Genomic DNA, 1153433 nt, shown 5'->3' on the forward strand with positions numbered 1-1153433 from the left:
ACATGAACACCTACTGATGCTTTTAATTTTTTTGAACTTTACTAATTCCTTGTATTTATTTTTCTTATTCTGAGCAATCAGATTATCTCTTTTTTATTATATATAAAATCTATTTATTTCTCTTTTCTATTACATATAATCTATTTATGCTACACATTTGCCACATATATCATGCCACATAAAACCATACATATATATTGCACTATTACTTAAAATTTTAGAAACAGTGATTTTCTATGACACTGAATTTTGTTTCAGTTAGGTGAAATAGTCTCTGATAATTATCACATTTTATAGTTCAGAAAAAAAATACATGTATATAAATTCTCAAGTGGAATACACATGGGAATAATCTTCTAAATAAACTAGTCTTTTAAACATTTTATCTGCCCTAATGAATAGGATTTACTTCTATAATATATGTATCCAAATGATTCACTTCAAGTTATTGAGAAAAGAAGTCAGTTATTTCAGGATTATGATAAAAACAGTGCCTCCAATGTTTGTAGCAATGTAAATTAAATTGGTAAAATATTTTTTATAAACTATAGAGATATAATAGATCCTCAAAACTTATAAATGCTTTGTTTGGGAATTTCACTTCTGGCAAAATAAAATATAATTTTATTTTCATGTAAAAATAAAATTAAACAACACATTTTCCTTCCTTCTTGTGGCAATGAGGGACTCTAATTAAAACATGCCATCTTCTTGCCTCAGGAGTCCATCCAGGGTTTTGCCAGTCAGAAAATTTCATCCCTCTAGATTGATCCAGAGGAGGAGCCCATGACTCGGAATAAAGGGCAAAAGGGTTTTTCATAGTGGAATAAGAGCAGTTTATTTCTACTCTTTTCAGTGAGCTATTTGATGGAAAACTAAAGTTCTAGCCAATTGGGAATCAAAAGACAGTAGAAAGTGATCAGGCTAGGGACAGAGACACAATAAAACAGACACACAGAGAAAAGCATAATTGTGTTTCTCTCTGAATGCAGTTTCATTTCCTTCTTTCTCTAGTGCATTATATTATCCCAGAAGTTCTTATTTTTACAAAAGACAATTTGAGTTGAGTTTCTTTTTCTTAAAACTTGGCTATTCTGACTCATGTAAACTCTACAAGGACTGATCTGATAATACTAAATCTGTGCATAATGGAACAGAGCTAGAGAAGCAAATAGAGACCAGACATTAGAAAAAATATTTTCATAGATGAGAAAAAGTATGGAAGGATTGTGATCTTACACATTGCCATGCACTCAGATAATTTAAAGAAACAAACCTAAATTTAAGAGAAATAAGATTTATTGTATAAATGTGAGTTTAGATAAGAAATTATTACTGTTTTTACAGAAATTAATGAAACTGAATGGGCAGTTCAGGAAAAAATGGAAGAGAAAAGCAAAATTATCACATAGACAAAGACCATATTAAATTAAAAAAATGCAAAAGAGTACTTGCCTCACACATATGAGGCACTGGGTTTGATCCCCAGCACCATGTTAAAAACAAGTGAATAAGTAGAGATATTGTGATCATCTGCAGCTTAAAAAATTTTTTTTAAAAAAGCAAAAGAGCCAAAGCACATAGAAACAGGTAACTTCAGGGTGTTTAAAGCACAGTTTAAATATGGATGTCAGGACAGATTGAATATTTTGAAAACATAAACCTCAGTTGAACACTAGTTGAATAGAAATGCTACAGCAAAGAGTTCAACCTAAAATCCAGTGAACTTTTAAAAGTTAAAGAGAAACAACTCTTAGAATCACATTTCATTATATACTGTGACAATGAAGAAACCATATAGCCAAGAAGAGTTGGAAAAAAATTAGAGAGTTATGTAAGACTATTCATTATTTTGATTATATAACCAGAAGTCTGAAACTCTCACTTAGAGCTGATAGTTCAATCAAATGATATATGGATATATTTTAAGGTGTGGAGTATTAGGACTAATGATTATAACAGTAATTCCTTGGAGATATACCAATCTCATTGGTATATAATCTCATTTATATGAGATTATGAGATTACATATACTAAAGTATTTTGTATGTGTTAAATTAAACAGTATGATGACTCAAAGAAGGAAAAAAATTTCTAATGCATAGTCAGGTAACACATTACTAACATATCACACAACAAAGCCTAACAGAAAAAGTACAGTAATAGAAAACAGCATATAATACGATGCTCAATTAATATAAACCATAATTTTTTTTTTAGTTTTAGATGGATACCATAAATTTTTAAATATAAATTACATAATGCTCACTTCTCAGCAGAGGATAGGATACATTCCAGGACCCCCCAGTGTGTATCTGAAATCACAGACACTGAACTTTACATATTCTTTGATTTTTCCTACACATTAAAACCTATTGTAAGTTTTAATTTATAAATTAGGCATAGTAAAAGAATAACAAATAATAAAAAATTATAACAATGTATTGTAGGAAAATTATGTGAATGTCATCTCTCTCAAAGTTTTGTGTCATACATACAATGGGGTGGGTAGCTTATACAGTGTGGATATGCTGGACAAAGACATGATTTATGTTCTGGGTAGACTGTAGCAAGGTCAGTGTGGGATTTTTATAAAGCTACTAAATTTATAGTAAAATTTGTACTCATTTTTTATTGTGTGTATAGCACACAATTTAAAACTTATGATTCATTATTTCTGGAATTTTTAATTTAACATTTTCAGAATTGTTGACAACTAACAGAAACCACAGAGTGTGAAACTGCAGACAAGATGGGACTGCTATACAATGGAAATAAAAGCATTTCCAATAATAGATCATATTACAAAGTGAAAGCCTAGTCTTTCTGTAATTATGTGAGAAATCCAAAGTAAAAAGTTTAAAATCAGAAGGATTTTTAAAATCAGAAGGATTTTAAAAGCATACAGAGATCACACATAAAAATCAAGGTTTGTGCTCTTAATGTAGACAAACGGGACAAAACGTATTGAAGGTGATAAAGAAGCTGTGGGTTGAATTATGCCCCGACAAGGACATATCTTCCAATCCTAACCCCTAGTACTTGTGAATGTGACCTTATTTGGAAATAGTCTTACTAGATAGAATCAAGTTAAAATGAATTTGCACTAGATTGAAGAGGACTCCACCAAATATTAGCATTTCTGTAAGAGAAATTCGGACACAAAACAGATACATGAAGAAGAGAGACTGAAGTTATGATGCTGTCACATGGAAATACCAAGAATGGCTGACATCTACCAACAGACAAGAAGAGGAAGGGAAGCATGGTCTCCGGAGTCTTCAGAGAGAGAAGCTTTTGTCCACAGTTTGGCATTGAATTCCCAGTTTCCATAACTGAGAGATAACAAATTCCTGTGGTGCTTAATAGCCATGTGTGTGATCCTTTCTTATGGAAGTCCTAAGATATTAATACAGAAGATTAAAAAAATCCTAATTTATATTTTATTTGATATTACATAAAATTAATACAAATTAATATTTTTAAAATACATTTTTATTTAATTCCTGTTCATTGAGTATTCATTAATTTCATATTAATTAGATCAGTATCCACGTTTGCTCATAAACCAAAGAATACAGTAAACTAATTGAAAATTAGACACAAGACACTGACCACGGGAGACATTCATTTGTCTATCTCAGGCCATGGAAGATGGAATGTATAAAACTCAAACATACTGAAGACTACCAGGCAAACATATGGAATGGTTCTGATCATGAAGCAGATCAACAAATATATTTGGAAAGAGAATATGTATAACTTTCCTGTGCTGGTGCAGTATTTATTTAAAAATGAATCTCATCATGTATAAACAATGTAGACAATAATATCTAATCCAGATATAGTAAGAGAAAAAATTGAAATCATGCCTTACCACCAGGAAAAATGACCATGCTTTGTCAATTTTAAGTCAGTAAAGAAATAAAGAAATTTCAAGATATATAAAAATGAAAATATATATTATGTAATGAAACTTATGAGATAAAATTTAAAGACTGCTCAGGGAAAAAATTTAACCTTATTTACACTGTTAAAAGTTAAGAGTGTATTCAATCAATGATTTGAACACTCATTTCAAGACAGAAAATTACAGGTGGGTTTACAAGAGTGGGTTTTTCAAAAGCATATCTTTGGCCTCATGTAAAACTTTCTATTGAAGTTAGGGAGAAAGCAAAAATATCTGTTATCATAAATGTGGTATAAAAATTGGAAAAAGAGGATAATATTATCATTATATATATAAAGGTGACATACCTGAAAAATGCAAGAAAATCTGCTGTGAATTTATTACACCAAATAAAAGAATACATTGAGATAACTGGGGATAAAAATATTATACAAAATTCAACAACAGTGCTATATATGAACAATTATATTTATACATGTCAGAAGAGATTCTAATAGAAATAGAAAGAGTAAATACCTATGATTAAACTAAAAAAAATCTTGAAGACACATTTATTGAATAAACCATAAGAAGTTATCAAGACCCCTGAAAAGGCATTCAAATAGAGAAAAAGTCTCACTGATTTTGGATAGGTGAATTTTATACATTGAAGTTTTCAATTTTCCCTAAATTAGCCTGTGAATATATTTCAATTCCAATAAAAATGTCAACAGGAGTTATTTCTCTATGGAATTGGAGAATCAGATTTTGAAGCTCATATGGTAAACTAGCCATTTGATAATAACCAGAAGAATTTTCTAAAAGAAGTATGAGAAGATAAAAACTAGGTCTTTAAATAGTACTCCAGGTAATATCTAACTAAGGTACTGCACTAAGTAGCAAATTATACCGCAGCTGGTATCTGAGGTACTGCAACTAAATGCCAAATCATACTACAAATGGTATTCAACTGAGATACTTCCACTAAGTGGCAAATCATATTTCAAGTAGAATCTAAGTAAGTTACTACCACTAAGAGGCAAAACATCCCAAATACCTAGCTGAGGCACTTCCACTAAGTGGCAAAATGTACCTCAGGTAGTATTTAACTAAGGTGCTACCACAAAGTGCCAAATCATACCATAAATTGTGTCTAACTGATGTCTGCCACTAAATGCCAAATGCAGCATTGGAGCAGAACAGAGTCTGCTGATGCATAAGGGATTTTATATATATAAAATGGGAACTTACATTAAGGCAGAGAGTACAAATTGTTGGATAAATGCCATGGAGAAAACAGGATAAAACATTTGAAGGATACAAATGAATGTACAAACATATTTGTTGAAAACATGGCAGCATTTTATGATTTTGAAATGAGACAGAACTTTGTTAGTATCACTATAATAATAAAAACCATAGCAAAAGAAATCATAAACTCAATCACATACACAATTTATGTGGAAAAAATACTATAGGCAATGTCCAAAAGACAGCAGAACCAACTAGATACTTCTAAGAAATACTATGATTATGACTACCATTCATTTTTACTGCATTGGTATCTGTTTATCAGAAAACAAACTGGTGGGGGAAAATAGGCATAGGATAAATGAAGTTTACAGAAAAAAGTCAAAATATATCTTTTAAATAGTTGCAAGATGTTAAGCTCTACTTATGAAATATATATGCATATATACGTAGGAGAGATAAATTTTTCATTTATCAATAAGAACATTATAAAATTTTTTTCTTTCATTTTTATGACAGTTTGAATTGCAAATAGCAAAACTTCCTCAGAGGTCAGCTTGATGATTTTGCTAATGTGTTTCAGGTTTTAAAGTTGGCTGCATTTTGTGTTTGCAGTTTTACTTCTAGGTGTTTTCTTTCTTCATACCTTCTAAGTTTAATAGGCTTACACACAGGCTTATGTATGAGAATAGATGTTGAGACATTGGTTGCAAAACTTAGAAATACTCCAAATGTTCAGCAATAGAACTGAATTTAGTATTATGATCTAGCTTAGTTATGTCATCTTTTGTGAGCTGCTATAGATTTAGACCGTATCTAGAAGAATTCAGATAAAAATGGTATTAGGTCTTGCTTATAGAGAAAGAACTAGGAAAATAATCATGGGGGTCTGACTTCCTTTGCATGTGCATGAATATCTGGGTGGTATACATATTACCCACTTTAAAAATAGACAAAATGTTCCCCCCATTGCCATGTATGTAAAAAAAAAAAATAGACAAAATGTCAATGGAGGTGAAAGGTTTGAAGTAGGCAGTTCCTGAATGCAGTTTAAACTAATTTAAACTCAGTAGGAAATTTTAGTTCGAAAACTTTGATTTCCATGATTTCACGTATTAGAATGGCTTCATTTTGTTCTTTTTCTTTCTTTCATTTTTTTAAAAATTAAAACCACAGGGTTTTTTTGCCCGTGTTTATTTTGCTCATCCAGCTGTCTTGTCCTCAAATTGGACCCAGGCTGACAGAACAGGCACGCGTAAAGCAGAGATGCTCTTTTCATAAATCAGTATTCATATATGCATGACTGTTTCTGGGCTCTCTGCTCATTCCTTTGGTCTGTTTATCTGTCCTTGCACCAAGTACACATTATAATTGCTATTGAATTATAGTATCTTGATAACAGAACAAGTTTTTCCATCAGATTCTTGTTTAAGAATGTCTAGACTTAACTTCTTTTTGCTTGTTTGCTTTTGTTTTATTTTTTATTTTAATTTATTATATATGACAAACTATATATAACTTGTTATATATACTTTGTGTAAACCAGAAATATGAAAAATTGTGCTCTCTATACGTGTAATATGAATTGTAATGCATTCTGCTATCATGTATAACAAATTGAAATTAAAAAATAAATTAAAAAATAAATAAAAAAACAAGCAAAAAAGTCATTTAATTCTTTAGAAGTGAATATATGTATGCAATTGTTTGTCTACTCACAAACTTCCATAATATTTTGTCAGAAAGTAAGCAATTGTCCACCATGAACTTGGTGGCCTGGTGATGCTTATAGTCAGATGAGGTCAAAATGAACATTTTCTTTTCTTTTCTTTTTTTTTTAAGGAGCTCATCTTTTTTATTCTTTTTCTTTTTCTTTTTTTTAGTTTCAGTGATTTTTTTTTAAATACACGACAGTGGAATGCATTACAATTCTTATTACACATATAGAGTATAATTTTTCATATCTTTGTATATAGAATATGTTCATGACAATTCATGCCTTTATACATGTATGTATTTTTTGCATTACAATTCTTATTACACATATATACCACAATTTTTCATATCTCTGTTTATATATAAAGTATGTCGATACCTAATTCGATTCTTCTTACATGTACTTTGGATAGTGATGTCCATCACATTCACTGTCCTTGCTAATCCCCTGCCCCCTCCCTTTCCCTCCCACCCCTCTTCCCTATCTAGAATTCATCTAATCCTCCCATGCTTCCCCTCCCTATTCCACTATGAGTCAGCCTCCTTATATCAGAGATAACATTCAGCATTTGGTTTTTTGGGATTGGCTAACTTCACTTAGCATTATCTTCTCCAACTCCATCTATTTACCTGAAAATGCCATGATTTTATTCTCTTTTAATGCTGAGTAAAATTTCATTGTGTATATATGCCACATTTTTTTAATCTATTCATCCACTGAAGGACATCTAGTTTGGCTCCACAGTTTAGCTATTGTGAATTGTGCTGCTATAAACATGGATGTGGCTGTGTCCCTGTAGTATGCTATTTTTAAGTCCTTTGAGTATAGTTTCAAGAGAGGGATAGCTGGGTCAAATGGTGGTTCCATTCCCAGATTCCAAGGAATCTCCATACTGCTTTCCATATTGGCTGTACCAATTTGCAGTCCTACCAGCAATGTATGAGTGTACATTTTTCCCCACATCCTTGCCAACACTTATTGTTGTTTGTGGTCATAATAGCTGCCATTCTGACTGGAATGAGATGATATCTTAGAATAGTTTTAATTTGCATTTACATGATTGCTAGAGATGATGATCATTTTTTCATATATTTGTTGAATGATTGTATATCCTCTTCTGAGAAGTGTCTGTTCAGGTCTTTGGCCCATTTGTTGATTGGGTTATTTGTTTTTTGGTGCTTAGCTTTTTGAGTTCTTCATGTATCCTAGAGATTAGTGCTGTATCTAATGTGTGAGGTATAAAAATTTGCTCCCAGGATGTGGGCTCTCTGTTCACCTCACAGATTGTTTCTTTTGCTGAGAAGAAATCTATGCTAAGCCTCAGGCCAACATCATTGTAAATGGAGAAAAATTGAAGGCATTCCCTCTAAAAACTGGAACAAGACAGGGATGCTCTCTTTCACCACTTCTATTTAACATAGTTCTTGAAACACTGGCCAGAGCAATTAAACAGATGAAATAAATCAAAGGGATGTGTACAGGAAAAGAAGAACTTAAATTAGCACTATTTGCTGACAATATGATTCTATACCTAGAAGACCCTAAAAAAAACTCTACCAGAAAAGTTCTAGAACTAGTAAATGAATTTAACAAAATAGCAGGATATAAAATCAACACCCATTTCTGTGTATCAGTGACAAAGCCTCTGAGAAGGAAATGAGGAAAACTACCCCATTCACAATAACCTCAGGAAAAAAAATAAGATACTTGGGAATCAACTTAATGAAATAGGTGAAGGATCTATACAATGAAAACTACAAAACCCTGAAGACAGAAATCAAATAAGACCTTAGAAAATGGAAAGATCTACCTTGCTCTTGGATAGGCAGAATTAATATTATCAAAATGACCATACTACCAAAAGCACTATACAGATTTAATGCAGTTCTGATCAAAATCCCAAAGACATTCCTCATAGAAATAGAAAGCAATTATGAAATTCATCTGGAAAACTAAGAGACCTAGAATAGCTAAAGCAATCTTTAGCAGGAAGAGTGAAGCAGGTCACATCGCTATACCAGACATTAAACTATATTACAGAGCAATAGTAACAAAAACAGCATGGTATTGGCACCAAAACAGGATGGTAGATCAATGGTACAGAATAGGGGACACAGAGACTAACCCACAAAATTACAATTATCTTATATTAGACAAAGGTGCCAAAAACTTGCACTGGAGAAAATATAGCCTTTTCAATAAATGGTGCTGGGAAAACTGGAAATCCATATGCAATAAAATGAAATTAAACCCCTATCTTTCACCATGAACAAAACTTAACTCAAAATAGATGAAGGACCTAGGAATTAGACCAGAGACTCTGCATCTAATAGAAGAAAAAGTAGGCCCTTATCTTTATTATGTGGGATTAGGCCCCAACTTCCTAATTAAAACTAAATGGGATGGAATCAAACTAAAAAGATGAACCTTTTCAAATCACTGTTATCAAATCACCACTTCCTGCAAGCTTATATATTTAAATTTGAAATGGAACTGTTGAACTCTTTCCATTTGCATGGATCAGTTCATACATCCTTCAGATATTTAATGTATACCCATAATATGTCTCATCTAGAGGCTCTGGTCTATCTTGAGTTAATTTGATGTGCTATTTCTTTATTTTAGAACTCCCTAAATGTTTACTAAAAAAACTGTTAAGTTTTCCTTAAAATTTTATCATGGACCTTTTTATTCATTCAACAAATATTGACTTAAGTAGAAGGAGGAATTACCTGTAAATGTTATTTCTGTAGTGCCTTGCTTTTTATACAATGCAAAATATATATTTACATTCAAATTCAACTTAGATTTATTGAATGATCAGTATCAGTAGGTAAAATAAATGGGTTATAACTACTGAGTCTAACAGAGTACAGGGATATATGAAGAATTAATTATATAGAGAGAAAAATGAAGAATTAATTGCACAGAGAGATATATACAGAGAATTAAAATATAGAAAAACCTTTGAAGAATTAGTATAGCACAGTTCAGCTTACAAAGGCTTACATGATTAAACAGGAAATAACATATAATCCATGGAACTGTTGAACTCTTTTCATTTGCATAGGTCAGTGGGAGCAGCATGCTGGAGTAGTGACTCTAGGTCTGAAGAGATAGGTTGAACTTTAACCACAGCAAGTATGGAAAATGTGACACAGTGGGGTGCACTAGTTTTGAACCTCAGACTCTAAAACTTACTAGCTGTATGACCACAGGCAAGTTATTTAATCTCCCTGATAATAATAATAGTCCATACTTGTAAAGATTGATTCAGAACTAAGTGAAATAGTTAGAACAGTACATTTGTCTGGCAAGTACAGTAACATATATGCTATTATTATTTTTGTTAATTGGGGAAGATAAAAAGGGGAGGAACAGAACCTTACAGACAAGAGAGGGACATGACAGAGGACATAGAGGCAGGAGAGACCACCCAGGGAAGGACATGGTTCAGGATGGCAAGAGATGAAGCTGGAAAGGTAGGTAGGGCCTAGGTCGTGGTGTCCTCAAATGCCATCTTTAGGGTCTTGCTAGCCATTCTGATGCAGAGATATTCTCTTCTAGGAAATAGAAGGTCACACTCAACTTTCAGAACTATCACTTTGGGAGTCTGTGGCAGATAAGACTGGAGTCACAAAATTGTAGACTGATTTAGGCAAGAAACGATGAAGGTCTGAGCTAGAGGAGTGATACAAAAGAACAGAGAGGAAGCAAGAAATTCAGTCTAATAGACAGTATTTCCAAGTCAAAGTGGGCAATTTATTGTATATTGTAGAGAGAAAATGGGAAGCCATGGGTCACATGGGCTCCAGCTTCAAATAGGACTTTTATGATTATCAGCAAAGAAGAGAATGAACAGTCCCAATAACATTATTCATGACCCCACTCCCAATTTTTGGAGCTCCAGGCCCCTTCTTTAAACAGCTTTCTACTTGCTAAAATGTCATCCTGGTTGAGCATTATAGAGAATAAGAAAGCATAAGAGCCTCTCTTGACAAATAATGCCTCTTCTCTGTTGATGTAAATGCTGCCTTAAATCACCCTCCAATTTCTCCTCTATTCCCGAGGAACTGGTTGGGAGCTGAAGCAAGCTATAATAATTTAATCTCTTCATAAATTCATAAAATGGAAGTGACAGGATGGAGTTTCACCCCACTATATTCTGAATGTTCACATCTCATTTCTGGATGCCATTGAATCTTTATCCATTGAAAGAACATCAGATTCTTTAAAAATCTAGTCATTTTCTTCTTATTTGATTTGCTGTGGCATTCTGAAGAGATTTGGGACATTTTCCGTCCCTGCTTTTACACATTTGTATTCCATATAGACACTTTCAAGGTCTTAGTTGCTGAATCTGCATTGTTGAGATGAAATCATGAGCCTTTTGATTTAATGTAAGAGCTTCATTATTCTCAGCTGTGTCGTTTGGTGCCTGTCTCTCTGCTGCCTGCAAATGCCATCAGGATTCATCAAAATAAACAAAACTCTCTTAAAATTTACTTTCTGTCTGAGAACAATAGGAAAAGTAGCTGGAAGGGTACAAAGAGATACAAAGAGGAAGCACAATATAAGCTGAGGGAATAAAATGAAAATAAGGAAGTGCACACTTTTCTTCCTCAAACTTTCTCTTATGCCAACATTTTGAAATTTTCTAATCATTACAAACAAATACCCATTTCCTTCCAATAGAAGTGGAGTTCGTATGTTAGTATAGCTTTCTCTTTTACTTTGTTTGTGTTTCACAAAGTTGAAATGAGTGCGTATTTTTACAACATTTTTTATCAACTCACTACAGATAGATCAAATTTAGTATGTTAAAGAAGGTGATATGGTGTGTTCAACCATACCAGAGAAATCTGTCTTTGAAATAGAAAAATGTTAGCATTCCTACATTCCCATAATATGATCTTATCTATTAAAGTGCCTCAATGTAATACTATTTAAAAAGAGAAAAGAAAAGAAAGAGGTGGTTTGGGAGGTATATTTGGGAGGTACATTTTCCATTACTGTAATGAAATTCATGATGGTAGGTACTTTATAAAGTGAAAAGATTTATTTAGCTCACTGTTCTGGATGACAGGAAGCTAGGAGGGGATTCTGTATACATATAACAACCCTCCAGAGGGTACTAATTTAGGGTACATAAATCCTTTCCAAGATATTGCTTTCAATGACCTTATCTCAGTCTAGGCTCCACCTCTTAAAAGTCCCACTACCTCTTAACCTGGCCACTTTGGGGGTCAGAATTCCAATTTATGATCCTTCAAGGGATAAACCACAGCCAAACCAGAGCAGGAGGTTACCTAAGACATTTCACAAAGCCTTTGGTGATGAATTATGATTTGGGGTTTAATACGAAAGGGGAATTAAGTTGTATGGAAATACATGTAAGGGAATTCTTTCTGTATTCATTATCTTATGGTGCTGCCTATTATTTAAAGGCAATGGTGTTTGGCAGGTATTTACATGATCATAGTGCCATGTGTCTGCACCATCTTCATCTTTGTTCAGTGATGTGGTCTTTGTAATTTGAAGTTGGCCATGGTGGGAAGATTGACATTTCAGAAATTAGAATGTGGTGAGTTTATCTGCACTGCTTTGGAGTTGTACACCCTTAGCCTCATATCACTGTTCACAGGGATGGTCTCAGTGTGGTCAGACTCTATTGGTCTCCAGGAAGTCTGTTATCCACACTAACCTGTTTTAACCATCAGACCTGGGGTTCCAACCCTTCCCTGTGAGATGGACCCATCATTTTTCTTTCCTTACCTTTGATTTTAGAGTTATTTTAATTTTTTGCCAGGTATACCGGTTTTGCTTTTACATTATTGATATGATGTTTCTTTCTTTGAATACGATTATTTAAATCAACTCAATAAAAAGTATCACTTAAAATAATGATACAAATAATAATAAATATATAAAAATCAAGAAAAATGGTTTTGAGAAATCTGAAGATGGGGGTCTACTGTTCTGGGCAATTATGATATTTATTATTCTACGGTGAATAGGTCTTAGTTCTAAGCCACAATTTCTACCTTGGTAAACCAGCCTGGGGAATAAGTCCAGGGTATCAAAAAATATTCTTTTTTTTCTCTGTGTATGATCATTCATTCTCCATCTTTTTCTTTAACCCAATACAAGTTCCTATGAAAACTAAAATGGGATTTCTCTGTGGCTGACGTTGCCCCTCTCTTAAATGGTTCTGTGATGATTGTATAGTTGTCTACCCGAAATGAGAAACTCTCTGTTTTCTTTTCTCCGGGATCATGTTATGATGGGTGGGGGAGAAGTGGGAAGAGCTGTGGGCAGCGGGGAAGGAAGAAGAAATATGAGAAACTTCAGAGCTGGGTTTCTCTTTTTTTCATTTTTTTTATTAGTTCATTTTAGTTATACATAATATTAGAATTTGTTTTGATATAATTATACAAGCATGGAATATAATTTGCTCTAATTCAGTCCCTAGTACTTCCCCTTTCCCTCTCCTCCTCCCTCCCTCTGTTCCTCTTCCTCTAGTGATCTTTCTTCTGTTTATTTATAGTTTTTTTTTTTTATTAATGCCTTGTGGATTCACCTTCAGAGTTTTTTGATAGGTTTGATTTTCTTGCATCGTTTTATGGGAAGGCAAGCTGATAGTATCAGGCTGGTGATGAGACTGTGGTGAGTATATTAGCCATCTGATGTTGAAGTCAATTGCCTTCTTCTGACCATTTTATTGATATTTAAGATATGGAAACAAGAGCATATCTTTCAGCTGGGCGTGGTGGCGCATACCTCTAATCCCAGTGGCTTGGGAGGCTGAGACAGGAGGATCCTGAGTTCAAAGCCAGCCTTAGCAATGGTGAGGCACTAAGCAACTCAGTGAGACCCTGACTCTAAATAAAATACAAAATAGGGGTTGGGATATGGCTCAATGGTTGAGTTCCCCTGAGTTTAATTCCCAATACCACCACCCCCACTCTCCACCCCTGCAAAAAAGAACACATCTTTCCCACAACTCATACCAACAGATGGTTTATCATACTGTTGCTCTTCTACCAAGCATCTATCGCCAAAAAAAAAAAATGTGGTGTTTAATTTATTTCTGGCTGATGTTGTTTTCAAAGACATTGTACCTGCATTAAAATGTGAAAGTTAAGATGCAGGAAGACAGAGACAGAGTTTTGAAATTTGCCAGTGTTCAGTATTTATAAGTCAGGAATTAGTTAATCATTCTTTCAAAGACTTTTTTTCCTTCCTCACTCTGGCTTCTAGACAGACCCAGAATGGAGACATAAAATAATTTTAGAATCTTTGAAATAGAGGATAAGATTAAACCATTGTTTGAATGATTTTTAGAAAGCAATAAGTTTTGCTCAAACATTTCATCTTGGTTTCCATTCGTTCTTCATATAAAAATAAATCTAGATTGACAGGAGCTGAGTCACCACTCAGGTAGGAGATGTTGCACTATCTTTCAAATACTGTTGCTATTTCAGTGACAAGTACACATGTAGAAAATGTGTATAGCTGTTCGTTCTTCTTTAGCAGCTGACTGTGGTGCTTGTGAATGCAAGTTTATGTGTGCCCTGCATGTATGTATTACAGCAACACAATATCTATTTACTTTTCTATATCCTACTTCCTACATTCTCTCTCTTAAAGAGGAAATACTAAGATTTCAAAGTAAACATTTTATCATAAAAACTTTTTTCCATAAAAGCTTTTTAAAATATGATTATAGAGAAATCCTTTATATTATAATTATAATTGTCAGTTCTATAATACTTCTTCTCAAGTATTACCCCAAATTCATAAACTTGGAGGAGTTTATTTAGGAAAATAAGAATGGAGGGAGAGAAAGAAGAAGGTAAGGAAAAAAGAATGAAATCTGTGTGTTTATGGCATCACTCAGTGTTACATCTGACTTCACACTTTTTGTAACATATAATAATATATTGATGAAAAAATATTAAGAATTCATCAGTTTTTCTTTTAACAAAATGAGACACTGGGACCCCAAATAGGAAGTGACACAGGCTCACAAACACATAGTTCCCTGATTGACAGGGTTACTTGACCACTGAGCCACAATCCCACTCCTTTTTTTTTTTTTTTGGTATTTTTTTTTTAATTTTTTATTGATTATTTAAAGCATTACATAGCTCATGATATATCATCTTTCATACATTAGACTCAAATTGTGTTTTGAACAGACACTAATCCCACTCCTTTTGATTTTTAATTTTGACACAGTGTCTTGCTAAGTTGTTGAGGCTGGTTTCAAACTTCCAATGTTCTTTGTAGACATTGGACTAGAATCCAGTTTTCTCATATACTTCTCCTATAAGTCTTTTGATTATCTTATATGTAAAACAAAAATGTAACATGGCTATAACAAACTTCCTGTCATGTATATAACAATAATCAGTTAAACATATCTACTGTGAATATTGATTTACTAAGGGGGTGGGTATTTATTCTATTTCACCTTGCAATTTTTGCACAAATGAACACAAAATCAGAATATACACTGAAAGCTTCTGGTAAAGACTCAGACATAATGTTAGATGCTCAAATGAGTCCGTAGACTAGGCTTGCTGGTTAACCTGCTAATTCATGGATATTGCAATGAGGATGGATTTGAAGAGGCATATCCAAACTACTTGGGGATTGGGTCCATATTCCTCATTAGGGAATCCTTGAAAAGTACTGAAGATTAGGAGGTCTGGATGATTAGATTGTCCACATCAATCCCCTGGTCTGATGCCCAAACCAGGCATCACTTCCTCAGTCTAATCTTTCCCAAGCTCAAGGGCAATTCCCTTGTAATACCTATTGGGACCAAATAAACAATTCCAGGCAAGCTTGACCCTTCCTTGTGTTTCCTTAGCATCCTATGCCAAAATCTGTTGTGTTACATTGAACTAGATTGTCAGTTCCTCAAGGATGCCTGATATCAACTACAATTCCAGACACAAGATAAATTTCCAGCAGTGGTGGTAAAATGACTACACTTTAGCAACTCTTCCCAGCACAAAACTTCCCTACTGTCACTTTGTCATTAGCGAAGAGTGACATGTATACATTCTAGCTGGAATGTACCACATCTACTTTTAAATTCAACAATATAACCTTCAGCTGCCTAAGATCCAAATCTTTGCTTGGAAAATGAAGGGAAACTTATACCTGGTTGTATGGGTTTGAAGAAAAAATCCTAAACGAACAAGAGACCCACATTTTGGCCCCACAAGAATCAATTTTATCATCCAGGAGCTTATTCTCTCAGAGCCTCAGTGGTGCTTTCCTATGTAAAATAGGAAACTTCATCATTTCCCCCATGGCATTGGTGTGAAATACAACACAATATTTTACTAATAGCAGTTGGCATGCACAGAGCTCTTAGCTATGTGCCAGTCACTGTCTAGTTTATTTATAAGGATTATTTTATTTGGCTGGCACTGCAACCATATTCACAAATTACATTCAGCCATGAATCAAACCCAAGATGAATCTGATTTTGAATCCAGATCTGATGCTCCTAAACTGCTGTTCAATAGTTTTCCCTCAAGGGAGATAACATATGCAAATACCTTGAAATATGCCAAAATGATAGTGCAGAAATAGGGACATGGACTGAATCTTTAATTAAGTTAAAAAAGAGCTGACTTAGATAAAGAAATTTAGGAAATACATTCTACCCACATTCAGAGTTACATGCATAGTCCTGGATTTGGGGAGGTGGATAGGCTAAATGAGTTGGAATCACATCCCAATCTCTTGCCTTGCTTTAATGCAGGTGATTTCTCAATCTGGATTTCCAATCCCAAGTCCTCTCTTTTTCCCACTCTCTCCAAATCACCAACTTCTTTAATCTGGTCAAAAATATTCTGGTCTTTAAAAGTTCCTCCCAAATACCTCCTCCCCTTGATTTCTTCTTTTCTTGAATTGTTTCCTGTGGATTAGTCATTTCTTCTTTCAGAACTCCTTTTTCTTCTATTTTTGTATTTCTTAGCTTCGGCATTCTTGACATTTGGTGCAAGATAAATTGAGCAAGCCATAACCCCAGCCTCTTTTGTGTTGTTTAGAGGCTGTATTGTGCATTGCAAGATGTTCAGCATCTTCTCTAGTCTGTTCTTGGATGCAGTAGCCCTTGCTCCCCATGGTCACAACAATCAAAAATATCTTGAGACATTGCCAGAACTCACCTCAGGAGCAAAACCATTGCCATTAAAATCTACCCACGTAACTACTATAACTACAAAACATCATTTCCTAGATGAGTTCATACTGAGTAAATTATTCCAGTGTTCACTTTGGAAAATATATTTACTGTAACTCAGTGATTCTCAAACTTTTATGACCATTAGAGTTACCTAGGGAACTTATTAAAAGACAGATTTCTGGCCCTTTCACTACTCTTTTCCATGTTTCTGATTTGAAGAGTCTGGGTTGGGACCCCAAACTTCACCTTTCTAACATACTTCTTAAAATTTCAAGTGATAGTGATGCTCTTGGTCTGGGGACCACACTCAGAGATTTGTTGTCAATAGCACTGTTGAGCAGTTCTGCCTCAGCTTTGTTGTTAGATGCTTGGTATGTTCACAATTTGTTGTTTCTCATACTCTTAGATGCATGCTTCACACAGTGTCCTCTCATTGAGGTGAACAAATAAATCAGACTATGTGCAAGTACTTTGCAAGGGTTAAAGAGATTTACAGTTACAGAACTGGGAATGTAGTTCAGCAACAGAGCACATGCCTAGCATGCACCAGTTCCTGGGTTCAATCCCAGCACTGCAAAAAGAGAATTAGATATAAAATGCCATTGGTAAAGAAATGGGATTTGTAAAAATTGGGGGGCTATGTAGAAACAATCCTGTTTCCAGAAGCAATTTGATAACAGCACTAAATGAAATGCCTCTAGTATATTTCAAATTCATTGTGACTCAAACAAAGGGCTGCTGTAAATTATTTTGTTGTCATTGCATATCAAGGAAGTTGATGAATAAAGGGACATACTAATGAGAGTCTAAGTGACAATACAAAATGAAATTGACAGTCTCTAAGCGACTTCTTTAGCAGGTTGTGGAGAAGGCATCTCTTTTTATCACTGCTGATTCTCAGGATCACTAAGCATTTTAAGACTCACATTAACTTTACAAATTCTGCTTTTCCAGGCCACATCTAACTGATATCTTTTTAAATATTTATTTTTTAGTTGTAGGTGAACACAATATCTTTATTTCATTTTTATGTGGTACTAAGGATCGAACCCAGTGTCTCACATGTGCTAGGTGAGCACTCTACCACTGAGCCATAAACCCAGGCCTTAACTGATATCTTAAAGAAAAGTGTTGAAAGAACTTTAGGTACAAATTAAGAGGAATTATTTGTTATTGTTGTTGAACCCAGGGGTGCTGCACTACTGAGCCACATTCCCAGCCCTTTTTACATTTTTTTTTTTTTTTGTTTTGAGACAGGGTCTCACTAAGTTGCTGAGGGTCTTGCTCAATTGCTAAGGCTGGCTTTGTACTCTCAATCCTCCTGCCTTAGCCTTCTGAGCCACTGGGATTATAGTCAAGCCCCACTGTGCCTGGCTTCTTCCTCTGTTCTAAGAATGGGTTCTGTGCTATTCAGAAATTTGCTCAAATGTTTTCTCCAAAGGACATTTCTGAGCCACTGTCTTTTCAGTCACACCCAGTGCTCTTAAATAGATCACTCTATCCATTTAATTCATGGAGCCAAACACACTCTGCTATTCACTTGTGAATATTTCTTTTGATGTACTGTTGGTTTTATTGTACTGGAATATCTATACTTCAAGGGTAGGGGCCTTTTTTATCCTCAAATTGATAGCATCTTAGCACAGTGCTTCAATATAACAGGTGGTTAGTGCACCTTGGTTGGTTAAATGAATTTATCTTTCTTTAATTGAGTCCCTGTCATAGACCAAGCACTAGTAAAAATATTTAAACATAGTTTTACTTCAGAAAAGCTAATCTTTGAAACTATGAGCAGAAGGTAGGACCAATCTGTATTTTCCTTTTGCTGTACATTGATCTTTCCTTGGTCCTAAGTAAAAGATTGTGCAATTGTAGAGATTTTAATAACCCATATGATCAATTAATTTAATAAGAGGCAGTACAGTATAATGGATAATGGAATGAACTATAGAGTCAGTCTGTTTGATTCATTTTCTGACTTTTTCAGTTACAACCTGTGTGACTATGGATTAGTGACTTAACTTCTCTTATCTATAGTTTCCTCATCTGAAAATGTAGAGATTATCTATTCTGAAGATTTAATAACACACATAAATAGTGCTTAAAACAGTACCCATGTATGTTAGCACAGGATAAATATAAGTAACAATTTTTACATAAAGCCATAAATGAGAGTTCTATTCAAAATCAAATTCCATATAAATCAGATTGCTGAAATTTAAATCCTACAAAAACATCAATTATCACCAGTGAGAAATAAAAAGGATGCAGACTGAAAATGTCTTATATATAGGAACTTCAAGCTACTATCATGTGCCTTTATTTTACCCCCAAGCCCATTTAGATTACACATTGAGGAAATAGTTCAATTTTGAGGTTATCAGATTGAAATTAGGGAAGTGATAGCTTTGATATAACATCACCTAAGAAAGTGGGAAGCCACCTTTGGTCATCTATGGTGGAAAGGATGAACTATGATTCCCTTCCTGCCAAACATGCCTTCATATAAATAGTCTCAGAATATTTTGGCACAACTCCAACAGCAAACAAGAGATTAAATAAGAAAGGAGCATATCCCTGAGGTTATAGGCATATTTTATGTAATGCCTTAGCAGCAATCCCATTTGGCTCAAAGGATTACATGAGAATCACACAGTGTCACAATTGCACACAGATGAAATCAAGATAGAAATTCTACATCTGAGCTTGAAGACATTGGAGAGTTTAAAAAAATGTACAGCATCAAGACTGTTCAACACAAATCCTGAAGAACTCTGTGTACTCAAGAAATAGTTCTATATAAACAACCACCCTTAAAAAGAAAGCAAGCAAAAATCTTTTATATTACTTTGTTTCTTTAATGCATCTTTCCTGTCATGGGAGAATGCTTGGCATTTCTAACTAAAAATGAAGCAGCCAGGAAAAAAGATAATACTGGTAATAATAATTTAGGTTATAAAATGCAATAGCATTGCATTTGAAATGTGTATTTTCCCGTTAACCAGAAAATAAGCTTTCTAACCTTAGTATTGAACATAAACTCTCTGTCTTTAAGTGATCCTCAAAACCTTTTCCAGATTGTTACGGAAGTCATCATGCTATAACTTCAACCATTTCATCCTGTTTATTTTCTCTTTATATGGCAACCACTAGCTATTCCTACTGCCTCATTACCAGACCTTCCCCAGTTATTGCCACAAAGCAAATGCATCTGACTACTCGTGGCAATCCCGAGACTTCTTCCTTTATTATGTAGCTCCAACTCATTCTTACTCCTGTGGAATCCAGACTGTTCATCTGCATCTTATAAGTGATCTGTTAATCTGCAGATGATATTTTTGTCTGAGAGCCAACTAGACTTTAACATCTCCCCATTCAGGCTCCCAACTCTTATCTTCTCTGGCCCACTAATGACCCTACTTGTCACTCTGCTATAATTTCATCTAAAAGGGTTAATTAGGAGATGTTTATAATTAGGAGACTTCTGTATTTCCTCACATAATTTTCAAACACAAATTCTTAAATTATAAATTCTTGGTTTAGAAAGATACCAAATGCCTAGTATTCACTGAAAACAAAAAAAGACCACAAACTACTAAAACATTATGAGGAAATATGATCTCATTTTTGTTAAAAGGTAGAATATAATGCACAGGAAAAACACTAACAGAATATATCCATCCATTCTCTGATTATCTCTTAGGCATTAGATTTTAGGGAATCTTCAGTTCTTCTGCTGTTTTGTTGTGTTGTTGTTGTTGTTGTTTTGTTCTTTTTTGTTTGTTTGTTTGTGCCAGGGATTGAACCTGGAGGTGTTTACCCACTGTGCCACATCCTTAGCTGTTTTTATTTTTTATTTTGAGACAGGGTCTCTCTCTAAGTTTCTTATGGCCTCCATTAGTTGCTGAGGCTGGCCTTGAACTTGCAATCCTCTTGCTTCAGCGTCCCAAGCCACTGGGATTATAGGCATGTACCATAGCTCCAGGATTTAGAAATCTTCAATTTTTTATAGATATTTTATTTTTTTGCCCTTTATTTTCCAGTGTGCACCTGGTTTCAGAACAATCAAAACAAAAACAGAGACTTATCTTCCTATTGGCGCCCACCCCCTAAAAAACAAATAAATTCTATTTCATTGAAAGAAAAGAGATCACTTTGAAATATGTTATTTGGATTTTTTTAAAAAATATATTTTTAGTTGTAGATGGACACAATACCTTTATTTTATTTTATTTATTTTTATGTTGTGCTAAGGCTTGAACCCAGTGCCTCACACATGCTAGGCAAATGCTCTGCCACTGAGCTACAACCTCAGTCCAGTGTTATATGGATTTGATGGTTGTAAATATTTAGTACAGATTATGCATAAGACAAAAGAGTAAGAGAATAGAAAGAAATGAGAGATAGGATTCAAAATTTAAGGTGCTTGGCATTAATCTAGAAAATGAGTCACAATGACATAAAACCCTATTTACTTATGCAAAACATATGAGAGGACTTGATATTCAGTAAGAGAAACTCTTTTTGGCAGAGATATCCTTCAATTCATCAAATTCCTGAGTAATTTCAGGCTTTCTTCCAAGGAACAGACAAACTCCTGCAAATGAAATTACTCCTCATACTAGCAATAACCTGTATTATGGAAGAGCACAGTGCAGGCACAGAAAGGGAGACTGAGCAGTGCTGTTTTTTGGTTTTTTTTTTTATTGGTTGTTCAAAACATTACATAGTTCTTGATATATCATATTTCACACTTTGATTCAAGTAGGTTATGAACTCCCATTTTTACCCCCTATACAGATTGCAGAGTCACTTCAGTTACACTTCCACTGATTTACATATTGACATACTAGTGTCTGTTGTATTATGCTGCCTTTCCTATCCTCTACTATCCCCCCTCCCATCCCCTCCCCTCTCCTCTTCTCTCTCTACCCCCTCTACTGTAATTCATTTCTCCCCCTTGTATTATTTTTCCCTTTCCCCCCACTTCCTCTTGTATGTAATTTTGTATAATCCTAAGGGTCTCCTTCCATTTCCAAGCAATTTCCCTTCTCTCTCCCTGTCCCTCCCACCTCTCATCCCTGTTTAATGTTAGTCATCTTCTCATGCTCTTCTTCCCTACTCTGTTCTTAGTTACTTTCCTTATATCAAAGAAGACATTTGGCATTTGTTTTTTAGGGATTGGCTAGCTTCACTTAGCATAATCTGCTCTAATGCCATCCATTTCCCTCCAAATTCTATAATTTTGTCATTTTTTAATGCAGAGTAATACTCCATTGTGTATAAATGCCACATTTTTTTTATCCATTCGTCTATTGAAGGGCATCTAGGTTGCTTCCACAGTCTTGCTATTGTGAATTGTACTGCTATGAACATCGATGTAGCAGTGTCCCTGTAGAATGCTCTTTTTAGGTCTTTAGGGAATAGACCCAGAAGGGGAATAGCTGGATCAAATGGTGGTTCCATTCCCAGCTTTCCAAGAAATCTCCATACTGCTTTCCAAATTGGTTGCACCAATTTGCAGTCCCACCAACAATGTACAAGTATACCCTTTTCCCCACATCCTCGCCAGCACTTGTTGTTGTTTGACTTCCTAATGGCTGCCAATCTTACTGGAGTGAGATGGTATCTTAGGGTGGTTTTGATTTGCATTTCTCTGCTAGCGATGTTGAGCATTTTTTCATGTACTTGTTGATTGATTGTATGTCCTCCTCTGAGAAGTGTCTGTTTAGGTCCTTGGCCCATTTGTTGATTGGGTTATTTGTTATCTTATTGTCTAATTTTTTGAGTTCTTTATATACTCTGGATATTAGGGCTCTATCTGAAGTGTGAGGAGTAAAGATTTGTTCCCATGATGTAGGCTCCCTATTTACCTCTCTTATTGTTTCTTTTGCTGAGAAAAAAACTTTTTAGTTTGAGCAAGTCCCATTTGTTGATTCTAGATATTAATTCTTGTGCTATGGGTGTCCTAATGAGGAATTTGGAACCCGACCCCACAGTGTGTAGGTCGTAGCCAACTTTTTCTTCTATCAGATGCCTTGTCTCTGGTTTGATATCAAGCTCCTTGATCCATTTTGAGTTAACTTTTGTGCATGGCGAGAGAAAGGGATTCAGTTTCATTTTGTTGCATATGGATTTCCAGTTTTCACAACACCATTTGTTGAAGATGCTATCCTTCCTCCATTGCATGCTTTTAGCCCCTTTATCAAATATAAGATAGTTGTAACTTTGTGGATTAGTCTCTGTGTCCTCTATTCTATACCATTGGTCCACCCGCCTGTTTTGGTACCAGTACCATGCTGTTTTTGTTACTATTGCTCTGTAGTAGAGTTTGAAGTCTGGTATCGCTATACCACCTGATTCACACTTCCTGCTTAGCATTGTTTTTGCTATTCTGGGTCTTTTATTTTTCCATATGAATTTCATGATTGCTTTCTCTATTTCTACAAGAAATGCCATTGGGATTTTGATTGGCATTGCAATAAACCTATAGAGAACTTTTGGTAATATCGCCATTTTGATGATGTTAGTTCTGCCTATCCATGAACAGGGTATATTTTTCCATCTTCTAAGATCTTCTTCAATTTCTCTCTTTAGGGTTCTGTAGTTTTCATTGTATAAGTCTTTCACCTCTTTTGTTAGGTTGATTCCCAAGTATTTTATTATTTTTGAGGATATTGTGAATGGAGTGGTTGTCCTCATTTCCATTTCAGAGGGTTTGTCGCTGATATACAGGAATGCCTTTGATTTATGCATGTTGATTTTATATCCTGCCACTTTGCTGAATTCATTTATTAGCTCTAATAGTTTCTTTGTAGACCCTTTTGGGTCTGCTAGGTATAGAATCATGTCATCTGCAAATAGTGATAATTTAAGTTCTTCTTTTCCTATTTTTATGCCTTTAATTTCTTTCGTCTGTCTAATTGCTCTGGCCAGTGTTTCAAGAACTATGTTGAACAGAAGTGGTGAGAGAGGGCATCCCTGTCTTGTTCCAGATTTTAGAGGGAATGCCTTCAATTTTTCTCCATTCAGAATGATGCTAGCCTGGGGCTTAGCATAGATTGCTTTTACAATGTTGAGGTATGTTCCTGTTATCCCTATTTTTTCGAGAGTTTTGAACAAAAAGGGATGTTGTACTTTGTCGAATGCTTTTTCCGCATCTATCGAGATGATCATATGGTTCTTATTTTTAAGTCTATTGATGTGGTGAATAACATTTATTGATTTCCGTATATTGAACCAGCCTTGCATCCCAGGGATGAATCCTACTTGATCATGGTGTACAATTTTTTTGATGTGATTTTGTATCCGATTCGCCAGAATTTTATTGAGGATTTTTGCGTCTAGGTTCATTAGAGATATGGGTTTGTAGTTTTCTTTCTTTGAAGTATCTTTGTCTGGTTTAGGAATCAGTGTGATGTTGGCCTCGTAGAATGAATTTGGAAGTTCTCCCTCTTTTTCTATTTCCTGAAATAGCTTGAAAAGTATTGGTATTAGTTCCTCTTTAAAGGTTTTGTAAAACTCTGCTGTATACCCGTCCGGTCCTGGGCTTTTCTTAGTTGGTAATCTTTTGATGGTTTCTTCTATTTCCTCAATTCATATTGGTCTGTTTAGGTTGTCTATATCCTCCTGTCTCAATCTGGGCAGATCATATGATTTAAGAAATTTATCGATGCCTTCACTATCTTCTATTTTATTGGAGTATAAGGATTCAAAGTAATTTCTGATTATCTTCTGTATTTCTGAAGTGTCTGTTGTGATATTGCCTTTTTCATCCTGTATGCTAGTAATTTGAGTTCTCTCCCTTCTTCTCTTCGTTAGCATGGCTAAGGGTCTGTCGATCTTATTTATTTTTTCAAAGAACCAACTTTTAGTTTTATCAATTTTTTCAATTGTTTCTTTTGTTTTTATTTCATTAATTTCAGCTCTGATTTTAATTATTTCTTGCCTTCTACTACTTTTGCTGTTATTTTGCTCTTCTTTTTTTAGGATTTTGAGATGAAGTATGAGATCGTTTATTTGTTGGTTTTTTCTTTTTTTAAGGAATGAACTCCATGCAATGAATTTTCCTCTTAGAACTGCTTTCAATGTGTCCCATAGATTCCGATATGTTGTGTCTGTGTTTTCAATTATCTCTAAGAATTTTTTAATTTCCTCCTTAATGTCTTCTATAACCCATTGATCATTCAGTAACCTATTGTTCATTCTCCAAGTGATGCATGATTTTTCCTTCCTTCTTTTATCGTTGATTTTCAGTTTCATTCCATTATGGTCAGATAAGATGCATGGTATTATCTCTACTCCTTTATATTGTCTAAGAGTTGCCCTGTGACATAATATATGATCTATTTTTGAGAAGGATCCATGTGCTGCTGAGAAAAATGTGTAACTGCTTGATGTTGGGTGGTATATTCTATATATGTCAATTAAGTCTAGGTTGTTAATTGTGTTATTGAGTTCTATAGTTTCCTTATTCAACTTTTGTTTGGAAGATCTGTCCAGTGGTGAGAGAGGTGTGTTGAAGTCTCCCATGATTATTGTATGGTGGTCTATTAGACTCTTGAACTTGAGAATAGTTTGTTTGATGAATATAGCTGCACCATTGTTTGGGGCATATATATTTATGATTGTTATGTCTTGTTGGTGTACGGTTCCCTTGAGCAGTATGTAGTGTCCATCTTTATCCCTTTTGATTAACTTTGGCTTGAAATCTATTTTATTTGATATGAGTATGGACACTCCTGCTTGTTTCCGAAGTCCATATGAGTGATATGATTTTTCCCAACCTTTCACCTTCAGTCTATGTATGTCTTTTCCTATCAAATGCGTCTCCTGTAGGCAGCGTATTGTTGGGTCATGTTTTGTGATCCATTCTACTAGCCTGTGTCTCTTAATTGGTGAGTTTAAGCCATTAACATTTAGGGTTATTATTAAGATATGGGTTATCCTTCCAGCCATATTTGTTTATTTATGTTACTGAATATAGTTTGTTTTCCTCTTTGATTATTTTCCCCCTTTACTATCCTACCTACCACTGTTGGTTTTCATTGTTATTTTCCATTTCCTCTTCCTGTAATGTTTTGCTGAGGATTTTTTGGAGAGATGGTTTTCTAGCTGCAAATTCTTTTAACTTTTGTTTATCATGGAAGGTTTTAATTTCATCTTCCATCTTGAAGCTTAATTTTGCTGGATACACAATTCTTGGTTGGAACCCATTTTCTTTCAGTGTTTGAAATATGTTATTCCAGGATCTTCTAGCTTTCAAAGTCTGTGTTGAGAGATCAGCTGTTATCCTGATTGGTTTGCCCCTAAATGTGATCTGCTTCCTTTCTCTTGTAGCTTTTAAGATTCTCTCCTTATTCTGTAAGTTGGGCATCTTCATTATAATGTGTCTAGGTGTGGATCTCTTATGATTATGCACATTCGGCATCCTGTAAGCTTCTAGGATTTGGGATTCTGTCTCGTTCTTCAAGTCTGGGAAGTTTTCTCGAATTATTTCATTGAATAGATTGTTTATTCCTTTGGTTTGGAGCTCTGTGCCTTCCTGTATCCCAATGACTCTTAAGTTTGGTCTTTTAATGTTATCCCATATTTCTTGGATGTTCTGCTCATGGTTTCTTAGCAGTCTTGCTGAGCTGTCTATGTTCTTTTCAAGTTGAAATACTTTGTCTTCATGGTCTAATGTTCTATCTTCTAAGTGTTCTACTCTGCTGGTAGTATTCTCAATTGAGTTTTTAAGTTGGTTTATTTCTTCCTGCCTTTCTAGGATTTCTGTTTGTTTGTTTTTTATAACCTCTATCTCCCTGTATAGTTGGTCTTTTGCTTCCTGGATTTGTTTATGTATTTCATTGTTGAAGAGATCTTTCATTGTCTGATTTTGCTGTCTAATGTCTTCCTTGAGACTCCAGATCATCTGAAGCATGTATCTCCTGAATTCTTTATCTGACATTCCATCTGCTGTGATATTACCTCTTCTAACGTTGAGTTGACCTGCATTGCTTGTGGTCCTTTCTTTCCTTGTCTCTTCATACTGTTCGCGTTTCTTTCTGCTTACTGAGACTGTTGTGTTGTTGAATTTTCCCCCTATATATTTGTATTACTCTTGTATAGTTGCAAAGTCTCCCGCGTAGGCGCGGGCAGGGGCTCTGCTCCTCCTCCAATTGGGGCACTGTGCCTACCACATCGGCAGGCCGCTGGGCCTGTTCTGCTGGTTGGTAGCAGGTGCGCCTACCTTGCAGGCGCGTGGGGCAGCTCTGCCACTCCCAGGTTGCTGGGCCTGACCTGCTGGTGGGTTGCAGGTCCGGCTACCTTGCAGGCACGGGTGGAGGGCGCACACCTATTTGTATTTAGACAGTTACTCGAAATGGAGGACGTAATGCTTGGGATGAAAGTTGGGGGGAAGGGGAAGGTAGGTGCTCTTGAAAAGAAAGAAGGAGAGGGAGATAGATAGCATAGAGGAGAATGGAAAGAGCAGTAAACCTTGGAAGGGGAGAGAGAGAGGGAAAAGGGAGAGAAAAAATTAAAATGAAATAGGAAATAAAATTAGGTCTTAGAGATCCATTTTCTTCTCTTCCCGTAGGCAAAGCTGTGCCCTCTGGGCTGAGTTTTGCCCTCAATGTGTCAACAGCAATCCCTGTAAGGTGGTTCCTGGGAGTCTCTCAATCCTGTTGGTCCAGAGCCGTTTCACTTCTATGGCCCCTCCTGCCCTTCCTCCTGCCAGCCAGCCAGGTCCTGCTCACCGGAGGCAGTTCCCCAAGGATTTGGTTACACTTTCAGCCCCACCGAGTGCTCTATTTCCCTAACTACTGAGCACTCTCGCTGTCATTCATCTAAGCCCCAGTGCTGTGGAGCTGTAGTCTGGGAGTCAATTGTTTAATTTTTCCAGACCCCTTTGGTGGGCACACCTTCGGAATCTGGCAGCTAAGACCATTGGTGTCGCTGCTGGTGGTAATAGGAGTTGGGGGTCGAGGATCCCCTCTACTTCCCTCAGCCCCTACAGTCACAACCACACTGCTGGCGGTAGGAGGAGTTGGGGGTCTGGAGTGTCCTCTGTTTCCCTCTGCCCCTACCGTCACACCCTCTCAGTTCGCGGTTGGGGGATTTGGGGGTGGGGAGTCTTCTCTGCTTCCCTCTGCCCCTACAGTCACGCCCTCGTCACTGGCAGTAGGGGGAGTTGGGGGTTGAGAGTCCTTTGGCCCTTACGGTCACGCCCACGGAGAGATTTTGAAGTTTCCCGGTTGTTTGTATCTGGTGTGGGTGGGAGTCACACACCTGCTAAAGTAGATTCCGCTGGAAAGGAATCTCTTTGGCCGAACTTTGGTGACTTCCCCTCTCTGCTATGGTGGGCCCCTGGCTCCTTGCCGGAGTGTCCGAAGGAAGGGGTGGAACTGGCTTGTCTCTGGTCTGACACAATCTCTGGTTTTAGTTCCCAGTTCGCTATTTTGTAAAGGGTTGGTTAGATTCCCTTCATGCTGTCTGGCGGGGGGGGAGCCATTCACCGGGTGGGCGGGGCTGTTAGTAGAGCAGGGAGGGCACGGGCTGTCTGCTGGGCCAGGCGGGGACACTTCTCGCTGGGCCGGGCCGCCGTGGGCTGCCTGTAGAGCCGGGCAGCTGCGGCCGCGTGGCTAAGATCCAGGCGGGCGGGGTGGCCATTCGCTGAGTGAGAGCAGGGCCTCCCCGGGACGGCGAGATGGCGGGTGCCGTCTGCGGGTTCGGGCAGGCTGCGCCGCTCTGGGCCGCTGGCCGCTTGCAGAAGCAGCTGGTGGCTGCGGGACTGGTCCTCCGTGCCTGCGTGGCCGGCCAAGATCCACTTGTCTGGGACAAACTGACACTTCTAATAAACCTACCAATTCCTGGCAGGTCCCCTCTTAACGGAATTTTGCTAGAAGTTCCTCAGTAGGTAGACTGCCGCTGTTCCAATGGGTCTTTCTGATCCCGTTAATGTGGAGACATTGGAATCGCTGCTTCCTCGCTGGCGGCCATGTTGGATCTGCCGACATCTGGTTCTTATTCAAAAAAACCTGACAAATATTTTCTCTGCTCGCCTTCCTGTGCCCGGGAGATCCTGCGACCCGCCCAGGCTGCTCTTGCCTCTGCCGCCACTGCCGCCGCCGCGGTCGCAGGCACTGCGTTCTTACTGTTGGGGCTGAAACTGCAGCTCCCCAGCAGTGCTGTTTTGGTTAGAACATTAATAAGAGGTTTCTCTGAGATACACCCACATACCTACAACCATCTGATTCTTGAAAAAAGTGCCAAAAATATGTGTTATAGAAAAGTCAGCCTTTTTAAGCAAATGGTACTAGGAAAACTGGATGTCCATATGTAGAAGAATGAAACTAGATCCTTCTCACCACATATTCAAAATGGATCAAAGACTTAGGCATTACATCAGAAACTTTGCAGTCATTGGAAAAAAGCATAGGGTCAACACTCCACCCTATTAGTGCAGGCACCAACCTCTTTAACAAAAGCTCAAGAAATAAAATCACGAATCAGTAAGTGGTAAGCCATCCAATTAGGAAGCTTTTGCATAGAAAAGGGAATGATAAAAAGGATGAAGAAAGAGCCTATAGAATGGAAGAAAATTTTTTTCCAGTTGCTCCTCTGTCAGGGGATTAAAATCCAGAATATATAAAGAACTAAAAAAAACTCAATGCCAAAACACAAATAGTCCAATCAATAATTGGGTAAAAGAATTAAAAAGAAACTTCTCAAAGGAAGAAACACAAATAGACAACAAATGCAGAAAGAAATGTTCAACATCTCTAGCAATTAGGGAAATTCAAATCAAAACTACACTGAAATTTCATCTCTAGTCACAAAGGCAGTTATAATTTTTATTTGTTATATATAAATAATAATAAGTACTAGTCAGGATGTGAAGAGAAAGGCTCACTTCATACATTGTTGGTGGGATTGCTCTAAATTAATATGACCGCTCTGAAAAGCAGTATGGAGATTCCTCAAAAAACCAGGAATGGAATCCCATATAACTCAGTTATCCCACTCCTTGTTGTTTATCCAAAAGAACTAAAATAAGCATACTATACTGATACAGGCACATCAGTATTTATAGCAGCAAAATTCACAATAGCTACATTATGGAATAAGCCCAGGTGTTCACTAATAGAGGAATGGATTAAGAAAATGTGATATATATATACACACACACACACACACACACACACACACACACACACAATAGAGTTCTTTTTTTTTCATTATTTATTTATTTATTTAATTTTTTTAGTTATTGGCAGACACAACATCTTTGTTGGTATGTGGTGCTGAGGATCAAACCCGGGCCGCACGCATGCCAGGCAAGCGCGCTACCGCTTGAGCCACATCCCCAGCCCCTACACGCTTTCTCTTATACATCATCCTTTTTCCTTTACAATAGAGTCATTCTTAATAGTACATAACCATGCTGTGGTTGCTCCCAACTTAAACAAAAACCTTCCTTTATTCCAGTAATCCTCGAACTAACACCTATTTCTCTGCTCTCCTTTCTGAGAAAATTCATTAATAGAGTAGCTGTACTTGCTGACTCTTTTTTTCCACCATTATCCCTCACTTTATCTGTAACTCGCTCCAGTCAAATTTTTGTCCTTATTTCTCCACTGGAACTGTCTTATTAAGGAAGCCAATGACTCTCATCTTGCCAAAATAACCAATTCTTAGTTCTCATTTTACTCTTGGTGGTATTTTATACAGTTGATTACCCCTTTCTTTTTTAAATGTCTTTGTTGGCGGTGATAGGAATACTTCCTGGTTATGCTACTGTAGTTCTAGTCACCTCCTTTTCAGTGTCCTTTGATTCCTTCTTTTCCCTGCCCTGACCTGTACTTTTTGGAGTGCTTTAAAACCAACCTTGGCCCTTTCTCCATCAAAACTCACTCTTACCACAATCTCATCTAATTACATGGTTTTAAAAGGTTATTTCATACTTCTACTATGAGCCTCTTTTCAACTTGGATTTCTTTTTTTTTTCTTTTTTTATTGTTCTACTCAGCCATAAAGAAGAATGATATTATCGCATTTGCCAGTAAATGGATGGATGGAGAACATCACGCCAAATAAAATAAGCCAGACTCAGAAAGTAAAGCTTCAAATGTTTTCTGTCATATGTGGAAGCCAGAGGAAAATAAAGAAAAAAAAATGAGGGAGGATTGGATATCAAAGGCATAGGGAAGATCAGTGGAGTAGAAAGAGGTAAAGAGGGAGGGAGGAAGGATGGGAAAGGGGAGGAAATGCAGAGTGAATTTAACAAAATCATATTATATGCATATATAAATATAACCACAGGGAAATTTAACTTTATGTCAAGGATGGATACATGGATGAGCAAGGGGAGGACCAGTGGAGTGAAGGGAGTGGTGGAGAGAGGGAGAGAGTAAGGGACGGAGGAACGGGACTGTAATGGAGTGGGTCAGGTTCCATGCATGCATGATTTTGTCAGGATGGACCTAGCTACTATGTACAATTCTCTAATGGGAAAAAAAAGGATTATCTGAGTATGTGTTGGGACCTCTGCTAACCATGGAAGTGCAGAAATAATAATGAAATGAGAAAGAAGCCATTTTGTTCTCTCTGAAAACAGCAGAGGAAAAATCCAGTGCAAAGGCCCTATGGCAGAATGTGTGAGAAGCATTTGAAGTTACCCCAGAAAATAGTGTGGCTGGAAGACAGATGAAAATCATCAGGTAATATGGGAAACAAGGACAGAGAGCAATGGGAGACACATCGTATTTTTCATTCTAGATCAAATTTAGAATGTTGAATTTTAAAATAACTACTAAGAAAAGCTGTAGAAAGATTGAGATGGAATGAAATAATGAAATAATATTATTTATGTTACAAAATAATTATTATTTACATTATAAAAGAGTCCAGTCCTGTTAGAAAAGTGTTGGAAAACAAGAAGTAAGAATGTTTGTTAAGAAATGGTAGTTTAGGCAAGCTATCATAGATGACCCAAATCTATCTCACTGCCTATTTTTATGCTATTTGAAATCTAAGAATTTTTTTTACACTTTAAATGGTTGTATAAATACTAACATAATATCCTTGATGTTGCCTCTTGACTGGCAAATTCAAGAACTTACTCTCTATCCGTTTGAGGAAAAGTTTGCCAGCCATGGCTTAGATACTTATGTTAGGCCTCAGGCCTAGACAATGTAATCATGTGTTCTTTCTCCATGAAAATTTTAATTCTGCAGGGGAGAGGAGGAAAAATGATGATTGGCAAATGGATTCAGGACATATTTTAAAGGCCACATGAGGAGACTTGCTTTCAGATTGGATGTGGGCTGTGAAATACAGGAGTCAAAGATGTCCCAGAAGTTTTGGTCTAAACACTTGGGTGGATGATGGTGTCCATTACTAACCTGTTGCTGACTAGTCATTAGGACATTAGGCCAGGGTTGGAGAAGGATCAAGGGTATATTGTGTTTTAGATGTGTTCATTGGGTACTCTTATCAGATGTCCAAATAGAGACATCCCCTGAATGTCAAGAGGTGATGTAGACAATACGTACTGTGGAATTTCACAAGAGGGCTGAGGGTATGGGCAACAGTGCATGCAAATAAGACTGGTAATCATGACATAATTACTACTAGTACTTGTAATATCCCAATGCATTTTAAATGTGTCAGTCACAAGCATGAATCTGGCTGACCTGTACTAGAAGGTGCATAATTAATGAAGGGTTCCAACCCCTGCTTTGCCACTCTTTGCTTCCTTTGCACCTAAACTATACCTCCCATAGAGACTCCCTCTGGAGGTGTGAATACAGCAGGGATTCTAAGGCAGCTGGGACTCTGGGTGATTGTGGCTCCAGGATTCCCCATCAGCTTAGCCTAGCTAAATGAGCAGCTGGCTCAAGACCCTTCCCCACAATCATCACTCCCATTCTCCTTCCTTCAAAGTCAGATTTTCTTCCTGTTCTGTTCCCAGGCTTTCTTAGGTCCACTTTACCTTTCACAGGGCTTTTATCCTAATTTAATCCTTGCACTTTTAATCCCATCTTGATGTCCTCTTCAGATACACAAACTAAATGCAGTGGTCTAAATACATAATCTTGTATAATTCCATTAAAGGTCATTAAAAGAACTCTGTAATCTAGGTTCTTCATTATGCCCATATGACAAACCAGGGAACCAAATGTTGGAGAGGTTAAGTGATTTCTTTTTAGCCTTTAGTTTTTACTTAAACAAGGATTATTGATGCCTGATGTTATCAGAAATAGGTGATAAGACTAAGTATTACATGTATGGCTTTCTAACTCTGCATACATGTGTTCAGCAATACTTTACAGTGGTGGTTCTCAGCCCAAGGCAACTTCTTCAGGAGGTTATTGTTGTCTTGGGTGAAAGATTCTATTGGCATCCAGAGGGAAGAGGCCACAGATGCTACTAGATATCCAACAGTGCACAGAACAGCCCAAGAACAAAGGATCAGCCAGCATCAAATATCAGTAGTCTGATTTCACAGGCCTGGACAACGAGGCAGAGCCCCCACTTGCAAATAAATAATTAATAGAAGTCAGTCAGTCATTAAAGGAAAAATAAATACATAAGCTTATCTCAGTGTCTAAATAAGGAAATAGTTACGAGAATTTTAATATGGATATATTTCCTCTTGTGTGAAAAATCTAGAAATATACAAAGCAAAGGGCAATGGGAGCAAAAAAAAATAATTAGTTTGGGCTCATTTTACATCCATTGGCTTTCACAGAGCAAATACCATTTAGATATTGACTGTAAAAATAATGTGTGTATGGGGGGGGGCGGGGTTGGGCTCAGCAATAGAGTGCTTGCCTAGCATGTGTGAGACACTGGGTTTGATTCTCTACACCACATATAAATAAATAAAATAAAGTTACATCAACAACTAATTCAAAAAATGTGTGTGTGAATATATAACTATGCAAAATATCTCTAAGGCATGAGATGTTAAGGACATATTTATATATTACATTGTGTGCACTATAGCAGGTTTTCTCTTGGGAACAGGGTTTTTCAAGGTAGTCCTTGAAACAGTAAAAATACTGATAGGATCAACAAAAAATATTTAATACACACATACATATATACACATAATATGTGTGTCTATGTGAAATATGTTCAGCATTTTATTTTTGAATTATTTTTAAAGTTGAAAAATACCTAGATTTGTCTAAAATAATTGTTGAATTAGAATAGAATATGGAGCCAGACCTTGGAGCTCTGTGCCCTATCACTCTATCCTAGAGTAATTATGAGGGATGTAAAGGAGTGACTTGGTTAGTTAGAAGTCTCTCCACATTTTAAGAGAGTTTGTGCTAACAATGCCTCAACTGTGGATTACTTTGGTTCCTCCATATACCACCATTTTCTTCCATATTTTTGGCACACAATGCTAAGCACTCTTGAACACAGGTGCACTGTTTTATTAAAACAAATAATAGCAATAAGAAAAAATAGAAACAAAAAAACCCAGTACTTTACTTTATTTTGACACATAAGGACCATATCATCTGTATCATCTGGATAATAATATGCTGTGGTTTGAGACATAGTGCTAAAATGTAAGGAAAGTAACATTATGCTGATGGAATTTACTTTCTTGTGAACCAGAGATGTTGTACCACATGCAGAATACAAATTGGCAATTATTCTCATTTCCATTTGCAGATATCAAGTCAGTTAACAACAGTTTCACATTTAATCTTTTGCTTTTATAGAGCTATGCATGTTATTGACTGAATCGATGCTTTAAGAGTTTCATGAAAACATCATTTTCTGCAGAAATAGTCTCCCTGGAGGGTTCCACAATTGTACTTTCCAGAACAATAAACAGTGGTGTTGTCAATTCTTGTTAGAGTGTTTGTATAGTATTTCCACGGTACAGGGAACTTGGTAGTCATTAACATAGAAGTTTTCTAGGACATTCCTAGAGAACACAGGGGCCATGTGATAAAAATCAATATCAATCGGCAAGGGAAATATTTTGTTGATTTCTTTCTGGGTATATTTCCCTTGTTATATTAGATGCTTAATTCCTTTGCCTGGGTCTTATTAGATATTGTAGAATTAAATCTCTGTACACCTTCCTTGGAAAAATATACTGTTCAGGCCCATGAAGTTTAGAACCTTGTTATAATACTGTTTTAGACCTATTTTTCTATTTTGGAGAAGAAAGGAAAAGAAATGAAAACCAGCAGGTTTAACAAAGGGCCAAAAATGCTCAGTTCTACTATCCACTTTTTTGCAGGTGAGGATATTGAACCCAGGGGTACTCAACCACTGAACCACATCCCCAGACCTTTTAATATTTTTAGAGACAGGTTTGTTGAGTGCTCTGTGCTATGCATTTCTCTTTACTGAGTCTCTAAGAAGTTGGTAGTGTGTTTCCCATTTTACAGACAAGTGAACAGGTTGAGTATCTTGATTAGCTTGTAAATGGCATAGCTAGGTTTCAATCTGAAGTAGTTTAACTCCAGATTGGAAGATCTTATTTAGAAAAATTGCAAATGACTCTGCTTTTTGTCCTTTACACCTCTCACTGAAGCTTCTACAGAGACTTTAATAAACAGCCGGGCAAAATTACACATATAATATAAATTATATGATATTAAAGATTCAGTAAATGGGACTAGAATCCATGGGTTAGAAATTTTGGTTGGGGGCGCAATTGGGTCTGCCCTTTTGGAGCTATAAGATTGAATTCAGGACTAGATTAGGTCATCTCTAAAGTCCTTCCTTACTACCTCAAAACTATTCAAGTGTGGGACTTGGGTTGTGGCTCAGTCGTAGGGTGCTTGCCTAGCGTGTGTGAGGCATTGAGTTCAATCCTCAGCACCACATAAATAAACAAAAAAAAGATATTAAAAAAAAGTATTCCAGAGGACAGTGTCATGTTCAGTCATTTTTCATGTATAAGTACACAGATCTGAAGTCATTCTTTAATACAAGAGTGTAGAAATATGAAGTATAAAGAGTTCCTCTTAGCCAGACACAGTGGTGCCTGCCTGTAATCCCAATTACTCCCAGCAACTTGGGAGGCTGAAGCAGGAGGATCACATGTTCAAAGCCAGCCTCAACAACTTAGTGATACCTTAAGCAACTTATTAATACCCTGTCTCAAAACAAAAATGGGCTAGAGATGTGGCTCAGTGATTGAGCACCCCTACCCCTGGGTTCAATCCCCAGTACAAAGAAAAAAGAGTTGCTTTTATAGATGAGATCCTGTTCTGTGCTGTGCATTTAGAAGCAGAAGAATAAAACTAGGTGTCTACTCTGTTCTGGGTCTTACATGTTGACCTGATGCCAGATGGATAAATGAAATGTGACTTATAGATGTAAGGTAATTAAGTATTATTCTACTATAAACTATTCTGTTATCCTTCATGAGGTGCACAAGGAGATGAATGTCACAGAATCTGAGTGAGGTTATCTATAGCAAAAATTTATACTTCTCATGTGAGAAAAACTTTCATGTGCTGGGTACCTCAACCTGAGTTATAGGACCAGTCATAGTTTTATAAATTGAACCATGCAAAATTGAAAAGTGATTTAAATAGATCAAAATGCCCTCAGTATACATATAATATTTAAATATAGAAAAATCACTCAAGTAAAAAATATAATGTTATTTGAAAACTGGTGGGACAAATCTATTGGAAATTGACTTTCCCCTAATGTGGTAGAGCTACTTTAGCTGCTAAAAAGAAATGCCCAGCAAAACTATGGAAAAATCAAAATGAATCAGTGGTTTCCAAGGATTGGGGGGTGGTGAGTAAGTACATGGAACACAGACAATTTTTAAGGCAGTAAAAATATTCTGTATGGTATTATATTGATAGATATATGCTATTATACTTTTGTAAAAATCTGATTTTGCTGTGTACCTAAATTACTCTTAAATATAGTCTTAAAAATATGCATCTTGCTTTCTTTTGATTAGTTTTATCTGAAATTGCCCTGACCCTCTTACATAAAATGATAGTCATGGGTCTCCTTTAACCATTTCCCTTTCTGGGCATGATTGGGTCTGATCTGTCTTTCCTTTACGTCCTTCCTTCCTTTTTCCTCCATTCCTCCTTCTCTTCCTTCCTTTATTCTTTGGCAGTGGGTTTGCACCCCCAGTCTTGCACAAGCTAGACAAACACTTTACCACTGAGCTACACCCCCAGCCCTTCCTTATTATTTTATCTTGAGACAGTGTCTCCCTAAATTGCCCAGGCTGGCCTCAAACTTGCAATCCTTTTGCTTGAGTCTCCTAAGTAGCTAGGATTATAGGCATGTGCCACCATGTCCACTGCTTGCAATTTCTTTTTCTTTTGAGGTTTCTGTAAGGCCTTATTTATCCAGATGGTTATCTTAAAATCCAAAATCATACAGGTGCAAACTGAACTATAATGTGGATTACTTTTTTAGGCATAATGCTGAATAAGCATGCTTAAAAATCACATAAAAGTGTTTGGTAAGAAAATTTTTACACAGTTCAATTCATCAGGAACTATTCTTTTCAGGATATGTATTTATCCAAGTATGTATGCTCCTATAAAAACTACATTGGCCTTTAAATATAACTAATTAAAAAGAAAGAGATTTAACTTGCTATTTTTCAATACTACTAACATCAAAAAAATAATTTAGAATGCTCATAAAAATTGCTTTCCATGTTTCTTATGACTAAAAACAGTTTGGAGGAAATAGGATTAATCCTCATTCCCTGACACATTTGCCAGTACTCTGAGATGAAAAGAAAAAAAAACATATTTATGCACCCTTCCTGAAAGAGCAATAGAAGGAAGTTCTGAGTCCAGAATTATTCATTTCTGCTTCAAATCCTTCTTGAAACCTTTCCCTTGGCTCAATGTGCAAGAAATAGCTGGAGAATTTTTATCTCCACCCCCTCAAGCAACACAAATCATCTGTTCCCCCTTTTTACAATTAGGAAAGAGGGAAACTGGCCGTGATGATGTGTGCAGAGTAGGAGTGTGAGATCTGCTATTTCCACGGCTGGTTTTGAAGTTGATATCACGATTCTTCCTACATAGCAATATGGGAAACCACATGAGCAGCAGGAATCCCAGTTGGCAGAAATGCTAGTTGTACCTGTTAAATAGATAGCTATTCAAGGAAGGGATCCTCGGGACAACTTAAAGAAGTCAGTCAATATTCTCTTTGGAAATTAGAATCTCCTAAAACATAGGGGGATATATTTCAAAGTTTTTAAGAAGTATAATGTGCTACAACAATCAATTATTATTATTCCATTTATTATTGATTTATCTTGGCTATATGCAAGTGTTTTGACAAACATGAAAATGTTGGTCAGAAAGCAAGGGCTTTGGTGACCAGGAATGAACATGAATATATAAAGTGTTAAATTAAATCAAGTTTTCCAGAAGTTGTCAAGAGGGAATTTGGTTTAAAAAATGATGCCTAGAAGATGAGGATCTGAGATTCTAAGGGGATCTGAGATAATTGTGAACATGGCTTTGTCAGAGTGTGATTTTAGCATTATAGTATTAAAATGGAAATTCCCATAATAGCTGCCAATGTGTACTCAGAAGTATTGGTGTTAGTGTGACCATAGCAGGATCCTTGAACAACTCCAAGGAGTGTTGGCATTTATTCAGGCATTTATTCCACATAATGCCATGGAACATGAGCATAATGCCATGGAACACTAAGCAGAAGCGGCAATTTGAAAAGACCATCCTGAGAGACTCTTTATAAAGCCTCGGGGAATGCATTGAGATGGGTGTCATTTGGTTCTTTTACTTGTATCAGTTCTGTGTAGATGTGTTTTCTCCCTTCTCCTACACTAGGATATAAAAATGATCTGCCAAGATACCAGGTTCCATCTACCCTTATGGATACTGGTTGTATCTTCTAAGAAGTTGGCAGGTTATCCCGTCCCAGCTGGTTTATCTGTTCTAACAATAGGCTCCAACTAAATCCAATTTCCAAGTTATCATTTATATGATGCAAGTCCTGTCATGTTCTTTTGAAGACTTTTCTCTAGAACTGAGCACTGCCTAAACTTGGGAGCTACCCATATTCCAAAGGTTGTGGTTTTCAAACTTCATCTTAATTGAACATTCCTTTGTTTAAAGACACACTTACACAGTTGTGTAGTATACACAATAAAGAATTGTTGAGGGGTTGGGGTTGTGGCTCAGTGGTAGAGCATTCGCCTGTCACGTGAGAAACACTGGGTTCGATCATCAGCACCACATAAAAATAAATAAATAAAATTATTATTGTGTTCATCTACAACCAAAAAAAAAAAAAAAAAAAAAAGAATTGTTGATGCAGAGTTTGGGAGCCTTGCCTGCTAATAACTGTCCACATGCAACTGTTGTCTGTCCTTGCTCCACCATAGCCGCTGGGGGAAAACTCTCTAGGGCTCTGCTCTGCCATACCCTGCCATACCCAGGGTGGAAACACTGCTTAGATTAAAAGTCCACTTGATTGTTCCTGAGTTTCTGCAAGTTTATTATCAGTGTAATTTGGAAATGTTCCCTTCTCTAAGAATAATCTATGATTTTAACTCATATTCTAAAAGTAGCACTGCATTATTGATCTGTACCTGTAGAAATGTATTATTTTGGAGTATCAGAAAATCCAACTCAATTTGACCTCAAGGTGTTCTATTGGCTGTAATTGAAAGGCTTTGGGGTGGCTCTGAGTTAAATATAGGTGACTTTATGGGGACTGGGAAATGCAATATTCCATCTCTTTCTCTCTCTCTTCCTGTGATTCATCTTAATTTATGTGATTTTGGCTTTATTTATGGACAAGCTTTCTTCATGTCTTCATGTGCTTGATCCCTAGGAATCTCTAATATAATTTTCTTTCAAATTTAAAGAGAATGTTTGAATTTATAGTTTATTTGACAACTAATTTTTAATTCATAAATTTTATTTTATGATGTTTTTATTAATTTTTTAAGTATTATATTATTATTATACTTAAGAATGGGGTTCATTTTGACATAATCATATGTGCATGTAGTATAATTTGCTCCATCCTATACCCAGTATTTCTACTAATCCTCCTTTCCTCCTTCCCTCTGCTCCCCTTCTTTAATTCTACTCATCTTCCTTCTATGTATTTGCTATTTTTTTAAATTTCTATACTATAGATATAGATATAAGTATAATTCATCATGATGTAGGTGTACATACACATAGCATAATTTTATCAATTTCATTATGCAGTTTATCCCCTTTTGTATCACTTTATCCTTCCTCTCAGTTCCTTTCCTCTACTCCAGTATTCTCCCTTCTATTTTCATGGGATTCCTCTCCCCTTTTAAAAAAAATCCATATATCTCTCTAGCTTACACATATGAGAGAAAACATTTGAATTTTGCCATTCTGAGTCTGGCTTATTTCACTTAGCATGATGTTCTCAAGTTCTATCCTTTTACCAGCAAATGACATAATTTCATTCTTCTTTTTGTTTAAGTAAAACTTCATTATGTATATAAACTACATTTTCCATTCCTCTGTTGATGTGCACCTGGAATGGTTCCATAGCTTGGCAATTGTGAATTGCTCTGTTATAAACATTGATGTAACTGTATCACTATAGTATGGTGATTTTTATCTTTGGGATAAATACCAAGGAATGGAATAGTTGGGTCATTTGGTAGTTCTATTTCTAGTCTTTTGAGGAATCCCCATGCTGCTTTCCAAACTGGTTGTACCAATTTGCAGTCCCACCAACAATGTATAAGTGTGACTTGTTCTCCTCATCCTTACTAGTATTGATTAATATTTGTATTTTTGATGACTTCCATTCTAGTTGGATTAGAAGAAATCTCAATGTAGTTTTAGTTTGCATTTCCATGATTGAAAGAGATTTTAAACATTTTTTCATATATTTGTTGGCCATTTGTGTTTCTTCTTTTCAGGAATATCTGTTTAGTTCATTTGTCTGTTCATTGATTGTATTTGTTGTTGTTGTTTTGGTGTTAAGCTTCATGAGTACTTTATATATTCTGGATATTAATCTTTTATCAGAAAAGTAGCTGGCAAAAGTTCTCCCATTCTGTAGGCTGCCTCTTCACCCATCCAATTTTTTCCTTTTGCTCGGCAGAATCTTTTAAATTTGAAGATGTCCCACTTATTGATTCCTGGTTTTTAGGGGTCTTATTGGGGAAATTGGTGCCTTTGCCAACATATTGAAATATTGACCCTGTTTTCTTCTAGTAGCTACAAAATTTCTAATTTAATTCCTGGGTCTTTAATCCACTTTGAGTTGTCTTATGTGCAAGGTCAGACTTTATTTTTCAGTGTGCTTTTAAGTTTACATAAAAATTGAACAAAATACAGAGAGTTCCCATATAGTCTCTTGCATTCCAGACAGTTGCCCCTATTAACATTTTGCATTAATGTACTGTATTTATTATAATTGGTGAACTAGTAATGATGAATATTTATTAACTTAATTCCATAATTTAACTCAGGGACTATTCTCTATGTTGTAGAGTCATATGAGTTTTGAGATGTGCATAATGTCATATATAGGTCATTATATTGCAGTAGGTTCCCTATCCTAAAAATTCTGTATGCCACCTATTCATCCTTCCCTCCTTCCTGCCAAACCCCTGCCAGTCAGTTATATGTTTATAGTCTCCTCAGCTTTGTTTTTTTTTTCCAAAATGTTACACAGTTGAAATCAAACTGTGTATAGCCTCTTCCAATAGCAATAGGCAATGAAAGTTCCTCTTCATTGCTTGATAGCTCATTTATTCCTGTCACTGAGTAATATCCTGCTGCATGGATATACCACTGTTTGCTTATCCACTCATCTGTTGAAGAACATCTTGAATGCTTCCAACTTTGGGCAGCTATTAAATGTCAGCATAAACATTTTTTTCCAGGTTCATGTGCACATATATTTTCAGATTCTGTGGATAAATTTCAAAGATCCTATGGCTAGACAATGGTTAGCTTTCTGAGAACAGCAAGAATGTCTTCAGAAGTGGCCATGCCGTTTGCATTCCCACCAAAATCAATAAGCTCCTATTGCTCCACATCCTGAACAGCATTTGTTATATATAGGATTTTAGGTATTCTCATAAGTGTGGAGGACCATCTCCTTGTTCTTGTTGCTTTTTAATATTTTTTTAGTTGTAGATGAACAAATATCTTTATTTTGTTTATTTATTTTGTATATGGTGCTGAGAATTGAACCCAATGCCTCATGCATGTGAGACAAGTGCTCAACCACTGAGCTACAACCCCAGCCCCTTCTTGTTGTTTTAATATGCAATATCCTAATGAAGTTAATCCAGTCTTAACTTGTGTCCACCCTTGACTCAATCTCTGTATTGGTTGACCATCTGCATCTCAGACTTTTGTCTCCAGCAAGGACCACAAGAATTGTGAGTAACTTGCAGATACCCAATTGCAGATGAAAACAGATTTGTAGTTATATTATAAAGAGACCTGGAGGCCATAATGACCAACACATCAATTAGTTACAAAATATGTAAACAAACCTCCTGATGAAATATAGTAATAAATATTAGAAGGAATGCTCATATTTAAATTATTCTCAGGTGAAAATATGCAGTATTTTTTGAGGATTAAAGAAAGAAATAGTACACATATGCAGTGGAGGCTGGAGTAAGTACCAATGGGAATACGGGTATGAGCTGAAACAATGTGAAGACATGTGGAATAAAATACATCAATTTTCAATATTAATTTTTTATTGTCCACTTTGATTCATGAGTACATATAGCTCCTTTCTGTGTGAAAAATACCACCCAGTTGAAATGAAATAAATAATTCACTAGAGGTCTTTTACAATTTAAATTAAGCTATTATTCAATGTAATTACTAGTCTGAATGTTGTAAAGTTTCTCTAAAATAAGAACTACGGATGTTGTTTATTCTGCAAGATGGTTCATTGCACAATTATGAATAATCAGCAAATGACTCTGGGTTGATGATCAGAGTGTATGTTTTAGTTGAGAATATTTTTCGGCAATGAATATACAATGCCCCTTAATTCAATCAAAGAGATTTTTACGTGTATTGATTCAATAAATATTCTTTGAAAATGAATACTTTGACTATGTAAAGGGGTGCCTCTTAAAATGCAATTGATGTGTTTGAATCTTCCCGTAGGGAGGAATAAGTATGGGTTAAAAGCTTATACTATTGAAACAAGTTAGTGATGTAACTTGGGGCATGAGGAGGGGAGTTAGTGCAGATATTTCACAGTTGTGTAATGATATTTGTGCAAAGATTGATTTAACCTGGGATTGATCATTAGCAAAAGGTTAAGCCATATGTAACTGACATTTATGTATGTGTTTTACCAATTTTATCCATTAAGGAAGAGTTTAAAGATCAGCACTTTGTAAGTTTCTTGAAGCAGTAGTCTAGAGAAGACACTAGTCAGTAATAAATACAGTGGTGGAAAGATTCTATGTAAAATCTTTGTAAAATCATGGAAGAATAGTGTCAAAAGAATTTAAACTGATGATAGAATGTATTTATCCAATTCAAAGGCATGTGTTTATTTTATCCAGAGTTCTGATAACATTGGCGGTTGGTGTTTTCTGGAAATGTACTGGAAAAAAGAAAAGGGAAATAAGAATGATTTACAGATGAATGGATTTTTACATAGTATGTGAAAACCTAATATGTATACAAATTTCATCAGTGTGTGTCTTGTTTTTTAATTTGTTAAAATGACAAGATTTGGGAAGGAAGGTAACTAATTTAGCTACCCATCGACTAAAACCTGTTGCCTGTCTATCTGAAAAGGAGACAACTTAGTTTTGTCTCTAAGGGCAGGTACAAGACAAAGGGCCACAACTAATCACTTTGAATAACTCTGAAAGAAAATTTTTAAAATTTTCAGCATAACAGGACTATGGACTTGGAAAAAAATTAAAAAGAAGCCCTTGTCTAAAAAGAAATCTGCATGAGATACAGAGAACACAAGAAGATAGAATATAACCAGGATTTGAGGAATGTAGCTGTTGTAACTCATTCTTATTCATTCAGGTGACTTAGGATATCACTTAACTGTGATTGTAGCTATCAGTTACCACCCAGATTTTAATAACATTATGGATTAGATGACATTGTGATTTTATTATGGCTTTTGCCGAAGCCCTTGTCATTGACATCATCAACATTTCATTTCTGTGGTGCCTTAAAATAACAAAGTGGCACACTACCCAAGAGCATCAAATTAAACATGGTGCCATATTTTGGTCCAAAAATGTTTTGGATTCTTAATTTACAGGGAGAGATAAAAGTAGAATCTGGATTCTATTTTTGTATATATGGTCTTAAATACAGGACTTACCAGATTAAACTACCACATACTAAACTACCAAGTTAAATTGGATCACAGTGTTTTATAATAGTTGGAATACTTCATTGAGCGTAGAAATGCATGACTTGGTTGTTGATTTTCCCAAATTGTCTTGATCATTCTGGCTTTTATTTCTTCAGCTACAAAATAAAGAGCAAAGTAGAGGTTGAAGTCAATACAAATACTTAGCTTTATGGAACTGCTGTCTTTCAAAACATAATTAAACTGTCTTAGTGGAATGTGCCCTCACATCCTGATATCTTTTATAGTATTCCAGTTTATAAAACAGAAGCTACCAATCCTCTGATAAACTCTCTTCACTTTATTTTGGTTTATATAACTCCTGGCTTTTGATTCTCTGCCCAATATGAGATCAAAATTTCTTCTGGGATACTGTAACAGATTCCAGCTATAGAAAACGACAAACAAATATGAAAATATTTAACAGAGATTGTTTGAATTTGTTTAAAGTCTCCAAGAATTGTGTTTCTAGAAAAGGGTAACTTGCCACTGGTATTTGCACAAATTCATTTATTCAGTTTGGTCCCAAAGAAGGGAGGTTGTTATTTTAAGTGCAAATATAGGACTCAATATTTCATTTATTCAGAAGGGGGCACACTTGTGCTTTTAATAGCAGAGGTATTCATATTTGCTAGTATATGAAATTTATACATAAACTTTTAGCAGATGACAGAACTGTTTCTCATTATCAAGCTTTCTTAAAATACCAATATATACCAATTTATTATTTCTTAAATATGGAGAAAACCAAACTTCAACATGCAGATTTCTTTTTAGAGAAGGGCTTCTTTTTAATTTTTTTCCAAATTCAGAGTTCTGTTATGCTGAAAACTTTTAAAATTTGCTTTCAGAGTTATTCAAAGTGATTAGTTGTGCTGTTCATACGGACTTCCATGACATGGAAATAACGTGTTTTTGGCAACCTCTGATAAATTTTCAACTCATCTCTAATTCGGACAACCTGACAATGTTACAAATGTTTTCCCCACTGATGTTCATTTAAAATATTCCATTATTCATATACCAAGATACTGACCTACTTTGGAGAAGAAGACTTAGGCCAGGAGATATCAATATTTCTATCAGTGGTTTTAGGTCCTAAGTCATAATCATCTTTCTAAGAAGGACAAGACTGGTTCAACAGGAGGTTTTCAAAAGAGTAGAAGTTTATCCTAAAGCTTTTAAAAATTTATAGCTCCACCCAGAACACTGACTCAGTAATAGTAGGCTGAGCCTCATTCAAGTATTTCGTCAAGAATGATAATATCCAAGATACAAAGAACACAAGAAGATAGCATATAACTAAAATTTGCAATGAGCATTTGTTTAAAATTTTGAGAAAGTTTCAATCTGTATGACTCTTTATATACATATATAGACATACATATGTCATTTATGTGTGTGTATATATGCATATATACACACACACATATATATATGTGCATACGCATATGTGACAAAGGGGGATATATTTGATATATAAAGTAATTTTACTAATAATGAAAAATATTTAAAATAATACAGGAGAAAACTGTGCAAAGACTAGAATGACTAAGTATTCAGTGCTTATCAAAAAAGACAATTAATCTTTCTCCTAGTCTAAATGCATGTTAAACAATGAGATTGATTGGCCCTATGCAGGCAACCTGGATTAGCATGAGCCTACATGTGCAGGCTTGTTCACCTGCCTCCTTTCTTCAACATATTCCAAGTCTTCTGCATTTACATTATTTTCTCCCTACGATGGACAATGTTGGTGCAGATGTAAGTTTGTACAAAAATATAATATGATCACCAATTTCAGTATCTATCCCATTTGGCTAGATATACTCAACATCTTTCAGACAGGAATAATCCCATTGATAACTGCAAGAATACCATGATGCTTAAAAGCAATGAAAAGTTGGTAACCAAATCAGAGAATTAGCTTAGGAGTGGTGGTAAAAGGCTTCAAACAAATGATTCATAACAATACTGTAAAGAGAATCTACATATATTGATTTTAAAAAAGTCCAAATGTGTTGGTAAATCAAAAAAGTAAGCACATTTTGGAGTAATTCCTGTTACACAGAGAAGAAAAATGCAATTAGGTACTTACAAAATAAATGCCTGAATTGTACTCTCCAAATTACCCCCAAAGAGTGATTTTCTAGTCATTGTGGGATTACACGTGTTCTTTGTAATCTATCTTACAACATCTAATATTTTAAAATAATGCCTTTAGCTTATATTCAGAAAACATTACAAAATTGTTGTTGAAACGCTATTTTGAAATCAAATTGCTTAAAGTTTCATGGAGAGCAAACCAGACCAGAACAGTTAAGCTGGTGATAGGAGATGTTACAGAAATAGCAGTAAGAGAGAGGAGGGGAAAGCAAGTAAGAATTTAAAATCATAGGTATTAGGCGTTTTTCTTCTAACATATCTCAGTTTCCTCTAAAATTCTTAAAAATGAGCATGATGGACTGTATGTTATCTAGGTTCCTATTTTAGTCAGGAACTGTGAACAAAAGTCCTGACAAGAGCAGTGTAGAGAAGGAAAAGTTTATTTTGGTTTACAGCTTTAGAGGTTCAGTTTATAGATAGCCAACTCCACTACTCTGCACCCAAGATGGGGAGGAGGCACATCATGGCAGAAAGGCACAGTGAAGGAAAGCAGCTCAGGACATGACAACCATAAAGCAGAGAGAGAGAGAGTTCTGCTTTTCAGACAAAATATAAGTCCCAAAGGCACTCCCCTAGGGACCTACTTCCTTCAGTAATACCCTACCTGCCTACAGTTATTGCCCAGTTAATTGATATGTTAATGGATTAATCCACTGATTAGGTTGTAAATTTCATTATTTAATCATTTTGACTCTAACCATTCTTGCATAATCTCATACATGAGCTTTTGGAGAATACCACATATCCAAACCATAACAGTTCCCCTTTCACCTCTGACTTTCAATGATTCCATGGATAAGAATTAGTCTAGCTTTTGCAGCTGCACTGTCAATAATGAGGAATTATTTCTGAGAGCAGAAGCTGAAGATTTTTTGCAGGAGAACATTGATATTTCCCACAACCATAAAATAGAAGGCCTGCATCTCAATCATTTACATTTATTTATTAAATCATGAGAGGTTCCATGTCTTTTCTCATTTCCTACATGAAGGCACTGGCAACAGCCTCAGCTGAGGTTAATAAGAATTAGAAAAATGACCAGAGGTGACATGACAGAACTCTTCCAAGGTAATTTCTGAGGAGTTTGCCCATTAACTAGCAGGGAATTGAAAATCTTAGGGTTGCATCATGGGTTCAATACCTGAACTCAATCAGCCAGATTTTGATTATCTACCTGCTTTACCTTTTTCAGGAAGGCTACTAGCTACTTGAGGATATGATGTTGTTGTGTGTGTTATGCCATGTCTTACCTTCAGCCTCCAGTTCTTAGTACTAGGTGGACAAAGGAGATAATGGCTCAGCAAAGGAATAAATAAGTGAATGATTGAATGAGTAATTAGCAAACGAGTCACTGGATGAAGATGCAGATGGCTAAGGACATGCATGGATTTGTTGTGCAATAAATACATCTAATCATTACATGTGGCATTACACACTTGTATAGGACCAAGACAAGTCACTTTCTCCTCCTGAGCTTCAGCTTCATCTGCAATATAAAGAGGTTGGACTCCATATATTCTATGTTCTCCATTAGTCCTACCATGACCAAATTCTGTGCACTTATATATCAGGCACTTTTTTCTGATTTATTTTCTCTCATCCCTTTCAATCAGTCCATCTGCTATTTCTTATGTATAAATTATATCTAAAGCTTTCCAGTTACCATCACCATCCAATTCTGTGCCATGGTCATCTTAGACCTAAACCTCAGCAACTCACCTCATTGATTTCTCTGCATGGTCATTCTTCACATATATAGCACACAGTGTGTCACAATTGAGAAAATGTCTTAAATACTATTACTCCAGTGTTCATTACCTTCCAGTTACTGCCGATGACAATTTGAATGAACTGTAGTTCTCTCATGCTGGCCTATGAGGTCCTCTGTCATCTGGTTCCTGTCTACCTTCATCTTCCTATATCCTTCTTTTTGCTGCTTATCATGGCTCTTTCTCACCTCTAGTATAGTACAATAACTCCCACCTTAGGGTTTTGTCACTGTTCTTTCTGCTGTCGAGAAGACATCTGTCTTATACCTATATATTCCTTCTCATACTAGAGTGTAACAATGATTGGCACTTACTCACAAAGTCTTTTCCTAGTCATTCTAGATATAGTACCTCCAGAACATCCCCATTCCCTTTATGTCCCATATTTATATATATATATGTTCCTTTCATATACCTTGTTTTATATTCTTCATAGTCCCATTTCTAGTCCTGAATTATATTGTTTGCTATTTGATTTCCTAGAGTTATGGTCTTTCTCCACCCTCTCTCATGTATGAGCTATTGTTTTTTGCTCTCTCACTATTGAGGAGAGTAGTAGTAGACACATAATAGGTGACATACCTGTAGTAGGTGTTCCAGGAAGATTAGTAGCACATTAATAAGTAATTTTCTGCCCAGACATAATGGGCCGTAACTGAGAGTTTTTGACTTGAGTAGTGTTTTGTATTCCTTTATGTAGATTTGTGTAAAGCCATAATTAAATGCTGCTGGATGTGATAATATCTGCCTCAGAGGTTGTTGTAAGGATTAACGAAGATAATGTATATTAAAAGTATTAAAGGTTAGAAGGAAAAATGGTGTTTATCATCCTGATCCTGATTCCACAGATGAGGAACTTGACACTCCAGTGTTTTCCCTATAGTTACTCAAGGTTACAGAGATGAACTATTGTATTTGCTTCACAGAGCATCAAGAAAAGTGCTTTTACATAGTTTCCCTACATTTTGGGTTGAACGTCCCTCACTAAGAGGTCATAAGGATCACATGGACATCTCCTGATAATTAGGGATGGGAAAAAAGTCCACTGTTTGATCAAAAGTGTTATGAAGAACAGTTAAAACAGCCAAAAGGAATATAGGAATGAAAAATACAAGACAGAATTTGGCCCACTGGCCCAGATCATAAGGGAATAAACTACTTGTGGTATTTAATGTGTGGCTATAGAAAAGTTAATAGGTTTGTGAACAAATGTCCCAAACCCTCAGCTCAGGGTATGATTTCCCAGTTCAAAAAACTTTTCTACCCTGAAGGCAACAATTTTTACTCAGCTTTTGTCTAACGAAACTGCCACTATTTCATATTTTTTCCTTTTCTCCTTTTTTTCTTAGTGAAATATGTTCAGTATTACTTGGTGGAATTCAGCCTTGTTATTTGATTTTAAGACATTTTCCTGTCATCCACAGCCACTGGGGATAACCAGAGCAGCAGATGACACTGAAGGATATATTGGAATATTGAGTTATATGCATATTTTTATATAATTCAAATGACCAGTTATTTAAAACAACTCAGCATCAGAGTAGTGTGATTTCATTGGTAGTACAGTTAAGAAATATTCCATCTTGAAGTTTAATATGTGCTTATTAAAACACATGTTAACAATGAATCACACACTGCTATAACTGGGGCAAAATTTAAAAATCATATGGAATTATTTTGAACAAACTTAATGAGCAGAATGATCATAAAGGGTTAAATTTCGCAAGGTCTTCACAGCTTTTTACCAACTGGGGTAAAAATGATGGGTTTTCTCATGCTGGTCCACCAAATTTGCATAATGTAATATTTGCTTCATTATGTTTGGATTAAAACTTTCTGATACAACTGAAAGTATGCAAACTTATTTTTCAAGCAGTAATAAATGTTGGAAAATGAAATGAGAAAGGAACATTTTGCATTGTAGTTTTCTTAGAGCTGGATGTAATTTTATTTTATTTTTATATATTTATCTTTTGCTATAATAGGGATCCACATAGTATCTCATGCATCCTGGGCAAGCACTCTATCTCTGAGCTGTATCTCCAGCCATGGATACAATTTTAGAGCTGAAAGCACCCCTTCCTTAGAAACTAGACAGGTCTAGAGAAATATTGTGACTTGTCCAAGGTTATGGAGATAGAGAATCCATGATCTCAATCCTATCTCCCTTAGTTTAGACTTCTTCCCATACTGCTATTTGTTTCTTTAAAAATGGACACAATACCTTTATTTTATGCTAAGGTTTGAACCCAGTGCCTCACACATGCTAGACGAGTACTGTACCACTGATTCATAATTCCAGTCCCACCATTCCATTATTTTTATTTTATTTCCTGGTTCATAAGTTCATCCATTGTGATCCACAAGACAACTATAGTAGTGCTAATCATACTCAAGTTAGGGAGTTATTCTATACCTTCATAATGTATCTGCAACATGAAGCCTCTATAAAGAACTTTAAAAAAATAATATGGCTTTATCCTCACCAACAACAAAGAATATAACCATAGGTGTTAGCCACATTTGGAGGAGAAGGACATTCCTATTCATTGTGTTACTTAAGTTTCCATAACTAGGAAATGGAGGACTGGGATGCGAATCTCACATCCATGTCTCAAGGACTTGAAAACTGGGTTGGGATTGTGGTAGAGTGGTAGAATGCTTGCCTAGCATGTGTGAAAGTCTGGGTTCAATCTCAGAACCACATATAAATAAATAAAATAAAGGTATTCTGTCCATCTTTAAAAAATATATTTAAAAAAACTTGAAAGTTTAGTCTCTTGTTGACTCATGATGGTTAACAATTCTTCTGTCTTAGAATCACAATTTGGGTCCCTCATTTTGTGTGTATTCTCAAAATTCAGCTTTTTACTTGAGTAATAGCCTCTAAGAGTGAGCCCTGATATCTTCCTTTCCATTTGTTTTTGCAATATATTGGAGTAGTGTCTTCCATGAAGGAGTAGGATCCCTTTGTGGACTATTGAATCTGGAGTAGTCTTGTGACTTGCTTTGCTAATATAATGCAATAGCCTCAAGGCTGCCCAGCCACTCATCCAGGCCTCATGGCCAATAAATAAGAGGGTTTAGTGGAGGAAGAGCAAAGACATGGTCCAGTCATGTCCTAGCTGACAGCCAGTCAGCCACAGAGTGAGAGCCACACTGCTGATGTGTCACTCACTATAGATATTAAAGAATAAGAGGATAGGAAAGGTAGCAGAATACAACAGTTACTAATAGGGCATTATGTAAAATTGTGGATGTGTAACCGACGTGATTCTGCAATCTGCATTTGGGGTAAAATTGGGGGTTCATAACCGACTTCAATCTAATGTATGAAATATGATATGTCAAGAGCTTTGTAATGTTGTGAACAACCAATAAAAAAATTAAAAAAAAGAATAAATACTCAAAATTACAAAGCACCAACAGAGGTCAGCCCACATTGCTGACCCAGAGAATCAAGCTAAACAATTGGATGTGGATTTTAGGTAGTTATTTTAGTCAACTTTTTCTAACTATGACCAAAAGATCTGAAAAGAACAATTATAGGAGGAAAAGTTTATTTTGACTCATATTATCAGACATCTCAGTCCATAGATGGCCTACTTCAATGCTTTGGTCCTGAGGTGAGACAGAACATCATGGCAGAAAGATGTGGAGAAGGAAAGTGGTTCAGGGGATCACATCAGGAAGTAGATAGAGCTTCAGTTACCAAGGACAAAATATAAGCCTCAAAATCACCCCCTCTGTGATCTGTTGCCTCCAACCACACCCTACCTGCCTCCACTTATGACCCAGTTAATGCACAACACTGGCTTAATCCACTGATTATGTTAGAACTCTCATAATGTAATCTAATCATTTCACCTCTGAATCTTCTTGCATTGTCTCGTTATGGTGAATTGCAATAAATCACCAAGTCGACCTTAAAGCAGGACATGGAAACTTTATTTGCCAGTTGGTGGTCCAGATCCACCAGCTGGTGGGCCAAGGAATAGGCTGCAAGTCTACACCCTTCAACTCCCTCCTGGGGTTTGAGTACACCTTTTATAATGTTAATTATAAGTGACTTTTGCTATGATTCGAAACCATAAACAAACATCATGAGATCTAATATCATAATCAGAAGGGGGAGTGGGTTAAAACATCCCTAGTTGAGTACAAGTTAAAAAATGGTTACTAACATCTAGACAATCAATCTCTGACAGAATACATTGTCCAAGAAAAATGGGTACCAAAGAAAGAACAATTTTACATTGAATAAGAATTGCCATTTTGTGTTGCCAAACATACTATAATAAGCAACTGTTGAGGGGTACAGAAGAAGGGCTTCCCCATGGGAGAAGCAGTTTTTACATGACATGGAGACTCAGGGCAGGGGGGCTGGGGACATAACCCAGTAGGTAGAGTGCTCACCTCTCATGCACAAGGCCCTGGGTTGAATCCCCAGCACCACCACCACAAAAAAAAAAAAAAAAGAAAAGAAAAAGAGAGAGACTCAGCAAAGTGGAGTATGTTTGCTCATTGCCCATATAACCTGGCCCATTACAGTCTCACACATAAAATGTTGGGGACACCTCATATTTAAACCATAACAGTGGTAATAGAGAATTGATATAACTAATGTTATTTTTATCTTAAGTAAGAGGAAATTGAGGCTCTAACAGTTGACCTTCCTTGTTTTAAGTTCACATAACTAGGAAGTAGAAGAACTGGTCTTCCAGATTCTTTTATAAGAGGTCAAAAAATATTTTTGCAACTATATTATCAATTCTGTATCCAAGTGGATATGTCTGAAGTTGTACAATCTGTACTCTGATTTACCATGATGTTGCAGTGCATCCACAGGTAGACACATATTTTCTACTGGTTGTAATGAACCCCACCGTGGTCAATTTCTGAGGGAGCTGTCCAGAGCTGCATTTGCCATCAGGATGTACACTGAGGCAGGAAGGATGAGAGCAGGTGCTAAGCTTACATATTTGATTATTTTGCTTATCCAGACTAGGTTTCTAGTTAAAGACCTCTCATGTAGATTCCTGGGAAAATTTGCTTTCTGTACAAAGGTTCAAAGGACCTCATTCCATTCTAAAGTTTGCATGTAAAGTACAAGAAGTGCCTTGAAATTGGAAGTGATGAGGTCACTCCATCTGTAGAGTAAACCTACAGAGTAAAAAGCACAGGCTTTAGAGGAGGCAAATGTGTTTTCAAAAAAAGAAGTCTTTTTTTTTTTCTTTTTTTATTGGTTGTTCAAAACATTACAAAGCTCTTGACATATCATATTTCATACATTAGATTCAAGTGGGTTATGAACTCCCATTTTTTACCCAAAATACAGATTGCAGAATCACATCGGTTACACATCCACATTTTTACATAATGCCATATTAGTAACTGCTACTTTTTAACTGTATTCTGCTACCTTTCCTATCCTCTACTATCCCTCCTCCCCTCCCCTCCCATCTTCTCTCTCTACCCCATCTACTGTAATTCATTTCTCTCCTTGTTTATTTTCCCATTCCCCTCACAACTTCTTTTTTTTTATTTTATTGTTGGTTGTTCAAAACATTACATAGTTCTTAATATACCATATTTCACAGATTGATTCAAGTGGGTTATGAACTCCCATTTTTACCCCGTATACAGATTGCTGTGTCACATCAGTTACATTTCCATTGATTTACAAATTGCCTTTCTAGTGACTGATGTATTCTGCTGTCTATCCCATTCTCCACTATCCCCCCTCCCCTCCCCTCCCCTCCCCTCCCCTTCTCTCTCTCCACCCCCTCTACAATAAATCGTTTCTTCCACTTATATAATTTTTCTCCTACCCCTCCTTTCCTCTTATATGTAATTGTGTATAACCCTGAGGCTCACCTTCCAATTCCATGCAATTTCCCTTCTCTCTCCCTTTCCCTCCCGCCTATCATCCCTGTTTAATGTTAATCTTCTTCTCAAGCTCTTCGTCTCTACCCTGTCCTTGGTTACTCCCCTTATATCAAAGAAGACATTTGGCATTTGTTTTTTAAGGATTGGCTAGCTTCGCTTAGCATAATCTGCTCTAATGCCATCCATTTCCCTCCAAATTCTATGATTTTGTCATTTCTTATTGCAGAGTAATACTCCATTGTGTATAAATGCCACATTTTTTAATCCATTCATCTATTGAAGGGCTTCTAGGTTGGTTCCACAATCTTGCTATCGTGAATTGTGCTGCTATGAACATCGATGTAGCAGTGTCCCTGTAGCATGCTCTTGTTAGGTCTTTAGGGAATATACCGAGAAGGGGAATAGCTGGGTCAAATGGTGGTTCCATTCCCAGCTTTCCAAGAAATCTCCATACTGCTTTCCAAATTGGCTGCACCAATTTGCAGTCCCACCAACAATGAACAAGTGTACCCATTTCCCCGCATCCTCACCAGCACTTGTTGTTGTTGGACTTCATAATGGCTGCCAATCTTACTGGAGTGAGATGGTATCTTAGGGTGGTTTTGATTTGCATTTCTCTGACTGCTAGCGATGTTGAGCATTTTTTCATGTACTTGTTAATTGATTGTATGTCCTCCTCTGAGAAGTGTCTGTTCAGGTCCTTGGCCCATTTGTTGATTGGGTTATTTGTTATCTTATTATCTAATTTTTTGAGTTCTTTGTATACTCTGGATATTAGGGCTCTATCTGAAGTGTGTGGAGTAAAGATTTGTTCCCAGGATGTAGGCTCCCTGTTTATCTCTCTTATTGTTTCTTTTGTTGAGAGAAAACTTTTTAGTTTGAGTAAGTCCCATTTGTTGATTCTAGTTGTTAACTCTTGCGCTATGGGTGTCCTATTGAGGAATTTGGAGCCCGACCCCAAAATATGTAGATCGTAGCCAACTTTTTCTTCTATCAGACGCCGTGTCTCTGATTTAATATCGAGCTCCTTGATCCATTTTGAGTTAACTTTTGTGCATGGCGAGAGAAAGGGATTCAGTTTCATTTTGATGCAAATAGATTTCCAGTTTTCCCAGCACCATTTGTTGAAGATGCTATCCTTCCTCCATTGCATGCTTTTAGCCCCTTTATCAAATATAAGATAGTTGTAGTTTTGTGGATTGGTTACTGTGTCTTCTATTCTGTACCATTGGTCCACTCGCCTGTTTTGGTACCAGTACCATGCTGTTTTTGTTACTATTGCTCTGTAGTAGAGTTTGAAGTCTGGTATCGCTATACCGCCTGATTCACACTTCCTGCTTAGCATTGTTTTTGCTATTCTGGGTCTTTTATTTTTCCATATGAATTTCATGATTGCTTTCTCTATTTCTACAAGAAATGCTGTTGGGATTTTGATTGGGATAGCATTGAACTTATAGAGAACTTTTGGTAATATCGCCATTTTGATGATGTTAGTTCTGCCTATCCATGAACAGGGTATATTTTTCCATCTTCTGAGGTCTTCTTCTATATCTCTCTTTAGGGTTCTGTAGTTTTCATTGTATAGGTCTTTCACCTCTTTTGTTAGGTTGATTCCCAAGTATTTTATTTTTGGGGGGGATATTGTGAATGGAGTAGTTGTCCTCATTTCCGTTTCAGAGGATTTGTCGCTGATATACAGGAATGCATTTGATTTATCCATGTTGATTTTATATCCTGCCACTTTGCTGAATTCATTTATTAACTCTAATAGTTTCTTTGTAGACCCTTTTGGGTCTGTTAGGTATAGAATCATATTGTCTGCAAATAGTGATAATTTAAGTTCTTCTTTTCCTATTTTTATGCCTTTAATTTCTTTTGTCTGTCTAATTGCTCTGGCCAGTGTTTTGAGGACTATGTTGAACAGAAGTGGTGAGAGAGGGCATCCCTGTCTTGTACCAGATCTTAGAGGGAATGCCTTCAATTTTTCTCCATTCAGAATGATGCTGGCCTGTGGCTTATCATAGATTGCTTTTACAATGTTGAGGTATGATCCTGTTATCCCTAATTTTTCTAGAGTTTTGAACATAAAGGGATGCTGTACTTTGTCGAATGCTTTTTCTGCATCTATCGAGATGATCATATGGTTCTTATTTTTAAGTCTATTGATGTGGTGAATAACATTTATTGATTTCCGTATATTGAACCAGCCTTGCATCCCAGGGATGAATCCTACTTGATCATGGTGTATAATTTTTTTGATATGATTTTGAATCTGATTCGCCAGAATTTTATTGACGATTTTTGCATCTAGGTTCATTAGAGATATTGGTCTGTAGTTTTCTTTCTTTGAAGTGTCTCTGTCTGGTTTAGGCATCAGGGTGATGTTGGCCTCGTAGAATGTCTTTGGAAGTTCTCCCTCTTTTTCTATTTCCTGAAATAGCTTGAAAAGTATTGGTGTTAGTTCCTCTTTAAAGGTTTTGTAAAACTCTGCTGTATACCCGTCCGGTCCTGGGCTTTTCTTAGTTGGTAGTCTTTTGATGGTTTCTTCTATTTCCTCTATTGTTATTGGTCTGTTTAGGCTGTCTATATCTTCCTGACTCAATCTGGGCAGATCATATGACTTAAGAAATTTATCGATGCCTTCACTATCTTCTATTTTATTGGAGTATAAGGATTCAAAGTAATTTCTGATTATCTTCTGTATTTCTGAAGTGTCTGTTGTGATATTGCCTTTTTCATCCCGTATGCTAGTAATTTGGGTTCTCTCTCTTCTTCTCTTCGTTAGCATGGCTAAGGGTCTGTCGATCTTATTTATTTTTTCAAAGAACCAACTTTTAGTTTTATCAATTTTTTCAATTGTTTCTTTTGTTTCTATTTCATTAATTTCAGCTCTGATTTTAATTATTTCTTGCCTTCTACTACTTTTGCTGTTATTTTGCTCTTCTTTTTCTAGGATTTTGAGATGAACTATGAGATCGTTTATTTGTTGGTTTTTTCTTTTTTTAAGGAATGCGCTCCAAGCAATGAATTTTCTTCTTAAAACTGCTTTCAATGTGTCCATAGATTCCGATATGTTGTGTCTGTGATTTCATTTAACTCTAAGAAGTTTTTAATTTCCTCCTTAATGTCTTCTATAACCCATTGATCATTCAGTAACCTATTGTTCATTCTCCAAGTGATGCATGATTTTTGCTTCCTTCTTTTATCATTGATTTTCAGTTTCATTCCATTATGATCAGATAAGATGCATGGTATTATTTCTACTCCTTTATATTGTCTAAGAGTTGCCCTGTGACATAATATATGATCTATTTTTGTGAAGGAACCATGTGCTGCTGAAAAAAAAGTGTAACTACTTGATGTTGGGTGGTATATTCTATATATGTCAATTAAGTCTAGGTTGTTAATTGTGTTGTTGAGTTCTATAGTTTCCTTATTTAACTTTTGTTTGGAAGATCTGTCCAGTGGTGAGAGAGGTGTGTTGAAGTCTCCCATGATTATTGTATGGTGGTCTATTAGACTCTTGTACTTGAGAAGAGTTTGCTTGATGAACGTAGCTGCACCATTGTTTGGGGCATATATATTTATGATTGTTATGTCTTGTTGGTGTATGGTTCCCTTGAGCAGTATGCAGTATCCCTCTTCATCCTTTTTGATTAACTTTGGCTTGAAATCTATTTTGTTTGATATGAGTATGGACACTCCTGCTTGTTTCCGCAGTCCATATGAGTGGAATGATTTTTCCCAGCCTTTCACCTTCAGTCTATGTATATCTTTTCCTATCAAATGCGTCTCCTGTAGGCAACATATTGTTGGATCTTGTTTTGTGATCCATTCGACTAGCCTGTGTCTCTTAATTGGTGAGTTTAAGCCATTAACATTAGGGTTATTATTGAGATTAGGTTTGTTCCTCCAGTCATATTTGTTTATTTATGTTACTAAACCTGATTAGTTTTCCTCTTTGGTTACTTTCCTCCCTTTACTGTCCTACCTCCCACTGATGGTTCCCAATGTTATTTTCAGTTTCCTCCTCCTGTAATGTTTTGCCAAGGATTTTTTGAAGAGATGGTTTTCTAGCTGCGAATTCTTTTAACTTTCGTTTATCGTGAAAGGTTTTAATTTCATCTTCCATCCTGAAGCTTAATTTCGCCGGATACACGATTCTTGGTTGGAACCCATTTTCTTTCAGTGTTTGAAAAATGTTATTCCAGGATTTTCTAGCTTTCAGAGTCTGTGTTGAGAGATCAGCTGTTATCCTGATTGGTTTGCCCCTAAATGTAATCTGCTTTCTTTCTCTTGTAGCTTTTAAAATTCTCTCCCTATTCTGTATGTTGGGCATCTTCATTATAATGTGTCTAGGTGTGGATCTCTTATGATTTTGCACTTTCGGCATCCTGTAGGCTTCTAGGATATGGGATTCTGTTTCATTCTTCAAGTCTGGGAAGTTTTCTCGTATTATTTCATTGAATAGATTGTTTATTCCTTTGGTTTGGAGCTCTGTGCCTTCCTGTATCCCAATGACTCTTAAGTTTGGTCTTTTAATGTTATCCCATAATTCTTGAATGTTCTGTTCATGGTTTCTTAGCAGTCTTGCTGAGCTGTCTATGTTCTTTTCAAGTTGAAATACTTTGTCTTCATTGTCTGATGTTCTATCTTCTAAGTGATCTATTCTGCTGGTAGTATTGTCAATTGAGGTTTTAAGTTGGTTTATTGCTTCCTGCATTTCTAGGATTTCTATTTGTTTGTTTTTTATTACTTCTAACTCCCTGTGAAATTGATCTTTTACTTCCTGGATTTGTGTCTGTAGTTCCTTTTCAATGTGATCTTTCATTGTCTGATTTTGCTGTCTCATGTCTTCCTTGAGACTCCAGATCATCTGAAGCATGTATATCCTGAACTCTTTATCTGACATTCCATCTGTTGCAGCTATTACCTCTTCTAGAGTTGAGTTGACCTGCATTGCTTGTGGTCCTTTCTTTCCTTGTCTTTTCATATTGCTTGCGTTTCTTTCTGCTTGGTGAAACTGTTGTGTTTTTGAAATTTTCCCCCTATTTATTTATATTGCTCTTGTATAGTTGGGAGATCTCTCTTGTAGGGCGGATAGTGGCTGTGCTCCTCCTCTAATTAGGGTGATCTATCTACCACGGTGGTTTGTCGTAGGTCTGCCCACCCTGCGGGCGCGGGTGGCTGCTCTACTCTGCCCCCACTCCAATTGTGGTGACGTACCTACCACGTCCTCGGATCGTTGGTCCTGATCCGGATGTGGACGGCAGCTCTGCTCCACCCCTACTCCAATTGGTGTGACGTGTCTACCACGCTGGTCGGCCTCTAAGCCTGTTCCGCCGGTGGGTCTCAGATCTGCCTACCTTGCGGGCTTGGGCGGCAGTTCTGCTCAGCACCCACTCCCAGTGGGGGTACCTAACTGCCTCTCCAATGGGTCGCTGGGCCTTTTCCAGACACTGGCGGCGGCTCTGTTCAACCCCCACTCCAACCTGTGTGACGTGACTGCCTCGATGCTACTTGTCCACCACACTGGCAGGCTGCCGAGCCTGTCCTGCCAGTGGGACGCAGGTCTGCCTACCTTGCAGGATCAGACGGCGGCTCTTCACGGCCTCCACTCCAAATGGGGTAACTTGGCTACCCTGCCGTCGGGTCGCTGGTCCTGTTCCAGGAGTGGGCGGCTACTCTCCTTGGCCCCAGCTGCAGTTGGGGTGTCGTGATACCACACCGGCGGGTCCCTTAGCCTGCTCTGGGTGCAGGTGGCAGCTCCACTCTGCCCCCCAGGCCCCCGCAGCACCCAGCAGGACCCGGACCAAGAAGCAGTCCCTGTAGGATCCCCAACCCTGGGCCAAAGCAGCTTCGGGAGCCAGGAGCCGGCCTCTCCGATCCCAGCCACGTTCTGCTAGGAGCAGGCTCCACAGAGCAACCGCCGCGGGTTCCCCAACCCCAGGCCAAAGCAGCCCCGGGAGCCCAAGCCTGGCCGCACCAGACTCTCCCTGCTCGGTGCACGCTCCACTAGGAGCAGAGTCAAAGACGCAGTTCCCACGGGCTCCCCAGCCCCGGGCCAAAACTGTTCCGGGAGTCAGAGCCCCGCTGCCCCTCGGCGCACGTTTCACTTGTAGCTGGCCTCAGCTCGCGGCCCCCGCGGGTTCCCCGGCCCTGGGCTCAAGCAGCTACGGGAGCCAGAACCCAGCCTCTCCGATCCCTGCCACACTCTGCTAGGAGCAGGCTCCACAGAGGTACCCCAGCCTCAGGCCCAAGCAGCCCCGGGAGCCCGAGCCTGGCTGCTCCAAACTCTCCCAGCTCAGTGTACGCTCCGCCAGGGGCAGGGTCAAAGACGCAGTCCCCGGGGCTCCCGGGGCCAAAACTGTTCCCGGTGTCAGAGCCACGCCGCCCCTCAGCGCACAATCCACTTGTAACTGGCCTCAGCCCGGAGTCCCCGAAGGACCCCCCGCCCTGGGCCAAAGCAACCCGGGGAGCTAGAATCTGGCCGCTCAAAGTCCAGCGCCCGCCTTGCCAGGGGCGAGCCCCGAAGAGTATTCTCAGGTTCTCCAGTCCCGAGCCTGAGCAATCTGTCTGCGAGACGCAGGCAAATACCAGCCTGGAATCACCTGTTCCGTAGTTGAATGAGCTGAGATCAGTAGAAAACAGGGATGATTGCATCAGCTCTCCAAGATGGCGGCTGCTGTCCTCCTCCGTGTTCCGACCGGTGTCGGGAATCGAACTGGACCAGTTCTCTCCTCTGTCTCAAAGCCAGAACTCAGCACTAAGCATGGCCAGTGCGCCGCTGGCAGGAGCCTCCAGAATCCGCTTCGCTGTAATCCCGCTCTGGTACCTCGCCACTAACTAACTAGCACGAGCCCCAGACTCCATCCGCGGGGCGGTCTGCCGACCAGGTACTGCTACCCTCCGTGCGGAGAAATTGCCCGCGACCGAGCCCCTGCAGCCGAATCCCGCACGCTGGAAATCTGTCCTCTAGATTCTGAAGCACCTCAATTTCACTGGAAATTCCCAACAAGGTAGCCTTCAGCCGTTTCACCTCGTCTTTTTCCCGCACAGTGACGCGGCGCACTGGGGTGCTGCACTCCCATCGCCGCCATCTTCCCTCACAACCTCTTATATGTAATTTTGTATAACAATGAGGGGCTCCCTCCATTTCCATGCAATTTCCCTTTGCAGTTTCTTAAATGGCATTCATTCGGAGAAGGTGAATCGACGGGATAAAAGACCTTGAACAGGACTCTTTTCTATGTCTATTTAAATATGAATTTTATTCAATTTGTGGTACAACCTGTATACAAACATGTGAAAGTGTTTTTTAATATAATTTATTATGATTTTGATGAGTTAGCACTAAGAATGTTAACACTTTCTAATACTTTCCCCTAAAACACTGATGTGTGTCTACTTATTCAATCTTCAATAAACATCATGTTAAAATAATCCTTAACAAATAAAATGTTAAAATATCTTGAATATTATGTTAAAATAATATGAAGCCTATCATCCAAAAATCTAGCACATAATTTTTCGGTTTTAAATAATTCTAATTTTATGGAAGCTTAAAATATTATAGTGCAACTTTTTTTTTTAGATTGTGTATTACCCAATGGAAAAAAAAATCCCTCTGTTGAATAATTCAATTGAAATTGTTTGACACTCCAACTCCAAGTTCTGGTCACTTGATTCCAACCTCCATTAAACCTATAGTTTGGAAGAAAATTTTAGGAAACTGAGACTTACAATGCCATGTCATGGCTCTATGATTGGATCAACACAGAGCATTATAAATATACATTGCAGGATTTTCTTATTTGAAATGGGGGAGGGGGGTTAGGGAGAGTTGCCATGGATTCCACAAGGAAGGGATGGCTGACAGATTTGTGATATCAAAGGCAAAAATGACAGCATTTATTAAAGAAGACAAGTCCATTTGGAAAGACAAAGAAGACAAGATTTTTGGAAAGACAAAGCAGAAAACTAGGTATAGTAAGTAAGACTGATATAGGAAGCTGAAATTGCATCATGGAAATCCCTTTTCATCATGTAAAAGAATTTGACCTTCCTTCTAAGAGGACTGGGATTCTGTAAGGAAGCAACCTAGTCAGGTCAGCATTTAGAAAAATCATTTTGACATGAAGAGATGCTCATGCAATGCATAGAAAAGAGGGGGAAATATAAGCTGAGAGACTCATTTGGAACCTATTCTAATGATTCTAGGTGAGAGATGCTGTAGACTTCAACTAGGGTATCATTAAGTAGGGATGAAGAGAAACAGCTGGAATCACTAGATTTTTTTATAAAGGTAATTTGAATAGGCTAGGCTTCCAAGTTGTTATGATGTGGAAGAGTATGCAGATGAAGGGTACAAGAAGCTAATTAGATTTCTAGAATCAGCAACAGTGGTGGGTAGTTCCACAATCAAAGAAAGGAAACACAGGAGAAGTTTACAAGTGAAGGCAGTGAGATCATTTTAGGGAGTCTATATAAGACTCCAAATGAGATGATTAGAAGAAACTTGTATTTCTGGATTTTGAAGCTCCATAACAAGGTCTGAGCTAAGTATGATTTTTGTAGTTGTCAATGGATACAGTGTAATTCAACATAAGGAATAAGTGACATTCCCCAGGGAAGATATGCAAAAGAGTGATTCTGAAACTTTGGGCTCAGATCATTGACCAGGAAACCAGGTAATATTTAGAATCCTGGGTACCAAATCCAGAATGTCTCATGGAATAGGTGAAGAACTTAGCTCACAAGTCTTCATTTTTGGCAGATAGAACCCTTTCTTATGGTCTGGATGGAGATGATACTCTAATCCCATTTTGGAGCAAAAGAAGAGGAGCTTGCATAGTAGCCTAAGCAGTATCCATACTTAAGTGAGAGACAGAGGAAGAGGAACACAGAAAGAAGATTATGAAGAAGTAATGAGACACAGAAGAAAACCCAACAGATTATTACAGTTTCTATGGAAAGAAAGTTGGTGCAAGAGAAGGGGCAGTCTACAGAGTCCTAGTGTTGAGAGGTAAAGATGAAGGTTGAAAGACAGTCACTGCTTAGAGCAGAAAAGGAGGTTAGACAAAGTTAGCAAGCACAGTTCAGTAGAAAGACGTGGGCTGGAGCCAGATTGCAGTTGGTTGAGGTTTGACTGTGTGATGAGGGTGAAGAGACAGGATGCAGAGACAAAATCTTTTAATGGAAGTTAGGACGAGAAAGAAAGGAGGTTGCTGCATTGGAATGTGGAGTGGAGGGTAAATTCTGTAGGATGTTCTCAATCTCTAATTTTATTTTAAAGCTGTGTTTTTTTTTAAGAGAGAGGAGAGAGAGAGAGAGAGAGAGAGAGAGAGAGAGAATTTTTTTAATATTTATCTTTTAGTTCTCAGCAGACACAACATCCTTGTTGGTATGTGGTGCCAAGGATCGAACCCGGGCCGCACGCATGCCAGGTGAGCGCGCTACCGCTTGAGCCACATCCCCAGCCCTAAAGCTGTGTTTTTAACAAATTCACTGAAGCCTAACAAATTATAAATTCATCCATTTAAAGTGTGCATACAATTCAGTGGATTTTTCATAAAATTATAAAGAGGTACAATCATCACCACAATCCAGTATGAAAATATTTCCTTTGCCGAGGGGATACTCCCTACACCCAATTACAGTTAATCCCTAGTCTCATTCATGCTCAGCTCTAGATGAACACAAATGCATTTCTTCCCCTAAAGTCTTATCTATTCTAGACATGTTGTATAAATCATACAATATGTGATCTTTTGAGTCTGGCATTTTGGGTTGTTCTTTAGTATATAATTTAGTATATAATTGGTAAAGTTCACCCTCATATTGTGTGTCAGTACCCCATTTTCTTTTCATTTTTGAAGTATATTCTTTTTATGTATTTATTCATTAGCCATTAGACATTCTAATATTTTTAAGTAGCTTTCATCAGTGATGCTGATATAAACATTCACATGAAAATCTTTATGTTAACATATGTTTTCATGTCTCTAGGATAGTTATCTAGGGTGGGACTGCTGGGTTATTGTGTAAGTTCATGTTGAATTTTCTAAGGGAGTGCCAAAGTCCTTTCCAAAATGACTGGCATTTTTACATTCACACTCCCCCATCTCTACCATAATGAGGTTGTATGTATTTATTTACCTTTAAAACTGCATTCATTTATACTGAAAGTAATGGAACTGTGCTCCTTTGAATAGTGAGGATCAAAGTAGGGTGCTCCTCTTGCTTTTATGTATTGTGGTAAGGTCAAGAATGGCTGAAATTTGAGCATCAGCTTGTCATTCAGAGATGGCATATACTACTATATGGTCAGCCTAGATCCAGGGGGCCAAACTTTGTAGTGAGCTTTTCTATTCTGTTCTTCAAACACCCTGCCACTCCATCTCTATCTCTCCCTTCTTGCAGAGACCTAACAGAAGACAGATGGTTTAAGTATGCCCACACAAATTTAGAAGTTGTATAGGGAGGTCCAGTGGGGCGAGAAGATAGAAGTCCCTAGATTGCACCATCATGTCCATAGAGGCATGGATATTTATTATCACATGCTTAATTAAGAATTGTGATTTGGGGAACTTAGGGAAAGTTATTAAACTCCCTGTAAGCTCCATTTCCCCAACCTCACAATAAGGAGTATAGTAATGCAGATCTTAAAGGGACAGTGCAGTGATTAAATGAGATTCTATATATAAGTCACCTAACAGTTCAACACACAGATGGCATTCAATAAATAGTATTAACATTTTATGATGTAAAATACAACCAAGAATGTCATCAAATAAAATGGTGCAGTTTTATTTGTGAAATTTGTGTATCTTCTCTGTCTCCCTTGCTCATATACCATGCTTATGTTCTGCATTTTAAATTGAAGCCTCTTGAAGTTTAGAACTACATGTTTTATTTGATACTGATAAAAAATCACAATGATAGCAATACTTCCTTCATTATCTTAGAGCAACAATATATTGGGAATTTGCTAATATCTTCTATATGTAAGATTTAATGTTGAGCCAGTCATGGTGGTGCACACCTGTAATCCCACTGGATCAGGAGGCTGAGGCAGGAGGATCAGGAATTCAAAGCCAGCCTCAGGAATTTAGTGAGACCATGTCTTAAAATAAAAAATGAAATGGGCTAGAGATGTGACTTAGTGGTTAAGCCCCCCTGGATTCAAGACCCAGTACAAATAAAAACAATTAATGCTGAAAATGGTTTTGGCATAGGTAAATATTCGAACATCTTGTGTTGGAAAAATGATTTTTAGCTTCATCTTCCTCACATGCACAACCCTGGACTGTGGCCACTGTGCTGCTTCTGCCAGTGGTAACAGCACCAATCATAGCTGGTTAATTTGGAGAAGCAGAGAATCTACAAAAGTGTGTGAGGTGTGCCTTGCAGCCAGACTCTCACAAGGTGTTTTGTTTGTCTTGGTACCCAGGATTGAACTCATGAATACTTAACCACTGAACCACATCCCCAGCCCTTTTTCATATTTTATTTAGAGACAAGATCTCACTGAGTTGCTTAGGACCTCCCTTAGTGGCTGAGGTAGGCTTTGAACTCGATCCTCTTGCCTCAGCCTTCCCAGCCACTGGGATTACAGTTGTACCCCTCCACACCTGGCTTCTTGTGAGGTTTTGTCGCTCTGAAGAGACAAGATCAAAAATGGCCTAAATCTATTACTACATTGAGCTAGTCCGCAATTCACAATAGTGGCATTCTCCTTCCCAGCCCAGCCAACACATGCTTACTTCCTGTTTTCACTTTAATGCCTAAATGTTGCCCTGACCCAAAGCCTACTTTAAAACGTTATCCCTGTAGATTAAATACACAGGCTTTTTTCTCCATAGTCTCTGCCCCCTTATATAGATGTTTGAAATTCATTGTTTAATACCAATCATTAAGTTGTATATTTTAATGAAGGTATTTTATAACTTTAAAAGGAAACTATCCCCAGAACACCTCTAATATGGAAATCAGGTGTTCAGGGGGAAGAATTGTCTCATCAACCACACAGGACAGCTCTTCATAGAGTTCACATATACAGTTCTGGCAGATAATAAAAACACCTCTTTTTGGCCAAATGTGATTGGCACCATCCAGATTCCCATTTTACTCCTGCTGGGGCCATAGGTTTTCTTCAGTATCCAATTATTTCGTCAGGGAGATGTGTAAATCAAAGTAGCAACAATCATGTTCACATGTATGTTAAGCAACAGAATGGTTAGCACAGATGCAGAGTGTTACAAGTTGTATTTTCAGCTTGGGTCCATATGTGGAAAATATTTCTACAATTTCCTTCAGTGTCATCAGTTTTTATCGCCTTCCTAGTCCATCTAATTTTGCAGCTGTAAATATATTCTAGTGTTTGCAAAGAAAATCTAAGTGGTCTTTCCTGCCAGAGGTTGGAACTAGGTTGATATGTCAGCAAAACTAGTCTTCAGTTTACATGCGTCTAAATGCTTGATGATAGACTGCTAAATCTACACATAATTTAACCTATAATTCTTAAATGAACAGAGGCCAGTGTGCATCCTTGTCTGTCTCAAGGTTTGTGTGTGTGTGTGTGTGTGTGTGTGTGTGTGTGTGTGTGTGAGCATCTACATATCAGGAGATTCCACATAAAAATGTTCAATTTGGGACTTTAGCTTGGAGTGCTTCACATGTGTGAGACCTTGAGTTCACCACACACAAACAATCTTTATTAGGGCTTTTCATGATAAATCAAAGATTTTGAAATGCTCTTTTATTTTTTTGGTATTAGGGATTGAAACTAGGGGTGCTTTACTAATGAGCTACATTCCCAGTCCTTTTTATTTTTTATTTTGAGACAGGGTTTCACTAAGTTTCTTAGGGCCTCACTAAATTGCTGAGGCTGGACTCAAACTTGTAATCCTTCTGCCTCAGCCTCCTGAGTCGCTGGGATTACAGGTGTGTGCTACTGCACCTGGCTGAGAGCTTCTCTTAGATTGGGACAATAGAACGGAAATGCATATTTACACTGTATATCCTGTTTTCCCAATTACTCCTAGGCAGTCTTGGTTTTTGCTTGAAGTCACTGGATATAGTGAAATATTTTAATCCATCTTTTTTCTTTGGCTATAGAAAATTGAACCTAAATTTATCAGGGGCTTTTTAATTAAGCTAACCCAAATGGGTAATTCATTTTGGAAATATTTGGAGGAAAGTTTGAAAGTGTAAAGGCAGTATGACAAGTATTTATTCAGTTTTCTGTACTACCATAGAAATGATAATAGCTAATACATATTACATATTCTCTTTCAAGCCCGGTGGTTTATGCAGTATATTATCTCATGTAATTCTTATAACAAGCCATAAACTGGGTGCTAAATGCTGATATTGGTTTAATAATAACATTAAAAAAATCAAACTCTGAAACTTAGAGAGGTAATATGCATTACCCAGGGTCACAAAGCTTGTAAGGGCAGAACTGCAAAAATGCTTTTTCTAAAAACCCATATTCTTATGTGCATGTAACAATGAATCCCACTATAATTATAATGTATAATTATAATGTGTCGATAAAAATATGGAAAAATCAATAAAACCTCCATTCTTTACCATTGACTGTCTTCCTCTGATTTACCCAGGATTATATTCTAAACTATTTTAAAAGCATCCTTAAATGTTTAAATACAGATACTCAGAAACATAACTTAATGTAAAATGTGTATTTATATAAATAAATGTTTGTCCTCATACTTGGTAAAATGCTTCAGATACTCTCTGTCCTCTATTCCCCTTTTTAGGAAATAAAAAGTCCTCTATTTATGAATGGCCCATCCAAGGGGTCAGAATTGAGTAACATTCTCCTCTAGAATATTTTTTCTTTTCTTTTTTTTTTTTTTTGCTATTGTAGATGAATTATGTATGCGCCCGAAGTAATTTGCAAAGACGTTGTTGTTCAGCTGAATTTTAAACTAATTAATCTGACCTAATTCCTGTCAAAAATAATTAGGATAAAATATGTCCTCCCTAAGCAACTCTTTCAAGCCAAGACGCTAACACACAGTATCTCCTGGGGGATGCACTATGCTAAAATGGAGAGGATCATTTTCTTAATAGTTTTAGAGGAAATGCTGGAATGTTACCTGGTGAATTGCCACCTGAGCATTATAACCTCTTCTGAATAAGGACAAGAAGCTGAATTAATAGTGGAGGTCTGATGTAAGTGGTAAGTCAGACCCTTTAACATAACATGGTTTGCAATTAAAAACTTGTCCCTTCTCTTCCAAAAGACTTTTGGAAGCCCATTCCAAAATTTTTGCTACTATAAAATTGATCAAAGGACCCTCTGATTTTCATCCCACAGCCTAGCTGCCTAAAGTAGTCTTTAAAAAATATCCTTAGTGATAGAAAGAGACTGGTGAACTGGTTCATGTGATAATTGAGTCCTAGACTATGTTTCTAGAAGATAATTAAGGAAAAGCAAATAAGCAGGGTTTACTTGCAGAAGCAAGTTGTGATAATCTGGAGTTGCAAGACTATAAGAGTTTGAATGGGGATGGTATGAGCTGTGATTGCCCAGAGCTTGTACCGATGCCCAGTTGTTCTACAGCAGTCTCTGTTCTCTGCCCTCTGACCTTGCCCTCTGATAGACAAAGGAGCTCCTGGGATAGGAGAGAACTTCAGGGCATATATATCACATTCCTAAGCAGTTCAGAGTTAATAATTTCCTTATTAAACCTATGAACCCTTTATGTTTTTGAGTACTCCCTTCCCCACCCGCTTGTAAGTTAGTTTCTAGGCAACCAATAAGCACTGAATTACATTAAGCTCTTTATTTCAAGTCTATAGCTCAGGATTTTGCTGCATATTTGTTGGCTCATTTGTAAAGAATGCAGCATAAAATTCATTAATTCTGTTTAATCTTCAGGACTTCAGCAATTTGGTTCTAAACCACATTACCTGTTCCTATTTGTCATGTTTAAATCGCCTAGCGCTGTGATGCTGTTTTATATGTGGATTATGCCAAAGGTGCTGAGAGCTCTAATTTGGAATCACAGAAGCAGAATTCTACAGTTTCCAGTTCTTGGTGATCAGCAGCACTTTTGGATAGTCTATTAGGATGTTGGAATTTTTAAGATCCCCTTTCTTGAATGGCCACCATGTCTGCAGCTGACTTTAAATAAGATAGTGCAGAGACAAGATATTTCAGGAATAGTCTGAAAATGCAGTCCCCATTTAATGTTTACTTTCACAAATTAAGATTTTTATATGAGAGAGGGTCTTGGAAATATTCCTTTGTTGATACGTATCAAAGGAATCAAAGTTGTGATTTCAAATTTCACCTAGCACTAAGAATGACAATTCACCTTCTAGCAGAGCTTCTCTTTATCTTGAATGTTGAATGTTTTAAGACATTGTCTCAAAAACTCTGAGCAAGTGTTTTCTCTCTCTCTCTCTCTCTCACCCACCGTGTGTATGTATGTGTGTGTGTGTGTGTTTTATAAAGGGCTTTGGTAAATCTTCCTTAGTTTACCATGTATTTAATTCCTCACAGCTGAGCAAAAAACCAAAAATTTTTGTTCATTCTCTAATTTCTTAAAACACAAAGCAGCAACCTACAGTGATCACACTAAAGGAAATGCTTTGCAAAGGAGAGAAGTAAAGTATCTTTAAAACTCCAACTTCAATCTAATCTCTTTGCTTTCACCTGCTTACCATCTTGCTGGTGGGAGTGGGGAGGTGTGTGGAGAGGCTATATGAATAAATAAATTGAATAGTCTCCCAGAAGAGGGAGGCCCCTGTCCACCACAGTTTCATGGGAGACAAATCTAGCAGGTCCTGGTGCTACAAGGAGCTCCCCACGTCAGATAAGGATTGGATTGCTCAACCCCCCATCTGAAATGCCAAAGTATTGGATTTGCTTCAGTAACATGTGGGCAGAAGTGAGGTGTGCCATTCCCAGGCCTGACCTACACAATCTTCCTGTGTGATTTGTCCTGTGTCACCCTTTTTGTCTCTCTGCCAACTGGATATGAATGATCTCTTTACCTGGGGAAAAATATGATGAATGGCAGAATCTTTGTTGTTATCAACCACATGGAACAAAACTTCTCCAGACCTCTGCTAACAAAACGTGTCAATGGAAAATTGAATGTAGTTCCAACAACCAATAGCACTCTAACTTAGGAAGGTCATGCATGCATTGTTTTGATAGTGTGGCTGCAGTTAGTAGGATTATAACTGCTTTCAACTGCCTACTATGTGCACATACTGTGTATTCCAAGGGTTCACTGGTACCCAAGGTAAGAATAGACTTCTTAGATTTGTAGAAAACCAGACTTAATTCAAAGTGTTGCAATCAATGCATATGCTATATACAAAGAAAGAAGGGCAAAACAGAAATTCAGTTGCTATGGAGTATGTCATACATAGAAGGATCTGAACTGCTCTAGGGTGGGAAAGTTGTTTTTATTTATTGACTAGTATTATTTCCAAATTTTAGTTTGGATGAAAAGACATCTGAATTTCATGTTAAACATACAGAAGGAACTGAGCCCAAAGTAGATGAGTTTACTTGGGGGTTAAACTAATTCTTAAAACATTGTATCTTTCGCCCTTTGAGCTATAAGGGCACTTAGAAAACAATAATCCTCCCCTTTATAGATGAGGAGAAATGTCTTTTCAAAGCTAATAATAACATCCTTTTCAATATGTGAAATATATGGTATGGGTCAGGAATTATGTTAGTGCAAATTTTTAGCCATTTTTAATTGTTAAATTTAATATTTATCTATATATCCATGATAAAAGATATATAGATTAGTGGTTTATAACACACATATGCACACATACACACACACACACACACACACACACACACACACACATGAGCACAGAGAAGGAGAGAGAGAGAGAGAGAGAGAGAGATAAATAGATAGATATGGAGGAAGGGACAATGCAATTGTAATGCTACCCAGGTCAAGAAACTGGTAATTACTTGTTTCCCAAAATAGCTAACCAGCAGAGCTGGATGCCAGCTCCCTTTCTTCCCACTTTCCTGCTGCTCTTCTTATGGCTATGGTTATCTCACTTTTCCTTATAGTTTTACTACATTAGTATGCATCCAAACTTGCTGGATTTTGGTCCATTTTTTAAAGTTGAAATACATTGACTCATAGCACTATAAATTCTTTTATATCTCTCTTTCTTCACTCAACTCTTCATTTATAGTGTTCATTCATGTTCTTGTATGTAGCATGCCTAGGGCCCATTAGTGTGTTTGTGTGTGTGTGTGTATGTGTATGTGTGTTGTGTGTTTGATATTAAGCCCAGAGCCTCATGCATGCTAGGCAAATGCTCTACCACTGAGCTACATTCTCGGCCCTGGTGACTTGGGCCTTTCTCATATTATATCAACATGTCACAATTTATTTGACTGTATGACTATCATTCATTTTGTTCATTTTAGTAATGTTACCAAGCAAGAGTCTACCACAGAGCTGAGGTAGTCACAGTGGTCCTCAGGTACTGGTTCTTGTGATCATACTAGAAAGATTTCATACATGTTGCACAGAATAGAAAGCATGAGTGTATAAGAATGGATAGGAAAGGGGAAATGGGGACACCCTCAAGAGAGAGAGTAGGTCCACTCAGAGAAGAGAGAGTCAGAAACCTTCCTGCTCTGCAGTTTTATTGGGGGTCCTGGGAAGTTTTTAGAGCACAGTCCAGTTTCATCTCTTGACTTTTGACTAACAGAAGGATGTCATCAGACTTTCAAGTCCCTACTACACATGTTTTTACCCCATTAAGGGGAGATTTTCTTAAGATTCAAGGTAACTTTGGGTTAAAGTGAGTGACATTTGGTCATGGAATACCATGTTTCTAAATAATGTTACATCTGTTTCTTGTCCTGTATGTACATGTATTTCTACTTCCTAATTCATACATTTCAGCATAGTTATATAATGACAACTATGCTTCTTTAGAATTATTTAAAACTATTTTCTCCTGGAAAATCATTTGGAGGGATGGACTGGGATAACATAATAGCACCAGGTATACTACACTGATTACAGTCTCATTGATGTTTAGTTTGATTATTTAATGGGTTAAGCTGATTCCATCCTGTATTATTGAAACAAATGTATACAGAAAGTGCACCATTGGAATCCTCTTTGAAGCATTATTTTTCTTGTTTCATTTGTTTAACTATTGGTACCATAGGTGAAACACAGGGCATTATTCTTGCTCTCATGTTGGCTTTAACTTTTTTTTTTTTGCATTCTTTCTGCCTTTTTATCAAACAAAGCCAAGTTTTCCTGACATCATGGCATATGCTGTTTCTTTGGTTTGAAATGTTCTTCTGAAGCCTTGCATATATGGCTCACTTCTTATAATAATTTTAGCTAAACTTAGAAATCTCTCTGACCACAGTACCTGCCAAACCATATTCTATTACATTACCTGTTAGAGAAAGTACCACTATCAGTAGTTATCCTGTTTAAAAATCCTTCTGGGCCCCCACTTCCTGATTTTCCTGAAATGTAATAATGTAATAACCAGGAATCATATCTCTCTCTCTCTCTCTCTCTCTCTCTCTCTCTCTCTCTCTCTCTCTCTCTCTCTCTCTCCCCCCCCTTTCTTTCTTTGAAAGCTATTTCCAATATCTAGAACATACCTGGTTTAGAAAATGTACTTAATCAATGGCTAAAAAAATAGAAGAAACAAAGGGAGGAAGGAGAAGAGAAGGATAAATAGAGGTAGAGAGGAAGAAAGGAAACAAGGCCACAGAATATACAGATTGTGCACATGATAGGAAATTTTTATAATGGTGCATGACAGGTGTAAATGAAAAAAGATTTGTACACTCAGAGCTTATAAGAAGATTTCAAGCAATCCATGCACCAATAGAGATTAGAAATGAGCAGGAAGACTAATGTTTCTTCCTGTTCAGTGATGCAGACTGAAAGAAACCAAAGAAACCAAAGATCCCAGAGAGCGTGTGACCATCATTCCAATTTTCTATACATCTCTGTACCAAGCTGTATTTACATGAATTCTAACTGTCTGACTAATATGCATCTCAAAGAAATAGTCTGAGTCAAAAGCGACCCCAAGGTTACTAGCCATGGAAACAGAGGAGAGAGAGAGTATGATCATTAGATCCTGTTGTCAAAGAACAAAGGAGGGACAAAAAAACAAAAACAAAAGGAATCAGAGAAGAAGAAGAAATCCAACAGGCAACAGTTCAGTATTCTTTCATATTCATTTGGTGGAAATTGGATGATATCCAAAGTTTAATGTGAATAATGTGATTGGATAACCCTGAGAGAACAAGTCGTCTTAGAAGGGGTTTCCAAATTGCTTGTTTATCACTATTGTATGACAGACAGAAAATGTCGATATTCATAAGGGTTCATAAAGACAGGGCTAAGAGTGATCCCAGGGAGTCACACAGCAGAAAGTGTCATAAGTATAAATTCCAGGAGTGGACTAAAGTGTTAGTAATAATATAAATGTATATTTTTTGCATAATGAGAAGAGAGGCCAGGACTCCTGTAAGCAGATTCAATAGGAATGCAACATAATTCTTGTGATTATGAGCAGGGAAAATGTTTAAATCTCTATAAAGTCTTAAATTGATTTGATAACAATAGCAATTTCTATGTAATGTGTCAATAACTGTTTCTATTTATTAAGGCTCTTTCTTTCCTCCACAAGAAGGAAACTTTAATTTTATCATGTTGGGTAGTAAGAGAAATGACTCATTGCATGGACAACTTGGTGGGAATATAAAGTAAGAAAAGGAGGGTATGAAGTGAATCCTGCAGACACCAAATCCTTTCTCTAAAGTCATTGCTGGGGAAAGAGTAAAATAGAACAACCCAGGAAGTCCAGGAAAATTATAATGGAGAGTAGTCAGTAGATTGCAAAGGGGAGAAAACATGAGCATTCCTGAACACACACACAAAAGTGACTTTTATGTGATGACATCTAAATGGAGCAGAGAAACTGGGGCAGAGAGCTGCCTTCCATTTGTGAGAGCTCAGAGGGGAGAATTGCACTGAGTAAATTTGCTTGGCAATGAACTTAATACCTCTCTCCTCTTTCGCCCATTAAAAAAAAAGTGCAGAATTAGGGTAGCAGAGGTAGATCATCTTCCTTCTGTACTTGACTCAGCATTCCTCTGTATATATGTATCACATTCCAAGGACTAGGGTATAACAAGTAGAGTTCATTTTGCTCTCTTGCAAAAGGACTTTCAGCTTCCTGTTTCCCTTACCTTGTGATTCACATGAAGAGGAGGTCACACATATGTTATCTCTGAGGACTAAAAGGACCCAAAGGATTGATTTTGGCATCCCAACCCTGCTCTGCATCTACACTGACCACAAGGTGCCATGCTCTCTGGACCTGGTGCATCATCATTATTGTTATTGAAACTTAGAAGCTAAAAAATGAAATACCTCCCAGCATGGAATGGTATTAAGGTTCAACAAGTATGTTGAGATTATTTTCTGAGGTTCTAGTCCTTGTTTCCTGGGCTTTCTGTATGGGTTTATGGGGCTTTTTGAATGCAAATTTTTTACCTTGGGTTAGAACTACACCACACATATAGCTCATGGAGAAGAAGCAAGCTCACAGACATCCTAGACTCACCTTTCCTGTGTTCCAGAAGGTGGTGGTGAAGTTCATGAATATGGCACTTCTTCCTAATTCACAGAAAGGTGTTATTTCATTTGGAAGTGGAACTTTCTGAGTTTTTTTTTCACCCACTAATTCAGACATAATGAACTTAGGAGACCATTGCATATATTGCAATATATAATATACGTACAAATATGTAACACTTTTTATCTTCTAGGCTGTAGATGCATTGAGGTTTGAGCTGCAATGATTATCTATTTTTTAAATTTTATTCTAATTTGTTATATATGACAGCAAAATGCAATTCAATTCATATTACACAAATAGAGCACAATTTTTCATGTCTCTGATTGTACACAAAGTATAGTAACATTATTTGTGTTTTCAAACATGTACTTAGGGTAATAATGTCTGTCTCATTCCACCATCTTTCCTACCCCCATGCCTCTCCCTTCCCTCTCTCCCCTTTGCCCTATCTAAATTTTGTCTATTCCTCCCACACTGCCCCCTCCATCCCCATTATGAATCAGCATCTTTATATCAGAGAAAACACTTGACCTTTGGTTTTTTGGGATTGGCTTACTTTGCTTAGCATGATATTCTCCAAATCCATCCATGTACCTGCAAGTGCCATGATTTTATTCTCTTTTATTGCTGAGTAATATTCCATTGTGTATATATACCACATTTTCTTGATCCACTCATCTACTGAAGGGTATCTGGGTTGGTTCCACAATTTAGCTTTTGTGAATTGTGCTGCTATAAACATTAATGTGACTGCATTACTGTAGTATGCTGTTTTTAAGTCCTTTGGCTATAAACCGAGGAATGGAGTAACTGGGTCAAATGGTGGTTCCATTCCCTGTTTTCCAAGGAATCTCCATATTGCTTTCCAGTTTGGCTACACCAATTTGCAGTTCCACAAGCAGTGCCTTTTCTTCCACATCCTTGCCAACACTTATTGTTGTTTGTATTCTTAATAGCTGCCATTTTGAGTGGAGTGAGATGAAATCTTTGAGTAGTTTTGATTTGCATTTCTCTAATTGCTAGAGATGTTGAACATTTTTTCATACATCTGTTGATTGATTGTATATCATCTTCTGAGATGTGTCTGTTCATGTCCTTGGCCCATTTATTGAATGGGTTATTTGTTTTTTTGGTGTTAAGATTTTTGAGTTTTTTTATATATCCTTGAGATGAATGCTCTATCTGACTTGCATGTGGTAAAAATTTGCTCCCATTCTGTAGGCTCTCTATTCACTTCACTGATTATTTCTTTTGCTGAGAAGAAGCTTTTTAGTTTGAATCCATCCCATTTATTGATTATTGATTTAAATTCTTGTTCTGTAGGAGTCTTATTAAGGAAGTTGAGGCCTAATCAGACATGATGGAGATTTGGGCCTACTTTTTTTCCTAATATTCACAGTGTCTCTGGTTTAATTCCTAGGTCCTTGATCCACTTTGAGTTGAGTTTTGTGCATGGTGAGAGACAGGGGTTTAATTTCATTTTATTGCATATAGATTTTCAGTTTTCCTAGCACCACATTTGTTGAAGAGGCTATCTTTTCTCCAATGTATGTTTTTGGCACCATTGTCTAAGATGACTCTGTGTCCTGTATTCTGTACCGTTGGTTTACAAGTCTATTTTTGATAAGAAATCCCTCTAAATCATAGTGACTAAAAACACAATAATCTGAATCTAAAACTGGGGCTCTTCTCTACCCCATACTTCAGGCTGGTTCATCTTGATAGAGGGCTGGGGATACACTTTCAAGATGGCTCATTGGCATTGATGCTGAGTTGGTAGTGTTGGCTGTTGGTAGTTTACTGAGTCAAAACTGGGGGTCTCATTTCCTGCCAGCTGCTTTTTGGGCTTCTTACAGCATGATAGCCTCAGGGCACTCAGACTATCTAAATAATAGCTTTTGGCTCCTGAAAGAATATCCCAGAAGAATGAGGCAGGAACTGTGACCTTTTTGATCTAACTTTACAGCATCAGCTCTGTCATTATAAATCCATTTATATTCAATAGAAAAGAACGTGGACATCATCTCCCCATAGATTAAGTGTCAAAATTTTGTTATGTGAAGAGCATGTTGGTTGTGACCATTTTTGAAAAAATAATTTGCCCAAAATGCCATTTCTCCTTGGCCCACCTGTCCAGCATAATGTCTGCTACAATATTATTACTTAATAAATACTTGCTCATTGAGTGAATAAATTCACTGGATGAAAACAGACAAATAATTTTAAAAAAAGAAAAGAGACAAGTAAATCGTCATTGTTACTCTTCTTTGTGCCCTTCCTGACTGACAATGATTTTTGATATGGAGCTTGTCTCTTGGGTTGAACTTATACTCTTTCAGATAGGCATTTGCTTTTGTCTGCCTACAGTTGATACTGGAGTCTTAATCTCCTTTGGGGACTAAAGAAATGATTACACAGAAGGCTTGGTCCTGCCTTTGAGAGTAGCAATTTGAAGAAATGAGCTAGGATTTGATTGTAATGATTTATCAAGTCATCAAAGAATATTATAAGAGAGTGAAATAGTTCTGGAAGAGGAAAATAATTGATGATGAACCAGTATACTGGGATAAAAGAAATAATAGAACGACAGCTTCTTGGGGGAACAGCAGCCAAAAGAAACATCAGCAGAACCATGTTTAATTAATGAACAGTAGCAGAAGAGGTGCTCTAAAAAGATTAGAGATAGCAATTGAGGCTGTGCCTCCTGGGAGATATTGGATGACTGAAGTACTTCTGTGTGTGATGTGATTAAAATAATCAACAAGAATGTTGAACATCGAATCATAAATTTTAAAGATTTAGTGTCCCTATCTAATGCTGTAGCAAGCATCAAACTGTAATTTCTGATTCAGCTCACACTATGGGAAAGACCACCAACATGATGGCTGATTTCAGAAGTCATTGTCATTATTCTTTGCCCATTGCAACCTAATATATTATTGCCCATCAAAATTTTAGCTGTGTGCCCTTAATATCATAAAAAATGTTCAGATAAAAGTTATGACTTGAACTTCATGACTTAGGATCAATTACAGATTGTAAATTTCTATATCATCAATAATTATTTTTTTAAAAAAAATGAATAAAACAGTTGGTCTAATTTAGTTAGTATACAGAAACTCATCAAAGTTCAGAATAGAACCAAAATACGCTGCTGATCATGTCACTCTTGACTATTTCACTCATAGCAGGTATGTCCTATGTTCTTCTAGAATGGAAGATATTTACCCAATTATGATTGAAGTTAGAAGAAAATATATTTTCCTTCTCTGTTACTTTCTTACCATCATTTTCTAAGTTTTTGGTTAAAGAAAATAGAGTCACATATACAGGGATTTAGCTCTCAGGCTTCTGAGTGTCAAAAATGACTGAGAGGGTAGTGTCATTCCTGGGTCTTCTGACTGAACCCATGTGCTTGCTGTCCTGGTGGGAATGACCAATAACTATACATCTCCTCTTAGCTTACTGGCTATAATAAATAAATAATTAGCCAAGTGGGTTTGTGGTAAAATATACTTTTAGAATATGATGAAATTTACCCTTTCTTGATTATTAATGGTATAGGATTGGGAAATAGTAGTGTTATCATTGCCTTTAAAAAATACTTAGAATATTCTTGATTTAGCTTCAGATTCTCTATGAAGGATTTCAAATGTAACATCTGAATTCAGAATCTCGGTAGTCAATGACCTTGTGCATTATGAAATAATTTTCAAATGAATTTTGCTTTATCATTAGAAAGTTAATTTGTTCTGTTATTTATAACTAAATAACAAAATTGGAATTAAAAAGTAAATATGTGTTTTAATTGGCATCATTCAGACCCTCATATTAAGATATCTGAAGCAGGCTGGGCACAAGACTTTCAATATTGATGCTAGCGATTGAAGATATAGCAAGCCCTTACAATACACCAATAATATGACATAATAATATACTCTTCAAAATGAGTACTGTCTTGGGGCTGGGGTTGTGGCTCAGTGGCAGAGCACTTGCTTAGCACATGTGAGGCCTTGGGTTCGATCCTCAGCACCACATAAAAATAAATAAATAAATAAAGATATTATGTCCAACTAAAAAAATAAATATTTAAAAAAATGAGTACTGTCTTGATGGAAATGACCAATAATTGTGTTGTTGGTATGCGAAGGTGACCATATAAGAGGAAAAAAAAATCCAGATAGAGCTGTGGCCATAATTAAGAGATTGATCCAGGAAACTCATGTAGAGTTTCCTTATTCTCACTAGGTCCTCATTACACACTACCATCTTTTCACAGTCCTAATCAGCACCTATAATTACATTGTTATGTTGTGTATCCATGTTTATATGTGGAGCTCCTTGATGGTAAGGCCATGAGTAAGTTGCTTTCCATTCTGAATCCCTGGGACCGGGTACAGGGCTTTGCCAACCACTTAGGGATTAAAAACTGCCATTTAGGGAAAGGGGTTTTACATTCAACCTTAACAAGTCCAGTGCCAGAATTATTCCCAAGCTTGGAATCCAGGTCCTCAGCTTGTGCTAGATGCACATCAAGTCATCAAATCATCAGCATCACCTTCTCTCTGGCTACAGTCATTGGAGTTTAATTCAGGATTTCTTTTGCTCTTTACATTTTCTTTGTGCATATCTCTATCTTCTTCATTTTCCTCCTCAAGGAATTCTTGGTGCATGCTGTAAAGCCCTCAATAGGGTCTTAGTCATCTGATAGAAACCTATGACTAAAATATGGCAAAAAAAAAAAAAGGGTAAAATCTGGAAAACTGGGCTGGGGATGAGGCTCAAGCGGTAGCGCGCTGGCCTGGCATGCGTGCGGCCCGGGTTCGATCCTCAGCACCACATACCAACAAAGATGTTGTGTCCGCCGAGAACTAAAAAAAAAAAATAAATATTAAAAAATTCTCTCTCTCTCTCTCTCTCTCTCTCTCTCTCTCTCTCTCTCTCCCCCCCCCCCCGCCTCACTCTCTCTTTAAAAAAAAAAAAAAAATCTGGAAAACTATCTCATCCTTTATTTGGTGGCCTGTACCTCCAAGGTAAAGAATAAACATTTATCTAGACCAGGATGTCAGTCAGGAAGAAGAAAAATGGCTTTCTGTTTATTTTATGCTTCTCTCTTTAGAGGCTTCTAACTAAGCAAGACTACCTGCGCCATAACTTGCCTTATGAGGTTTTTTTTTTTTTTTTAATACCCCTGTTTATGTTCCACAGCATCTGTAGGGGCAGTTTGCTCAGGGAAATAGCTTGGACACATTCACTCTATTTATTCATTTGAAACCAAGGAATATAGGAAGTGGAGGAAAAAAGGAATAACAGATTTGGAATGTTCCAGTGTCTCACTTTTTGGATTTAGTGCTGGCAGTAGCACTTATGAGCTATGTAGTCTTGATCATGTTGTCTAAACTCTCAATATCTTTAGTTTCTTCAATTGATGCAATAATGCTCTTGTATTTGCTGAAGCAATATGGCTTTTGCAAAGCTCTTGGGAAAGTATTCATTAGTACATAAGCAAATAGACATGCCCTCCCACAAATAATAAATGAATACTTGTTAACAAGTGCAAAATGAAATTATACCTGTCAAAATAATCCCTTAAACCCTCACAAACTGCCAAAACCCAGAATCATAGTACACTAACCTTATCCTTAACTTTAGCACAAAAATTGATCATGTCTTGCTGGACACAGTGGTGCATACCTGTAATCCCAGTGTTTTGGGAGGCTGAGACAGGAGGATCACAAGTTCAAAGCCAGCCTCAGGGATTTAGCCAGGTCCTAAGCAATTTAGTAAGATCCTGTCTTAACATAAAATAAAAATGAGTGAGGAATGTGGCTCAGAGGTTAAGTGCTCCTGGTTTCAATCCCTGGTACCAAAACAAAAATAGATCAGACATCAGAATGAAGCCCCAGAAAGATTGCCAATAATGCTACAGGAAAGCACCAAATCAGATCCACTTATTTCCCATAACATGGTCTTCCTTATTCTGAGCAGCATTTTCCAGAAAGACACTAGCATATTTGGTACCTCTCAGGTCTTTTTAAAAGGGTGCTTTAAAAATATCTTTTTTGCAATATCCATAACACAAGGGAAGGTGAGACTCTCACAAGCTTAACAGGAGAGACAGACCAGAATTTTTTTTTCTAAATAAAGAACTTATTTTCATGGTGCCTGGTCTCTCTGACCTAAATTGCAGTAATTCAGTATGTGTGAAATTACCTTTTCTAGGACGAGAAGATCATAGCAAAAAACGAGAAAAAAAATGACAGTAGAGAGGAGAAAAGAATATACAGTATAGGTAAGAGTTCAGGCTGCCTAAGAAAGAACCTAAGACTATAAGAAACTAAATAGTTGTGACAGTGAACTCAAAAGGAGAAACTACTAATAGGAAGAATTCACAATTATCCGCAGTGGGCAGCCATGTTTGGGAAGTTCAGAGGGTCTTTTAAAAACTAAAATAAAATGGTTTTGAGGACAAAGAAGTGGCATGTAATTGAGTTCTCCATTTCTGGGACTTTATTTTATTAAAGTTTTTTATCACTCTCAAGTTCATGGTGGTGGCCCAGCAGATTTATTTCTGTAATTAAATGGATTGTTATTTACCAGCAGAAATAAAGCTGGCATTAAAAGATACATGATCAGTAATGTAGTTTAGAGTTTATGAATTATTAGTAAAGGCTGATGAATGGGATCGTTATTTCTTTTTGCACAGGTTCACCAGGTGTATCTTGGGCCTGAACATTGGCATTGGAAGATCATTGTACTGTCATGTGTAACTAATTAAAACAAAAAAAAAAAAAAGAAAAGAAAGAAAAAGCTGGTTCTTTGTGACCATCCGTGGTTCTTTTCATTCCCACCTTCCTTGGCTTCATGATCTGTCATTAAAATATCACAGAATACAGCCTTTTTATAGTGCTGGGGTCAGCCCTTGATCAATGTGAGCTCAGTCATAATATTATCATGGGCAGGTGTTGTAGGATTTTGTTGTTGGATTTTGTAAACTGGGATTTGATGTGTGGGAGCATCCAGCTTGGAGTTGGAGTTCCACATGTTCTGGGTGGGTGTATTCGCAGGCAGGTTCTCCATGAGTCAGCCTGATATACACTTGGCATTTGTAGATGGTGAGGAAACTTTTGGAAGATAATCAAGGCAACTCTGAGGCTCAGGGACCTTGGGATTATTAGACTCAGAAGGATCTCTACTTGGAATGAAAAATACTATAAAGACACTCTGGCAGCCTTCTTGGCAGGAGAAGGAGATCAAAACAGGATTGCTGGGTTGAGCATCCACTGTAAATCTCTGCTGAGCTTTTCCAACCATGATACACACCTTTTGAGTTTGTATGTTAAATAATGCTGCTCATAAAATTTACTAAAGACAGCCAAATTCAATTTGAGAATGAAAGATAAAAGAACATACACTTTTCAGTTTAAGATGCTTGATAAATCTCTAACAAACTATAGACATTTGATCTCACAGAATTTAATATTTCATTTATTCCTTAATTCTTGTATTCTTCTTTTGTAATAGCCATAGAGTAGTTGGAGTCAAACTTTTTCTTTACATATAGATAAAGGTGAAGACCAGAATAGATATATTGGTAATACAATTTGCTAATATAGCCTCCAAATCAGTCAGGATGGGTATGGTTCTGCTGTATTAAAATAAGGTCTTTAACTGTCCGTGGCTGAAAACAAGGTCTTTCTCATGCTATATGTCCATCTTGGGTCAGCAGGAATACTTGCTTCCCATTACCAGAGACACAGGTTGATGGATGCTTTGCTCTTTTGAATATCATTATCACCTTGGCACACATAAGGAAAAGTGAATTATGCTCCAGCTTATAAAGATTCTTCCTTGAATGTTATATACAGGTCTAAGCAAATAATTTGCAGGTCTATGGTCCAAGGTAAGGATGAGTCTTAAAATATTACAAGAGCAATCCTACTATAGGTCCAGAATAACTAAAATTGGAAATACTTGATAAACAGCCATAATGACTATCTCAGCCTCAGATCTATCTTTCCTTGATTAACAATGTTCCTCAAAAAATATGCATTTTACTGTTGTACATGTTCCCAACCCCTACCTTTTTTTAACCCCTTACTGTTTAAAATTACCCCAACACATATTAGTGAATTGAATGAAGACTGTTGTTTCTGAAAATAGACTTTTGGTGCTAGAGAGATTTTAGAGAACATTTGGCCCACCCTTTCACTTGATGGATAAAAGACATAAAGAAAATGTGACCCTAGATAGGTTGCATTATTTACCTAATTGCACAAATAGAGTTAAATTCAAAGAAGAGATCTCAATGAAAATCTTTTCTGTTAAATTGCATGGCTACTATAGCAATAGTGGCAGTTTTTGAAGAATAGTTTCTACATGGAGGCAAATTATTTTCAACTTTCATTTCTGCTGCCATGTTAAATATGTTTATATTCTAACACAAACCCTTTTTGATGTAAGTTCATGGGAGTAGGACATTCAAATTTTATTAACAATTGATTATATTCCCAGTAGCAGGAATAGTGTCTGGCATCCTGAGTTGAAATGATATTTGTTAGATTTCTCTATTTATTTGTTAGATTTTTGAAAATCTAGGTAGCCTGCTAGCTGATGAGTTCAAGACAGTTCTATTTTATTCATTCATGTAGACTCAGAGCTTTAACAAAATGCCTGGCCAATAGCAGTTGTTTAAATTTTTTAACTTATTTGCTTATTTTAATTAGGTACATATGACATCAGAATGCATTTTGATTCATTGTTCACAGTTGCAGCACAACTGTCATTTCTCTGTACATGATGTAGCATCACACCATATGTGCAGTTATACATGTACCTAGGATAATAATGTCCATCATATTCCACCATCTCTTCTAGCCCGCTAGCCCCATATCCCTCCCTTCTCCTCCCCTCCCTCACCTTTGCCCAATAAAAATTCTTTCATTTTTCCCATGCCCTCCCTCATTATGGATCAGTATCCACTTATCAGAGAGAACATTCAGGCTTTGGTTTTGGGGAATTGGCTTACTTTGCTTAGCATGATATTCTCCAGCTCCATCAATTTACCTGCAAATGCCATAAATTTATTCCCTTTTAATGCTGAGTAATATTCCACAGTTTCTTTATCCATTCATCTATTGAAGGGCATCCAGTTTGCTTCCACAGTTTAGCTATTGTGAATTGAACTGCTATAAACATTGATGTGGCTGTGTTACTATAGTATGCTGATAAATATTTTGATGAATGAATAAGAGTAGTGGGATACCATTAATTTGAGCTAATTATAGTGCTGTGGTCTGATTTGCTAGAAGACTAAACCACATCTTATTTCTCAAAAAAATCTGACTTGATTTAAGCTCATATAAATGGTAACAAAGCTAACAAAGTCAGTCAAAAGATTCTTTTTCTTAAAATCGATAGGTTGCAAGCAAAATTTACCTGTCCAATTTTAGATGGAGTCAAATTCTCTTTGATTATCAAATTTTTCTTATGCTTTATTAGTGCATTATAGTTATACATAACAATTGGGTTCATTTTGACATAATCACGTATGCATGGAATTTAAATCAATATTTTTATCTTGAAGAAAACACCATTAGTTCCATTTTAGATGTGTTTAAATGATTCAGAATTCTTAACTACGTTTACTTTTGTCTAGCAAATATTCAATGGACTTGACTTTATTGTAATTATTTTATTTATATTTCAGCAGCTCTATGTATGCTTAAATGTAGTATTCTTAAATATTTATTATAATTCTTTCTTTTAGCATAAGTCTGATTTTCAAAATGTACCAACTGTTCATTCCTTTTTCAGAACAGTATTCAGACTCCGAGTCAGAGAGCTCAAGTGTTGGGTTGACCCATACAAAGAAGACTAAAATAGAGTATAATTGCAAAGCCCAATGCATATTCTCCCTTTGGATAAGTCTCCTCTACCCCCCCCCCCCCCGCACCTCGTTTTCCTTAGTGTTTGTTTGATATTCAGTAAATTTGGTCTGGAACTTCTGCTTGTTTTCTGTGAGTAGCATTGCTCCTCAAGGGATGCTTTGGTTTAGTATTATGGTATGTTGAAATTTGTGTGTATGTTGTGGGACTAGGGGAGGAAGATTATTTAATACTTTTTATTTCCCAGTTGAAATGAGTTAAAAAGCAGAAGAACTGATATAAAAGGTAGAATGAGCTTGGCTTCCATGGGACTGCCTGGAGCAAATAGCACTGTTAGCATCTACAACCAAGATGACAAACTCCTCTTTTGCCCCGTCAGAAAAACTAACTCCACATTGTATTGAAGAGAAATTGGTATTTCATTGACTAATTCATGGAGAGCTAGTACCTAAGACAGTCTCCCTTAGACAGCACATGACCAAACTTCATTCAGCCATCTACATTTTTATTCTGTTTCTGCTACTGTAACTCACCTCCATGCCAGCATTTTTTTTCCTTTTTTTCTCTCTTTACAGCCTTTTCAGTCAAACTAATTTTAACTATCTTTACCCTCCCATTTCTCACCTTCTCCAACACACATATACACAAAGCCTGTTCTTCTCTCAACAGAAGCATCTCTTGTGGTTACTTCAGTAAGGGTTCTCATCCTCACTGCATCCAGAAGTATAAAATATATGTCCTTTTACAAAGCAAAAGAGACTGTTCTAGAAACAGACTTTTTTCACTGTCACTCCCATAGGAATAGATGTCTTGTTTGTTATGTACTGAACTTTGTCCCACACTTGCATGAACATATTCATGGATTTAGACAACAAATATTTATTGAGTGACTGCAATGTGCTGGACATTTCCCAAAAGATGAGCTTAATATTTAATAATGACTTTCAAATTCATGGTTTGTTTGACCAGAAACTATTTATGTTATTCTCAGTAAATATTACTGCATGGCCATGGCCACAAAGGTTATCACTGTTGGTACTGGGAGGAGGAGCTACTTAAGTTGGTAAGAGAAGATACCAAACCTCTGGATTTATGTGGTTGATAGAAATAAACAACCATGATAAAAATGAACCCTAAAGGGCCATTTTCCCATTAGATACTTATTTCTAACTAGAAAGTGAAATTGTAAGGATTCAAGGGTGTCTTAACTATAAAGGAACTAAAACATTAGGCTCAGAAGGAGTAACAAGAGGTCCAAGTTGGAATAGATTTTGAATTTATAATATCCAGTCTCCATTTCACAAATAAGAAAACTAAAGAACACATAGAGAAAAAATATTGTCCTCCCCAAATCTTGGTAGGTCTCTCCAGCTTTGGAACATTCCATAGTGGTGGCTTGTTGTTGTAAGGAGTTGGCTTTGAGGGTGAGAGCTTGGTGAATCAGGCATGGCAATTGAATGCACAGAGAATTTATCCAAAGCTGCACAGTTGCAACTCAAAATAGTAAAATATTGGTGGGAATATATAAAAAATGGAATTAATGGATCAAAATAAATAATGAGTGAGAGTAATTCTGACTCTCACTCATTATTTAACATGCAGAAAGATGTTTTCTTTTCCTTTTAAATTGCCCAACGACTCTCTGAGGTGCCATGTGGGGAGGGTGGGCTCTAAGTAGAATCTAGAAACTTTTAAGGTTAACCAGACTCTCTAACATCTCTTTTTAATTAGCATTAAATTATTTCTTAATCAGATTTGAAAACTGCTTTCATCTGAACTACTTAAATAATTGAGGAAAGGGGTGAATTTTCCTAGCCCACATGATCTAAATGATCTACACGGACTAGACCCATTTAATAAAAACCAGTCCTGGACTCCCCTTTGTCTTATGTGGATGTGGCCCCAGATAATCAACATGAACACTTGAATGCCACTCAGGTGCAGAAGAACGGATTTATGTATGGAGTTATTATTAGATCAATCGGGGTAACTGAAGGATGAATTAAAGACTAATCCTACACTGGATCATTTCAGGAAGAATTCCAGTTGGGAATGGAACCTTCTCAGAGGGGCTCAAGCTTTACAATGTTAAATATCTTTGGCACATGTTTTTCCTGTCCCCAAGAGGCTCTTTAGTGTGAGTGGCATTTCCTACTGGGGAACCTATCCTATGTCTTGGTACGTATTGGTTTACCTCCTTCAAGGGGATATGTACATCCAGATCCCTCCTCTTGGAGTTTGAGTTTTATATCTAAAGGTTTTAACTCCTTTGTTGGAAGGATAAAGATGTCAGTATTGATTTTATAAAATAAACCCACAGTCACATACATATTTCCATGTATAATCGTATACATATACTAATATATTAGTGTGTGTGTGTGTGTGTGTGTGTGTGTGTATATATATATATATATATATATATATATATATATATATCTGAGTAATTTTGGTGGTGATCATGGTTTGTTAGAGTATGCAGTGGAAACCCTGGGAGTTTTCTTCAAAATTTTTAAATAGCCTTAGTTTGCCTTTTTCTACCACCTTGTCATTAGTTGGATGGATGGGTTTTAGTCTCATTTTTCTTACCCATTTTCTACCTCAGTAAGAAATGGAAGTTATTCAGAAGCAGTAGAGGAGATCTGAGACACACTAAGTGCTATACCCAAATGCAGCTGAGTTTGAGAGTCTGAAATGGCTGTGGTAGAGACTTAATCCTTTGCAAGCCTTAAGTTCTCAAAAGAGGGAATGATAAGACAGAAGTATCAAAAGGAAGTCGGAAAGAATGTGGGAGATGGCCAAACTACAAAGGTATCATACTCAAAAATCAACTAATAAAAATTTCAATCCTCTTTCCCTGTACAGGTATCCATTTTCTTTTTCATTAAAGCTTTCCCTGATATTTCTCCATGCTCAAAAAGCATTTTTAATATAATGGTACTTCAGCTGTCCTAGTAATATATCATATCATACTATATCATATCAATTACATGATCCAGAAAACTCTATCATGTTGTCCTGTTTAGACTCATTCTTTTAAGCTGCCAAGTATTGAACACTTATATCCTATGTATGAAAGCATTATTATTTTATCCTCATCTACCTTTTGCTGTAGGTGTTTGCATCTCTGTTTTACTGTTGGAACTGTTCTCTCAACATCAGTACTGAAACTCAAGTTCTTCTTGCACCAGCATCTCTCTGATTCATCATAATCTGTATTATTATCCAATAGCTGGTAAATAATCAAGCATTAGTATTATATATATATATATATATATATATATACACACACACACACACACAAACACATGCATGTATAGATTGTACACATACATACTTACAATTAATTGTAAATAATTAGCTTCTAATATATTTATGTGTGAAGGTAGTTTGTTTGTATAAATTCCTCATATTAATTTGTTTTATCTTTGCACATGCACTTGAGCTCCAATCAGGAATCAGGATATATCTTTTCATTTTTTTGGACATCCAGCATCCAAACCTCCTTCCTAGACTTAGGGAAACTTCCTGCCTTCTGAGATAGAGACTGCCCACCACCATCACAGTTAAAATGTCTAATTGTAAAATTTCCCAGCTTACACATCAACCAGTGGGGTTGGCATACTGACTGTAAGTATTATTTCTAGTTTTATAGTCCCTGGCCCAATTGCCAACATAGAAGTTCTAGAAGGCTACTAATGTCATTTACTAAAACATGCTCCACTTATATTAACCAGAAAAAGTGTCTGTATCATGGGTTTTGGAACCCCAGGTCGGTAGTACCCTGGAAAAAGCATGGTCATTGGTGAAAGAATGTTATTTTGCTTCTTTGTATCTCTGCTTTATCAAGTATGGAAATGGGGATAATGATTATTCCCACATAAGGTTGTGGAGAGAATTGAGTGTGTGGTACCTAAAACTTGAAGAGATGGTTCTGACAATCGAAATAGAATTGCATCATCTTTTTTGCGGGGGTGGGTACCAGGGATTGAACCAAGGAGCACTTAACCACCAAGCCACATCCCCAGCCCTTTTTTATATTTCATTAGAGAAAGAGTCTCACTGAGTTGCTTAAGGTCTTGCTAAGTTGCTGAGGCTGGGTTTGAACTCATAATCCTTCTGCCTTAGCATCCAGAGTTGCTTAGATTACAGGTGTGCGCCACGGTGCCCAACAGAATTGCACAGTCTCTTAACACCCATAGCATTCTTGAGAAGAAACTGAAAATCTAAGAGAACACTACATAAATTTTCAGAGAAAATAACAATTAAAAACCAATCTCATTTCACAAACAATGGGTTATATCTATACCTTCCATTTGATATTCTATTCTATTTTCCACCTCCAAGGTTTCTCTACTCCTGGAATATTATTTGTTTATCAAGAGCATCCTGAGGTAGAAATCAGCATTAAGAAGTTTACTGAACATGAGCTCTGTTACCAGAAAATTAACACATGCTATTTCAAATAGTCTATAAACCTAGTGTAAGCTTGATTAAAACCTCCCTTTTAGTAAGTGAGGAAAACAGAGGCTCAAGGAAAACAGAGGCTCAACAGAGGCTCAGCAATTGTCTTGCTGAAGTTTGTGAATCTAGCAAGCAAAGTATTTGCAGTCCTATCCTTTAAGTCCAGAATATCCTCAGGCTCAGCATAGTTCCTTTCTTTACCTTAATGAAATAGACATTTCCTTCCTACCTTCTTTTTCTATGAAATGTGAAGAGAACAGCCTTGTCCAATTCCTGAGAAGTTACAAATAATTTAGGATTGTTATGGTATCATGATTGTTATGAATATCATTTCATTCATCTTTGATATATGGTATAGATTTATCAGTTTGCTGTTCTAGTTTAGAAGTAGGGTAATTCGATATATGCCAAAGGGGGAAATGGTATTCCCTGTTCATCTCAATTTAAAGTAATTTTAAAAAAGTGTCTGAACTGGTGCCTGATATTTCTAGAATGGAAATCACTACCTCCTTTCAACAAATAAATATGAAATATGCATATATTGTAATTAGATATTATATAATTATAAATGTATATTATATATGTATTTGTGTATATATACATATTACATGTATTATCTATTTATCTAGACAAGTACACAGATATCATACAAAAGTAACCACCCCCACCCCCACCCCCGGCCATGAAATAAACTGTAGAGCATCCTTCTAGGATCCACAGTAAGTTTTCTTTCTGGGTTCATAATGATAACTTTGGCACAAGCCATTTGTCTCTCAGAATGCAGTCTATAGTTCATTATCATCTGAAGCAACTGAGTCTGGTTAATGAACAGATTTCCAGACCCCAGCCATACCTACTGAATTGGATTCACAGAGGATGATAAAGACTGTTTTCCTTTGTTCTTGTTCTGCCAGTTGTCTTGGATAAATCATATAGTTTTTATGGGTCTTATGATTTGATGGGAAAAAAAAACAACTCTAGTCCTAAGAGAGGAGACCTGCAGTCTGAATTTGAATCTGCCATTTGCTAGTGGTGTACCTTTGACAAAGGTACATGGACAAATGTAGCTCTATTTGCATCAAAGTTAAAATAGACATTTCATCACCTGTTCAGCTTCACACACAGGTATTATGAAGATAAACTTAGTTTATAGAAGTGAGTGAAACTTGTAAACTCTAAGATCAATAGAAATTAGAACATTTTTCTCTTCTGTAAAATGGAAGGTAAGAATTTCACAGGTGTGCTGTGAGGGCAAATAAGATCAATTAGAAAGTGTTTTGAATTTTTCAAAGTTAGGTGTTTCTAAAAAGAGAACACAACTTATGACCCTTTTAGGTTGTATTATTTTACATCGAGGAAAATAGTAATTTATTAAATGGTTCTGACTTCTTGAATGAAGAATATTACAAATATTCCTATGCTTTCCTTATAATTGTATTGATAATTGATCAATAACTAAATAGAAAATATGAACTGAATATTTTAATGTAATAATGTGTTAGTGTCACTAAACTTTTTGTGCAGAATAAAAGGAAGGAGAACCTAATATTATTATAATCCACAATAGTCTGTGCCAATTAAATGATGGATCTCTGCACACATCATTCCACTCCTTTCTTGCCTGAACCAGACACAGAACTGCAGAATTGTGGGTTCATTTATCAGCCCAGCCACTAATTCTAATGTTCTCTAGAACTACAAATGATTTTTCATGCTACTGTACTAGTGGTAAAACCTGAATTTTAGATAAACATTCTCTAAGTGTATCATTTATGTCCAAAATTCTTCTCTTTCAAAGTAGTCTGTACAGCAGAATCCCAGAGATATTTTGGGAAGCTCACAGAATACAAAGTTCTATATCTGCTGCCTTGACATTATCTGCTGGGTCTTGAATCCCAAACCCATTGCTGTTTTAAATGGTGAAGGATCTCAGAGAATAGGCAAAACCAGGGCAAAAAGATCTCAGGTCATAATTCAGAATTCATTCTAAATACCAGTGTGGTTGGGGAACTAAATAGTAAAGTGAACTTGAAACTTTTAGCACTACCATTTTTTATTCAAAAAATACTTATTTTGTTTTATTCTTGTATTCCCTTCTCCAATCTTCCATATCCTATACTTTATTTCTATTTTTATTTCTAATTCCATTTCTATTTATTTATCCAGTTGTACTGAAGTGTAATTAACAAAAAGAATTGTGTATGTTCTAGGTGTATAGCATGATGATTTGATACATATAAGCATTGTGAAATTATTGCTATAATCAAATTGATGAGCACATCTGTCACTGCATTTAGTTACTGTGTATGTGTTTGTGTGTGTGTGTGTAGGTAGCAAGGAGACTTAGTAGCTTAGTCAATAAAGAGCACAATATCTTAAACTATAATCATCATTTCTTTCTCACATTCCATTCCTTCTTTTTAATGTGCTATACTCTGTTCAGTAGGAGAAAAATTCTTAATTTCTTCTTTTGCTTCTTCTTTACACTAAGGATTGAACCTAGGGGTGCTTTTACCACTGAGCCACACACCCAGCCCCTTTCATTTTTTATTTTGAGATAAAGTCTTCCTAAGATTCTTAGGGCCTTACTAGGTTGCTAAAACTGGCCTTGAATCTGCAATCATCCTGCCTTAGCCTCTCTAGTTGCTGGGATTACAGGCATGTTCCACCATGCCAGGCTCTTCATGCAATCTTATGTAAGCATATTTTCCCTTTGGAACCACAGTGATTTTAATTCACTCTAAAGTATATATGACTGCTAGGAAATCCTTTTCAAAGGGAAGAACTCTCAAGGTATTTAGGAGGTGAAGGGGCATTTAAAACTAATTAAGGTGACTTCAAACACACACACACACACACACACACACACACACACACCAAAATCTTCCAGACCCCCCTTTCTTGTAAAAAGAGAATTTCTTTTGAAAGTTATCTGTAGGTAATTGTGAGGTCTCCAACTCAAAATGTACTTCAATTTATATGTTTTGATCTACTGTTGTCATTGCCTTTGGCTCACCCTATATAGAAGTTTCTGTTATATTGTCCAGATTCATTCATCTTATAAAAATTTTCTTATGTCTTCTCATTTATGGTGAATAGTGAATATGCTAGCTACTAATAAGAAACTACCCACAGAGAATTGGCTGCTCCTCTTGACCAAATGAAAGGGAACACACTAATTTTTTAGCTCATCCTAAGATACTCGATAGCACCACAAATCAAAGATAAGAATTTTGCTTCATTCAGCCACCAAATGTCACTCTATTCTCAGTGTCATATAGCCATGACACCTGGATCTTTGCCCATCCGAACTCCAGCCAAGAGATAATTGCTCATCCTCAAGCCTAGGCATGCAGTTCATATTGGCTTCCTGCTGGGAACCCTAAGCAGAGAACAAGTTAATCTTTGGGTTCTGATGTAGCTTTTTTTCCACCTTTTAAGTTTTTCAGTTGACACCAATAATTCCTTACTCCTTGCCATTTTTGGAGTCAGAATTTATCAGATAATTTATTAGAATTATCTATACAGACTCCTATAGACTGTGGGGCAGACAGACCAATGCCCAATGCTGTGGTTAAGTACACTACAAATTCTATTTTAATTTCTATCACCAGCAATTTCAAAAGTGTGCTATTCTTTATATCTACAATGAAATTAGCTTGACTGGACTCACCATAAGGAAATTTTTTAAAAACTTTACCTTATTTTGGAAAATAGCATTAGCCACGCACTTGAAAGAGAATGGGGGAGAGACAGTATCTCTGAAAACTAAATATATTTATTAACAAAAGTTACAGCTATTTGACTTACTGTTTAGCATGCTGTAATCTGACCTTACAAAATGGAAAATAAGCAGTCTAGTGAGAGGTTACTAAGCTCAAGTAGTTATTAAGTGTAAATGCAGTTAGAGGATACAAAGGACTTTCAAAGCACATTATATTTTATAATTGTTGATAATGGTAATGAAATGAAGATGATATAATTCTTGGATGGTTGAACTTTTTTGTTAATTTTTTTTGCTAATAAGAGCTTATAGCACTTAGAGTTATTGTGTTGTTCTTGTTGTTTTTCTCATGAACAGGTTAAATGTCAAATTTTACAAAAGGAGCTATAAACTCATCATGGTCAACCTCCAACAAAATATCATATTTCTTTTGAAATGAAATTCACTTAAAATTTCTGATTATTAACATGATAATTTACCACTGTTATTGGATATAATTTAACTGTGATTTATAAAAGTGAGATCTGGAGAATTACTAAAATTACTAATAGAATATAAAATAGAGCATTGTGGAATGGTGGCACATGCCTGTAATCCCAGCAGCTCTGGAGGAGGTTGATGCGGGAAGATAGTAAATTCAAGGCCAGCTTCAGCAACTTATTAAGGCCCTAATCAACTTAGAAAGACCCTGTCTCAAAATAAAATATAAAAGAAAGATGGCTGGGGATATGGGTCAGTGGTTAAGCACTCCTGGGTTCAATATAAAACAGATAATAGTTTTCCTCCTTTACCCACAAGTGGAAAGAAGATTAGACTATGACTTGAAGTTTATACCAAGTAAGGAAGGTAAATATGGAAGCTACTGTTATAATTACAGGGTAGAACACAGTTGTTAAAACCCATTGCCAGTTGCTATTATGGACCACAATTAGGAGAACAGTAGAGCCGATCTGGGGGATAGGCCAGGTGTGTGTCCTAAAGTGACTCTGTTGAACTGTATGCTCTGTGTGCTCAAATGCTGGCTTCTCAGAATATTATTTATCCTGCTGGAGAAAAGAATAACATAAGCTAGGGAAAAAAAAAAAAAGGATACACTCCGCAGTGTCCATTCAGTGGGTCTCGTTACATGATTGTGAGGTTTGATGGTAGGGATGGCATCAAAGCGATACACAGGGAGTGGAGATGTGTCTGTGACAGGGAGTGGAACTCTATTACCACATTAGATCAGGGAATAAAATACAGTTAGGGAAGAAACACCAAACTTCACCTTGAGAATGTCACAGGTACTATTGTCGAGAAAGATATAAGAGTGAAAAAATCCTTTAAGCAAACTTTAAGGACTCTGTTAGAAAACTTTACTTCCTTTGGATTTTTCTAGTATTAATTTGTAATTTTCATGTATACCACATAATATATAACTGAATCAGAGTATTTACAGAAAATACTCAAGTACTATTAAAATGAAAGTTATGAGGAGAAGCTGATTGTCTTAAAAAAAAAAGTACCTATAGATCTTTATAGTTTCTAAATATGATTAAAATCCACAGCTGCATTTCTCCGATGGTATCATGTGTGTTTTTTAAAAAATATTTTAAGAAAAAAATTCAAGGAAAGATTGTGAGCATGAATATATGAACATGAAATATTCTACTAATCACCAAAATATACAAATAGGATTTGCTATGATATCATGTTATTATAGTCAAACCATAATGGCAGAATGTGTAATAAAGAAAAATAAATAAATTGGGGTGTAAAATCAAATTGATAACAATACCATGATGATAGAGCTCTTGATTGCTAAATCATTCATTCGTGCTCTCAGGAAGGTGAAGTCTGATTAGGAGCATGCTATACATTTAATAAAAAATAGAACTTTTCAATTAAATGCACCCCTGTAACATGGCATTATTTTTATTAACTGTATTAGCCTGATTCATTGGCCATGAGCTTTAAAAAAATGAGACCAAAATTAATCTCATATATCAAGTAATTCAACAGATGTAGTTTTATTTGTTTTTAGGCTATTGATGTTTACATATATTAGAATAATTAATTTGGAGACATGAATTCTTATGACTGTATGAAAACACTTTAAAGGGGTATAATACTAAAAAGTTTCTATTTTTCAAAACTGCCAGTGAATCTATTTAATAAGTGAAACAAAGACAAGGAGCATCCATTTTTATTTATTGCAATTTCCATAGAACCAATGGAACAAATATGACTTTATCTGTGAAAACATAGACATGGTTCCCCCCCACTATACATTCATTTCCTATTCTTAGGGGTGTGTGTGTGTGTGTGTGTGTGTGTGTGTGTGTGTGTTTGAATGCCTGTATATGTGTAAAAAATGATGTATGCACTGTCACTCAAATGTGGAAAGAATAAAATGATTCCTTATTTCTCCATAAGTGACCTTCAGAAAAACTTACATTCCCTAAATGAAAGTAATTCCTTTGGCAGTGAATGTTCAGTCAGGTCAGAGTTCACACCTACTGTCCAGAGATACTCATCTAAGTGTACCTGGTCTCTATGCTCCTCTCTAACTTCAGATAAATCCCAGACAACCTGTAACTCCTCTCAAATGAACTGTGAGCCATAGTTTTATATCTTGTTCTACTTGCTTCTTACTCTTGAAGGCTCATGGGCCTGTCATTCAGGAAATGTTCAGGAATTTTTCCCTTTAATTTGGCTTCACTAGTAGGTCAGATCTTCTGAGTCTGAGAAATGCCCACCTTTAAGTCTTGGGGAATACCATTCATACCAAGGTTATCCATCCAAGAATACCTATTCTTTCACTGTGGTGACTCCAGCCTCTTGACAAGCTTACCTTTCCCTTTGGGGACATACCAGAACTTCTGGATCCCTCTCCCACTCTGGATGGACTTGACTGTCTCATGACTCATACCAGTCTGTTCTCTCTCCCTTCTCAACTGCAAATGACTCAGTAAATCATTTTCAGAGGGAACAATTTATATGGCGTTTATCAGGTGAAGCCTCATCACAAACATGATTTTACAACCATTAACATACACAATGTTTTCTAGGTGCCTTGTTTTGCAAGAACTTTTTAAAGCTTTATCCATAAGTGATGGTTGAAACCACTAACTAAAAAATGCCTAATTCATTATTTTTTGCTCCCACATTAGCTTTTATCTCATTAAACAAAAGATCCTTTGGAATACTGAGATCCTAATATCACTTTGAAAAGTATAAAGGTTGTCCCCTGCCCCCCGAGAAAAAATAAGTCAAGTTTGAGACTTGAAGCTAAATAGGGACTGAAAATTTTGTGTTGAATTTGCCTGAATTTTACCTGAGATAATAAATCTCATGGCTAACTCATAATGATACAATGGGTACTATGAAAGAAATTCTTCTAGGAAGAAGTGATAACTACAGAAGTGTTTTTGAAATGGACTCCTGGTATCACATATTGTGATTGGTTTGGACTGAAGTCTATTTAAAATATTGATCTAATTGGTCAATTAATGAGAAAAAAATCATTTAAGGAGAGAAATGATTTTAAAATGTTTTATATGCCTGTCATTCATTTTTCAATAATTTAAAGTTTGGTTTTAGTTTTTAGCATGCTTGAAGAGCTGTCTTGCATTTTTTTGTATCAACTATACCCATAATGTTTTGTCTTTTATTTCCATGTTGTTTATTTTTTTTAAGTGAATTGAGAGCTCATACATATTTTTGAAACAGTTCAAGACAAGACTGTTCATAGATGTTTACATTTCCCTCTCCAATCTTTTTAATTTTGCAAATAATTCAAGAGGGTTCTTTTTGCAACTTGCCTTTATTACTATTTTGAAACCAATAAATATAGTTTTCATAGGAACAGCTCTCTTCCAGCTCATATTCCATTAGATTGTATGAATAATGAAAGAAGTAATAAAAAGTATATCTAAAAAAACAGATTTAGGGAGAAGCACAAACAATTCCTGGTAAGCATACAACTTATATAGTAGCAGCAGAAGTGTACAATACTAGACCATAATTAAGTAGCCTTGAACAGTCCTTAAGTGATGCATATAACTTACAAGTTTTACAATGGAAATTGTGATTCTTGGTTAATCTGATAGGTTAGTTAAGTGGAGGTCAGTAAAAAGATTCTACTGTATTTACACAGTATTTTTATTTGCTAATATCATTAATGCATATATTGCATATTTCCCTCTCTTTTTTCTTTAAACTCATTTGAATTCAACAGCCTTCTACAGACCCTTCTCATGGGCACATGCTCTGCTGAATATTAACAATATCAAGTTGAAGAAAGACTTGTTTCTGAATGCAGTAAGGATTTATGAAGGGGATACCAAACACTCATCCATATTCTTGATATATTCCATTTCATCACTCCCCCAAATAATAGTAATGACAGTATATTACTTCAACTGGCCCCATCTTATTTATTTTTATGCTAGCTTTTCTTCCAATGTTTTATGTAGTATATTGCTACATAATTTCAAGTGCATTTGAAAAATATAAAAAATTAGCTATATAATAGTATATGCCTTTATCACTGATGAACTATCTACATTAGCTATTTCCTTTTTACATCTTCACTCTAATGGATAGAAGGTTAAATTTAAATCTCAGACTACTGAAACGTCTGATTCATATATGTGGCTTGAACACAGTGGTGATTTAAGTGTCAGCCAGTGCTTTTGCCGTTAGTTTTTTACTCAGAAGTTGCTATGGGCCATATTCCCTAGTTGTGACCTCTCTATTAGCTCTGATAATGAATAGAAAGTATTTGGTCTTCCAGCATTTCTGGCCAGTAGGAGGCCAGTATTGTTTTTCTCTGAGAGTTTCCTTCATCTTTTCAAAATTTATGGAAAACAGAAAATGAAATAATCATTAAGTGGTTAAAATTAATCTAATATTTATTAAGAAATACTGTTTTCTAAATCTTTGCAGCTAACACCAATCTTATTGTAAGTTTCAAAATGAGGAAGAGATTTTAGCATTATGTATTTCTTTAGTGGTTTCATTAATAGTGAATTTTTGATGTTTTCAGATCAGTCTCCAAGTTCTTTTTAGTTTCCTTTAAGATTCAGTGAAGGTCTAGGGATTTCGCTTAAAGGTAGATCACTTGCTTGGTATGTGTAAGGCCCTGAGTTAAATTCTCAGTACTGCCAAACAGCAACAACAAAAAGATTTGATGGAGAAAATAATGACATCTATGCTGTGTAATTTCAAATATATATATATATATATATATAAATTTACATATATAAATATATATACATATATACAAGTAACATATATTATATACAAATGATATATATTTTTAAGCTCATGTGCACAGAATATAAAACTTTAAATTAAAATGTAAATCACCTCCTTTAGAATTCTCTCTGTTTATCCCTAGCATGTATTATTCATCTTAAACGTTTTACCCCAATGTCTGGCACATATTTAGCACTCAAAAAAGATTTTTAAATGAAGGCATTTGAACTGAAATAACATGAATTGATTTACTCCATTATCCCTGTTTTTGGTTTTAAAAGTTTTTTTTAAAACATGTTTTTCCATTTTTAAACACAGAATAGAAATTTTAAAATGAAAATATGATATTAATAGGGACCATAGCAAAATTATCTAGTCCACCTTCTTCAGTTTTTATATAAAGCTAACAACTGAAGAAATTGATTTTACCAATGGCAAGCTAACTCACTTCAAACTCTTAGATGTACTACTAATCTATGTAGTTTACTGGGTTCAAATATTTTATTTAACCAATATATATTAATCATGCATATTAATAAAAACACTATAATAAAGACTGAGACTTAAAATTAAAAAAAAATTTGCTTACAAAGTGTTCATGAACTCTGGAGTAGTGTATGAGCAGCACTAGAATTTGATTCTCAAGCTCAAAACCAGAGTCTGAGCCGGAGACTAGACTAGCTTAGAGATATTGATTTGAGGGTCGTTAGCATCCATTCATTACAACTGGAGACATGTAATAAATGTGATTGGCCAAGAAAAGGAATAAAACAAAAGAAATAGTAATTCACTGTGGCTTATTTATACAAGCACATAACATAATACATTTTCTCCCCTTTCCCAACCCTTCTCCCTCGTCCCCAATCTCCTTTTACTCCACTGATCTTTCCTCTATCTTTTTGATATCAGCCCCACCACACACATTTTTCTCCCTTACTTTGCTCTAGTTTCTACATATGAGAGAAAACACTTGATCAAATGAGTGGAAGGTAGAACAGTAGTCTAGAAAGGGGGTAGTCTAGAAAGGAGGTAGTCTAGAAAGGGGGAGGGAGGGGGAGAGAGAGAGAGAGAGAGAGAAAGAGAATGGACACTGAGGTCTGAATAGAGTAAATTAAATTCAATGAGTGTATGAGTATGTCAAAATGAACCCTACTGGGCTGGGGATGTGGCTCAAGCAGTATCGCTCTCGCCTAGCATGCAGGCAGCCCAGGTTGGATCCTCAGCACCACATACAAATAAAGATGTTGTGTCCGCCGAAAACTAAAAATAAATAAATAAATATTTAAAAATTCTCTCTCTCTCTCTCTCTCTCTCTCTCTCTCAAAAAAAAAATATTTAAAAAAAATTTTTTAAAATGAACCCTACTATTATGTAGAACTATAATGCACTAATAAAAGAAAAATAATATAAAAATAGTAGAACTAAAGATGAAATCTCGGTCGAAATTTACTCCTTGCTAAATCATGTAACAGGAAAATTGGGAGATAATAACACCTTGAAAATCAAGAGACACTGGTGAATCAAGTAGGAAGTGACGAGTGGTTTTATATATATATATAAATATACAGTGAGGGTGAAAAACTAAACACACACACACACAAAAAAAAATTGAAATCAGAAATTCAGAATCAATGGAGATTCTTGCAAAAGCACTCTGCTACCAAGGGAAGTATACATCAAGGGGTCACAATGCAGATTGAAAAAGATATTGAAAAACAGATAAGCGGTAATATTTGAATCTGAAAAGTCCCACAAAAGTTCAAGTGTCAAAGGCTTGATTTTTATTGCAGAAGTGTTCAGAGGTAGGGCCTGGGAAGGTGATTGGATCATAAGGACTCTAATCTGTGGATGGGTCCATTGCTAGATTCATAGCCAAATATGCTAGTGAGTATTAATGGAGACTTTAGGAGGGGGGACCTAATGAGAGAAAATAGGTCACTGATCACATGCACTTCTACCCCCTGGATAAGTTTGATTGGAATCGAAGCACAAATATCTTAGTTGTAATCAGTTTCTCCTTAAAAGTTTTTGCAGGAAAGGGGGAAAAATGTTTTTCTCCTGTTCTTCAAGGACCTTAGCTAAGGGCTTTCATGAAAGATTAACAAGCAAAAACATACCCATTTATTTAATGTAAGTTTTATGTGATGTGAACAATTTCGTAAGGAAATGAAGAGCCAAGGAGGTTGACTAAACCTGGGTGTTTTGATACAAGCTTTGATGAAGAATAGAAAGTCATGGAAAACATGTTAGCAAGGTGCAAAAGCCCATGAGCTAAGAATGGTAAATTGGGGGAAACCTAGCAGGATTTGTTCACACAACACCTCAAGGCCACCCTCCATCTTCAGTTGTGAGGATGCTTTTTCCTCTGGAAATAGAGAGGAAACTTCTCATATGAGTTTCTCATGACTTGCTTCAAGGAAAGGTCAAAGAGTCCTCCTTGAACTTTCCATTTCTCAAATTCCTTCAGTTTTAAAATAGTTTGGATCAAGGCATCAGATTTTGGGGTAGTATATTCTAACTTGATTATTTCCCCTTGTGAAACTTTCTCCAAGAAGTTTCATTATTAGTTGGTATGTTGTTCCATATCCCATTGGACCAGTTTCAGTCTTGGGAATAGGTCAGTTTGAGATAGGGGTTTAGTATAAAGAGAAAGAAATACTGAACTCTTAAAGGCAATGTCTACAAGCCATTGAAATGCAGAAAGCACAGTTGTACATCTTGAGAAACAGGGCTTTGGCCCATGTCCTTGTAAAATGAGGGCAATACACAAGTGCAGGGAAAATCTACCTTTCTAAATAAACATCTGCCTATGCTTTTGTCTGACTTGTGATTAATTTTTTTTTTCACCAGGTAGGCCAAGAAGCCACCTGGTCCTGAGTTGTATTTCCTCTCTGGGAACTCTTTGGACCCTTCTCTGGAGATAACTCTTTTCCCCGTGACTTAAATACTTGTGTCTTATTTATGGAGCCAGTGGTGTAGATGATAGTAGCGTGCCCACCAAAGTTAGGACTCTACATGGTAAGAGAATAGGCAGTTAAAAGTGGGCATTTCCATGGGAACAACACTATCAAAAGTTTAATGGTCAGAGCAAACTATTAACTCTACTTTCAATCCAGAGTATAGAAAGTTAGCTTAAAATATCCTTGGATGATGGAATTGAACAGCAGTGGCCAAGCAGTGAATTTACTGGTTTCCTCTAGTGATGTCACTATTACAGACACTGTATGGCAGTGCCCAACATTAGCTTTCAGGGCTTCATGAGATATTTCATTAAGGATCTGGGCAGTAGGATTGTAGCTCTCAGTGGTGCCAAATCAAAAGAAGGAAAGAGTAATGTAAATGTTAATTTTATAACTAGATTTTGGAGATAGGAAGTAGGTGAATGAACTAAGCAGGACCCAGTCTCATTTGTAAGTAACAAAACTTCAAATACAGTGAGCAGGGGAAATAGAATCAACGAACCTACAGGGTATGCTATGATTTTCCTTAGAAACATAAATTTTCTCTCTCCACTCATCCCATTTCTATCAAAGATAATCAAAGTAGGACTGATTTGTTTGCTAAGTAAGTCAAGTTTCACACATTACACTTGGTCTGGTTATTTACATAAGTACAGTAGGGATGGTAATTGATCACCTACACTTCCTCTTTAGTTTGCTTTATTGGAACTTTTCTTAGGAAATTTCAGATTGGACTTTTAAGAGCCCTTGGAATCTAGAAATTCCACTCAGGAATGTGGCAGTAGAATTTTCCTACCACAACTTACAAATTTAGGCAAAGTCTTTTATTCTCAAAATCTGCATCATATCCTAAAGTGTTGAACCTGTTAGGAAGTGTCCTTACTCAGCTATAAGATTGGAGGATATGTAAACCAGGTCACAGGCCAATTGAAAAAAAAAGCAATATTTTATTCAGAAAGGTCCTTAAAAATCATAATTCTTCATTAATTCCCTCAGGCTGGTGAAATTTATTTTTGTTCCAACTGATCTTGAATGAGTAGTTCCATAAACGGATCAAATTCTCTATTAGAGTTCTGGAAATACTGTAGCTGATCAAAAACACCTTCTGAGAATTATAGTAAAACAACAAAAGTCTTAAAAATAGTCCTAGTTAAAGCACTGATAATTCATTATATTTGGCATGCAATATTTTAAGATAACTGGAATGATAAGGGACTATATGGACAAATTATAAAGGCAAATTTATAAGAATTTCAGACAGTTTCTGAAATACATATAGGTGACATATATCCTTACAAATATAACATAAAGCTTTATTATCACTACTTATTTGATAATGCTTCCCAAGTAGTTTAGCATATCAAAAAAATCTAATTAGTTTAATCTATCTATCTCTCTCTCTCTCTCTCTCTCTCTCTCTCTCTCTCTCTCTCTTTATAAGGTTGAAAGGAATACTTTTGAGATTTTCTAGAGGCCCTCAGGAAAATCTCAAAGTTAGTTTGAATTTACAAAGACTATTTGATTTGGGCAGTTTGTAAAACAATATTCAAAGGATTGAACACTTGATTAAATAGAACCACAGCTTTTTATTAAACAATAATCATAATTTAACCTGAGACAATTAAGTATTTTAAAGGCAAGTAGAAAAAATAAGTCACAAAAACAAAACAAAAACTTAGCTCTTGCAATATAGAAAAGATTACTTTTTTCTTTATCATCAACAATCTGATAAAGAGAACATGAAAGGCCAGGAAACACTCCGATATAGCATAGAATCTTTGCTTCTTAGGCAGATTACTTAATGGTAAATAAAAAAATCTTTGAAAATATTACAACCAAACTTGGTCCTTTTAACAGAGAAAGAAAATTAGGTTCTACTTTTATGCAGGTACACTATTGATTTTAAAGCTCATTTTAAAAATCTTACAATAAATCCATTTATATCTTAGTCAGCTTAACTACCTGAGATAAGATCTCTTTTTTGGCAAATCTTGTACAACTTTATATGCAAGATTTGTCCTTATTATCACTCTAGAATAACTAATCATCCTACTTTAGGATAAAATTACTCTTGGTTCCCTCTCCCTCTTAACATAAGTCATATTCTCAGGTCTTGTTTATTTTTCCTTATCAAAAATACAGGCTATGATCCTCACATACTTTGTATGCAAAGTTATTTCCTTTATTCTTTTTAGTAGTTGTATTTCACATATTGATAACAATTTTTTTTTTGGGGGGTGGCACCAAGGATTATTGAACTAGGGCACTGGACCACTGAGCTACATCCCCAGCCCTATTTTGTATTTTATTTAGAGACAAGGTCTCACTGAGTTGCTTAGCACCTCAATTTTGCTGAGGCTGGCTTTGAACTGGTTATTCTCCTGCCTCAGCCTCCTGAGCCACTGGATTACTGGCTTGCACTACCAAGCCAGCTGATAACAATGTTTAACCCTTAGTAACCTTTCTTTCATAGAGAAAATAAGGAAGGAGGTAATTGTGAATTGTTGGCCATGTACCAGCTTTCCATAGCAGATGAGCAAATTTTTATGAATATATTATCTCACATTTCTTACAGGCATATGCCTCCTCATTGTATAATTTTTTCTGTTTATTAGCAGAGCTAAATATATTTAGCTTCTCTATGCTGTATAAAAATAAGATGGCAAAGATATATAAACTCATGCTTGGCAATTAATGTTTCAGTAGAACTTTAAAAATGACTCCAACATTTAATGAATGTCTATTCCTTAAGTTAGCATAACTTATTGTTATTTATTTATTTTGGTACTGGAGATTGTACCCAGGGGAACTTTATTAGTGAGCCACATCTCCCGTCCTTTTTTATTTTTTATTTTGAGATAAGATCTCAGTAAGTTGCATAGAGTCTCACTAAATTCCTGAGGCTGGGCTTAAACTTGTGATCTTCCTGCCTCAGCCTCCAAATGGCTGGGATTATCATGCCCCACAATAAGTAAATTTATGAAGGCTGTGAAAATGTGTGTGTGTGTGTGTGTGTGTGTGTGTTGTGTGTGTGTGTGTTTGTGTGAGAAAGACCCCATGGAACTATCAAGAAGCAATTTGTTTCCCCAAGTCTTGTTCTCCTCTTTTATAGGAGACAAGAATTACCTGCAACTCAACATAGGGTCATTCTAAATATTAACTAGGCTCCAAAGAGAACCAGTCAGCATGGGCCAAAATGACGTAGAGTTGTCAGGTGCAGTGGGAACTGCAAAGTCTGATATTATCCTGCTGTCAGTCAAAAATTAAGAGGTGGACCTGGCCAGGACACTCTGGAAACTTCCTTTGGACCCCCAATAAAACTGAAGGATAGGAGAAATGTGCAGTTCCTCTCTGAGGTAATCCACTTTCTCCCTTGAATGTGTCCTTTTCCCCCTTTCCTATCCTTTTCTAATACACTTATGCTTATAACTCTGATTGACATATCTGGCATGCTTACAAGAGTTATGATTTGAAGGGGGTCTTTGTACTGCCTTAGTTTCCCAGAATGCCCCATTCCTGTAACACCCTCACCTAAAATGTCAGTTGCCCTATATTGGCATAGTGCTTGAGAGAGTAGGTCTTAGAATGGCTGCTAAAGAGACCTCTGTATGTTTATATTAGAAACATTTCCATATGTAGAAAAAATATGTATTTTTATTAGGTTAGACTAAAGAACAAAATATTGTAAAACTTGGACAAAGAATAAATATTGCTTTATTCATCTAACATGAAAGCTGGAGGAGAAAAGAGAGGTCATTGAATTCAGTAATTATAAAAATGAATTTAGAAGAATCTCTTTCTTTGGTACCATTTTGGAAAAAGGCAAAAGATGAATCAATAGAATCCCTGGTTCTTCAATTTTCTTTCCTATAGAGTTTCTGCATGTTTCTTTTTATATTCTGGTCTTCTTTTTTACATGAAAAATAATAACAGTGATTTAATCTAAATATTTCATATTCCACAGATAGAAAATAAGTTTCGATGGGAATGAATGATCTTTCCAAATCACAACTCCAGGAAAGACCTAAATAGAAGTCAAATCAGGGTTTCTTGAGTTTGCGTGAACTGTGCTTTTTACTTTCCATTTTCTTTGTGTTGAACCCAATTAGAATGTGACAACGGGACGTGAGGGATTGGAAATAAATGAAAGAAAATGGTTATAAAAGGACCAAAGTCATTATTAGTTATCCTTCTCTTTTGAAGTTTGCCTTTAGATATTTCTCCACCCTTTTGAGTACATTGTAGATATTGGAGTGATAATGTAATTCTTTTTCTAGAATCTTTGAGATTATTAATCTAAGTCAGTGTTTCTCAAACTCAGCATTACAGAAATTCTGGGCTGAATTATTTTGGGATGTTATTGTTCTGAACACTGTAGGATGTTTAGTAGAATCCCAGGCCTCAGCATACTAGATAGGAGGAGAGATTCCCCCAGTCACGACAATCAAAAACATCTCCAGATAATGCCCAGTATCCACTGGAGGGCACCACTGATGTAGGCAATGTGGAATTGGATCAGAATTGAGAGATGGGAAGATGTCATATTGTTGTTAGTTTTTGTGGACAGAAACTTTTTACTAGGCTTTAGATAAAATAATGAGATATTTGAGGCATTCTAAGGAAAATAATTGGGACTGTAAGACATGAGGCAGGTGTGAGAGTCAAGGCTCTAGAAATATTGGGCAGAACAGAATTAAATCTTTGTTCTTAACTTTTGGACAAAGCAGTCAATCTCTTGAGCTGAGCATGGTGAAGATGATGGTAGGAAAACTTTGACACCCAAATATGTTTTATGGTGCGGGAAAGGAAATGCCATGAAGAAGTGACTATTTTGCAGAATTAACTGCACCATTCTATGTAACTTATGTATTGAACCTGTTCCTTTACTACGCAAAACCAGAGGAATGTGTAAATCAACTCCCCATAGTTACCATAAAAGGAAGAAAGATATTATTGATTTATCCATTATTGGATTTGTTTAACTTTATATTGAGTGAGCCCCTATTATTTCCAAAATAGAATTGTTTCTCCATTACCTTTGGTAAATCTATCAACTTACAGTGGCTGATCACTTTCTGGAAGAAGTGTGATGAAATTTTTCCCAATCAGATTACTTTTATGATTAATAAAAGATGTGTTCTGTAGACATTGGCATAGAGATTTATATTATGGTTGGGGTTTGCCCTTTAAAGTTTCTGCAAGCCAAACGATACTGTGCTTGGCTATCTTGCTTGCTAGTGCCAAGAGTCTGGTCATAACAGGAGAGAATGGAGCCAAGAAGTAGAGAAATGAAAACTCAAGTGGACCCTGAGAGATAGTTTCATGACTTCTTTAAGCACCAGGATCCAGCCCTATCTGAAGCTAGATTTTTCCCCCTGGACATTCAGCAACATGAGTCAATAAAATAATCTCTTTATTTCATCTAGTTTATGTTAGGTTTTTATCATTTACAGTTGAATGAGATCAGTTTAAAGAGAATACTCTGAGCAAAAGTGGGTAAGGAATTGAAAATACAAATAGATTATAGAATGGAAGAGAGAAAGAGGCATAAAAACCCAATAGTTATAAAAAGGAGTATAAAGCCCCTTGAACCTTAATGCAGAAATAATGAGTGTGTAAGTTTTCTTGCAAGCCTGTTACCCAAGGACAAGCGAGGCACCAGAGAAAAATGACCTCATAGAATATTGAAATAGAGACGATAATGGAGGAAGAAAATGTCCAGGATCTAAACCAAAGACTTTGTCCTTTGTTCACCTACTGTTTCTGCTTTCTAATGATGAAAGACTAATCATTCAACATGTTCTATTTTTTTCAGTGAATATTTATAAATCATCACTCAAGAGTGAGAAATTCTAGCTTGATAAAGATGAAGTTTCTGGACTTGAATAGACTCTGTCCAATCCAGGGAGGAAAGAAACAGTTCAAGATTTTATGCTCAGCATGATAGACACTGAAATGTAGGCAAATGCAGGAAAGAATTCACTCTATTACTCATGGTTTCTTCAGTTGCAAGTGACAAGGCAAAAAAAATGTTTTAAGTTAACTCTAGTTAAAAATAAACAAAAAGCTCTGTGTAGGGGCTGCATTCAGGCACAGTTAGATATAGGGGTTTAAAATTTAACACTAGAATCTGTTTCCCTTTCATCTTTCTATTTTGTCTGGTTCTGCTTCGCCTTCCTTCTCAGGGTGTCTCTGTCTCTCCGAGCTATGGCAAAGAAAAATATTGGCAACTTTGTTATTGCCAAAGAGGTCTTGAATTGAGTGACAAGTGTTATTTTTCTTCCCCAAATGACTCTGATGAACTCCACTTAGTCTTGTCCTGATCTTTGCATCTGAGAAGCTGTGTTTCAGTTTGGTCCACATGCCACATCTGTAGCTGTGTGCCAGGGCTATGGTATTGATAGATGCACTGAGATCAGAAGAAGTGAGAGGGAGAAAGTTACCAAAAACAAAAGAGCACGGTATGTAGTCAATATCATTTGTTGTTATTTATTATTAATATTTTATCTTCATTATCATTACTGGGTGACACATGATAGGTGTTAGGTGATGACAGCTACGTGTTGCAGTAAATGTGATTAAGTGCCACTATTGGACAGATGAAATTCGAAGAGACTCATTAGTATAAGGGAAACCAAGCAAGTATTAGAGCAAACTTTGCTAATGTCTATATATGGCATACATTTTATATCTACCATTTTAGTGTTCATTATAGTCTAGGCATTGTACTAAATAAAAACTTTAATTTGGTTACCTCATTTAATCCTCCCAAACTTTGTAAGGTTCATGTGATTATCTTTCCCAAACTGAAAATGTTATATCATGAAGTTAACTCATTTATCCAACTGGGTAATGGCAGAGATTGGACTAAAGCACCAGAAGTGTGAAACCAATACTTGAATATTTAATATGTGGTTTCCTTAGAGTGTCCATACACCATAATTTAGGCCTCTTGTCCTAACATGGTCATTAATAGCATCCCCTTGTACTCTAAAAAAATAGTCTAAGTTTGGACAGCAATTCATAATGATCACCTTAATATGGCCTTCCCCATACATGTGTGAGTGTATATATGTATTATGTGTATATAAAATGAACTTCCATATATTTTAGTGTCTTTTTAAAATGAAAAATATTTTGGTTTATTGTTTCTTAATTAATCCATGATAAATATACATAAAGGTGAAATTCACTGTGGTGTATTCATATATGTACGTAAGATAATCTGGTCAGATTCATTCCACCTTTCCTTCCTTTTCCTGTGCTTCCTCCCTCCCCATCAATTCACTTCCTCTACTCCACTGCTTGGTCCATGTGTCTGCTTTTATGCCACTACCATGCTGGTTTGGTTATGCTTGTTCCATCCTGCATCTTGAAGTCAGGTATTGTGATGCTTCCTGCTTTGCTTTTTTTGCTCACAATTGCTTTGGCTATTTAGGGTCATTCATTCCCATATGAATTTTAAGATTGCTTTTCTAGTTCTGTGAGGAATGTTATTAGTATTTTGATGGGGATTGCAATTAAAGTTATAGATTTCTTTTGATAGTGTGGACATGTTAATATTATTAATTCTTCCAATTCATGAACATGGGAAATATTTTTCATCTTTTGCTGTTGTCTTCAATTTCTTCCATCAGTGTTTTGTAATTTTCATTGTAGAAAATTGTAGAAAATTTCACCTCCTTAGATAAGCTTATTCCTAGGTCTTCTTTCTTTCCTCTCCCTCCCTCCCTCCCTCTTTCTACCTTTCTCTCTCACTTTCTTTCTTTCTCCCTTTCTTCTCCTCCCTCCTGCGTGCACCTCCCCCTCTACCTCCCCCCCCCCTCTGCTTTTGTGAATGGGATGACTTTCATGATTTTTTTCTCAGCAAATGCAATAATAAAATAAAAACTATGTTCCTTGTAAAGAAAAGCTCCCAATTTCTGCATGTTAACTTTGTATCCTGCTACTTTACTGAATTTATTAGTTTCAATAGTCTTTTTTGGTGGAATCTTTAGGCTTTTCTGTGTATAGAATTATACCATCTATAAACAGGGCTAAATTGACTTCTTCCTTTCCTGTTTATTTGCCTTTTCTCTTTTTCCTTTTTCTTTCTTTCTTTCTTTTTCTTTTTCTTCTTTTTTTTCCTAGTTATTCTAGCTAAACTTCCTAATACTATAATGAATAAGAGGAGAGTGGACTTGTTTTGTTCCTGATCTTATAGAAAATGCTTTCAGTTTTCCTCTCATGCAATTACGTACATGTCTTTCATTCAAAGTGATTTCAGTAAACTTCTTTATTTTAAGGAAAAGAGATTAAGATTTATAGAAAAGCCAGGCAGAGTGAAACATACCATTTAATCCCAAGATTTGGGAGGCTGAGGTAGGAGGATTGCAGGTTTAAGCCAGTCTCAGCAATTTAAAGAAACCCTGTCTCAAAATTAAAATTAAATAGGTTTAGGGATTTAGCTCAGTGGTAAAGCACACTTGTGTTTAATCCCCATTACCAAATATATAGATGGATGTATAGATAGATAGATAGATAGATAGATAGATAGATAGATAGATAGAACAGAGTTCCAATATATCCTGCATCCAGTTTTTCCTATTATTAACTTCAGATATGTATTTGTCAAACTTAATGAACCAATATCCATACCTTATTATTAAAGTACAGACTTTGTTCATAATTTTCATTTTTTCCTAATTCCTTTTCTCTGATTCATGGTTCCATCCAGAATACCATGTTCTATGCAGTTTTCATGTCTCCTTGGGCTCAACTGGGGCTGTGATAGTTCCTCACAGAATGTCCTTCAACTTGCATTATCTAACAGTGTTTCATAATTAAAATGAGGCTATGAGTTTTTGAGAGGAAGACCACAGAAATAAAATGCCAGTTGATTTTTTTTCCTGCACTGGAAGAATTGAATCCAGGCTTCCTTCATATGTATTTATTTTTATTTTTATACAGGGTCTCTCCAAATTGCCAAGCCTGGCTTCAGACTTGTGAGCCTCCAGCCTACCAAGTAGTGAAGTGGCAGGATCCTCACATCACATCCAAGGTATGAACCATTTATGTGACTTTTCACTGTTGACGCTAACCTTGGGTCACTTGATGTGAGGTAATGTTTGGCATGTTTCTCCACTGTAAAGTTACTCTGCTAAAAAAATTATTTATTTGAGGTATAGTTTATACAAAGAAAAATGTACACATTTCAAATGTGCAAAGCCATTACTTTTGACTGATAAATTCATCCTCATAGCCACTTCCCCAAGTCAAAATGTGGAACTTTTCTATCAGACTTGATAAAAACTTTAACTTAACTCAGTCTTTTTACTTCCTGAAGATCTAGAGAAGCTTTTAAGTTATCATGGGGTCAGAAAGTGCCCCCAGCTATCTCAGGTATAGCACACAATTTAAGTTGCTCTAGAAATAAGTAGCTGGTTTATTCTATAAGGTGCCACAGACTGGTTGAGCTATGTGTCTTTCCTGACTGGACAGACTAAGAAATGAACTTCTCCATGTCTTGAAATCTTGTCCCATACATGAGAATGAACATAAGTTCAATAATCTACTCTCATAAAAAGAGATTTACAAAGACAAAAATAAGATATTAAAAAAAAACAGAGGAAAGAGGGACCTCCTTCATAACTGCTTAATGTGTGAGAATGGATACAGGAAGCAGCCTGACATGACTAACGTCTCTAGCATAGAAGACTATTTTGGGTCTAATCAGGGGATATTGTCTTCTGAAGAGCAAGAATGAAAGGCAAGAGAATCAAAAGATATTCAATATTCAAAGCTTTCTAAGGTCCACTTTTTTATGAGGTCTATAAAATTAGGTGTAATTTGGGTGTGATCCCATCTTCCTAAGTGAGACTTGATCAGCAGCACTTTCTAAAGCAGCTTTTATAAATGCTTTCTGGAAAGCATCAGTTTTAACGTTTATTACTGTTAGATTTATGGGAAAATAATGCTATTAACAAGAAGCAACACAAATATAAGTGTAAAAGTTGACAAGGAGATGTTATCCAAATTTATATTTTTATCAATAGTTATAAGAATAATGACGTTAGAACTGAAAGAAATGTTAAAACTTGGAAAAATATCACTTCAGCTTATAGATGAGATAAATATATAAGAAAAAGTTCAATTATTTACTAGGATCATATTGTTTTTAAACCTTTATATCATCTTTATTGAGATATAATTTTGATAAAAATGCACACATGATAAATATACAGGTTGATAATGTTATAAATATGTAAACCAAGCATAAATCTTATAGCATTACCTCATTCAAAATATGCAACATTTCCATCACCCTAGAAAAGTATTTTGTACCTCTATTCACACGGTCCATCCACTACCCCCACACCCAGGCTGAAAAGCTATTCTTGTACATTGAAGCTTTTCTGGTTTCTCAAATGAAAGATATCATTTGGCACATAATCTTTTTTTGTTTTTCCTATCTACTTTTACTTGAAATAACAAATTTTAGATTTCTCTGTGCTATATCTGTAGTTTTTTTTTTTTTTTGGTCATAAACGGAAATGGTCCTATTGTATGATTGTACCATGATGTATTTACACTCTTGATAGATATTTAGTTGCTTTTACTCTATTGGTGTTTGCAGCAACACTATTATAAGCATTTACATAGACATCTCCATAGACATATTTTATTTCATTGAGTGGAAGTAAAAATGTTAGATTGCCTGGCAGATGTATAATTAACTTTATAAGAAACTGATCCAGAGTTGTCTGAAGTGGTTGTACCATTTTGCCTTTTGACCAGCAGTGTACTGGCTTTTCCCCATCCTTGCTGGTACTTGGAATGGTAGTTTCTTTATTAGTGATTCTAATAGGTAGTGGCATTTCATTGTGGTTTTGATTATCTCTGGTAACTAAATATTTTGTAGCATCTTTTTATATATTCATTGCCTTCTATATATATTATTGAGTAGATATATAAATTCTTTATTCTCAATGTGTATGCATGTAAGCATGATAACCTGATTTATGTAACAAGTTTTTTTTTATCAAATTACATGTTTTATGTATTTAATTACATGTTTCTCCATTCCTGTTTGTCTCTCTTTTCTTTTTTTAAAGAGTCTGTAAAAAATATTCCTTAATTGTGTGAATAAATTCATCTAAATCTGGATTTTTCCTTAAGGGAAGAATTTTAAAGATATATGATTTCATAGATTTTATTTTAAACAGCTTATTGAAATACATTTTACTCGTGAAATCCATCTATTTCAAGGGTATAATTTAATAATTTTTATTAACTTTGCCAAGTTGTGCAACTGTCACCTTAAATCAGTTTTAGAACATTTCAACACCTCTAATAAGATCTCTCATGCCTCTTTACAGTTAATTCTCATTTCTACCACCTGGCCCAAGCAACAGTGGGAAGGTTTATAATCATAAAGTCAACTTAAGAGACATAAACCTCTTCAGATTTTCAATTTCCTTTTGAGTTAGTTTTGGTAAATTGAGTCTTTCAGTGAATCTGTTTCCTTTCATTATTATTTATTTTATGGACATAAAATTGCTCATACCATTTGTTTCCTTATCTTTTCATAAGTAGAGGGTCCAGAGTTATGTTCTCTCATACTGGTTGCTTCTCTCCTCTTTTTATTTCATGTCCAATTAAAGAGTCAATTTTACTTAACTTTTCAAACAACTTCTTTTGGTACTAGTGATTTTTCTCTATTTTTGCTCTTTTTCTATTTCATTGAGTTCTGCTCTTTATTATTTTTTCCTTTCTACTTAGAGTTAACTTATTTTTTTAATAGAGAGTTTGTATCATTATATTTTAGTTTGTATCATTCAAATTTACACAGGTTGCTTATATTATCATTTAAAATGATTTTTTTTCTCCTATTTTTTATGCTTGAATTATGTGTTATTTGGGCTTATGTTGTTTAATTTTCAAATATTTGAGGATTTTGAAGACATCATTTTGTTATTGACATTTAATTTAATGCCATTGTTATCAGAATTAATTCTATGGTTTAATATGTATTAAGACCTGGTTTAGAGAGCAACATGGGATCTGTTTTGATTAATGTTGCATGTATCTTCAATATCATTGATCATTTCTTTTGCAGTGAGCACCTGCTGCTACAGGCATTGAATTTCAGATATTGAATTTACTCTATTAGATTTTTCATTTCTAGATGATCTAGTTGGTTCTTTTCAAAAAGTATTTTCTAGTTCTTTCCTAATTATATGTATTTCTTTCTCAAATTCCTCAACATTTTTGCAATGTCTGTTTGTATTAGTTTTCTATTGCCATGTCACAAGTTACCATTTATTGTGAGAAGTCTGGGCAGGTTCTGCTGGATTCTCTCCTTAGCCATCACAAGATGGAAATCAAGGTGTCAGGCCTAGATCCCATCTGGAGGCTCTGAGAAGAGTCCACTGCTATCTTCTCTGAGGTTGTTAATAGAAATTGGTGCCTTGCCGAGATGGAGCTGATGTCCTGCCTTCCCTCTGGCTCTCTTCCAACTAGTTCCTAGGACTACTCTCAGGTCCTTCCATGTGGTCTTCTTCCTCTTAGTAAAAGAGACTCTCCTTTGTGTCATATCCTCATCTTACCTCACATCTGTTTTTCTCTTTTGCAACCAGCAAAGTCATTTTGTTTGAAGGATTCCTGTGGTGTCAGATGGGCTTCCTAGATAATCTCTTTACCTTTATGTCAACTAATTGATTACCTTTTTTTTTTTGTTTTTTTGTTTTTTTTTTTTTATTGGTTGTTCACAACGTTACAAAGCACTTGACATATCATACTTCATACATTAGACTGAAGTGGGTTATGAACTCCCAATTTTACCCCAAATGCAGATTGCAGAGTCACATTGGTTACACATCCACAATTTTACATAATGCCCTATTGGTAATTGTTGTACTCTGCTCCCTTACCTATCCCCCACTATCCCCCCTCCCCTCCCCTCCCTTTTACTCTCTCTACCCCATCTACTGTAATCCATCTCCCTCCTTATTTATTTTCCCATTCCCCACCCAGCCTCTTATATGTAATTTTGTATAGCAATGAGGGTCTCCCTTCATAAAGAACTCAAAAAATTAGACAATAAGATAACAAATAACCCAGTCAACAAATGGGCAAAGGACCTGAACAGACACCTCTCAGAGGAGGATATACAATCAATCAATAAGTACATGAAAAATGCTCACCATCTCTAGCAGTCAGAGAAATGCAAATCAAAACCACCCTAAGATACCATTTCACTCCAGTAAGATTGGCAGCCACTATGAAGTCAAACAACAACAAGTGCTGGAGAGGTTGTGGAGAAAAGGGTACACTTGTACATTGCTGGTGGGACTGCAAATTGGTGCGGCCAATTTGGAAAGCAGTTTGGAGATTCCTGGGAAAGATGGGAATGGAACCACCATTTGACCCTGCTATTGCCCTTCTTGGACTATTCCCTGAAGACCTTAAAAGAGCATGCTAAGGGATACTGCCACATCGATGTTCATAGCAGCACAATTCACAATTGCTAGACTGTGGAACCAACCCAGATGCCCCTCAGTAGATGAATGGATAAAAAAAATGTGGCATCTATACACAATGGAGTACTATGCAGCAATAAAAAATGACAAAATCATAGAATTTGCAGGGAAATGGACAGCACTAGAGCAGATTATGCTTAGTGAAGCTAGCCAATCCCTAAAAAACAAGTGCCAAATGTCTTCTTTGATATAATGAGAGCAAATATGAACAGAGCAGGGAGGAAGAGTAGGAAGAAAAGAGTAACATTAATCAGTGACATGAGATGGGAGGGAAAGGGAGAGATGAGGATAATTGATTACCTTAATTACATCGACATGAGCACTTTTCCATGTAATGTAAGAGACCATGTGGGTAATTCCAATATTTGGTCTACTTTGTTGTTTGTGTTTAGGTGCTAATTCCAAAATCTTTCATTCCAGATTCTCTTTTTGTTGAGTATTTTTTTTTCTCCAGCATTCTCCATGTTTGATTTGCACTGAATTCAATACAGTGTAAATGTAACATAGTTATGTGTCTGCATTTTATTGTCACCCTTTAAAAACTGTCCAATTTTGTTTTAGTAGGCATGAAGGTACTTGCGGATCGAAATGATCTTTTCCAGGCTTATTCTAAGATTATTTCTAAGACTGTTTAGGGTGAGTGTTTAGCCCTTCCACTCAACTGCAACTTTTCTGGGCTCTCTTTTAAGTGCTCCATGTCCTCAACTTCTATTTGGAGTGTCAGAATCCAAAAACTGATATTCCAGTAACTTAATCTTAACTTTTATAATGTGTAATATTTGTCCCTAAAACTCCTTTCCCCTCCTATCAATCCTGGCCCTAGAATAATGATTGGCACATTTCTGCATGAACTAGTCTTACACAGAAATTTGCAGTCCATATTCTCAAAAAAAAAAAAAAAAACAGAAACAAAATAGAATCCCCAAGTCATCTATGAAGGACCAGATTCTGTGTACCCTGGCTAACTATATAAAGATGAATGAGATACTGTAGATACTGAATGTGTCATGATTTGTTGTTGTTGTTGTTTTTGTTGTTGTTTGTACTGGAGATTGAACCCAAGGCAACCACTGAGCCATCCCCAGCCCATTTTTAGATTTTATTTAGAGAAAAGTACTCACTGATTTGCTTAGGGTTTTTCCAAGTTGCTGAGTATGGCTTTGAACTCACTATCCTCCTGCCTCATCCTCTGAAGCTGTGGGGATTACAAGTGTACACCATCATGCCCAGCATGTGTGATGATTTTCCGAACTCAGCATCACATTCTGGTTTCTCTAGTAACAGAACTTGCTTTCTTATACTTTCCCCCCAGTACTAGGATAGAACTCAAGGGTGCTTTACCACTGAGCTACACCCCTTATTTTGAGACCCTGGTCTGGCTAAGTTGCCCAAGCTGGCCTCAAACTTGCAATCCTCCTGCTTCAGCCTCCTGAGTTGCTGGAATTACAGGAAAGTGCCACCATACACAGATAGAGTTCACTTGCTATGTAATCCAGATGTTTATATTTCCTGGCTATAGAAAGAAGGTTGTGCTTGTGACCTCCCTAAGCAGCCTATGGCAGTGGCCACAGTTAATTAATCAAGAATGAGCAGTTGACTCCAGAAAGTCCTATTAAAGTTTTCATGAAAGGTTTATCAAGTTCCTTACAGTTAGAACACCTTAGGTTTACAAACTATTTTGAAAACAAAATCATTTCAAACAGGTGTGATGGTATGCACCTGTAATCCCAGCAATTTCGGAGGCTAGAAAGGAAGATCGAAAGTTGAAGGCTAGCCTCAGCAATTAAGGGAGGCCCAAAGCAACTTAACTGAGACCCTGTCTCAAAATTTTTAAAAAGCAAATCCACTTCAAAATACACTAATTATTGTTTGAGTTCCAAAAACTGTGCATGATGACTAAAAGGGTAGTAATTTATCTGCCAGTATTCCTGCTCTGCCCAATTTAGGTTTCAGTCACTGTCAGATAAAGATGGTGTGGAATGACAAAACCAGTTCTGATTCATTCAACACATGAGTGTATCTTAGGCACAAAACACCATTCACAGCATTGTCCCAGGTAAAATGATAAATAATCCCCAGCCCTTACCCTCAAGGATCTTATAACTTGGCAGGGGAAATAAGACTTGCACACAAATGGCTTCACTACAAGGATGATAATGATGGCTGCCAGATATCTGGGGAGAATTGAACAGAGCAAGGAAGGAACACAGAGTAAGGCAGCATTCCACAGTCAGCTAGGAGATGTGCATTCAGCAATTACAGGATGCAAAATGAAAATGGAGGAGAACAGCACCACCAGGGACACGTGCAGGTGAAAAATCAGGTGGCACTATTTGTTACTTATCTCTCTTTTTGTTGTTGTTGTTGTTGTTGTTTGTTTGTTTGTTAGCTTTGTTTTGTTTTGTTTGGGGCATGGAGTTTCTAATAAATAGCCTGAAATTAAAATTTAAAAATGGATGTAGTCTTGGTCAAAGACTGCCTGAGATGCTGGCGCTTAAAAACTAGCACTTGAGTTCCCATGTGTGCCTGTTTGTGGCTTCCTTTGCTGCTTCTTTCCCTTCCAAATTAGTTTGTGCTATCTTAACAGGATAGCATCTCCAGGGATTCCACCTTTTTTTTTTTTCCCGATATTGAAACAGAAGAACTAGAAGGGAATCTTTGGGGCTTCAAACAACAGAAAGAAAATACTATATAATTGAAAGAGTCGAGAGGCATTCTTACTAACAGGCCTAGGTCCAGGAGCACAAATGTTTTTTTTTTTTTTTTTTTTTTTTTTTAAAGAGAGAGTGAGAGAGGAGAGAGAATTTTTAATATTTATTTTTTAGTTCTCGGTGGACACAACATCTTTGTTGGTATGTGGTGCTGAGGATCGAACCCGGGCCGCACGCATGCCAGGCGAGCGCGCTACCGCTTGAGCCACATCCCCAGCCCAGCACAAATGTTTTAATGAAGCTCCAATCTCTTTCTTCCTCTCACTCTCTCACTTGATTTGTCTGTCTGTGTTGTCTGTCTCTGTCTCTTTATATTTATTTCTCTTCTTTTGAATTCAGATATCTCCCTGTTCATGTGGAAACTGCTGGCACAAAATATGACAGGGTTATACGCTCACAGCTGGGGGACTGGGGGGGAGAAGTAGGTGTCATCATTGCACACTATTGTACATGGTGTGCATTTACGTAGGAAGTCATCAAATGAAAGGGTGATTGATAGTTACACTGTGTACCAGGGCAGGTTTATATATGAATTACAGCATGGTTTTATGGAAGATCACAGTAAAACATCTTGTTCTTACAGAATCAGAATTGCATAACCATTTCCAAAAAGAGAATCATAAAGCATATTGAGGAAGGGGGACCATTTTTATTTGATTTGTACAGAAATATGTCTGTGTGGTATTTGGTAACCCTGAGTCTCCACTCTAGGTGCTCCATCTGGGGCTTAACTCTGAATGGCTCTGGTTGGGCTCTGTGCTCATCTTTGAACTCAGCACTTGGGCCAGAAGGATCTGATGCTCTGATTAGCCAGGCCTAGACTGTAGGAAATGGAGTGGGTTCTCAAACCCAAGCTTTGAAATGTGCAGGGGTCTGTCCAAAAATAAATTGATGGACTGTTCCACAGAAGGAGGAAAGTGGATATTCGGCAAAAGAAAACAAAACAAAAAGTCCTATACACCAGAAAATGTTGCTAATGATCTTTAGCTATCTTTATGCTGGTTTTCTACACATAAAGGAACAGAGAACATTGGCCTAAAAAGAGCACCGTGGCCAAAGGGACATGGCCTATTTTAACAGAGGATTTGAGAGTTAAAAGATAACTTGGAGAGCATCCAGTTCAATCTCATCATTTTCCAGATGGGGAAACTAAAACTCAAGCAGGGGAATAGAAATGCCAAGGGCACACAGGTAGTTGGCGGCAGAGATAATGAACTACCCATCTTTTGTCCCTCCCAATTCCTCTTAAATACAGTAATACTTTCCCATCATCAAAACAAACATCTGTGTCTGGTTTTCTTTCTGCCCTCAATTCTGTGTAATATGGTTTTGGTGTGCTCCAACAGAAAGTCTCAGCAAGCCTTGAGTTAATCTCCTTGCCTCTACTCTAGTTCCCAAGGACAAAAATATTACATGTCCTTACATAGGAATGAGAGCCACTTGTTGCTTTAATGGGCCAAGTTTTGCAGGAGGGAATACCTATAATAAAGAGCTTCATAATTGCAGTTGCAACCTGCTTTGGCATCCAGACTTTACCCCAGGATCCCCAGCAGAGAAAGAGAAAGGCATTCCTAATCTACAGGGAGAATTATGTGTGCCCCTTTCTCCTACCAGCACCTCTTCCCTGCTGTTTCCTAACCGCAAAAGCTTGTCACCAGCTCAGAAATGTCTCTGGAAATAGGTAGGAGGGAGCCTTACACCTGTCAGAGCTAGAGAAGAAAGTGTGCTCTGCGGAGTTCTCAGTTCCATCTCTAGCGACAAAAAGAAGAAAAACAATGAGTCCGAGGTTTTTGACACAGAGCTGCTGGAGACTGCGGTCAGTTTAGCCAGCTATAGCCCTAGTAACCCCTAAATACCAAGGATGCAATGCTATCTCTAACGTTTGCTCTTGGCTTCTACTTCCCTACAGGCTAGTCCAGTGTCTAGCCCTATGGATAGGGTAAATGTCTAGGTAAATGTTTTTTTAAATCATGAATCAGACTCCGGTGTGTTATAGGTTTTTCTTAGTAAAAACTAGCACAAGGATGAATCAGGAGTAAAGACTAGGGTATCCCAGTGCCACTCCTTCACTGGCTTCTCCTCCTCCTCCTGGTTCCCTCGCGTTCTCCCAGAGGGAAGAGTCAAGTCTCCGAACCTAGGGACTGGGAGCAGTCAGCACCAGTCATCCCAGGCTCATCCCAAGACTGCTGCCACCTATACCCATTATGTTGGTTGTGGGTGGAGGAGGACAAGAGGCTTCCACAGTGAGTTGGGGGCAAGAGCTCAGCCTTCGCCTGCGACCCGAAATCCCTAGATTCCTTGGGGACCATGAAACTCCCATTGCGAGGCAACCTCCCCCCTTCCCCAGCCGCCCACCCACTCCCCCCTTACCTCAGCACGCAGCCCCTCCCTGCGTGATGATGCAAACCAGTGGGGAGGGCGGGCGCTGGGAAGGGTGGGGAGAAAAGGAGAGCAGGCGAGGAAGGGAGGGAGAGAGTGGGAGGAGGAGAGGGAGCCCAACGACCATTTAAAGCGATAGCAGTCCCTGCCCTCTCCCCAGTGCTGGGCTGTTCGAGAGCACAAGCTGCAAGCCCGGGCGCGAGCGCGGCGCACTGGCTGGCGAACCCAAGAGCGCTAGGCGCCCCAGGCTGGCGGGCGCCCTGGGACCCCTCACCCTGTCTGGCTGCCCATCCTCGGGCGCCCCCACCTTCCGTGCCTGCAGAAGTCCCTGGGCTTCCCCAAAGGAGCTCACCTCTAGGGGCCCGGACCTCCGGGAGCCCACCACCATCCCCTCCAGTGCCGCCGCCGCCACCGCAGCAGTCCAAGCAGCATGGTCCAGCTGGGGAAGCTGCTCCAGGTCCTGACTTTGATGAAGTTCCCCTGCTGCGTGCTGGAGGTGCTCCTGTGCGCGCTGGCGGCGGCGGCGCGCGGCCAGGAGATGTACGCCCCGCACTCGATCCGGATTGAGGGGGACGTCACCCTTGGGGGGCTGTTCCCGGTGCACGCCAAGGGTCCCAGCGGAGTGCCCTGCGGCGACATCAAGAGGGAGAACGGGATCCACAGGCTGGAAGCTATGCTTTATGCCCTGGACCAGATCAACAGCGATCCCAACCTGCTGCCCAACGTGACGCTGGGCGCGCGGATCCTGGACACTTGTTCCAGGGACACTTATGCGCTCGAACAGTCGCTCACTTTCGTCCAGGCGCTCATCCAGAAGGACACCTCCGACGTGCGCTGCACCAATGGCGAGCCCCCCGTTTTCGTCAAGCCAGAGAAAGTAGTTGGAGTGATTGGGGCTTCGGGGAGTTCGGTCTCCATCATGGTAGCCAACATTCTGAGGCTTTTCCAGGTAGGGGGGGGGCGCGCTCCCTCGGGTTGGAACATGCTTTGGTTCTAGGCGCTTTTAGCTTTAATAGCTGGTTTGGACTCCAGGGTTGCGGGGTCAGGTCGGCCTTCCCGCATTTCCACTCTGGAAATCCCGCCGAATCCCTCCCTCTCCATCCTAGGAGGTACCTTCTCTGCTTGCTTTATTTCCCTTCCATCTCTCCCCTGTCCACGCTCCACTCCATCCGACTTGACATTCTGGATTTATGGCCCCATTTACAAGAAGCAATCTGCGAAAAACAAGGCGATGATTTAAATGGGTTTGCATTAGAGTGAAATATGGTCCGAAAACCGGCTGGTAAAAGTGCTGGGCTCCTAGAAAAGCAGGTTAGGCGCATGGATATGAAAGATGAGAAGATGCCTAGAAACTGGGCATTTCCTAACTCCCTAGCGTCCCACCTGGAGCCACCTAGGAAACCTCAAGTTCTTTGGAAAATTTTGAGACGACCTTAAGGAGGCATTTCTTAAACTGAGGGGTCAGCTAGATGTGGATGTTAATAGCTTTTCTTTCTCGGGTTGGATTTCCGACCTGTAGGCAGTCTTCAACAGAGCCAGGGGCAGGATACGTGGGGGAACCTCCCCAATCCTGGAGATGCCACCTGCAGACGTGACCCCCCCAATTGATTTCCTCCGGGCAATTTTTTTTTTTTTTTTTTTGCACCATCTAAATTGCATTTGCAGTTCCGCCACTGGCAGGAGCTGGACGATCAGCTTTCTACTCTTGCCACTTAAGACCTCAGCCCAGAGATGAGCTCATGCTAACTGCGAAACAAAATAGCTTTCACTGCCTGCTCCCTCCGCCCCCTCGCCTTCTACCTCCCTAATTCAGCCCCCAACCCCAATCCTGGACTCTGATCTCAAAGGAAGATTCTCAGAGCGAGGCAAGAATGCGCCTGGGGCGGTGGGGTGCGCTTAGCAGGGACCCGAGGTTCTACTCCGGGTTCCGGAGAGCCGTGGCAAAAATTGGAGGAAGGCGGATCCGGCACTGATGAGCGGTGGGTTCTACCGCAGTGCTCTCTCGCCTCCTGTTCCTGCAGCCTCTGCCCCGGGGCTCCAGTGCTGCATTGTGTAAAAATGGATAGCTTTGAGCTTCAGAAAATGAGTTTCAGAGTCTAGGCGACAGAGGGTTCTCTTCTCCGTGTTTCTTCCTGTATGTGCATCTATCTCTGTCTCCTTGCTCTGTTTTCCCTCCCTTTATTATTTATTCTCCCCCTCAACCTCTGTTTTTCTCAAGAATTCTTTCTCAGTTGTAAGTTCTCCATTCATCTCTGTCTTGATATGGCCCTTTCTTAATGAAAGGTTCTCTGTGCTTAATGGTACCCAAGCCTGGTTAATCCCTTCCCCAGATGTGCTTGATGTTCCTGGCACCATTATGCTGTCCAAATCTGAGAAATTGTCTCTTTCTCAAGAGTTTTCTCTAAGGGTGTGGGTTTCAGGAGGGGACTCCTTGTCAAACTCAGGATGTCACTGCTCACCTCCTTGGGTGCAAAGTTTGTTTTCAAGAAGGGGGGGGGGCATTCATCCAAGGGGGCAGCCTGGCATGGCCCCTCTGGTCCTTAGAACAATCCTGATGCCTCCTGAGTGTACCAGTATAGACAGTCTCTAGATGTTTGTAAACCTTATGTGCTTTGGGAGTAGATTAACTCTGGGTTGCTTGCTTTGGGGGAAGAACCTGGGGTTTTATAATCAAAACCCAGAAGTACTTCCCTTATCTCTGAGCTCAGTGCTGGACAACTTGAGAGGGCAGTGCTTGGGGGTGATAATAGCATTTTCCTCTCATTCCTGGGGCTTGAAGGCACATTTTGTGTTTAGCATTTTCAAATCAATTTCCTGCCTGTTTCTCTCTTCACTCAGAGCATTGGGCCCACTGCAGATGGACCTGTGGGTCTGAAAAAAGGGAGACACATTGAAGTCAAGAAAGCCTTTGCAGGTTAAGCTCAGAACTGTTTGCTGGAAAAGATTACAGCAGGAACCAATTCCTCATCTTAGTGTTAGAACCTGAGGCAACTTATGGAAACAAACAACTGATCTTACAATCAGTTTCCCCATTCCCTGAGCCAGAGAGGAGAGGAACTGAATGCCAGTGTGTGCAGTGTGGGTTGGGACTAAAACATTCAAAGAAAACACTGTCATTCCTCTAATTTGCAAATTGCAGCTATTCATGTTGGATTGAACAGCTGAGGGGAAAAGAGCCCCCCATTTTCACCTGCATTTTATTGAGAAGAGGTTGCACTAACTTGTAGCTTGTGTTGCAAGCTAGATAGCCATTAGTTAGCCATTGCCCAAGTTGACGTGTGAGTGTATATGTGTGTGTGTGTGTGGGTGGGTGTGTGTGTGTGTTTCTTTTCAGTGGTTTTTTTTTTTTTTTTGCATGTGATTTCAGAAGCTCCTAGCATGCAAGTCCAGCCCCCAGCTTTCCAGCTTCTGACAGCCTGCAAAATGAGTAAGGAGAATAATGGTGCACAGACCCCATTGTTCATAAACACAATCAGAGAACGAAGAAAAAGAGAACAAGTGAATCTTCTCTGGGATTCTAGGGTTCAGCTCAATTAAAATTGTCCTGTAGAAAATAAATTCCTCCAAATGATTGAATTCTTTTTTTTTAATTTTAATGTTTATTTCTTTTAGTATTTGGCGGACACAACATCTTTGTTGGTATGTGGTGCTGAGGATCGAACCCGGGCCGCACTCATGCCAGGCGAGCGCGCTACCGCTTGAGCCACATCCCCAGCCCCAAATGATTGAATTCTTTACAATGATTTGAGTATTCTTTTTCCCTCTGATCCCTCTGGGTTGCTGGGGTGTGAGGTGAAGCCAAACTAATCAATTGAGGTATACATTTATGGTGAGCTAAGTCTCTAGCTTGGGAGAGGAAATTCTCTGGGACTAAAGTGTGGGGGTGTTGGGGGGCAGGAGAGAGTAAGGAGATAGCAATAGATGTAACAGCTGCTGCTGCTGCTGCCACTGGCAAAGCCTTGGGATGAAGTTCTTTGCTGAAAGTGAGGACCTGGGTTTGAATGACTACTCAGATGTAAATAGTGTCTTTGACTTGTAATTCTCATTTGCCCGTTTCTGTTCTGGTCCAAAGTTAACCCAAAGATAGGAGCTGAACAACTGCCCCCCCCCCTCTGCTCTACTGCCACACTGAATAGGTTAGTAAATGACATGGCTGAGAACAGGAATCATATCCAGTGGGTCTTCCAAATCCAGGAATTTGAGGCTAATGAAATTAGTGTGTGGCCAGGGCTCTGCCAAGTAGAATTAAATCAGTACCGCTGCCTTGCAGTGCATTTTCAGCCTGGAAGCATCAGGGAGGAATTTCTGGAGATTTGTATTGTATTTGAGCCTGTGCAAAATAATACTCTCTTAATGCTAAGAAAGATTAAACATAAATTAATATTGACTATGAGTAACATATTTTGAGAAAATAATCACATAGTGGGGATGGCTTAAAGTTGAGAGGTTATATAATTTGGTGACCAAAGAATAAATCTCCTCTGACCAATGTTTTATGGGTTGTAAATAAGATATATTATACTGGGAAGTAATGGGAACATTTTAATTCAAGGCTCCTCTGTTATTGACTTGAGAGCAAACACTATGACAGTATAAATAACTTTTGCTACATCCGATTTTGAATGAACAGTATTTTACATGTAGTGACATGGATCAGAGTATAGACTTGGAATTGAATAGCATCTCTTCCACTTGTCCTCTCCCCCAAACTAACTAGATGGAAATAATGGTCAACTGTATCCTTATGGGAGCATATGCAAATGTAAGACTGTACCAAAATTGACATACATTTGTAAATGTGTTAATATTTTTTCATCTGCTCATTGAAAAAAATACAATGTCAAACTTATAGGATAGTATTTTATATATAAGTGCTTACACTTTCCCTTCCTTTCTACCCAGCTCCCACTCTTCTCTCTCTCCCCCTGTTCTCTCTCTTATGTAATAGAACAGAACTCAGCTCCTAGGGTAATGTGGTATTACTATAGTGGGGAATTTTTTTAAAGGCAACTCTATCCTACATATTTTTTAAATTGCATAAATATAGGTGTCACTGCCATTTGGAATAATCTGTATAACAATCTCTGACTCTACATTTACTGGGTTTTTGGAAATTTACCTAACAGATGGTGAGTGGGAACTTTTTAAAGGGGCATTTTTTAAAAGAGCAGAGAGGAAAGGAATGAAGACATGCACCTGCTATATTTGAAGAGACTTCCTTGTGTATTTTATGTATATGCAACCCATATAATTAGGATGTCTTTGGGCATTTTTCCCCTGGGGAATAATTGAAGCAATGAGCAAGTTTACTTCAGTTTCACAAATGTTTGGAGTTTTTGCTCTATTTTTTGTACCTACCTGCAGATTATGTCTTATTAGATCTAAAACACCATAGGTAGGTTACAGAGTATTCTGTAGTCTTTCTTAATCCTGCCATCAACTGGTTAAGTTACCCTCAATAAGTCACTTAATTATTCTTCACTCATTATTCTTCACTCATCTACTTCATTTGACTTTTCTCTTTAAAAAATGTAGTTTCTAATTACATATATAGAGCATTATTTTCATATCTCTGGTATATTCACACCAATTAATGTCTTCATACATGTACTTTGGATAATATTGCCCATCACATTCCACCATCATTTCTAACCCCTATGCCTCCTCCCTTTCCCTCCCACCCCTCTGCCCTATCTAGAGTTTGTCTATTCCTCCCATGCTCCCCCTCCCTTCCCCACTATGAATCAGCCTCCTTATATCGCTGTCATATGTAAATTTTAAAAATTAATTAAAAATGTAGTTTCTAGGAGTGTCTCCTCTTTTTCTTTAGATTGGAGAAAATCTGCTCTTATCAAAACCTTCAGACACATCTTTCCAGTACCCTGTTAGAACTTTCAGTGAGTTTGGGAGAATTTAAAAGGGTATTTTCACATAGCTGACTTGGTCGTTATTCACTAATTTCCCATATTGAGACTTTTTGGGAATTCTTTTATCAGTCTGCTCCTCCATCATATAGATCAAGGATGGTGGTAGAGAAAGTGACCTTGTGGGAGCTAACTATGTGGTCAAGACGGGTAGGAGAACTCTGGAGTTTACAGTTTCATCTATCCAGTGTTCCATCCCATCTCATCTTACAACAGTACTAGGTTTCTCTTTGGGGAAACTGCTAAATAGTGACAGTCTGCCTGTGTTCTTGGCCCCAGAGATGAGTCACTTGTCCCAGGCTGAATAAATCTGTTGATTAATTCAGTTGTAGGTATCTGACTATCTAGACCAATCAGAATCCTCCCCAAGACATATCTGTCAAAGAAAAGTGGGAAAATTATTTTTCTCTCTGGAATTTCCAAAATGGAGTTGATGGGATGCTGGGGCAGACAGTGACCATCCAACTCAGGAAAATACTTTCTGTAGCATAGACTCACACTGAAGTAAATGGGGCTTAATAGTAGAGAGAAAGCTGGAGCCCGGCTGACCTGGAACTTATAAGTCTAATTAGCACTGAATCTAGATTCACCTCTAAATTTTTAGTACATGTCTTTAAATTAAAAAAAAATCTCCTCACTATTTGAGCTTGATTTTTGCCACATGCAATTGAAAACAATTGATTTTCTACATTAATGTAACTTTCACTGACAGGCATTCATTAAGTGAAGAATAACATACATTTTTTGTGCTTTAAACATAATCCTTCTAGCCCTGGTTTGGGATCTTCAGGAGTCTACATCCTTTCTTACTCTTCCTAACATATATTATAATTGCTTTAAAGCATTCATTAGTACATTTTTCCTATCTTGATGCAGTTCAGAGAGAGGGCAGATACTTTTGATGTAAACTGTAGCCTATGGGCCTCTTGTCTAGAAGCTTTGGAACTGTACTCAGTTCCCTTCATTAAAGCAAATCTTCTGTTGATATCCCCAGGGCACAGAAACATTTTCATGGCATAATGGAATACAAAGTATATTAAACTTCTGGGTCCCTATACAGTAAGCAACAAACCTGACTCTACTTTGGTCCCCTTTTCTTTAAATAGGCAACTAAAATCAGTTGCAGACACATTTTCCCAACAACTAAATTGCATATATGGTTAATATTTAAGAGGATATTTATGCAATATATATATATATATATATATATATATATATATATATATACACATATATATAGCCAGAGTAATTAACTAATGGACCTTAAAAATTGATACAGTAAATATAAATGTTATATGCATAAAAAGAAAACCCTTTTGTAGGAAATATGTATCTGAAAAGAGTATCATAATTCTTAATGTATGACATGTTCATGTTTAACAACTAACCTTCAATTATGTTTACTACTAAATGTTTCTTGAATCAAGTTCTTAGATTATAAGATCAAAAGTGAAATATATAAAATTACAACAGTATAGGCTACATATCACATTTTATGCAAATAGGAGTTCTAATTTCTTTTCAATAATAGTAGTAGTGACCACAATGACAATCTGAGTCCTCAGTACAAACTGAGCCACCGTGCCATGTACTAAAAATAACTTCTTCCCGTTTAGTTCTCACAATAGTCTTAGAAATGTACATATTGTCATCTTCATTGTCCAGCTCAGGGAAAAGGAAAGTAATTTTTAATAACCCAAAGTCACCTAGCTGGTGAGGAGCAAAGTCTGGGTTCCAACTTCGTGTTTTCTGATAACACTCAGGCTGTTAATGACTATGCATACTGCTCAGTCATTGCACAAATGCAGAAATGATTAGCATAATTATAGATTTGCCTGCCCTGAAAACATAGTGGTTAGAAGACATCAAAGTTGCCAGTTACTTCTATATCTATTTACAGAAATACTGTATTTCACTTCTAAGACAAAATGAATTCTGTAGGCCCATAGAAACTGAAACACACAATCTCATATCTCCAAATATAAGGTTCCTCTTCTCTGTTAGTCACCAGGTAGCCCATTATGCAGGCTCAAATCTACAGAATTTTCATTCAAATAAATGAGAAGAAAATCTTCCTTATTGTCCTGATTCAGTGCTCATCATCATGATTGTTGATGGCTCTTCCTAAACTTTATTTCATTCACTCCACCCTTTCTACAAACCTCAGTGGAGAAATCCATCATGCAGATACATATGCAAAAGTGAGAGGAACGGATTAATACAATTGCTCAAAGTGAAGTTGACAGAGCACAGGAAGTACCTCCTAATAAATGCAGCACTAATGTTTGTGTGGGCTGTGGAGGGAAGGATAGGAGAATTTTCATTTTAATGGATTATTTTGCCTCTTGCTATAAAAGTGTTGCAGCTTAATAGTTTTATAATTGGCCATTTACAAAAGTCTCCATCTCTGGGTGTTGTGTGTTCTCCATTCCGAGCTGCTGACTTTTCCTCTGTGTCTTGGTGGAAGGTAGCAACTCAGCCACTTATAAGGGCTCAGTCCTTCTGCATCATTGTTTAGATGGAAATATTTCTGTTAAAGTAGTATTTAAACATTTTTATCATGTTTGAAACTTGAGTATGTTATGAAGGTATCTGGTCAGGCAAACATCATTGAGGCCATTGCTCATGAGAAAACATAGTATCAAGAGAATTATCAGAATTTCCCTATAAGGATTAACAGTCAAATCCTGGAATTAGACAAACTTGGACTGAAATCATTACTCTCCACTTAATACATGTCTGACCTTCATCAAACTGGTATCACACATTTCACCAATTCCTTCATCTTTGAAATGGGGACAATAAAAATTTGCCTGTCTGACAGAGTAATTGTAAGAATTGCATGAAATATGCATGGAAATATTTTAGCACTGAAGTTGGCATAAGTGTTCTATAAATCTAAAAGCTATTCTTTTATTATTATGGTACTATCATTAAATGTCACTACTGCTTAAATAATCACTATTGTTAAATTTGCTGTAAAATGACCATATTACCTATACTGCATTTCACTCTTTTCTGTTTTCTTTTTTCGTTGAATGGAATGTCTGAGGGGCTGGGGTAAGAGAAATACTTTACTGATACTGTTCAGTGGAATGAGAATTTTCATGCCCTGATTAAAACATATCACAAATTCTGTGAAGTTAAGGTAGCAGAGAAGCTAAGAGCAGTGGAAGTCAGCCAGACCCAAGTTTGGATTTCTATGCAACACTTTTATAGCCGCAGAATTTCTGGAAAATTTCTTAAACACTTTTTATCTCTTAACTCCTATTTTCTTCATCTACAACCTAGAAATATTTATTAAACCCCTTCCATGTGTACTTCCATAGACACATCAATAAAAAGCACACACTTTCTTTCTCTGTCTCTCTCTTCTTTCCTCTCTTTCAGCTTACACTGGCATGTGTGAAAACAGATGGGTGTTATAAATAAATCCTATGTTATATTGGAAGTTGTGGGATAAGGGAAGGAAGAGAACCTGGAATGTGCTGAAACTGCTGGGTCAGCCCTGCTGCAAGGGTTTACATGTAGCTCCAGTTTCAAATAGTGTGGTCAGGGTGGCCTTGATAGGGGGACATGAGCAATGACTTGAAGTCAGAGTTGGTGGTGTGGATTTAGGAGAACATTGCTGCCTGGGAACAGGAACAACCAATGTTGAAACTCTAAGGCAAAAGTTGGCCTGGCATTTGGAGAGATATCCAGGAAGCCACTGTAGTTGTGCAGTCAATGGAGAGGAAGAGGCAAAAGGAGGACTGAGGTCTCAGGTGTGATGGAGACAGAGTGTTAGGCCTTGGAGGTCATCACAAGCACTTTCTTTTTACTATATGTAGACAACCACAGGTAGGATCCAGAGGTTTGACATGATCTCTTTTGTTTTAAAAGGCACTATAGTCAGTATTGAGGATAAGGAAGGAGGAATGGAATCAGGGAGAACAGATAGCAGCTACTTCTAAGTGTTCCTGAGATAGATGGTAGTTTGGTGGCTTCAGCTGGGATGTTGGCAGCAGACATTCCAAGAAGTGGCTTATTTGAAGTAGTATCCCCTAGTAGATGGAATGTGGGATATGAAACCAAGAAAGCCAACAAGGGTAAATCCAAATCCAAGATTTATAATTTGATTTTCTGGAGCAGTGTCAATACTATCATTTGAAATGCAAAAGACTCTAGGTGGGGCAAGTTTAGGAGTTTAAAGATCAATTTTGAAGATAGAAGGTTCAAGATAGTTTCCTCACATTCAGGTAGAGATGTCAGCTAGACAGGTATGCAACTTTGGAAGGAAGGTCTGAACAAGAGATAAATTTGTATAAAATGGAGATTTTAAGGATGATTACAGGGTTGGGATGTAGCTCAATGGTAGAGCCCTTGCCTAGCATGTGAGGGGTCCTGGGTTTGATCCCCAGCACCACCTCCACACACAAAAATAATAATCACGTGAAAAGGTTACTTCCGGCATTGAACACAGTTAGCACTGTGGGTTCTGAAAAATCCATATTAGCTAAAAATAATTATCACAAATGAAAAAGAAATTATGTAGTTTGTTTTCTTGGTACAGCTGAGCACAATGGTTTCTCATTATTCTAGTAATATTTAATACACAATTATTTTAGTCAGATGCCATTAGGACAAACACTTAGAAGAAGCATTTAAATTTCCTTTTTCCCCCCATGAAATTGTAATTGTAAACATATTCTGTAAGGCTTAAGTTAGTTGTGATTGGGTACTTCTTTAATGAGAAGCAATTTAGAGCTTTTTAGTTGGGAGTCTACTATTTATTATTATTATTATTATTATTATTATTATTATTATTATTATTTGCCTCATTAAACTTGGTTGAGAATTAGTCATCTCTGATACATTTGCTAAGTTTAGGCAGTTACCCAGGTATTCAAGAAGAAAAACTATGCCTGCCTTAAGATACCACTTTGGATACTTTGAACAGTTCATGAAACTCATAAATTTTATTAATATCTTATTTTTTAAAAAGTACTTATTTTTTGGTGCTTGGGATTGAACCCAGGGCATAGTGCCTGATTAAACCTGTACTCTCCTACTGAACCATGATTCCAGTCCTTCATTCACCTTTTAAATGAAAACTGGATAGGGAAATTTTATCTCCCTGGTTTAGATTCCCGTTAGATATTTATATACCCTTAATAGCCTCTTTGGCTTCACCGAAATTCTGTTCCTTATTTATTTGGCTACCAGATATTGGCCTAAATATGTACTTATACTCAGAATTCATGACCATGTTGTCTCTACACATCTATAATTTTATTTTACCACTATCATTATGTAAGCTATATTTTAATTGTAATTATAACACATTTTATATCAACACACATCCATTTCTAGTGTTCAGGGGGAGAGCAGCATGTAGTAAATTTTATGAAAATATAGCATCTGAAGAACAGAACAGAGGGTAATTGTGTAATTCTGTATTCACTATAATTAAGTTCAGTGGAATTGGCATAATAGAATTAAGATTTAAAAAAAAAACACACATTGAGGCACCATGGCTCCCTCTCAGCCACCCTTTTTATGCCTCATCACACCGACTTAGCATCTTTTTATATAGAAATAATAAAACAGGCCAGTAGATGAATGACAGGCATAAGAGTGTACTAGGAAAATGAAATACTGCTTTTGATTTTGGAAAGACTACACTTACTAGCTTCTCTGCCTACTGGGACCACCATTTCTGGAATAGTTAAGCACAATGTCAAATATACTGTCTCACCATCCCCCTTAGTATGGACATATTTATATTCTAAGCTTTGCTTATTGCTTTTTGATAATTAATTAAGAAGATTATCACAAGACTGCATCACGTAAGGCTGATTACATTGTTATGAAATGATAGGCAGCAGCTTTCCCTCACCTTCCACTCTTCAATACCACCACACCCCCCATATACTTGTCCTGGACTTGAAATTCAAGTTTGGACAGCAAGAATGACTTCTGGGAAAAGTTAAAAAGTTGCACTTTTTAATCTTGGGGAGCCAGTATAGCTATGGTTAAGCATTTAGATACTAAACATGGCTCAAATCCCTGCTTTTACTTGCTAACTGCTTAACAAATTCCATGGGCCTCACTATTCCTACCTGAAAAATAATGATAATAATGGTTCTATCCTCCTAGGACTTTTTCAGGCTTAAACAAGATTATCAATGTCAATTGCTTAATACAACACCTACAGCCCAGGGGAGTTGATTGTTGATTTATCAGTAGTGTTATTGCTATTTTTTTCATATGTGATCAGTCTTATGCCTTATTCCATTACTCCCTAACCCACATACCTGTCCTTTCCCTGTGCAAGGGCAGGGTTGTCAGAGAGTATTTGCTTCCCAATATCTGACACCTAGTCTTCACTGGTCCACAGCATCTGTTGCTGCTCATTAAAGCAATCTCTTGTTTAAGAAGGAAAATTGGGTGTTAGGGCAAGTTAGAGTCAATGAAAAAGACTTTTCTCTTCTCATCACCTAGGGAACCACTGAGGAAAATATTCAGGCAGAAAGGAGCATCAAGTAAAGGGAAAAAAGCTTAATTATATAGTTCTGTAATTGAGGCCAAAGTCAGACAGACAAAAATTGAACTCATTCCTATCATGTACTGACATTGGGTCTTAGATGCCTATTATAATCTCTGCAATCCTGAGTCTACATCTAAAAGAAAGGAATAGTAATATTAGGGCCTACTGCATGCTGCTATTGTGAATAATAAAAGAATAAATCCTTTGAAAGCATTGGGTATATGGGTTGGCATATAGTATGTGCTCAATCAATGTTGGTTGCCATGACGTTTTTCCATGACTAACATTATTGCTCAGTAGGTCCTTCCTTTTCTTGAATTGCACAAGATCACTTGGATAATCAACTTTACATTTATTAAGATTCACTTACAAGTAATGCCTCAGAAACCTGGAAGTTCTTCAGTTGTGCCCCAGTCAGGGTCAGCTCTAGGTGTGGGCACATCAGTACTACCACTAACACATCATGTTTGTCACCATCTTCACCACACTGACTACACTAAACACATACTCTGTGTCAGGTAGGAGGCTTGAACCTGTATAGGCTTTATGCCCTTTGTTTTCACATGGGTAGGAGAAATCCTTTTCACCTGTAAAGGCAGTAAGGCATTGGAAGGCTATACATGACCCACAGTAAAAGAGATGGAGTCAGGATATTCAAACTCTGTCTCTCTGAGCTCAGTAGTCCTAAAAATGTAGTTTTTCTACATCCTAGTGAGAAGATCACCTTTCAGCTACTCCTGTTAGAGAAGGTTCTTGATGCCCATTTCTCTTTAGCTCCTATGTCATCCTAGTGTCAGAGCTAACAGGAGGAGAAAAGGGGGTCTCTTCAAAAATCAAAGGGAACTTCCTCCCTTTAGCCTTTCCTCCAACAGCTAGCTAACATTTTATTTCCTTCTTAAGAATCCCTACATGTTCATTTGGGGACTTACCTTGACCTTTCAGTATTTTTACATCCTACACATGACTCATTCACTCTATCTAAAGTTAATTTATTTGAGGTCAAGTGTGAGGTTTTACTCATCCTGGAGTACAATTATCTCCTGTAGCATCTAACTCTATGCTTCTTATCTTATAGGGGTTCTGCAAATATTTATTTGAGTTTTGTTGAATTGTGTCCAATAGTACATTAAAAGTTACATAGAAAATTCTTTCTTAGAAGGTGACATTCAAAATGTATTTATAGCCTTTTTATAGGAGTTTTAACTCATGATTCTGCAGACACTTTTTTCTCTGTTTACATTGGGTATAGGTTGAATATCCTTAAGTGTTAAACCTGAAATCTAAAATGCTCCAAAGTCTGAAATATTTAAAGTATCAATATGGCACCACAAGTGGAAAATCCCACAATGGCCTCATGAGTCATTTTCAAAACATAGGCACACTATGATGTTATATAGATTTACCTTAACACTTGTGAATAGCTGTACATAAAGCATAAATAATTTGTGTTTAGACTTGGATTCCATAATAAAGATATTTTCATTATGCAAATATTCTAAAATTTGAAAAACCAATCTAAAATCCAAGTTCTGGACCCAAGTATTTCAGATAGGGATCCTTAACCTGTAATCCCTACTACCTTATTTAATATATACTGATAAACCCTAAGTTTCCTCTAGGAATTTTATGAATTTTCAACTGATTTTAAGTTAGCTTTTTGCTTGTGTTGTTGATTTATCCATTGAGAATGCCATCAATTGATCATGGCAGAGTTGGTATAGTGTAGGGAGATGCATCTTAAATCCATAAATTGGTCTTCTGAAGAAGTAACATGAAGAACTAGAGTCTTTTTATATTTCTGGAGAACATCAATTTTTCATATATAATTTTGCTCACTTAGGAATATAAAACTATCTTAAGAAGGCTTATCATAATATGTTCATCTTCCTTTCACCAATCTTAATGGGAAGAGACTAGGCTAAATGAAGAATGTCACTATGGCATGGATCAGGGACCATTGGACAGGAGTCAGTGCCTTGGGTATGTTTTCTTGTGTATTTGTTTCCTCCCTATTAAGATCAGATAATGCCTTAAGTGCTTTCTGGATGCAAGGAAATATTCTGACCTCTATAACTGGATTGCGTAATTTCATCCCAGATAGTCATACTGTAAAAAGACATGATAGAATGATCCCCACAGTGCATACATAGAGCAGAGCCTCAAAAACAGTTAAATGCTAATGTTGACCAATGGTGGAGGTGGATCTTGAGCTAGGTCTACATGACTGACAAATCAGAGGTTTTGAGCACTGAAATAAAGTTGTGTGTGACTCTCTGAGGGTGGATTCATTTCTATACTTTTCTTACTCTTTTTGTAATTAACTCAGTGTGATTGTAAGTTCATAAGAGATAGGAGGAATTCCAGGCTATTCATAGTATTTTCCTTAGATATAGGTGAGGGTTATTTTATAACACCAATTCATTCATTCATTCATAATGTATTGAATACCTACATGTGCAAGGTCATGCATTGTAGTAGTAAGCTCCCTTTCCTTAAATTCTTCCTCAGCAGACACAAAAGTCTTGGACTGGTTCACCTGATATACAGAGGGTTTGGTGCTGGGAGCCTAGGGAGGGGGTGTCTCATTCTGACAAAACCAAGACTGTTAATGTACCACATTCTGATGTTGTAGTACAACAGCACACTTACCTTACTGTTTTTGCCTGGGATTAATGATGAAATAGATTCAAATTTGAACATGGAACATGCATGTGTTTATGGGTTGATGGCCCTACATGCATATGGACATGTGACATCAGCTGACAGCTACCTGCCATCCACCATGACTACTTTCTACAACCTGGGCAAGTTATTTTCTTATTTCTCCAAGGGAAAAGCACTTGAAAATGGCACAGGGTCCAGTGTCCTAGTGAAGACATCATGGCTAAAATGATGGATTTTCAAATATGAATCTGTGACCTGTATGAAGTAGACTGACATTTTAAGAGTAGAAAATGAAATTCCTTTACAATTCATGGAGGAAAAAAATAGCTACTTCATAATTTCCTGATTTTAAAAGTTTCATATATGTATACCTACATGTGCAAGGTCATGCATTGTAGTAAATAAATATATATATGTATATATATATATAGATATATATACATATACACATATATATAAACAACTTGAAATTAGTTTATATATATATATATGTATATATATATGTATATGTGTGTGTTTGTCTTCTGATAGCAAGAAGTAAGTGAAGTCATAAGCATCTATACACACAGGAAAATAGCTGATTCAATTTAATTTATTAACTTGCTTTTTTGTAGATTTGTATCTATGATTTTCTATCTGAATAAAATATTTCTTTCACTTTCCACCACAAAATTACATTAAGACTAATATAAACCTGTTCCAAATATCTTAGTGTAGTTTTAATTGTTAATAGCTTTCAGAAGGATGGGATCAGAAACATACCTCCAAAAATCATTCAAAAGTTTAATTATTGAAATTTTCCTTATACTTATTTACATTTGTGAATTTTAGAAAGTAAATATTTAATCATATTTACTTGTTTCTGTCCTTCTGATTGAAGATGGCAAACATTGAAAGAAAAAAATTAAAATTAAATATGTATTATTCAAAATTATCAAAACTGAATAAATGCCAAAGACATTTAAGTAATTAAACTTTCAAAGGGCACTTTCTTGTGGTAGTAGTATTTATTCCTCTGGAGGAATTCATCCTGAAGCTCTACTGAGACTTTTGGGACACCCAGTTTAATGAGCAACTACTATTAGTGTGGGACAAAGAGTACTAGGGGTTCCAGAGATGGACATAAAATAATAACATTATAACCAATAAGAATTGAAAATCCTGTCAAATAAGAAAACAGAGAAATAAACCACACATTAGAAATAGCAGAGATATTCAAGTGTTAATGTGCCAAAAAATCACATGGTAAGCACCCTTCCACAGTTGGACAGGTGCAAGGTCTAGGAGACTGTATTTTTGTTGAACATCCTCTGGAGGTTCTCAGACAGATGTTGATGTCTTAGTTCACAGTTGCCCTCAAATTTTATTATGCATCACATCTACATGGAAGTCTTGTTCAATAAAAGCTTTCTGGGCTGTACCCTTAAGGTTTCCAGATCCCCAAGTTGTACCTCTGAGCAGTTCCCAGGTGTGACTGATGTTTCTGATCCAGTGATCATACGTTGAGAACCACTTGTTTATGGAGAACATCTTCAGTGTAGGATTCAGTGTGCCATGAGCATTGTTTACAGAGAGGTTTAGGAAGGCAAAGGGGCGGGTTGTACCCTAAATTGGCCATAGATAATAATACCAGATAAAATTTGTTGATCCAAGCAAGATTACAGGAAATTTACCTGCATTAACATTTAATTCTTTAAATAAGGTATGGAGATATTCCTCATTTTTCCTACTTTATAGGGTGCCAGAGAAGTTCATTAATTTGCTTGAGTCATACAACTGGTAAGTAGAACATTAGAAAGTTGAATCTAGGGAGTCTGCTCACACTCTTTTTAAAAAGTACTATTTTTAATTAATGAATCATGATTGTATTACATTTGTAGAGCACAATGTGATATATATTATATTATTATTCATACACACACACACACACACACACACACACACACACACACATATATATATATATATATATATATATATATATATATATATATATATATATATTTCCACATGCTGGGAGGTCTGTAGATCAGGAGTTTGAGAGCAAATAATAAGGGAAGAATGGAATAATAAGCCTTACAGCATCTGCACAGGCTTCCTGTGCAATCACCCTGACAGATACTGCCACCTCTATTTTATTTTATATATTTTGCTTTGAAGAATGGAAGGGAAACATTCCTTACCTGTAAATAACCTCTTATAAAAGGTACAATCATGTAATTATACAACCCCCTAGAGAGTCTTGTTCTTCTAAAAAACTCTTTGAAAAATGTTCAAGGTTAAGGACATTTTGCTCATTATTTAGCAACTTGCAGTTGATTATCCTGGAATGTCATTCTCTCCCTTTGCAGATGTTTTGTCAGGCTTTGGAAAGTTCTGGAAAAAGTGGAGAGAGATTTTTTATTGTTGTTATTCACAAATAAACATGGAATCTTTGGTAAGTAAAATCCACTTAGGGACCAAGAGGCACTTCATGTCATTGCTGTACTCTTCTCCCTACATTTTCATAATTATTTCTTTCCAAAATGCCTTTGAACAAATCAACTCAATAGGTCCCATCCATTTCTCTGGTCAGACTTCATCATTAGTAAGAATTCTTTGGTATTCCATCTCTTGCTCCTTTGTCAGAAGCACTTCAGTGGGTCTTATTGCTACCTTCTTTTCTCCATTATTTGGACTCACCTCTCAAACTCACCTCTCAAAAAGGAGCAGTCTGCTATGGTTTCCCTGGAAGCATAAAGAACATCCTTCTGTGAGAAAGGGAAGACTAAGGACTATTGATGAGCTTAAAATGTAAGCAATACATGGAGTGTGTCTGAGAATTTAAAAATAGGAAAAATATAGGCAATGGAAGATACTGGAAATCATTTTATCTGAGCACATCATTTACAAATGAGAAACTTAGGCCTAAAAAAAATGCAGTAGGTAAGAAAGAGTAAGAACTGTGCCTGAAACATCCATGGTATGACACATTACAAATTTATTTCTCATGCACTCAATAATTTAGTACAGACTTTGGTGGTTCAGTGGTCAGTTCTCTGTAAAATGGTTCAGGAGCCTTCTGTCTTCATTGTGTGTCTCTAGGTTTCTCTCAGAGGTAAAGGAAAGAGAAAAATCCAAGCTCAATTGTAAACTCTTCATCTGTCCAATGTAAATTCTTTATACCATTTCTGGACACATTCTTTGGACTGATGAACAGTGATATGGCCACACTCGGATGTAAGTGGACATGGATAATACTGTTCCTGCTCTGTTGCTAGGACAGGGTCTCCAAACTCCAAGGCAGTCAGTAGTTGGTCATTTCAGCTATAATGCACTATTAGCCTAAGTCAATGAGAGAGGTGGGGAGGGAGAGAGGGCAAGTGGGGTAGGGAAGAATGCATATAATATAAATAGACATTTTGATAATTCAACTTTATAGAAAAGTATAGATCCAATTTCCTCTTGTTTCTCTCCTAACTCAAGATAAATACTATTTTCCTTCACTTGCCACCTCACACTTACCTTAGAACCTCTATGAGGAAAACTTTGAAAGAAATCACTCCAGTCAGCAATGCTTTGAAGGGTGTAGATAGCACAACCAAACCCTAACACTTTTTGTATATAGAGATTTCACCAATTTTAAATGATTAGTGGAAAATACATTTTAATTAATGCAGAAAGGGGACTGATTTTTCTTTTACACAAATACCCTGAGCTGTGGTGCAAAATAATTGGAAAACCTAAGAATTATAAATCTGGATGACAATTATAATGTTTTCACTTATAAAAGTAAATAAACTAAAAAGATGCACTTGTACATTTTTTTATTGGACTGCAAATTAGTGCAACCACTCTGGAAAGCAGTATGGGATTCCTCAAATCACTAGAAATGGAACCACCATACGACCCAGCCATCCTACTCCTTGGTATATATTCAAAAGATATAAATTGATGCAGCCACATTAGTGTTTATAGCAGTACAATTCACAATAGCCAAGCTATGGAATCTGCCCAGGTGCCCTTCAATAGACGAATGGATAAAGAAAATGTGTTATATATACACAATGGAGTTTTACTCAACCCTAAAGAAAAATAAAATTATGGCATTTGCTATTAAGTAGATGGAACTGGAGAACACCATGATGAGAAAAAAAGAGGCAAACTCAGAAATTCAAAGGTTGAATATTTTCTCTGATATATGAAGCTAGTCCAAAATGAGGAGTAGGGGGAAAGAAGGGGAAGAAAAGAGAGGGAATTTTATGAAAATATAAAAATAGATCAGTGGGTTATAGGAAGAGGATTGAGAAAGAGTGAGGAGGGATAGGATAGGAAAGACATTGGAATGAATCTGACCTAACTTTCCTAAGTACATATATAAATAGATTGCAGGGAGTCTCACCATCATGTACATCCACAAGACACTAAAAAAAAAAAAAAAAAAAAAAAAAAAAAAACCATAAGTAAATAGCAGAAAACTCAGTAGAATAGAGGGAAGGAAACGGGATGAGAAGGAAAGGAGGAAAGGGGAAGGACTGAATTAGAGGAAATTATATTCTATTACTTTTATATTTTGTATCAAAATGAATCCTAATGTTATGTATAACTAAAAAGAGCCAATAAAAATTTTAGAAACCAAACTTATTGTGGAAACTTTAGAAATGAAGAATATATAAAGAAAAAATGAAAATAATTCAAAATATCACTTCCAGTAAATGATCTCTGTAATTTTTGAGACTTTGTTGTTGGTGGGGGTGGTAAACACAAACACAATGCACACATAATATCTTTAATTACGGGATCAAACTATAAAACTGTTTTTGTAACTTATATATTTTACCTATTAGTATTATATTGCAACTGTGATTCCATATCATTTAATAAAACTCTATATCATAATTTGTAATGATTGAATGGCACTCCATTATTTGTTTAACTAGTCACCTGCTGCTCAAAATTTGGGTTGTCTTCTCTTCCTGAAAACAATGAGAGAAACATTCTTATTTATATGTCTTTGAGCATTTACTCATTTACTTCCTTAGAATGACATTTTAGAAGTAGATAATCTGCTTTTCAGTTTGGGCACATATTGACGTGTGTTCCTGGAAGGTTACACTACCTCACCTTTCCATTAGCAATTTAGCATCATCTGTGGCTCCTAACACTCTTACTCTTACCATTATTATCTATTTATTTCATCCATATTCCTCTGATAAATCTAACGAGACACCTGAATGATTTTACTTATATTTCTTTAGATAAGAAGAGTGAGGTTGAACTTATTTTCATATACTTCTGGCTGTTTGCTTTTCTACTTTTTGTGACTTTCTGATCTGTCGCGACCCCCTTGCCCGCAAGGAAGACGCAACAACAGGAATCTTCTTTCAGCCGTTTATTCAGGTCCTTGATATTTCTTCTTCTTCCTCTCGGATGCCTCTCCCAGCCTTAATAAAGCATCTCAAGCCCCAATGCGAAGCTGCCACGTGGAGCTTTCTCATAGGGTGTTAAAAAACCATGCGCCAACTCTCCCAAATAAGGAGTTGTTTGTTACAGACCACAGCGGAGCCAGCGCCATCTTGTAATGGCGACCACAGTCCGCAGAAACGGCTCACCACACTGATCTTTACTCATTTTCCATATTCATTTGTAATAACTTTTTATATATTGGAGTATTCACTATATTGTCACATTTTTGCCAATGCAGTTTGCCTGCTTGATTTTAATTTATCAATTATAATTTTATGCTTTATAGAAGTTCTTTATGTTGTCCAGTCTATTCAAAAGCCCTTTATTGAACCCAGGCCTGAGGAAAATCATCAGTCATATATTACATTATATGACTGTCTCATCATTTTATTATAGCTATTTTAATTCCTTTTTGGCATTATGGGAATTTCATTTTTTCATGTTATATTTATAAAAGATCTATGTGCTCTGAAAGGGATTATAAACTCAATGATCCAATAAAACAAGATTTTATGGTGTAGCTATGGTATATATTTTTTAAAGGAGGAGGTTAGTATATAGCTTAGCACTGAAATATGGGCTTAACACACATAATAACTGTATTTGAGCCCCATTACAATACAAATACACACACACAATTATAAATCACTGTGTTGGTAATTTCATGATTTATAAAGATGACATTTATACTTGTTCAAAAATACAGTTTATTTTTGTATGAAACAATATTAGCAAGCATTACATAAGATAGGCATATCATTAAGAAGAGAGCATGGTGCCTATCATATCCTCTGTCCTCCATCAAAACATTCAGAACTTTTAACTCTGGGGCACTTGCTCAAGGGCTCTTGATACAATCATGTGTTATCAGGTTGGGTGAGCAAATTGAAGAGTCCAGGCAATTATCCTTTGTCCCCTCTGGAAAGGAGCACATAGTACTCTGTAGAGCAGAGGTGGTAAGTCTGTGGATTGGAGACGTGGAGCTCCTCTGTGACCCTTCAAGTCAATGTGTGGTAAATGCCAATATAAATTATATTGATGACAGTATCAGTGAGGTGACAGTCCTTTTGATGACCCAGCATGTTTTCTTTTGTAGTATACCTATTGGCCAATGGGCAAAGCCATCTGACAGATCTATTTGCTACAATGAATGAATCTGACACTCAACATTTTGAAAAACTGAAATTGTATCCATTTATCAAGACCAGCTGGCTGCTTGTGTGGTTCCTGTCTCCAGGTAAAGCTCGATGATACTGCAGGCAGTAAGGTGTTACCACATTTGACCTCTGGAGTCAATAGGGAAGGAGCAACCTGATAGGTAGCTAGCTCCTTGCCCAAAATATTAAGTAGCACATTAAAGAACCTATGTATCATTTCTGCAGTCTTGTGTATATTACAACATCAAGGCTGGTAACAGTATATAGGATAATTTTGACTTTTTAATTTTGTTAGTTATAATCTAGTTATAACAACTATCACCATTAAAATATGCCCTTATTCTCTTTTGTAGTCAAGCTGTGTGGTCTTGGGTAAGTCACTAAACTGCCTCAGACAAAAAAATTTCTTTACATGAAATAATGTGTGCTTTTAAAGACTGAAAGAAGATGGGTGGTAGTGTCTGTGGGTGGAGTCCTCTGATGCTCAACATGTATACCTAACTTCTATAAGGAATGGAATAAATCATTATTGATACAACAAGTCCAAGTAGATGAGAATATAAATAAAAGTTTAATATACACCCAGAAAAATTGACAGGCATCCATGCCCAGTGCAAATGACGGAAAGGTGTTATTCTCACATTCTAAGGGAGATGGTGTGAAGGCTACCCAACTAAAGGAGCTTCTGTATTGGAAGTTGAGAGACCTCATTCCCTACTCTGTTTACTCCCCAAGTGCTGACAGGGGCATTGAAGCTCTGCAGCGAGAACCTCCACCTCAAACCTTTGTAGTTTGAAATAAGTTATGCCAAAAACTTACAAGAACTCACAGAATGATGTAGCTGGAAGGGACCCCAGAGATCTTGTGTTTCATGGAATATTAATAGGCTTGATCTGCTTATAGGTATTTTAGAAAAAGAACCCATGGTTAAAAATAATTTAGAAATGCTGGGCTAAAGTTAAGGAGGAAATTGTGCAACTAATAGCAAGTAATAGTTAAATACTACTTACTTAATTTTCCCAACTTGCTAAGCATTTTATTATCATACCTGATTGACAGGCATTATATGGTATTGTTTACAGGTTGGTTAGAGATTTTGCAATTCAGTTTCAGATTAGAGGAGCACATATTACAGTTCTAGCTTTTATGAAGTTTACATGTGTATATTTAAGATGTATAGCATGATTGTACAGTATAGAATTATGAACACAATCAAATTAATTAGCATATCCATCAACACACACATTTATCATTGTGTTTGTATGTGTTTTGAGGATACTCAGGATCTTTTCTCCTAATGCATTTCAAACTAGCAATATAATATTATTAACTATAATTTCCATGGTATGCATTTGATGTGAGGGCTACTATTATCACTATGGGTAAGACTAATTTTATAGCCAGATCATCCTAAGCTGGAATTTCCTCTCCATTACCTCTAACTGAGCAATATTTTTGTCTGTTGTCTATGCTTCCTATTCCTCAGTTTTAAAAAAAATCAACATGCTAATGGGTTATTGTGTGTATGTGGATTATTTATTGAATCAGCAAATGTTCATCTAAGATAATAAATATACTTAGCATGGTAAATTAATATTTATCTTTTTCTGTTGATTCTTGCAATTATTTTAGTAGTCAGTAACAAGAATAATAAGAACTTTACAAAATGCTTAGAATGTACCAATACTACATATATATCATCTCATTTAATCAGTACCACATTACTTTGTAGGTATTATTTTCACATTATTTTCCTTTGAAGGAAATCAAGTAGCTTGCTCAAGATATGAACTTAGGTCTGGACCTCCGGAAGCATTTGTTTTTAACTTTAAGATGTACATAATTCTACTTCTGAATTTGCTTGTTTTTATTCTTTTGAGCTTTCAAGCATCTGATTTGAAATTTCTTTCTTTATTTGGGAAATTGCTCACTTTACCAGTCTTCCACAAAACAAGTTAAAAATATCAGAAACATTGTTTACTGTCCGAATCAGAGCTGGCCAATGACATCCTGTCCTAGGCTTTGAAGCAGAAATGATGATATGAGGATGAAAGAGTGCAGATAAGAATCCTTTCATGGGTAACAGTGTAGCTGCAGTATGTGGATCAGCATCCCATGTCCTCTTTCCACTGGGTCAGCATACTGGGACATTTAACTTTGCTCTGGCATGATTTTTTAAAATATATTTACTTTATTAATTTTTATGTGGTGCTGAAGATCGAACCCAGTGCCTCACATGTGAGGGGCAAGCACTCTACCACTGCCTATAACCCCAGCTCCTTTTGAATCTATCTCAATAGTATATCCTTGTCTTCTGGTTCTTTAGTCTATGTCTAGTTACTGAGACATATAACCTTTTTTTTTTTTTAAATCCTTCTGTCCAAACCAGCCATAATCTGGTTTGTGTTGCTTGCAAATAAGAACTTTCCTGCTCTACTAGAGGCCATACAATCCAGGAAGGTATAACATATTCCTGTTAGGGAGCAAGAGCAGGAGCACTTTGGGAGCATCTGTTAAGTAAGGAAAAACTGAAGTCAGTTATGTTTGTTTTAGAATTCTACCCACAGCTTCCTTTGCTTGGCAGACCATGTGTTAAGGAGGCTGTCCCTTCCCCCAGTGATAGCAGGCTAGGTAAACCCAGGGCTGACAACCCAGAGGTCCTCTGCACAGTGCCTCAGGCATCCCCAGGCATGAAGGACTTCACTCAATGCCTTTATCACTTGAAACAAAGTTGCTCCTCTCCTTGGGGAGCAGCTTTTACTGCCTGTGACAGGAATACACTGAATTAAGACTGAAGTACACAGGACTGAAAGATGCCAAAATTAGCTACAGAAAAAGCATAAAGGCTTACATTTTTCTGTCACTCCACAGTGTTAGGACCTGACATACAATGTGAATCCTTGAAGGAAAAGGGTGTGTCTGTCCCAGGGAATGTTGGGCTTCCAGGTGCTGGTGTTGTCTTTATCTGTGATGATCTTGATGATAGATATTCCTAGCTGAAGGGCAAAAACCTCAAAAACCTTTTATCTCATATACCACCCTCTGGGGTAAGCACTCTTATTATCCCCTTGCCCTCAAGGTTCAAAATTTTAGGAATTTTCCTGGGCTCACAGTTGAGTGACAGGACAGCAGATATGCCTGAATTCCACTGCGTGACATGGAACCACTGACATGTAGGCAGAGCAATGAACATGAACCTACTTCACACAAATTTTAGCTCAGTCTCTGGAGTGACTAAAAAGCAGTTGAGTGTGGTTGAACTAAAATGTCTTTATACATAATAAATAAATTAAGGGAAAATGTTCTAAAATATGTAGGCTTGATGGGGCATGGTGACTTATTCTTGTAATCCTAGGAACTCTGGAGGCTGAGGCAGGAGGATTGCAACTTTGAGGCCAGCCTCAGCAACTTAAGGAGACGCTATCTCAAAATCTAAAGTAAAAAAGGCTGGACTTGTAGCTCAGTGATAGAATGCCCCTGGGTTCAATCCCAATTACCAAATAAAATAAAATAAATATATAGACTTATTGCATAACTCTGGTATTTATGATTGGTACTAATGGTAACTATTGTGTACTCACAACATAAATCTTTATGTGATCTCTGATTCATTTCTTATATAACATATGACCTGAGGCAGTAATCTTTGTTCTTTACCACAGTTACAAACTTAACATCACAAACATGTTCCCATGTTGGAAATATGTGCCCTCAGATGACCAGGGGCCAAGAGTGAATGCCCTCAGATGAACAGGGGCCAAGAGTAAAAGAAATAAGACCCTTGGTATATGAAATACAGTCATCTTCCATAGTCTCTTATCTTTTGTATTAATCCCATTTAGCATTGAACATTCAGCAATTTGGATTGTTTTAAATAAAGGAATTTCTTTTACAAGGTGGTTTTATGATTGGTTATTATTTATATTCTTATTCTAACAATAGTTGTAGACTGTTGAACAAGTTATACTGTACATTTTCATTAAAGTTATGAAAACATTGAAAGACATAAGGTGGAAGGGGAAATCTACACATAAGCTCTCTGTGGGTGGGGTGAGGTGCTCCCCTTGCACCTCTTGCTAAGCATTTCCTATGTAGTTGTGAATTCATTCTCAGGGCATATGAGTGATTTCCATTAAGGTAAGTGACAATCTTGAGGTCAAACCTAGAAGAGGAAAGATGGAAAATTTTTAGGTTATGGTAAATCAAACTGCATTTTTTTTTGGCAATGAAAAATGTTCTTGTAAAGTTCAACCACTATAAATTCCATGATGAAAAGTCTTTCTATATACAGATGTAACTCCCCGCCCCCTGCATTTGAGGAAATATTAGTAAAGTGTCATTGCATATACTTATTTCATTTCTCTTTGCCTTCCCTTACCCACGCCTTGCCACATAGAGATTAAAGTCGTGGTGGCATCATATATTAAGCAGTCTAGGAACTGACATGAAATTTGATCTGAATCTCCCAGGTAAATTTCAGATGTGATGAAATTCACATGAGAAAAAAATCCTGCAGTATTCTTATTTTATCAAATATACTGTAATAATCAAAGCAAATCTTATTTCTAGCTAATAAAATATAATTCTTTCGGTGATGTTCTATTATAGCAAAAATCAAATCTAGATCATTGGCTCTTTCTATCCTAAAAATACTAGGGAATGGGGACAAATGGACTGAATGTATTTTTCTGAATGAAATTTTTAGTTTTTAATAGTGAGTTTTTCAAAGCAAATGTATTTTATTTGCCATCACAATAAAACTTAATATGCTATTGTGTAGACTTGTAAAAAATACTATATATTACTTTAAAATGATTTTATATTAATGTACTTATTCATATTTCCATCACAGTATATAATTATATACCATAAAATAATAAATATATATTATGTACTATATTCTTTTATGACTTAAAAAGAAGGCTATATATTCAAGGTCATTCAAATATTCATTAGGTGTCTACTGAGAGCCAGGTGCTGCACAAGGCCTAAATAGAGATTTTGCATTACAGATGGAAAAAGTTCTTGCCTTTGGGAGCTGGTTTGTATATGTGTGTCTCAAATACTAGATGAAGCTAAGTCCAGCTATTTCCTTGCTACAGAGCCTCTTGAATAGTCATAGTAAATTATGAGTCTCTATGAAGGAAATGTGATAAGCAGCAGGTCCTCAATTTGTTTTACCAATTAATTCCACTCTTCATGCCTTGTCTCCTGGGATTCATGATCCAAAGGACATGTATTAAGAGATACTAGTTTTATATAACAATTAATTAATTTTTGTGAAGTAACTCTATACTGAATATCATCTGACATTATCATACTGAATATCATTATTCTGAACATTCTGGAAGATATAATGATGTACATGAGCACTGTGACTAACAGGGAATCAGGAAGAAAATCTGTGTAACTATAATTTAATGTGACAAAGAAACAAACACACAGACCTGTACATGTATATAAAATACAATTCATATAATGTGCATGTATGTACACACCCATATATACATGCATGTATGCCTATATAAGTGAGGTTTTTTAAAAAATATTAATTTTTTAGTTGTAGATGGACACAATACCTTTATTTTATTTTTATGTGGTACTGAGTATTGAACCCAGTGCCTCATGTGTGCTAGGCCAGCGCTCTACCACTGAGCCACAACCCCAGTCCCAAGTGAGGTTGTTTTTTAACTTGAGTGCTCAGAGAAGGCTTTGCAGAGAAGGTAGGATGGTAGACAGGGTAGGCTTTCAACAAATTTGCTTGGTTCTAAATTTGGGATAGTGCTTCAATCAGCTTTTCATTGCTGTGACCAAAAGACCTATTTGGCATGCCATAATATCTGAAGTTCAGTCCATGGTCAGTTGACTCCATAGCTTTGGGCCTGAGATGAGGGATAATTTCATGGCAGAAGGGTGTGGTGGTGGAAAGTAGCTCAGATCATGGCACCAGGAAGAAGAGAGATCTTCACTTACCAGGGACAAAATATAAACCCCAAAGTCATGCCCCCAGTGACTCACCTCCTCCAGCAACACCCCACCTGCTTACAGTTACCCCCTAGTTAATCCATCAATGGATTAATGCACTGGTTAAATTAAAACCTCATAATCTAATAATTTCACCTCTGAATCTTCTTGCATTATCTTGTAATAAGCTTTTAGAGAATAAAGTCAGATGTTTCAATGGGTCAGTCACTCTAACCTTGAGGGAACACTATTCTATCTAAAATGAAGAGTACAATTAAACATGCTATTGCGGGGCTGGGGATGTGGCTCAAGCGATAGTGCGCTCGCCTGGCATGCGTGCGGCCTGGGTTTGATCCTCAGCACCACATACAAACAAAGATGTTGTGTCCGCCAAAAACTAAAAAATAAATAAATAAATAAATATTTAAAAAAATAATTCTCCCTCTCTCTCTTAAAAAAAAAAAAAAAAACATGCTATTGCGGACATGCCCAGATTGTTATATTCCAGAGCATTGAAGCCTCTGCTTTCTCTTCAATCTTTCATCTGTAAAAGGTATCTCACATAAAATATAAGTATAAATAGAGTAAGTATAAATATAAATAGACTCCAATTTTCTCTTCTTTATGTATAGCTTTTGTCCTGCCACAACTTGCCTTCTCATAGTCTTTATCCAAAAGGGTTCTTAGCAATAGGAGTGGAAGAGTAAAGCCTTTCATCTGACTTCCCATCTTCTGTCCAGAAGATTCCAGAAGTTTCCAACAGATCATCCAGGCCACTGGTACCAACAAGGAGAGATATTAAGACTCTAGTGAAAAGTAAATAGAGCTCCAAAGAGGAACTCCAAAGATAGCCTACAATTTGTGTACTCCTTGTGTATTTAGAAGAACCTATAATGACTTATATCCAAGTAATGTTGTGGGGCTTCTTCCCCAAAATGCCACTGTGTGCAGGATCTTAGAGGTGAAATTGGGAATAAGGTTAAAAATTTATTTAAAATTGTAGTTCCTTGAATAGACACATGCAAAGGGTTTTTAATACTCAGCAACCATATTCATTACAGTGGCCATTGATAACTGCTCTTTTCTGTCATGTCATACTAGATTGCTACACTCATTTTTTAAATTTAATCTTACAACTTTGGTGCTATTATTATTTCCATTTTATGAATTCAGAAAGCCATATTTAGAGATACCAAATGTCTTGGCTGAGGTCACATGGTTAGTAAGAAATAATCCTGAAGCTTTTTAGTTGGGTCCCAAAGACCACAACTTAAGTCTTAGAAATGTTCCCCAGAGCATTTGAATGAATTATTAAATGAAATAATAAATAAGTCCTCATGGCAAGACTGAGCAGGACATTATATGAGGTTCATATAGCAGGGGGAATACCAAAATAATGGTTGGATAGTTAGAATAAGAATTTATCTACATATGAGTTTTCCAAGGAATAATGTTTAGCTAAGAGCTTCATGATTACAACCACCAAATGGAAATGATGTGTGTTGGTGTTTGGAATTAGATCACACATTAGCAATATATATTTTTATTCCAAGACCAATATGATACTAGAAGCAGATGACATAGAGGTGCCATCTAATAGTCCCCCTGTGTAGTTTATCATGTCAACCCAGTCAATAATTTAAAATTTTTTAAATTATAGGCCATATATTATGGCCTATAATGTATGCAGCCATAAAGCATATTTTAAATCAATGCAAATAATATTTTGCTATGCTAAAGCTGGAGTTAAATCATAACATGCAGCCTAAGATTAATGGGCCATTTTTTCTTCATCACTTTGTTAAATTACTTAGTTTAGAAATCATTCAGAAGACTGTGAGTTAGAGTTGTGCTGGGCAGTTGGAATGAGATTCTGCTTTTGATCAAAATTATTTTACCCCTTCCCCCCTACATTTAGGTTATTGAGAAAGAAAGTTTCTTCTAGAAAAACCCATATGTTTACAGCTGGGTCTTAAACTAAGAAGAAAAGAATTGTGCATCTTCCAAATGAAGCCTGTCTTGTCATAGAAAATAGATAGCTCCTACTACTTCATAAAATGAGCACTGATTCTGAGATGAAGTCTGATGCTTTTGGAATCCTGGTTCGCTTTCATGAATATATTTTGCTTGGGGTTAAGTTTGAACTCAGTATATTATCCATAATGCAGTCTATCTAGCCACTTGGTATCATCTAAAATGCGAACTCTTTGAGGGCAGGCCCTGGACCTACATCTTCAATGTGGCCTTGGTGCTGACCCCAGTGTCTAAGCATTTAGGAAATATTCAGTAACTATCTGTAGCAAATGATGTGTGCAAACCAGTGAGCAAAGATTACATGTTGTATGGAGAAAGGTAAAATATCCATCCACACTTGTTTTCTATGAATATCAAATACCAGAAACTTGCTAAGTTGTTCTCCAGTTCCTTTTGTACACATGCTAAAAAGGCATGTTCTTCCCCTTAAATTTCTATGTCATCTTGTTTGCCTGGAGGATAACTCCTCTTCCTTGAACACTTAATTTCATTAGTTAGTCTTTGAGATTGAAATTATTATCTTCCCACCAACATAATTATTTTACCATTTACTATGTTCCATTCATTACCTACCTATCTGCTCTATTACAAGTTTTATAACATGAGTTATTTGTTTACCTAAGCATTAACATAATCAGAATAAATTCTTGAGTGTTTCTCCCTTGTGACATCTATCATCAGAAAATTACTCCAACATCTAATTGATGCTTCTAGAATGTTGGCTGAATTGGATCATATCTGATTGCCAATTTATATACAATAATATCCATTTCTTCTTCTGATTTCCAAATAGATGGAAAGGCTTAACATTTTGTAGTTTACCCTATTGAATATCTTTAGTCAAAGTGTCTGAGAAGCAATATGACATGAAGAAGTGGTTTTCCGGTTGTGGGTACCCAGGTCAGCATATTAGCATCACTGGGTAATTTGATAGAAATCCAAATGCTTGGGCCTTGCTTCACACTTATAAAATTGTACCCTCTGGATCTGGGCCCCAGTGTTTGTGTTTCAACAACCCCTTGGGTGCTTTTGATCACAGTCTAGTTTAGGAACCCCAGATCTAGACCTAAAGAATAAAGGTTAGATTTTGGACAGACCTGACTCTTAAACTCCACTCAGCCACTAGAGTGAACTTGGGCAAGTTACTTCTGGAAACTTCTTACCATCTTTCAGCTTTACTTCGCTAATAATGATAATAATTGCATTAGATTAATGCATCCATCATACCCCAGAGAGTGAAACAATGCCAGTTCAACAAATGCTGGCTGTTACCATCATCATCATTCAGAGCTTATTGAGAAGCTCACCAGGCAGGATTTGAGCAGGAAATCAGTGGCACCCTGTAAAGGATACTTGGAGCAGTGGGCAGAGAAATGAGATGATGTCACATGATGGCAGCAGTAAACCTCTGGCTACTTTTATCAGTCAAGGTCTAGGAGAGGGAGGTGAAGAACAATATTAGAGAAAGGGGGAGCATTGCTTCAGAAGCTCTGACCTCAAGGCAAGAAATGCAGCCAACCTGCAGCAGCATGGCTGGGAGGGAGCCACAGATAGAGACATTCTGGCTCACTCTTCTGCCTTTCCAACAGTCTCCCAAGGGTACTCTCCATTGGTCAACTCTAAGAAAAGCCAGAGGCCAAGGGTGCAATTTTAAGTAGGACATCTAAGACACTAAAGGCACAGGGAGAAATGATCTGGACAGGAAAAGCAGATACTTTTGCCACAGATGGTGAACAAGCTGTGAAATAATTTTCCATTGTAATGTCATTACCATTGTAGACACATACAGAAACAAGTGTTTAGTTCTGACTTGAAAAATCCCAATAGTTTTCAAGGAGAACTGGAATTTGAGTTGAGCTTTAAAGAAGCTTTGAAGGCTTTGGAATTTAATGGAGAGTGTGGGAGTAGAAATGGACTAGAAGAGTTGAAAGTAAAGATCAAGTTGGTATTTGAATGACACCAGAGATTTCCACCTTTACTCGCTTCACTAAAGCTGGGAAGTAAAAGTGAACTTGATTTGGGAAGCTTGAATAACAGTGTAAATAAAAGTGTAGAAAATGCAGTAACATGTGGTGAAGCCAGGTAAGCAATTAGTTGGTATTATTATTACAAAGCACAGGAAAGTGGTTATGGAAGAGTTCAACCTGAATTCTTGACTGTGTGATTTCAAATGAGTTACTGGAACCCTTGAGAGGCCATTATCCCCAGCTGTAAAATGGAGACAAAATGCAGTTTCCTTGAGGGTTGCTGGGAAGACCAATGTGTAATGGAGATAGAATTAAGTTCAGCAATGAGGTCTTAATGTAAAAATGACAATAATACTATTGAACACTTTCTAAAAAATGCTTTTATTAGTGTATTATAATTATACATAATAGTGAGGTTCACTATGATATATTCATACATGCATGATTCAATTTGTTCCATTTCAGTCCCTAGTGCTTCCTCTTTCCCTCTTCCCCTTCCTCTCCATGTTTCCTTTCTTCCACTCTACTGATCTACCTTCTATTTATTTATTGTTATTTTAATTGATGCTTTATACATATATATAAAGGCAGAATTCACTGTGGTATATTTATACATGTACATACCATAATTTTGTCAAATTCTTTCTGCATCTCCTCTTTTTCCTATCTCTCTTCCTTCCCCTTTAATCTCCTCTACTCCATTAATCTTCCCTCTATTTTTGTGAGATCCAACCTCCACCCACTTTCTCTCCTTACTTTGTTGTAGCTTCCCCAGATGAGAGAAAACATTCAACCCTCTACTTTCTGAATCTGGCTTATTTGACTTGGCATGATTACTGAACACTTTTTATGTGCCTGATATGGTGTTAGTCATTTTATATGTCTTTTCTTGCTTTGCTTTATCTGTAGACACAGAAACACAATTGATGATGTAGTTGAGAGGAGAGTATCAAAGTAAAACATACTAGAAAATTAATTCCTAGTCAACTCATCAGGTGGAGCATTGATTATATAGTTGAACACCTGTGGATGAAATATTAACTTAAAAAATAGGCAGAGTAGTTAAGGATTTGGGGAGGATATGTGGTCCTATTAATATTAGTGTCATGTCTTTTGAAAATTCTAAAGTCATTAGAAGAAAATATGTGTGTGTGTGTGTGTGTGTGTGTGTGTGTATAAAAGGTTTCTGTGACAGTTATAGGAGGAGCCAAGTTGATAAGACTACAGAAGGACAAATTGTAGGCATTCTAAGTATTGACCTGTGATAGATATTTACTGTGATTAGATTGCATAAAATAATAACAACAGTGTCTTCATAAATTGTAATTTATTTTAGGGAACCTGGCTAGTGATGTAAATAAGAACAATGTATAGACTTTGAGATTCTCACTGATAGAATTGTGACTAAAAATCTAAACACCAAGCTCTTTGTTTTTCTGTGTGTGTGTGGCGGGGGGGATGGTACCTGGGATTGATCTCAGACGCAATCAACCACTGAGCCACATCCCTAGCCCTATTTTCTATTTTATTTAGAGACAGGGTCTCACTGAGTATCTTAGCACTTCACTTTTGCTGAGGCTGGCTTTGAACTTATGATCCTCCTGCCTCAGCCTCATGAGCCACTGGGATTACAGGTGTTTGCCACTGCACCTTGCCTCTTTATATTTTTAATCAGCTCTCTTTGGAGCTGAGCAAATAGAGTTTCTATAAATTTCAGGTTTTATTGGGAGTCATGCTGTTCATTAGTGGTGAATGAAGGGCATAAATCCATTCCTAAAATCCTAAGGTTAGTTTACTTCCCAAAGTCCAAATTTGTTTGTCAAAAATATCATGAACTTATTTCAGGAAAAAAATGTAAAACAAAATAATTTGTGCAATAAAGGATACTGACATAAGAGAGAATTTAAGAATTTTTAAAAAGAGGTAAAAATAAAACAATTATGGTGAAGAATATATATAAATTCAGCTAGAAAGGGGATATGGTTAGAGATGGCAATTTAAAAACAATTCAAAAGAAGATCAAAATGAAGAAAAAAGTAGAAGTTCAAATGACAAGAAGTTTGAAGACCTTCAAGAGAGTTTATAGATTTAAGGGCAATAGTTGAAGAATAAAATATGTGGAGAAGAAAGAGAATAAAATATGCTTGGACAGCAGAAATGTTGATCAGAATGTTGCAGAAAAGCTACCCCAGTCTAAACTGATGTTTCTAAACATTTGAATACAGGGAAGGGCATGACAGCAATTGTTTTAAAAACACATGAATTAACTCAATGTATATTTAATTGATGCACATAGATGTCACTCAAAACTCAAATTTAGGGAAAAAAATTCATAATCCCAATACTATTATAAAGAATGGGGAAAATTACATTTTTCCTTAGTAGGCAGGATAAAAAATAGGGCATAGTAATTTAGAAAGAGTGCATCCTTGAAAAAATTATGCTAACATTTCTTAGCTACTACAGTTTTGAAATATGATGATACAAAGAAAGAAATAAACTATTGATTTTTAAAAGGTGATGTGTTGGCCAAAAGAGAAGAGAATTTTGTGGAGTCCTGAAGTGTTCTTTTACAGATGTATCTGAATGTCATTTCAAAAAATAAACACATTTCCCATAACAATGCAGCGAGGTTAATGGAATAATGCAGGTGAAAGCTTTTTAGCTCAAAGAAGTTCCATCAGTATGAGGTATTATATTGTTTAACACACCACGACCCAGAGCTGGAAGTGCCAAAACAGTGGCTATTTTTACACAATCCAGGGAAACATTCACAGTATTCCTGGCACCAGAACTCAGCAAGGATGGTTGTGTTTTTGCCTTAGTGATGCCTGCTTTTCTCACATAGAATAATCCCTCATCTCATAAACTGGAAAGTAGTTTTCTTTTTTCACTAAAACTAAAGTTTATTCTTCATATTTAGCATTCTTAACTATTAGAGTTCTGAAATTAATGCTATAAAGCATGTTATGTTTGCATTTTTAATTTAGGTGTTAGCTAAAGATAAATTAGGTAATTAAATCTGAGCTAATGACAGATGCCCCAAACAATTGAACACATTTTCTTTTCTTTTCTTTTCTTTTTAATTTTGGTAGTGGGGATTTAACCCTGAGCTATATTTAACACTGAGTTATATTCTCAGCCCTTTTTATTTTGAGACACAGTGTTCGTAACTTGCTGAGGCTGGCCTTGAATTTGTAATCCTCCTGCCTCAGCCTCCCAAATTGCTATGATTACAGATGTGTGCCACCACAACTAACCAGACATGTTTCTTTTAAAATTACATATATTTTAAAAGAATCCATCTCAGCATTAAAACTATGAATAGGTATAATTCAGTTTTTTGAAGAGAAGTTTTCTTCCTACCAGTTTAGCAATAAGCAAATTTAATTAGGACAATTTGAAAACAGTTTTGTTTGTTTGTTTGTTTTTATTTGTGAGATATTTGAAATATTTTGTGTGATCTTTGGTAATACACCAAAATTAATGGTGTTTTTAACTGTATGGACTAATATTTTTGTTCTTAATTTTTCCTCTAGCTTTAATCTTTACTGTTTCCATCTGCCTATACATTTAGAAATAATTAATTTTTCTTAATATTACAATCTCAGTGCATGAAGGCCATATACCATTCCTAAAATCTTTAAATTTCTATTGACTGAACTTAGACTAATTATAAGTTTTTGGACAATTCTAATTTTCTACACATTTGATAAGACATTTTCATAATATTGAGAATGAATAAAGAACTCAAAAACCTTATCAACAAAACAAACAATCAGAAAAAGAAAACAGTCAATAAGTAGGCAACAGAAGTAAACAGACATGTCTCAAAAGGAGAAATACAATGGCTAACAAATAAATGAAAAAAGGTTCAACATCCCTAGCAATCAGGGAAATGCAAATCAAACTACATTGAGATTTCATCTCATTTTAGTCAGAATGGCAGTAATCAAGAATATAGACAATAATACATGCTATAGAGGATGTGGAAAAAAGGAACAATTTTACAGTGTTTGGTGGCATTTTAAATTAGCACAACAATTATGGAAATCAATGTGGAGATTCTTGGTAAAACTAGGAATGGAATTCCCATATGACCCAGCTATATTACTCCTCATTATTTATCCTAAAATATCAGTCAGCATACCACAGTGATACATATACATATCCATGTTTATAGCGGCATAATTCACAACAGCTAAACTATGGAACCAGCCTGGGTGTTCATAAATGGGTGAGTGAGTGGATAAAGAAAATCTGGTTTATGCACACAATGGAGTTTTACTCAGCCATATGGAATGAAATTATGCCATTTTCTGGTGAATGAATAGAATTGGAGAGCATCATGCTGAGTCAAATAAGCCTGACTCAGAAAGTTGAAGGTCAAATATCTTCTCTCTTGTGGAAGGTAGAAATAAGAGAGGGGAATGAGAATCCCATTAAAATAAAAGGGAGATCAGTGAATAGAGGAAGGAGCTTAAGAGGGCAGGAGGCTGGATGGGAAAATCAGAGAGATGTTGAATGATATTGACCCAATATTACTACTTGCATGTATGAATATACCACAGTGAAAAACTATAAAACAACAATTGAAAAACAATAAATAAATAGATGGAAGACCAATGCAGTAAAGGTAGGGGAAATGGGTAATCAAAATCAGGAGAGAATGAAGAAGTACTGGGAACTGAATTGGAGCAAATTATATTCCATGTATGTATGATAATGTCAAAATGAACCCCACTATATATAGGTATAATACACTACTTTTTTAAAAGAGTTCTTTATATTTGTCCATGGAGGCAAGATTTATGGGGATTTCCTTGGAGTTAAACTAGAAAGAAAAACTAATTTTTATATGAAAAGGCAAAGGGTTTTTTTGGTATTGATTTAAAAAATGCATTACAATTCTTATTACACATATATACCACAATTTTTCATATCTCTGTATATAAAGTATGTTGACACCTAATTCGTGTCTTCGTAAACGTGCTTTGGATAAAGATGTCTATCACATTCCACCATCTTTGCTAATCCCCTGCCCCCACTTTTCCCTCCCACACCTCTGCCCTTTCTAGAATTCATCTATTCCTCCCATGCTCCCCCTCCCTACCCCACTATGAATCAGACTCCTTATATCAGAGAAAACATTTGGCATTTTTTTTTTGGGGGGGGGTTGGCTAACTTTACTTAGCATTATCTTCTCCAACGCCATCTATTTACCTGCAAATTCCATGATTTTATTCTGTTATTGCTGAGTAAAATTTCATTGTTTATATATGCCACATTTTTTTAATCCATTCATCCACTGAAGTGCATCTAGATTGGTTCCACAGTTTAGCTACTGTGAATTGTGCTGCTATAAACATTGATGTGGCTGTGTCCCTGTAGTATGCTATTTTTAAGTCCTTTAGGTATAGTCTGAGGAGAGGGATAGCTGGGTCAAATGGTGGTTCCATTCCCAGATTCCCAAGGAATCTCCATACTGCTTTCCATATTGGCTGCACCAATTTGCAGTCCCATGTACTTTTGGATTAAAATGGACCATTATTTTTTATCTTTTTCCTAAATTTTTATTGGTGCATTACAGTTATACATAATGATGGGATTTGTTGTTACATATTTCTCCAATGTATGAGTGTGCCTTTTTCCCCACATCCTCACCAACACTTATTATTGTTTGTCTTCATAATAACTGCCATTCTGACTGGAGTGAGATGATATCTTAGAGTAGTTGTTTTGATTTGCATTTCTCTGATTGCTAGAGATGATGAGCATTTTTTCATATATTTGTGGATTGGTTGTATATCCTCTTCTGAGAAGTGTCTGTTCAGGTCCTTGGCCCATTTGTTGATTGGGTTATTTGTTTGTTTGGTGCTTAGCTTTTTGAATTCTTTATATACCCTAGAGATTAGTGTTCTATCTGGTGTGTGAGGGGTAAAAATTTGCTCCCAGGATGTAGGCTCTCTGTTCATCTCACATATTATTTCTTTTGCTGAGATGAAACTTTTTAGTTTGATTCCATCTCATTTATTGATTCTTGGTTTTAGTTTTTGCATTATAGGAGTCTTATTAAGGAAGTTGGGGCCTAATTCCACATGATGAAGATTATGACCTTCTTTTTCTTCCATTAGACACAGAGTCTCTGGTTTAATTCCTAGGTCCTTGATCCATTTTGAGTTAAGTTTTGTGCATTCTAAGAGATATGGGTTTAATTTCATTTTGTTGCATATGGATTTCCAATTTTCCCAGCACCATTTGTTGAAGATGCTATCTTTTCTCCAGTGCATGTTTTTGGCACCTTTGTCTAGTATAAGATAACTGTAATTTTGTAGGTTAGTCTCTGTGTCCTCTATTCTGTACCATTGGTCTACCAGTCTGTTTTGGTACCTATACCATGCTGGTTTTGTTACTATTGCTCTGCAGTATAGTTTAAGGTATGGTATAGCAATTCCACCTGCTTCACTCTTCCTGGTAAGGATAAGGCAAAGGTTTTGTTGCAAAGTGAATTAACATCATGCACATGTTTGAAGTAGTTTATGTACTTCAACAAGTTTACCCTTCCTTCACCTCCAGATTTGTGTATACCATAAACCACAAGCTTCCAATACAAGGAGTTGCCTATATTACTGTAAGTTCAGGGGAAATTGGTTTTTTTTTTTTTGTATAAGCCATTAGCTTTTGCATAAACTTCTTTGGTGGCAACTATCCAAGAAAGCAAGCTGAGAAATTGTGCATGAGTACAGAAGTGAAAAAAATTTTAGGCCAATCTCAATGTCATTGAGAAAGAAAGCTTAGACCCCAAAGGTCCAATTCATAGGCTTTTAGTGTTATCATTGCATATATATCTGCTTTATAGATAAAATTTAGAATTGTAAAAAATCCAACCTAAATTCGTTCAATGATGAGAACTAGAATTTCAGTACATGAAGTACTCAGACAATCTTGTTCCATAAACTCCTGGCTTGCTGTAGTGATATCTATTCTATCACTTCTAAAATGCTGCTAAGAGTTACACTTTCAGTTCCACTAATAAGAAGATAAAAATATATCAAGTCTCAAAAGAAACCATGATTGTCTTGATAGACTTGCAAGTTGCCTAACAGTTTGCAGTGCCAGTGAAGTGGCCCCTATCTGATTGCAACTGATCTTCAGTTCAACTCATTCTAGACCTGTTAGAAGGTAGTAAGGTACATGGTATGTACTTGAGTCATTTAAGCGTACACACATACACACACACACACACACACACACACACACACACACTACTGTTCTGGAATCTAGAATGTACAGAGTTATGTACTTTTGGATTAAAATGGATCATTATTTTTTATCTTTTTCCTAAATTTTTATTGGTGCATTACAGTTATACATAATGATGGATTTGTTGTTACATATTCCTCCATGCACACAATATAATAGTATAATTTGGCCAATATCACTCCCCACACTTTCCCCTTTCTTCCCATTCATCCTTCCTCTCCCTGGTCCCTTTCCTCATCTGATCTCCCTTGATTTTCATTTGACACATGAAACCTGCCCTCCTCACCTTTCTTTTTCTTTTTTTTCTAGCTTCCACATATAAGAGGAAACATAGAATCATTAATCTGAGTTTGGCTTATTTCACTTAATGTAATGATCTTAAATTCCATCCATTTTCCTGCAAATATCATAATTTTATTCTTGTTAAGACTGAATAAAACTCCATCATATATATAGACCACATTTTCTTTATTCACTCATATATTGATGAATACCTATACTGGTTCCATAGTTTGGCTATTGTGAATTGTACTGCTATAAACATGAATGTGTATGTATCACTATAGTATGATGAATTTAATTTTTCAGGATAAATAATCAGGAGTGGGATAGCTGGGTCATATAGTGGTTCCATGCCTATACCTCCCTTGATTTCCATAGTGGTTGTACTAATTTATAATTCCATCAACAGTGTGAAAGTTTTTATTTTTCTCTATATTCTCTCCAAAATTTATTATTGCTTGTGTTCTTGATGATGCCACTCTGATGAAATCTCAGTGTAGTTTTGGCTTGCATTTCCCTAATTGCTAATGATATAAAGTGGGCCATTATTTATGTGGCATAATAACTGATGATTCTAAAACAATTAAATACCAAATTCTTGAAATCATGTCCCAAGGAAATGATGTGACATCTTACCTTGAAGGTAGTCTACTGTGACTTTGCAAATTGACTTTTATACTTTTGCAGGTATTAATACTTGGGTGTTTGTGGTTGATCTCTCATTGTAAATTTTGTATCTAAAAACTGATTCTATTTGCTTCCTTTGCATGATTGGCAAGAATCAAGGTAACAGACATACCCAGCATTTGCCAAAGATTCCTTGATGGCTTTTATAATAAATACCAATAAGTAGTGGATTAATTATGCTAACTCCTCATAATTTTTTAAAATTAAACTGTACTAAATGCTTGAAAAAATATAGTCAATGTAAGAAGGAAAAATCCCACCACCTCTGCCTCCCACTCTGACAGATGAAGTTTGATGGGGTGTGGCTCAATTGTACAGTGTTTGCTTAGCATGTGCAAGGCCTTGGGTTTGATCCATAGCACTTCCAAACATAAATAAATAAATGCTTATAAAGTGAAAATTGTTCTGCAAAGCTCATGGGGACATTAGATCTTTGAAGGTTTATGTTGAATAACATAAATAGTAGTTTGATCTCCAATCTAAAAATAATCGATGAGGAGCAGCACCATGACAATGTGGTCTCCCCATCAAAGAACCCATAGCTAGAACTAAAGAACTTGTTGGGTTCAATTTCACATTTTTTGCGTAAGGATCCTGGAAATGATGAATTGTTGAATGATCTTTAATTACTTCTATATAATTCCAGAATGCTGTTTTCCCCTCATTTGACTATGATAAAGAGTGGCATTAAAGACAAAAATGAGAAGGAATAAGTCCATTTTGGTTTTAAGGAATCATGGAGGGGAAAAGATTATTCCTTTTGTCATTTCCTGGTGGATAAAGATTTTTCTCAGACCAGGTCTCTAATTAAAGCAGGGAAATACAGGGCATGAAGCAGAAACCACAGAATCTTCTTCCAAGCTACTCTTTTTAGGGCAACCACATTCTTCAATTTGTGTATGCAGAATTTTAGATTTATTAAATTGCTTTGTGTTTTAGTCAGCTTTCTGTTGTTGTGACCAAAAGACTTGAAAAGAACCGTTTTAGAGAAAGATAAGTTTATTTGGGGTTAACAGTTTCAGAATTTTTGGTCCATAAGCAGTCAACTCCATTGCTCAGTACAAAGGTGGGGCAGAAAGGCATGGAGGAGGAAAGCTCAGGACATGGCAATGAGAGACAGAAAGACAGACAGACAGATAGACAGAGATAGACTGCAGCTATAGACCAGAGACAAAATATTAACCCCAAAGACATGCCCCCAATGATCCACCTCCTCCAACCACACTCACCTGCCTACAGTCCCCACCCAGTCAATCCATTCAACTGGATTAGTGCACTGATTAGATCAAGGTTCTCATAACCCAATCATTTCACCTGTAAACTTTCTTGCATTGTCTCTCAGATGAGCTTTTTGAGGGGACAATAACACTGTCTTTGGTTTTGTAGATTTGTTCTTAATTTATTTCTCTCTTCTCTAATGTCTCCTTGCTAGTGAACTGTATATCTTCCATATACAATAGTGTATGCACTCAGAAAACTCCAAAAAACAACTAATATATTTTTAAAGAAGATAATAACTAAGATAATATTACAGTGGCAGAATCTCAGAAGAGTAGAAAGAACTACTTGATCTTTTCACTCAAAGTAAGTTCATATAGCATATTCCACCCTGACAGCCCTCTCCTAATGCAGGATGCTGGTTGAGCTCCTGTTTTATTTCCAAGAGAACAGTTAGCTTACATGATTCTTTTACAATGTTATCTTCACCTTTGGAAATTAATGATAATAGAAAAATATAATGTACATAGATGATGTCTTTTTTAAATTTTTTCCCCCATGGGCTTAATGTACTTTAGCTGGCAGCCTTTACCTGTTTAATCCTCCAATAATTCTGAGATGGAGAAAAGGGTAAGAAACTCTTTCCCTCATTTCACAGATGAGAAAACTGAGGTTCAGAGAGGCTAAATGACTCGGCCATGGCCATCCTTTGAAGTGATGCCAGCACCAGGAATAGCATCGTTCTGCTCACCCTCCCTCATGTGATTCTTGTTCACTGGTTGACTCTGACTGCTAAAATGCACTGTTCCTGTTTTTACACAGAATCCCTGAAATTTCTTTTGATTAGGATGCTCAGGCTATGACAGACACAAAGAATGCTCTACAAAAGGATGCATCTTTTTGGTTAACTTTATTCCACAAAATTTTACAACCCCACTCTATGAAAAACATGAGACATCTGTTATGATCATGTTCCCGTTCAATGTAGCTAGAACTAGGGTTTTCAGAAATTAAAGATATATCTTGTGGCCTGACTGCTCCAATGAATGCCTGGGAGTTGGAGGTGCATTACTGTGCAGGTAATTCAAGAATATCTTTTGCCAGTCCCCCACTTCTACTCCTTCTTACAGACTCAAAATTCAGGATCCACACCCTCTATTATAATTGAAGGCTATTCATCATTTGTCTTGCACATATTTGCAAGAAAGAAGGTGCTCAAGTCATTAAATCCTCCTGTGATTCAATTCTTATAACCTTAGATAGCAGCAAAGCAGGTGGCTTTCCAGGTATAGTAAATCATTCCCATTGTGGACTCACAGAAACATGGCCTCTGACTTTCTAAACTGTCTCTTCATGAAAAGGAAATGGAACTAATTGGTTGGAGAAAACTTGAAGGCCTCAAGCTCCTGTAGTCATTTAGTGGAGCACTTATATGTAGATTCTAAACCTGCCCTTTTTTATTGGTGGTTACTCCAAAATCAATGATGATAAGAAAATGGTCTAGAATTTCAGAGATAATTTTATCTTTACTTTCTATCCCTCAAGTGCACAATAAAGCAAACCACTTCTTTGGTCCTTCTGTTATCTTGTGTCAATTACTATTTAGGGGTAAGTTGAGTCGTACCCTAGGAGGTCCTGCCGGGCACATCTGAGATCATGTTTTTCTCTCCCTTTCTAGAAAGTACATTCCTTGGTCCTGATTAAGTAAGTAGTCATACATGTTAATTAGAGTGGTAAATGGATTGCACCACTTGAATAACTAGTACTTTTTTTTTTTTACTTTGTATAACAAGGAAATAATCTAGGTCTGGAATATAAATTTCTGGCACATATGCCACCACTGTTTCTTTCCACATTCATTTCATTAATTACTAATGTATCATGACATTCTTTCCCTCTGGGTCCAGACATGACCTTAGGATTCTTCTGTTCAGTATAAACCATCCATTACTCTTTGATTTGAGTTGGGATGCTAGAGAAGTCCTATTTTTTCACCCATGACATAGATATTGGGGATAGTAGTGGTTTTTATGTAATAATTTATATTTATACAATAGAGAAAGAAGATTTTGAGAAGTGAACTGATACAGACTTTAGGAAGAAAATGAATATCTAATTGATTTTAGAAATTTGGTTCGTCATTGACCTTCCTTCTTCAAAGTCATATTATTTTTACTTCAAACTCATAAGTAAACCCAGGATACATAATCCAACACAGGCTATGAATCCTGCAGAACAGAGCCTTTCAGCAATGATCTCTTTATGGTCCAGTCTTCCAGGATTTTGTCTATCTAGCTAATGGACAATCTTCCTTTCCTTATTGGGAAGCTGAACTGAATAAAGAGAAAAAGAAGTGTGAAGGATAATATGGGCAGGGCTAGTCATCAAGAAATGGTATTTGAAAATTTCTAGTACATAGAGTAAATGAACAATAAAAATGGAGAGAGTTGGTGTTAAGGAGATGCATCACCAATCTATGATTATCACTAGTGTGTTAATTAACAATAAATCAATCAGAGTGGTCACTTTTAAATGCTATAACAAGTATTTCTTAAGTCCAAGTGGTATGACTTTATTAATTTTTATCAGATTCCAGTGTTAATAAGAAAATTGTTTCATAGTAGATTGTCTCCAAGTAGTGAATCAGGAACCCATGTCCTTTCCTTCTTATGATGCAGTTGTTTTACAGAAACACATGGCTTCTTAAATTTTAGTAGATGGAAACATGGACAGTAATGCATGAGTTCTCTTGGCTAGACCTGGAAATGATAGTACCCATGTCCTTTTGGCCATAATGTAAAATATGACTACCATCTAACTGCAGGGAGCCTGCAAAATGGATTGTTCTGTGTCTAGGAAGAGTGAAATATAATGCAACTCACTGTCTGGGCACAATTGAAGTTGGTTAAAATGTGGCAGAGGAGGGCATTGTCCCATCTAAATGAGTTCCATGTTGAAATAGATTAAAGCATCCACTGGAAACCACCAATCTAGTTTGTGTGTTAGATAGGAAAAAGTATAGTCATATATTTTATTTAATAATTCAACAAATATTTGTATCAACCAAGTACTGTGCTGGCAATGGCAGCTTACCATTATTTTCTTCTGGGGCCCTGTTTAATCTCTAGTACTATATATCAGGGTATGAACAATTGACTTGATGTGCACAAAGCATCTCATCATCCTTGACCAAAAATAAAATGAAAGGAGTCAGATGCATTGCTGTACATATCAGAAAGTACCTCTTGGGCTGAGGTTGCTGCTCAGCAGTAGAGCGCTTGCCTAGTTCGTGTGAGGCACTGAGTTCGATCCTCAGCACCACATAAATATAAATAAAATAAAGGTATTGTGTCCACTTACAACTAAAAAAATATTTAAAAAGAAAAAAAGTACCTCTTAAAATCTGGCATTTATTTTCTACATTTGAATAATTCCTTCTTCTTCCATATTTCTTGGCCTGTTTAAGTCTGTGGTCGAATTCTCCAGCATTCTTCTGGGCAAAGAATACAACCACATTTTCTTTGGCTTCTTTCTTAAAAGGGTAACTTCTTCATTGCTTTTTTTTTTTTGTAATATCCATTTGAATTACATATTCAAAAAATCACACAGGATGAAAAGATAAACAGTAAGTTCTTTTTGGGATTTTTCTTTCTTCACCTAACCAGTTGTTAGAGCCTAGACACCTTTTGTAATAGTTGTTGATTCTCACACGTCCATCTGAAGATTTTGCGAATATATGCAAATGTACATGTATATATTTCAAAGGTTATCATATCATGAAATTATAGAGGAAGGAAACTAGAATAGGTTATCTAAGTAGATGTTTGCACTCTAATACAAATGGTAATCAACAGAGAAAATAACGTAATAACCAATCTTTGCTATTTATTTTTCAAATCAGGTTTAAGAAGAGATTTTTTTTAATTTTTTTTTAAAGAGAGTGAGAGAGGAGAGAGAGAGAGAGAGAGAGAGAAAGAGAGAGAATTTTTTAATATTTATTTTTTAGTTCTCGGCGGACACAACATCTGTGTTGGTATGTGGTGCTGAGGATCGAACCCGGGCCGCATGCATGCCAGGCGAGCTCGCTACCGCTTGAGCCACATCCCCAGCCCAAAGAAGAGATTTTTTAATAGCTAATGGAAACTTCTTTTTTACTTTAACTCTCACTTATATCTAGTAATTTACTTTGTAAACTTTCTGTTTAGATTTTAAAATTGCCTTTAGTTTTATTTACAACTAAATTTTCAAAAGTTAAGAAAAATTCCACTTAAAATGAATTTGTTTTAAACTTAGGAAATGGGTATGAAGCTAGGAACATGTAAGATTTATCTGAAATTATTGGCATCATGTCAGCCAATGAGATTCCATCAGACATAAGCCAAGCAATCTGATAATTAAAGCAACTTTAAGCTCCGGGCAGTGGTGCATGCCTGTATCCCAATAACTTGGGAGGCTGAGGCAGGAGGATTTCGAATTCAAGGCCAGACTCAATTTAGTGAGACCCTAAGCAACTTAAAAGACCCTGTCTCAAAATAGAAAAAATAAGCTTGGTGTGGTGGTGCACAACTATAATCCCAGCAGCTCAGGAGGCTGAGGCAGGTGGATTGTGAGTTCAAAGCCAGCCTCAGCAAAAGTGAGGCACTGAGCAACTCAGTGAGGCCCTGTCTCTAAATAAAATACAAAATATGGCTGGGGATGTGTCTCAGTAGTCAAGTGCCCCTGAGTTCAACCCCCATACCCAAAAATTTAAAAAATTAAAATTAAAAAAATAAAAATAAAAAGGGCTAGGGATATGGCTCAGTGGCAAAGCACCCATGGGTTTAATCTCCAGTTCCAAAAGAAAAAAAATTAAATCAACTTTGCAGATTGATGGCACTAGATTATTAAATATATTATCAGTTTAAAACCAGATTCCCTTCTCCCAAGTGTGTTCCACAGAATAACCATTTCATGGTCATTCTAATTAGACACTTGTCTAATTGTTTACTGCCTACCCTTGAACATTATTAAATATTTTGAACATATCACCTGAGTTTCTGTAGGACATAATCAATGTTAAGTGAAAGGGGGAAAATGAAGAATTTTGCATTTAAAATATATTCAGGCAGTGCTGGATTAGATAAAAGTTTCTTGATTTCTGGGCTTCTGGGATATAGAAAGAGCTATAATGGGCCCTGTGAACTTTCACATTAAGTAGGTTTAGTTAGACTGTCTATCCTTTGTTGGTAGAACATTTTAAAGTACTCTTGTCTCTAGCAACACTGGGAAATTCTGAGTCTCAGTTGTGCAGCTGAAATTTTGACAGTTGGAAGGGGGCCCACAGACAAGCTCATCCCGTTTCCAATACATAAATCTACACAATATCTGTGTTGTAGGCTCATTTGACTGCAAATTAGTGCTATGATAACACATGTTCAAGACCTTATGAATCAGCTGATTTTACAGTTGAAACATTCTCCCAAGACGGTTTAACCTGAATGCTTTTTATGGTTAGGAAGTTTTAACTTCTAAAGTTTGCCTGTTGGACCTAAATAGGCTATCCAGATATGGATTAAGGAAAGTGCTACACAAGTCAAATAATCCTTTTTATTCTAAGACAATTTATATCCAGAAGAAAAAAATCTTCCTAAAATTAGCAATCATAACTAAAGATTAAATAGTTTAAAAAAAAAAGAATTTTAATTTAAATTTATGTTGAAATTCACTGCTATTATATAAATAAAATCTGCAAATTTTATCTTATATCTAATAAAAATAGGGTAAATTGTAATTTTGCATAATTTCTAGAATGAAAATAGAATTACATGTTATCTTCAGTGATTATCCAAACAAAATTTGATTATAGAACAGAACACTGTCCTTCACCTAATATTCAACATTATCAGTTCAAATCAAACAGAATCATTCTGACCAAATTAGATTCAAGGAGTTTAACAGTTTTCCTAAGGTCTTCTTTTAGTCATTTAATTCCCCAAAAATTCCTTTCGTAGCCTCTATTGTGTCTCTTCATAAATTTTGTAATTATTTACTATATATCTTTGCTATATTCTTATTTGGCAATGGCTTTGCATGTTTTACCTAGCAGATTCCTGAAGATTCTATCTGCACAATTTAAGGTTTTATTTTGCAATTGATTTGTATTTTATTTCTATTGTATGTTACATTGTTTAAGTCATGTAGCCATCAGTGAGTAATTGGTTTAATGTGAGACAGATAAATTATCATCTTGGAAGGACTTGATTTTTTGAGGCTATAGATAACAAATATATATATATATATATATATATATATATATATATATATATATATATATATATCTCCATGAACTTCATGTGCTCTATTCTCATTTTTTCACATCACTTAGTTCCAGAATTCAGAAAGTTATTAGCATGAGTTTATATGGGTTGTCCTCAGCCATGTATAATCTTCCACCTCATCCTGCTTCTGGTTAGTTTCATGCAGTAGAAAGACAGATGACCAGACTGAATGATCAAGTTTATAACTTTGACTAGTAGTTTTTTTCCTCCACCATGGCAGCCTTTCTTCATCTGAGAAATAGCCTACCAGGCAAATTCCCAGTTGCTAAGCTTGATATTCAAGATCCTCCCTCCCTCCCTCCCTCCCTCCCCCTCCCTCCCTCCCTCCCTCCCTCCCCCCCCCCCCTCCCTCTCTCTCTCTCTCTCTCTCTCTCTCTCTCTCTTTCTTTCTTTCTTTCTTTCTTTCTCTTTCATTTATTCTCCTTCCTTCCTTCCTTCCTTCCTTCCATTAGAGCATTATATTTATATGTAGTATTTGGGTTTTTGACAAAATCATACATACAATAAATTTGAATTCACCCCCATCCCCCTCCTCTTTTCTCCTCTCTTCCTCTATTCTCCCTCTTCTACTCTTCTGAATTTTATCTCTTCTACATAAACATAAAGGTGTAATTCCCTTTGGTACCTTTGTATATACATATACTATGATTTTTTTTAAAAAATAATTTAATTTATATTCCCCTTTCTCTTCCTTCCCTCCCTCCCTCTTCTTCTCCACTAATCTTCCCTATGCCTTTATGATATCCACCCCCACCCCTTTTCCCTTTATTTTACTCTAATTTCCACATATGAGAGAAAAAATTCAACTCTTAGTTTTCTGAGTTGGTTTATTTCACTTAGCATGATTTTCTCCAGTTCCATCTATTTGCCAGCCAATGCCATTATTTAATTTTTCTTTATGGCTGAATAGAACTTCTTTATGTATATATACCACATTTTCTTAATCCAGTCATACACTGATGGGCATCTGGGTTGATTCCATAATTTGGCTATTGTAAATTGTGCTGCTATAAACACTGATGTGCCCATATCACTATAATATGTTGATTTTAGTTCTTCAGCATAAATATCGAGGAGTGTGGTAGCTGGGTTCATATAGTGGTATTCCTAATTTTTCGAGGAATCTCCATACTGTTTTTAAGTGTAATTGTAGTAATTTGCAGTCCCACCAACAATTATGAATGTACCCATTTCTCTACATCCTCACCAGTATTTATTATTATTTGTGTCCTTGATAATTGCCATTCTAACTGGAATACTGCACACTCTCATCTTCAGACATGCCAAATCTTATTCTCTACTTTTTCCTTTGTATACTGAATATTCATTCACCTGGACTGCCCTCTGTTATCTGAAGAATAAGTGGCTTTCTCTCTCTTGTAGTCCAGTGTATCTCCTTTTCCTTTCCCTAGAAAGTTCCTTCAAATTATTCATAGATCGAAATTCTACTTCATTTTTAAAGACTTCAAAAATACTTTGCAGGATGAACAAAATTCTCCCCTTCACTCCTAACAAACTGGTCATTCTTCATCAGTAATGCTTATGTTGCTCTCATAGTAATATATTTTAGCTCACGTATTTGACTTAATGCTACCTAAAATGATATTAAAATATTCTTTAGTACATTACTTTACACATTTTGTTATTTATAGGATGATATCTGTTTCTTGAAGCCATTAAGCAATAATTGTTAGTTTTTTCCATCTTCTAGTGCCACAGTCCGGCTGCAGCAAAATAACCAGGGGGTGATGAACAACTTGTGTACATTGATACAGCAGGAGAGGGAGTCGTTTATTGTAGGACCGGAGCAGTATATATACATTCCACACAGCTTATCTTAATTCATAAACTAGATACAGCAGTCAACCAATAAGGAATCTCCACACTTAATTGCTTGCTGGCGTTACTTCACAAACCACTCCCTCTTGCATTTTGCCAGGCGCCATCCAGACTTGTTTACAGACTCTAACATTCTAGTATATTGCCTTATTGATTATGAAGTAGGTGTTCAATAAATTTGCCTTTATATTTTATTTCTATATTTTTATCAGAGCATTATAATTATAGCGCGATTTGTTGTTATGTTGTCACACATGCCCAGTATCATTTGGTCAGTTTTGTTACAGTAACATTGGAGAATGAGGGAAATGTCATCCAGTCCTCATCTCTATTAAAGACCAATGGGGATGCTATTTTTTGTGTGCAATATACTTTGATTATAGCAGCTGGTCAGATGCGTATGACGGGAATCCAAGAAGATAGGAAATGTTCTACCTGTTTTCAGGCTGAAGCCAATGTGATTGTATGCAGTTCTTCATTCCACATCATAAAGATATTCTTAAACATATGCATTGAACAGTTGCACCTTGATGATTTTGTGAATGAATCACATACAGCACATTAGTATTTAAAAATATTCTTAAGAGTGCAACTCCTTTGAAAGTTTTAGTTTTTATAACTCTGAATGTAATTATTTTATAACTAAAGAGGTTAAATAGAACAGTTGGGTTTTTGTTGTCACTGCTATGTTTTGTTTGTTTGTTTTATGCTGTGTTGTGCCTTGAAGGGAATAGGCAGCTTCCATTGCAACATATATGCATAATTTTATAAGCATAATTTATAAAAAATGATTTTATAGTCACCTGGATGGCAACTATGAAGAAATGTGAATCATTAAAATATTTCTAATTTCCAAATCTTAAAATGGGAAGCAATTTCCCAGTATAGGCATCAAGTCATTTGATTTGATGCATGCCAGTGACCCTGAGTGCTACATTTTTAAGTTTATGATAATATTTTCTCTGTGAAATTTGGTAACTTTCTTTCTGTGTTATCAATTGATATTTCAGTAGTCATTGAGATGGTATAAATGTTTGGCTGAGCTTCTCCTATAGGCATTCAAATTCAATGGAATGGATGTGAAAACTGGAAACCAGAATTAAATAACGGATAATGGGTCTGATAATCCTATCTCATCCTTTACCCAAATATATTAAAAATGTTTTATCCAAGGATCAGAACCTGAATAAATTTTTAACATGGCACTTTTGCTTATGTTACACACAACCAAAATCATTGATTCAGTCATGCATTCATTTGTTCAAATAAAGTCCTCTAGTCCTTTATTGAGCACTTTTTCTGGAGTCTTATTATGTGCCAGATATTGAAGATACAATGAGGAACAAGTGCTCTGCCACCGAGTTGCATCTCCAGTCCTGGAATTACAGATCTTATATTTTGGCAAGTAGAGTAGTTCTAGAGATACCCATAGGAAAAAGGGGTTCAGATATTCTACAGTCACACCAGTATATGTGAAAAGCAGAATAAATATGAAATGCTAGACAAATAAGTCAAGGGAGATTCAGTATTGCTGGAATACACAAAAGACTTTCCTACATGCTGTTTGAACTGAAGTGGGAAAATGTATTACCTAAGCAAATGGCGTGTGTGATGGGGGAAATCAGAGAAATGAGCAATATAAGCAGATTGTCTTATTTTTTTCTTGCTGCTAGTCAAAATACCTTTGCCTGGATAATTTATAAATAATAAAAATTTACTTTTTATTGTTTTAGAGGCTTAAAAAGTCCAAGATCAAGATGCCAAAAGAATAAGTATCTGCAATGTAGATGGTGCCTACCATGTGTCCTGTCTACGTCTTAATATTATTGTACTGGGTATTACTCTCCAAGACATCAGTGTTGGAGAGTATGACAAAGTTCAGACCATAACAAAAGTAGGATTTATTGTATTTATTTTTTTTCATTCATAACTTACTACATATCTATTTCTTATTACATATCATTTTCTCTGTCCTGAAGTGTAAGAAAGAAAAGAAAAGAAGAAGAAAAAGAATGTTTCCCCAAAACTGAAGTGAGGCTGGGTAGGGACAGGGATTATTACAAGATAACATGGTTCCACATAATCACTGTAAGTCACCTTCATGTTGTTTCCCAATTCAGATTTAGATGTCTTCCTTTTATTGGGTGCTGGGAGGGATAGCAGCACCTTCTCAATACTAGATTTAGAAAAACTCTCAGCCATACCAGTCACTAGTGTAGGACCTCCAGCAAGTCACTCAAGCTTACTGTACTTCTGTGTTCTCCTTTGCCAAGTGATATTATTAATAATACCTACTTTATAGGATTTGTTAAGATTCTATTTAGCCTTGTGCCCAGCATTTAGTCTCTATATAAATTTTAGATATTGGTGTCACATAGCATTTTTGCACATAGTTTGCTAAATTAGAAGTAGATAAGGAAAGTGAATGTGGTTTTAAAATGGTGAGTGCTGAAAAAGATTTATTTGAAGCAAATTGTTATGGATAAATAAAAATTTTCATACAAGGTCAAAATTCAGAAAGGGAGAAAGAATTCTTGAAAGAGGCAAACATGATGATGTGAATTGATTAAAAATATGCATTATGCAATGACACCTAGGAAAACTGGAAATCAATGAAGTTTTGTTAATTGCTATTTTTTTTTTGAAAGGAAGATGAATGTTTGTAATAAACTTCAATGAAAGATTTTTAAAAATGGTTCCCTTGGAACACAGAGGCACAAACAAATGCTCATAATTTTGTGATTTGGACTGAAGTATTTCTCAAATGTCCTTGAAAAGTTCCCAAAGACAATCTTTCCTCAGGAAAGTATTTCTCCTGTGAGTAAATAATGTTCTTGCCTAGAAATGAAATGCAGTAATATATTACATTGCAACTCAACTGATAGCAAGACTGGCAGCAGAGGTTTAGAAAAAATAAAATGTCACATTGCAATCTAGGACTGAAGTTTCTGTATCTAAATTTCCATAACTTCTTAAGGGATGCTGTCCATATTAAATCAAAATAATTTGAAAGAGGTTTTGACTAACTCTTTACTTATCCTTCGAGAGATTTACTGGAAATTATTATTGTACCAAGAATATCCTACCTTAAGTTTTGTATGGTTTAGCTGTACAATTGATAAGCTAATGTTTCTTTTACCATAAAGAAGTCCCTCTTTAGAAGTCCTCTGGCAATGACATTTAAAATATTTGCTTGCTTTTGAAGAGAGCTTTTATTGTTTTCCAAAGAGCTTTGTATATACATCTCTATGAGGCAGGTAGAGCAAGACCTGCCAATAGTATTTTACAGAAGAAATGGAAGGTGTACAGGAAAGCTAGTTGGTCAAGGTCATTCTCTGAATTAGACAAGGATTTCATCAGAGAAATGACTCAGAGTTAAATGTGAAGGCCAAGAGAGTACTCATGCCTGCAGTTCATCTTTTCATAGGAAGTTTTACCATCACCTTGATGGATGCATAGGAAATTAAGTGTTTTAGATATCTAGTACCTCCTTTTTGTTATTTGGGGACTAGTGAAGAATTTAATCTGGGCATATTCTGCCCTGATATAGATAACTCTAACTATCCTTGTGGTTTTCACATGTACTTTAAAATTTGAATTCTGATTCCTATCACTTTCTACTTTTATGTACCTTCGGATAAAGTTATTTAACCTCTAAAAGCCTGTTCTCTTTCCATTAAGTGTCAGTTTTAATAGTCTTTTTTGTTTATTCATTTATTCATTTAAAAAAATTTTATGTATTTATTACCTACTGAGCATTTGACTGAGAATGACCAAATTTCCTAGGAAGCCAGAAGGACTTTTTGACTGGATAGTAGAAGTCAAGAAAGGTTAGAGGTAAGATATGAACTGACCATAGAAGAAGATGAAAGTCTCAGGTAAGAGAGAGAAGAGGAAAGACTCTCACACAGTTTCAAAAGGCCTGGAGATAATTGAGATCCATAATATGCTGTGGTTTGAGATGTATTACACTCCTAGTCTTTGTTTCCAAATCTGGAGGATGTGAGTAATGAACCCTGTTTATTTGGTAAGGATTAAAAGAGGAGTGCACATAAGGAAGATTTAGCAAATTATTACACATGACTGTGTTTGTAACTAAAGTTGACCTCCATGACCTGTCTCCATACCAAGTTATCATGCACTCTGTGATTTTCTAGCTGAATCTAGATATGGACTTCCAATTGTATTCACCATTTCCATTAGTGGGAATTTTTTGCCTCTCTGTTCTAATTAAATTTACTTATGGTTCTTTAGGTATGTCTGCCTAAATAGGGGAACTCATAAAAGATTTTTAAACATTTCAAATTCAAAACAAAGGAAGACATTATTTGTCTTTTTATCAATCTATTTTTGGATGTGCTCAGCAGCTATTTTTCCCTCAGTAGCCTACAAAAAAAAAGAGTGTAAAGAAGGCTCCATAAAAAAATTGCTTTTATTTTCTCATACTACACAAAGTACCAAAAACCTTCACTAGAGAAAAGATAGCCTATTCAACAAATGGTGCTGGCAAAACTGGAATTCCATATGTAGCAAAATGAAATTAAACCTCTATCTCTCATACTGCACAAAAATCAACTCAAAGTGGATCAAAGACTTAGACACTAGAACAGAGACCCTGTGCCTAATAGAAGAAAAAAACAGGCCCAAATCTTCGACATGTCAGCCTAGGATCTGACTTCCTTAACAAGACTCCTAGAGCACAAGAAATAAAATCAAGAATCAATAAATGGGATGGATTCAAACTAAAAAGCTTCTTCTCAGCAAAGGAAATAATATGAGGAGGAACCTACAGATTGGGAGAAAATCTTTACCACACATACCTCCGATAAAGCATTGATCTCTAGGATATATAAAGAACTCAAAAAACTTTAACATGAAAAAAAGAAATAACCCAATCAATAAGTGGACTAAGGAACTGAACAGACACTTCACAGAAGAAATACATTTGATCAACCAATATATGAAAAAATGTTCTCTAGCAATTAGAGAAATGCAAATCAAAACTATACTAAGATTTTATCTCACTCCAGTCAGAATGGCAATCATCAAGAATACAGGCAACAACAAATGTTGGCGAGGATGTGGGGAAAAAGGCACACTATACATTGCTGGTGGGACTGCAAATTGGTACAATCATTGTGGAAAGCAGTATGGAGATTTCTCAGAAAACCTGAAATGGAACCACCATTTGACCCAACTCTCTCACTACAGTGATGCAGCCATACCAATGTATATAGCAGATCAACACGATAGATAAACTATTGAACCAACCTAGGTGTCCTTCAATAGATGAATGGATAAAGAAAATGTGGTATATATGGTCAATGGAATATTACTCAGCTTTAAAGAAGAATGAAATTTTGGCATTTGTCTGTAAATTGATGGAGTTGGAGAATATCATGCGAAGCAAAATAAGCCAATCCCCCCAAAAAACAAAGACTGAATGTATTCTATAATATGCGGATGCTAATTCACAATAAAGAGAGGTTATTAAAGAAGAATAGAGTAACCTTAGATTAGTGAAGGGAGGGGAGGGAAGGGGATGTGGGGATAGGAAGGGTAGTACAACGAAACAGACAATATTATTTTATGTGTGTGTGTGTGTGTGTGTGTGTGTGTGTGTGTATATATATATATATATATATATATATATATATATATATATATATGATGGCATGACTAATGTGATTCTACAACATGTATAATCAGAAAAATGAGAAACTGTACCCCATCTATATATGATTTATCAAAGAGCATAAATACATTCTACTGTCTTGTGTAACTAATTAAAACAAATTTAAAAATTAAAAAAAATTATTTTGGATATAAGATAATGGGAGTCTCTCCCTGCTTGATTTGAGTTTATTCCAATCATCGATTTTAGGGGGAGGTGATGTGGACAAATATAATTTTTAGAATATTCCAAATTATTTAATTCCTGATGTTGTATTAGGCCATGATATAAAATTAGGATTTGAGTAAAACATCATTTATTTTTCTTTTTCCTTTCTTTTTCCTTAATTTGTTTATATAGAATTTGTACCTTTTCCTTTTGGAGTTTCTCAACAGGTTAAATTGCTAAATGCAAGAGCAAAGCTTACTTTATGCTCAGTTAACTAAATGAGATGGTGATTACTCAGCAAATACTTACTATGCTCTTTTTATAGGGTAGAGTATAACATAATTTTTAAGAATCAGACACGAATATGTTCTATTCCTTGATACTACCAGTCAGGGAATATATATAATCTTTCACCACTAAAAGCGGTAAGCATGATTTAAATGTAACACACGGATTTCTTTTTTTAATATTTATTTTTTAGTTGTAGGTGGGCACTATACCTTTATTTCACTTATTTATTTTTATGTGGTGCTGAGGATCGAACCCAGAGTCATGTGCATGTGAGGCAAGCGCTCTACCTGCTGAGCCACAATCCCAGCCCCATCTCTTATTTTTAAATGCATTTCTATCCCTCATTACTTCACAAGAGTTTTGTGACTACTAAGCTGAAACAAATAAAGAATAAAGTATTTATCAAGGCCTAAAACAAAAAAAAAATGGAGACTGATGACTTTTCTTGCAATTTTTTAGAATAATATCTCTGTAGATCTAACCAAACTTGCTTGTTATAATTCTCACGCATCATCTGGTTTAATGTCCGACTTACTTTAATTCACCCAATACTCACATTACCATTGTTTGGGGTTGGCCCTACTTCTCCCTTCAGATTTTCAGACATGGTTGAGTTGTGTCTCCTATGTTGTTGACATAGGAGAAAGTTGTGTGCCTGAGAAGTGATTTCCATATGAACTTCTTATAATTTCAGGTATCATTTTATTTTGCCTGAGCAGACCCAAACATATCTCAGAATCATATATTCCCCAAAATAGCATCGACATATTCTAGCCAAGAGGAAGAATATGATCTAAAGGTACTTCTTAAATTATGGACACTTTAGGAAATCCTTAAAGAGATAATTTTATTTTATTTTATTTTATTTTTTTTAAAGAGAGAGTGAGAGAGGGAGAGAGAGAGAGAGAGAGAGAGAGAGAGAGAGAGAGAGAGAGAATTTTTAATATTTATTTTTTAGTTCTCGGCGGACACAACATCTTTGTTGGTATGTGGTGCTGAGGATCGAACCCGGGCCGCACGCATGCCAGGCGAGCGCGCTACCGCTTGAGCCACATCCCCAGCCCCAAGAGATAATTTTAATATAGTAGCATATAACTCTGGAACCTGGATGATACTCTCATGTGAACCTGTATAAAAGCTAATTCATACAGGTTAATCCCAAAGGCATTCATCACACTGGCCTAGAGGCATCTGTTCTTGCAATAAATATATGAGTACAAGTCCCATCCATATTTTGCTGATCTCTGTGATTTGATTCTAACCCCCAGCAGGAACAAAAGCTGCAGAGAGGCAACTAGTTTGACTCAGTAGCATAACCAATGTGAAAAGTTTGGGGCTGGGGCTCAGCAGTAGAGCACTTGCCTTGCACGTGCAAGACCCTGGGTTCGATCCTCAGCACCACATAAAAATAAATAAGTAAAATAAAGGTATTGTGTCCAACTACAACTGAAAAAATAAATATTAATAAAAAGTTTACAGGCAGAATCAGAAAGAACAGCTGCAGGAAGAGAGTTGGGGATAGATGACAGCTAATGATTCAGAAAGCAATTTGCATGAGATCCTTCTGCTGAACAGGAGGCAGCAGTGCCTGGGTAATGGCTTACCATCCACTGCCAGGCTGGTTTCAACACCCTGAGTCCTTCAGTCAGTACCTATGTCTCAAGGGAATGCCCAGTCAACAGCTTCTACCTACCTGAAATAGCACAGTCTGTTATTTAGAATTTCAAAAAGCTTTTCATCTATTAGAACACATGGATCTATTTTTATCATAAGGCTCAGGATACCTGGCATTATATAAACTGGTTCAGCAACGAAAGTATAGGTGGAATTCCAAAGCCAACCAGTTGATATTCCTTGAGAACTTATTATATACTCCATGCTGCACTGTGTGATTTGCATACTGTATTTTATATAATACCAGATCTCTGAAGTGTGTGATAAAAGTTCCATGGGCTCTGGATACAAGAAGCAATAGCCATAATACCAAATATTATCAAAATATGATTCATTAATACTGAGTGGCCCTTGTGCTGCCATTTTGGAATTCTGCATGAGGTCCTACACCTCCCCCCCACCCCTCCCTCCCTCCCTCCCTCCCTCTCTCTCTCTCTCTCTCTCTCTCTCTCTCTCTCCCCCCCTGCCTTCTCCATCCCTCAAATCACATATGCCTAGACTATAGGACAAGCCTAGACTCTCATGACTCAGGCAAAACCTTGTGACTAATGTAAACCTTTGCGGAGCAAAAATTCCACTCACTTTCCATATCTGGTCATTAGCCACTAACATTAGCAAATTCTTTTCTAGTAGCAGAATGGAGCACAATGAGCTTGGATCTCCAATTCCCTCCCAAACATGTGAAGGCAGAATCATGAGTCTAACATGTCGTGTTCCCTGTTTTACAGATATGCAAAGGGAGGAGAAGCTGAGTTGAACACAGCCATGTCACCTACTCTGACTTTTCTTTTCTGTATTTACTACATGTCCTTCATCACCTGGCAATTTGCTTTTATCCTGAAGTCTGAGAAACTGAATGTTGATCAGGATAGAAATAAACAATCATAAATAAGCTTGAAAAGCATTTATATTTCCATTACCTAAGAAGGTTACTTGTGTCTTTTCAATGAATACCTTTTTAGTGGTCATGAAGAACTAATGATGTGTTTCAGTTGATTAAAATAGCCAAGAATTCTCTTAGTATGCTATTGCATAGAAGTACATTATATTACTTTAAGCCTCATATATGATGTGGAGTTTGGATTCTAATGCAAATTGTTTTCTGCTTTTCATAAAAAAATGAACATAAGACTTCATTGTGTACATTTATCAACTCTTTGTTTTTCTTGCTATGAGCATTTACTATTATTGGATGAATGATCATGGTAAATACAAGCATATCCTCTAGCAAATCACAAATTTTAGGAACTCTATGCATGTAGAGCTTTATGAAGAAACCAGGGAAGACTCACCTACTAGGAAATATATTAAAATCAGTGTTGAAATTTAACTGAATATATCATAATTCATTTAGAAAGAAGTTCAGATTATGATTGTCAGTAGTTTCATGTTATGTTCAAAGACTATGGAAGCACTACTGGAGTCTAGTATTTTGACTATCATGGGAATGTTCCAATGGAATGTTCTGATTTCACAAACCAGTGCAACTGTGGTGCTTAAATAGATAAAGAATGTTGAATGATTAAGTGAAGAGGAAACAGGAGGTCTGCATGCTAGCCTTGCTTTGGCTACTGACAGGAATTATGTTGATTTTTAGTTTATAATTCCATCACTTATTAATTCAGTTTTCTCACCTATAAAATGAGTGACCCTGGTTCTCTAATAAACCTTGATAATAATTAGTTGTAGGATTCTAGAAACATTTGGATTTAATTTGGGCATGGACTTGAGTACCAAAAAAATGTTATTTCTACAATAGCCTTGAGATTGAATTAATATTGCAAATAAATGTTTTTTGAGAAAAGAATCATCAATTTGGAATTCATCTCCACCGATTGTTTTTACTATTTGTTTAACCTTTACCAGATCTATAATAGTTTTATTTTGTTCCCCCCTGCACCTGGACTGGTAGACAGAAAGGTTGGAGAAACACATTAACACTTATTTTAGATACTGTGTTATCAGAGCCAACTCTGTGATCTTTACTCTGTCTATGAATTATTTATTTCATCTGATGTGCTGTTCACTGGATTCATAAAATTTCCTTTTGTCATGATGTTTCTTCCCATTTATGGGACTGTAAATACAGCTGACTAGACATCACTCCCGGCCAACACACATCGAGTCTTGTGTAAAGGATTCCAGCATTCTTTCTGTTCATACACTACTCCGGTTTTATTCATGTGCTCTTCTTTTGTTCACCCATGACAAAGTATCAGTGATGTAAATAAAAGAATGACACCTGAGACTTCTATAAGTAAGGTGAGTAAGGTGACTTGAGCTTTCTCTTTTTTAAAAAAATTGCTAGCTTCATGGCAAAGTGTACTTCACTTATTTTCTTGGAATCTCAGTTATTCAGTCTATAAAATGGGAATAATTATGTCTACCACACAACGTGCTTAGGATGGTAAACAAAAGAAATTCTACCCATCTGCTGCCACGTTGGAAAGCTATGAAAGAATTGAACACATTTGAAGGTTCACCACACTCTGTTTGAAAATAGTGACTACAGGGAACACTGTAGGGACCTTCTGAAGGTACTTCAAAGAGATAGACATATATCTCTAAGAGCATCAAAACTAGGATAAAATGAGAAGCATTCTGACTTCCCCTCAAGACAGAGAATCAATGATGCCTGAGATTATTATCTTTGGCTATGCAATGGAATCTCTTGGGGAATTTTTTAAAGTCTTAAAGCCCAGGCTGAAACTTACACCAAATAAACATGATTTTCTTGGGAGTTGGACCAAGACATTTGTGTAGTTTAAGGCCTTCAGATGATTCTAATATGCATTGAAGATTGAGAACTACTATATGTGATAAGGACTATGGCTAAAGAGTCACGAACGCAGATGCCATGGCAAGCTGGCTCTGCTTTGGGCATGGAACTCCATGAGGATGAGTAGCAATGTAGATATGACATTTTCATTGGTGACTTTTCATATGTATGAAAAACAAGTCTAAGGGGCTACAAGACACTAATTAAACACACTCATAGTATGACAGATTCATTTTGTCTGACTGTATTTATTAATTCATTGTATAATTTCCTGAGCTATAGGAGTCCTATTGAGGGAGTTCTTACCTGTGCTATGTGTTGGAGTGTTGAACTTTTTTTTTTTAATTTTATTGTTGGTTGTTCAAAACATTACATAGTTCTTAATATACCATATTTCACAGTTTGATTCAAGTGGGTTATGAACTCCCATTTTTACCCCGTATACAGATTGCTGTGTCACATCAGTTACATTTCCATTGATTTACAAATTGCCTTTCTAGTGACTGATGTATTCTGCTGTCTATCCCATTCTCCACTATCCCCCCTCCCCTCCCCTCCCCTCCCCTCCCCTTCTCTCTCTCCACCCCCTCTACTATAAATCGTTTCTTCCACTTATATAATTTTTCTCCTACCCCTCCTTTCCTCTTATATGTAATTGTGTATAACCCTGAGGCTCACCTTCCAATTCCATGCAATTTCCCTTCTCTCTCCCTTTCCCTCCCGCCTATCATCCCTGTTTAATGTTAATCTTCTTCTCAAGCTCTTCTTCTCTATCCTGTCCTTGGTTACTCCCAAAATGCTCAACATCGCTAGCAGTCAGAGAAATGCAAATCAAAACCACCCTAAGATACCATCTCACTCCAGTAAGATTGGCAGCCATTAAGAAGTCCAACAACAACAAGTGCTGGCGAGGATGCGGGGAAATGGGTACACTTGTTCATTGTTGGTGGGACTGCAAATTGGTGCAGCCAATTTGGAAAGCAGTATGGAGATTTCTTGGAAAGCTGGGAATGGAACCACCATTTGACCCAGCTATTCCCCTTCTCGGTCTATCCCTAAAGACCTAACAAGATCATGCTACAGGGACACTGCTACATCGATGTTCATAGCAGCACAATTCACGATAGCAAGATTGTGGAACCAACCTAGAAGCCCTTCAATAGATGAATGGATTAAAAAATGTGGCATTTATACACAATGGAGTATTACTCTGCAATAAGAAATGACAATATCATAGAATTTGGAGGGAAATGGATGGCATTAGAGCATATTATGCTAAGCGAAGCTAGCCAATCCTTAAAAAACAAATGCCGAGTGTTGAACTTTTGATTTTTTTTTCTAGCAGTTTTACTATTATTGGTATAAATCCTAGTTCTTCAACCCACTTTGGGTTGACTTTTATGCAGGATGAGAGAAAGGGATCTAATTATCTTCTACATAGGGATATCCAGTTTTTTAAGCACTGTTTGTGAGTCTGCCTTTTCCCTAGTGCATGTTTTTGGCACTTTTGTCATATGACTGCATCTATGGGCTTTCTCTGTGTCTTCTATTCTGTTCCATGGGTCAATGTGTCTGTTTTCATGCCAGTACCATGCTGATTTTGTTATTAAATCTCTGTAATGTAGTTTGAAATTGGGAATGGTCATACCTCCAGCATTACTGTTTTTGCTCAGAATTTCTTTGGCTATTCTGGGTCTGCTGTTCTTCCATATTAATTTTAGAACTGTTTTTTGTTTTTTCAAGTTCTTGAAGAATGTTTTTGGTATTTCAATGGGAAGTGCAGTAGATTTGTAGTTTGCATTTGGTAATATGGCTATTTTAATGATATTAATTTTGCCTTTCCATAAACAAGGGAGGTTATTTCCACCTTCTAGGGTCTTCTATTTCTCTTCAAGGCCCTATAATTTTCCTTGTTCATATACTTTTGAGAAAATAAGTACTATAGTTTCTATTTTTAAAATTTTCCTATTTTATTTGCGTGTCTATATGCATAAATATATTTACATATACTTATAGTTTCCTATTTTTATATGCATAACCATATACATAAATACGTTTATAAATATAAACGTAAAATATAAATTTTATACATACATTATTCAATAGCATTAGGATGTGCTATTTATATAATTTTATTATCACATTTTTCACCTAATATTACACATGACCATTTCCCATGTGATCTAACATTCTTCATCAGCTAACCTCCAAGATACTTCCTATTCCAAAATATGGGATCACTTTTTAAATAATCTCCTATTGTTGGGCACCTAAGTTGTCTCAAAATGTTTCCATTTACAAATTCTCCAATCAATGGCACTGTACACATATTTCTTTGATCTTTTCTAGTTACACACTTAGAACAAATTTCTAAATATGCAATCATCACTAGGTCACATTCAGTTTACCCCCTCATATGTGTAATTTTTTTAAAAATTAAGTTTATATGTTCACCTCTACAGTTATTTCAATTATATTCCTTTATTTCTTTTTCTCCTTTGTCTCAATAAATAAATCAATAAGAGAAGAGTTAATTTTTTACATATCTATGTGTATATACATATAAATATATTAATTCATCTCTCATTGATCTTATTTTTCCACACCCCTGCCTTCCCTAAGTACTTTGCACAGTTTTGCAATTAGCTCCACAGTTTGCCAAAATGTCCCTTAGAAAACCTTCAAAGATAGCTCAATGTTGTTCCCATAATTAAAAATGCAGTTATAATGGCTTGTTAATGTATAGATCCAATTAAGTACCACAGTTTTCCCATGAGAACTTACTATATTTGGGGCTACATCCACAGGAATATCCCAAGGTTACTTGCACAGTGAAATTGTATTGATATTCCATGTGTGCATCATGGTGTATGAGGAAGCAAAATTTGTGAAAGGACTTAAATGTGAAAATAATTATGCAAATGATAAATATTATTTATTATTAAGTGTAATTAGTAGCTGTCAAGCAAATCTTTTTCTGACAGTCAAAGTGCCACATAACTTTCAAAATGAATGCTTATAATTAATAATATTTAGATATGGAAAAAATTAGTTTTTCTCAACTTTTTCATCATAGTCCAGATATTTCCAGGCAAACAACTTGATAGAATCAATAGAAGCCTAGTTAAGCAGGTGATAATCTTCTCTTGCCCTTCAATTTATCATTCAATAGCTTTTCCATGGATTGCAATCATTGAAAGTTTGTAATTGCAGTTTTCTGCTATGTTTACTGTTAGAAAATTTCCTTTCGAATGGCGCTTGCAGTGCTAATAAGTAGTAGTTTTGTGAACACTTGTTTATAGCTCACAATGATTAGATTCACCTCTATTGGAACTGGCTCATATTATGCCCATTGTAGGATTTTTAGGGTGATTTTTCACATCTGCCCTTCTGGTTAGATGCCTTGGGAAGGTGCTCACTTAAAAATCTTGTAGCACTTGGTCTCTGCTGGCAAATGAGAGAGCTGCACTCACCACCCACAGCCTGCTCAGAAAGGTGAGAAAAATTTGAAAAGGGCAGGGATCTCTGTAGGACTATCAATCTGTTCCATTCAGTGTGATATTATTATAGCACATGTAAAGTTGTTAATAAAAATCACAGTCAAAGCAGTAGTTCAGGGTCTAGGGCTGGGGCTTAGTGGTAGCCATTTGCCTGGCATGTGTGAGTTACTGAGTTTGATTCTCAGCACCACATATAAATAAATAAAATAAAGGTCTATCAACAACTAAAATATATATATATATATATATATATATATATATATATATATATATATATATATATATATTTTTTTAAAGCAGTAGTTCAGGAAGGCATGAGAAAGGCATCATTTCAGTTTCATAAAGATGGTGTATCTTATTGGGAAGAGGGCTTATATTCATTGTTAATAAAGAATGGTGTCCATTCCCCTTCATTGTCCCCATTATCAGTCTCGGTAGGACTCCATTCCATCCTGGCCACCTCCCCCATCCTACCAGCTGCTCGTCTCAGGACCTGCTTTGGAATATCTACTAGATGAAGCTCTGAAAGTACAGGGCCCATTTTCTGAAAAGATGAATCAGTCTTTTATGAGGTGTACAATATAACACAAGAATCAGGAGACTAATGAAAGAGAATACGAGCTAAAATTGAATAGTTATACAACAGTAGGCTATTTAGGAAGATGAAGCAGCAGATTACCTGCTGTATATCACCCAGTAGGTGTGCTTCTCTCCTTTTTACTTTTTTCTTTCCCAAGGAAAAGAAAATGGATTCCATTCTATTCTTGCTTTGGACTAAAATGTCATCCATGATTGTAAGATAGAAGTGGGGAAGAGAATATATGTGGAGTTTTGGCTATCAATGAAGTGGCTGGACCCTACATCTGGCAGTATTTATAAGGAGACACTTGTTAACCTAAACATATGTTAGAAAATTAAAAGTTGATTAGAATCATAAGTGGCCTGAGGCTGTGTGGGGAAAGTTGAAGGTGCCAATTACACACATTGCTCAGATGCCATCAGAGGGTCTTGGGGAGCTACTAGGGTATATGAGTCCTGTCCCAGAGCTTCTCAGTATCAGATGAGAATGACTCTTTTTCTTACACAGATTACCCCTTCTTATACCATCTATAAAGGAAGTCCCTATAAATGTGGTGTCTGCAATGTTCATCTGATTTCCCCAACCCATATATTGCTAAGGATGCAATTAAATTAATGTGCCAGCAGAGGAATGAGAGGAGCTCTGGGGTGAGGTCACCTGTGTTAAAATCCCAACCCTATCATGGACTCATTATGAAAATTGGAAAAGTTGTTTATATTCTCTAAACTTCAGTTCCTTTGTCTATAAGGTAGCAATGGGTACAATCTTTGCTGGATTATTGTGAGCATTAGAAATAATACATGTAAAAAGGTCAGTCCTAACAAAAAAGACATTCAAAGGGGTAGCTATGCATAAACTTGGGGAAAAACTATCTATTGTAGACCATCCTAAAGTGAAGCAATATATTGAAAACTTGTCCGAAAAGCTTAGAGTCAGCAAAGATTTATCTGAGTGTGTGACTGTCCTGTAGATAGATCTTAAAGCATCAACTTACATCCAGAGAGATTCTCAGTATGTAGTGTAGGCAACACATTTCCAACACATGTCATTATAGGAACTAAAGCTTTGAATTCTTTGATTTCTCACTGTTTTATTTTTCAATCTTAATAATTCATTAGAGTTCATTTGAGTTTAGCCCTTACTAAATTATAAATGCTAGCATTTTATATCTAAAATACATGGTTTGCCCAATGCAGGTGAGGAAAAAAAAATAAAGATTTTGAACTGGTTGACCATAGCTTCTAGTCTGGGCTTCTAGTCTCATTCCATAGACTAAAGGTAGAATTAGCAGAGCCAGTAAGTTAATCATTTTGAGGTTGCTTAGATTACATCAAGACGCTGATCTCCAGTAGCTATATGCACTTAGAGATGGTCATCTTCTTGAAGGGTAAGGATATGTCTTACACAAATAAAATCCACAAAGTTGTTAAAGGCATGCAATGCTTTGGTCATTTTTCTCTCATTCCGTAATCTGAAATGCAAACTCCCTCTAGTTACTGGTATACCCGATTCCTTTTTCACCATTATTACTTTTATTTCTAACATCTTTATAATCACTCTGACCAACTTAGTGCCTGTAATGAGCTTGGCTTCATATCCATTTACATTGTGCACTGGTGTGTGTGTGTGTATGTGTGTGTGTGTGGTGTGCGTGCATGTTTTCTAAATTTGTGTTAGCTCTTGTCTCTCTCAAACAGCTATCAATCTTTCATTCATTAGGTAAATATGGCATTAACTACTTAGGAAGGGCAAGATGGTATCATCCCAAGTGCCCTATTTTGAATAATTTGTAGTGGCTGCCAAAAGCACTCTTATTGACAGAAGAGTTAAGAAAAATCTCAAGACTGTCTGTCTTCAGTGGGGAAGAATGTCATGATTCATAAGCAATATCTTCCTTGAGTGAAAGAGGAAAGAATAGAATTAAGAATGGCATAGAGGACTGAAAGGACAACATTAAGACTTCCTTAATGTCCTTGGTCTGTATGACCTACTTGGAGACTGGGATTATGTCCCTAGTTTTTATCATGTTCCTGTACAGTTTATTTTCAGACAATTACCAGCATGGTCTTTGCTTCATTTCTCCATTAAGTTGCTACTGAATCTTCCTGACTGGGCATCTCCATGCACTCTCTTTCCTTTGCCAGGATGCTTGCCTGAGCATCCATCCTCCAAAGGGGCCTCTACAGGGAAGTCCCATTTACCCTCAGAAATTGCTTATGGTTATTGTACATTGCAATTACCTCCTCTTTTATGCTGTCAAAGTTGTATGAATTTGTAACCATTCCTTGGTAGGTTTCCTTCCTTACATTCTTTCACTAGGGATTGAACCCAGGGGTGCTTAATCACTGAGCCAAATCTCAATCCTTTTTATTTTTTAATTTGAGACAATGCCTTCTTAAGTTGCTTAAGGGTCTTGCTAAATTGATGAGGTTGGTCTTGAACTTGTGATCCTCCTGCCTCAGCCTCCTGAGCTGGTGGGATTACAGGCATGTGTCAGATGTGGTAAGTTTACTTTTATACTTATTATTCTCAAGGAGCTGCAAAACCATTTCTCTCTTTTCAGTCAACTACATTGTACCCAGTACCTATACCCAGGAGAAAGTGGACATTTGATAAATATCTGTGGTAACAATGAATGCACTAAACCTTGGAGATCCTAATGATGTAACAGAGGTGCTGGCTTCGCAGAACTCATGTTCCAATGAAGGAGAAAATTCATTAAATACAACCGGTAGGATTCCACATCACATACAGCCAGACGAATGAGAAATTATACTCCATCCATGTATGATGTATTGAAGTGCATTCTGCTGTCATCTATAACTAATTAGAATGAAGAAAAAATTTTAAAAATAAAGCCAAGAAAAAAAAATAAAAGTTTATGAGAGAGTGGGTGGGGTAAAAGCAGTACAGATGTAAAGGAATATTGCTGATTGAATCAAGAGACAGGAATTGGGACAACACACCAGGTATGCTGGTCAGATTAAGTGAGAAGTAAAAGTAGACCTCAATAAAATTGCAACTAAAAATCAAACACTGCAACTTCTGTTCTCTATTTGAATGCTATATTTCACCATTAAAGTATTTTTATTATTCAAATCAAATCAAACTACCAGGTAAATTAATATGTATCTACAGTATTATTTTAAAAGCATTTTTTAAAGAATTTTAATGGACATTTTTGCCCCTGGAAAGCACACAATTAGGCTTTCACTTTGAGAATTTTTTTTTTTTAAACTGGGGATTGAACCCAGGGCGGTTAACCACTGAGACACATCCCCAGCCCTTTTGTATATTTTATTTAGACACGGGGTCTTACTAGGTTGCTTACAGTCTTGCTAAGTTCCTGATGCTGATTTTGAACTTGAGATCCTCCTGCCTCATCCTATCAAGCTGATGTGATTACAGGTGTGTGCCACTATGCCCAGTAATGCTGTTCTTTTTGTTTGTTTGTTTGTTTTGTTTTCATTCGTCAATGGTCTGTCTTTTTTTAATTTGTTCTAATTAGTTATACATAAAAGTAGAATGCATTTTGACAAATCAAACATAAATGGAATATAATGTCTCGTTCTTCTGGTTGTACATGATGTAGATTCATTCTACTACCCTTCCTACTCCCATTTCCTCTCCCCTACATTTCCTCCTCTCTATATAAACCAAAGTATGTTTATTCTTCCCTAGCCCCTCAACTCTTATTGTGAATTAGCATCCATGTATCCATTTTGCCTTTGTTTCTTTGGGATTGACTTATTTCATTTAGCATGATATTCTACAGCTCCATCCATTTACTGTCAAATGCCATCATTTCATTCTTCTTTAAGGCTGAATAATATTCCATTGTGTATATATACCACATTTTCTCCCTGCCCCCCCATATAGCTTTTTACTTGATATGTCCTCTATTGTTCAAATTCAGGAGCATGTATTGGGTCTCTGGGTCCATTTGCCAAAGTTTAGTGGGGATTATGGAAACATAGATCTAATATTTTAAGCAGAAAATGGACCAAGCATCTCCTACAATTTTGGGACATGAAATTATAGTGGAATCATTTAGAGGAGTAAAGTTATAAATATCTTTTATATTTGAATATATAACAGAGATAAAGAATTATCATACTACATTGATACATGCACACCCTCATTTATAGCAGTTTAGTTCACAAAACTATGTAACCATACTAAGTGTCTGTCAGCAGATGACTGGATAAAAGAAAATGTGATATATATATATATATATATATATATATATGTTTTATTCAGACATATAAGAAAAATGAAATTATGTCATTTGCAAGAAAATGGATGGAACATTACGTTAAACAAAATAGGCCAAACTCAGAAGGTCAAGGGTCATGTGTTTTCTCTCATACCTGAATGCTAGAGAGGAAAAAGGAAAAGAAAGCTGTGGGTGTCTCATGAAAATCAAAGGTAGATCAGTAGAATAGAGGAAAGGGACCAGAGGAAGGTAGGAGGAAAGGAAAAGGGAATATACTGGGGAATGATATTGACCAAATTATATTGTTATGTTGTATACATGTATAAATATGTAAGAACAATTCCCACCATTATGTGCAACTATAATGTACCAATTAAAATTTGGAAAAATAATTTAGGGATGAAAAAAATATCTTTACTAGTACAGTCAGGGATATTTAAAATAAAAGATTAATTTAAATATACCACAAGCTTTCTTTCAGCTTTACACATAAATTATTAGGTATTATATTTATTAGAGAAGAAGATTACATGAACTCTCCAGTTGAAATCTTTTTAGAAATGGACTGGAGTTTTCTGGCTTATTCATTTTTTAAAAAAAATAAAGGAGAGATGTAAAAAGAAGGGATGAATAAAGAAAGGATAGGACAAGACATTTACTTAAATCATCCTGAATGTGCTCATATGTAATCTTGCTAGTCAGTATAGATAGAAGCAACAACTATGTTTAAGTCCACTGGATCTGCTAACTTTAAGATGGAAAGCATCTGATGGATTTTAATGCCATCTTCAGCCCTGTATTAATTGGTGCATAGGAGGCCATTGATACAAAATGCACTTTATGGCCTGCATAAAATCTCAGATAGAAGCCAAGGTGATGGCAAGCCGTGGCTTGCAAGACCAGACCAGAAGATTTTTTAAGTTTAGCCAATCTACATGATAGGAAACATTGACTTACAAACTCTTTTTTTCAACTAAGTGGTTATATTGAGAAAGAGCCAATAGCAATTAGAAGGAAAAGTGTTCATGTTATGCTTGTGTTTATGCTTCATGTTGCAATTAAATGAAAAGTAAGATTTATTGAATGAGTGTTAAATTTATTATGTAGCTGATATCTATTTCCTCATTACTTTTCATTGCCCACTATAATTAATAATTCTGCTTATGAAACTTTCCAGTCTAAAGTTGTGTGATTTTTCTCTGCTGGTTGGACCCCCAATAAGTATTAAATCCTCTAACCTAATATTTGTGTGGATGTTACTGTTTTTAGTTTTAAAAGAATTATGGACCCTTTTCCACAAATATCTTATGAGTTTCTACATTATTATTTTAATGGTTGCATAGTAGTTTATAAAAGTTGTACATCATCTTTTTTCCTTCAACTTTTTTATCAGCCATACATGCTGTTTCATTTTTCATTATTAAAAATATATACTGCCTTTAAATTGCAAAAAGGACTTTGGTGAACAGCCTTGAACATAAACCCTTGCTCACGTATGGAATGATTGCCCTCAATTAATGTTTAGTCATTTGGACCTTATAAATGCTTTATGTAATCCCAGGGGAATTGTTGAGTGGTTAATAAAATGTCAGAAAATATATATATAAGAAGAAAGGGAGTCATGACGTTTGTTGTTTCCTACAAAACTTTCATATCAAGAATTTGTAAAGTGTCTCATGCAACACAAGAACTAAAATGAGATTTGAGACCAAGCCATTAAATATCAATTATCATAAACCACTTCTAGCTGCTGCTTTGATTAAATGTTTTCCTCATGTTTTACATTTAGGAAATACACCTCATCAAAAGAATTGTAAATGCAAAAGAATTAAATTATTCAGAATAACTTGGTAGGTCTTGCAAGGGAGTGCTCTGAAAAAGAAATCACATTGTTAACCTGAACATTTTAAACAAATGGAGTTTGGCTGATTTCCTGGGTTTACAATAAAGACCCCTGTAGGTCCAGCTGGAATCCTTCATCCACTGGCCCAGTTACTTTCTAGACACAACTGCTTCCCAGGCATAGAAAATGCTGGATGTAGAGCTGAACATACCTGAACTACTGGGCATCTTTCCATTTAATGTGAACCAACCAGGAAATGATACTTTCATTGAAAGCCAATGAAAATGGACATGGGGACAATCCCTTCTAGAACCAACATGCTTTAGAGACTGCCTCTAAAAGCAGTCATCTTCATGCAATATTTATATTTCCAATTTGCTTTTAGATGTTTTCTGAATGAGCTGGTGCATTTCTGAATACAAGCAATTTGGAAGTTTGCAAGAGGTGCCATTGCTAGTCTCAGAATATGGTGTTGTAACATTTGTATGTAATACCACAGTGTAATCATAAAAGTACCCAGGGATGTAATGATCATTAGCACCATTAACCACACACTATCACTTATTGAGCACCTACTCTATAAACAATCATGCCTCTTATTTGTGAACTGATTTAGTTAATCTCCACAACCCTCTATTAAATAAGTACCCCCCAAAGAAGTAAATACCAGTACCATCCTCATTTTATATAAAAAGGCACTGAGGAGAAATATAGCCAGAATTTTGTTATGATCACACTTTTGTATCAGTATTTTGCTAGTGCAAAAAAAAAAAAAATCAAACTGTCTTCAAAGGCAGCAGCCTGAGAACTATACTGACTTGCACATACACAGAAGCAAAAGGAAATCTCATGATGGACTTTAGAAGACTCTTCACCTTCATTCAACCCCTTTGTAGGGGATTTGAAAATAATAAAACAGAATAAGAGAGTTTGGCATTGACACCATTGACAACACCACTTTAATCATTAGGCAGGGAAGAAATTGGGAGAGTGGGCAAAGGGGCTTCCTGTGGGCAGAGCTCTGTGTGGCCCATTCTCAAGCCAAATAATTGGAATTTGTACTTTAAAGGTAGGCCACTTCCAGGAAATTCTGAATCATGAGGTTTTGCTCAGTGTTTAAAAATTTGTACCAAAGAAATGAAAGGGACTGAACTTAATAGAACATCATAAGTTGTGCCTTATAAATAACTACCTCCTACTCCCAAAACTTAGGTTATCTGTTGATATATTGTGGGTTATAGATTCTCTATCTGCACTTGCTATTTATTCATTAGTAGACAACATGGTGTAAAATCATTGAAACTTGGTATATAAATAATCCCTCTCCATTCCTTGTTTGAATATGTAACTAGAATAACTACTGCTGAAATTCATGATATTTTAACTTTTTTCTGCACAAGTTATACAGACCCCAAATCACAAAATGTTTAGGGGGACTCAGAAATAAATATTTCATGCCAACCCTTTTGTAGAGATGAGGGAACTCAAGTACAGTTAAGTGAATTGATCCACACCTACCTGACCAGAAAGCTATGAAGAAATTGTAGTCAGACATATCCACTTGGGCTATCTACAGATTTTTTATTCTTTCATCTCATTACCAAGCAATAAATTTGATTCTTCATATGAAGAATAGTGTGGCTTGACTCCATAGGATAATACCAAAAAATAAATAAATAAAAATAAATGTGGGTTAAAGAAAAAATAATAACAAAATTTAAGTTGATCTGGGATTTAAAAACAAACAAACAGTTATTCTCTTTGTTACTTGGGGCTCAGAGCAATAGCTTGTTGCTGCATTTAAATGATAAGTCTATCTACCTAATTTTAATAAATCTTTGGATTCTGCATGTGTCATGAAAAATGTAAGTAAGTTTCAGAACAGTAAGATGTATGAAATTAATTTCTACTCTGTGTCAAAAAACTCCGTGGAAGGCAATTAATGTGTAAAACCCCAGGGATTATTGCCCTAGTGTCTACTTTGCCAGATAAAACCACAGATCTCAAATCCCACTGTTATCTTGCTATTTATTTTTTTGTTTGTGGGTCTAGGGAAGATGTAATCTTATACTGAATATGTATCTCATCAACAGGCTGAGGATATCTTCTGATTTCTGTCCCTTTCTGATCTGGAACAAAGTGTCTAGTTGTGAATATTGATATGTTACCCATATACCAGGCCACTACTGCTTGCTGTTTTTACTACACAGCATATTTAGGAAATGATATTATTTATATAACCACACTGGGGTAAACTGGAAGATATGTAAATAGAGCTTGATGAAAATGGTATCATGTTTTTTATATTAAACAACTGAAGTAAAAATAAAGTATGAGGTGTTGGGAAGATCTTAAATATTTAGTTTCTATAAAATTCTCAAAAAATATTTTAAATTTTTTAAATGAGAAATTTGTTCCTGTTCTATAAATGTAACTTTTTCCATCAGATCTTATGCTTTAACTTGTAGTCACATTTATGTTACCGTAGTGCACAGTCATATGCAATGAGAAATTCTGACATATTTTTATACATATTCAGAAATTACAAAGTTGAAAGAATCTATGGTTTCTTATTTCTTTTTTGGTATACTCAAGAAATTAAAATATCTTCTGATTATGTGCATAAAATTAAAAGCAATATAAGTTTGTTGTTTTTATAAGCATGTCACAAAAATGACCAGCCATTCCGTGTTCACAGTGAGCATGGGCATACTCTTCAGCTGGCAATGACAATGACAGCAGTTGATATCCAGGCAATTGAACATTGAGCCCATTGTGGTTGACTCTTGGGTGTGAGTGTGGCTTTCTGTGCTCACCATTTTTGGTCATCTCAACTTTCCATCATTCTCTGCCTGTCCTGGGTTACCTTCCTGAGAGACCCTTGAGATGCTGCTTTGTGACTAGTTTATGATGATCTCCAGGATTCTGAGTAAGCCAGGTTCTGCTGGGAGCCCCAAAGTTTGGGGGATCATTATCTCATGTCCCGCTTTTCATGTATCAGTTTCACAAATGCATATCTATGAAGACTGGTTAGGATCACTTAAGTGAAATCAGGATGAGGATATGCTTAACTTCTTAAGAAACTGCCCAACTTTTCCAAAGTGGTTGTACCGTTTTACATTCCCAACACATCAAATGAGCTCCTCTTTCTTTATATCCCCACCAAACTAGATCGTCAGACTTTTAGAGTTTATCCATTCTGTATACATGGAGTGATATCTTATTGTGGTTTGGATTTGAATTTCCCTAATGATGAATTATTTTAATTATCTCTTTAGATTTTTCTTCCATATATCTTTTTAAAAAGTTCAAATCCTTGTCCAAATTTTTGGTTTCCTTATTTTTGAATTTTGAGAATACTGCATATATTTTAGAGGCAAATTCTTCATGACTTATATGCTTTATATTATTTTTTCAGACTGTGTCTTTTCATTCACTTAAGGTCTTTCTAAAAGAAGTTTTTAGTTTTGATAAAGTCTAATTCATATACTTTATGAATCATGGTTATGGTGTGCTATTTGCCTAACCTGAAGCTTTTCTCGTTTTCAACTATATTTACAATTAGATCTATAATAAATGTTTTGCTCATTTTTTATATATGGTATATGTTATACAGTTCATTATTTTGCATTTGGAAATTTCATTTTTCCAATACCGTTGTTGAAACAACTTTTTTCTCTCCACTTAATTATCTTTGTTAAAAATCTGTTGCTAGTGTATGTGTGAGTTAATTTATAGATGCTATTTTTCTTCATTTGCACTTCAGTTTCCCATTATGCCAATACCACATTCTGTCAGTTACTATAGCTTTATAATGGATATTGAAGTCAAGTAATATAAATCATCTAACTTTGTTCCTTAAGGTTATTTTACCTATTCTGGGTATTTCACATGTCCATCTGAATTTTAGAATCAATTTTGTGTAAGTCACCTGCTGGCCTTTGTCTGGAATTGCTTTCAGCTTATTGATCCATTTGAGCAAAATTGTCTTTCTTCTTCATAATATTGACCTACTGACTCATGAGAAAGATAATCTCTTTTTATTTAGGTCTTTTCAGATTTCCTCAACAATGTTTTATGGCCTTCAGCATACAGGGCTTTTGTATCTTTTGTCACTTTAACCCCTAAATATTTCACAATGTTGATGCTATAGGGAATGGTATTTAAAATCAATTTCAATTTTAATGTTTTCTTTCTAATATGTGGAAATATATATGATTTTGTGTATTGATCTTATATATTTCAGTCTTGATCAGCTCACTTTTTAGTTTTATCAGCTTTTTTGTAAGGTTCCATTCAGTTTTCTGTCTATATGATCATGCCATCTATATATTAAGACAGATTAGTCTTTGTTTTTCAGTTGGATGCTCTTTATTTCTTGTTTTTGTCATTTACTGGAGAGAATTTCTATTACAAAGTTGAATAGAAATAACAAGATAAGACATTCTTATATTTTTCCTGATATTAGGGGAAAAGATCTTTAATCTTTCATCATTATACATGATGATTTATTAAGTTTTTATACATGTTCATTTTCAGGTTGAGGGAGTTCTTTTCTAGTACTAGTATTCTAAGAATTTTTATCTGAACAAAAATATTCAGATAAAAATATCAGATAAAAATATCCAGATGTTGGTTTTCTTAACTGATTTTTTTCTGCATCTGTGGAGATGTAATCATGGTTTCCCTTTTTAGTTTATTAATATGTTAGATATTATCAATTTCTTTTTTAATGTTAAATGAGCATTTCATTCTTAGGATAAACCCACTTAGTCATGATATAGGATCCTTTTTATATATCATTGAATTTGATTCCCCAAATTTTGTCTAGAATTTTTGGCATCTGTGTTCATGAGAGATTATTGGTCTGCAGTTTTATTGTCTCATGATGGTTTCTTTTTCCTTTAAATTGTTATTAGAATAATGTTGATCTCACAGATTGAGCTGGGAAATTTTCCTTCCTCTTGAATTCTCTGAATCATATGTAGAATTGTATTAATTATGTCTTAAACATTGAATAGAATATACCAGTGAAGATATCTGGCCTAAATTTTTTTACTTGTAATATTTTCCATCGCAGATTTGATTTTTTTTAGTAGATAGAAGTATATTTCCAGTTTTCTATTTCTTATTTGAGCTTTGGTAATTTGTATTTTTCATCTATTAATTTAGTGGCACAAAGTATTTTTAGTATTCTATATTATGTTGTAAATGTTTGTACAATTGTAGCTATGTCACATCTCATTTCTGATATTGGTAATTTGTGTCTTCTCTCCTTTCTCCCTGATCAATCTGTCTAAAAATATGTCAATTTTTGAAAGAATCAATTTTTTGTCTGATTGATTTTTCTGTATTGGCCTTTCTCTCTTTATTGTTGTTTTTGGGGGCGGATCTTTCTTTCTTTGGGAATGATTTTTGCTTCATTTTGAAGTCTTTTATTGTGAAAATTAAAGTTGCTTATTTAAGATTTTTCTTCTTTTTCTAATGTATGCATGCTATGGTTTAGGTATTAGGTTTTTCCCAAAAGCTTATGTGTAAGACAATGTAAGAATTTTCAGTGTGAGATGACTAGATTATGAAGTAACCATAGTCAGGATGTAGCTGGGGGAGGTAGGTCACTGGGGGTGTGTCTCTGGGTTTTATATTTTGTCTGTGGTGAACAGTGATCTCTCGTGCTTCCTCTTTGCCATGTCCTGTGCTATTTTTCCTCCACCACATTCTGCCATGATGTTCTTTCTGCCTTGGGCCCAGAGCAATGGAATCAGCCAGTCATGGACTGAACCTGTGAAACCATGAAGCAAAATGAACTTTTCCGCCTCTGAGTCATTCTTGTTAGGTCTTTTGGTCACAGAGATAAAAAACTGACTAAAATAATACATTTAGCACTGTATATTTCTCCCCTTAAATACTACTTTGGTGACATTCCATAAACACTGATGTTTTGTTTTTATTAACATTTAAGTTATGATAGTTTTTTTATTTCCTTCATAATTTCTTCTCAGCCTCGTGGGCTATTTAGAAGTGCCTTACTTATTTTTAAGGTATTTGGTATTTTTCTCAGAGATTTTTCTGTTATGGTTTTCTAATTACAGAACTTTCAACCTTTTAAATGTATGGAGACTTGTTTTATGGTTAAGAATATCATATATCTTAGGTATCCAGGTACCAATCCAAAAAATAAATATGTATGTTTCTCTTTTGCTGGATGGAGGATTCTACAAATGTCCACTAGGTCAAGTTAATGGTAAAAGTCTAGCATATCCTCTTATTCTATCCATTATTATACTTCATGAATTTTGTAGATCTGTTATTTCTTTACATAGACATTTAGAACTATTATGTCCTCTTAATAAATTGACCCCTTTATAATTATGAAATCATTTTTATCCCTGGCAATATTTTGTTTCCAGAACCCACTTTGTCTAGTTTTAGTGTAACCTCTCAACTCTCTTTTACCAGTGATTATTGATATTGTCAGGTTTATTATCTTGCTATTTGTTTTCTACTTGTTCAGTCCATTTTATGTCTGAGATTTAAAATATTCTTGAGCTCTGTTCTGGCAGGCTGTGATGTTTCTTAGAAACAGTCCCATTCTTTCTAATCTTGCTTTTAAGAGTTGTTAGGAAGGAACAGAGTCATAATATAAGGCTAATCACTACCTACAACTGAGGCCAGAGTCCTCTTCCTAATATCTCAGAGATCAAGAGATTTTCCCATTCTGGGTAGAAGGAATAGGCACTTTCTCAAGTCCTGTGGGCACCTAACTTTGTTGCCTCTAAACCATGCATACACCTATCAGTACTCTGTTGAGTGCTGAGGGAGTCCTTCTGTGGATCCCTGGAGCTCCATGTGCAGCTCATTGTTTTCTTATATTCTCTCCTCTTATTCTATCCATTATTATACTTTCTGTGAAGTCTAGCTGTCTTAGTTTCTCCAGGCCATCAGCTATGTTTCCTCCACTCAGGGAGTCTGATGGGCTCTTCCTTATTTCTCCTCTCTGCCCTTGGCCTGAAACCTCCATGTGTATGCTAAATTGGGACAATCATGGAGGTCATCTTTGTCTCCCATCTCTCAGGAAAACTGACCTTCATTGCTTCATTTCTTAAAATTTGCTTCTTATGCGTTTTTTTCTCTCTTTTCTCTTTTATTTTATTTTATTTTTTTTTTTTTTATAATTTTTTTTTGATTATTTATCGCATTACATAGTTCATGATATATCATCTTTCATACATTAGACTCAAATTGTGCTTTGAACTCCCATTTTCACCCCAAATACAGATTGCAGAATCACATCTGTTACATATTCGCATTTTTACATAATGCCATATTAGTGACTGTTGTATTCTGCTACCTTTCCTATCCCCTACTATCCCCCCTCCCCTCCCCTCCCCTCCCATCTTCCCTCTCTACCTCCCCTGCTGTTGTTCAATTCTCTCCCTTCTTTTTTTTTTTCCCTCCCCCTTGCCCCTCATAACCTCTTATAATTTTATGTATCCTTGAAGGTCTCCTACCATTTCCATATGCTTTCCCTTCTCTCTCCGTTTCTCTCCCCCCAATCGTCTTTGTTTACTGTAGTCTTTTCCTCATGCTCTTTCTTCCTGTTCTGTTCTTAGTTTTTCTCTATATCAAAGCAGACATTTGGCATTTGTTTTTTAGGGCTTGGCTAGCTTCGCTTAGCATAATCTGCTCTAATGCCATCCATTTCCCCGCAAATTCTATGATTTTGTCATTTCTTAGTGCTGCATAATACTCCATTGTGTATAGATGCCACATTTTTTTTATCCATTCATCAATTGAAGGGCATCTAGGTTGGTTCCACAGTCTAGCTATTGTGAATTGTGCCGCTATAATCATTGATGCAGCCGTATCCCTATAGTGCGCTCTTTTAAGGTCCTCAGGGAATAGTCCGAGAAGTGCGATAGCTGGGTCAAATGGTGGTTCCATTCCCTTATTTTTTTTAATGCTTCAAAAAATAGGGTAAATCTGTCCCTTATTATTTCATCTTACTTGGGGTAGGAAGTGTATGAGCATGCACAATTGAATTAATGGCACCATATGATTTTAGCTCTCATATTACTTTGTTACCAACATCCTCATGGTTAAAATGAAGTTTCATGTTTCCTGGTGGATTTCCCTAATGTAGTCATGATGCTAAATTCCAATGACAATGGATAATTGACTGCACAGTACAATATCTGTTCTTAATGAAATCAAGAAGATTTTCATTTCTACATCATATTTAGCAAGGGTAATACGAGCTACTGGAGTGACAATTCTCTATATCTTAGTGAACTTAATGTGAAAAAAAAAGGTTTAGTTCTTTTCCACATAATAATCAAACATGTTGTTGCTAATTTGCTATGGCCTTTTCTCTATGAAAGGACTCAGACTCCCAGACTTCTTCCTTCTCCTAGTTCTGTCATTCCCTAGGGCCTGGTTGATTGGTTTTTGGTTGGTTTTTAATATAGATGGAAGACAGAAAAGGGTATAGAAGTGAAACCATTCTTAATTCAACCCTGAAGGGACATTCATTACCTCAGTTCCCATCCCATTGTCTAGATCTGGATGCAGAGGGTCTGGCAAATAAAGCTCAGGTCAACATCTGTCAACAACCTTGCACAGATGAAGGAAAACACACACTTTTCTGAATTACTCACCATCTTCTGAGAAGCAAAGTACTGTTTGGTATTTCAGTCTTTTCTAAAATGATGCTTTACTTTTATTTTTCCATCCCTCCAACTCTGATCATGGGCAGCAGACTGAAGGTTTCTTGGTGTTTCATTCACTCATGCTGTCAATGGATCCTGCTTCTCTTGTACAACAAGCAGAGCACACTGAGTTTCTTGTTATTGCCTGTTTCCTGTACTTGGATCAAAACCATGCCTTACATCCCACTAGGTGATTACTGAATCATCCTAAAACTGTGGCATCCTTACAAAAAGAAGAGATCATTATCTTCTAAGGCATTTGTAGAACAGAACTGCTCAGCTCCCTTTGAACCAAGTAGAATAGTACCTGTGGGAGTTCTTTGAGATTTATAAACTGCTCCTTTGATTGAATCGAAGAGTTCATCAACTGAATAGGGTGGTTGTGAGACATAAGTGAGAATTTATGTAAGATGCCAAACATCATCCCAGGTTCATATGGATAGCAATCCATAATTGAAGGTCTAATCGTTAGTTATGGGTAGGATATTAAATTTTAAAGAGTGTCCTTTCTGTGAAGATGATGATATGTTGAAGAAATTTAAACTTGGTTTGTTTTCTGCAGCTAACTTCTATTAAGCCTGTACTGTGTGCTAGATTCCTGGTTCCTAGAGAGAATGGGTTTTTCTCCTCACTTATTCTGTACACACCACATAAATAAGGTATGAACACTTATAACTGACTGGATTTCACTACCCTAGAAACAGAAAAACATGCTAATACAGAGTTTGTTTTTAAACTCAGAATTCAAACTCTTGTCCCATTGCCCATTAACTGTGTGAATCTGACCACCTGTGTTTTCTGAAATTTAGCCAGAGATAGTGCTTCCTAAGGACATTTTTTAGTCAGTTTTTCATTGTTATGACCAATAGACCTAACAAGAATAATGTAGAGTAGGAAAAGTTTATTTGGCATTCATGGTTTCAGAAAGCTCAGTTGGTAGATGGCCAATTCCATTGGTCTGGGCCTGAGATGAGGCAGAACATTATGGTGGAAGGGTTTGGGAGAGGAAGGCAGCTCATGACATGGCAACCAGGAAACAGAAAGAGAACTCCCTCTCCAAAGACAAAATATAAAAACCTAAGGTTGGCTCCCAGTGATATATTTCCCCTAACCACACTCTACCTACCTATAGTTACTACTCAGTTAATCTCTATCAGTGGATTAATCCGATAATTAAGTTACAACTCTCATAACCTAATCATTTCACCTCTGAACATTCTTGCATTGTCTCACATATGCACTTTTGGGAGACTCCTCACATCTACATCATAACAGGATGTTATGATGTAGATGTGATTATATATGTAGAAAACTTAACAGATATTGATATAAGATAGTGAGGTATTATAATCAATAGCATGGCCACAAAGAAGAGGCTGCATAATGTAGTAGACAGAATTTTGGAGCTGGAGTATAGTGACTCAAATTTATGTGCATGTTTTTACTTGATTACTTTTACTCAGTCTCTTAATCCATAAAAGGGGGTTAACAGGACCCTCCTTCCAGCATTAATACAGTGATCCTATTATAAGATATGTGAAAGTTGATAGAACCTTACCTAGAACTAAATGCATGTGAAAATTCCTTCTTGTATTTTTAGTTATCTGTGGCTCTAGGCAACACAAACTATGCCTTCTACTTTTTAAAATTTTTAAATAAAACAAAGCTTTAATCAACTATAAAAAATACTATTGTATATAACACCATTATGTAAGAATAGGATGACACTCTTTCCCTGAAGTATTTGACCATTGAAATCACAGAAGAAGACCATTGCTAATTTTTGTGATTTTGTTTCTGCAACACATGGAATAGCTTTAATCACAAACAATAGAAACATTAAAAATGTATAATCTTCTAAGCCCTACCTGGGGTTAAATTTAAGATCATTATTAAAGACACATTCAATTTGGAAAGTTAGTACCTACCAGAGATTCTCCTGGTAGAAAAGTCTGAAAAGACATAAAAATAAATTCAAAAGTGGATAAAAACCAACCTATGCCATAGAAGACTTGTTCTCAGGCAATTAAAAAAAAAAAGAATATGATCCTTTAAGTCAGGGTATCAAATAGGTTTTGCTTTACAGGCCTGCTTTACAGGCACTGTGTTGTGTTAGGAAAGGTTCTGAGGAGAAATCTGAGATTAACATGAAAAAGAGTTTTTCATCTATAAATAATGTCTACAGTGAGCATTAATGAGAAAAAGTAGAAATACCTCCTGTTGACCTCCCTTTACTCTGAAATTATTTCTCATTCAGATTAGAGGATATTGTCACTGCAAAGAAATCTTCCTGCTCTCAGATATCTCCCTATAAAACTTTGGACAAACTCAGGTACCACAGATTTTAAATTTTCTAATATTTTTAATCCTTTAACATTTTTTTTTTGTACAAGGGGGAATTCTAAGAGATTCATGTTGCATTGCTCATAATCTGATGTTGTGCTATGTGGATGCCTTTCCTCTGTCTTCTCTCACTTTCTCAATCCGAAGCACCTTTCAAGGGATGCTTCTGTGCATATGTACCTGCTCAGTCCTGTTCACATGAACGTCTTTCCTCTCTGAACACCTGAAAAGTTGAAAAACACCTGAAATTAATGTTCATCTTTCTCGATTATGTGTTCGATTGAAGAAGTTTTTTTTTTTTTTTGTAGTATTTTAGTAAGTTACTGTGTTTTCTTCAAGTAGCACAGAGGCCAGGAAGTTAGTGCCATTTGAACCCATCTTTTCACCTGTTGATGGGCATTTGGATTGCTTGTCAAGTTGTCTACTTTAAATTAAGTTGCTACAAACCTTTGTCTACAAATCTTCAGGTGGGCATTATACTTTCATTTCCCACGGCTAAATGTCTAGGAGTGGACTCATGAGCCCATAATTTCATTACCTGAGACATTTGGTCATTGAATAAGTGGCAGTGACTATGATCTGGGCCTTATATAACAAATGCCTGACACAAATAGAAGTGAAGCTGAGCTAAATTCAAGAAAGCTTTCTCAATAACCAATATGGATTTCACCAATTTCATACTGTAAATCCGTGACCTTGTTCATGAAAGAGTCCCTCAGACTCTCATTCAAAGTCTATTTTATACTCACTTTATACAGTTCTAGTTTAGTAAATCCAGACCCCAAGTCTCTTATACCAGAGCACATCAGAGGCAGCACATCCAGTGACTAAAGAAAACTAATGCGGATATGTGAGAACATATCCTACAACAAAAAGGGACTATGTTGAAATACACAAGATCGTAATTCAAAACCTCTGTCATGTAGTCCAGAGGCCTAGGACCCTGATGGCATCATTTGATCATAGTTGGGGAAATTTTTGATGGCATTATTAAAATGCTGATCTGGAGAGGTTACTGATAATTATAGCTCTCTGTGATTGTGTACTGTGTACCAGAATTGATGCCAATCTTTCTCTCTGTGTTATCTCATTTAATTTATATGATGAACCTATGAAGTAGGTATTGATATGTTTTAAAGAAGAAAAAAGTAAACCTTAGGAAAGTTAAATATCTGGTCTTCGGTTTTTAAAAAGTATTTATTTATTTTTTAGTTGTACACAATATCTTTATTTTATTTATTTATTTTTATGTGGTGCTGAGGATTGAACCCAGGACCTTGCTCATGCTATGTAAGTGTTCTATCACTGAGCCACAACACCAGCCCCTTGATCTTGTTTTAAAGTTCTAGCCATCATGATCCTAGCCTGTCAAGTCACCAAGAAAAGTTTATTATACTATTTTAACTTGTGTAAGAAAACAATACATTTTGAAAGAATTCTATCAAAAACACATTTTTTTTCTTCAAAATTTAGACGCTCTAGGGAGAAAATTAAAGTATCTAAAATAAGAGTTAAGGTAGAAACGTTTATTCCCAAATCATGCCAAATAAATGAAGTGTTTCTCTAAATGCTTTTCGATGATTAAATTACCCTTTGTGATTATCTGAAAGACAATGAAGAGACTCTATCAAACCATGCATCCTAGAAAGTAGCAGCATAATGCTAATACCAGACAATGTATTGCCCCATATGGGCTCATTAAGGGGCCTGATTCTCATCTTTAATTGCAAAGAACATATATCCCTCAAATGAGTTCATAGTCTTTTTAAATAGGAAGTACTCAATGTATAAATAAGAACTATCACCAGATCCATTCAGAATCCATTTATCTTTATAGCTACATTTGTTATAGATCATCAGCCCATGATCACCCAGACCCCATCTGCACTCATCTTCCTTATGCTGAGTTTAAAATGCTGTGTCTCTATTGGGAGATTCATTTTCTTGCCATGCTTATGAGTGGTAGACTACTGTAAACTATACATACATTGCTTGCAGTAGTTAATTCCAATCAATATTGGACAAATATTGATTCCCCAGGCCTCTCTTTTAAGGACTACTCCCAGCCCCCATCTGTACCTCAGTTATGACTCAGGTGAGGCACCCCCAGTCCCATCCTATGCTTTTCCTAACCTCTTCATTGCCATTCTGAATTTTAAAAATATCCAAAGAATTCTCCAAGGTCCTATAAAAATTTCCTCTTCTCTGCCATGACATCATTTTGGAAGCCCACAGGAATTATGTAAAATATTCCTCACCAATCCAAAGCAGCATCTCTCCACACCTCCTCTGCTTTCACTACTGATTCATCTTCCATCAGAAGACCACTAGAATGGATCCCATTATATCTTTTTTCCCTCTTTTTGTTCTGCAACCACCAAAAGTTCAAGCAACTCAAGGTCTTTACTTCAAATTCATCCTCATAACATCATAAATCTTTTAATCTGATATACTCTCTCATCTCTTTTCAGTACTTCACCCCTCAAAAATTTTTGAATTTATCTTTTAGAACGTATAGTCTGTCATTACCAAAATTATCAGTCTTCAATATTTTCTCATACTTTTTCTTTCCTTTTTTTTTCATAGTGAATTAAAAACTGGCTTCCCTGATGACCCCTGATAGGAAAATACTTCTTCCTCCTCTATGTTACCCATTGACCTAAAGACTGCCATTCTCTTTCTCCATCACTACTCTAAGACATCTCTTCAAATTCCATTCAGCCTGCTCTAAACACATGCCAACACATTTTACTATTCTGGATATTCTGGATGCCATAGTTGTCTATTAAGTCTCCTGCATTTTTCCTTGTTTTGGGAATACTTTCACTTGTAGCCTTCTGTCCTTCTTTGACAATTCTTGTCATTATATTTAGTGATTTAAAAATCTCTTTCTTATAGTTTTCTCTAAATTCAAGAAATGACTTCCTTTTCCACCTGATTCTGGCCAGTTCCTTTAATCATTCCTGAAACGTGTCTCAATGAGAGTGTAATTTCCCATATCGAAATCTATAGAATCTCCTGTTCTCACAGCTTCCTGTTATCTTTCTATATCACACCAATTATTCCATTCTTATGACCCCTCCACAATTTATTTCTTCCTTGCCCAATACATTGCTGTGATCCGTGTCGTAACCACTGCCTTTTTCATCTCCTTTTCCATTTGGTAGGCCTGGCAAAGCCTAACCAATTTTTTTAACCATTAGACTCCTGAACAAGGCCTGTGATCCCAACAACTTTGGAGGCTGAGACAGGAGGATCGACAGATTGAGCACAGCCTTGGTAATTTAGGGAGACCTTATCTCAAAATAGGTTTCTGATCCTGAGGAGTAGAAAAATGCACAGGTATGCTGAGTGCCTCCACACTGATGGGGAATCCAGCCCATACCTTAAGTTAATCATCATTCTCCTCTCTATTTAATTTTTTATTTTTGGAACTGGGAATTGAACCCAAGGGTACTTTACCACTGAGCAACATCTCCAATCCTTTTTTTTTTTTTTTTGAGACAGGGTCTTGCTAAATTGCTCAGGTTTGCCTCAGACTTGCAATCCTTCTGCCTCAGCCCCCTGATTACAGGCAAATGCCACTGTGCTTGGCCTCCTCTTACTTAAACGTCAAGTCTCTCCTTTTCCTTTTTACTCTCAGTGATTCTACTATTCATTTCACTGAAAAATAGTGTAGACACAATTTTAAAAAATAATGTCTTCTTACCACCATATCTGCCAACCCACCTGCATCTTCTCATTCTTGCCTTGATTCAACCATCCACACCTGTACTGTGGCCTCCTTCCAAACTCACCTGAGTGATGTGCTAACCTCTACTGGATTACCCACACTGGAGGATATGATACTATACCAGCCCATCTAAAGAACAAGATAACTGCAAGTTTCCTATAGCCAAAATCCTTAATCAGTTCTTCCCTTTATGTAAGCAAAAGTCCTTGAAAATTTTGCCTAAATTCGCATAACTTCCAGTCTTTTCCTAATGCACTCCAATTGAGCTTTAATCTCCACACTGTTTATCTGACCGAATTAATGTTAATTTTCATTCATCACCTTATACATCCTCTTAATACCACCAGAACTACATTTCCCTTGGTGCACCTTTTGCTGCATTATGATTATTTGTCTATTCCCACCTGAACTTTTGGGACATAAAGACTGTATCATAATTGACTCTGTATTTGCACAACCTTGCACAATCCTGTTGGATAGTAGAATAGTAGAAGCTGAACAAATTTTTGTGAATAAAAGCATGACAAAGTAAAAGCAGTTCACCCATTGGTTAGGGATGTCTGTGAAAATTACATTTGTAGACACTCAAGGGTATAGGGAACAAGGAAAATTGAGAACTAAGCAGGAAACAGTATGTTAGATGGAAAATAAAAGGGAAAATAGCTAGAATTATGAAGGTGAAATCTTAAGAGCATGAATATACTGAGATAGTCTTCAACAGTTTGTGAAGGCAAAAATAGTATTAAAATGACTGACAGTGGTGACATGTCTCTGTCCCATTCCCATTGCTAAGTCAATACAGGTGATAAGGGGTTAAATGTGATCAGGTTCTGTTAGCATAATTAAGTTGATAAAGGTCACACAACTAGGGTGGCAAAAATGGGATTCAAATCCAGAACTGACAAGGATGCTTGCTCATAACCATTGTGGGCCATTGCATGTGAATTACACCCCCAAGTAATTCTGGAGGAGGGGATAACTGCAGGAGTCTTCAAGAAGACCAACAACCCAACAGGAAAATAAAGTGAACAGAATTTCTTCCTTAAAAAAAAAGGAGAATGAATACTGTAATCATTTTATTTTTCAAGTTTAAGCTGTTTATTTGTCTCCAACTATTGTAAATCATGATGTGATTGTGAGGAAGTGTATTTCAAGGTTAAATGCAGGAGAGAACTGCCTTTATCTCTGGAAAACTGCCAGAGGACCCCTGGATAGTTCATTTCTCAACAGTGCATAATTGCAGCTCTTATAAATAAGATTAAAAAGAGCCATCATCGTCTTTGGGAGCCCTCATTTTCTTCAGTATGTTATTCAGGTGGCCAATATTCTGCAATGTACATGTAGCTGCCGCTTTATCAAACAGACACACATACACACACACACACACACACACACACACACACACACACACCTCTGCAATTTTGCAAAGTAAATTATTTTCCAAAATAGAACTGTGTAAAAAACTCAGAAGTCTGAGGTTCTTAAGACTTGTAATTGTCTGATATTCCTGCTTTCTAGGGTTCAGCAATTATGAAGACCTACAGTGTAATTAAAAAACAACATCTGTTTTCAAGTACTGAAAGAATCCAGATGTTGCTGAATCTATATTATGCATAAGGGTGTGTGGGCATACAATACCATGAAAAGTATATCTTTGCTAATGATTTAAACTGGAGAAAGGCCACTACTAAATTTCATCCATTCCAAAAATGATTACATGCATACACACTTGTGTGGTTGAATATACCCACCAAAGTTCATGATGGAATTTAATCCCTGTTGTGAGCAGGGTAGAAACTTAATCTGATCATGGTGTTTATTTGGAAGTGGGACTCTGGGGAAGGAATTAAGGTTAAATAAGGCTATGAGGTAGAGGTATAATCCAATGGGCCCAAGCCTTTGAAAGAGGAGAGAGCTGAGCTAGGATGCTAACTAAGTTCCTCTCTGTGATGCCTTGCACTGTCTTGGATCTCTGTAGAGCCCCAGCCAGCAAGAGGGACTTCATTAAATGCAACTCCTCAGTCTCATCCTCCAAAATCATGAGTTCAATTTGTTTTTATTCTTTATAAATTGTCCAGTCTGTATTATTTGGTTACAGCCATAAAAACAGACTAAAATTCACATCTACACACACACACACACACACACACACACACACACACACACACACTTTAACACTTAAAATTATGGTGTAGCTCACAACCACTGTGAGTAATAGTTTGGTAGCATTTTTCCCTTTCTTCTGTAAAATAATAGTGTCACTCACATGGTTAATATCCTAAACTCAATGAAATAAACACTTAATAGTAAGGGTACTCTCAGAATGAATAAGCAAATAAGGCTTCTTTTTTTATCTTCATTGTGCCCATTGGGTTTTGCCAAGGTTAAGTCCTATTGGAGTTTTTTCTACTTTATAAAAGCTTGTTTCTGACACTTCCATACTTTTGAGCAACTGCCTTTCTTTCACCACTTAATTTCTGTACAAAACCATCTCCATTCCCTGCCTCCATATTTTCATCTCTGATTTGCCAACCCAGGCCTCTATTTTTTATGCAGTGTTTAATTTAAACTGCTCCCTTAGAGATCAGTAATAGCATTTTCATAGCAAAATGTAAAGGCCTCTTGATAGCAAATGACCACAGACTGGGTGAATCAGGTAGATCATGAGCAACAGAATTTCTCTTACGTTCTAGAGACTTGGAAGTCCAAGGTCAGGGTATCCACATGGTTGGGTTCTGGTGAGCACTCACTTCTAACTTGCACATTGCATAAATGTCATAACCTCACTTGGTGGAGAGTCAGAGAGTTCTCTGGGTCCCTCTTAAAAGGACACTAATGTTACTCATGAGGATTGTAAACTGGGTCCATTATATCTCTCCTCTTCAAACTCTTTTGCTTCCCATTCTTGTCCTACTTCTCAAACATACCTGGCCCCTTCTTTGCTGACCCTACTTTTTCCATATAGCTCCATAAAATAGACATGTCTTCAGATTCAGTCTTAGCTCTCTGTTCTTCCCCTAGAAATGAATGATTCTACTATTTTGAACTATAGTCTCTATTAGCTCATTTTATATGTTCATTTCTATGCCATCCCTCTGCTGAATCTTTTATTTGTTTTCCCCAAGAACCAGACCTATTATTGCTCTTTTATATCAGTTTCCCCTCTACATTTCTCGGAATCTGACACCAATTCCAGCATTAATCCCCTTATGTTCAGTATCTCACTGCCAGTGTTGATTAACTCTTTCCTGTTTCTTGAATTTGTATTTCATTATTCATTGTGTGCCATGGATGCTTTCTTCCAAATGTCTGTTTTCTACTTCCACTGCCACCATCTTGTCTGAGTCCACACCTCTGACCAATTGATCGTTGTGGAAAATCAGAGAAGTAGCACTGGACTGCCTAGCTCTTGACCTGTACCAGGTAGCCAGTGCACTACTTGAGGTCAGAGTCCAAGCACTATGTTTGGTTTATAGAAGTTGCTTAATAGCCATTTGTCAATTAGAATTTAATAGTGCTATGATGGCTGTGTTAGTCAGCTGTCACTGAGACAAATACCTGAGAAAAACAACTTGAAGGGGGTTGGGGTTGTGGTTCAGTAGTAGAGCGCTTGCCTAGCAGGTGTGAGGCACTGGGTACAATGCTCAGCATCACATATAAATAAATGAATAAAATAAAGATCCATCAACATCTAAAAAATTTTAAAAAGTAATTTGAAGGAAGAAACATTTATTTAGTTCATGCTTTCAGAGGTTGAAAGAGGTCAGCTGGCTCTATCACTTTGGGCCCAAGGCAGTACAGAACATCATGGGAGAATCAGTGTGGTGCTTCATGGTAGCCATGGAGATGAGAAGATGAGAGAGAGAGAGAGAGAGAGAGGGAGAGAGAAGAAGAAGAAGGAGGAGGAGGAGGAGGAGGAGGAGGAGGAGGAGGAGGAGCCGCCACCGCGGCTGCCAGGGAGAAAATATACTCTTCCATGGTACCAGGGTAACCTACTTTTCCAACTAAGTCTACCTCCTACAGTTTCTACCACCTCCCAATGCCATTAAATTATGAATCCATCAATGGATTGATGCAGTCATTAGGTTACCATCCTCAAAATCCAATCACCTTCCTTAAGGTCTCACCTCTGAACACTGCAGCACTTTCACAAGCTTTCAACATGGGAATCTTGGTGGGGGAATTCCATATCGAAACTATAACAAAACCCACAATAGTAGGATAACTAGAAGTCCATAAAAATGATATTGGTGGTTTTGTCAGATACTAAGAAGTTCAGGGAGAGCTGATAAGAAAAGACAAGGCTGAGTTTGGTTTTGAGTATAAGTGAAAGTAGGAAAGCCATGTACAAATGGCTAAAATGACATCAGTCCCAAGTCAAAAGAAAGACTGGTCCTTTAACTCTGCAAGAATTTCACCCCCTCTGCTTTCTCAACCTATGAAAGCCACTGTTAAATTTTAAAGATGTCAAACATGCTTGTTTTAAAAATCACAATATCTTTCTGTTTTAAGACTTTTCAGGTTGCCAGAAACCTTTAAAGAAGTTTTGAGACAAATGTATGAAACCTCTATAATACTCTGCATTTGTAGTCAGAAATCAAGGCTTTGCTTTCAGTCACTAGCTAGATTTTAATGTTATTTCAGCTAAATCATATTTAATTCATCTTTACAGTGGGCTTAATGAACACTACCATGCCTGTTTTGTAAGATTGTTATAAACATCACTTCAGTTAATGTATGTAAAATCTTGATCTGATTTCTAATCTCACTTTTTCCTTAATTCAGAGTCCTGTCCTTTGAGAATTGTGAAGCAGAGAAAGCTTAGTGTTCATTCTGGCACCTGCTCTGCAAAACCCACATGAAAGTAAATGATGTTCATGTGTTGTCCTTTAATTAGCATCCCTCCCAATGGCTGTAACTGTTCTCTTCTAGTTTCCAAAAAATTTTCAAATTTCCCTTGACCCTTGGTCTCATGAATACCCCAACTTAATTATGAACTAACACTTATCTAGATGGCATTTAATAAAGTATGCTGATAAATTAATTCATGTAAATGTCAGCAGGTAACTGTCAACTTGATTCCCAAAAGAGATATATGCCCATAAATATTTACTTTTTATTTAGATTCAATACATTAAATGTATGAATGATAAATTATATCTGCCTAAAATGTCAAAAATAGGGACATTTTAAAATGTTGCATAGTGCTCCATTGTATGGAGTAAATTCCATTGTATTAAATTCACATGTCTAAAAAGTGAGGACATTTTTATTGTTGCATAATAGTCCATTAGTTAAAAAATTTAAAGTTTCCAATTTTTTTTTTTAAAGAGAGAGGAAAGGGAGAGAGAGAGAGAGAGAGAGAATTTATTTATTTATTTTAGTTCTCGGCGGACACAACATCTTTGTTGGTATGTGGTGCTGAGGATCGAACCCAGGCCGCACACATGCCAGGCAAACGCGCTATGGCTTGAGCCACATCCCCAGCCCAGTTTCCAATTTTTAAAATTCAAGAGTTCAAAGAAAGAGTTTGGCTAAATTAATTCCCCATAACAGACTACTATTCCATTATGATAACAGCTCTACACTAACTTGGAAAGATTTGTAAATAGTATTTAATTCATAAAATATCTAATTATGTGTGTGTCTGTGAATGTGTTTATTCAAAGAGATATGCACAATCATTAATAATCATTTAAAGTGATCAAATTATTTTTAATTATTATTATTATTTCCTCTGGATTTTCATGAATAGTTTTTTATAAGATTTGTTTCTATTATTGACATATATATGGTGTATATATAATTCATTTGCCTAATACACGTATACAATGTATAATGAGCAAATCAAGGTAATTAGCATTTCAAACTCCTTAAACACTTGTCATTTCTTTGTGCCAGAATCTCTTACAGTTCCTTATAAAATTGATAAGATATTTTTACCTTACCATGCCATAGATCAGCAGAACTTATCCATCCATCTAACTGTTTTCTGGTACCGATTATTCAACGTCCATCTTCCCTCCTAACCTCCAGAGACCACTCAATTAAAGTCATAATGTTTAAATTAAATAACACATCATGTATCATGAGAAAGGATGCTTCTCTGAAGGGGGAGATTCCATGTGTTATGACATGAGGGCACAGGAAGTAGTTGTGGAAAGAGACTACCTATTTTAACATACCTAGCTGGTGTTTTAGTGTGTGCTGTGTGTTGGGTCCTGGCTAGGAACTGGGGAAAAAAATGATGGTAAACACACACTGTTCCTACTCTTGCATACACATTGTTTGATGAAAGAGGCTGATGTAATCACAAACTATATATGCTTTAAGGAAAAGAGCTTCTGTTTATAGTTCTAAAATTTGGGAGTGGGAGGCATATGTTCAAAAAAGGCTTCATTGACAAATGGACATTTTTGCTGAAATCAGAGGAATGATGGAATTTGACTGTTAAAGAGACAGAAGAACATTCCCAGCAATGTCCAGAGACTCTAGGTGGATTTGGGGGCAGGTTCCTTTGCCACTTGAGAGGAACATAATTGAAAGCCAATTTGAGCTGGACATGATGGCACATCAGCTGCTCAGGAGGCTGAGGCAAGAGGATTGAGATTTCAAAGTCAGCCTCAGAAATATAGTGAGGCCCTAGACAACTTGGTGAGACCCTGTCTTAAAAGGAAAAAAAGAGAGAGAGAGAGACAATAAAAAGGGCTATAGATGTGTCTTAGTGGTTAAATGCCCTGGGTTAAACGTCTGTTATAAACAAACAAACAAATAAATAAATAAGCCAATGTAATGGAAGCACAGATAAGACAAAAGAAATTTGCTTCAGAGAAGTCCAGGTCTTTATCAAGGTGGCTTTGACATGCAGACATTCCCTTCTCTGCTCTCATTTTAGTCAACAGCACATTGGCTTTTACTTTCAGTCTGCACTTGACAGCTCAGGTAAGAGATGGAAATGTTTTCCTTTCAAAAATAAAAGTCTTAGGTTACTCTTAATTGTCCCCAGCTCAATTTCTGCCTGTAAATGACCACTTACCAGTGCTTTCTAGAGAGTAAAGGAGCACTGTTCTGCTCACATCGGTATGAAGGTGCCGTTCTATGAAAGGGTCTGCCAATTATTGCTGTGCAGACAAGGAGGAGAAGGAAGGTATCCCTAGCACTTACCCAGATGAGTCGCACTCAAGTTGAGAAGTACAGCCATACTTATAAGAAGTAGTCTTTTGATTATCCCTGTTGGCCAATCCTATCATTTGCACCAAGGAGTTCAGAATGATTTTCAAACCTGGGATGCAGAATTTTTTGCCGGGAATGTCTGCAAATATCATCAGTTGTACTAAAAGGTCCTTTGGGTTCTTTTCCTGGCTCTTCTGTTGATTGTGAGAATTCAGTGACTCCCCTAGAACTACCTAGATCCAGGGAATTTTTTTTGTAGTCATAGAATTTATTTTACATTTGGATGGCATCATTTTAATCTCCTCTATTAGACAACATGATTAGAGTAGATAGGAGGTGAAAGAGTTGTGAAGATGTAATTCTCATTCACATTTGGTTGTTCTCCTTTGTAGATCACAATAGAATAACCTTAAATAGGAGGAGAAAGACATGAGGTTATGAGGTTGGACCAGTAACACTGAGACCTTCTAACCTAGGGATTTTTTGGTGGCTCTTGCCATGAAAGTAACTGTATTTTTTGCCATTTGCATTTCTTTTTTTTTTTTTTTAAAGAGAGAGTGACAGAGGAGAGAGAGAGAGAGAGAGAGAGAGAGAGAGAGAGAATTTTTAATATTTATTTTTTAGTTCTCGGCGGACACAACATCTTTGTTGGTATGTGGTGCTGAGGATCGAACCCGGGCCGCACGCATGCCAGGCGAGCGCGCTACCGCTTGAGCCACATCCCCAGCCCAACCATTTGCATTTCTTGCAATGAATATTCTTAGAGCATAGACTCAGATTTTACCTCTTGGTAAACTTTCCAAGACTGTTGATCAGCTCTGATTCAGACATGAATTTTATACCCATTTCTTTGTGTTCTCTTTCTGCCCCTGCAAAGACACTCTATAGATTCGATACAAGTGATAAAATCAGCACATTTGTTGAAACTTTTAAAACTTTTCCCTTATAGAAAATGGGTCAAGAAGGGCAACTTAATGTCAGATATGGAAAATGGTGGCAGCAACTGATCAGTAATATTAGAGGGTTTCTGTAATTGTCGATAAATCAAATGGATGGGGTTGTATGTGGTATTGAACTTTCCATCCTAGCTTTTATAATTTATGTGACCATTGGCCAAGAGGCTTGACCTTTTCCATTTTCAGAATCTTGTCTTTGAAGAGGAATAACAATGTATTTTACAAAATTCTTATGAGCATCAGAGTTGGTTAAATGTTAGGTATAGGGTATGATGTAGCCTGGCATATTCTTTTGGTTCCCAACAAATGCTAGGAATCACTGTAGGCATTGCTCTGTGTTCTCAACTCTAAAGAGACCTTAGTAAACCTTCTTTGACTTTCCTAATCAAGTGATTTTATTGTTCCATGTAAATGCCTTCTGTCTTCATTCAACGTACATTGTAAGTGAGCATGTTTTTCAGTCTTCATGGAGGAAAATATAATGATCAAAAGGGAAATGTGAAATGTGGAATGTCAGAGCATTATCTCAATGCAGAGTTTGGTGACAGGCAGGCCTGGGTTGGAATCCCAATCCTGCTACTTTAAATCTGGCTGCATATCAGAACTCCAGAGGGTGTCCCAACCCAGGGCCAACTAAATTACCATTTGAGGTGGGAAAAGGAGAAGGCAAGAGAGGAAAACAACAGAATCTAGTTATGAGGAATATTTGTTAAAAAAGCAAAAAGGAAATAAACTTGTGGCAACCAAGTTGAGAATTTAATAGGAGAGATAGTGTGAAACTTAGTGTGTCATTTTCCTAGGACTCCTATAATAAAGAACTACAAACTGGGAGGCACAGAACAAGAAAAATGTATTGTCTTATATTCTGGGAGCTACATGTTAGAAATCAAGTGTCCATTAGCGGCAGTCTCTCTTTGACAGGTATAGGGAGAAATAACTGTCCCATGCCTGTCTCCTAGCTTCTGGTAGCCTCGTGCATGTTTTTGTCTTTTAGATGGCTACCTCTTCTTTCTTATTTATTCACATCATCTTGTCTCTGGGCATATATATCTCTGTGTCCATATTTCCTTTTTTTTATAAAAACACCAGTCACACTGGATTAAGGCTTACACTTATGAACTATTTTATTTTCATTACCTTGAAAACACCTTATTTCTAAGTAAGGTCACATTCTGAGATATTGGAGGTATTATGATTTATGTCCCCCAAAATCTTATGTTCAGAGGTGAAATATTAGATTATGAGAGCTGTAACCTAGTCAATGTATTTCATCCACTGATATGCATTAAGTGGGCAGTAATTATAGGAAGATAGGGTTTGGCAGGAGGAGGTAAGTCATAGGTAGTGCCTTTGGGGTTTCTGTTTTGTACCTTGTGCTTCCTCGTTGCTATATTCTGAGTTGCTTTCCTCTGAAGCTTCCTTCTGCCATAATGTTCTGCCTCACCTTGGGCCCAAAATTGTGGAGATGGATGAATGTGGACTGAACCTCTGAAGCCAACATAAACTTTTCCTCCTCTTAAATTGTTCTTGTCAGCTCTTTCGGTCACAACAACTAAAAGCTGATTAAAGCAGGAAGCTATGACTTGAAATATCTTTTCAGAATGATATAGTTCAAACTATAAGGTGTAGTACATGAATCTGGCTAGCGGGGTAATATTACACCCACTTCATTATTGAGGGAATGAAGTGGGAAATTTAACTAAGAATATTTGTTGCAATAGTTAGCCAGAAATAATAAATTTTAATATTAGCTATGTATCAGGATCACTTGTTTGGATAATTTGTTCTCATTATTATAATTTACTTTGTCCTCCTGTAATTTTTCCTGTCCTTCTAAGAGAAATAGCCAAGACTTTTGTGCTCCATTGGCTCAGGGGAGCTTTTATTAAAGGTCAGGAAGTGGAAGCTGACCCAAAACAGTTGCCCTCCCTATCGAAGTTTTATGAATTGTATCTTAAAGCAGAAAGCCTAATCTTTCCTATATATTCTACACATTCACCAGTAAACACTTGCCGTTATGTGAGATATGGGCCTAAGATTGTCAAATTTCTTTAAGTACAGCAGAAATTCAATTTGTATGTGAAATCTATTCAAAATCAAATGTTTATAACTAATTCTTCCCTGTTTATCTCCAATATTGATGTCATGTTGGTAGTATGAAATTGGCTGTGGTAGGAATATTTACACCACTGAAACTGGCCCACTCTGCAAATCTAGACTTCTTTCTTTATGTGATTTTTTCCCTAATGATAAAATGATTAAAATTCCATCAGCACATCTCTATTTGTGTTTGCCTGTTTGTTTTTAATTTCTGAAATTTTTAGTTTTAAAAGTTGACCCAATCTGGGAAAAATAGGCATTATGACTTAATAATGTCATAAATGTTCAGTATTTATGCCTGACTACTGTGGTTCATTTTATACACACACACACACACACACACACACACACACACACACACGGTCCTTTGCAGTTCAGAGATATAGTTTTAGATACATTGCTTATTTTCACCTTCAAATAGCTGTGGTAGATGGTTTCCATTATCCCTACTAACTATTCAAAGAGATTAATTAAACTTTCTGAGGACATATAGTGAAGAGTTATTGAATTAATGGACTTGGACTACAGACTTGAACCCAAGTCTCCTAAGTCTCAATCCAGGGTTTCTTCCCTCCATGACCCATTTCATCTTTCGAGCATGTTAAAGATCTCTGGGAATATCACAGACTGTAAAATCTATGTCTCCTAAGCTAGCAGATTAGGTGCTTCATGAATACTTAAAGAATGAGGGGGTCAATATAACAAATCTTTTAGTTCTTGATATCTAAACAACTGTCTGTACTTTCACCCCAAGGTTTTACCCTGTCTTTTCTAGTCATGGAAATTGACAGTTCTACTCATATGCCATACTGAGCTCCTTAGTGATTGGTGTTTTAGTAAGCTTTCCTTCACTGTGATCAAAAAACCCAACAAGAACAAAATAGAAGAGGAAAATTTTACTTTGGCTCATGATTTTGGAGGTCTCACTCTATATATGGCTGACTCCATTGCTCTGGGCATGAGGTAAGGCAGAACATCATGGTGGAAGGATGTTGGGGAGGAAACAAGCTCAAGACATGATAACTGGGAAGCAGAGAAAACTCTGCTTACCAGGGAAAAATATAAAACTCAAAGCTACATCTCCAGTGACCCATGTCCTCCAACAACACCCTACCTGCCTATAGTTACTGCCCAGTTAATCCATATCAGTGGAGGTTAAAGCTCTCATAATTGAATCCTTTCACCTCTGAACATTCATGCATTGTCTCACACATGAACTTTTGATGGACCCCTCATAGGTACACCATAACAGTTGGTTAAGTACACAGGTGGATTCCCAATCCCAGATGGAGTTGTCACTTATGTTTTCCTGGGTCACAAGGGAGTTACCAGAAAAAGCAGAGCACTGGGTATAACTGGAGTTGTCACCTCTTTTTCCTCCTGCCACCTTCATAACCTATAAAACAAAAAACCAAGTGTTCTTTGCTAGTATTGGAATCAATTTTCTTCTGCCTGAGGTGTGATGAAGGATGATAAACTCTTGCCTCTCACACACTCCTTGCCTGCCCCTTGCACTAAGTGAACTAGGCCAGAGTGTACCTTTTTTTGGTAAAATTATATTTCTCAATATATCTTTCTAAAGAGAAATAAACTCAGGTCTACCTGGTTCCTAGTCAATGAGGATTCATGGGATCTTCAACTCAGAAATTCAGCCACTGTTCAAAAGCCTGTTCTAAGACTTTCCCTTCTGATCCCCAGGTTAGAACTAGTGTCTAAGGGACTACAGCACAATTAGGGGCTATTAACCTATCAAACCAGAGCACACTAGGTCTCCTAGCTGAATCACTGTGTTCAAACTTACTATTTTATCTTCAAAGCTAATTGCTGTGTTTAAGACAAACATCAAAAATAACAATAAAATACTTTGCTAATTGATCCTAATAGGATGTACATTTAATAACCAGTTAGTTTAAAAGCCATCCATATCAACAAAAAAGTCAATAATTGGATAGATTTTTCCTATCATTATTTTTTTTATTATTACTTTGGAAAAATTACACCCTTTCAGAAAAGTTGCAAACATACTCAGATGCTGCTTCTTGGAGTGGTTAAGTTCTGGAAAACATGTCAATAGGCAATGTTATTGTGTAAACATAATAGAGTATCTTTTTACAAATTAAGATGGCAGTCATCATGGGTGATGCAGTCTTACTTGAGTACCATCCTACATGTGGTACATTGTTGATCAACACATCATTAGGAGTGTTATGACTGTGTAGTGCAAAGAACTCTTCTTCCTGAACCATTTGAGAATGAGTTGCCTACCAGATGCCCATCACCCCCACACTTTGAATATTCTAGGGTACTGTTCTTACAAACAAGGACATTACTCCTGCAAACCTCAATATAACCATAAAATCAGGAGATGGGCATTGCTAAATGACTACTAAATACATGTTGGACCCAATTCAGTCTTTCCCATAAAACTCTCCTTTGCAGTAAAATAATCCAGTTTAGGATCAGGCACTGCTTCCTGGTTGACTTGGACACATTTTAGCCAAAGGAATACTAGATGTTGTTCATGTGCACATGTGTGTAGATTTAGCCCCAATTCTTTGTTTTCTTTTTCCCTTTCTACGTATTTTATCATATTATTGTTCAGTTTACTTTTTGAGGTAGAGATAATGTGCATTAAAAAAAGGCCTTACAGCAATGAAGAGAAAAGTAACTCACATTGAATAAAATGAAAACCACGCAATAATTTACAAATATCTACAGAGTTCATCACAGGTATTTTACTGAAACCAATAGTAAGATCTAAAATGGGCATGTGGTACATGAATTTAGTCCCAGCTATTCAGCAGCCTGAGGCAGGAGGATTGCAAGTTCGAGCCAGCCTCAGCAATTTAGCAAGGCCCTAAGCAACTTGGAGATATGCTGTCTCAAAATAAAAAATAAAAAGTGATGGGGATGTTGCACAGTGGTAGAGTGCCCCTGGGTTCAATACCCAGAACCTTAAAAATAAAAACAAAACAAAATTAAGACTTAGAAGTAAATATGATTTTAAAGGCAATTTTTATTCCATTTCTTTTAGCATTGAAATAATTAATAAGATGATTACAAGCAATATTGAGTATTGTAGTATGCTCTTTATCATGTGTCATCTCATTTAATTCTCATACAATCTAACAGGTAGGTCTTATTATGTCATTTTACAGTTGAGATATCTGAGTGCCTGGCTGCAGTCAATCCAAGCTAAAAATATAAAAAGGGGATGTGCATTATCAGCACAGATTCCTGAGAGATATGTGAGTTGTATGAAGTGTCATTTCTCACTTGATTGATATCAGAACATGCAGTACCATTACCTTTAGATGTGTGTCTGGCATTCCAGGGCAGGAAGGCATTCAATTTATGCAAAGGGCTCCTGTGACTGTTCTCTGAATTAGATTTTGAACACAGAAGTCCTTCCTTGAATCTTTGTAGTACTGGGGTTTGCCTTATTTAGAGAGTTCTGATCCACGTCTCTAGGTTTCAGACATAAAGCAGAAGGTGAAGATGAAAAAGTAAATAATTCTCCCCCTACAGGGTTGACCAGATATACACTACAAAATATGTGTAGGGAGGCCACTCAGCTTCTCTTACTTTTCATCCATCCATTGTCACTCTTGATGTGCCTTGGGTGTCATCAGTAACTGATTTGAGTTTTCTGGGAGGGGAAAGCTGAGATGAAGATAGTGATGCAAAAAGTTTACTGAATATAGTTTACTGAAAATAGCCTGTCAAATGAAAAAAGGATGCAGGGATAGGCCATAGAAGATACAAAACTGTGGCAAGATCTTAGAAAGTCTGCAAGGCTAACGGAGAAGTCTGAGACAAAGACTGCCCTTTAGAATCTTCTTGTATCAGGCAGAAATTGCGTACCCTATTCCATTACTGGCCCCCAGAATAGATTGACCTCAACTCAGGAGCTGACAGAGATCCTGTGAGAATGAAGAGCTGAGGCTGTAAACAAGCTTCACATCATATAGCAGGGCAAAAAGTAATTTCTTAGGGGGAATATCAGTGGCACATTGGTGTGTCCACCAGAGGGTGATAAATTTGTGGAACATTTCAGGAGAAAACTGGAACTAGAATTAGAGTCAAATAAAATGAATGTCAGTTTTGGTTTCTTGGTTTACCATTTACAGCTTTTAGGGCAATTTGAGCTTTACTTTCCTTCTCTGTAACATGGGGACATAGTATATATCAATCATGAAGACTGGTGGAAAGATAAAAAATGGGATGATGTATGTGCAGATGCTATGTGGGATATACAAATGCTTTGAAAACTTTGGTAGTTGTTTTATTATCATCATCATTATTATTATTATGCTGAAACAATACTCATTCATTCAAGCATTCATTGAACAGCTCTTAATTGAACACCTGCTATGTATCATGCTCCTTTTTACTACTGAGATTACAGTAGTAAAATAATCAGCCCCTATTCACAGGGAGTTTGCATACCAATGAGAAATAAATAAATAATATAAATATACATATTTATATAAATATAACAATTATATTTAAATATGTGTATATATGCCAGCAAATAATAAATATATAATATATCAGATTTCATACAGTGATTAGTGCCTGGGAGAGAAAATATAGGCAGACAAGACAGGCCAAATAAGGGTTTTCTGTTATATATATTCATCAAGACAGATTTTACTGCTACAGTGATAATTGTACCAAATAGGAAGACAGCAAGAACTGTCATGGTACCTATTGAAAAGGAACCATTAGAGAGAATAGCAGGTCTAAATATCCTGAATGGGAAGATGCCTAGAATTTCAAGGAGCAGCAAGAGTTGAGTGGGATTGGAGTGAGTAAGCAAAGGAGAATGAAAGGTAATAGTCAAGGATAACAGTGAGGATGCCAATTAGATGGAGTCTTAGCAACCATGGTAAAGGCTTGGGTTTGATAAGAGGGGAAGGCATTTCAGGAATCTGAGCAGGGTTGAACAAGATCCCAAAGGCTGGTGTGTTATTATGAATGGATTATATGGGAGTGTCTGAGCAGAGAGATATAGCCCCTGTAGTCATCCAGGAGGGAGATGATGATAGCTCAGATTTTGAATCTCAACTGAAGTGACTGGATTCTGGACATGAGTTTAATGCAAAGCTAACAGTATTTATCAAGGAAGAGGGTATGAAATGTGAATTAAAGAATAAGAATCATTCCATGAAGTTTTGAACTTGGAAAACAAGAAGGGAAGCGGTTTGCTAAGATAGGAAGGGAATGATATTTATAGCTTATTTGGGAGGATATTGAGGGTAGAATCTGGGAAAAGATCAGGATTTCAGCTTGGGATGAAAAAAAAAACAAATTATCCTGTCCTACTTGTGATTCTAGTAGATAATTGAATAGACAGTTGAGTAAATGGGCTCTGCAGGTTCAACAGAGGATCCCATTTAGGGAGCTATGAGCCTAAAAAGGAATTGAACACCTAGAGAATGAGAGTGTTGAGTTTATTAAGCAAATGAGTCTGGATTGAAAATAGATATATGGGGACTGAGCCCAGGAGCTAATCATTTAGCATTGTATAGAATGAGAGGGTAACACCAAAGGATACTGAGACATATCCTCTGGTGAGAACAAGAGGAAATAGTGTCTTAAAGTTCACATGAGACATGAGTGCATACATATGTTTACATGCTCCAAATCATGATCAGTTAGCCACATTGCTTTTCAGCCTGTGGCAAAGCAGGCCTTCATGGTAGGGAGTACATGGCATAGGAAGTTGCTTACCTCATGGTAGCCAAGAAGCATAGAAAGAGAGAGAGAGAGAGAGACACAAGGTTCCACAATCAACTTACAGTGCACACTCCCAGTGACCTAAATATCTCCCACTAGGCCCCACCTGTTAAAGATTTCACCACCTCCCAATAGCGCCAACCTGAAAACCAAGCCTTTTACAGTCTTTGGAGAACATTCCAAATCCAAACTATAACACATAGCCATGCTCTGATTTTAGTTCCTTTTCAAAATAAGCATATGTAAGAGATTTTTAACAAGAGGATCTACCGTTCTAATTCTCCCATTTTTTGACTGTGTAGATTTTGGAAAATCATTTCACCTCTCTCTGTCTCCATGTGCTTGTCTATAATCATAGGACTAGACTAAGACTTTTACATTCATTTGACCCTGATTCTCTTTAGGATAATTTACACTGTGACCCAATAAACATACATACTTATCTACATAGACATATATATTTGCAATACTAAAATTTCAGAAATAATGCTTACTATTTTTTTTAAGTGGGGATTGAACCCAGGGACACTTAACTACTGAGCCGCATCTGAGCTACATTCCCAGCCCTTTTTATTTTTATTTTGAGACAAGTTCTTGCTAAGTTGCTCAGGGTATTGCTAAGTTGCTGAGGCTGGCCTAGAACTTGCCATCTTTCTGCCTCAGCCTCCCAAGTTGCTGGAATTATAGGTGTATGCCGCTGTGCCTTGCATAATGCTTAACTTTAATGTGTATGTCATTGCTAATATTTTCTATTCATTGCCAGTTTTATTTCATTTTTCATTTTAGTTTCATTTTGCCTTGCTGTTGGGGGGTGTGTGTGTGTGTGTGTATTTTAAGTGTGGCTAGTTAGTTGTGATGTAAGTATACAACCCTGATGGATCATGATCCAGAGTTTAAAAAGACATTCTCCTAACTGCTTCTGAATCTATAGTTATGCAGCTCTGAGAGCTCTGCCAGAGAAGGTAAAGGGCCTAGGAATCTCATCTATAGCAGGAACATTAGGAGCATGTGCTCAGAAACTGATTGTAGGTTAATTTTGTTTTACCATTTTTTAAAATAGTTGTTAGTTGCTGATGAACCTTTATTTTATTTATTTGTATGTGGTGCTGAGAATTGAACCCAGTGCCTCATGCATGCTAGGCAAGCGCTCTACCACTTAGCCACAACCCCAGCCCCTACTTTTTTTTTTAAATGGGTGAGTTACCAAGATTTTAAAATGGGGTAACACTAACCATTTGAATTTTGGCTGGCTATAGAGAAATCAGAATTGTTATACCTAGCCTGGTGTCATATTGAGTTCTCTAGGCTATATTCTTTCCTTAATTTTGATCTACTTTATTCCTTTGGGGCACCAGCTCTGCCCCTGGTATAGTTTAAACACAATATCAACTGAGTTGTCTTCTTAAATACAACCTCTACTATAGTAAGCATAATAACCAACTAATCTTCTTAAATAAGTATCAGTAAGTAAATATATGTGCAACACTGAAAAAACCTAACAGTTTTACTAGAAGTGATAGAGAAAAGAGGAATTTTAAGTTAATTCCTTCACGGAAATTAAAATCCACTTAAAATATTTTAATAGGTTTCTTACAAATGATCAAAAAAACAGGGATGCAGCTAAAAGCCAGATGTCAGAATCAAACTTGATTGTCAATGGGAGGTCAGAGGCCTCACTTTTCTGGAGACTTCGTCAGTGTACCTATTATTCAAGGACTGCAAAAAAAAATGAGGTCCTCCTTTTATTATTTTTCCAGCATTCTAGTCCTCATGTCCCATGGGTTCCTTTTCCTCTTACAAGTGCACTGGAACAAAATCAGCTCACCCCATTGCTATATACCTAAATAAGATGAGTTATTAACAGTATTTTAATGGATACTGATGAAAGCAGGAGACAAGTCTAATCTCAGGGTGACAGGTTTTAACTCCTACTTTATTCCCATTGTCATTTACAAAGGTGGATAATCTAAACCCTAGAATTGCAGCCACGAGAGGCTGGGCAGAGCCAGGGGCTTTGATATGAACTGGAATTTATTATGGTCACTGACTGGGCAACAGTTGCTCAGAATGACTCCTGGCTATTTATTCATTGATCTATCCAAGAAATACCATACATTTCCTCCTCCAGTTGTTGTCCTGCCAGGAAGAAGGGGAGAAACCAACTCTTGGCTAAATATGAAGCTACAAGAAAGACTAAGGGTTAGGTGCTGCCATTTGCTGATGTAATTAACATCATAAACCAGCAAAGGAGTCAATAAGTTAAACTCCACCAGAAACAAGAGTGGTTTCAGTTGGCAATTCACCTTTATTCTTTTAACTTATGCTGAGACCCTATCCTTTTATCTGTAATGGCAGCTACTAGCTGCTGTCTGTATACAAGTATTGTTTTATATGAGATAAATGATTGAAATTGGTGTTTAAATATACTCTATTCCCTAATGAATTACTAGATTACCCTAATCTATTCTCATATTAAGTGGGATCAAAGAAACCTGGGATATCTTACACTATTATAGTATATCATATACTATTATATTATATTAATAGGTTCAGAAATATCAACTAGTCATTAAATGAAGGGACCCTATCAAACTCACACATAAAAGCACAAATAAGCAGGACATGGTGAGGCATATCTGTAATCCCAGCAACTCGGAAGGCTGAGGCAGGAGGATTATGAGTTCAAAGCCAACCTCAGCAACTTAGTGAGGTCCTAAGCAACTTGGTTAGACCTTTCTTAAAAAAAAAAAAAAAATGAGAGGCTGAGGTTGTAGCTCAGTGGTAGAGTGCTTGCCTAGCACATGTGAGTCACTGGGTTTAATCTTCAGCATCGCATAAAATAAATGAATAAAATAAAGGCATGGTGTCCATCTGTAAGTAAAAATACTTTTTTAAAAACTGAAAAGGGCTGGAGATGTGGCTCAGTTTTTAAGCACTCCTGAGTTTAATCCCTAATATAAAAATAAATAAATGAAAATAAATACAAACAAGCAAGCCAACAAATCAACCACAAATATGATTAAAAAACAAATTTTATTCTTTCTACTGTGAAGGCGTCTCCAACCTCCACATACTTGGTAGATTTTACTAGGAAGGGTTAAAGTGTAGACTTACAGAGGAGATATTAATAGCAGTGAACTATGTGGGCATTGCCAAATACTGGGCCTAAATACTCTGTGAATCAAGGGGATATTGTAAATGCTCAGAAAGTGTGTTTTAAAGTAGTCCTACTGTCAGTATTTTGGTCAATGGTAGAATGACTCTGAGAAGATAAAACATATTTCTCTAAAAATGAACTGGAAAATAAGATTCTGTTCTCACCCCTATATTAATAAACATATTAGATTTTGTTTTAAAGGCCCCAGGTGAGCAAGAGTAATGGCTTTATTGGTAGCCCCCAAAAAGAAATGTCCATGTTTGACCTCTAAAGCCTGTGAATTATGCACATACTTGGAAAATAAAGGTCCTTGAAGAAATATAGAAGGATCTTGGAATGAGATCATCATACATTATCTGAGTAGATTCTAACTCCAATGACTAGTGTCCTTTTGAGGAAAAGGAAGAGAGAGATTCGATACAGACAGCAGTAGAGACAAAGCAAGAAGGTCATGTAAAGACCAAGGCAGAGATGGAGTTATGCAGAAACAGTCTAAGGGACCCTGGAGCCACCAGAGGAGTGGAAGGATCTCTCTTGGAGACTGTGGAGGGAGTGAAGCTCTGCCAACACCTTGATTCTGGATTTCTAGCCTTTAGAAACGTGAGATAATAAATTTCTTTTCTAAAACACTGAGTTTGTGTGTGTGTTTTTTGTTGTTGTTGTTGTTGCTTTTTAATGGTTGTAACACTAGTAAATTAGTTCAGCAAGGTATGATGAATGAATACTTTAGTACTTCCCTCCCATTTCATCCAAAAATTGCTTTGGGCACTGACTGGCACAGATCTTCATTCTTTTCCAGAATGATTTTCTATCAATGGAAAAGTTATTTAGTCAAATGAATGCTGGGTTAGGCAAAATTACACTGAAAAATTAGGATTTTTTTTCTTTCTAACTACTTTCCATTATGGTGCTGTATAGGGGAAAGGATGACTTATTTACAGTATTTCCATTATAGAACCACATAGTGTCATTACAGGAAACTAAAAGATCTCTTAGAACACTTTTCCTTATTAAAAAAATAATTTGTTTATAAGTGGAAACAATAACCCAGGGTTCATCTGTTACACATTTCCCTAGTATTATTTTTCCAAGTTGGGCAGGCAGACTTCCAAATACTTCCAAAATAATCATTCACCTTTGATAATGACTTAAAACAAAATAGGCCTTAGAGAGAAGATGTAGGGACATTCACACAATTCTTTTTATTCTACCTGAGTTTATAGGAAGAATTTTTGTGATAATATATTCATGTTTCAGAGTAGCCACTTGGTCAAATGATGAGTAAGGAGATAAAAGAGAAACTCAGATAATTTCAACATACTTATTGTATTCATGTAAACTACCTTTAATTGATTAGCAATAACAAAATATATCCATGTAAAATCAATCAAAATGACCCACCACTTAAGATTTTCTAACACCATGCTGGGCATAATGATGCACGTCTGTAATCCTAGCAGCTCAGGAGGCTGAGACAGGAGGATTGCAAGTTCAAGGCTAGCCTTTGCAACTTAGCAAGACTCTATCTGAAAATTTAAAAAATAAAATAAAAAATTGCTGGGGATGTGACTCAGTGGTTAAGTGCTTCTGGATTAAATCCCTAATCCCCCCCAAAAAAATTTCTAATATCAACTAAGTCCCCCTCATTATATAATAAGGAAATGAATCCAAACATCAGCAGGAGAGTAATTTCTGCTGTAGATTGTTTCAGTAGTGATATTATTAAATCACACCATTTTTAGGGAAGAAGAACTGGCCAGACCATCTTGTCAACCATGACCTTTATCTCAATAGCTAGAAGAGATTATTGGTATCTCTGATGTCCAATGTGATTCTTACAAACTAGGGATAACTATGGGTCAGCTTTCTGTCCCTATGACCAAGTACCTGCTATGAATCAATGTAAATGACAAAAATTTATTTTGTCTCATGGTTTCAAAATTTTCAACCCTTGATTTCTTTACCCTATTGATTTGGGCCTGGGATCATGTAGAACATTATGGCTAAGAGGTCATGGAAGAATAAAGCTTCTCACCTTATATCAGCCAGGAAGCAAAAGGAGAGGAGGAAAAGGCTAGTGTCCCCTTCAAGGACATGTCCCCAAAGACCTAACTACCTTCCACTCGGCACTAGCTCCTAAAGTTTCTACCACTTCCCAGTAGTATAACAGGCAGGTGACCAAGCCTGTAATACATGGACTTCAGGGGACACTCCAGATCCAAACTATGACAACAACATGCCCATAAGCATGTGCTTTTTAGATGTTCTAACCCAATAACCTCATTTCTAAGACTAACAGCAATCACAATGATGCATATAGAGGTATCTGTAAGGATGTTATTTTAGGTGATGTTTATTAATAGCAAAAAAAAAAAAAACCAAACAACTAGATGTCCCAATATAGAAATTAGCTGAAGCCATGGGTGGAAGCACACACCTGTAGTCCAAGTGGCTCAGGGGACTGATGTAGAAGGATCACAAGTTCAAAGGCAGCCTCAGCAACTTAGTAAGGCGCTAAGCAATTCAATGAGACCCTGTCTCTAAATAAAATACAAAAAATGGGTTGGGCTGTGGCTCAGTGGTTGAGTGCCCCTGGATTCAATCCCTAGTACCAAAAAAACAAAAACAAAGAAATTATCTGAAAGATTACCCATAGAGATCACAGAATATACAGCAGCAATTGAAAATATTACAAAGATCTATATGTATTTAAATATTGAAAGGGCATACTACAAATCATTATTTACTGCATTATCTCATTTTCATTAAATATTCACATACAGAGAAAATAGACTAGAAAGTTATATAGTAGGTTTTTATATATGATTACCACTCCGGCCAGCTTTGGATGATTGTCACTCTTTTGTGTAGTATATTTGTATGGTTCTGTGAGAAGTACCATTTTCCACTCCAAAAAAGCATAAGGATGAGACTTGTGATTGTCAATTCTTATTTAAACAATGCTGAATCTCAACTAGGATTTGTTTGTTTATCATCCAGATTCTAGCATTTCCATGTTGACACTCTTTAGAGTTAAATGTTAAAGAGGCACGTATTTTGCTAACCTTGGCTTCATAATTTCTTTTCCTTTTTTTTTATTGTTGGTTGTTCAAAACATTACATAGTTCTTAATATACCATATTTCACAGTTTGATTCAAGTGGGTTATGAACTCCCATTTTTACCCCGTATACAGATTGCTGTGTCACATCAGTTACATTTCCATTGATTTACATATTGCCTTTCTAGTGACTGATGTATTCTGCTGTCTATCCCATTCTCCACTATCCCCCCTCCCCTCCCCTCCCCTCCCCTTTTCTCTCTCCACCCCCTCTACTATAAATCATTTCTTCCACTTGTATAATTTTTCTCCTACCCCTCCTTTCCTCTTATATGTAATTGTGTATAACCCTGAGGCTCACCTTCCAATTCCATGCAATTTCCCTTCTCTCTCCCTTTCCCTCCCGCCTATCATCCCTGTTTAATGTTAATCTTCTTCTCAAACTCTTAGTCTCTACCCTGTCCTTGGTTACTCCCCTTATATCAAAGAAGACATTTGGCATTTGTTTTTTAAGGATTGGCTAGCTTCGCTTAGCATAATCTGCTCTAATGCCATCCATTTCCCTCCAAATTCTATGATTTTGTCATTTCTTAATGCAGAGTAATACTCCATTGTGTATAAATGCCACATTTTTTAATCCATTCATTGATCCCATCTCTCTCTCTCCCTCCCTCCTTCTATTTTTCTTTTCCTCTCTTTTTTAACTGTAATAGAAGACTCCAGAGAGGGGGAAGAAATTTAACTCTTAGCCTAAATAATCAGAGCGCAGTATTAATGGTTAATTCAATTATACTCAATATTTTTGAGGTCACAGACCCTTACAGAATTTGATGAAAATATTGATATTCTCTCCAGAAAATGCACATAGGAACAACTTGGTATATTTTGGGGAGAAGGTGATGTTTGTGAACTGTCTGGAGCCCATCACACATCAATTTCAGGTTAGGACCTCCTGGATGAAATCATCTTTTATATTCCCTGTAGCTGAATTCTTCTAGGCCAAGGAAAGGGTCAGTGTTGTAGTCCTGTCACTCTTCTGCACTAAAAAGTTCTTTGTCTTCCAACAAATTCTTATAAATGAAAAAAAAATTGAAGGGCAGTCTTCTTGTCTATTGCATCCAGAAAGCCTGGATCTGTACCCCTACATCTATGGGGCCCAACTATCATGTTTATAAGAAGTTTGGTTCTCTACATTTGAGAATGTCTATTGCTTGACAAAAGATTAATGTTTTTAATTCATTGTGTATGTATATATATATGACCAAAAACTTTGAATACCATTTGTGGCAAGCAAACATATACCCAGGACACAACCAATGAAATGTTCAAATTTCTCTTAGCCACTTCTGAGTTTCAATTCAGCCTTGTTCACTAGGACCTGAGTGAGCTTCTCTGCTAGAGAAGCAAAAAAAGAACTTTCTTATTACTATAAGAGAAAATGAGAGAAGATGAGGAAAAATGGGACACTGGAGAGAAAGGCAAAAGATCTAGATTAGAAGAGATGTCCCCTTCCCAGAAGCCAAGCATGTAAACTGGTGAAATTATTTGAATCCAAAAATGCTAACTTGGGAGGTTTTTTGGCCCCAAAGCAGAACCTTGAAAAAAATTAAACTTTGTTTTTAGCCTGCCTTGAAGGCAAATTTAGTTGGAGGGATTGGAAGCAGAGGTAAAAACAGTGATTCCATCAATAATTTACACAAATCTATGGATGCCATTGAATGGAGTTCAGATAAAGTTTACCAAAACTCTGAAGGATGTTGGGACCTATATTTTTTGGTATTGCATATTTCTAATATTTAAATTATAAATGTTTGGTTCATTTATAATTCAGATGTGTTCTTTTAAAGAAAAAAATATCTTAGTTTTAAGCATTCTAATACATTTATCTTCATGGTCTAAATTTAGTCATATTATATAATTCACCACAACTTCTGGGCTTTCTTTGCTGTGAATGTTTTTCTGCAGAAGTTGAAGGTGAAAAAGAAACTTTGAATAGTGTAATCTCCCCATTCCTGCTCAAAATTATTGAAATGAGGCTCCAGAAGCATTTTGGTTCTTTCATAAATAATTGTGTCCAGAGGCTGCTGTTGGCCTGGACTCTCCACCTTATGCAAAGTTTCCATGGCAGGATAACCACTTAGAATCTTACCTTCCTCTTTTTGAAGGAATTTTCTTTCCCTCAAAGGTGATTCACTGGCTACCTGATCAATATCAAGTTGATTGATTTTGATTCTCAGTGTTAGACAGGACTGCTTGGTTTCTGGTTAAATGGTATTTTAATCTGTCAGAATGGAGGTTACAAGGAAGTTGGTGGGGGAGAATATAGAATATAAAGGCCAATTATGAAACACCTAGATTTCTTCCTCTAATTTTACTTTTCAAATTGCCTTTGGTGTACAATTCTATTTCTGTTATCACGTGGATATATCCTTATCAACACCACCATAGTCGAGATACAGAGAGGAGTTCCATCACCCCCCCCCAAAAAAAAAACCCTCTCATGTTACCACGTTATGGTGAGATTCTTCCCCACAGATAACTTCTGGCAACAACTGATCTGTTCTCCATCATTGTAGCCTTGGCCTTTTGAGATCATCGTGCAAATGATGATCAAACTGACATTCTTTACTCAGCATGATGCCTTTGAGAGTTATCAAAGTCATCCAAAAGTTACTTTGTAACTTGTTTTTTTTAATCCCATCCAACAAAGACATTTGGATATTTCCCCAATTTGGGATGTTACACATAAAAGTAACAGGAACACTGGTGTATAGGATTTTGTATAAACATGAATTTCCATTTCTCTAGAGAACACACCAAGGAATGGACTTACCTTGATTTTTAAAGAAAAACAATATGGAACAGGTAATGGTAGTCTCAAATTATTTAAAATTATCAAATCCTTGCCCCTTTCCTTTAGAAATTCTACTTTTATTGGTATAGGTCTTTCTACTTAGTATAGGAAAAAATGAAGGATTGCAAAACAAGATGGGCTGGAAAACAGAACCATAAGCCACTAAGAAGCCATATATATCTCTGTCAAGGAATATTTGGCACAAAAATTTGCCAAGTTAATTTCTGCAGGGAATACTAAGTAAAAACAGAGCAATGGTAATACATAGTTAATTTTCATATAAAGGAAAAAATTAGGTGTGATATTTCCATCGTAGGGATACAGCTAAAACTCTGATAAATCCACTGAGGAAAACTTTCAGAGTTTATATGTGGAAACCTTGAGGGATTGAGTATAGGGAAGGGTTACTCTCCATAATAGTTTTAGGAACATAATTTTTTTTAAGGGTTGAGAAGAGACACCTTGTTGACACTGTGAATTAGATGTTTACTGTGGATCTAGTTATTGTTCATCATGATTCTTATACATAAAATGACCTCAAGGTTTATTAAAACAATATAAACTTTCCCATTTTGTCAGAGTACCACAAACTTGTAAATTGCCTTGGGATATTTCCATTTTCTGGCTTGACATTGAAAAATGCAGTTCATCCTCAAATTAAACATTATAAAAGAACCCTACTTTTACCAAATTCCTATTTATAGACTTAAGTGCATTAAGCGTTTTCTACAATCTTGCCCTCAGATGACCCTTCCTTTGAATTTTTTTCTTTTAGTTTTTAGTCTCATGAGTGGTAATGAACTTGATATATCTCATTAAAGAGTCCATCTTAATTTAATCCATAAAACAATCAACAAAATTCCCTTCCTGCTTTTCTGTTTTAGTCACCTTTGCTTTACTGTGAACAAAAGACCTGAGAAGAACAACATAGAGGAGGAAAAGTTTATTTTGGCTCATGGTTTCCAAGATTCAGTCCATGGTCAGCTGACTCTATGCTCTGGGCCTAAGGTGAGGCAGAATATAATGGCAGAAGGACATAATAGAGGAAAGCAGCTTAGGACATGGCAACAAAGAAGCAGAGAGAGCTCTGTTCACAAGGGACAAAAATATAAACCCCAGAGGCTTACAACCGAGGCTTACAACCAGTGACCAACGTCCTTCAGCCATACCCTAGCTGCCTACAGTTAACACCCAGTTAATCACATTAGTGGATTAATCCACTAATGAGGCTGTACCTCAGTTTACCTAATCATTTCACCTCTCAACATTGTCTTACATGAGCTTTTCGGGATACCACACGTCCACAACTTAACATTTGCTTTCCTCTTTCACCATAAAACAAGAAGCTTATACCATGTATTAAAAAAATGGCAAGTGATTACATCCTTGGAATGGCATGATGGACAAATAAAAACTCATTACTCAAAATGTGTCTTTCACTTCCCTACTACATTTGATATTTGAGGACTTTTAGGCATGCTTGGAATAAAGATATTACCCCCTCCCATTTGTCCATATTAAGTTATATGTAAGTTTATTGGTACATCTTATTTGATGAAATAGATAAGAAGGTGAAGTATAAGTCAAGAGCTCATTGCATATAATGCATTATTTTTATCCTTATTGTTTTTAGTATGTAGATAGCATGTAGATCATGAGGAAAAGCAAAACACAAAAGAATTATAGATAAGGAATACGTTGTAGTCAGTGCAATTAAAGTATCTTTAATTGATACTCCTGCTGTCTAATATGTACACTCCTACTTTTTTGAAAGCTGATGAATTACCATGATAATCCTTAGCAGCATTTACAGAGATTTTACTCCATTAGTGTTTACAGACATTGTGAGTAATGATTGACTGATAAGTGCTTAAAAGTAATCATGGAAACAGGTGCTATACCTTTGTTACGGAAATAATTTTTTTCCCATGAATCCTTTTTTTCCTACCCCATGAATATTGTAAAAGAGTTTGTCATATCATGAATTACACTTAGGAATGTCTTTTGGTGGAGCAAATGTTCTGGATATTGTAGTCACTCAGCATGTTTACTTTAGCCTTTATGGGTTAAAGACTTCTTGGGGCATTCAAGGAGAAGACAGGTGAATAGAGGAACTTTGACATAAAGTTTGAGAGCTACTCACAGGCCATTATGTTCTAAGTGTAGTGGGAAGCTAGTAGAGATTTTTGACAGGAAAATAGTGTGATCACATTTCCATATATAAAGGTGACAGTGGCTGTTATATAATGGAATATTAATGCCCAAGATTGCTAGAGTAATAAGACCAAGAAGCGGGCTGTGCACATGTCCCAGCAAAGGCTTGATAGCAGTATGGGCCAAGAGAATAGCAGTGAGGTGGAAATCATCTCTTTCATATGTTATTCTCATTCCAAAAGAGCCTGAATCCTTAAAGGAGACATCAAGGCACTCTTGTTACAGGAGCTATCTCTCAGAATTGGTCTCAGCTAGGCAAACTATATCACCTCCAGCTTCAACTCTTTTAGGCTTAACAGCTAGACTTTTTGTGTGACCATCAAAAGTTCTATCAAGTACTACATGTCCATATTCTTCGAGAATGCCTTTCAATCCCTGAATGAGTTATCTTGTTTAAAGCCCTCTATTTATTTCCCTACTCACTGAGTCTCAGTGCCAGGGCTTAATGTTGTTCTTATCATTTCTTATGCTGAATACTTAACAAATCTGTGCTTCTCAACTGTAGCTCAGGTATAAGCTATGAAAAATGCTTAGTGGTGATTTTTGTTGTTTTCCTTCATACCAATTGTCATGATATTTCATATCACCTTTTTTCCTATTTCGCTTGATGGCAGTGGAGATTGAGGTCTTAAAATTTAATTTTAATTTGTAAATCGTTCAGAGAACACATATTTTGCTAAAATTTTCATTTGGAGCATAAGTTCCAAGTCATTTATATTTTTATGTTTTTGAATCACAAACTATAATCAAAGCTGGATATTTCTTCTCTCTACACACACAAAAGTTTAGAATTATTTATAGGCCATTAAATAAATTTTCCTAAGGCAATGTTTCCTTAAGGGTCAATTTGATTCTTGAGATATTAGAAGATATTATTGCAAAAAAAGTTCCTGATTTCCCATTATTTTTTAAATAAAATGTTAAAAACAATTAGTTTTCTTTGGGATAGGATTTCTTAAATCCTACAAGATGAAAATATGCCATGAGGCTCTTCAGGTGAGAGAGATTGCTGAAATCTACCACATTTCTAAAAATAAATTGAGAAGAGAACCCTTTTACATAAAGCATTTATAAGTAGTAGTCTATCAATAAATTTCACTTGAAGATATTTCTGTATTCAACTATCAGTCTGGAAAGTCATTGTTTGGCTCAAAATAAAGAAGGAACATATACATATACTTACATATACTTCATATTCTTAATTACCTTGGCTAATGCTATAGGACAAGCAAGTTAGGGCAACATAGAATATTAGATTAATGAAATTTGGAATTTTTAGGGGTCTGACTTTCTGATGAGAAAATTCAAAGTAAAGTCAGGTGAACTGCCTAAGGCCACACAGCTGGGGTGGAAGGTAGTATTGTAGTATTGTAATTCTTTAACTATGATGATCATGTCTACCGTTTATGAGTGGAGAATCTATTTTTATCCCACTTCTCTGCTTCTCTCTCAACCTCCCCTTCATTTTCCAAATTTTTACTCCAGACCATGTAACTTCAAGCCACCAGGATAACAAATATAGAAGACACGTGAATCTGTAAATACAAAGAGTATTCTGAGAGAAACTGATCAAGCCTAGAAAGCCAAGACTAAATGTAGATAAAGGGGTAAAAATTCAAACTTGGGTGCAAAAAAACAAGAGTTGGTGTTGTTTGGTCAGTGTTATTGGTAAAAGGAAGTGGTATCTTCCTTTATCACTAATTCAGTATCCATCATCAGTGTCACATTGCTATGAGAAAAGCTAAGGTCATCTTGGAATCCATAAAGGGAAATATAGTATCCAGAGAAAGAGAAAGAAGTCTATTTCTACCATGTGCTGATGAGCCTGCTAGAATGTTGGCTGAACATTCAGAAATGTGGACAGCAATGGCATCCTCTTTTCTGCATGGCTACTCTTCCCTTTGTTGTTCTGATTTGTGACTTCTAGTTACACAGAATGCTAGCTGATTCATCCTTTTCTGTCTCAATGACCTCTTCTCCATTCTTGGAGGGCAATATCTAATGAAGATACTTACTCTTTATGCTACCTGGGGTATCCTCTTAACTCACTGGATCTTTGAGGTAGAAAGCCTTCCCGACTTCCCCCTTTTATCTTGAATTAAAATGAAATTCCAACAAATGTGGTGAGAATTCTATCTAATAGTTGTTTCCCCAAATCTCTGAAAGATGTTGGTTCTCTAGTCATGAATTTTCATCTATTGTTACCTTAATATTTGAAAGTGCTGTAAGAAAAACTTAAAAATATTAACAGTAAACCAAAAAGCAATTCTATAATACTACTTATGGACACTTTCAGGATGATTATGTTTTTTGTAGGTTTGTTTGTTTTTAACTTCCCAAGATTAATTCATACTGAATTGGAAGACTATAATTAGGAATTACATATAAATAAAAATACAACTTTTTTGTTCAATTTTATTTTTCCTTAGTAAAACTCTAGTCATCCAGGCATTCAAGGTTGTAACTATTATCACTATTATTCATGTTTTAAAAGTTGCCAGTTAGAGCCGTGAATGGTGGCACATGCCTGCAATCTCAGTGACTTGGGAGTCTGAGGCAGGAGGAATGTAAGTTTGAGACCAGCCTCAGCAACTTAGTGAGGCCCTCAGCAACTTAGTGAGACCCTGTCTCAAAATAAAAAATAAAAATGGCTAGGGATATGGCTTTGTGGTAAAGTACTCCTGGGTTCAATCACCAGTACAAAAAAAAAGTTGCTAGTTAGGAATATAGAAATATGAAGAAACATTTGATTTCTATAATATTACTATTTAAAGGGAAACTGAAGAGAGCTTCAGCAATAAAAAAAAAAAAGAGAGAACATTATAGTAACAGAAAGAAGGGTGGAAGTGAGAGAACAGGGGTGTAGCCACTGGTTAAGGGGCACAATAGTTTCAAAGATACATCTTTGTTCAGGAAAATTGCTCTTAGTGTTCCTCCTTTGCCCTACCTATTGTACTTCTTGCTCTTTGACATAATTTACTGCTATTTAATACACTCAATTGCACATGCATTTATTGAGTCTCTGTGTGAGGCTATGTACTTTGATTTTCTGGAGTCTTCAAAAATAAATATTTAACATGAAATCACTTACAGTCAAGTGGAAGAGATAATATGCACTTACAAATAACTGAAATGCAAAGTAGAGTTGGACACAAGTCACAAATACAGGAGCAAATTGCCTTTGGGGACTGTTAAGTGGGTCATGTCACCCCTTCCTTTCAACAAGGTTGTCAGCAGGGAACAGAATCCAATTCAGATGGTTCTAAAAACTTTAATGAAGGAACTATTTACAGAGGTGTAGATAGGTTCAGAGGAACTCACAAGGGATATTGAAGTTGCAGAGACTAGCAACCACGGGAAGCTGTTAGAACTTTGGCCCTTAAGGGAGGAAATCATGTTACTGAAGCCCAATAAGTGGTGGAGGTGGGGAGAAGTATGCCCTGCAGGAGCTGTAACCACAGTTACAGGAAAGTAACCACTGCCAGGGGGAAAAAAAATAGGGAGGCAGGGGGCTGGAACATGGAATGAAAAATCAATGCTTCTCACTCTCTTACCAATTTTTTATTTCTTGATGTAATGTTCCACAGGCCAAGACACTGAAGTCAGCTGATGTGGGAGGCTGAATATTGTAGTCAGTAAGATAATGTAGCCTCTTAGGACACTGATCAGGATAGGCAAGGACAGAAGAGAGGTCTGATGATGAGGGAGGTTCTTGTTGGAGGTCTTAAGAGCATGTAACACAATGATACAAGCTTTGGAACCCAACAGCATGGCTAATATCAGGAGAGAATGTTCCCAGGTATGTGAAGAGATGGAAAGAAGGCAAGGGAGTAGAAAATGAAATACATGAACTCAGAGTGGCTACAAGATATGGTATGTGTCAGAGAAGTGGTCTTATAATGAAGTGGGAAAAAGCATTTAGTGCCAACCCAGGTGGCTTGTCCTGTGGGTGGTAGTCTAATGGTCTTGACTTAGAGAGCATGGTGGAGCAATCCATCTTGTGTCAGAAAGGATATCTTGGAGGTCCCAGAGACTCTGAAGAGAAACCAGGCAGGAGAATAGTGTAGTCACTGCAATAAGTGAAGATGCTGGTCTGGAAGAAGTGGGGAGACCATAGGAAATCATGGTTCTACAGCCAGAAGGAATTAGCAATGGATTAAATATAGAACAAGACGTAAGAATAAGGGCTTTGAATCTGGGTAATATATGTTGTTCCATAGCACAAGGAAAGAGGTCAGTCAGAAGTGGAACTGAGCAAGGAAGAGATGAATTTATTCTAGTTGTGCTGGGCTGGTGAAGGGTTGGCGTGAATCATAGCCTGAAGTTGTACATTTTGGGGAAGACTTAACTGTATAGAGATGGTAGTAACTTCATTAAAGTAAATAGAGTTTCCAAGAATATGAAATAATAATGGATTTATTAGGAGCAATTTGGCAAATCACATCTTAGTAATGTGATTATATAAAGGTGTCAATACAAGATGTAGAAAAGGGATATTTTGGGGTAGGAGAAGAAAAGAAGAAAATACCAGGCCATTAGATGCTAAGGAAAGTGGTATTTTCAAGGTAAAACATTTCTAAAAAGAACCAGGACTGAAGAAAGTCTGTTGGAGTGGGCAATTATGTAAATTACTCTTTCAAAGACTTTGATGGGGAAGGAGCTGTGTGAGGACAGACCACGTGCAGGGAGGTGGCAGGGAAGTAATGGGGCTTTGTTTCTGTGAGAGGAGACCCAACTGTGTTAGCAAGGAGTAGAAAAACAGTCCTCTTATTCTGTTTTCTGCCTATTTTATGTAACTGAAACTATTAGTTGTCCTCAAAAAAATTAATAACATTACACTAAGAGTCCACAGGAGGGAGACACTACTTTCTAAAAGTGACCTGATGAATAATTAAATTACCATAAATTCTCAATGCTTAAATTAGTATCTGGAGCTTTTACATATTTATTTTTTCCTGTTGTAAAATATTGAAGAAACATTTTTAAAACTTTTGTAGAACATTTGTCTTGGACATGCTGATTCTTCCTTTAACCTAATATAGCTTTTTTTTTTTTAAGAAAACTACTTGTTGAGCATGATTTTTATAGACCTTGAGTAATGATAAAAATATAAATTCTTTTCCACTGTTTTCTTAGTAATTATATCCCATATACATGTGGTGTTTAATGTGTGTGTGTGTGTGTGTGTGTGTGTGTGTGTGTGTGTGTTTCTGAAGTACTTCATGGTGAAGCTGAGTGTTCAAATAACTGGATTAAGTTGGTATTTCTATGCTGAAAATGAGATTTTAATTAAGGATGTGATGTTACTATTCCTGGTTCAATATAGGCTACCCTTCCCCAGTATCTTAGAATGAGTGAATCACATGGCTTGCTTTGCATAAATGAGAGTAAGTAAGAGGGATGCATTTAAAGACAGAGCACACCAAGCTTTCTTCTGCTTCATGGTGAAAGAGTAAACACTCATTCATAGAAGATCCCGTAGTGACTGCAAGCAACATAGTGTTTCTCAGCCAAATTGTGTGCATCTTGAGATATAAGTAATAAATAAACTTTGTTCACATAATATGTCACCCAAGCTTTGCCTCTAGGAGACATTATAGTATTTTAGGCTTCATAGGTAACATTATCTACATTACAACTCTTCAAATCTGCCATTGTAGGTATTTTAGTGCTATCATAGATAAAAAGTAAATAAACAGGTATTATTATTTGCAATAAAACTTTCTTTGTAAAAGTAGACAGCAGACAGATTCAGTCTATGGAATTTATTTAAATCTGCTTTAAGGCCCTGAGTTGTTGAGTTTGTTGTAGCAGCATAACATATACTATACCTTCTGATATGACTATTATTTACACTTTATAAAGAAGATTTGCTTTAGAAAAGTGAAGAGGTGCAATGGCAATTTTGTATTTCTCTGTGAGAGTATTTGTTAAAATAGGACCAGGTAAAGGTGATTTGTGTTCAGATATTTAACTGAGTCACAGCAGGAATCAATGAAATAGGGCCATAAAAATCTACTTGGGAGAGTTACTTAAGAAAAAGTGGGTCACCTAGAAATTTTCCTCAGTATTGAACACATACACACACACACACACAAAAAAAAAAAAAAAAAAAAAAAAAAAAAAAGGAAAGAAATTCTCTCTGAAAAGCTATAGCAATGGCCAGGAAAGTGGTAATTGGAAGAAAAGTTATATCTAAGCAGAGACTCATGGAAATACATCTTCTGACATTTTCTATGCCATTTAAACCCTAACACATATAGTAAATGAGTTCAAATTGTAATTACAGAGGTTTAGAAAGAGGTCAGAGGTGGGATTTAGGGATGCTAGTGATTTTCCATTTCTCAAGTTTTGAGATTGGTTGCATAGATGTGTTGGCTTTATGGAAATGTATCCGGCTGTATACCTGGGCTTAGGTGTCCTTTTCTGCATGTATGTTATACTTAAATTAGTCATTTAAAGAATTAGAGTGAAATGAATAATTTCTGAAACATTATGTAATCAATGCACAATCTGGGTTAAAGAGTGATTTGGAAAGTGTGATTGTTAGGACAATAAATTTCATCTTGCTATGGTATAGTCAAGAACTCTCTAGGCAATGCTATATTGGGACTTTTCTCCCACATTGCCTATTTTCTAAAACAATGCTTCTTTGGGGGCTAATCCTCACAGTGTGTTGATATCTCTTTCATGAGAAAATGCCCCAATTTGTCTTCTGATGAGCCAAACTTCTTATGTCCATCAATTTTCTGTCCTGAAAGCAAAGGTATCTTCCTTGCCCACAGCCTTTATTTCTTATCTGCCTTCTGTCATCTGTGTTGCTGATTTCTTGCTTCATTGCAAATGGAAACCTAAACCCAGGATTCCTTAGGGGAGCTGAGAGGATCCTATTCACCAGAAGCAAAATCCCTGACAAACAAATCTTTGCAGTTCTATCAAAAAAAAAAAAAAAAAAAGAAGAAGAAGGAGAAGAAGAAGAAGAAAAAAAGGAGGAGGAGGAGGAGGAGGAGAGAAATATCCATCCAATTCTCTGACATACAAACGGACTGAATCCAGATGAAACACTGCAAAACTGGGAATTATCAGAGAATTATCAGGTTCCCAGAATGTAGTAATAAGTTGTGATAAAAAAAAGATATATTTATAATTTCAGAATCTTGTCTTCGTTTTATTTTTTCACTGTGTGAGAGAGTTTAGATTTAATATAGACATACTTATAGATATACTTAATTCATTATTCCAGAGCACTTTTGCCTTGCTATTTATTTATTAATTTTTAAAGCTGATTTTATTAACTATACTGACAATTATGTTTTCTTGATCAAAGTCCTTTACTGAAATTGACTTCCTAAGTGGATAGTTAATTTTATCTCCTTTCAATAAAAATTTTGGCTTAATATTTTAATAGCTTAAAAGAAGATGATTATTATATTTAAAATAAGAGGCATATTATTTTCTAATTAAACTTCAGAGTATAATATATATTCTCATTAACAAATTATTGGATTCATTATGGACTACATAAACAAAGTACATGAACTTACATAATATTTTAAAAATTTTTTTCTCTTATGAAATTATATTTTTTTAAAAATCAGCAAATGCAACCACAATAGTAATAATATTGGGCTTGACATTTTAATAAGCACATTCTGAGGTTTCAAAGTGTAATAGAAAAATTTAGATTATAAGTAGGGTCCGTTAGAATTGAGTTTAAGTTTGATCTCTACTCTTTGTTTGCTTGGTGATGTGAACAATTTCTTCCTTTCTTTTTCTTTTTTTCCTGATACTGGGGATTGAACCCAGGGGTACTCAACCCCTGGGTCACATCTGCAGCCCTGTTTTCTTTTTCACTTTGAGACAGGGTCTAAGTTGCTTAGGACCTTGCTAAGTTATTGAGGCTGGTTTGTGGTTTATCATCCTCCTACCTCAGCCTTCTGAGTTGCGGGGATTACAGGCATGTGCCACTATGCCCAGCAAGCAGTTTAATTTCTGTGAGCCTGAATTGCCTTATCTGTATAACAACATATAAATTCCTGCTTCACATAGATTACTATCTGGATTAAATCAGACAATAGATGATCAATAAATGATAATTTCTCTTCTCTTTGAAAAGCATCAAATTTAAGTTATACAAAGTCTATTAAAAGATGGCTGTATCTGTCAACTGCTTTAAGATCTAAATCCTTGGATCTTAGTGACTTACAACCACAAGCCAAATTCATCAGTTGTTGTAGACTGACCTATGTAGTTCAGTGTTTCTTTTCTTTCTGGAACTTAAGCCCAAGGTATGACTACTACTTTAGATAGACATTGCAAAGGAAAAGGACAAACAAGCCTGAATCAAATTTCCCCTTAAAAGTGGCATATACAACATCTGCTCACATTCCATTGGCCAGAGCGAGTCACATGATGGGGACTTATAATAGGGCCCCACCTGTACTCTGCAGGGATCCTCTACAAGGCATGCATTCATGTATGGAAAAGGAGAACAAATAAATGGGGAAAAATATAATATGCTTCAGTGATATTGCCCATCAGGGTGTTACTTAGCGGAGTAATGGTCTTTTGCCTGAGAAATGGTGATAATTTATACCCAGTCATCCAATATAAACCAAAATAAAGAAAAAAAGTAATATGAGAATTTAAAGTTGTGCAAAGCTTTTTTAAAGGCTGCGTTTGTATGCATGTGCACGCAATGCACAGTGTAGTTAAAGAGACAGCTTTACATGTGTGTAATTTACAGATGAGCTGTTTAATTATGAACTTATTTCTGGACCTGTTTAGACTAGCACATGAAAAATACACCTATTTGTAAACTGGTAAATAGGCCCTTCCCACATATAAGGAACAGCTTGTTTCAGAGTTCAAAATATAATATGATTAACTTTTAATTTGAGTTGGAAAAAAAGAGTAAGTTACCCATAAATTGAGTTACAAAAGTGGTTTCACTTTTAAAAACTGAATTAAGGGTTTTGAAATTAATTTAGTTTTGAACAGAATGTGCTTAGTGTAATTTTGTTTATTAGACTGTCTTTGGACTAGCTCTTTTGAACAAAACAGAAAGCAGTTCTATAATTTGAGTGACTCCTTATCTATCTATTGTTTTACTTTTTTCAAATTAGGAAGTAGGAAAAAGGTAAATAATTCTCTTTGAAGAATGAATCATTAATAATTTTGAAGGGATACTGATACCTTAAATTATAATTCTTAGGAACCCAGGTGTGAATCAAACAGCCGTTTCATTTCTAATCTTTCCCCATAAAACTGTTCAGATTTATGTTTGAGGAATTTAGCACAGCTTTTACTACATTCAGATTCCTCCTCTGAAAAACTAGAATAATCATAAAGTTGCTCAGATTATTAAATGAGAACCATATGCCCAGCAGATACTGTTACTTATTAAAGCACAGTTTTTTTATTATGCCCAATTTTACAGAATGTGATATTGAATAAAAAATGCATTACTGATAATCACTAATAAACACATGTAAGATATTTAAAAAATATTTTGCATACATAAATGAAATGATATTGTTGAACATATGCTTTATCCTGAGCTTGTGGATAGACATTTGCGATAGAGAGGTATGCAAAAATGGGGATGGTACCTAGCCTAATGGTAGATGTACTAAGATTATCATGTGCAATGAACAAATGCAATAGACAACTGCAACACAACCATTTAACATTTTTGGATGGTTCTCAAAGGATCCTACCATAGGAAACTCTGAGATGTTACTGGTCTACACATAAGACTTTTGCTTACTCTAAGACTGATGTGTGGAAATGAGTCACTGAGCTAGTGAGTGAGCCTACATCTGTGTTAAGCATATGCTTCAATTTTGTTTGATTTTGCACTTTTAGCTAAGAGCAGGGTGATTGCTGTTACAGGAGTAATTAATTCAGTGTAGTTCTATAATAGTGATACCATCCAATGGTGCAGATACCTGTTCCTGTGGAAAAAGATCCCCTTAAATATAGTAGCTTAAAGCAGAAGTAAACATTATTTCATGGTTTCTGTGAGTCAGGGATAATGTGAGTAGTTCAACTGACTCAGTATCTCAAGAGATTTTGGTCTATATGCCAGTTAGAGCTGAAGTGTTTATATGGAATTGGCTTTATCCCCTTCAATGCATGAGCAGGTACAGGACATAGGCCAGTCAGAACCTTCCTCACCACTGGCCACCTTGCTTGGCTTCTCCTGAGTTCCTCTAAGGGCTACCTTCCATGGCAGCCTGAAGACTCTGAACACATCATGTTTTCAAATTTATGAGCATTAAACCTGATAAAGCTCCACTACTTCTGAGATATATATATCTGGCAGCCAGGGAACTTCAATTTGGCCTTAAACTTGAACTTGTGTAAGGCCTCAATCACATGATTCCTTGCTCTGCAATTTGGTACAGATGCCCATGATGATTAACCAATGGTCACCATGGTCAACCTTGGTCACCATGCTCTGAGGTTTCCCAAAGGCACCCCACATACTTATCTGTATCCTAGATTGTTCCCAATATCATTTTGTGTGACTTATGATATTATTCTAGAGTTATACTTGGAATAAGAAAGAAACAAGGACTGGGATAAAGGATATCTTTATTTCACTTTTATGTGGTGCTGAAAATCGAACCCAGCACCTCACATGTGCTAGGCAAGCATTCTACCACTGAACCACAACCCCAGCCCCCACATGGTCTTTTTTGACACAATCTCAGAAGTCATATTCCTACATTATGCAGTATTTCATGGTTACACAGGTCAGTCACAAACAATGTAAAAATAATTAAATACAAACCTGAGGAACAAGAAATGAGAATACTTTGGATCCATTTAAGAGACTGGATATCATAGTAAAATAATAAGAAGAATTGCATGTGTGTATATATGCACTGAGTTAAAATGAAAAGGATTTGGAATTATAAAATAATATTTAGTGAAAGATATCCCTCTTGTTTTTAAAAAAGAATATCTAACTTTGAAATTGCAGAACATAAGTATTAGGGCAGATATGAAATATTTAGCTAGGAAAAACTTTTAAATAAAATCTTTTTAGACCATTTACAATGAGAAATTTGTACTTTCTGTTGAGAATAAAACTATTTTTAAGAACACTAGGGCTTTTGGACAAGTAGGCAATAGTGTACCTCACTTCTACCCACAAGTGTTCTGCATCCATATCTCTTGCAAACCTATAACTCATAGTCCAGAGTAATATCAGTCACATATTATTAAAATAATAAAAATCATTTTTATAACTATTTAAAACTTATATCAACTTCTATTTAGAATTATAACATCTCTGTCTTTTCAATTTATTATGAAAATGTGAATAGATTTAAAATTCGATCAGTTTTTTTCTTGTCAAGTATTTAAAAATAATGATGAAACTATAATTTACAAAATGTGTACTGCCTTGTTGGATTAGGGACTCTATAATGAGCTTGGATGCCTCCAAAATAGCATGAGACAAATACAAGAAAAAACACATCAGACAATGGACAGAAAAAATCAATATATGAGATGATTTAGATTTCAGACTGCTTGCTGGAGTTGGAACTATCAGGAGGCCCTGCTTAGAATCTCCCTGCATAGGCCCTTCTGGCATTTGTACTTTGGCTCTGTGAAAAGTTGGCAGTGCACCTCATGTGTAGTGGGGAAGACCATAGCTTGCAGCTGGTTCTTGAGATAGATGGACATATGTTAGTTCATGTCCTTGACCAAATCAGCACATCAGGGTGGAACAGCAAATACTAGATATTGTTCATTCTTTTTACTACCAGGCAGGCAGGTCCATAGGCCTACTTAGTGGTTCTTCTCAGGGCTACCTTCTAGGGAAGCCTGAAGACTGCACACATTTTAGCATGGAGACTCTAGACAAGTAGACACAAGTGCACTGGATCCATATTTCTTATAAACCTATACCTCATAGTCTACAGTAGCAATAGTATGTTGCACAGCAATTTTTCAAAGATAGACCCCACAGACCATGGCAGTTCCATGGTCTTATAATGGAGCTAAAAATACTCCTGTTGCTGAGTGACATGGCCCTAGTTAACTCAGCACAATGTATCACTCATGTGATAGTGAGGATACTGGTATACATAGCACTGTTTTGTAGTTGCCTGTGCCTAGCAAGTTAGTACTGGTTGGAGGTGTGGGTCCTCAGTTCCTTGGCTTGTGAACCTCCCATAGCATGGGGGAGGGCACAAGGTTGGGCATGGTGGTGCAAGCCTATAATTGCAGCCACTCTGGGGATTAAGACAGAAGGATTACAAATTTGGGGCCATCCTGGGCAACTTAGTGAGATCCTGTCTCAAAATAAAAAAATTTAAAAAGTGCTAACAATGTAGTTCAGTGGAAGGTTGCCCCTGGGTTCAATCCCCATTACCCCCCCCCCAAAAAAAATGTCAATAGAGATTGTTAGCTTACATCATGGCAAGCAGGATAAGTGGTCTCAGAGGGCTCAAAGAAGAAGCCATTGGTCTATTTTTTTAATATTCTTTTTTTTAATTGTTGATGGACCTTTATCTTATTTATTTACATATATATGGTGCTGAGAATCAAACCCAATGCCTCACACATGCCAGGCAAGTGCTCTACCACCGGGCTACAACCCCAGCCCTACATGGTCATTTTTTTAAAATTTTTGTTGTTGTTGTAGGTGGACACAGTATTAATCACACTCACCAATAAATCCTGTATCATATTCAAAAAAACAAACTAATAAAATATTAATATTGGTAGGAAAAGTTAGCAATTTTTCATTAAATTAATTTTCATTTTAGAAAAATAATTCCTATAAATATAGTAACATTGTATAAAGTTATGTATGTGTTGCACATATGTAAATGGATAGATAGTATATATATATATAGATAGATAGATAGATATATCTATATCTATCTATATATATATATATATATATATATATGGATATATACATGATATGTACGTATATACACCCATGCATATGTGGTAAAGAGATATTAATTTCAGTTTATAATCTTGAAGTATTTCTAATGAACTAAGTCAAAACAAACTTTCCTTTGAGTACCTATTCTATGTTAGAATCTGAAGAAACTATAAGGATACAAATGTGACCCTTCTTGGGCTGGGGATGTGGCTCAAGTGGTAGCTCGCTCGCCTGGCATGCGTGCGGCCCGGGTTCGATCCTCAACACCACATACAAACTAAGGTGTTGTGTCTGCCGAGAACTAAAAAATAAATATTAAAAAAAAATTCTCTCTCTCTCTCTCACTCTCTCTCCTCTCTCACTCTCTCTTTAAAAAAAAAATGTGACCCTTCTTTAAAATAATTGACAAATAATGATGATAATTAAGACACAATTAAGTGACTTCAAATGATACAGAATATATCAAGGAGTATAGTTAGAAGAGAGTCTATTTGTTAGGGGAAAACAACAAAATTTGATAGATAACTTAGGAGAGATAATTTAATGATTACTTCTAAATAGACTGCATATACTAGCCGGAAGTATTTCTACTTGGGTTTCCAGCTTAACCTAGATTTCTCAAATAACTAGTGACAGTGTGGGTAATGAGGACCTGAGGCAGGTGACCTGTTTCTGACTTAACAGTGGCTTTTGGCAAGTCCCTTCAGTTCTTTGAGCATGTTTTCCCATCTATGGAAGCAGACAATGGCCCTATTCACCTTGCAGGGCTATTGTAAATATTATAAACTGAAATTAATATTCCTTTACCAAGTATGCATGGTTGTATATACATACATATTATGTAAAGATTAACACAGAATAGTATAATCATCAATAGAAATCTAGTTATTGATAGTTTGGGGGCTTAGAGATCTTCTCTGTAAACTTAACTTTTCTCTAGCAGATATTATATACTCAAAGTAGAGATTGCATTGGTTACCTTGTTAACTCACAGAGATTCAGGACAGTCTCTGAGTAGATATATCTCAGTATTTGAATAGTTTAACATTTCTGAGCACAGATTATCTCATGCTCCCTTTTCAAATTCCCAGCCAATGCACCTGTGCTGGAAATATTCTCATGGTGTAAGATGGGAAGTTCTGAATTACCAACCTTTTTCTGAGTTTGCTCTCTCCTGGAAAATCTAGCTTGTATTTTCCTCTTAATATAAAATTGGATATTCTTAATGAAAGAATTTTCAATAATCTGACCTCCACAAAATGTTCAAGTTTATCTATAGGTTGTTTCATAAGCAAGAAAACACTAAGTATGTAACATACAGTAGTTGGAGTAGCTTCAAATGAAATCCAAACTCTGAAACTGCATGGAGGACTAATAGTTTTCAGTATTAGAAAACAGGCCGTTGAGGGCTGGGGTTGTGGCTCAGTGGTAGAGCACTTGCTTGGCACATGTAAGGCACTGGGTTCGATCCTCAGCAGCACATAAAAAATAAGTGAATAAAATAAAGACTAAAGACGTTCTGTTTATCTACTGCTACAATAAAATAATATATATATATATATATATATATATATATATATATATATATATATATATAAAGAAAATAGGCCATTGATTGGTCCTTGGCTCAATTGTTTTGTAGAATTAGGAGCATGGGAATGTTCAAAATGCTCCTTTCTGGGCTGGGGATGTGGCTCAAGCGGTAGCGCGCTCGCCTGGCATGCGTGCAGCCCGGGTTCGATCCTCAGCACCACATACCAACAAAGATGTTGTGTCCGCCGAGAACTAAAAAATAAATATTAAAAATTCTCTCTCTCTCTCTCTCTCTCTCTCTCTCTCTCTCTCTCTCTCTCTCCTCTCTCACTCTCTCTTTAAAAAAAAATGCTCCTTTCTATCTTACTTTGAAATTAAGGCAAATCATAATCTTTTCTAAGCCTAAAATCCTAACATTTAACAAGGAGGTAAAAGAGCGTCCATGGTACAGATTTGCAGCAGTGTACATTTGAATAACGGTCTGCAAATCCCAATGGGTATGCACGTTTTTAAAAATATAAGTGTAATCCTCTGCAACTATCTTTGGAGTTTTATTGTTGTTGTTTGTGTTTTTATTTACTGTGGAATGAACCACAGAACCACATCCCCAGCCCTTTTTGTTTTTATTTTATTTTTTTTTATTTTGAGACAGGATCTCACTGAGTTGCTTAGGACCTCTCTAAGTTGCTGAGGCTGGCCTTGAACTTATGATCCTCTTGCCCCAGCCTCCGGCCATTGGTATTGTAGGTATGCACCACCATACTTGGCTTTTGGGGGCCTTTTAACTGGATTGTTTACAATGTGTGGATTTTCTTGCTCTGCCAAGGTACCTCTCTGACCCAAAATGAGTTAATAGAACCAAGTGGCTCTGAGCATCTCTGCAACAGCTTGGTCTAAAGTTGTATTTCCAATTGTCTATTTCCTTTGTCAGGAGTGGCCTACTCAGACTGTTCCTGAAGATTCAATTTTCCTCCTTTGTTTAGGGAGTTGAAATCATTTGGTATTCTAAGCAAACACTCCTAACTGATGGAACCTCTGATGACAGCTCACATCATCACCAGAAACCTTTAGGTACTTACTCTGCTGATTTGCCAAATGTGTTCACATTTAATTAAGAGAACTCTCCTTAATCTGGAGAAAGTTGCTGAATGGGAAACTCAATTGTTTGGAAATTTGCATGTCCTCCAGAAGACAAATGGAAACAAAATTAAATACCATCTTGTTAAAGGAAAATGGTTTGCAAAGAATGAAAAACATGACTGAAAGATGATTTTATTTCTACCCTTAAATACAAGTTTATCATTCTGGATGAGATAGTCACTTGTTTTTACTTAATTTTAGGGTTAGAAGTGACTGTAGAATTTGATAGGCTTACCCTGAGTCTCTTATGAACTTTTTCCTCCATTACTCCCCTCTTTCTTCCTTGGAAAAAGCTTAGAGCCTATTAATAGGACTTCAGTTCTCTCTGTGCTGTAATTAATAGCACAGATTTAAACAAAACACTTTACTGCTCTCAAACTGGGTTTTCTTATCTGAAAAATGCAGGTGATAATAACAACGATCTCATAAAATTTATGTGAGGATTAGATGAAATAATGAGTGTGAAAAGACCTTCTCCAAACCTGTAAGTCTTTATTATTAGGAGCTAGCGACTTCTTTGTAGAAATAATTTCAAAATTATTCATTCTTGTCTTCGTGGAAGACTTTGTTTACCTCACAACAAATAGACTGAGCTTTATTCATTTAAAGCCAGTTTCCCACCATTCTGTCCTCAGATACAAAACTGGTGCCTAAACGTTTTTCATTCTTTCTTTGTTTTTTTTTAAGGGGGGGTGGTTATTTTTCATGTGACAGTGATTGTAATATCTCTATTCCTATATTTTTGCCGTTTTGATAACACATACTGAGTATTTCCTGGGCACTAAACATTGAACGATTTAATATAACTAACTTGCCCATAAACTATGATATAAGAACTATAGATTCACCACTTTATAAATGAATAAGCTGGAGTTTGTATAAAGAACTTGCCCAAGGTCACACAGTGGGCAGGTGGCAGAACTCTGGTCCATACCCAGCTCTGTCAGATCCTGTACACACTGGGTCCCTTTAGCTGTTAGAAATGATGATTGTCACCTTGTAGACACTGTAAGGTTATCCCAAGAAAAAAATCCTTAACTGATAGATGTCTAGGAGGTTCTTGGGATGGGTTTTGGGAATCTGAGAAATCCCCAGAATTAAGCACAGTAGCTTGTGGTAGGTGAGTGTTTTTTGTTTGTTTGTTATGTTTTTTTTACAGATTCCAAAATTAGAAACCCAGACCTATACTGAAAAAAATACTATTCATTAGTACCTGTTACAGGAAAAATAAGTGGACTTTATTTAGCACCACTATGACAGCTGTATGGATGGCTGCAGTGGGGTTTTCAGTAGGAAAGAGACGGACTCAACTCCAGTTCTAATAAGGGAACATGGGAATTTATACACAAGGAGCAGGTCATAGGTCAGTGGATAGAAAACATCAAGAAAAAGAGTGTTACAAGGCTGGAGCTTTCTGGGAAACTGAGGCAGTGTGAAGGCTCCCCTTCAAACCGTGGTTCTTATAATCAAGACAGGGAGATTTAGGATATGTCAATCAAAGTAAGGCAGGAGTTTATTAAAAGGGATGTGAAAGGGGAAAGAGGATACTCTCAAAGGAGAGGGTGAATCCTTTGTGAGAGGGGAGGGATAGCATGCCTCTCCTGCCCTCCAGTTTTATTGGGAGTCCCAAGGAAGTTTTCAGAGAGTCCCACCCAGGTCCACCTCTTGAATTTTGACACACAACAGGATGACCTCATATTTTCAAGTTCCCAATGTTATGGCAACATTAGGTCACTTTGGCCCTTATTGACCAGTTCTAATTAGAACCTGTTCTAACAGATTTTATGATTGGGGAGGATTATCTTTATCTACCCGAATTCCAGGATCTGGTCTATGTAAGGGTCACAAAAGTACCTTTGCTCAGGATAACTTGTGTTTCTCTTATCAGTTTTATTTCAGGCCTACATTTCTTCTACAGATAACAGGTAGTTTGCTAAGGAATATTACAATCCTGTGGACTTAAGCCAGGCAGGACTGCAAGTAAATTGCTTTTTAAAAGTAAAAGCATGAGGAGGTCAGCACAGTGGGCCCATTTTATAGAATTATTCCCTTAACCTTGTATTCTCACCACTAATGTCCCTTAGTCCCTTGTGAAGATGTTCACACTAACCTGGCCTAACAGGATTCTTGTTGAAGGTAGATCCAAGATCATTAGACCCATGATGGAGGATGAGGAACCCATAGATATTGTGTTCATATTTCTGAAAGCCCTTTCCATCCAATAATGAAGATAAGGTTTTGAGAAACAGGAAAAAGAAGTATTATTACTTTGCCAGCAAAAGAGAAACATAGGGGACTCCTGTATGAGAGTCTATGCTTCTGCCGCTCAAGGGGAGCACAGGATTTTTAAAAAGATGATTCAAAGGCTATATTCCAAATATGCCTTGCTAAGAGTTGTAATTTACTTGTTAACTTGGGAGATTTCTTAGATCTTCTGAAGCCATCTCTGAAATCTGAATTATTTCATTCCTGTGGTGGGTGTTTACTCAAGGACAGATGACTTGGCCTAGGATGGGTAAGAAAGATAATCCTCTTCTACCCCCAGAGTAGGGAGGGAAGATTAGGAAGGGGAGATCTAAGAAGGGGAGAGATTAGGAAGAAGGAGCAAAAGAGGAAGAGAAAGAATTTTGTGATTTAAAAAATAAGTCTCAGCAGCAGAGTTGCAAGGGCTATATTCAAAGCATGAAATGGACCACTATTCCATTCAGATACAAAGGATGGGGGATTCTTGCAGAGCTGACTTATTAGAAGGAATCTTACTTAGCCTGAGCAATGCAGAGGCAAATAGGGAAGTCCAAATGTGAGGACCTACCTGAGAAGAGAGTTCAAAGGAGACTGATAGAGATTGTTTAAGGAAAGAATGTTTGTCAACTATAGCCTGAGGTGGGGAACAGGGGCAGCACCATCTTTCTTAGCTCTGTTCCCTTTAGAGAAAACCTCCTGATAAAACCATGGAACTGTCAGGAAATAAAAGCACACAGGCACACATGCTCAAAAAAGGTTTTTCACTATATCACTGACCCATCAGGATAATGATTGCAGAAGCAGAGTCATGGAAAGGAAAAAGGTCTTCCCTCAAATCCATTGAGTTGGTACCTAGCTTAAGAAAAACTGTGGGGGAGATACATCGTGAGACTAGGGTCAGAATACTTAGTTTTGTGTCTTGTTTTCCTCCTGCCTTACTATACAGTTTATGAAGACTTCAATATGACAGACTCTTGCTTCTTTTACCTGACAAAAATGTTGGAGAGGGGCTTAAAATAGTATCTAATTTGTAGAATTGTTACATGAATTACATGAGGTGATCCACACACCTAGAGAATGGTACCTGGCCCATATATTAATGTTACCAGTCATCATCATCATTACCATATCATCATCATCATCATCAACAATAAGATGGACATAAGTGAAACTCCATATATAAAAGAACTTTCTGTAAATAAAAGAACCTTTATAACCATTAGTTAATTGGTAAATATCTACTCTGATGTTCTTAGTGACAAATTTTCTTTTTTAAAGCATTTACTAAGTTGCTATGTTCATGTTCCACTAAATACAGTAACTTTTAAATGAGCACTTTATGTCTCTGGTGGAATTTGAGCACTAGGAGTTACTTTTTTTGGTCATTTTAGTCTTTGCATTATCTTTTCACCCAGTTTAATGCAGAGAACAGAGCCAAGGTAATTATCTTATTTTTCATTTACATAGCTATCACTCAAGGCCAGTAGTTTTTAGCAGTGCAAAATCTGTTTTATCTAAAATGGAATCTATTTAATAACACCAAGTACTTATTCCTGTAATTGACTAACAATTGAAAGCAAACCTAGTAACAGAAAAAGGCTTGAGTTATCTATACTGAGACCACGTGTGTGATAATGGGCGTCTCTTTTCTTCAGTCTTAAAGGATTAAAAAGAGATTTCAAAATGTTAAGTGAATTTGTAATAGAAACAGTGGGAAAGGTATCATTTTACATTTGAGCTTCCACAAAAGCCTTAGGAAATGGCAAATCAGCCATTTAAGTGTACTGGGCTCCTTTTTAAAAAAAAAGAAAAAATTCTGCCCTTTGTTTTGCAAATGAGGGTTCCTTGGAACATAGCTTTCCTCTAAAATAAAGCTTTTGAACTTACCTCTGAAGGAGGTTAAGCTGCCAAATCAGATTCCCCCTGCATTTTCTTGGACTGCGTTTTCTTTCCCTACCACTAGAATCCTGATGCTCACTCTTGGTTTCCTCCTTGGTGCTTGAGAGGCCTTGCTTCCCTGGAGATCACCTGCTTTGAGTGCTCTGCAAGAGGATGTGCAGGAAGGAAGCCTGTCAAGTAAGGACAAGAGGAAGCCTAGAGGACCAGGGTTCACTTAAGAAAGCACATTTTAGCTGGTGGTGCAGGCCTGTAATCCCAGGATAAAGCAAGAGGATCACAATTTTGAGGCCAGCCTTAGCAATTTAGTGGGGCCCTAACTAATTAGACCCTATCTCAAAAATAAATAAAAAAATAAACAGGACTGATGTGGCTCAGTGGTAAGCCCCCTGGATTCAATCCCTAGTACTAAACAACAACATGTTTTATCTCAGCTGTCAGTCCAATCCCCTTGTGCCTAAAATAGGCCAGGCATGGTGGCACAGGCCTGAATCCCAGCGGCTGAGATGGGGGGAGGGGCTGAAGCATGAGGATCAGGAGTTAAAAGCCAGCATTGGCAAAAGCGAGGTGCTGAGCAACTCAGTGAGACCCTGTCTCTAAATAAAATACAAAATAGGGCTGGGGATGTGGCGCTGTTGTCCGAGTACCCCTGAGTTCAATCACTGGTACCTGTCCCCTCCCCACAAAAAAACCTGGAAAATGTCCCTTTCAGTTATGTGTAATCTCCTAATTTAAAATAATAATAATAATAATAATAATAGTTTCTTAGAATTCCAAATAGATGAGAAAACAGAAAACAATTATTAATGAACCTCCAGGTACCCATGATTGGGTTTAGGACACACACTACCCCCAAATTTGTCACTTTGGCATATTGAGTACTTTCAGTAGAAGGCATTTGAGAAACTGGTAGGTAGATGGAGATTTTTCTCTGCCTTCCCCCTCTCCTTCCCTCCTAAAGAAAGTCCAAAAACTCTCCCTCTGAGAGATGGCCTCCTATACCCCAAGAAAATGTAACAGGAGTTCACTTGATGCTTTGACTATATTCCTCATGGCTTTGAAACTTACATGTTTTTTTTTTTTTTTTCCCAATCTTCTTTACTCTAAACTTCGCCTCCCTGATCTTCTTCCTCCTGATCTCTCCCTAATCTCATTTTCTCCGAATCCCCTCTACAAAAGCCCCCTGTTCCTGTGGATGGGCACAATCACAGTCTTTGGGACAGGAGTCCCCTGTGTTTCTCCTTTGCTAGCAAAGCAATAAACCTTCTTTTTCCTTTTTCTCAAAACTGTGTCCTCATTATTAGATTGGCATTGGGACAAGGACCGAGCTTTCAGCAACAGAAAGAAACATCTTTACCTGTGATAATGCAGGGACACAGAGAAGAACCTGAACAGATTGGCCTTGCTAAGTCTCCCCATCATTACCGTTCCAACACGTCCTTTGTGATATTCACGCCCTTTTCATATTTCTCCACTACTATCTGCTCTTCATGAAACCTGTTTAAAAAAATAAACTAGACTAAAAACTAAAAATTTTCCATTTCTTGAGTCTTCATTTCCAAAAATGTGTCCTGTCAAACTTATACTAAATATGTGTGTGATTTTATCTTGTTAATCTGTATTTTATGTAGGGGCCTCCACCATGAATCTAGAATAGGTTAAAAAAAAACAACTACATTTTCCTCCCTTCACTCATAATTCTTCAAAACTTGTTAACTCATAGTCTTTCTTGTCTTTCTTATAATCTTTCTTGTCTCTCTTCTTCCTCTGCCTTTGTTATTTTGAAGCAAACTCTATATAGTATACTATTTCAACTGTAATAATTTGAGTAGATTTCTCTGTCAAGGACTTTTAAAAGACAATCAAAATATCACAATCCCTAAAAATAAAAAAAAATTATAGTTAATAGTCACCATTTCCTAATACTTTTATAATTTTCTTTGTTTTAAATACTGATCAATTTTCCCCTTTTATCATTTTTTCCAAGTTCACTTAAATTAAGATCCAAATAAAATCAAGCCTTTCAACTGTTTATATGTCCTTTAAGACATTTGTTTTTTAATCTACTAATCTACCCTTTCTTTTATCATCTATTTCATTTAATTTATTAAAGAAACAACATCATTTTTTTCTTTGTGTTTTCCACAATTTGTATTTGTTTCTAATGATTTGTCTGACATATTTGTCCCTCCATTGAATTTTCAGTGTATTGACAATTACATATAAAGGCTTAATCTATTCTGATGGGTTTGGGGTTTTTGTTCATTTGTTTTTACAACAATATGCACACAACATTTGTGTGTGTTTTTTTTTTTTTAGTTTTATCTGAATATATATGGTGTATGGCTATCTTTTAGTGATGTTATATCTATTGATGATCATTGCTTAAATCTATTAATTTACTAGGGGACAAAACAAAAATCTCTGGACAGCATCATCACAAGGTCATGACTCTGTTCTGGACTTTCTTCCTTGCATTGAATTCAGGAAGAAAGTAGGCAGTGTTTGGCTGATGGGATTAAAAAGCACCTCAGGGAGGAAAATAACTCCCCAAGCAGTAAGCTACAGGGCAATAGGAGTTGGAACTGCAAGGATCTGCAGCATAAGAAATGCCCTACAGACTATATAATGCAGAAGTTAATCGTATGGCTTAAAAAGTGAGTTTTGTGAACATAAACTTTGTGGGAATGTGTTATTTCTTTATTGCATGACTCCTTACGATTTTTTAAACACTTTTTTTTTAAGACCAATTTTAGGTTCACACCAAAATTGAGAGGAAAGTGTAGAGAGGTCCCATGGACATGCACAACAGTCCCTATTATCAATAGCTTGCACCAGAATGGTATATTTATTATAAAGGATGGAGCAACATTGATGTATCATTATTGCTTGAGGATTCGCTCTTGGTGTTGTGCATTCTCTGGGAATAGACAAGGGTATGATGACACATAGCCACCATTGTAGATAACATCATATAGTTTCATTGTCTTAACAATCCTGTGTGCTCTACCTGTTCATCTCTCCTTCTCCCTAAGCCTTGACATCCAGTGGTCTTTTTATTGTCTCCATGGTTTGACATTCTTCACAATGTCATGTAATCGGAATCATATAGCAGACAGCTTTTTCAGATTGACTTCTTTCACTTAGTAACATGCAATTTTGTCCCAACTTTTAAAATATATGATTCTATAATGAACAGTAACTTACAAGAGTGAGCTATAACATAGCAACGAAAATGTTTATTTGGCCAAGGAATACAGTCAGTGAAGTGTATCTTGTGGAGATTGTCTGTTGTGCATCAGAATTTTGAAAGACAGGCAGGATATCATCACTACTCACTATGTGCCTATGACCAACAGCCTCAGCATCAGAATGCAGATCCGAGACCAATACCAGACTCATTGAATGGGAAGCTGCATTTTAACAGGATCTGCAGTGATTCATATGCATGTGAAAGTTTCAGAAGCACTGCATTGCAAGATGATTTATTCAATTAAATTGTTTCTTTATGATGCTCTGGTGATCACTATAAAATAGCAACATAGATATATCTCTAAATATAAAATAGATATATTTTTAAATAAAATATAAAATGTAGTGAACTGCATAAATTTAAATATATGTAAATAAATATGTAAAATAATATATGTGTAAATGTATGTAAACTACATAAATCTGAAGAGTGACTCCTAACCAGGATGTTCAATCATGTGTGTCATAGGAAAGTCTACTCTTCAGAGCAGTGTTTCTCAGATTGTTTATCAGATGCTGAACTTCATTGTTCAAATGCAGATAAGTTCCTGGAGCTCAATCCATATTTACTGACATCATCATTTCTTAGAGTCCAGGAGTCTGTATTTCACATAAGATAACTATGCAATTACTATACCTAACAAAATTTAAGAACTGCAGTTTAAAATAATATAATTGTGAGATCTATTGTATAAAGACTTCTTAGTATAGATGTAATACTATAAATATGACCTTAATGAACTTGTATGTAAATTTCTAATTTTTTAATTTAATTTAATTTTTTTGTAGTACTGGGGATTGAACTCAAGGTCATTTGAGCTACATCCCCACCCAATTCCCCATTTTTGAAACAGGGTCTTGGTAAATTACCCAGGCTGGCCTTGAACTTGTGATCTTTAGCCTCAGCTTCCTGATTCACTTGGGTTACGGCCTGTAGTGGTGCTCCCACCTAACTTCTAACTTTTTTCAAATTTATTCCTGCTTCATTAATGCATGTGTTTATTTGTATAATCTCTTCTGAGTGCTTATATATGTGTAAGAGTCTGCTTAAGTACTTGGCAATTCATGATAAAATAAGTTACTCTCACTTGTCTAAGACCTTTCATTTTGGTTGACAGAATGTAGATTATAATTGATACAGTTGATGTAGCTTGATGATGTCAATTTACATAATATAAAATAGTTTCTGAGAGCCAAGAGGACGGTATCCCTAGGGAGACCAGATCTCTTAAATGAGATAGGAAGCAATTAAATCACATCATCTTAATAAACTCTGCCAGATTGTTTTTCAGGACACTTTAAAAAAATGATCTGTCAATAGTTTTGTCATTATTTTTTAAGCAATTAAAATGTTTTCTCTTTGGGCTGGGGATGTGGCTCAAGTGGTAGCGCGCTCACCTGGCATGTTTGCGGCCCGGGTTCGATCCTCAGCACCACATACAAACAAAGATGTTGTGTCTGCCGAGAACTAAAAAATAAATATTAAAAAATCTCTCTCTCTCTCTCTCTCTAAAAAATAAAAAATAAAAAAAATGTTTTCTCTCTCTTCTTGAATAAATAAATGGCCCGTAGGTTATTTAATCCTCTTTCCCTTGAATATTCCTTGTGGATTCCAAGTAACATAGATACATGCCTACAGTGTCCAAATGGCTCATTAATATGTTTCTATCAAATGTTTCTATCACTTTCATCTTAATACAACAGAAATCATTGATTTAAATGAATCTCCCCCACTCCTGGATGGATATATATACTACTTGGTTATTATGGTTATAGATATACAGTGACCTCAAAAGCTCATGTGTAAGACAATGCAAGAATGTTTAGAGGTGAAATGATTGGGTTGTGAGCACCTTAACCTAATCTGTGAATTAATCCCCTGGTAGGGATTAACTGGGTGGTGACTGTAGGTAGCTAGGGTATGGATGGAGATGGTGGATCAGAGGGGGTGTACTTTTGGAGTATATATTTTGTCTCTGGTGAGCAAAGCGCGCTCTCTCTCTCTCTCTCTCTCTCTCTCTCTCTCTCTCTCTCTCTCTCTCTCTCTCTCTCTCCTTTTTGGTGTTATGTCTTGAGCTGTTTTCCTCTACCACACCCTACGATCATGATATTTAGCTTTACCTTGAGTCCCTAGGAATGGAGCTGGCTGTTTATAGACTGAGACCTCTGAACCCCAAAATAAACTATTTCTCCTCTAATTGTTCTTATTGGTCTTTTGGTCACAGAAATGAAAAAGCTGACTGAAACATTGCTCATGATTAGTCACTTAGTAAGAAGAAGATTGAGTGAATGAAAGTTTAGTCTTCTGGACTTTGAATGGGGAAAGTTCTTTTCTCACCTAGAAGTGTCACTTCTGGGCAGTTGCTAAAGAATGGAAAAGTAGAACATCTGCTTATTTTGTACAGGTCTCACTTGCCATGGAGAAAACCTTTCTAATAAATGAAATAATTGAATTTATCCAGGATCCCTTGGCTTAAAGGATTTTTAAAACAAAGCATGTTTTAGTCAGATGTTTCCTTGTTTCCTTCTTCATGTGGTTGGTTAATATTTGTTGAATGTCTACAACATACCACTTATTTCTATAGCACTTAGCATGGCTTGGTACTTGGTGTTACAGTATAGCCTGATGAATTAGTATATTAAGGGCTTTTTTCTCACACACACATAAAAAAAATCATACACCGTACTCATTTCATAGAAACCAAATACATTAATATCAAAGAAAACTGCAAAACTGACATGTAAAAATAGGTATGGAAATATCATTGATCACTGGTCCCAACTTAGAGAACTTCTGGAACTTCTGTCTTCCTATTTCTGCTGTAGCAGAATTGATTGACTCACTGGATAGAGGCAGGACCCTGTGAATAAGCCCACACAATTTTTAGGTGCCCAAGAAAATATTTTACTTTCTTCTAAAATCACCGGGGGAAAAACCCTGAACTTTAAAGTTGAAGAATGTGTTTGAATATGTAATATGAACACATTCACCTTTATATCTATGAAGGTGTGAATATACTGCAAATACATTTTGTAAAATGTACATTTTGCTTTTGGTTTGTTTGGTTGTTTTTTGCAGGGCTGGAGATCAAACCCAGTATCTCAGGCATGCTGGGGAAGCACTCTACCATTGAGCCACATCCCCAGCCCAATTCTTATTTTTTTTTTAAACAGAGGAAGTGGCCCATGAAAGCAAAAGTGCCTTGTACCCATGTAGGTCCCAGTGCAGCTATGGTAGCAGAAACAGGGGCCCAAGTTAGTGTCTTGGGGCCTCCTCTTCTTTTATTAATTAATAGGCTTCCTTCTGAAGCATTGCATATTAGTTTCCTAAGGATGCTCTCACCAAGCACTACAAAAGGGGACCATAAAATAATAGAAGTTTATTCTCTTACAGCTCTAGGGGTTAGAAGTACGAATTGAAGGAATTAAAAGTATTGCCTCCTAGTAAGAGAGAATCAGATTCTGGCCAGAGATTCTTGGTGTTCCTTTAGCTATGTCACTTACTCTCTGACTCTGTCATCACATGGCCTTTTTCCTGTGTGTCTTTATCCAAACTCCCCTTTTCTTATAAGGACCAGACATATTAGATTAGGGCACCATCCAATCAAGACCTTATCTCAACTCGATTGCCTCCATAAATATCCTAAGTCTCCAACAAATTCCCAGTAACAGTTCTTGAAGATTAGATTTTGACTTATTATTATTATTTTGGAGGCGACACAATACAACCACAGCAGAGTGTTAGTTAGCATGGGGGCCATCAGAAGGGGACTGAATTAACTGTGGCCTAGATAGCATCATTCCTGGGGACAAATACCAAATGGTGCTAATAGAGATTTCCCAAGGGGTTGATGGTACTGGGTCCCAAACTCTTTGCAGACAGGCTATGGGACCTTCCTGCAATAAACACACAAATAGGGGTAGCAAGTTCACTCTATTATGGTACAACTTTTCAAGTGACTCTGGAATTTATCCCTTCCTGTCTTTTCACTTCTGGAAAATTCTTACCTGCTCCTCATTTCATTCAGGGGTGGTCTCTCCTCAAATCCTTCTTTTGTCTTATTTAACACAGACTTGTTTAACTCAAAGCCTGGATCTTTAGTAATGGGAAAACTAGCATCCTCTTATCTAGGTCAGAGAAGTCTTAATGCTTAAACCTTCCCCAGGAGGGAGGGGTGATAAATGCTATCCTGCTGAGCAGCAAAGGAAGTCATACCAAACCAAACCAAATCAACCAACCAAATCTAACATAATCTCTGTTTCCAGAGTAGAGCAGACTGCTAACCTCAGCCTCATGATACAGAGGGGAGAAAACTTAATTATTTCCAAGATGAAAGATGATGAACATAAAAGGAAATGATGTTTGAACTGGAAATTTCAAGGGCACATAAGTGATAGCTGGGCACAAGGAGTTTTCTATTGGGGCAGGGCATTCCAGGCAAAGAACAGAGATGCAGAGAGATGTTCACAAAATCATAGTCTGGTGTGGCTATGAATATAGTGTGTGGAACTATAAGATAAGAGTTGAGCATAGAAAAATCTGTCTGTTAGAGATCAGTTTCCTGAACTTTAGAAGAGGGGTTATTTAAAAACCATTCCTTAGAACTACCTCTGCCCCAGGAAACTCACTGCATTAAAATGACACTGATTGCAGATGTTTCTGGGGAGACTATTAATTTTATATGGCTGCTGTAACAAATTACCACAACCTTAGGAGATTAAAACATAAGTTTATTGCCCAATGTTTTTGGATGTCAGAAGTTGAGGTAGATGTCATTGAGCACATTTTTTTTTTAACTTTTAGAAGCTTCCCTCATCCCTTGGCTCATGGCCCTGCCCACTTTCATACCCAGTCATGGTGGCTCAGTCTTTCTCACATTCAGTTACCTAACACTCTCTCCTGCTTCCCTTTTTCACTTAAAGGGAACTTCTGATTATTTTAAGCCTGCCTGGATCAGCCAGGATATCTCAAGGTGACCTCATTAGCAATCTTAGTTCCACCTATAAACTTAATTCACCCTTGCCAAGTAATGGACATATTCATAGGTTCCAGGAATTAGGGTGCAGACATCACTGGAGAGAAGTGTTGTTCTTCTTACCACAAAGAGAGGGTAAAATAGAGACTTAAGGTCCACATGTCTCTGCCATGTGAAAAGTTAAGGAATAGTTCATTCTAGGATGGCATAGGTGGATAACTATAGATGTTGTCTGTTTATATAGAGGGGACAGATGTTTAGGTATATCTTCAGTGCATGACATTCCAACCTCCCCAGGTCTCTTGCCACTTATCTCTGTAAAGGTTGGGACACCAACTCCCGGAGTCATGCAACATGAACACACATAGATGTTTTCACAACAGAATTGTTGGTCACTCCTCTGCCCTGTCTTTTCCACTCTGTGTCTTCTCTGGTATTTTCTCTTGATGAACTTCCTATATTTTGCTCTACATGCATCTTATTTGAACATTAGTCTCCTGCTTTCTTTTAGAACCCTCATTATCAAAGCATCTTGTTAGAGGGGTTTAGCTAGTGACCATAATTCCATGACTCAGAGAATGACATTTGTACCATCATTTACATTTAAAAGGCAAATTCCACTGTACCCAGAGACCTACCATTTAGTTAACAACTAGTAGGAGTCTGCAGTATCAGAAGTAATGCACTGATATATTTATATCCTTTTTATCTCATGACACCTTCCTTGCAACAAAGCCTTACATGGTTAAGAGAATGTAGCTAGGTGACTATTTGGGACTGTTTACCATCTCTATACACCCCCTGACAATGACTAAATTGTAGCTTCTCAAAGCTGATCACATATTTCATATCCTAATCAAAAGGGGGAGGAAGGAGAAAGCACAGATTTTGGCAGTGTCCTGTCAGTCATATCAGAGAGCATGATGGGATCTGACATAACCCAGTGATTTGGAGACCATGACTCATGTAGCTTCACTTTCTGAGAAACACTGTTGGCAGCAGCTAAATTTGCTAGCTATCAGTGCCAGCTACAAGTTGCTTGGTGTATTGTGGCCAGGAGTGATATTGAAAATTTGGTCCTTGTCCCCAATGCTAAGCCAGTAGTGAGGGCAAAGTTTAGAGAAAAAGGAAAAAGTATTGTTTTATTAGAGAAGGAGAAAGACAATGGATTCACATCATATAAGCTGCTATTCTAATTGTTAGGGGGAACAGAGAGCTTTAAAAAGGGGGCTACAAAGGCTGTTTTCCAACCATCATTATCAGTAGATCTAAGTAAAGTATAATTTGTATCTGAAAGAGCTGTTTTTCCAGTTTCCAGGTCCAGAGCATCTTTATTCTTGTGGACAGTGAGTATAAGGGAAGATAACTCAGCTTAGGACAAGAAGAATATTAATCTTGCTTCCCTTGCAATTAGGGAAAGGAAAAGGGAGGAGGAAAAAAGGTCAAAAAAAAAAAAAAAAAGGCAGGGCTGGGGATGTGGCTCAAGTGGTAGCAGCTCACCTGGCATGGTGCTGCCCGGGTTCGATCCTCAGCACCACATACAAACAAAGATGTTGAGTTCGCCGAAAACTAAAAAATAAATATTAAAATCTCTCTCTCTCTCTCTCTCTCTCTCTCTCTCTCTCTCTCTCTCTCTCTCTCAAAAAAAAAAAAAAGGGGGGGGGCAGCTTTAAAATGAACCACCAGTGGTCAGGCATCAAGGTTTATATTCAAAGCAGAAAGTGGACCCCTGTTTCAGTAGGACCAGTCATAATGACTCTGCTCAGATGGTTCTATGCTGTTTACAGGAAATCCCATCATATGAATAGCTTTAACCGTTACATGCAAAGGTGGATGACAGAATCCTGAATAAAATGCTTCTTTCAAGTTCCTGTCACCTACTCCTGCTTATAAATGCTTGTGGGACAAAAGAGCTTTTGGTGTTCACTATTCAGGGGCTTTTCTAACCCTGAGAGATTTTGAAAAGCTGATTAAATTGGCCTTTAATAAAGTACTTTGGAGGTTTTATCATCCTGGCACCTGTATGAAAGAGAAGCATCCTCCTGGCACTCAGGAAAAGGGAAGAAATGCATCTACATGAAGATGCATGCCCAGACTTTTGCCCACATAAGGATCATCACTGAAGATACTAACTCAATTTTTCTCCAATAAGTTGTCATTTGCCCTTCCCTCAGCTAGCATGAACACCTAGTGTACTGGCCATAAAATTAAGAATAATTATTGAGCCAATCTCCCTGACTCTTATCACACCAGAAAATATAGGCTCAATTGTAGTAATTGTAGATTGAATTTCAAAGCTACCTAAATTAATTCATTTGGTCCCAGTCGGCCTCTTCAGTTTGATTTACTTCTGTATCAACAAACTTACTCATCTTTCCCCAACATTTCTTGAGCTCTCAAAATGCATTGCCTTAGCTCATGTCATCCTTTCTCACTAAAATCCCCTCTCCAGTTAAGTTCATTCTCTACATATTAGTACCACCTCTTCCTTGAAGCTATTCCTGTTTTAGTCAACTTTGCATCACTGTGACCAGTATACCATATGAGAACAAATTAGAGGAGGAAAAATTTATTTTGGCTCCTGATTTCAGATGTTTCTTCCATGATCAAAGACCTCCTAGCTCTAGGCCTGAGATGAGGCAGAACATCAGGCGGAAGGATGTGGCAGAGGAAAGCAGCTCAGAACATGGCAACCAGGAAGCAGAGAGAGAGCTCTGCTCACCAGGGACAAAGTATAAACCCCAAAGGAACATCCCTAATGACCTACCTCCTCCAGCCACACCCTTCCTGCCTACAGTTACCAACCAATTAATCCATATCACCGAATTAGTCCATTGATTATGAATTAGCTCTCTTGATGTATTCATTTCACCCCTGAACATTCTTGCATTGTCTCACACATGAACTTTTGGGGTACCACCTTATCAAACCATAACAGTTTCTGACTCTCATTTTCTTGTGAGAAGATTTTCATCTGTAGAGCTCACAATACATAACACTATCTTTTTCTTCCTGCCTTTTCTCTCTTATGTTGGCCTGCACAATTAGTATATCTCCTAGATATTTTTCAGTATCATATACAGTATTTTAAAATTAAGCTATTTTAGAAATCTGGATGTCTGGATCTTTGAAAGATTACTACAGCTAGCAGCATTGTGCCTATATTTAAATTGACAATAAGTGACTAGAATTTGGGGACACCAATGCTTTTCATTATATCCAAACACCTTTAACTCTTTCATGTTATTTCATTATTGCTTCTCAGGAGACATTGTGATAGCTTCAAATTAGCCTTTACCCTTTTTTGTGTTTTTCTTATGCTTATTATTATTTTTTTATGTAATTAAAAAAATTTATATATGACAGATAATGCATTATAATTCTTTTTTTAAAGAGACAGAGAAGAGAGAGAGAGAGAATTTTTTTAATAATTATTTTTCAATTTTCGGTGGACACCACATCTTTTATTTTGTGTGGTGCTGAGAATTAAACCCATTGCCCCACTCATGCCAGGTGAGTGCGTTACCACTTGAGCCACATCCCCAGCCCTACAATTCTTATTACATATATAGAGCACAATTTTTTTTCTTACCCATTATAATGTGCAAAGTTGCAGTTACTACGTGAGGGACCCCATGAAGAGAATGTGCCAATATGTTAGTATATCCTGCCAAAGCAATTTTTAAAACATGCACTATCAGTATGGCATATGTTTTAAATTAATATCTGTAGAGCACAATTTTTCATTTATCTGTTTGTATACATAGTATATTCACACCAATTCGTGTCTTCATACATGTACTTTGGATAGTAATGACCATCACATTCCACCATCATTAATTACCCCATGCCCCCTCCCTTCCCCTCCAAACCCTCTGCCCTGACTAGAGTTCATCTATTCCTCCCATGCTCCCTCTCCCTATCCCACTATGAATCAGCCTCCTTATATCAGAGAAAACATTCAGCATTTGGTTTTTTGGGATTGGCTAATTTCACTTAGCTCTTATGCTTATTATTTTTGCCTCTCTACTACTCCCTCTTATATAGAAGGTAGGCCAATATTTCCAAAGGAAAAAAATGTGTGAAACTATATAAGAGATTATCGTCACTTCATTGGTTCATGTTCTGATAGCTCCCCTCCCCTGAGACCCCTCTCACAGTGACTCATGATGTGTCTACCATTGTCCTTTTTCTTCTGCTTTGAACATGCCCAGTTGTTCATTACTTAGACATTTGTTTGTCTTAGCTATTTGTTTTATTTCCAGATTTTTATATGTATGGTACTTTCTATCATTTAGATCTGAAGACTTACTGTATCATCCCATAAAAATTTACTCCATTCTTAAGTCTCAGATCATTGTTTGCTCTTAAGTACTACTTATGTAACATGATCCTATTTCCTGTTTCCTTGTAGTAGACTGTAAGCTCCCAGTCAACAGGAACCATGTCCATCTTTTCACTGCTGTTTCTCCAGAGCCTAGCAGAGTGCAGAACAAATATAGTGAACAACCACTGCAAAATCAGCTTACTGAATCACCTGCCTGGCTCAGAATGTCATATATATAATAGATACATATGCATTCTCTGCCCTGCCAGTTTAATAAGCATCTTATAAGTGGACACTTGGCTTTGCACATTAAAAAAAATATATCCACTAAGAGGACAAATCTGTGGCTTTTTAGATGCTTCACAGAGATTTGATAATGTTTACATAGTGACTTTAAAATGCATTTAAAACTCCAGTATGAAGGAATCTATTAGTTATATTAGTTTTAGGACAATTAGATAATAATATCCTTGGCTCAGAAGTCACCATAGAAGTGCTAATTGGAACTACCATGAACTACTACTACACACCTGTCAGAATTACCAAAATGAAAAAGACTGACCATGTCAAGAGTCTACATTGGTGCAAAGAAATAGGAAGTCTTAGTGGAAACCTATAATTATGCAACTACTTTAGAAAACAGTGTGACAGTTTCTTTAAAGGTTAGATATTCAGGAGAATTCAGAACTCTACTTCACTGGTGGTGGGGCTGTAAAATGGTGTAGCTGCTATGGAAAATAATATGGCAACTTCTTTGAAGCCTAAAATTACCACATGATCCAGCAGTTCCACTTATGGGTATATACCAAAAAGAGGGAGAATACAGATTCAAAAGTATTTATACATAATGTTGATAACTGCAGTATTCACAAGAGTCAAACAGCACAAACAATTCAAATGTCTACTGATGGATGAATAAACAAAATGTGGTGTACATTAACAATGGGATATTAGTTAACCTTATAAATAAATGCAATTTTAACATATGCTATACCAAGAATAAACCTTGAAGCACTCTGTAAATTAAAATATGTCAAACACAAAAGGACAAATATTTTATGAATACCATTTACACTGAAATAATTAGAGTAGTCACAGGCAGAGTGACAGAAAGTAGAAAAGCAGTTACCAGGGCTGGATGTTGGGAGAGAGAAATGGAGAGTGTTTTAGTCAGCTTTTACATTGCAGTGACCAAAAGAGCTGACAAGAACAAGCAGAGGAAAAGTTTAGTTTAGCTCATGGTTTCAGAGGTTCAGTTTATGGTCAGTCAACTCCATAGCTTTGGGCCCAAGTGAGGCAGAATATCATGGGAAAGAGGGCTTGGCAGAGGAAAGCAACTCAGGATATGGCAACAGGAAGTAGGGACAAAAGATATGTATCAAAGGCCCACTTCCAGTATCCTACCTCCTCCAGCCACTCCCTACATGTCTACAATTACAGCCCTATTACTTTATATCTGTGGATTAAGCCACTATTAGGTTATACCTCTCAAAATCTAATTATTTCACCTCTGAATGTGCTTTCAATGTCTCATGCATGAGCTTTTGGAGAAAAACTCATATCTACATCACAACAGGGAACTGTTTTTAATAAGTATGGAGGTTTAGTTTGGGAGGGTGGGAAAGTTCTGGAGATGGTTGGTAGTGATGATTTCAGAGCAGTGTGAATGTACCTAATACCACTAAACCATACACTTAAAAAATTGTTAAAAATGTAGTTTAATGTTATGAGTATTTGGCCACAATAAAAAGTTAGGCATTTACTTAAAATAATATCTAGCCATTCTACTCCTACTCTTTTATCCAAAAGAAAATAAAGGATGCACTTATACAAAAACTTACATACAAATGTTCATAGCAGTTTTACCAGTAATGGCTAAATAGTGGGAGCTATGAAAATATCCACCAACAAGCAAATGGATGAACAAACTGTGGTATGGTTGTACAATAAAATAATGCTCATCGATTAAAAGGAATAAACTACTGAGATACATATCAACATTGAAGGATACTAAAACGTTCACTATGAATGAAGAGAAGTGAAAAGAGAATTCTTTCTATGATAGCATTTATACAAAACTTTAGAGAATGAAATCTAATCTTTATCAGTAAAAGGCAGATCAGTGGTGGGTCTACAGATTAGCATGTGCAGCTCAAGGAGTTGGAAGGGCAGGTGGAAGCAGACAGGCTGGAGTGGAAGCATCCCAAAGGGCCACTGAGAAACTTGTGGAGTACTAGAGTACTGGATATGTTCATTATCCTAATTTTGCTGATTTTATCACTAAACTTATGTCATGATTCATCAAACTGAATACTTTAAATATGTGAAGTTTACTGTATTATAAAACCTCAATAAAAATGTTAACAAATAGTAACATAACACTAGCCGAAAAGCCAATATGTGTATATGTAGGAAAACTTAGCACATGGAAATAGTAGGAGACCTTCAATGATACATAAAATTATAAGAGGTTATGAGGGGCAAGGGGGAGGGAAAAAAAGAGAGAGAATTGAACAACAGCAGGGGAGGTAGAGAGGGAAGATGGGAGGGGAGGGGAGGGGAGGGGGGATAGTAGGGGATAGGAAAGGTAGCAGAATACAACAGTCACTAATATGGCATTATGTAAAAATGTGAATATGTAACAGATGTGATTCTGCAATCTGTATTTGGGGTGAAAATGGGAGTTCAAAACACAATTTGAGTCAAATGTATGAAAGATGATATATCATGAGCTATGTAATGCTTTAAATAATCAATAAAAATAAATAAATAAAGTCATTGTTATTTATGAAGGACACATGCCAAGGCTTGGCTCAAATTCATAGTAATTTGGTCAAATGGATCCTGGAAATCATGACTTTAGGAGATAGAATGTATTTGGTGTCCAGGCATCTTAATGAAAATTAATGATAATGATTTGGAATTTAATGGATTTCTTACAATCCTATTGAAACTTAATAGAAAATGATATAGTATAATTTGAAATCAATTTAAATTATCCAAATGAATAATTAATATGTCAGTCATAAAATTGTCTAGCATCTATTATTTAGAAGCAAATGATTCAGAATCAGGTTTACCCAAAGCTCTGGTTCTCTGGGAGTGCAATATGAAAGCACCCTGCTCCTGTGGTTGTCTTTGGAAAATTCTTGGAACAGAAGTTAAAAAATAGGCTCTATTCTGTACCTGTTGAAAAAAATGTTTGCAGCAAGAAATATGTTATATCATTTGACATTTCTGTAAGGCACACACCCATAAACACTAACACATTATTTTTGAGGCAGACAAAAGTGTGAAATAAATACCACTAACCCAATCATTTGCTGTTTTCCAATTAAACTTAGTTTAGGGCTGGGGATGTGGCTCAAGCGGTAGCCCGCTCGCCTAGCATGCGTGCGGCCCGGGTTCGATCCTCAGCACTACATACAAACTAAGATGTTGTGTCCGCCAAATACTAAAAAATAAAATATTACAATTAAAAAAAAAAACCTTAGTTTAAAATCATATCCCTTCATCCTATACCGCTCTGTTCCCCCTTGTTTTACTGCTGTGTCTATTCTTTAACTTCCATTGAAACAATAACTTCTTTCATACCCAATATTTTTAAAATTTTATTTTATTTTTATTTTTGATATTTATTTTTTATTTATAGGTGAACACAATGTCTTTATTTTACTTTATGTGGTGCTGAGGATGGAACCCAGTGCCTCATGCATGCCAGGCGAGTGTTCTACCTCTGAGCCACAACCCCAGCCCCTTATTTTATTTTTGGTACTAGAATTATTTGAGATAGGGTCTTGCTAAGTTGCTGTAGGCCTTGCAAGAGTTACTGAGGCTGGCCTCGAACTTGCTATCCTCCTGCTTTAGCCCCCAATATTGATGGGATTACAGGCACACGTCACTGTGCGTGGCCCAATACTTCTTTTAAATGTTCCCTTTTCTGCCTAGGTTGCAATTCCCTTGATTTAATGTGGATATCTCCATCAAATCCTCACAGTGACCTTCGATAAATCCCATAAAAATGTTGACTTGAAAGAGCATTTTATAATGTTACTGTAATACTTTCCCTTTATTAGTACACTTTATTTGCTATTATTGAGTGTTGAGTTAATAGTAAGATGATGTATAGGAACATAAAATACATGATTTTATTTGTTTAATTTCTGTCTCCCTCACACACTCTGTCTTTTGATTCCATTTTCTTTATTAATTTGTTCCCAATAGGTAGCAAAGAGCCTGGTACAAATATGTATCTGATGAGTATATGTTGAAAATTAACCAAACTCAGAGAATTTGCTGTCATACACATCTGATAAATATAAGGTGAAAATGAACCAATCAAACTCAGAGAATTTGGTGATATAGCCAAGAAAACTTAATTTAGAAAGCTAACACAGTCTCCTGACCTGTGCCCTCTCCATTCACCTTCCTGTCCTCTGAAATTGACCACACATTAAAGGAAATGGTAATCAATACTTCTATCTCTAAGGGAAGGATTTGTAGTTGAGTATTTGAAGTGCCTGATCTCCTTAAATATGTAAAAGACATCTCACAGAGATGTCAGCAGCTCTGGGAGCTAATTTGGTAAGCCAGCTTGCAGAACAATATGTTCTCAAGCTGTAAATGATGATTTTGCTGTCTAAACTGCAAGCAGGCCTTCTGCTGAAGAGGAATATAGAATCTATACTTCATTCCCAAATGCATCCCTGATCAAGTAGCTGCAGGGAAATGTGGCTTTCAGTCCAAACTGTTCGTCTGTGTTCTAAAATTGATCCTATGAGTTCTTTGGTTATCTATGAGGAGGACAGGCGGACAACTCTATATCCCTTCAACTCCACAAGGTTGTGAGACGATTAAAGGAGATAATAGAATAAAAGCATTTAGGAGGGTACCTAGTAAGTTTTCAATACATGTTAATAACTATTATTACTCTTGTAGGGAAAAAGGGAAGATCTTCCCCTGTCCTTTGAAGGGTCACTGGAATAAATTGACAAAGATTAAACAAGAGAAAAAGCAGAAATTAATTTAATATGCAAAAGGAGAGATATTTTAGGAGATAACCACAGGAGTGTGATTACCTAGCAGTTGATCATCATTTAGAAACTTATATGCCCCTTCTTCTGTAGGAGTTGAAGGAATGGGAGAACAAGGATTAGTAAATGATTTTTAGGGGAACTCAGGGGCTTAGAGAACACACAGTGGCCCGGGACAGAGTATTTTCTGCAGAACAGTGTTTTCTAAATGATTCTCTAAGAGATGGAAGTAGAAGACAAGAGTGTGTGATAAACGTCTGTTCAGTAGGATCCACAGACTTCACTCTTTTTTCCTGCAATTTGAGCTTAGCTAATGAAATCTCCGGAACATGATGGGAGTTACCTGCTTCTTCTTTGGCAGGTGCAAACTAAGGGAATTTTGCTGAAAGCTTCTCCCTGCGTTGGGAAGGGAGAAAAAAAGTGAAGATTAGAAGGACCTTGCTTCTAGGCCTGTTTTTAAGGCCTTTTAATTTCAGTGTGATCTAACTTCTCATGATGCCAAATGATGCCAAATTTGAGCGGTATTATCCTCTGAGCCCCAATTTAGGATCTTAAAAGAAATTCAGATGTATACTTGGGACAGGTCCTCTCTCTTCCATATCAAGTGAGAATTATTTTTAAACCATGTCTTGGATGCAGTTCTCCAGAGTATTTTTTTAATAGGGGTAATACACCATTATGATCTCAAATTATTTGCTTAAAGATACTATTGCATGAGTTGTTAGTAGGAAGTGACTATTAAAACTATATGCATGATAATAATATGAAATCATTTTAAAGTTTCACTCATATTCAACTCATACACCAAGGGGTTAGGGAGGGAATCCTTTGAACATCTTCTTGTTCTAGTTTATTCTATCATTTTGCAGATGAGGAAATCAGAACCCAATAAGTGACACATTAAAAAAGTGAATCAGAGGCAAAAATAGAATTACATTTTAGACTTCTATTTTCATCCAGGAGTCTTTCCCATGTCTTTTAACTTACTGGCTTCTAGGGTGTATTAGTTTTGAAGGAGCACGGTATAGCACATCACCACTAACTGGGAGTAGATGTATTCTCCTCATAGTTCTGGAGGCAAAAAATCTGACATCAAGGTGTCAATAGGAGTGAATCCTTTCAAAAACCTCAAAGGAGAGTCTTTCCCAGGCCTCTCTCTTACCTTTGCAATGATGAGTCCACAAGCCAAGGATTGCTGATTGCTGGTAATCCTTGGCTAGTGGATTTATCATTTCAATCTCAGCCTTTATCTTCATATGGACTTCTCTTGCATACCTGTCTCTGTATCTTTCCTCATTTAAGGATATCAGCCAGTAGTTTAAGGCCATCCCTAATCTAGTATGATCTCTTTTTTAAAAAATATTTTTTTATTGTAGATGGATACAGTATCTTTATTTCATTGATTTATTTTTATATGATTCTCAGAATCCAACCCAGTGCCTCACACATGCAAGGTAAGCACTCTACCACTTAGCTATAACCCCACACCTCTTTTTAACTAATTATATTTGCAAAGACTCTACTTCTAAATAAGGTCACAGTCAGAGGTTCCAGGTGCAAATGAATCTGGGGTATGATATTCAATACACAACATACAATAAAATTATTTTGAATTGTTCAAACATAAAATGAATAATATAAAATCAAGTTTCCTTTGCTTCATGTTATTATTATGGAAAAACATCAAAATCCATTAATTTTTGTTTTTGATGTTTGTTTTTGATGAAGGGTCTTGCTTTGTTGCCCAGGCTGGCTTCAAATCCCGGGCTCAAGCAATCCTTTCTTTCTTTTTTTAAAATTAATTTATTTATTTTAAATAGGTATATATGACAGCAGAATGCATTTTGATTCATCCTACACAATTGCAGCACAACTTTACATTTCTATGGTTGTTTATGATGTAACATCACACCCTATGGGCAGTCATACACATACCTAGGGTAATGATGTTTATCTCATTCCACTTTCCTGCCCCCATGCACCTTCCTGAACGTCCCTCTCCTTTGCTGAATCAAAGTTCCTCCATTTTTCCCATACCTTCCTCCTCCCCATTATGGATAAGCATCCACTTATCAGAGAGAACATTTGGCCTTTGGTTTTTTGGGATTGGCTTACTTTGTTTAGCCTGATATTCTCCAACTCCATCCATTTACCTACAAATGCCATAATTTTATTTTTTATTTTTTTAAAGAGAGACTGAGTGAGAGAAAAAGAGAATTTTAATATTTATTTATTTATTTATTTATTTATTTATTTTTAGTTTTCAGCAGACACAACATCTTTGTTTGTATGTGGTGCTGAGGATTGAACCCGGGCCGCACGCATGCCAGGCAAGCGCGCTACCGCTTGAGCCACATCCCCAGCCCATAATTTTATTTTTTAATGCTGAATAATATATTCCATTGTGTATATATACCACTGTTTTTTATCCAGTCATCTACTGAAGGGCATCTAGGTTGCTTCCACAGTTTAGCTATTGTGAATTGAGCTGCTATGAACATTGATGTGGCTGCATTACTATAGTATGCTGATTTTAAGTCGTTTAGGTATAGACTGAGGAGTGGGATAGCTGGGTCAAAATGTGGTTCCATTCCAAGTTTTGTAAGGAATCTCCATACTGCTTTCCAGATTGGTTGCACCAATTTGCAGTCCCACCAGTAATGTAAGAGTATGCCTCTTCTCCCACATCATTGCCAACATTTATTGCTATCTGTTTTCTTGATAACTGCCATTCTGACTGTTGTGAGATGAAATCTTAGAATAGTTTTGATTTGCATTTCTCCAATTACTAGAGATTTTGAATATTTTTTCATATATTTATTGATTGAATGTATATCTTTTTCTGAGTGTCTGTTCAGCTCCTTAGCCTATTTATCGATTGGGTTGTTTTTTTGAGTTCTTTATACATCCTGGAGATGAGTGCTCTATCTGATGTGTGTGTGGCAAAAATTTATTCCCAGAATGTAGGCTTTCTGTTAACCTCATTGATTGTTTCTTTAGCTGATCCTTAGCAAGAAGAGTAAAGCAGGAGGCATCACAATACCAGACTTTAAACTGCACTACAAAGCTATAGTAATAAAAACGGCATAGTATTGGCACCAAAATAGACATGTATACCAATGGTACAGAATAGAAGACACATAAATACAGTTATAACATACTAGACAAAGTTACCAAAAACATACTGTGGAGAAAAGATAGCCTCTTCAACAAATGATGCTGGCAGAACTGGAAATCCATAAGCAGCAAAATGAAACTAAACCCCTATCTCTCACCATGCACAAAACTCAACTCAAAGTGGATCAAGGACCTAGCAATTAGTCCAGAGACCCTGTGCCTAATAGAGAAAAAAGTAGGCTCAAAATTAATCATGTTGGATTAGGCCCCAACTTCCTTAACAAAATTCCTAAAGCGTAAGAAATAAAATCAAGAGTAAATAAGTGTGATGGTTCAAACTAAAAAGCTTTTTCTCAGCAAAAGAAACAATCAAGCCGTCCTTTCTCATCATCATTCTGAGGAGCTGGGAATCCAAGCATGAGCCATTATGCCTGATCTAAAAGCAATGAAAGTTATAAAATCACTTTCAAAATATTACTAAAATTGCATTTCTTCTCATACCAGGCACGTTCGTTCTTTCTTTCTTCCTTTCTTTTTTTCTCTCTTTCTTTTCTTCCTTTATTTTTTTTTATTTTTTTAATATTTATTTTTTAGTTGTAGTTGGACACAATACCTTTATTTATTTATTTTTATGTGGTGCTGAGGATCGAACCCAGGGCTGCACGTGTGCTAGGCAAGTGCTCTACCACTGAGCCACAATCCCAGCCTGTCTGTCTGTCTTTCTTTCTTTCTTTCTTTCTTTCTTTCTTTCTTTCTTTCTTTCTTTCTTTCTTCCTTTCCTCCTTCCTTCCTTCCTTCCTTCCTTCCTTCCTTCCTTATACTGGGGATTCAATCTATGGGCTATCTACCACTGATCCACATCCCCATCACTTTTTATTTTTTATTTTGATACAGCACCTTGCTAAGTTGCTTAGGGTCTTACTGATTTGCTGAGGCTGGCCTCAAATTTGTAATCCTCCTGCCTCAGCCTCCTGAATTGCTGGGATTGCAGGCATATGCCACTGTGTCTAGCTGGCCACATACATTCTTAGATTTGTCCTTTCTTTAAATCTTGCTTCTTTCCCATACTAAGCCATATAAAATGTTTCTGAAAGATATTTTTCCCAAAAAAGCTGTAGATGTCCTTTTCATGGTCACTTTTATCTTTTTGCTACTTTTCTAAGTCTTTTCATTTTCTTTCTCTATGCTTAAGAAAAATAAAAGGAATGGAGTGGCCACTATCCCAGTTTGCCCAGGATATCTCAATTTAGCATTAAAAGCCTCCCATGCTGGGAAACCCCTCCATCTCAGGTAACAGTTGGTCACCACCCTAGTAGAAGGTGTCAGGGGAAGGCAACTCTAGAGGGTAAGAGTGATAAGGAGGACTGAGTAGTAATCGTTTGCTAATTTATTATATTTCTAAAGTGTCACCCTTCTGAAAATTGCCTTACATTGCAGGTACTATAGAATATAGAACATTGATTAAAATATCAAATATCAAATGGCAATTATCTGCACTTTGTATAGGCACCATTTTCACAGTTTGAGTCCTCCTGCTAATGGTCATCATGAATTTGTTACACATACCTTCTCTCCTAAGCAGAAGAACCATATAGTAAGATACAGACACTGGTCAAAGTAGACTGAAGGGAAGGTTTTTCTCTCGGTAAGATTATAGCAGAGGGGCTGGTGTTTGTAGCTCAATGGTAGAGCACTTGATCCCAGTACCACATATAAATAAATTAATTAAATAAAGGTATTTTGTCCATTTACAACTACAAATTTTTAAAAAAAGATTATAGCAGATATCTTGAATGATCTCATTCTTCATTTGTTTCTAAGTTGTTCTCATTATTCAAATCACTTGGGTATATTTGGGAAAAAATAAAAATTCTGACCCCATCCCTAAAAGCCTGAAATATTCCTGGTGGAGACTAGAAAGCTACTCTTAGTGGTTTGGATGATCAACCAAAATTTAGGAAGAATAACTTTAAACTACTGAAATATTTGGCCTCCACTCAAATTATCTGAAAAGAACTACCCCTAAAACATTAACTGGGTAAATGGCTTCTACCAACAAGCATTACTTCTTGGTTTAAAGCTAACCAGGAATAAAAACAACTTCATATATACAGATCTACATGTCAATATTTTCAATATTATTACTTCCTTTAATTTAAGAACTCTCTATATTATAAATCTTAATATAACAATATCTCACTCTTGTCAAGTAAGAATTCAGGAGCCAAGAACAGATATTTATGATGAAAAGTAATTTAAAAAAAAGGTTAGGTGAATTATTAGTAAAGTAGCCAGAACCTGAAGCCATTGAAAGGTGACTAGCTGCGTCCATTTCATATGGAGACAGTTGGAGACCACTTGGATATCCAGCCCTCCCAGGCTCCCGTAGCTCAGGAAAGGACATGATGTGATGGTAGTTCAGCTACCCTGTGGCAATGTGGAGAGATGTCTTTCAGACTTTCAGAAAGGATAAGACTTTGGAGAAAGAGGAGCCAGAGGATGAAGTTCTGGGTGAGTCAGGCTTGTACAGAAGTGGTAGCTTCATGGGGTTGGTCTTCATTGGACTTTGGGGAGGTTTCTGGATGAGGGATGGGCTACACTTGGAGAGCAGAGGAGGAATGTGTCTTGGTGCTGCCTGTTGCTTTAGGACTGAGTAGCTGCATCCTCTCCAGGATGGCAGTTGACCCCTTGGTAGGACTGAGACGGCAGGTTGTTGACAAAGAATTCCTCTTTGATATCAGAGATGTGCTGTGCCGTAGTTGAGCTTATTGAAATGGCCACAGCAGAAATGCAGGCAGAAAAACCAAGCAAAGATGTGTATTTGTTCATATAAGAAATCAGACAATTTAGGCAGTAACTTAGGATGTCTATTGAATAAAATGTAGTCTCCTGACAGTAGGGAAAACATGAAAGAATAGAGAAGAATATAGGCTAGAAAAAGCTATTTCCAGGCCCATATGAAGAACTGCATAAGGAGGGAGCTCTCTGGAAGAAGCAACTTGAATGACATATTTCCTTTTAGATGTGGTTTAAAAGGATATCAGAGTATAATCATGATCTGCTTCCCCAAGAGCTTACACACCTATAAAATGAGGACATGTTAAGGATTTGGAGCATTCTAAACACAAGGCCCAAAGCCAGGTTCTTACCATGTCTTCAAAATACTCACAGGCTGTTGGTACCCTGCTAGGAAACAAATGTAGATTAAGTTTGAATTGGTGCTTTCTGTTTCCAGATATTTACTGAGCATATAGTAGGTTGTTGTGGCTAAAGTGATGATATGTATCATTTTATTCTTCCAACAAATTTTGGCTTTTTATGGTTTTTAAATTTTTTTTAGTTATACATGGACACAATATTTTTATTTTGTTTATTCATTTTTATGTGGTACTGAGGATCGAACTCACATGTGCAAGGCAAGCACTCTGCCACTGAGCCACAACCCCATGTTAGTTCTATTATTGTTATTTTATATATGAGGCAACTCAGAGAGAGAGGAAGTATCTTGCTCAAGGTCAGGGAGTTAGAGAAGAACAGGGCTAGGACTTATATTCAGGCATACCAGTCTCTAAATCAAGTGTTCTCATCCCAGGCTTTAGAGGTTATTGCATTATGATCTATGAACTGGATCATAAATATCTTTGAAAAGGGAGATAAAAAAGAGGCTGATAACTGAATTGTGGCTAGTGATTTGGAACAGTGTTGAAGAGAAAGGAAGAAATAAGAAACATGCTCCAATACAAGGAAATGAAAATGTAATTTCCACAGCTTGTTTTCTATGTGGGAGTTAATTTACTTGCTTTGTGTGGTGAGGACATGCCCATGTCACCTAACTCTGACATGAATGATTTTGAAAATGGGAAAATATCTTGAGGTCATCATGTTAAGAATTGTATCTTCATAATCAGGATGTAGATGATTCTAGAATCTCTAACTCTCACATCTAATTCATTAAAAATATCATCTGGAAGAGGAGAGCAGGTAGAATACAATCCAATTATAATTCAATGAAGAGCTAATTGAATGATAAAATAGACATTTTACTTGGGAGACTTTTTATAAAATCTTATATACTTTAATTTCACTGAATGAATAGAGAGGCTTCCCAATCTAATTCAGAAATTATATAAAACTTCATTTTCATTGTTAGTGCCCCACAATTTTGCAGTGTTAAATCACCATTCTTTTAAAGACTTGAGAAAATCTTTATTACTTTTTATTATACTAAATAGCAGTTACAAACTCAGTCACAAACTTTGAATAAGATTCAGAAAAATAAGGAACTATTCTATGTTTCAAATTGTTCCATCTACAAAATGGGTCTGGGAACCACAATGTTGATGAAATTTATGAAATGAAGAGGGCATGGCAAAATAAGTGATAGATAAATGGGTGGTCTGTCTATCTTCCTAACTTGACATCTATGAAATAATCTGCCATTGTGCCCTCTTTATCTGAAATAAGGTTGACATGACAGCAGTATAATCAATAAATTACTCTCTTAGGGCATAGAAATGTTTGTTTAATATTGGAAATAATACAAATTCTTAGAGATAACTTTAGCCATGGGTAAATTTTTAGAACTATTTAGACAGTCATATAAATTTCTCAAGGTTTTGCTTATAGTTTACTAGTTGACTCAACAGCTAATGGGGTTTCTTACCTTTATTTAGAATTAGAGGCTTGCTTACCAGGTTAGAAGAAACATAGTTTATACATTACAAAGAAAAGAATCAAGAGTTTAGAATGTAGGGGGCTCATGACCTAGCTTGGTCACTGGTGAACAAATTATTTAATCTACTTGAGTCCTCTCATCTTAAAAACAGGAAAAATGATACTACATCCTGGCATGGTTTTAGGGATTCAGTTTCTGTAAGCAAAGGAGTTAGAATAATGCCTGGCACTTGGTCATTCTTGGTAAGTCTTTTAGTCAGCTCTTTTACCACTATGATCAAAAGACCTGACAACAGTAATTTTATAGGAGCAAAGATTTATTTGGGAGTTCACATTTTCAAAAGTTTCAGTCCATACATGGCCAACTCCATTGTTGGTTCACAGGAGAGGCAGAACATCATGGTGGAAGGGTGTGGCAGAGGAAGGCATCTCAAGATGTCATAATTAGGAAGCAGAGACAGCCAGCTCGGCTCACCAGGGACAAAATATAAATTGCAAAGGACCTCACACAGTGACCCACTTCCTCCAGACACACCCCACCTGTATACAGTTATTGCCTAGTAAATTTATATAAGTGTATTAATGCACTGATTAACTTAAGACTGTCATAACCCAATCATTTCACCTCTGAAAATTCTTGCATCATCTCACACATGAGCTTTTGGGGGACATGCTATATTCATACTATAACAATAAGCATGTTACCTATTACTTTTCTCACTTTAATTGGAACTGAGGTACTTCCCTACAGACACAAAATATTTGTCCACACCTCCTGAGGAACTGAAAAGAAGATGTCTGATTCAAGAAAGGAAACAACAAGCCTGCCATGGATTTGATAGTTTGCTAAATGCCTGTAGGAACAGAGAAAATATATTTGGTACAAATATTTTAATTTCCTCAAGAAATAGAACCTGTTACTGCAGCAACAGCCACATATCTGACTAAAATGTGTTCATAAAATAAAAGGGAGAGTAGTCATAGAAACCACAAAGGGGAAATTATACTCGGAGCAGATTTCCAAGTCTCTAGTTATTAAATAATAAACAGAGACCTCATAAACATGGAAATATATTCTAAGCATAAAGTACTCAACCCCCACTATACTAATTTAAATAAAGTCTAATTGCTTTCCATATTAAAGAGTAGCTACTTTTTCTTCTGATGAATTATAACAAATAACATCATTTCAGTCAATAAAAAAAGGCACTGAAACTAATGAAAGTTTTCTCTTCATATGTAGACCCATCTCTGTTGACTAATGATGAGTTGATTCCTAGCAGATGCACTAAAGCTGCAGTCTCAGCTAGAGAGCAGGCTGCTGCATAGTGCCTGCATAATATAGTTGAGGATATTCTTTTTTAAAATCTCTGATTCTCTTGGATCACATTTAGGACGGATGTCTGCTTCCACTCAATTGCCAGCCAAGAACAGAGGCTCCAAGGTATTCATTAACACATAGCCTTACAGTTGAGGCTCCTTAAGAATCTGGATCTTTCCTCTGCACTCTAAATCCATACTCTCCTGCAAACTGCATCAGATTTGCCCAATTCTTTTCTCCATTTCCCTTGGCACTCAAACAGATTTTATCAACAAATGAGAGACAGGAAAAAACAAAACTCATTGACTTATTTTCTGGTAAAGAAGCTCTTTCGCTTCAGAATCAGAGCTCAAAGATAGGAAGGCAGGAACTTTATGGACTGAGAAACTAGGAAAATACTTGGTTCTATGATTTCATCTGGGAATGGTGGTAAATGTCTATAATCCCAGTGGCTTATAGGATTATAGATCCTCCAGCCGAAGAAGGAGGATCTCAAGTTCAATGTCAGCCTCAGCAATTTAGCGAGACTCTTAGCAACTTAGGGAGATCCTGTCTTAAAAAAAGGGCAGGGCACTGGGGATGTAGTGCAGTGGCTAAGCACCCCTGAGTTCAAATCCTGGTGCTAGAAAAAACAAATGAAGAAACAAAAAAACTATCATATGATCCCTTCCCCAAAGGTTATCTTCCTATATAATTCTATTACTATCACTACTTATCATGATCATGTGCTGGCTAGTATTTGTTAAGTGCCTACAACCTGCTATGCAATAAGTTTGTTATAAGCATTTGTTCTCTTTCTCTCAACAGTAAAAAAAAAAAGAAAAGAAAAAGAAAAAAAAGATTGATAACAATTATTATTTTGTCATAGTAGAGAATGTTGAGACTTAGAAAATTTTAATTTGCTCAAGGAACTTTTAGACAACACATAAGGTAATGAATAAGGACCCTGTCTGAATGAATTTGAGTTGCTTTAATAAAATAGCAGATATAGATATTTTATAAAGAAAAGAGATTTTGTTTTGGCTCACAGTTTTTGAGGCTTAAAGCCTCAAATCAGGTGATTATATCTGTTTGGCCTTGGCAAGGGCTTCTAGCTATGTCACAACATGGCAGATGGCAGGGAGAAATCCCTATTGGTTCACACAGAAGAGAATTTTTGTAAGACCCCACACTCAAGTTACTGATCCAGTCTTTCAAAAACAAATCTACTCCTGAGATATAGGCATTAACCCTCTGAAGTGGTTCCCATGACCTAATTCCTTTCTACTAGGCCCTATCTCCTAGAGTTTTCACCACCCGAGCACCCCCATACTGGGCACCAAACCTTGAGCACATGAACCTTTGGTAGGATAAACCACATCCAAATCTTAGCAAACCTCCAACTCCAAATACTTTTTTAAAAAACTCTGCTTTGTTGATCCCAACAGGCATGTTCTTAACCTTTATGTCAATTGGTTTTTCAACGTGCCAGAGGACAGTGATATCCTTATCTCCAAGGAATTGGAATTTTGAAGCACACATGGGCTGGGGGTATAGTTCGGAGATAGGTAGAGCACCTGCCTACTATGCCTGAGGCCCTGGGTTCCATTCCTAGCAGGGGAAAGAGAAAAAAAAAACTTTATCCCAGACATATTGAATTTTAAAATCCAGGGTAGACCCCAACCATCTGTGGTTCAGTAAGTTTTTTCAAGTCATTTTGCTCCATGGTAGAGTTTGAGGACTACTGTTTTATGCTACAGTGTCTCTCGTGTATCTCTCTGTGTCTGTGTGTGTGAAAAATAAGCTCATAAACCCAGCTAAGATTGCTGAGATTATTATAAGCCCATGATTGTAAAGTTTGCCTGGTACCTGTAACAAAAGAACAGGTTGTCAAGAAAAACTTGGAGAAAACCCAAGGCTTCTGAAATACTGTCACATATAGTGAAAAACCTCCACTTCTAACCATATAGGAAGGCAGGTGACATTGAGAAAATTAGCTTACTTTTAAATGAAAATGTGACTATTTTCTTATGTTTTGTGACAGGTATTATATGGATTAAGAAATTCTATTTATGTCTTCATTTCTCTAACGAAGTACACTGAGATAAAAAGTAACCTACCTTTTCCTGATTGTTTGTGACAGCTCAATCCCTTTCAAGGGATTATAGCAATGCCTATGCTAATAAACTGACAGTGGCATCATTCTGCTTGTGAAGAAGACTGTGCAGGAAATACGTGTCACATATATAATATTGGATATGTCATGACAAGAGAAAGTGAAAGACACAAAATTCCCCCTAAGATGATGTCAATCATTACAAAATTGAAATTCGGTTCTGATAAAATGTTGATCCTGTGATAATCTGGTATAGTAACTGTGTTAGTTAGCTTTGCATCCCTGTGACAAAATATCTGAGCAAAATCGATTGACAAGCAGAAAGGTTTATGTTGGCTCCTGATTTCAGAGTTTTCAGCGCATGTTTGCTTGACCACATTGCTTTGGGCCCATGGCAACATCATGGCAAGGAGAATGTGGTGGACCAATATTACTTCCCTGTGGCAGCCAGGAAACAGAAGGGTACATGTATAGTGACCTCGCTTCCTTTTTCTAGGCTCCACCTTCTAAAGGTAGCCCCAGCTCCCAGTAGCTCCATAAGCTAGCAACCAAGTCTTTCACACTTGGATTTTGGGGATGCAGAACAATAATTGAGAAAAAGAATGTCTAAGAATTCCTCAATAAACTAGGCTCTGTTCTACTGACTGGACTTGGTCTGTGGTTGCTGATCTGTCTTTCTTTCGAAGCTTCTTGGCTCTTGTGAAGATATAAACTGGTTATTTCCTGTTTCATTCAATGTTTTAGAATGTTTATGAATAGAAGCACTTACCTCATTCTCTTGGAAATTTTAAAACAATGGCAATTTCAAACGATGGTTTCATCACATTCAGAACTGTTTCTCTTCTATCAAGTACATAGCAATTGCTTCATAACATTTAGTGATAAATGGTTGATATTTCCTTCATTAGCTAGGTTATTTCTTAGCCACTGTCCTTGTGTTGTGCTTACTGGAGCAGTACACCTTTGCAGGGCCACATTCCAAGATTGCCAGTTTATAAAATTCATTGGCTTGAAGTGCAAGTTTAATGAATCATCAAATTTTTGCATAGGAAGGAAATTTAGAAATATTCTAACCCCAACCTCTCTACAACATAGTTGAAAACTAAAGACTCTGTAAAAACTTCTTGTCCCAAAACACTCAGTCTTCCAAGGTGAGGTATATTTTCTGGATTCTGTCTCCCTAAAAGTTTAAACCAATCACCTTGTGCTAGTGTCTAGGTTCCCAAGTATGAATCTGGTCTTTTGCTACATTAAAAAAAAAAAAAAAAAGAGGAGGAGGGGGTAACGAGAGAAAGAAAAGGGAGAAAAAAGAAGAAAAAAGAAAGAAAAGGGGGGAAAGAAACCAGGAGGAAGAGGAGGAGGAGAAAGAGAGAAAGAAAAGGGAGAAAAAAGAAGAAGAAGAAAGAGAAAGAAAGGGGGGGAACTTCTCTTGGAATGAGGAGGAGGAGGGGAGGAGGGGGAAGGGAGAGGAAGGGGGAGGGGGAGGAAGAAAGCAAGGAGTGGGGGGGGGGGGACACAAACAAACAAAAAACCTCTCTTGGGACCAGACAAGAAGAATGGGTCTCATGGGCAGTGTGTTAGAAATGAAGGTGCTCAGACCCCAATCCAAATCTCTGACTGGGAGTCATCCTGTTTAAAAAACCAACTCCCTCTGGTGATTGCATATCAAACATTTTCAAACTGCTTTATGTAGCTCACATAAAATTAGGTAAACATTTAAAGCAAAAAAAATTTATAAATGTTTATGTTATTTCATGAGTGTGTAAGTATCAGTACAATCAAGATAATGAGCACATCATCATGGCTAGAAAATTCTTAGTATCTCTTTATAATTTGCTTCTTCTGATCCTTTTTACTCCCCTCTCTCCCCAGGCACCAATCTGTTGTCCATCACTACATTAATTTTCACTTTCTGTAAAATAAATGGATTTATACAACATATATTTTTTTTAAAAAATTAATTCTTGACTTTTGAGAGTTCTCCTTGTTGTTGCATGTATTAATAGTTAATCCCGAAATTCATATGGAAAAATAAAAGACCCAGAATAGCAAAAGCAATTCTAAGCAGGAAGCGTGAATCAGGCAGTATAGCGATACCAGATTTCAAACTATATTACAGAGCAATAGTAACAAAGACAGCATGGTACTGGTACCAAAACAGGCGGGTGGACCAATGGTACAGAATAGAGGACACAGAGACTAATCCACAAAGCTACAACTATCTTATATTTGATAAAGGAGCTAAAAGCATGCAATGGAGGAAGGATAGCATCTTCAACAAATGGTGCTGGGAAAACTGGAAATCCATATGCAACAAAATGAAACTGAATCCCCTCCTCTTGCCATGCACAAAAGTTAACTCAAAGTGGATCAAGGAGCTAGATATCAAATCAGAGACTCTGCGTCTGATAGAAGAAAAAGTTGGCTCCGATCTACATATTGTGGGGTTGGGCTCCAAATTCCTTAATAGGACACCCATAGCACAAGAGTTAATAACAAGAATCAACAAATGGGACTTACTTAAACTGAAAAATTTTTTCTCAGCAAGAGAAACAATAAGAGAGGTAAATAGGGAGCCTACATCATGGGAACAAATTTTTACTCCTCACACTTCAGATAGAGCCCTAATTTCCAGAGTATACAAAGAACTCAAAAAATTAGACAATAAGATAACAAATAACCCAATCAACAAATGGGCCAAGGACCTGAACAGACACTTCACAGAGGAGGACATACAATCAATCAACAAGTACATGAAAAAATGCTCACCATCTCTAGCAGTCAGAGAAATGCAAATCAAAACCACCCTAAGATACCATCTCACTCCAGTAAGGTTGGCAGCCACTATGAAGTCAAACAACAACAAGTGCTGGCGAGGATGTGGGGAAAAGGGTACTCTTGTAGACTGCTGGTGGGACTGTAAACGGGTGCGGCCAATTTGGAAAGCAGTATGGAGATTCCTGGGAAAGCTGGGAATGGAACCACCATTCGACCCAGCTATTGCCCTTCTCGGACTATTCCCTGAAGACCTTAAAAGAGCGTACTACAGGGACACTGCCACATCGATGTTCATAGCAGCACAATTCACAATTGCTAGACTGTGGAACCAACCCAGATGCCCTTCAATAGATGAATGGATAAAAAAAATGTGGCATTTATACACCATGGAATATTACGCAGCACTAAAAAATGACAAAATCATGGAATTTGCAGGGAAATGGATGGCACTAGAGCAGATTATGCTTAGTGAAGCTAGCCAATCCCTAAAAAACAAATACCAAATGTCTTCCTTGATATAATGAGAACAACTAAGAACAGAGCAGGGAGGAAGAGCAGGAAGAAAAGATCAACATTAAACAGATACATTAGGTGGGAGGGAAAGGGAGAGAAAAGGGAAATTGCAAGGTAATGGAGGGAGACCCTCGTTGTTATACAAAATTACACATAAGAGGTTGTGAGGGGAATTGAAAAATAAACAAGGAGAAAAATGAATTACAGTAGATGGGGTAGAGAGAGAAGATGGGAGGGGAGGGGAGGGGGGACAGTAGAGGATAGGAAAGGTAGCAGAATACAACAGTTACTAATAGGGCATTATGTAAAAATGTGGATGTGTAACCAATGTGATTCTGCAATCTGTATATGGGGTAAAATTGGGAGTTCATAACCAACTTGAATCTAATGTATGAAATATGTTATGTCAAGAGTTTTATAATGTTTTGAACAACCAATAAAAAAATAGTTAATCCCTTGTTATTGTTAAGTAGTGTTCCTTATGAATATACCATAGTTTATGCATTCACCTCTTGATGGACACTTATATTTTTTTTTTTAAAGAGAGAGTGAGAGACAGAGAGAGAGAGAGAGAGAGAGAGAGAGAGAGAGAGAATTTTTTAATCTTTATTTTTTAGTTTTCGGCGGGCACAACATCTTTGTTGGTATGTGGTGCTGAGGATCGAACCCGGGCCGCACGCATGCCAGGTGAGCGCGCTACCGCTTGAGCCACATCCCCAGCCCCTGGACACTTATATTGTTTCTATATTTCTACTATTACAAATGAAGTTGCTATGAATATTTATATGCAAGTCCTCATAAGGACATGTGCTTTCCTTTCTTATGAGTAAATATATGAAGTGGGATACCCAGGTCATATGGTGGTTTTAGTTTCCTTAGAAACTGCCAGATCTTCATCCCACACTTCACTGGTTCTGTTTTCTTATATTCCTCCTCCCCCAAACCCAGTTCTTTTTCTTTCCCCCTCACTGTGTTACATTCTTATTTTTATTTTGGATAGTTTCTCTAGTTATATCTTCATGTTCAAATATCTCCAGTATTCTCTTCTATACTGTGTGATCTTCTTCTAATTCTATTCCAAATATTTTTTCATCTTGAACATTTTAATTTTCACCTCTATAAATTTGCATCTTTTTCCTTAATTTCACTTCTCTGTTATACCTGTACAATTTTTCTTCTAGCTTCTTGATCATATGAAATGCAGTAATAATAACTGTTTTAATGTTCTTATCTACTCTCATTTATATGATTCCTGGATTGACTCCTACTGATTGATTTTCCTACTCTGTATTGGTCAAATTCTCCTTCTGTTTGCATGACTGTTAAGTTTTCATTGAGTGTCAAACATTATGAATTTTATCAAGTTGAAAGCTAAATATTTTAATTTATAGTTTTATAAATATTTTTATGTCTTATTCTAGAACATATTAGGTTACTTGAAGACAGTTTTATCTTTTTTAGCCTTTCTTTTAAACTTAAGTGATATCAGATTATCATTAAGCAAAGAGTTAATTTTTGTTTCACTGTGGAGGAACATACTCGTTGCAGTCCTCTATTCGATGTTCTATGAATTATGAGGTTTTCCCCTTGGGCTAACAGGGACAGACACTAGTTCCAGCTTTATGAGAACTGGTATTGTTCTCTCAATATTTTCAAAAGGCTCTTTCTAGGCCTCCAGCAGTCAGTCACCTATCAGAGCTGAGCCGTACTTGGCTGTACATTGAAGCAGGGGGAATCTTTTAATAAATTCAGTAGTCTCTCCCAAGGCATCTCTTTCCTCTGTGATCTTCTGTCTCCCTGAACTCTTAACTATATCTCCTCAGTTAAGTGCATCTTCTGGATTTCCCTGTTGTGTCACAGCCTGGAAATTCTTTCCATCTAGTAAATTGGGCAATCATAAACTCGTTTCATTTATTCTTGATTGTCAGAGTTCAGAGGCCTTCATTGCCTAAGGTCTAAATCTTGAAGGAAGTTCTCTAAGATATTTTCTTCCCCAACTTTTAATTGTTTCCAGTGAAAGTGGAACTTGCATAACTTACCTTCTTCTACTCCATCTTGGTCAGAAGCAGATCTCAGGCATATTAAATTGTGAGAAGCATCATTCTTCCACGTGACATCTCTCATGACTTCTCTGAATCTTTTCATTTTAAGGCCGAACATCCTCAGATGATACCTGGCATGAGTCCTCTGCCTATGCACATTCCTTTTTCTCTCTTTTTTCCTTTTCCTTTCTTTGAGAAGGGGTCTTATTATGTTGCTCAGGTTGGTCTGATACTCATAAGCTGAAGTGATCCTCCTGCCCCATCCTCTCCAGTGAACAGCTGGGACTCCAGGGACACACCATACCTGACTTATCCATTTTCTTAAATGCCCAATTTCCTATCCGCATCACCTCTTTTAGTAGGGCTACATTTTACATGTTGATTAATTGCCATCTCATTTGCTTTAGACAGTCGCTCAAAATGGTCAATACACTTTTGAAAAATACACCGTCATCTTATTTTCAAAGTACTCCCAGCTCCATATTATCTGAAAATATGTTGCCCATTCATATCATCATCCAAGTCACTAATAAAAATATTGACCAGAATAATTCAGGTGATATCGCTCTGAGTTCTTTCAGACTCACATTGATCTATTAATCAATAATTTTTATGAACCAAATTAGCCAAATCTAAAACTCACCTATTGAAGACCATTCAGTTTGTGTTTGTTTATAGAGATATCTTAAATCTTTACTAAAATCCATACTGACATTGACGACGGGCTCTGTGTTTTTAATGTATAAATACACAGAGTTAATGAAAATGTTGATGGTGATTGTCTCTTGGAGGTGTTTGGATTCACTTTTTTTTTTTTTAACCAGGGATTGAACTCGGAGCAGTTAACCACTGAGCCACATCCCAGCCCTTTTAGTATTTTATTTTGAGACAGAGTCTCACTGAGTTGCTTAGGGGCTTGCTAAATTGCTGAGACTAGCTTTGAAATCACAATCCTCCAGCCTCAGCCTCCCAAGCTGCTGGGACTACAGGTGTAAGCCACCATGCCCAGCTTTGTTTTTGTTTTTGTTTTGAGAAAAACTTAAAAGACGGTTTATTGCTTTCCTAGCAAAGGAGAAACACAGGAGATTCCTGTCCCAAAGACTGTGGCTGTGATTCTGCCATCAGCAGGAACAGGGAGCTTTTAAAGAGGTGACTCAAATGCTACCTTCCATGTGTTCTCTTGGGAGATAGTCATTTCTGAGATCTTCTGGTACCATTCCTAAAGTCTTGATTACTGGGTTCCTATGATGGGTGTGTATTCAGGGACAGATAACTCTGCCAAGGATGGGGAAGAAAGGTAATCCTGTTTCCACTGGGATTAAGGGAAGGGTCGAGATTAGGGAGAAGGGAAAGAAACATGTCCATTTTAAAAATAAAATGGACAGAGCAGAAAGGGCTATATTTAAAGCATAAAGTGGACCACTGTTACATTTCTCTACTCTTAATTTCTATATTCCATTTCTATGGAGAAATTTCCCTACTGTCAGTTTCTGTATTTCACTTCTGTAGATAAATGGGCAACAACGTCTCCAAACTTCTTCCTGCTGAAAGGGGGTGAAGTTGGAGGAAGCAACCTAAAGTGGACAGTTGAGGGCATTCAATATCAGAGCAGTCTTGTTATGGTTTAGATGTGGTATCCCCAAAAAAGCTCACATGTGAGACAATGCACGAAGGTTTGAAGGAAAATTATAGTATTAGCTCAATCAGTTGATTAATCCATGATGGGATTAACTGAAGTAGTAGGGTGTGGCTGGAGGAGATGGGAATTGGGGTGTGGCTTTGGGATATATATTTGTATCTGGCAAGTGTACTTTTTCTTTGCCTCCTGATCACCATGATGTGAGCTGCTTTCCTACACCACCCATTCCCACGATAATGTTCAGCCTCACCTGAAGCCCTAACAAATGGAGACAGTCTTCTGAAACTATGAGCCCTCAAATAAACTTTTGCTCTAAAATTGTTCTGGTCATATCCTTTAGTCACAGCAGCAAGAAATCTGACTAAGACAAGTATGGAGATCCACAGTGGCTGATGGCAGGTGACTGGACAAGGTATACATAGGGCAAAGATCATGCTAAGATAACAATAAAGACAGCAAAGCATTACTTTTTTGTAATTAGCACAAAATTAGTATTTCAGCCAGACTTTGAAAACCATGAGGACAATTACTCATAAACTTATCAGGGAAAAACAGATCAAGTTCATCAATGTAGGAGGTTAGAAAGATTTGTAGGTCTATGAAATTGACTCAAATTAACTCAGGACAAATATGCAACTCTTGTGATCATTATTATTAGGCATTCTCACACAAGACCCCTTTATTTATAGCCTCCAGCTTTACTTACTTTTGGTAGAGCTGACAGAAATATACATCTTAAGTTACATTTAAAAAAAAAAACATTGTTTTTCCTTTTAAACATCAATGTAGGACTGTGTTTTTAGGCTATATTCTCCTTCCAGGTGTTTCAGACCAAGCTGGTCAAAACTGACCTTGTTCCTATCTACTCTTCAGAGTTAGGTGGACTTCTCAAAAATCACTTTTGGGGAGATTTGTAAAACCTCCTTGCTCCTTTAGCTTTCCTCTACTAATGGTGTCTCTTACCAGGATGGGTTGGGGTCTGGCTGACCATATGAGGCTTCTCTTAGAAGCATCAGGGGCATTTCCATCTCCATCCACCCTTCTCTTTGCAGAATGTGCTCTGGTTGGCTTCCTGCTCTCTAGGGTCCTCTCAATTTTCCTGATCAGCAGATTGGATTACTCACCAGAGTTGCAGGGCCCAGAGAAGGGTCCCATCATTTTCTAGGTCCTGGCTGACCTTAAAGGCCAAGGGCCAAAATGTTTGCTGCTTTATCCTTGGCCCTTTTATTACCTTGACTTTGGTCTCCAATTTTTTTTTTTTTTTAACACCCAGCAAGCCAGTTTCACCGGTCTTAAAGAGGGAGTAAAAGGTTATAACTTCAATATCAGTTATTTTACAGATACCCCTTTCACTTAATTGGGGTTAGTATTAGTACTGTAAGTCACATTATGTACTATCTATCTGTCCTATAGGTGATGGCTTTTTATCTCAAATTAACCAAGGTTGGCTTTTTTCCTAGAAGTAGTACCTCTGGAAAACACTAACAGGTAACAGTTATAAAGTTTACAAGGAAAATACAAAATGAAATTAACAGAGCAAAAACATATTCAGTTTGAACCAAGAAAAATGATCTTTATAATCTTGAACCTTTACATAGTTATATATTTTATCCCCTGTTTGAGATCACAGTAATCTTTACATCAAAAATTAATCTTTTGAACACAACTTTAAATGAGCTGAAGTCACACCTATTTTGGAGCCATTTTAACATGGAGTAAGGTGGGAGGCAGGGCCTTATCTCAGGTAAAGTGATGTTCTTCACAAATAACACAATATAATGTTACATCTGAAACATGAATCAAAGAAAGGCTAAGAGAACTTTTGACTTTATTTTTGTGGAAAAAAGTGTCAAAAAGCTTCAATGTTTCACAGTGTCACCTTTAAACAATTTTGATATCTTCCAAAAATGCATTTAAATTTTAATTCCAGTGTGAAAAGTAACACAAAATTGTATATATAACTTATCGATAACAAGTTACTTTATTCAGCTAAAAAATATCAAATGACCTGAATAAATATCAACCAAATTTGTTATTTCTGAACCTATCCAAGATTTTTGCTATAGATAATTTTAGTTTTGATAACACCAACTTGGCAAAGGGCTCTTCTAAGCTTTACATTTAACTAAGTTTAACTTTTAAAGTATAATTTAGAATCCAGAGTGTATGGTAATAATAATCACAAGTCTGCGTGGGTTAACAAAAAATCAAAGGATAGGCTTAAATCTCTTATACAGTTAGGAAACATTGTTAATTTTATAAACTAGTAGAAAAGGCTTAGACAGATACAGTTATCAGATTCATATATCTACCTGGTCACATATATTTTGGTGTCAACAATATTGTTATAACCTAGATAACAGTTGTTTATTTAACCAGCTACAAAGTGATCATAAGACTTTAAAACAGATACAAACCCTAATTCCTTTAAGACTTAGTTTGCCCAAGTAATAAAACCTAACAAATACAAGAAAATTATTTTACATCCTTAGTTTTTTCCTCTTTCATTTGGACTTTAGCCCAAGAATATTATTTTACCAGATAAAATACTTTCTCATCCACTATCATTTCTTTTACCTTCCAATATTCCATACTAAAATGTATTTCCATACCTACAACTTTCTTTTATCTTTTCTTGTTCTGGACCCTTTCTTAAATTTATATTCTGAAAAAGTCCTTATGAATGTTTTCTGTGAATTTAATTTACACAGCAAATTTCATCCCAGGAGAGGGTTGGACAATCCAGCATATACAAAACCTGTACTTTAATCTTTTTTCACCCAGATCGCATTCAGGAGGTTGGAGCACAGGACATTTTGAGCCTGACCTGTCTCTGTTATTATTATCACAATGCCATCAACTTTATGTGAGTTCTCCATTGTCAATTACACCCAGAGCCTCTTTTGGGGCCTTTTTCTGATACTAGGTATATTGATATGCAATGGAGGAGGCCCTTTCTATCCTTTTCTTTAGGTTTCCTTGAGATCCCTGTGCAGAGGCTGCCTACAAAACACAGGTTGGCCTTAGTTTCTGTCTTTTTCTTTTTTGGGTACCATTATTTATTCTGCTAATCTCCCCAGGCATTTAGTTTGTTGGGATACTATTATAGCAAGAATTGCTTTGCCCCAGTGATTATATCCCCTGGCCAAATGGGGGGTCTCCTGTCAGATATTCAAAAGGAAGACTATTCTAGTCCCCAGGTCATAAACTGTAACTACTGGGTTGATTCCTCAGTCCCTCCCTTTACTCACAGGAACAGCTCCTCTGTTTCAACAAAGGCAAACTCACTTATCTCCTAACTCTCCTGCAGTTGGTTCTCAACAAGTTCTCCAGCACAATGAATCCTCAGCATGGAAGTAGAGTTCTTTGGAAAGCCAGGCCTGCCCAAGAAAGCTATAGCAGGGGCTGCTCTCAGGTCCCATCTGGGTGGCCAAATTTGTTGCTGAAAGTTCAGTCCTTTTCCCTGATGCCAATCCAATAATGAGGACACAGTTTTCAGAAAAAAGGAAAAAGAAGGTTCACTGCTTTGCTAGTAAAGGGGACACCTATCCCAAAGGCTGTGATTATCCTGGCTTACTTCTTAAAAATACTTTAATTTATGTTGGGATTTATTTTTATGAGAAAATATATTAATATGAGAAAACAAATTTTAAAAGTTGTTTCTTTATTTTCAGCATCCTTCAATGTATCAGTGGGGTGACTCAGAATAATAGAAAATAAATTCTGCAGTGACTTTTTACTAGTTAATCCTTACTTGTTCCAAATGATCATATTTTCAATTTAAAAGGATTACAATCTGTCTTTTTAATCATCCATTCTAGAATCTATGCCACAGATGTTTTTCTCCTTTAGAAATGTGGGACAGTGTTAATCTCTAATATTCCTGTTCAGTAGAATTTCTTACATTGCCCTGAAACTGACCAATTGCAGTTGGAAGTTTTCAAATTTCTCAGAGCATCTTCATCTGGTGGAAATCACTCACATTCTTATAGATCTAATTTCTTCCCATTTCTTCATAGAATTTTAACTGATGTTTATTTTACCCACCATAATTTGCAGGCCATTAAAAAAAAACTATTTCTTGATAGAAATTTTCAAGATGAAATCAATTACAGAATTCTATTTCCATTCTGTAAATACTTACTGTTGTATGATTGGCTCCAAGGTCTATTTGTCTTACTCTTTCTTGCTTTCATCGTAGAAGTTTATCAAAACACAGCTTGAAGTTTTCTGAATGTGTATTTGCGACCACAAGTGGTGTGTGTTGGTGTGGGAAGAGGTGGAGTACTTTTAATATATAGCCTGATATTCATGACCACAACATGTTATGAGGTTGAATTTCACAAGTTGATTGCCAGGGTTGTTAATATTTTTGTAATAATTTTTTGTAACAAAATGATGTTAATATTTTTGTTAATAATTTTGTACCAGGGAGATGTTGCAAAACATCTCCCTGGAACAAAACCAAAGTATGCATATTGCAACCAGATGTTTTACAGCCAGCTAGCCATGTTAGGTTCCTTCCATCTTTTGGCATAGGTGTCTTATAAGATCTCTTGCTGAATCCTCTGTATTTGCCTGGGCAACAAGCAAAGGGAGTCGAATTTCATAGTTCCATCTTGAATGGTAGCCTCTGAGACTCCTTTTGTTAAGGGCACAAAGACAAAAGAGAGACCCATGGACATGTAGGCAGATTCATTCACTGCAAGGGGGTCTTTTTGATTGCTCTTGCTGTTCTATGTAAACTCCAGCATGCTAGTGAATTTATTCTTCAAGCAGTAAGGTTCTAGGATAGATTAGAATCAATGAAAGTTGGAGTCAAGCAGGTTTAACCAAATGATAGATGCATGTTAGAAACTCTTCTAAACTTCTTCATAGAAAGAAATGTACCAAGAGACTTGTCATATTTGTTTCTTGGGATAGAGAGAATCCTTGTAGCTCAGCTAAACTAACCCAAGTGATGGGAGAATCCTGCAAAGCGTTGGGTAAATCCCTTTTTACCTTTTCCTTTCTGCTGCCTCTTAGGAGAGAACATTACTACAGGAGATCTTTCTTTTGAGGTACCCATTAGAATTTGAGAGCCTAGCCATTTGCACAGTCTGTAAATATTTCTTTCCTTTAAGTTTTTCAGCTTTATTAAGGTATAATTAGCAGATGAGAATTGTGCAAATTTAAGGTGCACAACTTACATTCTGACTTATGTATAAACTGTGAAATGATCACCACAAACTAATTAGCATATGCATTACCTCATATCATCATTCTCTTTTTCCTTGCTTTCTTTTTTTTAATATTTATTTTTAGTCATAGTTGGACACAATACCTTTATTTTATTTATTTTTATATGATGCTGAGGATCAAACCCAGGGCCTTGCATGTGCTAGGCAAGCATTCTACTCCCGAGCCACAACCCCAGCCCCTTTCCTTGCTTTCTTTATATATGAGTGGTAAGAACACTTAGGATTTACCCTCTTAGAAAATTTATTTCCTTAACTCTTTTTAATGCTCAGGATTGAGCCAAAGCCTTTAATATGCTAAGCATACACTAAAATACACCAACAGCCCCTTTGTTACCAAATTTCAAATACGCAATATGGCATTGTTAACTGGAGTCTCAATGCTGTACATTAGAGCTCCAAAATGGATTTGATCAACATCTGCCTATTCTAAGCCCCAGTGTCTGACAAACACCACTCTATTCTGCTTCTATGAGTTTGACAATTTTACATTTCACACATAAGTATGATCTTGCAGTATTTGTCTTTCTCTGTTTGGCTTTCTTTACTTAACATAATGTACTCAAATGTATCCATGTAGTTACAAATGGCAGGATCTCCTTTTTAAAGGGTGAATAATATTCTGATATATTATATTCATTTAATATTCTGATATAAAATATTCCTATTTTTTGGATGCTCCATTATTGGTGAATATTTAGGTTGTCTTCACAACTGTCTTATGAATAATGCTGCATTGTCCATGGTATTGTGTATATCTTCTGGAAATCCAGCTTTTGTTTCCTGTAGATATATAAGAAGAAGTGGAATTGCTGGATCAATATGGTAGTTCTATTTTTAATTTTTTAGAAACTTCACTGTTTTCCAAAGTGGTTGTACTGATTTACATCCTCAATAGTGTGCAAGAATTTACCCTTCTCTATTTCTTTACCGTCTCTTATCTTGTATTGATAATAGCCATCTTAAAGATGTAAGGTAGTAAATACCTCATTATTGTATTACTTGCATTTTCTCATTTCTTGATATTAGGTATCTTTTCTCATACCTGCTGGCATTTACATTTTTTTTAAATGTCTGTTCAGGACATTTGCCCATTTGTTTGAGTCAGGCTATTTTTTAATTTTATTTTTTAAAATTTTCACTTTTTTGCTATTGTTTTCAATGAGTTCCTTATGTATTTTTTAGCAGGATTCTGGAATATAATTAAAAGAGTATGTGTGAGTGGTAGGTAGAGTTAGGAGTTTGGTAAGATGGAGCTAGTTGCCTTCCAACAGGGAGTCATTTTTGTTTCATTTCTTTGTTCTGTGCATGTGGGGGAGGCACTGGGGATCAAACACAGGGGCACTCTAGCACTGAACTACATGTCCATATTCCCTAGTCTTTTTTCAGTTTATTTTTTTTTTTAATTTTGAGACAGATTCTTGGTAAGTTGCAGATGATCTTACAAAGTTGCTGAGGCTGACTTCCAACTTGCAATCCTCCTGCCTCAGCCTCCTGTATCGATGGCATTGCAGGCAAGTGCCATCACACCAGACTTTGGTTGCATTTTCTGGTCTGCGGTTTTGTACCCCCCGGGCTCTTCTTATGAAACCCTCCCTCTTAGACAGTTGGTCAGAGTAACTAGCTGTCCTCTCTGAGAGGTTTATTTTGGAAGTTAGATTAGACAAGACAACAGGACTAGAAGTAGACAGTTAATTTACGGTGGGAAAACAAATAACTTTCAAGGTTCTGGATGCAAAACCTGTCCTGATTGATAAAACTGCAGTTTTAAGAAAAGAGAATCTGACATGAAAGCCTTCTTCTTTACCATTCTCAGAAACTTCCAGAATTCTGGGGAGTTGAAACTATAGGCTTAAAGGAATTAGTCTTGTTCAGGAAAAAAAAAGGTAGGACAATAGATGTATAAAGAATGAATGAAGGAAAAGGAAGCAAATTTAGATGACAGGGAGTTTTTAATTAAACATATTTGGGCTACATCAGTAAGAATAGAGATACATTGGGATTTTTTTATTCCAAACCTATAGTGATATGCATACTAAAGTATACACTAGGGCATGGCAAAGTGCAGTCTGTGCATCAAATTTGGCTTGGATCTGGTTTTGTTTTTAATAAAATTTGTTGGAAAACAATTTATTTTTTTGTCTGAGCTATGACTTTTTTTGCTCTGCAATATCAGAATTGAGTAGTTGTGACACACAGACCTGTATGGCCTATAAAGCTGAAAATATGTATTTATTCCATTCATAGAAAAGCTTTGTCAAAACTTCCTATACATAGATCTGAGACCTAGAACATTTCTGTTTGCCGAATCCAGTGTGAAAGGATAGACTGGGAGATAGATGTGTGTCTAGCTTTAAAACCGAGCCCCATGGTTCAGAAGAGTAATCTAGTCCTGATCCCATTTTCCCACCAAAGGAAACCAAGAGGGAAAGTGCCCAGGGTCACACAAATAATTAATGACCAAAACAGAATACACCTCCAGGCCTCTATAGTTCTAGGCATTACTAAATAAGTTGATAAAGAAAGCTTCATTATGAATGTATATGTGATCCTTTTGTCTAGGATTTTCATGAATCCTTAACATTTTGGGTGGAACAGTATGTCTAGATCTTTTGGATTTTACCCCAAAATAGTTAAATTCCTAGTAATAGCAAAACACCCCAATATAAAATATGGAGTCATTGTTTACAGAAGATCCTGGCAGGAACCTTTTGCATTATCATAAAGTTGAGTGAGCTTTCAAGGCGGATCTTTATTGATACCGAGGGTTTTGCTCTTAATTTTGAAAATGACTGTGAGACCTCAACTTCAGAATTCTACCAATGTCATTGAGGCCCTTCATTGCACCTCTGCTTAGCAACACTCTCTTACAATAAGTTTTGGCAGTGTGAAGATTTTGATGTAAGTAATTTCCTCTGACGTGAACATAATTAATGATCCTTATTCTGAGTTTAACACAGTGGTGAAAAAGAACACAGCTGAATCTGTGCATCAAATTCTTAGAATACTGAAAGTCCTCCAGAGAAGTTTGATTTCCTATATTTTTAATTATCTCTGCCTTACATTGTCAAGCATAAGAGATAATAAGCAAAGTAACAGATTGCATTCAAAGTTTTTTCCCTCTTGATCAAGCATCACTGAGTCATTGTCTTTCTGTACATTGGAGCCCATAACTTCGAGTCCACTTAGCATCTGACATTGGAATATTGAGCATTGAGAGTTTTCATTTTTGTTTGTTGTGATTTTGTCTAGAAGGAAGCATACACATAAAATTAATGCTTTGTTATTAAAATAAATGTCCAGCGTGTTGATGTTAAATAATAATAATTAATTAAAATGTATGCACAATTTATGTTTGTATGTTTTGTTGATTAAGGAAGGTATAGGTTATGGGATTTAAAGGGAGGGAGAAGTAGCAAGGAGGTGTAGTAACTTCACTAGAAGGAAATGAGTTTTAGAGGCTTAGAAAGACAAGCTCTCCTTCCCCCATGGCTTGAAAATTGGTTTGTTTTCAGTTGATGCAAATTGAACATATTTATCAAGTATACTTAGAAACATATATGTGCCTTGTGGAATGGCTTAATTGAGATAATTAACACATGCATTGCCTGCCCTGCCTCATATATTTATTGTTCCTGGTGAAAACACTTAAATTTTACTCTCTTGGCAATTTTCAAAGTTATAATGTATTGTTATTGGCTTTAGCCACCATGTTGTATAATAGACTTATTGCCTTTTTTTGGGGGGGGGGTATCTGGGGTTGAACCCTGAGCTACATGCCCTGCCTTTTTTATTTTTAACAGGGTCTCCCTAATTTGCTGAGGCTGACCTTCAACTTGTAATCCTCCTGCCTTAGTATCCCAAGTTGCTGGGATTATAGGTGTATACCACAATGCTTAGCTAATAGACTCACTGAATTTCCTCAATTAATTGAACTTTTAAATCATTTGACCAACATTTTTCCAGTCTTGGAAAGATCTTGCATATTTCTACTCCCGCATATTTTACACAATTTCTTTCCCTTAGGATTTTGCTCTTTGGTTAATGGAGTGTGTATTTCTAGAAATTGAATAAGGAGATGATCATAGTGTTATCACCCAGATTCAATAAATACTGAAATCTTGAGGTCAAATATCTCAGTCATGTCCATTTTTCCTGGTCACACTTGCTCATTAAACAAGTGACTTTTGAGAGTTCGCTGATTCTGGCCTCTTAAAATAAACACTGAGAAAACCATATGCTATCATTGTTCTCATGTTGCATGTGTTATACGTACTGAGGGAGGCAGCTATTAAAATAATATTACATAAATGTGGAATTACACCCTAGAAAAGTGTTAGGGAGAAAAGAATCATAGTTATAGAGTTCTATGAAAAATTATGCAAAGCAAACCTGACATCAAATAGGGTTTCAGCATCAATTCCTGCTTTCAGAATGCCTGTGAGCAGAGAGCTTATAGATGAACCAGAAAGAACTAACAAAGAATGGGTGGAGTTGAGGGTGAGGGAGTGTCTCCAGCAAAGTGAATTAACTTTCTTACAAAAGTCCTAGGTAGTTCTCCATTTGGGTACAATGAATTCAAATGCATTTTGCTGTCATGTATAACTAATTAGAAAAAATTTTTTTAAAAAAAGGGTCCTATTGTGAAGGCCAGCTCAAGATCCAAGGCTAGGTCAAAGAATTGGAAGATCAATAGTTCAATGTAATAGGAAGCTGGGAATAAAAGTAGAGACCACACCATAGTGAGTGTGGTCGGGAGCAAGAGACCTCCATTGAAGAGCATGAGTTTGGAAAGGATAATGGATTTGAAAATACCTCTCCTGTAGCTAGGGAGATAGTGAGTTGGAGCAGAATTGAGAATGGAAGGCTCCAGGGAATGGGAGGCCTCTGGTAAGTGATGCATGCAGTGGAATCGCTCTTCACCTGCTACTCCTTCACAGCTGTGGGATTTCCCATGGACCTCACTTATGTTAATTTGGTCAATTAAAAGACACCTCAATGCAATGAAGGAAGAAGAAAATAAATAATATGTGCTTCTGTTCTGACCCAAAAGCTTAGAAAACATCAAACTGTTCAAGATCAAGTTCATAAATATGTAAGTTCATAAATATGTAAATCCCACTTGACAGATGAAGAAATTGGGCTTTGCAAAACTTCTATGAGTCTCAAACAGCTTCCTAAAGTACAATTTAACTCCATGAATTTCACTTCTAAACCCATGTTTTATCCCTCAGAGTTAGCTTAGAATCCTCTTTTAATGTAAACATTTTAATAGGGATCAATGACTAAGTATTATTAAATAAAATCTAAGGAACTGCTAGAAAAACAAATTCAGGAGTTTCTTTCCAAGAGGTAATTGCTAAGACTCTCAGAGGCAAGTTAAACAATAACCCATATAAATGCAAAGGGGAAACCACAAGAGTCCACTCCTATTGACTCCTCTGGTAATTTTTACAGGAATGATTTTGTATTGAATGTTGCTGTATAATATGGTCAACAGCCAGGATTTAGAAATTCTGAGAATGAGCCATAATGGCTCGATAAACCTTCTAAATACCTTTTCCTTTCCCCATAGAGTTTGATTTGATTCATCAGCAATTAGTTGCCAATTGAGTGACAACTTCTATTGTCTTTAAATAAAGCTATAAAGCTTTATTTGCTTTATATCTGGTTAAATCTGTTCATGTTGTGTAAACACTATAGGGTAAAAGGATTTGAATTTTATTTGTCCCATTATTTTTAATTTTCATTTTAAATATTTATTGTACTATAATTATATATAATATATATACATATTCACCCATACTTTTTATTTTTTTAGAGATTGGGACCACTGCTTTAATTAAAGGTAAAAAATCAGAGACGATTTGTAATTGAGGAACGGGATTTATAATACATGATGTGCAAAATCAAAGGCTTCATCTTGTAAAGTTTCTTGTGAAAAGTACTTTAATTTTTAAAAAATAGTCAAACTTCTTTTTTTTCATTAGATCCTCACCCCAACCTTTTGAGATTGGTTAGTTATTGAAAAATCATGGTTGGTCTGAACCAGAGGGTAGTTTGTATACAATGAAGAGAAGAATAAAAATTCCTGCTCTACTGGACAGAAGAGCAAAGTTCCTAACAAACTGTCAGAATAAATCATCTGGAAGCTGAATCCAAAAGGAAATCTATGGTACCTTCCCTTCTGCCTTTATACGCTTCAGGTAGCATTTCTCCTGGCCTAAGGGTCCACCTAAGGAAAATAAGTTAGCAATTGGATCTTGAACAACCCTTTCTAAAAAGAGAAATTATTGGAGAAGAAGTCCTTAGGAAATGTTGATCCAGTTGCACTTGACTACAGAGTATTCAAAAGAGTTAAGTAACCAGAAATCGTCCTCCTTTTCCCCACTGTTTCTAACCCTAAGTAAAAGATTGGTTTTCACTTTCTAAATGAAGCCAGCAGTTTCAAATGCCTTTTAAAGTGTGTAGGCATTTCTTGTATTCTGCAGTAGTTTCCATTGATTTCACCCAGAGCAATATTTTTCAAAGGATTCCAAATAGATAATGAAAACAGGAACAGAGGCCAAGCTGCTAGATCAACCTGTAAACTCTTCATCAGTGGACAACTTTATTTAATAACTTAGAAACAACATAAATCTAATTAATTCTTTTAGCTAGAGAAGATACTTATGTGAATTAATTTTTAATCCTTCATGCCAGGAGACAAGATGATACTCTCCATCCTTCACAGAACTACAGACACTTAATCTAATAAAATAATAAATCATATTAGGGAAAACTCATGTCATTAATTCTCTTTTTTCTTATACTTTGCTCCAGGGATTTAATTTTGGAGTTTCCAAATTACAGAGCAGGAACAGTTGATATTTTGACTAAAACTGAATTTATGAATGAATGTTTATTTGCCTTTGAGCTTCATGGCCTTTGTTTTTAAGCTGGATATTTTGTTACTGACAGATGTCATTACTGGTCAGAATCATTTACTCATCCTTTTCTGTTCTCTGCTTCATAATAATACTAAAAAAACTCCTGTGCAGCAAATTATTCATTGGATTCTTTGATAATTATCCAAATTGAAACATTTAAGAACAATTAACTAATTTTTTGAGGAATTAAATTTACAAGCACCATTCATTAATTTAAGCATACAAATCTGTTTAGAAAATCTAAATCATCACCAAGAATCAATTTATAGAACTTTTCCATCATCCTCCAAATTTATTTGTGTTGTACTCCTTTGAATGTGTGTGTGCACACACACATATACACATACACACACACACTCACACACAGGTCTTTGCAATGCTGAGCAGCTTTCTGTTGGTATGGTTTTGTAGTTTATTCTTTGATAAAAAGAATTAAGACTATGTAATCTTCATGTCTAGAGGGTTTTTTGTTGTTGTTGTTGTTTTCCCATTCAATGTATTGCTTTGCTGTGCAACCTTACTGCAGTATCAGTAGATTGTTTCTTTCCAGGGCGGCAATAGTGGTTTATTTGGATACACCACAGTGTGTTCCCTGTTTGATGGACATTTGAGTTCTTTCCAATTTGGGGGTATTAAGAATAAAGCTGGGGCTGGGGATGTGGCTCAAGCCGTAGGTAGCATGCTCGCCTGGCATGCGTGCGGCCCGGGTTCAATCCTCAGCACCACATACAAACAAAGATGTTGTGTCCCACTGAAAACTAAAAAGTAAATGTTGAAATTTTCTCTCTCTCTCTCTCTCTCTCAAAAAAAAATTAAATTAAATTAAAAAAAAAGAATAAAGCTGTTACAAACACTTGTGAGTAAGTCTTCCAGTGGCATATGTCTTAAATTCTCTTGAGTAAATACTTAGTAGTGTATTGTGGGGTTTTAGTTCAGTATATGTTTAACTTCATAAGAAACTTCTAACCTGTTTTCCAAAAGAGCTATTTTGCATTTCATCCAGCATCATAAGAGTCCCAATTGGTCCAGATGCTCATTGACATTTGGCATTTTGTTTGTGTTAATTTTAGTCTTTCTACTTGGTGTGTGTTCATATTTCATCATATTTCATTGTGGTTTTAATTTACATTTTTTATAAACTATAATGATGCTGAGAATATTGTCATGCATTTAATACCATGTATGAATCTTCTCTGGTAAAATGTCAATTCAAATCTCTTATCCATTTGTTTAATTTGGCTGTTTTACTGTGAAGATCAAGGTTAATTGATTTTTGTATGTAGATATCTTAATTTTTCAACCATATGTTGTAAATGTAGTCCTTTCTCAATTAGTTGCCTTGATACCTTCTGGAAAAATGAACTGACCATGTATAACAGGCTTATTCTGTTGTATTTCTCTAGATGTCTCTCTTTACCTGAATACTATGTTGTCTTGACTGCTATAGCTTAAAATGTTTTGCAGTCAGATGGCATATGTACCTCAGTTTTGTTTTTCATTCATATATATATATATATATATATATATATATATATGCCTTTATTTTATTCATTTATTTATGCAGTGCTAAGAATTGAACCTAGTGCCTCACACATGTTAGGTAAACGCTCTAACATTGAGCCACAACCCAGCCCTTGTTTTTCTTTTTTAAAACTGATATGTCTACTATATGTTCTTTGCTTTTCCACATAAAAAACAGAATTAGTTTGTCAACTTCTATAAAAATCTTCAAAATCTGATTGAGATTGTGATAAATCTATAAATCATTTATATGAATTCATACTTAATAATATTGAGTGTGATATATTGAATTTCTTTAATTTTACCAGTTTTAAAATTTTTATTCTACAGGTGTCTCAAATATATTCTTCAACATATACTAACTTTATATTTTCTTCTATAGTAACTTATATTTTCATTTTATTTTGACTTTTAATTGCTAACATATAAAACAATTTAATTTAATGAATTTTTTTATACAATTGATCTTATATCTTGTGATGTAAGTAAATTTACCTAATCTATTTCTTGAAGATTTTTTAGGTTTTCCTAATTAGATGGTCTGAAAATCAAGATATGTTTATCTTATACTTTGATATTTATGCCCTTTTTTCCTTGCCTTATTTTAATAAATATATATCCAGTACTACAGTGTTAAATAGAAATTATGACTTGGCCTCAGTCTTAGGAAGAAAGGATTCCGTTCTTTATCATTAACTATGATTTTTGGTTAAAACTCCTAAGATTAATGAAATTCATTTCTTAATTTCTGTGAAGTTTTTATTTTTAAACCTCATTTATTTATTGTCAAAAACTTTGCATGTATTGAAGTGGTCAATTGTTTGATTGTTATTATTCCCACCCTCTCTGCATCTCTCTTTCACCTTTCACTTTGGTAAGTTACATTGATTGATGTCCATATGTTACTTTCTTGGATAAATTACCATGATGTGCTATTTTAGTTATTACTAAAAATAATATTTACAAAATATTATTAAATACCCTGTGTCTATATTTATAAGGAATATTAGCCTGTAGTTATCTTTCCTAGTATTTTTTTCTGATTTTAGTATCAGTGTAGTACTGACTTCACAGTACAAGATTGGATGTGTTGATTCCTAATCTCCTTTTGGAAGTGTTACTGTAAAATAGGTATTATATTCCAAAATTATTGGTAGGATTTTAAGTTTTCCTTGAGGGAAATTTTGAATTAGGGATTTAGTTTATTTAGAGTTGTAAGTGTATTCAAATTGTCATTTAAAATATTCACAATGTAAATTGGGTAATGGGTACATGAAAAGATATCCCACATCATGAATCATCAGGGAAATGCAAGTTAAAACTGTAATGAGATATCATATGACACCTGCTAGAAAAGCTTTTATCAAAAAGAGAAGAGATAACAGGTGTTGGTAAGGTTGGGGAGATAAGAAAACTTTTGTGCACTGTTATCGGGTATGTAAATTGTTGTAGCCATTAAGGAGAACAGTGTGGAGAGTGCTCAATAAGTTACAAGTAGGACCAGGTGACCCAGTAACCCCAATAACATGTATATACACAAAGGCTAAGAAATCAGTATGTCCAAGAGTTTTCTGTCCTTTAGTACCTATTGCAACATTCATCAATAGATGAATACATAAAGAATTTGTCATGTCATGTATATATAACATTGTAATACAATTTAGCTTTAGAAAGAGAAGATAATTTTAGTATTTGCATAACATAGATAAACCTGGAGGATGTCCTATTAAGATAATTAATTCAGAATAAGAAATACAATTATCTTATGATTTCACTTATATATGGCAAATAAAACAGTCAAACTTCATAGAAAGAGAAAGTAAAGCTGTGGTCACCAGAGCCTGGAAGGGAAGCAATTGAAGAGAAGTTGGTGAAAGGATATAAAATTTCATTCACACAGAAGGAATGATTTTCAGGATCTGCAGAGTGACCACAGTTAATAGCAAAATACTATATATTTGAAAATTGATGAAAGTAGTTTTTTTGATATTTATTTTTAAGGTATAATTGGACCTAATACCTTTATTTATTTATTTTTATGTGGTGCTGAGGATCAAACCCAAGGCCTCGCAAGTGTTAGGAGGGCGCTCTACCTCTGAGCTACAATCCCAGCCCCTGAAAGTAGATTTTTAAATGTTCTCATTGCAAAAACATAAGATATATATAGCAATGCATTATAAAATAGCTTAATTTAGTCATTTGACAAAGTATATATTTATCATCATGCTGTGTACCATAAATATATGCATGGTTTACTTGTAAACTTAAAGTAATCAAGTTTAAAATTTGGTGTATATTTTCTTTAATTCTTGATGCTCTTTAAATGTCTGTAGACTCTAGTAGTATTCTCTATTTTGTTGTTGATATTGGTAGTTTTCTTTTTTCTTTTCTCTATTTAGTTTGGCTACTAGTTTATCTAATTTCTTCTCAAATAAACAAAACTTTAGTTAATTTTTTCTATTTAATTTTTTTATAACAGGGTTTGAACCCAGGGGTGCTTAACCACTGAGCTATATCTGAACCCCTTTTTTATATTTTATTTTGTGAAGTTTCTGAGGCTGGCTTTGAACTTGCCATCCTCCTGTTTCAGCCTCCTAGTGCACCACCTGGCCTGGCTCTCTATTTAATTTAATTAATTTCTGCTCTTATGTTATTATTTTATTACCACTATTTTTTAGAAAGAGAAATTAGTTTGTTCTTTTTAAAGTATAAACTTAGTTGATTAGAGACATTTCATTTTTGAATGTTATAAATTTCCTTTACCATAAGCCTTGATTTATTTGCATGGGGCCCAGAAATACTTAAATGTTCTCTTTCCCCCTTTATTCCATTTACAGAAATTTGTGATTGTCCTTGTGACATCTTCCTTAGACTTTACATCTTTTTTAAAAGTGTGCTGTTTAATTTAAAAATTGGAGGGTGGACTTTCCATTTATCTCTTTGTGTTTGGTTTCTAAATCGATTCTGATATATTCAGGTAGCATTCTTTATATGACTTCAACCCTTTTAAATATCTTGAGATTGTTATTTTTGCATGAAGCATTTAGTTATCTTTGTGAAAAGATGTAAACAATGAAAAATAATTGTTTTATATTTCTTTTCATATGCAGCATTTCAATTGCTTCTTATCCAAATTTTTCCAAATTCCACCTGTTGTAATTTTCCTTCTATCTTAAGGACTTCCCATAATGTTCCCAAATATTTTTTGAATTTCAGGACTGCTGAAAAGAAACTCTCAAAGTAAGCAAATTGGAAGAGTATTATTTTTTTTCACAATACCTTTATTCTATTTATTTATTTTTATGTAGTGCTGAGGATTGAACCCAGGGCCTTACACATGCTAGGCAAGTGCTCCACCACTGAGCCCCAGCCCCAGCCCTGAAAAATGTTATTTTGGCATTAGTCTACAAGGATATCTTTACTGGATATGTAAACATTCCTTGTATCCATTTTTCATGCTTTAAAGATTTATCCAAGTAATCATTTGGTTTACAGACTTATGAAGACAAGTCTGCTGTTATTTGTTTTAAATGTATATAGATACATTTTCTTTTTTGCTTTAAAGTTTTTCTCTTTATGAAAAATTTTCAAAAATTTTGTTAATATATGATGTTTTTATGCTTTTTTGTTTATTCTGCTTCAAATCATCAAGTTTCTTGGGTCTGTGGTTCGTAATTTAGTATCAACTTCCTGATTATTTGATCATTTAAGAAATTTCTGCACTTATTAGATTCCTGCTACCAACATGTTAGGCTTTTGATATTCACAACTGGTCACTAATACTGTTTTTAAACCTTTTCTATTTGCTTTTGGATACCTTCTATTTACTACCTGTTTTCTTCCATTCATTTTGTTTTAACTTCATCTCTTCTGCATTTCATATTATTGATTATATTTTACTTAAAGAATTTACACTTAGTTTTTTAAAAAATTTTCTATTTTATCTCATGTGCATACTTTCCCCTACCTTTTTTGATAGATGAAGAATATTTATGATAGTTCTAACATCTTTGGTACTGGATCTGCCATTTCTGGTTCTGTTTCTGCCCACCTTTTCCTTGTAATTTTGAGTTACATTACTTTGTCATTATGTTTCTTAAAGGATTTTTTTTGTTTTGTTTATTAGGTCAATTACAATTGCATGCTGGATATTTTACATCATTGGCAGGTGGGTTTGTGGTATTCCTTTTGTTGATGTAATATTTTCTTCTGTTTTTAAGTCATTTTGAAGCAGTTTGATTTCTTTTGAGTTTTGCTTTTAATCTTTGTTATGTCAGGTCCTGTGTAGCCTTTATTCCTAGACTAATCAGGAATACCTAATACTAATCAGGAATAGTCTAATACCTTTCTCTGGTTGCTTCTTCATGACCTGTGCATGTGGGAATAAAGAGTGTCCTCAATCCTGTTGTAGGCTTTCAGTTTTGTCTCATCTGCCCCTTCCCACAGTCTTGCTGTTTTCCCCACACACACATGCCCAGATCATTATTTGGTCAAAACCTCAAATAGATTCCTTTGTCATTTTCAGGATGGTGTGGCTGTCTGTCTCTCTTTCCCCCCCTCCCTCCCTCCCTCTCCCTTTTTCCCTCCCTCTCCCTTCCTCCCCCCCTCACTACTTCCCTCACTACTTCCCTCTCTACTTCCCTCTCTTCAGCTCTCTCCTCATCACATAAATTTCTCTTCTTTCCCTGTAGTTCTGGGCGTCTTGGGAACCCTCAACCTCAACTTCTGACTCTTCAGTTCAGTTAAGGTACCAAGCTGTACTCAGGATCCTCCTCCTATGATATGTCCTGTAATGTCTTTCCAAGCAATGGATTAGGCAAGCTATATAGCTCATGTAATTTGATTCCCTAAAACATATGTATTATAATTTTCCTGTTATTTAAGGCAGGTATATAAATCTGATCTCTTTTATTCTCATCATGCCTTCATAGCAACTATTTCATTACTGATGGGTACAAAAACATAATTTTCCTTAACCTCAACTTGAACTTGAGACAGATGGTTGTAACAAAAGACAGAATAACAAGAGAAAAATAGACAGTTTTATTAACCTATGCAGTACACATCATGGGAGAATAGCAATTTGAGGAGATAGCTTAGGGTCCTGACATGGGCCTACCATGAAACTGAAGCAATACCAAATCCTATCTTCATTCCAATTTTTGCAATCAGTACAGAAAGATTTCAGATATGTTGCTCAGAATAGATACAAGTTTATTAGAATGGATAGGAAAGGGACACTCTCAAGGGAGAGTGTGGGTTCTCTCAGAGGGGAGAGGGACAGCATGACCCTCCTTCCTTCTAGTTTTATTGTTAAGTCCTAGGGAGTTTTCAAAGTCTTGCCCCAAAGTCCTCTTGACTTTTTTATTAATCTTTATTTTGTTTATTTATTTTTATGTGGTGCTAAGGATCAAACCCAGTGCCTCACATGTGCCAGGCAAGCTCTCTGCCACAGAGCTACAACCCCAGCCCCCTCTTGACTTTTGACTGACAACCTAGGAGCTGCTTAGAACCCCTCCTGGAGGATGGGGTGGTACTCAACAGAGTTGTTGGAGTTTTTTAGGAACTTGAGTTCCCTTGTTTTTGCCTAGATTTCCTGCCCCTTAATCAGGGGATTACCCTTTGAATAGCCCCTATCAAGTTTTCTTTGTAAGGTCTTAATGATTTTGCTGTCATGGTGATGGAGGGTGACATAATTTTGGTGATAAGGGAGGGTCCTGGAGACTTGGTTATAAGAGATAATGGTCCCTGAACAGTAGGGACTTAATTATGGCAGGGGAAAGTTTTGACACAGCAGGCCCCCATTTTCCAAGTGCTTGTCTGTTAGATAAGGCTCCCTTTGACTTTCAGTCACCCTTATTATCTTTTTCCTGCTCACCCACTCATGGCTGAGTAGCTGCCTAACAGTATATCCTACAATCTCTCTCCAGGCAATGGGTTTGACAAGAAGTAGGGCTTATCCAATTTGATTCCCTGATTTGAGTGTGTGTGTGTGTGTTGTGTGTGTGTGTGTGTGTGTGTGTGTGTGTATAAAATATATATTCCAGTTTTCTTTTTATTTAAGGTGGGTAAATAAATCTGATCTCTTTTATTCTCATCAGGACTCCTTAGTAGATGTTTAGTTACTGAAGGGCTAAAACCACAATTTTCCTCAAATTCTTTTAAATTTGTAGCTGAGAAAGATGGCTATAACAAAAGAAAATAGCAAGAGAAAAACAGGTTTATCAATCCATGCAGTGCAAACCATACAGGAGAATAGCTTAGGGTACTAGCTTAAATATTATTTTAACAAAGAACAATATATTTTAGAGAAGTGACAGGACAAAAGAAAAGCCGTCCCAGGCTTCAGAGGTGGGAAAACTGTAGAAAGGTAAATTAATGGGGAAAAAGTCTGCTCACAGTCATGTATAATAGCATAAAAAAAAAAGTCTTCTCACAGATTCCTCCAGCCCTGTCACCTCTGAGCTGATAAGCAAGTGTTGTGAAGAGAATTCTCTAGGTGAGAAAAGAGGAAGAAGGGTAAAAATTTTAGACCTATAGTCTGTTATAGGGCAAATGGAGAGAAAGCAAAAGCTCCCCTGCATTTAAGTGGTCTTCAACTGAATAATCCTTCATATTTTGAAAGGATATTTTTATTTCTATCAAAATCAGCCTTTTTAAAATTAAAAAAGAATATATTTTTTAAAATTTTTGCTTACACCAAGTAAAAATGTATTGTCTTTGAGGGACATCCGAACTCACTCTCTAGGGCTCCATTTAATGTATCCAGAATTACTGCCCTTGGGTCTGCTCTCCTTTCCTCCCTTCTCTCCTACCTTCTCTTCTTCTCCCTTCCTCCCCTCAAGGTGGAGAAGATTTTTTCTTGTCATTAGCTGTTTTTTAAGACTGCTTTTGATGGTAGTAACTACTCTTTGAGTTTTCAGATATTCTGGGTGAGGAGAACCTGTAAGGCCAGGCTTTTTCCAATTTTTTGACTTTTAACTGACAGTTTAGGAATTTCGTGGACCACCTCCAAGACAGGATGCTGTGGTGCTCAGAGCTGGAGAGAGGCTCATTTTATTGAATGTAAACTAACAATTCCCCGCTTGTGTGTTCAGATCAAGAACTGGACTGCTGTACACAGTCTGCCTGCATAGGAATGTGTGGCCCTCCCACCACTGGTCAGGGCAATCACTAGGCTTTTTAAAATATAGCCCCATTGAATAACTAACTAGTCATTCCAGTGAGATGCAGTATAGTGGATGATAGATTTTGCAGCTGTTCCAGGATGACAACTTCTTTTCTTTTAGTTCTTTTTACCATTGCACTCAAGATATTTGAATATTCTCTAAAAAAAAGTTTTGGGTGGTGTGCCACATTATTGTATTTACTATTTACAACATCCAATTTTGGTTAAATTCTCATTTATGGTTTTTTTTTTCTTTTTTAGGGGGCGGGGTACTGGGGATTGAACTCAGGGGCACTCAGCCACTGAGCCACATCCACAGCCCTATTTTGTATTTTATTTAGAGACAGGGTCTCACTGAACTACTTAGCAGCCTCACTTTTGCTGAGGTTGGCTTTGAACTTGTGACCCTCCTGCCTCAACCTCCCAAGCTGCTGGGATTATAGGCATGTGCCACTGTGCTTGGCTTTTATTTATGTTTTCTAATAGTGGAATAAATAGAGAGAAAAATCTCAAGTATTTTCCTCCTAAAAATATATATTATCTCATTATTAATTTGAACTTGAATACTTATATTGTATTAATATTATAATTTAGTGCTTGATTTTGCTGTAGGCCTCATAGATTGTCCTTATTAGTTTTAAGGGTTTTAAACTGTCATTTTCTTTTTCTAATTTAATTTTCTAAATCATTCTGCAATATAATTAAACATGCTAGTTTGGACTTTGTAGGGGACATCTATATGTGTGTTTGGAATTAATCAAAATATTAAAAGAAATTCAATTAGGTTCATTTCAAGACCATTTGGTATGAAAAGCTGGGCTAACAAAGTTAAGTGTTATCTATGGTAGATCCCTAGGAAACTTCTTGGGAATTGTATATCAGATCAAAATGCTTGACAATTAACATATGGGTTGTTTCAATGCAAATAAATGTTTCTTAGGAGCTTAAATTCATTTAATTATAATGATTGTAGTATCTCTGAAATGTTTCCCCCTGTATTTATACATTTCTTTTGTTTTATAGGTGATCTTTCATCTCAAGTAAACTATTCTCAATTAGCAGAGTACAAAGTAACACAGGGGTTGTCTCTGGGTAGATGGAATGTGAGTGGCCAGAATTTTGTTCTCTATGTGTTGTTTTACTATTTTTTTAAATATTCATTTTTTAGTTGTAGGTGGACATGATACCTTTATTTTATTTTTTATTTTTTTTGAAATATTTGTTTTAGTTATAGGTGAACACAGTAACCTTTATTTTATTTTTATGTGGTGCTGAGGATCAAACCCAGTGCCTCACGTGTGCTAGGGAAGTGTTCTACATCTAAGCCACAACTCCATTCCCTGTTTTACTATTTTTATATGTTTAATAACCTTTTCCCTAATGAAGTAATTTTCATCCATATTACAGATAAGAATTCCAAGAACTGCCTTTCCAACAAATTCAATGATTTTGCTTTTATTTTTCTTTCAAGTTTGTGGTAATAAATCCCTGTATTTTGTAAAGAAAAGATAAATGTTATTTCTAAATAATGAGTAATGTACAGTATATCTACTTCAGAGTACCTTGAATTTGAGTTCAGTGAACTGATCTCTAAGATATTTTCAAATTTGAATTTTCCAGCTAGTGAAATTGAGTCTCAACAAGATTTGGGAATGGGTGGTGCAGTTTAAAATCTTTTGACATGTTATCTCTTCATATCTCAGTGTCACAGAGGAGTTGGGGAGGACCAAACCTCAGTCCTTATATTAGGATAAAAGAAAATTTGAAGTCCAACACAAGAAACCATGCAAGAGAACCTGTTATAGGCAACACTTAAGTAAAAGTAAAGTGAGGCTCAAGTAAAGAGCTCTCTCAGGAAAGAGAGTAGGTCACCTCCAAGCCAAGAATGACAGACAAAATAATGCTGCCTCTAAATTTATTGCTGCTTGATGTATGTCAGGAGAACTGGGGACCACATTCTGTATTCTTTGCCAATCAGGTTTTCAATGCCTTCAATCACAATGGAGAGTGGAGTTTTTTACTATAATTGGTCCTTTCCAGAACTGCCATGGTGGCCATCCTAGTAGGGGATGTTAATGTGGGTATTGGGGTAAGTCCTCAGAAGTTACCTTACTGTGCCTGCACTACTAAAAGAACCTTCCTTCCCAGACAAATGAAGACCTTTATAATCCATAATTCCTAACTTCACATCAACCTCAATGAACCCTGACAAGCAGGAGTCCTTCCTATTAATCCTTCTGTTTTGAGTATTTCCCCAATTAGCTTCTTTGGCTTCTCTTTGCTTATTCTCAAGGTCTGTGTACTGGTGTTTTTCCTCAGGTTATCTGCTACAAGTTATTTACTCATCTGCCTTGACAATAACTAAAGGAAAATTCTGAGAGTAACTTCAAGTAAGCCTGTAACCTTGCATTCCACTTCTCATTACTAACTACTACCTATCAGGATGTTCTTATTTTCTTATATATACTACTCTATCTCTATTGCTTTATTTCTTATTAGTTGATTTATAGAGTTAGGTGGATAATACATAGTGAGACTATGAGTTCTTCAAGTACTTTGATAAGACATGTTTTGTATAATGTATGGCTTTCACTTCTTAGACATTTAGTTAGTTTTTTTCCACTTTTCCCTCTGGGACCTAATTAAATTCTCTGCAGATATTTGATGGCCTTGTAACAGTGGCCCACCCGTGCTTTGAATACAGCCCTTGCTGCTCTGCCACTGAGGCTTATTTTTAAATGTTTTCTTTTTCTCTTCTTTCTCTCCCCCTCCCTAATCTTGGGGTAGTTAGGAACAGTATTACCCCTGTTCTCCATCTTAGGAGGAATTATCTGTCTTCTAGCACACATCCACCCCAGGAATGAAGTAATTCAGATTTAGGGAATATGGCTAGAAGATCTAAGAAATGACTGTCTCCCAACTTAACTTAACGAGTGAATTCCCGCTCTGTCAGGCCCACCTGGAATATAGCCTTTAAATCACCTTTAAAAGCCCTCTGTTCCCCAAGATGGGAGAATCATAATTACAGCCTATAGGACAAGTAACCCCTGTGTCTCTCCCTTGCTAGCAAAGCAATAAAATTTTCTTTTCCTCCAAACTATGTTTTTGGCCAGGCATGGTATCGAATGCCTGTAATCCTAGTGGCTCTGGAGGCTGAGACAGGAGAATCTCAAGTTCAAAGCCAGCCTCAGCAAAGGCCAGGTGCTAAGCAACTCAGTGAGACCCTGTCTCTAAAATAAAATATAAAATAGGGCTAGGGATGTGGCTCAGTAGTCAATTGCCCATGGGTACAAAAAGCAAGTGCCTCAGTATCAAAAAACAAAAAATAAATAAATAAATAAAAATTTAAAAAACCTGTGTTTTTGGATTGTGATGGGGACAAATACTCAGCTTTTGGTAATAGCCTGGTGTGAATTAGAGTGAATTTCTCAGACCTTAATTCTCATTTATGTAAGTTCATGCTGCATTTACCCTTTGTAAATTCCAATGCCTTTTCATCAAAGTGCAGAAGTGAAAATCTTAGGCCTTTTGAAATGATTGATCTTATTAAATTTTCTTTCTTTTAGCTGCAGATAGTTTTAGAAAACTAACTGTATAAACTAATTAACTAGAAAAACTGAACCAAATCATTTTCTATCTGTAGAATTATATTCTATATATTTCACAATTTCCAGTTTTGAAACAAATATACAAAAGCTTTCTCTATCTTAATTGGCTATTATAGACTATCACATTGATTAATATTAAATGTTTGGAAAGAGTAATTTCAATTTTGTTTTGTGAAGTAGAGCAAATTAAGTTTTAAAATAGTTTCTTTTCCATTTGTTATTATTTGCATACTTGTGCTACCCACCCACACCCACCCCCAAAATTCATGTGCTGAGTTCCTAACCATATATCTAAAATACTTGAGATGATGGTTTTAGGAGGTCAGAACTTGAGGGTGTGGTTAGGTCATGATGGGGCTCTCATGAATGGTTTTAATGGTCTTATAAAACAGACCCCAGAAAGCTAGCAATCCCCTTTTGCCATATGAGGACTAAGCAAAAAGATGCCTTCTATGAACCAGGAAATTAATCTTAACCAAACTCATCTGCTACTACCTTGGCCTTGGCCTTCCCAATCTCCAGAAATGAAAGATACATTTCTGTTGTTTATATGCCACCTAAGTCTATGGCATTTTCTTATAGCATCCTGGATAGACTGACACTATCTTTAGAAGGGGTAGAGTGCACATATTCTAGAAGGCCCAGACCCAGTTTCTTCCCTATATTCTGTAATAATTTGGAGTTGGGTGAGGGCAGAAGAAGTAGGATAAAAGTTTCCCAGGAGGTCCCTTCTACTTAGACATTGTGGGTTCATGCTTTGAGCAACTCCTTCAATATATATAGCTTATTTAAATAAGAAACCCCAAGACCATGTTTCATTGGCAGTGGTTTGGTGTAAAAGTACTGGACATGTCTTTTCAGCAGAATATTAGTTTGTGGTTCCACTGCCACCACCTCCTTATTTTGGGATGGGACTAAATGACTACTGTTCACCAACTGAGTAGAAACAGAAAGGGTCTATTATTGTAGAGACAAGATGATGAAAAAGAGACATGCTTTTTCTATCATTCTCTGTTCTCTTTCTTTGCTCTGTTGAGTCTGCACAGTAGGAGGAAATGCTTTGGGGAAGGGAGCTGCCCATGAATCAGGAACACAAAATCAGCTGCTTCAAGAATGATAAATATGTGTTGGTTATGTTAAGCTACTCTAGTTTGGGTATTTATTTGATATGCTAACTCAAATTACTTTTTGGGTTAATCATGCTTAATAAAAATATTATGCTTATTCCTTTTACTTCCTAGATACATTTTCTTGTGCCTATAAATGAAGGAAATAGCCTTATTTATATTGAGAAAACCAAGAATAAAAGGTATTACGGGAAAAGATAAAAGCAGTGCCTTTGAAGCATATGTTGATATTTATATGGCACATCATTTTTTATCTCTGGAGCAATTTTCCCACCTCATGTGAGATGAATCATCCACTTTTCATAGTGCTTATTGTCACACTGGGTAACTGATTTATAAAACCCACTGCCTTTAATCCATAAGCTTTTCCCCAAACTATTTCTGTGAATGTAATTTAATGCCCTCTTAGTTTTATTTGGAATTCACTATCATGTTAGTACAGGTATTTTGTGATATACTTTCATAAATATATTGAGATTTACAAGTGGGCAAACTCCTTAAGAATACATTCCTCATGTTAGGATTTAGGGTATGTAATAAATCAGTAAGTCAGTGTATGAAAATTCAACATAATATTGGATGTATTTTTTTGTAATGTTGAATTGTTCTTAGGTAGTTGCAAAGTAAGTTTATATTGGCTATAAACTTAGCTATAATAATACTGTTAACAGTAATAGAGATGTTACTATAGGACAGATAATGTCAAAAGTTCAAACTTCATTCCATCTTCATAGACAACATGAGATAGGATATAAACATTACTCTCATTTACAGATGAGTAAAAGAGAGACAGATAAGTAATACACCTAAATATCCACAAACAGCCAGCTGGTGTTCAAATCTGGAGTTGAATATTATTAGCCATTACCCTACTGTGTTTCTGAATTAAGAAATTGTGGTAGCAAAGAAGAAAGTATTTATATCTTGTTCTTCCTTAATTAAAATAACCAAGCCTACAAAAAATAAATAGACATAACAACAGTGAAAATGATGAAACAGAAACATAATGATAAATGCACAGGGTTGCTGATTTATGACAATGCAACATATAACTTGTGGTTCCACTACCACCACCTCCTTATTTTGGGATGGGACTAATTACACCATTGATAATGGTGTAAAAGTGATATGCATTCTGTAGAAACCATATGCAAGTTTTGAATTTAATGTGCATTTCTGTGTATGTGTGTGCACATGCTCACTGGGGTTTGTACCCAGGGCTGTATGTATGCTAAGCATGTGCTCTACCTCTGAACTTCACCCCCAATCCAGAATTTTGAATTTTGATCTTTCTTAGGGTAGCAATATGCTATAAGATAATCTCTCATGATGTTGGGCAGTGTCACTGAGCTGCAGCTCCAAGTCAGTCACTTGATCATAAGGATAAATAAGTGATACTGTACAGTGCCATGAAACTATGATGTTTGGTAGATTGAGAATGTTAAATGTATTTTCAACTTATGATATTTTAAAGCTAGGGTGGGATTATTGGAATGTCAAGGAACACACAATGCCACTATAGTGATATTTAATCTGGGTAACAGAATAGATGAATAAGAACTCACAGAATGAAAATAGGAGCTACCCCATTGGGTACTTTGCAAATGCAACATCATTTAATTCCCTCCAAAAAGCAACTAATAAAATAGTTTTTATTATTGACCTTTAAAGCAAAATAGATAAAGCACAAGGATGTTAAAGAACTTTCTTCTCAGAGTAAATGTAAGAGCTGGAATTCAAACCAGGCCTTTTTTAGTGCAAAATAGTAGAATTTTCTCACTCACTATCTATGTGGTATGCTCATCTAGGAGAGAGAATAGTATGGAAACAACTACAGAAAATAATATGCTAAGACTCAATCATCTTGGATTGTTCAGAATACAGAGATCTTAGAAGATGAAAGAGGCCTGGCAATCAGGAGGTGGATTGTTCATAGAAGATATAAAACATTATACTAAGGAATTTTTTTCTGTTCAAAGGACAGGATGAAGATGCTGTACCATCTTAGAGGGTGGGACTAACAATTAAACTTGGGAGCATCCTCCTGTGAATGGAGGAGAAAACAAGAAGAAGAGTTTCATTCTAATAAGAGAGAATCAAAATAAATTAATTAAGAAATATAGAACCTACTATATGTTTAATATTAAGCCAAGAGTTAATAAATGCAAAGAAATTTGAGCTGTGGTCTCTGCAATTTAGTACCTTGGATTAAGCTAGTTCACTTGGGAAGTTTAGAATTTTGGGGGTCAAGGCATCATTGGATACTGATAATGAGCAACAGAAAACTCCATGTTAAAAGTTGACTTTTAGCATATCTTTCTCACTCTCTCTTGCCACATCTAAACTCTACTAAGTTGCTAATATATACAAAAGTAGAGACAACCCATAGCAACATTAAATGGTTGTCATCTACAAATTAAAACTGGGTGATTTGGGTAAAAAAACAACACATAAGAGATTGAATTTCACAAAGTATTTGTCTTAGCTGTGCTTCTTCATAGTGAAATAACCCTGTAAGAGTAATAGTTTATTCTTGGCTATATTCCTAGAGATTTACACTAAAATTTCCCCTTGAAAACAAGGGTTCAAGGGACCATCTGATTACCACTGGGGAGCTATGCTATACACCAGAAAGTCACTCTAAGTAAAAACACATTTAAGGGGCAGGGTTGTGGCTCAATGGTAAAGCACTAGCCTAGCACATTTGGGGCGCTGGGTTCGATCCTCAGCACCACGTAAAAATAAAGGTGTTGTGTCCAACTATAACTAAAACATAATATTTGGAAAAAAAACACTTAATAGCATTTATTTCCCAACTCTCCTTCACTAAGTAGCACAAACATAAGTTCAGCTGAAGTGATTGCCTTTTGGTTCAAACACGCCCACTGCTGCCTGTATTAAAGATACTCCCTGATGTATGGTTATGGATCTTAAAACCTAGGCTTCTCCAGCCAAAAACAATTGATTTGGAGGAGAACACATTAGTAATCCAAGGACAACCAAGATGCAATTTAGGCTTGGCATACGAGGTTTCATTTAATCAGAGGTTACTTTAATTTTATCACATGTATTCTTATTCATTTATTTTTATTTTTTTCTAGAACTTGAACTCAGAAATCATTGTTCCATGGAAGTTATTACTGGGTGGGTGGCTATGTGGGAGCATGAGCCTGGAGAGTGAGCAGACAAAGCTGGTGGTTAGAGGAATGGCTGAACATGCAGAAAGAGCAGACACAAGAAACTAGCTATACCTCAGATGCAGTAGGTTTCTCAGTAGCTAACAGATCCTAATTTCTTTGCAAAATGTTCATGCTGTTGCTCATGAATTCAATAAAAATCTCTGTAGCTTAAAATAATCTCTTTCATTCCATGAAATACTTTGAGTAGGTTTATGATCCTTGAAGCCAAAAGTATCTTGGCTAAAGCACATATCAGCTGAGGGTAGGGGGAATGTGTTAGCAAGTAGGTGAATCTCGCCATTGGATCAGATTCCAGACTACTACCTGTTGCACTTGGGTGCTGTTTTACCTGCAAAGTAACATAAGAGTAAATATAAACATAACCTTTTTATCTAGGCCTTCAATTTTTGAAATTAGAATCCATGTAATGTCCAACAGAAACTGTCCATATTAGTTAGAGTAACTCAAGTTGCTTTAATAGGTAAGTCTGGAGATCTCTGTAGCTTAACACAATAGAAATGTATGTTCAAGCCATATAGAATAAAAATAGGGAGGCATGCAGAGTAGTACCCTATGAACTACATAGTCATTCAGGGACCTAAGCTGTCAGAGGATCTGACATTTTTAATATATGACTCTGAATGTTGGTCGGCAGGCAAGAGAAAGAGAGAAGTTGGAAACTAGAGAGAAGACTCTGTGGGTTAAGTTTGAAAAGGTCATGCATTATTTGTGTCTACATTCTGGTGACCATATTTCAGTTGTAAGGCCATGCATGCTTGTAAGAAAGTCTGGGGAATAAAGTATAGCTGTGTGCCTAGCATGAATGGAAAGTTTAAAGAATAACCAACCAGTTTGTACTGTGATGCCACTCAACTTCTACTATCATATTACCTTAAAATGCCCTCATTGTTAAACCACAGTATGATACTGAACACATAAATATATTATGTATATATTATCTTTTACTTTTTAAAAAGGCAAACACTCATTCCCCATTCCAGCAAACTATTCAAAACAACTATTCAGAGCAACTGCCATCCTAAGATGTAGTTATTACAAGAAATGGGAGATCATTTTAGATCATTCGCAGTGTATAAAGATATCACATCAACGATGCTGAGACAAGGAGTCTTCCTGATAAACCATCTGAGACGAGGAGATTGCATGGAAATGAAAAAGATTGAAATGTGTTTTTAGAATACTTAGAAGTAATTACTGATAGAATAAATGCCACATGTATCCCTGTCTAAATCCCCAGTGGAACAAGTGAGCAAAGGAAAAACGATAGCTGTGTACGACTGAGGTCTATTCTGGTGCAGCACATGCTTCTACAGTGTGAATTAACTCATCTGTTACTTGCAAATGGGGTAATGATGTCAGCGTAATGTGGAAGTCTCACTGATGTATACACTTTCTCCCCCAGCTTGTTAAGATTCTGTGCCATCATGTAATATAGTTAAACACAAAGTAAACTTCATGGCTGATTACAACAAATAGTTATTTCTCTGTCCGCAATGCCCATGCACATTGTGATCTCCTACAAGCATCGGTGAGATCATAAACTCTTATCTTGACCATGTTATGTGCAGCATTTCTTACTGTGGCTTATTTATACTGGAAATGTGTCTCTTTTTTGTTGGACCAAGACAATATTGTATTAGGTTTATTTTCACTAATGGTTGAGATCCAGAGTTATAGTTGTATGTTTTGTATAGTCTGCCCTCAATCTTATTTTTCTCATAAACCTTATTATTTTTATTGATGTTTCAGAATTTGAAGTTCTCAGCACTGCATATATTTCATTACAAGAGCTGAGCCTTTCTTTGCAGTTCCAAGTGCCAAAAACCCAATACAAACTACTGAGAAGAAAATGAAAATATATTAAATCATTTAGGCAGAATGCCTAGGGGTTTCTCTGGCATCAGGCATAGTGTAGTCATGACTGAAAAGCAGTTTTGGGGGTAACTATCCTTTTTTCCCATCTTTTAGCTGCACTTTCCTCAATGGAATTTTGATTAAATGTGTGGTTTCTCTATCAGGCACATAACGTGGGCGTTATCAGACTAAGGCTTGTTTTTATGATGTTATGATATATACCAGTCTGAAATACCTTGTAGGAAAGAAATGGTGCAGTTAAAAGAGAGATTAAGGAGCCTATAATATTGAAATTATTTGCAAGTTTAGGCAAGTTTTGAGGAGGGAAGGAAAGGTACTACAGGCAGAGGGGAAACCATTGTATCTCAGGGCTGAAGGAATAAGGGAAATACTGGTTCCCCAGATCAGTGAGTGAGTACTGCAGTGGAAAAAAAGGGCCATTACACTAAGCTGTGGCCTGTAGGAGAAAACACAGCCACTCTCAACCTGCAGCCCAGCAGAGAAAGAACTAACTGAATGTAAGAAATGGCAGTTGCCATACTTCATGGAGTACAAGGGTCCAGAGCAAGGTAAGAATTAGGTGTATAGAGGAAATGGAGAGTATCCTACAAGCCAGTACATCCATTTTTTTGTGTGTGTGGGTCACATAGTAATACTGGCATTTTCCATTATTTATTTATTTGTTTGTTTGTTTTATTTATATATGACAGCAGAATACATTATAATTCTTATTACACATATACAGCACAATTTTTCATATCTCTGATTGTATCCGTAATATATTGACACCAATTCATGTCTTCATACCTGTACTTTGGATAATAATGATCATCACATTCCACCATCATTAATTACCCTCTGCCTCCTCCCTTTCCCTCCAACCCTTCTGCCCTGTCTAGAGTTCGTCTATTCCTCCCATACTCCCTCTCCCTATCCTACTATAAATCAGCCTCCTTATATCAGAGAAAACATTCAGCATTTGGCTTTTTGGGATTGGCTAACTTTACTTAGCATTATCTTCTTTAACTCCATCCATTTACCTGCAAATGCCATGATTTTATTCTCTTTGCTGAGTAATATTCCATTGTGTATATATGGCACATTTTTTTAATCCATTCATCTATTGAAGGACATCTAGGTTGGCTCCACAGTTTAGCTGTTGTGAATTGTGCTGCTATAAACTTTGATGTGGCTGTGTCCCTGTAGTATTCTGTTTTTTAAGTTCTTTGGGTATAGACCAAGGAGAGGAATAGCTGGGTCAAATGGTGGTTCCATCCCAATTTTCCAAGAAATCTCCATACTGCTTTCCATATTGACCGCACCAATTTGCAGTCCCAACAACAGTGTATGAGTGTGCCTTTTTCCCCACATCCTCACCAACACATATTGTTGTTTGTCTTTGTAATAGCTGCCATTCTGACTGGAGTGAGATGAAATCTTAGAGTGGTTTTGATTTACATTTCTCTAATTGCTAGTAATGATGAACTTTTTTTTCATGTATTTGTTGATTGATTGTACATCATCTTCTAAGAAGTAACTCTTCAGGTCCTTGGCCCATTTGTTGATTGGGTTATTGGTTTTTTCAGTGCTTAGTTTTTTGAGTTCTTTATATACTCTTGAGATTAGTGCTTTATCTGATGTGTGAGGGATAAAGATTTGCTCCCAAGATGTAGGCTCTCTATTCACCTCACAGATTGTTTCTTTTGCTGAGAAGACACTCTGAGTAAATAGATTACTTTGTCTTTCATTAGCCTCCTGAGTTTTAGAGAAAAGTCTCCTTGGGCTCTACTTGGGTCTTAGATGCACATATCATAAGGCCAGGGAAATTTGGTGATTGGGTTGTATAACCCTGTCTGTGTAGATGTCTGATAGTGTGACTAACAACCTGACCAAGAGCTCATGAATTAGGGAGGATTTTTCAAACAATAACTTTTGTAGATCCATGAAACTGACAAGATCTGAGAGCAGAATGATGTATCTGGGGTGTGATTTTAAGACACTAATTTTCCCCTGTTGGTGACTTATTCCAGTAGATTTCAAGTGTTTCATACTCAAACCAAAGAAATGATTCACTTTCCAGAGAGGAGGAGGAATGATGAATACTGAGGATTAAATACTATGTATTTAATGTAGTGTTTTCTTCAGGAAGACAACCTATCCCTTTCCAATATGAATACATAACAAATTGGGTGGGTTTTATTTTTTTTGCATAAAGGTCTATTCCTTTAGTTTGATGGACATTGACGTATGACAAAAAATATTCTTTTTGAACAAACAAAGTCACTCTGGGAATATAATGGATGCCAAGTTGATTCGTCTTCTATACTTTTCCATAGCATGGAGGAAAAGAGTAATACATCCTCACTCCCTTAAAAATATTTATATTCTCAAAGTCTAACACAAAATTGGAAAAGAATAGATGGTTAATGCATCCTTCATAAAATGGTCAATTAGCAGAGTAAGAGTTTCCATATTGCATTTTGTGTAGAATTCCCCAGTTATGCTGAGGAAAATAGAGAATAACCTGCCTTAGAGGGTGTAGTATCATGATCTATATACTGAATAGTTTTATCCTGATGGAATAATCTACATTAATTCCAAATGAAAGCTAAGAATGAAAATGATTTGCTATTAATCAATTTATTATTATTTTAATAGTCTTTGCTACAGAAAAATGTAGTAATAGTTTATTAATACTTTTCTAATGTGAGTACAAACAAATTATTTTTCACATAGGATCTGTTCCTTTGGTTTGATAGCTCTATGACAAATATAGTTTTTTAAAAAGTCACTCTTGGAGGATGACGAATGTCAAGCTGATTCCTCTCTCTACCCATTCTTTTTTCCACAGAAATTTTTACCTCCTGTTAGTTGCTCCTGAGTTCCCCCCCCCCCGCCTCAGTCTTGTGAGAACACAGTTGAAATGATTTAGGATAGAAGAACTAAGAATTATAGATAGAGTGAATATAAATTTTGCATATCAAATGGAAACCAGAAGCTTATTGATTTAAAGAAAATACATGTATTTCTGAGTCTTTCTGTAATACCTGACACAGGGACAGTCAAATGTTTCAGCTTGACTGAAAAGAATTCTTTTAACTTTAATTTGCTTTTTAAACTGTTATCTCAGTCTTTTCAAGAGTGCTGAGGGGTTTCTATTTTAAATTCTCTGGTGAGACAGCTTGTTCATTCTCCATGAAAGAAAAGAGTCACCACAGTGCTCCTTTGAGAAGTCCAAGCCTCTTTCTGAGGTGAGAAAAGCTTGTCTGCTGGAGTCCAGCTTGTCAGGGGATGGTGGCTTTCTTCTGCTTGGTTTTTACCTAAACTTATCTGTCTGGCAAGAGTTTTTATTTTTGAGTTGTTTTCCACTTTGAAGTAGAGTATTTTAGTCATAGAAAAGGCTTGGATAGAGTTAATAGGAATGAGATAAATGGCAAGTTTCTCTCTCTGGTAGAATAACTTTTGACCCCTCTCAAAAGAATTAAGCCTAAGGATGAAACTTGTTTCATCTGAGCAGAACTTTCCAGGAGGAATAATACTGTAATCCTTTGCTATGGTTTGAATATGGCTAGTCCCCAGAGGTCCCCAATATATGAGTATTGAAAGGTGCTCTGACCTTTTTAGAGGTGGGGCCCAGAGGGAAGTGATCTGGTAATGAAGGGGGTTAATGCTGGTCTCCTAGAATGGGTTAGGTCTTGCATTAGTGGATCTGTTCCATGAGAGTGAGTTGCTATCAAAGAGCAAGCCTGGACCCTCCTAATCTCTTGCTTTCTCTCTTCCACCTGTGTCACTTGATGCTCTGTCACATGCCCTTGTCATCTGCCATGTTGTGACATAGCCAGGAGGCCCTCATCAAAGAAGCAGATAGGGCTGCTTGATATTGGACTTTCAGCCTCCAAAATGGTGAGCTAAATAAACCCCTTTTCTTTATAAAAAGCACCCAGTCTCAAGTATTTTGTTGAAGCAACAAAATGGCCTAAAAAACCATTCTAGAAGTGAAGAAAGACATTTCCTGCTTTCCAAACATTCTCTCCCAGTGTTCTTACTGTTTTATCTTTAGCCATTCGTATACTCCAGGGACTTACAGTCTTTGCATTAGAATGAGTTATGTCTACAGAATACATTAACAACCACTATGTTCTATGTTTAGGATAGAAAGAAGTGTTATGAAAGGAACCATAAAATAAGGAAGAATCTTTTAGTGATGCTAAGTTTTTTGGAGAAAGTATGTAAAATATTTATTTATGCATACTATGTTCTATATTTATCAGTGTTTAATAAGATGCCTCTATGATAAACTCTTTGGTAAAGGTAAATTAAAATATTGTGGGAATGAACACCATTTGGTCCTATTAAACTTACAGTAGCATTGCCAGTAGTATATAATAATATTTAAAATTTACTAAGTTTTTCTTAATTTCAGGAAACTGTCTACCAAAAAAAAAAGATGTTGAATAAAATGTTAAATTCAGTTCTACTGTTACCATGACAACTGCAAAGAAGGGGAAAAGTCTGTATTCACCTTTCATGGCTGGATTCACATTATGTCTTAGTCTTGCTCCCTGGTGGTCCTGGATCACCCAAGGTGAGAGTAGTATGTCTGGTTCAATCAGGAGAGATTGTTGTTTGGAAACACCCTGCAGCATCTCCTGCAGGTGGGTATGGGGTAAATTTCTATCCCTCCCCACAATCCCCATTAGCTTTTCAGACTTTCACAGTGAGCAGGAAAGGACATTTGTCACAGGTGGGGTCCTATGAGTCTCAGAGGCCTTAAATAGTTTTATTAAATTACTATCTGTTTAAATAGTTTGAAGTTATTTTTAGTATGTTCATTTATCTGCTGGACAGGTCATATCTAAAATTCTCACTTCAAGTAACTAAAATTGTGAAATATCCCCAATCCTTTATGCCTGTGAAAGGATATTGCTGGGAAGTATTTTGATGCTTGCTTCAGATTTTCCAGTGTGCTTATCTGCTTACAGGACTATTTCATCAAATCATTCCATCTTGGCTAAAGTCTGACTAAATTTACATTATGCTATTGAACACCCCCCAATGTGTGTGCTGTCCTTAATGCTTCTGTGAATGACATGTAGGAAGAATTTATGGATTCAAAAGTAGAAATTGATAGATGCTGTATCAGGTAACCGTTAAGATAGTTTACCTAGTATGAAGGAGATATATTTTCATAGAATACCAAGGACTGCTGACATTTTTTCATTTTGTGTTTCATTCTTTTCCCAGAACAAATAAACAAATAGTAATATTTTTATCTTAAAAACAATTATATAAAATGCATGACTGATATTCTAGCTAAGGATACTTTCAGATGGATATGCTGATAAAATAGTTAAATATCAAAAGTACAAACAATTCAAATATCTTACATCTCAAAATAATTCCTCCTTGTGTAACATCTGCTGCCCTGTGTAATGGATGTTGATGAGCTTGTGTCAATACAGCTTGGAAATAATGGTTCATACACTCCATGAAATCCCTGGAGCTGGGAGGAATTTATAGCATCTGATTGATTTCCTTCATTCAAGGCAGCATTGGACCTTGGTATTGCAGGCAGAGAGACTGTCATCTTTTTTATGTGAAGGACAGAACAGTCATAATCTGCCCCTTATAGTTGATGTCGAGTCAGATTTCAAGAATTCTTCAAATCTAAAATGACTATTGGAGTTACGGATTCTAACAAGTCCGTATTAATCTAACATGGAAACCCTGGTGCTATGGAAGAGTGTTTTCAAATCTACATGCTGGTGGCTTATAGATTGCCTAAGCTATGATTCTCAGGTTTGTCTTATACTGGGAAATTATTCAGCAAATATTTGTTGCACTCTGTGTATAGTATATTGGTATTTCTGATTCACATGAATAAGATAATTTTCATGGTATCCTTGTCCTCACAGATGAAGGACTGAAGGAATAATGTGTTCTAATGATACCTATGTCGCATGAGGATGGGGGTGAAGAAAATGACATGAAGATTAAGTCTTCCAAAAACATTCCTTTAATTATTGGATTTTTAAAAATATCACAAAGGTTTAAATAAGAAAACAAATTGTGGAGTTTAAAAGAGAAAGATGATGGCTGGGGATGTGGCTCAAGCAGTAGCGCGCTCGCCTGGCATGTGTGTGGCCTGTTTTCGATCCTCAGCACCACATACAAAGATGTTGTGTCTGCCGAAAACTAAAAAATAAATATTAAAAAATTCTCTCTCTCTCTCTCTCTCTCTCTCTCAAATAAATAAATAAATAAATAAAGATCACTGGATAGTGTTGACATGTAGCATGGTACTGAAAGGCAATTAGCAACACACACACACACACACACACACTTTATATAGGTGTATATACACACCTATATATATAGAGAGAGAGACAGAGACACACACACACATATAGAAAGAGATAATACAGAGAATGGAAGTAATCCTTGTTTTGTTGTTATATTTATTAATAAGAATAACAAAAAATACCTGAGTATTTCCAATGCATTAATATGCTTAGTACTAAGAATTTTACATGCATTGTCTCATTCAGTTCCCAAAATAATAACAATTGAGTTGGTTTGTAACTATTTCAATTTTGAATAAAAAAAAAATCAAGGCTTAGACATTGAAGCTCTTACCTCAAGTCGCACTAGTGGTAAATGTTAGAGCTCAGATTTTGATCCAGTAAATCACATGAGCATCAGCATAGAGTTCAGTTCTTTCATTCTGAATGATAAGGAATGTGGAGGTTCAGGCTACCAATAAAACTAAGAGTGAAAATAGCCTTGTGGACTGTGGTGTGTAAACTGTGCCCTCCAAATCTGTCTCATACTCAAAGTGTGGTCCATGGATTTCTGTCATTCTAAAAATTCTTTGTGTTCTAGTTCTGATGCACCCTGCATGTAGGTTTGAGTCCATGCCCCAAAACTTGGATAGCAATTTGGTAGTCTATTGAATCTAAGAATAATCGACAAGGACCATTGTGTATGATTTTCTTTTACTGTTTCTAGGATTATATTTTTGTTATTTTGATCATTTTATTCTATAGTGATCATAGGTTGATTTAGAAAATTTAAAACCAAACAAAAATATAGTGCTTTCCACCAGATAATTTAAGAAGACTGAAGTAAAATGAAAGCCATCCTGGTTCAATTGGTTTGTATTTGTGTTAGTCAGCTTTTCATGACTGTGATCAAAACAACTTATAAGAACAACTTAGAAAAGAAAGATTTAATGGTTAATAGTTTCAACTGATAGTTGACTGGCTCTGGAGAGAAATGTCATGGTGGAGGGGCAATGCAGAGAAAAAGTCCTCAGTTCATGACAGCCAGTGAACAGAGAGAGAAGGGGAAAGGGACTGGGGGTGAGTTAAAACCCTTCAGGGCATACCCCCTGGTGACCTGCTTCTTCTACCTTGGTCTCACCTCCTACTAATTCATTCAGCCTTCTCTGACAACCTACTGATGAGGTCAGAACCCATATGATTTAATCACTTTCCAAAAGTTCTTCTGAGCACTTAAGACTTTGGAGGACATTCAAGATCCAAACATAATACTATTATTTTTTTCAGTGGGTTTAATTAATTAGGAAAGTTTCCAAGATTAAAAACAGGAATGTTTTAGTCAGATTTTAGTCACTGTGATCAAAAGACCTGACAAGAAAAGTGTAGAGAAGGAAAAGTTTATTTGGGTTCACAGTTTTAGACATTTAGTCTATGGTTGGCTTACTCCACAGTTCTGGGGATGGGGAACATCATGGTGGAACATCATGGTGGAAACGTGTGGTGGAGGGAAGCAGCTTAGAACATGTCAGGTAGGAAGAAGAGAGTTCTGCTCAACAAGGGACAAAAGAGAAGCTCCAAGGCACAGCCCCAGTGACTTACCTCCTCCAGCCACATCCTACTTGCCTACAGTTACCACCCAGTTAATCCAGTCAAGTGAATTAATACACTGATTAGGTTGCACAACTATAGTTAATCATATCACCTCTGAACATTCTTGCCTTTTCCCACACATGAGCTTTTGTGGGCAACACACATCCAACCCCTGTCATAGAATATGTTAGCTAGGATCTTGTACTATGCTTATAGAGCATTATAGATTTTCAATCAAAGAGCACTGAACACGTTACCATAAGAATAAAAAACAAGAGTGATATAACAGATGTGTCACTGCATCTTACTCCAGTGAACATTTTAATTCAAGGAACACTATTGAAGTCAGACACCTTTTTCTATCAGGGTCTCTTTTCAGTTTGTTTTTGTAATTCAATTTTAAGAATAAACAAAGAAAATTATATGAAAAAGCCTAATGTCAGGGGATCTATGAAAAAAAAAAGAATTGTGAAGAAGTTCTTGGAGTCTGTATGAACTGAGATCCATTTCTGCAGTAATTGTGAGTGAAAATGAACATTTCAGAGTGATGTTTTCAGTACATACGTGGAGGAAGGGCTCTGGGGCTCAATACCCAGGATTTCCCTGCTGAAGACAGCCAGGGGAGGATTTTGAGCAACTCAGAGGCAGCATTAGCTGCTGCCTTGGGGGGCTTCAATTTGATATGCTGTTTTGCTAGCCTGTTCTTTGAGGTATTCCCTAGTTCTTATAACTTTCATACCTTCAAGGCTTCTTCAACTCTACAGTATACAAAACTTCTTTCTTCTAAGACCTGAATTTCCATCTATTTTTCACAGAATATTCTAGAAGGCATCTTTCATAGAATATTCTTGCCCAAATGCCAAACTATTTCAGCAGTCTCCAGTACTACATTCATAGAAGTTAGAATCTTTCCTTCCAAATGACATTATTTTCTTACCATATTCCTCTGTCCCAAATTCTGAAACTTTAGTGGATATTATCTCATCTGTGTTTTAAAGGAAAAAAGAAAGAAGAAAAATAATTTTACTAAATGAGTGATTTGTAAAGATTCACTGTGCATCTACTATATATAAGGCATTACTGAGCATGAGAAAAACAAAATTTGGGTTATTTACCTATTTGGTATTTATTGGGAAGGTCACTGTCATACACGTTATTAAGAATAATCCTAAAGCATATACAATGTACTGCTTTAATCAGAATAGTAAAAAATATGAATCGAAGTTCCATTTTCTTGTACTCCAATGGATCACATTGAATACTCTGCAGGAAAGCGCACCTCACTCTAAAGACTGCAGTTTAAAGAGAAGAGCATGAGGATATTAGGCTAATATAAGTAGAAATTATGGGTCATAAAAGTTGTAAAATGATGTGGAAAGATTAAAGAAAGCTATCATTTTTTTTTTGTAACAGGGATTGAACCCAGGGGTGCTGAGCCACATCCCTAACCCTTTTTATATTGTATTTAGAGAAGGGTCTCACTGAGTTGCTTAGGGCCTCACTAAGTTTCTGAGGCTGTCTTTGAACTCACAATCCTCTTGCCTCAGCCTCCTGAGCTCTTGGAATTACAGGCCTGTGCCACTGTACCCAGCTGAGCTATCACTTTAAACTAATGAAATCTAAGTGTTTGTTTCACAGCACTGAATGTATGACTCTGGAAATTAAAACAAATTAACAATGATATTGCACAGTAATATTATGAGCAGAGGTTGGCAATCTTCTCCTGAAAAGGCCCAGGTAGTTAATATTTGAGGCTTTGCAGAACATATTGAATGAATGCCACAGAGGCAATAGATAAAGGAATAGGCTGGCTTGTATTTCAGTTACCTGTGGGCAACAGCTTGCTGGACCCTGATAAAGACTCCTGGCTTTAGAATTAAACCAGGTGGCACATTCTGGTATGAACAGTAACTGTATCTTATGTCCTATAAACATAAGACTCTATAAACTCTCCTGGCCTGTTTCTTTAGTAAGAGCCCAAGATAGACCAGGTGCACTTTGTAGTCTATACATGTCATCACCCGGGAACTTGTTAGAAATGCAGGATCATAGGCCCTACCTACCCAAGGCCTCACTGATTCCAGAATCTGCATTTTAACAAGCTCCTTGGAATATCTTCACATTTGAGGTGGAAAAGCAACAGGTAGCTACTGATGGTGGTGAAAGAACCTAATGGACAGAATTTTGAATTGCATGGTTAGTGGAAATGATGCCCTAAAGCACTCTCCATAATGGAGTTAAAGTAATCACTCTTTCACTTTCCATTCACCCATGCCTGTGTTCCTAATACAGAAATCCAATTCCTCAGAAAACTCAGAATCTAGTGAAAGCTACAAAGATATTGTAAACAATTGTCTTGGAATGACGAATAAAATTTGGTCATGAGTGATCGGGGATAAAGCATATGAGAGTCACTGCAGATTGTGTAGTGAACTATTTCCATCCTGTGATTAATGCCTCATTAAGTGGGTTTATCAAATCAAGTAGAAAGAGAAATATTGGCTTACCTCCTGCTGGTATTTCTTTCATCTTCTTTGAACTCTGAGATTATTTTTCATTGTTTGGCTGTGGTAAGCAGAGTTAATAGATGTTATTAGAATGGGGATAGCCACTATCTTTGAAGTGAAAAAAGCGTAGAGATATAATATCATGTTGGAGAAAATTTTGTTTTAATGACTTAAGCCCCCCATACAATGTTCTTTTAGTTAGAAATTTACACATGAATGCTGCATTTTTTCATATTAGTTGTATGATGTATAAATAGAAATAACATACTGAATTACTTTATTTTTTTTCTGTTAACTTAAGCTTCTGGTTTATGTTAAAACAATGACCCAATCTCTGGGTTTGGAGACTTAACCACAATTTTAGTACCTCTTTTTTCTAAAAAATCCACATTCCATAAAGAATTTCACAGTGTAAGGTCACCGCTAACAAGAATATCAGAGGAACATCATCTCAGAGTCTGAACCCCTCTGTGACTGTTTTGTCAGCTGTTAAATGAGAATAAAGCCTGTTCTTCTAGTACATTGTGAGACAGATGATAAAGGTCACTGTGCTCTTGGAAAGAAGGATACTGTATAAATCTCACTATCTTATTTCAACCTTTTAAACAGGTAGCAGGGACTGTCAGGAGCAAAAATGGAGACTTGGAGAAATGACTGGCAGATTTGAAACAGTTTGCAATTCATTCTTTGAAAAACAATAATGCAAGTTGATTCCAGAGTATGTCCAGCCATGCTGGGTGATCACACACTATAGCTAGAGGACATTTTGTCAACGAATGACCACAGGTACCAAGGAGAAGGGGAGGAGTGGGCAGGAGAAGGACTTAATGGGTATAGAGATTTGGATTAGGATGATTCAGCCTGTGATTGCAGTACATTTAAGAGAACTGATAAAACAGGAATTTGGAGATATATATTGAACAGAGCTTCTGAAAATTTCCAGAAATTTAATTTCCAGCAAAGTTATTTCAGTTATGTTGCTTGATGTTTTTGATAATTCCACATAGGCTTTTATGTTGTGGGAATCCCAGATGGTCATGCTCATGAAAGAACTCAGTGTAGGGAGCTTGCACTCAAAACTATTAATTCATTCATTCTTCTAGCCAGAAAGTCTGATACCAGAATCCATTTGATGTATAATACTTACATGAAACAAAGAGTTAATTGATCTCCTTAATACACTGATGCTAATTCCTTACACACATTGTTGTAAGCAAGTACCCTGAGGGTCTTTTTAATACCTGTTTTACAGAGGCTGTCTTCCCTTTCCATTCACTGAACAAACCCCTCCAAAAATGTGGTTCTTAATCCCATTATTTTATGCAGTACTAATCTTGGTGAGTTACTCAGCAGTGCTAGCACTGTTAAGTATTTTTCTCTTCATGAAACACTTTCTTTGGACTCTTAAAATATCAGAGTTTCCCATGGCCACATCTGGTTCTGTCTCCTTACTAGGTATGGCTGGCTTTGGAAGTACATTTGTAGTCAGGTTATTATGAACCAGCTCTCTTATGACCAGCCCAAAATGTGGACCTCCCAGTCTGGTTTTTATTTGTAGCTTCAGACTGATAGGGAATGTGTCTTACTTAGCATCTTTATTAGATGATTGATAGACAACCAATATGTAACAATCTCAAACTAAATTCTTGAACTTAGCTTAATATGCTTTTTTAAAATTTTATACTATACTGTGCTGGGACTATTACATTCCCTCTCAGCCTCATTTCATTTTGAAATTTTATATAAATATATAAGATGTGTGTATAATATTGCTGCAATTAAACACAACTATATGCATTAGTGTGTATATACATCTATACATATAGCAATTGTATGTATATATGTGTATATATTTAAACAGGAACATATACATGTATGTATATATATATATGTGTATGTTTATATGTGCATAAATATGTGTGTGAGTGTTGTATATAACAATTATATTGTGTTTCTCCTCTACTGGATTATTATTGTTATTATTATTATTATTATTCATTTATTTATTTTTTGGTACCAATGATTGTACCCAGGGATTCTTAACCACTGATCCACATCCCATGCCTTTTTTAATTCTATACTTTAAGTCAGGGTCTCACTAAGTTGCTTAGGGCCTCTCTAAGTTGCTAAGATTGGCCTTGAACTTATGATCCTCCTGCCTCAACCTCCTGAGCTAGTGGGATTACAGGTGTGTGCCACTGTGCCAGTTTCACTACTGGATTATAAATGGAGTATTTTTTTGTTATTATTCTAGTGTGTCATATACTTACATAATGCCTAATGTGCACTTAAAGTATTCAGCAGAGGAATTAATCTAGTGTAGTTCATTTATTGCTTGATACACTGAAAAGAACCTAGGCTTAAGCCACATAGTCACAGAGACTTGACTTGCATCCCTAGGCATCTGCCTATACCTGTGTTATTTAAGGTAATTGTGTAATTTCTCTGAATCCCCCTCTAATCATCTTGGTATCACTTATGAAATTACCTCCAGCATAGAGTCCTTGGTAGGATAGAAATATTGCCACACAGTTGAGGTCTAGCACAGTTCCTGATACAAAAGCACAGCAGATACTCTAAGTTAATTCATTACCCCTTTTCTAGGTCTATATTTGTTTATTTTCCCATCAATTGGTCTAATAGTGTGTAATCAGGAAAAGTGTGTGAGATACTGTCCTAGGTTCTGGGGATCCAGGGAGGAACAAACAGCTCCAAGTCTCTGCTTTTGTGGTTACTTACATGTTCACTCAAGGAGGCAGACATGAAATAAACAAATACATCTACTAAAGTTGACACTGCTCTCTGTGAGTGCTAAGAGGAAGATAAAGTCTTTTTTAATAAGATATCATTCAAACATGCAGTGGGAACACACCATACCAAAATGTGGAGGGTGAGTATTGAGGTGAAGCTGAGCAACATCCAGATGGGAATGTATTTGAATGTCCATGAAGCATTTTACAGTGAATTTTGGGAGAAAAAAGAATGACTTTTTTAATAGGCAATAGGAGAAGTTGTGGGGTCTTCTTGTCACTGTGGAGACTTTAGGTCTTCTCTGGATAAGAGGGGAGTCATGGGAGCAGAGCAGATCTGAGAAGAGAAGTGATATTGTTTGACTTAGGCTTACAATAAACTTTTTGGGGGTGGCACATGCCTGTATTCCCAGTGACTCAGGAGGCTGAGGCAGGAGGATCGCAAGTTCAAAGCTAGCCTCAGCAACTTAGTGAGCCCCTAAGCAACTTAGTAGGACCCTGTCTCAAAATAAAAAATAAAAAGAGCTGGGGATGTGGCTCAGGGGTTAAGCATCTCTGGGTTCAATCCCTGGTACCTAAATAAATAAATAAACAAACAAAACATGTGGGCTGCAATGTGGAGGGCAAACTTCAGTAAGCATAGACTGAAAATGGGAAGCAGAAAGAAGTCTACAAAATAGTCTGGTAAAGAGGTAATTGTGAGTTAATACAAGATGGTAGATTCTCAAGGTGTATCTTCAGGCACCAACATTAGCATCACCTGGGCTCTACCCCAGACCATCTGCATCAGAGATGGTAGTGACAGGAGCATGAGTTATAACAATCCTTCCAGAGAATTCAATGCTCACCAAAGTTCAGCAACCACTTGGCTCAACCTTAATGGCTTTGACATTAATAAGAAGTGGTCATATTATTGATATATGTTAAGGCTGGAGCTAATTGGATTGATTGATGGTTAATGTGTAAGATATATATGAGAAAAATAGAGAGGGGAGGTTTCTGAATGAACTAACTAGCTGAATCCAGTTGCAGGCAGAGAGAAGATTCTGGGGGAGTAGCTGGAATGAGTTTAGTTCTAGGCATATTCATTTCAGTGAGTCTGTTAGGCCTACAGGTGGAGTTGCTGACTAGTTAGTTGGATACTCAAATCTGGAGTCTCTCTTTAATAAATCTGCTTAAGTCCTTGTACATATGCTGATAACATTACTATTGTCGAATTCTATGTTGAAGAAATGGAATTAGAAGAGGACCTGTAGAGATTAAAGAACTATCTAGGGCAGCATTTTTAAAATTAGCTCAAGAAGAGAAGTATATTCTGAAATTTTCCCCAAGACTAATTCCTTCAACTTGTCATATGCTGTGGATCACCTAATAGAATCTCCTAAATGACTAAGTGTATTTTAATGAGCCCAGAAATTAAAATCATTCCCTTATTACTTTGAAAGACAAAGATGTTGTGAGCATTTCATATCCTCAGGTAGCACTCTATATCTGATTTAATAGCTTGCTGAGGGGCCTGCTTGCTGTAGAAGACCAGGGAGTGACATTTTTATGGAGACAATACCAAGGATCCTAATAAGCTGTGAAATCTGTTTCACATCAAACCTTGTCAGAATTGGCTCTGTCTAATTCACACCAATCAATTTAATTTTGAGCAGCCCAAGCTCAGAGTTATATTGGCTGCTGATACATAACTTTTTCTTTTATGAAATTCAGATACATGAATTATAGATCACCTTACCAATTTTCTTCTTTGGTGGAAATGCAGCATATCTTTTCTATTTCAAGAATTTAAATGTTCCAACTATATAGAAAATGACTGAATTGTAAGAGATAAGTAGTTTTATTTAGACTTATAATGAAATTATGCATATAAGTAGAACACTGTTCTCTTCTTAGACATAAGCTGCAGTTGTTGCTTGGCTTGGTCCTGCATTATGGTTTTGGTATGTTTTCATGATCACTAGTGGTAAACTATGAAAGAGTTGGAAACTAGAATAACTTCAGTACTAATTACTCTGTGTGTTTTGGGAATGGAACAATGATGTGTTTGACTTACGTTTTCGCTCAGGGCCTGAGATAGAGTTGATTTTGGCATTGTAGTTGACAGTGAAGTTCTATATACTTGGAGGGCTTCAGTGTCTTCTGTAAACCTCCTATGGAGGAGATGTGAAGACAGACAAAATACATGTCTTCTCATGGAGATGTGGAATCCACCCAGTATCTGGAATGTGGCTCAGTTGTTTAAAGTCTTTGAAGCCTATTTAAATGAACAGAGATGTTAGCATATTTTCTTAAATTTATATTGGTTCGTTTTAGTGATATATTACAGTAGAATCCATTTTGATACAATTATACAAACATGGAATATATCATGTTCTAATTCAGACCCCAGTACCTCTCCTTCCATTTCCTTCCCTCTATTGATCTTTCTGTATTTACCCAGTTAATTTATTAACTAATTTTTTGTGGGTGTACACAATGTTGAGATTCACTATGGTGTATTTATGTATGTCAGATTCATTCCTCTTTCTTTTTCCCATCCTCCCTCCCTTCCCTGAATTCCCCTTTGTCTACTCCAATGAACTTCTGATACAAACCCCCACACTTATTGTGCATTAGCTTCCACATATCAGAGAAAACAAAGGTAAAAATTTATCTATCAGATATAAAACCATTGTAATGTATGTAAGTAATAAAACAAAAATGATAAAACAATCGCAATATATGTAATTAATAAAATAAAATGTAATAACAACAGTCATGACAAACTTTGAGCTTTAATGAGTTGCCTTTGAGTTGATAAGGAGAGTGAAGTCCTTTTCCTAGTAAAAATTGTCTAAAGTTGTTTCTTTGAAGGAAGCTTCAGTGATGCTAATGTTCCCATTGATGTGAGTCCGTGAGCATGCCTGGCCTTGGTCATTCTCAGGTGGTCTGCAGCCATGCTTCATGGTGCCCTGTGACATTGCCATTTGCTCTCAGCCTGGTGCTGAGTGGCTACAACTCGACATTCTTTGCTCAAGCATTCAGCTTGCTGTGGTTCATGTGTGTTAGCAGAGATCCCTTCATGCTGCTGATCTGGCTCTTTTAAACAACCCTGTCTGTCGTTTAATATTCAATGAATCAGAAGTGATATTTGTGAAAGACTTCGTGTGATGGATGTGCTATGTAGCCATCTTCCATGGCCTCTTCTGCTTCCATGGACCTGAATAGGCTGGTTTTAAGTTCAGGATAAAGGCTATGGTGGGAATCTTTTTGTTTCAGAAGTGGGACATCAACATATTAACTTGTGAGCCAATCAAGGTGGTGCAAGTCTATAATCCCAGAAATTCTGGAGGCTAAGGCAGGAGGATGACACGTTCAAGGCTAGCCAAAACAACTTAGTGAGGCCCTAAGAAATTTACTGAGACCCTATCTCAAGATAAAAAATAAAGGGGCTGGGGTTATAGTTTAGTGGTAGAGAACATGCCTAGCATGTGTGAGGCACTGGGTTCAATCCTTAGCACCACATAAAAATAAATAAAATAAAGGTATTGTGTCCATCTACAACTAAAAATATATTTTTAAAAGATAAACAATAGGGCTGGGGATGTGGCTCAAGCGGTAGCGCGCCCGTCTGGCATGCAGCTCGGCCCGGGTTCGATCCTCAGCACCACATACAAACAAAGATGTTGTGTCCGCCGATAACTAAAAAATAAATATTAAAATTCTCTCTCTCTCTCTCCCCTCACTCTCTTTAAAAAAAAAAAAAGATAAACAATAAAAAGGACTGGAAATTTGGCTCAGTGGTTATGTGCTCCCTGGGTTCAATCCCCAAAGCAAATATTAAAAAAAAAGATGTTAACTTTCATGAGTGTTTTTAACTATGGTAGCTGGGAGTGGAAAGAAGTGGTCTCTGACATAGAGACCACATGGTGGAAAGTTCCTGCTGTCTTGTATAAATCCTAACACCAAATGTCAGTTGAGGTTTTACAATAACAAAAATCAGAATAGTAATTCATTAAGAAAAAAGGTAGTACCTTATATTAGATTCCTCACAAATCTTCCATAATACAAAGCTTTCTCTTAATGGATTTATTTAAAGGAATAAAACACTGTTTGCAGAATACACTGTAGCCTGAAATTATCTGAGTCACTTCTCATTTTGAATGCTTATGGAAGTTATGTAATAAGAATAAAGAAAAGTTAGGAAGAAAAATTAGTGTAGATTTGACGTCTACTCATAAAGACTTCACAGTTATAGTCATTTTGTGTCCTAAGCATGTCATCACATTTACTTACAAAGTAGTATACAGTTATCTTGCAGCAACCATGATCATACATTTATGGTGTAAATATTAAAGCTGGTATATTCTAATATTATGGAATTCTATATCTCGGCTTATGTTAAAATTTTCAGAAATAACATGAAACCCAGATTGAATAAATGTATCTTGACATCATGGGACAAAGTGGATTTACTTCAGCAATATATATGACAAATGTGTCCATTGGAAATAAGAAGGTTGATGTTGAAGACACAAGTAGATACTTAAAATAATTTCATGAGTATTGGATACTGAAGAAATATATGTCCAAATAAATATATCTGTATTATCACATATGCAATGGAAGTATAATATATATGTACATTCATTTCTATTATATATATTTTAAATATACAACCTTACCTGAATAAGTGTCATAAATAGAAATCTGTTTCAAATATATTTACTGTGTGTGTGTGTGTGTGTGTGTGTGTGTAGTTTATGTAGTTTAGGGGATGGCCGAACTTTTTTTTTTTTTTCATTTTTGTACCAGGGACTTAACCCTGAGCCATATCCCCAGCCCTTTTTATATTTTTATTTAGAGACAGGGTCTTGCTAAGTTTCTTAGGGCCTCACTAAGTTGCTGAAGCTGGCTTTAAATTAATGATCCTCCTGCCTCAGCATTCCAAGCTGCTGAGATTACAGGTGTGTCCCACCATGCCTGGTTTGAACTTTTTAATTTTTATTAAACTGATCTCATGAGGAAAAGACAACATCATTTTGAAATGTGGGTGCTGTGTCTTTTGGCACAGATGGTATTTTCTTACTACTCTCTACGTTTTTTTTCTATCCATGTGTGTAGTGTTCATAATAGTGTTTTCTCTTTAAAAATACATGTGCCCCTCAGGAGGACAAATATAGAATAGGTTATCCCTACAAGGAATGCTTTCTTTCTAGCATCTGCTTCAGCAACAAGTATGTTAGTTTTTTTTCAGGGCACAGTAATAAGGAGGTGCCTGGTAGTTTGGGAGATATAAGAGGAATTGAAACTAAGTAGTAGTAGCATGGATGCTATTTTATAGTTTGAATAAGTCACTATTGCTTTATAAACTTTCTTCAAGTGTTAAGTTATTAGGGGAAAAAATGGATGCACACATCATAGAATTTTAGGATTATATGACACTCTACCATCTAGGTCAACCTGCTCCAAATATCTTAAGTATTCCTTTTTTAAAAAATATACTTTCTTAGTTGTAGTTGATCACAATACATTTATTTTATTTATTTATTTTTATGTGGTGCTGAGGATCAAACCCAACACCTCCCACATGCAAGGCGAGTGCTCATTCCGCTGAGCCACAACCCAGCCCCCATCTTCTGTATTCTTGATACATGGTTGGTAAGAACTTTTCATTATTGTTTCCCATGATAGGGAAATCTACTTCCTAAGCATCTCATTATATTAGATAGTCCTTTGTATTGCACCAATGCGGTCTTCTTTTGAACTTCCTGTAACTTCTAGATATGCTTATTGAAGCCATATTGTGTCTATAGATTCAATGTCTAACATTTTGATATTATCTAACATGACCATCCCAAGTGGTACTTTATCTCAATATATAAACTGTGAGTGAATGTGTGTGTGTGTGGTTTTTTTTTTTTGTGTGTGTGTGTATGAACCTATATGTGTGTACTAGTCAGTATAACAGAATAACCTGTATGGGTGTACTAGTCAGTATAACAAAATGCCTCAGATAATTCTTAAAGAGAAAAGGTTTATTTTGGCTCATAGTTTTAAAAGTTCTAGTACCTACTTGAGTGGCACATTTGTTTGGGGTCTGTGATGAGGCAGCATATCATAGTGGGACACATTTAATGACTGAATGACCTTCCACTAGGCCCCACCTCTTAAAGGTTTTACACCTCTTAAAAGAATCACCTTGGAAATCAAGTCTCCAACACATGAACCCATGGAATATATTCAAGATCCACACTACAGCAATGTGTGTATAAATGTACATGTTGACATTTTTTAAAGCCCTATAAGAACATGTTTGTTTTCATTTTAAACACACTGTTTATTTATTTTTTAAATTATAGAGCAGTCAGGCTTGGAGGGATTTGAGAGGTCAGGAGTTCTACTAGATTGAAGGAGGATGCAAGAACATTGGTTTTTTAGGAATATAAAGAACTATACAGGGGCTGGGGATGTGGCTCAAGCAGTAGCACGCTCACCTGGCATGCGTGTGGCCCGGGTTCGATCCTCAGCACCACATACAAACAAAGATGTTGTGTCCACCGAAAACTAAAAAAATAAATAAATATTTTTTTAAAAATTCTCTCTCTTTCTCTCTCTCTCTCTCTCTCTCTCTCTCTCTCTCTCTCTCTCTCTCTCTCTTTAAAAAAAAAGAACTATACAGAGGAAGAACAATATTTGCAAAGAAATACTTCAAATGCTTTGTGATATTTGCCTCAGATCCTGGTGACTTCTGTACTGATATCTATTGATATGAGGTTCTAGGGAGTGGCAGCTGGGTGTCATTGTCCCACAGGATGCTTGGTTTATTGTTCCCCAACAAGAAGCTCCCAAAGAATGTAGCCAGATGGAAAGATGCAAGACTTTAGCATATGTCCTGGAACTGAAGGAAATAAAGGCATAGTTTTACTTTGTGTCCTTACTTGTTGCATTTGCTTAAGAAAAAGAAAAATTTAAATTAAAAAAATTAAAATATTGAGACAAAAATTTTAAAAATGTAAAATGTAAAAATATAAAATAACACTTAAATTTAAAAGAAAATTTTACAAAAGAATAGAAGGAGAAAAGTTTCGGTCTCAAGATTTAGTAGTGAATATGTAGGTTCATTTGGAGGCCATACTCTGGCTACTGGCTGTGGTCAAATGGAGGACTGAGTGCTGCTGCTATTCCTTTAGCTGATCAGGATCTGAGTTTGTGTAACCACCATTCTGGTGCTTCCTTACATCAATAAATGACACCCAAGGGACACATTTCCTGGATGAGAGTATGGGTGCTAAACAAAAGAAGATATTATAGGAGGCCAAAGAGAAAATTTTAAAAAGAAAATGAAAAAGTCACTTTTTTTTTTAGGGGTAATGCTAAAAAGTAAGCCCTAAGTAGCTGGTTGATGATCATGACTTTTCTTATGATTAGTAGATTCATTTAATGATTAAGAGATGTCGTTTATTAAGAGTATTATTCTTAGTTTGCTAGATTAAAGAATCTTCTTACGATGTTAAACTTTGTGGGGTGTATTACTCCCTCCCTGTGAGGAAATTGTTCTCTTAATTAAATTACTAAGTTTTTGGACTTGATTATAATGATTATATCAGGTGTGTGTTAAACTCTCTGCTAAGCTACTATACATCTTCTATGCTGGAATATACTTCATTTTCTCACCTAAATGAAAAGTTATGTATAACTCTCATGACCTTTTCTCCATTGATAACTAAGAAAGAATGTTTGTTTACAGCAAAGAGAAGAAAACTTTCAGGATCATAAGAGAGACAGCTGAAGGAAAAGAAAGGCAGACTTTAATTATCTTTATTCCCTGTTGGTCCATAGAATAAAAATTTTAAAGACCATCTTAAGTGAGTATTCTGTGTATAAAACCCTGAACACAAAGATGAAAGACAGAAAGTAAGAGAAATGTCCTAAAAAGTGAATGCTCTTTAGGACAGATGTCCTTGGATGACTCTGTAAGAACTCTGTAACATTAGAATTTATAGAATTGGCTCCTTTATCCCTAAATTACAAACGATACATTGCCTACCTATTTAAAGGTAATGAGCTAGGCATGGTGCCACATGCCTGTAATCCCAGAAATTCAGGAGTCTGAAGCAGGAGGAAGGAAAGTTCAAGGCCAGCCTGAGCAACGTAGAGAGATCCTAAGCAATATTGGAGACCCTGTCTCAAAATAAAAAATAAAAAACAGGGGCTGGGGATGTGGCTCAAGTGGTAGCGCGCTCGCCTGGCATGCATGAGGCCCGGATTCGATCCTCAGCACCACATACAAACAAAAATGTTGTGTCCGCCGAAAACTAAAAAATAAATATTAAAATCCTCTCCTTCTCTCTCTCTCTAAAAAAAAAAAAAATCGATAAAAAAAGAAAATGTCAACACTTCCATTTTTTTTACTTTCTTTCCTTTTTTTTTTTTAGTTGTACATGGAAACAATGTATTTATTTATTTATTTAATTTGGTGCTGAGGATCGACCCGAGGGCCTCACGCTTGAAGGCAGGTGCTCTACCCCTGAGCTACAACCCCAGTCCCACCCTTCCATTCTTCATGGTCGCCCAACTCAGGGAAATATGTGGAATGGATTACCAACATGGACAGTTGAGTTAAGTATGCCTTGAAGGAAAAGCTAAGAAAATTTTTAAAGCAAGACATCTGTAGGAAGGAATCTAAAATGTATGAGGGAGTCAAGAATTTGAAATTTAAGTGGAATTTGAAAATGGCTCTAAGAGTGCATTGATGGTAAATGGCTGCTTATGTAGAATAAGCCCCCCGGCACTTATGGTGGTACAGTGGTTATATATGCTATAACCAGCATTAGTAGAGCCAGTGATCTTGTAAACAAACACATGGTCTCAGAAAACACTTGGTTATAATTTTCCTATTTAAATGATAAATGAGGATTGTTGAATGAATGCTTTCATTCATTCTGGTTTGTAAACAGAATCCAATCAAAGTTTTTCTAGAGGATATCCACTCAGTGCTTTGGCAAATGTGAAAGGCACAAGCTCCTGCCTTAAAAGCAAAGACTTCCTTTGTTATCAGCTTGTTATTGTTCTAGCTCAGAAAAGAAAGGCTAGCTTCTCCCTACCAGAAGCAAGCATCAGTTACAAAAATTGTTTGTGACCTTTCTAGTTCTTTAGGTTTACTCTCTCTGTTTTCTGATGGTTTGGATAAATTTTATCTTTTGGGAAATTCCAATTTCATTTGGCAGAGTTATTTTATTTCAAACAGTATGCAGCCAGTGCCTTTCAGAATTCAGTTGTACCAGGGATAGCATAAAATCTACAGGGAAGGAAACAAGATAAATAAATATTATAAATAAAATATCAAGTCATAAAATAAATGAGAATGGTATCAACTTTTCAAATTATGTGATTTTCTTACACTGGCAGCAGGTTTCATAGAATGGACTGCTTTATATATTCAGTTTCTTTTAAGGCTGTTTGTGTTTCTTCCATAATTCTCCAAACATAGTATTAAAGAGATTTTCTTTCTCATCTAATTGTATTCATTCAACCAAAGAGCTGACTAGGAGCTGTGAGAGAATCAGGACAATTGTGTATCTTCTTTCTGCTTCTCTCTGCTCTCTGCAGATATTTCAGAGAACTTATTCCCAGGAAAATCAAAACTGAAGGCAGAAAACAACTGATTGTTGATAGTTGATATAATCAGAGATCCGTTACTGATTGTCTCAAAGATTTATTCAAGAGTTTAAAGACTGGGTTGGGATTGTGGCTCAGTGGCAGAGCACTTGCCTTATATGTGTGAGGCACCAGGTTTGATTGTCAGCATCACATAAAAATAAATAAATAAAATAAAGGTATTATGTCTAGCTACAACTAAAAAAAATGATATTTTTTTTTAAAAAGAGTTTAAAGGCTAAGCTTATCTTTGAAGACCTTGCATTTGTGTTGTCAGGGAAAGAAGAAGATACCAATGATGAAATAAGAGTGGGTAGTTAGGAAATAACTATAATTTAGAGACATTGTAAGATAGATCTGATGAGAGTAAGGATGGAGGCAAAGCCAAACACTTAAATTAGTCATGAATTAAAAATAGATTATTGAGTCAGGCACCAAGGTGCACACTGATAATCCCAGAAGCTCAGGAGACTGACGCAGGAGGATCATAAATTCAAAGCCAGCCTAATTTGTTTGATTGGTTTTTTACTTAATTTATTTGGTTTTGTATTTTATTTTGTTGGTGATAAAAAGTGGGGAGCTACTGAGAAAGATGAGTCTTAAGACCTGTTAGGAAGTTAAAAGAGTGGGATGTCAGCTTGAATGAGGGGCCTTGAAAAGAGGACTTGAAAGTGGATATTTTAACATAGAAGACTTTCTAGAATAGTGTTCATGCAAAAGGCAAATGCTGCCACCTGAAGAGGCCTCCAACCCCCTTTTCCCAAACTGGAGACCATGACCAGCTGACCCTCAGGTCTGATACCTGCCTAATTCATTGGTATCACTGAAGTTCCCAAAGTGGCAGTGGACAGGTGTTCTACTTGTGGTGGAACAGAGGGGTGACATTATTCTCAAGCCAAGGATACAGGACTTGATCTCATAAGCCTCTATGCATAAAATCCTTATCTCTGTCCTTTAATATCTTCAAGGAACTCAGACTGTAAACCAATAATCAAAAAGAAAGTAAAAAATAGAAAGCAAAAATTCCAGGATTTAGAAAGCGATCCTGTCTCATGAGCTGCTAACGCAAAGCCAGCAATGGATCTTTGAAGTGCTTCAGAGATGAATTTAGCTTCTTAACAAAAATTATCTTAAGCTACTAGGGGATCCTTTTCCAGGACTTTTCTAAACAATTGCTTAAGAAAATTACTCAAAGAATAAGGAAGAGAATACAGAAGACATCTGAGATGAACATTAAACATCTGATTTTGAATTATTAACATATTGAATGTTTCTGTAATATTTTATTTGTCCCAAAATACTAATGTTGCATATTCCCTGTATTGGAACATATTTTGGAATTTGCATTATATACAGATTAATTCATGGCAAAATTTCAACTTAGGGGTAGAAGAGTTTATAGGTTAATAATTGCCAAAATAATTTATTTGTGAGCCTACTATAATGTACAAAAACAGAAGCAAAAATACAACCCCCACAAAACAACAACAACTTATGATAGAGTAACCAATAGATTTTTTTAAATGTTGCTAACTTTGTGTGGGACTTAAACATTCTCTATGTTTCTCTGGTGACATAGCGATACCATAGCAGGTAGCAGAACCATGAGACATCATTTCAACCATTTGATATAAGATGTTTATTATTTTTATCAAGCACATCACATAAAATACCTTGTAAATGGCTGAAGAGAAAATTCCAAAGTGCCTCCTGGTGTGTTTATGCCGGTCCATTTTGAACATTTCCCTTTGCTACAGGCATCAAGAAATGACCTTTTTGGCAGCATCTGCTCCCTTTTGGATTTGCACACCCTTCCAAAGTCCCATTATCTCATTAAATCATTTATGTGCAGGAGGGGAGATGCTATAGTGCATAGCAAAATCTCACAATTTGTTTTTGATACATTCCACCTTTTCAACAAATACATTTGGAGTAAAAAAACCTACATAAATAACTTAATTAAAGCCACGCACTTAATGTCAGGAATAAATGTTTTTGACAGTATAGTGCAGACTGAGTTTAAAAGCGCAGAATAATTTTAGGAGCTGTGAATGCCACATTAGCTACTTTGTGTTATTTCCTGTGAAGGTATTGTCTTGGCATAATATCAGGGAGCTCTTTTCTATCTGCTGTTGCAGTTGTCAAATTAGTAATCATGTGGCATAGCTTTTCTGCTTACCTATAAGCTCAGTTTTCTCATGTATACAATAGAAGGATTTTTGAATTTTTTAAAGTTTTATTAAGAAATAAAATTAAGAAATTCGTGATATGTCATATCAGAATCTATTTTAAGCCCTTGAATTTACTTTGCCCAGGACTAATTAGCTAATTTTAGGGTAAAACATCCAAATAGACATAATTACTTAATATTTGATCTTAAACTTGGCACATGGTTGTTCTACCTATAATGTTCAGATCAGAAGTTTTTCTTACCATACTCTTGGTTCAATCCAGGATCTGTAACTAATCCTGGATCTATAAACTTGCTAGTTTAGTGGGATTGGACCATTGATAATCATTCTACATTTTAGTTTGCTTTTTTTATAAAATGACATATTGGAAGACTAATAAATAAGATAATCCACAGTGAATAATCAAATGCTGCCTGACACTTAGTTTTAAGAGTTAGAGATTATTATTTATTCTTTGATGATGTTTTAGGTTGCATTCTTCTTTGGATGTGGATGTTCACTAGGATCATAAGTCACTTGGGATCCTGAAGGACCCTCAGAAAACTGTTGTGCTCAAGTTAGAATCCTTAACATTTGTGAGACAGAATAAGGGAGTTATGTTTATAAGAGCCCAAGTGGCAATAGACTTAGCCATCTATGGTCCATTCTTTGGTCCATCGATGGAATGAGACCTCTGAAACTGAGAGCCAAACAATAAACTTTTCCTCCTCTAAGATTTTCTTGTTGGGTCTTTTCCCCACAACAGCTCAAACCCTGAGTAAAACATATAGCATCTGTAGGCAGTACAACTATGATCACAGGCTACAGAATTTATATTTTAGCTTTGCTATCTCTTAGCTGTACAGCTAATTTAGCCCAAAATAATTAAACTTGTGTCACCTCCATTTCCTAATTCACAAAATGGGAATGGTAAAATGTTATCAATAATTATAATTTTGGAGATGAAATAAGTTAATGCATGCAAGTCACTTAGCATATAGCCAGATATAAATTAAATGCTAAAAAGTTATTAGATCTTAATTCAACCAAGGACACTTTATTAATACGTTACACTATTTAGTACAGAGGGGGATATTTATGCATGTTTTATGAAAAAGATTTTAAAAAGTGGCAGTTCCACTTTTTAATCAAAGGAGTCTGTAAACCAGTCCCTATTGATTTAATTTCTTGTCCACTCATGACTCTATGTTCTTAGGTTTCTGTTATTGAATCTCTTGGTCTCTGGTGTTGATTAACAGTAATGCCCAACCAAGTAAGTATACGAAACAAACTTGCTGAAAACACAGTTTTTGCTTTCAACATACTGTAGGAAATTAAATAATTTTTTCCTAAACCTCTCAGAAGAAGGTAAATAGCTTTAATTATCTGACAGATGGAGAAATGGAAGCAATGAGTCCCTAGATTCCACTCTTTTGCTCAGATTTCTAAGTGGCTTCATCTCTAAACTTATTAACTTCCTGCTTTCTTTTCAAAGCATTCCTCTCTGGAATGACTTAGTGAGGGACTCATCAGCAAACTGATGCCTTTTCTTTAAGGAATGATTGGGTTAATGTCTGTCATTTTTCCCTTCCTTCCATTGTTCTAAATATTTATTTGGCATAATAAGGGTTATTGATACTGAAATGACACATTTTGGCAGGACTGTAACTTTGAAGATGAAAACAATATTCTTTATCCATTGATTGCTTTAAAAAATAGGCTGATATTTTCTATTTTATCAGAGATAGGGATTTTCATATTTCACATTATTTGGAGGGTATAGTATTCTATGTTAATGCAAAATAGATAAAAAAATAGGAAAGGTCATGAAAAGATAGGGTCAGAATTCTGGTCTCAAAGGACATCTCTTTCATGTCTACTTTGCCATGTTTCTTCTTGGCTACTAGGTGAAATACCTCCATTGGCCCTACTTTGATTCTCTAAGATGTTCCATTTCTCAAACAAAATTAACATCTTTGTTGAAAAGCCAAAGGACTAATTATCTGAAGCTTTTAGAGCATATATGCTTTACACACACATCTATATCCATATGCATAATAGACATTTGATACCTATATCATTTATGTATGTAGTGCATGTTTACATAAATTTATGCATACACACTTTATTGCTTGAAACTAAAAATCTTGAAGTTACTATATTATCTTTATATTTAAATGAATCAATGTCTTTTATATGTCTATTTCAAGTATCTTCTCTAAAAATTTCTATGTTGCCTACAAAACTATGGTGGTCTCCATTACTTCATGCAGGTGACTCTTTAAAACTCCATTCTGTACCAGCTCCAGCAGTCTGACACCAATTGGGAATATAGCAATATAGTTCTGATGCTAACCATCTGGAGTTAGCATAGACCCACATCTTAAAGACTCAGTCATCCACACGACTGCCTTTACTTCACACACTAGGCATACTTTGATGGTCCCCAAGCCACTCATCCTTCTAATGGAATGATTTTGGAGGGCCCCATAACTCCAATAGGCTCAATAATTTCCTTGAATAATTCACATGACTCATAAAAGTACTATATTTATGATTATAGTTTTAGTGTAAAGGATTCACTTATAGCAGAGTATAGGAGGGAGCAAGCAGCGTCCTTGTGTTCTCCTCATGTAGTCAGGATGACTCACCCTCTGAGCACATCATTGTGTTAACCAACCAGGAACTGCACTGAGCCCTGGAGTCCAGAGTTTCACTACATAGGCATGGTGGATAAAAGTACTGGCCACATGATTGCACTCAAACTTCAACCTGATTGGCTCCCGGAGCTCAGGGTGGCTCAATGATCCAATGCTTTAATCACAATAGTTGGTCCTTCAGTTGACCAAACTACAGCTGGAAGCTAGTTAGGGCCAACTATAAGTTACCTCATTAGGGTAACAGAGCCATTCCTATCAGCCTGGAAATTCCAAGGGTTTTTGAAGCACTAAGCTAGGTACCAGGGATTTGGACAGATATTTATACCACACATATTCTTTATCAAAATCAGTTATATAGTTGAGAAGTGATGCTGAATAGGGGACTATCAGTGTCAATCCCCTTCTTCTGTGAGTAATAGCTCATCAGGAATAAACACAAAAGGCCTAAATGTGGAGATAATGGGGTTATAATCTGGATCTGGTGCTCAGTTTTTTACTACAAGCTCCCCATACATTCAGGGCAAAAAATGATTGATCATTTACCAATAATAGGTAAAAAAGATAAGGTGGATTTGACTTACCCAGAAAGGGAGCCCAACCTCCAGCACCATTTAGTTTGATAGCCAAGGTGAGCATTGTGCCTACATATTGGCATGTCTAAGAGGATAGAAGACAATCAAGATACAGCTAATGCTCTTTTTGCAGTAACTATGTACCCAGGGAAGACATATCAATCAATGGCTGCTACTATGCTGTACCAATCAGATTAATTTCTTTTATATGCTAGCCTGAAAGAAGAAGTCTATGGTGAACCAGAAACAATCCCTAAAATCATTCCCTTCTCCTACGGGGTGGAGTATGTACAAATTTTAAGACACCATCAAACCTATCTACTAATGAGTAGAGTGATATGAAATACAAAATACTTCGGATTGCCAAAATAAGTATTGTAATAAAGAATCTCTATTCACTTTACTAAGTACTATGCATGGATTGACTACTGTCTACTGCCTAAGTTCTTCAAGTATCCTTGCTGGTTTGGTCTCCATATACTTAACAGTACTGAAAACTCTGTGATATCACTAGAGCTTCCCAATGGCCACATTTCATGGCCTGGTCTAGCATGTCACAATTCTGGATTCCTATGCTCATTTAACACTCCATTATTACTGGAGATATTTTTATCTTTTACTTATTGCTCAGCATTGTTTGACTTGGCTATTCTTGTACAAGCAATAGGGGCACCACTGAACCTCCTGTAGGAGATGGGTAGCTGGTGGAAAGTCCAACATACAATAGCTGTGTAATCTCAGTTATTACATCCCGATGACAAACATCAAAATGCCAAAGAGACAAAAGTAAAATAAATACTGAAGTGTATGGATTTTGTATTTGAAAAGCAGCTGTTAGTTTCCAGAATGTGAACAGATTACCCAGGATGATTTTCAAGTTTTTAACAGTGTTCCCTTATTCACTCAGTAACAGCTGTTTCTTTTTTTCTAGTGATTCAACTTTGTGTGTCATGAATGTTGAAGGTTGAAATGATATGCCAAGAAATGTTAATTCATGGACTGTTGAATAACTTGATATAAGAATTAACAATTTCAAATCTAGTGAATTGTTATTTGTTGGGTTACTGCATGTTGAAGTGCTTATATTAAAATCTATGTCCAGCAATCCAGAAATATGAATTAGGCTAGCTTGAAAATCTAATTAATTAACCTACAATGATATAACACATTACCATGGATCGAGTAGTAGTTTCTAGAGTCAATTTTGAGTTATCAAACAAATGAAGAAGGTGTAATTAGGAAATTTCCAAAACCCTGAAATTTTGGATGGGATATGAGATGTTTTTCTCTTCTGTGAATTAATCTCACAGAGTACTTATCCCAGATATCTATGTAATCTATCAAAAGCAAGAACTACATTATCTAAAGAACTTGAAGATGAAAATATATGTCGTTAACTTTTTTATTTTCTTTTTAGTAATACTATAATTATAACAATAGTAGAGAAAGCTGTTAGGAAATATTTTTAGGTGCCATTTATAAAAAAAAAAAATCTAAAATGGGTAGCTCCATATGACAGGCTCCATTTGTACAGAGCTATCACAGTCTGTCTGGCTCCTTAGGGTGGTGATTATGTATATCATGAATTTTCTGCATAAGGAAGAGATGAGACTTGGAGTGCATGCATGTTATTAGATAAACAATGCTCTGCTTCCCTTATTGAGAAATAATATAAATAACACATTATATATATATATATATATATATATATATATATCATACATACATATAAAGTATATTATATATGCATGTGATAATATATAGTATGTATATAAGATATAATATATGACATTATATTACATGATAATATATGTATATATATATATGATATCTGTATATGCAGAAACATACCTAAGTGACTGTCATATATGTTCTCTAATGCTATGGGTTAATTCTAGCACTTGCCATGAAGTTTTATGGGTTAATTCTAGCACTTGCCATAATTTATCCTTGTAATTATCTACAAATGCTGTTAGCCAAAGCTTCTTAAAGCCAGGACCTGTACCTCATTTGTGTTTAATCTTATATCTGCACTAATCTGAAACTCAAGTAACTTTTATGATGGAATGAATAACTAAATGAATATACAGCGAATGGAGGAAAAACATTAGGCCTGGAGCAACTGATGGCTTTAATTGCATATACAGTTTTTCTTTATTTGACCCACCAAAGGTCATAGACATAAGTTTGCCTCTTAAAATCTTCAGTGTAGATATAAAAATGAAGTAACAAAATGGGACAGAACTAAAAAGCCCAAACTTTTATAACATGCTGATTTTATGAACTTTTTTGGTTTTTTTTTTTGTTTACTTCTCATTGCTTTTAGATGACTGTTGAAATACATACTTTATAAAACAATGTGGTATCTGCATACTTGGTATTGGGACTATCTCTCTGGGATCTGTTTCTGAAACTATGTAATTGGCATTCCTGCAGTTTTAAAGAGCTTGCTGCACCTTCCCAAGAGGCTCACTTCTTTTTCTACCCTAGAAAGCATATTGTAAAAAGGGAAGATATGGCTATTAGAAAAATAAAAATAAGGTTGTTTTTCATAGACAAAAATACCAACCTAGATCATCAGCTAAGATTTCTTCCATAATTTAATGTTAATGAATGTAGTGTGGAAAAGAGGAAAAGTCATAGAATATGAAATTAAATGAGCCTTAAAATTCCAAATCCAGCATTATTTAGAAATGTGATTTTTTTAATTAAAGAAAATTTAAATGCAGTAAAATTCTCAGATCATAAAAGAACAGTTATGAGAGTTTGGTAAATGTATACCCTCAGGTGGCCCTTTGCTTCATCAATGTGTAGAATGTTCCCATCAACACAAAGCTTCCTTATGTCCTCTCTGACCAACCCTTTCACATGTAAAAGCAAATCATGTTCTGATTTTCATCATAACACGTTGGTTTGATTGTTTTTGATGTCCTGGGGAAAGGAAGCATGTGTTCTTTTGTAACTGGCTTATTTTGCTTAAAATATGTTCTTGAGATTCATCTCTCTGTATGATTAGTAATTTATCCCTTCCTGTAGCTGAATTGTATTTTATCTTCTGAATATACCAGGATTTGTTTGTGTTTTCCAGCTGATGGACATTTATGTGGTTTTCAGTTTTTATTTATTATGAATAAAGTCATTATGAACTTGTTTGTACAAGTCTTTGAAAACATCTATTTCCTGTTTTCTTGGAAATTACTCAGTAGTAAGAATTGCTGGGCCATAGGGTAGCTTTATGTTTAACTGTATTAAAACCATCTAAACTGTTATCCAAGGTAGTTCCTCCAAGTTCATTCCCACAAACAAACTATGAGAATCATAGTTGCTTCATGGTGTCTCCAGCTTTGGATTTTGCCACTCTTTTTAGTTTCAGTCTTTCTAATGGGTATATATTTGTATCACACTATTTAACTTGGAAGTATGAACACTTGTTGGATATTAGTATATTCTTACTAGTTTTCTTATGCTCACTCTTTTTAATTTTCTTATTGTCTTTATACTTAAAGTGTATATCATATAGATAGCATTTAATCATATCTTCATTTTGTCCTCAGTTCAGTTGAGTGCTTAGAAGATTTCTGTGTAATACAACCATATTTAGGTCTGTCATTTCCCTCTTAGTATATTCTGTCTGATTTCTTAAAATCCTACTTTCCTCCTCTTATGTTTTTTATTCATCCATAAAATATTTATTAGATTGAGTCAATGTCTATTGACCAATTTGTTTTCATGGCTTTTGCTATTTTTTTGATACTTTTAAAGATTATTTTAGAGATATCAATCTGCACCTTAATCTATCACAGTTCATTCAAAGATTGCAATGTACTATTTCAAATAAAATGTAAGAGAATTGCAAAGGTGTAAATTCATTTAACTTACCCCTATGTTATGTGATTTTGTCAACTGATTTTGTTATATCATGGTATATCATACATTTCATACTATAATGCTAATTTTTTTCATTCAGTTGTTTCCTTTTATAGTAATGTTGCCAGTGGTGCTGTGAATAATTCCTTGAGGTAGATTTTCTTTAATGCAAGTATATATTTAATCATACCAATCATCAAACTGAAATAATTAATGCAAAAAGTGTTTGTGTGCTGGAACACCCCAACTAGCATTTAATGCACACCAATGAAACACTGCAAGCAAATCACACATTCTTTGGGCAACCGTAAGCCCCAAAATACCTCTGATGCCAGACAACTTCTCTTAGCCAGGGAGCAGACATTGTCATTATCTGGTGGTTCTCTCTGTCTTATGGTTGAATGTCAGGGAATGGTGGAGTGGATCTGGGGATAGACAGCCAGGTGGCCAGTCTCACTGATGTCCTTGTAGCAGCCTCATTGATGTGGCAGAACAAGCAGTTTAAATACAGTTCCAAGTTGATGGTGTGTGTTGGTGATTTGTTACACCCAGTGAAAGTCAATGTCCATTGGTTATGTCCAGTGAGATGATGTAATTGCAACAGGGCATGTTCTTTGCACATGTCCATGGAGCTGTGCTCCCTAATTATTGTAACCATTCATTGCTAAGCATGCCTATAGCTGCTATTCCTTATGGCCAGCAACTTAGTGAGTCCCAGAATGTCCCAGCATGTCTATGGTAGATACTCCTTACAAGTAACTAAGAAAGGATAGTTTGTTTACCCAGTTATTTGTCATTTAAAATTGTTTACTCCCTGTGTTGTCTAGAGCCTGGAAGAATTTGTGTTAGCATTTCTTGCTTACAGTTCTGCTGCCAAGCAAAGGTGTTAGCTTTTATTTGTCAGATAATGTATTATTTATTTACTGTGGTTTTGTTTTGTTTTGATTTTGCCTTCATATGGATCCCCTTCTCCTCCAAATTTAGAATTCTAGTTAAAAGTTATATTCTTGGTACATCACAATGCTATTCCTTCATACCCCTGACTGCCATTGTTTCTGAAGAAGAGTCAGAGTATCTGTAATTTTATGCTCATTAGTGCTGGTTTTATCTGACTGCTTTCAAGATTTTCTGATCATTTGGCTTTCTGAAGTTTGACTGTGATGTGCCTATATATGGCTTCCTTTTTATTCATCCTACTAGAATTTATTGATCTTCTTGGATATGTAAATTGAGATGTTTTCCTTGAATTGGGAAATATTTATCTAGTTTCTCTTTCCATATATTTTTTCTATGTCATTATATTTCTTCTGAGACTCCAATTAGATACATATATGATTCTTTTACATTGTTCTTTAGGTGACTAAAGCTCTGTTTATTTTATTTTTCAGTCTCATGGTATCCCTGTTACATTGGACAGAGTCTATTTATGTTCTCTATGTTATGGTGACACTTTTTTAGGCATTTGTCTGATAATGTTTTATCAGACACTGTCTGTAGTGTTTTATTAGGTCAGTTCAGCAAATTTTTATTTCATATAAAAATTTCTATTTCACAGCTCTAGAATTTGTGTTTGATTTATGTGATTTTTTTTTTTTTTTGTACCAGGGATTGAACCCAGATGTGCTTAACCACTGAGCCACGTCCCCAACCATTTTTATTTTTTATTAAGAAACAGGTATCACTAAGTTCCTTATGCCTTGTTAAGTTTCTGAGGCAGGCTTTGAACTTGCAATCTGCTTACCTTAACCTCTCAGCCACTGGGATCACAGTGTGTGCCAACACACTCAGCTTATAATTCTTTTCAGTTTCCTTTGCTCTTCTAGGGTTCTCGGTTAATTGTCATTTGATCATCTTTTCTTTTTAAATCTCTAATATACTTAGAATTAATGAGAATGCTTAAAGCCATGTATTTTTTTTAAGAGAGAGTGAGAGAGGAGAGAGAGTGAGAGAGAGAGAGAATTTTTAATATTTATTTTTTAGTTCTCGGCGGACACAACATCTTTGTTGGTATGTGGTGCTGAGGATCGAACCCGGGCCGCACGTATGCCAGGCGAGCGCGCTACCACTTGAGCCACATCCCCAGCCCCAAGCCATGTATTGTAAGTAGGTAATTGAGAACAACTAGGTAATTGAGAACATATTTCTATTGATTTTCTTTTTCTTGACTATGAAAATACTTTCATGTTTTTTTTTAAAAAAATTACATTCAAAATTAAGAATAGTATCTGATAGGGACTATGGATTCTACTCTTTCTTTTAAAAATTTATTTTCCTTTTCATATGATGTTAAAAATCCTGGGCAATTGGCTTGAATTTTTGGAAACTCTCACAAAATTTCAGTTTCATTTGTCGTCTGAGAGTAAGCCTTAGCCTTTGCCCCTGCAGCATGATTGTGAAGTATTTGCTAAACCTTTGTAATTTGATAGGATCCAAATCCTGAATTCTACCTCCCTATAATGGGCAGAAACTGAAATCTTGGCTCAGGCTTTATAAATTTGCAGGCATTAATTCTTCTGGAAGCATTGGACTTTTTCCACACAAATTTTATCTCAGGAGTCAGCAAAGCTTTGAACTTGTGAAAAGATGTTTTGTGGCCAGTGATTCTAGGACACCCTGACATTGCATCTCTGTAGTTTGATTGCTACACGATTTTTAGTTCCAACATTGATTCTTATCATCATCTCACATCTCCTTATCTTTGTTTATATCTGCATTTCCATAATCAAATAAACTGACAGTTAGTTGCATGGCTTCTTTAAAATTTTCTTTCTAGTGATCTTTAGTCTTTGACCTTTTCATTTGTTTCTTTTCTGACATCAGACTATCATTACAGTTGGGTCTGGGGATCAAGAATCCACTAAATTAAGATGGTTGGTGTTTTCACAATATGCCCAGTCACTGCAATATTACTTTTTTTATTTTTTACTACAGGTTTGAATTTTAGCATTTTTTTTTACTTTTAAAGTTCTTCTGTCTCCATTCTGTGAACTGAACTGTGCCCCACCCCACTCCAATATTCATATGCTGAAGCCCTGACTCCTAATGTGAAGGTGTTTGAGAGGTGCAGATGAGGGCATGAGGTTGGAGTAAACTTAATGAGATTAGTGCCCTTGTAAGAAGACATTCCAGAGAGATTGCTCTTTTTTTCTTTCTCTCCCTACTTCCCTATAATTACACACTAAGAAAGTGACTCTGTGTTTTCATTTTATATATGAGATGTCCCCAAAAAACTCATATGTGAGACAATGCAAGAATGTTCAGAGGTGAAAAAATTGGGTTATGAGAGCATTAGCATCTTCAGTGGATTCATCTACTGATATGGATTAACTGGGTGGTAACAGTAGGCAGATTGAGTGTGGTTGGAGTTAATAGGTTACTGGAGGTGTGCCTTTGGGGTTTATATTTTGTCTCTGGTTCTTTCTGCTCTCTCTATGCTTCCTGGCTGCCATGAACTGAGCAACTTTCCTATGGCATGCCCTTCCACCATCATGTTTGGCCTCATCTCAGGAGTAGAACTATAGAGTTGGTTGACTATGGACTGAGACCTCTGAAACCAATAGCCAAAATAAACTTTTTCCTCTTCTAAGTTGTTCTTGTCAGGTCTTTCTCACAGCTTCCAAAATGTGAGAAAATACATTTCTCATGCATAAGCCATTGATTCAGTGATATTTTATTATGGCAGACCAAACTGATGTCCCAGGTTCACTCCACTTTCACAATCTGGTTCCTTATCATTTTTTTTTCTGTTTATAAAATGTTATTCTTATCAGTCACTTTCCATTATCAGCACTGAAGAAACAACTCTCAAATCTTTGTAATTTCAAATCACAGAATTGTATGATTTATTTCTCATCCACCCAATGTAGGCAAGTGGGATAGAGAAGTTTCTAGAAAGGAAGATGAAAGAAATTTTTGCCAAATTATTTCAGTTCTAACAAGGTTTCCTGCCAAATACTAAGGAAATGATGTTCTTTCTGATGATTAATTATGTCAGCATTCCATCCTAGATGATGTGAAATACAATGACAAATATTTAAACCCAGATAGTAGACTGCAAAGCCTGCTATTCTTTCAGTCATCACACTGACTCACTTAACACTTGCTCACATGTGGTTGATTATTATTCACTAATTTTCTAATTTTTTTGTGCCAAGTAATAGTAAATGCTAGAATTTTCTCCTAAACATTTTTGCATGTTTTATATTATGCCTGTGCTCATCCAGCACACTATATGGCTACCAACCCCATTCAACAATGTCTTTATAATCAATCATCAGCCCTGTGAAAGACATTTACTCACGCAGCCTTTCAACAATACTATGGGTTAGGAATTGACATTATTCCTGTTACACAGGGAGCATCTCAGGTTCACAAAATTCAGAAACTTTTACAAAGTTAAGGGGAAATTGTCATATTTAAAATTCAAAATTATGCCTATTGGGTCCAAAGTCCAGAATGTTTACCAAGGTTAATATAACATAATATAATATTAACTTAAGTGACATAATTGTGTTTTATATACTATTATAAATGCAGTGCATATTGCCATTTAATTTAAGATTCAATGGTTTGATCCCTAAGCATTATCTTATTCTCCCTGACTAGTGCATATAAGAGATTGTCCATAAATACTTAGCTATTCCATTTTACTCAGGCCCAGATTTTTGAAATATCTAGATTTCAGAACCTAATATATTACTTAATTCAGCCCTGATATTCTTTATCATAATGTAGTAATATGTGATTTTTTAAAAAAAGTGTATGAACAGGATCCTAGATTATTATGGCCAATAAATGAGTGGTTGACCTAGAACAATTTGGCAAATTTGTACCTGGGCTTTCATTATTCAAAGTGAATGAAGAACCCCAGACACCTTACATTTTTAGCCATCTCCCCAGGGATCTGGCTGCAGTGTTGCTGGATCTGGTGGGAACTGTGCTCACTCTGGAGTCTAACTTACTCTAGGTCTTAGCTCTCTCCTGCATCTCAGCGCACAATTATTGCAGCAGAATAATGAAATTATGGTATTTGTTGGCAAGTTTTCCAAGTCCCTCATACTGGAATATGAAATTTTGGCTTGTTACTAAATAAATGCACAAACTATGCAATTGAACCTAGAGATGCTTAACCACTGAGCAGGGGTGGGTGGAAGTAGAAGTAGAGGTTCATTAGATTGGACAGGGGAGAATGTGGGGGAGAGAAGGATGGGAATGGGAAAGACATTAGAATGAATCAGATATAACTTTCCTGTATTCATATATGAATACACGACCAGTGTAACTCCACATCGTGTACAACCACAAGAAATGGGAAGTTATACTCCATGTATATATGATATGTTAAAATATGTTCTACTGTCATGTATAACTAGAAAGAACAAATAAAAAAATACTTTAAAAAAGAATATAAGTAACAATAAACTTTGGCAAGGATGTGGGGAAAAATTTTCACTCATACATTTCTGATAGAACTGCAAATTGGCGCAACCAGTATGGAAAGCAGTATGAAGATTCCTCAGGAAAATTGGAATGGAACAACCATTTAACCCAGTTATCCCACTCCTCAGCATATAGCCAAAGTACACAAAATCAGCATACTAAAGTGATGCATCCACATCAAGGTTTATAGCAGCATAATTCACAATAGCTAAGTTATGGAACCAACATAGGTGCCCTTCAACAGATGAATTAATTAAAAAAATTGTGCTATATATACACAATGGAATATTATTTAGCCATACAGAAGACTTTATGACATTTTCCAGTAAGTGGAGGGATCTGGAGAATATCATGCCAACCCCAAAAAACAAAAGGTCACATGTTTTTGATGACATGTGGAACCTAAACCACAATAAAGGGGAGAGAGGAAGAAGAGATTAGACAAAGGAGAACAAAAGGAAGGGTGGATAGGAATAGGAAAGACAATAGAATAAATTTAACATAATTTTCTTACATATACATATGAAAATACCTAAATGAATCTCACCATCTTGCCCTCCCACAAGAATGGGTTTCTGATTAGAATAAGATACATTCCATGTTTGTATAATTTTATCAAAATGTATTCTGTTGTCATGTATAACTAAGAAAAACCAATAAAATAAAAAGAGAAAGAAAAAAAGAAATGTAAAAAAAAAAGATTTAAATGTAAGACCAGTAACTATGAAATAAAACAAAAGCACAGGAAACAAAAGTGAATAGAATATAAACAGACAAGTGAGATTACAAGAAACAAGAGTGAAGTGATAGGCCTGGGGTTGAGGCTCAGTAGTAGAGTGCTTACCTTGCATGTGTGAGGCACTGGATTTGATTCTCAGCGCCACATATAAGTAAATGATTAAAATAATGGTCCATCAACATCTAAAAAAAAGTGAAGTGACAACTTTGGAAAAGGAGAAAACATTTTTAAATAGTACATCTGACATGGGTTAATATCCAGAATATATATATAGCACTCAAAAAATCCTATAGAAAAAAGAAATTAAATAATCTGAAAAATGGCCAATAGACATTTCTTTAAGAGGACATACAGATGGTCAACAAGTGTATGAAAAATATTCAGCATAAATACTCATCAGGGAAATAAATATTTTCTATTCACTAACCATGATGGAATAACATAAATTTGTTTTCAAATGACTTCATTTGGAATTTATGTTGATATCTACATAGTGCTTTTTTTCTTAATACAAATTGTATGCAGTACAGTCTCACCTCCAAAATCATTAACTTCTTAAAAACTCTATTTGGAAAATGTACATAGGCTTTATGTTGCCCATTCAGCTAATTCTCACTCAATGCAATCCATTTGCTTCTTTGTTTCTTCATTTACTTAGCTAATGTTCACAAAGTGATGAATTTTTAAATAGAATATCAATTTGTAGCTAAAATAAAAATAGTAGATATTGTCTTCAAGATGGGAATTTCTAAAAAAATTAAATTGGGGGAGAAGTTGGAGGTCAGTAACAACTTTAACAAAGCAATTAAGAATATTTTCTTCTTCTTGATCACTTATGGAACCATTCATTCCCGTATTGACCCCACTCATGTTCCAATTCTTTTTTCATCAAATGCCTGAATTTTCCAACTTCTTGGATATTGCTATGTTAGACAGTTACCAAAAAAAAATTGTGATAAATAATTTTCAAGAAAACAAAGCTCTAATGAATGGGATGGCCATCCACTTGCAGGGGGCTGGGGGGGGCAGCAATCAACACAGGAATAATGGCCACAGCTGAGCTGGAATGAGTGCGGGATAATGCAGCTGAAGCAAGGCCACAATCAGATTCATTTGGCACTCGGTTCATTTTAGTTATGGCATTTGGACCACATTTTCATTTCTGCTAGTGACCTAGTTCCACCTGCTACTTCCAGACACTTGACAAACTATCTATGGGATAAACTTAGAGTGATGATCTTGTTTAAAGCAAATGTGTATTTCTATTTATAATGGCTATGAGGAGACAGATTGTGTGTGTTTCACAGGTTAGAAAGTCCTGCTCGGTATTGCATGACCAGGACACCATCAACAAATGATGAGAAAATAATGCAATTTGCTGGGCAAATGTATTGAGTGCCAGGTGGGACACTGAGGATGTAATGATGATGGACACAAACCCCTGTTAAACAAATGAGTTAGAGGGGAGCTACCCTTTTAAGCCCACATAATACCCTTGGGTCTCTGGCACAGAGAGTGAGACAGAAGATGGCCCAGGTTGGGGCAGGCACAAAAGGAGAGGCTCAGATCACAGAGCATTTGTGTTATTTCATTCAACAATCTCCTCTTGATTATTCATTAGAATAGAGAAACTCTCAGGCCATGAACAAGTGATAGACTGTATGGTTCCTATTCACTTCTGGAGGATACAATATGTTTCACTTGCCAGTGAGATGAGTGTGTGATGCCTACTAGGAGCTTGGCAAATGTTTGTAGAGTGGATATATAATAGATTCTACAGCATGACTACCCAAGTTTTCTCAAGTCACTTTGTCCCATAAATCCATTTTTTAAATTTTTTTTTTAGTTGTAGACAGACACAATACCTTTATTTTATTTATTTGTTTTTATGGTGCTGAGGGTCAAACCCAGTGCCTCACACATGCAAGACAAATGATCTACCAACTGATCTACAACCCCAGCCCCATAAATCCATTCTTTAAAGGGGAACTTCTTATTTTTTTAAATTTTTATACCTTTATTTTTCATTTTTTAGTTATACATGACAGTAGAATTATTTTGGTAAATTATACATACATAGAGTATAACTTATTCTATGTAGGGTCCCCCTCTTGTGGGTATACATGATATGGAGTTACCCTGATTGTGTATACAAATACAAGGCTAGGAAAGTTATGACAGATTAATTCTACTGTCTTTCCTATTCCCCTTCTCACTCCTTTCCCTTCATTTCCTTTTGTCTAATCCAGATATTTAGTTGTGAAAGCAGGTGGAAGAGAGAACAGTTTGCATGTAGATAGGAAAGGGATGCATGAGATCCTCTATGGAGTAGTCATTTTTTCATCATTATTCAACATACCAGGCAGTAGAGTTGCTTGAGCGAGTGGGGTTGTTTTTAGTGGAAACTGTGTTTGTGCTATAACTGGAGTTGATTGAACTTTGTAAGTCAGTGCCACTTGACAGAGGATTGGAAAAACTATTGAGTCCTATACTTTCTATATTTCAGGGTCAAAATGAACTGTCAGCATCCATGTAAGGGACCTGGGTTGGGGCTGTGACTCTAAGAAGGGATATGTGTGGGTGGCCTTAGGCAGTACAAAGGAGCAAGGTGTCTGAGCACATGTGTGGAAAGGTTCCATGGAGAAATGGAGCATTATTGATTAGCTATTGGACATAGATCTACTCCCAGGGTTCTGAAGAATCTGGGATCTTGTATTCCCTTATAAGCAGGTTTATCTTAGTCCCTTTTCTATTGCTATAACTGAGCAATTTGTAAGGAAGGCTAATTTATAGAGAAAAGAAATTTCTATAGCTGATGGTTTAGGAAGTCCAAGAGCAGGGTGCCAGCATCTATTCTGCATCTGCTGAGGGCCTGATTCTGGGTCATGTCATGAAGAACAAGAACAAGCAAGCCAAAGAGAGCTCACTTTTATAACAAAGCCACTCCAAAAATAACCCATTAATCCACTAATCCATTAATCCATGAATGGAATAAGCCATTCATGAGGGCAAAGCCTTCTTGACCCAGTTATGACATAAAAGTCCCACCTGGTCTGACCTTTTATTATCTCACAATAGGGATTAAATTTCAACATGAGTTTTGGTGGGGACATTCAAATGCTAGAAAGTGTTTGCTCCCATTATGATTTTACCATACCTTGGATCTCGAATTACTATTTTATGATTTTCTCTTATATTTCTTGCCCTCTTGAGATCTGTATTTCTCTGTCATTTGTTTTCTTCTCTGTGATTCATGTCAAGGACAGGCAAAGAAGAAAGATTGGCACAGGCAATCCGCACCCATAATGGACCATCTCGCTTAATTTCTTAATCTAGATCAGATTAGAGTTCTGGTAGCTACTTTGAGCAAATAAGTAAACTCTTGGTTCAATCCATGATGGCCAAAATGGCCAACCACTTAACACCCCCACAAAAGGCCATTTATGTAGAAGGAACAGCTGGCGTAATGGGTGAGGGTCCTCAAGAGAAAGATGCAGTAAGATTAGGCATTTGATATCCAAGCAGGTAAAGCTCCCCAAGTGTCTCTATCATGATAGGATTTGGAGTAGTAGCAGGATTCATAGGAGATTTGTCCTAGAGATATCAAGTTTCCCCCCCATAATATGACAAGTTTTGGATGTTGTTTTGATTTAGATAATTCTCTGAAGGACGGAGTGATAAAGTAGACAGAACACTCAGGAAAGTATCTACAGCCAAGCACTAAGCACAAAAGATGCTGAGATGGTGTAAGGTATAGTTTTGTGAAATTTTTGTTAATCATAATGTATGACTTGAATAAGTACTCAGCAGAAAGTTTGAGTTCAAAGAAGCAAATATTATGAAATTTGATATAAAGTTAATGATTATTTGTTTTTGCTCCATAAAGCTTTTGTTAATTTAATATGGATATAAGGTCATTTATTGCTTTTACCAAACTCAGTGCAAACTCTTAACAAAAGCTCTGCAGCTGGGCATGGCAGCACATACCTGTAATCCTAGCAACTCCTGAGGCTGAGGCAGGAGGATTACAAGTTTGAGGCTAGTCTTATCAATTTGGCAAGACCCTAAGCCACTTAGTGATAACCTGTTCCAAATCAAAAAATAAAAAGGGCTGTAGCTCAGTGGTAAAGAGCCTCTGGGCTCAATCCCTGCTATTTAAAAAAAAAAAAAAATGTCCTGCATCTCTCTCTCCACGCTACAGAACCATTTCACCTGTTGCTATATCTAGCTTATTTGTTAGCTGTGTTGGGCTGGGACATACAATACCTGTAGAAATAATTATTGCTAATAGACTTATTGCCCAGGAATGGGCCAACAGTGGCCCAAATATCTTTTGATCTAACAAAAGGTTGTCAACCATTCTTTCACTATTCACATGCAGCCTGGAGGAAGGTGGATTCTTTTCCATTCTTCTGCTATGTTCAACTACTTATGCTAAATGTAAGAGGTACTTCAAATGAATCAATTTACTTGCCACTGAAAAGCAACTTCCATCTGTTTGTTTCTTTGTTGTTGTTTTTGTTGTTTAAATTGTATGCAGGTAATGCCAATTTAGAGAAAAGCAATACCATGGCAAGCAATTATTACATTTTTCCCATTTTGCCCACTGTCATGAAAAGCATGTTCTGTGAGTCCATTATAAACACAATCTTCTCATCCAGGATTGATTTTTCTTTTTTGATGTTTTTATCTTGCAATTTTAAATTAAATCTGCTTAGCTTCCCTTAAATTAGATGAAGAAAAATCAAAGCCAAACCTTTCTCTCTACAAAGGTACTTAAGCACTTTTCTAACTGTAAATAGCAATATTTTAAAATGATATGGGACATGAGGTTTTTCTAGCTCAAAGACTAAGTCTTACTATTTATTTTTAAACATTGAAGCTATAAAACTTCAATCCATTGACTGTGAAAAATCATTTAGTAGCCAAGTAATTTAACATACCACCTAAATCTCTAACAGGTGTTGATTACCGTGAAAACTTTAAAGCCTATAGTGCTAGATGTTCAACCCACTTATGTGAGTATTGATAATATATCATTCCTTATAGGAAGCAATAACATAAAATATAATGCTGATTTTTAGAAATGAATATGAAACTCATAAATACATAAAATATATTTAATTATATTATCTTACTTAGCCTCAGATAAACACTTGTGAATAAGTTCTTGCTAGAGGGGCCCTCCCATTTCAGCAAGCCCTTTCACATTAATTTCCATTTATAAAATATGAATAGAGTACCTACTACGTGCCAGATGCTCACCGTTCAGAGTGCCAGAGTAAATAGCACATAGAGAGAAGAATTTGAGGAGTAGACTGGAGGGAGAAATTAATGTGTAAATGAACAACAAGAAGATCTTGGGAGATCTAAGAGGCAGTGTACATATGAGTATATACATGTGAGGAACACAGGTGAGTGCAGTCAACACAGTATGTGTGGAGAGATTTCAGGAAAGATTCTTCCTGAAAATGATGCTGAGATTCAAGTTGAAGTACAACTGTTGAGTGAAAAGAAGGATGAATGGGAGCCCAGAGAGCAGGAAGGAAGGTTGGGATAAGACTGGGGAAAGAACTGTTTTTCAAGCCAATAGAGTTTGAACAGAGGTAGGGAATGGAACATGCCACAGGTGTCAGTATAAATGATGGAATAGGAAGTGATGGGAATAGGCTGCAATGGCTGATTACAGCATACACCTGTTCAGGTGCTGAGTTTGCCGGGAGGATGGGCCACAAAAATATGGTTTTGAGCAGGAAAGTCACATGACCTGGCATGCATTTGAACTGGTTACTTTAAGACACATGGTGATAAAGTGTATTGAAAGTAGGCAAAAGTAGAGACCAGAGTTGCTCTAAATGATAATATATTGCAGAGGTCCCAGCAAATCGCTCTGTTAGGGGACCATGTTAAAAGGTGTTTAGAAAGTAACATCAGCGAGACTTGGCATTCAATCCAAGATAGAAAGGGAGAGGGAGAATGGAAGCATGTCAGGAACCTATTTACAACATGAGTGGCTAGGGAATGGCTTTGCTTCTAATTGACAGATTTGGAGGAACAGAGGTTCAGATTCACTAAAAATGTGACTATATAATTAATCATAGGGTAGTCAGATAAGCTCATTATTACATTATTGCAATTTGTTCTCACCCTATTTTTTAGAATAATCAAATGCCTTTTGTTTTCTTTTTAATTTTTAATTTAATTATGCCATGTACGCAGGAAAATACAGGTACCATATCTATGTGGTTATCATCACTTGGGAAAAAATTATTGATCTTTAAACTTATGATTTGTACACAGCTCCAATTTTTTCTCCCCAAGTGAGCATACCTGTATAACTAGCACCTGGGTCAAGAAGTAGAATATATTGTCAGCTCCCCTGCCCCCTAGAAAGCCCATTTCAGTGCCTTTTAAAGTTAAGCCTGAGATTGACTTTCTGTAAAAATTATATTCCTCAAGCTGCCCACTATTTTTGGCAAGGGGCAAAAATTGATGAAATTGAAATTTAAGTTGGCAGCAGTGCAAAAGACAGGAGATTTATTGAAGCTGTTAATACAGCATATGGCAAAGATCATATCTCAAAGAAAGCAAAGGTTATACAGTTAGCTCATGAATTGATAACAGAAGGGACTTGGTTCACCATTTTTATGGAAGAGGTATGTTTCTTCTTAATAGTTGGGCAATTGAGATTCTATATTTTATCATTTTAAAAATGTATTTTTCACATTTTTATGTCTTTGACATTGAGACAAATCTCACCATGGACACTGAATTGCAGCCACTATCAGCCTGTGGGTGGCAGCTCTTGCTAGTGTGTCTTTGCCCTGACTTGACTTGCGCTTGGCCATGACTTATCACTTTGATTATATGTTTGGCTAGTGCTGCAGATGTGGGTCCCCATGCAGTGCCACAAGGCAGGGGAAATTGCCCCATCCCTCAAGAAGAGAAAGGTATGTCAAAGCTATGAGTGCCTCCTGTGACTGACCAGCAGGACTTGGTAACACATCAAACATGGGAATATACAGCTAGCTTCCTGATGACTCTGAAGGGGAAGGCTCCTTCCATCCTTCTCCCCTTCTAACTTACAACTCTATAGAGAAAGACAAAAAGCTGACAGTATTCAGGTAAGGAGAGCATTCATTTCAAAACTTGCAGAATGAGCACAGATGAAAATACTGCAGACATTAATGAATGGTTCTGAGGGATAAAGTGATTGAGAAGATTCAGAGGTTGAATGTGCTGAAGTTTTAGGAATACTTTAATGACTTTTTTGTTTAATATTGTAAAGGACACATAAAGTTATTGAACTGTGTCTTTCATTAATGTAAAATATTTCTATAAATAAAGTTAAAGTGACAAAATGATCAGAGCAGATCATGCCATAGTTTAGTGGTAATGGCTTTATTTCATTTGTTTTTCTAAAAATAAACTTTATTTTTTAAGAGCATTTTTAGGTTCACAGTAAAGTTGAGAAAAATGTAGAGATTCCCCAAATACCTCTTGCTCTGATAGCCTCCATGTTATTGACATCTCCACCAGAGTGACACAGCTATCACAGTGGATGAATATACATGGCATATCATTATCACATAAAGTCTACAGTTTACATTAGGTTTACTCTTGGCATTGTGAAAGCAATGAGTTTGGACTCATTCATATTTGCAGAGTTTTTTATTCTTGTGTCATTTTTGCTGTTCTTTGTGGTATATTAAATAATGCTACATCTTATAGTGCTTAGTGTCAGATGTAATGAAAAATAGTATTTCCCACACTTCCAGATAATCCCATCACCCAATTTCTGTGCATGCTTCCAACAGAACATTGATCTACAACCATGGTAAAGAGAAAATAACAGTGGATATTTGAGTATTTATTACACATGTATAATATTCTGATAAATTATTTATGTATATTATTTCAATGCTAATATCCCTATAAATTATATTATGATCTTCATTTTATAAATGTAGTGACCTTCCAAAGATTATAAAGATCTTCAATAATAAAGTTGAATTTGGAACCCATATCTATCTAATTCCAAATTCCTGAATATAATTAGTATATATATTGCCTCTTGGATAAGAGAGATCAGATTTTTTTATTGTTGTTATTGTTTACTCATGTATTACATCAGCTGTGTCACAGCAAATATAACTGTCCAACCTGATGAAAAGAGAATATTCAAATTTTTGGGGAAAAACTCTGGAGTTTTGTGAATTTTATTACATTACTGTTGTGCAGACTGGATCACTATAGCATGCTGCCTAGAAGTGGAACTCACATCCAGCAGCTTCACATTTTAATGGTTTAGGGAGCACCAAGGTTTGCATAGAAATGCAACCTGATCTGAAGTTGCTACACATGTGTACACAGCTCACTCCAAAGCCTACTTTGTTAGAGAAAATAATAATAAGAAAAAGACAGCATCATACTAAGAGCTGTGGTCTTTAGGTTTTAAGCTTTGGTTTGCATGATCCCATCTGGTGGCCCCCTAATAAACTGAGGAGCTTTGTTCTAAAAGTCATAGGAATTAATTTTTTCAAAATATAAAATTTACCAAGGACCTAATATGCACTTAGAAATGCAGTCACCTCTGTAAGGAGAAGGTTATTTCTTCTCTCTTTTATGATGGGACTATAAAAAAGAAGAAATCATTCAAACTTAACTAATATAACTCTTGCTTGGGAATGAACAAATAGAGCCCATAGGTACAACTTTTTCTCTCCACCTTCCTGTTTCTGCTGGAATCCCCACACAGCTTGTCTTTCTTGGCCTTGTTTAAACTCCATTTTAGAAATCTTGAACTGTGGCACTAGTGAGCATCAGTTTTGAGTTCAAGATGGTAGGTTTGGGGAGAAGGAACTAGGCGTAGACCAAGTTTTATCATTTTCTAATGCTGATCCCAGGGAAATTTCTTTTTGTGGCTGATATTAAGTCCAAATACAGATTGTCACTGACAGTCTCTCTATGGTTTAGCCTGTCTTAGTGGTCTTTGTTCATGTACAAGTGATTATTTATGAAGAGGCAAATCAGGTGGTAAAACCCACCATTTGGCAATCACTTGCTGTATGTGAAGGATGGAATGAATAGAGGTAACCTGATTCATCACCATCTTTGCTATTGGGATTGTTCCACAGCTGTGCATTCCAAGTCACAAACAGGCTTTATCTGAGATTACGGAGCTAGCTCATTGCCCTAGGGGTAACTTGAGTCTAACTTTTCCAAACTACAGACACATGATCTGAACCACAGTGCTGTATTTTAAAGTATGGGCTTTAGGATAGACAACTCTCAGTTCAGAGTCTGTTCAGCTTCTTAGGAGGCTTCTGTGTGCAATTTCATTAGCTGCTCTGTGCTAATTTCCATATCTTCATCGATAGTTTTATAATAGATTTCCATATCTTCATCAATAGTTTTATAACTAGCAATAATAGACTTACTAAAGTTGTATGAGGAAAGTATAAAACAACATATGCCAAGCAACTGAATCAGCATCTGAAAAGTTCTAGGTGCTCAGGACAAGCTCATTCATTACCCAAATTCCTCTATTTCTGTGTAGTTCTGAGCAGAGCTTGTCCATAGAGGCAAGACAAATTTGCTCCTCATGCCAACCATGAACCTATAGATGAGTGCTAAGGAACATTAACAAGAGCCTTTCTCTCGTGTTAAGGTCTATAAAGATCCAAAGCACAATAAGCCCATTTCTGTCTGCCAATCTGAGGGAGGGGCTAATTTGCTATAAATGTTAGTCTTTCCCAGAGCCTGTTCCTGAAAGCCATTCAGGACAGGTGGCTGTAGCAGAGTCACCCAGATGCCTAATTAAACAATTTCCACCCTCATCACTCATGGAGAGAGCCCAGAAAAAAACGCAAAACATCTGTCCTGTTCCAGAATCATTCCTGGCTATTCTGAAATCAAAGTTTTGTTAAGGTAGAACATGAATCAGTCTGTATGTATTGAAGGAGCGAAATAAATTTTTCAGCCTCCTAGAACAGGCTGACCCTTGCAAATTAACAGTCTGACATTATTTCATTTGGGTACAAAAGTAATTTAGCTTAAATATTGTCTTTTAAATGTCTCACCACTCTATTTGGATTCTTCCAGAAGACTGTTGTGTAGGGTTCTTAGCAATAAAACTGTAGATTTTGTAGGTAAATTAAGTTATGAGGTTTGTTCTTCTGGACTGTCAGAATATTTCCAGGGTATGTGCTGGTTGTGTTAGATGGAGGTACTCCATTGCTGTTCCAATAAAGCATGTTGATGGTGGCAAAAATAACTCCTCCCTTTTAGAATTGGAAGCTGTCCCCTTGTGATCATAGAAACAATTGTCTAATTGTCCACCTCTTTGTAGGGGTAGCCAGTTTTACAGCAAATTGAAAATTATAAACCGTTATGTCAATTGAGGCACAGCTGCTATACATATGGATTGTGAGCTGGGCATCATTGGCTTGTACTTGATTGTTGAGCACTTTTGACAATCTATCACCATACTCTTAAGTAGATGCAAAAACTGAGGCCAAGATTGAGAGATGCCGCAGAAAAGTAGAAAAGTATAATGTTTGCATGCAGGTCTGGCTCCAGAACACATGCTTCTTTCCACTGTTTCTCACTATTTCTACGTATGCCTTTATTTCTTAAAGGTGTTGTCATTGTACTGTAAAGTAGTGATGGGGTTACTTTACTATTATGACCCAGCAATAACTTCAGGAGCTAATACAAAAGCAATGAGTTAGAATGGTGCCAAGAAAAACATAATTCCCCCACAGTATTATGTTTTGCAGGTTTTGATCACTGTGAGCAAAATATAACCCTTCTCTTTTCAGCAGATATTCTATTTTATTTGTTCCTTTTTTAAAAAAATAAAGGATTAGCCAGGCACAATGGAGTGTGCCTATAATCCCTGCAGCTATGGAGGATGATGCAGGGAGATCACAAGTTCAAAGCTAGCCTCAGAAATTGAGTGAGATCCTAACCAACTAAGGAAGACCCTGTCTCAAAATTAAAAAATAAATGGGCTGCAGATGTGGCTCAGTAGATAAGTACCCCTGGGTTTAATCCCTGGTACCTAAATACAAAAATAAAATAATAAAAATAAAGGTTTATTTTGCTATAAAATAAATTTATCAACAAATATTATACTCATTTTTTGTAGCTTTTGAAAAAAAAAAGAATCAGGTACTAAATAAATTTCCTCTGAGTGATCAAAATTTCATTTGTTTAGGATTGTGGAAATGGATAGGGTTTGCATAAAATTAGAACTTGAACAAAATTTGCAGAATAAAACTTTGAGTCAGGCAATTTCTTTTTTAGCTGTCAAGGTGAAACTGGATGAAGAAACTAAGATAAGAGTAAGCAGATTGACCACTGATTTCGTTTCCTGCCAGGGGTACTGGTCAGGCCTAGAAACAGAGAATAATACATCCCAGTATTCACAGGGTAGAGGAGGTGGAGGAATACTCCTGTGATACAGCAGAGGAAATAACCGTGGTGCTCATTTCAGTGCTATAATGGGCCTGGCCAGTCAAATGTGTTGGGCTCCACCATCATGTGAGTTGGATTTTGAAGGCACAAGTTCAAGTCCAAAAGCTCATTTCCTTCCATACCCTTTTATTTATTTATTTATTTATTTATTTATTCATTTATTTATTTTGGAAAGGCCTCCTACATGAGAGCATAGGACTTGACATTTTACATCTAATTTTCACATTACCCTGTGTTACATATCATCATTCTAATTTTACTGATGAAGAAAAAATGAATTGAAGAGCTTAAGTGGCCCAAGATTTCTTTTCTATTAGCATCTAAAAAGAGGAAATAACAATTCAGGGGTTACTTTAGTAGGTCCTTGGGCTCCATAAAATCCTGAGCTAAGCCTTTCATCTTCTGCTCTTTTCTTAGGATCTATGTAATAATCTGCTCATATCTCAAAGGCCATGGACCACTTAAGAAAACACCCTTTCCTTATAGAACTTGCTGTTCAATTGGAGAGTGACATTAGATTGTGCCACTGAGTTGGCTAAATTATATATGCCAACTCTGAGGAGTTAGTAATAATCCCTGTCCTTCTTTTATTGATAAAATTAAACTCCCAGTTTCTTGCCATCTAAAAACATAAGTGACAATTTTAATTCGCCTTCAATCAAGTCCTGGTTGCCCCAGACCTTGTAAAACTATTTATGAGTACATGAGATACAACTTGTTAGTTATGGATTACAAAAGTGTGGGAGAAGATTCTGTTAAAGGGAAAAATATTTTCCTTAAGCATGATTGTACATACAAAACCCACAGGGAAATCTGTCACAAAATTAAACCTATTTTGAGATAAAGAATAAAATATAATCTAGAATATCTTTAGCCCTCTCCTTCTAAAAATGTTACAGGAAACAATAGTTTGTTTTTTCATAGCATGAAGTGACATTATATCTGATTAATTTGGACATTGGAATAGTTCAATCCTTTCAGTTTTTTAAAAGATATATATATATATCTTTAGAGAGATGTATTAAGAAAATACGAAATGGTTATCAGTTCTCCTGAGAAAGGGAGAGAGAGAGAGAGAGAGAGAGAGAGAGAGAGAGAGAGAGAGAGAGAGAGAGACAGACTAATTCTTCCTTTCTTATTTGTGAGATAAAAATCACCCTTGTCCATGTGGTTTCTATGATAGCCTGCCTGAAGACAGTGGGCTAATGTCTTTGGAAACTAGTTATAATAGTTTTTACCTTTTTAAAATCTTAAAACACTATTGTCGTTTGAATAAGAGGTGCTCTCTCTCTCTCTCTCTCTCACACACACACACACACACACATACACATACACACAAAAGCTCCTGTATTAATTCAAAGATGACATAATTGGATTGTGAGAGCTATAACCTAATCAGACATTCTAGTTTGACTAGACTGACTGGGTGGTAATTCTAAGCAAGGTCAGGTATAGATAGAGGAAGTAGGTCACTGGAGGTGTGCTTTGAAAGGGTTCATTTCCCTAAGATCTCTTCCCCTTTTTCTCTCTGCATCCTGGCTACTGTGAATGGAGTGGTGTTTCTTTGCCATGCCCTTCCTCCTTGGTGCTCTGCTTCATCTTGGGCTCAGAGCAGTAGAGCCAGTCCACTATGAACTACACCTTAGAAACCTTGAGCAAAAATACTTTTCCTCCTCTAAGTTGTTCGTTTTAGGTGTTTTGGTCATAACAACGCAAACTGAAAGAAGCACCAAGAATAAATATACTAAATGAGTTCATTATATTTTTTTAAATACATCCTGCCTCCCTAAATCTTTCCACATTTACATTCCATCCTGCCTAGAAGGTTACATTTTTATCTTGGAGTGTGAATTTTATTTTTGATCATATTTAGGTTTGCTTTAAAACAATAATTAGTCTTTTCCCCTCTTATTTCATTAACTAGGAACATTCTAATTATTGGCTTTACAACGGAGGAACAACTTTTCTACTTTTTTTTTATAATCCAACTTTTCTAGAATTCTCATTTTTAAAAAATCAACTAAATTTCCCAGATATTCTCTGTCATTTTTACCTTTTATTTTCTTCTGAAAAAGTATGTGGATGTAACCATTCTGGTAGTCCAGAACCATGTTTGCTTTTGCATAACATCTGCTGTATGTTCTTACAAATTACCCAGTATTATTTTCCCATGTGATACAGTCACATTTATATGAGATTAATTTTGGTCCATATTTTTTTTATCTCCCTGGAACCTTTAAAAACAGGTCAATTTCAATCATGTTTTACTGAAATTGTGTACTTCCTGGGTATCTTAAGCTGTTCTTTTCTGGTGATTGTGGTCCACAGTGCCTCTTCGAGATTTCACATACATGTAATTAGGATTAGACTGGTGGTTCATTTACCCTGGAAACCACACAAAATATTTGAAGGAATTTTGGCCAAAGGAAAAACAATTACATTTTTCAGATATACACTTGACAGATTTTACCAAAATTAGATCTTTGAGATGTAAGGTGAATGTTTTGAAAGTATGACTTGAAGTGTGCTCTGACATCTTTAATCTGGGACAGGGTAATACCCTGTAGTCACTCATGTTAAGCCAAATCCTGTATATTAAAGGATTAGCCTAATTGTTTCTGTGAGCTTCTCCTCCATTCTAGTTAGAATCAGGAATTAGATGTTTGTCCATAAGCACAGCATCATCATTTTAGAGACAAATTCACAACTGATTCACAGCAAAATCAGGTCAATATCTTTGAAGATGACTTGAGCTCACATTTTAAAATGATGAGTGCTTCTGATTTACATAGCTCATTTCCTCCCATTGTAAAATATGTTTGCACAACATTTGTCTTGCTTTGATTTAATATGGCTTTTCCTTGTAAGGTTTTCTAGAGATGATAATCTTTCATTAAGGTAGCAGATGATGACTCCCTGCCTCACCCCACCCCTGCCACAGTCCTACAAATAAATCTCAGGAGATTGAGAGATATAAACAAGCACAAAAAGTCTCTGATAATATTAAAAAGTCTGTAGACATTTGAGATATTTGGATTCAGGAAGAAAATTAGAACAAAGAGGTAACCGTTATTGATACAAAAAGTTAATTTACACAGAGACTGAAATATTCATGTACTAGAAAGCCTAAAATAAAAGCAAGATGAATTAAGTACTGAAAAATGAAATTTTGTGTAGGAGGCTAAAGTTCTATATATCTAAAATCACAGCTTCCTAAATCCACAATTGTATCATATGTAGTTGTGAAACTCTGCATTAATTAGCATAATATTTTAAGGTATTTAGAAGCTGGAAATACTTGGGGCACCCACTCTCAATCATAGTTATAGTCAATAGTAATATTTTCTGGAAATTTGAACAGAATATTTCTGTTTCTACAGAGGCAATTAATACCCTTAGGTAGTAAATAGCTCCTATCAGGAACTAAATATTTTTGTTGTTGTTGTAGTTGTTTTGTTTTTGTTTCTGGTGAACCTGATAAGATCTATGTAATAAATTGCTTGAACAAATCATACAAGATTATACCAGGATTCTACTGAATATTTTTGTATATAATCCTAAAAACATATTCCATATTGAATATGCAATTGTTTTAAACAGATATGAATCAAAGGATACATTTCATCTCTAGAAGCAATCAAAATCTCAGATCCATGAATTGCTTAGATCAAAAGTGTTTGATTTGGAATATTAAAAGCATAACTCATAACACTCTATATATCTGGTGCTAGTTTTACATATGAGTCATAATAAAGTTATGTTTATGATTTTCTAGAGAATACTGTTTATTTGTTAGAATTATAAAACTCAGGTAGAAGGGAATGCTAAATTGTCACCAAGCTCGGTCTTAGTTTAGGTACCCTCCACCTTGCCCCTGTTAGCATACTACATTTACCTAAATCACAACATTCAACACTATTATTGTGGCTATTTTCCCCTTCTTTTCTCCCTAAATTCAGAGACTAAGTCCTTTACTCATGATAGGGTTTCCCAAGGCCTGGTAGGCTTCCTGATACATACAGATCTCAGTAAATATTTATTGAGTTGCGCTTTTTTTGTGGTACTAGGATTAAACCCAGGGCTTTGTGCATATGAGGCAAGCATTCTACCAAGTAATCTATATTCCAAGCCCTATTGAGTTGAATTCTTTATGAAAGAGTATTACTGTGAAGTTTTCCTGTTCCTGGTGGCAATGCTTATTTGGACGTGGCTCAAAAACTCCATGTATCTTCCAATGGCAGATTACATGTAAAGGAATTTACCTTAAGGGCCAGCTGTGCTTAGAGACAACAGGACCATTTGCCCCTTGCTGTGGTACTACATTCACTGTGCTTTTTTTATTCATCCATCCGTCCAATCATTTTAAGGCACTGCGTTTGATACTTTGACTACCACATGGCATTGTTAGTGAATTTATAAAAATGCTTTCTTGAAGTCCTTATGAGTTACCTATGCTTTACTCTGAACCCATGCCCAATTCTGGTGTATTTAAGTACCAAATTCAAGTTTTAATTCAGTAACATGGAGATCCTTATAATCAAGACTCCAACATGGTTTCTGCTACCTTCTATTCTGGATTCCTTCCCATCTCCCACCCAGTCTCACTGAAAGGATAACTCATCCTCAAGGAGTGACTGAACATCCTTTAAGAATCTGGAGACACAATGTCTCCTGGAGTTACTGTAGTGTAAAGATAAATGGGGAAACAGAAGTAAGAATTTCTGGGGTAAGCCTAAAAATAAGAACAGCACACAGTGACCAAATTTTGCCAATAACATATTTCTTTCTCATGACAAAAGGGGCAAGAGCCATAAGGAACAAGTTATATAAAATTCAATGACTAAGTAATGGTTTAGAAATGTGCAGAATATTTTTTTTTAAAGAGAGAGTGAGAGAAGAGAGAGAGAGAGAGAGAGAGAGAGAATTTTTAATATTTATTTTTTAGTTCTCGGCGGACACAACATCTTTGTTGGTATGTGGTGCTGAGGATCGAACCCGGGCCGCACGCATGCCAGGCGAGAGCGCCACCCCTTGAGCCACATCCCCAGCCCCCAGAATATTTTTTATAATAAATACATAGATGATTGAAGCACAGGTTTAAAGATAAACTCCTAGAACTGAAAGATAATATGATTATAACATACACTAATAATTGCTCATCAAAACAGTCTCCACACATGGACTGTTCTTGGTAGTTCTTTTCATGGTAGTTCTATTTCCTAATTGGAAGCAATCCAAACCTGCCTATTAACAGGTGAATAGATAAACAGATCCATAAGAGAGATACTACTCCACACTATAAAGAAACAATACCAATGACTCTCCAAATACTATACTATGTGGAAGAGGACATGAAGAATATAAATTATCAGATTCTATTATATGAAACTATGGGAAAAGTGGTGCTAAGATAGAATAATGCCAGATAATTGCCTACTAGGCTAAGGTGGGGTTAGGAGGAGAAAAGAATGACTGAATGGATGAAAGAAATGTCCTATACATGGACTGTGGTGGTAGTTACACAATGCATACATTTGTAAAAATACACTAAGCCATTGTTGTGGTTTGGATGTGAAGTGTCCCCATAAGCTCCTGTTAATGCAGGAATATTCAGAGGTGAAATAATTAGATTATGAGAGCTGTAACATAATCAGTTCACCCTGGTTTTAATGGATTAATGGGGTTGCAACTGTAGGCAGGTGGGGCTTTGCTGAAGGAGGTAGGTCACTGGGTGCTGTTCCCTAAAGGGTGCATCTTCCCTGCCACCCCAGCCCCTCTTTCTCTGCTTCCTGACCCCACCATGAGCTGACCAGCTTTTCTCCACTGGACCTTTCTGCCATGATGTTCTGCCTTATCTTGGGCCCAGAGCAATGGAGTTGGCCACCTCTGAAACTGTAAGCCCCAAATAAATATTTCCTATTCTAAGTTATCCTTGTAAGGTGCTTTGGTCACAGTGACAAAAAAAGGTCACTAAAACCACCACATATCTTTTTTCAAGGGCAAATTACAGTGTTATAAATTATACCTTTGTGAAATTATTTCAAAAAATTTTTAAAGTCAATATTTTCTGTTTTAATATGATTAGTTCTTCAAATCATATAAATGAATTTTGTAAAACTACATATTTTACTTTTCAGACAGTGGTGGTGAAATGCTCTAGAAAAAAAATGTGACTGATTTATGTACACAGTAATTACCTAACTTTCCTTCTACTTTAAGAATCCTTGTTAGCAAAAGATATTCAGGTGCTAACATTTTAAATTGTAGAAAATAGCAAGAGAACATTTTCTGCATGTAGCACAAATTATTTAGCAAACATCTGTCAGGGTAGATACCTGCCATTAGATAAAAATTACTTTTCAAAAATAATAGTTAGCTTTTTAAGTCTAAAATAAATCAAATAGGCAAAGTAACTAATAAGGTCTTAACCAGCACTGTATCATGGGGAAGGACATGTGGTTAACCTTGAATATCAGTGCAAGAACAGCCTAGTAGCTATGAAAATAAGCTTTCCTGGGAATTTGTGAAAAGATACCCTTTTCTCTTGTTGAGACACATATGGAAATTATGCACCGTTGCTCACAGTGCATTAGGTAAATTAGAATCACTATAATCAGAAGCATCTTGTCTTTTGAACATGTTAGTAGTAAATGCATGATGAACACAAATACACAAATGGTTAGCATCTTCCACTCCTTTCATCTCTTCCCTCCTCCTCTATTAAAATCCACATGTGTATCATCACCATGTGGGTGCAGAGATTATATGAATGTGCCCTGCTGTTCATTTTTGAAAGTGCTCATCCTTGGATGAGGATGGCTGGTGACTTGGGGAGATCCATGTGCAAGGATGGCAGTGTGTCAATGGGCAGTCTCATCCCACAGGCTGTTGTGCACTCTGCTAAAGGGAGTGTGATGTATTCTGGAACACACTGTATCAGAGAGCATTTTCCTAATGCTCTCCAGAGACCCACACAGGGACCCAAAGATCCTTAAAAGACTCTGACTATGGTATAGCTCAGTGGTGGAGCCACAAGGTCACCAAAAAAAAAAAAGTCTTCAACATTGTTCTCCTTTTTCCTACTTATGTTTCCTTTCCTTCCCTCCAGTCTTTCTGCACAGATAACTCATCCTCTGCTCTCTTTATAACTGGACTCCATAATGGCTCTCATCAGCTTTGGAGGTCCACACTTCCTGGATTTGACTATGCTTCTGAAAGAACATGTTGAGACCTTCCTTTGTCCCCTTGATGAAACCTTTCTTCACCTTTTAATTCCTGTCCTTTGGTCTAGGCATCAATTCTTGCAGAAGAGCCTTTCATCCTTCTTCCCACTTCTGAGTCTTGGGTCTCCATGTTTATTCTGTCTTGGGCCTAATCCTTTTTCCTGGTATCCTGTTTTTTTCTTGACCTATTCCCTGTTTGAATCCAGCAATATCATATCTTTCTCTTCTGTTTGTTTACACTCCTTATCCTGCATATACCCTGGTGATAAACATAATCAAATTCAATGGAGCTGTCATGGATACAATTATTTTTCTGATGTTTTAAGGGCGTAGTTAAAGCAAAACATTTTATTAAATCAGGAGTTATGAATGCTGACCAATAACAGTGCTCCCTGGCTCTGACAGCATCTTGCTTGAGGAGGCATCCTGATTTCAGGGAAATTAAACTGTGGAGCATAGACTGCTTAGATTTAAAGATATGTGGTAGAGCCAGGCCTTTTATCACTTGAGAGGAGAGCTACATAATCCAGAATGTCAGACAAAAATAAAGACTTAGAGGATGGGAGTGGTTAAACACAGTATTAGGAACCTGATTGACCCAGAATTTTCATTACATTTACCTAATCATTGAGAAAATATTTGTTACTTTGCCAGGATAGACACTAGCAAAGTTTTTAGCTCTTTTTTTCCCTAATTTCTCTGATTATAACAACTGTACTTTTCCTTAACACCAGGGAGGCAGTTCAGTCATTTATTAATAGTGCCACTTCTCTTTGAGTTCTTTCCTCTTAAAATGAGGAACTTTGATGAAGAGAAAAAAATATGATGAAGAAAAAAATTTAAGAAAGAGATAATTATCTTTTCAGACAACCATGATTTATACCCTTGTTATAGTCATGCAGACTAATCTAATGCTACCTTTTGTGTTGAAAAGTATTCTGGTCTAAGATAACTACTTTTTATGGATAACATTTTCTTTTTATTTACTTTTTACTTTTGGTACTGGGGATTGAACACAGGGGTGCTTAACCATTAAGCCACATCTCCAGCCCTTTTTATTTTTTATTTTGAGACAAGGTCTTGGGAAGTTGCTTCGGGCCTCACTAAGTTGCTAAGGCTGGCTTTGAACTTGTGATCCTCCTACTTCAGCCTTCTTACCCACTGGGATTGCAGGTGTATGCCACCATGACTGGCACATTTTCTTTACATTAGTCTCACAAATTGCTCCCCTCACATGCATCTCATAGAGTGTTCATAGCATAAAGATTGCCTGTTGTGGGAAAAATTAATCTGGGATTTTTAAAAAATTCCCTTTGGATAACAGAGTTTATAGCTTGCATCCAAATGACTAATGATAAGATGGTTAAAATATATTCTTAATCCATTCTGAGCTGAAGTTTCACACTGAGTCTGAGCTGTATAAATATTCCCATCTCAACCAGCATATGCGCTTATTTTCTGCTTTTTGCACATTTACACTCATTTATCTCAGAATGTCCTGTTGGGCTGCATTTGATATGCTGACATGCTGCTTCTAGTTGGCACTATTTTGCACAATGTCTATTGCAACATCACTTTACACCACTATTAGAGACTTATTGGCCATGGACATATGTACAGTGAGAGGTTCTCTTTCTGTTCACATTTTCTGTTGTTGTGGTAGTTGCTGTCTTCTGTGTGCTTGCTTTCCTTAGTGAAATGAACCAGATAACTACAGCGTCTCCTGTGTATCTATTTTGAGAGTGAGAGGCTTGCCTAGGTTGTGTTGCTAAAAATGGGATTTATCCATGAAAATTGATAAATGAATTGACAACTTCTCCTCAGGTGGTTTCCTAATTATAATTTGTTCTGTGCAGTGTCAGGAAACAGAAGAACAGAGAAAGCGAATCTCTTATACTACTGCAAAGCAAACAGGATCAGGATATCCTGGGAGCCAAGAAAGATCACATTGGGAAGAGCTCAAAGACACTGGTCAATTTTGAAGATGCAGTGTTTAGGAAGGTTACTCAAACTGCCTCTAGCCTTAAGTGAACTTGACTAATGATAGGCCCAGTGGTTTCCATTCCCAAAATAGGCTGGTACTCTGGTATTTTATTAAGATTTGAAATTGCCTTTCTGAAAGTGTCATCTATTACTATAATTCTGCACTAAAATTCCCATTTGTAGATAGTCAGTGGAGGTCAAATATGTGACTGTCAGATGTAGAGCAAGCAATGATTTGGAATTCACCCCTCATGTCTTAATTGCTGTGCTCTGGGACACAGAGTTGGCTGGGGGACACTAATCACGTATGCAGTCCTGAAGATTTGTTTACTTTAACAGAAGTATGGCCCTGTGGTTGGAAAAACAGTGAAATATAGACATACCTAGACCTTTTGCTCATCAATGTATTGTTTAATGTGTATCTTTCACTGTTTCCAGGACTTTGATGGTGAAGGAGGGGGACTGAGTTAATTACTATGAGCTTCATAGGGAATTTAAAAAGACCCTTAGTGAACAAAAAATTAAACAAAAAAGTTAAACTTCCTAAGATAAAAGATGGTGTTGTCGTAGAAATTGTTCAGCTATCCCTTCCCCTGTCTCCCTCTTCAGTCCCTCTCTCTTTACATCGGTCTTCTTCTTTCTCTCCTATCAATCTCTCCATTTTCCACTGTACTATATTTCTAAATATCTGTCTCTAATTGCTTGGACTTTCTTTCATATTTTTTCCCTTATGGCATATGAAAAAGTTTGTTAAGAAATGCATTTGGGCACCATCTATCTGAGACAGCATGATCAAGATGTGCATGGGTCTATTTTAACAGGTTCAGTAAACTTAAATTACCAAAATGTTCCACTTCAGAGAACTTATACCAAAGGGCCTTGGCCAGAGCCAAAATATCCTGACTAGTTGCTGACAGCTATACCAAACTGGTATAATGCCTATATTAAAAGAGCTCATCCCTTCCCTAAAAATGGATGTCACTTATGAAATTATCCTTCTGATGGGAAGATGAAGGGAAATATTTGGAAAGATATTTTTGCAGTAGTGGATAGGAGTCACATTTACTACACATTTGCAAAGCTGCATATCTCTCTCTTTCCACTAAGTACCTGAAGAAAAGTGATTACAACTCTTTGTGCCCCTACATCTTTCACAATATGGCTCTGATAAAATATTCCGGGAACCTAGTGAACATAGAAAGGATGAGCGATTTCTTGTGGATAGATTTACCATCACCACAAAGAAAATAGTTGACAGCATCTAACCTCAATAATAGGTATATTTGCATGAGAATGGATGGTACAGTGCCAATCTTATCATAGAAGCTAGAGTTCATATCTCATCACCCATTTTCCTTATCAGTAACATAAGTTAAGTTCAAGATGGCTGTTTGGCTGTTTTCTACTCCAGCATTAGTATTCTTGAGAAAAGCTTCTTGTTAGAATATTTTTTTGGATGAATAAAGGTTTTTAGTTTGATTTTATTTAATACTAAATGAGAAGGTATATTCCTTAAACTATATTTAACATGTGCAATTTTTATAATTAAAAATATATATAGTGTTACAACAGTAAATTTTATTTATAACATATGTACATGCAATAAGTACAAATATTTTGTCTGAAACCTAAAAGAAGCTAGGTTGGAATCTTTTGACATTTTACTTACTTCCAGTACTGTGTGCCTCACTGGAATAAAAGATCTTCAAACCTGGAAAGTTTTACATGAATTCTCTATCAAGTATACAGCAGTCCAGGCTCCTTGATTTGTATATTGATTTTTCTGTGTCCATAGATTGACATCCAAATAAAAAGTGAATCCTTTTCTCAAGTATAATTGTGCCAACCTGGACAAAATGGATTCTTTCAAGTTGGAAGCACATGCAGTATAATCTTAGAGAGAAAAAAGTAAAAGATGGCCAAGGAATGACTAGAAGAATTCAAGTTTATCTATGGGGACATTTTTTTAAACAAACAAAATGCTTGTAGTCATGAAACAAAATAAAAGTTATTGGTGAGAAATTAGAAGACATACTTTAGTTGGCATGGCTGTTCTTCAAATATCTTTAAATTTGAAGATACTTAAAGTGGGGCTGAGTTTGTAGCTCAGTGACAGAACATTTGCCCAGCATGTGTGGGGCCTGGGTTGAATCCTCAGCACCACACAAAGATAAATAAATAAAATAAAGGTATTTTGCCCAAGTACAACTAAAAATACAGATACATATATTTTAAAAGATACTTAAAGTCTTGGTCTCCCAAATCCACTTAGAGTTTGAATGTGAAATTTTTTTCTTTTCAGAGTCAATCTATTCCATGCAAGAAATGAATGAAAAATGTCTTCACTGTTTTGATTTCCATTTTAGCTGGGAAATTTTTTTTTCTATTTTTTATATGCATCAATATAAACATGATTCATGACTGACTATTGGAAAGCAGACACTTCACACCCATAGCTCATTGCCCTACATGCGTGATCTGACCATGATCACTTAGAGAATCTCCTGGGTTCTTCATCTGGAGTGATAGTTTATAGATAGTTATAGGTATTTTCCTGTTTTTATAAGTGAACAAATCAAGAATCATGACTTCTTAATTGTGCAAAGTGAAATATATTAAGGAAGCTGAGTTTTTTTTCAACGCTCTGAGGAACATTATCATAGAAAAGAATACAGGAAACTCAATAAACTATGGCAAAATTGCCTTTCAGCTGAAGTCGGGAGTTAATGTTGTTTTCTGAAGGAATCATAAACTTGCACATATTAAAACACTTAAGAATTTTCTGTAGGAGAAATTTAATGAGATTAATGAATGTTTATGGATGTTCATAGCAGAAGAACTGTGAGTGGTAAAGGCCATGTCATTAGAAGCATACCAAATTTGAGCCTGGAATGTTTTCATGGAAATAGGAGGTCATTACCAGATGATCCTAATGGAATCCACATAATTTATTGCTTGTAGTCAATATGCAATTAATACCCTACTAGGAAATGATTTCCTGATGGCTTTGACTTCTTTGAGGTAAAGACAAAGATTGAGTTAACCACACCCAAGTCATCATCCCTATTACTCCCAAGTTCCCTGGCCTCTAGCTGCACATGGCCAAATCTTATCCACCTTTAGGATTGTACCATATGATGCCCACCCCAAATGATGCTGCTTCATTAATAGTAGTCTTTAGGTTTGGGTTTTTTTTTTTTTTTTTTTTTGGTGGGGAGGGGAGTTGACAATGTATGTGAAAGGTTAGATTTTTCAAAAATCTTCCCTTGCAACCAAGTGTGACCTGAGACTATTTTGGACAATGATAGATAAGTAAAAGTGTTCAGTAGGAAGAGGAAGGTATCCTAGAAGGACACCCTACTGGAAAATATATTATTTTGTCTTTTTCCTCATCTCAATTCTTACTGCCTATAATATGCCCCAGATTATTGATGCTTCAACAGAAATCTGGGACTATGTATGACACTGAGGATAGAATCTATAGGTAAGGATGTCAGAGCTGAAACACCAGGAGCATGGATTTCTGGACCACTGAATCAGCTATGAACTATTTAACTATCAAATTATTCTGTAGGAAAGAGGAATAAACATATTGTTAAGTTTCTATTATTTTGTATTATTTTGTTTTTTGTTTTTGCAACCAAATTGGTGCAAAATTTATAATACTCAATATGAGCCCTTTTAAAAATTTTTGAAATTTAATATTCTAAGGGGACTTAATACTTTGACATGATAACATAAATCTTTGGAAAAAAAGTATAGCATCAAAAAATATGGTGGAGGCTGGGGTTGCAGCTCAGTGATAGAGCACTTGCCTCGTATGTGTGAGGCAGTGGGTTCAATCCTCAGCACCATATAAAAAAGAAATAAGTAATATAAAGATATTGTGTCCATCTACAACTAAAAATATTTGAAAAACTTTAAAAATTGTGGTGGTAGTTTTTTCTCAGAAGCTCTATAATATTGTGACTTTGGGTGAATTGCTTTTTCTCTCTGAGTATCACATCCTGGAAAAGTAGAGATTGGATTTCATTGGCAATTAACATTCCCTCCTTGATGATTTGAGATACCTTGTTCTGACAAAAATGTCCCTTATAACCAGAGATCTAAAGCACAAGATCAAGAAGAGGACAAAATCCCCATGTCCAGCCAAGTCTTACCTTTAATAAATCCATGTATTATGGAGAAGAATAGCAGCTCTTTCTCAAAATCTTCCCTGAAGCATACTTGTTAAAAAACAGCCCACAGTCTACTATGGCAGGCTCTGTCTCCTTAGGTCTCCACAGGAAGCAGTCAACCTGAAATGCGATTACATGCAAAAAAGATGCAATCATTGTAATTGGAAGATGATATGGTGGCAGGTGATATGATAGCTGAAGTTGAAATCGTTGGATTTAGAGAAGGAATATTGAAAATGTTAAAATCCAAAATGAATCAATAATTCCAATAATGTGCAATGAAGATATCCTACCAGGCTACTCCAGATTGAAAAAATATCTTGAGAATTTTACAGTTGAAATTGAGACATACATACATACACACACACACACACACACACACAGAGAGAGAGAGAGAGAGAGAGAGAGAGAGAGAGAGACACACACAGAGTTTTATCAGGATCTCTTAACCCTGGATGAACTTCACTAATACTGCTGATCTATGGCTTAGATTTTCCCTCTCCAAACAATTTTATTATTTTTTTTTCTTTTTCTATGCTTATATACCCATCCAGGATACATATGAGTGAGGAACAAGAACAGAAAGAGGAAATTAATGAGTGCTCAGCTTTGCTTCTTCTACAATCTGTAGGCAGGAAAGATCTTTATTACTGAAGTGAGCAAATTCCTTATTCCCTCTCACAGCAGGGAATGGCCTACTTCAGACACCAAATGGAAAAATGAAAACCTTCTGTTGCACAGAGCTTGTTGAAGAATCAATGGCACTTTCTCGACTTGAATCCTTGTTGAGAGATGCCAGTATCTGAATGAAGGAGCCTCTTAGTTATTATACTGGAGGTATTTGGGGTTTAGTAGCTCTTGAGATTTCTATTTGTGTATTTTCTATCTATTCTTCTACATGTGCAATAATGTGCATTAGAAAAATTTTATGTAATGTATTAGTTTGGAAGAGTAATTATTATAATAGGAGAAGAAACAAAATTAATTTAGAGAAGTATTAATTCTCTTTATTTCATCTTCTGGCCACATGCTTTTCTCTGGATGTAAATCAAGTGGAATTATAGATTCTACCCTCAAGCCAGACAAGCTTCTCTGGTTTCTTCAAAGGAACCCCACTTCCTCATTACTCTTCACTGGGAAACACTTTTCTTTGCTCTCTGGCTGGAGGAAATCTGCCTTCTCACTGTTAGCTTAAATAGCATCTCTTGGTTGTATCTTTTCCAGCTTCTGGCATTCAATAGTTGTTCTTTTCTCAGTAACGTTTTATTATTTTATTTAGTGCTTTCTGAAGAACAGCAATCATGAGATGCTAAGAAATTATTGGGGGGGGGGGGGGAGAAGGAGTTATGTTTCATATGTCCTTTGCAAAACTCCATATTCTATTCTCTCGTGAGAAACTACGCATGCATGCACTTAAGGAGCTCTCTATGCATGCTTTAAATAATTCCTGGGTGCCTACAAGAACATTTAGAGTCAGTCATTTACTTTATCTGTAATCCATAAAATTCACAGATTAAAAAACAAATTAGGGCTGGGGTTGTGGCTCAGCGGTAAAGCACTCACTTAGCATGTGCGAGGCCTTGGGTTTGATCCTCGGCAACACATAAAAATAAATAAAATAAAGGTATTAAAAAAAATTAAAAATGGGTCATCCACTACTAGTGTGGTATGGTGTTATCTGAATTAAGTGATAAGGAATTATTTAGCAAATAAAAATTTTATGAATCATCTTTTTTATATTAGCAATTAGACATTAAAGTTTGCTTAGAGTTTGAGGCAGACAAAAACTAAAAATAAAAGAGCCTAGTTTACCTTCTTTTTGTAAGGAAACAAAGAGTAATAAGGAATTTTTTCAAGTCAGCCTATTTCTTGGAATCAAAGGATCCATGCAGATTTAACCTAATTTTGTAGAACATCTACATCTGTAGCCTTACACAATGAGAACAAATGTGCCTGAGGCTCTGCCTGACCCTGACAGTGGCCTCTGAATCATTAAGAAAAGTTTGCATCAGGTTCAGTAGCACATCTGTGAAATACACTTCATTGTCTATTAACTGGAATTCATATAGATCATACCAGGCAGTTGACTAGAATATACAATTAATTCTATTACTCTATGTTCAACCATACTAAATAATCAAGACTTTTTCTTTTTTATCACTGAAACTTTTTTTTGCAGTGAACTTTTATAAGTTCAAATCATTGTTACTGATGGATTGATATATATATATATATATATATATATATATATATATATATATATCCTAAGAAATATGTTTACTTGATTTAAAATGTGTATATTTATTTATACTAGAATGTACTAACAAAGGTGAAGATGGCTCTGAAAAAACTAATTGGGGAACTGCAATTGTGGCTCAGTGGCAGAGTGCTTGCCTTGTATGTATGAGGCACTGGGATGATCCTCAGCACCACATAAAAATACAAGGATGTGTCCATCTACAAAGACTTAAAAAAAAAAAAAAAACCCTATTTGAGCTGAGCTGGGCTGGACTGGGCAGGGTACATGCCTGTGATACCAGAGGCTTGGAAGGCTGAGATAGGAGGATCACAAGTTCAAGGGCAGCCTCAGCAACTTAGTGAGGCCCTAAGAAACTTAGTGAGATTCCAAGCAACCCTGTCTCAAAATAAAAAATAAAAAGGGGGCTGGGGTTGTGGCTCAGCAGTAGAGCATTTGCCTCGCATGTGTGAAGCACTGGGTTCAATTCTCAGCACCACATATAAATAAATGAATAAAACGAAGGTACATCAACATCTAAAAAAATATTTAAAATAAATAAATAAATAAGGGATAAGAATGCAGCTTAATGGTAAAGTGCCATTGCGTTCAATTCCCAGTATGTAAAAAAAAAAAAGGAAGAAAATTATATGAGTTTAATTTCATTCCCTCCAGAAAATTTTATCTCTTCACTTTAAGAAGTCCCTCTGTTCTCAGAAAAGTGAGAAGTGTGCACACTTCTCAGAAACCAGAAGATTGAAGGTGCCTGGGAACACAAGGAACTTTGATCACTGGTAAATATTGGAAACTAGGAGACACAATGTGGAAAGTACAGAGGGTCTACAACACATGAAATCCAGCTTCTTCTCTTATTTTCCTTTTGTGATCATGGCTTATGATTGTGACTGTCCTTCACATCTATCTCTATCCCAGTGGTCCTCAGCTGTAACAAGTTTGCTCCCCCTTCTGCAAGAAAAGGGATAATATGTGTATTTACTTATTTATGTATTTATAATGGTTTTTTTTTTTTCCTGGTACTGGGGATAGAACCCAAGGATGCTTTACCACTGAGCCATATCTGCAGCCCCCTCCCTCTTCCCACTTTTTTTTTTTTTAACTTGAGACAGGGTCTTGCTGAGTTGCATAGGGCCTTGCTAAATTGCTGAGGCTGGCTTTGACCTTGCTTTCTTCCCTCCTCAGCCTCCTGAGTCACTGGGATGACAAGCATGTGCCACCATGCCCAGCTGGTGTTTAGTTTTGTATCCAATGGAAGCAGGGCAGGGGTGCTGCTACACATCTTACATTTCACAAAATGGTTTTTCTTCCTCACCCTGCCATAAAGCATCGTCTGGCCAAAAATGTCAATAGTACTGAGGCTGAGGAGCCCTGCAATACAGAGTTGGTGTTCATGTTGCTAGAAAACTACCTCAAAAATCAGCCTTCAGTGCTTGATTAACCAAACTTCTATACAGGAGATTCTGGGCCTGGGGCCTGAAAAAGATGTAGAGTATATTTAACAAAGAAAAAAAATGTTGGAGAAACCATTTGTAGAATTTTGTTTCCTCCTGTAGGGCTGACTATAAGGATGAATACTAAGTTGTGGACCAAGAGACAGTTCTTAGACAATTAAGATCAGAAAGGAACCTAAAGTCATAAATGTCATTTTTCCCTTTTTCTTCTCTCCACTCCTCTAGGAAATTGTGTACCTGTGAAGTCTGTGGCACTGTGATGGGAGCAAAGGCCTCCATTTTACTGAATGTTTTGTCAAATATTATAAACATATGGGTGACCACATCTCTACAGTCTACCTCAGAGAGCTTGTTTATGCACTATTCACATACATGGACCCCCACAAATTTATAACCAGGAAACCTATCTAAGCAAACAGCATCAGACAAAACATGTGGTGTGTTAGTGTGGCATGTAATGTACAGGTCTATATCCTGTGGTGTCTCTTGGACTGAAATAATTAACTCTGTTTTATGGATAGGGAAGTTGTGGAGAGTTGGTCTAGCTTGGTGGAGCCATATGTATTCTTGCTATTTAACTTCTATTAATTACTTTTCCCCTTATTTTCTGTGTTCCTTAAGAGATGGTATCAAATGGTTTTAAAGTGATATTTTATCTCTATTTCTGCTCCTGGTATTTACCAACTCTGACTTGTATAAGATAACAGTGTTTCTCCACCTTTTCCTGGAAAACCATTCTCCTCCCTTCTCCCCCCTTCCTTCTCTTCCTCCTCCTCCTCTTCTTTTCCCCCCATCCTCCTCTTCCCTCCTCCTCCTCCTCCTCCTCCTCCTCCTCCTCCTCCTCCTCCTCTTCTTCTTCTTCTTCTTCTTCTTCTTCTTCTTCTTCTTCTTCTTCTTCTTCTTCTTCTTCTTCTTCCTCTTCTTCTCCTCTTCCTCTTCTCTCTTCCTCCCCTTCTTCCTCCTCTTCTTACTCATCCTCTCCTTCTTCTTCATCAGTACCATCATTTGTTCTCAGACATTTAAGTAAAAACAAGGTTCTTTCTTCTCTGCATTCTTTCCTTACTTTAGTGTTGCATTTCACTTGTGCACACAGGTCTGGATCAGGCCATATGAATCCTCCTGAGCCAATCTCTTGGCTAAATGAATTTTGTGTTCTGATTAGTCAAGGTCTATCCCAGGTGCCAACATGTAGATCCTGAAGAATTTTATCTCTGTCTAAACTACAGACATCAGGGATGAAGAGAGGGGTTTCTCAAGGCAAATAAGGAAGCCCTAGCCCTAAGAATGGCCAGTTTTGTGGTATGAGGAAAAAATGTTAGTATGACACTAATATTTTTGCCTATTACAAATATAGGCAAATTTTTTTCAAATTTTCTTTGAAAAAAATCCATGAGAATATATATGTAGTGTTCTTTACAACTCAATGCCTAGTACATAAAGACATAATAAACAATAATAATACAAACAGTAACAGCTAGCATTCTTATAAACATGTACTGTCACAAATATGACTTACAGCCAGGTGTGGTGATACATGCTTGTAACCTCAGTGACTTAGGATCACAAGTTTGAGGATGGCCTTGGCAATTCAATGAGACCCAAAGTAACTTAGTGAGATCCTGTCTCAAAATTTAAAAAAAAAAAAAGTTAGCTAGGGATGTGACTCATTGGTTAAGTGCCCCTGAGTTCAATCTCCGGCACCAAAAAAAAAAAAAAAAAAAAGAATTAAAATTCACACACAAAAATGACTTCTTAGATCACAAGAAAATGGTTACATATCATCCATAGAATATTGAAGGTGATTGGCATGAAATTAAAGAAATAAAGATGTGGGAAAAGAGCTGCAATTATTAATGATAATCCCTGTCATGAATAATGTAAAGTTGTATAAAACTACAGATTTCAAATAATTCAAAAGTTTTAGTGTTTCTTTAGTACTTAGGAATAAATAATACTACCCAAAATTGGAATTACTGCCCTTTTGTCCTAGTATGAGCAGAGATGGTATCAATGGAGTATGTAATTATAAATTGAGGAGAGTAATGCTTGAAAGAATAAGACTGAAAAGATTATTCACCCCATTTTCTCTTTTGGGGGGATTCATACCAATAAAGCTTAATAAGAACTAAAAGTGAAATTACTGCTAACTGTGAACTTAATAGTGCCCCACTGGGAGTTCATTAATATCTCTACAGGTACACTGAAGCATTATCTTAATTGTGCATTATACTTTCAAAAATTGTCTTTTACAAATTTTGTGGAAGCTGCCCTTCGCTGCAAGGGTTAGTACATTTTGTATTACCTTCCCTAGCTGTGCAAATTCCCCAGGAACAAAGGGACCTCATTCTCCTTTCCAAAAATAAGATGTTCTCCAGATGCCTGACCTTGTCATGAATGCCACCTTTATATCATAAGCAAAAAGGCTGTAATATAAAGATGAAGAAGGACCAAATCCAGATACTTCCAGTTAAAAAATAAATAAATAGAACTCTCCCCTAACTTACATAAATACTCTCAAATGTATTTTGATGAGAACTAAGATTGTGCTGGCGTGGTTTTGGCAATTTAGATTTTTAAAACATTTGTATTAACATAATTGAGAACACATCTGGACATGGTTCTTTGGTTATTTTTAACAGATGTTGACAATAAGATGATGCCTAAGGGAGTGTGTTTCCAAGCCTAGGAGATCTCTTTCCAAGTAGCAGTCGACTATGTAGTAATTATGGGATATAATTTAATTTAGAAGGGCTCAATCTGTCAACACTTGGAATATGATAATGTATTACACACTTATATTGTTTGATTTTTGTACGTTGTATGTAGTAGAAATAACACAGAATTATTTTCTCTAGATCTGTTGAATATATGCCATCTTTTGTTTGTTGTTATTGTAGACATGTACATACTTTCCCATTTTGATTTGAGGGTAGCAATGTTAAGGTAAGATTAACTGGGGACCTGAGACACCACACTCTCTCTTTTCTTCCTGTGGCTGACAACTTGGTTCCTGAGGCAAAAGAAGTCCAGGAGATGGCAGGGCAGGACCAAGTTGTTTGAAATGACTGATCCCACAAGGCAGCAGACTGACACCTGAGGCACTGTAAGATACATGCTAGATTGGTCAGGAAAGAGACCTACACATAACAATAGGGGTTGGCTCCTAAATGCCACACATGGTCCCTTTACTTTTGCAATTCCATGCAGTTTTCCCTGTCCTATATTCCAATGAGGAAGGAAATCCCAGGAAAATTTTTCCAAGAAAAGAAAGAGTGAGAACAAGTAATTCTGCCAGGACCTAGGGCTTGCCAACCCTCCCTAGTACTACCTAGTACTGCAGTTCTCTCTGGCCACAACAGCTGTGTGAGGGCACAACAGAGGACTCTGTTGTCTTCAGATTATGCCAATTATTTGTAATTCTTTTTTATTTTTTTTTAACTAGTTACTCATGACAGTACAATGAACTTGACATATCATACATTTGAATCAGATGGAATATAATATCTCATTTTTCTTTTCTTTTTTAAAATTTGTTTTAATTAGATACACATGACAGTACAATGATCTTAACATATCATGCATTTGAATCATATGGGGTATAATTTCTCATTTTTCTGAGTGAACAGGTTGCAGAATCACATTGGTCATGCAGTACATTATGCCATTTATTCATTTACTGGCTCACTCCAATTCTGTCCCCAGTAGAGAGCTGTCCAGTGCTGAAGCAATGACAAACAAGGTCCTTGCCCTCCATGAGGTTAAGTACTGTCAAGAAAGACAGAGAATAATAAGTATATAATTATGCACATAATTGTTTAATTAGAGTTGTGAAGCTTGTTACCAAAGAAAGCTGCCATATCCCAGAAGAACTCATCAATTGACCTTTCTATACACTCCATGATTTCTAGGCCAAATATTGGAGACTTTAGGGGAGTGCCTAGAGTGTCCTCAAGTGGTTAGTGTGTGCCCCTTGTTGGATGTAATTTAATTTTTCTTTATCCTCTTTGTTCACCAAAATAATTGAAGTATTCCAATCACTTGTATTGGTGAGATTTTAATATTCATCTCTCAAAAGTGTTTACAAAATACTTTGTGGCATGAGTTATTTAGATGTCCATTTTAATTATGTTTGAAGTTGGTTTTCCTCTAACTTTAGCTCTTAGGTTTAAGAATTCTTTGAACAACACATTTTCATGAACATTTTGAAGATTAAATTAGAAACAAAGAGAATTGGTCTTTTTTTATGTCTTAAAAGTAAGAAATGAGTTTGGGAAATGTTACATCTAATGACTCAAAAATGATCATTTATATTGCTGTTTTTATTCTGTTTGCTTTTTGATTAATTTAAAATGGTCACAAAAGCTGACTTCATACATTTTTTAAGATGTTAATGGACCTTTATTTTATTCATTTATGTATATGTGGTGCTGAGAATCGAACCCAGTGCCTCACACATGCTAGGCAAGTGCTCCACCACTGAGCCACAACCCCAGCTCAACTTCATACGTTTTTAATGACTATTCAGAGACATGAGAATTGCTCATGTCTGTCTTAAAATTCAGTTACTTGAAGATATATTATATTGTGTGCTTGCATAATTATGTCAAAATGAACAACAATATTATGTATAAACATAAGGAACTAATAAAAAAGGAAATAATTTATATATGAACAGAGAATTTTGTAAGCCATCCAAGAAGATGAGATATCCATTTATATTGCTCACAGTATTTGTGTGGGTATAATTTTATATAAACATGAGTAACAGTAATAATAATATGCAAGTATGCACTTTTATTCTTAACACACTGCTTATTTATTTGCCTATCAAATAGAAAAAAAATTGAGGCCTTGTCTATGAGATATAAAAAATAGTTCCTTCATGCATTAAAGTATAAAAGCTAAAAAACAATTATGCAAATGTATTGTCATGAATTCTAGGTGACAATATGTACAATTAACAGGACAGAAGACTTTTCTTTACCCTGAAAATCTAGAAGCAGCAAAGTAATATATAGATAAAATAGATCATAAGTTTGTATACAAACATACAATGAATAATAAAAATTACACATTCCTCTTTCATCTTTGAATATATAAAGTCATTTTAGAGGCATAATGGGTTTTTGTATATTAAGTTGTTTAAGTAAAGAATCATAAGACGTTGAAAATGTTAAGTAAATAAAAAATTAGTTTCTATGAAAATATGGTAGTGTTTATTAATGTAGTGCAGGATATTGAAAAACAAGAGGCACATATGCATATGTCTAAAGATTGAAAATTCCCTAATCAAAGTTTACTTTTTCTTTCTCACAATTTCTTTAAATTATTAAGATAAAAATAATTCAGATGTGGACAATATGTCCATGTACATATATGTTTGCCATAAGCTTACATGATAGGCATCCATCCATGAGGATGGGGAGCAATGAGGTATTTATTAAACTCAGCGAATAGAATCATTAAAAATATGAAAAGGAAGGAATTCATTGTTGAGGTATATTTCATGCGTCTGACACATTTGAAATTATCTTCTTGTTATGGCCTCAAAAGAAATTAAAGGGACACTGAAGAGGAAGAGTTATTATTGTTAAGTCTGACCAAAATTTCACCTTGATTGCATTTTTTTGTAGTTTATTCACAGAGTGTTTTTTAGATTCTTAGATGATATTATGAACTTCTACCAACAATTAGTTGTTAAAACCAGTGAAAATTTGAGTATTTCATCACATTTTCTCTTTACCATATTGAATACATCAGAGTACTAGAGGAAAAGTGTTGGCCCCACGATGATGTTAGAAGGATCACAGTGTCCAGAAGTGGTGACACACAGCTTTCTCCAGTTGTAAATTAACCTGAAGGATCAATATAAAAATGGCAAGTTTGGTTTAATTAGTGCTTCAAGTTATTTAGTGTAATAGAAGTAAAAATAGTCTATATACTGATTTGAGAAGAAGAAAAAAATTCCCTAGAGAAAAAAAAAATTGATTTCTGCAGAAGAGGAAACTTAGGTGTGAGAAAATTAATTGCAGACGAGAGTATAAATTCATTCATAGGTTCTCTGAATCTGTATAATATTGTAATGTATAGTGAAGTCTCTCCAAGGAAATAAATCTGTTTTCTTCTCTAAATAAGATTCTAGAATTATATATATGCTCTAGGGCAAATCGGTGACAAAACTGAATTTGTAAAGATAATTTCACAAGTAATGTATTAGCAATTATTTTTTTTTAAATCTTACACCAAAGGTTCAGACTTTAAAAACAACAACAACAACAAAAATGGGGTGATATCAAAGGAAACAATTGACAAAGTAGAGACAGCCCATGGAATTCGAGTACATATTTGCAGTTTCTATATCTAGGATGTTAATAAACACATATAAAGAACTCACAGAACTCAATAGCACCAAGTCAAATAACCCAATTAAAATGTAAGCAGAGGACCTTGTTATGGTTTAGATATGTGGTATCTTCCAAAAGCTCAAGTGTGAGACAATGCAAAGATATTCAGAGTTAAAATAAATATGAGATGTATAAACTAATCAGTATGGTAATCCACTGATATGAATTACTGAGTAGTAACTGTAGGCAGGTAAGATGTTGCTGGAGGAGTCCAGTCATTGGTAGCATGCCTTGGAGATTTATATTCTGTCCCTGGTGAGAGCCCTCTCTGCTTCCTGGTTGCTGTGTCCTGAACAGCTTTCTTCTGACATACCCTTGAGCCATAAAGTTCTTCCTTACCTAGGGCCTAGGCTATTGAGTCAGCCAACTGTGGATGGAACCTCTGAAATCATCAACCAAAATAAACTTCCTCCACTAAGTTGTTCTTGTCAGGTCTTTTGGTCACAGCAATTCAAAACTAACTAAAACAGACATGAATAACTATTTCGCCAAAGAAGACAAAGAAATGGCCAACCAGTATATAAAACTGTGTTCACCATCCCTCATCAGCAGAGAATACAAATCAAAACCACAGTAAAATATCACCTATACCTATTGAGTATTATCAAACAAACAAACAAAAATAAAGACAAAAGACTTCAAGTGCTGAGGGCCCTAAATTGGTGGGGAAAAAAAATCTGAAGTACCTGTCTTTCTCAAAAGAGAGAATGAAAATTTGTAAGATTAAAAGTATATAGTATGCTAAAAAGAATATAAAATGGTAAAGTATTTCAATCACAGAGAGAAAAATTCTTCATTGGTATCAAACAATGCAGGGAGAATAACACAATAAAAGGAAAAAAGATATTGTAAACTGTGCTGCTTTCTAACTAACATGATGGTATCTTGTTTTTGTGGGGATTGTGGGGGGAGAGCATAGTAGGGGAGTTATGCTGGTGATTGAACCTCTGGCCTCACCAATTCTAGGCAGTACTCAGCTATTGAACTATACCCCCAGACCTTATCATTTCTCTTAGAGAGGAATTATAGCTGCCAAGCAGATTGGCTAATGCTTATAATCCCACTGACTCAGGAGGTTGAGTCAGGAGGATCACAAGTTTGACAACAGCCTCAACAACTTAGTGAGGCCCTAAGCAACTTAGTGAGAACCTGTCTCAAAATTTAAAAAATGAAATGGGTTGGGGTATAACTCAGTGGTAGATCACCTCTGAGCTCAATCCCCAGTAGCAATTATGATGATGGTAATAATGAGGAATTATAGCAAGTGCTTAGGAATAAAAACAATAATAATGAATTATAGCACGTGCTTAGGAATAAAAAGTTTAAGAGAATTTCAGATTTGCCGCTCACACATAACCTTAGCACTGTTTTTTAAAAAAAAAAAAAAACCTTTTTTTTTTCAATTGTAAATGGACATAATACCTTTATTTTATTTATTTATTTTTATGTGGTGCTGAGGATCCATCCCAGAGCCTCACACATGGGAAGCAAGCGCTGAGCCATAACCCCAGCCCCTTAGCACTGGTTTTTGATCTTTCTCTTCCATACATTCTAAAGTCAGAAAAACTGAAATTAGTTGGATGGTTTTTGTGAGGATCATAATAAGATTATTCATTACAATACTTAATTCCTCATGAGAAAAAGCCAAGTGATGCTTTATATTATTTTAATTTTTATTCACAGGATAGCTTTACCTAGATTTTATGGAGAAGTGCCATTCTGTATCCCAAGTAGAATAAGTATGCTCTACATTGATAGCAAGTGTAAAGGAAGGGTTTTAGGAAGTGTGGTGGAAGACAATAACAGATTGGGCAAGTGTTTCCAGAGCATTATATAGAGGGAGAGCCAAGCTTGGTGGCACAGGCCTGAAATCCCAGCAGTTCAGAAGGCTGAAGCAGGAGGATCACAAGTTCAAAAGCCAGCCTCAACTTAGCAAGGCCCTAAGCAACTTATCAAGACTGTATCTCAAAATATAAACAGGACTAGGGAGGTGGCTCAGTGGTTAAGCACTGCTGGGTTCAAACCCTGGTACAAAAAAAAAAGAGAGAAAGTTAGAAACACATTTATATGTAAAGAGAGACGTTGAGCCAGAGGATCTAGAAGTTTTTATTTGTTTGTTTGTTTGTTTTTTGTTTTTCAATTCTGAAAGTCTCAATCTAAAAAAAAAAAATAGAATTTTTAGCTAAGTTTTTTCATTGACAAAATAAAATTTTAAATGGTAATCTTAATTTTTCTCTGGACTATATAATTTTTCAAGGTAAGAGGATAAATTCTAATAGTTTTAAAATGCTCACTGTTGAGAAACAGGAAATGGGAAAACAATCTCCCCACCATCTCATTCTCAAAATTCTACATTATATAATTAGTAAATAAAACTAAATGAATTACTATAACTTATATGAAAATCCCAAGAAAATAAAGTATAAGTTATTAAAAGTAATAACAGTTTTGATAAGGATACAAGTCAAAAAACATGCAAAAACCAATAGATTCTTACATGCCAGCAATAGATAGATAACAAACTCGTAATATTTTCTCATTGCAAAATGCAATGAAAATTATAATTACTTAGAGATGAATTTAACAAGTAATGTGTAATACTCACATTTAAAGAATTACAAAATTTTACTAACAAAAGAATAAACAAGTGAGTGAATGAAAACACTTATTTTCCCTTGAGGGAAAACAAAATACTGTAAATGTTTCAATTCTGCCTAAATTAATTTATGGCTATAATGTAATTCTCATCAACAATCTTAATAGACTTCTTTTTAACTTGAAAAACCTTATTCTAAAGTTTATTTGGAAAACTAAGCATATGTGATTTGTCATTTTTTTAAAGAAAAGTTGAAAAGAAGTGAAGGGATAATATTGCAAATAATATATGCTTGAAATACTCTATGCTTATAAGAACTAAAATAGTAAAATTCTGACCCAAGATTTAGAATACAGAAAAGAGGAATAATAAAAGATACACCCCACCCAAAGACCCACCACTGTTTGAGAATTGTCAGTAAAGAATGAATAATTACCTAATAGATGGTATTGGGACAAGTAGCTACCCATTCAAGTACAAAAAGATACATATTGCTATTCTACCTTATGTGACAACCCAAAGTAATTTCCATGAAGAGAAAGATTTCAGTGAGGGTCAGAGATACTTCTGTCACTTGGAGGAACAAAGTCTTGAACATGTCCAAGGAAGGATTCGTACATGTGTACAAGGGACTTGATCAGTTCTGAGGATTTTGTTTTGACTTCTAATGATAGTGAAGCTTGAAAAGGGTGTTTAATAGTCAACCAGAATATTATGCAAGCAGAAACAGAGGTGGGAGAAAAAGAGAGGAGGGAAGAAGAGACCAAGATTCAAATTCTCATAATGAATAACAAATGTATGCATAGCCAAATACACAAACAAGGACAATAAAAAAGATATAATAAATGTTAAAAGGCATGCAGGAATTAACATTAACTGATTTTCTTGGTTTTTATTCTCTGTATTTTTTTGTAAATAATATTTATTGTTAGTTTCCTAAGTAAAAGCATGTAGAGTAAGCTATGTATACTTCCAAAGCTTGGAGACTCAATCATTAACAAAACCATTCTTATGTGATGATAGGCCAATTTTTATGAAATGAGAAAAAAGAAAAACAATATGACATTTTATCTCTATGATAAATATAAAAAATGTTCAAGTTTTCTAAATGGAAAAGGAGCCTCATGAAGGGTCATAATGTCTATTATCTATAGCTGGAAAATCATTACACTGAATTGTTTCTATTAAAAGATCAGTTCTTGACTTTGATAGGAAATTGGCATGAAGGGAGGGTTTTAATAGTAGAAAGATAAAGTATCTCTAGGTATCAAGGACAGAGCAGAAGTTAATCACTATAGTTGACTAATAATCACTTGGCCAGTTGTATATACCAGTTGTAACCCACACCTCCAAATAATGATGGTGGAGACTTAAACATTAGCTTGGAAACAAGTGTCCAAATAAGAAGCATCATAAATATTTTCCTAGGTTACATAAACCCTTCCAGTCCTTCATCTCTCTTACTGGAAGAGATATCTTTGTAAATTTATATTGTTATCTCAGAAATGAAATTCATTTATTCTTTCATCCCTTACTCTAGCATCATTATATGTGTAATATAGAAACAAGTATCCTCAAATGGAGAACCTGTGCATGATCCTAAAGGGAAACATAGGTCTTAAGCCAGTAGATATTGCTTATTTACACTGGGAGGGACAACCATAGAGAGCAGTCATTTTCTAAGTCCAAGTGTTGATGAGGAAGGAAATCTGCTTCACTGGGATTTTCATTATGAAATTTTGGGGCACAGTTTAGAAAACTCATTTACATTGAGGCCTTTCCAATTATGATGTTTTGCAGCAGCTACATTAATGCAAATTCAAATAGAATGCTGAGTATATCTTTATTAGCACTGTTTCCAAGGTGGAAGGGTTTTTGGCAGGAATGGCATCTGTGCAAAAGTACGAAGCTTTTGCATTCCCATAAGTTGAAATTCATGGAAAAGGATTGACATGCTTGGCTTCTTCCCTTTTTACTTCTTGTGAGGAGAAGGCTCTTTTCCTCCCTCCCTCCCTTTTCTCCCAAAGTCTTTATTCATTAGATATCCTTGACTCATACTTAAACCTCTGAACTATAAACAACACTTAAGTAACTCATTCTATAAAAATATTTGCATGCATTTCTACCAAGGAATTTAAATAAAATGTCTAAACAGAGTCTAAGAATGACTAACAAAATAACTTTTAATGACTATTTAGTCTGTGCTGTGGGCAGAAATCAGCCTGGACTTCCATAATGTACTGGCTTTCCTCATGTTCTGATTATTATTAAAACATCGTAGTAACAATTTAGTAAAATTAAGAGTTTAGAGATTTGCAGTGTTTGAGTAGGGATCTCTACAACTTTATGACCTAATACAGGCTCATATTCTTCTTTTTTTCATATTCTTCTCTTAATTCTCTACTTCTTTTGTCAAAACAAGTTGATAATAGAGTTGCATTATATAGTATAGTGTAAAAATAGAATAATATGATATAATATAGTGTAGTAATTGAATAGTATGATATAGTATAGTGTTGATATAGCACAGTGATGGAATAGTATGAAATAGTTTAGCATTGATATAGAATAGCATAGTAATGGGATAGTATGATGTAATACACTTTAGTAATAGAATAGCATGTGATACAGTAATGTAGAAATAGAATAATATGATATAGTGTAATGTAGTAATAAAGTAGTCTGCTATAGTTTAGTAGAATAATAGAATAGCATGGTATAGTATAGTCTTGATTTAGTATACTGTACTGATAGAATAATCGCTCAGGTAAAGATCCATCAAGAGACATTGAGGCCTCCTCATTCTGCATTGGCTTTGAGTCAGGGGCAGTGAGCCAACCCCCGCCTGGCTGTAGAGTAGAACTGCAACACAGCTCTGATACAAGGAAAATAGTGGTGGGTGATATGATGTCAAGGCAGCATGACTTGACTTTGAAGCTGAACAGTGAAGAAATGATCTTTAAAGAAGTGATAATCAGCTTTAAACATGTCATATGGATACATTCAGCCAAAAGACAAAAAGAGAAAAATGCAAAAAGGTTAATATTGAAGAGCATGCAGGGCTCAAAGGGTCATTTTGACTTTAGCTTTGGCATGTTGGGGCCAAACTAGATTGACTGTTGAACACAATCTGAACACAGATTATAACTGGATTTTAGATATCTGAGAAATCATTACGATAAATCAGGGTTAAGTCCTGAAAGAGTTTTCAAGCAGAGTATTGTTAGAGTTGATTGTTCTTACATACAAATTATACTAATAATACTTTAGTACTTGCTAGAGCTAAGAGAAAGAATGGTGTGTGTGTGTGTGTGTGTGTGTGTGTGTGTTTGGTATATTGTAGAAGTAACTAGCATAGGGTTCCTGGCATTAGTTTCCAAACAAGATTCCTCATCCAGGCCTATTTTTGGGGTTGCCTTAGGTTGTTTAAGAGTGTAAGCAAGTCTTTTTAAATGCAATTTCTTTATTTACATAATTTGATTTGGCTAAAATCAAGGTATCAAGACTACTCACATAATCATATCACTTATGCTCCTAAAAAAGAGATACTACCTGGGCTAAGGGAAGCCATTTGGTTGTTATCCAGTGACCTTCTGTTACAGGGCATGGGCCCACACAAAGCTGAGGCAATCACAGAGACCCTCCCCCTCTTTAACCCTTGTTTGCAATCAGGCCAAAAGGATTTCAGGCATGTTTTTTGGAGTAACAGGCATGAGTTTATTAGAAAGAATAGGAAAGGGGAAAAGAGGGAGAAGAGTGGGACCTCCCAGAGAGAAGAGGGACAGTGTGTCTCCCCTCCCCTCCAGTTTAATTGGGGATCCCAGAGAAGTTTCCAGAGAGTCTCCTCCAGGTCCACCTCTTATCTTTTGAATGACAGCACAATGGTATCAGACTATCAAGTCCCCACTGCTATGACGACTCTAGATCATTTTGGTCCAAAATGACTGGTTCTAACTAGGGCCTGTTCTTACAGATTTTATGGTTACTGGTGATTATCCTTATCACCCTAAGTTCCAGGATCTAGTGTATGTAAGGGTCACAAAATTCTACCACTTCAGGGTAACTTCTGTTTTTCTTTTTGGCATTTTGGGCTTACATTTCTCCTGCAGGTAACAGGTAGTTTGCTGAGGAATATGGACTTAAGCCAGGCAGAGCTGCAGGGCTCAGGCTTCTTCTGAGCAAGAAATGCCTTTGCATGGGGCTGAACTGCTTTGTGCCATTCTTGTGAAGACTCAATTAGACAGTGCATGTAGCTTACTCGGATATTTCCTAGCAAGTCTCCAGGACTTAATCAGTGAAAAAATGGCTAATTATATTCCTAAATATTCGAAAGCTGTATAAACTAAACCAAGCTCTGAATACAGTCAAGTTAGGGTGTTATGCTTTTATTTCTATTGTTGTTAAGAAGGAAAGCATGAAGGGGAATATACAATATTGAGTAGAATGGGCATAAATGCTTTTCTCCTAACCAACCACAACCCTGACCTTGAAATTTTCATGCTATCATCAACCTTTCCTTCTAAGAGGGAAAATGAAAGGGCAAGACTTCAACAACACTTTTGTACTGCAAAGAAGTAGTCATAGTTAGGTGGTCTAAGATGACATGAGGGTAATATGGCCAAACACATACCCCCTTTACTGTTCCTGCTCTGTACTTTGCATAACCTGTCATAAATATTAATGAGTTGCTCCTATCCTGACCATATGCTCTCTTGTGATGCTTTCTTTTTTTCAGATCCCTCAGATTAGTTATGCATCCACAGCACCGGAGCTCAGTGACGATCGGCGGTATGACTTCTTCTCCCGTGTGGTCCCACCTGATTCCTTTCAAGCCCAGGCCATGGTAGACATCGTAAAGGCCCTTGGCTGGAACTATGTGTCTACTCTCGCATCTGAAGGAAGTTATGGAGAAAAAGGTGTCGAATCCTTCACACAGATTTCAAAAGAGGCAGGTAGGAAACAATTGTGGTCACCAAGTTGCCCTTTTCAAATGGCTTGTAGGGTTCCTTTTAAACATTGTTGAGCGAACACTACAGAGAGTCACCCCGTCTCACACTCACATTCCTGAAATCCTGCAAACCACAACTGTAACATCTTTGTTTATAACATGCTGCTATTTTCAGAGAGATTTTAAAAGGTGTGAAACTAAGGTCCCCTAAGTACCAGTAGAAATGAACAGAAGAAAATAAGTACTATAATTGATATCTTACTTCTGTCAGATGATAGATTCCAGTCTATGTAGAAACCTGAGAATATGCTGGATGTGCCTCTGCATGGATACATTTCCAAAATGGGCAGAATGGTTTAGAATTAGGTGAACCCTATCACAGTTCCATTTTTTTTTAGGGTGTTTTCAATTCTTTTTTTTTTTTTATTGGATGTTCACAACATTACAAAGCTCTTGACAAATCATATTTCATACATTAGAATCAAGTGGGTTATGAACTCCCATTTTTACCCCAAATACAGATTGCAGAATCACATCGGTTACACATCACATTTTTACATACTGCCATATTAGTGACTGTTGTATTCTGCTACCTTTCCTATCCTCTACTATCCCCCCTCCCCTCCCCTCCCATCTTCTCTCTCTACCCCATCTACTGTAATTCATTTCCCTCCATGTTTGTTATCCCATTCCCCTCATAACCTCTTATATATAATTTTGTAAAACAATGAGGGTCTCCCTCCATTTCCATGTGATTTCCCTTTTTTTTTTTTCCCGTTCCCTCCCGCCTCATGTCTCTGTTTAATGTTAAACTTTTCTTCCTGCTCTTCCTCCCTGTTCTGTTCTTAGTTGCTCTCATTATATCAAAGAAGACATTTGGTATTTGTTTTTTAGGGATTGGCTAGCTTCACTAAGAATAATCTGCTCTAGTGCCATCCATTTCCCTGCAAATTCCGTGATTTTGTCATTTTTTAGTGCTGCGTAATACTCCATGGTGTATAAATGCCACATTTTTTTTATCCATTCATCTATTGAAGGGCATCTGGGTTGATTCCACAGTCTGGCAATTGTGAATTGTGCTGCTTTGAACATCGATGTGGCAGTATCCCTGTAGTGTGCTCTTTTAAGGTCTTCAGGAAATAGTCCGAGAAGGGCAATAGCTGGGTCAAATGGTGGTTCCATTCCCAGCTTTCCCAGGAATCTCCAAACTGCTTTCCAAATTGGCCGCACCCGTTTGCAGTCCCACCAGCAGTGTACAAGAGTACCCTTTTCCCCACATCCTCGCCAGCACTCGTTGTTGTTTGACTTCGTCATGGCTGCCAATCTTACTGGGGTGAGGTGGTATCTTAGGGTGGTTTTGATTTGCATTTCCTTGACTGCTAGAGATGGTGAGCATTTTTTCATGTACTTGTTGATTGATTGTATGTCCTCCTCTGTGAAGTGTTTGTTCATGTCCTTGGCCCATTTGTTGATTGGGTTGTTTGTTTTCTTATTGTCTAATTTTTTGAGTTCTTTGTATACTCTGGATATTAGGGCTCTATCTGAAGTGTGAGGAGTAAAAATTTGTTCCCATGATGTGGGCTCCCTATTTACCTCTCTTATTGTTTCTCTTGCTGAGAAAAAACTATCTGAAGACTAACAGTAATGCTGCTGAATGACTAAGACAAAACAAAATAAATTATCCAGGTTGTACAATGTATTTAACCTTTTGGACTTTAGATTATTTTAATAAAGACAGTTTTATTTAGTGAAACTTAGGATGCTTTAATGTTTGTCTATTCAACTCAAATTGGAAGTAATAAGTTCAAATATTGGCTACTGGCAGGTTCTAGAAAATGAGACAAAATTATCACTTTAGGAATTTTGACAATAAATATTCAGGTTTCCACATACTGAAATGTTGGATATAGTAAATGTGTGTGTGTGTGTGTGTGTGTGTGTGTTGTATATGTGGGTGTGTGTGCATGGTTGGAAATTTCTATATAGTTCTTATGCTAAAATAAGCTTAAATTCAATTTTGTTTGTAAAAAATTTATTCGCTTGAAATGATTGTTGACTACTGTGGTTAATGGACTATAAATGTGAACAAATTAACAGGGCAATAGAAACAGAGTCCAAGGTGGGTGTGGTGGTACACACCTATAATCCCAGTGACTCAGGAGGCTGAAGCAGGGGGATTGCAAGTTTGAGGTTAGCTTGGACTTACTAAGACCATATCCAAATTTCAAATAATAGTAATAATTTTGATTATTATTATTATCATTATTCAAAGGGCTAGTAATAGAGCTTATTGGAAGAGCACCCCTGAGTTCAATCCCCAATATTGCAAAATTAATTAATTAATCATGAAGAAAGAAAGAGTTGTATTTGATGAGGAAAGACATCACAAGTTTTGAAGACAGAGCTTTGAGTATTTGACTCCCAGATAACATGTATATTAAGATATGTCTTTTTAAAAATATGGCTGATGTATCTGCATGTGGCTGCTGGAAAAAGGGGGCTAAGGTTTGGTTGTAAATCTTATTTTTAATTTAGTGTATCATTATTAGCTCTTATTTCAAAATTCATCAGAGATTTGTATCATCCTGAACTTCATTTCTAGGTTTGACCACACACATTCACCCACCATCCTTGGTCCTGTTGGCTTGGTCTAGCATCTTCCTCCACAGCTCTTATCTTGTGTTAATATAATTTCTTCTTGTTTTTGCCCTTACTTTGTCCCTCAGGCTCTAACAGGAGACCCTGTCTGTCTCATTCATTACTATGGCCTCAACTGCTGTGTTCCTGACGGAGAAATATTGAGTGTAATTTAGTTAAAAACTTTCTGATTAGTATAGAAATCTTAACCCTGGCCTTGTGCCATGCTATGATTTATAGGATTCATTAACAACTGACTTCATGAGTCCCCAAAGATATACCTATTCATTTAGGATGACTGTTTTTATTTGTTTATTTCTTTGAGTCCTGCTTTGATCACAATATGACTAGAGGCTGACATAGAGAAATACCTAAAATATCAGAATAGAAGCAAATAGATACGATCAAGAGAGAATATGGGTAAATATAGTAAGATAGAGCTCATAGATGAATTTCAGGTACTCAAATTTAATATTGAACTTTGTACTGGATAAAGCAAAGAAAGAATTGTAACTATTCTATTACAAACTTTATAGGTTTATAAGGTCAAAATCATGCTGATTATTCAGTAAAGGATGGTTTTTCTTCCTTTAGGACCAAGTCATATCTTTTTTCTGAGTCCTTATAAACTAGTGTATTCTAAAGACAGATCATTGATGGGGTTCATACAGTTATATTTTCCTAGTGTCACTCTGTGGAAATTTAAGATATTATATCAGGGATTTCTAATTAATGACTTTGCAAAAATGAGCAGCCCTTGTAATGTGGTCTAAACTCCCTCCGAATGTGTTTTTTATCCAATCATTCATTGAAAAGTCCCAGTTCCAAAATAAAAATTGTATCTTAGGACATCATTTTGAATGAAATCCTTCAATCTGAGAATATTTTCTCTTGGGGATGAGGATCAGTTAAAAGCCATGTGCTGCTGTAGAAGTTTGAGAGAACACTGAAGGTTCAACTTCAGGGGATGTCCTGAACATTAGTTCCTCATAGTATGATGGTACTTGGAGATGTTCATAATAAAATTAATTGGAATTATATCATATGAGCAGTTAATCTGAATGAATTAACTTATATAATAAGAAATGACAGGGTGGGAAAGAAGAAGGGAAGGGGAAATTGTAATTTGTATCATACTCCATGTGAGTATGGCCTCAAAAAAGTGGGAGGTTCATTTGGTTTCATTTCTGTGGACCTCTTTCAATGCGAGGATCTTGTGACTCCCAAAGGTTATTCTAGTATTTAAAGATATGTATTTATATCCCATTACTTCTAAAAAATATATAATTATTTCCTCTGATATCTAGTGAAAGAAAGAGGAAGATATTATATTTCTGAAAGAGAAGAGGAAAGCTTGCTCTATTGGAATTTCCTATAAGTATTCTTACAGGTAAAGGATATGTTAATATTGATAACTAAACCCAGGCATCCTCTTACCTATTAACTACATCTCTGGTCTTTCTAGGATCTAGCTAAATTGCTAGAAGTCTTTATAAGTTGCTGAGGCTGGCCTTGAACTTGCGATTCTATTGCCTCAGCCTCCTGAGTCACTGGGATTACAGGTTTGTGCTACTACACCCAACTGGTTGATAGAATATTTGAGATAATATTAAATGTACACTTTCTTTCCTTATCTGCTGACTCTTGAAGTTGACCCTCAAGGACACAAATTCACTGTGTGTGTGTGTGTGTGTATGTGTGTGTAAGTAAAGTGATATGGTGCAGAAATGAGCAAGCTCACTGGTTCTGGTGCCAGAAAGACCTGTATTTGAATATTAAACTCCAATATTTTGTATTATAAACACTTTGACACAGGGTTTAATTTTGCAAGCCTTTGCTTCTTCATAGAGAAAATGAGATTCATGGTGCCTGCTTCCTCAGGCTGGTAAATTACAGAAGATATAGGGAAAGCATTTAAATATCCAACAATATCTGACCATTAGTGGATCACACTGGATAAGGACAGTTATCTTTGAATTTGAATAGTTTGAAAATAACCTGAGTGATAGATGATATCTGCCTTTAGTTGTAATTACAAGGTTCTTTATTTCATAAGCTAATTACTATTCTTATTAATTTGCTTTCACCAAATAAGAAGTATAAGAAGAGGAGTTGAGCTATTCATGATCTCCCATGAGTGTATGGAGTGTGTGTGTGTGTGTGTGTGTATAAGAGAGACAGTAAGCAAGCACAGGCTCAATCCTGTTGTTTCTGTATGCTGGGAGTTCACTTCCATTCTCTCTAAACAGAGTGACTTGGAGGATTGTAATTCTCATTTATAAATGTCTTTTCCCTTTTAGAATGCTCTAGCTTCAAAATTTCCTTCTGACTTAAGTCTTCAGGTAGCAGGTACTTAGAACCCAGAGTGGAGCTATCTCTGCCCTGCACCTGGTAGCAGAGCATGATGAGCTCTGTCATGTCATTCTGGGTTAAAGCAAATCAAGATAATCACATCAGAGAAAAGAATCTGTGCTTTAACAGGAGTCATATAATTTGTTTGGAACACAGTTGCCCATTCACAATTTCTAAGCCATCCAAGAGAGCCTCAATAATTGTTCTCTCTTGGATGGTCCTGGAAAATTTAAATAAACACAGAAGCTGCTTCATGTTGAACTTTCAAAGAGGACTGTAACACGATTTTCTCAGATGATGAGATTTTGTAATAAAACAGTTGTATTTGCATAAATTGCCCTGTAATGGATACACATGCAATGTCAACAAAAGCAATTTATTGCTTAATATTGCAGGGAATGAGAGAAAATTCACTCCCTGTATGCTCTAAAATTCAGGTCCACATAATAACGTAACTGGCCTCCTGTGGACATAGAGACTCCTTTTTCTAAATGAAGGTCAAAGTAAATGTTGATGATAACATGAGGAAGTAATAAGGTCTAGATCCTTTGAACCAAATTCAATTCAAGGATTTTAAGATTACCAAATACATATATGACTCTCACAGTCTATGAGACAATTTCCAGGAGTATTCTGGGGCTGCTGCTAGAAAGTGTGTCACAAATTGTAATGATTTGCCACTGACTTGTCAATTTTTTCAAAACCTAAAAGAACATTCAAACTTTCCTTTTGATATTCCATTGCAATCACTTCATATAATTATTTCAGTTGGTCTTATAAAGTAATTATTGGTTTTCAGATAAACTCTGAAGTATCTTTTTAATTAATACTTTATCTTGACCTAGAATATTTTTTCCTTGGAGTTGAAGCCTCCATGTATTAATTATTATTTATTATTCATTATTTAATAGTATTAACTATTATTTATTCTTCAGTTTTTCTGATCTTAGGATCTAGTTGGATTTGCTTCATGTGAGGTTTTTTGTTTTTTGGTATTGGGAATTAAAGCCAGGGGTGCTTAACCATTGAGCTACATCCTCGGCTCTTTTTATTTTTTATTTTGAAACAGTTTGCTAGCACCTCTTGAGAATGTTCCCTTCTGCCCATAATTATTACAATTGCCTTAGTTTGGGAACTCATTTTATTCATCTGAATTTATAGGTGCAGCGACCTTTCCTTTCAGAATAACTGTTCCAACATAATATCCAATCAGCTATGTAGATCATCTTTCTGAAACACAGTCATTTTAGTATATTCGGTATCATTCCCTGGCTTCCCATTCCACAGAGGATTAAGTAAAGATGTTTAGCATAGATCATAAGGAACTTTATGACCTGGTATCTGCTTTAATCTCCAGTCTCATTCCTACACTTAAACTTCTGTAATCCCCACCTTGAGCCCCATTCTTATACTCTGAAATCAATCACATTCACCCTTCTTGTAGGTACCAGAATATCTTGAACCTTTGCAAATGCTCTGCTTTCTGCCTTGACTTCCAGTTAACTCCAATTTATTTTTTCAAAACATAATGCCTAGAGAGAGCTATCTCTTACCCAGTCTTCCTTTATGGTCACATTTTGGATTGTGATGTACACATTTGTCTCTGTAACAACACAACATGTTTAAATCCATGAATATATTCTTAAGGAATAACCATGTTGCAGAAGTTCTAATCAATGAATAAGCCTGTGTATCAAAACAATTAGGGATGTCTTCTAGGAGTTCCATGATAACCTATGTATAACTCTGAAAGAGAATTCATTGAATTTCATCATGATGATCTGCCTTGCTATCTGCTCCAATCAGAAAGGCAGACGGTGAATTGTATTTGACCTTCAACACTCCATACCCAGTACAGTGAACAATATAGTCTGGGTTCAATAAACACAAATGAAATTTCAAAATAATATGTTCATGATATGAGTGGTGATTAGCCTGAAGCTATAGTTGGTTCAGTGAAACTGTTGAAAGGTTTTCCATTTCTGATTTTCTAAAGTAATTGTTGATCTGCTATAATAAACTAACTTCGTAGGAGGAAAACACTAGAACAGGGTATCTAGTGTTATAACTTTGCTCATGTAATGTAAATCTAAATACCTTCTTTTAGGCAAGTTATTATTTTGGAATTGTTACATTAAGTAATAATTACAGTATTGATAATCACAAGACAAAAAGAAAAACAACGCTTGACTTTCAAAGATTTGAAATACAGAAGTAGAGCAATGAACACAGCCTGAGGCATGCTGCAAGGGAGAACTCTGGAAGAAAGTAGACTCTTAACAAGCCCCAAAGGAAGTGGAGTTGGCCAAAAAAAGCTGCCCTAAAGAGGGTTGTGGATGACATTCTAGGAAGAGAGAAGCATGTTAAAAACCCCCAAATCATGTATTTGCATTCTTAAAAGTTATAAGAGAAATACCATTGCTTTGAAAAATGTTGTGGCTCTTGAATTACAATGATGTAAAAATTTTTTTCCAAGCAACATGGTAACTATTCCTGAAAATGATTTGGAATTTAAACCAGGAGCTAGAGGTTCTGGCCTTGATTTCTTAGGTAACTCATTGGGAACCAGCATATTTATTCTCTGGATTGCAAAGTTCTCACATGTATATTGAGAACACTGTCTTGTTCCAGACATTTCATTCTATTTGCAGAGAATGGGTTCCTCCCAGGTAATAAGACTGAGGTTGGTGGCAGGGGTCTGGAAATAAATGTTGGCAGACTGTTTTTGCTGCATAAGGAAGTAAACAGTCGAAGAGCATATTTCACCTATTCCTTCTTTTCTCTTTTACATATCTTTTCCTGCATCTTGTAAATATGGCAAACTTGATAAGATCTTAAGGTGAAATGAGTCTCTATTTGCCTTCTTGACTTTGACTATCATCTGATGCATGTGCTAAGGAGAGGATTCCTATGAGACTCAGGCATGGTGGTAAAAAATGCAATTTAAAGGAATATAGATTCAAGTATAAGAAATCCTATTGAACAATACAAATTCTTCCTCAGCTGAGTAGAGAGGGAAGAGCACTTTTGCCCTGTGGTGGCTTACTTTGTGAAATAACTAGGCTTTTCTAATAATAGCTTCATAACCAATAAACTATAGAAGCAAAAACTTTCTTTCCTCTGATTAATGAGGCTGCATCCAGTTTTCAAGGTGAAACTTTCTTTTCCAAGTTTTCACATAACCACACACAAAAAAAAGGTTCATGGGAAGAGTCCCAATTCTGAATTCCATAGTTCTTGGTTTTTGTCTTTTGTTTTTTTTGTTTTAGTTTTTTGTTTTTTTTTTTTGTTTTTTTTTTGTTTTTTTTTTTTGCGGTGGATAGGGGGTGATACTGCCAGTCATCTGTGATGATTTCTGCTTCCTCACAGGTTGAAGTATAACATCAGAGAAGCACATCGAGACAAGCATATAAAAAGGGGTAATACAGACTTCTCCCATGAGGGAGAAGGGAGCCGTACCTAATATCCTTGTATTCCAATAAGTGAGAGCATTTTACCTCCTTTATACATCTTAGATTTTCTTTGTTCTCCTGCTCTCTTCCACCCTTATTTCTGTCCGGCAGTCCTACTTACATGATTGGTCCAGGAGATGCTCCAATGGGATGGTGGAAAGGTGAGAAGCATTCTGACTGGAGTGAGATGAAATCTGAGTAGTTTTGATTTGCATTTCTCTAATTGCTAGAGATATTGAACCTCTTTTCATATATTTGTTGATCAATAGTATATCTTCTTCTGACAAATGTCTGTTCATCTCCTTCACACATTTATTGATTGGGTTGTTTGTTTGCTTCTGGTGTTAAGTTTTTTGAGTTATTTATATCCTGGACATTATTGCTCTATCTGATTTCATCTCACTCCAGTCAGAATGGCAGTTGTCAAGAATACACACAATAATAAATGTTGGCAAGGATGTAGGGGAAAAGGCACACTCATACATTGCTGGTGGGACTGTACATTGGTGCAACCAATATGGAAAGCAGTATAGAGATTCCTTAAAAAACTTGGAAACCATTTGACCCAGCTATCCTATTCCTTGGTCTATACCCCAAAGACTTAAAAACCCTATACTGCAGTGGCGCAGCCACATCAATGTTCATAGTTAGCACAGTTCACAATAGCCAAATTGTGGAATCAACCTAGAGGAGGTAGGGGGTATGGGAGGAACAGAGGAAGTTTGAATAGGGCAAATTAATTAATTAATTAATTGTTTTTAAAAAGGTAAGAAGCCAATGGCTGGAGGGGTGAAGATGGAGTGATCTGGGCAGGAAGCCGGCCCAGGGTGCATTAATTAACAACTTTTACAATTCCCTATAGAGAGAAACAATTCCTGAGTCAGGTTACCTTACCAACAGGTTGGAGCAAGGGTAGATTATCTAGATAAAGTTGGAGGAAGGACTCTGAAGGTATGAACATTTTAATTCCTCAGGGGCAATCTCCAGACACAAATCAGCCTCTATTTCTTTTATCTTACCAGATTATCTATCTAACTGACTGCCTTTCTTTAATTTTGACTTCAGGGTACTAGGGATTGAACTCAGAGGCACTTGGCCATTGAGCCACTTGGCCATTTAGCCATCTTGCTAAAGATGTTGAACATTTATTCATATATTTGTTGATGGATTGATACCTTCTTCTGAGAAGTGTCTGTTCAGTTCGGTTCCTTTCCCATTCATTGATTGGGTTATTTGTGATTTTGGTCTTCAATTTTTTTTGAGTTCTTTATATACCCTAGAGATGAGTGCTCTACTGACGTGTGTATGACAAAAATTTGCTCCCAAAATGTAGGTTCTGTCTTCACCTCATTCTTTGTTTCTTTTGCTGAGAAACTTTTCAGTTTGAATCCATCCCATTTATTGATTCTTTATTTTATTTCTTGCTGTTTAGGACTCTTGTTAAGGAAGTAGGGGCCTAATCCAACATGATGAAGGTTTAGGCCTACTTTTTCTTCTATTAGGCACAGGATCTCTGGTCTAATTCCTATGTCCTTGATCCACTTTGAGTTGAGTTTTATGCATGGTGAGAGATAGGGGCTTAGTTGCATTTTGCTGCCTATGGATTTCCAGTTTTCGCAGTACCATTTGTTGAAGAAGCTATCTTTTCTCCAATGTGTGTTTTTTGTGCCTTTGTCTAGTATGAGATAACTGTATTTATGTGGGTTTTTCTCTGTGTCCTCTATTCTGTACCATTGATTTACATGTCTATTTTGTTACTATGACTCTGTAGTATAGTTTAAGGTCTGGTATTGTGATGCCTCCTGCTTCACTCTTCCTGCTAAGGATTGCTTTGGCTATTCTGGGTCTCTTATTTTTCTAAATGAATTTCATGATTACTTTTTCTATTTCTATGAGGAATGTCATTAGGATTTTGATTGGAATTGCATTAAATCTGTATAGTGCGTTTGGTAGTATGGTCATTTTGACAATATTCTGCCTATCCAAGAACAGGGGAGACTTTTCATCTTCTAAGATCTTCTTTAATTTCTTTCTTTATCATTCTGTAGTTTCATTTTAGAGGTCTTTCACCTCTTTTATTAAGTTGATTCCCAAGTATTGTATTTTGTTTTTGAGGCTATTGTGAATGGAGTAGTTTTCCTAATTTCTCCTCCAGAGGATTCGTCACTGATATACAGAAATGCATATGATTTGTGGGTGTTGATTTTATATCCTGCTTTTTTGCTGAATTTATTTGTATAGAATCATGTCAGCAAATAGTGATAGTTTGAGTTCTTCTTTTCCTATTTGTATCCCTTTAATTTATTTTCTCTGTCTAATTACTCTGGCTAGAGTTTCAAGGATTATGTTAAATAGACATCCCATCCCTTTTTTGTATTTTATTTAGAAACAGGGTCTCACTGAGTTGCTTAGCACCTCACTTTTACTAAGGGCTGGCTTTGAACTTGTGATCCTCCTGCCTCAGCCTCTAGAGCCACTGGGATTGTGTGCTACCGTGCCCAGCTGAATTCCATAGTTTTTGATAGTAGCAAAAAGACAAATTTTAATAGGAAAAAAAATGTATTCGGCTGGTGGCACATGCCTGTAATCCCAGCAGCTGGGGAGTTTGAGGCAGGAGGATCACAAGTTCAAAGTCAGCCTGAGTAATTTAGCAAGGCCCTAAGCAGCTTAGAGAGGTCCTTAGCAATTTAGCAAGACCATGTCTCTAAATAAAACATAAAAAGGGGTGAGGATGTAGCTCAGTGATTAAGTACCCCTGGGTTCAGTACCAAGTAGTTAAGTAAAGTCCAGAGCAACCAATGTGCACCAATTATGCTCATGTTTCAGTGTCCCATCTAAGAACAGGAATTAGTTGCAATGGCATTTGCCAGTATTTGGTTTGTGGGAAAGTAGGAGCCCTTAATTTTTCATCCCTGCAAGGCTACACACAATAAGGAAGAGAAGATATTTTGTAATGTAACTTCGGTGCTCCACTGAAGTTGGGTAGTCATGCTGCAAAAACACCACTTTTTTTTTTTTTGGTTGTGTTTGCTAGAAGCTTCCCATTTTTCCACCCCACTGGAACAAGTAAAATAGAAATTTGAATTGTGGCTGCACAGAAGAATACAAAATTTCTTAAAACAGGCAAGAAAGTAGGCACTAGAATTTGTCAAATGGATATTTTCAAAGAAGAGACAGATATTCCATTAATATATTAAATTAATAATTGGTTTCTTGCAAAATGTCTATTTATGAATGCTAACACTTCCTAAATTATTTTGTATTTTGAACAACTTGATACCTGTTAAATGTAGCTTCTTAGAGATTTACACAAAGGGATCTGTTTTCCTTGAATTTGCCAAATGGATTCCTGCTGTTAAATCTTTCAAGAGATTATAGAAAATTATACAAAGCCCCACATCAATTGCATTAGTACTCTCAGGCAAATAGTCAGGCAGCAGAGGATCTAGATCTCTGGGAGTAATAGTAGCCATCCTAATCACAGATCACATCCAATGACTTTGAGAGACCTTGACCTCAAGTAGCTCCAGCTTTTTTCTATTTCCAAGTATGCATATTTCTTGTACTTTTTTTGGCTGGATGACTTGAACAGCAAGTAGTAACGGCCAATAATCCTTGGACTCTGTTGTTCCCTTGCAGCAATATTTCAGAGGTCACAGTAGTTGTCAAGCAAGCTTCTGCTAAGTAGGTGTTACTTAGCACTATGCTCTCCAGGCAGTAGTACTAGGATACACCTTTTTTTTTTTTTTTTTTTTTTTTTTTTAGTTGTAGATGGATACAATACCTTTATTTTATTTATTTTTATGAGGTGCTGAGGATCAAACCCAGTACTTCACATGTGCTAGGCAAGTACTCTACCACTGAGCCATAACCTCAGCCCTAGGATACATCTTTGAGAAACAGTAGAGCTTACAGTATAGGCATTAACATACAAAGGAAAATATTAAAGTAGAGTCAACATCATTGTAATAACATTTGTTTTAGTCAGCTTTTTTGCTTGTGCAACTTAAAGACCTGACCAGAATTATTGTAGAAAATGAAAGGTTCATTTAGGGGCTCATGGTTTCAGAGGCCACAATTCATGGAGCAGACTCTATTCTTCAGCGCTCATGGCAGAAGAGTGTGGCAGAGGGAAGCAGCTCACATGTTGATCAGAAAACAGAGAGACTCCACTGGCCAAATACAAATATACACCCCAAATCCATGCCCCAATTCCCAACTCCTGCAGCCACATCCTACAACTTCAGTTACCACTCAGTTAATCCCTATCAGGGAATTAATTCACTGATTGAGTTAAGACTCTCACAACCCAATAATTTCTCCTCTGAATCTTCTTGTCTAACATGTGAGCTTTTGGGTGATACCAAACCATAACAAAATTATTGTTTAACAGTAAATATATATATAATTAGAAACACCCCCATAAAATAATTATTATTAAAAAGATTTATGTACAAAATTCCCTAAGGTGTTAGTGCTCATTGTTGATTTAACTATATTTTAAAAACTGGGGCTAGGATTTAGCTTAGTAAGAGAACACACAAGCAAGAGACCTTGGGTTTAATCCTGAGCATCACAAAAACAACATCAACTAGCACACCAGATGTATTGCTTATCAAGAAGATGATAATTTCTCTTAGAAAAGGTGAAGTGGTCAGAGTTATGACTACAGGAATTCTGATGAGTAGTCACTAAATGAGTGTATTGTTTTCAAAGTCTTAATGGGTACAGAAATTATTGATGCTCCTGATTTTATTTTTTAGCAAAAATGTAGTAACATTTAGTTTCATTTCAGGGTCATGAATATTATTTTCCATAGTATATGGTAATGGATTTAGCATTCATTCTACTCTTCACACTTTTGAATGGTTGGAGTGTTATTTTAAAGTAAGTCTATTCTAATAGATGCTTTGTTCAACATGTATCAGTAAGTAAATGAGATAGGAAACAAAAACAAAACAGCTTACAATGGACTCTTAGCTTGCATACAGCTTTAGGGTTTCAATCAATTTTTCTTTTCTTTCCTTTTTTTTTTTTTTTTTTTTTTTTTTGTACTACAGATTGAACCCAGGGGTTAGTTGGTTTGTTTTTTGAGACAAGGTCTTGCTAAGTTTTTTAGGGGCTCACTAGGGATTAGTGTGCACCACCACACCTGGCCAGCATCAATTTTCATATTTCTAATGGAGGGGGCTCTTCATGGTGAGACATAAAACATCATTAGGGTAGAGTCAGGATCGTAGGTGGCTGGGGACTAATGGATAAGCTGTGCTAATGGGCTTATCATTACAACTTTTCTTTAGATTATAATATTTTCTAATGTGCTCATTTAATGTTATTGAACAAAATAAAGTTTCTATTTTCTCATATGTTGTAGGTAAGAGTTGGATGCAGCTTATTTTCTCTGAATAGATTCACTGTGCCTTAGATTACCACATTCATATTAAAGTAATGGCTTGGGTGGCAATCAGATCAATAGCAAAAGATGCTTCTCCTGAGCTGTCTGATTTCCAGTTTGACTAGCTCTTGACTAAAAATTATTATTTGCTACTTGGCTTGTGTCCACTCCCTTTACATGGAGAACTAATCCTGGTATCTATTATGTGAAAACATAAAATCTTGTTTATGGCAGAGCGTGTACAAAGAAAATGCTTCAACCTTGAAGTCATCCTCCTGAGTGTTAAATGCATGAGTCAGTTCACAGCAGAATAATGAGTGCATGCACCTTTACATCATGACCTTGTGGGATGCTCTAGAAGGTCAGGGCTGGTATCATGCATCTTGACAACAGGATTTCCAGTTGTTTTCAAATTTGTTTTCATTCATGCATTTTGTATTGTCTTTATTGGCAGTTTATGTCAGTTGTTTTAAGAATTACTGAAAGCAAACAAAAAATTGCAAGCAACATAAACTAACTTTGGGTGCTTGAGCAAAATAAAAAAAATAGAATTCTCTGAAAAGTTATGAAGTAACTTAAGGAATTAGAAGAAAGAATTAAAGAATCAAGTTTGGAAATGACAACAGAACAGACTACTAGGCACAAAAGATGATGAACTGTGTCTTCAATGATGGGACAGACAGATATAAGTGGTGGGAACAGAGATTAAGGGAATAATTCTATAAATTGGGCCCACTGTGCTGACCCCTGAAAGTTTTCTTTTTTAAAAAAGCAATTTACTGCAGCCCTGCCTGGCTTAAATTGACAGGATCCATTATATTCCTTACCAAACAACCTGTTATCTGCAGGAGAAATGCAGACCTAAAATGCCAATGAGAAGAACCCAAGTCACCCTGAAAGGGGGACTTTTGTGATTTTAACACATACCAGATTCCAGAACTCAGGGAGATAAAGATATTTCTCCCTAACCACAAAATCTATAAGAACAGCTTTCAAATAGAACTGATCAGTATGGGCCATAACAATTGTTATGGCAGTGGGACTTAAAAGCAGGATGACTTGATGTCATCCTGCTATTAGTCAAAAGTCAAGAGGTAGACTTGGATCCAACTCTCTGGAAACTTCCTTGGGACCCCCAATAAAACTGGCAGGCAGGAGAGAAACATTGTCCTGATCCTAAGAGGACCCACTTTCTCCCTTGAAAATGTCCCCTTTTCCCCTTTCCCATCTCTTCTATTAAATTTATGCCTGTTACTCTGAGCAACATGTCTGAAATCTTTCTGGCATGATTGTACAAACCAGGGTTTGAAAAAGAGGGGCTCCCTGCTGTCTCACCTTTGTGTAGGGCCTATGCCCTGTAACATTCAGGGCACCACCAACAGGATGAGTCAGCTCCAACTTCATTTAGCCCTTTAGTTCTATACCCCAAACTCAGATTTTGGTAGGAAAGCATCCTAGTGTGCACTATTGATAATGTGGTCATCCTTGGCCATAGGACAGTGGAACAGTAGAGGGTCAATTCCGTAAAACAATTTTTGGGAACTGTTGTAGACACTCCAAGGTAAATTTTGGATCTTGATACCTAAAGGGTAACTGGGAAGAAGAAAATAATAAATGTGCAGGACAAAATAGTCCTGTCCCCATAATGCAAATTTGGAGGAAAAAGAAGAATTAATAGTGGTGTAAAATTTTCTAGGTGAAACAATTCTGTTGATTTTTTTCAAATAAAAGCTGTTTTATTTTTTCTTTACCTTTATCCAGAAGCTCAAAAGAAACCTTTGCAACTTAAAGGCTTATAGATTTCCCAAACTACTTGCTTTCTAAAGAGATAGGAAATATAATTTTCCCAGCTATATATCTGTGATGGGGTTTATTAAGTGCCAGATTTCAATCAGGTGATACAATTAGCTCTACCCTACCCCAAGACATGAATGTAAGAAATGTTCAGGGGGACAATCTGTCATTTCTACTGGAAATTTCTGTGGTATCTAAAGACTCCTTCTAATGATAGTAGGTCAAGAAGAGCATTTTTATATAAGAATGAGTTGGTTTCCTTTGTGCTGAACAATTTGGAGAAAGAAATGCTATTTCTTTTTTTTTTTTTTTTTTTTAACAATTCTAGAATTCCTCCAAGCAAATCTCTGTGGCTATGGGTTTTTGATAATGGGAATAAACAAACTTTCTTTGAAATGTAGAAGTGGCAGAAGACAGAGCTTGCTCCTGCATCTTTCCCTGCAGGGGCATGGGTTTAATCAGGTAGCTGAATATTCTGTGTGGAAGCCCAGGAGAAAGGAACCTCCTGGAGAAAGTAAATAACAGGGGTGCTTTGCATGCTGGGGTGGAGATGAGAATCTGCTGGTGGTGGTGTTTGCTGTGCAGTGTAGTAAACACTTTCAAAAACCATGTGGGAGACAGTTTCAGAAGGAAAAGTTTCTAGCAAAACTATCTTTATAAAGCCTGCCATTCATTGTTCAGTTGGGAAAATGCTAACTCTAGGAAAGTGGAGTTTTCAACACACATACTCACTTTTCCAAGATGTGAAGGATAGCTGCAAGAATGAAAAGTTTAGAACCAAAATGCAACTGTTTAGGTGTGGGCTAATAGTCTGTTATTTAAAAAAAAAAAAAAAAAAAAAAAAAGTTCACTAACTAGGTGAACACAGGGGAGGGACTGAAGACCCATCATTCTGCTTTTAAATCTCTTTTTCACTTTCTCAGCTTCATTTTAACCTATTAATTACTTTCCTTTGTCCTTTTTTTTTTTCCTCCCTTGGACAAGGCAATCTCCAAACACCAAACACTTAAATTCCTCTGGGGTTTTACCCACACACTCTCCTTTGCAGGAACATCCCTTCCCAAGCTCAGATGCCTGGAAAACTTTGTCTGAAGTTTTTCCAGTATATTCTCTTCTCCCAGATAAAGAGGAATGAATCCCTGCCACTGATATGCATATCCATGGCAACACATTTTATCTTATCACTGTTATGACATAAAGATTATGAACTCCCTCAGGGTAGCTACAAATATTAAAAATGGCAAAGGTGAACTAAAAATCATTGGGCATCTTTCATGGTCCAGATGCTGGTGTGAGTTTATAACACAGTCCCATGGAAATATTAATTACTAATAGATCAGCATCTGTTTATGTAATAAAATTTAAACATCTAAAACTTCACGAATCTTCTTATTCAAATTTTGCTGTCTTCATGAAGTTTCTGTCTTCATGTAAATCTCACCTCTCCATTCTAGTTTAATAGAGGAAGATGGTGATTATCACGAGGAGGTATGCAAATGGTCAATATCTACTATTCATTCATCTGCCCATTTCATCCTCTCTGCAAACATCCATAGAATACCTGAATATATGGGTATTTCTTGATATTTATGAGCATAACTGGAGACCAAATTGCCCTAATTTTAAAATCCTACTCTACCTATGTTAGAAATATGTGTATCTCCTATCCTCATCGAACTTTCACATTCCTGTTTATAAAACATAAAAAGTACTAGCTCCTTTATTAAAAGGCTTTTTTTAAATAAGTGAGATATGGAATGCATATATATACTTATCATGATTCCCATCATAGAATAAATCTTCTATAAATATTAACTATTTAATGGTTATTATAATGCTGATTAATGGTAATTCTAGGACTAATAATTATGTCAAAATGAACCCCAATATTATGTATGACTATAATGAACTAATCACAAATAGTAAAAATTCTTCTTTTCTTATTATTTATATTATTTTTATTCAATAATTATTGAGTGCCTACTGGTGTCAAGCCCTATTCTGGATGCCTGGAGTGAAGATAGACCCAGACCTTTTGTGTACATTCTAGTGAGATGAAAGAGTAGAAAAATAACTGTATAATATTGGGGATGTATTAGTGAACCATAATTTCTTTTTATTTGTGAAGCTTGCATTATAGTGAGGAATGCAGATGACTTGGAAAGGTGAATGAGGGTGGGATGGCAATAAGAACTTGATGGTATTTTTAAGATAGGATCAATAAAACTTGCTAATTATTTGGATACACAGTTTAAGGGAGATTCAACTATGCTTTGTTTTTTCTTTTTGTTGTGAAGAACTAATTGGATGGCAATGACTATTACTAAAGGATTCAAGAGTAGGTATGGGAAATGGTGTAGGAGTTGCAATCCCTAAAAATTTGAACTTTTGAATCTTGATTGTCTATATATAAGTGCAGTACCTGAATTGTCAGATACATATACATATTTAGAGCTAACAAGGGAAATCTACAATGGAAATATAACTTGAGATTTGTGAGTATATAAATGGTACAAAATTCTATGAGATGAGATGCAATCATTTCAGCAGGGAAGATGCTTAGGGACTTAGCCAGCAAAATAATTCAAAGTCTAGAATTGATGTTGGATCCAGCAATCTGAATACCTGAAGAAGTAGGGGGGAGAATTATGCACCATGAATTATGGTGTCTCAGAGATCAAGTAAAAAAGTTTAAAGAAGCTAAAGGAGCAGGGATGATAAATAAACTGAAGGTTCAAAAAGAGTAGGCCTGAGAACTGAGTATTGCATTTTACAACATGGTAGTCATTGATAACTTGGAAGAAGAAGCTTGGGTGGAATGGTGAGGCCAAATCCTGAATAGAGTAGGCTCAAGAAAGAATTGGAGGTGGGAAGTTGGACAAAGTGATTGGATGACATCATAAGAGAAGCTGGACCATGTGGCTGGTATCACGGAGTACTCTGTGCAAGGACAGACTACAGAGGTGATAGGAGAGGTACTAGACAAGTTCCTCAAAATTGCAGCCAGGGTGTTTGTTTCAATTAATTTTAAGTAACAGCTTCTTCTTCATCCTAATTAAATGGAAAAGTGAAAAAATCTTGCCCAGAATGTGTAAGCAAAAGCTCCACTTTTCTCTTGAAGAAAACATGTGCAAAACTCAAAAATTTTTTTTAGTTTTTTGTATTTAGTATTTATTGAGTACTCACTCACAAGTACTTAGTGAGTGCCTACTCTGCTCATGTTGAGTGATCACTGGTGAAGTTTCTGTCTTCATGGAATTTATACTAGAGAACAGTAAGCTGGTAGAGCTGATTAAAGGGTAGCAGTAGAAGAGGTGTCCATTGGATGTTATTTTAAACAGGGTGGTTGTAACCCTCATTAAGGAGGGGCTATTTGAACAGGGGGATGAATGAAGGGAGGAACTTAGCCATATGAAGATATGTAAGAAATTATTCTAGGCAAAAGGGATAGCAATGTTCAAAGAGCTTGATGTAGGAATGCCTGACTAACATCAAAGAAAGAATCTCATTATATGGAATGATTTAGTTGAGGCCATGATGATACCATCCTTTAAAAAGAAAAAAAAAAAAGCTCCCTTGATGCTTTTATAACATGTTTAACAAAATGCTAATACTAGTCCAACTGTGCTTCTGGTGCTCATCCTGGAATCTTCCCTATTTGGTGGCTTCTCTGTAGGCCCCATAAGAAGCACACAGTGACCATCTCGCAAAGCATTCCATCCCATCGTTTTAGCATTTGTCAAACACTAGAATCTCAGCCAGATGTGGTAATGCACATCTGTAATTCCAGTGACTGGGGAGGCTGAGGCAGGAGGATTGCAAGTTTGAGACCAACCTTAGCAACTTATCAAGGCCCTAAGTAACTTGTCTCAAAATAATAAATAAAAGGGGCTGGGGATATGGTGCAGTGGTTAAGGACTCGGGATTTAATCCCTGATATGAAAACAAAACAAAAATTAGGATTTCAGCCTAGCATTACAATTAACCTCTATGTAACTCTGGACAGCAAAAGATGCCAAGACTTCTTCTCAGAGCTGCATTTCTACAAAGTTATCACCCCTACCCCCAAACCATCTGTCCTATGCAACATCCCTAGCTTATCTCCAGCATCCCCATTAACCAATCCCACTTTCACCTCTCCCTTTCAAGTCCAATTAGTTGCTAGACCGTCTCCTCTTCTCTTCTTTCCATTGGTGTTACCATAACAATCAAATACATTTTTTATTGCAAGCAACAGAAACGAATTTAAGTATAGAAAAATATACTGAAATCAGCAGGGGCTAGGGATGTGGCTCAAGCGGTGGCGCGCTCGCCTGGCATGCGTGCGGCCCGGGTTCGATCCCCAGCACCACATACCAACAAAGATGTTGTGTCCGCCGAGAACTAAAAAATAAATATTAAAAATTCTCTCTCTCTCTCTCTCTCTCTCTCTCTCTCTCCTCTCTCACTCTCTCTTAAAAAAAAAAGCAGACATTTGGCATTTGTTTTTTAGGGCTTGGCTAGCTTCACTTAGCATAATCTGCTCTAATGCCATCCATTTCCCTGCAAATTCTATGATTTTGTCATTTCTTAGTGCTGCATAATACTCCAGGAAAGGTAGCAGAATACAACAGTCACTAATATGGCATTATGTAAAAATGTGAATATGTAACAGATGTGATTCTGCAATCTGTATTTGGGGTGAAAATGGGAGTTCAAAACACAATTTGAGTCAAATGTATGAAAGATGATATATCATGAGCTATGTAATGCTTTAAATAATCAATAAAAAATTAAAAAAAAAAGAAATCAGCAGGAGTGAAATAGTTGATACTCAGGTGGCTCCTGAAAAACTTCTTGTTTTTTAATGTAAACTTCTTTTTTTATATACCTTTATTCCATTCATTTATTTTTATGTGGTGCTGAGGATCGAACACAGGACCCCATGCATGCTAGGTGAGCACTCTACCGTTGAGCCACAATCCCAGCCCCAAGATTCATCTACTTCTTACTGACTCTGCAATTGAAATGAAAAAAATTCAAGCATTTCTTTCATCCTTGTCTTACTTGAAACAAAGGCCAAGCCTAGAGAAGAGGTTACTGAATCCTGTGCCCATCCCCTGGTGATGATGAGTAAACTGGAAAAAGAAAAAGAAAGAAAAGGAGATTCCAAGAGCTCCTATGGCTTTGGGGTGGCAAGATAGGCATCTGCATTTGTTGCCCAATGTACTATACATTTCCCCACACAGCTAAAAGGATGCTGTGAGAGATGGGCAGTGAATTCAAAAAGGTACAAGTAACTAATTCAGGAAGGCACACGTAACTGCTAGCCAATTTAGACTTTCATTATCTTTCACTTGAGATATTGTGACCGCATTTTCCAGGTGTTTCTGTTTCCATTCTTCCCAACTTCTTCACCACCCAATTCTGCATCCCCATGAAGCAGACTTACTGCCTATGTCACATCCTAGCAACTATTTCTTGCTTAGAAATAGTTAGTTAGTTAGTGTGCTGTTTCAGTTAGCTTTTCATTGCTGTGATCAAAATACCTGACAAGAACAATGCAGAGGAGGAAAGTTTATTTGGAGTTTGTGGTTTCAGAGGTCTTAGTCCACAGACAACAGACTCCATTTCTCTGGGCCTGAGGTATTCAGGGTGGAAAATCCCAGCAAAGGAATGCTGCTTAGCTCATGGTGGGGTAAGGAAGCAAAGAGAGAAGGAGAGAGGAAGGGGCCACAAGGAAGATGCACCCTTCCAGGGCACAGCCCCAGTGACCCACCTCATCCAGCCACACCCCACCTACCTAGTTAACTCTCAGTCAAACCATTCAAACGTGATGGAATGATTAAGGTTCACCTCCCATAATTCAATCATTTCATATCCAAACATTCTTGCTTTAATATAGAGGTTTTGGGGAACACCTTCTATCCAAACCGTAACATATTTTGCACAGAGCAATCACAGATTTTTTTTCATAGAATGTCAACATCTGATTCATGGTAATATATATGATAAAGGCAAGAAGAAAAAAAATTTGAAATTATCAGTAATTTATAAGTAAATATTTTATACTGTTTGGAACTATGAGTATGTATATTTTCTGTATATTTTTAGTTGGATCAAGTTTATTTTTAATTTTTTGTTGTTTAAAGTTCTATGCATTTACAATGATAGACTCGAGTATGCTAGAGGAAAAGAAAACCTCCATTGCTGTCGTGTATTTCAAAAATAAATTTAAAAAAAAGAAAATGTAACATTAGAGCCTAACTCAGTGGTGCACACCTATAATTCCTTCTACTCAGGACACTGAGGCAGGAGGATTGCAAGTTCAAGGACAGCCTCAGCAAATTAGAGACCCTGTCTCAAAATAAAAAAATAAAATGGGAATGTAGCTCAGTGGTAGAGTGCTTACCTACCATGTGTAAGGCCCAGAGTTTGATCCCCAGTACTCTCCCAATCACAGAAGCAGCAATGGAGTTATGGTATATTCAATCAAGTGTACTTGACAAATTTATTCTCTACACATGTTGTAGAAATACTAGGATATCAATACTTGGTTATGATGACATTTTCTCTTCAGGAAATTTTTTCTTAAAAATGTTTGCCATTTAACCAACATGTATTAATGATAAACTATTTTTAAAGTTCTATTTAAATATTTAAAACTTTAATTGCACCAGCTGGCTTTCTGAATTTATATCCTAACACCAAACCCTGCATTCTTTATTAGTATTGCCAATTTATTCTTTATTTTTACTGATTTTTCTTAGTAATTATAAATTAAATTTTGCTTATAGTTTTAAATTCTCAAATATTTGGAAATATATTCATACTTCAATGTCAAAGAGGGAAAAATAATGTAAATATCTTCTTTATCTTTTTAATATTTGCAATATGTTATCCTGAAAGTTCATTGATTTGGGCAAAGGTTATCATCACCAATTTCAGATAGAAAACTGGGACAAAGAGACTTATATAATCTTACAGTTAATAGTCTTTCCATCCTGAGAGCAAAATACTTGAGCTGGTTTTTAAATGTGAACTTCCTTTCAGATAAGGAGCTATCCTTGAGTTTAACTAAGGAAACTTAAAAAAAAATTATAATAGTGGCATATTTGAATTATTTGTCCTAATCCTATACCTATACCTATAATGCTGTCATTTTTTTCTAGGACAAAAGAATTCTATGCCAAATTTAGCCAATAGCTTAAACAAGCATTTTAGATAATAGATGTTGATGTGTTTCATATACATCTTAGAATTGCGCACCCACAAATTAGCTAATGAGGGAAATTCAATAATTAGCAGGATGCTCTCTTTAGTATGCCAAATTAGTGTGAACTTTCCCTTGCCCCCTTTAGCCACTGCCTCCACCCAAATTGAGAGGTTGTTTTGGTGTCATCTAAACCGAGTTCCATTCCAAGACAGCCTGAAGAGTCAGTGACAGGCCTGGGACTCTGGCCCAGAATGTGGACTCTCGACTGCCATTCTAACCACTAGACCATGTACACCAAATCCCTGCATTTTCTAAGCCAATTCCAGGGCAGCTGCTTATTAACGAACAGATGTCACTTGATGGCATGACATCCATCAGAGGAAATGATTCTGTTGAATCAGTCCCAGGGCAGTGCAGAAATCACCACTGTAAGCATTGTCTCAGGATTCCTGCTTACAGCTTTATTAATAATAAAAGTTCATGTTGCCTTGGCATTTATCAGGCTTTAGGAAATGAATAAAATTTGACTATTTGAGTTTAAATGGAATGTGTTGTATATCATGACAACCTCTGTATTTTATTGTATTTCAGTTATTATGAAATAAGGTAAGCTTTGCCCAGCTGAATAGGATGGAGGCTCATTATACTTTGAATGAAATGATAAAAGAGAATGGTATTTTAATTATACAGACAGCATGGCTCTTTGTAGTTTAATATTCACCGTTGTATTGGCAATAGAAGGTTAAGAAAGTGAGTTTATTTTCAACCCATCAGACATTTTACTCACCAACTCTCTGAGCAAAGCTATCATAGCATCCACTCTTGTTTTTATTATTGATTAGAAACAATATCCCCCGATAAGTATACTTTGCATTGGCCACACAGAACAAGCATAGTTTTGAAACTTGTTAGATGCTTGTGCATCCTGTGACACCCTGTTCTAATGAGCATACTGTGACAGGGGCTCACTCTTCCTAGTCCTACTTTAGAGGTAAGATCAACATGGCTTTTCACACATCCCTGGGTGTGCCTTTGCACACATTGTTCCATTTTGTGGTTAGTTAAGCGTTCATTGGTTGCAAATAACAGCAATTGATTCTTGCTAGCCAAAGGGAAATGTTGAATTTATTTAACACTCTCCTGTGTCACAGTGTTCAGGTCAGACTAGAATAAGCACATCTCTGAAAAGGCGAGCTCAGAGCACATCAAGACCTTTACTGATGGGTCCTCATAAATCTTTCTAGTCATCTCAGTGATTACAAGTGTCCATTTTTCTCATCAAAACAAAACAAAACAAAATAAAAATCTGAATTTCTGAAAGTGGCATATATAAATTGTCCTAATCCTGTGGTTTTTTGTAACACTGCCATATGCTTTTAGGACAGAAGAATTATATATCAAATTTAACCAATAGCCTAAACCAGAATTTGGGATAATAATTGTTGATATATTTCATCTACATCTTAGAATTGAACACCCACAAATTAGCTGATAAAGGAAATTCAATAATTAGCAGGATGCTCTCTTTAGTATGCCAAATTGGTATAAACTTCTCCTTCCTTCCTTTAGTCACTGCCTCCACCCAAGTTGGTAGTTGTTTTGGTGATATAAACTGAATTCCATTCCAAGACAGCCTGAAGACTCAGTGACAAATCTGGGACTCTTAGTTGGAAAAGCCCAGCTAAAGTTGGCTACTCACTTTTAGATTATCATCATGATGGCAGTTCTGAGAGAAGGGGGATCTCTGTGTATTAAGTAGTTGCCTTTTTTATTCCACCCCTTTCATTTCTCCCAATTTACAAGCACTGTCTTTTTTATGTAAAACACTTAGCAGAGTCCCTGATCCTTCATAAAGGCACAGTTTTCACTTTTGTTTTGGTGATTGTTATACTATTTCCATTTTCAAGGTTATCTATGTTTCCTGTGTACCAAATTATGTTTCTCCCAATTGATATAAAAGCTCTTGTCCCCATTTGTAATGGCATTTAGAGGTGGGGCCTTTGGAAGGTGGTTAGGTTTAGAGGGGTGATCACAAGGTTGGGCCCTTTATAATGGGATTAATGGAAAAGGAAGGAGAGAGCTATGACTCTCTGATATGTGATATACCACAAGAAGACAGCTATCTGTGAACTATGAAGATGGCCCTCACCAGATGTTGAATCTGCTGGCACCTTGACTTGGGGCTTTCTAGCCTCCAGAATTGTGAGAAATGATTATCTGTTGTTCAAGCCACTCAACATGGAGCATTTTGTTGTAGCAGCCTGACTTAACTAAGACAGTTTTATTCATATACATACCTGTGCATATGATTCAGATATTCCATATAATGCTAAAAATTTATCTAGCACTTTTCAGGATCAAAAAGTACATAGCCGCATCCAGAGACTTCGTGTTATATATTAACTACCAAGTCTGGGTCCTAAGATAATGACCAACCTCTCCATGATAGGATATCATCCTGTGCTGACAATTCATCATATAGTGGATGCATATCCAGTTTAAGCATCTCCACATTACTCATATAAAATAAAAGGAGAAAATAATGAGACTATAACAAAAAAAAAGTATTTGTATGAATTTGTACAATTTGTCAGAATGTAAATGTTTAAAAACTGTTCATAAAACCATAGACCCAAACTTATATTCAGCACTCCCCTCCCCAGGACACAACATGTGTTCCTTTATCTTTGATTTATACTGCAGCTGATTTAATGTCTTTGCCTGGAGTTGAACAAACCAAAGGTCTTCTTCTGGAATGAGTCCTGTATTTACAGTAGTGGAGTTTTGTTTTATTTTGTTTCCAGAATCCTATCTTCTTCCTGGGGATGAGAGTATAGCAATATCAGTGGTTTTCCCCTGGCTTTATCCTCTACCATGATACATCCATATTATAAAAGTACCTTTTTGTCCCTTTGGTAATAAAGGTTACTCATCCACTCAGCATAATGGCTCCCACTATTGGTCCCCTGACTCCCTAGTGCTGTGAGAAGCAGGGTGGGTAGGTGGCACTCAGCCTCATTCAAAAGTGTTATTGTGGGGTGGCATACTAGGAGCATCCCTTACATGAATAAATACTTACACCTCAAGACCATCCAGAGAACACATCAAATCAGATGGATGTAGAATAGTAGAAGGTGCTGTAAAAATTATATCATTGAGGACTGGGGTTGTGGCTCAGTGGTAGAGCACTTGCCTAGCATGTGTGAGGCACTGGGTTCGATTCTCATAACCACATATAAATAAATAAAGTCCATTGACAATTTAAAAAATATTATCAAAAAATTATGGGGAATTTCATCTGGGTTTTGAAAATGCTTGATAAGGTGGCAGCACATAGTGACAAGGTAGGCAGAATCCCAGTTAAAACTGTAAGTTTTTTATTTTCATCTTACATTCCTTGGGGTGTGGACCTGTTGATCATCTCCTTATGACACCAACTTGTTAGACAAGGCTCTTGGGGCAATGGTTAGTCCGTTTTAACCAAGAGACTAGCAGAAGAGAGGCACTACTTTGCCAGTAATTCAGCACTTGTACCAGTCTCATTTCAATGCTGAGGCTCTAAATATAAATAAGACATGCCTCAGAGTTTATCTTCTCTCTTTTGTCCTAGTTAATGCTGCGCTACCCACTCAGTTGTCACCTCCCTGATTTCCCTCACTGGTACAACTAAGTACTGCAGACTGGGTTGCTTGGACCATAAAAAAATTAGTCGTTTAGTGAAGAACTCAGAATCTGGAAGGGAAACAAACAATTTTAACATCTGTTAAAATATTAACAACAGAGGAAAATGATTCTCAAACTTCAATCTGCATCAGAATCACCTTGTTAATCTTATTAGAATACAGATCCCTGAGCCCATTACCTAGAGTTTATGATTCAGTGGGTCTAGGGAAGAGGCTGAGATTTGTATTTCCAGTTCATTCTCTGGTGGTGCTAATGCTGAAGGCTTGGGGACCACACTTTGAGAACCACTGATACAGGGACCTATGAAGCTAGGGACCCGCTACATCCACTTGCAGGGTGATCAGGGAAGTCAGTCAATTTTGAGAATCCTTAGTTATGAAAAGCAGGGGTTAGCTATCAAAATGGGTGTTTAAAGTGGATATTGGGTGATTCATGGGGGAAATCATGGAGGCAAATTTTGTAGGAATAACACACCAAGTAAATGGCTTGATGACTGAATGGCCACCAAGAGCTAAGCAAAGAATACTTGTCAGTTTCAGGGCTGCCAGGAACTTTGCTTTTGATTTTCTTTTGATTGTGTCAACATCAGTGCCAATTCTTAAAATGACTGTGTTGCCTGAGTGCCAGATTGTCTTTCCCATTTTTGGATTCTGAGTGGAGACTTTTTCCTCAAATTGCTGAATTTTGAAGCAGATCATCACAGGGTAGAATCTGATGGGTGGATCTTTGTCCCCTACATTATATGTGAAGAAAGCTGGGGAAGTGATACTAACAGAGCTTGGCTTTTCCTCATCCATAGTGTGATTATTCAAAAGGGACTGAGTACAAAGAAACTATATCCACTGCAGGAAGATTTTACATGTATTTGGATGCAGGTATTACAGGTATTCTTTTGTTCAGAAGAAAAGGATAAGAATGGACTGTTTGGGAGAATATATGAGAAAAAGACAGCTACAAACAAAATCCTTGATGAGAATTACAAGACCTCTTACACCCTGGGTTTAGCATCTCTTTCCAGCCTGAGCTTGCCTTTCATTTCCTCCTGGTCCATCAGTTCTGGACATTCTATTCATCCTTGAGAACATGAATAGGTGCTTAATATACACAGACAGATACACTGTATACATACCATTCCCCATGTCTCAGAGTTTATCTTCTCTCTTTTGTCCTAGTTAATGCTGTGCTACCCACTCAGTTGTCACCTCCCTGATTTCCCTCATTGGTACAACCAAGTACTGCAGACTGGGTTCCTTAGACCATAGAAATTGATTGGCTCACAGTCTTGTAGCATAGAAGTCTAAGACTGAGGTGTCTGTGGGGTTGGTTTCTTCTGAGGAGCTTGAGTTGATAATCCATTCCAGGTGTCTCTTTGGCTTGTAGATGATCATCTGTCATTTCACATTGTCTTCCCTCTGTGTATCTGTGTCTGTGCCCAAATGGCCCCCCACTTTGATCATAATCCCCTTAATACTGGATTGGACCCACCTTAATCTCACTTTAATTTGATTACCTCTTACAGACCCTGTTTACTAACAAGTTCACATTCTGATATATTAGAGGGTGAGAATTCCAGCTTGATCTTTTTTGGGGGGTCAAAAATCAACCCACAGCAATAGATTTTATAGCACCATACATTTCAACTTTTAGAATAGATCACGTTCAGTGTAATTTATGCAGGAATGTGGTTGTCTGTCTCCCCCATAAGAAGACACTCCCTAAGATGGCAAGGTTAGCAACTTATGTATGGGTGCCACTGAGTATATTTTTAATAAACAAAAGGCATGAACTCTGCATGCAGGCTAAGCTGTTTGGGCATAGTCATTGAATTATGAGACACAGGGCATGACTTGATGAGAATTCTGATTTAGAAAATGGGAACATCACCTCCTGCCTGAACATTAGCACTAAAGAAATGCTGAGTGCATCCCACGATTGGGAGTGAGGTTATGTGCAACCAGGCAAACTTCAGTTTAAAGCATTCTCCCTAAGGCTTCCCTCAGGAGAATAATACATTAGCACTGAAATGAAAACAGCATGAAGTTTCCTGATGCACTTACTCCCTGGATGCAGGAGTAGATTTAGAATACATTCTCATTGGAAAGATATGTGTCTTTCTTTCAGCACTTGTGTTAAGGGAAAGGACTTCTAGGCTGAGGTTTGAATTTGTCAGTGTATTTCAATTCCGTATAAATTCTTTCAGCACAGGTTTTTGAAAATAACACCATGTCACTAAGGCTTAAGTTGTTGGTCACCCAAAAGATTTGCAAAGGAATATATCTTATGCTTTCTAGGATTTTAAATGGCAGGTGTGTGTGTGTGTGTGTGTGTGTGTGTGTGTGTGTGTGTGTGTTTAAGTAACAAATCTGAGATCTAAATACAGGGTAGATGTAATGAGGGGGTTTTAGTAATATCATTGGTAGACACTTAAAATTCTTACATAAATAGATGGATCTACATTCTCTTAGCTTCCCAGGGTTAGCTACAGTCCTTCTAAAGGAAAGGGAATAAATGAAGTTATTTTCCAGCCATACATCTATGACAATTTAGATATTAGCAATTTCAATAATCTTAGCTTGTTTTCAAGAGCCAGGCTAGTCTTATTTCTTCTCACTAGAAGCTTTCAGACAATGCTCACATCTTTTTTTTTTTCTTAGCTCCAAATCCCCAGGACATCTCTGGAAGTGAATGACAGTCTTTCACCAAACATTGTGTAATATAACATTACATATTTGCCCCCAAATGGCATCACTGGGCATTGTATCAGTGGCTATAAACTTAATTTCTGATGTTATATTTTGGGAAAGAACAAGCTCTTTTATTTGGTGAGTGGAAAATAACCTGACTTCTACTAATACTGATACTTGCTTTGAAGGATTGCATCCAGTGGTACCATGAGACTAAATTTTTAGAAAATGATAAATAATGTATATTAAAGTGTAGATTCTTAATAAGCATATATTGAATCTCTAGTTTATGTAAATACAATGCTCTGGTAGATGTAAATACAGCCCTTAAGAAAATAATTGTTTACTCACTGGGCACTATAGCAAAGGTCTATAATCTCAGGGGCTTGGGAATCTGAGGCAGGAGGATCATGAGTTCAAACCATCCTCAGGAATTTTTTTTCTTTTTTTAAGAGAGAGAGAGAGGAGAGAGAGAGAATTTTTAAAAAATATTTATTTTCAGTTTTCGGCGGACACAACATCTTTATTTTATTTTATGTGGTGCTGAGGATCAAACTCAGCGCCCCGCGCATGCCAGGTGAGCATGTTACTGCTTGAGCCACATCCCCAGCCCCAGGAATTTTTTTAAAATATTTTTTTAGTTGTAGGTGGACACAATACCTTTACTTTATTTATTTATTTTTATGTGGTCCTGAGGATTGAACCTAATGCCTCACACATGTGAAGCAAGTGCTCTACCACTGAACTACAACCCCAGCCTGCAGCCTCTGCAATTTAGTGAGGCCCTAAGAAACTCAGCGAAACCCTATCTCTAAATAAGATATAAAAAAGGCTGTGGATGTGGCTCAGTAATTAAGCACCCCTAGATTCAATCCCCAATACCAAAAAAAAAAGAGGGAGAAAGAGAAAGAAAATAATTGTTTACTAAGGAAAGGATAAAAATATACATAGATTTTCTATAATAACAACAACAACAACAAATACCCAATGTATTAAATATATACACATGCATGCTTAACTTATTAAATATATATTTACATGCATAATTTATTAAATACATATACATATATATGTGTATGTGTATGTGTTTTATCCTTAGAACAGTCTTATGAAGGAGAAACCTATTTTCCTATTAATTTCTCCATCTTCTGGCTAAGGACACTGAGGTTCAGGACCTTGTCCCTAGTCACTGAACCATGAAGTGACAGAGCCTGTACTTGAATGCTGGCACTTAGTTTCACTTCACAGCTCATGTCTTAATCACTGTATCCCTCCAAGGCATTACTAAGCTTCTTAGGAATGAAGTCAAGTACATTCCAATTGATCACCAAGCTCTCCTGCCCTTATTCTTTGCAAGTTTCTTGGATTGAACCAACTTTTTCCATTTCTGCTTCTATTTCTAAGTCCAGATCAGTGTAATGTCTCACCTGGACCACAGTAAAAGCTTGCCAGCTGCTCCCCTCAGCCCCTCTCGTACTCCTATTGATTTTTCCTGTGATGAGCATAATGACTATATAAAATGCATTTCATATATTACACTTTCTCAGCCCGTCCACCAGATTACCATTTCTCATGGAGTGAAAGCCAAAATCTCTTCCCATATTTACAAGGTTCTAAATGACCTGGCCCTTCTTGGGTGATCACCACTTCTTATGTCCTCTCCAAGATGTGTATCTTAGTCTCAACCTTATTGTCTTCTATTGCTTGAATATTCCATAATTCTGTAGATGAGTGGTTCCAACACACTCAGTTCCTACTGCCTAAAAATCTTCTCTCCACTTTTGTCAGGCCCCTCCCCCATTCTTTGGCCAAGTTAACTTCTACCCAACTCTCAGACATTGACTCAAATGTCACTATCTCATGAAAACTAGATATCCTCTTCCACAACTAAGCACTCTCCTCTTCAATAGATTTTCTTAGCAGCCTTTAGTTTTCTGTGTTATTTAATTTTCACTAATCCATTATTTATTTTGCTTTTTATTGCTTCTTTCTTCTAAAATGCAAGCTCATGAGAATAGATTTTTTTCTCATTTCCTGCATAAAATCATGTGTGGTTGAATTGCTACTTTTCTGTTGAATGATCTGAGTAAGATAAATGTTTTTATTGAGGCAGGCAGGAAAGCAACATTGAGAAGGTGGCCTTTCCTCTTTATTTTGAAGCATGGCTCTAAACAAGACTAGGTTACAGAGTGGGAATTAGGTCTTTCTAGGTAGCAGAAAAATCCCATGTCAATCTTAGTGCTAGACAAACACAATGTTTATTGCTGATGGTGAGTGTAGGTTTGTTTGAATACAGAGTCGGAGTAGTAGAAAAGCGAGTAGCAGAAAATAATTTTGGAAACTTAGGATCAAGTAAATTTGGGGAGCTATAAGTCAATACTTTTATTCTGTAAGAAAAAAGAAACCATTTAAAAATGTAAGTGTGGGAATGACATTAGTGATTTAGCAAGCATTATTATCATTAGTAGTAGTAGTAGTACCAGAAATTTAGCCCGGGGTGTTTAACCACTGAACCACATCCCCAGCCCATTTTTTTATGTTTTATTTAGAGATAGATTCATGTTGAGTTGCTTAGGGTCTCACTAAGTTGTTAAACCTGGCTTTGAACTGTGATCCTCCTGCCTTAGCCTCCTGTGCCACTGGGATTACAGGTTTGTGCCACTCTGCCAGGCCTAGCAAGCATTATTTGACAGGGATGTAGTTAAAATTGAGTATTTTAGGTTTCTATTCCAGTTCTGATTTTCTCTTGCTGATTGACCTTGGAAATTTCATTTATGCCCTTTATTATTTAATGCATTTGGTAACAAACAAATTGTAATGTTTCAGTGGCTTAAAAGTTTTTTTCTGTCTGTTGTCTAACATGGGAGTCCTTGGTCTTTATTTCTTGTGCCTCATGGTTCTGCAATCCCCATAAAGTATGAAGAGTCTGCTGTGTTTGGTAAACAGGGGAAGCTCTGGCTCTACCTTACACGTGTGAAAACTTATCACATGGCCTTACTTAGATGCAAAGGGTGCTAGAAAACTAATAAGCCATTTAGTTGTCTTCCAGGCCAACTTTGCACTATGGAAAGAAGGGTTTGAAAGTTTGGTAGGCAGTCAAATGATTTTGCATCATACTCTAAGCCACAATTTAGTTTTCAGTAGAATTAAAAAGAAAATGACAGCCAGCATATAGATTTATAATGAAGAATACAGTAATGATCCAAATGGAGTGTCTAGACATAAGTGATCATTTTTTGGAAGAAGTAGAGATCAAGACCCAGATGCCACAGAAGGCAGCAAAAAAGGAGAAAAATGAAGAACCAAGAAAAGTGTGTGTTATACTTGGTTCCAAATTGATGTTTTCATTTTTGCTTTTGGAACATGTATTTAAATTCTTGAGGACTTGAATGGAAATGATAACTTTCCTATATTGAGCTAGAGACAACTTTGCAACTCAGTCAGCAGCTGCTACCAGCAGTTATATGGAAGCACCCTCGACCTACATCCATCCACTTAGCACTGTAGCTCTCAAAACTTGCCCTGATTTCATAATCTCTAACAATTTTACACTCCAAGTTGTTAATTCATTTTGTAAGATTGTCTGACCCTGTTGTGGTGTCTTCATGGAACAAAGAAATAATGTTGGACTCAGCCCATAATGGAGAAATAGTGATTACATCACTTCTTAATTTGCAGCTTCGTGCACAGTGTCTAAAACAACTATGAAATTTAATGATGAAAGGAACTTGAATCAACTAGAAATTACTGTTTATCAATAAGTATTGTCAAAAGTAAACAAAAGATCTACCAAAGAAGTCAATCCAAAGCCTCCAAAAGGTGAAATGATTTCTTTGTGATTGGCTAATGTGTGTGTGTGTGTGTGTGTGTGTGCACCTGTGTACATTTCCAAGACCTTGTACCTGCATCATTAGATCCAGCAGTTCCATGTGATTTCTGATTTTGACATTGGCATGGCTGAGAAAATACTGTGACACAGAAATTTTAGAGATGCATTTCTGTTTGTAGATTAGGCCAAAAATATTAATAAATAAATCCCAACATGTGACACTTTATATTACGATTTGTCAAGCTAATCCTTTCATGTTTGCTCTCAGAGGAGAAAATATATGCAGTCAATCTGCTCAATTTGTCTGCAAAGAAGGAATAATCTACTGTTCTTCTAAAGAGTTGGTGTGTATTAATTATTGAATGAGGACTAGAAAAATAAGGGGTTGAAAATGACCTTCTCAGGCACTCAAACTGGAAACCTTGCCACCATGTTCCCACCTGTGTCTTGTTCTTGTCTCTTAGAACTATTCTGTTGGCAAAGGCTTTGAGTTAATTACATCTTGGTTATGTTCCACCGTCCCATCCTCAGTCAACTCAATTATTATAATAACTAATTAACCACACCAGTCTTCTAACTTACACCTGTGAGTTGATGTTACCCCAAGTTCTATGACTCAGAATTATGTAATGATCAACAAAAGCTAAACTTCTGGTGAAAGAGATTGAATAACCCTAAGATTTTAAGCATCAGAATCCTCCTCTGTTCCCTAAGTTTTCTACCAGTGCCCTTCAATACAGCCCAAGGTCTAGCCACAGCAATTTTACCACTCTTCTCACATGGATCTCAATTTTTTCTGAATATTTCTTTTTGTTTACTTTGTTCCCTTCTTCCTTTACTCCTATATCTCTACAGATTCTTCAAGTATTAGGGATAAGAATTGGGAAAAATATGAATATTTAAGTTCAACTGCCAAAATTCTGATCTAACTTGTTTTTATTTTTTGTTTTGGTATTATTGTTTTAGGAGAATATTGAACAAGTTATTTAAGCTTCCGAAGATTCAACCTTTTCTTTGCTAAACTAGGCTCCCAAATGCGTGGACTTGGGGCTTTTTGAGGTTGAAATAGTGTTGTGGTTGTAACTTTTGGAGTTTTTCTAAAATGACAGGTGGCATTTTCTACTTGTTATGCATAGGTATTATTTCTACTTCCTGAGTGTGAGTGCCTTGAGGGTATAGCAGTTTTGTCTAAGTCATCCTAGTATCCCTTTTGCTTCTACGTTCTATGACAGGAAGAGTAGAACTTGATTCATCTAGGTTCCTAACTGAGTTTTTGTACTTATAAGCTAAAATAAAGTAAGGAAGAAAGGAAGGGATGGAGAGAAGGAGAAAGAGAATGAGTGAGGGAGGAAATATACATTTTTTTTTATTTTGAGAATCAGGCTTCATAATGTATTCTTAGTGTTAAAGTTATTGACCACTTGTAATATTTGCTCTGAGGACACAAGAGTGATTTTTCTTATCAGTACCTATAATTAATCATTACTAAAGACCTAAAATTTGATTTAAATACCATCACAAGTGAAAATACTTTTAGCATAAAATTTTTCATTCCAACAGTAGTATTCTCTGCTTTCCAGAAAAAAAATCACCTATTATATTTTGTTAAAAATCCCAAGGTCTATGTGAAATTAATCATTTCACTTATTTGCTTAAATTTTTTTGGCTTTTGTTTAGATTTTCATTTTGATTGACTTCCTTATTAGAAAATGGCTCTTTAGTGCATTCAATACTTTAAGCATATCTGTCAGCTTATATGAAATCAAGTCTTCTTTTTTACTATTTTTTTTTACTTGTAGATGGGCACAATGACTTTATTTATTTATTTTTATGTGGTGCTGAGGATAAAACCCAGTATCTCACATGTGAGAGGCAAGTGCTCTACCACTGAGCCACAACCCCAGCCCTGAAAGCAAGTCTTCTTAAAGAGCAATTTCTCTGTGTTTTATTGAGGCCAAAGTTATATCAGGGCATCTATGAATGTTTGTGTGCTAATTGGAGTTACTCTGATGGAAATACCTCTGATTGGGCAAGGAAAAAGAGGGAAGTTGACTTAAGAACCTTCTTTTGGTCTTCAAAACCTTGTTTATGCCATTCTCTTCTGACTTATTATTTGACTTACATTGTATGATCAGAATTCACCTTCTTTTTTGCAATTTTCATTTTGAAGGATCCAGCAATCTTACGTTATCTTAAATATCTGATGTACTTTTAGCCCTATCAAAGCTCTGTAGTTATCATAGCTCCCTACTGGGCCTGTATGCATCTCAGCCTTGTTCTGCTTTCTCTCTCCGGTTGGTGTATATTTATATACTCATGGTGAGAATTAGATTCAGGAATCAGATCATGAATGCAGAAATTGCATCTCATCAAAATTTCCCTTGAGAAGCTTGTAGGAAAGGTGGAGTTGCAAATGGACATGTCTGTATCAAATTGCCTCACCCAGTACGGTTTCCCTCAGTGTTGAAACCAATCTGTTTAATCAGTTGAGGACCAGACAAGTGTGCTATGGTTTATTTTAAGGATTGTTTTAGGGAAAATCTAGTGACTTGATATTCTAGATTAAATCCTGGTTCAGAGCAGTCTTTACTCCTGACAGAGGTTCTTAGTATCTTCAGTGTATGGACAGGATGTCAAGTTCATGCTTCACCAACTCCTGAAACTTCAAACCCAACCCCCACGAAACTCTCACAATGGGGCATGGACCAAGGAAAACATCAGAAATACTTAATTCTTTCCCCTTTTAATCCTTCCAAGAGCAAAACTTTAACTTGTGTGACTCTGCTGCACATTCCTAAAGTAAAGATTAGAACCAGGCTTTCTATCTATCTAGGCATCCTTTGGTTAATTTTCTTCAATAGTTTTTCTTTTAGATGACAAAAATTAATTACTAGTTCACTCTTGTAACCAGAATTCTAGAGCTGAACTTGTCACACTTAAACTGAATGAGTATTGTCTTTTAAAACCCAGGGAGAAGATTTCAGAATGGTAGATTCCTAGGGAGGGAAAGAGGCCCTTTAAATATTAGAAAGAAAGGATCTTCATGGAGGGGAGAGAAATATAATTGGAAGTCTTCTAAAATAACCCTGAGAAAGAAGCTGGGAGACACTGCCTGGTAAATGAAGGGGGACAACATGTCCTGTTATTCTAGTGGCCACCAGGCATGGCAAGAAGAGAATATTAAGAGTGCAAGAGCTTCATGATAATTTTAAGGGAAAGAACCAGAAGTAGTATTTCAGATCAACTCTGTCTGATCATATGCTAGTTTTATATATTTTTTTCCAAAAAGTATTAAATAGAGCAAAGAAATATTCCAAACTGTTCCTCCATTTCTAAAACAGGGGATATGTCCCCATTAGGTTTTGAAATAGTAGTTTCAACATCATTTAAATCATATTAAATTATGCAAAAGTTAACAAAATACATAGGCTTTTAGCTGGATACAAATAAGTGTATGTAAATCTAGTTAGCAGTAGCCTTGATACAATGCCAATATGTTAATTTATTTTCCATATTCATGGCTAAAGAGTAGTACAAGCCAAAATTAGTGTGGTCTTATTCCTCTTATAACTGTTTTCTGTGTTGATTCGTTTTTTTCCACTTAATATACTATCCTTATTCATAGATACCTTCTGCATTGAAGTTCAGTGAATTATGTGGGTAATTAAAAAAACTCTCAAAATTTACTGATGATGCAAAATATAATCATTTAAATAAAAGAGCATCCTAATATCTTTTAACTTTGTGATAGCTTCAAGCTTTCCTCTCTTTAATGTGCCAGTATCCAAGCATTTTGTAATAAAAACTGCCCCCTAATTAGCCAGTTTGAAGAGTTTGCAAATTTCATTTCCTCTGGTATCTTTTGGACATTTTAAAAAACATTATTGCTTCAATAGAAATCTTTTGAATAGGATTGCTATTGTTTTGTTTTGTTTTTTACTGTTTGTTCCATGGTCAAATAGGAAGAAGCAGCTTGGGATGTTTTTTTTTTTTTTTAAAGATGAAGTTACAACACCATAAACCTAGCAATTTGTGTTTTGCACTTAGTTCTTGTTAAATGTCAGGTTCAGAAATGGTACCAAGTCCTTCAGAGTGTATGCTTTATATGCTTGATTTCTTCCCCCAAGTCCTTAAATAAGAAAGAATCCATTAATTGTAACAACTATTTCTTCTGAAGAAAAACATTCACCTAACCCCACCAAGAGTAATAAACAAGGTTGAAGGTAAACAAATTCTTCTTGGGGAGTCCTCATTGATAATTTTTCTCATTCCTGAAGAGGAGATAGACTATTTTACAAAAATCATATGTAGTTTTGTGGAGAAGATTTTGTTGTGACCCTACTATGAACTATGTCTTAGATGTAGGGCATGAGGAAGATGCTAAAGAGATGAATAACATAGAAGCTTAGAGCTTTTAGGAGTTTCCATGCAGAGTGCAAAATAGAGTTTATCAAAGCATGGTAAGATAGGCAGAAGAGTCAAATGGAGGTGACTTATAGACTGGGCATCAGAGCAAATTGTGAACCTGCCCTGTTTAGGTTAATATCCCTCAAGGTCCCCATGTTTGAAGGCTGGGTCCCTAGCCCATTTTGAGAGGTGGCATAAACTTTAGGAGGTGGCATCTAGTGGAAGGAAGTTCTGTTATTTGGTACATGCCCTTTCTCTTCCTTTATCTTTATTTCTTGGCTTCCATGAAGTGAATGGATTGTTCCATCTTGGTCTTCCCCATCACAATGGCTGCCTCCCAGTGGACTGAATCCCCCCAAACTGTGAGCCAGGACAAAACTTTCCTGTTTTTAAGCTGATTAATCTTACGTGTCTGTTAGACCAACAGAAAGCTAAAAAACAAAACATTTTTAAAGTATATATTCTTGCCCTTGCCTTGATCCAAGAGATTCAGGCTCTTTAATTCTAGGCTGTGGCTAAGCATATATATATTTTAAAGTTTCCATATGTGTTTTTTTTTAAGAGTTAACCTTTTTTTTTTTTTAGAGAGAGTGAGAGAGAGGGGGACAGAGAGAGAATTTTAATATTTATTTATTTTTCTTAGTTCTCGGCAGACACAACATCTTTGTTGGTATGTGGTGCTGAGGATCGAACCCGGGCCCCACGCACGCCAGGCGAGCGCACTACCACTTGAGCCACATCCCCAGCCCAGTTTCCATATGTTTTAATCAGCTTTTTTGATGATGTGACCAAAAGACCTAACACGAACAATTTTAAAAGAGGAAAAGTTTATTTTGCGGCTCATGGTTTCAGACGCCTCAGTCCATAGACAGCTGACTCCATTGCTTTGGACTCAGATAAAGCAGAACATCATGGCAGAGGGAGTGGAGAAGGAAAGCAGCCTCAGACATCACATCGGGTATATGCCTTTGACATATACCCCAAAGGCATGCCCAAATGACCCACCTCCTCCAGCCGCACTCTACATGTACACTCACCACCCAGTTACTCCACATTCAAGTGGATTAATGCTTTGATTAGGTTAGAGCTCTCATGATCCAATCATTGTACTTCTAAACTTCCTTGTATTGCCTCCCACTTGAGCTTTAGGATACACCTCACATCTAAACCATAATACCATGTGTATCTAAAGCACTTTAATAGATGCCATGTCCATTAACTTCAAATTAACTCCATATTAAGAAAGAACCCCTAATTTGAGTTGTAAGTGTTGTTCATCTCAAATGTTAAGATACTTAGAATGAAGCCTTATATTCTATGGGGATAAGAAGAGTTCTTGTCATGGGTCTGACATAAAGTGGAAGCTCAGTAAATGCTAACATCTATTTGTGACATTGCTTTCTTTATGGCTGCCGTTGGTACTGTGAAAAAAAGCACATTTTCATAAATCCTACACTAGATGTGCAGGCACGAGTGCACACAGCAAAACCCAAAGAAACAAAACAATTCAGGGCGAAGACACTAAGGAAGTCTTCTGAAGAAGAGAGATGCAAGTAGGAACATAAGCAAATGCATGTGAATTGGACAGATACAAAAATGATACTATGAAGATAGAGCATCAGTCATCTAGATGTGGCCCTGATGGAAGGTGCCTCTTCAAAAAAGTGACAACAGTGGAGTGTCATGATACACACTTATAATCCCACCAGCTCAGGAGGCTGAGGCAGGAGATTGCAAGTTTGAGGCCAGCCTTGGCAACTTAAGTGAGGCCCTAAGCAACTTAGTGAGACCCTGTCGCAAAATAAAAAATTTAAAGAAGACCTGGGGATGTAGCTCAATATATAAGCACCCCTATATTCAATCCCCAGTACCTCCCAAAAAGTGATATCAAATGTGTATTTTGGAAGATTTGCTTGTGGTAGTGGAAATGATTAGTCTTGTGATAGTGGGGAGATGATTAAAGGGGAGAGGCAGAAGATAGGAATGGGGGAGAGAGAGAGAGAGAATGAGAGAAACTAAAGACAAAACCATTTTATTACATGCATAGGGTATCATATAGCATTCCTTTGAGGAAAACTGCAGCCCACATGGGAAATAGGAAGTTTCTTTCTCTGAAAAATTTGTGAATACAGTCTCCATTTATCCTTTCCTAGACAGTTGCTCTCTGCTGTGACTGTTTTTTTTAAAATATTGCTCCTTGTGTTAGATGAATTAATCTAATTTATATATTGATTTTCAAACTGGAACTAGTTTTATTATTTTTCTAAATAAAGCCCAAAACATTACAATTGTTTTATATACATCTATACACATATTATTGTGTATCAGTCATATATACATATATGTGTAAAGCAGAAATTATATACAAGAAAATAAAATATGCTAATTATTTTTTTCAGTGCTAAATACTATAAACATTGCAGTATATAGATCCTTTTTTGGGGGGTTTAAGGGAATTTTTAATATACAACAAGTAATTCCAAAAGTATGAGTACATATGGACAAAGCTTAGTAATTTAGGATTCACTTTTGTAAAAGCATGACAAATATTAAATGTTATATTTGCATTTTGAACACTGCAACATAAATATAAAACACAAAACATCCAAAGTTAACACTGATATACCACACCCAACTTGGATTTAGATACTGAGCATTTTATATTTCATAGAAAGAAATTTTCAGTTTTGTCAATGCTTATAGTATATACTATTATTCCTACCAAAATCTTCATGAAATTTAAAAGGTTGGTATTAAAAGTAATTTCTTTATTCGAATGTTCTAAAACATGCCAGTATGGATTAATCTTCAAATTTTCAGGGCATAAAAGATACACAAATAGAGTATATATTTTAATACAGGATAATTCTGTTTACAATTATGACAAAAATACCTTCAATTTTCAGACATTAAAAAGAAAGAAAGAAAGAAACCTAAGCAAACAAAAGGTATTTTGGGGCAAGTTATTTCTTAGTACAAATAATATCTCATACACCAATCAGTTTTCCAGCCAACAGCATTAAAAATTTACCACTATTAATTGTTAAACAATGCATTTACAAGGTGAAAGATCAAAGAAAACTTAAGAACAACAAAAAAAAAAACTCAAAAGGATTCCAAATCCTGAAATAAGAAATAAGAAATCTGCAAATTAAAAAATTTCAAATGTTGCTCAGAAATTTCTTATGCATTACTTGTACTCTCATTTTAACAGCTTGACATATATACTTTTATACTAAAAAATACTCTAGCTAATTGTTTAATAATATTTATAGAATGTTACCTCTTTGGGTAGACATGTTTCACACAACAGATTTTAATTAAGAAGAAATCACTTGATAGTTTTAATCGCAATTTATGATTGATTTATAAGTGGATTAATAATCTATTCAATAATTTAGACCAATACAAGGATTAATCTGATCAATACTCCACTGTGCAATTCTGTCAACTGGGTAAGCCAAAAATTTGACAGATATTTCACTTAGTTGGATTACACATTTCTATGTTTGTTACTGATCAACAAAAATGGATATACAATGTCAAGTTTTTCCTGTATCTTTTTTTTTCTTAAGAGCAGCTCAATGATTGGGGGAGAGGGGACATTTGATTAGTACAATACAGAAAACATACAGGAAAAGTATAAAATGGCACTTAATACCAATGCCAGTACTTATCTCATTAGGGCAATAACTAAGGATATTACTAATTTTTGCGTTATTTGCTTTTCTTTAGAACACAAATCAAAGCCATTAACTTGAACTTGAGGTATATACATAATACATACACAACCTTAAGTAAAATACTTTTTTTTTCATAACTAACATGACATTTAAAATATTGGAAACAGTATATGTGCTGATTTGTATTTTGACTTAGTGGAACAAAAAGAGAACAACATTCCGTTGGGGAGGGGTATACTGATAATAAAGCTCTTAAAGTTCAAAACATCTTCCTCTCCCTTTGTACTTACCACAGGCTCTACATTGTCCTGAGAGGATTCATTGAGAAAAATGTCAATCACAGCTTTAATAAAGTACTTTGGAAGGAACTAATGAGAAAGCAAATTGGAAGATGAGACTTCATCTTGTTTTCAAATAAGTGGTCTTAATTTTTCTTCTTATAGAAAAAAATTGAAATCAGTTTATTATAAATATATCTAAACCATTAATTTTTGCAGCTTTCAGGTAAAGTCCAGCACTTTGTTTATACAAAGTCTATGAGAAGAGGTCAGTAGAGATCATCTAATCTTAAGTCGTGACATCATCCATTCAAGTCCTTGGCATAATCCCTCGCCAGTAAGAGCACAGCATGCCTGGATATGCCACTGATGATCTTTAATAGAAGTTAGCTTCAAAAACTGGGAGATTTCTGCTACACTCATGCATTCTTTAACGTCTTGTTTATTAGCAAAACTCAGTAATCCAGCTTTTCTTAGGTCCTCATGTGCTAACATTTTGTAGAGTTCTTCTCTAGTTACAGAAATCCTCTCTCTGTCTGTACTGTCCACAACTACTATTACAAACTCCGTGTTAGTATAAGAAGTATTCCAGGAAGAACCAAGAGACTCTTGGCCACCAATATCCCACATTAGGAAACGTTTTTTATTAATCACTATCTCTTCTACATTACTTCCTATTGTAGGGGATGTATGTACAACCTCATTCATAGAAAATTGGTAAAGGATGGTAGTTTTTCCTGCATTATCCAATCCAACAATGATAACTTTGTGCTCCTGGTGATTGAACAGTCTCCATATCCTGGTGAAGAGAATTCCCATTCTCGGGCAGCGGACCCCCTCCAGCCACCCGGGCTGCCTGGCCTCCCTTGGCTCAGGCTAAAGGGTAGAGAGACGCTCCCGCACTGCCCACCGGCCCGCTTCCAGGGAACCGGGGAGGGGGGGGGAGGCCAAAACCCAGGCCGTCCTGCCGTGCGCGAGGCCCCGCCGCTGCCGCCGCGGCACTCGCCTGGCTCGCGGACATCGCCGCAGCGTTGTCTGCGACGAGCCTCGCGGGCCACCGTCCTCCCCCAGCTCCTCTCGAACGGCTGCGGTGGAGGCCCAGTATATAGATCTTTTCAGAAATAATTTTTTTCTGTTCTCTCCTCACAGATCTGCATCTTTTTCTTTGTTTTGTAAACTACTTTCTTTTCCCCCAAATGCATCCTGCCATTTTTCCATATAAACAACTTAGAACTACATAATCATTTTTAATGACCATATGATATTCCATCACACAAATTTTAATATACTTAATCAATCTGCTTCTGATGAATATTTATATATTCAGATAGTTTCTGCTTTCACAAGCTATGTAACTCCTACATTATTCATTCAGCTCTATGCTTCCTTGACATCTCTGTGGTTGATCCATTTCCATTGCATGCTTGCATTGCTATTATTGTGACTCTCTGCTCACCTAGTGACAATAATAGTAATTATAATAAGAAGAGAAGGAAATATTAGTATGAGTGGCTAACTTTCACTGAGTACTTATTGTGTATCAACCATACACTGATTTTGTGTGTGTGTGTGTGTGTGCCTCAGCCTCCCAAGCTATTTGGATTACTGGGATATGCCACCATGCCCATCAATACTGAATATTTTTGTATGTTAATTTCATTCCCTTAAAAGTCACATGAGTTAAGAGACACTGCTAGCATTCATTATACAGGTAAGGGATTAGAGGTTAGGAAGTGAGAATGGCTTGCCAAATATAATATATTTAGTAAGTTCAGAAGCCAAAATTTAAACCCTGATCTGTATGAATATAAGCACCATACCTTAATTATCATCTAATAGAAGGACAAAGTAGCTTATACTTTCATACCATGATATTCACATCTGATGAGATAGGCCTTGACACCTTCACAGGGAGTTTGAAAAAACTAATTGTTAATCCTGATTCCATTGCCAGTGGGTGTTGATGTCTTTCTGTGGCCTTGGTTGTAGCATTTATTGTTACCTCTAGACATCATGTGAATCTGTTAGCAAATTTAAAACCTCACAGTGCTGGGCACGGTGGTGCATGCCTGCAATCCTAGTGGCTTGGGAGGCTGAGACGAGGATTTCAAGTTCAAAGCCAGCCTCAGCAATGGTAGGTCACTAAGTACCTCAGTGAGACCCTGTTTCTAAGTAAAATACAAAATAGGGCTGGGGATGTAGCTCAGTGGTTGAGTGCCCTTGAGTTTAATCTCTGGTACCACCCTGCCCCCCAAAAAAAACCCAAACCCAAAAAACTCATAGAATAACTCAGTCAAATCTTTGCTCAAACCAAAATGATTATTTTGGCCAGCTTTCCTCAATTTTCAAATATACCCTACTATATAACTCTATTTAGACATTGTAATTAGATTTCTATGACTGTTTTGCAGTTAATCAGTGATGGTGAACTCATTGAACAATATTCAAAATGATAGAAGTAACTGTCAAGATGTGATTCCCCAGAGAAATAGCATCACCTGAGGTTCTGTGAAACATGCAAATATTTGGTGCTTTTATATCACACCCAATAACTAAGAAACTCTGGAAGTGGGCCCAGCAACTTGTTTTAACAAACTCCCAAGGAGTTTCAGGTACATGCCGACCAATGAAAACCAGTGCCTTGTAGTCTACATAGCCACCTGGGAATATCTGCCCTTCAAAGTCTACAAACTGTGCCTCGACTTAAATAGGTAGGACAAGATCCAAATACCTTACCTGTAAAACTTAAGCAAATTGTGCTATGAGGTCACTTTCATCCTTGCTCTAACGCATCTGGAAATGGAGAAGTTATGACCTTCTGTTTAAACAAAAATACAAAGTGAGATCTTTAATGTTCCTATCAAAATTTCAGCCTCGCGATGGGCAAATCTAGCTGCTCTAGTGCAGATGTGGTAAAAGATAAAGATTGCTCTCCAGTCCTTCCACAGTGAGCTGACTCTTCAATGACAGCTCAGCTCCTGCCAAAACCCTTCCTCTATCTATTGACATTTAAGAAAAGTATTGTAATGCACTACATAAATACCCACATTTCAAGTCATGTTTTGGTTTTTCTTCTGTTGAAACCTTGTGCCAATTTAAATCAATAAAATTGAATGCTTGGCACATATGTCTAGTGCCTCTTTTCCTTCGTACTTCAGCCATGGAAGCACCGGCTGTAGGTTGAAGTTCCACTGTTTTTCAAAAGTTGATTAAAAAGTTGTTATGCATGAACATTTCATTTTTCCTTGTATAATCATTGAGGCAAGACATTTGGTTTAAATTTCAGTGCCAGGAAAAAAATCTCATTTGTACTAATCATCCCAGCATCCATCCTGGTTGTTTATTAAAACCAGTAAGGCCAGGACACAGTTATTTGTAACAATAATCATCTACTCACAAAAATTGAATTTTCTGGTTAGTTGATTCCCCTTATTTTATTAAACAATTGTATCTATGTATCTGTTAATCTCTGTTGGATATTTTCATATTGGTTACTGGGTGGTTGAAAGATACATTGAATGTCATTGTAATAACTACTATATGCCCATGTTTATGGTATAATTATCATCTTCCTTGTACTGTATTAGTTTTCTATTTTTATTTTAATGAGTCTGGTATTAATTAATTAGTCTTCTATTGTTAGCAACTTCAAACTTCTCTTAGAACTAGTAAAATTATAAATAATGTTTTCTTTGTTTTCCAGTTTGCCTGAGCATCTAGATGTTGACTTTCATATATGTAGGTAGCAATTAACAAATGATTTAATTTAAATTCTATATCTGAATCAACTGAATATGTTTTGAAATAGTCCATCCCACTGCCAGAGGGGAGAAAACACACACACACACACACACACACACACACACACAATCTTATTCAGCTAATAACAAGATGTGCCTTCAAAAACAAAAACAAAAATGTCTGCAAAATATAATAGTCTCGGAAAAAAAGGGAGAGAATTGAACAACAGCAGGGGAGGTAGAGAGGGAAGATGGGAGGGGAGGGGAGGGGAGGGGGGATAGTAGGGGATAGGAAAGGTAGCAGAATACAACAGTCACTAATATGACATTATGTAAAAATGTGAATATGTAACAGATGTGATTCTGCAATCTGTATTTGGGGTGAAAATGGGAGTTCAAAACACAATTTGAGTCAAATGTATGAAAGATGATATATCATGAGCTATGTAATGCTTTAAATAATCAATAAAAAAAATAGTCTCTGGCTGGGGTTTCAGTGGTAGAGCGCTTGCCTGGCATGTGTGAAGCCCTGAGTTCTAATCTCAGTACTGCATATAAATAAACAAAATCAATGTCCATCAACAACAACAACAAAAAAAGATACAATGGTCTCCCTTAATATCCAAAGGGAAGAGTCTCAGAGACTCCAAATGAATGCCTGAAATGATGCCTGAAACCCACATGTACTATCTTTTCTCCTAATCATTCATAAGTATGATTAAATTTAATATAAATTAGGCATAATAAGGAAATATTAATAATAATCTATAAGAAAATAAAACAGTGGCCAGATGTGATGGTACATGCATGTAATCCCAGCCATTTGGGAGGCTGAAGCAAGAAATTCATAAGTTCAAGGCTAAGCCTGGGCAATTTAGGCAGATCCTTCCTCAAAATAAAATGCTACAAGGGGCTGAGGCTGTAGCCCAGCGATAGAGTGTTTGCCTAGCATGCAAAGGCCCTGGGTTCAATCCATAGTACTACAAAAAACAGAAATAAAAAAAGAAAACAATTATACCAATGTACTGCAGGAAAATTTGTGCTTTGGGGCAAATTGAGGAAAATGAGGGGCTACTTGACCACAAACTCTGTAATACCACCACCACCAATCTGAGAAACAAGATAGTTACCAAGCGTCTAATAGAGAGACACGGAAGTGCTAGACAAAGGGATGGTTCATGTCTCCCATGGGACCTTGGAAATGCTGGACAAAGGGATGGTTCATGTCTTACACAGGATGGTGTAAGATTTCATCATGCAATGCAGAACAGTGTGCAATTTAAAACTTATGAATTGTTTATAAATTTTCATGGGCAGCCATGACTGCAGGTAACTGAAACTGAGGAAAGTGAAATTATGCATCAGGAGGACTACTGAATACTCTGCGTGCTTTACATTGCACACTCTGATTCCTTCTGACAGCACTTAAGTTTACGTTATCATCACCTGTTTGCTTTCTAGTTCCTCATAAGTCTGTAAAGGTCGAGGGAGATGGCATGGGCATGGGTACTGAATACTACCACTGAGAGTTGATATCCAAGAATACCAGTAAGTGCTGATGAATGGAATTAAAGAGTCCTCTTTCAGAAACTCATATGAAAGGTGAGCCTGGAAGAATCAGAGATTCCTGGTGAAGTTTTATTGAGGGGGAAAAAAGCAGGATGGGCCTTGGCTCACAGGGCTTGTACTTCCTGTTGTATTTGGGCACGAGGATTGAGAAAAGTCATGTAGAGAAGAGATGCAGGAGACAGAGAAGTATGAAGTGGGGAAGGAGCAGATGGATTTAATTTACAGTGGTAGCAAGAAGAGAAGTGAGCATTACCAACCTACAGAAGAGCCTAAACTCTAAGTAGAGAGCTAAAAAAGCTAAATAAATTACAAAATATAGATTCAAATATCTCTGTTACTGGATATAGTGGGTACTATAGTTTATAATAAAATTTTAGTCTAATTACAATATTCTTGGTAATGGGTTGGCAAACTATGGTCTGCAGGCCAAATATAACTCATAATCTGTGTTTGAATGACACTCAACAAATTTTTTCTTCATTTTTAAAGTTTTATTTAAAACATAAAATAGAATATGCAACAGGGCTGTGGTTGTAGCTCAGTGATAGAACGCTTGCCTTGCACATGTGAGGCCCTGGGTTCAATCCTCAGTACCCCATTAAGAAATGAATAAATAAAAATGGAGATATTGTGTCCATCTACAACTAAAAAAAAAAATTTTAAAAAGTAGAATATGCAACAGAGGTCTTTGAGGGGCCCTCAGAGCCTAAAATATTTACTGTCCAGCCATTTGCAGAAAGTGTTTCCTGATCCCTGTAGGTGTAAGAAATGGGGAATAATGAGTACAGACAGAAATAAGTGAGGTGCTTGTGTGCAGAAGAGTGGAGAAGAGAATGGTGACAAACATGTGCCTCCATTTCAACAGTGTAGCACAGGAGATGGTTTCTCATGGATGCAAAAATCCACCTGTTTTTCTTGGAGACAGCCCTTTGCCAAGTGATGGATTGGGGACCTGGGTTCCCTTCCTCATGTTGTTGTCCTGACGTTCCACAATATGTCTTCATTGTTGACTTCCAGCTGACTCACCTGCTTTTGAACAACTTTGGTTTTTAAGTGACATATGTTCCTTCTGTTCATTTTTCTATCAGCATCAGCTGGTTGTTCGGTCTTATCTAGAAACCAGAGTGCCTTGTACCTGTCCTTCCTGGCCCAGTGGTCCTTTCTCAGTAACAGCTACGTGTAATGGTAACTACCTCTGTGCTATCCATTTCTGACACAGAGAAGTAGTGGTGACAGTTGACCCAGCTGGGGAGTGATTGCTTCCCTTAGCAGTGAAATCAGAAACCATATAGTGATACTCAGAAATATATGTGTGTTATGGTTTAGATGTGAGATGTCCCCCAAAAGCTCATATATGAGACCATGCAAGAAAGTTTAGAGGTGAAATGATTGTGTTATGAGAGCCTTAACTGGATTAATCCACTAATATAGATTAACTGGGCATTAAATGTAGGTAAAGCTAGGGTGTGACTGGAGAAGGTGGATCACTGGGGTTGTGACTTTGGGATTTATATTTTGTTCTTGGTGAGCAGAGTTGGCTCTCTCTGCTTCCTGATTGCCATGTCCTGAATTGCTTTCCTCTGCCACTACCTTCTACCATGATGTCTTGCTTCACCTTGGCCCATACAACCATCTATGGACTGACCTTCTGAAATTATGAGCCCTAGATAAACTTCCTCTCCTCCATGTTGTTCTTTCTTATCAGGTCTTTTAGTCACAGAGACCAAAAAAAAAAAAAAAAGGCTAAACCTGACTAAAACTATATATATATATTGTTTTCGTCAGGTTTTTTTCATATGTTAAATATGATATATATAATGCTATATACATATGTGTGTATATATAATATCTAGTATATATACTTTTATACATATAAATATATTCTTTTTGATGTATTTTATTAGTGCATTATAACTATACATAATAGTGGAATTAGTTATTACATATTTGTACTTGCACACAATCTAACAACATAATTTGGTCAATTTCATTCTACATAAAGATTCATAAATATACTCTATGAAAAACTTTCATTATATACAAGTTGTTCTTTTCTGTAAGGTTTTACACATTGAATCCTCTTATCTGTACAAGTTATATCCTGTGTGCTACTCCCAGAGCCATGGTCATGGTGGTCACTATACTGTAGTCTAATAATGTGTCCACTGATATTGTTGGCAAATGCCCTCTCTCTGTGCTTTCTCAATGTCTAGTATTCCCAGTTTTAGAGCAGGCTGAGCCAAGTAAGACAGGCGATTGGCATTCATTTCACATTAGTCAGCCTACTTATTCCTTCACAAACTTAAGGCTATTCATTAGCTATTCTCAGCACACCATGTTTCTCCTGGTAATGTGCCCAAATGGATGTTGTCTTAGTCAAAAATAAAGACTAAGAAGCAGATTTCAAAACAGATGTGGTTGATTTTAGATAAATTGGCTTCCTGGGTCCTTTTCCTATTTTTAAAATCAAGGGAGAATCGAAAGTCTCCTGTTTGATCCGGTTTGGAAGTGAGATCAGACAGTTCCGGATGCCTTCCCTTGCACTTCCTGAACAACTTTGCTTTATTCTCTGAAGTTCATAGAAAACTCAACACCTACTAACAAGGTGTTCAGGTTTTGACAGTTCTGATTTCTGGCTTGGGACAAAGCTTGGGAACCATCATTTTAAGACTTGTTTTGTGGCTGTCCTTCCTGCAAGCAGTTTACTGGTTTCTTGGTTTTGTTCTCCTCCATGGGGGGTGGTCTCCAGGCACAAAGTAACAAGAGTAATGGCTTCCTCAGTTAATACCTACTACTGAGTTGTTAGATTTGGACAACAGTTGCCACTACTGGCTCTCCATGGCCAGAGGTGAGAAAGGCATCATGCAAAGCAGTACCAGATGAGAAATGGATTTCCTGCTGTTCCAGAACCATAATTTTACAACACAAAACAGATTTGAATGTACCTGATCTCATTTGCTACAGCATTAACAACTTCCATTACTACCCTCTTGCCCTTTAGCTCCACCATATGTGCATACTGCTTCACCAGGCATTTATTAGCTGTGTACTGTATACTAATCTTTGGATACAGTGGTGAACAAAAATATCCATGAAAGCTGGTATTTTTTTTTTTTTTTTTGGTTTTTGTCTTATTTTGCTTGATTTCAGATTGGTCATTGCAAATGGAATTTATTATAGGATTGGCAATGAAAGAATTTTAGCAATCATGGAATAATTTCACTAAAGGCAGAAGGGAATTTCTCTGGGGCATGAAACTGCTCTAATTGTGGTGATATGTTCTAAAATATAGTGACCAGTCAACACTTCCCCTGAGAGCCCCTTCCCTTACCCTGTTCTTTAGTGTGGAAATTTCCATCTCTCCTAGTTCATGTTGAAGCCCTCTCTGCATCCTATTCAACTTAAGGATAATTCTTTTATTCCTAGGCAGTTAAAACTGTATTATGAACAGTGGCTGTTCAGTAACTACTCATTAATTAAAAAAAACTGTTCAATAACTATTCATTAATCAAGAAATTTCCTTTTCTACAATCCCACTCATGGTTATTTATGCTAAAGAAATGAAGACACATTAAAAAGAAGAATCTGTACACAGATGCTCATTCTAGCCATTCTGATGATAGTTAAAACCAGAAACAACTTATATGCCCTACAATGAAAAAAATGGAAAGACAAACTTGAAATACAACTTGAAATAAAAGGAACAAAATATTGATAAAAGAAATTATTGATAAAAGCAGCAACTTAAGTACTTGAGGAAGAGGTGCACCTTATCTGCAAAGCTTATTTATCTCTGCTTCTGTGCCCTTGATCTGAGTGGCTATTGACTTCTGCTTTCTCTTTCCTGCATTTCCAATATCTCCCTCTAGACTACCATCTTCCACTCAGTCTGCAAATGTGCTCATTCCCATCTCATACCATCAATTCTCTGACTCACACTGTTCTGTTGCTCATGCTTTCTGTTTGTTTTCTTAGCCAGATGCCTAAAGTACATGACATCAGATGACACTTATTGCTTAGTACTACCCTTCACTTTTCAACCTAAGGTGATGAGGCTTTATTTCTACCCCTATGCTGAGATGCTACTGGGCACCTGCCACTAACCTCTTGAGTCCAGTTCTATGAAATTACTCTGTCTTCTGACTTAATTTTGCTGAGCCATTCTTTCTTATTTAAAGGTATATCTTTTTTGTTCTCCTAATTTTCTGATCACTCTGTGTGAATTTCCATCTTTAGCTTATGCTCCTTTTCCTTCAATGTCTGTGTTCTCTTTGGGTTTATCCTTGATGCTGGCTTTTTTCTGTAAGAAATCTTTCCCATGCCTGTGACTTCAACCACCATCTGTAGGCTCATGATTTTATAATTATACCTCTGGTGTTGGGTGTGGTACTACATACCTGTAATCCTACTGACTCAGGGAGAGGCTGAGGCAGGAGGATTGTAACTTAGTGAGGCCCTAAACAACTTAGTGAGACCCTATCTCAAAATAAAAAATAGAAAGAGATGGAGAGGTGACTCAGTGGTTAAGAACCCCTGAGTTCAATCCCCAGAACCCCTCAAAATAATAATAATAATTACACCTCTGGTTAGGGTCATATGCCTTGAATGAAATCATGGGCATGCAATGAATGTTTACTTAAAGGACAAATTAGCAGGCACATAGATGGATAGATAACTGAATGAATTGCTTTGAACTAGTGAAACACCTTAGAACAAGGGAAAATGTCATAGGTATCTTATTGTGTGAATTTGTTTATGGTAGAGATGATTGTTAAATGTCTGTTCACTCTCATGAGTCCTTTCCTTTTCTACCCAGCATTTAAAAGTAATCAGAATACTGACTTTTTCTTAGCTTAGAAGTTCCATGATAGAACATGGAAGCTTATGGACCATTTTGGGCAGACCTAAGGTTTGGTTCATTTCTTGCTCCCTCTGTTCCTTGCAAGGACCTGAATTCTATTGTGAAAATCCAAAAACAAAGCTCAAAATTAATGTGATAATAAATAGTAATCATCAATACATCTTAAGTGTTCATAATATTTAAGGTGTTTTGTACTATAAGTTCCCTCTCTGTCTCTGTCTCTCTCTCTTCTTGCTAGAAATTTTCCAATATTTGCTGTGTAGTTAGGGTTCTCCAGAGAAATAGAAACCATAGGATGTGTACATATAAGGATAGATATACAGATGTATCTATTTATCTCTATCTCAAGAGAGGTCTTGGCTCAAGTATTATGAAGATTGACAAGTCTAAAACCTTTATGGTGGGCCTCCAACTACAGATCCAGGAAAGGGCTGATATTCCAATTTGAGTCCGAAGACTCTCCTCTGGAAGAACTCCCTCTGGGCTCCAGAGGTATCCATCTTTTGTATTACTGAGTCTTCAGTGCATTAGATAAGGTTCACCCACATTAAGAAAGGCAATTTATTCTAATTATTCACCTATTTAAATGTTAACATCAGTTCAAAACACCCTCAAATAAACAGCAGAGTAATGTCTGACCATATATCTGAGCACCATGACCTTGCCAAGGGGACACATAAAATTGACCATCACATTGGCACATTTGGCTACGGCAGTCTCTCAGCTTCGTCTTGGACCACTCAGCCACTTTAAACACGTGGATCTTCTTACAGTTCCTCAGGACTACAGATGTCCTGTCTAAGCTTTGGGACTATCACAGATGCTTCTCACTGTACCTGGAATAATTTCTCACCTACTCACAGCCTGGAAAATTCCTCCTCATCCTTCAGTCTCAGCTTCCATGACATTTTCTTAGTGGAGATGTTCCTAATCTCCAGTCTCAGTCAGGTCTCCTTATTAGCATCTTAGTGTCAAGCCCCATTGTTGTTGTTTTTTTTCCCCCACATTATTTTCACAATTATATGTAATTACCAATGCATTTTATGTGTCTATTACTTTAATCTGTTTCTCTTTTAATTTCAGTGCCCTATGAGTTTAGAGACCTGACACATGCATCTATTTGTGTCATTCACATGTGAATGAGTGGAGGTTAAGATGATCCAAAAGACATTTCCTTATTAAACTTAGAAACCAAATGCTTTCTTTTTAATCAGGGATAAATTTGAAACATTTTAATAGATCCTTTCCTTTGACAGGTAAACATTTCTTGAATTAAGAGGTTCGAGAGCCATGACTGGGCACTTGCTTAAAAATGTATATTCTTGGTCATCATGTCCCAAATGATTCAGTAGATTAGAAAGTAGGACTGGAGGATTTTGCTTTTAACAAGTGTTCCACTAATTCTGATGCTTCTGGTTAGTAAACCAATAGCTGGAAACCACTTATATTAGACCAAATTTTAATGGAAGCTAAAATTCCAGTGTTAGGGAGCTCATTGGATCCTGATGCTGCTTGGGCCACTTTGATACCTGTAGTTTAGATCCAGTTGTAGACTCAAGGGTGGGGGGGACACAAATAACATTGTTTCCAGTTATTGAAAGGCATCTTTCATGTCCACTATTCCTTTAGATTTCAAATAAAAATTTTACATTTTTTAATGATAGTCACTGCTTTCTGAATGAAACCTTAGTATTTTCTGATGTGTTTACTTCTTTAATACATGGTCCCTCCAAAGCTGTGATAACCAGAACCTTATAATACTCTTTTTTCTAACGGATTCCTACCGCAGAAGGATGGGTAATTCTTCCAGACAATATGGTCATACTATGCAGCCTTCTGTTAAAATGTTTTTCTCAATTTCCTCAATCTTGTTCTTAATCCATTTGTGTTTCTGAGATCTCAATTTGGTTAAGTATTTTGAGAATTCCTGATTCTAATTGAGGAAACATCTCAAGGAAAAAAGTATTTGCTACCTCAAAAATTTTTTCCACTTTAGTCAAGAACAGCTTCAACTTTCTGGTATTAGGCGGTCTCTTATAGACTAGTTAATGCTGTGTATGGTTTGACTGCAGACTCATGATTAGAATTCCAGCCAACTCATGTGAGCAAGAAAAACAAAAGCAAAACCAGACCCCTGGGGAGAGTGCTAGTTTCTTCACCCCAGTGAAGCTAAATGAAAATATAGTGGACTAAAGTAAGACTAATTGAAACTCAGGTGGGTTTTCTTTTTCATGAGTAACATAAGATTTGAAAAGACAGATTGATTTCATGTTGTGGAAGCTGCACATTTAGATTTTGTTTTGGAAGTAGCAGAGAACCAGGAGTTGGTGATGAGTTTTAATCAGAAGAACTAATATCAGCTTTTAAAGGAAACAATGGAGTTGCAGAAGAAAGAATAAAGTAGAAGGAAAAGATAGAAGATAGGTATACTAGTTAAGGGGAGATGTAAAAGGCCAGGCTCTATATAAAACAGTAAAGATATATCTCCCAGTTGTGACACTGAGCAAAAGAAATAAACACAAGGGGCTAATAATCCATGATTCCATTTATGTGAAATTGGAAGGTAGATAAAAGTAATTTATGGTGATGAAAGCAGTGGTGTTATTTTGGGAGGGAAATAATGAATAGGAGGTATCTGGGTGCTAATCACCTGGTATATCCTGATTCAGGATGTAAAATCTGATCTCTTTGTGCAGTTGAGTTATGTATATTTTATAGTAATGTGTTGTCATTCAAAAAAATGTATTCCCAAAAATGGGGTGGTTAAAATTGGAGTGATAGAAATTAGAAAGCCAGAAAAGTTATTTCCATAGTGCATATTTCAAAACAGAAGTCTAGTGGGATATATAAACATAGTATAACTATTTTTCTTACTATTATGACTATTTCTCTTATTCTTTATCTTATGAGTATCTAATTATTCTCTTTGAGATTTAATGTGGCTGTTTCCAAAATGGCTGCCATCAGTATCTCCTCTTCTGTAAGTGGCTTGACTCTGTTTGCCCCTTCCTTACATCTGGGCTATTCTTGGACTTGCTGTGATGCATAGAATGTGGTGACCAGGATGGTTCGAGGTATAATCATTAAGAAGCCTGGATGCTTCTGCATTCTTTTAGGAATGTATCAGCCATGCTATGAAGAAGCTTAGACTAGACTGAGGAATACTGGCACATACTTTGGCCAGAGAAATCTGAATGACCACATGTGTGAGTGAGAGAGGTCATCCTGGGCCTCCAGCTCGACTGACACCATGGACTGACACCACCTATAGCAGAAGAACCATTGGGGCCAAACTTCCCCTGAATCCCTAATCCATGGGAAACCCCCCATAGTGGTGTTTCCAGCTGCTAAGCTTTGGAGTGGTGGCTTACACAGCAATTTATAACCAGTTTACTTCTAGAACAGTGGCTCTCTACAGGAGATGAAGAGATTGTGCCCCACCAGAGGATTTTTGTGAAGTCTGGAGACAGTTTCAATTGTGAAAACTGGAGAGGTTTCTCTTGGTGTCTAGCAGGGAGAGACAAGAAGGTGGGTAAATATCCTTAACTGCATAGAGCACCCTGCCAAAAGAGAGTTTCCACCCCCAGATGTTAATAGAGAAGTGTTTCATAACTTCAGGAGCCATCTTTCCTAAATCTTCATGAGAATCTTCATCTCCTAGGATTCATGATGTGCATTTGATACCTTGAAATCATACCAGACTTTTCATGGAAGTTATATTTTTACTTTCATGAAAGGTTTAAAATACTGCCCTAGACAAGGGTTTCTGACTGTAATGCATGTAGAAATGATCCAGACAGCTTGTTAAAATGTAGAATCTGATTCACTGGGACCAGGGCTTTGCTCCTTGAGCAATACTTTGCATAGTAAATCTCTAAAACAGGAGTGTTTGATGTTAACCATGTGTCAGAAACTCCTGGAAGGAACACACATTGGCCTCCCCCTGAAAGTTTGATTCTGCATGTCTGAAGCATGGCCTGAGAATGTGTATGTCCAACAAGTCTCTAGGTAAGGCTGATGCTTCTTTCCATGGACCATACTTTGAGAACTACTGCCCTAGATTATCATTTCCTAAATGTACATAAAAACTGTCTAAGGTAGCTGAAAACCTTGCAGGTTCTCAATACTCTGTCAGCCTCCACCATATTTCTTCCTTCAGTCTGGGTGGGAAATCTAGTAATTTGCATTTTAATAAATTGTTTCTCCTAGGGTGATTCATATAGCTGTGGTCCATAATGGCACTTTATCAAATACTGTGCTGAGGGAGCATGTTAGAATACTCCACTTGGAAAGAAAAGCAAGTGTATATTGGGAAAACACATTTAATGTTCTAATTCATTTAAGTGACTTCTAATTTTCAGCTTGAAGTTATTTTGAAAGACCAACATGCAAAAAGTGAGGAAGATTTTTATGCTTATCAAGAGTAGTCATGGGCTATGTGCTATTAACAGAAGTTTTATTTTAAAAAGTGGTGGTTTCTTTTTTTCCCTGAGTCAGTCTTTTAGTTCTTTCTGGGTTTGTGTAAGTTTGTGTAATTACGTTCTCTATTGGAGCTCCAAGTTGATGCTTCTACCAAGTTAGAGAAAAGACGTTAATAGTCATGGCCAGAGTTCAACCTTCTTAAATTTTTGCTATGTACCCGGCATGTTGTAAATAGCTTGTGTCAGTGCTATCTCATGAATTACACCTGGCAGTCCCTTCAGAAGCAGGTATTAGTTACTAGCCCCAACGCATGCACTGAGAAATGAAGCTTAGTAAGTTTAAGATAATTGCCTAAGATTATATAACTAATTCATATCAGAGCCACAATTTTCAACCTGTCTGATCTAATGTCTGACTATTTCTCAGGGATGGAATATGGACTTCTGTATTTAAATATGCTTTTTAAAAAATTCTTAGTTAAAGCAATATTTCAAATAGACTGGCCTCACTCTGTGAAAATGAATAAAGGAAATATTTTGAAATGATATTTAATATGTTGCTTTGATAGGATGTGGCTATGACCACCAGTTTTTTTCTATTTGTCTATGACTAATTACATTACCAGCTATTTTTTAACTTTATGAAAATTTGACATATTCTTCTTATCTTTTTTTCACTATCTGGGGCTTTTGTGCCATGCATTATATAGTAATGGTGTTTGGTTAGTTGAGAATGTCTATAGTCACCTTGTTTCCAATCAAGGTAATTTGATTGGAATAAATCATTTTCTGATTTATAAGGAAGATTAAGGTTTTTCTGTCATCTGTAACTGCTCTCATTAATATTGAATTTAGGTAGAGTTTCAGCCAATCATTTTTATTGCCATTCATTAATTTTCAACTCCCAAGTCCAAGCAAAACATATTTTAAACAATATGCAGGCACAGTGTCTTTTGCTGCTTTTAAACCTATTTCTCCTTATTCTTGACATCATCCAAGGTACAATCACCATGAAGCCTTCTGAGTCATGGCCTCTGGGGAAGGGGTTTAGAAAACTGGTTTTTTGTTTTTTTTTTTTTAGCTTGGTGGAAATTTGCGTTGTATATTAACCTCTACATTCACAATCTGAACTTTGAGCTGTGATTATTTAGAAACCCATTGGCATTTTCAAAACTGATTTGTATTGGCATCTCTCAAAATATGTGTGTGTATGTATGTATTTAAGTCTTGAGTTTAAAAAAATATGAACTTTCTGAATATGTTGCACATAATATTATACACATTTTTTTTTTGTACTGGGAATTGAACCCATAGGCACTTAACCACTGAGCCACATTCCCAACCCTTTCTATTTTTTATTTTGAGACACAGTCTCACCAAGATGCTTAGGGACTCATTAAGTTGCTGAGGCTGGTCTTAAAATCGCAATCTTCCTGCCTTAGCCTCCCAAGTCACTGGGATTACAGATGTGCACCACTGCACCTGGCACATGATATACATTTTTAAACTCAGATACAAAGGAAATAAGTGCTCCTGTGTGTTCATAATCTTATCACCTTATATTTAGATATTGGATATTAGATTGATTTTCAGTCAGTCATGAATGATCTGTGCAGAAACATGTGCTTGGGAAGGGACCGGGCTTTAAGAGGAAGGCACAAGCTTCTAGAGGAAGCTGAGATGTAATGTTTATAATTGGAGACTCTTTCAAAGTGCTTTGGATTATAATTAGTAGGAAAGAAAAATCAAATGCACTTAAATAATATAGGAAGTGCATTATTTTAGTTTAAAGACATAAGAGGTATCAGATGTTTTGGGGTTACCTCTCTATCATGGGGCCGATTGATCCTCAGCCAGGTGGACAGTGGTCATGCCACGTATAAGGCCTTCTTCAGGTCAGAGGAAGAGAGGTGAGCTTTTCCAAGCGTTTTCTCTTAGAAAGGTTATGTTTTTGTTTTTTTTGTTTTGTTTTGTTTTGGTTTTGTACCAAAAATAAAGTTCTAATAATTTTTATTAGCTAATAATAGGTTTCCTTCCAGTCCCTTTAGTCAAAAATAAAATCTCCTGAAACTGACTTCTAACTCCTGCATTCCTGAGGCCCACTCTTGGCAATAGGGTAAAGAAGGACTTGGCTTAATCAGGTCCAGAGGTTAGGTCAGCTATCCTTGAAATACACAGGCTATCTTGAGGGAAAGAATGGACACACCCACACAGAAGAACATAGGAGAATTGGGTGCTGGGCTGGTGAATAACCACCCCAGAGGAAGAGGACCTGGCATAGTGTTAGTTCATCTATCACACTAGGGTTTTCCCACCAGGACCAATAGACAGACACTACTTTTTTAAAATTATTATTTGTTCATTATACAGAACTGTGCATTTCATTGTGATGTGTTCATACATGCCCTTAATATACTCTGATCGGTTTCACTCTCTGTTCTCCCCTTTCCCTCCCCTTCTCCTTCCTCCTGATTGTCTTCTTCTACCATACTGATATCCCTTTTCTTTTCATAAGATCACTTTTTTCTTCTCTAGCTTCTGCATGTGAGGGAAAACATACCCTGGACTTGCTGAATTTGATTTATTTTGCTTAACATGATAATCTTCATTCTCATCCATTTTACTATAAATGAAATAATCTCATTCTTTGTTATGACTGAATAAAACTCCATTGGTGTATATATGTGTGTGTGTATGTATGTGTGTGTGTGTGTGTGTGTGTATATATATATATATATATATATATCATTTGCTTTATGCATTCATCCATTGATGGACATCTGGACTAGTTTCATGTAACTTATCTATTGTGCATTGTGCTGCTCTAAACATGGGAAGCGTGAGATCATTACTTTTTAACAGAAATGGAAAAATACTGGACCCAGTACTGCATTAATTACAGAGCAAGTTTGTTTAAATCTATGCATTTGTGATTGCTCAAATTAAAAATAGCTTTGTAAGAGGAAAAAGATGTGAAACTTATGTACTAGGTCAATGTGCTTAGGTTTCTGAGTTGTTTTCCATTTGTAAATAAGTAATTCAGTGAAAACTCAAAATGCGTAGCTCCACATAAGTAAATAATTAATAACCATCTTCTTTATGGGTGATTTATTAAATATTATCTCTAAAAATATGTACAGAAGGAGGGTAGAAGTGAGGAAGAATAACTGTCCTAGATATCCAAAGAGAAGCATGAGAATGAGAAAACCAGGGTTTTAGACTCCTGACAATATCAATTTCCTTTCTGTTCTTTCATGGTGTAAGATTGTTACTTCCAAACATCACACATCTTTAGAAGTTAACATCAGTCTTCACATGAACTAAGTGAACTGGCGCCATGATTTTCAGGAACTTTTGAGGAAAAAAAATAACATAATTTCAAAGGACAACAACGTGGGGGCCCTTGAGTTATGAACAGTGCCCTGGATTTAGTGTCATATTTTCTTGTGTAACTTTTAACTTTTCATGGATAACATTGGGGAAGATCTTTAGATGAAACCATAAAACCATTTACTTCAACTCCATAGCTCAGTAACACACGTCATATATACCTATGGTAGCACTTGGAAACAGGAAGTCTGACTTCAAAGACTGATATTGGGTTTAGAGGCCACATAACTCATTCAGAGCCATACCCCAAGTGTCATAATGAGGATGTGCATTTTTATTTAATAACCTCACATAAGAGTATTGCTTTCTAATACTTACTCATTGACTTCAATATTTCTCTGAGATATCACATCTTTCAGAATATGCTTGACAACATGTGAAAAGATCCGAAAGTCATTCAGTATAGTATCTGGATAATTATGTGAGTGTGGTGGCTCTTGTGAGACAGAAGAGAAGGCAAAAGTAAGATATGAGCACAGAAGAATAGCAGAAATGTTCTATGTGGATTTGGGGGGAGTGGATACTGGGGATTGAAGCCACATCCTCAACCCTATTTATTGTATTTCATTTAGAGACAGAGTCTCACTGAGTTATTTAGCACCTTCCCTTTTGCTGAGGCTGGCTTTGAACTCACAATCCTCCTGCCTCATCCTCCCGAACTGCTGGGATTACAGGCATGAGCCAACACGCCTGGACTATTTTATGTGTTTTTAAGTCACTCCTAAAATTTCTTCCTGGTACCACTGTGCATTAGACCTGATTTTCTTTGTTCATGACATTGTGTCAGGACCCTGGTTTTAACTCATGTTACCCCAAAGTTAGAACGAGAGGAGACTCTGGCATCGTGATTATTGCCAGGACCCTGAAAGGAGGGATGGAATCTAAACTTTGTTCTCTATTCCTTCCTCCTTTTGATCCTCTCTCCCCTTTTTCATGGCCTCCTCCTGGCTGACTCCGGGACTATTAGATCTTTCATTAGAAGACAGAGAGGGAAATCAAAAGAGAATGAGATTTAAATATGCTACTTTTGTAACCTGTTAGCAGCTCCATTTAAATGTTTGGTGGGAGACAAAGTTTTTACTGTTGGCAAAAATGAAGCTGAGTGCTCATCTATGTGGAATTATTTATCCGTTACCATTTCATTAGTAATTGATAATTAAGCAAACCAGTTTATTGCCAAACTGAATTATGTCAGATATGCCTTTTTTTTGCCAGTGGTTGAAAATTTTGACAGAAAAGAAATAAAGTATTGTATATTTAATAAAGCTAGGTCCATGACCTCACATAGCCAACCTCCTTTATTCTCTGGGACATATGACAAAGCTAACAATGGCTACCCTGAAGTCATCATAGATCAGGAAAAAAAAATAACCCTGTTGTTTCTAAGGTGCAAGACAGGAGAGTCTATCTTTATATGTGCTAAACCTCTGCAAGATGAGAGATGGCATCTGAGAAAATTCAGCAGTCTTGGTAGCTTTCGGGGCCCACCGCGTGATCATGGTGTGACTATAATTGGTTTGGAGAACAAGGTGATTTAAAGGAAATGGGAAGTCATTTCTCCCTCCTCTTTTCATCTGACATGTGCTAATGGATACTTGCTCCTAAACAGCTGGCTTTGTGTTGGGGGACACTTAAGCAGAAGATTTGCTAGGAAGGGTTTTGGTTGAAAACAGGGACAAGATATATATGTGCAATGAGGCAGGAGTTTTGGCTAGATGATTTACCAATGGACTCTTTGGATGGAAATAACTAACAATGATAAAGAAAGCTGGCATGACAAAGTAAACATAGCCAGAAAGAAAAAATAAGCAAATGTCCTACACTGCCTGTTGAGCTGTTGTGACCCTACTTTCTAACAGCTGTCCATATTAGAGATGGGAACAGTGTTTCTCATTCTTGACTGAATTCCATAAACAGCTGGGCAGGTTGAAATTAGGCTCTTGCCTGAGTTACCCAATCCTAGGGATTCTGAGTTACGTGGGCTAGCGCACAGTTTATACAGCCCAAGTTTTCGGAGTGGCCTTACATGATTTACTTGCAGTCACCCTTTCCAATAATGCTCTGGAATCTAAAGATTCCAATCAAATTCCTCATAAATCAAAATTTCTGTACAAGGATTCTCTTGTCTTGACTTGGGCTTTGGACACTAACAATAGGATATGAAGCTCTGTAATGGGAAACAATAGACTTATAGTACATATTTAAAACTTTTAAGATGCCAATAGTATATATTTTGGAATGTGTTGCTGTCTTTCCAAATCATACTGGCCTTGCTGCATTTGCTGAAAAACATAATGAAAATGACCCATTTTGAAGAATCTTATACAGGGATTCCAACATGGCGGCGGGCGCAGAGAGATCAAGTCTCTGACCTCTTCAGCTATGCAGGCATAGGGAGTCGTAAACAACCTAAATCTGTTTGCTCAGGATCACTAGGCAATGCTGAGCTGACATGGATCTGGGGCGAACAGTCTGGGCCTCTCAGAACACACACTGAGCCCGGATCCGCTGAATTCAAGCTCCCATTCGCCTGCTTCCCGCAGACAAACAGCTGTGACTCAGCACTAATCCATCCTGCTGAAACAACTGGTCAGCCCTTCTCATCCTACGGAGGTATGCCTACCAAGCCTTCATAGGTAGTGGCCACAGGTTTGAAACGGGGCTTGGGAGAGACAGTAAGGACCCACCCGTTGCATTGGTCGCCCGGCAAAGGGAAACAAACTGTCGCCATTTGCAAGAGATACCACCATGGCAGAGAACTGACGTCATCAGACTGCGGCGGAGGAGATAACTTCATTGAAACCTGTGGCTATACGTGCGTAATTCCCTAGCCTTCCCTCTCCACACATCGGGGAAACCGTAAGGGCCCCTCCCAGCTCTCCCGTGAGCACGATAGCCAGTCCGAGGGAATCAGAGGTGGCACGGGACCCGCGGTGCAGAACTACCGCTCCCAGCAGTGCTTACAGCTGAGGTCTCTTGCACCAGCTACCGGAGGCGTGGCTACCGGAGGGCAAGTAAAATTCGTTGAGGATTCTCAGCCCCAAGCTCTACAAACTTAGGGTCTGAGGGAATGGCAAACTGGAAGAATGTGCCCAGTCGTTCATGAAAACAGGGCTCCCGGGAGCACCAGACCTGGCGTGTAGCCAGTATTGTGGTGAGAGGGGCCAGGCTAAAGAAAAAGTGGGAAGTGACTAGACACAAGAGGAGGCCTAGGCACTAAGGATTGGAGACTCGCCCAGTTTGGGAGGAGCTGCTGCACAGTGATTGGTTCCCGCGTATTGACAGGAGAAACTTGGCCTGGTGGGCACAGCGCCACCTACTGGAAGAGAAGTTAATCAAACTCTAAGACTGAATTTATTAGTTTTTTTTTTCTTTTTTTCTTTTCTCTTTTTTTTTTTTTTTGATTTGGGTTTTTCTTTCATTTTCATTTTTCTTTCTTGTTTTTTTTAAATTTTTTTTACAATTTTTTTTAAATTTTTTTCTTCTAATTTTAATTTTTTATTATTTTGTTTTAATTTTTTTTCTTTTCTTATTTCCTATTTTTTTCTTCTTTTGTCTTTTCATTTCTTTTCAATTATCTTATGCCCCCTTCCTTGAATTCTACCTGCTTACTCTCATTCTGTTTAGTGACTTCTTCCCTTCCCTTCTAATACCTTTCCTCGCAAGCATCTAATAAATTTATAGGAGTAAACAGTAACTCATCAGTCAAACAGAACAAGAAGTAACATGAGCAGCTTCAAAAAGCAAGGAAGAAAAGGAGTACAAAAAATGCAGGACAGCCTAAATATTCAGGAGGACCTAGAGTCACCAGAAAAATGGTCATATAAAGAACTCAAGGAACACCTTAGACAGATGGAATGGAACCTTAAAGAGGATACAAGACAGCAAATTCAAGCAGCAAAAGAACACATTAAGAATGAATTACATAAACAGATAAAAGAAGAAGTTAAGCATCTCTATCAGGAGATAGAGATTATAAAAAATAATCAAACAATAATTCTAGAAATGAAGGAAACAATAAACCAAATTAAAAACTCAATTGAGAGTATCACTAACAGAGTGGAGCAAGTAGAAGCCAGAACGTCAGATAATGAAGACAAAATATATCATCTTGAAAAGAGTCTAGCCAACTCAGAAAGGCTGGTAAAAAAATCACGAGAAAAACATCCAAGAGTTATGGGATAACATAAAAAAACCAAACTTACGAGTCATCGGGATAGAAGAAGGTACAGAGATTCAAACCAAGGAATGAATAACCTGCTGAATGAAATAATTACAGAAAACTTTCCAGAAATAAAAAAGGAAACAGATATACAAATTGAAGATGCATACAGGACACCGAGCACACAAAATCACAGTAGACCAACGCCAAGACACATTGTTATGAAGATATCCAATATACAGAACAAAGAGAAAATATTAAAAGCTACAAGAGAAAGGAGACAGATTACATTCAGGGGTAAACCAATAAGGTTAACAACGGATTTTTCATCACAGACACTGAAAGCAAGAAGGTCATGGAACAATGTATTTCAAACACTGAAAGACAATGGATGCCAACCAAGATTTCTGTATCCAGCAAAATTAAGCTTCAGGTATGACAACGAAATAAAAATCTTTCATGATAAACAAAAGTTAAAAGAATTTGCAGCCAGAAAACCAGCATTGCAAAACATTTTGAGCAAAACACTACACGAGGAAGAAATGAAAAACAATAACCAAAACCATCAGTGGGAAGTGCCTCCGTAAAGACAAAGGGCGAGGGGAAAGATAATCATGGAGAAGCAAACTAATTTTTTTAAAAAAAGGATAAATAATCAAACATGGCTGGAAGTACAAACCATATATCAATAGTAACTCTGAATGTTAATGGCTTAAACTCTCCAATAAAGCGACATAGGCTGGTATCATGGATTAAAAAAACAAATCCAACAATATGCTGCCTCCAGGAGACACATCTGATTGGAAAACACATACACAGGCTGAAGGTGAAAGAATGGGAAAAAAATATACCACGCACACGGTCCTCGTAAGCAAGCAGGGGTGGCCATCCTCATATCGAATAAAATCGACTTCAAGACTAAGTTAATCAAAAGGGATAAAGAAGGACATTATATACTGTTAAAAGGAACCATTCACCAACAAGACATAACAATTATCAATATTTATGCACCAAATAATGGTGCTGCGACATTCATAAAACAAATTCTCCTCAAGTTCAAGAATCAAATAGACCACAACACAATAATTATGGGTGACTTCAACACACCTCTCTCACCATTGGACAGATCCTCCAAACAAAAGTTGAATAAAGAAACTATAGAACTCAATATCACAATCAATAACCTAGACTTAACTGACATATATAGAATATATCAACCATCATCAAATGGATATACTTTTTTTCTCAGCAGCACATGGATCCTTCTCAAAAATAGACCATATATTATGCCATAGGGCAACCCTCAGTAAATATAAAGGGGTGGAGATAACACCTTGCATTTTATCTGATCATAATGGAATGAAACTGGAAATCAATGACAAAAGAAGGAAGGAAAAATCTTACATCACATGGAAAATGAACAATATGTTACTGAATGATCAATGGGTTACAGAAGACATAAAGGAGGAAATAAAAAACTTCTTAGAGATAAATGAAAATACAGACACAACATATCGGAATCTATGGGACACAATGAAAGCAGTTTTAAGAGGGAAATTCATCGCCTGGTGGTCATTCCTCAAAAAAAGAAAAAACCAACAAATAAATGAGCTCACACTTCATCTCAAAGCCTTAGAAAAAGGAAGAGCAAAACAACAGCAAAAGTAGCAGAAGGCAAGAAATAATTAAAATCAGAGCGGAAATCAATGAAATTGAAACAAAAGAAACTATAGAAAAAATTAACAAAACCAAAAGTTGGTTCTTCGAAAAAATAAATAAGATCGACAGACCTTTAGCCATGCTAACGAAGAGAAGAAGAGAGAGAACTCAAATCACTAACATACCCGATGAAAAAGGCAATATCACAACAGATGCTACAGAAATACAGAAGACAATTAGAAATTATTTTGAAAACCTATATTCCAATAAAATAGAAGATAGTGAAGACATCGATAAATTTCTTAAGTCATATGATTTGCCCAAACTGAGTCAGGAGGATACACACAATTTAAACAGACCAATATCAATGGATGAAATTGAAAAAGCAATCAAAAGACTACCAACCAAGTAAAGCCCAGGACCAGATGGGTATACAGCGGAGTTTTACAAAACCTTTAAAGAAGAATTAATACCAATACTTTTCAAGTTATTTCAGGAAATAGAAAAAGAGGGAGCTCTTCCAAATTCATTCTATGAGGCCAACATCACCCTGATTCCGAAACCAGACAAAGACACCTCAAAGAAAGAAAACTACAGACCAATATCTCTAATGAACCTAAATGCAAAAATCCTCAATAAAAGTCTCGCAAATCGAATACAAAAACACATCAAAAAAATTGTACACCATGATCAAGTAGGATTCATCCCTGGGATGCAAGGATGGTTCAACATATGGAAATCAATAAATGTTATTCACCACATCAATAGACTTAAAGATAAGAACCATATGATCATCTCGATAGACGCAGAGAAAGCATTCGACAAAGTACAGCATCCCTTTATGTTCAAAACATTAGAAAAACTAGGGATAACAGGAACTTACCTTGACATTGTAAAAGCTATCTATGCTAAGCCTCAGGCTAGCATCATTCTGAATGGACGAAAGTTGAAGGCATTCCCTCTAAAATCCGGAACAAGACAGGGATGCCCTCTATCTCCACTTCTATTCAATATAGTTCTCGAAACACTGGCCAGAGCAATTAGACAGATGAAAGAAATTAAAGGCATAAAAATTGGAAAAGAAGAACTTAAATTATCACTATTTGCAGATGACATGATTCTATACCTAGAAGACCCAAAAGGGTCTACAAAGAAACTACTAGAACTAATAAATGAATTCAGCAAAGTGGCAGGATATAAAATCAACACGCATAAATCAAAGGCATTTCTGTATATCAGCGATAAAACTTCTGAAACAGAAATGAGGAAAAAACACTCCATTCACAATATCCTCAAAAAAAAATAAAATACTTGGGAATCAACCTAACAAAAGAGGTGAAAGATTTATACAATGAAAACTACAGAACCCTAAAGAGAGAAGTAGAAGATCTTAGAATATGGAAAAATATACCCTGTTCATGGATAGGCAGAACTAACATCATCAAAATGGCGACATTACCAAAAGTTCTCTATAGGTTTAATGCAATGCCAATCAAAATCCCAACGGCATTTCTTGTAGAAATAGATAAAGCAATCATGAAATTCATATGGAAAAATAAAAGACCCAGAATAGCAAAAGCAGTTCTAAACAGGAAGTGTGAATCAGGCGGTATAGCGATACCAGATTTCAAATTATGTTACAGAGCAATAGTGATAAAAACAGCATGGTACTGGTACCAAAACAGGCGGGTGGACCAATGGTATAGAATAGAGGACACAGAGACTAATCCACAAAGTTACAACTATCTTATATTTGATAAAGGGGCTAAAAGCATGCAATGGAGGAAGGATAGCATCTTCAACAAATGGTGTTGGGAAAACTGGAAATCCATATGCAACAAAATGAAACTGAGGGCTGGGGATGTGGCTCAAGCGGTAGCGCGCTCGCCTGGCATGCGTGCGGCCCGGGTTCGATCCTCAGCACCACATACCAACAAAGATGTTGTGTCCGCCGAGAACTAAAAAATAAATATTAAAAATTCTCTCTCACTCTCTCTCCTCTCTCACTCTCTCTTTAAAAAAAAAAAAAATGAAACTGAATCCCTTTCTCTCGCCATGCACAAAAGTTAACTCAAAATGGATCAAGGAGCTTGATATCAAATCAGAGACTCTGCGTCTGATAGAAGAAAAAGTTGGCTCCGATCTACATATTGTGGGGTCCGGCTCCAAATTCCTTAATAGGACACCCATCGCACAAGAGTTAATAACAAGAATCAACAAATGGGACTTAATTAAACTGAAAAGTTTTTTCTCAGCAAGAGAAACAATAAGAGAGGTAAATAGGGAGCCTACATCCTGGGAACAAATTTTTACTCCTCACACTTCAGATAGAGCCCTAATATCCAGAGTATACAAAGAACTCAAAAAATTAGACAATAAGATAACAAATAACCCAATCAACAAATGGGCCAAGGACCTGAACAGACACTTCTCAGAGGAGGACATACAATCAGTCAACAAGTACATGAAAAAATGCTCACCATCTCTAGCAGTCAGAGAAATGCAAATCAAAACCACCCTAAGATACCATCTCACTCCAGTAAGATTGGCAGCCATTCTGAAGTCAAACAACAACAAGTGCTGGCGAGGATGTGGAGAAAAGGGTACACTTGTACATTGCTGGTGGGACTGCAAATTGGTGCAGCCAATTTGGAAAGCAGTTTGGAGATTCCTGGGAAAGCTGGGAATGGAACCACCGTTTGACCCAGCTATTGCCCTTCTGGGACTATTCCCTGAAGACCTTAAAAGAGCATGCTACAGGGATACTGCCACATCGATGTTCACAGCAGCACAATTCACAATAGCTAGACTGTGGAACCAACCCAGATGCCCTTCAATAGATGAATGGATAAAAAAAATGTGGCATCTATACACAATGGAGTACTATGCAGCAATAAAAAATGACAAAATCATAGAATTTGCAGGGAAATGGATGGCACTAGAGCAGATTATGCTTAGTGAAGCTAGCCAATCCCTAAAAAACAAATACCAAATGTCTTCTTTGATATAATGAGAGCAACTATGAACAGAGCAGGGAGGAAGAGTAGGAAGAAAAGATTAACATTAAACAGAGACATGAGATGGGAGGGAAAGGGAGAGAAAAGGGAAACTGCATGGAAATGAAGGGAGACCCTCATTGCTATACAAAATTACATATAAGAGGTTGTGAGGGGAATGGGCAAATAAACAAGGAGAGAAATGAATTACAGTAGATGGGGTAGGGAGAGAAGATGGTAGGGGAGGGGAGGGGGGATGGTAGGGGATAGGAAAGGTAGCAGAATACAACAATTACTAATAGGGCATTATGTAAAATTGTGGATGTGTAACCGACGTGATTCTGCAATCTGCATTTGGGATAAAATTGGGGGTTCATAACCCACTTCAATCTAATGTATGAAATATGATATGTCAAGAGCTTTGTAATGTTGTGAACAACCAATAAAAAAAATAAAAAAAGAATATGACCCATTTTAATCTTTTTAATGCTTCAGTAGTTAACAGCCTGTGAAAACAGAACATATTTCTCAAATATGTTTCTTTATTTATTTTTATTTGGGGGAGGGGGTTATTAAGGATTGAACCCAGTGGTGCTTAACCACTAAGCAACAGCCACAGCCCTTTTTATTTTTTATTATTTAAAAAAAAATTTGTGTGTGTGTGTGTGTATGGACACAGCATGCCTTTATTTTTTTTTATAACTTTTATTGTTGGTTGTTCAAAACATTACATAGTTCTTGATATATCATATTTCACATTTTGATTCAAGTGGGTTATGAACTCCCATTTTTACCCCGTATACAGATTGCAGAATCACATCGGTTACACATCCACTGATTTACATATTGCCATACTAGTGTCTGTTGTATTCTGCTGCCTTTCCAATCCTCTACTATCCCCCCTCCCCTCCCCTCCCCTCCCCTCTTTTCTCTCTACCCCATCTACTGTAATTCATTTCTCCCTCTTGTTTTTTTTCCCTTTCCCCTCACTTCCTCTTGTATGTAATTTTGTATAACCATGAGAGGCTCCTTCCATTTCCATGCAATTTCCCTTCTCTCTCCCTTTCCCTCCCACCTCTCATCCCTGTTTAATGTTAATCTTCTTCTCATGATCTTCCTCCCTACTCTGTTCTTAGTTACTCTCCTTATATCAAAGAAGACATTTGGCAATTGTTTTTTTAGGGATTGGCTAGCTTCACTTAGCATAATCTGTTCTAATGCCATCCATTTCCCTGCAAAGTCTATGATTTTGTCATTTTTTAATGCAGAGTAATATTCCATTGTGTATAAATGCCACATTTTTTTAATCCATTCGTCTATTGAAGGGCATCTAGGTTGGTTCCACAGTCTTGCTATTGTGAATTGTGCTGCTATGAACATCGATGTAGCAGTGTCCCTGAAGTATGCTCTTTTTAGGTCTTTAGGGAATAGACTGAGAAGGGGAATAGCTGGGTCAAATGGTGGTTCCACTCCCAGCTTTCCAAGAAATCTCCATACTGCTTTTCAAATTTGCCGTTATTTTATTTGTATGTGGTGCTGAGGATCGAATCCAGAGGCTCACACATGCTAGGCAAGCAAGTGCTCTGCCACTGAGCTATAGCCCCAATCCATTTTTTTTTTTTTTTTTTTTTGAGGCAGGGTCTCACTTAGTTGCTTAAGTCATCTCTAAGTTGCTGAGACTGGCCTCAAAACTGAGATCCTCCTGCCTCAGCCTCTGGAGCCATTAGGATTAAAGGCATATGCTCAAATATGTTTCTTTTTGAAAGAAAAGTCTGAAGAACAAAGGAAAAATGTTATTAAGTAGGTCATTTAGAGATTCTGGGCCTTCTATTTTTAGTACAACTGCCTTAAAATGAAATGTGGCAAGGTGAATTAAGAGGGCACTTAGAACTCTTCCCTGTAGCATCTGCAGCTATTATTTCTCCTCAGGATCAGAGAGGATAAATATCTAGCCCCCAGTTTGATGCCTTCCAAAAGATCATTCACCATCCATTCATGCATTCATTCATTCATGTATTCAAACCATCTTCTTAGAGGAAGTCATTCTGATACAGAGCAAAGTTGATCTGGCTGGGCTCCGCCTCTTCCTTGTTGATAGCCGCAAAGAGGATGTGCCCAGAATATGAGTTCAGTACAGTGAACCAGAAGCTTGCATAGTGTGCTGCTGTAATTCCCAGGTTATGTTGCTGGTCTTCTGCTCACTACTGTGGGACTTGAGCCAAGTTCTTTAGCTTCTTTCAGCCCCAGTTTTCTCATCTGTGTGATATAGATGTACTTAGCACATCTATCCTGAGTACCTTCTGGATATCAGGCACTGTACTGGGTAGTGGAGTTATGAAAGGGAATGAGGCTGAAGGGAGCTTGCTCACAGGGCATCTCTTCAGCCTGCAGTGGTTGCAGTAAGTACTAGCTGTTACCATTTTTATTATCATGGGCTATACTGGGTTCTTGAGGGATTAAGAGCATTGCAGATGATTAATGATACATCTGATTGTATTTCATGAAACAAATTAGTTTATTTGATGAAACTGTGACATTACTCCATACTGCTCTGCAATGTGCCTTAGGATTTGGGGACATGGGTATAGGAGCAAAGGTGACGAATGCTTCACGTTGACCTGGACAGAATTTTTCAGGAGAGTGCAACAGATGAGAAATCAAGTGATTTGAGAGTGTGGCAAGAGCACGTTTAAATGTACCTTCTCTGTGCCTAGGAATTTACTGCTGTAAAAAACTGAGAAGTCAGGTCACATTAGAATAAATTAATAAGGCAAAGGACAAGAGAGAGAGGAGGAGGCGCATGGGTAAGAAAAAACAGAGGGATTAAAAAAATTCACACTGTGCTCAGAATGCAAGAACTCATTGCCAGAGGGTCAGGCATTTGATTCAAAGTTTTAAAAGAATGGCACCATGCAGATGACATCAGAAGCCAGCTACAGATTCTACTGTAGCAGATGCAGCCAATGTGGAATGTACAAGGAAAACATATGCAACTAAAGAGCCTTTAGTTGTCAACATAGTTCAGAGGCACATGAAAGTCATGTGGAAGGTGAGGGCTTATGATTAAAGAGGCAGCTTGGATGGTGGCATGCACCTCTAGTCCCAGCTGCCTGTGAGGCTGAGGCAGGAGGATTGCTTGAGCCCAGAATTTGGGATCAGAGTGGGCAACATTGTGAGACCCTGCTCAAAACTAAATAAATAAATTAATAGATTGAAGAGGGAGAGTTGGAACCAGATCAAGGTGTTCAATGAATGTGGAACTGACCTGGAGATCGGCCAAGGGCCACACATAATTCTGGGGCAGGACATAGGTGGGTAAAAGTAGAAGATATGGGTGGTTAGCATGAGCATCAGAGGGTAATATTTAATTTTGTTTTTATATGACAATAGGGGGTCAGTGGTTTGACAGGACCAGTTAAGATATTACCTCTCACCTAACAGGAGTATTGAAGAGAAGAAATAGAAAGATGGAGATAGTGGGCTGGAGTTGTGGCTCAGTGGTGAGAGCACTCGCCTTGCATGTGTGAAGCCCTGGGTTCAATCCTAAACACCACACACAAATAAATAAATAAAGGCATCATGTCCATCTACAACTAAAACAATATTTTTAAAAACTATGGAGATAGTAACATTCTTATGCTGGTAGCATGTCCTCACTGCCATCCCTGCAGAGACCATTCTGTAGAATCATTTAGATACATGTAGAAATGTTTCCTTTCAATCTGTCCAGGAGCCTCATCATCAGCTGTTCACAGTCCATCATATAAAATATTTCTTGCATTCAGCTATTGCTGTATCTTTCAAGGTAATCGGTAATAGCTGGGGTGTGGAGTAAAGGAATCCCAGCTAAGGAACTTTCCATGGATCCTTTGCTGCACAGAGCTGGGAAAGGTATTATAAGCTTAAACAAATGGAGGGTTTACCAAGTTCCCATCTATTAGTGGCAGTGGCTACATTAGAAATGTAGCCTAAGAAGCTTTCCTACGCTCTTATATAAAACCTTAGTGTTCCATTCAGCATACCAATAAGGCTGGAGGTATCTTTGGAAGATTTGTTATTCTTAAAGCAGAGCCTTAATATTATTTTCAAAAAAAAAGTGATAAACTAGAGGGCTTGCAAGCATTAGACCAGGTGCTGGAGGAATGTGTTTTTAAGAATCAAGTTAAGAACAGAAATGCTGGAAGCACCACAGATGGGATTTTAATGGAAGTTTCCTTTTCATTTAAGATCCTGCTGTCACCAAAAATAAAGGCGCAATGTTCAAGACAGGTTGAATAAAAGGGAGTTTCTGAATATCTCAGCTCCAAAGGTAAAACTGAGGACAGTGCTCACCATGAAAGCCTTCCATGGCCTGTCCTTGCAGGCACTGGGCCTCTATGAGAGAAGATAAAAAAGAAACCACAATAAATGCGTGATACACATGTGAATATTGGCTTTCTGAGGAATTTTGATGTTCTGTTTTGAGCTACAAGGCACAGGTCTAATATTACTTTCCATCAGTTTAAACTGATGGTACATTTTGGTGGCACAATGAATAATTCATAGCAGGAGGGCTACCCAATATTAGAAATGGAAATCACTTAGTAAATGAAGATGCATCTACCCTGGTGGTATATTGCACCATGGAAACAAATATTATTTACCAGTTTAGTTCCCAATAGAAAAGTCAACTTCATAAATAAATAAATAACACACCAACTAGGTATTTATTGTTGTGTTTATCCCTGAGGTGTTCAGACCTTTTGACAGTATGATATTTAGTATGAATAAAAACAGTAGATTTTTCCTTCTTCACCTTCGACCAAAATGCTTTACTTTTGATTAAAATACATGTATGATTTAACCAAGTATTCTAAATGCCAAATGTAAAAACAGATGAATTCTGTATAAACTCCCAGAGAATTCTGCAAACTACCAAATGGTATGCATCTGGAATGCTTGAGCTGCTTGTCAAATTTGTAGACACTCCTATTGGACTTTCAGTCAGATCCTTTATAGGCAAGGCACCAAAATTTGTACTTTTAAGAAGCACACTCTAGGATTCTGATGCTGGTGGGAAGAAAACCAGTGAGGAAAAAAAAATGGATTTGAAGATGAGTTTTCCAGGGTTCCTGAGTGGGAATGTTATAGCCTAGAAACACTAATTGGTAAAGCTTTGCTCTGGTCTTTGCTCAGCAAGATTTAAGCAAGACGATTACCTGTGGAATATCAGCAGATAGGATCTATTTTGGAGGATTGGATTTTATATGAACCTATTAAAAATGAACAAAAATTTCTCAGCATTTAAAATTAGCTTCTGTATTCCAGAAATAAAAATCAACAAGAAATAACTATAAAAGGCAAGTACGAGCAGAAATTCATTTTGCACTTCAGGCTGCATATTGGCTTTAATAGCACAAATTATTAATGAGGAATTTAAGAGAGCCATGTGTTTTTCCTGACCCCTCTGCTGCATTTGACACCACTAATGGTGACCACCTTAATTAAAACCTTCTGCTCTTGACTTCCCTAACTTGGTGTTCTGTAGACCCTCTAGATCAGAAATTTTGGGCAGGCACCTCTTTCCCTATTAACTAATGCACTCCCCACAGGCTGGGAATTTAAAAAAAAAAAAAGGATCAAGACATATGCCTAATACCTGTAATCCCAACAACTCAGGAGGTTGAGGCAAGAGGATTGCAAATTCAAAGCCAGCCTCAGCAATTTAGTGAGAACCTAAGAAACTTAACAAGACCCTGTCTCAAAACAAAAAAATAAAAGATGGGCTGGGAAGTGACTTAGTGGTAAAGTGACCCTGGGTTCAATCTCTAGTACAAAAAAAAAAAAAATTAGACTTCTTGGTCTTCTCTAATCATACCATATTTGATTATTCAAATTCAAATATTTGTCTTTGGTGAATTGATCCTTTGTGACATATATTAACTCAGTCTTTGTGCTTTGTTTGGTATCTACTCATCTCTCTGTATATTTCCTTAGCTTATAACCTCTCCCTCCAGAAGACCCCTAAGTGGCAAAGTGGAAAGAGCAACATCTATGGAGGCAGATTTTGAATTTCAATCCTAGTTTGGTCCTAGACATTGAACATTGTGGTGGTGACTCATTCCTCTTAGTTTTTGTCATCTCTAAAACTGGAGAAGATAAAACTTTCCAAGTAATTGTTCATTTTAGGTATAACTAAGAACCATGTCTAGCACAAGAGCATGGCCCAGTGAATCATGGTGGGGGTGAGAGGATTATTCATAGCCTTCTAGTAGCTGCAAGATCTGCTGCATGTTGCTTTGGTCTTAGAAAACCTTGTTCAAAACCCACACCTACTTGGAGGACTTTTCAGATTTTTACCATCCCAGTTCTGTTGCACTTTTGTTTCCTTCACCATGGTACCATTGAGCTCCAGATAAAACACTTAAAGATACTTCTGTCGATCCCTGCTCAAGGCAATGGAGTCTCCTCTAGATGGTAGTTCAACCATCCAGGAACAAAATATTCTTAGTTGTCTCCAAGAAGGCAAAGTAATTTGAATTGTTGTAATCATCTTAATGGGAAAATTGAATTTGAATAGTATTATCCAAACATTGCCCTTCAAGATTAGTAATAATTTGGATTTTCTATCTTTCTGACAGCTAAGAAACTAACCATTCCTGGATGTCTTAATAGTATGACTGGGTCATGCAATTGTACAATTTTAGAGGCAATAAGGCCCCTGGAGATCATGCACTTTAATCTCAATGTTAGAATAAAAATGAAACTCAAGAATGTTAATTAAGTTGGTCAAAGTCATGCAAATACCTGTACAGGCTTTAATATGGGGTATCTAAAGTTAGATTCTCTAGGAAGAGGCTATGAGGAAGAGTTATATGTGCAAGGAAGTCTTTTGGCGGGGAACTCTGGAGAACTCCTTTAGGAGAGTAGAAGTCACAGGAGGGCAGAAGAGGTGGTTGTCCTTCCATTTATCTGCAAGGGCTTCAAATGATCCCACAGAGAATTCTGTCCTACTTTGAGGCATATGGGTAAGACACTGGAGGTGGGCTTCCTGTGGGGAGGAAGCATGATCTTACACAGGGAAATTCTAGGAAAGCCACCACTTTCCAGTGGTCCTTATAGCTGATAGAACGAGGGTATTGTGCCAGAGTCCACTTGATAGTTTACCACTGGGATAAGAATTGTTTCATAAAAAAGTATATCCCAGTGTGGAAGAGTCAAGAGCCTTCTCTTTGATTCTGTGCTAAGTTTTTCATTAGTGCATGTTGTCTTAGTTATTATTTTAAGTAAAAGGATTAATTAAGAAAGATACAGCTGCCTGAGAAACCAAATTTCAGTGTTAGTTTTGGATGCCCAAGGGCTTATCAGAACCCCAACCAGCAAGCAACAGCTGAAGAAGACATGGTGAAGATTCTTGGGGAAAGGCCTCATGATTAAAGTATCCTTTACTATGGATTTGGAAGGTCACCTACAAGGCGATGCTATGAATGCAGAGGTCACAAAAACCTGCCTACAAAGCAATGCAATGAAAACAGAGGTCACAAAATGCCTACAAAGCAAATACAGTGAATGTAGAGGTCATAAATATCCATCTATAGAAAAATGAGAAAGCAGTCATTCAGTAATGGACTGAAAATTGGATTCAAAACCCTTGACGCTCAGTGCTAAATTCCATACATGTTTATTGAGCCCCCGTTTATGTCTCAGCAATGTTCTTGGAGTTGGAGGTTTAGCAGCAATCAAAATAAGGTCCCTGTGTGTTTTAGTCAGCTTTTAAGATGCTGAGAACAAAAGAGTTTCATAGGTCTCAGTCTACAGATGACCAACTCCATTCCTCAGGGCCCAAGGTGAGGCAGAACATCTTGGCAGAAAGGAATAGTAGAGGAAAGTGGCTCAGGATGTGACCACCAGGAAGCAGAGGGGAGGGGGGGAGAGAGAGAGAGAGAGAGAGAGAGAGAGAAGGAAAGCACACTTCCCTTACCACCAACAAAATATAAACCCCAAGGGCACACCCCCAGTGATCACCTCCTTCAGCCACACCCTACCAGCCTACAGTTATCACCCCATTAATCCATCAGAGCATTAATGCACTTGAATAGGTTACAGCTCTCATAACCTAACCATTTCACCTCTGACTATTCTCATGTTATCTCATACATGGGCTTTTGGGGCTACCACATATCTAAACTATAACACTGCCCTTAAGGCCTGATCTCTTAGAGGTTATTCTCTTGGATTTCTCACATCTTTCTTCCTATATTGTGGGCTCTGGATTATTGAGCTATGTTTTGTTTTTCTTTATACCTCTGACTTAAATGACTGACTTAAATGACTGGCATTTAAATGTTTGGTGCAAGAAAAAAGTTGCAAATTCTTCTACACATGGAGACAAGTACTTGAGCTTCCACCATCACATCTCTAAATAATTAATTTGTGAACAAATATTTCTTTTCCAGCCAGATTTCAGAGACCTCATAAATCTTCCTGAGGTAGACTATAAAGGAAAGGAAATGCTGCCCAGTTTGAAAAATATGTTCAAAAGAAAAGAATATGATTTGCTAGTCACTGGAAAAAAATCATCCTGGCTGTGATTTATTTATTTTTATATTTTGTTGTTCTCATATTCTTGGAACAGATATTCTGACACCTACAGATTTTTCCTAAGAAGGTTGTAAACTCTGTTCCTTTGGGTTCCTTATACCCACCAGGATTTTTCTGAGATAAGTATTCCAAAAGACCTAAGAGCTTCCTTTGCAAATGAATGTCCCAAGTTATACCTCTTTCAAAGTGAGAAAATATATTTTCTTTCTATGTTTCATGAAACTATATATTCATTATATAATTTTAAAAGTTGACTTCTGAAACGGTGGGTGAATGGTTTAACAAGGTAGAAACAATTAGTTGTATACAAACACATACGTACGTATCTATATTTCCAAAAAATATTCCCTAAAACTCTGATTTAGAAAATCTAGGATGCAAGACCTCTGAGTGACACGCTCTGGTGATGGCAGTTGGCATTCTCCCCCCTCAAAGCCGTCTCCTTCAAAAACATGCCAAGGCCACCATGAAATCTCCTAGTGAAGATGCTCCCTCCCTCAGATCAGGAGATATTCTAAGGCCCTCTAGAGGAACAGAGCCTCTATCACTCCCTAAAAACATGGCCGGTAAGGTATGGTCAAATATTTTATATAAGAAAGGGGGAAATGTCGGGGACTAGAAGGAAATTCTCCTTCAAAGATTAGCCTGACACCCCCTGGGAGACATCCTGCCTGGGAGGCATCCTGCAGCTACCTTTGTCCCTGGAACATCCTACGGTTATCAGGATCAGACATCTTGCACCTGGCAGTTTTACCACCCACATCCAGCAATTGCTGATTAGAGAGCTTCCCCATCCCCAGCATATGAATACCCACCCACATCCAGCAATTGCTGATTAGAGAGCTTCCCCATCCCCCAGCATATAAATACCCCCGTGTGAACAATAAAAGTTTGCAGCTTGATCAGAAAAAAAAAAAAAAAAATCTTGGATGGGCCTGGGGATGTGGCTCAAGTGGTAACTTCACCTAGCATGTGTAAGGCACTGGGTTCGATTCTCGGCACCACATAAAAATAAAATATAGTTATTGTGTCCACCTAAAACTAAAAAATAAATATTAAAAAAAAACGAAAATCTGGGGCAAGATTTAATAATGTATCATTTTTTGATCATTCAAAATGACTTAATACATTGGAAAGAACAGAGACTTTAGAGTCAAAAATTTAGTCTCCGTCCTGATTGTGGCCTTTTCTTCATGACTCTGGGCAAATCCTGTAGTTTATCTGTGCCTCTGTTTGTATTGAAGTGATTTTTAGAATGAATTTCTTTTTCTACCCTGAGTGGGTTGCTAATGTTTATTTTTAAAGTGAGCAAGCTTGTCTTAAAAGTGATAAAGGCTAGACAGATTTCCTTGTGAATGAAAATTTTAAGAATTAAACATTACATCCCTCTATGAGTCACTGCTTCTAACACAGCCTTTTGGAAAATTGGACTAAATTCAACTTTCCCATCAACTGAATATTTGGTGTCTTCTCAGGAATTCCCACTCATCTGTTGCTCTTTGGAAAAATCTTCCTGAAAAAGATATCCCATGTCAGGAGACAGGAATAAGAATTTTCAGTTATTCATCATTTATGTGATGAGAAAGTTCTATCTCTATATAAAGGTTTTTAAATTTTTAGATCTTTTAAAAATAATGAAGTGGATATATTTCCCAGATCTGACTCTATTTTATTACCTAATGGTTTTTAAAATGCCTTTGAAATTTATCTCCTGCTATTTCTGTCACTTCACTAGAAACTCCACGTCTGATCAAACAAGTGGATTTATGCCTGTGGTTTCAGAATTTAGTAGCTAGGTGTTATAATTTGGATATGAGGTATGCTCACAAAACTCCTGTTAATTTAGGAATGTTCAGAGACAAAGTGATTAGATTATGAGAGTTGTAACCTAATTAGTCCATCCTAATTTAAATTGACTAAATGGGTGCTGACTGTAGGCAGATGGGTCATGGCTAGAAGAGGTTGGTTACTAGGGACATGCCCTGGGAGGATGAATCTTCTCCTGTGGCTCTTTCCCCTTTTCCCTTCCTTTCTGACTGCTAGGAGTGAGCAGTTTTCCTCCACCATGATGCTCTGCCTCACCTTGGACCTAGTGTACTGGAACTAGCTCTAAAACTGTGAGCTCCAAAAGAGCTTTCCTTCCTCTAAATTGTTCTTGTAAGGTATTTTGGTCACAGTGATGCAAAAATTGACTAAATCACTGGGGAAAACAAAGGAGATGAAGTTTTCACAGAAAACCTGTCTTTAAATGTGATCATCATGTTCTATAAACAGTAAGCATACTCTCTTGTTAATTGATAGAAGGAAGGGAGTAGGAGCCTATGAGTTCATGTGTTATGTATTGGTGTATATGTGTTTGTGACTGACATTTGAACATATTTTACATTTTTTATTTCCTCAAAATAAGCAAATAAATAGAGACCAAAACTGATAATGGAGTATGTAATGGTGCTTTGCCATCAAGTAGAGAGATGGTGGTGTCTCTGAGAATTTGAGATTACATTAGAGATTTATTCAAACTCAGAAAATAACGTATCTTTTGTGACCATATCCTTAAACATGAAGGGCACTGTAACACCACTACCTTACTCTCTGTAAATGCCCCAAATAAGTTGTTCTCTATTATTACATGAATTTGTTAACAAATGTTCCTGTTACTCAAATCGGCAAGTGTGTTGTGCACATCCAAAGCCTGTTCAGGGTTTTGGTTTTCATTTTGTTTTAAGGATTTTTTTCCTCCCTTTTGTGTTCATTAGGAACATAATTGACACAAATTATTGTTTGTTCATGGTGTTCTATATGCCTGTGTTATTCTCTGCATCAAGACTGAAGGTGCTGGTTTAAGTGCAAACATTCATATTTGACTGAGGAGATTCAGGCACTCTAATAGAAAGCTTTGTAGAAAGTTCTCTGTACTTTGTGTAATCACAGTATTTCTTTATAGCATTCTGAGAAAATGGTTTTCTTTCTTTGAGTGGAGCCAACATTCCTTAAAGGTCATTTGTCTGCTTAACTGTTGCTGAAATTGAGAAAAGTGAAAGTCAACAAAAGAACAAATGCCTTTATTTTAAAAAAGGGAGCTAATTTGAAGGAGGAATGACCAAGAGTAAGGTTACAGAGAGAGGAAGGGATGATACAGAAGAGAATTATACAAATGGACCACCAGGGATTCTCTTCAGGCAATTGCAGCGTTGCTCCAAGTGGTAGATTGACTGGTGTGCCTCACTCAATGGGTGGAGGTCAAAGTTGCTCTCATATCCGTACGCCTTCCTGGCCATCCTCTTCAGCTTTATTGCTTGCAATTGGTTTTTCATTTGGATTCTCATCACAGACGTTAAAATGGAAATGTTTATCCAAAGCTAAAATCTCCAAGAAAAGAATAAAAAACACCAATGCAGTTATACTTTCTGGTTCACTAAAACTACATTTCAATAATAATAAGGAAAATTGACTTACAGTCCTTTATTTACATTTTATTATTTTTCTTCTCTACACACATATGCTAATAGCAAATATAATATGTATGCATTATGGAAAACTTTATATTCGTATGAAAAAGCATTTACATGGATAATAATAAAATATTTAAGAATTATTATAATATGTATATATATGTGTTTTTTAAGACATTTTAAAATCCCTAAACTAAGAGACAACCATTGTTTATATCTGCATAGTGATATAGATATAGACATAGATATGCTGTAGATATATGAATGCATGTACATATATATGTGTATGTATACACACACACAAACAAACTCACACACGTACATATTCCTTATTAAAAATAAAACAACACAGTGATGCACACCTGTAATCCCAGTGACTGGGGACAGTGATGCAGGAGGATCAAAAGTTCAAAGCCAGTCTCAGCAACTTAGTGAGACCTTGTCTCTAAATATAATGTTAAAAAGGGTTGGGGATATGGCTCAGTGGTTTTGTGCACCCCTGGACTCAATCCCTGGTACCACAAAAGATAAATAAATTGATAGATAAATAAGTAAACTTTACCCATATTCTCCAACAATAACTTAACTATACTAATATTTCAGTTTCTATACATTTGTTGGTATAAAGTTATTATATCACTTTTAATGCATTTTCCTGGTTAATCAGGAAGGTTGAAAATCTTTTCATATTTTGATTGACTCTGAATTTGTTCTTCTGTTATCTATTTCTATAATCTAACTATATTTTTCTTGTCTTTTCATATTTATGTTTTAATGTCATAGATATTGATTTTTGAAGGGCTGTAGAAATTTATTTTTTTCCAAAAGTATGCTTTGCCTATTGGTAGTATGTTTATTATTTTGGCCACTAAGAGAAATTAATGGTGTTTATGCTATTGATTATATGATGTTTTGCCATTAGTGGTATGAGTTGTTTTGATCATGAAGCGATATGTATAGGACACATAGATTTCTTGTTTTCCATTTAGTCTTTAAATCCTTCTGAAGTTAATTACTGCATATAGTGTGAGGAAAAACTATGATTTTTGTAGTTATTAAATTTTCTACCTTAGTAGAAAGGTCTTCCTAAATCCACATTAGTAATATAATATCCTATTGGGGATTTTCTTGTTTGTTTGAATTCTGTTATTCATCTTTTATTCCTTCATCCATTTATGCATTCACTTATTGAATACTATAACTTGGAGATTTTATCCAATCAGAATATATGAAGCTGACATAATGGCTTCCTATGGAAAAAAATTGTTCAGTGAGTCATCTATTGATGATTAAATTCCCCTGTTATCTTCATGTCTCTACAGTGAATGCATTTGTATGTGTCATTTTCTACATGTAAGAATCTATCTGTGTAGGTAAAATTGTTGGGTGTGTCTTTGAAATTATAAGTCATTTCCTCCAGTTTTGGAATGTTAGATTATGGATCAGCTAGGTAGGAGGCTCTGGGATCTATGTGGTGATGGATTGGAGTGGGCAACATTTGTATAAGCTCCCCTTTAGTTCATTGTAGCTAGTGATGGTTACTTACAGAAGTATTTATGGGTATTTTTATGTGTACTGGTTAGTGTACACATATTTACTTGCTCTGTTAGTGTTTATTGACAGGGTCCAGAAGTGACTGCACCCCAGTGCACACCTGGCACTGAAGTCTTGGCTTCTACTAACACTATCCAATAAATGGAACCAGAGCTCCTTTGAGAAATGGTGGAATTTGTGATTGGGGCAGGATACACACGAGGTGAACCTAAAGTGTCTTACAATAAAAACAGAAACAAAAATAGCCACAAACAAAACACTATATCAGAAGGACACCAGAACCAGCTCAAAGAGTTCTCATGTGCAGAACTGGAATAATTTTAGAAAATATATAAAGTTGTATTGGAACCCTCTCTCTGCTTCCTGATTGCCATGTCCTGAGCTGCTTTTCTCTACCACACCCTTCTAGTATGATGTTCTGACTCACCTTAGGCCCAGAGCAATGGAGTTGACTGTCTATGGACTAAGACCTCTGAAACCATGAGCCCCAATAAATTTTCCTCCTCTGAAATTGTTTTTCTCAGGTCTTTTGGTCACAGTAGTAAAAAAAAAGCTGACTAAAACAGTATCCATGAGTCTGTACTGATATAAATGAATGACAATAAATAAAAAATAAACTTGAGAGACAAATCTCCCATACAGAATTCTAAAAACTTTACATATGCATAGTTATTCTCATTCTTTTTCTTTTTCTTTTGGTGGGGGGTGGTGTTACTGGGGATTGAACCCCAGCCTTTTTTTTTTTATATTTTATTAGAGATAGTCTCACTGAGTTTCTTAAAGCCTTGAGAAGTTGCTGAGACTGGCTTTGAACTTGCAGTTCTCCTTCTGGGCTGTTGGGATTATAAGCATGCACCACTACACCCAGTTTATATACATATTCTTTATATGTTTGTTAGTGCATCACAAACCCATTCTTCAAGTGTGGGCCATGTATAGTGACTTCCTTTTCAAAAAGTACAGTATAGAAAGCAGGGATGGGGGTGTAATTTTACTGTGATAATACATGAGAAACATTATCTCCAACATGTAGCTGAGGTTCAAGTAACAGTGAGAAGTCATGTTGATAGTAAATTACCTTAGTACGGTATGCAGGGAATGACATTTACCCCTGTGCTTTTCCTCTGCAAAACACATATCCAGATTAGTCATGAGAAATGCAACAAAAAAATTCCAGTGGGTGACCATTATACAAAATACCTGGTCATCGTCCTCAAAACTACCAAAGTCATCAGAAAGTTTGAGATACTCTCACAGGAATAGGAACCTCAGGAGAAATGACCACTAGCTATAGTGGATCCTGGAACAGCAAAAGAAGGACATTAGTTTTCTTTTAAATGAAATATCACTAGCACTTGGATTTAGTTAATAATGTATAAATATTGTTTCACTAATCAAGATAAACATACAATACTAGTGCTAGATGATAATAATAGGAAACATGATATGAGGTTTCTATAGTTGTCATTGAAATCTTTATATAACCCAAAGCTGCTGTAAAACTTATTTTTGTAAACATATTTCCAAATAACCCCCCATGGAGATTATATGAATCTTTACTTCCATCAGTTATTTAAAAACTATTTCCTTTAAAAAATATTTATCAAATGTTTTTTATTCTGCTACTCTGATATAGTAAAGATAAAATCTCAGTGTAATTTTGAGATTTATTTTTCTTCTGATGAGCAAAGTTGAACATCTGTTCAGATATTTTTAAGACATTTGTGTGTTTTCCTGTCAACTCTCTGCCCATATCCTTTGCTTATTTTTCCACTGGGTTGATTTTCTTTGATTTGTAGGAACCATGTGGCAAATAGTTTCCTACTCAATGTCTTTGATTTTGCTGTTTCTTAACATGTAGAAATATTTGCTCTTTATTTAGTCAACTTAGTCATATAGATGCTGCATTTTATATCATGAGGAATTCTAAATATGAATTTAGTTAAATAAACTTTTGTGTTTTTATCTAATATTTTTATAGTTTCTTTTTCACACTTTATTTTACTTATTTCTCTACTGGTATAATTTTTACATTTATTAATTTTTACATTTCCCTAATTTTTGTTTTTGGATGTTTCTTTTATTTTATGTTATGTTTTATTTTTTTTATTTATTTATTTTTTAAAGAACTTCTGACCTTTTTTTTTTTTTAATATTTATTTATTTTTTAGTTCTCGGGGGACACAACATCTTTGTATGTGGTGCTGAGGATCGAACCCGGGCCGCACGCATGCCAGGCGAGCGCGCTACCGCTTGAGCCACATCCCCAGCCCTTTATGTTATGTTTTATTGATTTTTTTTAAATCAGGGATTAAACCCAGGGATGCTTAACCACTAGGCAACACTCCCAGCAATTTTTATTTTTTATTCTAGCAACTTAGTAAGTTGCTAAAGCAGACTTTGAACCCGTGAACCTTTTGCCTCAGCCTCCAAAGTGACTGGAACTATAGGTATGCACCACTATGCCTGGCTTATGTTATTTGCTTTATATCATTTGCTATGTGGTTGTTTTCATTTTTATTACAGTTATTAATATGTATTAATTATACAAATTATTGGATTTTGCTGTGGTATTTCCATACATGCATATCAAGATTAAATCAGGTCCTCTATTTATTCTGTCCCTACTCCCTCCTTGTACTGACCCTGCTCCAAGTCCCTATAATAGATTCTATTCTACTTTCAAGTTATCTTTCTTATTTTTCATCTGTGAGAGAAACCATGCAATGCTCATTTTTCTGTGTCTGGCTTATTTTGTTAACCATGATGTCTTCTAGTCCCATCCATTTTCTAGCAAATGACAGGATTTTATTCTTCTTTTTTATTTATTTATTTATTTATTTATTTATTTATTTATTTATTTATTTATTTTATTGGTTGTTCACAACATTACAAAGCTCTTGACATATCATATTTCATACATTAGATTGAAGTGGGTTTGAACCCCCAATTTTACCCCAAATGCAGATTGCAGAATCACGTCGGTTACACATCCACAATTTTACATAGTGCCCTATTAGTAATTGTTGTATTCTGCTACCTTTCCTATCCCCTACTATCCCCCCTCCCCTCCCCTCCCATCTTCTCTCTCTACCCCATCTACTGTAATTCATTTCTCTCCTTGTTTATTTTCCCATTCCCCTCACAATCTCTTTTTTTTTTTTAAAGAGAGAGTGAGAGAGAGAGAGAGAGAGAGAGAGAGAGAGAGAGAGAGAGAGAGAGAGAATTTTTAATATTTATTTTTTAGTTCTCGGCGGACACAACATCTTTGTTGGTATGTGGTGCTGAGGATCGAACCCGGGCCGCACGCATGCCAGGCGAGCGCGCTACCGCTTGAGCCACATCCCCAGCCCCCTCACAATCTCTTATATGTAATTTTGTATAGCAATGAGGGTCTCCCTTCATTTCCATGCAATTTCCCTTTTCTCTCCCTTTCCCTCCCATCTCATGACTCTGTTTAATGTTAATCTTTTCTTCCTGCTCTTCCTCCCTGCTCTGTTCATAGTTGCTCTCATTATATCAAAGAAGACATTTGGTATTTGTTTTTTAGGGATTGGCTAGCTTCACTAAGCATAATCTGCTCTAGTGCCATCCATTTCCCTGCAGATTTTATTCTTCTTTATGGCTAAATATTGTTGCTGTGTATGTGTGTGTGTGTGTGTGTATGTGTGCGTGTGTGTTTTTCTTTATCTATTTGTGTTAGAGAGTTATTCATTACTCTTACAAAATACCTGAGAAAAAACAACTTAAAAGAGAAAAGATTTATTTTGGCTCACAGTTTCAGAACTCTCAGTTCACAGTTGGCTGGCACCATTATTTTGGGATCTGTGGTGAGACAGTATATCATGGTGGAAGGGCATGGTGGACCAAAGGTACTTACTTCATTGCAGCTAAAAAGCAGAAAGATTAAAGGAGAATAAGGGCAAGATATACCTCAACTGAATACCCATGGGGACCTACTCCCTTCACCTAGGTTCTACCTCCTACAGTTTCTGCCACCTCCCAATAGTTTATTTAGCTTTGAACACCCTCAATGGATTGACATCATTGATGATATCAGAGACTTCATGACCTAGTCTCTTCCAAAGACCTACTCCTGTGAACATTGCTGCATTATGAACCAAGCCTTTTACACAGAAATCATTGGAGGACACTTCATATCCAAACTATAATACCATTCATCTATTGCTAGAGACCTAGACTGATTCTATATCTTAGCTGCTGTTAATAGTGCCACAATAAACATGGGTATTTCTTTTGTATACAAACTTCATATTCTTCAGATATATACCCAGTAGTAGGACAGCTGTGTCATATGGTAGTTTGGAGGATTTTTTGAGGAACCTCTGTACTGTTTCCTATAGTGGATGTACTAATTACAACCCCACCAACAGTGTGTAAGGATTCCTTTTTCTTCACAATCTCACCAGTATCTATTATTTTGTGTTTTTGTTTTTTGACAGTAATTTTTTAAAAATATTGGGGCTGGGGATGTGGCTCAAGTGGTAGCGCGCTTGCCTAGCATGAGTGCGGCCCAGGTTCGATCCTCAGCACCACATACCAACAAAGATGTTGTGTCCGCCGAAAACTAAAAAATAAATATTAAAATTTTTTTAAAAATTTAGTTTTTAGTTGTAGTCAGACACAATACCTTTATTTTGTCTATTTGTTTTTATGTGGTGCTGAGGATCGAACCTAGGGCCTCGCATGTGCTAGGCATGTGCTCTATTGCTAAGCCACAACCCCAGACCAGTAATTTTTATAATAATTCTTTTTTCTGCTTTTCTTAAATTACTTGGAAGTAATACATCCTATTTTTAAATTTCTTAATTACTTTTAAGCCCTGAAAAACATCTTTTTTTTTAAATTTATGTGCTTAGGTTTTTTTTCTTTTTATATCTTTATTTATTTATTTTTAAGTGGTACTGAGGATCAAACCCAGTGCCTCACATGTTCAAGGCAAGCACTCTACCACTGAGCCACAATCCTAGCCTCCTGAGAAAACATCTTTCTTTAGGGAATATGTATGAATCATCATGGGTAGCATCCTGATGGCATGTCTGACTGACTTCTTTGCCAGGTCTGATAGGCAGAATTCTCAAGATATGCCCCCAAGATTCATTGACTCAAACATCAGTCTAGGTAGTGCTATGAAGAGAATTTGAACATCATCAATGATAGAAAAATCATTCATGACTAGTGAATAGTGGCACGTGCCTGTACTTTCAACAAATGAGAACACTGAGGTGGGAGGATCACTTGAGCCCAGGAATTTGAGGCCATTATGGGCAACGAGTTGAGACCCCCCACACCTCAAAAAAAAAGTTACTAATTGATCAGGGAGCCCTTTTAAGCAGAAGACAGAAAAGTTAAAAACATAAGCAGAGGTGAGATGAGACACATAAGAGATATTTGAAAGATAAGAAGAACTCAACATACCATATTTGAAGATGGAGGAAGGTGTCCATGAGCCAAGGGATTTGTAGTTCCAGAAGCTGAGATTATCCCCTCGCTGGAGCAAAGGAACAGAATCTCAATCCTACAGTCATGAACTCTGCCAACAGCCTGAACAAATGTGAAAGCAGATGCTTCTCCATAGCTTCCACAAAGGAACAAGGTGCTGCCATCACCTTGCTTTGGACCTGGTGAGGTTCTTCAGCTGAGAAACCTGCTGAACCCACCAGCGTTCTGACCTACAGACCTATGGGAGCATAAGTTATTTTAAGCTGCTCATTTTTTATTACAATTTTTGAATCAGCAATGGGAAAGTGAATTCAATAAGCAATGAAATTAGCTCTCAGTTTCTCTTCACACCATCCAAGATTTGTTGGTAGGATCTTGAGATTTACATTACATGTCAAGTGTTAATTTGGGATAATTTTATCTTCAGATTATTTCTTTATTTAATGCCAGTCTTTTCAGTAATTCTATCCAGTTTGTTTTCTTAACACTTGAGTTTGTAAGAATATTTATCTCTTGCCATCAATATAAATGACAGCATATCTGTATAATGAGTTTTGATATCACACATACTTGTTCTCATAATTTGATTCACATTATTAAACTAATGATGGTAAGGAACAACATATTCTTTTCCCTTTTTGACAATCCTGTTTTTCTGTTTAGATTTTTGTTCTTGAAATTTATGTATTGACTAAATTAAATATGGGTGTTTTTTCCCCTATTACTCTGCCAGTTAATTGGTACAAACTGTGCATCAACACTCAGAAAACATTCTTACATTAAACTTCAAATTTTGTTTGGTTTCTTTCCATTCTAGTTTTCAAGTATTACTAATTATCTCAGTTTTGTTTTGTCTTATTAACCATTCTACAATTAATAAATCTTAATTTTTGGATATTTATCTCTCCTGCTTGCCTCTAATACTAGAAAAGTTCGTAAGCTTCCATTCCTTCCCTCGCATAATGCCACAGTATTTTTTTCACTTTTCTTCACTGTTCCTGGTTAATCTTTCATTTCATATCTGATTTACATCTGAGTTTATTGAAATCACCTGGCATAATCTAATAATTTTTTTCCTAAATAAATCTTTTTCAAAGGCAAGCTCCTCTTCTTGAATTATATGCTCTCATTTCTCCTTTTTTACAGAAAAGTTATATGTTTTACTTTAGGTATTTTGTGTTTATTTATCTGTATATAGAAAACTCAAAATAAAAACATAAAAAGGGCTCAAGTCTGATCTTATCTGCAGAGGTCCCTGTGCCTTTATCATTGTTACAAGGATACTCCTGGAAGTGGCTTGTTAAGACTTTCTTCCTTCCTATTCCTCCTCCACCTCCTCCTCCTTTTGTTTTTGTTTGGTTTTTTTTTTTTTTTTTTGACATGGAATCATGTAGATTTTATTTTTTTTTAATTTTTTTTATTGGTTTTTCTAAACATTACAAAGCTCTTGACATATCATATTTCATACATTAGATTCAAGTTGGTTATGAACTCCCAATTTTACCCCAAATACAGATTGCAGAATCACATCGGTTACACATCCACATTTTTACATAATGCCCTATTAGTAACTGTTGTATTCTGCTGCCTTTCCTATCCTCTACTATCCCCCCTCCCCTCCCATCTTCTCTCTCTACCCCATCTACTGTAATTCATTTCTCTCCTTGTTTATTTTCCCATTCCCCTCACAACCTTATATGTAATTTTGTATAACAATGAGGGTCTCCCTCCATTACCATGCAATTTCCCTTTTCTCTCCCTTTCCCTCCCACCTCATGTATCTGTTTAATGTTGATCTTTTCTTCCTGCTCTTCCTCCATGCTCTGTTCTTAGTTGCTCTCATTATATCAAAGAAGACATTTGGTATCTGTTTTTTAGGGATTGGCTAGCTTCACTAAGCATGATCTGCTCTAGTGCCATCCATTTCCCTGCAAATTCCATGATTTTGTCATTTTTTAGTGCTGTGCAATACTCCATGGTGTATAAATGCCACATTTTTTTATCCATTCATCTATTGAAGGGCATCTGGGTTGGTTCCACAGTCTAGCTATTGTGAATTGTGCTGCAATGAGCATCGATGTAGCAGTATCCCTGTAGTACGCTCTTTTAAGGTGTTCAGGGAATAGTCCGAGAAGGGCAATAGCTGGGTCAAACGGTGGTTCCATTCCCAGCTTTCCCAGGAATCTCCATACTGCTTTCCAAATTGGCTGCACCAGTTTGCAGTCCCACCAGCAATGTACAAGAGTACCTTTTTCCCCACATCCTCGCCAGCACTTGTTGTTGTTTGACTTCAGAATGGCTGCCAATCTTACTGGAGTGAGATGGTATCTTAGGGTGGTTTTGATTTGCATTTCTCTGACTGCTAGAGATGGTGAGCATTTTTTCATGTACTTGTTGATTGATTGTATATCCTCCTTTGAGAAGTGTCTGTTCAGGTCCTTGGCCCATTTGTTGATTGGGTTATTTGTTATCTTATTGTCTAATTTTTTGAGTTCTTTGTATACTCTGGATATTAGGGCTCTATCTGAAGTGTGAGGAGTAAAAATTTGTTCCCAGGATGTAGGCTCCCTATTTACCTCTCTTATTGTTTCTCTTGCTGAGAAAAAACTTTTCAGTTTAAGTAAGTCCCATTTGTTGATTCTTGTTATTAACTTTTGTGCTATGGGTGTCCTATTAAGGAATTTGGAGCCGGACCCCACAATATGTAGATCGGAGCCAACTTTTTCTTCTATGAGACGCAGAGTCTCTGATTTGATATCTAGCTCCTTGATCCACTTTGAGTTAACTTTTGTGCATGGCACCTCCTCCTTCTTTTGGAACTGAGGATTGAGCCCAATGATGCTCTATCACTGAGCTATATTTGAGCTCATAGTATTTATTTCTGGCACACAGGGTCTCACTCAGTTTCTTAGGGCCTCACTAAGTTGCTGAGGCTGGCCTCAAGCTTATGATCCTCCTGCTTCAGCCTCCAGAACTGCCAGGATTACAGGTGTGCACCATCACAACTAGCCAGCTTGTCAAGTCTTATAACTTGGAGAGCAGCATGATACAAATATAGGTAGCCAATTGAGGAATTTTCCACGTGAAAGACTGTGAGGAGGTAAGCTGCAGATTATTATGTCAAGGCACTTGACCTCACCATAGCTTCTTCTTTACATGGGTAAAGCTAATTACCTTTCAACTAATCAACCAATTTTCCTTTCAACTTATTCTCTGTTTCTGGCACACAGGATGGCCATTTATGGACTCTTTCCTGTTGCTTTTAACTGTAGACTGAAGAATTATTTCAAATAAGCATTGGCTGTCTTTTTGATATCTTTCTCAGACTTTATCATTCCAGAGAAACTACATTCAAAAGTTGTTTCAGAAGAAGGAGACACAGTTTCACAGTACTGGTCCCTGTAGATCTCACTGATAACCCTGATACAATTTTTTATTTTCTAATTAATACTTATAAGGGGGATATAATAGAAGGTATCAGCTGAGCAACTTCTATTTCTTCAATTTTGTTCTCCAAACAACTACTCCTTGCAAAATGTGTCAAACTTTGCAGTTAGTCATGACACATTTTTATTTCAAATAATTATAGAGGATCTTCTCTCCCTTTTTATTCCTTAAATCATGTTCTAAAGTTTCTACAGATGGTGAAAGTGTTTGATGGGCCATGTGTAATGGCAGAAGAAATAAGATCATAGGAAGAGTTGGGACTTATCCCTAAGTCACCATCTGTTCCCCAAATATGAAACATTTCCTCAATCCCATTTTCAGTAGTATTGCTCATTCTATGTATATCTTTCTGTTGTGCTCTATGTATTTCATATTATATACCAAAATTGTTAATGTTTTTCTTTAGTTTAGATCATTGTAATTTTATGACTACTTAAGGTAATAATTCATTTAGTTTGTTCCATAAAATCTGATAAATTATCTGCTCTCTGACACACATTTTGACAGTTTACTGTGTTTGCTGTTGCATGAAATATTAGATTGAATATCTAAATCTCAATGTTTCTCTTGACTGTTTTACCCATTCCTGTACCTAGAAGAAGAAGGATGAATGTATCAGAGTCTATGGACTTTATCTTCATAATTCTTTACTCATACATTTTTAGATTGCTGTTCTAAAGATTCATACCAGTTTATAACATTCTCAACAATGTGTGACTATATCGTTCTCACTATCGTTTTCATCATTCAAATTTAGCAGTGCTGAGTATAATTTCTTTCATATCTTAAATAAATTAACTAATTAATCTCTGAGTTACCAAGGTGATTATTTTTATAAGGTGTTGTGATTTGGCTTGTACAAGCAGCAGATATAGAACAGTTTTAAAGAATGCATACATTTACAAGTTCATCAAATCGCATAAACTATTCCAGAGCAGCTTCTGAATCTCTAAATCTCAAATCCTCATCTGCAATTGTATCTGAAACTACATCCTCATCAAATAATCCTCTTGTAATAACTTTTTACCTGGCTTTCTTCAAGAACAACACAATCTATTGTGAGCCATTTAGAAGATTTCTATCTTACCCTCTGCTTTTAATGATCTTTTTTGTAATAAATGCCAGCAGTCACTTCCATTAGCAAAATAGTAGGTTTTTTTTTGGGGGGGGGGGAGCAGGTGAGTGGCAGGATGTACTAGGGATTGAACTCAGGGTCACTTGACCACTGAGCTGCAACCCAGCCCTTTTTTGTATTTTATTTAGAGACTGGGTCTCACTGAGTTGCTTGGCACCTTGCTTTGCTGGTTTTGCTGGTTTTGAACTTGTGATCCTCCTATCTCAGCCTCTCAGTCACAGGGATTACAGGAGCAAAATAGTATTCTTAATTCGGGTTTTAAAAATTCACTTTCATTTATTTCACTGATAAATATTTACTGTGTACCAACCATGTGATATGACCTGAGACCCATGAACTTCACAGTAGAAGGTATAAGAGTTTTCTGTTGCTGTGGAACAAATCACCACACATTTAGCAACTAAGAACAAGTGTTTGTTATCTCATAGTTATCATGTGTTTTAGTCAACTTTTTTTGCTGCTGTGAACAAGAGACCTTTCAGGAACAATTTTAGAGAAGGCAAAATTTTATCTGGGGCTCACAGTTTCCGAGGTCTCAGCCCATAGATAGCCTATTCCATTGCTGAGTCTGAGGTAAGGCAGAAGGACATGATGGGGTAAAGAATCTGAGGACATGACAATGAGAAAGCAAAGTTATTAAGTTTAGCTAATCAGGGACAAAATATAAAAGGCACACCTCCAGTGACCCACCTCTTCCAGTACACCCCACCTGCCATCAGTTACCACTCATTTAATCCCTATTAGTGGATTAATGCACTGATTAATGCACTGATTGGGTCTCATGACCCAATTGTTTCTCCTAACTTTCTTGCACTGTTTCATGCATGAGCTTTGGAGAGACACTTTATACTTAAAGTGTAAGTTTATGGTTCAACAGTCGAGGCAAAGCTGTACATCTGTGATCCTCATGCCAGCCCTGGCAGGGGTCTCATCTTGGTCTTATCTGGAGAAGTCTACTTGCATTCCCATTCAGGTTGTTGACAGGATTAATTTCCTTGTGGTTGTATGACTGTGGCTTCTTACTGGTTGTTGGCTGGGGGTATCTTAGGACGGTAGCAGTCACACCAGTTCTCTGCCCTGTTTCCTTCTCCATGATTGTTGCTTCTTGAAGACCAGTAAAAGACTCCTCCTGTTCCATTCTGCTCAGAGGGAACCCTATATAATATGATCTTAGATGTGACATCCATAAACTTTGCTATCTTATAACTCACAAGATCTACTTGCAGGTGAGGGGGGAAGTATGGTAGGACTCATTGGGTCACCTTAGAGTGTGTCCGCCCCAGGAGGTATCACAAAAATCTGAATTTCCTATTCAATCTTCTAAAAAACAAGCTTCCTTCTCTATTCTTTGTTACATTCAATGACTTTCTGCATTTATCTACTTCATTATTGTGGAAGCTCTCGTGCTGTGTTGTATTCTGTAGTCTGTTCTTGGAGAATTTGCATGATAATAAAACTATTTTAAAGGTCTGTATTATTTCATCACAAACACTTGTTTCAGAATCAAAACCTACAAAACCTAAGGGTGGTATTTCCATAATTTGGTCCCATAAATAAATTCACTTACCATGAAGCATATTCAAAGGGCATTCTCAAGGGTATTTAAGTTAGCTAAGACTTTCTAGAGGGTAAGAACTTACCTAGAGATTAGAAGAAAATAGATTTAAACTGGTATATCTAATTATAACTTTTACTTAAATTAGTATTTAAATGAATGAGATAGACATGTATGAAGACACAAATGGTGTGAATATATTTTGTATACAACTAGAGATATGAAAAATAGTGCTCTATATGTATAATATGAATTGTAATGCGTTCCGCTGTCATATATAACAAATTAGAATAATTTTTAAAAATTAAAAATAAATAAACTGATACATCTAGTTATAACTTTTATTTAAATTAGTATTATATGAATCAAGGTATCTCCACTGCAGTATTTACCAGTTTAAATGTAGAAGTCTTCCTTTAATGTCATATTAATTATTTTATTACACTAGATATAATTTCTTCTTGGTTACCTTTGGCTAAATGTAATTTCATCATTTATATGAATCCATGGGAAATTGCAAAGGGTTCATGGTTCAGGAATTAAGAAAATGAAGGGCAATACATTTATTCTAGAATAATTTGACATCTCTGGGGTACAACATTGTTATAAGAGTTTTAGAGGGTGTGTGGCTGTCCTCTCTGGAATGCCATCAAAATCTTCTCAGAATGTGCCCAGAATCCTGTATTGTTGAAATGAAGAATCACCTTCCAGGGGAAAGTGAATAATTAGCCTAGCTTGGGTTATGCCTCCATCCTTCATCAAGAGGTGGGGAGAAACATAAAAGTGTCTTCTGCCTTCGTCTTATTAAGAATGCATTCAGTAAGAAAAAGATAGTTTTCAAATCAAAATCAGCACAACTGTTAAAAAAGAAATGAAAATGGATGTTGGAAGGCAAGAATAACAGAGGGATCCATAGCCATGTTCTCTATTGTCACGGTAGAGTCTCTTTCACAAGAGATTTATGAGATTCAGAATCAAGTAATCTAGGTTTGAATCATGGCACTACTACCAGGTGTGTGGTTTGGGACATTACATAATCCTACCTGTTGCCTTTATTCATGTGGATAACACTGGTGCCTACCTTTTAGGTGTCTAGAATGACAAAAGATAATGATGAGATGTACATAACATTTGCCAACCAATTAATAGGGTGACATATCAGTGGTTTTTGAAGATAGTTTGAGAAATACTGACATGGTATGATTGCATAGTTTTACACAAATTGAAATTAAGTCAGGCTTTTCTTTCAACACTTTATATATCATGCAGTGAACAGAATCATGAAGTAAAGTCAGTTTGGTCCATGTCAGTGGCTTTCCTGGCATCCATTGTGATGGGCTATATGACCACTCAGAAAAGGCCAGCCAACTTCATCTTCTTGGCTGATGCTGAAGTTGAGAGGTGAGGCAGGAGTATTTAATGGATTAGCCCTGCATGTTAACTTTCATGACAACAGAACAGAGACAGGCAGAATATTTACTCCGTGTTGCTCTGCATTAAGTGACTTGAGGCATCTTTCCAGTATAACACAAGGCAATTGAATCACTTCCCACAATTCACTTAATCCTCAAAATGACCCTGTGAAGTAGGCTCTTTCATTTCTTTCTTGTAGCTGAAGAAACTGAGCCACAGAGAGCTAAGTAACTGGTGTGATTCCTTATCTAGAAGTGGCAGAGCTGGAATTCAAGCCCAAGCACTATATAAGTATTTCCTTTAACAACCTCTCATCATATGTAGATACTACTCATTTATCCATTTCTGTATTCATTAGACTCAATGAGAGTTTTGAAAATGTGTAGAAAGTTTGACTATTTTGCAAGAGTAATTAAAGAGTATATGGATCTTAGTGGGAAATACTCTTAGGAGAAGAAAAGCAATAGTAAGAGAGAAAGCAAATGAGCTACTTTCTTCCTCCAACACTGCTCACCCTACACACATTTCCTTTCAGTAGATAGATGTCTAATGCTTTCTTATGTTTAAAGACTGTGGATCAGCAATCTCTCATCTTCTACTTGAACTCTTTTTTTTTTTAAAGAGAGAGAGAGAGAAGTTTTTAATATTTATTTTTTAGTTCTCGGCGGACACAACATCTTTGTTTGTATGTGGTGTTGAGGGGGCCGCACGCATGCCAGGCGAGCGCGCTACTGCTTGAGCCACATCCCCAGCCCTACTTGGACTCTTTTGTAGGAAAGAAATTGTCTACTCAAACTGATTAAATTAATTGTCAAGTAAATAAATAGATGTTCACAATCATTCTAAAACAGAAACAAACAAAATTTTGACCCCGATATTTGGAAGAAGTCGAAAACTAAAACAGAATAGACACCATGGAGATGCTAACTGTTTTGTAGAAATATGTATCTCAAGAGCAAGTAAAGTCAGATATTCCTATGTGACCTTCTCTTATTGCCTATCAAGGGTCAAGAGATAGCCTTTAGGTAGAAAATTGAATTCTAGTCACCTGATTAAGAACGTATCAGCAACAGTTCCTTAGTGTCTAGCTCTGATTGAGAGGTCAGTTTTTTTGTTGTTGTTGTTGTTTTTTTGTTGTTTTTTTTTTTAGGAGGAGAGAGTCATTTCATGTAGCTTTGATGCGTCTCTTACAAATGTCCACCATACCTCTGAAATCAGTGAAAGCTGCATGGAATGTAAGGACAAACTCAGAAGCATATAACAAGTTGGTTATGGGCCAGTGGTTTGAAGAAGCTTTTGAAGAGATTTTGTTTGTATAAGAATGGATCATTTTTCTGTATCACATTCATGAATTGACAATGATCTGGAAAGACTTAAAATCTGATGTGTTAACACATTTTTGCAAACAGCATTAAGCATGCCTCAGGGAAGAAATAATGGAGCGAGCCAGGGTTGTGAATGTAGGAGTAATTCTGGGAAGCAACTATTAAATAAGCCCTTTTGGCATATTTAAGACTCTGGAGAAGGGAGAAGAATAGTCAAATAGGCCATTCCCACCATAAATGAACCACAAGAAACAGCATTCACATGCATCCATCCATTTGCTTATTCACAGGAGCACTGAAAAGCTACCCATACAATATGTTTAAACATGGACCTTAAATTATGTGTGTGTTTTATGAGGGAGGGAAATCCCTATAATTTGCAACACTGTTACAAGGAAAAATGTTTAAGTGTCACCCCTCCTTTGGAAGCCCTAGTCACTAATTTAGGCATTTGACATGTGAAATGGTGATACCTGGTCTCCAGACTGTTTTGTTGTTACCCATATAATCCATCCAAAGAACATGTGCCCTGCATAGATTATTGGACTAAACCCAATCAAAGAATATCGTTGAGAGTGACATGTAAGCGTTTGTCTTGGTTTGTTTTCTGTTGCTATAACAGAATTTCCAAGATTTTAAAAGGAAAGAAGTTTGTGCAGCTTTTGGTTGCAACAGGCTGGGAAGTCTAAGATTGGGCTACTCCATAGAGTGAGGCTCATATTCTGATTCATAGCATGGTGGAAGTCAGAAGGACTGAGCAAGCTGTGCAGAAGAGAAAAAAACTTGAGGTCTGCTTTGCTTTATAAAGACCCACTCTTGCAGTAACTAACCCAGCCCCTTGAGATGGAGGACCTTGTCACTACCCAGAGAATTAACCCAGTCTCACAAGAAAGGACTTAATCCCTCATAAGTAATAATCACTTCTTAAAGGCCTTGCCTCCCAGCACCTCACAATAACAAATTTCAACATGTGTTTTAGTAGGAGCAAGTCATATTCAAACTAAAGCAGCATTTAAAAGTTTCTTTAGAATTTCATCAAACCTACCATCCTCGGTATAGCGATACCAGAGGTCAAACTGTACTACAGAGCAATAGTAACAAAAACAGCATGGTACTGGTACCAAAACAGGCAAGTGGACCAATGGTACAGAATAGAGGACACAGAGACTAATCCACAAAGTTACAACTATCTTATATTTGATAAAGGGGCTAAAAGCATGCAATGGAGGAAGGATAGCATCTTCAACAAATGGTGCTGGGAAAATTGGAAATCCATATGCAACAAAATGAAATTAAATCCCTTTCTCTCGCCATCCACAAAAATTAACTCAAAATGGATCAGGGAGCTAGATTTCAAATCAGAGACACTGCGTCTGATAGAAGAAAAAGTTGGCTCCGATCTACATATTGTGGGGTCCGGCTCCAAATTCCTTAATAGGACACCCATAGCCCAAGAGTTAACAACAAGAATAAACAAATGGGACTTACTTAAACTAAGAAGTTTTTTCTCAGCAAGAGAAACAATAAAAGAGGTAAATAGAGAGCCTACATCCTGGGAACAAATTTTTACCCCCCACACCTCCGATAGAGCCCTAATATCCAGAATGTACAAAGAACTCAAAAAATTAAACAATAAGATAACAAATAACCCAATTAACAAATGGGCCAAGGACCTGAACAGACACTTCTCAGAGGAGGACATACAATCAATCAACAAGTACATGAAAAAATGCTCACCATCTCTAGCAGTCAGAGAAATGCAAATCAAAACCACCCTAAGATACCATCTCACTCCAGTAAGAGTGGCAGCCATTATGAAGTCAAACAACAATAAGTGTTGGCGGGGATGTGGGGAAAAGGGTACACTTGTACACTGCTGGTGGGGCTGCAAAATGGTGAGGCCAATTTGGAAAGCAGTATGGAGATTCCTGGGAAAGCTGGGAATGGATCCACCATTTGACCCAGCTATCGCACTTCTCGGACTATTCCCAGAGGACCTTAAAAAAGCGCTCTATAGGGATACGGCTGCATCAATGATTATAGCGGCACAATTCACAATAGCTAGACTGTGGAACCAATCTAGATGCCCATCAATAGATGAATGGATAAAAAAAATGTGGCATATATACACAATGGAGTATTATGCAGCACTAAGAAATGACAAAATCATAGAATTTGCAGGGAAATGGATGGCATTAGAGCAGATTATGCTAAGCGAAGCTAGCCAAGCCCTAAAAAACAAATGCCAAATGTCTGCTTTGATATAAAGAGAACAACTAAGAACAGAACAGGAAGGAAGAACATGAGGAAAAGACTACAGTAAACAAAGACGAATGGGGGGAGAGAAACGGGGAGAGAAGGGAAAGCACATGGAAATGGTAGGAGACCTTCAATGATACATAAAATTATAAGAGGTTATGAGGGGCAAGGGGGAGGGAAAAAGAGGGAGAGAATTGAACAACAGCAGGGGAGGTAGAGAGAGAAGATGGGAGGGGAGGGGAGGGGAGGGGAGATAGTAAGGGATAGGAAAGGTAGCAGAATACAACAGTCACTAATATGGCATTATGTAAAAATGTGAATATGTAACAGATGTGATTCTGCAATCTGTATTTGGGGTGAAAATGGGAGTTCAAAACACAATTGGAGTCAAATGTATGAAAGATGATATATCATGAGCTATGTAATGCTTTAAATAACCAATAAAAAAAAAAAAAACTACCATCCTCAATATAGGAACAGATGGCAATCTCACATATTTTATCTGAAATCATTTTTTTAAAAATCTAAAATGTGTGCATATACATACATACATACACAGAATATGTGTGTGTGTGTGTGTGTGTGTGTATGTATATGTACACACATTCATTCCAAAAACTTTTCTATACCAAGGCTAATCAATTGAGTCTGGACTATGATGTAACTTAGTGGTTGATTCCTTGCCCAGCATGCTCAACTAGGTTTATTCCCAACACTGAAAAAAGAAAAAAATTAAATAATAATAAAGCTAACCAATAAAAGCATCTCTGGAACATCCATGCCCTATGACTTTACAGCTGTATAGAAGCCAATCGCTTCAACAATGATAACAACTACCATGAGGTAAGACAGCATATATTAACTTAATATGTAAGAACTTCACATGCTCTGATTTATTTAATACTTAAAACATTACTGCAGGATAGATAAGATTACCCGCTGATTTACAGATAAGGAAACTAAGGCAGGTAGTGCTTAATTGCACAAGGTCCCCAAATTGGAAAGAGTTGGAGCTGGATTTAACCCAGGTAGTCCAACTCTAAGTCTGGCCTTTAATTACTGCCTTCCGCTTGGTGATTATTTCCGTTCAACATTTGTGAAGACCCAGTGTACATGGGACTCTGTTGTAGATGCCCATGATACAGCCCAACAGTCCATGGGAAGCTACTGAGGGAGAAAGATGTGAATACAAAATTGCATTAGTGCACTGATCAGAATAACCTAGAAATAAGTAATTAATTCCTGGCTAAGTAGGAAAGGAAAAATTCTATAGGGTGCCTTTTGATGCGTGAGTAGGAGTTTTGACAAATGATCAGAAGGAATATAACAGGCATGCATACCCCAGGGCATGCAACTGCTGCTGGTCTTTGGTATATGGGTAGACTCCCTTCCAACATTTTTTTCTCACTCAGATTTTACACAAACACTGAATTTTCAGTGCTGGCTCTGGACTGAATCAACGTTTTCAAATCTGGGCTGAGATTTTAATCATGGGAATTGGAATATGATTTTAAAAAAAAGAGATAAGATTTTGAGCATTTGTCTTTCCATTTGTGCATCAAAGGTTTCCTTCTGCACCAAGTGAGAAAAACCCAGATGGATGGGGGTAAAAATGGTTTAAGGATCTTAAGATAAGAAAAGAAATTTTAAAACAGGGCAAATGTTTCCTAAGGTCAGTCTGTATGAAAGGGCAGTAAGTCAATCAACATCTTTTTTTTTTCTTTTTTAACTTCTCATCATTCCTAAAAGATAGAGGAGTAGGTCTTGCAGTATGTGATAAAAGACTAATATTTGGGACATTCCATTTACAAAATACTGGCGTTTTGCAAGACTTAATTTGAGTCATTCATTTAGTAACTTGATTCCATTAGCAATATTTTGCAGATGATAGTTAGACAATGAGTAACAGAGCTTAGATTCTATCCCAGGCTCAGTTGAGATGAACCCGTTATAGGGTTGCTTAAGATGAACTTTTAGGCCACCTGACATGGCCTATTCACCATCTCTTCCAGCTAGATGACTTCCTTCTGTGAATCTTCATATGATACTGAATGAGCACACTAAAGAATACTTAGATGATAGAGAGCCATATGAATACAGATACTTCTCTATTTGCACAACTATATGAAGAGATGTATTAAAATCGTTTTTTGTGTTGAATAAATTTAAAGCCATTACCAAATTTAAGTTTGGATGATTATATCAAAAGAGTTTTTTTTTTTAACTTTGAAATCAGATTATGTGTTCTCAAAATAGAAAAAAGAATATCTATGTCCTAGTTTAGAATTCTGGGAAACTTTGTAACTGAAGTTACAGAATTACATTTTAAAAGAGAAAACCCAATTTATTTAATCTGCTTATTGCAGCTTTCCAAGATAAGATTTGTCAGAAGGCTAAAAAGTCTTGATCAGTTGCAAGTTTCTCTGAATGGGCATTTGGATTAATTATGATCCTTTCACTGATTAAAAATATCAGTGACTAATCCTCAAATATAGTGGGAAGAAACCATGAATATAGTTGTTGAAAAATGCAGGAATATGGATGTAGACCCTCCTTTTAATCGTATGAAGTTACAATTATGATATCAGAATGTACCAGTTATTGTAACTTCAAGTTTTCTTAAAGCCTTTCAACTTATTTAATCTGTACAGGGATAACAAAAATCTTTAACAGCTATTTTGTTTTAATATTTATTTTTTAGTTTTAGGTGGACACAATATCTTTATTTTATTTTTATGTGGTGCTGAGAATCGAACCCAGTGCCCCTCACATGCTAGTCGAGTGCGCTATCACTTCAGCCACATCCCTAGCCCCTTTAACAGCTATTTTGATAGAGGATATGGTCTTTTTGTAATTGTATTAACTATGAGTAACACAGCAATCGGCATTTGTTGAATACCCACTCTGTGTAAGATACCAAGTTTGGAAGGAGAAAATGGCTTGTGACTAGAACTATTCTACTTAGTTTGCATAGTCTGACTTCTAAATAGGTAAGAATCTTTCTTTATTAAATGTGTCAACATTGCAATGAGTAACCCAGTTTTTGGAGTCTATGGAATCTCCAAACTGAGAGGGAACCCATTTAATCTCTCCCCTTCTGGCTTTCTAATCTGCAGCATTCCTACTGAAGGACTGCTTAGTCATTTTGAATACTTCCTGCAATGAGTAATTTACTATATGCCAAAGCCCTCATAGCACCTTTCTGTTTATTTTTTTTGTTACTGGAATAGAACCCCTAAACTACATTGCCAGTCCTTCATATTTTTTGAGACAGAGCCTCACTAAATTGCCCAGGCTGGCCTCTAACTTGTATTCCTCCTGCCTTAGCCTCCCAAGTAGCTGGGATACAGGCGTGTGCCACCATGCATGACTAGCATTTTCAAATAGTTCGAAACACCAAAAATGTTATTCTTGCAAATTCTACCTATTGTCCTAATTTTATTGCCCAATACTTTAATATTTCAAGTGCAGATTTGCATGTATTAAACCTTTGAAATAGCCAAAGAAAAGAAATCCTTGATAAATTGTAATAGTATTTAAGAAAACCAAATTATGTTTCATATTCCCCTAGAAATAGTGTTTTAATGAATTACTAAAAAAAGAAAAATGTAACTTTCAAAAATCAAAACCAGATTTGTGCTTTTAACCTGTATTTGAGGGTCATTAGAAAATGTTTATGCGCCTAGTTAGCATTGATGATTAACTTTGATTATGCAAAGGAGAGTCATTAGTCCAGAGATATGGATTCCAACTGCACAGTTAGCATTCCATTTATTTCCACTACTTACTTGGTAAGCTCCTTATCTCTTCTATTTCCTAACCAGTAATAATGGTACCTGCCTCATAGAATTGTGTGGTTGTGATTATATTTATGAAGTACTTAGCAAATGATACAGCCTATAAACAATTCTCAATACACTCTCCATTCAACAAATATTTACTGATAACATGTGTCAGGTATCCTATCTAACAGTGATTCTAGATATCACAACATGGGAATAGATTGTCTGAAAAAGCAAAATATTACACTTTTCCCCCTCACATGTTTTTCTGGAAAAAAAAAAGAAAATAGTCTTCTTGTGCTTTGGGGAGAGTAGTCATTAGTTTACAAACACTCTTTATTTGCAAAACACTATCACTTGGGAATAATTTGTTAATGTAACAGTTAAGATAATGAGAAGATTCCTGACACATTTTTCCATACTCTTCATTAGAGATATTTTGCCTTACTGCTTAATATTCTTGAAGATGCCAGATCAAAGAGTCCTTTATTAAACTCATTAAAGTTTTTCCTTTGACCAATTTTTAGGACAAGCCTCTGTAGTATGACTTTCATCTATCTTTTTGTTGCCTATAATTACACTTAACTCTTCATAATATTTATGTATGTCACCTCTCTATAGATTCATTTTGATACCTAATTATTATCTAAGCACGTCTCTTATTAGAATAAAAAGTAAAGTTTCTATTTTTTTTTTTTTTTTGGTACCAGGGATTAAACCCAGGGGCACTTAACAACTGAGCTACACTTCCATTCCTTTTTATATTTTATTTTTTGAGACAGGGTCTTGCTAAGTTGCTTAGGAAATCTTTAAGTTGCCTCAAAACTCTGATCCTCCTGTCTCAGCTTCCCAAGTCACTGGTATTACAGACAGGTACCCTGAAACCTGGCAGTTTCTATTCTTGAAGTTAAAAAAATCAACATGCAGGGCTGAGGATATGGCTCAAGCGTTTACACGCTCGCCTGGCATGCGTGGGGCACTGGGTTCGATCCTCAGCACCACATAAAATTTAAAAAAAAATACAGATGTTGTGTCCGCCGAAAACTGAAAAAATAAATATTAAAAAAATTCTCTCTCTCTCTCTCTCTCTCTCTCTCTCTCTCTCTCTCTCTGTCTCCCCCCTCTCTCTCTCCCCTCTCTCTCTTAAAAAAAATCAACATGCTCTGACATGTTCTGCTGGTGTAAATAATATTTTTCTGTTCTTGTTACTTGAGTAAGTAACTCATTGTATTTGAAACAGTGTTTTTCATACATGATTGGATATAGTCTTTTGCTTTTAAGCATCTCTGAAGACACTGATATATCATAATGATTTGATCACTACCAATATAGATTCTTTTATGGTACTGATAAGTGCCCCTGGGTTCCCCATTATGCCTAAATGTTACCTCTGTTTTGTCTCCAACCCTCAGAGATGAAGCAGTGATGGAACATAGTTACAGAAAGGCCTCTAGCCAGTTTGACCTAAGCCACCAAGCAGATTCTTCCCAGAGAGTGACAGCTCACCCTCATCATTTGGGTCTTACTTTTGGATTTAATACAACACAGAAAACATGCAAATGCATTCAACTCACAAAGGAAGCACAGTCCAACTTTTAGCTGCCTTCTCAGATATTTATCATTTCTCAACTTGATGCAAAGAATATAGCTTGCATATAATTTGTTCCTTACTCAGAATTAATTCTTTCTGGAGTTCATTTAATAATTCAATCTGTGAAGAAAATATTTGCTTAAATAATAGTACATCAATTAGATCAATAGAGAGAGGCACTAACTAAGACAGGTACTGCCACAGCAATGCCTTAGACTGGGTAATTTGTGAACAACAGAAATTTATTTTTCACAGTTCTGGAGGCTGGGAAGTCCAAGATGAAGGGGCTGTCAGATTTGTCATCTGGTGAGGGCTGCTCCCTGCTTCCAACATAATGTCATCTTGCTGCATCCTCATGTCATGGAAGGGGAGAAGGGCAACAGAGGAGTAACAGACTCCCTCAACCCCGTTCAGAAGGGCACTACTCACCACCTAAATGTCCCACCTCTCATAATACTATCATATTACTTTTGCATTAGAGATGGGAGTTTGGGCATAAATTTTATATGGGACACATAGATTTAAACCACAGCAGGCACTACTGTTTATAGGTAATAAAGAGTATCCTAGATATTTAAATACTTTGTCTAATAATCTTTATCTCAAATCTGAAAAAAATGTAAATTTTGTCCCTTTTTTTGTTTGTTTTAAGAAAGAAGTGGTTGAGGGCTGAGGATGTGGCTCAACTGGTAGCGCGCCCGCCTGGCGTGCATGCAGCCCGGGTTCGATCCTCAGCACCACATACCAACAAAGATGTTGTGTCCGCCGAGAACTAAAAAATAAATATTAAAAAAAAAATTCTCTCTCTCTCTCTCTCTCTCTCTCTCTCTCTCTCTCTCTTAAAAAAAAAAAAGAAAGAAGTGGTTGACTGTGGTTCTAACTTATTATGTCATCCCATATACATGCCCTATGCAGTGGGACTTGACTGCTCCTTCTGTCAAATGATGGAATTTTTCCGCCAATATTTGAGTGTGGACTGGCCTTGTGACTTACCAGGCCAATAGGATGTGGTACAAGTAGACACAGTGGCTGTACCCAGTACAGCTCTCAAGAGAACTTGCCTCTTTTTTTCTTTGTCATTGAACCCTGCACAGTAGCAATAACAAGTTCAGACTAGTCCTGTAGGCAAGAAGAGACCCAGAACCCATCTAGTACCATCAGGACAGCCAAGAGCCAACCAAACACAAGACATGTGATTGGTATCTTTCCTAGGACACCCACCCTTCACCTCTGAACCAACTTGTCACAGACTTGTGATTAAGCCCTAATAAATCATCTAAGCCTGTCCCAGGTTTTCAGAACTATCCACAGATTTCTGAGCAACAATAAATGCATGCTGCTCACCAGTTAGTTTGGGGGATTTTGTTATGCAGGAGAAGCTCTCAGATACAGGAAGCTCTCTTTCTTTAACTTACTCCTCCTTGCTCAGCTACTTAGTATACTGTTAAGAAAAGGAAAGAAAATATCAAGTGCTTCATTATGTATGGTCCTTTATGTACCTATTTTGTCTTTAAAGAATTTCAGAGGGACAGCTTTTATCTCTAGTCACAGATGAGAAAATTGAAATTCCAAAGAAGCGTCTTCTCCCAAGTCACTCTGACATTAAGTGGAAGTGCCAGAATCTGAGCCGAAGCTGGAAGCCTATGTTCCTTCCCTTTGCCCCCATTCTCATGCCCCCATTCTTTTTGATATTGATTTTCAGCAGTTGCCTTTAAAAAAATCCCTCAATTTTAAGCAGTCCTTACTATTAGTTGTTCTGTGGAATTCTGTAGAGTAACTAGTAAGTGATCTTTCTTTTTAAAATCCATTCCATTTGGACCCATTCTAAGTGATAGAAAGAATAACAAACCCTATGTTTCCCCTTCAAAACCAAAGTCCACTTCATCAAGGGTGTGTTCCATGCACTGTAGGATTGATCAAAATAATAGTTTTGGCATAAATTTTGATGGACACACCTCTCAGTATTCTTCATGGTAAGACTCGCTTTGTCACTGCAGCTCTCTTGCCATCCTCCCTGATATCCACACCAACTCCTCATCCCCTTGTTCAGCCCTGCCTGAACTTTCTTCCAGTCCCTCAGTTGTTGACTGATCACACCCACTATTCCCTCTGTATGGAATTTTCTTCTCCCAGATCCAGGAGTGGCTGATGAGTCAGGTCAAAGTTTAGCCCACCTTCTCAGGGTGGCCTTCCAAAGCCACACCCTACCCTGTAAGCTATTTTATTTTCTTCATTTCACTTATTGCCATCTAATATCACTAGACATTTTCTAATATCCTTATTTAGTTATTTTTTTCTTTTATTCTTTCAACACACAAACTCCATTAGTACAAAGACCTTTTCTTCTTAGTTCACTGCTTTATTCTAAGGCTTCATGTATAGGAAAAAAAAAAGTATTTGTTAAAGGAATTTTATAAAGATTTAAATGACTCATTGGTAAGTTGGGACTTTGCCCATCATTACTCACATTCACCTCCCTGATACTCCGTAACATACGTGCACAATTCTAATTCAGAATCACCATGTGAGGTCATGAAAACATCCTGGGCTTTGGGAACAGTACCTGGTCCTGTAGCCCACTAGGAGGCTCTGAGAATTTTCTCTCCTTGATGCCATAATTGGTTCAGCTATAATTCTATAATAAATCCTCCCTGTTTAGTTAGATAATAGTGTGAAATGGAGATGATGATGGTACCCAGCTGCAATAGATAGTTTTGTGTCAATTTGTCTGGCCACAGGGTACTTGAATTAAGCATTGCTTCTAGGTATGCTTGTGAGGGTGTTTTCAGGTGAGATTAGCATTTGAATCCATGGACTCCCCAGTAGGGATGGGCAGCGTCTAGTCCATGCACAGCTCAAATAAACAAAATGTAGAGGAAGATAGGAACTCACATTTGCTTCTTGCCCACTACTTGAGTCAAGTAATCTCATCTCATCTTTGACTGTTGGATTTAGACACACTATTGACTTTTCTGGGGCTCAAGCATTCAGGCTGAAGCATAAATACAATATTGAATTTCCTAAGTCTTTAGCAAATAACAGACCATGTTAGCCATCAAAATCACATGATCAAAAGCCTCATAATAAATCTCTTTTCATACATACATGCATACATATATATACATATATACACAAACGGATACACATATATACACATACATGACATATATGTATATGTATGTGCATGTTTACATATAACCCCAAATTACCTAGAGTCATTTTGCTGATTTTTTTTTTTTTTTTTTTTTTTGGTACCAGGGATTGAACCCAGAGGCTTGACCACTGAGCCACATCCCCAGCACTTTTTATTTTTTTTTGAAACATGTTCTCATTAAGTTGCTTGGAGTCTTTCTAAGTTGCTGAGGCTTGCTTTGAACTTGCAGTCCTCCTGCCTCAGCCTTCTGAGTCAGAATCAATTCTAAGTGTTCACATTGTGCAGACCTGGAATAATTTGAGGAAGAAAGTATGTAAAGTTTTATTGGAATTGTTTTGTTTTGTTTTTACTGGGTATTGAACCCAGGGGTGCTTAACCTCTGACCCACATCCCCGTTCCTTTTTATTTCTTATTTTTTATTTTTGAGACAGAGTCTTACTAAGTTACCTAGGGCCTTGCTAAGTTGGTGCCTCAAGCTTGCAATGCTCCTGCCTCAGCCTCCTGAGCCATTGGGATTATAGACATGCAACACTCATCCCGGAAGTTTGCTAAACTTTACCTGAAGCACCATGCAACTTCTGTTACACCTTCAGCTTTGCTGTCTTAACTGAAAGAGTGGGTGTGACTGTTATAATAAAACTTTATTTATATGAAATAAGCAAATGGCCTGTGAACCATCGTTTACCAAATTCCTTCTTTGGAGTGACTTTGTTACCATTGTCTTATCTCAGTTTACCTCTGTTCTAACTCCTTTATGCTTTGCCCTTATTTTTAAATGACATTAGGCTCAAGTCACAGCTGGGTCTTCCTCAGCTTTAACCTTCTGTTTCAACTCTGGTGGTCTCTTTCTCTCTACTTTCCACTTGGAGTTCCCACAGAGACCCTCTGAACTGCCACTAAAACACCAGCACCATCTCTAGGATCATGCTTCTAGAGGTCAGGCTCTACAAATAAGGAGACACATTTTTGCTTTGGGAAAATTTCCTGAGAACTCTCAAAAAATACCGACTGTTCAACTGTTCAACTTGTTTCTGCAAGCAGAGGTCTGGAAGTAAAAGACACAGGGGGTTAGGCTTTGTGCTCCTTTTTCAGGGTCTCCTAAGGCTTTCGTTCACACATTAGTTCTGCCTTTCTCCTGAAATCAGAACATCACACACTGTACCATGTGGTCTGGCTGTAACTTTTGATCATATTTTCAATTTCTTTTGGCTGCAAGCTTTACCCCTGGATTTTAACAAGCATTGCAGGAGCAAAAGCACTCTATCATTTTATCATTTAATTCTCCATATCCTACTAGAGATAATGTTCAACAACAGCAGATAGCCACTCTCCCCAGTGGGTTCCCATCAACCATGCATACATAAGGAGTAGCAGCAGTCATTTAGCATGTATGCTTTTTGTTTTATTTTGTTTTTGTTTTCTCACAGTCTGACTTCATCCTGATTTGGAAATTTGTTAGAGAAAGCAGAGGCATACCTAGGTGGAAAGGAATTGAAATATATAATCTGGTGGTGAGGACTCTTAAATAAAGAATTAAAAGATGAAATTAGGTACGGGGCCTTACACGGAGGTGTGCTAGCAAGGGCACCTGAGCTTACGCGTCATTGTTTTTGCAGTGCCTCCTAGCCACGAAGGACACCTTAAGAATCTATGGGTGAGCTGGGGATGTGGCTCAAGCAGTAGTGCGCTCACCTGGCATGCACGGGGCGCTGGGTTTGATCCTCAGCACCACATAAAAATAAAGATGTTGTGTCCACCAAAACTAAAAAATAAAAAAATTCTCTCTCTCTCTCTCTCTCTCTCTCTCTCTCTCTCTCTCTCTCTCTCTTCTCTCTCTCTCTCTCTCTAAAAAAAAAAAAAAAGAGTCTATGGGTGGAGGGCAGAAGTCACACACTCCAATGCTGGGAGAGGCTGAGTAAGTAATATGAAGAAGTGAAATGAGCTATGTACGTGCACTTTTGTGAGGTATGAGGAGGGGGACTTGAATCCTGCCAAGAAAACCTGTCTAAAGAGGACAGCTGCTATAACTCCCCAGCTAACTGTGGTCATATGGGAAGGAGAGCCCTGCGTTGACACAGCTTGAAGTTTCTTAAGCTATTTAGACATATGAAGTTTTTTTTCTTTTTCTTTTAATTCGAAAGCCCCTAATTTTTAAAAAAATGCACTAAATAAACATTTCTGTTGGGAGTAAATTCAGTGACTTACACCTTGGGGCCCCTAAGATAGATTTGTTTGTAAGATGTACATAGTCTAAAATAGGAATGAGTGAATCTTTCTTTAAAATTTACTTATTTATTTATTCTAATTAGGTGTATATGACAGCACAATGATATATTGTACACAACTGCAGCACAACTTTTCATTTCTCTGGTGCACATGATGTAGAGTTACACCATATTCACAGTCATGCATGTACCTAGGACAATGATGACTATTTCATTCCACCATCTTTCCTGCCCCCATACTCCCTCCCCTTTGCCCAATCAAAGTTCCTCCATTTTTCCCATGCCTCCCATTATGGACCAGCATCTATCTAACAGAGAGAACACTGAATCTTTGTTTTTTGGGGATTGCCTTACTTCACTTATCATGATATTCTCCAACTCTGTCCATTTACCACAAATGCTATAATTTCATTCTCTCTTAATGCTGAGTAATATTCCATTGTGTATGTATTCCACAGTTTCTTGATCTATTCTTCTATTGAAGGGTATCTAGTTTGCTTCCATAGTTTAACTATTATGAATTGAGCTATCATAAACATTGACGTGGATGTGTCGCTATAGTATGCTGATTTTAAATCCTTCGGGTATAGACTAAGGAGTAGGTTAGCTGGGTCAAAAGGTGGTTCCATTCCAGGTTATCTAAAGAATCTCCATACCGCTTTCCAGATGGGCTGCACCAATTTGTAGTCCCACCAGAAATTTCTGAGTGTGCCTTTTCTCCCACATCCTCAAAAACACTTATTGTTGTTTGTATTCTTGATAATTGCTATTCTGACTGGTGTGAGATGAAATCTTAAGAGTTGTTTTGAATTGCATTTCACTAATTACTAGGTTGAATATTTTTTCATATATTTGTTGATTGCTTGTATATCTTCTTCTGAGAAGTATCTGTTCAGCTCCTTAGCCCATTTATTGATTGGGTTATTTGGTTTTTTTGGTGTTAAGTTTTTGAGTTCTTTATATATCCTGGAGATGAGTGCTCTATCTGACGTGCATGGGGCAAAAATTTGCTCCCAAAATGTAGATTCATTCTTCACCTCATTGATTGTTTCTTTTGCTAAGAAGAAGCTTTTTAGTTTGAATCCATCCCATTTACTGATTCTTGATGTTATTTCTTGCTCTTTAGGAGTCTTGCTAAGGAAGGTAGTGGCTAATCTGATGTCATGAAGATTTGGGCCTACTTTTTCTTCTATTAGGCACGGGATCTCTGGTCTATTTCCTATGTCCTTGATCCACTTTGAGTTGAGTTTTGTGCATGGTGAGAGATAGGGTTTAGTTTCATTTTGCTGCATATGGATTTCCAGTTCTAGCACTATTTGTTCAAGAAGCTATCTTTTCTCCACTGTGTGTTTTTGGTGCCTTTGTCAAGTATGAGAGATAACTGTATTTATATGGGTTTGTTTCTGTGTCCTCTATTCTGTAACATTGGTCTACATGTCTATTTTTGTGCCAATACCATGCCATTTTTGTTACTATGGCTTTGTAGTGTAGTTTAAGGTCTGGTATTGTGATACCTCCTGCTTCATTCTTCTTGGTAAGGATTACTTTGGCTATTTGGGTCTCTCATTTTTCCAAATGGATTTAATGATTGTTTTTGCTATTTCTATAAGGAGTGACATTGGGATTTTAATTAGAATCACATTGAATCTGTAGAGCACATTTTGACAATATTAATTTTGCCTATCCAAGAGCATGGAAGAAATTTCCATCTTCTAAGGTCTTCTTCAATTTCTTTCTTTAGTGTTCTGTATTTTCATGGTAGAGGTCTTTCACCTCTTTTGTTAAATTGATTCCCAAGTTTGTTTTGTTTTGTTTTTGTTTTTTTTTTTTTTTTTTTTTTTAGGCTATTGCGAATGGGGTAGTTTTATAACTATTAAAATATTGTTACATATTGGTATGTGTTGACAGTCTATCTTGTCAGAAGAGCCATGTGTCTTGCTCAGCCCTCCAACCTGAACTACATTTCAGCAATCTGAGTCCTGAACTTTTAACATTGATATAGGATTGAAAAGTCTGTTTCTATTTCTTCTCAGGTAGATTCCAGTTGCTCTCATCAGTACTTACTTCTTCATTTATTCACTCTTCCACATGAAGGTAGCATGTTTCTTAGCACAATGCCTGGTACATGAGTATTCAATCGATATATGTCTTTTTAATTAACTATGCAAGTGAGGTTTAAAGGCACAGTGGTGCATGCCTGTAATTCCAGCTACTGGGTGGCTAAGGAAGGAGAGTTGCAAGTTCAAGGCCAGTCTGGGCAAATTAGTCAGACCCTGATTCAAAATAAAATAAAAAGGGCTGAGAGCTCAGTGATAGAGAGCCCCTGGTTTCAATCCCCAGTACCACCACCATAAAAAAAAGAAGAAGAAGTCTATATGGATTGCCAACATTTGAATAGTAATAGTAGCTACTGCTATCATCATGCTAACAATTAATGCTTATATATATGTGCCATGCACTGCCTTAAGTTGACAGTTCATCATTAACATTACTTTTTATCCATAAAGGAAATTCCATTTGAAGTTTAAATTTGGATTTTTTTTAAATTAAGGAAATAAGACTATTTTATAAACATGAAGTCAAATTAGGTAAAGTGCAATTTCAAAAAAAGAATTTACTTTATATTTAGTAAATTTGGTCAAGATGTACTGTTTAGCCATTAAATGCAGTAAACTCTGCTAAATGTTAGGCAATACACTTGGGTGACCAGTGAAGCAAGAGGTGGAGAGTTGAGACTCACTGTAAATCTCCCAGAATGCCTGTCTTCTATCTGCATGAAAACTGGAAGACTTTGAAGGCTGGTGGTACTTCAGGTTTGCTACCAAGGCACATGGTTCCAGGGCATGGTTCCAGATTTACATTTATGCACAGGTGCTTGAATTGGTAGAATATTTCAGAGATCTGCCAGTTTTTGAAGGTCCCAGTCTGTTATCACGCCCCAGGAGCAAATTTCTCAGCAAAGCTGTTATATCGGGACCATAACTACACCTGTTTTTCCTGCTGAAGTTTTTGCTTTTTTTTACCTATGAATCTTTTTAATAGTTTTGAGAAAATGGGTTGGAAATGATACCTTCCTCTCTGAGGAAAGAGAATAATCACTGGTACCCCCCCAACTGAAGTGATAAATAGATCCCTCATTTTTTGCCAGTTTTTTAAATCTTATTTCCTACACGACGTATCTTAGCATCAAGACAAGAGTAAACAAAGATGTAAACAAATGAAGATTCTCTAACTGGCTAGAGAAAAATGACTAAAGAACAAGCAGGCATTGTTTACTTCCCAAGGAGCAAATAGATTCATTATGAAATATTTTACAGATTTGCATCTTTGTATCCATAGAGGAAATCTTTTTAATGCAAAATCTTTTACTAATTTGCATCTTAAATTACATGGCCATGATTGAGTGTCATGAAGCCAAAGAAACTATTTGGTTTATCAGAAAATGATCATATTTAGAATGATCTTTCTCATCTTTAAAATGACAGAGTTGGGAAATGTTGTATAAAATCTCTTCCAATATAGCAGAATTATCTTGCTTTGTGAAATTTGGCTTGACCACATTCAAACTGTGTCCTGTCCCATGCAATAGACAGAATGTGTTACCTTTTAAGTTTCAGCTTTAAACAATTATATTGCATATGTGAATCCTATTATTGGAAGTTGGCAGTTATGGGTCAAGAGCTGGAGACTTTAAAGGACAGGTTTTTTAGGTTCCATATTTATATCCTATTTAAGTATATTTGAAATTTGGAATATAGGACTTTCTTTTTTACAAAGCTATCACAAGCTGGGCATGATGGTGCATGCCTGTAATAATAGCTGCAAGTTCAAGGCCAGCCTCAGCAACTTAGCAAGGTCCCAAGCAACTTAGCAACAACTTGTCTCAAAAATAAATTATAAAGGACTAGGGATGTGGCTCAGTGGTTAAGCACCTCTGGGTTCCATCCCCAATACCAGAAAATAAATAAAATATAAAATAAAATTTTAAAAGCTACCATAAAGCACCTGGTTTCAGAGGCAGAGACCCCCATCCATTTTATGGTTATTCTATGCAGTCCCCCTGCTATGTTCAAGGTTATGCATTAAGTGTTTCTTCATTCATTAATCATGCCTTTTCCATTGTTTCTTTCAATGTTGATATATCCCTTTTCCCCTCATGATTATACAATGTGATTTTTGAACTCAGTTACTAGAATTCTACAGTCAAAATTTACAATGCAGAATCCTAAAATGGTACAGATTAAAAATCCCCTAAAGCTGTCTTGTTATAGCTATCTCATTTTTCAAATAATGTTTAAAGTCAAAATGAAGTTTAAAAATATCTAGAGGTTTCCTTAAGGCAATGATTTCCAAACGTTTTCATATTGTGGTGCAGAAAAAGTTGTTGATATTTGAGGGCCACACTGGGCTACACTGAGGGTGGGTATTGGCTCCAACTGACCAACCTAAGGGCTGTAGTGGCAGTTGACCTTTTCTGGCTTTCCTGAAGGCCAAAAGATAAAGATCTTAAGCATATTTCAACTAATTAATGGAACATTCCATGATACCCCATTTTGCAAAGCTCTGGCCTAAATTAAACTGTTTTATCAGAGCAACAGTAGCCCAGCCTATATTTGCTGAGGATAAAATGGTATTTATTGTCTTTTAAATTATAAAGTTGTGCTTGATTCAATGGGTGGAACTTCTTGTGGAACTTCATGCATTAGCTGTACTGGCTCTTGCCCCCCCACCATGTATATTGATAATAATTTTAGGGTGATAAATACTTCTGTAATGAAAAGGCTTTTTCCAAGAATTCTTGTAAAAATTCTTCTGACACCTCCTTTATTCTGAGTGGAACATAAACCCAGCCCTAAACCTAGTGCTATACTCAGAAGTAGGTGTTTCTACTATTGCCTTAGGCCAGAGTCATGAGCTTGACCTTTGGGTTAGTGTGAGTCTAAGCAAAATGTCAAAAAGACAGCTCCCAGCACTACACTACAATTACCAAAAAAAGGGAAAATGGGCAGCTGCTGGTAAAAATGACAGATGGTTTCTGCTAGGTTTTCTGATTCCTATATTACCATGATTTTTATTTTTATATTTTATTAGTTAAGGTATATTATTTTTGTAAATGTATGTTTGTTTCAACACCTATTTTTTGAAGTGTAATGGTTAAATATACTAGAGCAATCAGTCTTCTTTTCTATAATAATTACAATTGCTGACATTCAGTGGGGTCTCCATGTGTGACCCAAATAGTCTTATATGCTTTATATATCTGAACACAATGTATCCAATAAGGGAAAATGATTTTCACAAGCACAGCAATAGTAACTGTGGAAATGTCCTAGCCCACGTTGTGTGTGGCCATTTTTAAACATCAACAGTTTTAACTTCTATTAACGGTTAAAATATTTATTTTATTTATGAGCCTATTTTTTATAAAAAATTGGAAAAATTGGAAGCAAATTTCCCTATGTATTTGGGGATGCCATACATCATGTCTTAGCTCATTTTCTGTTGCTGTCGCAGGAGATTACAGAGTAAGAAATTTGTAAAAGACCAACATCAAGATGCCAGCATTTGGTGAGGGCCTTGTTGCTTTGTCTTAACATGGCAGAGGACCCTACAGAGAGAGACAGGCAAGATCAAGAGAAAGCCTAGGAAGCTCAACTCAGCCTTAGAACAACCCAGTTTGGAGATAACTAACCCACTTCTACCATAGTGGCATTAATCCATTCAGTCTGAAGCTTCCATAACCTAATCACCTCTCAAAGGTCTCATCTCCCAGCACCAGCAGAGAGGCAATTAAATTTCAAAAACACATTTAAAGGGACCATTCAAACAACAGCAGCATCCTGTTATCAATATTGTATATAGCTGGGCAGGGTGGCACATACATATAATCCCAGTGGCTCAGGAGACTGAGATAGGAGCATCATGAGTTCAAAGCCAGCCTCCGCAACTTAGCGAGGCTCTAAGCAACTTATTGAAACCCTGTCTCTAAATAAAATGCAAAAGAGGGCTGGGGATGTAGCTCAGTGGTTAAGTGCTCCTGGGTTCAATGCCCAGTGCTACTGGGTTCAATGCCCAGTACAAATATATATATATAACATAAATATATACATTTTTTCCTTGTATAAAAAAATGGCTTTTGTATAAAATGATCTATATTAAAATTCTAGTTTCTGGTAATGTTGGAAAAATTTCTATCATACTAATTTACCTACCAAAAACCATTATAAATCCTGGAAAGATATTTTTTAAAATTTAAAGATACTGAAGATTGACCAAAAGCAAGAAAAATTTGGAGAGAACTTAATCCATGGAAGAAGGAACACAGTCCAAATGAGAGCCATATTTAACTGGCGTTTTTCTTGTGGGTACTCCCAAGTCTTTTTGGTACATGACCGTTACCTGAAAAATTACAAAACATTGCTAGGAGAAATTAAAGAAAATGCAAATAGCTGGAGAAATAGAACCTTTTCATAGTTTGAAAGGCATAATATTACTGTGTCTTTGAGTGCATCTTTAACAAAATCCTTTCTCCTCCTGCATGAGAAACTGAACTGGATGTCAAACCAGAATATGGCATCTGGCTATGGTTGAACTTCATTAGACGTCAAAAATTATTAGATTTTCCCAGCTGCTTTTTAGTTCTGTTCTCCAGGAAATGTTGTGGCAGGTTAAGATGTATCAGTTGTGTAGTAAATGTGACTCAGGGTTTGTATATTGCATCTCTGGGAATTCCTATATATTCCTGTAGGCATTCTTAAATTTGGGCCTCCCTTACTTAGGAAGGTGATCTCTACACAGGGCCATATCTGTTGCAGGAGCTCAGGAAATGATATCTGTGAATTTTTTACAGAAGACATTGGCCTTTGTATATAGGGGCTTCTCAGAAAGGCGAACCTCACATCCAGAGTGGGGATTTTGCCTTTTAGCTCAGTGGTCATCACAAGTAGATCAATAATAATTCCTTTGTGATTCGAGTAGCATTGGATATTAATACTGCTTTGAGCAGGAATACATGACTTTGCCCTTCTGCCAAGTCCTTGCCTGATCTAAATCCTTCAATATAGACTGGTACCAGTTGTGTTTGAATGAGATATATTATTAGACCTAAGAAGGCTCCCCGTTAGACATTGCTGTACTTATTCTTCCCAAATTGTTCTATAAGTTTAATGCAATCCCTAAACTCCCAAATGAGTATTCTAGAATAGTGTAAGGATCATAAATCTTATTATAAAGTTTATATGGAAATACACTAGAACAGCCAGTAGCCAAAACAGTCTTGAAAAAGAATAAAATTCTTGTGGGATTTATAACTCCAGATTTCAAGACTTATTATAAACCTACAGTAATCAAGAAAGTATCATTCTCTCATAAAGATAGAAAAACAGATCAATGCAACAGAAAAGAGTCCAGAAATGGACCCACACTGTACCACACATATGAATTGATTTTCTACAAAGTCTTCAAGGTAACTCAATAGAGTTAGGCTATTCTTTCATCTGAACATTTTAAAAACCAAAATTGTACCCTTACAACCCCAACATACATAAAATTATTCAGAATCAAAAAATAAGCATACTTGATTCCCTACTATGCTTTTAGGGAAAATGTTTAAGAATATATATTCATAACCTAAAGATATGTAAAGATATCTTAGGATACAAACAGCGCTACTGTGATATGCTAGATATGCTACGTAACTCACAGTTCAGTTAGCGACAGACTGCATGTACCAAAGGCTAGTAAGTTATACCTTCTAGGTTGTTCTAAGTAAACTCTGTGATGTTCTTGTAATCATGAAATAGCCCAACAGAGTATTTCTCAGAACACATCCCAGTTTTTAAGCAACACATGGCCACACTAATAAATATAACAGTGTGGCTGGATCTTAAAAACATGTCAAATACAGGAAGCCAGACGCAAAGAGAACACAGTGAACAATTTTATTTCTGTGACTTTTTTGTTGTTGTTGTTGTACCAGGGATTGAACCTAGAGGAGCTTAACCACTGAGCCACATTCCCAATGCTTTTTAATTTTTATTTTGAGATAGGATCTCCCTAGGTTGCTTAAGGCCTCACTAATTTGCTGAGGCTGGCCTCAAACTTCCAGTCTTCCTGCCTTAGCCTGCCAAGCCACTAGGATTATACAGAAGCCACTATACCTGGCTTCTGTGACATTCTTTTTCTTTTATATTTTTTGGGGGGAGGGGCATGTGGGAGGGTACTGGGAATTGAACTCAAGGGTAATTGACCACTGAGTCACATTCCCAGCCCTCTTTTATATTTTATTTAGAGACAGAATCTCACTGAGTTGTGTAACACCTCACTTTTGCTGAGGTTGGCTTTGAACTCAAAATCTCCCTAGCTGCTGGGATTACAGATGTGCACCACCATGCACAACCTTCTGTGACATTCTTAAACAGCCAACATTAACACAAGTGGAGGCAAATCTCAACCATGCTTGAAGGGGTTGGTTAACTAAAAGGGAAATTTTGGAAGGAAATGGAAATACTCCTATTTTTATTCCCATGGTTATATATGTGTTTATCAAGACTTTTATTTTCTTCTTTAATTTTTTAAAAATTTATTTGCAGTGTTAGGGATAGAACCTCGGGTTTTGAACATGCTAGACAAGCACTTTACCACTGAACTACATTTGCCCTTGAGCCTTGTTCTTGAAATCTGTTTATTTTATGATATGTAAATTACTCCTTAATTTAAAAAAAAACAGATTTAGTATCAAATCTTGACTCTTTCACTCTCTGTAAGGGCCATTATCCAGTGATTAAATTCTTTATGCTTCATATATGCCATCTATAAATCACCTATAGAAAAGACTTGTTTTGAAGATTAAATAAGACCAAATGTACTTGGTACCTGAGGCAGAGTAAATAATCAATATAGGTAGCTATTGCTATCATTTTTATTTATTATCATCTTTATCATCATTCATACATGTGTTCAGGTAGATAACATAGTAGTTTACTAAACACTAAACATATTTTAAAAATCTGGGAGAAAATAGATTTAAATACACTGTCAGAGTTGTAGATACAGGTATTTATATCAATGTATATAAATACATTTTTTTTAGAGGTAGAGAGAGAGAGAGAGAGAGAGAATTTTAATATTTATTTATTTTTAGTTATCGGCGAGCACAACATCTATGTTTGTATGTGGTGCTGAGGATCGAACCCGGGCCGCACGCATGCCAGGCGAGCGCGCTACCGCTTGAGCCACATCCCCAGCCCCAGTACATTTTTTTTAAATCACACAATTCCAAAAAAAAAATATTTATATATTATTACTCCAGACAAATACAGGATCCCACAAACCTCTCATTTCTTTCTATTTTTTATTTGGAGTTAATGGTAAAAGTTGTTACATGTTTATATGTGTATACTATAAAATGATATAATTTGGCCAATATCATTCCCTAGTATTTCCCTTTTTCTTCTGCATATCCTTCCTCCTCGTCCATTTTCTCTATTCTACTGGATCTCCGTTTGATTTTCATAAGATTCCCCCTGCTCCCCATTTTCTCTTCCTTTTTCCTCTCTAGCTTCATATATGAGAGCAAAGTTAATGACCCTTAACTTTCATTTGGCTTATTTTGCTTAATATAATGTTCTCAAGTTCTATCCACTTCCCTGCAAATGACATAATTCTGTTCTTTTTTATGGCTGAGTAAAACTTCATTTTGTATATATACACATTTTTAATACATTTATTCTTTGATGGACACCTAGAATTTCTCACTTATTAATATGCTGTCATCTTGGGCTTCTGCCAGATCTCTCTCTGGAAGTAGATGTTAAAGAAAAAAAAAAGGATATTATTTTAAAAATTCTTTAATCTCCAAAGTGGAAAATGCTGACATAGACATCTCAGTTCATCCTTTTTTTCACATCTGCTGCTACCCTCCTCTCCTCTTTTATTGGAGTTTTTAGGTAACCATAGCACTTGGCTCAGTAGGCCACTCTGAGGAACAGTGTGTTGTAGTGCCCAAGCTTGATGAACCAAGATGCTGGTAATGGCAGACAGCATCTTTTCCTTAACCTGCATTAGAAGTACAATATCAAGTCTTAGTTTTTATTGTTGTATGTATACATACTTTGCTCACTGAGCTCATGGTCAGCTCAACCAGTGACCTCATTTAATTGTATGTTAAGCATATATGTATATTCACAAGTGCATCACTTGGAATAACATTTCTATAGCTTTCTTGAAATTTCATCAAAATGGTTTTGTGACGTCTACCAAAAGATTAGTTATACCTCTTCTGGAATTATTTCCCACAGGGAGTTTTTATACCAAGTATTTACCCAGCTTTAAAAAAATAAAATCAAAAGGACTCTAGATCATGTTTATAAATGTGAGTGTACCATCTGTAGAGCTATTCGCATTTTTTTGTTGGGCTTTTTTTAGCTTTTTAAATTTTTTTTATCATTTCTTGTATTGAAGGTAAATGAGAAAGGAGAAGCAAAACCTTGTCAACATTATTTTTGCAGAATAATTCCATGTGTTATCAGCCACGTACCTAGAGATAATTAGGGAACATGGGCAGGAAGCATTTTTAGTGCTTATCTTTAAAATTGCATTGTCATATTAAAAAAAATAAATATGTATTAATAACATAGAAATGTACTCTTACAAGGGAAATGAAAATGGATTAGATGTAAAAAAAGAGAGAGAGAGAATATTATTTTTAAAATTCTTTAATCTCTAATGTGGAAAATGCTGACATAGACAAATTACCACATTAGGATTGGATTGCTTCCTGAATTTACCACATGAAAAATCTGTGGAAATTAACAAGGAATTAGCCATATGCATGTGATACAATATAGATATAGTTGCATGTGATAGACCAAAAATAGCATAATAATCAAGAGAGAGTTTAATATCTGTTTCACTAATGTCTGAGAGGTAATGTTTGAAAGTTCTCAGGGTTCCTGCTAATTCTGCCTTCTCTGCCATCTCATGAGCATTTCCCTGGCTTTCAAGAATCAAGATGATGCGCTACCATGTCTGCCTTCAACCAAAGGGAGAAAAATGGGAAGGAAAGAGAATACTTTTCCTTTTAAGAACATAGCCAGTTTATAGACATCCTTGTGCTCAGATCTCTTGGTCAGAAGGAAGTCCCCAAATGAGGCAGGGAAATGTAATTCTCATTCTTTTTGATTAAATGCTTAGCTAAACCTTGGGCAAAATGAGGGAAGTGTGGATGCTTTTGGAAAAACATTTGAAACTAGATACCTCTAAACCTGTAAAGAGGAGAGAAAAAAGAAAACTAAATAAAACAAACATATATGTATGAACATAAACAAACCAGAAAAACCTCAGAAGATTCTTTGTCCTATATACAATTTCATTCAAAGAATTATGTCATTCTTTGTAATTTATATTGCCCATGATTGGGATCCTGAAGTTACAATTTTGCTTTTCTATTTTGAAAGGATGCACTTAGAAGTAGTTAAAAGAAAGTAAAATATTAATTTAGTTAACTCTAGACATGGTTTGCTTTACTTTATTTAACTCTAGACATAGTTGGCTTTAATAATTAAGTATTTGTGTAAAAACTAAACATTTACCCTCATATATTTTTTAAGTTGAAACTGGTATGAATTTTTAAAGTCCTTGCATGGTAGGCACTTGGGAACTTGAGAGTGATTCTAGTTACGTATGAACTCATAATAGAATGAACTTGATTAGAAGTCAGAAGAGCCAATTAGGGAAACTTAAGAAAAAGAAGATGGAGAGATGATCAGTATGACTCCATTGGAAACACAAGGTGAGAGGTTGACTTGGGTTAGACTGTGAAGTACCATCTAAACCCTGATAAATATTTTGAATATTATTCTGTGGGCAATTTATGTTATTAGGTCTTTAATAACGATAGACTGAAAGGGATGTGACCAGGGTTCATGCAATTCAACAAGGGACTATTGAAAGTGTGACAAACCAGGAAGAATTTTTAATAATTTTAATGCAGAATAAAAGGAGTAGTTCATTTATTGAGAAGAATGTAACTGGCTAGGAGTCAAGATAAGTTACTTTCTCTGATGCTCTTTTTTTTTTTATAAAGATAGTATGGGAATCTCATGAAAATACATGGAAAGATACTAAATGCCATTCAAATTCCATACATACCAGTCATTTGAATCAGTGCTATGCTATCATTATAATAAAGTAAGTAGTACTTACATTAGAGGTCTGTGTTGGCCTGTTATTGTATTTGCATTTTTGTGATACTTGTTGTTTAGCATACTATTATGGGCCACTGAATATCTGGTTCATGTTCAGAAACATTGGCCAGAAACATGGGCCACCATTTGGTTCTGTTCCCAGGTATCCAATCCACACAGTGAATCCAATTTGTGTGCCTAACCCTGTGATGGATTCTACAAATAGAGTAACTCCACCAAAATATCCCCTGTCAACTGGGATTTAAGGCTTTTCTGTCTGTTGTATCCATTAAGAATTATAGAGGTAATCTGCTATAGACAGCAAATTATCAAACGTGGTTGTCACCAATCTGGTTTTGTGGTTGGGTATGAGCCTAAAATGGATGAATCAATTTCATTAGCCAGAGAGCTCTACTGTGGGAATTCTCACTCACTATGAGACCACACTCCCTTGAGACTCTGATGAACAATATAGATCAAAGCTCTTTTAAGATGTTTCAATAAAGGATAAAGTTCAATATGGCTCAATAGGCCAGTATATTTTTTTGTTCCAATAGACCTTTGTTTTATTTATTTATATGTGGTGCTAAGGATCCAACCCAGTGTCTCACACATGCTAAGCAAGTGCTCTACCCACTGAACCACAACCCCAGCCCAGGCTCACTGTATTTAAATGAAGTTGAATTCATTGTCAAAATTGAGAACAATGGGAAATTTCTTATAAAAAATCTAGACTTCTGGCTTTTCTGTAGAAGAGTAAGGGTTACTTCTATTGGAGCAGTCCTGGGAATAAAAGCAACTGGCTGATTTTGAGGAGTAGATAGATGGCCCTTTGGATAACCCTGCATTTCTCATTTCACATATTTCTCATTACTTTCTCTTTTAAAATACCAACCTCCTCCATTTGCATTAACTTTGCTTAAGTTACTTTGGCCTTAATAAATAGTATAGGATCTCCAGCTTGTATCTCCCTCCATAGGAAATAAATAACAACAATGATGATATTCAAATTCCTGTAGCATGTAGCAGTTGCCAGGTATCATTCTAAACATTTCACATTATTAAATTGAATTATTGTGGCATCTTTATGAGGTAGTTACCTTTCCTGTTTCCACTTTACAGCTAGAGAATCTGAGGCAAAGAGAAGTTAATTTGCCCAAGATCATAGTTCTAGTCTGTATTAGAGGAAAGATTCCAGTGCAGACATTTAGACCTGCAGAGTTGGGGCTTTAACACATTTCTGAATAACCTCTCACACATCTATCTGCAGCCTTTGTTCACTATCTCAGGGCAGATTGATGAGACACACCCTTTTCCAGAACCCTGAAAAGACTTCTTGGTCCCTGTGTACAAAGTCTCTCAGAAATTGTTTTGAGCCAGGCATGATGGCCCAGGACTCTCAGCGGCTTGGGAGGCTGAGGCAAGTTCATGGCCAGCCTTGGCATCTTAGTGACATATAATAAAATAAAAAGGGCTCGGAATGTGGCTCAGTGGTTGAACACCTCTGGGTTCCATCCCCAATTGCTTGGAATGCTCACTTGTTCATTCTGAAATAGAAATTCATGGAAACTGAGAATGAGTTTTTTCGTATTCCCTTTGTGTGATGAGTGATAAAATCAGAATATGGAAACAAATTGTCCGGTACTCCTGTAGTCCAACCAATGATGGCGCCTACATGTTGCCTGAAAGTGACAGCATGAGTGAGTGAACTGCGGGGGGCGGGCGCAAAGGCCGAGGGTGGGCTCACTGCCTTCTCTCTTCACCCCCAAGGTTACTGGGACTGGAAGATCAAGGGTGGGAAGAACATTCCTTCCTCATGCACCAAAACCATGCTGTCGGGCTCTCTTGGCACACTTGTTTCACAGCCTGTCAGCAAACCTATATCAGGAACAGGGCCACCTTCATGGACATGTGACCTGCGCAGTCCTGCAGGACCCCGTGATTGAAGAAGGCCTTCTGCCTGGCTTAATGCTCTGCTACTGCTGCCTTAAAAGTCTTAATTTTATTTTAATATCCTATTTTGTTTATTTATTTTCATGTGGTGCTGAAGATTGAACCCAGTGCCTCACATGTGCAAGGCAAGCACTCTATCACTGTGCCACAACCCCAGCCCTTAATAATTTTTTTAAAGGCCTCCATTTGCATTTTGCACTGGGCCTCACACCTTTTATACCTAATCAGACCAGGAGGCAGCATCTTTTAACATATTGCTCCAAAAGCCCATTAGGTTTACGTGTTCTGCTTACTGAACACCCAGCACAGCACCTCCCATGCTCTATGCACTTAGTAAATATTAGCTAAAGTTGTTCAGGATATAGGCTCTAGATGAGTAAATAGTCTCTGTGAAAGACCATGTTTTATTCTGTTTTCAGTCACTATATCAAAATACTTGAGATTGTAATTTATGAAGAATAGAAGTTTATGTGGTTCACAGTTTTAGAGACTGGGAAGAGCATCTGGTGAGGAACTTCTTGCTCCATCACAACATCACGGAGGAATCCCCTGGCAAGGCAGGCAAGCATGATAGCTTGAGTCTCTTCTTCTTTTTATAAAGCTACTATTGCCATCATGGGAGCCCCACCATTATGACCTCATCTAATTTTAATAAGATGTGAATTCCAAATACCAATACCATATTAATCTGGTGAGTAAATTCCCAGTGAAGGACACATTTAAACCACAGCACGCCAAATAGTAAATTTTTTTTCAATCATATTATTCAGTTCTGCCACTGTGTCTCAAAAGCAGCTGTGAGAACAGAGTAAAAGGTGAGTGCAAGGGCTGAGGTTGTAGCTCAGTGGTAGAGCATGTACCTAGCATGCATGAAGTCCTGTGTTTGATCCTCTATACTGCACAAAAATAAATAAATAAAATACTGTGTTATGTCCATCCACAACTTAAAAAAAAAAGAGTGTAGTTCCATCTAGATAGATAAGTAGTGGGCTGAATTTGGCTGACAGATTGTAGTTTGCTGATCTCTCATGTAAAAGTGGGTTCCATCCTCAGCACCACATAAAAAAAATAAATAAATAAAATAAAGTTATTGTGTATGACTACAACTAAAATATATATATATAAGAAGATGCTTTTGTCAAATCCTTTGCCAGATCAGTCTTGAGTCTTTTTAAATACTCCAAGTTTGCGGGGCATGGTGGTGTGTAACTGTGATTCCAGCAAGTCGGGAGGTGGAAGCAGGAGGGTCACAAGTTCAAGATTAGCCTCCATAATTTGGCGAGGCTCTAGGTAACATAGCAAAACCTTGTCTCAGAAAAAAATATAAAAAGGGCTGGGGATGTGGCTCAGTGGTTCAGCACCCCTGGATTCAATCCCTAATACCAATAAATAAATATCCCATGTAAATGTACTTTTCCCATCTTCCCTTGCAAATACATCACAGTAAGAAACTTTTAGCCTTAATCGAGAATGCATATTCAGTGGAATTATTTAACAAAAAGGCAAAATATCAAGCATATGCACTTTTTAAGTCTATTATCTTTGAACTTCAGTTTTTGATCTGTAAAATCTGTACTTCAGTTTTTGAGCTCTGAAATCAAGAAGTTACTTGTAATGAAAAAAGTATGGGGGGGGCTGCACTAAAATAACTCCCAAGGCCATTTTTAAATTGGAGAAGCTGCATGGTGTAAATGTTGAGCCCGTGGGCTGTGACTACATTAGGCTTTCCGTCTCATCGCTAGTTGTTCTTAGGTTGGTGGTGCTCCATCAAGGCACATAGAGGCCACTGCCTTTCCAGCTCATAGCCTAAAAGGTCAAGCCATGTCCTCTTCCATTGTTAGATTCTTCATACATCAAATAAGGAGTCAACACATTGCCTTGATGACCCAATCATAATTTTGAGTTAAAAACTGAACATATTGCAAAAAAGAGTGCTCAAATTTGTTCCCATTTTAAATGTACACTACTGCAACAACATTAATTTGCTTCAAATTTTTCAGATAAAAACAAAAACAAAAACATGGCTTGAAAAAAATCATTCTGCTCATTCAAAATATTTAAACCACAAATCTGTTTATAGAAGGCATGAGAAGTTAGTTGGGTGCAATTTCTAGCAGAACATCATGCTTTCTCCCTTGAAGACAATATTGAGAAGTGTGTAATTTCCTCATGATTAACATGGGTGCTATCTGGATCCCACAAAGCACCCCAAGCAGCAATGAATGGTTTCCTCACTGTATTAGCCTAACATCCCCCTCAGGGTTCTGTTACCACACTTGGGTATCTCCCATCGTGTGTTTCTGCACAGAGCTGCACAAACTATCTTGCAAATCTGCACATCAAACCACACCATTCCCCTGTTTAAATTGCTGCATTGGCACTCAGATAAAATGCACACCTCTGTTCAGGTGGCTATTTTGATGCACATGTTCCTATCAGACCCCTGAAATAATCTCTTACCTGCTTCTCCTTCAGGATGAGGGCCTTTTCTCCATGCACCCTGCCTCAGCACACCACACTCCCTCCTCCCCCAGCTGCTGCCAGGCTGTTTCCTCTGTTTCAAACCACCAGAGCTTCACATGCTGTTGCCATCTTATTTATTCTTCAGCACTGAGCTCAACTATCATATAAGACTTATTTCCCTAGGAAATTCTCTATTTGATTCCTTCATTTATAGTCCCTGACTACAAAAAGATTACTACAAAATAGGGGATTATCTAGTTCAGCCCAGCCCCCAGAATGTGGCCTGATAAATTTTAGGTGTTCAATAATATTTATTAAATGAGTAAATGAATGAATAGGATGATTTCTTTTGCCATTTGTTGAAAGAAACATATTAAACAAACAGCCTAGCATGCCAGCTCACAATTTTATCATGTAAGTATCAGAGACAAAACTGGATGTCTACCAAAGTATACATATGGTTTTCTGTCATTTTGCTGTGTTGAGAAACTTCTAGGACATCATGGTGCAGAATCCACTGAAGGAACAAGATAACACCTTTATCTGTGAAACTGCAGATTCCCCAGCCACAAACACACTAAGTGAAATCAAGTTCCTAATGAAAGTTGTTCAAGATACTACTTAACATGTCCTGAGGAATGTTCTAGGACCTGGAGATGCAAAGAAGTTTATGTATGCTGCTCATTCTGGAAGAATTCATCCTCTAGTAAAAGATTGAGATTGTTCCACAAATAAACTGCAATCTTATAAATTTTCTTGTTCAAAATTACTGAGAGAATATAAAATAGAGGGACTGAGTTCCTCAGGATGTTTGAGAAGTCTTGAGTGGGTAGTTAGGTTTCAAAAAGCAAGTAGCATTTGATGTGTAGAAAAGAAGAGAAAGCCTGGTATAGTTTAGACATGAGGTGCCCCCCCAAAAATAAAAGCTCAGGTTTTAGATAATGGAAGAAAGTTCAGAAGCAGATGATTGGGTTATGAGAAGCTTAACCAAATTAGTGCATTCATCCCCTTGAGTAGATTAACTGGGTGGTAACTCTACCCAAGTAGGGTGTGGCTGGAGGAACTGGGTCACTACGGGCATGCTTTTGGGTCTTATATTTTGTCCCTGGAGAATGAAACTCTCTCTGCTTCCTGGTTGCCTGAGCTGCTTTCCTCCACTGTGCCCCTCTGCCATGATGTTTTGCCTCACTTGGAGCCCAAAGCAGTGGAGTTGACCTCAACCAACCTTGGACTGAAACTCTGAAACTGTGAGCCAAATACACTTCTCCTCTATGCTATCTTTGGCAGGTGTTTTGGTAACAGTGACAAAAAATCTTACTAAAACAAAGCACTTTCAGACAATAATTTTCTTCAGCAAAGGCTCAGATGTATGAAATTAAATTCTCTATGGTATTCTCTGTCCCATTTCCCATCTCTAACTATAATGTTCAGACTACAGAATAAAGCAGGGCAATCCTTAGTGAATCCACAGATTCTCACTTTTCTGGAGAGTCCTAAGCGAGGGGGATTTTCCAGTAAGGTGAATTTAGGTGAGGGACTAATAAGAACAATCTTCTCTATGGGAGCCCTCTAAGCTAACAGGAGTGTGTGTGTGCATTCCTAGAAGGCAGTATCCCTTTGGTTGCTTAATTGTCTGCATATTGACAATTACATCCCCCAACAATATCCATAAATGAATTCTATGGGGATATCATGACCACTCCAGATCAAAAGAACTTTTTTGATAAAAAGCAACTTGAGATTTTAAGAAGCCAAGTTAATCTCTCCAAAAAGCCTTTGGAACCTTTTTATTCCATACAAATAACTTGGGAAGCTCAATACCTCCCAAGGATGACATTCTTCACAGAGAGAATCTGCTTTTGCTCTAACTTCTGCTCTTTTTCCCTTTCTCCCACAAGTACTTTGAAAGGTCTGAGCCCTGAGTATAAATTGTTCACATCTATCATATGAAGCAATTTATTCATGTCCAACTGACCTTGAATAGAAACCTATCTATACCAAGCAAATTTTATTCCTAATTTATAACTGACAAAAGTAATGATTGCTCTTGCTGAACCATTCTTGGGAGTGTGGACCAGGCCTTCAGATCTCACTTGTCCACCTCTAGCCTCTTGTACAAGTTCTATCACAATCACACAAACTTTTTATTTAAATTTCACTCATTGGCCTTATAAGATATTCTCACACTGAATGATTGTGTTAGTCAGCTTTGTGTTGCTGTGACCGGTGTATCCAACAAGAACAACTTAGAGGAGGAAATGTTTTTTGTTTTGTTTTTTTTTTTTTTTAAAGAGAGAGTGAGAAAAAGAGAGAGAGAGAGAATTTTCAATATTTATTTCTAGTTCTCAGCAGACACAACATCTTTGTTGGTATGTGGTGCTGAGGATCGAACCCGGGCCACACGCATGCCAGGCGAGCGTGCTACCGCTTGAGCCACATCCCCAGCCCCGAGGAAATGTTTATTTAGGCTTGTGGTTCATAGTTGGTTGGCTCCATTTCTCTGAGCCCAAGGAGAGGGAAAACATCATGGTAGAATGCTGTGGCAGAGGAAGGCTGCTCAGTTTATGACAGCCAAGAAGGAGAGAGAGCTCCACTCACCAAAGACAAAATATGAACCCCAAAGGCATGCTCCCTGTAATGTACTTCCTCTGGTCACACCCTACCTGCCTATAGTCATCACCAATATTGTAATCCTTTCAAATTATTAATCCCACAAGTGGGTTAATCCACTGGTGAGGTTACTGCTCTCGTAATCTAATCATTGCCTCTAATCATTCCTGCAATTTCTCAAGTGAGCTTTTGGGGCATACCTCATATGCAAACCATGAAACTATGGTTAACGTTTGTAAAATTTTTTTCTTTGTTTTTTCTTCTTTTCCCAACTGGGTGACTGGCCTTAAGAAATTGCAAAGGGTATCTTCCATTCTCTTTCATGCATCTTCTTCACATTCAGCAGTTCTAAGAGATTGAACCCATGGAGCACTATGCTAGGCCATTGATTTAATCCTTACACCTGAGACTTGAAAGAGAGATAGTATTTGCATTATGTTTTTGATGAAACTAGATTAGCCACTTCTGTTGGCAGTTGGGGTTTGTGCAGGCTGCAGGCCTTTGCAGAGGAGAAAGCCCATTTCAGTGTCAGCAGCTAGATAAAGCAGGTGAGGCCTGCTGGTGACAGCCCCAGGGCTGAAGCCTGCAAAAGTGGATTCCTTACTGCTAGTGTGGAGCAGTGGAGCAGCCTGTAGCATGTTGCAGCTCTTGGTGTCGCAGCAAAGCCTAGTAACTCATTGCCATTTCCTTCTGGGTTCTTGTCTAGCAAATTTGAAGAATAAAGTCCATGGAGACCAAAAGCTTAGTCATTGTCCCCAATGCCAATCCAATAACAAGAATGTAATTTTGAAAATAAAAAAGAATAAAAGAAAAAGTTTCATTGCTTTGTGAAGAAAGGAGAAACCAGGGGACATCCCTGTTCCCAAAGGCTGTGATTCTGCTCATCAGGGCAACAGGGGATTTTGAAAGAGATAATGGAAGGCTACCTTCTACATGTTGTATTGTTGTAGGGACAAATGAGGCAAGGCACCAAAGATAGCAGGAAACAGTTTTATTTGGCTGCAGCCAGGTTCAGAGGGTACAGCCTTTGCTGTAATCAATTAATCCCCTGAACCCCGAATTCAGGGAGTTTCAGAGTTTTATACCCAGCATGTAAGGGGAGGGGCTCAGAAGTTCACAGTCTGCAGAAGTTCACATAAAAGCAGCTTTTTCTTTCACTGTTTTGGGTAAGTTAACTCTTCAAGGATAATACCTGAGAAGGGGAGAGCTTCTTCTACCCTTTCTTTCCTCCCCCTGCCAGCTGTTACCATGGAGCCCATTTGTAACTTAAAAAATGTAGACAACTCTGTTAAGCTCAGCTCAAGGCCCCAGGCCTTGTTTGCACATTTCTTCAAAGTACTATACTGGATACGTTTGTGAAAAACTAGTAAGGGGTGTCCAGCACCTGGAGTGCTGATATCTTCTCAGCCAGTGGCCAAGTAAACAGGGTGACATGAAAATAGGAAGTTTATCTACAATGGACTCTTTTGCTGACAGTCTTAAAATCAGCCATGGTGTAGAAGGCTTTTCTATGGAGAAAGGGGGTGCCACTTCAGTATTCCCTGTACAAGGTTGGAATTCACTTGTTAATTTGGGAGATAGTAATTTCTGAGATCTTTGGGTGCCATCCCTAAATCTGAATTACTTTGTTCCTGTGGTGGGTGTGTGCTCAAGGACTGATAAGTGCCTAGGATGGGGAAGAAAGGTAATCCCGTTTCCCCTGAGATTAGGGAGATGGAGAGATGAGGAAGGAACAAGGAGAGAGAAAGAGAAAGAAACAAACCTGTTTTAAAAATAAGTTGCAGTGGCAAAGCAGCAAGGGCTAAATTCAAAGCATAAAGTGTACCTTTGTTACGAGAAGAGATTGAACTCCTGAGATGGATAAGGAAACCTGTTAGCAGCATACCATCTTGGTGCACTACCCTAAGGATTTATATGGTTTGGGGGTATGACCATTGCCCAAAATCTATGTTAAACAGGCTTTGATGGAGTTTTGAGGCTGTTGGCCTTTGAGTTTTCTTTCTTTCTTTTTTATTGTTTTTCTTTAGTTGTAGAAGAACACATTTATTTTATTTATTTATTTTTATGTGCTACTGAGGATGGAACCCAGTGCCTTACACATATTAGGTAAGTAGCTCTACCAATGAGTCACAACCCCAGCCCAAATTTATTTATGTATTTATTTTTGTAGTCCTGGGGATTGAACCCTGGGCCTTGTGCATGTGAGGCAAGTACTCTACCAACTAAACTATGGCCTTTGAGGTTTCTTTTCTTTTTTTCTTTTGGCACCAGGGATTGAACTCAGGAGCACTCAACCACCAAGCCACATCCCCAGCCCTATTTTTGTATTTTATTTAGAGACAGGGGCTCATTGAGTTGCTTAGCACCTGGCTAAATTGCTGAGGCTGGCTTTGAACTCAAATCCTCCTGCCTCAGCTTCCCAAACCTGCAGGGATTATAGGTATGCAGGCTAGCCTTTGAGTTAATCCCTCCTGGAACTCCCATCTGGGTTCAGCCCCACCTTCCCTGCCCCTCTGGGACAAAGGAGTTGGCTGGATGTCAAAGGGTTAGCTTCTGAGAGTAGTCTTTACATTTGAAAAGGCCTCAATGGGGCCCATTACCCTGACTGCCTGACATTTTACCCTCTATTCTATTTTTATTCAGCAAGATGACAAAAAGTTGGTTGAGGGAAGGTGGGGGTCGGAAGCATGCTGTCAGAGCTGCAGGAGCAGAAAAGAAAGCACGAGCCCATGTGGCAACTGAAGTGAGGGTGGAAATCCCATGGGTTTTTTTGGGGGGTGGGGTGGGGGGGGTAATCAGAGATTGAATTCAGGGGCACTCAACCACAGAGCCACATCCCCAGCCCTTTTTTGTATTTTATTTAAAGACAGGGTCTAACTGAGTTGCTTAATGCCTTGCAAAATTGCTGAGGCTGGCTTTGAACTAGTGATCCTCCTGTCTTAGCCTCTGGAGCTGCTGGGATCACCATGATCTGCCCCTCCCCCCCATTGCCATGTTTAGAAGTTTAATAAACTAATTAGAGACAGGAATTATAAAATACTTAATAATGTACTAAAAGCTTTATTAGGGCTGGGGATGTGGCTCAAGCGGTAGCGCGCTTGCCTGGCATGCGTGCGGCCCCCTTCGATCTTCAGCACCACATACAAACAAAGATGTTGTGTCCGCCAAGAACTAAAAAATAAATATTAAAAAATTCTCTCTCTCTCTCTCTCTCATTCTTTAAAAAAAGCTTTATTAGATTAAGTCTAATCCTCACAACTGTTATCGAGAAAGGCACTATTGCAATCTCCATTTTACAGAAAAGAAAGTTGGAGGACAGAGAGGTTAAGTAATTTGCATGAAGTCACACAGTGAGTGTTAGATCTAAATTTTAACCCATATAAATTTAATCCCAGACTCAGGGATTATAACTACATACTTGGCTACTTTTCCATGCTGTAAGGTTAATATTCAAAAGATACTTAAAAATTAAATGTCTATTTTAAAAAATGTTTAGAGAGATAAAAATCAGTGTTTTAAACTCATCTAGTGTTTTCTTATTCTTAATGCAAAGATGAGTTTACTCCTGAGTCTAGCAGGAGTATAGAAAGACATCTATTTTGAGGTTTTTTTTTTCCAAAAGGGATAAATACATGCTGATTTATAGACCTTTATCTGGTTGTCCTTATGAGCAACCACATTAATTTGTACAAAGTGGAAAGAAAGCTGCTGCTAATCAGACAGTAGATTCCAATATTTAAAAACAAATATCTAATTCCAGTTTGAATTCTGTGGGGTTTTGTTTTTGATTTTGTTTCTTTGCTAGAGTATTTCACCAGCAAGCCAAACAGTGGTTGCTGGATATATTTTACAGTTTTTAAAAGAACGTTATTTAGTTTGAGAAATAGAGTCTCCAACACCTTCAGAGCATAGGGGGAGCCCTAGGCCTCACAGGATGTTTAGAAACAAATTGGTCTCAGCAGGTGGAGGTGCTCCACAGCACTGCCTGGCACCCCTCCACGTGGGAAAGCTTCTCCTCAGTCATTCTGGTTTCTAAAAGCTGGCCCCCTACCCCACACATGGAGGTCTCTGCAGGTCCCTTCACTTGGTTTGTTGATAAATAGCTAGGCTAGAAAAGGCTCCTGTCTTTCTGTGTAAAGCAAGGAAAAAGCAACCTTTGCAATCTGGTTTCCTGCATCCTGTGTCTGTGGTTCAGGCTGAAAGTATCCTGAGCATTAGAGTCTCAGAGACTTAACTTTCTGACTCTACCAGTTATTAGTTAGCCTCTTGAACTTAGGGTGAGCATCTCTCTAGGCCAAGAAGCGCCGTGAAGACCAAGTGAATAAGTGAAAAACACTTCATATTAGATTGGTGTCCAAATGTACTAAGCTGACTCCTTTCAGCTCCGTTTCACCATTTGTAAAGTGCTGGTGATTGGCTGGGTAAATGTGTTTATGGCTGCTATAGAGTTGATACTCCATTAATGCGGCATTATTAGGTAACTTAATAAGATGACTTGTATTCATTGGATATATGCATCTCAATTCTCATTGAGGACTGTGTTTAGAGATTGGTGGCAATGTTCAAATTTCCATTTCAGGTCACTTGTATTCCTCTTAGCAGGCACATTTTACCCCTAGGGGTCAGGGTCACATTTGGATTCTTCTTATGTTGGCAAAGTGTCAAAAATGATGTAGCCCAGCAACCTCCCTACTTGATTGTAACATCCTAACTATCTTTGAACATTTTTTAAATGGAAACTTAGTCAGTCCAGACTTTTGATCTGCTTTGACTTTAAGTGTAAAAATCTGAAGAAAGTACCTCTCTGCAGTTTGCTTACTAGAAAAACAAACAGGTTTTTTATACCAGGCTGTTTTGTAAGAGCTTTAGTAATTGAACTTATAGCAATTCTATCATTTGCATATTATTATTATCCACATCTTATTCATGAGCATCAATGGGAAAGAAAGGTTAAATATCTTTGTTTTTCTGCCCTAGAGGAAAGCAAATGGATTCCATGAATTTGAGAGAAGGCTGTGAGATTAGGATTTCCCCCACTTACGGATATTTGGTCCCCAGAGAAAGGAGTGATGCTTCAGTTACATCTACACAATGCAAATAATAGCGAGACAGAACATTGTGAATTGCATATCTTACCCAGTTGGCATTGTGCAAAATGCTCTCTGGGTGACTGCAGACTGGGCAGAGCTCAAGGAGGGCGAAGGGACCTACCTGTTCACTGTTTGCTGTTCTGCTACAGCTGCCCTTTGCTTCCTTCCTACAAAGAATGCAGAGCTACCTTTCTTTCTTCCATCCAAGCAGCCTCAACTCTTCTTGTTTTCATTTTCTGAAAATGGCCCTGCTGAGAAGGTGCAAGCCTTTTGATGGCATTATCCTATTAATCCTTCTACAGGCCCTGGGAGGCCAAGCAAGGTTGCTGGGAAGGGTATCCAGTCATCAAATTCTTCTTTGGGGAGACTCAGCAGGACAATGTCAGTGCTGGGCCCAGGGTGACTTAATCCCTACTCCAGGGGAGCTTGTGAGCCTGTAAGTGCCTCTCCATGATAATGAAGTTGCAAAGTGGTTTTAAAAAAGTGGGGGAGAGGGCTGGAGATGTGGCTCAAGCGTGCATGGCATGCTTGCACCTGGGTTTGATCCTCAGCACCACATACAAACAAAGATGTTGTGTCCGCCAAAAAATAAAAATATTTTTTAAAAAATTCTCTCTCTCTCTCTCTAAAAAAAAAGGGGGGGGGGAATGCTGATATTCCTCACCATAATGAAATGACCAAATAAAAATATAATACTATGGTAGAAAAAAAATGAGTCCATTATTAAAGGAGAAAAAAAATCCAAAATAGAGATTCAAGCCAGGGCTATTAAAACCCACTTCTTCTGGCTAGAAATTGAAGGAATCAGCAAGGCAAAGTGTTACTTTTCAAAAGAAAGCATTTCGTTTGAATACACCATGCTCAACAATCACCTAAATGATTGCATGAAATTACAAGAGCTGGACCTAAAAAATAAAATCATGTCATGGAACGGGGAGTTTCTCAGCGTAGGTAGAGGTTGCTGGAAATTGCTTTTTGCAAGGCAGCCCAAGTGACATCAGAAAGGATTGTTTGTGTGTGACCAGGGTTTTACCCAGAAATTGCATGCAACAAACAAATATCCTTAAATTAGCAATGCCTGAACACTGTTATTTCTCACCCTTGAAGACCTTATATAGGGAAAACAAAGTGCCCACTCTTTTTTAACTGAACAAAACATTTTCTATTTTATTTTTCAACTCAGCAAAAGCATTGAGCTCAAGATTTTGTGTATCATTTTAATATAATCCAGAAAAACATTTATTTTCATTTCAATCTGTACAGAAACTGGGTATTGTATCATGGTTTAAGTTGGTGAACGTACTTGAACTCGAACTCAAAGAAATCATATTTGCTTCTGAAATTGGGATAATTCATATTTTTCAACAGCCTCCAGGCTTTCTCCCAAGCAGTCTCAAACAAGTTTTATTCTGCATTTAAATGTAACTTTATTTAATGTCCACTGTCCTAGCCCTTTACTTTAGGGTTGAGAGGAGACCCTTCAAAGTTTAATGGGCCATTTATTTTAGTTTGTAACAGCAGTTGGCAAGTTTTTATACAGAGTGGAAATGTTTGCTGGGGTTGCTCTCTAGTGTTTTTGTAAGTTGTTTAAAAGAACCTCAAGTTAACTACTGTTGTGCATTTGTAATTTGTGATTAAAGGACTTTAATTTTTTTTCCTTTTTGCATAAAAAAGCCAAAACAAAAGAAAAATGGAAATGGCTTTTTTGTGGTAAATTGAAACACAGATTGATACTGATTACAGGAATGCAAAGGCTCCACCTGGAAAGTTTGCTATGGCTACAATATGATTTGTCCCCTCTGAAAAACCAGGCTTGAGCTTAAGATCCATTGTGAGACATTAGGCAGATGAAAACTCAATTGGATTTTGGTGTTCAGAGCTGGAGTCCCGCAGGTGATTAGGATTAGATAAGAGCACTAGGATGGAGCCACCATGATTGAATCCCTTATAAGAATAGGTAGCGAGACTGAGAACTTGCTCACTCCGGAAACACTCTCTTGGGGTGTTCGAGGCCCTGAGTTCTGTCCTGGCACCAAAAGTTTTTAAAAATTGAAGAAAAAAAAAAAACAACCCCACAAGGACACATGTAAAGTGTGCTTGCTCTCTAACCCTCCCTGCCATTTGGGGCCTCTGTCAGGAAGAAGGCGATCAGCAAAGGCCAACCCTTGACCTGGGACTCGAAAAACCGTAAGCTAAGATGACCTCTTAACAATTTACCAAGTCTTTGTTGTGTTCTTTTTTTTTTTTTTTTTTGTACCAGGGATTGAACTTGGGGGGCACTCAAACACTTAGCCACATTCCCAACCCATTTTGTATTTTATTTAGAGAGAGGGTCTCACTCAGTTGCTTAACGGCTTGCTTTTTGCTGAGGCTAGTTTTGAACTCATGATCCTCCTGTCTCAGCCTCCCAAGCTGCTGGGAGCGGTAGCATGTGCTACCGCTCCTGGCTATTATATTCTTAATAACAGAAAATAAAGGAGTCAAAGACAGAAGTATTATATGTTTTGGCAACTTAATCACCTTTAGTTGGCAGAAGCTAAAAAAAAAAAATGGACTAAAGATATCTAATAACAACAACAACAACAACAACAAAACGCTAAGGAGAGTTTTCTGTTGCAACTAATGAAGCTGACTACTACTTCTGCTACTACAGAAGTTTCTTGGAGCTACTTGTTTTCTGGGACGGGTTAGTGAGAAAGTTGCATCCATTAGTATTCTGAAAAGGAGTTGTGAGTTAGGAACTTAGAATTTTACTTTTGTGATCTCTTAGTTTTGTAGAACCAGGAAAAGAATGGAGAATGGTGTAGAGGGCCCTGGATGCTTTTCACTGGGCACAGAGAGAGTATGAAGTTGTCTCAAAAAAAAAAAAAAAAAAAAAAGGTCTAGGGATGTAGCTCAGTGGTAAAGCTTTCCCAGGTTCAATCCCCTATCCCCCCAAAATGCAAGTAACACATTAAAATCTTCAATTATTAATGAAGAAACTGGAGAGATGTTACAATAGGTTCAGAGGAGTATCCAAGGAATATTGAAATGAACTTTTCATAGAAAATTGGCTTGGGCAATGGGAAGGTAATCCACTGACCCTCCACCGGACAATTTATTTACATGTTGTTAAACAAGAATTATTTTTTCTTTTTCTTTTTTTTTTTTTTGTTTTGAGAGAGGGGGGGGAGGGAGAGAATTTATTAACATTTATTTTTTAGTTCTCGGCGGACACAACATCTTTGTATGTGGTGCTGAGGATCGAACCCGGGCCGCATGCATGCCAGGCAAGCGTGCTACCGCTTGAGCCACATCCCCAGCCCCGAATTATTTTTTCTTGATGTCATTTATCTACAAATTCAGGAGTTGTAAAATAGCTCAAAAGTAATGAATCATCCCCCATAGAATTAGATAACCCACAGGGCTGTGCCCTCAGTGAGGGGAGTTTACCATGGAAGTACATATCCATTGCTTTGGAGTCCATTATGCATTCTGCTCATGAAAATCAACATAAAATTTAACAGAAAAATTTCCCAATGTTGGGGCTGGGATCGTGGCTCAGTGGTAGAGTGCTTGTCTGGCATGTGTGAGGCCCTGGGTTCAAATCTCAGCACCATGTATAAATAAAATAAAGGCCCATCAACAACTAAAAAAAAAAAAAAAAAAAAAAAAATTCCCAATGTCAAAAGATTTAAACAACAAAGCCAAAATGGAAACTCTTATGTTCTTTCCTAACTTGATTTTCAGAAATTTTGCCAGATCATGAATTGCTGTTTCTTGCTTTTCAAATCAAGGGGTGCTTGAGCAATCCCTGATGCACATTAAAATCACCTGGGTAGCTTTATAGATCAAAAACAAGATGCATGGATCCCATCCCTAAAGTTCTTGTTTAATTATTCTACGTTTTCCCCCTGTATTACTATTCTTAAGAGATCACAGGTGATTTTAATATGCGGCTGTGGGTTAGCCTCCTGTTTTTTTTAAAGTAATCCCAGGTGATTCCAGCCATGGCTGAGAATGTTTGCTCTAAGGAGCTATGAACTAATTCCAACCAGCTGATTTAGCAAAAGTTGAAACAACAAAGGTCTTTGGGAGCCATTCTGGAGATGTAAATGCATGATCCTGCTCCTTCTAGTTGTTCAAATTAAAGCTAATTTTCCTGCAGGCTAAGGAAGACAGGTCTATGAGCAGATTCTGTCTCTAGGTTGACATTTGGCTACTCTTAATTTTGAAAACTGAAGGATTATTTTCTTTTTTTTTTTTTTTTAATTTTTTTTTTTAAAGAGAGAGAGGAGAGAGAGAGAGAGAGAGAGAGAGAGAGAGAGAGAGAGAGAGAGAGAGAATTTTTAATATTTATTTTTTAGTTCTCGGCGGACACAACATCTTTGTTGGTATGTGGTGCTGAGGATCGAACCCGGGCCGCACGCATGCCAGGCGAGCGCGCTACCGCTTGAACCACATCCCCAGCCCAAGGATCATTTTCTTGTTATGTCTATTTCACTCTGACTCTGAGGTTTTCTGTAGCTCTACCCGTCCCTTCTGGGGGTGTCTGCTCTTGATGTTTTCTGAACTAGGAACGTCTTTTCACCTGTCTTATTATAACACCACGTTTTAGTCAGCATTTCTGTCGCTATGGCCAAAAGACCTGACAAGAACAATTAGAGGAGAGAAAGTTTATTTGGGAGCTCAGAGATCTCAGTCCATAGATAGATGACTCCATTCATCAGGGTCTGAAATTGTTGCAGGAGAAGGGTCTGAGGAGAGGGGTAATTCAATTCACGACCAGTGGGGTTCTTGGCATACATGTGGAAAAGAATTTCAGCATGAGCCAAGCAAAAACAGTTCTATTTAGGAAGATAGATATGCATTCAAGAGAGAATATGGGCTGCCTCAAGGGTGAGAAGGAGCCCTGATTTCAGCTGGGGTCCAATATTTACAGAAGGGCTATATCGGGGGCCAGACAGGAGGTGGGTCCAGGGTGGAGCTGCACAATTTCATGCCTGTTTTCCCTGCTCTTGTGTGTATCCCTCATTTTACAAGGGCAAGGGTCAAGGGTATGCTTTCTATGTCTCAATGGCTGTGGGTATTTCCTGTAAGATTAAGTATTTCTCTCTTTATCCTAAATCCCTATGTCAAAATGAGGCCTATTATCATGGCAGGACTGTGTGGTGGAGGAAAGCTGCTGGGGATAATAACACCAGGAAGCAGAATCTAAATTCAGCTCAACAAGAGCAAAACACAAACCCAAAGCACACCCCCCAGGGACCCACATGTAGCCACACCCTACCTGCCTACAGTTACAGCTAAATTAATCTCTGTCAAGGGATTTATGCACTGATTAGATTAAACCTCTGAAACCCAATCATTTTACCTTTAAACTTTCTTTATTGTCTCACACATTGAACTTTGGAAGGACACTTCATATTTAAACTATAATACCCTGATTTCTTGTGTGTTAACATATTAACTCCAACACAGCCTTTAGATTACTATTTCTCAAACTTTAGCCTACATCAGAATCATGTGGAAAGCTAGTGAATTCACTTATTGCTGTGCATCCCTGACATCCCCCACTCCAAAGTTTCTGGCTCCATGGATGTGGGGTGAAGCCAGAGAACTTACAGAACTTACATTTGATTCCCCCCCCCCCAACACTGAGGATTGAACCCCAGGGTTTAGCATGTGCTAAGCAAGCACAAGATCACTACATTTGATTTTGAAACAAAGACTTGCTAAGCAGCCCAGGCTGGTCTCAAACTCTCAAACCTCTTGCCTCAGCCTCCAAAGTCACTGGGATTACAAATGTGCATCACTACTCCAGATGATAATTTACATTTTAATCAAGTTATCACCTGATGCTGCTCATTTGGGGAGCCAAGTTTGGAGAACAATTCCTTTGAATCTTAGCTTACTGCTATTTCCACATGAAAGGTGTCTGAGGTCTCCTTAAGGTTTTATAGCAACTCTGATCTGTGCAATTTTCTCTGTTGCCATTTGTGTGTTTATAGTTTTGTTTACTAGAGTCTTGCTAGACTGTAACCTCATTGAGGACAAGGACTGATTTTTACACACCACAGTGTCGTTAGCATGTGGTATTGATGGGCAAATAAGTATTGAATGGCAAATCAACAACTTCTTAAGTATTCACATTACAATGCATGTTTTTTCCCCCATTTTCTGAGTTTTTTTCTCTTTTTGTGTTTTCCTGAAGTTTCAGTTGCCATCCAGCTACCGTCTCAGGGATGCCTCAGCTTGGATTAAAATGGATGTTCTCTCCCAGTTACCCATTATTTATCCTCAATATGTGGGTTTAGGACCAGAAGCTTCAGTGTAATGCAGAGCTGGTTAGCAGTGCAGACTCTCCTGTCCTCCAGCACACACTGAATCAGAATCTACAGTTTCATTAAGTCCCTGGCTCATTTTCTATGTACACTGAGGTTCAAGAAACATTCATCTCAATTTAGCAAGGTGCTAGGCAACTTAGCACAATCCTGTATCAAGAACGTTGGAGATATAGCTCAGGAGTTAAGCACCCTGGGTTTGAGCCCTGGTAACTAAATAAGTAAATAAATAGCTTGTGTATGATTAAATACAACATAAACACAGTCAAAAAAAAACCCACAAATGACTGCCAGGCGCAGTGGCGCACACTTGTAATCCCTGCAGCTAGGGAGACTGAGACAGGAGGATCAAAGACAGCCTCGCAACTTAGTAAGGAGCTAAGCGACTGTGAGACCCTGTCTCTAAATAAAATACAAAATAAGGCTGGGGATGAGGTTCAGTGGTCGAGTGCCCCTGAGTTCCATCCCTGGTTCTAAAACGAACAAAACAAAACAACAACAAAAAATGACCAAGTCATATATAAAGAGCTCTGAAATGTCAACAAAAAATGCAAAAACAAAAACCCCAACCTCATTCTTTTATTAGCCCCAGTATATCCTCAGTCTGCCCTGTTTTCTCGTGGCTTTCTCAGCTGAGTGACTAAGGAATTTTTCTTGATGATACAAAATGTTAGGTTTCATTGTGGCATGTTTATATATGCATAACAAAAAAATTTGATCAGTTTCCCTCCCTAGTACCTTCTCCACCCTTTCTACTTCTTTCCCTCTGGCCCTCTTTCTTTTTTTTTTCTTTTTTTTTTTTTTTATTGGTTGTTCACAACGTTACAAAGCACTTGACATTTGGGGTAAAATCTGGCCTTCTTTCTTTACCCGAGTAGTCCCCTTTCTTTCATTGTGTGCCTTTGTTTTCCCCTTCTATTCTGCATATGATCACTGTGGAATTGTACCAACACAGGTGTTGTGCTCTTGACGGCTGATAACTGCTGAGAGCCACCTTCAGAGATGAGTGCTTTTGTTTTAACAGGGTCTTTCTAAGCCCCATTGAAATGAATTAAGAAAGCAGTCATCTTAAATATTATGACAGATGAATGGGAAAGAAAGACCTATCTAGAAGCTTAAATCATATCCACATTTTATTGAAGCAATCCATTTCTGTGCAGTTAAGGTGCAATCATTTATTCTTACACTCCATCTTCCTCTTGTTTCCCAGTTGATCTCTTCAGGCCCCTTTATTTCCCATTGCTCCCTTCCTCCCATGCCCCTTTCTCTGTTTCTTATATATTTGACATTTTTTGGAGCATTAGCTCACAACTTCTCTCAATTACAGAGATGATGCAGACCAAAGAATGTGCATAGTCATTTTGTACATGAGTAACTGAGGCTTGAGTACAACAGATTTCCAATACCCAATACAGTGCTCTCTATAAAGAATTTGATCTCGCCTTCGTATGAGAGCTGAGCATGTGTGACAAGTTAGGGCTGTCCAATAGTCATATTTTAGGTATCTGCAGATTACACACTACTGCACCAGTTGAAAAATATTTATCACTTAGCTATTACTTTTTATAATAGTATTTATTTTTGGAATAGTTTTAAGTTCATGGTAACATTGAGCCGAAGGTATGGAGATTGCCCATATATTCCCTGCCACTGCACATGCTTACCCTCCCCCAGAGTTCATATTGCCCCCTCCAGAGTGGGATGTTTATTACAATTGATGAGCTTTTGTTAATGCATTCACTTAATGTCCATAGTTTTCATCAATATTCTTAAAATTCTACATTTTGTGAGTTTGAACAAATGTTTGATACACCACCTGGAATAGCTTCACTACCATGAGAATCCATTGTGCTCTGCCTATTCATCCTTCCTTCTTCCCAGTCCCTAGCAACCACTAGTCTTTTTTTTTTTTTTGTCTCCATAGTTTTCTCTGTTCCTGAGTGTCATCTAGTTGGAATAACATTATGTAGCCTCTTCAGCTTGGCTTCTGTGACTTGGTAACATGCATTGTAGATTCCTCCATGTTTCTTCTTGGCTCCATAGTTCATTTTTAGTGCTCAGTAATACTTCATCCTCTGGAGTTACCACATTTGTTGAAGGACATGTTGGTTGCTTCCAAGTTGGGGCAATTATGAATAGAGCTGCCATAGAAACTGTGCACAGGTTTTTGTGTAGAAATAAGTTTTCAATGAGTTTGGGTAAATACCAAGGACTGCAAATTACTGAATTTTGGGGTAGTAGAAGGTTTTGTTTTGTGAGAAACTGCAGCACTGCCTTTCAAAGGGGCTTTGTTATTTCTCATTCCCACCAGCAGTGAAGCATTTCATGTTAGCAGCATTATGGAGTTTGGCCATTGTGTAGAAGCAACTCATTATTCACATTTGCACTTCTCCAGTGTATGATGTGAAGCATCTCTTATGTTTATTTGTCATCTGTATATATTTTCTTTAATAAGGTATCTATTTGGGGGACATACTTAAGATGGATTGTGTTATTTGAGGGTTTTTTTTTGTACTGTGTATATTTAGGGGCACTAAATAACTGAGCCACATCCCCAGCCCTTTTTATTTTTCTTTTCTTTTTTTAGTATTTATTTTTTTAGTTGAAATTGGACATAATACCTTTATTCCATTCATTTATTTTTATGTGGTGGTGAGGATTGAACACAGGGCCCCACACATGCTTGGCGAGTGCTCTATCGCTAAGCCACAATCCCAGCCCCCCCCCACCCCCTTTTATTTTTCATTTGAGATAGAGCATCCATAAGTTGCTTAGGCCCTCAACTAAGTTGCTGAGGCTGGTATAGAATTACCATCCTATCCTCCTGCCCCTGCCTCCTGAGTCACTGGGATTTCAGGCATGCATTACTGTGTCCAGAGTTAATCTTGAATTTTAAGAGATCTTTGCATGATTTAGAAAATACAATGGTCCTTTATCAGTCAAATCTTTTTTTTTTTTTTTAAGAGAGTGGGGGGGGGAGAGAGAGAATTTTTTTTTAATATTTATTTTTTAGTTCTCGGCGGACACAACATCTTTGTTGGTATGTGGTGCTGAGGATCGAACCCGGGCCGCACGCACGCCAGGCGAGTGCTCTACCGCTTGAGCCACATCCCCAGCCCTCAGTCAAATCTTTTGCAAATATTTCCTTCCACTCTCTGGTTTGCCTTTTTATTCTCTTGACTGTCTTTTGCTGAGGTAAAGCTAATAAAGTCCAGCCAATCTTTCTTTCATGGATCATACCTTTGGTGCTGTATCTAAAAAGTTAATGTTAAATGCAAGTTTATCTAGATCTCAACCCATGCTTTCTTTGTTTTATAATTCTGTATTTCCCATGGTCTTTGTTCCACTTTTAATTCATGCGAAGGGGATAAGTTAGATGTGTAGATTCAGTTTGCATGTGGATGTCCATTTATTCCCATTTCATTAGCAAACTTAGAAATTAAGAGAAGAAGAAGAATGAAGCTGAATCTGTAACAACATTAGGAGAAAAGGCCTGAGCACTAACATTGTGCTTAGAAGGCAGGGGATTCTCAGGTTTTCACTGAATGGGTTACATACAAACTGAGTAATCTGAAAGTAAAGAAGAATGATAGGACACAGTCATCATTTAGCTTTCGGGTAGACTTGAGATTATAAATTTCAATGTTATTGTAATCTTATTGCTTTGGTCTCAGGAGAAAGACAATGTCAGGTCCAATATAGATAATTTTTGTAGTTCCTTTTCAACCATGAGAATTTATGATTCTAATATCCACTTTGGGGTGAATAAGCAAAGCATAGGATACTGCTTTAGTTTTTCAATATAGATGAGGGAATGATATTACAGATACACTCACAACTGAGTTGATAAAAAGGTTGTGTTTAGGTTCATCAAGTATTGAAATAATTTGTCAAGTAAAAATATAAAATTCTATTCTCTGAGAACTTTGAAATCTAAGAAAATGCCCATTAATTTTTAATAATAAAGGTGTGACATACCCTGCTCTATTTCAAGATGGTGGAAGGAAGATGATTTGGGCCTGACTACACATGCACACTTCTTCTTACTCAGGCCCTGGTCCACACTACAGGAAATCTGGATAATAATATCTGATGCAAAAGATATACCACCTTTTCCTTTCTGCACATAAATTGCAAAAAGAATGGACATTTGAGCCCACTTTGAGCAGGTCTGAAAGACTGAGCCACTTAACAGTCATGTTGACTTTGATATTTGGCACCACAGCCACCAGTTGACGTGAGCATGTTGCAGTTATGAGGGGTCAGAAGCCATAAATAACTGAAGGAGTTCTCTGTGAAAAGGAGAAGACAGCAGATATGTTATAGTAGGCAGAGGTAAGAGACGTTCTTGGTTTCTTAGCTTTCCTTCTGGAAGTTCCAACTGAATCCCATTTCTATGCTGTGCTGAAATGCCAGTTAGAGCAAACTGTTAGAGTGAGCTCTAGAACCAGGGTTTCAGATTCAAATCCTGGATCCTCTACTTACTAACTGTGTGACTCTGAGAGCATACAATGTATATGATCACTCTGTGCTTCAGCTTGTATATCAGCAAAGCTGAAATAACAATTGCACCAGCTTCTTAGGCTATAATGAGAAATAAATATCATTAAGCATATAAAACACCTGATACAAGGCCCAGTGCCTGGCACATAGTATGAATTCAAGGCTGTGCATTTCATTATTGTACGTGCTTTGCAAATTCTATAGCATTGTACATATGTGATCATGTTTAAGCAAAGATATCTTAAGGCACAAGATGATGTATTCGAGTTAATCCCCAGAGTGTCTACAATTGATTACTGGCTGTAATTTCTCTCTCTTTATATAAAGACCAGATAAGTAGAAATGGTGGAGAAATACTCTCTCCCTTGGGACTGAGCAGCCATATGAAAAAGCTTTTATCACCATTGCCAGACTTACAGGTCAGGAGCCTGTGTATATTTCTAGGGATTTTCACTTGGCACCTTTCATGGTCATTAAATTTACTTTGAAAAGAAAAAATAAGGATCTGTTCTTTTTGTTCTGGCAGAGGTGGTAGGGAATGGTTTTCTTTGGCACTCTCAAATTTACTTAAGCTCTTTTCCCTTCTCTAGGCAGGTAAGATAATTGATGAGGCTTTCTCATTCCATAAACTCGGGTATTTTAAAGCAAGTATGAAACATTGGAAATGAAACTGGTTTTAAAATATCATTTGAAAAAGAGAACAAGGCAAAAATCTCTAGATTTTTTTAAGTTTAGCATTGCATTCTATGTAAATCTAATTCTTCTTATTGTACCAAAACATGTATTTTCTGGGACTTTGTGATCAAATCGAGAATATTTTATAAAACTTCCTTTTGTGTTACATGTCACTTGGCTTATTAGTGAGGCAGATTGTACCTAAATTTTTAAAGATGGAAGACCTCAATCAACTGTGGCTTCTCCATCTATCCCCTTTTCCTTATAATTTTTTTTTTGCCTTAAATTCTGATTGATGGGACAGTATTTAGTAATCTCTTTCCATGGCCATTTATCTGCAGCTAGCTGTTTTTCTTCTTGTTTTATTGAAGTGTTCCTAAGAATTAAGGCATTTCTTTCCTCTAGGTATTTTTTGAACTTTGCTATGCTAAAAGTAAACAGCTGTATCTGCATTACCTGAGAGCTTGTTACAAATGCAGAAATTCAAGCACTATCTAGATCAATTGTATCAGAATTTTCCCTTTTAAAATGTACCTAGAGCTGCTCGCAGTGTGCATACTTGTAATCCCAGAGGCTTTGGAGGCTGAGGGGAGGATCACAAGTTCAAAGCCAGCCTCAGCAATTTAGCAAGGGCCTAAGTAACTCAGTGGGACCTGGGCTCTAAATAAAATATAAAAAAAGGGCTGGGATGTGGCTCAGTGGTAAAGAGCCCCAGGATTTAAACCCTGGTGTGTGTGTGTTTATATGTAGCTACCTAGCCAATGTGCTTATTACACATGTAAGTGCCGTTAAAACATCAGAAATTTACGTCCTTCAAGTTTTCAAAATGTATCTCTTCAAGCTAAGATGGTGAACCTGATCAGTATTTGCAAAATTAAATTTGTCAAAAAGTGTTACCAAAATGCTGCATTCATTTTGTTTGTAGCTATCTATAGCAGATTACCTTAAACTTCATGGTTTTAAAAGAATACAAATGACTTATTTTGAAGTGCTTTATGTCATAATCCAAAATACACATCAGTGGGCTAAAATCAGGGAGTCTGGGGGACTGCATTTCTTTTCTAGATTCTAGACTCTGCCACCATGTCTTGGCTTATGGCCTTGTTCATCTTTGAAGCCAGAAGTATACCTTCTTCAAATCTGTCTTGCTCGGCCTAACCTGGTTCCCTTTATCACATATAATGGTCTACCTGCTACTGTGGACTCACTAGATCATCTAGAATGATCTACCCTTAGCAAAGTCATTTGATTAGCAGCCTTAATTACATTCGTAATATTACCTGTTAGGTAAAAAATTGACAGGACTGGGGAGTAAGACTTGGGCACCATTGGGATGTCATTATTCTGCCTATTACAAATAGGATGTGTGAGTTAGTACAATTAGGCAATGTTGATTAAATGTAATTAAGAATGTCCCTTTTCTACAGGGCTTCTCAAAATCTTTACTATATTAAAGTTCCATTATGAGATAACTGATAGTAAGAGACACTGGGATTTTCACCAAATGTTCTGAAACCAGTATCCTGTCATTATCATTTCCTAGAAGAGGGGAACTAATTTGGAAAACAGACATTAGAGGAATTTACATTCTTCCTTTGCATTCTCTGAGGTTTAGTCAACCAACAATGGAGCCTTGGGCTTCTGTATTTAGGACTAAAGTTTTATCAGAGATCTTACATCTTTCTAATTGCAGGCAGATTACTTCACTCCCATATTCCAATTCTATTTGGTTTATTGGGAAATTTTCATTCACCTTGAACCTACCACTTGTGTTATGACTGAGATATGAGGTGTCCCCAGAAGCTCATGTGTGAAACAGTGCAAGGATTTTCAGAGGTAAAGCTATTAGATTATGATAGGTGAAATCTAATTGATAGATTAATCCACTGATGGATTAAATAAGTGGGTAGTAACTGTGGACAGAGACAGTGTGTAAACAGAGGAAGTAGGTCACTGGCAGTATGACTTCAGGGTTTCTATTGTAAGGGACCAGCGAAACGTCGGAGGAAGAGACCACAAGAGACTAGCTCCATGCAATTGGCAAAAGGGGATTTATTGAACCAGCATGCTAGGGCTCAAGGCTCGCTCAGGAAGGGAGAGCAGCCCAGAGCCCAGAGCAGAGGTCAAGCAGAGCTTAAGTACACTTTTTGGAGAGGGTGGGGGGCTTTGCATTACATCAGAACAAATCATCTTGAGGCGCGGGAAAATTGAACAACAACTCTGAGCCATGATTAGTACATTCATTGGCGGGAACAGTCTGGGCAGGGGTGATTGGTCACTCCTAAGCGGGGTACACATTTAAACTGATTGGTTTTGGAGCCTGGATGCTTACGTGCCGAGCTACTTGGAGCCCTTAGCTAATAAACAACCAGGGAATCAATGGAAATATTTACTGGGCAGTTCAGGTATTGTCCTGACAACTACAGAGATTACAGGTTCCGGGGGTAACAGAGGAATTTTAACAATACCTGGTCTATTTTTTTTTTTTTTTTAGCCCAAGCCTTTCAATTTAGAAACTTTACAATGCCCAGTCTTTTACACTTTAACTCAGACTCTTGCAGCTTAGAATCAGCTTAGAAATTTTACCTTTACACTATTTTGTCCCTGGTGAGAGGAGTTGTCTCCAAGCTTTCCTGGTTGCCAAGTCTTGAGCACTTTTCCTCCACCACACCCCTCTGCCATGATGTTCCACATCTTCTAAGTCCTGGAGCTATGGAGCTAGCTGATCATGGGATTATGGACTAAACCTCTCAAACACTCAACATAAATTTTTCCTCCTATATACTCTTGTTGGCAGTTCTTTTGGCTCAAACTATGAAAAAGCTGACTAAAGCAACTTGGTGGTTTTAGGGCCTTGAATTTAATCTCTCTAAACATTAGTTTCCCAGTTCTATGTTGTAGGGAATTTTTGAACATTGATCTAGAGTCAGAGTTTGAATGTTGGTAATGGCTGCTTCATAGCCATGTAGTCCAGAAGTTACTTAACCTCTTTGAACTTTGGTTTGTACACATAAAGCAAAGGTACTTTAAACATCAGAAGATTTTTGTGAATATAGATGCATATAGAGAAATTAATGAAAGCCTGGAACACAAATTTTCACTAAGTTTTGATGAGGTTTTTTGTTAGGAATAAAAATAACTAAATATCAAAACCCAATACAACAAATGATATACAAAGATAAACTCACTTTCTTATGGAAGTGTTGATTTAATGGATATGAAAGAGTGTTTTATAAATAGACTGAAAATTAAAAGAATTATAAATTAAGATTTGCTGTTAAATACAAACCAAGGAAAAGAATTTGGATGAGGGCATTTGGTCAGATAAAGAAAAATTGATCTTTAAAGATATTGGCAGGGGGCTGGAGATGTGGCTCAAGCGGTAGCGCACTCGCCTGGCATGCGTGCGGCCCAGGTTCGATCCTCAGCACCACATACCAACAAAGATGTTATGTCCGCCGAGAACTAAAAAATAAATATTAAAAAAAATTCTCTCTCTCTCTCTCTCTCTCTCTCTCTCTCTCTCTCACTCACTCTCTTTAAAAAAAAAGATATTGGCAGAATTGTATAAGAAAAATACTTTTATCAAAACTATCATTTCAGATGAACAGCTACACAAACATAGCCTGAGCCCAATCACTGAGAGATTCTCTAAAGCTCTATGCATGAATTTTTACTGGCAGTTGAAAAGTTCACAAAGAAGAATTATTGACAAACATAAAACACTTCAGTAGTTTTTCAAAAGAATATGAGTGGGGCTCCTGACTTGGTATTTTATTTTGAAATTCTAATAAATCCAATTTCATATGAAAGTTGATTCAAACAATATATTAATCAAACCAATTCACAAGATTAGATCTTTTAATTAAAAGTGCTGCCTGTACCTTTGTAAAGTGACAGTTCAAATATAACTGGAACTGCAGTGTCAATATCTTTCCTGAGAGAGGAAAACATAATCGGGAATCTTAATTTGTCTCTATTGCAGCCTAATAACTCAATTAAGTTGTGATAGAAAAATGAGCTTTGAAGGAAATTGAGAGAAACATAATAATTTCCACAGGTTTAATTAGCTAAGTAGAAATCACAATACTCATAATCACGGATATAACTAGTTATCAAATGCTGATTACCAAGAGAGCAGAGTGCTAAACTTTAGGATTGAGGCTTGTGGGATATGAGGCCAGGTGTGAGCATGTGCATACTCCTGCTTCTGTGTGCCAGTGCCGGGGGAGATGCTCCAAGTCAAAATGGACCAATTGCTTCCAAAATCAGAAAAATAGCCTAATTAATAAAGTGAAATATTTCATCACTCAGAATGGGGAGGTCTAATTAAGGAAATGTTAGACAAATTTACAAGTTGTGACCCCATCTTCTGTCATCATCTTACATTCTAAATTTAATCCACTCTCATTAGAACCCTTGCCAGGAAACCAAAGGCTGGAATTTTCCTCTCTGAGGTTTCCTCCAAGTCATAGCTGTAGTTACACTCTGTTTATCATGAGGAAATAAAGTACTTGTTATATAATTAAACCTAGTTTGGGAATCGGGCTTAATTTTCTTATTGGTTGGTCTTGGGTAAATAAATCACTCTTTACCTTCCTGTACCCATTTATAAAACAGAATTATTGTTGAGCTCAGATACATTCTATGAACTCAATGTAAAATTTTTTATTGGTGCACAATAATTATATACCAGGAATTGAACCCAGTGGCACTTAATTGCTGATTTATATCACCAGTCCTATTACTTTTTTTTTTTTTTTCATTTTGAGACAGGGTCTCATGAAGTTGCTCAAGGCCTACAAAGTTGCTGAGGTTGGCCTCAAACTTGCAATCTTCCTGCTTCAGCCTATGGAGTCACTGGGATTTTAGGCATGTGCCACCAGGGCCAGCTAAGTACACTGTCTTTCTTAAAGGGGAGAAAAATTTACCTGTATATAAGGAGTCTGGCCTGTTGTAATAATAATAAATCATAGATTCTGACTGAAGGCTTTCACTTCCATAAATTTGTCAATTATTTTGTTTTTTAAAAAAAGTCAATATTCTTTACCTATATATGTTCAATTGACAGCCTAACCATTTTAGCTATTCTGTTTATTCAAAAGTGGTCAAAGAATGATTTTATTTCAAAAAATTGTTTCCCAGAAATTCAAATGGGACTTCTTTTTTTTTTTTTTTTACACTTTATTTTATTTATTTTTTTATATGGTGCTGAGGATTGAACCCAGTGCCTCACACATGCTAGGCAAGCACTCTGTCACTGAGCCACAACTCCAGCCAGAGAATATATGATTTTATGGCAGGAACTGTCAGTAAGCTTGAATGGTTCTTGTTATGAACTTAGTCCTTTTTTTTTTTTTTTTTTTTTTAGCAGTGCATTATAGGTGTACATATAGATGGGATTTGTTGTTACACCTTCATACATGCACACAATATAACAATGTAATTTGGGCTGGGGATGTGGCTCAAGCGGTAGCGCACTCGCCTGGCATGCGTGCAACCCGGGTTCGGTCCTCAGCACCACATACCAACAAAGATGTTGTGTCCGCCGAGAACTAAAAAATAAATATTAAAAATTCTCTCTCTCTCCTCTCTCACTCTCTCTTAACAACAACAACAAAAAAATGTAATTTGGCCAGTATCCCTTCCCAGCATTTACCTCCTCCATCCTTACCTTCCATACCTTGGACCTTTTCCTCTACTGATCTCCCTTTGATTTTTTTTTTTTTTTTTAGGAGATCCACCCCCACCTTTGTTTCCCTTTTTCCTCTTTAGCTTCTGCATGAGAGAAAATAGTGGACCCTTAACCTTCCGAGTTCGACGTATTTTGCTTAATGCCATGGACTCTAGTTCCATCCATTTGCTGAAAATGCTATAATTTCATTTTCTTTTATGGCTGAATAAAATCTGATAAAATCTTTATCCATCCATCTGTTGATGGACACCAAGGCTGGTTCCATAGTTTGGCTATTGTGGATTATGCTGCTATAAACATGAGCATCAATTATCACTGTAGTAAGATGACTAATTCTTGGTATAGCTGGTCATATGATAGTTCCATTTCTTGTCTTTTGAGGAAACTCCACACTGATTTCTTTAGCAGCTATACTAATTTATGGTTCCATCAACAATATAAAAGTGATGAATTTAGTCTTGAACTTGTATAATGGAATCTGCATGAGTTGGAGGTCAACTGCATGATTGAGAGTCCTCAGAGCTCACTTGCGTGTTTGTATTTATTCAGGATAAGCAATACAAATAGTGAAGATTTAAAGCTTATGCATGTAATTCTAAAACTCTACAACTGCAACAATTGTTTGGAACTTAGAGAATCTTGGACTTGCAGGGAAAATTCACCCAGCTGCCTATTTTGCAAATTTGATTTTTGGAAATGACCATTTATTTAGGTGCTGTCAATGGCAGTTAACTTGGAATTTTGACAGAGGAGAGTAGTTGCGACAGGTTCTGTGTGGCCTACACATCTGAAATATTCACTATCTGGCCCTTTTCAGAAAACATTTCCTGACTCCTGCCTTAAATCTGTATGTATGTATGTGTGTGTGTGTATGTGTGTGTGTATATATATATATATATATATATATATATATATATATATATATTTAAAAAAATGTTTGGAAGAACAGTATTTTTTCTGTGGTTGATTAGAATTCCTATCATTTGGCTGTTGACTTCTAGTGTTTTTTTTTTTTTTTTTTTTTAATTCCCTGTAAACAGCCCCACTTATTGCCTAATCCTTCCTATTATCTCCATTTCTGTGTCCTGACAAAACCTGTGGTGTTATTGTGTGATTGATTAAATGAAGATGATATTTATGAACCAAATATGGCCTAATTGTATCCATAATTTATTGGGGGTGGTGGTAGAGGAACTCTTAAGAGGGGGGTAAAATGTGCAGATACTAGCAACTATGTTGCACATGAACTCCTATACCATAGAGGTCCAGGTCAGACTCTGATTGCTAAATCCTGCTGAAATGGAATATGCTTTTACTTTCCAAATGCCAATTCCATTCATTGTGATGTCATTCTTCTAATGAGAAGACAACTCTCTTCTTGGCTGGAAAGAAAGACGGGGTTCTTGATTCTTTACGGAAAGGTTACCACCCTTCCACTTAGCATATTTATTTATGGAATTTTTGTCTTCCCATTTATGTCTTGGAGTCATTCATGAAGTCCCAGGTGATTTTGAGCATGGTTTTGGTTTTTGGAATTTAAGCCCAAGGGTAGCATCGATGGAATCCATGTGACATGAAAAATATAGCAAATGTCTGTAGATGAGGATGATTGTGTGCATGCCTTTGATTTCTTAAACTCACAACATTGTCAGGGTACCAATACAGATATGATCCTAGGCTCTACTTAAAGTATTTGAATGAGAAGTAACCCGCACTTTCCCCCTCTGGAGAAGGAGACTTTCCAGGGCTGGCTCAGAACTTAGAATAGTTAAAGTATTTCCTTGATCTTAACCTACATTCACTCTCTACTATTGTTACAAGGTTATATACGTTTTCCTTAAAATTTTGCATTAAACATTTTACATTAGTTGAATAGATGGGAATTTGTATGAACACATTTCAAGATGTAATTCAGCATTTGTCAGACCAATTGATAAACCTGAGGTTCTCGTAATTTCTGACTCACTATACTCTAGAGAGAAATTGTGTGATGTCTATAAATATTCATTTCCTCAGTCTTTCCTTATGGGTGTTGATGTGATACTATCCTGGAACTCTGCCTATCAGAGGCAATTGATTTGCAGTCCCAGCTGCTTCAAAAGCTTTGGCTTCATCTTTATGCATGGAACATAGCCACCTCTTTAACTTTTCATTTACTAAGTTTCAATAACCCTTGGAAAATGAAATAACAAAAGTGAAAAATAATACCTTATTGTCTCCTTCTTTAAAAACAATTTTTTTGTTACTCAAAATAAAAAGCTTTACACACTAGCCACACTTTATTTAATCCCTCATGTCTCTTGAGGATGTGTGTGTGCCTGTTTCTTCCATTTTTCTTTCAAGACTATTGCAAATGGTTTATCCAGTTTTTCTTGAGGTGAATAGAGGTGTGATTTTCCTCCTTTGTATAAACTATGAAAATGAAAAATTTTTCTATTTTAGAAATACAATAAAAATGACTGTCTCAAAGACAAGTATATTTGCAAATACCATGAGGAGGAAAAACAAAAAAAAGCCCTCTTGGTTTAATAATGACAGCACCTTTCTAGAGTGGACTTTAGCTTTATCAGGTGCCGTTTTGGCTAAGTCACTTGGGAGGTGTTTGAAACTGAGTCTGTGTCCTGATTCCTAAGCAGAGAGCTTACTTCCCCTCTAGAGCAGTATTCCTAATCCTGTCTTACTGAATAAGGCTGATTTTTCCCAGATTAGTCCTGTAAGTAAATCCAAATACATTTTGCAGAGGTGGCTGCAGGCAGTCCTTCAGACTGCAAGTGTGACCTAAGCAACTTAGTATTGAATTCACAAATTTGATGGCTACTTTCATGGTTTGAACTGCCTGTGGGGATCTTCTAAAGAAAAAAGAGTTTTCCAAGCACTGACCAGTAAATTGGAAGATGGAGGAATGTGCTTCAAATTCAACAAATCAATGGATCTTCTGGAACTTGGGACACATTTGTGCAAAATTGTCTGAGAGGCTGACTAGCACCTACATCTACCTATTGTGCTTGAAAAAGTATCAGCTCATACAAAGCCTTTACTGTTACACCTTTCACTGAAGAAGGGCAAAAATTCTCTCTGAGCTTTATGAAAAATGGTGAGAATGTCACATTTCTAAAGCCACGAAAGGCAGGATTTATTTCTACTTTTTTGGTTTGGGATATAACATACTGATAAATAGCAAGATTTCTTTTACAATGACGAATGCTCCAATTCTTTCTAAATGGCTCTTATTGACACGTGTAGTCTTCTAAGTCTTAAGGAACAGTTTTGCTGTGGTACTGATATATCTTAGAGACATTAATATCATGGGAAGAAAGAAGAGAGCTGCTTAAAAAGATGCTGAAATATATAAAAATTCTTACATCTCATTTTAATTTATCTTTTAGCATGCAGCAGTCGCTAATTTGACAGCTAATCGTTGTATAACTGATTTTGATAATACAGCAAACTGTTATCCAAAGTGGTGGTGTACTTGCATGAAAGTAACGCTTCCTTTACCGCACAGAAGACTGAAGATCTTAGTAGAAATTTTCCCCAATCCTGTTGGCAGGATTTTTATCCTTTTAAAGACTCATTTTCTCCTTTAAAGATATAAATTGGATGGGCCAGGTATGGTGGCACATGCCTGTAATCCCAGTAACTTTGGTGGCTGAGGCAAGAGGATTGCAAGTTTGAGGCCAGCCTCAGCAAATTAGTGAGACCCTGTCTCAAAAGGGCTGGAAATATGGCTCAGTAATAGAGCAGCTCTGGGTTAAATCTCCAGTTCCAGAAGAAAAAAGAAAAAACAACATAAAAAGAAAAAAAAAAAGATACAAAGGGAGATATACTTCCGGAGGGGTTGAGTTTAAAAAAATCTGGCACTGAATGTAAAGACACATTATGAATGAGTTGACAAAAATGTTTACCAGTCAGAAGAGTTTGATATCCTATAAGACCATAGAGAAGTTTAAATGCATTCCATTTATTATGTTTTATTGAGCCATCGGAAGAAATGTAATGGAGAAAAGAATGAGGGGCAGAGTGGGTAGTGAGGGAAATCTCAACCAAATTCTTACTATATGTAAGGAAATAGCTCTGGAGTAAGGGTCAAGAGTTCTTGTTCCTTGTTTTAGCACTGCCATTAACCATATAGTGCCAGACAAATCAAACTGATTTCCAAGGTCCATTTACCGTATCTGTAAAATGGACCAGCATCTCACTTCTGCCAAACTCTGTGGTACTTGGTTGTGTTCAGCTAAGAATGGAGATGGGGGCTGGGGCTGTGGCTCAGCTGCAGAGCACTCGCCTAGCATGTGCGAGGCCCTGGGTTCAATCCTCATAAAAATAAGTAAATCAAATAAGGGTATTGTGTCCAACTACAACTAAAAAATAAATAATAAAAAAATGAAGATGGGGCTGGGGATGGAACTCGGTGGTAGAGCACATGTTTAGCATACACAACCTGGGTTCAATCCCCAGCACCACAAAATTAATTAAAAAAATTTAAAAAATCTTCGGCAGTAGTAAAAGTACTTACTACAGAGAGAGAGAGACATTACATTAGTGAAAGAACCAATACAAAATTGACCTTTTTTTTTTTTTTTAATTGTCCAGGGTAGATAGTGGGGCACCCTTGGGGAGGAGATACCTGGAAATAAATGACAATTGGTTTAACTGCTGTGGGTGGGTACAGCCACAGGGAAAACCAGTGACTGTAAAAAAAAAAAAAAAAAAAAAAAAAAAATCGGCCAATTTCTTACTTGTTGAGGGAAAGGAGCAGCTTGCCTTCCAAAGGCTTCCTGCAACTGAGCACATTCTTGATTAACCCACTCACGACCTGCCAAGATACCAGCTGTTGAAAAGAGCTTGATGTTCTCCACTGGGATTCTGGTTGTAAGCTAAGCTTGGAGCATTTACTGTCTGGGAAAGGGAATTTAAAAAGGGAAGTTGTTTTATTGATGTTTTCCTGTGTAAGCAATTTGGATGGTAGTCTTTTGTGTTGATTTCTCTATTACAGGCAACTAAAAGAGTGACTGAAACATGGCAGTTGCTTAGTAAATATGTATTTTTTAAATGAATGGATGAGTATATGAATATGAAAACAGCAAAGAAAGTAACACATAGCGTAACATCACAAAATGAGAGTATCTAACCAAGAATCCCAAAAAGTGTTTTTTGTTTTGTTTTGTTTTTTGGTAAGGGTATTGAACCCAGGGGCACTTAACCACTGAGCCACATTCCCATCACCAACCCCCTTTTTGTGTTTTATTTAGATATAAGGTACTCATTATCAAAGTACTCATGATAGGGTACTTTCTACTCATGATCCTCCTGCCTCAGCCTCCTGAGCCTCTAGGCTTACAAGTGTACATGACTATGCCTGGCTCCAAAAGCTTAATTTCAACCTTGGCTTGGAGGCTGTTTTGGCTGCATCTTCTTTCTGGACCAGTTTCATCATCTGATTAATAGGAGGCTTGTGCTGAGCCTTCTTTTCATTCTTAGAGTCAAAAGTAGAATGTACATGATTTTGTCCAAGATCACTTTAAGCCTCCATGTGTTTAAAGTATAATGCAAATACTTGTCAGGACAAATGATGAGTTTGAATTTCCTGAACACATTTAACTGAGGCTTGCCATCTGACATTTCTTGGCTGGAATATATGGTGGACTAACTCCTTAATAGTATCTATAGATAGTGCCTGAGTTGTGCTCTGAATGAGATCTGTGGTCCTCCAAAGTAAATAGTTTTTTTTTTTTTTTTTTAATGGTGCTGGGAATTGAACCCAAGGACATTCTACTACTGAACTACATACTCAGCCCTTGTTATTTTCATTTTGAGACAGGGTATTGCTAAATTGCTCAGTCTGGCCTTGAATTTGTAATCTTCCTTTCTCAGCCTGAGTTGTTGGGTGTGCACTACCTCGCCCAGTTCAAGTACATGATTTCTCTTGGTATCCTGGGCAATTCAAAATCAATCCCACCTGTCTAACCACTGAGCTGCATTATACTTTGTTGCAGCCAAACTCATCTCACTATGTTCCTTGAAATTTTTCCTACATTCTGGCTACTGATCATTCTCCAGTTTGTTTTCTTCTCTCACATTGATCTTGGCCACAAATCTGTACAGGTGTCAGTTGCTACCTTTTATCAGCCTCTCCTTTACAAATGATGCTTCTTTGGGTCTGTCTTTGCTTTGTCATTTTGACTTTTTAATACATTCAAGCATTTTCTCACCTTTTATACTAAGTTGGGAGTTCTTTGATGGCAAAATCATTTAGGACTACACTTAATTGAAAAGAACAGAAAATGGATTGTGGACAGCTGACACAAAAAAAGTGTTTGCAGGCTGGGGTTGTGGCTCAGTGATAAAGCACTTGTCTAGTATGTGGGAGGCACTGGGTTCGATCCTCAGCACCACATAACAATGAATAAATACAACATTTTTTAATATGTTTATTTTATCTGTTTTAAAAAAAGAAAAGGTGTTCGCTTTTTCTCCTGTATCAGGAAATAGGTGGTTGCTGACACCATATCTTTTGATCAATGATACATGAAGTCAGGGACTCTGATTCCAATCATTTTTCTGGTTTACCAGTTTTAAGGAGTTTTCATCTTCTTGCTTATGGCCTAGTGGTGTCAAGAGGACAATAATAGCTCCAGACATCATAATATACACAAGACTGCAGGAAAAGCCGTACCAGTGTCTCTCTCTTCCCTCTAACCTCTCTCCATGGGAGTAAAAGTTTTCCCAGAATGGTTTCTTGAAATTTTCTACCTGTTCCTTGGGTCATGTGGTCATTCCTACTTGAAAAGAGACTGAAAGAGGCAAAGAGCTGTCCCTTTGTCTGTGATCAGTGATAAGCTGTTGTTTGGGACTGTGTACCTGGCCACCCTAAGCAAATTCAGGAATCTATTAGCAATCACCCAAAGGGAGACAACAGTCAGTCTTACCTGAAATGACCTTGACTTTTCACATTTGACCTTACTGTTTCTTCCAAGTATCCTTTCCTTTCCCAGATAGGAAACATCTAATCTGAAATTGAATTTCTTCCATAAAGACCTTGATTCCTCTATTAAGAAAGTATGTCCATTTATTCTCCCCTCTTGGTTTGTAAAGTATATAAGGAGAAGAACACTGTTTCATCATTTACCTTGAACTACTGGAAAATGAAATTTATTGCACTACTCTGCAGTTAAGTTTGTGGTTTGGGGTAAGTAACTTGAGAATTCCTGTTTCCTCTTACCTCCCTGGGTGGGATGGCCCTCAAATGTATTGGTACATATAAAGCACTTAAAATGGTATGTGATGTATAGTCTGAACTGGGTAAGAGCCAATCCATCCCCTGCGGTTGGTGTCACTGTTCAACTATCTGTTATTTTAATAGTTATTTCTATTTCTTAGTTCTGCTTATGTAGTTCCTTTTAGAGCAAATCCTACAGAGGAACAGGAGATTGAGCTTATGGGCAGAGTGCTTTCCTAGCATGGGTTCAATTCCCAGTAACACACAGTCCTGAAGAAGCTTGCACATCCTGGTCTGAATATTTAGAGCACTGAATTGGCGTATACAAATCATCAGTAGAAGAGTTTTGTATGGAGGCTCTTCCAGGATTGTGATGCAAACTGTAATTTTTGCTCTTGCGTCTGCTTTTTAGATGATGAATGCATACGTGCTTGAAAGAGAAATATTTGATTGGAAACAATCTGTGTGCTGATTCTTAAGGTTCCACTGGCTCAGACAGATTGCTTCCTACCCTGGGCAGACAGAAAACTGAGCAGTTTTTACCTCCATATCAAGAAGCAGATTGATTTTTGGGGGGACTCAAATTCTTGCCATTATCTCAGCAGCTTGTATCTTCTCCAGCCACTTAAAGTGGATTTTCTCAGCCAAAGCTGAGATACCATGAATAGAGTTGTCATGTCTGACATGGTGCTCATTTGAAACATTTATACTGAGACTGTCCAGTTCCATGTGTTTGCATCTCACAGAAGTGTGAATTAATTGGGCAATAGCAAGACCAACAGAAAAAGTGAAACTCCAAGTACATTTCACAGGCAAATTAAATGCCCTCAAAAGGTAGACTTGTAAAATTTTGCTTTTGGAAAAAATACTTCCTCAAATACAGCTTATTTACACACTGTGGTGATCAAATAGCATCAGAATTGTCGCAGAGAGCAAACTGAATTCACTATGAGAGACTAAACTGGAATAGAGAATGAATTTGCATTCAGTGGGACAATAGCTTGGTATGCAAATATGTGCTTAGTTATAATTATTGAAAATATTATTTTTGAGAACTGATATATGAATATCATTGAGAACTGATTCATGAGCACAAGGTGTGCACGTGTATATGGTGTGTATCATCCCATTCCTTGTTGGACACACAGGACACACCATTTTCTCACAGTGACACGTTTCTGGCATGGAATCATTGGTCTGAACTGAATGCCCCAGTTGAAGTCATCTACATACAATATAAGTGAATTTTAAAACTTGCCACATTCTCTTGTGGCTCTGATGCAAATGTGGTGATTATCTTTATAGCAGATACAACCCAAGCCTTCCAAGAGCAGATCAAAACAGCATGTTTATGTCTATTCCTGTTTTTCAATCTTTGTCTTTTGTGTTTTAGCTTTACGAACATGTTCATTCCCATTACCGCGTTAATAGCCCATTTCCCCTTTCTGTAGAATTGTTTGATTTTGCTCACCTGTGGGCAGTTCTCTGCAGAATCCAGACGCTCACCCTTTCTTACAATCATGGAACACCACGCATCGGTTCTCACGGTGAGCTCTCCATCCCAGAGTATAGACCGCCCCTCCACTAATCACATCTCCAAATGGAGTTTGCTCTCATTTGCTTAATCACTCAGCTGTAATTGAATCCTGATGGGAAGTTGGGTTTCCATCCAGAATGATTTCCCTTCTGCCGAGAGGGTGGTGAAATAGCCATTTCTCCTCAGCAGCCCTAGGACAGTTTGCAGATGGTATCATTCCTCCCTATTACATAATGCCATCCACACTTGGAGGAATAATAGCATGGAGGCAGTAGTGGCCATTTCCCAGAGAAACCTTCCCTGTTGCCTTCTCTCTGCATCTCTGTGTACTTTATAACAAAGCATAATGATCCATCCCCTTCCTTCCATTTCACCATCCTAAGAGCTCTCTAAAAATGTTTGGCTAGAACATGCACACAAATTCTACTACCAGGACTGGTTCCAACTTACATGGAGGCATCTAAGCCAGTATTTCTCAAAACTAACTCCCACTCCTGGCCACCTTAGCAGTTGCACCTAGTCCAGCAATTCTCAAAGTGAAGTTGCCCAGACCAGCAGCATCAGCTCCACATCCGGGATTAAGTTGCAGCATAGATTATTTGGGGAGAGACACATACTCAAACCATAGCATAGTATGCAAACTTCTGTTTCTAAAACTTGAGTTTATTCTGGTTTCTGACTCTGAGCACCACATGACTCATTCCAGCTTTATCCCTTTGCTTATATTTAAACTTTTTCTGACCATGAGAAACCTGGCTTCCATTATCTGCAATTGACTTTTTCATCTCAGGTATGGAAAAATTCATTTAGTAATAATTCCCATTCTTGAACGAACCAACAGTTACTGAGTGTTTATTGAGTAGTGTTATGATTTACATATGAGGTGTCCCCCAAAATCTCCTGTGTGAGATGATGCAGGAAACTTTAGAGGTGAAGTGATTGGGTAATGACAATCTTAATCTAATTAGTAGATTAGATTTCTCTAATTTGCTCTGATAGGAAATCACTGGATGATGACTGAAGGAAAGTAGATTATGGCTGGAGGAGGTAGGTGACAGGGAGGGTGGGGGCCGTGACTTTAAAATATATTTTTTTCCTTGGTGGGCACAGCTATGTGTACTTCCTGGTGGCCATGTTCTGAGCTGCTTTCCTCTGCCACACCCTCCTGACATGATGTTGTGCCTCACCTTGGGCACAGAATAATGTTTGGCAGTAATGACAAAGCTGATAAAAAAAATAAAATTCTCTTATGAAGTAGTATTCTATTCATTTTTTAATGTTGAATGATTACTTCTAGTTTTAGTGATTAATAAAGTTGCTATAAACATGTGCATTCACATTTGTGTAAATAGAGGTATTCAATTCACTTGACCAAAAGCCCAGGATAGAAATTGTATATAATAACTTTCTAATGAGTGACTTTAAATTCTCCTACTAGCAATAAATGAATATTCCTGTTTCTCTCTATCTTCTCCAGCATTTAGTCTTGTTAGTTTGTTGTTTTTTTACTATTCTATTCAAATATGTAAGTAATGGTATATCACTGTTTTTTTTATTTGATTCTTTTTAGCTATATATGATAGTAGAATCATTGTGATACAAAAATACAAGCATATATTTTATCTTATTCTAATTAGGACCATATTCTTGTGAATATACATTATTATGGGATTCAGTTACATATTTTCATATGTACATAAGAAAATTATGTCAGATTCATTCTGCTATCTTTCCTATTTCTATTCATTTTTATTTTCCATTTCTTGTTCATGAAATAGTTTATCAAGTATGTTTTGTAGTGCTGGATTTCTAGTTGTGTACTCTTTTAACTTCTGTTTATTGTGGAAGGTATTTTGCTCCATCTTTCAATGTAAAGCTTAATTTTGCTGGATATAGTATTCTTGGTTGACATCCATTCTCTTTCAGAGTTTGGTATATTTTATTCCTAGACCACCTAGCTTTTAGGGTCTGGGAAGGAAAAATCAGCTAAGGTCTGAATTGAGTTACCATTAAACATGACCATTTGTTTTTCTTTACCAGCCTTTAAAACTCTATTCTAGGCATATTCATAACTTATATTGGACTGGGTCTGTGGTAATTTTGTATATTTGGAGTCCTGTATGCCTCCTGTATTTGATTTTCCACTTTAGGTATGGGAAATTTTCTGATATTACTTCATTGAAAAGATTGTACATTTTTTAGTTTTTATTTCAGAGACTTCATCTAGTCTCGTGTATCTTAAATTTGGCCTTTTCATATTATCTCATATTTCTTGAAAATTCTATACATGGGTTCTTTTTTTTTTTTTAAAAAAAACTTTTTTATAGCTTTATTTTTGATTTTTTTTTTTTAATGTGGTGCTGAGGATTTAACCCAGTGCCTCACATGTGCTAGGTAAGTCTTTCATTGAGCCACAACCCGAGCCCTGTTCATGGGTTCTTAACATCATTTCTCCATGGTCAGCTTTATTTCCAAGATTACATGTTTTGTCTTTGTTGCCTGAAACTACATCTTCCAAGTGGTCTATCCAATTGGTGATTCTTTTCATTGAATTTTTAATTTTTTAATTGATTACTTTAGAGGATTTTTGATTCTTATTCAGAATCTCTATCTCCTTATTTAAGTAATCTTTCACTTCTTGTACTTTCTCCCTGATTTTATTCCTTAAGTCATATTTTACCTTGTAGATCAGTTTGACAATGAACTTTCTAAATTTTATGACATTTCCTCCATTGTGGTGTAAAGGGAGTTCTGTTGTTGAGGTATTATGTGTTATATGGGATGGTTTGTTCCTTTGCTTTTTCATATTATCTGTGTGTCTACCCATCTATCTGGATGGTTTTGAAGCAGCAGAGTTTTTACCCTGTGAGCTTATCATGTCCCTGTATGTTACTAGTATCTCCCAGATTTGGGGGATAACCTAATAATAGCAATAACCTATGCAAACAATATATAGCAATAGACTAGGTACTTCATTCCTATTATGTCTACAATGGTGCAATCAGCAATTTTCATTGGTAAAAGCAATAGATAATAAAAAATTATGTCTGGCATAAAATCAAGTAATTGGTGTTGTCTATGTATCCCACCACATTAATTATTGCTATAACAATGGTGGTGGGACCTAAGTTATATAAACCAATTACTGTTAAGAGTTTTAAGGATAGGGGCTGGGGTTGTGGCTTAGTGGTAGAGCGCTTGCCTACACATGTGAGGCCCTGGGTTCGATCCTCAGCACCACATTAAAACTCTTTTTTTTCCTTTTTTTTTTTTTTAAAGGATAAAGTTGATTAAGAAAAGAATTGAGATAGGAAGATAGAAAGGTGTTTGCAATGTGAAGAGATCAATAGGGCAAATGCAGTAGTAAATGTAGATGTGTTGGTTATGAGGAAGGAGAAAAAAATAAGTAAAATGATAAGGAAGAGTTAAACAGAGAATAGTAAAATTTGGCTGTTAGCCAAAAGGGAAACAAGGGAAATAGAGTAGTGAAAAAGACTATATAGAAAGCAGATCAAGGGTAACTGAGGATGCTAAGTGACAGACTCAAAGGGCAAAATGTTCTCAGTGTCTGTGTTGGATTTTCCTCGGGTTTGCTAGACTCAGTTCTAAGTCTTCGCAGGCTCAGGTCAGATTGCGCGGTGTCAGCCGGGAACTCCCAGGTCCCAGTTCCCAGATCCCCTTGCGCCACTGCACACAGTATCCAAGATGGCTCCCGGCTTGGCTCCCTGCGGACAATTGGTAAACTTGGGGCTTCTTTTGTGGGCCTGTTTAATGAGTTGGACAGCCTCTGGATTGGCTAGGACAGGTTACCCCTTCAGTCTCAGGATTTTCTGTGCTAAGTCTGTGATATTTCTCAGCTTTGTCCGTCTCGTGTGGTAATTCCACTGCTCCCGCAAGCAGTTTCTCGAATTTTCTCTCTTTTCCTTCTTTAATGGACCCAAACTTGGTATTTTTCTAAGGCTCTCTGTCCAATATTGAATGTTAGTGAAATTCCTTTTCACCCACCTTGGGGAGAAACGGTTTCCACGCGGTTTGTGTCCTGGGTAGCCAAGTTGTGAGAAACGCTGCTTCATTCTAATCCGCCATTTTTTTTTCTCCCTGTACCTTTGGTTTTATCAACATTTCTCCTGAGTGATATGGAACTGTTATGGGGAGCTGCTTCAGAAAACACTCTAAGTCCGAATTCAAATCAAAGAGAGCTTCATTTACCTGGCCAGGCACTGTAACCTACCCACAGAGACTGAGGCGCTGTGGGAGAACAGCAATTTCTTAGCCTGTGGCTTGGGAATTTAAGGACAAAAACCGTAACTCAGGGACTTTCCTTAGCGTCATGCAAGCAAGTCAGTCAGAAGCTAAGACAGCAATTTACACAGCAACTCAAGACAGTCACATCTTGGAGTTGAGCAGGTTTTAGACGACCATATCCTGAGTTTGAGCAGGTGGTTAGCAGGGGTGAGAATCTACTTCAAAGTCTTGGGTCACCAAGACCACTATATCCTAGGTTGAGTACATATTTGTGGGGTACAAAGTACAGTAAAAAATATAAGAACAGCTTTCATTTCAGTTTCTCAGAAACAGCTCTTGTAACACTTTTTTATAGAGGGCAGCCAAATGGAATCTTAGGCCTTTCTGTGACAGTTCTTGCTTTATAATTCTTATCTCACTTATCAAAATATATCTATAATATATATTTTTTCACTAATCTATAACGTATAACTTACTCTCATTGATTGTAATAGTTAACACCACAATAGAACAACTTATTATATGCTCATTTATCATGTTTGTGTCATTTTTTTAAAAAAAAAGTATGAATTGAGATATTTGCCTGTTTTCTTCTGTTTTTGTTGGTTTATTTGTATATTCTGGATGCAAATCCAGTATCAGATATGTGATTTTTATCCTGGTCCGTCTCATGTTTTATTAATACCATATATATGGTACATATTAATGCCATATATTAATATAATATGTATATATATTAGTTGTAGATGGACATAAAACCTTTATTTTATTTTTATGTGATGCTGAAGATCAAATCCAGTGCCTCACACATGCTAGGCAAGCGCTCTACCACTGAGCTACAGCTGCAGCCCTTCATACTGTCTTTTTGCAGAAAAATGTTTTAAATTTTCACAAAACCCAATGTGTCTTTTTTTCTTTAGAGATTGTATTTTTGATATCAGATCCCAAAATTGGTTATATAGATTCCCTTTTTGTTCTAAGTTTTCTAGCTTTGTGTTTTACAGTTGGGTATATCATCAATTTAGACTTAATTTTTGTATAGATTATTAGGTATTTGTCAAGATTCATTATTTCTGCATGTGAATAGCCATTTCAGCATCATATGATGAACAGTCTTTTTTTCTTTTAATTTCCTTTGTAACTTTCCTCACAGTCAGCTGATGGTAGCTGTTCTGGTGTATTTCTGAGTCTGTTTTCTCCTCTTCACCTAAGTGTCTATAATTTCATCAATACTGTACTGTCTTTTGAATATTGTAGGTTTTTTTTTGAGAGAGAGAATTTTAATATTTATATTTTAGTTTTCGGCAGACACAACATCTTTGTTTGTATGTGGTGCTGAGGATCCAACCAGGGCCGCACGCATGCCAGGCGAGCGCGCTACCGCTTGAGCCACATTCCCAGCCCCTGAATATTGTAGGTTTATATGAAGTCTTGGACTTGGTTCTGCGAGACTCCAGTTTTGTTCTTTTTAGTTACTTTGTAGTACTAAGTATGGAATCCAGGGTGTTGAGCTGTATCTCTAGTTATTTTTTATTTTAAGACAGGATCTCACTAAGTTGCTGAGGTTGCCCTCAAACTTCTGATCTTGTCTCAGCTCCTGAGTTGCTGGGATTAGGCACGCACAGCCATGTGGCTTCCAATTTTTTTTTTTTTTTTCCAAAGAAAGAGTGAGAGGAGAGAGAGAGAGAGAGAGAGAGAGAGAGAGAGAGAGAGAGGAGGAGAGAGAGAATTTTTAATATTTATTATTTTAGTTCTCGGCGGACACAACATCTTTGTTGGTATGTGGTGCTGAGGATCGAACCCGGGCCGCACGCACGCCAGGCGAGCGCGCTACCGCTTGAGCCACATCCCCAGCCCCCAATTTTGTTTTTTCAGAATTTTTTCTGCTAGTCTAGTTCTTTGCGTTTTCATATAAATGTAGAGTTAACTGTTAAAATTAACACAGATTAGAAAGTTCATTGAGATTTTGTGTTATACTTACGACATTCGCCATTTGGAAGATTTTCAGTTTGCAAATTCTCCACACTTTTATATATAAGGACTCCGTGGTTTTGGTGGTAGTGTTTGTGAATGGCATTGTTTTTAATTTATAATGTAAACTGATCATTGGTAATGTATGGTACCTGATTGACTTTTGTATGTTGAGTCCATATCCTGCCACCTTGCTTGATTCTAGTATTTGATGGAGATGTTTGGTTGGGGGTTGGAGGGAATCAGTGATTTCTATAAATTATGTCATCTGCAAATGGAAAAAACTTTATTTTTTCCCTCTGTAAACTGTGTACTTTTTCTTTTTGTTTTCCTCATCCAATACAATGTTAGGTAAGGTTATCCTCTCCAACTAACCTTAGGTAAGTTAGTTCTCTTACTATTAATTATGATTCTGCCTATGGGCTTTTTGTAGATGCATGTTACACTAAAAAATTTTACTTTTAACCTTAGTTTATGGTTTTTACTTTGAATAGTAAATTTTGTTTGGTACTTTTTTCTGCATGTATTGAGAAGATTATAACTCACATGTTGTCAGATTAAGAAAACCCACATAATCATTGATTTTTTTCAAATCATGAATCAGCCTTATCTTCCTTGGATGAAACATACTCAGTCATAATGTGTTACAATTTCTTTGTATGTTTCTGGATTTGTTGATATTTTCAAGGACTTTAGCACATAAGCACATGAAAAAAATTGATCTGAATTTTTATTTTTTAAGAAAAATTAATTGGTTTTATGTCATCAAATTGCATATTTTTTTGAGTTTGGGCATTTTTGTTTTAGAACATTAGGAATGTACAAAGAATTTCATAAATTAAGAAACTTTGCTGAAATATAGGATCTGAAGATAAATTTAAAAATGTTTCCTGAAAGTAATCAAGAATATCAAGTAATATTACTTGATATTCTTCTGGCCAATTCAAAATACCAACATGTCTCTCATATTCATCAAAGTATGTTGGTCACTTTTACTTTTTGCCTCTTACCAGTTATTGGCATGATAAAACAGATCAACTACTTTAATAGTTCTGAAATTTCTTTTTTTATATATATATTTTTTTAGTTGACACAACACCTTTATTTCACTTGTTTATTTTTGTATGTGGTGCTGAGGATCTAACCCAGGGTCTCGCACATGCAAGGCTTGCGCTCTACCGCTGAGCCACAACCCCAGCCCCTGAAATTTCTTTTTTTTTTTTTTTTTAAAGAGAGTGAGAGAGAGAGAATTTTTTTAATATTTATTTATTTATTTTTTTAGTTCTCGGCAGACAAAACATCTTTGTTGGTATGTGGTGCTGAGGATCGAACCCGGGCGCATGCCAGGCGAGTGCGCTACCACTTGAGCCACATCCCCAGCCCCCTGAAATTTCTTTTTAAATACTTTTGTCTCCAAAAATTGAGTTGCTAAGTTTAGAACTTTCACAGTTCATACCAATTTACATAACAAGGTATCCACTACTCGAACAAAGTGATAGTCTTTTGTATCTCTAAAAATAAAGGAAACTTATTAGATGAAGGTCTTTATCCCTCTGTAAGTTAAACTTACATAAACTTAGTTTTTCTCTTTTCTGTATACCAATTGTGCAAATTATGAAATGAGTCTACTATTTGAATAGTTATATCCCTTCTTATGTGTAGTAAAGGAAATGGAGTTCAGGCCTTTTACATATTAGAGTAAATCTTACCGAGCCTATCAGTTTATATTAATTTACTTTCCGTATTTAATGGTCATATGTACCTTCGAAATTCTTATTTAAAATTTAGCAAACATCGAACAACTAAAATTAATTTGGAGCCACACACATTTTGATGGGAAAACATTCATCAAAGTACTCGGGGACCTCTTCATAATTTAAGGTATCTCTTGCTGCAGTGGTGGGAGACAGGACCTGGTGATGGGTCTTAGCCATATCTTCAGTGACAGGTTTGAGGTTGATATTGGTAGTAAAGTTCTCTGGGAACTTCTCCAGTTCCTGCTAGTGTAACTGCTCCATTTTTCTCTTGGGGTATACTGTGTCTAGGGACACAGTTTTCTTCTTGTCACTTCTGGTGGCCTAGTTCCTTGTGCCCCAAAATCTTATTTTCTCAAGATGGTCACATTTTTATCTGCTGGTGCTCATCTCTGGGTCCTCCATGATGTAGAATAGCAGGTGTGAATCCAGGTTTGGTGGCAGCTATAATATTGGCTCAAGCAAGCCACCTAGCAGGCCACAGATCTTTAGTCTATCCTGGCCACTGCAGTCTATTACTGTATTTCACTTTATTATGTAAACATTGTCTATTTTAGTTATTTCATAATTCTGAACTCATGGAATGATTTATGCTTTTCTATTTCCTGAGATTATTTCTTCCTTCATTGTTTGGTAGACTTTATGAATGGAACCATCTGAGTCTGAATCTTCTTTTTGGAAGGTTTTTTTTTTTTTAAATTCAAACTGTGAATTTGGTATTTTTAATTTATACCAGGATTCTACATACATATGTTTTCTTCATCTAGTTATGAAAATTTGTTTCAGAGTTCTTAATTTTACATAGCTGAATTCATTGGCATAAAGTTATTTGTAATACCCTCTTATTAGTTTTTAATATCCATGGGTAAGTTCGACAGTATTATGTTTCATTCCTCATTCAGTCATTTGTCATCCCTCCCGTTTTGATCAGCCTGTCAAAAGATTTGTAAATTTTTACTGATCCTAACAAAATGGTATCTTTTGATTTCATTGTTTTTATTTTTTTCTGCTTTCAAATTCATTGACTTTTGCTTTAATTTTTATTGTTTCTTTCTGCCTTCTGTGGGTATTTATTCACCCTTTCTCTTGAAGTAGAAGTTTAGGTTACTGATTTCAGGTTTTCTAAGATAAGTGAATAATGGTGATTTCCTTCTGAACACTGCTTTACCTATAATCTATGAATTTGATAAGTTGCGGTTTCATTTTCAGTTCAGTGTTTAAATTTTCTTGGGCACTTTATTTTTGATTTGGGGGTCATTTAAAAGTATGCTGTTTAATTTCCAAGTATTTAAATTTTTCTGTTACCTTTTTTATTAATTTCTTCTGTGACCCTGTTATGGTCTGAGAACATACTTTGTATGATTTCTGTGCTTTCTAATTTTAAGGTCCTCCCCCAGTAATGGCCCTTATATAATGGTATGTCACAGTAAATGTTCCATATATACTTGAAAAGAGCCTGGGCTGTTCTGTGGTTATGTGGATTGCTCTAGAGATGTCAGTTAAGTCAAGTTGATAGATAGTATTATTAGCAATATTTTGAAGCAGGACAACAGATAACTTCAGGCACTCTGCAGGTTGAGGGCCACTTAGAACTAACACTAATTGACAGTACAGTGTAATAAATGCTCAATTTGGAGTTCAGGTTCATATTTCCTGTATTTATGGATACCTAGTAACATACAACCAATTGTCTCTGCAAAGTGTAAACTTGCTAACTACAGCCGTCTGTAGAGTAAGACATTTTTCTTGTCCCTACCTCTAAGTCTTCTGCCTCTTGAATGACTTTATAGTCTTTCCCACAAATATACTCTACACCTTTCACCTACACTTGCCTTTCTTAAAGTGTGTTTTACAAAATATTACAATCTGAAACAATCACTAAGCAGGAGGTGGAACAGGAAGAAGTTTACCAATTGCTTAGTAACCTATTGAATATTTTCCCACCTTGAAATCCATAATATCAATTTTTATCATAATTACTCTGTGAAGTATGGAGTAAAAAAAATCCTTTAGTCCACCTTTTCCAGAAGATAAAATATATAATAGTAAGTACCTTATAAGAGTTTTAAGAGGATAAAATGAGATAGCATAAGATAAATAAGTAAAAATGGTGTGTGTACTATGATATATAGTAGTTGGTGTTCTTGCTTTCCTTTTAGATTTATTTCACTGGAACTGAGTTTTGAAAATTGAGATTGGTGTGAAAGGAAAAAATTTACTGAGAATCCCCAAACTGGAAAATTCCATTTTCTTTATTATTTTAGTGTAACATATCACCTTCTCCCACCTGCCCACCTTATCTGCCACTGTTTGCCTATCTACTCAGAATTAACATCACTGGTATTCTTAGGTATAATTAGATATTTACAAGTGCATTGCAGAGAGAGTGAGGTTTACAGCCCGATGACAAGTATATGAACTATGAGCAATAGACAGCATCATGTCTTTTGCCTTCCAAAGCCATGTACGTCACCAGGGAAGTGCTGTGCAATTAGGATTCTCTCCTCCCCATTTACCTTCCCTGGTTCCTTTTGTATCTCTGTGGAAACTTTATTGACACTCTGCTTTCTTCTCTTGAACAGGTGGGCTCTGCATTGCCCAGTCCGTGAGAATACCCCAAGAGCGCAAAGACAGGACCATTGACTTTGATAGGATTATCAAACAGCTCCTGGACACCCCCAACTCCAGGGCCGTCGTGATTTTTGCCAACGATGAGGATATAAAGTAAGGATTATTGGTGAAATATGTTCATATGCATGTTGCAGCTATAGGAGACAGAAAGACCAGGATGCTGACTGAAAGAGAAAACACAGCATAGTATCAAAGCCGTAATGATTCAGTGGCAATATCTGTGGGTGCTTTCTATTCCCTCACAGGGAGCTGTACTCTTCCATGGATATAGCACCTTGTTCGTGTTCTGTCTTTTCTATTAGAAAATAAATGTATTCAGTTATTAAAAAGAAGAAAAAACTCTAAACTTTTTAAAGCATATCCAGATATAGTAGGTTTATATCTAAAGAATGTCCTGTTAGTGTTAGTAAAGTCTTATAAGTCTAGTTTATTGGCAATGCCTTAAACTCTTATGTTCAGAACAAAACTTATCCAATCTGTGGATTCCTGAATCCCCTTTTTTCCTTCTCATGTCTTTATTCCCTCTCCCTCAGTCTACACAAAGCTACTTATAATCTTCCCTTTTCCCCTAATTCCTTGGATTTGTAGGCAAACCATGTAAAGCTGGTCTTTCTAGAACTTGATGTCCCCTGCTTCCTTTGCTAATGACTCCCAATCTGGTCCAGGATCTATTTTTATCTTTATAGAATAAATGGTAATTATACCTGATTCAAAAGTAAAATAACTCTGTAAGTATCCATGCTACAAGGTAAAATATAATTTATCTTAGTTCTTGTTAGATCATTCTAGCCTCTTGTTAGATCATTCTTGGAGAACTGTGTTTGTGCTTATGTTCCTGTTTTAAATATAATACATGTACTACCTGTACCTATTCTGCACCTTGAATGTCTTTACTCAGGCTTTTTTCACTGAGGATCTCAGTACCTGATAGATGTAGTCTTTTGAATAGCCATGCAGAATTTTATTTTACATATATAATTAACTTATCTAAATGTCCCCTTGTTGATGACATTTAAGTTTGATTATAGACTTTAATATATAAATCTATTAACATGTAAACATTGATGTATTATATACCTTGTTCAGGAATAATATGATACAAAAATATTATATATTTATCTTACAAGGAATTATAAGATAGCCAGGTACAGTGGTGCCTGCTTATGATCCCAGCAGCTTGGGAGGCTAAGGCAGGAGGATCACAAGTTCAAGGCCAGCTTCAACAACTCAGGCCCAGGCCCTTAGCTATTCAACAAGACCCTGTTTCTAAATAAAAATATTAAAAAGGGCTGGGGATTAGGCTCAATAGTTAAGCACTCCTGGGATCAATCCCTGGTACCTAAATAAATAAATAAATATAAGATAAAGTCCTTGAAATGAAAGTACTAGGATAAAGATGTGTTCCTTAAAATACTGTCTACTAGAGACATGCCAGTTTTTGATTCACTGATGTGAAATACTCGTTTAAATCATTGTCTATCTGGTAGTTCAAAATTATATATCATTGAATGTGAAGGCAAATATCTTTTATTGGGTAAAGTTGTAGTGCTCAAGGCCTGGGGTTGTAACTCATTGGTAGAGGGCTTATCATGCACCTGTGAGACCCTTTGTTTAATCCACAGGAAAACAAAAATAAATTAAAAAAAAAAAAAAAAGGGCCAGGCCATGATCACAATTTGTTTGGATCTATGCATTGCCAGTAACCAGAGTTTGTACCTTCATCTGCCCCTGCTTTGCTGTCTATGTAGTCTATGTACTACCCATAAATCCATCCTGGTACAAACCTCTGATTGCAGGTGGACAACAGGGCTGAGACATGGAAAAGTATTAAACTTGAATCTGAGAATATTTAACTACTTCAATGGGCACTGTCCCACTTCGGGCAAGTTCCTCCCAATAAGTCCCAATTTCTCAGGTCCTCAGTTTTCCCATCAATACAGTGAAAATACTTTTAAGGGGTTGTTTGCATTTTCTTCCTCCCAGGTCTTCATACCTTCTCTTCCACCTACCTAGAATGCATTTCCTTCCCGTTTTTATCCCTAGTGCCAGCTCTAGTGTTGTTTTGTCATGGAGATCATGGAACAGAGTAGCTTAGAAAATTTATTATAATACTTCAGTTTATGCCAGTAGTGCAGTGTTATATCATTGTGTGGCTAAATTAATGTCGGTATTCTCCAGTAATCTGTAATCCTTATTAGCATAGAGATAATGCTTCCCTTGACTGATTTTTGTATTTTTAATACCTGTGCTAGTACACAGGCCATAGTTGATTCTCAACGAGTGGTATTGGATACATGAAAGAAATACATAGTCTTATGCCAGAACTTCATGATTGGAAGTACAAACTTTTCTTTCTGAACTACACAATTATTTAAAATGTCCCACTTAAACATTTTAGACCTCACACCCAATTCTCCACCCCAAATTCATCTCCGTCATAGCGTTTATTCATTTTGCCTTTTCTCTTTCTGATGAACCAATATCTGTTCTTCAAAGTCTCTTTCATACATGCTAGGGAAATGTTTCTGATTACGCTTGAATATATTCTCTCTCTCCTTAGAAAATGCTGGGTGGTGTGTTCTTAGGATATTTTCTTCTTCAATCAATGTTTTAGTTATTTTTGAAATTCTGTGTTTGTAATTACTATACTTGTCTTTGCGCTACACTTTTTTTCCCATGCTACTAATAATAACCTCCTTGATTATCTCAAATCCTTCCCATATCTATTTCACACATTTTAAAAACTTGTATCATATTGGTAAGGCATGGCCTTATGTTTATTTTAAATGCACTCAGCACATACAAAATGTACTACTGATAGATCTGTTGATTGATGAGTTCTAATATGTTTGATCTGTAGGTAGCATATTTATTTTGGATGTAGAATGAATGTAGTTTACTTAATAATTATGTTCATTCTTTGAATGTTCTGGTCTGTGCACTGAGTATTACTGGATATTGTGATTTATTGTAATGACTGCAGTCATAGTTTTTGAGCATGGTGATAAAAGTGGAATACATATATATTTCTTCCAAAATGTGATCTTAGAAGCATGGGTGTCTGAAGAGTACAGATCACCTACAATGTTTGTTATTTCTTGTTTCGGAAGCTTTACACTGTAGATGGGAGATTTTGAGATTTCTTGGAACATTAACTTCAAATACTTGGTCTGAGAATAGTAGTGAGAAGACATTAGTATCTAGATTCTGAAGCTAAGTGTTAAATCATTCAGAGTATTGATCATTTGGATTTTAGGCAACAGTGAATCTTTTTCTGAAATACTGTCCTGATTATAAAAGTAACGTTCCCATTGTAGATCCATTGGAATATAAAGCTTTTTTTTTTTTTTTTTGTACCAGGGATTGAAGCCAGAGGCTCCTACTCTCTGAGTCACATCTCTAACCCATTTTAGTTTTTGAGACAAGTATCTCACTGAATTGCACCACCATGGGCCTATTTTAACTTTTATTTTTAAGTTGTAGATGGACATAATCTTTATTTTTAGGTGGTGCCAAGGATCGAACCCAGTGCCTCACATGTGTGAGGCAAGCGCTCTACCATTGAACTATAGCCCCAGCCTGCTATCTTTAACTCTTTAATCGTTAAGCCCCCCCCCCCCCCCCCCCCGCCTTTTTTTGCTCTTATCTGCATAATGAATTCCCTTCCGCTAGGATTGAAGTCACTTACTTCTCTCCTAACTTCCCAGTATATTCTATCAGATATTTATTTCATAAAAATGTGTTTATTATGATTATGTAATTATCACACACAATAGCATCGTTTTTTTATTATCTTGTATTTTAGAAAAATCCTTTTGCTTTTTCCTCATGCTAACATGACAATGCTTTGTTTTTTTTTTTTAACAGAATTTTTTAATTTTTTTTTTTTTTTTTTGTTTTCGGTGGACACAACATCTTTTATTTTTGTGTGGTGCTGAGGATCGAACCCAGCACTCCGTGCATGCCTGGTGAGCGAGCTACCACTTGAGCCACATCCCCAGCCTCATGACAATGTTTATTATTTGTGAAGCTATTTTAATATTTTTCTGTTGACCTCATAGGTCTACTACTTTTTGCTATATGTTCATATATAAAAAAAATCTGAGTTCCATTATTTTTTCCTGTGCACATCCTTCCTGAAATCTCCATCATTCTCTTAATTTGGACCAGTTACTGCCAAGAGTTTCAAACTCTATCACTTTCTCTTGCTTTGTCTTTCACTCATGTGTACACGCTCTCTGTCTCTATGATTTTTCCTGGCTCTGTAGTGATTTTTATTCTTGGTTTATTTTCTCATATCCCTAGAGCACCTATTCTCTAATAACTTTTTCAAAAGAGTAAATTAAAACATCTTTGTATATTTAATGAATAAACTTGTTTTTATACTGAATACAATTGGGGTGTTAAGGTGTTGTCTCATGTATTTTTTCTTAAATACACCATATCTAGCCCATAAATGATTTACAACAAATGTCTGTAGATGCCTAAAGAGAAGTTCATGCTTGTAGAGGTTGTGAAATTCTGGTTTAGCATGGAAAAACCTATAAGACCCACTTGGCATGCATGCAAATTCTCTTTGCATTGGGGTTTTTATTTACCTTTTATTATTATTTTGGATTAAACAACAAATTTTGCCCCCAAATTTAGAGTTAATGCATCATTGCTGTCTCATCCTTCATTTTTTTTCTTTTTTGCACTTGAGCAATTGATCTTTTTATTTCTCTGCATGTATCCTCACTTTCTCTCTGATTTCAGAATACTCATTATTTTCAGTCATCTTGAATTTTTATAATATGTTTTATTTTCTCCCATTTTTACACTATTTTATGTTTCCTATTTTGAAAATCTAGGCCTTTCAATTTCTTGGATTTTTCTTCTGTAAAAAAAAACATTAAAATTAAAAAAATTATTTAAATTAAAATTAATAAAAAAGTTTAAAAAATTATTTGGGAGGCTGAGGCAAGAAGATCTTGAGTTCAAAGCCAGCCTCAGCAAAATTAAGGCACTCTATGTAACTCAGTGAGACCCTGCCTCTAAATAAAATACAAAATAGGGCTGGGAATGTGGTTCAGTGGTTGAGTGTCCCTGAATTTAATCCCCAGAGGTCCAAAAAAAAAAAAAAATCATCACACACTTGTTCTGCAAATGTTACTTGGATATAGGGTTTCCTATATCTATTTTTTAACTTATTTATCTTATTTAAACTTACTTATCTTATTTTAACTTTTTTATCTTATTTATTTTCGGTTGTTTTACTTCCTGCAGTGTTTCTAAGCTTTTTCTTTTATCTCTTCAAATATAATTTTGATTTCGTATTTTTTGGAAGAGCTGTTTCATAGTGTTACTGTTTCATCTTGCTGTTTACACAAGTGAAAATTTTCAATTAAATGTATTTGTTATTTTGTTCTTTTCATATATTATCTCTTCCCCATACCACACCAATGTCTTTTTTCTTGTTCATTATTCTATTTTATGTAGGAGATTTTCTATAGTTGAGGGAACTTGAGGCCATTCACATTTCATTTAGGCATTGTGATCCTCCATTGTGTACCTGGGCTACACTTACCAGCTAAGGGTCCCCATTGGGCTGGTCAATCAAACTGGTCATTCTGTTGAGGGATTTCCTGTAAGTCAGTATCTCAGGTCTTTCCTCTGAGATGGCTCATACCTTAACAAACTTTTTTCTTGGTTTTTCATGCTCTGTAAGCAGAAGTTGAATATTTCCTGATGTCTTACCATTTCAATATTTAATATGTTGATTTGTAGACATTTCTTCCCATCCTTACCTCAATGGGTTTTGTTGTTGTATAATTATTTTTTAATTTTCATAGTGCATTATAGTTATATGTAATGCTTGAGTTCATTTTGACAAAATTGTACATGCAGGGAATTTGATTTACTTCTTTTTAGTCCTGGGACTCCACACCTTTTCCCTCCCCTTCTCCTTCCCCCTGTTCTCTTTACTCTACCTTATTGGTTTTCCTTTCCCTCATATATTTTTTGCTTGGTGCTTTATAGGTATATCTAAAGGTGGAATTCACTGTTATGCTTATAAATGTACATGGCATGATTTTGTTAAATTCATTCTTCTATATTTCCTTCCCTTTTCTATTCTTCCTTCCTTTCAGTCTCCTCCTTCTACTCCACTGATCTTCCCTACACCTTTATGAATTTCTGTTCCCCCACTCTGCTTACTCTTATTTTGCTTTAGCTTCCACATAATGAGAAAAAACATTTGATTCTTGATTTTTCTGTGTCTGGCTTATCTCACTTAACACGATATTCTCCAGTTCCATACATTTACTGGGAAATGCAATAATTTCATCCTTATGAGTGAACTCCATCATGTGTATATGCAGTATTTTCTTTATCCTTTCATCTATTATGGCCTTCTGGGTTGATTCCATGATTTGGCTATTGTGAATTCTGCTGCTGTAAACGTTGATATAGCTGTATCACTACACGATGCAGATTTCATTTCCTTTGTGTAAATACAAAGGAGTGGGGGTTATACTTCATTTCCAGTTTTCAAAGGAATTTCCACACTACTTTCCAGAAAGGTTGCACTAATTTGCAGTCATGTTTTATATAACTCTTACCTTTTATTAAGTGTTCACAATATCAGAATCCATTGTTTACATTTCTTTTTAAGAATAACCATTCCTGGGGCTGGGGATGTGGCTCAAGCGGTAGCACGCTTGCCTGGCATGCGTGCGGCCCGGGTTTGATCCTCAGCACCACATACAAAGATGTTGTGTACGCCGAGAACTAAAAAATAAATGTTAATAAATTCTCTCTCTCTCTCTCTCTTTAAAAAAAAAAAAAAAAAAAGAATAACCATTCCTTTTCCTGACTTGAAGAAATGAGCCGGCTTTTTGTCATTTCCTGTACATGCTTTAAGTCGGTCCTTTTGTTTTTAGTTCTATACCTCTGGTAACCTCAAATCCGGTGAGGCCAACAAGTTTTTTTCTTTTTCCCTGTTGCATTACCCACCAAAGGAGCTTTAGTTGTACTTTTTTGTGTGTGTTCTGAAAACAGAATTACTTCTCATCCCTCTCTTCTTCCCAAAATACTACTGTAATGATTTTCCATTAATAACTAGTTTTCTTTTTTCTTTCATTTACTTTTACTCTCTTTGCTATTTATAAAGTAGTTGAATCCATAAACATAGATTATAATTTTTTGTTTAATATCAAATTGTTTATCTTAATAAATAACTTTGATTTATTAAGTTATGAACATATTGATTTCTTGAAATGACACCACCAATTGTAAATGGAAGTCTTTTCTTCAGCACCAAGTGCAAACTCAAAAAAAAAAAAAAAAAAAAAGTCCCAAATAGGACATGAATTTGCTATCTTATTATAGTTTATATTCCCTTTCTTTATGACATATGTATATCCAGCTTATTGGGCATTTATAATTCTTTATAATTTGATTTTTTTATGTCCTTTGACTATTTTATTCGAGATGCTTTGACATTTTTATTATTGGTTTGCAAAATCTGTTAGTAGGCATATAAATCCTTTGGCATGCTTTTTGTTGTCATCAATTATTTACTTTTTGAGAAAAATAGCTTGCTTTCCTTCTACTTGATTTTGAATATGCTTATGTCTAGCTTCTGCTATTTATCATTAATGTTCCTTTTTATTTTATTATTATTATTATTATTATTATTATTTTAATGCTCCTTTTTATACTCCCTTCCACAGGCAAATTCTTGCAGCAGCCAAAAGAGCTGACCAAGTGGGACATTTTCTTTGGGTGGGATCAGACAGCTGGGGATCCAAAATAAATCCTCTACACCAGCATGAAGATATTGCAGAAGGAGCTATCACCATCCAGCCCAAGCGAGCTACAGTAGAAGGTAGGTGTTTTGTCAGCAGTAGGATATGCTGAGAGAGTGGTTGGTGCTGTGTTCCACTGCCAAAGCATTGTGTCTCTTTGAGGGTTTGGTGTTTGCATATAATTTATGCAGGCTGGTTTCCAACATGTTGCCATGAAATGCAAATGAATCCACACACCTGGTCTGTTCTTTGAGTTGACATTCCTCTTTTGTAGTGATCATATTGTTTTCATAATATTGCAATTAGCATATATTCTTTTTTGAGAGGAGAGCTTTCTGAGAGGAGAGCATTAACATTAATAAGAAGTGAAATAATAATGCATCCAAGTGTGTATTAAGTTTGCTGCATTTTCAGAGAAGACCGTTTTCCCTTTGTAATTTATCTATTATTTCCTTAGTGGAAAAACTACAGGAATCATTTTCCCCTTTTCCTTTCCAGGTCTCTTGTAGACCCAGGAAGCTCTGATGAGTAGGATGAGTAGCACACTACTCTTAGTAGGCATCAATGTCACCTTGCTTTCCTAGATCTCTTATTTTCTCACTCTTAGTCTTTTTCTTGCTTTCCTAAATTTGTTCTCCTTCCTTTTACTCTATCTTCTTTGCTACTACAAAGATTTTTTGAGAGATACAAGTGTTAGGTAGTGGTAATGAGTAATGAAATGTGAACCGTTACATAGCAGGGACAAGGGTTTCTTTGAATTGCCTTTAATGAATAATCAAGTAAGTTGTAGAACAACAGGTGTACATACCCCCCTAAGAATAAACAGGGAGAAACAAAGGTAGCTAATTAAGAAATATGTCAATTAAAAAAAGATCAATAAGACTAACTTATGACAGTCTACTGAAGGCATTGTAAAGTTAGGATTTATGGTCATAGGTTTCTTGGTGTATTTTAGAAGCGAAATTCCTTTAGTAGCACAGGCTTACTAAGATGAAGTCTGTCCCATCATTAACCCCAGCACCCACGAGAACACAGGATTAAAAACTTGTAGATGAAGCCTCCATGAATAGATTGGTTGTCATGACAGTTCCAGTTAGGACCTAGTAGGGTCAAAAACTTCCCTCCAATATGAAGGAGGAGATTGGTAAAGATGGCAGAAGGTGGAACCCAGTTCTCCTGGGAAATATCAAAGCAACAAATTAGAAAATAGAGTAGCTTTCTTTGTCATTTTCTGCTCAGAGACAACAGTCTCTAGAGAGCTGTTTGCTAGTTTACTTTCACTTTTAATAAAATTATCTTGCTTGACTTTTTGCACTACACTATAAATTTTCTTTCATTGGGACACAGAACTGAGGTGCTTCAGCTCAACAGTTTCTTGTGACACCAGCAGGAAAGGTGTTTACTGGTATCCTTTTGACCTAAGGTAACATGCTGATTATAACTTGTTTTATTTAATTTTAAAAGGAAAGTTATTTCTAAAAGAAGATACTATGTCAAGAGAAAGGAACTCCTCTGCAAATGTCCTGCTTTGTATCTCTTTTCTGATGGTGCAGGTCCCCCAAAGACTTCTTAAAATATGCTTTGCACAATGATTGAACTCCTTCCTCTTGCTCAAAGGAGATCCAATATTTGCATTGTTTTCTATTCTTTCTCCACTCTAAGTATTTTCTCTAGAAGATTTCATGCTCTGTTTAGGCTTTTTTTTTTTTTTAAATCACTATTCCCTTTGTATGTTATCAGAAGGAGATAAAGACCCCATGAGTCACCCATGTTTTCATTGGAAGGTTTTGAATCAATCCCATTCCCTAATACATGTCTAGATCAGATTGCCTATCTTACAATGCAGACCAATGCATTTATATATAGATTTCAGGTATAAAAGATGAGGTTTTTAACCATCTCTTCTCCTTTTTACTCAAATATATTTTCATTATGTCCCTTGCTCTTGCTAGGAGGAAAAAAAACAAATGATGGAGACACCCTCAAAGCAGGTATAATTGAGGGAAAGTGTCAGAAAAGTCAAGGAGTCTTTGTCAGTGCAGGATGATAAGGGTGGAGAATACTCCTCTGAGAATGTAGTACATGAAGTAAAGACTGGGAGCTCCTCTTGCAGACAATAAGAAGAGGGTTTAAATATGTGGGGACAGAGGATTGAAGGGGAAGACATAATAGGGGAGCTGCCAATCATTCATTCTGCACCATAGTCCTACGTTGCAACCATCGTGAAATAATTACAGTTTTTAAAAATGTTGCTGATTATAAGACATTAGAAAGACCCCTCTCTACTGGATGACTAGTCATGATTATACTATCTGGCTGACTGATATCTCTATATTCTTTGGGTCTTTGCTTAGATATTAGTTTTGCATGGAAACCATGTGTTAGTCAGACTTTTGTCATTATAATAAAATAACTGAGATAATCACCTTATAAAGAGAAAAATTATATTTTGGTTCACAGTTTTAAAGGTTTCAATCCATGATGGATTGGCCCCATTGCTTTGGGCCTTGGACGAGGCAGCACATCATAGCAGGAGCACAAGGAGAATAAAATTCACTTTTTTTTTTTTTTATGACCAGGAAGCCAAAAAGAGAGGAGGGGCCAGGGTCTCATAATCTTCTTCAAGAGCACACTCACAATGGCGTAGACTTCTCATTAGGCCTCCCTCTTAAAGTTTGCCACACTGGGGAACAAGCCATTAATATAGAGCCTTTGGGAGATACACATTGACAGCCATACTGTCAATGTGCATTGTAATGAAGGTCCAAACTATAACACTCTCTGAGGTCGTCACACTCAATTCCAGTCTCAGCTGGTAGATCATTCTCCTTCCTTTCCAGCATCCTACATGTCGCCTATGATGGTATTACCTTATTACTTATCTCTCTCTGAAAATATGTCTGTGTACCATTGTATCACTAGCATTTAGTTCTTTGCCTGGATATTGCAATACTCAAACCAAATTTTTAGGTGTTTGTATATCTGGATGGATCAGGAATCACACATCACATAAGGGCTTGACACAAATTAGGGTTTATAAGTAGGCCAGAGTTGGATAGCTAAGGCTTCTGAAAGTCGCAATGAGTTTGTACTTGATTCTGAAAGTCTGTAGAGTATAACCTGAGTTGTATATGTGAGATGTGATGTGAGGGTTTTACAAGGCTCACTCAGATGTGTCTATGGAGAGGTGAATGGTAAGGATCTGGCATGAATCAAGGCAAACCAACAAATTACAGGGTCTCAGCTGAGATCCTCTTAAGCTCTAGATACCACATAATGATGCCCATATTCCATGGTTACCGCCCCAGGTGCATGTTATTTTAGGAAATTACTAGTTATGTGAAAGGTTTCAGAAATACTTAAAAGAAAATACTATTTTCATGCATGTATGAGGATATGCAATTTTATAAAATCAGACACAAAATAGCATCATGAACTGATAAGAGAAAGGAAGGGAAAAAAGAGCCCTAGACAATGAAATGGAGGAGAAATGTTTTCATTATTAAAAGTAATATTGAGATGCATGGAACAGTAACCATTTCATGCAAAACTTTCCTACTCGGAGAAAAATGAATATTGTCATGGATGCATAGAAAAGGCTATATAGCTTCTATCCAGCCATACTGTCAATGTGCATTGTAATGAAGAGAACCAAGCTTCTTTCAATTTCATAGCAGATAGAACATTAAGATTGAAGCAATGCCTTTATGGAATTACTCCTAATAAAGTGGAGAAAGAAATAACATTTCAGTTAAGCTGAGACTTCTGACCAAAGCTGTGTAACATCTAGAATTAAACTATAAATGGAGCATATTCTATAAGGGCAAATAAGTTTTTCTACCCTTCCTTGTCCTCACCACCCCTATATATTTTCAGTTTTGTGGATGTTCTGTATTGGGTCATGCTGAATTGGCAAATCCTGCAGCATTCATAATACATCCTCTGTCTTTGACTAAGTTAAACACTTCATTGAGAAAAGGTAAAAAGCTAATTAATAATTCACATTATTACCCTTTAGATTCATATTTTGATCATGTTCATCCAACATCTGGATTTTTGGCTGGCATTTTTTGTATGTGCATAAACATAACAAATTGTTTTTGGCTGAATTGCAAGCAAGTACCCTGTTGCTGTGAAAGTAGCTTTATATCTCCTTTTATCTTCTGTGTTTGATTCTTCATTTTCTATAAATGGAAAATAGTGGGTTTTTTTTTTTTTTTTTTTTTTTTTTTTTTTTTTTTTTTAGCCAGAGGTATTGTTTCTGCCCTCGAAGTTTAATGATAACTGAAGCCAAGCTCTGGGATGGTCAGCTGTAGTCCCACTGGCTGCCCCGTATTCATGGCGGATTTAGGGAATATCTCCAGAACTTGGCAGCCCTCCTCTAGCTCCTGAGCCAAAGCACTTGTGTAATTTTTAGTTTCTGCCTTTCCTGATGAGCCAAAAAATTCCTGGCATTTTCCTCACTTGTGTGTTGCCCATTAGCTTGAACATACAGTAATCCTCTTCAGACCTCATGTCTTTGGAGCAAAACATCCCCACGTCACCTTAAACTCTTCACTGTCCAAAATGCTTTGCTTCTCTGAGAGTAGGCAGTCCTGGGTGTCCTTTGCTTAGAGCCAATAGAGGTCATGAACCAGCAATTTTTCATCAGTGCTGTGATCATTAACATTAGGGAAGCTAGTGTAATGAAGGGTGGATTCTCAGAGCTAACTCTAATGGCTCTCACAATTGGTGGTGGTTTTCCAGTGGACCTGTAGAACAGTTTGCTTTCTGAATTAAATCTGCTATATGTGAAGCAATAACAAAAACCAAAACTCTACCCAGCATTAAAAAAAAATCAGCTTTATAGAAGATGATTTCATGATTTTACTCACGATCCCAAGATCAAATGCTTTATTTTTCATAAAACCAGAAAGCTCAAAGCTGTGAAGATCTGAACTAAAATATTTCTGGCTCAATTTAGATATGCTGTACTGTATCCTTCCATAATTACCTAGAATATACCTCATGTGTCAGTTTTGTTAGGTGACTGGGAGAAAACACCAAGAAAAAAATAAATAATGCCTTGATCCACAATGCTGTTTTTAAGCAAGGCATGTTTTGGGGGGACCTAGAAGCTTGTTTAATAAGGGTGCAGTGAGATACTGTATGTTCACTGTCATGACAATTTAAGTCTTTTTATAATTGTTCAAGTTATAAGCTCCAGCAGAGTCTCAGGCCTACGTGCATATGTCTACTGAGACATAGCAGATTACAAACTATATAAGTTCTACATCAGGTCTGGCATCTGATATGAAGAAGACAGATGATAATAAAGAATATAAGAAAATACCTTAATAGGATAATTACCATAAAGCACTTTTCCTTAAGGACTAGCATACCAATAACGAAGATACAAAGAAAGAAGAAAGGTCAGGAAGCTGAGATACATTGGCAGTCACCATAAAGATTTGAAGGATATGAATGTAGGTTAGTAGCTCGAGCATCTCCAGACTGTTCTGAATTTTGGTGTGTACTCAAATTAGAACCTTTTTCTGCCTAAAAGCCAACAATTATCTCTCATCTCCCTATTTATTATTGATCTGGAAAATATTTTTTCTCAAAAGTAAGTCATTATTAATTTATTAATTTTTTCATTCATTCATTTATTTTTTGTGGTGCTGTAGATCAAACCCAGAGCCTCATGAATGCTAGACAAGTACTTGATCACTGAGCTACATCCCCAGCTCTCATGGATGACTTTTTAAGACTACCAGAGTTGTTCCACACTGCCCCTCCCAAAGCAAATTCATGGCATCCACAGTCAAAAACATGCCATGGACCCACTTTATAGCAACCACTATATTCATTTATATGCTCATACAGTGTTCACAACTAGGATCTGAGCCACTTTGAGGGAAGTGCCATCAGTCCTTTGGTTCCTTGCCACACTGTCTTTATTCATGAGTTCCTGCTTTTTCACAGGAGGACCTATAAAGAATATGCAGAGAGATGCTTATATGTATAAATTTGAAAATGTGCATCCAAAAAGGTGTTTCTCATTTGGAGGGGCTTTCTATGCAGGAGTGAAGTGATGGCGCGATTGTGGTTTGTTGATATTATAAGCATTCATGAAAGCCTCTTCCCTAATTCCCCAAAGTAGAAAGCACAGAGGAGGCCATCTGTCTGTCTTAGACATCCCTGTGGAAACTTGTCAGACTGTGCTGCCTCTCATAACAGAGTGGCCTGAGAAAGCATGGGTTAGAAGAACACCTCAGTGGAGGTGATGCCATCTTATTTTTAATCTTGTGGTATTTAGAGAATTTTGGCCTTGAGCAAGTGTTAAGGAATGCAGAGAAACTTACAACCTAGATAAAGAGATTTGGGAATAATTGTTTCCTTTTATACATACACACACATGTATATTTATACCTGTACATATATACTATCTCTCCCAAACTTTGAGACATGCTGTCTCCTATTAAATAATACAATAGATGTTCTCTTCACCAATTTCTTTTATTTTTGGCTAGTGGTCATTTTTGAACTAGGAAACGTGTAAACCCAAAAGAAGCTATTTTCTTTTTATGATGTACCATCTGATGCCCCAAAGCACTGAACACTCTTAACTTATAGACTGATCTGTAGTATTTCCTACCAGCGGGAATTTGGGCTACCAAGAGTTCACTGTATTTATTATTTTCAAATTGGTTTATTCCAATAATGTGTTACTACAATTATTTAATGTACTTAAAATTAAGTGAGTGGAAGAAGAGAGAATGCTGTTTCAGAGAAAATGAATTTGAGTGCTTTAAAAACATTGGATGAGTTTGTCACTGTTAATCATGGGCAAGACAATAGTAAAATATTGGAGAGAAATCTTGAATACTAGAAAATATGTTGCAAGTAGGTTGCCATGCAGCTACTTTCAAGGTTTCACTTTACTTTAAAAAGCCCAAGACTCTATTTGATCACAGTTGATTTCCCTGCCCTGCCCCCCCCCATAACAGGCCAGGGATACTTATTCACAGGAAGGAACTGACCGCACATCAAGATTGACAAGTCATCCTCCTCCTCTTCTCCACCCTGTGTGTGTGTGTGTGTATGACTTGAGTAAAAACACTTATTTATGACTTTTCAATATTTCACTTCTAAGAGAATTTTTGGATTAACCAATTGTATATTCCAATCATATTTGATTTTTGGGTGTCCAATATACTAATTTATTTTCTCTCGGGATTTCCCTTTCTGGGTTTTAATTTTCTCACTTGTAAAACAGAGTTCTAACTAGATTACTTCTAAGTTGCCTTGTAGGAGGATCTTTCCAAGTCAGGCTTTTGTGGTGATCAACTATTATTTCTGCTTACTCAGCATCCATTCCCTTTCTAGTCAGTCTCCACTTGTCATCTGCAGGACCCAAAGCACCACTATCAGTCTACATTGTTCAGGTGGCAGTAGTTCATTCCCTTGACTACAAGAGCAAGCACAGAGTACAGGTCACTCGTAGTCACAAGATTTCAAAGCTAGCCCAGCTCTGAAGGCAGACTGTGGTTATGTTATTTAATCCCTCAATGTAAACTGAGCTGCTGGAACCTACTTTTGTTAAGAGAAGGAAAGCTACCTGCAAACATTTTTCACCTGAGTGCTGGAAAAGAAGATGGCAGATTCCATAAGGCCATTCTGTGCCTGGTTTTCTCTTTTTTTTTAAATCAACTTAGAGACTCTTGATCAGGACTTCTCTTTTTTATAAACTTAGAGACTTACACTAATCAAATCACATGCTTTAGAGTGAGACTTGCAACCCAAATGACTTGACAAATGTGGTTGAACATTACCATGGCCTCCTTGCATGCATTTTTTCCTACCATTTGCCATTTCTGAGTTATATCCTTTCCAAGTGTAATGTACCCCACAGGAATGCCCCTCTGTTTCCCTTTCTCCTTCTTTACCCCTTTCTCATGAAAGGTATGCATTCTTCAGGACCCATCATGAGTTTTATCTACATATATTTTCCTTCCTCTGTTGCCTCTCCTTTTCTCTAATTTCATTCTCTCAAGCACTCTGTTTTGCTTATGAAGCATCTGTCACAAATACGCAGCTATTCTACATATCAGGAGTGGTAAACTAGGACTAAATGATAAAGATAACCTTGAGTAATGCAGGTGAACTCTTTGGTTACCCTCTAGAAGGTGAATTGAGGACTGAGCAGACTTTAGAAGAACTACTACTTAAAGAATAACAGAATGAGGCTATCCCAGGAAGATACTCTTAGCAAAAGGAGGGAACTGCCTTCCCTCTTCCAAGGCCAGCACTTACAGGATTCAGTTATGAATTGTGTAGGATACTGAGAGAGTAGACGTAAAAATGGTTCTTGAGGTCCTGGGATATAGCTCAGTGCTAGAGAGCCTATTATGCCTGAGGTCCTGGGCTCCTGGGAGGGAGGAGAGGGAACCTGAATCTCAATAGGCTAAGCTACTCTACTGTAATAAACTCACTTTGAGCACTTATGTCAAGAGAAAATGAGGGAATAAAGAGGAGGGAAAATCACAAGAGTAGTAGAGTTCGGGGGAGAGGAATAAAATAAAATACATTAAATAAAAAATGATTTGACAGTTGGGCATGGTGGCACATGCCTATAATCCCAGCAACTCAGAAGGCTGAGGCAGAAGGATCACAAATTCAAGGTCTGCTTCAACAACTTAGCAATACTGTCTCAAAATAATAACAACAACAACAACAACAATAATGCTGGCTGGGTATGCAGCTCGTTGGTAGAGTACCCTGTGTTCAATCTCCAATGTGTGCAAAAAGACTTGTTGATGCTCATCTTGATTTTATTCAGCTATCCAGTAAAGGATGGATAGAAACCAAGACATTATTAAAGTTAAAGAATAAGAAAAGAAAGGGAACCAGGTCCAGGTAAAATCCTTAAATCCTAAACTTTTTTTTTTTAATGTACACCTGGGCGAGGAGGGAGGACATCTCAGACATCTGAACACTGTAAAGTACCCTTTCCTTGGAATCACCTATAGCCAAACAAAAATTTCCCTGAAACCTGTCCAAAACCTGCTTTTCTGTCTCATATATAACATTAGTTATATACCTCCCTCATCACCCAGAGCAGGGAAACAACTTGTCTTCACCATATAAGATTATGCTGACTTGGCTTCCCTTTGTTTTGCAAGCAGTGTGCTATTCCCAAGAACCTCTGGGATGAAAGGAATACTTAGCGCAGTAAAAGGTGTGATTAGTTTGGATCAAGTATGAGCAGTAAGGTAGGAAGTGCTTGGAACTATTAAATCCAAGGCTGAGTATGAACATAAACCAGTAGTGAGAATTTAAAGAGCCATTAAGTTAGCCAAATGGATGGCTGGAGGAAAAGTCATTTATACAAATTGGGAGGGTGAAAGGGCTTCTTTAATGTTCTTTCACAAAAATTAGATGCTTTTTAATATGTCCTCATTTGGAAAAAGGAAAAATTCAAAAGTAAGAGATGAGTATATTTCGGGCCCAATATGTTAATGATATTAGGTGTGTGCCGTAGGTTAATTAGAATTTTAAAGTTAAAATGAGCTTCTTTAACTATATGTTAAAACATTTTTCCCCCTGCACAGTGTTTCCAAAGGCCAAGTGTAGTGTGCCATTTGTAATTTGTCTTAGAAAATTACTTCCTAACCTCATAGAACTTCATCCTTTTTTAATATTGCTAAGAGAAGACTGCTTTTATTCTTTGAGTTCATATTTCAGTCAAATACACCAGTTTGTCATGTGAAAATTTAGGATGTTTTGGCAAGAACAGGTAAGAGTAGTCCCAACTCATGAGAGGTAGATAGTGTTAGCTGACGCAAATAGGCCACACCAGAGTTCAGCTCTAAAGGACAGTAGTAGCCTCAGGAGGCAGAGGTTGAAGGGGTCAGTTTAGGGGACACAGAATTTACAGAAGTACAAATATAGTATGTCAACAAGCTAGAAGTGTGAAGGAGTTTGGATGAATGGTAGAGAGGTCAGAATGAAAAAAAAAAATCAAATTATGAAAAACCATGCACATGCTTTTAGGAAGACCTACAGCAAAATGGAAGCAGCTGAGCCTCTGGAGTATTTAATTTTGAGCTGTGATCCCAACTGAGAGCTGAAACTAGTATTTCTTATCTGACAATTTGTAGGATTTATTCTGGAGAATCAAAATGCTTCTCATATAGCCAAAGGCTCCAGGAAAGACTAGCTATTTGGATGTATTTAGTGAGGTGGTTCTTGCCTGAAGCTGCTGATACATTTTGAACAAAAGCCAACAAGTTTCTTGACTTTTGTGGCCAAAACAGAAACCCACAAAGCCAACGACAAACCATCCAAACTGATGTAATATATATCATTCCCATTTTTCATTGTTCTTTATGTATTTTCTGATTTAAGAACCATGTGTTTGTATTGTCATTTGTATCCTGTCATTATTAGACTTTTTTTTTTACTTGAATAGTTGCATAAACTAGAATATGCAAAACTTTAATATGCTACTGAATGAGTTTTCATATGAATTTTACCATCACACAAATCAAACAAAATATTTCCATCATACCAGGTGTGGTTCCCTGGCTGTACTTCTATCACAAATTCTCCCATCCCTTTAGAGGTTAATGGTATTTTTTTCCTGCCTCATTTAGATAGAATGATTTATCTCCCAGTAGATAGTTTTGTCTTTTTTTTTTTTTTTTGCGGAGCTGAGGATTGAACCCAGGGCTTTGTGCATGCAAGGCAAGTACTCTACCAACTGAGCTACTCAGCCCAAGTTTTGCCTATTCTTAACACTTATAGAATTAGCTTTTTGGAGTGTGTGTGTGTGTGTGTGTGTGTGTGCGCGCGCGCGCCATAAGAAAGGAAAGACTTCTTTCCCCACCCATTACTAGGCTCATAGGTGAGGTGACTATAGCAAAAGAGAGGTGAACAAGAGAGAAGTATACATATTTATGTGCTGGGGTCCAGGGAGTTCTGAAGGATGAGTGGCATCAGCGAAAAGATGAGACAGGAGTCGTTCTGTTGGAGCAATCTCCAGAGAGAGAGCTCTAAGGCAGCTTTCTGTGTGTCATCTTTTATTGCATTATTTTTAATCATTATAGACTCAGAATACATCATTGATTATACAGTTTCAAAACGTTGCCAAGACCTAACATTTCCTTAACGATAATTAGGGGTATAGAAAACTGTACATCAATTTACATTTTTCCAGGATGTGACCTTTAGTTATCAATCATTAATAAAATGCATCACTAATTTACATTTTTTCAGATTTTCCCAAGATGTACTATTTTCCCCAAGATATGCTATTTTCTTATTAACTAATGCCAAACTACGTAACCAGACTCTAAGTCTCCTAACCTATCATTAACCTTTAAGTTTTAAAGTACACCTGTACTTTTATTTCTAATCTAAAATCCCCATCTAAAAAAGTCCCCTTAAGTCTTATACTTAAGGACTGGGGATGTGGCTCAAGCGGTAGCGCACTCACCTGGTGTGCTTGCGGCCTGGGTTTGATCCTCAACACCACATACAAATAAAGATGTTGTGTCTGCCAAAAACTAAAAAAAAAAATAAATATTAAAAATTCTCTCTTAAAAAATCTTATACTTAAAATATCCTAAAGTTTATAAACCATCCTTAAAACATCAGAAACCCATATGACTAAAAACTTAAGAATTCTAAACCTAAGAATCTAAATAGAATAATATTTCTAACATTATTCTAAATATGTCTTATAAAGCTACTTTAATTAATTCCTAAATTTATTCTCATAAAACTGGTTGAGCTGCTTTCTCAAAGAGTTTTTTTTTTTGTTGTTGTTGTTGTTTCTCAGTCAAGGTGCACTAGTTCTTTGTAATCTTAATAAAAAGTAAGTTCTAAATATCAGTCCACTATCCGCCAATATTAAGTATGCTCATCATAAATTCCTATGTAAAGAGGGTTTATAAAAACGAGAAGAATGTATCCTTACATATCTTAACTTTCCTAAGTGTATAACATAACTTTCCTTAATCAAGAATGAAACTACATAAGGAGGGTTTTGTACAATGAGCAAAATGATTAGGTTTTCTAAGAGGCCGGAAATATGGGCTTGGGTTCTAGTTGATATAATCAATGTGGTGCCTAAGATTCTAGAGACATTTTGGAGAATGATTGTTGTCCATTATCAGTTTTGTCCTCGATGTGCTGAGATAGAAGAGCAGCTTTCTACTTTGTCCTTGATATGCTGAGGGGGATAGTAGAACAGCCTTCAAGGCATGAACTACCTGTTATGTTCTAGCCATCTGAAATTTGTTTTGGTTTGGCATTTAACATATTCATGCCTCCCGTCAGGAACATGAGCAGGAAAATTAAGTCCCAATTACATAAAAAAGGGTCTCATGGTTTCAGTTTCCCACCATCGAGGCTTTGCCAGCATTCATCATCACTGTGACCTTGTCAAGACAGTGGGAGGGGGATCGCCTTCACCATTTATGATATATAACTTATACATGAGTATAAAGAAAGGGGAAATGTGTGGATGTTTATTCTGTCTGATGATGTGGATACTTGTGAAGTATGAAAAGGTAGGTATGCTCTAATAGTAATAAACTGGAGACTTATTAGGGCTTTTTGTTCAGATTCTTCCTTGTGTCTGTGTAAAAGATAAGACAACCCTGTTCTCTAGCTATGAGGAGGGAACTTCCTGAATTGAGAGTCCTATGACCTGCTTCAAAGGCAGTTATGGGAGAAGCTCAGAGTGACTCTACTACTTCATCACATCCTAAGAGACAATATTTAGGGTTAGCACGTCCTAAACTACATCTCTGTGAGTTCTCTTTCAACAATGTTTTAGAAATGGATCTTTCACATTGAACTGAATAGTAGCTGCTTTTATTGCTGTGTAATATTCCATTTTACAAATGTACCATGTATCAATATCTTGATAAATCATAAACATTTTTTTGTGTGTGAATGCCCTGCAGATCTAATTCCTGGTACTCCCTACTTCAAGCTGAAAGATTATTTATTTTATATTTATTTTTTAGTTTTAGATGGACACAATATATTTTACACTTATGTGGTGCTGAGGATCGAACCCAGTGCCTCATGCATGCTAGGCGAGCACTCTACCACTGAGCCACAATATCAGCCCCTGAAAGATTATACTTAAACACAAATATTCCTATTACTTACACTGCTTTTTGAAACACATGTCTTCCTTGGTAAATTCCTATTTTTGAATATTTTATCAGCTAATGTACCGTTTGACAAAGTATTGCAGTGTTTTTCTTCATCTTTATGTCTCTTAGCTCTTGAGGAGCTTTTGTGGCGATCATAAAACAAAGTCACAAAGAAAAATAATAGATATGGCTGGAGAGCAGTGGGAAGTCAGATAATGCATCAAGATGCAACTAAATAGCCAGGTGTGGTGGCACATGCCTGTAATCCCAGTAAATATGGAGACAAAAACAAGAGGATTGCAAGATTGAGGCCAGCCTCAGCAATTTAGTGAGGCCCTAACAACTGAGTGAGATCCTGTCTCAAAAGAATAAAAAGGGCTGGGGCGGTGACTCAGTGTTTAAATGCCCCTGAGTTCAAATGTATACCCCCCGCCAAAGAAAGGATGTAGTTAAATATAGAAAATATTATAAAAGGATTATTTATGATATGAGTTGTCATACAGCTATTAAAGATGAGGTTCTGCCATTAATGATGACACAAAAAATGTTCAGTTTAGATGGGATTTCTACTTAATAGTTCTACCTGTAACCTCAATTGCCTTCTGACAGATGTGTGACCATACCAATATATATTAAGTAGGGAGTTCAATTATTTGAGTTTAGTGAAGATAAAAACCAATCTCTTAGTGCTCCAAAGTCATTAACCACATAATTCTTCTCCTTAGGAAAAAATACTTTTAAAATTATTTATGATCTTTCTGCTATGTATTTTTTTCTTTACAAAATAAATCACAGTAGAATAAAAGTTCTCTTTTCCTATTTTAGCAGAGTTTTAACACTCTTGGGTATGTGATGGTTTTTGTTTATTTTAATCAAATGAGTGTTGAAAGCTAATCCCTCTGACATTTGGAGCATTAATTTATTCTAACCTCAGGTAATTTGCTTTTTAGGAATAAATCGAGCATTAAAATTTTCTGCCTGGTTGGTGTTTTCTTAAAAAAAAAATTAGGGAATTTCTTACATATAAGCCAAGGGAAATAGCACATAATGGCACCTTTTGGGTAGCATTGGATTTCAAAAAAAAATATTCTTGTCTTGAATTGATTATTTCAACTTTCAACTTCATTCATGCAGGTGCTGGAGACTTTTGGGGTGGTGGGTTACATTTGGCTTCTGTATGTCAATGCCAAGGTAAATGGCCTCTAGCAAATTAGAGTTTGATTCCAAGAAAAACCCAAAGATACTAAGAACATAGCCAATATAAAAAAGAACAAGGTTCCTTTGTAATAAGTGGTGTAAATATTTTTAAAAAGGAAATATATGGAGTTTTAAATTATTTTCCTTGATGAATAATGATTAGATAATTATATGGAGCTGTTTCCATAGCAATGTTGATGGTGGTAACAATGACATTCGTAGTGAATTTCTGTTAGACACTGAGAAAGTGCCAAGTGTTATGAAATGCAATCTAAGAAGTCAGAAGTATTTTTATCCACAGTTTTTAGGTGGAAAAAAAATTCCTGGGTTAGATAACTTGCCCAGTTATATAAGATAATACCTGCTGAAACTGGGATTTTGATTTTGTCACACAACCACCTGATTCCTGCCCCTCTTTTTAAAGTTGTGTGTGTGTGTGTAGAGAAAGAGCGCAAGCGCTCTACCACTGAGCCACAGTGCCAGATCTTTCCTTTATTACTCCTTTTTAATCTATTTAGGGGAAGGGAAATTTGCAAATTGGTAAATAAAATTTGTTGAGTCTTTTGAAAACTGGAGTGTGGGGAATTATACAACAAGGCATTTTGTTCTTAGAGATGTACCCATTTTAATGACATCCATTTCTCTGAGTTCCCTACAAGTAAGAGTGTAAATCCGGGATTCTCATGTTTTATTTTTGTTTTTTTAATTATAGCTTTATAATTATGCAAAATAATTGGATTCATCCTGACAAACTAAAACATGCATAGAATTTTATTTCAGCTCATTATCCCCTGATCCCTTCACCTTTTCCTTTTTGTCCTCCCTCCCCTCTTATTCCTCCTTCTACCAGACTTTCCTTTGCTCATATATTTATTTACATTTGATTCATCCTTTTTACCTGTGTATAAAGGTGAAGTCTCTTGTCATTTATTCATATATGCACATAACATGATTTTTTAAAGAATTCATTCTGCATTGCATCCCCTTACCAGTACCTCCACTCTGTCTCTCAATCTCCTACATTACTAATCTTCCCTATATCTTTTTATCCTATTCTTTCCTTTCCTTTTCATTTATTTTACTCTGGCTTTAACATATGAGAGAAAACATTTGACCTCTGAGTTTCTGAGTCTGGCTTATTTCACTTAGCACAATGTTTTCCATTTCCGTCTATTTACCAGCAAATGCCATCATTTCATTCTTCTTTATGGCTGAGTAGAACGCTATTGTATGTAGGTACCACAATTTCTTAACCCATTCTTCTTTTGATGGGGACCTGGTTTGATTCCATAATTTAGCTATTGTGAATTGTGCTGCAACTAACATTGAGGTTGCTGTTTAGCTGTAGTATGCCAATTTTAGATCTTTTGGGAAAAATGCCAAGGAGTGGGATAGCTGGGTCATATAAGGGAAAGCTTATGGGAAAAAGGAAGTGAGCAAAGTTATATATGTAAAATAATTAGAACAGTGCCTAGTATGTACTAAGCATTCAAATTTTGTTTCTTTTACAAATTTCAATTTTTTTTTGTATGGTGTCGCCAACACAATTACTGCACCATTTTATCTCTGCAAATACTGTGATGGTTATGAGATTATGAGTTTACTTTGTAAGTTGATTTGATATAAATGTTGCTCATTCCCACCACCAAAAAAATAAAGGTGGGCGGAGAGGGTAGAGCGAGAGAGAGGAGCAGCAGCATTATGGTTCTTTTCTCCCAATTTAAAAATAATTCAAAAGTGAAAAATTTGCCTTGTATACTTAACTCCAAAAAACCATATCTGCCTTCTCTTGTAATAAGTCTTTTTACAATAGAAAGGCAGTATTTATGTACATGAAATTTTAGAACATTTGTGTCAGGAACAAAAAACTTATTTTTAGTTTAGTTCTTTTTAGTTATACACAACAGAATATTTTTGTCAAACTTATACAAATATGGAGTATATGATTTGGACTCAAGTCTTGTGGTTGTACATGATGTTTCTGTCCACCTTGAATTTTTTTTATGTCAAGCTTTACACTTCAATCTCCAGTGAAGCTTATTCAAAAACCAAGATTCCTTAGCCCTATTCTCTAAGTCCTTATTGATGAAGTCTAAAGGATGACATAATATTTGCTTTTTTTAAAAAAAAAAAAACATATCCCTTGTGTGACCCTGATGTGGAATCGGTGCTTATGTTAAACTCATTTCCAGTGCAATTATTGAATAAGCATCTGCCTTGAGTTGGATACCATTTTTAAAAAAATGTATAAGAACATTACACCCTATAGGAAAAGTATGAAAATATAAGTGGTATGTCCTCTATTTGGCAAATAAGGAAAATAAGAGTTCTGAGTGGTTGATTGTGATTTTTGGTCAGGACTATAGCTACCAAGTCCCAAAGAAGGGACTTTAACTCAGGGCTATTCAGTGCTGAAACTCCTACTTTATCTATCATACTCTTGAACCACCTGATAAATTTCAGTGGCTATGGTTTATCTAAACTTTTGAATTAAAAAATATTTTTCTATGAAAACAAAAATTGTACATGGCTAACTTACTGAGGATAATGGACTGGGAGACATTTTCTAATTCACCACCATGGTTTTTGTGTCTTGAATCATTTGACTAAAAAAAAAAAAATTATACCTCATACTTTAATAATGAGTCCTAGTTAAGAAGTTTTGAAGAAAAGCCTGGTGAAACAAACTTTGGGTTTGTATGTTCCCAAACTATTTCTAATCTCTGACTGCTGCCTCATTTCTAAATTAGGATTTTAGTGCCCATGCTGCTTAGAGGTGACCAGGTGACAGTGTTTTGGTCCATGAGATATAAACAAGAGTGCAACCCTGATCACCACTGTGTGCCTTACAGGTAAATGTGGTGACTGGACTGTCCCTTTGTCTGTGAGTCAATATGTCAGCATGGTAGACAGCAGCACAGAAATTCAGAATACACCTGGGTCTCAGATGCTTGCACCTCAGCACCAGAACTCCATGTTCTGCTTTCGGAATACTTGCAAGGAAAGAAAATGTCCCCCCCCCCCCCATCAGTTTAAGAGTGCATGAATAGTCTTATTCTTTTTAGCTAAATGTATTCCTCTGTGACATAAAGTTTGCTAGATAAAGCTAGTTGCACTGTAAGTGCTCTACCAGTTCTGGAATTTTATTTAACATTTTTTCCTACCATACTTAGAACTGAGCCTTGCAGATGGTAGAAAGATGGGTATGTTTTTGTGAGGATGAGTACACGTGATATGCAATGCATGTTTCAGTATATCCATCTATGCTTTATGGGACCCATTAGTGTCTTTGCAGGTGCTCTTCCTTGTGAATATAAATTAAATTTCTCTGAGAGATTTGATAAAAACATAAAATAAAAGCAGTTCCTAGGTCACCTTATATTGTAACCTGGCCTATGTTAAGGATGTTAGCTCTGTAACATTAGTATTAATCATAACCTGTTTTCTGCCATGAAAGACATCATCAAAGTATTTGAACCAAGGCTACAATGTCACTTGAGGAACATTCTGATGACAGATGTACTCCTCAGCTTTGTTACTCTGCTGCTACTTCCATGAGGAGAGAGATGAGTTCCCAAGGTACTTATTTTTGAAGTAGGACAGCTAGGCTGGAAACTACTACATCAGTCATTCAGCAACTAGGGTCCCTGCAGCCAAGCCTCACCATACATTGCCTTACCCTGCCATTCACACAGGACCACAGAGAAGCAACTTCATCCATAGTGAGCAAGACTGCATCACCTGTAATTGATAAGCTGCAACCTGATTTATCATTTCTGGGTGTGCATGTGCAGCCACCACTTACAGGCAACTCTTCTCTCCCTGCTTTGATGAGCTGAGACTCAGATTTTCCAGAATAAAGAGGGTGAATGGATTAGATCATAATTTAGATGCATACCATCAATGAGGTTTTTTTAGGTGTGCGTTAATGAACACTAAAAAAACATTTAAGTCATATTTTTACATGGACATAAAATATAAATACATTTAGAATGTTACATTCTTTAGATACAGATATGCATATACAACACTATTGTATGCTATTTTTCTTTATATAGTTACATATCTAGTATGCATATATACATGCAAACACATTTATCTATTCCCCATGGAAGTATACTTATTTGAGTGAATATCATTTTGTTGTAGAGAAATATTAATTGTCCAATTCTATAGACTGCATAGTTTTCACCAAATTTTTGGAGGTGGTACATGAATAACTAGTGTTTGGGAAAACTCAGGATTAAACAATTTGCTAAACTCTTAAGAATGACACTTGGGACGAAGAAATATAATTATAGAGAAGAAAATGTCAACATCCGATAATCACAGAGGCTGAGACATGGAGTAGCTACTTCAGATAGAATCTTGACTAAATGAACTCAGAAGTCCTCATAAAAATGAACTATATAACCAGATCCTCAAATGCATATTGAATCCCTACTCTTTCTAAGGCATTGAATTAGTGGTAGAAGAGTTGCCAAGATGTCTATGGTACATTGACATTTTTAATGATTGTAAGAAATGTTTCCAGGGCTGGGGTTGTAGCTCAGTGGTAGAGCGCTTGCTTATCATGTGTGAGGCCCTGGGTTTGATTCCGGGAGCTCTCCAGTGACTTACTGTCCCATCTGTAAGAAACCCCATCTCTGTGCTGGTCTTCTAGGGCTGCAGCCTGAACTCGATTCTCATCTCTAGGCCCTCTGCCATCTGCCCCATGGTTTCAGGTATCTTGGCATCCTCTACTGTTCTCCATTACTCATTGTTGGTTCCCACTTTGGGACTTGGAGTCCAGATGCTCTTGGTACCTAGAATCTCTTTTCCCATGTTTCCATGGTACTGATTCCTCTATCATTCCTATCTTAGTTATTTAAATTTTTATGGTCCGTCTGAAGAATCTCCTCCTCTCTGGCCATTAAAAGTTTATTACCTAGTTCATTTTTCTGATTGTCTTTATAAAACTTACCCTAACTGAAAATTCCCTTAGTTATTCACTTGCTGCCTGTATTACCTAGGAGAATGAAAACTCCACAAAGTCGGGTATCCAGTCTTGGTTAATGCTTTCTTCCTTTAGTACAATTTTTTTTTTTTTAAGTAAGACCTGACATATATTAGGTACTCAATAACTTTCTTAAAATCAGTGAGTACAAAGCATGCATGATACTGTGGAGGCAAACTACAAAAATAATCATGAAGTAGAATGAGTGGTAGGGCCAACAAAAAGCTTCCCAATGTGGAAAGAACTTGGCAGAATTTCAATAGGCTGGATTTGAAGAAGGGGGAATTTTGTTTGAAGAGGAATATCAAATAATCCAAAGCTTAGAGAAAAGAATTGGACAAATTGAGGGACATTCAGAAAAGGCAGAAGATTCATGGGCTCCAAGTCCAGTTAAGATGTTAAAAGACAAAATATCTCACTCTAAAAGCATAACCCATTTTTCCTCCTGCTGTCATTGAGCAGCCAGTCTGAGACAGCAGCATGGGTTTTATCACCAGAAGCATCAGAAGCCCTGCAGTTTCAGTTGTAAATACATTGGCCTCATTATCCTACATCTTTCCAGGGACTTTGGGGAAGACTGTCATAGAACAAGGTCCTGCATATTGTGGTCCTGTCTCATGCTTCTTGTGTTTCATAATTGTATGGAGCAAGAGGAGTCTGATATCTCACTGAGCCCAGGTCGCCACATATGTATAAAGTACAGAGGTGGGCCCTCTAAGGCCACTGCTAGCTCTGCAATTCAAGAATTAAGAAAGAATCTTGGTGTCAAATGTCAAGGACATTTGTTAGATTTCTTAAATAGTCCTAACAACTGACAAGTGGACCAAGCTAAGGCATTCCCATTGGATGTGACTGGAATAGGTTAAAACTAAAAGTTGAAAGATGATGGCGACTCTAAGATGGTAGCAGAGATGATGGTGAAAAGTGGCTGGATCGTAGTTAGGTCTTGAAGGTATATCCAGTAGGAATATTCCTTGATCTACAGTAGATTTTACATCTCAGTGGCTTTCAGTAAATTACAAGTGAATATGAGTGAAATACCAGTAAAATACCAGTGCTTTGTTAAGCATGGAGCAGAATTCCATGATGATAGTGAAGGTCAATCCAGTGTACTTTGATTGACTGCTTCTGAGTTTGTACACATTTGAAGCTTGAATGACTCCTTCCTTTCATTATCTAATGTGATCCAAAAGTTTTGGGGGAAAGGAGGAGATACTTCATGTAGTTTATAGGGTAAGAAAAAGAACTAAGATCATACCTGATAAATAGTGAGAGTTGGACTTAAATTGCAAACACTGATTCCTCTGTACTCTCTTGGTAACAGAAGGAGCTATTCTATGGTAAATGACAGTCCACCTCAAGACAGACCATGAACTATCTTCACTGTACCAAGGTAGCATACATAAGCTTTGTAATCAAAGAATCGTATCTTTGCCTAATTCCCCTCTAGGTTTTATAGGAATCAATAATAGAATCAGAGACAATGAAGTCTTTAAAGGTCTTTTCTTTTAAAGACATGTTGTCCTCACGTGTATCTTTAAATGAGATAAATGGTTGTAGTTAGTCCTTGGAGTCAGAACATCATTCCATAGCCACCTGGAGAACATCTGCTCTTTGAATTTCAATCATTGGTCCAACAGTACTGAACATAGAAAATAATCTCCATTGGATATCATGATTATAGAAATAAAGGTAGATGATTATTTCCAGAACAAGCCTATAAAGTTGGGATTAATTTTGGTGTTGAAACCAACAAGTTCTCTCCACTTAGTTTTATAGTTATAGAAATAAATTTACGCCTGTAAACTTGGCATTGTACCAGTTAAACACTGCATTTGCTGTAATTTCATAGAGAAAGACTATTTCAGGCCAAAAAAACCTCCTATCTGGAATTACTACCTCATAGTGCCATCTTTTGTACTTCTATCTCTTCAGGGAAAAACATCAGAATTTATAAATTAATGTTTTAAACCCCAGAAATCTTCAAGCCATAGAGAAATGCATTGAACAATCATCTGATCATACACATTAGATTATAAGGATCACATCTCAAATGTGTGCTAGGCAGGAATGTGGTTATATATTTGGAATATCTCTGAAGAAAAGCTCTAGAGAAACTTTCCTTTTTTTTTTTTTTTTTTTATGAATTGCCAAAGTAGCAGTGGCTGTTGACAGCCTGCTTGGATTGTATGTAGACTTTTAAAAGGTTGGAAAGTCACCAGAAAGACAAATATCAAGGCAGTTAGTGGGTGCCAGCTCCTTTACTCCATCTCTAACTTGCCACCCTTCCCCTTTCATAAGTAAGACCCTGTTATAAGGGAAATGCATCTGCTTTCTAAGTACAGTATGGGCCACAGGGTTTAAATATTCAGCTAAAATGGGTCTTCTGTGTAAATTTAGTATCTTACATACATTTACTCATCTCTGATAGACTCTGAAACATCTGTTGAGTTACAAGAATGTTCACTTTTCATAGGACTCTGTCAAAATTCCATGGAGGTCCCCTTGGGCTCTACCATCCCTGGGCCTCTTATAGTCAGCTTGGAGCATTGTTAAGCAGGTGTTGGAAGATTAGTACACCTAGAGTGCAGGTTCCATATTTTAAGGAAATTTGGTTCAAGGTGAAAATAGGCATCTTTGTGGAAGGGAACATGTCAATCATATCTAATAAGGATGGGAGAGGTGAATTGGAGGGCTTTGCTGAATGCTCTCAGACCTATGAGCTATGGGACCATTTGTCCTAACTAACTCGTCCCCCAAATTCATTCAGCGACCTGAGAGAACATGGTCCCTCAAGTATAAAATAATGACTCTAGGACTGCCATTTGTGTCCATTTGGATATCAGAAGGGGATAATAAAAGCCAGGGAAAAATGCATTCTTGGCTCTAAAGATCTTATGTAGGCCTCTGGATCCTTGTGAAGTTGAGAAATAACTTTCTGGAACAATTTTAAATATTTAGGGTAAAGTAACTTGCTTATGTTTCTTCTAACACTCAAAAATTCAAGGGACTTTGCACGTTGAGTAAGTGGTCTTATTGTCCTAGGATAGTTTTTGATCTTTCTATAAAACAAAGATTCTTCTGAGCAAGAGTGGTATCATATTCATTTTTACAAATACCTAAAAATGTGTAGAGCTAGTGCATCCAGGAATATACTATGTTTTCTGTAAACATCTGTTATTGCCCTTCCATGATTTTTGCTCCTGGTTAGAAGATGGTCATTCTCAGAAGTGAGAGCTTTGGATGAATCATTTTGGCCATTTTGTTCTAGAGAAGGGAAAACTAAGTGTCCATGATGAGTAAGAGAATCAGTATCTGTCAATCTGTGACCAGTGGTCCTACATGAAATTAAAGCCAACCTGAATTTTCTTTGCAGTTTGCTCAGACAACTCACAGGTGGGAACTGTGCTTCTCTGTCAAGCCTTGAACTGGTAGTGAGATCAAACAACTATTGCTTACCTCGCCTGCATCTGGCACTATCAGAGAGGTAGCTTCCATCTCCCACAGCTTTCCCTAGCTCAGAGGAAACATCAAACATGACTAAGGGTAGGAAATGAAGAAAAATTCTACAGCCAGATGCTTCTCTTTGTTCTTCAGTACTGTTAATTTTGGCACATTTTCTGGCTTGGGGAAGAGTGTCAGAGAAAAACCATTTACTAAAAAGATATAAAATATTTCTTAGTGAAAACCAAAAGCCATAATCAACTGTTGCTACAGGTAGGGAAAAAAAGCATTTCTTCAGATTTGAGACTTATGGAGATTACATGTGGGTAAGAATACAACACATAACTTTCAATAACAGCAGGAGACTATCATTTAAAGGGGATTGTGTGTATGTGTGGGGTTGTGGAGATAATAGTACCAAGAATGGTGAATTCCAAGTCATGTTTTATTATTTAACAAATATTTACTCAACACTATAAATCATGCCTTGTGCTGGGATTGCAAAGGATTATGAGATATTGCTCTGATTTTTCTAAGATTTGCATTCTTACAGATAGAACTAAACTTTTGTAGTAATGTATTCATTGATTAGATCAGCATGAAGTACTTGTGTTAGGGTTTTTTTTGTGTGTTTGTGTAACTGTGAAGAAATACCTGAGATAAACAAGTTAAAATGAGTAAATACTTATTTTAGTTCACGGTTTCAGACATTTAGACCAGGGTCAGTTAGCTCCATTGTTTTTGAGCCTGTGGTGAGGTTGAATATCATGGGGAGAAACTCATGGTGGAACAAAGTTGCTTATTTCATGGTTGCTGGGAAGAAAAATGAGAGGAAGAACTAGCATCTTTCTGCCTTCTTCAGGGGCACATACTCAAGTGACCTAACTTTATTCCACTGGGCCCCACCTACTGAATGTCTCACACATCCCAGTGCCACAGACTGAAGATCAAACCTTCAACACATGACCTTTAGGGGGATATTGAAGACCCAAACCATAACAAGTACTTTTGCTCAAGTTCTTCATTAAAACCATCCATTCAGGGAGCACTTGATAGAGTACTGTATATCCGTATGTACTATATGGCTATATAATTTGTCTCAATAATGGACTCATCATGTAACATAAAGGGCTAATATTTATTGAGGGTTTACTATATATTTTACTTGTGTTTAACCTTTGCCAAAACCTTTTGGATAGAACCTATCCTGAAGAAATTAAATGTTAGAAGAAGTATAATAACATATTCAAGTTTCTGTAGTAAGTTCAGAGAGAAGCTGGGATTTGAACACGGTATGAGTCTAGAACCAGTGCTCTGAACAATTAATCTGTTGCCTCTGTCATTTAAAGCTCTATACAGATTTTGTAAGTTAACATTATATATCATATAGACAGTAGAATCATTTAGGAAAGGAAGCTTATACCAGATACCAACTTCTCATAAATAATAAATTTTCATGACTGTATGATATTATGGAGATGACAACATTATGCCCAATTCTCTGTTTGTAGTCCTCAAATGAATTCCTTACTGGGTCTGTGTCCTGTCTCATTGTTGGAACCAGTTATCTGCTCTAAGTGACATTCTAGTGACTTGATTATATAGAGACATTGTCCCTGGCTCCCTTGTATGGTGATTTTTAAGAAAAACTGTTTTATTTAGTCTGGCTTCTATTGCCTTTCTTATGTAGCTTCTCTCCTCAATTCAGATCTCAAAGCTTGCCAACAAACATCACAAGTGTCTAGGCTTTATCAACCTAGATGCCCTTCAGTAAATGAATGGAGAAAGAAAATGTGGTATGTATACACAATGGAATACTACTCAGCAGTAAAAGAGAATAAAATCATGGCATTTGCAGGTAAATGGATGGTGTTGGAGAATATAATGCTAAGTGAATTTAGCCAATCCCAAAAAACCAAATGCTGAATGTTTTCTTTGATATAAGGAGGCTGATTGAAAGTGGGGCTGACACGGGGAGCATGGGAAGATCAGATGAACCTTTAGATAAGCTGAAGGGGAAGGGAGGGGGAAGGGTGTAAAAAAAAGATGGTGGAATGAGATGAACATCATTACCCTAAGTGCATGTATGAAGACACAAATGGTGTGAATATACTTTGTATACAACCTGAGATATGAAAAATTGTGCTCTATATGTATAATATGAATTACAGTGCACTGTGCTATCATATATAACAAATTAGAATAATTAAAAAAAGAGGGGAAAAGTGTCTAGGTTCTAGATTGTCTAGTGTCTACAAGGCAAAAAGCAGCCATCTGTCCATCCACTCTTAGGAGGCCATGCTAGATATCACCGATTAATCATAGCACCGTTTTCTGTTGGATCACATTAGCCTCAGAAGCCTCTCAACAGACATTACACTGTTGCCACGAGAAATAGGAAAACACACACACACACACATACAAACACACACACACACACAACACACACACATTTTATCTCAAGGGTTTACTGGAAGAGAACCTGCCCTTCTGCCCCATTCAGTGTGTTAGTCCTAGACTAATGATTTTCAACATGTGGCCTATCTTAAAATTACCTGCAAGATATTTTGTTAAAGCAGTATCCTGGATTTAATGCCAGAGTAGTATGGATGGCATATACATACTGAGTATACCAGTATAATATAGTATATATACCAGTATAGTATACCAGTAGTATACATACTGAGTATACCAGGCTCAGTATGTCTGAGCTCTAGGGCTAAGGAATGTGTTTCAAGATGATGCACCAGATTTCAAACTTTGAGAACCACCATTGTTTAATAATACTACAGTTGAGATCATGGTATCAGGAGATTGCCTGTATAAATGTGATCTTCATCACCTAAGAGGGCTGTGCCTTTGGACAAACTCTTGAACTTCTGGATACCTACAATTCCTCGTCTGTAAAATGTGCTGTGATGAACCTCATAAAATCTGTGTCAGGAATAAGTGAATTTGTGTGTTAAGTACTTATAAAAGGATCTGGAAATTAAAATGTTTACCAAGAGAGTTAACTAATTCTATTTATTGTGGCTATTGACAGTTCAGAGCTCTGTACATGGAAATTACGCAAATGATCAATGGGTTGTGATTCAACATTCAGATAGTGACATATATGGTATATAGCCCTGTTAAGCAATGGAAGGTATTAAGATGTAGGAGATTGTATAAGTTTACAGCTCTTTTAGGAGGAATTTTCTTGTTGTTGAAACATTTATTCATAAAGTATAGTATAAACAATTGAGTTTTTTGATTATTAGATTGATGCACAAACAGGCAGACTGTTAAGTTGCTGATGCTTGGAAAAATACTCAACCTTGTCATATGAAAGACTAAACTGCTAGAACATCTTTAGCACTATAAAGGGAACTGTCCCTCTTTACATCTATGGAAAAACTTTGAAATAATTGTGCTGTCACCAGGCGTGGCTTGGTTTTATGACGGGCATTTCTCCTTTTGATGACTGAAACCCTCATTTGAATTACCTTGCTCCTTTCATCATTTCTTTGTACATCCACATTTGTGCTTTGGTTCTGATATTCCTCCTGAGCCCCTCAGCTAGCAATTGCATATGATAGTTGAGGAATTTGATTCTTAGGAGTCTGGTTCCCCATCATAGAGGTTCTCACTGTAGGGTTGGCTGTTGGTCTGAACTCAAAATCAGAACACTTAAATCACTAGAGTTCTTGACCCTGACTTGGGAAGTTAACCTTCAGTTATTACTAGTCAACTTTCTTTCACTGTAATAAAATACCTGAGATAGACTACTTATTATGGCTTATTTTTTGGAGGTTCAATTCCAAGATTGAGTGGGCCTGCAGGATGGGCCTCTGGTGATTGTGGCATATCATGGTGAGATTGTGTCCAAGCAGGCTGTCACATCTCAAGTCAGGAAGCAGATAGAAAGGGCTGATCTACTGTCCCATTCATTCTAGGACACTCACCCAGTGACTTCAACTCTTATTAGGCCCCACCTTTCCACCACTTTCCAATACTGTGATCCTGTGGATCAAGCTTTTACATAGGGACCTTCAAGTTTCACTCATCAAATCATAGCAGTTGGATATTTATCAAATTGTTTTTGAAAATAAGAAAAATCCATAATGTGTGATTGTTGTGGATGGAAACTTACCTAGTACTAAGAATGGTTTCTGAATATTCTAGTGGGAATGTCCCAGTCTGAAGTGGTATTACATGGCATGGCCTATGAATTGGTAGTGATTTCCACTTATGATTTGCAAACTGTGTCTCAGGTCTCATTTGTTTGTTCTGGCTTTAAGATGACTGACGGAACACCTGGCAGCCTGTTTTAGGCAAAGCCTGTAACACATATACAGTACTCAAATACACATCAACTCTGATTATAGTAAATGGCTAGTCTCTCCAATGGGTGAAGATAGCCCCTGCATTCATATGCTTCCCATTTTTCCATTACTATATCTCTTTGGTGGAGTTGAATCCTGTAGGCAGCTGACGCACAATAAAGAGACTCTCAAAAAGTATACCAAGGTCAACCCAGAAGATGGTTTTTTTTTTAATATTTTTTAGTTTTTGGCAGACACAACATCTTTATTTGTATGTGGTGCTGAGGATCAAACCCGGGCCGCACTCATGCCAGGCGAGTGCGCTACCGCTTGAGCCACATCCCCAGCCCCCAGAAGATGTTTTCAAACTTTAAAATGTTACCTCTCATTAGACAGAAGTAATTTTATGATATAAATTAAACCATGTTTCTCTCCCCCCCCCAATATATTGACCACAAATAGCAAAAGATATAAGTAAGTAGTGAGCCACTAATCTACCTTTTTATGTACCTAGCAGACATGTGGCAAATACTTATGTTCCATTTTAGTTGAATTAGGTGATTATAATATGTTTTCATCAATCATCACACCATCTGTGTGCTTAGGGGATTTCCATGCCATGGAAGCCTTGAGTTCAGACTTGAACAACATGCTTATCTGTAAGTTTTCCACATCCTATCAGTTCTGATGTATTCCAGCAGGATGACGGCACCTCTAATGACTCAATTTTTAAAATGTTTTGTGAATTTTGTGAGCCATAGCAAGGTCTGTGTGTTTTTGTCTGTGTGGAACATAGGTGACATGATTTTATTCATTACTCCACCTCCTTTTTTTTTGTTGAATCAGTGCATCACAATTATATAGAAAAGGTGGGTTTCACTGTAGCATATTAACACATACATAAAATCACAAGTTTATTAGTTTCAGTCCCTACTATACTTTATTCCCCCATCCCTTCCCTCTAATGGCCACCCTTTACATTAATGGCATCCCCCTTTTTCCCACTTAGGTACTACATACAAAGAAAAACATTCAGTAATTTTCTATAAATCTGCCTTATTTCACTCAAAATAATGATACCTAATTCCAGTTATTTTCCTGCAAATGACTAATTTTGTTCATTATGATTGAATAAAACTCCATTTTGTGTGTGTGTGTGTGTGTGTGTATAAAACACATTTTATTTATCCATTCATCTGTTGAGGGACAGACACCTAGGCTAATTCTATAATTTGGCTCTATAACTTGTACTGCTATAAACATGGGTATGCATGTATCTCTGAAATATACTGACTTTAATTCCTTCGAGTATATACCGAAGACTGGTACAGCTTTATCATCTGGTCGTTCTACTTTTAATGTTTTGAAGAACCTCCATACTGATGATTTCCATAGTGGTATACTAATTTACATCCCCACCAACAGTGTATAAGAATGTGCCCCCGCTCAGCACACAAGCATTAACTGTTATTTGTATTTTGATGATTGATTCTAACTGGAGTAAGATGACATCTCATGTACTTTTTTTTTCTTTTTTTTATTGGTTGTTCACAACATTACAAAGCTCTTGACATATCATATTTCATACATTAGATTGAAGTGGGTTATGAACTCCCAATTTTACCCCAAATGCAGATTGCAGAATCACGTTGGTTACACATCCACAATTTTACATAATGCCCTATTAGTAATTGTTGTATTCTGCTACCTTTCCTATCCCCTACTATCCCCCCATCTCATGTACTTTTGATTTGCATTTCCTGATGGCTAAAGATGTAGAAGAGTTTCTCACAGTTAATGGCCATTTGTACTTTGGAGAAATGCTGTTGAGTGTATCTGTCCATTTGTTGATCAGGTTATTTGCTTTTTAATGTTGAGTTTTTTAGTTCTTCATACAATCTAAATATTAATTCTGTCATAAGAGTAGCTTGCAAAGGTTTTCTCCCATTCTATCTATATTGTCTTTTCACTTCTACTTCCTTTGTAGTGCAGAAATTTTTCAATTTGATGTCATCCCATTTATTGATACTTTCTCTTATTTCCTGAGCTACAGCTTTTTTTTTTTTTTTTTTTTTTTTACACACCAATAAGAGGAATTCACTGAGATAGAAATCAGGAAATCAATTTGATTCATAGTAGTTTCAAAATAAAATAAATTCCTAGAAATAAACCTAACCCATGAGACAACAGAGCTCTACAGTGAAAATTCTAAGTTACTAAAGAAATTGAAAACACTAGAAGATGTAAAGTTATCCTATGTTCATGGATAAACAATATTGTTAAAATGGACATTTGAGGCTGGGGATGTGGCTCAAGTGGTAGCGTGCTTGCCTAGCATGCGTGAGGCACTGGGTTTGATTCTCAGCACCATATAAAAATAGAGTGTGTCCACCTAACAAAACTAAAAAATATTAAAATGGACATTTGACCAAAAAGCAGTCTGATTCATTGTGAACCCCCTGAAAATACCATAATATTCTTTATAGAAGATAATCCTAAAATTCATATAGAGGAACAAAGAATATCCAAATCAATCCTGAGCCGAGAGAGCAATGCTGGAGGCCTCACAGAAACCTCTTCAAGTTACACTACAGAGTCATCCTAACAAATACAGCATGGCCTTGGCATTAAAGCAGACAGGTAGACTAGTGAAACAGAAAAAAAAAAAGGCAGAAACAAACTTGCATCACTGCAGTCATCTGATTCTTGACAAAGGTACCAAAATCATACCTTTCAGAAGACGGCCTCTTCAACAAGTGGTACTTGGAAAACTAATATCCATAGATAGAAGATTGAAACTATATCTCTATCTCTCATCCTGCATAAGTCAACTCGAAATGGATCAAGGATCTAAGTCTAAAACCACGAACTATGCAACTGTTAGGAGGAAAAAAAAATAGACACTTCAACATGTAGGTGCAGGCAAAGACTTCCTGAATAGAACCCTATAGTTCTATTTGTTCACCCTATAGTGAAGTATGGAGGAAAACCCAGTGAATTTCACCAGGGTTGCTTGTTTGATTTCTCCAATGAATCATTTACTTTGTAAGAAGTATCATATTCCATGGAGATGTGACAGAACAATTACTCCCAGGAATGTTAGGATACTTCAGTGGTGTGAGAAAAGAGAACCATGTTTTCATTTATTTCTTCTCTGAAAATGGAAAGTTGGAAGATTTGTATCTTCTTCAGTCTTCCTGATTTTTTATTAAGTTAGCTGTGAAAGTACCCACTGAGTGCCATTGTGTTGACATAGAAAGTATTTCTGTTTAAAAATATCTTTCCTAATTTGTAGTTTTATCACTTAGTTTGTATCCATTCAGTTTACTCTGATGTTTTCTAATAAGATGAGAATCTAAATGAGCTCTGGCACCAGAAAAGACCATAAGTCTAGAACATGAAATCTTGAACCTGTAAGATATCCCCCAACATGAGCGCCTGCTTGGGGCTTTGAAGTGAGTTCAGATCCAGAGGGATCTTGTGCTATACCTGAACTCGCTAAAAGAAACCAGACAGATAAAATAGTAAATCAGATTGGTTGTGGAGGGAGAACACTATTAAAAATAACTAAAACATATACCAGGGAAAAATGCCCTTGAGGAACTTTCAGTGTTTTAAGCTTCCCCACGTTTTCAGTCAATCCAGGTCACTTAGTAAAATTGATAAAAATGTTATTGCAGTTCCAAAGAGGTCTTCAAATGTATTTAGAGGATAAGGTGGCTCTGAAGTCTAAGTGGAGTATTGCTGCTACAGTGCAATCACAACATGTTTAAAAATATTGCAAAGCTGCTCCTTACAATATCTGAGAGTTTAAGACAACATGCTTAGACTGCTGATAGATTTGACATTTACTTGCATAAGTGGATATGTGGATATGTAATGGATACGTATAGCCATTGGTGACTTCCAATAGGCTGTTCTTTCTGATCTCTCTTGGTTCACTTATGGCATTTGTAAATATACCAGTTATATTTGGTTAGGAATGAGTTGTTTTAATTAGGAAACCATTTTCTTACTGTCATGTATAATTATTTAAAACTAATTAAAAATTTTTTTTAAAGTATTTTCTTCAGTGCTACAAATTGAATTTGTAGTAATATCATGAGCTATCTAGATTTTTGAACCTTGAGTTCTTCCAAAGAACTATGTCACCATAGCATGTCTTCTTTCCCCTAAATGTTTGGACATCTATAGTATCCAAATATCCCAACAGTCTATTTTCTTCTACATCTTCCTCAAGCCTACTTTGACCAAATGCCAGCCAAGAATAGAGGGACTAGCATAGGAAGAAAAATGATATTGTCTTAAGTCAGTCTTCCCATCTGCATTATTTCTATCTTTTGTTCCACTCTTTTCAACCATCCTAAATTAGAAATATTAATTTGAGCTCATTTGTCTTTTCTATAGTACATATAATAGGTAACAAATTCCTCAAAGTGCTTCTTTAACAGTTTTCTCTGGACTTATTCTTTCTTCTTCATTCCTTCCAATTTTGATCTTATAGCTGAAAGTTATTGGGGGATTCACAACAGAGCATGAGGCGAATGCTTCCCATGCACACTTGCATGTGAGCCTTACAATAACCCTGGAAGGCCATTTTTTCTATTGCTAGAAAAGGGAACTAAGTTTCTGATTGAGTGATCAGTTCCAAGATCTGTCTGAAACTCTGGCTGATTTCTGAATGACAGCAGTAGGCCCTAAAATGAAGTCCATCACTTACATCTGGACTTCTGTTCTTAGCCAGCTCAGATCAACATGAGCATAGCATTCTTTTAAGCAGCTATGGATCATCTCATCTAGGAATTTCCTGTCGAGTTAAGTCTTCTGAATCTGGCATTCCAAACCATGAAGTCACAGACTCTGTTTTTATATCTTGATACTTAGGTCCCCAGTGTTTGCTAATGCAAATTCTTTCTCCATCTGAGTCTTTCTCCTTACTGACATGTTCCAAATGCACCATATCCCCAGTTCCACTCCTTCATCTAATTCACTCCTTTTTTAACCCCTTGCACTTATTCATTGCTGTTATTTGTTCTTCCACATCTCCAAGTAGTTTGATTTTTCTCCATTTCACTTAGTTACAGCTTGACATAAATTCTTTTCTCTATTCATTAAGAGAGTGTCCATTGCTGTAACATGTCAGCTTATTTTCTGTTAACATAAAGTGGTCCAGCTGATAGGTTGGTCATTCAGAATTCAGAACATAATGGCTAGCTGTTGCTCAAGCACAGTGTGAATGTTTCTAATTTGTAATTTGTCATTTCCACATGTATTCCGCACTGATATTCGTTGGTGCTCAAATCCTAAAGGTATCCATGGATGGTGGGGGGGGGGTGTTAAATTTTGTCTTAGGGTCTTGAAGAGGATGAATTGCAAAAGCCCTGTGTAATTTAATAAGTAAGCATCATTCCCATGACCGGATCCAGCCCCTGGGGAATGTTCTGTAGCACAGAGCATAGCCATGTCATTACAGAATCCAGTATATTATGTATTCTCTAATGGAAGAGAGTCTTCCATTTTCCCTGTTAAGGGTTGGAAAAAGAAAAGATTTCATATGGGCAATTGAATATGTAACATCTAAGGGTATAGATTAGAAATTAAACATCTACTTAAAATCTTTAAATGATTAATTTTTCCTAAACACACATTTAACTTGTGTATGGGATGATAATTTGGAATTATTCCTTTTTTTTTCTTTTGAGGAATATTATATTCCCATACTATTTATACATCTTTAAACCCAGTTTCTTTTTTTCATTTTTTGGTAAAATCCTCCTGTCTCAGCCTCCCAAGCTGCTGGGAATTACAGGCATATACCACCATGCTCGGCTTCCTTTGTCATTTTTGACACCACATTTTGAAACATCTCATTGTTCTCTAGCAAATATCTACTTGCCTTCTGCCTATACTGTTCAAAATACAGATGTATTCAATCTGTGGACAAACCTATTGTTAGAATGATTGACCATGTGTAAGTTCCTGATCACGACACTTAAGGATAATGTTGGATTTTTTTTTATTTGAAGTTGTACTTCAACTTTAGGCATTCATGTTTCTTTTCATAATGGATTATTTTCTAAAATAACTTACGTGATTCTTGAGCCATACCACCAAGAGCAATTCAAAACTATGTTACACATTTTTGGTTTTCTGATATCTTTTAATAGAACTTGATAATACCGCCAAATTAACCTTGTTTGGGTCATTTTCCCTAATGATTTTCTGATGTTCTAAACAAAATAAGCTAGAGAATGTCCAGTCATACCAATGATATGTAAACTCCCTTTGTTGTGAAGCATCAAAGTACAAGACTGTATATGATAAGATAATAAAACTGTGGAGAGGGGTAATCTGAGGTCTGCAGGAGGTCAGAATCATTTCTCATCACTGAAGCTATGTGACTTCATCTATTCTTTTATCAATGCTCTATGAAGGACATTTGTTTTCATGTTTGTCCTGAGGATATTGAATCTCTGTAACTTCTGTGATTTCCCCAGAGTTCCCAGTAAAGGATGGAGCCGACACTCAGTCCCAGCTCATGATATTTATCTCTTCTTATGGAAAGGAAGTGTTAATGCTAGCGGGTTCCATTTTGTCATCAGAGGAAAGTGATGTTTCCTCCAGTTGCCATTGGATATCTGAGAAGGTAGAAGACATTCATCTTGTGTCCCAGGAAACACATAGACCACTTACTGCTGCTGTCTCTCCACCTCCATCTCCTCTCTCAGCACTCGTTTCTTTTTAGCTACAGGTGAAAAACTGATGTAAGCTGACCCGACCCCCTCCACATCACAAAAATTAAATCTTCATAATCTTGCAATGCCATTTTTTAAAAAAATCTTTTAACTGATGCATTAAAATGTAAAAGTCATACATATTAACAAGGTACCATCCATGCGAGGTTTTGATAAATGTATATGTTGTGTAATATTTAAGCCAGGTTAAACATATCTATCATTTCCTTAAACATTTATTATTTCCTTATGGAGAAAATATTTAAAAACCTTTTTTTTCTAGCGTTTGAAAAGTTTAGTATATTATTGTTACCTGTAGTCACCCTCACATGTAGTAGGACACCAGAACTTCTTACTCCCAACTATAGTTGTGTCTCATTGATTAACCTTTTTTCCCTATTCCTCCTTGCCACACCTGTCCTCAGCTTCTGATAACTACCATCATACTCTCAAGTTCTATGAGAACAACTTTTTTTAGGTTCCACATGAGAATGAAATCATGCAGTACTGTGTTTTTGTGCCTAACTTATTTCACTTAATGTAATGATCTCCATTCCTTTCCTAGGTCACAAATGACAGGGTACCATTCTTTTTATGGCTGAATAGTACTCCGTTTTGTACATATACCACTTCTTTTTATCCATCTGACAGTTGAATACTTCGGTTGTTTGCATTTCTTGTCTATTGTAAATAGTGCTGAATTAAGCTTGTAAATGCAGCTCTGTCTTGACATACTGATTTTATTTCCTTTGTCTATATTACCTGGGAGTAGGATGGCTGAATCCTATAATAATCCTATTTTTAAGTTTTTGAGGAATGTTTAGTTTATTTTTCATAATGACTGTGTTGATTTATATTCCCCTAACAGTGTTCAAGTGTTCTCTTTTCTTTATGTTCTTTTTTTTTTTAAAAAAAATAATTTTTTTAATATTTATTTTTTAGTTTTCGGCGGACACAACATCTTTGTATGTGGTGCTGAGGATCGAACCTGGGCTGCACGCATGCCAGGCGAGCGTGCTACCGCTTGAGCCACATCCCCAGCCCCTAGCCACATCCCCAGCCCCTTTTCTTTATATTCTTGCTAGCACTTGTTATCTTTACTCTTTTTGATAATAGCTCTTCTTAATGGGGTCATGCGATATCACATTATAATTTTAATTTGCATTTCCCTAATCTTAAGAGATATGGAACATTTTTTCATATACTTATACTTATTGGCCATTTATATATCTTTGGAGAAATGTTTATGTCTGTCCACTTAATTCTTTTTTTTTTCTTTTTGCTAGTTTGACCACATCAAAGCTGTAATTCATATTGTCCAAAAGGAGGAAAAAGAAGTCACAAAGTATTTATTTTTGTTGCTTCTATTTCTAATGGACATTGAAAGAAATATAGTTTAACAAAGTCTGTGCCACCACACTTTCTCAAGTCTCCCCAGTTTTCTTTCATCCCAAACAATTCAGAATTTAATTACAAAATTTTTTCAAGTACATAACACTTTTATTTCTCCTCTTTTCCCCATCAATGAGCATATGTGAAGTTGGAAACTCTTAGTCACTGTAGACCGCTTTCTTTCCAAGGTTGTTACCAAAATACTGAGACAACATTTAAAAGTCAGAAATGTTTCATAAAAGGTGAATAGCTGAGATATTTAAAAACAAAAACAGAGGTCTTTTTTTAAGGCTGGTAACAACAGAGCTGAGCACCTGCCTGCCACAGGGAATACCATCCCAGTTCTTCATAGGTCAGTGCTTCATGGTCTCTCTGATGCTCAGACTGAAACATCATCATGTGTCATCTGCATCCTTATTTTTTCCTACAATAAGACGATATTTCTCATGCTTTTATCAAAAGTAGGAAATGAGAAGACTGACCAAGAAGATTATAGATTATAGCAGTAATTGGTAGATATGAAAATTATTTCTCTTCTGCTCCAGTAAGCCAAAACTCAGAACTGAACTGAATCATGTCAGTTACCTGCCTAGTTGCTGTAGGCATGTGAAATTATGGCCTCAAATACAAATGCACATAATGTTCTGCTACCTCTTTCTTTTCCTTTGCTGCAGTCTTCCTCCAACTCATTCTAAGATCATACATCACAAGCAATTCTTCTCAGGGGCTGGAAGTTGAAAATCAGATTAGCAATTTTAGGATGCCATATAGCAGGCAAGAGGAAGGAGGAAAATCTATAAAAACTCCAGAAGTAAAAACAAAAGACCTTTAGTATTCAGGGTATATGATCATAGAGACCAAATTATATCAATGCAATAAAGAACAGACTTTGGGCTATTACTAGAAATCTAGTTAATTGGGTCTTAAAAATAAGAACATACAGAAGGCAGAGTATAGTGGTGTATTCCTATAATCCCAGCGGCTTGGGAGACTGAGGCAGGAGGATCACAAATTGAAACACCATCCTTGGCAATTTAGCAAGCCCCTAGGTAACTTAATGAGACCTTGTCTCGAGATAAAAAATAAAAAATGCTGGGGGGTGTGGCTCAATGGTTAAACAATCCTGGGTTTAACCCCCTGGTACCAAAAGTAAACAGAGAACATGAGGATTAGTTCCCAGGAGTTCAGCACCCACAGTCCCCATAGTCATTTGATCAATAACAAAGATTCATAAAAGTTGGAGGAATTCACATGGATGAGATATTCCTAAGGATGTTTCATAGAACACTAATGTTCAAGAGATATTCCTAAGTTTGTTTCATAGAACACTAATGTTCAAATGCTCCACACTCAAAGGATCCCTTGGTCAAATGAATTTGGAAAATATATTATCATTTTTTTGTAAGAGGCACAAGTTGTTTTAATATCATAAAGGTTTGAGGAATTCCTGCTACATAGAAATCAATTTAACTTTAGCCTAGTGCTTCCAAAATTTACTTCACCACAGAACACTTCTTTACAAATAACAATGTTTACCTCCCTGTGGGAAGAATATTCTACCAAAATGCCTTTTGTGCTAAGCTTCTCTATTGAATACATTTTTTATAGCTAACTGTCCCTTTGTATAATTTATTTATTTTTTAAAAAATATTTATTTAGTTTTCGGCGGACACAACATCTTTGTTTGTATGTGGTGCTGAGGATCGAACCCGGGCCGCACTCATGCCAGGCGAGCGCGCTACCGCTTGAGCCACATCCCCAGCCCCCTTTGTATAATTTATGTCTGACCTTACCCCTCACTAAACTGTGCAAGTATTTTATAAATCTGAACTTAAAGAATTTTGAAGTGATTTTGCTTTTACTATTTTATATTGTGTGTGTTAACTGCAATTTTATTGGATACATCACAAAAAAATATGAATCCTTTTCCCTTTGTTTAATCCAAGGAATATCCTTTTCTATTCTTTTTTTTTTTTGAAATTATTTTTTTTATTGGTTGTTCAAAACATTACATAGTTCTTGATATATCATATTTCACACTTTGATTCAAGTGGGTTATGAACTCCCATTTTTACCCCGTATACAGATTGCAGAGTCACATCAGTTACACTTCCACTGATTTACATATTGACATACTCATGTCTGTTGTATTCTGCTGCCTTTCCTATCCTCTACTATCCCCCCTCCCCTCCCCTCCCCTCCCCTCTTCTCTCTTTACCCCCTCTACTGTAATTCATTTCTCCCCCTTGTATTATTTTTCCCTTTCCCCTCACTTCCTCTTGTATGTAATTTTGTATAACCCTAAGGGTCTCCTTCCATTTCCAAGCAATTTCCCTTCTCTCTCCCTGTCCCTCCCACCTCTCATCCCTGTTTAATGTTAGTCATCTTTTCATGCTCTTCTTCCCTACTCTGTTCTTAGTTACTTTCCTTATATCAAAGAAGACATTTGGCATTTGTTTTTTAGGGATTGGCTAGCTTCACTTAGCATAATCTGTTCTAATGCCATCCATTTCCCTCCAAATTCTATGATTTTGTCATTTTTTAATGCAGAGTAATACTCCACTGTGTATAAATGCCACATTTTTTTTATCCATTCGTCTGTTGAAGGGCATCTAAGTTGCTTCCACAGTCTTGCTATTGTGAATTGTACTGCTATGAACATCGATGTAGCAATGTCCCTGTAGCATGCTGTTTTTAGGTCTTTAGGGAATAGACCCAGAAGGGGAATAGCTGGATCAAATGGTGGTTCCATTCCCAGCTTTCCAAGAAATCTCCATACTGCTTTCCAAATTGGTTACACCAATTTGCAGTCCCACCAACAATGTACAAGTGTACCCTTTTCCCCACATCCTCGCCAGCACTTGTTGTTGTTGGACTTCATAATGGCTGCCAATCTTACTGGAGTGAGATGATATCTTAGGGTGGTTTTGATTTGCATTTCTCTGACTGCTAGAGATGGTGAGCATTTTTTCATGTATTTGTTGACTGATTGTATGTCCTCCTGAAAAGTGTCTGTTTAGGTCCTTGGCCCATTTGTTGATTGGGTTATTTGTTATCTTATTGTCTAATTTTTTGAGTTCTTTATATATTCTGGATATTAGGGCTCTATCTGAAGTGTGAGGAGTAAAGATTTGTTCCCATGATGTAGGCTGTAGGCTCCCTGTTTACCTCTCTTATTGTTTCTTTTGCTGAGAAAAAACTTTTTAGTTTGAGCAAGTCCCATTTCTTGATTCTAGATATTAATTCTTGTGCTATAGGTGTCCTATTGAGGAATTTGGAGCCCGACCCCACAGTATGTAGGTCGTAGCCAACTTTTTCTTCTATCAGATGCCTTGTCTCTGGTTTGATATCAAGCTCCTTGATCCATTTTGAGTTAACTTTTGTGCATGGTGAGAGAAAGGGATTCAGTTTCATTTTGTTGCATATGGATTTCCAGTTTTCCCAGCACCATTTGTTGAAGATGCTATCCTTCCTCCATTGCATGCTTTTAGCCCCTTTATCAAATATAAGAAAGTTGTAGTTTTGTGGGTTGGTTTCTGTGTCCTCTATTCTGTACCATTGGTCCACCCACCTGTTTTGGTACCAATACCATGCTGTTTTTTTACTATTGCTCTGTAGTATAGTTTGAAGTCTGGTATCGCTATACCACCTGATTCACACTTCCTGACTTTTTCGTAACATGGTTTTGTTACGTGGATTTTGTATTATTGTAAATAAGCACAGCACGTGGCACATAATAGGTGTGAAGAAAACATTTGTGGGGGTAGGGCTGTAGCTCAGTGGCAAAGCACTTGCGTAGCATGTGTGAGGCACTGGGTTCGATCCTTAGCACTACATAAAAATAAACAAAATCATTCTGTCCATCTACAACTATAAAACAGTTTTTTTGGAAAATAAATAAAATTGAAAAAATGTTCATGGAATTACATACCCCTGTGATTCTTGGTGTAGTTCTTGTTCAGAATTGGGTCTTGAACAGATTCTACTTGAGGTTTCTTCAAACCACCTAAAAGTTTAGTACACACTTTATCAATTACTGTGATTTTTAGCAAACATGGTGTACTGAGTGTTTTAGTCAGCTTCTTACCACTGTCATCAGAAGATCTGACCCCCCTCCTCCCCCCAAAACAATTAGGAGGAAAAGTTTATCTGAGACCATGGTTTCAGAGGTTCAGTCCATCGTCAGCTGGTTCCATAGCTCTGAATGTAAGGTGAGGAGAACATCATGGTGGAAGGGTATGGCAGAGGAATTAGCTTAGGATATGGCCACCAGGAAGCAGAGAGACCTCCGCACATCAGGGACAATATATAAACCCCCAAGGGGGGCTGGGGATGTGGCTCAAGCGGTAGCGCGCCCTCCTGGAATGCGTGCGGCCCGGGTTCGATCCTCCAGCACCACATACAAAGATGTTGTGTCCGCCAATAACTAATAAATAAATAAATATTAAAAAATAAATAAATAAACCCCCAAGGAACACCCCAGTGAACCAGCTCTTCCATCTGTACCCTACCTGCCTACAACTACTATCGAGTTAATCCTTTCAAGTAGATTTATCCCCTGATTAGGTTGAGGCTCTCATGACCCAATAATTTCATCTCTAAAGTTTCTTGCATTGCTTCACACATTATCTCACACATCAGCTTTTGGGGGGTACCTCATGTCGAAATCATATCACTGGCTGAGTCAGAGTATTGATAGAAAACTGATAAATCATGATTAATGTGCATTCTGATGTTACAAATAGCACCTTGGTGGTTTTTTTTTTTTTGGTTGTTGTTGGTATTTGAATCTCCAATTTGTAGTGTCAACAAGTTTAGGGATCCCTTCATATTTGTATGTGTGTGTGTGACTATGTAATAAAAGAATAGATTAATAATGAAATATGAGCCTTCGGGTAAATCTGAATGTGTTTATTCACAGTACACTTTTTTTAAAAAACAAATCAGGCTAGAGAGCATACATTCAGAAAATAAAGCCTGAACTCTATTAAAGAATATTCATTCATTTGCATTTTTTCTAAGAAAAATGTAATTAACATTAGCTAGCAAAAATTCATAAAGATATATAGATATGTTCTCTAAGGAAATAAAATGTGATGAAGAGTGGGCCTTTTGAACCATAACATGTCAAGTGAAAATTATAGGCTGCAAAGGATTGCCCTTCTCTGCTGCTTTCTTCCTGTCTTCCTCTGTTTTTCTCTTCTCTCCCTTTTTTCTTCCTTGCTCTTTCTGATGAGATCCTCTGTTTTAAAAGATTTTAATTTCTCTGCATTTGTTTAAATACAGTCCCATGCTAGGCATGATTTTTCAGTGGTTTGGAAATTGTCCTCTTAACCTGTGATTCTTGTAATTATGCCTAACTCCCAAATTCCTATTCAAAAAAATCCTTTTTGATATAATTCAATACTTCCAAGTCCCGTGACTAACTACTGTTACTGGCTATATATATATATATATATATATATTTGCTTATTAATGGATTTCATTTTTCTGACCCAATCACTGATTTGATATTCTTTATAAGTTTGAATAGAGTATTTGAAATATGTGTGTGTATGTATGTATGTGTGTGCATATATACATATATATAGTGATAGGACTGTATATTAATTTTAGAAGTAGTTTTCAGGAGTTTATCAGTAGCTACTTCTAACCTGTATATTTTCATTATCCTGCATTTTCAGCTCAAAAAGTTCAAGCCAAATTTAAAAATCAAGGTAACATCATACTAAGTAAAATAAGCCAGCCTCAAAAAGTCAAAGGTCAAATGTGTAGAAACTAGACCAAAATAAGGAAAAAAAAAAAGTGTATGCACTGGGAATTCCATGAACAGGAAGATCAGTAGAACAGAGAGAGGGAGGAAGGATGGGAAAAGAAAAGAACCAAAGAATGGTGGAATAAAATTGACCAAACTATGCTATATACATATGTGAATATACCATAATGAATTTCTACTTTATGTATATCTCTAAAGCACTCTTTAAAAAAAGAAAACAAACTATGAATAAATAGAAGGAAGACCAGTAGAGTAAGGGCAGGGGAACAGAGGGAGGGAAGAGGGGAAGGACAGATGAAGCACTGGAGATTGAAATGGAGCAAATTACATTCTATGCTTGAATGATTACATCAAAATGAACCCCAGTAATATGCACAACTATGCCACTAAAAACGATAAATACATATTTAAAAAGGTCAAGTCTGGACCCAAGGTCATTCAGGGACATTTTTGCTGTATTTTGGAACCATGACCTATTTGCAGGCTAGTTTGCTCTTGGCCTCTACTACCTGTTTCCCATGCATGGTTTTATTACAGTTCTCTGTACTTGATGTTTATGTTTTTGTTTGTTTTGTTGTTGTTGTTTCCTAAAGAGTTCTGGTTAAGCCTCACATCTTGGGGTCCCTCTCCCCCGTGAATTGTTCAAATGAGTTCAAACACTCCAGCACAATTCTATCATTTGAGATTCTTTGGCTGCAAACAGCAGAAACTAATGCATGTTAATTTTAGAAAAAAAATTATGTGAGGCTGGGGATGTAGCTCATTAGGAAAGTGCTTGCCTAGCATGCTTGAAGTTCTGGGTTCAATTCTGGGTAATGAAGAAGTGGGGAGAGTTGGTTCCATTGGTAGAGTGCCTGCCTCATATACGCAGGACCCTGGCTTCAATCCCCAGCATCACACACACACACACACACACACACACACACACACACACAAATTGGTTGCAGGGGACTCCAAAAAGATTGAAAATGGAGTGGATCATACAGCTAGAAACATACCTGCTTTCTTCCAGCCACTGATATGTACCTGGCCCCTTTTGTTCAAAGAAGGAGAAAGAATTTGGGTAGATATTACTTAGGTAGTGTCCCAGAGATTCAGAATCAAATCAAGATTGACAGCCACAGAATTGGAGGATCTCTATGGAGGATTTCTGCTGGTTCCAGGGGCATCGGAAGTCTCTTTGTTGTTTAATGATCAGGCACATCTCAGATCAGGATTTAATAAGTAGATTATTCTGCAGGGTGGGCCTAGTCTGTAATGCCATGTCACAACAATTTATTCCTCATACTGAGCAGAGAAATGAAAGTTTAAAGCTAGAGTTTGAAAGTTATAGCATATCATCATATCTGAAATACTCTTAAAATAGCAATGTTTTTCAAGCCATTTGGAACAGCATGATAAATGTGCAAGGGGATGTGGATGACTGAAAGTTGAAACTGTATGTTATCAGCACCCTAGTAGGAGGTGAGGAACAGAGCAATGATGATTATTTTGAACATATCTTAAACATATCATAGCAAGTTTCTATCATTAAAGATATTTTCTAGTTTCAAAAATTTATTGTCAGATATTAAGTGTGTGAAAAGTTACCAGATATTAAGAAATTATCTTATATCTGATATATATGATAACATATCATATATGTATCATTTAATATGTATGTTATATGTAATGTGTTCTGAGGTATATACACACATATGTCTATATATGCACAAATATGTTAAAAACAAGGTAAAATGTCCATGTTTGAAAGTAATTATGCTTAAACATCCCAGAAGAATTTAAGGTATAAAATTTAAGACCTACTCATCTCTCGGTCTGTGTCCTATGCCAGCTTATGTATCCAGTTTACTTGATAGGCATTGGTGACATCCACTGCCATGGATCTATCACAACTGCCTGTTAGTTGAACATCTCATTAAAAAAAAATAATAAAATTCCGCAGTTTTTCTTTGGAGACTTTCTGGTGTGTAATATGGCTGATTGCCCCAAGTTAATGCATGGGACAGAGAAGATGCCTTAGTTTAGTTATCATTACTATTGCCTTGATACATGAACAACATTGGGTCCATTTGAGGTTGTTTCCTACACTTAAAGTAGGAACAGTGATAAAATAATAACTCACAAAGTTCTTGTGGTATTTAAATATCATTCTGTGCAAACCATAAGAGCCATGACTGCTGTTGCCTCAATTCCATGACTCATCCTACAGCCAGCTTTGAGAAGGTCTTGACATCACAAGGGGTATCTACCTGGCAGTAGATAACCTAAATATCAATATTAAGATAAGGGTTGGGCACAGTGGTACATACCTGTAATCCCAGTGGTGCAGGAGGATCGTGAATTGAAAGTCAGCCTCAGCAATTTAGCAAAGCCTTAAGCGATCCAGTGAGATCCTCTCTCTAAATAAAATACAAAAAAATTTGTATTTTAAGTGTGGCTCAGAGGTTAAGTGCCCCTGGGTTCAATTCCTGGTTACCACCCTCTGGCTCCTAGTTAATCTTTTTTTTTTTTTTTTTTTTTTTTAAGATAGAGAAAAGCTATTACTTGGCACATAGACCAGGCTGATTAAAGGAGAAAGCTATTGCAGCATAATGCATAGTATCATGGTGGACCTTAGGAAACCCAGTCACCTCCAAATTCTTCCTTACCCATGCATCAGACTTTTTCCATAGTCCTCCAAACGTAAGCACCAACAACTCTTGGAATAAAAATTTACAAGGCATAGTTTTCTCTACATAAAATTAACATGTATGTAATGTACGTCTATCTCCCTTTGCTACAAAATACTTATTCCTTCTTTTTCAATAACATCTCTTTTTATTTAGAGAAACATTTCCCAAAAGTAACCAATGGCATTGGTAATGCCTGGCTTGCACCACTAGCTTCTCTAGAGTAATTCACACAAGAGAAAGTCATAACTCATTTGTTTTGAATTGTCCTGGCCATTAGTACAGTGTTCATGTTTATTTGTCCTTACAATTTCTTCTTCTGTGAAGTGAATATACATAGTTTTTTCTGTTGGTGGATTGCTACTCATGATTAAAGAGTGTTCTCTAAATGCAAGAAGTTGTTCTGTACATATCTTGTAGATAGTTTGTTAAATGTGCCAACTAAACCTTTAACCTAACAGAAAGCACTGTTTAATTTTGAGAGAGTTTTGTTAAAATGCTATACCATGATTATGTATGATTTCTCTTTCTCCCTGTAATCCTATCATGTTTTATGGGAGAGAAAAGAGTCAATTTTTCTTGTTAGAAGATAATGAGGTTCAGAATTGATCTTTTTCTAGTGCATTTTCCCTTTCATAATATCTTACTAAACTTCTTTAGCTCATTATGGATTTTTGCCTAAAATTTTGTTGTCATAGGTAAAGTCTGTTTTTGTTAGCATTTTTTTTCAAGATTTTGGATTGCTATAAATTTTTAGTGGGTGCCCCATGTGTATGATTGATGTGAAGTTTTAAAGATCCATTTGAGAATCTCTCTCCTTTCCATAGTGAGTTTAATCGTATTCATTTTATCATGATTATTGATGCATAAGGAAGAAGAAATGAAAGGGCAAATAGAAATCATAAAATATAGAAAATACAAAAAATGAAATTTGTCTGAATGATTACATGATAATTAATTTCCTTCCTCAGTTTTCCCCCCCATATCCAACTCACTCATCTAGTTTTCTCTTATTTGTTCTGAAAGTATTGTTTTTAGCATTCATTACAATAAAAGTGTAGCAGTGGCAGTCCTTGTCTAAAATTGTCCTTATTTTGTCCTTACTTTTAATTAGCAGTGTAGTTAACCATAGAAATCTGAATTAAAAGCTAACAATTTTTGCCTTTTCACACCTTGAAAGATATTCTTCCAGCTTTCTGGCTCATACATTACCAATAATTGCTTTGCTTCCAATCAAATTCTTTTTCATGTCTATTTTCAAGGCACTCCCTGTCCCCCTTTTATTTCTTGTCTGTGATTTCTCTAAAGACACAGGTAGTTTATAAGTGTACCTGTTTTCATTTAAATTGAAATTGATATATGAATTCAATATAAGTCTCAGCCATTTTCTCTTTGAATCTTATAACATTTCTCTCTGTTCTTCTGGGAGTACTTCACAGATTTTCTGTCCCTATGCGTAGGGAGACAACGTTTATTTTCTTCTCCATTCATTTCTTTGTGCTAAATCTTATGAAATTTTGGGCCTTTGGCTCAGAGAAGAGAGCACTGGTCTTTTAAAGTCTATCAAGTTTTCTCAAATTGTCTTCCAATTCACTGATTATCTCTTCATTTATATCTAATCTGATTTTTAACCCTATTTTTTGTTTCTCATTCAGATTAGTTTTGTTTTTTATATTTGTCATAGCAGGTAAACAATTTCCTTTTATTCTTTCTTAGACTCTATAATTTTCTGATTTTTAAATTGTCTCTATATTTCCTTTTTATCTTTCTAATGACTTAAGCCCAGTATTTTATAGCCTTTTTCACCTGGATTTATTACCTGAACATTGCAGACTAATTTACCTGTTTTCTCTCTTCATTGACTCTAATTTATGCTATTGAAACACTTTTTTTTTTCAAATTTTCTCAGTAAGGACCGGACTTTGTTTTTAGGGTCTAAGTGGCCTGCTCTGTGGAAGTGTGGTTATAGATAATAGAGGAAATTAATAATTGATACTTGATTTTGCAGGAGACTATGAGTTTCACCAGTTTGGGAACAGATTTTATATTAAATTATCATTGTGTCTCACATTATACTAGTAATTTAAACTAGTACTCAGTATATGGTGCTACCTTGTTATACTTTTATTTTGTTACTTTTCTGACTAAGGAATCAAATTGTTGCATTTTACTGAAATAGAGAGAACTCCTTTTCTTGAGTTCTGACTTTGCAAGGGTACCTGTGCCTCCAGTGGACCCAAAGTCCAACTGTCCATCCTCAAGAGCACTTTAACTGCCAACCCCTACTTGTTGTTATAGCCTGTGACTGGATACTCTTATATTCTCCGTCACTCTCCTATTTTCTGGATTACTAAGACCTCTAGTTAATTTTCTTCTTCTTTTTTTTTTTTTTTTTTTTTTTTTTTTTTTTTTTTTTGAGAGAGACAGAGAATTTTTATTTTTTAGTTTTTTCGGCGGACACAATATCTTTGTATGTGGTGCTGAGGATCGAACCCGGGTCGCACGCATGCCAGGGGAGTGCGCTACTGCTTGAGCCACATCCCCAGACCTCTTCTTCATTTTTGACATCCAGGCACTTTGCTTTGCAGACACTCCTTGGCCATCTTATTGCAAGTTAGTTCAAGACCATCATAGTAAGGTAAACAGAGCAATAAAGGGAGTTACCTGAGTTCTTTGGCTTTCTAATGCCTGTGAAACGTAGGCTTATACTGTACTGTAGCCTATTATGTATGCATTGAAGAGCATTATGACTGAAAAACAGTGGACATACTTTAATTAAAAAATGTTTTATTGCTAAAAAATGCTAACAATTATCTGAGCCTTCAGTGAGTCATAATCTTTCTGCTAGTGGAGGTTCCTGCTTAACGTGTTGATGACTGCTGATTAATCAAGGTGCTAGTTGCTGAAGGCGAGGCAGCTGTAGCAATTTCTTAAACTAATTTAACAGTAAAATTTGACTCACCAATTGATTTTTCCCTTTCCCAAAATATTTCATTGAAGCATGCAATGCTGTTTGATAAATGTAACTTGTTTCAAAATTGGTGTCTTACTACTATCCTTACATCCTTTGTTGCCATTTCAACAATGTTTTATAGCATCTTCAACCAGCAGTAGATGCCATCTCTTCCAGCCTTTTTTTTTTTTTTAACAGTTTTGAGTCTCGAACTCAGGGCCTTGTGCATAATAGGCAAGCATTCTATTAGTAGATACCATCTCAAGAAAACCATTTTCTTTGCTCATGCATAAGAAGAAATACCTCATCCAAATAGAGTTTTATAAAATGGTAGCAATTCAGTCATAGCTTCAGGCTATGCTAATTCTAGTTCTCTTAATAGTTCTACCACATGAGCAATTTGTTCTTAAACCCCTCAAAGTCACCCATGAAAATTGGAATCAACTTCTTCCAGACCTCCTGGTAATGTTGATGATTAAACCCAGGGGTACTTTACCACTGAGCTACATCCTCAAACCTTTTTGTTTTTTATTTTGAGACAGAGTCTTGCTAGATGTGCTCCTATCCAGGCTTTGTTGTTTTATTTACAGAGTGGAGCCTATGTAGATTCAGTGAAATTCTTAGGGATCGTATGATTTTCAGAACAGTAAGAGAACATTGGCTTCAGCTTGAACTCTAGTTGTGTTAGCCCCCGCCAAGAAAGTCAGCCTGTCTCTGAAGCTTTAAACCAGGCATTGGCTTTTCCTCTCCATCTATGGAAGTCCTACCTGGTGCCTTCTTAAAATAAGTGAATGTTTTTACTACACTAAAATTTTGTTGTTTGATAGTTTTTCATTAAGTTGCTTAGGGCCTTGCTGTCTCAAAATAAAAAGGGTTGGGTATATGGCTTACTGGTTAAGCAACTCTGGGTTCAACCACTTGTATCAGGGGGAAAAAAACATATTATTGGGTATAGCTACTTTGATTAAAAATCTTAGCTACGGTTTCTGGATAATTTGCTGAAACATATACATCAGCACATGCCTCCTCTTGAACGTTGTGATTATACATGACTTATTTCCTTAAACCTCATGTGTCGACCTCTGTCAGCTTCCAACTTTTCTTCTGCAGCTTCTTTGCCTTTCTCAGCCTTCATAAAATCAAAGAGATTGAGTCTATAAATGATGCTTTGGCTTGAGAGAATCCTGTGGCTGGTTCAAACTTCTGACCACTGAAAGGTCTTCTATATCTGAAACAAAGCCATTTCACTTTCTTATGTTGAAGCTTGTCTGTGTCATGCTAGAGGCCTAGATTTCAGTCTTTGCCTTTGACACTGTCGTGGTTTAGATATGAGATGTCTCCCAAGACTTTTGTATGAGAAAATGCAAGAAGGTTTGGAAGTGAAATGATTGGTTTATGATAACCTTAGCCTAATCAGTTTATTAATCCCCTGATAAGGAATAAGAGTGGTAACTGTAGGCAGCTAGGGTGTATCTGGAGGAGGTGGGTCCTTGGGGCCTTTGGGGTTTATATTTTGCCCTTGCTGAGCAGAAATCTCTCCCTCCGCTTCCTGGTGCTGTGCTCCCAGCTGCTTTCCTCTGCCAAACTCTTCCTCCATGATGTTCTGCCCTCAGTTGGGCACCCCAAAATGTAGCTAGCTGTCTGTGGACTAAGACTCTGAAACCATGAGCCCCAAATTAAAATTTTCCTCCTCTAATGTTTCTTTTCAGGTCTTTTGGTCACAGCTATGAAAATGCTGACTAAAATAGATATGTTTTCCTCACTGAACATAACCATTCCTAGCTTTTGAGAAGAGAAGTACAACTCTTACTCTCAATAGAACATTTAGAATCTGTTCTAGGACTATTAGTTAGCTTAATTTCAATATTGTGTCTCAGGGAATAAGGAGACTAAAGGAGAGGGAGAGGACAGGAAAGGCTGGTCCATGGAAGAGTTAGAACACACATAACATTTATCCATTAAATTTGCTGTCTTGTGGCAAATTATTGTAATAATGAAAAAATTTGAAATGCTAAAGTATTACCAAAAAGTGATGCAGAGACCATGAGAGAACACATTGCTGTTGGCAAACGGCGCCAATAGAATGACTGGATGCAGACTTTTAATTTGTTAAGATACAATAGTTGTGAAGCACTGTAAAGCAAAGCACAATAAATGAGACATGACTGAACTCTCTATGTATTGGAAGACTGTTATGTTTCATGTCATGCACATTTTATGTGTCCTTTTAAAAAAAAAAGTTTATTCAAATATTTGCATACCCCAGTTCACCTTATTGCTGGAATAAAAGAACATTTATTTTCAATGTCCTTATATTTTGAGTGAAGGGCACTTTTAATTAAGATCTAAGTAATGAATTTTGGAAATGAAATTTTCTTATTAATTTCTGGTGCTAATTCTGCTTGGAAATTATTAAATTAAAAAAAAAATTCTATAACCACAGACCATTTGACAATCCCATATCTTTCTCTGGTTTTGAAGACTCTTTCATTGTCTCAGCCACAGAGTTTGCAACTTCATTTCTCTTTCAGAGAATACTAAGAAGGCCACATGAGAGATGACTGCATAGGTTCTGACTCAGTTACTAGAATTTGTATAACATGACACATCCCACTCCTTCCTTATCATTGAGTTTTTTTTCCTTAAATAATATATTAGCAAAAGCCATGGGTCATTGAGATTTCTATTTAATCAAAATAAATTTTAATGAGAGCTGTTAGATAAATTATAATAGTTGGTTATTTTATACTTTTTAATGAGTTATTTTAATGGATCTTAAAATAATCTAAATAGTGTATTTTCTTATTATTGCTATAAATCACTATACAGATGCTTGTAGGGCTATAATGAATTTGTTTCCACTGACTTAACAGTTCATCTCTGAGGTTGAACCACTTAGGTTATTTTTTTTTTAACATCATATGGATTTCTTTGTTTTCCCTCCATCTGATTTCTGCATAATGATACTAAAACCTTGTTGGGAAAAGTATATGGTTCTCTTTCCCCTTCATAATAATCTTGTTTTTTCAACCTGTTTATTCTGCATGTACAATATAATTTCTGTATTTCTAAAGATGTTCATTGTTCATAATTTCTGTTGAAAGTAGATTTTGGTATCACTAGGTCGTTTTGGAGGATATTTTGTTTGTGAGAGTGATATTGATGTCAAGCCTGAATAAATCAGACATGAATCAATGTCTTTTCTATTCCAACTCTCTTGCTAAAATAGGAATTCCTGAAATGACACTTGTAAGGATATTTTTAGGTTTTGAGTAGAATATGAATATTATTTATGCTTTTTTATCTGTTTTTCTTGTACTTTCTTTGCACCAAGTTGAATTGCTGTCGGACAACAGGGATAGAAGGACGCAAGAGCCCTACCCAATAATCATATTTTGACTTCCTCCAAAAATCTTAATATCTTATCAAGGAACTGAATTACATGTTAACAGTGCAGTTTGTAATGGTAGTTATAAGAGAGATTGGGGGGAGGGGAAGAGAAATTGCAATACTCATGTTTGAAAAACTCCTGAGAAGATCCAGATAGTAAAATCCCCTGGTGATTTTTCTGTGAGTCACCTAGATTGTGCCCTTATGGGCAGCTGATCCAAGTTTTCATTTGAAACTGCACATTCTGCACTCTTCCCTTTGCAATGATTATTCTCTAAACCTAGCTATTAAGGGAAAAAGAATGTGAAACCTCAGTAAATGGAATTTTAAGAAGGCTTAAGAGATTCCAAGAAATAATATCCATTTAGAGAAAACAGAACAAGTGTAACAGAAGCACCTACAGTTTGAGAGCATGAGCAACATGGCTAAGAAAATATTTCACCTGTATGGACTTCTCATCTTTTCTAGAGATGGGCTTGCAGACACTGAGGGGGAATTTTGTTCCCCAGGATAGAGGTGAGATTGTCAAACTAGAACCAATAATCACGCCACTAATTAAGAAAGGAAGGGATTTGCAAAACTCTAGAGATCTTTACATATCACAAAATGAACCAGAATTTTTCTGTAAACACCACTTAAATATCAAGGTTTGTTTTAGTAAATTTTTTTCTCCTGATAGTTAAATTCTTAGAGATTATGATTTGACAACAGGTAAAATGGGATCCATGTAATAGTTTTACTTTATATAACTCATAGGTTCTACTCAAAATGTTAACTCATGCCTTTAGATCACTTTAGCATTTAGTGTTGAAAATGGGGATTATTTGTTTCCTCCTTTTATGGTATTCCTCAGGTTGCTACAAGATTTAGTTGGGAGAGAATGGGCTTGAACAACAGACAAGCCAGATTTACATCGGACTGTTTAAAACTGACCCTCAGTCTCCTCATTTGTAAACGTGTCATTTACAATGAGCTTTATATTTTGGGTGTAGCACAGATCAGAGGGACAATGCATGGGTCCCTTAATTTCTAGTCCCTTAATTTCTAGCCTCACGTTGTCAGAGACTATATCTATTCTTGATTTCTGTTTAATCTCTATCACTGAACACAGTAATTAGCACTTAAGAAAGGCCTTTTAAAAAGGTGATGAATCAACAAATTAATGACAGTAGTTAGTGTTTTCCTTGAACACTGTGAATCCATCCATCTGATCCAATTACTTTAAAAAAAAAATTCAGCCATGTTCCAGTCATCTTTCATTCTCATTCATCTATTCTGTTTTTTTGTTCTCCCTTCATATTATAGAATACAATCTGAGAAATTTTTCTGAAGAACATTTATACTCATGTTCCACATTGATGTAAAGTTAGTCTACATTTCTTACATAGCTTTACAGCCCAATATGGCCCAGTTTCTGCTTCATTCCTTTTTCATCACAAATATTGCCATTGTTCTATTATGCTGACTGCTTCCAGAAACCAGTTAGGTCTGGCAAGAGATACTGTATTAGTCAAGGTACATGCTAAGGTGCTATAACATGTACCAGAAATAAGCATGACTGAACAGAGGTGAATGGACTGTGGCTGGGGGATATGTTGTCAGAGACTATGCACCATGTGTCTTCTGTGTCTGGGAAGTTCTTAAGCTCAGAAAGTAGGAAAAAATGTCCAGGCAGTGGGAGGTGAGCACATCAATTTCTTCCTACAAAAGGGAACCTCACTTCTTATATTCCTGTGGTCAAAACTTTGCCAAATATGGGACTGGGGTTGGGGCTCAGGAGTAGCGCACTTACCTGGTATGTGTGAGGCACTGGGTTTGATTCTTAGCACCACATATAAGTAAACAAAATAAAAGTCTATCAACAATTTAAAAAATATTTAAAAAACACTTTGCCAAGTAGCCTTAATAAATTACATGGAAAACATAATTTTAACCCATATTAGCTAAAATGTTGGGGTTATATTATTCAAGGGGGGATTAGAATACAATTAATCATTATTGCTCTGTGAATTTTCATAATTCTCTTCTACATCACTGTTTTCCCTGGAAAGATGTCAATTCATTTAGTTCTTCTCAGTAGAGGATTTGAAGACAGAAAATGTGTTTTGTTTATCATCGTGTCACTAGTGATGTTCATAGTTTTGCAATTGTTAAATGCAAAAAAAAAAAAAAATCAAAATTGTTAAATGCATGAGCTACCGCAGAACTTGTGTGAATTACTTGGAGTTATGTGGTAAAATCACACATGATTTTTGGAAAATGTAGCTGTTCTCTGGTTTACAGTTTCTTTTCTCCCATTTTCTTTATCTTTACTATGAACTAACCAAGGATCCTATAGGTGAAAGAAATAGTTGAGATGTGAGCAATCTCTTAAAAGAAATTTCTTTGAAAAAGCAATAGCTGGGCAAGTTAAATTGTGATTTCTCTGCCCAGCACAGACTGTGGTGTGAGTGCATAATGTAGGGCAATGAACTCTATCATAAGCCCCTAGCTTTTAGCTTACAAAATAAGTTTCTGATTAACTAAAAGTGTTTTTTATATCTAGGGATGAGACTTAAATAGCTGATATTGAGATTGGTTTGTTTTTCCTCATACTAGTTCATTGAATCCTTTAATAAGTTTCCTAGGGTCTGTGGAATGTTGATGTAATATCTGCCTAAACCTATGCCTCATATTCACATATCCCAGAGTCGTGCATGCTGTGAGTTCAGGACTACAGTAAAGATGTCTGCAGAAATATCCAGAAGCCGAGGGGTCAATAAGGAAAATCTTGAAATAGGATCAGAAATGAAACTTCTCCTTCTTAGATTTCTTATTTCATCTTTCCTCCTTCAAGACATCATGCACATCAGCAGTAGGGCTGTCATTTCTGCAGTCTGGTATTAGAGAATTTAAAAACCAGAGTTCTCATTTCTTCTTCAATTGCTCAGTTTGAAGTGTACCTGAAAAACAGAAGAGAATGTTCTGAAATTTAATTAAAAAAATTTTGTAGTTGTAGATGGACAGAATGCCTTTATTTTATTTGTTTATTTTTATGTGATGCTAAGGATTCAACCCATTGCCACACACAAGCTAGGCAAGCACTGAGTTACTGAGCTACAGACCCTGCCCTGTGAAATTCAATTTTTTAAAAGTTTCTTAAATTCTAACCAGGCTGCATGGCGCATGCCTGTAATCTAGCAATTTAGGAGGCTGAGACAGGTGGCACCTGATTTAATCATGTTCAGAAAACACTGGGAAATCCATGGGACATTGAGATCAAAACTCTTTAAGAGAAACAAGAGTTTGGCCCCAGAATTGTGGAAGCATTCTGCATACATAAATCTTCTCCCAATTTGTCTTGGAGCTAGAAGCAAAAGAACACTTGGTAGCCTGAAATTGCACACCATTCACTTTGGACACAGTTTAGGCTGTGGCATTTCAACATGGAATCATCATTCTAATATGTGACAGATGGACTCAGAATTAAGGTCCCCAGATATATAGATGTTTCAGAAATCTTCATTTTGGTCCAAAACAGATAACAGATTGATATTTGTCATCTTGGCCAAGGACATGGGGGATATTATCATTTTATACCTTGCAACAACAATATTGACCCATGTTAAATTTTATATGTAGTGTATATGAGAGGGATATGTCAAGAGAGGGGAGGAGGTGGTCAGAAAATTAAACAGCAGAAAGCTTTTTAATAAAAATATTTCATAAGAAATTTGTCCTTTGCAATGAAGATTAGTTATATTTTACTTTGTTTTTCTTGGGGGGGAGCTTTATATGATTTATCTTTAAGCCAATATAATGCAAATTACCATTTTGAAAGCATAATTAGAATAGTATATTTGAAACTTTTCTGAAATTGGGAATTATGATCCAGCCATTGACAAAATCCAAAGGCACTCAGGTTGTCTTATTCTTTCTCAAGGACACTCTGCAGAAAGTTCCATAGTTCTAAGGAAAGCTGCTACTATCTGCTTAATTCTATAATTATTTGTGGTACCTAATCTTGGGTACCACTGATACCTGATTTTCTAAATCCTATTTATCCACTTTTTCTTTGGGGATCATAAGTTGCTTTTATGATTGGGACCCAGTAGTTGGGTCATTAATTTTTCACAAACATCTAATATTATTAGTTCAAGTTTAGTTGTAATATTATCCCAAATGATTTTCATCTTGATCAGGTTTAATTTATTTCTGAACATGTGAGCATACAAAGAAATCAGATTATATACCTGCTTAGACTAAGCTTTAATTTCTTTTAAAGGGGCTTGTTAGGTAGAATTTCCTTATCAGTCTTCTTTAGTTAATCTCCAGATTCCATTAAACTATTGATAAGCATGGTGCAAAGAAGCCAGTCTTTTACCAGAAAAGTTCAGAGCTTCTTAAGCTTTTTTCCACTCCTCACATCAGACTTTTCCCTAGTTTTAAGGTGGACATTAAGGTAAAATTTAATGAGTTAGCACTCTAAGTTTGTCTTCTATTCACAAATGGATCTGTATTAGTTACTGAGGGATGGAGGAAAATAAAATAAAGTGACAGCTAATACCTTTTTATTTCTGGGCTTGTGACATTAAAAACTCTGCTCCATCAGTAATTTTGGAATGTGACAGAGACATTTTTGGAATTTAAGAAACTGAAGTGGCCACAGCATTTGTAGGCTTCTTTGAGTTGATGGCTGGTGTGCATCTATGCTGCATGATGGGGTAGTGACTAGCCACATGTGGTTATAGAACCCTTGAGATGTGGCTTGTGGGTGGAGGATCTGCATTTTATATTTTGTGTAATAAATTGAAATGGGCAAACACTATTTGTTACCATACTGAAAAGTGTAGCTCTGAGGGGCAGTCATCTTCACGTTGGGTCCTTTGGGAGAGGGCAGCAGAGCCTGGTAGAAATCTGTCTTCTGCTATTATCTCTAGGCCCTTCCTTGGGCATGTTACATGTTATGTAAATCTCTTGACCTCTGAATTGAGTTAAAAATACATACACACAAATATATTTATGAATACACATGGATACAAATATAGTCAGAAATAAGGACATGAGGTAAACTGAGCTTCCATGTTTGAGATCGTGAGCTGATGACTTCAGGTTTCATAAGTTGGAACCTCATTTGCAAGATGGAAATGATACCTCCTGCCCTACTTATTGGAGGGTACTTCTAAGCTCAGACCAATCTCCTGAATAATTCCTGAGTCTGTTTTCTTTTCTCCTCCTACGATGGCTGTAGCCTCTCCTGTGTGAAACACACAGCAACTTTCCGATGGGACTTACCACCTCCACTCTTCTCCTTAAATGTGGAGTTTGTACCATGACTTGACTTTTGACATTTGATCTTTATGTTCTCCATTACCTAAAGAATCAAGTCCATGCACCTCAGAAGAAGAACCAAGAACAAACCATGAAGTAGCTTCATTTACACAACCATTCTCTACTTAGGTTTCCTTCTCCAAATTCAACCTCACTTCTCTGTAAGGCTGCTGTCACACAGCCATTCTCTTGTGTTCTTCAGCTCCATGGCTTCACTATCTCTGTGCCTACCATCTCCTGTTTCTTTCCCCCTTCATCCCTCTTTGTTGCCAGATTGGCTCATACTTTGTATGTCCCTCTCTTCTCAATTCCACTTCCCACCCCTAATTCTACATTAACTCCTCATCACTCCATCACTCAAACAAGACAATCTCAAGGAAGCATCCCTGGTCATGCCTTCCCCCTGGCCTCACCCTCACCACCCTATGCCTCCGCTTCTCCTAAATTCAGATCTTTCAATTAATGCATGCTGGTGTTCTTTGTCCTTCTGTATTTTTCCCACTAGACCAAGAGAAGCTTAAATCTCATGCACCATTGTTACCCCAGTATCTGTTATAGCTCAGAGGGTCTTCCTGATTAGGTGAAGTTGTCCCAGGGATCCTATGAAATCATATAGGTGAAAGCATTTTAAAATGGCAAAGTGCCCCGAAGGTATTAAGTGATATCATTTTAATTAAATTTTCCTTCTGACTTGGTGTCTGCGTCATGCTGATCATGAGCTCTAAGAAGCAAAATGCTCAAGCCCATTGGTTCTAGCTATCTGGATGTTTCTCACCATATGGGCCGAGTAGCTCCTTTTTAAGCAAACTAGATGTTTCCCCTTCCCTGGACTCTCATTTACTAGTTTATGCTCTGTGGCTGCAAGTGCTGTGCTGGCCATCTACTCAAAATTGTTATTCTCAGACCAGGTTGTTATTTTCAAAAATTCTGTGTATGAGCTGGACACAATGGTGCACTACTGTAATCATAGTGAATCATGAGACTGAGGCAAGAGAATTGCAAATTTGAGCCCAGGCCTGAGTAAACACCTGAGCAACTTTTGACTCTGTCTCAAAATAAAAACAATAAATAGGTCCAGGGATATATTTCAGTGGTAGAGCACCCTTGGTTTAATCTCCAGTACCACAATCAACTGATAAAAATTTTTAAATATGCTAAGTGTATATTTCCTCCTCCTATGCAAAATGTCTTTGAGTCCCTTAAGGGAAACACAGGACTTCAAAAGATTTTAGAGTTCCTTCATCCCCTGAGAGAAGATAATTGCTTACTTGAAAATAGAATTATCCTGAGAATATTTCTAATAGAACCTCTGCCATCTTTCAGCTGAACTTACACAATTTTGGGGAATACTCTAGACCAACTGTTGACAGTATATGACTCTAAGGACACATTCAGTTCCCTTCCCTTTGGACCTATAAGCAAAGTTTTATTGAAACAGTCCTTTTCCTTTGTTTATGTATTGTCTCTGGATGTTTTTACCCTATGAAAGCTGAGTTGCCTCATTGTGCCAGACACCATGTGGCTTGCAAGGCCTAAAATACTCTGTGTGGCTCTTATGGTTTAGATATGCGGTTTCTCCAAAAGCGCATGTGTGAGAAAATCATTGAGAGGTAAAATGATTAGACTAAGAAAATTGTAAACTAATCCATTCATGTGGATTACCTGGGGGATAACTGTAGGCTGTTGAGGAGTAGCTGGAGGAAAGAGGTCACTGGGGGTATGTCTTTAGGGCTTATATTTTGTCCCTGGTGAGCAAAGCTCTCCTTCCTGAATGCTGTGTCCTGAGCCGCTTTCCTCTGCCATGACCTTCCACTATGATGTTCTGCTTCACCTCAGGCCAGAGCTATGGCATTGTTCAACTGTAGACTGAGACCTCTAAAATCATGCCCCAAATTGGCTGTTCTTCCTCCACAACGTTCTTGGCAGGTTATTTGGTTATAATGACAAAAATCTGACTAAAACAGTGGCTCTTTACAGGAAAAAAGTTGTTAACCTCTGTTCTAAAGTAGATTTTCTAACTTCAGAACTATTGCATTTGTTGCAGGAGAATTCTTTGAGGTGGTGACATCAAGTATAATATGCAATATTTAGTAGCATCACCCAGCCTCTACCCACTAGGTGCCAATAGTGACACCCTGTCCTTTTATGACAGGCAAAATTGTCCTCAGACATTGCTAAATGCCTCCTGGGGGGAAAATCATTGTCAGTTGAGAACGATGATTGAGACACAATAGACTCAAATCCATTTTAGAAGAAAGAAAGAGCAAATGAGTTCTAGAAAAATGTGAAGCCTTCAAAGGTATCAACTTCTTTCTTTGCTAAACTTACTGTACAAATGCCACTTACCTTAGGGCAGTTTTATCTGCATGGTTGGAGAAATATTGAGATTTTTCTAATCTGCTTCCTGTTATTTTCCTTCAACTAGAAGTTCAAATCAAGTAGGGTGTGGAGTGAAGGCAGAGTCATAGGAAGTTTGAGCAACATACCCAGTGGCACCTGGCAGGGCTGGGTTTACATCTGAGCCTTGTCATCTAGCACTATAAATTTGAGCACATTATTTTGTTTCTTTGAACCTGTGTTTCCTCTTTGTTCAAATGTTGTTAGGACTAAGTGAGGTCACATTTGTATAAAGAACTTGAGACCCTGGTACCTAGTGAGTGCTTATGGTATGAATGGTGGTGGTGGAGGGAGAGGGGAAGAGGAGGAGGACGACAGTGGAGGGGAGGAAGAAAATGACCTTGGTATTCAGAAAGCAACCTGTCAGATGGCAGAAGGATATATGAAGCCCATAACGTGTTTGTGTTGAAAAAACATGAAAGTGGCCTCGGATGTTGGACTCCCTGCCACACTTACATGACTGACGACAGGGCTTATGTCCCCTGCAGGATGGGAACTAGGTCTTTCACTGAAAGACGTGGTCCATTTCTTCAGGCTGCAAGTGGAAGAGTCCAAATATGAATACTTACATAACAAGAAATTATATAAGATGAGTTAAAAATACTGAATACCAGTGTGCTAATAGAACATTAACAGTCTCAAAGTCAGCCAGACATAGAGGCATTTGCCTGCAATCCCAGTGACTCAGGAGACTGAGGCAGGAGGATCACAACTTCAAGGCCAGCCTCAGAAACTTAGGGTCTCTCCGCATTAGTGACAGTCTTACTATCTTATGATAAATATGAAAATGACTGGGGATATAGCTCAGTGGAAAAGAAGCCCTGGGTTCAATCCCCAGTTCCAAAAATAGTCTTCAAGTCATGGAATGTTGCTACTAAGTTAACGAAATAGTGCAGATATTTCTTTACCAAATAAAAACAATCTCTGCTGTATTTGTTGTGGAGGCCCAAATGGTAGTCTCAGTTATATGGAACAACTGTTCAGTTTACTTCTCAAAATCTAGTCGGTTGCCTCTGTCTTCTTTGGAAAGCCCCCCTTTCCCCACCCCATTTTAATCCATGTCCTTTTAGTGGAGATGAATGTACTTTTAATTCTGAGTAAAAGTCTTAGGGCTTTAAGACAGCCTTCCTGCCCAGGTTCATGGTGGTTGGGGGTAGAACTGCAGCCCAGCTCAGCGAGAGCCAACAGGCTCTTAAATTTCTGATAAAAGGACTCTCTTCGGTCCTAAAACTTGAGGAGTTATGGAAGTTGGAGTGATCACTGTCATCTTACTGCATGTGAAGTCTGAGTGTGAAATTTCCTAGTAAAATGCAGAGATGAAAAAATGGAGAGTGAGCCTCTATGATATTTTGTCACAAACCCATCAAACTTGGAAGTAATTAAACACGTGGGCATGTACCCTTAAATGAAGCAAAAACTTTTCTATTTGCTTGAACCAGAAATGAAAGAAGACCCAAGTATTATAGCAATGTTGGGATTCAAGGGGTCCCTCTGCCACCCAGGTGTATCAACTACTAAGATGAGCCCTTTAAGTCCTCTATTTCCTTTATAGAAAAAGCCAAGGTAGAATTCACACTTTGAAACATGTTTGTGACAAGAAGGGTATTTCATATTTCAGAAACTTCTAAAAACTATTGTATATTTAATGGATGAAATTGCATCAATTACATTAACTAAACATCATTATAACATATCTTAATATCTAAATTTTAAATTTTTACTGTGAATAAATGTGTACAGTCAAAAGTAGACAGGCTAATATAAACTGCAATGTATACATAACCTGTCTTCAACAGTTATCAGGATTTTGCCCCATGTGATTTATTGGGCTCTTTTAAAAAAATATTTATTTTTTAGTTATAGGTGGACACAGTATCTTTATGTGGTGCTGAGGCTTGAACCGAAGGCCTCACTTGTGCTAGGCGAGCACTCTACCCCTGAGCCACAACCCTAGTCACAACCCTAGTCCTATTGAGCTTTTTATTTCTTTTAACTTAAGGACTTAAAAAAACCCAGCCACCAAACTTTTTCTCCCCCCCCCCCAATGTCTCATGCTTTTCTAGGAATTAGGAATGTTCTTTAACATGGCTGCAATGCCATTATCACATCTAACAGAGATAGTCACCATTCCAACATCAAATTCCCCTAATTGTCTAAATGATAACTTTGTAACATTAATTTTAAATAAGTTACATGTATTGAATTATTATTACATGTCAGACATCATGTGGTTATTCACATGCAGTATCATAGCAACATCTAAAGATCAGAGATGCCTGAAGACTTCCCTAAGAGCTATCAAAATAGCTATCCTAAACCCTGGACTATTACCATCTATTTTCTTAAAACTCTATTAGTAAACAGTCTAATTGGTTAAAAAATCTTGTAACACTGGGATTACTCCATTTCTCTTGCATATTTATACAAGATTTTTGATGTGAAAATGACCAAATGTTTTGCAAATCCATTAAGAATGCAAGCATGTTAATTTTCAGGAGGAGGAAAAAAAAATCATGCGTGGTAGAAATTTTATATTTAAAGCAAACCAGTTTGGAAAACATATTTTACATATGTTCCTTCTGTATCTGGGAACTTGAGATTGCCCTAAATCCTTGCTTGGTACCTCCTGGTTGCCTTCTTTCTCTGTATTTTTAGATGCACAGGGAGCTCTATTCCCTAGAGCCTGGAGCAGATTTTCTTCCTGCCTGCTTCTTAAGTCCAACCTCGAATTTTGCTGCCCTTCTTTCCGTTATCTCCCTGTGTCTTCATTCTCCAAACCTGCTTCCTGCCTTTGTCTTATTTCTACCAGCAGACGACACAAAGATAGCTTGTACCTATTATTTTATTCTAAGCTAGCTCTTCCTGCAAAACCAATAGAAGCCACTGGAGAAGCATAGAAGGCTGACATGGCTTGAAACAGGGAAGGTCCATATTCACTGGTGAACAAATAAATGCTTGTTAACATTGCAGGAGAAATAAATAATTTTTCACAGAATTTCTTAAATAAGTTCCATAAAAGTGAAAGAAACGAGATTGGAATGACCTAGTTTGGACACAGTCTGAAGCAGTTTTAACATTCTACTTTGGAATAGCTGTGTTATAAAGGCCAGAAGATCCTTTGGAACAGTGGGAAAAGACTTTGTACCCTGGACCTTGTCTTCACTTCGTATTCTGTTGAGAAGGTAATTCATAATAAAAATATTAACCAGAGTTGAAACACTGTTCCCTGATGGAGGTTGAATGAGTGCATCAGCAAATGGATTCTCTGATTCAGCACATTTCTTCTCTTGCCACACTTTTCCTGCTGGCTTCAGTGCAGCATAGGTTCACAGGATAAACAACTGCTTTTTCAATTAGTTAAATAACTGACTTGCAGGCACTGCTTCCAAAGGAGCAAGAAGGAGGTGGTAAGGGGCCTGGCCCTGTCTAGCCTACCCACCTGGTAAAATGAACTCTTTTAAGGTCTACTCAGTTTTGAACATACTAACTTAAATACCAAAGCTGAACTCAACTAAAGGAATGGTGTTCTCTGTAATGTCCTAGCCGACAGAGGTTCAGCACAGGAGGGAAGGTAAAGAATTTCCAACTTCCCCTTGGAACTGCTCAGTCAGAGGCACATCTGCTCCTTCTGTGTACACTATTCTTTCCAAGTACATACCCCCTGGTATTTTTCCATTTTAGTATCCAAGTCTCTGAAAAAAAAAAAAATCTTGTTCAGCAAGGCTATATGTTTAGAAGTCATAAGACAAGGTGAGCAAAAATGGGGGATTACAGCAGGAGAGGCATTTTGTGATGGAGAAAGTCAAATTTAAAGGCAGAGGTAATTAATCATTGTTCTCTGTTAGCTTGGGCCAGTGCAAGGCTCAAAGCCAATTTTATTTTCCCCCTACATACATTTCTGTGTTCCATCTATCTACTTCCTTGACTTCATTCTTTCATAGAGTAGATTTCTTTCTGATGCACCACTTTATTACTTTTAAAATAATGCATTTTTCCATTTTTGTTTGTTTTATCACTTTGTTGACAGTGTGTAGGGCTCTGAGGTCAGGCAGAGCAAGACAGGGATTTGAGATTTTCTATTCAAAAGCTATGCAGTTTTGCACAGGTCCATTCATAATTCATACTTTTACACATTAATTTATTCTGCTAATGTTTACTGAATGATAACTAAGTCCTACATCATGTGCAAATAATGGGCTTACATTGGTGAACGAAACTCATTAAAGTCTGCTTATGGAGTTTATGACTCATTGAGAAAGGCAAGTATTCATCAAACAGCTATGCCAAGGTGTATATAAATATAATCTGAGTTCTTTAGAAGAAAAAGGAGAAAATGATGAATCATTTGCTTCTCTGAGATGATAGATCCAAAGAGCCTGACTCCATTGAAGTACAGGACTACTTGACCTCTGAGCCTTCATTTCTTCATCCACAAAGTAAAAATAGAGCTGGTGACTACAGTCATTTAAATATGAAGTGTCCCCCAAATGTTCATGTGTAAAACAATGCAAGAATCTTCAGAAGTGAAATGATTAGATTTTGAGTGTTGTGACCTAATGAGTGAATTAATCCACTTGAATGAACTAACTGGATGGTAACTGTAGGGGAGGTGGGGTGTGGCTGGGGAACATAGGTCCTCCAAAGGGGGCATGCCTTTGGGCTTTATATTTTGTCCCTGGTGAGCAGAGTTCTCTTTCTACTTCCTTATTGCCATGTCCTGAGCTACTTTCCTCTACCATTGCCTTCCACCATGATGTTCTGCCCCATCTTGGATCTAGAGCTATGGATTTGGCCCCCCATGGACTAGAACTCTGAAACCATGAAGCAAGATAAATTATTCCTTCTCTAAGACTTTTTTGTTGGGTCTTTTTGGTCATAGTGATGAAAAACTGACTGAAACACCAAAGCATTGACCCTAAAAGAAATACCCTTTCTCTTCATGGGTTTCCATAGAACATGGTTAAGATGTTTCACTCAGCTTTACTAAAAAGTCAGAAACTTACAATTGGTGGTATAGGTCCTGACACCTAAGAGGTGCTCCAAATGTTGATGGCCACATTTCATCTTTTATCTGCCTCTTTAGTTCATTTGTAGAACTGGTAGCTAAGAGGACTCGGTGAAAGTTGAGGATGAACATGAAGATGGTTTATGGAGGGGAAGAAACTGGTATCTTTGTGATTTAAATAGATTTTAAAAAAGAGAAAGAACTTTTAGACCATTCCCATGTTATTAGAAAATAAAACCTTATATACTTAGCCGTACAAAAATGGACATACCTTTGCTGCTTACATACTTCCACATTAAATTACACAGTCATATTTATGTATCAAATAAAATGTTAATAAGACTAATAAACTTCAGATAATTTTGAGATACTCTCAAGAAGGAGTTCATTGTGAAATGTCATAGATTCCCCTAAAGACCCCTTAAACTAATCTTTTGCTTTCCCCACTATATTGTGAGGCAAGGATACAAAAACAGAAACATCTACATACAAGTAATTCAAATATTAACTTAATGAAATATGCATAAATACATTTATACCTTAGTGGGATAGATGAAATCTGCCTCAAGCTTTATTTTAATTAACCTTAATATTTACCTATTTAAGTGGGACTATATTTCCCCACTGTCTTTAGCTTTGTGAAGTTTACTTTTTGTATCTGTAAGTTTATTAATAATTCTGAATAAGTCAACCTAGACCTTACTGTAAGTGTAAAGCTGAAATTATTATAACATTAAAGGCCAAATAAATTTTATATTTCTTTGTGAAGTAGCATAAATAAATATCTGGATCATTAAAAGAAATTCATATACTTTCTTGAATATTTGATTTTGCTTTAGTTGCTTATATTTCTTCCAATAGAAGTATAATGTAGCTGGGAATAGTGGCTCACACCTATAATCCCAGCATCTCAGGAGGCTGAGGCAGGAGGATCTCAAATTCAAAGACAGCTTCAGCAACTTATCGAGGCTCTAAGCAGCTTAGCAAGACCATGTCTCAAAATTAAAAAAATAAATAAATAAAAATGGCTGGGGATATGGCTCAGTGGTTATGTGCTCCTGGGTTCAATGCTTGGTGCCAGAAAGAAAAAAGAAATATAATGCAAACATTTATGAAGTTTTATATTTTATACTGGCCACATTTAAAAAAGGTAAACATTGGTTAATTTTTCAGAATGTTTTACACAACCCAATACATCAAAATACTATCAGAACACATAGGCAATATAAAAAATTATTTATGACATTGTTTTTTCATACAAAGTTGTCAAAATCCTAAATGTCTTTATATATTCAGGGCACATCTAAGTTGTTTACGCCACATTTCAATTGCTCAGTAGCCAGTGTGTGACTGGTGATTACCAAGTTCCAAAGAATGGCTTAACTTTTCCTGCCCCCAAAGAGATTCAGAACATTCAGGAGGGTTCTGTCATCTTTTCGTGTTCAAAATCTTTCATTAACCAATATGTCTTCTCTTTTTCCTCTAGTAAACGTCAGAAAATTCAGAAGTGTGCTTTGGAAATCAAAGTCCCCACAATTTAAATAGTTGGAATTTATTTAAAAAGTTGTAATAGTGATGGGAAAACTGATACGTTGCTTTCTGAGGTAGTTTGAATTTGAAACTTTCCCCAAGACATGTGTTGTAGGCTTTGTCCCTAGTATAGCAGTGTTTAGTGATGGGTCTTTTGGAGAATGATTGGTCATGAGGGCTCTGATCTCATTAATGGATTAATTCATTGATGGATTCATAATTGAATGGCCTACCGTAGGAGGCAGGGCCTAGTTGAAGGAGATAGGTTATTGAGGGCATGTCCTAGAAGGCATATCTTATGCCTGACCTGGCCTTTTCCTTAGTTACTCTTTGTTTCCTGCCTGCCATGAGGTGATAACTTCTTTCACTTTCCTGCTGCCATGATATTCTGCCTCACCTCAGGTCCAAAGTAAGGGAGCCAACTGACCTTGGACTGAAACTTTGATCAAAAACAAATCTGTTCTCATTTATTTTCTCTGGTATTTTGTTACACTGATGACAAACTGACTAAATACCTTCCTTCGTAAACTGCCTTCAAATGGAAACCATTTAATCTGGAAAGATTCCAAACAATATTCAGCATGTACGTTTTCCCTTAGGGCCAAAGAAAGAAATTGAACCTCTGTTTAAAATATGCAAACAATACCTTGGAAAACCTTTCTCATCAAAATAAGGGATTAATGCATTTTTCAGGAAACTAAATTATGTGATATTTGACTATATAGAGTGAGACTTATTGCTTTTCAAGTAATTTGCGTTTTTTAAAGGAATGCATTAGTTAAACAAATTGTTTTTTGTTTTTTCTTTGTTTTTTAAGTTCTTATTTGTAGAGAATATGTATTCAATTATTATGACAATAAGATCATAATGAAATAAACATTAAGAGAAGACAGGTGAAAGCTCTAGACCTTTTGTTGGACAAAATCTGGCCTAATCCCTGAAGGAGTGATTTTTGTCACCTTGTTTTTGTAGAGACACATTAATTCTCTTCCGTATTCTGATAATTTCTTTCATTTTTTCTTTATATTAGTCTACTTCAAGTGTAATATTTTTTAACTTAATGTAACTGGAATCCTACCATGTATGTATTGTGTTTGGTGTCTTTCAGTCAATGATTTGTTTCATTATGAAGGGTCATTCCTAAGAAAGATTTCCATTACAGTTCATTCATTTTTATTGCTGGTAGTTTGCAAGAGATGAAGATACTAATTTTCATTCTTTCTAATGGATAATTAGGTGCTGCTGGTATTTGGATTCTGCCAACAAAGATACTCTGAGCGTTTTTGTTTGGCTCTTGCAATGCATTTGTGTGCATGTGGAAGAGTGTTCATGCAAAGTACTACTTGTTTTCACTATTTGTTATGAGATTACAAGGGGATTTTCCAAGGAATGATCTTAAGATTATTTTACACGTTTCATCTTTCTTTGCCTTCTTCTATTTAAAATAGGGAAAACACTTTTCTGTCGGGCATCTTAAAACAACACTCCAATTCTTAGTATCTTTGCTGATTTCTGACTACTTTCATTTAGTCTAATAAGTATGTGCAGAGTATACATGGTCCGAACTTGAATTTGAACTCATTAAAAATTTTCTTTCTCAAAATCCACATAATCATACATGGTGCTTAATATAATTTGTATGTATAAGCTGAAATGACTTATAAGACTGCAACCAAACAAGAATGGTAAATCTGAAATAGTGAAAAAGGTATCCCTTTAACTCCCTTGTTCTTATTTTTACTTTCCTTTTAAAACATATTTTTGACACTGAAAGGGGGAAAAAACAGCTGTAAATCCTCATCATTAGCCTATTCTCAAATTCATTCAATTCTCAACTTCTGCATTTTGAATGAACATATACTAGAGATATTCTGATTTAACTGTGTTTTATATTTTTATTTGTATTATTTTAAAATGCCCTGCAGGAAGCTTTGGGATATTGCACAAACGTGTCTCATGTATTATTATGTTTTTGTATCATTGAGACCCAAAAGTAGTAATTGTTAAGGAACATGTTTTAGATAGATGGTTAGGTCTATGCAGGAAATGAGGTCAGTTCAGTGTTTATTTCATGAGAAATGCACAAGTCCCTTTGGTCAGGTTTTCTGATGCCAATGGCAGCACTCTTCTTATTTCTTAGGAATCACGTGTGTTTTGGTTTGTCTACTTCATTTTAAAATACTTCCCTTCTAGCTTACTATAACTGTCTGTTTTTCCTTTGTGTACATCAAATAGTTTTGTGTCATAAAGTAGAAGGACTTCACAGAATTTAATATTCTTACCATTTCCTACAAAATACAGAATATGGGTTTTTGAGAAACAAAGGGAGAGAACAGAAAGAATATCCCAGGGGCCTGCCTCAGGCATCTTCTTTGTATCACAGGCTCTACTTCCTTACCTCCCCACATGTTAATTTTGGATTTCACAATGTAAACATCAACTTTCTCTTAATTATAAAAAGTGTTCATTTTAATTGTTAAAGAGGATGGAAATCATTTCTTCCACTTGTATTATTCTTCTCTTACCCCTCCTTTCCTCTTATATGTAATTTTGTATAACCCTGAGGATCACCTTCCATTTCCATGCGATTTCCCTTCTCACTCCCTTTCCCTCCCACCTCTCATCCCTGTTTAATGTTAATCTTCTTCTCAAGCTCTTTGTCCCTACCTGTCCTTGGTTACTCCCCTATAGGATAGACAGCAGAATACATCAGACACTAGAATGGCAATATGTATATCAATGGAAGTGTAACTGATGTGATACAGCAATCTGTATACGGGGTAAAAATGGGAGTTCATAACCCACTTGAATCAAACTGTGAAATATATATTAAGAACTATGTAATGTTTTGAACGACCAACAATAAAAAAAATAAAAGCTAATGAAATCCAAAAAAAAAAAAAAAAAAGAGGATGGAAAGTTGACTAAGTAACTAAATTTAAAAAGAGGTATAGAGAGGAAACCTCATTCCCCACCAAAATTTATGATATTGAGATTTTGGTTACTCTTCTCCTTGACATCTTAGTATTTATATACAACTTACGGACGTTGTCTTGTATATAATCAATTTTTGTTAAATTTTGAAAAATGGTTTGTTGACATGCAATACTTACACGTAATAGGGGGTACAAATATATTATTGTGATATATTCATACATGCACATAACAAAACTTGGTCAATTTCATTCCCCAGTTCCTCCACGTTTTCCTTCTTCTACCCTAATGGTCTCCCTTCTATTTCCATGAGACCAGTCTTTTCCTTCTTCTTCTGTAGCTTTCACATCTGAGAAAAATATGACCCTTGACTTTCTGAGTCTTGACTTATTTTATTTAACATGGTGTTTTCCAGTTGCATCAATTTTCCCATAAATGACATTATTTCATTGTTCTAAAGGCTGAGTAAGACGCCATTGTGTATGTACGTATGTATGTGTGTGTACGCGTACACACCACACACTTAGGCTGGCTCCTTAATTTTGATGTTGTGAATTACACTGCTACAAACACTAGTGTGAATGTAACACTGTGGTTTTACATTCTTTTTTTAAAAAAATGTTTTTTAGATGTTGATTGACCTTTATTTTATTTATTTATTTATATGTGGTGCTGAGAATTGAACCCAGTACCTCACACAGGCCAGGCAAGTGCTCTACCACTGGGCTATAACCCCAACCCCTTTACATTCATTTTTTTTTTTTAGAGCTCTTATTGTGTGTTATTTCAGTTATTTTTTTATTTTTTATTTTTATTTTTTTAAATTTTTATTGTTGGTTGTTCAAAACATTACATAGTTGTTGATATATCATATTTCACATTTTGATTCAAGTGGGTTATAAACTCCCATTTTTACCCTGTATACAGATTGCAGAATCACATCGGTTACACATCCACTGATTTACATATTCCCATACTAGTGTCTGCTGTATTCTGCTGCCTTTCCTATCCTCTACTATCCCCCCTCCCCTCCCCTCCCCTCCCCTCCCCTCCCCTCCCCTCCCCTCCCCTCCCCTCCCCTCCCCTCCCCTCCCCTCTTCTCTCTTTACCCCCTCTACTGTAATTCATTTCTCCCCCTTGTATTATTTTTCCCTTTCCCCTCACTTCCTCTTGTATGTAATTTTGTATAACCCTAAGGGTCTCCTTCCATTTCCAAGCAATTTCCCTTCTCTCTCCCTGTCCCTCCCACCTCTCATCCCTGTTTAATGTTAGTCATCTTCTCATGCTCTTCTTCCCTACTCTGTTCTTAGTTACTTTCCTTATATCAAAGAAGACATTTGGCATTTGTTTTTTAGGGATTGGCTAGCTTCACTTAGCATAATCTGCTCTAATGCCATCCATTTCCCTCCAAATTCTATGATTTTGTCATTTTTTAATACAGAGTAATAATCCATTATGTATAAATGCCACATTTTTTTTTTATCCATTGTCTATTGAAGGGCATCTAGGTTGGTTCCACAGTCTTGCTATTGTGAATTGTGCTGCTATGAACATCGATGTAGCAATGTCCCTGTAGTATGCTCTTTTTAGGTCTTAGGGAATAGACCGAGAAGGGGAATAGCTGGGTCAAATGGTGGTTCCATTCCCAGCTTTCCAAGAAATCTCCATACTGCTTTCCAAATTGGTTACACCAATTTGCAGTCCCACCAGCAATGTACAAGTGTACCCTTTTCCCCACATCCTCGCCAGCACTTGTTGTTGTTTGGCTTCATAATGGCTGCCAATCTTACTGGAGTGAGATGGTATCTTAGGGTGGTTTTGATTTGCATTTCTCTGACTGCTAGAGATGGTGAGCATTTTTTCATGTACTTGTTGATTGATTGTATGTCCTCCTCTGAGAAGTGTCTGTTCAGGTCTTTGGCCCATTTGTTGATTGGGTTATTTGTTTTCTTATTGTTTAACTTTTTGAGTTCTTTGTATACTCTGGATATTAGGCCTTTTTCATCCCGTATGCTAGTAATTTGAGTTCTCTTTCTTCTTTGTTAGCATGGCTATGGGTCTGTTGATCTTATTTATTGTTTCAAAGAACCAACTTTTAGTTTTGTCAATTTTTTCAATTGTTTCTTTTATTAATTTCGGCTCTGATTTTAATTATTTCTTGCCTTCTACTTCTTTTGCTGTTGTTTTGCTCTTCTTTTTCTAGGATTTTGAGATGAAGTGTGAGATCATTTATTTGTTGGTTTTTTCTTTTTTTAAGGAATGAACTCCAGGCAATGAATTTTCCTCTTAGAACTGCTTTTATTATGTCCCATAGATTCCGATATGTTGTGTCTGTGTTTTCATTTGTCTCTAAGAATTTTTTAATTTCCTCCTTGATGTCTTCTATAACCCATTGATCATTCAGTAACCTATTGTTCATTCTCCAAGTGATGCATGATTTTTCCTTCCTTCTTTTATCATTGATTTCCAGTTTCATTCCATTATGGTCAGATAAGATGCATGGTATTATCGCTACTCCTTTATATTGTCTAAGAGTTGCCCTGTGACATAATATATGATCTATTTTTGAGAAGGATCCATGTGCTGCTGAGAAAAAAGTGTAGCTGCTTGATGTTGGGTGGTGTATTCTATTACATATATTCTATATATGTCAATTAAGTCTCGGTTATTAATTGTATTATTGAGTTCTATAGTTTCTTTATTCAACTTTTGTTTGGAAGATCTGTCCAGTGGTGAGAGAGGTGTGTTGAAGTCTCCCATAATTATTGTATGGTGGTCTATTAGACTCTTGAACTTGAGAAGAGTTTGTTTGATGAACATAGCTGCACCATTGTTTGGAGCATATATATTTATGATTGTTATGTCTTGTTGGTGTATGGTTCCCTTGAGCAGTATGTAATGTCCCTCTTTATCCCTTTTGATTAACTTTGGCTTGAAATCTATTTTATTTGATATGAGTATGTACACTCCTGCTTGTTTACGAAGTCCATATGAGTGATATTTTTCCCAACCTTTCACCTTCAGTCTGTGTATGTCTTTTCCTATCAAATGCGTCTCCTGTAGGCAGCATATTGTTGGATCTTTTTTTTTTTTTTTTTGATCCATTCTACTAGCCTGTGTCTCTTAATTGGTGAGTTTAAGCCATTAACATTTAGGGTTATTATTGAGATATGGATTGTTCTTCCAGCCATATTTGTTTATGTTACTTAACATGGTTTGTTTTTCCTCTTTGATTATTTTTTCCCTTTACTGTACTACCTCCCACTGTTGGTTTTCATTGTTATTTTCATTTTCCTCTTCCTGTAATGTTTTGCCGAGGATGTTTTGAAGATATGGTTTTCTAGCTGCAAATTCTTTTAACTTTTGTTTATCATGGAAGGTTTTAATTTCATCTTCCATCCTAAAGCTTAATTTCGCTGGATACACAATTCTTGGTTGGAACCCATTTTCTTTCAGCGTTTGAAATATGTTATTCCAGGATCTTCTAGCTTTCAGAGTCTGTGTTGGAAGATCAGCTGTTATCCTGATTGGTTTACCCCTAAATGTAATCTGCTTCCTTTCTCTTGTAGCTTTTAAAATTCTCTCCTTATTCTGTATGTTGGGCATCTTCCTTATAATGTGTCTAGGTGTGGATCTCATGATTTTGCACATTCGGCGTCCTGTAGGCTTCTAGGATTTGGGATTCTGTCTCATTCTTCAAGTCTGGGAAGTTTTCTCGTATTAGTTCGTTGAACAGATCATTCCTTTGGTTTGGACCTGTATACCCTTCTGTATCCCAATGACTCTTAAGTTTGGTCTCTTTATGTTATCCCATATTTCTTGGATGTTCTGCTCATGGTTTCTTAAGAGTCTCGCTGAGCTGTCTATGCTCTTTTCAAGTTGAAATACTTTGTCTTCATTGTCTGATGTTCTATCTTCTAAGTGTTCTACTCTGCTGGTAGTATTCTCATTTGAGTTTTTAAGTTGGTTTATTGCTTCCTGCATTTCTAGGATTTCTGTTTGTTTTTTATAACCTCTATCTCCCTGTATAGTTGATCTTTTGCTTCTTGGATTTGTTTATGTAATTCATTGTCGAAGTGATCTTTCATTGTCTGATTTTGCTGTCTAATGTCTTCTTTGAGACTCCAGATCATCTGAAGCATGTAAATCCTGAATTCTTTATCTGATATTCCATCTGCTGCAGCTATTACCTCTTCTGAAGTTGAGTTGACCTGCATTGCTTGTGGTCCTTTCTTTCCTTGTCTTTTCATATTCCTCGTGTTTCCTTCTGCTTGGTGAAACTGTTGTGTTATTGAATTTTCCCCCTATATATTTATATTGCTCTTGTATAGTTGCAAAGTCTTCCTTGCAGGGGCGGGCGGCGGCTGTGCTCCTCTTCCAATTGGGGTGATCTGTCTATCACACTGGTAGGCCGCTGGGCCCCTTCTCCAGGTCACATGGTCTGCCTACCTTGCGGCCAACGGCTGGGCTCCTCCTCCAATCAGGGTGATCTGTCTACCACGCTGGCAGGCCGCTGGGCCTGTTCTCCAGGTTGCAGGTCTGCCTACATTGCAGACGCGGGCGGTGGCTGTGCCCCTCCTCCAATTGGGGTGATCTTTCAACTAGGCCGGCGGGCCGCTGGGCCCCTTCTCCGGACGCACAGTCTGCCTACCTTGCGGGCAGCAGCTGGGCCCTTCCTCCAATTGGGGTGATGTGTCTACCTCGCTGGTGGGCCACTGGGCTGTTCTCCTGGTAGATCGCAGGTCTGCCTACATTGCAGGCGCAGGCGGCGGCTCTGCCCCTCCTCCAATTGGGGTGATGTGTTTACCATGCCGCTGGGCCTGTTTTGCCGGTCGGTCACAGGTCTGTCTACCTTGCAGGCGCGGGCGCTGGCTCTGGTGTACCCCTCCTCCAATTGGGGTGACGTGTCTACCCTGCTGGTGGGCCGCTGGGCCTGTTCTGCCGGTTGCTCGCCTACATTCATTTTTTAACATCAGATAGAGCCATCATATAGAGTTGCTTCACTTAAAGTCAGTAGATCTCACTTGTGGCTTCTGTTTGTCCCTCTGAAAATATTCTGCAATGTTTAGAGGTTTTCTTCTTGTTTTTTGTTCTTTATTTTGTTTAGTATGTGTGTGTGTGTGTGTGAGAGAGTGAGTGAGTGAGTAAGTGTGTGTGTGTTGGTGGGGAGGGAGAGAGATATGAGCCATGGATGGAACACAGGGCCTTGCTTGTGGATTCAGTGTAGGCACGACACTTGCGTTCTGAAGCTTTTCAGGGTTAGCATGTGGCACTGACTTTAAAATTAAAGTGACTACATATTTAGAACTTTTAAATCCAGGAGCCTTGGCCCCTATACATATTTTTTTATTTAAAAAAAATTTTTTTTGGTACTAGTGATTGGACCCATGGGTGCTTAACCACCGGGCCCCATCCCCATCCCTTTATCATTTTGAGACAGTCTTACTGAGTTGCTTAAGACCTCGATAAGTTGCTGAGGCTGGCCTTGAGCTTGTGATTCTCCTGCCTCAGCTTCCTGAGTCCCTGGAAGTACAGGTGTGCACTACCACACCTGTCTTTCATATGATGAGAAATTTGAAATCAGGTAAAATTTGCAAGTTATATTTAATATGGCATCATAGTTACTCTTTGTGTAAGAGTAAGACCAGAAGAAATGTATAGGAATTAGAAATTTCAGCTTACAGTAGGCAACCCTTCCCCCAAATTACGTCTGAAAATACTGTGGGCTACCCATAATATATGGCATCTTCCTTGTGGCAGATACATGCAGATAGAAGTGTGATGCTTTTGGCTGGGAATTTTTTTTTTTTTTTAAAGAGAAAGTGAGAGAGGAGAGAGAGAATTTTTAATATTTATTTTTTAGTTCTCGGCGGACACAACATCTTTGTTGTTATGTGGTGCTGAGGATCGAACCCAGGCCGCACGTATACCAGGTGGCTGGGAAAATTTTGAAAACAATTTGGACATTGAGATATTAGAAATGGGAACTCTTGAGATCATTCCAGAATTTTGTGTGTGTGTGTGTGTGTGTGTGTGTGTGTGTGTGTGTGTGTGTATGTGTGTGTAGGGGCCAATGTAAAAGAAAAATATGAGGACCTCTGTTTAAACACTGTAAGCTTCAACACGGTAACATGAGCATTTAACCCAAGTGCAGCATTTTTGTGAAGCTGGGAACCTGTGTGAGGGCTCAGGTTGCAAGCCCATGAAGGCCCTCCCTGATGTTTCTGTCTCTTGGGATTCCACAGTCCCATATATCCCACATTCTCTTGGTACTTCGCTGACAGGTCTCCCTCTATTTCCCTTCATGGCCCCTTTGTTTCTCTGTAGTATACTTAAATGTGGACCCTTCTCGTGGCTCATCTTGTGTATCACTCTGATTTTTATACTCTTCCACCTGAAGGTTTTTTTTTTTTTTTCCTTCCCCTCAGCTCCAAGAATCACCAGCATTATTTGCTTGGCTTCCAAATCCACAGTTTCACACTTCAGAGCATTTTCCTTCATGGTTCAACATCACCTCAAGATCAGTGATTTAGAAATCATACCATCTTCCTATTAAAAGGGGAGGATCCCCTGAGTCTTTCTTGAGTCCACCCTTAACTTTTTCCCTCAAACGCTAGATCTAATCACATCTCATTCTTTCCTCCATCAAGGTCCCTGTTTAAAGTCTATCGTTGCAAAAATTTTACTAGTTGCTTTTTTAAATACTTCTTGGTCACCTGCTGTAAATGAGAGCCTCATCAGGACCATGAGTACAGCCTCTGGAACTTAAAGATGGGAAAAAAATCTCATCTGCTTCAGTCCTGGACAAATGATGCATGCTATCTCTGCCTCCTTTTCTCATCTGCAAAATAATGTAGTATCCATCTCAGGGCTCTCAGTATAAATAACCTATTGTATGCAAATCACTTCAAATGTAGAAATAGGAAAAGATCTGTAAATATTAGCTGTTACTATTTTTATTATAGCTTTGCAATAACTGCTTCTTGGGGGACTGTTAAGAGTGTGGGTTTTGAAGTAAACAGATCAGGAACAAAATATTTCTATTTTCTATCTGATGAACTTGGGGGAGACATCTTTCATGACAGAATTTTGGATCAATCATGTAAGTAGGGCATGGTAGTTTCTACATCTCAGGATTTTGTAAAGATTATAGGAAACCATATACTCGAATGTTTCCATGGCAATGTCACTCAACAAATGTGAACTTTGTACCCAGTCCTGTTACCGCATTCTTCTTCAAATGTGGCTTCCAAACCTAAGGAGCAGCCTTCAATGACTTCCTGCTGCCTGTGAGATAACATACAAACTCTTCCCATAAGGGCCTTTACTGTCTGTTTCCATTAGGTAAAGTTTTCTTCTGCATCACACATCCATTATAGTCATATTAATGTGCTCCTTTCCCAGAAACACATGGAATGCCCCCATTCTTAACCTTATGCTTCCGTTCTCTGGTCTCTCCTTTCTTTCCTGTTTGTATGAACTCAGCATTTTCTAGGCTGAATTCAGACCACAGCTCTCCCATGGCATAAATGACTACCCCCTACCCTCCACAGCCTAGCATTCTTCATCTCCTGAAATTCTATCACATGACTGCACTTCCTCTAACATTGTTGCATGGTTTTGCTCTCTTATTTTTCATTTTTTCTTGCATTGTGCTTAAAACCTCATCCTTTGGGATCAGGTAGACTCTGTTCAGATCCCACATATGAGCTATAAGCCTTTGGGCCAAATATGTACCCTATGTTAAGTTTTAGTTGACCTCATTCACTAAATAAGGACAATAATCACGACTGATTCCTAGGTAGTTTGTGAGGATTGAAATAATACATTTAAGAATCAAGTGTAGCCAGATGTGATGGCACTCACGTGTAATCCCTGTGTCTGGGGAGGCTGAGATAGGAGGATCACAAGTTCAAAGCCAGTCTCGGCAAAAGTGAGGCACCAAGCAGCTCAGTGAGATCCTCTCTAAGTAAAATACAAAATAGGGCTGGGAATGTGGCTCAGTGGTCGAGTGTCTCTGAGTTCAATTTCTGGTTACCCTTCAAAAAAGAAGGGAACAAATGTAATCATTTTTAAAGTTTTCAATAAATATTGTCCAGAACTATGACTATTGTTGTTTTCTTTCACCAAACACTAAAAGTGTCCCTAGGGCAGGGACTGTGCATTATATGCTTTCAGAATCTCTCCACATAATGCCTCTTGATTTAATTAATATCTACTATAATTAATTGCTCTATCATGCCATTTTCTGATTGCATCCAAGACACACTTGAAATTTATATGACAAAGAAGTAATACCGGCCAACTATAATGGGACTGTTTCCTCTGGACATTGTAGTGACCCAGGTCACAAGCACAGGACCTGCCAGGAACTGTCACAAAACTCTGACATGGCTCTCAGTGTGCTGCGTACCCATTAAAGGAACAGAAAATTGTCAGTGGGATAATAGCACAAACAGTACTGACCATGTTCATGTTGAAAAATCATGTCCATGTCCAAAACAATACCATATTTATAATGTCGTCTTACGGTGTGAACACCAAGTTCAGTTCCTATTTCCAGTGAATCTGGAGCACTGCAACCAGCAGCATTCCACTTTGAGAGAAAATCAAGGAATTCTTTGTCTAAACCAATTAGCAGTGGGCTGAAGTAACGCTCCTGCAAAAACAACCACATAGAAGAAGGGGGAAAAAAAGAAATTATTGGTCAATATTCCAAAGATTTTCAAATACCATCAAAGGACACTGTTGCAACAAACTCTTTGACACACCTTGTCCAGATTTAGGAATGTTTTCTTCTTCCTGTGAAAACTTCTATTACCTCATTCCTATAACTTCTGCCTCTCGATCTATGTCTGACCTGTTCCCATATCAGTTACTCCATTATAGTTACCAGTAGCAGACATCCACTAGAGTTTGCCAGAAGCAAAAAGGAGGTGGTTGGTTTATTGTAAGAAAAAAACAAATGTCTTAAAGAACTGGAGGGAAGGGAATACTTCAGGGCTTGAGAAACAGGTTGGAACCAGGTGCTTGAGCACTGTAGAAAATGCAGAATCCTTTTTTACCTTCCAGGTCTCCTTTCTAGGTTTCTAATTGACTCATTCTTCTTTCCTGAAGCAAACTGACATTTTTCTCTTCTGAGTCTACATGGTTGCTGTCAACAATTCCTGAGTTTACATCTCACTATATAAGTGAGCAGTTTTGGTTGACTTGAGTTTTGTTATTTCCAATTTCAGGTTATCATGGAAGGGAAATTGATTGGCTCTGGCAGAGTTAGGAGCTCACCCCTAATCCAGTGCATCAGTTCTATTACAACCATATGAATGTATAAGATTCCTAGAAAACAGGTATATAAAAATGTATGAGTTTAGGGATCAGGACAACTAACTTAATGCAATATCTTCACCTGAAAAAATCTTAGTAACTCAGAAAGTGAAAGAATGAAATGATCTGAAAATTTTTTTTGAACTTGCTCTTTACATGAGGATTTTTATTTACATGGGGCATCTATTTGTGGCTTGTCTTAGCATTCCTGAATACATACATAGATATATAATGCACCTCTCCTCAAATCTAAAAATGCCTCTAAAGTGAAAGAGACCTTTGTCATGAAAATTTTAAATCTCAGTTAAAGCTTTTCTAAATGTTTGGAAACCTTGTTCTTTTGATATATATGTTTCAATTGAAATTCATATTAAATAGTACTGTTATTTTCTGGGACACTGGTATTGTTTTGTGAGGTTTCAAGTTATATTCCCCCCCCCTTTATGTATGCATTTAATGAAATACTTTCAAAATTTTAGGTGTTCCTCCTGCCCCTCAATCTTTGGTCAATGGCTGATTAGGAAGAAAATGAAATATCATTTTGGTTAAATTCCTTTTGAGTTGTTATAGATGTTTGATTATATAAGTTTAGATTTTTGAGTTCTCAGAAAACTTCTGGCTGCTGAGACTATTTTAGATCAGAGGACAAAATGAAGATGGTAACCAGGCAACATGTTTCTTGTATGGTTATTAAAAATAAATCGTGAAACTTCTACGTTGCAGAATAATTCTCTGGCAAGTTTCCTGGTTTTCACTATGATGTGGCCTGGAAAAAGAGATGGGTTCTGCTTTATCAATAATTTCTCTGGGTAAAACTCATTATTTTGTAAGATTATGGTTATTGCAGAGTTATAAATCACCATGAATGCAATTATCATAATTTAATGACTCCTCAGAAACCTTCCATAAATATTTTTGAACAAAAATCACACATTACAAATGTTTACACAGTCTGCTATGAAAACGTGAGTTTGACCCCAGAGTCATTAAGATGATATCAAGCTTGAATAAACACGTGGATGGATATGCTTTGTATACTAAATAGCATTATCAATTAAAACTTTGAAAATTGTTATTCATTATATGAAAGAGTTCAAAGAATAACACCAGGATGTAATCAAACATGGTCAGTATACTTCATTCAATATTTGTTTCCGCAGACATTTGAACATGTGATATTGTTTGAGCAATTGTGAGATACATATCATAGATTCAATGGAGAGGATTTTTTCTTCTCTGTGGTAGACCTTGTATAGCTCTTCCAGGGCTGTGTGTAAAACAAACATGTGAGTGATCAAATTACAAATTACATAATTACAAAAATATTCCATGGTGCATTTTGTAAATCCTTATTGCACATCTGAATCACATAGAAACTTGAAGATGCTGGTGCCTAGGCCTACCAACTACAGCTCTGATTTAGTTGGTCTGGTTTGAAGTTCCAGCATAGGTACTCCCCCACCCCTACCATATATTATTTTTGCGTATAGCCGACCAGCGATGCGAACTATTGTTTTAAACACAGGTATTCGGCAAATACCTGACTTAGATTAGGGAATGAGTTTCTGGAAAGGATCTCTCTTATGAGTCAGGATTGGTGGGTTATTACAGTATAGTCTTTAAAAATGCATTTGTAGGAGTCAGGTCTTGGCAAATACCCTTTTTATTATGTAAGGGTCATCCTTCATGGAAGGCAAATCTCATCTGGGAAGTTCCCTGGTAGATTCTTGGTGATTATTTTTGATTGCTCATCATTTTCTTCAGCTAGTTAATTAGGCTAATAGCCTGTCTTGGATTTGTACTGTCAGGTTTTTTTCATGGATGTTGAACAGGTAATAGAAGCTAGTATGGGGTCTTAGAGTTCAGGGGACAGAGAAAAGAAACTGGTAAATGATGCATTCTTTAAAGACTGGTTTTAATAATGAGGAGTTAAAAATAAGCTGCTCTGGAATCTGTTCATCTTAAGTAAAGCTTTCAGCCTTAGCTGGCAACAAGGATGCCAGCTCTATGGAATTTCACAGAGGGAATACCAAGGGTGAGTTCTGTTAGACTCTTTTCCAGTCTTTGTTTCTCTCCCATCAGGAATTCTCTTGGAAATCATGAAATCTCCTGAACTCTTTTGAGTCCTATAGGGAGAAAAAAACATCTTTATATTGTAATTAAGGTTAAGACAAAGATGCTAACTCATTTATCAACAACAGTGCAACACATCTTACTGTTGTGGGTTTTCTGTGAGGACATTTCCACCACTTAGCACATTCTTTCATAAAGGTACTGAACAGATTATATTAAATGAGAATACCTTATGTTTTAACAGAGTATGTTCCAAGAGAGATTACTGGACTGAGAGCTCTATGAGAATAGAGGGCAGGGTATTTGTGGACAACTTATGAAGATCAATGCAAACTGTAGACCAAAGTTCTGGGTCTAATTGTTGCCCATTAAGTATGATATGGTGGTATTGTTAATTTGTTTAAATATTCATATCTGGTATATAGTAAATTTGGAATATAGTGAATGTCTAAGAACAACTTCTTGGAAGTATACATTCTTCTGAAGTATGGTATACCAGGTTGAACTCAAAATCATATTGACATGAGCTTACTAAAGCCGTAAACTGTAAAGGAGCTTGAGACCAGGATAGTTAAGACTGATTTTTGGGGCTGGGGTTGTGGCTCAGTGGTAGAACACTTGGCCTACCATGTGTGAGGCACTGCGTTCAATCCCCAGCACCACATAAAAATAAACAGACAAAGGTATTGTGTCCATAACCAAAACTGATTTTCATGATTGATTACTGATGTCCAATATGGAGTTGATGTAGAGAGTGGTTAGATGAGTATATTTACTGTATCTACTACAGGTAAAGTCATAGGTGATTCATAGGTTTTTTTTTTTTTTTTTGTGAAAATTGGGTGTGCACAGAAACAGGTATTCATTTATGTTGGAGGGTAACTGTTGTATAAAGTTTTACTACTCAAAAGAGCCTGGATGCTGTTTGGTAAGGGCAGATACTTAGGTGAAAGATACGCACACACGTAACTACATAACTATACATATAACTATATATATAGCTATATGTAAATACATAACTATGTAGTTTATATGTGTAGCTTTATGTGTATTTATAATACATAAAATTGTATAACTATATATCTTTATGGAATTTTTTATATGCATAGGTTTATTGTGTGTGCTTTGCCACATATACATGCATGCACACATGTATTTTTTGAAGAATTAGTATATATGAATGAGCTAATAGTAAGAAAAATGAAATCTTGTCACTAGTGCCAGCACAGATGGAACTGAGGTCATTATACTAAGTAAAATAAGCCAGAAATAAAAAGACAAGCACCACATTATCTCAACCACATGTAGAATTAAAAAAAAAAAATTGACCTCATAGCAGTTGAGAGAAGCATGGTGCCTACCAGAAGCCAGGGAGGGCTGGGGGTGGCAGAGATGGGAATAGGCTGATCAATAGGCACTAAATTACAGTTAGGAGAAAGAAGTTCTGGTGTATTGCTGCAGAGTAGGGGGGACTGTAGAAAACAGTACTTTACATAAATTTCATAAAACTAGAAGAAAATATTTTGAATGTTTTCACCACAAAGAAATGATAAATGTTTGGAAAGTAGATATGTTTAATCTGTTATAAACATAACACAAGGTACACATGTATTGATATATCATATGGTACCCCATGAATATGTGCAATCTTTATGTGTCAGTTAAGTCAATAAATATCACTGCCATCAAAAACACAGAATTTATATAGATATTTGATTTTATGAATATTGTATGTGAATTTATACATATGTAATATATATGTTATAAAATATTGTAACTTTGTAATATAACATTACTTTGGATTCTTGATTCCTGGGGTATCATTTTAAAAATTATGATTTTTTTTCTCAAACTTTGGTGACTCCTTACTATTTGAACATATTTAATCATGTATCTTGGACTTTTTTGCAGTAGTTCTTAGTTTTTATTATAATAAACAGTGCTCAAATGAGTATCTTTATAATTAAGCTTTAAAATACACTATGATAGAACTTATCTAATATACATAAAAATAGATAGAATCATATAATGAACCCCATAAACCAAGATCCCAGTTTCAAACATCATGTATAATTTGCTAATTGGGTTTTAAGTATCTCTGCTGAACTTTTATTGTGAAAGCAAATTTAAGATCAAATCTTAAACATTATGTCTTTCACTTAAAGTATTTCAGAAGTTATCTCTAATCAATAGGACCTGTTATTTACATAATTACCATAATATTATCACATCCCGTAAAACTAAATTTTCTCAATATCCTCTGGTGCTTTATACATATGTTTAAATGCATGTACTTCTTTCATGAGGATAAATACCTCAAAATAAAATTGCTACTATGACATGTTTGCACAGTTTTTTTGACTTCTGATGCTTATTAGCAAATGTCAGTATGTACTGCAGCAAAGATGGCAGAAATATGGTATGACACCTCTTCTATTCATTATTGCTGAGAGAAAAAGAAAAATAGGGAAATATGAGATGCCTTGGAAATAACCTAGTGTACAAGGAGGAAATGTAGGGAGGCAGAAGAGGACTACAGTTACTACCCACAATATCGGTAAAAACCCAGGCCTGAAAGAAATGTTGTAAGCCATATGACTGGGGCCCTATTTCCATGCTCTCTGCAGAAGAGCAAAAGTATCCCACCATATAGTGATCCATCATCCGGTCCACAGCCTGTGGTCTCCAGGTAGAAGTCTCTTAAGAAGTCTCTTTCCAAAATCATCCACTCAAGGGACACTTATTTTATTTTCCATCTCTATGGACCTTGGACAACTTGAACAGCCCCCAAACGACATATATTATAGCTATGAAGTTTACATGAGTGTACATGTTACAGGGAAATGGTGAGGGACTTTCACACGTGGTGGCTCTTCGTAATGTCAGGATCTGATATTGAAACTACTAGTGTCCACCAGAGGAAAGAAAACTGGCATTCAGTAAACAATATCAAAGTGTTAGTTGGTTTGGCTTAAAATTTTAAATTTTCAAAACTATCTTTAGGATATGTACCGCTATCTTCATTTTCTAGATGAGCAAACCTACATGTCTTTTCAAGTCCTTTCTGGAATAGGTTAAGCAAGGAATGAATAAAATAGAACAAGCAAACAACACCAAAACAAAATCATCAGGAAACTGTGTGACATTTTAACTTGGTGTCAAAACATGTTATGTTGACTTGGCGTAACATAAGTGAAATAAAAAAGGATCTAAATTCTGATCCATGTAACTCCAAACCCAGTCTCACGATAACTGAATATTTCATAGTTTTTGGTATTAAAGTCCACATTTTTCTGAAATGTTTCTTCTTCTTTCCTCTTTTGCACTTCAAATGTGTGTCTGTTAATTTTCTTTTTAAGTTATGTAGCATTTACACTCTTGTTTCTTTTCTTTTTTAATTTTTTTTAAGTTATACATGGACACAATATCTTTATTTTGTTTATTTTATGTGGTGCTGAGATTGAACCTAGGGTCTCGCACGTGAGAGGCGAGCGCTCTACCGCTAAGCCACAATCCCAGCCCCACACTCCTGTTTCTTGTCCAGCATTGTTATAAACTTTGTGTGTTTTGAATGTTCAGTGATTCCAACAATCCAATAGAGTAGATGTTATCATCATTCCTATTTTGTTGAGAAATTTAGTCTGGATAGGTCTGTTGCTCCCATTCCACTAGGAATGGGACCCTAGAATCCTAGCTTTAGTGTCTGCTTTTAAGCATTAAACTGTCAACTTACTATGTCTTGTTTTTAACCATATTTATTCCCATATAAGTGTATTCAGATTACATAAATGTCCTCCGTTCCCTAGGCACTGCAGAAGAATGACAAATGGAAGGCATTCTGCATTATATAATATGCAACAGCCCTTTGGAAACATTTTGTGGGATAATAGTGTAGACTTTATTCCCTCTACCTCATCCATAAACACTTCCCGTGGGATTGTTTGTTCTTTGTGGAATAATTTCCATTGCAATAATTCTTATTTGTTTTCTCAAAAATGATGGCTGATTTCCACCACTCATCAGTAGACACAGCCAGAGTGTCTTGGTATGTCTGAGAGCCTGAATTGGTCCCACTAGATCAGTAATTATCTTCTTGCCAAACTGATTTAAATGTCTGTAACTTCCTTTTACTTCAGTAAATGTTTATAGGAACTCAAATGGGGAAAGTGGAGATGAATGGGAAGTAGTCCTTGACCAGTGAAACCCCAGGTTGCTAGAGGCAAACAAGGAACCAGCTGCTCTCAGCTCTGTGGAAGTGCACATAGGACCATGAATAACAATAAAAGTCCAAGGTAAAACTTCAAGAAGCACAGGCCTCAAGGGTGCACCCCCACTTTCTACAGCAATGTGAAATTGCATCATGAGACAGAAAACCTCAGTTAACTTGCTTCAGATTGAATCCACCCAAGGTATCCTAATATATTTTGTGAGTTCATATAATGTTAAATTTCTAGTGTCCAACTGGATCATTTCCCTATTCAACCAGTTGCTGTTTGATAGATGATGATTATAAGGGCCTCATTTCCCTAGTAATTTGAAATAATACTTGTTTTAGTCAGCTTTTTTATTGTTGTGATCAAAAGACCCAACAAGAACAATTTTAGAAGAAGAAACCTTTTTGGGGGGGCCACACAGTTTCAGGGTCTCAGTTCATAGATGGCTGACTCCACTGATCTGGGTGCAGTGTGAGGCAAAACATCATGGCAGAAGAGTGTGGTGGAGGAAGGCAGCTCAGGACATGGCCACCAGAAAACCCAGAGACTAAGCTGAACTCAACAAAGCAGCTGCACAGCGACCCACCTCTTCCAGCCACACCCCACCTATATATAGTTACTACCCAATTAACTGCTGTCAGTGGATTAATGCACAGATAATGCTAATGTAGTCATAACACAGTCATTTCACCTCTGAATTGTTTTGCATTTTCTCACAAATGAGCTTTTGGGGGATATATCACATCTAAGCCATAACACAGCCTTTATTCTACTGTCAACTCCCCTGCCCATTTTTCTGGGCTTTCTGTTATATTCTAAGATCTGTTGATCCTTTATTTGTGCCCACGCCAGTACTATTCCATTAGTACTGGAATACAGAATTAACTTATAATTTATTGTTAAAACATTGTTCTGTCCCCTCACCAGAAGCTGCAAACACTCATCCATTCTTGGTCTTCTTTTTCAGTTATCTTGATTCTTGTATCCATGTGAACTTTAAAGACATGGGTCTTATGTAGGGGAAAGAACCCAGAGTAGAATGGCTGGATCTTTAGAATACACACATTAGCAATATTAATAGGTAACACTGAGTCTATTTTTTTCCCCCCCTGGAGCGTCTGTCACCCTTGGCTGGATGGGGAAGGTGTGGGCCATGGCTCCTGTGCCATAGACTCTTACTATAACACTGATCTATTCTGCAAAGTGGTTTATAGAATAACCCTCTGAGCAGTAGGGAAAGTGAGCACCGCTACTTCTCACCCTGATCAATGTTTCTCTCTCCCCTCCTCTATTCTCATTCTCATGTTCTATTCGTATTTCCTGTCATTTAATCCACTGGTATTGTATAACTGATGATCTCTCTCAATACTTAGCACATCTTCCCTGAGTTGGAAGCAGAACAGGAAATGCCAAGAGTCTAGGCCAGAGGTCTTGGAAGCTCCTTGGCACTTGGGCTGACAGAGCAGTTTTCATCTGCAATGCATGACTGACCTGAGATGGCTGTGATCAGGTTGCTTTCTGATACCGCATAAAGCCCCATTAGTATCTGTCAGCCTCCTTCTGCCCCAGCAGAGCAGGCAGCTCTGTCCTCTGACCCTGCTCTTGACATTCTGATAGCTTTCCTTTTATATCACACACTGGTAAGAGATTTTTTTCCCCCCCTTTCAGCTGGAAAGGTCACTTCTCAAACATACCACCTGGGATGAATTATGTCTCTATTGATTTACACTCTCTTGTCTCAGCCACAAATTTCAGGGACTGTTTGAGGGCAGTACCCCATTTAAAAGGGGGAAAGAAGCAGGTACTTACAGTTATAATGCCAGCTAAAGCCCTATTCGTTTTCTGTATGTTGTTCCAAGTTTTGTCCTAAGATTTTAGCAGTGTTGCTCACTATGTACCCAGTGGGACACTGGTTTCAGAACAGCATGGAGATTAATTTCTGAAATGAAACTCATCAGTTCAGGAAAAGGAAAAAAATTGATACTCAGAATTCCATCTGCTTCATATAAAACATTGATCTTTCTCCTTTGTTGTAACTCTGATTCTGTTTCCTTTGAACTAAAATCCTGGTCTTCATGCCTAAGGATATATACTTTAAAACTCTGATAATTTAACTAATAGTAATGAGAGATGCATTCAGATCATTTTTCTTCTGAGATCTAGTAGAGATGGATGAAAGCCTCAATTCAATAGGAAACAAGGAACACAATTACATTATTAGAGTTATTCTAATTTCTGTGTCTAGCCTTGACTCTGCTCCACATTGGGGTCTGCACATCTTGTACTGAATACCCTGTTACTGAAAAAAGATAGGCAGGATCTTTAGGTTGTGGAGTGAGGGCTAAAAGTGAGGGTTTAGTGTCTTCAGGCAAATGGAAGACATTAAACCAGCCCTTATCTCTTACTAAAGAAGAGCTACCCAGAGATGCCAAGTATACTCTAAGGCACCATAAATGTATGGGTATAATAATATCTTTTTTAAAATAAGAAGGATAGGAAGGACAGCAGAATAAAATAGACACTAGTATTGCTGTATGTATATACGGGACTGTATGACCAATGTGATTCAGCAACCTGTACACTCAGAAAAAAGGAGTAATTATACCTCATTCGATTCAAATGTATGATATGTCAAGATCATTGTACTGTCATGTGTAACTAATTAAAAAAATAATTTTTTAAAAAAAGCTTGAAGATCTGGGGCTGGGGCTGTTTAGCTCAGTGGTAGAGCACTTGCCTAACATATGTGAGGCACTGGATTCTTTCCTCATTACCTCATAAAAATAAAATAAATAGAAGAGATTGTGTCCATATACAACTTAAAAAAATGAAGATCTCTTGGACAGTACATGCTTCTTTTTTTTTTTTAATTTTTTATACCCAGGATTTAACCCAGGGTACTTAACCACTGACCCACATCCCAGGCCTTTTTATTTTTTAATTTTGAGACAGGGTCTCAGTTGCTGAGGCTGTCTTTTAACTTTAGATCTTCCTGCCTCAGCCCTCCCTGAGTTGGAAGCAAAATCACTGGGATTACAGGCACGCTCCACCACACCTGGCTGATGGTAACAGTCTTCAAGAATGAAAATGACTAGAAGCCACTTGTGAAAATTGATTCAGTATTTTTTCAATATCTCTGGTAAAGAGACATCAATAGATTGTTAGGCCCTGAAAGAAATCTGACTCTGCTAAGCAGAGGTATGTCAGGAAGAACTAACTAAATGGTGTAATATCCATCTGATATATCTGCTTCTTTGAATGATTTGACAGGAATCCTGTTTTCCAAAACTGGCCTTAGCCCTACCACTGTCAGACCATGAAGCCGGTTGTACCGTTGAGTGATCTGCCTATTCCAACACCTGACCTCATAATTGTTTCATTCTTCTACCTACTAAACCACTGAGAAAAATGTATATGAATACTTCTTATTTTTGTAATTATCAATTGATGCAATTTTTTCATGGTCTTAAAGGAAAACTTTGAATAAGTTGAGTATGTGAAAACAACTCCTTCTTCCCTGGTTCTTCACCTTCAACTCTAAGTTTTCAGAGAAAGAAGATGGTACCACTTTCATATTTACAGAGAATATAAAGAAGACTATGACATAGTGAGATCAGTGGAGCTGGAATTGAAGTCTGTCCTTTGTGACTCTGAATCCAATATTTTTTCTTGACTCATTCTCACAAGAACTTATAGTACCATCAGGATGTTTAAAGTTCCATTATCTTAAAAAGGCAGAAGTCCTGGGAATCTTGTCACTTAGGTCTTATTTGGACACTCTTTATGAGTAGCATTGAGGTTTATGTTGGGCTTATTTCATCCATGGCCTCTTTTTTTTTTTTTTTTTTTTTTTTTGTACTCAGAGGTTTCCAACACATTTTGCAGACCACTGGTGGGCGTGCAGCTTGAGGACCGACATCTATATAAATTCCTATAAAAGTCCAGTATTGCCAGTCTGTGGCAGCCTCCTCTGCACTGCCTGCCACCAAGGGCCTCAGTCTCAGGTGCACACATGAGGGGGGCCTGAAGACCCTGGCTTCCAGGTAGCTTTGCGTGGGGAGGAGAGTTCCTTTGGCGAGGATCGACAGGTTTGGAGTGCGGCTGCAGTGCCGGCAAGCAGGAAGCCTTCAAAGCCTTGCGGAGGACTGGCACCCTTGATGCTTCTCTTCTTTCAAAGACACAGGAAGATGCAGCGCCCTTGTGCTTAACGACTGGAACCCCCTCGACTGCTTAGTAGGTTAAAATATAAGGAAGCCTCTGCTTTAAGTAACACAGATAACACCTCTTTAGATTGCCTATTTGTTCTAGAACTACAAAATTTAATTCAAGAAAATATAGGTCCCATGAAAGATAAAGGTCCCATAAAGATAGTTTATAAAACTAAAATCTAGTTTTCCCCGATAAATTGTACTTTAGGCAAAACCCTCCCAACGCTTCTAAAATAATACTAAAAGGGGCATCTGATTATACAAGAGCAATTTAAAAAATTAAATATTTATTTGAATAACAAGTTTTAAGTTCGAGCTGCAATGTTGGCAATGCAGATTTTTAACAGATCACAAAAAGCGTGCACAAAAAAGTACTAGCGCAAAGGACAAAACAATGCTAGGAATTAGGCTAAAGAGCTGCTGATTTTAAGGAAACAAAAGGCCTGAAATCACTATACAAAATATAAAATGTATTAAACACTACCATCCACACAACAGCCTTTATTATTGATTATATTTAAAAATTATTTGCGTAGTTAATTATATATTGAATTGTAAATGAGTATTATACATGAACTCCCTATTGGAAGGCAATTCCTTGTTGCACTATAGAACATCTAATTACATTGAAAAAAGTATTCTTTTTTGCTATATCAGTAAAGAAAAGTTAATGATATTATTGTAAATATCAGGAAGGCTACAAAAAGAAATAACATTTCTTTTTTGTCTTCAAAGTGCTTTCCATGCAGACTGAAGCACTTGCCTTGTGAAACTGAATGCACTATTGGAGAATGTCCTGGGTCAAAGAGATGCTCTTGAATTATTAGTCTCAGCTTTACAAATCAAAGATGCAAAGGAATCATGCAACCTTCTTACTACCAGGAGACCATCTTGTCACTTACCAAATCTAACCTTCCAGAATACCATCCAAGATACAAAAAAAGACCAGACTGATATGATAAATACACATATAATGAAAAGACACAACTGTTATGTGACACTACTCTCAGTAATGTCTGTGCTGTGTGAAAGCACCTTTAGAAAGAGCCTATGCGGCAAGAGATACGTGTCTAAAGATTCAAAATGAATCAACAGTATTGGATAACAATATAATTCTCAACTCAGAAGCTGCCTCAAGATTAGGTGCATCTTCAGTTAATGTAACAGGAAAAGAAGGCCATGGATTTCATTTTATTAATTGTATCCACTCACAATCGACCTAAGGTCACCAGATGTGTAGACACAATGAGATTTTTGTTGTTGCTTATAGTCTTTAATTGAAGTGATGATAAAGGAAATAGATCTATTTAAAAACAAAACCAAATAGCTATTTCTGTCTACATTAGGAGGTGGCACCAGGTGTGGGATTCACATTTTGAGTGGCCACTTGTGGTGCAACTTCGATAATCCGGGGCTTGTCTATTATTCTGGCGGTACGGTTGCCCTTCTCTACAATCCCAATAATCCATGCTTGGTGACCTTCGCCATACTTGGGGGACTTTATCTCTGCACAGAACCAAGCAGCCTGCTCACGTGGTAAACATATTAGAAGGCCTCCTGATGTCTCCGGGCAGGTTCCATGCATGAGACCAAACATGTTCCCACAGGCCTTGCTCACAGCAGCCATCTTGGCCAGCACAGGGAGGTTGTGAATCACAAACGACACTTCATTCCTCTGTTGCTTAGCCAGGTTCTGAGCATGGCCCAAGATCCCAAAGCCTGTGATGTCAGTGGCTGCGTGGGCATTGAACGTGTGCATAAGTCCTGCAGCTGTCCTGTTGAGCCGTGCCATATTCATCATTGCTTCTTGGTATGCCAACTCTACGTCGTCTTGGGTGACTACTAGCTTAATTTTATTCCATTTTTCAGGAATATCCAGCCACTGATGCACAACGACAGCAACTTGTGTCCCCAGAGGTTTTGTCAACACAAGCACATCCCCTGGTACTGCATTATCTGGCATGATAAATTCATTGGGCTGGCAGACAGTTGTAGCAACTCCTCCCAGAACAATCCAGGGGTTTAATACTGTTTGGCCACCGGTTACAGATGTTCCTGCTTCCTCAGCTGCATCTTTAAAACCCTGTATAATTAAGGGCATCACTTTATCCCTTTCCCTGTCGGTCATTTTATTACTGACTCCAAGGAGCATCAGCATATTGTCACATTCTGTAACCCCCATTGCATAGAGGTCACTGAGGACATTGGCACATGCTATCCTGCCCATCATGTAAGGGTCATCTACGATAGGATAAATGTAATCTGTGGTTTGAACCAAGGAAAGACCACCATGCCTCAAAGGAATGACACAAGTATCCATTCCAATGCCAAGCCTTGGCATAACAGCTCCCAGAAACTGTTCATCTTCTTGGAAGTGGTTCTCTTGTAAAGACTCCAGTAACTTCTGCAGGACATCTTGGGGCACTTTGCAGCCTGTGCCCTTCAGTTCAGTAAATCTGGTTAACCGGAAGCTCTTATCCAATTCATAACTTTCCGGGTTAAAGGACTCCCGCGTAGACATGGTTCTGGGGCCCACACTCCTCACAGGTTAGCCCTTCCCCTCCCTCTCTCTTGTTTGGCTGAGTTTTTTACTTCTGATCCACCCCCAGGCCCCGCACGTGCAGAGGGGTGGACACCGCGGCGTGCGCGCAGGGCCCGGGCGCTCTCCATGAGGCCCGGGCGCGAAGGACGGCACTGGGAACACCTTAAGTCTCAGGCTGCCGCCTTTAAAGGCACAGCAGGCCCGGGCCCCACTCTTTGTGCGGCGCCGCGCTGCGGGCTGGCGGCCGGGGGGGAGGCTAAGCGGAGCTGCCCACTGGGCCATGCTCACTCAGGCCGGTCCGCGGCGTCGAGGGTGGCGGGAAGCGCGCGCGGCCCACGGCGCTGGAAGGGCGCGAGGTGCGCGCGACCCACAGGCCCAGCCCGGCGCCCAGGTCCGGCTGCGCCCGCGGGGCCTGCAAACGCGGGCCAGGTGGGGGCGGGGAGGGCCGGAGGCGGGGCACCCGGGACACCGAGCTGGCTCCCCCGCCGCGCGCACTCGGGTCCCCACAGCCCTCGCACAAAAATGTCGGCGGGCGAAAAAAACCATCCATGGCCTCTTAAAAAAAATCTTCTGTTCTCATTTTGACTACAGAGTCAGTTATATGATGGGATTGTCCTAAAAGAATGAATTCTTAAAATGATACTCCTAGGTTAGTCACTGAATTAGCAATGTAGATGGTGGTGTAAAGGTTAATCTTGGATGTGTTATTTTTTTCTAAGCCTATCTTCTCATCTGCAAATGGGAATAATAATAGTAACTACCCAGTGGCTCTTAACCATTGAGTCACATCTCCAGCCCTTTTTATTTATTTTGAGAAAGGGCATGATAAGTTGCTAAGGCTGACCTTGCACTTGTGATCTGCCTCCTTCACCTTCCTGAGCTGTTGAGATTACAGGTGTGTGCCAGTGCACCTAGCTGGCAGTTATTATCTTGATGATGCTGTTGAGAATGTTTTGTCCTGTTTTAGCTCATCAGAAATGCAAACATATTGTCATCATTATGTCATTTCTAGGCTCTCTGATGCAAATTTCACTGTGCCAGTGTTATTTCTAGGCCACACATCAGCCTGGCACATTCATTCATGACCTTGGAATATGTGTTTTTGTCGTCTTTTATCGATGATGATTTTTGCTTTTGATTGACATAAAAAGCACCTTGTCTACTAAACTGAAGAAAAACCATCACTGGTGTTTTTATTTCTAGATGTGTCCGGAGAGCCCCATAAACACTGACCTTTTCCTTCAACTCTGTTTAGGATTTGATGCCTACTTCACATCTCGCACCCTTGAAAACAACAGAAGAAATGTGTGGTTTGCCGAGTACTGGGAGGAGAACTTCAACTGCAAGTTGACCATTAGTGGGTCAAAAAAGGAAGACACAGATCGCAAATGCACAGGTAATTTCATTCTCATTGTCCTTTTCCTGTGACTTGACGTGGCCAGCATTGAAATGTCTGCATAGTTGACAGAAGGAAGCTTGGCTGGAGACAAATTGAAAAAGTAAATTGAATTTTACTAGATTGTTCAGAAAATAGAACAGAAGCATAAGTCTTGCAGGACAAGAGAAGTACAGACAAGACTATATGCTTTTCTGCCTGTCCATCCAGCAGTAATTGACATTTTCATTGATTCTCTGAATTCAGAAGAGGTCACATTGTTTTGAACACTGTCATTGATGAGTATTAGTTCATCTTTTAGTCAAGGGTGTGAAGTCATTTTCACATATTCAAAAATCTCTAACAAATTTCATACCAGTATCACATTTAACTATTACCAAGAATGGTATATTTGATTAAGGAAACAAAGTGCTATGAGTTTCTAATAAAATTTTCAAATGATTTGCATGATATCTAACTTAAAAAGTCAATTGCTAGTTAAAATGCACTTAAAAATATTTACTCCTCCTTATATGTAAACTTATGTGAATGGTCCAAATATGAATATGTATGCCTAAATAGAATAAGATATATTCCATGCTTGCATAAATAGATCAAAACATACTCTTATGTCAGGTATATCTAAAAATAACAAATAAAATTTTTAAAAGAACGTGTATTCAAGTAGTCAAAAGGAAAAATAACATTTATTCATGTATTCATTCATTCATAAGTGTTATTAAACAACCTCCTTTTCTGCTAAGAACTGTGCTAGGCATTTGTTGTTTCAGGACGAGTGAACCAGGTAAGGCTCTGCTTTCATGTTGGTTATAGTCCAGTGAGGGGAAATTTAACATTATTCCAGTGATCTAAGAAATAAAAAATTATGGACTGCAATACATATTCTTAGGGTTATATATTGCAGTCCATAATTATGTATACTATGAGGACATGTAATTGAGGAATTTGACTTATAAGGTGGAAGCTTTCTCAAATGGAGGGAATGATGCTTTTGTTAAGATCTGAAGATGAATGGTGTATTAAGAATTGTAATGCAAAAATATTTTTTAAAAATCTGACGATGGCTTAGGGAAGGAGAAAAATGGGTTGGAGGGTTTCTTATAGAAGAAAACAGGGCAAAGAGGTGTACCAAGAGGGATTACTGTAATTCTGAGGATCTGAAAGACAGAAAAATGTCTGAGATTGTGTGAACTGCTGCTGCAGGTACCAAGAGATGAGAAAATATGAAGTTGGTTGGGATATACCTAAATTTATCCTGGGTTTTCGACAACCATGGAAGGATGTTACACAAGGTTATGACATTACATACCATGTTAGTAGCAGCATTCCTCAACTCTGTTCCAGTAGCCTTCAACATTTTTAATGGTGACCTTGAAAAATCATAAAATATCTTTATTAGAACCAGGGAAGGGACATTCAGGTTGGATAAAATTCTAGCATTGAGTTTTATCTTTGCAGTATTGCTCTTTGAATTCTGGTTACCTGGGTGCTATAGTTGAAGCCACTGAACAAGCATCTATGAATCAGGTGGAATGCAGGTAACAACATGGTACTAAGAATACAACGAAGAGTTGAGGACTTAATTCTGAGTTGTTTTCTGTGAAAACAAAGAAGATAGGAACAGAGATGTGAATAAAAGCAGTGATATGAAATGAACAGGATATACATGGAAGGCAGAACAGTGAACTCTAATGTCACATTAATCACATTCTCCAGCCTATGTTATGTAACAATAAAGTGTTTTCAGAAATATGGCTCAATAAGGATGGGGGAAAGGGAATAAAACTAATTCAATGGTGACTGGACCTAGGTGACACAAAGCTTTCAAGTGGAAACCAAAAAAATTAGTTTGACATCTGGATAATTTGTCTCTAAGACAAGGAACATTCAAGTGTACCAAAAGTATGCAGATGATTGATGGAAGTTTTCTGAGTTTTTCTAACATTGGATGTTCTATGGGCTATCTGGAGGCGGAACCAATTGTCTGATGGGCATCAGGATTATTCCTGTCTCTGGAACAATCTTCTTACATGTTCCAGCTTGTCTTTTTGCATGATCCAATCCAAGCATTTTTTCTGTCACCATATTTTATTGTTGGCTAAAATTGATAACTTGGGTTTATAGAAACGGGGTTATTCCCCAAACTGCCACCTTGTAAAAATGGAAACAGAGCGGTCTTCCTGTCATACTCCTTTTGTATGAATAATCCATGATTAAGTTTACTAAATTACCTGGAACCCCAGATTATATCTTGGTCTTTCTTCCCCCTTTCCTTTCTTCCCTTTTTCTCTGTGATAAGATGCACCATTTTGAGGGATGGCAAGTCCTGTTGCTATCATTCTTACTCTTGCAGGGATGAGAATATGTGGGTGAATTTGTCTTTGATCCTTCACTTTATTTTTCCAAGTCCTACTAAATTAATATATTGCTTTGGTAGTATTTTCAAAATACTGCTTAAAAAATCTTGACACTTAAGTATACCTCAACTTGGAGAATTGTAAGAAAATTGTGGCTAGTCAGAGGGAAAAGAGTCACAATGAACAGAAGGGACAGTTCCATTGCAGAGATGAATTCTTGAATGTATGGTGAGAACCTGAGTCTTAAGCTCGAAGAAGGCATGGGAGAAAGAAGCACAGGTGGATTTATGGATGTGAAAGATGTGTAAGGCAAGTTACCTTAGTAGCCAGCTTTTGTAACATTAAAAGAATGTGTGCGGGCTGGGGATGTGGCTCAAGCAGTGGCACGCTCGCCTGGCGTGCATGCGGCCCGGGTTCGATCCTCAGCACCACATACAAAACAAAGATGTTGTGTTCACTGAAAACTACAAAATAAATATTAAAAAATTCTCTCTCTCCCTCCCTCCCTCTCTCTCTCTCTCTATCTCTCTCTCTCTCTCAAAAAAATTTAAAAAAAAGAAGGTGTGCATTAGGAAGAAGCTACAAGACAAGGTGGCTTCTGGATGAGTGGTCTAGTTTTACAATCCAGTAATACAGTATATGTTTAGTTTAGTGTAGAGATAGCGATGTTTAGATATGAGGAATATGGAAAAGAGTCCCCTTTGTAACTTTCAGTTACTAGGTTCTGTTAAAGAATGACAGTATAATACTCTGTTTGTGAGCACAAATTAAGGTGTAAATATTTTAACATGCTCATTAGCCATAATGAGTTATTTCTTATATATCAATTCCAAATAGACCATCATTGAATCAGTTATCTTTCAAGTCAAGCTTCAAAAACGAGGAGTGAGATCCATAATATTTGAAGAGACCAAATTTTTGGAGTCATGATTTAATGATGAGTTCTAAAATTCCATGACAGTAAAAGATCTTGAAAGGAAGAATAATTGTACAAAAATACAGATGAAGAAATATGGGATAAGCTGTGCATACCTCATAATTTAACTTGGGGCTAGAAGCATTTTTACTGATTATAGCCATGTACTCTTCACTCCTATAAATTATCCGTATTCACTTAACATTTCCTTCAAGCAAGGGATGCTACCACATTCTTTAATATTTTAAGAACTTCTCACTTTTCCTTGATACCTGGTTCAAGCTAGCTATCTTCCTCCTATTTTCCTTAGCAGTAGCCTAATTTTTACCAATAAAGATAAAACATTGGTATGACCAGTCCTGCTCATGGGCCAGCAGCTCTCAAGCTTGAAGGCTTCCATCCCTTGAGGCATGCAAGTGGACAGTGGCCCAACCTTTCCCTGAAAACACAAACTTTATTTGGCAGGTGTTAAGGCCATCCATGCTACTTTATGGTAGAGGTACATTCTCTCATTGGGTGTCAGCTCTTCACACTAGGAAGCAAGCCCTTCTAGAGGGTTCCCCACAGACTCTGTCATTTAGAGGCAGAAAGATCAGGTGTGACCTGTTTTCGGGTTGTGTCCACATCCCTGCACTTACAGCCAGTGGACTAAGTGTGTTTACCATGAGACCTCCCAGTACACTGCCAACACAAAGACCAGTTTAGGTTTTGACCTCACTGAGAATAATGTTTCTGCAGAGAGACTAAGGCCAAGGAAAGAAGGAAAAGTACTCAAATGATGTCACTGGAAAACAGATGGAAGCCAAGTTATAGAGAGGAAAATTCCCATACTAAACTGGTTAAGAAGGTTTTGGAATTAAAAAAAAAAAAAGAATTTGGAATCAAAGGAGTTAGGAACCTAAGACTATAGCTGTAAAAGTCTGAATAGCATTATTTTACCTCTAAAAATGACTTTTTTATTTCCTTTTTTTTGGCTCAATATTGAATCTAGGGGTTCTTCACAACTGAGCCACTTCTCCAGCCCTTTTTATTTTTTATTTTCAGATACAGTCTCACTAAGTTGCTTAGAGCCTTGCTAGATTGGTGAGGTGTGCCTCTAACTTGTGATTCTCCTGCCTTAGCCTCCCATGTTACTATGCTTACAGGAGTGTGCCATCACACCCAGCTTCTTTCCTTATTTTTAAAATGAGGACAAAAACTTTAATTCTTAAATTGTTAGGCTTACATTAGATAACTCAAGTATAGAACCTGAAATGACAGTGTCACCTAGTAAGAGCTCCATGTTGGTAATATTAATCTGTGGTTCTGGGCCTATTAGTGTTGTCTGTAGGAATTTGTGAAGATTATTCCATCACGTGCATCAGTCTAGAGGAAAATCAAGGTATACATCAAACTGCCGTGGAAAAATAAAGGCAGAGGTTTGATTTAGCACATAATTATAGACAGGAGCTCTTCACTGGGGTACATGTTACTGGGTGAGTGACTGATGGAGGTGCCAAAAGTTTACACACAGGCATCACACGGTGGAATGTTCTGAGTGGAATAAGGTCAAGACCCAACAGATTTCAGCATCATGGTGCAGAGTCTGTGTCCAGGTACCACAGGGCTTGGATTTGCACTCCTTATTTACCAAATTCTGTCCATTTTACTGTGATGAGCTATATCCTCGCATGGCTGGTAGCATCCTCAAGGTCTCAGCTCCCAAATGCATTTTTCAAATCAAGAAGGAGATTCTGGGAATCTGCATGTGCCTGTTGTAGCCATAAAGATTATCACTCTGTCAAATCTATGGCTCACAAAGAGCATTTGTCTAACTAACATCATCTTTCTGCCAAATGCCACTTTGCGGATTCTGATTTATCAGTGTTACCTCTTTGCTGAAAATAAGGAACCAGCTTTTAGAAATCCATCATCCTGTGAAGGGACAATTTGACTTTCAGAGTTGTGTTTTCCTTTTGTGATGACAGAGGATAAATGAATTGGCAACATTTTTTTTAAACAACCCATGTATTTCATTGCTTTTATTTCGAAGTCACAGGACAAGCCGATTTCTGTTTTGATTTGTATGCTTCTCAACCAGTGTTCATTGTGGAAAGAGATTGGGGTAAAGAGCAAACTGGTAAATTCCATATTTTGTAAGGTCAGAACCATTAGCTGTGTTATCCTTCACACCTCATTTCTGAAACCTAGTAGTTTAAGTAAAGGTCTCTTCCTTACTGGTGCTGAAAAGCCAATTCCTAAATACTGTCAGTGGACACACTGTATATTTCTTAAGTCTTTCCTTCTCACTAGAACCCAGACCCATTGGAGCCTCCATAATTTGTTAACAAACTCTAGGACAAAAGAGTTACACTTAAGAAAGTCAAGTGCTTTTGGAATACACATGCAGAAACAATTTATGTTTCTACAATTAGCTTTTGCCATTCTTTTATTCTTTTCTGAATTGACCTTTCATTATGACATAGATGCTGTATTGTGGCACCTAATTTGTGTAGCACGATTGAAGAATCCACATAAAAATTTGATAAATACTGTCTGACCCTTGATGCTTGGAGACATTTTGAAGTCCTTTGAATGGCAAGCCATGCAAGCTGCATTTTTACATCTCTTTGCTATCTCAAACCAAGGCTCAACACACGTCAATTATGGTTTATTCTCCATGAACATGTATCATAGGACTGAGTGTTCATATGCTGCTTTGTTAAATTTTTGGTTCTCTGACTCATCACTAAATGTCAGTCTTGATGAACATTTCTCTTCCACCGTTGTTCTAAGTCTTCCCCTACCTACCTCCTACATAGTTAGTTTCTGTTTTTGTGGTAACTGGAAACCTGTTAAATCATTAAGACTTTTTATTTGTTAACAAATTCATTTAAAGACAAACATTAAATATTAGTATCCTAGAATTTCCCCAGAAAGGTTAAAATATATAACTGTGGATTTAGTAAGACATTTTACAACAATGATGGAGTTAACTTCCTAATAGAATTTAGATAGATGTCATTTAGCATAGGATTCCCCAATGTAAAATGATCTGAATGTCACATCAGAAATCTTTGTTGATCCTGGAAAATCTCTTGAAATCTTTTTTGAAACATGAAGTATTAAATGAAAATCATATGACCCAAAAGGATGATCATTTCTAAACTTTGGGTTCCCAGATACTATAGTCAAAAGTAAACTTTAGTGTGTCACATTTAATCGAATGGAATGCCATGTAAATGCTATGGCTTTATTTTTAATTCACTTAGATGTGAAATTTATTTTCTTAATATTAATAAAGTTCTTTTTAACAGGAATTTAGAAACTAAAAGATAAACTCTTTTCAGTGGCAGCATATTACCAACTGTGTCGATTGTCAAAATTATTCCACTGGATCAATTTGAGAGAAGATAAGCAAATGATTAGACAATGCTTGATTCTGACAGCATAATTAGCAGGGTCTTTCTTGTGGTTGTACATGGTAATAGGCAGAAATCTTGATGAACAAAACCACCAGTTTAAAAAATAGAACTTGTGATCATTTTCTGCAACTTCACTTGGTTTTGCAAGTCTCCATTCCCGAGTTTTATAGAAAGTTAAGCAACCTTTTTATATTCCCTTTTCCTACCTGGCCTATCTATGGGTCTGACCTTCGGTTACAATGAAGTTACAACTTTTTTCAGCCCAAGTTGTTGCAGTTCCTTGTAGGGTAGCTCCGCTTTGGCCATTGGTTTCTATGCATGGCTACTCGTATCCACAGATCCAACACCACAAATGTACCTTGTCTGTTACTACCCTTCCTGGTGGATCTCTGAAGATTACCACCTCATGCATTTATGGTGCTAACCTCAGTGTCCCGGGTTCGATTATCATTTTAAGGACCTCTTGGACCCTCCTGTCCTAATGGTTCAGGGAGGTTGCAGAGCCTCAGACCTTTGCTGTGATTTAAACCAGCACTTAACCTTCATAGTCCCCTCAGCCACTCCTTTCTCATTTTCCAATCCTGAATGTCTTTAAGGAGACGGGGAAGGCAGACTAACTCAGATGCCGTCTTCCACATCTATTGCATATGGCATGTACTTTATATCCCGAATCCTGTAGAGATCCATTTTTTGAAGTTTAGAGCCTCACATTGACCATGAGACACTGACTTTTAAAACTCGAAAGTTGATCCTCCTTTCTGCTCTTCCCTTCATTTTCTTACTCCCCCCTTTTTTCTGTCTACCCCACTCCTTCACCTGTCTATTCTCCTATTGTCTTCTGTTCATTGATAACCATCCTCCCTCAAAGCAATGAAGAAGAGTTTGTTTCTGCCTAGTTTCCTTCACATCTTCAGCCCCAGCTCAGATGGAGTACAAGTTTAATAAGTAATCATTAAGGAATTAATTTTACTTTCCATGCTTAAAAGCATCTGCTTTGCATGAAACAGTTCAATGCAATTGATCGGGTTAGAAGAGGAGGGGCAGGTGATACACACCTGTGTGTTCTTGAAGGTGCCCAGCTTGCTGTACTTCAGGCACCATGGTGGCATCACTCATTTGAAGGATCAGCCCAGGAAAATAGGTTCAATCAGGGACTTTGTAGGATTTATTGGTCTGTATGTGTTAAATATTTTCTAAGACTCTTAGGTTGTTTTGTAGAAGACACAAAACGAAAATCCCAAGATCTGAATTTGTTTGTATTGACTAGTGTTCCATTTAAAAGAAAAAAATGCAATAATTCCCAAATTGAATAAGTTATAATATCCTTGAACTGTTGTTCTCTTAAAAAAAAAAAAAAAAAAAAAAAAAAAAAAAAAAAAAAAAAACTACAGGAACAGAGAATGGAAACAAATGCATCAGTGTGGACCATAGCCTTCCCTTGATTAGTTGTCATTTTCATTACTAAAGAATAGTTGTATTTTATGTGCAACTAGGAAAAACTCAGATACAGGGTTAAAACAATAATACTAAAAAATAACAAAATAGACAACATAATTAGATACTTTGTTAAATGACAATGTCTTCCAAAAACATAGGCAAGTAAACACAAATCTAAATGAACAAAAATTGTTTTCATAAACTTTACACTGAAGATTTTAATTTGGGGCATCTTTAAAAATAATCCCAATAAGCAATATTTATTGAGTACTTGCAATGTGCCGTCATTAGCCCAAGCAGTTTTCACAGATCATAATCATTCCCCAAATGGTTATTACAGTTTTATGTTCACTTTTGAGTTGATAAAATTGAAACCCAATTTAAACTTTTATTTTTCTGCTCACAGAATTTCTGAGACAGTGTTATTTCTGCTATTTAATAAACAACAGAGAGCAACAGCAGCTCGCCCAAGTTCACACAGCATCCTCCAGGCTGAGGGAACTTAGTTAAACCCCATGGTCCCTCCATTAGAAAAATGACCAAGGCCGAATTCCCACCCCGAGTTTGGCCCACCCAGAACCCCGTGCTTCTACTTATTTCCTCTGTTCTGTATGGTGCTCCTGGATTGAGACAACTCGGAGTAAAAATGGGCACTGTTATGTCCAGGACATTTAGTACTATCCACCTAACACCTGGGAAAAGAAGTGGAGTGACACATGTGACCACAGGACGTCAGATTTCTGCTGTTTTTTTGTTTTTAACATCTGCCTAAATCTAGAGTTTGACAAGAGTCCTATTTTAGAGATTTATTGGCTATTGTGTTTCCCTGCCTATGCAAGGTGTCGCCCATTTGGTCATTGAGTTTCTTTTTACGCAAGCATAGGGAAGGGTGTGACCCAAAGAAAAGTGACTATCCTTGAAAGAGAGATTGTACTGCTCTGATGGAGATGGTTGTCTGAAGCTCCAGGGTATGCCCCACTACCTCTCTCCTCTTGGGACAAACTGTTAGATTATTTGTTAGGTCTCTTCTGATTTTAACCCTCTCTGTGTACTCTTTTATTGAAATACTGGATCATATCTCCTGGGCACTCTCCTACCCATGAGCACTCCTGGAGACTAAGACTGTCTCAGGATATCACTGGGGTTTATGATCCTGACTTGTAGTATGTAGGCAGGAAATAATTACACTGTACTTTGAAATCCTATGTATGAAACTTACAGGGCTGGCATGGACTGAATCAAAAATTATATTAATTCTCTGAGCCCAACATAATAAAAATACAAATCTCATGTGTGAGGTGGTACAAGAAAGTATAGGGGTGAAATGATTGGGCTATGAGAGCCTAAATATAATTAATATATTAATCTACTCTAATGGATTACCTGGTGGTAACTATAGGCAGGTAGGGTGTAGCTGGAAGAGGTAGATCACTGTGGGCATGCCTTTGCGTATATATTTTGTCCCTGATGAGCAGAGCTCACTTTGCTTCATAACAGTGATGTCGTTAGCTGCTTCCCTCCACCACACCTTTCCCCGTGATATTCTGCTTCACTTGTGGCCTAGACCTCTGAAACCATGAGCCAAATAAATTTTTCCTCTGCTTGTTCTTCTCAGGCCTTTTGGTCACAGGGACAAAAGCTGGCTGACATGGGTTGATCATTTTGAATGTTTTATGACAACCCAGTGATTTGACAGACTATCATCTGCTGACTCTTTACTCTTTACTCTGTTTCCACAGTTTTCAGGTTTATACAAAGCATATTAAGGAAATATTGGAAGGCCTCTTGTTTTTTCCTTATATGGCTTGCTTCCTTAGGATATTTTTCTAGAACTTGTAAAACAGAGAAGAATGAGGACTTTAAAGCCCATTTTTTTTCATTTCCTACTATTACTAGCACTGAAACCATACAGCAGTGATTGTGCACCTCTCTGCCTGTTTCCTAATTTATGAATGTGATGGTGAGCACACTCACCTGATAGTTTTGTTTTGCGTTTAAGGAGTAGCACTGCATTAATACATGTAAAGTGCTCAGTACAATGCCTGGCACATAGGAAGCCCTCTGATAAGTGTGGTAGATGCACATTGTTTCCCCCCCGCCCCTTTACTGATCCAAAGAGTATAAACATTTTTTTAGACAATGGAAATATATTGCCAAGTAAAATTCTGAAAGCACCATCCTAATTTATTCAGCCGCTGGCAAAGCCACTAAAATGTTACCTCTGTTTCAAATGTGTTTCTTGGAAAACTTGCAAGATTAAATATTTTTTCCCATATGTTGGAGGACTGACTTACCTGTTTTATGAGAGGCATTTTAGAGTCTTTAAATTGTTTTAGTATCCCTTATGTCATCTGATCACCCTACCACTCATTGGAGTCAGCAGAGCTGCTGATATTTACAGTCTACTGAAGAAAAAGATAAAAGTAGAGTTCTGAAAGAGTTTGAGTGGCTCACTCTAAGCTACTACCATCTGGCAGAGCTGAGAGTTGAACCCAAGTGTTTGACTTTTCTTTGGTAAAAACTGATTCATAGAAGTATCATCTTTCTGGCATTCAAGGGTTAATATCATTTGTGTGTGTGTGTGTGTGTGTGTGTGTGTGTTAAGAAACAAAACAAAACATGAGGGGCTTGGATTATAGCTCAGTTGGTAGAGTGCTTGCCTCGCATGTATAAGGTCCTGGGTTCAATCCCAGCAAAATAAATAAATAAATAAATAAATAAATAAATAAATAAAAACAAGAGTAATACTAAACTTTTCCCCATATAAATTTAAACCCTTGGGAGAATATCATTTCAAAATCTCATAAGCTGTGTCTGCTAGCTCACTTGGATACACAAAATAAACCTTATATTCTAAATATGTCATTGAAAAGATTTATTAAATGACAAAGAATTAGATACATTTGGGGACATGGAGGAAGTTATTTCTTGTGTAGTTATAATTTAGTGGTTGTAGCCAATATAACAAAATATTTTTTATTTTTTTGTTTTGGTCCTTTTTAATTTAATATAATGATTTTTAAATAATGTATTTTGCCATCATTCCGGCATTAAGATATTCCCTCTTGGACCAGCTGGTCCTCCTAGTAGAAGATTTGCATGACCTGATATATTCTATTCAAAGGTTTAGGGTAGAGGAGGCTACTACTTTGAACACCACTGTCTAGTAAGTATGTGAAAAAAATTCCATTAACCATGATTCACTAGAAAAAAATGCTAATTAATCTACTATGAGATTCTATTACACATGGATAAAATGTAAAAAAAAAATGGATAGCATCAAACATGGAAGCAGATATGGAGAAGCCACCAATCTTTTAAACACTGTTAAAATATGAGTATTGGGGACATCGTCGCCTTCTTTAAAAGCTAAATATCCTGGAGACTATGATGCACAAGTCTACTCCTAAGCAACTGTCTAGGATAAATGAAGACACATGTCCCCAGACCCTTGTGTATCGGTTCACAGCTGCTTAATTTGTACTCAATCCTCCTAAGGCCAGTTCTCTCTGGATCGCTCATTTCTGCTTAGCTTGCAAGTAGAGGCACTGGTAATATTTTCAAAATGTTTTTATGTAGAAAGTGATCTTGGAGGACAAATGTGGTAGGTTCTTATGGAACACAGGGAAGATTTGTAACTGGTCATCAAAATAATAATAATACACCCCTCTGGAGTGAAGGTCATTTAGATACAATGACAGTCCTGCATAAAAGATTCCATTTCCCAAAGCTCAGAATTTGACAGCTGTCACATAAGCACATTGTGTGTGCAGAGTCCAGCTGGACAACTCTGCTTCACCTCCACCGGACTTGAGGGGATCCAGTGCAAACAAAATTGTGCTGCTTCCTCTGCCTGGCTTTAAGCCCAGGGTCTAGTACCTCAACCTACTCAATGAAACTGTGGAAGGCAAACCTGTTATGTGGGGCTTTTATTTTTTATTTAGAGACGGGGTCTTACTGAGTTGCTTAGTGCCTTGTTACATTGCTGAGGCTGGCTTTGAACTTGTGATCCTCCTGTCAGCCTCCTGAGTTGCTAGGATTATAGATGTGCACCGCATGCCCAGCCCCTCAACAGTTGACTATGCCAAACTAGAAATAGCCCAGACATCATATGGGAAAATAAGCAAATTGTACTATATCCATTAAGTGTAATAATATTGATAAAAATGAATTACTGATGCAAAAAGTGGATAAATATAAATAGTATTACATAGATCAAGAAAAGCTAGACTAAACATTGTATATTTCAATTTGTTTGAGATACTTGAATAAACATAACTATAGTCCTGGATTTCAGGCCAACAATTGTTTCTTAGTAAGAAGAGTTAATGATGAATAATAGGACACCGGCCCCCAACATAATTCTGAAATAATAAAAATAAAGAGTTCTGTGCACTGATATTAATAAGTTAAATTTGAGCAGTTCACTCTTGACTTAGCATTTCAATGTACGCAAAATATACCTTCATTAAAAATATTCACACACTGGATTGGAAGTCAACGCTAAGCCACTTGTTATCTGTGTAATACTAGGTAAGTTATTAAATCAAGCCCCAGTTTTTCCACCTGTAAAATGTCAGTAATAATAATAGCACATAGGTTGATTAAGAGATAACTCATGCTAAGTGCTTGAGGTAACTTTTGGAATACAGAAAAATATTGCATGAATGTTGACAGTGTAGTTCATCATATTTGCTGTCTATGAATAACAGATAACTCGAACTTGGTGCTTAGGTGAGAAGGGACAGATGTATTTGGACCAGAATAGGAATAAGCTCATTATTATAGAGAAAGCAGTATGCATTCAAATGAAAACTTAATATTTAAAGCTCTGACACAATGCTATTATTCTCTAGTACTAAAAAACCTCAGAGGCCACAAAACTTGGGTTAGGGGAGCAGCTTTGATTTGAGCAGTGTGGCTTTCCCTCTGAGCAAGCTCCCTGTGAGTTGTAAACCTGAGACATGCATTAAGCCAGAAATGCTTTAAGGGCATTACAAGAGTACCAGGTTGGGTCTCCCTTCTGGCTTCCAGTAGAAAGCATTTTGTAAGAAAGAGTACACCCTATAGGCCATTAAATAGTTTTACTTTTCTCATAAATGCCTTTATACAGTTGATTTGTTTACATCACTATCCAAACACAGTCCATCTACCACATTTGTGAGTTATGTTCTAAAGTAAATTTTTTGTAACCTGAAAGTGTTCTCCAACTCTGTTGTAGAATTTCACACTTTTTGATTTTGCACCTTGGTTTACATTCTCTGTATTTTCTATTTAGTAAAAATTTAGTCAATAGATCCAGAAGCATGATTAGGTTCATGTGTTCCCCTCTCTTTTCTCTCTCCCTCCCTCTTTTTCTACCCCCCAACCTCCTCCTTCTCATTTCTTTCTTGGAATATTTACCAGATGATGTTATGACTATTGAATCATGTTACAAATTACCTAAAATCTGTGTAACTTTGTGTTAAGATCAGAAGAGAAAGTGGTTATATTTGGGAGGCAGAACGTTCTGGGGGCAAAAAAATTAAGGCAACATTTTTCTTTCAACTGAAAAGTTATATTTTAGTAAAACATTTTACATGCACATACACAAGCATGCATTCAATGTTGTTTTCCGAGTTTAACAAATCTTGCTAATATCTAGAAAGAGCAGGAGAAGGAAGAAGAGTAGAGGATAGAAGGAGGGGGGAGGGAAAGGTAAATTGTGGTTCCAATGTCTTCATCCTACCGACATCATCTATTCTCTCCTCTTCTCCTTCCTTCCTTAATATTGGGCATTGACCTTAGGGGTATTCCACCACTGAGCTACATTCCCAACCCTTTTTTATTTTGAGAGAGGGCCTCCCTAAATTGCTGATGTTAGCCTCAAAATTGTGATCCTCCTGCCTCAGCCTTCCAAGTCTCTGGGATTATATTATGTTACTCATCTTTCATAATTGTTCCTCCTCATGTTTTTAGCAATCATTGTAAAAATTGTACAGCCTCTTATTTTATATTGCATCTCACAGCATTAAATAAATTGATTCCCGAGTGTTTTGATAATTCAGCCTTAATACAGTTTCTGGAGTGACATATGCAGAATTTGGGTAAGCTGTGGGTCGAGAGGCTAGAAGTTCAGGGATGAATTTCTTTACTCAGTTCTGGAATGAACCCTTCCCCAGTGACTCTATGGGTTATTAAAAAAAAAAAAAAAGCACTCAAACCCTGTAAACAAAAATTTGACCTAAGAATATTAGGGAGAGAAGATGTATGTGAGAAATTAAAACAATTTATGCATTCTTCTTTAAGAAACCATAGCTTTTTGTTTAGTAGCAAGGTACATTACATTTTATGTTTTAGTTTTCATAGCGAACATTGTGATTAGCTTAGCTGAATTGGTTGGCATTATCCTTGTTTTAGTTAGCTTTTGCATTACTATGACCGAAATACCTTTCAAGAACAACATGGAGGAGGAAAATTCTATTTGGTGCTCATGGCTTCTGACTTCTTAGCCTGTAGATGGCCGATTCTGTAGCTCTGTGCCCAAGGTAAGGCAGAACATCCTAGCAGAAGGGCATGATGGAAGAGTGATATTTCTGCATTCATGGTATCTGGGAGGCAGAGAGGGCCAAGGGTAAAGGGGATATGGGGGTGGGGGATGTACCCTTCCAGACCACCCCTAGTGACCCACCTCCTCCAGCTATACCCCACCTACAGTTACCACCCAGTTTTCTGTTCAAATGAGGATGCACTGATGAGGTTACAGTTCTCATAACCTTAGCATTTCACCTTTGAATATTGCTACATTAACTAAAGCTTTGGGAGATACCTGAGAGCCAAACCAGAACAATTCTTAATAGACTGCTCTTGGCAATAGAGAAGTTCCTTGGTTAAGGCTCTCTGGGGATCTTTTACATGTTTGGGGCATTGACCATGGAGGTGAAACATCTCTCCCTTTTAATGTGCACATGGGACCTAAACCACACTCACCACCCTATTAACCTAGCATTATTTACTGCTTGCATTTTTACATACACTTACCTGGAAATTGAAAATGGAACTGTCCAAGTAAATGTAGTTTTAAGTGAAAATTGAAGAGCACTCCAGGAAGCATCCTGGAGAATAAAAGGGTAGAAATTAAATGTTTTGGCTAGAAATGGTTTCTCCTTTGCTGGAATTCTTTTAAAATCTTTTAACAATGCACATCTGTAATCCCAGTGACTCAGGAGGCTGAGGAAAGAGAATCCCAAGTTCTTTTTTTTTCTTTTTTCTTCTTTTTTTTTATTGGTTGTTCACAACATTACAAAGCTCTTGACATATTTCATACATTAGATTGAAGTGGGTTATGAACTCCCAATTTTACCCCAAATGCAGATTGCAGAATCACGTCGGTTACACATCCACAATTTTACATAATGCCCTATTAGTAATCGTTGTATTCTGCTACCTTTCCTATCCCCTACTATCCCCCCTCCCCACCTCCCATCTTCTCTCTCTACCCCATCTACTGTAATTCATTTCTCTCCTTGTTTATTTTCCCATTCCCCTCACAACCTCTTATATGTAATTTTGTATAGCAATGAGGGTCTCCCTTCATTTCCATGCAATTTCCCTTTTCTCTCCCTTTCCCTCCCATCTCATGTCTCTGTTTAATGTTACTCTTTTCTTCCTGCTCTTCCTCCCTGCTCTGTTCATAGTTGCTCTCATTATATCAAAGAAGACATTTGGTATTTGTTTTTTAGGGATTGGCTAGCTTCACTAAGCATAATCTGCTCTAGTGCCATCCATTTCCCTGCAAATTCTATGATTTTGTCATTTTTTATTGCTGCATAGTACTCCATTGTGTATAGATGCCACATTTTTTTTATCCATTCATCTATTGAAGGGCATCTGGGTTGGTTCCACAGTCGAGCTATTGTGAATTGTGCTGCTACGAACATCGATGTGGCAGTATCCCTGTAGCATGCTCTTTTAAGGTCTTCAGGGAATAGTCCGAGAAGGGCAATAGCAGGGTCAAATGGTGGTTCCATTCCCAGCTTTCCCAGGAATCTCCAAACTGCTTTCCAAATTGGCCGCACCAATTTGCAGTCCCACCAGCAATGTACAAGTGTACCCTTTCCTCCACATCCTCGCCAGCACTTGTTGTTGTTTGACTTCATAGTGGCTGCCAATCTTACTGGAGTGAGATGGTATCTTAGGGTGGTTTTGATTTGCATTTCTCTGACTGCTAGAGATGGTGAGCATTTTTTCATGTACTTGTTGACTGATTGTATGTCCTCCTCTGAGAAGTGTCTGTTCAGGTCCTTGGCCCATTTGTTGATTGGGTTGTTTGTTTTCTTATTGTCTAATTTTCTGAGTTCTTTGTATACTCTGGATATTAGGGCTCTATCTGAAGTGTGAGGAGTAAAAATTTGTTCCCAGGATGTAGGCTCCCTATTTACCTCTCTTAATGTTTCTCTTGCTGAGAAAAAACTTTTTAGTTTAAGTACGTCCCATTTGTTGATTCTTGTTATTAACTCTTGTGCTATGGGTGTCCTATTAAGGAATTTGGAGCCTGACCCCACAATATGTAGATCGGAGCCAACTTTTTCTTCTATCAGACACACAGTCTCTGATTTGATATCAAGCTCCTTGATCCATTTTGAGTTAACTTTTGTGCATGGCGAGAGAAAGGGATTCAGTTTCATTTTGTTGCATATGGATTTCCAGTTTTCCCAGCACCATTTGTTGAAGATGCTATCCTTCCTCCATTGCATGTTTTTAGCCCCTTTATCAAATATAAGATAGTTGTAACTTTGTGGATTAGTCTCTGTATCCTCTATTCTATACCGTTTTTTCCACCTGCCTGTTTTGGTACCAGTACCATGCTGTTTTTGTCACTATTGCTCTGTAATATAGTTTGAAATCTGGTATCGCTATACCACTTGATTCACACTTCCTGTTTAGAATTGCTTTTGCTATTCTGGGTCTTTTGTTTTTCCATATGAATTTCATGATTGCTTTATCTATTTCTACAAGAAATGCCGTTGGGATTTTGATTGGCATTGCATTAAACCTATAGAGAACTTTTGGTAATGTCGCCATTTTGATGATGTTAGTTCTGCCTATCCATGAACAGGGTATATTTTTCCATCTTCTAAGATCTTCTTCTACTTCTCTCTTTAGCGTTCTGTAGTTTTCATTGTATAAATCTTTCACCTCTTTAGTTAGGTTGATTCCCAAGTATTTTATTTTTTTTGAGGATATTTTTTTTTTTTTAAAGAGAGTGATAGAGGGAGAGAGAGAATTTTTTTAATATTTATTTTTTTTAGTTATTGGTGGACACAACATCGTTGTTTGTATGTGGTGCTGAGGATCGAACCCAGGCCGCATGCACGCCAGACGAGCGCGCTACTGCTTGAGCCACCCCCAGCCCCTTTTGAGGATATTGTGAATGGAGTGTTTTTCCTCATTTCCGTTCCAGAAGTTTTGTCACTGATATACAGAAATGCCTTTGATTTATGCGTGTTGATTTTATATCCTGCCACTTTGCTGAATTCATTTATTAGTTCTAGTAGTTTCTTTGTAGATCCTTTTGGGTCTTCTAGGTATAGAATCATGTCGTCTGCAAATAGTGATAATTTAAGTTCTTCTTTTCCTATTTTTTTGCCTTTAATTTCTTTCGTCTGTCTAATTGCTCTGGCCAGTGTTTCGAGAACTATATTGAATAGAAGTGGTGATAGAGGGCATCCCTGTCTTGTTCCAGATTTTAGAGGGAATGCCTTCAACTTTTGTCCATTCAGAATGATGCTAGCCTGAGGCTTAGCATAGATAGCTTTTACAATGTCAAGGGAAGTTCCTGTTATCCCTAGTTTTTCTAATGTTTTGAACATAAAGGGATGCTGTACTTTGTCGAATGCTTTCTCTGCATCTATCGAGATGATCATATGGTTCTTATCTTTAAGTCTATTGATGTGGTGAATAACATTTTTGATTTCCGTATATTGAACCATCCTTGCATCCCAAGGATGAATCCTACTTGATCATGGTGCATAATTTTTTTGATGTGTTTTTGTATTTGATTCGCCAGAATTTTACTGAGGATTTTTGCATCTAGGTTCATTAGAGATATTGGTCTGTAGTTTTCTTTCTTTGAGGTGTCTTTGTCTGGTTTCAGAATCAGGGTGATGTTGGCCTCATAGAATGAATTTGGAAGAGCTCCCTCTTTTTCTGTTTCCTGAAATAACTTGAAAAGTATTGGTATTAATTCTTCTTTAAAGGTTTTGTAAAACTCCGCTGTATACCCATCCGGTCCTGGGCTTTTCTTGGTTGGTAGTCTTTTGATTGCCTCTTCAATTGCATCCATTGATATTGGTCTGTTCAAATTGTGTGTATCCTCCTGACTCAGTCTGGGCAAATCATATGACTTAAGAAATTTATCGATGTCTTCACTATCTTCTATTTTATTAGAATATAGGTTTTCAAAATAATAATTTCTAATTGTCTTCTGTATTTCTGTAGCATCTGTTGTGATATTGCCTTTTTCATCGGGTATGTTAGTGATTTGAGTTCTCTCTCTTCTTCTCTTCGTTAGCATGGCTAAAGGTCTGTCAATCTTATTTATTTTTTCGAAGAACCAACTTTTAGTTTTGTTAATTTTTTCAATAGTTTCTTTTGTTTCCATTTCATTGATTTCTGCTCTGATTTTAATTATTTCTTGCCTTCTGCTACATTTGCTGTTGTTTTGCTCTTCCTTTTCTAGGGCTTTGAGATGAAGTGTGAGCTCATTTATTTGTTGGTTTTTTCTTTTTTTGAGGAATGACCACCAGGCGATGAATTTCCCTCTTAAAACTGCTTTCATTGTGTCCCAAATATTCTGATATGTTGTGTCTGTATTTTCATTTATCTCTAAGAATTTGATTTCCTCCTTTATGTCTTCTGTAACCCATTGATCATTCAGTAACATATTGCTCATTTTCCATGTGATGTAGGATTTTTCCTTCTTTTATCATGATTTCCAGTTTCATTCCATTATGATCAGATAAAATGCATGGTATTATCTCCACCCCTTTATATTTACTGAGGGTTGCCCTATGGCATAATATATGGTCTATTTTTGAGAAGGATCCGTGTGCTGCTGAGAAAAAAATGTATATCCATTTGATGATGGTTGATATATTCTATATATGTCAGTTAAGTCTAGGTTATTGTGGTATTGAGTTCTATAGTTTCTTTATTCAACTTTTCTTTGGAGGATCTGTCCAATGGTGAGAGAGGTGTGTTGAAGTCACCCATAATTATTGTGTTGTGGTCTATTTGATTCTTGAACTTGAGGAGAATTTGTTTTATGAATGTCGCAGCACCATTATTTGGTGCATAAATATTGATAATTGTTATGTCTTGTTGGTGAATGGTTCCTTTTAACAGTATATAATGACCTTCTTTATCCCTTTTGATTAACTTAGTCTTGAAGTCGATTTTTTTCGGTATGAGGATGGCCACCCCTGCTTGCTTACGAGGACCGTGTGCGTAGTATATTTTTTCCCATCCTTTCCCCTTCAGCCTGTGTATGTCTTTTCCAATCAGATGTGTCTCCTGGAGGCAGCATTTTGTTGGATTTGTTTTTTTAATCCATGATACCAGCCTATGTCGCTTTATTGGAGAGTTTAAGCCATTAACATTCAGAGTTACTATTGATATATGGTTTGTACTTCCATCCATGTTTGATTGTTTATCCTTTTTTTAAAAAAATTTAGTTTATTTCTCCATGATTATCTTTCCCCTCGCCCTCTGTCTTTACCGAGGCACTTCCCACTGATGGTTTTGGTTATTGTTTTTCATTTCTTCCTTGTGTAGTGTTTTGCTCAAAATGCTTTGCAATGCTGGTTTTCTGGCTGCAAATTCTTTTAACTTTTGTTTATCATGAAAGATTTTTATTTCGTTGTCATACCTGAAGCTTAATTTTGCTGGATACAGAATTCTTGGTTGGCATCCATTATCTTTCAGTGTTTGAAATACATTGTTCCATGATGTTCTTGCTTTCAGCGTCTGTGATAAAAAATCCGTTGTTAACCTTATTGGTTTACCCCTGAATGTAATCTGTCTCCTTTCTCTTGTAGCTTTTAATATGTTCTCTTTGTTATGAAGATATCCAATATACAGAACAATGTGTCTTGGTGTTGGTCTACTGTGATTTTGTGTGCTCGGTGTCCTGTATGCATCTTCAATTTGTATATCTGTTTCCTTTTTTATTTCTGGAAAGTTTTCTGTAATTATTTCATTCAGCAGGTTACTCATTCCCTTGGTTTGAATCTCTGTACCTTCTTCTATCCTGATGACTCGTAAGTTTGGTTTTTTTATTTTATCCCATAACTCTTGGATGTTTTTCTCGTGATTTTTTACCAGCTTTTCTGAGTTGGCTAGACTCTTTTCAAGATGATATATTTTGTCTTCATTATCTGACGTTCTGGTTTCTACTTGCTCCACTCTGTTAGTGATACTCTCAATTGAGTTTTTAATTTGGTTTATCGTTTCCTTCATTTCTAGAATTATTGTTTGATTATTTTTTATAATCTGTATCTCCTGATAGAGATGCTTAACTTCTTCTTTTATCTGTTTATGTAATTGATTCTCAATGTGTTCTTTCGCTGCTTGAATTTGCTGTCTCGTATCCTCTTTAAGGTTCCATTCCATCAGTCTAAGGTGTTCCTTGAGTTCTTTATATGACCATTTTTCTGATGACTCTAGGTCCTCCTGAATATTTAAGCTGTCCTGCATTGTTTTTACTCCTTTTCTTCCTTGCTTTTTCAAGTTGCTCATGTCACTTCTTGTTCTGTTTGACTGCTGAGTTACTGTTTACTCCTATAAATTTATTTGATGCTTTGGAGGAAAGGTATTAGAAGGGAAGAGAAGAAGTCACTAAAGAGAATGAGAGTAAGCAAGTAGAATTCAAGGAAGGGGGAATAAGAAAATTGAAAAGAAATGAAAAGACAAAAGAAGAAAAAATAGGAAATAAAAAAAGAAACAAAATGAAAAAAAATATAATAATAAAAAAATTAACATTAAAATTAGAAGAAAAAAATCTAAAAAAAATTGTAAAAAAAAATTTAAAAAACAAGAAAGAAAAATGAAAATGAAAGAAAAAACCCAAATCAAAAAAAAGAGAAAAACAAAACTAATAAATGCAGTCTTAGAGTTTGATTAACTTCTCTTCCAGTAGGTGGCACTGTGCCCACCAGGCCAAGTTTCTCCTGTCAATTTGTGGGAACCAATCACTGTGCAGCAGCTCCTCCTCCCAGACTGGGCGAGTCTCTAATCCCGAGTGCCTAGGGCCTCCTCTTGTGTCTAGTCACTTTCCTACTTTTATGTAGCTAGGCCACTCTCACGGGTGCCGCTCACCACAATACTGGCTATACGCCAGGTCTGCTGCTCCCGGGAGCCCTGTTTTCATGAACAACTGGGCACACTCTCCCTGTTTGCCATTCCCTCAGAACCTAAGTTTGTAGAGCTTGGGGCTGAGAATCCTCAGCAAATTTTACTTGCCCTCCGGTAGCCACGCCCCCGGTAGCTGGTGCAAGAGCCCTCAGTTGTCGGCACTGGTGAGAGCCGTAGCCGGGAGTTCCGCGCCACGTCTGATTCCCTCGGTCTGGCTATCGCGCTTGAATTTGCTGTCTGGTATCCTCTTTAAGGTTCCATTCCATCTGTCTAAGGTGTTCCTTGCGGGGCCCTTAAGGTTTCCCCGATGTGTGGAGAGGGAAGGCTAGTGAATTACACACCTGTATCCGCAGGTTTCAATGAAGTTATCTCCTCCGCCGCAGTCTGGTGACGTCAGTTCTCTGCCATGGTGGTATCTCTTTCAAATGGCAACAGTTCGTTTCCCTTTGCCTGGTGACCAATGCAACGGGTGCGTCCTTACTGTCTCTCCCAAGCCCTGTTTCAAACCTGTGGCCACTACCTATGAAGGCTCGGTTGGCATTTACCTCTGTAGGAACAGAAGGGCCGACCAGTTGTTTCAGCCGGATGGATTAGTGCTGAGTCACAGCTGTTTGTCTGCGGGAAGCAGGCGAACGGGAGCTTATATTCAGCCGATCAGGGCTCAGTGTGTGTTCTGAGAGGCCCAGTGTGTTCGCCCCAGATCCACGTCAGTTCAGCATTGCCTAGTGATCCTGAGCAAACAGAATTTAGATTGTTTACGACTCCCTATGCCCGCACAGCTGAAGAGGTCAGAGACTTGATCTCTCCGAGCCCTCCGCCATGTTGGAATCTCGAGAATCCCAAGTTCAAAGCCAGCCTCAGCAATTTAGTGAGGCCCTACGCAATATAGCAAGACCCTTGTCTGTAAATAAAGAATAAAAAGGACTGGGGATGTGGGTCAGTGGTTAAGTACCCCTGGGTTCAGTCCCTAGTACCCCCCAAAACAAACAAACAAACCCTTACCTTTAACAAAGTGTTCATTATTTCAGTCACAGAACATTGGGATATTAATGGTTCTGTTTCAATTAACTCTTGTTCATATAAGTTGGGAGGTCCTGTGGCCTTTTCACTTTGTAGTTTGGTTGGTTGGTTATTTCCACCCCCCTCCTCAAACCAATGAGCTTAATTGCCTGAAGATTCATAGGCCTTCATGAGTAGGCACACAGTTTGATGTTACATTAAGCATTATTTTTCTGAGCCACTGAGAAAAGAAAGCATCATTAGACATGGAGTTAGCATGTACATGGATGGCCATGTAATTCTCTGTAGAAGGTCTTTGTCACTCAGTGAATGGATTCCTCAGGTAACAACTTATTCGGGGTACATGCTAACTTATTTGTCTATCTTAAATAACATGTGCTTGGGATTTTATTGGATAATACACATTAATCAAAATAATGTCATGGTTAAAGACCAGATGCTAATTTCTTTAATTATTTCTTAACTCTCATGTTGCTAAAATTATTTTATGTGGTTTGGTTTTTCTTCCAGGCTCTCGGTAATTGTATTGACTAAAAAACTCAGTGAAAGTTCAGGGAAGGATACAATAATCGTTGCTATAACCTTCTGTTTCCTCCTGTAGGGAACTCTAGTGAAGCTTTAGTGAGGGTAAGAAAATGTGAATAAAAATCATGGCTTGCATTAACTTGAAGATTATTTGTGATTCAAAACTAAAGCTGTGGGCTGGAGTTGTGGCTCAGGTAGACAGCTTGCCTAACACATGTGAGATGCGCTGGGTTTGATCATCAGCACCTCATAAAAATGAATAAATAATATAAAGGTATTTTGTCCAACTACAACTAAAAAAAATTAAAAACAGCTGAAAATGAAAAGAATTAAAAGAGTAACCTCAAGCACATCACTTTTCCATGTTTAGCTGGGGAGGAAACAATTCGGTTCACTGACTATAGTGTGCAATGGAGTAAAAGATGGAAATCAATGGAAAAAATGATAGTATCTCCTCCCAGAGGGTATTAAGAGCTAAAAGTGAAACCATAAATGTGCTTTTCATAAGACGTGGCCACAAAAAGTCTACAAATAAACACACAGTGCCCATGGTGCTAGGACCGACTGGGACCCCATCATCCTTTTCCCAGCTTGCTTATCCCATTCAATTCTCACTAATCGTTACCTAGGAATAGAGGCACAGTTCTGTTCCTGACTCGATGAAGCTCTCCCAATTTTCCTTGTGTTGATAATATATTTTGCAAGGTCATGGATATTTTTACATTGGTATTCTGTAAATGTGGTCACTATAGAAGATGCCACTGAAATAAAAAATTGTAAATACCAAATCTTATTTTGCCATTAACATTCATCGTGAGAGGATAAAATGAGAAGTCCACAATTATTTATTTCTCCGTTTCTAAGTTATAGAAGGAATAGCAGTAGTATCTTGCTGAGGTGTAACTGTATCCATATTGTATTTTCAAAATGTTGCAACTTTTCCTAACACTTCCTGGTTCTAACCACCCTGCTGTTTGTGTATCCTCCATATTCAGAATCTAGAAGTTTTGTGGCACCCAAAATGTACCCTCATTTAAAAAATCCTACAACATTTTTTTCTTCTATTAGCATATTTATCCTTTTTCATATATCCAAATATCAGTTAATTATGTATCTCATTACTCAGGACTTTCACCTCAGAAATATTTGAGTGTTGATATTCAATAAAATAAATTTGCTTAATGTGAGGTTTAGGAGTGCTGCCAGGTGCCTTCTCAGTATAAAAGGCAGATCAGTCTTTTAAAAGGGCCCTTGGCACCAAATGTACATTATTTCAGAAAGGGCTTCGCAGTGCAAATAACTTGAATTACTATTTGAAATCAGAATAAAAATTGCAATTTTTTCCTCCTTTAGAAGCACCAGGGAAGCAGTAGGCCAGTTGTTTCAATGCCCCGGACCTTCCTGGTATCTGTATCTAAGTGTGTCTTAGCAGACATTTTTATTGGTTTACAGGCCTGCCTAGTGCTCTCACTCTCCACTGCCCCCCAAACATCATTATTTATATTAATAATTTCATGTCAGTGATTTTGTTCAATTTCCACTTCTCTTCCCTAACAATTTGCAGATGCTTCTTCACTGAGGCGCATATTACGAGAAGGAGTGTGTTTGTTTGAATGTGCAAGTTAAGCAGGTACTTCAAAGAAATGCCCTCACTAGCAGTGCAAATATTAGAAATTTTGATAGCAAAAGCCTTTATGGATTATTCTTGTGTAGGGAAAATGACAATTTATTCAACAGAGGGTTAAAAGAGTGTGCATTTTGAAGATAAATACTGGACTCGAGGTAAAAGTAACAACAGAAGCAGAAAATCAGGAGACTTAGAAAGCTAAGCCTCTTTGCATGCTGGAGGACAGAAGATAATGCCTCAAAGTTCTCATTTCCTCTAAACCCCTAGACTCTTTCCTGGGAAATATGACGAAAGGGATTAAGTACCTATATAAAGAAAGTACGAGTGTGAAGGAACAAAACAGTGTCTCATGTAATCGGAAAGGTTGAAAGAAGGAGCTGTTAACTGAGCATTAATTGGAAATGCTTTTTAAAAAAATTATTTTTGTTGTTGTTGATGGACTTTATTGTCTTTATGTGGTGCTAAGGATCGAACCCAGTGCCTCAGTAGGCAAGCGCGCTACCAATGAGCCACAACCCCAGCCCTGGAAATGTTTTTTTTTTTTTTTTTAAATTCTGTTTCCAACTGTGTTGTTGAAAATAGTTAGTGCCACATTCCAGCGTGTTGGTAATGTGCTTAATGCTACTCCTTTAGAATGTTGCGAATTGGTTCATAAATAGTGCGTAAGCAAACATAGAAGATATTGAGTATCAAGCTTTAATAAGTGGTGGAACCATTTAATATACTCCATGAAAAAAAAATGTAGGGGCTGGGGTTGTGTCTCAGCAGTACAGCAGGTGTGAGGTCTAGCACGTGTGAGGCCCTGGGATCTATCATCACCACCACACATAAATAAATAAATTAATTAAATAAAGGTATTGTGTCCAACTAATAATTAATAAAATCAATTAATAAAAAATATTAAAAAAAAAAAAACAGATGCGGTGGCACACACTGTAATCTCAGTGGCTCAGGAGGCTGAGGGAACCAGATTACAAATTCAAGGCATTCTCGGCAACTTAGTGAGACCCTAAGCAACTTAGCAAGACTTCTATCTCAAAAATAAAAATGGGCTAGCTCAGTGATTGAGTGCCCTTGGGTTAAATCTCCTGTACAAAACAAAACAAAACAAAAACCAAAAAATGAAAAACAAATGTAGGGTGATTTTTTTTTTTTTTTTTTTTTTTTTAGGCTTAACAATCGGCTCAGATGTATTTTCATGTCCCCACCGATATTTATTATATCATTGTGGGTATATACTGTGTGTTTTTCTCAGTCCTACACAATAAATACAAGAATTGTGGAGTATGTGAGGAGGGAAGGTTTTTATGTCATTGACTAATCTCATGGTAAGAGCAAATAACTTTCTAGAAGTTTGCCAGGAACTCTTTTCTTATTTTTCAGGATTAGAATTGGGTTCCTTGGCTGCTCCTATAACTGTTCCTCAGAGGAAATGGCTTGGGTGACATAAAGTCAGGATGAGCCTCAGGAGACATCCACCAACCCTTCCATGGGTAGCCACCAATATTTAAACAGAATCAGATTTCAGTTAGGAGAGGAGGTGCAGGGGCCTGCAGATAACTAGCCAGAGACTGTGGGGTTGATAAAGAATTGTCTGTCCTACTAGCAAAAGTAATATTAAAGTGTTTTTTACTTTTTAAATGAACTTGCCATTTCTGATTTTCTTCACATAAGGTTAAATTTTTTTCCAGTTCTGTTAGAGTGACACATTTAACCCTCAAGTCTTCTCAAATCCTTCAGTACACTAACATGCCTGGTGATCCTCCAAGACAGGGATAGATCCCGTGGTGTTTTTCAAATAATAAAATATTTTGTTATGTGAATAGTTCAGTTATTTTCAGAGCATTCCTTCTGGGACTAATGTCTTCATGAACACAGTTTACATACTGTTTTTATTAGTCTGAATTCATTTAATAGTATATATTTAACAATGGCCATAATGCCTCCAATAGTGCATTTTCTAAATACCATAAAATATGAGAAATTTGTGAAGTATCATGTTACAAAGTTAATATTTAAAATGGTTAGCTTATAAAACAAGTACAACGGTAACGTTAGAAAAGTAAATACCACAGTATAGCAAAATGACATTGTTAAGATCTGGTTGGTGGGCTCACTGTGAATTTCTTTAACCTTTATGTTTTATTATATTTTTTATAATAGAAGGTTTCAATATAACCAAAAGTCATACAACAAATAGAACAAAGTATCTTTCATATACTCAAAATCAGTGAGAAGATAAGTGGAAAAGAAAAATATATATATGGGGGGAGTGAAAGACAAGGTACAGTTCAAGGCCACTTTGGACATAAGTGTGTGTGTGTATGCATATGTGTGTATAGAGAGCTAGATATATAAATATATTCATATTTCTCTTAATATATGCACACGTGTATAAATATACATAAATATATACACACATACACATGTATGTGAGTAAATGAAATACTCTGGCTGAAATTTTCAAGCAACACTTTATAATCTATATGAGAAACATTTTGAAACACTATCAGGGGAAGCCAAATAGATGTGGGAAAATTAAAAGACATGCAGGAGGGCTGGGGATGTGGCTCAAGCGGTAGCGCGCTTGTCTGGCATGCGTGCGACCCGGGTTCGATCCTCAGCACCACATACAAAGATGTTGTGTCTGCCAAGAAGTAAAAAATAAATATTAAAAATTCTCTCTTTCTCTCTCTCTCCCCCCCCTCACTCTCTTTAAAAAAAAAATACATGCAGGAAGATATCTTCATTAAGATATCTATTCTAGGTAAATTCATTAATAAACATGAGAGAAATTCAGTAAACATACCACCATATTGTTTTACTCATTGTTTCGAATCTAAATAATTATTAAAGGCTATTTCTAAAAAAATAAGCAAAAACATCCAGGAAAGTTTAAAAAAAAATATGCAAGGACTAGGGTTGTAGCTCTTTTAAAGAATTCTTGCCTAGCATGTGTGAGGCACTGGTTTTGATTCTGAGCACCACATATAAATAAATAAAATATAGGTCTATCAACAACTAAAAAATATTTTAAAAAACCAAACAGATGAACAGTTATGGTAGAAAAGGGGCTATCACTACTAGGTATGTAAATATGTTATTTATCCTTTATAATTAAACTTTGGTGTTAGTGCATGAATAGATAGAAATGAAGCAGATTTTGATAATCTAGAAAGAGTTGCATATAGAAATTTAATATGTAATGAGAGAAAGTGACTGTTGTGTGTTATTAATAGAACATCCATTTGGGCACAGTGGAGCATACCTCTAAACCCAGCCACTCTGGAGGCTGAGGCAGGAGAATCACAAGTGTAAAGCCCACCTTAGCAACTTGGTGAGACCCTGTCACTAAATAAAATATTAAAAAAGGACCAGGATGTTGCTCAGTGGTTAAGCACCCCTGAGTTCAATCCCTTGTACCAAAAACAAAACAATGCACTGTCCAAAAATTATTTTTACAGTAACTGCATGATCAGAAGTAAAACAGTTATTCATTCTTCACTACACACCTGAATATATTCCAAGTGGATCAAATGTTGATCTTTACATTAGAGTTATTAGAAGAAAACATAAGGGGGGGAGGGGAAGGGGGGATAGGAAGGGCAGCAGAATAAAACAGACATTATTATTGATGTATGTATATAGGTGAATGTATGACCAATGTGATTCTGCAACTTGTACAATCAGAAAAATGAGAAATTATACCCCATTTGATTAAAATATATGAATTATCAAGATCATTGTACTGTGTTGTATAACTAATAAAAAATAAGTTAAAAAACCCATAAATGGAACCTGAAGTGGTACATTTTTTTCTTGCCATGATTGAGAATCCAGGTGTAATGAGGGAAAAAAATCAATAAATTTTATTAGAAAAAGTTTAATGGAACAAAATTGTATTATAAAAACACGAGATGGAAGTCTGGCTCTCGAAGATGGCGGCCAAGGGAGTCCAGCACACCAGTACGCTGCGCCACTGTGTGGGAGAAACACGAGGTGAAATGGCTGAAGGCTACCTTGGTGGGAATCCCCAGTGAAATTGAAGTGCTCCAGAATCTAGAGGTCAAAATTCCAGCGCGCGGGATTCGGCTGCAGGGGCTTGGTAGCGGGCGATTTCTCCTCACGGAGCGAAGCAGTACTTGGTCGGCGGACCGCCCCGTGGATGGAGTCTGGGACGCGCCCGAGTTAATTAGCCGCGAGGTAGCAGAGAGGGATTACAGCGAAGCGGATTCTGCAGGCTCCTGCCAGTGGCACACTAGCCGCGCTGAGTGCTGAATTCCAGCTTTGAAATACAGGAGAGAATCGGTCCAGTTCGTTTCCCGACACCGGTCGGAACACGCAGGAGAACTGCAGCCGCCATCATGGAGAGCTGACGCAATCATCCCTGTTTTCTACGATCTCAGCTCATTCAACTACAGAACAGGTGATTCCAGGCTGGTATTTGCCTGAGTCGCGCAGACAGATCGCTCAGGCTCGGGATTGGAAACTCTGAGGAGAATACTCTTCAGGCCTCACCCCTGGCAAGGCGGGCGCCGGGCTTTGAGAGGCCAGATTCTAGTTCCCCGGGTTGCTTTGGCCCAGGGCGGGAGATCCTTCTTGGCCCGGGGCTACGGAACCCGCGGCGACTGTGTCTTTGGCCCTGCCCCTGTCTGAGCGTACACTGAGCTGGGAGAGGTTGGAGCTGCCAGGCCCGGGCGGGGGCCGCCTGGGCCTGAGGCTGGGGTACCTCTGTGGAGCCTGCTCCGAGCAGAGTGTGGCAGGGATCGGAGAGGCTGGGTTCGTGGCTGCTTGAGCCCAGGGCCGCGGAGCCTGCGGGGACCGCGAGCTGAGGCCAGCCACAAGTGAAACTTGCGACGAGGGGCAGCGGGACTCTGTCTCCTGGAACAGTTTTGACCCGGAGCTGGAGAGCCCGCGGGAAGTGTGTCTTAGACTCTGCTCCCAGCGGAGTGTGCACCGAGCAGGGAGAGTCTGGTGCAGCCAGGCTTGGGCTCCCGGGACGGCACTGGCCTGGGATTGGGGAACCCGCGGCGGTTGCCCTGAGGAGCCTGCTCCTAGCAGAAAGTGGCGGGGATCTGAGAGACCGGCTCCTGGCTCCCGGTTGGGGATCCTACAGGGACTGCTTCTTGTTCCGGGTCCTGCTGGGTGCTGCGGGGGCCTGGAGGGCAGAGTGGAGCTGCCTCCTGTGCCCAGAGCAGGCTAAGGGTCCCGCCGGTGTGGTATCGCGACACCCCAACTGCAGCTGGGGCCAAGGAGAGTAGCCGCCCACGTCTGGAACAGGACCAGCGACCCGACGGCAGGGTAGCCAAGTCAACCCACTTGGAGTAGAGGCCGTGAAGAGCTGCCGTCTGACCCTGCAAGGTAGGCAGTCCTGCGTCCCACTGGCAGGACAGGCTCGGCAGCCGGCCAGTGTAGTGGACGAGTAGCATCGAGGCAGTCACGTCACACTGGTTGGAGTGGGGGTTGAATAGAGCCGCCGCCAGCATCCGGAAGGAGCCAGAGACCCGTTGGAGAGGCAGTTAGGTACCCCCACTGGGAGTGGGGGTTGAGCAGAACTGCAGCCCAGGCCCGCAGGGTGGGCAGATCTGAGACCCACCGGCGAATCAGGCTTGGAGGCCGACCAGCGTGGTAGACACGTCACATCAATTGGAGTAGGGGTGGAGAAGAGCTGCTGCCCACGTCCGGATCAGGACCAACGATCCGAAGGCGTGGTAGGAACGCCACCGCAATTGGAGTGGGGGCAGAGTAGAGCAGCCACCCGTGCCCACAGGGCGGGCAGACCAACGACCAACCAGCGTAGTATATAGATCACCCTGATTAGAGGAGGTTCACAGCCACTACCCGCCCTACAAGAGAGATATCCCAAATATACAAGAGCAACAAAAATAAACAGGGGGAAAAATTTCAAAAACACAACAGTTTCACGAAGCAGAAAGAAACGCAAGCAACATGAAAAGACAAGGAAAGAAAGGACCACAAGCAATGCAGGTCAACTCAACCCTAGAAGAGGTAATAGCTGCAACAGATGGAATGTCAGATAAAGAGTTCAGGATATACATGCTCCAGATGATCTGGACTCTCAAGGAAGACATGAGACAGCAAAATCAGACAATGAAAGATCACATTGACAAGGAACTACAGAAACAAATCCAGGAAGTAAAAGATCAATTTCACAGGGAGTTAGAAGTAATAAAGAACAAACAAATAGAAATCCTAGAAATGCAGGAAGCAATAAACCAACTTAAAACCTCAATTGACAATACTACCAGCAGAATAGATCACTTAGAAAATAGAACATCAGACAATGAAGACAAAGTATTTCAACTTGAGAAGAACATAGACAGTTCAGCAAGACTGCTAAGAAACCATGAGCAGAACATCCAAGAGATATGGGATAACATTAAAAGGCCAAACTTAAGAGTCATTGGGATACAGGAGGGCACAGAGCTCCAAACCAGAGGAATGAACAACCTATTCAATGAAATAATACGAGAAAACTTCCCAGACTTGAAGAATGAAACAGAATCCCATATCCTAGAAGCCTACAGGACGCCAAAAGTGCAAAATCATAAGAGATCCACACCTAGACACATTATAATGAAGATGCCCAACATACAGAATAGGGAGAGAATTTTAAAAGCTACAAGAGAAAGAAAGCAGATTACATTTAGGGGCAAACCAATCAGGATAACAGCTGATCTCTCAACACAGACTCTGAAAGCTAGAAGATCCTGGAATAACATATTTCATACACTGAAAGAAAATGGGCTCCAACCAAGAATCGTGTATCCGGCGAAATTAAGCTTCAGGATGGAAGATGAAATTAAAACCTTTCACGATAAACAAAAGTTAAAAGAATTCGCAGCTAGAAAACCATCTCTTCAAAAAATCCTTGGCAAAACATTACAGGAAGAGGAAACTGAAAATAACATTGAAAACCATCAGTGGGAGGTAGGACAGTAAAGGGGGGAAAGTAACCAAAGAGGAAAACTAATCAGGTTTAGGAACATAAATAAACAAATATGACTGGAGGAACAAACCTAATCTCAATAATAACCATAAATGTTAATGGCTTAAACTCACCAATTAAGAGACACAGGCTAGTCGAATGGATCACAAAACAAGATCCAACAATATGTTGCCTACAGGAGACGCATTTGATAGGAAAAGATATACATAGACTGAAGGTGAAAGGCTGGGAAAAATCATTCCACTCATATGGACTGCGGAAACAAGCAGGAGTGTCCATACTCATATCAAACAAAATAGATTTCAAGCCAAAATTAATCAAAAAGGATAAAGAGGGACACTGCATACTGCTCAAGGGAACCATACACCAACAAGACATAACAATCATAAATATATATGCCCCAAACAATGGTGCACCTACGTTCATCAAGCAAACTCTTCTCAAGTACAAGAGTCTAATAGACCACCATACAATAATCATGGGAGACTTCAACACACCTCTCTCACCACTGGACAGATCTTCCAAACAAAAGTTAAATAAGGAAACTATAGATCTCAACAAAACAATTAACAACCTAGACTTAATTGACATATATAGAATATACCACCCAACATCAAGTAGTTACACATTTTTCTCAGCAGCACATGGATCCTTCACAAAAATAGATCATATATTATGTCACAGGGCAACTCTTAGACAATATAAAGGAGTAGAAATAATACCATGCATCCTATCTGATCATAATGGAATGAAACTGAAAATCAACGATAAAAGAAGGAAGGAAAAATCATGCACCACGTGGAGAATGAACAATAGGTTACTGAATGACCAATGGGTCATAGAAGACATCAAGGAGGAAATTAAAAAATTCTTAGAGATAAATGAAAACACTGACACAACATATCGGAATCTATGGGACACATTGAAAGCAGTTTTAAGAGGAAAATTCATTGCTTGGAGTTCATTCCTTAAAAAAAGAAAAAACCAACAAATAAATGATCTCATACTTCATCTCAAAATCCTAGAAAAAGAAGAGCAAAATAACAGCAAAAGAAGTAGAAGGCAAGAAATAATTAAAATCAGAGCTGAAATTAATGAAATTGAAACAAAAGAAACAATTGAAAAAATTGACAAAACCAAAAGTTGGTTCTTTGAAAAAATAAATAAAATTGACAGACCCTTAGCCATGCTAACGAAGAGAAGAAGAGAGAGAACCCAAATTACTAGCATACGGGATGAAAAAGGCAATATCACAACAGACACTTCAGAAATACAGAAGATAATCAGAAATTACTTTGAATCCTTATACTCCAATAAAATAGAAGATAGTGAAGGCATCGATAAATTTCTTAAGTCATATGATCTGCCCAGATTGAGTCAGGAAGATATAGACAACCTAAACAGACCAATAACAATAGAGGAAATAGAAGAAACCATCAAAAGACTACCAACTAAGAAAAGCCCAGGACCGGATGGGTATACAGCAGAATTTTACAAAACCTTTAAAGAGGAACTAACACCAATACTTTTCAAGTTATTTCAGGAAATAGAAAAAGAGGGAGAACTTCCAAATACATTCTACGAGGCCAACATTACCCTGATTCCTAAACCAGACAAAGACACTTCAAAGAAAGAAAACTACAGACCAATATCTCTAATGAACCTAGATGCAAAAATCCTCAATAAAATTCTGGCGAATCGGATTCAAAAACATATCAAAAAAATTATACACCATGATCAAGTAGGATTCATCCCTGGGATGCAAGGCTGGTTCAATATACGGAAATCAATAAATGTTATTCATCACATCAATAGACTTAAAAATAAGAACCATATGATCATCTCGATAGATGCAGAAAAGGCATTCGACAAAGTACAGCATCCCTTTATGTTCAAAACTCTAGAAAAATTAGGGATAACAGGATCATTCCTCAACATTGTTAAAGCAATCTATGATAAGCCACAGGCCAGCATCATCCTGAATGGAGAAAAATTGAAGGCATTCCCTCTAAGATCTGGTACAAGACAGGGATGCCCTCTCTCACCACTTCTGTTCAACATAGTCCTCGAAACACTGGCCAGAGCAATTAGACAGACGAAAGAAATTAAAGGCATAAAAATAGGAAAAGAAGAACTTAAAGTATCACTATTTGCAGACGATATGATTCTATACCTAACAGACCCAAAAGGGTCTACAAAGAAACTATTAGAGTTTAATAAATGAATTCAGCAAAGTGGCGGGATATAAAATCAACACGCATAAATCAAATGCATTCCTGTATATCAGCGACAAATCCTCTGAAACAGAAATGAGGACAACTACTCCATTCACAATATCCCCCAAAAAAATAAAATACCTGGGAATCAATCTAACAAAAGAGGTGAAAGACCTATACAATGAAAACTACAGAACCCTAAAAAGAGACATAGAAGAAGACCTCAGAAGATGGAAAAATATACCCTGCTCATGGATAGGCAGAACTAACATCATCAAAATGGCGATATTACCAAAAGTTCTCTATAAGTTCAATGCTATCCCAATCAAAATCCCAACAGCATTTCTTGTAGAAATAGATAAAACAATCAGGAAATTCATATGGAATAATAAAAGACCCAGAATAGCAAAAACAATGCTAAGCAGGAAGTGTGAATCAGGCGGTATAGCGATACCAGACTTCAAACTATACTACAGAGCAATAGTAACAAAAACAGCATGGTACTGGTACCAAAACAGGCGAGTGGACCAATGGTACAGAATAGAAGACACAGTAACCAATCCGCAAAACTACAACTATCTTATATTTGATAAAGGGGCTAAAAGCATGCAATGGAGGAAGGATAGCATCTTCAACAAATGGTGCTGGGAAAACTGGAAATCCATTTGCATCAAAATGAAACTGAATCCCTTTCTCTCGTCATGCACAAAAGTTAACTCAAAATGGATCAAGGAGCTCGATATTAAATCAGAGACACGGCGTCTGATAGAAGAAAAAGTCGGCTATGATCTACATACTGTGGGGTCAGGCCCTAAATTCCTCAATAGGACACCCATAGCGCAAGAGTTAACAACCAGAATCAACAAATGGGACTTACTCAAACTAAGAAGTTTTCTCTCAACAAAAGAAACAATAAGAGAGATAAACAGGGAGCCTACATCCTGGGAACAAATCTTTACCCCACACACTTCAGATAGAGCCCTAATATCCAGAGTATACAAAGAACTCAAAAAATTAGATAACAAGATAACAAATAACCCAATCAACAAATGGGCCAAGGACCTGAACAGACACTTCTCAGAGGAGGACATACAATCAATCAACAAGTACATGAAAAAATGCTCAACATCGCTAGCAGTCAGAGAAATGCAAATCAAAACCACCCTAAGATACCATCTCACTCCAGTAAGATTGGCAGCCATTAAGAAATCCAACAACAACAAGTGCTGGCGAGGATGCGGGGAAATGGGTACACTTGTTCATTGTTGGTGGGACTGCAAAATGGTGCAGCCAATTTGGAAAGCAGTATGGAGATTTCTTGGAAAGTTGGGAATGGAACCACCATTTGACCCAGCTATTCCCCTCCTCGGTCTATTCCCTAAAGACCTAACAAGAGCATGCTACAGGGACACTGCTACATCGATGTTCATAGCAGCACAATTCACGATAGCAAGATTGTGGAACCAACCTAGAAGCCCTTCAATAGATGAATGGATTAAAAAAATGTGGCATTTATACACAATGGAGTATTACTCTGCAACAAGAAATGACAAAATCATAGAATTTGGAGGGAAATGGATGGCATTAGAGCAGATTATGCTAAGTGAAGCTAGCCAATCCTTAAAAAACAAATGTCAAATGTCTTCTTTGATATAAGGGGAGTAACCAAGGACAGGGTAGAGACGAAGAGCTGGAGAAGAAGAATAACATTAAACAGGGATGATAGGCGGGAGGGAAAGTGAGAGTTAAGGGAAATTGCATGGAACTGGAAGGTGAGCCTCAGGGTTATACACAATTACATATAAGAGGAAAGGAGGAGTAGGAGAAAAATTATATAAGTGGAAGAAACGATTTATAGTAGAGGGGATGGAGAGAGAGTAGGGGAGGGGAGGGGAGGGGAGGGGTGAGGGGACAGTGGAGAATGGGATAGACAGCAGAATACATCAGTCACTAGAAAAGCAATTTGTAAATCAATGGAAATGTAACTGATGTGACACAGCAATCTGTATACGGGGTAAAAATGGGAGTTCATAACCCACTTGAATCAATCTGTGAAATATGGTATAATAAGAACGATGTAATGTTTTGAACAACCAACAATAAAATAATTAAAAAAAAAAAATAAAAAAATAAAAAAATAAAAACACGAAAAATATTTGCAACTTAATCTCTAAGAATTAATCTGTCTAATGCAGTTTTTAAAAATAGAAAATGACTTAAAATTAAATTGCCTCAATTATGCACAATTTGCACAAAATAGAAACCATTTGCATCTTTCTGTTTGCAAAGATGTTTCAACTCCCACATAAGAAAAAAAATTGCAAATAAAAATTATTCACTGGTGGCTTTTATTACATATGTGATAAATGCAAATTCTAGACTGAAATTATATCTGGTTTGAAATGAAAATCTCATCTCTTGCACAAAAGCGAAATGGTACAACCCCTTCAGAGGAGTTGGCTATTATATGGCAAAAATTCAGGTGAAATTTACTCATTAAAAAAGCAATCCCTCTTCCCAGAATCCATCCCCAAAACACAAAAAATGAAGAAAGCAAAGTCTGTACACCAGACTGTGTATTACACTGTGCTATTCAGATTATTTATTAGACATCATTTGCATAGTATTAGAATAAAGCAAATGAGTAATCATGACACTGTCTCTAAGACAGAGCATTTTCCTTTTAAGATAAAGTAGTCAAAAAATACCAAGTTAAATAAAAACCCCACAGTCTTGAATTTTATTTGAGAGTAGCACTATGAATGTGCTATAAAGCCCTCATTTCTGTGACATGCAGGGAGCATCAGGTTGATATGTAAATGAGCTTCACATGAAACAAAAAGTGTCTGAGAGATTAATGTATAATCTTGATAAGAAAAATACAAATTTCTTATTTGTATTTTTCATGAATTTCTTACGCATATCATGCTTCACAATAAACAGCAGAACCAGTTTATTTTTGCTTCAAACATCAAACAAAATTTAAAACATATAAGAAAGAAAGCCTGTTGATTTTAAATGTATTTCTTCCTTTCTAATGTTCCAAGTCTTTCTCCTTTGTTTCCTTTCTGCTTAAGAACTGTCTTTAGCCATTCCTTGAGGAGTGGCCTGCTGGTAACAAATTATCTTTTCCCCCTTTTATTTGAGAATGTGTTGATGTCCTTCTTTATTCTTAAAGGATTTTTTCACTGTATATAGAATTCTTTTTCTTTCAACTCTTGAAAAACGTACGACTTCCTTCTGGCCTCTACCAGTTCTGATGAGGAATCTGCTATCCTTCAAATTGTTTTTCCCTATGGTAAGATGTCATTTCTCTCGTGCTGCTTTCAAGATATTTTTCTCTGCCTTTATTCTTCATAAATGAGTATGCTATGTTTTTTGCATTGGTTTTTAGCTTTCAATTCACTTAGCTTCTTTAATTTTTGTCTTTTGTCAAATTTGGAAAGAATTCAGCTATTATTTCTTAAAGCACATATTCAGTCTTGGCATCTTTCTCCTCTCTTGGAAATCTGATGACAAAAGTATTGTATTTTTATTACAGTCCAACTGGTACCTGAAGCATTATTTATTTTTTGTCTATGTTCTCTCAGTTGTTCAGATTAGATAAGTTTTTTATTTTACCTTCCAGTTCATGGATTTTTTCCTCTGTCCCCTCCATTTTGTGGTTAAGCCCATCTTTTAAATTATGTATTCTGATTATTATATATTATTTTTATTCTAACTTGTTACATATGATGGCAGAATGCAATTCATTTCACACTACACATATACAGCACTATTTTTCAAGTCACTGATTGTACATAAATTATTTTCACACTATTCATACATGTATTTAGGGTAATAATGTCAATCTCATTTCACCATCTTTCTTAGCCCCTTTCCCCCTCCCTTCCACTCCCTCCCCTTTGCCCTATCTAGAGTTCATCTAATCTTCCCATGTTGCTGCTCCCAACCCCACTATCAATCAGCCTCCTTATACCAGAGAAAACATTTGGCATTTGGTTTTTTGGGATTATCTAATTTCACTTAGCAATATCTTCTCTAACTCCATCCATTTACCTGCAAATGCCATGATTTTATTCTCTATTATTGCTGAGTAATATTCTATTGTGTACATATGCCACATTTTATTATCCATTCATCTGCTGTAGGGCATCTATGTTGGTTCCACAGTTTAGCTATTGTGAATTGTGCTGTTATAAACATTGATGTGGCTGTGTCCCTATAGAATGCTGGTTTTAAGTCCTTTGGGTATATCCAAAGAGAGGGATAGCTGGGTCAAAGGGTGGTTCCGTTCCCAGTTTTCCAAGGAATCTCCATACTGCTTTCCAGATAGGCTGCACCATTTTGAGGTCCCACCAGCAGCACATGAGTGAGCCTTTTCCCCCACATCTTCCCCAACACTTATTGTTGTTTGTCTTCATAATAGCTGCCATTCTGACTGAAGTGAGGTGAAATCTTAGAATAGTTTTGATTTGCATTTCACAAGTGACTAGAGATGTTGAATATTTTTTTTCATATATTTGTTGATTGATTGTATATCACCTTTTGAGAAGTGCCTATTCAGTTCTTTGGCCCATTTATTGATCATGTTATTGTTTTGTTTTAGTTTTTTGTTTGTTTTTGTTTTGGGTGTTTGGCTTTTTGAGTGTGTGTGTATGTATGTATGTATATATATATATATATATATATATATACATACATACACACACACACACACACATATACATATACATACTCTAGAGATTAGTGCTCTGATGTGCAAGTGGTAACAATTTGCTCCCATGCTGTAGGCTCTCGATTCACCTCACTGATTGCTTCTTTGGCTGAGAAGAAGCTTTTTAGTTTGAGTTCATCCCATTTATTGATTCTTGATATTAATTCTTGAACTCTAGGAGGCTTATTAAGGAAGTAGGGGCCTAATCTGATATAATGGAGATTTGGGCCTACTTTTTCTTCTCTTAGACACAAGGTCTCTGGTTTAATTCCTAGGTCCTTGATCCACTTTTAGTTGAGTTTTGTGCATGGTGAGAGAGAGGAGTGTAATTTCATTTTGTTGCATATGGATTTCCAGTTTTCCCAGCACCATTTGTTGAAAAGACTATCTTTATTCCAATGCATGTTTTTGGCGCCTTTATCTATTATAGGATAACTGTAATTATGTCGGTTATTCTCTGTGACCTCTCTTCAGTACCATTGGTCTATCAGTCTATTTTGGTGCCAATACCATCCTGTTTTTGTTACTATTGCTCAATGGTATAGTTTAAGGCCTGGTATAGTGATGGTACCTGCTTCACTGTTCTTGCTGAGGATTGCTTTAGCTATTTATTCCGAGTCTCTTATTTTTCCAGATGACTTTAATGACAGCTTTTTCTATTTCCATGAGGAATGTCATTGGGACTTTGATCAGAATTGCATTAAATCTGTATCTTGCTTTTTGGTAGTATGGTCATTTGACAATACTAATTCTGCCTATCCAAGATCAAGGTAGATCTTTGTACCTTCTAAGGTCTTCTTTAGTTTCTTTCTTTAGCATTTTGTAGTTTTTGTTGTAGGGGTATTTCACCTCTTATGTTAGGTTGATATCCACCCCCCCTTTGTTTTGAGGCTATTGTAAATGGGGTAGTTTTCCTTTTAGAGGATTTGTCACTGAAATACAAAAATGCCTTTGATTCATGGGTGTTGATTTTATATCCTGCTACTTTGTTGAATTCATTTACTAGTTCTAGATGTTTTCTGGTGGAATTTTTTGCGTCTTCTACTCATGTCAGCAAACAGTGATAATTTGAGTTCTTCTTTTCCTTTCGGTGTCCTTTTAATTTCTTTCATCTAGTTGCTCTGGCCAGTGTTTCTCAAGAACTGTGTTAAATAGAAATGGTGCAATATGGCATACCTGTCTTGTTCCAGTTTCTGGAAGGAATGCTTTCAATTTTTCACCATTTAGAATGATGTTGTCTTGGGGCTTAGCTTTTATAACATTGAGATATGTTCCTGTTATCCCTAGTTTTTTTTAGTGTTTTGAACATGAAGGGGTGCTTTATTTTGTTGAGTGCTTTTTCTGCATCTACTGAGATGATCATATGGTTCTTTAAGTCTATTGATGTGATGAATTACATGTATTGATTTCCATATGTTGAACCAACCTTGCAATCCTGGGATGCACCCCATTTGATCAGGGTGCACTATCTTTATGATATGTTTTTGTATTTGATTAGACGGAATTTTATTGAATTTTTGCATCTATGTTTGTTAGAGGTATTGGTCTGAAGTTTTCTTTCTTTGTGTCTTTTGCCTGGTTTTGGAATCAGTGTGATATTGGCTTCATAGAATGATTTTGGAGGTGTTCCTCATTTTCTATTTCCTGAAATAAATTGAAGAGTATTGGTATTAGTTCTTCTTCAAAGGTCTTGTAGAACTTGGCTGTGTATATAACTCGTCCTGGGCTTTTCCTGGCTGGTAAGCTTATGATGGTGTCTTTTATTTCATCGCTTAAAATTGATCTGTTTAAGTTGTGTATACCATCCTGATTCAATTTGGGCAAATCATATAACTCTACAAATTTGTCAATGCCTTCAATATCTTCTATTTTATTGGGAATACAAGTTTTCAAAATAATTTCTAATTATCTTCTGTATTTCTGTAGTGTCTGTCATTTTCTTTTTTATCATGCATGACAGTAATTTGAGTTTTCTCTCTCCTCTTTGCTAGCTTGGCTAAGAGTTGATCAATTTTATTTATTTTTTCAAAGAACCAACTTTTTGTTTTCTCAATTTTTTCAATTGTTTCTTTCAATTTCATTGATTTCAGCTCTGATTTTAATTATTTCCTATCTTTTTTTTGGTGTTGATTTGTTCTTTTTTTCCCCTAGGGCTTTGAGATGTAATGTTAAGTCTTTTATTTGTTGACTTTTTCTTGTTTTAAGGAATGAACTTCATGCAATGAACTTTCCTCTTAGTACTGCCTTCATAGTGTCCCAGAGATTTTGATACATCGTATCTCTGTTCTCCTTCACCTCTAAGAATTTTTTAATCTCCTCCTTGATCTCTTTTGCAACCAATTTTTCATTCAGTAACATATAATATCTCCAGGTATTGGAATAGATTTTTTAAAATCTTATTATTGATTTCTAATTTAATTCCATTATGATCTGATAGAATGCAGGATAGTAGCTCCACTTTTTTATATTTGCTAAGAGTTGCTTTGTGGCGTAATATATGGTCTATTTTAGAGAAGGATTCATGTGCTGCTGAGAAGAAAGCGTATTCATTCATTGAAGGATTAAATATATATGTCAATTAAGTCTAAATTATTGATTGTACTATTGAATTCTACAGTTTCTTTGTTCAGCTTTTGTTTGGATGATCTATCCAGTGGTCAAAGATGTGTGTTAAAGTTACCCAGAATTATTGTGTTGTTGTCTGTTTGATTCTTGAACTTGAGAAGAGGGTTTTTGTTTTTTTGTTTTTTGGTGACTGTAGATGCTCCATTGTTTGGGGCATATAAATTTATTATGTCTTGTTTATGGATGTTTCCCTTAAGCAGTATAAAATATCCTTCTTTATCCCTTTTGATTAACTTTGGCTTTAAGTCTACTTTATTTGATATGAGGATGGAAACCCCTGCTTGCTTCCACAGTCCATGTGAGTGGTGTGATTTTTTTCCCCATCCTTTCACCTTCAGTCTGTGGATGTCTTTTCATATGAGTCTAGTCTCTTGGAGGCAGCGTATTGTTGGGTCTTTTCTTTTTAAAAAAAATCCAATCTGCCAGTCTGCATCTTTTGTTTGGTGAGTTTAGGCCATTAACATTCAGGTTTGTTATTGAGACATGACTTTTATTCCCAGCCATTCTTATTTATTTTTGGTTTTTAACTTGACTTGGTTTCCCCTTTGATTAGTTTTTCCTGTAGTGTAATACCTCCCTTTGCTGATTTTCTTTGTTTTTCAGTTTCTCTTCATGGAATATTTTGCCAAGGATGTTCTGTAGTACAGTCTTTCGAATTGTAAATTCTTTTAACTTTTGTGTATTGTGGAAGATTTTTATTTCATCATTAAATCTAAAGCTTAAATTTGCTGGATATAAGATTCTTGGTTGGCATCCATTTTCTTTCAGAGCTTGATACATGTTGTTCAAGGATCTTCTAGCTTTCAGGGTCTGGAATGAAATATCTGCCCATAATCTAATGGGTTTCCCCCTATATGTAATCTGATTCCTTTCTCTCATGGCTTTTAAGAGTCTCTCCTTATTCTCTGTGTTAGGCATTTTCATTATAATGTGCCTTTTGTGGATCTGTTGTGATTTTATACATTTGGTGTCCTAAAAGACTCTTGAATTTGGTTTTCTAATTCATTCTTCATGTTTGGGAAATTTTCTGATATTATTTCAGTGTATTGATTGCTCATTCCTTTGGTTTGGAACTCTATGCTTTCCTCTATCCCAATAACTCTTAAATTTGGTCTTTTTATGCTATCCCATGTTTCTTGAATGTTCTGCTCATGGTTTCTTACCATTAACACCATGTGGTCTACATTCTTTTCAAGATTATATATTTTGTCTTCATAGTCTGATATCCTGTCTTCCCAGTGGTCTAATCTGTTAGTGATACTTTTAATTGAACTTTTAATTTAGTTTATTGTTTCTTTCATTTCAAGGATTTGTTGTTCTTGTTTTTAACCTCTGTCTCCCAATTGAAGTGATCTTTTTCTTCCTGTGCTTTTTTTTGTATGTAGCCCTTTGTCAAAATGATCTTTTGCTGCCTATATTTGCTCTTTTATATCATCCTTTAATTCACAGAACATTTAATTGTGTACATTCTGAACTCCTTCTCTGTAATTTCTTCTGTTGTGCTGGCCATGGATTCTAATAATGTGGTATCTTGTGGTGTTTCAGCACTTTCCTGCCTGTCTTTTCATGTTGCTGTGTGTCTTCCCTTCTAGCACTGTGGATCCTAGGCATTACTGTTTTTACCTATAGGCTTATCGTGCTCCTGTAGGGATCCAATACCTCTCCTTTGAGGTGAAGGACAATGTTATCAGATCCCAATATAAGCAATATACACCCTAAAAACAAATGTTTGCTATTAAGATGTTTACAGTTTGGTCACAATGTATAGAAATGGTGGATTCAATTATTATCTACAATTTACTCCGTAAGTTTGTAAAAGGGTCTACAGGTTCTGTTGGTGGACAAAGAACCAGGAATGAAGAGTAGGGATAATATGCTGAGGAGGTAGAAGGTGAGGATGTAGAGTTGTTATTTCTTAGGAATTGTGAAAGAGAAATCTAAAGAGGGAGATCAGTAGCAGGAAAAGGGAGAGGAAGTAATTTTGGGTAGACAAAAGTAAGTGGGAAGATAGTACACTACAAACCACAAAAACGCATATATATTAACACAAAATGTTAAAATAGTAGAAATTGGTGAAAAAATAATATACAACAGAGGCTTAATATACTATTCAGATGTCTCAGTCCTCAAAATCCTAATTCATGCAAAGTACTTGGTTTCACATATGTTGGGGATGTGAGGACAGGAGAATGGAGAGGGAGAGGGGAAAAAAATTTTGAAGGAAGAAACAGGAATTGTTTTGGTTGGAAATTAGCATCATTCCTGCTTCCTTTCTTATCCAATAGAGGGGGTTGTCTGTCATTAGCTGGTGTGTCTGCCCTAAGGATGGTGAAGGTAACCTGGGTGTCACTGTGCCAGGGTAGCAGCTGCAGGGGAGAGGGGTGGGTTAGAAACTGGGTACCTGGCCAGCTGGAATTCCAAACTGGGAGTTTCCCTCACTGAAGTTGGTGATGAAAGTGACCCAAGATGGAGATGCCTGCTTTCGGTGGTGGGGTGTTGGGTTGGGTGCCAGGAACCGAGCGATGGCATTGGCTAAGGAGTTCAGTAGACGAGCTCTGTGGCTTGCAGTGTGTGGCTGTCGGCCGTCTTCAGAGTCTGTGTGAGGTTCTTGGGTGCACGCAGGCTACTGTGCATAGGGGACTATCTATGCTGCTTCAGTGTCCCAAGATGGTGGTGACCGGAGAAGCCCCACTTTGATAGCTGGGGGTCCACATTGGATGTCAACCAGAGTTCCAGCATGTGGAAAGCTGCCGGATGTCCTATCTGGGAGTGGCCTTGATGATTTCTGCTCAGGTGGATGGCTTTCATTATGCATGGGTGCTGTTGATCCTGCTCAGGCACCTGGTAGTCCTGCATGGTTGAGTACTTGGGAGACCTACTCTGACAGGCCTGGAGCCCTGCATGGGCACGATGGCTGTGATTCCTGCGCAGGAGCAAGAATAACGCTCACAGAGAAGCAGTATTCTCACTACTTGAATCCTAGGTCATGGAGAGACACAGAAGTCTGCTTCCCTCTGGCCCACCATCTTGGATCCTCTATGCTTCACATTTTAATAAATGGTCTAAAAAAAAATCTTTCAGGAAGGAAACCTACACATTAAAAAAAATTAGTTGTACATGGACACAATACCTTCTATTATTATTATTATTATTATTATCATTATTATTATTAATTTATTTTTAGGTGTTGCTGAGGATTGAACCCAGTGCCTTACATGTGCTAGGCAAGTGCTCTACCACTTAGCCACAAACACAGCCATACACATGGTTTTAACACAGTGGATGTCAAGAACCCCTTGTATCTGGGAGCACTGGCACATGCCTGTGATTCCAGCTGTTAGGGAGTCTGAGACAGGATCTCAAGTTCCAGGCTGGCCTGAGAAACTTACTGAGACTTTGTTTCGAAATAAAAAAATAAAAATGGCTGGGAATGGAGCTCAATGGTAGAGTACCCCAATACTTTAACAACAACCAAAAAAAGTCTTGTGTTTTGCAGGGTAGGGTTTGGGGTCTGGAATTCCTACTGCTCTTCACTACACATGTGTGCCATAGAGGATTATATTGTGGAAAGATCACTGAGAGTGAAACTCAATCTATGACTACTAAGTTTCATAGAGGGACAGGAAATCTAAAGAGAATAAACAGTATTGTGTACTTAATGCATAATTTAATACAAGTTGTGTAGGGCTGGGGATAGAAGAGAAAGAATGAAAGAAGAAAAATGTAGCCATTTTAAAAAATCTGTCTCTAATGTTTTGATAGAAGTTTGAAATGTTCTATGGAAAAATATTTAATTAATATTGAAGGGCAAAGTGTAGGAGACCTTTATGTTGTGTTTTATATGGGTGAAAAGAAAGGGGATATCTCCAGGAAACGAAAGAGTAAAATCTTATTAACAGAAAGATCAGTCATCTGTATTTGGAAGGGAAAAAGTATATAGAAAAAGGATGGGCAGGGTCAGCCTTGTGAAATGAACATGGGCTTTGGGGCCTAACCCTAACCCTAACCCTAACCCTAAGTCTTTGTGATTGCTCTACCTGTAAATGATCATGGGAAGGTAATTTAGTCACTAGAAGCCTCAGCTTTGCCTTGAGTGGGAATAAGAAAAAATAACATGAAACTCGAAAACTGTGGATGAGATAATAATTTCAAAAATGCATTGTTTCCAAAACAGCATGGGGACTTGATCGATGTCATTCTGTTGTTATTAGGCAGCTGAGGGCAAAGGAGGGAATACTCTTTGTTGTCAGGGGAACAGATTAGGTTCTGTTTTTTTTTTTTAATATAGTTAGTGCAGAGTGAAGAAAGGATTTTGAGAACAGGGTTGGGGTGGTCAGCTCTGCAGTTTGCAACGGGGAATATGGAGGAATAAATAATCGCAGGTAGATAGCAAACATTGGACCCCAATAATGATAAGTAGAGCAACAGTAGAGTGTCCAGAACAGTTCAGTGTTTCAGAGGTGGAATTGATAGGACCCGGCTGTTCCATTAGGTCAATATACGTGAAAAAGTTAGGAGTGAGAGAATGAAAACAGACACCAGGGTTTCTCTCCTGAGCAACTTGAGTCTTTCATAATACCTACAGTTCAGATAGGCAGTGTGGTAGGGGAGTAGGTATACAAAAGGAGTTCAGGCGTGGAATTTAGAATGTTTTCTATCATTTTCCTGATGGCCTTTAAAGATCTGAATTTGAATGTGGCAACTCTGTTTCTGACTCCAAATCCCTTATTTCTATGTTACCATTATATTTTGGATAGTGTTGATTTATTGCAAAAGCTGTCATTGTGACCCTTTGAAGTACTGCTTCTAAAGTTTATCTAATAAGCTGGGCAAAGTGGAGCACACCTGCAATCTAGGCTGAGACAGGAGGATTGCAAGTTTAAGGCCAGCCTCAGCAACTTAGCAAGACTCTTTCTCAAAAAATAAAAAGTACTGGGGATGTGGCTCATTGATAATGCATTCCTGATAATCTACTACCCCCCCTGCCCCCCAAAATAAATTTTATTTACACTAACTACCCTGATTTATTAGATAATGTTCTCCAAAGCAAAATACCACAACTCTTAAGATCAACTGAAATGGAAGCCAAATGTGGCTAAGTGGCTTGCATTATGTATTCCTTAGAGCTTTCATTTCTTAATGCTCCATTGAAAGTCAATGCAAATTTAGACCTTCTACTCAACACCAATCTTGGTGCATGTGTTTCTTGTTTTAATGTGCAGGACAGGAGAGAATTGGAAAAGATTCCAACTATGAGCAGGAGGGTAAAGTTCAGTTCGTGATCGATGCTGTATACGCTATGGCGCATGCTCTTCACCACATGAACAAGGATCTCTGTGCTGATTACCGGGGTGTGTGCCCAGAAATGGAGCAAGCTGGGGGCAAGAAGTTGTTGAAGTATATCCGCAATGTTAACTTCAATGGTGAGTCCCTACCATCTGAACTTTCTGGAATCCAAAATGGTTGGCACTCCATATTTCATAAATCAAATAGTTGCATTATTATTTGACCTTGACCTTGTGTCAAAACCTGGTAGATACTATGTAATTTTGAATGATTGAGTCAGTGAATGAATTAATTCATATTTGGGGGTTGTAGTTCATTCTCATGTTGACATAGAGAAATTATTGCACAAAGCCAAATTCTTCCTTTATAAATGTGAATAAGGGAGGAGAGGAAAGGAAGGGAAAGGGACAGTATGGCTGCTTAAACTCCAAGCGTTATATGCACAGTCCAGTCATGGAAAAGGAGAGAGTGGAGGGTACCCCACCCTTCACATGACCACAATTGCTATAGGTACCCAAGGTAATAGAAGTAGTAATTGTAATTTGCCACACTAACCACATTTCACAGTACAAACTTATTTCTCAAACTACAGAATGCAACTATAAATTAATAGGTTAACTAAAAGACGTGAGGAGAGAGAAATAGAAAAATCGGTAAACAATTTAGAAGACTTTGGTGGAGACGGGAGAAATACCATTTCTTTCACAGTACCTTTAAGTATTATCTTGACTCTTAGAACATTTTAATATTTAATGTCCCCTAACTAAACAAATAAGTCAAATAAACCTGAATGTAGAACACAAGATTCAACATATTTGTTACCAAATGTTCTTAACTATACACAAATTAATAATATAATGACACTAAAGGGGAAAAAAGAAGAAAAAAAATAAATGCAAGAAATTTTTAGAAATAGTGTTTAGTTGTATAAGGTATGGCTACAGAAAAATAACATGGATATTATACAGTTGCTAGTAAATATGTTGGATTTTTCTCATTGTGGATAATGAGAGCCAGGTTTCTCTTTGGCGGAGATAGAAATTACTAATAAATGAAGGGTAGAATGAACTGTGTGTCAGATTATATTTAAAGATATCTGCATTTCTTCATATACATACACATGAGTAGTTACAGGAACAGATATGCATTGAATGTATCTATTTACTTGTACCACCTAGGTATGTCCACTGAGTGGCCTAGGGACAGTGGCGCCTCAGGAAAAAATAACATCTGGCACTCAGATCTTGTTTACAAATACCATTCTCCAGGAAAAAGAACCAGAGTTCCTTAGAGAAATGGAATCCACGGCCAGTGCAGAGAAAATACAGTATGTACGTCAGATATTCTGTGCCAGAAAGAAAGAATGCTACTGGCATTCTAGGAAGAGAGCTGCCTTTCTAGGAAGAGAGCACTCAGAAAGTAATGGGGTTGTGTGACAAGGGCACAGATCAACTTGGAAGAGGTCTCATTTGCCAATTCTGGGACCAAGTGGGTTATAATTCATAAAGGAAAGTAAATATCCATAAGTCCATACTTGTATAAATAATAATTGGATTGAATAAACAAATGTGAGAGAATGGGTGGCATGATAGAATGACAGAAAGATGGAAATGAAAAATCACCATTTGCAAAGGCCTCAGTAATCATTGTTTCTGGCAAGAATCATTGATGAATGCTAAAGTTATTGGGTTAAAGTATAAAGAGAAATAAGGTATTTTCTTAGACTCAAAAGTATTTGCAATTGGGATACATATTAATTTCTAAGGTGAAAACAGTAGCTTTGAAGTGGAGGAAACTTCAAGACAGCTCCTTGAACAAGTGATCAAGGTGAACGAAACCAGTAATAACTTATCGTTGTCATTTGTATCTTGATACTGTGCACAGGCACTGTTAGAGCATCATGTCTGAGGCCTTATTGCAAAAAATAAATATCATGCATAAATCATAATATAAGAAATGTACAATAATATATAGGAAACATTAGGCGAATCCAATTCAAAATTGTTTAAGAAAGTCATTGACCAGTATTCTTCAAAAGTATCCAGGTTAAGTGAGGTGCAGTGGCATATGTCTATACTTGCAGCTACTTGGGAGGTTGAGGCAGGAGGATTGCTCGAGTCCTAGAATTGGAGGTCAGCTTGGGTGGTACAGCAAGACCCTGTCTTGAAATGAAAAAGTGCTCCAGTCATGAGAAAAACAGATGGTAGAACTGTTTCAGAAGGGAGGAGACTGAGAAACGATTGCTAACAAATGCAATGTTGGAATGTTATCTTACATCAGAAGAAGGACATTCATGGGATATTGAAGGAATCATAATAAATTTTGTTTCATAGTTTTAATATACCAGCATCAATTTCCTTGTTTAGTTAGCTATATAACAGTTAACACAAGACAACAATAACTCTTTTTGCTTCTCTTGTTGGAATTTAAAGTACATTTAGACTCACAATATTGTGTCCATTTTTCAGGAGTTACCTAGTATCTGGACGAAGTGATCCAATTGGGGGAGCAATATTTTTCTAGTTCAGATGAAGACAAAAATGACTATATATAAATCCAGAATATACTTCAACTACAAGTCATCTTTTTTTCATAGTTTCTTCCTGATCTTACAGAATCTCTTACTATATAAAACCAATTTTCACAAAACAAAACAAATGTGAATTTCACTACTTACAAAGCAGTAAATAACATAAGCTGAGATTGGTTTCTGGCTTTGTATTCTGATCCATGTAAATGTGTGACCATTCTTACACTAGTGATAAAAAAGTACAAGTTTTCTTAATTATTGTGCCCTGTTTTTTCTCCCTGACAATAATTATAGACTATGGACTCACTTTTGTCAAGACCATCTTGTCTGCTGATGAACTAGTGTTGCTGAATTTTAGAATAGACACAGGGGATGGGAGATAGATATCTATCTATTATCTATCACAGTGATTACTCTATGCCAGAAACTCTGCTAAGTACTTTGAATATTTTGGCTCATTTACTCTTCAAGACTACATGATGTTTAGATTCTGTTTTTTTTCTCTTCTTCATAGATAAGGTAGCTGATTCACAGAGATGTTAAGAGAATCATGATGGACGGAGTTGTACACCTGTGTGGATTCCTAGAGCATAGGGCACCTGCATCCACAGTTTGCCCCCTTGACTATTATTCTCAGAGTTGTTGAGAGGAGAGGCTTATTACATTAGTCCTGCTGGTCCATCTTAGATCTCAGTTCTGGGGATTTCACTGCAAAGGTCAATTTCCCCCTGTGTCACACCAGTGTAAGCTCTGTGGCCCACACAGTATCTTTCTGAGGAATATCTTTTTTTTTTTTTTTAAATCTGGACAGTAGGGAAACTTTTTATAGATTCTGGGACATTGCAACATTGATTGATGGCAGGGCTCAAAAGTTTTTGTAAAGAATAAGAAGCTGTGCACAATTTAATCAGTGAAGTGCCCATGTTGTGTTGAGAGAGAAAAGAAACTTGATACGTTTTAGTTGGTCAATTTCTTGATTTATAGGTAAAGAAATAAAATCCTAAGATGTGAGAGAACATTTTTTCTGAGACTTCACAGTGAGCAAATGATAGAGACCTATAGCCCAAGTCTCTTTTCAGGCCATTATAGAGAATTTAGTCTTCCTTTCCTATGTTTAGGATTTTGATTGTTCTTTGTCTCAATATGCTTCATTGTGCTCCCCTTAATTTAGTAAGAAATTCCATTTATCCCTAGGAATTTTGTTTCAGACCAATAGAGTACAATTTAATAACTCTGACCTTCAATTTAGAAAATGATAATAGAGTATCCATAAAGTATTACTACCACTTCACCAAGTACTTCACTTAATCTTATGAATGGAGGGGAAAAGGATGACTCTTCATTCCAAACCACCTTTCCCTGCTTCCCAAATGAATGCAAAATCCCAAGCCAAAATTCACTATAGTTATTGGTATGTTGACTCATATGACCAGATAATAATACTTGGAAATGCAACTTTAACAGATTTGGTGCCTGGATATAAAATCTTGATATAATAATGTGTTTAAAGTATGTCTTGGGTTGGGGATATAGCTCAATTGGTGGAGGACTTGCCCTACATGCACCAAGCCCTGGTTTCAATCTCTAGCACCACTAGAAAGAGAGAGAGAGGAGAGAGAAAATGAAATGAATGAATGAATGCATGTCTAGACCTATGTTTTCTCATTTCAGGAGAAATTGAGGTAGGAGATATTTTGTAAAGATGTCACATCTCACATGCTTTCTTGGAGCATGATGTTAGCTTTCCCTCATTGAGAGATGAGGTTTGTGTTCCATCCCTTTGAATCTGGGTGAGGCTGTGACTAATTTGGAAGTGACATCACGTGACTTCTCATTGCACAAAAAGTAATAGAGCTCTGCATGGTTCTCTACAAATAATACAAACACAATTATTATGCTGATAAAAAGACAAAATGTCACCGTCAAAGGTGCTCTAGTCACAGCCACAGCTGAGATCCCACCTTACAGCCCATCTCAATTATCCTGCATGTGAGCTTCTAATTGCTTCAAACTGATGTACATGGTCTAGAGATGTACTGCCTCCATTGGATCCTGACCTAATTACCAAATCCATGATTTCATTGCCTTGAGTGCTAAGATTTAGGGTGATTTGCTGAGCTGAAAGAGATAACAGGAACTCGTATCAGTGCTGGACTCTTTGTATGGGGTGGTAAAATGAGAACAGAAAACCTGCCAGGCAGTTCACTTGACGGAGGGGATCTTTTCATCATCAGGGCAGTCTGAATCCCCAGTCCTTCTCTATTCAGGAAGAAAGCAATTTTATTCACATCTTCTCACCTAGTGGGGTTTTCAGTCATGTGTACACTCTCTTCTCTGCCACCCATCTTATCAGGTATCCCTATTTCTTTGGCCCAAGCATACCTGTATTCTAGACATAACACCTTGTAGAAATCTCTGCAGTGATCATCGCCCCCCCCCAATCTCTTTTTTTCTCTCAGGACTTCTTTGATTTTCTTTTTAAATATAAAGTTCATTGAATACAAAGTCTGTTTTTTCTCTTGCAAGAAGTTCAGGGGTTCTGTTAAAAAAGAGTTGTGGGGGGGAAAAAAACTAGAGATAATAACCCAGTTGCAGTATATAGAACCCATCCAGAAGGTCAAGGCTGCACTATATACTATTACAAGTCATCACTTAGATAAAGTATCCAGCTCTTCAATCTGGATTTTTTTAAACACAGCTTGCTCTGGAAAGGGCAAGGCAAGAATCATTTCTTCTAACAAAGATTGTGAGGAGGAAGAAGATTTAGGTGACCTGTCCCATTCCAGTGAATATTTAGGCCATGTTCTTGAGTCTCTCGGGAGTCCTAGGCTCCTATATTCTTTCTCTCCAAGTCAATGAAAAACTCCACTTATATTATTGAATGAATCGAAGCTGTAGAATTTATAGCAAAGGAGAACACAAATCCTAGTATCCAGTGTGGAAAAAAAAAAAAAAGAAAGGTGAATAGCTGCATGTTATTAGTGCGAAACAACAGGATTCTTGTTTCTTGCTAATAATGTGAAATCCAGATTTCATTTTTTTCTGCTTAAAGACTTAGAAGACTTGCTGAAAGCAGGAAGCCAATATTGAAACCTTTTTTGTTGTTGTTGTTGATGTGGCTTTTGTTTTCTCCCTACACTGGGAAGGTTTGTGTTGATTCATACATGGAGCTTACAAGATCTGTTACAATAAAGTGGGTGCTTTTGTAGTCTGCAGGAATGATGTCTCAGTAACACAGAGAAGAAAGAAATTAAAACAGTGCCTTTGGCTGTTTAACCAGATTTAACCAGTGACACTAACTGGTGAGACCAAATCAGTGTTGTTCATAGGAGATTAGTTCCCACTTCCAAACTAGGCTCTAGCCTGTTATATGGGGAAAAAAACTTTTTTCTAGCAGTAGAGACATTTAAATTAGATACCAGTTAACAGAGGCAGCATTGGTGCCCTGGAAAAGACCAAAGTGTGACTAACTGAAGGCATGTGTTCTGTCTGGTTTCAAAATATCAGCAAATGAAGCAACAACAAGAAGAAAAATCGTTATCTATTAAGCTTTTACTATGTAAAAGGCACAGAACCAAGTACATCCTCACTCTATGAGAAATGTAATATGAGTGCTAGAAAGTGAGACCTTAACAGAGGCCAAACTTCAGTTAAGTGGTAAACTTGGAATTTAAACCCATTCAAGAGGATTCCAAAACCAGTTACCAAGCACTGTTCTAGTGTAAGTAGCTGGGTGACTAGAACAAGTGACTTACCTTTTTTTAAGATGTACCTATGCTTCATCACCTATAAAATTAGGAAGTTGGATGCTCTGTCTCCTCCAACTACATCTTCATTGGCCACTCCTACCATAAGAAGATCACTGCAAACTTGATGGCTTAAACAATGACCATGCTTTATCTTACAGTTCTGCTGCTGGCAAGTCCAACATAGGCTTCCCTTAACTTGAATTTAAGGTGAAGACATGGCTGGTCCCTTCAGGAGACTCAGGGAAAGTCTGTCCTCTAGCCTTTTGTAGCTCCTGGAGGCCACTTGGCTTGTGATCCAGGCCTCATATCACTCCAACTTCCTGTTTCCATCATCACATCTTCCACCTTTTACTCCTCCTGTCTCCCTCTTATGTGGACTTCTGTGGTTGCACTGGGCCTTCCCATATTATCCAGAACAATCTTCCATATCATGGTCCTTAATTAATATTTTCAGCAAAGACCCTTTTGCTACAGAAAGTGACATTTCAGGTTCTGCAAATTAGGACTTGGACCTACTTGGATCGTTATTCAGCCTAGTACAAGCTGATTTTTTAAAACTCTTCTTTAATATCCAGTGGTATCATAAAATTGTAGGATGGTGTGCATTTGCTTGGCTGTTCCTCTATCCTACCTGTGATGTTGAGCCCATGTTGCCTGGAGGTCACTGTCACCATGAGTTTCCAGCTTGGTATGGTAGGCCTCTTAGCACCCCATATATTGCCCTCTTTCTGGCTCTCATTTTAACTTTATCCTTATGTTGAATGATCATTTGTATGGGGCCACTTCTGACTTGATGCTTGTTTCTTCGAGTATTGTCTTTTGTTTCTATAACTATTTTCTATAACTATTTTAAACATTGTTCCTCCTGTCTGGTTAACATGGTGTGATAACTCTCTCATAGGAATGCAGCCTCATATCATCTTGCTGTCCAGTCTTGTCATCCTTGACTTACATGTTTTGAAGCAGTCTTTCTCCGATTCCTGTTTTCATGTTCTAGAGAGAAAAGGCCTTGTTATGGTTTAGCTATGAGGTGGCCCCCAAGAGCCTAATGAAATAAAGTTTAGAGGTGAAATGATTGGATTATAAGAATGTTACACCAAACTGTGCATTAATTCACTGATGGGGAGTAGCTGGGTGGTAACTATAGGATAGTAGGTTGTGGTGGAAGAGGTGGGTCACTGAGAGCATGCTTTGGGGGCTTATATTTTGCCCTCATTGAATGGAGTGCTCTCTCTACTTCATGGTGGAACCATATCCTATGTGGTTTTCTTCCTCCACACTCTTGTACCATGATGTTCTGCCTCACCTTGGACCTGAAGCACTGAGTTCAGGCACTTATGGACTGAGACCTCTGAAACCTTGGGCACCAAATAGTTTTCCTCCTCTCAAATAGTCCTTTTAGGTCTTTTGGGTACAGTGACAAAGAGATGAATACACAGGCCTTCTACCCTGGACCGCTAGAACATCTTTCTCTGGTTGATGCCTGGTGAGCTCGCTAATGTAATCCACAAGTCACCAGGCTTGTGCACTCTGTATATTAACCATCCCACTCCGTCATAGGAAACCCACCTAGGTAACACCCAGCATAGGCTTTGACCCTCAGGCCCCTCCCATTCTTTCTTCCTCTCCACCCACTGGCTGAGCACTTACTCCAGGCTGTTCCCCACCCACTTATCCCATTAGCCCTGTTGTGAAGCTGGCTACCTGTTTGGGATCTGGAGTAATAAACTTAACCTTTCCATCACTCCCATCTGAGTCCTGCACTGTGTTACACCTAACAACTGACTCTTCCTCAGTTTCCTCCCTTAGCAAATCGCCACATGATTTATGTTTTCATCCATATCATTAATGCAAATATTTATGTTTCCCTGAGTTCTGCAGAAGCTAAAAATTTGGTTAACTACATGGAGAACTCTGTCAGTGTTAATATCTTATGTTCAATAATGAGAAAATTATCAAAAGTGCTTCATGGTTCTTGTTTAACACTTCTCCATACCTGTTCCACCCCATTGAGAAATAGAGTGGACTTCTCAGTGATCTTGTTCTGGCTGGTAAATGACCTATGAATTTACTTATAAATGACAGAAGGTAGAGCATTGTTTTCTGGTAAGAATATTGACCCAGTATATAAATCTATAGTCACATATCAGATATATACCATAAAGTCAGTTATATTTCTCCTGGTTTAAGGAAACATGTAAAAAATACAAGTTACTGAACATTTTTTTTTTATTCTTTTATGAGTTTTGCTAAAAGTAACCAAAGCTTATGTCTTGCCTTCCTTGTATATGGTTTACTGATTATTCCAGGTAGTTGACATTAAGGGCTTTTGATTCATTCAACCGTATACACTTGCAAATTATGTGTGTATATACACTCAATATATTAACACATTTATCTTTTTTAAAGTGACTTCAATGTCAGATTGATTGCATCTGAAGGACATTCTAAGAGGATCCAAATGGGGATTGACAAAGAAACTAATGTTTATGGAACCTCTTCTAGACCCACTGCTAAGCATTTTAAACTGGCTATCAAATAAATTATTTTAAATTCAGTCAGTAGACAAGTACATATTTAAATAAACATTTATACTTATTTCCTTGCTTGTTTTTAATTACATACACTTTTTAAAATTTATTGGTTTTGAAACTGTTCTTTGTTGACCACAATTTATTAAGGAAACTAAAATAATAACCATTACGGTGATCAGAATTGTATTCAACAACAGTAGCATTATGCCAAAACTTATGTTATCTCTGAAAAATAATAGTTTTTCTTCCTCTGACGTGGGAAGAGTTTGGAATAAAATTTTAAGAAACACTGAGAACTGGAATTCTTCAAAAGAAGAGGTGGATTGTCTTCCTATCTTTTATAATTAGCATTTGCAGGCCTAGACATAACCTGCCTTTGAATAGCACAGATCACTTGGGGAAGACCTCCTAAGCATTGGTGTTATTTCCCAACTTTCTTCTCCACAGGTCTGCAGACTCATCCGTAGTTCAAGAGACACAGGAATCTGGTTTAACTGTAAAATCTGTCTTTTTCCTTGCCTTCTTCAGGTAGCGCTGGCACCCCTGTGATGTTTAACAAGAATGGGGATGCCCCTGGGCGTTATGACATTTTTCAGTACCAGACGACGAACACCACCAATCCCGGTTATCGTCTTATTGGGCAATGGACAGATGAACTGCAGCTCAATGTGAGTTCTATTTGCTCTTCCTCTTCCCTTGTCAGATGAATGAGCAGAACTGTTTTTTTTGTTGTTGTTGTTTTTGAACTCAGGGGCACTCGACCACTGAGACCCATCCCCAGCTTTATTTTGTATTTTATTTAGAGACAAAGTCTCACTGAATTTCTTAGTACCATGCTAAACTGCTAAGGCCGGCTTTGAACTTGTGATACTCCAGCCTCCGCCTCCTGAGCTGCTGGGATTAAAGGCAGGCGCCACAGTGTTGCAAGAATTTTAATTTGCACAGTAAAACAAATTATTCTCAGTTTTTGGTGCTGGGATTAAACCCAGGATCTCACAGGTGCTAAGTAAGCACTTAACACTGAGTTACACTTGTGCATACACAAGTGAAGTTGCAATTTGTTACTGGCACCAGCAAGGACTGACTAATAGTACCAGTAAGGGTGATGATCATGGTCATGCATTAGAAAACGTGTATTGAATTTTTTGCACTATAGTTATAACCTCTGTGAATTCTCTCATTTAACCCAAAGCTTATATTGCTTAACAAGTTATCTGCTGTCACTTTTATGGGATCCTTCTCTTACACTTTCCTTTGTCCTTTCTTCCTTCTTCCTTATTTGGAGTTGACATGATTTTTTTTTTTTATTTCTTTGGATGATTTTTAATGAGTCATTTTGGTTTAAACTGAGATTATCTGATTAATTGCAGTATTAGCAATTTCCATAACTTCTACCTTTTTCTTTAAAATGTGATCTCAAGTAAACAGCCACTGTTTTGCATAGGATCAAGTCCATGCTGATGTTCCAGCTCAGGGAGTTTGAGGGAGGGGGTAGAATTGTCTCTTATTCCACTTCTTTTGTTCAATTTAGTCCTTGGATAGGTTGGATGAGACACACACATTTGGGAGGGCTGTCTGCTTGACTCAGTCTACTGATTAAAATGCTCATCTTATCCAGAAACACCCATTCAGGTACACCTAGAAGAACATGTGACCAAATGTCTTATCACCCTTTGGCCCAGTCCAGTAGACAAATAAAATTAACCATCATAGTCCTTTCCCAGAAAATTCTTTCTGTCTCTTCTGAAGCTGAAAATGATGTCACTAGTCTTTATCATTCTGTACCTTTGGAGGCACTTGGGGAATCGTTGAAAGTGGAAAACAGAATCGGGATCTGGGGCTGGGATGGGGATTTGTTCCATGGTTTCTAAAAAGGAAACAGTGTAAAGTGATCACAAGCCAGTTAACCTTATTTTCCCATTCCTGGGGCCTGACTTTGCTTATACCTGTCCACCTCTCCATCTCCCTTTCCTGAGTTTCACCAGCCAAATGAACTGACACCAAGCCTGAACCTAAAGGATTACAATATGGCATCCAAGAATGAATGGAACCGGATAGCTAGTGCCAGCCCTAGCTGAGATGAATGCTCAGGGACATAGCTGGAAAGCAGCTAAAATTGTCCTGAATGGAATGTGTCCTAATCTAGTATGCAAAAAGGAATTAAAAAATAAAGCAAAACAGAAAATTAAAAAAGAAAATCCAAGGTATAGTGATAAAAAGCAGAATCAAAGTGTGGTATAATCTGATGGACTTACCTAAAGGGATATTTACCTGGTATTACTTGTGTGATAGAAAGATGGTTCAACCAAGACTAAAAGTATAGTCAAGGTCTGTGGTATATGAAATGCACAGAGATTATTATAAAACCCAGGACATTGAACAGGTGATTAATCTTTTCTAGCACAAGCTTCATCACCTGTGTTTAATTTTTGGAATGTGTGATTTGTCCATGTACATAAGATTTTGCCAGTGTCATTTACCAGCTTCATATATGATTTGGAATTTCTTAAGCACACTAACGTTAAGAACCAGTATCAATACTAACTTTATTTTTGTTTACTGCGTATGTGTCATATCCCTTGTGAGAATCACATTCGATACGCCATTCAACAAATTTGGTGATGGTTCTGTTTTTACAATACCTGTCTTTGGATACACTCTGTGAGAGGCAGTGAGTAAATACATATTGCCAAAGGAAACAGGATACTTGTTCTCATGCCAATTGATCATGTAGGAGGGAACTACCAGGTGTCCAAGTAAAGAGATGGGTATGTGGTCATTCCAGAGTGTTACAAGAAAGATGGTTAGCGAATAATAGAAGTGGAGATGTAGGGTCCACAGGATGGGCATCTAGCTGATAAGAAGGCTGACATAGCCCTAGTGTCATCAGTGATGGGGAGGGACTGGGAAGACACAAGAGCTATAGATAAAAGTCTTATCTCTGAGGTTCCTAGTGCACCATGGTGAAAACTCTAACTTTATGAGTGCATTTAAAAGCCACTAAGAGATAATAAGGAAGTGACTTCTTCAAATTAAGGGATAAAAATTACTTTGCTGGGAAGAAAATGAATTGGAAGGGAAAAGAAGGGTAATAGAATGACTAATAGGCTATTGCAGGGGCTGGGGTTTAGCTCAGTGTAGAGCACTTGTCTAGCATGTGTGAGGTACTGGGTTCCATCCTCAGCACCACAAAAATAAATTTAAAAAAAAATAAGGAATGAAAAATAACTTAGCAAAAAAGTATTGCAGATGTTGGGTGACAGTAGTGTGGCTTAATGAAGTGATTTTCAACTTGAGTATGTATCAGAACAATCTGGAAGCTTGTGAAAACATGAACTATGGGGCCTCATCCCCAGGGTTTGATTCAAAAGGCCTGGGGCTAAGGGAGACCTGAATGTTTGTCTTTCTAAGAAGTCTGGGTAATGTAGGTGGCACTTTAAGAAACACTGGCTTAGACATATTTAACGATTATGGAGATTAAGCCAAATGAGAGGTATATATGTATTACATAAGGGGCTTTGTGGATGCTGGCACCCCTTCAGATGAGAAAGAATAGGAGGCAGTAGGAGGAATAAAAATCAGGATTGCCAGTTCTTAACTTGGATTTTTTTTTTAAATATGTGGGACTTCTTAAATATCAAAAGCGAAATGAAATGGATATAAGCCTGAAATGCAAACAAGAGTTTTGAGCTATAATTATCTTTTTTAAAAAACTAAGTTATAAACCTATAAATGGGCTTTAAGAAGACAGAAAGGAGAATAGCGGGAGAACTCCTGGCCTTCAAAACTTCTTAGAAAACAATACAATTTCATTCCAGCTACTCCAAACAGTACCCAGTGTAAAATATTCAATTAGCCTGGAAAGTTGGGTCAACTACATACTTTGAATTTTCTTTTGGTTTTATGAAAGTTAGATCTGAAGTGTATCTTTGGCTTGGCATCAAGTGAGGACATGTTTGATTCTACTTTGTCATGCTGAGGGAAGTGTGTTATAAAGAGCTAATGGTTTCCCTGAGTCCTCAGGTGGATGCAGTTGTTTATGTTTAGGATTGCGTGCAATCTAGAGGGATGAATCAGGCATGAATAGTTATTTTTAAAGGGGGTGAGAATCTGGGTTAGTTCAACTAGAGTGACCACTTAGATAGCAGGTTGTAATAGGAGGTGATACTGTGGACCCCTTTTATTATTAATTTGGAATTAAGTCATTTTAGGAAAAGAAGAAGAAAAGTACAGTCTCTAGAGTTCACCTCATCCCTCTTACCTGGAACCCATGGCCAGGGTTCAGGTGTCCTATCCAGTGATTGGCATCCTGTCATACATCACTCTACTCATGCTCTTCCTTCTTGTTGTATTTGTTGGGATTCAGTTTAACACATCTCCAAGAGTGGAATTACAGCAAGCATTGTTTTATAAGTTTGCTTTCCTCTCAGCAACAGAAGAATACAAAGCATTTCAAGTAGCTAATGGTCTCTTCCTTTGCAAAGACCCAGGGGTACCCTTGCAATCCCAAGTTATATCTTCTCTAGCAAATGAAAATTTCAGGAGAGCTTTCTCTGAAGTCAGTAATTGCAGGTGAGTTTCTGAGCCAAGAATGTTTCAGGTTGTCTGAATCCCAATGCTGCAGAGCAGACTCACGTGCCTTTTCTACATGTGATCAGCTATAATTGAGGTGCCTAGTAGTGCATATTCTGTTAATGGAGCACTCCATGTACTGTTACTGCCAGTGTGGTAGCTCTGAGCCCTGACTCCTCTGTGTTCTAAGAGATGACTGCGTGGCTCAGTACCAGAATATTTCTGCACTAATGAGAAATTTGCAAAAGGTAATTATAGAGCCAGAAAAGTCACTTACTCTCTCAGTTGCAATTCATAAGTAAATAACCTTAATTTTTCAGGTTTCTATTCTACTAGTAAGAGATTTCACAAAAACATACTTCTTGGGAGAATGCAAAAGACATAAAAGCAACAAGTATGTATTGTATTGCTTCTCAGCAGTGTTTCTATAGACTAAAAAGAGCAAGCCCCTATGTTCTGAGTCCACAGACTTCAATAATGGATGTATAGTAGATAGATTACATGGTAGGACTACACATAGACGTTGAGTTAAGGGGAAAAATCCAGGATTTTTGAAGAATAAGTAGTAGTTCTAAAAACATTGCCACATGCAGTGGCACACACCTGTAATCCCAAAGGCTGTGGCAGGAGGATTGTGGGTTCAAAGTCAGTGTCTTAGCAAGGCCCTAAGCAACTTAGAGAGACTCTGTCTCTAAATAAAAATATAAAAAAGGCCTGGGCATGTGGCTCAGTGGTTAAGCACCCCTGTGTTCAATCTTCAGCACACACACAAAAAAACAAAAAGAAATAAGAAAAAAATGCTTTAGAATGCACAATGCAGTACTGTTTAAAAATTGCAGTAGGGAATATATTAGAAAGTAGGAAAGGAGCCAGGTGTGGTGACTCACACTTGTAATCCCAGAGGCTGGGGAGACTGAGGCAGGAGGATTGCAAGTTCAAAGCCAGCCTCAGAAAGCATATGGAAATGGTAGGAGACCCTCAATATTACACAAAATTACATATAAGAGGTTGTGAGGGGAAAGGTGGGGGGGAAACAAGGGAGAGAATTGAACAACAGCAGATGAGGTAGAGAGGGAAGATGGGAGGGGAGGGGAGGGGAGGGGGGATAGTAGGGGCTAGGAAAGGTAGCAGAATACAACAGTCACTAATATGCCATTATGTAAAAATGTGAGTGTGTAACCAATGTGATTCTGCAATTTGTATTTGGGGTAAAAATGGGAGTTCATAACCCAATTGAGTCAAATGTATGAAAGATGATATATCATGAGCTTTTGTAATGTTTTGAACAACCAATAAAAAAAAAAAGATTAAAAAAAAAAAAGCCAGCCTCAGCAACTTAGTCAGGCCTTAAGCAATTTAGCAAAATCCTGTCTCAAAATTAAAAGGGCTGGGAATGTGGCTCAGTGCTTAAGTGCTCCCTGGGTTCAATCACCAATAAAAAAAGGGAAAGGAATGGAATGTGGATGCTTTAGAAAATTCTACAAATATTTCATGAACTCTATTGATGATAGAAATAAAGGTGAGCCTTTTCAACAAATGGTGCTGGGGAAACTAGAAATCCATATGTAACAAAATGAAAGAAAACCTGTATCTCTCACCATGCACAAAACTCAACTCAAAATATATCAAGGACCTAGGAATTAAACCCGAGACTCTGTGTCTACTAGAAGAAAAAGTAGGCCCTAATCTTTATCATGTGGGATTAGGCCCTAACTTCCTTAATAAGACTCCTATCCTGCAAGAATTAAAACCAAGAATCAATAAATGGGATGGATTGAAACTAAAGTTTCATCTCAGCAAAGAATCTGTGAGGTGAGTAGAGAACCTACATCTTGGGAGCAAATTTTTACCCATTACACGTCAGGTAGAGCACTAATCTCTAGGATAGATAAAGAACTCAAAAAGCTAAGTACACCCCCCCCCAAAAAAAAAAAAAAACCCAAACAAACAAACAAAAGAAACCAATCAATAAATGGGCCAAGGACATGAACAGACTCTTCTCAGAAGAGGATATACAATCAATCAACAAATATATGAAAAAATGTTTATCATCTCTAGCAATTTAGAGAAATGCAAATCAAAACTACTGTAAGATATCTCACTCCAGTCAGAATGGCAGCTATTATGAAGACCAACAGTAAGTGTTGGCGAGGATGTGGGGGAAAAGGCATACGCATACATTGATGGTGGGACTCATACACATTCATACATTGCTGGTGGGACTGCAAATCTTAAGGTATTCTTAAGAGGCAACTTACTGTAGTGATTGGCATTCTCTCTTCAATAAAAATGGAGTGAATATTGTCTTGCCTTTTCTGAATTACTTTAGTTCTCATAAACCTCATTGATCTGTCATTCTATGTCTGTGGTATGAAGCTTGTTAGCTTTCTCTGTGATTACTTCCCTAATGAACTTAAAAGTCACACCTAGAGACCTGAAAGCTCTTTGGAGATAGACTCTATGGTTTGAATCACTACTAGTGCAGTAGTCTTTTTAAAAATTGTACCATTTTTAATGAACTTGTAGTCTTTTTAATGGTGGATGTTATTGGCAGTCATGCGCCATCCTCTTTCCTTTGGGAACAAAGAACCCAAGTCTCCTTCTCTAGCCATGTGGCTTGCCTTAGATGTTTACAAGTTCAAGGATGGCAGCTGCTTTAGTCTAAGCCAGTCATTTCGGCCATAGTGATAGAGATGGGCATGCAGACTAAGCCTCTCCAATTGGTATGAGCCACTGGATGTGTGCTGGTTCGTCTGGGATACCAACAGTGTCTCTAGGAAATGGGTACATCCATGGGGACCACGGGGTAGAAGTTCCAAAACAGAGAAGTCAAAACTTGTTTGAAATCTAAGAAATTCTTTATAGACAGTCATTTTTAATACTTTTTGGACCATTTGGTTATTAATAAATGAAAACAATTTAGATAAGATACTCTTTTTTTTTTTTTTAAAGAGGAGAGAGAGAGAGAGAGAGAGAGAGAGAATTTTTAATATTTATTTTCTAGTTCTCGGCGGACACAACATCTTTGTTGGCATGTGGTGCTGAGGATCAAACCCGGGCCGCACGCATGCCAGGCGAGCGCGCTACCGCTTGAGCCACATCCCCAGCCCTAGATAAGATACTCTTATAATCTCTTCCACTACAGTAATAAAAAATTTAAAAATAAATTGTTTTTTGTATTTGTTGAAGATGGACAAGAAAAATAAAATTTAGTCTCCACTCTTAGCAGGCAGAATTTTTTTTCCACAAAATTAATCTAAGAATTAATTTCAAAAGTTTTGATTTTGTCCAATAGGGAATCCTTTCACGTTGCTTAGAATTTCTTTGTTATAGACATATAAAGACACGAGAACAGTTGATTTGCAAAATCACTGTCTAATAAAATTAAATATCCCCAAATCAGTAATTACTTACACCTGTCTATAAAACTACTGTTCACGTTATTGTAACCTAATTTCAACAGTAAAGATATTTTAAAAATTTAAACACTCATTTATAACATGACAGGTGGGATATGGGGTAATAGACAATAATCAGCAGTGTTGACACAAGGAAAAATATATAAGTTGTCAAAACCCAGTACTACTTCAGCTTTAATTTGAAGGCTTCTTTTATGTTGCTTATTATAATTAATATCTCTTGTAAGTTGGAGCTTTATTATTAGTGATTAGGTGTGCAGGCTTTGAAGATGTACTGATCGAATGAACCCGAGTCTCATTTCTCCTTTAACTAGCTGTAAACCAGGATCACATCAGTACCTGTTTCATTATGTTATTATTTAAAATAAATATATGCAAGTGACATAGAACAGTGCCTGGTGAGGAGTGAACATTCACCAGTTTTTTAGCTACAACCTCATGAACAACAGTAGTTACACAAACTTAATATGCCACATGATCTGTAAAAATGCTCAAGATGTCAATTTCTAGTACTAGTTTGATTATTTTTCTTTACACTCAGCACTTAGCATAATGCTTAGCTTATAGATATGGCTTGTTCAATATTATTTGGACTGGGAGATGAACAGTTAAATTAGATAAATTACTTAAGGGCAGGACTATATCACTGTTGACCTAGTGTTCCAATGCTGGATGGAACAATGAATAGATGGATTCAGAATCAGACCCTAGTTGGCAAATCTGCATGACTCTATTAGACAATTTACAAACTTGGTCTACCAGAAGGGTTCCTTGAGTCTTCTCTAAGTAGTCTATAGACCTGTTCACATTGCAAAGATAAACTTTTGAATGATAAGGCAGGTCAGAAGAAAAGAAGGAAAATGGATAAAGTAATTGACTTTACTTTTTTTCAAAATGATTTTGATTTTTAGAAACCTTTTATTTTTAGAAACCTTTCAATGGTTATTTGAAGACATGAGGTGGAATTACTGCTCTTGAGAGATCAAGTGGAGGAGTCTTGGCTACTTTTGCTTTGGTTAAAGTGAACTAATAATCCAGTGATTGAGGCTGGTTGCATCTGCTACCTTCCTTGATGCCCTTAGAGCAAATGTTAAAACAGGAAAGGATTTAGGATTAGATGAATCAGGTCTCTAATCATGACTCGGCTCTGATGTTAGATTTTTGAACCTACACAAGCAAGGTCTCTCTGAAAAGATGACATTTAACCTGCCACCATCATGCCAAGAGTTATTTCAGTTTGTCAGCATCTCTGAATTTTTGCAAAGGACATTTATAAATCCAAAACAGTGTGTACTGCTGCATATCTGTTAGCTAGCCCAGGATGAAACATCCCAAGTTGAAAAAGCAGTTTACACAACTGATTGCTTGCCAGTATTTTATAAATCTGGAAATTCCACAATACCTGTATTTTTTGCTTCTCTTTGGAAGATTGGGTCTGGCAAAAATATGTTCTTATTCCCTTTATCAATAGATAGTTGGGGGCTGGGGATGTGGCTCAAGCAGTAATGTGCTTGCCTAGCATGCGCGGGGCGGTGGGTTCGATCCTCAGCACCACATACAAATAAAATAAAAGATATTTTTTTTTTCTCTCTCTCAAAAAAAAAAATAATAGGGCTGGGGATGTGGCTCAAGAGGTAGCATGCTCGCCTGGTATGCGTGCGGCCCGGGTTCGAGTCTCGGCACCACATACAAAGATGTTGTGTCCGCCGAAAACTAAAAAATAAATATTAAAAAAAATTCTCTTTCTCTCCCCTCCCCCTCTCTCTCCCCCTCCCCCTCTCTCTCCCCCTCCCTGCCTCTAAAAAAAAAACAAAAGATGGGTCAAAGTAGCAGCCTTTAAACAGGGTAAAAACTCTCTAGTTACCACAGGCCTCACCATTCCTGACAGCCACTCACTTAAAACTCCCCTCATTTAAACATTACTCCCAGGGGCATTTTCATATACCTAAATTAGAGTTTCAGTAGATTCTGAGTTAACTTCCACTAATTTGATTTGAACATATGCTTGACTTTTAAATTATAAACTTAGGAAATTTAAATTCAGTAATAATCGATTAATAAAATTAATGACCCTAAACACATGTCAGTATATAATAATATCTGTTATGGGTCCGTAAATAGAGCCTGCAATATAATACTACCTTAATTTAAAGACAGTGTTTTTTTCCTTTGAAGACATGCATTAGTACCTATTCTCACACATGTTGGAAATGAAAGAAACAGGAATTTCCCTTGTTTGGTCAGCATCTCTTCTAGTAATCAGTGGCATATAGCAGTGTTCTTTTTGTGAATGTCTGGAAGATTATTAGTTTTTATAATTACCACTAGGATTCCACAAATATGTACATTACAGAAACTTAAACCACCATAAATTCTTGTTTACATGGTAGGCATTCAAGCAAATCACTTTGTATTTATTAATATATTCCACATTCTGTGGGGGAATTTGTTGAATTCCATTACTATTTGCATTTTAGGTTCAAAAAAAAAAAACAAGGAGGAGAAATTGAATTACAGTAGATGGGGTAGAGAGAAAAGATGGGAGGGGAGGGTAGGGAAGGGGGGATAGTAGAGGATAGGAAAGGCAACAGAACACAACAGACAATAAATAGTATGGCAGTATGTAAAAAAAAAAAAAAAAAAAAGTGGATGTGTAACATATGATTCTGTAATCTGTATACGGGGTAAAAATGGGAGTTCATAACCCAACTTGAATCAAATGTATGATGTCAAGAACTATGTAAATGTTTTGAACAAATAATAAAAATAAAAAATATATATGTGTGTGTATACACAGACACACACACACACACACACACACACACACACACATATATATATATATATATATATATATATATATATATGAGGTTAGAGAGCTCAGTTATTTTTTTTTAAATTTTTTTTAATATTTTTTAATTACTGGCGGACACAACATCTTTGTGGTGTTGAGGATCAAACCCGGGCCGCATGCATGCCAGGCGAGCGCGCTACCACTTGAGCCACGTCCCCAGCCCAAGAGCTCAGTTATTTTAACAGGGATTCTTAAAAGTTTTGCCAATCCAGAATTTTGACAGGAGACAAGATGAGTTTATGTACCTAACTTTTTTGCCCTAGGAAACCAAAAATTCTAGAATGATCACTTTATGTTAAAAATAAAAAATGAGAATTATATTTCAAGTGTTTGCAAACAACTAAGAAATAATGTAATAAAGCAGAACCCCATTAAAAGTCCCCATTTAAGTTATATCTTTTCCACTGGTTGCTTAAGAAAATCACTTAACATCCCTGTTAGTCAATTTTCTGTCCCTGTAATAAAATACTGAGTTAATCAATTTAACAAGCAGAAAGGTTTATTTGGCTCAGAGTTTTAGAGGTTTCAGTCCATGATCCGTAAGCCACATTGCTTGTGGGTCTGTTGCATGTTGGAATATTAGGACAGGGGATACAGGTTAGAGCAAGCTGCTTACCTCATGGTGACTAGGAAGCAGAGAAGAGAAGCTTTTCAACATGCCTTTTGAGGTATACCTTTTCAACATCCCTTTTGAGGTATACCTCCAATCATCTAACTTCTGGTCCCACCTCTTAAAGGCTCTACCACCTTTCAACAGTGTCATGGTCTGAGAACCAAGCCTTAACACTTGGACCTTTGGACATTGGAAGTCCAACGTATTAACATTCCCTAAACATAGACCCCTTGTATATTTAAAATAAAGTCAAATCAAGCAAAATATCTTTCTCAGAAGGACACTTTGAGGATGAATTGTGATTACCTGATAGAAGAATGCCAGTGAGGTTTATGGCCACATGCCACTTTAAAAAATGTGTTTTAGTGCATTACAATTACACATGATAGTGGGGTTCATTTTGATGTAATCATCCATGCATGGCATTTAATTTGCTGCATTTCAGTACCCAGGACCCCCCTTTTCCCTCTGCTCCCTCCTCCTCCTACTCTACTGGTCTTTTTTTTAAATCTATTTTTGATTGGTGCTTAATAGAGACACACAAATTGTCTATGGTATCTTTATGTAGGCTCTCTATTCACCTCACAGATTGCTTCTTTTGCTGAGAAGAAGCTTTTTAGTTTGAAACTATCCCATTTATTGATTTTTTTAATTTTAATTTTTGTAGGAGGCTTATTAAGGAGATTAGGGCCTACTTTTTCTTCTGTTAGATGCAGGGACTCTGGTTTAATTCCTAGGTCCTTGATCCATTTTGAGTTTTGTGCGTGGTGAGGGGCGGGGGGTGGTTAATTTCATTTTGTTGCATATGGATTTCCAGTTTTCCCAGCACCATTTGTTGAAGAGGCTATCTTTTTTACAGTGCATGTTTTTGGCACCTTTGTCTAATAAAAGATAACTGTAATTATGTGGCTTAGTCTCTGTGTCCTCTGTTCTGTACCTTTGATCTACCAGTCTATTTTGGTGCCAATACCATGCTGTTTTTGTTACTATTACTCTGTGGTATAGTTTAAGGTCTGGTATAGTGATGCTACCTGCTTCACTCTTCTTGCTGAGGATTGCTTTAGCTATTCTGAGTCTCTTATTTTTCCAAATGAATCTCAAGACTGCTTTTTCTATTTCTGTGAGGAATGCAATAGAGGTTTTCATCAGAATTGCATTAAATCTGTATAGTACTTTTGGTAGTATGGTCATTTTGATAATAGTAATTCTGTCTATCCAAGAGCAAGGTAGATCTTTCCATCTTCTAAGGTATTCTTTAGTTTCTTTCTTTTCTATATTTTCATTATATAGATCTTTTACCTATTTAGATTGTAGAATTGAATTGACAAAATTATGCCTTGTGGGAAATGCAAATTCCCATGCCTCTTTCCTTTACCCATGGTCTTTCCCATGCCTCTTTCCTTAATCCATATGTTTCCTTTATCCATGCAATATCTGAAATTCCCGTGATTTTCCCATGATTTTTGCCATAGCTTCTCTTATGAGAGAAAGCATTTGACTTTTGATTTTCTCAGTCTGATTTATTTTTCTTAGCATAATGTTCTCCATTTTCATCCATTTACCAGTCAATGTTACCATTCTTTTTATAGCTGAGTAAAACTCCATTGTGTGCATATACCATTTTTTCTAAACCCAGTCATCTGTTGTTAGGTACCTGGACTGGTTCTATAATATGGCTATTATAAATCGAACCACTATATACATTGATGTATCATTATAGTATGGTGATTTCAGTTATTTTGGATAAATTCCTATAAGTGGGATAGCTGGGTCATATGGGGGTTCCATTACTTTTCTTTTGGGCAATCTCCAGGCTGCTTTCCAAAGTGGTTGTACTAATCTGTAGTCCTATTAAAGATGTATGAGTGTACTATTTTCCCCACCTCCTTTTCAGCATTTGTTATTTGTATTCTTGTTGATTGCCATCCTTACTGGAGTTAGAGGGAATCTTGATGGAGTTTTGATTTGCATTCCCTGATTGCTTAGGAATATTGATCATTTTTTCATATATTTATGGAACATTTTTATTCTTTTCAGAAGTGTCTGTTATGTATTTGGGTTTGGCTCATTTATTGATTGAGGGTTTTTTTTTTTTTTTTTTTTTTTTTTTGGCTGATGTGGCCCAAGCTATAGAAACTGAATGCAGCTTCTAGCAGAGTAGTGAGAAAAGATGCTGCAGAACCATAGACCTGTTAAATATGGAGAAGACAGTGACCCTTTCCCTATTTCTTTCTCCAACCTCAATTATAAGAATCAACTTTCTTCTTTCATTTATAGTGGGATAACAGAAAATAGATTAGGCATTTTCTCAGAGTTAAACATGAAGTTACTATATGAACCAGCAACCCCAAACATCCCAGGTATATTATAAGCTATAACATTCTTCTGCTTGTAAAGGCTATAAAACAGTAGAATACAGTAGTTAATAGCTTGAGATTTGGAGTACTGACTGCCACATGACTGAAAAAGCTACCAAAATACACTGTTGATAAAACAAAGTCATGTTTATTGAGTACCACAGAGGAAAGTCAAAGGCAGTTATTTTTAAGATTTGAGGATATGGATTAAGGTACTTATTTTAATGTAGATATTTGTAAGAATTGGAAAAGCATGTGATATTTTAGTTTTGCATTGACTGGCATAGCAAAGGAAGGGTTTGAAACAAGTCTTTTGAGTAAATACTCATTTGATGGGAAGGCTTTGCCCAGTTAAGTAATGGGTTGCCCTGAAAAAGGACTATTTACATTCATGGCAACTAATTTTTGTAAGAATGGAGTGATTTCTTAGTCAACTAGACTTTTGTTAATCAGGAAGTTGTTAAATTTGTAATGTTATTTTCCTGGTGAAAAATTTATGGCATAGTGAAGTCCTATTAGAGCAAACAATTTTAGTTTTCTGGGTCCTGTTAAGCTGTGTGATTATGGGCAAGTTGTTCTGAGGAGGTGAACTGTGTTAGAATTTTTTAGCCTCTGATATGTCCTCTGCATATAGTGTTATCTTCTGTAGAGTTCTGTGACACCTTGTGTTTGGTGGCATCACTTCTGGACATATTCAGGGATAACAAATACTCTTGCTTATATGTCATGAGCTATGATGAGATGTCAAACTTATCTGCCTCTTTCACTGTCCCTTAACTTTCAGAACCAACAAACCATAACCACTGAGCTGTGTCATCCTAATCTTTCCCTATTGCTTAAGAAAGCCAGCTCCATACTTTGTTCCACCAAAGCTTTCCTGCTTAAATTATAGTGTCTGTCCTAAGTGGGGGCTTTAGTCTTAAAGAGTCCTTGTTCTTCCTCTACCTGGTGTCCACCCTATCCCTGTCCTTTCAGGTAGGCACTGTCTATTCCTAGGAATGTTTTGCTCAGGTCTAACATTTTATGTGCATCAAGTGTACAAATAGCTTCTTAAAAAAAAATCTATGAAGAGAAGCAGGTGCCCCCTTTCCAAACAAAGTCTCAATGAGCCTAGTCCCCTGTCAGCTCCCAAGTTGTATACATTTATAAAAGCTTCCCATTCCTGGAAGCGAATTCTGGCTGATTTTTTTCACAGCTGTGTAGCTAATTTCCCATTGTTAAGGATGAAAGGGGTTTCAGTGAGTTTTTGATGCTAAATCTTACTCGCTCCCATTAGCCTGATTGTGACGCCCAGAGAGGAACCTCCATCCTGTCGAGAAAATGGGATGAGAGAAAGTGGGGGGATGGTGGGTCCTCCAGCAATGCCACTTTGTCTTGTGCCTCAAAGGTAACCACACAGCTCTCCAGCCAATAGGTATGTGTTCCTTACAATGTCCTCAGTGAACACTCAACTGTTCACACATAGAGGGAGTTTTCAATTGCTTGACTTTACCATCTTCCCAAAAATGACAGTGAAAAAGAAATAACAAATTCAGAATAAGGAAGACTGGAAGGATGTGGTAGGGAAATACGGAGAAGTCTGAATTTCTCATAAATAACAAATGTGTTCTTGATTTATTGTGTGCTGATACTGTAAGGGAGCCTTCACAATGACTGAATAGGGACATGAGGCCTTTATCTTAGCTGGGAACACAATGCTTGCCATTTGAAATCATACTCCGAAAGCGAGCTTTAACACATTGATGGATATGCACTGGAAAGGTAATTGGCTTTTTGAAATGGCACTGAAATCATTTACGCTTCAATAAGAAGCTAGTATCAGAGTTGGTAAATAGTCAGTTTCATGATTCGTGCGCATATTTCTTGATAGTTAATTTTTTTCCATTAACAGTGTAGATCACCTTGGCTGTAAGTGCCAGTTGGCAGAATTCAATCAACAGTGCCCCATTACCCTGTCAGGAGTGTGGTGAGAAGGGGTGGAACCAATGATGACTTCTCTTTCTCATCACTGTTATTGTTACACAAATGAGTGTCATTGCCATTTGAGATGGCTGTCTATAATGAAAGGAGATGTGAGAGGAAGATTCACTGATGGGATTCCTAGTCATTACCTAACAACATTGTGGCAAAAACGATAGACGATTTTCTGGCTGTCTTGAAGATTTCCCTGTCAAGCATCCTATTAGGCAGAAACAGTATTGTGAGCATTCTTATAATGGGGTATTTAGGATTTAGGGACTACTGTTGAAATGCCACCTTCTGCCGTTCTCTGCTCTGTACTTAAATTTGCTTTTGGAACTGTCTGTATCTACAGTGGCTGATAGGATTGTTTTAAAACAGAAAATGCTGCCACTTCTTCTGTGTGAGCTACCCTCATCAAATTTTCTTCCTCTTCCTTTATTTTTCTGTCTGAAAGATGGAGAGGTATTTGTATTAAAACAATATGCTCTTCATTTGTGAAGAGGTGATAGGACAGTGTTAAAAACCTTGGGCTCTGGAGGCAGGATGCTTGGATACAGTTCCTGACATACACCTCTAAGTGGCTTTACCTCTTAATTTGCTTCACCACTCTGTGCCTCACTTTCCCCTTCTATAAAATGGAACTGATAATGCTGCCTGCCTGCCCCCTACAGGATCATTGTAAGATATAATTACATAAAAAGTGCTTGGGACAGCATCTAGTATAATAAAAGTTTGCTAGAATGATGCTTATTAAATTTCTACCTGCTTTCCAGAAACCCATAGACCATACCATTCCCATTTGGTAAAACTTATTACCACTGTCTCCTTCCTGCAGGATGAGGATGGGCACTGTTCTCAGTTCCTGCCTTCTGTCCCTACCTCACCATCCTTGTTCTGCTGCTCACATTGATGTTTCTGTCTCACAAACCAATCTGAGGGTCTGGGATCTGTCATATTTGCTCTGATATTTTATGATCCTCTTGCCTTAGCCTCCTGAGTTGCTGGGATTACAGGCATGTGCCACTGCACCCAGCTGACATACTTCTGTATCTTGTACACACCACCTAAACATGCCTTATTCTGCCTCTGAACCAAATCCTGACCCCTGAACATATTTCAACTTCCAAAGATTAATATAAAAGATTTCCTGTTCCTTAACTTCTCTTGCCAAACTCTACCTCTTCCATTGTCAATGTGACTTCTTTAACTACTTGAGTGAATTTCTCCCTAGTACTGCCCCACTTGCAAGGCCCCACAGAGTGTTTGTTAGACACTGAATCAGTGCTTGAGAATGAAAATGTAGAGTGGTGAAAACTTAGATCTCTTCTCTGGCATGAATTTTCTTTGCTCAGAGAGCTCTGCACCTGCAATTTCATGAGAAGGGTCTTGATTGGAGTTGGGAAAAGCACCTTTGACTTAAATTAAAAAAAAAATTCAAGCAACAGGGCAGTATCCCCCTTCCCTCTTCTTCCTCCCCTTGGACCCTTTTCCCTAAACCTTTTCCCTACACCACTGATTTCCCTTTTATTTCTTTGCGATCTGCCCCACCTTTATTTTCCTTCCTCTCTAGCTTCTACATATGAGAGAAAACATATATCTCTTGACTTTCTGAGTTTCACTCATTTTGCTTAACATAATGTTCTCAAGTTCTGGCCATTTTCCTGCAAATGACATAATTTTATTTTTCTTTATACCAAATAAGACTATTGTGTACATGTACCATATTTTCTTAATCCATTTATCTATTGATGATCACCTTAGCTGGTTCCATTTTTTGACTATTGTGAACTGTTCTGCTATAAACATGGGTATGCATGTATCACTATAGTATGATGACTTTAACTCTTAAGATAAATACTGAGCGAAGACATGATTTTCATAAAGGTATCCACAGGTCTGGGTCCAGAAGTAATAGATTTAACTGTGTTGGGTAACTTCTTTAAGAACAAACCCTCTATTAAGTACTTAGGTTTTTGGCAATTATTTGTCTGCCTTTGAGTTTATTTCTTTGTGAAATGAATCCTTCCTTCCTTCCTTCCTTCCTTCCTTCCTTCCTTCCATCCATCCAACACAAACAAAAATCATGATAGGTTTATTTACTTTTGAAGCCCAATTTGAATATTTTCATGTCCTTTTTCCAGTAATTTCTCATGGGGTTGCTGAATTTCCCTCTCTCCCTAAGAAGCCAGAATCTTCCAATTAAAAATCAAAAATCACACATAAATAGATTCAGCATACCTTGGTCTGAATCAGTATTTAATCTAGATTGTGGTAAATGACCAAGGGGACTTTGATCACAAGTTGCACAGTATTTGTGCTTCATTGTGGTTTTGTGCTCCTTCCCTCCCTGAAGTGCCAGAAAAGATAATTTCTTCAGTGTGAAAAGTGCCACTCTCCATCCTGGTGTGTGAACTTGGCAATCAATGTTTATCTGCTGCACTGATGCCTCCCTCGCAGTCATTTTCCTTTGTTCTGCTTTCTTTCTTTTTTTTTATTTAATTGAATTTATTTTTAAATGCACAACAGTGGACTGCATGACGATTCTTATTACACATATAGAGCACAATTTTTCATATCTTTGTATATACTTTTTTTCTGCTTTCTGAACCTCATACTGACAGTGCTTTTCAGTAACCATGAATTTGCCAGCTTAGTTTTTCCCATGCCAACTGGAGGGAATTCTCAAGAACTACTGACCTGTGGAAAGATCATGTTTCTTGCCATCTTAGGTAGAAGTCTTCCTTCCAAGCAGTGGGCTTCTGTTTTGTTAGCTCCTGTGCTATGGGAAAGATACCAACTGGGTAATTGTTCACTGCGTTAGTAATTTACATTAGCCAGTGCATCAAGAAGACATTTGTTTTTCAGCAGAGAGATGAATAGGACATTTTGAAGAGGAAAGAAAGCATGGGACTTAAACATTAAATATCTTTGCCTAGTGCTCTTCTTTTTGCCAAGAGGATTAGATGCCAAATATTTAATAACCAGTAAGGTCTGGGGACCAATTAGTGAGTATAGTTGTCAGCTCTTGCTGGCATAGGGTCCTGAAAGTCCCCCACTGAATTAACCTGTAAGTTGCTGGAGCATAGGTAGACTCCAGGCACTCCAGAGAAAATGTGGAAAAGTGGAAGCAGGGGATCCTTGCTGGGGGAAGGGAGAGTCCTATTCAGTACCCAGTGTGAAGGCATTTTAATCTTTACAATTAACGAGGCCATTGTTCTCCATATGACTAATGATTAGTGCTGTGTCTGCCTGGTTCCACCACACTTGGAATTACCCTACACATCTTTGAAGAGGCAGCTCTTTTTACACTCACTCTGTAAAACCTCTCTGAATTCCCACTTGGCCTCTACTCAAAAGCATATGCTAAGGATTGGAACACAGCACAGAGGCAGAATGTACAGCCTTTTGAGTCCAGCAAACCACTCTGGACCTTAATATACCCGTGTATAAGGTGGGGGACATCAATACTGTCTTAGTCCTCATGTCTCCAAACCCAGGTTCTGAGACAAGGATTTGGCAGATGATCCCAGCAAACATGTAAGAGGGTAGGTGAGTGAGAAGAAAGAGAAAAAGGCCAATAGAACTGTGTTTAGGAACAAACTGGCACTCTGGGCATCAGGAACCAAGTCCTGATGGAGACTCAGAGTTTCTAGAATATTCTCATAACTGGCATGAAGCTGGGGGACTGATCTATAACCCTCATGCCTCAGTGCTTGAGGGCTGCTCCTTGGCCATTATCTTCTCCCCAGCACTGGTATCTAAAATGACCAGAGAACACCCATAAGCAGACAGTCAAGTACTCTTTTAGCATGTATATTGGGAAATTTGTCAACATGTACAGAATGTGCCTGCCAGGCAAACACCAACGTGGGCCCAGGAGATATGAATGGGGTGTAGACAATACCTGCTACATACACCTGCCTCTCAGAGATCCCATGATGATATATGCAAAAGAGCTAGTTAAGTGTCTTAACTCATAGGGCTTCTGAAGGCATGTGAACTCATAATAAGTAACATTTTTAATTACCTACTGGATGCTAGCTTCTTTGCTACTGCTAATTCATTTAACCCCCATAGCGTACTTATTAGTAGATACTATTTATGTTCTCACTTTACAGATGTGGAACCCAGTGTCCCCTCTTGAACTATTGTTCAATCAGTGATGTTTTATAGAAAATAATTAGGAATGCTAAATAAGCCCATACACTCTTATTCTAGAGCCCACATTTATAACCACTCTATATACTGCCTTTTACAAGTAAAGGAGAAAAAGTTGGGTAAAAAAGATGTTTATATTCACATAAATATTTTCACCTTGTCACTGGGGCAACTTAGGTGACCCAGGAAAAGATCTTAGAAACAAATAACTTGACATTTTTCTTTAGACCCTTCACCATCATTTGCAGTATACTGTGCTTCTCAGAACCAGGTGCAATCTTCAGTCAAATGCAGTGACTAGAGGTCTCCTGTGTGCAGAGCTTTGTTCTCAGAGCTATTGGGGGTCACAGAGGAAGTAGAGGAGACAGTTCCATCATCACAGAGTCTAACTAGGCAGTGAAGATGCTCATATTCACCTATCAAAGTGGCAGAAATTAAAACTAAGCATGCCTAACTCGGGCCTCTCAAGGTTGGCTTCTTCCTCCTCTTTTATCATATGCTTTCTGGGCTCTAGTTGGTGGAAATGCAGATATAGAGCAATGCCATAGAAAAAGATAAGTCACAAGAGAGTGGTATATAGGAAAAGGAAGAGACCATTCTCCCCACTTATGGAAGGGGGAAATGGGTTATCTTTAAACAAACCTCAAAAGCAATTAGAATAAATGAAAAGAAGGAAGAACAATAGGGTAGAAGAGTGGGTGGGAGGAAAGAAGGGAAAGGAAAAGAATTGCATAAAGAAATTCATAAAATTGTATTAGGTGCATGTATGAATACACCACCGTACATTCCAATTTTATATAAAACTATAAAGCATCAACTAATTAAAGAAATGGAAGACCAATAGAGAAGAGGAAGGGGAATCAGGTGAGGGAGGATGGGAGGCAAAGAGGAATCCCTGGGGATTGAAATAGAACAAACTATATTGTATGCATTTATGAATATGTCAAAATAAACTGCACTATTAGGTATAACTTTAATGCACTAATAAAAGCACGACTGAAATAAAATTGAGGCTTTGAGTTTAGAGTTGTGTTAACAAGGGCTTAACCAGATTTACCTTTAAAGTATGAAATTGCCCCCATAACATCCTCCTAACTGATGTGTTTAACTAAAAAGGAAACAAGCAAATTGGTGGTCCATACATACTATTTCTCTTTTCTTAATTGCCTTTGGTGAATAATAATTGTTTTTGAGTTATAGAGTTACTGCTATTTTTAGAAGGAGAGCTTAGAGCTGGGAATTTAGAGTATGTTGTCTGTTCACATCACTAGGATGCATCTTGAAAGGGAAGTTACCAAAGCCTACCACCAAACAGAAGTCTGATTGAAACAGTATTATTCAGGGCCAGAGATACTTCTTATGAAGTTGAGTTGTGGACCATACTCACCCACAGTCTGTATTTACCAAGGAACCCAGAAATGACTATATAATGCTAATATGATGCTCAAATAAGCAATTACCCATTGAAATATAAAGGACATAAGAAAGGAGACACACCTAGAAATGAGAGTACATTAGAGCCCAGCATGGTTGCCCACATGGAAACATAATTTGGCTATTGGCCTACAGGATGAGGTTGTAAAGCAGAAATCTTTGCACATTAGACTTCATGCTTTCTAAAGCAAATCCAGATATATCTTTTAATATGATGCAAGTAATGTGCAGCAAGTAACATAAACTTGGAGTTAATTTTTTCATATCTGTTAATGAGTGGCTGCTAACAGGCCTCAAGCAAATGATGTGGCTTAGCTGGACCTCAGTTTCCTCAGTTGTGAAAACAGGAATGGAACTTGGCTAACGGAGTTATTTTTAAGGATAATTATAATTTTATCACTATTTGTGACTGAGTAACCAGTATATCTTCTAATGATTTGTTGGGAGGAGCCCTTCTAGGAAAAGAAAAGGACTAAAGTCTGTTAATGTGGATATTCAGTATGCATGATGCCTCTGCAGGGTTCTCAGGGTTCCCAATGAGTACTAAGTTTCAGAGTTTCTCAGTGTAGCCCTTGGCCATGCAGACTGCCCTGCTGTGAGCTTCAGAAAGCTTGGGAGTTATTAATGCATTCCAGAGGTCAAAGCATTTTGCTAATTAGGAATTAGTATTTCACAGCATGGTGTTCATGGCATGGAGCCTAAATCAGGTGCAAACTCTTTACATTTGATTAAGTGTGTCTCAATCTCATATATGCTCTAACTCTGCTTTGGACAAAGACTCTGTCTTTCCCTTTATTTTTTCCAAGTAAACTCCCATGACCTGAAGAAATGTAACTCCTTTAGTTTAACTGCCAAAGCGAGGAAAATGTAGTCTGTGGGTAACTAGTTCCCATTAGGTTTCTAACATTTTAACTCTGTCCTAGGAAAACTAAGAAGGACAAATAACAAGTCAGTTTTTAAGTTGAGTCCTGAAGGGAGACAATGACACATGGGACCAACATGTGCACAGTCAGGAGTCATGCAGCACCTGTTGATTTGGAAGAAAATCAATGTTTTGAGAGGCTGGAGAAGATGCTACAAATACGTCAGTTGCGAAAAGTCAACGAAAGTTGACCTAGGGATAGAGGCTTCTATGAAGGAATATGATGTGAGGAAAGTGAGGTGAATGCCAAGAGTAAGAGCTTTCAGAAATGTTTTAGGAAAAGGTTAAGGATGTGGTTCATCTGATTCTGAGAATCCGTATGTTGTATCATTTGGTGTTTTTTGTTTTTAATATTTTTTTAGTTGTCAATGGACCTTTATTTTATTTGTTTATATGCAGTGCTGAGAGTCAAACCCAGTGCCTCACACATGCTAGGCAAAGCACTCTACTCCACCCTCCTGGTGAGTTTTTAAATAAGTAACATTAAAGGAATTACACATTCCTTGGGGAGAGAATGGAAAGAACACACATTTGTTTTATACTTATTATATGTCAGTCTTTGTATGTGAAGTTACTTACATTATTCCATTCAATACTCCTGGGAGCCTTATAGAGTAGGCTGAATTCTCTTTGGAGCATATCCACTTATTCATCCAACCAATATTTATTAAATGCCTGTGGTGCAAAAGTATTGTAAACATTGAGGATACTACTTTGAACATGAGGAAGAAGGTTTTTGCTGATATGGAGGATAACAGGTGAGTGAAATAAATCAGTAAATAAATAAATATATATAATAGGTGCTATGAGGGAAATAAAAATGGGGTGACATGATACAAAGAATACTCTGGATTGGAAAACAAGGGTTACCTGTGGGCTTGATAGTTGAACAACATGCCAGGGATGAGAATTCAAGAGTACCACTCTGAGTACAAATGGAATTGGCAGGAAAAAAGCAACAGGCACAAAGAAGCATTGGGAAGGGAAGACCCTGGTGTGTTCTAGGAACTGAGGGGAGACACTATGGTGGTAGAAGCTGAATGATTATTCTTATAGAGTAGGTAGGCAATGACCAGTGGGAAAAATGGGGGTTTTCTTCAAAGTGCAATGGGAAGCCACGTAAAGACTTACATTATGGACATGATATTATCTGAGTTATAGCTGTGGTTTCAGAACTGAAATTGATTTGTAGAATTTGAGAAAAACAGCATGAAAGGCACTTAGGCTAGTTTTATTATTCCAGGTGAGAGGAATTGTGGCTTATAAAGTCTTTGGAAATCTCTATTTTTGTTAATTGTAGTTGGACTTAATACCTTTATTTTATTTATTTTTATGTGGTGTTGAGTATTGGACCCAGTGCCTTGCATACTCTAGCTGTGTGCTCAACAGCCACAACTCCAGCACTGATTCGGAAATCTTAAGGAGTGAAAATATCTTAAAATTCTGAATTTATTTGTATGGTTACATTGATATGGGTACAAATATCTTATTTTCCTCTTTAGCTTCCACATATGAGAGAAGACATGAGACTCTTGACTCCTCCCCTCCTCTCCCATCCTTTCTCTCTATCCAATCTAATGTGACACACTTTTTTTTCTTTTTCTCATCACAACATCATATATGTATTCTGTATAACAATGAGGTTCTCCTTCCATCTTCCGTGCAACTCCCCTTCTCCCTCCTTTTCCCTCCCACCTGTCTTCCCTATTTAGTGGTAGTTGTCTTCTCATGCTCTTCCTCCCTTTCCCATTTTGAGTCACCCCCCTTATATCAGAGAAGACATTCGGCATTTGTTTTTTAGGGATTGGCTAACTTCACTTAGCATAATCTGCTCTAATGCCATCCATTTCCCTGCAAATGCCATGATCTTCTTATTTTTTAGTGATGAGTAATATTCCATTGTGTATAAATGCCACAATTTTTTAATCCATTCATCTATTGAAGGGCATCTAGGTTGGTTCCACATTCTAGCTATTGTGAATTGTGCTGCTATAAACATTGATGTGGCTGTGTCCCTGTCGTATGCTCTTTTTAGGTCTTTTGGGTATAGTCTGAGAAGGGGAATAGCTGGGTCAAATGGTGGTTCTATTCCCAGCTTTCCAAGGAGTCTCCATACTGCTTTCCAAATTGGCTGCACCAATTTGCACCAGCAATGCATGAGTGTACCTCCCCCCCCCAATCCTCACCAGCACTTATTGTTATTTGACTTCATAATGGCTGCCATTCTTATTGGAGTGAGATGGTATCTTAGAGTAGTTTTAATTTGCATTTCTCTGATTGCTAGAGATGGTGAGCATTTTTTCATGTATTTGTTGATTGATTGTATATCCTATTCTGAGAAGTTTATGTTCAAGTCCTTGGCCCATTTGTTGATTGGTTATTTGCTTTTTTGTTTAACTTTTTGAGTTCTTTGTATACTCTAGAGATTAGAGCTCTATCTGATGTTTGAGGGGTAAAAATTTGTTCCAAGGATGTACGCTCCTTATTCACCTCGCATATTATTTCTCTTGCTGAGAAAACACTTTTTAGTTTGAATTCGTCCCATTTGTTGATTCTTGGTTTTAACTCTTGTGCTATAGGTGTCTTATTAAGAAATTTGAGGCCTGCCCCCACGTGATGAAGATTAGGGCCAACTTTTTCTTGTATTAGACACAGAATCTCTGGTCTGATTCCTAGCTCCTTGATCCATTTTGAGTTGACTTTTGTGCAGGGTGAGAGAAAGGGATTCAATTTCATTTTGTTGCATATGGGTTTCCAGTTCTCCCAGCACCATTTGTTGAAGATGCTATCCTTTCTCCATTGCATTTTTTTAGCACCTTTGTCTAATATGAGGTAGTTGTAATTTTGTGGATTTGACTCTGTGTCCTCTATTCTGTACCGTTGGTCTACCAGCCTGTTTTGGTGCCAGTACCATGCTGTTTTTGTTACTATTGATCTATAGTATAGTTTAAAATCTGGAATTGCGATACCACCAATTTCACTCTTCCTGCTTAGAATTACTTTAGCTATTGTGGTCTCTTATTTTTCCAGATGAATTTCATGATTGCTTTTTCTATTTCTGCAAGGAATGTCATTGGGATTTTGATGGGAATTGCATTGAATCTGTAAAGTGCTTTTGGTAATATGGCCATCTTAATAATATTAATTCTACCAATCCATGAGCAAGGTAAATCCTTCCATCTTCTAAGGTTTTCTTTTATATTTTTCTTCAGGGTTATGTAGTTTTCATTGTGTAGATCTTTCACCTCTTTTGTTAGGTTGATTCCCAGGTATATTATTATTTTTTTTTTTGAGGATATTGTGAATGGAGTAGTTGTCCTCATTTCCATTTCAGAGAATTTGTCACTGATATACAGGAATGCCATTGATTTATTGGTATTGATTTTATATCCTGCCACTTTGCTGAATTCATTTACTAGTTCTAGAAGTTTCTTGGTTGAACTTTTTGGGTCTACTAGGTATAGGATCATGTCATTGGCTAATAGTGCTAATTTAAGTTCTTCTTTTCCTATATTTATGCCTTTAATTTCTTTTGTCTAATAGCTCTGGCTAATGTTTCAAGAACTATGTTGAATAGAAGTGATGAGAGAGGGCATCCTTGGCTTGTTCCAGATATTAAAGGGAATGCCTTCAATTTTTCTCCATTTAGAATGATGCTGGCCTGAGGCTTAGCATATATAGCTTTTACCATGTTGAGGTAATTTCCTGTTATCCCTAATTTTTCTAGTGTTTTGAACATAAAGGGATGCTGTATTTTGTTGAATGCTTTTTCAGCATCTATCGAGATGATCATATGGTTCTTATCGAATATTTTTGCATCTATATTCATTAGGGATATTGGTCTGAAGTTTTCTTTCTTTGAAGTGTCTTTATCTGGTTTTGGAATCAGGGTAATGTTGGCCTCATAGAATGAATTTGGAAGTACTCCCTCTTTTTCTATCCCCTGAAATAGATTGAAGAGTACTGGTATTAGTTCTTCTTTAAAGTTCTTGTAAAACTCTGCTGTATATCTGCCCGGTCCTGGGCTTTTCTTGGTTGGTAGTCTTTTGATGGCCTCTTCTATTTCCTTACTTGATATTGGTTTGTTTAGGTTGTTTATATCATCCTGACTCAATCTGGGTAGCTCATATGCTTTAAGGAATTTATCGATGCCTTCACTATCCTCTATTTTATTAGAGTATAGGGTTTCAAAATAATTTCTAATTATCTTCTGTATTTCTGAAGTGTCTGTTGTGATGTTGCCTTTTTCATCCCGTAAGCTAGTAATTTGGATTCTCTCTCTTCTTCTGTTTGTTAGCGTGGCTAGTGGTCTATCAATCTTATTTTTTCAAAGAACCAACTTTTAGTTTTGTCAATTTTTTCGATTGTTTCTTTTGTTTCTATTTCATTGATTTCAGCTCTGATTTTAATTATTTCTTGCCTTCTACTGTATTTGCTGCTGATTTGTTCTTTTTCTAAGGCTTCGAGGTGTAGTATGAGGTCATTTATTTGTTGGCTTTTCTTTCTTTTAAGGAATGAATTCCATGAAATGAATTTTCCTCTTAGTACTGCTTTCATAGTGTCCCAGAGATTTCGATATGTTGTGTCTGAGTTTTCATTTACCTCTAAGAATTTTTTAATTTCCTCTTTGATGTCTTCTGTAACCCTTTGTTCATTCAGTAGCATATTGTTTATTCTCCATGTGATGTAGGATTTTCTTTTTCTTATTATTGATTTCCAATTTCATTTCATTATGATCAGACAAAATGCATGGTAGTATCTCTACTCCTTTGTGTTTGCTAAGATTTGCCCTGTGACATAATATATGGTCTATTTTTGAGAAGGATCCATGTGCTGCCGAGAAGAAAGTATATCCACTTGATGTTGGGTGGTATATTCTGTATATGTCAATTAAGTCTAAGTTATTAATTGTACTATTGAGCTCTATGGTTTCTGTATTCAACTTTTGTTTGGAAGATCTGTCCAGTGGTGAGAGAGGTGTGTTAAAATCTCCCATGATTATTGTGTTGTGGTCTATTTGACTCTTGAACTTGAGAAGAGTTTGTTTGAACGTAGCTGCACCATTGTTTGGGGCATATATATTAATGATCGTTAAGTCTTGTTGGTGTATGGTTCCCTTAAGCAGTATGTACTGTCCTTGTTTATCCCTTTTGATTAACTTTAGCTTGAAGTCTATTTTATTTGATACAAGTATGGACAACCCTGGTTGCTTCCAAGGTCCAAAGGAGTGGTATGATTTTTCCCAACCTTTCACCTTCAGTCTGTGTATGTCTTTTCCTATCAGATGAGTCTCCTATAGGCACTAACTCTTAAAGGTTCTACCACCTTCCAGTAGTACCAGGGGTTGGTGTGGGTTGGGTCAAGTCTTCAACAGTGGGCTTCTCGGGGTCATTAAAAGTCCAAACTGTAGCAATCTATATTATAATTATATACACACACACACACACACATATAGGTTACTCTAGTTTTACTTAGGAGTATTATAAAGCACACAAAAAATAAGCATTTAAAAGTGTCAGCTAAAAAGGGAACAAATATGATAACTATTGTATTACAATAAAAAGTTGGTACTCACTAAAATGTTACTATTTAAATCACTATTGATATTTAAGTGACACTGAGTAATATAATTGAATATGCTTTATTTAAGAACATTTGGTTCAACACATTCTGATACAAATATTCAGAGATCTAATTCTAAAATTAGTTTATTTTCAGAATATTTTTCACAACTGAGAAAGCACTAAGTGTAAAATACTTATGGTAAGGTGTGTTTAAAATAAGAATGGATGACTCTGTACCTCCAACTGATTTCCTGATTTTTTTAAAATTTATGATTTTTTTCAAATCTGGTTACATTAGAAGTTTTTATATCCTTTAGTGGGATTGGATTAGAAATAAGAAAAGTGTCATTTCTACCATTTGGGGGCTATGCAGATTATTATGATTAGTGGACCAACAGTAATGTGATTTTCTCCAGTACAGGGTTCCAGTGTAGGTGTCCTTTAAAACTGTAACTCACCCTGTGAGAATTCATTTACACTGGATAATATCAATATCCTCCAAATTGAATGTGTGGGACCCCCTGTAAAGGTGAAAATAGGTCTCTTGCAGTGCTCAGAGCTAGGACAACCAGAGTGGAAAATATACAACCCCCTTATGGTCCAGACAGGAAACATGGCTTGATCCATTAGTCATTCAGTTTTGCACCAGGCATAGTTTTTAGAACTGGGGTATAATAGTGAACAAATATAAAAAATATACATGCCTATTGTTAGTATTTGCATTAATTTTCCCTATAGCTCATTATAAGAACTTAGTATAACTTATTACTAGTGTGTATTCCCTTCCCTTTGTTTATTGGCCAAAGTTAGTAACTAATTTCTCAGATATGAAATAGATCAAGATGGGATGTTCAGTTTTTCTTTATTTTTTTCTTTTACTTATTTTTTATTGATTTTTTTAAAAAAATAAATGACAGCAGAATGCATTACAATTCTTATTACACATATACAGCACAATTGGAAAAACTACTTATAATAGTACAACAGTGAAACCATTAAGATTTATGTTGCTGCTGTTTATTTTACAGACATGTCAAATACCATAAGTTAGCTGAAAAGCCAAGAGTTTTAATCAATATTTTAAAAATACTCACTTCCTATAAAAAATGACACTGTTGATACTTAATAGAATTTGTTTAAACTCTAAGAAAACCACAAAAAAATACATAGAAGCATAACTGACCTTCTAAGAGAATGATATGAAATGTTCAATTGAAATCAAATAATTCAGAAAAAGAATGTAAGACAAAATAAGGAAACAAGAACAAGAGCAATGAATAGAAAAGTTACAAATGTACCAAAGCTAATCTTATAATTTCAATAATTATTTTAAATATAAATGTTCTAAATACATAAATTAAAATTGGATACTATGCTGGTCACGGCGGTACATGCCTGTAATCCCAGTCTCGGGAGGCTGAGGCAGGAGGATAGAGAGTTCAGGCCAGCCTCAGCAAAAGCAAGGCACTAAGCAACTCAGTGAGACCCTGTCTCTAAATAAAATACAAAATAGGGCTGGGGATTTGGCTTAGTGGGTAAATGCCCCTGAGTTCTATAGGATGTTCATTTCTGAGATGAAGATACAAAGGTTCTGTGGCATCTGTTTGGGGTACTCTGTCTCTCATACTTGTCCTTGCTTGGTCTGACAGATTTTAGCTGCTGGGTTGTGAGTTTCAAGTAACTAAGACCCCTGATTGATAGGTAGCCAGGGAGAGAATTGAGGCCTTGTTCCAACTAAATACAGCTAACAGCAGCAAACTGAGCTGGGAAGTGGATCTTTTCCCCACTGGATCCTTGAGATAAAACTTGGTCCCAGCTGACTTTTTTTGGTATGTGTGGTTTTGGGGGATTGAACCCAAGACCTTATGCATCTTAGGCAAGTGCTCCACTCCTGAGCAACATCCTCAGCCCCATGACCCACAGGCTGACATCTTCAATGTAGCCATAGAAGAGAAATTCTAAATCGGAGGACTCACTGAAGTTGTGTTCAGATTTCTAATTCATAGAAATTGTGAGAAAACAAATGGTTGATGTAAGTTATTAAGGGTTGGGGTAATTTGTTACTTGGCAGTAGATAACTAATACACTGTATTTTCCTTAGCCTTAATATTTTTTAATAATTTCTAATGCATTCACTCTCATAAGAGTTATCAGTGAAATATTCCTTAATGAGTTTCTTAGTTCATCTATAAGGGTGTCCTGGGCTTAGCAATTAAGTACATCTAATTGGATAAATATTTGGTAGGAGCAGAATGAGGATCTCAGTTCTAAGGCCATTAATCCCTAAGTTTGTAGGAGTTTGGTCTGTTCATGAGAGATTCGTTATGTCTTTTAATTTATATATACCTTTTCCTATTTGAATAATCTGTAAAACAAAAAAAAAGTTTCAGAACATTTAAATATGGGAGATTTAAATATGATCTCAAAGGCAGGATAAAAATGAAATCATCCTTGTGTACCCCAAGGCTGTGATCCTAAATAGAATAAGATCTATTCCATGCTTGTATAAATATATCAGAATAGATTCTATTGTCATGTATAACTAAAAAGATTTTTTTTAAGAGAGGAAACCATCCCAAAGTATCAGAAACTACTTCACCAAGTCCAGTAATTGCTAGCTCTTTTAATTCCCATGTAGCGGTGCCTGTTTCCCCAGAGAACCTTTTTGCTTTCTTAGAGATTATAGAAAGCATATAATTATTTTTTTAGCAGTCATTTCTTATTGCTAGTCTCCTGTCACAATGCCAAGAGATTCTTTGGTGCCACCAAAGTTAATGGTGCAGATCGTTAACTCATGATTGCAAATCAAGCACATGTAAGAGAAGCTGAACAATGGAAGCACTTATGTGTTTTTCTGTACCAATTCAAAAGGAGTTAGTAGAAGCTGCAACTTGAGGTGCCTTTAATATATTAAGATGTATGTGAATGTATAAGTAAGTGCACATGCATAAACAGATGTGGCATGCTATCAGATTCTGTAGAGAGGTGCTGAGTTTTACAGAATTTGAATTACACTTAAAGTTTTGAAGAGTCAAACAGGGCAAGAATCTAGATTTTTCAATACTGCTTCTAGAACTGACTGATTTAAGACTATGTATCATATTTTTCATATTCCAAGAGTAAGGAAGAACAAGCATAACACCTTGGCATTTTTCAGAAGCCTAAATTTATATGATGATTTGTTTCAGGGCAGGGCAGCTCTCCACCAATGTCATTTGAATTTAAGTGTTCTTGCTTTTTGAAAAATTATATTCAAAATACTTTGAATTTAAGTATTCTTGCTTTTCTTGACTATGTTTGTGGATATGATAAGGTGAGAACATGTAGGAACACATTTGTTTTCAAGTTCTTGGAAAAGTAAGAAGTTGATTGTCTTTGCTCCCCGCCATTTGTGATTTTCTGTATTTCTATATTTCTGGAAACCACTAATCTAGAAAACTCTTTGAGCATATAGTACTACATGGTGGAAAATGTAGTTAGAGTGTGTATGAGGTAACACCTTCTCCCATATTTGGTGACAGTGACAGATACCACCAACTTGAAAATAATCCTTAACTAGTAATTACCAATGGTTCACCTTACTGCTTGTCCTGTGCAGATGTTGCTTCAAGAACTTTTCTTGCACAAACTCAGGAAACAACCCCTCCAGGAAGGAGAGACCAATACAATCCTCACAGTGTTAAAGTGTCTGCATGGATGTACATATTTAAAAACTCACTTGAATGTGGTCCAGGATAAGAACACTTAACTAGCCCAAATACACTCACACATATACACTCCAAGAAAAGCATTTTCAGTTCTTTATCATTTATTTTAAGATACCAGTTGTGAACTAGTCCCTGTTATCCCCTTCCTCCTTTTCCTTTTCCTCCCCCACTCCCCATTGCTGTCAAGATCTGCTAAAAATCTGATATAAGCCACTTCACATAACTCAACCTAGTAACCACAACAAACTTGTAATGGACATGTTGTTATTTCCATTTTAGAAAGGAAGCTCAGAGAGCGAATTTAAACTTACCAGCTAATATGAATCAGAGTCAGAAGCTGATCCAGACCTGTCAGTTTCAAAATGCTAGATCTCCCCATCCTGCTTTGTAAGCCATGGCAACCATAACCTGTCTCTAAGGTTGATGCTTCAGGTGACAAGGTAGTTTGAGTTGTCTTGTTGCTGTGATTGAGCCACATTCTTTAGGTAGAGTGCAAAGGTGCATAGGAGACCAACCAGAAATCTGAGTATAATATTGCCTATAGTATATAATAAGTAGTTATATATTAGACATATTATAAATATATGCTCTTCATATATTCATTTAGTGTTATCTTGGACTTCAAAATAAAGTTGTTGCACAAACTAAATAGGTTTTAGAACTAAATACAGACTGCACCTAAGAGGACATTATGAATAATATTTAATATTTAAAGGTAATTCATATTATATACTGTATTAAATATCCATACTATACTAGTAATTGGGAAAATAAAATAAATGCTGAAATCCACCCCAAAGATGCCCCATTGTAACAGAAAAAGATACCCATTTAACAACAACAACAACAATGTAAACAAGTTCATGTAACTAGTGAACACAATTTGAAGTTTGGTATATGGAGATCATACATAAAACATATGTAATGAAATTTATTTTATTAATTCTTTGGCTTTTTTGACCTTTTTTTCCCCAAAAGAAAATGGTACAGGTTAACTTTTAACTTCCCAAAGTTAATGGTGAAGATCGTTCACTCATGCCTGCAAATCATGCACATGTAAGAGAAGCTGAACAATGGAAGAACCTATGCATTTGTTTTTCTGACCTTTGGGGTCACACTGATGTTTTGCACTTCACCTTCACTTTAAGAAAATGATAAGCACAAAAAAATACATGCTTCAGGGCAAAGTACTTTCAGAGTACAGAATACTCTGAAACCTCTGGAAGTTGATTAAATAATTAAAGAGTCATGGAAGATTCTCCCTCTTTATACCTCCCCCTTGGACATATATGAGCAGAGCAACATTTTCAATTCACCTAAATGTGGCCTGCAGTTAGATTTTCTCTATGCAATGCTGTCTTACTAGAAAAATGGCTTATTGAAACCAGACCTAGAAAGTCAAGGGTCAGGGCTGGGGATGTGGCTCAGTGATAGAGCACTGGCCTAGCATATGCGAGGCCCTGGGTTCAATCCTCAGCACCACATAAAAATAAATACATAAAATAAAGGTATTGTGTCCACTTACAACTAATATATTAAAAAAAAAGAAAGTCAAGGGTCAAATGTATTCTGTCATATGTAGAAACTAGAGAAAAAATAATGAAAAAAATGCAGGGGGGTAGAAAAAGCATGAGTAAAAGAAAACTGGTATTCCATGAAAATAGAAGAGAGATCAGTGGAGTAGAGAAAGGGAATTGATGGGGAGGCAGGACGGACAGGAAAGGGGGAAAACGGTGGAATAAATCTGACCAAACCTTCCTATATGTGCATATATTAATATGCCACAGTGAATTTCACCTCTATGTATATCCTTAGCACTAATTTAAAAATGAACTATAGATAAATATAAGATCAGTAAAGTAGAGAAAGGGGAATGGGGAGAGGGGAGGAAAGGGTAAAGTACTGGGGATTGAATTGGTTTCTAATTATATTTCATACTTGTATAGCTATGTCAAAATGAATCCCAAATACTATGTATAATTATAATGAACTAGTAAAAAATGGCTAATTGAGTGAATGGTTAGATCTAAGCCTAACCTATAATGTTGAACTATTTGTTGCTGTAGTTTGATTATTATGTTTTGAGTGACGAAAAAATGGTATTCCCTTGAAGACTCTCCATCTTACAAATAATTTAAAAAGTGCTTATAATAATCTTTTAAGTTGAGTGTTTTTTATACAGGGATCCATTGTACTCTCTTTTTTTTTAATTTTGGAAAAGTCCCGTTTGAAAAAAGTTTAAGTCACAATATTACACGTGGTTGTTACACATGGAATAGGACTTAATTATGTTCCTGTTAGCTGTGTGAAGTAGGGACAGGTATTTCACAAGTAAATTCCACAGTGTTATAGAGCCTCTGAAGATGTTCATAGGCTTATAAACTTGTAGCCTGCTGGGGCATTCATAAGCAGAGCCCCCATATACATAATCCCACAGCCCTACTGCTTGGAGTTTAACATAAAGAAATAATCTAAAGCAAAACCAAAAAAGCATTTTTATCTAAAGTATTAAAAATAAGAAAGGAATTAAACCATAATGTGCTAAAAATAATGTTTTGTTGAATGGTACATGCGTCTTTGTGGTTTATTATGTCAACAAGTAGGAAGATTTCTATGATACCATAAAAACTGGCTCATCCTCTCTCAGTTTCATGAGAGTTTCTACTTTTGCTTTTCATTATTTTCCCAAAGTCGAGAAAAAATTAGTTTATATTTGGTGTTCAATTCAAATGTATCAAATGACTAAATTGATAATTTTGTAAAATGACACGTGTAGATAGACAACAAGAAGAAAATAGATCATAATGAAGAGACAATTTGCTAGGTTGTTGGAATTCTGAATGGGTGGATTGTTTCGTGTTTTGATTTCCTCTTTTATAGTGGTGTAGGTTATATAATAGCAAAAAGAGTAGCACTTTGGTTCCCAAACTTGAACTTGTCTGTATTATAATTTGCAAAACCAAAACATATGCTTATTCTATATGACCTTGCCACCTGCTCCCCACCACAAGAAGGATGAGTACAACTGATTTTCCACCTCTCCTTGACAAGATCTGTGATCACATTCTGTGACAATATGCTTCCAGTCAACAGGAAAAGGGATGAATAGAGGAGTTGGATTTGGACACCACCTCTTTTACATAAGATCTATCTTGTTGTAGGGATAAATGAGGCAAGGCACCAAAGATAGCAGGAAACAGTTTTATTTGGCTGCAGCCAGGTTCAGAGGGCACAGCTTTTGCTGTAATCAATTAATCCCTTGAACCCCGAGTTCAGGGAGTTTCAGAATTTTATACCCAGCATGTAAGGGGAGAGGCAGTCTGCAGAAGTTCACATAAAAGCAGCTTTTTCTTTCACTGTTCTGGGCAAGTTAACTCTTCAAGGACAACACCTGAGAAAGGGAGAGCTTCTTCTCCCCTTTTCTCCCCCTGCCAGCTGTTACCATGGAGCCCAATTGCAACTTAAAAGTGTAGACAACTCTGTGAAGCCCAGCTCAAGGCCAGAGGCCTTGTTTGCACATTTCTTCAAAGTACTATACTGGATACTTTTGAGAAAACTAGTAAGGGGATGTCTAGCACCTGGAGTGCTGGTATCTTTTCGGCCAGTGGCCAAGTAAAAAGGGCGACACAAAAATAGGAATTTTATCTACATTGGACTCTTTTGCAGAGACTGTTTTGCTGACAGTCCTGAAATCAGCCATGGTGAAGATTTCTGGAGAGGCCCAGTTAAGACTTTTCAGTGGAGAAAGGGTGTGCCACTTCAATCTCACCTTGGGCAAGTCATCTTCTCTTCTTTTTATTGGTTTCTTCATTTGAAAAACAGACTAAGTAATAAGGATTAAATAAGGTTGAGTATGGGAACGCTAGATACAGTCCTAAGCATGGGTCAAATATGTAGACAATGCTTGAATGACAAGCAGCTTTTTCACTTTTTCTACTGTGAGGGAAGTGCCCCATTTCTAAAAATCTCTTGAATGTTCCTCATCTTCTGGCAAGGAGTCTGGCATCAAAACCGTGAAAATGGGATCTTAGAATTTTTCTTCCTTAGCTTCTTGATATGATGGATTGCTTTGTTCCATTTTGTAATGCTTAACCAGCTTGGCATACCTGGTAATATAATTCTTTTTTATCCATGTTGGACTTTATTTGCTAATATTTTCATATACCTTTTGTTTTACTTGTTTATTTTTATGTGGTGCTGAGGATCAAACCCAGTGCCTCACGTGTGCAAGGCAAGCACTCTACCACTGAGCCACAACTCTAGCCCCATGTTTGCTAATATTTTTTGAGGATATTTTTGTTTTATTACAAACCTAAGTTTTATTCATGAAATCATATTTTATATTGAGGTTTTGAATCCAATTTAATGAGAGATATTTGTAGTTATCACTGTAATGCACTACCTTCACTCAGTATGGGTATCAGAGAAATATTGGCTTTATAAAATGAGTTTAGAAATGTTTCTTCCTCTTTTTCCTGAAATAGAGTAAATTTTGCATTAATTCTTGTTTTCATGTTTGACAAAATTATCTCAGAAAGCCATTTGGGCCCTAACTTCTTTTAAGAGTTTTAAAATTTCAGCTGGGGATATAGCTCATTTGGTAGAGTGCTTGCCTCATATGCACAAGGCCCTGAATTTAATCCCCAGCACCACACACATACAAAAAACGTTTTAAAATTTCAGATTAGATTATAATGATTGTATTTAGGTTATCTACTTTATCTTGATAAAGTTTAAGCAGCCTACTGTTTTCTAGAAGTTGTTCTGTTTTATAAGTTGCTGAATTTATGAGTAAAAAGTGCTTTGTTGTATATGTATTTACATTTTTAATAACTATTATTTGTAGTATTTTTTCTTTTTTAATTCCTGATGTTTCTATTTACATTTTTAATGACTACAGGATCTGTAATATTTCATCTTATTTAACTTCCAGTGTTGGTGATTTGTATTCTCTGTTTTTTGCTAGGAATTCATCAATTTAACTCATTTTATTCTAAGAGCCAATTTCTTATTTCATTGAGTTTTCTCATACATTCTTTATTTTCAGTTTATTTAATTTCTCACCTCATTACTTCCATTCTTCTGCATCCTTTGAGTTAACTGTTGTTTTTCTAGTGTCTTGAGCTATAAGCTTGGATTACTATTTTTGATAACTTTGTACATATTTACTCTCAGCTGTGTCTTCTCTGTATCCCACACATTTTGGTACATCCTGTTCGTTTTTACTGATTTCTGTGATATTTTGCAAATTTTCTACTTACATGTTCTCTTTAACTCATAAATCATTTAGAAGCATGTTGTTCAATTTCTGCATATTTAAAGTTTTTAGGTTGTCTGTTATTGATTTCTTGTTTATTTCTGTTAACATTCAGGAGACTCCATATGATTTTAGTTCTATCAAATTTGTTGAGATTTGTTTAAAGATGTGATATTGGCAGATGTTTTAGGGATACTTAAAAATGTGTATTTTCCTATCACGAATAGGGCATTCATTATTCATATGTCACTTAGATCTTATAAATCCTTACTAACTTTCTATTTTGTCATTTAACCGGGTATCCAAGTAAGGAGAGTTTGTCCTTAGCTATTACTGTGCATTTCCCCATTATGCTTCTCGGCTCTGTCAGTTTTTTGTTTCATGTGTTTTGAGACTCTGTGTTTTGGTGAGTACACATTTAAGATCATTGTGTCTTTCTGGTGAGTTGCTCCTGATTTTTTTTCCTTGTAACATTTTTCTTTGTAGTAATATTCTTTGCTCTGAAATTCTGCATTATCAGATGCTAATATAATCATAACTCTACCCTTTTTAAATTAATGCTTGTATGGTATGGTATATCTCTTTCCATCCTTTTTATTTTCAACCTACCTATGTATTTGAATTTGAAATGAGTTTCTTTTAAAAAGCATATAGTTGGGTTATCTCTATCTTTTAATTGACATTTTAGACCATTTATATTTGGGATAAGTGAGTATCAGTGCTTCATTCTTTCACTTAATTATTGATTTTTATTTTCTTTGGTAATACCTCATCTATTTCTTTTTTGTTGTTGTTTTCCTTGGGTCCCTTGAACATTTTTTACGATTCCATCTTGATTTGTAGTATTTTCGAGTGTATGCCTGTATATTTTTCATAGTGGTTGTTCTTAGTATTATAGTATGTGTACATGACCTGTTAACACTCTACTGGGTCAATATTTTACCAGATTGCTTCTAGTTAAAGCTCCTTACCTTCCTGCCGCAGTCTTGGCTGGGCACAGAATCGCGAGCCACCACACACCACGAGCCACCACACACCTTGTAGATTCAAACAGCAATTCTTTATTCCCGAACTCACACCGGCCTCTACACACGTTCTGGGGAAATCCAAGTTCTGTTGCCGCCCAAATCACCTACTCCACGAGGCTTTCTTTTCCAATACTTTCTGAATCTCACGAGAACTCAACGGGAACTCAGGCAGCAGGAACGTCCTATTCCCAGCAGCAATAATCTTCAACCTCGAACTTCCCTAAAACCCATATTGTCTTAAACTGGGATCGCCTTAAGTCTTAAACCGGGAACACCCTAAACCCAAGGAGCGGGATACTTCCTCAAACCTGCAGTATACACCCTAATCCTGGATCCACCCTCGTCCTTGAGCAGGGTCACCTTTCTCAAACACACATGCAATGTCAACAGCGAAATTCCAAGGCAAGTCCATTTAACATGGGGTACGCTGGCAAGGAAATTTCGATGCGTCATTCCTACTTGGCAATGGCCTTCAGCATCTCCCCCCTTCTGATTAATTAAACAACAAGCAATGTGGCTTAAGGACTGTGCCTGGTAGGTTGTCCAATTCAACATATGGTTCTTACCCGTCATGGGAAAACTGACCTCTAGGCATCAGCCTCCTGTCTTAGGTTGATACCACTGCAATCGGATCAACCCGTCACTGACTACCGGTCCAGCATTCAGCCATACTTGTGGATAGGCCTATGCACCAGTGGGGGGGGTGAGGTTCTTGCCTCACCTCTGTTGGCCCCCAAATTTAGCCTTGGTGCCAGTGGGGGGGGGTGAGGTTCTTTGCCTCACCTCTGTTGGCCCCCAAATTTTAGACCATCACTAGTAGAAGGGAGGAGGATACAGAAATGCCACGACACCAAGCCAATTGACGGCTCCTTTGGAAAAATTGCGTCACTGGTGACACCATCAGCAAAGATACGCCAGCATTACCACAATTAACATGGGGTGCGCTGGCAAGGAAATTGCATCGCTGGTGACACCATCAGCAAAGATATGCCAGCACTACCACAATTCGCTGCACCAAACGATAGTTCACAATGCATACAACTGATATATAGTCCAGGCAAGTTCTGCAAGCAGTTCAAAGTGGAAGAGTCTATCAATATGTCCATTTCCTCGCAAAGTAAATCGAGTCCTTGATTGAGCATTACTTGTTGAGTTATATTCATTGATGCATCAGTTTATGCAGTTTACTGTGATAGCTATCATAGAAGCTGTAGTTTGGTTTTATCTCAGTCTTCACCAGCACTGGGATGGAGATGGGAATTCTGGCAAAGATGCTAAAGAGACATTATTCTGAACAGAATTATTAAATATAATGAAAAGGAAAGGTGAAAGTAAACAAACAGATCTGTTAACCACCTTTAAAAACAATCCTTAACAGCTGTTTACATAATTTAAATTAAACCATTTAAATCACGTGAATTAAAAAAAAAAATTGGATCCATTTTTTCATGAGCGCTCCTCATATATGAAATATGGACATACACACGTACAGACATACAACACAAAACAGAAGTGTGCACACATAACATACAACACATAAGACAATAAAGGCCTTGTAGCTTTATCTAGGTGAAATCTCCATTGCAATGTTTAAAAACTCCACAGTCAAAAAATAAAACTGATCAGAAAAACATTAACCTAGGTTTGTATGAGCTCAAAAATAAAATAGAACTTCATGATGTGGAAAAAATGCAATAATAAAATAGATATTGAAAAAAGCACCCTGGTTAATCACTGTTGCAGATGTAAGAATAGCCAAGCTGGAGCTCTGGATATCAGCTGTTATGGATTTGAGTCAAATCATCTTCTTTTTGGTCTGTAGAAATTGCTTTAGTTAATCTCTCTGGAATCCAAATCGGCTGCTGTTTTCCCTGTGGAAAAACACAAACGGAACCCCAACTCCAGACAATAACTGGGTCGGGACCTTTCCATTGTCCTGTTAGAATATCTTTCCAAAGTACCTTAGGCTTATGTACATTTTTCGGGTACATATGTCTTTCCGCAGTAATTTTCACTTCCTTTGTTTATAGAGTTAGGAGACACTGTGTCCCTTATTAGTCTTTTATTTTAGTATCAATTGGTTACTGTTAAAATTTGGCATATGGATGTTGGCCCATTTTTGTGAAATGCCATTTTAATGGTATTTAATTTTAAGAGTCTTTGGAGTATTGTTTTTATGGCTTCATTTGTCAGTTGCTGCTCTCCCCGTTGTCTCTGATGGTGCTACCTGAGAGGGCTGGAGGACAGTTTCCCATTCTAAGCTACCAGGTATCTTGCTGAAAGAGGGCTATGATGAGATTCTCCTTTTGTTCCTCCATTGACAGTTTCTCTTAATGGAGGATCAAGAAAGTAGAAAATTCTTGGGTCTGCAGAGACAAAGAAGCTCCCTGATCAGGATTCTTTTTTTTTTAAAAAAAGATAGAGTGAGAGAGGAGAGAGAGAGAGAATTTTTTTAATATTTATTTTTTAGTTATCGGCAGACACAACATCTTTGTTTTTATGTGGTGCTGAGGATCAAACCCGGGCCGCATGCATGCCAGGCGAGCGCGCTACCACTTGAGCCACATCCCCAGCCCCCCTGATCAGGATTCTTGATCTTACTGAGTCTCTTCCTTTCTTTTCCCAGTCTCTCTCTGATGGAGCAGAAGAGGCTTAGGCCTAAGGGGACAAAGAGACTTCCCAGACCATACCTTTGCTATAGCTGGATCCTTCTTGCAGGTTTGGCCTTCCATGCTCATGTCAGTATTCTAAACAGAAAAGGGGCATCTTAATTCCAGCAAGGAAATTGAGTGCTTCCTCCAAGTGGTTACTTCTTCTGGGACTCCTAATAGACCCCTAGATGTGTGGTTCACTTGATGTTGTCACAAGCACTCCTCCTCAAGAGAGGCATAGACCTACTTGGGATGTCTTATATTGCTAGATCATGAAATGTCACCTTCTATTGGAGAGGGAGGAATCAGATGCCTTCTCCCATGTTATTTGTCTATTCTTGTTCCCAAACCAAATCATATCTTCTCACCACATTTCAGAATTCTTCTTTACACCAATCTCATCATTTATAGTTGGGCTTAGATGGAGAGAACTAGGAAAATTGAATCTGTGTCAGCCTGACCAAAGAGGAAGTAAAAAAAATCAATTTTTATTGCCACTTTATTCCCATCTCAAAAAATGTCCATGTCTTAGTTTAGGAAACTCATCTCCCATCCCTCTTATCGGTATGAGAGTGTGGGAACTTCTAGGAAGAAACATGTAGGCAGGGGTAAGCTGGGGGACCGACTCTGAATCATGTACTTGAAACATAGGATTGCTCCAGTGTCTCCTCAGAAAGCACTTACTCGTTGCAAGAGATAACTACTTTCTACCAGTGGATAACCTTAACAACATCTGGACTCCATGATTATCACTAATATCAATGAAGGCAACTGGATACCATGAGACTATAGACAAGGTATTCAGATGAACTGGGGTAGAATTCTTGGCAGGAATGCCTAATCATCATCTTATCCTGAAGAGACAGAAGAAACACAAGATAAGACCTCTTTAAAAAAAAAAAAAAAAAAGTGAGCTCATATTCTTAAAAAAGTGATGATGTCATGGAAAACAAAATCAGGAATTTTTCCAGAATGAAAGAACTAAAGGGGTGTGACATTTGTGATGGTTTAAATGTGAGGTGTTCCCTATAAGCTCCTGTGGGAGATAATATATGAAAGTATAAAGGTGAAATGATTGGGTTATGAGACTCTAACCTAATCGGTGCATTAATCCCCCTGATAGGGAATAAACTGGGTGGTAACTATAGGCAGGTAGGTGTGGTTAAAGCAGGTGGGTCCCTGGGGGCATACCTTTAGGGTGTATATTTTATCTCTGGTGATCAGAACACTTTTTCTGCTTCCTTTTGGCCATGCCCTGAACTGCTTTCCTCTTCAACATTCTTTCACTTTGATGTTCTGCCTCACCTAAGGCAGAGCACAATGGAGACAGACTCCCAAGGACTGAACCTTTGAAACCATGAGTGCCAGATATACTTTTCTTCCCCAAATTGTTCTTGTCAGGTCTTTTGGTCACAGTGATGAAAAAGCTGGCTAAATAGCAGCTAAAAGCAGAGTTTTATATTAGAAGTCATAAAGCAAATAAAATTGCTAAGGTGAACACTATTATGTATTTGGTACCATGAAATACTTCTAACATGGAAAGTATATTAACATATCCTATCACTGCTAAAGTTTCTGCTTTGGTTAATTTTACTTTAGTATATAAGAAAATGTTCTAATTGTTAGGGAATGTCCTCTGAAGTATAAAGGGGTAAGCATAAGCAACTAAACTGAAATGATTCAGAAACAAATTACTGTAGATATCTATATTGTGTGTTTACACACACACACAGGGCAGAGGAGAATGTAACCAGGAAAAGTGGTAAAATGTTACAAATTTATGAGAAGGTGTATGAAATTTTTTGTGTCATTCTTGCAACTTTTACATTAAGTTTGAAAATATTGCAAAAATATATAAATGTTAAAAATCTGGTTAGTATTCCAGTTCATATCTAGCCTCATAGGCACTGTAGGAGAACTTAGGAATGATGACTCTTGCTTTAGCTAGTTAAGATTTACTAGTCACTAGGGCAGGCTCTTTAGAAATTTCAGCGGTGTCCAACATGGTCATAAAGTGGCCCTGGAGGTCACAAAGTGGCCCTCATGGTCAGGGCCAGGATTGGAGAGGCTGAGGGTTCTGGATAGTGATATGAGTTATTTTTCAGTCATATGTGGATTTTCGATTTATATTGCCTCAATAAACACGGAGGTGCTCGTGAGATGTCTAGACATAGGCAGTCACTGTTTTCCCATGAGTCCATATGTAGAAATAAAAGGCAATGTGTCCCACGGTAGGCTGGAAACCACATAAAGTTCTATCATGGAGCATGAACCCACCCATTAGGATCTGTTATGTTCTAAGGACCTCCTCCTTCCCTCTTGGTTTGGATCCATATTTTCTCCCCACATAGTGACCGTCTCTGCCAACATTGCACATTTCACTGCTTGGTTCAATTTGTCTTTTTCTCTCAGTCACCTTTGATTGCAGATTGCATGGGAGCACCTTGAGTTAGCACAGCATGCCTCTTTGTTCCATCTCATGTCATTTTCTTTGTGCCTATTTAAAGAAGAGATGGGGGACTTGGGTGTTGGGTATATACATGGACTCCGCTGTATCACTGAATGGAGATAACCTCGCCTTTGGTGTCTCTGAGGAAAATGCAGATGTGAAATAGGTCATTGAATTCTGCATTTAAATCTGGCCTCCACCTCTTATTAGCTCTGTCATCTGGGGAAAGTCTTTGATCTCCCTGAGACTCAGTTTCCTCATGTGCCTACTGCAGATACTATTATGCACATCCCAGGGTTATTTTAAGAATTAATATATTTGAAATCATGGGACATGGTGGGGGACATAACAGATAGTAGTACTAACAATAAATCAATTATTATTGATTATTCTTCCAGGAAGGCCAGTCTTCTAAAAAGAATCAATGAAGAAATGTAAGGACCTTTTCTAATTCAGTTAGTTCCAGATTTTCTCATTCTCTTCATTAATCTGTCTTTTCTCCATTATTTTCTCTTCTCATACACACAAAAACAGCCCCATGAGGTTTTATATATTTCTCAGAGAAAATATTTCCCTGCCATTTCCCACCAGTGAACCTTGTCTGTCTTTTTATTATCCAAGTTTCTGTAAGTAATTGCCAGTCTACTAGAAAAATTAATGTGGGAAATTAATTTAATGAATTCTCTCTCCCAAGAACTGTAGCCTTGGATGACTTTACCCTGAAGAGCATGGAGCTGGGGACATTAAAGTAGATAGGGCCATGTTTTAAAAGCCAATTGAGTTTTGTATCTGTCACTCATCTCACAAGTAGACCTGGCCTTTATTGACAAGTATCCTTAGAAAATTCAAGAATTTTCCCTTATAAAGCAAGATAGCTGAGTTTTGCTCTTGGTTTCTAATGAGGCATGGGGCCCCAGGTCAGACTGCCTGGGTTCAAATACCTACTCTGGTTTCACACTTGGTAAACTTTGGTTTGGTGGGACATGAAGATGATTTTGTGATTGGGTAAACATGAAGGATTCTGTGCAGTACATGTGGCTTTATAATACATATTCAAGTATTGTTATTCAACATGTACACTGTTTATGAAGCTGTGGATCTTAAAATCATTTGAAATATCATGTAGTGATCTTCAAACTTTTTCTTTGAAAATTCTATGAGCCATTTTATTTCTTTCCAAATAAGAAATGTATAGAAAATTTCAGTCTATGAAAGAGAGGTCTTAGGATTGACATAGAGAATGAGGCCACAGCTCCATACTTTCTGCTTACCTTGTTTCTGTCCTACCACAGGGGGAAGGCTGAAGGGACACCTATGGGTAATTGCTGTAGTCTGATTATTTGTTAATGTATATCAAATCATGGAAAAAGTGACAGAAGGCAAAATAGATTTGACAAGGTTGACAAGGTTCAGCTGGACATTTCTCACCCACATTCTGGTGTGTCATTGCAGAGTGGCAGCTGGGCCTGGGAGATCCTGAAGGCTTCTTTGCTCCACGGGTGGGTCTGGGATGGGAGAGCTGGGGTCTCCCAGGCATCTCTCACTCACAATGGGGTCTTGCCTACTTTTCGACTAGGTAGTTTTATAATCTCTGATCATCTTACATGACATGTGAAGGCTCCCAAAGAGAATATCCTACCCAAAACAAGTAGAAACTTCAGAACTTCTCTGTGGTGGCCTGTGGAATCAACTGGAGTGCCTACAATGTTCTGTTCCTTCACACAGTCATGAAGACCCACCTGGTTTCAAAGGGAAGGGGCATAGACACTAACTACCTTCTTATGGTCAATGACTGTGCAGACCTGTTACAAAACCATGAAACCCTGTGAAGTAGATCCATTGGTAAATGTTAGTACTGCTGATATTGAGAGAAACTAATGTTTCATTAGGGGATTGCTGTGATGAGCATCTTTTGAATACATATTAACTCTCACAAAATCTTTTAAGAATAAGAAATTCTTTGCAGGTGGGGTAATTGAGAAAGAGTTCCCAAATAACAAAGAATAAGGACAAAGTTAGTATCTGAAGCTTAGTTTCTGACCATTCTCAAGATAAGGCTGGAGAGGCTGATAAAACTGTAATTTAGTAAAAATCCAATGGTTGAGTTGTCGAGCTAGGTTGGTACACATTGTTTTTGATTTCCTACACCATAGCATCTCAAAACTCTCAGAGTATTCCTTAAAATCTATTTTTGCAAATCTGTTTTGACAAACAAGGTTGAGATGTCCCCTGGAATTCACTATGAGGCTCCTATGAGCTCTTGTCTTTGATTTTAAGTCTCCTTTTGTTCTGTTGTATAAAAAGTATTCTATTGTATCAAAATCTCAGTATTCTCATGATTGGATTTGGAAGGGAATCATTTCTCACTGGAGGTATATTGAAAGTAGCATCCCCTTCAACCATACATAATAAGAGTTGGAAGTTGGTATTTGCTTCACTGTCCTAATCTCCCTAAAATCTAGCTTTCTTGGTGTGGAAATCTAAGTGTGGTTTTGCTGCCAGAGGGCCAGTTTTCTTTAAGTTGTTCTGCAGGAAAAGATCTTGAGGGAGAATCGAGTCTTTCCTTATCCAGTTACCCACATTCCCAGGGTTTAGTGCTCCAGAGGCCTGGAGGGCATTTTGCTTGATAGTGGATGACTTTGATCAATGTACCGAGTTGCTGAACAGCTGAACTCCAATGACGATATGTTGAGTTATTATTTATCCAAACCCCACGCCCATCCCTTTAAGTAACTATACTTCTTTTCCCTGCTGTAGAATTTACTTTGATCATTGGACTATTAGCAAACATAACTGGACCAGAGACATAGTTCACCTCATGTTCACAATGAGATAGACAGGCAAGGGGTGAAGGGGCACAAATAGGACAAGAAATGAATGGAACAAGGCTGGGCACAGTGATGCATTCCGATAATCCCAGCAACTCAAGGAGGCTGAGGCAGGAGGATCATATGTTTGAGACCAGCGTTAGCAATTTAGTGAGGCCCCTGTTTCAAAAAATGGCTGGGAATATGGCTCAGTGGTACAGTACCCCTAGGTTCGATCCCCTGTACCAAAAAAAATAAAAGGAAAGAAATACAACATGGAACAGACTTTGGTCTAAGCTGAAGTCTGCTTTGAAGCATGATATTTGGAAACAGAGGTTCCCAGCTAACCCTGTTTACTTCAGCCACATCAATCAGTCAACCTGCAGATCTGTGAGGGGGAAAGGAAATGTTTGTCCTTGCAAATCACTCAAGATTCTTGACTTTTGTTTCACAGCATGAAACCTAAGACAACAAATGTAACAAAAACATTTTATAAACTACCCAGCATTGAATATTTTTAGATTATTGTTATTATTATGTATCTACAATGTGGTAAGCACTTCCTGTGCATTATCTCTTTTCATTCTAAAACAAGCCTATAAAGAATATAATACCGGGGCTGGGGATGTGGCTCAAGCGGTAGCGCGCTCGCCTGGCATGCGTGCGGCCTGGGTTCGATCCTCAGCACCACATACCAACAAAGATGTTGTGTCCGCCGAGAATTAAAAAATAAATATTAAAAATTCTCTCTCTCTCTCTCTTAAAAAAAAAAGAATATAATATCATTATCCCCATTTTATAACCTTTAAGAGGCTTTTGACTTTGAAGAACATAATTAGAATCCTTCATAAAAACTTACTCTCTTGAAAGAGGTACCAGAGTGGAACTTGAATGTCCTTATTAAGATCCACAGAGCAGGTGCTTCTAAGATTCTTGGGGAACATGACAGTTTCTATTTATTGGGATCTGATTATTCCAGTACCATGCTGGAAACCAACATTTTTATATATAGCAGATAAGATCTGATTAAGACTTCCATGGACTGTTTAGTCAGACTCTGTTTTAATCATATCATGTAATGCACAAAAATGTTAAATGTATTGATACAGAATGCAATATGTTCAAGATACAGTGCAAATGGACAACTGGGGAAAGTTTGGGGCTGAGTATAAGCAAATCTAAGTTCTATTGCTATATGATAATAGAACACAAGGGTAGCAGAGGCCTTACTCTGGAACTTCTGGTTGATCTTTCCATTCCATGTAGGAACTAAGTGTCTAATTCAATGGTAAATGCAGCCTTATTTGTTGTAAAAATGTTTTGTTTTGAATTCAAACAAAAATGGACATAAATTTTGACTCTCCTGCCTGCTGAATATAAACCTCAGCAAGCTACATTATCTTGCCATGCTTCACTCTCTTTATCTATAAAATCACCAAGACTGAAATGCCTTAAAAGACCTTAGCTCAATGACTACACCAATGCAAAGTTAAAAAAAAAAAAGATCATACGAGCAACTATGATCTTATGAGAAAGCATGCACAAGCCCTCAACATCTGCATCATTCTCATTTGGATATGTTTCCATTGGAAGATGTTACTCTTGAAAAGAGCACCTTCAACTTAGGCATGGTGGTTCACACCATAATCCAGCAACTTGAGGCACTGAGGTAGGAGGGTGCCAATTTGAGGTCAGCCTCAGCAATTTAATAGGACTGTCTCAAACATTAAAAACGTTATGGAGGGTTGAGGTTGTGGCTCAGTGGTACAGCACCTGCCTAGCATGAATGAGGCACTGGGTTTGATCTTCAGCACCACAAAAATTGAATAAATGAAGTTATTATATCCGTCTACAACTAAAAATATTTTTTAAGTTGGGGGCGCTATGGGGGTAGCTCAGTGGTAGTATTCCACTAGGTTCGACTGCCAAAAACAAACAAAAAACTTTAAATATCACCCTTATAATTGAACACCCTTTTCTAGTTTAATTACATCCTTTCTTCTCAGTTTCCTTATTATTAAGTGGATATTACGTTTACATTAATATCAATTTTTTTCTTTTTTAATTAGTTGTTTGAAACATTACAAAGCTCTTGACATATCATATTTCATACATTTGATTCAAGTGGGTTCAAATTTTTTATTTATGATCCTAATTTTAAATTTTAGTCCCTCTTCCTTGCCCATACAGTAGACTTATTAATGATTAGTATGTGGCATTTATTCTACTTTGTTGAGGGGTACTGGAAATTGAACCCAGGGGCATTTAACCACTGAGCCACATTCCCAGTCCTTTTTATTTTTTGAGACAGGGTCTCGCTAAGTTGCTTAGGGTCTTACTAAGTTTCTGAGGCTGGCCCCAAACTTGCCACACTCCCTTCTCAGCCTTCTAAGTTGCTGGGATTACATGTGTGCACCACCACACCTGACTCATATTGTCTAGGATAAAACTGTTCTTGTTAGTATGCGTTTCTTAATTATCATTACAAGTATCGTCTAGAAAACACAGCAGGGAAAACCATATAATATCATACAACTGCTTTCCCAAGGACTAGCAAACTAGTGTTTTTTAGTTGTTGATAGACCTTTATTTATTTATATGTGGTGCTGAGAAACAAACCCAGTGCCTCATACATGTGAGACAAGTGCGCTACTGCTGAGCCACAGCCCCAGACCCTTGTTATTGTCTGTTTTTTAACAAAATTATACATCCTAGAGAATTAAAAAATTCATTGATAAAAGGAAAATTTCCAAGAAAAAACAATGCCCAGGCTTCTTTTGGCCATCATGTGTCCCTGATCCACATTCTCAAAGCCATTAGAATAAGTTCTTATAGGGTATTTTTCTAGATGAAGAGGACTTGGCACCAAGGTCCTAAAAATGTTTCCCAAGACTGGGGTTATGGCTCAGAGGTAGAGTGTTCACCTAACATGTATGAGGCACTGGGTTCGATCCTCAGCACCACATAAAAATAAAATAGAGATATTGTGTCCACCTATGTCTAAAAAATAAATATATAAAAAAAAAGTTTCCCAGAATTCAGCTAAGGTCTCCCAGCATATAGCAACTGCAACATATTTCAGTTCTTTTGAGTTCTAGAATTATTCCAGATGGATCACATACACAATCCCTTGCTACATTTCTAGCAGTTAGTTCTTTTTTAAAATTCATCAGTTGTGTGAGAAATATTATCTTTTAATAATGTCCACTATAGAGTGAATTCCCCACTTGGTAGGATATTGCATATATTCTCTATATGTGGTTCTTCTCTGGTGTATTAAACATGATTATTTCTGTGCATTAGGAGGGATTGGAAATGTCAGTATGTTTGTCATTGTTTGCTAAGGCCTCTGAAGTCAATTGCTAATTATAAGAGCTAGTAACTTTAGGGACTTAGCTGATTAATTCAGTTGAACTATCAGCTTTTCCAGACTGTCCTGGATATATATAAAGAATCTCTAACCTAATTGCTTTAATGAATGAATGCAGAGATAAAGCAACCTAGACTTATAGACTATTAGTACCACACACTGTATCAGACTAAGGATAACTGTTCGCAATGGATGCATGGTTGGAATGTTAATTTATGTGTTATGGGATACCTACCATGTACCAAAGGTGTGGAAATGTAAAGAAAGTATACGGCCTGTCCCCAGTCTGCAAGGGTTTAAAGTTTTCTTGGGAAACAGCCTTAAATATGTGATAGAATTTAAAAATCAATAAATTATATGGTGAAATAATTCTCAAAAATTTTGAGAAACTTTTGGAATAGGGTTGTATCAGAGATTTTCTGCCCACAGGTGACTACGTAGTGTATAGGCAACTAAAGAGAGATCTTGAGCCACTTTAGAGTTCATAAACACACACACACACACAAATACAAAATATATACATATACGTTTATTATTATTATGGTATTGGGGATTGAGTCCTGGGGCACTTAACCACTGAGCAACATCCCCAGCCCTATCTATTTTTTATTTTATGACAGGATCTTACTAAGTTACTTAGGGCCTCACTAAGTTGCTGAGGCTGGCTTTGAACCTGTGATCCTCCTGCCTCAGCCTCCTGAGCCACTGGGATTACAGGCATGTGCCAGCATGCCCAGTGAGGTCATATGGTTTAACCATTTTATTTGAAGTCACCAAATTTTTTCCTGTGTCTTTGTCTTGCTTTTCCCTCTGTGTAGAATACTTGGAGGCAGGCAGGGAGTGGCAGCAGTGTTAGAGGTTAAACCCAGGGCCTCATGCATTCTAAGCAGGTGTTCTACCACTGAGCTATATCCTTAGTACTCTGGCAGAATATTCTCACCCTGGTTCTTCTGACAGGTGCCTCCTTTCCTTTAGTTAGAGCTGAGCTCTGAGGTTATAACCACCTCCCAGAGTCACCCCTCTACCATCATTTCCAAAAGGTTCACTGCTCCTTCTACACCCAGTGAATTTTTAATCACATGGTCCTCATCACTAGTTTTGTAATCATGTCTGCTAGGACATGAGCTCCTATGAGCAGAGGCATTTCAGTTGCCCATAACTGATAACAAATGCACAAGAGCTAGGAAGCATTTAAAAAAAAACAGTTAAATGAATTATTTGGCAGATAGGGATACTTCATTCTAAATAGCAGAAATCAACTCTGGTTAGTTTCAGTGCAGGGGGTTAAATAGGATTTCCTCTTATGGATCAGGAGAACCAGGTTGAGATCTGTGCAGGAAGAATCCAATGTAGAGAATTTGGAAGCAGTAGCCATGAAAGTGGGCTCATAGCAGGGGACATCTGGTCAAGACACAGCTGCTGGGACATGTAAACACCAACCGTGTCTTTTGTCTTTGGACTTTTATAGAATTACTTCCATATAGAGAACTGCGAACAGATGGGAAACAAACTAGGTCCTGAGGAAGAGAGATACTTCAGCCTTCTGTATCTGTCTTAAAGGGAAAGCTGCTTTTGGGAAACCATATTCTGTACTCCAAAGGTTTGTCAGATTAAAGAGACTCTGGTGGTTCTGATAAGGTGTGCAAGCTAATTGAAGCCAATTAACCTATCAGCAGATAAAAGCTGAGGTCAAGTCGTGTCTGAATGTGTGGTCTTCTTTGAGAACTTATACAGTTCCACTAACTTTAGATACTCAAGATAGAGTTCATTTATTAACTGATAATTAACTATCAAGGAAACATTGCACTATTCTAGGTGTTTTGACACTTTATATATATTGTTCACATTCATAATCCACCATATTCAATTTCTCTTTTAGAGAATCCATACTGTATGTATTATAAGGGTCAGTTTTATTTTGAACAAAGAAGAATTTCTGTGGTATTTATGCCATAATCCAGGTAATACTTACTTCTGTTCTTCTGATAAGCACACTTAGTTTTTCTCACCTAGAGGATTAAAACAGTAAAGCAACATTTTAGAAGTCCAGTTACTGCAAATTCCAGTCAGATTTTTTTTCCTTTTTAAGCACTTGTCAAATAATTAGTTTTGGTCTGTTAGGTAAATAGAAGTAGTGAGGACTACAACTGTAGTGAGTAGTCGTACAAACAGCCTATTTGGACCAGTGGGCTAGGTTGCAGACAAGCCAAAGAAAGTGCTCGGAGATGGTGTGTGAGATGTGTGATTTATTGGGGAAAGCTTACAAGAGATTAGTGACTGCTCCAAGAAGAGTTTAGTGGCAAAAGGCTGACGAGGTAGCACCTTCTTAAGATGCTTTGCGAAGCAGACCCTATGTAGTGACAGCTAATTAAATGAGTGACACATACCCTTTCCACAGTGCCCTCAGCTACATACCACTGACCACCAAAAGGGGTTTTGTATGTTGAGATGTAGAAACACTAATGTCATTAGCATTAGTTCTCTTACTTTGCTCGAATCACTCATCTCTCCAGGAGCAACTGTCCTGGCATACATGCAGGAAAGTAGCTTTCTACAGACAGTACTAACTACTAACTAATTCCCAGTGCACATAAGAAAAAGCCAGTATTATTCAAGAGAGTAGGTATCTGGGCATTCTGGCCCAGGTCTTCTGTCATTGTTCTTTAGCTTGGAGAGGTTTGGGGAAACAGGTAAGGGGCATTCAGACACATGGTATTTTACTGCCCCCACGTTTCTAAGGATGATACAGAGTGCTAGCCTTCCAGTAATAAAATAGCATTTAAAATGGAAATTAGGTTTATAACTAATTTTGTGGACAAAATAGAAATGAAGATTGAATTAGAAGTTGATAAATAAAAGTGAGATTTTGGAGAGAAGGCATATTGAACTGTACCTTGAAGTAGAGTTTGCATTAATTGATGCTTTTCAGCCATCCTTGTTTGGGCAGTATTAATTTTAGTGAGTTGAAAAGTTGTTTTGAAAAAAAATGGTTTATATGACATTTCCTGCAAGAGAAGTAAAGAGGAAAGAAAAGTAAGAGGCTCAGAATTTATAAAAAGGTAGGGAAGACTTCAGTGTCATAGATGAGTCAGCTTAGAATACTTTCATTCGTTTACCATGCATTTCTGGAGTTCTTGCTACCAGTCTGACACCATATACCTCTGAAAGAGATATGTATTAGAGCACTGGAATTTGCATCTGTATTACAGTACTAAAGAGGCAGAACACAAAACGTTGAGGTTTTCTAATTGATTCTTATTCGTGATATTCAATCTGTATTAGTGATCTCTAAACTTCCTAATGGATTTTGATCATAATTCCTCTGGGATGAGGTACATTCATCCAAGTTAATTAAGTCCAGAAAATGATAGTATTATGGTCAATCTAATAGCAATCTTTCTTTAGAACCACTTCAGAAAGGCTTGGTGGAGAAGGTGTCTCAATTCATTTCCTGAGTACATGATAAGAGGGGCATGCTTACATTCCCTGCTGGAGAGATTTTGTTTAATATTAAAAATGATTTCCCCAATCTAAGTATCAAGGGATGAAAAGAGAACAGGGAAGAAGGACCACTGAGAACTTGAAAAGCTAGAACTCTCATGTAGCTCATTCAGTTGCAGGTCATCTTGAAAGAAGAGAGCTAAACTAAGTGCCTATTTTGGTCCAGATTCCTTCCATGCCTGGAAAACTAGGAAAGTCAACCAGCATCCTCTGTAATAATGAGTGTATGTTGCTTTAGCCAACAATTAAAAGAAGTTTTGTGCTGCAGTCCGGCTGGGCAAAATAACCGGGAGGTGACAAGCAACTTGAAGGTTGAAGTGGGAACTGCTTTATTGCAATGGAAACTCAGTGGGAACTGAGCGGGAACTCAAGGTAGCGGGCACCCAAGGTAGCAGGAGGCGCTTTATTGTGGAACAGCAGAGGTATATGTACCTTACTGATTACACACAGCTTGTCTCAGTTAGCATCATCTAGATACAGTAGTCAGCCAATAAGGAATCCCCATCATCTTAATGGCTCGGTGGCGTTGCCTCACAAACCACTCCTCCTGGCAAACTGCTAGGCACCATCTTGACTTGATTTGCAGTCCCCAACAGTTTTGAACCAAGAACATCTTATTTACATTGGTTTTTGATAGCACGTTCCTCTTCCTTCTCTTTAAACTAGAACTTGGAATTTGCTGTGGGTAGTCCTTACATTTTTTCCATTACCCTAGAAATTTCAACTAAGAGCTGAATTACCCTGGTCCTTGTTTATATCATTTGTTCACCTCATCATCCTCATCTTGGATTTCCTCTTTTTTTCCTTATGTAGTACAAGTCGTCGTCATCGTCTCCTCCCCCCCTCCCCCCTCCCCCCTCCTCCCCCTCCTCCTCCTCCCCCTCCTCCCCCTCCTCCCCCTCCTCCCCCTCCCCCCCCCTCCCCCCCCTCCCCCCCTCCCCCCCTCCCCCCTCCCCCCCTCCCCCCCTCCCCCCTCCCCCTCCCCCCTCCCCCTCCCCCCCTCCCCCCTCCCCCTCCCCCCCTCCCCTCCCCCTCCTCCCCCTCCCCCTCCTCCCCCTCCTCCCCCTCCTCCCCCTCCTCCCCCTCCTCCCCCTCCTCCCCCTCCCCTTCTTCCCCCTCCTCCCCCTCCCCTTCTTCCCCCCCCTCCCCCTCTTCCCCCTTCTCCCCCTCCCCCTCTTCCCCCTTCTCCCCCTCCCCCTCCTCCCCCTCCCCCTCCTCCCCCTCCCCTTCCTCCCCCTCCTTCCCCTCCTCCCCCTCCCCTTCCTCCCCCTCCTTCCCCTCCTCCCCCTCTCCTTCCTCCCCCTCCTCCCCCTCTTCATTCTCCTTCTTTCTTCTTTCTTCTTCTTCTTCGGTAACTTTTTGTTATTGTGTAGATATGTGGCATCCCCCACCCACCCAACTCATAAGTAAGACAAAGCAAGAACATCCAGAGGTGAAATGATTGAATTATGAAAGTTCTGGCCTAATCAGTGGATTAATCTAACATGGATTAACTGGGTGGTAACTCTAGCCAGGTGGGGTGTGGCTGGAGGAGGTGGGTCAGTGGAGACAGCCTTTGGGGGATTTTATTTTGTCCCTAGTGAGCGAAGGGCTTCTACTACCTGGCTGTCTTGTCCTGAGCTGTTCTCCTCTGTCATGCCCTTGCACCATGATATTCTGCCTCATCTGGCACACAGAGAATTAAGATGGCTGTCTATAGACTGAACCTCTGAAATTGTGATCCAACATAAACTATTCATCCTCTACTTGTTCTTGTTACGTCTTTTGGTCACAGTGACCGAAAAAAAAAAAAAAAAAAACGAAAAAAACTAAAACTGATACTTTCTAATTTTATTTTTTAATCGGGGTGTCATGAAGCTCTTTTTAAAGATTTTTATTGGTGTATAATAATTAAACATAAGAGTGAGTTTCATTGTGACATATTTGTCACATAATTTGATCAGCTTCATTCTCCAGTACCTCCCCTTTCCTTCCCCTGGCCCCCTTCCTCTAACCTACTGATCTCCCTACTATTTTTCCTTTTTTCTGTCTAGCTTCCACTTATGAGTAAAAGAAGTATAGCCCTTGACTTTCTGAGTCTGACTGATTCACTCAATAGGATGTTGTCCAATTCCATCCATTTTCCTGCAAATTTATTAAGTTCATTCTTTTTTTATGGCTGGATGAAACGCCCTTATGTGTATATATACCAATATTATTTTTTCATTCATCTGTTAATAGACATGTAGGCTGGATATATGACTGGGCTGTGGTGAATGGTGTATGGTGTATGGTGTGTCTCTTAAACATGGGCATTCAGACAGCATGTAATTTGAATACCCATGTTCCCCAGAGAACATCCTATGTAGCCTTCATTGATTTTTTTAAATAGTCTCCTTTGTTTCTCATCAGTATTGCCTGTGCTTGTTGTATAGAAAGCTCCCTCAGGAAGGCAGGATGGTGTTGGCCTAAATTATAGCTGTTTTCTCAGTGCCTGTTATAGTCTCCAGAGCATGAAAGGTGCTTCATGCAGTTTGAATGCATGAATGAACAAATAAGAAACTCAGCAGTGTTGACGAACCTTGCAGGCAATTTCTTTCGGATACAAATTCATTGCATATTATAGTCTGTCGTCTTTGGTGGCGGGCAACAGATACTGGCTCCGGTTAGATTAGGCAAAACAAAGGAAGTTCCTTGGAAGGAAATGGTTTAGCTCAAGAATATACAGCCCAGGGCTTATGTCAAAACTGTCCAGCTGACTATTTTTGTATAACGGACATGCTAAGAACAGTTTTTATACTTACATACTGTTGGGAAAAATCAGAATGAGGAAAATATGTCATGACATATGAAAATTACTTATGAAATTCAAATCAAGTTGTTCATAAATAGGTTTTAATGAAGTACAGCCTTGCTTATTTACTTTCTCTGGACATATTTGTACTACAACAGTATGGTGGTGTTTTAGTCAGCTTTTTTGTTCCTATAATCAAAAGACGGGACAAAAACCAATTTTATATGGGGAAAAACTTATTTGGGGTTAACAATTTCAGAGGTCTTGCCAATATATGGCTGACTTTGTTGCTTGGGCCATAGGTGAGGCAGAACATCATGGTGGAAGGGTATAGTGGCAAGGAACATCCCAGGAAATGGCAGGCAGGAAGCAGAGAGAGACCTCTGCTCACCAGGGACAAAAGATAAGCCCTAAAAGTATGTCTTCATTGATTCTTACCAGACACACCCTGGTTTCCACCCAGTTAGTTCATATGAGTGGATTCATGAACTGATTAGGTTATGCTTCTCATAATCTAATTGTTTCACCTCTGGACTTTCTTGCATTGTCTCACACATGACTTTTGGAGGATACTACTATGTGGTCAGAAAAGCCTCAAGTATTTACCAAGTCCTTTTCAGGAAAAGCTTGTTAATCCTGAAGTTAGCTCATGGGATCCAGTTGGCAACTAGACCTCAGGGAACTTGGAAACCAGGGTAATATTGGAAATGTAGGCAGAAGATATTGTCATTTAGACTGTCACTATCACAGAGATTGTGGCCACCTCAGTCCTCATTGTTTGGCTCAATCTTACATTGTAGACCAACAGTCTGAGTGCCTTGAGGTAGGTTATATACCCATGCCTTAACTAGAGGGATCAAGGCAGAGGGAATCTTGATTAATGGCCCCATCAAAAAAATTAGCAGAGGGACCAGATGTTCACTATAGAACTTGAACAGTGATGCCAAGAAGAAATCATAACAGAGCTGAGTCCTTTTCTTCCCAAGGATCAACAAAAGCTGTTTGTCACCTCGTTACACTCAAAGGTTGCTGAGCAGTAGTGGGTGTACAGCTTATACTGTGACCTCTTGTCATTAAGATTGAGTGGACTCTTCATTACAGTCTGTGTTGTCATTCATCTCTCATCCCTCCAGGTACATCATAGCTGATAGGATCATATCCAGACAAGTATTGCCCAGTGCCATGGTGACAGAGCACCTGGGGAAGCCCAGGGAAGGTTTTAAAGATCTACTGTGATTTTTGCCATCCAGTTTCAGAACTGTAGTCAATTCTGTGTTAGTAAATCTAAACTGGATATTTCTGAATGAGACTATTAAGGGCATTACTGCTTTTCTCAAGAAGGGAAAGAAGGTGAACTGGAAAGAAAGGGAGCTCTCACATTTATCTGCAGAGTGTATCCAGTGTTTACCCTTAGGAGGTATTGACTGACATAAAAAAGGACCATTTAATGATTGTGGAAAGGCCCAGGAGTACCAGTTTTCAGTACCAATCCTGGATAACTGTGTTCTTGTGTGAGATTTATATTAAAAGTAAATAGGTGATATAGGTAATATCTAAGCCTGAAAAAGTAAAAACCCTTCATTACTAAAGAATAAGATAGATATTAGGTAGTTACCTTCTAGGATGAGGGATAAAGATTCTCTCTAATAAATGAGCCCTTGCAAAGCCCATGCACAGTGGGCATGGAGACTGAGTGTAGACATACATGTGTAATGATGGTGTGATATTTGTTCTCTTATTTCAGTTTTCAGGGAAAAGGAAATAGTTGAAATAAGCATCTTTTGGGTGAGGGGTAGATGTGTGGGGATCTCACTTTTTGTTTCTGATTTTGTTTTTTGAGTGGAAAAGAGACTTTGGGAATATGGACCTTGGTACAAGAGTATCTGTGGGTGTACTTTCTTCAAGTTAAACATGTGGTTTAAAGTAAATTTATCTTAGAAAATCCTGAGTTGATGCCAAGGAAAACACTTTTGACCAATCTGGGGACATTTGGTGAGGGACCCAGCAGCTGCTTCTTTAAGAAGAAAGTAAGACAGACTTCCAGGGGGAGGATGGAGAAGAGGGAAGATGGAGAAGAGGGAAGATGGAGGAGGCATGTGACATGGCCAGTCTGGACTCTGATGATGTCCTCCTTCACAGGTCCTTGTTGCCATGTTTAAATAAATTAATCAATGTGGTAAAAGCAGAAATACTAATTAAGTGTTTTTCACATAATAGAAAATCAATTTTAATTGTCCCAAATGGAACTATTGTTTACAGTTACAGATGGCTGCCAGGCAGTACCTGGAGAAAATAAATGAGTCCAGGGAGTAGGGAATTGCTTTCAATTCCTAGGAGTATTGCAAGGAAGACATTGGAGAATTGTGCCTAAGAAGGCTGTTGCACAGAAAACAGATTACCTATAAAGGCTACAAAATGGTGATTTCCTTTAGGACTCTGCTGTGAGGAGTATCATCAATTTCCACCTTCGCAACCCTCCTCCTGATGTTCCTAGAGGAGGGCTGGGCACTCCTAATTGCTGTTACTGCATAGCTTAAAACCACCAGCCATAACCTCCTGCCTGATCCCTTCTCTGGGTATTTTCTTTTGCTTCTCTGAACTTAAGTTGCAAAGAAAGTCTTCCTTTCACTGCACTTGTCTGTTCCTATCTGTAGTTATTTGCAATCCTCCTCATTTTTCTAGTATTCTAAAGCATTCTCAAGGGCAGGATTTCATTTACCAGAGCCCAGCACAGCTCTTCACTAACTATGTGCCCTGAGTGCATGACATGACCTATTTGCCCAGCTGTAGGATGGAGGTAATGACAAGCATCCACTCTGTTGGGTATTAATGAGCTGATAAACATGAAGCTTGTAGCAAAAGCTCTGGTGTGTGGTGTGAACTCAAAGATGTCAGATGCTAATATCATTCTTCATTTTCTTCTTGTCTCTTTTCTTTTATCCAAAGCTAAAACATGTACATCTTATACAAAAATATATAATTCTATTGAAAAACCCCAGGGAGGGACAAAGATGAGCTGGAGATGGATGGTCACTCTATGTAACTCTCCTTAAGACAGAATGTATAAGGACCCCTTGCAACAGAACTGCCGGGGTGCTTATCAAAATTGCAAGTTCCTGTTGTGTGAGACTATCTGGAATAAGACCCTCAGATATCTGCATCTTTAATCTGCTTCCCAGATGATTCTTATGTAAGCTAAATTTTGAGAAGGTTGGTCAGAGAAAAGTGATTAGTCATGGATTTTTTGATTGGCTAAACACACATGTAGACTCTGATATTCCCTTGTGTGGAATTTCACGTGTCATCAAAGGGGATTTGGTTGGTGTAGCTGTGGCCATCTGGGAGCCTTCTCCTGAAGGAAGAATAATTGATTTTTCTGACAGTCTGCTAAAGCTCTTGGGCACTGCTTCCAAACCTCTCCTGTAAGAACTATAGGCTACCTCATTTGTAGAACTGAATAACTAACAAGAACCATTGCACAGTACAATATAAATCCAGGGTTGAGCCTGACTTTGCTCTAAACACACACCATGGTTGAAGGTTGCCGTGTGAATCTTCATCCACTCCGGAGCTCAGTGGAATCCTTTCTGTAAAACACAATCATTTGATCTTATTCTCCAGACTCTTATTCAATGAAACTTGACTCAGATTTCAATATCCACAGAAAAGTGGTTGAGCAAAGCTGGATTCCCTCTGCCCCACCCCCGAAATCCAGTTAGGACTCTTAAGTCACAGAGAAGGTCTAGTTTTGTGTGACCCTACGTACGTCATTCAACCTCTCCTACCCTTAGTTACCCCATGTGTAAAATGTAAGTACTAGTAAGTATCATAAACAATGTGTGACAATTAAAAACATACGCAAAAGCAGTTGGTGGGCATACAGAGTACCCCAGACATGCTGGGTTTCTGTTTTTTTTTTTTTTTTTTTTTTTTAAACCTAATTGCAGTATTAGGGGAAATAAAGATTTTCTCCTGACATTTCTTTGTGGTTGATGGTGGAGGGTTGCTCTGCGCATTGTAACAGGTTTAGTTTAAAAATATGCTTGTACTTTACCACTAGATATCAGTAGCATCTCCTCCCTGTGTCAATCAAAAATGTCACTAGATTTTCTCAGTTGTCTCCTGAGGAAATACCCAATTGATCACAGTCCTGTAATTTTAAGGTGTACAATGGCAAACAAAAACATCAAAACTTGCCAGTGTTTTACCAAACAGCAAAAAGGAAACTGAAGTGTAATCTTTTTTTTTTTAATATTTATTTTTTAGTTTTCAGTGGACACAACATCTTTGTTTCTATGTGGTGTTGAGGATGGAACCCAGGCCGCACGCATGCCAGGCGAGCGCGCTACCCCCTGAAGTGTAATCTTGCTAGGGTTTTGAGGGTTATTCTTTTGAAAGCTGCCCTGCCTTAGAAGCCTCATAGGCAAAGGAAAATAAGGCAGAGGAAGTCCAGCTTGCCTCCTTGAGAACTTCCAAGTAACCCATCACTTAGCCACAGCAAAGGGCTGGATCCTCAACCTTTATAAGGCCATGACCTCATACTTGCTCATGACTGAGATTTTACTGTACCTAGGGATAGATGGCTCTTGCTGCTTAACCTAGGGGACAGTGCCTCATGAGGCTGGCATAAAAATCACATGATTAGTTCATGAATTCTTAAAGAGAAATGGAACTATCAAGGGTACATACTCGTTCAAGTTGATATAAAAAGCATTATTAATTCCCAAAACAATTACAAGGGAAAACAGGAACCCAGGGGTGTGAGATGGAGCCCTCCAATGCCACATGGTATTCAATTATCAGAGTATGACTTGCATATCCTCTGAAAGGAATGTGTACCAGGAAATTCCAGTTCTTAGAAAGGGTGGCCAATGTTGACCTTTAGGTTACTCTTTCTGTGCTTGCCTTGATGGCCATGCCTCTTCTACACCCACACCAGCATTTCAACATTTTCTCACTTAATAATACCTTACCTATATACCTTGAGATGACTTTGGGAATTACTGTAGTAGTCCAACTATTGGTAGTTTTCATCTTTGGTGCAGAGGGGCACCTCTTTGCAGACCTTGCCCACTGTCTACCCCCTGGACTGTCAGTCTTTCTGTTGCCAGCCTTGCTCTAGCACGCTGCATCCTCTCAGATATGCATTTCACAAAGCAGGTCTGGGGCAGGCTTCCCCACTCTTCATTTCTCTTGGCATCCTGGGAACTATGTAACATTGTATAACTTAACTTTTTTTTCCCTTGAGAAAACATTCTACTTCCAAGGTTCCTCTCTTTTTTTTTTTTAACCTTATTTCAGATACCCTGCCATTAATTCATTGACATTAAAGTGCTATGAAAAATAGCTTCTGAACTGGCTTTTTTTTAAAAAAATATTTAGTTGCAGTTGGACACAGTACCTTTATTTTATTTATTTAATTCTATGTGGTGCTGAGGATCAAACTCAGGGCCTTGTACGTGCTAGGCGAGATCTCTACCACTGAGCCACAACCCCCTGGCTGAGTTTTTAAAATGTCAAGGTTATAGTACCACAGGTACTAACTCTGGTTTTCTGTAGGTTCTGTTTTGGGTAAAAGCCAACCAAACTCTGAGAAGCCAGCCAAATTTAAAGTAACCCAAATAGAAATTAGAAAGGTGGTTACCAGTAAATGGAAAGTAAGTTTCATGTCATACCAAGAAACATAGGTTAATGAAATGAGTTCTTAATTTTCCTTCAGGAAAATATAGACCTCTGATTCATGTTAAGGTTTAGCTTACTACATTTAACACCTGTCCTTTTCGAGAAAAATTAAACTGTCATTCAGAATTTCCCTGTAAAAATTTTGAGCCCTTTTCCATCCATTAACCCATTTAATTAAATCTTCACAAGAACTGTGCTAAGGAGGTAGTATTGTTAACCCAGTTTCACATTTGAGGAAACTGATTTCTGAAGAAGTTAAATTACTTGCACAGCTAGAAAATGATAGTGTGTAAATTACAATATACTTCCTTCCCCCCACTATAAATGTACTGCTCTTTTAGCTCACTTAAGCCACTTCTCAGTAGAATTTAAAAGCATTTACTTCCACTATAAACTGCTCTTTAGTCCTTCTGAAAATCTCCATCTGCAGTGTAGGATTGGTCTGGATCCTTTGTTGACATGGGGGGACCTCTCAGTTAACTTTATAATCAATTCAGATAATGGATCCATTTATTTGCAATTATCAGAAGCAGATAGAACAGGGGTCAGAAAGATCACAGATAAATCCACATTTCCAGTGAAGTACAATTAGAGTAATTTCTTGATTTTTTTCCAGGAATGAATTTATCATTTTCTGCTTAAGGAAAGCCAGGGTCTGAGATCGGTAACAGTTACCTTTAGCAGTATAGAAAAGCTTCCTTGGAACTTTATGGCCCAAGAGAAGACAAATTTATTCTGCTCAGGAGTCTGTCATTTAGAGAGGATTCATAAGAGACAGGTCATTTTTGTTTGCTTGGTATTGTGCCAAGTGGAACAGTAGAAAGACCGAGTCCAAGAATTATCTGAAACTTCAGTAACTTGGTTGCTGGTGAGTTATGCTGGCTGTTGGTTGGGGGCCTCAGTGAGCCTGTGCATGTCAGTGGGCAAGTTGCTGCTTCCTCACCACATGGTTGCTGGTTGCTAAGAGCAAGCATCAAGAACAAGGATTCAGCCTTGAAAACAACATGACATGTTCACCATGCTGTGTTAGCTGGAGTAATCCTAATCCCCCACCCAGATTCAGGAAGAAGGAACATAAATCTCAACCCCTAAAGGAGAGGGTTATCAATTGTATCATAAGAAAATCATTTAGGGGGCTGGGGTGGTGGCTCAGTGGTAGAGCACTTGCCTAACATGTGTGAGACACTGGGTTTGATTATTGGCAACACATATAAATAAAATAAAAATCCATCAACAACTAAAAGAAATACTTAAAAAAACAAAAGCATTTAGGTGTGCTGTTATGATTTGTTTATGAGGTTTCCCTCAGAAGCTCCTGTTAATGAAGGAATGTTTTGAGGTGAAATGATTGGGTTATGAGAGTTGTGATCTAATCAGTCCATTCTCTCCCTGCTTCTTGACCCCTCAATGAGCAGCTTTCTTCTGCCATGCCCTTCTGTCATGATGTTCCACTTCATCTTGGTCCCAGAGCAATGGAGTCAGCCATCTGTGGACTGAGACCTCTGGGATACTTTGAGCGAAGATAAGCTTTTTCTCTGCTAAGTTGTTCTTGTTGGGTACTTTGGTCACAGTGACACAAAAGCTAAAACATGGACCATCTTTGGGACATATATTCCAAAAGGAGGGTCTTTTATTCTGATTATCTATGTTTATTAGAAATCTGAAGGAAAAGCAAGAATAAATAGGAGGCTGGAAAGTTCCTGTTGAATTCAGGTGTTTAAAAGACACTCTGTTGATCAGTCAGGTATGAGTATTGACTAATCCCCTTAACTTCTGATCTTCATCACATCATCTAGTCCTTCTAGGTTCTATCTTCTTCTTGTCCCAAAGTCAAGTGACTCTTTGGGTGTGAAAAAAAAAAAAATCATCACAGACCTCTTATCATTGTCCATCAAGAACAAATACATCTAAAGCCCAGAATTAGAGGTTCACTTTGACACAAGTTCACATTCTATATATTGTTGCCCTTTTATTTCTTTAGGGGAGATCAGGGTATGGAAAACATATTTCCTGGAGCCCAATTTATACACATCCTTCCCTATCTAAGACTTACAATGCTGTTACATAGACAGTTGAGCTATAATTGTAACATTCAGATTTCCATTTAAAATAGATTCTGTTTCCCTGGGGGGATGTCAACCAAATAGCCTACTTTCCTGGGTAGGGCATGCGCCTTCCAGCTCACAGTATTACACTTAATTGTAAAGATAAGTTTTTTTTCACAGATCTGATACACATTCCTGCATCTATTTAAAGCTTGGGGTTTCCCTTTCTAACATATTCTAGTTTCTCTTCATTTTCCTTTGGCACCTGTACTCCTCCACATTCTGAGTTGCAAGAAGGTTGTGAGCAAGTGGAGGGAGGAAGGAGGGAATCAAACTAATGTACTGATGAGCATCCAGCTGGAGTGGGCACACTGGTCAAAAACTCAGGGATACAAATAATTAATTTTGAATTAGTGAACACAGAATTTGAGCCCCCTGCTACACTGGGTGGTGGAACATGATATCAAATGGACCAGAGACTCCCTGTTTTTCATCTTTTCCTAGGTTCCCAGTGATTTAGATTGTCTTACATTATTGGTGAATGATCAGGTGAAACCAAAGTCTTTGGTCCTCGCATGGATCTGAATAGTTTGAGCATTTCTGTCCTCTCAAAATTCATACATTTAAATTATATAACACCCTGGGTAATAGTATAAGAGATAGGGCCTTTGGGATATGATTAGGTCATGACAGCAAAGTTTTCATGAATAAAATTAATACCACTATAAAAGAGGCCTGAGGGAGTTTATCTCTTTCTCCATGAGAATAACCAAAATGGCACCCTCTGTGAACCAAAAAGTGGGATTCTCGCCAGATACCCAATCTGCTAGTGCCTTGATCATAGACTTCCCTGCCTATAGACTTATGATAAAATATTTTATTACAATAGTTCTAATGAACTAATACAGTTAGCATCCATTCACATGGGATCCTAGAGCTGCTAATACCTCTTCCTATTTGTGGGTTCATGTCTTAATGAGTCTCACCAATGAATGTCTAAGGTACAGCCTCTCAAATACTGATATGCCTTGTAGAGATCAAAGATCTCTACTGAGTTATCCTACTAAACTACTTAGGGTGCATAGGTACTCATTAGGAACAGTTCCTTCACCAGTTTCCTGCATGCAAAATCAATCATGGCTTCCCACTTTCCAACCTGGATGGAAGGGAGGAAGCTGAAGCACTCAGTCACACCTTCCTCTGTGTGACATACAGCTATTTCTATTCCATCACTCCTTCTCTGTTGGATTGTAGAACTCAAGATCTCACTCCCCAGTTGGCTTTGCCCTGGGAAGTGACTCATAGGGTCCATATAGGGTGGGCTTCTACCCCTTTCTGTCCTATAGAAGAAAGGCCATAGGCTAACAGCATTTAAATAATAATGGATGTGCCCTTTTACAATGTGCGTCATTAAAAATTGAACAGAAATGAGTGAATCTGGAAAAAACATTAAGAGGGGTGCTTTCCCAAGCACGGCACCATCAGAAAAAGATGGTGGGAAGGAGAGGAAATCTTCAAGATCTCAACCAGGGATGGTGCTAGGCTTATCATCAAATGCATGTGTGCCTGCCATGGTCACTGTCACATGAACAGATTAGAGTGACTGGGAGGTATCGTGGATTAAGGACTTAATGAAAATGTAATGCTAGGGAGATGAAGGATTTCAGGAGATGGGCCTTTAAGAAAAATAGAGGACCTATAAAATCTATAACTTTGATAAAAATAAAAGATAACTGTAGTAGTATTTTAGTGTAGTTTGGGGGGTTACTATGGATGTTTTTCCAAGGTAATAGGCTCCAGTGTGTGTCTGGGAAAGTTCTTCTTCCCACAGAGGTCAAGGAGACTATGAGGGGGCTGGATGGTGCTCCGTGTGGGCTTCTAAGTGAATTCAGGTGCTTCTTTGAATCTCTATTAAGTAATTGTCAAAGAAAGTCTATAGGCCAAGTTTGTTAGAATCCTCTGGTGTTAAAAATGTAGTATTATGGGTCCCAGTCAAGTAAATTAAATCCAGATCTTTGGAAATGTAGTTTGTGAACCTGTATTTTCTAAGAGCCTTGAAGCTAGGTGTGATGATGCATACCTATAATCCCAGTGGCTGGAGAGACTGAGGCAGGAGGATTACAAGTTCAAAGTGAGCCTCAGCAACTTACTGAGACCCTATCTCTAAATAAAATATAAAAAGGGACTGGGGATGTGGCTTAGTGCTTGAATGCCCCTGGGTTCAATCCCTGGGAACCCCCCACTGCCCTTCCCCCCCAAAAAAAAATTAGAAAATTTCTTATTTCTAAAGCAAGAATTCTGTATTCAAGGTATCCTAGTGTTTGGTACAGTATCTGGCTCTATTCCCATCAATAAAGAGGCCTCCAGTGTATAGCCTCATACCTGAGAGGTTGGGTTCAGTTAACGTTTATGGAATAGATGCTTTAGGTTGCTCCTGTATAACAGTTCTGAATGAAAGGATCTACTTAAGCCAGACGGCCATCTCTTCACACACCTTTGCAACTGTTGGGATTTGGCACAGCAGGAGTGTCAGTAATGAGTAACTGGAGAGCAAGGATCTGAGTTACAAGAACAGAAACATAAGATTGGAAGGAATGAGATGAAAACTAGATCTTTACTGGGGCCCTGTAGGTCAAGTGCGTGAATACCCAGGGCTACACATGTATCTGCAGAACCTGTATAGAATTCTGTACTTGGAATTAGGTGCAGAGTGGGGAATGCTAGAGGTGTGGGGCTGTTTTGCAGTGAAGTTAAGGTAAGAACATGGGGCTGGGGCTAGGTTGTGGCTCAGTGGCAAAGCGCTTGCCTTGTACATATGAGGCACTGGGTTCCATCCTCAGTACCACATAAAAATAAACAAAGATATTGTGTCCATGTATAACTAAACCCCCCCCCCAAAAAAAAAAGAAAAAAAAAAGAAAAAACATGAGGCAGAGAGGAATTCCTGTCTACCCAGCACTCTTCTGTCAAAGCTTATCTGGTCACCCACTTTGCCCACTTTTCGAAAGTGTTCTCCCAAACCTCTTCTAACATAACTACAGCAGTTTCTAGTGTAAGGCCTACAGAAATGAAGGCAGGAAAGGGGCAGCCAATAAGGTAAAGAAAATCCCCACCGTCCTTGGATCCTGCATTAACTCATTCCACCAGCGCTGATCAGGAGGTGGAATTAAATTGAAGATCTGTTATAATCCTGAGAGTGGAATTTATAGGAGTTTTACTACAGATATACAGCTGAAAATAATCAGTCAATATTTTCCCCATACATTTGCCTCATTGTAATTGTAATCCATGTGTATTCTGAGAAATTTTAAAAGCCCTTATGAATAACCCTGATCTCACTTCAGTGTGCATTTTGGCATTTCTAAATCTGCTTGCTGGGTATACACATCCTATCTGGTTATTGTTATTGTATGTGTGGTTCCATGTTCTGTCAATTCTCCTTTATTTAACTTCAAATTCTAATCTGCTTTTATGTGTTTTTGATACATTATATAGTGAAAAGTTTCAGAGTGAGGACAAAGACCCAGAAGTACATAGAGTAGGATGCAGGATACATTCAGTTTATATGAACATGGGTTATTCTTTTACCTTCTGTAGCCTCAGTTTCCTTTTCTATAAATGACCCTACATAGTCCCACCACTGTAGATAAAGCCTGTTATATTACATAATGCCTAACATATGGTATATGCTCAAAAAATGTTTGTAATAACAAAGAATATTAGTGGCAGCATTATATTTTACCTTAAACTAAAAGCCTGCCCCTAGATAGACCGTGTAGCAGAGTATATTTTTGTTCTTAGAACTTTATTATGCACTTAATGTATTTTTAAGCATTTAGGTATTTTTGTGGATTTAATGTGTGGTTACCGTGAGGGACATTTCCCTCAAAACACCTTGAACCAACAAAGGCAGATTTATTGACTGGTATAATGAAACTGGGAAACATGGAGGTAGGGCTGTCTTCAAAATACTGGAATCTGAAACTCTATCATCTTGAAGCTCTTGCTTTCTCTTCATGTCTGATTTCTCTTCCTCATTTTCTAGAACAATTTTTCTGAGTCTGGAGACCTGGTTACTAGGAACTCTACAGTGGCTGACCAGCCTCATGAAAAGAGAGGAATAGGGCTTCCCCTCATAGCTCTATATTGGAGGAAACGCAGAGGGAGCCTCTGTCTTGGTGTGAGTTACATGACCAATCCACAATCACCAGGTGTAAACAGGAAATGGATTACCATGACTGGCTTGGCATATGGCATGGGCCCACTGCCTGATGGGGTAGAGGCCAGTTGTGATTAGTTACTTGTTATGACTGACAGAGCATAACCTGGCCATATGATTATTTCTTCAGGACATAGTTTCAAGAGTAGAATTAGCAGATCAATTTCCTTTACCTTGTAAAGGTTAGTAATAAATATCTGCATATTGCCAAATTTCTTGTTCCAAGACTTTTTTTTGCAGACTCTGCTTTGGTTTGCATAGCTTGTCTCCTAGCCCCCTGCCTATGGCATGCCCAGGAATTCAGAACACCTTAGCATGTTGTTCAAGGTTGACCCTGTCTGCCTTAATACCTTATTCTCCAGTTTCAGTATCTTACCAGACTCTTGATCCTTGATCCTGGTCCTATGGCCTAGCCCTATTCTACAGATATTCAATCCTGGCATGAAATATATATATATATATGGATATTATCATAAATATAAACTTACATATATTAGATAAAATATTATATATCATATGTTATAATGTTACATATATTTTTTCATGTCCCAACACAGGGAACAAACAGGTTGCTTTTATAAAAGCGCTTGACATTAGAACATCAGTACATCTGTGATGGCTCCTTCATCTCTTGCCCCTGGTCTTGAGGAGCAAATCAGGCTCTCTTGTAAGCCATGCAGCCTCTCAAAAGGGCTGTGATGATCTGGAGGAAGCCCCAGTCCCACAGAAGAGCAAACTTTCTTGATATTTACCCAGCGTCTGCTTAGTGATTGACTGTCATTTTCCACTCTGCCTTGTCAAAATCAATAGGAGACCTAATGAAGTGGAAATGAAATCAATATTTAATTCCCACAGGTAAGAGAAAATGCCAGAGCCTATGTTAAACTGCCATCTTCCCCCACTTTCAAAGTGTAATAAGGGCTGTGCCATCTCCCCCACATAGCTAAGACTTATAGTTATGATTTCTCCTTTAGTGAATTACTGCATTCCTACCATGTGCGGGGTGTTAATGATGTACATATTTATCTCATCCACATGGTAAATCCTGCCATGATTCATTAACCAAGATTAAATGTGGCTAAGTGCTCAGTAGTTGAAATTTGCCATCTCATTTAAGCCTCACAACTACTTTTTGAGATATATATTATTGCTTGATTCTACCAATGAGGAAACTGAAGCACAAAGAAAGGAAGAAATTTGCTTTGTTAGAATATTGCAGAGTCAGAATTTGAACCCAAGTCTGGCTAATTTCATATCTTATTTTCCCCCACATTATTCTATCACTTTATGGTTGTACATGATGATGGGATTTATTGTTGCACATTTGTATATGCATAAAATATAACAATATAATTTGGCCAATATCATTCCCAGCACTTCTCCTTTCCTTCCTTACCTCCCAACCCCTGGTCCCTTTTCTCTACTGATCTCCTTTTGATTTTCATGAGATCCCTCTCCCATCTTTTTTTTCCCTTTATCCACTCCAGCTTCCATATGAGAGAAAACATATTACCCCTAACCTTCTGAGTTTGGCTTATTTTGTTTAAGATAAAGGTCTTTCTCTAGTTCCATTAATTTCCTGCAAATCACATAATTTTATTCTCCGTTATGGCTGAGTGCAACCCCTTGCATATATATACCATATTTTTCTTTATCCATTCATGATTGATGCACACCTAGGCCAGTTCCATGGTTTGACTCTTGTGAATTGTGGTGCTATAAACATGGGTATGAATGTATCACTGTAGTATGCATATCTTGGGTTTTTAACTACTGTGCTTTATCACTTCCCATTTTATAGATAAGGAAACTAACGCTTAGAAATGACATTCCCAAGGCTACATACAGCACATACAGGTAACAAATGGATCCAAGGGCTTTAGTTGACCTTCAGAAGTTTCTTTGAAGTATGATTTGGATTTCAGTTCTCCCATTTGTCTCATTAAGGAACTATAATGCACACAGTACAATATGGGGACACAGTTATGGTGCAGGTGGTGAATCTATTAAGATTACTTTGGCTGCAGCAACAGGAAGCCATGTCTCAGATTGAGCTGGACCATAAGGAAAGGTATTTTCTCCTGTAATGTGAGGACAGTAGGCAGGATGGTCTGAGGCTGGTTGTTATTCAGCCTCTCAATGTATAAGGAGGCATCTGCAGGTTTTAGCCCTTGTTTTTCCATGTGTCCCCAAGCTAACTCTTTCATTGTCACAGGGTGTTCATGGGAGTATTTGTGTCACATCCAGAAATGATCATTCACTAAAAGACAATGCTATTTCTTATGTCTTTTTTTTTTTTTTTATGAGAAAACGATTACCAGGTAAGGGAATCTTTAGTCAGAATCCCATAGTATGAATCCTCCAAAGTAGTATTGTCTCAGGAAAGGAGACAACGATGAATGACTTAGAGAATGAATAGGCAGAACAGAGGCATCTAAATGGGGTTGAATGCCTGAAAAAAATTAGGGTTCTGTTTGGAAAAGGTAGGGGACATTTAAAGAACACTAGGAAGATAACTAAGGGCATTGCTTTCATTATAAATCTGAGAGTCAAATGTATTTCTAGGAGCTGCCTGAGATAACCACTACTGAGTGTGGGGATAACTCAGGAGTCTCAGGACAGGAAGTCAGGGTCATAGCAACAGAAAGTGCCTCCATTTACTTAGTCTCCTCAAAAACTCTTGGAAACTTCTCCATTTACTGTCTGGCAGTCTTGGGCACATTGTTAACTTCCATGTGCTCTAGTTTTCTTGCTTGTATGGTAGGATTCTGTCAGGCACTGAAGATTTGCCCCAAGAACCAACAATAAACATTGCTCTAGCCATCTAAGAGTATAGGAAAGATTTACTTAGAAATATTTTTCTCAAAGATACTATATAAGGTAGGCCAGACTCCAACCTAGTCATGTTTCAACCCAGCCCATCTTTTACTCACCAAGCCATATGCCTTGGTAAATGTATGTGTCTACCCTTGTGAGAAAGCATAATCTCACATGGACATTATCTTGTTGTCAAGCCATCAATCCTGGGGTGGGACGTACCTTTTAAAAATCTACACAAAGTATCATGTGGTATAGCAGAACCTTACTCTTCAAGAATCCCAGGTTGATGAACTGGTGCTTCTTTTCTGGAACTTCTTGGAAGACAGTGTACAAGAATGGTAGACACATGATTCTTATTCTTGTTTGTAGCCTAGGTATAGCATGTGCACAAACTTACACACACACACAGGTTCAGCACATGGGTTCTGGAATCAGAATGCAAGGACTTGTTTCCCAGAGTCTATTTCTTAGTTTGGGATTTTTAACCAAGAATTTGAAATCAGGTAACTGTATGGTAGATGATAAAGGAAGCATGGTGGGGTAATGGATAAAATGGAAAAAAGTCAATAATAGTTACTATATTCAGCAGCTTGTAATTTGTTCTATGATCCATCCAATGGGCTTTGGAGACACTTTGAATTATCTTACCAAGGAGAAAAAAATAGAAGTATTTAATCCACCGACTCCTACTTCTCATTAGATGAAGGTTAATCCTGAGGATACATGACCAGCCAATAAGATAACCACCAATAAGACCTGCCCCCCCCCCCCATAACTGGTATTTATACCCTTGTGTAATCCATTTTCCCAAGTGTATCAGGATTGGTGTTTATAACCAATGGTATATGGCAGAAGTATTGGGATACCACTACTGAAGCCATATGATAAAAGGCACTTCTATTTTGATTTTTCTATCAGATCATTAGCTAGGGGGAAGCCAACTACCATTCAGGAAGCCAAATTCAGAAGCTCATGAGGTCATATTGAAATCAGGTAGCTTTATTGTAGATGATCCCAGGAAGCATGGTGAGGTAATGGATAAAATGGAGAAAAGTCTCTGACCACAGCGACGTGACTCAGTGATCTTAGAAGTGGATCATCCAATCCTACACAGATCATTGCCCCTCTAACCAGCGCCTTAGGAATGAATTCATTCTTAGGAATGAATTCAAGACAGAACTCTTAACTTTCTGTTATTTCAACATATATCTGAGGTGGATTAACTTACAAAGATAAAAGTTTATTTTGGCTCCGATTCGGAGGTTCCAGTCTATGATCACTTGGTCTGCTGCTTTGGAGTCTGTAGCAAGGCAGCATATCATAGTAGAGAGAACAAAATAAAGCAAAGCTTTCACTACATGGCAGGGAAGCTAAAGAGAGGGAAAGGAAGATGCAGGGTCTCACTGTCCCCTTCAAGGATACTCAGTACTCAGTCCCTCAGTGACCTGAATACCTTTTGTCACATCCCACCCCTTAAATGTTTCACCACTTCCCTATAGCACCATGCCAGGTACCGAACCTTCACTTGTGGCCCTTTGGGGGACATTACAGATCCAAATTTTAGCACCATCCAAATAAATTTCTCCTAGATTTCTGATCCTCAGTGATTGTGATAATAAACACACATTAAGTTTCTAAGTTCTGGATAATTTTTACATGATAGTTGACAAATCCAGAATGGTATTTACATTCCAACATTTCTGCACTGTCTTTCATGGATCAGGCACAACTCCTGTGGCCAGGTAAAGTCCTCAGGCAGAAAGGCACAGGTGCTGGAGGGAGATAGTAGAGCACACACTGGAACTACTCATCAGAGCTGCAGGTGACCCCAGAAGAAGATACGAAGGCAGGACACAAGCATCAGAGTTGTGCAAACTAGAGCATGACAATTCACTCCTCTGAGCTTGAGTTTCTCTCCTTTTATTACCTGTTCCTTTTCTATTTCCAGACTTCACTCTCTTCATCCTTCTGCTTAGTGACTGATGGATTGCTTGAGTTTTGAAGACATCCACCTTTTTTATTTTTCATCTTTCATCGATTTTATTTTTTTGAAATACAGGACAGCAGTGGAATGCATTACAATTCTTATTATGCATATAGAGAACAATTTTTCATTTCTCTGTATATAAATTATGTTTATGCCAATTCATGCCTTTATATTTGTACTTTTTTTCATTGCATTTCTTTTTAAAAAAATATTTATTTTTAGTTTTAGGTGGACACAATATCTTCATTTTGTTTTTATGTGGTGCTGAGAATCAAACCCAGTGCCCCATGCATGCTAGGCAAGCATGCTACCACTTGAGCCACATCCCCAGCCCCTCATTACAATTCTTAATACATATATATAACACAATTTTTCATATCTCTGTTTGTATATAAAGTATGTTAACACCCAATTCAAGTCTTCATACATGTACTTTGTATAATGATGTCAATCATATTCCACCATCCTTGCTAATCCTCTGCCCCCTGCTTTTCCCTCTCACCCTTCTTCCCTATCTAGAATTCATCTAATCCTCCCATGCTCTCCCTCCCTACCCCACTGTGAGTCAGCCTCCTTTTATCAGGGAAAACATTTGGCATTTGTTTTTGGGGGGGATTGGCTAACTTCACTTAGCATTATCTTCCCCAATGCCATCCATTTACCTGCAAATGCCATGATTTTATTCTCTTTTAATGCTGAGTAAAATTCCATTGTGTATACATATATGTGCCTCATTTTTTTAATCTATTCATCCACTGAAGGACATCTAGGTTGGCTCCACAGTTTAGCTGTTGTGAATTGTGCTGCTATAAACAGTGATGTGGTTGTGTCCCTGTAGTATGCTGCTTTTAAGTCTTTTGGGTATAGTCAAATGGTGGTTCCATTCTCAGATTTTGAAGGAATCTCCATACTGCTTTCCATATTGGCTGCAGCAACTTGCAGTCTCACCAGCAATGTATGAGTGTACCTTTTCCCCACATCCTCACCAACACTTATTGTTGTTTGTCTTCATAATAGCTGCCCTTCTGAGTGGAGTGAGATGATATCTTAGATTGTTAGAGATGATCATTTTTTTTCATACATTTCTTGAATTATTGTATATCCTCTTCTGAGAAGTGTCTGTTCAGGTCTCTGGCCCATTTGTTGATTGGATTATTTGGTTTTTTGTTGCTTAGCTTTTTGAGTTCTTTATATACCCTAGAGATTAGTGCTCTGATGTGTGAAGAGTAAAGATTTGCTCCCAGGATAGAGGCTCTCTGTTCACCTCACAGATTGTTTCTTTTGCTGAGAAAAAACTTTTTAGTTTGATTCCATCCCATTTATTGATTCTTGGTTTTATTTTGCTGTAGGAGTATTATTAAAGAAGTTGGGGCCTAATCCACATGATGAAGAATAGGGCCTACTTTTTCTTCTATTAGACGCAGAGACTCTGGTTTAATTCCTAGTTTAAAGTTTTTTGTATGGTGAGAGAGAGGGGTTTAATTTCATTTTGTTGCATATGTATTTCCAATGTTCCCATCACCATTTGTTGAAGAGGCTATCTTTTCTCCAGTGCATGTTTTTGCCACCTTTGTCTAATATAAGATAATTGTAATTTTGTGCATTAGTCTCTGTGTCCTCTACTCTGTACCATTGATCTACCAGCCTATTTTGGTGCCAATACCATGCTGTTTTTGTTACTGTTGCTCTGTGGTATAGTTTAAGGTCTGGTATAGTGATGCCACCTGCTTCACTCTTCCTGCTAAGGATTGCTTTAGCTATTCTGGGTCTCTTATTTTTCCAGATGAATTTCATGATTGCTTTTTCTATTTCTATGAGGAATGCCATTGGGATTTTGTTCAGAATTGCATTAGATCTGTATAGTGTTTTGGTACTATGGTAATTTTTATAATATTAATTTTGCCTATCCAAGAGCAAGGTAGATCTTTCCATCTTTTAAGGTCTTCTTTGATTTCTCTCTTTAGGGTTCTATAGTTTTCATTGTATAGATCTTTCACCTCTTTCATTAACTTGATTCCCAAGTATCTTTTTATTTATTTTTTTAGGTTATTGTGAATGCGGTAGTTTTCGTCATTTCCTTCTCAGAGGATTTGTCACTGATACAGAAATGCCTTTGATTTATGGGTGCTGATTTTATATCCTGCTACTTTGCTGAATTCATTTACGAGTTCTAGAAGTTTTCTGGTGGATCTCTTTAGGTCTTCTAGGTAGAGAATCCTATCGTCAGCAAATAGTGCTAATTTAAGTTCTTCTTTTACTATACATATCCCTTTAATTTCTTTGTCTAATTGCTCTGGCCAGTGTTTCAAGAATTATATTGAATAGAAGTGGTGAAAGAGGGCATCCCTATCTTGTTCCACTTTTTAGAGGGAATGCCTTCAGTTTTTCTCCATTTAGAATGATGTTAGCTTGAGGCTTAGCGTAGATAGCCTTTATGGTGTTGAGATATGTTCTTGTTATCCCTAATTTTTCTAGTGTTTTGAACATAAAAGGGGATGCAGTGGGTGCTGTATTTTGTCAAATGCTTTTTCTGCATCTATTGAGATGATCCTATGATTTTTATCTTTAAGTCTATTGATGTGATGAATTACATTTATTGATTTCCATATGTTGAACCAACCTGGCATCCCTGGGATAAATTCCACTTGATCATGGTGCACAATCTTTTTGATATGTTTTTGTATTTGATTTGACAGAATTTTATTGAGAATTTTTGCATCTATGTTCATTAGAGATATTGGTCTGAAGTTTTCTTTCTTTTGATGTGTCTTTGTCTGGTTTTGGAATGATATTGGCCTCATAGAATGAGTTTGGAAGTGTTCCCTCTTTTTCTATTTCCTGAAATAAATTGAAGAGTATTGATATTAGTTCTTATTTAAAGGTCTTGTAGAACTCGCTGTGTATCCATCTGGTCCTGGGCTTTTCTTGGTTGGGAATCTTTTGATGGCTTCTTCTATTTCCTCTCTTGATATTGGTCTGTTTAAGTTGTGTATGTCTTCCTGACTCAATCTGGACAGATCATAGGACTTAAGAAATTTGTTAATGCCTTCAGTGTCTTCTATATTATTGGAGTATAAGATTTCAAAATAATTTCTAATTATCCTCTGAATTTCTGTAGTGTCTGTTGTGATATTGCCTTTTTCATCACACCAGTTCTCTCTCTCCTTCTCTTCATTAGCGTGGTTAAGGGTCTGTCAATTTTATTTATGTTTTTAAAGAGCAAACTTTTAGTTTTGTCAGTTTTTTCAATTGTTTCTTTTGTTTCGATTTCATTGATTTCAGCTCTAATTTTAATTATTTCTTGCCTTCTACTGCTTTTGCTGCTGGTTTGTTCTTCTTTTTCTAGGGCTTTTAGATGTAGTGTGAGGCCATTTATTTGTTGACTTTGTCTTCTTTTACAGAATGAACTCCATGCAATGAATTTTCCTCTTAGTACAGCTTTCGTAGTGTCCCAGAGATTTCGATATGTTGTGTCTATGTTCTCGTTTACCTCTAGGAATTTTTTAATCTCCTTGATGTATTCTATAACCCATTGTTCATTCAGTAGCATATTGTTCAGTCTCCATGTGATGCAGATATTTTTATTTTTTATTTTTTCATCTATTTCCAATTTTATTCCATTATGATCTGATAAAATGCATTGGTAGTATCTCTAAGAGTTGCTTTGTGGCATAGTATATGGTCTGTTTTACAGAAGGATACATGTGCTGGTGAGAAGAAAGTGTATCTGCTTGATGCAGGTTGAAATATTGTATATGTGTCAGTTAAGTCTAAGTTAACTGATTGTGCTATTGAGCTCTATAGTTTCTTCAACTTTTCTTGAAAGATCTATCCAGTGGTGAGAGAGGTGTGTTAAAATCACCCAAGATTATAGTGTTGTGGTCAATTTGACTCTTGAACTTGAGAAGAGTTTGTTTGATGAACATAGGTGCACCATTGTTTGGGGCATATATATTTATAATTGTTATGTCTTTTTGGTGTATGGTTCCCTTGAGCAATATGTGATGCTCATCTTTATCCCTTTTGATTAACTTTGGCTTGAAGTGTACTTTATTTGATATGAGTACGGAAACCCCTGCTTGCTTCTGCAGTCCATGTGAGTTGTATGGTTTTTCACAACATTCACCTTCAGTCTGTGCATATCTTTTCCTATCAGGTAAGTCTCCTGTAGGCAGCATAGTGTTTCATCTTTTTTAAATCCAATCTGCTAGTCTATGTCTTTTGATTGGTGAGTTTAAGCCATTTACATTTAGGGTTACTATTGAGATATGGTTTGTATTTCCAGTCATATTTGTTTATTTTTATTATTTAACTTGACTTGGTTTTCCTCTTTGAGTTTTTCTTTTAGTTGTCTACTTCCTCTGCTGCTTTTCATTGTTGTTTTTCATTTCCTTCATGAAATATTTTTCCAAGGATGTTGTGTTTTGTGGTTTTCTAGCTATAAATTCTTTTAACACTAGTTTATCATGGGAGGTTTTTATTTCATCTTCAAATCTAAAGCTTAATTTTTCTAGATACAAGATTCTCAGATGGCACCCATTATCTTTCATAGCTTGATATACATTGTTCCAGAATCTTCTAGCTTTCAGGGTCTGTGTTGAAAAATCTGCCATTATCCTAATTGGTTTTCCCTTATATGTAATCTGATTGCTTTCTCTGGTGGCTTTTAAAATCCTCTCCTTATTCTGTATGTTGGGCATTTTCTTTATAATGTGTCTTGGTGTGGATCTATTGTTATTTTGAATATTCGGTGTCCTGTAGGCTTCTTGAATTTGGATTTCTGTTTCATTCTTCATGTCTGGAAAGTTTTCTGCTATGTTCTTTTCAAAATGATATATTTGATCTTCATTGTCTGATGTTCTATCTTCTAAGTGATCTACTCTGTTGGTGATGCTCTCATTTGAGTTTAAATTTGGTTTATTATTTCTTTCATTTCAAGAATTTCTTGAATTTTTTTTTTGTTTGTTTGTTTGAAGAACCTCTACTCTCTCCCTGTTGAGGTGATCTTTTGCTTCTTGGATTTGTTTATGTATCTCATTGTGGAAGTGATCTTTCACAGCCTGTATTTGTTCCTTTATGTCTTCTTAGAAATTAGAACATTTTAACCATGTATATCCTGAAATCTTTGTAATTTTTTCTGCTATTGCTCTCAATTCTCCTAATGATGTGTTGTCTTGATTTGTTTGTGGTAGTTTCTTCCCTTGTCTTTTCATGTTGCTTGCATTTCTTTCTTTCCAGCTCTGTGGGACTGGTGTGTTTTTGTTTTTACCCTATAGATTTGTTGTGCTCTTATAGGGTTCCACGATTCCTCCTTTGTGGGTAAGGACAATGTTAACAGATCCCAATATCAACCATCCATCACCTATGAGCAAATTATTGTTATTAAGACATTTATAGTTTAGTCTGAATGTCCAGAAATGTTGGATTCAATTATTATTTAAAATATAGTCACTAGTTTCTTGGGGACCGTGAACTGGTGGTCGGGTGTAGGACCATATGCTAAGGGGCAAAGATGTGAGGGTATGGGATTAATATAATTTAGGAAATTTGAAGAAGAACTCTAATGAGTGTTAGTAGCAGGGGAATAGACAGGAAGTAATTTAGGGTAGACAAAATTGTGGGAGGACAGTAGAGTACATAAAAACAAACACAAAAATGTATTTATAAAATCACAGGATGTAAAAATAGTAAAATTTGGAGGATGTTAGAAGAAAGAAGGAAAAAAAGGGAAGAAAGAAAATGGGAGAAAAAGGGGGCCTTATGCAAGTCCTCTACATAATATTATTCAGGTGACTCAGTTCTCCAAGTTCTATTTCATGCAAAGTTCTTGGTTTCACATATGTTGGGGTTGTGAGGGCCAGAGGATCGAAGGGTAGTCGAGAAAGAAGAGGAGAAAAAATATTTATATATTCTCTTAGAATTTCGTTTCTTTATATATTCTCTTAGAATTTCGTTTCTTTCCTGATTCTCTTCTCTTCCAGTAGGTGGGGTTGTCTATTTTAAGCTGGAGTCTCTGCCCTCAGTGTGATGTAGGTAACCTGGGTGAGAAGAATTGAGCCTCGGTATCATCTCCCTCTCCTGCTTGGAGCTTCCGGGATCCTGGTCTCTGTTTTGTTTCAGGCTTTAGACCCCTCCCTTTTCTTGCTTATTAGGTACCAACTGCGGGACCTCTCGCCCTCAGGCTTGCAGCAGGTGGGTGGCACCCTGATCCCCCACTGCACTCCTGTTCAACTGAGAGCTCTTTTTGTGTTGGGTAGTCACTGTGCTGGGTTATCACAGCTTTGAGGAGTTGGCGGAGTTGGAATCCAGGTATCTGTTCAGAGATCTGTGCTGATAGCCACTCCCACAAAAAAATGTCTAGAAAGATTTTCCAAGATGGAGTCGGTCTCCTTTCATGGCTGGGGTGTTTAGTGTGGTGGGGGGAGCTGGTATGGCCTTGTGCTGTGGCTAGATAACAGCCGAGTGGCCTGCGTGGGAGTGGATTGCAGCCTGGAGTTCTGCAGAGATGCTGATTAGGTGATTCTGCTACTCCGCTTGAGTGCTGTGTGTGCGCCAGAACTGCAGGCTTTGGGTCCTGAGTCTTACTGGATCACAGAGGCTCTGATTTCCTTGCGGGTGGTGGCAGCACAGGTGGTTTCTGCGAAAATCCACTGTATAAGGATCCTCTCGCACACTCTGAGATGTTGTATTCCATCTAGGTGAGACCTTGTGGAGAAGCTACCTGACTGTTTTCTTGGTTTCATACCAAGAGCAGCCAGAAACAGTACCTCCTCTATCCCACCATCTTGGATCTGAACTGATATCCACCTTCTTGACTCAGACAAGGGTGGGCTGGTCATTCTCTAGATCCTTAGACTGATGTGGTCTTCATTCTTAGTAGAAAGCACTGCAAAGCCGTATCAATTATAGGTTTCTCAAAATAGGTATCTCTCTTTACAGAATCTATCTGTTGAGTTCATTGACAGTGCACAGGTAAATTTATAGATTTTTCTGGGAATTTGAGAGTAACGACACTAGAAGAGAGACTGACTTAGGAAGTGACAGACCCAAAAAGGTATACAAAACTTCTGAATTAAAATCTTATTTCCTTGTCCCTTATTTTATTCAACTTTCCATCACTGTTCCCAAAAGATTCAACAAGAAGAATTTTATGGAAGGAAAAGTTTACTTAGAGCTCACAGTTTCCGAGCTCTCAGTCCATAGATGGCCGACTCTCTTGCTCTAGGCCTGAAATGAGTCAAGACATCATGGCAGAAGGGCATGTGGGAGAAAAGCAGCTCAGAACATGGCAACAGGAAGCAGAGGTCTGCTCACCAGGGACAAAATATAAACCTCAAAGGCACACACCTAATGACCCACCTCCTCCCACCACATCTCCACCTGCCTACAGTTACCACCCAGTTATCCCATTCATATGGAGTAATGCACTGATTTGTTTAAGAGTCTCATAACTCAAATTGTTTGACCTCTGAACATTCTTATGAGCTTTTGTGGGACAAAACTATATCTAAACCACAACATCCTTCCTTTTTGTCTCTTTTCTACCTTTTATTCCTTCTATCCCACCTCATTCCCAGTTTTGGGAAAACTGCAGTTAGATTCATGTTTCCTTTTTATATCAATTTTCTCTTATTCCTGATGCCAGTGGATAACTAAATCCAGTTATTTGGGACCTCAGATGGGCCTGGGCCCCTGTAAGGTCACTGCCCTTAGGCTAGGAGTGGCCATATACACCAGGCTGGGGAAACCATATCAGCAAGTACTCTTTTCCTTTCACAAGGCTGAGAAACCTGAAGGTTTCATTTAATCAGTGCTCATGCTTAACAAAAGCATATAGACATCCTGGCAGTTTTTAAACACCAGTAAAATCGTGTTAAAATCAGGAAGTACTACATTGTGCATCCTGGTTGTTAGATTCTGGGCTGATATTGCACCACCAGGTACCACAGCAACCAAAAAACAATGTGTGATTAAAAAAAAACAAATGCGTTGAAACACAGCTTACTTTGTTTTTGATGATTCAGAAGGCATATTGGCTGTTTGGGGCACATCCCTTATTGTGGATTTTGTGGGTTTTTTTTTTTTTTAATTGTTGTTCTTTCTGTAACAAAATCAAGTGAGTAAATATGAGATGACCCTCCGTTACTGAGCAGGTTATCAGAACAGGGGTTTGGCAGAGAGGATGTGATTTTATGCTTGACTGCAACTAGAAAAAGCAAAAACACATTTTTACTGCAGTGTGCTTTTCTGTTTTTGAGAAGGACTCTGAGCAGCAGCTTCTATCCTCAAATTAACTGTCCCTTTAACAAATCATGTAAAATTTTGTTCCTCTTCATGGACCTCTAAAATTAACTTTTTCAGGTGGTTGATTCTTAAAGATGAGATCTGGGATTCTAAACACCCAGAGGCCCCAGACCATGTCTGTGGAAGTGGTTTATTGTACCTAGATCAGCAGAGGACTGGGATGGGTAGATCATTCTACTTTCTAGAATCCTGCATGATGACATTTATTCCCCAGTGTTTGGAAGGGCTTTCTTCAAGTTTTTGAGAAGTGTCTGTAAAACACTGTGCAAAATTCCAAGTGAAAAGAAAATTGACATTTTTGCCTTTGAATCAGGAAGTTCCTCTCAATGTCTTGCTGAAATTGGCCTGTTTCAATGCTTCATCAATTGCATAAAACTCTGTAAAAGCAGACCAGTGGAGTGCAAAAAGGGAGGAGGGGTGTTAAATGCTTTAAACACTAGGGTTCTTTCAGCTTTAAAAGTTCATTAGAATTGTAAATGACATTGACACTGAATTGAATTTCAAAGGTGGCTTGTCTCACTGAGACATTAAAGTATCTTGGTATCTCTGTGGCACACTAAGAAATACTTTGTACTTTCCTTCTTTACTTTTATCTGAATAACAAGGAAAACAACCCATTTAGAAAGCATCCTTATTTCTGTTGTCATACTTGTTTTTCTTGGTAACTTTCAAAAATAGTGTTTCTTATTATAATCTGCTTTTTAAAAATACAGAAGTATCTTTAATCAAAAGGCAAAGTCATGCTGATAAGAATGTGGGAAACTGGAACCCACATGCACTGTTGGTGGGAATGTTAACAAGACCAGCTGTGGTAGAAAACAGTTTGGCATTTTCTCAAAAGGTTAAACATGGCATTGCCAGATGACCCAGCATCTCTATCCCTAGGTATCTGCCCAAGAGAATGGAAACCATATGTCCATGCAAAACATGTGCATGAATGTGCAGACCACTATTATTTATTAATTGCCACAAACAGAAATAAATAACCCAAATGTCCATCAACTGGTGAGTCGGAAGATGATCAAAATGTGATACAGTTATGCAAAGAAACATCATTTGAAAATAGTAAATGAATGAAGCAATGAGGTGTAATAGATTTGAAACCTGAAAACATACTAAGTGATCCCAGCCACTTGGGAGGCTGAGGCAGGAGGATCGCAAGTTCGAGGTCAGCTTCAGCAATTTAGCAAGACCCTGTCTCAAAATCAAAAAAAAAAAGGGAGGGGGGGCTGGGAATGTGGTTCAGTGGTAAAGTATTACTTGGTTCAATCTCTAGTACCAAAGGAAAAAAGAAAAGAAAAAAGAATACATGCTAAGTGAAAGTAGCTAGATGCACAAAAAATGCTACGATAGAATGCCATTCATAAGAAATGAATAGAATCAGCAAATCCACACAATGTCAAAGAGTGGTTGCCCAGATGAAATCCAAAGAAGAGTGCACACAATTTGTGTGCAGTTTTCTCTGGAATGATGAGATGTTCTAGAATTAGAGAGTGATGGTGCTGCACAGTTTTTCGAAGATAGCATATAAAAAAAATCTTGGGTAGTCCCATCTCTGCATTTGTGCTTCATCCACACCAGCATCCTATTTTTCTCTTGGCTAATGTCAGTCTCCAGGGTGCCCCTGTCTGCTTCAGTGGCCTGCCTTCAATCAAAACTCTCTTCCTTATTGCTACCTACCAAGCCATAGGAATTTACTGGTGCACCCATAACAGAGACCCACAGATTGGGGGGCCTTAGAACAATAGAAATGTATTCTCTCACAGTTCTGGAGACTGGAAGTCCTAAATCAAGTTGTCAGTACCGCCATGTTCCCTCTAGATTCTGTTTTAGCTTCTGGTGGTGGCCGGAAGTCCTTGGGCAGGGGGTGGGGGGTTCTTTCCTGTTTGCTTAGGTAAGCCAAGGAACGAATGAGCAAACCATAAGTAGGTGCAGTGAGTATTCTCTGAACCAGCTCTCTCAGGGAGTCAGTTTTACATAAGGGTCAGAGCAGAGAGGTTAATATGAAACTCTCCTTTTAATTCCCACTACTTACTGTGTGACCTTTGACAAGGCACTCGACTCCTTTGAGTCTCTATTATACTGTCTATCAAACAAGGCTGATCCTAGGATCTGTTGGCTCAATAAATTAGGAGAAGATGGAATAAAAACAAAGGAAAGATAATTCAGGAATTTATAAAAAAAAAAAAAAATGTAACTTGGGGCTGGCAAAGAAGATTCCCAAAGGACCAATCCTGACTCACTGATGTCTCACAGCTGCTCTGAAAACCTGCAGGACAGCATTATTCGAAGGCCACTTTGTGTATGCTTTCATTTTCCTGCCACACATTCAGCTAATTGCTTTGGCACCAGTGTGTCACTAGGCTGCAGGCCTGGTAACCTATCCATTACATGAAAACAGTCCAAATCCTTGAAGTAAAAGGACAGCAGTTCAGGAATTAGGGAAGATCCAGGCTTTTGATTTCATAATGGAAAATTTAGCAAGAGACAGTGAAGGAAGAATTAGCTAGAATGTAAGAAGAGATAATAATTCTATGGGTATACTTTTAGGAAGCAATAAATCAACCCAGAAACCTGTAGTCATGGCGAGCTCTTGCCCAAGGGACAGAAGACAAATAAAGGTCTGGGGCGGCACTGCACTTGAGTTAGCTTTAAATGAGAGGCATAGATTCATCCCCAGGCTTATGCTGACCTAGTAAAAACAGAGTCTGAGTATACTGTTTGGGCAAAGAAAGATTTCTCTGAAGTTAGAGCCTTTTTTGCAATTAAAAGCCAATTGTATGAATCCTACAATTATATCAGGAAATCTAGACCTGAAGCTTTGTTGATTTACAGCCCCTAAGATGGGTAGTTCATTGTTTGATGTTCAAAAACAGGAGATAGAATCCCAATTCTCTTGAACATAGCACACTTTAACTTGACATTAAAGCATGAGAAGGGCCCTGGGTTTGAAGTTAGATCTTACTGTGACTTACAGGGTTTGGAAGCTTGGATAGTGACCCAGCCCTGTGTCCCATATGTAAATCAAAGATGCTAGCACTCCACAAATCACTTCTGGTGGTAACCTTATGGATTTGTCCAAGTCTCAGTGTACAGAAAATTCACAGGTACCTATTCTCCTTGGTCCCTGTACCTCTCCTGTTCTCATATTGATTATTTACTGACCTTTGTTGCTGGACCTTTTTTTCCTCAATCCTTTTTTTTTTTTAATTATTGTTCCTTTAAGGAATATTTTTGACCTTTTTCCATCCCTTTTTGTTCTCCCATTTCCCTATAACCTTAATACCACAGTTATTTATTTTGTATTGATTTGCTGCAATGTGATTCTTTGGAAAGTCATAAAACATTGTTAAGATCCAAGATTATTTTTGACCCCAGTAAAACTAATTTTATTCCCTTGGGGTAATATCTTCCCCCACTGAAAAGGCATGTTTTATACAGCAACTTATGTGTTAGTAGTAAATATATGTCTGGTTTGGTGCAGTATGCTGACAGCATAACACATAAGAAATGTGCAGTTATATTTAATGTATGGCTCAGTGGGTTAATCACTTGATGGGTAAGGATTCAGAGAATCATGTAAAAAGAAATCACCTTGTCATTTTTCTACAAATAGGAAATATGTATTTGTTTCTGAAAATCTGTATAAAACCTCGATCAAAATAATTTCAGATCTTTTATTGCTGTGTCCATCACCTGATGTTGGCACAGTGAGGGCTCATGTCATCTTCCTCTGCTCTGTTATCACCTGCTATGTCTGTTACCCACTTAATGAAAGAATATATGAAAGGAAGCATTAAAATGGAGAACTAGGGATGAAACAGTTCGACCCTCTAGTGGTCACTAGAGGTCTCCACTGGTGAAGGGGTCAGGACACCTTTGCTCACAAGCATCCTTTCTGACTCTTGAAGGGATTTTTTCTGTTACCTGGAAGCCTTCTGGTGGCAGAGGAGAAAGCAATCTCGCGCAGTAGAGCAGAAGCTTATTCAACTCATTTTTTTACCAGAAAGTCTTTGGGATGATAAAGTGGTTCCATTGCAAAAGCAACCATTGCTCTGGGAGTTTGCACATAGTAAGAATGAGGCCAAGAAAATGGAATTTGTGGTGTTAGAAGTAGGGAGAGGGGTGATAGGGAAGGGCAGGGAACCGAGGGTTCTGAAAAGGTTCTATTCCCACATCTAGGTGCTGATTGTATGGGAGGGTTTGTCTCATCATAATTCACAAGTCATTATACTGACAATTTGTATACTTTTCTGGATGTATGTTATATTCCAATTAAAAGGAAGAAGAATGAAGTTAAGTCTTCTGATTATCAGGTGCTTAGGCAAAGCCCTTTACTTCTCAGAGCCTCAGTTTCCCCCTTTGTAAAACAGATAATAATAGCCTCTGTTTCAGTTTCATTGTGAGTATTGAAAAAAAATAGCATATAAATCACTTAGATCAGTGCCATAAAAATTAATGATTAGTGTTAATTAGCTGTTTTTATTCATCATCATTAATTAATCCCATGTTTATTGAGATCATACTAATGGTATCAATCACCATGACTCCATTTGTAAAGAAGGTTTAAATTCAGAGAAAGCTAAGGAGGATTCTCCCCGTTCCCCCAGCATTTCAGCATGAGTGTCTTCCAACACGCAGAAAAGTTAAAAGTATGGTAAGATGAGCTCTGATAGATTGACCACCTGAATTCTGTAGAGTTTGTGCTAGATTTGCTGTGTGTTGAGCCCATTTCTCAGACCTTGGTTAAGGGAAAAAAAACAATGCTACTTTTGGGAGGGTGTCCCAGCTAAACCTCTCATGGGGCCCCTCTGTATTGAATAATTCAGTTTTTTCAAGTTTATCCTTCCCAGTGTTATGCTCGAATTCGGGACCCCCAAAAGACCACCAGAGACCCAAGATCGATGTAAGCAGCAAAGAGGTGTTTATTGCGAGCTAGCTCGGTCCTCCGCACACACACAGCAACAGGTGACGCCAAGAGGCCCCGAGCCCAGGGTTTGCAGCAGTTTTATACATTCTTTGGAGAGGGCAGGGACTTCACATACATCATAGCAAATCATCACACACCTCGGGGAAAATCAAACAACAACTCTTAACATTGATTAGCACATTCAATGGCGGGAACAAGTTGGGTTGTAAGGGACCGGCGAAGCGTCGGAGGAAGAGACCACCAAGAGACCACTCATGCAATTGGCAGAAGGGGATTTATTGATCCAGCATGCTGGGGCTCCGTGCCCACTCAGGAAGAGAGAGCAGCCCAGAGCCCCGGGCAGGGGTTGAGCAGTGCTTAAGTACACTTTTTGGGGAGGGCGGGGACTTTACACACATCACAGTCTCCTTTAGCAAATCACCACACACCGCGGGAAAATCAAACAATAATTCTTAGACTTGATTAGTACATTCATTGGTGGGAACAGGGCGGGCGGGGGTGACTGGTCACTCCTAAGCGGGGTACACATTCAAACTGATTGGTTTGGGCCTTGAATGCCTACGTGCCAGGCTACACAGGGTCCTAGGTTATTAAACAACCAAATGGCCAGTAGGGCATTGTTTTAACTGCCTCAGGAATTTAACCCAGGCTTTGCAGTTTAGAAGCAGGTTTACAATGCCTGGTCCTTTACATTTTAACTCAGGCTTTGCAGCTTAGAAACTTTACCCTTTCAGGGTAGGGTGATTGGTCAGTACAAAAGGGGTATTCATTTGAACTGATTGGTTTAAGCCAAAAGGGGTGTACGTGGCTGAACTACATGGTTTCCCAGTATGTTATCAACCACCATAAACTACTGGGAGGGTCATCTGGAATCCCAGGTATTTCCCTGACTCAGGCTGATTGGTGGCTGCTAGGGGGCTGCTATGGGTCCCCACCTAGCCTGACTGAGTCAGGGACACCTGGCGCAGCAGATCTCTCTGTTATTTGTAGATAAATAACTTAGCAGGGTGGGAATGTGCTTAGGAGTGCTCTGTGGGTTTTCCCAAGGACAAAGGCCATGTCCCTTCCTTGGACAGGCTTTGCTGTGAGATAGAGGCTGTTTTTTCACCAGCAGTTCATGAACAAAAGAACCTGCTGTGGGAAACTGAGGTGACCCAGCTTCAAGGCTGCTGTGTCCCACAGGGAAGCAAATGAAGTACAGAGCCTTTATTAGACCTTGGCTTGGCCAGGTTGAGATGCAGCAGATGTAAATTCATAAGAGTTTTTGAAATTCCTAATTACTGCTGATCTTGAATTGTCTCTATATCTGCTGAATAGATACAGAAAATCCAGGAGTTCCCCCCCACTCTGTCTCTCTCTCTCACACACACACATACACACACACACACACACACACACACACACACACACATGCATGGATATGGATATGCTGAATTTCTGTAGTCTAATTTTCCTCTAACGACTATGTATCATTTGTACAATAAGAACATTTGTTTTGGTTCTTGCTTTAATAAATTGTAGTTCTGCTTTAATGAACAAAACCAAATAATTTGTAATTGGCCCATTAATTATTTGCATGTAAATGCCTCTGTTAGAGTAACTTAATAAGCCATTGAAAAACATTCTCCTTTGCCATCTAAGTTATACTCTGTTTGGTAAACAACTCTCAGGAGGGGAGGAGTGGAAGCAGGGTATTTTTGTTTTGAAGCAAGGAGACCCTCCCTGAGAAACTAAATGGGATTGCATTCTAAATCTTCCAGAAACCCTGAGGCCTAAGGAAAGATGGGAGGGGTCAAAGGAAATTCAGTATATTGAAGTGTTAACGAATGGACCTATCCGATGAGTAGACCCAGGGCAAAGTCCCTCACAGTGTGGCCTTCCTTAGCACAGCCTCTAGTAGGGACTTTTTCAGTAACTAGGACAGTGTTTGCTCAACTTTGCTGCACATAAAAATCATCATGGTCACTTCTGGAAGTCCAAGTACCCAGTTCCACACCTATCAATTAAGTCAGAAGGAGGAGGAGAGGATACCAGGCATATGTGTGTTTTTTTAAAAGATAACCTCCCCCACCCACCCAATGATTCCAGGGTGTAGTAGTTGGGCAAGTACTGAAATACTAGCCATGAAGTTATCCTTCTACACATTCCACTCCCCTTGAGCTCAAAATAAAACATAGCCAAGTAAAAATACAAAAATAAATAAAAGCGTAAACTCGGCCTTAAACTACATACCAGTGTAAAAACGTCATTTCTTTGGATTTTTAAAAAAAATTTAAATAACTTTTAGCTGATACATAAAAATCATACAGTGTACCCCAATTGTACCCCCAGTTGTAAATCTGGGCACTATGTGGTGTTTCACTACATTGTACAATGTCCAAGTTAGGGTAAGTTAGGGGTTAGGGTCATCTAGTCCAACATGTTTCTGTTTTGGTGAAAAAATTCAAGGTCTTCTAATCCATATATTTTTTTAAGTACACAGTATATTATTTTTATCTATAGTTAATCTACTGTGTATTAGCACTCTAGAACTTATTGCTTGTGTCTACAGATAACTTAGTATCCTAGAATCAAACTTTTCCCATCCCACTCTCTCCAGTTCTCCTGGGACTGTGGTAATGATACCCCTGGTTATTGGTGACAATGTTATGCTTGAATTCAGGACCCGTAAAAGACCACCAGAGACCATGATCCATGTAAGCAGCAAAGAGTTGTTTATTGCGAGCTAGCTCAGTCCTCCACACACATCCAGCAACTGGTGACGCTAAGAGGCCTCAAGCCCAGGGTTTGTAGAAGTTCCCCACTCTTTGGGGAAGGCAGGGACTTCACATACATCTCTTAGCAAATCATCACACACCACGGAAAAATCATAAAACAACTCTAAAACATTAGCACATTCACTGGTGGGAACAAGTTGGGTAAGGGTGATTGGTTAGTACAAGAGGGGGATTTGTTTGAACTGATTGGTTTAAGCTTCATGGGGAGTACACGCTGATCTACAGGGTTTCTCAACATGTTATCAACCACCATAAACTATTGGGAGGGTCATCTGGCATCACAGGTATTTTCCCTGTCTCATGCTGATTGGTGGTTGCTAGAGGGTTGCTATGGGTCCTCACCTGGCTCTGCAGATGTCTCCTGTTATTTGTAGATAAACAACTCAGCAGGGTGGGTATGAGCCTAGGAGTGCTCTGTGGGTCTTTCCAAGGACAAGGGTCATGCCCACTTCCTTGGACAGGCTTTGCTCTGAGGTAGAGGCTGGTTTTTAGACAACAGTCCTGCTTCCCCACATGGTGAAGTTTGAATATTAGAGAAGCATGCTGAGGCAAGCATATAAAGCAAGGTTTATTTAAAAAGGGGTAACATAGCTTGTATCCTGGTATCCCAAGAGGCGAGGTATTCGGTCCTTTTTATATATCCTAGGCTTCCTTTGTTCTCCAGCCTTTTCCTCCTTATCTTTTTCCTTCCTGCAGACTTGACTAGGCCCAGGAATGCTGGGTAGGATGGCCCAAAGGTGGGAAACAGGTGAGCTGAAGGGCGAAGGCTGGCTGGAGTAGCCCAGGACATATTAACAACCTTATAGCTCCCTGTAGAGAGGGGCAATTCCTGAGACAGGTTACCTTGGTTACAGGTAGGTGCAGGGGCAGGTTCTTGATAAGGGTGGAGGAAGGGTTCTGAAAGAATTAGCATTTCACTCCTTCAGGGGACAGTCTCTAACTTCCCAGACTCTTTCAAAATTGGCCTCCCTGTCAGACCTGACTCATTTACCTATTTATCCTAACTGCTTAATTATGGCTTTAGTAAGTACTCTGCTACTCTCAATGTTTATGGCAGCAACTCTTTTAGATGCAGCATTTGCATGGAATCAGATCATAAGGTACTTGTCCTTCTGTGCCTGGCTTGTTTCACTCAATATAATAAAAGAACAAAGCAGGAGACACTGCATACTTCAAAGGTGTGGAAATTAGAACATCATTGTATTGTTAAAAAAAATAATAAGCAGACATTTGTCCCATGCCACAGAATTGAAAGCCTTTGACTTTTTGAAATACAATTGACTTGACACCAAGGGAAATGTTTGGTTAACGGGATGTCTTTTTGTGAAGAGCTAGTTTAGAAAAGAGGAAGAACAATTTATAGATACTGAAAAGAAGCCCAGTGTAGGCAGAATGGTGGAAATGGGGGAGGAAGAGGTGGATAAAGACAGCTGCGGATCCTCAAGAATCTCAGGCAGCTCTGGGCTGCCCTCAGACCATGATTGGAGACATAATTCTCAGGGAATATCCAGACTCTAGCTCAATGGAAATTCTGAAGAAGAAAAAAAAAAATCCTGTAGAGATAGGAAAGATGTGTTTTCTGGGGAAGATGGGAAACCAGGCCATTACACTGCAAAAAATCTTTGTTTCTTCTTCCAGTTTTCACAGCTTGGAATGACCTGTCATTTACCCAAGGCAGTGTAAATTATGTCTTGAATTTTTTCAAAGTAGTAGAGAGTAAAAGCTCAGAAACAGGGTCTACCTTGGGTTATAGCTCTGAGTGTGCCCCATTATAGGAACTGCACCCCATTTTGTAATGGGAAGCAGCTGTGCAAAGTGAATGTGAAGCTTAAATAAAATCATGCCCAAGAGCACTTTTCACAGCGTCTGGAACCTTGTAGGGCTTGATACATTTACTAGAGCATCTAATTATGAAACTGGTCTTGAAATCAGGATCTTGAAAATTGAGATTTGGTCCTCATTACCCTGGTGTTGAGGATTAAACATCTGAGAAATACTCAGACAAGAGCAAAAGGTAAATTTTATTTAAGAAGCAGAATAGAGAGAGGTAGCAAGAAGGTGAGAGACTCACTCCTTCAGGGGGGAGGGGCTCCAGAGTTGGTTCCTAAGGGAGTTGAGGTGCCTTGCCCCTTTTATAGATTTCAGGTTTCCTTTCTTCTCATGCCTCCTCCTCCCACCCCACCTAAAGACAAAAATCATATGATTAGCAGGAACAATTGGGTAAGGGTGATTGGTTAGTTCAAGTGATAGATACATTTGAACTGATTGATTTAGGCGTCGAGGGGTGTATATGATAAACTACATGGTTCTACATGGTTTCCTAACATGTTATCAATCACTGAAACTACTGGGAGAGTCACCTGGTATTTCAGGTATTTTCCCTGTCTCCCGCTGATTGGTGGTTGCTAGGAGGTTACTATGGATCTTCAGGGTCAGGCATTAGGTCTTTCCAGGAACTAGTATAACTGAGTCAGAGACACCTGGTGCTGCAGATCTCTCCTTATTTATAGACAAACAACTCGGCAGGGTGGCTATGTGCTGAGGAACACTCTGTGGGTTTTTCCAAGGACAAGGATCATGCCCTGCCCTCCCTTTGGACAGGCCTTGAAGGGTGTTTTTTTTTCGAAAAATGGAGTCACGTCAGTTTCTCAGTGCTATTTATCCATTTCCTTTTCTTTTATAATCTGCTACCTCTCCTTTGCCCTTGCCTTAATTATACATTGTATTTGTGGTCATTTTGACAGAATCATCCATGCATGAAATTTGACTTCAATTTCTGTTCCCCACCACTTTCTCTCCCCTTCTTCCTCTCCCTATTCTATTAGTTTTCCTTTTATTCCTTTATTTTTGATTGTTTTTTCTACATACACACAGGGTGAACTTCCCTGTGTTACATTCATACATGTATAGAACTTAATTTTGCTAAATTTATTTCTTAATTCTTGCCTTTTTCTTTCTTCCCTCTCATTCTTCTACATCTACTCACTGATCTTCCCTATATCTTCAATATCCAATCACCTCCCTCACGGCCTTTTTTCCCCTTACTGTTGATTGGCTTCCACATATGAACGAAGACATTCTACCCTGATTTTTCTGAGTCTGGCTCATTTCACTTAGCATGATGTCCTCCAGTTCCATCCATTATTAACAAATGACATAATTTCATCCTCCTCTATGACCGAGTAGAACTCCATTATGAATATACACCACATTTTCTTACTTCATTTGTCTGTTGATGGACAGCTGGGCTGATTCTATCATTTAGCTACTGTTAATTGTGCTGCCATACATTATGGTGATTGTTGTTACCCGCTCTCCCTGATTGTCTTACTCAGTTCCTTCAAAGTCAGCTTTGTAAGCAGAGTGTTGAGAGAGTATGCATCCTTAGGGTCAGCTTTGGGGGCTGGCAGTGCTGGGCCTGGCTGATGAGAACTGTTAGATATTTTAGGAAGTTTGCAAGTCCATTTTAAAACACAATTGTTATTGAAATTGAATATGTTAAATGACAAGCCAAAGCAGTAAGTTCTCAAAACTCTGTCCTTCCAGAGGATTTTAATATGTTACTGTCATCTCTGCTCTTGAGATTATTTACACGTATCAAATCTGAGTGTTGGAAACAGTGTATGTATGCTGTTGTTAAACCACGACACAAAGAAAAGACCACCGACTCCAATTTAAATCAAATTGAAGTAAGCTTGTTTTTCAGACTGGCCAGGATTGTCCCTCTCCCAAAATCTATGGGAATAGAAGATAGTACTCCAGCTCCGGAGGAGTGCAGGTTTTTTTTTTGCACAGAAAGTTGCAAAAGGGGAGTGTCTTGAGAACTTACAGATAACAGTATTTTGACAAGCATAATACAAAAGCAGGTAGTAGGTTAATGGTCTAAATCGTTTAGCACTTGGGGAGTAAATGTAGATTCCAACATCAGAATTTATGAAGCACCACAAAGGTTTCGGAGAGTGTTGTTATCTGGTCAGGGAAAACCAGTCATGGGTGAGTTCAAGGGACGGGCAGGCATTCCAAGCAAGTTTAGAAATTGCAGTAATTTATAGTAAAGCAGAAATTAACTTTTCATGCCTTTGTGATGAGATGGCTCCCAATCTTAAGAGTTGGAATCAGGCTGGGTTATCATTGTGCTGCCTCAGGACACCACATTGGCAACTTGAAATTAGTCAGGATGAGTATTGATTGACAGCATGGGAATTAACCAATTTTATGGATTATGGTATTTCCCCCAAAACAGCAGGGCAGGTGTTGGGGAAGAGGCCAAGTTCAGCAGTATGGATATGTTCCCCAGCTCAAGTGTGGGAAACTTAATGCCCAGAGTCATAGGTGAAGCATATTTGGATGCAGGGTTAGGATTAGATGAGGCCATGCAGGTGAGGCCTCCATGAGGGCATTAGTGGCTTTATAAGAAAAAGAGAAAGCAGAACTAGCTCACTTCCTCTGTTGCACCTCATGTTGCTTTTCACCAAGAAGTCCCTCGCCAGATGCCAATGCTATGCTTTCGGTCTTTCTAGCCTCCAGAACTGTGAGCCAATATGCTTCTGGGGATCCAACCCAGGGATGTTTTACCACTGGGCTACATCCCCAGTCTTTTTTTATTATGTATTTTGAGACAGGGTCTAAGTTCCCCAGGCTGGCCTAGAACTTGCAATCCTCCTTCCTTGACCTCCTGAGTCACTAGGATTACAGGCATGTGCCCCCATGCCTGGCTAAACTTCTTTATAAATTACCTAGTGTCAGGCATTTTGTTATAGAAATGGAACACAGACTAGGACAGAAGGAATGGGCACAGTTGAAGCATCCTGGCGATTGTGAGGAAAGACTGGATATAACTTTCAAAGATTTTCACAAAAGTTGCTTAGAAAACCAAATGGGAAGAAGAAACTACTTTCAGTGTCTTATTCAAAATAGGCAAGATGCTTCAGAAAGAAATCCAGCAAGTAGCAGGAATCCATGTTCTACTTTCTAATGGCAAAATCGATTCTGTTTTCACAACTGATGCCAGAAGATTTTGAAGTTGCCTCGTAAGACCCAGGACAATGCAGAAAAATGTTGTTTATTATTTTTTAGTGTTTATATTTTTTAAATTTCATTTTAAAGGAAATATATTCAAATAGCCAAATAGGAAGTATGGAAAAATATGAAATGACTTCATCTGCCATGTGGTTTACATTGCCAGTTTCTTTACTGCTCTTTTAAAATAGCCTTCTAGTTTATCCTCGCATACCCAGATAAATTTAAATCTGGATTTTTAGCATCCTCCTCCTCCTCCTCCTTTTTATGCCAAGTATATGTTCAGTGTTCCGCACTTTGTTTTTCCTCCCCACTCTTGATAACAGGTTTAGTTTATTTTCCTATATGAGTACTTAGAGCCCTTTTATTAAAAAATTTTGTTCAATTATATGTATATCCAATAATTAATTTAATCGTTCAGTTAATTCCTGGACTCGTAGTTGTATCCAGTTTTTTGCTACTGTATAAGGCTGAGATAAATAACTTTCATAGTGTAACACCATAAGGACCACTGGCCCTCTCACATCCCAGCAAATAGAAACGTGGTCAAAGTTTTAGATTTCTTCAGTATAATGTAATGGTGAGTGACAGTGTCTTTATGGTATATTAATGCACATCTCACTTCAAGTGACACTCATCTTAATTCTTATGGTTAGTGCCATCCTCCCCCCCTCCCCCCCACAACCTGTAAATGAGTTCTCTGTTCATATCCTTTACTAATTTTCCTAAGATTGTTTTTTAATCATTTGAAAGCCTGCAGACATCAGCCCACAAGCTTCCTGTTATAGTGCTTTTATTCCTACAATTGGTTGCCATCCCATAAAACTAGCCTTTCAGGTAGCTGGAGTAATCAAGTGAACTCATTTGGGGAGGTAAGGTAGATCCATCCACTGGATGTTTGTTCATCAAACACTGTAGTCCAATTCCATTTGAATCAGATCCCAGAACCCACAGGATAAAAATCAACCTCAAGGGCTGGGGATGTGGCTCAAGCGGTAGCGCGCTCGCCTGGCATGTGTGAGGCCCGGGTTCGATCCTCAGCAACACATACCAACAAAGATGTTGTGTCCGCCGAGAACTAAAAAATAAATAATAAAAAAAAAATCTCTCTCTCTCTCTCTCTCTCTCTCTCTCTCCTCTCTCGCTCTCTTTAAAAAAAAAATCAACCTCAAAACTCAGCTTGGGCCACTCCTTCTGCCTCCCTCCCTCCCTCTCTGTCTCTCTCTGTATATGTGTGGGTATACACACTTGCACAAACCTTCTTCTGTCACAGGCCTCCCTTGAGCTAGTTGTTCTTCCTGTTCTCTACACACCTTTGCTTTGCCTGGAATGTTCCGGGTTGCCCAGCAAACTCATGTGTACCGATAGTCTTATCAGTAGCTGTGTTGTGATCTATATTCAGATGATATGGACTGCATCCCAGCTCCTTTACTTCCAGGCTTCTTCAGGTTACATTGAATCTGCTCTTTAACTCCCTGAGCTCTGGTCACCGGCCCAGTAACATGGGAGCAGAATTGCACAGTAGCCAGGAGTGTGGATTTTAGAGCAAGAGACAACAGGATTGGAATCCCTGTTCTTGTTCCTGTGAGTGAGTGCATTGGGAAAATTACTTAAAATTACTTAATGATTCTGATCCTCATTATCACATTTGTAAAGTAGAAACAATTCTCTGTGGACCTCTCTCAGTTCTGCCTGTCTTATGAACAAAGAAATTCAGCTTCTGTTCCAGACTATCCTTTTAAGGATATTTATATAGCAAACTTCAGGGAAAATAGAGGTAAAGCTGTTCCTGTGGAGCTGAGGGCAATTTGCTTTCCATTCAGGGTAATACAAACAATGTCCATGTTGAAGATCAGTCAGGTTTTCATGCAGACCCCTTTAAAATGTTGGGGTTTTCTAAACTCAGGATTCCTCACTTATAAAACAACCCACAGCATGTCTAACATCCATTTGTCCCTCCTTCCATTGTCCTGTGGGAATTGGAGGTTGGGAAGCCAGCACATATGGTATGACTCCAAATGTAAATACTCTTCTTTGTCTCTGCCCCAGCAATTGCCTATTTTCTTTCAGCATCCATGAAAGTGTCTAGGGTAACTTGGAGCTCTCAAATACAGGGATGTCTCAGTGACTTTATTTCTTAACACTTTGCTTTATAGATTTGTTGTCATAATGTAAAGGCCCATAAGACAGTGCCTTTGCTTGGAGCATGGTAGTTATACAAGTAGTAGAGCCAGAACCACCTGTTGTTCCTATTTGTATCTTAATGTGTTGGAAAATCTGCTGGAGATTAATAAGTGCACAAGCATGAGTTCCTGGCGCAGAGTAGGCTGTCCAGAGGGAGATTCTTCCTTCACATTCATTGATCTTACCGTTTTAGGGAAGCTGTGATAGAAGGAAGGGACACAGGACCCTTGTGAAGGCAGATTAAGTTCTCAGTTGGCTTTCTAGAATGCAGTTAAGGGAGGGAAGTCCACAGTGTGAGACATGGGGCTCATGTGTGCACGTCGTTTGATCCATCCATCCAACCCATATCCAAGGCCACAATGAATTCAGCCAGCAAGGTGGAATGTTGCCAAATTAGAGACACAATTTGGTGTTGTGTTCTAATTCCAATCAAGTGCATCTCTTTGGGAGAGGTAGATACCGTCTTTTAGCTGAAAGCATTCCTTAAAGAATGTGCTTAGAGGCATTGGAACTCCTGGTTCTTCAGCTAGTCTCCAAACAGCCACATCTCTCTCAGGAGGAAATCCTTTGTGATCAGATATCCCCCAATCATATTTCTTTTTGCATGCTTCCCAGAATTCCAGTCTTCACTGACAATGTCTCCATGTGTCCTCTGCAGGCTGGGCTCTTGCTAGGCTTGGTCCCCAGGCTGGTGCTATTGGGAGGTGCTAGAGCCTTTAGGACATGAGGCCCAGTAGGAGGTCCTTAGGTCACTGTGGTGTGCCTTTGAAGGGCCCTTGGGACTTCATCCTTTTTATCTTTCTCTGTTGCTCCATCACATGGTCCCCCCATTGATATCTGGAATTCCCTTCAGAGACCCACATGCTTCTAGCATTGCCAAGTGACACCCCCTTCAGAGACCCTAAGCAATAGGTCCAACCAATCTTTGACTGGAGCCCCTAAATCCATGAGCCAAAATAAACCATTTCTCTCCACAAGTTAACTACCTCAGGTATTTTGTTGTGGCTAGGGAAAGCTAACACAGCATTCCACGTGTAATTTTTGCAGCTTATTTGTCACTCATGCTGTATAGTCCAGTGTGGACAAGACAATAGTGGGTTCTGGGGCTGCCACAGTGATGAAAGTACCTGGACTCCATTCAGTCCTCTAAGAACCCTTTTTTCCATTAGTTAGTGCTGCCATTTGTAGAGTCTCCTTCCTTATCTGTGTGAATTCAGCAGGCAGATGATGCAAAGGCATGGCATTCATGCTAAAACTTTTACAGCTCAAACTTGAAAACACGGTCCAGCTGGGTGGCTCAAGGAGTCCCTAGTTGCTTTCTGCTCCATAGGAAAGGAGGAGGGAAAACTTAGGATATCCAGGAGAGGCACCTCCCCAGAAGCAACTTAGATCAGGAGTATAGATCCTAGAGTTACACTGCCTGCATTTCCTCCTGCTTCTGATGCTCCCAGCTGGGATTCTTGGCTTTAGGTGCCCAGCCTCTCTGTGCTATGGTCTTGTAACTTGTAAAATGTGGGTAATGGCAGTAAAGCAGTTTGATAAATCAAATGATTGATGCAGTCCCTATCAGCAGCATTTAGTATAGGACCCAATGAGTTCATTGTAAGCACATTGCTACTGTTAAATTAGGATTGTGGCTGCCACTTGCAACTATAAGGAAAGATGTGAAGGAATGAGAATTTTAAACAAGTGGGGCCCAAATACTGTTGTGTAGCTCATTGATATCATTGTCCCCATGTCCACCTCACTGTGAAATTTCATCTTGTTCTCTGCTAGCTGGCATTGTAGCACCCTACCATCTCTTCCCTTTACCATACAGTATCAGGTTTGTTGCATGCCAGTCTCCTAACCCTGAGGCTGATTGCGGTAGATGCCTGGTTTGAATTTTAACTCAAATTTTACCAACAGTGGTATTATTTCTCTCTCTCGTAAAACGATGTGTTCAACTAAACTTTTCTCCTTAGATTTCCTTTTGGTCCTAACTAGCTACCTTTTAATGGAACATGAAAACATTATGACTTCCTGAATTCTAGGTCTTGGCATTTGGCGGTGAAATCTTGACTTGGCAAATATTTTCACTTGCCAACATTTAAATGTTTAAGGCAGATGCTTAAAATTAAGGAGCAAAATCATTACTTATAACAGTGGAACAGCTAGCAGCACCTCAAGTCATTACTCTGCTTACTTTCTCTTTTGTGTGCCTCTGCCATCTGTGCAGCCACCTCAGCGTGAGCCAGAAACCATCCGTCCACTATTTAAGACACCCCCGTATGAAGGACCAGAGGCATTGTTAATGTTAGGAAAATGTATTTCTAATTGAAATGCTGAGAAGGGAACCAGCATTTTGGGTGATTAATGTAAATTAACCTGTTCATTTGGGCTGCTATAACAAAATACCATAAAAGAACAGAAAATTATTTCTCACAGTAATGTACATTAGGGAACCCAAGATGAAGATGCTGGCAGATTCTGTGTCTGGCAAAGACGGGGCTCAGATACTAGGTCCTGCATCCTCACTTGGCAGACAAGACAAGGTGGCTTTCTGGTGCCTCCTTTCTAAGGGCACTCAGCCCATCCATGAGGGCTTTGTCCTCCTAGGTCAATCACTCCCCAAGCCTCCACATTCTAATATCATGTTGGTGATTAGGATTCAACATGTAGATTTTGGCAGGATATGTATATTTAGATCAGAGCATCCTCTTATGTTTTAATTACTTCCTCCTCAGTAAGGGGAGATTTGAGAGGCCCACTGCTCATTATAGAGATCCAACACAGTGCTGCATGCATACTGTCCAAGAAAAGACATGGTGTTGCAGAAAACTGAGTCGCTGTCCCTCCGGCTGTCAATAACTAATTCTGGTATTAATGTATATTCACTGATGGTCTGTTTTATGCCAGGCTTTGCCCTAGGTAACCAGGACTTAATTGATAAACATGGTCCTTGCCCTCAACTTACCACTTGGTAGGGGGGACAGATGTTGATCTAATATTCTTTCTAACATCCAGTGTGAAACTACATCTGTGACAATTGAAGATACTGTGAGTCCGTCATGAGAGGATTTCACCTAAGTGGAAGATACGGAGTGACTGACTTTATACAAGTAACCCAGGAGCTGAGGGGTATAGGAGCTGGCCTGGACAAGGGGAAGGGCACAGTCCATCCGAGGGAGCAGAATATTCCCCCAGCTAGGGGGCCACCTTTGAAGAAAGCCGAGAGGATTGTGGCATATGGCATAAAGCAGAAATTAAAAACACAGAAGGTATTCTAGGCCACACTGGAAATTATGGGCTTTAGTGATTTTTTTTTTTTTTTTTTTTTGGAACCAGGAATTTAACTCAGGAGTGTTTAACCACTGATCCTTATCCCCAGGTCCTTTTTATTTTGAGACATGGTCTCACTAAGTTGCAGAGGCTAGTCTTTAATTTGTGATCCTTTTGCCTCAGCCTTCCGAGTCACTGGGATTACAGTCATGTATTATCATGCCAAGCTGGAATTATGGGTTTTACCCATATGGCAATGAAAAGCCACTTAAGAGATTTTAAGCAGGGAAGAGTGGGATTTTTGTGATTAGGTCAGGTTGGCCTTTTTTGAAAACATGATTCTGTCTAGTGGGTAGAATTGAGAGGCTGTGTGTGAACCAGAGTAGGGACTCTTAGTTCTAAAAGTCTAGAAGAATCTTCTAAGAGAAATAAAAGAACTGTCTCTGGAGGATACAGGTAGGTGAGTAGAAATGTAGCCAGCTATTATAGGTACTTAAAGGACTTGGGTTAGATACAGAAGATGGGGAAGAGAAAATGCTGAGGCTCATTATGGGTCCAGTTTTCTAAATTACACTTTCACTCTTCAGAGAGAGAGTGCTGAGCCTGAGAAGCAACATTTTGAAGTAGTATTGTAGTTCAATTATATTTCCAAATTAATATTAATTTAAAATTATAGTTGGAATAGCAAAATTTGCCAAAGCACCAACAAAACAACAACAAGCTAAGACATCATCATGTATCCATCACCTCTTCTGTTTTGAGTGCTTTTAATTTATCTTGGTGCATCCTTCTGATAAACTCTATGGCAGGCGTCCTTGGGGATAAATTCTGAAAGATGGAGTGACTGGCCTAAGAGTATATAATGACTTTTAAAATATGTGTTTGGTCATAGGTTTGAGAAAAAGCAAAATCTGCTGCATGTTTCCAGCACAAAATACTCCCGTGGTATACCTACTGTGTGTTGGTATTATGAGAGACAGTATAGGATTCTTGTCCTCAGGGAATTGACAGCAATTGCTCAGGAAGATGCTGGTTATTCTTCTGTAGTAGAGGATCAAACAATATGCCCTGGGTCTGTGGAAATGTACTGTGAGACTGACGGAGCCTGAGTAGGTCAGAGAATGAGGTCCACTTCAGCCAACATTAATGATACGTAAAGGGGCACATGCTGCCTCCATGGGATGGACAGATACATTAAAAGGAGATGGAGGGGGAGGAGAGAGGGAGAGGAAAGAGACTGAGTAAAGACCTGCCAGGGCTCCTGGAATGCTTTGCCATCTTCAGAAACCTGTTTGCCCATGAAAACAGTAACCAAAAACCAAATTAAATATATCTTACAATAGTGAAAAAATCCTAAGCTCATTAACCATCCTTAAATAACTTAATTAGTATTATTAAAAATAATTCTGAAGAGTGGCATGAATATGTAAATCTCCTTTTTGTTCCTTTATACCAACTATTTCTAAATTAGGCTGCTCTTTTTATATCTGAACTTAACCCCAGAGGGCCATAAAGTTGAGGGATGACAGAGTGGATCCTTAGAATAGGAGGATCAATATTTAATGATTAATGTTTTAAACCTCTTTGAGTTCTTTTTTTTTTAATTGTTGTTTTTATCCTCCTTTCTTTTCTATGGGGAGTAGGTGGAGCAGGTAGCATTAAAATTAGCATAAACTTGTAGTTAGCAAAGATGTTTTAACAGATGCATTAAAATATGTGGAAGAAACTGACCATAGTAATTGTCCTCATAGAAGCAGAGATGGAAGGAGGTTAACTTTTCATGGTATACAGATATGCACCCTTGAAATTTTAAATGTGTCACTAAGTATATATTTTAAAGTTCATAGTTTTTGTGGCCTGAAAGGCATCAACTTGTAAAAAGCTTATAAACTTAGACACTTAAAACCCAAGCCTGAGTTTCTCATCCATACAGTTCTGGGATATTTCTTCCCTTGTAGAATTCTTAATGAAGATTAGAGATAGAATGTATTTAATACCTGGCATAAAGTGGATGTTCAATAATAACTGTATTACTGGGAGATAAAAGCCCCCCCCCCCCCCCGCAAGACTATGATGAAATAAAAATTTCTGGATAAGTTAAAACTCAAGAAGTGTTGCAAGTGAAAATACTGACCCAGTGTTCAGAACTCAAGCTCATTAACCAAAATTAAATAATATAAATAATATAAGTTACAACTTATCCAGAAAATAAATTCTCCTTTGCAACCCAATACTTACTGTTCAATATGAGTTTAGATACATGTAAGAAGGAAAATTACCTCCAACACAGCTTGAACTCATGGGGTATCAGTGACCATTAAAGTTGGTTCTAAGACTAAAGAATTGATAATTACAAAGCATAGTTCATGAGTGAAATCTCAGCTATATTGAATCTGTATTCCAATTTTCATGATTTAATACATAAAGATGGCCTTCAGCAAAAATAATAGAATAAAGGGATCATATATTTTAGCAGATTGTATTGCCTAAACGTTATTGACATAGTCTAGGCATTAAGCCATTATCATTCTTAAGCTCTGGATTAAGAAATTAATTATAAGGCTTTAATAGTTAAATCCTAGCTGTCAAGTCTTACGAATATTGTAATGCTATCTATAAGGCTGAATAATTTTTGGACTGTTGACATGATAACTGTTTTGTAAAAACAATATATAAAATTGTAGTCAATATTCGAAGCACTTCTCAAGGATTGTGTTCATATATGGCTGCTTAAAGTGGGGAAGGTTGTCATTAGAAGTGTGACTGGTAAAGTGGCTAGTTTTGCCTTGTGAAGATGTCAATTAACCCTAATAGAATTATTGTGGTGCTGATTTTATTTAATCAAACATCACAAAATAATTGAGCTCTGAAGAAATGGCTTATTATAGAAATGTGAAGTTTGGCAAGAAAGATCAGAGAGTACATTTTAGTAATGCCCATATATCAGCAGTTTTGTTTTTTTTTCCATGAAAATGAGCAATTCCCAAGGGCTGAGGGCATCAATAGGATGTGTGGCCCTTACAGAGCTGCTTGACTTCTCATCTGAGTTAAAGGCCAGAGTAGTGAAGTATGAGAAAGATTGAAGGTGCAAAAAACTGCTTCTCATTTAGCACCTATCAGGGTCTGAGAAAGGACAGAAGCCAAGTTGTGTAGTTTGCATTTATTTTCAGACATATCTACTATAACTGCCTTCAAGTGCCTCCAGAAGCATCTTTACAAGTACGATTTCGCTCACTTTCTCTCACCTTTGTATGCACATAAAGCTTTGCATACAGATGTGCCAATCCCATTCCTGACCAATTAAATCAGTACCCCTCTAGGGGGACCTGAACAAGTCTTTCAACCTGTATCTTATGCATGTTCTGAGCAGAGGACCACTCTTTTAAGCCAGCAGTCCTCAGAATTCTTTCTCAATGCCTCTGCAAAGGTGAATGAACACAGAGGATTAGATTATTAAATCTGATTTGCAGAGCTCCCCGATCTTATCCTGCATATTGGTGCTCTAGGGGAGCCATAGCAAGATGCCACAGGCTGGGTGAGTTAGGCAGCAGAGGTTTCTCTTCTTACAGTTTTTGAGGCTAGATATCCGAGAATGAGATGACACTCAGGGTGGTGGTTTCTGCTGAAGACTCTGAGTTTGCAAATGAACATGTCCTTGCTGTATCCTTAGCTGGCCTTCACTCCGTGCACATGTGTCCTCATGTGTCTTCCTCATCTTATAAAGGACACCACTTCTATTGTACTAGGCCCCATTCTTATGACCTCCGCCTTTTTTTTTCCCTTAATCTCCATAAAAGCCCTGTCTCACATTGGGTGGTAGGGCTTCAGTGTGACCTGAGTTAGTACATAACTCCCTGTCAGGCTGTGCCCTTGACTCCAGAGCTAAAAAAACATTGTGAGACATAAGTGAGGTAGGCAGAGGTATGGAAGTACCAGTCTCACCCCAGGTCTTTGTTTGATTTCTTGGCTTCAGGCCACACTTTAACCCAAGATAATATGTTAGGGTGTGTAAGTCCTATATTGTCTATAAAGATATATATCAGACAATGAAGTTAGACCAAGAAAACTCTCTTCTTTCTTTTTAGAAGATACTCTCACATACTCCCTTCATATCCCATAATGTTATAGAGCTGGGATCTGGGGGGGAAACTGAGGCATCAACAGAGACCTCAGTCTCAAACTCCAATTCTTGCCATCAAGTCAAAAAGATTTCAGACATGTTGCTCAGAGTAACGGGCATGAGTTTATTGGAAGAGACGGAAAAGAGGAAAAGGGGATACTCTAAAGGGAGAGAGTGGGTCCTCCTTGCAGAGGGACAGTGCATCTCTCCTGCCCTCCAGTTTTATTGGGAGTCCTGGGGAAGTTTTCAAGGCATTCCTCCCAGGTCACCCTCTTGACTTTGACCGACAATAGGGTTAGACATTTGAGTCCCCACTGCCATGACAACTCTAGGTCACCTTTGGCCCATGCTGAAGTGGTCTGATTGGAACCTGTTCTTATGGATTTTATGGTTATAAGGAATTACCTTTATCTCCCTGAGCTGTGGGATCTGGTCTGTGTAAGGGTCACAAAAGTCCCCCACTTTAGGCAACTTGTATTCTTTTCAACATTTCAGAGCCTGTATTTCTCCTGCCAAGAACAGATAGTTTGCTGAGAAATGTTACATATCCTATTGACTTAAGCCTAGCAAGGCTGCAGGTGAATTGCTTCCCCCCCACCCCCCAGTATGTGGAGGTCAGCACAGTGGCCCAAGTATATAGAATTATTCCCTTAACCTTGTGTTCGCACCACTCACAATTGTCTGTCCCCTATCAAGGAGAATGAAGTATAGGTCTGTAAAGACGGTATCCTTCCCAAGGGCACATGGGGGAGTCCTGACTTTTTTCCCCCTATCACTTTGCTGTTAAAGTTTGGTCCCCACATCAGCAACATTACCGGGTCTTTTAGTCAGCTTTTTTGTTTATGTGACCATAAGATATGACAGGAACGATTTTAAGGAGGAAAAGTATTTTGGGGGTTCACGGTTTCATAGATATTGGTTCATAGACAGTTGACTCCATTCCTTGATGTCTGAGGTGAGGCTCAGAACATTATGGTGGAAGAGTGTGGCAGAAGAAAGCAGGTGGGAATGTGGTACCAGGAATCAGAGTTCTCCTCTGTCCATGAACAAAATATAAACTTCAAAGGCATGCCCCCAGTGACCTACCTCCTCTACCTGCCTACAGTTACCACCCACTTAATCTGTGTCAGGGGATTAATGCACAGATCACCTTGGGGATCTCATAATTCAATCATTTCACCTCTAAATCTTCTTGCATTGTCTCACAAATGAGTTTTGGGAGACACTTAATCTCTAAACCATAACACCTGGACAGTGCAGAACCTGAAGCCCACCCTAGGCCAACTGAATCTGCATCTCTACAAGATTTGCAATGGGTTTGTTTCCATGTTTGTGTGAAAATAACTACCCAAATACACCAATGCTTGCCTGCCTCAGGGTCTTTGCACTCCTGTTCATTCCCATACTTACATCCTCACCTTTCAGGTCACAGCATAAAAATCACTTCTTATACCTCTGTCAACTTCTATCTAAAACAGTTTCCTTCACATTATACTTTCTATTAGAATATTATTTATTTACTGCTTAAAATTTGTTACAATTCATGTGTGTGTGTGTGTGTGTTTTTTCCTCCAGTTTGTTATGCAGTACTTCCTTCCTTGTCCACAATTTTGCTTTTTGTAGCTTCAATGACCTGAGGTCAACCTCAATTAGAAAATACTAATATTTGACTCGACTCTTTTCAGGAGAAACTCACATAACATATTACAGCACATTGTTATAGCCGTGGCATTTTATTAATATTGTTACGTTATTGTTAATTTCTTTTTTTTTTTTAAAGAGAGAGTGAGAGAGAGAGAGAGAGAGAGAGAGAGAGAGAGAGAGAGAGAGAGAGAGAATTTTAAATATTTATTTATTTTTTTAGTTCTCGGCGGACACAACATCTTTGTTGGTATGTGGTGCTGAGGATCGAACCCGGGCCGCACGCATGCCAGGCGAGCGCGCTACCTCTTGAGCCACATCCCCAGCCCAATTGTTAATTTCTTACTGTGCCTAGAGCCCCCTGTATCGTCTCCCTCTCCTACCTAGAGATTCCCAAATCCTGATCTCTTTGTTATGCTCCGGACTTTAGTCCCTTCCCCTCTCTTATTTATCAGGTACCAACTGCGGGGGACCTCTCACCCCCACCTCTCACCAGGTGGGCAGTGTCCTGTTCGCACTGCACTCCTGTCCAATGGAGAGCTGTTCTTGTGTAGGGTGGCCTCTGTGCTGAGTTAATACTGCTGGGGAGGGGGGAGGAATTAGAAATCAGGTACCTGCTCAAATGGAGATCCTATCTGATAGCCTTGCCCACCAAAAAATGGCGAGGAAGGTTTTCCAAGATGGAGTTGGTCTGCTTCCAGTGTTGGGGTGTCTGGTGATGTGGGGGGAGCTGGGCAATGGCTTGTGCTGTGTATAGGTAGCATCCGTGTGACCTGTGTGGGAGTGGCACACAGTCTGGAGTTCTGCAGAGGTGCTGATAGGTGTTTCTGCTAAGCTGCTTGTGAGCTGTGTGTGAGCTAGAACAGTGGGCTTTGGGTCCAGTGTCGGGAGAATTACTTGAGCTTAGAGGCTCTGATTTCTGCGCGGGTGGTCACAGTGCTGGTGATTTCTGTGAAAATCCCCTGGCCCCTGGAGATCCGATCTGGAAACTGCCCCCACATAATATGGCGAGGATGTTGAACCAAGATGGCAGCAGTCTCCTTTCAGTGCCGGGGTATCTGGTGAGGTTGGGGGAGCCGGGTGATGGCTGTGCTGTGGGTAGGTAGCAGCTGAGTGACCTGTGTGGGAGCGGAGTGAAGTCTTGGCAGTCTGCAGATGTGTTGATAGGTGATTCTGCTAAGGTGCTCGCCAAGTCTTGCGAGGGCTTTGGGTCCTGCTCAAAAACTGAGGTCCGGAGTCCTGTGTGGGGTCACGGCATCCAAGCATACATGCTTTAAAAATATTTCTGTTGTATGCTCAGCGTACTAACAGGTAGTACTAACAGATCTCCCTATAGGATGCAGGTTGACTTTTAGTCTGGCCAGGTGACCACCAGTAAGAGAAACTTGGCCCAGTTTTGTTAACCTGAGTGGGGGAAGGAGTGTGTCTGTCTCAGGAACTGTAGGAACACAAGTGTGCTGACAATGAGAAAAAGCAAAAACTTGTGAAACAATAGCTTTTCTTCCTCCTACGGTGATATAAAGTAGAGAAAAGAAATAAAAATACTGATTTTAATTGCAAACTGCTGACAGCAATCCTTATACATGCAGTTATATTTGATTCTCATATACATATGTAGGCATATCTGATTTTTTTTTTATGTATGTGGTTTTATTTGATTTTACTGGTGAGGAAATGAAACTCACAGAAGTTAATTAACTTGCTTGAATGATCCTGCCAGCACTGAAAGTGAACAACTCAATTCATGTCCTCTGATTGTTCTGATCTGTTACATGCCCACCTGCACCCCAACCATGTTGTCCCAAGCACCCCCCCCCCCCATGGAAAAGAACTGAAAAGTGACACTAGAATCCAATAGCTGTGTTAGTTAAGCACTGTCACGGTTTTCCACAGTGTTATTGGAGGAATCTGGATTCAGCAGGATGTTGAAATAATATTACAGGAAAGGAAAGAATGGTGTCTTTTGTCCTCAAGTGAATTAGACAGCACTGGATTAAATCAGGGAGGTATAGTCTTTCCTTAATAACAAAACATCTCAAGGCTTTTAATAAGCTAACATGTATCAGGGCTCCCCTGATATGTCCGTGTTGTGTAGGGTGGGTTCTCTTCTCTGGAGGGATTCTGCTACAGGGCTGGTATTCATCACAGTGACATGCAAGATAACTACCCTAAATAATCTGTGCAAAACAGTATCTACTCTCTAGTTTAAAAAAGGGAATGCAAAGTTTCAGAGGTTTAGAAGGATAGAAATGAGAGAGAAACAGAATCCAAAGCTCTCCTATCTCAGATGGAAAAGTGGCTGATTAGCATTCTCCTCCACTCACCTGGCAGAGAGCATGACTCACCCCAGGTGAGTGGGTGAAAAGCAATTTGCAAGTTGTTTTCAGTGTGAAAACCTAAGAGGGATGGCTGAGCTGGTTAGAAAAGAAGATTTAGCATCAGTGATGTGAGGACTTCTATTGTTCTTGCTTGCATAGTTTGTCACACTTAAAGCAAGTCAGATTCTGAAGGCTCAAACTAAAAGGAATGTTCAAGGGCGTAAAAGAAGGCTTTTATTTCCCCCTAAGGATTTATGCCTTTGTGTACTAATCCTGAAAATTCTTCAGTGTGATAGAATCTGCCCCTGGCTCCAGATCACATTTTAGGCTCCGTAGAGATTAGAAGGAATCAGATAGTGGCCCCCATTTTTAAGGTATAAGTAGAGGAAGGAGGAAAGTAGCAGATAAAATGCTAAGAGATTTCCAACAAGGGAGAGGCTGTTTCTAGCTTGGAGATACCAGGGAAGACTAGGGACATTTAAGCTGGTTGTTAAAGAATTAGGGAGAAATAATGACAACTGAAAGGATAAGTGTAGATAAAATAATGCAGTTGGGAACTTTTCTTTTTGGTATAGGGCTGGAGCCCTTCAGGAAACTGAGGCAGCATGAAAACACTCCTTCAAACCCTTATTTTTGTAACCAAGTCAGAAAAGTTTCAAACATGTCACTCAGAGTAATGGGCATGAGTTCATTAGAAGTGATAGGAAAAGAGAAAGAGGGGACACTCTTAAGGGAGTGCTGAGAGCCACAGCTGAATCGGAATGGCCCCTGGCATTTTGCCAGAAGTAATGGTTGAGAGGTGAGGCCAGCGAGCCATTAAGATGATGATAATTAAGCTAAGCTGTGTATACTTTTGAGTTCTCTTGGAGTTCCCGTTGAGCTTTCGCAGGGATTCCTGGAGAGTTCGCGTTGGTGGGTGGAGTTCCGGTGGAGAGAGTTCTGGTTGGTGTGTGGTATGCCTGGAAGGGCCACATGGGTGGCGTTCGCCTGAGTTCGGAAATAAAGTTTGTTCCTGCTTGAGTGGCTCGTGATTTGTGCCCAGCCAGACTGCGGCAAGGGAGAGAGGGGGTCCTCTCAGGAAGGAGAGGGATGGCATGCCTCTTCTGCACTCCAGTTTTATTGGGAGTACCAGGAAAGTTTTCCTGAGAGTCCCGCCCAGGTTAACCTCTGACTTTTGACTGACAGCAAGATGACATCAGATGTTCAAGTCCCTACCACCATGACAACTCTAGATCACTTGTCCCACGCTGGTTCTAATTGAATTCTCAACCATAAATTCTTGCAGATTTTATGGTTAGAATGAATTATCCTTATCTCCCCGAGTTTGGGGATCTAGCCTTTGAAGAGGGTCAGAAAAGTCTCCCCCTTCTGGGTAACTTGGGTTCCTCTTATTTTTTTATTTTGGCCTGCATTTCGCCTGCAGATAACAGGTGGTTTGCTGAGGGATGTGACAGCAAACTGTTGACTTAGCGGAGTAGGGCTGCAGATAAATGGCTTCTTGGAAAAGAAAGCATATGGGGGTCAACACAGTGGGCCCAGTTTATAGAATTATTTCTTTAACCTCACGTTCTCGCCACTCATGTCTTTCTGTCCTGTCTCTTTCTTGAAAGGGAAGCTCAAGCAATGTCCTTTGCTAGCAGATTCATGGTAGACAGAGGATGGTATGGAAGATCAAAGTCAAAGTGACTAGAATACTCCAATGCAGTGTCTACATTGGCTCTGTTTCAGGTTGTCCCTCCCAGCAGGACACATCAACGTGGGCAGCGAACCTAGATGGGGAGGAATGATGGGACAAGAGACACGAAAGGTGACAGCAAAACAGGAGTCTGATCAAGCTGCAAACTTTTATTGTTCACACAGGGGTATTTATGGGCTGGGAATGGGGAAGCTCTCTTACTGGCAGTTGCTGGATGTCTTCACAAGGTGAGATAACCAGGATGTTTCAGGAAGACAGATGGCCGCAGGATGTCTCAGGGAGATAGATGGCTGCAGGGTATCTCCCAGGCAGGATGTCTCCCAGGGGGCTGTTTCTTGTAACTGTCAGGCTATTCTTTGAAGGAAAACTCCCTTCTAGTCCCTGGCACTGTCAGGCTGTTCTTTGAAGGAGAACTCCCTTCTAGTCCCTGGCATCAGGTAGTGGAGACTCATTCAGATTGTAACCAGAGTACAGTAGAATTCACACTTGCTTTCCAAGAAGGCTGTCTGGCAATTTGAGACACATAGTCAATGTGAGCCACTATTCTCAGATGTAGGAGGGACATTACAAGATAAATGTGGTCTCTTCCCTCATAACTTGCCTTTGAGTAAGAGGAGATGAATAAAGAAGTGATATCCACATATTTAATTTCAGGTAGTCCTTGCTCTGCAGATGAGTACAGAGTGAGAGACAAAGGGGGAGACAGAAGTCCTGAGGACTTTAGTAGATCAACATTACTGAGGACAGAAAGGAAGGGGATTCATGGAGAAGGCTGGGATGAACAGAGGGCAGCATCAAAGTGTGTGTGTGTCGGGGTGGGGGGTGTCAAAGATGACTGTGTTGTCCCTAATAATGATTTTAGTAGACAGAACTCTTTACTGTCTTAGACAATGTGAGAAAATGTTATTTTTTAATAAGTCTGAAAGATAATTATCACCACTTCTCTTTCATAGATGAAAATAAGGATTTTCAGAGAGCTGAAATAATTTTCCCAACATCACTCAGGTAGAATGTGACTCGTGTGCATCTGTTCCCAGCACTCAAACTATGAACTCTTGAGTACAATAAGACAGGTTGGAAGGTATATGGAAAGATCTAGAAAAAGGGAAGGAGGATGACACATTCAGGTTTAGATTTGCAGACTGAAATGCCACTGTGACATTTACTACTGGTAATATGTGGCTGGAAGAATTGGATCTCAAGGTGGGGAGAGAAGAGGACTGGAGAGTCCATCATAAAGGTAATTGCATGAGTCATACGATCAGAGGAACCATAAGATGTTTTAATTAAAATAATTTTTACTTAGGTAGCATCTCAGGCTCCACCATGGCTCCTTATACCTGTCATCTCATTTAGTCTTTGTAAAAATTAAGTTCAGAATGCTGAGACTGTATTGTCAATGTGCTTGTGGTCCTGCTGTCTGGAGGTGATGGATCTTGTTTTGGATCTTGTCTCTAAACACAAGAAAGTGACTTTGAGCTCATGCTGTTTCTATTTTGAGGCATACCTAAGTTTACCAAAGTAGAAAGAGTGTTCAGAGAACAGCCAGGGACATCATGAAGTCGAGTTCTATCCTTAGCTCCAGATGGCACGGCTTGTTTTCCTCCTGCTCCATGGTGTGCTAATTGTGTTCATTTTCCCTCTACCTAGCAATTGAGTGCTCCCTATTTTATTCCCTTTCTTTCCAAAAGAAAATGTCAAGGACATCTCAACTGCAAACATTTCATTGTATAGGTAGGTAGTAAATGACCAAAAAGCAGAACTCATCATTATGGATCCTTCCGTCATTAAAAAAAAAGAAAAGTAATCAAATATATTTTAACAGGTACATAAAACATAAAACTCGTGCATATTACAAGATAATATGTGATATTTCAAAAGACGTATACATTCACGTTTACACACTGTGTTAGTGAGCTTTTTTTCACTGTGACCAAATAGCAGACAAGAACGTCTTAGAGGAGGAAAAGTTTGTTTTGGTGTGGAGTTTCAGAGGTTTGGTCCATGGCTGGGCCCAACGTGAGGGAGAACATCATGGTGGAAAGATGTAGCAGAGGAAAGCTTCCAATCTCATGGCAGCTGGAAAGAGAGATGGAAGGGGAAAGGGCCACAAGGTAACATGCAGCCTTCCAGGGCATGGCCCCAGTGACCCACTTCCTCCAACCACACCCCATCTTCCTACACTGAACCATCCAGTAAGCCCATTTGATTAAGATGAAGTAATTAGATTGTGGCTTTTATAATTGCATCACTTCACCTTTGAATATTCCTGCATTAACATAGGGGATTTGGGGGGACACGTTATATCCAAACCATAATGCATATGTATCTCCTCAAACAGCTACCATTTTCCTGTGATTAAAACTTTCATAATCCTTGCTCCTAGCTTTTTTAAATGTGTAGAAGATTTCTGTTATGTGGAACAGTAGCATATCAGAGATTCTTGCTACTATGTGATTGCATTTTGGTACCACTTGATTGAACTTGCTCTATCCTTTCCTCCCCACTACTCTCCAGCTTCTGGCAATCACAGTTCTACTCTCAACTTCAAATTCTAATTGTAGAAAAGTTAATTCTCAAGGAGCAGGCTGTCTGTTCTCTCCTTCATCACATCCTCTATCCACTAGTTGCAGCAATGCTATTGATGACCTTTCCAGAGGTTGAGTTTGCATAGTGGATAAGTGGTGAATGCTGCGATCTCACCAAGCTTACACACTGGCCCAGGAGCTTGACTTTAATCAACTCACGTATTTGCATAATGAGAAGTTGTGTTAAGTGGTATGGAGAAGGATCTTTGCAAGTTTGTAAAAGTGATACCCAGTCTGGTGTGTCTGAGGACTTCCTGAGTAGCAATCTGGTGAGCTGAAGAGGTATGGAGCCACCACAGTTTTCAGAAGCTTCACAGAATTGGGACAAGGTTAGGCAAGTGATGCCAGTAGTGATGCCAATTATGCAGTAGTAGGTTTAAGAGCAGTAAAAGTCACTGAAAAGGTTAAGGTAAAAGAGTGACATAATTGGACAGGCACATTGAAGAGATCATTGTGGCTCTTGGGCTTAGGAGGTAGCCAGCAAGGTTGAGGAAACTCTACAGAAAACTTTTTCAAAAGAGGATGTGAGAGCAAAGATGAAAAAAGAAGGTTCAGATCTCAAAGGCACTAATTTTATGTCTGCAAATAAAACAGTATCCAGTGCTCAATAGTTTTTGGATAAAATAATAAAAGTGGGTGCATGAAATAAAACTGAAGAATTGTTGGTCATTTATATCTTGGGGAGGCTAAACGGATGGGAGATGTCAAAGATGAGCCTAGCTGTTTCATAGATAGATAAGGCTTTGGTGCACTAGGAATTTGAATTTTTGTTTTGTTTGATTCAAGTCAGCTGATTTTTTTTTTTTTTTCTGTGAAGGACCAGCTAGTAGCTAGTAAATATTTTAGGATTTTCAGGTTGTATATTCCCAACTGCTCAGTTCTAGTATTGTTAGCACAAATGTAGCTGTAGATAATGTGGAGTATGGTGTTCTAATAAAATATTATGTCCAGAACAGGTAATGGGCAGGACTTGATCCATAGGCTCTAGTTTGCCATCCCTGGTGTGAACCACAAATCCAATATTGAACAAGTTGAATTTTGGATATTGCTGAAGAATCCATGTGAATTATATTTACCTAATTACATTATCTTCACATTCAGTCTTTAAAAACCTTATTTTATTAAAAAAATTTTGTAGTTATAAACAGCATACCCTTATTTTGTTTATTTTATTTTAGTATTTTAAAAATATTTTTAGTTTTGGATGGACACAATACCTTCATTTATTTGTTTTATGTGGTGCTGGGTTTGAACCCAGTGCCTCACATGTGTGAGGCAAGTGCTCTATCACTGAGCCACAATCCCAACCTAAAAAACCTTATTTTCAATAATATTTAGTAAATTTGAATATGATTCAATATCCATCTTTGAGTTCTCTTTTAGGGAACTCTGTCTCCAGAAGAGGAATAACTAAGAAATCAAGGGTAGTCAGCATGTTACAAAAAAAAAAAAAATTAAGAAATTGCTCCTCTGTCAGCAGTACTGTCTCACCCAGAGCTAATAGAACAGGCACACTCTGTTAGCGTTTGTTTAGTCCATTTTCTGAGCTAGTAATACTTAGGGAAGCTATTAGGAAAGGTTTATTTTGCCTCATGATTCTGGTCTCAGGTCAAGGAGTCGTGTATGGTGTTGACATTCTTGTTGGCAGAGTCACAAGACAGCCCTGTGCATCATGACTTGATGAGAGACAGGAAAGACAGGAACCAAACTAAATGGATTTTACAATAGATCCACTCTAGAGATATCCTGCTACCCCTCTGATCCTTAACCTTGTAACCCATTAATCCTAGGAATGAATTAATCGATTTGTAACGAAAGAGCCCAAATAACTCTGTAAGGGTCCTGTATTGGGGGTTAAATTTCAACAAGAGTTTTGGAGGGAACAAACCATATTTAAGCCACAGCACCATAAAAGTTATAAAAAGTCTAGAGATTCCACATAAGACTGTCCTGATTTCTTCTGAAAAGAAAAAACAGATGTATAAAGGAAGTTGTGAAACCAAGTAAAACTGGCCCCTTTTATTTTGGGTGTAGAAAGCTTTCTTAGAAGACTTACAATGATTCATGGGTGCCAATTCTTCAGTTAGTCTAGGAGCTTTGAATTCTGCAGGTTTAAAATAAGGATGCACCTTGTTATTGAGGAGACGGAAACACAGATGGCTTATATGTTCTTGATGTATAATTTAGTAGGATTGTATTTCTTTTACCTTGGATGCTTTAGGAGGAAGGGGTGGTTCTTATCCCCACACGCTTCATTTGTTTACTTCTGTGCCCATTTTCTGAAGGCATTTTAAGTTGTTTGACCAATGATGATAGTGAAACTTGGGTCCAGAGATCTTCCTGACTCTGCCAATGTACAATTCCTCTATGTTTCCATTAAACTGTAATAGACTATAAAGAAGTATTTTAGGTCACCCATTCTGACTTCCAGTGAGAGATGGTAAATCACAAGATCCAGAAAAGAGGGTCAGAGATGTACCTTTGTATTCACTGAGTTCTTGAAACAGCACAAAGATTTCCTTCTGCATGCCAGCCCTAGGGACATCTTAGTTCAGTGGTTCCACACATTTTATTTGCCATCACCTGGGGAAATGAAAAACATACCTGTATGCATTTCACACCCCAGGAATTGTGATTTAATTGGATAGGGGTGTGGTCCAGGCTTTGGAAGTTTTAGGAGATGCTTGAGTGATTCAAATATACAAGCAAGGTAGGAAGCCTGGTTCGTTCAGAGTGGAGACTCAGTTGCACACCAACTCCTCCTCTCAGTCTCTGTGTTGGGGACCGCACACAGATGAAATTCTGAATCCCTCCTCCAATACTAGGAGGCTTTAGCAAATTAAACATACTCCTAATATTATATAGACTCTTTTCTTCCTACAATATATTGAAGGGGGTGGTGATAGCTATAATTTGAATGAGTATAATTTCAATGAAGTTTCCTATTGTTATAGTTAAGTCCTAGGATTCTGTTCCCAGGCCAGTTATGCTGCCTAATGTTTAAAAAATAGGGGCTGAGGGTATCTAACATGTGCAAGGCTCTGAGTTCCATCCCCAGAATCATAAAACTTTTGAAAATTTAAAAATGAAATTAGGGACTGAGTTACAAAGACATAGTGTTGCTTCAGAATTTCTATGACTCTTCTTAGCCCTCCATCTCACCCGGTCCACATCAGAACTGAAACTGACTCTTACCTCAGGTTGAAAATTCTGCATTGCTGTGTGTTTTTATAAAAAGCTTCTCCCCCTCAATAAAATGGATAGGATACATCAATAAAATAGATAGGATACATGTATTTTAATGAACAAACAGCATTTTAATAAGATTCCTTTTGTAGGCTAACTCATTCTATTAAAGATCTAATAAGTAGAAATAATAATATAGCAGAGAACTGTACAATTCAGGCCCCAGTCAGCTTGGACTATGGAGTTAATCATTGGAAATATGCAAGTAGAATTTCAGCAAGAAAAATATCCTTGGAGTAACACAATGTTTTTCTGGGAAAAGGAACAGATCTCTTCTAGATTAAAAATGGAAGCAAACTGTTTATAAAAATTCTTTCTGTTTGATTTTTGTTTTTGGCAGCATGATGGAAACTAATTTGGTTTTATTTTAAAATTCTAGTGATAATAAGGTTTTGTACATTCCCTCTGGAGTAGCTCTTTCTCTACTGTAGCTAGACCCCAACTTTCCCCTATAACATGTTTGCTAGGGAATTTTTAGCTGACACTTGATTTTTCACTTTTCTGTATGAACCAGAAACAATGGACTTGGTGCTGATTCTCTGAGTCCAGTATTTCATTATGCTTTCTCAGGAATCAGAGACGAGTGTTTCTGAGCACATGCAAGTCTAGTCCTCGCTTTCCTTCTACAGTTAACCACTATGCATGCAAGACTTTGAATTATTGGAAAATTGTCGCTGCCTCCCTCTGTTGAAGATTGAACCTAGGGCCTCACACATACTAGGAAAGTGTGAGCAACATACTTGGCCCAGAATACCTTTTTTTCTTCTTTGTGTCTATGTTTTAAGACTGAAGAACACTTTCCCAGGATTCCACAGCAGAATTGTTCTTGCTTTCATTTGCCAGAGCTGAATAATCTGCGCTTGCCCAAACTACTGATCTAATCATCCATGTCTTCATGCCATTTCTTAGGTTAACTGATGGTTCTAGAAGTAAAGCTCTTTTTCTTGTAGAGCAGTGGGACCTCAACAGTCCTTCCCCATAAGGCAGACACTGACCAGATGAGGCATCAAATAATTGTCAGCTCCAGTTACCTATGAAGAAAACACGTTCTCATCTGGATGTAAGCCTGTATCTCCTAATGAAGATGATAAACATACCAACCTTTACTCTGATCTGTCTGAACCTTACATTTGGCTTTCCAGCTAACTGAAACACAGTCTGGTTGCAGAGTTCAGAGAAGCCTTGAAATTTATATTCCTACCACCTTTCATGCAAAGTAAATTGACTTCATATTTGATTTTTCACAGCCCCTAGTGTTTACCCTCCCTGCAATAGCTGCCTGTGGGTTTTTGCTGCTAATTGTTTCTTCTTTCAAAACAAGATACTGTCTCTGTGCAGATGGGCAGGGATGCACACAAATCAGAGTGCATCGTTTTAACAAAATCTTTCTTACTGGAACTTTGAAAGGTTAGATGGGACTTATACTTTCAATGATGATTTTCTTAGCAAAGTGAGTAAACTAGACTTTTGTTCATTTGAAGCAAGAGGCAACTTTGTTGCTTTAACATGTACAATTAAACTGAGTTGAAATCTACTTTAAATGAAAATTGAGAACAAATTTAGTAATCAGTCAATGTAACATTTGTGGTTACAGCTCTTGTATATATTAGGATAAGTTGAGAAGGGAAAAAAAAACCTGTTCAGTATTGCCAGACATTTTGTTTTATTCCAAAAGGAAAAAAAAAAAAACTGAGTTGGCAGTGTTTGAAATTGACTGTAAAATATTACATAAAATGATAATTTGTTTTCATATTTATATGAGCCCTACATTTATTTCCACTGATCCAATTTAATCATGTGGTAAATCAGTATCCATAAGCACTAGAATGAGGAAACCACCAATTTATCTAATGAAATGTATCTATTTGTTTGGTTTTTCCATGTATCCTAGTGAGTAGGGCCTTTTAATTTGACATTTGAAAACATTTGTATTAATAATAGCAATTTTTAAATGTTCGTACCTCTTGAAATGTGACATTTATAAAGTTAATGCATATATTTTTTTCTGTCTTATTACAAGTTATTTCCTTAATGTTATGGATTTGGGATCGCTGTCAGTGACTCACTGCCTCAATCAATAACTGATGATGTTGAGAAAGAAATGATTATGCTTTAAGATATTTAGTTAGATTTATGAGTGCCGACTTGGATTTTGTATGCAGGCAGATGAGTTCACATTAGAGTCATCTGAAGAGTCTGGGTCTCTGGTTAAAGTTTAAATTCAGCCATTGGAAGGTCATGATATTTTATGAAGTTAACCCTTGAGCCATCTACATACATACTTTTTGGAATCAGCTGCTTTTGATTTTAAGCACAGTTAACATTCAGTTATTAATGAAAGCATCCCTCCCTGCTGTGCATCCTGTATGAACAGAGCACTGGAATTCCAAGGAGCAATGAATTATTGGTTTGCTTTCTCCTTAACTCTTAAAATTATGCATTTAGAAAAGCATCTAGAATTTCCAGTATCTTTATAAGCTATTTTTTGATCAACTGTATTAAAAATTTGATTAATGAGATATGGGGGGAGAGAATCATTGGTTAATTAGAATTTGTTCTGTAAAATAATTTGCTGACTTGTAGGTATTAAAATTATTGCATATATTGCTCAGGAGTCGTGGTTTAGGGAACAGAAATGAAATTCATAATGCTTCAACATAGGTGAATTTACTATCTTACATACCATACTCTTGGGCAATTCCTGCTTCAGGCGTAGCTGTATCCAGGAGTTCAAAGAAGTTCACTAGTTACTGATCTCTTCATACTCTGTTATCCCCTGTGTTACCTTTATTCTCTGGCACATTCTGTCCTTGTTTTATCCATGAACACTAGCTTCCTTGTGTTCTGAAAACTCCAATTGCACCAAAGGCAAAGACTTTTTTCCCGTGTATTATCTCTCAAAAAGTCAGGAAATGAAATTCGGTGATCAGGTACACAAAGATCTCATCCTTGACCTAATGCTCTGTCTAGGAGGCTGGAATCTATCAGTGGTTGACAGACGGTATTCCCCAACAATCAATTGGATCTTGGTAGAGATGCACATTTTCAGGCCCCATTCCAGGCCCAGTGAATCAGAAAACCTGGGAGCAGGTTTAAGATGTTGTCTTCCAGTAATCCCAGCTGGTGCTCCAGAATGCCACAGCGGTCTACTAACTGTTCAGTCTGGCTCCTACAGCTTCAGTGAAATCTCAACCCAACAGAAAGCACACAGCAAAGACATCTGAGGAACTGATAGCAGGAAAGAGAAAGAGCAGAGGCTGTGCTGGCCAGCAGGACAGATGCCCAAGTCAATGAGATTTCAGCTCAGTAAAGTGGTTTTCCCTTTTGTCTAATGCCATTACTTCTCAGAACACCGCTGCTGATGAATCCTCCTCTAGAAAACCAACACTCTAATTAGGCAAATACACTTTCATCCTCTTCTAGGATACAGTGATTTTCTTTAAATTTTATTTCTAAATAAGTGGATGGACAATCCTAAAAGGTTTCTGGATCATGTTATTTTCTTATCAATTATTATTCTGATCTCTAAGGCATCCAGTTAATCCTTCAGTGACCAGCCTTATTGCTCCTCTTTGATAAATAATCAAGTAAGTTCACTGAATTTTAAAAGTTTTCAATGAAAATGGCAACAATGCCTGCTAGAATGTGGGTAAGATGGTCAGCACTGAAAAATGATCTAAAATAATTTTTAAGTGATTATTTTATGAAAGCTCCCAAGAAGGGGGAAGAAGGAAAGTTTCACTTTGCTGACATTATTTTTGTGATTTACAAGTTGAACTGGGACACACAGGCTTAGTATCCAGAGGGAGGCAGAAGAGTACACGCCAGTGTTTCTCAATTTATCAGTTCCCAAGAATCCTCTGGGTGCTTGTTAAAAATCTACAGTGTACTTTCATGATACAGTCACAGCAGTGATTACATGCACAATTCACAAGAGCCATTTAAGGAGTCAGATCAGGTGCCCATCAGCGGATGAGTGGATAACGAAAATGTGGTATGTAGACACAATGGAGTTCTCAGCCCTAAAAAAGAATGTAGTGATGGGACTTGCTGGTGAATGGATGGAACTAGAGAACGTCATGCTAAGTGAAATAAACCAGACCCAGAAAGTCAAAGTTGAGTGTTTTCTTTCATATGCAGAAGCTAGAGTAAAACAAGGAATAAAATGTTTGGGGGGTGGTAATCCCATGAAAATAGAAGAAGAGAGGTCAATGGAGTGGAGGAAGGGATACAGGGAGAAGGACAGGGAAGGGTTGAATGGTGGAGTGATCTGACCAAACTTTCCTATGTACATGTAGGTGAGATTCACTGTGCTATATTTATATGAATAGCTATAAATCACTGCTATAGACAGAAGGAAGGCCAGTGGAGTCAAGAAAGGGGGTCAGGGGAGGGAGGAGAGGAGGGACAGGGGAAGCACTGGGGACAGGAATGAAGCAAATTATATTCCATGCTTGTGTGATGCTGTCAAAATGAGCCTCGCTATTATGTATAACTACGATGCACTAATAAATTTTTTTTTTTAAAAATCCAGAGCCCAAAGTTCTTTTTTAGGATATTTTTATTTGGGAAATCAGCAATGGAAACATTTAACTTGTGTTTTTAGTTTTTGTCTGTAAATTCTCACAGTTAGCATGTCTGGAGCAGAGTCTATATTGGTGAGTGTGCAGGTTGCTGGATGCCAATGGCCGTGGCCGTCACTAGCAGGGGACGAGCTGTTTAGCTTCATCCACCCAGTGTTAGCTGCTACTGTAGCTGTTTGCTAATGTTGGTTGTTGTTCTTCTCTTTTGAGTAACCTGTCTTCCCTTCTCTCCTTCTCATGCTGCAGATAGAGGACATGCAATGGGGTAGGGGTGTCCGGGAGATCCCGCCCTCAGTGTGCACGCTGCCCTGTAAGCCTGGGCAGAGAAAGAAGACCCAGAAGGGAACACCCTGCTGCTGGACCTGTGAGCCTTGTGATGGATACCAGTACCAGTTTGATGAGATGACATGCCAGCACTGCCCGTATGACCAACGTCCCAATGAAAATCGAACTGGCTGCCAGAATATCCCCATCATCAAACTGGAGTGGCACTCCCCCTGGGCTGTCATCCCTGTCTTCCTGGCGATGTTGGGGATCATCGCCACCATCTTCGTCATGGCCACTTTCATCCGCTACAATGACACGCCCATTGTACGGGCCTCTGGGCGGGAACTCAGCTACGTTCTGTTGACAGGCATCTTTCTTTGCTACATCATCACTTTCCTGATGATCGCCAAACCTGACGTGGCAGTCTGTTCTTTCCGGCGTGTTTTCTTGGGCTTGGGGATGTGCATCAGTTATGCTGCCCTTTTGACAAAAACCAATCGGATATATCGCATCTTTGAGCAGGGTAAGAAGTCAGTGACAGCTCCCAGGCTCATAAGCCCAACGTCACAGCTGGCAATCACTTCCAGTTTGATATCTGTGCAACTTCTAGGTGTGTTCATTTGGTTTGGGGTGGACCCACCCAACATCATCGTAGACTATGATGAACATAAGACCATGAACCCCGAGCAGGCCAGGGGCGTTCTCAAATGTGACATTACAGACCTCCAAATCATTTGCTCCTTGGGATACAGCATCCTCCTCATGGTCACATGTACTGTGTATGCCATCAAGACTCGGGGTGTGCCAGAAAATTTTAACGAAGCCAAGCCCATTGGATTTACCATGTATACAACTTGCATAGTCTGGCTCGCCTTCATTCCGATTTTTTTCGGCACTGCACAATCAGCGGAAAAGGTAAGTGGAAACTCACATCACTCCATGCTTTTCACAAATGTGTTTTTGTTAAGCATCAAACGCAAATAGGTTTGATAAAGTAGGAGGTTTTACACATACATGCTGAATGGTATTTCTAAGAGGAGAAATAGCCAAATGAATAGGCACACATGTTCCAGGAAGCTAAAATTTGCAGTGAACTGTGCATAGCCCTTTGAAAACTGACCAGAGGTAGCCTTTTCAAGTTAATTATATGTACAATAGAATTACTCGATGCCATAGGAAATTATCCAGTATAAGATGATCTAATCTATCTAAATTACACCTTTCTGTTCATTCATTCGTATCCCACTCTGCTTACCCACATATTTCTTCAGGATAGAAGGTGGCCGTGGGACACATTTTCCAGGTAGGATTCCCCCCGCCTCCTCCCCTGGGTGGCTGTCTCTGCCGCATTAGAGATGAGATCTGATATATAAGCTAGGCATTGTAGTAAGAGTGTTCTAGTTCTACATGCAGAAAATATAGGCAGATAGGTGAATGAAGGAGAACTTTGGTTATTATTTCTCCCTAGACTCCTTATGTCTGGATACATATGAATCAGAGGAAATGAATTACAGTGAGGCCAGAGAGAATTTCCCAGCCGAGAGAGAGAGAGGGCATGAAGAAGCTGTGAAAGTTCAAAGTTTAGAAAGCCAGGAGGCTCTAATACATTGGTCTGAGGTACAGTTAAGATATATGGCCCCCATATCCTAACAAATTATACATCTATAAATTAGCTCTAACATTTTGATTTTTAATGCAATTAATGTTTTGTTAGGTACAGGTTTGACATGCCTGTCATGTAGGCATTCCTAAAGTTGACGTGATTCATATGCATCTGACTTCTGTGCTTACCTCTTTTGGCTATGGTTTTGTGCCTTTGCATCTAATGAGATTAATCTAATGAGATGTGGGTTCCTTCAGTAGATATAAAGAGTTCTGACAGGTTGGTACAACTGAGGCTGGAACTGAGATCTAGAGTCCCTGATACTTTATGAAGGAGAGAGCCTCATTATAGACTGTGCTCTAGGACATTGGGTATCTGGTCTCTTCCCATGTTATTTTGGATGAATCTTTTAAAAAGTTTAGAGATTAGACTCTCAAGTGGGAAGAAACGAGGGCTGAAGCTGGACTGTCTTAAAGTCTGTACTTTCCGGAATTAGTTGACTGATGTTGGTTGTCTCTCTCTCCTGTATATCATATATAGAGAGTGAATGGCTTTTAGCAGGTTAGCTGACTGAATGGATGTCTTTCATTGAAATTGTGTGATTCAGAAGCTGTAAGTTGGAACTGTGCTTTCATTTTTTGAGTATTTCAGTGAAACTACACAGAATTCTGAAACTAAGGAAAGTCAACCTTTCCAGATTATAGTTTCAGTACTGAAAGGTCTTAGAAGATTTTCCTAAGATATATGCTCAATAAGCATAGCAAGCTCCAACAGTATGTTTCAGATTCATAATGTGTGTTTATTGTCTATTAAGCCACCTTGAAATTCACTTTATTTCCTTGATCCCTGGGTCTAGGGAATTACAGAATATAGATTAATGTAGGGAAATGCAATAGAAAACACACACACACACACACACACATACATACACATATGTTCGTAGGTTGATAACCAGTGAACTTTCTGGAGGGAGTGATGGGCATTATCAAAGTCTATGGAGATAATTATTTATTACTAGAACAAAATACACACCATCAAGCAAGTTAAAGACAGTTGCATCCTGCACATTTATTGTTTTGAAATATAAAACTGGGCAATTAGCAGTAGTTTTATAGATGGGTCTTGTAGCACTAATTTGACAATACATTTCTTATTTCATTTCTAATTATGACTAGATCTTTTCAATAAGGTCACATGTATAATTTAAAAAGCAGAAAATGATACAAAGTTCTAGGAATTGCATTCACCAGTTACAGCTCTTCCCGAAGACACTGGTGCTGATACAATTGACTGTGGAAAACACAAACCTGTTTTTAAGCAGCATGCTTTTCATATCAGAGTTTTAAAAAACACATTTTTTCTTTGTACAATCTCCAAAGGTTATATGACGTTTTATATGGTTGACTGGCACAATTAAAGGTACTGAATTGCCAAATGGGAGCAATGAATTATCATATGAAAATTCACACACTCTAATGATAGGCATATGGCTAGAGAAGCATGAGCGATCAATTAAAAAATATCACTTTGTGTACATGAAACCTTGGCATTTAAACTGTGGAAAGAGGCAAATTGCCAATTGAAGCAATGAGATGACAGCAAAAGGCTTTTTTTTTTTTTTTTTTTGGCGAACTATAGGATCACACATTTTCCATTTTTATATAGATGTAACAGTTTAAGTATTTCAAATGAAAGAATTCCACTTCAGCAGAGAAAATCAAGATTAGGCAGTGAGTTCACTCATAACTGTTTACTGTTTCAGAAAATTGAATTTGCTTTGATTATGGTAGGGATAGTTCTCATTGGTTGAGTTTATTAGCATAGCAGAAAAAATAAACAAAGTTTATTTTCTTGCTAATTGTCAGACCCCAGGAAATTTAATTTTGCTTTTGCTCCAGAGAATGCATGAGATCATGGCCACTTTTCTTTCTTTCCTTTTTTTTTTTTTTTTTTTTTTTTTTGGTCACTCATAACCTTTGGCTCCTAGAATGGGGATCTTGTAACAGGACCAGAAATGGAAGTGTGAACTTGAGCTTTAGGAGCATGATACCAGTTTTCAGGATTATCTGTAGGTGGCGACTGTAGTGATGTAATAAGACACTAGACCTGGTGAAGCAGCATCACAGGGGGAGCTGGCCGATCAGGGGTGGTGTGGCACTGTGTGTTTATCATATCTTGACACTACTGAAGGACTAGAGTGTTTTCTGTGGAAAGCGGAGGCTTGGCCTGTGGGTTGATCCAGGCAGGGAGTCATACATACAAGGAAAGAAGTCTGCTTTAGGAAGGGAAGTTACAGGCTATCCTGGCAGATTCTGAGAAACTATAGATGATCCAGCCATCCACAGCTTTCCAGCTAGTTGTTTTCTGGAGAACTTTCTTGATAAGTGTGTCGAGGGGGCAAAATTGCGATGTATGTAGTTGAGGGGAGAAATAAACAATGTCTACACACTTCTGCCTGTTTCAATGCTTTATTCACTCAAATTACTCAATACAGTTTCACTCTATAGGTTCTTAAACAAGAAAAACGACAATCCTTAATGCTAGGCACTGCAATAGACATAATCAATTCACAGCAAACAATTCTAGATTAATTCTAAGCACTGCAAAACACTCTTAATCATGACAGGCTAATGACAGACATTCCCTCTGTCTTAAGCCTTAGGCTTTATGTCCAGCAGATGCACACTCACTCAGATCACTATGATCAAGGCAGGCTTTTCCTGGTATGGAGTGGACGACTGGTTGAGGAGAGGGTGGTAGGGAGAAGTTGTGGCTCTCACCAAAGTCCAGATGTAATGACAGATTCGTGGGACCCCAATAGACCTCCAGGAGCCGAATCCGATGCAGTCACACAAGAGTCTTTATTGCAAGCTGGAGCCTGGACTCAGAGGTCCCAGTGAGATTTTATAGGTTTTGGGGGGGGATATTCTATGCAATCACAACATCACACAGCAAATCATTCCATACCTCGGGAAAATCAAACAACAACTCTTAACATTGATTAGCCCATTCACTGGCAGGAACAAGTTGGGTAGGGGTGATTGGTTAGTACAAGAGGGGGAATCCTTTAAACTGATTGGTTTAGGCCACGAGGGGTGTATGTGCTAAACTACATGGTTTCCCAACATGTTATCAACCACCATAAACTACTGGGGGGGGGGGTCATCCCAGGTATTTTCCCTGTCTCATGTTGATTGGAGGTTGCTAGGGGGTTGCTGTGGGTCCTTATCTAGCTTAACTGAGTCAGGGACACCTGGCACCACAGATCTCTCCTGTTATTTACAGACAAACAACTCAGCAGGGTGGGTATGTGTTCTGAATAAGGGTCACACCCCCTTCCTTTAGGGCAGGCCTTGAGGTAGAAGCTGGTTTCTCAAAAATGGAGTCACATCAGTTTCTCACAGACATGCGGTAGAGTTTGAAAGCGGTGAGGAGGATACTGCAGAGGATCAGGAACAATGACAAGTGAAGGGATGTCAGGTCCTCATCAGGCTCTCCAGCTCGAGTGTACCTTGTTTTGGCTGGCTGAATCCCTGTTCATTTACTCTATTATTTATACTAAATTTGGGGGCCTTTGACCCCCCCTTTCAATGCTTATAAGGTACCACTTGATTCTCAGTAACATAATTTTTACCTTGGGGTCAGAAACATCTGGTCTGGTGGTCTTCACCCTAATCTTCTCGCCTTTCCCTCTTATCAGGTGAGAACAGCCTGCCAGGGGCTTCACTATCAGGGTGAGGGGAAATAACTTTTTGGGGGCCATATTGGAGGGCTCTGTTGTCTGGTGAGACTGCCGGTTTCAAACTGGAGTTTTTAAAATGGAGTTGCTTAGGCTCAGGCCTAAGGCCATCCTCACAAAAAGCCAGTACAGTATGTGTCCGTCACTTTTGCTCATAAGATCCTGTGGCTTGTGACCCTGTGGCTGTGCTAGTTTGTGTTGATTCACTCTGTGAGGAGCTTGCTTCACACTACATTTCTCTGGCTGCAGGACTGTCTATTTCTTCCAACTGTGCAGGATTGTCTATTTCTTCCATATGGGCAGGAAAGCCAGCTTTGCACAACTTGACCCCAAGGGATGGGATCCGGGGTTCTCAGAGGTCTTCTGTGAATGCAGCCTGTGGTTATTTGGATAAGGGAGGGTCAGGAAAAATTGCTGCAGAAGAGTAGTGGGCTCAAGGGGGAGGTGTCTCCAACGCAATGTCCACAGAACCAGGGGTGTTACAGGACTGAAGTAATAGGACCCTTTGGTTTTCCTCTGGAGCATTATCCCATTAAATGGCAGAAGTAAGACACTGTGGTGGTCAATCTCTGAACCAGTGCCGAGTCCTTAACTCAGAGGATCTCAAAGTGTGGTGCCCATTAATCCATTGAAGAATTTGTTTTAAAAAATCATTGCATGTATGCCGCCCCCAAATTGATTCAACAGAGCTAGAATAGGGCATAGAACTCCACATTTTTAAACAACTGTGATGGGAAAATGCCAGGGGAAGACAACCATACTTAAAAAAAAAAAATCTGTGTAAACATATTCTTCCCACAGAGGATATCCTATAAATATTTCCTTGATTTCTTCTTTGAGAGCCTTTATGAATAAATTAATTCCCATCCCAAGAAAATAGGACTGCAGAGATCAAGGCAGCAGGAGATCAGAAAGGCACTATCCATGATGAAAGAGAAAGGCAAGGATTAGAAGGGCCTAGTGGTGTATCAACCCCATGGCTTACATTGATGACATTTGCCGGAACTGGACCAAGGCTTTGGCCCTGGAACCAGAAATAGCAAGAAGACAGGCAGCTTTGGATGTTTCTCAGAAGTATTTCTTGAGAAAATAGGAAAAAAGATAAAGATCTTTTCATTTTCCACATAAAGTGAGAACTCCCCAAAGTGTAAACACAGTGTCAACCTGACTAAACCTTATAGAGGGATCAGATCCCGTAGGTAAACATTGGTCCCTCCAGGTCCATGTCTAGCATCACTGGTCAATCCCCAGAACCCAGGTGTGGTCTTGAAATGTCTCTCATCACTGTGTCAAAACAACCTGCTACCAATACATCAGAACTGGAAGGAATTTGAATTCCATGTGCCATTTTCGATTGAATTTGAGCTCTAGCAAATGATCCTTGATACCTGTTTGTTGTCATTGTGAGAAAACAAACAGCTTTAGTTAAGATTAATTAGCCAAGCATGCTGGGCTTCACCTGTAATCCAAGAGATCCAAGACACCAACTTTGTCTCAAAATAAAAGGCAACTGGAAATGTGGCTCACTGGTTAAGCAACCCTGGGTTCAATCCCTTGTAACCACCCCCGCCCCCGCCGCCCAAAAAAAGAAAAAAAAAAATCAACTTTTAAAGAATAGTTAGGGAAACAGACTATGCTTTACTTTGTGTAAATTTTGTCCCTGATTATATAAACCTCTTTTGTTAAACTGGCCAAGGGCCATTCAGAAAGGAGTTTTCTTAGGGAGCAGTGAAAGAATTCTCCAAAGACACTTTGCCGGGAGAATTCCAATTTTATTGCAAAAGGCTGTATTTTTATATAGATCCAAGGGGAGATGGCAGGGTTTAGATAAATGGCAGGCCACCTGTTTATTGGCAAGTTCTTCCAGATATCAGCTCCTGAGCCCAGGAATTGGTTCTTATTGGGGCTAAGGTTCCCTGCCAGCAAGATTTGAAATTGGCACCAGCGGGAGAGAATTCACATGGGCGGGGACTTTTCGCGCCAGTGAGAAAAAGGGGAAAGTAGGAAGAGGAGGTCGTTAGGCAGCCATGTTGGGGTTTTTCTCTGGGGTGCGGCTGCCATTTACACTTTTCCCAACAAACAGTATATTAGTTTTTGTACTATTTGATTAAAATTCTCTCATGATCTTTCAGCACCTTAACTAAAAATCTTAAAAACATCTACTCTGCTTCTAATACTTAGTTTGGGACTGTGGTACAGGGGTGAAAAATGAGGATTCTTGAACATTAGGAACTCACAACCTAGTGATCAGTGTAGGTCTCTAATTAAACATCAAATAGCATCAAACATACCACACGTGTACCACTAGAGACAAACAGGCACCAGAGGAGGAAATTCCCCTTGATCTCCACAGGAAATTCGACAAGTGGGCTGAATTTAATAGGCCAGACAAAGTGACAGGACAATCTAGTAAGAAATTACATCACATTTGAAAAAGTGGCAGGCAATGTTTGCAACTTGTGGCACATAAAGAAGACAGATGGGCACCTATGTGATTTTTGACCCTTGAAGATGTGAGACAGTGTAATAATACCAATTAATAAGACCTCCTTTTATGAGCAAGTTTCAAAACAGCACGAGTTCCAACATTTCACTCCCAAATTAGACTTCTGACTGTAAGGGTCCGGCGAAGCGTCGGAGAAAGAGACCACACGAGACTAGCTCCATGCAATGGCAAGGGGGATTTATTAGGGATCCGTTCTAGCCGTGCTCACTCAGGAAGGGAGAGCAGCCCAGAGCCCAGAGCAGAGGTCAAGCAGAGCTTAAGTACACTTTTTGGAGAGGGCGGTGGGCTTTGCATACATCAGAACAAATCATCATGAGGCACGGGGAAATTGAACAACAATTCTGATACATGATTAGTCCATTCATTGGAGGGAACAGTTTGGGCAGGGGTGATTGGTCACTTCCAAGTGGGGCACACATTCAAACTGATTGGTCCTGGGGCCTATATGCGTACGTGCCATGTTACCTGGAGCCCTTAGCTATTAAACAACCAGGGAATCAATGGAGATATTTACTGAGCAGCTCCCGCATTGTCCTAACAACTTTACAGACATTACAGGTTCCAGGGATAGCAGGGGAATTGTTTACTTTTTAGCCCAGGCCTTGCAATCTAGAAGCTTTACAATGCCCTAGTCTTTTACACTTTAACTCAGACTTTTGCAGCTTAGAAATTTTACCCTTACATGACAAGAGTCACCGTTTTTTCAGTGTGATGGGCCACGGTAATTTTAAGTACTACAGCTTGTAAACTGAAATGCCTGTTACCCTCATGCACACGTTGAATGATGCCTGCTCATCTCTGTGTTGCACTTTCACCACCCTCTGGTTTTGTGGGGCTGGAATCTACAGCAGACGCAACAGTGCCATCAGACATTACTCTCAAAGCTTCGGAGAGTGAACAGAAGTTTATAAATAGGGGTAGGATGTAACATAAGAATATTTTGGAGTGAAAATTACAAGCCCAGTCCTTGGGGTGAGCTAGGGGAGAAGCAACTTAGAGGCAGGAAAATTATGAAATACATGCTGTAATAGATTGACAAAAGATGACATTACTTTGAGGGAATAGAAATGGTAAGAGTAGGTTTGAAAGCTGTTTTGAACTTCCTGAACATTAAAAGAATATGTGGATATACTGCCTTCTCTTTCATTGTGTTTTGATATTTAAATAGACATATACTTGCAGATTGTTTTTGTTGTTTAGGACTTACTTTGTAAATACCATTGCCTACTTTTTTTAATACTCATATATGGGGATAACACAGTTATTTTATTTATGTGGTGCTGAGGATCGAACCCACTACCCCACATGTGCTAGGCAAGTGCTCTACCATGAGCCACAACCTCAGCCCCCACACTGACCATATTTAATCTTTACTCAAACCATAATGAAGGCAAGTCACTGTTGATAGTTGTTGACAACAGTCTGATAGATGGTACTCTCAATTCCATGCATGTTCACATTTTCACACACATGCACTGATATTTTAAGAAAAAATTTCTTATTTTCTCTATCTAGAATGCTTGGTAAGAACATGCTTCTTGCTTCTGAAGACAGTGGGGGAACGGCCCCAGTGTGTGGCTTTTGCTGAGGTCATTGGGGCCCCTTGCTGGAACAGACAGGCACACTGGGTCTTGTTTCTGCTGTGTGGTTCTGTCTATCCACATGAAACCACCTCCTGTCTGCTGCCTGCTGTGTTTCTGGCCATCACTAAGCTCCCCTCTAAATGGCTCTTTGGAAGCAGCTGTGTTAAAGTCTGATGTTAGGGAATGGTGGGATGGCACAGTCCTCCATTCCCCTGCCAGGAAGCATCAGTTAATTTCGGGGACAGTCAACTTCACCATCTTAGTCCATTGTTTAGCCAGATAGCTAGTTCAGCAGGTGTCATGGTTTAGCTGTGGTGTCCCTCAAAAGCTCAGGCATGAGACAGTACACAGAGCTTCAGAGGAGAAATGACTGGATTGTGACTGTCTTAACCCAATCGGTGATTTAATCCCCTGATAGGGATTAACTGAGTGGTAACTGAATCGGTAGGGTGTGGCTGGAGGAGGTGGTAATTGGGCCCTGGCTTTGGGTATATATTTGTATCTGGAGAGTGGAGTCTCTCTATGCTTCCTGATCATTGTGATGTGAACTGCTTCCCTCTGCCACACTCTCCCGCCATGATGCTCAGCCTCACCCTCGAGCCCTGAGGAATGGAGCTGGCCTTCTATGGAGTAAGATCTCTGAAACTGTGAGTCCTCCAATAAAGTATTCTTCCTCTATAGTTGTTCTGGTCAGATCCTTTAGTCACAGCAGTGAAAAAGCTGCCTAAACCAGGTAAAAGACAAGAAGAGCCTTTGTAAGACTAAACTGAGCTAGAATAGGAAATACCTTTCTACGTGAAAGCAGACTGCAGTCATCCAAGGTTTGAACAGAGATACACCCAGCTGCCAGGACCCAGCACCCACCAGTAAATAGAATCAGGATTATCCAAAAAAATCTCTTCTTTGTCTTTTACCACTTCCTATGTTTCAGAAAGAACTTGTGTTAAAGCACAAATATCATGTTGTCCCCCTAAGACTCACTTGTGAGATTAAAAGAATTCAGAGGTGAAAGAATTGGGTTATGAGAGCCTTAACCTAATCAGTGCATGAATCCACGTGAATGGATTAACTGGGTGGTAACTGTGGGCAGGTAGGGTGTGGCTGGAGGAGGTAGATCCCTGAGGGCATACCTTTGGGGTATATATATTGTCCTTGTTGAGGGGAGCTCTCTTGGCTTCCTGGAATTAAAGTTTTTGGGTTTTTTTTAAAACTTAGTAGACACACTGTCCTTATGCAACCTTCCTCAGTTGAGGTAGTCTTAGTATGTGGTCATAGTGGTTGTTTCTTCTGAACATCAAGGGTCTCTCGATTTTTGTCCTCCAATGACTGGCACTTGGGTCTTGAGCATTTATGACATACACCATCTTTAATGGAGTTACACACTTTCAGTTGGCCCAGCTTAACCTGAGTCTTGGGTTGCTACCCTGTGTTTGACTCTCCAAGTTGGACTATGTTTGGTCATAAAGCATCAGGAAATCAACAGACTCAAATAAATGTGTTCCATGTAAATATGCCTGAGGGTATTGAGAAATGGAAGGCGACATAAATAGTTGGAGGGCAATGTGGATAGAATTCTGTAGCAAACTATGTAGACAACCAGTTAATGCCACAAAGGTAGTTCTTGCTCTAGGTTCTCAAGTGTTTCCATAGCTGGAGGAGGAACCTCACAGCTAATGGAGGACAACTGAATGACTGAGACAGAAAGTCCTATGCTGCAGGCTCTGTCATCTTCACTTTTAAGTTTGATGTGAGCTCATTTTAGGGAATAGTTTTAGAAGGAGCTTATACTGTTTCCAGAGACCTGATTTATGGAAGAGGCAGTTGTTTCCACCTGAGAGATTCTGGCTAACAGGCAAGACCCAAAGCCATAGATCTGTTTATAATGATTAGACCAGATATTTAGGCTGGCTAAATCTGCTTCCAGTTCTGTCAATCCCATTGTGTTTTCTTGGGTAACCTTCCCAGTGCTTGGTCAAAATGACCAGGTTGGGACACCATGGCCAAGTTGCATTCTTGAGAAAATCAGGGCTGCTGTCTGGTGCAGACCAAATGCCACATGAATGGAATGTTTAGTTTTAACCCAGAAATTTGATCATTATCTGTTTTTTTTAAGGAGACTTTTGATACAAGGAACCACTAGATGTTTCTGATTTTTGTAATGAAGTTTGATATGCAGTTCTTTTTTTTTCTCCCATATCCTAAATGGGTAAAAAGTAGTGGGGATCAATGCTTTATAAACCTTTGGATTGGTTTCTAAATTGAGGCGCTACCTAGTTACAGTGTAGAAGAGAACAGGTTAGAAACTTGCGTTGTTTCAGTGATGAAAATTTAGGACAAAAAAAAGGGCAGACAGAAACCAACCACTCAGTCATTGAACTGAAAACTCCAGAAATGGCCACGGAAGAAGGGGATTCCCCATCTTATTCCAGGGCTCAGAGCTGTGTGGCACTGAATTTTAGGTCCTAATGAAGGGCTTTGGGAACAGAAAGGGCTATAATTTTATTTTGTTATTGAAATTCAGTTTCCCACGACAGCTGTTAGGAAAAGAGAATGTTCAGAAATGAATCCTTAATGGCGGCACTGACGATCAGCCCACCCGGTGCAGAAGCGCTGGTGTTTGTAACAGGTCCTCCGGTGTCTGAAATTGAAAACTGTCTCTCTGTCTGTGTGCTCCCATTCAGCTTGATGTTCCCATTGATTTCTTGGCTGATAACCAACCATGAGTTTTTGATCCAAGGCCTCGAATTGTAGAGGTCTTAAAAAACCCTGCTGGGTAGATGTCCAGCAACTGCAAATATGAAAGGTTTTTGTTCCCCATAATGATACTTCTTTTTTTTCCTCCAGTGCCTACTACTATTGAGCATGATTTTCTATGAGAGTTTTAAAACACTCTCGTTTTCCAGAATGGCCCGTATTATTTAAGAAACTATTTTTAAGTGCTTGTACATGCCTTCAGGCCCCAAAAAACTTGGGAATATATCATTCTGTTTTTAACAGCCCTTCCAGTGTCTTCCCATTGATACTATCATTATCACCTCCTTGCCAATATCACAACTGGAACAGCATATGAACTCTTCTTAGAGCCCAAGAGGCTTGAATCAAGGGTCCAAATAAATAAATTAAACAATTAGTAATACTCAGTGATGGTGAGAGGTGTAGGGAAGTGGAGATTCTTGGTCTAAACTGATAAAATCTTTAAGGAGGGAAATTTGTACCATGTACTAGAACCTATAGGAAATGGATGACTTTTGAGCAAGTACTGCTGTTTCTTTGTGCAGTTCAGATTTCTTTAGTTTTTTACGTCTGTCATTCTGTGAATTCACGGGGGAATAGGTCCGGGCAGCTCAGGCTCCCTTGCGTTGTTGCTTCTGACACAGTTCATCACAGGCTGGTGCAGTTGAACCCAGGACCTTGCTTTCCAGCTCCTTCTGTTTCTTATCCTTTCCTTTTCAGAGTTTCAGGAAGGAGTGCTTGATGAATGCAATATGCACATTAATCCTCTTGGTGCATCTTGCCCTGACTTGTTCACAGCAATGCCAACAGCCCCTGATGAGCTCTAGACTAGGGTTCCCTTTTAAAAGGGACTCGTTCTCTTGATGGCTGCAGTCTCATCTATCTTGTAAATTCTCGTGGATGTGGCCAGGGAAACTGGAGGGCACATACGGGTGCAGCTATACTTTCCCTTTGTATTCATCATTCTTATGAATTGTGAGAAGGTGGCATTTCTTTCAGAAAGAAGGGAGTTGTTCCAATTCTGGGTGTTTAAGACATCGAGGAAATCAGGAGCGTTTCGAAGATGGAGGTATCTGAATGTCTCTATCAGGGCTCAAGGGAAATGGTTAAATGCCTGGCAGAACTTCTGTATGATACGCCACCTGGAACAAATTAAGATGGTGGTACAAACCATTGCATCTTGGACACCAATCACTGAATACTCTGTGTCAATCAGAAGGCGGGACACTGAAATTCCTTATCAATTCTGAATAGGGACTAACATTATCCCTATTTAGATGAGAAAACAGGGACTTACAGAGAGGTGAAGTGACATTCCTTACATCTCAGAGCCAGAAAGGGACAAAGAACATGGCTGATTAGGACCTGTCTCTCATAAGTACCATGCTCTTGAGATATGGACAGTGACAACAGAAGTGGTTTTGTCTTTTACCCTTAATCTTTCTGTGTCTCAGTTTTCTTATTTGTAAAATGAGGAAAACAGTAGTATATATCATAAGGTTATGAGAAGCGGATGAGTTAATTCATTTTATTTATGCATGCGCGCGCCTATGTGTGTGTGTCTGTGTGTCTGTGTTTCCAACCCTAGGCACTGTTGTAAATGGGAAAGAAGGAGGAAGCAGCAAGAAGTAATACAGATCAATTTCACAGTCCACATTTTAGTACCAGGAAGACAGCCAGTCTTTAAATAAATAAAGGAACAATATAGAGAATGTCAGAGGGGGCCAACTGCATAGAAAAAGTAAAAAGGACAGGAAGGGGGATAGAGTTGGCATTTGTGAACAACTGCTCACAAAGGACATAATAAAGGACACTAAGCAAAAACCATGAGGAGACCCAGAACAAAAGCAGTCAAGGTAGAGAGACCAGCACATGCAAAGGTCCTGAGACAGAAGCATGTCAGAAATGTTGGAAAATAATAGCGAGGGCTGTGGGCAATGAGGAAAATAGGAGACTCCTGTGGATGGACTGGGAACTGTGTACCCTTTTATGTGGAATCAAACTGAGTGAAATGGGAATACTTCAGAGGTTTCATGTGGAGCTGCAAACTTGTCTGATTTATAATTTATATTTTGAAAGGATCAACTTATTAATTCCATGTAAATCACTCAAAAATGGCATCTAATATACAGTAAGTATTTGACAAAGATCAGATATTCTTATTAGCAGTATTGGCATCCTCATCTCCTAGCTTGAATATATTTTTCAAAATTTCTTCAGGGATAAAGTGTACTTTAAAAAAAACAACAAAAAAGACCCCTTGGTCTTCCCTCATCAGCTTCACGTCTGTGTGCTCAACATTTTCAAGGCGAGGAAAAGAAATTCTATCAACAACCCTGCCCTGTACTCTGCAGAGGAATAGTTAAAACCCCAGGAACCCTGAGCAGGCCAGTGGCTTCAATTCTAGGACTAGAGAGTGGGGTTCCCATGTGTATTCATGCAATACTATAAATAAGAGCACAGAAGTGCTTCTTGGATACACAGAATAGATAGAGCATCTTTTAAACCCCACATGTCTCTGCAGCAATTCACCAATAACACTTCTGAATTGAAAATACCACTCTGATGAGCTCATTGCTTCTGGCAACTGCCCCACAGGATTTTTCCTTCAGCTTTTTAAAAGCAAGATTCAGATAAATAGAAAAGAGTGAAAGAATTGTTTTGTTGTCACAGTTTTATTCCAGTGATTTTGTGGATCTGTGATTTTGTGGATCTGTCTAGTTCAGTATATTTTTTTTTTTTTTACATTTTCCAAGTAAAAAACATTCATTCTTTCGTCTGTCCCACTACTATTTATTGAAAGTCAAGTAGGTACCAAGTAATTTTGTAGGTGCCAGGGACAGAATAAGACAATCCCTTGCCTTCATGGATACGGCATTCTATAGAAAAGAGAGTCTGTGTGTAAATAAATAAGAAATGAGAGGAAGAAATGGGCAGAATAAAGGTGTGGGGGAGTGGTGATTGTGTTTTACAGGACCTGGAGGTTTTCCTGGAGGAGGTGGCCTTCAAGTGGAAATCTGTGTACCATGAGGGAATAATAGGGAACAGCCAGGGAGGAGGTACCCAGTGGGGCAAGAGACCCTGTGGAGCACAGAGCTGTGTGGAGTGTGGAGGATGGTGGGGAATGTATCAGTGGGGGAGCCAAGGATGGGCTTTGGAATGTCTGTGAACTAGAGGAGAAACTTGAGGAGGTTGATTTCTGCTGTAGAATGTCCCCTTGGGCCACATGAAGGTGAGACATGCAGGGTGGTGAAGCCAAATGGGGGTTTCATAAACACATGCAGTTTGTTAGAGCTTCTGGAGTTACTAAATCCGTGACACAGTCCACAGCAGGAATAAATCAATAAAAGTCATTTACAAAGCAGGGCACAACATTTCCTACCTTCCTGGAACTCACTCTATGAAACCGGTTATGTAGGCGCAGGGGTCTATAACTTCAGGAAGTTAGCAGATCCTTTTAGTAATGTCCCAGGAGCTTTTGGCCCCAATTCTTTCCAACTCTATTCTGAAAAGATGTGGCTCCTTCAGGTCTCATTCACCTGCCTAGTGGCTAGCCAAGAGTGTTTCCATATAGTGGCTGAGTCTCCTAGGCTTACAGTATCCTCATTTATTCAGCAAAATTTACCGCACTCCTTCATGTGCCCCCTCTGGATCAAAATATAGGGTGGCGCAGGTTGTGTCCTGCACAATGCCAGGGGACACTGTTCACAAAGGCTGTAATGAGAACATAGTTCTGTAAAGTTTGTACAGTGTCCCCCTGAGCCATTGTGTCCTGCAGCCCTGCCACTGTACTAGACATGAGGAATGGGGGTGGCATGATATCTTTAGTTCACCAGGCAGCTGGGTTACAGTGATTACCCTTGTCTTGGTTTTCTAATGAGCTTATTTGTTTATCAACATCCTTTATGCAAATTTAAGTCTCTGGACTGACAGCTGGGTACATTTCCACAAAAAGGCAAAACCTCTAGTCTGACCCCTAGACAGGCCTCTGGCCGTGTTCATTCTGGAAATCCATCAGAAGCATTTCAGATCAAAGCAGGTAACAGAGATGAGCCACAGCCAGGACTCATCCCTAAGCACCATCTGGGCCCCTGCTAGAACATCTGCCAGCCCGGCTCCAAGCTTGGGGCCCTCACACCGGGAGCAAAGACTAGAGAGCCAGTCTCAGAGAAACCAGCAGATGGAGGGTTGCCTGACCATCCCAAGGTTAAAAAGTGTCAACTTCATATCACTGTGGAAGGTAGGGGTGAGGCCGCCTTCTGTTCTCCAACCCTCCTTTCTCTGTGCGTGTGTGTTTTTGACGTGCTGCACATGTTCCTGTCCTGTGCCCTCCGGTTCCTCTAGTGCACTGCGGTGATCTGCCCAGTGGACTACTGATTGATGGATTCATTCATGTGTTCAGTCCACTTGTGTTTATACTTACCAACTCTGGGTGGCCATGGGGACACTGAACAAGGTCAGTGCTCTCCTGGATCTCACATGCTACTGAGAGAAGATGATCAGAAGATCATTTCAGAGAGAGATGTGTCTACAGGAGACTAAAACTGGCCAAAGCGGTAAAGAATGGCTGGGGAGGGCAGTGTTCCTTTGGATATGGCGTTTAGGGAAGACTTGAGTAAGGAGGCGATGTTCAAGATGAATTTGTGTTGAGAAGGATCCAGAGGGCAGACAATTTCTTGAACTCGTTCATACGGATTTGCTATTTACCTCTGGTATTTCTCCTCCCTTCCATCCTTCCTTCTGCTTTTTGTCCTACAAGTTGAGCATCTACTTTATGGAATAACAGAGTTGAGAAACCACATTTTCTGTTTTCCTAGTCCTTTCACTCTGGTGCGAGAGTCGGTATTAAATATAGCACATGAGCATCTAATTTAAAAAAAATTTGTAAATAGTAGGGCAGGATGGGAGAGGGAGCAGAGGTGGCATTGGTTTAGACAACAAGCAAGGGAAGGAGTCAAGAGTATGACTGGGAGTGGGAGGAGTGTCCAGTGAGAAGTCAGGAAATCCCAGGGCAGAAGCTCTGGCAGGAGGAATGGTGAGGAGCAGTTGGCAGGGCCTCCAGAGAGCAGGGGCCAGGTTACTTGTTACTTGATACTGTACTGCACAGGCTGCAATGAGGAGTTTCACTTTTATTCTGCAGTTTGTGGGAAGTTAGCAGGAGATTTCCAGTGACACAATTAACAGGATTTGGCTTGTTATTTTAAAAAGGTTATTTCAATTATGAGAACAGACTCTAGGGGTAAACCTAGAAGCAGGAAAAGGAGTCAGGACAGTGTTCCTAGAACCCAGGCAAGACAGCTGAGATCTGAGCTACAGAAATTGTGATGAAGGTGGCCTGAGAAAGGGGTTCTTGGAAGGTGGACTAGACAGAGTTTGGCAACTGATACAGAGTATAATAAGCAAGAGGAAAAGTGCAGGTTTGGGTATGAATGGCTGGAGCAAAGACAGAGTCCTTTTTGTGAACAAGCAAGACCAGAGAAGAGGAAGATGTGTTGGAGGTGCGGGGACGTTTGGGGATCTAGTAACTTTGTGATGCCTATGGAAGGTGGTGATAAGTACACCAGGAACTCTCTCGACAGTTCTACAATTTGGGAGAGATGCTGGGAGTTCTCAGAGTACAAATGCTTGTATGAACCCTTAAGACAAAATGAGACCCTCCAGGCAGGACGGTAGATAGAAAGTTGGAGGAGGAGCAATGTCCAGGATACTCCCATATTTAGAACTATGGAAGTGGAGGAGGTAGTGAAGAGCTCACTAGAATAATCAAATAGAAAGGAGAGAAACAGGAGAGAGCAATTACCAAGACACCAAGGAAGAAAATTTGGAAGAAAGGGGGAAAGAGTCTTTTACATGGGTGCTGAGAACTGAAGTTTGATGAGGACCGAGGCTGGAATGGCCAACAGGGTTCATTCATCATGATAGCTAGAGTGTTTTGGTGGTGTGCTGGGCATGGAAGCCTGAGTAGAGTGAGAGCAGGAGAGAATGGAGGACAGAGGTTGTGTTATTGACCATATGAAACACTTGCAAAGGATCTTACTCCTATGAATCGGCAAAACCCAAACATATAATTAAGGCACAGGTTATGTAAGTCACCTCTCACTGTGAGAAAATGCCTGTGGAAAGATTTATTTTGATTTATGGTTTCCCAAGTTTCAGTCCATGGCCGGCTAACTCCATGGTTTCTGGGCATGTGTGTGGGAAGCACATCATGGCAGATGGACATGGCAGAGGAAACTGCTCACCTTATGGCAAACAGGAAGCAGGGAGAGGGAAGGCGCCAGGGACAAGAAATACCCTTCCAGAGCATGCCCCTAGTGAGACGTACTTCTTAAACCAGACCCCACCACCTACCAATAATGCTCAGCTATGACCTTAATCCACTGGGAAGAAGAGGGGGAAATTTGATCCATTGATGACATCAGAGCCCCTCCCCTGAACATTGCTGCATCGAGACCAAGCATTTAATGCACGAATCTCTGGGGAAACTTTACACCCCAAACACAACACAGGCTCCAGGAAGGGTATCTGATGTCCCCAGGATCTTGAAAAGATAAAAAAGTGAAGAATTCAGGAAGCCCTAGCTCATTATTAGGGCAATATGCTTATTACTTATTTATTTTTTTAACCTATTCAAAAAGTAAACCTATTCCCAGCTTGTAAGTCTTACGAAAACAGTCTGTAGGGCAGATTCTGAACAGAGGCTACCATTGCTGGTCCTACCATCTTCCTTGTCTGGAGTTGGAGATGTAGCTTCAGTGCATCATCTGTTTGCTGCAGTGTAGGGAAGGGTATGTTGGGCTCTTGGTTCAGTATTCTGTTGTTTCTTGGTGAGGCTCATTGTTTGCATATGAGTGAGATTTTAAAATACGTTGTTTCCTGGAAACTTGAATGGCATTAGAAGTTGGAATTATAACGTTCAATAGATACACTCTGTCATGCTGGCAGGTATGAAAAATTCAGTTAGGATAGGAAGCGTATAGTTTGTAGTTGACCAATGCACACAAAGGATAAAAGAGGGACATTTGGGAATGGATAGGAGACTCTGTTTTATCTGAGGCTGTGAGTGTTTCCTTTCCCTGCTCATCTCCTCCTCCCCTGAACAGACAGAGTGAAGGACAGCTTCATTCTGGGGAAGACTAAAGAGGATATATTCTTCCTAACCACGGGATGCAGGTGTATCTGGGCCAGCAATGGAATCTGCATGCAAAACGGAACCTTCTGAGGACTTCAGGAGTCTGTGCTATAGTCATCAAAATGTAACATACAGTGCCGGGGACCAAGAAGGAGGGGGTGCTCACCATGCAGCGTCTGGATAAATATTGCTGTCCAGATTTGAATGAGTCGGCAGAGCTGGGTGTGATCCAGTGAAGGAGAAATCCCCCACGTCCCAGTGACTGACAGGAACTGAGTCGGGTAAAGGTGGGCAGCCCTGCGCTGTCTCCAGCAGCAAGGGAGAGGTGAGAAGAATGCCTGGGAGAGATGGAGTGCACGTCCCCAGCTCATATTGTCACCAATAGCTTATCCTTTGATAAAAAGGCGGGTCTGGTTTGCAGATCCTGTCCATTTATCTAACGATGGTCCTCTGGAAAGATGCACTGCCTTTAAGAAACAGTACAAAATTACCATTTTTGTACAATTTTTTTAATTGGTGCACTATGGTAGTACATGATGGTGGGACATTCATTCCTTCACTCAGGCACATGCACACAGTATAACCACCCTACTGCGTCAGTGTAGTTTTCCAGTGTTTCCCCTTTCCTCTCCCTCATTTCCTTTTACCTACTCTGCAGGTCTCCCCTTTCTTTTCTTTTCCTCTCTAACTTCCATTAGAAGTACACATTAGGAAACATTTCTCAGAAGGAAAGGGGTCTCTGGCTTGTTAGCTAGGATCTTGAAGTTGTTTTTAGTAGACACTTTTTTTAAGTGAGAATTTTTAATCCTTGGAATAATTATAAAGTTTGTTTTTAAAAAACATGTTAAATTCTACTCAGGATTCTGCATTCAGCGTGGCATTTCAAGGTAGGGTAGACATACAGGTGTCTTGACAAGGTGGAAAGTTTCTCCATGGTAGGACAATGAGAAGCTGTCAATAGGGAGATGATCCGTCATTGATTTTGGGTGGGTTAAAAATGGACCATTGATAGACTTAAGAGCCATGTCTGTCTTTCAGAAGGACTGCAAACTTGGATTTAATGAACCTATGGGAAAGTTAGTGAGAGCTAAGGTCAGGGATGCATCATCAATGTCTCTCTTTTGATGAGCATCCCCCCTCAAAGGGCATTTTTAACAGGAGGGAACAGCATCTATAATCTAGTGCAGCCCTTTGACTTCATCATCCAAGAACAGAGACTCTGATTTAAGGGGCTCTTCTAGAAACCATCATCAGTGGCAGCATCTGATGTAATTTAATAGGGCATATGCCGCGATCATGTTTCCCATAATTCCCTGAAAGCACACTGATATCTTTACATGTGGGCCTTTCCATTATTTCTGGAAGTTCTTCTTGAACTTTTCTATTGTAAAATTAATGTATGCCATGCCAAAATAATACTGTGAATTCCAAATATACTTTAGTGTGTTTCTTTTCTTGACACTAAAATGCATTGATTTCACAGTGACTATAGTATGTTCTCAAAGAGGACCAGCTTATTACTTGCAGATATATCACTGGCATCTTTTTACACTTGAGTCCCTGTGTCCTGAAAGGGTGATGAGAAAAAACCTGCTCCTTGAATGTTTTCAGTAATGTCTGGAGTGACTGTCTTTGCTTGTTAGCAGAAGTTGAAGTAGGGACATCTGACCCTGCTTCAGTATCCAAAGAAAGAAGTTAAGCTGTGACTGGCTAAGAATTGCATAAAGACACAGTGCTCTGTGTGTGTGTGTGTCACGGGGGGAGGGGGGTGGCTTTTGAAGTATTAAATAGCTTTATTGTGAAGGAGGAGTTTTCTGAAGGACAAGTGAGTTGAACAATTCTTACTAGAATTTCCTAAAGTTCATTCAGGTGGGCTAGAGACATTTTGCTCTAAATGGAGCTGTCATCTATCTGCTGTGGTTTCAGGAGCACAGATTGATGGCTGGGTGGGTATTCAGACCCTGGATGCGTGTGGCTCTCTAGTGGACAGAGACATGGAGGTTACTGGGATATTCCATACCTGTTCTCTTTTTATAACCTTGTGATCTGCTTCATGATCTGATAAACTATTCTATCATCTTAGCAACCATGAAGCCAAACATCACATATGCAAACAAATGCATTATACACACATGCATGAAAATATCCACTGAGTTGAAACTCTCATCCAGGAGACATACATTAAAAAAAATCTGGGAGATGGGTTTTTTCACTGAACCATCCAGAATGTTGTCATTATCAAGACAGAACTGATGTCTCCAAGATAGGAATCCATTTTCATAGCTAAATTGTAGAAAAGGCACACACAGTGGCATCATGATTTTTATACTTCTTTTTTTTTCTAAACAGATACTTAAAAAAAATCAATTTATTTTTATTTTGTATATACCAGGGGTATAGTGTTTGTTGGGATGAAAAAGCAATTTTAATTTAGCAGGAAATGGATTTTCTTTATCACAGAGAAATGTAGAATAAATGAGAGACATACAAAATAAAATTCTCATTCTCGATCCCAGGGGTTGAGGTAGGGAGATAGGGTTGGCAGAAGGACAAGTTTAGATGTTGTTAATTGTGTTTGAATCTCTCCTCGGAGCTCATAGTTGTCAATAAAAGCTTCTGGTAAGCAACACAAATGACCTAGTTATGCCTATTCTGTTGAACTGGATTTTCTAAAGGAACAGAGGATAATAGAGTACCAGGGCTCTAGCAGGCTCTGCCCCTGTCTACCTGCACGACCTTGGCAATCTCCTTTGCTCTGGGCATCAGTTTGCCAATCATACAATGGATCCCAACATTGCTTACAGTCTGTGATTTAAGAAGTGAACTTAACTGGGAACTTACTCATAACTTGCCTATATCATCATAATTTACTATGTAGTATCCCTGGCAAAACTGTTTTACTGAACCTTAAGGCTTTTGAAAAACATGCTTCTATTCACTATCTGCTGTTTATTGTTGTTATTTGGTGTAGAAGGTGGGATTGAACCCTGGGGCCCTTTACCACTGAGCCACATCACCAAGCCCATTTTGAGACAAGGTCTTGCTAAGTTGCTGAGACGGGACTCAAACTTGTGGTCCTCCTGCCTCGGCCTCCCAAGTTGCCGGGATTACTGGCAAGTGCTACTGCATACAGAACACATCTACTGTTTCCTGTTCTGTGAGTTCATTTCCATTTTGTGTGATGTATTTACTGGAGTTATTTACAAGGTGTTGGTGAAGGCGACCAGTGGCTGCCAATGGAACATCATTCATGTACCAGCAACCCCAGCATCAGTCCCTACTACTTGGAGTGTTTTGTCCTTCATATGGAGTCTTTTATCATAGATGTAGACTCATCAAGTTGCTGCACTTGATGGAACTATCTCAAAATATCTTCTATGTTCATCAGTACTTTGGTTATGAAACCTGTCTTGGTCAACTGAAGGCATTCAAAGTGAACCATGAACATCACAGTTTTCGCCATTTTTTTTTTTTTTTAAAAGAGAGTGAGAGAGGAGGGGGAGAGAGAATTTTTAATATTTACTTTTTAGTTCTCGGCGGACACAACATCTTTGTATGTGGTGCTGAGGATCGAACCCAGGCCACACTCATGCCAGGAGAGCGCGCTACTGCTTGAGCCACATCCCCAGCCCCAGTTTTCGCCATTTTTATTGGTGTCTCACATTTGTACATGTACAATATATTTGTATGACTTTTCAATTTCCCTTTCCTGGGACCCTTCTACTCTACTGATCTCCTTTTAATTTTTCAGGAGATTCCCCTCCCACACACCTTTCTTTTTCTAATCTAGCTTTAACATGAGAGAAAACATACGGCCCTTGACTTTCTGATTTTAGCTTCTTTATCTTAACATAATAGACACTTCTTCCATCCATTTGTCTGCAAATACCATAATTTCATTTGTCTTTATGGCTGAATAAAATTTCATGGTGTGTACTTTGATATATTACACATACATGAAGTAATAACTTATTCTAATTAGGATCTGTTTCTTGTGGGAGTACATGATGTGGAGTCTGTGTTGTATTCATATATGAACATAGGACTGTTATGTCCAGTTCATTCCACCGATGTTCCTAATCCTATTAACCTTTTGTCTAATCTGCTGAACTTCTATTCTTCCACCCGCTTTCCCTTGTTGTGTGTTAACATAAGCATATCAGAGAGAATATTCAACCTTTCATTTTGGGGGATTTGCTTATTTGTCTTAACTGGATGGATCTGGAGACTATCATGCTATCAGCACAAGTCTTTCATTTTTATGGCTGAATAATAATATTCCATTGTGTATATAAACCATATTTTCTTTACCCGTTCATCTGGTTAAGGGTACCTATGTAGGTTTGTTCCATAGCTTAGCTATTGTGAATCAATCTGCTATAAATATTTGATGTGGCCATATCACTGTAGCATGCTGATTTCAAATATATATATATATATATTATATATATATATATATATATTATATATATATATATATATATATAGATATAGATATAGATATATATATATAGATATATAGATATAGATATAGATATATATATATAGATATAGAGATAGATAGAGTGGTATAACCAGGTCAAATGTGGTTCCATTCCTAGTTTTTGAGGAATCTCCATACTGCTTTCCAGAGTGGTTGGATAAATTTGCAATCCTACCAGCAATGTGTGAGTGTACCCTTTTCCCCCACATACTCACCAACATATATTATTGCTTGTATTCTTGATAATTGCCATTCTGACTGAAATGAGATGAAATCTCAGTGTAGTTTTAATTTGCACTTTTCTGCTAGATTTCATTCACCTGTCATGTCTTCTGTGAAGTGCCCATTTACTGAGGGTTGTTTTTTGTTTTTTTTTTGTTATTTGCTTTTTAGGTCTTTATATATACTGGAGATGAATGCTCTGAGGTGTAGGTGGCAAAGATTTTCTACCATTTTGTAGGCTCTTTATACTTGTTTCCTTTCCTTAGAAGCTTTGAAGTGTGATGTCATCTCATGAGTTTTGTGCAGCGTGAGAGTGGGTTAAATTTCATTCTGCTACATATGGATTTCCAGTGTATCTCGCACCATTTGTTGAAGAGGTTGTCTCAGTGTCTTCTGTTTCATTGGTCTTCATGGTTTGATTTGCATTCCCCTAATTGCTAATGATTTTGGGCATTTCTTCTCATATTTAGTTGCTGACCAGTTGTATTTCTTGAGAAGTGTCAGTTTTCATTGCCATTTAATTTATTGGCTTATTACGGTGTGTGTCTGTGTGTGTTAAGTTTTTTTGAGTTGTTTATATATTCTGCCTCTTAATCCAAGCCAAGATTTGCTCCCATTCTGGAATCTCCCTCCTTACCTCCCTACTTGTTTCCTTTGCCGTGCAGAAGTTTTCTAATTTGGTGTAATCTCATTTATTAGCTCTCGGTATAGTTTTCTGAGCTTTAGAGGTCTTGCTGAGCACGTTGCTGCGATGATGTAGTGCTGACCCTATCTTTTCCCTAGCAGTTGTGAATTTTCTGGTCTACTCTTGAGTTGACTTTTGTGCAGTGAGAGAAATAGGGATTGAGTTTCATTGTTACTTTGTTTTCCTAGCACCTTTTACTGAAAAGGTTCTTTTCTGCAATATAGGTTTGTGGAGCCTTTGTCAAGGATCATATGCCTCTATCTGTATAGACCTTGTTTGTCCATGCGCCTTCAGTTCCATTACTCTATAACGTCACGATGTTAAAGAGCCTTTAATAATAGTATTTTAAGTGTCTTGTTGCCTTTTCAATTCTCTGTATTTTAGGGGAATGTACAGGCATTATTCTCAGAAGGGAGCCTCCAGCACCAAACACACCTACTTAGCTCCGTTAGACCATAAGCCAGAGTTAAATCTGGCTGAGATCTCAGTTCTTTACACACCTTGGGTACTCAATTAATGTATTTAATGAATGAATATAAAAATAAAAGGTTTGAGAACATAACTCTGGCTTCAAAAGTCTAGTTGCTTGATATAACCTCATGAGTTATAATGCTTGGAAGAATAGTTAAAGAAAACCTTACATCCGTTTAGAATGGTTGGGGCTGAAAATAACAATAGAATCTTGACTCAGGTAGCTGGAGTACCAAGGAGCTGTGTGTTCCCCCCTGGGGAGTCCAAAGGGGGCTGTTTCAGAGTCACCAAGATCCCATGTTCTTTATGTGTCTCTCTACAGCTGTCCAGAGTCAGGCTCACAAAATATTGGAAGTGGTAACTGCTTGTTTCTGTGCAGTAGAAAAGAGATCTCACTCCCAACCACAGGAAATACATTCTCCCCTTAGTCTCTTGAGCCAATGTAGGAAAACAGCAGCCCTTCCCTGGACCATTGGGAGTTGGCAGGGTAATTCCTTGTGTTCATTGGGTTGGGCTAATGAGCATCATCTCTGGGGGTGGGGATCCAGGAATAATCCAGGTAGGAGGGAGGAAGGAAAAAATGTTGGCAAGCAGCAGAGTGATGACACAGGTCTTTTTAGAAGGTTCATTAGAGGACTTTTGTTAGTAGAGAGGGGAAACAAGCCATTTTGTCTGTTAAGCACATATCTTTGGGGTAGTGGGGAAGAGCATGTAAATAAGAATAATTTTTTTTTTATTGGTTGTTCACAACATTACAAAGCTCTTGACATATCATATTTCATACATTAGATTGAAGTGGGTCATAAACTCCCAATTTTACCCCAAATGCAGATTGCAAAATCACGTCGGTTACACATCCACAATTTTACATAATGCCCTATTAGTAATTGTTGTATTCTGCTACCTTTCCTATCCCCTACTATCCCCCCTCCCCACCTCCCATCTTCTCTCTCTACCCCATCTACTGTAATTCATTTCTCTCCTTGTTTATTTGCCCATTCCCCTCCCATTCCCCTCACAACCTCTTATATGTAATTTTGTATAGCAATGAGGGTCTCCCTTCATTTCCATGCAATTTCCCTTTTCTCTCCCTTTCCCTCCCATCTCATGTCTCTGTTTAATGTTATTCTTTTCTTCCTGCTCTTCCTCCCTGCTCTGTTCATAGTTGCTCTCATTATATCAAAGAAGACATTTGGTATTTGTTTTTTAGGGATTGGCTAGCTTCACTAAGCATAATCTGCTCTAGTGCCATCCATTTCCCTGCAAATTCTGTGATTTTGTCATTTTTTATTGCTGCATAGTACTCCATTGTGTATAGATGCCACATTTTTTTTATCCATTCATCTATTGAAGGGCATCTGGGTTGGTTCCACAGTCGAGCTATTGTGAATTGTGCTGCTACGAACATCGATGTGGCAGTATCCCTGTAGCATGCTCTTTTAAGGTCTTCAGGGAATAGTCCGAGAAGGGCAATAGCAGGGTCAAATGGTGGTTCCATTCCCAGCTTTCGCAGGAATCTCCAAACTGCTTTCCAAATTGGCCGCACCAATTTGCAGTCCCACCAGCAATGTACAAGTGTACCCTTTTCTCCACATCCTCGCCAGCACTTGTTGTTGTTTGACTTCATAGTGGCTGCCAATCTTACTGGAGTGAGATGGTATCTTAGGGTGGTTTTGGTTTGCATTTCTCTGACTGCTAGAGATGGTGAGCATTTTTTCATGTACTTGTTGACTGATTGTATGTCCTCCTCTGAGAAGTGTCTGTTCAGGTCCTTGGCCCATTTGTTGATTGGGTTATTTGTTATCTTATTGTCTAACTTTTTGAGTTCTCTGGATATTAGGGCTCTATCTGAAGTGTGAGGAGTAAAAATTTGTTCCCAGGATGTAGGCTCCCTATTCACCTCTCTTATTGTTTCTCTTGCTGAGAAAAAACTTTTTAGTTTAAGTACGTCCCATTTGTTGCTTCTTGTTATTAACTCTTGTGCTCTGGGTGTCCTATTAAGGAATTTGGAGCCCGACCCCACAATATGTAGATCAGAGCCACTGATTTGATATCAAGCTCCTTGATCCATTTTGAGTTAACTTTTGTGCATGGCGAGAGAAAGGGATTCAGTTTCATTTTGTTGCATATGGATTTCCAGTTTTCCCAGCACCATTTGTTGAAGATGCTATCCTTCCTCCATTGCATGCTTTTAGCCCCTTTATCAAATATAAGATAGTTGTAACTTTGTGGATTAGTCTCTGTGTCCTCTATTCTATACCATTGGTCCACCCGCCTGTTTTGGTACCAGTACCATGCTGTTTTTGTCACTATTGCTCTGTAATATAGTTTGAAATCTGGTATCGCTATACCGCCTGATTCACACTTCCTGCTTAGAATTGCTTTTGCTATTCTGGGTCTTTTATTTTTCCATATGAATTTCATGATTGCTTTATCTATTTCTACAAGAAATGCCGTTGGGATTTTGATTGGCATTGCATTAAACGTAGAGAGAACTTTTGGTAATATCGCCATTTTGATGATGTTAGTTCTGCCTATCCATGAACAGGGTATATTTTTCCATCTTCTAAGATCTTCTTCTACTTCTCTCTTTAGGGTTCTGTAGTTTTCATTGTATAAATCTTTCACCTCTTTTGTTAGGTTGATTCCCAAGTATTTTCTTTTTTTTTGAGGATATTGTGAATGGAGTGTTTTTTCCTCATTTCCGTTTCAGAAGTTTTGTCGCTGATATACAGAAATGCCTTTGATTTATGCGTGTTGATTTTATATCCTGCCACTTTGCTGAATTCATTTATTAGTTCTAGTAGTTTCTTTGTAGACCCTTTTGGGTCTTCTAGGTATAGAATCATGTCATCTGCAAATAGTGATAATTTAAGTTCTTCTTTTCCTATTTTTATGCCTTTAATTTCTTTCGTCTGTCTAATTGCTCTGGCCAGTGTTTCGAGAAGTATATTGAATAGAAGTGGTGATAGAGGGCATCCCTGTCTTGTTCCAGATTTTAGAGGGAATGCCTTCAACTTTTGTCCATTCAGAATGATGCTAGCCTGAGGCTTAGCATAGATAGCTTTTACAATGTCAAGGGAAGTTCCTGTTATCCCTAGTTTTTCTAATGTTTTGAACATAAAGGGATGCTGTACTTTGTCAAATGCTTTCTCTGCGTCTATCGAGATGATCATATGGTTCTTATCTTTAAGTCTATTGATGTGGTGAATAACATTTATTGATTTCCGTATATTGAACCAGCCTTGCATCCCAGGGATGAATCCTACTTGATCATGGTGCACAATTTTTTTGATGTGTTTTTGTATTCGATTCGCCAAAATTTTATTGAGGATTTTTGCATCTAGGTTCATTAGAGATATTGGTCTGTAGTTTTCTTTCTTTGAGGTGTCTTTGGTTTCGGGATCAGGGTGATGTTGGCCTCATAGAAAAAGAGGGAGCTCTTCCAAATTCATTCTATTTCCTGAAATAACTTGAAAAGTATTGGTATTAATTCTTCTTTAAAGGTTTTGTAAAACTCCGCTGTATACCCATCCGGTCCTGGGCTTTTCTTGGTTGGTAGTCTTTTGATGGCTTCTTCAATTTCATCCATTGATATTGGTCTGTTCAAATTGTGTGTATCCTCCTGACTCAGTCTGGGCAAATCATATGACTTAAGAAATTTATCGATGTCTTCACTATCTTCTATTTTATTGGAATATAGGTTTTCAAAATAATTTCTAATTGTCTTCTGTATTTCTGTAGCATCTGTTGTGATATTGCCTTTTTCATCACATATGTTAGTAATTTGAGTTCTCTCTCTTCTTCTCTTCATTAGCATGGCTAAAGGTCTGTGGATCTTATTTATTTTTTCGAAGAACCAACTTTTAGTTTTGTTAATTTTTTCAATAGTTTCTTTTGTTTCAATTTCATTGATTTCCGCTCTGATTTTAATTATTTCTTGCCTTCTGCTACATTTGCTGTTGTTTTGCTCTTCCTTTTCTAGGGCTTTGAGATGACGTGTGAGCTCATTTATTTGTTCGTTTTTCCTTTTTTTGAGGAATGACCTCCTGGCGATGAATTTCCCTCTTAAAACTGCTTTTATTGTGTCCCATAGATTCCGATATGTTGTGTCTGTATTTTCATTTATCTCTAAGAATTTTTTGATTTCCTCCTTTATGTCTTCTGTAAGCCATTGATCATTCAGTAACATATTGTTCATTTTCCATGTGATGTAGGATTTTTCCTTCCTTCTTTTATCATTGATTTCCAGTTTCATTCCATTATGATCTGATAAAATGCATGGTATTATCTCCACCCCTTTATATTTACTGAGGGTTGCCCTATGGCATAATATATGGTCTATTTTTGAGAAGGATCCATGTGCTGCTGAGAAAAAAGTATATCCACTTGATGATGGTTGATATATTCTATGTATGTCAGTTAAGTCTAGGTTATTGATTGTGGTATTGAGTTCTATAGTTTCTTTATTCAACTTTTGTGTGGAGGGTCTGTCCAATGGTGAGAGAGGTGTGTTGAAGTCACCCATAATTATTGTGTTGTAGTCTATTTGATTCTTGAACTTGAGGAAAATTTGTTTTATGAATGTCGCAGCACCATTATTTGGTGCATAAATATTGATAATTGTTATGTCTTGTTGGTGAAAGGTTCCTTTTAACAGTATATAATGTCCTTCCTTATCCCTTTTGATTAACTTAGTCTTGAAGTCGATTTTATTCGATATGAGGATGGCCACCCCTGCTTGCTTATGAGGACCATGTGTGTGGTATATTTTTCCCATCCTTTCACCTTCAGCCTGTGTATGTCTTTTCCAATCAGATGTGTCTCCTGGAGGCAGCATATTGTTGGATTTGTTTTTTTAATCCAGGATACCAGCCTATGTCGCTTTATTGGATAGTTTAAGCCATTAACATTCAGAGTTACTATTGATATATGGTTTGTACTTCCAGCCATGTTTGATTATTTATCCTTTTTTAAAAAAATTTAGTTTGTTTCTCCATGATTATCTTTCCCCTCGCCCTCTGTCTTTACCGAGGCACTTCCCACTGGTGGTTTTGGTTATTGTTTTTCATTTCTTCCTCGTGTAGTGTTTTGCTCAAAATGCTTTGCAATGCTGGTTTTCTGGCTGCATATTCTTTTAACTTTTGTTTATCATGAAAGATTTTTATTTCGTTGTCATACGTGAAGCTTAATTTTGCTGGATACAGAATTCTTGGTTGGCATCCATTGTCTTTCAGTGTTTGAAATACATTGTTCCATGACGGTCTTGCTTTCAGCGTCTGTGAGAAAAAATCCGTTAACCTTATTCGTTTACCCCTGAATGTAATCTGTCTCCTTTCTCTTGTAGCTTTTAATATTTTCTCTTTGTTCTGTATATTGGATATCTTCATAACAATGTGTCTTGGCATTGGTCTACTGTGATTTTGTGTGCTCGGTGTCCTGTATGCATCTTCAATTTGTATATCTGTTTCCTTTTTTATTTCTGGAAAGTTTTCTGTAATTATTTCATTCAGCAGGTTACTCATTCCCTTGGTTTGAATCTCTGTACCTTCTTCTATCCCGATGACTCATAAGTTTGGTTTTTTTATGTTATCCCATAACTCTTGGATGTTTTTCTCGTGATTTTTTACCAGCCTTTCTGAGTTGGCTAGACTCTTTTCAAGATGATATATTTTGTCTTCATTATCTCACATTCTGGCTTCTACTTGCTCCACTCTGTTAGTGATACTCTCAATTGAGTTTTTAATTTGGTTTATCATTTCCTTCATTTCTAGAATTATTGTTTGATTATTTTTGTAATCTCTATCTCCTCATAAAGATGCTGAACTTCTTCTTTTATCTGTTTATGTAATTCATTCTCCATGTGTTCTTTCGCTGCTTGAATTTGCTGTCTTTTGTCCTCTTCAAGATTCCATTCCATCTGTCTAAGGTGTTCCTTGAGTTCTTTATATGACCATTTTTCTGGTGACTCTAGGTCCTCCTGAATATTTAGGCTGTCCTGCATTTTTTGTACTCCTTTTCTTCCTTGCTTTTTGAAGCTGCTCATGTTACTTCTTGTTCTGTTTGACTGATGAGTTACTGTTTACTCCTATAAATTTATTAGATGCTTGGGAGGAAAGGTATTAGAAAGGAAGGGAAGAAGTCACTGAAGAGAATGAGAGTAAGCAGGTAGAATTCAAAGAAGGGGACATAAGATAATTGAAAAGACAAAAGAAGAAATAAAAACGAAAAAAAAAAGAAAGACCCAAATCAAAAAAAAGAGAAAAGAAAAAAAGAATAATATTTATAAGCAGCCCTGCTTTTGATGCCTTCAGAAGGGAGTTTCATGTTCTTTTTTTTTTTTTTTTTGGGGAGGGGGACCCTGCCCCATCTCAAGGGCCACTTTGTGGATCATGATGGAAAAGACACAGAATGATAGTGCAGACAAAAACCTGTTGAATTTAGGTGTTCATCAACAGAATGGAAAAGACAGACCCCCACAATTATTTAGATTCGTGGGCTACCACCAACAAGCAAGGTGCTACCTGACAGAGGTAGCAATTCACATCTCAAGTCCTGTACCTTGTGGGCACACTTGGCATCAAGGGGGACTGGTCCTGCATAAGTAGTCTCTGATTGTTTTTCTGAAAATTTGGCTCTGAGAATAGATACCTTTTGTGATTGCAGTTTCTTTATTATGAATAGCCACAGGCAAAGTAAGGTTTTTTTTTTGTCTTTTCCGGAAGAAAATTTAGTTTAATGAGTTAGAACCGTCTAAGGTAGGGCTGGTCATGAACGAGCAATTCTTTGAAGCTTTGATGTTTACTGCATAAAATAAAGAGGCTTTAGCATCACCGTCACATACTAGTAATTACTGTAGGTACATAGTCGAATATTTCCAGAGGCTTGTGGGCTTATTGCAGATGGAGTTAGTACGTGAAAGTCTTGGATTATCTGGTCGGCAAAACATCTTTTTACCAAGGTGGAGGTGGTGGGGGGTGTTTTACGAAAACTGTGTATTTGGAGAAAGGCACAAATTACTGCTGCAGCCTGCTGATTTCCTACAAATCTGTGACATGGACTGTACATTTACATTACAAAAATTAGGTACAGTTAAAGCCACCACTGCCCAGATACATGCCTTTCAATGAAACTGGTACAAGAGAGCTCAAAATTTGTTTCCAAAAGTGCTAGAATAACAAAATCTGTCCAATCAACACACTAATAATGTATAGGCCTGAGATTGCCTTCTGTACCGTGTGTTTCCAGCTCCCAAATTTCCATCATTTTTTTAAAACCATAAAGTAATAAGACTGGTCTCAGGAGGCTTAGCCTGATTATTCAAATATAAAGTATTGCTTAATTGGTTGGAAATGTTTATAAGGAGTCTCTTATTAGAAAACAATAAAGGTTTTCAAACTCTATCCTGAGGCCAAGTCAGAGCCCCCTGCATTTATCTTAAAATTTGGGCAATTCTGTCCTACAGATTCCCAAATTATTTCAATATTCCTGGTCCGTTAGAAAGTGACTGTGCTTACAGCTTGTTTAGCCAAGCAAGAAGCCAGTTTTCTAGCAATACCTCCCACAGAAGTCAATGGTATTTACTTAAATGTGGCTTCCTCTATCTGATTAAATGAACAGCATCCTCAACGATGACATATCAGGAAACATTTCGAGGAGGACAGACTCACTGAATCCACGCAAGTAGCTGTAACTAAAGGGCATCAAGAAGATTTTTCTGAAATGAGATTAGGTAACTGATATCTAATTTTTGCTTTCTTACCAGCTGTCCTAGAGACTAAGAAGACAAAAAAGGGATATATATCAGTATCTAGTAAAAAAATCAAGACATAAAGCTGTGTAGCGAAAATATTGTGAGAAATCATGTTAAAAAAAATCCCTCATGTGTGTCAGGTACCTTTTTCTGAGCACAACTACCCCATACAACCAATTTAGAGAAGAAAAACTTTATTATAAGCTCATGGACCCAAAATGAGGTGCAGCATTGTGGTAGAAGGGCATGATAAGAGAAAAGAAAGCTGCTCACCTCATGGCATCCAGGAAGTAGAGAAATGGGAAGGTGGTACATGGAAGATAGACCTTTTCTAGGACAGCTCTCCAGCAGCTCACTTTTGTCAGCACATTCCTCCCACCTAGTTTATGCAGACTAGGTAATCCATTCTTGGTCACAGTCTCATGAGACTTTAAATAGTTGTTGAAATCCTAATATGCTCTGAAGTCTACAGCCGGATCTCGCCTAATACGCTCCAAAATTTGTCTAAATGGGGTCATCCAAGATTCATTCAGTTTTTTTCCTTTGGGGAAGAGTCAAATAAAAACTTATCTGCAGATGACAGACATAAATAAGGGCTGTGGTTAATCATTTGCAAGTGTGAAAGGTCTGATGAGAGTTCATATCAAGAATAATGCATCTGACAAGGAAATTTGGTTGTGTCTGTGTGTGCAAAACAAGATAATACAGGTAATGAAGATGTTTTTTAGATAAAGCATTGCTACAAATAATGATTATGGGAGATGGGATACTACGTATGATTTATAAAAGTGAACGAAAATGATTTTTAGTGAGGAAAAAATTATGACATACTTCAAGAATATCCCGTCAAAAGATTGAGTAGAGTAAGCTATCGATATGTACTTTTTTACAAAACTCCATTAGTAAGGTAGATGCACAACCCTAGCTGAAATCAACGGCCAATAAAATGCTGCAAGTGAAGGTGTGTAGTCCATGGAACATTTTAAATAGTTAATTAGGACTGAGTCTCAGGAAACTATTTCTTTAAAAGTCATTTAGTAAGTATTTCATGCTTGAGAGAGAAAATTTTTAAAATTTATTCTTTAGTTTTCGGCGGATCCAACATCTTTGTATGTGGTGCTGAGTATGGAACCCGGGCCGCACGCATGCCAGGTGAGCGTGCTACTGCTTGAACCACATCCCCCACTTGATGGTTTCTAATGTCTGTGTCATAACTGCAAAAGTGGCCAGAGACGATGGGCCACATCTGATCAGCAAAGATAGGATAAAAGTAATATCCTATTGTTGTCTCACATCATCAAAGTGAAACATGAGAGTTTGAGAAATGTCCCATAACATCCTATAAAAAGCATATATAATTTATGAATATTTACATCATTTCTCCAATATAAATGTGATCTAGGGAAGGCTGGACAACCTAGTAGTAGGAGTTGAATGAGAGATTTCCGAAGTTGTAGTACCACAGGAACCTAACTGCTTATAGACCCTCTTTCTGTAAGGTCAGAGGATAAATGTGTGTTTCCAGGTGCTCTCTAGGAAGTCTCAAATAGAGAGTTTTAGGTGTGAAAGTTTCTACATTCTGACTTAGCAATGACAATTTAAAAAATTCAGAGGTGTTTGGTTTCTTAAGATGTGACATTATAAGGTAATACAGTTTTGGAAGTGAGGAAACTTCACCTCTGAATAAGGAAAGGCATATTAAAGTCAACATAAAATATGGAAATTACATGGTAAGAACAGAGTCTTTTTTTTTCCCCCCCTGAGTACTTTAGATATCAAAACAGCAATCCTCCATAAGGCAGTGAAGGAATTAAACAACAAAAATTAAGCCCAGCAATACTGAAGCAGCTTTGCTAATATTATAACATATTTATAAGATCTGCAGATTGAGGCACATAGATTTCACCCTCCATGCCAAGTGCATGATTATGGTCTTTTAGGTTCTGAAACAAAGTGATACTTATTTTTACAGAAGATCTCAGGGGGGTCCACGAAGTTGGAGGAGACTTAGGCCACATTATTAATGTGTGATGCTTTCACCTTTCTCATTTCACATGAGTCAATCTATAGGCATTCTGAAAAAATGGCTTCATGTTAATTTCCAATGTGATTAAATATCTATAGTTACAAACTAGAAATAAGGAAGACTTTGAATCTTTAAGCTTAAAGTTTTTAAGAGTGCAAAGATGTAAGGTATATGAAGAGGGTACAGGAAAGACCAAAAACTGCCTCAAGATAAAAGTACTTACAATAAAGTGTGTATATTTATCTCTCCATATCCCTGCTGTATCTGTTCTAAGACCCCTCATGTAAAACAGTTTAGTGTTTACATAGCCTATACCTACTTTTCCTATGTACTTTAAATCTCCTCTCAAGTACTGTAACAGCTAATGCCACGTTTATACCATTGTAAATGGTTGTTATTGCTATCTGTTTAGGGAACAAAGACCAGTACAAAAGTCTGTACTTGTTCAGCACAGAGGTGTGTGTGTTTTTCTTCAGGTATTTTCCATCTAAATTTGGTTGAATGTGGATGCAGAACCTGTAGATATATACTTATTCAGTTTTGGTTCTCTGAAATCATTGTTTCTAATTAGAATTTCAACCACTTGTTTAGTAACTTCTTGCCAAAGTATAGTCAATACGTTAAAGAAGCTGCTATTTCACTGAGAAAAATTGGACTGGATAACTGAGGACGGGCTGTCATAGAAGTTTCCTTGGCCCCCCACATGTCCCCTGCAACTTCTCAGAGGAACATGTTTGTTCACAGGGTCAAAACAGCCTCTAAATTAGAAGCATGAGTTTATGGTCAATTCTTGCACTTTTTTTTTTTTTTTTTTTTTTTTTGGTGCAAGTATTGACCATAAACTGTGATAGGCTTGTTTGATAGTAGGTCACAAGCCTCGCATTTTCCCCACTTCCAGAAATGGTCTGTCTGTCCCATACCCATATGCAATGTATTCATGAACTGTGTATGTAATAAAGACATATCTCAAAGTGATCTGGACCTCGACACTCGTTGACCTGACGTAAACACGATTAGTTAAAAATTCAAGTTTTCAGTGGGTAACCGGCCAAGCCAGAAGAAAGTTAGTTGTGGTAACAATAGTAAAACTGAATACGTCTACAGTTCATCCGAAAGAAGCATGTTGGGATTTTGTTTCTTATTTCAGATCATTGTGCCTGAGTTGTTCCATTATTCCTATAGAAATCCACATTTTGCTTTTTTCCTCAGCTCCAAATAATCCTCAGGGACACATGTCCTTAGAGGTGAAAGATTAAAGTGTTTTTCCTGTACACATCACCCTACATGTTGAAGTGGATGATTACAACCAACGGGACATGGGTAGCTGAAGCATTATTGGAATGGCTAGCTAGAAAACAGACAATACAAATATGTAAGTTTTGGACCCCTAGGCACAGCTGAAGTAATAGAGTACTGTGAAGATTTAGATTGCTGCTGTATGCAAAGGTGTCTTAGAGAATATATAGGAAGGATATGATTCATTAGGTAAAGTCTATTGCTACAAATGTGTATGAGTATTCTAAAGCAGTGTATATGACTCAAGTTTGTGGAGTTTCCTATTTCTCATCTTAAATGGAGATACTAATAGTGTTTATTTCCTTGCAATACTGTGAGGCATTGAATGAAGTAGTGTGTACATTCATTGCTAGTAATCTTAATGCTTTGGTACAGTTCCTGGATAATAATGATTACTGAAACCATCACATAAAACCGTTTGGATCTTGGATCTAGGAGCCTTTATGTGCAGTCTAACAGACAAGGATGAGTGTATGCGCCTGAGGAAGAATGCAGGCATTCAGGAAGGAAGCATGGCAGGAATATCGAAACCCCCCTTAGGGAAGAGGAGATGGCTCCCTACTCTTCTGCACTCTCCTTGCTGCATTGCTACTACCTAGATTTCCATCCTTCCTCACCACTTTGAACATCTGTGCATTGGCTTGTCCATTTCAGTCATGAGTGATATTTTTAATCTAAAGGACACTTCTACTTGAGTAAAACTTTCGAATGCCTTTCCACTGCTGTGAATAAAATCTCTAGTATTTTAAAGACTCTTGGGCCACATGTGACATAGACTTGGCCCGTTTTCAAACTCACTGCATTGACCTAGGGCTTATACAGAAGTAGCCAAAGGCCACCGCTGCATTCCTCTCTATTCTTGGGATTCTATTAACTTTGGCTAATTCTGTATAAGCCCTAGGTCAATATGCAATGGTTTTGTCAATAGTTCCCTTGTTTCTGTTCTGAGCTTGCAGGCGACCTCCTCAGAGAAGCCCTCCAGGGCTATGGCCTCCCAGGCCACTGTGGATCACATGTCCTACTTTGTCAGCTCCCCAGTGATAACCCATGGATGGAGTGCATCTACTTTTTGTACACTGTGATGATCCAGTTCATTTACCACCTTTGTGAAGGAACCACTCACATATCCATACCAAAGTGGCAGAGAGTTTGTTTGCTGTGAGAGACAGAATCCTGCAATCAGGCTGTCCATTAATACAGTGACAGATGCATTCTCTTTCCTATGTTCATGCACATAATGGTGACGAGTCAGATGAGTGAATGCTTAAGGATTTCTGTCTTAACCTAGTTACCTTGTTTCCTTCTTTCTTGCTAGGAGACCTGGACATATTGGTACCTGGCTCTTGAGTGGGGCTTTGTCCAAGTTTCTATGATTCCCACATTTTTCCATTGGAGTTTTTATCTTTGGCCTTCTATCCTTGATCCCTTGAGTCTCTTTACTCTTAAACAGTATGTCAGTAGCGTGTTAGCACAGATTCCAAATTCATGTTCAGTCAGATCATGTAAATAGGCAGAATTTAAGTCAGTTCATGGAAAGTGATTGCCAGGCAAAGTCAATGGATCTACTGGAAGATAGTTTTTAAGGTCTTTGCATATTTCAATCCCTTCCCACTATTGTTGAATGAAAGGTTGTTTTGTGTATAGTAATAAAAAAGATCTCTGTGTATCCTAGTGACCATAGTGGCTAACTAAGATGGACTTTGAGAAGACAGGGGACATGCCTGAACCTATAACTGTTTTGATGGTCTGGTGGTGGAGAAAGGACAGAAGTGAGCATCCGCTGAGTGTCTACACTGGACTAAATAAAGCGTGCATGCTGTCTTGAAGCATCCTTTCAGCATCTTGTGTGGCAAAGGAGTTATGAGCAGTAGAACAGGATCCAGAGATAGGTGTTTGGTAGACCTCTGCTGTTCATCACATAACTATGGCAATCAAACCTAAGAGCTTAGAAAGTTAGTGAAGGAACAAAAGTAAAACTGCCATAGACTTCCTGGGTTGGAAGGGAACTTGGGCTTAGTGAGGCCAAGCAGCCCAAAGAGCTAGAATAGCTGTGACCTTGGTCATTTAGAAAAAGCAGCATCCCCTCATACAAGATCTCCTGGCGATCTGCATGTAGGTATTAAATTTAGAAATGCGTAGCTCTTTCTTGCAAAGAGAAGTCTATAAAGATGTAAGACACTGAAGTAAGTATGATTGAAGAGAAATCATAAACTTACCAAAAAAAAAAAAACCTGTGAAAAAAATTGGACACTACTTCAAAGTTCTCATGAAGAGCTCTGTACTAAAAGCCGAGAAATGTAATCTTAACTTTTGTTACCTTGAAGTCTTCGACCTCTCTGCACCTTGTTTCTGAATATCCTGGATGACAACTCTATAGCCATGGCATTTGGAAGATTACGGGTTAGTGTAGCAGTTAGAACAATGGACATTACTACCGTATTTCAAAGGTCCAGGCTCTAGGTCACAGGTTATATGCACTCACTTTTTTCTTGATGGCGGTGGGGTTACCAGGGATTGAACTCAGACAAACTTTTACCACTGAGCCACATCCCCAGCTCTATTTTGTGTTTTATTTAGAGATAGGGTCTCACTGAATTGCTTAGCACCTCGCCATTGCTGAGGCTGGCTTTGAACTAGCGATCCTCCTCCGTCAGCCTCCGGAGCCACTAGGGTTACAGTTCAATGTCATCATGTCTGGCTGCCCTCAGTTACTTTTATTTAACCTTTCAGTCTCAGTATTTTTAATAATATGGGCATGAAACCAAACAGGTATTCCTTGAGCTGGTTTTGCAATCAAAATTGAAATATCACCATTAAAACACTTTAAACAATTGGACAATATGCATTTTGTAACTACTCCTAGGGCTAGGATATACTGGAATCTAACATGAGTGTCCTGCCTTTGACAAGGTCAGCTCTGAGCTGAAACCCCTGCGAAATATTGGAATTAGGATGAATGGCCATCTGCAAGAAGATTGTGAGAAGCTCTGACAGAGAGCAGACAAGGTATTTTTACTTGGAGAAGACAAGAGAGCCAAAGAGACATTATAGCTGTCTTAAAATATATAATAGGCTGTGGGGAGAGAGTAGAGGACTAGAATTGCCATGTGTGTTGCCAAAGTGAAGAATTAGGTTACAGGGATTTGGGATGGGAAACCAGTGAAGATCTGAGGAATGGCCAATATTGAGAAAAACTTAGATTTAGACGAAAGAGTAATTTGAGCAGCAAGGAAGTAGTAGTCTTCAAGAAAACTTTGGTGAAACTGCTCACATTTGAATTAGTATATGGAAAGAACCAATTAGATCTGGTGACAAAACCACCGGTTATCTTGAAGCAAGCAGGATTTCATTTTTTATCAAATATGTAAAGTTACTTGACTGAATTACTCTTTCAGAGTAAATTAATGGGCTTCTTTAATGAATTGATAATGTAAACATAATTACTACTGATAGGAATGTCTTTTTTAAAGATACGTACGTGATATAAAGACCTTAAAAACAATTGATCCTTTGCATTTGCCTGGGAAGTACTTATCATGAGCTGAATTAAATTCTGCTCTGAAATTTTATTTGGTCTGAATGAACATGGATCTGGAAGTCAGTAGCTAGCTCCCTGATTAATGAGGTCTTGCTTCTAGAGTTAAAGGCACAGAGAGTAGAAGTGTTTGGTTTACTTTATCAAAAAAAGATTTGCTTCCACTGCTGTCTTCCAAGTGCTAGACAGGATTTGGTGTATGCGTTCAAAATTCCAACCGTAGTGTACATATGTCATGCATATTTTAAAAAGATTCAATTATAGCTGACAAAAGATTTGTAAAGGAAGCTAGATTTTGACCCAGATGGTGGCAAGGCTGTTGATGAATACTCTAAATACGTGGTATCATTCATCCCTGAGACTCAGAAAATAAACATAAGGCACTAGTTCTCCTAGGGCAGGCAAGTGTATCAGAAAAGAATGTCCACATTTTCCCCATGTATGGAGTTGCAGAATGATGTCAGATGATCTGAATGCTTCTTTATCGGTCCCCATTCAAATGATCACTTACTGGTTCATTTTTCTGAACTGTTCCACGGCATGATGATAAGTCCTAATTTTACACATCAGGTGTATCTTTTTGTATTTGGAGCTCTGACACAAATGTTCAACTTGGGCCAGATCTTTATTTAAAAAGTAGCTGATCAATTAAAGTGCTTGAATTGTCTGAAAGGTTATTTTGTGTATAGTAATTTACTGAATGAATTTCCAAAAAATGAAAATATCCTGCCATCAGTGATGGCTTTAGGAAAAAAAGTAATAATAGGGTATCATGAGAAACTGAGATATACATTTTCTGGGAAGGAAAGGGCCACTTGTGCACTAATTCTTAGGTTTCCTGTAGTTGTTATGAGATCTGGAATGGAATTAGATAAACTGATTCTTGAGTTGATCTGGAAGAAGAAAATAATGAAGATGGCTTTTGAAAAATCATGTTAGTGACTTGGCATAGCAAACGCACATAATTAAAATTTTGTGGGGGCTGGGGATGTGGCTCAAGCGGTAGCGCGCTCGCCTCGCATGCGTGCGGCCCGGGTTCGATCCTCAGCACCACATACAAACAACGATGTTGTGTCCGCCGATAACTAAAAAATAAATATTGAAAAATTCTCTCTCTCTCTCCCCCTATCACTCTCTTTAAAAAAAAAAAATGTCGTGGTGGTATTTTAAGGATGCAGACATGGTGTAATAGAACAGAAGAAAGGTGAAGAATATGGTTTATACTAAAAGTGTCATTGCAAATAATGGAGTTAAGGTGTTTTGCTCAGTGTGTAATGTGGGGTAAGCTTGATATCCGTTATGAGAGAAAATATCAGATTTCAAGCCATATTTCACAATCTGCATGGAAAGGAAACCATAGATAGAGAACAGGTGAAATAAGAGAGAAAAAAAATATAGAGAGAAAGTGCTTTTTATTCCGGGAGTTTTCAAATGTATAATCTAAGAAAAACAGTAACTAACCTGAAAGCCATGAAGAAACAGATTGTCAGAATGCACAAAAATACCATTAGCATAGAAAAGAAACTATATAAAGAACTCATGCAAGTGATGAAAACAGGATATATCAAGGAGATGAAGCCAATGAAATGGAGTGGACAGGGCTGAGGAATTAGCACCTTCTCAGAGACAGGAAAGAGACAAGAGGGGCTTTGAAGGAAGCTGTGTGAAAAAAACATTATAAAAGTTACCCCTTTTTAAGGGTTTGTTTTTAAATAAAGCTTTTCAATCCAGCAATGAATTGTCAGTAGTGTGTGGCAGGGTTCCAAATCAGATGGCTGATTCTGGACTCATGCCCCTGGGCACTTGTTTTTTTGGACTGATGATTGAGTAAATATCCTCTTTCTATTATGAAACTACTTCTTTCTTAGGGCCTGAGTGGCCTTGAACTTGCTATCTTCCTGTGTCACTGGGACTACAGATTTGTGCAGCACACCTTTTCAGTCATTTCCTGACTGACTGTTCTCAAACACCGTGTTGGGGGTTGGGTTATTAATATTTATTTTTTAGTTGGACACAATACCTGTATTTTTATGTGGTGCTGAGAATCGAACACAGGGTGAGCACTCCAGTGCTAAGCCACAGGGGAGTTGGGTTATCAGAAATACCTATAGTGCCAGGCATGGTGGTGCACACCTATAATATCAGTGGCTTGGGAGGCTGAGGCAGGAGGATCTTGAGTTCAAAGGTAGCCTCAGCAACTTGGTGAGACCCTGTCTCTAAATGGGATATGAAATAAGGCTGGGGATGCAGCTCAGTGGTTGTGCCCCTGAGTTCAATTCTTGGTATAACCCCCCCCCCCCCGAAATATGTGTAGTGCTGAACTGAATAACAATGGATCATGGTTAGTTCAGTGGTAAGCAAATATAGTGCTTAACACCTTGATTTATTTAGACTCAATAATCAAAACCTATCTCTGTACAAAGGAGGTGTAGGTGGTTTTAGTAAAATCACTATCTTTCAGGCCCCAGTAGAAGGTAGGGGTGGTATCTATCAATGAAGGAATGAATATTTAGAAAGCACCTTTTGGAACTGGTGTGACATGGAGTAGGTGCCATTTTCATGTTTCATAAAAAAAAAGAAATACTGGGTGTAGCTAAGCAAACATTTCTACTAATCAAGACTAAGCTCAAATACCAAAAGGCACCTTTAGAAAAGTGGGGTTTTTTATTACACATTCAACCTCAGGGAAGAATTGAACTAAAGGTTTTTCTTGTTTTGTGAAATGCTCCCTCTTCTTTGAGATGTTCACATTCCTTGTTCATGATGACTCAGATAGCTACTGGCAAAGTATTTTAGGGGTCCAGTGCCATGTTTGCTTTTAAAATTCTGCGTTCTAGAAGTGGCTATAGGCTACAATGTCCTGATAATTCCTTAGAGTGTCTCTAACTAGCTCTCACTTGCCTAGTGTTTGGAAAGAGCTCAGTATTCACTATTAGCAATAAATACCCAATATAGTGTTTCAGGACTGAGGAATTTTAGATACAATAAATGGCATGGGCAGTGTTAGGTATTGAATCCAGTCTGACCTTATATATACTTTGCTGCTCACTCAGCAAATAATCTAATTGACTGTCTCAATATTATATTGAGTTACAACTTTAGTTTACTTTCAAAATGGATACTCTCAATATATACTCAGGACACGTGAGTGAAGTTGGGCCTAGCACCAACATCATATGTGGGGTACCTGTTAACTATTTCCAAAATTACTTTGATATGTTGGTGGAGAAAGGCCACACGTTACTTTTCTGCTCATTTTTATATCCACTTACAGAGTACAGAAATTGCTTTCAAACGCCCCAAAGTGTAAACTACCATATTTAGTCCCTCTTTGTTTGGGAGCACCAGACTCCATCATCTTTCCTGTTAGGTTGTAGCAGCCTTGTCTAGAATCTCAACAGTGCAGCTTTGGCAGAACAGAGTTTCCTCCAATAATATTCTTGTCACAGGGGAAGAAAACCCATCTTGAGTATAAGGTGGATGTTTCATTTGAAGGTTGCAGTTTTAACATCTCCTTTTTTTATACTGAATTTGTATGTGTTTTTATGGACTGCAATATTTCCGTAAGTGAACATTAATATATGAAGGATATGGGACTGATAGGAAGTTGGCACATATCAGTGAAATGGCATACCTCTCATAATGATATTCATTTGCTACATCTTACATTCTAAAGTGACCAAATCCCAATTTAGAAATAACCATTAACGTATGCTATGGATGGCCTAGAATTTGATGGGCTCAAAAGTAAACCATCCTTACTTTTGAATTAGGATGGAGCCAATGGTTTCCATGGCTACCATTTGCTCTAATTGTGATACATTAGTAGCAACAAGAATTGGATGGCTGAAGTCATTTAGTTAATTAAACACAAACTTGGACTCAGCCAAAAGAATTATGGATGAAATTAGCATCCACAGGATTGCACCTGTAACATGGTGAACTGCATCAATCCTGTGGGGAGAGTTGAAATGTTTGTATATTCCAATTATGTCTCTCTTACCCATATCTGTTGATTTATTTTTAAAGTGCCATCCTCAAAAGAAAAATAGCAACAATCAGTGCTACAGGAATTCTTTTTGGTGCTGTTCAGACCAGGTTTCACAGCAATTATAGAAAATGATGAAAGCACAGAGTCTGCCTTTTCTATTAGAGATTCCCATTTTCAGGATCACAGTATGTGAGTGCAGGTCTGTCTGTGGCAGCCCAGTTATGTTTTGACATCACCGACATGCTGGTGGGCATCAAGAGTAGCAAAAACATGGGAGATTGGCATCAAGTAGAGAGGTGTTGATAATTCTTGCTTATGACTCTGAGCAGATGGCAAAGTGTCTCTATCACACTGTGTAAGGGTATTTGCGTGCCCAGACAGATGAGGTTACTGAGGCTTCAGGAGATTTAGTGTAGAGCAATCCTGGCTCATTTCTATCCCAAAGGCAGGCCTCAATTTTAGATGTGCCCATCCATTCAGTTATTCCATAAACATTTTTGGGCACCTACTGTAGCATCAGGAAAAAAGTAAATGGTCGTGGCGAAATTTTTGTTCACCTCTTTTTTGCCACGACCATTGACCTATTTATTATATACCATGTACAGGCTGTCTCAAAAATCCTCCAAAGAGCCACTGGGTACACACAATGGGGAAGGAAGTAACAGTGAGGGAAAACAGATGTGGTGCTTCTTTATTTATTCTCATCATTATATGTGACAGCAGGATACTTTTTTGATGCATTGTGCACAATTTGACCCTTCTTTGTACCCAGTCATACATTTACCTAGGGTAATGATGTATATACATCTCATTCCACCATGTTTCCTACCCCGTCCCCTACCCACATTATGGATTAGCCTTTGGTTTTTTGGGATTGGCTTGTTTTGCTTAAAAAGCATGCTGTTCTCCAAGTGCATCCATTGAAGTGCAATTGCATCATCTTTTGTTGCTGACTAGTATTCCATTGTGTATGTGAACTACAGTTTCTTGATCCATTTCTACTGAAGGGCATCTAGGTGCTTCTACAATCATTTGATATTCAGCCCTTTCCAACATGAGGTAGGTAGGATTCTAGAGGCTGGGATGAAGCCCTGGGCTCATATAATGTATGAGTGTGTATAGTCACTGCAGAAATTTTGAACGCTTCTTACTTGCACACTACAAGCCTGTGATGGTAGGATAGTTTCTGCTGTAACCATGATAAAATCTGGCATTTGCAGCAAGGAAAAAAAAAGGGTGCCTCTAGCTATCTGTAAGTCAGATTGTACACCTAAAACTGTATTTGAAATTTCCTGGAAACACATTACAGGAAGAGGGTCTAGTCTGTAAGCAGTTAGATTCCACCTACCAAACAGTTGTGGGTAAGTCTTTGAAGTACAAAATAAGTATTATTCAAAGAGTATTGGATGCCCTGGAAAGCTCAGTACACTGATTCCCTGGTAGCAGCATTGTCTTTACTAGAATAAAATGAATATCTACGACAAGAATACCTCTCTCCGTGCTGCCAAAGTATGCATTCTGTGTTAGAGTTGCTGTCTTCGGACTGCACAAGGCCATCTTATTAGGGTTGTGTTTTAATATATGATCATCATCCTTTCTCTTCGAATAGGAAGGGTACAGTTAAGTAGTACAACCACTTCATTGCCTCACTACAAACTTGTCCATAAATCTCTACTTACCATTGAATTGTGTCACGGAGGCTTTGGACAATCCAAGAAGTAGGCACAGTGTGTGGTCCAGGAGGTCATCTTTCTTCATCTTGTACAGTTGTACTATTTAAAGACATGTTGCCTAACTGCTAGACAGTAGAAAAATGCATAAAAAGAAGTGGTAAGCAAGGAACTTTGTCAGTGATTTGAAAGCATGGGGTTTAGGACAGATGTTGTCTGCCCAAGAGAGGGACCTTCAAAGTAAAAGACTACTGGTAAGCATATAATGAAAATAAGGAATAATGCAGAGTTGTATATTCATCCCTTGATTGCTTTATACCAGAGACAGAACCTCTTACCGGACCCAAAGAAGAGACGCTAAGGCCAGAGCACTGATCTCACACACTAACAATTTCATCAGATGCAAATACCCTATATAAAGATGGACAAGTTTACCATCTCCCCCCCAGAGCATATCACCTTGAAAACTTTCAGGGCTCAGTCACAAAAATGCCTACAGGGAACATCACCAAGATGAGACTCTCATCTTGGTTCCTGGATTTTTCTTTCTCACTCAGTGATCAGGGGAACAGAGAAGTCATGCTTTGGCAGAATCACCAAAATCTTTCAGTCAGAGCTTCTTGGCTTTCCCACCAACTGGCAACATATCCAAGATGTGCTCAGCAGCTTCTACTGACTCTTTTCCAACTTGCTGACCCTACATTCACTTGTTAGTGACCTCCCCATCTTCCTCTAGGCTATTGAAAGACCCTCAATGCACGGTTTGTGTTCCTTCTCAATACCAATTTTGCTCCAGAACCTTGCTACCTCATCAGTCCTTCCCCACATTGGAACACATTCTGTTCCAGGGCCAGACCCATCTTCCCCACACAAAGGCCCTTATACATGTGATCACATCGCAAGTCCCCAATATGCCTTATTACTTCTGCCATAAATGCTTCCTACAGTAGCACCCAAAAGTGTTCAGCATCAACACTGTTATCCTCCTTCACTGTTTTACAAGTTTATCCAGCATCCCTTCTTCACTACTGTAATCTGTTTTTAATTTAGCACTGATGGCATCAATTAGCTATCCATTACCCAGAGACTTCCTACAATCTTCTACCACAACTTATGTCTCCAAATAACCTTTATTCTTCAGTGACCATCCTACATTGTGGTCCTCCATTCCATGTTATATAAAATGGTTGCCTTTCCTCATCTTTTCATGGGCATGCAGCCAGTTTGTTTTCCTGACTCTTAGATGGATAGATAGACAGACAATAGGTCGGCAACATATAAAATATTTATGTAAGGAGTCATCAAAAGGGGGAAAGGAATTAGGTATCAAGTCCACCCAATAATGCTGTAAATTCCATATATATTCACATATAGTAAAGAAAATAGGGCACAGAGGACTCTGACAAACTTGAGTATCAAGGCCTGTTTTAAAGGGCCATCCATCCCCAGTGATACAAAACAAGCAGCCAGGCTTCAAATTTTTACACAAAAACCTTGGACTTTAAAAATGGGAAATGAATTGCTACCACTCAAAAGTACACTGTGCACATTATTCCATAGGTCAGAATCTGTCCAGATATGGACTCCATCCAAAAGCCTTTCTTTTTTTTCCTTTCTGTCAAATGAGGCTAATCACATGCAGGATTTTGTGGCAAGGGTCAGAAATAATGGAAGCAAAATACACTTTATAAATCATAATGCAGTAAAGTAAGAGGTTATTAATATCATTACTGGTAATCATTGCACCATAGTGACTAAGTGCTTTACAAGTTGAAGAGAAAAAGATCTCAAGTGCATGTGGCCACTCACAGCAGAGGCAGTATATCCCATTCCATCCCTTGTCGTAACAAGTAAATACTGCGCTGCTCCACGGTTCTGCATTTCTACATCTTATCTTGACAAAACTGTGACCATCTATTTACACACGTATAGCAATGATATTTCTCATCATGGATATCAAAACTAAAAAATAATAAGTATGTGTGGTAGTCTCTAAGATCCTAAGAGAACACAAGAACGCTACATTGTATGTATTAAGTTCTTTTTAGGACTACAAACCTTCTGACAAATGCAGAAATCATTTATCTCTTGGTTGCCATTTGACACACATTATGTCAAACTATCTAAATTATTCTATTCCCTTCCAGAAAAGTTCCTAGAATATTAAAAGACATACTAATGGTCTCATCTTCGTCATCTTTGAAAAGCCAGTCCTGGGACTGCTAAATAGGGACAGAAATTAGAATGTGGATCATCATCTTCAAAAGATACCGTGGAAGTTTACATAAATCACCAAAATTTTTGAAAACTGCCTCCTACACTCAGTTTTCATTCTAAGAATTTGCATTATTACCTTCACTGTTGCTTTCTGGGTCAAGTCTACAGGTGACAAACATCTGTTCTTCCAACCAACTTCCTGCCTGGATTTCTATTCACACTAGGAGCACTTGTAGACCCAATTTAGAGTGTGGATTAAGCCTGAAAGTGGCAGGTGAAAACAGAACTCGGCTCCACCTCCTTAACCTTCCTTCTCTTCTCTCTGCCCATCTTCCCCTAACACACCTTGTCATGCACTACACAGGAGCAACAATTCACACCCCATCTCCAAAACCAATAACCAGTCCCCTGTACCTCTATCTTTCTACACCAAGAAAAACAGATCAGAGAGACCAGGGAATACAAACTCCAAAGACCATGACTACATTCCTAGGAAAATCAAATTATACAGCCTGAATCCTTTTGTCTTCCTAGAGTCATCAAACCCAATTGACAAGTCAATCTCTGCAAAGCACAGAGAAAGAGGACATAAAATCTTCACTTGGCTCCCAGAGCGTCACATTGCAAGCAGCAGCTTGGTCTTGTGTGCTGCCAGGAGAGTCGTTGGGGACCTAGGTATGACAACTGACCAGCCTAACCCCGACTTTCCTTTCCAAAGCCTCCTGCTACTTAGTGGTACACTGAGGCAGAATTTATCTCACCCATTTCCTGCACAAACAGCCTACCCTAATTTTGTCAATGCCTGAAGGAGCCTCTGTTTACCTTTCTCCTGTCATTTTCCACTTAGAAATATCCTGAATGAGGCTGGGGAGCTATATAGATTTAAGGATATTTCTATCATACACACTGCTATCACACCGGTTAGTTTTTCCCCTCTTCAACTGTGTCTCCTTGGGTGCAGCACATACTATTTTCCAGCCATCATGGTGCGGTTCCTGTCAGAACCAATATCAACCTTCTTGATGGAACCTATTAGCACCCCACAGTACATGTGAGTTTAAAGACATGCTAGTAATTTTTATGTCAACAGTCTTTGCCAGGTTATCCATGCTCAACAATGTATGTTATGTGATGGTATTTTTGTAAAGGAGCAGCAAGGATATGTATCAGACCTAATGTTAAGAAGCAGTTCCTACCTGGACTCTTTAATGAATTAGGATGTGACTTTTCCCTGGGGACTCAAATGAACTTTGGATTCTGATAATACAGGTGGACCAGGGTCAGGGAACAAAGTGCTATCATCCACTTGCATCTTCCTGTCTTCATGTTCCTTTGGTGTTACTTTCAGGACTATGTGCTACATAAGTAATCAATAATTATGCAGAAGAACGCAAAAAGAACCTAAGAGGGTATGCTGAATACATGTGGATACCTAACCCTATACAAATTAATCAGAGACCCTGGGGGCTAAGGCAGGAGCACCCCAAGAGAGACCCAGAAACTGGAGGATCGTATTTTCTCTTTCATGTGTGTGTGTGTGGTAGGGGGGAATTCTGGGGAAGGATATATTTTGGTCATGATTATTTTACTGTGTGCATGTATGGATATGTAACAACAAATCCCACTTCTATTTATAATTATCTTCTATCTATAATTATAATGCACTTTTATTCTCCTTTCAAATGGTACCATCCTGACTGTGGCCTCCTATTTGTTCAATCCGGCCCCTCCTTGCTCTGAGAGAGAATGTGAACATACATTCTCGTTTATTGCCATTTGTCAGAAAGTATTTCTGTCACCTTGCCCACTGAAACAGGAAAGTGACTAAACACAAAAAGATTGTGGCACAGAGACAGATTAGGCTGGGGTGAGGTTGCTCAAAGTAGATGACACTGAGCAGTCTGGAACGGAATGTTAACACCATAGAAAGCCTATGGAGCAGGTGGAGTTGAACAAGGGTACTACGTCACCTCATTCAAAGCAATCATAATAAAAACAACTCACTCAGGATGGTAGGCAGGCCAAGAACAATAATGGAAACCACCTCTACTACCATTATATGTCAGCTAGAAGACTTCAGTTGACACATTAAATACAAAAGATGCGCATTTGGAATCAAACAATGTCCTTACACAGGTGTGGGGAAGGGAGGAGTCACAGCATCAGTAGATAACCCTAATTAAAAAGATAAAAAGTATCCAAGTCATTTTGACATGTGATCCATTCTTAATTTGTAGGGCTAAATATATAAATACATGTTAATATTGAGTATTTCAGCCAGGTAACTTCAATGTGGCCCTTGGAAATCACTAGGACACATCACCACTTTCTAACAACTTTTCAACTGCCATGCTAAAATACATCAGGGTACAAGAGATCTCCAGACAAATGTATAATATCTCCCTTTCCTTTGAAAGCATTATATATTTATTACAATCTTTTCAAAGCTCATAAAGGAAGAAATAAGACAATCCCTTAACTTTTGTCTCTTAATATGGCAACGATTTTAAGCCACGGGGGTATGACTGGTTTTATTTCTCATGATTATTGATGGAAAAAATTGTGTGCATATGGGACACACATGTATATTTATATTTTTTATTGGGAATAACAGGTGAGACAAAACAAAAACCCTGGTAGACCAAAGCAGGATCAAGACAATCGGGCTACGGCAGCTTCCTACTACCTGGGGGGATTGGTGTCATTTGTGAATAAAGGATATACCTTGAGATTCAGTTAAGCATAGAAAACCCACCATATTCGAAGATAACACCCTTAGGAGAGCTGCAAATTTGGGTCTCCTGGGCCGTGCTATTCCCACATACAACTGAGTGGGGCTTACTGATACCCCTGCCAGTGACTTCCACAATATAGATACAGTGGCCTGTGAATGCTTAATGGGACAAAACAAAGGAATCACTCATATTCCCCATAGAACAATATAACATTAGGTATATCACCCTGCCAAGATCAGTCCCCTAGGAAAAAAGGAAAATTTCCTTTAATTCACTACCTGTTTCATAGGCCTATGTGGGTATCATGTCTACAACAGATAAATTTCTGGTCTTTGATAATGGGCGTTTGTTTTACTTAGCAAGACAACATACCAGAGATGAATGAACAAACCAGACACATTAAGATGCAGAATCGCTTCAGTCCTTGTTTAACAATTTTCATGCTTTCACAAATTTTTATATTGCATGTCTTTGGGAAGGACATTGACATTTATGTTAAAATAATAAGAGATTGTGGAGAGAATCCAAACATTTACCTTCGTCCTCCCCCAACTATCTCTACTCATAATGTATCCTGTGTCATTTTCTACTGGAATTTATTTCTACTAGTGGTAAAGAGGGCTGTTCCTGTAACAAGGAGACAGATTCTAAACCAATATGAATTCAGTAATAATTGTTAATTTCAGAGTGGTGATAATAATGTGCTGTAATTATTATAAAAATCTATTATCTAGTCTTGAAATGGAATCTGAGTATTTAATTATAGGGTGAGTTATTTGTTTTTATGTTCTTTCCTACATTATTTATATTTCAATGCTCATGTGCCTACATCAAGCTTATTCAGTAAAGGGAAGAAAAACTTCTTTTATCCTACATAAGGAAAATACAATAATTTTTAAAATGACTTAATGATACTTGCAGGCCCATGGTCGGTGATCTGCAGCCTTCTGAGCATGAGTAAGGATATAATTTCTCTGAGCCTCCTTTCCCTCTTCATATCTGAACTTGGTTATAAAAATGGCACCCATCTGCTGTGTGGGGACAAGTGAGATACTGTGCATAACACACAGAGAGGCCTCTAGTTATCATGCTCAGAAGATGGCACATCATGTCGGGCCTAGCACAAATATCTCAGGCCATTCTTTCTTTGTTTTAACAGTTGTAGATGAACACAAAAATAAATAAATATCACGTGGACTGGGGTTGTGGCTCAGCAGTAGAACACTCACCTCGCACGTGTGAAGCCCTGGGGGTTTGATCCTCAGCACCACATAAAAATAAACAAAATAAAGATATTGTATCCAACTTAAAAAAAAAAGATATCATGTGATGCTCAAGATTGAACCCTAACTCCCTCACTCTGCTCAGAACGTGGCACATTGTGTCAGGCACAGCAGAAATGTCTCAGCAATTCTTTCTGCTGGCAAAGTGTGTGTTTCTGTCACCTTGAAAAAGGAAATGTTTCAGTGGCCAAGACTCTGGCCCTAATTCAGTTTCAGATGCATGAAATTATTAATTGCAGCAGCACTATGAGTGAAGTGCAGCATTCATTTTTTTTTTGGTCCGCAGAGGGTAAGCAGAGGTCATTTTCTGAGAACATTTAAAGTACATAATAATATCCTCAGAAAACCAAAACAATGCCAGAGGATCCTTAAAACATTACAGTAGGACACTCGTAAAAATTCATGAAGACTATTTCTTATATCACCCCCAACTAAACTATGATTCCTGTTATTTGAAAGAAAATGGTGTGTGGGGGGAGAGGCAGGGAATGGGGGCACTGAGCTTCTTTTTTCATTGAATACATGAAGCTTTAATAGCAGTAGGTATTTATACTGCTCTGAAAAAAATGACAGGATCCCACAGTTTGGGGACCCTAAAAGTTTCCTCTTAGATCTTTAAGTTCACCTTCAGCTTCTACAAAACAGAGATCTCACTGTGGACCTTATCCTGGGAAAAGAATTAAAGCCACAGCTTAAACCAGGTGGCAGTAAAAGAGAGGTGGTATTCTGGTCCTGCTTAAAAATAATGTGCATCATGCAAGATTCACCCTTCAATATTCATCTCACTTGTCTATCAACTGCCAATTCATTTGTTTGCAGCACCAGCCTCTCTGCTAGTGCAGAGATGTGAGAATAAGATGATTATTTATAGGCTTCCTAATGCCTGTTTTGCTGGACGGGAGAATGAATTTCTAGAACACAGGCAAACTGGCAAAGCTCCTGCTCTGTAATTGAGGAGGCTGGTGGTAGGGGGAGCAGGAATGGAAAGAACTATTTACATACATCTCATTAGGCTTCCTTGGGAAAGAATCCGCATTCTGCCTCTGTGAGACTTGCTTTTCAGTTCACTAATGGAATTTCAACCCAGTCAACATATGCCCAAAGGAGGGCTCACCACCATATTGTTCACATTATGAATGTTTGGAAAGAAACAGCAATTCAGAGAAAGCAGTATGTTTCAGAGGATGCGATCCTATGCTTCATAGCAAAAGCCAGTCTTTAGCCATCACAAGTAACAGATGGAGGATGGAATTCCTCCCTTTCCAAGGCCAAGCACCCCTATGTAGCCCTGAGCTCAACCTCTCAACTCCTGCCAGGTTGGTAAATATCTTTACTGTCTTGCATACCTTTTTCTTCCTAAAAGGAAATGGACAAGTTCTAAACAGGTCATTTTTACCTGCATTTTGGGAGAAATATAGGTCATAAACTTGTAAAAAGCAGTTTGTTCATGTGGTTAAAAGGTCTAAGGCCAAAGCTTCCAGTCAATGAATGGCACTTGGCTCACTCTGAACAACATGGTAATATTATATCTAGAATGACCAAACACTTATTCTTCCAAGCCAGTATGCATATGAGAGTAAGGGAAACCAGTAATAAGTTATAAACCACTTATAAAAAGGACTACCCCTGTCAAAAAAGACAGGTCTCAGAGATATAATTGTTCTGGCCATGGACCATGACAAACAGAGGACACAAAAAGCATGCACAATCCTCAAAGACAAAAAAGGGGCTGGGGATCTGGCTCAGGAGTTAAGTGCCCCTGGGTTCAATACCTGGTACAAGAAAAAAAAATTGTTTTTGAAGACCCGAAATGTTATTTCTCCCACGCTATACTTTGTATCCCATGGCTCTTTTAATAGGAATGTTTTCTCAAGGAACAAAGTTGATGGAATTTAAGTCATGTCAGTGAAAACCATTCCAATAATTCCCTGGGAAATACCAAATCATTAAGAAGTAGAATATTCCTGTTGTTCAAATCTCACTAAGCCCTTTCCATGAGGCAGGGACCATGGGTCAGTATACAGCATGATTAATGATGTCATTCCATCTTCACAACAGGACAAGGGAGATCCTCAAACATAAGATGTATTCTTAGGCCCTTTGACAAACTATAGGCTTTCCTCTCAAATAGACTGCCTCCAATTACCCACTTGGCTAAAAATGTCATGTACACATCATGGCTCCCTACCTTTTTGAATACTGAAAACTTCTTTGTCTCAGAGTCTCCTTATTCTGTTTTCCATATCACTTACCACTGTAGGATATTATATGCTTATTAAGTAAATGTATGTTTTGTTTTCCATCTGCCACCCATAGTACCTAAACACAAATTCCTCTATGATCGGCACTCAGTATATCACAGCACTTATGATTATTTTAATTTAAAAAATATTCTATTACTCATCCTCAGAGAAATCCAGGTAGCAACATTATGCTCAAAATATGTTCTGGGGTCAGATTCTTTTGAACTTCTGATGAACTCCCATGTCTGAGGGTCGCGTCCCCTCACCTTTGGGCAGCCACTCTGCAGAACCAGTTCTGCATCTAAACCCCATCCATCAAATCTCTCCATCCATGGTCAAGGGATGGATACAGACTAATATGCTCATTTCACATGGCTAGTTTATCTTTTCAAGCCAAAGGGTTTGAGAGAGACCACGAGCTCAAATTACTAAACCAGCAGTATGTAAAATAAAGTGAGTGCTGAACATTAAATTGACAGTGCGTGTTCCAGACAAATTCAAACTAAAAAAAAAAAAAAAAATGCATTGGCCACTCAAATATGCGTGGGACCAGGGCTTACACAAACTTTAGCTCCATACAGTACCATCTTGAATCTGTGCAGCTGGCAAGGTAGGTACCCTTATAACCATTATATAAATAACAGGAAGAAACAGCACAAATGACTCCCCTAAAAGATGGGGGCTAGGGCTCAAATATCAGTATGCCTTTCAAATCCCGTTGGCTCCAGCATGCAACCCTGACCCTTCCCTAAAGTCACCTTGATATAAGACTACCTCTACTCAATCTCCTCTGCCAAAAATGCACAATCATGCCCCAATACACCCTAACTTAGGATCTTCTTCAACCCTTCCCTGTTTCAGTACATAGGTTGTATGGTGAGCCCCACAAAAACATTTTTGAAAAAGACCTCATGCTAGTACAGAGGACACGTGAGTGGGCTGTGAAAAAATACCAAGGACCCTGGACAGAAGCTTGTCCTTCTAATAAAGTTGCAGCGCAAAGTGCAACTTGTCTCATCCATCACTCCTACATCTGCCGGGTGACATCTTCAGCCCCTCTGCTATCTGTATAATTAAACCATCGCCAACTCCAATTGCAATCTCGACCTCATGAACACATTGGCCTTAGTAAAAAAAATTCTTCTTAAATTAATATGGTATCAAATGGAGGGATGCTATTTTTACTTTACTTGTTACTTACAAACCAGCACAACACTGGTAACTACTTGCTTATATCTTCTTAGGCAGAGGTGGAGACATTGACTTTGGGATCCAGAAGTCCTACAATTTAATCTCGCCCCCTCACTAATCATCTGTGTGAATTTGGGTCCACCTTGTACATGCGTGGGTGTTTATCTCAGCAATCCCCTCAGATATTATAGAACTGAAATGAACTACTCTATATACAGCATATTATAGAGTGATCCCATTTACTCACAGTGGATCATGGTCCAAATATATTAAATGAAAAATTCTAGAAGTTTTAAGTTGCATGTATTCTGAATAGCACAAAGAAATTTCACACCACCTTGGCTCCATCCACCCCACCTGGGATATGTGAATCATCCCTTAGTCCACGCTCTGAACAATATCCATCAGGCACTAGTTTGCTAATTAATTAATTATCAGATCCACTGTAGTGAGATCCCAGTGCTTGTATTAAAGTTCCCTTTACTTTTGTTAATGGTCCCAAAGTGTAAGACTAGTGACACTGACCATTTTACCACATTCTATTTGATTAACTAGTGTTGTTAACCTCCTACAGTGCTACAATTCAATGTCATCATAGGGATGAATGTATAAAAACATACACAGCCTTTGGTTCTCTGTGTGGTTTTGGATACCCACTGGACAGGTCTTGAAATGCTTAAGCAAAAACTATTACATAAATTAGGATGCACACCTCATATTAAATACTTAAACAAAGTTGCTTCAAAAATACTGTTTCCGTTAGTAACTATCCATAACTTTACTTCTAATTTTGATTTAGGAAGCCATCACCGAGATTAGCCCACCTTTGTGTTTCACTTGTGGTCAGCTCTACTTGTTAAAATGGAAATACACCTCCTTCTTGCACTCTTCTTTACTCCGCATCCTCTTAACGGCATCACAGGAAGTTAGTGAACTCTCGGAACCATGCCTTCCACTGTCCCTGGTTACACGTCTGTGAATGGCCCCGTTTCAACAACATAGGCTGGCCATACACAAGCCCAACCTCGGCCTGATTCTCACTCTCCAAACAGAGTAGATCATTTCTCTCTATAATTCTTGCAAAAGGGTGAGAGCAGATGAAATGAAAGCAGGTTTCACCAGCTAAGAGAGGAATTGTTATGACAATGATAAATAATGATAGCGAGTAGTTATAACTATCATGTGCTGTATTCAACCTTTCAATTTTCACAGCCAACAATCCTATGAGGGTTATGTTCACACTGACTTTGAAATTAGGAAACTGAAGCTTAACTCATGTGGCCACAGTTCAGCAGCAACAAACGCTAGAACGGGGGAAATAAAATGAAGCTGTGCTTAATGAAATTCAGGAGGCTGACTGAAAAGAAACGGCTGCATCTCTTCTCCATGCCACCCCACCATCAGGATGATTCTGAGATCTTCACAAAATGTCACAGTTAAATAAATCTCTAAGCAATCAGAGTTTCTTTTTAGAATATGACTCAAGGAACACTGGCCATTAAAAATATATAACCGGACAAAAGAGGGGGAAGAAGTAAATTTTCATATCTCATCTTGGCTCCTGATAAAATTCTACACATGCCTTATATAAGAACCATTGTTACTGTCGATGAGAACTGAGGTCTAAAAAAGATGAGAATGTCGCCCAGAACCCTCTCCCCTTGAAAATCAGAAGATTTTTAGGGTTACATTGAACAAATGTGATCAGATTGTTCTGTATGGACAAATGCTAATAATAGGCACAATGACATATGTGCAGTGCAGCCGCCTCTATGTTGATATATAGGACCAACCTTTAAGATAGTCACATCTTCTCCAAAGTACAAAATCATTCCCAGAAATGTTGATTAAAAATAGGACTAATTACATTGGCAAAAACCCCCTTATTTCAACAAAGATTCAGGATATACATGTTTTGAGGGGGACACAATTGAATCCACTATATTGGCCATCCTTAATGGATAGATACCATTAGGTGGGACCTAGGAGTGGCCTAGTTAGACACTAAAAATTTTTTAACAAAACTATCATGAATGAACTTGTGTTTTACCCAAAGTACCATATGGCTTCTAACTGCAGAGACAACTTTCTCACCCTGAGTAGAAATCTGCTCATCACTGCCCTCTTCAAAAATTCTGGACTTGTGGAAAAAAATAAATGCATCCATTTTCATGGTTTCTTTATAAAGAAACCATGTGTAAGATCTTACAAGCTATATACAGAATCTTTGGTTTTCAAAACCCTTCATCTGAGAATCATCATGTTTCCCCCACAGGATTAAAACAGCAAGTGAAAGGCATCTAACCCTCTCCTTAACCTATGATAGCAACCTGAAGTCTTACCATTTGGTGGGTCCCTTGTGTTCACTCTAGATGCAGTTTTCATCCCATCCTTAAATTAAAGGCTCTGTTTTGAAATTATTATTTGGGGTAGAAAGAGACACACCCACCCACCCACCCTAAATTGGTATGGACACGTGCATGTTATTAAATGTATATGGTTTGGAATGTACAAAGCATGGGGTGGCAAACATAAAACCAAGCAGACAGGTTAAACTCCATCTGTGAACATAAGCATTCACTTATTTCTGTGTCAAGCTACTTGATGCCTCTGCATGAAAGAACTACCGATTTCAGAAATGTCATTCGAAAAGTAAATAGCATTTGGGGGAAAAGAAACGTCAAGAAGAGGTTGTGGAAAAACAGATGAAATAATTGGGACTTTAAGACTATGCCTTAAAATACTAGAGTATATCCCTATCAACTGAAGGATGAGCACACATAAAATGGGCATCTCCTATCAATGGAGCTGGGAAGAGAATTCCCATTCACTGTTGCTAATAAGTACAACATGACCATTATTATTACTTACATTAGTAAACAACCACATAAACCACATTCTAAAATCCAAATGAATGTAGAATATACTGTATCAAGCCTTGATGGATATCACAGTGAATTTTATAAGCCAAGTTCAATAATTTTCTAATGAAGTTGGAGAATACAGTGTTAAGACACCCATTAAGTGCTTATCGTATATCTTTTTTGTGGTTGTAGGTAATCAGCATGCCTTTTTTTTTTTAATATGGTGCTGAGGATCAAACCCACTGCCTCACACATGGGAAGCAAGTGCTCTGCCACTGAGCTACAGCCCCAGCCCCCATATACCTTTTGAGTACAGAATACATTGTAAGAAGTTGAGGAGAGACAATGTGTGAAGCTTAAATACTATTATTTGGGCAAAGTGAAGACTGGTTCCACTGTCATTATTCAGTAGCCTTTTGGCTAAATAACAATTGGCAATCATTTTAGCTTGCTTCATCCTGACAACTCATTCACTGTGTGACACTTAATGAAAGCCAGCTGCAGCAATAGTTCCCCTCAGCAGAGATGTGTGAGATTCACCCCATCAATTCTTACATAGAGCTTGGTACACAGCTAGTAAATAATGCCCTCAGTGGAAAAATGTCATATACTATACTTTTCCACATAATCATTGCAGATTTTAGGGCAAGGTTTTGGGTTTTCTTTTTTGTTTTGCTTTGCAAAAAAGTGGGATATGACCATTACGTGAAATGTTTTTTTAAATATCCACTATTATTAATTACTAAACTGCCTTTGACGGAGGATTAGTATGCAAGGAATAGGTGTTAAGTACATTAATATGGTGGCAATTATCTGGCAAAAATACAGTAGTTTATTTAAGACAATTTTTTTTTCTTTTTGGCAGGGGGAGAAGAATGATTCTGTAAATACCAATACATCCTAGGAACATCCATATTTTTTTCTATAGTGTAGACAACAGACAGAAAAAAAAAGATTAATATACCTATATTTGGTTTGAGTCTTTGAGCTCTTCTCATTCATATTTTTGTTGGACACACATGTCAACTTCACTCTTACAAGGCATAAAAGTTTTTGGAAGGTAAACACATTTCACATGAATGCAAGGTTGACAGTATTTCCTATCAACTGCATTTTTGGCAAAACTTAAGTCTAAGATTTCTACAAAACCAACTTTCAAAGGGGGAAAGTAATTCCTGTACCTCAACTCAATAATTGAATATTCCTTGGTCTGATTTGCTCCTCTTTCTTTCTCCCTGCCTTCCTCTAAGACTAGCCCTGGTTCGAGACCACTGAGGTGGACAGTAGCTGCAGCTGGCTGAATCTTGGCCCTCTTCCCCAGGAGCACAAATGAATATTGCTATTTCTCTATTATTTGCAGTATATCTGTATACTTGGGTTTTCAGGGATGCAAAGAAATATTCCTTGCATCCTATTCCTCCATCAAAGGCAGTTTAGTAACTATAATAAGTAAAAGTGGCATACTTTTTTTGCAAAACAAAACAAGCACACATCCTATAATACCTCCCAGATGCAAGATAGATGACATGTTATTTTACAGAAATATGCTTCACCACAATGTGACATGCCAAACTAACCAAACTAGGTATCCATTTAATTAAGGCATGGGCACCATGACCATTTCAAGACATATTTTGTGCTTGCAGACTGTTTTAAAGTGACCACATATATAGAACTCCACAGCACCAAGACCGACACATGGTAAACTCTCAATAGATAAAGATTCTTTTCACAGTGAATACAATACGCCCTGTAAGGAAAGAAAGCAATCACCTATTGGAAGCTCCATCTGATCACAGGTAGTATGCACCATTGTGTAAGTGAAACACCTGTTTTTGTTTAATGTTGATTCAGTACCTATAAAACAGATTGCTTCTTAGGTTTGGATAAGTTTTATAGGTTTATAAGCTATCTGGCTCCATGGTGATAAGAGCTCACTGACAGAGACCCAGAATGTAGATTGTCAACACAGAGAGAATTAGAAGGGTGAGGACTTTGATTTCCTCACTTTAATCCTTTGGGAGCTCATCTCAGGTTCCCTCCACAGGAAGCCCTAATACCAAGACGACAGTCACCTGGGCTAGGTACGGGGACCAGGCAGATGTCTCCCAGTCACTCCAGCGGAATGACGGACAGTGACCTCTGCTTTCTTCTTCCCTCTAGAAAAAACTGAAGTTCTACTTACAGAGAGGCTACAAAAATCACATTAAGTAAACAAGCCTTACGCTTTTACTTTGCAAACTGAGCACTGCTAGCAGCAGGCCAGCCTGGCACTGTGTGTCCCCCGAATGGGTACACAAGGTGACAACAGTACCACCCATGAAGTGCTCCTGACGACTATTTTAACCTGAAGTTTTGCATGGGAGCTTCCCAAGAGTCCAGTGTCTTACAATAGGCTTATATATGGAAAACTATGAAACTCTGCTGAAAGAAATCCCTTATGTAGGAAGAGTTAACAACATTTATTATATATTTACTAAAAGGAATTCAGACGTTCTCAAAGAAAGGATGAATGTCTAAGGAAATGGTAATTCCACTTAGTTCATCATTATATACTGAATATATACACATAATTATCTCATGATACCCCAAAACTATGTACAATTATTTTTTACAAAGTGGACCAAAACAATCAGAGGGAGGTGCCTTATTGATGAATTGGCAAGCTCAATATTAAGGTATCAGTTCTATCATTCTCTAAATTCACCCCAACACTTGTCCTATAGAATCAGACAAGCTTATTCTAAAATTCATATAGAAAATGCAGAGGATCCAATTAACATAACCCTGGAAGAAAAGTAAAGAAGAACAAGGTTGGAGTTCTCATACCATCTGATTTTAGGACATAGTATGATGCTATTATAATCAAAAGAGCAGGGCACTAGTATCAAGACAAATAGATCAATGGAATAAAAAAAAAACCCAGAAATGAACCCACAAATATATGGACAACTATTGCTGACCAAAATGCAAAAGGCAATACAGTAGAGAAATGATAGCTCTGTCAATACATGGTGCTGAAATCACATACACTTCCAAAAAATAAACGCAGATCCACACCTCTCTACCACACCAATATAAAAATGATTGTAAATCTGGACATAAAATCCAAAACCACAAAATTTCTAGATAAGAGAAAAATCCATGATCTTGGGTTATCAAAGATTTCTTTGGTAAACAGTGCTTTTGGAATGGTACGTAACAGATAACTCAAGATTTTATCATAATTAGAAATTTGGCCCTGCCAAAGATAATGAAAAGAATCCATATAGACCAGCAATCTTTGTAAACCACGTATCAGATCTCTGTACAGAATACAAAATTCTCCAATTTCAACAAAAGGATTAAAACCCAATTTAAAAAAATAGGCCAACGATTTACACAGCTCCATCATGACAAAAGGTCTAGCAATGGCAAGAAATGACAAGAAATTTGCTCAGTATCACCAGTCATGAGTGGCCACTGGTTGGATGGAAAAGTTGGTCTATGATAGGGACCAGCTGCTACCCTCTGGGGAGTTCTGGTGCTGTCCCCACCTGGAGCAAAAAAATGGATCCTTATATATTTGTTCCAGCATTTTCCAGTGATTGCTGGCAGTGTGCCATGGAAAGGGAATATCATCTTAGACAAGATGAGTCTGCACCCAACACAATTGTCAAAGAGGGTCAGCAGAGGGCTACCAGCTGATACCTTCACAGCATCTGCAGGATCAAACCTCTCAGTCCTGAAGAAAGGTAGAATCCCTCTGGATGATGCAGCTCAGTGCCCACAACACATTGCTGCTGGTGTATCTTTACAGTACTAAATAATTTTAGAATCAATAGTTGTTTATAATGCTATTCAGATAACTGGTATATAATTGCTTATCAAATTTAAACATCATTGGTATGCTGTTTCAAAAGATGACATACCCTTCCTAAATTTGGGGCATTATATATATATAGTATGTTAGGTTTTGAGATGAAAACCTAACAAAAACAACTTAAAGGAGGAAAAATTTATTTTGGGTTCATAGTTTTACACATTCAGTCCATGATTGGCTAAACTCCACTGCTCTGAGCCCCCAGTGAGGGAAAACATCATGGCAGAGGGGCAGGGAAGGGCAGTAAAGTTGCTCACCTCTTTGTAGCCAAGAAGCAGACAGTGAGACCAATACAGGCACCAGGGTACCCCCAGTGACCTACTTTTTCTAGCCATAACCCACCTGCTTCAAGTTAGCAACCAGTCTAGTCCATTTAAATGATTAACTCATTAAGTAAATTAATCTGCTTTATCAGTTTATGACTTTCAAAATCTAGTCTTGAATATTTTGGGATCAACACAGGAGATTCTGTGGGATACTTATCAAAAAGGAAACAAATATTGCCTTGAGAAAGGAAGGAGACATTCTGAGGTTCCTAGTCTAGACAAGTCAATCTATGAGTATACAAGACTTTAGAGATAAACATTTAAATAACAAAAACTCAACTTCAGAACAGCAGTGATTTCATGTTCACACCACATGTCTCTGTTACCTGGGGGATGGTTTTCCTTTGCCACGTATCTAATAGATTTGAGGTCTTTGCTACTGTTTAATAGTAGAAGGAGCAACAACACGCTATATACAACTAGCCCGCCAAACTTTGTAAAACATGCTAACTGATGCATTTCCAGTCCAAGCTGAGTCACCTCCCTTGATCAAATAATTCCTTCAAATCCTTGATTCTTGTTTTTGTTTGTCTGTTCTTTCCAATTTAAGGTCATCCCAAGAGTGCCTCCCTTGTTATCCCTGGGGAATAAATCCCATTTTTTCCTTATCTCCGACCCTTCGGTTTGCCTTTTCCAGGGTGTCAGATCTTTCTCCCCATTCTCTGGCATGGGCATTTCATTATATAGATCTGTAAAGATACCAGAACCTTGGAAAGCTGGGAATGGAACCACCATTTGATCCAGCTATTCCTTTTCTTGGACTATACCCAAAAGACCAAAAAATAGCATACTACAGGGACACAGCCACATCAATGTTTACAGCAGCACAATTCACAATAACTAGATTGTGGAACCAACCTAGATGCCCTTCAATGGATGAATGGATTTAAAAAAGTGGCAAATATACACAACGGAGTATTACTCATCAATAAAACAATAGTATGATCATGGCATTTGCAGGGAAATGGATGGCATTAGAGCAGGTTATGCTAAGTTAGCCAATCCCAAAAAAACAAATGCCACAAGTTTTCTCTGATATAAGGGAGGTGAGACTCAAAATGGGGGAGAGAGGAAGAACATGGTAAGAAGATTACCTGTACATTGGGGGGAAAGTAAGGGAGAAAGGGAAATGCATGGAAGGTGGAAAGAGACCCTCATTGTTATACAAAATACATGTAAGAAGATGTGAGGAAAAACAAAAAGGAATAGCATTACTCTACATTAGAGAGAAGTGATGGGAGGGGAGGGTTTGGGGAGATAAGGATTATTACTGTGTGTATATATGTGAATGCATGACCAATGATACTGCAACCTGTAAAATGAAAAATGAGATATTATTTCCCATCTGATTCAAATGTATGATATGTCCAGGTCATTGTACTGTCACGTGTAACTAATTAAAAAAAAGATACCAGAACCTTCTGGTGCAACACTGGGGTTCCTGTCAGCACAAGTCTTTATGCATTACTATGCATACAAGCTGCTTTACAACTGCTCAAAGTCTTCTGTTTTTATTCCACTACACACGATAAAGTGAATGGAGGGGAGAAAAGTCTTTTCCCACCACAACCAAGAAAATAATAAAGATCCTGGGTCACTCAATGTCAACTTGACATGGCTTTCACCCACCCTCCCTGTCTGTCCAGTTTCTGCGTTCTGCCCTTCCTCTGTTGCATATCATAACCATGTGCAAGCAAGCAGAATCAGACACCATTACCTACTCATCTGCAGATGGTTTGTACATTGCATCTGTGCATTATTTACTTTTTTTTTTACATTTAATAGAAATCCATTTTAATAGACTAATATTTTGTACATTGTAAAATTCACTTTCCTTCATTCTTTTCTCATTTATTTTTTATTCTTTTCTTTTCCTGTCTGCTCATCTATTTATCATTTGTGATGTGGGCCTGGATGTAAGAGTGCAGACGGTCGGATTTCCTTGCCAAATCCAGATTCTTGTCATGGCAATTCAGGATTTCTGTCTTTCTCTCTGACTAAGTTTCAACTTCAGGCAGAAAATGTTTGCTCACATTTCTTAGTGGGGAAAATGAACGTAAAAATATAAGCACATAAATGTGCTGTCTGTTCCCTTAGAACTACTTAGAGCAGTTTGTTTTTCTAAGCACTGGCAATTAAAGCCTCAGAGAATGAAACATTAAACAAGTCTATAATCTACTCTTTTATTAAATAGGCTTTTTAGTTGAAAGTGAATATCAGTGCAGCAGAATGAGCATTAGACTCACAAAACTTCCACTTTCATCTAAGCTTTGCCAGGGATGACTATATTCCTTAATGGGTCACATACGCTCTTTGAAAACAATATATTCTGAGTGTGTGCACTTTAGAAACCAAAATGTACCCCTAAAACATTGATATCCCAGAAATAGTTCAAGAAAGAGGGGAGTTGAGATCAATGATTCCATGACTGTCTGAAAATTATTCTCTTACAGGCTATCAGAGACAACATCACATGAAAAAAAAATCAATTTTGTAGAAGGATATTAGGGCATGGAGGTTGAACTTGAAAGATGAGTTAGAAGTTAATGAAGAATTCATGCAAAAAATAAAATTCTGGGCATAGAGAACTGCATGCATTAAATACCTTTGTTAGGAATGAATGCAGGGCACCCAAGAACGCCATATGCACCGTATTTCAAAGACACTAGTTAGGAAGCCAGCAGTGTGGAGTCTGGGGAGAGATCCCACAACCTGATCTGATTTGAAGTTTCTATAAAGATTGCTGTCTGAAAAACTGCTTAAAGGGAGATAACAACGGATGTAGCAAAGCTAGCTGGAATTCTCATATAATATCCAAGCACCAGGATGTAGGAGGAGAACAACAACTAAAACTTGAACGTGAAAGCCACTGTTATTTGTGCTACAGGGTTATTAACTGGATGAATATATATTTAAGACCAGGATGGGGGCAGAAGGGAGAGAACGGAACAGTCTAAAAAACTGAACATGAAGTACAACATATGATGGAAGCCCACATATGAAAAAACAACCCTTAAAAGTTCCAACTGAAGCAAACAGGAGGTGCAGCTGACAGATCCCGAGAAAATAAATATTACCAGAGAGGCACCTCCTTACCAGTCTATGGGTTGGATAGGAGGTGATCCATACATTGAAAGTGATACACTTCCTCCTCAGGACATTCTGCAAGCTCACTGAGGCTGTGGAAGGCAAGATCAAACCCAGATCATGCAGCCACTACTGTGTGGCTGGAGCTCACTCCTTCTCATGGTATCCCTCTCATTAGGATGGCTGTCCATTCTGTGCCCCATCTGAGAATCCTCACCGTTCTATATAGAGGCATAAACTGAATGACCAGGGCATTTGCACCTTTGGGGCATCAGCCCCTACACATAGCTGAGGACCTTACTAATGGATTTGGAGCACACAGACTCACCCTTAGGTAGACAATTCAGCAGAGCTAGATTTCATCTACCCCACTGCTTTACCCATCAGCCAGGGACACCACGTAGCATGTTAACTACTGGCTGCCACACAGCGCAGGCAGCAGCTGGGGGCCCTGCCTCACATCACCACCCGGGAAGTAAAGATGCACACAGGAAGGGCAAGAAGGAAGCTATCAGCACTCAGTGGTCAAATGGGAGCAACAGCACAAGAAGAATAGAGGAAGGCACACAAAAATCACACTCAGAACCGATAAGCAGTCAAGGGCAGGGGTGTGATCCTGATGATCTACACTGCCCAACTCCATCCAAAAGCTCTTGTCATTGGCTTTGCTTTGCACACTTTGCTTTCATGAGAACCTAACATTGTTTTCTAGTAAGTAACACTCCTGGGGCTAGTTTTAATAAACACTGAACAAGTTTAATTTAAAGCACATGGAATATGCTTAATAAATACTGAGGGCTGTTGCTTTAACCCATCATTCAGCTATTGTCATTTGATTATGTTTACCTTAACAATAACGGGAATCAAGGTTGGCAAGGTTTGACAGCTTTTCAGTTATAAAAATGGAATAGTTTATTGTGTCTTTAGAAGCTGAATAATTTAAGCTCAGATTTCATTTTCTTAAACCCACTGGTTGAAAGGAAAAAAAAAAAAAAAAAAACACAGAATATCTTTCTTTCTTAACCAAGATGGTCCCCAGAGAGGTTACAAACCAGAATTTTCACATCTCAATACGGAATCAGATATAATATCCTGCAAAAAGACTTTCAGGTTCAGTCTGGATGAACGTGGCTGGAGATTTAAAGGGAGCTGATGGAATTTGGCATCAAGTCTCTCTCTCCAGGCTGACTATGGGTAAAGTGCTTTGCCATTGTATGGAAAAATCACTGCAAGCAAAACCCCTAACAATTTTTCAGCTCTCAAACCAGCAGGAGTGGTAAATAACCTTTTAGATCATGCAACCGAGCCAACAGTGTTCTTTTATCTAGCCAATATTGTCAGAGTTCCTCCTTGACAACTAGAAGGGGAAAATATTTTTGACATCAAGGATAAGGGGTCAGAAATTCTCTCAATCAGTATGTGTGGGGGGCTGTGCTTGGAATCAGAAGTGGCTTTTCTGCAAGGCTTGACCATCAAGACAGCCTGCAGCTTGTCCAAGTAGCATGGGGAGGGCAACAAACACTAAGCCTTCCCAAGGATGTGCTCAATTGCAATGACAGCATCCCTCTGGTGACACTATGTTGGAAAAGACACAGCATCAGGTTTCCGGTCAGCAGAGCAAACTTCTGAGATGTAGCTGATTTCGAGCATGAACAAAATCACTTATCTCATGCTCCAGAAACTGATTTGTATTCACCTGGAGCACTTGCCTTACATCAAATAAATAATGCAATTGCATATAGACTTAGTACCGTGTCTGCCTGCAGCCATTCAATGACAAATACAAAACACGTAAAACTAGGTCTTGTTCAGTAATCATCTACTTTTCTCTGTTGTTTATGATTCAATGATCAGATGCCTACCCCAGACTATTTGGTGTGTGGTGTGCATTTCTGTAACTACATTATCTATCTGTCTAACATCTATTTAGAGATTGGAGGTCTAAATAGAACAGCATGAAGCATTTCTGCAGACTATAAAGCTGTCTAATAACAACACTTGGAATTCCTAACCACCACCATATGCCATATACTATGCTGACTACTTTGCACACATGATCTCCTTTTATCTTCAAATCACTAGGAAAGTCTCCATGGTAGAGGTAGAAAGAGGAAGATTTTATATCCGGCACTCTGGTAAACAATCTGGTTTGAATTTTGACTCACTCATTAACCAGTCCTGAAGTAACTTGCCCCCAAATCACATACCAGTAGTCTAAGGCCAAGACTAAAAAAACAAAACAAACAAAAAACCCTTTCTTTAAACTATCCTAATAGAAGACACAAATTCCTTGACCCCCAGGGAAGGGGGAGAAGCATTGTTTCCTCCATTAACATACTGGATCGTTCTATTATTTCTTACCCACAAAAAAATCCCTCAGTATGGTGACCTCTGGGAATCCTGACTGCAAACATTCTGTCCCTTCCCAGCCATGGCCACTGCAATTAAAAAGCAGGGGTTACAGGTGGAAAAGTTAGCAAGTACTGGTCTTTGGGAACATCCATTTTGGTTTAGTCACATCAATATTTCAAATTCCTTCCTCTCTACTGTCACATCAGGCACATTTTTCATTTTTATTACACAGACTCTGGGGTGTTGTGAGAATTATGAAACTTCTCCCATCCAACCTAAAGACTCCATTAAAGCTTTCTTGTCCCAATTCTCAACTGTCACCTGGGAACATACAAAATTGGTTATTTCTCATGAAACAGGGGTTTGAGAATACTTTCCAACAACAAAATACAACAAACTTAATGAGATTTTCCTCCCTAACACATGCCGTTATTCAGTGGATTCTGTAAGAAAGACAATCATTTCAAGATGTATTAAGACTATGAAAAAAGAACAGTGTTGATATAACGTATTTTTTGTTACAGCCAATAAATGATACTAACATCCTTTATTGAGTGGTTGCTAATATGCTGGGCACTGTCCTGTATTTGGCATTATTATCTTCACTCTGGTAATGAGGAAATAGAGTTGCAGCACAAGCAATAGGAAAACTACCACTACAATGAACTGTGAATGATGGCTTTTCTCAAAATAATAGTAAATGCTAAAGATGTTTATCAGACCTAATACTTCTTTCAAGTGTAAATAACTTTTTCATTAACCAGAATTTAATACTGACATGGTGTTTATCATGTAGTCAGTTGTGCTATAACTTGACACCCATATCCTATAACACTCACCATGCCATGCAAATTTATGTCACAAAAGACTTGAGTATTGCTAGGGACATGATAATAAATACTTACTATTGCACTCAATACCTTAAAAAATGACCTATCATTTGCAAAAGGAAGTTGATTCCAAAAGAACTGCTGGTTGTCAGTGACTCTGGAAGCGGGTAGCCAGCAGATGTTTGGAACATGGGCTAGTGTGGGTCTTGTATACTGACAAAGAGAGATGCAGCCTACTGTTTGCGTACAGCTTCTTGAAGAAATCACAAAGTTGTAGCATGAACTTTCTGTGATGCTCAAATTACTTTCTAACATGTAAATCCCATCGGAAGGACTTTGCACTCTGAAAGCATATGCCACTACTGACCATGCTCTAAGCAGAGCAAGGTGAGTGTTTTTTGAGCTACAACTTGGGAAAAGAGGCAAGTCTGACCTAGAAGATGGGAAAAGCTTTAGCTAATGTATTGAGCAGGACAGATAAGCAAAGGTGATACCCAGAGAAAGGGTAAATCCGGGCCTAGAGACTTTGTTTAAAAAAGGATATAGGCGGGCCAGGGTTGTAGCTTAGTGGTAGAGCACTTGCCTAGCATGTGTGAGGCACTGGGTTCAAACCTAAGAACCACATAAAAAAATTATGTGAACATTGTGAGATACTAGTATTCTCATTTTACAGACATGAAAGCTGAGGATAAATGATACAGGACTAGTAAAAGTTAACTGAATTCAGCAGGATTCTCTCTATAGATTCCTTATTTTCCTCCTCCCTGCTGCATAAGGAGAACCTGTGGGCTGGGAATAGGGATAAGAATGTGTGGCCCATGACATTTATCTTTGTTTCTATATATTTCTCAAGTGTTACCAGAGACTGCACAATTTAATATATATGTATGTATACGTATGTGTGTTTATCTCAAAGTCCCAATAATGTCATTTAAAAGAATTCAGTTGTCTTTCTTAAGAGAAATGAGTGAATAATTCCAACTGCAGAATTTGCGCATAAGCAGAGAAATGTAAACAAAACCTAAGTTACCACAGATCTGCTTATATCCCTTGCTCTCTTGGACTGCAACACCCTCATGAGTGCAATGATAACCTGTGACCATGAAGAAAGCCGGCACCATGGTCTAGATCCATAGAGCTCTGTGCCCATGAGGAGCCTTTTTGAACAGTGCAGGCTAGCAGTGTGGAATGACATTCAAAAGTTAGAGATATTCCAGTAGGAAAAGATGAGCTACAAAAAAAAAAAAAAAAAAAAAAAAAATGGTCTGATTAAAAACCCAAAGGATCATTAATTCAACATTGTTTTGTCTTTCTGTTTTATATTCATTATGTATTATAGTCAGCAGCTGGCAGATTCTTTTCATTGTTCAGAGACATACAAATTCAAATTCTCGTTTGTGAAAAAACTTCATTCCTTCCAGATGAGAAGGCAAAGTCTCTCTTGATTTTTTTTTTACAGGGGCCTCAATTTGAAGAATTAACATCAGAGATGTCCAGGCAGTTAGTAGTGCTGATGGAAATTCCTGTTATTTAAAGGAAGGCTGTTTGACCACCAAGGTATAGGAAGGAGAAAGGTGTCAAACAAATGAAACCATCTATCCTATTTATCAAGAATCTGATATTTGCCTGCAACACAGATATAAGGACTCTATCTTCCTGGACCCTAAGGCCTAGTTGCAGAGATGGTTACTCAAATAATCATGGTAGAGAGTATATGTAATTACAAACTGAGACCAAGGCTGGAAAGACAATAGTCCTTTGAGAATGTATAAGTAATTAAGTCGGCCTTGATTGAAGCTGTGGGTGAGGGCAGCTTAGGATGGAGAAACATTCCACACAGAGGAAAAGAAGAATTTCTAAAAAGGCATATACAAAGATTTCCTGGCTGAATGAGCACAACGCATTCAAGGTCTGAAAGACAGCCCCCGGGGATAGAGCCTTGGAAAGGTAGAGTTGCCAGTAGAGGGGACAGAGAGGTGAAGAATGGTGAAAATTTTGTCTGAAAAAATAGTCCAGTACATACCAACTGGGACCATGTAGACTCCAATAAGAATAGGAATTTATGTCAATATGGCAGTCAGCCTAGCTGTGGAACACCACAGGCAAATCCATTGTCATGGAACTCTTCTTTCCACCAACTTTAAGAGGTGATGCTTGAATTTAGCCTAGCATTTAGAAACATGCAAAGCACACACCTGATCATCACATGAGGGGTCCTAGGTCATGGTAGGGCACACTGTAAACACACTGGACAAACGTAAGTTGTCGGTGGCCTTTCCTGTGTTAACTGTCCAAGTTTCCACATCCTTCAGCTAACTAATCTTCTTCAAATGTATAGCTAAGACAATGACTTCACACATCAGGCACCACGTGAATGGTAGATCCACTGATTTCTTGAGGAAGCAAAAGGAGACAAGGACAAGCACATGGCACCATCCAAACTACAGATAACACAATGGTAGAATGAGTTTGCTTCATTCTATTAGCGAGTGGACAAACCAGGATCAGTATGTCTTGGGACTTAGTCTTTTGTGACACAGACTTAGGCAAGAAGGTCTTACTTTCCAGGGATGCTGAAGGTGCAGTATTATTAACATGATACCAAAAAAGGGGCATTTATTAACAAACATTTCTCAAATGAGGTCCCAGAATTTCTGCAATTTCTGCACAGGTGAAATTAACAATAGCCACTCCTTACTCCAGATTAGAAATTTCTATGGTCTTCATGTCTTTATAAAATATCTGCCATTCTGAAGAAAAATTACTTTAACTCTGATTAAAGGTCTTCCCCGAACTTCCACATAGAAGACTTCTTCAAGGCAAGCTCACTTCTGTACTTATCCAATGATGTCCAGTCAGTTAATATACATTACCCCTCCAAAAAATGTGCAGTCATTCTGTCTTCCTTCTTTGTAAGGCCCTAGAGGGTTGCTATGTTTTCCCTCCTAGGCCTAGTTGCCCTTGATATCACTTCAAGTATGCAGACCCCCTCTGCGGTCATTTTATTTGTAATAGTGCCTTGTGTGTTGTGTCTCCTAGCTCTACATACAAACTACCACGCTTACAATCTCCATGAACCTAAGTGCGTCCGTGGCGCTGGGAATGCTATACATGCCGAAAGTATACATCATCATTTTCCACCCTGAACTCAATGTCCAGAAACGGAAGCGAAGCTTCAAGGCGGTAGTCACAGCAGCCACCATGTCATCGCGGCTGTCACACAAACCCAGTGACAGACCCAACGGTGAGGCAAAGACAGAACTCTGTGAAAACGTAGACCCAAACAGTAAGTAACTCCTTTCTTTCATCTTCCCATCCTGTATCAGGAGGCCCTAGAAAATGTGGTGTGTGCTGCCCTGGTGAATGCTAACTCTTGCTCTTCTGAGTTTGACTCATTCCTGCCACCATTTCCTTTCTACTCCCCATTGACAAAAAGCCTTTAGAAGTTCTGCTTCAAAAGTACAAAGCCTCCTCTTTCCCTTGCTTGGTGTCCTTAGTTACAATTGACATAAATACACCTCTCAGATTATGCCACCTTGCATCCTTCCTGCTGGTGGAAACAACTTCCTGTTAGGCAAATGTCTATACCTAATGAATTGTAGCAGAAAAAATAAAATTAGATTAAGATCTTAGGAAACCTGACTCCTCTCTACTGGTACATGCATATGAAGAAAGTTATTCTTTACTAAGCAAGTCTCCTAGAGACTTTAAAAAAAAAAAAAAAACAAAACATAAAATGTTCGATAAAATTGTCTAACTCTCATTGAAGTACATAGGCCCAGACCACCACCATGTAAAAATGGCATCACTATGTGGGGAAAACGTCCCACACCCTTGCACAACAGATTTGTTCTCTTAAAAACAAAACCTTAGGGCTGGAATAAAGGAAGAAATGTGAGATTTGAGATACTGTGTGTCATATCTGCAATATCCCAGCAGCCTTTAGTTATGCTGGTACCGAGTGAATTTTACATTACAACTTTCAGTTCTAGGACTTGATTTCCTAGAATATTTTGGCCCCTTCCATACAGGATGATATTCCCCGGGTTTAAGATAGACCTAACTGTGGCAAAATGCTTACTGCCCAGCAGAAAATTCAAGAGGCCAACTGGGTACCATACAAAGACCCAAGTCTTGGCCAGTCTCCACTTCTAAATAGTGAAACAAAAGTGGTACAACACTTTGAAAGTAAGTAGACAGAGAGTAGCAAGGTTAGAACCAACAGTTGGGCTTCACTTTGACTTCTCAGTAGAGTAGAATCTAGAACAGGGCAGGAGAGGAAAATAATTTCCCTGATAGGGGACCAACAAAACAAGTGTGTAGGTTCTGTTGTATCTCTTAAGAGCAACTCAGAAGAAAAAAAATTGATGGTCCAGCACTGTGGCACTCCCTGTATTGTAGGAAGAGGCTTTTGGGTGTGGACATACCTGAGTTCAAAGCCAGGTTCCTCCTCTCCATAGTCACAAGGCTCTGAGAGTCACTGTGCTTTTCTAAAATTAAATATCTTTACATATAAAATGGAATATAAGATGTAAGTAGATGATAAAAAATATTATGCATCTAGCAAATGGTGTATCAACTAAATGCCAATTTCTTCCATTCCTGAAGAGGCAAAATGTTTTGCTTAAAAGTACACTGCAGTTGACTGGTTATGTGGTTATGATAATAATGATGTTTGGTGGGAGATGCTTAAGTTAAATGTGCTTTGAAACGAATTATTACTTGTTGTATTGTCTACAGACAGGAGTAAACTGAACTCACATAAGGCTGCCAAGGTAGAGGCCTCATCTTACTCAGAAAGGCAAATATTCCATTATCTATTTCAATCACAACAATTATTCCATTTGGGAATTCATTGGTTGTCTTTCCTTGATAAACTTTTATTTTTTCTTTCAAATGCTGTTCAGGGTGTCTACACTGAGCAAACCGAGTAGAGCCTTTGACTCACCACCAGTCTGAAAAATATCTTAAGATTCTTTCAGTACTTTTCATACTATGACCCTTAAACACCATAATAACTTGGACTAGATGTTTCTGAACCATAGGAGGAGATTCATGTACCCCCAAACATTGGGGTTTCTGATGACCCAACCCTCTAAAGTCCCCAAGAGAAACTCAAAGATCTTAGTTTCACTAAAGCTGTCCAGTGGCACGTGCTATAGTGGTATTAATGTACTAGAACCTTTGTATCCAATTCAGTCAGCATTAACACAGGTGCCTAGAGCCCTTGAAATTACACTACTCACCTAACACGTTTCACATTTTACTTTGTTTTCAATTATTCAAGTTTAAATAGACACCCATGGCTGTGGCTGCTGTATTGGAGGACACAGCTCTAGATTGCAAGGATTCCATTCTAGGACACTCAGTCTGAGTCTTTAATGGAGAAAACTCCCTTAACTTCAGCTACAATGCTGACCTGGGACAGATCCAAACTAAGGAATCAAAAAATTAATAAAAATTTGAAGTGCACCCAAGATGGATAAGAAAAAGTTATTTAAAATGATTCCAAAAGGAGCAACCAGTATAGAACACAAGTAGTTATCCTAGATGGCAATTCACTTGAAAGTCTCTAACAACGCAAAAATGTACAAATAAAAGTGCATAAAGAGTAGGAGTGAATTATTCAATTAATATAAATAGGTGATACTGCTTTGATGCTAGGAAGCGTTATCATAATATTGTTCAATAAAAAATATAGCTCGTGCTGGGAGTGTAGCTCAGTGGTAGAGCGCTTGCCTTGAACGTGTGAGTCCCTGGGTTCGACCCTCAGCACCACATATAAATAAAAATAAAGATATTAAATATATATATAGCTCATTTTTTCTCTAATATCTAAACTTTGGTAGTGGAGGCAAATAAATTATTTGCTGGTTTTTAAAAGCAAAAATAGAGACCATGCACTTGAAAAAATCTTCAGTGGAAAAATTCTGTATTCTCTTTTCTGAGAGAAGGTATCTGAGAAGAAAGTTGAGTTTACAGTATGAGCTATAAAGTAAATAATAGAACAGAAATACCACCCTATTGCTCACTGTTGCTCTAAGCACTCAGTCGCAGTGTACTTCAACCTTGAGTGTCTGCATTCTGAACAGCCCTGCTCCATCGCTGCAGTTGCCACCTGCTGCATGCACGCTTCCCGCCACGCCACCCATCCAGTCCACACAGCTACTACATGTCTACACAGCCCTGAACCTGCTTGTCGGCTTCATGTGGGCAGTCACCTAAACTGCCCTAGGATGGTCTATTATTCATCAAGGAGTTAGTTTTCCCTCAAGTTGCTTCTTCAGTCAAAAATCCCCTGGCTTCAAAGAATGGAGATTGAAATAAAATTCCCTGCACATATAACTTTGTCAAAATGAACTGAACTACTATGTATACTTATATAATGCTCTAATAAAAAACAGTTTTGGGTATGAAACAAAAAATATAATTTAATGTTATCTTTGCACTAAGAGTACATATTCAAACCAGGGCCACCGGCTACAAGTCTCTCCATTCAAATGACAAATAGCAAGCTCATGTCATGAGGGGTTCAGTAGAGCCTAAACTGATTTGGATATTTTTAGATTTATCTAAGAAGGTCCCTTCAGTCTGAGGATCTTAAGTCATTTGTCTCCTGATTTTGGCATCTTTCCCTGTACTCTCTACTACTGATTTACCTACCATATGTTAGTTCGTGGTGAACATAATGATGCCAAATAAATAGAAAGACATGGTTGTGCTTGGTCTGTCATTCACTGATGGCCCCGAGGATCCTTTCCAAGTTGGATGGATAATGTCACTAAGAGATAGCATGGCTCTATAGGGACGGGTGGATGAAGTCTTCTGGTCATAACCAGAAGGTACTCTGAGTTCTCCTCTGGTCTTGTGCTTTCCTTGGTAAAGGATCACAGTACATAACAATGAGAGGCTTCAAGCTACTTTTGACCTAAGAAAGACACCATCCATTTTCTAAGCCAGTGTCCCCTGAAAGCACAGGGAAACACCTCAACTACGTGAGCTGCCTGTAGATTGCCTTCAAAAAGATGGACATGGAAGGCAGGTGGACAGCTCAGGACACAACCCCATCCTGGAAGTAGAGATATAGGTCTGATAAATGACCTTGAAACAGAAGCTGAACAGATACTAGATAAAAGATGATATTAAGCAGATGAACATATTGTAGAGGCAAGGCCGTTTCAAGAATCAAATATTTTATATTTGTTTTCAAATATAAAATAATTTAAAGATGACTCTATATTCTGATACTGCTTTTCTTTCACTACCATTTCTCTATTTACCATAAGGAGAACACGTAACTGAAAATCGTGAGTTTCTCTGGAAGAAAGCAATCACACAAAAGAGTACAAGTGTGGCTAGGAGGAGGCATTTGAGCACACACACACAAACACACACGAAACCTCTTCTGCTGCTAGAAAATGGATGTGGGTACCCAACTCTACGCAAGCCACGATGCCTCGAAACTTCTGGAACATACTCCCGTGCTGTGTTCATTTGTCACAGTGCTTTGCTTTGTTTTGGCTTCTTCATGTGTTTGGAATCTTAACATTCTCAACATTATGCTACTTGTTTCATCTCTCTGGACTAGCATTGCAGATGGTCAGTGTGACCGGCTAGGCTGAGACAAGAGGCATGGCCAGAGGAAGCAAACGATGCTCAGAACAGATAGATGAGTTATTTGGAAGCTGGTTCCCTCAGCTGTTCCAACACAAGAAAGTAAACCCCAGAGGCACCAATACTCCCATGTTCAGAGGTACCTGAATTGTGGCAGACTGGTCTACCAAAGGCTACCAAACCCCCTCAAAGAGGGGACATGATATCTATGATCTCTATCACAGCCTCTTCTGCAGAAAGAAAACTAATAATAATAATGGAAAGAAAATCTGTGTGCATATTTATTTTATATATACCTATATATTTACTTTTCCTGTAGACTGTATCCCACCAGTAAGAAAGAGTGTACAAAAGTCTGTCACTTGGTACACTATTCCACCAACAGTATAGCTTTTGACTGCTTTCCAAAAGGTAAGAAAACAATCTAATTTTTATTTGTATATGTGTTCTTGTCTACTCCGCAATTTAGACATGTTTCCATGAGAACTGTGCATGACAATCTATAAGTCTACCTATAGGAAGAATATGCATTTGAAAAGATGGTATCAATAAGCTGTGTGCCAGTAGCCGCCATTGGTCACGTGCCTGGTATATGTCCTGAAGAATGTTTACGAGTGTGTGCACATTTGTCTCTCCTAAGCAACTAGCCTGTCATTGCAGAGAACGGGTGCTGGTCACTCCACTACATGTTTTACTTTATCCAGTGGTGAGAAATCATTTTAAAATGCATGTTTTCACATTCTGGCAATGTGGAATGCTTACAGGGAAGAAAGAAGGGAGACGTTTACAAACCTAGGAAGAGAAATGTTTGTTCTGGTTTATTGTTATTAAATATATTCAAAGTAACATACATGGTCCCAAAATTGTATGCATTGAAACAACACAAATGGCTGATCCCTACCAGCCTAAGACTGCCTTGGTTCCTTTTTTTGCAGCAAAGACATAATAAAGACAGACCGACTGGCTGGGCTTGATAATTCGTAGCTCATTGTTCTGCCTCTGAGAAACTTAACTCATTGCAATCATCTCTTAGAAGCCAGAGAGGGGTCCAACAAACTACATGGGTCTAAAGATGAATTTTAATGCTAGTCGAACCCAGAGATTACCAACATATATGTACCAAATGTATTCAAACTGAGAACTTGGAGAAATGACAACCTGTGTGATCGGTGAACTGGCCACGTGAATCAAATGACCTCAGAATGTCCATTGATTCCCCATTTATGCCTATATATTACTTTAGGATCTCACTGACAAATGTATGGTCTCAAAGAATAGCATTAGTAGCATTATTATCATCTCCTGATCCCAGCCTAAACAATGGAAAACAACCCTTGGCTTGGCAAGCATCCTCGCCCGGCTAGAGTCAGGGCCCTGCAGACTGTGGAAAAATGAACAGTCAACACCCTAGAGTCCAGTTATTAAAATGAGGTGGTAACTATGAATAAAAGGATCCCTTCTGAGTTCCTCTAAACTTCCTCTTGTGCTTGTTTAAAAACAAAGACCCACCTCCATCTCTAGAGAGATCCTGGGAGAAAGTAAGCCAGGAGCCACGTCATGGGAGGGAACAATACTGCTTAATAACATGGACTGGCTTTCTTTCCCCATGACTTGTTATCAGATCATTGCTCTGTTTATTCCCATCTTCGTTTTTGTAATGATATTCTGAATACAAATAACATCTTGCTCTTTTTTTAAAAAATCCATTTAGCACTCTAAGATAGGACAAGAGTACTTTCAAAGAGTAATTACATTTCCTGTTGATTTTAGATGGATGTCAACAACAACGTCTTTAATTTCAGATGTATTGTTCACATAGTTATTTCCTTTTTCCGTATCAACATGATCTGTCCTAGATTTTAAATAGGGCATTCTTCTCTACAGTGAATATGTAACTGTATTCCAGTGAGATTTCAAGTTTTTGCAGTACAAGTGCTTGTCAAAACACTGCAGCTCATCATTTTAATAGTCCTTTTACATGAGACTTCCTGAGAATAAATGAGAAGAAATTTTCTCTGGGTGAGAAAAAATGATTTAATTTCAATCCATTAAAAAATTCTCTTTAGTTTCATTGTAAATTGATGCTTTTTGGCTTAAAGGGAATAAGATGAAAATATTTTCAAGTCTATGTTTCAGTTAAAAAATGCTTTCAGAGCATGATGTTTAGGAATATACTCAACCTGTTCACTAGGTTTGTCTTGCTTCACAGATTCTGATTAGAGAGATTCAGAGAGACTAAGCAGGGAAGTCCCATCACAAGTGAAAGAAAATAATATGATCTCTACCAAGGGATTTTTACCAGTTCATCATTCTGTTTCTTCCATATTTGTTTTCCTAATGGTATTCTGAATGCAAATAGTGTTTGGTCTCATTTTTGATCAATTTACAGCTGGCTTTAACAGATTCATAATAAACATCATACGAGAATGGGAAGACTGTCTAAGTTACATGTATTCAAGGAGAGGGTGACTCACCTTACAGAGTCAATAACGAGGCGGATCCGCTTGGGGGACCAGGGAGAGATGGCGCCATGTGTTGTATGGTAGATCCATTTCTATGTGATGGTTTTTGAGAAGATGAAATATAGTAAACTATAGATTTAAGAGGGGAGTTTCTATTACTGTGCTGTTCAACCCTGTTTCAGCCACACTGCTGAAATACTACATATAGCAAATCTAAACAGGACAAACAACGTTAGGGAACTGTATTCCATATAACGCCTCTCCTTAAAAGCACCCTCCTGTGATAAACATTATGAGCCGGCATCCACAAAATCCATACTGCCTCCATCTTTCATCGAAACATTCATAAACATTACAGGTCTATAAGGAATTATCCATCTAAAGAAATTTATTTTAAAATCCAATTAAGAAAGAAAAAATGATTAATGTGGCATTATCATAAGGCAAGAAGAACAGATTGGTTTTTAGGAGTTCGAGTTTCACACCACAAAAAAAGGTTTGGAGTTAAAAAATCTTTAAAGAGTTTAATATAGCCTTGCAAAGGTGGGACAGAGAAATCCTGAGTCATGATTTTTACAAGATTTTGTTCCCATGAGCAACTACACAGATTATCACTGACATCTCACTAATTTATGAAATGGCATTATAAAAGTTTTATTTCTTGTTTCTTGTCATTAATATGATGGGATTATTTAGCACTTGTAAGATTTATGGAATCCTGCCAGGCAAATTTTGGGATCATATCACAACTGTCCCTCTTTAACATTCAACATGATTTTAACTCGATACCACCTCAATTTAAAATCCACTTTGACATACTCTTAAGTAAAGGACTGCAAATAATAGAAATGATCTGACATTGAATCTCCTCAGAAATAAAAACAGCCATGAATCTCTTTGTTATCTCTGTGAAATATCTGCATTACTCTCATCAGCTGTGCTCTCTCATCACACCTTCCCAAACCAAATAATACCTGTCATCTGTGTTCTGCAACTCTGGGTTCCAGTTAAAGAATGGACTATGAGCACAAGCAGCTAATTCTCCTACTAGTTCTTAGCAGAAAAGAAATGCACACATCAGCTGGGCACAGTGACACACACCTATAATCCCAGTGGTTGGAAGACTCAGGCAGAGGATCCCAAGTGTGAGGCCAGCCTGGACAACTTAGCGAGGCCCTAAGTAACTCAGTGAGACCCTGTCGCAAATGGACTGGGCATGGGACTCAGTGGTTAAGCACTCAGATTCAAAACCTGGGACCCCCCCCCCCAAAAAAAAAAAACCCCAAAATGAGAAATGTACATTTCATGCCCCAAACTCATGAAAGCTATAGGTTTTAAAATTCAACACTGCCCTGCACTATGTGGTTAAGATATATAAACCTTAACAATAGTCCTAAGTTGGATCAATCAAAGATATGTTGTTGAACACTTCTCCTGTGAGCCAGCCCTGAACTGACTAGGGTCACAAGTGGATGGGGTCCTCAGATCTGATTAGGTAAAGTGATTAAGTTTCCTTTTTTCTATGAGTCTTTAATATAAAAGCCTGGCAAATCCCAGGCTGGCAACCTTACTTAAAACCTAGTAGGTACCCGGTTAATATTTATGAGTTAATAATTATTTATAAGAAAACACACACTCTCTGACCTCAAGGTGAAACTGGATTCTTTCAGATCATGTCCAAGGTCACAAACCTTGAAAAGATCATTGGTTTTCTCCGACGTCACAGATTTCAAAGTGTATTGCACTTGTGTAAAAAAAAAAAAAAAAAAAATGTTGTACAACACGTAAAAGAGACATCAAGGTTACCCCACATTTATGTATTTAGTATCTTTTGCTGTGCCGAACCTGTATGTGAAACAAGTTTCATGCCTATTTATTTTCTTTTATGGACTACAGATGTCTGTACAATTTTTCTTTCAAAGCACACATGAAAGTTTCCATGAAGATGGATGCTAAGCACATAACTTCAAATGCTTTTGATTCTAATTTGATTAAAAAATTATGAACCATCTATTTGGCTGTTTTCTGATTTTTTTTAGTTCATTTTCTTAGAGCCAGCTACTCAGGGCAAATTTTGTCTTTTAGTCCTCAGGTATCATTTACATTTTAAAAGTTTGTGATCTAAACCAAGGTCAGTTCATTTCTGTAATCCTCCTTCTCCCAGCTATTGTAAATGAGCATTTTCCCAACAGTTAAGAGACAATGACTTGTATTTCCTCTTACTAAAGACCTATCTCAACTTTGCAGTTTTTTAATTTCTTTATTTTTTTGCCAGTACAATGGAGCTTGGATGCATTTTAAAGTAACTTTCTCTAGGAATCAAAGGTAATCATTATTTCTCTTTATGATCACCATGAATATTCTCATTATTTTTCTTTTCAAGTTGAAGATGAGTTTTGAATGCCCTCTCCACTCTGTCCTTTTTCAGAGTAACCTCAGTTTGAGGTTGGGTCTTCAACTTTTGTTCTTGCTGAGCCGTTCTGAATGCTTAGAAGATCATACCATGAGTTGGCAACCCCACTTGCAGTAAGTGTTGCTTCGAGTCTGGGTCATGACCTTGCATGTATTGTCCGTTTCTCTGGGCAAAAACAAGGACAACTGGACTGGGAATCCAACCCTGGTTCTGGATACTTGGGGTGTCATACTTTGCTTATGTCAGGGATCTCTGATTGTGAATTAGTCAGTCCTTAAGTTTCTGCTTGAACTATCACCTTGGTTAAAATGAAAACGAGCTTTTCCTGCTGGGACACCATGAAGGCAGCACAGCGTGCTGTGTAGGAAAGCCTTTCTTTCTAAGAGCTGTACATAGCAAAGTGGCAGTGCTGGTCCCCACTTAACTTCTGGACATTTTAATTGGCTAATTTTGTAGTTAACATATCTTGTCTACAAACCATCAGAGTTGGAAGGGGGTGACATCCAGGTTGCCAGTGACATTGGACAACCTTTCCTATATGTACAACAAGCTCTGTTTTTGAGACGGGTCACTGGTAATCTTCTGGCTTGGTGAAACTGACAGAGAGTCACTCAGAAAGACTGCAGTGGGACAGGCAGACTCATACCATCTGATCTGTGAACGACTCCATGTGATTAATTTGGACAGGTCACCCCAGGCCAGCTAGCAAGCTCAGGAACATTTATTTATAAGCACAAATAATAGTTCTAGTAAGTCTTGAGTGACAGAAAAGTGATGATATGAAACTTAGTCCTTTAGAGGCCAGCTTAGAATAAAATGGCTCAGACATCTCTTGATGCTTTTACATCAAATATGGAGCTGCACTGGAGGGCCAGGCTCATTTACCTGTCTTCAAATGCCTAGCATGGTGCTCTGCAGTAGTAATATTAATTATGATGATAATAATTGCATCATATTATCCCCATTGCTATATATAGGGTTTACCAAGAACTCAAACTTGCTGGGCATAGGAAGAAACTAAGAGCTCTATACCAACTTACCAGCAACATACACAATAGTGGCAGAGTAGATTCCTGTGTTCAGATCTGTGAACAGAGACCTCTCCTGAAATTGAATGGAACAGGACCAAGTACTTCCTATTTTCCACTGCCATTCTAATGAGCATTTACTGTCCAGAGGCCCTCAAATTCCTGAAAATGAGGTGGATCCTCTGGGGTTTCAAGGTAGAAATTTCATCTCACTCAGGCCATCATAAAATTAGATGCACTTTTTTCCCTTCATCTTGCAACTGCAAGACCACTTGATGCCATCTCAGTTCCTCTTGGGTTCTTTGAGTGGCCAGTCAGAGCTGGATGCACTCAACTCTGGAGAATTCACTGGAATCCATCAAAGAGCACACAGTAAGGTCCACTCATTATTCTGAGAGCAGTCTTCATTAAGTTAAAATCAGGAGTCTTTATATATTTAGGTTAAATTTTACATGGGAACACAAGTAAAGCCAATTAAATTCAAAGGAGGATTTGTTAGAATAAAAGTGTAAAAACTTCATTTCCACTGTAGCTCCATCACCTGCTCTTCCCCTCTCTGCATTTGCCACAGCAAAGCCCAATAAAGAAACTCAGTACCAGGGTCATTATCATCAGTATAGCTGAAAATTTGATTTAAGGTAGCCTCCTTGGGTTAGAATGAAAATCTAGCATTTTTTTCATGCTAAGAACTTAATTCCTTTTTCCTCTGGTTTTTGCTCACGTTTGCAAATTTCCTTTGCACGTTAATTTCCTATGGTTTGCCAAAGTCCAGACTTGAGCTGTTGTTTCTCTTCAGGTAGAAAATGCCACTGCTGTGACCATCTGTGCAGCCCATATAGTCAGGCGTTTGTCCAAGGCAAGTATCTGTCTACCTGCTTCCAAGTATCCTTAGTAAGATACTTCCAAGTATCCTTAGCAGCCCACCAACAAATTTAATGAATAAAAGGGACCTGGTCCAGTTGGTACAAGCTTACTCACCAGGGGATCCGTATACAATGTTCTATCAGTACACCAAAATCATCAGGAAAAAATTACACCAAATGAGTTGTGAGATTATCATTTATGCAAAGCAGAAAAGCAGAGAAGATCATCTCTCTGGACCTCAGTTTCCTTATCTGTAAGATTTTATATCAGTAGTTTGAATGAGTAAAATACAGCAGGTAAAACAGAGTTGGCACAGTATCTATACAAAGGTTAATTGTTCATTGTGCTATGATGTCACCTTAAAGTGACTGGACTTTTCTGTTTCTACTTCCTCTAGGAAAGAATCTGGAAGATTCCAAGCTGATAGCCTTCTATCTGATCTCTTCTGTGTATTCTCTTTCTGTACTATGTACAATAAAGTTTGAGAGTATCCAGCAATCTATCTGCATCTCATTTTTGTCTGGAAAATCTGAAGGACTTTCAGATGGAAATATCAATATGTTTCCTGTGTTGTCTTCAACCTATTTAGTATTGATCCATTTTGGAGTGATGGAGCCTTAGAGCCCAAATTTCACTGCACTAACAAATGAGCTATGTGGGAAATCACACTGAAAACACACCTAGTTTTCATTTAATCTCACAACATAGAACATATTCTTGACTTCAGGCATAAACACATTCAATAGGATCAGCACTGTGGTGATCTATCAATTAGCAGGACCTGTTCATAACTCAGGTATTATAACTCCAATATTTAAGGAAATATCAAGGACTGGTTTAAAAAACATAAACCCTATTTATGGCAGAAAATTTGCCACAAAGAAATCTTTGGAAATACCTTTCTATTTATAGTTTTCAGACTAATTCAAAGCATTTTTCGTCTAACCTCGTGCCCAACCGAGACTCACCTATATTTAACAAGCTTCCCCATGACTCATGCATATCCATGTTTTGAAAACCGCTTTTCTTAATTCTGCCTGGTAATCAATACATGAAATAGGACAGTGATGGTGACTTTTTAAACAGTCAAGTATCTTCTAAGACATTGGAGTGATGTGGTTTTGGAAAAGCATTTTCGTTATTACTTAGGTGTCAGGTACCATATCCTGTCCCCAGGATTGCATCTCTTAACTGTCTGCTATTTTGAGGTCCCCTCTCAAGGGGTCTGTAGACTAAATAAGGCTGGCTCTAATTGCTACAGTGGGAATACACAGCACAGCTGTTTAAAGCTAAATCTCCATGACAACACCCAATAAGAAGCTAGGTCAATGTTTCTTTTCTCCTATACTCCGTGGGCCACAGTGACTTTTGTAGGCAAAGTGAGTTGATGGATCTTCATACAATCATTTCAAGCAGCTCAGGAGGTCAACTCTGTATTTGGCCTGAAGCCCTCAAAGAGATTTAATGATTTTAAATCTTCATTTGAGCTCTTCATGTTATACCTAATCAGGTAGTGAAAACAGGGTGGCTTTTAGTCATCACTGCTGGTGACACTGGCCATGATCTTATGGAGAAGCAGTAGGGTGCCCAGGTGAGACTGAGGCTGCCAGAGCCTGTGCTCCTGGGACGCTGTATCCAGCTGCCCTGTGCTCCACATGGTGACGGGAGCACACCACTTGCTCTTGAGGCCTCTGTTTTCTCGTCTTCAGAGTGGGAATAAGGTGAGTCAATACCTCATAGGCTTAATGGGATTCAATGGCTTAATCCATAGAAAATGCTGAACACAGCACCTGGCATATCACGCCACCCTAAATGATTTGTTATTACCGCCTCTTCCTCTGTCGTCAATTGCACTGTGCCTGACAGTTAGTTGTACAATAGCCACAGGCCACATGTGGCTGCTTAAATTAACCAGAATGAAAATTACATATTTTGCTGCTCAGGTGCATGAGCAACATTTCAAGTGCTCAGTAAGTGCACATAGCTAGCAGTTAGTTACCACACTGAATGGCAAAGATGCAGACCGTTTCTGTAACCACAAAGGGGTCAGCACTGAGCCATAGATTAGAGAAAGTAAAACCAAGGGTAAGAAGTTCCTTTGCAGAAGAGCTACGTCTTTCTTTTTTCTCAGCCTTCCCTTTTGCTTATGGAAATGGTCTACCAGTTGACTCGGAAAGCATGGGGCCTATTTCTTTTTCAGGTTCTAGTAAAAAGAGCTTTACATTGTATAGAGGGCAATAAATATTGTGAACAACAACAAGAACCTTATTGGCCAAAAATGGTTTTCTCTTGCTTGGAAAGATTTCCCCAGTCCCTTTCTTGAGCTATTTGCAGTGTAGTGTTTATTGCTTCTATAGGTGAACATCCTTCTTGCAGCAGAAAGGCTGTTTTGTTTTGATCACCACCCCAATGGCAGCAATCTGAGTATTTACTTGCCATGCCACTGTCTACACGGGAAAGGCCTACTTAAATATTCAAGGATACAGAGACACCCTTCATCTGACCTTGAGGTATTTCTCAGCACTCTTCCCCTATGATTGGTCAACTGGGGATGGTGGTGTTGGCTGGAACACATTTGGTGTACCCAGGAGAGCCAAATTGTCCTGTTGTGTTGTGTCCAAATTGTCCATGCTAGTCCCTGGCATCCTTTTCTGGCAGGTGCTTTGTGACTGAGAATTTAAAAAAAAAAAAATTTCAGGCAAAGAACAGAACTATGGCTAGCAAATTTTCCACAAGCCTAAGTTCTGTGTGAACCCCAAGTGGTGTGTAAGGATGTACCGTGGCCAAAGGCATTCCTGCTGTTGGAAAGGTGGAAACAAGAGCAAGAGTGAGATGCTTAATCCCCAGGAGCTCCATGAATCTCTGCTATCTCATACGCTCATATGACAAGGAACCCATGCTGTGAAAAGGCCAGAGAGAGGAGAGAAAGGACTTTCTTTCTGTGAACTTGCACACAGAGCTGTGTTTTTTCTTACAGAAAAACATTGATAATATCGATCACTAAATCTTGTCAATAAAACGATATCAACAAGGTTTTAGAAGGACAGGAAAAAAAAGAGAAAACAAATCTATCCAATCTGAACAAGTTCCATCATCATCAATTAACAGTTATAACCAATTTGTCCTTATCCATCCTTCTGCAGATGCACTTTCCTATTTATTTGTACACAGGGTATCTCTTCATTTTCAAGGAATCTGGCTTGAGTAGGTGACATTTTCCTCATTTACAAACCAAGCTCAGGGAGGTTCAGAAAGTCATCCAAGGAGATAGAGACACCAACGCTGAGAACTCATTCTGATCTCGTTACGCCCAGGCAATTCTTCGTTAAAGAGCTGCAGTATCTTCAAACTGACAAGTTAATTTTTAAGCCAAGGCAAGAACAACAGATCCATCATTATGAAGATCCATATTCACAGTGCAGTCTGCAAACAAGATTTTTGTTCTCTACTACCCATAGATGATCTCTAGCAAAAAGCATTGTAGGTCACCTTACCTAGGAGAACAGAGAGCTCCAGCCACTATGAGACTAAAGACTGACAGCTGCAGAAGGAAGGCGAGTTATTAATTCTGGATAGTGATGTGTGCTGCGCATGTCCTCAAGGCAACCAGGCAGGCATAGCTGACATGTGAGTCCCATTGTGTAAGGGAATGGCATTTCAACACAACACTACCTCCTTGCCACATACACTGACACATAGTAAGATATGTAAGGAGGGCTCAAAGTAGGTGACAGGGCAAAAGGACATCCTAACTTTGGCTCCAAGAATGTAGCAAACACAGGAGAAGATAGGGTCCTGGGCATAGGGCTCATCAGAAGTCTGAGCCCATGGAAGGGCAAGCAGCTGTACTGGGGAGCACATATGGCATACTAAACACGGCCACCAGCCAAAATTCCACATGCATAATACACACTCATTTAACTGTATAACCTTACAAGACAGGCATCATCAATGTCATTTTATAAGTGAGGAAAGTGAAGCACAGAGAGGTGCAACTTTCTCAAAGTCATATAGACAGTACGTAGAGGATTTGAAAGACAAGCACAGGTCACTTGGGCTCACAGGTCCATGCTCCTAATCAAGACAGCCTCCTACAGTAGGTAAAAGATATGCTTAAAAGTAGATTCTATATATGTTTTTTCCAAAATAGCTGCCCAGCCCTGGTCCTTCTGACATTTTGGGATGGATAATTCTTTATTTCCAGCTAAATATCCTACCATGTTTAGCAGGATGTAGGATGTTTAGCAGCATCCCTGGCTTCTACCAACTGGGTACCAGGAGCAGCTCTACCCTGCAGCTGTGTATGTTGAAAAGACACATATACGCATACTCTCCAAAAATTTCCAAATGTTTTCGAGAGGCATGGGTGCTTCCAGGTGAGAACCATGCTGTAGCACATAATGGTAAGGCTGGTGAATAGCCTCCAGGATGTGCTCTATAGTGACCAAGTGCCATCTGAGGTTCAGGTCCTGAGGAACCCCAGAGCAAAGACAACATGGAGAATCAGACAAGAGGTTTCAGGGGAGGCAGTGAGTTCTTTGGAATTTTCACCTTCAGAAAAGATGCTTTCTCAAGTCTATGTAATTCCTAACTGAGGATGGCAAAGGATCATCACAGGAAACAAAAAGTTTGGGCAAATATTTGACCCAGTGGCCTTAGGAGGTGATCAATCCCTGACAAGAAGTTCACGCATGCCAGGCGAGCGCGCTACCGCTTGAGTCACATCCCTAGCCCTAAAAAGGATTCTTAACCAAAGATGTTCTGCACTAGAATTATTTGGAAGCCAAACACTCAGTAGAACAGAACTCAGTATTATTCATGCTCAGTGGATCTGCTGATCACTCACCTTCTTCAATAAGACCTTTGCAGACACTAAGCTCCTTGATGGCAGGAACTAGTTTTCTTCTCCTGGCCATTGCATCTTGACCATCTGGCACAGTTCTTAACACATGGTAGACAGACCATCCATTTTTTGAGTTAGAGTGTAAAATACAGGGAAGCTGGCATGCATATATTTTCAACTAACATGAACTGAACCATGAATTTTATGGGGTGGGAGGGAGTTGAAGGAAGAGAAAGAAAATGGGGAAGAAATGTTCTTCCTGTTTTCTCTGTTCAACTTAGCACCAGGCCTCCCCTCCAAAGGGGGAAGCAAAGTCTTAACAGCAAAAAGAATCCAACCAAGTAATTCTGGACTCCTCCACTACCTGAGTCCCAGGACTTTGCCTTATGTTTCTTAAAATTTAAGTCGATGTTTCTTAAAATTTTAATGTTTATACCATCACCCTAGGATCTTGTTAAAATGCAGGGATGGAATTTAATAGGTTACTTAGACACTACATCTGGAACCAAATCCTGGGCGACTCCTATGCTGCTGGTCTTCAAACACACTTTGGATAATATGGCTGCATGGGATGGCAAGGGGAAATTTTGATTACATTCAAAATCTAGCATGTACACTGACTTTAAAACCTAATCCCCATGGAAGATGTGCGTTTGCTAAACATAAGCACTTAACTAACCTCACAGAGTCACTGCATAATTAAACACTGAAGGTGAAAATGTGGTATAATTCAACTGGCTATTGTCTTCTAAGGGTGTTTCTGTCACCAAGCAGAAATCAACAGGGCTAGCAATCATATTACTATATATTACATATATATCACTTCCATATTACTTGGAGTTATTCTGTATCTACAATTGTTTTAAACACCCTAAAGTTTAATAAAAGCATAAACAATAAAATATCCAAACCCCCTTTGCAATGCTGTATATACTGATCTTAATTACAGACTACAGATTTTTATTTAAATGCTAACAATAAGTTGGCTTTTGAATAATTAGGAGGAGGAGGGGATGTAACTTATCACCATTGCAATACTCTCAGAGCACAAAAACACTTTTGTGATTCAAATGTCACTGTGACATTTTAAAAAATATGAAATAGATTAGTAATGAAAAGAAAACTAATGCAAAAATTAATCTAACACAGGAGGCTAATGGCAAGATGATCACCATACTTGTTAGTACGGATGCTTTTCCTCCAGGGTTGTCAGCACACACTGCTCCTTTGAGTATGTTCAAAGGAACACCTTGTAACATATACCTGTGCCTGGGCCCTACCACTCAGAAGCCCATGTAATTGCTTCAGGATAAGACTGCAGACAGCTGTAGTTTCAATATAACTAAGGACAGCCATGCTCAGAACCATGCTTTCTAATCACGGACTCTCAACTCAGGAACAGAAGCATCTATGATGCCTAGGAACTTGCTAAGAACGTACACAACCCCAGGCTAAAGTTCTCTGGCAGACTGGGACTCCTCAGTCTATGATTTAACAAGTTCAGGTGTATCTAATGCATGCTTCTGGAAGTTTGTTCCTTAGAAGATTGAGGATCCTTTTCAGTATCTCCACCCAGGGATTCATACAGGAAATTCATGGGAAGATGGCACATTAAAAATTTTCTGTTGAATGTCTTGTTAACCTGGGTTTTGGTTTTAATTGTAGATTGGCTCTGCTACCTCCAGTCCAAGAATCTTAGCAATGGGAGGGATCTTAGATTCATTTAAGGATTCAATTCTCACGGGATGCCATTTCCATAATATCCTTGGAGGCCTAGGGATATGGGGAGCCTACTACCACGTGGCCCAGTCTTTTCTATCTTCACATGCTTAACTAGGTGCACACTCTGTACCAAATGTACAAAGCTGTCCCATTTATTCCTGAAATGGGTGGTAGGACGCACACTTGACCCCTGCACGGAAAGAGATTTTGAGCCACTTGGCGTCTTATAAAGTTTAAATCAAGTACTTTGTTTTAAGGCTACACAGAGAATTCATTTTCAGCAATGAGGACATTGGGGAATCTATGAAAACCTTGCTGAACAAAAATTATAAGTTATTTATAACTATGATTTCCAAGTTCAAAAATTTTAGAGAAGGAATAGTGAATTTGTGTCACATTTCAGAATCTAGTATTTCCAAAACTTTTAATGAAAATGAGGGCCATGAGCAGACGTTCCATATCAACTTCTATGCATGAGATTGCTATAAACAAGGCTTTGTAGCAATTTTCAAATTCTTGATACAGATTATAAATGAAAACCTTAGTATGGATAGATGATGAAAGTGATTTTACTTAAAGAATAAGCTTCTCCTACTAAAAAATGTAATATTAAGATGCCTTATGAGAATGTGAATGGACTCTGAACCCAATCTGACCTTTTCTCCTCTCAAGTATAAGGATGATGTTTTAATCTGGCAAGTACACAGGACCATTAGAACAATTATTAACACAGTTAACCAGGATGCCTCCAGAAGGGTACATCAATAGATACAAATGGAAAGAAGTGTTAATGTTCATGAGAACACCCTGAGATCAACTGGTGAACCTAGATCTTCAGAAGGCCCACCCAGCCATCCTTCCCTGCCATCCACAGCCACCTGGATCTCTGGGCACCTTCCTTCCATAAGAGCTCACGGGGCCTCTTGTCCACCACGGGCAGTGGAATGTACCACGCCGGTCTCCATGTGCAGATGGATGGAGCAGCCCCTTGAGGATGCTTCAGGCAGACTAGCATGCCCTTCACCTACAGGAACTCTCTCACACACCACCAGCTGCTCCTCTTGTCACGAAGACTTCAAGGCAGTCCCAGGGCTCCCGAAAACAGCAGCTCCTGGTAGATACACATCACTAGCATAGTTATCTCAAGCCTTGAATAACTGACCCTAAGTTTTAAGTCATAGCTTTGCACTGGAAATCAAGATGGCAACAAACTGGCCAGCTGTCCTTCCTATGCCATCCTTGGACCCCCTAAGGACTTTCCTGCAAGGAGTGACTCAGGACAGATTTACCAGGGAGCAACACCTGAAAACATCTCCCGATGAAAGTGATGATTCTTAGTGGTTGTGTTTATTTCAGTCACCGATTCCAACTGGTGATCAATTCCCAAGTGTAGCAGCCAGCACCACACCCCATAATCATTATCCAAAGGAAGTCTACTCTGAAGCCCACCTACATCAAAATGCCATGGGGCTCTTGTGAATAGTATAGGATTTCAGATCCAACAAAGTCCAAGCAGATCATTGTACTGTAGCTTGTGACACAGATATAACAAATGTGCACCTGCTCCTGGCCTCTGTCAATTCAGAAATACAAGGAACTGTGGAATTTAGCAGTAGAAATCAAGAGCAGTTTTCTTAAGAAAGGTCTGATTTCTTAAAGACACCAGTGAGCACAAAATGGTGGGAAAGCCATCTAGATAAATCCCATGTTACAGTATGTGCAAAGATCCTGCTACAGAAGTAGAGCAAATAGGAAAGGCTTAAGAGTGGCCAGGGAGGCTGGAGAGAAGAAAGACAACCAGAGGAGAGTCAGGTTGAGAACAAGTCTACAAAATAAACATCAACTGATCTCATTTGTATGCCAAATTGCAACTGTTTCACCTTTATTCTAAGAGGATCCAGACACCATGAGAGAGCCTTAAGTACAAGTGAAGAGATAAAGGTTAGCAATAACTAGATGTGGAGAACACAGCTTGGGGAAACTTGACGAAATGGGTGAGAATGTTAACTCTGACCACATGGTTAGTAGTAGACATTGAGAGAAGCTAAGAGGAAGCAAGGTATTCAAACCAAGAAGAGTTGGTCATGACTTGCATTCCAGTCCACCTCTCTGACCAGGAGAAACCCAGTCATCTGGACTGTGGAGCTCACCTACATCCTCAAATTTACTTCTTTGGCCTCAGGCAACAACCAAACAGGCAATTTACATCTTTACAGATCTGTACTGCCTAGCTTCTGGTGGATTTCCTTTTCTACTTTACCTGTAAGATACAGTAGAGAGTAATTTCTCCAATGCATGAGGCCCATTATTTTGAGATCTTGGTAAAGGTATATTATGACCCTACACAGAAAGTCAAAGGACAATCTTGCGTTTGAAGAATTCAGTCTAACCACAAAGTTGAGAAGGAACATCCATCTAGACCATTCTCATTTCTGATATCAAGTGCAAATTTGTGAGGGGTTCCCCAAACCACCCACTGTTTTTATAATTTAGCTAAGAGTGCTCCCCCAAAATGCCAAAAGCTGTTACACTACAGTTCATTACGGGGAAAGGATGAAGACTGGAATCAGCCAAGAGATGAAGTGTATAGGACTTCTTAGAGTCTAGGACAAGGACAGATATGGAGTCCTTTCCTCCTGCAGTCATGGACACATGCCTCTCCCAGTATCTACATGTGACAACATGAGTCAGGTCCATGGAGGAAGCTCACTGAACCTCAGCATTGCAAGCATCAACTGGCACTTCATTGTGCCTATATGACTGAAAAACTGATGATCCAGGTGACTGAACTTTGTCTTCAGCTGACTGATAATGCACGAGCTGAAACCACCACTGAATCACCCTGTGATCATTTTTGCATCCCAACCTCAACCCTGAATCACAATACTACTCTCTGGCTTGCAGGATGTCCCCAGGCAAGCAAAGATTTTTTTTTTCTCCCTGGAGTAACACCTCTTTGGACCAAGCTTTAATTTTTTTTCATATAATGCCAACAACATCAAAAATTGACAATTTATGTACTAGCCAAGGAAATGAAGTTAAAGTAACATTGCACTGAACTAGGAATCTTGAATGCTACCTTCATAACTATCTTAAAATAATATCTTTCCTGAAACTAGCTTTTGTAGCTCTTAGGTAGAAAACTTCTAAGAATTTCTCTACCTCTTTTATCCTTGTTGGTAATCCAAAAAAGTACTTCTTGTGGCCAATTTAGGAAAAACTGCGTTTTTTGAGAGGACTGCTAAAAAGGAATGTTCCCTACATTACAACATGTTCCTCTTTCTCCAGTTTCTGAGATTTGGAGGTTTAGTCATTTATTGCTCACTGACCCAGTTGGAAGCCAGATCTAAAGAGAGTCCACTCCTCTTCCTGAGCATTCACAGAGGCTGGGCAACGTCCTATTTAGCATGACGACTGCATATCTTTGGCAATTTGATAAAACCAAGCAGTTTCCATGGAGACTCACACTTGACATAATGCTTTACCATCTCTATATTTTTTTGTAATTCAAACCATCCATTTTAGAGGCAAATGAAAATATTATTTAAAAAACACCAACAGATGGCAGACACTTTAAGGTCAACAGAAATTTCCACAATCACTCTGGGCCAAATGCCCCCAAAACATTCCGAGGAACTTACATAAGAGCCTCTGTCTTGGCCACAGAAATCCAACTTCCCTGGTCCTTCTCTACTCCTGTGGGTGGCTCTATCCTGACCGACCAACTCTTAGCGGCTACTTGCTGTAAACTCCTGTTTCTGCTTCTGCTTTGCCGCATATGCAATTTACCTTCATTCCTAGCAGAGTCCAGCTTCTGGCATCTCAACAGAACATATCACTATAAGGGATTTCAATTTTCCAGTTTTCCCATGCTCTATAAAGCACGCCTTTTTATAACTTCAAATTCAGAAGAGTAAGTCTTGAGGTGCTTATAAAATGGGGACTCTGATGAAACACTCATCTTGGTTAATTTCACATAATTACAGGATTTTACAGAATGTAACAAGTTTATTTGGTGTCATTTATTTGCCTTACCAAATCTGTTTAATCCTTCCATTTCCAATTCTGATGATACATAGCTAGGGTGTTGGTTTTGTGCAGCTTTGTTTAGTTTTCCTTTTTAGTATTTATTTACTTACTTATGTACTTATTTTGTACAGGGGATTGAATCTAGGGTCGCTCTATCACTGAGTTACATACTCAGCCTTTTTTATCTTGAGACCGGCTCTTACTAACTTTCTGACACTAGCCTTAAACTTGCAATCCTCCTGCCTCAGTTTTCCACATCACTGGAATTACAAATGTGCACTACCACACCCAGCTTTAAAATTTATTCTTAAATGCATGCTTTCATGTGTATGGAATTGGTTAAATGATGATATGAAGAAAAAATTTGCAAAGGTGGGTGAAAGCCTGATTGTATGGAGATCACATGGTGCTGCAGGCCAGAGAGGAGAAGGGACCAAAATCCGCCTGGGGAAGTCAGGGAGAAGTGATATCTCAGCAGATTCTCAAAGGGCAACTAGGAATTAATTGAGATGGTCTGTTAGGTAAGCCAAGTGCAAAGAAGCTGGAAAAGGTGCATGTCAGGTTATAGGTCCAAGAGCAACATGTGAAGGGAGTATAGAGAACTAGCCAGGACTGTCATTCACAAAGGCAAAGGAGCCATCTTGGAAGACAGAAAGATATGATTAGTACCAAAAGCTAGAGGACGGCAATGAAGGCAGAAACTAATCACCGCAATGGCATGGCATCCCAACAGCCCAAGAACAGATAGCATCCTCTGCTCACTCAGAAGCCAGCTGTGGACTTGACAAAGGACTTGGAGAAGAGCAGAGGAGCTTGAGGTTCAGTTGGGATTGCTATCTCAGAACAAAGCAGATTATGAATGATTTATATGAGATCTAAATATAGAAATATATGTTATAATTTCAAAGCCTAGTGTGCACATGTGCATGTACTTTACTAGTTGTGGTCTAAATGGCACAGACTCATCAGGAAGTGAAGCAGCAGGGAAAGGGTGAAGGCTCCTTGCCTCTCTATCAAACAACTTCCCTGTCATCCCTTCTGTATTTTGGTTTCAAACTAGCAGTCATCTGAGTCAGGCTTCCCAACCAATTGGGAAACATCTGATTTCAACAAGTAGCTGGTCCTCAGAGAAAAAAATTAACAATGCTTAAACTCCTTGCACTGCTTTGGAAGAATGTGAGTTGCAAGGGTGGGGGCAGAATCCTCCCCATCCAATGATCTCTGGACCCTTTTCCTCCAAAATAGGGAGCTGACATCCACAGAAGACAGTGTACATACATATTCATGGAAATGGACCATCAGGCAATCACAGTTCCTCCCTCAAATTCCCAGATTCCAGATGTGGGATGAAGTGTACTCCCTGACCCAAGTTCCCCAATTCCCCATGACCTGTGGGTGCTCTAAGAGTTCAGACAGGTCACAGGATGGGACTTCTCAAATGTAAAGGCTCACACACTGCTTGGAATTATTAGAATAATGCATATATATATGTATATTTACGTGCATATAAAGTATACAGAGTTCTACAGTATAAAATACACTATTCTAACAGTACTTTTAATATAATAAGCCTCATTAATAGGGCAAAAGAATGCACAACATTAAAGATCTACAGCTATTATTAAAAAAAAAAAAAGAAAAAGAAAAACTCCCATAAACCCCCATGGGACTCATTTTTGCTGCAGCCAAGATTCTGTGCAGAGTGCCACCCTGTCACTCACAAACCCAGGAATGGCTAGAGCCTAGCTGCTCTCATTTCAGGCAACCTGAAGGTGACTTATTTTGCTTTGTCACTCACATTCCTGGCTTGCCAGATGTGCCACAAAGAGTAAATGAGGAAGGCAACCAGAGCTCCAAGAGTAAATGACACATGTGAACCTGAACTCAGGCTGCAGGCCAGACAGCTTCTACCTGAGCAGTGGCAAGGTGCGGGCACTGGGGTCCTGCCCAGGTGAGCTGCATGGATGGACTCCAAGAAGCCAGGCCCTTTCCCTTACCTGGCTTCACTGCATTCGATACACTTACCCACACTCTTCAGAATAAGGGCCAAAACCCTAAGAAGATCTTGCCCTGGTCTTTTTTCTCCCCAACTCCCATTGTGATAACCTGTTTGTCATCCATGGTGAAGGGTGTCTCTTCCTCAAATGCAGTCCCCTCTGCTCCAGGCATCTTCCTCTTTCTTGTCTGTCTCAACACTCTTACGTAGAGTCACCGCTTTAAAGGCGTTTATCTCAACTGCCTACAACTGTAATGTCCTTTCTGAGTACTTCCGAAGTACAGTGCCTACCTCTCTGCATCTCTGTGTGTGAGTGTGTATGTGTGAGATTCTCCTACTTTAATCATTTGACCCTTTTATGGTGTTTCCTAAGTACCGGGGGAAATGGTATGCATAATAAATTCTTTCCCATGCACAACTTTTTTGTTAGTGGGAAAGAAAAGTAAATAAACAATATACTTGCAGAAAAACATGAAGACAGTGTATGCAGATAGAGTGTTGCTAGGGGTTGCTGTTTTAGTTAAGGCGTTCCTGGGGAGATGACGTTTGAGGCAGGAGGACATGAATAATGCAAAAATATCTGGGAAGGTATTCAGAGGTGCAAGTGTACAGCATGCAGACAGCAAGTGCAAAGACCCTGTGATAGGTGTATATTTGGTGTGCTGCAGAAGGGTGAGAAAGCAGGTGTAAAGAGTGAGCAGAAATCAATGAGGTTGGACCAGTCCACATGGCAGGGGAAGGCCATGGAGAAGAGGGCAGTTTCTCCTCTAAAGAGGAGCGGGCACTAATGGAGCCTTACAGTGAGGAACCTGATGTGAGCAAAGCTACCCCGACTTTCCATCACAGCGTTTCTGAAAGGTACAGTTTCGGGAACAAAGAGGCACTCAGGGAAGCAGTCTGTTGGGTCAATGAACCAACCATCTACTTCGAGCTGCTACCTTTCTGGGCCACCTCAGTTCTCCTGACACCTCACCTGTGTGCCACCTATGCAAGGCTCCTACAGGTACTTTCCAATGCCGTCTGAGATTTTTAATGTGTGTCAGGCAGCTGTCATCCTAACAACTAGGACAGTCAACTTATGAAGAAAAAAGGTCTAGGAGGCTACAGCCCATGGTCCAGTGGCCCCATTGATTTTGTGTCTGTGGCCAGGAAGCATCACGTCACAAAAAGACGACCTCATGGCCAAGAAGTCAAAGAAACAGAGAGGAAGGGGCAATTCCCCTCAGGAGCATACCCCAGTGACCTGAAGACCTCCCCAAGACCCTGCCTCTCCAGGGTTTCACCACCTCCCAACAACATATGCTGGGGCTAAGCTTTCAGCACACTGGCCTTTGGGAGCCACTTAAGATCCAAACATGCTACTAAAACAGAAAGTACAAAACCAGTCAAATTATCTACTACTCTTTCTGCACCAACTTGAGACACGTGACAACTAAATAACAAAGCAAGCTCAGGAGAATACTAAGACTTGAGCCACTGAGCATTCCACTCTCACTAACATGGCAAAGCCCCAAGAGACTGCCTTTCTCATAGCTCCTCTGCCTCATGGACATTTCAGGAGAACCTGAGACTCCCCAGCTTCCTGAGCCCAGGAGTGAGAAGCGAGGGTCAGGCAGAAGGAATGACCTTGGCTCCATTCTTTACCAACTGGGAAGCTTTGGGCAAGTCAACATCTCCAAACCTCCCCTTTCTAGAAAAAGGAATAAAAATAAAACACACCTTTCTTATACTTGTGCACCATTTCCTGCACACACCTTATTAACCTGAGGGTGGTGTAGTCTTCAGCTGGAGCCCAAACAGTGGCCCCTAAGTTGAATTCAGCTTGAAGGCCAAGGTGCTGATCATAGCTCCTCCTTTCCTTTCTCTTCTTCATCTATCTTTGTGGCTCCTGTGCTCACTTGACTCTCCTTTCTTTTCCTTCTCTCCCTCTCCCTCCCTCAGGACAACAGCAATTAATATCCTTTTAATTAATAAAAGGTCCCAACATGTCATCATTTTCTTAACTTCATCCTACTTTCGTATGTGTTTTTGTTTTACTTTTTTTTTTTCAACATTATTATGGTTAGGTCATTTAAGATAAGATCTACTCTCAAACTTTACATTTTAACTGATACAACATAGAAATCGCACTGGGGATGAAACTCAGTGGTATAGCACTTGCCTAGCACGCTCTGGGTTCCTATCTAGTACCATCACAAAAACAAAAATAAACACAAAAATTATACGTATGAACCAGGCTACCATGTAATGTTTTGATTCAGGTTTATATTATGTAATGTTTAAGACTAAATATATTTCTTTCTTTAAAAATTTTCATCTCTTTATGGAAAACTTTCAAAATCCTTTCTGGTAGCTTTCTGAAATGTAGCATGCCCGCTATCTATCGTCTCCCTCCTGTGCAACAACACATGAGAACTCTGTGCTCCTTTTTAACTGTAACCAAGGACCTGCCATTTGTAACAATGTGGACAAAACTGGAAATCATTATGTTAAGTGAACTAAAACAGGTATAGAGATACAAAAGTGATCTCATTTACATGTACAATCTGGACAAGCTGAGCTAGTGTAAATGGAGAGCAGAATGGTGGTTATGGAGGCCAGAGAGACTAGGGAGGAGAAGAGATACAGAGAGGCTAACCTTTCTGAAGTGTTAAGTGTCCAATCCTGGATACAGGAGTTTCTTAGGAACAGTTTACAAAAGCACCACTAATTGGATCCAGGTCTACAGGACACCACTCTGGCATCCAGGTATCAACAGGGCCTTGTCCACCTAAAGCCTCTGGGGAGGACATTTCCCTGGTCCTTCCAGGTCTGCTAGCCCTGGGTGATCCTGGGCCCATCATTCCAGTCGCTGCTCTGTCATCATTTGGCCCCCTCCTGTGTTTACCCCTGTCCAAATTTTCCTCCTCGTAACAAGCATAACAATCCATAGATCTGGACCCATCCTAATGTGGTATGACCTTATCTTGACATGATATTGCAAATATCCTATTTCTAAGCAAGGTCATATTTTGGAATACTGAGGGTTAGGACTGCAACATCTCTTTTGGGGAAACAATCCAACCCATAATCTGGGTCCTATAGAACCTCAAATACTATTAAGAGCTCAGACTTCCCCAGCAGACACAGTGTGATTCATAAGATACAGCATGAGTTCTAATGAATTTATTTATTTATTTATAAGATATTTTTTAGTTGTCAATGGATCTTTTATTTTATTTACTTATTCTTATGCGGCGTTGAGGATTGGACTCAGGGTCTCATGCATGCCAGGCAAGTGCTCCCCCACTGAGTCTCCATTTAAACTGGAGTTTGTCCATCTATAAAACAGGAAAAAGAAGATCTAACTTATGGAGTAGTTTAGGGATTAATGCCAAATGAGCCTCATAGAAGAATGTGTTCAGATTGTGGCGATCATCACAACTGTGAAATAGAGCAGCTTCCTCAGCTGCCCTCACAGCAGAGCAGGGGTGTTTCCTTAGCATGGGTTTGAGCTCCCTTGAGCCATCTGCCCATGCCCACCCATGGCTAGGCCTCTGGGATGATGAAGCACACATTCTGCACAAAAGCTCTTCTGGCCAAAAAGGGCATTTCTGGAAACCATCCTTAGCAAGCGTGCTCTTTCCTGTCAATCATTTTGATGCAAAAAGCAAAACCAATTTCAACTAATCATTCACTTCCGTTTGTCTGAATCCCATTTTGATGAGTATATATTGCCAATGTTATCTAGTGGGTAGATCTGGGATGGAAATCAAAATATTTTACAGATCTGGACTATCCAAAGAGCTTGGAATTATCCTTAATACTTCATTAAACAAATAAGACTGCACTCTGGGAGTGGGTATTTGCACGGACTCTCATTACACATATGTAGTGAAAAAGCAAAGGAACCATTTTGGTGTCTTACACCAAAGACTAAAACCAAACCTGAGTGTATTTTACTTATCTCTACTTTCCTGACTCAGTTTGGTGAAAATACTGGTTTTCCTCTGCCCTGCATGTGTCAACCCCAAGAGTGATAAACAGAACTTGACAGCAGTGTAAGTTTCTAAAAATGTCCCTAATGCATTGCTTCATTCAATGCTGGGTCTGTAGGCCAGCAGCAGCACTGGGGGCTGGATAAAAATGTGTAAGCTTCAGCCATCCCACAATAACTGAGTCAGTATCCATAGCCAGCAATGTAGGTGATTCATACGCAGGTTACAGGAAAAGTGTTCTTCAGCAGCAATCTTTTGGTCTACTCTGACTCATGCTGACTCTCGGGTGCATAAATTACTCAGCTGCCCAGCTACAGCAGACAAGAACCCTCCAACAACCAGGCATGGTGATACACGCTTGCCTGAGATCCCAGCTACTCAAGAGGCTCAGACAGGAAGATTTCGAGTTCAATGCCAGCCTCAGCAACTTATTACTGAGGTCATAAGCAACTTAGCAAGACCCTGTCTCAAAAGGAACTGGATTGTGACTCAGTGGTGAAGCATCATTGGGTCCAATTGCTGGTACCTCCCCCTCCAAAAAAAGACCCTTCAACACCTCATTCCTCATTCCCTCTGGGAAAAGACTCCTCTTTCTCAGAACAGGTTGGGCCCTCTCATAACTAAATCCATTTACTTGTAAGTTCAAAAAGCACAGACAGCATCACAAGTCACTGGCTCATCGGTGTCGACAATGTTCAGGAACTTCTGAACTGGAACATAGCTTGTTCCCACCTGTGAAGATTGCAGGTAGAATATGCTCAGTCTTGTGCCAAGGACAATGGCAATGAACAGTAACACAGTTGCTGGCTTCTCTTCCATGCCAAAGCAACAGGCGAACCTGGGCCACTCCTTGCCAAAGACATTGCAGTCAGGGCTTTCCCAGGACCACAGATATGGCTTTTAATTTGGGACAACAAGGGCTCATTTCTCTTACATTCTTCTTCTATGGAATGCAAAGGGATTCTCATCTAAACGGTTTGACAGGGAGGTTTGCAATCCTAGCTAGCAGTATCTGAGCCAAGTTTCATCTAATATTTCCTTTTCCCATCATTCAAGGATCAAAGGCCTTCTTATAACGTATTGTTTTCCACTGATAAGCTGATCCCCTTATTTTCTGTAACAGAACTTTAAACAAACACCACCACAAATAGAGATCACCTGGAAATTGAGGGTCATCCCATCTCCAACACGACTGATCCTTCATGGAGAAAATGTTCATCCAAACCTATTTAAGTTTAAGTGAATGGATGTCAGATGTTTTCCTCCCCACAAACCATATTATTCTCTAAGAATATTATAGTAGACCATATAAATTCAGTATTTAAGTTCTCACAGTTGGTTAGCAGAAGCATCTTTTTCTCAGTAGTTAACCCCCTTTCCCCATAGATTAGTGCCCCTCCAAACAATGAATCTGCTGTTTTTTTTCTATGTTACTATTAACACTACAGCTTCTATTCTGCATTTTTCTTCCTGATTTATATAAAAGTTTTGAGGGAAAAAAATATCAAGGAAAATTTTAAGACTCATTTATAAGATTATTTCTTTATACTGTTCCTTTCAAGCTAAAAGAAACAGTGTATTTGGAGAAAGTGGGGGTCTCTATGCAGGGGAAACAGTAAAATATTGGCAGGGACTAAATCCATTTACTTCTAAGTTCAAAAAGCACAGACACCATCACAAGTCACTGGCTCATCGGTGGGGACAAAAATCTTTTCAGGGATGATCTAAGCCATTCTGAATATAAATGAACAGCTTCAGCTGTGTCACTTATAACCCAACTGCAATAAAGACTGCTTAGGTACAATGGCCTCGCCGACAGCCATTATATACTTAACTAAAGTAGCCGCGTGTCAAAGATTACAGAACATTATGTGTGGTCCATTTCCATTTCCAAGGATGCATCTCAAGGCCTGGCTGGCCACACATTTGATGTTCGTATTGCTTGCACTTAAAGAAGGTATAGGGTGCCATCCAACTTAGGACACCCTCTCTCTGTAGGGATAACAACTCAGCTGACCTCCATGATTGTGTAAGAATGACAAAGATTGCTGTGTACTATCAAATCTCAGTCAAGAATTAACACTCTGTCTCTGAATCAAAATGAAGTGATGACTAGGCAGAAAGAAGAAAGTGACATAATCATCACCTGGGCCACCCCATCAAGGTCCTGAGGGAATATATTTCATTAATTATGTTTAATTAACCAAACAATGGAGGAATGATTAGCTCTTGCTAGCCAGGTCTTTGCCACAAATCTACACACAATCTGAGGGTAAGCCACAGGGAAGGTTCCTTCTGCCCAAGCTTCATGGTAGCAGATGCCTCTTCCTCCAGGACTGGCAACGTGGGCTCTGCTGAACCCTTGAGGGTTTTCTGCCCTAGGGAGCAGCCTCTGGCCCAAGGAACTACATGTTGGGGAGAGCAGGAAGGCTGTGAAGAAAAACCAGGGAAAGGAAGATAGCTATGGACTCAGGGATGAGGAAAATGCCACACTTCCAGAGTGACTGACCTTTTTAGTAGCTTCTGGAAGCTCCACCCTTTGGGCCTACGGCTCACTCTATGGAATGCCCCCAAAGTGAATCTGTCATTCTTGGGAGGCAGAGAAGAGCCCTGGGGTCCTCAAAGAGGTCAAACCCTACAGCTAGATGCTCAGTAACTGTTTTCTAGTGAATCTGAATAGGCAGCCATAGGGCTCACAATACACCCCCCTCAGGGCACCTGTGTCCACAGTCCAGGGGGGACTATACTATGGATCCTCAGGACCAAACAGCAAACACCAGGCACAGTGTCCTTGCACAGGGAAACATAGCTCATGACAAAGACTGGAGTCCAAGAGAAGAACAGCTCGGAAGTAAAACCCCAACCCTGAATAAGCCATCCTTAACCTTGGAACCCCCTAGGGTTCCAAAAAGATGCTTTATGAGGCTTTCACGACACAATTCCTAATATACACAGTTACCACCTCTCTTGTAACTATGTTTAGTTTATTTCTGTATCATACCTCTTACTATCTCTGACAAAAAGCAACAGAGAGAAAACAATATATAAACACTTACCTAGGACTGACGTAATAATAGCAAACACTTATTAAAATGTTTGGTAAGTGCTAGTGTTTACTAAGTACTTTAATTCCGCACACCTCAGAACTACTCAGTGAAGAAGTTCTATTGTTTGCTATTATTCCCAAATAAAGAACAGAGAGGCAAATTCATCTGACCAGTGTCACACAGCAAGTGGCAGAGCAGAGTTTCCAATGCCCACTATGGCTCCAAGTCTCACATATCAACAACTTCATTCATAATTCTCTGCAAAGACTGGCAAAAGCTGTAACTCAAGACCTGCAATATCAGCTTCTCTTTTTAAAATGATTTCTTTTCTATTTCTTCTTCACTTCCCAGTGAAGTCCCCTTTCCTACTTTGTGCATTTATAACTCCTCCTGCAAAGCAGCTGCAGGAAATTGGGTACTCCTCCCCCAAGCCAGGTTCTCTTTCCTGGTGCCATTCTTGTCTCAGTGAGTCCTTATTAGCCTCTTCCCTGCCCAAGATGCAAGGTTATCTCAGAAAACCCAAGGTCTAACTCAAAAGTTCTGAAGCACTGACCACGCGGTGGGGTATCTCAGCTCACAGGCATGGGGTAGGTACTTCCACCCTCTTGGCAGCACACGCACTCTCTCCTTATCCTCCAGGGTAAAATGCCTGATCCTCAGCCAGCGGTTCCCCTCTGTCATTCCAAAACTCCTAAGAGGATGGGATACATCCACTGCCCTTATTTCCATCTCTCTCTTCCTACAGAAAAAACAGTACTTTTTAGAATCTGCCTTAAGAGTCCATAGTTAAACATTTTCCAATGCCACTCCCAGCAAATGTGGTTCCAGTGCTCAGTACTCTACAGGCCAACACCCCAAAGCCTAGGGCATGTGTTCAGAAGCGGGAGAGAATCTGCAGACCTTCATCCAAAAGGAAAGATGGTGTGAACAGAGTAGCCCTACCTGGGTGTGCTGGTGAGCAGTAACATACAGGGGGGTGGAAATGGAACAAAACCAACAGCTCCAGTTCAGGGTACATGCTTGACAGCCCACCCAGATGTTGGGAGCCTGTGGACTGGACAGAGCTGCTCATTGATTTATTTCTGTGGTTGCCTCTGTTACAGAAATTGATATTTGGGCTTTATTTACAGAACATCAAAAATGCCTGTTGAAATGTAAGTGGATTCATTTGAACAGATTTCAGGAAAACTGATTTAAGCAGTGAGTGAGGGAAACGGGGAGCTGGAGGTTATTGAATTTTCCAGTGGCTGGGGGTCACTTGATAACCTCTCTTTGTTCCATTCCTCACAGTTCAAATTCTTACATTCAAAAATGTTTCACTCCAGTCTGTTGGGGAAACATTCTGAGCATTATTTACTCTGGTTTTGCTCAGGTGGGAATTCTGAAAGGGGCTGGGGTTCCTTCTTCTCATTACTGATGCTACACGTACAAAGATGGGCTGTGTGGAAGGCTATGAAGCTGGGCATCTTCCTGGGATTGCCTGAATTTTTTTGAAACTGGATTTCCTTTCCTCTTGCCCTTTTCAAAATGGGTGATTCTGACCCCATGTTCTTCTTCCCATCTAAAACAAATGAATTACATATGGACCAATTTCAGTTTTCACTTTGAAATCACTCCAAAATGGACTGAAAATACTTCTAAAATTTTCATCTTTAAAAAAAATAATAAAACGAGACAAATTCCTTTGCTAGTAGATAGAGCCACAGCACAACCCTCTTGATGATGGCTATTTTAAAAAAATATAATAAGGTAACTGGAAAAATCTACAGAAGGTCTGGGAACTGCTCATAAGTTTCTTTTCTCCCTTATAAACAGAAAAAGAATCAGCTATCCAACTACAGTTTTTCAAATTATGGGTGCATTAATCCATCGTTTCTCCGAATAGATCTTTAGAAAAGCAATGACATAGTATTCCTGTACAGACATTAAAACAAGGTAGGGGCTGGGGTTGTGGCTTAGAGGTAGAGTGGCCTAGCATGCATGAGGCACTGGGTTTGATCCTCAGCATTGCATAAATACAAAATAAAGATATTGTGTCCACCTATAACTAAAAAAATATTTTAAAAAAACAAGGTAAATGGAATCCTAGACTCAAATTTGAGGCATGTAAATGTAAATGAAATTCCTGTGCCATCAACAGTTAATATGTCCTAGTTTCTGAGCTTATTGTTGGCAACCTGCAGCCAGGCAGGTACAAGGTGCATGAGCAACAGGCAGGGAGTCTCCAATACTGGACAGCAATGAGGTGCTCCGTCGTCCTAGGGTGAGCAACTTCAGAGGCGCATTTAAGATATAACATCCTGTGCAAGATGTTTACTATGGGTTGAATTTTGCTCTCTGCTTTTCAAAACAATTCTTATGTTGTATCCAGTCTCCCTCACTTTGACATGAGAGGTATGCAGTAGTATGCCAGCATTAAGGATTTCATGTGGCATCAATTCTTACTCATTTTTTCCACTCTATTTCTGTTTTCTAAGAAGCCGCCAATGGGCATGAGCAACATCTTCTGTTCAAAGAGATTCATAGCAGTTTACACAGGGGCCTTGGAGTCTGATGGCTTGGCTCTCAGAGTTATGTGACTGTGGGAGTTATAATTAACTTCTCTGTGCCTGCTCTTTCCCATCTGCAAATGAAAACGTCTTCCCAGACAGCTGATGAGCCGATATGCCTATGATGCTCAGTACCATGGCTGGGTAGAAGCAGCACTCTAGCAATATGAGCCATTACTAATATTAAGCAGATTCTTTTAAATTGGCTATTTCAATTAATCCTCTCCTGTTCATTTCTAACAGCCCATGAGACTTGCCCAATTTCACCCCCTATTCGTTTTTCTCTCAATAGACAAAAGAATCATATAATTAACTGATGGATCCTAAGATATTGGTGGGGGACAGTAATAAAAAGGGAAGTCCTGCAACATGGCAACATTAAAAAGAACAGAGAATAATTTTCCCAAGTCTGTAAGAAAGGCCAGCCCCGAAAACATTGCAGGAAGGAAATAAAGCCAAAAAAGAGAAAAACTGTAAACTTAGAGGTGAGGGAGTTGGAATCTAAGAGAACTCACCAATAGCATAACCAAAAGGGAAAAAATACAAATGCAAATGCAAACTCAAACGATAAAAGCCAGAAGGCACACAGCAGGAGACAAGATCTGCCAAAGAGAAGGCTTATCTGAGGACTTGGGCAAGCTGCTTCCTAGCTGGGAGGTGATTGACAGGGGGGCGTCTACACCTGTTTCTGGGAATAACTCTGTGGACAGGTCCAGTAGGAAAGGCCGATCACAGGTCATAGGATACTGAAAGCAGAAAATTCTACTCGGGATACTTAGTACAGACAGAAGTAGAAAACAAGGTCAGATCTTCAGGATTATCTTTGTAAAGTCAGGCCTCTTGGCCTGGGCATAACTGGGTCAGATCTCTTACCCATAAGCCCTAGAAATGACCTTGAATATGGGGCATGTTAAGGATTTTGGAAATGTTTATTTAATTCATTTAATGTTTTCCTTCTCTCTCAATGAGATGGTGAGACTTTTATGACAGTGTGCACTGTGGTACTTCAGGGGACGGTAACTATTTAGAAGTACGTGGCAGAAAAGTACTGTTCTCTTAAGCTACACAATCACCCAGAAGTTCTAAGATAGCCTTGATAGTAACAATGTCCTATGTTGCTATTAAGAATTTCCTATGTTGCCATCATTAAAAATAGAAATTCCCCTCCCAAGTAAAGTATTTGTTTACACAAATGCTATCAGGTTGAGATAGACGGGTCTCTTATTCTCTGAAGTGATTGGAAATCTAACTCTACTTCTGAGCTTCCTTTGAAAAATTATAGACTCCTTACACACTACAACACAGTCTTAGACAGCTCTTCCTGAAAGGCCAAAGGGTTTCATTTGAAGATTAAGTTCAGAGTTTATAACACTCTATTGCACAAGAGCAAAACTGGCAACTTCAAGTCCCACAACATTTTTGTGTTTAAATGACATCCTAGGAAGGCAGTTCATCCTATGAAACAGGGGCCGTTGAAACAGGGGGCTGAGTGTTGACATGGTTTGAAATTCTGAATTTCACTGACTTATATAGATGACTTGCTTTTAATGATAATTATAATGACAGAGCCATGACAAAGATGGAGGTTATGATTTTGTTTTTGTTTTGTAAAACTGGGGATAGAACCCAGGGCCTTGTGCACACTAGGCAAGTGTTCTACCACTGAGAGTGTATATTATTTTGAGACCAGGTCTTGCTAAGTAGTCCAGGCTGGACTCCAATTTGTGATCCTTCGGCCTCAGCCTGTAATCTGCAGCTGAGAATACAAGTGTGCACCACTATGACTGACAATAAGTGCATCTTATTAACTGGCTATTACTGTGCTGAATGAAGCCTTTACATTTACCCATATCAGTTATTCCAGGCATCACTAGTATTACTATACTATGTGTAGAGAAGCTAAATGCATGGAAAAAGAAGCTTAGAGATCTCTCTCTCTCCCTCTCTCAAAAAAAAAATCAGTTTGAAAGAGCAAAGCTGGATGTCAATACAGGCATTCTGACATGAGCCACGTCACATTAACCCTGATAACCACATGTTGCCTCTCAGAGAAGTGTCCAAGGCAATGCCTGTGACTTCTTTTGGGGAGCATAAAGAATAAAGTTTATATCATCTTTAGTGTGATTGTTTTGGGTCACAACCTTTTCTCTGCATTTGAACCTGTGATGACATTATTTTAAACCCTCCTCTAAGCCCCAACACTGCATTTCCTTCTCAAAGGATCTTCCCTGACTTGGTTCCCATGGAGAGAAAAGAGGTGACACTGAACAGGGGTGGCCCTGGGTACGGGGTGCTTCTCCTAGAATCTACACATTCATACTGCCATCAGTAGCTACACTTCCTGAGCATGTCACAAAATACACTGCTTCTTGCATGACCTCTTGGAACTTCCTAGCCAGTCCTGTGGGCACATGAGACCATCTAGTTCTCCTCACTTAGCCTTCTCTTGCTTATCAAAAACGTTGTTTTGGAAAAGGTGAGTACATCTGAATATGCTCCCTAACCTCACTAAACCTCAGTTCTCCTTTTATAAAACAGAGATATATAATGCACATAGCTTGCTGGAAAGAAAAGGGTTTGTGACTATTCAGGGCTTTGCATAGTTTCTAGCACATTCTAAATGCTAAGCGAATGATGTGTTCAAAGTGCAAGTGTTTGCAGCACTGGGAGCGTCACCCAGCTCCATGCCGAACTGTGTGGCAGTTCAGTACTTAACTGCTTGGCCTCTGGGAAACAACAACTACCAGGAGAACATTTTTTTGTGTCACATTTTTTTTGTGTTGTTTCCAGTGAAATTCACCACACATCATTTTGGTCAAACTGAGATACAGCACACTGTTTTGAGTATTGGGTTCAAAAGCTTCTTTGGAAACAGGGACTTCTGAATGATCACCATTCAGTCTGTTTGATAACCAATCCGGGTAAGAGGTACCCATGTCCATGTGTGTGTGCCCCCCCTATATGAATATACGTATATGCCACAGTCATGCATGGATAACTTCACTGGTAACTTCATTGGTAATATGTATTTTAACAGAATCAGCGTGGCAGTTGTCAACTGTCTTCACTTTGCTTTATATATATAAATGCAGACACAAATCAGTTCTTAACTGTAAAATTCAGCAGCTGGTAAGTAGGGGATAACTCACTCCAGCTAATCTAAATGAATCTCTTCTGATACTCATCAGTATGTGTCTCATTTATTAAATCAAAACGAATTAAAGCAATATAGGAATAAATGCACATTTATAATTTCCAGCAATGATTATGAAAATAATGTAACAATGCTACAACAAGGTTTCCAAGAAGCCATGGTTAACAGCTTCAACACTGCACAAAGGTGACAAGAACTATACATGAGGGTAGCAGTGACCACTGATTATTGATTATGTGTTCGGCTTTCTCCTGCATCATTCTGTACAGGAACAAACTGTCATTTTGCCATAACAGAAGCTGTCAAATCCCTGCTTCTCCCTTTGGAACCAGCTGACTAGTACAATCTCTCAAAGTGTAAGGTTTCAATATCATATCTGCACAAATAGCACAGTGGATAACCATGGCTGTGTGAGTGGACAGAAGTGGGGTCACACTGACAGTGATTGACAAACTCCTTTTTTCAGTGAATAGACAGAATGTACTAGTTGTTCTGACATCTCATTAAACTTTCTTAAGACAGTTTCTGAAAACTTAGTGTCCAAATTCAAACAGCAAATTATTTAGTTTTGTTCATAGGCAGGTTGACCAGCTTCAGAAGGATCTCTTTCTGTCAAGGGAAAAGTTTATGCTAACACAATGTCTCAGTGTTTTGTTTGTGTGTGTGTGCATGCATGCGTGCGTGCGTGCGTGCGTGCGTGCGTGCACAAGAGATCGAGAGAGAGACTCTCCAAATGCATCCAGAGAGAAGACTAATCATAGCTAAAGTAAATTGAGTATAAATTTTTATCAAACCACATTCTAAGTACTCTACCCAAAACTCCATTAACCCTCTAACATCCACTGTCCAGATGAGGAAGCTGAGGCATGAAGAGATGCTCATCTGCTGGGATCGCACAGTTGGACGGCAGCTACTCTTGGGTCTCTGTTGTCCATCTTTTCCCATGGCTCTACCTTTTAATCTGGTGGTTATTTTAATGTTCAATGTCAAATTAGGAGCCTCAGGTTTATCAACCCATAAAAACTATCCCAACTCAATTCTATCTCTTATTTGAGATATACAAAAAAGAATAAGTCAACATTATAACTGCTTAGTGGCGGAGACTATAAGAAGAAGGTGGGGAGCACTGCCCCCCAAAGCTGAAAACTTTACTTTGAAGATGGGGATTCTCAAATTTTCTGTCTTGTAACTATTCAAACATTTGGAAAAGTAGACAGAGCAGTAGTAGTGGAATCTACCAAAAGGATTCAACAGTTCTTAACATTTTGCCATACTAGCCTCATTTAAAGATATATTCCAGCTAAGCAAGCCCAAGCCATGGATGTCTCCAATTTATTACCAAGCTTGAAACATCCTCAGCCAAAAGCAATTATAAGTGTTCTCTTCCCTTCTCCCAATAAAAGCTGCTCTCCTAACTCAGGTACTGAAGAGTCATGGTCTGCTCCATCCATATTTTATTAAAACATGGTGTCTGCTACTTCCCTCAATTAACAGCTGGAGTTTCTTTTGATCACTCCTTGTGAAAATGAAAGGCTTTTCTCCTCCCCCTGATTGGGGAGCTAGAAGGACTGTGCAATCTGTGGGAAGTCAAAGGCCAGTCCATACTCCAGGAAAGTGAACTCATGGCCCTCACCTTTTTGCATCCATCTCAGAATGGAAGGGAGAGATTCTAGGCCAAAGCATGAAGTCAAAGGAAGAAGTTTTAAGGAATGTCAGATCAGTCATCACCATCTGTTATTCTCAAACTACGGGCCTATCTATCCTCTTTTGCCTATGAAAGTTTCCCCTATTCAGTTATTTATGCTTTGGGCATTAGGCAATCTCACAAATCCTGTGGATACAATGGCAACCTAAAATTGACATATCTAATTTACATTCGAACAGGGAAAGAAGAATACAAATTAAAATATAAATAACAGAATACTTCAGAGAGTGCTAGTGGTATCTGATGAAAAATAAAGTGTGTAATGAACTGGAAAGCAGGTGGGAGTCAATTTTTTAGAGGGGATTAAGAAAGACCTCCAAGGAGGAGACATTCAAACTGAAACCTGGGGGTGTAGCTGAGTGGTATGGCACTTTTCTAACTTAAGTGAGGCCATGGATTCCATCCCCAGCACCAAGATGGGGAAAAAAAATGAAAATCTAAAAAAGAGAAGAAGCCACCTTTAGGACTATCTAGGGAAAGGGAGGAAGAATGTTCCAGAACACTGTCAACCTAGAGTCAGAGAGGCTCTGCCCCCACCCCCCCACCTCTTTTCCTCTCCTGCATGTACTTCTGGCATGGTTTTTGTAACTCTCTCTACATGATCTTTGGGGCCTGACTTACAATTATTTTCCTGATTCTTCCACTTCTACATTTTCTCAATCTTGAGCCACATTCCTTTGAATAAATAAACTCTTAAGTCATTGCACATGAGTGCATGTGAGCACATGAGGAAATGCACACGCACACGGAAAAGACTTGGATTGGAAGAGACCTGTCTCTTAGTAGGCATCCATTATCCTTCTAACCCAGGCCATGGTATTTGCATTTCTGCCTCTACCTATCACTGCATATCAATGATAATTCTCTGTGTGAAGGAAGCTGGACTTCTGTAGAGAGGTAAGCCCACCTGGCTTCCAGCCAGGGACTAAGTGGATCTTGTAGATAAAATGCGCTTAGAGAAGCAAGACTTAGACCAGATTAGCCTATTACCTAGCAAGCACTCTTGACTTCTGACAGACATTACCAATCCATCCCAACACACTCTCCCTCTGAGAATAGATTTGATGACTGGCATGGTTTAAAAGCCAAAACCCTAAAACAGCTGAATTAACTTAATGAATTAGTGTTTAATTTCTAAAACTATTTCCTCCCTAACATTGGGGAAAAGAGAGTCTCTCTCATAGGCTTCCAGTAGTGGATTCAACACACACGTTTCAGAAAACACTTTAGGGAGCCATTTATTACATTATGTGGATACACACACAATCCATGTAGATAAAAAAGGAAGGTCTTAACAAATTTCTCAGAGCTGTTTTTTTTTTTTTTTCCTAATAAAAAGCCTGGAAGAAATGCTTACCCTATAATTAATAATGGATCAGTTCCTATAATGGTATTTACTCAGGAGTGGGTTATACTAATAAAAACATGAAGAAAAATTAGACGGAGTAGATTGCATAAGACAGTCCTCAAAAGAAACTACAGAATGTACAAGAAGTTCTCTCTATCCTAAAGAAAGGCTGAAAATGAAGGGAAAAATTGTGGCTGCTCAGGTATGAAGGATGGTCATGGGCACTTACCTGTGTCTTGCTAAATGACTTGTTATAAAACAAAACAAAAAAGACATATACACTAATTACAATATAAAAAAGCAACATTATAGGAAATTTAGCTTAAACACTAAAATGACTATAATTCGATTACCCTGATAAAGCACTATAAATCTCTACCAACTTATTACCATAAGTTTAAAATATGCATGTATATTAAAATGAGGAACACCCCACCCCAATTCTTTGTATAAAATCACCATTTATTAATATTTTGCTCATCCCTCCCCCCACCACACATATATACACATCTATATCAACATATCTATATGATTAAATTGCTGGTGTGGACCTGAAATGTTCCCAAGTCCCTATATGTCAAAAGTTTGATCCCCCAGCCTGTGGCACCATTGAGATGTGGTGGAACCTTTCAGAGGTGTAAGGAAATTAGGTTGCTGGGGGTGTGTCCTGGAAGGGGATACTGGGACCTTGTCCCCTTCCAGTATCTTTTTCCTCCCAGCTCTGTTTTAACACATGCTCTCACCATGATGCACTGCCTCACCAGTGCCACAGGCAATAGGACCAAGCGACCATGGATCAGAATTCCAAAACCCCGAGCTGAAATAGACCTGTCCTCTTTCAAAGTTGGTTTTCTTTGACTTCTGAAGCAGATTTACTCTTACAGCACTCTTGATTTTGTGACCTGTTCTTTTGTACTAAACATCATCAGTTTCCATGCTGGTCCACAGTTGTAACCATCATCTTCAGGGCCTCATACATGCTAGGCAAATGATGTACCACTAACACACATATTCCCAGCCCAAATGTTTCCATAGATTTTTAAATGCAGTGTTAAAAAAAGGATTAAAATAGATTCAATAGCCAGGCACTGTGGTGCACACCTATAATCCCAGTGACTTGGGAGGTTGATGCAAGAATATTGGTAAGTCCCAGGCCAGCCTCAGCAACTTAGCTAGACTCTGTCTCAAATAAAAGATAAAAAAGAGCTGGGGATAAAACTCAGTGGTAAAGTGCCACTGGGTTCAATCCCAAGTATGCCCCACAAAAAGAACTTAATAATCTTCCAGTGTTAGACATTTTAAAATTATAAATAATACTGCACATCTTCACAAATCTTTATGTATATAAATTCATTTTTTAAACATTCTTATTATTCCTATTCTTATTATACATACTATTTTCAATTAAAAGTATTTACCTAAAAACCAAAAATGCCCTGCTGTTCACTTTTGTCTCCATTTTAATTTGATTATAAAGTGTTTGTGATTAATATTTAACTATAAGAAGAAAACACTATCACCACAAGATTCAACCATTTAGATCAACATATTATTTCCACTTCTAATTGAGGACTGTTCACTTTTACACTAAGATTATGTATAAGATATAACTTTCAAGCTTTACACCCGATACCCATTTAGCCCAGAGGATTCAGTCCTTTTAGACTGTGAGTTCCTTAAAGACAGCAACATGTCTGGTTCCCTGTGTGTCCCCAGCAACCCATGTTTAAAACTTGGAAGACATTTACTTTATATTGGCAAAATTCTCTCTGACTTCTATTATTAGTACTATATACCAACCCTACCATCTTCCAGGGACAGGATCTCAAAAATGGAAGGAAAGTTGCTTCCTTCACTTCTTTTTTTCTAGCTCAGATGGCTTCTCTGGCTTCCCTTTCTCTGAGTCTCATCTAGCCCTCTGAAATGTGCAGCCAAAACAAGAGGCAATGAAGCCAGTGGCACTTAACAGTAGTCTCAGGACAAAAGAGGCTGAACCAGGAGGAGCACATGAGACCAGCATGGGCAAAACAGACTAGTTCTCAAAAAGAAAGGGGTGGGGGGCATTGTGCTTGAAAAAACTCAACTGTCATCATGCAAATATCCCTTTCCACATTAAAATCAAACCAATGAGCCAGGCATAGTGGCTCAGGCTTATAATTCCAGCAGCTCGGGAGGCTGAGTCAGGAGGACTGTGAGTTCAAATCTAGCAACTTAGCAAAGCCCTAAGCAATTCAGCAAGACCCTATCTCAAAGTAAAAACTGGGGATGTGGCTCAGTGGTTAAAAAAAAATGGGTTCAACCCCCTGGTAACGGGAGTGGGGGGGGGGGGATCTCAAGGATGCTTCTGCATGAGCATGGCCTCAAGAGCCTAAGAGCCCCACTGTAATTCCAACTGGGAATCCATGTATTGCAAGCAGTCCTAACTGTTCCATCAACATATGGCTGATCTCCTTTCTGGTGATTGCTATCCCCAGGTACATCTCCATTTCCAATCCATCCCCAGGCTGTTACTGGAAAACTCAAATACTGATGAAGCTCTCACAGTACATCCCAATACCTGTATGCAGCAGAAAATACCCCTGGCCATCTGAAATGGATCTCCCTAGCAGTCTCTTTTCCAGCATTTTAAAATTTTCTTTCTCTCTTCCACATAAATTTTGTACTCAAACATCAAATTATTCGTGATTTTTCAAGAAGCACACCTTTGCCAATGTGGTATTCCCATCTAGAATGTTCTTGCATACCTGTTTCTTTAACACCTATGGAGGCCTGAAGAATGTCCACAATCTACTGCTCAAGAAGTGGTTCAATAAGCAGATACAGTGGCCCATGCCTGTAATCCCAGTGACTCAGAAGGTTGAGGCAGAAGGATCTCAAGTTTGAGGTCAGCCTCAGCAACTCAGCAAGACTGTTTCAACAATAAGTAAAAAGGGCTAGAGTTGTAGCTCAGTGGTAGAGTGTTTGCCTAGTATGCATAAGGTCCTGGGTTCTTTCCCAGTACAACAACAACAAAAATAATAAAACAGTTCAATACTCTCTCCTCTTTTGAGACATTTTCTGAGTTCCTCAGACACTTTTATTCACTTTTGACTCTTCCTCCATGTATACTGTACTACTCTTTCTGCTCACTCACCTATTCCAGTCTTTGGTCATTCAGCTTCCAGGTATTGGACCTACATATACTCTGTGAGCCTAGGATTTGCATGGCTTCTCTTTCACCTCCTGCCAAACTCTGCTCAGACCTCCTCTCTTCTGATGAGGTCCTTCCCCACCTCCCCTCTAGTTTCTCATCTTTGATGTTTGTGATTGACAACAACCACAACACAAATGATTCTTCTGGTTCCATGATTCTGTATTTGGAAATTCGCCAACTCACTCCTATTCCCTGAAGTTTATTTTTTAGTATGTTTTTCAGTTGTAGTAGGATAAAATACCTTTGTTTTATTTATTTATTTTTATGTGGTACTGAGGATCAAACCCAGTCCCTCACACGTGCTAAGCAAGTGCTTACCACTGAGCCACAACCCCAGCCCCCTGAAGTTTATTTTTAATTCTAAAATCAATGCTTGCAGGGCTCTTGCAGTCATTCACAGAAATGTGTAGAGCAGCAAAATACTGGAGTTGCTCTGTGCACACTCTCCCAGCTGAGGCCAAACAAGGTGAGACTCTGCCCTTGTATTTCTGCTCATACATGAATAAGCATCCTTTTCTCAATATATTACCTGTTCTTTGGTGCACTTTGGTGGTGGCTTTGCCCTTTAAAATGGCTCCTAAGTACTGAAGTGTCACTCATGGAGAAAATTCCCGTGGAAGAAGGGTCTAAAACCATATCTGACACAGAGTAGCTGCTCAATAAATGCTTGTTGTACCAGGATAGACAATGTTTCTATCTTTATGCCCCTGCTTTATAGCCAAGCTCACTAGCACCCTCTGAGCTCTTAATAAATTCGGATGATATATAAAGGAATAAAGAAACTGACTGTAAATCTCCTGAGCCCAAATACCAAGGCCTGGAATTCAGCAAGAGCTTTTCTTCCAGCAACACTAAGTATCCCTCTGCTACTATTTCATCACTATTGCCTTATTTGTAACATTAGCCTTAAGACAGACTTTGGTGCAACTCTTCAATCTTGAATGCATTATTGCACTGCATCCATAATACGCTCCAGAATGCTCACACATTTATAATATATAAAATTGCAAGATGCACAAAGCTTTTCAATGCCCAGGCAAAGTGCATAACAAGAAAAAAGTAGCTTCTCTGATACAATAATTTACTGCATCTCTTTCTTTTGAAAGCAACCCATATACAGCCTTAAATTACCCAGATTTGAACTCAGCCAAGCTTAAAGATATTTTGAGAGAAGGACTGTATTTGCTTCAGATGCATCATCTAAGAACCATGTAAACCTCTGCTTGACGCTTTTCATCTTAAAAGTACAAATGAGATTTTTTTTTTTTTAAAGAAACACTAGAATGTTCATTTACTCTTTTTGGAGTGGAATTGAAAATTGATTTCTCAATTGTAACCAAGCTGTTCCAGCCCTGCTTGGATGGTGATAAAGGAATAAGGAATGTTAAGGTTTAAAAGTTACAAATGAAATCTGAGAAGTTACTTTCACGCTTCAGTTTGTACACAGTGGCACCAAGGAGGATACTGAGAAGGGGTCAGAGGAAGGTACCAAACCCCACCAAGTCCCAAGTTTTTTTGTCCTGTTCATTTCTAAAATCTCCCCCAGAGACAACAATGGCTATAGAAAACCAATGCTCATCTAGCCACATTTTCAACAAATATTCAGCACATTTCCTAAGCATCGACAGACAAAAAATAAAAGACTATTGTTCTGACTCCTACAATTCCACTACATCCAGAAAGAACCAGAGGGTCACTCTCCTTGTGTTCAGTACAAGGAAGAAATAGGAGGGAAACTGAGCCTGGAAAATTGATCAGGTAATCCAAGAAGAGAAAAGGTAGAAAAGAGCATTGTAGGGACGGAACGGACAAGTCTAAGGATCTTTTTTCAATCTAAAATGTTCCCTGTGGCCACTTAGAACCTGGGCTTTAACTCAGCATGAAAGGACTGTTAGGAGAACCTCCAATACAAACCTAAACTACCAGAGGAATATCAACTTGTTCACTCATTTCCAGCGCCCTGAATTTGGTATGAAAACATTCACATACATTGAAGTAATTCACTTGGCCCCACCGGCCCCCCTGACCTTGAATTCCAGCACAATGACGCCATACCCAGCCTCCCTATGGAAGTATAGCCTCCGTTTCCATTGCTCTGCCTCCTCCTTACGCTGTCCCTGCTGCAGCACTCAATCAAATACCTCCTGACAAGCCCGCCAGGATGAGGCAGGACACCCTGTCCAGGACTCCCACCTGCCCTGACAACTCTTCTCTAAGCACTTCTCACAGGAGTGGGATCATTTTCTGTCCTGTCGCAAAGGTTCCATCCCAACTCTGACTGCTTTCTGTGTCTCTACTCGAAAGCAAGGAAGCATGTGACATGTTCCACCCCCCTCCCCAAAGCTTTCTAGATTGTTCCTTCTCCATTCTCTTGAATTGGATCACTACTGTCTGCAAAGATAGTAAGCTGGTCCTTGCAGCTGGGCTGCCCCACCATCCACTGGTCTGCCCCCCCTCATTCAGCATAGTTGAAAAATGCCAAGTTTTGCTTTGGGATTTCTTCTCTATGTAAGGGTGGTCTGCGATTCATACCTTATCCTTACTGTAGTAAGTAGAAAAAATAAAGGAAATGTCCACCACTTGCTGAGGACACGTGGTAGTCCTACAGAAATGTCTGTTAGTAATCTAAGTATATGATGAATGAGAAGTGAACCAACAGCGTGGGCTGAGAGTCTGTCTTATTATGGGCTGGAGTGTGGCCCAGTGGTAGAGCCCTTACCTGGCATGTGTGAGGCCCTGGGTTTGATTCTCAGCACTGCATATAAATAAATGAATAAAATAAAGGTCCATCAACAACTAAAAAATATTTTTAAAAAAGTCTTATTGTCATCTATCAGAATGAATGACATTTAAGAGGTGTTGAGTAATATCTGCTTCCATAGGTGGTTGCAGAGGTCGACAGATACCCAGAATTTGGAGTTTTACAATTGGGTTGGAACTCGGGGTAATTTGGAATACTGAATTCTTTCCCTGACTGATAATATTCTACTCCCACACCAAGTTCCTGGTGTCGCGAAGTCTAGTTAGTAAGCTCAAGGATAAACTGTCTAGAATTCTCCAAGGAGCTGGGATGTGAATCAGGGAGGAGGAAGTTTCTAGTTCAGAGTTGAACTGCTGTCATCATGAACACCTTTTCTTGTCCCCCTGTGCTGGGGCATCAGACCCAGGGCCTTAGGCATGCTAAGCAGGCAATGTAACTCAGAGCCACATCCCATGTCTACCTCATTTTTTGTTTTTGGTAATCATGATGTTCTTTCTTGTTCAGCTTTGCATCTTTTTTACTTTTTTGACTGAGTAATGTGCTACTCGAAGTAATTATTTAAAAAAAATAATGTAGGGGCAATGATTAGAAAACAAATTGCTTTTTCTTCTAGCTTTTTTTTTTTAAATCTGGAATGAGAATTAACAGTTGAAGGTAAATGTCTCCTTTGCCATTAAGCCACAGGCTAGGGGCAGTTTACAAATGAAATGAATAGGCAGGAAACACAGAAGTCGTACACAGAAAGTATTTATTTTACTTTTACTAACTGCAAAGGATAATATGAAGAATCCCTCTCAGTTGAAATATTCACAGGTAAACAGCAAGTTGGACAAATGGTTTGGTAAGAAAGCAGCAGTTAAAGAAGACAGTTAAAATGGCAGAGAGCTTAGGATGGCTTCAAGAGTCATTCCCAATCAAGTTTCAGCAGGCAACAAGCCAGTATTTCCACATTTGTTGAGTTTTACAACAAATTAACAACATACCAAAGTAACAGGTAGGATTAAGATCTAAGAAATATCACCATGCATTTCCAAAATTATGTTTCTGTGCACTGCCAAGGGATTCACTAAAACAGGTGTGTGTGCGGGGGGCAGGGTGCCACAGATTCAAATATATTTGGGAAACAGTGCAGAGAATACCAGCTGCAAACTCACAGCCTATAGACTCCATGTAATTTTTTGCTTTTGTACTTCCTTGCTGTATGTTTTAATTTGATTGAAAACCATCTACTAAAAACCCTAATATTGAGCCCAACACTTAATAGTGCCCCCCAAATACCTTCTTACTTGGATGGCCAAGTAAAAAATGAACTTTTTTATAAAAATACAAAAGTCTGACTCCTCTTCTGAAAATGGAGCATTTGCCTGCTGAGAGAGCCTCCCACCATGATCACAACTTCTGACACAGTGTGCACATTTTCTACTTCATTCATATTATTCTTTAACATCTTTCACTTGGCCTGCTTTGCATTTTTACATTCTGAGCATAGCACGTCATTATATTGAAAGCTCTGGTAAGTCATACGAATGTCCCTGTGCACCTATGGAAGAAATGCCTCAAGTATAATGTGGAAGTGAAATTGCCAAGCCAATAGGATGCTTATCTTCAGATTTTCTAAATCTTTTCACATGGCACTCCTGTATGATTATATTATCAGTCTTCGTGCCTACCATTGTGACCTACGAGTTCCCTCTTTTTCACCTTCTCAAAATACAATCAATTCATTGATGTCATGGGTACAAAATGCTACCATATTGTTTTAATTTTCATTTCTCTAAATGATGATATTGAGCATTTTTCAATTGATTGTACTTCCTCATCTTCAAGACACTGAGTTATAAATTTAACAAAATTTTTAAAAATTAGATTCTATTACTTATTCATTTGTGCAAATTTGGATAGCCATTCTTCGTCATCTAAATATATGGCATTTATTTTTTTCTCCTGGCTCATACTTGTCACTTAACATTGTTAATGATATTTTCTAGCTATCTTCTACTTCAGTATTGTTTGTTATGAAAGAAAACTGGAAAGCAAAGTCCATCAAATAAAAAAAAAAGCTACAAAGATTTTTGCCACAATGATATGGAAAGACTATATAGTAATGGTTAACCAAATCAATATAAATAAATCTTACTATATGAAAAATAGTTATAAATGAATATGCATAGAATAACAATGTTTTAAACTGGTTAAAACTCATTAAACAATCCTGCCTATAGTTCAAGGGGAACAATAGATGCAGTGGCAGTAGCAATGGGGAGGGAGCAGACGAGGGAAGGGTTGGCAGGGGAGGGAGGTCCTTAACTATAGGCATTTCCTATGAGGGGGGTGGCACATTTGAAGCAAAAATGCCCATGAATTTGCATGTGTTATATTAAGGGATGTGAATTTTTTTAACTTTAATGGAAGTTTGATTATGCTTTAAACATATTTCTACATATATATGCCTATATACACATAGTTTTCAAAATAATAAAATTCCAAACACTGAGCTTTATTTATTTCTTTAGCTAACATATTCCTTATTATTTACAAAATAAAGAAATAAAAGTGGGGTAGAGGAAACAGTTCCATTCATTTTATTTATTCAGTGCTTTTCCAGCATAATATTTGTGAGACTCTTTCTCTTTTCCATTGTTATTTTTTTCCCTATACTTCTTTTAATGTGGTTTACCAATGTTCCACAAAACACTTTGAGAAATTTTTGTGAGACAAAAGGGCTCCCATAAAATTGAAGAAACAAGTAACTTGCTGAACTTCATGTCAAACTGAGGGTTGCTTGTGACACTGAGAATGAGCTGGACTGCCTGACCTTCCACAGGTAGTAGATGTGCATCATTAATACTTTACAAAAACCAGTGTCATTGGCCCTAGCTCATGGGTAAGCTTTGGCTCTTCCTTTGTGAACTATAGATATAGACAAGTTTAAAAACTTCAGTAAGGACAATGCCATCTACTCCTGTTCTTTCTTAAAATCTATAACTTAACTTTATAAGCCAAACAAAAGAACAAAAACAAACAAACAAACAAAAAAAAAAACCTATGTTAAAATAAAACTATTTTCCTAACAAGTGTTTCACTGGACAACTATTTGAGCTAAGCCATTTTCTTTCCTAGACCATAAACTACTTAACTATCCAAATAAATGAAATTATCAGACACCATAGGCACTTCGTTTATTTACTCATAACACCAGATGGTTTAAAAATAAATATTATAATACACTGGACATTGCTGTGAAAAGCACATAATTGCCATTCTAGGAGCTACATGAACTTCATTATAATTTTGCTGCAATATTCCTAAGCAATTTTGCAAAGAAAGCAAACACTTAGGCTTATCATTTGGCAAAGAAATTTGTAACTCAAAACCCATTTGTACATTATACTCCCCCATGAGAAATAGGAATAATTTGAACATTCTACCTATCAATAGGGTAAAATTCCTTTCCCAATTTTATAAAGTCTGAGAAGTTTAGCATTTTGGCGCTGTGCTAACCACACCTTAGATAGGGTAAGGAATTGGATGGGAACCTAGGGCAGCTGAGTATAGTGGCAGCTTGAGATTCCTGTCATGGGGTGAAGAGGGAAGTCCAGACTCAAGCATCAAACAACCTGTTTCTGGAACACTAGTCTCTCGGACCTTTGGAATCTTCCCAGGTAAAACAGGACCTCTCTCTATGCTATCAGAGACTATGCTATTCTGTTCTGCAAAACATCATTTCTACGTTTTTTTTGAAAGATAACTCCATATCTTAATCTACAGCAGTACTCTGCTTTACAGTGCAGGGACAATACTTTCTAAACTTTTTTTTTTTTTTTTTTTTGGTGAAAACTGATCCTTAGGTTTTAATAACCTATTTGAGCACCTGCAATTATATTTGTTTTTTGTTTTACTAGACAGTTATGTTTATCCAGCAAACAATCTTCATTTATTACACAATAGAGGTGGTCTAATATACTTGGGTGAGTACAAGTTACTGAGGTTTCTGCTCATTTTTTCTTTGGTCTGAGGATAATCAGCAGGTGGTGTTTGACAAGGCGCTCATGACTATCACTTACAAAGTTCAGATGAGATATTTTAGTTGTGACACTGAAAATAAAAATTCCTTAAATTTTCCTCCTCATACCCCAAACAAGCACATTGCTGAAGACCATGAATGTTGCTGAGACCTCAGGGACCTTCTCAGAAGAACCTGGGTGTTACTGAGGCTGAGTCCAAATGTCCATCAAGTGAAGACACATCATAAGTGGAGTCTCATGACCATATTTTTCAGGAGACCCTTAATTTCAAAAAATTCTATTTCTCCTTTTAGTGAATCAATGTGATATAACAGAGAAATGAGTTCTCCAATTGGAATTCCTCAGAGGGAGACAATTCTAATTTTAAACTAATTTTGAGCCCAGAAAATAAGATCAGTATACACACATACACACACCCCATACACAGTATTTTGGAAAACAAATATATGCATATACACATCTATACCATGCCAGATGCACTACTCAAAGATCAGATACAAACTGTGTCCCAGTATGTTAATGCTGCTTCCAAGTTCCTCTAAATTCACATATGAATTCCTGAGCTATCTATGAGTTCTGGGAAAAAGTCTTGCTCCTTCTCTACTGAATGTTATTTAGAATCTACTAGAGTAAGCAAAATAAGTTACAAGTAAATGATACATGACAGTTACTTTGGGTCTAGCAGAAGGTGATGCAGAACTACTGAGATTTAGTGAACCAAAAACACATCCTGCCATGGACATTCCATTCAGTGGTACTGAGAACTAGGATCAGTGAGTGAAAGAGCCCTAGAATCACTGTGCCAAGTGGGAAAATAATTCGTTCTAAGAAAACAAATGGGGACTGTGCATATTGAGCTACCTGGCACATTAACGTGAACATCAAACCTTAATGGAAATACTTGTGCAAATTACCATTTACAACCTAGCAATGACAACATTATAAGTCGCTCTTATAGTCATTTGAGTCTGAATAAGAAAGCACTCTGGGTGACCTCATCTCTAGACAACTTAAATTAATTCTAATGACCCAAGACAGACCTCTACCATGCAAAGGTCTGAGAGAAGATCACCTGATGAAATTTGGCGTAACATGAGTGGATCCTGCAAGCTTAGGCAATTAGGAAATGTTACAACCACTGATATATATATTATACCACTTACAGATTAAAAAGGAGGTGGCTGAAGACATCTTGAAAAAAGAACCTCAATAGTTTGGGTATCTCTGAGAACTGCTGATTTTAGTGGACAAAGCCAAAGAAATAGAAAAATCCAAAGTTGTGTGTGTGTTCCCCACAGCCTTAACTTTGCACCACAATTGCCCACAGTTCTAGCTCCACCTCCTCTTTTGCAAATAAGGTCAATGCCAACACTTACTCTTTCCATTTATTTTCCCCAGGCCCTGCTGCAAAAAAGAAGTATGTCAGTTATAATAACCTGGTTATCTAACTTGTTCCATCCCTTGGAACCATGGAGGAAGAAGAGACCCTCAGTTATTCTGTCACCCAACCTGGCATAGGACTCTTTTGGTCCTGCCCGCTTCCATCACCGGAGGAGCTTCCCTGGCCAGGAGACCAATGTTAGAGGATCCAGTGTCCTAAACAGCTGCTTTCTGAAATACCCTTACTTTATCTTGGCTTAATAAGTCACTGGCATTAGCACTGCCAACTCGGCTTGAATTGTGGACCTTCCCTATCAGAGGGAGAGTTGAGACTCAAGTCCCACCCTGGCTCTTTAGGATGCAATGGAGAGCCACAGGACCGACTTGGGGGCTGACTGGTCTTTCTACGTACGCACTTCCGGGCTGCAAGGTTTTGAAATTTTTCTGTACAGTTTGTGAGGACTTTTGCACTTTGCCATCTGATGTCGTACCTCGGTTCATTGTTTCCGAATGCCCTGTTTCATAGAGCCCCGCCCTCTCAGATGGTGGAATGTTTGGGAAATTTTTTAAAATGATTAAAATTTTAAAAAGATCTCGGCAGACAAAGGCACACATACATCTGTACGTGACTATATGGTTATGATTATAGTACCACTGCAAATTACGTTATTTTTTTTAAGACAAAAAAGATATTTAAAGACCAAAAACTGTGCTGAGAAAGTAAACCCCACCTATCTGTGGTACATGATAGGTGACATGAAAAGAAAGCATTGGCTCAATGGCATAAGGTCTTGGTCCTTGGAATGCATGCCAGTAATGTATTTTACAGTACATGTTAATAATTTATGTTCGATATTTGTATTTCTGTTCTCTTTTGTTATTTTAATTAAGGTATACAGATATTTTGCAATAATTTTAATAATTATGCGATTTGAAGGAAAGAAATATGGATTTTTCATGTCTTGAGGTTTTGTTCATGCCCCATTATGACTGACCAGTGTGATAAGGACTTAAAAAAAAAAAGCATGTATGTTTTCTACTGTTTGTAATAAGTACTTTCGTTAATCTTGCTGCTTATGTGCCAATTTAGTGGAAAAAAGAAAAAAGAAAAAAAAGGAAAAAAAAAAACCCTTGCTGGAAAATTCCCTCTTTCCATTCTCTTTCAATTCCGTGGTATTGTCTAAGAATGTATCAATAAAATACTTTGGTTAACTTTTTTATTTTCTGCAATAAATATTTTAGTTGTTTTTTCCCCCTTTTAGTTATAGTTTATTTCAAGTCTCAAGCTAGGTAGCACTAGGGACAACCAAACTGGTCAAAGTCACACTCTGTAAGTCACAGCCACGTCTGAAATATGTATTAAAATCCAGAGGTGCTACTTTGGACTACTTTAACTCCTAGAAAATGAGCAACTGCAAAGCCCATTTGTTTGTTTGTGCTCTACCACTAAGCTACATCCCCAGTCCTTTTTTTAGGACAAGAGTCTTGCTAGGTTGCCCAGGATGGCCTAAAACTCACAATACTCCTGCCTCAGCCTCTGAACAGCTGAAATTACAGGCACACACACCGCTATGCCTGGCTTCTTCAAAATTGGAGTTAAGACCTGACAACATTAAAATATTAACTCAGTGTGTTTTCTATCAAAAACATCCAAAATGACAGAGGAAGGAGAAAATAAAGAAGAAATATTAACTTAAATAAACTGCTGTCTGGTGGCAATTTCTTGAAAAGACACACTTTTTTTTTTTTTCCAAAAGTCAAGCAAAGAATATGGTTTCTAAAGACAACCAACATGATGTATATGGTGAGCAGGTTGGTCCATGTTAGATGGATCCTTCATTTTCTACCATGACCAATAAAACTTGCAACTGCTTTCCACCCTTGGCACCTGCCAAACTCCTCCTGCTGTTTCTGGGATCCCTTGGCCAAAGCAACATGTTTACAGAGATTAGAAAGTTAATTTTGATGGTAGGCTAAAGAAAATAAAAACGGATTTCCCACTTTACTCTCTTCCTTAAACACCCTTCAGCCAACACAGCCAATGCACCACAGGAAGAATGCAAATCGAAGCAGAAATAAATTTTGAATTATCCAAATTTTCAAGTTGTAGAGCCAAACACTAATGTAAAACCTGGCTCTTCTTCCTCTGTCCTGTCCTTTGGGAAGTCACATAAACATTCTGAATTTTCCATTTCCTTAGACAGAAAATTATCAGCATAGAGCTTCCCTCCTAGGGTTAGGAGGCTCGTTTTAGTGTCTTTGCTGTGACCAAAAGATGTGACAAGAACCATGTAGAGGACAACAAGTTTGTTTTGGCTCACAGTTCCAGAGGTTCAGTCAATGGTTCATTTACTTCACGGCTCTAAACCCCAGATAAGGCAGACCATCATAGCAAAAGGGCATGGAAAAGGCATGCAGGTCAGAACATGGCCACCAGGAAGCAGAGAGAAAGCTCTGCTCACCAGGAACAAAACATAAACCTCAAAGGCACACCCCCAGTGACATACTTCCTCTAGCTACCTGCCAAAATCACCACCCTGTTAATGCATTATGTTCTGCCTCTCATAATCCAATTACTTCATCGCTGAACATTCTTGCATTGTCTCACACACGAGCTTTTGGGAAACAACTCATATCTAAACCTTAACAAGTTTTAAGAAAACAAATTTCTGCAAAGGCCTTAGAACAGGGATGTGCATTTGATTAACTCTCAACCCATGTTAACATTACAACCACTGTTACAACAACACCAGATCAATAATATCATGATCATTATGTTTTAATTTAAGAATAAAGTGTTCATTTGTTCTTGCATTCTAGCCATGGAAACAGAATATGCACAACAGGACATAGTGGGAAAGCCAGGCTGCATTCGGGCCACTTGTAAAAGTGATTTTTTTCACTAAGTTATTATAGTAGAACCTTTCCCTGTTACTTAAGTGTACAACCAAAATTATAATTTAACAGAAGAGCAAAAGAAATTGCATTCAGACCTGCAAAGAGCCACTTCCAAATATCTTTGCTTTACCTATTGATCCTTAGGGTAAAAACTGAGATAATCACACTCATAACAATAACAAAGAGAAACAAAAATTTCTATAGTGCTATGTGTAAGAAACTTTTATATACATTTATATTTCACACATATCATACACATTAAAATGTATACTTTATTTATCCCAATTTCTAACCATCTTCTACAATTCTGTCTCCCACCCAGTAATTGGGAATACAGTGTTCTACACCCATAAAACTTATGTATTAGAACACTTCATCAAAAATCAATGCTATAGTTTGGATAGGTGATGTACCCTAAAGCCCAGGTGTTTAGACTTGGTCCCTTGATTGATGCTTTTGGGAGATGGCCTAGTGGGGGATCATGAGGTTCATCAGGGGTGTGACCTTGAAGGGGACTGTGGGATTCCCATCTCTTCCTCCTTCTCTTTTGCTCCCTGGTTATGAGGTGAGCAGTTTTGCTCCACCACACGCTCCTGCCGTGATGTGCTGTCTTGTCACAGGCCCCAAACAACAGACCAACTCATCATGGACTAGATTCTCCAAAACTGTAAGTAAAAATAAACCTTTATTTCTTTATCAACTGGTTATCTTAGGTATTTTGTCATAATGATAGAATGCTGGCTAATAAAATTGGGCAGTATGATGAACACTTACTCTTCTTTAATTACTCAGGTCCCCTTGCCCCTTACCAATTATACCAATCCTACCCTACCTATAAAACTTGGTATTTGGAAATTATCTTGCCAAGAATACTCTCCCCTGAAATATCCACAGGACTCAAGTTTCTTATTTATTTCTAGTTTCTCTCTAAACATCATCGTGCCTGATAGCTTTCCTGACTGTATCTGAAAAGATGTTTCACCTAACATCCCAGTGAATCTAGTAACCAGCTCTAAGTTTCTTCACAATGCTTATGAGTATCTGATTTTATAGATTTTCTTTCTTGTTTCTGTCCCCTTCATAAGTATGATCAGATATTTTTTTGTGTTGCTCACTAGTAATATCCTAACACTTAGACAAGGCTTCAGAGGTAGTAGGCATTCACACGTATTTGTAAATGAGTCAGTGAAAACAAGAATGAACAGATGAAGCAAAGGAGATGGAGAATACAAAAGGAGAGCTGGAGGAGGCAGTTTCATGTAGTTGCAGTTGACTTTACATCAAGAGACACTGGAGGCGAGAATTTGAGTACAAACAAGATGCAGATCATCAAGAGGAAGAGAAGTGTGAACTATTTTACTCTCAGCCTTGGCTTGTCTATGAGGTGGGGTTTCTGTTCATCAGAAGATGAGCCTGTCTTTTGGGGCAGTAAAGTGGAAACTTGAAACAGACATCTGGATATTCCAAGAAGGAAAGGAAAAGACAGAGGTGCCAGAGTAAGATGGTGGCATTGGGTTCAGAATCAGAATGCCAGGGTCGAAGCGCAGAGCTCCACCACTTGCCACTATCAGAGGACAAAGCACAATTTAAAGATTTTGGTTGCCTTTATTTTTGATTCTAGAATCAGGCAGCATTTCATTCCTTAAAACAGCACTACTGTTCTAATGAGCTGAGTAGTGGGGGTTGGTTTTAGAAACATAAAAAAGCTGAGGAAAACAGAACAAAAAAGGGGACTGGTCATTTCAAAGTTAATTTTCTTATAAGGCAGGGACAGGAGATAGAGTAACAAAAGTAAATGACTGGTTAACATCAGTAACTTTTCTTGTGTAAGGATTAAGACAGAGGGAACTTTATTATCATACCAACTGAAAGTAGCCTATAAGGGAAATTTGGCTATTGTCTCTGATTCTCAGGAACATCAGATGAACAGTTTAGATTCAGCCTGAAGACATGGAACTTGAGCATGAGTGACTCCATTTTCATTTTTGGTCCGATTTTTCAAAGCCTAGTGCAGGAGCTTATTCCAAACACACGTTTCTCCTGAAATTTACACTTAACACCAGCTGCACAATTTCAGCCAATCCATTAACCTACTGGGACCCTCCATTTCTTGATGTTTACAATGTAAACACTGTAGAATATAAATGCAAATTTTTTCAGTCATCAACTGACACTACATAAACTTGTTCCAGAACATGAACTTCACTCTCAGAGTATGCTAACCAAGACTGAGCATGATAATCTAAAGCACTGTTGGTTGGACACAGGGGCCATGGAAAAGAATCACTCTGCTGGTGTCACCACAGATGATGGAGTCTCAATCATCCAGCACCATTTCTGGTAGCCACCTCACACATACAAAATCAATGAGGTTCCAGTGCACAAACCCCACAACCCCTCTGCCAGTTGGTGCTGTGATATTTCCCATTTAACATTTCCTTTACAACAGATCCTCCTCCTTTCAAATGGATTTTATCATGCTTTCTCCAGTGTCTGCTTAGATCCTGACACTCAAATCTATTCACTATCCTTCCATTCTCTGTTCTGGTGATAAGCTCACCTTGCTAATCCTCAGACAGAAGACTGGAATATTCTGTAAGATGGTTGGGCCTAGAATAGGACTCTGGAATCTTCTGCCAGAGACCTATGACTTTGGTACATTCATCAGAATTAGATGGAGATCAATGTAGTCATTTCAACATTTAGAATCCCCATAAGAATGCAGGAAAAATTAAGTTATTTTCTCCTGTATCTAATAACAGCAAATACACCCAAAAGGGGGGCATCTTTCATGTCTCATGAAAATGAAAACCTCTCATATCCATGGTATTTCTGAATCTCCATCACAAATGGGAAGAAGTGAGATCAATAATCCTATTACCTCATGAACCCGGAATGGCTTCCAGAGCTTCCTTTTTTTCTACATACTAGTAAGGTATTTGCCTGACAGTCTTCCCTTAAATTATGTGCATATATTATTTCCCCAGTCTCCTCCTCTGAAGTTCTAGAGGTTCTGTACGCACCTCTGAATTGTGAGAAGCTTCTACTCTCCAAGACTCCTCAAGGGGAGACAGCGTCTCCAGACCCTCAGGACCCATCTAGCTTCATACCTACAAATGAATCGCCAAGGCAAGAAATCACAAATTGGCTGCTGACCTTTAATTTGATATGGTAGGTTTCATTTACAATTTTGCCAAACCATCTGGTGATCTGAGAAATGACCAGACTGGTATAGGCAAGTCCATCTCCCAAGTCGCAATGAGTATCACAGGTCTGGGTGCTGTCAACCAGGTGGCCTGCCTGGGCCCTGCCTGCCATGACACTGGACTTGTACTATGTCATGCATCAAACAGCAGTCTGTTTCTCCTGCCTTTTCCTGTCCCTCAATTTTACGTTTTTAAAAGAGTTCAGTAAATCAATAGAGAAGTTGGAGGCAAAAGGCAAGTTCAGGTTTCTTTGCTGTCATGTGTATCTTATACAAATGCTTCTCTAATTTGAACATGCCTATGAATCACTTGGGGATCCTATTGAAAAGACAGATTGTGATGCAGCAGGAGGGATCTTGGATTCTGCATCTCAGACCAGTTCCCTAGAAGGGGTCTCATTCCCGGAAAAGATCATAATCTTGAGCTGGAGTTTGACTCCCATGAACCCTGCCTGAATATCAAACTCCCCAAGGTCTTCAAAATACTCCAAAGGCCACACCTCACTTCAGAGCATCAAGATGGCATTTGCAGGGGTCAAGCCTGCTTCCTCCCCACCCCCATGCAAACTTTTTAAGTTAGTTTTAATGAGGACATTAAGGAATAATATTCCAATCTAGAGGGTCTCTTAGTGATAATTAAAACTCCCTAGAGAGTTTATCAAAACACACAACGCTGCCTTGCTCTTCAAGTTTGACAGGTCTCTGTTGGGGTTGATAATTTGCATTTCTAACTATTTTCCAGAGGAGATGTAATGCTACTACTGCTGGTCTGTGGACCATTCTTTGGTCAAGTCCAAATAACCAGACTGCTCTTCCTGTTTGTCTTTGCACACTTCTGCTCATTCTGAAACTTCAGCATTTCTCACACTGCTCCTATGGATGCCTGTCGCTGTTTGCAATGGTCTGTATTTGCCCCAGGAACTCCACTTCCCAGTGAAGCACTGGAAACCTGACTCCTTGAAATGTCTGCTAGATACCCACATTTGTCCTTCAATCACTTCTCTTAACTCCCAAGTGCCTTCGCCTGCTCTTGGGTTTGCCATATTCCAACTTCTATCTCAGATTCATGACTATGACTGCTATCACTTTTTCTTCAGGGGTGTGTGCTAGGGATTGAACCCAGGGGCACTTAACCACTGAGCCACATCCCCAGCCCTTTTTATTTTGTATTTTAAGACAAGGTCTTACTCAGTTGCTTAGGTACTCACTAAGTTACTAGACTGGCCTCCACCTGGCAATCCTTTTTCCTCAGCCTCCCAAAAGCTGCTGAGATTACAGGCATGAGCCACCATTCCTGACTTTGCTTACACCTTTCTGAAATCTGTCTTTTTAAAGACTCATCTGTTCACTTGGCTGTGTCTAGGTTGCACCCCCTGGCAACATGGAAGGACGTTGGTTCTTTCCTACAAGATTCTTCCTCACTAGATACTCCTTGCTGGTTCACATTAGGTCCACAAAAACACTCCTTTTCTTTTTCCTGGCCCTTGGGTATTACAACAGACAGTAGGAAAACATTAAATCAATAAATGTTTCTAGCATTTACAGTGTACAAGGTACCATTATAAATGCTTAGAGACTCAAGAGGTAAGAAGCCAAGTTCTCTGCCATGAGCTGGTATCTAGAGGATGTGCCCAGCATTTCTCAAATGCTCCTCTCTTGTTCAAAGACAACTTCTTCAAGATGCAGATTCAGCTAAGTCCAGCCCAGAGTTTCCTCTTCTTGTGGCATTTCTTCTCATCCTCCATGGTCTGCTCCTTTCTACTTGGAAAACGTGGACATGGCATTTTTCTTTTTTCTTTCTTTTTTTTGGTCACTTTCTGCTTTGCTCTCCCATGGGCTCCAAAAAGACATGGAGACCCAAGTGGACACTTCCCCAGCTGTCCACACACCTGGTTCCATAGATGAGAAACTGCTTTGCTACTCGACTAAATGCCATATTCACTATGAGAAAGGGAAGTAGTGTTTTCCCAGGGAGCAAATTACTAACTCTGTGTCCACCAGCCAGCTAGCTCATGGCAACTGTTATTAGAGTAACTGGATTTTATTCTGCTTTGTATTTTAGATTTTTCTTTTTTTTTTTTTTTCAAACTTTTCCTTCTAACAACCAGAGCTCTCCAGAAAAATGCTTCATGTGTCTAATGAACTGGACAATAACAGTCCATCTTAGTAAATGCTGTCCTGCTGGTGGACAGTTACGGGTAAGAGCAACGGTCAGCAAATCACACTGGTCCTTCAGCCAAGTGGGCAAGGCTACCTTTGCTACTTGCTCAGAGCATAGAGACATCGTAGAGGTAAACTCAACATGCACCTGCTGTGTATGAACACTGTGACAATCAATACATGTGCACCATCCATTGAATGCAAAAGCAGCCTTGTGTGGAGTTACAAATGTTATCCTCACTTTAAAGGTAAGAAAGACCAACTAGCTCCCTAATGTCATGCAGCTGATAAACAGCAGAGCTGGGATCTGAACTGTTTCACTGACCCTGGACCCAATACAACTTACCATGAAACAATCATCACATGGTTTATTTTTTTCTGGGGCAGTTGCTGAAGACAGAATCCAGGGTTTTACACATGCTAAGCCCAAGTGCTACTACTGAGATATATCCCCAGCCCCAGAACATGCTATTCTTCTTTGCTCAAGAATAACAATCAAAATCTCCATATACAAAATAAATTTCTAACTATAATGAAATAAGATTTCTCAGAAGTGTCTATATGGACAGTATATAACAATAAGAAAATTAAGCAATACTGAAATGATTGACAAGAATGAATATTTCTAATTTTAAATATGATCTCAAGTTCATAAATGCTTATGTGCATGCCAAGAAAAAGCTTGAAAAAAAAGTACAAAATGAATTATGTAATTATGAGTTATTAGTTATTTCCCCATTTACATCCTATGTCTTTTGCAATGAGAATGTGCTACATTTATACTTAGGGGAAAAGTTGATTTTCAAATCATCCTGTGGGTTTCTACTAAGATGGCAAATAGCACAGGATACCAGATCCTGACACAAAAGTGTGTGTCGACACAATGGAAAGCAGCTTTTTGGACCTGAAGTGAGGGCAGAACTGCCTTCAGGCTCTGAAAACTCACCCATGCCAGGTTCCACCCTAGATAAACTGCAGCAGAAACTCTGGAGCAAGACCTAGATGCTGATATATTTTTATAATTTTCCCCAGAGCATGTTCTTGAAAGAAATATGTAAACAGGGACTAAGAACCGAAAGGCCACTGGCTATTAGGAAGAAGAGCCATCCTTGTCCACTATGGCTCTAGCTCCTGCCTGTCTCCAGGACTCATTGCCAGACAGAGGAGCCCATGTCCCCCATTGGATCAGAATGAGAAACCAGAAATAAGAGTTATGCATGTGTCTCTCTGCTGTGTGACAGAAACTTGAGAAAATACTTAACAGTATGAAAAAAATTTACCATGTGTATGGGGGAGGGTGGACATGCATGCCAATGTATGGAGGACACCCAGTGTCCATACAAGAATGTTCAGAGGTGAAGTGACTGGAGAGCTATAACCTAATCCTAGTTTGAATGGACGGACTGGGTAGTCACAGTAGGCAGGTAGAGGGGGGTCACTTTAGGCGTGCCCTGGAAGGGTTGTTTCCTCTGTGACCCCTTCTCCCTCTGCTTCCCAGCCACCATGAATGGAACAGTGCTCTTCTACTTCTCCCTTCCACCATGATGTTTTGCCTCACCAAAGGCTCAGAGCAAAGGAGTCGGCCCTCCATGGAAACTTTTCCTCCTCTACATTGTCCTTGTCAGCTCTTTTGGTCACAGAAACAAAAAGCTGACTAACACACTGATCCAAGATTGGTTCCATCTGGGCAAACAGCTGTCAAACAGTGACAGAGAGTGTCACGTGGCACTGCAAACACACTGAAATGCAAACTGTGGGGCCAAGCTGGCAACAAGGTGGTTCACTTTAAAAAAAAAGTCCACCTTTGCTTCAGAATTTCCCGTTAAAATCTTAGGGAAAAGACCTCCTATTTCCAGTGTGTTTATTGTAGTTTAGATACGAGGTGCTCCTCAGCAAAGGCTTAGGGGGAAAATGATTAGGTTAAGGCTCTCATAGCCTGATCAATGCATTAATCCCCTAGTAGGGATTAAGGGGTGGTAACTGTAGCAGGTCAGGTGTGGCTGGAGGAAGTGGGTTACTGCGGTGTGCTTTCGGGGTTGTTTCCTGGTACCATACTCCCAGCTTCTTTCTTCCACCAAATTCTTCCACCATGATATTCTGCGTCACCTGGAGCCCTGAGAAATGGAGTCAGCCATCTATGGACTAAGATATCTAAAACCGAGCCCCAAATAAATTTTTCCTGCTCTAAAATTGTTCCCCTTAGGTCTTATCTAAAATAGTGGTATTTTCCAGTTCTCTTCGGTATCCCACAGAAACTTCCTCATTTGAAAGAAACTGTACTTCCCCCTCCAGTATTTTAAAGGGTTCACATAATGAAAATAATGCAGGCATGTACTGCATGAGGATATTTCCATTAGAAATGGGCTGTACAACCAGGGTGATCCCATAACATTATAATAGAGCTGGACAATGCCTGTGCTCTGGACAGGCAGCCACTATGAGATTCTAGCACCACAGGCGGTGTTTGTGGTCAAGCTGGCACAAATATACCTTCTGCACCTCCAGTCCCATGTAAGCCCAGCATGTGCACTACATAACACTTGAGAAGAACTGACTGTTACTAGTTTATGTATTCACTACTTCATACTTAAGTTTATAATTAGAAAGAGAACATTCTAAAATAACTCAAATTTACTTTAGTAGTCCACTGTGTTATGCCAGTAACACAAAAGGCATATCAAGTAACAGGACTACCTCATCTAAGTCTGTGTAAGTATGAGATGATGGTCACAAAATGATATAATCCCCTAGTGACATGTCTCACAATGTATTCCTGTGGTTAAGCCACACATGGCTGCTTACACCTGAAGCACAGAAAACTATTAAAAATTTTCTAAACATCGGAGGAGAAAATGGCACTCGGGATACATTTGTCAATGTGGGGATAGGAGATAGGATGTAGGGGGGACGTGGATGAAGAGCTGCTCATAGAGGAGTAACCATATGAGAGAAGAACAAATAAAATTTAAAGTATTAACTAGCTATCAATTAGAACTGCATCTGGCTATAAGCAACAGAAAACTAACACATAGAAAAATGGTGTTATTTAAAACAAGGCATTTGTAGGGTGATATGAAGGAAGAATTCAAGAATATGGGTTATTTTCCTTCTCCTCTCATTGATATGTCTTCCATCCTCATATTCACAAAATGGCTGCTGCAATTCCAGACATCAAATGTACCAAGCAATATCAATGAAAGAGCTACAGACCTCTTCCTAAGATACTTAATTGATGAAGAGAGATTCTTCTCTCAGGTTCTCAGATTTTTGGCTCTAACCCCTCTGAAAGGTGGCTCTTTCTGAACGGAGAGACAAAATAGGTATCATGAATGCATTTTGGCTGAGAAAAACTCTTTATCCAAGGAGATATCATATAACTCTTTCTGCTTCTAGAAACTTCTTTCATGCAGAAGATGAGAACTACATAAGAGCACCCCAAATAACCAATGCCAAATCTGAGATAAGACAAATCTAAGAGATCTGCAAATAACTCATTAAATCCTAGCAAACCTGCCTCAAATACCCAACCCGAAGGCAGGTAGAGACTCATGTGCTGACTGGGAGGGGAATCTCCTCTTTCAGAATTCCACAGAGCAGAGGGTCTGGCAGATTGTGCTCCCCAAAGCTATCTTTGGAAGCCCACCTAAATGGATTCCGTCCTCAGAGCCACTTAACTAAAACTCAGCACAAGAAAATACTAAGGCTGGTGAGGGCCACTCCAACCCACTCTGCACAGATCATTAGGCAGCTTCAGAAGCCCATCTGCACTTAGGGTAGCAGCAAACGTCCCTGCATCCACTTCCATTCTGGACTGCATTTGAAGGCAAATTGTCTATTCAGCCTTTGCCGCTAGCACACAAGGAATCACAAAGAGACATCACATATTTCAGGCTGCAATTTCAATACCAAACTGTCTTGGAACAGAACTGAGCATGGGCCTGACTCCATTCTTCCCTCATCTCTCATCTTTATACCAAAATTAAAATTACACTGTCCTTCAAAATTGCAGTACTATTTCCATCCAAAATGGCAGAGAGGGTTAATCAAAGGTATGATCAGAAATATGTGTTTCCGAGGCTGTCTGATTAGCGCGGCCTGCCCTGCGGCTACAGAAGGCGTGGCGCCACAGAGAAGGGACTAACTAGTAAGCAGGGAGATAAGTGGCTGCAACAACACGGTGGAATCCCGCCAGCCAAGCCCGCACTGACCCCCGGGCTGAGTTCGGGATTTCAGACGGGGAAGGAAGCGGTACAGTCCCATCCCCCACAAGGGAAACTCCACTAAGGCAATCAGCGGCCACCATCTTGGAGAGCTGAAGTATCCACCGCCACTCTGACAGATTGCAACAACAAAACAGGTGTGTGTCACTCAGCTCAGCCCCCATACATAGGGGAATTTCGCATAAAATCTCTCCTACACTTTCCAGGGGAGGGAGTATCAGAGTGAGCCTGCATAAAGACTAAGGGGAAACTAGAGGCACCTGACCTTCAACCCCCTCCCATCAGCAACCAAAACAAAACCTGTCTAGCCAGCGCTGGGGGAGGGACAAGCAGAAAAAAATCAAAACCACAGAGTGCCGGGGATCCCAAAAGCCAACTGTGTGACTCCGGAGATCCAGGCTGTCTGATTCGCGCGGCCTGCCCCGTGGATACAGAAGGCATGGCGCCTCAGAGAAGGCACTAACTAGTAAGCAGGGAGATAAGTGGCTGCGACACAGTGGAATCCCGCCAGCCAAGCTCGCACTGACCCCCGGGCTGAGTACGGGATTTCAGACGGGGAAGGAAGCGGTACAGTTCTATCCCCCACAAGGGAAACAAAACAATAGAGTGCCGGGGTTCCCAACAGCCACCCTCCACACCCAACAAACGGCAGGCCCAGAGTACAGTTTGAACTGCCGAGAACCATCACTCAGGGGAAATCTGGTCTAGCAGGAGAAACCAAGACTAGCAGGAGAAACCAAGACTAGCAGGAGAAACCAGGGGACTAGAGGCAAGGCCCTCGTGACTGGGCGGCTGTAAACTGCAGGCCCGCCGGCGACAGTTCACCCTCTGCCCGCGTAAGTGGGCGGTAGGAGAACGCCCGCCCGCTGGCGACTGATCACCTGCCCGCGGCCTGTGATACTGGGCGGCTGGCGACCGCCCGCCTGCCGTGACCGGGAGCTGAAACCAAACAGAGACAGTCCAGTCACACCCCCCCATTAGGACACCCCGGCAAGGAGACTGGGGCCCGTCATAGCAGAGTAGTGTCGTCACTGGAGCTCGGACGTCGGAATTCCTTCCCAGCGGAATCCACGTTAGCAGGCATAGTTTAACAACACAAAGGAGAGACATCAGAGTAATACAGAAACAAAACAAATCTATAGAAGAGAGAAGAAACACGACAATCAAATAGAGCTGGAACGTAACGTGGACAACATGAGAAAACAAGGGGAAAAAGGATTACAAACAATGCAAGGCAACTCAATTTTACAGGAGGACATAGAAACATCAGAAACAGGGATAGGGAAAGAACTCAAGGCATACCTAACTCGAATGGAAAGGAATATTAGAGAAGACATGAGACAGCAAGTCCAAGAAATAAAAGTATATTTTGAAAATAAATTAAACAAATTCAAATGGCAAAGAACGAGCTCTACCAGGAGATAGAGATCTTAAAAAAATCAAACAATAATCCTAGAATTGCAGGAAACTATAAACCAAATTAAAAACTCAAACGAGAATATTACAAATTGACTTGATCAAGTAGAAGTCAGAACATCAGAAAATGAAGAAAAGGTTTATCAACTTGAAAAGAATATAGTCAACACAGAAAAGATGCTTAAATCCCACTAGCAATCTATTCAAGAGATATGGGATGTCATAAAAAACCCAAATTTGAGAGTCATAGGGATAGAAGAAGGCACAGAGATTCAAACCAAAGGAATGGAAAGCATATTAAATGAAATAATTCTAGAAAACTTCCCACAGATGAAAGATGGAATGGATTGCCAAATCCTGGAAGCCTACAGGACCTCAAACATTCAAAACCATAATAGACCAACTCCAAGACATATAATTATGAAGATAGCCAACGTATAGAACAAGGAGAGAATATTAAAAGCTACGAGAGAAAAGAGGCAGATTACATTCAGGGGTAAACCAATTAGGTTAACGACCGATTTCTCATAACAGACTTTGAAAGCGAGACGATCCTGGAACAATGTATTTCAAACGCTGAAAAATAATGGATTCCAACCAAGAATACTGTATCCAGCAAAATTGAGCTTCAAATTTGACAATGAAATTAAAATCTTTCACGACAAACAAAAGCTAAAAGAATTCGCAGCAAGAAAACCAGCTCTACAAAGCATTTTGAGCAAAACACTACAAGAAGAGGAATTGAAAAATAGTGCCCAAAACTAACAGCAGGAGGTATCTCAGTAAAGGGGGAGGAAAGTAACCAAAAAGTAAAACTAGCCAAACTAAAATAAATAAATAAAGAAACATGACTGGAAGTACAACTCATATCTCAATTGTAACCTTAAATGTTAATGGCCTAAACTCACCAATCAAGAGACATAGGCTAGTAACCTGGATCAAAAAAACAAATCCAACAATATGCTGCCTTCAGGAGACTCATATGATAGGAAAAGACATACACAGGCTGAAGGTAAAAGGTTGGGAAAAATCATACCACTCACATGGCCCTCGGAAGCAAGCAGGAGTGGCCATACTCATATCGAATAAAATCAACTTCAAACCTAAGTTAATCAAGAAGGATAAAGAAGGACACTATATACTGTTAAAAGGAACCATCCACCAACAAGACATAACAATCATCAATTTGTATGCACCAAACAATGGTGCTGCAACGTTCATAAAACAAACTCTCCTCAAGTTCAAGAGTAAAATAGACCACAACACAATAATTATGGGTGACTTCAACACACCGCTCTCGCCATTAGACAGATCCTCTAGACAAAAACTGAATAAAGAAACTATAGAACTCAACAGCACAATCAATAACCTAGACTTAACCAACATATATAGACTACATCAACCATCATCAAGTGGATACACGTTTTTCTCAGCAGCACATGGATCCTACTCAAAGATAGACCATATATTATGCCATAAGGCAACTCTTAGTAAATATAAAGGCGTGGAGATAATACCATGCACCATATCTGATCATAATGGAATGAAATTGGAAATCAATGATAAAAGAAGGAAGGAAAAATCCTACATCACATGGAAAATGAACAATATGTTACTGAATGATCAATGGGTTATAGAAGACATAAAGGAGGAGATGAAAAAATTCTTAGAGTCAAATGATAATACAGACACAACATACCGGAATCTATGGGACACAATGAAAGCAGTTTTAAGAGGGAAATTCATTTCTTGGAGTTCTTACCTCAAAAAAAGAAAAAACCAACAAATAAATGAACTCACAGAACACCTCAAAAACCTAGAAAAGGAAGAGCAAAACAACAGCAAATGTAGTAGAAGACAAGAAATAATTAAAATTAGAGCAGAAATCAATGAAATTGAAACAAAAGAAACCATTGGAAAAATTGATAAAACTAAAAGTTGGTTCTTTGAAAAAATAAATAAGATAGACAAGCCCTTAGCCATGCTAATGAAAAGAAGAAGAGAGAGAACTCAAATTACTAACATACGGGATGAAAAAGGCAATATCACAACTGACACTACAGAAATACAGAAGATAATTAGAAAGTATTTTGAAACCCTATATTCCAATAAAATAGAAGATAGTGAAGATATCGATAAATTTCTTAAGGCATATGATCTGCCCAGATTGAGACAGGAAGACACACACAATTTAAACAGACCAATAACAAAGGAAGAAATAGAAGAAGCCATCAAAAGACTACCAACCAAGAAAAGCCCTGGACCGGATGGGTATACAGCGGAGTTCTACAAAACCTTCAAAGAAGAATTAATACCAATACTTTTCAAGCTATTTCAAGAAATAGAAAAAGAAGGAGCTCTTCCAAATTCATTCTATGAGGCCAACATCACTTTGATCCCAAAACCAGACAAAGATACTTCAAAGAAAGAAAACTACAGACCAATATCTCTAATGAACTTGGATGCAAAAATTCTCAATAAAATTCTGGCGAATCGAATACAAAAACATATCAGAAAACTTGTGCACCATGATCAAGTAGGATTCATTCCTGGGATGCAAGGCTGTTTCAAAATACGGAAATCAATAAATGCTATTCACCACATCAATAGACTTAAAGACAAGAACCATATGATCATCTCGATGGATGCAGAAAAAGCATTTGACAAAGTACAGCATCCCTTTATGTTCAAAACACTAGAAAAACTAGGGATAACAGGAACTTACCTCAACATTGTAAAAGCTATATATGCCAAACCTCAGGCTAGCATCATCCTAAACGGAGAAAAACTGAAGGCATTCCCTCTAAAATCTGGAACAAGACAGGGATGCCCTCTATCACCACTTCTATTCAATTTAGTTCTCGAAGTACTACCCAGAGCAATTGGACAGACAAAAGAAATTAAAGGCATAAAAATAGGAAAAGAAGAAATTAAATTATCGCTATTTGCGGATGACATGATAATGTACTTAACAGACCCAAAAGAGTCTACAAAGAAGCTGCTAGAGTTAATAAATGAATTCAGCAAAGTGGCAGGTTATAAAATCAACATGCATAAATCAAAGGCATTCCTGTATATCAGCAACAAAACCTCTGAAATGGAAATAAGAAAACCACTCCATTCACAATATCCTCAAAGAAAATAAGATACTTGGGAATCAACCTAACAAAAGAGGTGAAAGATTTATACAATGAAAACTACAGAACCCTAAAGAGAGAGATAGAAGAAGATCTCAGAAGATGGAAAAATGTACCCTGTTCATGGATAGGCAGAACTAACATCATCAAAATGGCGATATTACCCAAAGTTCTCTACAGGTTTAATGCGATGCCAATCAAAATCCCAACGGCATTTCTTGTAGAAATAGACAAAGCAATCATGAAATTCAGATGGAAAAACAAAAGACCCAGAATAGCAAAAGCAATTCTAAGCAGGAAGTGTGAATCAGGCGGTATAGCAATACCAGAGGTCAAACTGTACTACAAAGCAATAGTAACAAAAACAGCATGGTACTGGTACCAAAACAGGCAGGTGGACCAATGGTACAGAATAGAGGACACAGAGACTAATCCACAAAGTTACAACTATCTTATATTTGATAAAGGGGCTAAAAGCATGCAATGGAGGAAGGATAGCATCTTCAACAAATGGTGCTGGGAAAATTGGAAATCCATATGCAACAAAATGAAATTGAATCCCTTTCTCTCGCCATCCACAAAAATTAACTCAAAATGGATCAGGGAGCTAGATATCAAATCAGAGACACTGCGTCTGATAGAAGAAAAATTTGGCTACGATCTACATATTGTGGGGTCGGGCTCCAAATTCCTTAATAGGACACCCATAGCACAAGAGTTAATAACAAGAATAAACAAATGGGACTTACTTAAACTAAAACGTTTTTTCTCAGCAAGAGAAACAATAAAAGAGGTAAATAGAGAGCCTACATCCTGGGAACAAATTTTTACCCCCCACACCTCAGATAGAGCCCTAATATCCAGAATGTACAAAGAACTTAAAAAATTAAACAATAAGATAACAAATAACCCAATCAACAAATGGGCCAAGGACCTGAACAGACACTTCTCAGAGGAGGACATACAATCAATCAACAAGTACATGAAAAAATGCTCACCATCTCTAGCAATCAGAGAAATGCAAATCAAAACTACCCTAAGATACCATCTCACTCCAGTAAGGATTGGCAGCCATTATGAAGTCAAACAACAATAAGTGTTGGCGGGGATGTGGGGAAAAGGGTACACTTGTACACTGCTGGTGGGGCTGCAAAATGGTGAGGCCAATTTGGAAAGCAGTATGGAGATTCCTGGGAAAGCTGGGAATGGATCCACCATTTGACCCAGCTATCGCACTTCTCGGACTATTCCCTGAGGACCTTAAAAGAGCGCACTATAGGGATACGGCTGCATCAATGATTATAGCGGCACAATTCACAATAGCTAGACTGTGGAACCAACCTAGATGCCCCTCAATAGATGAATGGATTAAAAAATGTGGCATCTGTACACAATGGAGTATTATGCAGCACTAAGAAATGACAAAATCATAGAATTTGCAGGGAAATGGATGGCATTAGAGCAGATTATGCTAAGCGAAGCTAGCCAAGCCCTAAAAAACAAATGCCAAATGTCTGCTTTGATATAAAGAGAGCAACTAAGAACAGAACAGGAAGGAAGAGCATGAGGAAAAGACTACAGTAAACAAAGACGAATGGGAGGAGAGTAATGGAGAGAGAAGGGAAAGCATATGGAAATGGTAGGAGACCTTCAATGATACATAAAATTATAAGAGGTCATGAGGGGCAAGGGGGAGGGAAAAAAAAAGGGAGAGAATTGAACAACAGCAGGGGAGGTAGAGAGGGAAGATGGGAGGGGAGGGGAGGGGAGGGGGGATAGTAGGGGATAGGAAAGGTAGCAGAATACAACAGTCACTAATATGGCATTATGTAAAAATGTGAATATGTAACAGATGTGATTCTGCAATCTGTATTTGGGGTGAAAATGGGAGTTCAAAACACAATTTGAGTCAAATGTATGAAAGATGATATATCATGAGCTATGTAATGCTTTAAATAATCAATAAAAAAAGTTAAAAAAATAAAAAAAGAAATATGTGTTTCCACCTCTTATCAGTCTTTGCAGCTCATCTACTGACTGAAAAACACAAATTTTTTTTTTTTGAGATGTTGGTTCTCTATTTTCATTTTTTCACTGACTTGGTAACTTTCTGACATTTCTTCAAAATCAAAAATAGAAGGTATAGATCGTTTTCCCAGCCCAGGCCACCACTCTACAAATGATTGAATTATTTCAGAAATACAAAGATATCATGATGTTTATGTATATCTTGTGCCAACTTCAATGCCTGAGTATTCATTTATCTCCCTCCTCACCTCCACTTCCCAAGCTGCACATTTCATTCTAAAAATCTGAGGAGACACACTTGGACCCAGGCTGCGCAATGGTAATGAGATAACAAGAGGCAAGCCACTGCTCTATTATCCGTCCAGGGGTGCTGGACACTGGAAAAGCCTTTCTCAATTACCTTCCACACTTCCAAAAGGACCTGTGGGGATGGAGGGGGTGCCAAATGTGTCAGTTCTCAGATGCCTTTGCAGCTGACCTTCTGGATACAACTTTTTTTTTAAAAAAAGGATTTAAAAGAATCCATGTGTGACACACAAAGGGAAGTGCAGTGGAGAGTATAGTGAAAATTGGTCCTGGCTCCCCCTCTGCACCCACCCCAAGTTGCACAGCACCTTCCAACCCATGAGCCCCGTGAGGTGGCTTCTCTCTGGGCCACACAATCTTCCTTCAACTCAAACTCAGTTTTATCTCCACCACAGCATGCTCACCGTTACATAAGCTCCACTTGTTAAATTTTCATTTTACTTTTGGTGCCAGGGATTGAACCCAGGGGAGCTTATCCACTGAGCCATATCCTCAGCCCTTTTTATTTATTTATTTTTTTAAATTTTGAGACAGGACCTCACTAAGTTGCTGAAGCTGGCATTGAACTTGCAATCCTCCTGACTCATCCTCCTGAGCTACAGAGATCACGTGTGCGGCATCACGCCCGACAAACTTCTTTTTAAGCACAACAGAGAGAACTCCAGAAGTAACTGATAGATTCTATGCACTGATCATAAATAACATTCATAGTTATTTGATGAGGTGCATCTTTCACACCTATGAGCAGTGTTAGTGAGTCAAAGGAAGTCTGGTCTCATTCCTAGGCTCATTTGTAGGTCTAGATTTAAGAAATTATATGCATTCCTCTTAAATTTAATCCTCAATTCAATCCATTATCCAACCAGTTGAAATCATTTCTAGCATCTTATACTTTGGCAATTCCTTCAAAATAATGCCATCCTTACATTTGCAATTCAAGTCATCCCTGATACCCAAGACCCTGCAGCATGAACCAAAATAACATTCTTTCAAGTTAAGCATCAAATCTTAGTTAGATGGAAGTTTCTGACCTCAGTGTTGGCCTCCGGTCTCATGTTTCTGTGAACCAGATCTGAGGGCTGGCACACCCAGGAGGCTCAGGCATCTCAGGGCACACTCAAGCCTCAGACATGACAGTGGTGAAGGCAGCGTACAAAGGACCTAAACTTCCCCAGTGATTAGCAGAGTCTTGCACAGAGAAAATGCTTCAGCAATTACCAAGCTGATGCTCCACAGATCCTGCCACTGGCAAATTAGCAGAACCCATACATGGATCAAGTCTCATGTAATCTCTAACTATCCCCTCTCTTGTTAGGACACAAAGTGACTATGATCATTCTCAAATCTTTGCTTCTAACTCAAAAGGGCAGTGAGGGGTGGGGGGATCTTGGCCAGTTTGCTTCTTAGCATCTGGAACTTCTATTCAGGGTTCTGCCACAACAATGGTAGCAACTTAGAAATTCTGTGATGCAGAATATGAAGAATCAAAAAGGGACTTAAGTAGAGAGGCAGAGAAAGGAGACAGGAGACAGCAGACAAGACCCTGCATAGAAGGAAAGTTATGGCGGTTAGAAGACAAGAGAAGGAATTTGGGGCATCAGGATAACAAATAAAAAGTGGGAGAAAATTCTAAGAAATAATGCCATGGACAATTTCCCTCCTTCAGGGTAACTGGGAAACTCAATAAAGATTTTTTTTTGTGTGTGACTGTGTGTGTGTGTGTGTGTGTGTGTGTGTGTGGTGCTAGGGATTGAACCGAGGGTCTTGTGCATGTGAGGAAAGCAGAACTTAATTTTCAAATTATATTTGGTGGATGAACCTTGTTCTCTTGTCATTAAACTGGGTTGTATGTGCCCTTGTTTTTATGTCCCCTCCCCCTTTTTGGAAGTGCACATTTCCATCTCATTCTATGGTAAAAGTACTAGATTCACATATTTTCTTTTCCTTTTTTTTTCTTTTTAACTCGATGAGGAAAACTGCTGAAGCAGCAGTATAAATGGGCTGGAGCTCAGTGATTACTGTGCCTTAAACTAATCACACAACACAAAGACTGGAGAAGTTGTTGCTGTTACATCTAGGGGGATCCAAAGATTCCACACCCCAAAAGGTTTCCCTATTGGCCACAATTCTTACTATTTACATATTTTTTTTATTAAGGCATTATCTCCTAAAATAATCTTATTGGGGAAATGAGCATTTTTCTGGGGGCTGCTACATGCCAGATATTTTATGTACATGATTTTGCTTCCCTGTCACAACAACCCTGCAAGCATTTGTTTCCAGAGGCTGTATATGATAATAACTGCAACGAATTGAATTGTGTCTCCAAATACAGATGTTAAAGACTTAACCTACAGTATTTCATAATGGGACAATATTTAGAAATAAGGTTGCTGAAGATGTAATGAGCTAAGATGAGGTCAGCCTGGCACAGAGTAGGTTCTTAATTCAGCCTGAGCAGTGTTCTTATAAGAAAAGAGAAAGACAGATACAGATTAAGAAGATGAATACGAGGGGATGGCATGAGAGACTCAACAAAACTACAAATCATAAAACACCAGAGGCTAGGAGAAGGGCAAGAAAGGCCCCTCTCTTGCAGATTCCAGAGGGAGCATGGTCCTGCCACCATCTTGATTTTAGACTTCTGATTACCAGAAGAGTGAGATGAGAAATTTCTGTTGTGAAAGACCCCCAGTTTACTTTGCTAAGGCAGCTCTGGGGAAAAAAAAAATCAATTCACAATTAAGCATCCAATGCAAGATTCAGAAAGAGTTGGGGTTTAGCCCTTGCTTTCCCCTCACTTGGAAGAGCTTGTATAAATTGTGTCAACCACAGTAAAGTTCCTCAATTGAATGATGCAGATCATTCAGACTACTACCACAAAGACTTTTTAAAATTTAGTTAAAAGGAAATCTTTATTCTTTTTACCACAATTTCTTGCATCAATCAAGTATTTAATAAATGGTATCTTCCGCTCTAATAACCATCATGGGCATTGTTTCTTCCTTCTTTGAATGAATTAACTAGTAAATAGAGTAGAAACCATGCCCAAGTATTTACCAGAGCCAAAATCAGGTCTGTGTTGGCACATAACAGTAATCTCAGCAACTCAGGAGGCTGAGGCAGGAGGATCACAAATTCGCAAGTTTGAGACTAGTCTCAAAATAAAAATTAAAAAAAATAATAATAAAGATTGGGGAGGTAACTCAGTGGTATCACAATCTGAGTTCAATCTCCAATGCCAAAAATCAGTCAAACAATCAGTCAGGTCTGATTAACTCCAAAGATTCAATCAGAGTCTATTATAGATATTAGAAAACAGATGACATCTGCTCAAGAATCAGAGTATTCTAAGGATCTGGTTGTCAGAGGTAAAGTCTTACACTTGAGAGGCAAGATGGACTTACATATCATATACTAGGTACACGTGGGATGGGAGGCTCCAGAAAGAAGTTGAGAATCAGGAACGCTCAGGTCCCACTCCTGTTCCTTGTGCTGCATCCTTCTTTCCCTTGCACAAGACATAGTTCATGTTTATACTTGCCATTCTTTTCAAGAGATCATGTTCCATCTATTTGATGTTCCAGTTCCCTGGGAAGACCAGCAGACTGGCTTCTATGCGAGCTTGCACACATGTGGCCCCTGCCTATAGCAGCATCCTAGACAGAAGGAGAGGAGAGACGCAGGGCCAAGGGGAATCCATGCATCCAGCCACTCCTTCCTAGTCTACGTTTGTCTTTCACTGCACACACAGTAGCTGTCCTACTGTATGATCCAGAAGCAGCATTAACACTGATGCAATGATACAGGTGGATTTGATGATCAAGTTCTATGAATACCATCACAAAGACCCTGGATGTACTGTTTATTTTGAAGCAGGAATAGAAGAAAATAAAGAGACTAAAGACAGGGAAATAAGACATGGCTAAGTATTCAAGATCCCCTAATCTGATCTTACACTCATGTTTTTTTGTACCAGGGATTAAACCCAGGAGCGCATAACCATTGAGTCACATCTGCAGGCATATAGTGCGCGCGCGCACACACACACACACACACACATTTAGAGACAGGGTGTTGCCAAATTGCTCAGGACCTCACTTAGTTGCTGAAAATGGCTTTGAACTTGCCAACTTCCTGCCTCAGCTTCCCAAGCTGCTGAGATTATAGGAGTGTCCCACCACACGCAGTTCCAGCTCCAGCCTCCACATTTGTTGCACTATCCACATGAGGAAAATGGAACTCACACTACACCTAATTTTGGCTCTCACTAACAAGCTGCATCTCTATAATCTAGTCCCTATGCACCTAGGTAGCAACAAACTAAATCTAAGAATCAGACCCTACCCTCAGTGCATTACTGGTCTTCCACAGCAAGAGACTGTACATAAAAATGAGTATATTCAGCAAAAAATAAAGTCATTCAGAAATTGCTCTTTAAGTATGAGGTTTATAGACTCCAGGTCCCTGTTCTCTCTTAATCCCTGTGTAGTCAATAGGGTTTTGTGTTTCACTGGAGGAGACCCGAGTCTCATGAATGCTCCATGTCTTCAGGGCCACTCATTGCAAAGTGATACACACAAGCTTTTAAAAAGTAGAATTTAGTCTCTCCCTTTTATATTGTAAATGCCAGCTAATGCAACATTCAAGGAAATTCTTACATGCTACATTCCATATATCTTGATGTGAGGAATACTAGTAGGCTTTAAAAGTAGCTAAGCAATATTGCATTGATAGATCCCCAAATGGGATGAAGGAAGGGTGCCCCACAGATCACAGGACACCATGAAATTATATGAAGCTACTAGATGATGACCAAAATTACATGCACATTCAAGGACAGCTTAACCAAATTCAAAAATTATAGCTTCATAGAAATAGAAGATCTTAGAAGATGGAAAAATATACCCTGTTCATGGATAGGCAGAACTAACATCATCAAAATGGCAATATTACCAAAAGTTCTCTATAGGTTTAATGCAATGCCAATCAAAATCCCAATAGCATTACTTGTAGAAATAGATAAAGCAATCATGAAATTCATATGGAAAAATAAAAGACCCAGAATAGGAAAAGCAACTCTAAGCAGGAAATGTGAATCAGGTGGCATAGCGATACCAGGTTTCAAACTATACTACAGAGCAACAGTAACAAAAATAGCATGGTACTGGTACCAAAACAGGCAGGTGGACCAATGGTACAGAATAGAGGACACAGAGACTAATCCACAAAGTTACAACTATCTTATATTTGATAAAGGGGCTAAAAGCATGCAATGGAGGAAGGATAGCATCTTCAACAAATGGTGCTGGGAAAACTGGAAATCCATATGCAACAAAATGAAACTAAATCCCCTTCTCTCGCCATGCACAAAAGTTAACTCAAAATGGATCAAGGAGCTTGATATCAAATCAGAGACTCTGCGTCTCATAGAAGAAAAAGTTGGCTCTGATCTACATATTGTGGGGTCGGGCTCAAAATTCCTGAATAGGACACCCATATCCCAAGAGTTAATAACAAGAATCAACAAATGGGACTTACTTAGACTAAAAACTTTTTTCTCAGCAAGAGAAACAATAAGAGAGGTGAATAGGGAGCCTACATGCTGGGAACAAATTTTTACTCCTCACACTTCAGATAGAGCCCTAATATCCAGAGTATACAAAGAACTCAAAAAATTAGACAACAAGATAACAAATAACCCAATCAACAAATGGGCCAAGGACCTGAACAGACACTTCTCAGAGGAGGACATACAATCAATCAACAAGTACATGAAAAAATGCTCACCATCTCTAGCAGTCAGAGAAATGCAAACCAAAACCACCCTAAGATACCATCTCACTCCAGTAAGATTGGCAGCCATTCTGAAGTCAGACAACAACAAGTGCTGGTGAGGATGTGGGGAAAAGGGTACTCTTTTGCATTGCTGGTGGGACTGCAAATTGGTGCGGCCAATTTGGAAAGCAGTATGGAGATTCCTGGGAAAGCTGGGAATGGAACCACCATTTGACCCAGCTATTGCCCTTCTCTGACTATTCCCTGAAGACCTTAAAGGGAGCATACTACAGGGATACTGCCACATTGATGTTCATAGCAGCACAATTCACAATAGCTAGACTGTGGAACCAACCCAGATGCTCTTCAATAGATGAATGGATAAAAAAAATGTGGCATTTATACACAATGGAGTATTACGCAGCACTAAAAAATGACAAAATCATGGAATTTGCAAGGAAATGGATGGCGTTAGAGCAGATTATGCTAAGTGAAGCTAGCCAATCCCTAAAAAACAAATGCCAAATATCTTCTCTGATATAATGAGAGCAACTAAGAACAGAGCAGGGAGGAAGAGCAGGAAGAAAAGAGTAACATTAAACAGAGACATGAGATGGGAGGGAAAGGGAGAGAAAAGGGAAATCGCATGGAAATGAAGGGAGACCCTCATTGCTATACAAAATTACATATAAGAGGTTGTGAGGGGAATGGGAAAATAAACAAGGAGAGAAATGAATTACAGTAGATGGGGTAGAGAGAGAAGATGGGAGGGGAGGGAGGGGGGATAGTAGGGGATAGGAAAGGTAGCAGAATACAACAATTACTAATAGGGCATTATGTAAAATTGTGGATGTGTAACCGACGTGATTCTGCAATCTGCATTTGGGGTAAAATTGGGGGTTCATAACCCACTTCAATCTAATGTATGAAATATGATATGTCAAGAGCTTTGTAATGTTTTGAACAACCAATAAAAATAAATAAAATAAATAAATTATAGCTTCATCAAAAAGTAAAAATGTGTTACTTCTATTAAAAAAAAAAAATTTCTCAAAGTTGTCCTTTATAGAGGAGGCTTAGAAATTAAATGAGAGTGAATCCTCCATGGCACATCCAAAGCACAGACATCCTCAATTCCAAAAGGAACTCCCTAACCAATATCTTACAGCAAAATTTGCTCCCTTGGCTATTGTTGTTCTTTTCCTCTATTCTTCTCTCCCTTGGACACCTCCTTTTTGTTTACAGAATGCCCCAGGTCATATCCAGGGCTTCTCTAAAGAGACCCAGCAGGCCTCTACTTGGATTGTATGCACAACCTCAACCTCTGACAAACTTGGCCCTTGCATCCCGATTCCTCATCCATCTCACAGAACCCAACCTGATGCACTGAAGTGTGGAGACCAGAGTAAACCAGATAGGTCTGAAAGCTTCTGTGGGGATGGAGGCAGAGGAACCTAGGTAGGTGATTCCAGGAGTTACCAGGCACAACAGGGGTCAGAAGGCAGGAAGCATCTCTGAACACTTGCCTGACAGAGAGGACAGGAGATACTTCAGCGGGCCCTCTTTTTGGTAAAGAGAATAATGTGCAAGTTGAGAATAATACAAGTTGAGGCAATATGGACAGCAGAGAAAGACAGATAACAGATCCAGAAACAGAGTCAGGATTCAGGGCTCCTGTTTTTCCACCTACACCTTCTTAACTGAGGTGAGCACCTTACTCTGCATGACTCAATTTCCCTGTCTAAAATAGAGGAAGTGTTCACACCCATCTCAAGAGGGCAGAGGACTAAATAAAATATCACAAATGAAAAAACAAACACAATTTACTCAATGCCAGTTTGCAGATCCTGACCCTATCTGTTGACTGACAGGGCACTTTGGACACTATGCCACACCACAGAGTAAGTTGCAAGATGGAAACCCAATATTCAGATCAATTTTTTTTCTGTAAATGCAGATGAAAACACTTACGCACTCTTAAAGAATTTGGGTAGTAGGAAGGAGGGAGATAAAAGAGACAAGAGTGGGAAGATGAAGTGTCAAGAGGTCATTAAAATGGAATATTCTAGAATGGTTTCCAGATACATGTTCAATGAGATAAAGTAAGTAAGCATCTGCTGCATGTAATAGGTTCATCCTATGAAATGGAGGAAACAGACAAATATGCCATCATCTCTATCCTCAAAATATCTATAGACTAGTGGTAGAGACAAATACACATGGCAGTAATACTATGTGACAGAACCAAAAAGGTTTGGGAAACAGAGGGAGCAGATGGTTCCTCCCAAAAGTAGAGAAAGCAGTAGAATGTGCAGAGAAAAAGAAAGATTTGTGCTTGAACTTGAAGATGAAGAGGGAGGACCCCAGAATAAAGAAGAATGCAGGCTTCTATGGAAAACAGAATAATTCTCACCCCAGATGACTAGACCCTGATTCCAGAACTGTGAATATGCCACTTTAATTAGCAAAAGGGAATTTGGAAATTCGGTTAAGACTTCAAAAAGGCTGCCATGGGTTATCTGGGCCCAATGTTGTAGTAGTAGTAGTAGCAGTAGTAGTAGTAGTAGTAAAACTCTTAAAGGCAGTTTTTTCTCTGACTGCACTCTAAGTGATATGGGACAGTCAAAACCTCAGGGGGATTCAACTGCCATTGCCAGAAGGAGGTCTCATGGAAAGCACAGGAGGGACATGAGGGGCTTCTCAAAACTGGTCCTTGCTGAGCACGGTGGCACATGCCTGTAATCCCAGCAGCTGGGGAGGCTGAGACAGGAGGACCATGAGTTCAAAGCCAGCCTCAGCAACAGTGAGGCACTGAGCAACTCAGTGAGACCCTGTCTCTAAATAAAACACAAAAAAAGGCTGGGGATGTGGCTCAGTGGTCGGGTGCCCTTGAGTTAATCTCCGGTGCAAAAAAAAAAAAAAAAAAAAAAAAAAGGACTGGTCCTCGGCTGTCAGCCAGCAAGAAAATGGACCACATACCTAAAACTACAAAGAACTTAATTTGGCAAAACCTAAATAAGCTCAAAAGCAATTCACTTCAGAATCTTCCAGAAAGGAATGGCACCTTCCAATACCTCAGTTTTGGCCTTGTGAGACTCTCAACAGAAGGCCAGGTTGTGGCACATTATTATTTCTGATCTACAGAACGGCGAAATAACAAACTTGTATACTCTAAAGCACTAAATTTATGGCAAGTTATTATAGCAACAATAGAAAAAGAACATCAATGCCTTGTAAAAGGAATGGAAGAACAAATCCATGAACTCACAGGAAAGCCTGGTGTGGATCCATGCACTGCAGGGGTTTGCACAACTACTGGGGATAAAGCAAGGCAGAGGAGCAGCTGTTTGTAAAAATTGTGTAAAGTGTACCACAATGTGGGCCAAAGGGAATCTTTGAAGGCTTTGTGCCAAGGAATGGCAAGTATGATTTGAGAACAGTGACTGGAAAGTCAGTAAATTCCTAAATTCACCAGAGTTCACCAATAACAAAGGCCTTCTTGTACTTAAAACAATTATAATACTTTGCCTTTTAATTCAGATGAGGCCTGAATATCTCAGAAAGTTTTCTTTGGGATCTGATTTGAGGTCCAGTCTTAGAAGTCTACTAGTTTAAATATGGAGACACCAAAGCTGTGGAATTTTTCATTCACCTCCTAAGATGGCTTCACTTTGCTGACTAAAGAACTCCATGTGACTAATTACAAAAGGTGTTGTTTGAAGCCCTGATTTACTTTCTCAGCAGCATTCATCGATACTGAGCAGTCTTCTACATACTCTGTTCTGAAGTTTCCTGATATTGCCTCACTTTCAATTAATCCTTCTGTAATTTATTTTCTATAAATTAATTTTCTTCTACCCAGACAATAAACATGAGATTTCATCAAAGCCTGGTCAAAGGCCCCCTGCTCTGCTCAAGCTTACATACTATCTATATCCCTAAATTACCATTTCCATTATCACTTTTTGCAATTAATTTACAAATTTCTCTCTCCAGTTGAAACCTCTCCACTTAGGTTCAAAATTAATTTATCCAAATGCATACTACAGGGGGCAGGGGATATAGCTCAGTTGGTAGAGTATGTGACTCACATGCAGAAGACCCTGGTTCCAATCCCCAGCACCTGCTCCCCCCCCAAAAAAAAAAAAACCACAAATGCATAATGCACAGTTCTTGGATCTCTCAAACTCAGCATGTCTAAACCTAGTATCATCAACGTCATGACCAAACTTGGTCTTTTTATAATGTTCCACCATCTCTATAAGCTAGGACCCCAGCTTCCACCTTGACTTCTTTCTGATTCTACGGGTATAAATCTAGACTTTCTCTTCAGCCTGAAGTTCCACCAAGAATAAACTTTAAGCCCTCCTTGCATGCCAGTAAGAGAACAGGTAAGGGAGTCGTAATTAAGTGACAAGTCCTGCGATTCACTAGCTTTCACCACCATGGAGTCTAGAAATAATGACCCAAAGAAATGTTACGGGAGATGGTGGATATAAGATCCATTTGTGGCCACAATCATCAACTGGGCATCTATGGGTCGGCCACACCTTGGAGGACTCTGCAATGATGCCATCACATTTAGTAAGTTCAGTAAGAGTCTGAAAAAACACAACAAGCTCCAATTCTACTCTCATCCACCTACATAACAGCTTTTTAATTGATTGTAATAAAGCTCTTAGTTAAGTGACATATGATTGGAATTGCCATTTGTAACCTTTTGTCATCTCTGAGGAGCCAGGCAGAAGAGGTAAGATCTGTGCTTTTAAACTGATGTTCCCTTTAAAGCCAGCAAATAAAAACCAATTGATTATTTGAGTAAAACCTCATCTTTACAGGAAAACAAGTTACTACCTACTGAATAATTATATAGCTAATTGTCTTGATTCTTAACATCTGATTGCTTCTAATCTCGATTTGCCATATGAGACCCATAGTTGCCCAATGCTGAGGCATTTGTACAGTCAGCATACCAATAACTAAGAGAAGGACAGCACCACCCAGATTTTAGCAGATCTACAAGTTTTAGTATCATTTCTTAGATCTCTGTATTGGTTAATACATTATACTCAACTCCTAGAACCAAGAAGAAATTTGAGTATGGGGAGATTTGCTCAGAGGAAGATGACAGAAATGACTCATATGAAGAAGAGCTGACACACTATGAATGTGTTTCCTATTAAACAGAAGAGAGAGGGATTAAAGGATATAGCTGAAGGGTGAAACTGTACCAAATTCTTTTAGGATTTTAAGTACAGTCATATATAGACAAAGGATGCATTAGTTAACAACAGACCACATTTTCAACACTGATCCCATAAGATTACAACAAGAGCTGAGAAATTCCCAGTGCCTAAAGACATCAAAGCTAAGGTAACACCATACACATTACTCCCACATTTGTGGTGATGCTGCTGTAAACAAACTACTGTGCCAACCATCATATAAAAGCATAGCACATACAATTATGTATAGTGCATAATACTTGGTAATAAACAGATACATTACTGGTTTATACCTACTCTACTATATTTTTGGCATAATGTTAGAATGCACTCCCACTTTAAAAAAAATGCCTTAAATCATATGCCATATTGTGCTGGGAGCTGCCTCTTATATCTTTTCTCATCTCTTGATTGCATCAAGGAGTCACAGCATGTAACTGACCTATATGAAGGTCTGTGTGAGGACACTCGATGATGTCTGCATAATGACAACATATCTGTTAAAGCATACCCTCTTCATTAAGTGTCATATGACTGTGGTAGAATTAGGAACTACTGTTAGGGATATGTAGAGAGAGGCCATTCCTGGAAGAGAGTCATCTCTAAATTATTAGCTGTGATCAAGCTTGTCAGAAGGACAATTAATTCAAATGGACATTTGTAAGATACTGATTGGTTGCCCATTATGGAACAGTACTTCTCTACATCAGAGAGGTATAAAGGAATAAGATGGAATTGGGGTCTAGAAGATCCTCGAGGTCCCTTCTAAAACTGAGTTCCATAATTCTGCACCTGTATAATTACGTTCAAATACAAAAATGCAAGCTAATTTTCTTTAGCTTTGTCCAATGGTAGGCCTATGGCCTTTTAAAAAGATTCTTGGATTGGAAGTGTAGCTCAGTGGGAGAGTGCTTGCCTAGCCACATGAAAGCTATGGGTTTGACCCTCAATACTGCAAAATAAAAATAAAAGATGTTTGTTGTACCTGCCTTCTACCACCATATGTACCTGCTTCCCAGGTAGAAGAAGAGATGACATAAGATGATCGGGTGTATCTGGTGGGAGAAGGAGAGATGACAACAAACAGGGGAAGATATACACACTCTGAAATAGCTCAGATCTTTCTTAGTGTTGGCTATGGTTCAAATGAGTCCCCCAAACGGTAACCTATGAGAAACTTGCTCCCCAATGTGGTAATTTTGAGATAAGGCGGGAGGGACTGAATCCTAAGAACCCTGCCTTCATAAAAGGATTAATCAATTTGTAGATTAATTCATTAATGGGTACCACAGAAGTGGCTTTGTTACAAAAGCAAGCTCTTCCTGGTTCACTTGCACACACTCTCCCTGCCATGCCCTCCACCATGTTATGATGTGTAAAGAAGGTCCTTGCCAGATGCCACAACATACTCTTAAGACATCTCAGCCTCTAGAATCATGACTTAAATAAACTTCTACTTTTATAAATTACCCAGTCTGTGGTATTCACTTGTAAAAACTAAAAATGTACCAAGATAGTTAGAAAGGCAGCAAACTGCTCCATTCCCTCTCAACTACACAGGAGAGTAAAAATTTAAGAGATCTTATGGGGTTAGAGCCAGATCCTAAAAAAGGAAGCCATCTGCAAAGATGCTCTACTGGAGTGCTTCCACAAAGTTCCTCTCTTCCACATCACTGGTATCTTTTGAGTTTATTGGGACTCTCAGTTCAAGTTCATAGGTTTCCCCTCAATCTGGGTGTTCCTGTTACTTCATCTTTACATGGGATATCTCTAATCTAGTCCTTTATATTATGGACTTTCTTTCAAGAAATATGGACTCAAATTTTTTTTTCCAGTACTAGGGGTTGAACCCAGGGCCTCATGCATGCTAGGCAAGCACGCTACCACTCAGCTACATCCCAAGCAAGTCCCTGGGCTATTAGAATTCTTTCCAAGCATGTCTTCATTTGGTTTTCCTCTGAGGCAGACCTGAAAAAATAATAAGAGGGCTAGTAGTTAATGGGGAAGAGAGGCAATGAAACACATGGAGTGGCAAGACAGAAGAAAATGCACAGAACAGAAGGTACATCATCAAAAAAGTTGCCCCTGGAGATAAGTGGAGTAAATCTTACTAGGGAACTCTGAGAACCAGGGAAAACCCATAGTACCCAATTATCCCACCATAGAGCCAAGGGAATCCCCAGTACTCACTGGGGGTGGCCAGGGGGGCATTAATTATCTTGTACTTCTATCAGTCATGCAAAGCGGCATGGAGGTGGTCATTAGATTCCTCACATGGAAAAGCAGAAGCTTCCATTTAGCGACTACCCAAATCCACAACAATGGCAGTATACAGAGAATATGAGCAACTCAGCTGGCTTGTGAAAGCTGTCAACAACTTAGTTAGGTTACAAAAATGAATGATACTATAATTATAAAGCTTCCTTTACTACAAATAACTTCCTGCTTAAAATGAAAAACAAATGAGAGCATTTCAAAGAATGAGATTTCTTCAAATCCACCCCTCTTATACCTATCCATTGTGGTACCAGTTCAGCTACAAAATATTAAAATTCTCATTTTATTCACCTATATATAAGCCACTCTTATTTTTGTGTTGTGTGTTTATAGGATCAAAGATTTTCAGAGACTCGCTTGCTTTGAATTTATAAGAACAAATGGTGAGATCACTAACAAAAATACAGGTGGACACCAACAGGATCACACAATGAATGGTCCCAGGTTTCTTTTGGGTTGCTTGGCAACAAGATCTGTGAGGTAGTGATTCCCACATCTCATCTGCAGGGGCCACTGTCCTGCTCAACTTCCTGGAGGACTGAGGGCCGTTCAGCAGCCATATTGGTTTAGCCCTGACACCCCATGCAGGATATTTAGCCCAGGTTTCCTGGTGATTTGTGGTTTGTGTCTCCAAAACTAACTTAAACATCCGGTACCTAAGCAAAAGCTGCAGGAGTCCAAGCAATTTGGCTGTATCTGACCCTGTAACAGAAAGGGAAGCAGCAGGGAGCAAGTTCATGCTCTGATGTGCAGCCACGGAATACACACACCTGCACACCTCTGAAAGATGCTGAAGAACCAGAAAAGACCATGCCTTCTGCACAAAAATCTGATCTGTACCAAGTGACCTCCACTGGTGTTCACTCGGGAGTCATTTCACGTGATAGCGAAAAACAAAGTGTCATAAACAAAACCTGAGCTGAACCATAATAAATTACATTAAGATAAAAGACATTAAACTCCAATATTAATTAGAAGGGAAGACAGGAGTGTCTCAATGAAGCTGTAGCTCAATCTGCTGTTTCAATGTCAACAAGGAGGAGGAAGTAACAAAAAAAAGGAGAATAAATCCATATCAAGACACTTGAATTGGACACCTGTAAGCAATATGAGCTGATGAGGCATTCACTGTCCTCTGTTGCAAGCAGTGTTAGGTAGGTTAGTTAGCTATGAACTGGTGGGTAGAGGGAAAGGACAATGAAGGACAGTCATTAGGCCTCTGTACCAAGAAGAGTCCAGGAGCCATAAAACTGAAAACTGTGGGGGAATCTTATCTGATCAAGCAAGCACTGGGAAATGAGACCTGGAGTGCTTAACCTTCCCCAGGCTGCAGAGAACTATAATCCCTTGAGGGAATTATTAAAATCCTGGGATCCTAACTAAAATAGGTAAGTATCAGAAAAGTGTTATAACCCCTCAAGGGGCACTATGTTTTAAGATAAATGCCAATGTTATCTCTTGTAACCAACTGTGTCACAACCACTCTATCTACCAGAATGCCCAGGCCCTCTCAGAGGAAGTTGCTGGGGGGTTATCCAAAGGGTACTAAACCAATTTAGGGGAGACAGGAATATCAAGGCAAGAACAAAGGACTCAGTTTCCTTAAAAAATTCCAGCCCTGTGAGCACCACACTTTCCTCTCCTTTCACTCTATTAAAATTTTTGCTTATTACTCTGTGTTTTGCTCAAATTCTTTCTGGTGAAGTCATAAGGACCTGCCCCTAGCTCAACCCAGCAGACCCCCAGCTCTATAAAAGGAGCACTGAGTCATTTTGGGGAACAAAATGTAACTGGGTCCAGACTTGGACTTGGCCCTCCACCAAATGACCTTGTGCATGGTCACTACAGCAGGGATGGGCCAATGAACACATCTGCCCATCTGCCATGGTGTTTTCTCCACATCATAATGTCCCACAACTTAAAAGGAACACTTTTACAACTATGTCATTTTTCTACTTAAACAGTTTTCTCAGTAGGTAGCTATCTGTTCTAAACAAAACCCAGCAACTAGCAGGATAAGACTAGAAAGAACAATTCAAGTTATGCCACCTACCAATGTCCCTGCCAAATACTATGGATAAGAAGACAATAGCAGTATATTGCCCACCCCTGAGCAGCTGAGGGTGTGATGGGGTAGAGAGTCTGCCATGTGTAGGAAAATTAAGTGAAGGCAGCAATGATTTACAGAAGGCCTTCCTTAGCAGTTCCAAGTTCTTATGCATGATTACATCTTTAATTTTTATAAGTCTGCAGGCAAGCAATAGGAATCACATTTCATCATTAAAAAACCTTGGGCATAGAGGAGCAAAACTTATGTCTGGAAGATAAATTTTAACCAAACATAGTAAGCACTCTAACAGATATCATGGGGGTATTTATGTCTGAATAAATGATACTTTCCCTAAAGGGAAGTCTAAAAAGTTACTGGAGGAGAAGTGGGAGCAGAAGTGGTATGATGAAAAGACATGAATTAGAAAGAGAAAGTTCGCATTTGGGGAGAAAGAACGGCACATTCACAGCCATGGAGCCATGGGAAGACATAATGCATTCCAGAAAAAAAAATTTTTTTTCAATGATGGGGAAATAAGCAGGGGCTAAACTTGGGAAGGGCATATGTGGGTAGCTAAAGAAACGAGAGGTTTGGCATTCAGTGGGGGCGCTGAAGGCTTGCAATCAGGAGTGTGACAAGGTAAAAAGCAAGCCACCAAGATACCCTGGTGCTTATACAGGACTTATGTGGCAAAATCATCAGAGAGAAGGAGAAATGATCAACCATCTTAGTGAAGAAATGATACCCTCTTGAATTTGAAATGAAATCCACATGATGCTATCACTGAGCATCTGTTGCGTGCTGGGCTTTGGTGCACATGTAAAGATTGTAGAGATTTTTTTTTCTCCTGATGTTATGATCTTATAAACCTCTAAAGAGACTGTACTACAACTTGATAGCAGAGGATGAGCTTTTTGAAATTCTCCACTCCCAGGAACAGGAATGCAGGTTGCAAAAAATGGTTGGAGATATGAGATTAGGGAGCTCAAAGGTCTGGGCTGCTATCTTATCTCTGCAGGTGTGTCACATTGGACAGTCCCCTGCATATAGCAGAGTATTTGATCAAGTGACTATTATTAGGTTTAAACTGCACAAATTTAGACCTTTTATTGGATGGTCTGCATAAATTAATAAAACCACCAAACTGTGAAGACAGCGTTATTCTCTCAGAATTGGATTTTCTCAAAATGAGCGCTGTAAGATTCTAGTCCTAAAGACCATCTGCAAAACGACAATGAAGACAATAATAAGAATGAGCATGGAGCTTGCTCTGGTCATCTACTGCTTCATAACCAATTGCCCCCAACCCACCTAGCTCAAAATAGAAAGTGTAGGTTGACCACTGCTTATCTGAAATTCTCGGGACAAGCAATGTTTCAGAATTTTGGGTTTTTTCAGATTTTGGATTGTTTTCATATACATGATGAGATTTTCTGGGAATGTGAACCAATATTGAATTCATTTGCTTTATGCCTTACAGACTGAAGATTATTTTCTACAGTATTTTTCATAATTGTGCACATGAAACATTTCAGGGTCTAGGATTTTCAACTTGTGGTATCACATGACTACTTAAAATGTTTTAGATTTTGAAGCATTTTAGATTTTGGATTCAGGATACTCAATTTGTGTTTTATATCTTGTGAATGTGTACATTGGTTCAGAGAGGAATAAAAAGGTGACGTCAGCAAGAATCTGGGGCTGTCTATAGGATCTAACCTGGTTTCACTAATATACCTGGTACCTGGTAGATAGGGATGTCAGGAAGGCTGGGCCACTCTCACTCTCCAAGAACTCCTAAGGGAAATCCATGTGACCTCTCCAGTGGAGTGGTTGGAATTTTATATGATGACTCAATTCCAAGAAGTCAACATGAGTACTGTGCTTTCTCAACTCAGGTTTGGCTAGGTTCCAAACTACCACAGTATTATTATTCTCATTTATTGCCCAAGAATTTACAAGTCAACCCCAATGCAAGGAGTTGGGAGGAGGAGTGCCATATTTTGATAGGAGATTCACACACATGTGTAGGTGGGGCAGGTATTGGTGAAGGTTGTGAGAGAGTCATGATGGTGGTGATATTATCTCAGAGTAGTGTTCAGTTTGGCAGACCTTTTCAACAAAAGACCACAGTAAATATTTCAAGCTTTCTTGACCACAGATTGCTGAATATTCTTTTTATACTTGTAACAATCCATTAGGTATAATAATGTAAAATTCTTTTGTTTAGCTCAAAGGCTAAACAGAAGCAGACCATATTCTGGGTATGATCCACGAGCTATAGTTTCCTGTTGTAGAGAGTTTCATGGTTAAATAAACTTGTGAAGCTATAAACCATTTCTTTTGAGAGCTTCAAAGCATACATTAACATAGCAATTCTGCTGTCATTTTTTAAAAATCAATTAAAAAAATTTAAATCTTCAAGGGATGCTATATGAAATGTGTTCATTGATTCAATAAATATTTACTGAGTGCTATCAGCCAGACACTGCTGTGGGCACTGGAGATCCATCAGCAAACAAGACAGAGAGGCTTCATCCTCAGTGCATTCATGTTCTTATGGAGAAAGGCAGGTAGAAACAACCTAATTTCAGGTAATGTGAAGAAAATATACTGTATACAAGATGGTGATGTAAGGAGGCATGATCTTTTGAAAAAAAAAAAAACAAACAGCTGCTTCAGTTAGCTGTGGCTGAATTATAAGGCAACTCACCAGACAGTGACTTCAAATAACAACTAATATTTTGTGTGAATTGAGGAACAGCTAAGCAGTTCTGCTGATCTGGGCCAGGCATGACTGGTCTTGGCTGGGCTCACAAAGGAATCTGCAGTCAGGTGAGAGTGGCTGTGGCTGGCTGGTATTATACCAGCCTCAACTCCCAGGTCTGGAGGTTGGCCGACAGTCAGCCGAGATCATGAGATGACAAGCCTCTCTCTCTCATCCTTAACAGGCTAGCCTGGATTTGTTTATAAGGGGACATAGGGTTCCAAGACAAAAAGAAATATGAGTGACCTCTGCAGTTAATAAATTGGTACTCCGGTTGCTTATACTTGGTCAAAGTTTTCAGTCAGTCCAGTTCAAAGGTAGGGGCAACAGAGCTCATCTTTTCATCATCATGAAAGAAGTTGCAAAATTATATAGCCAAAGACAGATAGAAAGAGGAGTGAACATGTTTGCAGTACATCGAACACAACAGTCAAGAGAGGCCTTTGTTGCAGGAGGAGGCTGATTTGTGTGCGTGGGCTTAGGAATATCTTTTTTCTTTCTTATTTTTTTTGTTCTAATTTTTGTTACACATGATAGCAGAAGACATTTTTTTTGATTCATTATACACAAATCGAACACAACTTTTCATTTCTCCGGTTGTACAGGATGTAGAATCCCACCATTTGTGCAACTGTACATGTACTTAGGGTAATGATGCCCTTCTCATTCGACTATCTTTTCTACCCTCATTCCCCTTTCCCTTCCCTTCCCTCCTCCTGCCTTTGCCCAAACCAAAGTTCCTCCATTCTTCCCATGCCCACCCCCCAATTATGGATCAGCCTCCACTTATCACATTCAGCCTTTGTTTTTTGGGGACTGGCTTACTTCCCTTAGCATGATATTTGGGGAGACTGATATTTGAGCTGAGATTTGAATGGTGACAATAATCAGATACACAAAGAACTTGTTCTGTTCAGAGAAAGATCAAGTTCAAATGTATGATAACACTTGGGCTTGACTATATGCATACACATGTAAAGTAATGAGAATTTGCATGCAGATAACATATTGTACATATGAAAGGAACATTTTGCTAGCTGAATAGGCCTGACTGTGCCTCTTTCCCCTACCTTCTCTCTTTAGCATAGAAACATTCACATATCAATATAAGGATAACCACACCTGTGACAGCCTTACATCCTAGTGTGCCTAAGAACCACTATTACCACATTTTAAAATTATGGATGCCTTGCTTCCACTTTGAAATTCTCTTTGGAAGATCTAGGGTAGGGACCAGTAATCTGCCATTTTTATCAAGAGCTTTTAGTGATAAGAAGCCAGCTATTCTATATTGAATAAGAAGTTACATTTCAACTTTTCTTGGCCTTTGGATTATTCACACCTTCTCCCTTCCCAAACAAATGCTGCCTGACTCTGTCTAATTTACATTTCCAAAATACACTATCCAGTGCTTTTTTATTAAGATAATCAAGTGAGTATGGACCCACTAATAGGAAGAAATATAAGTGAATGAGCAAAGTAAAAACTAAAAACCTCAAGATAACATGTGTAATTCCCTGGCTACTCTCAAGTGAAAAATTCTAACTTTCTCTGCTGTCAGGAGGACCATAACCTGGGGTGAGCAACTTCAACATGGCTAAACATAGGAATGATCTTTTTTGCAAAGGAAAGACACAGTTGGAACAGGAACACACACCGGTAATCCCAGCAACCCTGGAGGCTGAGACAGGACAGTCTCAAGTTCAAGGCAAGCCTCAGCAACTTAGCAACATTAGTGACATTCTGTCTTAAAATAAAAAAATAAAAATAAAAAGGGCTGTGGTGTAGCTCAGTGTAAGAGTGGTCCTGGATCCAATCCCCAGTACCTCAACAAAAATTAAAAAGGAAAAAGCCATATGATTGTGATGCACAATAATGTTTGAGATCTACTGAGTTAAAAGATAGAACCAGAAACTTTAAAAGCAACAAAAAACCTGCTTGAGTGATATATTTGGAATAATTAGCACCATGTGCAAATATACAGCTACTGGGCTGAGTCCAGGCCTCAGAGCTCAAATTCCCACTAGGAAATCAATTTTTTCATCACCTGCCCACCACTCAAGGCTCAGGTGTCATGCAAAAAGCCTGCAATAACACAATCCACTTAGTTGGCAGTATAATAATTTCATTAACTTAGCAATTGCCATAAAACATGATTTACCTTTTAAAGTAAATATTCCACTGTGATGTGATTATCCTGTAGGGACCAGTTCTCATTATTCCATTTTAAAATGTCACTTTATTTTGTTTAAGGAAGGGAAAACTGTCAACATATTATAACTCACTACATTGCTACAGTACAATATGATCCACACACTTAGCGGTATTGATCAGGCATACTGTAATACATACAGGGAACATATGTTTTGGAGGTTGATGGACTTCCTTTTGAGTCTCATCTCCATGAGGAATGTGACCTGAGGCCTCATTTCTCTTTTGCATCTATGTCATTATTGATAAAATGGCACCATGATGTAGATACTACAGGGTGATGCCAAGAATCAGAGAAGACTTTTTCCATACATGAACAGGCAATAAAAGTCATAGACTTTATGGGCCAGGCAGTCTACATTGCAACCATTCCACTCTGCCACAGTGGCAGGAAAAGACTACACACAATTCCAAAAACACGTTAAGTGTAACCATGGCCCAAGAAAGCTTTATGGACCAAAGTGAGAGGCCATTGCTTGCTAACCCCTGACTCAGAAAATGTGTGTTAAGAACTTAACATAATCTGGATGAACTATAACCTCAATGAATGGTAAACAGCCCTGCTGTTGTAGCTCATGATGACAACCACAGTGAGCCTAATGGTGACCTAATATGGTTGTTCCCACCCTCATCATCAGAGCTGGGAATCTGGGGACATGGTTTCCTGTTCTCCTCTGACCCCAACTTACTGTAAGTTTTTCTAATGAAGTTACCTGCCCTTTCTGGGTATGATGCTGAAGGTGCTCTGGATGATGTCCCCAGAGTACCTTCAGCATTTTATCCCGAGTCATGAGCATCTTCTATAAGGCAAAGTCCTATGAGAAATTCACTAAAATCTGAATCACTTTCAACTGAGAACTGGTTTTTCTTCTTCCTTTGAGAAATGACAGAGAATAGGCTTGTCATAATTGAGATACAAGAATGTACTTTCTTCTTAGAGAAGCCACTGCCAACACATTTGTAGGAACCAATCTTCCCAGTCCTCTGAAGTTATTTGCAGTTTGACTGCAACTATCAAAATTATCAGATAGACTCCAACACACTGTAGGATTTGATTTTCATCACATTTTCATGGACATTAAAACAGCTAAGGCAAAGGAATATTCTCAAAAAGCTTAAGTGAGGTGCACTTGAAGACAATCTGAAACACACTCCACCCACCATCACTCACAAGTTAATACAGTTAAAAGCTGCTGAGTTACAACAAAGTGAGTTCCATTTTTTTTCAGAGTGCAAATGTTGATGCATTACTCTTAGAAAAAGGTTTTTAATTGAAATCTAGAAAAACACCACATGAGATGGTGAGTTTCAGAGTATGTACCCTGGATCATAAGCAACAACTGAAGAAATTTTTGGCAATGCAGAATCTCAGGTCCTTGTGTCCAGGGTACTATATCAGAACACAAGACAGAGGCATAGCAGCCAGCTCTCCAGGGTATGCCGATTCCTAATAAAGTTTGAGAACTGCTTAATAACTCACAAGATATTGCTGAATATGGTCCTTTTGCCTTTATAAGCAGAGTTTTGTTTTGTTTTTAACAGGCAAATATTATTTCCCTGTTCATATCTGCTCCCTTCTCGGGATAATAGTAACCATGATTTTCTTTGGATAATCCTTCTTCCAACAGTGCTTATAATTCTGAAGAGTCTATCAAAGTCCCTTCTTCATACAGAAAAAAAGTGAGGCAAAGTCTCTCTTCCTTTTGGAACCTGGATTGTAAGTGAAGAGACACAAAGGCACAAGAGGGCTGGAGTAGTTTCTTATCAACACCTAAACCCCAGTGAGAAGTTCATTCATTTCTGCTTACTAGTACCTAAGAGCTGCCAGGATCTAACTTCTGCTGATTCAGGATTTCCCTCCATGATATCAGATATCCAACAGAATCCAATAATAGTCTTTCCCCTTTCAGAAATTGCCAGTGTTAATTGCTGTTCTTTACAACCCCAGGATAACTTAAAAATACATCTTAATCATGTAAAAGCACCTAAAAAGTCAAGGCTGCCGCTAATCTCTTCAGCAAGACCAGTCTGATTCAAACACTGACTAAAATAAACCTCAACATCCAAAATGCCAGGGGATGGAGTCCAGCATCTAAACTGAGCAGGACAAAGGGCTGGAGGCCAATGCAGATGGCATGACAGCTGAGCCCAGGCTGGAGATGGAGAAGCTGCCACAAGCTCCTCTGCTAAGTACTGTATGGGGGATGTGGCCCCCTACTCAGCACTTAGGGAAACTGAGGAATAATTGTGTTACGACCAGTCTGTCTGGGCTTATTATGTTGCCTATGGCCGAATACTCAATCCGAACTGACTTAAATGATGAAGGAAGCTATTTGTTCACATAAACATAATACCCACAGGCTGGGCAGAAACTGGGCTGCTCTAAAGTGTCTGATAATTTAGGAATCATGGCTCAGTCTTCCCTAACACTCTTTTAGCACTCACCCCTTTTCTCAGACTAGGCACTGTGGCAGCCAACAATTCCTGAGACTAATCCTTCAAAGAAGCATGTACAAGGGAAGAAGAGAAATGTTTCTTTATGATCCCCAACTTTGAACTTCATGAGGGGCAAAAGAGCTAATTATAAATGAAAAACAATGGAGTCAATTACAACTAAAGAGGAAAAAGATGCATGAGTACAGAGGGTTGGTATAGCTACTTGCTCCATGCCCACAGGTTGGGGGACTTAACCTTCCTCGGCCTTACATAAAACTACAGCAATAAATATAGCAGGCACAACAGAGAGAGGATACCGGAACACTGGTGGCAGAAGTGGTTGGCACTGCTGCTGATGACTCTCCAAGCGACATAATGGTACAGAAACTGAGGAACTCGTGAGGAATCCCACAAATATCTGCAAAGAGCCAGATAGTGTTCAGGTTTTACCACCCATACAGGCTCTGTTCCATCTTGTGGTGGCACAAAGGAAGCCACACAGAATATATGAAGGGGGTGACTGTGTGACAACAATATACCAAAACAGGGGGTTGCACTGGATTTGGCTTGCATGATGTAGCTTTCCGGACTCTGAACTTGAACTCCAAACCACGTGTTTTGCTATAACGAATAATGGCGGGTAAGCACAGTAAACCAGCCACTCACCCCCAAGACCCCATGTTGTGTCTCCCCTAGCTTGCACCTAGAGTTGTTTGGTACTTTCCCTAACATCTCTTTGCAGAAGACCCACATTAAAATGACAGCCTGTTTCTCTTTGCCTCAACATCTGAAATCCTGGAAAAGTCCAGAATTCTCACAACTAAGGTTCATCCTTGTGTATCTTGATGAGTCTACCTTGCTGTAGTTCCTGGTTTACTAGACCAACACTGAACTTGTGAGCAAACATGGGGAGCCTAACCTCAGCTTTTCCAGTCCTTGGCTATTGCCCTGAGGATATTCTTTGGATGCCCAATCCTCTTCATCCCCTCTCTAGCTGCTCTCCTGAATGGGCACCTTCATTTTCATTATTTAGCAACCATCATCTCCACTAAGCATACCACAAACCAAACTCTTCCATCTTTTTGTCAAATCCTGCTGCCCAGCCTACCTTCCTATTTTGTTGTGCCCCTCCACAGTTTCACATCCTTCTGGCTCTTGGTCACCTTTTCCATGGCCCTTCACTTATCAATCAGCCATCTGGTCCTGTTGATTTTCCTCATACAACTCCACAAGTAATGACCTCCTTACTTCCTGTCTCACTGCTTCACTCTAATTCAGGCTTATAATTACTCCATACCTAACTGCTCTAATTAGTCGCCCCCACTTCCTTTCACTTTCAGTCTTCCCTTCCCTAATGATCCTGCCTCCATTATGTTGGGCACCCTCCCTATTATCAAGCCTCGCTCTAACAGAGCACTTTCACCATGTTGTCCTCTGCCTTATTGATTGAAGGGAAGGCTACAGGATCAAGACTCTCCCTGGTCACATTTCAAGTCCCCTAAAACATGTGCCTTGGATTTTGGCTGTAGATTTGAAGTTTCCATGATGCAGCCCGGTCCCTTTCACTTGATCCTGGGCTTTGATGGTCACAGATTTTTGTGGGTCTTTCACTCTTATAGATACTCCTCAACTTATGATGTGGTTACATCCTGATAAATTCAACGTAAGCTGAAAACAATATAAATCCAAAATGTACTTAATCCAACTAACCCACTGGCTCAGTAACACAGGGTACTAGAGCATTGGCAGTCTGCCCTCAAGTACTGGTGTCTGACTGGAAGCTCTCTCTCTACTCTTGCCCATATTCGAAAGGGAGGATCATTTTGTATATTGTTAGTCTGGGAAAAGATCAAAATTCAGTATGGTTTCTACTGAACATGTACTGTCTTCCTGCTATTCTTAAGCCCACAGAATTTCAAATCAAATCATCATAAGGCAGGTACCATCTGGAATATCCTTGCTGTCAACTTCAGACTCATTCTCAATGAAAATGACATTTTCTTTTCAGTTTCCTCTGACATCTGGGTCTCAAAAATCCCCCTTCTGCTGTCCAGTCCCCATCAATTGCTAGGTCCTTAGAGCCACACATCCATCACTACTCCCATCCTCCTTGGGTTCCTCCCATCGCCTCCCAGTTCCTTTTCTGTCACTGCTCCTGGATCTACTTTCTCACTATAGTGAGTGATTTTAAAACAAACTTCCAATCAAACCATACCCCTGTTACACCATGTCTTTCCAGTGCCCTTCCACAGTGGTTCTCAATTCTGGATCAAGATTTACAATGACAAACATGGCCCTCAGCTCCTTTCCACCCCAACTGATTCAGAACCTCCAGGGAGAAGAGGACCTGCCCAGGAGAATCTTATTCATATTTCTCCAGGTTAGCTTGTCCTAATGTGTATATAGGTTGCATTCTCTTCGCTGTGGGCCATGGTTAGGATGGTGGTCACTTCTAACACCACAAAGGTCCTGACTCCCTTCAGATTGGTAGTTGATGAAGGCTGGAGGCTGGGGGAGCAGGCACCAGGGGAAATCGGTGCTCTTCACTTCCAGCAAGCACTCCAGGAGACTGTGATCACCAAGGATGGTGAGACAATGACCCAGCAATTCCTATTCATCTCAATACCCAGTTTGCTGAGGTTTAACATCATTTCCAGACCAATTAATTTCCATTATACACTTCCATAAACTTAAACAAAAATCTATGTATACATATATGCCATGTATGCATACATAATATGCATATATGTACATGGCATATATATAGTACTTATTGTATACACACTATACATATACATACATAGTGTGTATGTAGTATATAGTGTGTACTTAGTACACATAGCACAACATAGGTTTACATGTATACACAGTAACACTAGTATATAATACTGAATAAAAAATAGTCAATGGTCAGATAACAGGATAATGGACCCCAATCAAGGTCTTCCTCATAAGTAAACACCACACCATGAGACTAAGGGATAGAAACATTAATGAGCTGCGTCAAGGCCTTTTTCAAATGTAAAGACAATGAAAGTCACCCATGGAAACATTCAGGCCAACTCCTTTGTTGGGGGGGTGGGGGGACATCAAAATGGGAAGTGGAAGGTGGGAGTGAATCTTGATACAGGAAAGATTCAAAACTCAGACTAAAGGACACAGCCAATAACCTTGAAGCTTCTCCAATACACGTTTAGCAGGAACTTTGATCAATGCCCTATGCAAGTACCATAGAAGTCCCTAGACTAGCACACCAAATGGGTTTTCCTCCTATCAGCTCTCCTTCTGTACTGCAGAAGTTTTCCTTCTCTTCTTCTCACTTATATAAATCCAACTCCATTTAATGTTCACATGGTTATTTTCTGTGGATTTTGTTTTTCAAATCTGCAAGAACCCAGAAGGAAACTGGTGAAGCAGGGAATCTAATCTCACCTCAAAACTCCAGTTCCAGTACATATACATAGAATACATAATAAACAACTTGTATACACTAGACATAGTGTGCAAACATTGTTACAATGTGCATACACTATTCTTCATCCAGCTTCTGCCTTTTCTGAAGGCAGTCTCCCAAAAGATTTGTACTGGGTCTGTGTAGTTGTACAGTAGATGACAATTTTTCCTTTTATTTTTAAAATGTACTCACTAGTAGGTGCTATCATATAGAAACCACTCTTCCAAAAGCTCAGTGTTGATCCCCTTTTATCAAAGATGTAGTTAAGGTACTGCCCAGCCTCAAATATGTTCTAGGGGAAAAGCCCCAATGAAAGGCAAAAGCCCTGCCCCGACCCACCCCATGAGTCATTTCTAGCCCATTTTGTTAAATTTTGTCAACACTCTACATTTTGTACCTGAAATCTTTTCTGGCTGCAGGAACTTACATCACCTGATCATGGTGTGTCTATATGTATAGTTTTATTTATTCACTAGTACTGGGGAGTGAACCCAGGGGCACTTTACCACTGAGCTACATCCCAGCCCTTTTTATTCTTTGTTTTGAGATAGTGTCTTGCTAAGTTGCTTTGGCTTGCCTGGGGACTTATGATTTTCCTGTTACAAAAAGTGTGGTCCTTGTCCTGGATACCAATCCAATCACAAGGATAGTTTTGAGAAAAAGGAAAAACAAGTTTTGTTGCTTTGCTAGCAAAGGAAGAACACATAGGAACTCCTATCCCAGAGGCTGTGATTCTCCTCATCAGGGGGAACAGAGTTTTTAAAAGATAAGTTTCAAAGGCAACATTTCAGGTGTTCTCTGTAGTGAGACTTATGAATTTGGGAGAGTCATTTCTTAGATCTTCTGGCGCCATCCCCCTCCAGTGGTGGGTTTAAGGACAAATAACTTGGCCCAGAATGAGGAAGAAGGGTAATCCTATGTTCCCCAGATTGGGGAGGAGCAAAGGGAAAACAGGAAAGGGAGGAAAAAAGTGTCCATTTTAGAGTAAACCTCAGTAGAAGGGCAGCAAGGGTTATATTCAAAGCATGAGGTGGTCCACTGTTACAGTCTTGCCTCAGCCTCCCCAAGTTGCTGGGATTACAGTTGTATGTCACCATGCCTGGCTCTCCTGCTCAAGGTCTTTACACTACATTTCACCTGGTTTTTTACACACACACACACACACACACACACACACACACACTTTATATATATTACATATTTCTATCAATGTGCACGTATGTGTGTGTGTGTGGTATAATCTGGGAAAGGAATATACTGAAACTAACCACTACAGTTACAAGACCAGTTTCCTTTTTTATATTTTATTACTCAAGCTTGTAAAAACTCCATTCCATAGCTGAATTCCCTCCTTAACAGCATAAATAATTTTCCCTGATCTAACCAGTCATTCTCCTTTCCCTCCTCTTGTGTAGTTCAAATAGCTGAAAAGAGAGGGGACTTCATGCAGATTTAATGGGTCTTTTGAAATGCAAGTGGCAGAGGTGGGACCTGAACACATTAAAGTGCCACCAGTTAAGCACAACTTTCCCTGACTTGATTCCAAACTGGATTTAAAGAATACATGCATCTCCTGCAACTCCATATTAGGAAATTTCCCACTGAATCTCAAATTTTCACCTTCTATTTGGGAGAAAAAACTAGATCTGAAAACACTGAGTTGTTCCTCCCTCATGGTACAAATGCAATGGAACTGATCCATATGCCTCTTAGGTTGTGCTTTTCCTCCTTAGCTTCTGTTATGGTTTAGATAAGGTGTCTCATAAAAGCTCATAAATGAGACAATGCACAAATGCTCAGGTGAAATGATTACATATTTAAACTATCAATGGATTGATCCACTTGAACAGGTGGTAACTATAGGCAGGTAGGAAGTAACTGGAGGTGGTTGGTCCCACTAGGGGTGTATCATTGGGGTTATATTTTGTCTCTGGTGAGCAGAGCTCTAGAGAGAGCTCTTTTTTGATTGACATATCCAGACCTGCTTTCCTCTTCCATACCCTTCCATCATGAAGTTCTGCCTCACATTAGGTCCAGAGCAATGGAGTCCACCCACCATGGACTGAACCTCTGAAACCCAAAGCCCAAATAAACTTTTTCCTCTAATTTTTTTTGGGGAGGTCAGGTCTTCTGGTTACAGCAATGAAAAACCTGACTAAAATAATTTCATACCTGAATTATGAGGGCACGTTTTCAATTTTGTAATGCCAATTACATCAGAACTTCTGGGAAGAATGAAGGTGGTACCTCCCTCTTGTACAAAATGCCAGGTGAACTAGTCTACCTCTTAGAGTCAACTGTGAGGAATAAATGACAAGATATGAGCAATACACATCACTTCCATTAGTTACTGAGCAGTTATTTCATGTTAGATACTATATTAAACTCAAATGTATATATAATTGTGGCTCTGCCACTAATTAGCTCTATCAGTGGCAAAGTCAATATCTTTGTACTCATTTTCCTTGGTAATAAATGGGGATAATGATATAATCTACTTCCTTAGTCTAGGGAGCTAATTGAATACACATGGACCTACAATTTCAGTTCCAACGTGAAATGAACATGAACTTGGAAGTTACTGCCTCCATTCTTAAAACTCAAGAATGCTACATTAAAAACAAAAAAAGAAAAGAAAAAAGGAAAAAAGGACCTAACTTTTAATTTGATTATCATAGAATTGAGATTGCAGGGAAATTGCAGTCACTACTCTAAAATCTGAAAAACTGGGTACTGACAGAGGACCACAGCCAAGAAGTGTCTATCTGGAGCAGAAGGCCACAGAGCTACAAACAACTGGAAACACTCAAATGCTAATGCTGATGACATGCTGGAGGTGGATTAGAGTATCAAAATGAGCCTGGCATTACAAAAACATATGGGAAATGTTCGTCTTATTCTCAGTTTGTGTAGGACTGAGAAAGGGATTTACCATAAGAAAAAAATATGAAATTGTAAGGGAAACACCCTCACTGAGATGCAGAAAACACTTTGGCCCATGCCCTTATAAAATGAGGGAAATACACTATAAGGTCCTTGCTTAGCATCTGGATGGCCATCTTAAATGACAGCACCATTTTAAGGAAAAAGTTTCTCTTTCCACCCAAGGGCCTTTCTGAGAAAGGCTCACCACTCCCTTAAACCAACCCAAACCTTAATTACCCACATTAGGACCTGCCCAGCTCTGACTCCTGAGCCTCCTCCATAAAAGTCCCAGAACTCAAGCCTATTTTGCCTCTCTCTCCTATAGAGAGATGGCCTTTGTTTGTCAGCTTTGACAAATAAACTCTCATGAGTACCTCCGCCTGTTCTCAGTCTTTTCATTTCTCGCTTACCCTCTCTCCTTCCTCGCTTTCCCTTCACACACAAGGCCAGGAAAACTGGTGTGAAACTGTGCAGCTCCACCCTGGATCTACCTCCTGTCGGGCTCTATACAGACCTTCTATAAACACTGAACCAGCCCAAGTCATTTTCCCTTGAAAGTGTATCTACCTTCCTAAATAAAACCCAGTCTCTGTGTTTGTCTGGATCATGCTGAAATTCTTTCCATCACGTATGCCAAGAATCCCACTGGTCCAGAGTTAAGTTCCCCTCGCCTCTGGGAAGTCCTTGGATCCTTCTCTGGAGGCATCTCTTCTCTGGTGACAGACCCAGTATCAGTTCCTCTTCAGATCTGCAGTAGAATTAATTATGGAAGCTATCTGCACCTTGACATTTACGTGTCTGCATTTTGCTATGTTTTTGTTTTTTCTTTGGTAATTCCTTGGGGCTGTAATCTGGTGGGGAGGAGGTACACCTTCTGGACTTGATCCCCAGGAACCCTGTGAGGTTTTCAAGGTGAAAATTCATGAAAGCTCCTCTCTGCCTTCTGATAGAGGAAGGAGGAAAGTGATCCTTATAAAATCAATGACAAAAGCCTCCTGTAAAGTAGGAAAAATTTGGTGGGGGTTTAACTTCTAGAAGGGTGTTTCTACTGTACTCAGCTCTCTAGTCTCCGTCTCACCTGAAGGGATTGAAAAACCCAACATATGGGCTGGGGTAATGACTCATTAGAGCACTTGCCTAGGATGTGTGAGGTCCTGGGTTCAATCCTCAGCACTACATATAAATAAATAAAATAAAGGTATAAATAAATAAAATAAAGGTATTGTATGCATCTATATCTAAAAAAACAACAACACTGGAAAAACATTCATGAAGGTTTCAGGCCCTTGACCCAGACCCACTAGAAGGCTGAGATTAAATCAGAAGATTCTAGAATGCCCAACACACTACCACCACATCAACAGGGCAGGTTTAGTAACTGCATTACAGCTGAAAGAGCTGCAATAGGCAGACTCTCAGAAGCTGTGACCTTGAGGAAGCTCAAGGTCAAATGGGAAGACAAAAAGAGGTATTTGAAACCTCTGACACCAGTGATTAATTACAAAAAGAATTAACCACAGCAGAAATTCTAGCCAGATTAACATAAATCTCAAAATAAAGGCCTCTTTACCTCAATTACTGGTATTCAGTATACTATGTCTAATTTTTTTTTTTTTTTGAGGGGAGGCAGTGGCTGGGGATGGAACCCAGGACCATGCACATACTTAGGCTAGAGCTCTACCACTAAGCCCATCAACATGTCTGACTATAAAAAAGAAAAAAACTTATAAAACATATCAAAACACAAAAAGCGCAGTCCTTAAGGGTCAAGGCAAGCATCACTGGAATCAGAGGCGAGACCAATGTTAGTATTATGAACACAGGGAATTAAGTGGGATTTTCCCCCCTTATTGTGAATGAATATTGGATTGTTTTCAAGTGTCTTTTATATGTATTGATATGATCATGTGTTTTGTCCTTTATTCAATTACTATGGTATATTACAATAACTGATTTTTCAAAAGGTAAGCCTACATTGAAATTCTGAGATAAATGCATTTGGTCATGGTAAATAATTATTTTAATGCATTGCTAGATTTGATTTGCTAATTTTATTAAGAATTTTTAAACCTGGGATATTGATTGGTAACTCAATAACTTATTTTTTTTGTACTGGGAACTGAACCCGGGGCCTTGTACATGCTAGGCAAACTCTCTACCACTGGGCTCCATCTCCAACCCCTTCTTTTCTTTTAAAGTCTTTGGTTTGGTATCCTGGTAGAGAGCATTGTACAATGAGGTGAACTGAGAAGTGTTTCCTTGCTCTCGTTTTTCTGAAAGTTTTTGTGTAGAATAGTAATATTTCATCATTCAACATTTCACAGAATTTATCAAATAAGCCGTCTGCACATAGATTTGTGAATTTTTTTAAATTTCTGATTTCAATTTCTTGATATGGATATAGAAAAGTTTTCTATTTTTTCTTGAGATTTTTGATAATTTGTATCTTTCTAGGAGTTTGCCTATTTTGTTCAAACTATCTAGTTTGTTGGCAGTAAGTATTTCATAACATTCCTTACCCTATAATTTCTATACAGTTGGAAGAAATACCCCTGATTTCATTTCTCATTTTGTGATTTGTGCCATCTCTTCTTTTCCCTTGAAAGGAAAGTAACTTTCTAAAAGTTGCTATAATTTAAGTGAGAGAAAAAATGAGATACAGAAGTCAGTCCTTGGAGAAGCAGTGATGACAGGAATATGGATATAAGAAAGATTTATGGGCAACAGTAGTCATCAGTCACATGAAGAGGGAGAGGGAGCGCAGGGTTAAAGGTGTTTCCACAGGTTACTTGCAGGGTGGGGGGCCTCTGGACAGATGCTAATACCATTTTACCAGTCTTTATACCCTATGAAAGGAAGCCCAGGCAAAAGCATAGATCAGTTGGGTTTGCATTCAAAATGCAAATACCTTATCAGAGAGAAGAGAAGAAACAAATCAATGCAAACATGTAGGCTAAACTAGGAGTTTTCTTTCAGGGAAAAAGACAGGAAACATCAGGAGGTCGTGGAGAAGCAGCAAGCCTGCAGGACTCACAAGTATGACAGGGGACAGACAAATAAGAGAGGTGGGAACAAGAGATTAAGGGAATATTCTATAAAATGGACCCACTATGCTGATGCCCACATGCTTTCTCTTTTAATAAAGCAACCTCCAGTCATGACTGCCTAAAATCCACAGGATATTCCTCAGCAAACTACCTGTTATCTGCAAGACAAAAGCAGACCCTCTCATACCAAACACCCAATAAAATGAACACAAGTTACCCTAAACAGGGAACTTCTGTGACCCTTACACAGACCAGATCCCATAACTCAGGGAGATAAGATTCCTAACCATAAAATCTGTAAGGACAGTCACCAATTAGAAACAGTAGGCATGGACCAGAGTGTCCAAGAGTGGTCAGGGACTCCAAACTCTGATATCATCCTTCTATCAGTCAAAAGTCTCGAAAGGGACCTAGAATTGACTTTCTGGAAACTTTCCTGGGACTCCCAATAAAACTGGCAGGCAAGAGAGGCAAGTCATCCCTCTCCTAAGAAGACCCCCTTCTCTCCTTTGAGATAGAAGAAGGACTTGATTTGCCCATGTCACTGTGTTGATCAACTACCTTATACAGGTATTATTATTGTTACTATTATTCTATTTCCTTTCTTTCTTTCTTTTTTTTTTTTTTTGGGGGGCAGTACTGGGACTGAATCCAGGGTCACCTCTACCACTGAGCTATACCCTCAGCCCATTTTATTTGAGACAGGATCTTTCTCAGTTATTAAAGCTGACCTTAAATTTGTGATACTCCTTCCTCAGCCTTGCAAGCAGTGTACACCACAGCACCCGAGTCATATAGGTATTACTGAACAGCCTCAGAGAGGTCCAGAGATAGGATAGAGGAAATGAGATGGACTGAAGAAATAAAAGGTAGAAGAGACAGATAGTAAATAGAAGGAGGAGAACAAAAAACTATAATCTAAAAGCAATGTGCAGGAATTCCTCAGACTGTCACTTCCAAAGCCATTCCCAAATTTCTGGGAAAGCTACACATCAACATTCATGATATTAAAGTTACTGAAAATTCACATACTTATGAAAATTGCCCTGTATACTGTTAATTAGCCCATAAATGCATGCAATTTTAGCACAGATAAAAGGGAAATATGAAATCTATAAAACGGGATACTTATCCATGTTACCTATAAAGCAGATAATGAAGGAAAACTTTTGATTTGTGATGGTCTCCAGCTCAGAACCAAAGGTCCTGGGAACTACCAGACCACCATCAACAGTCTTGTGAATATCATACTGATGGCATCCCCACATACCTTCCCATAACCACCCTTCTTCAAGGCTTCTTTAAAAGAAGAACTTGAGATCCCAACAACACCTCTCACCCTAGTCTCCCTTGAATGTGTACTCCTCATTTTCCTATTTCCTAATTTAATCTCTGTGCCTCAATATCAGACACAAGCAAAAATTCTCTGCTACAACATAATCAAATACCCAGTAATTCGGAGTTGAGGTCCCCCTCTGATGACAGTCCTATCACAAAGCACACCTGGTACAGATACACATGTTGAGGTGTGGGGGAGAAAAGGGCGGGGCATACTGAACATGGCAGGGGATTCCTTCTTATCCTTTCCATAAATGCAAATATCCCATGGACTAGATCAGTTTGACCCACTCTGTCTCCTATTGGTTACATTTTTTGTATTACTCTCATGAGAGGTGTATTAGGAATATAAGGGAAGGGCACTGAAAAATTATGATATGTATTTATCACACGGAGTCCTGAATCTATTGATCAAGCAAAGAAGTACTGATTAAAGGAGTGGTTTAAAAAAAAACAGCTAAAAGTGATTAATTTAGACAAAACACATTAATCAACAATTTTAAAAATTCAACAATGATTTTGACCATCCTAGAACTTTTAACAGATCTAAGTTTTAAGCAAAACCAGACTGCCCTACTTAGGCTTTACCATAGGTAAGAAACTAAGCACCATAGAATACAAGAAATGTTCCAGATGTGAATCCTCTAATTTACTCAGGAAGAAGTGTGCACAAATTAAAAAAAAAATTAAAAAGTGAAGCTCTTTAATTTTTTTTTAAATGTCAGATGACACAATGATATAGCAAATGTTATTTCAACTGGACCTTGAAGAACAGATTTTCCATAAAATGGTAAAAGAACTCCAAGACAAAATAAATCTCCTTTGGAGTATGTATTTCCTATATCACTTGTAATTAGACAAATATAGAAACTTGATAGATATATTCTTTCTTCTTCTTTCTTTTGGATATTGGGGTTTGAACTCAGGGGGCACTCTATAACTGAGCCACATCCCAGCTCTATTTTGCATTTTATTTAGAGACAGGGTCTCACTGAGTTGCTTAGCATCTCAATTTTGCTGAGTGTGGCTTTAAACTTGTAATCCTCCTGCCTCAGCCTCCTGAGCCCCTGGGATTACAGGCATATGCCACAACATCCGGTACAGACATTTATTCTTAAAAACTGGAAACAATATGGGTATTGCCAAAGATTATTCTCCAATACAACTCTTTCAGTTTCTTCTCCATCAATCAAAACATTATCCTTCCCTAAACATAAAATGTAATTATATCTGCAAAACATGAGCCTAGATGCAAGTGCAGCAGGGAGGACAATTTGATTGGGACACCAAGACCACCTGGAAAGTGAGGTCAAAATGATAAATGGATGCTTGGCCATAAAAGCCTTTCAACTGAAGGTTAGAAACTCTGGACTACCATCATCTACTCATTGGGAAGTGTGACTTGGTTCTGAGCTGGAGACCATCATGAATCAAAATCATTTTTCATACTCACCTCTCACGTGGTGCCTTTTCTCCATCATCTCGGATTTGATAGAGCTCTGTGAGGTTTCAGATGCCAGGCAGGAAGCTAAAAGACACATTCGCTTCTCTCTAGGGGGCTACCATCTCAGGAAGCATTTAGACTCTTGAGACTTTAAGAAGTACATTAAGATCTGCCACCTTTGCATTCTCGCTCACCTTTATTCCACAGCATGAAGGATCCCAAGTGGCACTTGAAGATGAGGATGTTTTTCAGCAGTAAGTAGCGATTGTGTTCATCCATCAGCTGTGAAAAGTCCTATCATGCTTCTTTTCTTCTCAGCAGACTCCCAGGTTCTGCTTTTCAAAGCAGAAGTGAACAATAAACTCTGTAGGGAAAGGAACAAAATAATTTAGAATGATGGGGAAAAAAATCAGCTAACATCCCTTTTAAAAACCCCAAATACTGCTTAGTTAAAGGGACTGAATGGTAGAAAGCTAAGAGAAAAACCCAGTTAGGGTTCCAGAATGCATCCTCTGTGTATGATGGAGCCCTAAAAGCTAAGTGATGGAGAGAAATCCATGGATGTCTACAAGAGAGGTTTAACTAAAATGTCATTAACAAGGGACTACAAAGACCTTTCTGACCTTCCTCGATGCTCCTCCCCTCTCTCTCTTCCAAATGTTTGCTCAAAATGGTCAAAAACAGAACAGCAAGTAAAACAGTCCAGAGGAAAATAAACTTAATTAATGGGAAATAAAAAGCAAATGATGATAGCCAGGGAAAGGAGGAGGGGTATGTAGGAGAGCAGTCACTGACCGCCTCATGCCACATGAGGGCCTTTCACAAGGATGGCTTTCAACATTTGTCATTTGTCACTGCTCATTCATTTGTTAATATGGTTATTTGCTCACAAGAACTCAACAGTGGCAAAGCAAAATCTCTGTCCTACAATTCTGTATACCAGTGAGGTTTACAAAAGTAACTTCATGACATTCTGGTTAACTCCTTTCCAAGCTGATGGGACTGTATCTGGAATGTTCTATAACCTGCCTCAAGTCCCACAGCTACAAAGAGGCAGAGCTGGCTCCAGAACCAGGACCCTTAGACTACAAGATCAGAGTCTCTGTTCCTCAAACCCTATGACTCCTGTTTATGAGCAGTCTAGAAAATACCACGCCAGCTCAACCTAAAGATACTTCACTGAGATTGCTGTTTCCCCTTTCTTTTGTAGGGCTATCCACAGCTATCCTATGTCTGATGAAAAGAAAATGACACTGTTGTAGGAGCCAGAGTGCAACTTATCTTCTGAAATACAAAATATTGTCACTAGAGGGCAAGTTGACATGTACTTTTTATTTTTAAAGAAAATATTACTACATTCTTGGAAACAGTCTTTGAATAAGCAGGCTCCTATTTACTACACTATTTTCATTTTGATTAAAATTATATGCAGAACTGTGTGACAGGTAAGTGGTATCCCAAAACATAAGAAGTGTTTTACCAAGTTTAGACATGGAGTAACAGCACATAGCCTCCTCTCCTCAAAACTACAGGTGCATTTGTTCCCCACACTATATTTTTATGGTGACTATTCAAGTATCATGCATTAAGCTTCTTGGAATTTTGTCAATTTCCTCCTTGTCTGCCTCGAGTCCTACAAATGCCCACTGTTTTAAGATTCAGCTCACTCTCCTCTTCCCAGCCTTTCCCCGACTCTCAGTCCCTCATGCAGCTCTGTGCACTGTGGGCAGCTGTCAGTCACAGCATAGTTATTCCCAGTGATGAAGAACTTCATAGTTATTCCCAGTGATGAAGAACTTCATAGTTATTCCCAGTGATGTAGCACCTATGGGTCACAGGCACTTTTTACCCCTTGGCTCATCTTCAAGGCCACTCTGAGATGAAAATATTATCACTTCCTCACTTGAAGTGAATACAAGACCAGAGTGGTTAGGAGGTACTGCCAGGCCATTAGTTAACAGGTGTTTTCAACAGACTGTACACTCCCTGGGGCAGGGACCAACTTCCCTAGGGCCCATATACTCTTTGTCAAGTATGCACCTTGTAAAGTAGTGTGAAGGATAACATGACACCTGAGAAGCACCTGGTTCCATGATGGTCATACAGGAGAAACTTAATAAATTCTTGTTAGTAGCATGTTGATGGTCTTATGATGAATGTCAGCTATTAAAATTTCTTGGCTCAGCCCACCTCCAAGGTCACTGGAGCTCGTTTCCTCTCAGCTGCTCCAAGATGATCCCTGCCCCAGGGTCTTGGCACTCGCTATTCCTTTGGCCTAGGGAACTACTGTCTCACTCTCTATGGACAAAATCATTTCTCCAGGTACAAGCTTCCCCCGTTTACCCTCCAGTATCACCCTCAACTTTCCTGTCTTGTCTTCCCCCTTCGTCATAAAAAAATATCAAGCGCTATTTGTGATTCTTCATCTACCTGCTTTTTTTTGTCTCCTTCAGCTAGAAGGTTCCTAAGAGCCTTGGCCCTGTCTGCTCATACAAACCACCGAAGGCCTGGTGACTTTCACACAATAGGCACTCAATAAATGTTTTTTGTTTTAGAAGGATAGATGGAATAGATGAAAAAACAAGCAGTAAAACTTGAGGTCTAGAAAACAAAGGAGAACCTGAGAAAAAGGATGTTGTCGAGAGTTGCACAGGGGCTGGGAATGAAACACACGCTGGGTCTGAGCCCAACTCTGGTAGAAGACATCATCTGCTGTTGTCTTTACACAGTAACACACTGGGGAAAGAAAACACCACATTTGTCCACTAGTTCAGATACTGACTAAAAGTTCTATGAACCAGAAATATGGTAGGCTTCCTTTCCACCATAAACATTGACCTCTAGTAGCCTGCATCCTTGTGCCTGGCTGTGGTATGGACTTAGACAAACTGCACACCCCAGTCTCTACTACACAGGATTGAACCTGGGCTTCTCCAGTCCCTGGACCAACTCAGCTAAGGCTGTGTGGACTCCTCTCACATCTTCACTAAAATACCAGACCTGGCAGTTCCTGGCAACTGGGGATTTGAGGAGCTCTAGTTAACATTTAAACAGCTTACACCAAAGCTGGTTTTCTCATCAAAGCTCTGGGTGCTACTGTCTGAAGCTAAGCTTGCTGCTCCATGAGGTGAGTCAGTTTACTGGATCCTCATCTTAATCTTCAATCCACAATATCCCCATTAGAGGGGGCAGTAAAGCAAAAGACTAAAAGAGTGTGTGTAGAAAGAGAGACAGACAGAGACAGACAGAAAGCAGTGGGGTGGGGTGGGAGGAATGAGTCTGAGAACATAGTGGCTCACACTGTTCTAAGGCCAAGTCCAGAGAATGGGTAGAGAATGTGGTCATCTAAGTCCTAGAATCCAATGGCTCAAGATCCAGGAGTTCCAGAGTCCAAGGGTATGAGAAAATGGATGTCTGGCTCAAGATGACAGAAAATTTGCTCTCCCTCTGCCTTTTTGTTTTCTCCAGGTCCTCAATGAAGTGGATGATGCCAGCCCAATCTGCACTTTCTTTACTCAGCCTGCTAATTCAAATGTGTATCTCTTCTAGGAACACCCTTCCAGACAGACCTAGATATGATTTTATACCAGATATTGGGGTCTCTACCGCCGTCAACTTGACATATAACATTATATATCTCAAATAGATATAATAATTCCTATTCCATAGAATTGCTGTGAAAATTACATAAATGAAAAATCAAATAAACCCTTTCTGTGGCTCTTAAGAAAAAACTTCTGAGACTGGTATCTCACCCTTCTTCCTAATGCGGCCAAAACATCAAGCTAAGAGCTCCAAAATATGGCATGTTCCCTGTATGCAATCAAGTGTTGAAGATTTAAGCACCAGCAAAGTCCGTATCTGCCAACATACAGCAAACAAGTACTGCTCAAACATGGATATGGAGAGTCAGAGGAAATACGTACTCAAGAATCACCCTGAACTTTCTCAGGTTCAAATAGGAAACCTGTATTCCACAAACAACTCTGAATCTTCAAATATGAAAAAAAGTAGAAAACTATCAAATCTGAAAATATATAAATCAATCTTTCATAAGGTACCTCCTTCAGCAAAAGATGCCCATGGGACCTGAAGGTAGGTAGAACAGGTGCAATTTTTTAATCTGGCCTTTGGACACCTAGCAGTGGTGACAACATGTGGAATTTACTCAGTCTGTCACTGTTCCCTGTACTTTACAGAAATTAATTCATCAACCACTAATAAACTCTATGAAACTGGTATCATTTTCATCCCTACAGTATAGTTTAGGAGAATAAGGCAGAATCTACAACATGATTCCAGAATCCTTGTTCTTAACCACCATCCAATACTGCCTCATTACAGCAGCAAATACAAAACTGTGAGTACCTACCTGAGGCCAGACACCATGCTAAGATCTTCCATAGTTCATCTTCCCAATATAAACTATAAAGGATACTACCAACCTAACAGGTCTTGGTGATTGTCAAAAACATATGTTTCAAAATGCCCTATAGGCTATCATGTTTCTTACAAATGGCATCACTGTGAAGAGATGAAAATACTAAAAAAGAATTATTGAGTGTCGCCAATAGACTACTCTGCAAAGTTTAGAGCACATTCTTCTCAGTTTTCTGCTTGTAGCCTTCCATTGCCCTTTAGCTATGTTACAACTGTAAATTACAAATAACAGGTACTAATGCAAACCAAATCTTATCTATGGACTTACACATAAATTCCATCCCATGGTGGTTCAGTGGAATTCCATTTTACACATTCAATTTCAACCCTCCTATATGCGCCCATATAAATTTGCACTTCTTAGATTTTTTTCCTGTGAATCTATTTGCTTATCTATCTGGTTCCTTCATTAGTAATAGGTCTTTAACACATGCTCATTTTAAGTCTGTATGACAGTCATGATTCCATTTTTTAAATATTTTTATTGATGCATTGTAATTATACATAATAGTGGGATTGTTGTATGTTTTCACTTCTTAGTGTGTGAAAATGGTCCTTCATCATCATCAATATTACAGATGGAAAAAATCACTTTTCTCTCGGAATCATTTTGTCTATACATAGGATATCAATGTCTCTGATTTCCCTTTATATCAAATTCATCTCACTTTAATGGAGTGGATGCAAACCAAAAGAATGATGGTCTCATTTACTTTCAGAGGCGGACATCAGGCACTGTATAATATCTAGGAGTTGCCGCCTCCCGAGTTTTAAAAAGTGGGTCAACTGCAGAGAGTTGGAAATTTCTGGGAGAATGCAGAAACATATTAAGTCTAAACAGGCTTTGTCCTACCAATCTGAACAAAAAGAAACTCAGTTAACTGTCAGCATGAATGTCACAAAACAGTATTCAGAGCTGGCATCTCAACAAATCTGTACTGACTGGCTAGAGGTGAAAATAAAAAGAGGCTACGAGAACAAAGACTCCACTCTCCTCCACGCAGGATGGCCAGATGGGATATTGAAAACAAATCCTCTATTAAAATACAGCTTGAAACAGAATAAAGTAAGTGAAATGGATAAGTCCAAAGCTATCAAGAGAGAAAGGGGCGAAATTCTCAAGAGATGTTCCACCAAAAAAAAAAAGAAAGAAAGAAAAAAAAAACAACTTTGGAAATGAAAAACAGAATTGAAAACCACAGTAGTCACAATCTAGCCTACAACACAGAACAAATAGATGGCAAAGAGGAGATGTACTTGGTTGAAAAGAAAAAAAGAAACCCAAAAGGTTGACTGTAATGAGATCTATTTCACCTATTTCACTTTCAAACCCAAAAGTAGGCATAAGATCAGACATATACACATTGTGGGCCCTTCTGTAAGATAATTAGCAAGATAAAAGTCAATTCGGTTAAATAAAAGGGTAGGAGAGCACAGTCCAAGGTTAGCAGAAAGTAGGGTATTCCAGCTTAGCTATGAAGCAGGACCCAATGGGGAACTGATATCTGGTCGTCTTACAACATCCCTGAGTGATTCTATTGTGCAGCCAAGATGGACAGCCTTGACAACAGATGGTCCTGGTCTTCAGCAGCACTGGTACCACCGAAGGCTCACTCCTTAGATGCTCAGCTGCATCCTGAGTGTCTGACTCACTGTGGCTAGGTGGAACCTGAGAACTTGCATTTCTAGCAATTTCCCCAGATAATGCCACTGCTAGTCCAGGACTACATTTGGAAAACACTGGACCTAAGAAATGTAAAAACCGAATACAATGTTTGTCTGACCAAATCCTGATTTTAAAACAAGCCATAAAATATTGGGGACTATTGGGAAACATGAAGACAAAATGGAAATTAAATATAATGGGATTTTAAATTTTCATAGGTTTGATACTAGTACTCGAATATGGAGATGTATGACGTTCTACTTATGAACTGAATGCAAAAGAAGGCACCTACAATTTTTAAATTTTCAGCTATAGAGCCAGTAATCTATAGAACTCAACTGGGCAACATTATATTGCAATATGACTTCTATTTAACTTGGGGATGTTTGCATTATACACCCCACCAAAAAACAGTAAGTTTCAAGTTTTGTTTTTTATAATATGATAATGGTGATTTTCCAGTAGTAGGAATAAAACCAACGGCCACTTTGCGCCTGAGCTACATCCCCAGTCTTTTTTTTTTTTTTTTTTTGCCCCCCACCCCTTCTGAGACAGGGTCTCATTAAGTTGCTTAGGCTGGCCTCAAACTTGTGATCCTCCTGACTCAGCCTCCCCAAAAGCTCATATTCCAGGTGTGTTCAAACATACCTGGCTAATATTCTCAAGTTTTAGACATGTCTCAAGTTCATCTTTTTAATCACAAATAACTTTGATCAAAAAACAAATACTTAGAGATTGTTCTTCAGTCTCATCTGAGTCCCTTGAGCAGAAGAACTGTTATTTAATTAATGGCACAGAATTGTTTACCTGTAAAAACTGCAATAATTAAAAAAAAGGTTTATCTGGTTATATGATAGTACAAAAGAAAGATACACAATTAAGAAAGTTTCTTTCTTCCTGGAACCTGAAGCCTCATATAAAAATTTTCAATTTTGTATCATTAATTAGAGCATAAAACCATCTAGGCTTTCATAGATTCTGAAGGATGTCTGTAACAGAAGCTGTCACATCCTAGAAGCAATAGACCAAAAACTAATTCTCCTGAAATGTGCTCAGGAAAAGTCACGCTTTACCTTATTTTATTACTTGAGGTCTCTCAAACCATCCAAGATTGATGTCAACTCTGCATATTTTGTCTACCCCTGTCAAGTTCTATCAATTCTTCTTTCGCTTTCTATTTCCTATTCCTCTGCCTAGTCTCAGCATTTATTAGCTTTCACTGAAATGCTTTCCTTTTAACAGGGCTACCTGTCTCCAATCTCCCCTCCATTCCTTCAAACCATCCTCGCACTATTTAAAAATACTTCTAAAACCAGGGACTGGCAAATGATGGCCTGCAGGCTAAATCCCAGCTTCTGCCAGTTTCATCAAGTTTTTAAAGTTGTATTGAAACACAGCCATGCCCATTCATCTACACATTTTTCAATGCTGCTTTCATGATACAATAGCAGAACTGACCAGTAGTGACAGAGACCATATGACCTAGTACTCAATCCTTTGAGAAATTTGAGATCCTTGTTTTAAACTCTTGCTACTCAAAATGCAATCCATGCACCAGAACCATCATCATCACCTGAAAATTTGTCAGAACTGCAGTTTCAGATCCCACCCAGGGGCTGCTCAAACAGATTATGTATTTTAATAAAATCTCTTGTAGATTCTTAGTAACATCAAGGGATCCCAAGCACTGTCCTCAGATACACATCTGACCTGACCACCCCCCTATTCAAAACCCCCGTAACTTCTCCAACCAGGCATCAGTACAAAGTGCAATCTTCATGTGTGTATGTGTGTGTGTGTGTGTGCATGTGTGTGTGTCTGTCTCACTTTATTCTATACCTTAGAGAAGGGCCATTAACCATGGAAGATCCTAACCAGTAAATTACACTCCAGTGGCCACCAAGAAAAATGCTTCAAATGCCTCTATCTAAACTGGCAACAAGTTTGATAAGCAGTTTAACAAAGGACACAATGAAGATTTCTTGGTGAGATGAGTAGTGCAGAAACACACAGGTAGGCCAGATACAGTGGGGCACATATGATCCCAGAAACTCAGGAAGTGAGGGAAAAGGATTCAAAGTTCAAGGCCAGCCTCAGCAACTTAGTGAGGCCCTAACCCTAACTCAAAATGAAAACTCAAAAGGGCTGGGGATGTGGCTCAGTGGTAAAGTGCCTCTGCGTTCAATGGGAGGGAAGGATAGAAAGAGGTAGTCAGAAAATTTGCACCAGGATGTCTCCCATAAGGATTTGGAAAGCCCTGTAGCTTGATACATTGGTGGATAACCCGTTCATTCCTGTGTTGCTATTCATTCTCTGATAACTCTTGTCACCTCATCCAACCAGAAGGTCATCTGATGCAACCATAAGGATACTGTAACACCTGCTTCCAAGTGACTGTATACCTTCAAGATTCTTGTCCAAGGGTGTGCTTCATTGAGATTTCGGAGAGTGCCTATTTCTACTTGTGTTTATTTGCAGTGTTTACCCAAATGGCATACTTTCTTAGGGACTTACTGTTACAACACCATGCTTTTTAGAAGTAAGGTTGTGAGGAAGGAATCTAGCTATCCCATGCATTGAAGTAACAGTCACAATTAGATACTGACCAAAAGTAAATGACAACCAACTAGCTTGCAACAGGCTCCCTACAGACCATTCCTAGAAGAACTGGAAAGATCATGCCACAATACAGTTGTTAAACAATTTTACAGAAGGAAAAATCATGAATCTTCTGTTTAAGCAATATAAAGAAGTGAAAGATTTTATTTAATCCAGTATTAATGAGGACATTGCAAGATGTTGCAAGTTCAAAGGAGACGTCCCAGAAGCATCCATTTATATGGATATAAGGATTGTTGAAATTAATTTAAAAACAGACACAGGGGTAGAAAAAGGGGTCAACTGATCTTCCACCTGGCAGAATTTATTTTTATGTGTACCGACAAGAATTATTTTGCATTATGATTCGTTATCCACAAGTTGCAACACAGGTCTGTGTTAAGGAAAGGTCAGAGTCACAGCACATGGAAATCTATATGCAGTTTCCCATTGGAGTCATTCAGGACTCTATTTTGCTTATTGCAAATTTTCTTCACTTTGGAGATTTGTTCATCTCACTAGAACAATGTCAGAGAGCAAGTTGTGGGTCTCTAATGCTCACAGGCTGTGCAGTCCCTATTCTCTCCTCTCTCTGGTAGCAGCTCTTCTCCTAGTTGGGGAGCAGCTCCCTTACTTTTCTTTCCCAAGGATTGGCCCAGGAAAACAAAAGCCCCCAAGGAAAAATACTGGCTTATTACATGTGCTACTGTTTCAGTAACATGACATCTATTGATGCAAAAGTAATCTGTACAATGCGGGGTGTGGTGGCGTACATCTGTAATCCCAGTGACATGGGACACTGAGGTAGAAGGATGGCAAGCCTCAATAATTCAGGAAGAGCCTTAGAAACTTACCAAGACCCTGTATCAAAATAAAATAAACAACTGGGGATACAGCTCAGTGGCAAAGCACCCCTGGATTCAATCCCCAGTATCAAAAATAAATGAACAAATAAACTGTACAAAAGTTCTGCCAAGAATGGGGACCATGCAGGGACCAAAACTTAAACTAACACCCAATTAGTTATCAAAGCACATGATAAGATACCTGTGGAAGAAAAGCAATTAGAAGCAGTTTCTTCCTCAAAGCCATATACTGGCTTTACCTCGCAGTCCCCTTAGTAATTATTGACCAATTTCATTAGCAGCTGAGTGAGATTTAAGGAGTCCTAGTTCAATGGTTCAAACTAACAGCCATCCCTCAGCATCCATGAGAGGTTGGTCCTAGAACTACAATCCAGTTAGCCCATTCAACCTAGGTTGGACTGGTTAGGTTAAAGTTTTCACAATTCTATCATTTCTCCATGAACATTCCTGCATTAACACAGGAGCTTTTTGGAGACATCTCATATTCAATCCGTAATACCCAGCTACACACATTGCCTCTACCATCCATGGCCACCATAGTGTGTGGTGTTCCCTAATCAAGTCCTACAGAAAACCACTAGACATTATTTCTCTTCCTCCTATGAAATGTGTCTACAGTTTCCTGATTCCTCAAGGTTATTTCCTTATCAGCCTTCCTGCTCTCATTAATTCTGTTGGTGACTGATATACAACAGTGTACACACAATTCTGAGGTCCTTTTTATATGTGGCTAACATTCCCACTAGAAAGTTTGTAATAGATTGATGTTAGGTATTATAGGAGAGGAAAAATTCCTTTCCCATTCTAATATCCTGCTGAAGACAGACTAATAAAAGAAACGCACAGAATTTATTTAATACCAGTTTTAGGTGACATAATAGTCTTCCTAAGAAAATGAAGACCCAAACAAACAGGTAAACCTGAAGATTTCATGGCATATTAGATAAAGAGTAGATAGTTTTAAAGAAATACAATAGAGCAAAAGGGATATAAAAACAAATTTTCTTGAAAATTTTCCACTTTTATACTGCTCAAGAGTAAACCAAAGGCTGGGGATATAGCTCAGTTGGTAGAGTGCTTGCCTTGCATGTACAAAGCCCTGGATTCAATGTTCTGGGACTGTGGCTCTATGTTGCATGCTATCTATGAACACCACATGCACAGCCTATTTAACACTCACAATAGCCCGATTGGAAAGATGTCTCTTATAGTTTGGAGCTGAAATGTCCCCCAAACACCCATGAATTAAAGGCTTAGTCTCCAGTGTGGTGCTATTGGAAGGTAGCTGAACCTTTAAAAGATGGGACTGAGGGGCTAGGGATATAGCTCAATTGGTAGAGTTCCTTGCATGCACAAAGCCCTGGGTTCCTCCACCACCATCACCACCACCACCACCACCACCACCACCACCCACACACACAAAAAGGTGGGACTTAGAGGAAAGTCTTAGGTCATTGGGAGTAAGGCCTTGAAGGGAAATGTGGGATGCTGGGCTCTCTTTTCTTCCCCCTCCCAGCTGCCATGATATGAATAGCTTTGTTCTACATATGTCTCCTGCCATGATGTGCTTCTCACCACAGGTCCCAATACAATGGGACGGAAACCTTAAAAGCTTGAGCCAAAATAAACCTTTTCTTAATTTATCTAAGATGTTTGTTATAGCAATGAAATACTCACTAACACAATGTCATCTTCAGGCAGGAATTATTCTCCCCATTTTGTAGACCAGGACACCAGGATTAAGAGCTTAGGCAACTAACCTCAAATCATTTGCTAGAGCAAAGTTTTAGATTTATGAATGCAAAAAGATCCAGCTCATTTATTTCTTCTGAACTTCTTCATAATATATTGACCTAGATGAATAAAAGCAGAGGGAAGCTGATCCACCAAACACCAAAATCTGTGACTCCCCACGTGACCTATCTTTGTCTATAGTCCCAGTTCACTCTCATTTACTGCAGATGACCTTCACTTTCACAGAAATCACAGAGGGTCCTGAACCCATCTGAGGACACAGATTCAATATCATGCCTGGTTTAATCTTATTTAAACTAAAAACTTGTGTTTTATTTTCCCTTCTTGCTGCTTCTGCTCATAGAAGCAGCATTTTAACTATTCTCACCAATAATTTCAGAATCGAAAAAGTATATAACAACCATTTCTTAACAGAGCAATGGTGTTTTTAATAACACTGAAATTAATTTCCTGAAATATTAATAATTGGTGTTTTTTCCTCCTTGAACGTGTGTAATGAGTATAAATTGTCAATAATTAATTACAAGACAAAAAGCCCAAACACCATTTTGCAGTCATTTTATGGAACTGATTTCCCTCCATTAACATGGTACCTGCATTAGAAGTAGTAGTGAAAGATTTATGTACTTAAACAGAATTAATTACAATAATGAAAGTTAACAATGCTGTATCTCTGTAAGGCAACAGAAGGCTACCTGTTAAGTAGCTTGAATCCTGATCAGTCTCTAAAATACTAAGAGTTAAAAGTATAATTGTTCTACCATTTTTTTTAAATTAAGAACCCACCTAGTTTAAAGAACCATGCTGAAAAGGGATTTATTTATTGAAATATTTAAAGAGTGCCCACTCTGTGCCAGTCACTTTTACAGGCATTGGGGATAGAGAGGTTTCTATGTAATAAATAATTTGCCCTTTGTCCCAAGTTCTGGGGAGGGAACTTTAAACCCCTGGAATTTCCCAAGGGATAGGAGAATCTTTATTACATATGGTGAGCCCCTTAGAACATACCTGATTTCATATAAACAAAGTAACTTACAGTGGGCCCCCCAGAGACTTAAAGCTGACTCAGGGCAGTGTTGACTGGAAGAATGGGGCCTTGAACCATGTAATACTAGCCAACCTCTGGGAAAAAGAAAGGAGGTAGAAACTGAGCTTAATTTCATGATCAGTGACTCAATCCATTATGCTTACAGAACTGATATCCCAATAAAAACTCTGAATAGGGAAGCTTGGGAGATCCTCCCTGGTTGGCGATATACTGTAGAGTACATTGATGTGAGAGGAAGGGCTACTTATGTCCCTGAGGACACAGAAGCTGAGCTGGGAGACCTTATCAAGAATTCACCTGTTTTGGCTGGTTCTAAGCTGCATCCTTTTGCTGTAATTAAACCATAGCAGTAAGTACAGTGCTTTCCTGTGTTCTCCAGGTTGTTTTAGCAAAGTGTCAATCTGAAGTGGTAGAGGGAACCATTAAATTTGAGTCCAGCTGATCAGAAGCAATGGTAGTTTATGGGGACTTAACCTATGGTCTAAATCTAGATAGTATCAGAAGTTACTGCAGAGTGAAAGATCTTGACCTCATGAGACTTTTACTCTAGTGGACAAAGAAGGTAGATGTCAAGCACATAAATTATAAACATTTCAATGAGGAATAAGTGCCTTGAAGGTAAGACAGGTTAGTAGGATGGGGAGCAACTAGCCGGAGGAACTAAAGAGATAGGACCTCAGACTCAAAACTACAAGATGAATGAGTTAATCTGGTGAGTAAACAGACATGGGCCCTGAACTTTTTGGATGACCACCAAGCAGAGAAATCCAGAAAAAGGAAGTCAAAATCAGTAACAGAAGAGGTCTGCTTATGAAAAGATTCACACACACACACACACACACACACACACACACAAAAAAAAATTAAAAAAGAAAGAAAATTTAATCATTAAGTGAATTTTCTGCTATTTGAGTCACTTTTTCCCATTATAAAATGATAGATAGGACTTCCTGGGAGATCTGTGTGGATAAGACACCAGGCAGAAACTACTATTTGGAATGGCATTGCAGATGGAACAAGGGTATGAAAAACTGTCAAAAGCCCTTTCTCAACCAGTCCTCTCTATCCCTACTACACTTGGCTCAGTGATGCTAAAAACTTTAGTATGTCCATCAATGAACTGGTTATGCTGTTAAAATCAAGATTCCAATTCCGGAGGTGTAGGAGAAGGCCCACAGTTCCACATCTCCAATAAGCTCTCAAGGGATGCCGAGGACATCGATCTAAGGACCTATTTTCAGTCATGAAGTTCAGGCCCAGCACTGTCCAGTACAAAGAAAATGTGAGCCTCAAATACAAACCACATTTTTAAAAAAATATTTATATTTTTAGTTGTAGTTGGCCACAACACCTTTATTTTATTTATTTTTACGTGGTGCTGAGGATCGAACCCAGGGCCTCACATGTTCTAGGTGAGCGATCTAACACTGAGCCACAACCCCATCCCCAAATCACTTTTATGATGTCAAATCTGTCAGTGGTCACATTAAAAAAAAATGACAAGAAAAAAAACTCTGTTGATATATAATGCAAGAATTTTATTTAACAGTATACCAAAATAATATCTCAATATTAACAAAAATGTCAACCAGGTGTTTTGCCATCTTATTTTTGAGTAAAATCTAGTGTACAATTAGAGTAAATCTGAATTTGAAGTTGCTACACTGCAAGGGCTTACTGGCCACCTATGAGAAGAAGCCACCATGCTGTCAGGGCTGCTATTTGTAAAACTCTGGCTACTGGGTAACTTCAGAACTAAGAGAGTAGACCTATAAAATCCAAGTCACGGCTGATCTTGTTGAAGCAATGTGTGTGTTGTTTTTTATAAGCAACCTTTAAGACTACCTAACGGGCTGTTTCCCAGCATTCTTTATAAATCAATGGTTACCTTACTTCTCATCTATCTCAAAACAGCTGCTGTTATTCAAGGACAGCAGGTACAAAGTGAGCATTTTTACAGGGGTTTCTTCTAAGCAAGGTAGACTGGATACAGGTAATAGACTTTTCTTACAAGGGAATTCTTCAGCTTGCTGGCTACAGAAGTCAGTAAGTGATCACTTAAAATGCCCTGGGAGGCCAGGTAATGCCCTATCCAAGTACCACAGGCTCCTCAGGAGAAATCAGAAGCTTGGCAATGCCCTATGACTCAAAGAGCCCAAACTTTCAAACTGATAAGGCAGCCACTGCCTGAATAATCTGTTTCCAATCCAAAAGCCCACTCTAATAGATGGGTAATCAGAAGCCAGTGCATTGGGCACTGTCTGCCATTACTCTGTTCTAAGGACACTATTTTCTCCCTTGGATTGATTTTTTAAGTCACCTGAAGCAATGGTCTGATGAAGAATCATGTTGAATAAAAACAAAATGAATTGCTCTGATCATTAAAATGATTTTTCAGATAAGGTCATAGGTCAAAGTAGGTATCTTTGCTCAGAAGGAATTATTGATTATTCCAACAAGCGAAAACAGGGTTACAGTACATGGTAATTAGACATGGTTCAAAATAATAAGGTGTTTTTATAGAGGGAAGGAAAAGCAAAAACAAATTTTTTAAACTGAACTGTGACTGAAATGGTTAGAAGAAAATCTCTAACCACATAGACATATATCATTTGTTCAGGAAACCTTTAAGGTCTAGTATCGTGTTTTGCTTAGTTTTTCACTGATAGTGAATTTACCCAGTTTCAAGCATACAGGGATTTTATTATCAATGATTAACTGCTGCTGAGTGCCTGCCTTACCAATTAATACAATGAGGACTGATATATATAAAATCATTCAGTCCTTAAAATGATACTACAAGCTGTAAGGTTTTTTAGCCCATTTTATAGATAAAAGAAGAATCAACATGCCCAAGATCACAACTAGGAAGTACAGAGGACAACAAATAAACCTGGATCAATATGACTCCAGACTTCCTATAACTGTGCACAGAATAGGTAATATCGCCCCTTTCAGTTCCAAAAAGTCCTAATAATTTAAAATAAATTATTCCATAAAATAAATCAGAACCTGACTCTTATTATTTCTGATGACTGGCACTAGCTCAACATGTTGGGGCCAAATAAAACCAATGGACCTCTTACCTAAGTTATGTCTTGGATTAGCTATACTTTCTTCAGACTTGAATTCTTTAAACTACTAACTTCTAGGTTCCTTCAACTGCCATTCACTCTTACGAACCCCATTTCCATTGCCCCTTCAGGATCTTGTCTTCTGTATGGTACTGGGGATTGATCCCAAGGGCACTTTACCAATGAACTACATCCACAGCCTTTTTAAAAATGTTTTTTTTTTTTAATTTCTAGACAGGACCTTATTAAATTGCTAAGGCTGGCGTAGATCTTGTGATCCTCCTGCCTCAGTCTCCAGAGTCCCTGGGATTACAGGTGTGCACCATGCAAATCTGTTACCTTTTGAAACAGTCCTTTTATGCACTCCATTAGACCCTCTGGTGGGCTGGATTAAGAGACTAAAATTATGATAGGGTCCTCTGTCATTATCAGGAAATCAATGTTGTCATCAGGTAGCAAGGCATTGTGGAAAGGGTTGCAATTTGGAAAATTTGTCTCTGTGATCCACAGCCTTGCCACAACCCTATCCCCTACTCACAAAGATTTCTAATGGTAGATGCTCTTGAAGAATAAAATCAGGAATAGTACCAAGAAGGAACACGGAAACAAAACATCAGTTCAAGGCTATAAAGTAAACTGCCAAAAAGGACCACTGGTCTCCACTCCTCCCCGTATTCTTGCTCTTGGCAATGGGTATTTGCAGCTCTTCTGGTAGAAGGTGGAGTCTACTCACATTCCCCTTTAATATAAACTGGTATTTTGACTTGTTTTTGCCAGAATAATGGGGAAGAAATGACATTTTTCCAGTTATGATTCTAAGCCTAAGAAAGCTTACATGCTTCCATTTCAATCTCCAAGAAACCTGTTCATTATCACGTGAAAACTTCAGGCTAACCTGCTAGAAAAATGAGAGATCTGGAGACTAAGGAAACAATACCACAAAGTATAGCACTCTAGCACACTGAGTACTTTGAACTAACGGCTTGTAAGGGTTTCAGACACAACCTCTATTTCAGCCCCTATGCAGGTCAAAGGATTTATCTTTCCCAAACCAGCCTTCAGACCTCAAAATAATATTCCAACCTTGCCCTACATTCTGTTAAGCACAAGTCATAAAGAAATTCTCTGGCCCACCTTCTTTGATGAAGCATAAGACTTTCATTCCAGAAATGCTCTTGCCTTATATCCAGGAAGAAGGAATGCCACACAGACAGGTCAAGAGACTTCCAGAGGAATGGGCCTTGCTGGATCTATCTTCCTCACCTCATCCTACTAGCCTTCAATCACATGCCTTTTGTCCAATCAGATTTCAACAAGGCTGTCCATGCTTCATTGAACTTAGGTGTAAAAGGGGACCATTTTCCCTAGGTATTTTGGGTCTTCAATATGAAGGTTCCCATGTTGTATAGAACTCTGATTAAATAAATCCATTAAGCTTTTTTCTTGCTAACCTATATTTGTTATGGGAATAGAGGCTGTGATCCTTCCAAGGGTTGAGGAAAGGTACCACGCTTTCCCTGCCTCAACAGAGACTACGTGATACAGAGGTAAGCTGATTTAGTGGAAGTCATGTGAGATTAGACTGTCCCCACTACCCCAGCAGCTGATCACAGGTCCATAAGCAAGCCCAGGTGAGACCAGAATAACCACCCATCTAACACTACCTCAAACTGCAAATCTGCAGACCCATGAACTAATCCAACAGGCATTACACTGAAGCCAGTAGACAAGGGTGGTTTATTATGGCCTTAAAAGCTAACTTGTACACATGACTACAGCTAACACAAAGAACACTCAAGGAACTCTATGCAGTATTTATAAACACCATAAAATATAAAGTAGCACATAAATACCCTCGTTTTAATAACACATGACTAGTATTCTTACTTGTGCTTGCAGATACCTATGGAAGGGGAATCAGGCCACATGGACCAGAAAGGAGAGTGTTTTATTTTCCTTAAAGACCTCAAATTGTTATGGTGCAAAACATTACCTGGGTGAATCATACCAGTTAATAAACATTCTATGTGCAATAGATAGAGTTTATATAAGTGGCCTTTTCAACAGTAGTTACTAAGAAGACATCTCCTTTAGTCTCTGCCCTTCCTTTTGATCTGTTGGTTAAAGCCAGAAAGTTCCTAATTTAAAAAAAAAAAAGGTACCAAAGATCTTATGATCTTACAATCAGCTGCACCCTTTCCCTCTGTCCTCATTAATAAATGCCATGTTTTGACATCCATCACCCTTGGAAACTCTCTCGTGCATCCTTAATATTTGTGTCCCAACCTTTCTAAAGTCTATTCCAAATCTCCTTTAAATATAAAATTCACTCGGCTGGTTTCCCAACCTGTAAAATCTAAACAAGTGAATGACAATGGACCTATTATTATAAATTAATCATGGGTGAAGGCACAACGTTTTCTGCCACATTATGGACACAGAAGAACTCAATTCCCAGCTGTATTTTCTGAGATTCAATATGGTATCTGCTCTTGACAATCTTCAAGTTTTGAGATGACATAGCAGCAGTATTTGGTGGGAAGGAAGAGGGATATTAATCAGAAATCAAGTTGTTAAGCTATAACAATTTGGTACCCACCACTGGTAAATCGTTATTTGTATATTATTAACATGACCTCTGTCGCATTCACTGCAACTGGATTGGTAAGAGTGAGAGCTTTCTGATTTGATGGTCCAGCTGGAATCCTGCCCTCACACTCATTAGTTGTCTATCCTCACACAACTGCATTTCAAAAGAGATGAAAATGATAGTCTTCCAAGGGTTAATGTAAGGATTAAATGAGTTACTCCCTTTCCTTAAGTCCAAGATGCTATAGGCAGAACTACTTTTTATAACAATAGCGAGAAAAAGCATTTAACAACATGCTGATTTGGAAGAGGTTAATTATGAGGGGGAAAGTACCTCTTTGAATTTATGAGGGTAAAGATAATCTACTTTTCAGCTCAGTGGTAGAGTACTTGCATAGCATGTGTGAGGCACTGGGTTTGATCATCAACACCACATAAAAATAAATAAAATAAATGTCCATTGATGACTAAAACTAAAAAATATTTTTTAAAAAATCGACTTTTAACTTTATAAGGCTGAGCACTTAAAGCAGAACAGTGAAAAAGGCACTAAGGCTCAAGTGATATCTTTTAAGGACTCATAGGTGGTAGCCAACTTCTTGTTAGGCTGTGTCATCAGAGGGAACTAAATTCAATGCCAGCTCTGACACCATCCATATGTCTAGGTCTAGCCCTTAGTTTCCATAACACTCAAGCTATGCTATGGCATTTATGTAAAAAAAAAAAAAAACAAAAAACATAAAATATAAATCATAACATACCAATACTAATGTGTCTCATAATGAGTACCTTAACAATATTAAGATGTAAGCTGGGTGGGTGGTGTATACATGAAATCTCAGTGTCTCAGGAGGCTAAATCAAGAGGATCACAAGTTCAAGGCCAGCCTGGGCAACTTACTGAGACCCTGTGTCAAAATGGGAGAGAAAAATGACTGGGTGAATGTAGTTCAAAGGTAGAGCACCCTGGGTTAATCCCCAAGACCACACACAGAAAATTAGGACGTAACAGAAGTGAAATAGAACTAAATTTCCCACAACCCTGGCCCTACTATAATGTCTTGTGATGGGAGGAACTTTTCTTTCCTGTTTTAGTTTTGTAGAAATTAAATGTACTGACAGCATTAATTCTAATCTAAGAAATTACTTAGCATGGTGCTTGGCACACAACAGCTGCTTAGTGAATTTCAGCTCTTTTACTCATGATAATGTTATGTTCTGGTTATCAATTTATCCTCTAAAGATGCATTCTTACAGCTCCTATTTTATTGAGAAGAAGACTTAAATGAGATGAGCATTAATTTTAATGATAATAATGTTTAACAACACTTCAAACTTAAATGCAACACCACCAGTTCAATCCAAGCCCCTCATCAGACTTACTCTTTTCATTAGCATCATGACTGTTGAACTTGAACTCAATAAGGATCTGAAAGGAATAGCAATTGAATAGAATTGTGGAGCAGAGGGAGGCAATGCCAGGTTAGGCATCTCCCATGCAAAAAACAACTATCTACTGATCATTCTTGATGTGCCTGGAGTTACTGTACCTCATCCATTCCTGCTAGCACAAATTGAAGTCAATAGCCTGTTTTCACCATTTCCTTTTTCCAGAAAACAAATTTGGGTCTATGAGAATCCAAGTAAACAATCCAGGATCACATGAAAAGTTTATATTTGAGTCAAGACTTTTATACGTCAAAGACACATGAGATAAGGTACACAGAAGGTACAACTATAATATCCGACCCTTTCCTTCAATCTGCATTCTCATTTAATTAGCTTGATCCTCAGTGCCTTCTCTAATATGATGGGAATGGAAAAGATTATAGCAGGAATCTTGTAAATGTTTGATGTTTCTATAAGGATATCAAAAAAATGAAATAAATGATTACTCAGTATTGTAGTCAGTTCTATTGCTGCAGATCAAGCAAAATAATACCACACATTATGGACAGATGCCCAACTAGAATAAAAGTGTACAGCAAAAATTGTTATGTAAATCTCATATAATTTCATATAGAATTGATGGTTACCAGCCTTAAATCATTCTAAGTAGGGAAGAAAAAAAAAGATTAAAAATAATAAACTTTTGCTATATCAGTAAAGTTTTCTTAAAGCAAAAAAGATCTAAAGAAAATACAATAAAATACTCCTGTAATTCCTTGTAAATGACTTATACAAATCTACTCCTATGTACTTCTTTGTACACTGAAACTAACACTTTTAAGAAAAGATTCTTGAGCTTAAAATTCGATTATCAAGATAATCTACTTAATGGTTGCTAAACAAAATCAACATGCCATTAAAAAAACTAAAACCTTCCATCTCATTCTTATATACTAATAATTTGCATGTATGGTGTAGTATCTACTTCACAGCTATTTATTTATGAATAATGGCAAAAGAAACTTAGTCTATTAGAGCTGCTGTAACAAAATACCAATGACTGGGTGGCTTATAACAATTGAAATTTCTCACAGTTGGAAAGAGTAGGAACCCCAAGATCACGTCTTGGTGTCTTCCTTGCTCACAGTCCCATGTGATGGAAGGGACAAGGCAGCTCTCTGATTCTATTTTATAAGCTCTCTACTCCCATTCCATAAGGGCCAGCCTTCCTGATCTCAATCCCAAAGACCCTATATTCTAATATCAAACATTGGTAATTAGGTTTTAGTAACTGAATTCAGATCATAACAGACACAAAAACATGCACTGAATTAAGTGGTGATGATATATTTTTTAAATGCACCTTAGAATAGACAAATTATGATAAATTTGATACTTTTAAAGTAGCATTTTCAGTAGTCAATTTAAAGGAATTGTTCAGAAATTGCTCCAAGATAGTTTTTTTTTGACTGATATCCTCTTAATAATACTACTTCATCAAATATTGGCTAGAGTTTTTCTTTAGGCTATAGAGTTTTATAAAGTTTATTGTGAATATCTTGCAAAACAAAATTACCTAGAAAATATGTATATTCTAGCCAGGTGTAATGGGAGACTGAGGCAGGAGAATCATAAGTACTAGGTTCAGCCTCAACCACTTAGTGAGATCATGTCTCAAAATGAAAAATAAAAAGGACTGAGGATGCACCCTGGTGGTGGAGCACCCCTAAATTCAATCCTGAGAAGCAACAAAACAAAATCGGATTTAAGAATTTGTATACTCTATCACTGATATGCTTTTGTTTTAAAGTTTTACACAGTTGATCGTATTTTCTAACCTGTTGATTCTGTGTCTTATTCTCACACCAGCAATTTCTTATCTATTGGGTTTAAATGGAAGTTATAGCCCAAGATACATGATTGATAGCTTTAAAAGCAAAAGATCGATAATGGATCAACTGTCAGCACCACTGTTAAATCTGTCCCTTATCTATCAGGCTGCAGTGTATCACAGCAGAGTATGTAATTACAAACTTTCTCTGACATTAATATGATTATTTCCTGGGAAGCTATAACTTTAAGCAATTCCCTGAACTTCAAATTTCATGAATCAGCACCTTGGATTCAGGATTTGAACTGTCAGCAAAACATCCTTTAAAAGTGAGTATTTCCTGGAACACTTAGTTTTAAAAAAAGAATCAAAGCCATGCAGTTCTCCAAAATTTTCACAGACCTGGGTAGGTCTGTGCTAAGAGCCACAGCCAAGTAATATGATGCATGGCATTTTGGGTTGAAAGGTGACGCCAGCAAGCCATTGAGATGATATGATTATGTTAAGATCTGCATTCATATGGACACTGGACTCCTGCTGTCCACCTGGGCCTGCTACGGGACACCTGGAGAGTTCCCATTGGTTGGGGAAGTACTGTAGGGGGAATTCCGGAGGAGGGACCTCCTGTTGGGTTGAGGGAGAAGGCCGCATGGGTTGGTCGGCAATCGTCCCAGGAGCATACAGGGCATTGGCGGCAGTTTCAAAAATAAAGTTTGTTCCTGCTTGAGTGGCTCGTGATTTTGTGCCCAGCCAGATTGCGGCAGGTCTGTATGTTTATTTACATCAGGTTCTCCCCTTCCAGATTTCTAAAATTTCGTACTATCAAAAAGAACAGATAGAAAAAGAAAATGGCATGTTCAAGAGAAGAAGAGACTGCTCAATTACAAAGGGAGGTTCTGATTCAGAACATGATTTGAATTTCAATTGCACAGGCACGTGCCTTTAATCCCATCAACTCAGGAGCCAGAGGCAGAAGGATCTCAAGTTGGAGACCAGCCTGAACTACTTAGCGAGGCCCCATTTCAAAATAAAAATTAGAAAGAAAGGGACTGTGGATGTGGTTCAGAGGTATAGCACCCCTAGATTCAATTCCTAGTACCCTCTCCCCAAAAAAGAGGGGCAGAGGTTTAAATTGATTTTTTTCATTAAAATATTTTAAATGAATCAAAATGAAATGCAACTTTCTGTGAAGATTTCCAGCTGACCTGGAATTTATCCTAAATTTAGCCAACACAATCTTATCTAAAATGATGACTGGATAACATCACAGGAATCCCACCATTTAAAAATCCTTCACAAGCATGTGGTATGTATTTCTGCTTCTAGCTTTATCATACCAGCTTGGAATAGAACAATTATTCCACTGGGGGGTGAGAGTGTAAATCCTAAAGTATTTAAAAAAATACATCTGAAGGTTCTGGGGACCAAGGCAGACAAAGAGCAGCAAAAGGTCCAGATTGCAAGACAAAAGAAGCACAGAGATTATTCTTATATTGGGGACAGCTTTTTTTTTTTTTTTTGGGGGGGGGGGGGCCTCAAGTCATCTATCAACTCAACCTGGCATCAACTTATAAGCCAAAAAGGGAAATACAAGGTTCCAACAGGAGCACAAGTAAACGCCAAAATGGGCAAATTAGCCAAAGCTTAATATGAGGTTATCCCAAGGGGCTGGGAAGCAAAAATTTGAATTTAAGGTCCTTCAATGACAAGGACCCAGCTGAACATTCAGGATTTCAACTAAGATATCTCATGGGGGTACACTGCAGAAGGGTCACCCAATGGGGGTGTGGCTCAGCAGTAGACCATCTGCTTAGTATATACCTTTAATCCCATCAACTTATCTCCAGCATCACAAAAACAAAAGATGCCCTTTGGCTAAGCAGAAACACTAACAATTCAAACACCAAAACCCATTTGTTCAAGTCAGCTCAACTACAAATTATATTAAAGGGGTACATCCTAGCCTGAGTGCCAGGTGCAAAACAAAATCTAAGGAGACCACTACATTATTCCTGCAATTCTTCAGAGTATCTGATACCAAACAAATGGTTTAAAAATGTATTTAGTTTGAGTCCAAACTAAATATACAACATACAATAGCATAAAAACAGACAGCTATTTTAAAAATAAATACATTTTTTAAATGTATTTAATAAGAGGGTGCTATACCTCTGAGCCACATCCACAGTCCCTTTCTTTCTATTTTTTATTTTGAAACACCTCACAGAAAACTAGAGCTATCAGGGACTTAAAAATTAATGTGGGGGGTGGGGGGGCTGGGGTTGTGGCCCAGTGTTTAGAGCGCTTGTTCAGCATGAAAGAGGCACTGGGTTGGATCCTCAGCACCACTTACAAATATGTAAATAAGATAAAGGTACTGTATCCATATCCAACAACAATTTTTTTTTAATTATTGTTATTCCAGAAAGTCAGAAGATGTAGGAAATGTCAGAAAATAATTGCAATCCATAAAGAGACTCAAATAGAAATCAAAGAACTGAAGAATACAATAACTGGAATTAATTAGAAACAAATGATTAAAGCAAAGAGATTTTTAAAAATAACAGATAGAATACATAAGAGTGAAACAGTGTAATACATATGTTATTAGTTTCCAGGATGTGGAAAAATTTGGCACAGAAATATTTCAGAAGATACTGATAGAATTTTCCAAAATAGGAGACAGACATGAAGCACAAATATAAAAAAAAAAAAAACCATAATCATCAAGCTGGATAAAGATACAGAAAACTATACTTCAGAAGCTCATAAAACAGATGCTGTTAAAAAAAAGGAACAGAAAAATTTTAAGACTACCACCCTCAATACATCCATCATCTTCAAAGTGCATCAGAAAGAAATACAGGTGAATTCTTATCATCAATCAAAGAAGCCTAAAGGCAATGGAAATGTTCAAAATACTGAAAGAAAATAAGCTATAATTTCATATTCCACAATAGCATTCTTCAAAAATGGGGGAAATATGGGCTAGGGCTGTAGCTTAGTGGTAGAACACTTGCCTAGTACATGTGAAGCACTGGGTTCGATCCTCAGCACCAACATAAAAATTAAAAAATAAAGTATTTTAAAAAGAATGGGGGACATAGATATTTTTGGAGAATTAAAAGGAGTAAATTTATCACTAGCAAATTGACATTAAGAAATCAATGAATGCATAAAGAAAATGTGGTATATATACACAGTGGAGTTTTATTCATCCATAAAGAAAAATGAAATTACATCATCTGCAGAAAAATGGATGGAACTGGAGAATGTTATATTAACTCAAACTCAGAAGGCCAAGGGCTGTATGTTTTCTTTCATGTGGAAGTTAGAAAAAATGAAAAGAGTAGGAAGGGGGCAAAAATCTCATGAAAATCGAAGGGAGATCAGTAGAGTATGATAAAGGGAAGGGGGAGGGAGGAGACAAAGCAAAGGGTAAATACTGGGGAATGATATTGACCAAATTCTTATTTTCTGTGCAGGTTCAAATATGTAACAATGAATCCCACCATCATGTACAACTATAATGCACCAGTAAGAATGTATAGAGTGAAAAAAATACTTTAAATTCTCTAATATAGGTATAGGCCAAAATAAAAAAAATTAGAATAAATCTGAATGGAAATTTACTACATTAATATGTTCAGGGCAGTAACTTTATGTCAACTGGGCCAATTTTATTGTATCTTCCCAATCTATACATTGTTTCTGTATTCTATCTGTTACTCAGAGAGGTGTAGTAAAACAATAGAGCATCCCTTTTGAGATTAATAATATGTATGCTTAGTTAGTGCTATTTAAAATTCTGTACAGTAAAATATATGCTTAAAAATGCAAATAATTAAACAATCATTACTGGAAATATTTAAATGTTTTTGACTATAAATTTGGTTCTGATGGGGAATCTATCCTATATTGGATCACAAAATCAAGAAGACCACACACAACATTTTGGCTTTGGCTTCAATTTTACTAGAAAACAAGTATAATCATGATTAACCTGTAACTACAGAAGGAAACTAGTTTAACAGTTTCCCTTCTTTCTTGTGACAGCAAGGCTGGGGATGCAGAGGAACCAACAATATAGAAGAGGAGAAGCTTAGACAAACCACTTGCTTGAAGATTCTCTAACCAGGCAAATTTGGGAAACTTTGAACACCAAAATAATTCAATACAGTAGTAAATTTTGAACCAATAAAAGGATGGAAATATAATTTCTTAATGGGAGATAAATACATAAAGAGGAGGAGGGGGAGGAGTAGAAAGGAAAGCTCTTTCTTACACTAAAATTCTGAGCCCCAACTAGTGCATATGGAGTGCTAGCATTGGAAAATTACCATTTTGCACATTTCATAACAAAGCTGGGTTCAAGCAAGAATCATTTACAGATACTGAATTACTGAATGCAGGGGACATTTTTGGAATAAACCAGAATGTCTGGCATTAAAGTGTCTCTCAAACATATGTTGGTTAGTGGAAAAGGAATACATAATAACTAGACAATGGAGAAAATGGATTCCATGGCAAGGTGATCAACTAAACGTCACCAGCAAGAGGTAGACAGTATCAAGTGCCTTCACGTGTGATGCCTAAGGACACAGCTCCTGTCAAGAGTAAACAGAGGCCCCAAACAAGAAATGTTCTCTATACACAACAGAAAACTTAAGTCTTCAAAAACGTTGGTCATAAATATCAAAGAAATATGGAAATATTCCATATTAGAGAAGACACAGAAATCGAGTGCATTCCTAATGTTAGACTGGATTGTGTATTAGAGGGGAAAATACAGTCAGTTCAATCACAAAATTGGAATCCTTTGGTAAATTTAACTCTCTATCAGTGTTAAATTCACTTAAGTTGATAATTCCATGGCGATTACATGGTACAATGATCCCTATGCTAAAGGAATATACACTGAGAGTTTGAGCCAAATGCAATGTGGTATGCAATGCAGTTTTAGTTCAATTAGAAAGAAATCCTGAGCACATGAGACAGAATGTCAATTAATGAACTTTATCCATGTCAAATAATAGGATAAAATCCATGCATTCAAGACATGAATCCTAGTACAGTACCATGTGTATTCTTCATACACAGCCAATTTTTCTCATCCCAATTAAGCTTAAAAAAATGGTTAGAAAGATCATTATCTATACACATAACAGTCTTGTGCACCTGGAAATGATAAGATATATAAATAAATGTTTGGAATTAGTAACTGAATTTAGCAAGATTATTGAGTATTAAGTCATAGTATTTCTAAACATCTGCAACAAAAATAAACAAACCTTTAATAATATCAAGCAGCCCTTCACTAAATAACTAGAAATAAGTCTAAGCAATGATATAGAGTCCCTATTGGATCTATATATACAATGTATGTATATATACAATGCACTAATTTAAAATAATCAAAGAAAATAGACCAGTAGAAGAAAGGGAAGAGGAGGGAGGGAGAGGAGAGGGATAACAGAAGTACTGAGAACTGAATTAGAGCAAATTATATTCTATGTTTCTGTAATTATGTCAAAATGAATTCTAATGTTACATATAACTAAAAAAACTAATAAAAAGTCAGAAAAAACACAAAACCAATCTCAAACAAACAAAAATTAAAACAGTACTAAGAAAATATAGAAATTTCAATAAATGCAAGACAGGGCATACAATGTTTATGAATTAAAAGGGCAATTTTATGATATAAAATCCCCTCACGCTGACTATTATAGCTACACTAAAATGACAATAAAATTTTGGCAGATTTTGTTTCCATAGACAAATTGTAATTGTTATTCCTTTATATGGATAAACAAAAGGCCAAGATGATTCAAAATAATTTTCATGAATAAAGGTGGTAGATTTATACTGGTAACTAGACTTTTGTAACTTTAATAACTGAAAGTCTAAAATTGGTATAAGTGTTAGCAGACGAATGGACCATAATCTAGAATTAAATCCATACATAACTGTGCATTTAATTTGTAACAAACATAGTACTGTTACAGATATGAGGGGAAAATGCATATGTGATTAACAGGAATAAGTCAATTGTATACTCCTAGGACATTTTAAAAAATCTTGATATATACTTCCCTATCTCCCTACACAAAAGTCAATTTCAGATGACTAACTGTAATGTGTGTCATGCAGTTGACACATGTATCTTACTTGGGGTACAGAAGTTAATACTCATGGGAGAAAAGGTAAATAACCTATACTTCATTTAAATACACTGTCAATAATAGTAAAAAGGAGCTGGGCATGGTGGTACATGCCTGTAATCCCAGCAAATTGGGAGACTGAGGCTGGAGGATCACAAGTTCCAGGCCAACCTAAGCAACTTAGTGAGGCCCTAAACAACTGTCTCTAAATAACATGTAAAAGGACTAGCTATGTGGCTCCGTGGTTAAGTGCCTCTAGGTTCAATCTCTAGTATGAAAAAAAAGAAAAAGAAAAATTATAAAAAGTTAAGTCAGCCTGAAGGAAAACACGTTTGTAATGTGTTGATAAATTATTGAGGAATATGTTGAATAATTGATGAATGTCACCCAAGCAAATTATGTGCAAAATTCTTATGACTGATAAGAAACACATCAAATTCAGTAAGAAAATGGACAACAGACTTGAAAAAAGTATACTCCATAAAGCAAATGAGTATCTATAAGATTCTCAAACTTGCTATCCTTCAGGGAAATGGACATGAAAACAAGAAGGCAGCACTGCATACCAATTAGGTGGGCTAAAAACAAAACAAGTGGCTAAAGGCAAATATCAACAAGAAGCCAGCTACAGTGGCTCACACCTGCAATCCCAGCAACTTGGGAAGCTAAGGGGTAGGATGACCACAAGTTCAAGGCCAGCCTCAGCAATTTAGCAAGATCCTGTCTCAAAATCAAAAATAAAAAGGGTTGAGGATGTAATTCAGTAGTAGAGTGCCCCTGGGTCCAACTCCTAGTATCTCTTAAAAAAAAAAAAAAAGGTTATCAAGGATATGGAGCAATTAGGCTCTCACAATTGGCTGATGGAGTGGAAATTTATACAACCACTTTGAAAACTATTATGCATTATATACTAAAGATAAATCTTGGCATACACTTTGGTACCTTCTTGGTATATACGCAAGAGAAACATGTGTTCAATAAAAACCACACATAAGGATATTCATAATGGCATTATTTATAATTCTGCTATAATCAAAAAGTGGCATACATTGGGACATTCATAAAATGGAAAATCATGTATCAATAAATGATGATGATCAATAAATGACTTGTATTTTTTTTCCTTTAGTATCATGGGTTTGGCCCAGGGGCACTTAACCACCGAGCTACATCCCAAGCCCTTTTAAATTATAATTTTGAGACAGGGTCTTGCTAAGTTGCTCAGGCTGGCCTTGAACTTGTGATCCTCCTGCCTTGGTCTCCCAAGTCTCTGGATTATAAGTGTGCATCATCATGCCTATCCGGTGATCCATAAATGAATGATTCCCTTTAACATTCAATAGGAATGAACATTGAAACATAATATTGTGAAAGTATCCAGATACACTATTGTATATGATATAGGCTTTATATTTATGAAAAGTTGCAATCAATCTTCCGCACTAGATATCAGGATAACCATTATCAGAGAACAGAAGTACATGTAGAATTTTCCATTTATCAGGATGGGCATCACAAATGTGCATTCTATATCACAACTCCTCAATCTGTATACTCACGGATTCAGCACAATAAATATAAATTCTCTATGTTACCTACAAAATACAGTTTGATGTAACTATAACAATCAGCTTCAACTAAGTTCTGCTGCATTAAAAAATCATCCCACAAATCTCAGTGGCTTACAACAGGAAACACATCCTTCTATTTCCTGTAGATGATAGGCTGTGGGTGTGAAGAGCTATAACAGGACTGCAGAATGGCTCTTAGATTTGGCATACCTCCTTTCTTCCCCGTGTCCTCCAAGTCATAGCAAATTCTAAGGACAAGGTTCCCATCAAGGAATGGAAGACACCAAGAGTAATGGTCCAAAAGAAGACCTATCATCTTGCCCTGACCTTATCAGCATCTTCATCTTTTGTACTTAACATTTCAAGTGCCAGCAAGAATGGTTAATGGTTCTTTTTACACATTCTGCACCCCTGTGCTGCAGTCTTTGCTTACCCCCCTTTTCCTTGGCTTGGAATGTCCTTCTGTTCTACCAGTTTTTCACCTGACTAAATCCTATCCAGGGTTATCTAAGGTAATGTTTAGATAATGAAAGACCTAAGCAACCTCATTCTACTTGGGACCTCATTTTGCTCTGAAACTTAACCTCTGACCTACTGCAGTCCTAAAGTCAAGAAATACCACAGAAAGCTCTGTGCAAACAGTTCTTGGAAAAGGTGAAGATGGTGATTTCCTAAGATAGGCCAAGATATTGAAATATCAGATGGCCCCCACCTAGGAGTGGTGACCAATATCTAAACTAGAAGCCCTGCAGCTTGGCATGAACCCCCCCCCCCATGACACCCTCACAGTTTAAACCAATCATTTTTAAGTGTGTCAACCCCTTGAACTAACCAATAACCCTTTCCAGATTCTTTCCTGCCACTTGATACGATACACTAATCATGCTTTAGAGTTGTTTTATGATTTTCCCATGGCGTGTGATGATTTGCTAAGAGATGCTATGATGTATGTGAAATCCCTGCCTTCCCAAAGAGTGTATAAAACTGCTGCAAACCCTGGGCTCAGAGCCTCTCAGCGTCACCAGTTGCTATGTGCGCATGGAGGATGGAGCTAGCCCGCAATAAACACCTCTTTGCTGCTTACATCCATCTTGGTCTCTGGTGGTCTTTTGGGGGTCCCGAATTCGAGCATAACAATAATTCAATGCATCACATTCAAATTATTTGAAACCCTTTGTGGCATGGACAGATATACCCTCATTAGTGTTTCCAGAAACAAAAGGCAACCAACAATGTGTAATAAATACCAGTTCTTGCCTTCCACTGAGAAACTTCCTTTGACTCCTGCAAAATAAGTTATGTACTTTGCTACAGAGATATCTCTGGGCATACATTAGACATCTATACCTCTGCTTTCAAGTTCAACTCTACCATTACAGAATGGGCCACTTGAAGATATGCTTTACTTACTATGTGGTAGTCAGCTTTTGTATCAGTGTGACCAAATTACCTGAAATGAACAACTGAGAGAAGGAAAAATTTATTTGGGGCTCACAATTTCAGAGGTCTCAGTCCATAGGTGGCTGACTCCATTGTTCTGGGCACAAGGTGAGTCAAGGACATCATGGTGGAAGGGCCCAGCAGATATTCCTTCTGTGACACACCTCTTCCAGCTGAATAAGAATAGATAATGGTCAGGCAACAGGCCCCAATTATGGTCTTATTTAAAGGCAGAGACTACACATCAGGAAGCTAACAGAGATATTAATGGGCACCAAAAAGACCTTTTTCAAATGTAAAAACACCATGAAGGGTCCCCTGTGGGAACACTCCAGCCAATTCCTTTGTCTCAGAGAGGCAGGGAAATAGAAGGTAGAAGTGAAGCCCATTGGGAATTACAGAAAGGACTAAAACTCCAGGAACAGCCAATAGCCCTGATACTTTTTTAATGCCTATAGAACACAAACATTGATCCATGCTCATAACCCAAAATCAGACAAGTAAGTGTGGATGTAATAACCCTTAGAGTATTAAATGGATGGCAAATGACCAATATAAATATTTATCTCAACTCTCCTCGGAGAGCAAGTGAAACATTTATGTATTCAAATATATCTTCCCAGGCTTGCCCCTTAAGGTGACAGAGAAAAATCTTTGGAAAAATAGCATTGCACAAATCTTCATGAAGGCATTAAAAATCGTTTATCACTGCCACCCTTATTATACCAAATGACTTTTCATAGTACTAAAAAAAATATATGGTGAAAGGCCTTGGGGTGTCATGGCAACCATCCTTCTAGAAAGGCATCCAGGGCTCACTTCTGAGAACGTGAGACTCTCCCAGCTGTCTTCTCCCACTTACTTTGAGAAATGGCCATGCTCTCCCCCCTTAGTTTATCGACATGGGTATTTCAGTTATTCCTGTATGTGGCAATTGATTTATGCAATGCATCTGACTACTTGTGTAGAAATATCTTGACAAGGCAAATATTACTTTAAGACTTCATCTATCCTTCAACTCCTATTCTCCCCCCCAACCCCAACCAATTTCCTTGAGGTCCAATGATGCATTTAAGTCAAAATGATCAATAACTATGTCAACAACAATGGCAGCTAATAGCAAGTGCTTTCTAGGTACCATGTACATGGTAAGCACATGGAGCAGAGAAACATCACTTAATGCTCACGGTCACCCTGTAAGGAGAAAGCTCTTAGAATCCCCACTTACAGTGAACAAAATGGACTTGAGAATATTGAGACATACATTCATACAGCTTAAGTGCAGTATTTGTGTTCTGATGTCAAACTGGTCCTCTTATCCACAACATAAGAACAATCTTTGATTCTTTTTAAAAGTTCCTAAGTAAAAGTCTTTAGGGAATTGCTTTAATAAATGAGTAACACAAATGTCAAAGAGTGCTTTCTACTTGTCTATTTGCCCAACAGAACAATCTAGGAACTGAAGATGCAGTTGGCAGTCATCATAGGATCAAGCGCCACATCATTTATTTAGGTCTTTTATGAATGAAATATTCTTGATCTTGTAAAGTTCCCTGGAACCTACAAAAAGGTATTTGTAGATGAATGATTGTTTCTGTTAAGCACAACCTTTCCTGACCTCTATACAGTTCCTCTAGCCAATATTTTTGTGCCTTCATTTAGGACTTTCATTACTAACCCCGATTTTGTCTTTGAATATTCTCTGAGCTTTGAGCCCTTCTCCAGGGATCACTGACAACTGAAGTCTATGATGGGTGCTTCTATGAAAACTACTGCACATATGTGATCTTGTGAAGCTAATGAATCATTTTTCATGTGTAACCAGTTCTACCACATCCTGAGAAACAAATAGCTCACTTGAAATGATCAAACATCCCTAAGGAAAAGCATTCCCACTATTATTTATTTAGGAAAAGAAACAGCAAATGACACCGGAGCCCAGTGCTTTAAAAACATAATTTGTAAGTAACAAAAGTAGGAATTAGTAACCATCTTGGTGTAAAGGTAAAATTTCTAAGCTGATTCCAAGTTGCAAAAGTCTGAGTTAAAGTGTAAAAGACTAGGGCATTGTAAAGCTTCTAGATTACAAGGCCTGGGCTAAAAGGTAAAAGTCTATTGTTACAATTCCTCTGCTATCCCTGGAACCTGTAATCTCTGTAAAGTTGTTAGGACAATGCGGGAACTGCCCAGTAAATATCTCCATTGATTCCCTGGTTGTTTAATAGCTAAGGGCTCCAGGTAGCAGGGCACGTAAGCATATAGGCCCTAGAACCAATCAGTTTGAATGTGTACCCCACTTAGAAGTGACCAATCACCCCTGCCCAAACTGTTCCTGCCAATGAATGGACTAATCATGTATCAGAATTGTTCAATTTTCCCGCGCCTCATGATGATTTGTTCTGATGTATGCAAAGCCCCCCACCCTCACCAAAAAGTGTACTTAAGCTCTGCTTGACCTCTGCTCTGGGCTCTGGGCTGCTCTCCCTTCTTGAGTGAGCATGGAGCCCCAGCGCGCTGGAACGGATCCCTAATAAAAATCCCCCTTGCCATTGCATGAAGTGAGTCTTGTGTGGTCTCTCCTTCTCCGACGCTTCGCCGGACCCTTACATTGGCTATTCTATCAGGTATTATGCTAAAGATAGTTACACATATTGCCTCAGTTAATTTGCATGAGAACCTTATAAAATAGCTGTTAATGTGTTTATATATCATTGATTTTTAAAAAAATTTAAGGCTTCTAATTTATTTCTTCTGAATTTCCCTTATTTTATGTATCTCATTGCTTTAGCTATTCGAGAAAATTATAGACTCACTTTCTACCTTAGGTCAAAATGAAAAAATTTCATTTTCTCCATCTGCCTATCTTCCCTGTTTCCTTTGCCTATTATTCCATCTGGACTTTTGCCTCTGTTTCTCGTGTGTCTGTCTCTCCCCTTTTCTCTGCTCTTTTTCTATTGCTCTGTCTGGCCTCCTTTCAGTGTCTGTCTCTCTGTCTCTGTTTCTCTCTCTGCTCTTTATCTATTCCTTTATCTGGCCGTGTGTGTGTGTGTGTGTGTGTGTGCGCGCGCGCGCGTGCTGTCTACTGCCCTGTCTGGTATCTGTGTGTGTGCATGCGCACATGTGTTTTCTTTGTCTATTGTTCTGTCTGGCTTTCTGTCTGTCTCTTTGCCTGATTCTGACTCTGTCTCCGATTCGTGCTCTTTGTCTACTACTCTGTCTGGACTTTTCTCTCTCTCTTTCTCATATCATCAAACAAGATCCTACTTGCTTTCAAAACAAAGATAAAAGGCATTCTGCTCTTATTGTTAACAAACCAAGCACATACCTGCTTTACAAACTGCTTTTATACAAAGTCATCCCAGGATAAGCTGGAATGCAAAGCCAAGGCAGGGGAGGAGAAAAGTTTTCAAAGTATTAAATCATTCAATTTTAGATTCGCTTGGACACCATCAGGGACACCTTCCTCAGAACATACTAGAAGGTGAAAATGTTTTCCTATTTTGTTTAGGCTCATAAGCTATTTCTAGTGTTCTTTCAGAGTCATTATGATGGATCCCATAAGGATTAATAATGTCAAAACATCCACCTGGCCCATTGCAAATGCATCTTCTAACTCAGGATGCATTAGTCTTCATGGAATAGGAACTTCTAAGCTGTCAAAAAAAATGACATTAGGCTAACATTAAAGAGAACTGTTACTTTCTAAAACATGGATTCTCACCCTTCATCGGGAATATTCTTCAAAGGGTCTCTAGACTCAACTTATCAAATATAGAATTCCATGTAAGAAGAATATGCAAATCTTCATTTGGGGAAAGACAGTGTCCATAATTTTTACTCGACTCTCAAAGGCATCTGTGAGATGACTGTAAAACACTCTTAAGGAAAAAGCTAATATAGGGAAATAGAACCCATTAGCTTTTTGGGTGTCACACTCTATTTTTTCTTCTGCCTCATAAGATATGCACACAGAGAAAAAAGAGCTCCCTTCACTTAATTCTATGAACTTATATTAATTAGATGACTTACTAGACTAGATTAGAAAGTACTATGATGAGTGAATGTAGCCATTTTTTATTGTCATCCAACCAGAAATTTAGCATATTTTGATAGCAGAAACTACCGACAGGAACAGACAAATGCCATTTCCAAGACACCTACTCTACACAGGTCACACTAACAATGATCACCTGATTGTCCTCAATAGCCCATTTTGCAAATGAGAAGCCTGAGCACACAACGGTAAAACTCTTGCTCTAAGACATAAGACCTGTGAGTTGATGAAGAAAGAATTCTGCTTAGTCTACTTCTGAATAAGGGAAAACTTTCATTGTGTGACAGCTAGAGGTGAATCACTTTAAAAAGAGACCCTGAGCAGGGAGCATGAGTGGTTGTCCTTAGTTGACGGGTTAAGTAACCTGTCAGTAGCAATTCCAAGGACATGAGGGGGGAAAATTATCTCAAATGACCCCTATCATCGGTCACACCAATGAAAATTTGAAAGAACAGCAAAAATGTAAAATTTTGAGGACTCAACATGGCAGCGGGCAGGGAGGCAGCGCTGTCAGTACCTCCTCAACCACGTGGACAGAGAGACGCATTAGAACGTTCAGATTCTACCTGCTGAGAAACTCCCAGCAAAATTCTGCTGAAGTGAGACCTGCTAGGGAATGTGTGATTACTGGAGGTGACAGCTTGCCCCAGACGGGTGAATCTCGGGCATGCAGCACGGAGGTCCGGGCTGCCGCCGCCACTGCCTGGCAACCAGCACAGTAGGAGGCAGTTCAGCACTGTGCAGCAGAGAGACCCTATGAAGAGGTTGCTAATCAAGCCTTCATGAAAAAGCGAAACAGAACTAAATCCGAGACTGGGACAGACCAGAGACAGGCCAGACCCACCCCTCCCATCGGACACTCCAGCAAGGAGTCTGGGGCCCGCCATAGCAGAGAGCTGACATCACCAGAGTTCGGCAGACGGGATCCCTTCCCAGCGGAATCGGCTTTAGCAGGTGTGTGACTCCCACCCCCACCAGATACATATAGCTGGGAAACCTCAAAAATCTCGCCCGAGAGCTCCGTGGGCGTGACTGTAGGGGCTGAGGGAAGCAGAGGGGACTCCCGATCCCCAACTCCCCCTACCACCAGCGCCAAGGCCTTAGCCACCAGTTCCCAGGGCGTGGCCACCAAAGGGGTCCGGACAAATTAAACTGTCGGTTCCCAGATCACCGCTCCACAACCCTGGGGTCTGGATGAATGACAGAGAGAGTGCTCGGTCGTTCGGGAAACAGGCCACGCAGTGGGGCTGCAAGTGTAACCAGATCCTTGGAGATCACCTCCAGTGAGCGGGGTCTGGCTGGCTGGCAGGAGGAAGGGGGGAGGGCCTGGAGAAGAGAAACAGCTCTGGATTAACAGGATTAGAGACACGACCAGTAGGGGAAGAGGAGTCGCCTTACAGGGATTGCTGCCGGCACATAGAGGGAAGAAGCTTGGCTCGGAGGGCATAGCTCCGCCTACTGGAAGAGAAGAAAATACAACTCTAAGACTTAATTTATCTTTTTTTCCTTTATTTCTTTTCCCTTTTCAATTTTTATTATTCTTTCCATTCTCCTCTATTCTATGTATCTTTCTCTCCCTCTTTCTCTTTAAGGACTCCTTCCTTCCCCTTCCCCCTAACTTTCATCCCAAGCATTACGATTTTCATTATGTGTAATTTTCTAAATGCAAATAGGTGATTATTTTGAGGCTGTCTATAGGGCTCTGAAATACCTAGCTATTACCAAATACCCTGATCCATTCGCCTGTTAATATTCCCCTTCAGTAGAGGAATCTTCCAAAGTAGCCAAGACATACTAACCTTCATACCATCATAGGACCCAACCTAAATATAAAGTCCTAAGACCAAACATCAGATCACTATATGCCTACAGAATCCGTAAGCCTTTTATGAATCGAATGAATCAGCTTTAAATTACGATAAAGCCCAACATCTCTAGGCATAGTCTCCCACCGCAAAGGAGAGACCATAGAGATATACAAAACCAAAACAAATTTATAGGAGAAAACAGAAACACAGCAGTTAAACAGAGTAGGAAAGTAACGTGCGTATCATGAAAAAAAAAAAAAAAAAAAAAACAAGGGAAAAAAGGATTACAAACAATGCAGGAAAACGTAAATTTACAGGAGAACCTAGAGGCATCAGAAAAAAGGACAGAGAAAGAACTCAAGGCATACCTGACTCAGATGGAATCGAATCTTAAAGAAGTCATTAGACAGCAAGTGCAAACAATGAAAGAATACTTTGAAAATGAATTGCATAAGCAGATTCAAGAAACAAAAATGAACTCTAACAGGAGATAGAGATTTTTTAAAAAATCAAACAGTAATCCTAGAAATGCAGGAAACCATAAACCAAATCAAAACCTCAAATGAGAATATTACATATAGACTAGATCAAACAGAAGTCAGATCATCAGATAATGAAGACAAAGTTTATCAACTAGAAAAGAATATAGTCAACGCAGAACGACTGGTAAGAAACCACGAGCAAAACATCCAAGAGATATAGGATGTCATAAGAAAAAAAAACAAACTTAAAGAGTCATTGGGATAGAAGAAGGTATAGAGGTCCAAACCAAAGGAATGAACAATCCGTTGAATGAAATAATCTTTGAAAACTTTCCAGATATGAAAGATGGAATGGATTGCCAAATCCTGGAAGCCTACAGGACCCCAAACATACAAAATCGTAATTGACCAACTCCAAAACACATTATTATGAAGATACCCAACATACAGAACAAGGAGAGAATATTAAAAGCTACAAGAGAAAGGAGGCAGATTACATTCAGGGGTAAACTATTTAGGTTAATGCCTGATTTTTCATCACAGACGTTGAAAGGAAGAAGATCCTGGAACAACGTATTTCAAACGCTGAAAAATAATAGATTCCAACCAAGAATACTGTATTCAGCAAAATTAAGCTTCAGGTGTGACAATGAAATTAAAATATTTCACAATAAACAAAACTTAAAAGAATTTGCAGCCAGAAAACCAGCACTGCAAAGCATTTTGAGCAAATCACTATAAGAGGAGGAAATGAAAAACAGCACCCAAAAGTAACAGTGGGAGGTAACTCAGTAAAGGGGGGAAAAAATAACGAAAAAGGAAAAACAAGCCAAATTAAAATAAATAAATAAATGAACATGACTGGAAGTACAAACCATGTATCAATAGTAACCCTAAACGTTAATGGCTTGAACTCACCAATCAAGCGACATACGCTAGTAACCTGGATTAAAAAAACAGATCCAACAATATGCTGCCTTCAGGAGACTCATATGATAGGGAAATCATACACAGGCTGAAGGTGAAAGGTTGGGAAAAATCATACCACTCATATGGTCCTCGGAAGCAAGCAGGAGTAGCCATACTCATATCGAATAAAATCAACTTCAAATCTAAGTTAATCAAAAGGGATAAAGAAGGACATTATATACTGTTAAAAGAAACCATTCACCAACAAGACATAACAATTATCAATATGTATGCACGAAATAATGGTGCTGCAACGTTCATAAAACAAATTCTCCTCAAGTTCAAGAATCAAATAGACCACAACACAATAATTATGGGTGACTTCAACACACCGCTCTCACCATTGGACAGATCCTCCAGACAAAAGTTGAATAAAGAAACTATACAACTCAATAACACAATCAATAACCTAGACTTAACTGACATATATAGAATATATCAACCATCATCAAGTGGATATACGTTTTTCTCAGCAGCACATGGATCCTTCTCAAAGATAGACCATATATTATGCCATAGGGCAACCCTTAGTAAATATAAAGGTGTGGAGATAATACCATGTATCTTATCTAATCATAATGGAATGAAACTGGAAATCAATGATAAAAGAAGGAAGGAAAAATCCTGCATCACCTGGAAAATGAACAATATGTTACTGAATGATCAATGGGTTACAGAAGATATAAAGGAGGAAATCAAAAAATTCTTAGAGATAAATGAAAATACAGACACAACATATCGGAATCTATGGGACACAATGAAAGCAGTTTTAAGAGGGAAATTCATTGCCTGTAGTTCATTCCTCAAAAATAGAAAAAAACCAACAAATAAATGAGCTCACACTTCATCTCAAAACCCTAGAAATGGAAGAGCAAAACAACAGCAAATTTTCAAAATGGGCAAAATCACTTCTTAGAATACATAAACCTGAGTAGCTATGAAATATTATCTCTTAAAAATTATAAAAAATTTAAAGATGTCCACTATTAACCCTCCTCCATCCCTAGCCCACAGTGGGGATTGAATCCAGGGGCAATTAACCACTAAGCTATATCCCTAGCACTTTTTATTTTTAATTTTGAGACAGGGTCTCAGTTGCTTAAGGCTTTTGCTAAGTCACTGAGGCTGGCTTTGAACTTTCCATCTTCCTGCCTCCGCCTCCCAGGCCACTGGGATTACAGGTATGCACCATAGTGCCCAGCTACCTACTTGTTCTTAATTTTTTCTAAATAAATATATTTATTTTAGTTGTCTTCTCATAGGCTGTCAATTTAATTACACTGTCTTTTAAGAATGTGACTTATAAAATGATTATAGTTTAATGTTTATATGGACTTTTTCTTGTACTTGGTTAATCTTAGCTAATGTTTTATTGATGGGCTTCAGATGAAGGTGAATTCAGTGAGCAACTTAATTTGTATTCCCATTTCTGTTTCCTAAATCTTTTTTTGTCAGCTGTATCTGTAAATTATCAAGAGAACTATGCCAAAGCCTTAGGCTCTATGCTAACTTACCACTTGCTTACTTGTAGTCAAGTTTAGAATTACTGAGTTTTCTCAGTAATTCCTATTTCTAGTAAAACTGACCTTTGTATAGGTTTGACTGATACAATTCTCAATCTTGCAACTTTGTTATAGTTAGCATTGGGCCCAGAGCTATGATGTAGGCCAACCATGGAGCAAATCTCTAAAACTATGAGCCAAAATAAACCTTTCCTCCTCTAATTGGTGCTTATTTTGGTCATAGCAACACAAAAGTTGACTAAAACATAAGCTTTAGATGTGTGCAGTGGTGCACACCTATGATCCTAAGAGCTCGGGAGGCTAACAGGAGGATCTATAGTTCAAAGCCAGCCTTAGCAACTCAGCTAGACCCTGTCTCAAAAAAAAAATTTTTTTTTCAAAGGAGTGGAGCTGGGCTGGGGATATGGCTCAGTGGTTAAGCACTCCTGGGTTTAATTCCTGGTACCAAATACACACACACACACACACACACACACACACACACACACACAATTTTAGTTTTAATAAAAGTCTGTGGGTGCACTAACTTCCAGCATAACATCTAGGTACTCAGAAATATAATTAACAAAACCATGTCTCATCTCTGCCTTTGCATTCACTCCAAAGCCAAATGATCACTGATTGCTTCTGGCTTGTTCATCTACCAATTCAAAAGTCCCTAAGAAAACAGACCTTCTCTTTCCTAACCATTCCAAGAAAATTCCTGGAACTGAGTCTCACTGGGTCATCTTGAATCACGTGAAAATTCCTGAACTGAACGCAGAAGCCAGAGGAATCGATTCACTGATTTGCTGAGACTTGAGTTACAAATCCATGTCTAGAACCCAGGTAAGACAGCCCACCCTAATGGAAATAGTGTGGGTTCCTACACAATCCCACATTATCCTATCACACTTAAATTATTTTTAAAAACCCCACATCTCCACTTTTTGATTGTATAAGAAATTCTGCTTGTTGCAGACAATGCTGAACATAAAAATAAGGGCAAACATTATTTCAATCACTTGTAATCTCTGATCACAAGGAAAACCACTGCTAAGTGTTGGAGGTTTTCTCCCTTCGCCATTTAAAGACAAGTAAAAGGTCATTTTTTCTTTCATTTCCTTTCAACTTCTGCTTATTGTCTTTTTTAAAAAAATATTTTTCTTCATGTGTATTAATAAGAGATTCCTTTCCAATGTCTGAGAAACAAGCCTCTCCATCCCACCCTCCAAGCTCTGGGCTGGGAAGTCATGAAGATCATTTTCCCAAAGGAAGTAAATTCTAATTTATCACCAGATTCATTCCATCCCATTACATTCTTGGGGGCTAACAATGGGGAGAAACCTCAGGATGTTGAAAGGAGGTCATTTTGACAAGTGTGTTTGGCTCCTCTCAGGGACCTGCTGAATACAGCCATGGTCTTGACATGCTTGCTGCTTATCAGTGCTCAAGGCTACTGAGTCAGGAGGCAGAGCAAACCTGTGCCTGAGATTTTTTTTTTTTTTCCAAGAATAAGTGAGCAAAAGAGATGCTTTCCTCCTTGGGATATGATGCTGCTGACTGGTATATATATTTTTTTCAGCCATTCAGGTACTGGTTTTGACCAAACCAGTCTAAACAGTTTTCTTAAATAAAGAGTGACACAAAATGTATTTTTCCCCCCTTAAGGTTGTATACTTGTCTATTCGCAAGGTTTTTGCTGCTTCCAGGAAATAATTTCAGTCACACAAATGCAAGGCCTTTAAACATCTCAGTAACCCTTGCATATGAACACACAAGGATGAACCCTACTGTTACTACTGAATAACTAGTTGATCTTATGTGGGGCTGAATGACTTCTATTGGGGCTCTATTCCTTCTAGGAAGGAAAACTGAACTATGTAGGCAAAGCCACTAAAACACTCTTGTTGGGTATGAGAAGGATCCACTCTTGAAGACCCAAGATCATCCCCAGAGGAGGATGGAACTCTACCATGATGGAGGAAGACAATGGAGAAGATGGACAAGCAGCAGAGAAGATAATTTTACTCTACATCTACCTAGGGCATTCCATTAGCATTTGAATGTCACCTTTAGCCTTCTACCCTTAGACATCAAGGAGGGAAGTGACAGAATAGTACTTTAGAGCTTGGACTTTGAGGTCAGATGGAGGAGAATTTTTGTCTGAACTCTACCTTGGTTACCAGTATGGTCTTGGACAATGACCTAAATAATCTAAACCTCAGTTTCTTCATCTATAAAATGGGTGTTCTGTTAGGATTCACACAGCTTACATGGAGATGACTGAGATGCGACGTATAATGCTTAGGTTTAGAAGAGATAGTTATCAACTACTTATGATGACTCTGCCACCCATGGAGTCCACAACCTCAGTCTCTAGGAGATGAACTAGCTTGATCTGGACATTCCCCATGGCTTTAATCATTCTGATATCCTCATGAAAGTGAAATCTGGTGTCGAGGTCACATCTCTCCCTGGACATGCAGCCCACTGTTCCAAGGTGCCACAATTCATCTGTCTTGCTTTTATCATTCCAACATTAACCATGGTGTTTTAGTCAGTTTTTGTTGTTGTTGTGACCAAAAAATCCAACGAGAACAATTTTAGAGAAGAAAAGTTTATTTGCAGTTCACCGTTTTAGAGGTCTCAGTCCATACGTGGTAAACTCCATTGCTTTGGGCCCACTGTGAGGCAGAATATCATGACAGAAAGGTATACAAGAGAAAAGCAGTTTAGGACATCGCATCAAGAAGCAGAGAGGGAAGAGCGAAGAGAAGAGAGGGAGAATGAGAATATGCACCCCTCACCATAGATAAAAGATAAACCCAAATGGATGCCCTCAGTGACCCACTTCCTCAGCCATACCCTACCTACCTATGGTTACCACACAGTTAATCAATAAAGGGGATTAATCCACTGATTATTTTAAGGTTCTCCTAACCCAATCATTTTACCTCTAAACTCTCTTGCATTATCTCACATGAGCTTTTGGGGGATATCACATATTTAAATCATAACAAATGGCTTTCAGCTCCACATTCTCTACAATCTCCATTAGTAGGCTGCTCACATCCTCCAAGCTCATGAAAATGTTGGGCAGATGGAGCTCCACAGGGCATCTCTAGAGACCCACTTTCCTTTCATACAATACCAAATCTCACCACCTTATTTTACAAATGAGTAAACAGGTTCATTTATAAACAGGTTACATGTCTATATAATATTGTATGTCTAATGAGTCAGTGTGAGAGGTTAAATGTTTGAATAATATACATGTCTAATGAGCACACTTGCATTCAGATTTTTATGAAAGAAAAGAATTTTAAAGTAAAGGAGTAAAAATATTAGTAAGCTTTTATCTGCTAGGAATAAAATTCTGGAAAAGGTATAAAGATGTGCAAGTGGCAGGATCTTTACTCTCCAACACCTTTTGATCCAGTTTGGGATACTGGTAATCTTTTCTATGCCCCCGCCCCCCCCCCCCATCCTTAACAAGTCAAGACAAATTACCACTAATAATTAAAGAGTTCTAGGAGTTCCAGGAGAAAACAACTCTTACAATGTCCTGCTGTCTACTGGTCTCTTCCTACAGTGACACACCATTGGATGAATCAGACTGGCATTCATGAGTAGGCTCTTGCAGTCTGTGTATGAAAACCAGTTCTTCCCTGGCCCTTTGTAGACAAGTTGCATGTCAGATGATCTACCGCAAGGAAGATAAGTCTTAGGTGAGGAATTGATGGGCAAGGCCCATGAGTATTTCCACCATGACATTTACATTATGGATGCATGACAAGGATGAGAGAACACATGTTTAGTAACTCCTCGTCCTGTAGGAAAAAAAACCTGGGAAAAAGCTAACAAATGAACTGAGGACCAGTTTCTACTGTGAGGCAGAGCCCTGCTAATCAACAATCAAATGGACCCAGTGAGCATAGAGGCATGCATTCCCAAGGATCTTGTTATAAACCATAACTCTAATTCAAAATTAGTATTTGCTATTAAAACATACCAGTAATTAACTAAAATAGGAAAGGAATGCATTTTCTTAGAGCATAAATCTGTACTCATTGTATATTTACTTTCTGTATTTATTAGTCTTCTCTTTTTCTGGGGGGGCGGGCGGTGCAGAATATTTGTTCAAATAACACTGTGGCTGATTGTGAATCATTTATCAAATTCAATTTCCAGGCCAGGGTTATTAAATCTAAGCATGTATTTTTAAGTGTTAACAGTAGTAATACACATACATGATATGGTTATTGCTAGCACTCGGGTCATTTTAACATACTCTGTCACAATTTAGACATCATATCATTTATAGAATATCTGGGGCACATAAACCATAATATAGTACACAGAATTTTAGCCAAGGATAATTAATTCCTTCCACCTCAATGGCTCGAGTAGTGCACCTAATAAGATAATAATAATGCATTTTACACTTTCTCTGGCCTGACAATTTTAAAATTTCAAAATTCCATTAAAAAATAAATATAGGGATGTTTCTTATTTCAAATTTGGGGGCACTGAGAGCCTTTAAAAAATGTTTTTGGTTTCAAACACTTACATATGAATCACTCCTATCTGCATAAGAAGAAATCCCACTCTAATGAGGATTTTGATTGAAAGTGATGTTATGAATCTGAGTGGCAGAGTGGTCTATAGAAAAGCATGAAATGCTGATCCTCAGACATGCTGCCCTCGGTGGATATAATTACCTGCTCCTCAATATAACCAGACAAGATCACAATCTCAGGGACCCACACCCATCTAAGACCCTGAATGGCAAGACCCTCTATTGAATGAGCACCTTTCTATATTCTTCTCCCCAAGTTACTACTACAGATCATTCCACTCTGTCTCCCAAACATTTCCTTGTTTTCTCCTGACTCTGCATCTCAGACACCCTTATTTGCTTCCCAAGTAGCTCCCATTGTTCAAGACCCCAGATTTAAGCTCCACTTTCATTGTAAGACTAACCACCCCAGTTCACACTAAGGTTGCCCAACTGCAAGTTCGGGGCAATAAACCAAATTTGGCCCTATTGGTGTTTCGGACTTCCTGGCATACTACATAATTAAGCAAATTAATAAATCTTCAAAATACAAAGTCCACATGTCTGGTGTTGTGTAGAACCAGTTAATTCAGGTTCAGCAGAGTTGACTGTTATACACTTCAGGTATACCTTGAGCTGGTGATATCACATGTAAATCAGCCATGTTGGAAACATTGATAAAACACAAATTAAATGATATAAAAATATCCCATCAAAAAATACTTAGTTGATAAATATATAACAGTTTATCTTTTTTACAGAGAATAAGGTAAGACTGAAGTCTGACAGATCAGGTTTGAATCCCATTTAACCATATACTATTAACCATTAACCACTAATCAATGGACTAGTTATGTGATTATGTACAAATTACAAAATCTAAATTTCATTGTCTGTATTTGTCCACTAGAAGCATTTCAAAAGACAGGGTAGAAATAAAAACAAAAATTAAGTATTCATATAATGTGGCTAGGATAGTACCTACACAATAGAACATTCAATGAATGTCAACTGTTGCCATCAGTAGTATAGTATTGTCACTACTACTGTTTCTTAGCTAGGAGCTAGGTGGGGACAGTGATTCTTATCTACAGTCACTGCTAACTGAATATACTTTGAGTTTCAATTCATATGCAGTAAGATATGAAAAATTGTGCTCTATATATGTAATAAGAATTGTATTGCTTTCCACTGTCGTGTATTTAAAAAAAACCTCAGCAAACATCAATTCAATTTGATGAAACCACAATATTTTTTTAAAGAGTGGAAGCCGAGTTTCATATTCAACAAGGGGAAATAAAACAGACATAGATACCAGTATCAAGATTCACTAGATGTGTGACATAAGGTTGCTTCATCAGTGAGATAAGACTTTCTCTTGCATAAAATGATAAATTACTCAAAGCATTATTAGGAAAACAATGTACATTATGTCAAAACCTGGCTGGTACAGCACCCAGCACATGGGGTCCCTGGTCAAAATTAGTTTCCTTCCCTCCGTCTTTGTTCTTAGAATAATTATGTCTATGCATCAGGTAAGCTTTGTAAACTTTTTTCTACAGTTATGCCCTTTATTATTTTTCCATAGGTCCTGATTTCCATTAAATGTGTTTTTCAAGTCCAGAAGGTAGGTACAATTTTCAAAAAATATGATCATTATTATTAATGACAAAGATCTCAATGTGGAAGATTGATGTTACCAATAACAGAAAATTGGAAAGTCCGTAGGGTAGGTTGGCTTGGGGGAAATGATGATGAATTTGGTTTCAGATATAGCAAACCTGGGCAAGGACAGCCCTCTGATCCAGATAACTGGAAATATACAGAGGGAATCAGGAGAACAATAAGGGGTGAAAAACGTAGACTTATGAAGGACTGCCAAAGAATAGATGAATAACAGAAGGGTAGGAGAAGTCAGGCAATGAAACGCCAGAGAACTGAAGAGGAAACCAAGTGAAACTGATGGAGGGTTCAGAAGGGGAAGCTGTTTGACCAAAAAAAAAAATTGAAGGCATATATGCAGAATTAAGAGAACCACTGGGTTGGCAGTGTAGATCAGTGGTACAGTTCCTGCCTTGCATGCATAAGTCCCTGGGTTGCAGCCCCAACCACGCAAAAATGAAGGGGAAAAAAAGAGGAGGGCACTGAGTAATAACAGTGGGTACAGAGGAGGGCTGCACAGAAAAGGCTGCCTACACGTCCACTGACACACATCTGTGAATCTAACTTAAAATGTCTTAGGATGAAGCTCCAGGATCTGAAATTTTAAGTGGCTGTTGGCAAGCTTTTTCTGTAAAAGGCCAAATGTTCTGCAAATGTTTTAGGCCTTGGAGGCTAGATGATTTCTCTTACCATCATCCCAACTCTGCCACTGTAGTGTAAAAGCAGTCATTAAAACATACAGAAACAAATGGTTTGGGCTGTGGTGCAGTAAAATTGAATTACAAAAATAGGTAGCCAATTGGATTTGATACAGTGTTCTAGTTTGCTGACCCCTGTTTTAAAGGATCATAAGAGCATTGAATTAGATTCTATAAAATCGGAACCACTTTTCTTTTTCTCTAAGTATCCCCAAGCTCCAAATAAGGTAACTACCACACCTTGTTATGTACTTTTCAAATGACACAGAGAAGTCATTTCCACTATAGTATAAAGGTTAGGTAAATATCTTTCAATCAAAACCCAAGGCACACCTGCCATTTCACCAGCAATGAAGCCTCTGGTAAAAAGTCCTAAGAAAATGTCAGCAGAAATCTGTAGAAGAACATGGGAAGTTTTCTGGTAACTGCAAAAACACCCAGGAGACAATTTCCCAGTGCAAGATGTCTTAGGGTGTCCTGGGATTCAGAACACATTAAAAGACCAGTGACAGGCTGTGGTTGTGGCTCAGTGGTATAGCGCTCACCTAGCATGCGTGAGGCACTGGGTTCAATATTCTGCATCACATAAAAATAAGATGAAGATATTCTGTCCACCTAAAACTAACTAAATAAATAAATAAGAAAGACCGATGACATCATGATCACAACTATGCTGTCTGCAAGATCAAATGCTGGAGTTGAAGAATCCTCTTGACAAACTGCCCCCAGCACATATATGCCTCCAAAGAGCATTTTTGCCCCAAGTCTGCAGAGGTATTAATGCAAAGGTAAAAACTCAGCTATAGCCATCTCATTAATTAACAGACACAGTTCATGTTGTAATACTTCAATCAAAAAATGTAATGACAAGACCCAACGGATTCTAGACAAGACAATCTTGGTCCATGATAGGCCCCTTTTATCTCATTTCTGACTCAGAAGGAACTTGTCCTTGGGTAACTGGAGTTGAACGTGGGGTGTTTGATAAGCACTTTGAGTGCCTTATTGTGAGGTGACCAAGATCTAGCCTGGCCCACTTGTAGAACCCAGAGACAATCTGCTGCCCTGCCAGCTGCACATATCAGTTAACTCCAGGTCCACAACAGATATTCTTTGTCTTTGTTAAGATGCTTCTTTGGGAGCCACCATTGTTATTAACACATTTATAGCTCCTATAGGTATCTTTCTATTAAACTAAGTCTAACCCAGTATTTCTCAAATGCACATGTCCTTAAAATCTGTCCTTCACATACCTCATTAATCTCTTGGAATTAGTATTCATAGGATGCAGTTTAGAAACTGCTCATCTCCATATTTTACAGTAAAAAAAGATGTTATATTTCTTAAAACGGATTGATCTATATGGCTGTATGGCAAGGTAGAGTCAGCTACTGACCCCCAACCCCCCCTCCAAAAAAAAAAAAAATGCGAGTTCAGGCCCGGACGCTCTGGTTGATATCAAGTCCCCACTTAGACACAGCTTCTCCAGAAACTCAGGGTCAGTGTAGTAGCCCTGGGTACTTATTGTCTTGGTCATGCTTATATTTGGTTCAGAGGCTGAGGCAGGAGGATCCCAAGTCTAAAGCCAGCCTCAGCAAAAGCAAGGTGCTTAACAACTCACTGAAACCCTGTCTCTAAATAAAATACGAACTAGGGCTAGTTACCTTTCACAGTGGAGCTATCTGATGAGGGAGCTACTAAGAGGAGGTATGCTTTTAAGGAGTTAAAATGCATGCTGGCAAATAAAATTTCCTTCTTCATATATTCCAATAAGCACGTATATGTTTTTCAGTAGAGAAAAATAATCATACATCAAGGTTGTTGGTCTTTTTTCATTTATTTTCCTAAAATCTCTCTAGCTACACAGATGGGAGTTGATTTAAATTATCCATCAAAATATCCTGAGCCTAGATGGAATTTTTCCCATCAGGAAATTAGGATATGACCTAAAGATGTTTTAATATATTACTTCCTTTTCATTAATTATTCATTCTCTCAAGTATGTATGTATGTTGTATGTGAGTGTACATTTAAATGTATACAAACTTACATTTATATATATGTATGTGTATACACCCACACACCCACACACCCACGATATATTCATACATAAGGAGGAAGAGAGAAAAGGATTTGGTGGCAAATTATTCCTGAAGCCTATTTGAATAGAAATGTAATACAACTCTATTTCCCAAACCTGAGCTCTGGGATAACTACAAATTGTTACAATATTCTCATGCCTCTTCTGCTTGTTAGTATTTTTCTTTGAGTCAACTTGCTTTGTAAACTTTTGCTCTAAAAAGTTTAAATTGCTACTGGAAAATTTAAAAGTCAGTATCACTGCTTTAACTGAAAACAAATTCAACTGAAACAAATATAATTTAATCTGCTAGAATTAACAAGACAATATTATTTAATGTACCAGAATTTAACAAGGATGCCTTCCACTTTTACAAAAAGATTATAAAAAGAAGTATAAGATATGGCACTGAATTAATACCATCTCCTTGTTTGGAAATGGAAATGCCTCTTTCATTGTGTAACCTCTAACTCCATATAACTCAAGGATTGCTGGCAGTACAGCCCCACACTTGGGGCAATACTGGAGTGGCAGAAAGAAGAGGCAAAGAAGATGAACTTATCCCAGCCACCTTACACAGCCACTTCCTCTCTCTGGACATCAGTTACTCCATGTGTAAAAATGTACTCTGCACATGTTCAGCCAGAGGAAGGAGAAATTGTGCTCCATTTATGTACAATGTGTCAAAATGCATTGTACTATCATGTATACCTAATTAGAACAAATTAAAAATACATAAAATAAAAATGTAATGTGTGAAGTTACCAAATGCATTCTCTTGAAGCATAGGTTAAAATGTTCCTTACTTTTCAGTACTCCAAGGTAGATAAAGTTTATTGAATACAACACCATAGAAATAAACAGTTCCCGTATGAATTGAACATTACCATCAGTACAGACAGAAGATACATCAATAACTTTTTATTTCAACTGCTCTTTTCTACCACTTCTGTGAGTAGCTATGAATCCACCTTGCCTTAAAATGAATAATCTCCACACTAGATTTTAAAAATGGCAAGGAGGACTGTGTGTCACCTAGTCACCTGTGCTCAAGAATAACTTTGACCCTACCAGGAAAACAGACATGTTGTAGACTTTGGGCTAAATTGCAGGGAGGGAAAGTTACAATTTACACTTTATCAAAAATATTTCAATTCAGGTTTAACTTTTATCCCCCTTACCACATCCATTACTAGGTATTGAACCCAGAAGTGCTTTATCACTGAGCTATATTCTAGCTCTTTCAGTATTTTACTTTGAGATTGGATCTCACTAAGTTGCTCAGGCTGGCCTTGGACTTAAGATTCTCCTGCCTCAGATTCTCCAGTAGGTAGAATCACAGGTCTGTGCCTATTGCACCTGCCTAATTCAAGGCTTAAAATTCCAAATACAGCTCCCAAGGAACTGTATTTCTTAGATGTGAGTATACAAAAATACTAAATAATAAATGTTCACTTATTCCTTCACACAATGGCCCAGATTTCAATTGAAAATGGTGTTTTTTAACAGTTTATCATACAATTTCTCCCTTACCACAAATATTACCACAAACCCCAAATCAATCTAGCAGAGTTATCAGAGTTGTTAAAGGAAATGTCTGTCACACACAAGGTAGTTATAAAAACGCTGATAACACAACCCTCCCCAAGGGGCTGGTCTTCGTAGGGTACAGGTAGACTAGGGATAGGATACAGAACATGATTATCTTTATGCATGTTGAGAGAGAAATTCATGGCTCCTTGAGGGTATTTTTTTAAAGGGTGCAGCTTTAACTTTTCTCAAGCTTCCTGGGAGCTAAAATAGAACCATAAGTTCTGTTGATAAAAGATGAAACAGTCACTTAGTGTTTCATATAAATCAAAAGGTGAAGGACAGGATGGCTTTGGCCTCATGAGAACAAAGTGAGAAATAAACTTCTCCACTCCTAAACAACCCCCAAACAAAACAGTATTTGTCTCTATATTCCCATAAGCATTTTTTTCAGTGATATCTGTCCATAAACAGGTATAGAGAAACTAGCAACTCTGAGAAGTAGCTGAGGAAGTTTCTGGAGTGCTAAAGAGAAGGACAAATTTCTAGTGGACACATGCTGCTTTTTAGTAATCTATGCTTCCTTTCTTCTTGACAATAATATCACCCCACTCCTCATTCAATAAAGTTCTGATGTGCCAACAGAGCACACTTCCTCCATCCCAACCACAAACATAAACCTTTCCTCATTGGTGAACGGAATGTTCAAGTGACCTCCTGAGACTGATCATAGTTCTCTTCCTGTTCAACAATGGTGATTTGTTCAAGGTCTGGCCAGCAGAGTCAAGAGAATTCTTCTATGATTTAATATACAAATGTTTGAAGAAAGCAGTTGGTATCAGACCACTTAGGCTCAGTTATGCTTCTATAACACATTTCCAGTCACAATAATTTTCAACAAACAAGGTTTCTTTCTCACTCCAAATCTGGTAATACTGAAGTGATTATGTATAAAATCTCCTCAGAAAGAGAAGACCACAAGTTATGGATGAACACGATACCAATCAGTCCGGTGATGTATAGTTTCAAAGTTAACATTTTGAACATGTGCACTGGGGTTGTGGCTCAGTGGTAGAGTGCTTGCCTCACATGTGTGAGGCACTGGGTTCAATTTTCAGCACTGCATATAAATAAATAAAGATCCATCAACCGCTAAATTTTTTAAAAAATATTTTGAACATGTATTTTATATACTCTATTAAATAGTCTGCTGGGAATGATGTGCTATAAGAATGTATCAATAACAGTCAAGTTACTACCATTCACCAGAAGAAAAACTATTTACAAAATGTGTTTTTAATGGAGCAGTCAGCCACAAAATATTGTACTACCACATACCCAGGAAAGACATGTGATCAAGGTTTTTCCAACTGGAGTTGGCCACCCCTGCTGACAGTGGTTTAACTGGATGGTCACATAACTCCAGTTGGCTTAATCAGAGTGTTTGCCTAGGATTGAAACATAGATAACTCCTGAAACATTCTTTTCAGTAGTGTTTCTAAACTATTTTTGACGAAAGCCTTTCTTTAGAATAAGCATCTAGAGATGTGAATGAGAGAGATGAGGAAGCATGAAGAAAGAGGGAGATAAGGACTGGGCTATTCCCTAGGATCCTGAATCTCAGTTCCAGTCCCTAAAGCTTCTTCACTACACTTCAACCTTACATCTTATGGGAAATCTTAGTATATTTTTCTAACCCACAAGTTAATACTCTGTTGTTTTTAAAGCTGAATGAATTGAGATCATTCTAAATAAGTTAGCTTTGGAAGAAGTTCAATAGTTGGTAAAGTATGAACTGTATGTCCTGACATAAAAAGTCATGCTTGAACTGACCCTCCTGCATTTGCCTACACACTACATCACTACATGCAAATGCCAGTCTGTTATGGTTTGGATGTGAAGTGTCCCCCAAAAGCTCACATTTGAAACCATGCAAGGAGGTTTAGAGGAGAAATGATTGGGTTATGAGAGCCTTAACCCAACCAGTGAATCAATGCCATGATGGGATTAACTGAGTGGAGACTTAAGGTGGGTAGAGTGTGGCTGGGAGGAGGCAGGTCCCTGGGGTTATGCTTTTGGGGTACATATTTTGTAAGTGGAGTCTGTGGAGTCTGTTTCCTGATCATCATGTGAGATACTTCCATATGCCACACTCTTCCACCATGATGTTCTGTCTCCATCTCAAGCCCTGAGGAATGGAGCCTGCTGTCCACGGACTGAGACCTCTGAAACGGTGAGCCTTCAAATAAACTTCTCCTCCTCTAAATTTGTTCTAGTTGATCTTTTAGTCACAACAGAGAAAAAGCTGACTAAAGCCTGGTCTTTCTCTATAACACTCTGGGCTTCTTGTCCACACTGGGTATCTGTATATTCTATTTTCCCAAACCTTCAGGGAAATCACTCCTTCTCCCTGAGAGAGTATTCTATAAAGAGGCATTAACACACAACATGTTTACCCAACTCTTATTCAGCCTTGACATTTGGGTTGCAGCTTGAAGTGCCAGCAGTATCAAGCAGTCTGCCCTGCCACTCCCCAAACTGTGCAAATTGTTTCTTCTGCATAACCCAAATGCCCTGAAGCTTACCTGGTTCATCACCTATCATGTTGCTCTGCAATTACTTATTTACTCACTTTCTCCACTAGTAAACAACTAGTGCCTGCCTCCTACAGAACAGTGTTACATTCATCTGTAATATCTGTGTCTCATTCATCTGTGTATGTCTAACAGTGGTGCAAAAAGATATTGAATGTTTGCTGATTAAATGAATGTCAAATGCTACTAGGTAGAAATTGACATGTTTGGAACTGGTGTATTGTAAGGACAGAGAACTTTTTGTATTAATTTTTTTTTGTATTCCATTGTATATTAAATACCACAAAGCTCAACAACAGTGAATCTCCTTTATATAATTGGGATCTGCAATATTCCCCAAATTCTCCTGTATCGAAGGTTTGGTTCCCTAATGCAGCAAGGTTCAGAGGTGAGGCTTTGGGGGAGTGAATGGATTGAGGGCTCTGATCGCACCAGTAGATTAATCCTTTGATAGCTGAATGAACAACTGGGAGGAGGTGGAATCTATAGGCAGACAGGGTGTGGTTGGAGAAAGTGGGGACAAGATATGCCTCTTGGAGACCATATCTTGTCTCTGGACTTTTTTTTTTTTTTTCTGCTTCCTGGTTATCATGAGCAGAGCAGATTTCCTTGTCATTACTCCATACTCTGAAACCAAAGACCAAAAACTTAGTCCTAAGTTTTCTTGTCGGGTATTTTGGTCACAGTAATGAGAAGATAACCAATACATCCATGGACCAACTTTCTGATTTTTGATAAAGGCTGTGAAGCCAGAGGGTCTGAAAACAGAACCCAGTGGTAAAGTTGCTTACAGCAGGTAGGCTCTTCCTCTGACATACCTTCCTGTCTATGGAGGACTACATTTCCCCGACACCCTTGCAGTGAGTTATTAATGTGGTCTAGAAGCAGCCAGACAGACATACTTCTCCAGGAGACTTGGGACGTTAAATGTGAGCAGCATTAGAAGGAGACAGCAAGCAGAGAGTGTGGAGAACAGTAACAGAGTATGGGAGAACAGGGGCTGAGACTGGAGGTCTCTGATGACCACAGCAATTATCCAGCACTTCTGAGCTAAATTCTCTTTGAGCATGGTCTACCTGGGAAAAGCATAGGATCTCACAGGTTAAGAGTTCTGCCTCTGGGGACTGAGGTTGTGGCACAGTGGTAGAGCACTTGCCTAGCGTGCATGAGACACTGGGTTCAATTCTCAGACTGCATGTAAAAAAATAAAATAAAGGTCCATTGACAACTAGAAAATATTTTTTAAAAAAAGTTCTATCCCTAATACTGTCCACCTCAGATAACAGAAAAACCACATGGAACTTGCAATTGTTTTATTTGTTTGTTTTCGTTAGTGCTGGGGATTGAACCCAGTGCCTTGTGTGTGCTAGGAAAGCCCTATACCAACTGAGCTATATCTTTTTTTTTTTTTAAGAGGGAGAGAGAGAATTTTTTAATATTTATTTTTTAGTTTTCGGCAGACACAACATCTTTGTTTGTATGTGGTGCTGAGGATCGAACCCAGGCCGCACGCATGTGAGGCAAGCACGCTACTGCTTGAGCCACATCCCCAGCCCTCCCTTGTGGTTTTTTGACTTGTGCTTCTCAGTGGCTTCTTCTGAGGGTTACTACAACCTTTCCTTGGGTTCAATTAATTTGCTAGAGCAGTTTACAGAACTTGGGAAAAAACAAACTCAGTATGTTATTATTTCTATTCTGTTTTCCTCAGAAAAATTTTTTCTTCCCTAAATTATTAGAGAATGGTTCCTGGTGTATTTGTTTTCCGAAGGAATGGTTCTGGAATCAACATGAGTCAGTAAATAAACAGATGGAGAGATTGATACTGCAAGGGGCAAAGTATTAAATTACATCTGAGTTAACAGAAATGGATGGAGAATGTCAACTTCTGATTCAGAGCTTGGAGGCATTCATCTCACTTCCCAAGAACGCAGGCAAATGCATATTTATGTGTTCTGTGAGCATGCGAGATTATTTAAATTTGCCTAATTTGGGGCTTCCTTTTACCTCTGAACATACACTATTTATTTCAAGACCCTGACAGCAGCCCTTTGTTTAAGAATTAATGTCTAAGTAGCAATCTTTACATAGGTTCAAATAAAAAATAGGCACTTAGTTACTTCATTTAGTTTTATGCTTCAATGAATTTCAAATACATATCATTACAGTAGAATTTTTTTTAAGCTTAATTATTCTAGCATTAGATACTTAATCAATGCTCCTCTGACAAGTGAGGACTTGGAAGGAGGGCTGAACAAGGAAGTGAGGGAACTGTTTTGCTCTTGGGAAATAAATATTTAAACTGAGGGCATATGGTGATCACGTAGGACCTCCAGGTCCTCTTGTTACCTTATACAGAGTTTAGACAGCTAACACATTCTGTTTTCTGAGTTCAAAATGTTGCATGGGGAATTCTGAGAGTCATCTGGACTGACCTGCTCTTTTTACAGTGAATCTTAAATACCAGAGAAAGGGGAAGAAGCCATCTCAGTAAAACCACAGCATAGGCAGTAGGAGGTTCTCCTCCCACAGTTCAATGACTTCCAAAGGCTTGCACTTTCCAGAAATGTGCATGTTGTTTCCTTTTCAGAGTCATCACCACCACCTCTGTCCTCCATATCCCTGTCTGTTTCCCCTAAAATTCTGCAAAGGAGAACCAGGCAGCTAAGGACCTCACCCATCGTCATGTTGGGTAACATGAGAAAAACGTCACTATGGTTTTGGCCTGTTTTCTCCCAGAAGGGCAGGTTTCTTTCATCTGCTTTATCCTCTGCGATATCTCAGTATCTATTAGTGCACTTATTACTTGATGGATACTGAACAAAAACCTGAATTGCTAAGCTAATTAGTAACTGAATGAATGAAAGAATGGAAGCATTCATAAATTGAAACCTCCCTCTGTCCATGGAGCTATACACGGAAATAGGTTAAGAAGCTGATTAATCTTAAATGAGGTCTCAAGGCCTTGGTCCTAAAGGAAGTGTTCTTAGAAGACACATCAGTGTGTGAAAACCAAGGAAAGGCCCTTGTGAGGAGACAGCAAGATGATAGCCACTGGTCAGCAAGGAAGAGACCTCACTAGAAATCACCCACACCAATGCCTTCATCTTGAATTTCCTGTCTCCAGGACCGTGAAAAAGTGTTACTTAAGCCACCTTGTCTGTGGTGTTTTGTTATAGGAAACTAATAAAACAGCTTCTCACTTCTCTTAGGCAAATCCCAAACTGCTAAACATGGGCAGCAGGGCCATGTATGGTCTTCAAAACACTGTCACACAAATAGGTCAGAAGCCAACTAGCCTTTCTTTAAAAAAAAAATCATCAAGGTCAAAGGCTATGGAAGGAAGATATGAATGATGAGAAAGGAATGATGAGAAAGGTGGTATGCGAGGAGGTTGGTTCTGAGAAGGAAGATTGAGAAAATAAAATATAGATCAGAGCAGTCACATTTCTCAATGTAGAAGGAGGAGGGTGTTACACACATGGAAAGAGAAAAAATGTTGGAATGGAATTGGCGGAACACTAACTCATGGTTTCTGATAAGATTAGACAGACAAGGATGTCCCTGTAAATGTGGGTATGCATATACATTCACCACATTTCTTAGGCAAATCCCAAACTGCTAAACATGGGCAGCAGTTTGGGATTTGCCTAAGAAATGTGGTGAATGTATGTGCATACCCACATTTTTTTCTCTCCACAATGTGGATGAGCTCCAAGCTGTTATTGGGACCTAACAGTAACAAGCATACCTTATATCTAGATTCTAGTTTCTAAATACCATTTTTCCCTCAGAAGAACTAGCATTTCATGCAGAAGTAGTTGATTTATTCTAAGACTGGAGAAGGGAAAGAGCACATATAGCCTTTAAAATCACATTGTAATATGTAAGAAGTGTTCAAAAAATGTTGGGAACCTGCCAGAAGGCAAAAGGTATAACAGAAAATGATGATCAAATTTGTGACAAAATAAAACTCAAAATAAATGGTAGTAATAGTGTGCAACCCACTCAACATAAAATACAAATCCAAGAATTCATAGAGATATTAAGATACATGTCAAGGTATGAGGTTAAAAAAAAACCCACTACCTCATAGTAGAATGTCAACTAATGTAGAAGTAAGTGCCAGTGGTTATTGTGAGAGGCTAGTGAGTATCAAGGTATTTTTACAGTCGTCATGTATATCCATGCAAAATACTAAATAATCCAAAGAAAAAATAACCTACAGTAAAGACATCTAGCAAACACCACCTCAGTTCATCAGATGGAACCTCATTAGGGTAGGTCACACTGAAATCATCCACTGCCTGATGAGACACAAGAACATGGCGTTATTTGGGCAGTGCTCCTGCTAAATACGCATATACTGAATTTAATCACACAAATAAGAAAATCCAACAAACTCAAAAGACCATCTTCAGATCCATATATGTTCTTAAAACATTTCAAGAAAAGCCTGCATAATGGCTCCAGATTGAAGGGGACTAAAATAAAAGAATACATGCAACCACATGCAACATGTGACCCCATGTTTAACCCACTGGCTGGAAAGGACATCATCAGGATATATGACAGGAGACGAGTGGAATCTGTGGCCTGCACCCGAGTATTGTAGCAATATCAATTTCATTATTTTGATGGGTATTCTAATTCTATAAACAAGAAGAATGTCCAAGGAGAATTTGCATTAAAGGATTTAGCATTCTAGAGCACAGTATCTGTGGCTTATTCTCAGATGGTTGCAAAGAAGACTATTTATAGTTTTTGTGCCATTTTTCTTTAAGACCGAAGTTAAGAATTCACAAATCCTGTCACTATTGTAAAAAAAAAAAATGCAGAAACTTGAGAGAAAACAAGAGTTAAGCATCTAGATTATGCTATGTGAGAATTTCAGAATAAGGTGATTATAGTAAAACTGCATGGGGGCTTGGGGGAAATAAATTAAGAAAAAAGTTGTTAGCAAAGTCCCTTGACAAAATAGCAATGACAAATACTGTATGAAGTCAGGACATAGGGAAGAAATTTTTACTAGATCTAGAGTCTTTCATCCTGTTTTAATGTGATGAAAGGAAATAGTGTTATCAACTGCCTTGAATTTGTTCATATAAGACAAGGAAAGTGTCAGTAGCAACTCACAGAAATGGCAGAACTGGTTACGTGTGAGTCGTTGAGAAGTCTTATAATCACAGATGTCTTAGGCTAATACACAAAACACCAAGATAATTTAAAAGGGCATTGGGAAGAGTGCAATAGGAAACTTGGAACAATAGTGGTGGAATGTACAGCCAAATGGCACTGTTACATCTAACTAATTGTTCTCTCTGCATACGGTTTGCCCAGAGAATCCATCGGTACTGCTGAGAGCTATTATTTCTATCTGGCACCAACTTCCTAAGGGAAGGTCATTCTCGTTAATAACTAGGAAAGAGAAAAATGATTACATCTGTTCCTTCCTCAGGAACAATCAGAAAATTCTGAAAATATCTTCCCTTGATAAATAATATTGAAGGATAAACCAAACTCACATTTATAGGATCTTACTCTGGAGCAGACACATTTCATAAATCATCTTATCACTTTTAATACAAAAAAAAGCAGGTGTACTCCACCTTGCAAATGAGGAAATGAAGGCTCAGAGAGGTTAAGTGACTTGTGTAGAGCCAGAGTTAAAATGAGAAGAGAGACTTAAGAGCCAGTGTTATCTTATTTAATCTTCAGATAAACCTAGGTATCATCTTGACCACATTACAGATGAGAAAACTTCTATGGTTAGGGTTGGGATAAGTGTCCCCCAAAGTCCCATGTTTAAAGGCTTAGCCCACAGCGTGGTACTCTTTGGAGGTGGTGGAGCCTGTAAGAGGTGGAGCATAGTGGAAGGGAGATCTTAGGTCACTGGGAGTGTGACCTTGAAAGGTACAATGGGAATCCAGCTCCTTCCTATGTCTTTCACTTCTGGGTCACCACGGGATGAGCACTTTCCTCCACCATGTGCTTCCATCCCAATGTGCTGCCTCACCACAGGCCCAAAGCAACATGGCACACCAACTCATGGACTAAAACCATAAGCCAAAATACACTTTTCCTCTTAAATTGTTATCTCAGGGAAATAAAACTAACATAAAAACTAATTTAAATCCACATACTATTTAGAATCCTGTGTTCTTTACCTACTTAAAACTTTCTCCTTTAGTCAGACCTGAGATTTCTAAAAAAATCACCTTTATCAGATCATTAAAAATAATAATAGCCACAACATGAATATTTGAAGAGCAACTTAATTTATAAATACTTTCATTTGTACTTAATCACCATCTTTTCAGGAGCCAAAAAAGATGACTTTTCTCCCAATTGTATAGACATGAAAGCTGAAGATCAGAGTAGTTAAGCAAAGAGTTCAAATCACAGAGTAACCATCAAGACTGGAATGTGGACCAGAAATAGCCAATGATGCTTAATTTATTATTAAAAGCTTAATTTATTATTAAAGCAAATCTTATAGTGCAGGGCCATCGGATCTCTAAGCAGGAGACAGGAAAAACACTGAAGCCACATGGTGATGCTGAGAAGACAGGAGTGAACAGTTATTTACCAGTGTTTTTGGATGTGAATGCTCTGCCAGAGCTCAGCTGGAAGAAAAATTATGTAGATAGATGTACAGATATAGCTGTAGGGACAGCCAGAAGAAAGGCTGCCAATGAATGTGCCTAGCAGGTTCCTTTGGATTCTAGGCTCCCCAATGGCCATGGGTTTCTAGGATGCTGCCCAAGTTTTAATTCTCTCTCCTGAGCCTGCCCAGCGATAACCCTGCTTAAAAAGACCATAAATGAAAGAAAACCACTTCTGGACCTCATCCGGTAGACTCCTCCTCTCTTCCCTGATCTGTCAGAGAGCACTGGAAAACACTCTGTTTATGGCCTGGTGCTTGGACAACTGCCGCACCACGTGCAAACACACCAGGCAAACGTTCTGTGGCTGGCAAGCGCAGCTGGGGACCATCTGCTAGGATGGCTCCCAACCTACTGAGAAGACTGTGAGCTACTTCCCTCTAGGCAAAGAAACCAAAAATGAGCTTGCAAAGTCTTTGTCAAACTAAGGCTAATCACTCGTCTCCCTATTGTTTTAAGTCAAAAGTAATGAACTGTACTCCACTATATGGATCTTACAAACTTCAGATTTCTCTGCACTCTGCTGAGAGAGGTTTAACTTTGGGCTCTAATAGACCTGCATGACTTCTTATTGCTAGTGACTTAACATGACCTCTGTGGAGGCAGGAATACCATCTCTCCTTTTCACCACGTGCCTAATATCTAGTACATAGGAGATATTTTATAACACATAATAATAAATATGACCACATAATACAGAAGGTCCTGTCACTCTCAATGGATTCTTAGCCTGTTCCAAACTAAATACTTTAACTTCAAAAGAGAATGAGTGAGCACTGGTAACAATGCTAACATTTCTTTCCATTCATCTCTGACTTTACAGATTGCACAGACTCTTGTATATTTTGGTGGAAATGCAAGAAACTACCACACACACCAATTATTTATCTATTTTTTGAGAGCTCACAAACAATGGAAGGTGAGATGAGAAATGGGCTAGGGAAGGGAAAAGACATGAGTATTACAGTAGCTGGTGATATAACCCTGAGCAGGTATTAAACCTTAAAAGGATGAACACAAATTCTCATTTATAGCAAAGATATTTTCTATGTGATGGCGGTAGAGGGTCCAAAATCTTCTGATGACTCAGCCATGAGCATCATCAGGTGGTGAACAAAGATCAATGCAGAAGGCACCTGCAACAGGGTTTCACGGGAATGAATAAACAGACTGTTCATCTAAAAGGAGAGTGCAAATACCCATTTTCCTATGATGTCTCTGTTGTGACTTGCTTTGCAAAACTTCCCTTTGGTTCTATGTATTCTCCAGTAGCCTTCTAAAAGATCACCTATTGGAGTCATTCAAAGTTGGGTCCAACGATTTTCAAGTAAGAACGTATTTTTGGTAGGAGAAGTGCCAATAGGCAATTAGATTTGCCTGGTTTCCTAGCAGGCAATATTTGCTTTGAGAAAAAGCAAAAGGGTACTAGCATTTGGTGCATGAAAAAGTCTCAACCAGCGGCCTAGTGAGTGGCATGAGAAGAGCTCAGGCATAATGTGTGGTGGTTTCCTTACTCATGTATGAATTTTGATTATTTTAATATATCACCCAGAAACATCACTCATTTATTCTTTCTCCATGTAAATATGAATTGCCTACTATGTGCTAAGAGCTATAGTAGATAAAACTGGGATAAAAATATAAATAAATTCTAAGTCTTTTCAGGTTAAAAATATGGGTTCAGAGGTCCCATGTACAACTGTCTAGGCTTGAATACTAATGTTACCACTTCCTGCTGTGGGAGCCTGGGCAACTGACTTAACCTCTCTGATCCTGTTTCACCAGTGTAATGGTGTTAATAGCACCTACCACATGGAACTATTGCTTTAGGCCATTTAATCCTCACATCGACAGCTCTTAAACTGTGGCTCTTATGAAAGAAATACCCAATAAGGATTAACAATGGTTGCTCTTATTAAATTTATTAAGAGCAAAATGTTTGGCTGAAGTAGGGCATACTTGAGAAAAGGGGAAATTATATAATTTGACATAATGTAAGCAAAGATATGCAGAACAAGAGTGAAAAGATGCAGTACCTGGAAAAGCAGTGTTTTAAGTTAAGACTCAAAGAGAAAGCAAGAATCAGCAAGGCTGGGTGGAAATGGTCAAAGCAGGGGAGAACAGAATATGCAAAAGGCCAGAAAATCAAGAGGACACAGTAGGTTAAGGGAAATGAAGTACATTCAGAATGGTTAAGGGCCCTTAGGGAAATGAGGTGGTGGGCAGATAAAAGAGTGACAGGGATGAGATGTTGACATGAATGGTCATGTTAAAAAGAATTCTGAATACTCACTATAGAATTTCAAGCAAAGATTTGCAATCATTTCTGTACTTCACTACAATATGGTTCACACTGTGGGAATAGCATAAAAGCACATGGAGTAAGCAATTTATTAAAAGCATACCAATAATGGAGTTGATTTATAGGGATTTTTAATGATGAGAAGTGATAGGTTCAAAATATATAAGAGCAGCAAAGTAAAGGGAACTCGGTCACCTTTTTGAAGAAGAAAACATGAAAGGGTAAAACTGCTAAAGAGAACCCCAAGTCCTCACAGACCAAGAGGGGGAAGATGGCATCATTACTCAAACATAAAAGCAGAGCAAGAAAATAAATTAAAAAGAGAAAATGAAAGATATATTCAATTGGGTACATACTGTCTTTGAGGAGATATCCAGGTGGAAATATCTAGTAGGCTTTTGGATGTATCAGTCTCAAGATGAGATTTGAGAGCTGATGATTTAGAAATTCATGACCACAGTTTAAAGAGATTCTAAGATTTTACTCAAGGATAATGTGTTTATTGAGGACAGCCTAGAGCAGAACCCATAAGGAAACCATCACTTGAGGATTGGACAAAATATAGAAAAGGAACAGATATGCAAAGGATTTGGAAGACAGACAGTGCAGAAACATGGAATCCAACGAGACATACTTTCAGCAAAAAGGCAGTTATCCACACCATGGCATGCTGCAGAAAGTTCCAGCAAACTTAGGAATGAAAACTGCCCATTCCTATAGTGATTACTATGACATTAACAGAAGTAGTTTCAAGAATGTTTAAGATGCAAGGACAGAAAATAGTGAGTGGAGGAGAAATAACAGTGAGATGAGGAAGCAGAGACAAAGAAAACTGGAAAATTTAAGCACTTTGGGAAGAACAGGGAAGACAGAATAACCCTTGAACAGAACACTGAAGAAAAGATGGAAGAGACTTTGATTCCATCCCCCTTTTTATGATTAAGCTAATGGAAAAGAAAATACTCAGGCCAAATCCAACCATTACTCAAGACAATGAGTGTGTATATACATGTATACACATACACACACATGTGCACACGTATATACATGTGCGCAGGTGTATATATGTCTGTGTGTACATGTGTATATGTGTGTATATATGTGTGTACATGTGTATATATGTATATATGTGTGTGCATATGTGTGTATGTATATGTGTATGTGTATGTATATGTGTATGTGTGTGTGTATGTGTATGTATGTGTGTACACACACACACACACACACACACAAATATATAAAGTCAAATAGGAAAAAACAAACTTTTGGTCCAGAATGGGAAGAAAGAATACATCATGATCTTGTGGAGCTATAAATTTTAGCTACACATTTTCATAAATGCATTTAAGCTCTTTAGGCATTTACTTAATTTTAGTGCAGATTATCTTTTAGGAGAGACATCTAAGAAGTTCCCCCAGTTTACCTTTTCTTCATCTGTATGACAATGGGATGCCAAGGTATCTGATTTAAATGTCACATTTTTATTTTGTAAAATAACATTTGACATGCTTATTATTTTTCTTCGTAATTCCCAAGCTGAAAATGTTTTTGACGCTGTGTGTGTGTGCACACGCAGTTCAATATCTTGAAGACATATGCTATGTTTTAGAACTTGATGAATCCAAATTCTGGAAATAACTAAATATATATCAATATAGATTTTAATTTTTTTTAATTAATCAAAAGCATGAGTAAAGGGCTAAAGATGTAGCTCAGTGAAAGAGCCCCTGCTTAGCACATATGAGGCCCTGGATCTGATCCCCAGCCCCAGAAGGAAAAAAAAAATACACTAGTTGTGATATTCTTGAGAAACAAAGAATAAAATCAGTTCAAACATCTTACAAAGAGGATGTTTCTAAAAAAACATAAAATCGGTTGACACCATCTGCCAGTTCAGTTAAACATTTATCAATTTGTGGCAAAATGATCTAAGTAGCAGATCAATCACCCATTCCCTGGAAATGGCAGCAGATGACATATGATTACATCTGATGTACAAATTTAACTTCAAAAGGTGAAAATTTGAGGAGGTAAAATCTGGGGAACAGAAGAGTAGCTGAGAGGTCTAGGGTGAGGCTAATGAATCCTTTCTGAAGACACTATATAAAAAGGACATATTGTGTGGGACTTCAAAGTTTCCCTCTATATTTAACACTCAATGTGTTAAGACTCACTGTAGCTTAACTACCCTATATTGGGTAGAACTTTAAGAAATTTCAATTCAAGTGGGGCTCAGTGGCATACGCCTGTAATTCCAGTGAATCAGGAGGCCGAGGCAGGAAGAATGCAAGTTCAAGGACAGCTTCAAGAACTTAGCAAGGTCTGTAGCAATTTAGCAAGACTCTTTCTCAAAATAAAACACAAAAAGAGCTGAAGATACTGCTCAGTGGTAGAGCATCCCTAAGTTCGATCTCTAGTATCTAAAGAAAAAGGGATAAAACAAAAACTTGAATAAATTTCTAAATGAAAACGAAAACTTTAGACAATATTGCAAACAATGGCAAATAAGCTTTCAAAAGAAATATCTTTTGCCTGGTGCAGTTGGTGCACGCCTGTAATCCCAGCGGTTGGGAGGCTGAGACAAGAGAATTGTGAGTTCAAAGACAGCCTCAGCAAAGAGGAGGCACTGAGCAACTCAGTGAGACTTTGTAAATAAAAAATAAAAAATAGGGCTGGAGATGTGGCTCAGTGGTTGATTGCCCCTGAGTTCAATTCCTGGTACCAAAAATAAACAAACAAATATATAAATGAATGAATGAAAAAGAAAAGAACTATCTTTTTAAAAATACAATGAAAAATTACACTATCTGGGTAGAGAATATATAGATGCACAATGTAAAATTCTTCTAAAGGATTGAATATCTAAAAATTTTTAAAATAAAATGGTGAAAATGTATCAAGACTGAAGGAAGTCTAAATACAAAGGTAAAAATATAAATGAAGGCAAGCATAAAAAATTATATATAGCTGAAATCCTAAGTTAACAGAAAATAAAACACCAATTACTTGGATGAATGCAGATAAAAGGGAAAGAAAATGTAAAAAATAAAAAGATAGGCAATAAGCAAAAACTACTATGGTTAGAAATAAAACTATATCAGAGATCACCATACTGTTGAATAGCCATTTTATTACATGCTTTTATTAGGAAAAAATAGTTCCCTCTATGCTGCCTACGATAAAGACAACCAAAATGAAGTATAAGAAAAGCTTAAAACAACAGCTGTGGTCACAGCAACTTGGGAGCCTAAGACTGAAGGATCCCAAATTCAAGGCCAGCCCTAGCAACTTCCCACCTGCCTCAAAAAATTAAAAGGGCTGGCAATATGGCTCAGTGGTGAAGCACCCCAGTTCAATTGATACCAAAAACAATAAAATTCAAACAAAATAAAAGTGCTATTTTCAATAGTTCTAAAAAACAGGAATCATTTAAGCAGGTGGCCCTCTTCTCAATCTAATCCAAAAGGGATTGCTGCTCTTGGCCATGATAGATTTTTCTTTTCCCCACTTTTGCTCTTTTCTTCTGTGAATGAGTTAGGAATCTAGGGGAGTGAGAGATCACACTTAGAAGGCTCAAGTTGAAAGTGTTGGTGTGCACTCAAGTGAATTTTGCAGACACTGGTGTTTTCTGTCTGGTCTTAGGCTTCTCTTTTTGTATCCTATACTCTTCCAAGGCAATAAGACACTCAATTTTCATTTCTTAAAGGGCTCCCACTTTCAATTTGGAAAGTTACCAGCCTCCATACCTAGAGTCTACTGATCTATCAAGTGTCAATCTTCCCTAATAATTCAGAAGACCGAGGTCCAAATAACTGTGCACACTCACCAGCTAGTTGGTGGAAGCCCAAGCCATACAGCTCCCCTGCATACCCAGTATCTCACTGCTACTTAAGGGTTCACTGACCCAACAGGTATCCTTGCCAACCACCCCAATAAAACAAGTACCTCATTGCCTCTCCTTCCTGTGTTCCTCCAGTACTATGAGGACTATGTGGGATCAGGTTAGTTGATGCTTCATAAAGTAACTTCTATTGGCATGGGTGGTGGTGGGGGGGGTGTCTGCAAAATGTTTCACTTCTAGAATAGGTGAGAGCTGCTAAATGGCAAACTATCATCCAGATGTGAGGACAAAGGCAACATACATCTGCTCATGAATTTTGACATGGAAATACAAAGCAGTGCTAACAGATATCATTTATTTCTTAATTTTTTAAAAAGGAAAACTATACAAACATCTATTTAAGAAAGATAAGACTGCTTCATAGTTGTCAGGTTAAGGGAGGATTCAGGTCCCAATAATTATTTTCTGGGCCCAAAATAAAAACGAAAACATCTGTGCTGTATTTGTTTTATGTGAAACACCATGCTGTGTGATTCAGGAAGAATGTTAGGTCTCCATGAGTTTCTCTTTAAGTCCTATTATTTTCCTATATTGCAAAGGAGGAAACTGAGGTTCCGAGAGCCCACCCTCCAAATTTGCCACCTTTGTGTTCCTTCAAGTATAAGAACCTAGGCTAGGGGCTGGGGATGTGGCTCAAGCGGTAGCGCGCTCGCCTGGCATGTGTACGGCCCGGGTTCGATCCTCAGCACCACATACCAACAAAGATGTTGTGTCCGCCGAGAACTAAAAAAAAAAAAAAATATTAAAAATTCTCTCTCTCTCTCCTCTCTCACCAAAAAAAAAAAAAAAAAAAAAAAAAAAAAGAACCTAGGCTATGAGAATCAGGGCAGAGACAGGTTCTCTTTGACACCTAATCTGAAGATTTTCTCCACCCAGATGGACAAACTCTCTAAGAATGTTTTATTGGGTTAATGGAGTCACATACGAAGAGTAAAACCAGTTTTCTCATGTAGAGATGTTTGGCAATATTGCTCTCTCTTCATCAAAGTCCTTAAAAGAGTTAAGTACCTTCTTAAAGAAATCTTTGTAAAACATGGCATACTACCCAAATTTTAGAACCTTTCATTTAGAACTGAAAGTATAGCAGGCCCTGTATCTACTCCCTGTTATTTTTAAACCCTTTATCATTTTATATAACTATGTATAATAATTACATGCATGCACTTATTGAATAAGTAAGATCCCATGATTGACTCAGGGCTTCTTATTTTATTTTTCCTTGTCTGTTAGGTTTCCCTCCTACTTGATTCCTTTTTTCCAAACAATTACATATTTCTGGATTCCTTAGACACTAAGAGGAAGTAGATAATGTGCTAGCAAATAACACTGAACACCAGGGCATTTTCCTCCTCTCATTTCTTTTAATTCTGATTCTCCTGATCATTTAAGAGAATAAAAGAAACTTGGATCTTATTTAAAACATACATCAAAACCAATCTTTGTAAAAGGGCAAATCAATTTTATGATATAGGAGTCCATTCCAGATTTAAAAGAGTAAACTCAACTGAACTTAAAGTTCATAGACATAATTATGAAGATCAATATATACACACACACACACGTACACACACATATATATACATATTATGTACATACATATACATATATACACTAATATATATATAATTCTGAAAAGTACAAAAAAAAATCAAGGACTTTATTTATCCAGAAACTGCTTATCTGTCAAGCCCAATCTATTATTGAAGCAGTGAATGAGGTGAAAACAAAGGAACGTTTTTAAAGTCACTAACATACAATGCCTATGGAGGCCAGGCAAAGGCTACTACTCAATCAAGGAGACTAGAAGACAACAGGAATAGTGGGAATCAAGAACAGGGGACGGGTAGCTAAAATGAGCAACAGCTGCTTCACCCCGGTAGGTTCTTGCTGTGTGTACAAGAGGCCAATGCCACAGGCTCTTCTAAATTTCAAACAGAAACTGAGCTTGCAGAGGTTTTGAGCAACGTTTCTTCATATTTAAGAGATTGTGCAGATCAACAAGAATAAAAGTCTAACATCTAAGACCCAACACCAGGACTCAAGATAACCAGTTAATGAATTCCATCTCTGAACTAGCTTTAGTACTCCTTCTCTTACACATGGAAGCCTGGGAAACAGAAGGGAAGTTTAGAAGTAGATAGAACTAACAATAGACCCAGATCTCTTCCCAGATCTCTCCATATTTATGTCACAGACCCCATGATTTGGCCACCCTTCCTCCAGCATATCATGACAAGCCCAGAGGTGGCTCACCCTCTGGGAAATGCAGATGGCTGTGCACTGGATTCCCCTCAGTCCTTTAGATACTCCTGGCTACATCAGTTTCCCCTTTGAAATTGCCACTTCTACCCAGATGTAGCTTTTTGGCAACAGTAGGGGGCATTCTACTTAGGTCTTTTACCATCATATGAAACAGAACTGGGGAAACAATCACTATGTATCCTGATTGAAACGTCATCAGAGGGACAGGGTGGTGGGTGCCCTCTAAGTTTAATAATTCACATGGATGGCATTTTTCTCAATGTTTTTCAGAATTATTGCAAAGTAAAGCTTACCATCTCATTACAAATCAATGAAAATTCGTGCTTCTCTTGTGCCTTGTATTTCATGATCTTTAAGTACTTAGAGCTATTCATTAAAAAAAGAAAGAAAGAACATCTTCCATTCTAAAATGCTCCAAAGGCAAGTTTTCTGGTCCCTCACCTATAGTGAGCCTGACTTTCCCACCACCAGACCTTGACCTCCTCTCAAGCAAACCCACGAGTTATGGACCAGATTGTTTATTTACATTTTTCCAAGCATAATAAAATAAATTCACAGTTACTCAGAAAAATGCCTGTCCTCCTATCATAATATCACCCTTTGAAAAAGTCTGACTTAAAGCTTTTACAAACTATGTAGCCATGACTTCCTGGTTCTTGATAATGTTACCTTCATTATATTACTAAAGTATCAACAATACAGATATAGATTATCTTCATGATATTAGTGTAAATATTGAGAATAGTAGCAAATATACTATATGCCATCAGACATTCTCTCCATGACCTTGTGAGTTAACTACTATCATATCCATTGTACAGTTCAGGAAACTGGAGCGTAGGAAAGCTAAGTCAGTGGCCCAAGGTCACTGATCCAGAATCTAGGGAAGTCTCTCTTCCAAGTCCAGATATTTGCTGGACCACACTGCCTCACTGTGAACCATCACTACTTCCTCAGCAAAAGGACCTGAATTTGTCATATTGTTATGGTAAAAGGTGTCCCCTGAGGAACGCAGAGCCTAGAAGTCCACAGAGCCTTGTGTACTGTATCTGAAGTTTTCAGATCATACCAGTCATCAGGACTACAATTAAGGACTATCTTTAATAGGGACCCTGAGAGCTGCTTCTAATTCCTAGGGCCAATGCAAAGCCCTGGAGGAAATTTCCAAGGTGGAAATAAGTCTGTCCCTAAACTGAAGAGAAGGAATTCTCAACCTAATCCCAAGAAGGGTCCTTTCCTTCCTAGACAGCATCCTGTAGAGACATATGGAAAGCACTTGGAAAAGCAGCAGGAGCAAGCGTGGGGCACCTTATGTCCATAGGGCCTGCATATGCACTGTCTCCTGCCAAGCTTAAGAGGGCAAAGGGGAGAAGGCAGGAAAGGATGGTTCAGATTTATGTCATTGTCTTTTGGCAGGCCTTTTCATTTCACCATCCTGGTAATCTGGAGAAATGGGTGTTATTTATTTTGGTAGTATGACATGCCTTTATTTGAATAAAAATTGACTGCCTATCCATGGATATTAACACAGAAAACAACAATAAGCTGTAAATGCCTGGTGTGGTGGTACATGCCTAAAATTCTAGCAGTTTAGGAGCTGAGGCAGGAGGATTCCAAGTTCAAGACCAGCCTCAGCAACTTAGTAAGGATCCCGTCTCAAAAAAATTAAAAGGGCTTGGGTATAGCTCAGTGGTTCAGCACCCAAGTTCAATCCCCATTGCCAAAAATCAAACAAACAAACAAAAACCTCTAAGTGTTTATGACATGTTCTGGAGAATAGTACCCAAAGAGCAAGAATATGGCATATCTTCCAAACACTGCACAGAGTAGATCCTGTTACAAACATATGCATTGCTAAGTCATTCATTAGCTTTTATAGTGCATGGATATGTCTCAAGGATATCTGCCACCATTGTTTCTGAGATCGGGCATTAATTTTGTGGGGTTTTTCCCTAATAGAATTTTTTTTTAAATTGTCAGTTATATGAGTTAGTGATATCTTCATTGGAAAGAACTCACTGTCTATGTTAATAAATTAGTCTTATAATTAATACTTAATTCCCTTGTAAATTCAAACACTGTAGTTTTTCTTTGAATAAATTGTGGCAGATACAATGCTCTGTAATCATATTTTCCCCCCTGTACACGTAGAAAACTCTGCTTCTCAACAACTTCAACAACTTGGCACTTGGGTGAATGTAAACGTCCACTTTTTTCACAGACACCAAAACAAAACAAAACAAAAAAAAAACCCAACAACAACGCGGGAGGGGGGTGAGTGGGTGGTGGCACAAATGTTACTTTCAAGTGAGGGAGTGTGGTTTGAACATCTGATGTTTGAGCTCTACCACTTCCCCTGCACCATGTTTCTAGAAAGATCCTTATGTTGAGGTGGCAGAGCTACAAGTTCCGTATGCAAGAAGGACAGGTACCCTGGAGAGCCTCCGAGACATATGTTAATTCTGTGTGAGATTCAAGGATCTTATTACTGCTCAGGCAATTGCCAATCTAAATAAGCTCATAAATATGCTGTCACTGGTCCTATATGCTGCCTTCAATGCAGACCTCCCAAATCTTCTGTGGTTTCAGAGGTTTAGTCTGTGGTTGAATGGCTCTGAGGCAGAAACACCATGGTGGAGGAAAGCTAAGAAGCAGAGAGTGCTGAAGTGGGTGCTGTTACTGTCATTTGACAAACTAAGATTTGGAGAACTTAAGCCACTTGACTAAAATCAACCCTACTGGTAAAGACAACCAGAAAGCCAAAGCTTGTATCTACATGAACAACTACAGTGCTTTGTAAGAGTAGGAGGGAAAAACAGGCAACCAAATACTCGAGATTTCAATCATAGGGGAGAAAACAAACAATGACAATAATAATTTCTTCCCAGGACTCTGTTTTGAAATCTTCCCTTTACAACATCTGTAGGCTCTGTAAAATGGACTTCATCTATATACAAAGAGCAAAGAAATTTGCCCTGAAGGATGCTGTGACTAGGAATTATGTACAACCTTAAAGAGCTACGAAACCTGCCCTTCACCCTCCAAGTTCCCAGATTTATAAATCAACTACTCCCTGAAAACTAGAAAAGAAGCCAAACAACTCAGGCATCAGAACACAAAGGGAAGGGTTTCAAAAGTCAGAGAGCTTCTACCTCAACTTGTGCTCTGCCTGAGGACATGGAGATTTAGAAGATTTTTTTTTTTTGGGGGGGGGGTGTGTGTGCAGGGGGAGACCAGGGATTGAACTCAGGGGAACACAAGCACTAAGACACATCCCCAAACATATTTTGTATTTTATTTAGAGACAGAGTCTCACTGATTTGCTTAGTGCCTCATTTTTTGCTGAGGCTGGTTTTGAACTTGCAATCTTCCTGTCTCAGCCTCCAGAGACCCTGGGATTACAGGTGTGAGCCACCACACCTGGCAAAACGGAGATTTAGGAAAGTGCATTGTTCAAGGTCAAATGGAAAATCCAACTGCTCAAGGACTACAACTCACTTTAGCTGTCAGTCTATTGCCCTCCTCTACTTTTAGCTTATTGTGCAAGGACTAAAATTCAGGGCTCTGGGCTCAGATAAACCAGGGTTTAGTTATGATGCTCATCCTGTGACATGGAACAAATTACTTAGCACCTGTATAACAGGGCTTCCTCACTAACAAAATGAGGACAGCAATAGTGCCCACTTAAGAATTACAATGAGTATAAACACTGAGCATGGATTCAGTCCCAAGAATGTATTCAATAAATGTTAAGTTTATTGTCATGTTTAGGAAGAAAGTATGTTATAGACTGCAAAGTGTCATTGGATGTTATTTATTACCACAACCTAATATTCATAGCACAATTATGTACCATCCTATTTAAATCTATTCTTCCTTATACATCATCATAGCATTTAGACAGTTACAAAATAATCTATAAGGCCATCTTGTTTCTCATCTTTTATAATATAAGAAATATAACTGCACACATAATCACTTCTAATATTCCCACATATGGCAGTCCAGATCCAGAGAGTAAACGTTTCCTCACACAAAGCTGCAGATTTGTCAAGAAGACAAACGGCCTTCTGAGACAATAGCATTTATTCAAAACAAAATTGAAAGGTGTGGTGTAATAAAAACAGATATTTGGACTTTGTCCTCAAGTGTCTGGTAAAGAACTCTCAATACCCTGAGAGTTTCCTGAGTGCTAGGATCATCTTTTGTTATTTATAAGGAGCCCCTTAAGACCTTCTCGAGTTCTTGATGTGGCTCATGGCAAAGCCCCTGGATGTAGCCTGTAGGGACCAGGATGGGGACTTGTCATTTAAAAAAAAGGCAAACATGTTTAGAGAGTGGGAATACCTCAGCCTGTACTCCAATTTCTGGAGATAAAAAGGGGACTGGAGTCCAGGTTCAATCACACAGATTTGATTTATGCAATTGTGGGCTACATAATTAAATCTTGAGAAAAACTCAGAGACATTGGGACTTGGAGAACACACCAATGTTCTGGGAGACTTCAGTGCCTGAGGAGGGTGTGAAAGCCTCTTTTCCTCACCACCATATCTTGCCTTTTGAGATTCCTGCATTTGGTTTTTCCTGAGTTATATCCTTTATAATAAAACTGCAGTTACAACTCTTTTCTAGATTCTGGGAGACAGTCTACCAAATTACCAAAGCTGAAGGGTTTAACAGCATGGAAATCCAAATGTGTAGCCAGTGAGGCACAAGGGCAGGTGGCATTTGAGGTAGGGGTGGGCTTTTGAGACTACCTTTTAAACCATTTAGTCTCTGCTAAGCCAAGGAGTGTCAGAACCAATTGGTGACAGAGAACATCTGGTGTTAGATAATTACTTATAATGAGGAATTGCTTTGGTTTGGAGCTGCATTGTACATAATGACTGTGTAGGTCTTCTACCTCTTCTTGTGATTTCTGGATCTCTACCTAATTCAAAAAGGAAGCCTGTCTGTTCCTAGATCCTCAGGCTGTGTCTAAGCTTACAGTGACCCAAGACAGTTACAGGATATGATGAAATTAAAGGAAAATTTTTAAAAGCAAGCTTGATGACATACTAGGCAATTGGCTTCTGTTGACCCTGGTTTCATCAAATCACTCTGGCTAGAAACTGAAAAAGATGTCATTGTTGTTTCTGAGGCAGAGCCATAGTTCAGCTGGAGACCCAGGTAGCTCGAAGGTGGTAAAGGGGATGGGACAGGATTTCCAGGTTTCAGGCATGGTTCTACCTTTTACAGCTTGAATGGCCTCACCACATGGTGGAATCTCATTTCCTTTGTCACACAGTGCGAAAGTCGCATGGATTGGGAAAGCATGCTCCAGGCAACACCTATGGGAGTCTCACCTGGCATGCCTGTAAAGGTGGTTTAGGTGGCCCCAGGTCTGATGATCAGAATATCTGGGTTTAGGATCCTGAATTTTGCATGACTGCTGAGCATCCCAGGTGATTCTGATGCCCATAAAACCTGGCACTGTAAAACTTGACCTCTTTTATTCTAGTAAAGCCTTTTAATAGCATCAATGCTAGCACATCATTTATCTAAGCGTGAAACAGATTATCAATTTGGCAGAGGCACCAACAAGGTAAGCATCATCTATTTCAAGTATTAATAAGTCTTGCTAAGTAAGGCTGGGTACCACAATACACCAATCTAGATGATTCTCTCTCATAATTCCTCAACACTCACAGTATCACTTTGTCTTTGGTATAGTTTCTTGAATTCAGAGTTTTTACATAATGGCATTGCCAGTCCTTTTCAATGTCTACATACTTCTAGTCTTAGCAGTACATCTCTCTTCTGATTACACAGCAAGCCAGTTATAATCTCCTAGACTGATGAAGTCATCTCAGGTTTTGAACAAATACACATCATGGAGCTAATGCCAGGATGGATTATTTCAACCATCACTGAAGTGCTCCCTACAGTAACAAAGGAAACTAAGTGCTTCTGATGTAGTTCACAATGCAAATACTTCTAAACCCAAAGATTAGCCCTGACCCCTCAAATCTACCTCCTTCAAAAGGACATCAGCTCTTGCAAAATTTCAGATTCTAGCTTCTTATTTTCTTTCTCCTCCTCTCCCTCTTTCCTTCTCCTTCATGTAGTAGTACAGCTGTTTGAGGAACTTTGAGGTCACTGGCTTCTTAATTTCCATCTTAAAATACCTGACTTCCACACAGACCTCTTCACATTTTAAGCAATATTCACACTTTGCCAACCTTCTTAAATGGGCATGTTGGAAAAACATAATGATTCAAATCACTTGCTTGATCTACATTCCCACTTCCTTACAAAACTGATGCTTCTAGGGCTGGGGTTGTGGCTCAGTGGTAGAGCGCTCGCCTAGCACATGCAAAGCCCTGGGTTTGATCCTCAGCACCACATATAAGTAAATAAATAAAGGTCAATCAACAATAAAAGATAAAAATAAATAAAAAATAAAAAACTGATGCTTCTAGTAAGAGACCTAAGGTATTTGTCACACATAGGACAATTTAACGTAACTGCAGTCTAGCAAGAAATATATAAAATACATATTAGCTTAACAGACCCCGCAATGAATGACTTAAAAGCATGGTTGGATGGTGACATTCTCCTAATTCTCTTCCCTACAAAACATTCCAGAGGAGCTCAAGTGTCCTCAACATCTGAGTCTATGTGTTAGTTAAAGAAAACAGACTCTGAACATGAGTCTCAGCACTATTGAGGGCATGAATAGGATAGAGGCCTGTGGACTTGGAAAAAAGGATTCAAAGTTACAATCTACTCCCTCCATCAATAAAAAAGAAAAAGGCAAGGCTGGAACCTTTTTGCACATTCTCTGAATCAGGCTTCTTCCCACTGTGGACTGTCACAATGCTGGTCTGCACATTACCTATTATCAGTCTGTAACAAGGAATGGAAAAGAGAACAAGCATTCAGAGGCTTTATGGAGACTTAAAAGAACAACTCTTTGCCCACTGAATCCAAGAGAGAAAAAGAAACTTGTGTTTATTTCATCTTTTTAATTATTTTTGTCATACTTAAAAGCATTAGTCCATAAGAAACAAGAAAAAAAAATTAAACAAAATATCTGACCTCTTCCCATAACTACTTCAACAATTACAACTCTACCTGACAGCTGGCATTCACCTCTCATGATAAGTCTCAAAGATCACAGAAACCCTAAACTATGATATGCTCATCTATGCTCAGCTGGCTTTGTGTTCCTGATGCTTTAAAGATAACGCACAGGGAGATGGCAGGTGGTCTTGTGCTATTAGTGTCAAAATTTGATCAAGAGCCAGAACTCAGACTCTCTAGGATGAAAGAAGTCCTCAAACAGCAGGGAACATGGGGCAAAAGTGGACATCGCCCCAATTCCTTGATCTCCACAAGTCTTGGCACCCATGATTTAGAGGTAAACAACTTGTACCACTGTAGGATTCACTGGGCCTTTTCAGGAAATAGCATAAAAGGCACTTAGAGGTCATGACTAGCAGTGACTGTTACTGGGGACAGGGTGGTTGTCTAAGGAGACTACACTTCAACATTCCTGCCCATTACTTCTCTAAAAAGAAATTAATTTTCAGGGAAACTGGGCTCCCTCATAAAACATCTAAAACAGAGCATCCAATCTGGGCACAATGGCACATGCCTGTAATCCCAGCAGCTCAGGAAGCTGAGGCAGGAGGATCCCAAGTTCAAAGCCAGCCTCAGCAACTTAATAGGTCCTAAGAAACTCAGCAAGATCCTGTCTAAATAAAGTACAAAAAAGGACTGGGGATGTGACTCGGTGGTTAAGCACCCCTGGCTCAATCACTGGTACCAAAAAATAAAAATAAAATAGGAGCCTCCAGGCCAGGAGCCTCGTGGACTTTGAGACTGTGGTTGCCTCCCTCACCCTCTTTCTCAGGGACTTTCAGGTTTGATAAACAGGGGGATAGAGTAATGACCTCTTTCAGGATGCATATTCACATGCTAAAAAAAAAAAAAAAATGGAATACCCAGTGCCCAAGCCAAGAGCCTTTGCAAATATGTCAAACCTCAGCTCTGTTAATGACAGGCAAATACCAAATCCTTTGGGGATATTATTGTGGTAGTCAGCTTTTGTGTCACTGATCAAAGACCTGACAAGAACAATGTAGACAAGGAAAAGTTTATTTTCGCTCATGGGCTCAAAGGTCTCAGTCCACAGACGGCTGATTCTGTAGCTCTGGGCCCAAAGTGAGGCAGAATTTCATGATGGAAGGGTGTGGCAGAGGAAAGCAGCTCAGGACATGGTAATCAAGAAGCACAGAGATAGAGGAGGGGGAGTGGGGGAAGGGGGAGTGAGGGAGAGAGAAAGCACCCTCTGCTCACCAAAGTTTCAAAGTATAAACCCTGAAGGCGGGCTGGGGATGTGGCTCAAGCGGTAGCGCGCTCGCCTGGCATGCGTGCGGCCCGGGTTCGATCCTCAGCACCACATACCAACAAAGATGTTGTGTCCGCCGAGAACTAAAAATAAATATTAAAAAAAATTCTCTCTCTCTCTCTCTCTCTCTCTCTCTCTCCCCTCTCTCACTCTCTCTTTAAAAAAAAAAAAAAAAAAAAAAAAAAAACCCTGAAGGCACATCCCCAATGACCTACTTCTTTTAGTCATACCCTGTTCTACAGTTATCGCCCTATTACTCCATAACAGTGAATTAACCCACCAATTAGACTATACCTCCCATAATCTAATCATTTTACCTCTGAACATTCCTGCATTTTCTCACATATGTGCTTTTGGGGGACATGTCATACCTAAATCATAACAATTATAAAAGATAAGGTCAGGAGAAGTTTTGATTCTACTGCATAGGAGATTACGTGCAAAAAATTCAAAGAGCAATGCTCTGGGAAAACAGGAGAGCAGATTTCTATGCTGCCCCCACTCCTCCATCTAGAAAGCACACACACACACACACACACACACCCTTGCTATCACTAATTCCCTGTGTGACTCAAGGAAAGCATAATTTCCTCTCTAGGGGCCTAAATAACATGCCCAAGGCCACACACTACCATAAGACTCCCCTGACTACAACCCAGGTTTTCTAGTCCAAAAGCTGCACATCTTTTTCTAATTCTTGTCTATTTTAAAAGTAAACAAAGTCTGCACTTCCTGACTCCAACTGCAGGCAGAAACATCTGTTCTTTACACAAGTTAATGCATTCCATGTTTTAGAGCCTATGAAAAACTCAATGAAATGTCATTCTCAGAAATGTTCTTCTTTAAAAGTAGTAAGGCAATTGAAGTTTGTGCCTACAAAAACAGCCAAATGCTTAATAATAATTATATATCCATGAAAACAAACAGAGAAGTAAAAGGAGAAGTCATCATCCAAGCCACTCACTGAAAGCCAGGGACTTTTAAAGTAGTTTCAAGCATAGGGATAACTCAAGGAAAGGGGTACTGCTGATAGACTGAAGAGCGCTGGATATGTTGAATCAAGAAAGCCAAAGCCATTTTTGTGGGGAGGGGGAGGCGTGGTACCAGGGATGGAAACTGGAGCATTTAACCACTGAGCCACATCCCCAGCCCTTTTCTTTATGTATATATATATATATATATATATATATGTATATATATATATAATTGTTTGTTTGTTTCCTGCCATACAGATCCAATTTGGGATGACAATATGTCATGGACAGTTGCTGTATCTACTTGTTTTGCTAATGCAATTACTAATATTCCTTTGTTTGCTTTCAAAATATGCTCTATTGGATAATCAATTATATGGCCATGCTAGGTATGAGAAACAACAATTGAATAATTAGGGGGAGAGATTTGATAAAATGATTTTACACCAGTTATGGAAGAAGGGATGTGAAGTGGCTACTAACATTGAAATATCTAAACATCAAGATCTAAGGTTTAGAAATTAATCTCTAGTTTAAATGTAGTAATTATAGGATATTTTGGTTCATTTAGATTATATTTATAGTTAATGTCTGTGTATCATCTGTTGCACTCTACTTGATGCAAAGTAGAAAGCTGTTCAATAGAGAAGGTTCTTGTTAAGTTTCTTAGGGCCTCATAAGTTGCTGAGGCTGGCTTTCAACTTGGGATTCTCCTGCTTCAGCCTCTAGAGGCACTGGGAAGAAAGTCATATTCTAATATCCTTTCCAGAATCATCATCTCTGAGACCCTTTGCTGGGTAGAACTGTATTGGCCAGAGAAACACAGTAAGATTACTAATGTCTGAGCATTCTCATCTTCCTTACTCTTTCTACCCTTGAGAAAAATTTAGCTTTGGCTTTCTAGAACCGACCCCCCTATTCACCTTTCCACAATATTGTTGATAGCATGACAAGTTCTTATCTTAAGGCTCACTAGGTTGAACCAAAACAGGAGAAACTGCAAAAAAATCTGAGCATTCTGAGAAACTGACATTGGGAAGGAGTGAGTTGGGAGAAGGAAAAGGAGGAGCAGGAAAGGTAAGAGCCCAGGGTCTGAGAAGTGAAAGAGACTTGCTGACAGTCATGGGATGGGGAGGCAGGCTCTAGTATTGGATATGGAGAGGAAAACCTAAAGGGTGATGAGCAAGTTTTACTGTGATGATGATCCAAAGCTTGCATTATGGTTTAGAGCTGAACTGTCCCCCCAAAGGCTGTATTGAAGAGTTGGTCCCTGTTTTAGTTAGCTTTTTCATCGCTGTGTCTTAACATCTGAAAAGAATATCTTAGAGGAGAGAAAGATTATTTGGGGCTCATGATTTCATAGGTCTCAGCTTGTAGACGGCCAACTGCATTGCTCTGGGCCCAAAATGAGGCAACACATCATGGAAGAAAGGGCCCAGTGGTGGAAAACTGCCCATCTCATGCAAGGTCAGGAAGCAGAGAAACAGAAAAACAGTGTCACGGAAGATGAACCCTTCCAAGGCATACCACCAGAGACCCACTTCCTTCAGCCATGCCATACCTGACTAAAGTTACAACCCAGTCAGTCCATTCAAACTAGGAAAGACTCATGAGGTTACAATTCTCACAATCTCATAATTTCACCTCTGACTATTCCTACATTAACAGAAGCTTTTGGGGGACACCTGATATCCAAACCGTAACAATCCCCAAAAGAGGAAGTTTCAGAGATAAGGCTTTGGGAAGTAACCAGATAGTGAGGGCTTTGACTTCATTAGTAAATTAACCCACTGACGGCTGAACGGACAACAGAGGGTAATGGAAACTGCAGGTAGGTGGGTCATGCTTGGAGGAAGTAGGTCATGGGGTGCATTCCTTTTGGGACTTACCTTGTCCCTGGCCCCTTCCTTTCTCTTGCTGTTTTTCAGCTGCTATGAATGAAGACACTTTCCTCCACCACACCCTACAACCACATTACTTTTGCCTCATCTCAGGCCCAGAGCTTTGAAACTGGCTGTCCATGGACTGAAATCTCTGAAACCAGAAACCAAAATAAACCTTTCCTCCTTTAAGTTGGTTTTGTCAGGTGTAAACACTAACTATCACAGGTGGGATATTTGCTTTGCTCACTACTCAACACTCAGAAGAAAATGAAGGGGCAGGAAAACAAGGTCATGTTTGGACAACAACATAACAAGTGACACCATTGCTTAATAATAGGGACACATTCTAAAATATATATTGGGCAAATCTGTCATTATGTGAACATTACACGAAGTGGTTATAATGTCATTAGATGGTTTATTTGGTGTGACTTCATTGTGTATGTGGCACACTGTTGGCTGAAATGTTGTTCTTATGTTATACATGACTATTTAATTTTTCAGAAGCCTGTACTTACTAGTTCATTATTGCTGTTTACCATTTTGTGGAATCTGGTTTCTGCAAAGTTACATAGACTTATGTTCAGTAGAAAATATATCCCCAAACATTAGTGTGCTACAGTTTTTTGACCTGTGAAACATTAACCAGTTCTGCACATAACTTAGTAAGCTTAGGCTTACTTTTTTTAATTCCCTCAAATGCTCCTGCAACCATTTTTACCATCTCATCTGCTCCCTTATTAATGAATTCAATAAAATGATGCTTATTTATATTTCATTTGAATCAGTGTCCAGTTTTAAACTCTTTGAAAATTAGATTTTGACACAGGGGATACTGTTCCCTCCACCATCATCATTATCATTCTTTTGTATTAAACACTTCCATTTATTCTTATTTTTTTTTCAGTTGCTATTTCTTTGAACAGAACTCTATAATGAGCCAGGCTTAAAACAAAAACAACCAAAAAATGCATGTGCTTACGATGACCGTTATCTTTTCTGAGTGGCAGCTACATTTTGGATTGTTCACAGACCTGGGATCAGGAAGCCTAACGTATGGTCCTTGCTTCACCTAAGCTGTGAAGTTACATGCTAACTTGTAGATTATTTGACTCTTTTCTCTGTTTGCATTATAAGAGGTATGGTCTCCCACTTCTGAAAGTCTTGGAATCTATTTTAAGATGTTCTTTGTCCTAAGAACTGTTGTGCAGAACTCCTGCCTATGTGGTAAAAATGGTCTAATGCTCCCTCAGCTTCCACAGAGAAACACCCCAGCAGATTGAGCTCAGTTGCTTTAGACCAACCAGCGAGGGCAGCTCTGTGTCCCCCAAGAGAATAAAGTCACCCCCCCCCAAGGAGAATGAAGTCTACAGAAAACCAGTGTGAACACACAGAAAAGCAAGTTGCCTAAGACATTCCCAACTTGGCCCATGTGCAAATCTCTTAGCAATTACAAATGGTTTCATTTTCTAATTGGGGAAAGGAGAGGAATAAAGGAAAAAAAAATTCCACTGCCATCAATGACAAATATTGTATTTAGGTTCCACTATCATCATTAACACATGTGGATCTGTATTCATTTTCTAGTCATTTGAAGCATTTGCCTGTTGAATATGTATTGTTAAATTAATGCTGATTGGAGTTCGGAGGCAATCTAGATTGAAATGTATTCTATCGTGCTATAGGTAAAGCTGGAGGTGGGTTGCAGATTATCTGGAAAATTGAACTTGCTGCACTCCAAATACCCATTCCTGGTGAATATCTACTTTCTGATTATCTGCCTGATTTCCCTACCAAGGTCGACAGCTTCTTCCAGAGCTGCCATTTGAGGAGAAAACCCACAGGGAAATGGTGGATAAGCCAGGGTTCCTGGGCTGCCAGATTGGCCCAAGAATGCTCCTCTTGGTCTTTCAACAAATAAATATACCAAGGATGGAGAGACATGTGTGCCAACCCTTTGTAGGTTCCCTTTGAGCTTAGGTAATGCCAGAGTTGATTCTTTAATTAAGCCAAAAGAATGAGAAGTACATGCAATTAGAAGGAATGTGGATTCAAATCAGCTTGGTGCGGAGAAGGAAGAGGTGAATCTGATAAAGGTCATCAGAACTCAAATAATCACAGTCCTTATGCACCTTCAACAGGGAGAAAACACATAGATCTTGCCTTATAGGATAGATTCCTACAAATACCTGGAGTTTCTTAGAAATGACCCCTCTAAACATTCCCATTATCATTTTTTCCCGAATCCTCTCAAATCACAGGAGGGCATAACAGCCACACAAAGTTACACAAAGTAATGTTCTCTAATTCTGCCATGCCGACACTTGCAGGGATTTTAGAAGCTTCCAAACAGGGCAACAGGGTGAAATACAAGAGACAGGAAGACTTTCTATAAGACCTGGAGTCAAGGGGATTCAAGCTCCCAGCAAGCTCAACAGTGACATGTATGAAGATGTGAGAAAAAAAAAAAAAGAATAGTGTCACCTTAGATTGGGTAGAGAGGTGAGGGGAGGGGAGGGGATTGGGAGAGGAGGAAGGATAGTAGAATGAAATAGACATTATTGTTGCTGTGTGTATATACGTGACTGCATGACCAATGTGATTCTTCAACCTGTACACTCAAAAAAATGAGAAATTATATCCCATCTGATTCAAATGTATGTCAAGGTCATTGTACTGTCATGTGTAACTAATAAAAACAAATAAAAAAATTTTAAAAAAGGAGAATAGTCCTCAGCACTCATGTCCCCTTACCCATAAATGCAAAACCCTGTCACAAGTAGGATCAAATTTGAGAGAAACATTTCTTACCCACTATGGTGTTATACCTATCCTACAGTGAAAATAATTTGACATATCTACTTTCAGTGAATTTCTCCCATTTTCTCTCACCGGTCATCAGTTTGAAAGTTACAAAGGCCCAGGCTCCACAAAAATAATGAATTTAAAGAGGATGGCCATTTCAAAAAAGTCCCATTATTGTATATGTATTTGTGGCAAATTAAAATACAGACAACAGGATTTTCTACTTTTTCTGGGGAAAGGCCTGCTGGGATGTCTGGAGGGGAATTTTCTGATCACAAGCTACCAGTTTTAGTGCCCTGATTTGGCTCTGTTATCTATCCATACAGTAGTGAAAAAGAACAAAATGAGTCACTTCTACGAAGATCAGCTCTGGCTCCCTTAATGAAGCAAAAATAATGATGCAAAGGGCAACAGCTAATTTTTTTTGAAGGTCTACAATGAATACTCTTGTAAACATTTTATAGAATTTACCCTCATTTAATCCTCATAGTGTAGGAATTATACTATATTCAACTTTCCATTTTATGGACGTGTAAACTGTGGCACCAAAAGGTAAAGTGATGTGTCTGGCATGTTCGTCCAAAAGGCTAACTGCTCTATCAAAAACACTAAAGTCTCAGTGACTTCACATATGAAATGTGAAACTCTCTCCCCATTAAAGTCCAGTTCATATATTCCAGGTTGTATAATCCTGTTGGGTGGCTCTTTTTCAAGCACTGACTCAGAGCCATAGGTTTTGGGCACTTTATGAAGCTAAAAAGGCTCCAACACATGCACTTGGAGAGCATCACATATGTGTACCAAGTGTGCAGAAAACAAACTTCATTTTAGGAAACTTCTTAGGTCAAGATGTGACCTAGGTCACTGCCTCTCATTTTACTGTCCTGCACAAATCACATGGTTCTACCCAGATGCATGGGAGCTCCAACACTTAATGCCTGTCCAGCAAGCAATGTCCCCCCCACCAACTCACACTCTGAGCAGAAGCCATCAGCTCTGGTGACCAAAAAACTCCTCTGCAAAAGTCAATGTACTGTAGGCCTGAGATTTGAAACTCAGCTCTTGAAAGCCTTTGCTGGATTGGCTCCTGGCATGGAGATTTTTTTTTTTTTTAAATAGAGAAATATATTTCAAAAAGAAAAGTTTGAAGGAGAAAACCTTAGAACCTAAGAATGCCACAGTCTGGCTGGGCACAATTCAGGAGCCACTTGTCAAAAGAAACAAACTTTATTTTTAGAACCACACACGCCAAACAAAACAGCTCCTCAGGAAAAACCTTCAGAGCCCAACTGCCACCACCGGCTTCCCACAAGCCTCTCAACCTCCCCCACTCCTCCTGCTCTTGAGGCCGATTGGCTGGGTCGCATAGGCGGAGCCCAAAAAAAGTCCCCCAATGAGCAGCTCCGTAGTCTGAAAGGGTGGGGAAACAGCCCAATGAGCATCACCACAGAGGAGCCAATCAGCTAGAAGTTGCTGGGGCCGCTGTGAGCCAATCATCAGCTGGCAGTCTGAAAGTTTGCTGGGGCCCCTTCGGCCGTGGCTCTCAACATCTCCCCCCCTCTGTTTAAACAACAAGCATGTGGCTTAGGGACAGTCCCTGCCTTAGGTTGTCCAATAGTACATATGGTCCTTACCTGTTATCGGATGAGCTGACCTCAAGGCGCCAGCCTCCTGTCTTAGGTTGGTACCATTGCAATTGGATCTTACCCCTCACCGACTACTGGTCCAGTATACAGCCACACCTCTGGATAGGTCTTTGTACCAGCGGGGGCGGGTGAGGTTCTTTGCCTCACCTCTGTTGGCCCCCAAATTTTAGCTGAACGATCATGACAAGCAGAAGGGAGGAAGATACACCAAGCCAATTGATGGCTCCTTTTGGAAAAATTGTACCACCGATGACATCATCAGCAAAAATACCCCAACACTACCACAAGTCGCTGCACCAACAGATAGTTCACAATGCATTCAAGTGATACATAGTCCAGGCAAGTTCTGCAAGCAGTTCAGTGATGGCTATAAGCTGTGGATTGGTTTTATCTTTGTCTTCACCGGCACTGGGATGAAGATAGGAATTCCGGCAATAATGTCTAAAGAAAAAATTATGTAACATTTCAGAAGGCACTAAAAGAAAACAATTTTGGGCTGGGGATATGGCTCAAGCGGTAGCGTGCTTGCCTGGCATGCGTGTGGCCCGGGTTCGATCCTCAGCACCACATACAAAGATGTTGTGTCTGCCGAAAACTAAAAAATAGTTAAAAAATTAAAAAAAAAGAAAACAATTTTCTTAACAATTTACATTATCTTGAAGAGAATTATTAAATATAATGAAAAGGAAAGGTGAAAGTAAACAAACAGATCTGTTAACCTCCTTTTTTTGTTCACATATTAAAACAATCCTCAACAGTTGTTTACCCAATTTAAATTAAACCATTTAAATCACGTGAATAAAAAAAAAATTTGGATCCATTTTTTCATGAGTGCTCATCATATATGATATATGGACATACGTACATACAAACATACAACATAAAACACAAGTGTGCACACAACACATAATACTAAAGGCCTTATAACTTTTTACAGGTGAAATCTCCATTGCAATGTTTAAAAACTCTATAGTCAAAAAATAGAACTGTAAGAGTGTGCATTGAAGGGTTTGAATAATTCATGAAAGTAACTCAAGACATCAGAGTGGAAGAAAACAGTGAGGCTCACATTTACTCATAGTAACTGCTATTCATGTACAAGGCCAGGGTCAGGGTACATGTTGGGGATAATAGAGCTCTGGAGAAGACTCGTTCTATCTAATGAGATATGAAGATCTGATATTGCCTTTTTTTGAGAGAGAGAGAAAGAAAACCAATAATGTGAGATTTTATGAGAAAGATCCATATTTCTAAATATTATCCAGGTGAAACAATCATTCTCTTTCTAAGAGGCTCCCATTCCCAAAATTGGCATTTGAAAAACAAATGATTTAATAGGAATAAGCCTAAGGGATTATAGTTAGTGTCCTAAAGTGTCAAGCAATGTTGGAATAACTTTCAGTTTACAGCTAGCAGCTATGAGCAGCTCGGAGTGCTTGAAGAATCTACACTCTTTCAGGCCTGATAGGAATGCATGAAGGATGGGATGCTCTGCTCTAGCGAGCCATTAGTGAAATCACATCCTTAGCACTTGTGGTTAGCGTTGCCAAGCTGCCAGGCTAGGAAACTGATAGCCAGGAGCTTTAGGCATGGAACTTCTAACTTAGAAATCCCCTCCCCTAGGGACAAAGACCCTTCCTGATGATAGCAATATTTAGAGCCTCCTCATAGCGTGGTTACATTAGGCATTTAAGATGATTGGCTTATGGATACTATCTTGCTTAAGATTGATGGGCCCTCCCCACTCGAACCCTATAACAATTGTATGCATTCCAAAAGTAAACTGAGCTACTGGACAACGACCTGAGGTGGGTCTCCAGCCAGTTCTCTCACCAGCTCCTGGAGTCCGTGTGTTGATTCCGAGTCTCTACCCCCTGCAACAAGGTAGCTGATCAACTAATTGAACCACAATAAAGCAAGGGACCCTCCTTCCGATAGCAACGACGTCTCCCAGGTAGCTGACAATGGGTGAATCTTGGCTCCGTCTAGTTGCCCACCCAACTTCCTTCAAACACTCCTCCTAATATCCTCTCATTTCCATTAAGCCCAACACTTAGCCAAGTTTTGTTTCTTAATGTTCTTCTTTTCTTCTCTTCCCTCTTCTCTACTCAATGGAGATTTCTTCCACTCTTTCTGGCCTCAAATATTCAGATAAGGACTTACAAAGCTCATTTTTCCTCTAAGTTCCAGGACTTCCTATCCAGAAAATGCTATCTAAATCAAATTCTTCACCCTGCCCCTCACTAAACTGAGCCCCACATTTTTATCTCCTTCTGTCTGCTAGTTACACTAGTACTTCTTTGACTATTGTAGAAAATTTTGGTTTTTAATTGTCCTTCTGTCTTGAAGTAATACTGTTGGGAACCAATTTTCTTCATGAATATTTTCACATTTACGCTTTGAAGTTTCTGAGAACTGGCAAACTTGGATTTTTTTTAAAAACATTGTTTAATAGCAAATACACCTTGAAAGCCAGAGACAGTATATTGCTCTGAAGAGATTTAAATAATTCTTTCTCCTGGAACATCAGCTCATACTGAAGGTTAAGGAAGGCATGTACATCATTCTCCTTGCCTTCCTAAGAATATCTGGTTATATTGAGAGTAATTATTTCCCTCTCTCTGGATGGAAGAATGGGCCAATCTTCCAGCAATTCTATGTAAGCTCCATGTCTCATAATTTCCCGTTGTCTCTTGTGCGCTCATCATATTGCTAAAAAGAAACTGGAGTTCAGGGAACTTATGCTAAAACAGTAAGTAATAATCTATTCTCCAAACCATGGGCCTTGTGTTTCCTGTCAAAAATATTCATATAAATGTAACAGATATACATGGGTAAAAAGAATGAAAAATGAATTAAGTGAGACATAAAATACAAAAGCAAAGGATCAGGACATAGCAGTCAAAATTTTCTTCTTATTCTCCAAAGTCACTCTATTATCTTGCCTTAAAAGTTTCTAATGCTTTCAGTTGCTATGTTCATTGTGTCACAGATGGGAACAAATTACTTATGGACCCATACTGGTCCATGGATCTTCCTTTGGCACTGACACACTACTAGAAAGTTCAGGTTGTAACTTCAGCATTAAGTTATTTCCAATTTCTTAATAGATGATGATATGGGCAGAACTTGGAATAATGCCCAGCACATAAGTAAGGGCTCAATGACTTAAATACTATTGCTATTCGACTCCACCCTCTCCTTCACCTTTTTTCCCATAATGAACTCTCAAGTCACATTAAAGTCATCACTTAATTTCTGTACTGGGTTCTCTCCCCCACTCTCTCCCTCTCCCCCTGTGGTCATGACTTCAGTTTCATATAGAACCACCCTTATTACTACAGAGTTGTGGTATTTCGATTAAATTTTAACTAGAAGCAAAGTAACTTCACAATTCGGAGCTGGGGTGATGGGCTGGAAAGTCATTGATTCAATGGCAAAAATAAGGGACACAAGCTGGGATGTAGCTCAATGATAAAGCAGTTGCCTTGCACATGTGAAGCCCTGCGTTCAATAATCAGTACCACAAACAAAAATAATAATGAGGAACACACTAAGGGATCCTACTGGGAAATTTCAAAAGTTTATTTGGGGAACACTGAGTTAAAACACTGCATGGCTAGAGGCCCACTCTATTATTGAGACACCTGTGCCATGTCCAAAAAGGCCAGCTTTTCCTGTGTCCCATTTCCAAAAAGGCCAGCTTTTCCTGTGTCCCATTTCTGCAGATTCTTATCACCTTCATTCATAAGGGAAGATGCAGAAGTATGAAAATAAAAAAGCACTTGATGATAACCTCTTCCATGCTTACTTAGCAGTGACCTGGAGTAGCACAGGTGGATGAGGCAGGGAAAAATAATGAGGACATCCCATTCAGGGGCCCCAGATAAGGGCAACCATACCCCACCACAAGTACAGCAGGCTATCCACTCTGAGTTCCCATGATGTTAATATGTGCTTCTATGGGACTCGTGATGACAACACTGGTATCATTTCCAGTAGCTATAACAGAAATCTGCCTGAAGAAGACTTATGTCATAAAAGCCTCTGGTGGTGTAATTTCTTAAGCCACATGGACATTCATGGGTACAGATGAGGGATTAAAAACTGGAGCCATGGGGGCTGGTGGCTATGGCTCAGGGGTAGTACACTTACCTGGCATATGTGAGACACTGTGTTTGATTCTCAGCACCACATAAAAATAAATGAATAAAATAAAGGTCTATCAACAACTTAAAAAAAAAAAAAAAACCCTGAGCCTGGACTATCTTGCTTCAGTGGCTAGATCTACTGGTGGGCTAAGTAGACAGTTTTTCCAAGCCCCTAACAGCCACCAGCAGGACATTTGGATATAGATGTCTGTTAAATACAGCTAAAATATTCAGCCCAGTAGAGAATTCTGGTTTAAAGATAAAAAAGGATCAACATGGCACACAGAGAGAATGTTATAAGACTATCAAGTCAAAAGTGTAAAAAAGGAAAAGAAAAATGAAAGGCAATTTAGACAGGTGCTTGTGAAATCCCTGAATTTAGACACGAAAAAAACGCCAGAAATGGGGCCTTTAAACAGCAGAAAGAAAACCCAGAAAATAAAAAGAAAAAATATTCTGCCAATAGCTGCCCTAAGAAGAAAGGGATGTTTACAATGTCACATGTAAGAGAAATAAAAAATGAGCAGAGTTGGAGAGTTAGTTTCTGAATATCAGGACTAGGAGGATATCTGGGAATTTTCAACAAAGCAGTTGAAGTCCAAGGAAAAGTCAAGGAAGAAGTGAAATGACAATTCAAACACGGAGATGGGACAATGTCAAGACTGCACTGAGAAGAGAAACAAAGCAATTACTCACTAATACAAAGTTACATTGCAAATGACCTAATTTACTTTCAGTAGTTATTCCAGTTATTGCTCATTTATATAGAACAATATCTTGCTATCTGTTCCAATAAGTCAAAGGCTGGAATACAGTATTCAACAGCAGCAATGATAAAAAGGGCAATTAACCATGTAATTCAAGTCAAAAGGTACCTGTTGGTTACAATTAATACAAAGGAAGGCATTTAGTGACTTGAATTATCCACAATATGCTCTTAATCTTCCACTTTATAAGTAGGAAAGGATAGAATTAAGAGCAGAGAGGGAGGAGAGGGTAATAAGTGCCATCAGTCCCCTTTCCTGAACCATAATTGGAATAAGAGCTCTCCTCAAAAGAAGGTGAAACCTCTAGAGATTGTTCTATTAAAGACTTTTAAAACAAATGAGAAGTACAATTTAACAGTGGAAAGAGGATAGAAAAATAATCTACTACATTGAGTCCCTAATTCTGCAGCATGCTTGCGTCACAGACACTGGCTGTTTAGTCTGGTCTCTTAATATCCAAGTTCAAAGCTAAGTCAGCCAACTCATCTCCCCTCCTCCAGCTAGACCTTCACATTACTTGATATCATTGCCCAACACACAATGGATCTTGGAACCAATTAATCAAAATTTTCTATTTCTTCAAGATCAAGGATGTCGACAGCTTATGTTTATATAAATATAGAGTCTGAAATTCCATTTGGAGATTGATTCCCACCCACCACCACCCCAGCCTCCATGGTTAAAAGAATGATCAGTTTGTCTAGATGGAACACTATGGCTAGAAAGTAAGCTCAACCCCTTCCTTCCACTCTTGCCTGCCTCATGCTGTCCCTTCTCTTTGGACAAATGGCTGATGCCTCCCACTCACCCCATCCTGCTTCAGGTCCACTCACTCACAGCTTTTTGCATGCAGCTTCTTTTTGTTATTGACAGCTCCCTATACATGTCACCTCTTCAAAGACCCTTACAGAACCCCTATTCTCTCACCCTTGCTTATTCCTGTCAAAGCATTTAGATAAAGTAGTTACTGCTCTGTCCAACTCACCCCACTCCATATATCCACAATGGTGTGGGCCTTGTTGTAAATCCAGAGAAATATTGGTAGAGGAAAAAAACAAGTGGGGAAGAAAGAGAAGAATAAGGGACATGGAGTAAATGAGGGAGGACAAGGGAGGGCACAGAAGGTGCATTAATTTGTTATTTCTGCTATAATGACTTACTACAAACTTTGTGGCTTAGCATTTGTTATCTTGCAATTCTTCAGCACCAAAGGCCCCAAATGGGTCTTCCATAACTATGCCCAAGGAATCATGCAGGACTGTAATCCTTCCAGAAGCTCTAGAAAGATGTGTTTCACATTCTATTCAGCTTCTAGAGGTTTCATTCTTTTGGCTTGGGGACACACTGAGCATTCGCTTGACTTCCATCCTCCAATCTCCGTCTCTAAGTCAGACTCTTCTGCCTACTTCTCAGAAAGTTCCTGGTGATTCCACTATGCCCATGTAGACAATTCCGGAAACCCTGTACATTTCAAGAACCTTAACTTCATCACATCTTCAAAGACCCATTTGCCAATGAGAACACATTTGATGAGCCAGTATTCTCTCTACCACAAAGGGAGACAGAAAGGAAAGGAAAAGGAAGAATGGCTTTTCCTTTCTAATCCCGCACTTTCTTCTTATTGTAGGATCTAACCTTGGACCTTCATGGGGGAATGCTTATCTTGCTCAATGTGCAGCAGGGAAGTCCTAACATAGAATGCTATGTTTTGGGACAGAGTACTGTCCGAACACTGCCAAGCAGCATTTACTTGCTCCCTTGACAAGGAGTTTCCACCTGTTGATGCAAGGCCAGCCAGCTTACATGGCAGTTTCTGAACTCTTGATGTCTGGAGACCTGGAAGATGATATGTTGTGTATCACCCCTGGCCTATAATGACTATTATATGTAAATTGGCACATACCCACTATAAAAGCTATTTTTGCTACAAAATAAAGTAGACACTTCTCTGAAACCATTTCCAGAGAAGTTTCTCTCCATCTTCAAGCTCCCCACAGTCAATGCTGGAAGGGCAGAGCCCTCAGCACCTTCATTCCAGGCCACTGCTAAAAACCTGACTGCCAAAAAAAAAAAAAAAAAAAAAAAAAGAAAACAACAAAAAAATACTTTTCCATTGCAGCACTATCTACTCGTGTGTCTCTTGGTCACTCTAACCTTTTGACTAACTTTCTGTGAACTCTAAGTTAAACTCCAAGACCAGTCCAATGGTTCTCGTTATTAAATATGTAATGTGTCAGGTGTGTTGGTGCATGCCTGTAATCCCAGCTATTCAGGAGACTGAGGCCAGGGGACCGCAAGTTCAAAGTCGCTTGGGCAAATTAACAAGACCCTGTCTCAAAAAATGAACTAAAAGGGGCTAGTAATGTAGATCAACAGTAAAGTGCCCCTGGTTTTTGTGGTTTACCACAAAAAGTTTTTTTTTTTTAATTGTTAAAGACAAACTATTTCATTTGACATATTTCATACCAAAATGAGAAATTATTGTCCACTCACAAATCAAGATAAAAATCAATATTAGGAGTCTGGGAAATTGAACACAAGAGCAATACCTGGCACATATTCCATGTTTATTTGTTTGGGTTTTTTTTTTTTTTTTTTTTTTTGGTGGAGAGGGTGCTTACTGGTGATTGAATTCAGGGGAGCTTTACCACTGACCTCCATCCCCAGCCCTTTTTATTTTTTGAGACAGGGTCTAAGTTGCTGGGGCTGGCCTCAAGCTACAATCCTCTTGCCTCAGATTCTCAAGTAGCTAGGATTACAGGTATGTATAACCACACCAAGTATATACCATGTTTTTAAAGACAGGCAGCATCTACTTGTTTTAATGGAGTCAACTAGCTTAATTCCTTTAGACTGCCCTTCAGCATAGTTACTCAACAATTGCCCAACCAACTCAAAATTTCTAATCCCACAACTTATAGCCAGTCATGAGAATAATTATTTTTATTATTCTTCTCCCTGCCCCATCAATGTTTGCACCTTTTTATACACTATGTAAAACAAGCAATCAAAAGTAAAAAGTTAAGCAGATTCCATCATTGACTGATTTAAAACTGTCCTCTCCTCTTCAGAATGCAAGATTCTATTATAATACCCAGCATAAGCAATCTAAAGGTGTAAGTTAATGTTATACTTATTTCTGTGATTCTCCTCTTGAAAGCTTCTAGCTTATTAATTAATAGCTAGTGTGCTAAATAGAAATGTAGATTTCCTTTAAGGTTAAATTATCTTGATATTTTTATCTAAGGCCAAGATCTACCTCAAAATCTCATGCTGGATTCCAAATTAGGATGTATTCTATGTTCAGAAAGCTCAACAGAATTCTCTTAACTCTCCGGACTCTGGACGCTACAGCTGATGGAGTATTTCATTATGTTGCCCACGGTTCTTGACAAGAGGTGGGAGAAAAAGGAGAAGGAAGACACTTTAGGAAATAATTGAAATGAGAAATGTCACCTTGAGTTTATCACTGAGCTTCTACTCAGCCTTGACTGGAGAGCAGACAGTGGAATTAAAATGGCATTTACAAAAAAAAAAAAAAAAAAAAAAAACACCGATCCTATGCACCAACAAATCCATCTTTCATTAATATTTTATTTTTTTTGTTCCTATATTGATTGCCGTGACAAGACTGTCACCTGGCTGAATCCACCAATTCTATTATAGGCAATTTCCTTACAGAATTACTTTCCTAAAAAGGCTGGGCATCATAGCAGCCTTGTCAAACTACACACATGTCCTCAGCATTTGGTAGTGACTGTTCAATAATTAATTTACTAGGCCAGACTGCCAGTCCACTCTGAAGACTTCCTGCTTGCTGTTCATGCTCCTTGAGGTCAGTAGCCCTAAAGGGAAGCATTGTGAACAAACCACATAGAGCACAAATACCAGGTTCCATGAGTACAATCAACTTTGCATCCTGACAGTGATTCAGAATCACAGATTAGAGCCAGGAGGAATCACTACCCAGCGACCATTTGATCAAATGATCCATGGATCCCTTAACTCTTTGAGTATACTGAATTTGTTGCCTCAACCTTTGTAAAGCAAAACTAGAAAACTTTCTGAGCTGAGCTACTAGAGTGACATTCATGTACTGTTCTTCACTGTGTGAGAAAGAACCAAGAGAACAAGAACCAGACCTAACAACACAAACGCAAAGACCATTCTGCCTCAAGTTTGCTCCATCTCATAGTAATAAGCATGTTTATTTTAAACAGTCATTGCAGGGTAGTATTTCTGAACACGATTTCTCCAGTCATGGCAGTCTGAGAACATGATTACAAATTCTTGACTGTCCTCCCATTAACAGTTCAAAACCCCTTCCTGTTGCATCTGGGCAGATCCATGTTTATATCCCCTAACAGAGTAGAGAGGAAATGACACCATGCATATTCTAAGGCTGTGTCTTGCAGCTCCAACCTTAATCTATGGAAGCTTCTCTTAGAGCCTTAAGCTGCTAGGTAAGAAGTCCAACCCCCACTCCGCAACTATACTCTGGGGAAGCCCAAATCCCTACCTAGGCCACATGTAGGCACTGTGTTCAATCAACCCAGCCCATGGATGAGAAAACTTCTAGACTATTTCAACCCCAGGCCATTGACTCTTCCCACTCGAGTCTTCAAACAGAATTAAGGAAGAGCAAGCATCTTCCACTCCATCTGTCCAAGTTCTTGACCTGCAAACATCATGAGCAGAATTAAATGGTGGCTCTATGCCCCTAAGTGTCCAACAATTTGTTATACAGAAATAGATAATGGGAATATTCACACCACCCCAATTTTAAAGCGGAGAAGGAGGAGGAAATTATTTTTCTGTCTCTAGGTTACAGTATCCTTCCCATTTCTGGTAATTCATGAGCCTATCTACCTTCTCAAGGAAGGATGGTCTACAGGATGGCAAGAGGGTAATATGGTTTGGATAGGTGGTATCCCCCAGAAGCTCATGTATGAGGTACAAGAATAGTCAAGAGGAGAAATGATTAGATTATGAGGTTAACCTAGGAAGTTGATTAATCCACTGAGATGGATTAACTGGGTATTAACTGTAGAAAGGTAAGGTATGTGAGTAAATGAGGCCTTTGGGTTTTTTTATATATATATTTTTTTGTGGTGAGCAGAGTTCTCTACTTACTGTTGCCATGTCCTGAGCTGCTTTTCTCTGCCATGCCCTTCCGCCATGATGTTCTGCCTCACCTTAGGCACAAAACTAGAGTTTGGCTGTCAATGGCCTGAGGCCTCTGAAACCAGGATCCCCAAATTAATTTTCCCTCCTCTATGTCATTCTTGTCAGACTCTTTGGTCATAGCAATGAAAAAGCTGACTAAAATGGCAAGGTATGAAAAGAAATGAAGGAAACAGGAAGACAGTTCACATTCAGAAATATATTTCATTAAGGACGTTCAAAGGAATCATTAAAACGGTGTGGAAATTACTTTGGGTGGGGAGGAGAGACAGTACAGTATATGGTAATTTACAATTACACAAAATTAAGAAAGAGTTTTAAGGAACTATTATTACCCAGAAAATAATTTCAGAAAGCACCTGGGCTCCTTACTTTGAACTGAAACCTGTTTCTCACATAAGTTTTTCTATCAGAAATTCATACATTCCTTTCCCCTTAGTATTTGCATAGGTCACGGGTACATAAATTGCTACACATGGTTGAAACACCCAATAAAATATTACCTATTACAAAGCTATAACAGAAACCCATGAGGACTTGCTGCCTTTCTTTGTGTGTCCTCTGCAGAATACCTGTATCCACAAGCATCAGAAAGCCTTGCTGGGAAGGAAAACCCATGTTCTAATTTGGATCACATCCCTACCTTGCTCAAAAGTCTTTAGAGATATCTCACTGCTCAATTACTACACTTTAATTCTTAGTCTTTCTGCCATTTCATAATTTGCCTGTAACTTACTTTATAGGCATAGTTTTTGTATTAATTTAGTTTTTTTTAACTGACCTACTATAATAGGCAGCACTCTGAGGACTACATTGGTGACAAGTGACAGAAAAGGTCTCTGTCCTGATCAAGCCATCACTCTAGTGGGTTAATACACAGTAAATAATTTCACAAACTTGATTAGCATCAGTGAGAAAATGAAGTTGAGAGAATCACTAGCAAGGATAGTCAAGGGAGTTTTGAGGTAACAAATGGATTTTTTTCAACTTTTTACTAAGAAAAATTTGAAAGATTCAGAAAAATAAAGCAATTATGCCATATATACTTCTAATATCTTTTCTATTTAATATTTTAAAGTATCTACTGCATCCTTTAAAAGATACTCCTATAAATCTTGGAAAATCAAGGGCATTTCCCTGTATTATCAATTTTGAACACCAAAATTGATAATTTTTATTTGTTCTTTTTAGAAATACACAATAGCACAATAGAATTCATTTTGACATAATTTTAAAAGCAAAGAACACTTTGTTCTAATTCAGTCCCTAGTACTTCCTGTTTCCCTCGCCTCCTTACTCCCTATTTCCTTCCCTCTACTCTACTGCTCTACTATTTATAGTTTTTTTTTTAATTAGTGTCTTCTGAATGTACAAGTCAGTAAGATTCACTGTGGTATATCTCATATATGTATGTAGAAAAGTTCAACTGATAATTTCTTGATGACAAATCTATATGTCCTCCAAAACATTATCAACTGTTTTATTCAAAGAAGATCCAAAGAAGATAGAATCTTCTTTTCCCCGAGTACTAAAGAAAAATATTGAGCTGTGAATGTGTCTAAAGGTTTTCTCATGATTCTACTGAACCTCTTCTTTCTACCATATTTCATTTGAATCCTAACTAAGGTAGAATGGCTCTTTCAGACTCAATGAAAGATTATTTCCCAGGTGATGCTGCACATTTCATGTTCCATCTTCTCATGAGGCAGAGAACAGAACCTGGATGACCCTCCACCCCTAAAGCTCCCAGGCTGAAACAGTGACAACCTGATTCTGCCTTGTAAAGTGCCCTATTCTGACTTGTAACTAGCAAGTAGCAAGTATGGAAGGAGGGTCTGGCACCACACACAAACCCAACTCCACACCAATCTTTCATCAGCAGAATGACGACATTGGTGACCCCTAACTCACTCAGTGATTCCAACAGGGATTCCAGGAGGGCAGTGGCCCCACCTACTTATTCCTTCTATGTTCACAAGTCAGCAGCCTTCTCCAGGATGTCTTTTCTTATCAAATGTCTTTTCTTATCATATGAGATTACATGGTTACCCTATCATGACATTTATAGCAGAAACAATGCATTTTTCTTTACTTTTATTATTTTTTTAGTTGTAGATGGACACAGTATCTTTATTTCTATGTGGTGCTGAGGATTCAACCTAGTGCCTCACATGTGCAAGGCAAGTTCTCTACCACTAAGCCCCAGCCCTAGCCCCTCCTTTACTTTTAAATCCCTTGAGGATTTTTTTATTGTCATTATTTGATTTTGTTTTGGGACAGATTCTTCCTATGTTGCACAGGCTTGTCTTAAACTCCTGAACTCAAGAAATTCTCCCACTTAATCCTCCCTGGCAGGTGGGACTATGGTTGCATGCCACTCTACCACCCTGGCCCTATTTTTTTTAATTTGGATTTCTTTCTATGAAAATGACTATAACTAATGTGTATTTATGTATCAATTATGTTTTTACCTGTTTTAATCATTCTTACTATTATTTGAATTTCAAATGCTTTGGAAACTAAGAGCTCCCTCAAACCATTTGTGTGTAAACATGTAAACATTTACCATGGAGCCAAAATCTCCAGTCCTTTTTTAAAATACATATATATTAGAAGTAGTTGGACACAATACCTTAATTTTGTTTATTTATTTTTATGTGGTGCTGAGCATCAAACCCAGAGCCTCACTCATGTTAGACGAGCACTCTACTGCTAAGCCACAATCCCAGCCTCCAGTCCTTTTTATTTTTAAATTTTGAGACAGTCATGCTAAGTTGTTTAGAACCTCACTAAGTTGCTGAGGCTGGCCTCAAACTTGTCATCCTGCTGAATTAGCTTTCTGAATTGTTGGGATTAGAGGTGTGCACCACCACGCCCAGACCAGCTGTGTCTTTTGAAATAACCACTTTAATCTTTAAATATTCTTTACTTTCTAGGACAGCAGGGCATCCCAGGAATATCCAGACCTAAAATCAACCATTTCTTTAGCTGAATTCCTTTGAGAAATGGGATTTAAAGAACATCATCTGAATGCCAGGAGTAACCACTAGTCCTGGGACACTAATATCTCTTGGCTTTTTCAATATACAGTTAGGAAATTTTAAAAGTATGAGCGTAGGCCTGAGAGTGCAGCTAAGTGGCAGAGCACCTGCCTACCCTGCACAGTGTCCTAGGTTGCATCCCCAGTACCAAAAGGAAGAAAATGAGCAGAGACTTTCCAGACAAATTAATCATTAATAGTTTTACCTCACACTTGTTTTACACTTGTACTTTTTTTGTCTCTTCCCTTTGTAGGGTTTCTAATTCATGATAGTTTTCAATTATAATTATGTAATTTTTTATAATTTCTAGACAGCCAAAATCAACACTATCCCTAAAGCCAAAACTACTCCATATTTTAAAAATATACTGTTACTTTTCTCTTTTAGAATGTCATTCTTTTTTCTGAATACTTTTTTATTCTAATTTGTTACATATGACAGCAGAATGCATTACAATTCATATTACACATACAGAGCACAATTTTTCATATCTCTGGTTGCATGAGTGTCATTCTCTTTAAAATAGAAGATACATTCTAGTCTTTCTAAAATAAAAGACATTCTGTTCTCTTTAAAATAGATTTAGTCACTATTGTATCCCCACAATCACCTAAATTATTTTTCTCTTCCTGGAAACATTAACTTTAAATGTACTTAATTTGCTTATAAGTTCCAGTTTGTTTTCAAATTTAGAGATGTTAAAAACATTCCATTAAGGATGTGTGGTCAAAATAATTTATTCTGAGGTCATCTAATAAATATCATTTAATCTGTTTATTATAGTCACCTGAAATTGTTTCTATTTTCTAAATCAATATTAAGAAACAATAGAACGAACCCAATTTGAAGTTCACTCATTTGACAGTTTTTCAAAAATAATACATCACTGAAACTACTATAATCAAAATTGGTACCACTCCCTTTCTGCACTCTTTTCAACCTTGTCCTTTTCTTTTTTGCTGGCAACAAGATACCAGGGATTGAACCCAGAGGTACTTAACCACTAAGCCACATACACAGACTTTTTTATTTTTATTTGAAGACAGGGCCTAAGTTGCTGAGGCCAGTCTCGAACTTGAGATCCTCTTGCTTCAGCCTCCCGAGTGACTGGGATCACGGCTGTGCACCACCACACCTAGCTTCATCCTTCCTTTGAGCTATAATCAGGCTGTAATCCCCAGGTCCATAACTTCTGATTTCTAATATCCCTGTTTCCTCCCCTTCAATGTACCTTTATTTAACTAATTTATTGATAGGCAGTGCTGAGGATCGAATACAGGGCCTCACACATGCCAGGCAAGCGTTCTACTACTGAGACACAACTCCAGCCCCAGAATCATGTATCTTTTGAAATGGTTCTCTCATTTGCAATGGTCTGTTTGAGATTCACCACTATTGTTGCATGGTCCAATATTTCATTCACTATGATCGTCAGTACTATACTACTAAATAAACAAGCCAGAGTTGTTTAGTCATCTATCAGTAGATGGGTATTTTCCATTGTGCCCAGTTTGAGACTATTACATTAGAACTGCTATAACATCTGATACAATACTGATATATTTGAGTACAAATTTTCATATGAATATAAGCTTTTATTTCTCACTTTCTCCCTCTCATAATTCTTATTTTTTTCTATTCCCTTGAACACAAGGAGTCTAATTTGTATTTTCATAAACATTCTTGCTAATTTTATCATCTATTATATTATATCTGAGTCTGTTTCTGGTGAGTGTTTTATTTTTCTTTTTACATGTTTATAGGTTATATTATCCTGTTACTTTGGATGCTCAATAATTTCTGTAGGATATTAAACACTGGATATTTCACATAATCAGCTTCCAGACACAGGCTTCTTTCTAACACTCAGTAAAGTTACTTGATAATTTTAGTCTAGGGCTTGTGCATCCCAGTCACTGAAGTCATCACCTTCTCAGGACTCTGTCCAAAGATTCAAGTACCCCACAGCTTTTCCAGACAATTATTTTAACACTAAACACTGCCAGCTCAGAAGGAGTTCTAAGCACTCTTTACTGTACTCCTTTTCAAAGGTTCTCTCCCTCTAGTAGTTCCCTTTCATGCACTCAAACATGGGTACCCAGCCAAAAGGTAGAGGGGACGTATCTGAAAATTACCTGGGCATTTTGACTTTGTTTTGTTCTGTCCTCTCTAGGGTCCTTCACTCACACATTCCTGCCTCCTCAAGCCCTCCCTGAATCCCCTCTCTCTTGCTGTTACTTAGAAATGCCTACAGGCAATTTTCACTCCCCTCAACTTTCCCCTTCTTTCAGGGATTCCATTTCTGCACTGACTGACAAGTGATGGAAAAACCACTGCTTTATACATTGTTATATTTTCCTATTTATCATTAGAGGGGGAATATGGTCCTCCTTATTCCACTATGTTTAGAAATAAAAATCTTTATAAATGCTTTTTTATTTCCATTTCCAACTGCTTATTGCTAGTGGCTTCTGCTTACTTTTAATTTTAGGAATTGTTATTACTGATGTGATAGTTTTTAAATATGCATGTCTCAAAAATATTTCACAAACCCAGAATAATATTACTTAGGCCCTTATATCCTCACACCACTGCTTTAGATAACATCTTTTAAAATTGGTCTATGACTTCTGATTTTGGTATTTGGGAGTTTCTTCTGATCTTATGTGATAGGAGGAGGCAATTCTACAAAGAATCATGAAGAGGGCATTCAAGGCAGACACACTGTCAAATACTAATGCTTTAAAGACCCTGGCTTATTGAGAGAGACAGAGAGGAAAAAATTAAACAAAAGCCTAGAATACATCGAGAGCAATGTAGTGAGAAAAGGAAAGAAACCATTCATTTTGGATTACAGAAGTCAACAAAAATCTTTTTGAAAGCCCTGATGTGCTATCATAAGACACTGTAGTTATTCTTAGTGCATTAGGAGGCAACTGAGGAGTTTCAAGCAGAAAAGTGACGGGGTAAGCTTTTCCCTCTGTTAAGAGGTATGGGGATGGATTGCTAAGGAGACAAGATAAGAGGTTATAGTAACAGTCCAGGTGGCAGTTAATGGTACTTTTGTCCAGATAAGTGATCAAAGAGCAGACAAAAAGGAGAAAAGGGCTTCAGATAGCATCTGGGTACCAGGACAGGAGTTTGCTAATGAATTCTATGTGGATATTGAAGGGAGGAAAGCAGTAAAGATGCCTCTTAGGCACCTAACTTGAGAAACTAGGTTCTGAGAAATAAATTGAGAAACAGGCTTGATGGAAGGAGATTCTGGAACCAGAAATTCTATTTTGGCCATGCTAAAATTTAAAAGACTATTAGACTTTCAGGGGCACAAATCAAATAGGAGGTAAGAGATACTGGCCTAGAGCCAGAGATATGAAGAGAGAAAGGCAATGGACAAAGAACTGAATCCAACTTTCTAAGAAAACTGTTCATTTAGATAACCAGGGGAGCAAAACCCAAGTCCTCAGGGCATGTAAGCATTCAAAAGTCTGGCAGAGGGAAAGAATGTAGCAAGAAAAAAGAAAACACTGCAAAGGCCAGGTTAGTTCATGTAGAAGAAAACTAGGAAAATGCTACGCTTTGCAAGTCAAGAGTAAATGTGTGTTCAGAAGGGATAAATTGTGTCTGGTTCACCACTTAAAGAGAACAGAGTAGTCCCAAGGAAAAGTATACATGGAAGAATAGATGGTCTGGAAGAATAGATGGTCCAGAAAAACAGAAAAGGGCCATCTGTGCCTTTCTAGGTCCTGTGATGGCAATTTATATTTAGTGCAATTGAACTGAATTTGAAGCATCCTCCAAATTCTCTTTAAGTCATAAATTCCAAGTGATCTCTCTTTTATACTTAGGAATCCAGGAGTACCATTTTAAGAGATGATTCAAGATAATCTCGAGCATGCCTTTTTCCCCCCACATTTTTTATTGGTGCATTATGGTTGTATGTAATGGTGGGATTTATGGCTAAATATTCACACATGCATGCATTATAACAATATAATTTGGCCACTATAATCCCCCATTATTCCATTTTCCCCTCTCCTCCTCTCTTCCCCTGGTTCCTCAGCTGATCTTCCTTATATTTTAATGAGAGCCCCCATGATATTAAATTTTAAGCTGGACCTTCCATTAGGTAACAGGATTTTTAAAAAATGATTACTGGAGACTTCAATGCTGTTTTGTTGTTCTTATTCCAAGGGGAACACCTTAGATTTTATGGTGAATAGGAGAACAAGACCAATTAGGAAATATGAACTCACTCATCCCTTCTTTCTAGAAGGGTGTCTGATAGAATCCTCCTTTCTGTACCTAGTTCCTAAAATACATAACCATCATCACACTACAGCCAGGACCTAAGCATGAAAACAGGATTATTTAGAATATCAATAAAGCAGGAAGGACTGTTTCCCTCCTCACCCAATCCTCCAGGAATTGTAATGCACATTTAGCCAGAATCTAGTGTGTGTTCACCCAAAGTAGGGTTAGAAAACAACTCTAAAGAAATTCTTTGCAACCTGTACACTCAGAAAAATGAGAAATTATATCCCATCTGATTCAAATGTATGATATGTCAAGATCATTGTACTGTCATGTGTAACTAATTAAAACAAAAAATTAAAAATTAAAAAAAATTTTTTTAAAAGAAATTCTTATTATACATAACACACAAAAGACTTAACTACCAAGATCTTTTTTTAAAGTTGATTAAAATTATTAATTTAAAACCAGTTTTTAAAAGCTTATAAAATATGAAAATCAGAAACCCATTCTGCAGTTACCCGCCAAACACTTTAACTCTCAATAGTTCTAAACTGTCTTTGGGAAGAAAGCTACCAATACAAAAAAAAAAAAAATTAAAGATATCCAAATTGGAATTCCATTTTGTGTGGACTGTATTTGCAAATATTTAGATTCAAATAAGAACTGGAGAGAAAAAGTCACAGTAAAATACTCTCAAAAAATATGTTGACTGACAAGCTAGGTATTTTTAATAATGGTTGGGATATTTGTTTATTACATCATTTGCTGTTTTCACTCAGTGTCCATCAGATATGACTGATGTTCGCTGCAAAACCTCCATCAGCACACCAATGAACCCAATGAACAGGTTGGGCTACTACTTCCTATGCCCAATCTAGGAGACCACACAGAAATTCTTACGTTGTTATGTAAATCTGTGGCAGCATATGAGAACAGTGCCCATATATGCTATAGGCAAGATGGGACAGGTTGAGAAGGCTCTCTGCAGAACTCTACCACACCAGTTAACTGTTCTTTAATTAACTCTGCCTTATTTTTTTCCTAATCCCAGAGCCTAAATGCCCATACTTTAATGGCCATTCCCTGAGGATCTTTTTTATATCATGGTCTAGTAAATTAGGATAAATGGTCTATATGTGACCCTGCCACTCGTTTCTACACGTAAAGTTTTACTGGAATATAATCAATGTCCACCATTTACATATTGTCTACAGCTTCTTTTTCTCTATGAAATTAAACAGTTCCCACAGGGATCATAAGGCCCACAACGCCTGAGCAAACTGCTATCAGAACCTTCATGAAGAAAGACTTGCATAAGACATTTGGGTTATGAAAATTATATCGAGAAAAATATAATAGCAGAGAACTAACACATTCCTCAGCACATTTTAGCCTTTCAATCCTACTAGCCACCCTCGTGTCAACAACTACTGTAGGTTATCTGTTCAAGTGATACTGGATGCAACATGGAATGAGTTAGTCAAATGCTGACCCAGCAAAAGGGTCACAGCTCATCTCCCAGAAGCCCAGAATAGAGTCACAGAACACTCCAAGTCAGTTCAGAACCTCTCTAGGGCTCTAGGCAACCAAGGATAGATTGGGGTTCACATAAAAGATGCAATATTCTTGCTATGGCTGGTCTAATTCTCCCCGTAATCTGTCCATAGAGATCTTTCATTGTTACAGTACAGGTAAGAGGTATCCTCCAAAAGCTCACAGGTGAAAAAATGCATGCATTTTCATAAGTGAAATGATCAGATTATGAGAGGTGGAACCTAATCAGTGTGTTAATTCACAATATGAATTAATTCTGGGTAGTAAATGTAGGCAGGTAGGGTATGGCCGGAGGAAGTAGGACACTGGGTATGCCTCTGGGTTTATATTTTGTCCCTGGTGAATCAGGCTCTCTCTGCTTCCTGGTTGTCATGCACTTTCATTCTGAAGTTTCCCTCAGGACCCAAGATATGGAGTCAGCCATCTATGAATTGAGACCTCTGAAACCATGAGCCAAAATAATTTTTTTCTCTACATTGTCTTATCAGGCATTTTTGTCTCAGTGAATAAAAAGCTGGCTAAAAGCTGGGCATGGTGATGCACGCCCGTAATCCCAGCAGGCCAGGAGGCTGAAATGTTCAACGTCAGCCTCAGCAATGGCGAGGCACTAAGCAACTCAGTGAGACCCTGTCTCTGAATAAAATACAAAATAAGACTGGGGATGTGGCTCGGTGGTTGAGTGCCCCTAAGTTCAATCCTTGGAATTCCCCTCTGAAAAAAATTTTAAAACTGACTAAAACATCTACTATCTATTGGCACTGGTTTGGACTTTTAATCTTCCATTAATATATATGATCTAAGTCTTCTCCAAAAATATGCGTGCATGCATGTGTGTGTGTAAACTGGGAAAAAAATAAAAAAAAATTGATATAGGATGACAGGGAATTATTATGAAAGTGTAATTTTCTAAAAAATATTTTTTAGTTATACATAGATACAATATATTTGTTTACTCTTTTTTATATGGTGCTGAGGATTGAACCCAGTGTCTCACATGTGTGAGGCAAGTGCTCTGCTGCTGAGGCACAACTCCAGCCTGAAAGTGTAATTTTCAGAGCATGATTTTCCATTATGTCCCCAGGCAAACTGTTTGGTTTTCATCAACAAAATAAAGCAGTGGATACTAGTATGAGGAACACCAGAAGTTGTGAAAGTTTGTGCTGTGTTAGTTAAGTTTTCTAACCATTTACAAGGTTATATGGCTATCTCATCTGGAGTTCACACTCCACCAACTAGAAGTGAGCCTGCTTCTCACTTCCCTGAAGCCCATGTAAACGTAGAGAGGAAACTCCACACCCCTTTTAGGTGAGCAAGCCTTTTAAAAGTCACACTGAGTAGACTAGGTTCACCCACACGATGTCTCCTGACAGGGCCCAATTCCCCGGCCCCTCTCTCTATTTTTTGTTTCTTCTCCTCTGCCTCCATCAACCCACATCAATCTACACATCTATCTGACACTCCTCTCCACTACTTTTGAGCTTAGGCAAGTTCCTAACCTCACTGAGCCATAACTGGTACGTTTCAAGGACCAAAACAAGATAAGCCAGAGCCTTAAATTGGGGAAATTTAAGGGGAAAGAACCTAAAAATCTGGATTTCAACCCACAGGTGATTCTAATGAAGGATCAAGTTTGGAAAACACTGAATCACACGCACGCTGCTAAACAGGCAGCTTTCTCCAGGTCTCTCAATAGAACAGCTAAGGCGCACTCTGCCATCTGCTAATTCCAATGCGAGACACCTGTAGGAAGCACCGTGAGGAAGGCTAATGAAGCCCTCAACACGGTGATTTCTCGCCATTAGCACTATCACCGGGAATGTTTTTAGAAACACGCAAAAATCCCAGGCCCCACCTGTTCTGAATCAATGCATTTTCACAAAACCACCAGGCGTTTCTTAGACACATTCCACATTCGTTTGGGAATCTTAGTCAGAATTCTCTGGAAAGACCGTGCTCACAGAAGATATATCAAGATTATACCCAAATAAATCATTAGGGATTCATTAGGACAATTGGCTTACTTAGTCAGGGAGGCCAAGAAGTCTTAAAAGAAGACCAGAAGGTGGAGCTCTAGAGAAGCCGGTGGCGTGACAGAGTCCAAGTCCCAAGGCCTCAGCCTCAAGGAAGGAGATGGTACAATTCTCAGTCCCAAGCCCGAAGGCAGAAGAGCCCAGGAGGTCACTTGTGTGAGTTCCACAGTGTTGAAGTCTGGAGAGCTCCGGGTTCCGACGCCCAGCAGGAGAAAACACCGCCCAAGCTCCAACGGACACAGCACGAGGGCTTGCGGTTCCCGCCCCTTTTTCTTTACATTCGCGTCCCACTGATTGGATGGCGCACGCACGTGAGGAGGGCGGACCTTCGACCCTCTGTCCACTCACACGTCAGTCTTCCCCAGAACCCGCCTCTTGGACAAAACAGGAGGCGCAGGCTCCTTCTAACTAAGCGCCAAACGGCCTGCAGAGACGTGGGTTTTCCTTTCAGCTGAAATACGGTCTCTGTACCGCTGAAGCATTTAAAATAATGCTTTACTAGTAATCTGAGTAGCCCTTAATCCAATCAGGATGACACCCAAAGTCACCCCGCAAGGAAGCACTGACTTCAGTCCCACAGTGAATCACAGAACCAAGATTCTAAGTGGTTCTGTAAGCAAATGTTCATAGTTTGGTTAGAAATGTCACTTAATCCACGGGAAAAAAAATCAACGTACAGGAAACCTTGACATGTGTTAAATAAAATGGTGTGGGAAAATGTGGATTTGGACTGAACGCCTCCACAGGGACCATTAAACCAAGCCAACAAAGACTTTAATGACAGAAACTGAGCTTTGGTGATTTGTGAAAGGCCCTGTAGCTAACTCATTAAGCTGTAAGCCATTAACTAGTTAAGCTGGAAGCAATTTGTTGTTTTCTTTGCCTCACTCTTTTTCTAGGAGTGTTGTCAGATTGTATCACTGGTTGGAGTTCTCAGAACCTGCTGTGGTTCTGGTAGCTGCCCAATTCACCAGTTGTTTTTGTTTCATTTTCCTTTATTCAAACTAGATTAAATTCAATTGGTCTAAGGCTTCTAACACAGAGATATAGCTGTCTCTTCAGAATGGAGGCTACTGTGGAGAGATGCTATGCATGTACCCCATAATGCCTTCTTCCCAGAACTCTGAGCATCAGAGGGTTTGGGATGTTTATGACAAGAACCACAAGCCATTTGGACCTTGGTCTTAATAGCTGCTTGAATAGGAGAAATGACTCTTCTTCATCTTAGTCTCATTTCACTATTGTAAAAGGAAAATGATAATGCCTACTTCATAGATTTGCAGAGAGAATGAAGATAATATAGATAGATGGATAGACAGACAGGCTATGTTGCTCAGTTCTAGAGCACTTGCCAGGCATGTATGAGGCCCTAGGTTTGGTCCACAGAACTGCCAAAATAAACAAATATAAATACACTTTAAAATATACATACATACACACATATACCTACAGATGATGTATATAAAATGCAAGCTTATTGTGAGGCCTGAGGTATGGGGCAGTGTTTCATTAGTGAAATGGAATCATTAAGCTTTAGATGGGGGGGAAAGGGAGTGACAATCCCTGAAACTTTCATTAAAGTCCTCACTGGCCTGTTTACTTTGCTGTTGTCAGAGAAGGGAAAATCACCATGAGCTATGGCACATTGGTTTTGCATCTGGGAATATGCATGGGAGGATAAAAGGCGTGGATGTGCACAACATTTTCCCAGAGAAGCCAATTCTGCTTTGCAGCTCCTTTGCCGACTTCTCCATTTATTGTTATCACTCCAGACTCTGAAGTGCCTTCGCATCCACTAACAACCTGGAACAGCAAGGTTCTGACTCAAATCTTAAAGGCTGAGGAGTTTTGAATTATAAATGCCTGCATCGGCAGGATTGTTTTTCATCCTTCCCTCGGTGTCTTTGCTGGGGGAAAAAAAAATCTGAATACTGACCCCGAGACACAGCGATGTTTTCATTCCTATATTAATATACAGGAATGAAATGTTTACTTGAGTAAACTTGAAGATGTTTACTTGAGCACCATGTCCTAGGCACTCTTAAGCTCTGGATATGGATCATCTCATGAGACCCTTTGGATGAAGAACTCATTTTATATGCTTTCTAAAGAGGAGGAAACTGAACCACAGGTAGGCAAATTCTTGCCAAGTTAATTTAACTAGTAAATGACAAAGATGACCATTAAACCCAGCAGTCTGACTCCAGAGTGAGTGTCCGTAGGTAGTAGTGTTCCTGGCACTGTAGTTGTATCTTTGTATAAAAAGAAAAAAATTATTGTTTTTTCTGTCTTTAGTAGTTAATAGCCTAAAGGAAAAGTGCAAATTCTTAGGCAATGTAGGTTATCCCTATCACGAGCACATCATAGACACTGCTGAGGGATCCTCTTAGTCCTTCTTACTGAAGCTGGACCTGTCACACAGGCCTTCAGGAAACCACTACCCACTGCTTTAAGTTGCATTTGAGATGACACTTTCCTTCCTTGCTTCAGTGGGAATAAATATAAAATGATTTATCTTATTACATCTAGACAGCCTGTGATAGAAGCAAAGGAGGGCACAGATATTATGTGGAACTGATAATATTAGATATTAGAGATCCTTGGGAAACAGGCAGAAGCTGCCTACAGAACAAAAATATTACAATAGTCAAGTAGCCAAGAATATTGCACTAATTTTGTCAATTGTCAGGAAGACAACCTTTCTACCTGATGTTGGCTCCTAAGCCCTTGCAGTTCATGTAAACCAATTGCTTGAATTTTATCTTCTCAGGAATGAAAAAACACAGCTTAAAAAATGGGGTTAAAATAAGCATATGATACAGCCACCTTTTATGTTAGAGTAGGTGGGCTGACAAGGCAGAAATCTACCTCAGTGCATCTATTAAAATTCACCTTTCACCACTTAATTGGAAATGAGTTAATGCACAGGTGGGATGAGCTAAAATTAGCATAAAAGAAAAACACTTTTTCTGTTTATATAATTTGCATGCCTTTGTAATCAGTGAGATGACATATCAGATAAGAGCCCTACCCGCTGCGATGCAAACTTTAATTCCTGTCATATATTAATCATCCCTCTGTAATATAATAAAGTTGCTTCTGTCATGATGGTGTTGAATGTCAATAATTTCCAATTACTGATAATTCCCAAATATCTTGCAGAAAGAACAGTATGGTGTGATCTATGGGTTTTGGAAGAACAACAAATTAAAGAAAATAACTCCATATTTTCTTTCAAAAAAGAAAATAAACTGAGTTTGTATCTCAGCTGAAAGTTTTCTGGAGACTTCCTAGCCTCATGTTTACTCTTTTTTGGATTCTAAAAGTTGAAGCAAGACAGAAGCAGACCCTTGGGAGCAAAATATCATCCTTCAGTTTGTAAGGTTAAGGGTGATTTTAATAGGCTGAAAGGGAGTAGTAAGTTGTGCTCCTAATTTCCCACGGCATTTTCCAAGTTTTTACCCATTACCGCCTGATGCCTTTGAATAAAAAGGTTCTGTTTGAACCAGAATATTATTGTTGATCTTGTGGCACATGAGAGAGAAATAAAAATATTTCCAGCAGTGAAAGAGAGTTACAAGAAAAGGAACAAATGTCACACCTGCCTTGCATAATGATATACTTTCTTCAAAGTGCCCCCCAAATACTCCACCAGCCTTTAAACCTGACACTCTTAGAAAATACTGCCATTTTGATGCTTCTTGAGGAGAAATTTCCCAAATAGGGCTGATTCCTGGGACTCCAGGGAAATGATGTCATTCCAGGCTGGAGGGCTAAGATGTGGGTGACAAAACGAGTCACCTTTGACCACTTTCTATCCTGTTGCAGACATTACTAATCAATTGCAATGCTTTTCTGTGTTATGCCACATTTAATCTTATCCTCGTCCTCCTCTGGGCAACCACTGACAATGAACTGAACTTGAAGTAGAAAGTAAAAGGCATTTGCCATTACTTCCCTCAAATTCAAATGAGTACCTCCAATGATATCCCTACTGCTCTCTCTGAACCAGTTTTACATAGGGGAGATACTCAGATGGCAATCAAAAGGCACAGAAAATATTTGATGGGATTCCCCAAACGTTACTTCTCCTCATACTTGTTCTTGCCTCCCATCTTTTCTTGAAGACGTAATAAAATCAATTTTTGACATTCAAGTCAAGGAGTCTGAAATTTGTTGTCAGTACTCAGGACTGAAGACATTCCATGGTATTTATTAAGCTTTGCTAGATTTGTTACTTTGGTCACCCTGTCTCCAATAGGAATAGCAAATGGGGCTACTAAACCTTTTGTCATTTGAAACACATAGACTTTGTTCCAATGTCTCATTACAAATGTTTATCTTAACTAATTCAAACATTTGAAAAGCTGATGGTTTTGTGGGATATTAATGGTATTATGACAAAGAGTTTGGACTCTATCCTGCAAACACTCCCCCAAGAGTCAGAGGTAGACAAAAATGAAAGAGAGGGCAAATCAAAACCCTAAATTAGCCATTGCCTAAGTCAGTATCCATCACTGAATGTCTCTCTGATAAAATCCAGTTTAGCAATGAGAACAAAGTATATCCTGCTATATCAATTCCCCGACTCTAAATCTAAGAACTCTCAATCCTTCAGGGAACACATGATGAGAGAGAAACCTGATCTACAGAACCCCTGCCCATATAGCCACTCAAACATATAGCACAGGACAGAGTGAGCCAAATGTGGGCATTTGCATTTTATGTGATACAGTGGCCACAAATTGAATCATACAAGTAAGCTCAGTTCCAACTAAACAGATCAACTAATGCTCTTTGCTTTAGGGAACAAGGAAAAAGTTTCTCCTCCCCTACGGTGAACCCAGTTTGAAATCCATAATTACATGCTGGTTCAACCACTGCCCATCATACAACCTCTCTGACCTCTTGATTCACTACTAGTGTATAGCATACACAACTCAGCAGTTCATCATTATTCTGAAGTCTCTGATTGCTTTGCTTTAATTCATTGTCCCCATCTAGATTTTTTAGTCTTTCAAGGTAGCAAAAAATTTGCTTCTGTCTATTCCACAGATATTATCCACACTATATATTCCACTTGGTAGGTATATGATAAATATTTGATGATGAAATCAATATTATCTGCCATAAACCTCATTGTACCCAAAGTACTAACATTTATTTACATTTTGTTATAAGTTGATATTATTATAGAAGGGGAGATCATGCTAACAATATATCCATTTTAAATATTTAAGTGAAAGTATTAAACGTGTTTTGCTTTTAATTTTTAAAAAATCGTGAAATTGAAAAAAAAGTGTGTGTGTGTGTGTGTGTGTGTGTATATATATATATCCTATATATGTATGTATATGTATATATCCTATATGTGTGTGTATGTATGTATGTATGTGTGTGTGTATATATATACACACACACACATACACACACACACACACACCCTAAACTACAGGACGTATTTACCCATGAGAAATGACAACACATGCTTCCAGAGAAGAACTGTCCATAAATGTTTACAGAAACTATATTTTAAAAAAACCCCAAACCTGAAGCAAACCAAATGTCCATCAATAGGTCAACAATTAAATAGACTGTGATATCTTCACAGGATCCTATGCAATAAAAAAATGAACTAATACATACAACATAGATGAATCTAAAAATAAATAATAATAATAATGATATCAGTAGGAGAAGGCCAGACATGAAATAAGAGATACTCTGTGATTCTAAGTATGTGAAATTCCAGAATGGGTGAAAGGAATCTCCAGTGACAGCAAATTAGTGATGACTTTCAGCAGAGCACAGGAGGGATGACTGCAAATGGACACAAGGAACTTTTGGGGGGGTCCAATGGAAATGTTCCATATTTGATTGGTTGTAATTATATGAGTGCATGCATTTGTGAAAATTCACTATACTTCACTGTTGATTAACAATGTGTGGGGGTTGGGGTTGTGGCTAAGTGATAGAGTGCTCGCCTCGCATAAAGTGAAGCCCTTGGTTAGATCCTCAGCACCACATAAAAATGAACAAATAAAATAAAGGTATAAAAAAATAATGTGTGCATTTGATTGTCTGTGAATCATGCCTAAACAAAGTTGATTTTTTTTATTTTTGTAAATTTTTAGTAACAGGGATTGAACACAGGTACATTTAACACTGAGCCATATCCCTAGCCCTTGTTGTTTCTGACTTTGAGACTGGGTGTTGCTGAGTTGCTTAGGGTCTCACTAAGTTGCTGAGGCTGGCTTTGAACTTGCCATCCTCCTGCCTCAGCCTCCTGAGCTGCTGAGATTACAGTGTGTGCCACCATTTCAGGCAATGAAGTTGAATTTTTGAAAAATCCTGCCAATCTAGGAAAAAAGAAGAGCCTGTAGTCATGAATGTCTACCAAGCGGGATGGAACAGCACTTGGTGACAAATGTGACTCATCTGAAAGAAGACACCCCATGTCTTCATGAATCATGTTCGGGAGGGCTAACTGATGGAACCCAGTGCAGCAACAATCATTTTTAATTTGTCTCACATCGGATTCTATCCGATTCTATAAACAGAGATGCTGATAAAAGTTTCGAAATGGAGACACAGTCTGTAATCACACTGTAGTTTACAGCCTTCTGTGGACTTGAGACACAGTAGTAACTTCAGGGTTTGGACAAGTGGAAGCAGATGATTCCATCTCTATTTGCTAAGAACAGGAGAGCCAACTGGGGAAAAAGTGGCATCCCCTTTGTGTTTACCTCATTTCGATTGGAGTTTCATTTGGAAATGGAGAGAATAACCCCAGGGAGCAACCTGGTATATACAAGGACCTTCAGCCAACATGCATCAGAGTTCAGTGAAAGAAAATTGAAGAAACTCTGGATGCCTCCCTCGTGCCTGAACAATGAGGATGTAGTTTTCTGTCTATATCCATAAAGAGCCTCACAAGTTTTGTTGAAAGAGAAGAGAAGAGGAAAATGAGAAGATGCAATCCTTCATCCTGTCTACATTTTGTTTTTTTTTTTAGAGAGAGAGACAGAGAATTTTTTTAATATTTATTTTTTAGTTTTCGGTGGACACAACATCTTTGTTTGTATGTGGTGCTGAGGATCGAACCCGGGCCGCACTCATGCCAGGCGAGCGCGCTACCACTTGAGCCACATCCCCAGCCCCCATCCTGTCTACATTTTTAAAGAATCACTTTGGGCTGGGCCTGGTGGTGCATTCCTGTTAATCCCAGTGGCTTGGGAGACTGAGGCAGGAGGATCATGAGTTCAAAGTCAGCCTCAGCAAAAGCAATGTTCCAAGCATTTCAATTAGACCCTATCTCTAAATAAAATACAAAGCAGGGCTGCGGATATGGCTCAGTAGATGAATGCCCCTGAGTTCAATCCCTGGTACCAAAATTTTAAAAAAAAATCACTTTGGCTCCTATGAGAAGTAGGAGCTGGAGGAGAATGAGGACTGATCTTGGGGAAACCAGTTAGGAGGCCATTGCTCTAGTTTGTTTGTTTGTTTGTTTATTTATTTATTTATTTATTTATTTATTTTTGAAAGAGTGAGAGTGAGAGAGAGAGAGGGACAGAAAGAATTTTTTTTAATATTTATTTTTTAGTTTTCGGCGGACACAACATCTTTGTTTGTATGTGGTGCTGAGGATGGAACCCCGGGCCGCATGCATGCCAGGCAAGCGCGCTACCACTTGAGCCACATCCCCAGCCCCCATTGCTCTCGTTTAGACAAAAGATAACCATCCTTAGTCAGCTCAGGCTGCCATAACAAAATACCATAAACTGGACAGCTTAGATAGCACTGATTTCTCACAGTTACAGAGGTTGGGTTACTGAGATCATGGTGCCAGCATGGTTGAGAATCTGATACAGGCTCTCTTCCTTGTTTATAGATGGCAATCTTCTCCCTGTGTCCTCATAAGGACACCTAATTATCCCCCTCAGGCACCACCTTCCAAAGCCATCACCTTGGGAGAACGGTACTTCAATATATGAAATCAGGGCATGAACAGGGTGCAAACATTCTGTCTAAAACAACAATGGCAGTTTGGAATACCAGTGGGGTACAAAAATATTCATAAATCAGAATTGACAGGACTCAACAAGTTGATGGAATTAGGGAGGGGAGGGAAAGAGAAGCATTAAGGGTGATGCCTTAATTTTGGGTTTCAGTGGATGGGTGGATGATGTTGCTGACAAGAAAGGGAAAAAAAGAGGAGGAGAGACCCATGATTATGCAACTTATTCACTTCAAATAAAATCAATTAATTTGAGTTTATATATAAAGATGCATATCAAAAGACTTAGACTGATGCTACTCAATGTAATAATCTATCCTAAAGATATATATTCATGCCAATAATAATAACAACAGTTAATTTTGCAAATTTCTGATTGTCAGGTAAAGTGCTAGGCTTTTTACATTCATTATTTCACATTCAACTTCATAAATAGCTCTATGACATGGACATAATCATTCTCATTTTAGAGATGAGTTAACAGGCATGGAAAAATTAATCAGCAGCAGTTGATAATACCAATGTTCACCAACATCCAGCTCTCTTCTAAATAAGTACAGGGAGGATTGTCATCCTCTGCCCACATAAAATTAACTGTCTCAGTATGACTTGGGTTGACCAATAGAACATAAATGGAAGAGAGGAATCACTTCTGAGTAAAAACTTTTAAAAGCATGTGTTTGGGTTTCTATGTTCCTTCTTCCTCTACTGGGCTGACCAATGAGACTAGGTGTTTGGATAATGTAGCTATATGTTGATATGGGAACCCTCAAAGAAAACTGGGATGATCTGTGTCTCCCCGTAGACCCACCTTGGAAGTGGAAAGTAATTAATAATCAATACTGTCATGTGAAGGCACTGAGACTTGTGGGCTACTTCTTACTGCAGCATAACCTGGCTTAACCTGATACACAGTTCACAGAGTTGGTATATGACCAAATCAGTCCCAGAAAACAGGCCCTAAAATGTTTGTAAAAGGAGATTCTTTAAAAACTAGGGCATTTTATTGTTAGGTCAGACTCTTGGTGAAGGGTTCATAGTAAAGGGAAAATGTTATAAAGCTTCAGTGTGTACACTGTAGATACTTTCCTGTGGAAGATGTCCTCTTTCATCTGCACTGTCTTTTCCCACCTAAACTGGACTTCACACTTTGTGCATGGGAAGCACACCTTGTGGGGTAAATTCCAGAGGGTGAACTGAACTTGTGAAGAATGTTAGTGGCCACTCTAGGTTCAGGTTACTGGAGGGAACCTAACTACTAAGAATCATTTGGTCAAATGTATCAACTTTGCTCACTGTAACTTTATAAAAATTTGCCAAAGATCACAGTTTTAACAGACATGTCCAACTTTAGCTGTTAAATGCAATATTTAGAAAAACACATTTTATCATTTGGAAAAACCTTAGTGGGGATAAGAAGAATTTTTCTTAATTTTGAATTATTATTTATTTTATATTTTTATTATATATTTTAGCTAATTCTGATTTACTCAATATACTTTTTAATTTAAATTAAAATTTACAATTGGTGCTTTTATCAAACTGGCTTTTAGCGAACTAGCCTTGGCAAAATGGCACTTGAAGAATGAATTTTCAGAAAGTTGTCAGTTTTCACCTTTCCAAAGGAAGTTATAGTCTTGGAGGAGGGAAATATGGCAATTCAGTAATTTACCTGAAAGTTCAGTGACAAAGGGACATGTGATTGGGTAAAACACCTCTGCTTTTGGTTAGACTCTTGGCTTTCTCTCTCTCTTTTCTGATAATTGACTCTTCTGTTTTGCATGGGAATATCCCACCATTGGCCATGGGAATAAACATGAGACTTCTGACCAAACAATTGTTACACTTCCAATTTTAAATCCTATGTTTATGACTCACTTATGAGTAACACTATCTCAACTCATAATAGCTTGAGCAAAAAAGACATTTGCTGATTCATCAACCTGGACAGTCTGGGGGAAAACTTAGGGGTCCAAATATGGCTACATCTGAGAATTCAGATGATTCTTTTCCCTGCTTGTCTTCCTTCTGGACCACGAACCTGTGATTTTATGCACTAATAACATGCCTGTTCTCTGGGCTTTCTTTACTACTGCATGGTCCCAGCCTGCCTGATATGGATGCTAAGACATGTAAAGAAGAATCAGGGGCTGAGGTGGTGGCTCAGTGGTACACTGCTTGCCTAGCATGCATAAGGCACTGGGTTCGATCCTCGGCACCACATGGAAAAAAAAACTAATGTATCCACCTAAAACTAATATATTATATATACACACACACACACATATATATTTAAAGAAGAATCAGACAGTTTAGAAAAGGGAAGACAGCTTAAGGAGAGTATCCTAGGATCCATACTCACATTTGTAAACTTGGAAGAAAACAAAAGAACAAATATTTAAATAGAAGATGATGGACCCCCATTGCAAGTGATTAGGAAAATATGGGCCTTAATAAAGAGAAAAGCAGTTCTCATGGGAAAGATTTCTAAATGGTCATCTCCCACTAAGTAATCCTCATATACTATGCACTGGGGCCACATTTGGCCACTGGTCAAATGCTTCTCTGCTTCTGATACCCTGTCTTCCTTTCCTAATATTTGAATTTTTCCTGTTCAATTTTTTTTTTGAGAAAGGATAGAGCTTCCTCTTTTTAATTAGTGTCATTCAACAAGTGAGAAGGTATATTTCCACAAACTTCAAGCAGTTAAAAACACACTAAAATCAAAATATTTATGGAATGCACAGTGAATACCAGATAATATACTAGGCAGAGAGGATAACAGTGAACAGAGGGGTAAGATGTAAAAGTTCCACATTCTGACTTTTAGCAATTTTAATATAAAGAGCGCTAAATACAATGAGAGAGGGTGCTGAAGGAGCATGCATAAGAACATCAAATACTTTAGGTGCACCAGGAAGGTCTTCCCAGGGAAAGCAGCAGCTGGAAAGATGGCAGGGATTTAGGGGGAAAGAAGTACAGGAAGAAGCAGAACAGTGATCCATAGACTAAGAGCAGCATGTACCAGACTCCATGGCAAGAGAGCTTGGGTCTTCTGAAGAACTCAGCTTATAAAAGAGGAGCAGGAAGACTTTTAGGAGATGGGCTGGGGATCCTGAGAGTCACAAGAAGAATTTCAAACATTACCCCAACAGTATTGGGATGGTATAGAAGGAATTTAAACCAAAGAATAACATTTTCAGATTGTGGTACTCAAAGAGCACCTCTTGTTACTATATGGGAGGCAGGGACTGAGAGAGAATTACACACTGAGGAAGGCTGGCAGTGGTTGCTGGATGCTTAAGATTTCTTCAAATATTGGCTTAAGATTTGCACATTTTGGGGCTGGGGATGTGGCTCAAGCGGTAGCGCGCTTGCCTGGCATGCGTGCGGCCCGGGTTCGATCCTCAGCACCACATACCAACAAAGATGTTGTGTCCGCCGAGAACTAAAAAATAAATATTAAAAATTCTCTCTCTCTCTCTCTCTCTCTCTCTCTAAAAAAAAAAAAAAAAAAAAAAAAAAAGATTTGCACATTTTGCATTTTGTCATGCAACGCATTCTGGTGTCTTTTAGTATTTAATCCATTAAGTACCACGTTTTCAGTTGTACAAATAATTTAATGAAATCGACACAGGTGTATTAAAACAGGTTGGAAATCATAATCTAAAGCGCACTCTAGAATTAATTAGCATTAACATATTAATGGTATTAATATGTTAATATTTTCACTAACCATTCACCTATTACTTTTCTCAAAAACATAAAACTCTACAAAAAATTGCATAGTCTCCATAAGTGGTATATTTATTGCTTAATTTCTTTAGATGTTTCTTTAGATGTCAAAAAATATTCTCAATTATTTACTGGGACTAGCCCCATTTATTGAGTAGCAAATAGACATTTCTTCTTGTTAACATACACTAAATTTTGTTCAAGATGGCATGTGTGATAAACCCCAAATTCAAGATTATTATTGGTCTAAAGCCAAATCTGAAGAAATTCAGATTTCTGATATGTAATAGTCCCTACAACTAGAGAAGAAATGTGACAGTTCTGGCAACTGAGGGTGATGTGGGGTCTTCAGGGACAGGTTTCTGAGAAACCTTTGCTTCCCTTAAAAGGAGGGCAGAGACATTAGTCAACCTCTTGCTCTCTTCGTCCCACATTGAACATTGCCTTGGTCCCTGGAGTGATAAGCAGATGCACTGTGACACTAAAAGAACAAGAAATAGGACAAAAGCTGTCATGCTAAGGTTGAAAGATGGCTGCTAAGGATGAAAATAAAACTTTTGGTGTCCCTAAAATCACCAACTGCCTTATTACATAGATCTTACTAGGTAAGCAAATTAAGTCCCTGTTTGGTTAAGCAACTGTTTCTGTTACTTGCAGCCCAGTGCACTCCTAATTGATAAACTAATCCTCAAATAGAACAAATAATGTATTCAAATACATCTAATTTTATCTGGAAGTTTCTCACACCACAGGCACAGCAGCCCTAACCCCTAGGGATCAAATACAATTGAATTGGAGAAAAACAGCCTTAGGCAAACACCACCAGTTTCAAAAGACTTCACACTTACATTCCAGTCCAGGATTCTTTTTCTTTGTATAGCTTCAACAAAGAAGCAATTTAATCTCTAAAGACTGAGAAGGACAACAGGGAGTCCTTTCATACTTGCTGTCTGGGTTTGCCTTGGCCCTCTGGTGGGGGAGTGGCAATGACATTGTCTGACACAGAGAGTCCTTCTGGACTGCAAATGCAAGATAGTAAGCGGGCCCAGAGCATATTTACCAATTTCGGAGAGGGAGGTTTCCAAATATTTCCTCCAGGGATGATGGATTTTTTAAGAGCCCCCAAGTAATCGGATACAACAACTTTCAGTTTCAGTCTAAGTTATGCAAGAGAAGATGAAGAGAGGGGGGTCCTTGTAATGTGGCCTTCCTCACAAAGTTGACAGGGGTAAGGTGTGCTGTTACTTGGTGCACAGGTCAAATGATATAAGGGAGGACTGGTCTTTCCCAGCTCCTCTCTTATTTGAACATTTCCCCCTTGTACAACAGTCCCCATGGTGAGTGACAGTTGGACTTCAAATGCATTTTGCAGCTATTTGATAGTGATTTGTACTGGCTTTTTCCAGACTCTAGACCCTGAATCTATTTCTCTGGTATTGAAGCACAGCCATTAGGAGAAAAGGGGCTATGTGTATGATAAATGCAGAAAATGCTGTGGCTTTGTGTGATTTATTATAGATGAGTGTGAGAGGGAATATAAAAACTATTCCATTAATTTCATTTCCATCTTAGTGGTTATGTGGGCTTAGCTGCCTTGAAAATTATCTTCTCATTCTCTCAAGAGAGAGATTTGCAAAACCACAGAATGGCTGGATGTGTCTTGGCATAAGCAATGGACTCATTCTCATGAAGCTAGGTCTCCTAGGTCCCCCAGCCCCAATCTCCTATAATGATTTTTGAGCAATGAAAGAAAGGTGTTTGGAGCCTTCTCTAATTCTGCATATCCCCAGTCTAATAACAGTGTCATTATTCCTTCCCACTAATTACACCTTAGTTATCACTTCATTCATTCATTCATTCATTCATTCATTCATTCATTCATATTTAAGTCCATCTGTTCCTTGAAGGGGCTCAGAAATGTCTATACTTGGAAATTCTAATATCCTGATTATGTTTTCATATCAGGGAGCAGTTTTTAATGCCTTCACTGCATTTTCAAACTTCAGTTCGTAAACTGGACATTTAGAAGAAATCATTTTAAATTTGTATCAGTTTTGCCAATTCCCAAAGATGTCTTCAAGCCAGAAACTCTGATCACATCACAAGTTCAAGCTCTATTTTATCACAACTAGCACAAAAGCGTTATGCACTAAGCAAACAGGTAATAACATTAGCTTACATTTATGGGGTTCTGAACATGTGCCCAACACAATTCCATGATTTCTATAAGTAGCTTCTCCTATCAGCTTCTGCATAACCCTTTGTGGTAGGAATAATTTTAAGTACCTCCATTATTTAGATAGAAGGTTAAGTTAATTGTATAAAATCTGACATCTGGAGCCTGAATTTGGACCTGACTGTTTACATCCAGAGTCTGAGATTTTAACTGCAATAGATATTCTCAAGGAAAACTATGATTTGAAACTTATCAATTATTAAGCCTGTATTTTCTGTGGCTGTTGTGAAGAACAGATGGAATTAGTAGAGAAGTAAATATTATTGGTGTTTGACACAGCATCATTTTGTCATCTCTTCTTTCTTTGAAAATGATTATTTTGTTAAGGATCTACTCTGTTCCCATAACTGACTCCATGTTTACCCCCAGAAGCAGTCCTTCACTAGTCTTCAGCTAATTGTGGTTCTCTCTTTGTCTGTGCTGGTGACTGTATTTAAAAACTGAGCCAATCTGCTCTGGAAATTCTTCTAGTAATCATCAGTGGTCCAGGGGCAGGTTGTATGTGTAAGTCAATCCATTAGAACCAAAGGAGAGAACGGGTATCCCCCAGCCAGAAAGATGGATTATCTCCCTCCCATGTGAACAAAGTTGCACTCTGGCTTAGTTGCTCTGGCCATCTATCTTGTGGCCTCGGAGAGCCAAGCAGATAAGAGAAGGAAAGAGTCAAGTAAATGGGAAACAAACAACCAAATCGTCGTGGCTCAAGCCTGATTATATGTCTCTCTATGGAAGATAAATCTCTTTCATATTTAACTCAATTTGAGTCATGATTTCTTTGTAGCCAAATGCATCCTAAGAATATAAGTAGCTGCTCACCTGGGATGGTTTCAGGGGCACTAAACAGCAGACTGCACCCTTGTATCTTCCCCAGCACTTACCACGGTACCTGAAGTTCCTGGACCCACAGCCATTCTGTAGAGAAGCAGTCACCATTAACCAGGTCCACATAATTCCTCATTGAAGAGGGATATTTAAAGACACCAGTTTCACAGGATAATTCATATGAGCTGTGCCCAGCCTGGTGCCCTAGCCCTACTTTTCATTTTTTCCCTCTTACATATTTTTTAGTTGTCTATGGAACTTTATTTAATTTATTTATTTATATGTGGTGCTGAGGATGGAACCCAATGGCTCACACATGCCAGGCAAGCAGTCTACCACTGAACCATAACCCAAGCCCCGTTTCTTTTCTTAACCACAAGCCTTACTGTACCCCTTCTTCCCCTAACCCCTGGCACACTGGCTTTCTTTCAGATCTTCCAATGTTATATGTTCTTCTCAGCATCAGCCTCAAGTCCTTTGCTACTTCTGTATCTCCCACTGTTACACACACACACACACACACACACACACACACACACACACACACACTACCAAACTTAGCCTCTGCCCTCACCCAGTTCCTGGTTCCAACAGACCACCCCTGAGGTTCAGAGCAGCAAGACTGCTGACCTCAAGTATCCAAGGCTGGCAACGGCTGAGCCTCACATATTTGACAAGAAAAACTCCCTTCTGAATTATGGAGCAGGATTCTTAACATTTCTGGGCCTCAGTTTCCTTAACTGGAAATAGAATAATGAAAGAACCTACTTCATAGTTTTGAGGATCACTAAAGAAATATGCATAAACCTTTCAGAACAGTGCCTGGCACTTAAGTATTCAAAAATGTGAGTTGTGGGCTGGAGCTGTAGCCCAGTAGCAGAGCGTTTGCCTATTATGTGTGAGGCGCCAGGTTGAATCCTTAGCACCACATAAAAATAAAAAAATAAAATAAAGGCATGCTGTCTATCTACAACTACAAATTTTTTTTGAGAAATGTAAGTTATTATTTCTATATCATTATTGATCATATTAGAGGCAGGATAAATAGTGATCACTTCTCAAATTATACCTTCCAAGTATTATTATGCCAAAGATGTTCTACTTCCACAAGGGATAAGATTGGAGAGGAATGGAAAAGGGAGAATGGGGATTGAACCATCTTGGATCACACATTCACCTGTTAATATAGGTGTCCTATTCTACCTGCCTCCATACATCCAAAGACCATGAATGCATTTTAAAGGAAGGAACCATATCTTCTTCCTAGTTGTATCTCCAGCATTTAATATGATGTTATGTCCAGGGTAAAGCCAAAGGAATGCTTGTTCTATTTTTCAGGGGTGCTTGGACAACAGACTACATCTACCTAGCATCGGTCCTAACTAGCAGAAAAATTCCAGGATAAATGAAAGCTGAAGGCCCTGGCCAGGTACTAATCATTTTTCATTTGTCAGACTCTTTCACATCTGGCTAGTTTTTTATTCCGATTCCCTATTACCACAGAAGCACAGAGAATGCTTGAACAACCTGTTTATAACTCAATTACTTCAGAAGAAACAGATTTGGGATTTGCTTATGGGTGTAGAAAACTTCATTCTACCTCTTCCACAGTTATCTTGACTTTTTTAGAGGATCTAGAAGAGTAGCTGACACATAGTAGGCACTCAAAATAGATATCTGTCTGATGAATCCATGACAGATACTGTCAACGCTGGAGTCAGGAAAGCAGGAGATCTGGGATTTTAATATGTTCTTTCCAGGCTCGGTGACGCGCACCTGTAATCCCAGCGACTAGGGAGGTTGAGGAAGGAGGATTGTGAGTATAAAGCTAGCCTTGGCAACAGTGTGGTGCTAAATAACTCAGTGAGACCCTGTCTCTAAATAGGGTTAGGGATGTGGCTCAGTGGCCAAGTGCCCCTGAGTTCAATCCCTGGTACCCCGCACCCCCCCCCAAAAAAAAGAAACATATGTTCTTTTTGCATGATTACGGAAGTCCACACCCCCAGGTGAGAAAGAAGGGAGGAAATTAACTGAGGAACAGAACTACAGAGAAAACAGGCTCTGTATTCCCAGCCACAAACCAGATGCCAGGGGTAATTTCTAGCTCTAATTCTTTTCTATAAAATATTAATTCGTCTCTGTATATTTACCTTTGCTTTAAAAAAAGAATAAATGTACAACGTAGGACTACATGAAAACAAACAAAGACATCAAAATTTATCTTCTCTACAGTTGGAAAAATAATGAAATAACTGCAAAGTACCTCCTCTATAAAATACCTTTATGAGCAAATGCAAACTAACATTTATTATAGAAGCAGGAATTTTAAGAGAAGAAGCGGAAAAGCTTTTAAATCAAATCTGGCACTCGTGCCTCTGATTCATCCCCTAACACAGCAACATGATATATTATGGATAAGGAGTCAGAACAGTGCAGAGGCTCGCGGAGGAGCTACTGGGAAGCTCTGAAATCATTTCAGGGACCAGTATGGGAATATGAAGGTGAAGACTATGGGAACAATTGGAATCGGGGACAGACAGGTGGCTTTCTCTTTTTTGGAAGGGGGGTGGGGGGTGGGAGGGAATGTAGCTTCTTTGACTGAACAGCTACCAATTCCACACTACATTTTCCCTCTTATTTTCTACTCTCCTGTTTCAACTTTGTGTGTTCATATTGATGAAAAGTTAATAGGAGACTAGCAATGGAAGGCACTGGTGTTCAAATTCTGGCTCTGCAAGGTGGTTATTTGTGGGACTGTAGGCAACTTGTTTCTCATCTATAAAGTAAGGACGTTTCTGGGTGATTAATGGTTGATATAAAGAATGTATGTGTTAAGAGCACACTTCTTAATCATTCTTAGTATTCATTCATTCTCAGGATGTTCATGTTGCTATGACATATTATGAACAAACATTTAAGATCCTAGCAGTATTTTCTCAAAGACTAGCACATCTGAGGGGACCGATAGTTACATATGTGAGTAGGGGGAATTACAGAAGGGGAAAGGGAAAATAAGCAGTATCTGTTGCATAAATACCTTGGGTCAAACACTATATCCTATTTTCTGAAGACAACAAAACAGCACTTCAAGAGAAATACCTTTATGATGCCCAGTTTTGTAAAAGAGGATAACAATAGTTACAAGTTATGAAGTTGTTTACTCAACTAGAAAAATGGCAGAATTAGCCAGGCATCCTGGCACATGCTTGTAATCCCAGTGGCTCAGGAAGCTGAGGCAGGAGGAGGATCATGAGTTCAAAGCCAGCCTCAGCAACAGTGCGGTGCTAAGCAATTCAGTGAGACCCTGTCTCTAAATAAAATACAAAATGGGGCTGGGGATAGGGCTCATTGGTTGAGTGGGCCTGAGTTCAATCCCTGACACCAAAAAAAGAAAAAATGGCAGAATTAGTTTTGAATTCAAGCCTGCTCTGACTCCAAATCCCATGATCTTTCTACTACTTTTTAAAAACAAAATATATAAATACCAATGTTCTAAGAATCTGTGTCATTAGATACTTGCAAACATTCCATCTTATTTTTCTCAGCAGTCTTATGGGGGTATTTACTATCTCCACCTTCATTTACAGAGGTAGAAAAATGAGGGTTTGCTTGAGAACACAACATCAGTTAGGAGTCTTTGTGTTATAAAAGACCATCATGCCAAAACTGAAAATGTCACAGCTACCAGCTTTAGGCAGGGTGTGTGACACAGAAGGAAAAACCATGAGGGCAACATTCCTTCTTGCTTTTTTCCTGGCTTTCTGAGTGTTGGCTTCATCCTCAGGGTCCAAGGGGTCTTGTATGCTGCTTAAAACCTTCTCTCACGGCAACAAAATGGGAGACTCCCTGTGGAACCTGAGAATGAAGCCAAATTCCCTTTCCCAGAAGCCTCACTGGTACTTCCTTGTATCTCTTTGGCTCTGATTGCTTATAGGTACATCTCTTACTGATCCATAGGGCCAGGGAGAGGGATTAGATATGCCAATTGGCTCAAGCTAAATGAGAACCATCCCTGGATGCTAAGGGTAGATAGAAAGTCAACCTTTCTATACAGAAACATAAGGAAAAAGTGCAGTGGAGAAGAAGATGGAGAGGGATTGGGGCTCAGTTACCAAGAAGATGAAATGGAATCAAGGAAGGAAGAACAGATGAAATGACCTCTATGGTCAATGTTGTCTGATTCCAGGTACAATTTTCTTTCATTTCACAATGAATGCCTTATAAAAAAAATAAAACACATAGCAACATGAAATGCTTTTCTAGGACAAAGAAGTAGTTCACATATTAAGAGCTCTGGGATTCAAAGACAGGATAAGTACCTGTGGATAGAAGGGTAAACATGTGGGTCTGCTAAAGACGCCCATAGTTCTGAGCCCAGTTATTGAAGAACTCAAATCAAAGAGGAAGATAGAACTTTTCAGTGGGATTTGGGAAATGGGATTTGGGAAACTTTTTGAGATGGAAGATAGTAAGTGAAAGAGCTCACTTAGTCAAAGATCTTATTATTAAAGCAAAACCCTATGAAAAAGTTCTAAAAAAACTTTGGAAGCTCTGAGAAGGTAACAATGCCTTTTGGATGTAAGTAATTTACACAGACTCCAAATATTAAACTATGAGAGTAGTATAAGGACACCAATAGTCTTATTAATTTTTCTCTTGGTGACTTTGACACTTGAAAATAAAATATCAAATATCAAATTATTGTTAAAAATTTCTCAATGGAGAGAGTCCAACATGGCGGCAGGCGCGGAGAGATCAAGTCTCTGACCTCTTCAGCTGTGCGGGCATAGGGAGTCGTAAACAATCTAAATTCTGTTTGCTCAGGATCACTAGGCAATACTGAGCTGACGTGGATCTGGGGTGAACAGTCTGGGACTCTCAGAACACACACTGAGCCCGGATCGGCTGAATTCAAGCTCCCGTTCGCCTGCTTCCTGCAGACAAACAGCTGTGACTCAGCACTAATCCATCCGGCTGAAACACTGGTCAGACCTTCTGATCCTACGGAGGTAAATGCCAACCGAGCCTTCATAGGTAGTGGCCACAGGTTTGAAACGGGGCTTGGGAGAGACACTAAGGACCCACCTGTTGCATTGGTCACCCGGCAAAGGGAAACGAACTGTCACCATTTGCAAGAGATACCACCATGGCAGAGAACTGACGTCACCAGACTGCGGCGGAGAAGATAACTTCATTGAAAGGTGTGTAATTCCCTAGCCTTCCCTCTCCACACATCGGGGAAACCTTAAGGGCCCCTCCCAGCTCTCCTGTGAGCGCGATAGCCAGACCAAGGGAATCAGATGTGGCGCGGGACCCGCGGAGCAGAACTCCCGGCTACCGCTCCCACCACTGCTGACAACTGAGGTCTCTTGCACCAGCTGCCGGGGGCGTGGCTACCGGAGGGCAAGTAAAATTCACTGAGGATTCTCAGCCCCAAGCTCTACAAATTTAGGGTCTAAGGGAATGGCAAACAGGGAGAGTGTGCCCAGTCATTCATGAAAACAGGGCTCCCGGGAGCAGCAGACCTGGTGTGTAGGCAGTATTGTGGTGAGCGCCACCGGTGAAAGGGGCTTGGCTAGAGGAAAAGTGGGGAAGTGACTAGACACAAGAGGAGGCCCTAGGCACTCAGGATTGAAGACTCGCCCAGTCTGGGAGGAGGAGCTGCTGCACGGTGATTGGTTTCCGCGTATTGACAGGAGAAACTTGGCCTGGTGGGCACAGCGCCACCTAATGGAAGAGAAATTAATCAAACTCTAAGACTGCATTTATTAGTTTTTTTTTCTCTTTTTTTGATTTGGGTTTTTTCTTTCATTTTCATTTTTCTTTCTTGTTTTTAAATTTTTTTTTCAATTTTTTAAAAAAATTTTTTCCTCTAATTCTAATTTTAATTTTTATTATTATTATTATTTTTTTAAAAAAATTCTTTTCATCTTTTTTTTCCTATATTTTTTCTTCTTTTGTCTTTTCATTTCTTTTCAATTTTCTTATTCCCCCTTCCGAGAATTCTACCTGCTTACTCTCATTCTCTTTAGTGACTTCTTCCCTTCCCTTCTAATACCTCTCCTCCCAAGCATCAAATAAATTTATAGGAGTAAACAGTAACTCAGCAGTCAAACAGAACAAGAAGTAACATGAGCAGCTTCAAAAAGCAAGGAAGAAAAGGAGTACAAACAATGCAGGACAGCCTAAATATTCAGGAGGACCTAGAGTCATCAGAAAAATGGTCATATAAAGAACTCAAGGAACACCTTAGACAGATGGAATGGAACCTTACAGAGGATACGAGACAGCAAATTCAAGCAGCGAAAGAACACATTGAGAATGAATTACATAAACAGATAAAAGAAGAAGTTCAGCATCTATATCAGGATATAGAGATTATAAAAAATAATCAAACAATAATTCTAGAAATGAAGGAAACGATAAACCAAATTAAAAACTCAATTGAGAGTATCACTAACAGAGTGGAGCAAGTAGAAGCCAGAACGTCAGATAATGAAGACAAAATACATCATCTTGAAAAGAGTCTAGCCAACTCAGAAAGGCTGGTAAAAAAACACGAGAAAAACATCCAAGAGTTATGGGATAACATAAAAAAAACCAAACTTACGAGTCATCGGGATAGAAGAAGGTACAGAGATTCAAACCAAGGGAATGAGTAACCTGCTGAATGAAATAATTACAGAAAACTTTCCAGAAATAAAAAAGGAAACAGATATACAAATTGAAGATGCATACAGGACACCAAGCACACAAAATCACAGTAGACCAACGCCAAGACACATTGTTATGAAGATATCCAATATACAGAACAAAGAGAAAATATTAAAAGCTACAAGAGAAAGGAGGCATATTACATTCAGGGGTAAACCAATAAGGTTAACAACGGATTTTTCATCACAGACACTGAAAGCAAGAAGGTCATGGAACAATGTATTTCAAACACTGAAAGACAATGGATGCCAACCAAGAATTCTGTATCCAGCAAAATTAAGCTTCAGGTATGACAACGAAATAAAAATCTTTCATGATAAACAAAAGTTAAAAGAATATGCAGCTAGAAAACCAGCATTGCAAAGCATTTTGAGCAAAACACTACACGAGGAAGAAATGAAAAACAATAACCAAAACCACCAGTGGGAAGTGCCTCGGTAAAGACAGAGGGCGAGGGGAAAGATAATCATGGAGAAACAAACTAAATTTTTTTAAAAAAGGATAAATAATCAAACATGGCTGGAAGTACAAACCATATATCAATAGTAACTCTGAATGTTAATGGCTTAAACTATCCAATAAAGCGACATAGGCTGGTATCCTGGATTAAAAAAACAAATCCAACAATATGCTGCCTCCAGGAGACACATCTGATTGGAAAAGACATACACAGGCTGAAGGTGAAAGGATGGGAAAAATATACCACACACATGGTCCTCATAAGCAAGCAGGGGTGGCCATCCTCATATCGAATAAAATCGACTTCAAGACTAAGTTAATCAAAAGGGATAAGGAAGGACATTATATACTGTTAAAAGGAACCTTTCACCAACAAGACATAACAATTATCAATATTTATGCACCAAATAATGGTGCTGCGACATTCATAAAACAAATTTTCCTCAAGTTCAAGAATCAAATAGACTACAACACAATAATTATGGGTGACTTCAACACACCTCTCTCACCATTGGACAGACCCTCCACACAAAAGTTGAATAAAGAAACTATAGAACTCAATACCACAATCAATAACCTAGACTTAACTGACATACATAGAATATATCAACCATCATCAAGTGGATATACTTTTTTCTCAGCAGCACATGGATCCTTCTCAAAAATAGACCATATATTATGCCATAGGGCAACCCTCAGTAAATATAAAGGGGTGGAGATAATACCATGCATTTTATCAGATCATAATGGAATGAAACTGGAAATCAATGATAAAAGAAGGAAGGAAAAATCCTACATCACATGGAAAATGAACAATATGTTACTGAATGATCAATGGGTTACAGAAGACATAAAGGAGGAAATCAAAAAATTCTTAGAGATAAATGAAAATACAGACACAACATATCGGAATCTATGGGACACAATAAAAGCAGTTTTAAGAGGGAAATTCATCGCCAGGAGGTCATTCCTCAAAAAAAGGAAAAACGAACAAATAAATGAGCTCACACGTCATCTCAAAGCCCTAGAAAAGGAAGAGCAAAACAACAGCAAATGTAGCAGAAGGCAAGAAATAATTAAAATCAGAGCAGAAATCAATGAAATTGAAACAAAAGAAACTATTGAAAAAATTAACAAAACTAAAAGTTGGTTCTTCGAAAAAATAAATAAGATCGACAGACCTTTAGCCATGCTAATGAAGAGAAGAAGAGAGAGAACTCAAATTACTAACATATGTGATGAAAAAGGCAATATCACAACAGATGCTACAGAAATACAGAAGACAATTAGAAATTATTTTGAAAACCTATATTCCAATAAAATAGAAGATAGTGAAGACATCGATAAATTTCTTAAGTCATATGATTTGCCCAAACTGAGTCAGGAGGATACACACAATTTAAACAGACCAATATCAATGGATGAAATTGAAAAAGCAATCAAAAGACTACCAACCAAGTAAAGCCCAGGACCAGATGGGTATACAGCGGAGTTTTACAAAACCTTTAAATAAGAATTAATACCAATACTTTTCAAGTTATTTCAGGAAATAGAAAAAGAGGGAGCTCTTCCAAATTCATTCTATGAGGCCAACATCACCCTGATTCCGAAACCAGACAAAGACACCTCAAAGAAAGAAAACTACAGACCAATATCTCTAATGAACCTAGATGCAAAAATCCTCAATAAAATTCTGGCGAATCGAATACAAAAACACATCAAAAAAATTGTGCACCATGATCAAGTAGGATTCATCCCTGGGATGCAAGGCTGGTTCAATATACGGAAATCAATAAATGTTATTCACCACATCAATAGACTTAAAGATAAGAACCATATGATCATCTTGATAGACGCAGAGAAAGCATTCGACAAAGTACAGCATCCCTTTATGTTCAAAACATTAGAAAAACTAGGGATAAAAGGAACGTACCTTGACATTGTAAAAGCTATCTATGCTAAGCCTCAGGCTAGCATCATTCTGAATGGAGAAAAATTGAAGGCATTCCCTCTAAAATCTGGAACAAGACAGGGATGCCCTCTCTCACCACTTCTATTTAATTTAGTCATTGAAACACTAGCCAGAGCAATTAGACAGACAAAAGAAATTAAAGGCATAAACATAGGAAAAGAAGAACTTAAATTATCACTATTTGCAGATGACATGATTCTATACCTAGAAGACCCAAAAGGATCTACAAAGAAAATACTAGAACTAATAAATGAATTCAGCAAAGTGGCAGGATATAAAATCAACACGCATAAATCAAAGGCATTTCTGTATATCAGCAACAAAACTTCTGAAACGGAAATGAGGAAAAACACTCCATTCACAATATCCTCAAAGAAAATAAAATACTTGGGAATCAACCTAACAAAAGAGGTGAAAGATTTATACAATGAAAACTACAGAACCCTAAAGAGAGAAGTAGAAGAAGATCTTAGAAGATGGAAAAATATACCCTGTTCATGGATAGGCAGAACTAACATCATCAAAATGGTGATATAAACCTCTATAGGTTTAATGCAATGCCAATCAAAATCCCAATGGCATTTCTTGTAGAAATAGATAAAGCAATCATGAAATTCATATGGAAAAATAAAAGACCCAGAATAGCAAAAACAATTCTAAACAGGAAGTGTGAATCAGGCGGTATAGCGATACCAGATTTCAAACTATACTACAGAGCAACAGTAACAAAAACAGCATGGTACTGGTACCAAAACAGGCGGGTGGACCAATGGTATAGAATAGAGGACACAGAGACTAATCCACAAAGTTACAACTATCTTATATTTGATAAAGGGGCTAAAAGCATGCAATGGAGGAAGGATAGCATCTTCAACAAATGGTGTTGGGAAAACTAGAAATCCATATGCAACAAAATGAAACTGAATCCCTTTCTCTCGCCATGCAGAAAAGTTAACTCAAAATGGATCAAGGAGCTTCATATCAAATCAGAGACTCTGCGTCTGATAGAAGAAAAAGTGGGGAAAAGGGTACTCTTGTACACTGCTGGTGGGACTGCAAACGGGTGCGGCCAATTTGGAAAGCAGTATGGAGATTCCTGGGAAAGCTGGGAATGGAACCACCATTTGACCCAGCTATTTCCCTTCTCGGACTATTTCCTGAAGACCTTAAAAGAGCACACTACAGGGATACTGCCACATCGATGTTCATAGCAGCACAATTCACAATTGCTAGACTGTGGAATCAACCCAGATGCCCTTCAATGGATGAATGGATAAAAAAAAATGTGGCATTTATACACCATGGAGTATTACGCAGCACTAAAAAATTACAAAATCACGGAATTTGCAGGGAAATGGATGGCACTAGAGCAGATTATGCTTAGTGAAGCTAGCCAATCCCTAAAAAACAAATACCAAATGTCTTCTTTGATATAATGAGAGCAACTAAGAACAGAACAGGGAGGAAGAGCAGGAAGAAAAGATTAACATTAAACAGAGACATGAGGGGGCTGGGGATGTGGCTCAAGTGGTAGCGCGCTCGCCTGGCATGCGTGCGGCCCGCGTTCGATTCTCAGCACCACATACAAAGAAAGATGTTGTGTCCACCAATAACTAAAAAAAAAAAATAAATATTAAACAGAGACATGAGATGGGAGGGAAAGGGAGAGAAAAGGGAAATTGCTTGGAAATGAAGGGAGACCCTCATTGCTATACAAAATTACATATAAGAGGTTGTGAGGGGAATGGGAAAATAAACAAGGAGAGAAATGAATTACAGTAGATGGGGTAGAGAGAGAAGATGTGAGGGAAGGGGAGGGGGGATAGTAGGGGATATTTAAGGTAGCTGAATACAACAATTACTAATAGGGCATTATGTAAAATTGTGGATGTGTAACCGACGTGATTCTGCAATCTGCATTTGGGGTAAAATTGGGAGTTCATAACCCACTTCAATCTAATGTATGAAATATGATATGTCAAGAGCTTTGTAATGTTGTGAACAACCAATAAAAAAAAAGAAAAAAAAATTTCTCAATGGATGGAGCTGGAGAATATCATGTTAAGTGAAATAAGCCAATCCCCAAAAACCAAAAGCTGAATGTTTTCTCTAACATGTTGATGCTAATTCACAATGTAGGGGTGGTCCTCGGGAAGAACAGAGTTACTTTACATTCAGTAGGGGGGTGTGGAGAGGGGAAGGGTTATGGAGGTAGGAAGGATAGTAAAATGAATCAGACATTATTACCCTATATGATCAGTGTGATTCTACATCACGTACAAGTAGAAGAATGAGAAATTATACTCCATTATATTTGATTATCAAAATGCATTCTACTGTCATGTATAACTAATTAAAACAAATTTAATTTTTAAAAAATTCTCATTCATTCCTTTGAGTGTCCTTCCTTTCATAGATTCCCAGAGTATGTTCTTCAGTCATGTATCTCAGGAGATAGGGATGGGATAAGAGAAAGACTGCTATGGTCTGGTTGTGGTTTGTTCTTTAAAGCTCGTGTGTTGCAGGCTTGGTCCCCATGTGATGATGTTAAGATGATGGAACCTTGAAGAGGAGGGGCCAAGGGTAAAGTGATTAGGTTACAGAAAATAGGCCCTCAGAGTAGATTAGCTCTTACAAGAGTATATTGTTATAAAGGAAGGACACCTTAAGTGCTTGACCCCTTCTGCATGTAGTCCATTCCCTTCCTGTTTCTCTGCCAGACTGTGACACAGCCAGGGGACCCCCTCACCAGAAGCTGAATAGACAATATCCCCTGTTCTTAGGCTTTGAGTCTTAGGCTTATTAGTCTAAGAGCTAAATAAACCTCTTTTCTTTAGAAATTTCCCAGTCTCGACTATTTAATTATGGCAACAGAAAATGGACTAATACAAAGTAAGGGTTGAGTGTAAAGAAAATTCTGAAATGCCATGGTGATAAAGTGAATATGGTTCTGAAAATCATAGTAAGCCATTCAAAGTTTGTTAAGAGAAGGGATAGACAAAGGCAAAAATGTGCTTTCAGGACTTATTCCTGGAGCAGCTATGTGCTCAAATGCTTGAAGGAAAGAGATATTAAAAGAGATGAATTTGATAGACATTAAGAAAGAGAAAGTGGCAGGACTTGGTCACTAATTGATTTTGCTTGGAAAAGAAAGAGTTATGGATCTGTGCACTTGAATGAATGGCAGAGGTATAGATTTTATTTCTAAAACTCATATCTCAGAGTTTATTGCAGGTCACTTTTGTTATTTAAGAAGTTATTGGCTCAGCATGAAGTCAACTGAAAGAAGAGAATTAAACATACTTTCTTCAAAGAGAAGAGAGCGTGGAAATAAATGTTGAAAGAAGAGGGAATATTTTTATTAGAAGAAGAATCAAATAATTGAGACTATTATTTATTGTTCATCATTATTAAAAAATCTATCATCGAAGTTTTTTACATGAAGTTGGCTGTTTCAGTGTCAAACAAAAATGCTTTTGTGAAAATTTCCCTGAAGACTTGTTAAAGTCCTATCAATTAAAATTTGTGGATAACCCCACACACACACATCTTCACAGAGAGCTTAAGGACCTAATAACATTACTTTTAAATTAGGAAAAGGTTATAGATCTGTTCATCTTTTACAATTCCATTCCAAGATCATCATTCCGATGCTGTTCATCATCTCAATCTCTGGGATACTGTAATAACGTGTTAATCTCTGGAGGAAACTTCTCAGGCACATCCACGATTCCTGAAAACTACTCTCCTCTCAAAAAAGCACCATGGGACAGATATACCATGTGACACTATCTTCTGGTCGTAACTGATTGGATAGGAGTTTGTCACCCAACCTCAACTGAGCCAATTAAATGTATCCTCCTGATATTTGGGCACTTGAGTTAAACGAGACTGAAATATATGGCTAGGGATGGTGTGTCAGCTTTCAGCACTGTGATAAGTTTCAGAGGTTCAGCCATGGTCAGTTGACTCCATTGATAGGGGCCCAAGATGAGGCAGAACTTCATGGCAGAAGGGCATGGTGGAGGATAGCTGCTAACTCCATGGTAGCCAGAAAGGAGGGGGAAGGAAGGAGGGAGGGAGGGAGGGAGGGAGGGAGGGAGAGAGAGAGAGAGAGAGAGAGAGAGAGAGAGAGAGAGAGAGAGAGAGAGAAAGAATGCCAGGGGTAGAAGACACATCCCCAGTGGCACATCTCCAGTGACCACAGTTTACACACAGTGAGGAAATCCTTTCACATTATTAATTCATCAAATGGATAATTCACACATCAGATCACACAGTTCTCATGCTCTAATTATCTCACATCTGTATACTCCTACATTAATTGGAGTTTTGGGGGATACCTTGTATCTAAAACATAAGAGAAGGAAACTTGAAAGATGTAAATTTGGTGCCCAAGGGCACATTTGGGGGATAGTCGCAGTGGCTCAGGCTCAAGTGAAGCAGAAGAGGCTTTTCTTTTCTGAGAGCAAATGTGGAAAATAGAAAGAGACAGAGAACTTGTGGCTCCAGTGAATGATAGAAAATGAAACTGCTTGGGTTCCTGGTAATATTCTTGTATGGCAAGAGACCAAAGTGCAGACAAATGCTTTCTACCCTTAAATCCTGTGAGTAATCCCAGAATCATAACCAACATTTGAGTGGCCTCAGGGGATGGAATTTTCCAAATAAGAATTTTGCAACTATAAGTAATAATCATGCTGAATAGTAATTCATGTTGTGCTTGAGGGTATTCAAGTCTTGATAAGACACCTTTCTTGAATTTAGCAACTCTCTCCCCATCAGGATTTCTGATGTCCTGCTCCCCTGAGACCCTAATATTCATATTCTGTACTACAGTATTTGCCATGTGTTCCACAGTGTTTCTGCTTTCTGGTGCTAAGAGCTCGCCATGCATTTATTAACTTGACTCTTACTAATAATTAGAACACTCTAACAAGCAAAGTGAAGTATAAAAGGATGTCTTTCTAGGATAGCCAATGAACACTTAGTCATAAGATCACTACTCACCTAGTCAAAGTAGCAAATTGATAATGCAAAAATATGATTAATTGTCTATATCATATTTATGGCTAAAATATCATCCTACAGATATCATTAAGCCACCCACTAAAGATATAGTATCATTTGTTTTCATTCCTTTATACATAAACTGCAACTTTATGGCAACATCCTTGGCAACAGTGGGACTTTGTTGGATCACAAAATTGGTTAATGATTCTGGGAGTCTCTTACCAAAAGACAGGTAATACAGACATGCATTGTTTAAAGACAGGTGCTCCTGTCATTGAACCAATGTCACCGAGTCCACTTACACAAACCAAGATGGTGATGATACCACTAATCTCATGAGACCATGGTGGTATGTGCAGTCTGTCATTAATAGAAATGTCATCATGCCATGCTTGACTGTGCATCATTTTTTTTCAACAAAGCTGAGAAAATTAATCATTATAGGGTTGTGCACATATATTTGTGTCTGTGATTGTTTTTATTGTTTTTATTTCCATTTAGAATCCTCTAACAGATACCATTATACTCCTTGACATTAAAACTGAGAGGAAAGTCCTTGAAAGTGATGCTCCCATTATTTCTGGTCCCCTGATTTTGATAGCCTGGTGGTTATATAATCTTTGTCATATTATGAGATGCATAATGGATCAAGCTCTTTGACTGCCAAGAAGCATGAGAGACAGATGGGATGTGTAATGAGTAAGGCAGCTGAGGCAGGTCCTGCTCAGATCCGGCTGGTGACGACGGTAAACTTACATCAGCACTATTTGAGCTCTATGAAGAATGCCATAAATTGAGAAACAGGGGATATGACAAAGGACCCTGAAGCCTGGAAGAACAGCTCATCTGAACCAGTGGAGCCAAGAGGGCTGAAACTATGCTAAGTAGTTGTGTAAGGAAGGCCAGAGCCCTGCTGAATTATCTACTCACCTCTCCCATTCTCCAAGTCCTCACCTAAGTTGTCAAACATAGGCATGTATTCATTCTGTGGGTCCCATCTGTCAATTCAATATAACATACCCTGTCCTTGTGCTGGACCTCTGGGTCAGACTGGAGCCAGAGCACCAGTCAGAATGTGACAGGTTTCCTGGTTACCTGGGAACTACTAAGATTGCTCTGGAAACCAAATAACAGGAGAGAGAAGAAGAGAGGGGACAGATATAAAGCAAGGCAGGCAAAGAATGAACAGAAGGAAGGGGGATGAGGAATGCAGTAGAGGGAGGGAGAGTAGGATTGAGGAAGGAGGTAAGTTGGCTGGGGGGATCAAACATATAAAATAGGAGGGGAAAAGGGAAAGAGATATAGATGGGAAATGGGGAAGAAAGAATAGAGGGAAAAAAAGGAAGGCAGAGAGGAGGCAAGAAAAAGGAGTGAGGTAATTTTATTTGTTTGCTTGTTTTTTGGTACCCAGTATTGAACCCAGGGGCAATTTACCACTGAGCCACATCATCAGCACTTTTTCTTTCTTCCTTTTTTTTTTATATAACAGGTCACGCTCGGTTGCTTAGGGCCTCACTAAGTAGCTGAGGCTGGCCTTGAACTTCTAAAACTCCTGCTTCAGAAGTTCCTGAGCCACTGGGATTATAGGCATGTACTGCCA

At 37.8% G+C, this 1153433-nt stretch overlaps 3 protein-coding genes across 5 annotated transcripts; 1 reads left to right on the forward strand and 2 right to left on the reverse strand.

The window, feature by feature from the left end:
- Positions 1-119990: 119990 nt before the first annotated feature.
- On the forward strand, positions 119991-964427 carry GRM7 (glutamate metabotropic receptor 7; the record flags this gene model as incomplete). 2 transcript variants are annotated; one of them, XM_081276152.1, is made up of 10 exons in its annotated part: positions 119991-120747; positions 398520-398736; positions 568661-568802; positions 576422-576576; positions 667301-667441; positions 713870-714070; positions 723275-723414; positions 841811-842746; positions 913289-913535; positions 964378-964427. In XM_081276152.1, the coding sequence occupies exons 1-10, from the start codon at positions 120229-120231 to the stop codon at positions 964425-964427; spliced, it is 2748 nt and encodes a 915-aa protein (XP_081132278.1). In that variant the 5' UTR covers positions 119991-120228. The 2 variants fall into 2 exon arrangements, with proteins under 2 accessions (XP_081132278.1, XP_081132277.1); XM_081276151.1 differs by lacking the exon at positions 964378-964427 and adding an exon at positions 918183-918253.
- Positions 439721-440972, reverse strand: LOC308638578 (ADP-ribosylation factor-like protein 5A). Its single transcript, XM_081276156.1, has one exon. The coding sequence runs from the start codon at positions 440939-440941 to the stop codon at positions 440402-440404; it is 540 nt and encodes a 179-aa protein (XP_081132282.1). The 5' UTR covers positions 440942-440972; the 3' UTR covers positions 439721-440401.
- Positions 663675-666127, reverse strand: LOC308638576 (selenide, water dikinase 1-like). Of its 2 annotated transcripts, XM_081276154.1 has the most exons (2): positions 665837-666092; positions 663675-665744 (listed from the first exon to the last, which is right to left on the reverse strand). In XM_081276154.1, the coding sequence occupies exons 1-2, from the start codon at positions 665916-665918 to the stop codon at positions 664846-664848; spliced, it is 981 nt and encodes a 326-aa protein (XP_081132280.1). In that variant the 5' UTR covers positions 665919-666092; the 3' UTR covers positions 663675-664845. The 2 variants fall into 2 exon arrangements, with proteins under 2 accessions (XP_081132280.1, XP_081132279.1); XM_081276153.1 differs by having other exon boundaries at positions 663675-666127.
- Positions 964428-1153433: the final 189006 nt, after the last annotated feature.

This window comes from Spermophilus citellus (genome assembly GCF_964194105.1).
Source record: "Spermophilus citellus genome assembly, chromosome: 19".
NCBI lineage: Eukaryota > Metazoa > Chordata > Mammalia > Rodentia > Sciuridae > Spermophilus > Spermophilus citellus.

Bases quoted from the DNA above. Each gene is read 5' to 3' on its own strand.
- LOC308638578 (XM_081276156.1), bottom strand. From the start codon at position 440,941: ATGGGAATTCTCTTCACCAGGATATGGAGACTGTTCAATCACCAGGAG.
- LOC308638576 (XM_081276153.1), bottom strand. From the start codon at position 666,024: ATGTCTACGCGGGAGTCCTTTAACCCGGAAAGTTATGAATTGGATAAG.